Source organism: Caenorhabditis remanei, chromosome I (assembly GCF_010183535.1).
Source record: "Caenorhabditis remanei strain PX506 chromosome I, whole genome shotgun sequence".
NCBI classification, from domain to species: Eukaryota; Metazoa; Nematoda; class Chromadorea; order Rhabditida; family Rhabditidae; genus Caenorhabditis; species Caenorhabditis remanei.
The window spans coordinates 9,079,133-10,121,848 of record NC_071328.1 but is presented as its reverse complement, the minus strand read 5'-3'; the positions used below and the strand labels follow the sequence as shown (position 1 = coordinate 10,121,848).

Genomic DNA, 1,042,716 nt, shown 5'->3' with positions numbered 1-1,042,716 from the left:
GGTCCAAACTTTGACCTCGTTTTTCTCGAATACCAGGCCTCGAGGGCAAAAACTGAATACATATTTGGAATCAGCGTTTTCTCAGCTTTCCAATGATATAGGTCACGTCCCATAACTCCACGGTCACCTGGAGGCCTTCCCTAGTAAGACCAATCCCCAGATATCTTTGGTTTGAGAAATAATAAAAGAATGATATTAATTAAAAGTCTTAAAAGAAAAACCTATTAAGTTATAATTTTTGGAATTCTTATTTCACATGAATGGGATGATTAAAGAATAGTTGCTGACAGACAGATGTTAACGTGGATTAAACCCTCTCTCGAATTATCCAAATTCACCATTATATATAAAAAACCGTCTGATCATTATTCCAGGTGCTCCGTTATGATTGGTAATATCTTATCTTCTTCAAATCATTAAAAATCAAGAGATCTCACAACCATAATTCTCATATTTTCTGATTTCAGACGTGCTTATTGGACCTCATCCATCCTCTTTTGGCGGCAGAAAAACATTATTCGTCTCAAATCTGCGTCTCTCCGTCTCGCTTTTCTTTTGACACATCAATTTGGTTCCTCTCATTTTTCTTTTGATTCAACACATTTTATTCATAAAAATAGAAAAATGGTGAGTTTCAATTTGTTACTCTCAATTCCATATTGAATTTTATTCCAGAAGTATCATTTTCTCGGTGATATGGAGTGTCCGTCGTGGCTTCTGGAGGAAATCTGCACCAATTTTTCCAACCTTGTGAGTGTATTCAGCTCTAATTTTGTTCTTTCAACTTCCAATTCCAGACGGTGCTGAAATTCAAGCAATTATGTAACCGAGCATCTCATCTTATTCTCTACGGGCATGACGATGAAACCGTGCTTTCGGATACTTCAGAAGGAATCAGTCAGTTTCTTTTTGTTAGTTTTAGAATTTTTTAATTTATTGAATACATTTCAGACGCTGTTAATAATCACTCAAATCTGGTATTGATTGGAAATTGGTTACTTTTGAAACCAGCTGGATACGATTGTCCATCTGAAGATCTTGAAAAAGAAGTTGTGCAACTCGGACTGCCTCCAGAACACGGAAATCAACTTCGAAAAGTTTATGAAGTGAATAAGGCTGAATTGATGGAAAAAGTCAAGAATTCCGTTCATAAAGGTAATTTACTAAGTCAGAACTAACTTTTATCTTAATAAAAACTATTCCAGAACCACATGCAACAGTTCTCGATTCGTCTCCAACTTCATTAACTTTCCAAACTGATTCACAAGTTTATGACGTTTCAATGAGTGGAAGTATGATGAATCAATTGAAAAATGGTATCAACAAACAAAAATATTTTTTCTTCTTAGAACAAATCTGATTTCAGATATCGAAAATTCGTTGACAAAAGTGAAAGATTTTGCCGGAAGATTGCCGTCGATCTCCAATTGATTTTACCGGTTTCTTTGAAAAATACACTTGTAAATAAATCGATTCAATTTGAAAACTTTTCTTGTACAAACACAAAACCTTTGAAGTCAGGAGTAGGAAATTAGCGTCTCGTACTCAAAACTCTTGGTTGATTTGAAAAGAAATCGCTCGATTTGTAGCTGACTTCAAATGATCGAACCGAAATTCTAGAATTAAAAAAAAGATCACTCGAAACTCAAAACTGAATTTATCTGAACTATTCATCCTTCCAAAAAAATGAAGCCGAGTATAAGAAAGAAAACGATTTTGAAGTTGTTCGTGGACCATCAAGTTTAGAAGAAATGGCTTAAAATACAGGGTGGCTGATAAGTATTGAGACATGTATTTCACTGCATAGAAAAAAAATCTAGGTGTCTATTTCAGAAAATAACTATATTTTTTGAATCAGTACAACATTATGACCAGCTTTTAAAAAAAAGTACTACTTTTGATTCCGTGGTCGCGTGCCAGACGTCCAGATGTGACAAGGAAAAAGAGACTTTGCGCCGTAGGTAGTTATCACATTCATTGGCTCAAATCTTCAGGAGCACAAATTTTTCGAGACTAGGAATTTGGTTAGTGACAGCTGAGATGTTATACTCAAAATTATATTAATATAAAAAACAGATAAACGCATGGTCACGGACCCACGAGGGCTTCAAGTGCAACTTGCAGTATTGAGAAAAATGAACAAAATAGCGAGTTTTTAGATAAACCGTCACAAAAATTGAGGACAGAATATAGGAAGAATTCAACAATTCTGAACTGAATTTACAATGTCTAATACATGTTTTGATCATTTTGTTCTCAGGTTATCGCATTCTTATGAGTTGACATAATCATGGTTTTCCATTATTTGCTTCAAAAACTAGACCTTCGGATATCAGATAGGCCCCCACTCTCCTCAATCTCAAAAAATTCAAGTTGAGGGGCTGAGTAATGTTCAGAAAGTCTACCGTAAGCTATTTAGACCAATAATGGGACAATCGAATAATTGTTGACCGCTATATTATTGAATCTCTGTGGTTGATCGTGAAACCTTCTTACCCGCGGCGCAGTGTCACTTTTCCCTTGTCACATCTGGGCGTCTGGCACGCGACCACGGAATCAAACCTAGTATTTTTTTTCAAAAGCTGGTCATAATGTTGTACTGATTCAAAAATCAGAGAAATACGTGTCTCAATACTTAAATACGTGTCTCAATACTCACCCTGTAGTTTGAAGTAATTCTCATTGTTTTGACACCCTATAGCCAACTTCATATAAAAACAAGGCGTAATCTCTTGTTAACACAAACGAGAGGTAACAACAAGGTAACTTCTCAAACTGATAACAACTACTCCATTAATATATGTGAGCAGACGAGAGTGTCTTCATGCAAGAGAGTGAAACCAAGGAGACTCAAAACAAAGAATTGTTTCTTTATTCTTCCCGTTCGTGGAATATTCAGAAGTCTCAACGCTTTCTCTCTCTTTTGCAATACATTATTCGTAATGCTCTTTTTTCGTCATCAAGTGAGAAACATACGTTCATGGCCTCTGAAAAAGAAAATATATGTGTTGATAATAGGTAAAACCTGTAACATTTTCAATCAATAGATAACAAGGATTTTTCAGTTTTTCTTGTTCTAATTATAATTTATAATTGGTTTTCACCTCACTTCTATGATTATTCCTCAATTAAAACATCAGTTTATTGTGATAAGGTATTCTATAATAATTCGATTTTTATGATTGTTCAGTACGTTTAGAATGAAGTGCTCGACCAAAAATATATATTATTCCCAATGGTTTCGATAATTTTTAATGGAGGAATTGGTATGTTTTGCCAGATTTTCGTAATTAATTTATAGTTAGTTTCAGGTAACCAGTTATTCGAAGTGTTTTCATTACTTGGACTTGCTCAGAAACTGAATCGAACTGCCATATTCAATGCGGATGATTATGTTCTTCATTCCAATTTAGGTCTGCTGAATGATCAAATTCCCCTTGTGGCCAGTAGAGTAATCTCTATTCCTCTCGAGGTAAATTATTTCTTGATAATTAACAAAAACTTTAATTTCAGATATCTGAAACTACAAGACACATCTATTCACCTTCATGCTGTAATTATCAATTTTCATCGATTCTCGCTTGTGACCAAACAAAATTCATTGTAATTGATGGCGGATATTTTCAGGTTTATAAAGTTAAATCTCTTTGTTCACTCAAAAAATTCAGAGTTTTAAATACTTTTCTTCTATTGATTCATCAATCAAAAAATGGTTGAAACCGTCAGAAAGAGAAATGATTTCACTGAAGAAACTGATCAGAAGGAAGGATGAACTTCGTTTCAAGTGAGACTTGTTTCAGATTTATGGGTAGAATGAATTCCAATTTCCAGAACATGTGTTCATGTCAGACGAGGAGATTTTCTATCAGATGGTCAACATGCTGGAACTGATAAAACATTCACCATCAGAGCAATTGATCATCTCTATACTCTCCGTAAGAATCTTCTTTTTCTTCCCTAATTCATTTCTTAAAATTCAGACTCGGGTCTTGTGCTCATATTCAGTAATGATCCAGAATGGGTTCGAAATGAAATTGTAGAGCATTTGGACTATCAAAATGATGTGAAAATAATGGAAACGTCTAAAGACAATGCAATCAAAGATCTCTATTTTTCTCAAGTTCATTGTGATTCCGTGTTGATTACAGGTAAGAATGACATGAGTAGTCTCCACCGTATGCTAGAAGGTTTCTGTCTACTAGAATTTGATAATTAGGTCAGAGAAAAATATTCTTTAGGAAATGAATAATAAGTTAAACTTAAATTTAACGAAAATTCGTTTTATTTGAATAACAAAATAAGCGTGTAAGTATTGTTTAATTATTGGAAAACACGGTTACAATCACAAACATATAGCAGAAGATCAAGAGAAATGCTCCAATTTGAAAAAAACCCACTCCAAAATCTTTGGAGGGAAAAACGTTTCCAACTAGAACAATGATTTCTTTGTTACCATTTTCCCTTGTTTTCGACCATCATATTGTGCAGCTTACAGTGATTCCTGATTTTTGATCTCTCTCTAATCCCCCTTTTTCCAGCACCATCGTCTACATTCGGATGGTGGATTGGATATCTTTCGAAGAATCAATCAAGTGTTTACTATCGAGATATTCATGAAACAGAGGATACGGTAATCTCTTTTCCCTATTTCTTTCTCCAATTGTCTCGTTTTTGCAGGTAAAATATCAATTAGTCGAAGAAGATTTCTTTCCCCCGACTTGGAAAAAGATCGGAATCTCAAGAAACGGGTTAATAATTTCAAAATAAACTATTTCATGATTATATTCTCAACAAAAATACAAATTACTGAGAAATCAATTCTGAAATTTTTGTATGAAAGATATGGTAACACACGGAACTGAAATACATGGGGACTGAGCGTTTTTTTGTTTTTTGGGGAAGGAATAAATTGAGAAATAGAAAGATCTCGATTGATCTTTATGAGAATTGAAAATATAAACATAAGAGAAAATAGAAATATATTGAGTACAAAAATGTTTGGAAAGAAAAGTGAGAAGAAATAAAATCTCTATAAAATCAACTCGTATTCGGGTGATGTTCAAAACTCGGAGCAATTCGAAAAGATGCCATTTGTTGCAAAAAAAGAAAGAAATTAGAGATATTGAAAATGATCGAATCATTGATTGTTCACAAGAAAACATACAAATTTGAAGGCGGAAAGAAGTGATTAATATCTGTAAGTACCTCTTTCATACTGTCTTGTTGACATATCCATGTCGTCATATTCATCAAATCCATGACGATCGTATGACGTTTGTCGTTGTGGTGCTGGGGGCGGAGCTTGTTGAATCGGTTGTTGTTGTGATTGTTGTTGCATTCCCCCGTATGATCCAGTTGCTTGTTGGACACTTATACTTGGCATTCCTGGTCTTCCACCTTGCATTGGAGGGGCTAAATACGGTGGATTCATCGATCCCATTTGACCTGGTCCACCCATTTGAGACATTGATGCAATTGATTGTTGAGGTTGAAGTTGAGGAGGCATCTGACCGGTACCTCCTTGGAATCCCTGGAAATCAATTCAGGTTGGAAAAACAGAAGCTTTTAGACTTCTATTATTTTTTAACTTTGGTGTTTGAAAAGATTTCAGCAGAACGAGAATTTCAAAATGCCGGACTTCGTCTTCAGATATTCAAAATGTTCGAATCGAAACTCGACAAACCTGCATCATTTGAGCTGGAGTAAACAGAGTACTTGGTCCTCTATTTTCCATTGGATTTCTCTTTATTCTTGGAGGAGATCTGACTGGTGGATGAGTTGCTCTCCAATAAGCTTCCATAAAATCAGCCAAATGTTCACATGCATCTTCCAATTGATTCTCGTCAAGTAGAACGTCGAACAGCTCTGCTTGGCACTGTGCCAACTTTTCTGCTGCCACCATTTGCACATTCATATTCCTTGATTGAGACTTTCCACGAGATTTTATTAATCGCTGGAGAACCTGAAAAAGTCCATGAAATACTGATTTTCTGTAAGAATAACTCACTTTTGGACTGGATATTTTGATATACACATGAATCGGAGCAAGACTTGTTTTCGCTAGTTGAGATGGATGATTGATTGTGTCACAATCAAGAACAACTAATTGCATTGATCGAGCCAATTCAAAAATCCTCTCGATTTCTGTTTGAATTTCAGCCAAACTGTTACTTGTCCTTGAATTAGCTCTTTCCATCATCGCTCGTTTATTCGGATTGTTCAGAAGACTTCGTTTTGCAAGTGATATATCAGCTGTTACCCTTGTTATGATTATTCTGAAAGTAAACGAATAATATTTGAGAAAACTGTGAAATATACACTTACCGTCCTTCGAACCGATGTTTCAAATAATCGAAAACCGCTTTCTGCATCATATCAGTCACTTCATATCCTTTGAGAGATGGACCAACTAGTACCACTGGTCTCATTGAAGGAACAACATCATACGGTGGAACATTCTCCTGTTGCACTTTCTTGAATATTAACTTTTTCTTTTCTTTTGTTGGAGGAGTTGTCACTATATTCGTCATTCGTTTCGCATTGTACTCATCGTCATCTGCAAGTTATATATTTAGATTTATTCAGTTTAATTGTTTTTAATCTTCTAGTTTTCAAGAGAATCCGTACGTAAATTCCATGAAAATCACATTCCAAGATTTTAACCATCTCGATTCGCACTAAATACAAACTGCGTATCTACCGGAAAACCTTAATAGAGGTGCACCCAATGGTGGCCATTCAAAGCGGTATACTGTGGTTCCCAAATGAGATATCAAAACACCGCCAACTATTAATAAAATATTAACTCAGTTTAAAAGAAAGTCGCGTATCTTTTAAGCCAATCGAGATATTCAAACTCTTGCGAATAAGTGCACCTCTATCATAGGTTTTAGGATATCAATAATTTTCAAGAACTGCAGATTTCCCTCATAATTTCAACCCAAAGTCGACCAATATGTTTCAATCCGTTCCTTCTTCTCTTTTTGATTGTTCCTTCTTTCGAATTCAAATAAACTAACCAGGAGTTGGGGGAGTGGACCCTCTTGAACCACTTCTTGGCATCATATTGTCCAGTGCACCCAGATTAGTTGCAGATGTCGATTGCTTACTGCAATATGAATCAATCTTCATCAATTCTCTTTTTCTTCATTAATCACTCACAATTTTCCTGATTTTGCAGTTTGTTGTCTCAAAGACTCTAGTTTAACAGGAGATGGAATGAATCCAAGATCGTGTCCTTCCTTGACTAATCGTCCAATCCACCAATCATTGTTGTACTTCTGAAATCACTTTAAATTATTCTCAATTCAGCTGAATCTCCATTCAAACCTCTTTGACATGCAAGAAATCTTTGATTTTGAATGAAACTGCACATCCATGAACTGGTGAATCATCGTCAACACTTCCATCGTATTCTACATTTGTACATACAGCGAAAGCAACGGGTTTGTACTGAAAATACCAAATTTAGATCAGAAATGAATACAAAAACAATTCTCTAGACAGGAAATTGAGAAATCTATACGATTGCATGCGTAGGTTGTCTGAAATCTGGTATACTGTTAACCAGAATACAATTTCCGTCTAGAATCAGAGACCGCCTACTTATTTCTCGGAAACTTTTGTCACCAAGAAAAACAAATAAATGAATTACCTTAGCTCTCTCAAGTTGCAAAGCGGCCTGTCTCTCTGCGTCTCTTCGAAGAGTTTCTCTGTTTCCGGCTTCAAGTTCCAACTCATCGTGATGACTGAAATTTGAGTCGCCGCTTCCCTGAAAACCCATGGATTACCTAACAACGAAAACTGTTTAAAAGAAAAACAAACCCTTCTGCGGAAAGCCATCTAGCGGCCCGTCAACTCTTCGACGCAGCGTGACCTTGTCACTTTTCTCTCTTTTTTGTCCCGTCTTCTTCAGCTTCTTCTTCTTCTTCTCTTCCTTCTTCCCACCGACACTTCGCCTCCGCTTCTTCTGACGACTTCAATTGTTGTCGTCGTCGTCGTCGTCCGCTTCTTCTTCTTCGTCTTTTTCAACTACTCCTTCTGTCGACTCTCCCCCCGACGTCGTCGTACCGTTCTGCTGCAATTTCATAAATCAACCAAAAGTGCAATTGGTTATTCATTGGGTGACCCCGTGCGAGAAAACGGAGAGCCTCGTCCAAGCGTCAAATGTCAGTTTTTGGAAATTGAAGACGTTTGGAGCGGCGCGGCGAGCAAAATAAATGACAAATCAAGAGGCGAATGACAGATGGAAAATGAAATGAATACGGGAGGAAACGGGAGAGAATTCATTCAGAAGACGTGTTCCACATCACAATAATGTGTCAGTTTGATATTAGGAATACAGAAAATCCCATAAATTCTTACGAGATGAATGAGAAATGGAAGGAAGAAGGTGGAAAATTGGAATTCGGAGAATATGGAATACGAAAATGGACATTTTTGAGTGACACGAGAATGTGATCCAGTGAGAAATTGGTTTTTTTTTGAGAATGAAATGAGGAATTTTCCATGAAGAACTGGAAATTAGTAGCATTTCAGATGGATATGAAATACAGTACATGAGAAGAGAAATTAGTTTTTTTTTCAAACAAATTGGGAACAGATGATTCTAAAATTAATTTTCCCAAACGTTCATGGGAAGAAGAGTTGTCTGTGTTGCTTTCAAAAGCAAACAACAAAATTTGTTGATCTCAAATTGGTAATTCTATGCAAAAACATTTACAAACGAACAATTAGTTTGTTGTTTTTGTGGCAATTCTGGAATTCGTTCTGTATCATTCGTGTCCTTCTCGTATTCTATTTTCTGAAATGTATTTAAATGGAGAAATTCTCGAAAATGAGAAGAGCCGGGGAACGAATAGAAAAGAAATCGATCAGCTCGTTGCTCGTCGCCGTCATTGTGTGCAAAAGTTGGAAGAGAAAAGGAGGAAAACACTCGAAAAACAAAAAAAGTGCCAAAAATTTATGAGCACCCACCACCCCAACCACCCTACCACCACTAGGCAGAAGAAGAAGCAGAAGCTCACAAAAAGAGATGGAGAATTTGAAGAGAATGTGGAGAGAGAGAGGAAAAATGAAGAGAGACGAAGATATGTTAGAGAAAATAAGGAAAAGGAGCAGGGACAAGAGGAGCGCGGCTCCTTCTTCTTCTTCTTTCTCTAGACACTACTTGAATCTAGTTGGTTGGGGGGGGGGGGGGGAAAGACAGAGAGAGAGAGAGAGAGAGCTCAACGGTTGATATGTGGAAAAAGAAATGAGAGAAATGCTCTCACGGATAACGGAGTGAGCGAGAATGCACAAGTGAGCACGAGAGCACAACGTAGCAGTCGGCGAGATGCATTTTCATCAATGCAAAGTCAATAGAGACGAATGAGTGACGAAGAAGAAGAGAATTTATATAAATATATCTATTGAGAAACAACAAGGTCACTGAGATTTCAATGTTCGAATTCAATCTGCTTAGTGTAATACATTACATTCAGGAGAGCTGAAGGTTTAGAAATTAGAGTTTATGTACCTACTTTGTACTCAAATATATCCCATTCATGTATAATTTTGTAGAATTAATACTATTAAATTGTCATGTTTATGTATTTTCATATAACCATTTTTCCGAAAACTATTTGAGCGAAAAAAGAGAGATTCTTTTATTTCTGGCTTTCGATTCACTTTTTGATGAATTTCACCCAAATTAGTGCTTGACAAAACGGAAAAAAACCTATAATTACTTATGTTAACCCGCAATTAATAATTATACTTCATATAACCTTGACTTCTGAAACCCTGAATCTTGCCATAGTCAAGCTATATAAATTCTTAATGAAACGTAGATCCTTTACAGAGGAAAAAGTGAAAAATACGAAATTCTATGTTCAAATGATATCATTTTCCGAGAACGAGTTGAATTTCGAATTCAAAAAATTAAAATTCGCGAGTCCACCTACTCGAAAGTGTACCGAAAAACCCAATTCGATATACTCAAAAATTCAAAAAATGCAGGTGTCAAAGAATATATTGAGAGCTGTTTCGAGTGACAGCTTTTGCGTGTCTCACGCCACTTTCTTCTTCTTCTTCCTCTTCTTTTTTCGCCTTTTTTGTCCATTTTTTGGCGGTGAAGGTGCCAATTTGATCGACATAATTGCATTTTCGAAAGACGGTGATGTCTACACAAAAGGAAATAAAAAAGAAGAAGAAGAAAGGAAAAGAATATGATCATTTAGGGGGGAAGGATGAATGGAAATGAAGATGAAGGCGAAGAAGATCAATTTGAAATGGAAATTGAGGTTAATTGGTTTTGGATTGGCATCTCAAAAACATCTGCCAAATTGGATATAAGGCAGATCGTTTTCTGATTCCTCGTTTTATTCCTTTTCATTTGAAATATGTCTTTGAAAAGATGAGCAGAGGAACGAATGAAATGGAAAGCTCATTCCAATCTATCAATTAGAACACCTTCAAAGAACAACCCGATATCTTAGATACCGTACTCCTACCATCAGACACCCTTTGAATATTTCCCATATTTCAAACGATGCAAACTTGTCAACGTCTTCTTCTATCTCAAAACCACTTGACGCAGCTCTATCTGTATAACTAATTGTGAATTCTGTCATTCTTTCCATTCCCTTTCTCTTCTTCCAACACGACGACGTCTTTCATTTTTTCTTTCCGCGTACACGGAATGACTCCAAACGCCGCGCGTAGTGTATCCGTATCAAAAAACAATGCAAGCCAAAAAAGGGAGAAGTATTGGAAGTGAGTAGACGCAGAGCTCGCCACCCGCTTCTTCATTGTGAATGCGGCTCACACGACGACGTCGACTAGAGGGACTCGCCACGAAACACACACATGCAGACCCACAATACTAATGGAGTTAGGCAGAAGAAGAAGAAGAAGAAGAAGAAGAAGAAGAAGAAGAAGAAACGGGAAAAGATGAAGAAAAAAGGAGAAAAGGGATGTGTTTCTCACGACGGCGAAGGCGTACTTGCTGTTTTGAAATGAAAAGAAACTAAAGTAATAGTGAGAAGAAAAGTGAAGATCATAAATATGAAAAGGATTTATATACGGAAAGATATACAAAGAAGTATTCAAACTTTTGAAGGAAAACACTTGATGAATCTGGGAAAAGAGGGAAGATCTCTTTCTATTCGGTAAATGGAATAGAAGATGTTTGGATCTATTCAAGTTTAGGATTTTTGGTACTTTTAATTGCACATAAATTGTTTTATTCAGTGTTAGCTACAAATATATATTCTTATTTGCAACTTCAACTGAAAAAGTTATAGGATTTTAACGAATCATTTGGTAGAGATAGAAAAGTTACGAAGAGAGAGCTTCTTTTATGAGCACTCCCAGAACAGTTACACGAAGTTAATGGGAAAAAAGACTAAATTGCATGACAATAGAGCTGATAATCTTAAAAACAAATCTCCAAATTGTTCCTATGTTCCATAAAACATTTGAGGATAATCCAAAATATTCTCACACCGCAAACAATAATTGTTTTCGACAGAATCTCTTCGCCGGATTTACAGTGACGTTCCTCGAATCAAACCAATTTTATATTGTTTGGTACCTCACGTACTCACTACTAAAAGAATCCAATATTTCTGCAAAAGGAGTAAAAATTGTTTCCCTTCCGAGACATTCTGCTACTACCTTCACATCCATTATTGGGACTAATTGTTAGTTGTGTCGAGGAAGCAACATGAGTGTGCACTCTAATGAATTGCCAAACCAAATAAAGTGAATGAATGCCCTTGAGGCAAAAACTTCTTTTTATTTTCTAATTAGAGGGACAATCAAAGAAAAGAAAATCTCATTTGAATTGGGAAGTCGACCTCATTTAGGAACGAGCGATGCGAACACGGCGAACCTTCTTGCGACGGTATTGTGGTGCAGCTGCAGAGGCGGCGGCTCCTCCTCCGGCTGCTCCTCCGTATCCTCCTGCTGGTGCAGCAGCTGCTGGAGCTGGAGCTGCGGCTGGAGCTGGAGCTGGTGCTGGTGGTGGAGCAGCAGCAGGTGCTGGTGCTGGAGCTGGTGCAGGTTCAGCTGGTGGTGGTGGGGCAGCAGCGGCTCCACCGTATCCTCCTGCTGGAGCGGCGGCTGGAGCTGGGGCTGGAGCTGGTGCTGGTGCTGGTGCTGGTGCTGGTGCTGGGGCTGGTGCCGGAGCCGGTGCCGGAGCTGGTGCGGCTTCTGGTGCTGCGGCTGGGGCAGCCTCGGCAACTCCGGCATCTGCGCCTCCTTGATATCCTCCAGCATCTCCGCCACCTCCTCCTTCAGAGTATGTGCTAGTTCTTGGTGGACATGGACAATAAGCAGCATCTGGTCCTGGGGCTCCATCGGTTCCTGGGGCTCCAGCTGCTCCGTCTGGTCCTGCTTCTCCGTCCTTTCCTGGTGGTCCGGCTGGTCCTGGTGGTCCAGCAGGGGATGGTTGAGCGTATGCGTCTTCTCCGTTTGGTCCAGCTGGCCCTGGAGGTCCAGGAGGTCCTGGTGGTCCTGGTTGGTTTGTGCTGGTGGTTCCGGCGGCTCCTGGTTGTCCGTCTGGTCCTGGAGCTCCTGGTTGACCATCTGGTCCTGGTGGTCCTGGTGGTCCTGGTGGTCCTGCTTCAGCGTATCCAGCTCCCTCTCCATCTGGTCCTGCCTCTCCATCTGGTCCTGCTGGTCCAGCGTTTCCGTCTGGTCCTGGTGGTCCAGGGGGTCCAGCTGGGCATGTAATGCAGTTTCCTGCAGCTCCTGCATAAGTGTCAGATGCTCCAGCTTCTCCGGCTGCTCCATCTTGTCCAGCCTCTCCTGGTTCTCCATCAGCTCCAGCCTCTCCTGGTGGTCCTGGTGGTCCAGCTGGGCATCCAGAAGCTTGAGCAGCACATTGACATTGTCCACCTCCAGCTCCAGCAGCATAAGCTTCTCCACCAGCTGGGGCAGCTGCAGCAGCAGATCCTCCAGCATATTGTCTTTTGACACGTCCAAAAAGTCCTTCGAAGGCAAGTCGTTCAGTTGGTGATTCGACACGACGAGCAACCATCATTTGAGACCAAGCATCGTTTGCTTTGTGCTGAAAGTTAAGTTAATGGTGGAGTCATGTATCCCTTCGAACCTTGAAAGCACTCATATCATCAACGAATTCAGTCTCAAATGATTGTAAATCACCAATGATTGACACCATCGACACAATTGAAGCCGTCACAAGGACTGCCGCCACAGCGGTTCCAGCCGACAACGCATAGAACGTGCCGCTCGACATTATCTGAAAACAAAGGAATGAATAAAAAGAACTGGTTCTCTTCCAGATGGGAAATTAATCACAATGAAATTAAAATTACCTCTTTTCAAAGTATACAGAGAGTAGAGACGGTCGAGTATGAATCAAGTACCAATTCCTCGTCACTTCCGCTTTTTATACTAATTCAATTTATCTTTCCATATAACTTTTACCGCTGGAAAAACACCGATAACGGTCCGTGAATACAATAACAAACATGGAAATAGTGTATGAAATGGAGAGACGCAGAGAATGAATAGTTTCGGAGATGGTAAACGAAACCAGTTGTTAGAGGGGTAGATTGAATCGCAGAACGAACATAAACTGCAGTTGTTTTTTGTGAACATGAAAGAATTGCCACTTTCACTTATCAGGAACTGTTGACTCATGACTAATTTGGATGTTTATATGATTAGAAATGATAGAGAAACATAACGAGAATGGGTGGTATAAAAGGAAAAAATAATTGTGAAAAAGGCACTTCATTCAGCCACCACAGCTGATAACGACGTCTATCAAAGGTAAATTTTCGAACTATTTTTTGAGGTTTCAAACTATTTTCGTAATGTTTTGGCAGCTTTTCATTCTGAATTGAGAATCTTCCCAAAATTTTAGGTTAGCTAAAAATATAATGCTGCGTCCAAAGTAACTTTTTCGCGGAAAATCCGCGCGGAAAAAGTGTCCAAAGTAGCCATTTCTTTTCCGCGTTTTCCTCTGCGCCTTTAAGCTAATCGCGGCGAGACCAGCGCATTTTTTAGGAGGGAAAGTTAAATTTTCGAAATTAAATTTTTTTTTGAATTCCCTCCAAAAAAGTGAGCTGGTCTCACCGCGATTACCTTAAAGGCGCAGAGGAAAACGCGGAAAAGAAATGGCTACTTTGGACACTTTTTCCGCGCGGATTTTCCGCGAAAAAGTTACTTTGGACGCAGCATAATAAAATGCCAATGCTGTTCAAGATTAAAACTATTAAATTTCCAGATGTCGTCGAGCGCTTCATTTTATGCGCTGACCGGTCTCACCGGAATCTCCGCAATCATCGTTGCCGGAGTTGTCTTTTCCTACCTCTCTATTCTTGGAGACATCAATCAATTTGAATCTGATTTCTCGAATGATATGTCTGTGTTCAAAGTGAAAGCGAATGATGCTTGGTCTCAAATGATGGCTTCCAGAAGAATCGAATCTCCAACTGAGAAAATTGCTTTCGAAGGACTATTCCGTGTGAAGAGACAATATGCCTCTGGAGGTGGAGGTGGATATTCTGGAGGAGGTGGTGGAGGAGGATCTGGTGGAGGTGGAGGAGGATATGCTACCTCCGGGGGAGGCGGAGGCGGAGGTGGAGGTGGGGGCGGATGCCAATGTGCTGCTCAAGCTTCTGGATGCCCAGCAGGACCACCAGGACCACCAGGAGAGGCTGGAGCTGATGGAGAACCAGGTCAAGCAGGACAAGATGGACAACCAGGATCTGCTGGACAAGCCGATTCTGGAAGTGCTGGAAAACAATGCATCACTTGCCCCGCTGGACCACCAGGACCACCTGGCCCAGATGGAAATGCTGGACCAGCTGGTGCACCTGGAATGCCAGGACCAGACGGAGAGGCAGGAGGAGCATCTCCACCGGGACCACCAGGACCACCAGGAGCCCCAGGAAATGACGGACAACCGGGAGCTCCAGGTCAAGATGGACAACCAGGAGCACCAGGAACATCGATTGTCAACTCTCCAGGAGGTCCAGGACCAGCTGGACCACCTGGACCACCTGGACCTCCAGGACAAGATGGAGGAGGAAGTGCCCCACAACCAGGACCTCCAGGACCACCAGGACCACCAGGAAACGACGGTCAGCCCGGAGGTCCAGGACAACCAGGAGGACCAGGACCAGATGGTGGACCAGGAACTGATGCTGCTTATTGCCCATGTCCACCAAGAACTCAAGGAGGAGGAGGAGGAGAATTCCCAGCTGGAGGAGGAGGTGGAGGGTACTCTTCTGGAGGCGGAGCTGGTGGAGCATCTGCCGCTGGAGGAGCTGGAGGATATTCTGGAGGTGGCGGAGGAGCTGGAGGCGGAGGAGGAGGAGGAAGCGGTGGAGGATACGCCGGAGGTGCCGGTGGTGGCAGCTACAATCGTCGATTCCATCAATAAACTTACTTTTTTGGAAATCGAAATTAAAGATTCAGTAAAAATAAACGATTCATTTGTAAAAAACGAGTTACCGGTATCTTAAATACACATAAAATTGAAACAGTTTTGTGAGGTTTTGTTATGCTTCATGAAATACGGGCGGTGCAGTTTCTGATCGACTTCGCCTACTTCGAAACATTGAGGCAGCTCTTCCACGTGATATTTGATCTTTTATTTCTTTGAGATCAAATGGAAGAATTGTTGATTCTTTATGATCTTTATGTTGTTTTAATGCTGAATTTTGTCGTGTTACAGATGCTAGTCTTCTTTCGATATCTGGCTCATTTTCCCATGCTAATTTACAAACATTCAATTGTTCTGATGTCACTCGATGCATTGATAACCCTTTGATTTTTTCTCTGAAATTATATGATTCATTCGTATACAGCTTTCAGACAACTCACCTCAAATGACTCATATCATTTCCAGATTTTCTTGTTCTAAATAATTTGAATCCAGTCACAACGTCTTCTAATTCTTTCTCATGCATTTCCTCATTCTTCTTCTTTGAATACATATAATCTCTTCGTTTTCTTGAAAATGCAATCCATCCAATTTTTGAGAGAAAAAGAGACAATTCAATGATTGTAAATACAGACATTCCCATGAACATTCCCATATTTCCTCCGATATCCGAAAGAAGTTCAGTCAGTGACATTCCACGTTTTTGAATGTATTCAGTATATGACATGTCTCGAAAGAAAACATTCACCACTTGGAAGTTTGCCCTGCAAAAGAAAAGTTTGAACATTCAATACCGTTTCATTTCTAGGAGATCAACAGTTTGAGCGATAGAGTTGTTTGTTGAAATTTTAAATCAGATCTAAAGTTTCTATTTTATGGTTGACGGATTTTCGGTACGAGTCTAGATCAGCAAGATAGTTTGCAAGCTAAATCCCAGAAAAACTTTTTGGTTCTTCTAAAACTTTCACCTAATTCGGAAACACCGAAAACTTGACATCGAAGTCTTTTTCTACCAAAAATCGTCATGGCCAGCTATGAATCCGTTCAAAAATTTCGTTCAACATCTAGAAAGAAGAGACAAAAAAACCAACTTCATATGTTGAATTCTCCAATCTCCTTGCTTGCTCAACCACATCAAAGCTCCTCTTGATAATCCTTTTCCATAAGAGTTGAATGAATGATACACTTGACTTTTACATTCAACCCGACACTCTTCACATGTTGGCATTTCAATATTAAACGTTGTTTGGTTCACGACTTTTTTCATTTTTGTATCCATACATCGGTATGTTTCGTATGGAGTGCAGTCATTGAAACCTGAAATAGGGGATTCGATTGAAAAAACAAAAAGAAAATCTTACTATTTAAATGATTATAAATCGATGGAGAACATCCACATAACTTCTGGAAATATTGTGCTTTGCAAAGAGTTGAACACATTGCAGCAGTATATGGGAAGTTGTAGTCATATCCTGGCGGCCAGTTATCAGAACAGTTTCCCCATGCACTCGATGATAATAATATATATTTAGAACTGGAAAGTGCAGAATAAACTACACTATCTGGTGAAACAGCAATCCCTTCCGAGGCCAGAAATGGAATTTCTTCAGATGGATGAACGTAAAATCTGAATCCGTTTTCGAATGCACTTGAGAATACTGGAGTGACTCCATCTGTTTCCGAATCGAACTGTTCTTCCAAATGAGAATCCAGAATTATTTGTAATCCAGCAGCAATCCCTGGTTCTGTTTGCATTTTCATCCATGGTTTATCACTGCTTTGAACGTTTAATGTGAAGCATTTTCCCAAGTCGGAGAAGATTGGGGTCGCATATTTACAACAATCGAAACGACGTCCTCCGAATGAACACATTTTGAACATGTCTCCACAAGAGAATCTGAAAATATTAGTTATTTGAAAAAATATATGTAGTTTCTTATTGCTTTGTCAGAATTATTTGAATTTAAAGTTTCCCAATTAAATCGAAAATTTGAAAACCTGACCAATTTCTTGTTCACAATTTGGTGGTTCCTAATTCATTTTTTTCCAGTTTTCCAAAGTTAGAATTAATATTTATCGGCAGCAGCAGCCAGTTCAAAAAACTCACCCCGCATCCATAAAGAATCCATCAGCTGTGAAATTCGGATGGCTGGCAACATACTGTTTGTATATGTTATCTCCAGAATGAAGTGACGGTCCACCAGCTCTTCCATAAAGTGTCATTGCATCACTATTGAACATCATCAAGTAATCAAGTAAATCATCCGAAAGATCTTTGGTACTGTTGAGTGCTAAAATCAATCATTGATCACTTTGAAGCATTTCTAGTTTTCTATTTGAAGAGTAAACTGAGATGAAATAAAAAACTAACTTTCCACATAACTCCTTTTTATTGGGTTGAAACTACACACTGTGACACGTGGAAATTGCATTCCTCCCTCACTTAAAAGAAATGAAACCTGAAATGGAAATGGTCAAAAGTAATTGAAAAAGGGAATGAACAAACTTGAGATACTGTAGGTTTTGAGAGAAACATATTGATGAGTGAAGTGACTTGAGTGAGTAACATTATCATTGAAGCTATCATTATAAATACCCAAAATACAAATGACCATTTCTTTCCGTTGTATATCCGTTTTGGTCCGTGGAGTGTTGTCGTATCTTGGAATTTTTCAATTATTTTAACTAAGAAATAAGAAAAATCTCACTCGAAAAATGTTCGGATTCTCTCGTAATAGATGAAACTCCTTCTGTATTTTTGATTTTCCTCAAATGTGCAACTGGAACATCAACTATCAACTGAGACGCTCGTTTTGAAAATGGTTTTAATTCGGATAGAAATGATCCTTTGCTTGCAGATGGTCTGGAAACGAATACTTTGTTTAGATAAACTCATTCTCTGAATCAAAAAAACTCACTTGATATTTGGCAAATCTCCAACAGTTGAACAGGAGGAAGAAGGGGAATTCGAGATTTCATCATCAAAACTATCAGACTGGAAATGGACCTGAAAGCGAAGAGAAATGAGTTCTGTCGAACTTTAAACAGTATTCATGATGTCAGCAGGACATTTCTTATCTTTTCTGATAATTCAATTGTCTTTTTTTCCTTTTTGTCAACTGTACAATTTGAGTCAATATTAGTTTAAACTGTGAATGGGAATATATTGTTAGGAGTGAATGTACTAAAAGGAAAACATCAAGTCAAATATAAACCTACTAGACATTCCTTACTAGTAGTTAGTAGTTATTTTATTTTTATTTATTTTATTTTCTGTAGGAATCAGAGTAGACAATAAAAAGAGTTCGGAAAAATCAGAAACTTTTGATTTGAAAAACTTACAGATTCTCTTTTATTCCTAGTTGATCTATCATCTGATGCCGGACTTTCTTGTTGGACGAATCGTCCCATTGGTCCGTCGTTATATAGAAGTGAGTGGTTTCTGAACGAATGGAATACAAATCAAAACTTTTGATTCTTTTCTTCTTAAGAAGAAAGTGCGGAATTTGTTTGAACTCTTTCTCTATTCTCTCGAGTCCCAAACGAATTATCGCCGCTTCTTCACTCCTTTTTCCCACCTGTGAAATACTTCTCGTTTGCTCACCGGATTTGGAGAAAAGGAGCCAGAGCACGATACTTTCATGACGGAACGGGAACTATTTGGAACTCACCTGACGCGTCGCATCCTGGAAACGAATCAGCTGGTTATTGAAATGAATCTGAAATTATGAAGTACTCTTTCATTTATATATTACTGTATTGTTTCATTCTAAAAACGGAACAGAGAAAGGTGAGAATTGAAATGATGTGGCCGGAAAGAAGAAAGTATTGATAACAATTGAGTGATGGAAAATGGACTCACAGACAATTCATTTTATCAATTACTACCGTGCTCCTGTCTTTTTCTTCTTCTTCTTCTTCTAAACATCGATTCAAATCAATATACTATTTATTACTTTTTCATTGAAATTATCCCTTTTTCATACTTTTGTTGTTTTCAGCTCCAAATCTATGTACATTTTATATTGTTTTTGATGAATTGTTATCTATTGTTTCAATACAAAAAGGTGTCAATCCAAAACTCTTTTAAAGTTGGTATAAACTACTATATTCTACAAGTTTCATATTGAATTTTCGGTAAGTAACTCTTTCAATTATTTTTTTGAAGTTAAAATGAAATCATTTTTCAATCAGAACGTCAATTAGGAAAAACTGAATAATTTGAATTTTTAAGGCTTTTTTATCGAAAAGGCGATTAAAAATAGTGAAAAACCGTCAAAAGTCAAATGATTTATTATCATTTCTTCACTGATATGACCTTCGCTGTTTCAGCTTCTTTATCTTTCCTCTTTCTTTCTTCCAGAAAAGAAAATAGTGTATACAGAGTGAAAGAGCATTTGAAAACATAAAGACACAGACACTGTTCCTTTGTTTTTTGTTCGTACTCGATTGTGTGACGAACTTGTGCTTTTTCCCCATGTTTTTAATCGTATAGGTCATTTGTTGAGGTTTAAAAACAGTTTAGAAGTTAACAACAAAGAATTTTAAAAATGCAGAAATAAAATATGAACGGAATAAGAAATGAATTAGCGTAAAACCTCTGATAGATGTGCCCCCAGTAAAGTATATTTGACACGGTATATCTTTTTTCACAAAGGAAATATCGAAAAGTTGCCAACAGACAAAATATAGCTGAATATTTATAAAATAATTCTTCAGTTGGAAAAAAATTGATAGCTCTCAAGACAGTTGAGATATTGTGCCCCAAGCTCTGAAAATTTTTCCGAAATTTTCGTTATCTGGAATTCGAAAACTTTGAAAGTAGTCCATGCGAATTTCAGAAAAGGGCATGAAGAGAATTTGACTGACAAGAAGTATCACCGTAGGCGTTACTTCTGAAAACTGGTCCGAATCCCGAATTCTGCGCTTTCTGCTGAAAAAATTAATCTGACCAATAGTATTTCAAAAATATTTTTATTTGTGTAAGTCAGCTCAGAACTGTAGCTGTCGATAATATGTACTCTAAGAAAAGTTATCCATATATATTGATTCAACCTTGCTGAAATACCATTCTTGTGTAACAACGGAATATTAATGAAATATTCAAATTTTTCAGAACGTCGACGATTGGTAATTCAGAAAAGCTACAGTAATCCTGGTCACAGAACGAAGGTTTTTTTTCGTTCAAACAAAAATCAGTTAAGTCTCAATTTATTCAAGTAAATAAATAAGATGAATCAAGTCACATCCCTCTTTCGTATTATTGTATCGTAACATTTAATACCATTTCCTTTTTTATTTCGAAGCGACACCTGGTTCTCATTGAATTTTTTCCGATTGACCAGTCATAAATTGGGGGTTCAATGGATTAAGAGTGTCCTGTGTCCAGATGTGCACATCTTTTTCACCTATTTAATCGTCTCCAGTCATTCTGGATTCGTTTCGCCACCTTCACTGTTTTTATGTCTTCGACATGTGTTTTTAGTCTCTCTTATTTACATTATCTCTCTGTTGATCCCAACTGACTCTTAACTGAATGGATGGAGGCGGAGTCACCTGCCTCCTTCTGTCCTCCAGAAGAATAAGAAAAAGAAGATAACAAGAGGAGACACAGCGAGTTGTGCTCTCACCCGTTGTGCTCTTTATCTTCCCGCGTGCGGACCCACTCCTATTCTCAACAATCATCATGCGTCTCATCAACTGCTCCTCCTTATTTTCCTTATTTTCCGCCGTCATTGTCGTTTTTGGATCAGATGAAACTGATGTTGAGGTGAGTGTTGAAATAGAATAAGTTTCAAAACTTTATTAAATTTGGTCAAGTTTGCCTTTTTTCAAAATTGAAATTGTGTTTATTCAAAGAAACCGAAGAATTTTTGAATTTCAAATTGTCGCTTTTTATAATTGATGCAACTATTAGAGGTTTTATCATGAAAAACTGAAAACTATTAAATATCTTGAATGTAAGTTGGTAAGTTGTTACCTTCTTTCCTTGACTTTCGAATCATATCAGATCAGAAACTAATCGAAAACTCGAAAAGCATTTCCACATTTTTTACAGCCTGATGCTCCGCGGAACCAAAAAAAAAGGTTCATTCAAAACCTAGAAGAACAACTGACACATTCTGAAAAAAACAAGAAATCATGAAAAGATCAACATCAGAGATCTTGCAAGCAAACATTTTTTCAGTTGAAACCAGCACTCAATCCATGCAAACGAATCAATCCATGTGGAGCCACGATTTCCACGTATCCACTTTTGGAGCCAGATGCTGAAGAGTCTTCTGGATTCGGAAGTGGAGCAGCTCCACCTGTTTATGATGAAATTCTTACAGTGAGTAGAGATGATTTTTATGTTTTGAGAATTTAAAATCTGAATTTCAGCACGAAATTTACGACTTGAATGCCACACCCGAACTACACAACTCAACACTTTGCTCTTGTCCAGAAGATTCTACTTGTGATTTTGAATCTGATTCGAACGTTGTCAAGGTCGATTACGTAAGTTATTTGACCCGACAATCTTATCAATTTGGTACATTTAATTGTAGCACGTAACATTGCGATTCTGTAACTTGGAGACGATATCAACTGTATGCAAACGGAATGATGTGAATGTTAGAGTAATTGGTGCCGCTCAAGCATCTGGTATGTTTTTTGTATTTCACAGCTCAGTTTTTGTGACTATATCAGTTTTGAAAGTAAGGTATTAAAAAAATGGTATTATTATCTCCGTTTTTTCCAAAACAAAAATCTACCAATTTTCGAAATCTTTTTGAACGAAATTTCTCATTTTCCCAACCATTTCCCATCGACCGAACCACCGAATCGCCCGGAAGCGAATCTCTCTTTTCTCTCAACTTTTATGATGGATCGTCATTCGTTTGTCCCCTTTCCGAATGACTCATCAAATCATAGATATCCGATTATTTGCCGTTTTGCTGAGCCATCTTGCATCATTTGGATGTCACAACAATTGTCATTTAACCGAGTATCTCCACAATTTGAGTGATATTTTCTCTGCTCATTACATCCATGTACTTTGTGTACAAAACGGCAACCAACACCCGAATTCCATTTCATTTTTTTAGGTGACAGCGTGCAAGAGGTCTCGAATGCTGTGATGTTCTGCAACTGCCCAAATGGTTTTTCTCGTCAACCAGCCGAATCTTGGTCGGGTCAGGACATCTCACTCAACTACAAATGTCTTTGAAGTGTCACATCATTAGATAATTCTTTCGTACGGGCCGCACATCCCCACTCAATTGTTTACCGTATCTTTTGCCACTTTTTATATATCCTAATTCGTACGGTGACTAATAAGTTTGTGTCTTTTTATCGAACTGTCTGGTAACAAATATTATTGTTCTGGAGGTTAGAAAAGATGATTCGGTAAAAAGAACATATTCTTTGAATTTTTGTAATACATATTAAGATGAGTAACATGAAAGACATCGAGAGAAAAGAAAGAAAACATGGTGCTTTGATTCTTTTCTTGCGATGATTGGATGGCTCATTAGTGAGTGTTTAACTGGGAAAGTTTTAATGAGATCCAATAAAGTACAAATAATTTGAATTAGTTCAAAAATACAGACAGTAATGAAATACAATTATGTGTTTCTTCTTTGCAATAGAGATCGATATTTGTCTGATCTGCTCTCCTGTTTATAGTTACGATGTCGATTTTCTTTTGAGCTTCTTCGACGACTAGACGATCTACGAGATCTTTCTTTATCTTCATCACGGTTTCTGCTTCTTCTTCTGTCATCATGACCTGCTTCTCGGCGCTGAAGGATAATATTATGAAAGAAAAGCAAGTTAGAATCAATTTTCAGTAAAACTTTTCTTGATTAAATAATTCTACAGTACACCATACCTGCCTATCTTCATCAATGTATTGAATCCTTTCTCTGATCGGTTTCTTTTTTTCTTCTATGAAATTCTCTGCATGAACGTCTTCGTTTTCAGATATTTCTCCTTCTTCCAAATGTCCTTTCTCCAAAACAACTTCCGAATGATTTTCCGTTTCTGCTGGTTCTGCAAAAATGATCAATGTATGAACACTATTGATATTTTTGAAAATAGATTTAATCCGATGACACATTCTTTTCTGTCTGACCTCATCATCAGGTGTTCGTTCGAATACAGACCAAAATTCATGCAACATTGAGTCATTTCTTTCCAACGTTGAACGAGTTCTGAAGCTTTTGAAAAAACGATAACGGAAAGAAAAATGCTTTATAGTTTTGGGTCAACTTATAGCGGAGCGCATAAAAGTGAAACGGGTTTCCGGTCGACTTGGGAGAATATTGCAGAACGATTGTTGCAATGGTTTCTTTCTGCCGAATCGTATTTCTCTTCTCTTTTCTTGCTGCTACGGTAACAGCTGAAAAATCAGCAACATGTTCCAGAATGGATGTTCCAGTACTTCAAAAGATTTCTCAAGGATTGTGTACAACTAGCTGTACTGCTCAGGTTTAGTTATACTTTAGAAACCCCTTTTCAAAATAGGTAATTATCAGAAATGCGCGACTGGAACATGCAAGAAGATTAATTCTCGTCCAAGCTGTTTCTGTGCGGGATGTTCTCCAGGAAGTGCAGAAGAAGTTCCACTTGATTCTTTGATTTCAAAGCTCACACATTAACTTCAGGATAATTTCCTTTTTCGTATTTGCGGAATGAAATGTGACCTTTTCATCTCAGCTGTATTAGTTTTTTGGTATATTTTGTCAAACACCTGTTAAATAAGTCAACAAACACCCCAGCAAAAAAACCCATCATGCTATTCTGTTGTTATCAAAAACCACACTTGTTCCGCCCACAACAGTAATACAGGTGTCACTATAAAAATCGGGATTCAGTGAATGTATCAACAAAAAAGAATTGTGATGAACTTCCACACTCTCCTTTTCGCCCTTTTATTGGTGTCCTACGCTGCGGCTGGAATTGACTTCAGTACTTGTGCTAGAATGGATGTTCCAGTTCTTGATAAAGCTGCTCGTGGACTTTGCATCACAAGTTGCAGTATGCAGGTGACAAAACCTATTGTGATGTTTAGTAAAATAAATTTTCTAGAACTGTGGAACCGGATACTGTGAGAAACGCAGTGGAAGACCAACTTGTGTCTGCAGTAGATGTGCGAATGGAGGAGGAAATATTCCACTCGATTCACTGATCAAAAGAGGAAAACGATAAACTTCGATTACAGATATTTGTGCTTGTACATTTTTGTATACATGCTGAATCTTTTTTTCTCAAAATGAACGACTTCTATTAATATTTTTGATGACTCTCACCTGCTGTTTCGACTTTAGTTTCTTCTGTTTCATCCACTTCATTTTGCTCCTCTTCTTCCACGTCCGTTCCGTAGTTCCAATCCAGCTCATCAAGGAAACTGTCATCTTTCGCTGGTTGATTTATGTCGTCCTTATCATCGTCCGGTGGTTCGCTAACATCTAAATGGACTATATGAAATTAGTATTGTCTGACTGATTTCAGTTACCCTCCGGACATTCTTCTTCTCGTCGCGGTGTAGACGTCATTGGCGATATCAAATCTTCCTCATCTGATAAACGAAAATCGCTTTTCATTTCCAGAACTTTCGATTCTGAGCGTTGGTGCATGGGTTGTTCCTCCTTCCCTACAGTTTCTATAGTAACTATGTCTGATTCAGCGTGTTCCGGTGAATCATCAACTGATTCTGAATCATCTTGTTCATCCTCGTGTTCTACAGTCTCAAGCCATTCCATTTCTTCATCTGCCTCCCTTTCATCGTCATCTGAATGCTCCATCTCAGAAATTTTCCGATCTCGTTCTGTATCATCCAAGTCTTCATCCAAATCTTCCAAACAGAAATCCTTCCAATCACTGTTTTCAATAGAGTCCTCTTTTTGGCGCTGATTATCTTCTTCTTCTTCAACTTCTTCGGTTCCGTCTGTGATTGTTTCTTCGTAGTCCACATCGTCCAAATTCATCAAACAGTCTCCATTAGGAGGAACAATTGAATCTTCTCTGACGAGACGAGTCAATTCATCTTCCTCCCGATCTACCATTGAACCGAAGCTTGTTGTTGAAATCGGACGCCCAGAAGACTCCGCATTTCTTGTTTCGAGAGCTTGATGAGTCTTCACATTTGCTAAATGTGGGAAGAATTCACTAATCACATCTCCGTCATCCTCATAATTTTCTACATTGTGATCTATTGGAACATTCAAATCTATTGTTTTTGCAATGGGGGAAGAATTGGATTTAGAATTTTCAGAAACTAAAGTTAAATTTTTATCGTTCCTCGCTGGACGATCACTTGTTGCCGATTGAGAAGGTATTGAGCTAATGTGTGAGGCACTATCTGAAATTTAATTAATAATTCATTTATTCCCACGCAATATTATGTAGCTCGGAAGGAAAATTATAGACAGTACCTGATTGATCTTGAATTGAGCCATGTTGCAAGTTCTTCAGCGCCGATACCTTCAGGTTTTCTGCTTGTCGTTTCAATATAACCGCTATTCCTTCTGAAAATATAAAATTTAAAGCAGTTCGATGAACCTGGACTACCATTAGAAAATCCAAAACGTTTCATAGAGTCTGCAATTCTCTGCTGATCGCTCTTTTCATCATATGTAGAGTCACTATTTTTTCCCTCGGTTGACTCCATACGAACAATGACGGACTCTGAAACAAAGCAATAAAATCACAGAAGCCCATTTTCCTATTACCTGATATTGGAGCGGTGTTCTCGTTGATTTTTTGTACTTCAACATTTATAATAATTGTTTTTCCAGACCATGATACGGGATTATTTTTCCGTTCAAAGTTGTGCTTGGAAGCATGTTCGAGTACAGCTTGCGTTTTCTTCACAGAATATAATTTCCAATCAGTTACTCTCGAAGTTTCAAGCAGGCGATTGTTATTAAGAGTGGGTGATTTGATTTTATCTGTTTTGCAAGACATTGTGGAAAGTGAACTGCCGACTTGTTCATCCGCGTTCTTTTTCAGAATATTTTTCTTGGAAGTTGGCACAAATTTGTATTTAGAAGTTGGTTCAAAGATTGTGCAAGCTGTTGTCTTCTGAGTGTCATTGTCGGCGTTTGGCGGCATTTTCTTCTTTTTGTCAATGACCTTTACTTTGAACTCAAAAGCTTTTTTCGGCTCTACCATTGGTTCAGCAAACTCATTTTCAGGCACTTTTGAATTATTCCAGACGATTGGTTTTCTAAATGTAGTTGTTTTCTGGGATAGAGATTTTTCCATGGATGATGTGGTAGTTTCGTTCATTTCATGTTTTTCGATAAGAGAGTCAAGCGTCTTTAGAGATTTTGAAGGAATTTCCATATTTTTATCGAAGAATTGGATCCTGTCGGCAATGGTTTGTCTGGAAACTTTCCGTTCCCGAACATCTTCCTTCGTAGGCGACAATTTCCTTTTGGATATTTCCAACTTTTGATGAATGTCTGTATTCTTTGTGAGTTCGATTTTCTTATCTTTGTGTTGATTTTCGCTTTCCTTCTTTGTTTCATCTTCCAGACGTTCTTTTCTCACTGCAACGGTAATGGTAGAACGAGATTTTCGAGAGTCGTCATGCTCATGCTTCCCATCCATTCGTCGGGGATTATCTTTCTTTCTTTCTTGATTATTAGGCTTATTACAGTTTAGAGAAGAGTCTTCTTTTTCATTAATTTTTTCAAAAGCTGTTTTTCTGTCTCTTCGTTGATCAGAAGATTTCTCTTGCTCGATTCTTTCCAAAGAACGAGATTTCCTTGTTTCTAGATGTTTCTTTCGTTTCGCTTTTTCCGAATCCTGGAATTTCTTATCTTCTTTCTTCTTTTCAAGTAAATCAGGTAGGAGACTTCCAACAGATTTCAGCGAAAACTCGGCTCCTTGAGATGTTTTCTTAACATTCATTACAGTCGGCATTCCATCATTATTAGTTTCCAACTGGTTCAAGAACAGCCAAGTTTGAAGATCATCCGGATTATTGAACTCTAACTCCACCATGTTTCGGGCTCTCATTTTCTGAACAATTATTATTTTCAGAGGGAAGTTCTATTTTTATTAAACCTTCATTGCACGTGGCCGCATTGGGCATTGACGGTCCTTGAAGTGATGGGTACAATTCGGACAAATAACAACTCCCCCAGAATCGATTGCATTCTTCAGGCTGAAATAGTTTTTTTTCTTAAACTTTCTTGTACCCAGTTCGAATATACCACCTCAATGGTAATTAGATGTACTCATCTGCTTTTTGCTCTTAAGAATGCTCGTTCAAAAAAGGTTTCATAAAGTAACAGTTTTAAAACGTACTAACGAGTTTGAACGTTTTATAACAGCTTCTTACTCACTTTGACTTCAATTCCTCATTCTCTGTCTTTAATTTTTCGATTTGACTTCTCGATCCAATTAAAAGTTGTCTAAAAAGGGAAGAATGATCAACTTTGTTTGAAGAAACGTTTGACTCTGATGTTCTGTCTGTCGAACTTGCTAAAATAGAGGCGAAAGAAGAGATCGTTGATGTGGCAGAAGATGGATTATAGTGCTCGCCTAGGGCAATTGCATACATGTCTTCGTCGTCTCCACTCATATTTCTGAAAAACAACTGAATACGAAAGACATGCAGATTCAACTAAGGTATCATTAGAGGTATTAGAAGAACACAGGACAGATTCAAAGGCACGCAAAGAAGTTTTTTTTTCCACGAATTGAGGAGAGATTTTGATAAGAATGAATAATTTATCGGAACAGTCAATCAATTTTTTAGGACGAACAATATCAATTTAAAAAGCAAAAGAGTTCAAGAGTCGCTTTCATCAGCGAGTTTCAAAGATCCGAAAATTTGAGCCGGAACAGTTTTGGTAGAAATGTCCATTTCTCCACCTTCTTCGTCTCCGTCTTCCTCCTCATCATCATCCAAGTCAATTTCATCGGGATTTTCGGTAGTGTCTTGTTGCACCGTTTTGCTGGCTCCACGAACAAAGGAAATATTACCCTTATTCATTGATACTTGAGTGACAGTTCCACCATCAACTGGCTGGTGAGCTTGTTGATCAAGGGAGTCCATTGGATTGACAACTCCACTTGTTGTTTCCTGTGCTTTTCGTTCAGCATCAACACGCATTTGCACGGATGTGAGTGTTACATTAACATTATAAGACGCTTCAACAGAACGACGCACACGAAGCATATCTCTGACAGTCGCTTCATTTCCATGAGCAACTTCAAAGGTTTTCCATGTATCCCAAAACTTGACATGAACTTTTGGATCGGAAATTTCTGCAGCATGAGCATATATAGCTCGAGCTCTGTCAATTTCTCCAACGGTAGTTTCTAATTGTGCGTATCTCAAACTCATTGCTCGTGATTTGTCTTCTGGAAGCTCCGAGATGGCTCGTTCGAATATAGGACGACATTGGGCGATTCCGTACATTTCCTGGACTTTTTTAATGTAGATGTTGTACATCTGAAAATTAAAAATTGTTCTCTGTCTGCGTCGTCTAGTAGCGTTACCAAATGCATGTCAGAACGATCAACTCCAGAAGTTGCTCTATTGTAAATGGAAAGAGCATGACGAGCCAGTCCGTGTTCTTCTTCGAGTTTAGCGTATAGCAAAAAAATGTCTGGAAATAAGAAATATTTATTCATTCTGCAACGGGTAATGACTGAAAACTTACATTTAGCATGAGTTGGAGGGCAGTTTTCGAGACATTGTTCGAATAGGTCTCTTGCGCGTTCCAATTTCTTTCCGCCATACCTTTTTATGAACTTTACAAGATAAGTGTTCCAAATGTCGAACACACTTGGCCATTTAAACAAAGCTATTCCCTTTTCATAAGCTTGGAAAGCCAACTCAAAGTATTCGTTTTCTTCAAGGAACATGGCATAATTCATGATCATTTGTGGCGAAGCAACACGCAACTCAATCATTTTATCGTATACTTTTCGACAGGATTCCACAGTGCCACAACATTCTTCATAATCAGCATACATGGCCCAGAGAATAGGACTTCTATGAACTCTTGCTTGTACTGATTGCATGTTTTCATAATCTCCTGGTCTGGGAACAGCACATGCTCTTCGCATGAGGTCCAAAGCAGCTTTCGGTCGTTTATACTTCATTTCCATTTCAGCATAGGCACACCACACATTTGCCAGCTCACTTACTCCTCCGAACTGAGAAACGACTGCAGTTTCGAAAGTTCTTCGAGCGGCATCCAAATCACCATTATCTTCGTACAACTTGGCAAATCCGATCCAGAGATCACGAATCTTTCCCACTTGAATTTTCGGGTTCACTGATTTGACAGCTTCTTTGTATGTTTCGACTTGTTTGTTATAATTTCCTTCATAGATATTAACCCGATTCAACCACTCGCCAACATTGTGTGGATTCTGCCGCAAAAGAACACTGTTCATCAATTCATTTTTTCGTTCCATAAGACTTTGATATCTGAAAATACAAATTTATGAGAAAATAAATAAGCCATTATTTACCTCTGGAACATCCACTCTAAATCGACTTCTTCCTCCGGATCGCCACTCTGTTCAACCTCTTCCATCATGATGGATACTTCTCTTTCTTCAAAAGCTGCATATGCGTCATATACTTGTGCGAAATCACGAACAGTAGACACTTTTGCGATGGCTTCCTCGTAAACATCGCGAGCCTAAATACCTTCAGTTTTCATTCTAACTAAGTTAGCTTTTTAAAACTCACTCTTTCAAATTCGGCACTTCGAATATAATAATCAGCAAGTGAACACCAAAGGAATCCTACTTGATCAGTATACCGATAGATTCCTTGTCGAATGATGGCATCAACGTTTAATGAGAAAATCTTCACTGGGTTTTTTGAGATCAGATCACAAAGCTGAGTCCACAGTTGATGCGAAGTCCGTCCTTTTTCAGAAACGTTTTGATCCTGATTTACGAGAACTGTTAACTCTTTCGCTGCTTCATCGATTTGATCTCGTTCGATAAGATACTCGATGTAGTCTTCACGAACTTTGGGATTCATTTTGAGATATCTTCTATAAACACGAATTGTGGTATCTGGAAGATCGTGACTGGTGAGGAAATCGATGTACATAGGCCAAATGCGCATGTGTTGAGTCACCGGAAGTGAACGAAGTGCTCGATCAAAAACACGGCGAGTTTCGGTGATAAGACCGCGTTTAATCATTACTTCACAGTAGCAAATCCATATTCTAGGCATCTGAAAATTGAACATATAAAAATATGCTTTATTAGCAGTACGATATGAATGCGATAGATTTTTTAAATTGAGGATGAAACTACCTTGTGCAATCTCATGAGGCAACGCTCGTATGTATCGCAAAGAGATCTCCACGCGTTTTCAGTTGGACACTTATTTACTATTGTGCTCTCCCTGTATTTGAGGTAATGGTACCAAAGTTTGTAGCTCCTTTCAAAAATTGCGAGTGCACGCTCATAAATCTGAAAGTTTTCATTGTATAAGTTTACAAATCATTCGAAAATTACTAAGAACACTTGTTTAGCAGGTGATTTGTTTTGCCGCTTGTGATCGATATATCTCTGCCAACAATTAACGGAAGTGGGATTACGGATGATATCCTCTTCAAATGGCACATCTTCTGATAACTGAAAAGATTGTTTCGAAATAATATATTTTAGGTTTAGCAGTACTTACAATTCCTTTCATCGAATCGACGTTAAATGATTTTTCCGATTTTGTTGGAGCTTCATTGAACTTGCTGGTAGATACATTGCTGTTTTCTTTGCCGGTCATTATCTGAAAATAAAAAATGAAGATATATCTTCTGAAAAGTAACCTTCAAAAAAAATTATTTTCGAATGCTGTTTTTGCTCGTAAAGTGGCGCGCATGCGGACCAGATATGTACGCAATTGCGAACCGTATGTTTGCCTCAGCAATACGTTGGCTTTTCACTTTTAAGATGAGATAAAAACTATAATCTTGAAGAAAAGTCTTTGGATTTCATAATTGAAACATCGAAATAATTTTTATTTTCAAAATGTCGTCGTTCCGGCAGTTTGTCTGGGATCCAGTGCTTCTCATCAGTCAAATGACATGCCTTCAGACATTTTTCTATGCATCACAGATGTCACTGATGTTGTTCTCTAGTTTCTTCGGACACGAACCACTCATATCTTCAGTGTTTTCAATTCAGGTTGTTTATTAATCATTTATAAACATATTTGAAAATCTTCAGATGCAACGTTCCATGGCTCTCATACAGCTGATCGCAGCAGTTGGTGTTTCCTTCGCTTTATCATACTTGGTTCAAAGAGCAAAACAGTGCCTAGATTTTGCTTGTACTGTACATTTTTTCCATTTAATATGCACAACGATCTACAATCGGACACTACCCACTCACTTCACATGGTTCGTTCCTCGTAAAATCGGTTACTTTATAGTGGCATAAACTAGTATGATTTGAAGTTTTTAAATGTATTTAAAAACAAAATTTGTCGTCCTTCTACTAGTTTTTTTTTCAAATCTTAATTTTCAGGTGGATACTTCAAGTAATTTCAACAACAGTGTGCACAGTTCTCGGAGAGTATCTTTGTATGCGAATCGAATCACAGGAAATCAAACTAGAGGGCGGTCCATCACGATACAATTTATAAATATATCATCGTTAACCATCAACCAAATATGCATATTTATTTCGGTTCCAGTTTGCGGGTAAAGTTTTCCGTTTGTTACAATCGTTCCACCAAACTCAGCGATAATAAACATTATTTTTGCTTTTTTAATCAACTCAATCATTGAAAAGTTTTTCTGAATCACATTTTACAATGAACAGTCTGTTGGAACTGATTCATTCTCTGTTCCCCTTTTTGTTTAATCTTGGTGTTGTATAAAAAGGATAAGAACTGATTGGCAAGGTTTGACACCAGTTACTTATAATTTCATTGACAGGAAACGGAGTTCGATCACAGATAAAGGCTCTAATATGCAAATAATGAAGAAGATACGGAGACATTGACATTAAAATAGGCTCCTAAAACATTATAAATTAAAGAATGTTATGGGTGGCGAGACTAGGTACATTACAAGCAAGTTTTGAATGACGGAGTGAATGAACAGATAGCTGCTGACAAAATTCTCATTTTTTCTGTGCTTCTTGAACCAGCTTATCCTTGATCGATTGCATAAGATCGTGAGTTGCAGCTTGAGCTGGCGACAAGTCTCCGCTCACATTATCTTTTTTGGCGGGCTCGTAAGCGAACTTCAGGCCTTCAGCCACACCAGAGTTATTGGGCGATTCAGACGAAAGAACTGGTTCCGACTCATCAACTAATTCGATCCCCCATTCGTTTTCTTCGTGGACAACAGGTTCTTCTTCTGGCTCTTGGATTTCCAAATCAATAGTTTCCGATGCTTTTCTCGCTTCATATTCCTTCTGTCTGATTAGGCAGTGGTTATCGTCACAAAATGGATTGGGTTTAATACTTTCTCTTGGGAAGAAATCGGCCAATGCATTGTACCCGACGTAGTGGGAAACCTCTCCAAAGTTTAGAAGGTACTTCAAAGTATTCATAACGAGAAATCCGGCTACAACAGCCATTGTTGTTGGTAAGGAAGCTGCACAGACGCCATCTCGCTTGAGGGTACGCTCATCGATATTCGAAGCCACGACGAGTGGTGGAACGCACTGAAAGCAATAATTTTGTTGCACTAGCAAAGCATGGCCAACTTACAGCAAAGCATGCTGTTTTTCCAGGTTCAATGTATTGAATGTGACCAGAAACGGCATTTTCGCTAACACCAGATTCCATCCAAATTTGATTCTCTTCGTTACAAGCCATGTTGACAGCCATACGAGCTTCGAAGTTATCTACACAGCTGAGGACCAAGTCTACTCTTGAATTTGTCAGCGATCCTTGTCTGAATAAAAACTGTTTGCAGCTTTTATGTGATGCATGTACATACCTGATTCTCTGCACAAACGTATCAAAGTTGTCAACAGTTGTAATATTGAAATTGTGAACTTCAATTTCAACATCCGGATTGACATGACTGAAAGTGAAACAGTATTTTAAAAAGGAAAACATTTTGCTCACATTAGTGTATCTCTTGCTGCTTCGACTTTACTAAGACCCGCCTGATTCGGTTGATAGAAGAGACGGTTCATATTGGCGATTTCAACCTTGTCATAATCGAATAGAATCAGCTTCCCTATCCCACACCGAGTGAGCATTTCTGCCACAACGCTCCCTACACCTCCAACTCCAACGACGGCAACAGTCTTCTCTCGAATTATTTCGTAATCCTGAACAATTCCCATTCGTTGAAGGGCCATGAGACGACTATAAGGATTCGAGTCCACGACTTCACCACTCAGTTTTCCGATTTTTTCTCGGTATGGAGTAGGTTGTTTTTCTTGTTGAGAATTCCCAAGTTGATTTCCCGGCGCATCTGGGGACTCGGCTTTTCTTTCCTCAAGCTTGTTTAGTGCATTTTTTAGTCGGTTTGCAAGGTCATCAATATTTTCAGCGAAACCAGTTAACTCGTCTTGTTGCTTTTTCATTCTCGCCTGTAATAAAAACTCGAGTAATCCGTTTAAACTATTAACATAAAAAATTTCCTGAAATATTAGATGCAGTTTCAAAAATAACAACAAAAAGAACCAGAAAATGCTTCAGTTTGAAAGTTGAACAAAGTGCACTACAACGTGTCGATTTACGAAGTCCCGCCCATTTTGCAGTTTTGCAATGTGCGGCAATCTTTTTCGCAAAATTGGCGCGTTTGTTCTCCGCAGAATTATTTCAGCCGTCGGTTCGCGTATCGGATTTCTCTTGCAAGATTGGAACAGATCGCCCAATTTGAAACAACGATAAATAATTATGAATAAAATATGCGAAACTCCAGAAAAGTACATTTATTTATTATAGATGCAGATTGGTAAATTATTATTACAATTTTAAAGGTACGACGTTGAGCTCTTTTTGCACCTCCGACAATTGTTTTTCAAAGTGATTCTCCCAGTCAAAAGCCATGAAGAAGCGTGCATTGCTTGCCTGTTCTACAACCCATGGAAGATATTTATCTATCAATTCCTGGCGATGTCTGAAATTTCAAAATATTCTTCTAATTTTCTTATTCGCAAAATGGTTTACTTTCTGAGTAGTCTCGCTCCGCCGAAAATTCCTCCGGAAACACACATGGGCAGACCGTATTGAATGCCTTCGAAGTATTTCACAGTTACTTCCCCCAACATATTTGTTTTTTGTTCAAGGGCGATATGAGTGAAATCATGAGTTTCACGATATCTGAAAAACTTTGAATAACTTGAGTATACTAGTTTTACTGGTACCTTTGCATAACATACAAATGATCTAAATCATTAATGTACTTCACAGCTGGTCGAGCATCAGGTGAAGTGTTCAAACGATCGAGGAAACTGAAAAACTATTTTACGCAAATACTTATTTGAGCGAATTTATTGAAGGTGAATATACTTTGAGTAATGTTTGCCCAACGTGCCCTCTGGAAGATCGGCCAGCCATTTTCTATCGATGGTCTCGTTCGAAATTCGAGGTTTCTCTTCGAGAAGCCGTTTTCCCACAATATCAGAATCCATTCTTTTCCTAATATTTTCTAAAACAGGTCCAATCGCAGTCGTTTCTCCCATCGCCGCCACCATATCACCCCTTCGAGGATCTGTAATTGCTGTGACGGCAGAGCCTATTCCAAGAAATAGACGAGAAAGTGGTGCAAGCGGAACATGCGATGCATACAGTTTTGGTGCAGACATCTGACAATGACCGTAAAAATTAATATATTGATTAAGAAGAAAACAATTCGCTTCAGAACGGTTTGATAGAGGAATAGGAATGAGTGTTGTTTATAAACTTTATTTCCTTTATAATACATGAAAAATAAGTCAAGCGGAACCGAGTCTAGGTAAGAATGCCGGGTAAATAATGACTAAGATTCTAATGGCAAGTATGAGAAAAGAAGAATCAATTATTGTGCAGGGGAGAGAGCATCAACTCCAGGAAGAACTTTTCCTTCGAGAAGCTCCAGGCTGGCGCCTCCTCCAGTGGAAACATGAGAAACCTTGTCCTCTGTGTTGTACTTCTTCGCAGCAGTGGCAGTATCACCTCCTCCAATGATAGTGATGGCTCCGGATCCCGTAGCTTTTACTACTTCATCCATCAGCGACTTTGTTCCATTCGCAAACTTGTCAAATTCAAAGACTCCAGCCGGTCCATTCCAGACAATAGTCTTTGCACGTTGGATAGCGGATCCAAAAATTTTGGAAGATTCAGGTCCAACGTCGAGACCCATGTGACCATCTGGAACTCCTTCTTGAGAAGAAACTACTTTAGAAGAGGCATCCTCGGCAAACTTGTCAGCAATAACGAAATCGACTGGAAGGTGGATTTGGACACCTTTAGCCTTGGCTGCCTCGAGAAGTTCGTTGACGATCTTGGCTCCTTCCTCGTCATACAAAGAATTTCCTATCTTGACTCCTTGAGCAACTTTGAGGAAGGTATATGCCATTCCTCCTCCGATGATCATTTCATCGACCTTATCCAACAAGTTCTTGATCAACTGGATCTTATCTGCAACTTTGGCTCCTCCAAGAATAGCCAAGAACGGGCGAGCTGGATTGTCGAGGGCCTTAAATGACGTTTCATTACATAGAATCAACAAATATCAGATTTACCTTGCTGAAATAAGAAAGTTCGTTCTTGAGAAGGAAACCACTGGCCCGCTGGGAGTGTTCGACTCCGACCATAGAGCTGTGGGCTCTATGTGCAGTTCCGAAAGCATCATTAACGTAGACGTCTCCCAACTTCGTGAGTGATTCACGGAATGTCTTCACAGCAGAGGCATCAGCCTTGACCTTAGCTCCTGCGGCGTCGACTCCTTTTCCTTCCTCTTCCAGGTGGTAGCGGAGATTTTCGAGAAGAATGACAGTTCCCGGAGCTGGATCAGCACAAGCTGCTTCCACTTCAGATCCAACACAGTCGTCAAGGAAAAGGACGTCCCTTGAAACAATAAAATGTATAGCTTTAAGTTAAAGTGTACAAACTTTTTCAAAAGTGACTTGAGTTCCTCAGCAACCGGCTTCAAAGTGTACTTGTCCTGTCGTCTTCCATCAGGACGTCCCAAATGAGACATCAATACAACGGACTTCGCTCCGTTTTTAAGAGCGTGCTGAAATTGCATAATTCGACAGCATATCTAAAAGAAATCTCACATACCTCAATGGTTGGCACTGCAGCCGCGATGCGTTGATTATTGGTGATTTTCCCGTCCTTGAGTGGTACATTGAAGTCTACACGAATGAGAACTCGCTTACCAGCAAGATTCAATTGATCTATAGCCAATTTGTTCAAAGAACTCATTTCCGCTCTGAAAATAATTGTTTGGGTTCACCGCCGAGCCTTGATTGAAAAGAAGCAAAGCAAAATTCGATTGCATAAGAAACGCGTTTGAACGTGAGAAATGATAGAAGTTGGTGCTGCCCTCTGTTTCTCTACCCCCACGTTGAAACGCAGAGAAAAGAGAAGTGACGACCGCGCGAGAGAGAAAATGGAAAATGAAGTTGTTGGTGGTACTCGAAAACATATCACAAGTTTCGTAGGCGATCAATCTGCTTATAAACAGAATCGACAAAAACTATTAAGTTTAAATGGTGTCAATCAATAACGATATTTGTAACTGAAAAAATACGACATATTTGATTAATTGAAGAGGTGAGACAAGTTTCTCGGCGCTTATAAGAAGTGCTTAAATCGATTTGTCAACGCGGTAGTTTATGAAACAGGATAGTGTTTATTGAGACTTATTGCAAGGTTCAGGAATGAATAATGGAAGATTCCAGGGTAGTGGACAACTGCATAGAGAGATCTATAGAAGATGGATAATTGTTTCCCAATTTTTGGGGAAATCTTTAGTACAAACACCTTAAGAGAAGCGAGTATATTTCGACTTCGACTGTGGTTTACGCGTTTACGCTGAGAATCAATAACAACATATGCAACATCAGATTTAACGATAAACAACTAGTCGGCCGAGAGTCGGGTAGTCGGAATAATGTTGGCGCGCTGGGTTGCCGATTTTGCTGTGAACGAGTTTCCCAAATGAACGGCCACGGCCGTCGTGCTATTGCGCTCTCTCGCACATGAAGAAAGCGCCGCTATTTTAAAATTGATTCGTGCATATATTTGGAATTTTTCTGTTGCTTCGCCCTATAAATATTGTGTTTCGGTTCACGAACATTTCGCGAACACTTATCAGGGGTGTTAAAGGCGCACCTAGTTTGTTAAAATCGTCTCGAAGCTGAAAACGTTGTTTGCAGTTCTTTTCAGACCTGCAAAGCTCAAAAACACAGTACTTGATCTTTTTCAACTACGAGACCATTCTGGGAAACTCCGAATAAATTAAATGCGCCTTTAACACCACCCCACCTCGGCAAGTGGAACAGATAATATAATTTACATTTCTATCCAGAGAAATTTGCTCTCAATCTCGAAATGAAACAAAAACATGGATCGCGCAGTACAATTGTTCCTGGCAGAGTGAGTTTCATTCCGAGTTATTTCCGAAATATTTTTTTTCAGAAACCGATCACACAAATAGCTGCTTTACACGATGCGGGAGTTACCGAAGACATGTCATACTGTAACGAGAAATCCGTTTTGGATGAGTCATCAAATATGAATGATACTCATGACAACGATATCGTTGATGAAAGATCATTAATACAACAAGGGATCCCTGATCGTGATATTAACAAAATACTGCAACGTCGAAAACTGGAAAAACTCTTAAAGGTTAGTATTTTATCAAACAGATATAAAATCAAAAAATCAAATGAAAACCTTGTTCTGATTAATTATATGATCGATTTGAGGGAATTTACTAACAATATGTTATTCGAAACAAGATAATAAAGTGCTCTGTGCTCCGCTTTCACAAACCAAGGTTGATTTCAGGCTCAAGGTCGCCTCGAAAGACAAATGTTAGGAGCGAAGACTTTCAAAGAATTGTTGGAAAAACACGAGTACTCAGAACGAGAAAGCGGCGATGAAAATAATACTGCCGAAAACATATCTATCACGAATAAACCAGTTTTCGCTATTCCTGCACTTCCCAAACATTTCAGGGAAAAGTCAATGATGGGATCACCAATTGCTGGATCAAAAGGAGTATGTTCAGAATCCAAATCCAATATTGAAAACAGTTGTTTTTATCCAGAGCGGAAAAGCCGGCCTCAGTTGCTCAACTCCAAAAAGCGTGAATGATATTTCAATGCGTTCTCTAAGGATACTTGATATATCCCATGTCGTTAACACAGACCAATTATATTACGACAAAGTGGTAATCGATGAAAGTTTGAAACTACAAGTTTATTAATTACAGACAGTTCATAACAAGAATGTACTTATTCCAATTGTGGAAAACACCGAACAATCTTCGGTTGCACGTACCAAAATGGGAGAAACTTTTACTGTTAGAGATGACCAATGTGACAATAAAAAGCATGGACAAGTATCTGCAAATGAAGCATCAGATTCTCCAATTGGTTCTATCAAGCTGGATAGAAACTGTATTTCGAAAGAACTAATCGACACAACAATCACGGAAAACATAGTCGAAGGAGGAAAACAAAGAAGACGATCAAATAAAGTTGGAGTTCAAGAGCGGGAAAGGCGCCATGCAGATTTGAACTCTTCTTTGATGAATAGTATGATTGAGGAAGTTCCGTCTCCTGGTGCTAAATACTTTAAGAATCCTCGTAAGAAGGTAAGACCTATTGCTGAAGTCCCGCCAAAGGTGTTTAACATGCTGAGTGTTGAATCAGACAAAGAAAAAACTATTGAAATGTTGTCGATAGTCGAAGAAGTATCAATAGAAGCCGAGTCCAACGGTCCATCATTTGTTGATCCACTATCTGTGAACGGTTCGCACATCTCGCCTATTCCAGAAGTAAACGAACTTATGAATACGGCAAATGTCACACCAAAGTAGGTATTTTCTCGTAAATTTCACGTTTCTCAGATTACGGAATCGTACTCAAACTGACTATTTTTCAGATCAAGTTGTCCTTATATTCCCATCCTTGGCAATCTTATGGAAACCGTGCGAGTAACTCAAGAAAATGACGTTTCTTCTGTCATTACCCCCAAACTTAATTATCTGAAACCAACTATATCATCATTGAGAAAAAATATAAATGCACCCGAATGCGACGATATCCTTTTCGGTACTCGTAGAGAGCGATGCACACCTGGAAAAAATGCCACGACGGCAAAAAGAGGTGTTCAAGATGCACCGACTATTGATAAGACGACGGTAACTGTAGAAAGAATAACAGTCAAAAATGATCAGCGAAATATTGCGAGCAACGAGGATCTTTCCATCGGAGTGCCCGTAGAGACCAATCGACCGTCGTTCAATCTAGAATTAGAAATGGGTGAGATGTCAGTCCGGTCGTCTCCAAAAATATCGAATGCTAATTTGGATTCGGTGGAACCTGCAGATTTTGACCCAACGGAGGATAGAGAAAGAGTCGAGAATCAGCCGGGTCCTTTTAATCAAAAATCATCCAGAAATAGAGTCGCTCTGCTTAGTTAGTTTTCGGAACCGAATTTTTTTGATGAAAATCTATTATTACTACAGGTGACTCGATTGCCACTGTGAACACTCCCGTGTATGACTATAATCCTGCTAGATGTCGTTTCATGAATTACCAGAATGTGGAAGAACCGTCGCGATCTGATGTGGACGGCAACATTCTCGGAAAGAGAAATCCGGGGAAAAATCGGAAAAATGATGGACTTCAGCTCAAAAAGCGCGAAATAAGTTTTTATAGTTCCAAGGTGCGAGGAAATCTATTCGTATTTCAGTTGAACCTGACACAAATAACGGAAACAGACGATCAACACGCACCAGAGTTAAACCACTTCGTTTCTTTCTTGGAGAGAGAGCTGTGTACGTAAACTCACCAAATGGAGGAAAACGCTTAACCGGTGTGACTACTGTCATTATTAAAGACAAAAGACTGTGCAAGTATCGGACTGGTGATCTTAAACTGGCTACTGAACGAGAACAGCGAGCAAAAGCATTCAAAAAGAAATCGGCTGCTGGGAAACGAAAGCGGCTGCTCAGAGATCAACAAGCAGGGCGCCGAATGGACGAATCAAGTTATGATATTCATACCGATGACGAACAATGAAGTCATCACTTATCTAACTTGCCAACTTTTTATGAAAGCTTTGAGCGTTACCCGAAAGTTCAATTTTTCGAAAGTTTCAATAATATATGAATTCTTAAAACTTGTGAGCCAAATAAACCTTCCTTCTTGTTATTATCTATGGTTCATCTAGAATTTGGTGTTCTATGTTGTTCCTACAGTATATTTTATTATTTGTCACATGAATCACTCAAGCATATTTTATTTTTAATTAACTCTAATGTGTTCTGTATCCGGATATCAATAAGTTTTGTTCTGAGCCATGTTTATCACTGAGGCGTCATAATCGTGCCGGATATATAGGATTTAGATTGAAGAGAGATAAGAAGAGGGGTCGATACGGACACGGAAAAGTATAAATAAGGGGCGAGACTTTGATATATTTATGCACGCCACCTCTCGTGCTGGCTGGTTTTGGCCGTCAGTAGCCTACCAATCATTCAGTAAGTTATTTTCTCCGACGAAATGGGAGTTTTTTTTTCCAAAAATGATTTCCTTTTTCTGAATTCCAGTCATCCATCTTTTAATATTTTGTTTTCAAATATTTCTCGTTATTCTACTCTTCCTGGTACACGTGATATTTAATTTGAAATAGCGAGAAACATGCTGATAAGGTCATTGAATTTCAACATTTGTGTGCTCTCGCTCTTTGCTAGGAGTACGAATTACCCATATTCTGAAAATCGCGTACTAAGATTTGGACATGACGCTCATTCAGGATTATTGTGAGTCTTGTAATCTCCCTCGTGACTGGTTGCGTAGATAACGGATTAGGGGGTTTTTGGCGAGATATTTATCATTTATATCAGATATTCGTAGTTATGTATACCTTTTTCTTACTTCATCAAGCTAAAAGACAAAGACGCAATCGAAGTCGAGAAGGTAATGCAACAATGTGTATTTTGATCTATGTCGACAAAGAAATAGATCCGCTTGTCGAAAAACTTGAATTAAAGTCTTTCAATTTAAACTTGCGAAAAAGTTAATACAGCAGTATATCACATTTCATAAACTAATTTCAAGTTTTTTCGAGTGATGACCAGCGCTTCTTTAGTCAGGAAAACGAGAATCAATATTTCTTTTGAAACCAAATGTGTTTTCCGAATAGGAAAGCTTTTCGGTGACGATATCAATGCAGTAGTTATTATCCCCTCAGATCCATCGATTTCTTGAAAAGCTCTGCGTCTCTTCCTCTAGTCTTTCTACCGAGGACCATCATCTAGAGGAAGCGCATTGTAAAAGGAGAGTGTGGACAACGAGACAAGGACGGCGTGGCGAGAATTTATATGCGACTTGCAATGTATGCGCAACGTGGGCTTTATATCAATCTCGCCCCGGCGTTGAAATTATCTTGGATATATGTGATGTTCTCGGCGAATTCCCTTATCCTTGTTTTTCTTTTCATGAAAACAATTTTTTTCCTGAAAAAACGCATGAAAACTTTTATAAAAGCTTTTATCTTTTTTAACTAAAAACATCCGCCCACTTCTTTCTTCTTGGAACGACTATTAAAATAATGAAATACCCATCTTTCCCGATTGGAAAGTGTTTCTCGAATCTCGGTTTATAGACTCCGTTTCAACGAAATGAAGGAAGATTTTGCATTTTCCCGCAATTGGTTGTATCATTACTAATGAGCTAGGAACTCATATTTTAGGCCGATTGAAGTTGAATTCAATCCTACTACCTAGAGTCATTTCAAATGCGCTCCGCTGCCACTTGTCAAAAGCACCACTGTTAAAATGAAAACCTTGGTCACGTTATTTCTCGCGTGTCTTCATAGTTTTATAATTCACTAACCAACTCTTTGAATTTATTATTTCATATACTACGTGCTGATATGAAGCTAACATCAGTCATATTCAATAATATTGGTACGTCATGAGACGCAGAACATCAATTGAAGAACTGAATTGGTCTAATATTATGAATTTCAGTTCGTAAAATGCCGTGCCGGCCGATTGTTCTTTCTGGACCATCAGGTGGAGGAAAAAGTACAATTCTGACAAGAGCAATGAAGGAATACCCGAAGAGCTTTGCGTTTAGTGTCTCTCGTAAGTGATTTTTGTGATGATCAAAAATAATCCAATAATATCAGACACCACAAGACAACCAAGAGCAGGCGAAGAGCACGGAAAGCACTATTTTTTCACTGAGAGAGAAAAGATGCAAGAAATGGTGAAAAATGGCGAGTTTCTCGAGCATGCCACATTCAGTGGAAATTTATATGGAACCAGGTGAGTTCAAGAAGTTTATCAGTTTTCCAAAAAAATATTGAGAATATTTTCGAATTTTTGAAACGAAAAGAAGTTACTATCAGCTCTTCAAGATAAATTTTCTTTCTGTACGCGTTTATTTTACAGCAAAAGAACCGTACTAGAAATCGAGAACAGTGGAAAAATTTGTGTTTTGGATATCGAACTTCAAGGTGTCCGTAATATCAAAAACAGCCATCTTGATGCCAGATACATTTTGATCCGTGCGCCATCTATTAAACTCCTCGAAGAACGACTCAGAGCTAGGGGAACTGAGACAGAAGAAACTTTGAAAAACCGGCTCAAGCATGCCGAAGAAGATCTCGTCGAAAGTGAGTTTTTTTTCCATATGAATGCTAAAATCTAAATTAGATTTTTACCACACATCTAGTTTTCAGTTGAACGAGATCCGACACTTTTCGATAAAGTCATTGTGAACGACGATCTTGAGCGTGCATACAAAGAGTTCGTTGATTTGCTTCGAGAGGATCTCGAAAAAACGTCCAAATAACAGATGATTGATTATGAAGCACCGAAATGAAATATCTAGTGTAAAAGCCATTAAAAAATTTGTAATTCCATACCTACAAATATCTGAAAGTTGGAACCCCTTTTGAATCTTTTCTATCTTATTTATTTAATCATTCCGATCCCTTATTTGATGAACTTTTTCTGAGTGTCTCTGATTACTCTTGGTTGTGGTACCCTCCCTCTGATTCTTCTCTTTCATACCTGCTTTACTTCAGTTAACTTTCTGTTTTCCTGTTTATTGCTCCCAAGATCAGTTCTTCTTTCAATTAGACTTCAAGTTGTCTCAGATATCTCATAATAACTCGAATCTATATATTTTTTTTCTATTTTTCGTAAAATTTTTCTTTTAATAAATTTGGATGATAAATAATCTGTTCAAGTTTTTATACTGTTTATGGCCAGACAGCTTACTTTTAAATGACGTACGAGGTCATTTCATAATTTGTTCATAGATGAACTCCCGCCTTCCACCCCTTCCGGCGCTTCGAGACTTCATCCACATGTACAGACTGAGAGCAAAGAAAATTCTCTCTCAAAACTATTTGATGGATATGAACATCACCAGAAAAGTAAATATTTTATCTTTCTTCAAATATATTATGATATTCAGATCGCAAAGCACGCAAAAGTTCATGAAAATGATTGGGTAATCGAAATCGGTCCAGGCCCGGGAGGTATCACTAGAGCAATTCTAGAAGCTGGTGCTTCGAGGCTTGATGTGGTTGAAATCGACAATCGGTTCATTCCACCTTTACAGGTACGTCATTTTGAAATAAAAATTATCATCACTAGCTGATATTGTCGAAATAAAAAAGTTCCGACATTTTTTTTACGTCAGAATGCAGACACAGTAGTAATTTTGTACTGAGTCTGCATTTTGTCGTAAGAAAAAATGTCGGAACTTTTTTATTTTGATAATAAATCAGCGTATGAAGCCTTTTTTCATTATTGATAAGTAATAAAAATGATGATGAAAATTACCCGGAAAAAGAAGAAATTTGATGTAAAACTGAATTCCGACTAAAATGAGATCGAAATGAAACAGAACATATATCCAAAGTGTCTGACTTTATTTTCAACTTTTCAGCATCTCGCCGAGGCAGCAGATTCACGAATGTTCATACATCATCAAGATGCTCTCAGAACAGAAATTGGAGATATTTGGAAGGTTACCACCATTATCCTCATACCTGCAACGGGCCGGGCCGTGACGAGAATTCCCATGGCCCGGCACGGCCCGAATGCCCGGCTGAAAAATTTGAACTGAAATTTTGAACGAAAATTTGAATTTTTTCCCAAAAATGTCGAATTTTTTACTATATTTCAGAATTCAATGTAGAGAATTTTCGAAACCCGGCCCGGGCCGGGCCGTAAATTTGCAAGTATGATTATCCTAACTAGGTTAGATTGAGAAAATTTTGTTTTCAGGCTGAAACACAGCGACCGAAGTCTGTTGATTGGAACGATTCAAGTCTTCCTCCAATGCATGTCATTGGTAATTTACCGTTCAATATCGCTTCTCCTTTAATTATCAAGTACGTTAGTCTAAAATCTCCAGTCGTTTTTTCGAGGTAACTGTTTGTAGATACCTCCGTGACATGTCATATCAGCGTGGCGTGTGGCAATATGGTCGAGTTCCTCTCACGTTGACATTTCAGTTGGAAGTCGCAAAAAGATTGTGTTCTCCAATTGCTTGTGATACACGTTCACGTATTTCGATTATGGCACAATACGTAACAGAGCCAAAAATGGTATTTCAAATTTCAGGTACGCTAGTTTTTTAAAACGGAGAATCCGACTTCTATATTATATTATCACAGGCTCATGCTTCGTCCCCAGGCCCCAAGTAGATGTTGGAGTTGTTCGATTCGTGCCTAGAAAAACGCCTCTTGTCAAGACTTCATTTGAAGTTCTCGAAAAGTTGTGTCGGCAAGTATTTCACTATCGACAAAAGTATGTCGAAAAAGGGCTGAAAACACTGTATCCGCCGGAAATGGAAGATGAAATGGCAGATGAGTTATTGAAAAAGTGCCGTGTTGATCCAACAACAACATCTATCCGATTAGGAATGGAACAATTCGCAGATCTAGCAGAAGGTTATAACGAACAGTGCATACGGTGAGATTGTGTTTTCAACTAACGAAGTCTCAGTTAACGTTTGAATCTAAAGGATAAAAGGATTTTTGTTGATTGATTACACTTATAGTTCGCGCATTAGAGCGTTTTGAGCAAATATACTCAATCTCTCGTGATATTCGCATTAAAAACTGCAGCAGTAATGAGAAGTGATATAATTTTTGGAAAGAACTAACTTTTCAAATTTTGAGACATCCTGGACTGTTCCTGTACGACTATACGAACAAGCATCATAATCTGGAAAGTTTATCGAAAGAACCAAATGCTCTTCCTCCTCCAGTCCCTGTTTCCTATACTCCATCAGAGTCAGAAGACAGTAAATGGTCTCTTAGAAATTTTAAAATCACGTAGTTGTTCTTTTTTGTTTAGTATTTCATTGTTATTGTTATATCTTTATATTGAATTAAATTGTTACAATGATAAAATATTGATTGAATTCTTTTTTTACAAATCTGAAAGAACTGAGAAAGTAAAAAATGAGTGAAAGTATAACATTTAGGAAGTGACCTTGTTGATGTACTCCTTGAACTCATCGAACGTAATCTTGGAGTCTCCATCCTTATCAGCCTCCTTGATAACCTGGATCAAGAACTTGAGATTGGTCTTGAACACTGGATCCTTCTTGTCATCTTTCTCAGCTCCGAGAAGCATGCAGATAACATCATCCTTGCTGATGAATCCACTCATATCCTTATCGTGGAGAGAGAACATTTCACGGAGTTCATGTTCTGGAAATGAGAAGTTTTCAGATTTAATTCCAAGAAAGAAAGGTTCTTACCCCAAGTAGCCATGGCGAAAAAATTAATTTAGACTGAGAGAAGACTCGAAAAACGGCGGAGGCGGGAGGTGCCGAGTGGGTAAATAGAACAAAACGCATCGGAGAAAAGCAATGAAGACGGAATGTTTTGTCGATTGTTGTTTGTTTTACTAATTTGAATTTTCAAAAATTTTTGTTTTTAATAGTCAAACATCTCTTTTCTAGAGAAGTTTCCAGTCTTGAAAAGAAGAAATGCCTTCCCTCCGATTCTTGGAAACTCGTTTTAAAAGGGACCGAATTAGTAGATATTGATATTTTCAGGATACTTTGTTTGGATCATTTTTCATTTTCGAGTTCCCACGATATCTCAGAAAATTGTAACGTCCGGATTCACGCAAGTCTCTTGAACTTTCGATACAAAACTCTTTCACAAATATTTCTAAATTCTCGTGATAACAGTTTTTCTTCATTTCTCAAAACATCTCGGTCTCTTGGCCATATCCACTCGACCCGAAACTTGAGGACGATTCTACGAAACGTCTTTTCTCTATCTTTGTTTGTTTCGAAACACTAGCCGAGAGCATTTGAAAAAAAATCCGAGCACAATGGATATAACAAGACAGATGTAGACAGAGAGGGAACAGAAATCAATTGCTTTTTTCAGAATTCAATGTGTGAATGGGCGAGAAAAGTAGATAAGATTTGGAATGCAATTATTAAAATGTATTACTTCTTTTATGAAGAAGGAAGAGATTAGACAAACTCTAGACAGATCGTTTTGATTCTCATCTTATCACAAAAAAGTATACTAGAATAAGAATGAACATTCTCCTGTTATATATTTGAATTAAAATATCAAATAGCAGTTCCGCGGAAATGTGACATGACAAAATAGGAGAATCTATACGAAAGTTGTACTGTAGCTACAGTAACCTGATATGAAGAAGGAGTTCAATAAAGAACTTTTGAAAATCAACACAACACACCTAATTGGAATTCTATTCGAGAAAAAAAGAGACTAAAACAAAGAACATGCGAAAAGGTGAATTCTTAAATGTGTAATGAAGGAGAGCCAGTTATTCAGTAAGTCGTGTTCGTAATAACCAACAATCTACTTCATTAAACTCATAAGATTCAGGAAGAATAAACAGGAAGAATAGACCGAACGAAAACATTTTCAGAACGAGAATTCACTCGTATAAGTGAAAAGAAATGTAGTTTTCTGTTTCGTATATATCACATGTTATACCATGCTTCCACACTTCCAACCACAATATTTTCCGTCTTCAACAAATTTTTGTATTTCGCAAATATACAACGTTCAGGAGAGAAGAGGCTACTACTGTAGCTGTTCAACTGTGTTTCTGAGTTTTCTGCGTGAATCTAGGAAAAGAAACTTGTAAGTGGGGAGTGTCGGTTCAGCAGCACTTCAGCAGCAAGACCCTAGGTACAGTATATTTTTGGAATTTGAATTATCTGGATCGTTGTCAACTCTTTAATCCTTTTCCAGTAGTCTATCTTCTGTTGCCCACTCCAATTTCCTTTTCGGCTCGCCGAAACTTCTTTTTATTACTACCGACTCTTTGAACTAGCCGACTTCGTTGATCCTTCTGCCTTCTGAATCTCTGTCCTGGACAAATCAGAGTATTCACGTCATTCTGGGGTCCGTTGTGGGTACACACCCCGACACAAAGAAACAATAGAGATAACATAAAGAGAGAGTGTATTCGGGAAGACCCGCTCATTTTCTTGGTCAACGCATAGGTGTGTCCGGGACAGAACGTCGAGTCGACGGGATAGAAGGGTCCGTTGACAATTAGAATGAAGAGACAGCTGGTGGATTGTAAAAGGGGATTTGAGAGCAGACATATCCGTCGACCTATGAGTAAATGACGACATACTTTTACGATTGCATAAGGGAAAGAATTATGATCCTAATGAGAAGATTAAATACTAAAGAATGAATACAAAGGGACAGTAACCAATAAGAAACAGAAGGAGTTGCTTTTCTCTGAATTGTTTTGATGAGTTGGAGAAATTAAGATAAAAACTTCTGAATACAGTACCAAGAGATTTCACTGTTTTCAATGGAAATTGTCAAATTTTTGAGCATTTCAGACAGGAATGGAACTCCAAAAAGACATCTAATTTTCGAGGTTTCTTCGATCATAGCCCCTTTCACAAATTCCTCAGTTGTAAAGGTTTTTGTACATGAAGGCGAATAAAAATTCCAAAGTGAAGTCAACTAACGTTCTCGCCAATTCAATTTTCCCGATCTTTGAATGGTTAGTCCCACAAAAATATCATGTTTGAAAAGAATTTTCTGGGATGGAAAATCAAAGTAAGAAATATTTATCCAACGCTTTTCTTTGATTTTGGGGTAAATGCTAGTGTTGAAAACAATAAGAATACCAAGTTCAAAACATTCCATTTCACTACAAAAACATCGTGTTTTTCACAATGCCATAAGTACGATTTTAACTCGAAATAAGCTACAAGACAAATACTGTATTTTTGATTTTCAAAACAAAAGTTTATTCACACATTATGTAGTACATGTACACATTTTCAGACTAGAAGTCACATAATTTTCTATGTTTTTGCGGTCAAGTTGTATTTAGATTTTCTCCGATTGTAGTGATTTTCAAGATTGGTTTCAATACGTGACAATTGCTGTGTGCTGGGGAACAATACTAATTTTGGAGTCACTTTCTTCGTTATCAATACAATTTCCACGAAACCATCACAGTGCTCCTTGGAGAAGAAAGCAAGCCGAACTCGAATTTATGTCAACAACTTTTCCGCTCAAAAAACTGTACGATGGACGTCACCATGTGGTCATCTTGACTTGAAAATGGAAAACTGATAACTCATGTTCCAGTCAGTACTAGTTGATAAGAGAGTCATTACTGAAAGTTGTTGTAATGAAGATATTCAAATGAGAGATATTCCATTCCTCTTCTTCTTTTTCTCTTTCTTTTCAATACACCGATCATATGTTTTATGAGACGACGAGAGAGCATACAACCTATGGAGGAGACGTCATCATGCGAGTGGTGGTCGACGTGAATCGGACGCGCCTGTCAAAGAAATTTACATTTGCACCGGTGTCATTCTCTTCCTCTAGCTTTCTTTTTTTGTATTATGTCGTTGTTGCATGAGACCGCCCACCGCAACGGATCCGCCCATCCAAAAAGATAGTTTAGATAAGACCCGCCCATTTGGAAAGATGCAATGAGTCGTCGTTCATTATTTATTCATCTCATATTTCTAAATGGATCTTCTGGTTGACCAGAGCATAAACCCCTCTTGACCTATAAACAGTAGGCATCCTCTCTCCTCTTTTTTCTATTTGCACGTGTAGCTTGACCGGTCCAACTGCTATATAAGCAAACAACGTCTTCTTCCTTTTCATCTGTATTCAACCTTCATAGTTTTCTGAAAGTTTCCGTTTGACCTTCCAAAGTGATTGATTGAAAACACTTCAACCACTTTGAAAACTCGCTTTCAGTTCAGTCGTTTCACTTTGAACAAGTTCAGATTACGGTAGTTCTGCAACCGACTGTCAATTACGTCTTCTAGGTCTTTTATTCGGTACTGTTCACCTTTCTGAAGGTATTCCCCGGGTCGATTTCCGTCTTCTTCTCAATTCCAGAATTCGATGAAACAATTCATTTTGGAAATCAAAAGTTCAAAAAACTTTTTTGCAAAAGAAAAACAACTGTTGAATTGTTGTGTTTACTAACTCAGCAACCAGAGACAATCTATTCCAATTATCAGGTCGTTACCTAGATTACGGTAGTTGCCTTCTCTTATTTCAAGAAAAAACATCTCATATTCTAATTACCGCATTGTTCTCACACTGTCTCCGTTTTTGTCTTTTCTCTATGTGCCTGCTCTTCTGTTCTCGCACGTGTTTCCTTTTTCAAATTTCAATGACAAGTCTTCTCTTATCACTTTTCTCCTTTCACCTCCACTTTCCCTTTTACCCTTCTTTTTTGTCTCTTATCAATTAGTCAAGTGGTTCTGCATCAGAAATAAATTTTCTATAGTTTCAGAAACTCCTAAAATGTCGAGCCCACTTGGAGTCTTCGGAGCCCTCCCAACTGACTTGCTCACCTCTCTCTGCCGTCATCTTCCGATGAGTGACGTCGTCAGTCTTTCTCAATTGGACAATGAAATGGAGAAGCATGTGAAGAGATTCATCTACAGAGAGATTAAAGCTCTTCGAGTCGAAATCAATGAAAATGGTAAAACCTATTTCATTTCTTCTCAAATAACTTATTTCATTTATTTTCAGAATCTACAATCCACTTCACATTCAAAGACAAACGGATCACTCAACTGAGCATGAGAGGATTCATTTGGGGAGAAGTGATTGAATCAGCAAAATGTGTTGAATCCCTTGAGATGATAATTAGCAAGGGAGTGTCAACATCTGATCTTTTCAATGCACTCAAGAGAGCCAGTGAGTTTCTAAAAGTAATAAAATCATTTTTCAAAAATTCCTTTCCAGAATTCTCTCTCCGATCAATCAAAATCAGAATTCCAAAAGGAGGAGACAAACTCCCAGAAAAAACTCGCGATCTGTACTCGGTTGGTATTCGAGAAGCTTGTGACCAATAGCTGAACCTCGTACATTTTCAGAGAAGCCTTGCTTTGGTGCAGAAGCATAGTGCAAGTCTTCGTTACTTGGAAATCACTGGATCAGATGGTCAACATGTGTTTTTGACAATGAATAAGGCAGGATCATCTTCTCAGATGACATATAATCAGGCAGAAAGACCACTGCCAAGTGAAGCAATCGAACACGATAAGAACCACACATTCGCCTACTCAGTCTTCCACGCTTTTCTAAATGGTTAGTTGATTGAAAATATTCCATTTTCTTAAAGATTCATTTTTTCAGCTCATTCAATCAAAGACATGACGCTTGAAATCGGAAGCAAATTCGATGCTCATCTTGCTCTCCAAAAGGCTTTCCAACTCGCCCTTCCATACTCCAGAAGAGCTATTCTGGAGAGATTGACCATTGATTTCGGAAGCTCGCTGAAGGATATCAAGGAGCAGGAAATGAAGGAAATCCTTCTTCGCCACGTGAATGCTGATCATGTAACAATCCCAAATCTCCAACACTTCCACTGCTATCTTCCACACGACGAGGTATATTGATTCATTCTAGTTCCAGATTTTAACAAAATCTATTTTCAGATCGAACTCTCGCAAGATTTCCTCACCTCATTGGATGAACCAATTAAGAAAAATAGGAAGTGCCCAACCAGTCAGCCATATAAATCCACCATCTCTCCTCGTGCTGTCAGATGTCAATAATTGTAAATTGTGAATATTTTTCTCAATGATATCTTCTGTTTTGTTCAACAAATTGTACATAATTCTAAATTGTACAAAATTGTACCAATTCACAGCTTTCTAACTTTGAGAAATTAATAAAAAAATTGTATATAATTATAACATGTTTTATATCAGAAAATAATTGAAAAAAGAAAAGATGAGAAAAAGAAGAGAAGGATGAACTGAGAATCCCGAGAAGATTTAGTTTTTTCATTATGATCGTTGAGTGTCACCGGATGTTCTCAAATTTTCAGTAAAAAACATGACCACCGGAAGGCTTTCAGAACTTAATGACGTATTATTGAAGGTGCTCTCAAGAGTGAAGAAACTCGAAACGACTGCTTTATTACACTGACAACAGCTGACACATATTGAAGACAACCGGTCAGTACTTCTCTTCCACACGTTACATCTTTTGAACGAAATGGCCGATTCTGTAGCTTCTATTGGGAACCGATATATCGATAACAATGGTATGTATATAGTTGTTTATTAATTTATAAAGTTTTGATTCAGATACTGATATGCATTTCCTCCGAACATGGGCGGTCAGAAGATGTCAACACACCGATTGGGATGTATGTGAGAGAATCCGATTATGTGAATTGAAAGAGGTAAAAACTATTAATTAAGGTTAAGACGAGGTTTATAATTGTAGGCGAGAGATAGAGCTGCTCAAATGGAGAAAACAATGAGATGGTGGTCAAGTTGTACAGCTGATTGGCGAAATCGGTGGAGGTTAGTCAATGTATGATAGATCTATTGGCTTTATCACAAAATAATTTATCTACTGAAAGTTATGAGAGGAACTTATTAACTTATTTAAAAAATGTAATATTAACTTTCAAAATATTTGATAACGAAGGTGAAGTTTTATCAGCTACTGTAACTACAGTAGCCTAAATGCCATCAAATGGATTGATTTCAAAGTGTATTTAATTATTGGATATTTCGGATATTGAGATCTCCTTGTCGTCAGTTTTCTTGGGTCATCAGAACTATATATGTTTTCTATAAATAGCAGAATATCAATTGTTCTCCTTTTCATACGAAAATAATTTGCTTTTTGATTTTCAGTGCTGTACGAGATGAAAGAAATCGAGCTCGTGAAGAAGCGGAAACACTCAGACATAATTACGATTTACTTTTGGTAATTTTACTTTTCTAGTTCCATTCAGAAACTGTTCAATTCCAGGAAGAGAAACGATCACTTGCTGAGCAACTCTATCATGTCGACTCAGAATCTGATGAGCCGAAACCAGAAATTTTGAAAACAGAAATCGATGGAACGAAAAGAAATGCGGTTGTCCAGACCATTCATTCAATACCATGTGATCCGCCTTCAATTCTCATCACCAGTTTCTCACCAGCTCAAGTCGAAGCAGTCCTACGTGAGCCAAGTGTTGATGAGTCTGTTGAAACTGTGAAATCGGACATAAATGAACAACTGAAAGCGGAGAATGAATTTCTGAAAGATCAAGCAACTGAGCTGCAGAAATATCGGGATAAAATTGAAACAGATGGCAAGACGATTGAGAATCTTCGTTTGCGTATTCAAAGTATGGAAAGAGAATTGTTGTCAGCTAAGAATTCGAAAAGGGCAAGCAGTTCTTGAGAAGATATGCACCGATCTAATTCAATCTATCATATAATTAACAAATGTTGTTAGTTAGTGTTCGACATCGAAATGACTCTATTTGTTCCCCAAATCTTTCTCATTTTGAGAATATTGAAAACAATGAAATTATCCTTCCATGTTAGAAAAACTACTCTTGAATATTGAAAAAAAAACAACAAGTGTAACGAGAAAGCAGAAATAAAAAACAATAAAATTCTTGGAATAATAGGACATTGGCAGGTTGATAAATATTATATCATTTCAAACTTGTGATGAGTACCTTATTAGAGAAACTAAAGCTAGAAGCTGATGGTAGCAATTATAGATATTGAAAGATGAATTACTTGTCGAGATGAGAAAATTACACTTATAATTCCGTATTACTAGTCTATTCGTTGCATGAGAAGATCCTTGAACGATGTATCCTATGAGGACAAGACATTGAATAGAGATGGATCTATTAACGGCTCTTCATCGGAATCAGCGACCAATACGGAAGGTTGCTATAATCATATTTATTATGCAAACTGAAAATAAAACATATAACTCACTGATTCTCTACTCAAAGAAACCTTTGTGCATGAATTAGAATCTCTCGGCTCCAAGACATCTGATTTTGATGTAGAATTCTTCTTCTTTGGATGATCTCTGAAAACTTCAAATTTGATGAAACGTTTAGAAATTATAAACACACTTTCCACCACGATATCGGTCTCCTGCACCGTCCATATCTGTATCAGAAACAGAAGGACGAAGCTCTTTTTTTTCAGATTGGTTGACTGGAGTCTCCTTACTGTTGTTTACAATCACATACTGCCATATGTGTTCCGTGAAACGATAACAAGAATAACGATCTATGTCATAGATCATTTGAACGACCAGGTATCCGTCGTTGCTGAATTTACGGCTTTATTACATTTTCAATAATTTTTAAGATACCCCAAATCATTCATTATGTAGTCGAGAGGAGCTGTTTTTCCGAGATTCAACTCGGGGTGTGGTGCGCCGCATACTTCGATAAAATACTCTTCACTCTGTAAAATGTTTATTTACAAATAGGAAGCTTATCACGGAAACAACTCACTCTGATCATTGACTTGAGTAGATACTTACGATACCAGGGAACGAAGAGAATGATTGTGTAAAAAACAGCCGAACATATGGAGATTATTGACACAAAGAAAAACCACCAATATAGAAAAAGGAAGGCCTTTGCGTTTATAAAGTTTGAAGATAGAACGCACCACGCGTTAACGTAATTAACATTATCGGGTGAATTTTTTCCGTTAGCTCCCATATGCTGAAATAAAGGGGATGGTTATCTAATAGAACATAAATTGCTGAAAAACAACTTTCATCTGCCTGGGGGTGATCAACTTTGTTCTAGGCCACTCACCATTCTGAAGACTTTACACCCAGATATTAGGGTAAATACTCCATGAAGTGGGTTCATCGATATGCCACGGTAGATGTTGGAGATGCTCTGATTTAAACATTATGTTCTGCTATGCTTTTAAACCTTACATAATAACCCCAAAACAGGTTTCCTTCACCGAAAAGATATGCCGTCATCCATAACTGAAATACGAAAATGAAGACTCTTAACCACTTCGACAGGACATAAAGGCTCATCGTTTCTGACGGTCCATACCAGGAATCCCTAAAAATCATCTCAATCATATTTTAGAATGTGGTAGAGAATGTCTGAATTACTTTTTTATTTTTATCCATTCGTGTACTTGTGACGCTTGTTTCGTGTTACGCCAGCCTTCCATTAGCACAAGAGGGCCTTCCTTTTCCTCTTGTTCACCAACTTGATATAATTCCAGACATGCGAAAATATCGACACCACTAAAACTTCCCAATCCGATGAACTTCCAAAAGAAAACAGGAATTAGGCAAAGCATTAGATGAAGTATTGGTAGAAAGGGTACCCACTGTAACACAGGGATGTTATGTTATTCGAAACTTGAGATACCATATAAAAGTCCGAAGTTCCAGATATCGCATTTACGGTCATGGTTCCTTTGTTATATCCTCGATCGATCACTTGAGTGATATGAATACTCTCTCTATTTCCATAGTAGCACATGTCAGTAAAATAATCAACAGAGGAACTGGGCCAATCTTTAGGCACTTGGCAAACTATGGGACTCCCAAACAACGGCTTAGACGCTAGCAGCACGCACAAAAATGCAAGGATGGAAATTGTTGTGGAGTGCAACAACTGTTCGGTTCCACTTTCCAATCCGGGAATATGTTTTAATGGATTTGTGAAAGACTCGACAGCCTTTTTTGTCATCTAAAAGGACAAATTACATACTTTTATAATATTATCGGCAAGTACGAGAGTGGAAACTCCAGATATTCCAAAAAATCAAACCACAAAGCGAAATTGTATACATACATTCCAGAAAATTAGATCATGTGAACCAAACTTTCAAGAAATTACAGCCGAATTGATTCAAAATAGCAAAACAATGATAAAGGTTAGAAATAGAACCAAAAGATTAGAAACTATGGAACACGAAAGTGAGTAAAGTAAAAAATAGGATGCAATAAAATATATTATTCGTAACTCTTGAGATTCTTTCCAGGTGCCGGAGTGTAACGATCATGATGCGAGGACGATGGACTACATGATGGCTGTAAATATCTGTATTTCAAAATTTCGGAGCAAAAAACCTACCGAAGAGTTGGACAGCAAGGGCTTCGAGAAGTCACCATCGGCCATTATCATATGCTTGTTTTTCTTCAAGTCGTCTCTAATAAATCAGCAATAAGTATAATGCACTTCTCTCGAACAAAAATCTTACTTTTTTCTGTAAGGGTCGATCTGGCCATCAAATTGTCTTCGGTTGCTCTCACAAATTACTTTGATCTCTTCTTCAAGTTTCTTTGGTAAAACTATCTTATAGAGTGAATTCAAGAAAAACCGTATTTTCACAACACTCAAGGGGACACTGGCACATTGAAGAAGAAGGTATCCATCGTTGCCCATGTAGTCAACAAAATGGTCTAGAGGATCACTATGTCCATGATTAATTGTAGATTGTGCTCTTTGAGCGTCCTCCAGGAAAAACTCCAGTGTGGGTAAAAGAGACTTTGTAGCGTAGCGCTGATACTTCGGAAGCAGTAGCATGAGCGTGAACTGGACAGCTGAGATTATGCTCACCAGCATAGCGAGAACGTACCACCAATAGAGAAATAAGAATACCTTCGCATTCACGAAATTTTGCGGGAGAATGCATCGCATTGTGAATTCATTGACCACTGCTCCTGTTTGCTGTCATAGAAGAATAAGATTTATTAATGCATTTAAAAGTGTGTCTTACAGTTCGATGCGTCTTACACCCAACGATTTGGGGAAATACTCCAGTGTAAAGATTTTTGTACGCTCCATTCAGCAACTCGTAAGATATCTGAAGTTTTTTTAAATTTTTGGAATGTTTTTTGCATATATTACTCACGTGAACTCCCCATAAGAGCTCGCCGGATGCATAAATATTCGCCATCATATAAAACTGGAGAAGCAAAGAAGCAAACGTCATCCATTTCATAGCTACGTATATCAACATAGTGGTATGCATTCCCCAACGCTCGCGTTTTTTTAGTTCTAGCCACCGTAGAGTGTCACGAGCATCTACTTTATAGTCAGAGTCGTTCGAGTCCATTTTATCATCTTTTTTCTTAGAAGCTAATGAGCGGATGATTGACGCGAAATCGTCGCCGTAAAAGAAGTGAAGCCCAAAGAATTTCCAGACTAAAGCTGGAGTCAGACACATAGCCACTTGCAAAAATATAATGAATGGAGTCCACTGAAACAATAAAGAAAATTGACAATTTATGTTTTCTTCAAGAAAAACCTGATAGTATGTGACAGCAACTTCTTCTCTGGTGATATAATTTACATTCATTGTGCCCTTGTTCGATGAGCGCCTTATCGACCTAGAAATAACGGCATATATATAAAGTAGGAAATGTGTATTTACGGCTGCATTGGAGAAATTCGAAGCTTATCTTGATAAAAGCAGAAGTCATGGAAGTAATTTGTGGAGGAATCGGGTGTTTCAGGGAGCACCAGGCATGTGATTGGCTGTCCGAACATCATATTTGAAGTCACCAGAAATCCGAAGAATATGAGTATCTGGATTGTAGTTGTGTGAACAATTTTCTCGGCGCCATTATCCCACTCATGAAGCTGTAGAAACGGTCTAATTAATTTGTCCACCGCCGAAAAACCCATCTGAAAAAACAAAATGAGTAATTCAATACTACAAATTTAGACGTTCTTTAAACGTTTTCCTTTTTTATCGCAAAAAAATAAACAGCAGAATAGTAAATGAAATTTTCAAGCACAGACCACTTGATGTGCAGGTTTTGGATACCGTAATCCACCCGGAAGTTCAAAAATTTCCTGTTGCTTTTATTTATAAAACCGTATATTTATATTATTTATACGAATGGAACTTTTTTTAGATGATTTTTTTACAACAACATGTTAAGTACTAAAAATTGTATTTCATTTAATTGTAATATGAAGCATGCCATTTAGTTGATTATTGCAAACTCGGCCAGACCCCGCCTGGCCAAGTTTTTGGTTCAATATTTGAAAAATTCAAAATTTTCAGAATTTCCGTAAATATTTTTGCAAAAAAAAGTCGGATACCCGACTACGTTTTCGAATTTCAATAAAAAGTAGGACATAGTTCGCCGGATTTGACTACTTTTCGTAAAATTCCAACAAAAAAAATAATTCCAATGTTTTTGTAAAGAAAACGGGCACATTTTTCGAATCCGTGTTGCGATTCCGCATATTTGATTTAGTTCTATATTAATCTGCTCATCATATTTTTTGTTTGAATACATGTCTGTAGAGATTTTTTCTTGTTTGTCTTTTTTCGCCACGATTTTAGATTTTCTAGTTAACATATCCTACGTTCTTGTATATCTTTTTCTGGCCTACTAACGTCTCTGAATGTCCTGCCAATTTGGAGGTATGCAAAAACCTTTATTCCATGCTAAACAAGGCGTTATTCTGTCCGCAGTTTTCCGTAGAGTGTTCGCGTACCATTCCCGCGCGAACCAAAAGTTTTCAAAGTGCAAATATTTTTCCTCTTCGTCCTTTCCCGAAAGGTTCCCTCAAATTTAATTTTAAATTTTAGAATCGTACAATGGAAAGCGATCTCTCGGGAATTTCCAATGAAAATCAAATCTCGTGGTTTGGATTCTCAGCAATTTCGTTCAGCGATTGTGGTATGTTGTTTATAATTGTTTCTGAAAGATTGTTCTTATCTTTACCTTCAGTGTTCAACGCCTACGTCGACACATGGAAAGAAGTATGCAACGAAGAGTTCAAGCATTCATTGAAAAATGTGAGTGATAGTTTTGAATATAGTTCTTGATGTTCATATTCAGATGACCGATAGAGATCGTCTTGTACTCCTCACGTTCCCATTTACCGACAAAACTGTCGAAAAATCGTTTAAAATGATGAAGGTTAGTTCCATATACTCAAAAAAAAGCATTTAATGATTGTTTCAGAGATACTGCGTCACCGAGATCTTCAAAATTCCAACCACGGTCACACTACCAGAATGTGTGAGAAATTTGAGAGTTGTTAAAACGTAATCTTTTTTTTTGCAGAAAAAAATGCTACTCGCTTCTACAAAAGATACTAAAAATCAATCAAAAGCAGAAAAGGAATTCGCAGCAAAGCTGGAAAGAATTCGATTGGTGAGTTGTTCATTAAAGACTAAACTCTTCTCGGTTCTAGTGAAACAAAGATAGCTTAAAGTGAAAAGAAGCATATAATTCCACAATCAACTTTCAGCTTCGTATCAAAATATCCCAAAAACAAAACGAGATCGAATCGATAAACGAAGCGACTGAAGTGTTGCATATTATGGAGAAAGGTCAGGAACATCTCATTAAGCAGAGTAAAGTAGTTCCTAAGAGCCCGAATCGCTTGATGTCTCCTGTATAATTGAGTCAATCTCTTCTCTTGTAAATATCATAATTTCCTTTAATCTCGATCATCGGCTTCAAATTATTAATGTTCTTTCTTTTCTTATAACATTTACCGGGGAGTTTATTTAAATAAAGTGGAGTGTAAGGAAATTATAACTTTTTGGATCACAAGCAGCAGCAACAGAATATAGCCATACAGCATGCACCAGCACAACAGTCGCTAAAAGGTGATTTTTCAGAACAACTAGAAAAAAAAGAAAAAATAAACTGACTCGGCTCTAGAACCTCCTTGATGTACTATAACTGGACCAGGTTGTTGGACACAAGGTTGAACGTAAGCAGGTTGACCGTAGGCTGGAGCCCCATATGGTGAAGCATGAACAACTGTTGGAGTATATCCTGGTGCGTACATTATAAATTTTGAAAATACTAGTAATGAAGAAAATTGAATTTTCTCACGTTTTATTGGACGAACTGTATGAACATTCAAATTTTAAAAAAAGTGTTGTAAGTATTACAGAACACAAGATCATGAACTGTTGATAGGAGATGAACAACTACCGGGTAACTGACCAATCAGAATTGATAAAAAAATGTTTAGAAAGAAATTATATTAAAGAGTAGACACAATGAGACAGTGAATGCAATTGAGAGAATTCCAACTGCAACTACAGCAACAGCAATTGAATATTTTCTGCATTTGTCACTGGATATTTTTGTTTTTTCTTCCTCGGCTCCTTCTTTTGTGTCGCATTCTCCTGATTCAACTTCAATCAAATCATCGTGATCCGTTTCCAAATTCCTCACTTTATGTTCCATTTCATGGAAGTGATTGCGTGCGCACCCGAAACAGAATGTGTGCTCTCCGCTTTCACGTCGCTCATCCCAGTCGACATAGTTTTGAACCAAACAAGTTGGACAGTAGTACATTCTGCAAATAATTTTGAATATCAATTAATGTGTTATGTCAATGGAGAGATTCAAATAAGTAATTGACTAAAAAAAGAAGAATGTTGGTAATAAACCCACCGAGATTCATGACAACTGCATTTCGGATTTCTCTTCTTCTTCTCGAAAACCGACAAAAGTTCCAAATTAGTTGGAATCTCTGCAGTCAAATTGATTGGGGTTCTACACATTGGACAAGTATCCTCATTATTGAGCCAGTTCTCCAAACATGCATAACAGAATGTGTGCCCACATTCGTCAATTACCTTCGGCAGACGTTCGAAATCATCTACAAAAATTAGAATTAAATAATTTAATGAATAGATATTGTAAACTTACCGAAATAATGGAAACAAATAGCACACTCGAGACGGGATACCATTCGTCTTGACTATTGAAGACAAATGAGAACGTGGATACAGGGTGGGCCGAGCAATGCACTGAACACAGCTGCGAAGGGTACTACGAGAGAGAAAGAGAGAAAGAAGACCTCCTTATCGATCGTTCATTGGGGGTCACGATATCGGGCGGTGGTCCAATTAACAGCTGGTACTCGTTTTGGGGAAATGACCGGGGAAAAGGTTCCATGTACTTTTAAAACGGAAATGAAGAAACAGAATAGGGAGCGATTCAATTTATAGGTGAGGGAAAGTACAGTAACCTGGAGTATATTTCCTCAATAAATAAGTTCGAAATTATTCTCATATCTCATTTTTCTGATAATGGATATCTTCATATTAGGAGAGAATGGAAGAAAGCAAATGATACTATATTGCCACGCACAATCTTTTAACAAAAATCAACTGTGTGGTTTGATATTGAAATGGTCATGGAAGCATGTGAACTTTGAAAAGAAATTCATTGTCACAGTCTATCAGGAAAACTATTGAAGACGAAATGGTAAGTAGCAGATTCTCCTCTTGAATCCATCATAATCTGTTTGATAGTTCCCATACTCGTGGTTGTCATCAGCTGTCAGTTGGTCATTGATTCCCATTCATCTATTCGGAATTCTTTATGTTTTGATTGCATTCAACTTCCGCCCATCTTATAATCCAGAACGGTCGTATCTCGAAGATTGGCACTGTACATTTTAACTTGAATAAAAGAAACCAAACAGTTCAGGTATTCTTTCTTGGTTATCAATCACAAGCAGGTTAGTTCAGATTACCGTAACAACAGAAGTGACTAACGTAACTCAATTAAAATTAATTTTGGTTGACACAGAAGCAACGTTCATTACTACAAACATGTTATTTTGTTCAAATTCACTTTTCCTTCTTCGTATTTGTAGGAACAGATCTCGGATTGCTGATTGCACTTGATGGCTGTTTTGGTGCAGGTGATTTTGCAGTGTTTTCTTCTTTTTCTTTCTGTATATGAATAGAATCAATTGAATATTTTTCTTTTTTTTTCTGAAATTACTTTGACATTCATTTTCCGAAGACGAGTCTCCTTCTGATCAGACAATAAACCATTTGCATTGTCGAAAAGTTTACTTGGCTCTTTGAAAAGTTTCATAATTTCACCTAACATGGGATTATTCGGTGGAATTGAACGAGACAAACACACTAAAACAGATGAGAAGTATTTGAATGAAGAGAATTCTACTCACTTTTAACTTTGGGATGAAGATCTCTACTTGTCATTTCTTCCACAGCTATTTTCAGTTTCGCTGCCACTTGGCGGAGTCGTGAGTCGTACTGAAACAGACTAAATTTACAGGAAATAAAAAGAACCCTCAAACCCTTCCAAATAGAAAATAAAAGTTGACAAGTCCAAGAATTAGGTTAATCAAGGAAAGTATCATATTAAAGACTCCTCCCACAATGAGTGTACTGTAATCGCTAGTATTTACATGTCTGATTGAAACAAAAATTTACTTGAATCGATAGGTTATTGCAAAATTGACTACTTTCTCTCTATCAAAAGCAAATTTCTGTTTTCCAGTCACTTTGATAGGATCTACAGTTGGAGATGCATTAGTTTGAGCTGTAATTATTGAAATCTTAAACTTTGGATCCATGATCTTGGACTCGCCTTCGACAATGATCAGAAATAGTTGAACGATGAGAAGGATTTTAGTGCATTTGCTTATGTTGCATTCGACCATTCTTCTCATTTTGAATTTGTTCAATAGGAAGTAACACTAAACTTCCAAAATGTACTTAATTTTTATCTGTTTGGAACACGTTACGTGCAATTCTTGAGATAAAAAAGCTGAAACTCCCTTTTAATCTTTTTTGACTTGAAACGTGGGGAAAACTTTTTGTCACACGTTGTAAAAAGCATTTCTTCGTAGGTTTATCAAAAGTTTGTTTTCAGAAATTGAGTTTTTTAGCAGATCTGCTAGCAGAGCTTTCCGAAACGAGAGATTTATTTGTAAGTTCATACTGAAAGTATCGGTCATCCTCTTAAAGAGGCCGTCTGTCCAAATTTTGAGAATAACTTTCAGAAAAGTATTTAAATAGTGATTTTCTATTCAGCTTCATAATAATATATACATTCATATGTGTTGGCCAACAAGATGGCTCACTAATAGTATATTTATTAGCTAGCTATAGTACCAGTCAGTGAGCCGTGTCAAATATTTTGGTTACCGCGTTTTTATGCAACGCAGTAGAGCACACTTGCGTTGTCAGTAAATTGTTGGAGGCCCTGCAAATTCCGTGGAAGAAATTTTCTGTGGAAAAAATTTTCCGTGGAAAATGGGCGGAGTCTGTTTCGCAACGTAGCCGCGCAGTTTTTTCCCGAATTAATTTTTTTTCAGGCGAAGGAATTTCGCTATAATTTTTTCACAAAAAAGTAGCGGCACCCTCTAAGATACCGGCAAAATTATAAAAATTATTCGCATTTAATGAAATCAACCAGTTTCAGTCAGCTAACGATTCAGGAAAACTGCGCGGCGATGTTGCGAAACAGACTCCGCCCATTTTCCACGGAAAATTTTTTCCACGGAAAATTTCTTCCACGGAATTTGCAGGGCCTCAATTGTTGAATTTTGAGACAAGTTTTTATTGTCGTTAATCACTGAAAATAAAAATAATAAAACATTTTTTAAATACAAACAACTCTTAAATTTGTATTTTCCTCAATTTTTTTCAGATGACCTCTCTAATTGTTTTATTTTCAGTTAATGCCTTGAGCCGAATACGGGTTTTGAGCCAAGAAAATGTCGGAACCGTTTGATTTTCGGATTGATATTGATGAATCGCAAATAAATCCGAAGGAAGTTCCTTTCTGGTTAACGGTAGCTTCCGTTATACTTTTCTTGGCATGGGGAACATTTGTAGTTCTGTTTTTCTCGAGGATCAGTGCTATATTCTTCACTTTTGTGATTGACAAGTAAGTAATTTTCTAGAGGTTTAAAAAAACAACTAGTATTTCCAGATATCTTCGGCTATCCAAAAATGGAATCCACTTCAGGATAGGAGGAATATCCATCTCAGGCTTACACGCTGGAAAGATTATGTTCCGAAATGTAATATATGATAATGGGGATATGACAATGAAAGTGAGCGATGGACATGTATTGTTTAAATATTGGAGATCCGTCGAACATAGACATCTTAATCTTTCAACGTGAGTTTGCAAAATGTTATGTTTCAACTTGTGATATTTCAGAAAAAGAGCATCTAGGCTACATCTAGTTCTGCACGGGTTACATGTAAATATCTACAATAATTTAACGAAATATACAGAAATTGCTCGGATTCGTAGATTTGATTGGTTTTTCGAAAATACTAATATGAACGATGCAAAACGACCACAGAACAAGCCACCAGATACGTAAGTGTTAACTCATTCTTCAATGTTTTAATTCTTTTTCAGTTTCAGTTCACCACCATCTTCTGTCTGGGAAAACATGTGGAATCTTCTAGGAGTTGTACACGTTGAAGTGTCGGCTGGTTGTGTTCTTGTTGGAAACAAATATCTACCGTATGCACTTTGGACGCGCTTTGAAAATCTAAACAGTGTGTTATTTTGTTAAAATGCTGTTCAGAAACTTAAGTTATTAAGGTAAAACAAGTGTATCAGAATCAGCAAACGATCGTGCTTTGTTAACATTTGATGGCGAAACCGAGAACGTGGCCATATCTTTAGTGAAAAACGAACAATTTCAATTTACTGCAAAAGATAAAGAGCCCCCAAGAACGACTGGCAATGACGGATGTCCTATTCTACGTTCAGCATCACTTGAGTTCACTTACAAACAAGATTTATTGGGTAAATCTTTTGGATTATTATAAAGGTTTTCAATTTGTTTTCAGGTTACGTGACAGATGATGAACCACAAAGTATCACATCAAAGTTACCTCTGTGGTCTTCCGAATGGCGATTCGGGAACAACACCGTCTTGTCGTACGGTCCATGGACAGAACAACAACGATTCCTAATTTATTCGTTTTTCTACCCTCCTGATTATCAAAATGTGTCACCAACAGTCATGCCAACGAGAGGACAGAAAAGAATACACATAAAACATGATGTGAAAGTTATTCTGACAAAAGAAACATGCATGGATATTTGGTTCATGAGGGGAGAACAACTTGAAAGTATTAGAACTCGATGTGGAGCTCAGAGCAGTCTCGATGTAAGTGTTTACTATCGAATTTAAGAAGTAGAGCCATGTATTTCAGTAATGCCTGAAACATAAATTATTATTTTCAGATGTCTATTCTGTGGATTACAACTGATAAAGGTTTCTATTGGAATATGAATGCCGAATTTCTGAAGTGAGTGTTCTAAGCTTTCCATGTTTATAATTTAATTATTAGTTTTCAGCTTCGAAGCCACTACATCACTGGTGTTTACCAAGCTTCTTACATGTCAAAAGTTCAATGTGAATGGTAGTTTTGTCTATCCTTTGACATGGAATGGAGAACAGTCATGGACGCTCGATTATACATTCACAAAAGCTGTTGCTTGGTTTGTCTGGGATCACAAACGGCTTTTCACTGATCTTATCAATGATTGGATTGGTGACGAACCTTCAGATATATCGAAATTCGTCCCGTTTCGTGTTCATAATCATATGCGAGTTGTGGATAGTTTCGAGGTGAGTACTCATTTTTATACTTCCTTGTTTTTCTTCTAATGATTGCGCACGCGTTCAGGTGATTCTGCTGCTGAATGAGTCAAACTGGGTGGATACATCTGATATGAATGCAGAAAACGTTGAAGTAGCTATAGTTGGAGAGAAACTTTCATTCGATTGTGAGCTTCCATTCGTCGATTTCTTGCCACAGATACAATCAATGAAGTATGATTTGAAAGGAGAAAAAGGTGTTGCAATGAGAGCAAAGTGAGTATTTCCGAGTCTTTTTTCTTTCGTTTCAATCCTATTTTTCCAGGTTCCCTCCTGATTCTGCCACTGAGCCAATGCGAGCTGCATTATTACGACTTGCAAGATGCAATTCGTACGCTCCACCTTCCAATCATGGAACTCATTCTCTCGATAAAGACACATGGTTTGAACTGTGGAGAACAGAACTAGTGAAAATGGATTTTGACCATCGTTATCGTCCTCTAGTTGTCAAATCGAATATTCCTTCAGATATTCCATTCTCAGTTCTTTCCGATTACCTACCCCCGCCAGCCAATCACCCATGGGATGTGAGTTACAGCTAGCAATTGAGCACTATTGAAAAATTGTCTTAATAATCCAATATTACAGCTCGAACCTGATTTCCTCGGTGTGAATATTTTGATTGAAGGAAGTGATGTCAAATTCACCGGACTTTTGGTTAAACTCTTATTCGAACTCAAAAACAATTACTTCGGTTGGTATGATTCTGTAAGTAAAAAACATACGTAATTTATCCGAAAAAGTAGAGTTTTAGATAACATCATTGGATGATGAAACGAATAAAATCAGTGACCCAGTGAAGTTGAAAGCATCGTTTGATAAAACCAATGCTAATGATATGAAACCAATTGAATATTTCCGAACAATGGATGTTGATGTTACAGTGCGTGTGTGCAACATTCGTGCAGAAATGCTCGTTTATTCACCAGCAGTCGATGAAGGAGCTGAACCAGAAAAAGTTCCAGTTGTTTTTGTTGAAGAAGTTGCAGTTGAAGTAAAGAAAACAAAAACTGAAGCCCTCATTCAAGTTGGAGTTAGTCCGGCATGCGCTTATTTAGATCCATCTAGTACTGGAGCAGGCCCCGGATGTATTACACTTTCTGGTTTCCAGTTCAGGTTGGTAGAGTAAAGTTAGATTCATTAAATTTTAAATCAGAGCGTTTGGAGTTTGAAAAATTCAGGGGACACGCAATGTATTCTTCAAAGGACGTGGCTTGGAATATGGGACTTGTTGAATACGGCTGGATCATGGAGATTCTAGTCGGGGACATTGCAGGAACGCTCGATTTCCCTGCACACGTATGCCAAACTTCATGTCACTTCATCTATAAAAAGTTGTTTACAGGCAATCGTGCTCCATCAAATAATCGAATCTCTTCTCATTTTCGTGATATCTCCAGATGATGCAACCAGAGTTCCTGATCGTATGCAATTTTGTCAACATGGACAGTTAATCACGGCTTGCTCAATAGCCGGAAAGAAAACGAATGAGTTGTTAGGACCATGTCAAACGGAAGAAGAAATGAAGTACCGACAAATCAGAGTATCTGTAGATTCGGTTAATTTGACATTTGTGGAGGAGAAAACTATTCTTCAAGTGAGTATAAGGCTCATGTGAAACTGGAATCATCGAAGTTTGTTTTCAGGTAGTTGCAGATCCTGTCCGAGTCACTGTGTGTAATGCTCACGAAGGACGTTTCACCGAGCACGTTTGCGTGAGAGTACCTGGAATTTCGATTCGTCAAGCTGTTCGAATAAGAGAAAAACCAGAAGTTGTATGGATTGAAGGAGCAAATGCCGCTATTGAGGGTATATCTCTCGATATTGAAGTGAGATTTTCAAGTTTGAAAATGTTATCAACAATCTTTTTTCAGCTGCCTGTCTCGAAAAAGGCTTCTCCTACGATAGGGAAAGATCGTCTTCATTTCGCGAAGCTACATGATGCCGATACCAAACGATTACATTTTCTCTGGGAAGATCATTCAGTCTGGGGTTGTGCTTGTTTTGGAAACACTTGTTTTTTTGGTGATACTGATGAAATCGGATTATCCTTTATGGAGACAATGAAGAAAAAGAAATTCTTCGTTCCTGGCATAGAGAGGAATGCCGAGAAGCAGCCACAAGTTTTACAAAGTGTAATTTTGAAAAACAAGTCGATGCTGAGCGAGCAAGAACACATGTTCTATAAAAGACCAAACAGAAGAGATACAACCATTAATATCCGGAAACAATCAACAGATGACACTGAATCATTCCATTCGGCTAAATCTCAGCAAGCTCCTGGCCTTCGTATACTCCAATCTATTGATATGACAAGCAGCTACGCGAAGTTTGTGGACAATGTTAAAGTTGAAATGCCGTCATCCGTGACTGTTCCAAAGTTTGGAGAGCCTGGAGCCATTCTAGAATGGTGTCAAGCTCACCCAGCAACCAAAATTACTCACGTAAGTTGATTTATGATACTTGAACTAATTTTCATAACTAGGTTTCCAGGATGTTGCAACAAAAGGCGTAAACGAATTGAGATTTCCTACAAAGACTCAGAAATCCAACAATGCATTCAGTGTCGTTGATAAAAAAGAACCAGTTGAACAAGAAGTGGAATACGGTACTACTCGAGAGGTTGTTGGCAAGCGTCGTCTTGCTATAAGTGGAGTTGCCGCAACATCTTTTGATGTGTTTGTAACTCCCATTGGAATTGAAGGAATCGAACGGTTTATCACAGCCGCAAGTCACACCATCCCAGCTATCAACCCATGCATTCTTGTACATATTTGTTACCGGGAATGTGTTCTGAGGAAACACCGGCAACCTCTCACAGAAAGTTTATTCGTTGATGATGAAAATGGTGAGTTCAGAAAATTGACGGTCTCCTTCTGAAATGGCTCATTTTGTAGACTCTGATCATCTATCCGAAGTTGATATAACTGTAGATCTTCCTCGAGTTACAATTGGATTGTTTCAATGTGGTGTCAAGAAGAATGTTTTCAAGACAAATAGTACTGATCACATCACTGCTAATATGGGACTATTTCTTATTGATCGTGCTTTCATACAATCGAAGCTTCCAAGAGATACTATTGGAAATGCATTCTCTGCAGACAATTCGAATCTAGCCAGTACATTGTATCAACTGAAAGGTAGCGCTATTACTGTTCAGCTGCTACAACTAACGAACCGAGATGCGCCGGACTTCGGGAGTAGTGGAACCTCTTCTACGCCTAATAACTGGGATCAATGCGCGATCTCTCGAAGAATGAGCAATTTGGAACCGAGAGTAATGCTTGACTTCAATATTTCCGACACTTCGATCATTCTCGAACGACGACCTGTTATCGTTCTGGTCCCAGGAAAATCGACAACCACAAACACTCCAATAAACTCTCCCGCTTCTGCTCCTACACCTACACCCACACCAGTCAACAAAACATCGATGCTTATGTTGACACCGGCAGTCGGAGCGGAGACAATTCCAGTGAAACGGAAACAAAGGATTCATTGCGAACACTATCTCAAAGCGGAAATAGGATCAGTCACAACTTCTCTTGTTATGGCTCGTCCACAAGAACTGACTGCAGGCGACGAGTTCCCGATTTATGAAGCATTAGCTCCAGTTATGGTGTCTTGGTTGAGTGTACTGGATAACTTTCAAAGAACTGTCGACAAGACGATACACATTTACGAATGCTGGAAAAATGTTGCCATGGTAAAAATTGTAAGACTCGCCTACGATGCACCGGAGAAAAAAGTGGATGTAAAAATAGGAAAAAATAGAATGGAGACGACAAGAGTTCTCGCTGCACATCAGTCTTCTTGCCCTTCCTGTTTACTATTGAAAACACTTTTCCGATGGTTCGCTTATGCTGAGAAAGCTCCGGATGCTATAAAACATCGTCTTGAAATTCGACCCGAGTTCGAAGTAGAAGAAACAAGAAAAATAGCTCTGATGTCGGTTCTCAGTCATTGGCAGCTATGTGTCTCAAAACAGCTGAAACTTGCTTCTCTCGAAGATGCACACAAGTTCAAAGTGGCTCGATCCGAAACAGCATTATCTGCTCTCGTGCGGAGTGAAAGAAGAAGAGGGAAGAAAATTTCAGTGAAGAAGATTCCTAATAAAAGAGAGACTCGAGTTGTTATGGAAACGAAAACTGAACAGTAGGTTGTTTTTAATCCATTTCTCATTTCTCATTTGGTTTTTTTAATGCAATTTCATTTTTTTCAGGCCAAAAGCAATACTAGGAAAAATGTCTCCAGCTCCGTTCATAAATAAATTTCGGAAGCAAGCTGGCGATGAAGAGAATTCAATTAAATATCTCGATGATTTAGTAAGAATTTCAAAACCATTCAATTTTTTCAAATATTATTTTTAGGAAATGCAAGAGCTCGGAACCGGTGTGAAATCGTATGAAGAAGATGATGACGAAGACAATCTGCAGTTTGATGATGATTTCGACGTGGAGCCTAAAATAGATCATAAAGTTGATTTGTACACGTGGATGCGAAATGCTCAAAGAGAGTCTACATTGCGCCGAAGGAAACTTGCTGGAGGGAATGAGGCGATACCAGTTGATCTAAATGCTAGTGGAGATGTGAACAATATGGACATTCAACAAAAAGCTTATTACTATAATATATACAGATGGGCACAGCTTCAGTGGACTTCACTCGATAGTATTGACAGAGATTATTGGCATTTGGAGTATTCAATTGATCTGAAAGAAGTTGATATTCGGATGATGGCTAAAAGCATAAAGAGTTCAACCGATCATTCAAAGCAGTTTATAACACCCGCACAGCAAAAAGTGATGCAGCTTCGAGGAGCAAGAGTAGATGGTGGAGTCATATGGAAAATGGAAAGAGACGAGAGAAAAAAGATTCCACTACACGGACAGTACAACGTTAATTATAACGCTACAGTTGAAAATATTCGTTTTTTAATTGGTATGGCTACAGTGTCTCTTGCAAAAGAACTGTCATTAGTATTTCGAGTCGCAATGGAAGCCAAGAACGAACTGAAATTGAATGCAACAGCAGAATCGGTAAATTTAGTCATATAAAAAAGTATCAAAAATTAAACTTTTGACAGACTCCAAGGAATGAAGTCAAAGTCTTTCCACCAGCGAACACGGGATACGATCTGTCAGCTGAATGGGACGAAAAAGTGTTGGATATGATACGAACATATGAAAAGAATAAGCAAAGAAGTGCCACCACAGGAATGGAGAAGGTGAAAGTTATGGTGAACGGAAAGACGGTTGTTTCGTCAGTTGTTCTGGAATCGGTTCTCAACGATCTATACGTATCTGTCACAATATCTCAGATTGATTTGACCCATTCTAAAAATCCAATGCCCGATGTCCCTGTTGCTCTTCAAACGTCTGTTACGTTTTCCACTGCTAACGAAGAAAAGAAAAATGCTACTTTGACAAAGAAGTCTCTTTCTTCCACTTTCAAACTTGATGATTTGACAGTTTCGATAACGTAAGATTAGAAAAACAAATTAATTCAATTACTTTAAAATAATTTCAGAAAAATGAAGCTGACTCTATCTGAAGCCGACAGCACAAATAAGAAGTCTGATATACTGCGTTGTACTCTTAATTCTAGCTTTTTCAATATCCATACGTGAGTTACTGTAATTTCTTTTCGAAGTTTCGATTGTCATTCATTACAGTAAAATCAGAACTCTCGGATCGGCAAAAGAAGCTAATCGTTCAAGCAACTCTCTCGTCGCCAACAGCATTGCCACTACAGCAACATTACGATTAGGAGCTCTGGATGGAAACATGCCGATGGCTGCTTATTCTTTACATGATGTCGTCATGAGACATGGAAAAGAATTGGAGCAACAATTGAATCGCCTGGCTGCTCAACCTGCATCCACTCCTTTGAGCAATTCAACACCATTCCCAATTGTCGATCAACCACTTCTCACAAAAGTGACTGATCCCAAGCACATCGCTAGTGCTGAGCCGTCAGTTGGCAATCTTAAAGAGTTGAAGCCATTTGCAACTACCCCTGTATCTCCCGCAGTAGCCTATTCTACTGGTATGAAGATCAATGGACATATGGCTAGGAAAGTCCCTGTTGCTGAAATTACTTTTAGCATTGAGCTAACAAGTATAGAAATGAATATTCAACTGCTTCCAAGTCTTCAAGCAAAGTATAGGATCAACAGAGCAACAAGCAACGGCATAACTGGAGTGCAAGCAAATTGGTCCATTCTTCTGGACGAACACTTTTTCGAGTTCTGTGTTACTGGCCAAGGCGGGAAGACTGAAACGTTCAGGCTACTGTTGCCTTCTGTGAGATCCGACGGAATCTACCAGGCTGAACAAGGGAACTCGTCACACAAGCCAAGTACTGATAAAAAACTCATTTATCGAGAAGGAGGCAGTCTTCAGATGTCAGTAGTTCTAGGAAGTGTCAATCATACATTCACAACCGAGTTGTTGAATCAGTTGATGTTTGCAGAACATTCTTTCAGAACAGAACTCACTGCACTTATCAACAGGTAAGATTGTTAGCTTCAATTAAAGTTATGGTAATGGCTATTATTACAGAATTCGGTCATCTTCTTATGTGTCAAGTTCTACTAGATCTCCGATGAGCAGCCAATCTTCGAACGACCGTGCTAACTCGACGGCTAACCTGAAACTCTTGCTGCCAGCTCAAAATTTGGCTCCAGTTCATGTTGAAAAATCTCCACTTTTATTTTCAATCAAAATTCGGACAAAGAATGCATCGAATAGAGAAAAGGAAAAGAATGAGAAAAAGGAAAAAGAGCGAAAAGAGAAGGACCCGAAGACACCGAAAAGTGGAAATCTTGGTGGCACTGATCAGTCCTCTTCATCGGTTCTAGAGAAATCAACACCATGGTTGCAATTAACTGCAGCCACTCCAACACAAACTGCAGTGCGCCTTACCATTGACAGTCTGGAAGGAGAACTGACAAACAAATGGGTTGTGAAAGAAGAAGGATCAAAAGAACGGATATATGGAAACGCAGTAATTCATTTCAATGCTAAACTGGGACAGAAAATTGATGGATCATCAACGTCCGATCTTCAAGAGTTTGCTACGTTCATGACTCAAGTGCGCGTTGAAAACAAAGAGCGAAACATGTTTAACAGCTCATATTCCTACCACGTGTCATTAAACCGTCCGATATTTTTGGTGAAGGCTGCTGCTATTGACAAAGCTATTCTACTATGGCTGAACTACAAAAACACATACGATTACTGGAGAAACGAACGTGAGAAAGTAGTTCAGGAAAAGACAACGAAAAAATTGTCAAATGCTACTATGTTTTCACCAACTCAGATAGCAGAGGACGCCGATATGAATCTGTCGTTGGCTATCAATAACGGTATGTATATGTGTATGCCGTTATATAGCCACGATGTCACCGAAGGAATGCCTGCTCTAGTTTTATCCTTACAAAAATCGAATTTGTCTGTTCTTGTGAAAAAGGAACTGACTTGCAAGGCTTCATTCAATGGATTCAAGTGCTCGTTTATTGACGATTTTGATGAACAAGCTCTAACTCAGAGTTTTCTTGATGCTGCTCACAGTGATCAATCGAATTGTATATTTTTCCCTGAAGGAACTTATCAACTATGTTCGAAGGCCGAAGCTTCTAATGGACCGGCAAAATGGGTGTTAAGTGTGTTTGCTGAAATGCAAGGAGTTGAAATTGATTTGGATACTCGTATTGGAAAATTGGCAAAACTTCTAGTTAACACATTCTCCATGATAGGAAAAGATGATGACGATGATATGTCTTTATGGGGAGATCAGCGAGAATTGGATTCAGATGAAGAAAAAGTAGAAGGCGCTTCCGAGTTGAAGAAATTGAAAGCAGGAGAAAAAGTTCCATGGATGGAAAACAAAATGCACGAGCATTCGAGAGCAGTGTTCGAATTAGCATCTCGAGGAGTTTCTACGAAATTGATTGAAGCTGAAAAGCATAAACTCCGGCAATATGAGTTGATTAGATTCAAGGCTTTCCGACGAAATATGGTTGAGAAATTCAGAAGAGGAACAAATGCCAGCAGGCAACATACGGTGTGTTTTAAAAGATGCTTCTCTAGTTATCGTATCTGAATATCAAAATCTCATTTTCCAGGAAACGCCTCCACCGCCTAATCGTGCTGGATCTAATTCTAGACGGAACTCATCAGCTAAACCAACAGTTTTGACAACCTTAAAGGAGGATGCAACGCAAGAAATCACACCTTCAGACAGCGAAACTGTGAATTTCAACTTAGACGTTAAAGTGAATATTGAATCTGGAACGTGCACAGTACGGACAGGGAGAAAGGAAGGTTCAATGCAGTTAGGTTTGCGTGAGTTCAGCTCATTACCGGAACGAACAGAATATGATAAAATGTTTCAGCTGGAATAAGAGAACCATTGAAGCGATTGAACTTGGGAGCGAAGGATATCAAAGCAATGTTTGAACCACAGATCATCACTACAACAACTTTCAGTATTCCGAGTGTGGAAATCAAAGCTTACCACGTTTCTGATCCATCCAGTCGAACTGCAAACCAATTCAGTCATGGTGGCAACGAAAAAATATCGAAACCTTCAGCTCGAGATGCAGATAAACTGCACCGAGATTTAAACAACAAATCAAGGTTCGGTAACACTCACATTAGTGGAGAAAAACCACCTGCTCTGTCCTCGAAACGTGGATGTTTCTATATTTTCGTCGGATTGGCTTCTATGCCTAATGAGACTGTTGTAACTCCTCATCTGGCCACTTATCTCGAACAAGTTCTGGAACCACTCCCACCTTCTGCAGTGTTCCAATCTCAAAATAACACAAGAGAAGCATCTGTAGTTGATGATGGAAAAGGAGAAGGTAGTAATTAATGTTGGCTTCAATAAAAGTTTAAAGTAAATTTCCAGCTAGCAATGAAGTTCACAACATTGTCGCAATGGACACTGCAGCATTTCCAATTGACTTCGTATTCTATTTAGATGTGCAAAGTTCATCAATTCGTTTTGATGGAAAACAACCAACTTCACGAAGTCAGACACAAGCGGATTGTGTTCTGACACTACCACGACTCACATTGGAATTGACATCAAAACGTACTAAAGACAATATTGACAATTATGTCGGCGGAATCCACATTTCTGGACAGTTCAAAGGTTTCATGTTGAAGATTTTCAATCCACTCGAACCGGAGCTTGATACATCAAGAGCTCTCCAGCTCTCGTTGGATCTTCTTTCATTTGTAATCTCGAGAAACAAAAATTCCTCAACTGAACCAGACAATCGTGTTCGAGTAAGTCCGAAAATCGTTTAGATGTTACAATCTTTTGCTTTTTTCAGTTCGTGTTTTCATCACAAATCAGCAAAGCTTCATTTGAGTACAATTTCCGACGTCTTGGAGAGCTTATTCAGTTCCCAAAACCATGGTATCGAGCTGCGATTGCAAGACGTGTTTTCTTCGGAGATCAGGCTGCACCCCGACCAAGAGATGATGCAAGTGACATAACAGGAACAACTAGAAGCCGCTTCCCAACAGACCCGAGGAGTTTACATCCACCTGCGAGTACGGCTAGCACCGGTTCTGGGAGTAACATTCCACATCAGAAAAAACCATGGACAGCATTGGTACTAGCAGCAATCCAATGGAATGAATTTGAAGTAACTGCGCACATGTCAAACACTATGGGGAAAACAACATGGAAAGCCACAAAAGGACTGCTATGGGGCGATGCGAAGCTAAATTCGTTGAACGAACGAGATGTCAGCATTTCGTTTGTACTCGGCTCTAGCGAATTGTGTGCGAGAGATGGAGCTATCAGTGGAATTGTCAAATTGAATAACTTGAAAATATCTGCTGATCATTCATTATCAGCTGATGTGAAACGGAAACCCAGAAACAAAGCAAAAATTCGACTTGATTGGATCACAGCAAACATCGAGTGGATGAGTCGACGAGTATTGATTGCTAAATGGAGTGGACCTTGTGTTCGAGTGGAAGACTATTATAAAGGAGTTCAAGAGAACGATCAGGTATAATAACTTCTTCAATTCTCAATCTTTATTAAATAATTTCAGATGGTACTATGTAACCTGGGAATGGAAGTGAAGTCAGCATGGGATGATTTACAAGTAGTTATTACCAAGACTACGGTAGACGACATTGCTGCTATTGTGAATCGTTTGATTTCCTTTTTTGATGTAAGTGATAATCAAACAATTACAGTGTACTTATCGTTTAAAAAGTGGGAGCTTAAAAAATTGGATCGAAATTCCGGAGAATGGTTGTACCACCTTCATTACATTTTTCTCACCGCCTTGATTTCATTTTTATTACTTCAGGAACAACTCAAAAACTCACGTATTCTTCTCGGAAACTTCAACGCTACTACGAATTCGAAGAAGCAACCTCTGATTCCAGCTGAAACCAGGAAACCAACAACTCATTTCTGGGAGAAAGTTTTAGATTATATGTCTGAAATGCAAATAAATGAGCAGCTGATGGGATTGATGGAACGGGAAGGTGCAAAAGTAGGAGGACACATGGAGCTGAAAGCGAAAGGGATCTCTTTGGTGCTAATGAAAGGAGACATGAACTCAGACACGTGGGCAGTATTCCATCTCCGGGACGCTTGTATTGAATTCGATCCAGAGGCACGGATGAACTTTTTGGATAATACTGCCCAACAAAAAATTGGAATTCTTCTCAAGCAGACGTTTTGTCTGAAGCTTGGATCGCGGGATGGAAATCAGTCTGAAAATCGAGCGAATGTGTGTAGAGTTCAAACCCGATTCAACAACTCAAGCCACTTGCAAAAAACAGATGAAATTTTGGAATTTTTCATAGGAGACGTGATGAAAACAATTGGATCAGGACAGACTGAGAAGAAGAAGAAGAATGAAGTTGGACCAGTTCAGTCTCCGAATTCGGAAAATGAGAACACTGCAAAATCGCCGACATCAATGAGCTCGTTTGGTAGATTCAGGTCTCCCGCATCTTCGAAGGTAGGGTTTTAAGGATGTACCTGTTTGTGCACATCTTACAAACATTTCAGACTAAACAATCGGGAACTGCAACAAATCACAATGTTATGGAGTTGTTCCAATTCCCCGGCTTGGAAGCGACAATGACATCTCACCAATTGAATGGTGTCGATGATGGAGATAAGTACGAGACAGTGTTCCAGGAACCAATGGAAGTTTCAACAACATTTGTTTGCGACTTCTTCAGTGAGGTAGCCATCGAAACAAACTTCAATGCTCAAGTCTCATTTCTACCCGAGCTTCTCAAAAGCTATATAAAAGAGTCTCATAATTCCTCTTCATCATCTCATTCTACTCACTCGTCTCCTGCCGTATCTTCCAGCAAAGAATCTATCACATCTGAAACGAGCAAAGACCTTCGAACATTTATTTGTAAAGAATGGAAGGTGGAACCAAAAGTTCGATTTATCGATCGGATCAAGTGGACGCCTCCTGTTGTAGATGAAATTTTGAAGAAACTTCAAGTAAATAATATTAATGGATAATTCACGAAGTCTATTTTTTTCTTTACAGATATTCGACCATCGTAACACTATTCCAAAAGTCATTCAGCGAGCTGTGCTCGATCCACTTGATGCAACTCTTGCCTCTTCAGTTATTGCAACTTTACAAATAGTTGATAATAAAAAGACTATTCAAAAGTTCAAAAAGGTGCAAACCATCGAGATAATAAAGATAAGCATTTAATTATTTTAGAGTCGAACTGATTCGATTGCACCGACTCCAAAGAGACGAGACAGCCGTCGTTCCAGCAGCGAAGAAGTCTCTGTTCAAATAGACATTCCAGACATTATGGCCAAAATATACAATGCTTCTTCTTCTTCTTCGAATTCTAAATCAAATTAATCGTCATATTTTTGTATTAAATGTCATATTTTTATTTACTAGCCAATTGCTGCTGTTTATAATATTTTATTGTCTGAATTACGGTTTTTCTTACTTAGTTAGAATAGTTCTCCTTCCACAATCTCAGTAATCTGCTTCTGTGATTATTCGTATTGCCTAGTTGTGCCTATTTTTTTTCAATTTACTTATTTTTCTGTGGAAATAAAACTATTGAATGCTTTATTATGATCTGAGAATGAAGTTCCTCGTTCAGTTCAGGACGTTTGATATCTTATGAAGATCCACAAGCAAATGCAGAAAGAGTTTGACTCTGACCCGGAACACTGATCCTCCATTTAGATCCTTCACACTTGATTGTTCCTTTTGTTCCAACTTTACTCATTGGGGTCACAAATTCATTTCCCTGTTCGTTGTAATACCAGACATCAGACTTCGGTGGGCACTTGATAGAATATTGATTTCCTGAACCAGAGACAGCTTGAGTAGATGAAACGAAATCACAGAGTGGGCAATTGACCCTACGTGGTAGATAAATAGTTGAGATACTAGGGCATCCTCCTGTAACAATTAAACTTTTAATTTCATGAACGTCTATTAAAAATCTTACCGAAAACAGTTGTAAAAAAGATAGAAGCGAGAAAAATGATCTTGAACATTCTGTGTTTGATTTCAAACCAAGATCATTTGACCGTCTCCTTTAATATGGTTGATTTTTTTGCGAACATTCACTCCGCCCATTGCGAAGAAACTTACTTCCTTCTAATGACTGATCGATGTTCGAATCAAGAGGAAAAGAGAATGGGAGAGCTTGTGTAGGGTACTACGCAAGTACTTATATTTCAGTATCGAAGCTGTATGAAAAGGGATCGGATCACCATCACAAAAAACTGATGTTTGATGTTGTTATCAGCAATTCGTATTGTCATGATATCAGTCATTCACTTGGTTCAATGAACTACATTTTGTTCACAACTGCATAATAATTTTCGATATTCTTGATCCCATCGGATGTATTCCTAGTTGAGACTGACTAACTTATTTTCAGAAACTTCCATTCCCCGTTCTGAGTTCCTTTGTTCCAATAATCATGCCGGTCGCAATTGTCACTGGTTAGTTTGACCAACTGTGAAGGCTCCGTTCTAAATAGCTCAACAATTTCCTCAGGAGCCAGCTCTGGAATAGGACGCGCAGCAGCTATTCTGCTTGCAAAAAACAATTATAAAGTTTCTTTGACTGGAAGAAATGTTGCCGCGTTGAATGAACTAGCTGGACAAATTGTGAGTGCTGGAAGTGATAAGAACGATGTGTTAGTAACTGCTGTCGAGCTGGCTTCCGATGAAGCACCAAAAAAAATTGTAGATGCAACTGTACAACACTTCGGTAGAATTGATACATTGGTGAGTTAATTCTTTTTTCAAACTATTGATTAACATAGTTTCAGATCAATTCCGCTGGAATTCTGCGTGCTGGTCCAGTTCTCGAATCAGGAATTGAAGTTTACGATGAGTTAATGAATGTGAACGTTCGTAGTCTAGTAAGACTAACACGTGCAGCTCTTCCGCATATTATTTCGACAAAAGGAACTGTGGTTAATGTTAGCAGCATCAATGGTCCATGTCCGGTATAAAACTATATTTTTGGGAAGATACGATTATGTTGTATTCCAGTTTCCGAATGTAACATATTACTGTATGTCCAAGTCAGCTGTCGATCAATTTACAAAGTGTTTGGCTCTTGAAATGGCACCGAATGGAGTTCGTGTCAATGCTGTCTGGTAACTGATACTCTACTAGTCAACCCATAACAAATACATTTTCTAGCCCCGGGGTCACGGTCACCAATCTTCATCGTACATCAGGCCAAGATGAGGCAACCTATTCTGCGGTAAACTGTTGTTTATGACCTTGACAACATCTCTCTCATTTCTTTTTTAGTTCTTAGAACGCAGCAAAACGACACACGCTCTCGGCCGTCCAGGTGATGCCAATGAAGTCGCCGAAGCAATCTACTTTCTTGCCTCCGAGAAGAGTTCTTTCACAACTGGAGAACTTCTTCGTGTAGATGGTGGTAGAGGAATCATGCACCCGCGCTAAATTTTTCAGTTTTTCTTTTTTCAGTGTACACATTTTGCGATTATAGCGAAAATCAACGTAATTTAAGCAATGAATATATATCCTCATAAGTAATTGTTCCGATTATTTTTTCCGACAGTAGGCTGAGCGGTTCCATCCTTTTCCTCGTTGACAATGCTTTTTCTTTTTTATAAATATTCAAATTCAGAGTTATCAACTATGCCAGTTGCTATAATTACTGGCGCTAGTTCTGGAATAGGAAAAGGTACTGCACTTTTGTTTGCCAAAAATAAGTACCAACTTTCACTGACGGGAAGAAATTTGGATGCATTGAAAGAAGTTGCAGCACTTTGTGTTTCAGAAGGTGGTGTAGATCCAAATGATGTGAGAAAGATAATTCAAATTTCATGTTAAAATATTATAAAATTCAGGTTCTGATAACTGCCGTTGAGTTGAGTTCAGACGAAGCGCCAAAGACGATTGTTGATGCAACAGTGCATAAATTCGGGAGAATCGACACATTGGTGAGACATTCCATAAGATAGTTTCACAGTCGCAAAGTTCATAAAAGGCCCAGATTTATTTCGTTGGGGCATTGCGTAGTTATAGATTTCAGGTCAACTCTGCAGGAATTCTACGATCCGGACCAGTACTTGAATCCGGAATTGAAGTTTTCGATGAGTTGATGAACGTGAACGTTCGTAGTTTAGTTCGATTGACTCGTGCTGTTCTGCCATATATAATTTCAAATAAAGGAACGGTCGTCAATGTGAGCAGCATTAACGGACCTTGTCCGGTATGTGTCAAAAGTAACATTCAGAATATTCAAATAATTCATTTCAGTTTGCTGGAGTAACTTACTATTGTATGACCAAATCTGCTGTTGATCAATTCACCAAATGTCTAGCTCTGGAAATGGCTTCAAACGGTGTACGTGTGAATGCAGTATGGTGTGTATACATTGATCGGATTTAATAACATCCTTGAAAAATGTGTTTCAGTCCTGGTGTTATTGTTACAAACATTCATCGAACTTCCGGGCAAGATGAGGCGACATACGCTGCTGTAGGTTACAATAGTTTTTATAAAATTACTGGAAAAGTTTAGTTTCTCGAAAAAAGCAAAACAACACATGCCCTTGGTCGTCCTGGAACTACAACAGAAGTGGCTGAGGCAATTTTGTTTTTGGCTTCGGATAAGAGCTCTTTCACTACTGGTCAACTTCTTAAGGTCGATGGCGGTCGTGGAATTATGCATCCACGATAAATTTTCATTCATTTGAGCTCCTTATTTATTATTATCTTGAGATCAAATTGTTAAATATTTTGCTCGGAAATTCCTCACAGTAAACAAGTTTCATGACGTTTTTTTATTACAATTTCACATGACTCGAAGCATTCGCTTATGTGATATGCCTTTTTTTATTTTATACCTACTTTTAAAGATGGTCTAACCACAAAACCGGAGTTTTCAACAATACCGTTTAGTAATGTTTTTCTGACACTTTTGAGATTTCAAGAAAATGATTTTTCTGCAACCTTCTCTGAAATTTGAATCCATACATAAATAGTTTATTGACAAAAAGCTGAATATGGCTTTGAAAAATTCGTTCCAACGTTTTTAAATAACATTCCATAATACAAGAGAAAAAATGTTACAGAGAATAAATACACAATTTCAAGAATCCAAACATTAGTTTCTATTTAGCATTGTGATAGAGAAGAGAACTGCATTATTCGGATGGTAAATAAATTCTGGAACGAGAAATGAATTGATGCTTGACAAATGCTTGCGAAACTCACTCGGTATAGATTTTTTTCCCAACTTTTTTGGCGACTCTGAGACACTTATCTTGTTCTTGTTCGTCTATTTGCTTGCAAACAGGGATCTCATATTCATCTGGTTCAGGAATTCCGAAAAAACTGTAAAATAACTTTTTTTTAAAGAACTCGTTTTCGAACTGACAATTTCATAATCGGTTGATCTTGTTCATCTTGGCGAGGGTTCTCTCTAACTAGGTGAGGTCCCTCATAGTTATGGTAAGGCGCCTCAGGTTGTCTTGGTTGTCGTGCGTTATCGTAGATTGGTCCTCGTGGATTACCGTAGATTGGTTCTCGTGGGTTATCGTAGATTGGTCCTCGTGGGTTACCGTAGACTGGTCCTCGTGGGTTATCGTAGTTTGGTGATCGTGAGTTATCGTAGATTGGTTCTCGTGGGTTATCGTAGATTGGTCCTCGTGGATTACCGTAGATTGGTTCTCGTGGGTTATCGTTGATTGGTCCTCGTGGGTTACCGTAGACTGGTCCTCGTGGGTTATCGTAGTTTGGTGATCGTGAGTTACCGTAGACTGGTTCTCGTGGGTTATCGTTGATTGGTCCTGGTGGGTTATCGTAGACTGGTCCTCGTGGGATAGGATTTCGTTCTTCGCTTCGATGAAGCGAAGAATTGAAAACGCCGGAAAGGAGTTGACCATTGCCATAATAAAGATCATGAGAATCTTCATCGTCATCATCATCGCCACTATCGTCGTCTCCGTTCGGGTCATAGGTTTGATCAAGATAGTGATTTGGTTCAGAATTTCCGCTTGTGTGATTAAAGAAGTTTCTAAAGTCGCTACGTTTTATAACAGGCTGTGATAACCTGAAATGTTCACAGAATTACAATTACTGCAGATGAGTTTTTGCTTAGTTTATGCCGATCTTACACTTTCGGTATGTTAGGGTCTCTTTGATCAACGATACACGGCTCGTGAACGGGTGGTCTGAAGTCAAATCTGTGTAGTTTGTTGGCCTTCATGATTTGGAAAAAGTGATGACTGAAAATTATTAGAAAATTATTTTTCCAACTGTTCAAACCTACATTAAACGAGCGTTGTGTGCTTTCGCACAATAATACTTTTGAGGCACTGGTGCTCTGTCGTGAAATTCACAAAATAGATTCTTGTCGCTGTTGGGGATTAGGCAGTTCAAAAAGAACTGATGTTTAATATCATCATCACTCCATCTTTGGGGTGACGTCCTCATAGGTGTGTCCAGAATTATACTGGCATAATCTTGAATACTTATAAGAGCTTCAGCGATCTTATTAAAAGTTTCTCTAGCATTTGTTCCTGTGTATGCAGCCAAATTTTTGATCCCATAGTAAACATAATTAAATTGGTTTCTATCGCATAGTATTTTGGCACAGGCATTTTTAGTGAGAATTTGTTGGAGCCAAAGGAATACATCATGTGGATACTCTCCTTGTTGGTGACCATATTTATCCACTCCAATCATGGAACCTGGAAGTTTGAAACATAAGACGAACTTGAGAAGTTAAAATTCTAACGTACTATGAAATTCCAAGGTGTAATCATCCTCTGCAGTTGGATTCTCTCCGAAACACCACTCATTGTCGAATTGAACAAGTTTTGAAGAGTTCTCTACGATCCCGTCTACCAGATCGAAAACTGTTACTGATATCTCGGCGGGATAGCAGCAAACTTGATTAAGACTGGTCTTGTACGTGAATGTAATTGGGAACACAGAGATAACCAAGAATTGGAAGGTTTTCGTAACAATTGGATTTCCTTCTCTGCCTTGATACAGACAAAGATTGCTTTCCAATGTCGACTTCGCAGATTTCCTTTGAACGTCACAGAAACAATTGAGATCCTCTTCGAAAAAAATTTCTACTAGTTTCCGTGGATTCGCGATGGTTGTTTGAGACCTTTCTTGTTCAAGCTTCTCGCGATGTTGTCTTATAATGTTATGAGAATTGTGAGGATCGTTATGTCGTTGTTCCCTTACTCTTTTTGATAGCTCCTCTTTACATTTCTGAACAATAAATTCGTGGAACAAATACGGTTTATTTTTCTGACTAACCTTCACAAGTTGAGGATTACTGTTGTGTGCATGAACCAGAGCTTCAAGTTCAGATTTTTTCTGGAGATCCAATGCTCGGAAAGCCTATAACGCAAGAGTACATCGGAAAAGGTAGAAGAAAAAATATTGGTTAGGAGTTACAAAAAAACTTTTAGGTAGTGTATAATATGTTAGGAAATTAGGTTTTGTTGTTTTGAACACATTTTCCGGATAGAAGCTTACATCATACAACTCTGTCATTTTTGCCTTGTGGTCACTGAGTTTGTCGTTGAACTCCTCCTTATGTTTTTGACGAAATCTGGAAAAATGAAGAATTTTGTATTCATTTCTTTAATGTTTGTTTTTACAATCTTCTTCCACGATCATGTAAAAACTCCATGTAAAGATTTTTCTTCCCATTCTGATGTCTTGCTACTGATATTCTGTTACCATTGTTTGCTCGTCCAGCATTCATCGGCTGACCATTTTGTACTCGGCCGGATTCTCTGCAAAATAAAAAGAGTGTGAAAGACCGAATGCGATTTGATGGCTTCTGTGAAAACATTTCCAATTTATCGGAGTTCGCGAGAATAATGACCGTGTATGCCGCTCAACTGGAGTCAAAGTGAATTACCTTTGGTAAGCCGACCAACCGTTTTGGGAAGGCATGATGAGGTTTAGTACAGCCCTTGTTATAAACTTCGGAGTTTCACCTGAAAAATGTTTTTCAGTATAACTGAAGAAGTGCACCAAAAGGAAAACGAAACGAATTTTCAAATGTTAAGAGAAAAAGGCACGAAGCACATGTGTTCATCGATTGTCTCCGTGTTACAACATTCACTAGAGTTCTCCGGAAAAAAAGTTTTCAGCGAATCGGAGTGGAACAGCTCCGCCTCTTTTTTAACCAACCAATCCTTGAAATCGTTATATTGGTGTAGAAAAATTTGCAAGGGACTAGGAAAAACTAGGCCTCCTTGAAATAGGTATTTTCTCCAAGAATATTCTTAAGAATGTACTTTTTTTGTGTTTTTTTTTGCAATTTAATATCATGTAGTATCAGTATTATAACGTATTATATATATAAATGAAAGTATTAGTGAGAAAACTAAAATAATCAACTACTTAGAACGTCTCATTCAAGAACTTATTTGCAACTTTGGAAGAGAAATCTCGGCTGACACTGCCTCCTGCACGAGAAAAGCGCCTCTCTTTTCGCACGCGGTCTGCGTCTCCTACAGGGAGGCACGTCTCTCACTCTCTCACTGGGATTTGAGGGTGTTTGATTGAAAACTGTCAGATTTTGATATTTCCAGAGAAAAATTAGGATTTTAAGAATAGAAATCAAAAGAACAATAACAATAATGTTAGAAAATCCAAAAAAAGAGGAAAATAATACTGAACAGTAGATAAAACGACAGCTAATATATGGTCAGTTTTGATCGAAAACGGTCAAAAAGCAGTCAACTTATACAAAAATCTGAAACGGATATCTTATTCAGAATATCTTCTGCGTCATTTTCCACTATCAAACTCTAAATTTGGTTGAAAACTGAATTCAGTATAAACTTTACAAAAATCGGTACAAACTCGCGTAAGGACTGAGATTCTTCAGATGTTTTCGAACTCTTTCAGAAAACTGGATGCATTTCACAAAAATACTGAAACGAACAACTTATAGTCCTTGTTGTCAGCTACATTTTAAGCTATAAAATATATTTTTTGCTTCAGAATGAACTGTGCTATGAGGTTTTCAAATGCCATTAGAGAAGAGATGATAGGGTTATTGTAAAAGACTTCGTCGCGACGTCTGGAGAAATTATTATTTTTTGTCAAACCTTATTTGTTTCTATAGTACACAACCCGGTCTTCATTTTTCTAGTTGACCACTTTTTTGTACGATGCGTTCCTGGAAAGTTATGGCTCATGAAAGCATGTGCTCCCTGAATTCCCTAATCGAAGTTCGGGAAATCGGATGTTTTCATTAATCGCGCTATATCTTTCTAAGAAGACTCCGTACAAAAATGTTGTCAACTACAAAAATGAAGATCGAGATGTGCTCTACTCAAAAAACCAAAGATTGGAAAACAATCATTTCTTCAGACGTCGTGACGAAGTGTCTAACAGTAACCCTACTCCTTTTTATGCCTTTTTCGAAATTTTCAAAAAGTTTTAACTCACTTCGTTCTGAAAGAAAACTTTTGTATCATAGCTCAAAATGTAGCTAATAACAGTCGCTAAAAGTTATCCGTTTCCGATTTTTGAATATGGTCCTCAGTTTTTCACAAAACCTCGAAAACCTCCCAAAATCGCCTTATTTTCACGATTTTCAACTGATTTCTCCAAATTTTATACTGAACTCAGTTTTCAACCAAATTTAATGTTTGATAGTGGAAAATGACGGTGAAGATATTCTGAAAAACGTATCCGTTTCCTTTTTTTGAAAAAAAGGATCGTTGTTCGTATTCGGTCTATACCGGTCATACTGTAGATGGAGTGATATGAAGAGAGTGAACATATTGTATTTTTTGTGGTTATCATCCATATTACAGCACAAATCAACACAATTTATGATTTTTATAACAAAAAAACAAGAAAAACTTCGGAAAATGTTCTAAATTCATAGAAAATGTGAATTCGATATGGTGTCTCGCCATAATTATTCTAGTCCCAGTGTTGGTGTATGTTTTGTATATCAAATTATAGCTAAAAATCCCCTCATTTCATTTATACCACTTTCAGTCTCCAAATATTATGTTTTTCTAGTCGCCGACAACCTTTTCAATTTCAGCAAAAAAAATTTCAGTGTCTAATGCAAGTGCGCTCTATTTGCACGCGTGAGAGATTGGAGACGGCAGACGTCGCTTTTCTCGTGCATTTAGCGTCGCTTTTCTCGTGCAGGAGGCAGTGCGGCTGATGCTGTGTGCTGGCCGTGGACTAGAAGAATACATTGTTTGTGCTTTATCGATTTTTCATGTTTCGTCCCCTACATATTTTCGAATTAAATGTTTCTATTTCTGCAAATAGTTCCAAATGTTCTTTTTAATTGTCTTTTCATCTTTCAGACCCTACATAATGGAGGAGAGTGCCGGAGATATCGAAAACAGACCCATAACAACATTCAAGCCAGTAATATCTGTCCCCATGCCTGTTTTACCACAAGACGGAGAGGTTGAAATATATTCGTACAGGAACGCCTTTACCTTAACTTTCTTTCAGGTTTTCGTAGGACCAGGGGGTAAGAAAGATGCGCAAAAAATCGGATTAGGCCTTTCAAAGTTAAGTTCTAAAAGGAAAGACGATATTCAGATGGCTAGGAAGTATGCGATGGACATTTCTATTAAACAGATTCTTCTCCGTCAACAGAAACAGCAACAAGAAAATGTGAGCAGAAATGTATTTTCTCATATTCTTATAACCCTCATTTCAGCAACAAAAGCAGCAAATGTATGCTCAAGCCCTCTCCATCATGTCGAGAATTTATGTTGGTTCCATTTCGTTCGAGATAAGAGAAGACATGCTTCGCAAAGCTTTCGACCCGTTCGGTCCCATTAAATCTATCAACATGAGTTGGGATCCTGCAACCGGGGTGAGTTGTGACCGTTGTTTGAACATCTCTATTTCAAGTTTTCAGCATCACAAAACATTCGCTTTCGTAGAGTATGAGATTCCAGAAGCCGCGCTACTCGCTCAAGAGTCAATGAACGGTCAAATGCTTGGCGGAAGGAATCTGAAAGTCAATTCAATGATGTTCCAGGAAATGAGACTTCCACAAAATATGCCTCAAGCTCAACCTATTATTGATATGGTTCAAAAAGATGCCAAGAAATATTTCAGGTTCATTTAAATTTAAAAGATTAAAGTTCAAAAAGATATGTTTCAGAGTCTACGTAGCATCGGTTCACCCAGATTTGTCGGAGTCTGAACTTGGCGGAGTCTTTGAAGCGTTTGGTCAAATCATAAAATGTCAGCTGGCTCGTACTCCAACCGGGCGAGGTCACCGTGGCTTTGGGTACATTGAATTCAACAATGTAAATTCTCAAAATGAAGCGATTGCTGGTATGAATATGTTCGATTTAGGAGGACAGTATTTAAGAGTAAGTCTTACATGAATTGCTGAATGTTCTGAATGACACGGTATCTTTCAGGTTGGAAAATGCGTTACACCCCCGGATGCCCTCTCATATCTTCAACCAGCAGCAGTTAGCGCCATACCAGCCAGCGTTTCTGTTGCATGTGCTGCCATCACAGCAAAAGTTATGGCTGCTGAAGCCGCCGCAGCCGGTTCTTCACCGGTAGGTGCTATCCTCTTCCCCAACTCGCCGAAATGAGACATTATATTTGCGTTTATTACAAAGCTATGATCTTTATCCTTAATTCGATGTATAATTTTATCCAAATAAACTATTTTTTGGAGAAGCTTGTACGTGCAAAAGGAGATGAAGTGAGAAGAAACTAAACAATGAACAGTTATATTACAATTTACCCATGCTTATGTCAGGAAACACTTTTAATCCAATTTCACGTCAAACTTCAACAAATTATAGTTTCGGACATCATATTGATTTCAGACTTCCGAAATTTTAGAGAATATAAACCAGTGTATTCTCCAACTCAATAATAATGATGTTTAGAAACCTTCATCTGAAACTGGTTCGCGAGCCGCCAGTCCTGCTCCTCCTTTGATACAATCACCAGCCACTCCAACATCATCTCTTCCGTCAGATATTGAGACAAAAGCTGTCCTGCGTTCACCAAACAAAGTAGAGGTTACAAATTTTGTCCATTTAATTTCGAATCCGTATAATATTCAGATAGAAAACTTCTCTGACGATGTCCCTCTGCTACCTACGTCTTCTGTGGATGCAGTGAAAGATGAGCCGATGGAGATTGATGAAGATGACGAAAAGCCGGAAGTAAAATCCAAGCCCTTCTATTCTCTAGCTGTACCGGCTCCTGGTCTTGCTCTTCCGAATATTGTTTCCACACCTGGACTTGTTGCCCCTCTTGGAATAGGAGTAGTCGTTCCAACACCGTCTTTCATCACGCCAAAGGAAGAATCAAATGTTCCTGTTGAAAATGAAGATACTTTAGTTGGTAACAACGCAGCGACCGGTCGAGTGAAACTATCTACATCTCAAAGAAAAAAGATGAAAAGAGACAAGCTGAATCAAATGACGTTTGAAGAAAAGATGTCTCAAGTTTTGAGCCAACAGAAAGCCGTTCAGAATCAAAGAATGGAAGACCCTGTAACCTTTGGAGCGTTAGATGACAACGTCGCTTGGAAAGATCCGTCAAACGAAGAGCAAACAACAGAAGACGGGAAAATGTTAGCTATCATGGGCCCTGGTAGAGGTGGAGATAATGTGGCAAGCATGGCACTTGCTTTGATGGATGGTGGATCATCATTGATGTTGGTGAATAGCGCAAAAGCAAAAGAAGCAGCAGCGGCTTTAAATCTTGAACCAAAGAAGAAAAAGAAGGTTAAGGAAGGAAAGAAGATTCAGCCAAAGGTGAGTTCATATAAGTGCAGTTACTAGTCCAGAACAGTTCCAATAATTCAAATCTAGTAGAGGCAATCGTATTAACTAGGGAAGGGTCCCGGATCGAGATATATTTCACTAGAACGAAAATTTTGTGCGGACTTCTGTTCTGTTTTTGGAAAACGATTTAAAAAGTTATTCGCATTTTCAGTGCAAAAATGAGCATTTTCAAAGATTTCTAGCTGTAACTCTATCTCGATCCGGGATCCTTCCCTAGTAAGTGCTCTTATAAGAGTAAAACTTTGATTTTTCAGCTTAACAGTGCTCAAGCATTAGCAGCAGCAGCAAAAGCTGGTGAAATGTCGGATGCACTCAAAAACGAAGTTATGAATAGCGAAGATGCATCCCTCGCATCGCAAGAGGGTCTAGAAATTCGTGGAAACGACGCTCGACACTTGTTAATGACAAAATTGATGCGTACCAATCGTTCTAGTGTTATTGTTCTTCGAAATATGGTTACACCCGATGATATTGATGAGTACCTAGAGGAAGAAATTCGTGAAGAGTGTGGAAAATATGGATCAGTTCAAGATGTTGTTATCGCAAACTTTGCCTCCAGTGGTCTCGTAAAGATCTTTGTTAAATATGCTGATTCACTACAAGTGGATCGGGCCAAGGCTGCTCTGGATGGTCGATTCTTCGGAGGAAACACTGTCAAAGCAGAAGCATATGATCAGATTCTGTTTGATCATGCTGACTACACAGGATAAACTCTCAATAGTATCTCACTTCAAAAATGAAGTCCGTTTTTCTACATTATCCACTTTCTTTCTGTTAAACAAATTCGTTCCCAATTTTTACATAAACATTTTTAATATGTCTGGTTAAAAAAAATAATTGTTTGAGTGGTTCTCTGAAACAATAGAAAAATCAGTGTCGAGATATGCTTCTCATCATGGAGAGACTCTCGAAATTGATATCATCAAAGTATTTGAACAGACGATCGAATGTAGGGCGTTTGTGAGGATTGAGATGTACACAGACTTTGAATGCATCCTCGTAGACATAATCGGGTACAAGTTCAGGTTTCGGAAGAACATATCCATGTGCTAGATGTTCCAATGTTCCTTCTGAATCCCAGCCTCGATATGGTGTTTTTCCAAGAGTTCCGATCTCCCAAAGAAGGATTCCGTATGACCAGACATCAGTTTTTGTGCTGTAAAGAACACTTATGAATAGATTAAATACTCAGATCTTCTTGTCAAAAAATGGGATCATACAGACTGGACCTTATTTAAGCTCAAATTCAAAAATGAACACCGTTTTCATATAACATTTTAAATGTTTTTCCAATTTTACACCAAAATTTTAAATTCACGATTCCTAATGTTTTCAATTAAATTCTACAAATATCAACGAAAACTCGACTATTTCGAAAAAATAGTCAAGAAATTTAGTTCAAAAATGTTGAACTCTTTCAAGTCTGTCTTACTTGAATATTTGCTCATCAAAACATTCCGGAGCCATCCATTTCCAAGGCAACAGATTATCAGTTTTCATAACATAATTCTGATCTCCAGTATCTATTTTTCTTGCTAATCCGAAATCCGCAACTTTAACAGAAGGAACACCATTTGAGGAAACATCTCCAACAAGAACATTTCGTGCAGCCAAATCACGATGAACTATTTGATTGGCAGACAGATAATCCATACCAGAAGCGACCTCCAGAAATCAATTTATAATTTGTTTGAACTCAAGAGAAAACTCACTTGTGCTGAAATACTAGCTCCAACTAAAACATTCTTCATTCCCGTCTCTTCACTCATCAATGGAATTGGCGGAAGTTTTTTCGCAAGTGATTGAAGCCATGAAAGTAATGATCCATTTTTCATATATTCTGTGATAATTAGGAATGGTTTATCAGTTGCACACACTGCCAAAAGACAAATGACATTCTGGTGGGATAGTTTAGTCAATGTCTTCGCTTCTCTGAAATAAAAAAGGGTTGAATATGATGAACCATTTTCTATGACTCACTCCAAGAACTGAGTATTCGCCAACTGTTCTGTATGGTTCGGTTTCAGTGATTTCACAGCAACATCCACGCCTCTCCACTTTGCCAGATAAACCTGAAAACATTGTTTCACTTTAAAAGTTCTGCATGTTAAGAACTCAACAGATAGAAATCACTGAATTTCCAGTACTGGCTAACTAGTAAAAGGTATCAGCTCTTTTCCATTTTCAAGATGTAAATTTTCAGATAATGCCACGATTAATTTTAGTTCCCCATATTTTCAATTTTGGTTAGAACTGTAGAATACATCGAGATAGTTGAATTAGAATGATTTTTTCAACAGTTTTTCTATATTTTTCAAGAGAGAAATGCGTTGTGTAAATGGTTGAAAATAGAATGAAACTAGGTTTTTCTATAATTTCTACAGAGTTGACCTAATTTATATCCTCATTATATTTTTCAAATTGAAAATCCTCACTTCTCCGAATTGTCCTCTTCCAATCTCTTGAACTCTTTTCACTTCGTTCCTATTCACTTGCCATTTTCTCATCGTAACATACTCAGTAGGTTCAGCAAGTGGAGGAGCTGCACGAGTCAGTTTTGTGCAAATCTGAACTTCTCCTGGCACCTTATCACCTGAATTTTCAGTTGATCATTGCTCCAAGACAACTAAAACTTACAACTAAAATGATTAACCAATTGTAAAAGTGATCCAAAAGTGATTACAACTTGATCATGTCTATCTCGAATATCGAATCCATCATTATTTGGTCGTCGATGAATAACATATGCTCGTGGTGAATCACTATCTGAAAATATGAAAAATTAATGAAATACTACGAGAATGGTAACTAACTGGAACTTCTGACTGTCAACACAAATGTTCCTGTTTTAATATTTTCTCGAATAAGAAAAGTTCCAATCGGAAGTCCCGGTTGCATTACTCTCTGTTCTGCCAATATCGAAGAAATGTTTCCAGCAAACCATGGTTCACGAACTTCCGCATAAACGACATGGGATTTCGGAACAAATCCTTTGAATTGCCGAGATTTACTCTTGACATACCACCATTCACTTAAATAATAGTATTTAAATTCAAAAAATTTCAATCAGAAAATACCTGCTGCTCTGCTTCAAAAGATACAATAAATCTCCCTCTTCAACACTCATTTCTCCTGGAGTTTGAGCAATAAAACGACTCTCCACAACAAGAAGTTTATCGTCAGGATCTGAATGTCTACTGTATACAAGTATATTTCATTGATATTAACCTCCGTGCATACACTGAACAGAACCACTGTGAGAGTTAGATTTCGAAACTGGGCGAGGTGTACATGGACCATTTGGAACACTTTTTGTAGATGTAGCGGAGGAATGACGAGAGAACCCACTTCCTATTAGGATCTGGTTTATTTCTAAAATCAAATAAATCATCACTTACCAGAATGAGATGGAACAGGTGGAGGTGCTAGATTAGAATCTCTCCTCGGTGGAATAGGTGGACGATTGTCAGATATAGGTTGAGATGGAGTTGATCGAGCAGGTGGAGGTTTAGTAGGAACAGCAACTGGTGGGACTGATGGAGGCATTATGGGTCTTTCTGGAAGTATTTCAGTTGGATCAGTCAAATTATTCAAGGTGTCTCAACTCATTCCGGAAGATTTTCTCAGTGCAAACATACTGCAAAGAATATTCAGAGGACGTAGGAATGAATTTAGTTCAGTATGAATCAATATCACAGAAATTCTCACTTTTTGAGCAAACAAAAACTATAAAATATCGACGAATGATCTGTGTCAGAAGAGTTAGAAAACACAGAATGACGTAAGTTTTAAAACGAATAAAGTAGGTCAATTTCTTGATTTGGGTTTCAGTTAAATGAAAAATAAAGAGTTTAAATCAGGTATTTTCTGGTTTCCTATTCTCGTTTTTCTGAAGAATCACACATTTTGCAGAACTCAGAGAAAACAAAAATGAAATAAAGGAGCTCTGAAAATTCGAAGTTCCATAACAGACCACTAAATACCTCGTAATTGAAAAACGAAAGTTTCGGAGACTACAGATATTAACTTTTGAGTAATTGTAAGATAATATTCATTCAGTTATTCAATACAAAAAGAAGCGAAATTCAATAATTATAGAATAATTACAAAAAGATAAACTTACGGTCAAGACCAAAATTCGGTTTGAATATTGCCTCCTCATTATCCAAGTAAACAGCAGATTTCTCTCTGTTATTGTTTCCTTCTTTCTTATTTTTCTTCTCAGGATGTGAATGCTTGTTACCCATTTTGATCGATAAAAAGTTGTTGCGAATTGTGAAGAAATAGTTTGCAGAGCACCCAGAATGACACTGAAACTCTTCTGACGTATCACTGTATATTCCGTTTTGCTTTCTCTTTCTCTCTTTCTTCTTTCAGTTTCTTTTTTCTTCTTTTTCTCTAATTCTTTTTCTGATAAGCCGACACCATGTGTGGTTGTTGACCGTCGTTAAAATTACTCATCACTTCGGATGTATGACAAAATGGCTCGGAATGACGTAAAAGATTGTGTGCTTTCACTTGGGAGCTCCCTCTACGGAGAATAATTCGAAAGAAAAAGAAGAAGACTTATTTAAAGAACTTGGAACGAACTGGTTTTCGTGTTGTACACCTAATCGCTTCATCATTTTCACTTACACTTTCAACGAATAAACATTTGAAAAGATATTAGAAAAGTACAGAACGATGATCTGAAATTGCTCTGAAACAAGAACTATTATACAAATAAAACATGGAAGATTACTGTCAGTACAAAACAATTTTGGTTGCATTCCACACATAACAACTTAAACTAACACACGTTTTCGGTACACTGATAATAATAATTGTTTGTTTGAATTGCAATGAATATGATATTTTTGAAGTGGAAGCCAGACAGCAAATAAGAACTTCGAGTTGGCAATCTAAAATAAACGTACCTATTGGAAGAAGTGGAAGGGAAGCTGGATCTCTGGTAAAAACATGTTACTGGAGAAGATATATTTGACTCCATTTTTCAAGCATAACTTCATGGTCTGAAACGTTGGTGTCATGTAACTGTTTTTTTGTTTTTATTATAAGTGTTCAATATCAGAATCAATATCAAGGAGTCACGAAATGTCCAAACTCACATTATGGACCAAACTTCAAAATACCTGTCTCAGGTCAGATCTCGGCCAAAAAAGTTCTTTACTACTGTTTAAATATTTTATTTCTTTAATTTCTGAAAAACTTCGTTCATAATCACGATCCTTCCACGAGAACATGAAAGGAACCAGTAAAAGAAAAATATACTAATACGGTTTTTTCATTTGTTAAGTCTACAACTTCCTTCGCTCAAGATGTTTCTCGATTTCAATAAACGTTTTTCCTCGCTCAAGTCTTGACACAATCTCGACCAGTGTACCCTGAATTCATTTCAGTTCTCAGCATCATTTCATTCCAAAAATTTCCAAATGAATCAGGTCATTCGATGTGATTGCCATCTTCGTAATCTTTTCTTCTTTTCAACAAAAATTTGCCAACATGAAACTTGACGATCCGCTCTCACGATGTCTCTCGTAACAAGTCCCCGTGTCTTGTGCGCCCTAACGGCCCGTTTTTTGCATTCGTCAAGGTTAAAACATTCTTTTTTCTGATTTCGATAACAAGACTTTTCTTCCTCCTTCTACACTACGTCTCTCCCCCCAGTAATTGTTGAAATAAAATGAATCGTTCAAGATTTCAGTGGTAGTATTAGATGTGTAGTAGTAGTGGGAAGAGAGTCCTTTTTTGTCTCGAGACCGGTTCTTTTCTTTTCTTCTTCTAAAAGAAAGGACACTTTCAGGGCGATTCATTTACAAAATGGACTTTACTTTTCTATTTCTGCAAAGGGAAAACTAGATTAACATTCGAGTCTTCTCGTTGTATTACCTTCGAATTTTCTTTTGAATTGAGTTCAATTTTGATAGTCTATGAATCTGATCTATGAGACATCCAAACAGGATATAATGCATGTTTCCCCAATCAATGGGTTTTCCGGATACTGTATTTCAAATTTATAAGTCCCAAACCCACGGTATACTGTAAGGTTTGCAAGACGAAATCCAAGAAGAAGAAACTAAAAAATTGTTCAACTGTAATGTGATACATTTCTATCTTCAAAAGTGGTAAGGTGTCTGATCTAAATCGAACACCTCCTTACAATGTCACTTTTTCTTTCTCCACCTCTTTTTTCTACCTCTATCTTTATCGTTTTCAACCTTCAGACACACACACTCACGGTGGTTGTAATGCGACGTCTCCGTCCGTCACTCAGTACCTTTAAACAGCCGAATGGCAAACCATTTAGCTAATCGTATCACTATTTTACTTCCCTAAACGTTTCTCTTCCGCAAATCAATTGTTCTTTTTTCTGTGTTCAGACATCAATGACCACTTCAATGCTTCTTTTCTTTCAGATGATTTTACGGGTGATTCTAACCGTAATATTATTGTGCATTGCCACGTGTCATTCATTAGAAAAAGGAGATGGATTCCAAGTATTCCGAGTTCTTCCAACAACCAATCAGCAACTTCTTCAAATGATTCGCCTCTTTGAGACAGCTGACACAGATCGAGCTGACTTCTGGCATGCTCCAAGTGTTGTGAATGGAACAGTTGATATTATGGTTGCACCAGAACACACTGGACAATTCCAGAAGTATTTAGAGAAACATGGATATACTTATCAAATTGCAATTCAAGATTTACGAACACTTTTGATTGAAAAGGAAGGAAACATTTCAACTCATTCTACAGATGACGCATTTTTCATGAAGAGATTACACGATGATGTTGGATTTCATTCGAGGCTCAGGTGTGGCATTCTGATATTTATTAATTTAGAAAATGTAGGAATTTCAGAATGGGTGAATACTATTCGTATTCTGTATTATCCACGTGGCTACAGAGAATTGCTGAGAATATGCCAGATATTGCTAAGCTGATCAAAGTTGGAACAACCATCGAAGGTCGTGATATTCTTGGATTGAAGTTCGGAAAAGATACGCCAGATAAAAAGGTTGTTGTCATTGATGCTGGAATTCACGCAAGAGAATGGGCTGCTATTCATACAGCTTCTTATTTCATCAATTTGGTAATTTTTGATCAATCGAATCTTCTTGAAAATAAAATCAACTTTCAGATTGTGAACAGCCGAGAGGGAGATCCACAAATCCAAAATTATCTTGATAACATTGTTTTATATATCATTCCAGTTTTGAACCCAGATGGATATGAATACACGAGAACAGATAAAACAAACCCAAGAGTTAGTATTATTACCTGAAAATATCTCAGATCAGAAATTGTTTCAGGCTAGAATGTGGAGGAAATCTCGTTCTCCAAAAGCGTGTGCATTTGACGGAGTTCGTAATTCATGTTGTATGGGAGTCGACCTCAATAGAAACTTTGATTTCCGTTTTTCCGAGATAGGAGCTTCGAGATACCCTTGTTCCGAAATCTACCACGGACCATCTGCTTTCAGTGAACCAGAATCCAAGTGAGCTTTTTCTAGTTTTCATTAAAATAACTTGAGGAGTTCAGAGCGTATTCTCAATTTTTGGCATCTCTAAAGGGAAGATTGGAAGCGTATATCACATTGCATTCATATTCTCAACTTTGGATCTATTCATATTCTCATAGAAAGTTTACTTATGCTCCAGATATCGATGAAACCGTTAGTTGACATAACTGACTTCATAAAAGATTTCGTTTTGATTTTCAGAGAAGAGTTGCTGCAAAAGCTGTCCAGGAACTTGGCCGGATGTACGGAACAAAGTATAGGCATGGAACTGGACCAGAAATTATTTGTAAGACTCCAAATCAGCAGAGTAGTCTTGCAATCAGTATATTTCCAGATGCATTCTCTGGAGGATCTACAGATTGGGCAAAGGAGACATTGAAGATCAAATACTCCTACACAATCGAATTGAGACCAGGCTACGAAGGTATCATAGGTCCATTTCATCAAACTTGCGAATACTTCAACATTTTTTTCAGAGTGGAATGGATTCGTTCTTGATAAAAATCAATTGATTCCAACTGCGAAGGAGACCTGGGCAGGAGTTACGGTAGTACTGGATGAGGTCACAAACCAATGGAAATCATCGAAAAGTGAGTCGAATAAGGGGAATCAGAGTTGGCGTTTTCTCAGAAAGATGTATTGAAGAGTTTCCATGTTTGTATTTTGTCGAAACCCTGATTACTGTAGAGGTACAGTACTCCACAATATGGACTGGGTGAATCCTTCCAAACCAAAAATTCAGAGCATCCGCGTCGGAATCGCAAAATTGTGAGCGGAAATACCGCAAGTTTGAGAAGAAAAGTTTGTTCAAAAAAATCAGAATCCGAATGCATGTTTCGGGAATTCGTACCGTATATTTAGCCTAGAGCAATTGAACTTATGCTTTTGCACGTGTAGAAAACTAATACGCTGAAGAAAAAGTAATTGAACAATGGAATTTTCAGACCGGGAGAGTGAATTAAGCCGTATTCGTCAAGAAAAGTGTTCCGATCGCCTCTCTGGTTGTGCTTACTGGCTTCAATCCTCACCTAATATTTGCAGGTTTGTCTCTTGTCCCTCCCTCGTCAATAATCAATTTTTTCCAGAATTTCCCAATCTACAATGATCCGGGACTGCGCAAAAACCTGCGATTTATGTCATATGATCACGGTTTAGATATATTGAAATTTGTTTAACTATCTTTTATTTTATAATAGACCATATTGGTTTTATGTATATACCGGTACAATTTCCTCCACTTTTTTCTGTTGTTCACGGTCTCTGCTCACCATTGTCTTCGTAAAATGTTTTATTTCTCAAGCGTTGTGTACAAAAAAAGATAATACGAGCAAGGGAGATCATATATGTATTAAGGGAACAGTTATGCATTAAGGGAAATATTTATATAACTGGAATTTATTTACAGAAAAATAGGGTGCTTTCAAGTTGGTCTGCGATCTGGGAGCTCTGGATAAAAAGTGCTTTCTGGGAATGATGATTTCGATAATTTCAGGGCCAATTCATTCAATTTGTAGGCCAGTTTGTAGTATATTGTGTCCACGCCATTGAAAGAGTAACAGTTTTGGAACATCCGTGTCAAATCCGCAATGAAAAGATGTTGCTGGAAAAAGAGGCATTTATGAATCAAAGAAAATAATAAACGCACATGAACATAATACTTCTTTTTGAACTTTTCTTGCATTGTCTTCAAATCAATCGGATGTTTGATATAATCATAATATTCGGGAACGTCATGAGCGTCTACTGGGGTGGCGAAAGGCCAAGCATTCTTATCCGAACTGAGTTTTTTCAGGATAGAAGATATTTTGTTATCGAGATAGTCATCTCGTTCATCGAGTTGATAACACGTTTTTTTGTTCATTTTCAGTGAATCGGTACCAGGAACTCTCCGGAGTTCGAGTAATGGTGGAGAACCTGAAAAACGAAAAATTATTATTTTTCAAAATTTTTAACTTTGCTTACTTTCTCGGAAAATATGCTCTAGTCCTCCAAAAACTCTTCCTCTACATTCCGCTCCATTTTCTAATTTATACCCACAGTGCAACGCCTGGATACCTTTCGAAAAATCAGGAAACTTTGTATATGAAATTCTGGAATAAAACGAAGATACAAAACTCGATGACATGACTTAAATCTTACTGTGGATGCAGATGGCAGCCCATTAACGTGGCTCCTTCGTATTCCTTTATCCAACCTTTATGAACAGTCTGGTTTATTTCCAATTTGTCGGAGAATCCTTGCTTTCTGAAAAAAAAACTTTTTTGAAACAGAAAAAAAACGATTGATAACTAACGTGAAGTAACCTATTGCAAATTCGTCTGCGAATGTCAGCATATGATAGATTTTATTTTTGATCATATAATCTTTGCAATGATTCATCAGATGTGTTCCGTATCCTTTCACTTGTTCCATAGCAGTGATTGCACAGAAAACAATTTCAACAAAGCCACGAGAGGGAAATGGCCGGAAACAAATTCCTCCTATCACTCCCATATCTCTCTTCAGAATAACCATGTTTTGATGACGACTATCAAATATCAAGCGTGTAACGTAATCTTTCGGCATTTTCGGTAGCTGCGCACCGAATAAGTTTTGAAGTTCAACGAGTTGAGCGAGTTGTTCGTGGCACTGAAAGGGATCCAGATCGTTTCCAATCACTCTAAATTCAATGAGTCCCCGTTCTTCTTCCTGGAGCGCATACAAACCGCGAGATACTTCTGTATTCAATGCTTCAAACTCGGTCTTCGTTTTAGGCTCCATCGCGTCCAAGTCGCCATCCAGTTTTATTGCACGTACTAGTGAGCGCAGAACTGCCATGGATTCTTCTGTTTCCGGTGATTTCTTGGATGCGTTCGATGTTCCTGGCTGGGAAGACGCTTGATCTTTCTTTCTTCTACGAGGTGCTTCCCTGTCGTCCATTGAAGATACAGAAGATTCTCGAGGTGAAGAACTCTCAGAGTGATCTGTTGGCTTCTTCCTTTTAACGTATTTTAATTCGAATTCATCAGAAGAAAAGCTTGACGAATCTTTGCGCCGATGTGATGAAGACGCATAGGATGTTACTTCTTCGTTTTCAATCCAATTTTTTAGCTGTGTCGCAAAGCTCATCAAATCAGTAATGTTTTCTTCCAAGTCGCTCTCTGATATTCCGGAAGGCGAATAATCTTCCGAGTTCAAAGCATTGATCCAATAGTTGCAGAATGTAGTAGTAAACTTCTCGCCGAATATATCCACAGTCTGAAATGTGAAAAGTTTGATGTCATTCGAAAAAAAACTATCTTTTTGTATCGAACGGAAGCAACTTCTTAAAAAAACAATTAAAATTCTAAAGTGACTACTGTCGTTCTGTGCGGTTTTGCGTAGCGGTGTTTGAATGAAATTTCATTTTCAGTTTTTGTGGAACTTTTTCAACTTTAATAATTTTATGTTACTTTTCTCTGTTTAGTAAGTTCATCTTCACTTTAGTAAAGCTTTAAAAACACTAAACTAATTTTTTTAAACTATAATTACCTGATATTGTTTAAAGGAAAGATACTTTGAGGGCATATTGACGTAATAATCCATACGAGCGTACATCATCCTATATCTTCCTTGTTCCAGTGTTTCAGTTACTGTAAAATTTTAATTAAATTTTTCACTAAAAAATAACTGAACGAGTTGTCATCCTCAAAAACCCTCAAAGATCTGATTATCATTTTTTTAGGAACTTACAGTTTTCCGCTAAGTTTTCGAAGCTTTCGAGTCGCCAGTGATTCATTTCCGTGAGAAACAGGGCCCCAATTTCAGCCAATCTTTGTTTTTCGCTGAAAACTTATTCATAGCTTAAGAGAAAATTGCTAAAATACTTACGAATTGTCTACTGGACGAGAAGCAATGAACCGTTTTGTAAGAATGTATGGACTCAAGGAGTCCGGTTCAAAATTAGGTTTTCCTATAAAAGGAACTTCAATTGGTTTCAGTGTGCGCAGAGATTTTAGAAGCATTTGCATCGTTATGTATAAAGTCTGAAATTATTTTTCCGAACTAAATTTTGAGTGCTATTCGATTCACCTGAAGAGATTCATGAGATGCATCGATTTCACTGAGCTCAGAGCAGCATGTTTGAAGATCAGAGATTCTATCTGTATATTTATCCACTTCTTCTTCGGTTAGCTCTTTTATTGGTTCCGCGTGAAACGCTGAAAAATTTATTTGCGTTTGTCTTCAGACATGAAACAATCAGCTTACTTATAGAATGTCCACATGTTCGGCATTCTATGATTTCGTCGGATCCGAGTGTTTCCAAATCTCTTGTCATTGGGGCATATTCATTCTCACGTTCAGCACGTGTTGCTCGTCTTTCTACTGTCTGGAAATCAAGTAACAGTTAGAAATGAAAAATCAATAATGAACATCACATCATATAGGGAAGTGACAAACTGACCTCCTCTTCATTGTTAAAAACTGGTCGGAATCCACGACATTGACATGTTCCTGCACTACAAGATGTGAAATAAGTTAACTGTCTCCGTCGTTCATCCAGCACTTCACGTTGTTTCATTTTTGTTCGCTTATTATGAACTGATATGAAAGAATCGCTAAGACAGTATGCTATTGGAACGAGAGACAACGTTCGCGTTTGTATAGGTCTGCAAACACCGTACGACATGGGGCACAAATTTTCAATAAAAACGCGCTCTCTGTTCGTCTATTTTTCATCAGCAGTTTGTTGAATATATGATCTTAAATACGTTATTTTCTTGGAAACATGCCTTGGTTTGTCTTTCAACTCAGATTAGATTTGCAGGCAATGTGATCCAGGTTAGAAGTTGATGCTCTCACACATTTTCTAGAGATTCAGAAGTTTTTAAAACCAATTACTCTACATCGTCAACATTAACGAAAAATCTATAAGATTAAATTTGATATTTGATATAATTTATTCATAAGGCCATTTCACTGCCCCTAATTCTTATCAACAGAATGTTTAAAGTTAATAAGCATACTTGCAAAATTCCGGGTCCGCCCGGATTTGAATTTTTGAATTTTTTTCAATAATTTTTTTCTGAAAATTTTCCTATTTTTTTCGCAAGAATACCTAAAAAATCAGTTCTAAGCGAGTTATGAGATCCCTAGATTCCAAAAATCGCTCCCCGTCGTGCACTTTTTCAGTCCGGCCCCAATAGAAATTCTCCTTGTCTGTACGTGCCCGGCCCGGCCCGGCCCGTTGCAACTCTGTTAATAAGTAATGGTTCTAGTCATTTTAAAGTTAACCTACAACTCATACATAAACTCTTGACAATGCTATGATCACAGATTTTTTGATATCAATCAGAATTAAAAGAACGGATGAGAGGAATTTAGTCAATTCCTAATATTGCTCAACGTAGTTGAGTTTCAACTCAACTACGGTATTTCACTGAGCAATAAAAAGGAAGATTGTGAATCACAGTAGTCGTTAAAAAGAAGTTGAGAAAAATAGTAAAAAATCCTCAAGCCTTGTTTCCCAGTAATGTTGACGTTTTATTAGTTTTGTCTGACGAACATTTTCGAGATCTCTTTTCAATCCTGATATCAATCTTCACCGTATATTTCACTTTCTTTTAACCGTATTAGAGGTGCAAGTTTGCTGTTCTTATTTTTATTGAAGCACATAAGTTCTTTTTTACACCTTCCTTCACGTGAATTCGGCCGCCTAGTATGTCTTCCGCTTCGTCACCGTCTTTCTCCATTCTTCTCCGGTCTCTATCATCCGGCTCGTCCCTAGTTTCTCTGCCTCACTCAGTTCTCTTTCTCCTCTCATATTGGTGTCTGTTCTCTTCTTCGCCACGTTTATTCTCTCGTGTCTCATACTTCTCGCCTCTCTTTCGCCCGTTTTTCCAATCGAAACGCTCTCCTCCCGATACTGGCTTTCGCCTCGTCCCTGTCCAACGATTCATTACATTTATTCATATATAACATAAGTCGTGTCTTTTCAGTAATTCAAAATTTCCAATCAATCCTGTATTTTTACTCTTCTTTTTCTTCCCCTCTCTCGTTTTCTAGATAACATCTTCCAACAACGCCCGCTGATAAGGAACCTTCCCAAAAGAGTCGTACGTTTTGAGTGACGCTATTTCCAGTCTCATTCTTTCGTTTCAAATTATTCTGAACTAATAAAAAGGATAACTTTTTAAATTCTGGAAACTGAAAATTCGCGAGTTATTATGTGTCTGAAAAGCTGACCAAACAAAGAAGAAGAAGAAGAGCGCCTTTTCTATTTTTCCGCTCACATGGAAACGTTTGCCCATATTGACATTCATGTTCTTCGCATTCAGCCTCTTGGTTTTACAATGGTTATCGTCTTTTTGTATTTTTCCGAACTGACTCTAGTTTGATCAATATCGATTTCACACGTGCATGTATCATCCATTCGCCTCTCATACACTTATGCAACATTCATATTCCATAAAAATCATGAACTTTCATTGCACCGGACGCTATTCATTCTTATCCCTTTCGCGCATCATCGATGTCTCTAAAGTCTATCATCATTTGAAATCTTCTGGAGGCTCCACTTCCAGAGACTGGTTTTCAACGATATGATCTTTTCGCAGGCTTATTCACTTCCTTCGCTACCGATTTTGAATGCTTTCGCGGAAGCTTCATGAAAAATTCGAATCTTGATTACGTTACGGTTAAATTTCTTTACATCGGCCCACGTAAAATCGGAATTCTATAAATGCATAAATTATTTCAGAAGTTTCGGATCAATAAACTTGTTCGCAGTTGCTGGAAACTTTCGATAGATAATATTATAATAATCGGATATGTCAGAAGGTCAATTGGTTCAGAGACGCAAGAAGGCTGAAGAGGTTGTTTAAAATGCGTTGGATGAGTGAATAATCTATAATTATTTCAGCCAGTTAACGAAAAACAAGATGAAGCCAGCGGAGATTCGGCACAGTCTTCAGATCAAGAAGATAACGACAAAGGAACAAGATTGACCTTAATGGAGCAAATTCTTCTTCTCGGATTGAAAGATCGTGAAGGATATACTTCATTCTGGAACGATTGCATTTCTTCTGGACTTCGTGGATGTGTTTTGGTTGAATTGGTTTTGCGTGGACGCATTCAACTCGAAGGTGGCGGCATGAGACGCAAAAATTTGCTCAATAGAAAGGTATGAATCTCATATGAGTCATTCAAAAGTTCAATTTTTTCTCCCCCATACTTTTAACTTCCCTATCCAGAATAATTCTTGCAGAAAATAAAAATGATCTGCTGTCAGTTTTGTCTTTTCTACCACACGAACAAACAGTATTGCAGGTGACTGTGAAGAGCAGCGAGCCGACTGGTGACGTCATCCTTGATGAAGCCCTTCGTCATATGAAAGAAACGAATCCACCTGAGACGGTGACTAGCTGGATTGAGTATTTGTCTGGAGAGACATGGAATCCTTTGAAACTTCGTTATCAATTGCGAAACGTGCGTGAACGTCTTGCCAAGAATCTTGTAGAGAAAGGTGTTCTTACCACCGATAAGCAAAATTTCCTGCTTTTCGAAATTACGACCCACCCACTTTCTGATGGAAACCAAAAAACAAAACTGATCAAAGAAGTCCAAGAATCAGTGCTCGGAAAATGGACAAATGATGTGCATCGTATGGATAAGAAAATGCTATCGTTGATTGTTCTTGCCCATGCCAGTGATGTTCTCGAAAATGCTTTCGCCCCACTTTCTGATCAAGATTACGAGGTAAAAGAAACGCGTATCTGTAATCTTACGGAGAACTGTTTACAGGTTGCTATGAAACGAGTGCGTAGTCTGCTCGACCTTGATTATGATCAACAAGCGGAAAAGAAAGGAAACGATGTGATGTGGGCTGTTTTCGAAGCTTTTAGCAAATAAGCCTCTGAGTAAGTGGAAAGAAATTGCTTTTTTCTGATTTTCAGGTGTAATTTTACATTACCTCATTTAACACTGTTTCAGGTCACTATGCGTGTACGTGCAATCTGTAATCAACTCGAAACCGGTACCATCCTTCTCTTCCCGCGTCTTCATCGTATTTATTATTCCATTTCTCTTTCTTCCAATATTTGAATGGTTTCTAATTTTCTCATTCTTTTCACACGAATCTTCCACTTATTTTCTTCATTCTTCGTTCCGAGCAACATACATTGTGATACAGATTTATTGTTTTTGTTTTGAATTGAGTTTTGTGAAGAAGTATGTCTCCTGTCCAGTATAATCGCTTAGAAACATATTCCTTCTCAAAACTCTTGGATTAATCATCACCATCTTTTCTTGTTTCATTCTTCGTCACACTTTTTGGGATGTTTTAGCAAGGCCCTAGCTTTTTTGTACATATGCGGGAGTTTTCTCTTAAAATTTTTCTGTTTTGTCGGCAGCTGGGAAACGCTTCTGCAGGATAATGGTTGCTTTTATCACCCTTTACCGAAATGAGAATCCGTCAGACGTTCCGAAACTTTTCTTCTTGTTGTATCATTCTAATCAAAAATGTTATTTGATTGTAGAAGGGATTCCTATTTTCTCCCCACATGAATTTTATCAACAAAATTTTATGTACTAGCCTTCTGTGATAAATGCTCTTCTCTTCGTTATAAATCACCTCTTAGCACTAGCTTCTTGTTTCTGATAGGTTTCCATGATGGGGACACGGGTAGCCTACGTTTTTGTGTATTAATTCAAGTTTGATAGGGTAGTAAAATAAATAAACATTTATTATGGGACCCGGATAAAAAAAACAAATTAGGAAATTCATGCTTCTAGCTCTTCAGATGACAGTAACTTCCGTGAGTCTTCACCTCTGGAGGATGGTGGAGCAGATGGCAGAGGGCGATGTGTTCTGCAATGAATCTTTTTCAATATTATTGGAGGAAGAGGAGAGAGAAAGGACAATAGCACCGCGGCCATCTGTTCTTTTATTGCTGGAACAATATTAGTATTCAGACTTTGAAACCGCAACAAAAGGAAAATTGATTCTGCGAGAAGGTGATGAAATTAGATTACTTTGACTAGTGAGTGCACGTGCCAAATTAAGAATTTCCTGTTGCAAAACTTAGTTTCTGAACTATGACATTTAGAAAACTAAAATTCAAAACAACTACTCATTTATCGACTATTCCTATGCAGATTAACAGAGTTTAAGAGGGAAAAGCGACAAAGGACAACAGAAACAACGACGAGCATTCGGTCTCTTACGGTCAATAAAATAAAATAGCTCAGACTGATTTTGAAAGAAGCGAGTACTGATGATCGGTGTCAACGAGACTGCGACTCAGCCTGCACGAATTGATAGATAAAAATGCAAGTATGAGGAAAGGAAACAAATAAGAATCATACCTTTGACGACGTTTGTTCATTCCGTGAAGAAGCATTCCCGAGAGACATAGAACCAATCCACAGATATTCAATTCTGTTAATTTATCTTTGTTTATGAGATGAGCGAGGAGAAGAGTTGCAACTTCTTTCACTATTCCAAAAATATTTAAAGTGATTCCAGAAGTGTTAACGAGTAGAAGATATTCTGAAAAAGAAGAGAATAGCTTCAGAAAAAAAATGGAATAATCAAAACGTACCACTCATTTCCATACAGAAAGCAAGAAGTCCACCGCTAGAAATCAGACCAAGAACCAACCACGGATCATAATGTCCTTGAAATGAGAAAACAGAATTCCAGTTGATTTCAGAGCCTTCGAAAAGCCAAATCATCGGAATAATTGGAATCATCATCCATGGTTGAACATGAGCAACCATATCGAGTGGATTCCTTACTGCTGAATCATCTCTTTGCATTACTAATTGAGAAACTGTCCATCTGATTCCGGTGCAAGCAGCTGCCAATTCAACAAGTAACAGACCGGTTAAATCGAGTTGAGATGATTTCCACGTGAAAAGAAATAGACCAGCAGCAATCAATCCCGTTTCAAAACCCAGTGAATTACGCCATCTTTCTAGTCGAAGAAGTAAAGAAAAAGCAACAATAAATAGAATTGAAGATGATTTGGCCATTGTATATAGACTGACAGTCACATATTCCAGTGCCCAATTCGATAGTCCAATATCCATCGAAGCACATATTCCGATTGGAGCAAGCCATCTCATCTGATCTCGTAATGAAACTCTCATTCGAGGTCCTCTCATACATTCATATATAAATCTGATTATTATTGCAAACAAATATTTCAGTATATAATGTCCACTGACAACGAGTAATGGCAGTTTGTAGTTCTGAAAATTAGACAGTATTTTTCTCTGTACTCATGGATGTCAGGAATTTCGAGTGGAAAAGCAGAAAGCTAGAAATCTACAGTTTCTGATAATTTTTACTTTTAAATTTCTAAATTTGTAAGATTTCTTCTCTGAATATTACAAATTATCCGTACCTTTATAAACCATTTTTGATAAAATGTCAATCCAATTGACAATGGATAATATAGCATTGCAATTAAAGCAATTCGAAGAACCATTTCTCGATATGCTTGATTTGAATTTGTTTCCGTTGAACTTCTAAATTGAAGCTCTTCTTCTTCTTCGTCACTGTCGTCACTTATCTCGGCAACAAGCTTCTCAGCAATCGGTTGTGATACCCGTGTTTGTAGTGCAATCGATTCAGATGGACCCGGATCGTCGTCTATTGGTGATGATTCAAGCAAATGGTGTGTTGAAGAAGAGAAGGCAGAAGGGAATCTCATTAACAAATAACTGAAAAAAGAAAAATAATTGTTGGAATAGGTTGAACACGTGTCAATCACTTTTATCTTTTTCTCTCTGCCTCTCAATTTTTCCCCTCCATTCGTTTTGATGCTTGTTTCGTGAAAAAAGTGGGAAAAGAGGGATGATTCCAATATTCTGCAAAAAGAAAAAGAGAGAAACTTTGAAAATTGAGCAGTTGGTGGATGAAATTGGCAACGATTTAAGAAAAGAGAAATGAGGAAGAGAAGAAGAAAAATAAAAATAAATGATATTAGATCGAAGAGAAAATTTTGAACTAGGAAATTTTGAAAAGGGATAGAAAACAACAAAAAAAGTTTCTAAAATTCACACCGAGAAAGAATTCAAACTTCTGAATCGAAACGAGTTCCATAGCCGTTTCAAAGAAAAAGAGGAAGTAGATAGTATCTGAACAAGAATAAACAACAACTTTGTACGAAATCTATTATTTTGTTTTTGAAAAATTGATAGCAGACTGTTTTGTTTGATGTTTTCAAATATGTCAGCAGGGGTTGTGAATGAACTTGTGTATCCGATTCTTCTTTTTCTTTTTTCTTCTCAGTGGTTCTTGTATTCTTTTTCATAAATTAACTCGGCTTTCCAATTCACATCTCAATCTCATTCTTCAGGTATTCTTCCGTAGATTCTTATTATTTCATTGGAACAGAAAGTGTTGTCGAAAAGACAAAAAACACCAATGAATATCTATATGAATAGATCTAAAAACTTCAATCAAATGGAGGGAAAAGGAGACGCAGAGAGAGTCTGAATCGATGCGCTACCACGATAAATGGGAAAGAAAATGACAGGAAAGAGACCAAGAAGTGAAGGCAATATTTTTTTTACTTTTCAGACACTTTAGATGGTTTTTTGAATGATGCTCACATCGATTGGAGCGTAGTTTCCAAGAAGGAGTGGAGGGAATTATTGGGTGAAAAGAGGAGACGCAGACACGTGAAAAAGAAAAAGGCACAAATAAAAAGAAGAAGAAAAGAAGGGAAAATAGAGATGGAATGAGTGCGCGAAACAGAAAATGAAAGTAAATAGAGAATTGAAGTTGAGAAAAAGAGTAATTATCAGTAAATGATAAAGAAGAGCAAGAATCGGAAGAAATAAACAAGTGAAAAATAGCGTGAAGTGAGAGAAAAATAGTAGTTGAATGGGAGTTTGATCTCGGAATATGTAGAGAAACAGAGATATAAACGAGACATGTTTAGGTGGGGAAATAGAGAGGAACGAGATGGAGACAAACGGATCAAACGATGTGGATATTTGGTCATGAAAAATAGAAATTGTGGAAACAGGGATCGGGGAATAGGGAAAATGGAGTTGTTTTGTCAGTTGAAAAATAGAGAAGAATTAAGAATCCTTTTGTGAAAACCTAGTCATGGTTGGTACAGAGAATGTTTAGATTATCATGAATCTCTTGGGAAAGGAGCTACTTCTGAAATTAGGCTATATATGGTATGGTGAGCAGAGAGTCATTTCGATCTCTATTTCGTTCCACAATTCCTGATTTTGAAATTAGGTTTTTGTGTTATTCTATTTCTTGACGAAGTTCTGAAAACTTCAGAATTCAATCTCAAAGCCTCCTGTTTAATCTACATTTCATATTAAGAATGTCTCTTTCCACTTCCTTACTTCTTTCAAGCTGATTTATGCGGGACTCCATGCAATTAGAAAGTACTTCGTAGTCTCTCTTCTCTTAGTCTCTTAGTACTCTCCTCTTTTCGAATTCTCTCTTTCATCCCCTTGGCAACCGACTCTGGATACTTCTCACGTCTTCTTTTTCTCCTTCTCGTTGCCCTCCCTTGAAAAAAGTATATACTCTTGACATGTCCCAAGTGGCTGTTATTAATTATCCACAATTAGAAGAATTTCTGCAGAAAGATGGGTCAACAGAAGAAGAAGTTAAGGCTTGGTATGACAAGTTGGCCGATGTGAGTTAATTTTTTCTTCCCAATTATAGCGACTTATTTTGAATGTTTCAGTATGAAATAGAAGGATCTGAGTCTTTGCCAGAGATAGAACTTCTTTATAATGGAGCAAAATATTTGATGAGTTTTGGATTCACAGCAGCAGAAGAATTACGTGATGTGGCAGAACAAGAAGCAGTTACAATGGCAGAAAAAGAAGATCAATGGGAAGAACAAAAGACGGCATTGAATTTAGAAATAGAAACATTGAGAGATCGAATAACATCAAAAGCTGAAATCGGAGATTCCACAGAAGCATTTCGAGCTCAAATTGATAGTTTGAAGGAAGAAAATCGACAATTACAACAATCGAATCGAGATAGAGATCGAGAAATGGCAGATCAGAGAGACCGATTCGAGAATTTGGCTTCACGTGTTGATACATTGACAAGGGAAAGAGATGCTCTTTCTGATCATGTAAATACTCTTTGAGAATTATTAATTAGTTTATGATTGATGCGTTTTCAGAAAGCTCAATTAGAAGATACAATTCGAGAGCTGAATCGTCGTCTATCTGCAAAAACAGAAGACACTGGAGGAGATTGGGAAAGTAAAAAACTGAAATTGAGAAATGAACAAGTATTGACAATTAGTAGGCAAATGCAGGTGGGTTCGTTTATCAATATGTAGAGAAATCAGAGAAGATTTCAGGCAGTTGTGACCCAAAATGAGGAATTGAGAGAAGAGATTGATAGAGTTAGTGATGCTCTTGAGGAAGCCACGAGGATAATTGAACAGAGTGCTGTCAGGTGAGATTTTGAATACTTGAAGGGATGGGTAACTGGGACTCCTCGTGAATGAGACTACTTTAGAACTGTTACTGATAAATCATTTCAGATAATCATTTTCGACAAATTTTCTGATAGAGAACCACTAACAGATAACTGTAATTTCAGGTACACTGAAATGACAAACAAGTTGGAAGTGAGTCAGTTGAGAATAGAAGAACTCTACAATCAAAATCGAAGACTGACCCAAATTCTTCCTGAAGAACTAGTAGAACATGTAACTCAATGCATTTCTGCTGCAGAGAATATGCTTTCTGCCAAACCAATTGACAAGATAAACTTTCTGATGGAAGTAGCAGACCTGTTGGCTCCGAAGTTTTTGAATGAAAATGATCTGAAAGCTATGGAAGATGCGACTGGATTGACTGAAGCTGAAGAACAAAAAGAGAAATTGGAGAGATCAGAAGAAAGAATCAGGTTATTACAAGAAGAACTGAGTGCAGTTCTAGAGGAATCAAGTAAAATGAGAACAATTATAAGAGAGGATAGAACTGGAGAGAAAGAGCAAGAATTGGAGCAATTGAAGAGGGAATTGGTGGATGCAACAACTCTTGCAAGGAATTTATTCGGAGAAGCAATGTCAGAAGTACCTGGACAGGACCCGACGATGACGTTGCAAATGAGAATTTTGCAATTGGAACATTCGATCGAACAGTTAAATGAAAAGAATGAGAAACAGAAGAAAGTAATTGATGAAATGCAGTTTACAATTGAGCAGAAAGATGAGAATAATGGAGATGTTCTTGGCGAATTGAATCGATTAAAAGATGTGAGTGGAGTTACAGAACTATTGATATGTGTAGTTATTATAACAGGCAAAGTTTGGAAGTGCAAGAGAAGAGATCTCAAGGTTAGAGACACAGATGAAATTCAGAGATGAACAAATTGGAAAATTGCAACAACATTGTACTTTACTGCAAATTGAACTTGGAAGGTAACCTGAGATTAGCACATGAGGTATCTCAAATTCATTCTTCAGATACGCTGAAGGATCATATAAACCAATTGTTCAACCGACGACACCAAGAAAAATAAAAAGACCAGAACTGCTTCTAATTTCTAATAAAAAAGAAGAAAAACCAGAAGAAATCATCGAGTCTCCAAAGAAATCATCTCCGAGAGTTGTTGAAGATACTGATGAATCTCAGAAACAAACTGTTACGATTCCATTGACTCCTTCGAAACCTCAGCCACCTCCGACATCTTCATATTCCAGTGGAGATTATTCAGATGTTGCTCAGCAAGCAGTTTTGATTTCAAATCTTTATTATGAATTGATGCAACTTCTCGAGGTATTTTACAAAGCACTTTCAGGTAAAAATAACTTCGAAATAATTCTAGGAATCGTCGTATAAGGATGAGAAGTTGGTTGAGATGCATAGATCTTGGAAATCAACTCAAAAGTCATATCAAGAAATGAAAGCTCAATTGGAGATGGCATACGAGGAAATAAAGAAATTGAAGAGAGAAAATTTAATGATTGAAGAGAAAACATTGGAGGAATTGAAGAGTACGGAATCCGTTGAACTGCAACGACTTGTGGAATCAATAAATATTGGAGGAAATGAAATGGAAAGAAGATTGGGAGAGTCAACGAGAATGTTGGTTACGGAGAGAATAGAGAGAATGAGGTCAGTGAGAATATAGAAGAAAAATGAAATCTCAAAAAGATATTTTCAGATACACCAGACAATGCACAATTCTGAAAACAAAAGTAGAGAGGTTGGAAGAAACAACGAGGAGATCAAGAGAGATGTTAAGAGAGAAAGAACTGATATCTCAACGGATAAAAGCTCGCTTAAAATATGAGAATGACACGATGACGATCGAAATTGGAAAACTTCAAACGAGGTTATTGCAGAGTGTTCCAACGGATGAATATGATAAATTAATGAAAAAATATAAGAGATTAATGAAAGAAACGACGGGAGTGGAAACGAATAATGAGGATATTCCTAGACAAGAAATGGTTCTTTTTGGGAATATTCCAGCTGACGCTGAGGTTGAAGCAAGAGAAAATATGCTCAAGGTATTGATTGAAATTTTAGTTTTTAACTTCCTAATTTTATCTGTTTCAGAAAATGATTGATGTTGTGTCGGATCAAAGTGATTTTTGGAATCAAGAGGCTGCAATGCTACAAGCTGAAAACGAGGAACTCAAAAAGTTTATAGAAGATGTGGAGAACGAAAGTGATTTGAAGAGTGTGCTTGGAGCAGTTGAACGACGTCTTCTAAATACAATTCGAGAATTGAGAGAAAACGAAAGAGAATATTTGAGAGAGAAAAAGAAGCAAAGAGGAAATGAAATCGAGTTGGGAAGAGACTCGGAAAGGAATAGAAAAGAAAGAATTGCTCTTTTTAATGTTATAAATATTCTCCAAAGAGAAAATAAGTTGCTTCGAGATCAGTCAATGGGAACTGTCAGTCTTCAACAATTGGAAATTCTTCGTTCGAATATTTATGAAGCAAGACTGAAAGATGCTGAGATTTCTCAGAAAGTGGAGAACATCGACAAGTTGAAAGAAGAGTCAGAGACTGAAATCTTGAGAATTCGAGCTCTACGAACCGCAAAGTAAGTATTTCAATTCAGTTGAATTCACGGCAACAAATGGAATTTCAGTGAAGTGTTATCAACATTCGACGGGAATGAAATGCAACCTCGAAACAATAATGAAGTAGCTGAGAGGCAAATGCAAATGGCATATTTCAATGCGTCTCAACAAAGTGCGAAAGCAAAACAATTAGAGAGAATGGTGCATTTGAAGGAGCAGAAAATGGCTGCATTGAATGATGAAATGAGAGAATTGAGGAAATGGAATCTGGAATTGATTACTACTTTGGAGAATATGAAAGATTTTAGAGGGGTGAGTGATCGGAAGTGTTCTGATATAGAAAATTGTGTTTCAGGGAAGAAGAGAATCACATCAAAAACCGGAAACTGTGTTCAAACCTCGAGAATCCATACTCATCGATCAACTAAACGTAGACGAGAGTTTGGATAAAGAAAGTGATTATGAAATGGATATAAAAAGTGACACTTCTTTATCTGGTAAGTAACGATATCACAAATCACTCTGATTGTTTTTGAATTTTTAGATACATCTTCTGATCGGATAGTAGTTCGAACAATAGTTCAAGACAACGTGGATGCATTTGAAAATAGAATAAAAGAGATCAAATCATCAGCTCAATTGGCTGTTCAAGGATATAAAGAACAGTTGGAACTGAAAGAAATCGCCATTGAAAGATACAAGAAATTACTTCGAGAGAAGATTGATGAGGGTGTTCAGGTAGGAGAACTTGTTGTTTGTATGAAATGATCAGATATATTGTTATAGGTGATCGAAAAAGTTGAAATCGTACATCAAGAAGTGGAAGTACCGGATAAAGAAACAGAAGAAAAACTGAGAAAGTCTGAAATCAAAGTTAGGGAACTGGAAACAGAAATCAGAAAAATCAGATCAACAATCAAGAAATTAGAAAGAAAAAATGATGAAAATGTGGAAGAAGATGAAAGAATAGAAGAAATGAAAAAATTTTTGGACGAAGGAGTGCAGACTGAATGGGAAATATCACTACCACCACCATCAGTATCTTCTCATTTGAATAATACAAACGATGAAGAAATCGAAGAAATTCCGAAATCAGCGAAGAATGAAAAAGTTCGAAGATTGGTGAGTGTTCAGTTGCTCTATTTGAGTTGGAAATCTGTGTTTTGTAGGAAGAAGAAATGCAATTATTACAAGAATTAGTTGCCAAATCAGATTCAAAAGACGGAGAAAATATGCGTCAGAAGAGTGAAATAAGGGATTTGAAAGCAAGAGTTCAACGATTGACGAAAACAAATAAAGAGTTATTAACCACTTGCGAGCAGATAAAAGAAGATGCGCTGGCTGAATTGTCAACGTTCCGAAGGAATAATGAAACAAGTGATGAGAAGAGAATGACTGATTTGAGGTGAGGAATATAGGGAAGTTTTCAAATTTTATGGTTCTGTGCAGAGTAGTTTTTTAGTTTGAAAGTCCCACGGAATCAAATAATTTCAGAGTGGAACTCGAGAGATTAAGAAATACAACACGGATATTGCGTATTGCAAATGAAGAATTGAAGAATGAATTGAATAAATTAAAACAAAACGCCGAAAGGAAGGATAACAAGGTTTGACTAGAAAGTGAGTTCAAGTCTGAAACACCTGGATTTTCAGAATGAACCAGATGAATGGGAACGAAGGAAACGGCAGGATGAGACGATCAATTCGTTGAGAGAGAAACTGAAACGTAGTTTATTTGAATTCATTTCCAAGTAGTTAGTATGTGATTTCAGGAAAAGAAACGGCCGAGAAAGAATATTTGGAGAAACTGAAAAAAAGAGAAATGGTTATCGAAACAATGAGAAATGATCAAGGACTCAGAAGTTTAGAAATTGAGAAATTACAGAAAAGAATGAAATTGGTTAGTTCAGAAATGAAATAAGAGAGTTTTCAGCTGATTTCAGAATGATCCAGCTGCAATAAAACAGCAAACGAATAAGGAATGGAAAGAGAAATTAGAAATATTGGAAACAAGCATTGCGAAAAAAAATGAGGTTGACAGAGTGTTATCCTCAATTAAATTAACTCTTTATTTATTTTAGGAGCTGTCAGTTTTAAATCGAAACATTTTACGAATGAAATCAGAATCGGAGGCAATGAAATCAAGACATATCAAAGAAATTGAGAAAATTCAATTGGAAAATGTTGAGAGAATAAGAAAAGAAGTGGCAAGAACAAGAGAAGAAGTGAAGAAGTCAATGACAATCATCCGTCCATTAATGAATTCAATCGAAATTCAAACAGATTCAATACAAATGGATAGTAAACGCACTGGTGAAAGTAGTGGGAGGAGTCATCGATCTGAATTGAATCAAGTCAATCTCACTTCATCATCTTCGTCATCTTCGTCTTCGACGTCTTCTTCGTCTTCAAAATCTCATTCAAAAACTCCAAAATCTACGTCTCGTACTCCAATTGAGGTCGTCTCCGATAGAAGATCCAGTCGAAAATCATTTGATAAAGCTATATCTTATGAACAAAGCCTAGATCACTTCGAGTCCACAACAGTTCTGAAATCAGATAGAAGTGATTACTATCAGTTAAGAGAAAGTTTACAGATGGTACATTTTTTTATTCATAATACATTTCGATTACTTCTGCATTTCAGACTCGAGAAAGATTAATGGAAAGTCAAGAGAAACTGATTCGAATGGAGAAGGACTATTCATCTCTTTTTGAAAGGTTCGATAGGTTGAAATTACGTTCCGAACGAGAAGATAAGCCAACTGGGGCTGTATTACTTTTATCAGATAAACTAGCAGCAAAAGATAGAGAAATTGCTCAATTGGTGAGTTCGAATTCACAATAATCAAGAGTTTATAATATTAACTTTCAGAAAAATCTGATCGCTCATTTGCAGAGAACTGTTCATTTGCCAAGTTAACATGTTTATGTTTCAATTACAAATAAAGATGTTTCAACGTCAAACCGTGATCAGACATATTTCACATTAGCAATTAGATAGGTCTCACCTGATATGATTTTTTTTTTAAATGATATACTACGTGAACCAGTTCTATAAACTAATTTTCTTTAGCACATTTTTTGAAGAACACTGAAACATTCCGCGACGTTTCTTGATTTCTGTGAGTTAAAAAAAGTTGTTATTTTCTCGAACTGAAAATTCTAGAACAAGATGACAGAACCCATTGACACTATTCTTCAAGTGCTCCACACCAGCTTCCATGTGGTGATTCCAGTTCTAATTTCTGGATTTGCTTTTTCTCAATGCGGAAAGGTAGACTAACTGAATGCTTTCAAAAATAGATTTCCCTTTTTTATCCTTTATAGAAGCCAGCAGCTGCACCAGCAGGCGGAGCTGCAGTTCCAAAAGCAGGCGGAGAATCGAAAAGTTCTAAAGAAGGAGATAAACCGGTTGGAGGAGAAGGGCCGAAAGCACCAGCTGATAAGGATGCAGTCGCTGGAACTCATGATCCGAACTATCAAACATTAGCCGGAGTCGACGGAAATGTATTCCAAGAGAAGGGGAAACCAGCTGCTGGGGGAGCAACTCCAACACCTAAACCTGGAGGACCAGGAATGGCGGCAACTCATGACCCAAATTATCAGACTTTGGCTGGAATCGGGAATGATTGTTTCGATAAAAAGAAATAAAAGAGCATACTCCAAACTTGAATAGTGTATAATTGTTCGTGAATAAAGTAATTTGTAAATAAAGATTGTCTCTAAATACTTTCATGACTGATGGGTATTTACCGTAAAAACTGTAATAGAAGCGCCCCTCTAATAGAGACACACTGTTAATATGCTAGAAATATTTTCTGTTTTTCAATCATAATTTTTCAAAGTTCATAAAAAAACAAGAAAACCCAATTTTTTCGTTCAAAGTACTGCAAATTTTGGGGTTTTTGTGTAATTTTGTAAGAAAAAAAGTACCCTTGGTCAAAAATTAATGCCTTGTGAGTTTAAAAAATAGCCAAACGGACAGGTTGAGAAATAGAGGCGCACATTTCATTAGAGGGGGCCCTGTAATAAAGGCGCACAAAAAAATTTGAAAAATAGGGGCGCTGGCGCCTCTATTACAGTTTTTACGGTATGTGGGCTCTTACGCTATCGTGACTGAACTTCCAATAAATTTCTAGAAAAATATTCTAACATCTTGAAATCGGCCAGAAATAGAATTTACAATTAGAGTATCTCGTCAAAAAAAAACAAAATCTGAACTATTGCGCCGAAAATAATTTAAACGTGAACCTGACTTTCTACGTGAAGTCGTTTTTACTGTACTTCAAGAGGAATGTATTTTGACACGTCATCTAACGAAACATTTTGAAACAAAAATCTAAATTTGTTATTTTAACTTATAATGGCTATCAAGGATAAACTGAAAAAAGTGAAGCAGAAGCTGACTCCACGATCATCTTCGAGTGAAGGAGTGAGAGCAGAACGATTCGAAAAACAGGACTTCCACAAAAATATTTAATTTCCAGGAGCGTAGTTCGAAGAACAAAGATGATGAAGAGAATTCTGACAACGATTCCAAAAGTTCCAATAACACTAGTAAGACAAGTAAATCAAGTAAAAGAAGTAGTGAGAGGAGCAATGAAAAATCTGGAGTAACGGTGGGTGCTCTCTCTTAGAGAAGTTACTGAGATGAGAGATTTTTTCAGGACATTTCGGAAGACGAGGGATCAGATATCGAATTGTTGCCTGATGATGGGAAGAATTTCGGGAAGAGAAAACTTCAGGATACTGATAAACCGAGTACATGGAACATTTTGATTCGAGTTATTGAAGCAAAAGATGTCAGCACAGGTATTTGAATTGACTGCAGAAGGAATTTTACATAAATTTTCATAGGATCCGCTCGAGTTCGTACAGTTTTCGATGGTCAATCGAAGATGACACGAACTGTGACTCATGCAATTCCAAAATGGCGTCAGAATATTCTATATACTCAGAAAAATGTTTCATTGGACAAACTGGCATCAAAAATTCTTACTCTTAAGGTATCATTTGCTCTAGGCTCTCTGCTGCATCGTTGAAAGAATAATTTTCAGCTGCAACGCCCAACAACTCTCGGAGAGACCAGCATCGGAGAATTCTCTTGTTATTTATCCGAAGTGATTCACTCACCTGGTCGATCTGTTGTGGCGAAATGGGTTGCTCTAGGGTTTCCCGGAATGGAAAACGAAGAATCGGATGATTTTGCATGTGAGAATTGTGGATTTCTGAAAGTAACTCTGTCGGTTTATCGTCTCGATGAATCCCCACCACAGTTAATTGATGACGATGGAAAAGAGCAAATCTGGAGTGGAGCACATCTCAGTGATTACACTTTGAAGGTTCGCTACTTCTGTTGGGAATTAACTGTAATAGACTTTCAGATTCGACTTTTTTCTGTTGAGCAATTGATTCGTAAAATGATAAATGAGAAGAAGTTGAAGAAGAGACAAAAATTTTACGTGACAGTGGAATGTGGTGGACATAAAACAGAAACAACTCATGAAACTGCTTGTCTCGATGATGAAAGCAAGGAAGATAAAGACAATAATTCTGTCTATTCTGTTAAATTCCAACAGGAGATTTATGTTCCCATTCAGTGGCCAACTGTTATTTCAGAAGTAGGTTTTGGAGTCCAATTAAATCTTCAACTGCTTTTTTTCTCAGTTAATCTTTTCATTGTATTCAAAACGAGGACGTTCTAAAACATGCATAGGAAAAGCCACAATTCCAATGAAACTGATTTACGAACCAGGAGAAACTGGGTTTCTTCCAACATTCGGACCATCATATGTCAACGTTTTCGATTGTGAACGAGTTACTCGTTTCAGTTTATTCTCGAAAAAGAATAGAGGAGCACAACAGGATGGAAGCAGGTAATACTTCAGCTTTCGGTGGATGGAGACATCTGAGTTTCAGATTCATTGCACGTCTATTTCTTTCCATTGACTGTGTTGAATTCATGGGAGAATCTGCTGCTCACCGAATGCATCTTGATCATTCTCCAATCATGGAAGCTGAATCCATCTCTGTTAGTTATCAAAATTAATTGATCAAATACAACACAGAATATTTTCAGAACGAAACAGGATCGTACAATGCTTTCTGTTCGATGAGTGCTCTCAATATGATAAATCCACAATTCGCATCAGATCCCATTTACGTAATGATGTCAATTGGTTCACATGGAAGCATCAGTTCTGAAGAGAAAACATGCAGTAGTTCAACACTTCCTGTAGGATTAGGATAATTAGCACAAACGGGATTTAAGGATTTTACAGGCCGAACCAAATTGGGATGGCTGCAAATACTTTTCTATGCCATGGGGAAATCTGCGTCCAGTCACTGAAGTACATGGCTCCTTTGAATCAATTGATTATCGAATTGAAGTGAGCAATGTATTGATGAAAGCTACGAATATGTTGGATAAAATGATTTGGGAAATTCAAAGAATAGGAAACGGAGCAATCGATCATGTTGCATCAACTGGAATCGATACGTTGGATAACCTGAAAGAGATGATAAAATCAACTACAGTTTATCTCAAGTGAGTTCTGGAAACGATTGTTAAAATGTAATTCGGTTTTTCCAGTCGTGTGAGCAATCTGGCAAGAAATGATCTTGATAGGAGTTGGCTGTCTTCTCGTAAAGAGAAAATAGTTAAATTGAAAGAGCATTTTGAGAAGGAAGGTCTAGAAGTTGATTATTCTGATGGAGAAGTTGATGCAAAACTGCTGAGAACTCTACTTCAAATCAGATCTCTCACAGTTGAACTGGCCGAAGACGTACAAATTAGTATTCCACCAGTAGTCATAAAGATGATGTCATATGGAAAACTGATTGGATTTGCTAAAATTCCGATTTCGGAAATATTCCAATCAAACGAATATGCTGAATCTGGTGAATGGTGTGGAAGAACGAGACCAATTAACATCCAGTGGCCGACTCTTCTTGATCAGAGAAATCGGAAAAAGGAGGTAGAAATCAAGTTTTAGAAATCAGAGATTCAAATTTTAAATTATAGTTTGTCGCCGTTCTTCACGCGAAAATGTGGTTTGGACCTAAGAACAGATTGAACGAGTGGAAGAATCATGTGGAGCCAGCTGAAGTGAGAAGATTTGTGGAAGTGTATGAGATGCAATCGAAAGGACTCACTCAGAAATGGAAGGATAATGATACCGATTTGTATGATGGAAATGGAGAGAAGATTGACGGTGCACCTTCATTGGACGAAGATCGACATCCCATTGGTCCCTGGATTGTGATGAATACAAGAGAGATGTTTGTTCCAGAACTGGGATATAAAACAATTTATGACAAACTGTTCGAAGTACAAAAGAAAACAGACGGAAAATGGAAACTCTTCCAATATACAGATATTCATGGAAAAGAACTAAATCCAGAAGCACTCGAGAAGGCGTCCATTGGACTCAGAAAATCCAGTTGGATTGCTGACAAACTGAGGAATAATGGAGATGAAAAAGGATATGTTTATTCTACCAGTGGAGCATTGTTTGGAGATCAAGTGAACAACGATCGAAAGGAAATGGAATTCCACAAATTCAGAATGAGATGCGTGAAAAGACCTAGAAAAATAGAGGATTATGACAAGAAACTTGATGACTTGGAGTTTTGTCGATCCCAAATGGAAGATACAAACTGGGAAGTAAGTGCCTGAGAAAGTGAATCCCGTGGTTAATTTGTCTATTTTCAGTACACCTCTGTTAAGAAGGAAGGACCCTATCATGATGGAGAGTATGGGGCTGATAAATACAGAAGAAGACGATACATTCGAGAAGTGGAGCAAAACGAGTGAGTAGAGTTCTCTTTGTTAGCTTTTGACAAACAATTTATTTTGCAGTTCTCCTGATGAAGATCCAAGATTTCGTTTGTACGAATATCAAGCACAAACTGCAAAATGGCAACTACGATGCTACATTATGTGGGCGAATGACCTGCTTCCTGTCGTCAAAAATTCCTCTCGTGCTTTCGTTCGTGTTTCTTTTGTCCATCAAACAAAACAAACGTTGCTCGTGGATAATTCTCAGAATCCGCTTTGGAGTGAAACAATCATGTTCAAGTCGATTTTGATAGCTGGTGGAACTCATGATATTATGAGAAACCCTCCAGTTATCTCTGTCGAAGTAGTTGGAGAGTGCACGAATAATGAAGAAGCGAATCTCGGAAAATTCGAGACGACCCCAACTGTTATTTGTTCGAATAGAGATCATCGTGGTACTCCTAGGTGGTTTCCATTGAGATTCTCTAAAGGAAGAACTCGTGGAGCAGTTTTGGCTTGTTTTGAGTTATACCAAGAAGAGGAAAAAGATCTTATTCCATTGGAACCGGGGAAGAAACATAATGCAAAAGAAAGAAATGAAATTCCACTTGAATTTCGACCACAATTCGACAAATATCATATTCAATTTTTGTGTTGGGGTGTCAGAAACTTGAAGAAGCATAAGGTATTCAAAACTTAAAAAGTTTTCTCTCACTTCTCGATTTCAGCTTCTTTCTGTCCGTCGTCCATTCGTTGAACTGGCAATTGGAGATCAAGAATTCACCTTGGACCCTCTGAAAGATGTTCGTAGAAATCCGAACTTCCCAGAACCAATGATCGTTTTTGCTGAAGTGAATCTTCCGTCTGCTCTCGAACTCTCTCCTCCATTCATCATCAATCTTTTCGATTCAAGATCATTCAACCGAAAACCACTGGTCGGATGTTGTTTGATATCTGATCTTCATAAATATGTATCCTACATCATTCCAAAGGTACAATTATTTATAGCTAAATGTATTAGATGAATTTTTCAGACCAAAAGTGATCAAGCCGAGAAATGGGAGGAACTAGAAGATTTGATAGCAGGGGAACATGAGAAGATTGCAAAAATGGTGAAGATTCCATCACTTACGAAAGACATAATGGTTCCATTGGACTGGTGGAGCCGTTATTATGCTTCAATGTCACAATTTCATCGATCACCTGGATATCCGGAGTAAGAAAGAGTTCCTATTTTGATGGACGATTAAATTTTCAGATCTGGTATGGAGTACTTGAGAGTTTTCCGTCTTCCACTCGAAGAAATGAACGGATACAATCATTTCACGGATTTCTTGGATACCTTTCCATTCGTTAAATCAATGAAAGGAGACTTCGACGATCCAGAAGAAAAAGAGAAAGCAGGAGAACTGAAATGCCGACTCTTGATTTCTAAAATCAAGAAAGACAAACCACCAGCAGCAATCAATCCAGTTGTTGACTTCGTTGGGCCAACTGAATGTGTTGTTCGAGTTTACATAATTGAGGCGAATGGATTGATTTCAAATGCTCGAAAAGGGCGGATCGATTCATATGTTAAACTTCGTTGTGGTAAACAAAAAGTGAACCTGAAAAAGAATTATCGGGCTGAATGTTGTGATCCCATATTTGGAGAGAGGATTGATATGATGGTCACAATTCCATTAGAAAAAGATCTCACGATCACTGTGATGGATAAAAGAAGAATTCTCTCGGATCAAGAAATTGGTTCGACAACGATTGATCTTGAGAACCGTCTTCTAACTAAGTGGAGAGCAACATGCGGTCTCAGTGGGCAGTATACTGTACACGGAGAGCATCAATGGAGAGATCAAATGACTCCTTTGGAGATACTAAAATCGTTAGTTAAAAAATAATGTTGATAATCTTTTTATTTTCAAGATATTGTTACAAAATGATGTTATCCACTCCAAAAATTGAAACGAGAAAGTCGGATGAAGGTGAAGAATGTGGAATTACCATTGAGCAGATAACGTTCTGGTTTTCTGATGTGATGCATGTAACTGAGAAGTACGTGTTTAAAGAATACAATCTCTTCATTCGATTAGTTTTTTTCAGCGAAGAAGTGGCAATGTTGAATGCTCAACGAGAAAAAGCTGGAAAGGAGGAAGGCGATGGGAAGAATGAGACAGATCGTACTTCAGAAAGTTGGGATGATGTTGATATGGAAATGGAGAAAGAGAAAGAAAGTTGGGAGAAAAGGAGAAGTAAAGAGAGGAAAATGAAGAAGGATAGTCTTCAAAAGGCAGAAACTGCAGACGGTGAATTGAGGAAAAAGGCGAAAAGGGCAATAAGAGGAACTCAATTGGAAACGATTGCACTTTTCATTCTGAGACAGATTAACTTGGTTCCTGAACATGTTGAATCTCGTCCATTGTTTTCGGATAAAGGCGGAAAAGCTAAGAACGGAGAGCTCCGAATGTTTGTCGATATTTTTCCGGTATGAAGTTTATAAAATACTTTTAAATTTCCTTTTTTCAGAAAGAATATGGATCAATTCCTGCTCCTTTCAATGTCGCTCCTCGAAAGCCCGTAAGTTATCAGCTTCGAGTGGCAGTTATGGATGTACGTGGGGCGATTCCAGTTAAGAGAAGTTTTGCTGAACCAGTTTCTGATCTTTATGTGAAAGCATTTATCAATGGAATGCCGAAAGGACACAAAACGGATACGCATTTCAGGTGGGCGTACTGTATTTGTATACGTTCTTGACGTGTTTTTTTAAAGAGTCCTTGATGGGACTGGCGAATTCAATTGGCGTTTCTTGCTCAACTTCGACTATAATCCATGGGAAAAGAAAGTTGTCGCATACACAAAAACTCGATATTTCCGAAAACCTGTTGAAGAGCTTGTTGATCCGATTCTAGTTGTGGAACTGTGGGATAAAAATAAATTCCGTAAAGATCGACTTCTCGGAGATATTGAGCTTGATCTGCTAGCTTTCATAGGTACGCAATACTTCTATTTTGAATATGTTGAAATAGAATTTCAGAGGGAATTGGTTCTCCGTCGGATGTTGGTGTGTATTCAAAAAAGAGTAGAAAGCGTGATGTGAATTGTCCAAAGTGCTGTACTAGTCGTGGCTGTCTCTGTCGGTGCTGCATCTTCTGTTACGAGACAAAATGTCTTTGTGGAAGAAGAAAAATAAAGAAAAAGCCGTTCCCAAAGCCTGTGGTAATCAGATAATTACATTAAGCATCGAGAGAAAAAAGTTAAATTGCAGTTGTTTGTGGAACCGGAAGGTTATGACGAAACTGTCAACATTTTCGAAGCTCGTAATTTATACGGGTGGTGGCCAATGCTGACTGATGAGTACCCACATGTTTGTTATCAAAATCTGAACTTGAATACACATCACACACTATTTCAGGATGAACCACAGAACGCAAAAAAGAAAAATGACGATGTTGGTAAAGATCCAAAGTGGATCATGGGTCTCATTGAGATGGACATGATGTTACTGACCAAACAAGAATCCGACCAGGAACCCGCTGGAAAGAAACGGTCTGAACCAAACCATGTGAGAAGAATATGTTTCTGTAAATATAATATAATCTGTTCATTTCCAGAGTCCATTCCTAGAGAAGCCGAACCGGAAAACTTGGGCTAACTCGTGGTTGGTCTCACGAATCAAACCATGTATCAAATACTTCTGGCACTATTACGGCCTTCAAATTCTACTATGGATACTCATCATCGCTCTTTTGGCTCTGACCATCTTTGCACTGATTCAGACTTGGCCAATAATTCTAATAGAGATATTCAAAGGAATATTCTAAGTGTTTCACTATTTGTTTATTTTCACCGGAGAAGATCGCTTCGGTGTTTTTAATATTAAATCAAATGTTTGTCCTTTTTGTAATTCGTTCGTTTGTTTATTAGTTTTTTTGTTAATGATAGCATGCTCATGTTAAAGAATAAAACACAGAAATATGATAATGTTTAATTCCAGTTCATTGATAATCAAAGTTTATGAATAACGAGTGAGAATAAAAACGAGATCATGCTTGAAGTAATTTAGATTGCTACCTTACTTAGCTCTCTTCTTTGGTGGTCCACCTTTCTTTCCTCCTTTCTTCATCTTCTCTGCTTCCTCTTGAGCCTTTCTCTTAGCAGCAGTGACACACTTGACTTGAGACGAAACTGTGAAAAAAGAATCAATGCGCCCTTGCGTTCCAGCATTCCTACTTTTCTGCATTCTCGTCAGTGCTGAACGGATTCGTTCCTCGCTGAAATCACGCGAATAAATTATTCCAACTTTTTTTTGCAACTTACCTAAAGTTTTTGTCTCCGCACATGAATCTTACTATCCCCTCGACGTCAGGCTCTTTCCATGTCAGTTCAATTTCTTCTCCTTTCGTCACGTCTGGTTGAAGGAACAGCTCACGAGCTCGTTTGTATGGCCAATCTTCTGGTGGAGGATATTTCTGAAAAGTAAGATATAGGTTGGTATGAAATGGTAGAAACACATACTGTCAAGTCAATATTTTCCAAAATCGTTTCGATGTTTTTGTACTGATTGATCAACTCGACTGCCCTTTTCGGTCCAACCCCTCTGATGGTTCCACAATAGTCGCAACCAAGGAGAATACAAAGATCGATGAATTCTTCTTCTGTTAACTTCATCTCCTCCAAAATCCGAGCTAAATGGAATTCTTTGATCGGAATTTTCTTAGACTCTGGAGCAAGCAAATGTCTCAAGAGAACACAAGATCCGAATGTGAGAGCATCCATATCCTCTGTTGCAGTTCCGAAAACTTTTCCAGCTTTCACAAGATGCGCACATTGCGCCTCTGCCTCACATGGCGCTTCGACAACTGGAATACCCATCAATCCCAGTAACTGCTTGACATCTTCATTTTGTTGTTTTGTGACTTTCACAAGACGTCTTTCGAATTTTTCAGCTTCTTTCGCATCTCCTTTTTCTTTGGCCTCAGTCAGAGCCTTTTCAGCTTCAGCACGTCGTTCCGACCGTTTTTCGAGCTCACCGCTCTTCATATCTGGCGGTTTCCCGTCGAAGACGTAAACCGGTTTGATTCCATTGTCAATCATTCGAATAGTACGGTAGAACATTCCCATTAAGTGACTGGTTGTCTCTCCATCCTCACTTTGAAGTTGTGCACCATCTTGCCGCACAGCGATTAGAAATTGATACAAGCACATGGAAGCATCAATTGCGACCTAGGACACCATATACTAATTTTGGACGAAACGGATTGGCGTGTACAATTTTTCAAACTCACTTTTCTTCCGAAGAAAGCTTTGATCTCGCTTATTTTGATAGCTGACGGTGCATTGTCAGCAATCACTTGAGAGAGTCCTTTAATTCCCATGGCAATTGGAGTCCGAGGTTAATAGTTGTAAATTGTTCACTGGAAATCAGAATTTTGTGAAACTCAAACATCACCAATCGAAACACTGAATCACGAAATCACGAAATCGATCACGAAAATCGAGTCAAATCTCTATAAAATTGTATAGTAAACATAGAACTTGATCATTAACAACTGTAAAGTGGGAAGCCTATAAAACAGAAACGACAGGCATCGCACTTTGGCGCGAAAATGGTCTGTTCGAAACCACCTCAACAGAGCATACTTCGTAATGGTCTCGGTGGCCGAAGTTACTGTTTTTCTAGGCTACGAGTAGAAAAATCCCGGCCGTGTTCGACGACCTACAGGCCTGTACAGGACTGAATTGGAACCCCTGGTGAAAAAAACTTCAAAGAATCAATTCATTAAGAAAAAAAACATAAAAATTAACAAAAATCATCAAATGCCCGTATTTGAGATAAGATTGATGTCAGTATTCGTCGCCGTCCATATTATCGTCACTCCCACCGTCGCCATAACCTTCTCCATTGTCGAAGTAGTTGGAAATGTAATCGTTGTCTTCTTCCTGGTTATCGTCGTCTGATAAAGGGTTTTCTTCTTCTTCAGCTGCAGACTTCTCACTTCCCGATTCATTCTGAAAAATAGCAATTAATACCCTTTAAAAGAACATTTGATGTTTACATCATCTTCTCCCTTATCTTCGTCGTCTTCTTCTTTGTTTTTTCCTTCTTTCTCTTCTAACTTGTTAAGTTTTTCTGCAATTATCGAGTCATCAGTCGCAAGCTTTCTTTTCTTTGCTCTCGACTCTTTCGATGACTTTCTGCTAGAGCGCCGCCAGACAAGTTCAGACGGCATCTGGGATATATCTGAAATAAAAATATACTTTAAACAGAGAGATGTGACACTGACCAATGTCGAGCTTCTCTCTTTTGATAATCGAATACTTGTCCAGGTAACGCTTGATTTCGTCTTCTTTCTCTGCTTCGATGAAAAACTGTGAATCACGCATACGTTGATCAAGCTCAACTTTTAGTCGAGATACATAAAGCATATCAGTCGTCATTTCTAGAGGCACCGGATTACGTTGAACTTTCTGAAATATATGAACCCCTTTTTGATCAAATAATTTATTTTTGAAGTTTCTACTAAACTAATATCGGGTTCTCAGATGTTCAAAGTATCTAACTTACTGGGTATAAAGCTGGCGGTTCAATCTTTTGCTGTGACATCATCTTGGCCATATCGTATCGAGCAATTCCCAACGCATTAGCCACACTCCGCATCGTATTAGATGATCCACCGCCACCACGTCCTCTACCGCTCATCTAAAATTAGGATTCCTAGAAATTGAGTTTTTTTTTAAATGGTTCCTAGTATCAAAGCAATCACATATGCATGTAATAAACATCCATGCAAGATTTAAACACAATTTTTATGCAATAAAAACAAGAATAAGAGAAAAGTGAGAAACTGATGGATTTAGAAGGTCTCAACAAGAAAAGTTACCCTACTCCGACAGTTAACATAAAAAAAGAAACAAGGAAAACTTTTTGGAGAAGTGATACCAGTCAAGACTGAATATTAAAGATTTTAAAAAAAAAACAAGAAAACGAAAAATCTAAATATTCTACACTCCTATTCCGGGAGAACCTAAAACAAATCGAAAATGAAAGTTGAGATCCGTCGTATTAAGAGAACAACTCAAATGAAGCATTTGATTATTCGTCTTTCTTTTTCTCATTGTTTTCTTTCTTATCACCTTCTTTGTTCCAGTTTTCAAGTCCCTTCGGCAGCTCAACGTTCTCATCAAGTCCTCCGGTTCCAGAAACCATTTCTTCGTATGTGTTTTTCTCGTGGAATGGCCGTTTTCCAACTAATTCAATCATATCCTCTCGGTTAAGAATTTCCTTCTCAAGGAGTCTCAAAGCAACACGTTCAATGTCCTTACTCTTTTCTAACAATAGATTACGCGTCCTGTTGAGTGCATTCATCACAAGGTCTCGAACCTGAAATAACAAGTTGAAATCAGAAATAATTGTTCAGTAATACTTCTTGGTCAATGAGTTGAGCTGTTGCTTCCGAGTACGGCTTATCGAATGCCATTTCGCCAGGAGCTGGTGTTTCGAAAGAAAGTGGTCCAACCTTTTCGCTCATTCCATATTTCACAACCTGAAAAAGTGGATTAGAAAAATGTATATTGCATGAAGATTGTTTGTTGTCATTTAGGTGTATAGTATAGTAGATGACTAACAACGCATCCTTGTAGCATATCAATAGTTTCCACAATGGTATAATACCAAAACGAGTATATTGCCTCTGACTCATCGAGAAGTTCCGTTCTCCTGCTGGTACCACTCTAATAGTTAGCCACGCCCACTCTCATATAAAAAGGGACGAATGCATCCAGTACCATCAGCATAAAACTGTTCTAACTATGAACTTTATTATTCTAGTAACTGCCGTTTCTTTGATTAATTTGGTTATTTGCGAAACCTCAACCGAATCCACAGTTACGAAGATCAATCAGATTAGCACCTCGGAAATTAACTCTGCTTCGAATAACGCCGACAATGGGAATTCCATCCTATTGAAATCAATTGAACAAATTCTCAAGCGGGAAATGATTTCTCAAACTTCCAACATGAAGTAAGTTGAAGGAAATCTTTCCAACATAATTATATTAGTACTCTATATATTTAAGAACTATTAAAACTGCGAAGGCCCAAACTCATCCTTCCGATCCTAAAGTTCAAGAAGGCATCGTGAGATTTTTGTCATGATAAGTCAAAAATTAAACTATGTTACTTTCAGGTCAGTGTCATCATAGAAATGCAAAAAAAGGAGGCCGAAACACTAAAGAAAGACATTGATTACTTGGATAAACAGAGGGAAGAAAAACAAAATAAACTTGTTAAATTGTATAAAGAGATGAATATGATGAAACCCGGTGAACCAATAACTGCTGCACCACCAAAGCCACAAGACCATTATGTCGTTCCAGGGGCAGGTCAGAGCGAAATTGTGATCGAGTTAGTTCCATTGGTAATATTTAATTTTCCATCAAAAAATATACTTAATCGTCTATACAGTTTCAGAATTCCGGGAACGCTTACAACCTTCCGCCATCTATTAGATAATCTGCATCTATCAGCGGAGCAGCATCTCAACACCCCTTTCCGTTCGTACTATTTTCTCCAACGTAATTGAAAGATAATCCGATAAAAACCTCTTAACTTATTTATTTATCTTATTTGACCATACCAACAGCTCTTTTTCTGCTTTCGTATTTGTTTCATTTCCAATAAACTATTTCTTCAGAATACCACATGTTTTCTCATATATTGTTGCTCTCTTCAATGTCTACTACCTCCTACAACTCTCAAGCTATCTCGTCCTTGAGCCAACAAAAACATAATCAATTCCATGTGTCCAGAAAGCTCGCGTAGTTTGAAAAATTTTCTTTCCACTCACTCGTCAACATGAACCAAATAACTAGCTTTCTGTTTTTCTATCTTCTGTTCGTGGCTTATGTTACCATGGCCCCGGTAAAGTGCACCTGCACCGTTGACCCCAATACTGGAATCGCATCTACAATTTGCGAAGGGCTCACCGAAGTTCTTGACAAAAACTCCCCTGTGTTGGATTAGGTAAGTGTGTGTCAACTCGCATTACGTTAGTATTATACTTTCAGATTTCCTACAAGCAACCAACGACAAATTTCTGTCTTTATGTTTTGATTTGTTCTAATCTTCATAATAAAGTCTTATCATTTACCTGAGAATAAGCCATTTGAGTGACTTTCTGCAAATCGTCTTGAGCTCCTGTAGTGATTCTTCCAAAGAAGATTTCTTCGGCCACACGTCCTCCAAGGGTCATGCACATTCTGTATTGAAATAATGAACTTAGGATATCAGATATTAATACAAACCTATCGAGAAGTTGCTCCTTCGAATATAAATACTGCTCTTTAGGAAGATACTGTGCATAACCAAGTCCTTTTCCACGTGGAATGATTGAAACTTTGAGAAGTGGATCTGCGAATTCCAAAAACCATCCGGCAATGGCATGGCCTGCCTCGTGATAAGCAACAGTCTTCTTTTCTTCCTTTTGTAAAACTTGAGTTTTCTTCTCCATTCCAGCGACAACACGTTCAATAGCTTGCTCAAAATGCTTGTTTGAGATCTCGTCGTTAGCATCTCTCGCAGCAATGAGTGCAGCTTCGTTACACACGTTTGAAATATCAGCTCCAGAAAATCCAGGAGTGTGAGCAGCTAGTTTTCTAGACAAAACTGTTTTGTCAAGAGAGGTTCTCAATGGACCAAGATGAACTCTGAAGATGGAGGCTCTTCCCTTGATGTCTGGAACAGGAACGTAGATTTGCCTATCAAAACGACCGGGACGTAGAAGAGCAGAATCGAGAATATCAACTCTATTAGTAGCAGCAATAACAATAACGGATGATTCGTCGGTAGTAAATCCGTCCATCTCGACCAGAAGTTGATTAAGTGTGTTTTCTTGTTCAGAATGTCCACCCATTCCTCCTTTTCCTCCTCTTTTTCTACCAACAGCGTCAATTTCATCAATGAATAAAATACATGGAGAATTCTTTCTCGCCATTGAGAACATGTCACGAACTCTTGCTGGTCCTACACCAACAAACATTTCAAGAAACTCGGATCCGGAGACAGTAATGAATGGCACATTTGCTTCTCCTGCCGTTGCTTTTGCGAGGAGAGTTTTCCCTGTTCCAGGGGGTCCGGTCAGAATGGCTCCTTTGGGAATTTTAGCTCCAAGATCCTTATATTGCTGAGGATTTTTCAAAAAGTTGACAAATTCCATGATCTCAATTTTCGCTTCTTCGCAGCCGGCTACATCAGAAAACTTTACTTTGATGTCCTCCTTGTTGATAAGACGAGCAGTACTTTGTCCAAATCCTCCAAACATTCCTCCAAGACCGCCTCCGCCAGCTCTTCCAGCTCCACCAGCAGCTCCTCCTCCTTTCAACATTCGATAGATGTAATAACCGAAGAGAAGCGGAAAAGCTACACTGATGAGATTCGGAATCTCACGTTTGCTGAAAATTATGTGATACAGGTAATAATCAAGAACAAACTTACAAATTGAACTCAGATTTATAGAGAACTGGAATTTGACGGTCGGCGTCATACTGAAGGTGATGCTGTGCAGCTCCTAGACTTCGTTCAAAACTATCTACACTTCCAATATTGAAGTAACATGTTTGCTGAAAAAAGTGTTTTACCAAAAATAACACTGAAAATACTTACTCCTGCATATTTTCCAGATGAGCTAACAATTCGAACCCATCTTTTATCAACTACTTCGAGTCTCTCAACAAGTCCAGGCTCTAAGAAGTCACTGTAAAACTCTTTCCATGAGATTTCACGATATGATTGATAATCCATGAACAAGTAAAGAGCAATCAGGATTCCTGCTGATACGGCGATCTGTTGCCATCCTCCAGGGCTGAAGTAGATGTAATGAAAGTTATTCACAAATAAATAAAAACTTACAATTGATTAAAGGGATTATTGTCTTCTCCTTTCTTTCCACCACTACTGTCTTTATTCGAAGAGGTTTCTGAAAAAGTAATAATAAATAGAATTTTATAGGATTTAGGCAATTACCCTTTTTTTCTGTGGAATTATTGTTCGCATCTTTTTTGAAAAACTTTTTTAGATCATTCGGTTTTTGAGCGAAATAACGAACTGTCTGCTGAACTTGGTTGAAAAGCCTCTCTTCGAATCTCTGATCTTTAGCCAGAAGGTGGAGTACTTCTTGTTGTTTGAGCACGGACTTCTGAAAATAATTAAACGAATGTTTATTTTTTTATATGGAGTTACATCATCTTTTGCCGATTGAAATGAACTGATGGAAAACTGTCTAGCATTGAGCTTGTTGAAGCAGGAATCAACCGAGTTTCTTAACTGCCTCGGTGATTTTCGGCATAATCGCCACATGTCTTCTGTAAGCTTTAAAATATTGAAGAAATTGCAATTATGAGCAGAAAACGTAATGAAATGAGGAGTGACATGATGAAATTTTTACTTGCGTAATGATCAAAAATACAAACCTAGAAATATAGTTTTGATGACTTATAATCCAAACATTTTTGGGTTTTTAAGTACTAGAAACATAAAAAAGAATGCAAGAAAGCTTATTTTAAATACAGACGGCTGGAAGAAGGGGTAACTACGACCGTAGCTACGGTTGAAAATTTTCGGATTGGTGTGCAAACACCGTCACGTCAGGATGCACTCATATCGTCAAATTTTTTTTTAATGCACACAAGTGATCTAGCGCACCAGGTTGGAATGACACTCAAGACGAAATTTTTATCTGACCGTATAAATATTTTAAAATAATACATTTTCTCAAGAGACATCATTCCAAAAATTTGAAGAGTTGAAATCATGTTGGAATGAAGTAGTAAAAAATAATGATTTCTGAAACGAGACGTAATGAAAACACAAATTTTAAAACTTTGATTCATTTTCTGTCTTAGATTCGAACATGTTCAGTTGTGGTTTTGCGAAGTTAGTGGTTTTAGCCTTCATAACTGGGACGTCAGGAAATAAGTTATCGCCTTTGGAAAATGAACAGATTCAGCAAGTTTGTGGACATTATGAAAAAAGTGAGAAAAATATACTAAACTTCTGTAAAATTTCGATGCAGCTATGAAGAACAAGATCATGTTCGGAACGAAAGAAGAGTCATCCGAAGCTCCGTGGGCCGTCCCGATTGAGGTTTACAGAGAAGAAGGGGTCATGCATTGTAGTGGTACTCTAGTATCTTCTCGTCACGTCATCACTGCTCGACATTGTTTTGTAAGAGATGCAGATGACAAGTCGTTTACTTATGTCTACAACGAGAAAAACATTGATCTTTCAAACTGCCGAGGAGAGTAAGAACAATACGAACATCCAGCTTCTAATTTGTTTTCTTAATACAGTGATTACATTGTTCCACCCAATAGAGGTGAAGCTGACATTCATTTTGCTACGAGGTGTAGAGATAGTGAAGCTTGTGAAAAAATCAAATTGAATACAGATCTAGTCACCAGGAAACCATCTTTGGTAACGTACTAAATTTTCCATTTTGTAAATATTAATATCTAGGTTGTTTTACCTGGAATATGTGGACTCGATTTAAAAAGAGATGAATATCAGGATGACATAGCAATAATAGAACTGGATGAAGATGTTCTGTTCTCTGAAAAAATTCATCCAATCTGCATCGATCGTTAGTTCTCCCTTCCCACTTACAAACACAATATGAATCACCTTCAGATGAAAATTATGGGCGTCATAGTTCGAATGTTACCATTTATGGCTTCGGTCATGATCGTATGCTTTTGACTCTTTTATCGTTTTCTTACTTCAAAATTTCAGCGTCAGACAAAAGAGTTTCTACTGGAATTCTCAGATCTGAAAGCAGTCACGTGAGTATCGACCGTATCCTTAAACACCTCTGTTTTTATAACAGATGATACGATGTCACCTATCCGAGAAGTACCTCTGCTCGTTCAGTTACAATACTATTCAATTGGGATGTAGAGTAGGACTTAACCTCAATTCGTGTCCATGAATGAATTAATTCCAGGGAGATAGTGGAGGAGGGGTCGTGTTGGAGAAAGGTGACAAACTAATCTTGATAGCAGTTTTGAGCAGAGGAGAGCCATGTAATGTAGAAAGAAAGAATCAAGCAGATATACACGCATCTGTTCACGAGTACTTGAAACCAATTTGCGAGTATACCGGAATCTGTAAAATGTCGGGAACCTAACTAATTTTTAGAGAACAAATTCGCTGTTTCAGAAGGAGAAGTGTTGCGAGGGTTGATGTGAAGAAACTCTACGGCCATGAAGTCCCTAAAGAGAGATTGAGAAAAGGATTTGAGAGAAAGCATGTCTCATATGTAGTTTTGATCCTCATTTTTATTATTTTTTCATAATAAAGCTGTTTACCCATAAAATGAACCTAATCACTGATAATATTTCATTTGAACAAGAGAAAATGACTACTGTAATCTTAAAGGCGCAAGCTTGCGCGCAAGAGAACGACGCATTCGGTCTCGTACGAGATCGATCGGTGGTACTCGCTTTTGGAACTCGGGGAAATAGAACTGTTACAAAATAGAACTGTGAGAAAATGGAACTGTCTAATATAGAACTGCTACAATTTGGAACTCGGTAAAATGGAACTCGATGAAATGGAACTGGGTAAAATGGAACTGCTACAAAATGGAACTCTTGTTCGAATGGGGCGCGTTTGCATTCATGACTTTTTAGAAGAATTAGAACCAATTTTTGTGGGGAAAAGTCGACTTTTAAGGTTTAAAAACACTTACATCATGAAGAGATTGTCTTTTTCTATTTAATAGTCAACAAAAAACTGAATAAAACTATATTATTTAAGCGCAAAAACCATTTTCAAAACCAGTGGTAGAGTTCCATTTTGTAACAGTTCTATTTCACCGAGTTCCAAAAGCGAGTACCACCGATCGATCGACTATAACATTTCTTCAGAAATATTTTCCTTCTTTTTCCTAAAAAGTCAGGTAATTTTTGGCAAATAGTGCTTTTCACAATCTTATTTTGTCAAAGTTTATTTTTTTCGCATTCTAAAATCTAGCTCCCCCTCTTTCGATTTTGAAAATTTGATTCTCATTTGCAGCTCTTACTGGCAAAAGTTCTTCGAAATGGAATCGTCGACTGCAAAAGACGTTGATATCGAAATGCCGTCATGCCAGATTTGTCAAGAAGAGTATGGTAAGTCCTTCAAATAATCTCATCGTTCATCAAAATCTGATAATTCTATTTTCTGATTTTTATTTTATTTTTTTATTTCAAGGGTTTAAACCACTGATACGTAAAAATGAATTAACAAATGGGGGAAAGCTAGAGATAACTAATATGGGGTAAAGATAATACGACAATTTAATCTTATCACTTTCTTCAGGAGATGAGAATCATCCCGTGGTTACGGAGTGCGGACATACAATGTGTGATAAATGTATTCAGAACCTGAAGAATCAACAAGGATCTACCACGATCAACTGTCCAACTTGCCGTGTACGTTGTGCATACTAAATACAAAAATATTCAAAAATATTATATTTACAGAGAGAATGTAATGCCGATGCTCCTAAGAACTTTAAACTAGAAGGTAAATAAATTATCATTTTTGCAAAATATTCTTATTTTTACATTACAGAAACTATTTCGTTATTGAAGAAGCTTCGGATGAAACCAGAAAATTCAGTTGACTGCTCCAAATGCTCAAAAAATGACAACGAATCGGAGTGAGATGATAAATCACTAATTTGAAAATGTCTGCTTTTTTTACAGAATGTTTGTGTGCCGTGACTGTGTCAACGATCCATTTCAATATGATGTTTTAGGATCTATAAATTTTCAGGTAGTAATTGTATTTCCATGTTGTTACTTTGAAAGTTGTTCAGGTTGAATTGAACATCAAGTCTTTGGCTGTCTGCGGAACTTGTGCTATTCGAGACCATGTTAGTCTGCGCCACGAAGTTATTTCATATTTTCCATTAGTAGTGAGTTTAGACATTTGAAAGGTAAAATCAGTTTTATCATGAATTTTCAGTCAGCGCAACACTTCCAGAGCCAACTCACTAGTGTAGGCTATTTAAAAGAAGAACTTGAACATCAGTTCTATCAAGCTAATGATACGTTTGGAAACTTTGGAGCCACGTTTCATAGTTTCAGTCAAGTTAGTAACGAATTTAAAAATTGTTAACTTATTCATCAATCATTATTTAGGAGCTCGAAAAAATGACTGAAATGATAAGAAAAAGTAGATCAAGCGAAGTGCAACAAGAATTTACGAATCGAATAAATGAAGAAGTTCGAAAGTTTTCGGAGCATATGAAGAGTGTCTCAAAAGCAATAGCTGAAAACCAAGAAAAATACGAAGTAAGAAAAAAGTAAGACTTCATAATTTCTGAAAATAACATAAAAATTTTCAGATAACATTCGAAAAGTTGGTGAAAAAGAATAGAGAAGATGAAGAAGAGAAGTGTAGTGAGCTTCCTGAAAGGAAATTCGAAACGGCATGCAGTGAATGTGCAACAAAAAATTATCTTGATAGGTATTTATTATAACTTATGCAAATATTTTCAATGAATAACTGCTATAGACTATTATGTTGCAAAACATGTTCCGAAATCGTGAATCAAGTCATTCAAGACGTCCTCGATTCGTCCGATCTAGATGTTGTTAATACGGATACGCTGCCCATTTGCTCGAATTGCGTTATCAATGGCCACTTCGGAGAAGATCATAAAACAGTCAAATTTTCAGTGTTTCAGGTAGATTCTGAAACAATTTTCGTGAACAATTTTTTCCAATTTTGCAGAATAAATTTGATACTCTCAAGCGTTTAAGAGTCGTGGAAACTCAGAAAGATAGTCTACATGAGAAGTTTTCGGCACTTCGAGATATTTATCAACACTCAATCAAAGAAATTGTGAACTACGATGACGTGAGTGGCTCTTTCAAGATGAAGCGTTGGAGAATACTTTTCAGAAAATAAAGAAAATGTGGGATATTACCAGCGAGAGCCGCGGAGATCCAAACCATGCTCACTTTGTTGATGGTTTTCAGATTAGTTTGGATCAGGTTAACCATTTCAAAAAGAATTTAACAAATAGGAAATTTGAAAATTCCAGGCGGAACGTGTTGTGACAAAGTTTCAATCAAACGCTGGAACAAAAAAGAAACGAATCGAAGACAAGAAAGGAATGGGCGATGGAAGAACCAAAACAGAAATTTCAGAGTAGTAAAAATATAATAATGAGAAGTTTCTGTCGAATAATATTTGAATGTCATATCAATTTTAATGAAGCATTACTGCTGTTGGTTGTCTTTTAATATAAAATCAGATCATGTAAACCAGAGAAAGGTAGGAAGAAAACACCGGTTGGGTCAAAGTTCTTGATCACAGGGCCCATAATCCAGGGGTACATCCAAAAAGGGTACATCGTGATCATAGGGTACCTTGAATCAGAGGGCACACTGGATCATAGGGTACATCTAGGAGGTGTTATCATAGGGCACATCTTACATGCATTCAAAGGGTACATCAATTATGTTCATAGGGTCATAGGGTACACTCACTGTACATTCAGAAAACATTGTCTTTCAAGGATCCCTTTTTTCTAGAATACTGTACTCAATATATTGCGTATTCTTCTACCTTCTCACCAACTATCCTTTTCTAGATATTTCTTTCTGACGCACTCCCTTCGCACTACGCGTATCTGATGAAAAATGGAGGGAGGGTTCTCCCTCATTTTCTTTTTGTGTTTGGGAAGAAAGAGTTGTGTGCTAATTAATAACTTTATCTACAACAACACCTTCTGATGCAGCTTACTGGCAGAAGCGCATGAGTAAGAATATTGAGAAGAGAGAGGAGGAAGAGAAACAGATTGAAAGAAAGAATAAGATACAAAGAAAAGAATAACTGGGAGAAAAAACAGAAAGAAATATCTAGAAGAGGATAGTTGGTGAGAAGGTAGAAGAATACGCAATATATTGAGTACAGTATTCTAGAAAAAAGGGATCCTTGAAAGACAATGTTTTCTGAATGTACAGTGAGTGTACCCTATGACCCTATAAACATAATTGATGTACCCTTTGATAATTACACCGATGTACCCTTTGAATGCATGTAAGAGGCACTATCTGTAAGAGTGAGAATGTTTGTGTTGGGCCTTGGCACAGTTGCAAAAAGTTGTTTCAATCCAAACTCTTTTTACAGCATATGTACCCCTATGGTAGTGATTTACAAAAAATATGTCACCAGTCCTCTATGACGTCATCATAGGAAAATATGCCCAATAATCGACTTTTCACCCAAAAATTCATAAAAATTTCAATTTTTCAAATAACTTTTGGAAACTTTGGCAACATGTTAGGAGTGATTTTGACTACCTCTACACAAATTTTCAGCCCCTCAGACACCCCAGAAACCATTCAAGTTAATTCCATTTTCATGTTTTTCCAACTTTTCTCGAAAAATCCCTCTAGAAGTACTCAAATTTCAAATCGTATTCGTATTCTCCGCAAAAAGTTCTATTAGGTCCAATTAAAATCATCAAAAAACCATTGCACCATTTTGAGATTTTTTGGTTTTTTCAAAAATCACATAAGGGTCCCCCCTTATGAAAAAAAAAATTTTCACGAAAAATTCAAAGAAAAAATTTGTTCCGAAAATAATCAGAATATTGAGAAAAGACTTAGAATAAACCAATTCCAAGATTATACATCTCAGAAATTGGTTTGAACCGATTTCGTTTTTTTCTTCATCGAAATTTTTTCCCATTTTTTGACGTTTTCATCAATATTTTGTACTGAAGTACACAAATTTCAAGTAATGTACTTGATACTCGCTAAATTTAACAAATAATCAAAATAAGACAAATGAAAAACCATTGGACCATTTTGAGATATTTTCATTTATTTCGAAAATCACATAAGGGTCCCCCCCATGGAACAAAATTTTTATCGAAAAATTATTTAAACATTATTTTGATTCAAAAACGTTCAGAACATTGATGCAATATTACAAGACGTTTAGTAAAAGAGTTTTGAACGTTTTTAAATCAAAATAATGTTTAAATATTTTTTCGATAAAAATTTTGTTCCATGGGGGGGACCCTTATGTGATTTTCGAAATAAATGAAAATATCTCAAAATAGTCCAATGGTTTTTCATTTGTCTTATTTTGATTATTTGTTAAATTTAGCGAGTATCAAGTACATTACTTGAAATTTGTGTACTTCAGTACAAAATATTGATGAAAACGTCAAAAAATGGGAAAAAATTTCGATGAAGAAAAAAACGAAATCGGTTCAAACCAATTTCTGAGATGTATAATCTTGGAATTGGTTTATTCTAAGTCTTTTCTCAATATTCTGATTATTTTCGGAACAAATTTTTTCTTTGAATTTTTCGTGAAAATTTTTTTTTTCATAAGGGGGGACCCTTATGTGATTTTTGAAAAAACCAAAAAATCTCAAAATGGTGCAATGGTTTTTTGATGATTTTTACTGGACCTAATAAAACTTTTTGCGGAGAATACGAATACGATTTGAAATTTGAGTACTTCTAGAGGGATTTTTCGAGAAAAGTTGGAAAAACATGAAAATGGAATTAACTTGAACGGTTTCTGGGGTGTCTGAGGGGCTGAAAATTTGTGTAGAGGTAGTCAAAATCACTCCTAACATGTTGCCAAAGTTTCCTAAAGTTATTTGAAAAATTGAAATTTTTATGAATTTTTGGGTGAAAAGTCAATTATTGGTCATATTTTCCTATGATGACGTCATAGAGGACTGGTGACATATTTTTTGTAAATCACTACCATAGGGGTACATATGCTGTGAAAAGAGTTCGGATTGAAACAACTTTTTGCAACTGTGCCAAGAGGAATCCTCATCTTACAGACAACGCCTCGTAAGATGTGCCCTATGATAACACCTCCTAGATGTACCCTATGATCCAGTGTGCCCTCTGATTCAAGGTACCCTATGATCAAATTTTTCATCGATGTACCCTTTTTCGATGTACCCTTGGATTATGGGCTTTTTGGATGTACCCCTGGATTATGGGCCTGATCACAGACACTGCGAAGTAGACGAATAAGAAGAAGAGAATAGAAAGAAAGAAAGAAAACGATTCGATCCGATGTTTTCCTTTCCAAACGTGTGCAAAATATGATGATGAAAGAAAAGAAAATCATGAAATGAGCATTGGGGCTGCGAGGGGAAGGGTTCAATGACCGTTTCAATCCTTTCTTCTGTTTTTCGTTGCGAGACTAATTCTCAGGAGGCGTGGCTAATACAATTATTCATCCTCCCGCTCGAATCTAGATTTTTACATTTTTAATCGATTTAATGTGTATTGAAAATAATACTGTTATTGTTTGAAAGATTTATGATAAATACGAAGCTTATGCTTAACAACTGAAATATTATGAATAGCGGATGAGGGTTAAATGAGAGACAAAAGTGAGGAAATATCTTCAAAAATGGCTCATTTGAAGAATGATTTTCTCATTATTTTTCTCAATTTACAAAAGGATAAAAAGAGAAAAATGAAGAAAGAAAGAACGATAAACCGCATTTCAACTGAACAATTGATTTGAGCAACAAGATACATATATGATCAACTAAAGGGAAAAGAAAAAGGTAATTAACCGTCCAATCGTTTTCGAGAGCCAAACAGTGAGTTTTTGAGTCTAGCTCCGAGACCGGCTTTGTGATTATTGTTAGCTGAAATTGAATAAGATGTTTGCATGATCAATCAGAGCTGAAATCTACCTTCTCTTGGCATACTCGCACCACCGAGAACCACTTTCTTCCATGGTTCATTGCTCAAACTGTTGCTCTTCATTAATCCACCCGGTTTGATAATTGTTTCATTTGAAATCTTATTCAAAGACATCAAGCTGGCTGCACTTCCCGGTGGACGACTTGATACTCCACCAATTTTACGTAAGAATGACCCGATTCGATTGTGTTTATGACCGGATGAAGAGTTAGAAGCTGGAGGAAGTTGACGGAATGAAGCAGAGTTTTCCAGTTCACTGCCACGTGAATAACGTCGATCATCATTATACTGAAACTAATGAGAACTGTGAGGACTCAACGGGAGGAAGAAGACTCACAATTCCAATGTTATCATAGAATCCATCATCATCGTCATTCTCAACAGAAGGCATTCTGGAGGAAATCGATTGTTGGTCGATGATGAGACTTCGTCGTGGATTCTGGAAATGAAATATTTTCATGCTACAGTAATCCAAAAAATTTCAGATTCTAGGTTCTCAACTCTATGAAATTCACTATAACTACATAGTTTGTTCTCCGTCTGTCGTTTCGTTCGTTTAGTGGATTGCGGCTAGGCCGCCTTCTGTAAATCAAAATATGCATCTAGATTTTGAAGTCTCAAGCAATCCTGTCGGTTTCTGTTATGATTTTCTTGTCTTCCAAATGTAATATAAAATTTTCCATTTGGCTTCAAAAAACTTACATTGTATTGGTTTTGTTGATTCTGTGGATAGTTCGAACCAATTCCAGAACTATTCGACGAATAATATCCACCTTGAGATGAATTTGCAGATCCAGGAGGTCTTTGTGGTGGTTGAGTTGTTGGCAGTTGTGGAGTGTAGTCATGATAGGAAATATGATTTTGTGACGTGTTTCGAGCCATTCCATTCCCGTTTGTTGGATTTTGAGGAGTTGGAGAATAGCTGTTTAGTGTGGCATAAGTGACCTCATGTAACGGAGACATCTTCTGAAATTCATTTGGAATTGAAGAAGAGATTTGACACTTTTATTTTGAAAATATGACATCAATTGAGTCTTAATTGATGACATTCTTTGGATAATAGTTCATATTATAATAGACACTCACTTCTCTCAAAATGAGGTCATTGCTGTGTTTCGATCATTGTGAGGGTCCGGTATGGAGCTGTATTTTCCACATTTGGTATCGTTTGCAGAGGCTTTTTCACTGCACTTATTAACTAACTACAAAAAGAAAAAAGAAGAAAAGTGAGAGCTCTGATCTACCAAAAGACACCGCATAGAAAAGGGAGAGAAGATTTAAATTCATTCTTGAAATATACCTGATTTCTATCATCATACGATTCCTTCGGTTGTTGCATTTTCCACGAAGTTGGAGCTGTTCCTCTTTCAAACATATTGTGCATTGCTTCCACTCGACTTGGATTTATTTTCTCCTGATTGATAGTTTCAAATGCATTGTTACTGTGAACGGAACCGAATGATTGTTGACTCAATTGTTTGTATACAGATGGATGTTGATGTGCTTGTCTTTGATCACTTCCGAATTGAGAAACTGCTCGATTCAGCATACTCGTTACTTCATCCAATGACTTTGGTTGTTGCTGTTGTTGTTGCTGTTGTTGTCGGATTGGTTGAGAATAAACTGGGGCTTTTGAAACTGCAACTGATGCTTTCGGAGCTGGCTCTGACGTGGCAAAGTTCTGAGCTCTTCCTCTTGTTGGAACATGTCTCATCTCTGCTCTGTATCTATTCGGTTTCTCATAATCTGCTGGAACATGATGTTGTTGTGCTTGATGTGTCTGAGGTCTTCCGAAGGATGTTGGGAATGAACGACGTTTGTCAGATGAGGAGAACGTCTGAAACTCAAAAGTTATACATAATCAAATCAATAAAATACATTTACGTTTTCCGTATTCAATTCCAACTCTGCTACCAGCTGATCAATTGATAATACTGGATCTTTGGCAACATCATAATTATTTTTCAGCGGAACTCGTTGTCTAACGGGAGAATGATCAGGAAGTGATCGAAGTGAAGATCTCATTGAACTTCCCCGATTGAATGGAGATACTTGTTGGAATGCAGACGGAGACGGACGAGATGATTCAATTCCATCACCCTCAGAACGCATTGAACGGAGTGTGTTATATGGATCTTGTGAACCAGACCGTTTCATTTCACTCGGAATTTGATCATTCGAGGCGACACGTGGCAAAGTATGAGACGAGAATGGTTCGAAAGCAGAAGGGCCATTGAATCCGTCGACCATTGGATAGACTGGTTGAGGACGGAATGGACGAGGACGAATCATGTCAGAAGAATCGGATATTTTTCGAGATGCACTCTTCCCGTTTTTCTTCTCTTTCACTGTATTGAATGCAGCCACTTCTGCACTACAACTTCCAAGGGAATGTTCATCGAAATCTTGATAGTAAGACTGAAATATAATTTTGTTGCAAAATATTAAAATATTCAGAATATTCTATGATTGTTGCAGAAAAAAAAAACAAAAACTCACTGCATTCGGAGCAATATTTGCTGGTGGAAGATGCGCCAAAGATTGTAAATCGTCTTGCAGCCATCTTCTTGTGAAATCCATTTTATCTGTTTTCTTGGAAAGAACAATAGTTTCAGCGACAGTTGGCTGAAACAAAGAACATTGAAAAGAGAAGAAAAAAATAATTAAAAAAACCTCTGGCTGATTGTTCGAAGATGCTCCTTGTGAGATTTTCCGCACTGGAATCACAACTTCGACTGGCGATGGAGCCTGAAGTTTGAAGCACTTATCGAAAAAAGTTGAGTCGCATTTTTATGTCGACGACACTCTTTTTCTATTTCTCTTTTCTTCTTTATGATGTAAGTACAACGATAAACTTTATGCGTTGAGAACACTGGAACGCACTTCTCAGAATTGAATTTTCGAGAGAAAAGAGGATTGTATTTTGATCTAGATTTCTAACTTTTGTTATAATCTCTAAAAGATACATAAGGAAGTTTTTCTTCAAACTACTTCAAAAAATTTATCAGATTAGACAAAAAGTATACTGTGGCTAAAGAAACTATTTATTTTTCGTTCTGATGAACAGGTTTTTCATATGGAATGTTTACTCAACAAACAATGTTTGAAACGATAATCATACCTGAGGTAACGACTTATTCGTTGTAGCTTTGACTGTTGAAAACGATGAATTACTTCCAGTTTCAGATGATTTCTGTCTTGCAACTGTTGGTTTGACTGCCGTCACTGCTGAATGTTGTTTCGTCGAACCACTTCTTCTGGAAATGTATACATTTTTTATTCTCTTCTTTTGCGAGTCTTCAAGTGTTGGTAATAATAGTAAAAAAGTTGAAAAAGTGATGAAAACGGAGGGGACGGAGCATCTCACGTCGGCTCGCCCATCGACCAGTGTCCTGCTCGGGTCTTGTGTCGTGTGTAATGTATCACGAGACAAAATATCATTCAAATCAGAGAGACACAGAAAGTCTCTCTTCCTTGAGAAGATATTTCTTCAGGGAGCCCCGCCCGGAACGAACGACTTACTTTGAATCGGACGCAGATGCCGTCTTTCCGGCAGAAGTTGCGGACGATGACGTGGCAACTGAAGTCGTCGTTGGCTTCTTTTTCACAGCTACAAAAGCGGCAGAAGGCTTCTGAAGGATCACTGACTGATTTTCAATTGATGGTTTGTTGTTCTCATCGTTGTTATTTTTGTCGTCAGGCTGAAAATCAATCCAGATTTCAATGACCACTAGAAATGAGTCAGTGCCCTGGTAGAAGACTGGCTGACTTCTTCTTGTGTGCTTATTTCAATAGAGCTGATATAATTGGGTTTCTATTTGAACTCTCTGGTAGAGGAACAGATAATTAAATATAGTTGAATATTTAAAAAAAAAAGGAAACATCTCGAAGTTTTAAACTCAGAAACACAGAAAATTGTAGTCCTAATCACAACCTTAACTCTTTTCCGGCAGTAAACTAATCCATTTAGTGTCCTTTAGGTCACAAAACTCTAGTCATTTGTCCTTTCCTAACACCCATGACACCTTCTGTTCTTCACGAGTCCACTAACTCATCACATCTGCTTTTATCTTTTCTCTCTCTCAACTCACATCACACTCTTTCTTCAAATCCTCAAATATCTGATCCAGGTAGTCAATGGCTTCTTTGAACTTGCTTCTGTGTTGATGGTGACGGTGTCGAGCCTGATCTATCACATGGTCAATGTTCTTCGACGCCACGTCAAGGGTGCCACTACTGGAAAATACAGAATCACACCTTGGGAACGGGAATATTTTCCAGATTAATTTTAGATCACTTTTTCTGCTAAGAGACTCGCCTCTGCTGACTGTCGACACTTCCAGAGCTCATTCTTCCACTGACTTCTCCACTTCTAACTGGAATATGAGCAGCGTATCGAACAGATCCATGACCATTTCCAGCTGCTGCAGCCGCTGCAAACTGTTGTGATATGGCTGACATTCCTGGAATTTCATTCTTTTTGTATTCAAATCCTCACTATAATCAACAAACCTTCCTCCTGGGATCCACGACGGGGCGATGGATCGCGTGTCTGCAAATTAGAATGAATAGTTTAATTCTTGATTCATGGACAAGTTTCTTCGTCTGCTCGATAAGTTGTTCTGTGTCTCTCAATCTATCATTCGTCTTCTACTGTTTGTTCGCCGCCTTCTCAAGAAAATAAAGAAGCAGAAAATACTTTAGAAAAACAATAATCACATGGAAAGCAAAACGAAAAGGACAATGATAATGGTTGAAAAATGCTCGGCAGTCGTCATTCTAATCACATGCACCATTAACCTGAGAAAAAGGAAACCGCCGATGGAATACGAAAGAAAAAAGAAAGAAGAGAGAGAAATGATTTGCATTCAAATTGAAATGAATGGATGAATGACCATTCAATGTCAATTTATTATTTCTTTTTGTAGCTTCATAGCTTCATTTCTAGAAGATGAATGAATTAAGAGTTTACTTTTTTAGGATGTGGCCCTAATTATAAAACAGTTGGTGTCTTCTTTTTGAACTTTGAAGAGACAAACGATTCACGTGAAAATCATTGAAAAGAAGATATCCGAAAGACTGAGAATCTTGCACCAAAAGTCAACTAATTTTGCAAAGTGTTGAACCCTATAATTTAATCTGCTATTGAACTGGAGTTTGAATAAAATAAAATTTGAGGATTCGAAGTAAAATTTATAGGATATCATGTATAGGAGATGCAGTTATTTCTTCTATTCATTGTGGCTTGAGCTTTCAACTTTTCAAAAAAGAAAAAAAACGAGGGATAAAAAGAAGAAATGAAGAGGCACCGTAAGTAATGTATATATTCATGTATCATTTTCTCCGTGTTGAAAAAAGAGAAAAAGAAGGAAAGGAAACCGAAGCGCGAGACTCTTGAAACGTACACTACTCACTCACTTTTCTTGTTTACACGCAGAAATGAAAAGAGGATCAGCTGGCTGATCGCAAGTCAATATAACTCTTTCGCGGACATTTGAATATTTTGCATGCTTCTTCTTCTTCTGTTTCACTCGATTTCAGAAGACATCTGTTCATTAATGTCGTAAATTTGTTAGCTAGGTACGAACGTTTTTGCGTTTCGAATTTCTAACAATTTGTCATACGTGTCTTCACTCTTTTTTCTCTCCTTCCGGGAATCAAAGGACGGATGTTGGCCGTCTGACTCCCACTCACAATATCTGTTCCTCTCTTCTCTTATTCTTTTTTTTTACAAAAACTTACTCGGAGGATAATATTATAATCTCTAGCCATTCATGAATACAATTAAAATGAATCTCAGAATATGAAGAAACAATAAACGTGTCAATGCTCGTGAGAGCACACGTACTTGTCGGCTATTCGTTAGTGTATGAGCCCGGTCGGAGGACCGCTTGTTGCCTGCTGGCTGTGCTCTAAGAAGAGCCCCCCTTCGAAGTGCGGTGATTGATACATTACACTCAAATGTCCTGGAATCTCTCCCGCAGGCACTGATACGCGCCACTCTAACCCATATCATCTTCATCTTCTTCTTTCTGCTTCTTCATCAGCAGAATAGCAGCTCATCGCGTCTTCACTTCACAGTATATTTCTCATATGTTCCTCTTATTCTTTCAATTCATTACATCTTTTTCCCTATCTTTCTTTCTCTTTTTCTCTCATTTTTCACTGTTTGTACTTTTATCAACTTACCTCTGAAACTGCTGCCGTTCGGTTTCTATTTGCTTGATCTTGAATCATCTTTTCAAATAATGTCTTGGGTGCTTCAAATGGAACTGGTTTAATTACAGGTGCTGGCTCTTTCTTTGTCGTAAATCCACGTGGAGTAGAGTTCAGTGGAACTGGAGTTGTACAATGCTCCAATGGCTCCGCACTGTACTGAGCTCTTCGTCGTGGTTCGTGAACCATTACTGAGAAAAAAAGTTTACAAAAGATTAATTGGGTTGGGAATAAAGATGGAAATCGTACTACGTATAGGAATCATCATTAGTTGATCATCCCTTTGATTGCAGCTCAGTCGGGTCTATTTTAGCACAAAACAACTTTACGTCATCGAAATAACCGGGACTACCAAAGGAAGAGGATGTTAAATTTTCAGAAAACCGATATTTTAAATATTCCTCTTCCTTGGAAAATTTACCTGATGAAGGGAGGCAAAGTTCAGATACTGTAGATGGACATGGTGAAGCACAACTATCTGAAGCATATGAACACATTGAAGATGGTCTCAATCCACGATAACGATCGATTTTTCCTCGTTTTCTCGAGATGTATTGTTCCAGAATTGACTTATCCGGAAGTACCAGAATACCGTTATAATGATCTAATTCATCGTCGATATCCAAATCACGAGTCCATTCAACTGCTGCTTCAGTTCCTCTCATTTCATCAAGAATAATCGAAGCTCTAGTATCAGAAGCACGTGAAGAAACAGAAACCGAACGAGACATGTTTTCAGATTCGATTGGAATGACTGGAGGAGGAGGAGGCGCAGTGACAACTTCAACAGGTTTCTCACTGAAAAGAATACGGAATAAAAAGAGAAAAAGAGGAAAGGTAGTCGTGTAAAAGATTCGACTGGTTCACTGGGGGCTGCTAGGTCATGAAAGAAAAAGTTTCAGAGAGAGAAAAATCAAAAAGATGAGGGAGAGGTGAGGGAGGGGAACACACGCACATTTGAGCTATAAAATCTAAAGAAATGACTTTACAAAAAATAAGAAAAAAGAGTTATGATTCAGAAAGTGTGAAAAATATTTAGAGTAATTTATCTCTTTTCTACTAATTTTCAGTAGTCTAATTCCAGAATGACACGAGTGAATGAACTCACACTTTCTTCCTTTTTTCTCGTAATGATATTTTGACAGTACTGTAGTTCACATCCAGAACAGGTGTGTCCACGAGAACCTGAAAAAGTAAAACATGAAAGCAATGAAATTTCGGATATTCAATATTACCGTTGCTCTTTCAGCCTGTGGTTTCCTACGGTAATTCTCTAATAAATCAGTAGTTACATTTCCAGAAGATTTGCATCGGATCGAGATTCCTTTCATGTTATTTTTCATCTTCATAACCTTGTCTGTCTTCTGTGAACCCCATGATTTCTTTGAGAAAACTTTTGAGATTTCAGTTTTTTGTTCACTGAGAACTTTTGGTTTCGGAGGAACTTCATCTGGTTTCTCATCTTCAATCGGAATAATCTTCTTTTTCTTGAGCAACTGAAAACAATGATTGAGTGATTATTTGGAAGATAATAACTTACAATTTTCTTTTTCTCAATTCCAGGTTTCGGCATTTCTTTGGCTGCCTCTTTCGGAGTTTCCTTAGGAATTTCTTTTGGTTTCTCAACAACTGGAACTGGCTTTACAGCTGGGTTCTCCACTGCCACCTTTGAATTATTTTCAGCGACAGTTGGTGATTTCACTTTCTCTGGTTCAACGTTCGCAGCTGGTTTCGAAACTTTCTCTGTTACTGGCTTAACTTGGATTGTTTTTGGAGTTTCAACAGCTTTCGCGTCTGGTTTAACTGCTACCGGTGCAACATTTTCTTTCGGTTTAACAGCAGCTTGAGGGGATTCTTTTGCTTTTTCTGGAACCTTCGTAGCAGTAACAGGGGTTTTCGGAATAGCAGGAGTTGGAGTCTGCGGAACAGTAACAGGTTTTCCAGGAGTTGGAGCAATTTCTTTTGATTTCAGTGGCGTTGTCTTGGTAGGAGTTGCTGGAGTGGCAGGTTTAACTGCCTCTTTTGGTTTTTCAGCAACTTTTGGGGCAGTAACTGCTTTTTTCTCAGGACTTTTCACTGGGTCTGGCTTCGGATCTACTTTTGTTTTCAGCACAACTGGTTTCTTCTTTTCAGGAACTTTGATTGACTTGGATGCCTTCTCCAATCGTTTCAAAGCAATGATTTTCTCGCAATCACCATGTTGGTTCTCTCTGAAAATATCAACACTGTAGAATAGCGAAATAAAAATATTTGATTCAGGGGCGATGGGTTGCAAAATGTTATAATCAGAAGTGGAAATGAGGAAAATAAAAAAGAAGTAGATCACAAGTGTCTAAAAACGAAGGCTAACTGAAGACTCTAATTTCTATATCTAGCTAACTGAGAACTACGACAGTCCGTTCCAAAATTATCAGATCAATAGTTTTGATACGTTCTGTTTTTCATTCGGGTACTCACAAACGCATGCAAGTTTCTACACTAGGTGATACCGACTTTGCGAATCGTTTGTTGCGCGAAATGAACTCTTCGTTTTCTGCTCCGGACTTCCATAATCCCGGCACTGGAGCCAATCGTTTCACCTGCAAAACATTGTATCTTCTATTCCAAAGCATTGTTCTTTTGAAACTTTTAGGACGATGGACATACCTTATTAGGTTTAAAATGAGCAACGGCACTGTACTGAGACTCATCATCAATTCGGGAAGATTCGGACACCTGGGATAAATTAAGAAATTTATTAAAACTGAATCCGAGAGGGTAACGTAAGGAAAGGAACACAAGGGTAAGAAATGAGAAAAGAAGAAAAGGAAAAGCTACCTCGAAGTCATCTATGTCGTTTGTTAATTGTTCATCGTGCGTTTCTTCATCCATATCTATTTGCTCGTTTAACTGAACAAAAAACACAGTTCTAGCTATGTGAGTCGAGTAGAAGTTGTGAGGAACACAAATGAGGTCGAAATCAAACTTACCTTGTTCAGACTTGTCTTCGAATCACTACGTGGCAATCCGAGAACTTCGATCAGTGATGGAGATTCTGAAAAAGCAGATGACAAAGGGATGTTTTCGATAAATGACTCACTTATAATCTGATTCTTGACGACTCCATTCTTGGAACTACTTCTTGAAATTGACGGAGCAAGTGGAGAAGCGGCACATGACTGGAATCCTTCACTTTCAGCAGCAACTGCCAACGCAGTCAATGATTCATTTATTTGAGAAGTGAGCGATTGAATTAGAGCTGAATCTTCTGCTCCTGTCTCGTATAATGATGATTGCATTGATCGATTCTAAAACAGAATTTTCCGTTTTTAATTTGCATATTTCATTTCTTTTACCATTAAAGTATCTTTTTGTTCAACAACAATCAGCTTTTCAGTCTCCATTTGACTCTTCTTTTTCGGTTTTCTTCTCACTTGTGAACCTGACCGACTTCTCATTAATCGGTTTATTTCCTCATCTGATGAACTATCTTGTTGACTGTTTTGTCGAGAATTACGACGAGCCGCTGAATGAAATAATGAGATTTGAATGTTTTCAGATGACCTTACTTCTCTCTTTGGCACTCTTCTTCTTCTGTTTTTCTGCGTCTCTTTCTTTACTTGACTCTCGTATTGACGGATTTTTGGGGGCTTGAGATGGAGTACGAGATGGTAAACTATCCCGTGTCGGAGATTTCGATCTGAAAGTCAATTGATTTCGTTTTATAATTTATTGAAAAATCATACCTTGACGTGCTTCTATCTAGAATACTGCTTCGTGTCGTTGGTGGATCATCACTTCTGTTTCGATATGAATACGGTACATAAGTTGATGCATTTGTGAATCTCGTTGATGGAGAGAACACTGAACTTTCCACTGAACTTTGCCGTGATCGATACTGTAATAGAGAAAGATTCAGAATTAAGAAGAACACTTTAATCATGTTTTCAGTTTCATTAGTTAGTCAGACCAAGAGAGCAGACGGGGAGATGAGAGAAATTGAAAAAGGTGTGAATTATCAGGTAGAGCGTTGAGTTATTCAAAATACTCCAATTTAAACAAATTTCCCCAATTTCAGAACAAGGTCACATAAGAAAGATGGTAGATGAAATAGACATGTTATTCTGAAATTAATCTAGAAACGGCACACTAACCGAAGTGGGTTGTTGAACTAATGCACTATAACTAGGCACACGAGATGTCTCGTAAGAAGACAACTCGTCTTGTGACAACGAGCTTCGTCGTGATGAAGCATGCCGAGCTCGTCGAGCTGTGTACGCTTCACTCACGTCGTCACCGAGAGTCGAACGGATTCGTGACGACTCGGCCATTCGTTGCCGCCACGGACGTTCCGCTTTCGGCGTCGTACTGAAATAGAAAAATGTGATTTTCGAAGTAGAGAGGAATGCGTTACTGTAGAATAGGTGTCGGTGATGGAGACAGTAAACTTGCTCTTTCTGTTGAATATCTGGAAGCTGTGGTAGATGGAGTTATAGTTGGGCGAGTTGGTGTCAGCGATGTGGATGTTCGATACGCTGGAATAGAGAAGTTGTTCATTCAAATAAATTAATTTTTCTTCTCAAGACAAACCTGTATTAGAATAAGTAGGTGTACTTGCAGTTGTTGTTAACGAATCAGTTGATCGAAATGTGCTTCTTGGAGCCGGAGATCGATATGTATTGGATACTGAAAAGGAGAGAGTGTTGCAACAGAAAAAGATGATTGAAAGGTTCTTGGAGTGGGTTCCTGTGTGAGAGACATCTATCACTAATCCTATCACAAACAACAAAAAGTCATGAAGGATTGAGGAGCAAGTTTCGGTGTAAATTGTCTCTTCACGCCTGATTTTACGTTCGGATAAACATTTTTAAACAAAAGTTCCTCTGACGGTTTTTAGAAGACTTTTTTGGAAAAATACAATGACAGAGGCGAAAAAACCAGCTGACTAACAAGAGCTTAGCGAAATTGAAACTTGCCACATGTCACTACTTTAATCCAATAATAAAACGAAAATCAAAATGCTCAATACGTTCCAGATCTTTCCAAATTAATAACACTTACTGTTACTATTTCTCTCTCGACTAGACCACTTGTTGATGAGTTCTCTTGCCTGAAACAATCAATTTTTCTTATCTTTTTCTCTACTTTTTTTCACTTACTTCGCTTCTATACTTTTCCTTGTTTGCCATACTCGTTGTATCGAATCGTGATGCTCTTGCACTTACAGATGGTCCGATGCTGAAATTTAGACTCATTCATTACTATTCTACTTAGAGTGTTAATTACCTGGCAACATCGGCCGCATTTTTGGCAGCGGAGCTGAGAAATCTGAAATTTTCAAAAGTGAATGTAATAAAAATGACCACTTCTCAGAAAAGTAGTTTTTTTGGAAAAAAAGACAACGAACATCGTTCGAAACAGACAGAAAATAATGATTTTCTGTGTCAAAAAACGGACATTTCGACTCTTATCCCATCTATAATCTGGAATCTCTTCTGAATCCACATACTCTCAAAACATCGCCACGTTTTGAAACCATGTGGTTCTTGGCCCGATCCAGAGAAATGTTACACCAAGAATCGGAGAGAAGCGGTGGTGGCACCGCGCTCAGTTTCTTGTTGTTTCACAGCCGATTTTTATTTCAAATGGATGCCATTTCAACTATCAAAACATTATGAATAGTGAGGGTGGGATACAAAAAAAAGAAAGAAAGAAGGGGACTTACCTCGACGACCTCTGTGGTGTGTAACTTGAATTGCTCGTTGGATTATTCTCGAAACGAGATGCCAGACTGGCTCTGTAGGATGTTGATGGTTTATTCCATCTTACTGAGTTCCAGCTGGAATTCAGATAACTAGGAATGTTAGTTTCAAAACTACTCTACTTTTTTTGAAACTCCAATAAAAAATCGAACAAGAAAACTCAATTTTGACAGTTCTAAATGTTTGTTATCACACTTGAAACTAACCTGGTTCCAACTGTTGAAGGTTCAACTCCGCTCGATAAAACATTTGTAGCTGTTGGTGTATTTCTAGTGATAGAAGAAGACGGTGAAGCACCACTTCCTACTGATGACCATCTTAAATTACTTTCTTTTAGAACTCTTCTTTCTTTCTTTTTCAGACAAACCTTTTCTGATATATTGACATATTCTATGTTTAAAAAATACAAGTTCGAATGGTTCTATTCTCTTTGACTGCTGATCAAAATCTGAAAATAAGAGTGAAGTTTCATTGTTTTCCATCTTCTTTTCTTTCTCTATTTTTCATTGTTTCTGCCCCGGAAAAGTCATAAAAACTGAAGGTGCAATCGGGAGGAAGATGAAGGAAAACGATAGTTAAAACATCTGGGAGTGTGAAAAGTTTTGGAGAGACTAGAGGAATAAAAGGGATAAAAAACGTTTTGAACTGTCAACATTTTCTTCGGGTAAAAGAAGAAAAAGAACGGCAGTTGGAGAGTTGGAGAGAGAATTTTGAGCAAATATCCATCGGAAAGAGATCAAGATTACAATTAAAAAACGAGTGGGTGAAAGGTTGGAGATCGAAAAAAAGAGGAAGAAGAACCAAGAAAATAAAAAAAAAAGGGCATGAGAGATGTAGTGAAGTGAAAAAGGACACGAGTAAAAGGAAGGAGATTCGAAAATTGACCTGTTTCATTGAAATTTGAAAGAAAGAAAAAGGCTCCCGGATTTTCTGAAACTGAACCTTTTAAAACACCTTTTATTTTCATGACAGGAAAAAAGGAACTTTTTATATATTTGGTCCTTCATATTTATTACGTCCTTGCTGGCTCCGGTGTCAAAAAGTCAATATTCAGCTATAGGAACACTATTTTTTAGTTTTGAAACTTTGAATTCCCATTTTTAAAATGAAATTGAACCGAATTATTCTCGAAATAACAGCCGAATTATTGTACTAAACAATTGGAACTTGAAACTTTTCTCTACGAAAACCTTGAACACTGAAAACGATTGGTATTCGGAGTGGTCTCTAGTGAAGACAAAAGATAGAGCAGATGTTTGTTTTGATAGAAGTAAATCACTTTGGGAGTAGTAGACCAAGAACCCAATAGACAAGAGAACTCGAGAAAACGAAAGGGATTTTGTGTGGGGGTGGAAAGAAAAGAGGAACGTTTGAATGGGAGTAAAACTGTAATTAGATGGAAAAGTACTATGAAATTGGTTGTTTGAAATGGTAATTAAACGAAATAAGAGAAAATGTCAGATCTTTTTTTTCCATTTCTGTAATTCAGTTTTATAGTTTCATCAGATTAAAATGAAACTGAAAACAAGAAATGGCATAAAAAAGAGAAGAAATACACTTTCTAGATCTTTCTATCAGATTTCGACTTTTGTTGAGGAAGACGAAAACATGTTATCATTTTTCACAAAATCAGTACTTTTGAAATTTGAAATTTATTTTATAGATAAAATCATAATCTTTTTGAAACTAAAATCTTCTCAAACAGTTTTTATCTGAGGGATATAATTATCAAAAGAGAAATGATCACATCAGGGTGTCACATTACAAAAAAGAGTGTATAATGTACGACGATAGGCGGAGAGAGTGGCCGTGGCTATCAGTCGGATGAATGTGAACACACTAAATATATCAGTAGGTGTTTCTGAAATCAGTCGAACCGTCTGAATCTCTTCGACTCACTCACTCTCTGTCGGCTCTCTGTCGGCTCTTCTTTCTCAATTCCCGTGAATCCTAGCGATGAGTTAAATAGTTTGTCGGGTGAAGAGAGTCATCCGAGAAATCCCTCCTCCACTCAGGACTATTGTGCAACAAGGAAAAGAAATGAGGAGTCAGGTGTTTAGGTTTGGCAAAAGGAAAATGCGTGTCAAGTCATTGAGAGACGAAGTGAGTGTTTGGAAGAGAGAAAAACATTGAAGAGATCGGAGAAAAAAGGGTCCACTGTCTCGAGACATTGGAAGATTACTTATTAGTGATCAGAGTGATCAGAGGGTCATCGGAAGAGCTGCGCAAGGAAGTTACATTGTTAGGATATGAGTGGAAAAAGGGAGAGAGGCGAAAATTTGAAAAAGTACACACTCTAAAAATTGATGATGACATTGGGTAAGAAGGAGGTTGTATGTCAGTAAGAGCCGAGAGCAGATCTCACTTTTCAGACTTTGTTTGAGAATGAATTTTCAAAAAACCATAAAAGAAGACTCGAGGTTCTAAATTTCTTAAAAGTGAGGAGTTTTCGCTTCCGATTTTCGTCTTTTGAGCTTCTGGTTTCTGTGATATGCACTTCGAACTTTTAATTTGTAACTTGGAAACATCCAGTCAAAATATCAGAATTTAAACTTAAAGGATGCAAAAGAACAATAAGCTCCAAACTCGTCACTTTCTCTCCTCTTACCTCACACCTTTTCAAAATTGAATTCATTTTTCATATTGAAAATATTCAAATTCCAAGAAGCGATAGAAAAAATCAAAAAACGGAAAAATGCATAAAAGTTCCAGTGATGTTCGACCGATTCATTCATCTTCCAGGTTCTCCTTTTCACTTTTTCCTCTCTTCTCTGCTTCAGCCATAAATTTCTCTCTTACACTCTTTTCCAATTTCTCTTCACAACCTTCTGCACTTGTCTCCTCTCCAAATGATTCTCCAGAATCTGGATCAAGGTTCGGAATAGGAAGAGCAAAAGCAGACTTCATCAAAGCACAAAAGAGATAATCGTCAGAAAAAAGAAACGAAACAGTTACCTTCGAAAAAAAGAATACGTAGAAGATTTGGTTGTCAGCAGCTGTCCGATCGTTATCTTTCGTTCGCTGAAAAGAACAAGAAATTGATCAGAACGTATGTAATCGGGGTGGCATCAATCAAATAAAGTGCCGAAAAGCGTCATTTGAGATAAATGGCAAAAGCGGTTACAAAGCAATGACCGCCGCGCCCTTTACCTTATTCAATCTTCTTTTGGAATTGATAGCTCGTGAAAGTTAAAAAGGGAAGGTTGAGAGTTTATATTTCTAGAATTTTCAGGAATTCTACGAGACGTAATAGAGTTTTGTTACAGAAAAACAGCAGGACTCCCTACTGTAACCTTATATGACTATATGTTATTTAGATAAAATCAATGGTTAAACTCAGTTTCGAAAGGTCTGAAAAGAGGATAGACATCGTCACATGACAATACTTTTTCAGCGTCTCAAGTTGAGGCTCTTCTGAAAATACTCTTCTGACTAGGAATCTGATATCTACGGGGTTGTGTGAGGCGGGAGGCGGAGATATTTTCTAACTGAAAAATGTCTGAAATCTTGATAGCACCAAGAAGATTCCAGTATTTCGCAAATTTATAACTGTTTTTAACAGAAGCAACCTATATTCATATTTTCACAGAATTTCTAAAATTGTATTAATTCAAGAAAAAGAGAAATCTTGAGAAGAAGCATTCGGTCACTCGAATCCATCATCTCGGACGACACTGAAAACGAGAAAAGAGAAAGAGAAAGAATTAGAAAAAGTTCTCTCATCAGGTGTTACAAGTTGATGCAAAGACTCTCGATTTCTCTCCGAAAAAACCCGCCTTTTCTTCTCTAAAAAGTGTAAAGTAACGGACAAAAATCCATAAAAAACAAGAGAAATTACGAGAAAACGCATGACGAAAGAAACGAGAGGACATCTGGTTTCATTCGATTCTGAAAATTAACAATTCTCTGAAGAGAAATAGAAAAAAGTGCATGATTGAAGAAGGAAAAGAAGAAGTCTCAAGTCTTTTGAAGCATAGTCTAGAAGACATAGAAGACGTCTAATTGAGAGTTTCCGAATGCGGCCAGATGCAAAATAATTGAATCCACGAGATTTATGGGCTTCCTTTTTGCTTTTTTATGTCTTTCCATTCCATTTAGAGAAGTCAATAATCGTTTTTATTCGTTTTAGAACTATTAAATTTGTTCATTTTTCGATAAAACTTTTTAATTCAAATTAAAGTGGACCTTCATTGAAAATCCGATCACTCACATAATTTTGCGCAGCAGATGGGCAGCTAGTGCGCCAGTTGCCCAGTGGTTTGGGCGACCGCGCCGGTTTTGGGCAATCTGCGCATGGGCAGATGATGGGCAGCTACTGGGCAGGTAATCCGCGGCGATGGGCAGCCGATGCGCGAGCAAGCTCGACACTCGCGCATGGTGTGGTCGGGCGGAGATGGGCAGCTTGTGCGCGGAGATGGGCAGCTTGTGAGCGGAGATGGGCAGCTTGTGGGCGGAGATGGGCAGCTTCCGCGCGGAGAAGGAAATCCACGTGGATGGAACGAACCGCCCGTTCAATTATTTCGCATTATTCAAGTTGTAAAGGTTTTTTTTCCGCTTTTTTCAATTATTCATAATAAGTTTTGCGTTTCATTGTGATAAAAAGGCGAAACGAAACGAAAGGAGAAACGTGAGTTGCAGTTTTCATTATTCCTCATCATGCATTACCAACAACTTTTTTCCAGCGAAACGGTAAAAGGACGGCTCTCCGCATGGAATCCAACACCTAGAAACTCTAAGCATACAATGCGCTCAAGACGGTCGACAACCTCCAAAACCACAGTTAATTTCATATTTCCTTAATTAATTCTTTGATGTTTTCCTTTCTCATTTGCCTCTTTTAATATATTTTCATTATAATAAACTTTTTTTTGAGAAAATCAATAATTATGGGCAGGTGATGGGCAGCTACTGGGCAGGTGATGGGCAGCCGATGCGCGAAGGTGGGCAGCTGTGACGCGAGATCTGGCATGAGTTGGGGCTGGCGGCGCTAGGAATGGGCAGCTACTGGGCAGGCAATGCGCGGGGATCGGGCGAACTGCGCCTCAAATGGGCGGGTTGCCGCTGCCACTCCGCAGCGCTGCCCAAATGTCCCGCAAACTGCCCAATGATAGCGCAGTTCGCCCATCAATTACGTGAGCAGTCTTCAACTACTTTTCCTTGTGTTTCAGTACCGAGTTTTTCTTCCACTTATGATATCTGAGCGAGTTTGAATCGTTTGAATATGATCTTTCTCTCTGTTTGCCACACTAAATTTATTTCCGAAAACCATTCATGATTATTGAATAGGAAAGATTTGGAGCTACCGATATCTCTTCAAATCTCTTTGAAACAATTCCCGATTAACGTAAACAATTCCGTGACCAGAATCCATCAAATCAAATCGAATAATCTACTGATATAATCAATGACTGCATAAAAGGATCCGCCAAACAATCATCAGTCAGTTATTATTCAAAAATCCTTTATTGTTCGAAATCGACATTTTCCGTCATTCTTATACGAGCGAACAATGGATTTTCTTCGGTCAATGGTGAGGTTACATGTGGAAATAAGCCATACCTGCTTGCGGTTTTCCATTGAAACAACTTGGTTTTCAGAAACCAAGAAAGAAAAGCAATTCGAAAGATGCTACGAAAAACAAGAAGAAACAGGATAATTCTAGCAAAGTGGTCAGAGACTTGGGAACCTTGAAACCCACAAAACCATTTTTCAGAAAAAGAAGGGAACTCCTGAAAAGAACAAAAGTATGAGATCAACGAAGAATAGAAAAGCGAAAAATGTGAAAATGCAGAAGAGTAGAAGAGAAAGAAAAAGTATGCGTGAGAATTAGAATTATTAGGAATCAAATAATTTTAGGCTCTGGAAATTTAGAAAATGCAAATCTCGCCATCAACATTTTTGATCAAGAAACATTTTCATTTCGAATCGAAACGTGTGTTCATCCAGATCCATCCATTCATACATCTCTTCAGATTCAAGCATTTGAAAGTTTCGCAGCCGTTAGCATATCCCAGATAACACTTCGAAGTCAGTACTTTCTTCTTTGTAGAGTATTCTGTCATCTGGAGTAGAAGGACTGATCAAAGAGTATACGGAAACACTTCTTCCATTCGTTCCAGTTGGATATTTCGAGAGAAAAATATTCGATCAGAATACAGAATTAAAGAAGAATCGATACAAAGGTAACAATCAACAAACATCAATTCGATCAGTTAATTTTTCTAGATGTGGTTTGCAATGACAAGACACGTGTCATTTTGAATGATGGGCGTCCTGGAGACTATATTCATGCAAACTATCTGAAAGGATCAAAACCATTGTATATTCTGACACAAGGACCGCTCAAAGACAGTCAAATGGATATGTGGAGAATGGTTATTCAAGAAGGAGTTGCTGCAATTTGTATGCTTTGTGAACTTGTCGAGCACGGGCGGCCGAAATGTGAACCGTACTTTCCGGATGCTGAAGGACAATCGATTACTTTCGGAGAGATTACTGTAACATGTACAGAGTATACACTTCCAGATGTACATACACAATTGAAAGCATTGACAGTTGTTGATAAGAAGACTGGAAAGACTCATAAATTGAATCATTACAAGATTGTTACGTGGTAATTGTTGATTCGTGGATAGACAGACACACAGAAAGACATTTTCAGGCCAGATAAAACAATTCCATTATCCAATTTGAGTGTTCTTCGTACCCATCGAATTCTTCGAAAAATGAATGGTCCAGTTGTTGTTCATTGCTCTGCAGGAGTTGGACGAACTGGAACATTTGCAGCAATCGAAGTGGGAGTACAGTGTCTTTTGAATGGGAAAACATTCAGGCCGGTGGACTTGGTGAAGGCTGTGAGACGTTAGTTGCCTAGTTGTCACGAGTATAAATAAATGCACTTGTTCAGATTGTCGCCTTCATAGTGTTCAGATGGATACTCAATATCTGATGCTTGTAGAGGCCATTCTGGATACTGGAGTCGCCTTTAAATACATTGAAGATTCAAAACTGTTGGATGCTATCGAAACTTATAAAAAACAAACAGCTGATTACGTCGAAGCACATCCACCTCCTATTGACATGGTCAAAACACCTGTTAAAAAGGAAAAGGAGACTGAAGAGACTCCAGCACCTCCACAGATTCAACCACAGAGCCCTGCACCAACTAACACCATCTATCCGATTTTGTCTAATCCAATTGGTCCACCACCAGTCAATCCTCCTTCACCTTCACCAGCCCCACCTTCTTCAATGGCTCCCAATCAGGCAGTTCCTACTCCAGATCCACCAGTACAGCCCCCAGCTGCACAACAAGTAATCTCGCCACAGAAAGCACTCCCGGCTCCTCTCTCTTCACCAGCACCGGCTGGAACTCCTGGAGCTCAGCCAACAGGTCAATCTGTGCATATGTGCTATATTGGGGTATTTTTTGACAACAAGCATTTTGAACTAAATAAATCACATTTTCTCTTTCAGCAACAGCAGCCAACAAACTCCAACCCGGGAAGAAACAACAGTCAATACCTCTGAAAAAAGATAAACAGACGTAGAACAAAGAGATTTCAGTTGAATTAATTGTTTTTTCAACCCAGATTATTTAGTGTTTCAAGCTAATGGGGTTATTCACCTCCGGAAAATGTTTTTTCCGGTAAATGAATCGAGGGAAAAAACGTTTTTTTTTTCAGGAGGTGAATACCTTTAAGGTCAGTCAATATTGATCAATGTTTTCAAGACCGTAATCTTAAAGGCGCATAGCGTAAAAAATTATTTTACTCTTGAAAGGAACAGTCAAAACTGTTTCGACATCTATTTACGACTTCTCTTCTCGCCGATTATCTCGCCTTCTGTTTTATTTTTGGTCCTCCGTTTTGCGAAAAATTTCTCTATTGAAGAAACATTTAAATTATTATCAATAGCTTAAATGAGAAAATTTTTCAAGGTTTTTTTCGTAGTTTATGGACCAATTCACGAACAATAACTTGTGCTATTTGATACATTTTGCAGGCAATATAATTGCTTGTGAACAGAGCCATTAGAGGAACTAGTAAAATTACACAGTAATGGCCTGGGAACTGCATCAGGCCGTTTTACATGTTTTACATGCTGCGTCTCTCGGGCATGTTGCATATCTATCGAGTAGCGCGGGAAAGCGCTATTCAAACTAGCCGACGTTCATCCGCTCCTCAAATCTTCTATTTTACAGATTAAACGTGGATATGCCAACCGATCTCGCCCCTGGTATGTTTTAACTTTGTTTCAACTTTTTCTTACAAATTTAACCGTTTTCAGAGCAAGATCTAAGCGGTCGCTTTCGATCACTGCGAAGAATCGGAGAAGGAACGTACGGCGTAGTATTCAAAGCAATCCACGTACGGGACAACGTAAAATGTGCTCTCAAAATGATTCGGACCGACAGAGACGAGGAAGGTATTCCGAGCACATGCCTGCGTGAAATTTCATGTATCAAAGATCTGCAGCATGATAATATTGTCACTCTGTTCGATATAATCTACGCAAGTAAGTTTTATACCTTTCAATACATTTACTTATAGAAACTTTCCAGACAGCAAACTGTACATGGTGTTCGAATTCATTGATCGCGACCTGAAAAATCTGATGGAGATGCTCGAACCAACAGGTAGAATGCTTCCGAAGGAATACGTAAAAGTGCGCAAAGCATAACTGCCGAAATCTCACTGTGTTTTTTTCAGTCATTCATGTGGCAACTTCTCTCAGCTCTCTCTTATTGCCACTTACGGAGGATCGTTCATCGAGATTTGAAACCACAGAATATTCTTGTTTCGGATTCAGGCGTTGTGAAAATTGCAGATTTTGGATTGGCAAGGTAAGTGGTTTGTTAAACGATTGAAATTAGTGTTTACCTAAGAATCTTAGTGCTCAACTATTCAACGTAAATATGATTTTCAGAAACTTCTCGTTTCCCAGCCGAAACTACACACATGAAGTCGTCACCCTCTGGTACCGTCCACCTGAGGTTATTTTCTGAAGTTACGAAAAAAAAGTATTTTAATCTTTGTTTTCTTTCATATTCTTCTTGGATCTCAACGATATTCCACATCACTCGATATGTGGTCTCTGGGTTGCATATTCGCTGAGATTGCTTCAACCAAACCCCTGTTCCCAGGAGAATGCGAAATCTCTCAGCTGTTCAAGATATTCGAGATCGTTGGAACTCCAAATAATAAGGTAATTGAACAAATTCTACAAATAACGAGACACGATCATTCAGAACTGGCCAGGAGTAGCCGATCTTCCACACTACAAAGCAGTTTTTCCTCAATGGTCATTTGATTTGAATAAACTGGAAGAGATGTCTTGCCTCACTGGTCATGGCCTAGATGTTCTGCAAGAAATATTACGATATCCACCAGAGCGTCGATTAACTGCCAAAGGAGCTCTTTCTCATCGATATTTTCTTCAAAATGAATTCACACAGAACCGGCCCACAGTCACAGAGTTGATAAAACAAATTCGCATGCATAGCCGGGTTAGTTTTACTTGGGCTTCAAGTTTTCAAATGCAAATGTTCAATATTTCGTTCAATTAAATAATTCAGGCGTCGTCATCAAGCAGTCGTCAGGAAAAATCTACCTTCTAGTGTTTCCAGTTCAGATTTGAATAACGTGTACCATGTACTTCCTATCCCATATCATCGAGTCTTTCCTGGTCCCATTCTCTGCAACTTTCCCATTTTGTACAATAGTTCATTCTCATATCACCAGACGTTTTATCGCATTATTTCCCTTTCAAACAGGTTCCAGGTGGATACTTTTTCATCTCGTTGAGCATTTTTTAATTATTGTGCTCAATTCCATTATCATTCTTTATACGAATACTTTGGAACGGGTAATTTTTATATTAGATACTTTCTTTTGTCATTGTAATCATAGATAATCATCCGGAATTATTCTTTCTCGGATTAATAGTACAGGAACAAAGCGTTTCGTTATCTCTTTCTATTTTCTTTTGATACTTCGTAAAAAGATTTGGATTCGCGTGGATATGGGATCTTTTCACGAGCAGCCTTTTTCTTATTATTTGCTCAAGAGCCGGCTCAACACAAGCGACAGACAAACCCGCGCACCCGTTTAATTGGTTTTTGTGGAGCTCGGAGGAGCGGTGCAACGACGCCGATGAGAGAAAAACTTGAAGCATTGATATTTGATATCAAAAAATTGCGTGAAAAGATGGTGAGAGAGCCGCGCAACGAGGTAAGCTCACACCAATTATTGAAGGTTATGTGAGAATGAGCGGGTTTTGGTTTGAGTGGATAATGAAGAATAAACAAAACATGTTGAGTGAAGGGGAGTATTTCATGTGGACCAAACAAAGTGTAGAATGTGTTCTGATTTTGTAAGTAGACTATTTTTTTTTTTAGAAATTTTAGCCAGCTCGATATAAAATAAATGAAGGAAAAATAGAAATGCCAAATTTCAAAAAATAACATCACTTCAAGTCAATAAATGACAACCTACAGTATACCTCAACTATGAAATATGGTTTACTGGCTTTAATTCAAAATATCAAGAAATAAATAACTAATCGAAGTATAATTAACTCGGATTTCAAGAGTTTATCCGAGCTATTCAAACATAAAACTTTCGCAACATCAATTTCCTGTCTCATCTCTTACATCCCTTTTGTTCCTTCCGACCAAAGGATTTCCTCACACTTTCAACACCTGATCAAATCGGTGGGTGGTAACGTTGACGTGTCAGTTGGTCCGTTTTTTTTGTTATTCGCATCCTTCCGAATTCCGAAATGATGGCAAAACAGATGGGTCCAATTGGTGACGACGGGGAGAAAAAGGGGACAAAACACATTGAGCTTCCCGACCAGGAGCTCTTGATCTACGATTCTTTATTCTAAGTTTTTGACATGAGAAACACACAAACCAGAGATAAAGTCAAAGGAACAAGGAGGAAGAGGAAATGAAACAAAATGGGGAAATCCCAGGATGATGTCATGCGTTCGATCTTCTGAAAATATTTTGAGAAGGATGAATTGTGAATTCTCGTCCGGGATTACAATGACACTCGACTGAATTCCAGAACTGTCGAATTTTCCATATTAATTGTAAAATACAGAGAACTAACTATCTGACCGGTTTTGTAATAACATGCTTGTGGACAAACTGAAATCCAATTCGTCGAGACATGTATATATTTGTAATGTTATAGATTCCTCTCATCTGGTTCATATATTCGAACACATATGTTTCGAATTCGGTGTGACTCAATGTATATTTTCTCTCGAAACATCTTCCAAAAAAGCATGAGTCTTCTTCTTTTTGCAAAGAATGAATCAGCTCTTTCTCTTTTCTTCTTGTACTGTCCGTTTCTCTAGCTTCTCTATTAGTTTCTTATTGTCTTTTCATGTCTTCTCTACCATCTTTTTTGTGTCTACCTCTACGAAACAAGTGCTTGTGGGTGTATTCTCGAACCGATCGGGGGCGCCCCACGCTCTCCTCCTCTTTTCTGAGTTTCTAGATGATCCCAGGAGACGCAGACCATCTGAGTTACCCGAACGACTCCGCCCACAATCGTTTTCGTATCGGAGCGAGGAGCAAAGCAGTTAGTAACCCGTCTCGGGAGCACACTAACACACTCAATCCGACTAAAGAAATGGCTTCCCCAGTGCCACCAACACAGCAAGGTGAGTCATCTTTTTGATTTCAACAAAGCTTAATTGAAATTAATATTCAGAAGCTGGACTCAAGATTGCCGCAGTTGAAGTTCCAAGCAATGAATCTCTTGAAAGAAGAACTCGCGATGGTAAGCTTATTCAGTTTTGAACTCTTTTTTGTTGGTTTTGAATCCCTAAAATTACTTATCCTGTGGTTTTTGATAATCAGATAAGTCCTAACGAGTTGTACCAACTTTTGGAAACGTTATCTCCGGTACCTACTGTAATTCTGTATTCGAGAGTCTAAAATATCCTTCTTTTTTTTAAATGAGAATCACAAATCTGTAAACAACCAAAAGCAACTTTTTCGTTATGTTTATATTTTCTTTTATTTGGATATCTATTACAAAATCTATATCGTGTGAATCATAGAATCCGAAAACGGAAGAAATCGGAGACCTATCATTAACTATTCACAAGTACACTTTTTGTATATCATGTGGATTCTGAGCCCCAGAAAACAAACCAAAACCTAAATATTCTTTTTGTTATATTTTTATTTCGTTTAATTCTTTCTCCAAATACTAGTTTCATATTCGAAATGAAAATTCATCTGAAATCATTCAGAATTTCAGTTCACTATCACTTATCTAAATATCTTATTTTTAGGTAAATGGACTCTTCGTCAACTTCGTCAAACCGATGCAATGGTCCCACTTCAATCGGGAACCAACCAGTTTGACAGTCAAAGAGTAAGTCTCTCTCACAATCCGATATTTCATGTGTGCTAAAAGAGAGAAAGTGAGCTACCCTTCAAAAGAAAAAAACAGTAAACTCGGATATTTACAGTGTAGAAAAAAGAGTGCGTAGGATGGTGAGACTCAGAGAAAAAAAATTCATCTCTCGAATCCAAACAAACTTCGCCACTTGGCCCCCGCGATTTTCAATCATCACTTTTTACCGCTATCACAAAAGAATATGAAAAAAATTAGTTGTGCTGAGGAAGTTTGATTATTTGATTTTCTGATATTAAGAAAGAGAGGAATGTTGTGGGAATGGGTTACTGTAGTTCCAGATTCGAGTTTGAAAGAAACAGGGAAATTGTGGATATTTCGTTTATTCTTCCAGAAAAAAGAGGGGATCATGAATCAATTTGTCCTTGAATGTCTAGATATACTACATGTCAATTACTGTTTTGTCTGCACAGTAGAAATCTAAAACTTTTTGTAATCATAGTATTAACCTGAAACATTTTTGAGTAATTCAATTTGTCACTGTTCTGTAATTCACAATGTCCAAATGTCCTCTGTCCATGTTTTCTGTTGTTTTCAGGGAAAAACTGGCTTTGGAATGCCACGTAACACACAGACAAAAGTTGATTTTGCTGATCACGACAAGCAATGGCTAATTGAAGAACAAAAACAATATTCTGATGCAATTGTTCGACTTCAATCAGGAACAAATCAGTTTGAATCTCAAAAGGTTTTTCTTATTTGTTCAAAAACAAACTTGTGTTTTTCTCCCGTCTGTAGCATGCTTCTTCATCTCCTCTGTCTGATTTTCTCTTATTTTTCCCTAATTAACCACTATGGAATGTGTGCATTAGTCTGACCTGTTGTTCGTTTACAGGGAAAAACTGGTTTCGGAATGCCACGTAATACACAGACTAAAGTGGAATTCGCTGAACACGGAGCTCGATGGGCGGTGGCTGACAACTCAGCTCACGACTCAATCGTTCGTCTTCAATCTGGAACTAATCAATATGAAAGTCAAAAGGTTGTGTTTGTTGGAGAGAATGTGTCATGTGTCATGTGGTCCCCCGTCCCTCGTTGTCCCAATTTGATTCTTGATTTTGAAAAATGTAGTAGAATAGCATAGAACTCGGTTCAATTTTTCAGAATATCTTAGTTATTTGATCCCTTGGGAGGTTCTCAGTGTGGTGGTCGTCAATTAGGTTACCCGATTTTACTGGAGCGGAAAAAGAAGTTTTCAGGATTTTCGAGTTCAAAACTTTTAATTTAAAAAATGCTCTAGACCTATTTTCAGTTAATCATTTGAACTCGACGACTCGCTGATTATTCGTTAAACTTTTCTTGAAAATCCAGTTTTGATGCGTCAATGAGTTGACAGTTCAGTTGTAATCACTGGTTGCTGGCCTCTTTTTTTCCTTTCACTCATTATGTTTACCATCGGATTAGTAGTAGTGCCATTGTCGTTTTTGTCTCTCTCTCCCCCCAATCCCAACCCGTTTGCACTTTTTTTAACTTTACAAAACTTTTGAACTAAACTTTTTTGTCTTGCAGGGAATGACTGGATTCGGTACTCCACGTGACGTCAAAGGAAAGCATTTGAAGAGAATTTGGGAACTTGAATTCCCAGAAGAAGCAGCTGATTTCCAGCAGCAACCAGTCAATGCTCAACCACAAAACTAAAAATGTTTAACTTCTTCTTCCCAATTATTGTTTTTCATTCTACCCTCGTTTTTGTAGATTTTGACATGATTCTTTTAGTGTTCCGAGTTTCACTTTACTTGCGATTCCATCTCAAAAAGGCAAGACAATCAATTCTTTTCCATCCCTCCATTGTACTCACATCACTCGATATACAACTTCTTGTTTCTTACGAGTAAATATTTTTGAAAATGAGTTTAACATCTGAAAATCTTATGGAAAGAATAAAAGAAAAGCAAGAAAAAACCGGAAGAAAAAATAATAAAAAGGAAGAAAAAGAAGAAGAAGAAGGCTCCGTTTATGATTTGATTTTCGAAAAACTACATAACGAGAAAAAGTGCGAAGGTTATTCACTTTGCATATTGAACTTTTTTTGAAAGAAAATGTGTATGTGCTTCATGCAAAGATCTCACTTTTCACTTCTTTTATCGTAGAATTTTAAGAATTCTCAAGGAGCCGCGTTGTTGAGAAAATAGTTCCTATATTTCCTATACACTTTCCTCTATCAGAAGCAATATTTCAGTTCATTTTTTGAATCAAAACTATTGTCAGTAAGAAATTGTGTTCTCGATGTTTTCGAATTCGCCGAGTTTCATTAATTGAAACTACCGTAACCTTACACGAATTTGATTAATTTTTAGGATTGTGAGAGTGTATAGGCAGAGTTTTTTTAACAGTTGTTTCGATCTGCTGGAACCTTTCTCTATTTTTGCTTTTGAGTTACTGTAAATGTAGCTACCGTAGTCTTACCGAGATTCCAGCATGCAATCAACTTCTGAACATAATAACAGAAGCTAATGTAGATAAAAATATAACTCAGAACAAAAAACTTCTTAAAAGTCAGCACTTTCACAATAAAAAAAGGTTTCCAACTTTAAAAAAATATGTTGTCTCTTATTCCCGTTTTCCAAAGTTAACTTTTACTATTTCTTTTCCGTTTTCTCCGTTGTCTTCCAGACTTCACTCATTCGACTAATGGACACTTCTTCCTCTTCATTTTTCTCTATTCGTCGTCCGACCTAACCGCTGCCAAAAACGACGTCTTTGTCGTGAGCTTCCCTCGATTTGGAGCCCATTCTACTCGAAGCAAACTCAATTTTCCGTGCACATCTCTGCGTCTGAAGCTCTCTTAGTTCGAATCTCTATACTCAACTCATCTTACATCTTCTTCTACTTCTTTTTCTTCTCCTTCGTCTTCTTCAACGTCTTCTCATTCGTTTTTTCATTGTGTGCATTCTGAAGAAAAAAAAAGGAAAAAGAAAAGAAAAGGAAGAAGGTGGAGGAGGAGGAGAACACCTACATAAACATCTCTTTCTTCGTGCTTCCACTTGAATGAGTCGCTTTCTGAAAGACTACCTGTCCCCCCTCCTTTTTTTCTTCGTTTGTCGTCATAGCTCCTTCACACTTTGATCTTTCTTCCCTTTTCAAGAATCCCCTTTCTTTTTTCTTTCCGGGTCAAGACTTCCTTCTTCTAATATCAAAAGTACAGGGGTGTATGAAAAAGAGTTTATCATATTTAGATGAGATTTCGTTTCGCTATTCAGAATGATCCTGAATTTCGTTTTTCAAGAAGAGGGCCAGACAACTCTTGCAACGGTGATCGGGACAGGGATTACCAGGATGACAAGTTGCAAATAATTGTTTTCATTTGCTTTCTCTAAACATAAAGATCTTGTTGAAGAGAGCATTAAAACGGGACCTAAACCTCCAGAATCTGCTTCGAAAATGTTCTTTTAAAAAAGTGTTCACTTTTACTTCTGAACTCTTTTCCTTCTGAAAATCCGAAATTCCCATTTCGTTTTCCAACCAATCCAAACCGAGTAATCCTCTTCCATTTTCTGTTTTTTCTCTCACTCATTATCCTGTTGTTCTGTGTTTTTCCCTCTTCTTTTTACGTCCAATCGGTTCTCTTCTTCATCCTTTTTCCCTCTTTCAGAAATCCTGCATCCAACTAAAAAGTGGTTTGTTTATTGCCGAATTGCAAAAAAAGCATTCGCGCATGTTATCACTTCATGCGATTCATTTTGCCGATATTGGCTTTCTGTAAGTTTAAATGAAGTTTGAATTGCCCCGATATATTAATTCTTGAATTTCAGTATCCTATTCAAACGGCAACCCACCTCCACAGTTTGATCAGTGTCTCTCAATTAAAGGAATAGGATTACAAAATTTCAATATATTCACTTCACCAAATTTTCCTGATAGGTTCAGTTCGATTTTCGATTATATAAATAAATCAATTCTCTGTTCAGGTATCCACCGAATGTCGACTGTGTTCGAGTAATTCATTCTCGTCCACAGCACGATGTCATTGTTAAATTTCATCATGTATTCCAAGTGAGTCGTCTCTAGAAAATATTCCAATTTTCAAATTTATTCCAGATCGAATCAACGTACGACAAAATAGAGGCAGGAGAAGAGTGCCCCAATGATTTCATTGTGCGTTTTCAATTAGAACCATTTCAATGATTCCTTAGTCTTCTTTCGTAGAAAACATAGAAAACTCATAAACTATCAAATAAATAAGTAGCGCCGACTCGGAACTAAGCTTAGAGAACTTTTCAAATCAACCTATCTAGGTTACTGTCAGAAAAACGATAGGCACGTCATCAAATGTGAACTTTCTTCTTAGAGAATTATGGAAGAATTGGAAGCCAAATTGCTAATAGAAACTTCATTAATCCAGCTCTTACCAATTATTGTTTTTCCAGGAATTTCGTGATGGCCGCTACGGGTTTTCTCCGCTTATCGCTCGGTTCTGTGGTGATCGAATGCCCAAAAGAGAAATTAGAGCAGTTTCGGGTACATTTAAAATATTACCCAATTGAAACTTATCATTTCAGGTTTTCTTTGGATTCGTTTCCGATCAGATGCAATGTTAGAATATCAAGGATTTTCAGCAGAATATGCTATAGTTCCGAGTAAAACCGGACGCTTTAATAACCATGGTGAGATTCTATACTTCTGGATTTGTTTCATATTCCTTATTTATAGAATGTCTTCTGGAATATCTCAATGGATTAGATGGATTCATTCGAACCAAAGATTTGATGAAAAATCTTCCACAAAATGCATCTGGAACACTCGATTGTGTGTGGCGTCTTGCAGTTCCCAGTAACTTTCGAATCGCATTTTATGTGAAAGAATTTGCTCTAAAAGCACCAAATCAATGCGCTCAAAACTTTGTCGAAGTTTATTCGGGAGACACATCAGATAAGCCGTTAAGAAGGTAACTCTTGACAAGCAGTCACTTATAGACAAATATCAATTTTAAGATTTTGTGGTCTGTCAGCGAATGATGTCTTCTCTCCATCCAATGAAATGTTTGTTCGATTCTATCTGTCTGATGTTCGAAGTCTCAATAATACTTCCATATCTGCTCTTTTTTCGTCATATACTAGAAGTGAGAAATCCATTCCAAAAACCCAAATTCAATTGGTACTTTTAGTGAAAAATTGCACACAAGAAGGCCTTTTTGCGTGTGGAGATGAAAACTGCGTTCCAAAGTCTTTGGCATGTAATGGTCGTCCAAACTGTCCATATGGACGAGATGAGCGTGTGTGTTCAGTTGGTCAAGACACCATATTCAACTTTTTAGCCAGTGGATTCGCTCCTCTCGTCTCAATTATTCTTATAGTGCTTATTGTTGTATCGCTGATATGTTTCTACACTATTCGAAAGAATCACTGCGGTAAGTCATACAATTTGTCCTTTCATGAACATCACTTTCAGCTCTTCCTCCTCTATGAAACGGGCAAACAGGACAATTCTCATCGTCATAATTAAGTCGGAATCCAATCATGTTTTAATATTGAAAATAAATCTTTAAATTCATCTTTATTTGACAGGAAAATACTTTTACTCGTAAATGAAATTGACTAGTATGAATGATACAATCACTTCAAAGAAACACCCGTTTTTTTGTTTCACACTCAACAAAACTATTAATGAAGCTATTGTCATTTATGATATTAAAATCTTCGCGATCTCGATGGAGTTCTGGCGCTGGATCGAGTTGTTCTCGCTTCTACAGTACTGCTTAGAACTTCAGAAACAGTTTGAGTTGTTGGTTTCGTTTGCCTCGTTGATCTTTTTGGAAGTTCATCACTCTCGTCGAAGTCGGCCGGAAAAGTTTTTGTTTTCTTGGGAGTTTTCAGATCACGATCACTTGAAGCTTTAACATCCACTTTTGAAGTTTTTCCCGGAGTTTTCAGTGCATGACCTGCACGTAATGGGGTTGCAGCCTGTACCGCGTTTAATGAATTTCCCGCTAAATTTAGCTGTCCATCTTTTCGGGATGCTCTGCGATTGCTTGTTATATGTTCCGGAGTTGAAATCTCTTTCGAAATGAGTAATCCTTTACGAACACTCAAAGAATTATTTTGAGCAGGAGTTTTGGGTGCGTTTCCAGAGTTCCCTAGCGGTGATTTTTGTCTTGAAGGCGTCATCCTTCCGCTAACGCTTCGGTTTCTGTTCGGAGTATGAAGATTGTTTTCCTTCCCGACGTCTGGTTTGGAGACTACTGGTAGTCCGTACATAACAACAGCTGCCCCAGTCAGATATCTCAGTTTTGCTTTTGATCGAGCTTCATGCATTGCCTCTGATAGTTGTCTCAGCCTATCGATACCAGTAGCCGTTCTTGTTTTCTCAAAGCAATCATCAACCATTCGGATCAGAAATCGATCAATCTCTCCGTCTGTAACTGTCCACAAACAACCAACAATCAGTGGACATTTCGCCATTGCATAGTCGTGAAGTGCCGACTTCCCATCAAATCCCAGTGCTTGTGGAATCGTTCGTACGCTTAAAAGAAAATTATCTCATATTTACTTTATGTATCCTAACCTTCCACAACCCATTAACATACTGATCGCATTGCATGTTGACTGTTTTATGACTGAGCGAGGCATAACTGAGGATCCGGATCCATGACCAAAGTAGCTAAAAAATATGATAAAACGTTGCTTACTTTTTAAAAGTTCTTACAAAAATGCGTCACATTGCGAGAGTGCAGTAGTAATATCTGATGAACTGGGAGCTTCTCCTACTATTCCCTTCCAATTGAAATTATTGATATAATCGAGCATCCGCCGCTTCGTTTCACCCAAATTATTCTCAGGATCCAAAACGTAATACGCATTCTGAACGTCAATTTGAAGTGGTATCTGAAAACAAGGATTTCTTTTAATAATCGAACGTTATACGGACCTGTTTTTCTTGATTTCTCATCGCTTCTAACTGACTGAACAGTGAATGGATTGACACTTGGCGTCCAACGTATGGAAAATCATCAAAAATTGGCAGACGTTCCCAGCAAAATTGTGAAAGATGTGGGCATATAACGAGGTAGGTGTATTTCTTCTTTACATTTGAAGTAGATGTGTTCTTCTCTTGGTCCCTTTTCATTTCTTCGATCGACCGTTTGTGAAACGTAGGAAGATAACTTACAAATGTCTCATCTATCTTACGCATTCCACAGAACCTGAGCACTAATGTTTTCCAAGATTTGAAATCCATTGCTCCCGATAGATACACCATTTCTTTAGTTTCGCCAAGCAGAAGACCACCTTTTGATGATTGGAAAATCTTCGTTGCTATTTTAGCTGCATTTTCTCCCAAACGTCCGGAGGGCATCAACAAATTTGCCGCAACATTCAAAAAGTTGTTCTGTACTTCTTCAAGGAACAACTTCATACGAGCATCAACTACTTTTCGTCGTTTCCAAAACTCTTCAGGGGTCATTTCTCCTGGATACTTGGCAATACGCTCATCTTCTTCCAACATGAATGTAAACTTATCCATCAATTCTAAGGCTTGTGAATAATGAGCAAGAGGCATTATGATTGGTTCCCGATCAGCATGTAACTTGATCATGTATATTTTCTTATCATCGGCCATAGCAATTTGAACGAGTGTCATGTCATCTGGCATAGTACGAACGCAAGCTTCGAATCTTTCTTTTCCAGATATAGTGACCATTCCTTTCCTACATTTTTCCAGTCGACATTGGATTGCATTTCTAGAACCAATGAGTGTAGACTCGGCCCACGCATAACCTGCTTCCCATGGATCTGTCGAAGTTCTTCCGATGTATGGGAATAATCGGCAACGCCATTCTCTGAACAAACCGAGTTAAATTCAAAGATTAAAAGAAGCGTCTTACCGATAAAGTATATGTCCGTAGAGATTCATTTCTAGTTTCATTTCCGTTCGAATTTTCTCGTATCGTGCACTGTCGAAGGGCCGATCATCAACTTGTATATCACATTTTTGGCGACGTCCGAAGGGAGAAACAGCGCGAAACAAATCAATGGCATTTTCTATTCCAGCTTTAACTCGTGGTTTCTTAATAACTGGCTGCATCCAACTGTAGTCACAATCCTGAGGAAATTCGAGTTGTCTTCCGAGTTGTTGCACTGCTAGCATCAGATCCGTGGTTCGTATATTGAGATATCGGACAATCTGAGAAGAAAAGAATAGTTAATTTAAAAAATGCGGGTTTCATACCTTTAATGCGTTATTGAATATTTCCAAGGATTCTTGATCGACGTATTGTTTTGAATCAATTTTTCTCACTAACCATTGACAAACGCACATTCCAAACACTTCGTTTTGAATGATATTAGGTCTCTAAACCAAAACATATTCGTCAATATCAAAGCCAGTGTATAACTCACAGGTCGCACTTGAGTGTTACGCTGCATCATTGTTTGACTTGACATTCCTCGTTCTCGAATACGAATAAACTCCTCATTGAAATGCTTCAATGAAGTCTGGTTGAAATTCGAATGGATACAGTATGACATCATATATTCCGCCGCGAATGTACAACTGAGGGGGTAATGCAAGCACACATTACAGGGACATGTTCTAGTGACAGAATGGAATGGTTGTTCATCAAATCTGTAACAAACTTAAACATTATAGACATTTATGTATTTCACTCACAAATCTAAGTCTTCCATTAAATCTTCCAAAGGCGCTACCATGGTCTCTGATATATGCGGCACATATCCACTTTTTTCACCTGGCAACGGTGTTTGGGCTCTTGATGGACCTCTAGACTCTTTGGGTGTACTACATCGCACCAACACCGGATTGGCAGATAACAAATTAACTACGGAAATCCGCATAAGCTTGGCGTTTTTCTCGGTTCCAACTTCTTCGATGATAGTTGTGTAATACGCCAGCAAATTAGTCATTTGAAGAATCCGGAAGAACGATGCAGATTTAAGCGCTATCCGCCAGTTCAGAATCATGGATGACATCGAATCACGAGTTTGTGCAGTTGAAACGTTGACAAGTGACCATTCCCGACGCATTTCGAAGTGCCAAGCAACTGTGCTGCCTAGGTGAACTGAAAGAAGCCATCAATTTAAAAGCACAGATTAAACTCTCTTACTGTAGTCAGTACTCGACCCATGATGCTTCTCTTCGAGAAATGGCCAGATGGATGTGCTCACTGAGTTGTCGAACTGATATGCGGCTAAACCAGGGACACGATTTCGAATGATAGCTTCTGCCTTTGAGGATGCTTCTTGGAGCTGTGACATTCGATCGGGAAACTGAAAGAAACTATCGTAAACTGCGAATATCCGAAAGGTAGAAAAACCTAGCAATAACAGGAGCTAGTCGTGTAAAGATTGAAATTAAACTTGCCTCACATCCATTAAGAGTTTTCCCGACTGGAACATTACTGAATGTTGAACAGAGCCAATAGACATACGAAGCAAGCTCGTATTTCGGGAAAGAGCGAACATTTTCAGCTCGAATTTTATCGCGTAAATCAATCATTTTCTTCAGCATATCTACTCGATTATCCGATTTTTTAAGGTATGAAATAGCAATTTTAGTGGCTTCAAAAAGATCTTCTGAACTTTTCTCCATTTTCCATTGCTTGATCTTCTTTTCAGCTAACTCTGTTTCACCCAGAAACATGAGCCATCGGAGTGCTGCTTCCATCGTAAGTACGTCCTCCGGCACGAGTTCTATATAATCAAGCAAACATACAACCGCTTTGCATAGCTCTCCATTATAAAAGAAGAAGAAACAGAGTTTCGCTGGAATCACTGCGATACTTGCTTTGTATTTGCTTGAACATTCTAAGGCATCTTTCCGTAAACTCTGCCAAGCATTGAATAGCTTTTGGGTGATTCTCTGATATTTTCCAAGATTTTGAAAACTTTCCGATGATGCGTAACGTGACGTTATGCGTGCCAGTTTAGTGATGGCTCTCAAATCGATTGAACCATGGATATCGAATTCGGAAAGGAAACAATCTGCCACGTGTTGTTGTAATTCGACGGTTTGTTCGACGAAACTCGTGATGATCGAATTTACGTCTTTTATCAAAATCTCTAAATTGTCCAGTTCGCGTTTTGTGGAGCTTTTACCGATTATCCTCATTAGTCTGATTCAGTCTGAAAAATATCGAGGTGATTGTGAGATTGAAAAACATATTGTTAAAATGGCGTTGTGCAATTATTGTTAAAAAATCGAACATGACTTTTTTCAAGTAAATTCAGTTGGCAGCTATTGTCGAAATAAAAAAAGTGATACCCGGTGTTTGCGGACTTAGTGGAAAAATTATTAAAATTAGCAGTAAGTCCGCAAACACCGGGTATCACTTTTTTTATTTCGACAATACTTTTATGCGAAAAGGTTTACAAAGTCACTTCTTCAAAACGTATAAGCTTTTCCCGCTGTTTTTGTAATTTGAATTGGAAAAAATTTCGGTGCAAACACTGCTTAATTGCGTACAACACCCAAGACTATACGACAGTGCGGTAAAGAATGTTTTTCAAACTTTGTTTTGCGCTATTTAAAATTTTAGAAAATGAATTCTAAAAGTCTATTATCAAAATAAAAAAGTTCCGACATTTTTTCTTACGACAAAATGCAGACTCAGTACAAAATTACTACTGTGTCTGCATTCTGACGTGAAAAAAAATGTCGGAACTTTTTTATTTCGACAATACAATAGCTTCAAAAATATAAATGATATAATTTCGGACTGCGTTGTTTCACCGTTTCACTGAGAACTACTAACCGTTCCTCTCAAATTTTTACTGTGACCGAAACACTACTTCTATAAAAACAACTTCCAGTTTCTTCGATGCCTCGTGTCAAGACGACTCCAAATAGGAAATCATCAAACGATCTTGAAACATCGCAGAATATCGGGAACGAGGTTACTTTGTGAATCTATATTCAAGCAAGGCAGTTATTTCAGAGCGTTCTGGATGATGAAGAGATTGAACGGTTAGAACAAGAACTGGAGAGTTTGCGACGTGAAAAGGCAAAACAAATTAGAAAAATGAGAATTAAGAGAGAAGAGAATCGTCATTTATGCTGTAAGAAATTCTTCACACTAAAAAGCTCAATTTTTATGCGTATAATCGATTTAAGTTGATGAGAAATATCCAAATATTTGTCTATATCAAGTAGCTCTTAACCAGAAAGTAGGGTTAAAAAGGAATTATGACCTCAGTGAAGTTGTTAGGAGCAATGGCCGGGTAAACGACAAACTGTAATTCTTCTTCTGAAAAAACGCGATGAATGCATGCGCTTGAATCGTTATTTAGTTTACTTGGTAAAGCCTTTTTCGTTCTGTATTCGGACTGATCGTAGTCGATAGCAGTTTCCATGTCGTTCACGTGCCCCGGAACAGCTGAACTTGTCACAGTAACAAAAAATTTAGAGAAGAAATGCTTACGATCTCCGGTTTTCGTAACACTGCCCATCTGTGAGTTTTCATTAGCATCAGAGTGACTACTAGCTAGATCTTTTGCACTGTGCAGCTTGTTACAAATGTCCACATTTGAAGTTTTCTGTTGCTCATCAGAGGTTTTGACTTTCAATTTTTTTTCTTCATCCGCTTCTCCGAACACTCCATCTGTAGACTTGGCAGATTTGGCTGTTTCCATTTGGCCACTTTTCAGATCATTCTCTTTCTGCTTTTCTTTTCCCATTTCATATTCTTTTTCTTTATCCACTTTCTTCTCCTCTTCCTTCTCTTTTTCTTTCTCATTTTCTTTCTCCTTCTCTTTTTTCTTCTCCATTTCCTTCTCCCTTTGCTTCTCTTTTTCTTTCTCTTCCTTTTCTTCTTGCTCAACCTTCGCCATTTTTTCAATTTCCTCGTCTTCCCATTCGTAAGGATCCAGGAAGTTGATTTTCAATCTGTTGATCGCAGTCATCAACTGAAAACGGATAGTTTGGAACTAATCGAAAAGGACAGAAACGCACTAAATTGTAAATTTTCTCATAATTAGGCCTATCCACATAGCCAAGTGTTTTCAAATATTCAAATATAGTTTTCAGCTCTTCCGGCAGGTCCTAAACTTTTATCGGTTAGAAAAACCATAGCTGTTGTGTACCTCGAATAATGTCGCATCTTTCGTTGATTTTTTCATCGACATGATTTCGTTCTCATTTTTGATCTGGGCCCACGGCAAGCCAATAGTCAGAAAAATTATCGTATAGATCATGGCTATGAGGTCATCACTTCGCCCTTGTTCGGTACGTTCATGTACATTCATAGAACAGTATCGAACAGTTCCTCTCAAAGGAATCTTCCTTCTCATTGGACGCAGCTTCTTCCGACCGTCGTCACCGGTGATTACAAAAGATCTAGCCATTCCAAAATCAATCAAAATGAGAAATCGGGAATCATGACCACGATTAGCTGCAGTCATAATGTTCCCCGGTTTTACATCACGATGGACAAATCCAACTTCATGTAACTGCTTTAGTCCATAAAGAGTGAATAAAGCAACGCGCATAACAGTTGTATCATTGAATCCACGCTGTATCTTCAATTTGAGAGCCATAAGATCTTTTCCGCATAAAGTTGTTACCATGTATCTGTAAAATTTTGAAATGCATTGATTCAAAAAATCTCCTTACGTATAGTGTTTTCTTTTGCCGCAATCAATAATATTCAACACGTCCTTCGACTGTTTCAATTTGGTTAGTATGTGTACTTCGATTTGTAGAGTGCGGTCGAATTCCTGTGAGTCGTATTCCACCTTCATTGCTGCACAGTATCCTTTCCGGTTTTTGTCTTCTACCTTGTACACAACACCACATGCTCCTTTTCCCAATAACGCTTTAACTCTCCATTTATCGACAACCTGGCGAAAAATTATTATTCGAGAGCTTCATATTGGGAACTGGAAGGATCCAGATAATATCTGGGTCAACCTATTCTTCATAGGCTCTCCTCTTACTAGTTAGTTAGTTAGCGCCAGACCACCAAGTGGAGGAGATTCTCACGAGAAAGGCTCGGCGCCTAGTTTCTTTATGGGGCTATTCACGTCCGGAAGAAACGTTTTTTCCTTCGATTCATTTCCCGGAAAAAACTGCGAAAAACGGAAAAAACGTTTTTTTCCGGGAAATGAATCGAGGGAAAAAACGTTTCTTCCGGACGTGAATAACCCCATTAGTTTGAAGGAGACTTGGTGCTGCAAGGTTTTCCTTTCTCCGGGACCCACGCTCTCAATTACTCCTATGCTATTCCTCATTATCTTTATGCCATATTCATATTACAATACACGGTCTCCCATACTGCGAAAAAGAACTGCAAGGAACGTGAAGGCGATTTTTTCACGTTTTAATTCAATTCTTTTATTTTTTGCACTGAAAATTCAGTTTTTTCAGGTTTTTAGACGGCACAATGGATGAAAAAAGGTCCCGTCCTACAGAATTGTAGAAAATAAAATTCTCTATCTTATGAGCCAGAAAACGTGAAATTTGGTCTGAAATTCACTTTTTCTATACAGAAAAACTGATTTTCAGAAAATTGAGTATAACTTTTTTGGTAGAAAACACTTTCTAATAAAAATTGCACATAATGTTTTTGAGGATGCTCCAAAACTGTTACAATTTTTTTGAAAAAAAATATTGGATGAAATGGCAGAAAATCTCAATTTTCTGAAAATCAGTTTTTCTGTATAGAAAAAGTGAATTTCAGACCAAATTTCACGTTTTCTGGCTCATAAGATAGAGAGTTTTATTTTCTACAATTCTGTAGGACGGGACCTTTTTTCATCCATTGTGCCGTCTAAAAACCTGAAAAAACTGAATTTTCAGTGCAAAAAATAAAAGAATTGAATTAAAACGTGAAAAAATCGCCTTCACGTTCCTTGCAGTTCTTTTTCGCAGTATGGGAGACCGTGCAATATTCAATCTTACATGACCGGGACGCATGATTTTAGGAGCTGGTGGTGTAGAGTTTTCATTATTCATTGTCAGTATACTGTTCTAATCGAGAAATAAGTTAACGATACAGTGTGCTTGGGCGTACAGCGTGTCGTCACGTTGAGCTCCTCACGTTTTGCACAAATCATTCTTATTTATAAATTACATGTTGGGTGTGTTCGAATCTCTGTCATAATGTCGGCACTTTTTGAGAAATAAGAAAGGAGGAAAGGTGAATGAGGCCAAAATCGAAATAGTAACCTAACGAAAGATAGACGAATTCGAAGATAAAAATTTAAAAATTGCAGATGGATCAACAGAGAGCTCGAGTGAAGGAGCCGAGGAGGAATATTCTGAGCAATATGAAGATGAAGATCAGACCATAGAACCAGCTGTGAAAGCACGTCAGACGACACGGGATTTGGCTGATGGTTTCGAAAAAGCTCATAAAAGATTTATGTTCAATGTGCAAAACTTGGAGCGGAAATATGCCGAGCGAGAGCAAAGAGGTCTTCCAGAATCGCATATCGAAATTGATCGTTACGGAAATTTTTATTTTCCGGAGAATATGGTCCCTTCTCGGCAACAAACGTTCGTCAATCGCATGTTTCAATATCACTCATTATTTGGGAAGGGAAGTGTATCGGCTCCACGGAACTCCATCCAGTCGTTTGATGGGGATCATCAAGCATTGAAAAGATCTTTGCAATTAGATGAAAAGTTTGGAAAAAAAGAACGGGAAACAGAGCAATACGGAAACCGCTGTCAGAGGAAAAAGTGTAGAATTATAAGTTCTTCGTATGGTAAGAAGCGTATTGTTTTGTATGGCAACATAATCGAATTTTCAGTGTCCGGAATTCCCAAAGTTGAGTTTTATTCCACTTCGTCATGCAGTAGCCGATATAACTCACGATATCCAGAGTAAAGAGTTTGGGAAAAAAACTAAATGCACCTTCCAATTTCAGAGACATGGATGACGATGTTTTCTTTCAACCACGCGAGAAGCGAGAATCATTCGAATATCCTTCAAGAGAAACACGAGTCGATCGAGACCCTACAACATCGACCAGAACCTTTTTTCCAAATAAAACAGAAAATGAATCGCAAGATGAAGAATCGGTAGTGGATGAAGAAAGTACCGCTGGTGAATCTAGTGAGGAAAGTTTAAGCGATGAAGACGATACGGATGAAGAGGAAGAGAAGAAATTTGAAAAAGAGGAGAAAGAAGAAACCGACGAAAAAAGATTGGTGTCCCGTGTAGAAAAATCTATAAAAATAGAAGTTCAAGGTACTTGTAATGTTGTTTTCAAATAACTAGAAGTGATTTTATAGGCTCCTGTGAAACTGCGATCCCTCTGAAACAATCGAAGGCGCAAACGACTTTCACAGAATCAGAAAAACCGAGTGTTGCGGGTACTCCGAGAATTTCAAAAAAATCAGTGGCTCCTGCCAGATGTTTGAATGCAATCAAAGCTGAGCTTTCACAAATTGATGAAGTTCGACATGGCATACTTGTTCCGAAACTTTTTCTGAATACACAAAGCAGATCGAATAATGCAGTGTTAGCTATAAAAAAAGAGCCCGGAACTGAAAATCACACAAATTCTAGTACACCTACTATAACTAACGGTAGTTCTTTTTTGGCTCCGCAATTAACTACAGGTAACTTGTCCTTTACTAACTCTGATCACTTCGGCTTTTCCAGAGATTCATGTACCAAATTCTTCTATAATTGGTTTTAAAAATATGATAACAATGAAAGACCATCCGAAGACTCCACCAAGTTCATCCCGGCTGTCAACACCTAGACAAACGGGCGAAACAAAACATATCAAAAGCGTCCTGGGTGAAGAACCTCTCAAAGAGATTAATCCCAGCGATAATTCATCGCGAGAATCTGTCACTGGTGAGTTTTATATTTCAGAATACTTGTATATTTTTGTTGCTTTCAGTAAAACATCAGCAAATACTATCGAATAATCACCACAAAAAGAACGTAGTAGAGTTAGCGGTACCTGATGAACAACATACTGATTTGTCGGCTATGGCCCTATCTGAAAGACCGAAAAGAAAAATAAAACCAACGGAGAAAGTAGCTACACTGGCCAGTATTCATCATTCAATAGATCATAATCTTACGATAGAGAATAATTCGAAAAAGCAGGAACGTTGCACAAACGGGAAAAGACAAAATAGGAGAAGCAGTCCGTATTGCAAGCATTGTGAACTGATCGCGGAAGAAAAAAGAAGAGGTTTCGATATAAAAAACACCATTCAATATGAATAATATTTTTAAATTTTAGCTAAAAATGAATCGAAGGTCAAGAACGCACTAGAGACAAACGCTTCTATGACTTCAACTCTAGGCGTGAGTGAGCCGGTCGGTTCGAAACCGAAAGCTCTCAAAGACCAACCAACTAGAAACAGTGGGGGAAGGGAAGGCGTGAATGCACCAAAACGGCTGTCAACTCAAAGTAAGCGACCTTCAGGAACTGTGGCATCAAACGAACCTGAAAAGAAGAAACAAAGTTGAGATCTGACATTTTTGCAAGGTTCAATAACTTATTTTTAGAGTTGATCGATTCGGATCTCCTGTCGATACCATCATCATTAGCCATCATCGTGGACACTGAACTGTTAGTTTGAAAACGTATTGGGAATCGTAATCTATGTAACTGTCTCATTTCTAGAATAGCTGCTGAAAACCCATCTTTGGATTCGTCTAATATCCCGAAGTTTTCCGAAAACGGCCCAACAGTGTCGATTTGGGAGTCCACAGTCGATATTCAATGGATAAAAGATGTCAAAATTGCTCGAGGTAAGACGAAGAACCGTCAGTTTTTTGGAGTTCCAGTGGCAGAGTATCCAACAGACATACCAGTTATAAACTTCTGGGTAGATAATCTTTTCCGGTAAGAACTTCATAACTTGATGTGTTTCTAAAATTTTAATTGAACAATTTCAGTGAAGAAACCACGAAAGATCGGTTTGCAACTGACTATAGACGATATATGGCCCAAGGTAGCAAAGCAAGAAAAGATGGAAAAGCAGGATACGAAATTCGTTGATATCGATATTTCATGAGAAGATTAAATTAGAACTGTACTGTATGATAGATATATAGATATTTTAACTTCACAATTCGACACTATTTTGCACTGCGAATGAATTGGTTATGTTGTAAACATTTGACACCTGTCACCGGTTTCTTGAAAGACCATAATACCTTTATCATTTTTTGCTGATGGTTTTTTGTACGATTCCCATCAGGATGTCGAAGCGACAGAGTTCATTGATGTCTTTTTTCACGAAGACTCCGAAATCGGATAAACCAGATGAGAAAGGCGAAACAAAAGAATCAAAGAAAGGTAACTATTTTATTTTTCGATTTTTATAATTACTGTGTAAAAAATTTTTTTAGATGAAGATAAGAAAGTTTTGAAAAGAACTAACTCACAAACCGTCAGCAGCCCTGTGAAAATAATAAAGAACACTCCAAAACGTGCCAGAGTAGTAGTATCATCGTCATCAGAAGGGGAAGACGATGACAAAGATGAAGATTTTGAAATGAACGAAGATGAAGCAGCCAATGAGTCTACAGATGGGTCCGAAGTGGATGAGAATGCAAGTGATGATTGTGAAGTCACGTATGAAAGTACTCCTCAAACAACACCCAAAAACACTCCAAAAAGAGCGAAAAAGATGACGGTTAGTGTTTTTTAAATGATTTTAACGAAATCACCTTTTTTTTTTTAGAAAAGACTCGTTGATACTCCTAAAAGTGTGAAATCAAGTGGGCTCTCGAAAGTCAGAAAAGTTATTCCGGATATCGATGAGGTTTCAATGGTTGCAGTTAAAGAGAAGATGAACAAAATCATGGAAGGAGGAGGTGAAAAAAGAAAGAATGTTGAAAAAGGTGGCTCTAAGAAAAAACAAGAAGAAGAACCCGCAGAACGATTCGATCATGAATCACTTGACTGGCTCAAACCTGATAAAATTCGCGACGGATGCAAACGTCCAATGTCTGATCCTGAATACGATCCGAAAACTTTGTGGGTTCCTCCAGAGTTCCATCAAAAACAGACACCTGGTCATCGGCAATGGTGGACAATCAAGTCACAACATTTCGATACGATCATCCTTTTCAAAGTAGGAAAATTCTATGAAACATATCACATGGATGCTGTTGAAGTTGTTCGTGCATTGAATATTGCTTTTATGCGAGGATCCTATGCTCATGCTGGCTTTCCCGAACACGCTGCTTCCAAGTTCGCCGATCAGCTGATGAACCATGGTTATAAAGTGGCTCGAGTCGAACAAACTGAAACGCCACAAATGCTTGAAGAGCGTAACCAAAAGACTAAAGCAAAGGATAAAGTGGTCAGAAGAGAAGTTTGTAGAGTAACTTCGAATGGAACTAGAACGTACGGAGTGCTTGATGGAGTCGACTTAGGAAGTGCCGCATCTACTCTTGATCCAACTGCAAAACATTTACTTGCAATCAAAGAGTTTCATGTAAGTTCTAAAACATAAAACACAAACAAATATTGTTATTCAGAATGCTGAAACTGGAAAGTCTTCTTATGGAATTTGCATGATTGATACTACTACTGCGCATATCAGAATCGGGCAGTTCGACGACGATGACTATCGTTCCAAACTGCGCACACTTCTGGCAAATGTTATCGTCGTGCAGACACTTGTGGAAAGAAACACTATTTCGGCTTCAACCAAATCTATCATCAATGGAATCCTTTTCTCTGTTCCGATTGAGCATCTTCTTGCAAAGAAACAATTCATGACATCTGATGATGTCGTCAGGCTAGTTTCAAATGATGATTACTTTGGATCGGATGTATCCGGATGGCCGGACGTTCTCAAATCGATGTTGGACGAATCTAGTGTACTCCCTAAACCATCATCTGATTGGAACTTGGCCCTTTCCGCTTTTGGAGCTATTGTTTGGTATCTACGAGACAGTTTGATTGACGTGGACATGTTATCAATGCGCAACGTCACCTTTTATGATTCCAAAACCTCGAAAACTGAGAAACAGTCGTCAAAAGACAAAAAAATTGACTGGACAGGTAAAAATCTCATTCTGGATGGTACAGCTCTTGAGAATTTGAACATTGTTCCCAATGGAAGAGATTCTCACCTGACTTCTCTGTACTATGTCATCAACAAATGCTCCACTCCATTTGGTCGTCGTTTACTCCGTTCCTGGCTTCTTCAGCCAACTTGTGATCCGAAGAAACTGCATCTCCGCCAAGAAGCTGTCAAATGGATGACTTCTTCAGATGCAACTTCCTTCGTCAATGTCGCCACAGCTACATTGAAAAAGATCCCCGATTTGGACAGACTCCTTCAAAAGTAATAATCTCGTTTGTAATTTATTCAAGTGTTATAATCACTTCATTGCAGAATTCACACAATCGGATTGAAGTATCGTGCGGAGAAGCATCCTGATAGTCGTGCGATCTTTTTTGATACCATCAAAACGAATCAAAAAAAGATTGGAGAGTTGTTATCTGCGATTGATGGTTTCAAGTTATGTAACCAACTACGTAAGGAATACTTGAAAGTTCAAAAGGACGGGGAAGGTTGCGAACTTCTCGATGAATTGCTTGGGAATGAACAACAGATGGAAGAAGTCGATGAAAACATATATTTCTTTGAGGTAGCCACATAAACACAATTATTGAAATTATATTTATTTTCAGAAAATGTTCGACCGTACAACTGCTCAAAAAGATGGAAAAATCGTTCCAAACGAAGGATGTGACGAAGAATACGATCAAGCTACTGCAAGAGTCAAAGAAGCACTGGGCGAGTTGAATGCTTACAAAGATACGATTGCAAAAAAATACAGCTGCGCGGTTCGTGAAATCATGTGTTTTTCAAACATTTTATTTGAAATTTCAGATCAAGTTTGTCGATTCTGGAAAAGTCAAGTATCTCCTCGAGATGCCAGAAAATGCTAAAGTTTCATCATCGTTCGAGTTAAAATCTAGAAGAAAAGGATTCATTCGCTACTCGACTCCGGATTCTGAAGAATTGGTCGCTGCTCTTGATACTGCTGAAAAGGAGAAATCAAAGTTAGGAGATGATGCAACACGTCGTGTTTTCGAGCAGTTCGGTCACAAAAATCCAGTCTGGCTTGAGACGGTTCGACTTGTTTCCAACTTTGATGTGCTCACATCTCTCGCTACATTCTCAAACTCTTGTCCGTTTGATATGTGCATGCCAGAGTTCGATTTTGATTCGACGAAGCCGTACCTCGTTGTTGAAAAAGGAGTTCATCCATGTCTCGCACTTCAATCGAGAAATGAAGTGACTCAAACAACTTCATTCATCGCTAACAGTACAATTATGGGTGAAAAAGAAGCGGCCGTCATGCTTCTCACTGGTCCTAATATGGGTGGAAAGTCGACTTTGATGAGACAAACCGCAGTTCTCGCTATTCTTGCTCACATTGTAATTGTTTTTCAGGTAGATAAGTATGATTAATATGATTATTCTTGAAGGGATGTAAGGTGCCAGCGTTCTCAATGCGTCTTACCCCGATTGATCGCATTTTTACCCGAATCGGAGCCAATGATCGTATCATGTGTGGAGAATCTACCTTTTTCATCGAACTGAAGGAAACAGATATTATGCTGAAAAATGCAACAAAACATTCGCTTCTACTTGTCGATGAGCTCGGCCGTGGAACAAGTACGTTCGACGGAACTGCCATCGCTTCTGCAGTCCTCCAAAAAATCGCGGATGATATTATCTGCCGTACATTCTTTTCTACTCACTACCACTCCATCTGTGATTCATTTACAAATCATGAAAATGTCAGATTGGCTCATATGGTTAGTTCATTCAGAAGAAATCAATCTGATTTATATGTTTTCAGAAATGCGTCGTGGACAAAGAAAATAACGAGGATCCAACAATGGAAGATGTTACATTTTTGTACGAATTGGAATCCGGAATTTGTCCAAAGTCATACGGTTTCTATGCTGCCAAGCTGGCTGGAATCGATCATCAAGTAGTTCGTAACGCCTACGCTGAGAGCAATAAGTTCGCGTCGAACTTGATCATTGACCCAAAGATTCGTCACCTGGTTGAATGCGCTCGTAATGAAAGTTTCGATGTCAGCAAACTGAGAGAAATGATTGAAGCTATCTAAACCGTTTAACCCTCCTCACCCCGTTATATTTAATCCCAGTGATCACAATATTATATGTGTCATTTATTGTCAAAATCCGTTGAAAAGTTGTCAAACTTATTTTATCGGCTACCCTAAATAAAACTGTCAATAGTCAGAGTTTTATTGTCCCTTGGTATGATCACGGTGAGAACACAACAGATCTCAGTTCAGGAAAGTCATTCTCAAATAGGACTGTCTCATCAGATGGTCGTTTTTTGAACATTGATTCTTCTTTTTTTTTCTTTTTTGGGCTCTCATCCTCTTTCTCTCTTTGTTCCTTCTTCATGTTTTTTCGACGGAATTCTTGAAGACGTGACCAGTAGAAATCAGCAAAAAGGATAATCATGACTCCAAGTCCGATTTGTAAAGTCAGGATTCCGAATGCATTTGCATCACACTGTGTTCCACGTGCCATTTTCTGAAATTTCCAAAATTAATTCTTGATTTCTCTTCCCATTACTTACAGCAGCAGCTGATAAGGATGCAATAAATGGAAGAATAAGTTGTAGCATCTGTGATGAACACACAGCAACCCAACAAGGGGTCCACCGATTGAGAATTTTGAATCCAGATAGATATGCATAGAGGAAGACGTGAGCAGTCAAATTGAAGAAGACAATCCAACGATGAATTGCAAAATTGAGAGAATAGAAAGTGAAAGCATACGAAAGAGACAGAAAATGATGAATGATATGAATTGTAAGTGGACGACGAGCATCATAAAGTAGAAGCATTGTCTCGAAAAGATCAATGACTTTGGTTATTGTCCAGACGAAAACTACACTTCCAGACAAAACACCTGGAAAGAAAACTCATATTTATGTGACTTCGGCTCTGAACTGTTTTCACCAGTATATAATGACCCTGATTGGCAGACGGAATAATGCCATCCACTGGATAAACTAATCAAAATATCTGGAATCATCAGAAGACCGAGACCCAATTGGAATACACAATTGTAGTAGTACCTGAACTGTTTCATTTATTTCATTCAAGTCATAATATACAGTACCAATCTTTGAGATACGACCGTTCTGGATTATGAGACGGACGGAAGTTGAATGCAATCAAAACATAAAGAATTCCGAATAGATGAATGGGAATCAATGACCAACTGACAGCTGATGACAACCATGAGTATGGGAACTGTCATAAAGATTAAGATGAATTCAAGAGGAGAATCTCCTACTTACCATTTCGTCTTTAGTAGTAGTTTTTCTAGTAGACTCAAACTATTCAATGAATAACTTTTCGAACTGAAGCTTCTATTACCTTTTGAAATTAGTACACGTAAAATTGTGAGCGATGGTTCAATTTTTTCAGTCAAGTCATTCAGAAGTTGTAATGCGTCTCGGATATTTTTAAAAATGTTTTTCGTTTTGTTGTGATGAAGTTTCACAACATTCGAGTTAACTAACAGATTTATTGAATCAGGCGTTTAGAAATAATCATATCAAAATTGTTTTCATTATTCTCTGCTTGCAAAATCAATCGGTTTGTCGACTACTTCCAGCATTCTTATGCGTAGTTTGGGGTCGAATACTGAAATATTAGAATTTATTTTGAAAATAACACCGTTTCAACTATACCTTCATTACATCGCAGGACCTTATTCAACGTTTCTGCATTAGCATATGTCAGAAGAATGATCGCAACTTTCATACATTGACCATTGACGTCGTAAACGAGTTTGAAGTCGGTAGCATGAAATTCATCTTGAAGTTTTTCCTTGAAACGCTTTGCAAACCATAAATATGAATACCCTGTGGGAATGAATACCTCAATTTTTTCTTCGGTCCAGAGGATATGCGATTGAAACTCCAAGTATATTTTGACGATTGCCTCCGAATGTCGAATCATGTCGCGTGTTCTCAATGGCATCATTCGCAATGCTCGCCAATCACGATCAGGAACCCAGTTTTTAACGCCTTCAGTGTAGTCTTCTACTACTACCATAGTTCCAGATCCTAGACGTTCTCCTTTATTGTTATAGTGAACCCTAACATTGCGAACATTGAACCTCCCATACAACTGCTGAAAAGCTTCTCTTATTATTATCGTATTGAGATCTACATCAACAAAAAACTGTACCTCAAGTGTTGATTCCGAGAATGAGCTATTATTGAAAGCTTCTGGTAAAAACATTGTGAATTTCTTCTTAGCTTCAAACTCAGATTTGCTTCTTTTTACGACGTCTTCCGCTTCCTTTAATTTAGACAAATATTCCTTAATGAAAAATATCGATGCAACATCGACAAATACCCTCACCTTCGGATCATATTCCGTTTGTTTTGGTACAGACTTCCGATTTTTTGAAGAGGCTCTTGTATTAACAGGTTTTGTGTTCACTGCTTTGGGAGCCTTCAAAATCGCTGATTGATTCGCATTACACAATATCTCAGCTTCAATCTGAAGCAGGTTTCGTTATATTTTTCTGACACTGTATCTCACTGATTGTTGTTTACACATAGTCTTTCCCGTTACAGGCGCAATTGAATTTGTGGGATTCCCACGGAATTCATTGCCATATGTTGAGGCATTCGATACATCTGCCTCCTGCGTTGTAGAAGCAATAGAACTCATGGTGTTCTCATTGGGATCCTTGTCATTCGCTGTGACGTGCACAGTCTTCTGCTCCACACAAGCTGGAGAATCCATGCAGTTCGAACTAGTTTCAATATCATCTGTTGTAACGAATGGACTTTCAGAATGAGCTGGAGTTTTTATCTCGCTATCAATCGGTAGTTGGTCTGTTGCTGGATGTGTTTCTGTTTCTTGTGTCTGTAAACAAAAAAAAACTTCAAAAAAATAATCAGAACTGCTCTACGGGTATCCCAACTCATTAATTTCATTAAACTAGGATTCACAACTATACTTTTCGAACATTTGCTTGAAACCATAGTTGTATAAATTTCTCATATAACTTACCACAGTATCAACAGTTTCAACAAAATCTTGAATGTCTACTATCGCCGTTTCTTTTATGTCGATATCAGATTGAAATTCAGTTGCCTAAAATTGAATTTACAATGTCTGACAATAACTATTTTCTTACATTATTATTCAATGTGTCGGTTTCCGAATCCGAATAAGATGGTTCTGGCAATAAAGACTGATTTTTAATCAGGCGATTTTCGCCGATGTTATGGCCTTTTGTATTCCTAGATGACGATCCTCCAACATCGTTTATTGTCAGCGCGATTTTGCCAGAAGCGGCATGTGGTTTCGGAGGTAATTTACTTTTGGAAGAAATTTGTGAAGATGGAATGCACTTCGTAGAATTTTTCGAATTTCCTTTCGAAGATGCCCTCTTGTTGCTTGCTAAATCTTTGTTTGGGCTTCGATGAAACACCGGTATATGATCAGAATAAGTTGATTGTTTTTTCGATGTCAAATTGAAAGAATTTTTTTGAGCACGTTCATTTTTCTTCTGTGAATTGTTAGAAAAACGAGAACTTGGTTGGGTATCTGATGAGAAACGAGCGTCTTGAGTTGGAACATGCAGTTTAGGGTTTTCTTTGGGAAACGATTCTATGTCAATAACAGGCACATGCTTCTTGGTAGATCCGGCATACTGGGCAGTCGTTCTTATACTGGGCTGAAAAATATTTTCTTGGCGATTGTAATAGCTTTTGCTTACTTCATGATGATGTGACGGCGTGTCTCGCTGAGAATGTTCTTCTGTTGGAAGAACTGCACTTCGGTTTGCCATCTGATAACTTCGTAAGGATATTTTTATTATTCCAGTAAACTAGCAAATCACAAAAATGTTGTTTAAAGGCGCAGCAGTGTAGGCGGGTCCCGCAGCGACTATTAAATATTCGGAGATTCAAACCTAATTTTTATATTTAGCGCAATTTAGAAAACGATACGGTCGAAAAACTGAAAATTATTATAGACATAAAACCTCTCGTATTTAAAAACTTATAAAAAAATTTCAGAACTGACACCAAAGCGAGCTGTCGATAGCCCTGTAATGAGCGCGAAAATTTTCCGTTTTCCTTCATCGGCGGGAAAAGAACAATATAGAAATAAGTGAGTGTTTTCGTTGTAGTCAGCCCACACATGGAATCATTCCATTCAGTTTCTTTTTTTGTGAAAAATCAACCATTCATTTTCCCGCAGCCTTCATTCACTGTTTTACAGATGCGTTATCTAATCCTTCTTGCTCTCACGATCACTACTGCCTTCTCTGCATCAATCTCGAAATCGGTTTATTCGGAACCTCACCGTGTTGATAAAAAGGATTCGATCGAGCATGAAATCAGCGAAGCTTTGAAGGATATCAATGCGTCGAAACACTTGATTCGCATGACAATGCATGTGTATGTTTCAAATGGGTTTTCAATTCCTATCTGAAATACCACTTACAGAAATGATACTGACGACGAAATCCCTGCCAGTTTCTTCCGCGATGTTGAGAATGTCTTCAGTGGAATGTTCGATGCGATTCAAAACACCCATGTGCCGTTCTTCAATCATGAAACCGTCTCTCCCATCAACGAAACGGCCAACCAGACTACTCAAGACTTGTTAACCCGAACTCGCGACGATCTTAAAGAAGATATCCAAATTCTAAAATCCCGAATTACTCATATCCGCTCGGACTTCAATGCGTGGATGCACTCCAATGAACATCAAGAGTTTAGATCTATGGTTATTGGTGGACTGTCCGCTGTCGTTGTACTCGTAGCCTACTTCTTGATTCGCAAATGTTGTCGCAGGTAATTTTTAAATAAGAAAAATCTTCTTTAACTGCTGTTTCAGACGCTCTCGCCTCAATCATCTTGCTGCTTTCGCCAACGACGGATTTTCGGGGAATGGTGACACAGACAGCCTTCTCCCAACGAAGAACAACAAAAGAGGTCGTCACTACCCTTCAAACAGCGAAGAGGACATCTAAATTGAATAACTAACATTGCTGACATTTTAACCTGATTCACATATACTGTTTATAATGCGTCTATGGGCGTAAATTGATTGCATGTAAATAAACTGAGCCAGTGCGGTTCATCAAACAAATTGTTCTCAACAAAAATATCACAGAAAGTAGTGTTTTTAAAGGTTTATTAACAGCATTATGAGCACATTACTGATTCTTGTACATATGTATTTCAGGTTCATCACAATAGATATTATCCTGTTATGGGACCACTGACAAGTCCACCATTCCATTCGACTTTTCCATTCGCTGGATCGGAAGTGGAATTATTGACGATAGGAAGTATCACACTAGCAACACTGCCAACTGGATTGGAATGTGGGGCAGATGCAAGGGCAGTATCATTCTTTACTGTCAAATCATCTTTCTTCTCATCTGCCGAAGATGTTACATTTTGGGTTACTTGACTAGCTCCATTCAAAGTTTCATTGACTTGAGAAGTGTTCAGGGAATTTCCAGAACCTCCTTTTATTTCATTCCATGCATTCGACAGGAATGAACCAGTGCTTCAAATTAATTTTAATTTAGAAAAATAAACATTCCATAAAGAATACCTGTTCACAGCTCCTCCAATCCCTGTTTTTGTTTTATCTAGGATTGAGTTATCACTCAATGATTCCCACGCGTTTGACAGGAATTCACCAGTGCTGCAACGTCTTATTCAGTAATTATATTCCCAACTAATCTCTATTTTCTCACTTATCAACTGCTCCGCCAATCCACGTCTTTGTAGTATTTACTACGTTTCCACTTGTCTGATTGTCGAAACTCAAAGAGTTCCACGCATTTGTTAGAAACCCTCCAGTACTGAAAAATGTATGTATTCAAGAGGAAAAATTTCAATTTTTCAATTATATTCCAAACCTGTTGAGTGCTCCTCCAATCCATGTTTGTGTATTATTAACAAATACCTGTGTGTTGTTATTGGAGCTCAGCGAGTCCCATGAGTTGGAAATAAAATTGCCAGTGCTGAAATATTAACATGTCTTTTGATCTGACGGTAATAACTTCCAACTTGATGGCTGGATCTAGTCTAACGAGGTGAGAAATGTTACGGATCAAACCTATTAACGGCTCCACTAATCCACGATTGCGTGTTATTGCTGATAATTCCAGTCGAATTGTTGTTTCCACTCAGTGAGTCCCAGGCATTGGAGAGAAATCCTCCAGTGCTGTAATGTCAGATTCTAAGCTTTTGTCTTCATAATCTTCCTCAAACCTATTCAAAGCTCCTCCGATCCATGTTTGAGTATTATTGACGAATGATCCACTGGTATTGTTGTTCGATTGAAGAGAATTCCATGCATTTGACAATAACTCTCCAGTGCTATCCAGCTTATCGTCGATCCAATTGATTGTATTATTCACAAAAGCTTGACTCGAATTGGAATTTAGATGTTGATCAATGAAGTTTCCAGTTGAGTTTAAGAACGAAGACACTGGATTAGTTGAGTTTGTCGCGTTTCCACCTGGAAATTTTAAAACAAATTGTTGGGTTTTCTTCAACTTCTGCTTTGAATTTTAGAAATAAAAACTAATTATAAGCTCCATAGTTTCATAGATTGTGAATACCTGAAGAGTTAATTAGACTTCCAACAAGACCTCCAATTGGACGTGGAGTCGTCACATCTTCCGTTGGTGAAGCAGAAGAAGTCGAAACAACAACTTGATCGTTTCCACCAAAGACAGAATGCCACGTGTTACTGATCCAGTCTCCAGCTTTCCAAATTATACCTTCAAATACTTATTTTCAATTCAAAAAAAATTATGAAGCAGACATGTTTTTATTTGGAAAAGATGGGAAAGGTGTAATTTAATCATATTATATTAGCAGTTTTACCTGGATCCTGAGTTGTCGATACAATCGTTGCCGTCGAAGGAATCAGATTTAAAACTGGTTGCGTTGGTTGAGACTGTGTTGGAGATGGCGTGGAAGCGACAGAAGAACTGATTAGAGCAGCAATTATTGGAGGATTTGTGAAGGAATCAAGAGCTCCACCAACAATAGAATATGTTGGAGCAGCCTGTGCCATGTGTTGGGGTGTTGGGGTGGCAGGAGAACCATCAAGAGAATGAGTTGTTCCGATTGTTGACACTTGTGAAGGAGGAGTTGGAGTAGTTGTAGCGAGAGTAGAAGATGGGGCTGTTGGAAGTGTAGTTGGAAGGGCAGTTGTTGGAGCTTCAGAGGATTGAGGTGGCATTGTTGGTATGATTAGGACAAGAGGTCCAGTTACCATGACAGGTGGTGGAGGTGTTGTAGTGATAGGTAAAGCAGGAGTTGAGGAAGTTGTGTCAACTGATTTAGAACCGATTGGAGGAATCGTTCCTGTTGGGTTAGGAACATTATTAGCTGTCACTGGTGATGCAGGGAACAAGGGAGAAGCTGTTGGCAAGGTGGCTGGAGAAGACGGCAAGGAAGTAGCCGTGACAGGCAATATTGGAACGGTAGACATGATTGAAGGAACTGTTCCAACTGGCAGTGTAGCTGCAGGCGAAGCTGGATTCGTGGCTGGAGTTCCAGATGATACGATAGTGGATTGTGTAGTTGTTGTCAGAAACCAGAAGTTTGAAAGTGTAAATGTTTCTGGAGTTGGTCGAGTGAACTCTTCTTCTAATGGGGGCTCCGTATCCACATTCACTTCCGTTACCTCCTCTCCAGGTGTCATCGGATAGTCAGGGGTAGTTGGAAGGGTGATGCTAGGGTTCATTGGAATGATTAATCCGGGAGTGACCCCACCAGAATCTGATAATCTTGTTGTTCCTGTCGTCATAGGAGTTCCTGAAGTGGGAGTAGTCATTGGAGTGCTTGGAGTTGTCATTCCTGTTGTTCCAGTCGTGTCAGAAGTCGTGACTGTTGGTACGCTAGCAGTTGAACCAGTTGTTCCCCAAACACTCAAAGTGGAAGGATTTGTGGATTGTGATGTTGTTGCTGTAGACATTGAACTAGCAGTAACAGTAGGCTGAATTCCAGATGTTTGCATAGTAGGGATTGTGTTTATTGTGAATACACTAGAAGTACTCAGAGTAGTCTCAGTTGAAGAGTTCAATAGTGATGAGGAAACTGTTGTTCCCGATGAGCTGATTAGCATCGAAACTGGAGTTGTGGGTGTTGAAGCTGTTGGTGATGTGTTTAATGTACTTTGACTGGTTTGTCCCATTGGGATAATTGTAGATAGACTTGTTGATCCAGAAGAATCCAAAAATCTTGTACTTCCAGTTGTTCCAGTCGGAGTTGTTGGAGTAATTGTTGATTCACTGATTCCTGGCAATGAAGTAGTCAAGGGAACTGGTGGAGCAGGAGCAGCTGTTCCATATACGATATTTGATGCATTGGGAGAATAGTTTGCAGGCCAAATGTAACAAAGAGGAGTCTGTGGATACAAGTATGACATTGGAAGAGGAGATGAGTCAGTAGTGTAGACTGTGTCTGAAAAAAAGATTCTCAATTTGAATAGTAATTTCCGATTCTCCTACTCACCAACGTCATAAAACTGAAAATGTTTCCAAAGTGGTAACGTGGCTCCACAATCTCCGAGTCTCTTCGAGCAATAAATAGTCTCTCCAGTGTCAACATATTCCTCATACGGCCTGTTTGATTCCTGCCCAGTAACAATTAATTTGTGATCGAGGCGATCTGAAACTAGAAAATGTTCTATATCTCATTCTACATATCATAATTCCGTACGAAAATAGCCAGTCTGATTATCAAACTGTTGTTGTAACTTGACAAGACAGCTGCAAGCAGTACTCTTGGAAGAAGTCAATACTTTTCCAAGAACACCTGTCAGATTATAAGAGACAAGACTTGAATCAGTTGAATGGAGTGTTGTATAGTAGTGATCTCTTTCAATTCCATCTTGTTTATTGTCGTAAATATTCAAATCGGACATCATTTCAGGTGGTATATCAAAAGTTAGAGTTCCACATGTTGGTCTACTGGCTACTGAAAATCAAACTTTTTGATTGTTGGTCTTCTAATAATTAGTTGTTCACCTGTTGCAGTTGGAACTGTCCATGCATAACAAATTGGGAGGAACTCTTGATTGTATCCATCGTAAACTACATCTTGATCAATGGAATACGCATGAACTAAAACCGAATATTCAATACGAGAGACATCTTCTCCAGAACTTACAAACTCCTCCATTTGATATTTTATAATATCTGTAGATGGGTACTGTAGCTCCACAAGATCCGTTATTTGCTACACAGACTAGAGTTGTCTTGTTGTCTTTTCTGAATCATAATTTTGTTTGTGATAAAGAACAAAGTTTAAAACATATGACAAATCCAAAAACTCAATTATAATGTCTGCACGTGTTGAAACATGACTCACATGTAATGGCTGGGCAGATAGAAGGAGTGATCAGTGTCGAAGAACAAGACAGTTGACTCGGCTCCTGGAAATCTGTTTTTCGAAAAGAATACTTTGTTAACTCTACCTTGAAATGAATCCGTATATCTATTGAGAGTTATCGTGCAAGCAGCCGGACATGATGATTGATTGTTTACCATAATGCGGATAGAATCAGACACTTGATCGTATGAATTCGATGAGGGAGATGATGCGATTTCATACGAAACATGATCGTCATCGAGAGCGTATTCGTTACTGTAGATTTGAACGGTTTCTGAAAATATTGAAAACAATATTGCTTCCATATATCTCTGTGGAGTTTTAAGACATTTCGACACACCTCACTTCATTACTTTAAAACGTATTTAAGACGCACTCTCGGAGTCGATCGAGCATCGGTCAACAGGCCATAGGCACACGAAAAAAGTTGACCATCTCCGATTTGCCTATAATTTTGATCAGAGATAGTATCAAGTGTTCTCAGCAAATTGGGGTACTTTTTGGCCGGGACCGTCACCTGGGTACCTAGGAAAATCAAAAAATCGATATTTTTCGAAAATTTTTCCTAAGGTAGTTAGGTATGAAATCTCAACGGGAAGTTATTGTAGACACTATTTTAAGCATTTTTTGTGTTGAAAAGAAAATTCCAGCTCAACACCTTCATTGTGAAAATTTTGAAAGTTCATGAAATTTTCGGGTTTTTTTCATGAAATCGTTTTTATCTCGTCAGTGACACGAGAAGACAGCGTTTTTTATTTTAAATTCGGAATCTACATAAAATTTGGTATTGGATCCATGTTGTTCCTACTCGTATCTCTATCCCCAAAGAACACTTTTTTATGGAAGTATGTGAAAAAGTGCGATTTCAATTTTCGAGGCCTTCTGGTAAATCATTTTTGATGTTTCAAATTCATGATTTTTTATAATTTTCAATTCAATCATGTCTTTTTTTTCAGTTCCGACACAATTTTCGATCATACCAGAAAAAAATTTCAGAAAAAATTGAATTTTTTGATTTTTTGAAATTTTTTCCTGAACTGAATCATTCGAACTGAAATATTAAGGATAGCACTATAAAATTTGGAGAATATGACTGGAACATGATCGAAGTTTACAAAACAACCAATTTCCACCATCGGATCATCTGTTACTTACGCTTTAATGATGAAATTCAGCGAAAGGTTCCACTTGGGAAGTTGGTGCTAAGGTTCTTCATACTTGCAACGTTATTTGGCAGATGACTGTGTTGAAAATGACAGGAAAAGTAAGAAAACTACGAAAAATTATACAAAAAGAAAGATTTTCAAGAAAAAAATTGAAAATTATTTTTCTGATTTCCACAAAAAGACCAGTCCATTGAACACGTATGAGTCTTATTTTTTTCAAAATTTTCTTTTAAAATCTTGGTAAATTAATAAGTTTTTGTAGTTTTCTTACTTTTCCTGTCATTTTCAACACAGTCATCTGCCAAATAACGTTGCAAGTATGAAGAACCTTAGCACCAACTTCCCAAGTGGAACCTTTCGCTGAATTTCATCATTAAAGCGTAAGTAACAGATGATCCGATGGTGGAAATTGGTTGTTTTGTAAACTTCGATCATGTTCCAGTCATATTCTCCAAATTTTATAGTGCTATCCTTAATATTTCAGTTCGAATGATTCAGTTCAGGAAAAAATTTCAAAAAATCAAAAAATTCAATTTTTTCTGAAATTTTTTTCTGGTATGATCGAAAATTGTGTCGGAACTGAAAAAAAAGACATGATTGAATTGAAAATTATAAAAAATCATGAATTTGAAACATCAAAAATGATTTACCAGAAGGCCTCGAAAATTGAAATCGCACTTTTTCACATACTTCCCCAAAAAAGTGTTTTTTGGGGATAGAGATACGAGTAGGAACAACATGGATCCAATACCAAATTTTATGTAGATTTCGAATTTTAAATAAAAAACGCTGTCTTGTCGGGTCACTGCCGAGATAAAAACGATTTCATGAAAAAAACCCGAAAATTTCATGAACTTTCAAAATTTTCACAATGAAGGTGTTGAGCTGGAATTTTCTTTTCAACACAAAAAATGCTTAAAATAGTGTCTACAATAACTTCCCGTTGAGATTTCATACCTAACTACTTTAGGAAAAATTTTCGAAAAATATCGATTTTTTGATTTTCCTAGGTACCCAGGTGACGGTCCCGGCCAAAAAGTGCCCCAATTTGCTGAGAACACTTGATACTATCTCTGATCAAAATTATAGGCAAATCGGATATGGTCAACTTTTTTCGTGTGCCTACGGGTGATCGAACGAGTCAGAGAGTGCGTCTTAAATTTCGAGTCAGCAGGTTTTTATTCTAAGATTAAGAACACCGTAGTTCCGTTTCAGTTTTCAGTTTAACTTTAATTTCTAGCTTATGCTGGAAAATCTAAATTTCCAGTTTTGTCGGAACGGCTGCTCAACTGGACCTGTTAAATCTACGTTTTCAATCAAACCTGCTCAAAATTATAGATTTGAGGAAACCTCTGAAGGTCACTGTATAGTGAAAAGTCATACAAAATAGTTGTCTTATAGAAAATAAATACCTCTTCTATTACGGTAGTTCCTGTAATTACCAACCTCCAAAATTGACTTTAAAAGCTATTTGGTCAGAAATTTTTCAAGTCTCCATGAAACCCCAAACAAATTTCCAAGTCTTGGTTAGTTTCATGGATTACAATTAGTTCTGATAGTTCTAAAAAAATTATATATATATATATATATATTTCTTACCTAAAACATCAGTTGCAGTCAACCGTGCAGAAGAACAATCTTGAGACCAAACAAGGGAAATCGAAGAAAAGAAGAGCAGAGTAAGCGCAATTCTTCGCGCCGAACCCATCCGACTTCTCCTTATCCGTCAAAAAGAAATCGTCTGAAAATGCAATTCCTGTTTATCACATTTCCTCGTCTAAATGTGTTTCTGAAAAGGGGCGGAGCCAATATCACTATGGTTACATGGCTGCTATAATTTGACTCATGCATGGCTTCAAAGAAACATTCAAAACAAAAAAGGAATTGTGAGAAAGAAGACAAGAAGAAGGCGTGAGAAGTTTGAATCATTTTGAACTAGAAAGGGAAATTCTGACGATCAAAAAGTTTTTGTCTCCGTGTTAAAAAAGAGATGGATAAACGAAGGGATTTTGGTTGGGTATTTTGGAAATTGGCTGGTCTTTGACCGAACAAAAAAGGACAAGTGAGACGTAGTGAAAAGTGTTAGAACACATGTTGAAACAATGAAACTAGTAGAAAAATAAGTAGTGTTTTCAAACAAAATAGTAGATTTGAGATATGTCATAGATGCCGTGATTGAGTGAATGCCGACTTGACAAGTTTCCGAGAAAATTATTTTTGATAAATTTAGAAAGGAGGGAGAAATTAATTTTCAAAAGTTTACATTCTTACTTCCGTCTGTATTTTCAGCTGGACTACAATGACTCCATGATTGTTCTCAATGTGTTTTCTCTGGATTGAAAATGTTTTTTCCTGTAGTTCAAAACGAAAAAATAATTTCAGAAGGTGTGCATCGACCCACAACATCCGGAGTTGGTTGGTCCGTTGACTTTGGAGTCTGCTCATGTCACCCAGTCAACTTTTTCTGAACATTATTTCTTGATTTCTTTCCAGATTCACTTTCATTTTTCAAATCGACCATATGTTTCACATTAAATATTTTTTAATACTCTTTAGAGGTATTGGAAGTTCCAGAAGCAATTGTGATCAGATATTTATTGTTCATGTTATTTTTCATTGGTAAAATTTAGTTGAAATCGTGAATTTTTCGTATTCTTGATAATTCTCTAGTGATAATTAATAGCTTCTAGACGAAGACCGAACGATCAAGAATCTGATACTGTGGATGCAATTGATATGTTGTCTCACTTTCCTTGATACAAGAGACAATGAAGTGAAAGAGTTATGTCAGTGATTAGGAGAAATCGACTGAAACGATTTCCGTAAATTAAGTAACCTGATAATTGTCTTATCTCATCTATTTTCGTTTTATGGAAGAATCTACAAAACGTCCATATTGTGAATATTTGTCTGAAATTTCCAATCTACACAAAAGACTCTTCTGACTTCAGGATCTTCATAATCATTCCAAAGTGATATCGTAGTCATTTTCCCAACATCTGAGTCCTGATTTCTCTAAAATAAAATTCAGAAAACTCTATCCCTTGGAAAAAAGAACATATCAAACGGAACCCATTACATGGTCTCCTCCTGTCACTAGTCATTCCCATCACGTGGCATAAAAAAGGCGTATTTGAGTCGTCCTCTCGTTCGATTTCATTGCGTTCCTTCAGCGCCAAGGCTCTTGCGGAGCCACCTGTCGCGCGTCTTGCGGCCAATTGTCGTGCCACGGCAATAGTCTTCTTCTTCTTCTTTTTTCTTCATCTTTTACTGAGGACTTTGTGTTTTTGTGTGTTTAGTGTGTATGTCAAACTGATGATTTATCGACGCAAAGCGACACACGGACACCCTCCCATCTTGTCTATGTTTTCTATCATTTGATGATGAGTAGAAAAAATATAATTCCTCTCAATTACCATATATTTTCATTTTTCTTATTATCTTCAATTTCCTATTTATGTGCTAATTTAGAGTGGTAGTATGTTTATTTATGGACAAAAAAGAAACAAACAAAGAAGAAAAAGAAAGAAAAAGAAGATGAGGAAGACTACGACGTTCTCCGTTCTCTGGGGAACAACCTGCCATCGGGCGACATATTGAAGCAATCCGAAGCATCTTCACATCTTTTTTTGTTTCGAATACTCCCATAATGTATTTGTTTCGACTAACTATTTGGAATGTTGGATGAGTTGAGAAACTGCTTTGAGGGAGGTAAAAGAACTAGGAGGGTTCTGTAAACACACTTAGAAAATGGAGACTGGAGGCAGGTGCTTCTCGAAGAGAATATATTCTGTAAGACACTAAAATTCTAGTGAATCTTTTCGATTCATTCAAGAGATATTGAACAATAATTGAGTTGTCCTACTCCGGGTTAAGTTTGGCAATCAACCTAGTCGCACGTTGTTCGAATACAGTTCAGACAAACTTGAGTGGAATAAAATTTCGAAAAGGAAGAAACTATATGGAATGTTTCAATTTTACTAGACTGCATCGGCTACACGATCTACTGAAACATACTAAACTTGACTAGTTACAACCGATTAGATATCGGCAGTTGCATTTTCCAAAAACTTCTCCTGGAATCAAGCTTACAAAAATTATTATGATGCTCATAAGTCAGTCCCTTTGGGAAGTCTATCCTAGAAAACTAGAATGGTTTTCGATTCATTCGGAGAAGCAATTGAATGCAGTTCCTTGTTTTTTCAAGGGTACTGTAGACCTTCCTTCCTCTTTTTCCTTCATCTCTTTTTTTTTTGAAGAAAAAGATTTCTTGCAGTCAACTGCTCTTTTCATATATATTTCCGAAAAGGAAGTTTTCTCTTCGAGATCCGAGACAAAATAAGTGTGTTCGGATTTGCCGATGATGATGATGGGCTCTCTCTCGCCTCGGAGCCCTCGTTTCTTCGCCGCTCCCTGTTTGTGGCGTGTATTCGGAAGCTGCGTGGAATCTCCGGGGAGTCAACTCTTTTGGCGGGGGGGGGGGGGGGGGCGGACACTGCAGCGAGCACAAAAAACCCAATGGGGTCGACCCATTTCGGACTCTTCTAATGCTCATTCCAACATTACTGACACTCTTTTCTCCTTGTCACTCCTTCTCAGAATCGTCATCCACATCGTCGTTTGCACTCAACTCATTCAATCATCATTTGGTTTTTGGCTTAACTCTGTCGTTTTCTTCTTCATCATCTTCCTTTTTTCCTTTTCTATCGTTTCCCACCTCCTCCCACTCTATTCCATTCGAAATTCATCTTCTTCTCTTATGTCTCCGCTCCTTTCTAGTCCGTTCCACTGCTGTATCGGACTCGTCCGGAGAGCATCGAATTTCACAGCTTCCCCTAACTTTTTAACATTTTTTATTTCATTATTTCAATGTCTCAATAGCTAAGAGCATTGTTTTCTATTTTGAAAAGACATGATTTTTTGGGCGACGGGTACCGTAATCTCTTATATTCTTTTTCTCGTTGATTCCATCTGATTTCAAAAAGGTCCTCCACTCAAATTACAGAATGTTCCGTTCTCATTCTTTGGTTTTCGTTTTGCTGTTTTTTTTTTTGACAAGATCAGAAGATCGTGGCTTCAAAGTGGGCGGCTGACCGGGGCACTGATCAACTAGAGATCATATCAATCCTATACCTGAATCTCATTTTTTACAGTTTTAAATACAATATAGTTATAAATTTCTGTGAAGTTTCCAGTTTATAAATATTTTTGAGAAAACATTTAAATATCTCTTCGTTTTTTGTGAGAAAGAAGCTAGTAGAACCACATTAATTACACCAAACCCACCGTAATCGTGTCATTAACAACATCTGCAGCAAAAATTATGTTCTTCGTAGCAACTGGCACCTGAAAGTTTGGGGAAGAGAGGAAAAAAGAGATTTCGGAAATTTGAAGGCGACCCGATACCTGGCATATACACAGCAAAAAGAGGACCCTTTGCATCGCCGTACGTACGTCCTATTTCCACGTCATTTGTCTCTTTTTGTGCGAAAATTAACTTTGAAAGTATTCAAGGATCTTGACGTGTCAAGTGATGTCACGACTAGTTGGTTTATTAAATTGAGGGAGGAAAGAATCATGAGGTGACCAAGAAGAATTCATGAAAAAAGAAAAAGAGGAGGACTCTGACGATACAGACGTTTTTGAAAAAAGGATAAAGGAGTTTAGAAGAGAATTGGCGCCACGAATGAATAATTCTTTCGATTTATGACGACGACATCCGGGGGAAGACCTCTTTTAGGTGAGGATGTGTGTACACTGCTTCGGAATATGTAGTCGTCGTCGACGTCGAATAACTGACCCTTGAAGCGAAGAGTATTCAAAATAGTTTGAGTGTTTTGTGGGAAGAGCCTGTGCTCATGCAATTGTGCCTCTTTTGTCTTTCTCTCCCTGCTCGGACTTACTATCTTATCAACTTCTTCTTCTTCTACTCATTTATTTGCTCTCATTGTCCATTTTGTTGACATGGACAGGTAAGTATCATCACGTGGAAAGAGGGAGAATCTGAAATTAATAAGATGAAGTGAAGTATTACATCAACCTTCCATTCTCTTCTTTTTCCTTCTTTTTTTCATTCGGGACATTGATTCCCACGACTTCTTATCTCTTTTCTTCGCCCCCTTGTACATCTTTTTTTCATCTCAGATTCTCTCTTTTTCTGCTACTTTCTTCCTTTTTCTTGTTTTTCAAATATTCTTTTCTTTCAAAATTTGCTCTTTTAAAAGACAAATCTGTATTATTTATTAACACTTTCCCTCTTCGAAAAACCAAAGATTTACTGAAAAAGTTTCTCCGGTGTTCCAGAATCTCGAATAATAGTTTCTTTTGCAAAAACTTGTCGCAAGTTTAATCAGTTACTCAAAACATTAATGAAAAATACAAACTGAAAAATATACAAAAATATTTGTTTTCTAATCAGATTCGATAGAAACTACCAAAAGTTTTTTTTTAATTCAAAAAGTAAACTTTCAGTGCAACGTGGCTGAAACTAATAATTGAAAGTATCAGGCATTTCATTTTTATACAGTTTCCCTTTGAAAAAACTTTAATGTCTGTTAAGTAAGTTTAGACTAATACTTTTGCCTCCGTTTAGCCAGGTTACGAGACTTTTGTATGTCCGGAAAAATTCAAAAGTTCAAGCCACTTATTCATACCAATTTTGAAATATTTCACCGATAATTGGGATTCCAAAACACAAATAGCAAAATTAAAATCTTATCAACATATATCTATTTAAACTCAGTAATAATGTTCTGAACTCTTCTTTAAAATGACCAATATAACTCTCTTTCTCCCTCTTCTTTCTATTTCTATTCAAGGACCTTCACAACACTTGAGACTACTTTATGACCAGAGAATGTCAAAAACCGTGTTCCCTCATATATTTTTTCCTCTTTTCCACAATACATAATTCCTTCCCTCCTCTCTTTTTTTCAAAATCAATTTGTGTGTCATTATTCCGGGGGATATGTCCTTCAAAATCGCCACCCATCTGCAACATTTTCACCCTGTTTGCACACGATTCGCTCGTAAAATTGGCCGTAAACTTTCAGTTTTTCCCGCCTTCCTTGTCACACTCTCGCGCATCCGCATTTCATTTTTTTTCACACTTCTGCAATTTTTTTTTGCCTTTTAAGGTTCTTGAAATACCTAGTAAAGTATTGAAAACGAAATGATAATGAGCTAATTATAGAGAGAAACGAAGCAGAAAAACCTCAGGTTATTTACGGTTCATGCTTTTTGGGTATTAGGAAACATAACCACAGAAATAGAGTTCTGGTACTTGAGTATTATGACATATTTATGTCACGCTAATATGTTCTCTGAACTTGAAAAGAGTTATAGAAAGAGTTAAAGAAAATATTGTTCCTCTCAGATAACTATAGTATTTCTGAAGGCTTCAGAATCGTAGAGTTTGTTTCTAGTTCCGAATCCCCTCCATCAAAAACTCCATTTCGTATCCATTCTAGATGTTGGTCCTAACCAAATTTCCATTTTCGATCGTTTCCGCTCCAATATCCCATTTCATTTCCGTATGCAGGTGTCCCTCTCGATTCCTTCTAACCTGATTACCTTCTTCTGCTCCTTCATTCCAATTAGTATCCACCACGTCTTCATAATTATTCAGATATCAGACCGCCTACTTCTATGTGAATGCTAGGTGCGGCACAACACGTGATCAGAAGCCGCCGTCGTCGCAGCTAGCCTTCAGAAGAAGACACTCTCCGGCCATGCGAGCGCCCGTCATCAGACGGCATCTTACTTATCACGTCTTTTGTCAATTCTTATTATTAGCTGTGTTTGTTAGAAATATCGAAACTCGGTCGATTGTCAGAGGAGATCATGTTGTACATACGCCTCTTGGAACCATTCGGGGAGTTGGACAGGTATGGGACTTTATGGAAATATGATTGTGATTAGTAGATATTTCTAGTTGTAATGAAATGTAACAGTAAAAATAACAATGGAATTTAGAAAATTCTCAAAATTCTAGACATTTGACGGTGCAAAGGTTTCTGCATTCCTGGGTGTTCCGTACGCAAAACCACCGATTGGCTCGAGAAGATTCAAAATGGCTGAAATGATCGATCGATGGAGTGGTGAACTTGAAGCGAGAACTTTGGCGAAAACGTGTTATCTGACAATTGACAGTGCCTTTCCTCAGTTTCCTGGAGCTGAAATGTGGAATCCTCCTGGAGTAAGATTACAGACTAATGAGATATTGAAGTATTTTCTTTTTGTAGGCAATATCAGAAGACTGTCTGAACATGAATATTTGGGTGCCAGAAGATCATGATGGATCAGTTATGGTATGGATTTATGGTGGTGGATTTTTCAGTGGAACACCTTCTTTGGATTTGTACAGTGGATCAGTGTTTGCAGCGAAAGAACACACGATTGTGGTTAATGTGAACTATCGGTAAAATGAAAAAGAAGGGAGATATTCAATAAGTAAATTGTTTTTCAGATTAGGTCCTTTTGGGTTTTTATACTTTGGAGATGATTCTCCAATTCAAGGAAATATGGGTTTGATGGATCAACAGTTGGCACTTCGATGGGTTCACGAGAATATTGGAGCATTTGGAGGAGATAGATCAAGAGTCACTTTGTTCGGGGAATCTGCTGGATCTGCATCTGCAACTGCTCATTTATTTGCTCCAAACTCTCATAAATACTTCAGAAACGTCATTGCAAAGGTACGAAAAACATTATTGGTCACATACAGAAGACTCGTTTCAGAGTGGTTCAATAATCAATTCGTGGGCATCTGCAACACCTCCAACAATGCTTGATTTATCTCTCCGTCTTGCTAAAAAAGTGAATTGCACTTCAACAGATATGAATGTGATTGCCAAGTGTCTTCGTAGTGTTCCAGCTCATTTAGTTCAAGCAGAAGCAGATAATATATCAGGAGATATTGGGCCTCCAATGACTTTTGCATATGTTCCTGTCTCATCTGATGCCAACTTTTTCCAGGTTTTTCATATTTTTCTAATTTAAAATAATAATTTTTGAATCCGTTTTCAGGGAGATATATTTCAAAAACTAGCGAATAAGCAATTCAAGAAAGATGTCAACATAATTTTTGGAAGCGTAAAAGATGAAGGAACATATTGGCTACCGTATTATATGTCACTTCCAAAATATGGATTCGCATTCAATCATACGATATCTGCAGAAGATCCACACAATAGAGCACTCATCACCAGAGAACATTATGAAGAATCAATGAAAGCTTTCATGCCGTACTTCGCTGGATCAAAACTTGTATTAAATGCATTTATGAATTCATATGAACACGTTTCAACAAGTAATGTACCAGAAGAAAGATATCGAGATGGTGTGGCACGATTCCTCGGAGATTTATTCTTCACTTGTTCTCTAATTGATTTTGCTGATTTAATATCTGATAACATCTTTGGAAATGTCTATATGTACTATTTCACTTACAGGTAAAATCAGAATTCGAAGATATTCAATTCTCATTCGTTTTTCAGATCAAGTGCAAATCCCTGGCCTCGATGGATGGGTGTAATGCATGGATATGAAATAGAATATGCATTTGGTCAGCCATATTGGAGACCTCATCTTTACGATCAAAGTCAATTAGAAGATGAGAAAAGATTATCTTCAATTATAATGCAAATATGGGCGAATTTTGCCAACACTGGGTCAGTTTTGAATGAGAATAGATGTATTTGATGTACTCAAATTCCAGAAGGATCGATTCATTTTGGCCTCAGTATAATAAAATCGAAAGAAAAGCAATCGAACTTGGAGAATCCACTTTACATGGAAAGCATCGAATAATTTCAGATGTCCATGGAGGTTTTTGTAGAATGATCGACGAAGCAAAAGCCTTTGTGAAACAGAAAAATGGTTGGTTTCTAGAGAGTATTCTCGAAAAGTGTGATAATTGAAATTGTTTTCAGCAAACGATTGCCGAACAGCTCGTAAATCGGATACTTCATCAGTTCAAACAAGTTCATCAATCTCTTCTTCTCTCTACCTCTTTCTTATTTTTACTCTTTCCATTCTCTTCTCTTGTATCAGTTTGTGATAATTTAGGTATATTATATGTTTCTTTTCTATGTTAGTCATTGAATATTTCTTCTTTGATCTCACTCATTTGTTCTGTTTCACTTTTTCCTCAAATGCTTCATCCCATCTCTGCCACCCAACTCAACGAATTTTCCATTCTTTTTGACTTCTTCTTCCTTTTAAACGGTGTATTCTTTTATCAGAAAACTCAATGCTTACTGCTTCTTTCTTCATGTTTTGTTATTCAACTATCTTCAATTGCTCATCAGAAGAGTCTCAATATTTATGTTTTAGTAAATCATTCGTCTTTCTTTTCGAACAATTTATTAGCATAGAAATAGTTGGTTTTATAGCTTCAAAATATGATAAACACTTGTTCAGTATGCGAAGTTTTCTTCATAATACAATTCAAGATGATACTGTAACCAACATTACAATTCTCCAGTGGTGAATCCCAGAAAATTCCCATCTCAATATCACAAATAGAAGGATTCTCAAAATAAACTGAGATCTTCAATTCTATTTCGAAAAATGTGTGTAAAACGTGATGGTGTGCGACTGGTTCTGGGTTTGACTTCAAAGAAAAAAGTTATCGCGACATATCGCTGTTGCAATTGATGAATCCGTCTTATCATCTTCTTCTGCGTGTGTTTTTTGTTATCGATACATCGCTATAAACGTTGTCCGAAACAACTTTCCATAAGAAGTTTTTGATGAGAAGTCCGCAGTTTGTCGTCACAGTGAACATTCGACCTTTTGCTCCGCAGTCTCTCACTATTTTTTTTTACGAGATTTTTTGTTGTTCTCTTGTCGTCTCTTGCATTCTGCAAATTCTCCCCGTAAACGTTTTTTGAAACTGTATAGACTTATACTTTCTGAGATACAACTCCGTTTTTATTGCAGGGTACTCCGATGACCGATTCACACGGATTGCAGTCGCCAGAAGTGGTGGTTGAAAAATAGTGAGTTAGCAAGAAACGTTTCACATCTGACTTGTTTATTTCAGCACAATATCAAAAAAGAAGTCATCAATCGGGTTTGAAATTGGCAACAATGTAACTGTGCAGCTGAGTGTGTCATCTGATGTCGATAACGGGAGAGAACGGGATTCGTCCAATGTGCATACGAAAGTCATCATGGATCACAAAGGAGAAGTACGTAAAGTTTCTGAATTCGTTGAGAAATCATATTCGATTTCAGATTCAATATTTGCGTGGAGGCATTCTGTCATCGAATGGACCAATTGTAGGATTTCGTTCAATTCATGAATCCGTCGGAGAATCCCTGAATCTGATCAACTTGCAAACGAAGCAGAGGCATAGATTCAAGGTTACGACTTGTTGCTATAAAGTGTGCAACAGTTCACTTTCAGGACTTTCCTCACAGAACCATCGATTTGGCATTTGCTCATCACCACAAGTTCCTTGCTGTACTCAATGCTGATTTGTCCCTTTACGTTTTTGAAGTGTCAGATAGTTGCGAGCCGTGCGTTTGTCCCATACCACTTTTTTGGTTTCATCAAACTAATTTCAGAAAGAAATATATCTCAATCAACAATTGGCCGTCATCTCCATCTCAAGATGATCAGCCTCGTCTGTCGTGGTGTCCATACATTCAAGGAGATGATGACGACGACGAAGCAAGTCACATGATTGCAGTATATTCAGTCCGTAAACTTCTATCAAAAATGTTAAATTAAGGAAATTATTACAGGGAAAACAATTGTACATTGTTAACATCGGTATTCTGAAAGATGCGGGCTTAGGCGACGACATAGATTTTGACGATGCGAGAAAGGAAGAAGGAGGGCTTTTCTCACATTGCTTCAATAACCAAGCTGAAAACAAGGATGTTCGAATCTCATCAGTCTGCATATCTCCTGATTCGACAGCTGTTGCCGTTGCAAAAACAGAGGGCCCAGTTCAATTTTTCACTTTCAACGAAGAAAGTAATACTTTGAACGACGCTCATTGTTTTGAACCAAGAGGATTTGCAAAAAGCGGACTGATCGATGATCTCATTTTTCTTGATGATTTGACACCGAATAGAAAAAGCGTTCCGTTTTGGCGGTTTTGCGTTGTTGTTTCCAATAATGGCCACAAAGTAGCTCTGTATGAATGCCAAAGCTGGAAATGTCTCGGTAGAATTCGTTTTGAGACAACACGAGCAATCAACAAATTCATCAGTATTCCCGATCCAACTGCTAACTTTATCCATCTTTTAGATGTTGACGGAATGGTAGGTTCATCAATATTGATCTAAAAATTCGTTCATTCTATTTTTAAATTTTTCAGAAAGTATACACGGTTGAAATTATGAATTCATTCCGTAGCAATGAGCAACCTCGTTTCATTGGAATCACTCAGACTTCATTCTGCCACCCCATTTTCTCAATTTCACCTATTTCTTCCACTACATTTGATATATCGTCAGAAGATTCCGAAGATGATCTTTTTAACAATGATAGCAATGATGATGCGACTGATGACGAGTCAGATGCTAGTGAATCAGGCGAAATAAAAATGAAACATGTGAAAACCAAGAGATATTTCGTTGCCATGGGAAAACGTAGTATGCTAGAGTTACAATTGACTTTGAAGAAACACATTCCTTCACCACTTGTGAATTTCGTCGAATCTTCTGAGAAAGAGACAAGTCCTTCTGTATATGTGGACACCGAGCAGGAGCCACTCAACTCTTTAACACTACAGGGGCTATTGATGCAAAAAACAACTTCTAATTCTGGTCTTAACCTTGAGGTAGTCAATCAAAAGTTGGACGATGTTATTGCTGCATTGGGTCGCATTGAAGCAGAGAGAAAAGAGAATAATGAAGTTATGGTGCAACAAATTATCAGCGCACTGGGTAAGATTTTACAGCCAGTATTTCAAAGGATTGTGTTTGGTCTATGCCTGTTGTCAGATGTGATAATTTCCCGAAAGTTGCAGATGAGAACATTCGGATGAGAGAAGGATATATGCTCAATCGCATCGAGCAACTCTGTGAGAATGGGCGACTCGATACGATAGCAGCACTTCGCAGTGGAATCCACAATCTGAATGAACAGATCGTCAGCTCAGTTCGGTCTAGCGGAGTAGAAACAGCGGAGTACATCAGCCAACGTGTTGGAAGTTCTGCTAGAAATGCTCTAACCGATTGTATTCTTCCATCTTTCGAACGAAGCTGTGAAGTTCTTTTCGAACGCCTGAATGAGCATTTCAGATGTGGAATCAATGAGGTACTGTGACTTATAAGTTATAGAAAACAAAAATTCATTCCAGTATCTTACTTCTACTTCCCAATTGATTCAAGGAACTGCAATGGCGACAATGCAGATTGCAGCGCAACAACAACAACAACAACAACAGAAAAATGAAATGGATAGAGTAGCACTTCTTCGAATGATTGACACTGACCCTGAAGGTGCACTTGAGGCTGCACTCAATAAAGCCAACGAAAGCCTTCTCGAATTTGTTTGCTCCAAAATCAATCCAGAAAAGATTTTGATTCCCGGAAACACGAAGTTGAGCCAAAGATGTCTTCTTGCTCTGGTGTCACAGTTCACCGTTTCTCTCAACAGAGACCGAGATCTTAAATTCAGATGGATCGAGCTTGTTATTCCAGAGATTGATATGAGTGATCCAGAGATCATTCTTGTTGTGACTCCTGTTGCTCAAAAGCTTCTGATGTCACTTCAAGGTAAGCCAGATTGCTATGTGAACAATGTTCTAGGTTAAAGCTACATAGCGAAGCCAGAAACTGTTTTTACACTAAATTCATTTCAGAATTGATTGAAAACTCGCCAGACGAGCAAGTACGCCGATATGTTCGTTTGCTGTATCAGATGACTCGCTCATCTCTTCTCCAGCCTGCAACACCATCACAGAGAACATGTAAGCGTATTGTACCTATTATTTTAATCGATTGTAAAATTTCAGCAACATCTGTCCTCTCGAAGTTTCTTTCGGATCACTCTCAACAATAAACCGACATACTTCCACCATACCCGATGCCCGTCTTTTCCCAGTTCTGTTAAAACAATCTCAGTCTCAGTTTTACCTTGACGTTTTCAAAGTTCTATTTTAAAGTTTGGAATGCAAGCTCAATAAGAAATAGGCAGTGGTCTTGTTTCAGTTTAGAAAGCTTATTATGTCAGCTACTAATAGCTAAATCTTGTAGATTTGTGATTAGAACCTCAAAAAAATCTTACTCCCCACAAATTCCTTAATTTATTACTGATTTTGTAATGTTTGAACATATATATAAACTGTATTTTAGATATTCATCACAAACAATAAATCCGTGTCCGAAAACTGTAAACGAAGTGATTGTTGAGGTGAATATGATTTGGATCCTGAGAGAGTCGATATGTACATACATTGTAACTGACTGAATCAGTCACTGAAAAGTTTACACTCGTTTTTCTTCTCGGCTGACAGAATCATATTTCGAAGACTTGCCTGAAAATAGGTTTCAATTTTATACAGATGTGAGAAGTTTAACTCACAATTACTGTGTTGATTTCGTCTAGCTTCTGTTGCTCATGTAGTCTCATAGCTTCAGAAGTTGCGCTATTCCTAAATTAAATTTCGATTCACGCTTTATTTCAAACAAGGAAAGAAACTTACAGAGAAGAAAGAAAGATTTCATGAATCTGCTCGTATCTGTCGAGAATTCGATAGTTTAGTCTCAGAAAATCGAGATACATGTTCTTCTCGCGACGCAATCTTTCTACTTGCTGCAAATTTATAAATAGAGGTCAGTGTCTGTACGAACCGAATAACTTACATCTACTACATCTTCAGCGTTCATTTCGTTTATTTCATAGCCTTCACGAGTGACGGGAAGATCTGAATAATTGATAATTGAACAGGATTTTGAATTTTCGATGAAAAAAAGAGAGAAGCCTATCAAGAGTTTCTTAAAGAAGTACTGTAAACACTTCTAAGCTTACAGGAGAATTCAAAAATTATAAACAGAACAGGATTCAGTTAATTAATTAAACCAGAAAATGAAGTTATCGACTGAAAACAATATCGTTTCCATTTTCGAGCAGAAAAGTGTGGTGGCATCACGTGGAAAGGAGCACGAATGCGGCCAGAAAACAGCATAGAAAAATAGAGATTGTGGTGAATTCGTGAAAGGAACGGAGATGGGAAGAGAGCGAGTGAAAGAGGAAAAAGGGGCGAGGAGTAAACTGAAAGAACGAGAATGAATATGATATCCTCGAGTCAATTTGGTTTGTTTCGAATATAAAATGTTCGAAATAGTTTTAAATACTTTTGAAACACTGCAAACTTATATTTAGTTGAAAGATAACTTTTTCAAGATAAAAGAGTAGAAAAACAGGGAAAAGTTATAAATTAGACTGTGGAAACGTTCTCAAGAATACATACGAAATGCAACATCAAGATGTCATCTTTCCTATTCATTCAACACTGCCGTCGTCCATGATGCATAATTGGTCACGCGGAATAGTGGCGGAACAGCTGTGCGGAAGAAGGATTAGAGGAGTAGAGAAAAGGTTTCATAGTAGTTGTGGTTTGAGAAGAAGAGAAAGAGAGAAAAATTATGCTCACTTGTTATTCTGGAGTAGATTTGACGAAGAACGAGAGTATTGGAGAAGAGAAAAAAAGAGGGAAAAGAGTTTATTATTATTAGTGTAACATGGATTGTTATGATGAGTTGATAAGAATGAAGTGTTCGCTTCTGTTTACTTGAAGATGTATGTATAAACTGAAACCTAGTTGGTACTCGTCTGGATAAGATGGTTTCTTTATAATCAGAAGACAACATTTGAAAAATTAAAATATGAAATTGATCTTCAAAGTTATTTTGAAAAAGGATGTCTTCAAAAGATGAAAATTGCTTGAAAAAGCTTGAATTTTGAGTTCTGTAATTTTGCTTTTGAGTATATTATTCTGTTAGAAAACTAAACACTTGGGAAATAGAAAGTACTAGTTCCAACCAGTATGTGTCGATTCTATACTAACTAGAAAACAAATAAAATGTACATGAAAAAATAACATTGTGGAGGGAAAAAGAAAATAAAAAAAGGGCTGAGAAAGTACTGTTTCAAAAGCAAACAAAGCAAAGTGGGAACTGATTCATCAGCTGACATTATTATTTGAAATTCCTGAAAGAAACTTTTTTTGAATTCTAGGAAACATTTCAGACAGGTACAAAAACTAAACACAAATTTCGGATTGAACTTTAAGCGACTGTGAACAACAACAAAATAAGAAGAAAGACAACAAAATAAGAAGAAAGAACTGTAAGAATCTGCAGACAATGATGAAATATGCCCATCTATAACCTGCTGAATAAAACCATTAAAAGACATAAAACTAAGTGATATATGGCTGTTAATATTCATTAAAACACTCTGTTTTGATAAGATAATGCAATACAAAGCTAAACTTCAAAGAACAGAAATTTAAGAAAAAGGATGAAATCGAAAGCTAAAAATACCGTAATCCGTTTATAAGAACTTATTGAGAATTCAGGGTCGTATTTCTCAAAAATTCAAAAAATTGAAGTTAGAGAAAGTTAAAAGCCCTACTCACTAGACAAACAAATAAAATCTTCCCGAGACTGGATTGCTTTTTCAAAAAGTAATATTCGTATTCAATTTTTTGAAACAGAGAGAATCAAAAATCAGAAATTGGAAGAATACGCATTCAATTGAGCCTCCAATTCTTTCTTCAAAACTAGAAACTTTTCAGGAATCTCTTTCAAAAAGTAACAAAGAAATGTGAGTAGAGACAAACAAAAGAGAAAACGAATGTTTCTATCATTCAACAATGGTACAAAGGATGAAAGTTTGATCCAGAAATGACAGTATTCAAATCGATTAATTCAACAAAAATGACATTTGAAAATGACAATAGAAAGACGTGAAAAAGACAAAAACAAAAACAAAAAAACACTGTCTGAAAAATTGAAAATTGGAAGAAAATTGATGTTGTTTGGAAGGCCAATACTGAATGGGTACCGATATTTTTGGGTACCTACTCTTTGGGTACCAAGTGATCATTGGGTTCCAGTGATCTCTGGGTACCGATTTGGGATGATTATTCTTTGGGTACCAAGTGATCATTGGGTACCGGTGTTCTTTGGGTACCGATTTCGGGCGCCAACTCTTTGGGTACCAAGTGATCTTTGGGTGCCGCTGATCTTTGGGTTCCAAGTGATCTTTGGGTACCAGTTTCGGCGCTAAAGGAGTTTGGGTGGGTCACTCAAATTTCAAATTTTTGGTTGAAAGTGTGGGGCTGAAGGCGTAGGAGAGGCACTTCTTTCGTTACCTAAGCTTTCTCTTAGGCTTAGGTTTCTTAGAAATTCGGAAAAAATTGACAAAAAACTATTAATTTGTCAACTTTTGTCGTTTTTGTCAATTTTTTTTCCGAAATTCTAAGAAACCTAAGCCTAAGAGAATGGTGAAAAGTGGTCCACCGCAAGAATCACACAGATTTCGTAAGCTTTGTTCCTCTTTCAGAACACTGATTCGGATTCCTCGTAAACATTTTTTGAGTGGCCAGGCCAACTGAACTGTGACAAGTTACATGTAGTGCATTGTTCGTTGAGTATTGAGATTCGAAAAAATTAATTTTAAGACGAAGAAAAAAATTCAAAAAGACATAGAAACGGGTACCCAAAGATCACTTGGAACCCAAAGATCAGCGGCACCCAAAGATCACTTGGTACCCAAAGAGTTGGTGCCCCAAATCGGTACCCAAAGAACACAGGTACCCAATGATCACTTGGTACCCAAAGAATAATCATCTCAAATCGGTACCCAAAGATCACTGGAACCCAATGATCACTTGATACCCAAAGAGTAGGTACCCAAAAATATCGGTACCCATTTAGTATTGGCCTGTTTGGAACAGTGTTCTCTGGTGGAGGAAGGAAAGGAATGGAGTGCATTTGTTCAATTTCTCTCTTCTTTTCCTATCTTTTTCTCCGTATTCTTCATTCTATTTCTGCTCATCTCTGATCTTCCGATTTGTTGACTTTTCATAGTGGGTGGTCATCGATGCAATTGGCGTACTTTATGAGGAAAGTGGAAAAGCTTGGAAGTGTTCTCTTCTCTTGGAAGTACTTTTTGGGCAAGCTGTTCTGATTGTATTCAGTCTTTTTTTAGGACAATTAACCAAGATTCCATTAATATCGAATGTTGTTTTTCGGTTTCCGTAATTGTGCTCAGCAAATAATGCGGAGCGCAGGAGTGGTCGATTTGAGCTGGCTCTTCGAGCAGTTTACTCGAGCTCGAGAGAAATCATTTGATCGCCGACTTCCATCTAGGATTATCAGCTGTATTACAAGATAACCCCAGAAGGCTTTAAAGTCCTGTCATTCTATTTTTTGAAACTTATCAAATATTGATAAATCCCGTTCTGTTGAACTATTTTTTTGAGAATCGTGGAGCCCATCATTTCTTTTTTTGTTTTCAAAAACCATTCGTACGAGCAGTTATCTTTTAAAATATGTATATTGTTCTCTCCAATGTAGATGCCCACTCTAACCAATTATTCACTCTCATTGCGAAACAACCCACTCTGCTACGTTTCTTCCATTCCATTTTATGAGTTCGGCGGTTCAGGGCTCCTGCGGCGGTGCGCGGACAGCATTCTCGCGCATTGTGAATGTCTGTGTCTTCTTCAAAATACTCAATATTTTTATTCGCCGCATCTACGCGTTGTTGTCTGTGTTTCGCGGTTCTCGCGCACGAGAGGGAAACCAAACCGGCGACCATCAAAATGGCGGCCAGTCTCTGCCTTCAGTCCCAATAGGCCGCTCTTTCGTTTAGCTCCAATCGAATCCCTTCCTTCCCGCTTCATGTGCACTTCTAAAAGGCGAATCTGGCGCCCTGACAACAGATGTGAGCGCATCTGCTAGCCCATTTCGTTCATTTTTCATCCAAATTGTCAAGACGCGTCTTGTGGGAAAAGAGAGATTTTCTTTTTCATTACCAGCACAGTTTCTTCGTTTCTGCACATTTTTGAAATAGTTGAAATTTTTTATGTACGGTGTCTGATTCTCTGAGTCGTTACAAGACCCACATTACAAGATGATTGATGCGCCTTGAAGTATTACTGTATGATTTTGCAAAACCAAACATTTTCTGCATCTTTCACTTTTCTGTTTATAATTTTTTTCAATAATGCAATAATTTTTGATCGAGAATTCTAACTAATAAGATATATCTTAAAAATTAGATTGAAATCAGAGAACTAGCTCATCTCTCACCTTTATTTATAAAGTTTGACAATCCTAAATACATATTTCTGGTTGAGAGAATTCTTATATTAATAGAATCTATAGAATCCATGTCTGCAAACAGTTCGTTTTTTCGGAATCATTTTCTCCTAAATTGGTAAGGTGTTTGAAGTTTGTTTCTGATCAACTCAGTGACTCACGTTTCCGCCTATTCACACTTTATTTTTCGGCAAACATTTTCCCTTCACTTTTTTTCAATCCTGGACAACTTGAACCCGCTGCCACCAATTTCTATGTTCGTTCACTTCGAATGCGGTGACTGGTAATGTATTCTTTATAATGAATTCAATGTATCCTCGTCCGGCCGTACACCTGTCCTCATCTTTCTTCCTCTTACGCTCTCCGCATACTCTCTATTCTTTTCCAATTCTGTTTATTAGCAAACGAAACACAGACACATATATACACTTACCTACACACCACCAGCATTCCTAGGACGAATTGAAGGAGATTTTTTATTTGTAACAACTAATAATTTCACAAGAAAACTTCACTATAAACGAAGAGAGTATAATACCGATCAACATTAGTTTCAAGTTTAGTATTAAGCATTCTGCCGGTATCAAGTATCACACTTTCAATCAGAAATGTTCACTCTTTTGATTTTCTTCATTAATTTCCGTCTTTCTGGGCCACACCACTGTAATTAGTGCTTCATTTAGTTACCAAAATGTGATCTTGATCAAGATTTCCTCAAGATTTTATTATTTTGACCGCTTTTTTCACAGGTCAAAACGGAAAAGCATTGGATGTTCCTAGTGATTGATCTCCTCGCTCGATACGAAGAGACGGGGCGCACCGATTCCCCATTGACCGCTGCGCCATGACTCATTGCGGAGAGGGTAACAGCAGTCAGTGAAATAGCGAAAAACGGCCTGTTCTGCAATACACTGCTTTTTTCCACACGTATAAAACTATTTGTGGTTGTCGCTTGGTCCTTTTTTCCTCGCTTCCTGCCTCTTCCTGCACTGATAACGTCGTCGTCACTGGCGTCTTTTTCATGATAGCAAACAGTTCTTATCGATTTTTCTTCATTAAAACTTACAGTTACGACACTCTCTTTTTCTTTTATTCAAGATACTTTCATGTATTTCAATTAATTCAATTTTCAGAATCGTATCGGAAATCTTTCTCGCTCTTCTCGACTGTCATTCGAGAAACGGAGTGAGATATGGCACAAGTAGAAGTAAGCGTTTCGTAATTTAATTTTTTTGAAAGCTTTGATCTGGAATCAGTTCAAAACTTCTGATTTACATACTTGTCAACCTGGGCGAAGCTGTGACTCGCTTCAAACGGAGTTTTATCATCTGAAAAAATACCAAAATGTAGATCTCGGCGAGATCTATTTATTCCGGCCCGCGCCACGTTAATGATTCATTCGGAATCCGGTCCGTGATCTACATTTTGGTATATCTTCCAGCTGATAAAACTCAGTTTGAAGATATTTATGCGCTGGCCTGTTTCGGTTCAGTTGACAAGTATGATGATTTGATTATTAAAGTTACTTCATTTCAGTCCGAAGTAACAGCTGGAAATGTTCGAAGTTTGGTGAATAGGTTATCTAGGGATATGAGCAACAGAAACCCGTTTTCCGTTCATCAAAGTGTTGAAAAAAGAGGTTTGTTGAAAATTTGTCTACTTTTAAAATAACCATTACTACAGCTGTTCCACCTGTATCTTCTCAACCTCAACAACAATTATACATTGCAACTTATGCATACAGCTCGAAACAAGAAGATGAGCTCAGTTTCGTCGTTGGTGATATTATTGAATTGATTAGTGAAGTTGAAGATGGATGGAGTAAAGGAAAACTGAAAACTACTGGAGCGGTTGGAATGTTTCCAACAAATTTCGTAACTCTAAAAGCAGCCCCTACAGTACCGAGCACTTCCAGCTCTTCTACTGTAGCTTCTAGTAATGCGGCCCGCCCAAAAACAGGCACCGGAGATGTTGTAATGAGGGTTGAGCCCAAAGCAATTGATCGAACTCCGTCAACAGTAAGTTCAGTTATTATATTGAATTTTAGTTTCAATTCTCATTTTTTCAGATCCTCTTAGATCAGTCACCCGCTCTGAAAATATCAGAAAACAAGTTCAACAGCACTGTTTCATCTGCTACACCAGCATCAGTAAGCACGGAATCACCTTCCTCTGAAACTGCGAAAACAAAAGGTAAGTGCCTTGAAATTTATAACAGAAGTTTATTCAAATACTGATAATTCAGAAATGGCGCGTGTCAAATTCGTCTACAATCCTCAGCACGATGATGAGTTAGCTCTGAAAGATATTGATATGCTGCTCAACATCACAAATAAGGTATCATTTTATACTGCAGTATTTAAATTTAAATTTCAGATTTTTAAACACATTTAACATTAGAGATTGCATGAAAAACTGAGCAATTTTATATAGTTCCTCCATGTACATAGTAATTTACAGAACTGTGGTGATGCTGGTTGGTTTGAAGGTGAACTTAATGGAAAGAAAGGACTTTTCCCTGATAATTTCGTGGAATTGGTGCAAGTTCCCCTCGGTACTGAATCTGGAATGCGATATGCATCAATTTCGCGAGCAACAAATCTCACTTTAATCGGTCACAAACCTCCTCCAGTGAATCCACCTCAACCTGCAGTCCCTCCAAAGCCAGCGAAAATTGTATCAGTGAGTCTTTCTCAGTTTTTTTCCGTAAAACACGTGCTCAATTCCCGAAGTGAAATACCTTCTATCTTCCACCCACAATTTTCCTCCGTCTATTTTTTGTAAGAGACCCGAGGAATGCATGAGACACAGAGAATTTGCCTCCCACGAAAAATGATCGAGAATTCTCAGCTGTCGGCGCCTCCTCGCTTTCTCGTTCATTTTCCTCTCACACAATCATCCTCATTGATTCACGTCCTCATCGTTTTCCAGACTGAATCAACTTCCCCTTCGTCTACTACAGCAGTTACTTCTCAGGCCCCAGTTGGTTCAATTTCAACAGCTTCCTCCACCAATATGCCGTCTGTTAATCCGTCCGGCGGATTGAAGAATAATAACTTTGCTGCCCTCCGAGAGAAAATGTCAAAAGTAAGTTTGCAATTCTTCAAATAAAAATATTTCTGTCATTTCAATGTGCCATTTCTTTTTTTATTTTTAATTTTTTCTGTTTTAGAATCTCAACGTTGTGGCACCGGAAAAAGTTGCATCTATTCAACAGAAACCCACCGAACAACGAGATCGTTCGTCAACCGTTGAATCGTCTACCGGAGAGCCATCAGTTGATCACAGTAGTGGAGATCAAGTAACTGAACTCCAACATATCACCAAGAATCGAGCACGCCCGCCGAAGAATCGTCCGATGAGTATGGTCATGAACCGTAATCGAGTTAGTTTTTTTTTCGAATATTAATTCATCTATAACCATCAGTCGGGGTTTCTTTAATATCAATCGATCTAAGTCCCAAATTTTTATCGCATGACTGAACAATGACGATTGTTTGATTCATTTTATTGGAAAGAGCAAGAACCTTCAGCTTAATTCAAAATGCAAAAATCGTTTGTTTTCATGTTCATTCTTCTTCGTTTTTTCTTTTTCGAAAAATAGTTATTGATTTTTCATGAAGACTCATGTAACGTCTTTCTAAAATGATTATTTTTCAGTCTTCCGATGAGTCTCCAACAGGACGCCTGAGCTCTCCTACTTCTGCTGCTACGAGTTATCCAATGTCTGCTTCAATGTTCGTTCCTGCTGCGAAAGAAGTTTCAATTCCTTCCAATAGCAGTGCGTCATCATCTCCATTCAAAACTTCATCTATCGCTCCTGTTACGTTGGTCCCACCTTCTTCTGCATCGAAGCCTGCACTTCGTCCGGTCACAAGCAATTCACTTCCTGAAACAAATGGTATTATTGCTATGTCATTGATCAGTTTCCGAAAAGTTCTTATTTCAGATTCATCATTCATCAGAAAGTTGGCTTCCCCTGACAGTGGAAAGTCTCCAGATCTTTCATCAAACCCTGATTATGTGAGCCGGGCTGAATATGATGCTCTGCTCGATCGGTTCCGTGCATTAGAATCGAGAGTAATTGCTTTGGAGAAACACCGTTTTTAGCCATCATCCTTCGTGTAAATTTGCCAACTTCTCCCAGTGCAATATCGATTCTCGAGAAAGTATTTCTAGAATCAACTCGTTTTAATTGTTCTGTGATACTTTTCTTCCCCCTCCTTCCATCCGTTTCCATTCTCACTTCCACCGATTCGTTTGTATTCATTCACTTATCGTTTGTATGCTCCACAAGTTTGCTTTTTCGCTTTTTCACATTGTTGCTCAAAACGGCGTCGTTTTTTCTTCTCTCCCTCCTTTACTTCCAGCACATGTTGGCCAGTCAAAAACTGTTAATTTGTATCTCTTGTTTTCGATTGGCCTTTTTTCTCTTTTGCACCCTCTCAATTTATTTCTAATTTTTATTCTCAAACTATGAATATTATGTGATTATGCGTTGATTAAAGTGAAAATGTTACTAGTCTGAATAATATACATAATATAACACTAACTATCGTTGAATTGCGGTGAAATCCTTATCGAAAACATTTCTTTGATTGACTAACCTTCTGTTCGATTCTAGAAATTATGACTCTTCCAATCAATAGTGACGAGGATTTCAAAACTACCTTTGAGGAGAAGAAAGCCCGTCCAGTGATCCTGTTCTTCACTGCTATCTGGTATGTCTAACTACGTCATAATAAATTCGTTTGCTCATCTTAATATTATCCAGGTGCGGACCATGTCAGCAAATTAAGCCACTCGTTGAAGAAGAGGCTGCCAAACACAAGGATCGTCTGTCCATTCTCAAAATCGATGTTGATGAATGCGAAGAAGCTTGCGAGAAATACTCAATTAGCTCCATGCCAACATTCCTCCTCATTGTCGACGGAGTCACCAAGGATACGTTCAACGGAGCCAACAACGAGAAGTTTTCCAACATGGTCGCAAAGGCCCTTGAATAAACATGTGAACATTTTCTCCATTTCATTTTGCCACTAATTTTAATCCATAATGACTCAGTAAACAGTATTCATCTACCACCAGTTTGACGATGTGTATGTTCTCTTTCAAAAAAGAAACAGCTTCATTGAAACTTCAAACTACGCTACGCTAGCTACAGTTTTCGTAGCTGGTGTATGGTTAACAGATTTTAGAAAACACGTTTGATATTTTACGGAATCAAACTACTCTCCGATCACAGACCAGAGCTCCTAATAAAAATGAAAATTCTTCTTTTTAGTCTACTTCTCTCTGATTTGATATTTTTTACAATGAATAATAAGTTCACATGCATGCATAAATTATCGACCTCTTTTCTTTTCAGGATGATTACTGTTGGGTTACTGTAGCTAACCGAGAGAAACAGGACCGGCATACTCCGGATGTGGATTAGATTCGCTTGTTTTTATTTTTTTAAACATTTGTTTACATGGATTTATAAACAGATGGACTCTATTCATATTGATGTTTTTGCATGAAAACAAAAAAAGAAAACAGAACTGACAAAGCAATGAAAACACAACAACTTGTCCTTCTTTTTTTGCTCCATGAGTAACAAAACAAGGCATCAGATGCTCTGTTAGAAAAAGGACAGAATTGGGAAAAAAAGAGGGAATTCCCCTTATTTGGACATTGCCGGAAGCAATTTTCTAGACGTTTTATTCTTTCATTCCATTTCAATCTGACGACGTCTTCTTACGTGATTCTTCATCTCATTTCGTTGAATATCAACAACTGAACTGTGTAGTTTTGCATTATGATCAGTTGATCACTTATCATTCATTTCATCTGATTTCTCGTAATCTCTCACGGGAATTCTCACTGAATTGGCTTGTTACTTTTCACATGTCTACTCGTTTTTCTGAGAAAATATTCACAATAGTTTCAAATAGCAAAAAGTATTTTTTATGAATCCTGAATCTTATTCAATAGAAGCAATCAAATATCTCTCACATTCCAAGTCTTCTTCTTTTTCTTTCTCGATTCTTTTTTTGTTTAGGTTCTTTTTTTTCCTTTTCCAACTTATTTATTGTTTATTTCACCGTTATCACATGTTGGTCTCATTGAGTGTTATTTCTCCAATGATAACGATTGAACGATAAAAGTCTCAATAAATTGTACCTTTCTGATTCAAGTTTATTGAGATTTTCACGTGTCTCAACTATGAAATCACTTGTGATTCAAGTGTTTTATTTGAATTTATTCAACTACGTTCTGGTATTTATCTCATTTATTCGTCTTCGTTTCGGTAGTTCAAAAAAAAAAAGATTTTGTTCCAATTTTTTTTCCAAATGTACATTTTGAATATTCAAGAAACAAAACAACACATTTACGCAGTAATGGAAACGAAAATTGATCCATTGGCTTCTCGTTTCGAAACTTTTTTCTGGAATATTATATTTTGTTCTCAAAAAAATCACGTTTTCAATGGAATGATTCCAACTTCCGACAATAATTCAACAAGAAAACAGAAGAAATATCTCGAGACTGATGTCATTTTTCCGTTCAAACAAACGTTTACTTTGGAAGAATTGATCGTTGATGCTTTCCCATTTTTTGCAAAGAAACCCTTGGTTACATCAACATTCGTTGTGCTTCACTGAATTCTACCACGCAAATCCCAATTCTTTCAGAAAAGAATCACTTTGCTCATAATGAAGATTGTGAATTCTGAGTATTGTTTTCTTTTTTTATCCAAACTCTAAAATTACTTTCAAAAGTTGTGTTGTGTTTTCTGTTTAAATCGTAGATCTCTTTGCTCCCTTCTCTGCTCTTTTTTCGCATGACGGGGGTCCCCTTGTCATTTTTTTCTTCTCTCTCAGACACTATGAAACAAATCATGTTGATTGTTCATCAAAATTTCTGTTTATTTTTTTCAGAATGGTTGTTTACAATTGCTTCAATGACGAAGATTTCCTTCGGAAATCTGAACATGGCATCGGAAAAAGAGCCATTTACTACTTCTACACAGAGAAGTAAGTCATCTCAAATTGATCAGAGTCCGCTTTTCTTTCTTCCAGTTGTCCATCATGCCTACGTATTAAACCGCTATTCGATGATTTGTGTAAAAAATATGAGAAGACATCGCTGGTTTACACGTATTCTTGCTACAACGATGACCAATGTGAGTCTCCTTTTTTGACTGATGACCACTTGAATTTTGGACTTTTTCAGTGACTGGAGACGCGTTTGCAGTAAACGAAACACCAACATTTGTGGTTATGGATAATGGGTAAGATTCTGGTTTTTTCGACTTCTTTGGAGTACGGTATTGGTTATTAGCTGTGAACAGTTTTTAGTTATAATTTTCGAACCATGAGTTTCGGCAGATTCTTAAACCGAGATATGTCGAATTTCAAACAATGGAAGATAATATCATATCCCTTTTTTCAGAGAAGAAATCTCACGACATGTCGGTGGAGAAGCTGAAAAAGTTCAAGAGATATTCGAAAAATATGCTATATAAATTTGATATGTGAAAATCATAACTTTATTTCTACAAATAAAATTTCTATTAAACAGTTTTCCTTTAGAAAGAAGTTCAACCTAAAACAGACATAAGTTAATCCGAAAACGGACTGGCTGTAGAATTTTTCAAAGTGGTTCGGTACAATAAAAGCGTGAAATTTTTAAAAAACGATATGTATCTGATTCATTTTCTGGCATTCTTCGTCATTTCTAATCATAAAACTCAAAATGTATCGGCGAGTTCGTACCGAATCAACGAGTTACTCTCCTCTTCCGGAGCTCAGTACTCAATCAGTGAGTCCATCCGAAACGAAGAGTAACAATGTGGGAAGGATCATATTGAGTCCGATTAGGGAGTCGGTTGATGAGTTTGTTTTTCGATTTGGAGTTCAGATTTAGTGATTGCGACTTTTATAGTTTGTTGCCATATGGAACTAATGTGATACAAAATTACACTAAATCAAGACAAAGTGATGTTCCTGATCAAGTGAGAAAGCGGTGAAAATCTTGAAATCTTGTTATTTGTTTCAGACAAAATTCGATCATACTTATCGATTCAATAGAGCTTATTTATCTCATTTCGGAAAAATAGCATTTCATATCAAAAATATTGGGAAATGGAAACGAAAAGAATGGTGTCGATTTGCGAAAGGATTGATGCCAATCACAATGTGGTTACCTCATTATTCATGGAAATCGAGTCTTCTATTCGATTTTCTCGGTGGATTAATGGTTTCAGTAATGAGTGTTCCACAGAGTATCCGTCTACAGTACCATTGGATTACTGTAGTTTTATTCCAGGTCTCGCGTATGGAATGTTAGTTGGTGTTCCACCGAGTTATGGTCTCATAACTGGAATAATCGGACCTTTCGTTTATGCATTATTTGGAACTTCGAAACATGCATCACCTGGATCATTTGCAATTGTCTCTTTGATGGTTGGAGCCGTCGTTGAGAGTTTTGGACATTCTGTTTCAATAGATGAGGTGGATTCAATTCCGAATATAACTGAAGAATTTTGTTGCCGAGAAAACAAACCGAAAGTTTCTGATAGTGATGCTATTGCAATTGCAACTTCAGTTACTCTTCTCGCTGGGTTATTTCAAATTCTTTTCGGATTAATGAATGCTGGATTACTGGCAGTTTGGCTATCAGATCAATTGGTTCAAGGACTGATTTCTGGTGCGGCTGTTCATGTATTAACATCTCAATTGAAGTCGATGACTGGAGTTACGAATGTTCCTCCGACAAGTGAACCATTTCAGCATATGCAGGTATTTCATATCTTCAAAATTCTTAGATCTTGATTCTATTTCAGTTCTACGTCTGCTTCTTCTCACAAATAAAAAATATTGAAATACCGGCAGTGATCATCTCAATAGTATCCGTTTCACTTCTATTAATATCTGCCTACATCATCGATCCATGGTTGTGTAAAAAGATTCCAGTCAAGTTTCCAATGGAACTGATATTGGTTATTGGGATGACTCTGACTGTTCACTTCACACGGAATACTTCGTATCATTTCAATGTGAAAACAGTTGGAGAAGTGACAAGTGGAATACCTGCTCCGTTTGTTCCTCCAATGAATAATCTATTCGGAATGATGGGATCAGCTATTTCGATTGCAATAATATCATTCGTAATTCACATATCTCTTTGTAAACTGATTTCAAAGAAGCTCCAATACGTTGTGAGTTCAAATCAAGAATGGTTTGCACTTGGTTTAATGCATTCAACCTCTTCATTCTTCGGTTGTTTTGCTGGTGGATCATCACTCGGAAGGACAATGATGCAAGTGAAATGTGGAACTAAATCTCAACTTTCAACTATTGTTTCTTCTTTTGTTTTGATTATTTTCGTAATGGGAGCAGCTGGAACAATCGAACATCTTCCCAAACCAGTTCTAGCTTCAATTGTTGTCGTGGCAATGAAGGATCTCTACATTCAAATATTCACATGTTCAACACTTCGAGATAAGAATTTTGTGGATTATGTGAGATTTCTTCAACTTTCAAATTTTTTTCAATCCCGTATTTCAGTTAATATTCGCAACAACTTTCACTTCTGTTATCGTTCTGAATGTTAATTTCGGTTTGATTATCGGAGTTGTTTTTGAATTATTGACAGTTGTATTGAGATCTCAATGGTTCATTTTCATTTGGAATTCTAAAAATTATTCAGAAATTTATTCTAGGGCCGACAGTGCGTTACTGGGAAGAATCAGAGGAACGAACCATTTTCGACGATTGGGTCTTTATGAGACAACGTATGATATTCCGGGGATCAAAGTGTTCCGATTCGATTCTCCATTATATTTTGCGAATTCCGAATTATTTGTTGGACGAATTCATGAAGCTTGTGGACTGAATCCTCTTATTGGTCTGTGAGAAACTATTGTATTGACATCTAAAATATTGATTTCAGTTCGTGGAGAGATTGCTGAAACTGACAAGAAAAGAAAAGCAAAAGAAAAGAAGAAAGAGAAAGCAGATGCTGAAAATCAACATTCGAAAGAGAATGAAACGAGTGAGAGTTCACCGACCCTTCTTCTTCAATCCCTTCTCGTTTCAGAATTAGAAGTGAGTGCTCATCAAGCAAAAGTTTTGGATGAGAAGCAACCACAGTTGGATCCAGATCCGGCAGTCAATTTTGAGACGACACAACTCACTCATATCATCATTGGTTATCTGCTTCTTCGAAAAACGCTAACTTTGAATTTTCAGATTGTTCTGCCATTCTTTATGTTGATTTAATGGGAAAAGATGTTCTCATCGATGTCTACAATGATTATAAAACAATTGATATTTCTGTTCTTTTCACAAATACTCAAGGTCTCCTCTTTTCAAACGTCCGTATTAATCAGCAATATAATTTTAGAACGAGTTCGTCAACTTTTCGAAACAACGAATTTCTTTGATGAAGTTCCTCGAAATCGAGTCTATGTGAGTGTAGCAGATGCCGTTGATCAAGCTGAGCTGGAACAGAGGAGGAAAAACGATGCAAATATTGTTCTGGCCAGTAGAATGATCACTTGATATCAATCAATCTATTTATTGTTTCAGATGAAAGCAGCTCCGAAGCCCACCGTCGCACCTCCTATTGCTAAGTCTGTTGGACAAAAATCGGTTCCACTTGGTGACAATACACTGGTTAAAACTCAAAGTTCTGGTTGGTTTCTTTTTTGAATACTCATTCAAACAAGATGCATATTTCAGCTTCATTGGTCACTGGAGTGGAATTTTCTGTTCGAGATAATACAGCGAAAGAAGGAACGATTCAAAAGAAGCCTCGAGTACCAAGTAAATCGAATATTCATTGGGATGACCTGGACAAAACACAAACTGATTCTAGTAAAAGATGACTGTTTGTTTCCAGGATTCTCAATTTTTAAAATGTTGAAAAAATAAAGGAGAACTTTCTAACTTTTGATGTTTAATTCACTGGTATTGAAATCGGACGCATTCTGGGCGTTCAATTTCAATTTCCTAATTGAAAATTCTTCTCGACGTTGTAATCGTTGACCTTGACATGATGTATCAATATAAAAGAATCAGTTGAATGATAGTTCGATCGTTGTGTCTTTTTGCAATGCCTGTTGTTTCTGTTGAAAATAATGAACAACTTCTGAGCGAATATCAAGGAGCTGGAGATACTCCTGTTGTTTTCTACTTTTTCTCTGAATGGTAAACTTCGTGAATTTGTTTTGATAGATGACTATTATCCTTGTACAGTAACCTCCTCTGTGACGATGTCAATCCTTTGTTCAATCAAGTTGCTGATGAATATCCTCAAGTTTTAGTACTCTCCGTGAATTATACATGCCAGAGTGTTGGTGAGCAGATTTTTTCAGAAAACTAATTAAATTTTCTAAAAATTTCAGTTGAAGGGACCGACTTCACAATCGAGTCCACACCAACTGTGATTGTTGGAATTAACGGAATAGAATCTTGTGAAGATAAACTCGTCGAATCTCAAATCACTGAAGAATCTCTTCGAGCTCTTTTCCAGAAGTATTCAAACTAATTTAATGTTACTGTCATTTTCCCTTATGAATTTGTAGAGAAGAAATGAAAAAAAAATTTATTTGACTAAAATTTGGATGGCTTATGAATTCTGATCAATTCTAAAATTATTATTCAATTAGTTATAAGGAGGGAAGTACCGCGTAACGAAACTGAGAAAGAACCACACTGAGATTATTGTAACTGGGAGCATAAAAATCTAATCTCGGTCGTCAGAGAATAATAATTGTTCTATCCACATTCCATATTTATCCCAAAGTGCTTCTTGAAGGAACAAAGCATATCCAACACCGAACAAAGATCCACCAAGATGTGCGGCATGATCAAACAAGCGGAACCTAAATTTAACTTTCATGTTAGGTCAGAACACAGTAACTAAATAACCTCAAAAGAAGCCCAAGAAGATCAAAAGCAATGATTCCATAAACAGCGTGTTTAGCGGAAAAATCAAAGTTTGGAACAAATATTAGAGAGAGCCGAGCTGAAATATAATTGGCTATTATTGTAGAATTGACAAAAAATCATTTACCGTCTGGAATTTGCATACATGTGTATGTGAGCACAGCTAAAATGGCTCCACTTGCTCCAAGAGCTCGTATTCCAGATCGCATTACAGCTTTATCAAGAAGACTGACGAAAGATGAGACGACAGCTGCTGTGATATAAAAAGACCAGAACTGTTCTGGACCCATGAACTTCTCGATGATGTGAGGTGCGAAGGTTGACATAACATACCTGAATGAATAATTATTTTTCGATATTCATCTATAATGTCTTCTTTATCTGTTTCATAAATCAAAAACAAACTTACATGTTGAGGCCAAGATGGATAATCGATGAATGTGAAAATGCGCTGAGTAGCATAGGTGAACACAAAGACTTTGATGCATAACTGTTTGTGAAGTATCTTGTCATGAAGGGTTTCAATGATTTTCCTTTCCAAAGAAGATACACCTGAATCGAATTTATATTCATTCATCACATGTCGAGAGATGTGTTATACCACTATATTCAATCCAACCAATACTGCCAAATGCTTCTCGCCAGTCGTCAGTTTGTATTCAGTGCCTGCTTCAACCTTAGGATCGAAATAGAGTTTCACCTAAAATAGATGCGACGGTGTTATTAATGAAGATTTTTTGGCACAAATCTCGACTTTGGCAGAAATCTTTGATTACACCGCGTGTCTCAACCGAATCGAAACACTTACCGCTTCAAACACATTCCTTGGCAATAATTCTTCTTCTTCTTTTCTTCGTCGCCAAATTTCTACTATCGATGCTATAGTGATAGTTGTTGCTCCAGTAGCAATAGTGAACTGTAGCGCCTGTAAATAAGTTGGAATTGAAGAATATTGTACTTACAATAACATTAAATGATACAAATAACTTACTTTCCATAAATCTGATAACGGTCTAACCGATCTCGCATCTGGACCAAACGCCTGTTTTGCAACTGACTGAACCTCTCGATTCTTCGCTAGCTCTTTGATTTCCTGATGACGTAACCGATCTCTTAATCCGTCTCTTGTGAATCGACTCAATAAGTTTGAGCATTTTGTGAAAGACCGTGAACTAAGATATCCGAATAGCCGAACACCATACATTTTTCTGTAAAATCTAGTAGATGAAGAGAACGAAGGAAAGTCGCTAGTGGTCTCATTCTTTCAAACGTGAAAAGCGCCAGCGTTACTCAATAAATGCGCTATTATGATTGTAAACTCTATGAACCGTCGCTTAAAGTATACAAACGATAATAAACAACTAATGTAGCAGTTATCGAGCGAAAAAGATTTAAATGTATTTATTCAGCTTTAAAAGTGAAAAAGGTGGAATGTTACAGAAATGATATAAATTGCATCAAATAGATTACGTATGTGTACTAAAGGTATCAGAATGGAATAAAGGAACATCTTGAAAATTAGTATTCGTATGGCGATAACAAAATGAGGGCAAAATGGTACAATTTTCAGTGAAATTTCAGAGATCTAGCAGCTTTAGGTCTTGGGGTATGACTCATTTGAGCAATTTGGTTATTTCTTTGAGCATCAATCTTCTCTTGAGTCTTTCCCAGTTCTTCAACAAGAATTTCGTTGATAGCTTCTATATTGTTGTCAGAGAAACGAAGGTATCTAAATTTGAAAGATCAGTATTTGAATATTTTCCGAAGTACCACTCACTTTTTATTCATGAATATTGCTTCTGCAACATACATGGGAGCAACTTCACACATCAGCTTCAGATGATCGATTATATCAGGTATTGTTGATGGAGTAGAAGAACTGAACTGCACAAACTTGGCGATTGCATCCAGTTCCATCGTTTGAGCTCTTTTCGATGTGTAGTGATTACAGACGATGCGCACATATCTTTCTTTCAATAGAGTCAACCGCTGTCTTCTTTTCTCAAGGTCTTTATCAACTAATGCGTCGGCAGCTTTTTTGATTGCTTCTTTGGCACGAATTCTTTCCAGCAATGTCATCGTTCCTTTGCTTTTCTGTTCTGCCTGCATTTCAGAAAACTTTTTCGGAGATAGTGGAACTTGTGCAGATGGTCCAGTGCTCGTTTTGATTGGACTCTTCAAGTCGCTGATCAATCTTTGAACTGACGCTGGTAAAGATACTTTCTCCAGATCGATTTGTTTCTCAAGAGCTTCTTTCATTCCCATATGTACAGAGCTTTTTTGATGTGGAGGCTCGGGGAGCTTCACTTGTGGCAGTTTGGGGCAATGCACATCTAGGCGGAACAATGGATGCATTCTCTTGATTCCAGACACACTCGAAACTGCAATATCGAAATAAGATTCGGTACATAATTAGACAGAACTTACATCCTTGCGATTCGAGAAACTCTTCATGATGTTTCATTACAATCGTTGTTAGTTTATGCCGGAAAATATGAGCACGATCTCTCTGTCTAGCTGCATCAAGTCTGATTTTTCCATCGATATCTGGCTGTCTTGCTACTGGTTGAACTTTCTTTCTGGGGCTCTTCTTTGGAGAAAGTAATTTCGAGGGGCAAACCAGAGGTAGTTCATCGTTATCTTCAACAGGTGTCTTCTCGAGTATATACCCACGCAAATCTGTAGAAGAAATAATTACCAAACTAGAAACGGCTTAGTAACATACCATCAATCAGATTCGGGCGAATTTCAAGCTCGTATTTACCGCCTTGTCCAAATGCTTTTCTCTGCTCACGCATTTCAACATGGAACGCTTCAGGATATACATGAAGAATTTGTGACAAGTGATAACTGGAAAATTCTCGTCCTGATGTAGATTTGACACTTTTGAACAACTCAGCAGCCAAACATGTTCTGTTTTGACCAAGAAAAATGCCGGCGATTTGATCGACTCGTTTGAAAGAATCAGCGAGATGTTCATAAGTCGATGGCAGCTCAATTCGTTGACGTACACTCTCTTTTACGTCTTCCGTGAGTTTAGAAACTTTCAAAAACTGCGCGGTCATTCGATTTCCTTCTTGTTCATAAGCATCATCTTGTTCTTCACGAATCTTTTCCGCAGATTTCGTTACATTGAAGCCAGGAACAACATAATCAGGCAACGATTTTTTCGGAGAGAACAGCGTTCGGGCTGCTTTCGATTTGACCGGAGAAACCGTTTCCATGAGTTTTTTCTTTGGTGATTTCAACATCTCTGCGTGTTCCTCTACCATCTTCGCTTTGTTTTTCGAATTTTGAGCATGAACAGCTCTGGCAGCACCTTTTGCGGCCAGTCTTGCTTGCAAATCTGCCACAGTTCTGATTCCAGTTCTCTTCTTTAATGGACCGGATACTTCCATCAGTTCATCTAAAGCTGATTTTCCCGTTGCTGCACTATCTAGAATAATGTCTGGTGTTTCAGATGGCAAACACGGAGCTCCGACTCGAATCACACTTTCCCTCGATTTTTTTGGTGGTGTTCCAGTGACATCTTCAGTAGAAAGTTCCGCATTACGCGATGGAGTACGTGCCCGAGAGCGAGATGGCTTTTCCTCGGGTGCTGGTGCCACGCAAGCTTGGTCGACTTCGATCGATTCATTTGTTTCTTCTTCAACTTGCGAAATTCCCATCGGCTTGGCAGGAGCAGAGACTTGGCAAGGCTCATTTTCTTCAATTATTTTTTTCTCTCCTCTTATCCTTGGTTTCCTCGTAGTCTGAAAAGATGTTTAATAATTGACTTCAAATATAATAAAATTACCTTGAAAAAATCAGTGACGACGGTTTGAGGTGTTTCCGTCCGAGACCGAGACCTAGTAACTCTCGAACTCATTTTTAAATTGAAAACAATAAATTCTACTGTCAAGAGTGTCGAGGGGAGAAGCGAGAAACGTTCACTTTTTGAAGCGCCGTTTTTCCCGCACTTTTTGTCTATTAGAGCGCGTTTCCTACTTCTGCGTCTCCGCTTTTCACTCACTCTCTCGCTTTTCCCTGTGAAATACACCAGTGCTGACAATTGATCGACAATCCACGTTTTCTCTTAAGGATATCCGAATAATATTATTTTCTTTCCGATCATTTTTCTTATTTTAATAGTGATTTGAAAAACAGACAATCTAACTTCCAAAAACAATCAAAGTTTCATATTTTTACATAGTACTTATTTTTCTGAAGTAATACGAAATTCAAAAATATTCCGTATCGGCTGTAACAGGTTCCTTTTTTGCTCCGTTTCTATATAAAAATGTTTTTCCAGTTGTCGAGAGATGCCGGTAATCAATGTTAAAGATGACCAAGACTTTAAAAATCAACTATCACTCGCAGGACCTAAACCAATCATCGTAGATTTCACTGCGGTATGGTGTGGTCCATGCAAAATGATTGCACCTGCATTTGAGGCGTTTTCGAATCAATATCTCGGAGCCATTTTTTTGAAAGTCGACGTCGATGTGTGTGAGGAAACAACCGCTAATCATGGAGTGACTTCCATGCCCACATTTATGGTCTTTCTGAATGGGTTAGTTAGTATTTTTGGAAACATAAATTGTATTATATCAATGTTTCCAGAAACAAGATGGAGACGATGAAAGGTGCAAACAAAGAAGGATTGGAACAAATGGTCAAAAAATTCGCAGATAACTCAGCGAGTGGTTCCCTTGTCGACGGTCAAAGCGATCTTACCACGCTTGTTGACAAGAAGCAAATGGAGAGTTTGAATGGATGCGATGATACTCCACTTGATCGATTCCTCGAAGGAAACTGCAACTTGGTTTCTGACTGCGATGAGCAGCTCATTGTCTCTCTCCCATTTAATCAGCCCGTGAAGGTTCATTCTATTTTGATCAAAGGTGTTAGCGACCGTTCTCCAAAGAAGGTCAAAGTTTTCATCAATCTTCCCAAAACAATTGATTTTGACAACGCCGCTGGTCTCGAGCCAACTCAGCTCCTCGAATTTGATGATACCGCCACCAAAGGGGAAGGTCAGATCATACCGCTGAAATACGTCAAATTCCAGAATGTCCAAAACATTCAATTCTTCATTGAAGACAATATTGGAGGAGGAGATGTAAATTTTGAATTTTCAAGATCCGTTTTATTATTGTCTTTTCAGGTCACTGAGCTCGTCAAATTGACTGTCTTTGGAACTGCGTTGTCAGCAATGAACATGAACGAGTTCAAAAGAGTTGCCGGTAAAGCTGGAGATGCACATTAATCATTACGAATCTCTTCTATTGCTCATCATCACTCATTAATCAGTTCATTGATTACACCAAACTACTTTTGATTCTCCAGTCTCCACCCCGTTTCTTCAAATTTTCATGCACGTATAAATTATTTCGCAAAGTTTATTTTTTCAAATAAAATTTATCTTCGGCTGTAGTTGTATATGTGATTTTATTCATGTTTAATGCTTTAGCATATCTTTCGACCAACGTAACATTTTTGTTTCTTATGTAATGGTTACAGATGGATGTCGACAGGTTAATGCGGGATCTAACTGTTGATCAGCTGGAAAACATCCAGCAGAATTTAGAGTAAGATCCCCATATTGAAAAACTTTAATGACGTTGTTTATTTCTAGGAAAGAAATGGAAGGTAAACGGGAAAACCTTCGAGAAATGGTCGGTCGTCGTTATCGTGACGTTCTCGAAGCTTCATCTGAAGTTCGTCATGTCTGTTCTCTAGCGGAGAAGCTTGCTTCAGATATTGCTAACACGAGAATCAGCTATCAATCTTCTCATATTCGGTATCAGCAATCAATAGAACTAACAAAACTTTTTATTTCTCAGATCTGGAAGCAGGGATGAGCAAAAAGCTGGAGAGCATCTGTATGCTATTAACTATTTGGTATCAAGCATCGGAAGTGACGGTAGTGTTAATGCAAAAAATATGTACTATGCTACATTATTTCAGGCGGAGAACCACTCGATGATGTGGTCGCGTTTTGTATGGTTGAGCATTTACTGAAACAACTGATCAGCAATCATTCCTCAGCGATGGTAAGTAGACTACACGCATTGAAAAATAAATTTTCCAGTTTTCAATGACAAATTTAATTTTCAGATTCATAAAAACGCGAGAGCTCTTACAAACCGAATCGTGGCTACCCGATCAGAACTTGAGCTCCAAAATTCATCAACTCTTGTAGATATTTCTCGATCAGATTGGGCTACTAACCAACTGGCAGCTATTGCTTTACTTCAAGGAAAGGATATCGGGCAACTGCTCGAACTATACCTTGAAAAGCGTTTTGAGTATATCATCCGCCTCATAGAAGATTCTGCCACCATCCTGAATATTGTCGATGAAATCAAAAATACGCTTTCAGTAGTTGAAGAATTGTTTGTTCACGGAGAATTGATTCATGCAATTCACTCAGTTTGTAACGGACAATACAGATGTGGTAAGTTATAGATCCGTTGTTGAACTGCCTCTCACTAGTCGGAAGATTTTTACAGAACTTATTCGTGAGATGTGCGCTGATCAGGCATATTCGTTCGAAAGAACAATAAATGAAGATTTGGACCGAGTTTGGAGATATATGAGAGAAAAACTCAGTGGAAGAGGTGCTGGAACTTTGCCATCGCAATTAGTCGGAGAAAAATGTGCTGCCTGGATTGAAAAGTATGTTGCTAAATTATTTTAAAATGCATGTATTTATTTCCAGAACATGCGCTGTCACTCACAAATTGGTGGCAGAAGTTTGTGAGTATTTCGATAACTTAGATCAAGTAATCGATCTTCTCCAAGCAATTACTGTATCTTTGAAACAAGATTGGCCTAGAATTGGCTCTAGTCGAAGTGTGTATGATAAACTTTTACAGACAGCTGTCGTTGACAAAGCTAAGGTTCGTTGTATAAACTGTGCAGGCTTCTCAAATTAAACTTTCTATCAGATTCTTCTCATACAAATGATTGAGTCCATCGAGCTTTCTGCTAAAAAACGATTCGAGTCAACGAGCGATGGCCCTCCAACTGCTATTTTTGATGAACGAACATATAGACCTGATTCGCAGTCACATATTGGAATATCTACACAACTTTACAAGTGAGTAAACAAACATGTACCCTTTGTTATCCTTGACCCTTAAAACACGTCGTTCGTACCTCGTTCGTAAAATTTGTAAGATCTTGGATTAAACTAAACCGTTTCAAACAATACTTTTTCAGCAAAAAATTATGTTACGATTAAAAGACGTGTTTCCGTTTTACAGGTGTGTCAAGACATTGTGGGAGTCTTTGGAGCAAATGAATGAAAAATGTACTCAATTCGAGTCAATTTGTGCTCCAATGGCTGATACTGTTACGCCTAGTGCGATGAAACAGACTATGGCAGCCAATGTTCTACAACTATTGCTTCGTCTCTGTGATCTCCATTCGGATAAACAGAATGGAGCTGCTAGATTTTTGGCCAGAGCACGGTTAGCTCTCGCATTGGTTCATTCGGACTCTTCGCTCATCAGCACTCTTCTCGACAAGGACTCACAACGCATTACTTCGCTTAATCAAAGGCTCCGTTCTATTATTGAAAAAAATCTCGAGTAAGTTTTCTAAACACGTTTTATTACACAACGCGTGTCGGTGAGGATTCGAATCACAATGTAACACAGAAAATTTGAGAAGGCTCTTCGGTTTTCAAATGATTTAAATATAACGGTGGTTGTCAAAGGGAAAATAGCTATTGCATGAAGTGGGCTTTATGAACATCACAGTTTGGGTGCACCTAATGAGATTGTTGACATGAGAGACGACAAACAATACAACTTAGCGAATGGGAACAGGCAAGTAGCGAAAATGGTATGTGAATAACTATGGAAAAAAGTGTTGAGGTAAACGGATTCACGACTAGAGTCAAGACTAAACGCACAAATATCGAAAAAAAAATGGATGGGATAACAAGAAAAATCACTTTTGATATAGTAGACGAATTACTCTCAGCAAGTGATTGAAGCATTTGTCCGAAAAGCAACGACGGAAGAAATATTCATATGCATATGGCTCCTGGTTGACATTTGGAACTTGATTCATTTCGGTCTTGATGAACTGTTTGGAACGTTCTTGCTCGTTGAAATCAGGCCAAACATCACAGATAGACTTCACCTTGTAGTGATTGAACAGGGCATTCGAAATCTCTTCTTGTTGTCCGAATCTCTCCATATACGAGTCTCGCATTACAACTATGCTCCCAGGTTGGACACATTCGAGTAGAGCTCTTTCCAAATCATGAACATTATGCTAAAATAATTGAAGTTGAAAATTAGTTGATTTCCAGATAGAACTCACCAATGGGAAGTCTACGGACTTAATTTTATCATCAGCCAATGAGACGAAAACAGTTCTTGTTGTGTAGTGGCGAGTTCTTCTGTTTCTAGTTTTATTGCTCAGCTGCTCCGTAGAAAGGGTCTCTACAACTTCTACAATACGATGTGGTCCTCCGATTGGAACATTCGAAGCGATAATGGTATCACACCAGTTTTGGATAATATCTCTCATGAAGCCAATTGTATTGTATATTGTTTCTTCAACAAGTCGATTCTCTCCCATCAATCTGTTATATTCGGTGATTGAAAGACCTGGATTTTCGCACCAGATGAGCATAAAAATGAAGAACTTGTTGAGCGGCATGCGGGAGTAGAATAGAAACGTTCCTTCATAGACTGAGATTTTAGTAATTATTCTTTTCTCTCTTCGCTTCCGGCAAGATCGACATCTCCACTAAAAAGAGTTTTAAATTATAAAAACTTTTCTAAATGGGGGAAATGCTTACCACAAAACCATTTGCATGTTTAATCAGACTCATGAGTTGATCTTTTGGGCAATCTTGTACTCGACAGACTCTTGTATTTGGAATTAGACCATATCGAGCAAGAAACTGGATTCTAAAAAACATATTGAAGAAGCCATAGCTTATAAGTCCGCTTACCCCAGTTTTGGATCACAAAAAATCTTTTGTAAGATGTCACTGTTGAAATCAACATTGAGAACTTCTTCTGGTCCTGCCACCTCAGTTCCATCCAAAATTGTAAACTTTCCGCGATCTGGCCGACTTCTAGAAAAGAAACGTGTTGAAACTTGATTCATGTTTCCCATATTTATTACCCGGGTGTTTTCCTGATTGGTGTATTTGTGCCACTATTAGGCCGAGGGGGTGATGGATTCGGAAACCTGCCAGTTCCGATTGGTAGCTGCAGTGCATTGAAAACACTTGGGTTTATGAGAGCCGACAGATCAATCTTCATTTCGTCATCACTGTTCACTTCCATATCATATTCTTCCTCGTGATTCCCCAAATTTGGAGAGCTTGTCAATGCTGCTAATGCATCCATGATAGACGCATCTGACAGCGTATGTGTGTTCGCGATGAGGTATTCGAGCGAATTCATGGCCCGATTATCCTGAAAATCATTATATATACCATAGTGTCATTGAATGTCTAGGCTGAGTTGAAATCGCGATAAGATAACACGAACGAGGAAGTTCAGAAACGATTATGAAGAAAAAAGAAGGAAAAGCAAAAATGAAAACTGTGGCCGAATTTTACAGTATGATAACGTGGCAACAACAGCGGTCCTAAACAAACACAGTCAGGGAGAGAGACACACGCTCTGACGCACTGTATTATGGAACTGTGGGGACCGTGTGGAGCGAAGCGGCAAACTTCGATCGAAAAGAGAGAAAGAGAGAACCAATGAAAAGAGAGGAAAAGATGGTCGAGGACATTTTGACTGTGGTTGTGGCTGTTAGTTGAAACGGGAGTGAAGTGACTGGAGTGGTGCGCAAGAGAAGGGATCTACTGAACGGGGCCACGACGCCGAAGGGAGAAAACGGGAGAAGAGACCATTGAAGACAGTCAGTCAGTCGGGTGGTGGCTGCACGAACAGGTCTCTCCTCCATCTCTTTCGGAAACTTCTCATTTTGCGCGATCTCTCACTTCTACCGCACTACTCATGGCCCTCGAGATACACTGTTCAAAGAGAGAGCGAGGCGTACACGAAAGAAAAGACTCACTTTCGCGTCCCTTTCTTGTCTCGATCCGTATTTAATTGCAGACTGTATTCGAAATAGTGTAACGCAAGAGTGGTGGTCCCCAAGTTCCGATTACCGTAGAATCGAAATGAAAGGGTAACGTGACTATGAGAAGCGAAATGGAAGACATTGGTTAGATTCTGGAGAATAACGAAGGCTTCTCTACTTTTTTCAAGTTTGAGAAGGAAAATCTACGTCGGACATAAGAGATGGAAAAGCCACTACTTAAAGTTGCAGACATGTGACAACGTTTCTCGAAAAAAGTGAGAAGAGCAACTGAGTTACAGTATACACGATAACATAATTTCTTGATAACAAACCTAGAAAAAGAGAAATCCAAAGTAAAATGAAAATAGTTGAAGGACCCAATATTTCCGAAATGTTTCTCACTTTGACTTGTATCACGGGACAAAGAAAGTTGAGGCCAGATGCGCGAAATTTTTGTTGCCGCTGCCAAGGTACACGGTGTTTGTCCCTGACACACGTATGAATCACGGCACACTAGACTTGCTGACAGCGGCACCATAACATTTCAAAGGTTGTTGAAAAGAATGAACGAAATAGAGCTCAATTTTTTGCCAATTAGGGGGCGTGTTCTTTTTGGCGAGTTACGTTCCTCCTCCTCCCTTTCTTCTTTTCCGTCCTCGCTCACGCAATTGAACTACGTAATCGGCAGTTTTGGGGACGAAAAGCGATGGGCGCCAGTGTTGATGATCGACTCCGATAGCAGAATAAAATGGCAACATTTTTGAGAGAATGAGCTCGTGAAACTCAAAGAGTGACACCTAGTGATAGGAAAAAGTTAGGATGGAAAATAGGAGGACTGATAAGAATGTGGGAGTATTGAATCGAGACAAGGACCCAAACTGTTTGTATGTGAAACTGCTGACAGACGACTAGAGATAGATAGCGAGAGATATTTGCGGGGGAGGCTGTCCGTACCGTCGGACCTTGGAATCGGAAAGATCTACACGAAAGCCTATCCCCAGGTTTGTTGTTTACGGCGCTGAACAGAGCGAAGAAGGGACGCACTTATGTTTGTACTCAACGGCGAAAGATGGTTCCGTCCACCGGTAGCTGCTTTTGTTTTTATTGATCGTTCGATTCTCTCGGAGGACGCTTCATGTTCGTTTCATCAGAGGGAAACCGTTTCGGGCGCAGCGACAGGAGGAGTACGGTGGCCAGTATCCGTTATTTTTAGTCGTCGATGAGGACCGGCGAGGAACAAAGAGGACATCAGTCGAATTGCTATGCAAATCGTACCCTCCGCCCCGCAGGCTCGCATTTATTGTCCAGTTTGGGAAGTCTACTTTACGAAACGATTGAAAGGAACTTCACAAAAATGATGACTGATGTGGTTGGCACCAACAAGCACACTCTTATCAATTTGTTTGGGCCAACAGTAAGAATTTCATTTGTCGAGTCACAACTATTTCAAAAAGGATGTTTTCATCTTAAGAAGGTTCGAGTGATTGATGTTTATTTGAAAAAATGACTGCTTTATTTCGAACAGATTCATAGCCGGGATGAAACGAACAAATCAGCTCAAGTACGAAACTTTTAAAAGTATGGGTTCTTCTTTATTGAAGGAATTTAGTATCCGCGTTCTCAAGAAAAGTGGGCAACCTAAGAAGGAAGAAAACCAAGTGTTCCTACAAACATCTGAACCTCGAAAGTTTTCGCCAAAGGTGGAATAGAAAAATGTTGCGAATTTATTGAGGTCTCTTGTATGATTCTGCGTCTCATATCGTTTACTGTAGAAATATGTTGTGTATTGGCGCCCACCCGCGTCGCCGACGACAACGAATCACAATGCGCAGAAGTAGCAGCAGAAATGTTTCTATGTGCCCGCAGACTGACGGGCCTCTCTACGAATCCATCACTATTTTTCAATCAGCAGGACCGTCTTCTCAGTTCTTTAGTTTTCTCGTGCCTCTCTTTCATATCTCCGTCTAAGTGTCTTTGGAAACAGTCGCATCGCGATCTGCATTATTGTGTGTCTTCTCTCGAGTACGGACCTCGAGGGCCGATTGCGCAGTGCGCGCATTCCGAAGGATCACACAATTCGAGGAGTCGCTGACGATTTTCGTACGGCGGTGGCGCCGCAGCCAGCCATGTATACACAACCGGCCCCGTTTGCCCGTCGATTCGTTTCGATTCGTTTCTTCACATACACATAGAGAGGCACCTCTTCTCTGTCTCTCTGGTCGATCGGCGGCCGATTCCATTTCGATTGTGAGCGTTTTGTTTGGAGACGCACCTATACGTCAACGTCCTTACATTTCAGTTTACATGAGGACCAAGCTCAGGAATGTTCCCGAGAGAAGGGTAGCAACAAGGGGTATGATGGAAGGATGAAAAAAAAGTGATAATATAAAGCGGGGGAGGAGCTGTAACACGAGCCTGAATCAAGAATCGAACATATCGTTTCAGTGATGTATTCTACTCAAAGTTGAAATCAAAAGTGACGTTGAACATAACTTGGCACCTATAGATCAGGCACCATAAGTTTTCGGTTCTTTGTATGAGAGGAGAAAGAAAGCAAATATTGAATTTTATTTGTGCCGTTTTTCACAGACACTCAAAAGAGGTCTTTTTACCACAATGATTTTGTTTATGTGGAAATTCGAAGTTCCCTTGTTTTTAACATGCGTTATAGGCAGATCCGTTGCTTGATGATTTCTGATTGTATTATTTCTACTAATATAACAGGCTACGTGATAATACCTTTGCCGCGTTTCGATTCTCTCATAGTAACACACTATGTTCACTCCAATGTGCCAATGCTTATCATCAGGGAACCTTTCCAACTATGTGGAGCGAGCGAGCGAAGTGCTTCCTAAAGTGCAACGACAGTACTGCTGACTTGCCCGATTGACTGTCCGATAAGATACTCGTTGTCACATGAAGCGCCGCGGACGAATGTGCAGTGTGTTTCGAACCCCTCAATCAGCAAAAATCGCTTTCTGATGGTCGCACCATTTCTCATACTCTCGCAAGCAAACAACCTTGAAAGTAGAAAATTTTCACAAGCGGGAGGTGTGGGGGCCGATGTACACTTTGAATGGCCACATAGCCTACATAAAAAGGAAATTTAGTTGCACTTCGTGACAAAGAGAAAGGTTAACGAGGTAATAGGACTACGGTAATGAGAGGAAAGTGTTGAACTTTTATGACTATTTTATGAAATATTGTTCCCTCGAAGGGTAGTTTAATATTTTGAATTTTGAAAAAAAATCCCTTCGTTAGTTTGAACTCTTATAAAAGCAAAAGAATACCGTAACCTGCAAAGAGGTCCTGGAATTGTATAAAATTTGTAGCAGACAACTCGCTGACAGAAACGGAAAAACATGGGTGCTATGTGGCAGAGAGCGCCCTAATCTGGGCGCCACTGATATCTGCCGATATCAGGGCTCGTGTTTTTCAGTGACGACCAGGTCCTCTGCTTTTGCCTTCTTTTTCGCTTCAAGAGGACCTCTTTCCTTTGCTTTTCCGCTCACCCTCGCTTTTTCTCTACTTGTCAACGGCCACACAAATCCCCAGTGAGAGACCTGAGAAAAGGAGGCGCCCGCAGTGATACACATATTCCGAATATATATAATAAGTCGCTAATCAGATGTGGTAGTCGCAGAGAGCTGCCATTCCTGCTCGAAAAAAAACGAGATAGTATAGAAGAAGAGGGTGAAAAATGCAAGCACAACACAACCATGGAAACGGGCCCTGGCTAGTGAAGGAGGGCCCGCTCGGCTTATCACAGCTCTTGGCTCTGGTTTTAACAACGCTTTCCTCTCTGCTATAATACACACGTTTTTCTTTCTCTTCCCTCGTCTGAATGTGTATTTGGGGGTGCCGTAATTGACGTAGTTGTCAGTAGAGGCTCAAGCAACGAAATCAGAAGAGGGATCCAGCAAAACAGAAAATAAATCCGACACGAAAATACGTTACTTAGGAATTGAAGTATATAATTTCGACTGTAGAACAGAGTATTTTTCGAACAAGCAACGTCGAATCATATTTTTATATCAAAAGAGTCTTCAAAAAAGTTTAGATAAAGAGCAAGAGATGAACATGAGATGCGAACGGGCAATGGTCATTTGTCATCTTTATTTCGACCTTCAAAAGGTTCAACCCAGTTTCAAATAGTCAGTATAATGAATAGGAGAGATGATAAGGGTGATATCAATCGGGGAACACGAGAACACAGATTTCAAAAGTAACTAAATGAACATTTTCAGGGATTTCTGTGAAGTCGTTGTCGACGAGTATGTTACTGCTTCTAACTTTGCTGATTACTTGGAGGCATTCGAGGGTGGAATGTATGCTCTTCGTCTCGTCATGGTATAGTTCCTTTAGTCAAAATATTTTGAATTAGCTTTTGACAGGAATTTCAAACTGTTGAGCTTCCGGATGTAGGAGAAGTCACTGTTCCAATTGCTCTTTCTCCACCACTGCAGTCAGTTCTGTTCGACATTTCAAGTCGTCTTGCAGATGCATCCATTTCACATCTCTTGACCAAGAAAATTAGAAAGCGGCTTGATGATCATGTATCTACTCGAATGGCTGAACTGATAGGGAATAGAGTAGAAGAATTGAAAGATGCTTGGCATTTACCTACCAGATCAACTCTCCAAGTACTTTTTGATTGTCAGTTGTTGAGTGTTATGTTTCCTAGTGAAAAGTAAGTGATTCATATTATTGATGAAATACAAATTCGGCAACTTTTAAGCATGCGTTCCGTTTGCACTGCAATTGAATCTCATCTGGATCCATTTGATGTCTCCTTGTTGTCACCACTTCTTGCTAATAATGTTAAACTTGTCTACACCAGAACTCAGGTAATACAATTTTTGGAAATAAAAACATGATTATGATTAAATGTCAAATATTCTGTATTTTCAAGGTTCTTTTCTCGTGTCTTGTTGCCGATACTTTCTCCAACAAGGAAGTTCAGCTTCCCCAGTCATTTTCGAAAATCCAGGACTTAGCTGTTCACATCGAGCAACCTTCTCGTATCCCGATGGTGCCAAGACTTGATAGAACGGTTAGATAATATTCACGAAAGTAGTGACCGAGATTTCAAAATTGCAGATGAGTGGTGATAAAAAGAATGGTGGATCCAGACTTAAAAACAACAAGTATTTGGCCAATCCATCGCAGCAAGGTAATACATTTTATTCTCTCTTTTGCTACTAGTTGCGTTGTTAAGATGGTCGTACAATCACGTTTTTCGAATTGAAATGTTTACAGGATCCTCGAAGAGCACCCCATCGCTGAGCGCCTTCTACGACAGAATTTCATCTAGCTGGTTTGGTGGAGCTAATAATTAGATATTCGTATTTTTCACTTGTTTCATTTGTGTATAACCAATGGGAAAATTTAATTTATTGTGATGTAAGCTATTAATCTCCGGGTTCGGGACTATTCACTTTATGCTTGTGTTCTTCTTATTGTCAAGTCAGAATGAAAGGTAATTCAAATCAGATTGTGTTTATTATTGTTCCGTTTTTCTGCCCCTGACCAGCTGATTCATCGACCAAAAAACGGTCCGGTCGTATCAGAAAAAAACCCAATTTCAGGTTATTTGCGACTACAGACTTGCGCTGTTTTGCGCTGTTCGCCGACTAATCACTACAAGATCACTACTTTTGATTTTCTGATATCGAAGTTAGATCAACAAATGATGTAACTTTTTTCTTCTGTTCTGTAGGCGGTAGAAACTTTATGGTTTCTGCTTCCAAGAATTGTTTTATGGATTTTTCCGCAGAAGCACGAAAGAAAGCAGTTGGAAACGTGCAGTTACTTCAATTTTTCAGAATCTTGTTTTATTTAAACTCGGGGTTCTTCTGCTGAAACGATATTCAATACTTTTAGAAAGTTCTATTTAGTTGTTTCAACTCAATCGAGGCAAGTAAAAGTTATTTCCCTGAACTTGTGTAATTCTTTCGATTCAGATACCCTTTTTCAATAAACTATGTGTTTGTGAAATCATTGTTTTTTGTTCATTTTATTTAACCTTGATCTTGTGATAATTTGCATCTTATGATGTCAGTTTTTGGAGGAAAACCTTTTACATTTCGTGTTCCTCTCGAATTATTGAATTAGAATGATTAGGCTAGGAACGACTTTTTCAAAGAAAACGTGCCACTCCATTCTTTTTTGGATTCTGGTTTTTCTTCTTTTCTTTTCCAAAATAAGAAGGTGGTTACTGTAGATAGATACAGTAACCTCAATTTTTCAAATAGAATCGTTATACTTTGAAAACCGGAAAAGGAAATAGATTCTTCCAGTTGAATACACTATATTTTTCTCAAACGAACGATACATTGGAACTCCGCCTTCTTTTCGAAAGTTCTTATTTTCAGAAATAGTGAAATTTTGAAATTTCGATTGAACTCTGTGTATCTGTGTCCCCATAATAAGAACTTGTTCGTTTGCCGTCTAGCCATTCCGTTTGACGAATCTTCAAATTACTCGGTTTTTAGCGATTTCGACCCCATCGTTTTCCCCAATTTCTTCAATCAAGAAATGCGTTGCGCAATACTTACAAAAGCTAGTCAATCGTTGTTTTTGTCCGGAATCAATCGCCCATTTCCTTTCGTTTTTTTCCGTTGTACTGGTAGACTGAACTGCCGGAGAAAAGAGGCTGTAAACTCGTTTCTCTTGTGAATGACGACGTTCGTATCGGCTTCCGGGCGGTCGGAAGAAATGCCAAATTATTGCTGATGAATGAATGTACACATGTCTTTTTTGATTGCAGCATCCAAAGTGGGCGGAGCTTCCTACTTCTTCCTGTCTCGTAATACGTGTCACTGAATCATTCACTACGGACGAAAAATGCACCGAATTATTATTCTGGGTCTTCTGTTTCTGGAAACAACGACTGCTTATGTGACAGTTACTAAGTATACAATTGGAAACAAAACATATTATGAGAAGTTTGAGCAGCCGTGGTTTAGACATATGCATTATGATCACGATCCAGTAAGTTTTGGAACTATAAATCTGAAAAAAAGAGAGTCTGGAAGTAGTTTTCCATTTCTCGGAATGTGTATTTGATATATATTTAAAGTCTAGAAACTGACCTTTTCTAAACGTAATATTTACATTTCAAACAACTGTTCTCTATAATTAAATATTCAGGTTGAGGCGTCTGAAAAAGAAGAATCAGCATTTGGAAAGCATTATGTTCCAGAAGATGACGTGTTCATAGCCCCAGATTGGACTGCACACGAAGCAAAATATATGGGATGTCTGAATAGAACTTGTGTTTGTGGATACTTTAAAGGTTCACTCTGTTATTGGAATTTTATCATTTCACTGTTTTTGTTTTTAGGAAATGTAAAAGATGAAGAGTGTTATCTTCCGAGTGGAAAAATTCTGAAACGAGCGGTAAGACGAGAATTGAGATCTTTGAAAGATGAAGATAGAATAATGATCGAAAATGCGTGGAATGCAATGAAAAAGAGCGGATTGTATAACAAAATTGGAAGAGTTCACAAGTATTCCGGTGTTCATTCTGGACCTGCATTCACTTTGTGGCATCGAGAGTTTTTGAAAAGGTTCGTAGGCATTTGCAAATAGGGAAAAGATGAAAATATACAGCCTCATGTTACTGTAGGATTACGGTAGGACCAATGGAGATTCTCTGGATAAACATAGTTGATTGGAGAGTACTGTTGGGCTACTGTACTGAATCCTCTTACAATTATTACAACAGAATGGCAACTTTCAGACTTGAATTGGCACTACGCGACCATATGAAAAATCCAGATTTTGGTCTTCCATTTTGGGATTCAACACTTGATTCTTTGCTCCCCGAACCAAAAGATTCCATCATATTCTCAGAACTATTTTTGGGTGAGGTTGATGATAAGGGATTTGTGAAGAATGGACCATATCATAATTGGGAAACAATGGAGGGTCGAGCTCAGATATTCAGGAATTTCGGGGAAGATGATTCGGGTGAAATGCTGAATGATGCAAGAGTTGACTGGTTGATCAATAATCCAGATATCAATATGATTCTTGGAGCAACTATGCCGTTGACTGTAAGTTTCCGAAAATGAATGAGTTATTTGAACCTTTATTTGTTCAGACATGCCCAATGAATCATACTCTCGATGCAAGAATGCTCGAGTTTTCTCATGATTACGTTCACTTTTTCGTTAGTAAGTAAAAGCTCAAATTACTTGAAACTTCAATTTGGTTTTCAGATGGTGATATGAGTAAATCGTACTCTTCTTCAAATGATGTTTGTTTCGTTTACCATCACGGAATGATTGATTGGATATTTGAAACATGGAGACAAAATATGCAAACGAGAGAAGAAAGAGAGACACAATATCCGAAAAGTGATGAAAGATGTTTCCCATTCTGGCACAATGGAGATAATTCCATGCCTTTGTTGCAGGTATTAAATTCTTCTTGTTTCAATTCCTATATCATATCTGAAATTATGTCTCAGCCCCATAAAAACAAGGATGCTTTATCAAATGGATACACTGATTTCATGTATGAATACTATCCAAGATCAACGTGCTCAAAAGACAAACCAGATTGTCATTCCCCGTTAGTTCAGAGATTTCATTGAGAAATTATTGATTTAAATTTCAGATATCTCTTCTGTTATATTCCACCAAATGATGAGCATCCACCAAGTTGTGTGAGTAAAGTACGACGAAACGGGGTTTGTAAGGGATTCGAAGATTGGCCAATCTGTTATTGGGGAAAGTGTGTCGATGGAAAATGTGATGAAAAGGCGAAGCCGAAGAAAGAACTTGAGAAGTTTAAAAAATTTGAAAAAAAATTAGTACCTTTTATAATGTAATTTGATATCAGAACCCTTTTTGATATACTTTTATTTTTATTCTGTGTAAGTTTGAAAAGTACTATTTTTAGAGTCTAGCTTTCATGTTTCAGGTTTCAATGATTTTCTTTGAAATTTCGTAACTCTTTTTTAATCAATTCTGGGTAGAAATTTTCTGAAAATCGATCGTTTCCATTGTCTTTGGTGGCATTTATCCATGTCTGCATATTCTAGTCATTCATTTTTTGTTTCTCTTCGGTGTCTGTGTTCTCGAAATAAATTACGGTAATACTATTTCAGTTTTCACTATTATTTCAGAAACTCTAAATAAATTTCGTTAAATTCGGATATGACAGTTTATTGTTGATTTTCAGTCAGATTCAAGTTAAATTGTTTGGAGGCAGCGTTAAATAGTTTAATAAACAATTTAAGAAATCTACGTCGGACGCAGTATTGGCTGCTACTCTTGTCCACGAGAACTACACGCTCTCTAAATTCAAAGTGCCGCGCTCGGGTCTCGCCACGAAAAGTTTCTTTGGCTGTCTGTCGGTTATATTTTCTCCCTTTCTTTTTTGTTCAACAGATCCTATTTCGAAAAAATTAAAACAAATTACGTCAATTTCGGCTATATCTTACAGAAATTAAATTAAGCACACTTTAGCACTAATAATAATGCACACTCCGTGTTTAAAAAAATCACGGAACCACCTTTCTGGACAAATGTTCCTTTTTTGCATTGAATACCGTCTTGGATTATCACCATAACACAATTATTTCAGGTAAGATGCTGGTCCTGTTCGAGGTCGCGGCCGGCTATGCGGTTTTCAAGCTCAGTAACGAAAAGAAGTTGAAAAACGTTGACAATATTTGGGAGGAGTTCAACACCGCGGAGAAGGCACAGGAGAAGTGAGTTACATATTCTCAGAATGTTATTTTATTGATTTTTATTTTCAGTCTGCAGTTGGTTTCCTTCAAAAAATTCAAGACCACTGCTGGAGCTGTCGAGGCTACATCTGAGATCACCGAAGGAAAGCTCAGCAAGACTTTGAAAAAACTCTTGAAGTCCAGTGTGGATGAGACTGAGAAGTTGGCTGTTGGAGATGCCAAACTTGGAAACCTCATTAAGGTTTGATTTTTGCCACAAAACGTTTTCGAAAACATGATATTTTTATAGGAGAAACTTTCGCTGAACTGCGTTCATGACAGCTCAATCAGTGAGTTGATGAGAGGAGTTCGCGCACACATTGAAGACTTGCTTGCCGAGCACAAGGAGGAAATGAACGCAATGAACTTGGCTGTTGCACATTCCCTTGCCCGTTACAAGGTCAAATTCAATCCAGAAAAGATCGACACTATGATTGTTCAAGCTGTTTCTCTTCTTGATGATCTTGATAAGGAACTCAATAACTACGTTATGAGAACCAGAGAATGGTACGGATGGCATTTCCCAGAGCTTGGAAAGACTATTCAAGATCACCAAGCTTATGCTAAGGTAACGTTTAATTTCTTTCCCAGGAGTGTTATTTTTTACACAGTTTTTATAGATCGTGAAAACTGTCGGCATGCGTCAAAACTGCATCAACACTGATTTGTCTTCAATCCTTCCAGAAGAATTAGAAGAAAAAGTCAAAGAAGACGCTGAGATCTCAATGGGAACTGATATCTCTGAAATCGATCTCATTCACATCAAGGGACTTTGCGAGCAAGTTATCGAACTCTCTGCATACCGGTAAGCTAACTGGAAAATTCTCTGTTTTTACCACTCGTTTTTTTTCAGTGCTCAACTTTTCGACTACCTCAAGAATCGCATGACAGCTCTTGCTCCAAATCTCACCGTTCTTCTCGGAGAACTTGTCGGAGCTCGTCTGATCTCTCACGCTGGATCTCTTGTCTCGTTGGCCAAAGCACCAGCTTCAACGATTCAAATTCTCGGAGCCGAAAAAGCTCTTTTCCGTGCTCTTAAAACCAAAAAAGATACTCCAAAATACGGATTGATCTATCATGCCCAGCTCATCACCCAAGCACCACCAAAGGTTAAGGGAAAGGTAAGCGTTTAGTGAAATCTATAGAAATACGATCGGAAAATTTACAGATGGCCCGTAAACTGGCAGCAAAGTGTTCACTGGCTACCCGCATCGATGCTCTCTCCGACGAGACAGCCACCAACGAAATCGGAATTGAGTGCCGCGCTGCTCTGGAAAATGTTCTAAGAACTGAGTCTGAACGCGGACCATCCAAAAAACAAAGCTTCCCATCACACCGGCACGACAAGTACGAATTCAAGAGCGAGACGTACGAGTACGATGCTGCAGCTGATGCACCGACTAGCCGCAAACATAAACGATTTGAAGATAATGAGGATAACACTAGCGCCGTTAAGAAGATGAAGATCGAAGAGGTTGAGGAAGATGGAGAGCCAGAGAAGAAGAAAAAAAAGAAGGACAAGAAAGTAAAGAAGGAAGATTCTGATGAGGAATGAGCGCTTAGGTTACGAGAGTGATAATCGTCGTGGTGTGGCTCGTGCTTCTGTTTCTTGATTTCCTAAAAAGTTTGAAAAGGTATAGAAGCCACGGAGTTTGTATGTTTTTGTTGATTTGACTCGTTAATCCTTGCTAGAATATCATATTTTTCATCATTGTTACATCCTATCCAAATTCTATCCCCATAATCCTCAAACATTTTTTTATCGTAATCACTTGTTTACCTTTTTTTCTCCTTGTTGTTCATTGTTATGTTGTCGGTTAAAAATGTTGAAATAAAAATAACTTCTAATCGATTTTGATGACTGACGCTAATGAGAGGAAATTCACAAATTTATTCACAATCAGCAAGGAATCGAAAAAAAAAACCCGTAACAACGTTTGGATGTATATAATCGAAAAGTCACTAAACTATTCTAAGCGGCGGCGAGCGTTGAGTATCGTGTAGTTATTCTGGAGATTATTATAATGCTCATGGAAAATTTATCACTGAAGAAGCCTTCGGAGCAAATGGAGTCGTTGAGCCACTTGCAAGAAATCCGAAGAGTCGTTCAGTTCGTCAACGATATCATCAGAAGGAGGCATCGAACCAGGAGGACCGGCTTGTTGAAGATTGAATTCTGTGGGTGGAGCAGGAGGAGATGGCGGCGAAGGAGACGATGGGAGTGTTGAAGGGAGAGGGGATGGTGGAGTTGGGGAGGAAGATGCAGTGGAAGTTGGTGTCGAGAGAGCTGAAAATTCCCATTTCATGAGAAAAAAGAGAACGGTGCCTATTTTATTCACCTGAGATCACATTATCTTCGATTTGATGCAATTGGTGATCTTCTGTTGATATCTTCGCATTAATATCTTCAAAGTCGTCTTCTGGAAGAGCAATTGTGATATCCGTCACTTGTTCTGTCGTTGTTCCTTCAGTTACAGATGTCGTTGATTCTTCGGCTGACGTCGTTGTTTCTTCAGGGATTGTAGTTGTTGTTGTTGGCTCTAGAATACAGAAATGAAAACACGAATGATCAGAAAAGATCCCAACCAGTAGTGGGTTCAGTTATGATAACTGTTGACTCAGTAGTCATTTCTGGAGTTGGTGGGATTACTGTAGTGGGGCGTCTGTGACCATGCCTTCTGGTTGCAAATGCTGGGAACAGGGACGTCGATTCTTAAATTGAATGATTAATGCTGAATAATATTTTGTACAGAATCCAACCTGTCTTCAGAGTTGTCGTTTCAATTGGTTCTTCGATTTTTGCTGTTGTAGTTGTAGTTCCTTCTGTTGTTGATGTCACTTCTTCTGGAATTGGAGCAGATGGCGTTGCCTCGAGAACAGCTCGAAGCACCGCTTCTTCTATTGCGTCCACACGAGGTGGAGGTGCGGGACGGTGTCTGTGACCTGGACGAATTCGATGAATTCGTTGGCGACGAGTTGTTGATGGAGGCGGTTCTGGGGAGGACGATTCTGAAGAGTTTGATCACTATTTCATGTTTGAACTCATCACTTTGTTACCAATAACTGCTTGAAGAATAGCTGCTTCAATATCGTCAACTTGCTTCAAGTTGCTGGATTGCCGTTGGATTCCTTCTGAAACTCATTTATCCCTCTGAAGACGTTTCAATACTTTACCTGGAGTTGTTCCAGCTACCGTAAGAGATATTTCTTCTTCTGTTGTTGTGGTTATAGGTTCATTTGTTGTTGAGACTATTGGCCTTGTCACTCTGAAAATTCAATATCTAATTTCTCTTGTTTTCTTTTTTCCGAATATGGTTAGATTATTAGAAAACCTATCAAACCTATCAGGTTTTGTAACTCGATGAGTCGGTTGATGTCGAGTCAATGGGAATTTCGAGTTAGATTGAGGTCTTCTAAATTGCCCACGTGTCATTTGGGGTTTTCTTCGGAGATTGAGTTGGAGTTGTTGAACACGGATTGGTCGACGAAGGGATCCACCGACGGAATGAATTGTGGCAACATGGGTTGAAGAGGGAAGGGAAACGGGCTGAGTGGTAGTGGGAATTGGGGGAAAAGTAGATGGAGAAGAGGAAGAAGTTGATGGAATGGGAGTAGTAGTTGTAAGAGTTTGAGGAGTTGTTGGAGGAGGAAGTGGGGGACGGACTGATAAACGATTCGATGGTCGTCGAATAGAAGAAGAAGGCGTTCGCTGTACAGAACCAAAAGGCATTGGAGACAATGGAGCTCTTATTGAAAATGGAGACCTTGTTGATGCTTGTCTCACAAAGAATTGTTGATTCTGAATTGGAGCTCTTTGAAAATTTTGAACCCTCTGAACCCTTTGAAAAATCTGCTGCCGTTGTGGTTGTGGTTGGAATCGAAACTGTTGTTGACGTTGTGTCATGAAAGGTTGTCTTGGTTGAAACTGCTGTTGCTGCCGTCTGGAATTGTTAGACTTGATTGTCGTTGTTCGTTGATTAGCATTAACAACACGCGTGACGTTTGGTTTAGTGCGAGATGAGAGGGAGGACACCACAGTTCGAGAACGAGTTCTTTTGTGGGATAAGGTTGGAATAACACGCCGAGATGTTAGATGAGCTTGTTGAGGTTGATGAGTGGTTTTTCGAAGAGATGACCTGTGACGTGGACGATGGCGATGACTGATTTGACGGGTGAAAAGATTGCGATGGCGTAGTGGAGAAGCAGATGGAAGTCTGAAATAAGGGATCAAGGGGAAGCACACACAAAAGCATTTTAGGAGCATTTCTGTAAGTTTGGCTTGCCTATCAATATGGCTCAGCGGTGCATAAAAGCCTGCACAATTGACAATTTGTTCTTAATTCTGCTACTGCGTAAAACTAAACTAATTTTCACATTAAATTGTTTATGTATCAGATTTCCCTTTCTCGCAATTTCCCCTCTTTCTCTTTTTCCTAATTAACCTTCGATTCATCTAATTTTCCGGCTGAAACGATACGACAAAACAGATGTTATCATAACCTTTCAAGCAAGTTGTAACGCTTACACTCGTTCGCCATTTATTTTTTCCTCGAACAAGAAGATGACGTGGATAACATTATTCAGAGAGAAACAGTAAACTTAGTCACTTTCTCGTAAGGAAAATGGAAGAAAAAGCAATGTGTGGATGGCGGAGAAAGGTAAAGCACGTGGCAGAGACAAGCATGGCAAGGAATGACTTACACAAAGTTTCGATTTTGTTGAAATTGTATTTGATTCGGTTGTTGTTGTTGGAACGCCGGCTGGAAAATGAAAGATTTGGAGGTAACTGGAAGGTTTTTCAGAGAATGTCTTGACTACATAAATTTATATATTAGCTATGTCCGAGTTTACAACTGTGATTTATCACAATTGAGAAAATTTTCATATGAAAATATCGAAAAAAAAGGAGGAGTTAATAGATGACTCTTACAAAGAAGGCCAGATTTCCTGGATCTCTAGAGCTGCCCCTAATAAAAAAAACCCACCTGCCGCCTCACGAAAGCTGGTTGTCGATTTCCATCAAAAACTTGTTGAGCCTAAAATATACTCATGTGAAACTTCAAGGAATACATTAGAGAATGAATTACCGTAACCACGGATATCACTAAAACAAGGATGGAACATGCTGCAACAGTCACCGGAAATCGACGCTTTCTGCCTCCATTCATCTGGAAATGATCAAAAGTTATCAGAAGAGATTGTTTAATCAGACAGGGGACAGTAAAGAAGAAATAACTTGAAACAAAGAGGAAGAGGAAGAAAAAGAGGAAGAAGACTGACTAGGTGTGAAGTGTTTTCTGGAAACGAGAGAAGACAAAACACCCTGTCATTTAATTTGTTGGTTCTCTGAAAACGACAATTTCCGTTTCCGTCTAAATAGGTGGTCAGAAGCAGAGAGAGAGGAAACATCCAATTTCAGAAAATACATATCGAAGGTTTCGACGGTACACCGTTTGATTGAAGAAGCTGTCTTCTTCTTTTTGTCTTTCTCTCGCACCGAACACCTACTTTTCTCTCTTTTTCTCTTTTTCGATTCTTCGATACTTTTTCTTTTCTTTACACAATCTTATTGGGGGCGCCAATGGCAAATTGGCAGTTTTGCCGTTGTCGGAAAAGAGAAACGACGGTTTGACTTATCAATAGATTCATCAGATCACGCGAGTCGGGAGTGTGACTCTATCTAAATGAACTTGTTCACTTGAAATTGCTGAAAAAAGAGAACATAAAGGTCAATACGAAGATCAGAATAAACCGTAATTGGAGATTTCAGAGTAAGAATCTTAGGTTTAGGGTATCATTCAATTAAGTAGTTCAAATAGAAAATTATGTGATATGGTTACTTTCTAGCCTTTTTGAGAACTATTTTCACCTGATAATAAGATGAAAACAATGTTGAGAAATCTGGTTACAGTGAAAAATCAAAACAGATCTAGCGATTTATCGAACAGTGATTCATAAAAATGAAGATTCTGAAGCTTGAAACTTGTTGTATTTTGTTTGGAAACACACCAGTAGTAATCTCTTTGTGAACAGATAAAATATGAAGTGTGAGTCACCTGAGAAGGATTAAAACTATGTGACAAACTCACATTGAGAAATGGAATCAGAAGAAACTGATCGACCTACATCTCGAAAAAGAGGGAAACCTATAAAAGTGTGAATGGTTTTTATCCAGTTACAACTGATTCCTTTCCACCCATCAATAAGACGATTCGCGCCCTTATAATTACACAGTTATCTCAAAATACTTTTTATCATAAATCTTTTACTTTTATATTCTTTAAGAAGAAGGAATACTTGAAGGAAACTAACCGACAACCAATCGTTCTTCTTCCAAAAACAGAAACAAATGAAACTGATATGAAATTAAAACGTTTTAGGAACAAAAGAACGAATTTCAGATTAGAAACAGAAGAAAAACCAATTCGAGAAAAGTGCTAAAAGAAGGCGTGTCTTTTTAAGGGCAAAGTGTGAAATATATACACAAAGATCATCGAATTATAGATTCCTATCTCTCTAATATTCAATTGCTGAAAACGGAAAAAAAGAAGTGAAAAACCAAGTCGAGCTTTTTTGAAGAAGAGGAAGAAGGAGAAGGAGAAACCGATTTGCAGCTACGATAAGAATATTTCGAAGAAAAATTGCCTGAAGGTCAGCTGTCATCAATTTATGTTGTGTAAAACTTTATTTTCAGCTGAGAAAAGGACAATGAAAATGGAATAGAAATGACCATGAAAACATATATTGTTCTTCGGTTGAAACTATCATAGACATCTCAAAAAGAGACTTCTAACACCGTCAACCACGCCTTTGAAATGACGAGAGAGATCAAATGATAATTAAGAATAAAACGGGGGAAAGTGATGACACTTATTCATATTTTGATCGATGAATAATGGGATATATGGGGCTTTTAGGGGGTCAGATGAGTTAGAGGTTTCAGAGATTTCAAACCAGAATTTGGTGAAAGATTGAACAATGCAAAGTTAAATTTTACCATTCGAAGTTGTCAAAACTCTTGAATGGAATACAGATTTTTAAAATGAAGATGGAATTATTGTTCATCCCTATTTTGGTACCTTTTTCAATGAATAGCAGAAATAATTAAGATTCTGGTTCAAGATTCTGGTTTACTGATTCACATAATCCACTTCGAAAATTCAAAAAATCGGATAACTCACAAAGCCGTTGTTCATCAAAAAAGAGTCTTCTCCGAACCGTCACACGTTTCATGACCCGCTGAGATTTTGATCAGATTTTCAGAAAAAGAATTCCTCGCATGAGTCATCTGTTCATCCAGTGATTAGATCGAAAGATGAACTATTAGCTGGTTATTGTTCCGAATGCTTCCATCGTTGCTCAATTAGATTTTTTCTTTTTCAAGTTTCATTCTTATTACGCTGTGTTTGTTTTTCCATTTTTTTTTCGCAGGCGATCCCCGAATCAAATTAACATAACTTAATATCAACTCCTCGACCTTGTCATTTCCTGTCTCAGTGAAAATGAAAATGTCATTTGAAAGTATATTCCCCTTTTACTGTCCCCCAGAATGGCATCTTTCCGCTTTAATGCAACCCATAAAACGTGTCGTTCCAAAAGAAAAGAAGCAATTTAGATGAAGTGACCTGTTGTTTCATTGCTGGCAACTAGCCAAACCTATTTTCTATTAAAGAATGATCAAGGTCATTGTGATGGTAACATCTTTGTTCCATTTACTGTAAAATGTCAATCAGAAAAAGCTGATGATCACAAATGTCTCTATGACGTGGCAACCGTTAACTATATTATCACTGTTATAAGCTTCGAAGGTGATAGTGACAAACAAGCCTGTTTTGATGTGAAACATCAAGATCATCACTTTCATTTACGACACGGGCGGTTGCTTTTTCACGCTTTCACTTATCAGAACACATGCTACCGGCTGATTTTTTTCATATGGAAAGTGCGGTTTGGTGTTGCGAAAAATTCCAAAAAAAGGCTATCTAGGTAAGAAAAAAGAAAAAAGTAGCAAACATTTCAAGTGTCATTCTTTTAAAAACGCTTTTTTCGATACTTGATATTATACATTTGCATGTGAAGTGTTCGTCTGCAAGTGAAGTTTGATCGGAAGTTTTGAATCGCTTTCCGGTAGAAAAACGATTTTTGATGATTCAAAGAAAATAAAGATGAAATAAGGAAGTAAGACTGTAATAGATACTCTTGATGGTATCAAGATAATAATTCATAACATTGGTTGTGGGCGGAGCCAAGAGAGAAACTAACAGAAGACAGAATTTTATGAAAAAGAAGATAACTATTTTTTCAGAAACTTATTCGGTTTCTTGTCAATTTTAATACGAATGGCATCATCTTTATCAATTATAGTGAAGAAGGAACTGGTAGTTTAAGAGTTTTCAACAGTGGGTTACGGTAGAAAAAAAAGAGAAAAGCTGTAATGGAACCCAATTGCGAAGAAATATTATAATGAGATAACCGCCGGTCATGCTCTGTGCATCAATGCCCATAGCTGTTTCAAATATTCGGATCATTCGACATTCCGATTTAGTGAATTTTTAATCATTTTATCATCATGGTGGCTTGTTCTACTAACTTCGACAAAATTGGATTCATAAATATATACGAGATGTGAATGAAATTCTAACTGAAGTGAATGTCTGGATGCTTGTTCATTCCTCGTTGGGTTACGGTAGCTCCAGAGTCGTTTACTGGAGAGAATAATTATAACAGTTTGGACCAGTTGACAACAATATACGAAACAAAAACAGAAAACAAAAATCTACTAGAAGTAAGAAACCGTAAGATCAAGTGAGTAATAAACTGAAAAAAGAAGCAGAACGGAGGTTCATTTGGAAGAGGGAACTCCTGGTTCTTCAGAAGAATGAAAGGAGTTTCACCAATATTTCGTTTCCACTTGAGATGCCGTGTCACCTTTGAAGAAAAAAGGGCATCCGACAAGCATCTATGGATAGAAAAAAGGAGATTCAGAAAAAAGACACGGCGAATTATAAACGGAAAGTGTTGCGCCAGATGCTGTTGCTTTATTCCGTTTCCCGCAAAAACCAACATAGCGGGTTGGTTAAAAGAGAAAAAGAAGAAGGAGGTGGGGGGATAAATTGGACAGTTGTAGTTGGGTGGCAAATTGGTTTTGGCTGTGAAAACTGACCGGTAGATGGATGGATGAAAGAAGAAAAAAGAAGAAGAAGAAATACCAAAGGAAGCTTGAAAAAAGAAGATGCTGATGAATTGGAGAAGGCTAGAAGTAGTTGGACAGTTACACTTTGATCTCTTATTATTTGTTGAGTAAAGAGAAAAAAGAAGAGTGATGAAGGTAACGAAGAAGCAAAAATCAGAAGAAAAAGCTAGGGTTTCAGTGTTCAATCATTGATATTCATTGACTTTCTTAGACTGATTTTCAATTTATTACAACATTTTCATGAAGAAATGAGAGAATCTCTTCAAAGGTTGCAAGAAGCCACATTGAATACTAAAAAACCAAATGACCATTGTAATAAAAAATATTTTCTTGATGAAAACACTAGAGACTGTTGAGTATTTTGTAGAATTACCTGGAAACTAGTATGAACGTTTGAAAGGTTTTCGAATGTCTCTATAATTGGATGGAAATCGAAACATCTAGGAATTCAGGAAAAGGGAAATTATATTACTTTCGGAATGAAACTACTTACAAATTTTTCTATGTTCAGAACCTGAAGATTCATCAAATCAACCAATTTTTATTTGGATGTAAGATCCAGAACGATTGCCTAATTAACAGATTTTTTCGATGGCAACATTCTGATTAATTACTTCTATTAAGGCACTTGAGCTTTTGAATTCTTTCAATTGATTCAGTCTTTTTTCTGGGAAGATCTTTGAGAAAAAGTGAAGAGGGGAAGATTTTGAACGGTTGAAAAGCCCATTGGAACGCATCTGAAGATAATCAAACAGAGAATTGATGTAATTACAGAAATTCCCACAAAAAATCACCGGACATTACAAGGAGGTCAATTCAGCTCGGAACTTCTGTGTTGGAATGGGATTAGAGAGAATTGAAGAAAAAACATAGGAAGATGAACTTCGGTTTTTTTAACGAGATACTTGTCTAAAAATGTTTCAGTGAGAAAAAAACAGTAAATTTTCAGGAATTTATTCAATGTCATGGTTTAAAAAAAAAGAATTTTTGCTCTCTGTATAAAAATCGGTATATTCTTGCAGAATTCTTTCTTCGTTTTCATGTGTTCATAAGTTCCGAAGAAAAAGCGTGAAAAATAAATTGTATTGAATCAAATAATACATAACGCCTTTCTTTTTTTGAAAAAAATCATGTACATTAACTATTCCATCGTTGCTTCTGCCTTCGTCAGTTACAACGTCTTGACCACAACGCATTAATTTTGCGACCTCCTGTAATAGTTGAACATCATCGAATTCGAAAATAATAAACATGCGACTGTTTGAGACTGAATCGGGTTTGAACCATATAATACGCTTCTTAATTTCAAAAGATCCTGTGATATAGTGCCGATCACTCAGATAAAATGTTACTTATTTCCATAGTTGTCAAGGCCCGGCAAGGCCCGAAGGCCCGGTAGAAAATTTTCAAGGCCCGGCCCGGCTTCAAAAAATGAGCCCTTTTTTTCCAATTTTTTTTTCGAAATTTTTTCAATTTTTCATCGAAAATGTGACCATTTTTGACTATTTTTCAGAATTTCTTCTAATTCTGACTGATAGTCGAAAATTTGAGTTTCGCGCCAATTTGCCCGGCCCGGGCCGGGCCTTGACAACTATGCTTATTTCAAGTAGTTTAAGTCTTCTTTCCTTTTTGGTGGCATTCAACATCTTCGAGGTTCCAACCATCAGTTTTCGTGCTGGCCAACCAAATTTGTAATTCAGTTTTCCAACTTTGTCTATTGAATAACAGTCGCTCTTGATTTCCACGAAAAACTAGGAGTCTCGGCTTCTTCCTCGAATTGGCACACTTCCGTGCAGAACAAGATCATTTGAAATAAGTTTTACATTTACTGGATGTAAAGGGAAAGCTTGATTCTAACTCTACAGTCCCCAGGAAAACTTTTTAATTTTTGATTTGTTTCTTGTCTTTTTTGCTCTGTGACTTTGATGTAAATGTTTCAACAAATATGTAATTGAATGTGAATGCAGTCGAATCAGTGTGGTCCAAACTCGTTAGGTAGTCTTCCATCTTCTTCTTCTTCTTCTTTTCTCATCCATCCATTCTCCTTCTCTATCCCTTCAAATTCTCCGTCTCCTTCTCCGTTTTCTTCTTTTCGCGCACGCTCTGCATCTCTTCTATTTCTTCACTATTTCTTGAATTTCTTCGAATTTCTGCCAAACACACACAGAGACATACGCAAGATGACCAACCACCGACGATATATATTTTTTGGTTTTATGAGCCATGAACATATTGTTTCTTTCCTTCCTCATATAAGACATACTCACTAATTGAAAAAAAAAGAAGTTTTGGATTTCGAGAAGAGTCAAGAAGAAGAAGAAGGAAAAACGTTGTTTAAAATTCTTTTTGCATTTATGAAGCGACTCAAATGTTTCCTTTTCTGTTCCAAATCTCACCAACGTTGTTTTTTTTTGAAATACGTTTATTCATATTTTATGTAGAAAAGTGCACGGGTTTTTGAATACAGATAAAGTTAGAAATTGAACATTTGTGCAATTTTAAGAGGACGGTAAGAATCAAACTCTGATGAATTTCACAAAATGTTCATAGTAAAACTATCGAAAAAATAAGCGTAGGTTCACGCTGGTTCAGAATTTGATCCTTCTTGAATCCATCAGTTTTTCCTATTATCATTTCCACAGGAAATTACATAATTTTCTTCTTTTCAAAAAGACTGAAGAACAAAAAATAAAATTTGTACTGGTTTTCTATCAATAACCTTCATTTGATTTATGATAAGTGCAGTCGTATCACTTTAGTTTTCTTTTCAGTGCCAACATTCGTTTTGTCAAATCTTTTTGAGTTCTCATCCAGTGATTTTCTTTTATAATGCCTATAAAATGTTTCAAAATTTGAGAAAAAGAGCATGTTCCCCAGAAATTTCCATTATTTGTTATTCGAAACTTGATGCATTCAGAAATAACTACGTTTTGTCAAAGTTTCAAAATTGAAGTTCAGAATTCATTTTGATACCAAGAATCTATTTATTCGCATTTTCTTCCTAATAAACTGTTTTCCGCACTCGGCTCCTCTATCCATTCTCAACTTCCGAAATGTTTTTTTTCTAATTCAAACCAGACGCCAGCTCAGTGCTAGAGTAAAAGGTTTATCCGCGTTGAAATCCATTTTGATATTAAAAAAACATATTCTAACCCCAATTCTTGATAATTTAAGTTATTACTGCTTCTCAAAAGAAGAAAATAATCATAGAAAGAAAACATGAAACGGTTATCTTTAAACAAACAAAAGTCGAACGAACCATCTAACCACCTGTTTCTCGTTTTCTCTTTCTTTCTATCCCATTTTATCCGATCATGAAGAGATATATTTTGTACTCAACCCATCGTTCAATTTAATGCCCTCATAAAATAATATGTTTCTAATCGATTCGATCGTCGTCACCCATCTCTTTCTTCTATCCGTCGCCATCGTCGGCGACACGAGAAGAGCAAGAATACTCGAATGAGAAGAAGAGACAGAGAGACAGCCACTTTACACTCTTGTAGAGATGGATAGAGAGAGAGAAAGCCTGCTCTATGTTAGTTTGCAGGCACAATGAGGCGCTGGAGGCGACGGAGGAGCAAGAAGAACACAAAGTGCCCTCTGCCTTTTAGTCACCCTCTGTTGAGCACAACAACCACCTCCCTCTCAGCTATTTCGACCCTTCGTCCATCGGTCACTTTTCTGTTTTTTCGTCTTGAAATCTCAAGAGAGATTTTGATACGATCTTTTTAATTTTTCTTCAACTTTTTTCTTTGTTTGTGCAGACATCTCTCAGAAATTTTTTATTTTTGTTCAACTGGGACATTCATCTTTTCTCGATTTTTCTGGAAAGGAAATATTCTGAGACTCTATTCCCAAATTTCTTATTTGTCTCTAAGTTTTATATCAAACATACCGTAATCCACCTTCTTCTTCCTCTCTCTAGAATTTCGTTCCTTCTTAGTTTTTAATATTCTTCAGGCAGGCGCCCGGCTCCTCTAAGATGGCGACGTCTTCGATGTCATCGTTGACGTCTTCATATCATACAACGGCGCTGCCTTCCTCCAACTCGGTGGTACCTCCATTCGACGCGAGAAACCTGGAAATCAAGACAAAGTCGATCGAGCAAACCCTTATTCCACTCGTCACTCAGGTATGAATGACATCATTTGGCTCCCGAAATAAGAACCGATTATCCATATTTGTTTCCGTCCCGTGACGGCCCATTTGACATGAAAAGACAAGAGGGTTTCTCCAAGTGTTTATTTGTTTTCTTTTTTCAGATAACCACACTTGTCAACTACAAAGAATCATATCTGACAAGTGGAAAGCCAAAATCAGAAAGAGCGATGAGGGCGGCATTGAAGGTAATTGTATTTTTGGAAATAGAAAAATGCAGATAAAATCAAGAGGGACTAATCTAGAAGACTATTTTGGGATTTCTTGAACGTTCAGCCGGATAAAAACTCTCATATAGCGGGATCCTCCTTATTCCAAACTTTCAAGGATGCATTCTGTTCTAATTTTTTCAAAGAATTCCGATAAATCTTTTATCCAGAAAAGATAGTTGTTTGCTCTCACCGTGTCGTATCTAATAAAATGGTTCTGACATTACTAACTGAATACCACTTCGACCTATTTTGAGGCATATCGGAGTGTTGCCGTTCTCCTTTTTAATTTGTTCTAAATTTCAGATCGGTAGTGCAGTCGAAGCAGCAATCGAACGATTTGTATGTGTTGGAGAAACGATAGCTGACGAGAATGCAGATATTCAACCAGAGATGTACGATGCTTGCACAGAAGCTCGTCTTGCTGGTAAGTTGTTTCTTTTCTATCAATAACCCTTGCTCGACGAAACAAAAACTCGTTGCTCTACCCCTTCTCATGCACTTAATCCGCCCCTATCCTTCGTATCAAATTACATTGAATCAAAGCACATAGAAAAGGAGGAGTGGTGTGATTACATGACGACGACGTCTTCTGAGATCCTAAGCCGTCGTCATCTATCTAGTTCAATGTAGAAAGAGCAACGAGCTGCTCGCCGACGCATGCACAAATCCGCGCTCACGTATCCGATTACTTGCCTCTCTTTCCCTGCTAAGCACCCCTCATCCATTCTTGTTCTTTTTTCAGGAGCATCGATGGCCAACCTGTCTTGTGCATGTACAGATGACCCTAATTCTGTTGTGGATAAGGCTGTTTTGGTGAGAGCAAGTAGACAACTATTGAGCAGTGTGACGAGAGTTCTACTTCTGGCGGATCGAGTTTTAGTCAAACAAGTTTTAAGAGCTGAAGATAAGGTTTGATTATCCTTTGATGAGCCCGTATACTTATTAGAAACAATTTCAGATTGCGTTCTCCCTATCCCGACTAGAATCCACGCGATCTTTCAATGACTTTGTTAAAGTTTTTGCCGTTTTTGGAGGAGAAATGGTCGAGTTAGCACATAGAAGTGGAGATAGACAACACGATTTGAAGAGTGAAAAACGGAAAGCTCAAATGTCGATTGCCAGAACATCACTCGAAAGACTTACTATGCTTCTGTTGACTTCGTCGAAAACATACTTGAGACATCCAGATTGTGATTCAGCACTTCAGTGTCGAGATGGAGTATTCTACCAAATGAAACTCTCGTTAGAACTAATTGCAATCTGTGTCTGTGATGGTATTTTGACAACTGAGAAGAATCGATACATTCAAGATGAACCTGATATGCCGATTGATATTGCATTACAGTTAACTGCCAATGCTGCAATTAAACAGCTTACTGTAAGTTTTTAACTTTTAATTAGGAAAACCAAAATGAAATATTTCAGGAAATGCTTGAAATGATCCGAATGACAGTACGAGTAGGTGCTGGAGTAAGAGAACGAATAGTGTCTGCTCTAGATGCTCTATGCCAATTAACACAAGATTTTACCGATTCTGCTTACACGCCACATCATCAGAGAGAACAAATTCTTGATTTCCTAGAAGAATGTCGATTTGAAATGACCAATCTAATCCAACCGGATGAAAACGAACAATTGGCAGCGAGTGGATTAGAAGTTACAGTTGAAAGATTGAACCGAAGATTGAAAGATTTGAGTAAACAACTGCAAATAGTTGCGATGGAACAGATATCGGAAGTTCTGAGAGCAAATGAAGACCAAGTTCTGTTGTCTTCAATGAAAGCATGTGCTGTCTCTGGAGATATTGATGGAGTTGAGAAATATATGCATAAGTTTAGAGAACATGCTGATCACATGCAAGAGGTTTGACTTGTTTGGTATCGGAAATGTTTAATTAGTGATTGAATTCTAGGTTTGTCGACTACTTCATCATATTTCAATCACTGATGCACTTCATGTTCACACTGGACACGTGGAAAGAAATATGAGAGCGTTGGCTCCTTTGGTTTGTGTTTTAATCTGGACATATCACATGAAAAATACAAAAATTCTAGACGATACTTGCTGGAAGAACTCTTTGTGTGCATCCTTCATCGAGAATTGCTAGAGAAAATTTGGAAGTTTTCTGTGATACTTGGGGACAGGCGGTTTGTTTCTGTTACATAATCCCATGTGATAGTCTATTATTCAGGTGAATGATCTATCTCGAGTTGCAAAAGAATCAGATGTAGCAGCGAATGGAAGAGTTGCAGCTGAAAAACAAGCATATATGTCACTTCCAAGACCAGGGGTAAGTAGTGTGAATAGCCAATCTTCTTCTGTTTGCCGTCGGAAAAAGCATGCTGGAAATTCATCTGATTCATCGAATGAACTTCTACCGAATGGAGGAAGACGTCCGAAACAAATTGGAATTGCACCGACACGAGTTGTCAGTCAAACGGGAGATGAAGAGAGTAGCGATGAGGAAAGAGCTGATAAACAAGAAATCGAGGCATTCCAATATCGAATCAGTCTGATTATTGATGATTTACAGAGTGATGTGGAGGGCCGATGACTTCTTCTTCTTTTCTCTAGCTTTTTGCATGACTTTCTTTTAATTTTCTTTCTTTTTTCTTTTTACAATCACTACCAACTTCTTTCTTTTCTTTCTTTTCTTTCTTGTTTTCTTCGTGGTGGCTGACGTGGTGCTATAATAAATGTTGTGATAGTTTCAAGCATCTAAACATGTTTTTGATCTATTTCAGAAGCATGGAACAACTCAGAAACCATCAAAACCCATCACTCTGGATGTAGAGGTAAGAGAGATATAACATCTGAAACTGGAACAATTAAACTTTTCAGGATCAACAAAAGATGGCGAAAGTTGGATTAGAAATGAAACTTTTGACTTCGGAAGTTGATGCAGAAGCTGAAAAATGGGATGAATATGCAGAGAATGATATTGTAAAAAGAGCAAAAGCAATGTCTTCGATGGCATATAATATGTATCTGTTTACACGAGGAGATGGTCCATTGAAAACGACTCATGACCTGTTTACTCAAGCTGAATTCTTTGCTGAACAAGCGAATCAAATGTATCGAACTGTTCGAGAATTCTCATATGAAGTTCCTGGGTCCGCTGAGAAATCAGATCTTTCGGCGATTCTTGAGAGAATTCCATTGCATTGTCAACAGTTACAAGTGATGGTTAAAAGTCCGACAGTTGGAAAAACAGCAACATTTGGGAAAGTAGATTCTGTGATACAAGAGACGAAGAATTTGATGAATGAGATCGCCAAATTGGTCACAGCTTCTTTTGTTTGTGCAACAAAGGTCAGTTTATGAAAAGAGAAAAAATAGAAGAAAAATAGAATAATGATGAAATGACTGTACTTCTAAAAAGAAACTTCAGATGTTCCAGGATTCCCAACAGGGGTAAGTTTGTTCCTAGCGAGTCTTATATTCATTTAAATAGAAACAATGTCGCCCCCAATCCCTCAGTTATCCAAACTGCTCTCTTTCCCCGAATCTCATTTTTTTTATTTCCAAGAGTTGTGCCATCTTTTGTGTTCGTTGACAGTTCGCAAAAGAAAGAAAATGTAAAAGTATTTATTGATTAGGTTGCAATATGTGATCGTTTTGTACTAGCTGACACGCTCATTCTACAATCTCTAATCGTTATATCCTTACAGTACGAAATCGAGTTTCGCGGAGGTTCTGTCAATGGGAGGACGGGTGCCGACGGTGAAAGGACTAGTCGCGAATCGACTGTAAGTGATCTGGTTATTCATGAAAACTTCAGTCAAGAATTTCAGGTTTGGCGCCGGACACCAAGTATCAGACGAGCCGCACCGCCGCCCTCTTCGCACCTTTCCGCCAACAACTCATCAAGCATACACCTTTAGGTAGGAACTTTTCTTGAATTAAAAATAATTTTTAACCTTGAAAAGAAGTGAATCCTTCTTACAATGAAACCAATCTGGACTTATAAGAAAATTATAGAATATTCTCATCCACCTTCCAATCTAAATGAATTATTTCAGTAGCACGATTGCCAGTTGAATTCGTCGTGTCTCTCTTTCATCAGGATCTCTCTTCATCACATCGTTTTCCCCTTATCATCCTTATTTCTTTCTATTCTTTTTCTGTTTCTCGACTATTTTCCATGTCATACAATTGCCCAACCTCGCCCTTTCAGAAGCTTTGATGAGCTTTATCCGCCTCTCGTTTCGAATGACTTACTCTTAAAAATGCTGGTTTTCCATTATGTTTCTTTTTTTCTGTTTTCTGATAGTTGTTGACTATTATTTAAAAAAGAAAATAGTTATCACTCCCGTGTCAACATAGCAACGAAGTTTCAGCATTTTAGAAAAGGGTTCTCTTGCGTGAACTTTGGAATGAAATCAAAGAATGGCACATTCCCTTTTCATAGGACAAACAACATTTTGGAATCAATCTGAAATTTCGAATTCGAAAATGGCGCAAGAAAGCATTGGAAAGAGAAGCATCAGAAGAGAGTTCGGTTGGTTCTACATATTTTATCTCTAGATACTAATTGATTCAATTCAGACCATGCTGGAGGTGATAATCTTCAGTATCAAAAAGAAGAGTATTTGGAGAATGAAGAAAGTCATTTGAATGTTGAGATGATCGAAAGAGAATCAGATATTCAAGGTCAAGAGCATCGATATTTGGGAGGTCTCATTGGAAACAAAGAACTCATCATTTTATCGAGTTTGGGCGTTTGTATGTATCTTGTTAATGGAGAATATGCTCAGGTTGGATATACTGGGTATTTCCTTCTAAACTTTCACGGTTTCAGTCGGTTTGTACTGCTCTAACTTCTGTTCCACCGGCAGTTCTCTCCTATCGAGTTCTGACAAATCAGCAAACCACAAAGCAAGGATATGTGAGCGAGAATTGAGTTAATTGGAACTTAACTAGCCAATTTCAGCATACAATCCTCTTCTATTGGACTATATATGGTCTAATAGCTCTTATCGATCAATTTATTGGATCTGCCCAAGGATATAATTTGTGTAAAGGTGGTCTACTCGGTGTTATCTTTTTACATGCCGTTCGATCAAACTCGGCTGCAATTCCTCCAGCATTGAATTTCATGAATCAAGTCAGTGCTGACATTATCACTTCTATTTTTACTCGTTATGGTTCTGATGGTTCACTCGTGAAGACTGGACCGAGAACACCAACAATGACACAGTTTAGTGATGATTCCCTACGGTATATTTTCTCTGAATCAGAAGTTTCTGAAAATGGAAAAATTGAAATGAGTACAGCTCATAGTTTCATGCCTTCTCTCGAAATGCAGAGTACCCAGCGTATGTCAACCGGATCTGAATACATGAAAAAGTCAATATCATCTGAAATGCGAACAATGAAAATTGAAGAAGAGTCTTCCTGTCAGAGTTCGGCAAACGATAAACATCAAATTAATTTTCAATCGATGTCAGCTCTGACTATGACTCAAGGCAATACCCCTGACATCGTCACTATCCCCGCTGACCACATTACGTTTACTGGCAATAATCGTGAAGAAATTGTTCAAGTTACCAATGTCTCCCCATTGCATATCATGTTTGCTCTCAAGGTAACATGCCCTCATTTTAATCTTCATATTTTTATGTTTGCAGACGAATGCTAACACATATCTAATTGCTGCTCCGACATCTGGTATCCTTTTCAGTGGTCAGAGCATGAAAATTCGCGTCGGTGTGACTGAAAACTATTTCGATGATTGTTCGGATCCTGGTGTTTCTATTGATAAGGTTGGTTCTTTCTGGCTTTTCAATTGATTAAATACATTCAGCTGGCCTTCGATTACACTCTTATTCCTGGACCAATTTCATCGAAATTCTCAAAGTTCTCCCCTCAGTTCTTCCAGTCTCAAAATAGACGTCGTCTTGCAGTTCGTGTGTTCTACGCATGAAGATCAAACTACATCAAAGAACTTATTTACATTCTTTTCTATCGCGGTTTTTATTGTAAAATGTTTTTGGTATTCCCTTATTTCTTTTTGGTATCATATCGGGGTGCACCAACTGTCTCCTGCCACGAGAAAATGATCTGTGAATTGAGGTCGCGTTAGCGCGCTCTACTGGACTGTTTGAACCCCGCGCCAGATTTTTTGAAACGCGGAAATTGTTCATTCATTTTTGCTATCAGTTGAGAAATAATTGTTACTTTTTCTGTTGACTAACTTGCCGCTTATATTCAGAAATGGTTGCTCACCGGAAATCTGATTTCAAGTCGAAATGGGCGATGGTTGTGACAGTCAATGATCTCAATGAGAAGAAAAGAGAGGATTTAAAGTAAGTTTCTGGTAAACGAGCGGAATGGAACAGTTTTTTTCTTATAGAGACTTCGCTGGATGGTTCATCGAAACGTTGAGATTGGAAGGAGCTTTCATTGGACATTACTTCAACTACGAGGTGAGCAAATTATAACAATATCTAATAGCCGAACCATTAACATATTATTTTCAGACAGCTCCCGTCACAATTGTTGAGACTGAGCAGAATAGTTTCGAATCGTGCACCAATGCGTATCAAAAAATTCACAAGGTTTGTAATATCGAATTTTTTTTTCCGAATGATTTTTTCAGGAGCACCCGCAAGTCGTCTTGGTTGTTCATATCCTACCTCAAACTCAATCCCACGAGTACGAATGGATGAAAGTTTTGGCCTCACGATATGGGTTTATTCGCCAAGGTATTCTCCACGAGAACTGCGTTAACCGTTTCCAAAACGTTGACACTGACCAAAACAGCGTCTTCCGAAACATGTGCCAGTGGATATATCGAAGCGGAACAGCTATTATCCGAAACGAGGGAAAGTAAGTAGTTATTTTGAATTTTCGATAAAACAAATTATGTTTTTCAGCTCCTGTGGAATTCTCCATGGAAAAGATGCGAAACCGACTTTTGAAAAAGTGCTCTTCAACAGTGAAGACATAAAGGATGCAGTTTTCAAAGTGCTCCACAAAGAAGAGGAACCTAGAGGAGCTGAATTGGAAAACATCGTCAAAGTCAGCGGATACCCAGAAATGCTCAATGCTTTTGGAGTCGCACAACTGCTCAGTCCATATCGAGTCAATGGAATAACACTGACTGGACCACAATCAGCAGTCGTCACCCTTGAGAATAAATTCCAAGTTTATCAAGCCGTTCAAGAGTTCCACGGAAAGAAGCTCGATCGCAATCATAAGCTCGAAGTCATCAGCAACGTTGTTCCTTCTCCTGCAGTCCAAGTTCAGTCGCCTTCATTCAAAGATTCCAAAAAGCATATTGAAAATCTGATGGGAAAATTGAAAGTCTCAACCTAATTGCTTTATTTTTGCAACCCAAAATCCGCTTATTGATCCTCCCTTCGGCATCTCATTCTCATTTTGCTTGTACTCAACCTGAACAGTTTGAGCTCAAATTAATTTCTTCATTTTGTCTATTTTCCCTGATAAATATGTTCGATTGTTTCATACAATGGGTTTAGTCTTAAAACTGTACACGTCAGGGCTATACATGTGTTTGTCGTCAATCCGAAGTAAAATAAATAAAAGCCTTGCAGAAAGTCGGCGCAAACATCTTCCTGGTGGAAAGAATGAATAACGACAATTCAATGGAATCAGAACCTACACATAGTTCTTTTCCCTGTAACAAATCTAACCTAATGGCAACTTCTAGCCACTCTGACGATTATGAACCTAGAGAAAAACGATGTAATCCTTCCTATTCGAAAAAAAAACGTTAGGCTCAATTTCTTTTTCAGCAAGAATGGCAAAACCGTGTCGCAAACAGCCAACGCATCAAATGCGTCTTCCAATAATACTGCCAAGACTACCACCTAAGGTGTCGACATCACAAAATACATCAGTTCGCCTGATAAGTACCCCGCCAACAATTGTTCCAAGCTCGTCGAATCCACGCCCATTGATTTCTTTACTTGATCGAACAGAGTTCAGAGACCGATCTCGCGTTGCGATGATCACACAACAACCATCCAAACCGAAGAAATGTTACTATACGGAATTGAATGAAATTCGAAGAGAGTTTGGAATACCTGAAACGTTTGATACAAATAAGCCTAATACGATGAGTGGAGTTGGTACGTCAAGATACTTCTTCTGTTCATGAAATACACAACTGAACTTTATTCAGCTTTGGCCGAAAAACTCCAACTGCTCCAGAGAATGCGCGGTGAAAATAAATTTCTACTGGAGTCAATTCAGAAAAAACAGAATGCATATGAAGAACGGAGAGTATCGATCGAACAAGTTCGCAGAGTAACACAAGACACTATCGATAACTGCCATCTACTCAAAGAAACTTTACAGACAGTAGAAGAAGATAATTTAAGATTGAGAAGTCAATTGAGGTAGACTCAGTTTATTCTGCTTCGTGCTGTATCTTTGTATTAACTTTACAATAAAATTATGAAACTTGCTTTTTTCTTCAAATGACTTCAAAATTAAATACCCAGTAGATATGTTGAAAAAGGGAAACAGAAGGCAGTAGAATGATATACCAGGAAAACAACAGAAAACCAGGGAATTAAAAATGAAGCCGGGTACGAATTTTGTCTTTAAAAAATTATAAAGCACATTATTAGAATCCGCGAAAGAACACACATGGATGAGAAACCGATATAACCATTAACAATGAAACAATAAATTATTTGGGCAATAACTAGAAGTCTACTGTTGATATTTTTTCTTTTGAGCCTCGAAAACTTTCTCTAACTTCTTCAGCTGGCTTTTCGAAATCTGGAAATTACATTCAAATAATTTTTGTAAAACATGAATTTCTACCTCTTCTCCGTTAGCCAAATGAGTTGGTACACCTCTTTGATCAAACTTGGAAAACTTTCCAGTGTGTTCACCCTGTTTGAATAACTCTTCTGGCTTGATTCTTTTCGATGCAGCTTCTTTATCTGCCTTTTCGCGGTTCTTTTGATCCTTGTCAGCTTTTTCTTTTTCTTTTCGCTTCTTTTCAGCCTCCTTCTGCTCCTGCTCTCTCAGCAATGTAGCTCGGTCAACAAGTTTCACAACGGTCTGACCATTTCTGTCTTCCAAACGAACTCCTAATTCGGTTAAAGTCTTATCTCTTAAGACATCACACTCCTGAATACCAACTTAATTAGTACACGAGCAAGATTGTGAAGTTACCTCCAAAATTCCGTTAACTTTGTGCTCTTTAGCAATGTTTCGAACTTTCTCACGGAATTGTGCAAGAGCATCGAGATATGGCATGACGATGTCTTCTTTGTTGAAAGATGTTGTTGCTCCCTCGCCGTTGCATCTGAAAATCGAAACATAGAAAAAGAAGTTAAATGTTAGCTCACTCGTCCTCGGACACAAATCCGATTTCTTGACTGCTTTGTGGGATGGCTCCGAAAATTTTGAGAAGATTGGTGATGTAAGCTGCGATGTTTCTGAGTAAGAGGCAATTGGGAACGTGGCCATCTTTCTCTTTTTCAACAATGTAGGCATTTCCAAGTCCGATAAGCTCACGGAACTTTTCAATGACAGTTCTAGTGTCCACTGAGTCGCAAAGTGATCCATGAACTTCCGATTTGAGCTTCCCGAACTCATCCATGAGTTTCAATTCTCTTGCTTGATATTTTTGATAACCTTCTGATCTATCAGGTTTGTAATGTCGTCTTAAGTAGTCTTTGACAAGCAAAAAGAACTCATTCGTGATTTTCTCAAACTGGAGGGCACGTTCCATTGTGGAAGAGCTAAAATAAAATAGTTTATTTGAAAACTACATATTGATTTTGAAGCTCTTACCTGTAATCAAGAACATCTGCCCAATTATGCATCAAGAAGAGAAGGCGCAATTGCCGTGGGGTGTAATCCTCCAAGGCTTTACGAATAGTGATGAAATTTTTCAGAGACTTGGACATTTTCATTCCTTGAATACGGAGAGTTCCGCAGTGCAAGAAGTAATTTACCCAATGAGGATCGTCATAATGAGCTTCAACTTGGGCAATTTCATTGTCGTGGTGAGGGAATTTGAGATCGAATCCACCAGCATGAATATCAAGCTTCGAGCCGCAGATAGCGGATGACATGACTGAGCATTCAATGTGCCATCCCGGGCGACCGTTTCCCCACTCCGATGACCAGAATGGTTCTCCATCCTTTGATGACTTCCAGAGAGCAAAATCAGTTGGATTTCTCTTTGACTTAAGTCGCTCATCAGACATGCTCAATTCTCCCTCTCCTTCACGCATGTTCTTTAGCAATTGTTCGCTGTCATCACCATAGGCTTCTGGAACCAATTTTGCGTAGAAGTGCTTGGGGTTTTGCTCAAAGGCTTTTGTGTCGAAATAAACACTTCCGTCTTCTGCGGCATATGCATATCCGTTATTGATGATTTTTTTGACGTATGTAATAACTTCGGGTACATATTCAGATACACGAGTGAGCACATCGACAGGCAGCACATTGAGGCGAGCCATATCCGCAAGAAACTCTTTTTCGTATCTGTAAAAAAAAGTCTCATGAACACATTTTCAAAAATAACTCCGATTGTAGCTTACGTCTTAGCAAGATCATCGAAAACACTATGATCTCTCACATCCTTTCCATGATTGTGGTCAAGCCATTCAGAAAGGACATCGCGAGACTCATTCAGCAAACGTCCCTGAAGTGGTCTGATTATCAAAGTGGATGTCAAGGTCTGATAATTCTCACCTTGGCTTCTTCAATGGCGATAGAATCCTGGGCCTTCATTGCAGTTTCAAGTGCGTCCGATTGGTCTTGCACTTTTTTAATCATGACTTCAAGCATCTTTTTCTTGTCAGGATCGACTTCATTGACGAATTTCTTGTCAAAGTGCTCCAATGCAGCCACAACGTCTTCGCAGACCTTTATAACAGATGGCGCTTGAGATTCATTAAAGTATGACTTGAGCAAATGACTCTGACGTGCTCTCTTAATGATTTTGTCGTCAACGTCAGTGATGTTCATAATGAACTCCACATCATAACCAAAATAATCACGAAAGACTCGTCGAAGGATATCCAAAGAAAGGTAAGATCGAGCGTGTCCCATATGAGATGAGTCGTAAACGGTTGGCCCGCAAATGTACCACCTGACCTGAAATTATTTGAATGTAAACTCTAGATTATTAGCGAGTTTCTATCCAGCTGATTTTTTGACCGGATATTTCATTGATTAACTCACACGTTTTCCCTCATTTGGAACGAAAATTTCTTTCTGGCGAGTCAAACTATTGTATACAGTCAGTTGAGGCGGAGGAGACAAGTTTTTCGGTTGCTCCCATTGCTTTTGGGCGCGCTTCACTGCCACTGAAAAATGTTACAATTGGTTTTTGTTCTTCGTGTTTTTGTTCACAAACCCGGCCTCAAATTGGGATCCATCATACACAAACTTTGATGATTTCGCAGTTGTTGTATGCTGTTGATTGCGATAAGCTGCGTCCTGTTGCGATTTATTATCGCAAACGCTAGACGGACCAAGTTTCCCGAACGCGTCGTGCCTGACTTTGGAGACAGCAACGAAAACGCCTAGAAAAGAAGCGGTTTTCGATACGGCCAGATATAACGAAGTTGGATGCGACGCGGAGATAGTAGGAGCAATGAAGAGGGAAGAGACGTCTACACAGCTGTTTGCAGTTCGATGACAAAATGAGAACGACAAGAAATATTGTGATAACAGAGCAAGTGAAAACAAATTTTTGAGATAGAGAGATAACTGATGGAAAAATCAAACTGTCAAATTTCAGCCCGGTCGGCCAGTATACACCAATATGAGCTTATACAAAGTTAAAAAAAATCTTATAGTATTCAAAGTGGAAATACAGAAAGTTTTACGGAAGCATCATTGGAAGGTCTTCAAATCTTTATAAACGATAGCGTAAATTAGTTTTTAAAACTATCCTTATGCAGTCAGTTGAACAAACATCGAAATGTGACACGAAGATCATCATTAAATGAATTGTTCGAAGATATATTTATACAAGGAAGTTCAAAGCTAAACAAGCAATTGGGCAGGCGGTAGAAATGTGAGATCACTATGTTAAACATCCTCTTCTTTTCTCAACAATCTCTGCTTCATTTTTGATGCGTACGTGAAAAACCGAAAGAAATTTATACACTGGTGACGTCAGAAGAATATAAAATTTGAAACTTTTGCAACAAGGAACGGTAAAATGGGAAGCCACCAAAATAGAAATATCTATACTTCATTTTCCCGTACTACACGAAACCAAACAACACTGACGAAAACCGCGTTTTCTATTACATCATCTCTCAGCTGACGCTTTCGCTATACTTTCTTCTTGCAATAATCTTCCGGCAGTTTCAACAAAAATGCTTCGGCATGGAAAGAGAACAACATGGGAGTCTCATCTTTAAACTGTGTCAATTTTCTCAGCCAAAACTACCCGTCAGTTTGATAAGAAATTATTTAAAAGAGATTGACTATTACAATAATTGGAAATCGTCTGTTTAAGTGTGTAAAGGATAATTTCAGGACTTGGAAAGAAATTATTTCTAATTCAGTTACAAAATCTGAAGATAATAAAGTAAATGGGTAAGAACCAAATTTTCTGCGCCTATACTTCTCTCTTGTTCCGCGCGGAAAGAAAGGAGGATTTGAGAAAAAGAGTGGTCACGATTCTCATATTGTTTGCAGTTGTCTATACGTATTTTCGTCCATGTTGAACTGTTGACTGGAGAAGATTTCAAAGAGCTCATGAGAAGAAAACGTAATATGGTTTTCGCTTCAAAAAACTTCTCTAAAATAGTTGAAAACGAAAGAAGGACTGAAGTGTTTTTGAAGTATAATTTTTGTTCACCTGAATATACACTGGAACAGGCTACTTCAACAATCACAGCTTGAATTGTTTGTTGTGCTAAACGGATAACAAATATAATAAAGGACACAACAGAAAGCTATGTAATAAATACGCCCACGAGCGCTTTCATAAACCGCGTCACCATGTTGTCTATGAGAATTTAAAAAAAGTGATCCTAAAAAGGATAGACTAGCTGCAAATTTTAAGGAATTAAGAGATGTGACACACGGAAATCAACCAAAATCATGCGTTAGTCGAGAAGCGAAAACAAAATAATTGCAAAAGAACAAAATTCTTACAGCAAAAAAAGGAATTTAGTAAATATGATTTGGCAGATTTTTAGTGTATGCGACATTGCGTAATTCTTTGTACATTGGTGTGAACACGGCGTCAATGTTTTGGTTTTTTAAAAATTAGGGGTTTGGGTTTAGACTTCGTTTGAAACTTTTTCGTCTGAAACACTTTGTAGAATTAGCTTGAAACATTCATATTTATCAAAAGCTTGTATATCAAATCGCTTAATTAGTGGATCAAGTGGCAGGAGAAGAAAACATTTCAAAGTTAGCTTCTTCGAGCTGCTAGCGTAGCGCGTACGAAGAAAAACATTTCATCGATAGAAACCATACTTCCAGAACCGCCATGAGTAGCGAAAGCGATGATGAGGCTACTGCAATTTCTAGAGAAGTGAGTCTTATGATTGCGAAATATTGCAAATGGCTGATTCGTTTTAGGAAGGCGTCCTATCATACGAACTTTATTTCTGGATTGTTCGCAGTATCGTAAGTAGCCACAAATAACTAGATACGTTCAATTTCTTTTTCCAGTGCGAGAAAGGAGTCGTCAAAATCAGCGATCTGCGAAAGCTGTACCAGACGGCTGTAAACAAAGATAGGTCCGTTCAATACAGACCGCTACAAGATGTGTTGAAATTAGTGAATGAGAATTTGCTTCATTGGCAGGGATGGAAAGTAAGGAAAATATACCGAAAGTTGGATGAATTTTTTATCTCAGGCAGTTTTGCAAGATGACCGGCTCACGTATGTTGACGACAACGGACCGAAGACGTTCAATGAAGTGCTAGCTAACGAAACTGAAAGAACATTGGGAGTTCTCAAAAATGCTCTGATGTATGTATTCATGGCAACAAAGCCAAGTTCAGCACATCCTGGAGTTATACACGATGAGCTTATGACCTATATGGTGAGCCAATCATTGCCGTTTCCTTCATCGGTTTACATTCTGGCGTTTTAAAAATACCGTAAAACCTGTAATATGTACCAATAAAATCTTTACTATTAACAAACGCAAACGGCTGTATGTTTGTTTGTCTGTCGCCGATCCTACCGCCCTTCCTACTGAACCGATTTTCTTCAAGTTTGGACCAAAAAATCAGAAATTTTCTCTTAATGATGCCCGTCTATTTTTTTTAGTTAGAATAAGTCTCGACTAGGTCACTAGGTGAAAAAACGTGGTTTTCAAGCCTTTCAGTGGCTTTTGTTTCCGAAATAGGGAAATAGGAGTTCACGGGGGAGATAATTATAGAACATTTTCATTCTTCAAATGAATTCATTTCTTCAAATTTTCAACATGGGTGGTGTAGAAAAGGAGGTTGAGCAGCCGTTAGGCTGCGTTAACCGACTGGTATAAGTATATTAGCACCGTACCTTTGAAAAATAGAAGTGCCCTTTTCTAACCTTCTTCAGTGACTCAGTTACAGAAAATTAGGAAAAGGTTATCGGTATCTCCCTTTCTTCTAAAATATTTCTGGTATGAGATTCTTTCCGATACGTTAGTGTGGATACAAATAAGTTGTTTCGCTCATTGAAAACATACATATCTGTGATTTCCGGTGTCAGAAAGTCTTTTTCAGAAAATAATCAAATCGTTTTTCTCTCCTTCGAAAAATAGAAGTTCACTCTGTAATAGAAGTACCCCTATGTTGAAAGCGCACTCTCCGAGGGCGTTTGAAAATTAGAAGTGCATGTACTTCTATTACAGGTCTTAGCGTAATATTTTATAAAACCTCAAAAATTATGAATTTTCCAGGAAACGTCCATGTCGACTCATGCTGATCACAAACTGACCCAAGAACATAGGGAGATTCTCAAAAAACAAATATCTCCAAACGTGCGAGCTGATTTCATCAGAAAAGGATATTTGGCGTTTTCCAAAGCGGTAAATGAGAATGATGAGGAAGTAATTCGTTATGAGTGGGGACCGACAGCATATCAAAATGTTGATCCAATGGAGCTTGTCCTTCTATTTCAAAAACTAACTGGAATGGATTCGGCGCAACTGGCAGAGCAGACAGAGAGAGCTCGAGAGTTGAAAAAAAATCAAATGGAAGCAATTCAGGTTTGAATTTTTTTTTTCAATTTTACATGCTTTTAAGTTACATTTTTCCAGAAAGGAGCAGTGCTACAAACGAGAGGAAAACAACATTAAAGTTTATTGAGATTCATTCGCTTCATAAAAAACATGTCATGCGTGCTTTGCACAAAACATTTTAACACGTTGTGAATAACAAATAAAGGTTTCTAGCTTTAACGAAATAATTTTAATCAAAAAAAAAATGAGACAGATTTTTTATGATACATGATGGATACTTGAAAAAAGAACCTAAATTCTGGAGCGGAGAGAAGTCGAGTGCCCGTACTTTTTCGATTGATGACCCTCGTTGCTTTTGTTTGGGGGTTGCTTCTCATCGTTTGCCAAAACGCTGGAAACTCTACCATACCTGTTTGCCGAGTTAGTTACTTCTTCGAGTGAGATGTCAGCTCCGAGTGCACCAACGATACCTATGGCGTCAACTCCTTTCATAATAACATCTGCACCATCCTGGTTTCTGGATGAAATTGAGCCTTCTTTCTGCTCACTGGCGTTCGGTTGATCAACAATATCAAGAATGCTGGATACACGTCCGGCTCTACGCGTTGATACTCGCCGAGACTCAGTGTTTTTCTCCGGAACACCAAGAACGCTCGAAACGCGTCCATATTTATTTACACTAACGAAAACTGGTACAGGTGCATGTTCCTCAAGGTCCTTATCCTTCTCTTGGTCATCTACTTCTTTATCGTCCTTCTCTTGATCCTCTTCGGCATAGTCCTTTTCTTGATTCTCTTCCTCATCTCCCTTCTCTTGATCCTCTTCTTCATAGTTTTTCTCCTGTTCTTTTTCCTTGTCGTCCTTCTTCTGATCCTCTTTGTCATCAACCTTTTTCTGATTCTCTTCTTCGTCGTCTTTCTTCTGATCCTCGTCTTCGTCGTCGTCCATGTAATCTAAATCATCATCACCGCGTTTTCCAGATTGAATTTTGTCTTTGAAGCTAGCAGTATATCCATATCTCTTCACAAACCCTTTCCGGGAATCGGTGTTTTCATCATCTTTTTTGCCACTAGATACAGGATCTTCGTCGATAGCTTGTACATTTTCAACAAGACTTTTCCCTCTTTCATACTTCTTTTTGAATTCCGAATCATTATGTTTTTCTGCAGGCACGTCGTCAACCTCCATCGGTACAGTGTCGTTTGATTCTCCATTCGGTTTCGCCGACTTGGCCAAGTTTTTGTCTTCATCAGTAACAAGAAGAGCAAGACGACGAGCGCTCCTCTGGAAAAAACTATATTGAAAAATTACGAGTAGCGCGATAGTGGTTTACCTTTTTTTGGGGAGCAGTTTCGGAGGAATCGCTGATATTTTCTTCTGTGACGAGCATGTTTGTGCTCTTCAAAAGCTTTTTCTTGTGGATTTCACGAGATTCTTTTCCAGTTTTTCTTGTTGAGTTGCTCTTCTTCGAAATTATCTTCTGGGTTTGTTTGCGCACAAGAATTTTCGGACTAGGAGATCTAGTTCTCTCGTGAGCATTTTGATGAACAGTATCGGCATCAGCGCTTCCATGAAACTCAGATTGTAGTACTGCGTGTTCTTCAATGTTTGAGCCTACATTTACGTTGCAATTTGTTGATGCATTTATCACATCAGATTCCATATGTTCTTCTTCTGCAAAAATAATACTCTAATGCTATCTTATTTAAAGAATTTTTACCAGGTGCAACATGATCCATGAACACATCATAGTCTTCGTAATTCATGGTCCGACGTGGAACTTCGATCATTGGATCAGATGTTGAATCCATCGCATCTAGTATTGCACTGTTTTGGTGAGCAGCAGGAACCTGTTGATTCGAACGGAGAGGAGAGGTGAACTTCGACGCATATGACAATTGAAATCTGTTCAAACTCTGAGATTATTTAGCACACAAGATATTTAATACTAACTTATTGTCAAAAGGAAAAGCAACACTTCCGATGCTACACTCTCTATTAATTTCTTCAGGATTGACGAACTCATCGACCTGATGGAATCCTTCAATCGAATGAGCATCTGAAAAAATGTATTTTTATAGTTTACTGTAAGTGGATGTTCAAACCTCCTCGGAATGCGACTTTCACAATCGGAACCAGTCCCCTCGGTAGCGAGTCAAGTTTCTTTAGGACTCTCTGCAGCTCAGAGAATATTTTGCAGAACTGCTGGCACGTCCCATCGATATCATTATAATCCACAACAAATGTTGACTTTTGGCTGAATGAATTTTGGCGTTGACTTCGAATGAATTTCCGTGAATACCCTAAACAAATATCTTACTTTTCGTAACCTATTTCGGCCACTGCTGATGTTGAGGAATGGTACGCAAAGCTCCAAATGAATGTCTCTACTGGTGTTGAGGTGTCTTGTTCCTCAACAACTATAGCAAGTTTCTGAAAGTATTATATTTCCTTAGTTCCAGTATGAGTAGCAGTCCTACATGAATCAGCTTGGCAAGAATCGCTTTGTCGGTTGCTCTTAACTTGGTAGCTATTTTCACGCCATTTCTTGTCTCGTCTTCCACGATGTATCCGGTGACGTCGCCTTCAAAAATTTGTTTTGAAGTAATGAATAAAGAATTTATCCAAAACACTGTCTTGTAGACAACCACTCACCGTAAACGCGAAATTCACGGAACATCTCGGCAGGAAGCAATTTCCTTTCGCGCAGAATAGTTGAGTTTACAAGATAAACACAATTACTTAACAATTGGAGAGAACCATGTAGAGTTGCTTCGGCCGCCTCGAGAGAATTTTTTTCGAAAAGCATCTGCAGATTTTTTGAAAATATTATTTTTTTCAGCATTATTATAGAACCAAAATACCTTATTTTTTGCGGAAGATTCAGAGAAATCAGAGAAATCACTGTCCATAATGATGTTTTTTAAAACTTTCAGTCGTTAACGTCTTTGTGAACAGAAACAATATAGGTAAAAATAAGAACTACAGTAGTTTTAGACAAATCGTGTCAAGACCCCACCTGCGATGCATACCATGAGCCTTCAAACTGTTGCTCCCAAAATTTAAAATTATTCATTTTATTTATGAAATGTTTATTTGTTGAAAAAACCCTGACTTCCGCTCGAAGAAACTCAAAATTTGTTTATTTTCTTCAGGAAACCATACTTCCGTAATTTACTCTCGTATTGGGAATTTTAAGAGTTCAAAATCTGTTATGACATGTTGAATTTATTTTGTTTTCAGATGGCACCAAGAACAAGAAGTAGCGCGAAGAATCTTTTAGAAGCGACAAGCTGCTCCAACTCAGAAAAAGACATCAAAAACAAGACTGGAAGAAATTCGATTGTGGATCATGACAGCTCAAAAAACTGCAGATCAAAACGTCTTCGCACCCAACTTCATGAAACAGTTGAAGGAGATATACAACCTGTTGATGGCACCAGTCTTAATAAAAAACTAGTTGACTCGCAGACAACAGACGATGAAATTGTGTTGAGTGATTCGGATGACATCAGCAGTAGCAGCGCTGAAGACAGTGATGACGACTACGAAAAAGAGATCAGCAAAAAATGTTCAACGAAAAGTGAAGATTCTGACTGTTCGACAGACCGTGAGCAAGATGATGAACGTGTAAGCAAATACTTCAGATTCCCTTTATTAGCTAAAAATTATTTTCTAGAGAGTCAAACGGATTCAGCAGAAAATCGATAGAGAAGAGAAGAAAAAACGTCTCGTGAAATATGAGAAAAAGCACTTAGATGGTGTTATCTCAGATGATGACGAGATTGAATGTGCGTTTGAATCTTCTAATATTCCTAAGCAACGAAAGAGACGGCTCTACCGGAGAAGAATGGTAAGTTGAATAACACTTTGCTGAATTTCAAATTATTTTCATAGCTGAGAGAAACAGGAGTTACCAAAAGACGTCGAATAAAGCGACTCGACATGGACATCACTAACGATTACACTTGCGATACTTTTGTGGAGTTTGGTCTAACTTTAGAAGTTTATCACTGAAACAAATAATATCATCTGATATAGCAATTCCAGGAACTTACAACTGATATCGACTGCAACGATCTTCAGATTAATCATAAAGCAGCGAGAAAGATGTTCAAAGAAGAGGGTTCTGATGATGATGGCTTCTCAGATAATGATAATTCGGAAGAAGATGACGCTGATATGGTTTCTGGCAATTTATTGGCATTTCAAAAGCGGAACTGTAAAGAAAGAGTTTCTCAAATCATCCAACTGAGTGTTGCTCCATTTTCGGAAAAACTAGCATGCTACAAGTAAGAATTTTTGTGGGTAATTGTGTCGGACTTCTGAAATGATTGCAGTTCACTAAAGGCGGTGCACGGTTCCAGTCGATCTTCTATCCAAAATTACCATCCCAGTTTTCTCATAAAGCAAGACATAAAGCTTCCTGAAGAGCTTTTATGGGAACAGCCTCTCACGTATGTTTCATTTTCAGTTTAAAATACATACCTATATTCTTTAAGGCATCTCTTATATCTCCCAACTAAGTTCGATACACACAAAAAATGCAACGATTTTCTGGATAAGGCATACGAAACAAAGAAGAAAGAAACGGAATCGAAACTACTAGAAGGTATTAGAAGCATAATCAACAAGAAGGCCGCTGAAAACCAACTCAAGCTTGAATATAATCCTATTAGGATTGAGGAAGCTAATGAGATACAAATACTGAATCAGGACCCGAATAACTTCTACGCTACTGATAAGCCGTGCTTTGAAGACCAAGGATATATACTGGAAGACGATTATCCTGATTGCTCTATGGACGGTTTTTGATCTGTATCATTCTGTTTTATTGCTCATATGATGTTTAATGGACACTGTTCTTTTTGATTTTTCGTAAAACACTGAGGTGTTTAATGATATAATAAATCGAGAATAAAGTACTATAAAAACGGCACTTTTCTAGCTACTCATCATTCAACCCATATCAATGGACGTTTCCTTTTCGATTTCTCGCGCCCTCCTACTCCTGGCATTTATTTTCGTGAGTATTGGGCCTTAAATGTCGGCGCTTTAAATCACAACTGAAACTGGGACAGATCAAGCGAGTGCGAGCTAAATAGTTTAAATAAGTGCGATTCTAAATAAACCTTGGTTTTCAGATTCTCGTGGCGGCCGATGTAACCAACTGCACCGAACACAATGGAGTTAAATTTTGTTAAAATATAAAATGTCTTCATTCCACAATAAAACAGTTAATTCATCAAACGACTGCATTTCTTCCCATTCCTGGTTTCACCAATTCCAGAGACAGTTGTTCGCCTTCTTCCATCTTATAGCGAATGATTCGACCCTGAAAGCATGTCTCTGAATTAGCGGACAAATTGATAAGTATGTGGCATTGTCTTCTACCCTAGCCTACCTTTCCCTTTTCAATGTGCAAAACTGCTGCATAGTTACGGAAATTGTCTAAGTATGCAACAGCCGAAATCAAAGTTAAAACTTCTTTCGGCTTACTCAGAAATCCTGCGTCTACCATTTGCCTTCCACGAACTATACATTTCAGACGATGCTTTTTGCAGAAATCAGTCGCTTGTTGCTGAAAAAAAGGGTTTATTTTCGGTGTCATTATGGTTGGGACAGTGCGAAGTGTTACTTCTTGAGGTTACTGTAGTCCGTTAGGATAAAAACTAACCCCCGTGAAGAATGGCATTCCATGCATATCTTTTTGTGATTCATTAACAAGTAAAACCGACCAAGATGCCTCCATGAGTAGTTTTTTCTCTCCAATCGAATGTGATCCTTTCTTAATAGAGATCAAATGTTTCAACCCCTTTTCACGCATCAATGATCCAGGACCTCCTGGCATACAGAGAATTTTCGAGTTGATAAGTGCCGCTGCTGACATTGAACTACATGTCTCCTTCATTTCTTTAAGCACATTTTCAATATGTACTTCCTCGACTATTCCTCTTCCATAAATCCAATCTTTCACTTTCAGCATTTCCATAGAAATTGATTCTTCGTGATGTCCTTTCAGAAGAATTATTTTTCCAGGGAACAACATTTTATAGGCAAGCAAGAAGAAAAGACATTCAAGCTGAGCGAATCCGTGACCCAGATAGCACCCAAGGAATACGTAAGTGACTTCTGGAGGTAATTTCTTAGAAAGACTGATCAAAGTGATTAATGAATCTCCTTCTCCGTACAAAGGACCAAATATTATTGCTGGTCCCTTGACTTTAACAACCATATCGTCACGTCTCAACACTTCGTTACTATTCTGAAACAGTTTCACAAGAACATCTGGACTGAATTGAGGTCTCGGACTGTCTGAAGTATAACTTCTGAGATAATTCCATATATTGTTGACCAATTTTGCTGAAAAAATGAGTTGAATTTGAAATCCGAAACCGCTTCATACCGTAATCTATTTTTTCTGGATTGAGGCCTTCAGTTAAATTGTTAAATCTTGCACCCATTCCATTTCCTCCTTCGTCGCTCATTGCGCTTCAACCAAATTCAAAGTTAAAATACATTTTTATAATTCTCATATGACGTTTGATGACGTTCACGCGAATTTTCAAAATGAAAGACAAAGTTTCAGATAGTGAAACTCATGAGAAGTTTGAAATTTAGATCTACTTTGATATTGCACCAAAAACCTATCTGGAACTATACTGCTGATTATTATTGAGCAGGCATAAAATATTTCTTATGAGATAAATAAGATATCCGGTCAGAAATAGAGAGATGTATTCCGTACCTCCACTATTTTCCACCCTCCTTCATGCATCATTTCCTAGTTTAATTTTGAAGACAATGCGCGAGAATTCTGTGTTCTCGGCGAGCGCTGTAATACATCTGAAAACCTTGTCTATCTTTGAAATAACCCGTTTCTCGGGTTAAAGAGAAGTGACATGTGGAGAGGGCCCAAGTCAATGATTTTGACGTATTTGACGCATTTTTCGACCTTCTTCACTTTTTCCTTTCACAAGAACATCTGGACTGAATTGAGGTCTTGTTTTTTTCTTCTTGGAAATACAATTGTTTTTCAGATTCTCTTCTCGAGTGACCTTGGCACTAATAGAAAGAACTTCAAAACAGAAGTGAATTTCCAGATTATTTTTAGGTGATACATCTCTCTAACTTCATTGAAATCATATTATAATTTCACACCACCGTAAAACTCATATTTATTTTGAATATCCATTAAAAAATGAGTGAGACGTCATCTATGTAGTCTCGTAGTGTCGTCTCTGAACCGTTCTTGTAATCATGACCGCAAACTTCTATTTCCTATTCTCCACTCTCTTTCTCTCCAATTATTTGTCTTCATCTGATTACACCTTCTCCTTTTTTCTACTTATCTCTTGTCTTCTCCTTTTTCTTTTTTCTCGTCTCCAATTTTTTTCTTCTCGTGACCATCTTCAATGGATTTTCAACAAAAAAAGAAAAAAAGTAATTTTCAGATGATCAAGCATCTCATAACCTTTTCATTATGCTATTTTTCTATGGTTTCTGCTGCTCCTTCACCTCGAATGTGTGCATCCTTCGCTAAGTTTGCAGAACGTTGGAATCCACTTCCAGAGACTTTGTTGTCATGGTCGAAGAATAATTGTGATAAAATCCAACCAAGACCAAGAGATATGTCATGTGAAGATGTAGTACAGGTATGAATTCATATTTTTTACTCATCTCTCGTGATGTTCAATTTCTTCAGTTTGTCGCTGACTGTAACTTCAGTGGTGGTGGACCTGGACCTGGAACACTTGCGGACACTACAAACAGACAAGTTGCTGATACTTTCTACCAAAGAACATATGAAAACTTCCCCCGAGTTCTTCCAAAATACATTTATTACAATGAAAACACAGCACGTGACTACGGTCAGTTCGGAAACTGGTATTATCCAAACTACTATCCACCAACCTATCTTGGATTCTTCGATGGGAGACCAGCCAGTATGGCTCAGTTGGAGAATGATTACAAGTTTGCACGTTCTGGACATTACCCATACAACAGGTATGGGAATAGTATTAAAGGAAGATTTTGAAAATGATTTGAACCTTTTTAGAGCTGATAATATTGTGAACATTGGACTTCAACAGACATATCTTCCTACATGTCTTCACGATCTTTTCTATTGTGTACGGGCAAGTACTGGACAGCGGCCTCAAGCATATTTGGTTCGTATTACAGATTTTCAGTCTTTCTTTTACATAAATATTTTCAGAATTACAAGGAATACCGTCGGGATAGAGACATGGCTGCTGAACAGATGTCTCAACGAGACCAGGATATCAAAACATTGCGCCGCCATCGTACGAGAACTCATGATGATGATGAATAAGATGAAGAACATTACTCGTTGTTGTTCTCCTAATAAGCTCATCCATATATTGTAACTATACTGTGTTAATAAACCAAACTTATAATGCTGATTTCATTTCAATCTCTGCAAGGAAAATTCTAAATAAAGGCTTTGATTGTGTTGAGAAGTATATCTCTATTTTTGTTTTGATAGAATTGTTCAAATTCTTTTAAATATTGTATTTTCCAAAAAAGATTGCCAAAAAAATCAAACAATGCTATTTCCTATTTGAGTTACCGCTTCTTTGCTACACTGGTGGCCTAGGAAGCCCAGTGTGACAAATTTCTCTTCCGTAAGAACGGAGCGTCGTAATCAAAGATGGCGATCGAAAAAAATGTCTGAAACATTTTATTATTTTCTTCAAGTACTTGTAATCGAAATGCAATTATTATTATTACAGGTAGATAAGCCGGAAATGATAATAGAGGAGCGGAAAAGTTATGAGTCGAACTTGGAATCAATCGATAGTGATCTAAGATTGGAAAATGTGAGACAAAACGCAGAAAAACTGGGATGGGACCATTTTGCCAGATCAGTTCGCCGGAATCTGCAGGTAGAATTCATGAAAATTAATTCAACACTTCATATATGCTGATTCCAGGAAAAACGACAAACTTTAGAGGCTCGCATTCGTCTCGATGTTCTTGGATCTCTAGCTTTTATGAAAGAACATCTTCCGATTGATAAAGAAGCAAGTGTAACTCGTAAACTACAGTATTTCGCTGAAGGTTTGGGGTAAGATTCTGTTACTTTTCTTTTTATTTTAATTTCAGTTATTTTTACAGAGAGAATTGTGTCGTGTCATCTCATGGTGGATATTTCTGCATTAAAAACCCGGATGTCACAATTGAGATTGGTGTTGCTGAAGACAATGTGAGTTTTTAATTTAATTTATTAATTTTGATAGTACAATGTTCAGGTTTCTTCTTGCAAAATTGGATACTTTGGCCAACCCCTGTTTGATGCGCCAGAAGCCCTGAAGCTAATGAAAGCTGGCGATTTCTCCAAGTTCCGTGATGCTGTTGCCAACATTCTGTCATCTTTACCGAAAGAAATCACTGTGTAAGTATTTGAATATTTATTTGTTAAAACAGTAAATCATATATAAATAACGTAATCACAATTTAAAAGGGAAATAAGTAATGAAGCCGTAAAAGCTGATAATAGCCACAGCTAGAATTATTGATGATCTGATGTAGTGCACCGGTTGAGAAATTTTATCTTGCGAGAGACGAATGAAGCTGATCAGAAATGCTCCGAATGCGATCTATAAAAATATGTTTATCACACAGCACCAGAAATTACAATTTACCGGTGGAATATTTTTTGCTTCTTCTAATTGGATAGTAGGAGTCGATTCGATTGAAGCGAATGTCCAAAGCAAGAAAAATGTGTAGAGACCACCGATGACAATCGAGAGGGAGGACAGTGTACGCCACGTTGCATTTCTTGGCATTTGAAAAATGGCGAGCACCGCTGGTACCAAGTAAACTGGCACGTACGCCCACCAAACTGAATTAGTTCCGATCTCGAAAAGAGCTTGACCAAAAAGGCCCAATCCTAAGATTGCTTCAATCAATCGCAGAAACATTCTGAAATTACAAGAATTTTACCATGCGACTATTTTTTTTGTTCAAAAGATTCTTGAATCGAGTAAGATGAGAAGAAAACGAGTAAAGTATGACCACTTTTGATTATTTTGCAAAGTTCACCAGAACTGGTTGAGATGCGAAAACGGTGTGAGGAAAAAGAAGTGAGAGAAATAAAGAATGGGTGAGAGACGCAGATAGATGCAGACACTGAACCACGCCAAATGTATGTTGTAGCATGATAAGGGAGATACAAGAAGAAAAGGAAGGTCAGTGGGCAAGAGAAAAAGACATAACTGATAAGAACTAGATGGCGAATCTACTTAAGAATTCGGTTATGAGAATATGCAATAATGAGTTTTCAGAATCGACAGAAATGCATGTAAAGATGCTTTTCGCGCCTTGGAACACGTTCTCATCAGGGATGCAGCCGATTCCTCGTTCTCAGCTATCAATAGCAGTAAATATGGATTCTACTCTCCACGTACCGATCTACTTCCTGGACGTCTTTACTATGTCGCTGAGCCTATGCTGGTTCGACTCGCAGAAAAAGAAGGAAAATCACATGCTGATAATTCTCGTAAGCGATTCGTTTTTGAATTCAATTTCAGAATTTTTTTCAGATCTCGATTTATTGCCATTTATCGAAATTTCATTTGTCAAGAATGATAAGCAAAGCAAGCTTCCAGTGTTTGACCAGAGTGGAGAATGGACATCATTTAATGATGCAAACGTGTGTATTTGTGTCAAGTTCAATCATGGATTCCTTTTTTCACAACACACCATTCGAAAACTGGCCCCTCTTGTTCCGAAGGCACCATTGGTCCGTAATTATGTCAACTATTATCGGTATACATCTGGCCGCTCTTCAACCAAAAGCAACTTGAAACTGCTAACTCAATTTCCCGATTCTAATGATGTTCAACAATTTTACGACATTGACTCTTCAAAGTTGACGAAAGAAGACGATGCAGTTGTTGTTGAGATGTTCCTAAGCGACATGCGAGATCTACCAAAATTCATCGAGACACTAAGAAGTGAATGGAAGCACGGAAGTATGTGGGAATCAATTTTGGCGATGTGTGAATCGAAACAAGAACCAGTGCAGAAAAACGTACTAGCAGTGAATTTTCAACTCGCCCTTCGGCGTAACGAATTCAATCTTCAGTTTGACTCGGAATGTGGAACTGTGACTAGTGAGTTCGATCGAATACAATCACTACGTTTATCAAACTTTTCCAATATTTATGAAACTAATTTTCAGTGAAAATATCCGAGAAGAACCCTGGACAGTATGCTATACAAACACGTTCTCATCTCACTGGTGATTCTCTATCCGAGGAAGTCGACAAAATGTTAGCAGAAAAACTAAACTGGTAATCAAACTGATAACATATTAATAAATACTGTAGCAACAAATTACAGCACATGGAGCATCCCAATCACATTGACCTTCGCAGTCTCACCTCTAAAATGCCATCTAAAAAATATGCTTTCTCCTCTCAATTGTGCCAATTCATCTGGTTTTGATTCTGATAAACTTCAGCGTTGTTGGTTGGGGTCTTCCAAAACAAAGCAGTCCAATAAACAGTGCGCAGTAAAGAAGAATGAGAAAGTTATGATTGTAGAGCTTGGTGAGTGACCTAGGCAAAATTTTGTAATGAATAATTACTTTAGGGCCTGTTATCGAACCAGAAAAACTAGTATATACCAGAGAAAACGATGAAGAGCTCCGTGGATCTCTTCTTTCTAGTTTTGGAGAGGTGGATCCTTATTATGAACAGACATCAACAATTGGTAAAACTAGCATTCAGCCGCGCCCTAAACAAGAGCCCAGTCAACTTGCTAGTATGGACATGATGTCCGCTGAACTTGATATGGATAAGGGGCGTCAAAGCATTGAGAATGCAATGTACATGCGGCCACAAGATGTACAAAGAATGAGTTTCCTCGAATCTGCTCGTGTTCACATGAAACAATCTATTGGGGCTGCACATGCTGTTGGACTTGCTAGTCATCAACCACATCATTCTCCTGGGGGACCTATGAGACATCATTCTTATACTATGGGATTTGATTCACCTGCTCCCTACGATCCTAATATTCCGGCCAGTCTTCAATTCCCAGACCCATCAACACACGGAAAGGGTAAACAGCGAAAACCGCGTGCTAAAAAACAACAAAACGAAGATGGAATGGCTCCAGCTGGAAGGGGTAAAGGACGAAAAGGTCGAGGAGCAGGAGCTGTGGGAGCTGGTGGTGGAAGAAAGAGTAGTGGGGTTGCAGCAAATGAGAATCCGTTTCAAATGGATCCAATGAGACCACCTTTGCAAAGAAGTTTCAGTGATTTTCGTAAGTGAATTCCTTCTTCCGAGTTGCTATAAATTTATATTCAGCTGGTCAAATGAATCCTCAACAAATGCAATATCAACAAATGCAGCATATGCAACAGATGCATCATTATCAACAGAATCAGCAGTTCCAGCAGAATCAACAGTACCAACATAATCAGCAGCAACAATACCGAATGCATATGCAACAGCAGCAGCAGCAACAACATCAACAAATGCTCCAGCAACAGCAACAGCATCAGATGCAATCACCTCAACATTCTGGAATGAATACTCCAAAAAGTCAGCAAGCCCCGTCTTATACAGACGAAGAGTCCGGTAAGATTTTATCAAAAATTTCTGGTACTACTCACAAGAATCTGAAAAAGTTGTAGATGAAGACTATGATCCACCCCGTCTACCAAAGCCACAGGTTAGTGCTGCCTCCCGATCGTCTCTTCCTCCACCCCAACAGCTTGGTAATCCAATGGTTGGATATCCAGGAATGCCACTGCAAAGTCCTAATCATCTACCACTCACTCCTTCCCCACTATCTGCCCCTCCAAAACCATTCAGTCCTGAACAACAACATTTTGGAATGAAGATGCGTGAGAATGCGTATTGGAAAGAACTCGACAGGCTTGACATAAAGCCCGATCTTGAAGCGTTGAAGCGAGAAACTGCGATGAAGTTAGCTGCAGTTGGTGCTCCGGAGAGCGCATCTGCGAGTTCTCTACCCGGACCAACGTCAACTGACACTTCAATTGCCTCAACAGATTCTCAAAATCCAGCACCACCTATCAACAAACCCCCTACATCTGCACCAACACCTAAAAAGAAATTAGGCCTTGAAGCTGCAATTTCCAAAATACGAGGACAACAGGAACAAGCTTTACAGAAGCAGCAACAACAGCAGTTTCAACAACAAGACTCCGTAGAATCTACGAATTCGGAGCAACCTACTCCGCAGCCGCTTGATCAACACCCTGGAGTGTCTCAACAGTTGGCACCTAATCAAATGAACAGAGCAAGGTATGGATTTTAGAGTAGTTTATTTGATTTCAATTGGTTGTTATTTGCATGCACGAAAAATTCTCACTATTTCAGAAACATGAATGGCATATTTGATGACGAGGCAGAAGAAAATAACTCAAACAATCCTGACGTCAAAATGCCGTTGTCAGCTCTTCGAAAAGCTCTAGCACCTCCTATGACAGATTCGTCCACTCCTGGTTCCTCCTCGAGTTTCGTGATGCCTAACTTGAAAAAGGAGCCTGTCGAGGAAGAGCCAGAAAGAGAGAAAGAGAAGCTCATTGTGAAGGTAATTAATAGTTTTCAATAAGTTAGTAAACGTTTTTGTATTCAGATCCCGAAATTTTTGAAACTTGCTGAAGACCGGAAAGAAGAACGTAGAGAGAAAGATCGAGATCGGGACCGAGACGGGGATCGAGACCGGGAAAGAAGCGAAAAAGATGATAAAGTTCAAAAAGAGAAGGACAAGAGAGAGCGTGAGAAGGAAAAACGACGCCAACGAGATCGGGATAGGGCTGAGCAGAAAAAAGCAGAAAAGGAATCGATTGTTGGAAAAGAAAAAGATCAATCATCTTCGAAAAAGCGGAAGTTAGATAAAAAAGAAGAGAAAGATAGAAGAGAACCGGAGAAGAAAAAAGGTAAAAATGACGGAAAAGAGTTTAACAAAACCACAACAACAACTACTACATCGATGATTCCTACGCTGAGTTTGAAAACCTTCCGAATTCCGAAGAAGGACACTGCATACGACGATAAGAAAGAAGTCAAAGAAGATGCATCCGCTTCAGGACCATCGACATCATCTGAATCTTCAATTAGAAAAGAAGTTCCTGCTGCTCCCGTAACAAGAAAGGAATCTACATCAGTGGTTTCCTCGGTTCCAATACAAAGAAAAGAGTCGTTCACGTCTCAGTCTGGGCCACCTCCTGACAATCATAGGGAACCACCATCAAAAAAGAAACCTGTACCTTCAATGAATGGACCACCAGCTTATCCTGGACCATCTAATATAAGTACGATGCCAAGTAATATTCGAGGGAGCAACATTAATAGTGGAGGTCGAAAACCACCAATGGCTCCTCCACCACCCATGATGAGGTAAGAAATTAATTAAAATCTTGTCTGAAGTCATAAAATTTATTTTCAGAGGTCCACCATCCGACCAGATCTACCGAGAACGTACAGGCAGTATGCGAGGTTTCCCGCCATCTTCTCATTACCATGGCAGTGGAGGAGGCGGAGGCAGTAAACAAGTGGCTTCTTACGCACAGGGTCTTCCGCCTGGTATGGGACCTCCGGCTGTCAAACCGCACGGAAACAACTATCAAGCGTCGCAATGGGTCAGGCCGCCCACGCACAGGGACTCGCACAGCTATCAGTTAGTTTTCTAGCTCGCGTTCGCTCATTTCTCACTTGTTTCAGTTGAACAAATTAGTTTCATATGTCCTAGTTTTCAAGGATTTGCATGATCCGAGAGAAAAAATATCCTCTTTTAGTTCGTAATCTAGAAAACACTTCCAGAATGTAGTCTTTGCAAAGCACGTTGCCCCGACACATTTGACAAATAATTCATTCTAATGCATACACTCGCGTAAATTGCTTTCTGCCTGCACGTCATTTCTCGTATATCCTGCTTGTTGATAGCATTTCACTAGAAAGCAAGCATACGGTATTATATTTTTACAGCGGAATGCCGTCACTTGGACCACCACAACTCCAAAGAGAGCCACCGCCGCCACCGCCGCAAATGATTCCATTGCCTAGGGAACAGCCTCCTGTATTACGAGAACATCCCAAAGAGCACAAAGTGAGAAGTGCGGAAGACGGACCGGACAGTCCAGAAGAAGGAACACTCCGAATTGATGACGAGTAAATGATCTCGAAAACTAGAATTTATAACTTGTTCAGTTCCCAGAATTGGCAAACTATTGTAACAAAATACTTTGTACATATTTATTGAAATGTTCTATAATTCTGCCTATAGTTTCTTGTGACATAAAATGATAACAATTTGTTCTCTGATTGATTCACATATTCAATTTCTCATCACACATCTAAACGAAATAACTGGGAACAAGAAGCGCCAGATCACGTTGTACTTCTGCGTCTATTGTTGTTCTGAATCTCTTAACAGTGGATGATAAGGACGATAAGACTTGACGTTGTTCATAAGTCATTCATTCCGCTGTCTTGACCAGCAGTATGTCTTCACAAATTGGAAAAGGAAAAATTGCGATAGTTGGAAGGTTTGTTCGAAATAATTTCGTTTTGATATATTAGTTTGATTCTGTTTTCAGTGGCCTGGTAGGTTCCAGTTGGGCAACTATATTCGCTAGTTCTGGGTATGAAGTTCAAATGTATGATATCTCGGAGAAACAATTGCAGACAGCTTTGATACTTGTTGAGAAGAATCTACGAAAACTAGACGTGAGTGAAATCCAAATAACAATGGCAAGATCAATATTTACCACTATAGGAGCATGGCCTCCAACGGGGATGTATTTCGGCCGATGAAGCTATTTTGTATGTTTCAACAACTACATCCCTAGAAGAGGTTATGAAGGATGCTATTTATGTTCAAGAATCTGCGCTAGAAGACGTGAATTTTAGAATTGAATTTTATAAAAAGCTCGATCAATTGGCTGGTCCAAACACTATTCTCGCAAGCAGTACTTCCACAATCCCTGCTTCTAAATTTACCGATGGGCTGGTCAATAAGTAAAAAAGAAACATTTTATCAGTGTTATCACTTGCAAATTTAGGGAACGCTGTCTTATCGTTCACCCAGTCAATCCTCCACTCTTCCTCCCTCTCACAGAACTAGTCCCTGCTCCATGGACATCACAAGACACTGTTGATAGAGCTGCTGAAATCATGAATTCAGTGAAACAACAACCAGTAAAACTGAAGAAAGAAATACTCGGATTCGCAGTTAATCGACTTCAGTTTGCTCTTCTCGCCGAAACTTGGCGTCTGGTTGCTGATGATGTTATTGGAGTGAATGATATTGATCTAGTAATGTCAGCAGGACTTGGTCCTCGTTACGCATTCAATGGTCCTTGTGAAACCGTACATTTGAATGCATTTGGAGTGAGAGATTATTTCAAAAGATACGGTAATGGAGCTACTAATGTGAGTTTCATTTTAAAAATGTATGATAAAATTGAGATTATAGGTATTAAATGATATGGGATCGGTCCCAGATTTTTCTGATGAATCTGTTATCCAGAAACTAGAAGATGAACTAGAGAAGAAGATGGCAACTACTAACATTCGTGAGCATCAAGCCGAAAGAGAAGTGAAGCTCATCGAAATGGCGATTCTCAAAAAACGATTGAATCTCTAACTTGTTGGATTTTAATTATTCAAAATAGTGTACTTTTGGTTTTTTTCCTTTTATTACGAATGGTTTTTTTCTAATTGAATGTTTCTAATCCACTATTCCATGAGACATCTGTGATGTGATAACATGCTGAGAGAACGCAGGAAACACAAAGATTGAACATATGCGAAGTGAAAGAAGGGGATTAATTCCACGAGAAGGATGAATATTGTTCGTAGAATCAAAAGTAAGCTGACACATCACAAAATCGAAAAACCAAACTGATTTTGAAATTTTCGATTTCGTGAAGATAATCGCTGCCTTTAGCTGCTCTCCGTAAATCCGTTTTCTACAGTAGTTTAATAAACGTTCCGAGACCCGTCGTGTTTCGGCTCTGCATAAATTTGAAAAAACACGCGCGAATCAAAACTGATAACTTCCGTAATTTTATTTTTTCTATTTATTTAAACTTTCATCAATTTGTCAATGAGAAATTTCGAAAATTTTTGTCTCGGCTACACAAAGTGGGCGACAGGTAATAATGTTAACAATTTCATCCTCAGAATGGCCTATAAACAGCTGTCAATTTATCATTGTTCTCGTTGTTCTCAGCCCGATTTTTTCGCTGAATGCCAGGTGAAGGTCGGTTAGATTAATCGTCTTTCTCGTCGTTCACTATGTATCGTCTTCTAAACGTGCAACGCTACCCTACTTACTTCCTTTTTTCGACATTCAAAGTACGATTTAACATTCATTTCTCAGATGCAGCGTGCACAGGCAGCGCCGGTCAAGTCAAAATCACAAAAGAAAGAGAAGGCTCCTCCAGAAGTTCCAGATATTATTGTGGACCCTGAAAGAAACATTCACTATGAGAAAGGAAAGTTTCTTGGAAAAGGAGGATTTGCTCACTGTTACGAGATACGTAATCAAATCAGTGGTGAAGTTCTTGCGGGGAAGGTTGTCCCAAAACATTTATTGGTCAAGCAGTATCAGAGAGACAAAATGGCTCAAGAAGTTCAAATTCATCGGAATCTTTGTCATCCCAACGTCGTGAAACTTTATCACTTTTTTGAGGCAAGTGAGAAACAGCTACTGTAGACTAACTTTAAAATGTTTCAGGATCGCATGAATGTGTACATCACTTTGGAACTGTGTCCCAGAAGAAGTCTGATGGAACTCCACAAAAGACGAAAATCTGTCACTGAACCAGAGGCACGTTATTTCACTCATCAAGTTGTCGAAGGTGTTCTATATCTTCATGATCTGAAAATAGTTCACCGAGACTTGAAACTTGGAAACCTTTTCCTGAATGACGAATTGCAAGTGAAAATTGGAGATTTTGGTTTGGCGACAACCGTAGAGAATGATGAACGAAAAAGGACTCTGTGTGGAACTCCAAATTACATTGCTCGTTAGTTTGCTTCTTTTCTCAGTATGAATAATTATTGTTTTGTTCCAGCTGAAGTTCTCAACAAAATGGGACATTCGTTTGAAGTAGATATTTGGGCTATTGGATGCATTCTTTTCATTCTTTTGATTGGTCATCCCCCATTCGAATCAAAAACTTTGGAGGTAATTATAAGCTGAAATTAAAATCTCTGGAGCAATATATTCTTCAGGAAACATATTCACGTATTAAACATAATAATTACACAATTCCTACTGAGACGAGCTCATCTGCCTCTCAACTCATTAGACAGCTCCTTGACCCTGTTCCTGGTCGCCGTCCAACAGCCAAAACAGTTTATCGAGACAAGTTTTTCAAAGCTGGCTTTATGCCAACAAGACTACCAGTATCTTGCCTGACAATGGTTCCACATTTCAATGATAACGCACTCAACGAAGAAAATGTTTCTCCCGGTGGATCAGAGAGCGATTCTCAACAGGTCGGAAAACCTGGACAGTCGAATATTCCGACACATCGAATTTCTGGAAATACTGAAAGAGAGCGAGCTCATAGAATGGCCGTTGAAGCAACCATCCGAATTCCTAGTGACTGTTATTTATCTCAACTTCTCGCTCAAGTCAACGATTTGTTAGTCAGAGTTAATGCTGACGTAAGTTTAAATATGTATACTTATTTTTAAAGGTTTTTTTTTCAGATGGATGAAGCAGAAGCAGCTCTGGAAACATATCAGTCACCTGAAGCTCTTCCCGTGTTTTGGATTTCTAAATGGGTTGATTATTCTGATAAATATGGAATCGGCTATCAACTTTGCGATAACTCGGTATTCCTGAAATTTCTTCTATCATCCCCATTTTGTATTGCAGGTTGGTGTTCTTTTCAACGATAACTCAAGAATCATGTTGGACTCCGCTGGAAATCAACTAACATACATTGAGAAGAACAACCGAGAGCATTATTTCAATATGCAAAACCAGAAACCAAATTTATTGAAAAAGAAGATCACGCTGCTCCAGTATTTTAGATCTTACATGAATGACCATTTGCTGAAAGCTGGCGAACGGGTTACTCAGAGGGCTGGGGACGATTTGGCTCGTCTTCCTACGCTTCGTGTATGGTTTAGAACGAAGTCAGCAATTGTGCTTCATCTCTCAAACGGAACTGTTCAGATCAACTTTTTCAATGTGAGTTGGTTTCAGTGTTGATGCTTATTGCATATATTTTCCAGGATCACATAAAGATGATGATGTGCCCGCTCATGCAAGCTGTTACTTTCATTGATCAAAACAAGCGGATGCTCACCTACAAATTCTCAAACTTGGAAGCAAACGGGTGCCCTGAAAAATTTCTACATCGTATAAAGTATGCAAAGACTATGATCGAACGACTGATGACCGACTCGAAAAAGGAAGTTCCAAGAGCGGATGCTGGCGTTATGATTGATGCTGTGAATCCTCAACGTCAAACAGCCGTAACTGTGTCTCATCTTCCATCGACATCGAGTAATGTTCGCCTCACAGCTGCTTCTGAAGTTCCGTCTATTGGCCTATCATCGATTTCATCGCGCCGTTAATCACCCACTGTTAATAAATCTGTGTATGAAAAGTCTTGTCCCCTTTTTGATTTGGTAGTATTTTAATAGAACCCCATCTCAACATGTCCCTTTTATCGTTTCCCTAGAAAAAAACTTCTACAGAAAGATACGTGTCTCTTGTGCTCATCTCTACCGTATTTTAGCGTATTTGTTTCTTTTCATGTTATTTTTTCTATTAAAGTTTTCATCGACTCCGTCTGCGTCAAATTCAAGTAAGCAAATTGTTTTGCCTCGTGTCACTTCCTAATTTATGAGACGAGCAAACATGCGGGCATCATGTTCATCAGTGTTCTAATCGCATTTGGTCACAATGAGCGCAGCCACTTCATCAACTCACGGTACCCATAATTTTACACGCTTTCCAAATACATAAAATTTAGGAGAGATCATAACATATACTTTTCTATTCCATGTTTTGGACGTAATAGGGTCTTGAAAAAAATTTCAAATCGTATCAAGGACTTCTTCACTTCTCTTTCTACTTCCGTCGCTTCGTCAAATCCGATTCACCTCGTTTTCTTTTCTCTCGTGCCCTTCTCTTTTCATTCAAGCTCCAAAAGATACGAATCCGTGCTCCACACTTTTCAGTTGCTATTTACCATGTTTCGGAGTTCGTAACTAAATAAACATGTTTTCTGATTTCCCATGATCATAATACACTGTAGATTACCTTTAAATTCCGCCGTGAGAAAGTCGGCGGAACGCAAATGTTTCATTTATCAGAAATTGAGGTTAATTCTGTGAAGGTCTAGGGGAAAAGTTAGTTTTGATTCCAATTACGAAGTGTGAATTTGAATTGGAATTAGAGTTTAAACATTTCAAGTGATTTTGGGGAACGAAAAATATGTTCACTCAACTTTACGAGTTCCAACTGAACTAGATATTAAACTGAATCTTTTCCGCTTCCGCTCCACTTCTCATCTCTCTTTTTCCCTCAAGTAAACTCATATACTCTACGGAATTTGGAAACGGTCCAATTAGGAAGTGAACCCTTCTTTCATTCCCCCGTTCTCCTCAAGTTACCCTCCATTCCTTTCTCTATTTTCAAGTGTTATGTGACCGCCGTCCAGCCGGTTCCACTCTTCATCCGGAAACGTCTTCATCTTGCTCTCACCCCACCTGGGCTCTTTTTCTCAATACAAAAGGAATTAAAATGATGTATTGGCTCTCTCTCATGCCGTTCCGCTCGTCAAATTATCTCGTCACTTCTCCATGACCTCCATCAACTTCCATTCCAAAAATCTCAATGGTAGTTCCCTTGATTCTCTGCTTTCGTATTACTCAAGTGGTCTGTTTCCCACAAAATTCACTTTTTCTTTTCAGTATTGTTCCAAAAAACGAAGAAGCGTAGAGAACATATTTTAGTGGTATATCGAATTTCCTGCTCTCTATCCGGTCGACTTCCTGTCTATTCTAACACCCATTCTTAGTAGTTGCTTTCAATAAAAGCATCAATTTGTTTTTCGCAACATTTCAAGTGCGTGTGCCGTCTGTCAACCACGGAGGAAAAATGTCTTCGTCTCTAGCTCTTATACAGTATCTCTCTCCAATTTCCTTACAAGAGGTGCAGACTGTATGCTCAAATGCTCACGGGGATCATGGAGTTGACAACTATTGCCATCCAAGTTTTTTTTACGTTTTGAAATCATATTCTGTCAGTTCATATGCGCCGAGAATTGAAAAGTGATTTCTTTTTGTAAAAATATGTGCTCTTCTAGATTATATAGCAGTCCTTGATGCTCTTACAATTCTCCATATCTGAGAAACAAGAGAACGTTTCACTTCAACACCCTTTTATCTCTGAAAAAAGATTCCAAAACCCATAGAATCTAATTTTCCAGCGGTTCTTGCTAATTAATACACCGTCATTATTCCCATTTTTAGGCGGCTTCCTTCTTTTTTTGCCAAGTACCACTCAAATCCGGTACCGCAAAAGACGGTTGCGCATGTCATCTCGAGCAGCTGCTTTTCGGCACCATAATTCTCAGGGACACGCGAAAATGAGAAGAAGAAACAATGAAGGATTAGATATGGAAAGGATAGAAGGAATGGTCCTCCTGTATTTGAATTCTGGATAGGACCATGCAAATGATGGATTACGGTTTAATTGAAGGGTTGAGACCAGAATATGGTCAGGTCATGACAGGGCATTTTTTGGACATTTCCTTCGACCGGAACCCAATATTTTGAAGGCATTATCTTCCTTACATATACGTTTCAAGTTGTATATTCGGTCAGATATGATTTCAAATGATTATTCAAAGTTTGTTTCCTCCTCCTTCCTCTACAGTATTGTTTTCCCATCGATGAGAAAACGAATCCTAATATTTACTCTGACCATGACGGGCGGTCATCATTCTCTACTATCACCAGAAACTGTTTGAATTGTCACTTGCATTTATTCAACTCCAGAGGCTTCCCGTTGAGTGAGTAACCTACTTTTGACATTAGATTATATCCCTGTGTCCGTTCTTGTTCCTTTTCTTGACACTTGGTTGTTGCCCAACCGAACAACCATATGATTATCCCTTTTCTTACCTAAGATGTCCTTCCCGATAACTTCTTTTCCTCCCCTTGTTCTTCCGAAGAGTTCACTCATTTCCACTCCAAAATGTGTCTCTTTTTGGTTGAATAAATTAAAAGAAAACTCGAAACCTTTTTAGTTTTTGTCTTTCTTTTCGCTTTTTCTTCACCCCCGAGGCACTTTTTTTTTTCGGAAATCTCTTCACTACGGCCTTCTGACAACTACTTGTTTGCGCGGGTATGCCTCATGGGCAGATGGCACCATACTCGTTGAGGACGAAGAAGACAATGTCTTCTTCATCTTCACTCGATTATCAATCATAACTTGTTAGTGTCTTAGCAGCAGACGTTTCCAAGGCTCTTGTCCTTTTTCTACCATTTAAGGTGCCACCTGGTCGAAAATAAACAAATATGTGACATTGATAGCCTGAGACTTCTTCTCTTTCCTTCTTATTTTCTTATGTGCTTCTTCTTTTTCTTCCCACAAAGAAATGAGCACATGGCTTCAGAATTATTCTTGTTACTTGTCCTCTTATTAATTGCCTCAAATCAAGCTCTTTCTCCCCACCCTCTCTTATTATTTTCCTTCATTAAATGTAGGTTTACAAGAAAAGAAAAACAAATTCATCTTCTACTTTATACTTTCATTTACTACTTCTCATTCTAATTAACTGTCACCTACCTATACCATATCTCGTGTTCAATTATCCTCTATTTCAGATAAATCCACCCGTCATGTCAAGTGTGACGTGGCAATTACACAACCTGTATGACACATTTTGTGGCAGGTGGCCGTGTAATACCATTTCTTTCTTGTACAATAATTACATCCGTTGTTTGAATGGGACCCTAGATAGTAGATATATCTAACTACTTTAGTGGAAGGAAAAGGTTAAATTTGTACTTTCTATTTTTAATTGAAAATTATTTTTTCGAAACCACAAAAAGGGAAAAGATAAAATAACCTGAATAGTAGATAGATTTAATTTCCAATTTTACTTTCTGGTTTAAAAAATGAAACTTTCGTATTCAAGTTACTTTATTTTGCAATCTGTAGAAGAATGTGGCAACTCCCCCAAAAAGAGATTTCTTTTCCATCATTAGCTCTTCCACGAGAGTTCCACCTGCATCAAGATCGTGGATTCTCTCACATCAACTAGCAGTGATTAAGTCTGTTAGATTGACAAATCTGATAAAATATGTTGGGTGACACTTGGAATATGTAGATGACGTAGCAGATGTGCAGGTTGTATTTTCATTATGGCCACCATGATTTATGATTAATCTGTCGCCACGACATATGGATTTTGTTCTTTTTGGTACACACTTCTCCTCTTTGTGACGATACTCTCATTTCATAATTTCAATATTTTAGCATTCAACATTTGAAACTGTTTTATTATACAACTTGTGCAAATATTCCAATGAAATTTCTGTTATCACTTTCCTATCAGCAGCTAGTTATTTTATTCAATCAAATGACCACTCACTTTTTCTGAAATTTCTGCTTCTTATTGATTTCAGCACTTTTTAAAAGGAATTCAATTTCTCTCTCCTTCTCAAGAAACCGGTTTTGAAGTGATTAGAGAATGATAAAACGAAGACGAATTGATCTGATTTGCGACGTCTTCTAATTCTTTTTCTTCTCTCTTTTCTCTCTTTTGCTTCAACTTTATTTTCCTTTTCTCGCACATCGATTTGACGGGTAACATCGTCGTCTTCTTCGTCGGCAACTCACAACAAAAACCGTAATTAGTAGTAGAATAGACACGTTTAGCTGACCGTATGCTGCACACCTCTACCCTCAATTGTCTCGTATTTCAAAGTGGATACCGTACTGTAATTAAGTGTGAGGGGGCCGAAACGTGACACTTTCGCACTATGGAGAAGAAGAAGATCAATGTTGTTTTAGTATGTTGCAACATTACCTCGAAATCGACACTTCTGAATCCTCCTTTCCTAATTAACTGTATTCTGAAGAAACCTCTCTATCCCAAGATAACTTGTTGCCTTCCAGGAAAACCAATTATAATATGTAACATCTAGTTAAGATATCTCCAATTATGTCCTGTCACTTGTCATCTATCTACATCCTTTATTCTTTTTCCATTGTCTTCTTCTCATTGAGCAACAGTCTCCGTATCCTCACCTCTTCTTATTTAATCCTCCTGTATTATTTCTGTTATTCTCTATCAATTACAAATCTTTCTCTAGTTTTCTTCAACTCATTGCCCCATTTCTCTTCGTTTTTCTTCTCCGTTATTCTTCCGGACAGCCTATTATACGGTCGTTCAGTGGGGTATATTTACATAGCATATGAGTGTCATCGTCCTCTTTTCCATCCGATTGTTTTTTACAAGTTTCTAATCTAAAAGTCACTTTTCGGATGTCTGACTTTGTGACTAATTTCGTCAGAATCTCTACCGTTTCTGTATTATTTCTCTCTTATGCTTTTTATGTCCTTTCTCGTCAAAAGTTTATGTTTGTCTCGTCTCGTCTCTCTCTTGATTACTAACACTCAAATATACAAAAGAAAAGAAAAAGAAATGCTACTGTAGTAGGTACCACTTCCTTTTCCGTAATTATTTTTTATGAAAAGAAAAGAAAAATGAGATGAGCTGGATGAGGGCAATTACATAGATGCTCCCGCCTCTCAATCATTTTTTCGATTGTTTCGTCATTTGAAAAAGAAAACGAAATATCATTCCTCACCCTTTTGTCTTTTCTCAGGCGGCACCATATGTAGATGTCACAGAAATTGACACCATTTCGAATATACTGTAGAAAATAGAGAACTGGGAGAGAAAGAGAGACAATGACATGAAAAATTGATAGTATTAGGAGAGAGGACGGTGTGTAATGGAAGGAAGAGGAGAATAGAGAAATAATAAATGACTGTTTCTAGGTTTTCTGTATTTTCGGTTCTTGTCACATTTAATTAGAATCGAAAAGATGGCGAAATTCAGTTACTACCAAGAAGAATATGATTGGAGATCCTAGTTTATTCTCGAATTTGCAGTATTACCGTGCTGAGCAAACAGTGTTTGATGATCATAAGTAATATAGAAGGCGTAGAATGACCTTAGATGTTCAAATTCGTGGTTGATAACCTTTTAGAATACGATAATTCTTCAATGTAATCTCCTGCTGGTTGCGAGCTTCGTCAAAAAGAAATAGGTGTAATTGTTGAGAGAGGAACAGTATAAAGTTTGTGAAATTCAAAAATGATAGCGTTTATATTCTAGTGACAAACATTGAAATTGGAGAGAATATACATAGCTGTCCGTGATATTATCACGTAAGCTCAAAATACGCAAAGTTGTTCTGAAAACGGAACAAATGATGTTTTTTTCTGACCGGTACTGTAGCTTTTTCTCAAAACTAACTATTATCTCATTTCTATGAATTCAGGTTTTTGTGACTCTTCGCTACCGTAACCTCTATTAAAATATGATACATAAAGAGTTGACTCTTCACTCATCTAGTCATCTTATTCATTTTTTTTGTCATTTTCGCGCACCTATTCAATTCGGCGCCCTTTTTGACATGTTTGACGTGCTCACCGGAAGAAGAAGACACAATCAAAAAACAATTGAGGCGGTAGCTTAGGTGCATTGTTTTGTGCATGCTGCTGGCTCCTGTTTGCTCTCACTTCTCCCGTAAGGCATTGCCGCCGGTCCCGTCAAGAGTCTCTCTGAGCATTCCCTTGGTTTATCCAAGCGCCCGGCGAGAGTGAGAGCTCGTTGTGGGATGATTTACATATTTCACACTATCCTGTCACTCAGGCTGGCCTTCTATCCCTTCCCACCCAGAATTTGCCCTTTTTTGAATTGTTTATGAATATAAACTGCTGTCCAATTGTCATAGATTAAGCAAGTGACAGAAAGAGTTCAGTTGTCAATGGATTAGTTCAACCAGGTGTCTAGATGTCTCCCACAAATCATATAGACTGTCACCTTTCCAAAGTTATATGTCGAATGAGATAACCATCCGATCATCAAAAGATAGGTGGGCTCATTCTTGTGCACATATTGAGAGAGGAATGGGTTCTTCATGTATTCATTATAATTTCTCTCTTTGATCGTCCCGCCACTCTCTTGTTTCCGTTTTCACACGATATCTCTGTAGGTGTCTTTTCTGGACGAGCGCTGCCGAGTTAATCCGAAAATTGGAATTAGATCGTTTTTTGGTTACGTTGACGGTTCTTTATTGGGTGGATTAAGATCAATTATCAAGCTCGTCATATTTGAAAAATAATTACTGTATTCGGAGAATTCAAATATTAGTAACGGCGCGCATCTAGTTGCCTTTAGTTTTGAAATCCACGAGATCCGAAAAATTTTGATAAATTCCTAACTCTCAAATACCGTAACCGTAGAATGGCCATCTGATATTTGCCTTCTCCCAAAAAATTCCAAATATTCCCACGTGCTTCGTACCCTTTTTCTCACCCCCATCGGTCCGTGGGGGCGTGTCCGCTTTCTGCAGAATGTCTCCGCCCTTTTTATCGCGCATCTTCATCTGGAGACTCCCTCTTCCATAGATACAAACAAACGCTAAAATACGGATAATGATGTTGTAAAACTGTTGATTCTCAAAACAAAATCATTTCGTTTCTCGATTATTACCTTACCCAATTCGGCCATTTTTAATTTCATTTTCGGGCTCCCATTTCGTTTATTACTATGTCAACTACTACTTCTCCTTCTTCTTCTTCTTCTACCCACCCAATCTCGTTTTTATTTCTTATTTTAGTTATGAATGAACACTTTCTCTCCACTAGCTTCTCTATCTTTTTCCAATCTTGAAGTATTGCTTTGAAAAGAGTCAAAAGTTTCAAGATATCTCTCTTTTTGGTGACTTTCTCTTGGGAAATATGCTTTTCGTCCAACAAGTTGCCCCATCTCTTCCTGGGTTCCATCTTTTTCAAAAACCATCAATCCATCCAGACCCACATCATCCCCTCGTCTCATTTCTCATCTTTTGCCGCCCCTGTTCTGTTCTTTTTCCGTCTCAAAACGTTTCTATTTTCAGCTCTCACAAATGAGATTACCACTGATAATTCTACTATTTCTTTGTAAAGAAATACTTGCTTGTCAATCAGGATGCAAGTGTCCAACACGTACGACGGCCGTCTGCAAAGGTATATAAATTCTCATAGCAATTGTAAATCTCGGCACTCAAAGAGAGCACCGACAAAACCCGAAACAAGTGTTTGTTGGGGGTCAAAAAGCTGTAAAAAGTGTAGTTGTCAATGACAGATGCTATCCATTCCCCTACCAACTCATTTCTAATCTTTCAGGTTCTTCCCTCCGATCAATTCCAATTCTTTTGGATCCTCGTACCACTGTACTTGACCTTTCAAACAATCGAATCTCCCGACTTTCTGCCGATGAATTAAGTCTTTATCCGAGTAAGTCATCATCATTTCTTTCCCAATTTTATTTCTTCTCTCGTCCTAAAAAACCATAACTCAACGCCTTAATATCCTTCTGAGATCTTTATCACTGCCACCATTTTAACGACGTATTGTCCTTCGACAATCCGAAAAAAAGATTGCTTAACCACCTAGATTTATTGTCATTCCTGTATTCGACGGGGGATTCTCTATCCTAATTTTGTGTAATTCGGACGCTCAACACGAGACATCTTGTTGCTCTCAGAGTGCGCTCGAGTGGATAATGGAATTTTGAAGATGATGTTCCTAAACCGAAATAGGAAGAGGGGGGAGGGAAGCGTTTTCAGAATACATAATTCGATTGTTGAGTGGAAAAGAAAAGAGACAGAGAAAGGAATTCGAATCCACACAATTTGCTTTTGAAGTATCCCGATGTCTTTTCATTCGAGAATACTCTCCAGGGAGTCGCATAGATTTTTGATAGATATTGGAACGATTAAGATTAATTACTTATCAGTCGACAATTATTTCCAATTAGCCCAATTCAGACACAACAATATTATCAAAGTGAGCCGATTGGTTACCCTGGGGACATTAAATATCCATCTCTTCCATTCAATTGTTGAACCTTCTTTTGTTCTTCCGTCGGCTCAACTGACCGTACAGGTGCCGTCCGTCCGTAAAGTTGCGTAACATTCGTTTGTCGGTCTCATTTCCACTTAGCACCTTTTGGTGAACACTTTACTCCTTTCAACCGATAAATCATCAAATGTCTCAAAAGAACGGATAATCATATAATCGAGGAAAAATGAGTTTTCTTCCGACTAATCCGCGCAAAATTCCGTTCTCTTCTCGTCCGGTGCCCTTGACCAAATCATCATCTCCTGACACTAAAAGTCGACAGCCGTCTTCTTGTTCGTTCCGAGAAGAAAAGTCAAGTATGTGACAATACAAATTAGAATAATAATAATAACAAGAGAAACAGTCGAAGATCCCTCTCAACAATAGAAATCTCTAAGTGAATTCTATTATGGACCCATCAGACCTTCTTCTCCTGATCCTACTATTCTTTCGAGATATAGCGAAGGCCAAAAGTTTTGGCAGATTTTGAGATTTGGTATCCAAATGGACATTATGCACTCAAGACTGAAGAGGCTTTATGCAAATTTGATTGACATCATTCTCGATTCCATGCATTGCAAAAAAGTTTCGACGGAAAGAAGAAGAAAGAGAAGAAGAGAATAGTTGTCCATAGGGAACAGCCATCTTTGGTTCCGAAGAAGGAATATTTTCGAACCTATTTCTATTTGTCAACTTGTTCGAAAAATGATAAATGCTTTAAAAAGGGAAAGCGACACCAAATTGTTTTTCTTCCCGTGATTTTTGAATACGTCCCAACGGAGAATTGTTTCAAATTCTAACCGATGCACATCCTTTTATTTGGAAAAGAAAGAGAAGAAGAAATGACGCAACCCGCTAATTATGGATGACCTGACCCCACACACGGAGCACTGTAATTTATGTCTTAGCATTCATATAATATAAGCCGTAAACCCGAAAATTGAGAGAAGAATAAGAGTAGCAACAGAATTCCCATCTGCCCAGATTTAGAATTCTCTGTCCCCCCCCCCCCCCCCCCAGAGAGTACTGTACAGTATATAAAAACGGTGTGTAAAAGAAAGGGAATTCAGAATTAAACCAATGAAAGAACCAAAAAGTATTGTAAAATTTTCAGATCTCGAGCAGTTGATTCTTCGAAACAATTCGATAACTCATTTGTCATCTGATGTATTTTCAACTCTCCCACATCTTCGTCTCCTCGATTTATCCTCAAATAGCCTGTTGTCACTGCCAAATGAAGTGTTCTCAAAGCTGAAAAACCTGAAGGTAAGTCAACCGTCAAATGACTCGATTAGGCTTCTACATGGACTGTCTTAATTATTAATTGGGTTGACAGCATCCCAAGAAAAGGGGGCGACAACTTGATTGACACATGATTTCCGTATGCTAATGAGTAGGTAATAGAAAGGACATCTGTCTTCGAATTCATCGAAGAATCATCCTTCTCCGTTTTCTCCGTTAGACAGATGTCTTCTTGTCTTTCTCCTCATCAGCCAAAAAAAGAACAATGAGAATGAGCACAATTGGATCTAACCTAATTAATTGAAATCCACAAAAAGTTGATTTCAGACTCTGATCATTTCATCGAATGATGTTCAATTGGGACCTGAATGCTTCTCTGGACTCTCTCAATTGCACACACTCTCTCTGGCTGATAATCGTCTCTCCTTCCTTCCTCCATCAGTTCTCAAACCACTTTCTGGTCTGAGAAATCTTGATTTATCAGCAAACAAACTTCTGTCAATGCCGGCGTCTGTTTTGAATAATCTTGGGGGTCTCGAGACGTTGAGATTGAGACAAAACTTGTTGTCAAGCGTGAGTCCTTCGTGTTAATCGATGTAACCTAATTGTTTGTTTTCAGCTTGAAACTGGAATGTTCATTGCTCAAAAGGAATTGAAACATTTGGATGTCAGTGAGAACTTGATTGGAGACATTGAGGAAGGTGCTCTTTATGGACTTGAGAAAATGGAAACTTTGAATTTGACCAACAATCAACTGGTCCGTTTACCTGGAAACACGTGGTCTCTTCCATCACTGAAATGTCTCGATCTCTCTTCAAATCTGATCGTTTCTCTAGAAACTGCTTCATTTGATGGATTACCTTCACTTCAATATCTCAACATCTCCCACTCGAGAAATCTCAAAACAATTCAGGTAAGATTTTTTTAATACACAATTCCAAGAAGCATCTATAACTTACGATTCTGAATTTCAGATGGCAACATTTGTTCAATTGTCTTCTCTCCATTGGCTTTCAATTGCTTCATCTGCTCTAACCTATATTCATCCATCGGCATTCAATCAAATTCCTCCACTCTCTTACTTGGATCTCTCAAATAACGAGATTCGTTACCTTGCTCCTGGAATGCTTCAATGGCAGAATATTCGAAATCTCCACTTAGCTAACAACGACTGGCAATGCTCCTGTGACCTCCGTGTATCTAATCTGAAACCACGTGATGATGCCAGATGTTCGGGACCAGAGAATCTAGCAGGAGCTCCATTGAATGAACTCAACTCATGCAGCATATTGGGTGGTCTTCTGATTCCATTCCTTTTGGTTATTTTCATTCTACTTCTTGCTCTCGTTATACTGGCACTAGCTTGCAAGAGACCATCGAAAAGCTCCTCTTCATCAAAAAACCGTGCATTCTACAATGATCAATTGATTGCTGCTCTCAATTCACACAAAGAATACACATTTGATTGTCATTCTCCATATACAATGAGCTCCGAAGATTCTCGAGATTCGGCGTACGAGTCCCCAACTTCTGCTCTCATGCCACGTCGACCACCTCCATCATGTCCACCCCCACCAAGGCTTTTGACACTTCCAAGAGCTGGTCCAACTCACGTACCTCCTCCAATTGTTCCTACTCTTCTCAGGAATTCGAACGATCCTTATTTGATTCCAAAGTCACAAGTACCTATTACGAGGCTATAGAAACAAATTTTGTCTTAATTCGTTACCTTTTCCCCGGTGCAAATATTTCCTTTTTTATCAAACTGGTGCTCAAATGGTACTTGCCATTCAATTGAACTGTTCCGATTGTTTCTCCTCTTCCGTCCATTTTCCACGAGGTATATTTTCAGGTTGTTGATTTATTAATAATACATTCTTTATGATTGTTTGGAAACAATAAACTTTATTCAAATAAATCTACATCACATTCTAAATTGAAGTTAAATTCGACGATTCATAAAAATTGGCATCACTTGCTCTTCAAAAACTTGCTCATTTTGGCAATACTGTAAATGGCGGAACGCGTAATTCCAGCCGAGAACGCATTTTTCGCAGTTTGTGAGATTGAAATAGGACGAATGATTCCTCCGATCGCAGTTTCCACCGTTGCTGCAACATCATGTCGATGAGCAAGTGAGAAGATTACCTGAAAAATTAAGTCTAATAGAAAAACAAAAAACAAAATAAGCAACTGTATGAAAGTTTGAAAAAAGATTATCCAAGATGTAAGAAAAGCCTCAATTACAGGTTTTACTTAAACTTTCAATTCAAAAATGTATTTGAAATTCAGCTAACCTCTTCAGCATCCCGTTGTCTTTTCTGAGCCTTGTTCATATTTCTTTGAATACGATTAAGCACTTCTGAAGGTAACAAATTCAATCTATGATAGATTGCAGTCGTAGATCCATCCTGAATCACTTTTGCTGGTGTCATCACAGATAATCTTGCATCGTCATTCATCAATGGCTCATAAACTCTCATCAATTCTTCATAATTACCTTCTACGATTTTTTCAATCTTGTTCCTATCCTCTCCGACAATCATTCGAAAGTCACCAGTGTATGAAAGCCCGACGATTTTATGAAAAAGTTGTTTGAGAGTGAATGATTCTGGAAGCAATAATAAAGCCGAGTGAAGAGCGGATCGTCGATTTTCAGTAACCAAATCACACATGTCATCTTTTGGTTTTATTACGTCTAAAACGGGTTTGTGAAGACGTCCGGAAATGTATATCCATCTCCAATCGAGAAGATCTTGTTTCGCATTTTCGTATGAAATTATTCCGTACTTGATTTTTCGTTTTCCAACATTCACATGGGTGTTATAGTAAACACGAGCAGCAAAATTACACTGAATCTTTTCGAGACATTTTGGTCCGAATAAGCGAAGAAGGCTGTAATGCTGAGGATTTTTTGCGAGGTTTTCCCGATGAAATTCTTGTGCATCTTTCGTGACAACTACAAAATCCACCATCTTTTCAGCTTTGTTTTCGTCTTTCTGTTGAATTGCTCCTGTAAACTAGCTAATTTCTATTCTGAGTCAAATACTTTGTAATATTACCTGATCCATAAGCAAATGCATAATCAATAGTTTGTAAGGGCAGCACACTTATCAACTCTTGATATTCATCCATTTTTTGTCTGTAACTAACCGATATATACTTCACTAGTTAGTTGATGAAATGTTATAAGTCTCCAGATATTGTGTTACGAATTTTTCTGTACGAGAAAAAACAAGAACAATCTGTGATACTGTGAAAATTGTTCATTATGTCGATTTTGGCAACAAGAAGTACTTAAACGGTAGACAAAATGAGAACGACGAACAGATCTGAGTAAGGGGTCAATCTAACCGAGTAATAGAGAGAAATGGAGTTGAAAAATTCTGGGCAATATAATGTTAAGGAAATTGTATGCAAAGTTGAAGGATTCATAGGAATAATAATAATAGGAAGAATGTGATATTTAGCCAAAATTATTCGATGTGATCGCGAACTTCGTTGGCGAGCTTTCCGGCAGCACTGTTGACTCTATCAGCAAAGTTTCCGATCTTGGCGTCGATGGATCCAGAGTGTCTGGCAGCAATTGGCTTAACAAATCTAAAAACAAATATTCACAAACTGAAATGCTTTTTTTCCCAAACCTGTGGTAAAGTTTGGTAGCTCCGAGGAAGGTTGGAAGGTAAAGATAGAGAAGGAAGAGAGACTTGAAGAGCCAGTATACTGGGAAGACAGCGACGATTTGAACGGAGAAGAACTCGAGAACGGAGAGAATGGCGAAAACAACCCAATAGGTCAACCATTGGGTGTCATCCTCTTTGTTACTCGACTCGATAGCTTTGATGCTGAAATAAGTTTCTATTTAGACTTCATGAGTAATACGTCCATGACGAAACATTGCACCGAAAACTTCAATTTTGAAGTTACGATGTTTGCAAAATAATAAAATACACCAAGCCAAGACCTGCATGTTGTTATAAGCATTTTCATTCCTAACCTCATGTATGCTGGGTAGACGAATCCCATGATGTTGCAGACAAGCTGAGCAGAGTGTCCGAATACGAGGTACAAGGCTTGGAGGGCGACGACTCCGAGTACGAGGTGAAGACGCTTGACACCAGTCTTGCTTTCTACGGTAGCCAACACATTGGTGACTGTGCTTGGCTCATGAAGTTGCTTGTCGATGTCATCCAATACTTTTTGGGCTTGTGGTGGGACGGGCATAGTTCTGCAATATCAAAAGTTCAAACATAATTTTGGGAATAATAAAAGGAACAAGAAACAATAAGAAATGAGAAGATCATAAACGGTGTGAAGTTGAAGACGCATAGGTTCTCTTAAGGTTTGAAATATTGAAAGGGTCAAAATGTGGAAATGCAATCGAATCACGGCGTTGGCTTTTTTGCGTTTTCTCTTTCCATATACAGAGAGCGCGCACAACACATTCAAATGTCTCTTTTTTCTATACAGAATTGTTAGCTGCTCTATTTTTTGTTTTGCGGAGATTGGTAGGAGCGATCGAAGAGGGAAGAACGAGAGAATGAATGATAAAGTGTTCCTGCCAACGGGGAGAAGAGAGCAAAGAGAGTGAAGAAACGGAACGGGAATTGGGTACTTTATCGATCGATGATAGTGAGGGAATGGCGTTGACGACGCAGCAAGGGCACAATCCACAATCTGCATGAATGATTCGTCATTGAAACAACTTCAAAATGCAGGGGAACAAAGTATGGAGTGCGCCATACAGAAAAAAAACGCGGAACATTTGAGAGATCAACAAACGATTGAATTCAGCGGCGAGGTAGATCAAATCAAGAAATTTAGCTGTTGAGAATCATTCAGTATGAAAAGTCATCTAGCCGGATGATTCTGCTATAAGAATATTTCAAAAGTTCTATGAGCTAGGCGAATTGCCGTACATAATATCTCTCGCGTGTACTTCGCAGATGTCGGAAGGATGAAGTGATAGTTTCTGAACGAGAAAAACGTAGAAGCTCAAAGAGTGATGCCGAGTCATGATGATAGGAGAGAATGGCGAACGAAATTTGAAGGATAGAGAAACTGGGACAAGTCGTCGGAAAAAAGAGATAAGAAGTGGAGAAAATAGTATTCATTTTGTCGCGAAGTAGAGTAGGAGTAAGAGAGGCAACGACGCAAAAAGAAGAAGGAAAACAACAGAGAAGAGTCGTTGAGACCGCACATAGTGGAAAGAGGCGGGCACGACGGCAGCCATAGACACACGAAGGCGCTATGGGAGTTGGGGGGGGCCACTCAAAAAAATTTTTTGGGGGATTCCGAATCAGTGTGCTGAAAGAGGATGAAAGCTTACACAATGAGTGTGATTCTTGTGAGGGACCACTTTTCACCATTCTCTTAGGCTTACAAGGGAAGTACTCGAAGTGTCCTCTCTCAAACAACTCAAGAATTTGGCCCCTGGTACTTTCGAGGCTGTAGATTCCGAATCTGAAATAAAATTCTGCTAAATGTCTCTGTGAACCAAGTTATGAGCCGTCAAACTTTCCCTATGATTAAGCATTTTTTGCGTGACACGCGGTCTGCCGGAATGTCTACCCGAACATATCCTCCAATTTTCCAATCATCGGTGGTTCAGGGGTTGTGGGCGCGTCTTGTAGTCGAAAGGCTGTGGGTTCGTCTCCCTTGCAATGCAAAATTTTTTTCAATTTTTTATTGCATTTTTTGTGGCTCCATATCTGGCTCCCAGATGGTTTTTCAGTAATTTGTTTATGCACTCGGTGAAGATGTGATCAAAATCAAGCGATTTAGCAAATGAAAGCAACAACTTTTTTTTGAGTCCCAACTCCACTTTTCTCCACCAAGTGACTGCGAAAAAACGTCAAGAACTGGAAAATATGGTACATAAGCCACTGGGTTCTATCTATTGAATGGGAAGAAAGCCAAAAAAGTGAGTTTAGCCTACAGGAAGAACAATTCCACTACATGAAAAAAGTATGGAATGGAAAACAAACAAGTAATTGAAGAAAAAATTTCAACAAATTTTTCGAAAATTTTTCGCAGTCAATTGGTGGAGAAAAGTGGAGTTGGGACTCAAAAAAAGTTGTTGCTTTCATTTGCTAAATCGCTTGATTTTGATCACATCTTCACCGAGTGCATAAACAAATTACTGAAAAACCATCTGGGAGCCAGATATGGAGCCACAAAAAATGCAATAAAAAATTGAAAAAAATTTTGCATTGCAAGGGAGACGAACCCACAGCCTTTCGACTACAAGACGCGCCCACAACCCCTGAACCACCGATGATTGGAAAATTGGAGGATATGTTCGGGTAGACATTCCGGCAGACCGCGTGTCACGCAAAAAATGCTTAATCATAGGGAAAGTTTGACGGCTCATAACTTGGTTCACAGAGACATTTAGCAGAATTTTATTTCAGATTCGGAATCTACAGCCTCGAAAGTACCAGGGGCCAAATTCTTGAGTTGTTTGAGAGAGGACACTTCGAGTACTTCCCTTGTTAGGTTTCTTAGAAACTCGGAAAAAAATTGAAAAAAACGGCAAAAATTGACAAATTAATCATTTTTGTCAAATTTTTTCCCGAATTTCTAAGAAACCTAAGCCTAAGAAAAAGGTTATGTAACAAAAAAGTGTCTCTCACACGTCTTCAGCCTCACACATTCAGCCAAAAATCTGCCTAAAAATTCGAAAATTTGAGTGGCCCCCCCCAACTCCCATAGCGCCCACACGAATATCGCAACTCGAGTCTCTTTTCTCTAGCATATTCGCGTTTTTGTTGAGTTTTTCATTTTGCCAATGGCTCGGGAGCAAAACAACAATGCTGAAAGGGAAAAAGCAGTCCAAAACTCAACCGTGATCTACTCTCCCTTAAACGGCTATTGTGGAACAACCGGTTGTGATAAATGTTCACGGTTAGATTACATCAGCTTTCCGTTTGCCTTTGGACGCAGCTGTTGGACGTACTTTGATTCAAACAAAAACTTTTAGATTGAATCTGCCAATAATTATCTAACAGTGCGGTCAAGTATGGGGCACCAGGTCACCGCGAACCAAAAAGAGGGACGCGGAGATGTTGTTAACGAATGGAGACAACACTAAAGGATGGCATGCTGAACCATGTAAACAAAAATATACAGTCGTAAAGCATAATTTAAATCCTTTATCAAGTAAAAAATAAAAACATCGGACAAAATGAAGTTACAGCTTGTCCAGGAGTGAAATGTTAGGCACTGAGATCAGTAACTTAGGAGATACGCTCTTTTGGTTCCATGATTACAACAGAGTTTCCGCGAATGACGGTCATTCCAAGATTGATTGGAGTTCCACTCTTTGGATACTCGACGGCCTCCTGAAATTACTTCATTGCGAAAAACCCATCAAAGTTACTATCACTCACGTCGATGACCATGTTCATGAATGGGTCGAAACCGCGAAGGATTCCAGACACCTGACGATTTCCATTGAGTTTCAGATCCATTTCCTTGTCCATGTACTTTTTGAGCTCTGGAGGGTGCGTCTTACTCATTTTGCTGAAAAACTAGATTATGAGGGCAGAAACAGAAACAAAACAGTCGTTCGAGAAAGAAGACTCAGACAACTCAATATTAATCTAATTCAAGTAAATTTAGAGACTAACGCGACCCAGTTAGATTGACCCACAGTCTAATTAGACTATCATTTTGTCTAATTAGACTACAATTTTGTGTAATCCAACTAACATAAAATCTAATTAGATTTGCCTGTCTAATTAGACTTTAAAACTGTCTATTTAGACTTCAAAACTGTCTAATTAGACTTTAAAAACGAGCTAATCTAACTAGATTGTATTTAGATTGCTATTCTGTCTAATTAGACTAACATCGAGTTGCCTGAGGATGTTCTTTAAAAAATTGTTGCGAAGACCTATCATGTCAATCTATCAGATCACTAGAATTGGTAATAGAAATCTTGATAGATCTTTAATTTATGAAAAGAAAACACCTAAAAACCGAATACATCGATCAAAAGAAGAGAAACGAAAGCAAACGATTCAAACAAGAAATAATTTTTTCGAAATTTCTTAGGTCCGCAAACACCACAACACTGTGCCGGAGTTCACGACAGTTGCGGACCCAATTGACGACCGTAGCCAGTCCGATAAATAGTATATTTGTGCGACTTTTTAAGCTTTGCTCTGATTTAAAAAATCATCAAACTTAATTTTAACAGTTTTTAAATGGTAAAAAAGAAAAGTAATTACCACATTCTTGTTGCCCAAAACTTTCTATCAAACATCAGTGTCGATGGCAGCCACCAGGATACTAATCTACGAATATTTCAAGCAAAAGGACTACCAAAGGTATAAAAAAACATAAATACAATCTATTAATTTATTGTCTAAGTTATCTTCGGAAAAAAAGTTTTCGAATGGAGCTAGCTCGTCGGCAACCGTTCGGAACAATGAATCAGTCATCTCACTTGGAACTTCGACTTCTCTCGGTGAAAGATTGGTGAGACAAAAGTAACTTTATAGCAAATACAGTATTTCATTATTCAGAGTTCATCTAATTTGCCGTTCGAGTATACAGAAAGCGATCAACATGGTATCTATCTATATAATTGCCGGGAAACACCTCAGAAAAAGTAACAAAAGCTATTATTCAGTCAGTTAATTCTATTTTCAGAACATCAATATTCAAACGGATAGCGAAAATTATGAGTTCAGATGATGTGATTTATTCTATGACTTCAACAAACAGTCGAACGCCGATTCTTGAAGAGGGGATGAACCGAGAAGATATTGGACTCGTCGGTATGTTCAACTGACGTTGAAAGGTTTTACGTTTTGAGTATTGACTGACTGACTATACTAACAAAAATATCACATTTTTGTTTAGAGTTTCGGTCAGAATCTCCATCTTGCTCTTCAAACCAATTCAGTTTTTTGAAACGACTGAAAAGCACTATCACACATGCAGACAGGTTTGTTTCACTCCGATTTTATCCCAATCTTTCCAATCCCTCGGGAACTAACTAATCATTCTCACCTCTAGCGGTCCCTTGTTCCCCACTAACACATTTTCAGGTTTTACATCTCCACTGCTGCAAGTGGTCACCCGTTTGCTGTCTACTCCTACCTATCACCTAACAATGATTACGTCGATCCGCTGGCACCGATTTTCGCTAACACCACCGTCAATAAGAAAAAGTTTCGGTCAAAGTCAATATTCGGAAGGTTTAGATTAATTTATTTAGTTCACTTAAATTTTGGTGCGACTAATTTTTGACTTCAATTGGATAACTAAAACCAAGAAATATATTTTCAGTTCTGATCGGGTACGTCATCAAACGTCTACGGAAGAATTACGTCCATTCGTTTTCCGGGATCCCGATGACCAAGTGATTCTAGGACAAACTCGAAGAAAGCGAAATCCTTCTCCCTTTTTCACGCTTTTTGATAAACCACCAGTCCAGATTTCAAGAAAAGATCGAAGGGTTAGTTTTGTATTTGATCCTAATCGAGCAAAATCTTTTTTTTTTTAGGAAAGTTTCCGCAATGGTGACATATCCGAGGATCTGTTTGCTGAAAGTATCGAAGTACCTCAGACAGTTAATAGAGAACCGAGTTATGAAAGGGGAACATCAGTCGAAGATAAGTACGACTTAGATGTGAGCCGATCTGATGAACCGTCGGAAATCGTAGAAGAGTACGATCCAACAATTTTCTCTGAGTTGGGTATTGGTAAAAGAACTGTCATTCGTCATGAAGGATTCATCGCAAGTACACTCCACTGTGAATCAGCTGAACGGTCGAAACAAGTCATGAATGAGGATTTTGAAATCAAGTACCCTCTGATTCACTTGACGCTGAGTAAAATGAAAAGTCTGAAACGGGAAATGGCATTACTAGGAAAATCGAACGAAGTCGATGTATACACGGTAGCTACTGCATTTGTGTATTTCGAAAAGATTATAGGAAAGGTAGAGTGAAACCTTCGTTCCATTAATTTTATATAAAGTTGCAGGGTCTGATTTCTAAAGTGAATCGGAAGTGTGTAGCTGGAGCGTCTCTTCTCATTGCTCTCAAAATGAACGACTACAAAAAAACAACTATCAAGAATTACATTGATGAAGCGGAGGAGCAACTTCGAGAACAGAAATCAGATCTTCTAGCTTACGAATTACCTATTTGTTCCGTTTTACAGTTCAAGTTGCAGCCTAGCATTGAAGAGATTCAACCACATGTAGATAGATTACAGTTCGAAATGTAAATATTCGCAAAATGTAAATAGATTTTTTAGGAGTTGATATTGTTCTAGTCAGACTTTTAATAAAGCCGGTTACTATTTTTGATTTTCCATCTTATCGTTACATTGTGTTCAGTTCACATGCCTTATTTATATGTTCAAATCTCTTGGAAATTCTTCATAATTTTCATTTTTAGAAAGATGTCGCAGTTCGAATCCTTCTACCAAGATGTAAGTTAAAGCATTTTTAGTTTTGCATCCAGGATATTATTTTTCCAGCTCAAATCCACAGAACAACAAGATGCTGCTCTCACTTCGGAGCAACAAATTGAGAGGCTGCTCAAGCCAGGATCCACGTATCTCAATTTGAATCCATATGAAGTTCTTCAAATCGACCTTGACACTGACATCGAAGCAGCGAAGAAAAAGTACAAAAAGCTTTCATTGCTTGTTCACCCCGATAAAAATCCAGATGACCGTGAAAGAGCTGATAAGGCATTCGATATCGTCAAAAAGGCTATCAAGCAAATGGAGGATCCGATTGAGTTGAATCGGTGCAAAGATTGCTACACTGAGGCTAAAGCCAGACTCGCTATTGTGGTAGGCTCAGAAGGAATTAGTATATTTTTAAAATCTTTTTCAGATGTCAGAGAAGAAAAGAAAGCTTCGAAAAGATGGAAAAGAAGACGTAATCGAAGAAGATGATCCAGCTGGATACAAAAAATCTCTGTGGATTACTGTAACGAAGGTTTTTGCAGATAGAGAGAAGAAGAGAAAGATGCTTGAAGACAGAGCCAACGAAGAAAAGTGAGTAACTCAATGTATCCATTCTACTTCTAGACATTTGTTTTCAGACGTCGTGCCACAGAGGCTATGGCTCAGGCCGCAGAGAAAAGAAAGTTAGCAGAAGAATTCGCAAAAAATTACGAAGAATCACGAGATGAGCGCTCAGGTAGCTGGAGAAACTTCCAAGCGAAAAAAGCAAAGAAGGAGGATAAAGGAAAAACAATGAAAGGAGCAGCATTCAAACCTCCAAAAGTTAAACCTCAAAAATAAGAATTGCTCTGATCTCTCTTCAATAATTTGTATTCACTTTTGATTCATAAACCTTTACTATTACTAAATTGTTTTATTAACTTAACTGTTGTCAAAATACAGTGAAATACAAACAAAGAAAAGAAAACAATAACCCGTTTTGTAAGTAAGGAGAATGAGAGTTGGATGGTTGATTGTCAATGGATCGAATGCGGAAAAAAACAAATGAGACAGTGAATATTGTAGATCATCGGTATTGTCATGGGAATTGAATATGAGGTGTTTTATAGAATCTATTGAAATCAGACGACTTTGCTGGGTCTCCATGCATTCTGAGGATTCGTTGTCATCTGCATGTAAACGGGCGGTTGTGGTGGAGGAGCAGTTGGTGGCTCCAGTAAGGGACGAGTTGATGGCTCAATTGGGTTCTGAAAAATGAATTCGGTTGACTGTTCATCAGATATAATCATTACCTTGACTGGGGCAGAAGAACACATTCCACAGAAGATGAAATTCTTCCACGAATTGACTGTTTTTGCAGAAAGAACCCAAACGAGACAAGACAATCCAGTTGTTAGATTAGATAGAACTGCAGCCATATAGATCTCAGCTTGAGGTGGAGTTGGTCGATGACAGGCACCTAGTTGTTGCTTACATTCGATTGTCATACGAGTCCATTGCGTCAAAATCATGAATTTATAGCATTGACAAACGAGTTCGATGACGTTTGGAAGGATGAAAAGAGCACAAAAGAAACCCATTTTGGCCATTAGTTTCTCGAGTTTCGATGTGTCTGTTCCCTGAAAAAAGGCAGATTTTGAATACTTCACTCATTATTTGTAGACCGAACTCACCCTTGTTCTAAAACTGATTCTCTCTCTGCACATACTGGCAAATCCTCCAACGATGAAACATGTTCCAATGACAATACAAATGATTCTTGGGACAATTACAAACCAGAGAAGAGCAATTGAATTGAGATTTCCAACGGAGCAAAGAGCAGTCAGCTCACTCGCATCCACTTTGTTGAAAATGAGAACAATTATAGTTGCAAGAGAAGAGAGCCCCCAAGCAACGAAATGCACATAACTGCTGCATGCTTCAATTCCTTCTGGCACCCACTTTCGACCTCCGCTCAGGTATCTGAAATGAAATAAAATGACATGTGGTGAGAAGAGAGGTTCCCAGGAACGGATTAGATGACTCAAGGATTAATCGACTCACAACGTAAAAGAGAACATTAACCACCAAAGGGCGGCCGCAGTGCTGAAGAAGTAGTTGAGAAGGAATGAGGCAAGACAGTATGAATTGTCAAAAGTGCCAATTGAAAGGTATGAACGGCCATTTCCAAGAGCATGACACGAACGGATTGGAGCATCAATAATCAGTGGAGAGAGGTACGGTAGAGATGAGAGGAAGATGCATAGAGACAGATAGAATACACATCTGAAATATCAGTTTATAAATTATGGGCTACAGTGATGTCTGAATTGTTCTGTTCTTTTTTGTTTAAACTTAAAAGTCCCGGAAGGAAGAAAGTCTCTGTAGTGAACCATAATAGTTTAATGTTTCCTTCATGATTATCGACTACTCGTTCAAAAGATGACTACTGTAGTTTCACTGCTTAAACTACAAAATAACCAAAACCTACTAAAATAGAATAAAAGTTTTTGGTTTCTGATCCCTGTTTCCCATCGAAAGTCTAGAGAGTGTCACCAACACAATTGCAACAGCTTGTTTCCCCCAAGTGACTCATTTTCTTGCTCGTTATTACCCACTTATTCCCTTTTTCTCTTCCCCTTTCTTCTTATATCCGCTGTCTCGTATAATAACGAACCTCTCCGGAAAACGGAATCTTTTTCGGTCGATTGCAAATGTCAAAAAGGAGAAAAAAGCGACTCCGGCATTAGCGGCAGCGAACCAAATTGACCATGAGCGGACCATACGCTATAATAATAATTATTATTATTACTAATGAGAAAAAGGTATTTTGAAATATAATACCTTATTATCTGTACTAAACATAACATTTGATTGACATGAAAATGCACAATGAGATTTCGGATCATGTGGATCCACGTCAACAAGATCACTTGGACATCCAGTTGGTTTAGAAGAAGATGAACTTGAGACTTTTGATGGAACACGTGGAGCAGAGAATCCTCCGCTTATCTCATCTTCTGTTGGTTTCATACACAATTCAGGTGGATCTGGGAACTGTGCACAATTCAGTGGTTCAGGCCATCCGATTCCAAATTCATCGAGAATTGAAAAGCAATCAGCTTTAACCTGCAATAAAATGGTATGGATATGTAAATGTGTGTTAATCTCGTTGGTAAACAATAGTCCCATCTGGCAGCTGTTTACAATAATCTTATGGGAAGAAGCAGAGACAAGACAGTCAACTTTTTTCTATTATGATTGATGTCCACCTGCCCTTAATGTTTGAAGCGTAATGAGCCGCACATGCGTGTCTGTGTAAGCGGAGCAGGAGACACCCTAATTGGAGGAAGCTGAAGAAAGAAAGACAGCTGGTTGGACAAGAACAGGTGGGAACGGAAGTCACGCGAGTCACATTAAAAGAGAATTGACAAAAATAACAATATGGGTCATTAATATCAAATTTAATTGGGCGCAATTTGATAAATTTGAAATCAAAAAGATTCTAATCTCGATTAGAAAGATTTCTGGTTATTCCTGTTTGAGTGATTTCAGAGTGAAGAGAATGAACCTGTATGGGATTGGCTGTATTTCTTACTTTTCAAATTATTTCTGTGTTTTGCACCAGAATTATAATTATCTTTCCATCGTTTTGTTTTTTGCAATTACCTGCTCGCACACCGATTTACAACTAGTAACCGCTTGTGGCATTCCAATTGGACACATCGGAGCAAAAACTGAGCAAATGAAGAAGTGAATGTGTGGATGACATTTTGTTTTCATCAATGGTTTGAAGTGCTCCGTATGTGTTTGTAGCTGAAACCATTATATTATTTTGTATACACAAATCCCTCTCTTCTTTCTGGTTTTTCTTTCTCTCTGGAAGAAGCTGTGCCTGTTACATTGTTGTGGTCCCAAAATGCAATTAGAGACCACCCCATTTCTTTCTTTTCCTTTTCTCTTCCTTCTCTTTTGCGCCTCCGAAATGCAAATGTGTATGTGATGAAAAGAAAATAGAAACGAAGAAGAAGAAGAACGGGAGGTCGTAAAAACTGGAGCTGGTTAGTAGGTCTGTGACCCGGCGCAAAATTAGAAACATATTTCGTCTCGGAGCGATTCTCTTTTGAGTTGCCGCCATGTAATGTTATCAGTTCCGTTATCACGACTAGATCTTTTAGATTTCGGCCATAAAAACCTACGCTACAGGACAGTACAAACAGAATGATGCGGGTGTGGGTGCTGAAAACAGTTTTATGGAATTTTCGTACTATCCCAAACTGTAATAAGCTCCATTACTGAACTTGCTATCCAGCAAAAAAGAGAGAAAGGGATCAGACGAAATTGATGTCATTTTTCATGGAAGACGTCTTCCCTCAATTTCTCAATTTCTGACCCCTTTTTGGTTTTATTTCCATCTCAAGAAAAAGGTGTCTTTGTAATTTCCTTTCTAAAAAATGTTGTTCATCTTCTTCTTCTTCTTTTTTCCAACCGCAACCATCCTACGGAACCACCATATTTTTCCTCCGATTCATTTCATCCCTTTGTCTCATTTCACTTCTGATGAGAGCGACTAGAGAGCGTGTGCACCCAATAGGGCGCAGATTTGCGCCGAGACGAGAAAAATGGTGCTCTTTGAAGATGCCGACACCAGTGCCCCGCGTCCACCGACGCCAAAAAATTGTGTGTGACGAAGAGCGACGATTCAGTTTTTGAATCGATTCGTAATTTTTAGGTAGAAGAAAAAAGGGAGCGTTTAATTCGGAATGCAAATCAGAGAGTCACGGAGAGACCAGAATCCGAATGGAATATGGAAATAAATGTAAAGAAGAGAAGAGGCTTACCGTGTGTTGATCGTTATGAAGAATTGTATTTGGAAAGTATGTATAGTTGTATGGTAAATCTTTGCATAGATCAATATCAATTGGAATACACTTCCCTTTCGCTGCCTGCAAAAACAATTAAATTTCTAAAAGAAGATGAAAAAGGTCCGCTTGAAAAAGCTCATTCTCTTCTCGAGATTCAATCCAGGAAATTGGTTTTTGAGACTGACCTGATCGAAGATTGAGGACGTGGCGAGTGGAATGAAAAGAAGAATTCCAAGTGAATTCATCATCTGAAGATGTGGAGAGTCGGCGGGAGCCAACGGAGCTACAAAAGTTACGAAATAATTAGGGTCAATTACGAAAAAAGAAAGGAAAAAGAGGGTTGAGAAGAAGAAATACGAAGAAAGAGAAAAGAAAAGGAAGAAGAAGATCGAAACTGGAAGAGTTGAGAGAAATGAAATAAACAGTTCAGATCACAAATAGGATATATCAGTCAGTACAAAAATGATATGATAGACCTGTAAGAATACACAAGAAGTTACAAAAATGAGCAGATAATAATGAACTAATCAGACATTCTCATGGTAGACACAGTGGCATTTCTAGTTAATGATAAGATAGAAACCATGTTTCTAATTAGAACGTTTTCTGATAAAAACTCAACTCTTTGCAATCTTTGGAATATGAATCTCCGGAATTTGAGCCGAAAGAAGCTTCTACCAAAAAAAATTTAAAGATGGGGTGGGTAGTCATTTCGCGGTTAGCATAGAAAAAAAAGGGGCGGAGAAGGGGGAAAAGACGTCTCTACACAAACAATACTGTCTAGTTGTCTGCTGGTGCTCTTTCTCTCAATGACTCCGCCTCTCGATTAACACCAAAATTTTCGAAGGATTTGGTGGTGAAAGTTTAATTAATAGAACGGGTATTATGGCACTTTAATTATGGGCAAGAGGGATGGCCATTATGGGGAGAAAGATTAGAACTGGAGGAAAACCAAGTAAATGTTGTGGATCTATCTAAGAAACTGAAGTAGAGAGTGGTTGAATGACTTGAAAATGTAGAAAATAAGACAATATTTCAACTTCAAATTAGTGGGGGGGGGGGACCTTCAAATGAAACGGCAGCAGCACACAACCAGGAGGGACACAGGCGATCTCCTCGTTTCTTAATGTCTTGATTTATTAGGTTCGTCGAGGGAGAGAATACGTCTCCTCATTTCTATTCTCATTCATTTTCTCCACCGATCGATGATACACGTCTGGCTGTAGAAATTTAAGAGATTTATGACACGACGTCAACCCGTGTCATAGGCGATATGTTGTGTATACGACGACACATGTATCAGAAGAAGGAGAAGAAGAACGAATTGATACGAACACATCTGGAGAATTATTAGAATGAGAGAGAGAGAGAGACGGGAAGATGAAACAGAATAAGTTTGAAATTAGATGAGAGAGAGATGAAAATGATTGGGGGAGGAGCAAGAGACGGGCGCCACGAATGGTGACTGTGGTCACTGAATGACTGGTACTAAGTGCAAATATGAATGAACATGTAGGGAGAAAAAGAAAAAAGAGAAACTTTTTGAATTCAAACGAAAAGACGGGAACAGAAATCGAACGAGAATGTCAATGAGGCATATTAATGGGTTTGGAACAGGAGAATGGGTGGTTTCAATGAGGGAAACTGTAGAGATTTTTGTAGAATTTCCAATAGAATAGGTTTGTATTTTAAATTGGCATTTCTGTTAAAGATAGTGATAGAAAGTTTGGGAACAAATTTTCAGATATTTTGGATAGGCAAAAAAGAAACAGATCAATCTTGAATTTTCCCGTTAATGATATCAGAATTCAGCGATTATAAATAATTCCCCGACATTTGAAAAAAAAACCATCTCTCTTCAGCAAGATTGCGAAAATATTTGTGTAAAAATGAAACTAAATGTAGTTACAACTTTTCCAGAGCATTTCGGTAAAACTGAGTAGAATAATTATGTTTATGAGTTTTAAAATATTTTTTTTTAATTGGTGCCTTATTTTTAATTGGTGCCTTAGAAAAGTTTGGAACATAGACATGTGTGACAATAACAAAAGTATTTACAGAAATTCCAACACTTTTTTGAAATTGAATCTAGGCACGCAAACCATGAAGGAATCCTCAAAAATGGAGAAGAATGAAGAGTTCACAACTATCACATACCATCAAGCTAACAATCGTTGTGACCCATTTGATTTGGTAAATGGCAGAGGTTAGAAAGTTGAACACAATGGAAAGAGAGTGGTCACTCCAGTCAACACGACAGAAAAACCATCTCTCTATCTAGGTGTTGTAAATATATAACTCAACACAAAAATATATGAAAACTGACGATAGTGATGACTAGTACGAGTGCAAATAGCCTAAACGGGACAGAAGAGAAAAAGAAGAAGAAGTTCGGGAGGTGGCTATTGATGTCGTTGACGACGGGCGACAGAGAAGAAGAGGACGACGAAAAAAGGTGAAAAGGACAAACACTACTACGGTCATCATATTCGAAAATAAAAAAGGAATTGATACTGAGAGATTCACATGGGTAACGACCCATTTCGAAGTGGAGTATGCGCGGGAAATTCGAAAGAGTCTTGTTGTTATCTGCCTCCGAACCTCATAAATTAACGCCGTCGGGTAGAAGAAAAGAAGAGAAAGAGGGACGACGAGTTCGAGATAAAGGGGATAAATCAGCCGATTAGGCAACCGAGGCAAAGATCAAAAGTGGAGTGTGGCGAATCGATGATATTCAGTTAAGTCAGTTGAGAAGTGGGAGGGGTTATAGGGTTAGAGCCATCGAATCTGTGTGGGGCCTACTGCTGCTGCTACTCCTTACTGCTGGTGTCGTTCTGATCGCTTCTCAGATAGCATTCCTACTGGAGAGACTCGCTACGACAGACGGTAAGAGAGCGTACGAATCGCTGAGGGGACTGCAGTCCGAAAGCAATAAAAATGTGTGTGTATGTGTATGGCTATAAATCGTGGCGAATGGCGCGCGTGGCCTAAAGGGCTTGCACCACCACCACCCGTCTATCCACCCAAAACACCCTGGGAGAGAAGAAATGAAGAAAAGATTCGGAAAAAAAAAGAAAAACGAAGAAGAAGATGGAGAAGGACGAATTGATTATGGGCCATGAACTTTGAATGTAAAGAGTGAATAGGTATGTTATTGTAAGAAGAAGAAGAAGGACACTTTGATTTGCATCGCGCCACTATTAATTGTCATTTCCATTGTGAAGGTCTACCTGTCCATCTCTTAATCTCACTGAAATCATCTCTCTTTGAGACAACTCCATTTTTGAAGAGTATTCATAGAATGACAAGAATTCAATGGAGACATCACGAAGTCTGTTGACAGATGGGATACATGGATCCGTGGAGACAAGTAGCATAGTTTACTATTTCTTTGAATATGAAGTGGAGAGAAATACGTTCTTGGAGATAACATCGGTGGCTTACACTCAAAATTTTGGCGTCTGGACAGTCTGACCTTGAGTATCAAAAAACGTTCTTGTTCAGAATGATCAGCTAATCTGTCTTGACATCACAATATGATTGCAATTATATGTAGAGATTGCTATGAAAAAGTGACGGAGCTTCAGAAACTTTCTCCGTGGAACACGTTGTTTTTTGGATCCCTGAAGCTCTTACCTAGTGAGGGCAACTATTGAAGACCTGTATTAAGACGTTTCATTTTGAATATTTCTTTCACAAATTCAAATGTGAAGATGAAATTTAGTAATCACTGGACCATCTGTTTACTTAATTTTTTGTTGTTGAAATTTCTGTCGGCTTTTGTGAAGAATTATTCTTTATTCGCAAAGTTAAAACATGTCAAAAGTATTCTGTCACCTCACTCATAAAATAAAATTTATGTCCAACACCTATCGAAACAGCAGTTGTCTCAGATCAACATCACGGTGTGTTTCGTTCATTTAAATGTATTTGTGAATGGGAAAAAGAAGGATAACTTTCGATTTTTTTTATTGCTTTTTGAACTAGAACCTATGCAAAAACAGAAAAATGGAACAAGAAGTGAAAATGAGGAATGAAAATGAATATTTGGGAGAGGAAGAAACCGGAAGAAATGGACAATCGAGTGTATCGACGATTTTAGAACACACGTAATGACGAGACACCGCGGGATTCAGAAGCTGCAAAAAGTTTATTCTTAACAAAAGAAAATGAACATACCTGTGCACAAATTTCGTGATCACCGGGAATTCTTTTCAATGGAATAATCATTTCTTTCCAGCCTTCGACTCCAAAAGTTCCAATGTGATCCGAATGAATTTTCGTGGATCCTTCGAATATTCGATAACTCAAACTGATACTGTTGGCTGAATATGTCCAGTCGTCGGCGAATCGAATCAATAGTTTCGTGGCATCACACCCATCTAATCTGAAATTTAACAAGGTTCTTCATCAGAATTCAGGAATGATATTTGTACCTTGACTCAAGTTTCAAAAGTCGTTTCAACCAAACATGTTCTGATCCATTTCTTCTCATTTCTTCGCTCATTTTCACTATGAAATTCTGTGTGTCGTTTGCCCAATAAGTTCCTTAAATAACACTTGATTTAGTTGGTCAAAATCAATTTGAGCCAACGCCTACCGTATTCTCCATTCCGAAATGTTTCATATCGAATTGTTGATTTCCATTCAATTTGATACCATTCATTTGAAGTAAATTTGCATGCCACATACTCCTGAAATTATTAATAAAAAATTTTGTGGCTATGCTTTAAGTGAAGAAAACTGTTCAAACTACGACATCAAGTTGACAAAAATAGAAGTTTTTAGTGAGGTTTTGATGGCGACAGTACCGTGACCGGTTACTGCGAGGTCTGTCTCTTCAACTAGCAACTTCTTTTCCCAACTCTTAAATTCAAATCTCACTGGATATGCAGTAGGAACATTCACAATCGGACACTCTTGATTCGTTGAATTGAATTCAATCCTCTTCTGATTCTCTATTCCCATATTCATTCCTTGAGATAATTTGAACAAATGCCTTGAAATTGAAGTTTGACATGTCTCATAACCTCCTAAATCTGGAGATATTCGGTATTCTGTCTGATATCCCTTGAATGTTAATCTGCACGAATTGGCTGTTGCCAATTGTCTCCAAGAGATCGAAACACGACTTTGAAGAGACGTCGTTGATTGGAGATCTCTGATTTCTTCTCTGAAATGGAATAAGTTGCAGTAACTGACAGCTTAACTTGCTCCTACCGTATTCCTTTATCTGATCGAAGGGTAACACAGAATTGGACAGGATAAGAAAAGAACTGGAATTTGAGTTAATAGTCAACATGAATAGGGTAATGTCAAAATCTTACATTCATGTTCGCATGTGAATAAGTAGAAATATGTGAGCACAAATAGACAGAAACATCCTTCACAACTTCTGAATTAATCAGTCTGCCATGGCAAACAGAGCCACTTAGAAGAATGAACTGAACAAGGAGACGAATCATGTTTCATTTCATTCCTGATACTGAAAAAAGGTGATATTTAGATGAAAAGTTTCAGCGGGGTGTGAGAAGAAGTAGACAATGTGGAGGGCGGTGAGCTGACAGCCGACGACAACGAACAAATGAATAAATGCAATTAAGAAAGAGAAGAAGCGTAGTGTATATACACATAGGGATGTGTGTCTTCAGAAATAAGACAATGTGGTCCATCAGAAGAAGGAGACCCGCCAAGATACGCCATGTTTGGTGTAATTCGGTTATTGGGTGAAATGTTGCAGGAGCAGGAGCTGGACGATAGAAAAAGTTGCGCAACGAGCTGTACGTTTCTGACCACGGCGTCAATTAGAAAAATGAGATGGATCATGATAGAATAGTTCAATGCTCATTAGGGGAAAAAGGATTCAGATGTTTAACAAACGGAATCGGCTCTAAAGGATTCACTAGGAAGATGAATTAATTTGATTCTGTCTATTGTAAAATCAAGATAGTCATTCTTTACACTAATGCAAGATTTGTAACTTTAACGAAAATTCGAATTCCAAAAAGGTGATTCCAAATTGTTGTTGAGCGATTATTTTGATACAGCTCAAATAAGTGAGCCACGTATTACGGTAAATACCATTTTTTGGGAATTATCAAGTTTTCTCAAAAAAAAATCCATGGTCCCCCGCATCACCTCACAAAATCCGGAAAAAAAACGAATGCTCATCTTGAAAACTGATCTATCCGAACGCACTAATTCAATTTTTCATTTTCCAAACTCCCCGGAGATTCTCGAAGAAAAAAAAACGACAGTGAGGTGCGAATAAGATGAAAAGAAAAAACAATTGGATTAAAAGAAAGAGTTGTACTTTCTCACACGGCCTCCTGCACGAAATTGACTAAAAGTGAGAAGAAGAAATAGGAATAAAATAGAGATTGGACTGGGGGCACGTCTTCGAGTTCTTCTATCATGGAAAACGATCAGTAGAGAAGACTCCGGAAGCGAAAGAGCAACGCTGCTCCCTGACAACTTCTTTGATTGCCTTCAGATGGAAAAGGGTCACAAATATTTTGGACAACTGACTCTGTCCGGAGGGATAAACAGATCCGGGTGTTCTAGTGTGGATTTTGACAGAAGTGGACATTGAGTCATTAAAATACTTTCTTGGTTAATTGAGCAGATCAGAGAGCTTACAGACGTTTGAAAGAACAGCACGAGAAATGTCAGACCTACTTTAAATGTGAAACAGGACACAGAGAGTTCAATATTTGAAAAAAATAAAGTTGAAAAAGAATTGGAAATTGAGAATATGATTCCTCTAACTGGTCACTTTCTCCCATCAACAATTTGTCCATTTGACCTCTTTTGTCCTCTCATTAACATGCCTTTTCTCTCGACTAATCCCTCATTTCAATTCGATTTGTGACATATTGTCAAGTGGGAGGTCGAACAAAAAACCGCTTGAAATAGAGAAAATAGATACGAAATAAGCAGTGAAAAGTAATTAGAAATGGTGTGAAAAGTAGATAAAATAGTTGGATTGAAAACGGGCGGTCCGTTGAGAAAGTATGCATTCTCGATGAACTTGTCATATATTTTCTGAATGTTGTACATGGGAAAAAAATGGAAGAGTGAGAGGGAGAAAAGTGTGAATAGTAGGTGGATGTTGTATTAGTCGGAGACTAAGAAAAAGTGAAGAGAATGGGACAAAACGACAATTTGTTATCTCCAAAAAATGAATTCCTCAAACGGAGAATTATTCCCCAACGCATTCTTTTCAGGAGTGTCCGGAAATGTTTTCTTTTTTTTAAAGAAGTACAATCAACATTTTGGAAATAACGAATTCGTACAGAATTGATGCTGTCCCCCAACCAGATTTTTTCTTTGGAATTCGTCGGTTTCCAAAGTATGGAAACAACTCTGAAACACATGGCTCACATTACTTAAGTCTATGGACCCTATAAGTAAGATATCGGTCTGTTCCAGCTTTTTTCAGTGAATCGATGAAGAAAGAAAAAAGAGCTATGAAATTGGGTTTCATAAACGATTCATTGAAATGGAAAAATTGATACACCTGTGAAGTTTATACTGATTAACTTGAAATGAGATCGATTTCTTTCGTATTCTGAATACACTTCCTCCTCACTCAATCAACGCAACAAGTCCGTTCCCTCTTTTAATTTAAGAGAAATAAATACTTACATTACCATGTGTTTGACCTTCTTCGATAGAACAACTATCAAATAATTTTCAAAAACTCTTGTTTATGAATTTTGAAGGTCATCCGTTCTGTTTCTCTCTCCAATTGTTTCTCTCTCCAACAAACCTCATTTTTTGAATAAACGGTTTCTATTTCCAACCGTCAGTTGTTTTGTGCAATTGCATCTTTTTCCAGCCCTCTACCTACTCTTCTGATTTTATGACGTCCTCTGTTTATTTGACACCGAATCCGATTATTTTCAGACTCGCATCGATCTCTGACAGTCTTTTAAAGTCATTCCCAACCATTCCATCAGTTTTTTCTTTCCGATGCCACACATACACTCACTCGTTTAGTGCACATTGGCTCCACATTGTCTGTTAGTAAAACAAAAAGAGCCGGTCCAGTTCGTAAACCGCTTGCTGTTTACACGAGAAGAACTCTCAAGTGAGACTCACGTAGACGGATCACAAATTCACTTCAAAAAGAAAAAAAATGAGGGGAAGAGGGATTTGTTTGAACAAAAGGCCTGATCTCTCGTTAATTTGGATGTTCCATGACGTGGATCTCTTGTCAGATATCTTGATTCCATCCGTGTTCAATCAGTCTATTTAACCTGCTTTCTGTGTTCATTTCGCTTTGTAGTCTATAATTTTTCGTCTAAATTTTCTACATAAATCACATTTTTTGAAGCTTCCGAAGATATAGAGATGGTTTATTCTGCAAATTGGAAAATCCAAGATATTATCGCTTTATTCTATTCATTCTTTTTGTTTAAAGTTATATTAACTCGTGGTAAGTTTAAGGATACTGTATACTAGCTTATAATTTTAATAAGCATTTAGTGGAAGTTATTTTATTGACAATTGTTTTCAAGCATTCAAAAAGCGAAAACTCTTTTGACTGATCTTTATGCAATTCCAGTTTTACTCCGTACTCTGAATAGCTATTCTTTTGAAATATGCAACATATGTTATCTGAAAACACCTCCCGTAAACTTTAAAATTGTGCTCTGACCCCTGAGTGAACTCTATCCAAACAAGGCCAATCACTCATCACTGACTCATCTTCTTCTCTCTTTTTATCATATTCTTCCTCTCAACTCATTCGAAACTCCTCGTGAAAAAGTGTTCTCACTGCTCAAAGATCGTAACATTTTCGCCCTCGCAACACATTTCTTATTTGACTATTTGACCTCTTTCCATCGTTTTTACCATTTGGCTTCTCGTTTTTTCCATCGTCTATTTGTGTATGTATTTCTTTACTTTTTTCGCTGTTTCCCACCGGTTTACTTGACTTGAACAAGTTTGAGACAGTCCTTCTTCTTCATTTCTTTTCTCTGATATTATTGCAGACAGTAGTGGCTTTCTGACTGTTCAAATATTTGATAGAAATCTAACAGATTGAGTACAACACACACACACACATTTATGTTGATTCTCTGCTCTGTTCAAGTCATCTTGAATTTTCATGCCATCTCGTCTGTCTATTTGTTTTTGAGTGCTTTGTTTTTGCTCGCTTTCGGCTGTTTTTGTTGGGTACGCACGTCCCGAATACAATGATTGAGAATACGATGATCATTGGAAAAATATGATTAATGCTTGAAATATTTCGACAGTTCAACAACAAAAATCTAAAGTTTGAATTTCAAACTCTATACAAATAAATTGTGTTGTTTTAGTCCTTGTGATGATGTTTTTCCTTTTTAAAAGTTGTCTAATCCCTCATTTTTCTGGGTCACATGAATTTCGAACCGGAGCTAATAAGACTGAAAATTGTATGTATACAGTCTCAAGATTTTTTCTAGAGTAAATATTATTTATTTGAGGGAATCCCTCAGTAATAAAAGACAATGAATGGAAGGATAGAATGCTCCAGAAAAAAAAACGAGTCATGAAAAATAGAGAAAATATTCAGATTCCAGACAAATATTAACAGAACAGAAGAACATTTTCTCTTCTTCTTTTCACATGATCATTTGTTTCTTTTTTAAAAGGGTAATCCTTTTCCAATCACATGTTTATTTTTGAAACCTGTTAGCTGGAACAATATGATATCATTTAGTACTATTGAGAGGTATGTTCTCTTCGTCTGCATCCGAGAATCTCTGGAAATCTGTAGTCTAAAATGATGTCAGCTAAAAATTCTTTTGGATACTTTGTCCCCTTCAAAAAGTTCGTAGATCTCTCCCTTCTTCCAGGAGAACAAAAAGCCTGGAAGAGTTTTTTCTCCATTTATTTTTTGAAAGAAGAAGAAGTGCTTCCTTGTTTTTCTTTCCATTTTCCAGACACTCATATTCGTTCGTTTTTCTACCTTTACATCAAATGCATTTGTATTTTATTTTTTTCTGTGTCTCACTTATTCCCTTCCTCATATTTTCTATTTTTCGTTTTCGTTTTTCTCAAAGTTTTGAATTCTAAAAATATGAAACCCCTTGACCTACTCCTCCTCCTCAATTTGCTCGAAAAGTTCTTCTTGATCACCGGATTTTTTCTTTTTGACTATTGACTCTTTGTCCCCATCTTCTTCATCTTCTTCTGCTCTTCAAGCCTGTTAAGCATTTTCATTCCTAACCTCATGTATGCTGGGTAGACGAATCCCATGATGTTGCAGACAAGCTGAGCAGAGTGTCCGAATACGAGGTACAAGGCTTGGAGGGCGACGACTCCGAGTACGAGGTGAAGACGCTTGACACCAGTCTTGCTTTCTACGGTAGCCAACACATTGGTGACTGTGCTTGGCTCATGAAGTTGCTTGTCGATGTCATCCAATACTTTTTGGGCTTGTGGTGGGACGGGCATAGTTCTGCAATATCAAAAGTTCAAACATAATTTTGGGAATAATAAAAGGAACAAGAAACAATAAGAAATGAGAAGATCATAAACGGTGTGAAGTTGAAGACGCATAGGTTCTCTTAAGGTTTGAAATATTGAAAGGGTCAAAATGTGGAAATGCAATCGAATCACGGCGTTGGCTTTTTTGCGTTTTCTCTTTCCATATACAGAGAGCGCGCACAACACATTCAAATGTCTCTTTTTTCTATACAGAATTGTTAGCTGCTCTATTTTTTGTTTTGCGGAGATTGGTAGGAGCGATCGAAGAGGGAAGAACGAGAGAATGAATGATAAAGTGTTCCTGCCAACGGGGAGAAGAGAGCAAAGAGAGTGAAGAAACGGAACGGGAATTGGGTACTTTATCGATCGATGATAGTGAGGGAATGGCGTTGACGACGCAGCAAGGGCACAATCCACAATCTGCATGAATGATTCGTCATTGAAACAACTTCAAAATGCAGGGGAACAAAGTATGGAGTGCGCCATACAGAAAAAAAACGCGGAACATTTGAGAGATCAACAAACGATTGAATTCAGCGGCGAGGTAGATCAAATCAAGAAATTTAGCTGTTGAGAATCATTCAGTATGAAAAGTCATCTAGCCGGATGATTCTGCTATAAGAATATTTCAAAAGTTCTATGAGCTAGGCGAATTGCCGTACATAATATCTCTCGCGTGTACTTCGCAGATGTCGGAAGGATGAAGTGATAGTTTCTGAACGAGAAAAACGTAGAAGCTCAAAGAGTGATGCCGAGTCATGATGATAGGAGAGAATGGCGAACGAAATTTGAAGGATAGAGAAACTGGGACAAGTCGTCGGAAAAAAGAGATAAGAAGTGGAGAAAATAGTATTCATTTTGTCGCGAAGTAGAGTAGGAGTAAGAGAGGCAACGACGCAAAAAGAAGAAGGAAAACAACAGAGAAGAGTCGTTGAGACCGCACATAGTGGAAAGAGGCGGGCACGACGGCAGCCATAGACACACGAAGGCGCTATGGGAGTTGGGGGGGGCCACTCAAAAAAATTTTTTGGGGGATTCCGAATCAGTGTGCTGAAAGAGGATGAAAGCTTACACAATGAGTGTGATTCTTGTGAGGGACCACTTTTCACCATTCTCTTAGGCTTACAAGGGAAGTACTCGAAGTGTCCTCTCTCAAACAACTCAAGAATTTGGCCCCTGGTACTTTCGAGGCTGTAGATTCCGAATCTGAAATAAAATTCTGCTAAATGTCTCTGTGAACCAAGTTATGAGCCGTCAAACTTTCCCTATGATTAAGCATTTTTTGCGTGACACGCGGTCTGCCGGAATGTCTACCCGAACATATCCTCCAATTTTCCAATCATCGGTGGTTCAGGGGTTGTGGGCGCGTCTTGTAGTCGAAAGGCTGTGGGTTCGTCTCCCTTGCAATGCAAAATTTTTTTCAATTTTTTATTGCATTTTTTGTGGCTCCATATCTGGCTCCCAGATGGTTTTTCAGTAATTTGTTTATGCACTCGGTGAAGATGTGATCAAAATCAAGCGATTTAGCAAATGAAAGCAACAACTTTTTTTTGAGTCCCAACTCCACTTTTCTCCACCAAGTGACTGCGAAAAAACGTCAAGAACTGGAAAATATGGTACATAAGCCACTGGGTTCTATCTATTGAATGGGAAGAAAGCCAAAAAAGTGAGTTTAGCCTACAGGAAGAACAATTCCACTACATGAAAAAAGTATGGAATGGAAAACAAACAAGTAATTGAAGAAAAAATTTCAACAAATTTTTCGAAAATTTTTCGCAGTCAATTGGTGGAGAAAAGTGGAGTTGGGACTCAAAAAAAAGTTGTTGCTTTCATTTGCTAAATCGCTTGATTTTGATCACATCTTCACCGAGTGCATAAACAAATTACTGAAAAACCATCTGGGAGCCAGATATGGAGCCACAAAAAATGCAATAAAAAATTGAAAAAAATTTTGCATTGCAAGGGAGACGAACCCACAGCCTTTCGACTACAAGACGCGCCCACAACCCCTGAACCACCGATGATTGGAAAATTGGAGGATATGTTCGGGTAGACATTCCGGCAGACCGCGTGTCACGCAAAAAATGCTTAATCATAGGGAAAGTTTGACGGCTCATAACTTGGTTCACAGAGACATTTAGCAGAATTTTATTTCAGATTCGGAATCTACAGCCTCGAAAGTACCAGGGGCCAAATTCTTGAGTTGTTTGAGAGAGGACACTTCGAGTACTTCCCTTGTTAGAAGATTCCGTTCATTTTGTATCAGATGGTTTGATTTGCAAAGATTGTCAATGACACGTTCACAGAAGATCATTGGGTACAGTCCTTGAATGATACAAGTTTATGAACAGTGCAGTATTGACAGTTTCTTCTCAGAGTTTGGACGGATCCAGATTCGTCTTTTCGAATGTGAGAAAACGTTGGCCTAACTTCAGTGATTCGTGAGCTTGTCCAATTTGTTCCCTTTTTCTGAAATCTATTTTCGAATTGTAAACCAAATTTAGAAAATCAATTGAGTTTATGAGTTTAATCCCTTCAAAACTGTAATTGCTTTAGTCAATTATCTCTAGTTTTATGTCTTTTCAAATTTTCTTTTTCCTAAAACATAATTAGTTCTAATTTTTGAAACGATCCCCTTAAACGAAAGGCAATAAAAAAGATCGCGACCAATTACTGTACAGAAAGAGAAAAGGGGAGATCCTCAGTTATTCTGTACAATTTTTGGTAATGTCTGGGGTGTTATCGTCAACAGTTCCAGTCATCTGATCTCTTTTTCCCGATTACCCCTTCAAAGTTGATCCCTCATAGGGAACACAACGTCATCATTTCGTGATCTTTATTTTGTGAACTTGACTTTCGATAGGTGGCAAAAAGTCATTATTGAATGGGAGGAGGACTGTTGAAAACCTTTTTTCGTATAGTTGATGAGGTAACAAAAAGAGAAAGAAAAAAGAAGCAAATAGCAAAAAGAAAGTACATGAGCAGCTGACAGGAGCCAGCTGAAGAAGAGAGAAATGGGTAAATTGTTTCTGGAAAACATGAATCACATCACTAAATGTTCTCGGAAAAGAGGATAGAGAGAGAGAGAGAGTGAGGACTACAATAAGTGAACATAGATGATCAATATTCATTCAAGATTCTATTAGGAGAACAGTAGACTCATATTCTAGAAGAGAGCAAAAATATAATGAGACAATAGCTCATATTGTATCTGCATAAACAAAAATAGTAGATCTATATCTCATTTTTGATCTCTCTTATCTTTCTAGAAACTATTTATAGAAAAAGAGTCGCGGTGGATTATTAATTAGGTTTCAGCTCGCTAGGCTTCATTCCAAAGTTAGTTTGACTGTGTACCAGTTTACATAGCTCTGTTTTGTATGTTCTGGAAGATTTTAAGGCATCAGAAATGCATTTTTAGCAACTCTTTCACGTAAACTGCTGGTATTTCCAATGTGAACTTTTGGAGGAACAGCTTTGTGTAATAACTCAAAGACAATCTAAAAAGAAAATTTAGAATCTCCACAAAGACTTAAATTTATTTGTAAACAACAATTTCGTTAGGATCTTCTCTATTACTGACGTTTAAAAGTTCACTTTCATACTTTAAAAAGTTTTAAAACTCCCCGGAGTCTCTTCTTCATCAAAATCCAAATGTCAATTTCTCTGTTTGTGTACTCAACAAAAAGCCAAAATGTCTACCTTGTTGATAATGTCTTTATGTATTGTTTGTACTCTTTCTTCATCTCAAACCATTTCAAACCATTCGATTATTTTTCAAAATCAACCCCTCCCTTCTTCTTCTTCCTGATAACAATTTCTTTCTTCTTCTTCTTCTTCATGTCGAACGTGTATCAATGATCAAAAACAACTGTGACTTTTGAGATAAAAGCTGCTCTCCGAGGTCTCTCCAACTATAGGAACTGAATGGCGCCATCACTTTTGTGTCTGCACTTGCCAATTGTCGATTGTGTGTGTGTGATTCGTGCAGAAATCAAAACATCACCTTCTATTATCTTTTTTCTTTTTCTTTCTCTCTTTTCCAATGGCTACTGTCTGTGTTTACAGTTGATAATAATCGAATATTTGCTGAGAGAAAAAAAGAAAAAAGAGGAGAAGGAAGGGTCACAGTATTGTTTTTGAAACTGAGAATGACTGCCAATGTTCATGTTATTTTCAATTACTTTTCGACTTTCGGTCCCTCTGTTCCAAGTGATTAGAAGGCAATGAAATGAGGATGTTTGGTGGAAAGAATCATTTTAGAAAACTGAAAGAGAGAAAGAAACAGGAGAAGAGTACAAACTTGAATGAATGTGTTTTAAATTTTGAAGATGATACTCAAAAAGAGAAACAGAAGTGTGATGTTTGATGGACAACTTCCAAAGTTGGAGATGAACAATCTGATTTAAAAAAAAAAGATATTTTCAATAAGGAGTAAAAGTAATTTTTCTATACTCTGAAAAACTCTACAAGGCAGTCAAAGTTATAATTGACAACTTCGAGATCCATCACTTATCCACCACTACATGTTCGGATAGAGACCATTGGAAGCCATATGGAACTATCCTGATAGGAGAGGTTTCTAAACATTGCCTTAGTTCCATAATCGGAGAACCATAATTCTCCAGCAGTAAGTGAAAAGAAAACCCGGACCACTTCATAAATTTAGAAGTTCCCTTTCTGTATTTTTACACATTTCACTTCCCGTGTTTTCGAATCAATGGAACACCTTCTCAATCAAAAAAACGACACCAATGTTTCGACAGTTCGAAATCACTTTTTAATAGTGGAGATGGAGAAAATAAACATTTTGAAAAACATCGAACTTGTCTTCTTCTTTTTCATCATCTTCTTGTCCACTTACTTCTAGTTTTCAGATGAAAAGGGACATTGACATCGACACGCTTCGACGCCTTCTTCTCTTCTTATTTCTTCACCTGTCTACCTTTATTTCTATCTTCTTTTTACTCTTTTACACGTTTTTCTTCTTCCCTGACTCATCTCGCCTACGTACCCATATCCGATTTCTGAAAGGACATTGTCTTTTTCATGCTCTGCTGCTTTGGTTCTTCTTTTTCTTTTTTCCTTTTTTCTTCTTCTTTTTAGCTCTCAGAACTCTAAAGACTCCAAACTACACCTCCCTTTTCTCATTTTCTTCCCCTCTCTTTTGTTACTTTACAACAAGGAAAAAGAATCCATGAATCCGTGAAGTGACCTTCGAATAAAAAACACTCGGGAAGAGGGAATAAAACGATAAAATTGGTCTCTTTTGCGCTAAAGAATGAACGCATCAAACATCGTTCTGGGACCTTCTTTTTCTCATTTTAATTCTATTATTCATGGCTCATTTCTATCCAGAAAAACGACGAAGACGAGAGAAAAGAAGATGAGAAAACTGGGAGAAACCACGTGACTCAGGCTCAGTTAACCCACAAATTGATTCTTTTTTCTTCTCATAATTCTCAGTTTTCCTCATAAAAACAACTGTGTCTCTTGTTTTTTCTTGACAAATGCTTCTTTTCCTTTCCAACGTCAGCTTCTGCATTTATGAGAAAAATAAAACAATAGGTGGAAAAGAAAAAAAAGAAAACAAAGCAAGCAATTTTTGAACTTTGGCTGAAATTTCCAGAATAACCGAGACGAGAACGTGACACCATTTTTGTTTTTTTGCATCACTTTTATGTGTTGTCCGGAAATTGTTTAGAAAAAGATCATGGGAATCCTGAAAATGGGAAACAACAAGAGGTTCCCAACGACGGGTTGAAGAGAATTTGAATGCCAAGGTTTCAGAAATCATCCCGTTTATTTTTTGAATGATTGATTGAGAGTTCAGTTTCGAATAGCTTTGTTTCTCAGACTATTTTCTGCTATGTCGGTGTCTGGTTTTTCAGTTCTCGTGGTTTCAGACTTTTGAGAAAAATTTTAACCGAAGAACGCTGTTGACTAAATTTTTAGCTGTCCAAATATCAGATTTTTCATCAAGGTGATTATTTTCCTTGATTTTTCAACGTTTTTTTTAATGAACTGCCTAGAAACATTAATTCTCACTTCTAACAGTTTGTGTTTTTACACGTTCGTGTTGAAAACACGTGTCAGTGATAAAAGAAGAAATATTTATTTTCCCTCTCGTTTTTATCTTATTTATCATTGAGTATTTATCACCTTTTCACCTTTTCTTCAAATCTTTTTAATCGTAAGTTTTCCGCAAAAAAAACAAAAGTTTCGAATTGTATTTTATCTCCGTTTCTTCTTGACAACAAAACAACTTTTGAGTGAGAAAAAGTTGTTTTGTTTTCTCCTTTTCTCTCTTCTTTTCTCTATTTTTCCTGATTTCTGATTCTTGCCGAAAGAATAATTTATCTGTGCTGATATCGATAAGCATTGCGATTCTATGAGAGAAAAGGAACAAACTTTACCTGAAGTTGGCATTCGATGTCCCTCCACAAGTAGCATTTATCAATCGGAGAAGAAAAAAGAAATGAGCAGTTTTTCTAGTTAACACTTGCTCTTTTTCCATGAAAGTTGACCTCGACAACTGTGATGAAATCTTGTTGCAAACATGAGAAAATAAAATTATTTCGAGGAAAGATCACCACCAAAAGTCACGAGATTTCAGTGGTTTCTCTCTCTTCCAAAATTCAATTTTATCAAAATGCAACTCTTTCAAAAAAAGAAACACATTGAAAAAATAGATTTGTGCTTTGCACTCAACACCTGATTGCTGCACAGAACTGATCGAGTTTCATGCAGAAAGTTCTTTCGAACACGAATTATTGAATAGCAGGGAGACAGGTGTTCAGTACAGAGAAGAAAAAGTAGGTTGTTCTGGAAAGAGAAAAGGTTTTGGAGTAGAGCTCAGTATTATTTAGTTGGAGAGCTCTGGACTAGAATCAGTTAGACATTTATATTTTTGACTATATTTCTAGAAAAAGTCTCACGCATTCTCAGATTTTTCCAAAGTCATGTACGGCTTCTCAACAATTTAAAGAGAGACAGAAAGTCCTGAAACCTAGCAGATTTAGCAACATACAGCACAGTTGAATGCCGTCCGAGGTGATTCTCTCATAGTGGCAATGACCATTTTCTGAGATATAACATCTAGATCTCTAAGAACTTTTTTCGCCAACCTTTACTCGAGAACTAATTCTCTGAAATTCTCTTGCTCGAGTACGTTTCTTGAAATCCTCATCACATAATTGATGCTTCCGCATTCGCATCAATTATACAAAATCATTGCTCCGAACATCCTGTTTCCCATTTTCTTTCCAATGACTTTCACTTCATTTCTTGTGAACAATAACAACAGAAAAAGAGAGTTCTGCAACCGACATTCTTTTCCGTTCTCCTTCTTCTCAACTCTCTTTTCTCTCCTTTTTTTCATTTATTCAGGTCAAATAGAATTAGAAATAAACATGTGACTATCTTGCGCAGTAAAAAAGAGCACAAAAAGAACTGATTGTTTTTCGAGGATTCTCCTTTTTCTATCAAGATGATATTCTTCTTTTCTTCTAGTAACATATTGTCAATTGATCACAGATCATATTTATATGATGTTTGCGTGCCACGTGTAACATTTTTTCTTCCGAAGGACCCGTCATGTGTTGTCTTCTTCTTTTCATTCCAATCAACAATTGTTTTTCCGTCGTTTTTCTCTCTTTCAACTTCATCCCCCCTCCTCTTTTACTTTTTTTTTGATAATTCCCGTTTTATCCAAATCTAAACTTTATATCCCTTCTTCCTGATTGCTCACTGGTCAACTGACCACCACCTGCTGACCGATTTCCCCTCATAAACAACACTTTTTGGCACCTGACACATGCTCATTTTGTGAATAGTCGCTCCGTTTCTGTATGCCATTGGACCTTGCACTTTTGGGTATCTGTTTCTATAATCTGACTCGTTCTCTATCGTTTTTTCCTCTTTTTTCTTAAATCCCATGAGAAATTGGTTCCTTTCTCTACTCGTGATAACAAAAAAATGACGGATAGTCGGCACCAAAGAATAAGCTTTCTTGGTGTTTCGTAAAGCACTTCGTTCCGTTTTTTTCCACTTTTCTAGAAACTTCTTCTTTTTCCGATTCGAAGAAGAAGAAAACAAGTGAGAATGTTTTTGAAGTGAGTAGGCGTTTGACAGTGAAAATAGAAACATTTTATTCTATTTCTATTCCAGACAGACACAAAGAATTTCAATCATATTAAAAAATAAAAATCAAAAACAAGACCTTATCGAAAAGCTATAAAAAGGTGTTGTTTATCATCATAAGGACAGAGAATCATGAGATTTAGATTAATCTTCCGATTCCCTCGTTCAACCGGAACAAAAAGTTCTCGCTTCGTCTACTTTTCCTGGATTATTTTCCTTTTTTGGAACTGTTCTTCTTCTTCTTTTTCCTTCTTTTTTCGACAGTAATTCTTTGTGACACTCTTCAAAATATTCGGATGTTCCGCACCACTGTTCAACCTAGATTCTTTGATTCTCCACGTGATTTTTTTTTTTGAAAAAACACATAGCTGCACTCACTTCTGCATTCAGCAAACTACGCAAATTCTGTTTTCAATTTTATCAAATTGTGCTGATGTTGTAGTTGATTGATTTGTTTTTCAAATTTTGCAAATGCTCACATTTTTACAGTCTGACTTTGTTACATTTCATTTCATCTTCGATAATAAGAATTTCTAGATCCGAAAAAGTTTCGGAAAACGTACTGTTGTCCATTTCAAAGATCACACGTTTTTGGTCAAACTCGAAGAACCGTATCGAGGTACGGCGTCTTCAGAAATTCTATTTATATCTGAACCTTTCTCTTTGAACCATGATCTCTTCCTTATGATCCGTATCATCTTTTCTTGCGACCGTAACTTCTGAATACAATCCCATTCTTCGTTGACTTTTTCTCGTTTTCTTTGAAAACCGTCGTCGGTCGAATCACACCCGATATGTACCCATGATGATCACCTCTTTTTCTTTTTCTTCTCTTCATTTCCGTTCGATTTTTTTCTCACTTCCCAGATGTTTGTCGAAATCTGAATATTCATTTGTTTCTTTTTCTCTTTTTCTCTTTTTGAGACTGTCTTCTCTTGTTGTTATTCCGACCCGAATGGCCCTCCTCCTTCGTTTATTGTTTGTTTTTCGAAAGCCTGCTGCTCTTCATGTCTCATTTCGTTTTTCATAATCATGATGGGCGGTTGGCAACATATGATTTTCTCTCTTCTTCTTCCTTTTTGTTCTTCTTACTTTTATCCAGTAGACTCTCTTTTCTGAATTCAAAAATCGAAGAAATATTTGTTCAATGGCCAAAAATGAATGTAATGTGCTTTCCCTCTTTGGGCTCGGAATGTTTACTTTTTCTCTTTATATGGTTGAAACTTGAGAACACTTTCTCTCTCTTTCTCCTTTTCCGCCGTCCTTTTTCTGCTCCCAGTCCATTGGCACGTACTCAAAATAGACACTTCATTGTGCATGACGTGGCTTTCATACATATCTGATCTTTCGCTTTTTGGGAAATACCCACTTCACAGATCGTACCGGTTTGATGAAAACGAAAGATGCCCTAGGATACAGTAAGAATGAGAGTATATTTTTCTGAGATAGCGTTTTGAATTGAATGGAAAAAGAAGAGAATGCCTCCGGGTGTATTCAAGGGGTCCGTTCCATTTTCTTTGTAAGAAAGAACCTTGGATTCATTACTTGATTTGTAAAAAGGAAGAGGTACTCTGAAGAAAAGACGGAGAAATTGGAAATTTCCAGCTATCGAAAGCACCCAGATAACTGCAAATCGGTTACCAGAGTTTTCGTGGTTCAAGCCAAAAGACCACCATGACTTTACTGAAACCTGAGCCGAGACTTCAGAAGACTGCTCTTCTGGTCAGCGACCATCCGTTTCTTGTCCGCATTGTTTGACATTTCGTGCCCTCCGGACCTCTCTTCTTCTCAAAAAAACTAAGATTCGTATAGAAAGGCGGGGACCTGTCTTCTCCTTTCTTCTCAATTCTCACCCTTGTTGTCTCTTCACTTCCTGGTTCTCTTCTTTTCTCCCCTTCACTTATTCTTATCAATTGAGCAACAATCCATTTTCTTCTTCTTTTCCCCAAATCGTTATCAACCATTTTATAGCGGGCCAGCCAACCACTTCATTGAATTATCAAACTTCGCCATTGTTTCGTCCTATAAACGAGGGGAGTACAAAAGAACTGTACGTGTTTGTCTCTCTCTATCTTCCTCTCGTTTCAAGACAATACCCCCAAGTTTTGTAGTCACGTCGGCGGCGAGTCATTGAGCTTCGGTTCTTCTCTGGACTCTATTTCTGGCTCATGTCTTATCTTGTTTTTCTTCATTCTTCTCCTTCTTATTTCCCTTTCTTCTTTTGTGCCACGTCATAACTGTACGGTTTTAAAACGACTCGGAAATGCATATCAATGAATGAAATCGCCTTGTTCGTCCTTCAAGTACATACCCCCTTGTCTCAGAATGTCATTTAAAGTGTCGGTCATTGTCTCTTATTTTTCTAGTTGTTTGATACGGTCATTTTCACATTCAACTTATTTTTTCTTGATCATTCGGTTCTGCCACGTCATCTAACCATATTCGACCAATACATTTTCTTGCCGCTTTCTCCTTTTCGAAGTGTTACACGGACGCGTCAAGAAGTAATCGGAAAGAAAAACAAAATAGTGAGGAGTACAAAAATGTGTGAAAAGAGACATATTGAGAAGATTAATTGTTGTAGTTTAGATAGTTGGAATGTCTTCATTCACAAATATTTCCTGTTATTTCAGCAGAACAAGACGGAACTTCATTCGAGAACTGATCTAAAAAGGGGGTATCCTTGGGAATAGAAGTTGAAGTGTATGCATTATTTCGTGTAAACCTTTCGAAATGATCATAGAGGGGGCAATCGTGATAACGGAAAGTTAGAAAAATCATTAAAAATTTAGGAAACGCACGTAGTTTGCACAACGAGGAAGTTCTATAAATCCAAAGAAATTTGAATCGAGCCATTCTTTTGAGTGGTGTCGGATTGTATTCTAGGATTTGCTTTTCTTCGAAGACACGTCTGCTCGGTTAACTTTCATGGAAATTGAGGAGTCTTTAGAAGAACATGCCTTGTATGAGTGAGCTTCATTGCAATCATCTCAATTGGTTGGCTTCGAATCTTTACTAGAGTCTTCAGATGAAATTTTGTTGATGAAGGTTGCATAATTGTTGACTATCGTTCGGTGATCTGTTGTTGTCACGCGCTACCGAATGTTCTTGTGTTTATTAGCAAGAGAATCGGAATACGGCTTACACATTCAAGGTTACTTCTTTCCTTGAAAGAGAGTTGTATCCTTCAAAATATTTGGATACTTTTGACGATCAAACTACAAATACAAGTTTTTCTTTGATCCAATCCCCTAATACCAATTCTCCCTCAATATAGATCATCTCCAAAAGTGTATCCGTATCAAATTCAGATGAATGATTTCTCAAAAACGTCTCATGGTCTCATTCGATTTCTTCCAATTGCACCCATCACTTACAATATGTCATCTTTTTGTTATTCTCACTCCTCCCACCCGATCCATTTTCCTCCTGTCACTTATAGTACTCACCCTCTCTTTCATTAAAAAAAGTTCTATTACGCGGTAAAAGGTGTCACAATTCGACCTGGGGACACGTAGAGAAGCAACCAAAAGTGGGCGGAGCCTGTTCGCCCCAGAATGTCTGAGTCTCTTTCTCTCCGCCTCCATCTCCGTCTCTATCAGTATTATGGAAACAGGGGGACTCGTCCAGTCGGATTCTCTCTTCTCTCGGTTTTCTTTCATCTCGAAATTCTCTAATTCTTTTCCATTGTGATCTTCTTCTTCTTCTCAATTCACCTCATCAATCTCTTCACTTCAATAATTTGCAGAATGGATGATATAGCTGTTCCAATCGCTTCTACTTCAGGCGGTGCTGACGATTCAGTCATTGCCTTCCAGTATCCATGGGCATTGAAAGTATGCCAAAGGTAAGAAGAGTTCCTTATTTTCAGCTGAGTTGTCAGTGCCTTTTCGTGTCAGTTTCCACCTTTCCCCTCCTTATCGAAGCACTCGACTTAAACCAAAATCAAACTAATTCATTCTCCCGGGTCAGACTTTGTTTACTTCTCAGAAAAAGCGAAGCGCATGCTCTCGTTTTTCTCCCTTTCCTTCAGCCCTTTTTTGAATTGTTTGTAGTTTGATTAGATAAGTATACTGTAACCAAAAATCAACAAAAGTCAGAAAATGACCGTAACCAAGGAGAGGGAAAGTGAAAGTAGTTGTTGACGAGATGACACGAAAAATGGTTACTGATAAAACAGTATTTCCCAGTAAAAGTGGGGTTGATAAGGAGGGAAAAAAGAATGGAGACAAGGTGTTATAGCATCAAAAACCATAAGAGGAGGACAAAAGATCGGAGGAGAAAAATTGAAATAAAGTCTGGGAAAAGAGAGGGAGACAACAACAACAACATATATCCATCAGAACACAATTTGTTTATTCCCAATTCTTTCAGACCAATCGAAGATGAATCTATTCTTCTAAATGTGTCACGGCCGTTTTCAACTTCATACAAACATGTGCAATTCACATGGGCTCTTCGACTCACTGATGAATACGTTCTATCCAATAACGGTGAGTACATTCCCATTGTGTTTTATGTTTTTGTGGTCTCTCACAATCCTTTTTTTTCAATCTATCCGTTTTGAATCTTTTTTGAAAACTGTACTTTGACCTACTCAAATTTCACCCAATCTTCGCCGAAATGTTATTTTTGGAGAGGCTTCTCTGAGATTCTGGTTATTTTGACACTATGACTCATTCTCTTTCTCTCACTTTTCTGAAACATGATTCCGAAGCTGGAACTGTGTGTAATAGACTCCAACTGTTCGTAATTGTTTGATCTTCGGACTCTCTTCTTTTACTCTGATGACGTCACAGTTCATCCCAGAGGACCCATCATATCAATAGGACAACAGTCAGTTTTGAGTCGAAAGAACCAAAGACAGGTGTTACATTTTCATGTATCCATCTCCCTCTCTTTTCATCTTCTTCTTTTCACAGTTGTCCATCTATCATTTCGTGCACTTTTGGGCGCGACGCTCTTCTTTTCACTTCTTCATTGATCACATGATTGACCCCTATATCTTCTCTTTCTCATCTATCTTTTCTTCTCTTTTTTATCTCTTATCTTTCCATGATTATTTTTTTGTTTCCAGCCGCCGTCGACTCGAATCGCCACGTGCTTCTGCATCTCTACTACAAAGAGGGACCATGTCCCGAGGTGGCAGTGGAAGAAGTCCGAGCGCAGATTCTTGATCCAGCAACTAACGAGACTCTATTTGCTGGACTTGCTCTAACACCAACCGAATTTTCACGGGGAAGCGGATGGCCGATCCACGTGGAACGGGAGAGAAGAGCTGAATTCACTGACTTCTTGCACAAAAGTGTTGCATCGAATCTATTGATTGTTGTCGAGATTCGAATGAAGGAGTCATTATTCGAACCACTCAATTATCTTCCTGATGTTGAGACAGCATTCCGAAGTCAGAGAATCGAGAAATCCGTTCACAAATTCGTCGATGACGTCATGAATGGAAAGATTCGGATTCCTGATTTGGAGCACGTCGACGAGAAGCAAGCCGACAAATTCTCCGTTCACCGACTGATTTTCATTTTTGGAGTTGACACAGTTTCACGGGAAATTTCTGAAAACGATCAACACAGTGAAATCTGTGAACAACTCGTGAGAAATGTAAGTGTGTTTTCCCACTTGAAATTCTGATTATTCAGCCGTATTGTTTTTTTGTGTGTGAAATCTGAAGCGCGGTGTGAGATGAGAAGAAGACAATCATATGGTATAAACATGTTTTTGTTCCAATATTTGGGAGCAAAAGCCATGCGCAAGCAGTCAGTCTGGAAAGAAAGAAAAGAGAAAACATACTCACACAGATGGAACACATATGCGAGAAGGGGGAGGAAATTGGGATAGAGGAGGTCGGATTACGGAAATAAAAACAAAAAAAACAGAAAGAGAATGAGACAGTTGAAATATTACTGGCTGGGTTCTTAGGAGTAAACAGGCATTTGATGGATACAGTATCAAGTTCTAGAAAAGTTTTGTTGATATTTGTTCTTTAGGACTCTAAGTTTTATCAATTTGTTATGAAATATAAATATACAAAAGTAATAATAACTGTAATGAGATACTCTCTTCTCGCATATCTGATTTCATCTGAAAATAGTAAACAGATCACAGAATACTATCATCTTGCAAATTAACTGTTTCTTCTTGATTTCAGACGTTTGCTCACATCTATTTCGAACGAGTTCTTTCTCGCGAAATCAAATATTTCGATGACTTTATTTCTCTCGTCGAAGGACTCACTTTTGCTCATCTTCCAGCACTCCGCAAAGAAGTTGAACGATTCATTTGTTCTGAAGTCATTCAGGTAATAAATATCTGCATGCCTAGTTTATGTTCAATAGAATATATTGTTTAGATTCAGGCTGACATGGATCCATCATTTGCCAAGAAACTTCTTCTTGTCTCAGAAAAATACAATTTGGAGGTGTTGAAAATGGTTATCAACGGATTCCTTGTTGATCAGATAATTGCAAATTCGAATCCACCGAAAGAACTCGTCAATATCACACATGAACTTGAACAGATGGCTCATGAAATGTAGGTCAGCACAAGAAATTACCTCAAACCTCATGCATTTTTCAGTCGTGAAAACGAGAATATCGACAATCTTGTTGGAACAGTAGTCACTGATTTACAAGAATTGACACGTCGTGTTCGTCGGGTTTCTCTCTCTCATTCGCCATCACAGTCATCCCATAGCAGGTAAGGAAGTGAAAAAGATGATGCAATCCTTGAAATATTGGGTTTTGGGGAGTAAAGAAGAAATACTTGTGCGATTCACATGAATCACAACGTCGCTTTTCTACTTGCAAACATCTTTCTTTTTTGTTTTTTATCTTGCCTCTCGAGAAATCAAAGATTGATGGATCGTTTAATAGATATGGCACACTGATAAAACAACGTTTTGTCTTTCAATAATAAAGGAGAAGATTGAATTGAAGAATTGTAAAAATACTGATAAAGATTCAGTACAAAGGTGTCTTTTTTTAGAAAAAATAACATAAAAGTACTGTATCTTTTGCACAGTTCGGTTCAATATGACATTGATGAAAATTGGGACTCCACATTACTGTAGATAGGTTATCTAAGTGAACATTCGGATCTGAATTCCTTGATGAAACTCTAACCATGAAACCTCTAAATCCAACTATTCATTTTTCAGTTCTCCACTGGCCACCCCAACCAATGGAAGTGGTTCTCCATCAGTTCCAGCTCCATTCGACTCTCCAACAAGTCGATTTAAAAGAGTTTCTCTTGCTTAATCACTCGGACGTTTTCACGCGTGCATTAACACTCACACGTGTCTATATATAACGTGTAAATTGACCCACTTCTTCTCGTGTTTATCCCCCCTCATTCAATTGTTTTCTTTGTGTTAAATTGCCTATTCACTCTCGTAGACTTCATCTTCTCCCTTCTTTGTCATTTGGAGTAACTTATAGATTGCCGTGTTTTGTGTCCCTACCACCTCATACCATATTACCTCTTCCTCAACGTTTCCTTCTCTCTCCAATCCAATCATTTTCTTGCATTTATTCGTTAGTTTGTCATCTTTCCCTCCACTTGTTACTCTTCAACTGCCTTCAGGTCACTCATTGTGTAGTCTTTTGTACATAGGCCACAATTGGTAGGCTCACAATTCTCTCTCATTTTCCGACGACGTCGATGTTTGATTTATCCGTTTGCAATTACTTCTATCCCCTCTTCTTCGCTCTTCTCGGTTCCTTTAAAATGCTTTTTTGTTCGGTTAGAATACTTCCTTTGGTTGTCATCCCCCCATCCCATTGTAAAAAATGAAACTGATCCATATGGACATCATGAATTTTAAATTTCATCTGCAATACGATGACGTCGACACGAAAGAAACAAAGTGTGGATTCCCACCCAAAAATAAGTTTATTACTAGAATAGACATCCAAATAAATACATAGAGTTCATCACATGGTCTTCAAATATTTGCAATTATTTGGTGGTAACCTTATTTCGGTGCAAACGAGAAACATTCAGAAGAAATAATTAGGAAAGATGGTTTTTTTTTAGTTTGAAAAATGAAATGATGTCATATGTTGGAGTGGAATGTTCCAGAAAAAATTGAAAGAGAAATTGTGATGTGATAGGTTGTAAAAAGAAAAATAATAATAGAAAGAAAAGAGAAAAGAACGAAAAATTAATGAAATGAGAGAAGAATATATTCTATCCGCATCCACCGCATCCACCGCACCCTCCACATCCTCCGCATCCACCACAGGCTCCGCAGGCTCCACAAGCTCCACAGGCACCACATGCAGCTCCATCACAACCGACTCCGCACATTAGAAGAGGGGCGATTTCACAACCTCCTGAAAATTGGTTATTTTATGTCAGGCTGTATTTGAATAAATCGAACCCAGCCCGTCCTGATCAGAGGATAAAAGTAATCGATTGGTCGGTAGCTGTCTTCCATATCCACATGCCAATGTTAACGGCCATTTGTGTGCTTGATGTCCAACAGATGTACTGTCGTTTCGTGATCGAACTTTATCAGGATTGCAAAGAACAAACAGTGTAGAGACACAGAATATACTGGCTATCTGTTCAGCTGTATTCGTCGATCGACATTCGATTCGTTTTCCCGGAAGCCGTGCTTGAGCATCTGAAATTTCTTCTTTCTGAATTCAAAACTTTGTTCTTTTTTTTTAGTGATCAATGTCCTCTATTTTAGAAATAATCGGGTCAAAATGTTTTAAGGATTCAAAGCTCACTACTCTTATCAAAATGATTATTTCTTAAGTACTATCGTAAAATACTTATAACATGTCTCACCTCCAATAAGGAATAGCGTTGATCCATCGGCTGATGGAACTTCTAGTTTCTGTACAGTATTCTTCAGAAGATTGAATGCGTCAACATGAAGACGTCCCGGATTTCCTGGCTTTGCTTTCTGTCCTTTCGTTGCTGACTGTTTCCGACAGAATCCTGACCATTTTCCTTTTATTATTGCATAGTCTCCTTCTTTATTCAGGATCACAAATGCTCTTTCTTCGGCATTTGAAAGATGTGGAAGGAACTAAAAAGAATAAATTTATAGGGGAATAACAAAGAGTAACTTACAGGTACCAGATTATTATCAAGCTGATCACGAGATGGTAAAGAGTCAGCTCCAATCAGATGAGCCATTGAAAGAAGACGTTGTTCGCGGCCGTAAACTAATATCATTGAGAGAAGAAGAGGTGCTGAATGAATCACTTGAACCGTGTACTTTGTTCCATCTCGAGTATCAACCATACTGAAATATATAGTTATTCATTTTTCAAATCGTCCGGATATCTACCTATGAGATGCAATGTGTACAGTAGAGTTTGCATTCAAAGATCCACGATTCAATGATGCACACTGAGAAAGATAAGCAAGATGAGAGTCGGCAGATAACTGTCTTTCAACAAAATCTCCGACTAAAAGTTGAAGTTCTCTATTCAAATTCACACTTGTCGTCACATTGACTTTTGCCGTGAATTCTGAATCTTTCGATGTTTTCAATTGTAATTCTGCCACATTGTGAGCACTTTTTGAATTGCTCGGAGGAAGAAGTTGATCTAATGTTGCTTTTCCAATTAACTTGATTAGATCTTTCCGCTGAAGAAACATTTTATCGAAGATCTCCAGTTCGACGATCAAGTCTTTCGCAGCTCGTCTTTCAAATGGAAACTTGACAATTGAAGCACATGTTGAGCTCTCCGTTGGTTGCCATACAAGGGAAAATCCAGATTTTGTGACTTGTTTTTGGGAGAGATCTGCATTGAAAGTCGTCACTTTCTTGTTTCCATAACACAATTTAAGTCTTAATTGTTCTCTTTGAACCGGAATATCTTTGAGTGAAATTGATGGAACATGTATGTCTCCATAAGAAATACATGCCAAATCCTGAGATTCGAAACCCAGAAAAGCAGGTGCATTGTGCCCTCTGAACATGCATCCTCTTCTCCAAAATGGTTCATCGAAATGAGTTGTCCATAACTTTTTAGTGAGAGCCTCTCCTTTCAGTAGTTTACTTCCTTTCGTTCTATCATTCACAGTGTCATCATGTTTCAAAAGAGAACCGAATATTGCTGTGCAATCCCTCAGATAACTGGATGGATGAACCTGAAAAACAAGTCATTCGTATGGGTTTTTAGGCACTTCCATCTATAATTTATGTAGTTGATGTCAAGAAAAAAAGAATGACTAGTCTCTTTTTTGTTTTTTTGCCATCTCTCGGAATATAAAAATGGATACTTTCAGACGGAGAAACAAAGGATCAATTGTATCGAAATGAACAAAATCCTATTCTTTCATTATTTTTGTTCTCAAATTAGTTCCCCTTTCTGTTTCTCGTGTTGACCAATTACCTGATGCGTGTGCCAAATGATATCAAAATCATAGCAAGGTGTCAAGAATTGATCAGCATACGTTTGTTTGAGGAGAAGAAACTGTATATATCTTTTGACAGCATCCGAAAGAAACTTTGCTGAAGTGTAGTGTGGAAGTGAGACCTGAAAAGAATTGAGCAAATTGTTAGGTCCCTCAGAACGACAACTGGTCGGATAATCGTTGGATAATCGAACGATTGACACTTGGCAAACGGGTGATAGAGATATTTTTGCGGAGCCGCGAGAAGAATCGGTGTCTGTCTGTGTGTGCTCCACTAAGACTTTATCGCATCAAAGTGATTGATGGATGCAGTGAGAAGAAAAGAGAAAAGAGAACGAGACAAGCTGCTAATTGGTCGATAAGTTATTTTAACACTGGTACGAAGTTTTGATTGATTATTTGTCGATGAGGAATCGGAACACAAAACACATTTGAAGTGTTGGAAAATGGGGGAAAAGGAAATGGCGTTTCCAGGAAGTGAACCGGAAATACGAATTATTGGAAACACTTTCATGAAAGAGTAGCCTTGCAATATTTAAATTTCTCTGCAAAAAAGGAAATATATTATTTTCAGTGTTTCAAATCAAAAAAGCTGTTAAAATAGTATTTTTCGTTTACATTCTATATGTCTGAAAATGCTGTCGCCGTTAATATTTTGAGCGTGATTTCGAGAATTACATAGCACAGGAATAGGCGTTTCGACCTCTTTTTCAGTTTCCCGTTGTTTTTGTATGTTGAATAATGGATTTCAAGAGTAAATACTAATAACTTTCAAACAAAGTACTCACTTGATAATTGAAATTTCTCTGTCTCTGAACAGCTCCAGCAATATCATAATTACACTTTGTCTTGTATGCAGTTGGCGGTGTCTGACTTGCCAAGAAATCATATAGTTCAGGACTACAGTAGGCATCCCATGCTCGTACACTGCTATCATATCTATAATTTGTTTCTCTATTCTGATTCATCTCAATCGAATCTTTTCATACCTTTTCTGAATCTCATCTGACGAAAGCAATTTGTGATCAATCACTTTTCCAACGAGCTTCTCGCAATCCTACAAATTGCCTTTATTTATATTCTCTTTCTCATTTTCTCATTTGTCTTCTTCTCCTTCTTTTTCTCATTTCTCATTTCCTAATCCGGCCAATTGGCGCCTCCACCATTCTGGACATTCTTTTTTCTCCCCGCGGGTCAGAGCATTTTATGTTTATGTATAAACATAACAAGTGTCGCATTCTCTTTTTTGTGCCAAGGGCATCTGAATATGCCCCCAAGGGAAAGATGTCGTTGTCTCGAAGATGTTGGCAACTTTCGTGTGTTTTGCGCTCTCTATTTCAGACAATCTCTTCCATTCTCCTCCCACTCATCTCTCTCTCTCTCTCTTTTATTCTGACATAAATAGAAGAAGAGCAAAAGAGGAAAAAGTCAGAGATGACCCCTTCGTTTTGCTCATTGAGCGGCATATATATCCCATGGAACCCCCAAAAGTACCAGTGAATCCATCTTTCAATAGCCTCTACGTCTTCTACGAAAACAACACTTTGCTCTCGAGTGTCATCGTAATCCGTTCAGACGGACGTTTAACGAAAAAGTCAAGACAAGGCGAATGCCGAAAACAAAATTACCGCCCACCATCGCTGAAGCGGTACTCCTCTTCTCGTTAAGTTCATCATAAGAATCATCAATTTTCAGATGCTTATTATTCTCAATTGTTGTCTAAAATAACTAAATTACTTCATAAAATCTAATGTGTACTGCATTCCCAACCAATTAACTCAATTCCAGGTACCCATGTGGATGTTTTACAAACATGCTTTCCACGATACGATGCTCGATTAAACAAAATCGAATTTCAGATTTCCAAAATTCCCTTAAAAACCGAATGATTAGTTTTGCAGCCCACACGTACACATATACAAAACCCTCTTCTCACCGTCAAGTCTCATTTTTCAATGTCATACAAATCTGAGTCTCTTGACTTTTGTCCACTCTCTTGACATCTTTTTTTTGATATGTGATACTTGACGCATTTTTGAGATGCCTCCTTCTGAAGGAGGCCAAGAGAAAAGGTTCCGGAAATGAGAAAATTCGTGTATTTTTGACTAACGAACCTCTTGATAATGAATTGGACTCAACATATGAGTATGCCAAACCCAGTGAACATCAAGGGGAGGAATTACATTGAGATCGGGATGGGCCGCCTGAAAAAACCGATATTTTAATCCAGATAGGAAGAGTTCAAAACGAGAATTTGAAGGCTTGTTAAAGTTTCAACTCAAAATCAATTTCAGATTTATTTTCAGATGGGATCACTCTCAAACGTTAATCTTATTTCAAATTACAACTTTTTCAATTCCTTTTTTTCAAATATAGACCAAAACTGAACATTGTGTTAATTTGAAGTTAATATGTAATGCATAGCATTGTCTCGGAATGATCTGTTAAAGTTGAAAAGTTTGTGGAGCATTCCATCTTCATGGAAACACGATTTAATTAATTTTGTTAATTGTCAGTACCTGCATTGGCAACCAGAATGTTTCATATCTTCTGAGTGCATGATTCACAACATCTGGCTCATAAAGCAATGGAGCTTTCCGATCGATCATTCGTAGAAAGTTGGCCTCCCTCTGAAAATAAAATAGAGAAACTCAATATTTTCATTTGTAGAATGTTTGCAGTGAAACCTCACACTTCCAGGTTTCCATCCCTCTTCCCACTGACCTTTTCTTATGATTTGTGGTGCGCGTGGCTCATTTTGTGGCGCCCTCATTTTTCAGAATAGCCTCATAAATTTTCTGGTTTTTCATTTCATTCGTCGAGCTTCGACTCAATTGAGCAACGAAATCGAGAGCAGGAAAACATGAAGAGATAGAAAAAACGAAAGGGAGAAATAGAACGAAGTTTAGTGGGGCCATAAAATTGAAGGGCAGAATTATTGAATGCACACGAAACCAGTCGGAGATGAGTCAAAACGAATACATTTGAATTGAAATTGCCATCAAACTTGACGTTCTTTCTTTACGAATTAATCGGAAATAAAACCAACTGAAGTCAGGATATTGAAAACAATTAAACTGCCAATCGAGAAGAAAACGAAGGCTCGTTTCATCCGGATGTTCTAATTGAATTCAGATACTGTAACTCTCTTTCTTTTTGATCATTGAACATGAAATATAAAGTTTGGTTTGAACTCGTAACCCTCATTTTCTCTATCCTCCATATTTGTCGCCTTGGCGCGACAAAAGAGGCGCCAACTGAATTCTTGATTGAGTCGACCGTCTGGATTCTCTTCCTTTCCCATGCTCGTCTTTCCAACCGAATTAGACTCAACGGACTCGTCGCCGTTGGTTTTTTGTGCACAATGTGCAACTGCTGCGGCAGTCAAAAAAGGGAGGGATGAGACGAAAATTTCACTTTCGTTTGTGAAGGAATGAAAAAAGAGAACATGAGTTCGATTAAGTTTTGGTACAAAATGAAGACAAGTGGACGATTGAAAGAGAGCAAGAGAAATACTTTGGTGGAATAGAATTGAGGAAATGTAGTGATTGAAGGAGAGTTGTACGAAAAGAGTTTTGGTCAATGAACATGTATGCTCGATTGAACTAATCGTTCGAAACTGGATAAGTACTTTTTTGATTATTCAGATGAATGTTCACACTTCCGAAGGCAGAAATATTGAATCAATAATGGAATTTATGACTTTTTGATTCATGAATTGATTAACAAGTCTTTTTGATAATTCCCGTCCTTTTCCAGATTCAGAATTACGAATTATCGTGCTATTATTATCGGATTCTCAAAGTATTTGTGCGCAACGGAAGTTATCAACCCACGCAGACGTGGGCTTCATTTCAACATAAAAATTACCTGAGCTGCAACCACCAAATCGACTGTAATCGCCGCTGACATTTGGGCGGGAGTTGATCTTAACGTGGCCGCCGTCGCATATTCTGGAGGTGACGCTGCTGATGTTCCGGAACCACTTGGAGGACTTGTTGTATCCATTTCATCGTGTTGCAATGACATTGTTCCGTTCCTTGTCATCGTTTTGTGATGATCTTCGGATGGTTCAACTCGGTCACCACGACCACGCGTTGTTGGATACGGGAATATTTTGGATGATGGTTTGTTGAAAGTGAAAAGAAGAAGAAGTAGCAGGAGAAGAAGACGATGAACTCTGGAATTACGTGGTGCCGTTTTCCCAAGAGCACGATAATCGGATTTGGAAGATAGAAAAAAGTGAAGAAAAAGGAAAGAAAAGGAATGGAAAGAAGAAAAAGAAAGGGTAAAAAAGAGTGGGAGTCAAAGGAACAAAAAACTAAATTGAGTGGAGAAAGACACTCGTTTTCTCTTGCATTATTTAGAATAAAAGTTTCAAAAAAAGTGAATTGAAGGGGGGTAAAAAGAAAAGAAAAAGAGATTCTCTCACAGAGCACACAACACGAATTGATATCAATTGGGGGTGAGAAGAACAGAAGTGACGGAGGGTCCCTTCGGCCGGGAAGCTTTTGAGTGTGAAGAAGAAGAAAAGAAGAAGAAAAAGGAGAAGAAGGGAAGAATCCAAGAGAGAAAGAGTGAAAAGAGGAAGAGAAGGAGGGACCACGCAGATGCACACGAGCGGAAAACGTGAAAATGGCGAAGAGGCGCAGGACGCCGCGGTCCTTCGAAAGAAAGCTCCGCCCCGGACATCAGAAAAAGAGAAAACGAGCAGTTATGGAGGTGCCAAGAGACAGGTGAGTCAGGGAAAAGGAAATATGGATTTTGAAATAATTGAATGCATTTGGGAATAACATAAAAATTGAGAAACAGATTATGAAATACGGTAGATTTATGGGTTCACTAGAAGAGATATTTAATTGGAAAGGATACGGTAGACTTTTATGGGTTGTAAAATGGAAGATTATGTTTGAAAATAAAATTATTATATGAAAAGAGAAATAAAGGATAATTTGTCAGAAAATGACAGCAAAATAACTGAAAAGAAGAATTCAAAAGTATTTGAAGAAGAAGCTAGATATGTAGATGTTTTAGTTTTATCGGTATGTTTCATTACTGGAAACTATAAAACATATTATTAAAAGAGAGTGCACGTATACGTTTTTGTGCTTTTCTGATATGGAATGACAAGAAATGTATTGCCAAGGGAGATGGAGGATTAGAATCTGAAAACCGGGTTTTCTGATAAATGTTCATTGTCTTCAGACTATTGAGAAACATATGCTGATCTTAAAATTGATGTTGTAACATTTCTTCTAGTTCAATTACTTTCAAAAAATGAATATTTCAGTGAACTTCAGATTTAATAGAGAAGAGTAAGTTCTTCGATATTTTCTTAATTGACGTCTGATACCTCCGAGATTCTCACGGCCACACATACTTTTTCCAAATTCATTTCTAGTTTGAATCTTGGAATTTTCTTGCATTCATTTGGGAAAAAGAAGAGACTTTAGTCGAAAGGTTTAGCTTATATTCTTAAGTCAGAATCTCGAAAGACGTGTCATGATTTGTGTGCATTGAGGTGCCATGTGACAGGTTTGAAACCTTCAAGTGGCCCATTCCAAGTCTTTCTAATGGGTTTCAAGTGCCATCTCACACTGGGAACCTTTTCTTTTCTTTTACTAACATTCCTTTTTTTCATTACAGTCAAAACCAGAAGAGCAATAAAGTCAAAATGTGGAGGAAATGAAGAAACGGAAAAACGAAAATTCAATTTTGAAAATCTCACGGCTTTCTTTCAAAAGGAAAAACGAGATTTTGAAGGTTTGATGTGACAGTTTTATGAGTTCTTCCTACACAAAATATATGAGAGACCTTCTCGTTCGACTCTTTTTTTTGGTGGAATTTTGGTAGGAATCTTTCAAGTTTTTTTCGTTTTTTTTTGCTCCGAGATGAAGAAAGAAAAATAAATGCGAGCAGGGAAATTTACATTTTTAGAGGAGAGAACGGAGAAAAGTAAAAAGGGAAAGGAATTGAATTCATCTTTGATAAAATCAATGAAAACAAAATGAACTGATATAAATCTCATGATTTTATCAGTTTAAAACTGATATCAAATCAGAAAGACTGCTGTTCCCGTTCTTTACTTTTCTTGGCATCATTTCAAGATACCGTTGAGTATTTGTCTCTCTTACTCTCATTATGTTTATTTTGCCTCAAGTGCTTCTCGTATCATTGTATTACTAAGGGAAGAATAGGTAATGTTGTTTAGTGCCTTTGGCGCTGTAACTTGCACTTGAAAATTCTAGAAATAATGGAAGTCTAGGGAGGCGTTTTAATTTTATGAATTTTTTGAAACGAAAACAGTTTGGAGAATCAGAGAAAACGAGTTGAAGCGAATTTTAATAGAGGTGTGGGAGACCGTGAGACATAGATTACACGTCTCTTGAAGTGGAAAACGTCGGACGATGAAACTGTTATCGATCCATTTTTGATGACTAATTAGTACTTGAACTTCCACTATCATTATGATTATATTTTCCTTTTCCCAAAAATTGAAAGTTATTCAAATCTCATTTTCCGGGCTGACTTCGCCTACATCTACTGTACAATATTATTAAAGATGGAATTCAATCTCTTCAATAACTCACTAACATATACAGTACTCATAGAAACGTAAACTATTAAAATTCTCGAAACCATCGTTTGCGTCTCGTAATAAGCTGTACAAAGCAACCTGGAATCGAATTCATCGAGGACATTTGAAACTATCAAACAAGATCACTCTTTAAAATTCACGGAAAGTTTTCAGTACCCCTCAACGTGGCCAAAACGTGGCCGTAGAGCAACGTGATCTAACCTTGAAACTTATTTTTTTCCAGTCTGACCGCATGATAGTTTGTATAAAAGAACCCGGCAAACAATCATTTATCAGTTATTATTCAAAAATCCTTGTTGGACAAAATCGACATTTCTGTCATTCTTATACAAGCGAACTATGGATTTTCTCAAGTCAATGGTCATTCCTCATCAATGTCTATAATTCTTCTGATTAATTTCAGAAACTGAGAAAGAAAAGCAATTCGAAAGATGCAACGAAAAACAAAAAACAACAGGAAAATTCGACAAAAGTGGTACCAGTTTCAGTTTTCTTCGTTAGAATACTTCATGTATCAATTTTAAGAAAAAGAAGGGAACCGCTGATAAAAACAAAAGTATGAGATCAACGAAAAATCGGAAAGGAAGAAATAACAAACCGCAGAAGAGTAAAAGGGAGAGAAGAAGTATGTAAGGAAGAGCTAAGACGTTATATTTATAATTTCATCTGCAGATTCTCCAAATATGGAAAATGCTAATCTTGCAATTAATATTTTTGATCAGGATACATTTTCATTTCGAATCGAAACGTGCATTCATCCGGAACCATCCAATCATACAGTTCTTCAGACTCAGGCATTTGAGAGTTTTGCAGCGGTAAGGAACCAATCAATCAGCTAATTTGATTGACAATTACTCGACTGGAATTTTAAAACTGTGCCTGCCTGACCGGAGCGCCTCCACCTTGAGTTTCATTCATTCCTTCTTTGTAGAGTATTCTGTCATCTGGAGTAGAAGGACTGATCAAAGAGTATACGGAAACACTTCTTCCATTCGTTCCAGTTGGATATTTCGAGAGAAAAATATTCGATCAGAATACAGAATTAAAGAAGAATCGATACAAAGGTAACAATCAACAAACATCAATTCGATCAGTTGATTTTTCTAGATGTGGTTTGCAACGACAAGACACGTGTCATTTTGAATGATGGACGTCCTGGAGACTATATTCATGCAAACTATCTGAAAGGATCAAAACCATTGTATATTCTGACACAAGGACCGCTCAAAGACAGTCAAATGGATATGTGGAGAATGGTTATTCAAGAAGGAGTTGCTGCAATTTGTATGCTTTGTGAACTTGTCGAGCACGGGCGGCCGAAATGTGAACCGTACTTTCCGGATGCTGAAGGACAGTCTATTACTTTCGGAGAGATTACTGTAACATGTACAGAGTATACACTTCCAGATGTACATACACAATTGAAAGCATTGACAGTTGTTGATAAGAAGACTGGAAAGACTCATAAATTGAATCATTACAAGATTGTTACGTGGTAATTGTTAATTCGTGGATAGACAGACACACAGAAAGACATTTTCAGGCCAGATAAAACAATTCCATTATCCAATTTGAGTGTTCTTCGTACCCATCGAATTCTTCGAAAAATGAATGGTCCAGTTGCTGTTCATTGCTCTGCAGGAGTTGGACGAACTGGAACATTTGCAGCAATCGAAGTGGGAGTACAGTGTCTTTTGAATGGGAAAACATTCAGGCCGGTGGACTTGGTGAAGGCAGTGAGACGTTAGTTGCCAAGTTGTCACGAGTATAAACAAATGCACTCGTTCAGATTGTCGTCTTCATAGTGTTCAGATGGATACTCAATATCTGATGCTTGTAGAGGCCATTCTGGATACTGGAGTCGCCTTTAAATACATTGAAGATTCAAAACTGTTGGATGCTATCGAAACTTATAAAAAACAAACAGCTGATTACGTCGAAGCACATCCACCTCCTATTGACATGGTCAAAACACCTGTCAAAAAGGAAAAGGAGACTGAAGAGACTCCAGCACCTCCACAGATTCAACCACAAAGCCCTGCACCAACTAACACCATCTATCCGCTTCTGTCTAATCCAATTGGTCCACCACCAGGCAATCCTCCTTCACCTTCTCCAGCTCCGACTCCGATGTCTCCAATTGTTCCAGTGAAAGTTCAAGCCCCTCCTGCTGCAAGATCTCCCAATCCGGTACTTGTTCAATATCCTGTCCCTGCGGATCCACAGCTCCAACCTCCCGTACAACCACAACCAATGCCACAAAATGTACCAAAAATATACATTGCACCGTCTCCTCTTCCCCAATTGTCTCCGGCTGGACCACAAGGAGCGCAGCAGCCAACAGGTCAATCTGTGCATATGAGTGTTATTGGGGTAGCTTTTAGCTCAAAATGGTTATCTTAAATTTGTTTTCTTTTTCAGCTCCCGCAGCCACCAAGTTCCAACCCCGGAAACAACAGCCAGTACCTTTGAAAAGAAACGAAAAAAAAATAGAACTGAAAGATTAGAGTCAAATGAACATTTTTGTACCGGAACCTGTTTTTTTTCTATTTTCAAATTTATAGCTCAGGTTTCAATGTTGTTCTAAAGTGTTCTGGCACCCGAATATCTGGTTACAATGAAGTTTGCAACTTTAGAAACTTCTCCGAAACCAGGAAAAAACCAGTTTCCTTTATCTCCTCCCCAACTGAAAAACTTCTTAACCTCCCATTCGAAAACCGGTTTTTATTCTCTCTGAACAGGAGAAAACGCAATGAAAAGATAAGGAAAAGCCAAGTCATGGCTATTCGAGAAGGAGAATCGAGGTCAGAGATGACGAGATACCGGTACCGCCCATTTGAGAGACGAAAAAGACTGGATAAGTGTCGGGTGTCCTTTAACGGTTTTCAATTTCATTCGTTTACTCATTTTCTAATTTTCTCTCAAATCACCAATTACGATGATTCGAGGAACACATATTGCTACAGTAATCCTTTTTGTAGCTGGTTTGCAAGCAGAAGAGTTGGGTGAGTTCATGATTTTGGAGAAGTTTGAGAAGCGATTTTCAAAGAAATTGCAATTTTCATTGCATTCTTCTGTAGCGCGAGCTCGCATTGATTGTTTTGAACAGAAGACCTTTTAGGCACCTCGTCGTGGCCACAGTTTCAGATAATTGGAAATCAACTAGAAACGTCTGAAAAGTGGCATAGATTTGGAGTTCTAGGTACCTTTGTGTAACCCAATGTGTGATACTCACTGATCTTACATGCTTATCAATCAGTTTCGCTTCCCGTAGTAGATAATTCTCACTTTAGAAATAATGGTTTTCAGCTGAAACCCGAGAGTATGCCTGTACTCGTCAATCCTCCAGATCTTCAAAATCAGAGTGTATGCTGAGATTTGGAGAATTATCAGCAATAAATGACAATGGATGCTTCATGGTTAGCACTCTTTTCATATAATATTCTGATTCTCTCCAACTGGATTTTCAGCATTTCGACTCGGAGAAGAAAGAATCGGTTGAATTGTGTCCACTTCAATGTCAACGATTTAATGAAGCAACTATTTTGAAGGTAATCTTGGAAAGCTAGAGTCTGCTAATGAACACTTTTTTAGTCTTCTGACTCTCTCATCTGCTCTCCTGGTGTCGCTGTAGGCGTTGAACGACGTCAAAGTGATTGGTTTATGTGGAGAAGTGGAGCATGTAAATCCAGTGACGTCATCTTCCAAATTGAGTGTTCCACAAGCCAGTGAGTTGAAAGAATAAAGTCTCTATAGAAAATAAGAAACCCTTCCGGTTTCAGAATGAAAGAAGAAGAACAATTGGTGGAAGTGGTTGAAGAAGTTCAACAAATGGAGGAGGAACTTCCAACATTAAAGTTAGAAACTGATAACGGAATTGGAGAGGATATGGACAGGTGAGGGAATAGAGAGAAACACTTCAATTTTCTTATTCAAAGTCCGAGTTTAGAATGACTTCTTCCATCGAAGACATCACCTCTGGAACTGAGAAAACCGAAGAATCCACTACTATCCGTGCCGAATCATCCCTACCTGAAACTGGTGAACAGGAAGATGATCTTCCAGAAAAAGTAGATACACTACTAGGATTCCTGTTTCCATCCTACCGTAAGAAGGCTCTCAGTCAATAATATTTTTTAAATAGTAATAATTCTGAATAATTGAATATGTACAAATTGATGTCTGATTAATAAAATATTTATTGTTTCCAAAACGAGTTATCACCGATTTTCATTAGAAAAATACTTGATTTTTATTTATTTCCATCTTTCACTTTCTCCCGGAAAAGAGTAAGTCGTTGTACGGCAGAAGAACACTTCGACGGCTGTTGAATGGGATTGCTCCAATGTCGAAACTACTGTAGAATGTCGGTGGGAACGCAGTGTATTTACGTTTGCGGATCTGAATAAAAGAAGTGAGTCATGGAATTTCAAACACTGGGAGTGAACTAACCTGTCTGAAAGAAGTCGGTTTCTTCCAACCAGCCAACTTCTGACTATACATTCTATTCTTCAGAGAAGAATAACTGTCTTGGAGTAGCAGTTTCACCGGATCACTGAAAATGAAAAAATCAATTTGAATTTTTTCCCTGATAGATTACCTCACAAATCCAACTCGTTCGAATCGTGCTTCTGTTGTGTGGAAAATTAAGAAAATTGCAAAAACTGTCGTTATGATTAGATTAATTCGTCGCATTATTATTGCTGCAAAAAAAGGAATCTCAGAGTGAAAAAGTCAACAACTCAAGATTTTAAATAAAAAGAGGAGATAGATTGAACAATCGTAAAGAAAAGCAACGAAGAAGGAGAAAATCGGAAATGGGATGACAGAAAGAAAATGGGAAAAGGTGACAAATTATAGGGGACAAAAATGGAGAAAAGGCGGGTGGGTCAAGAAGAAACTGATGTATTTTCTAGTGTATATGTAAATTGGGAGAGCCTTGATTGGTTGACGTCATCGGAAAGACTGAAAAGTTAAGAACCAGGGATCTCCACTGGATTGAGGTCATCTATAAGTGAAAGGACGGGAGATCATGAAAGATATCTGAGAAATTTGACTTTGTGGAATCATAATTCCGAAAAGAAAATGCTCCTTTTTCTCCTATTTTACAGAGAGGGTCTAAAGGGGACAAATCAATTGTTTCTGCTTGGTCGCCTCTCTTTTTTTCTATTGTTTTCAGTGTTATTGGATCTGGAAATACGAAGAAATCGTGCATAAATCACGTCATTCTCCTTAGTCAGAGCTTTATTTGAAAATTGACGTTTGACCCGGAAAAGGGCAAAAATAGAATAATTGCTATGAACTTGTTGTGAATTTCATGTGATATGGTCTATAAAAAAAGTATGGATTCAAGTATCTTCAAACATCCAATTTTCAGGCTAAGAAGAAGTACATCTTGCATCGTCAGATGAAATTCAGACTGATTTAGAAAAACCACTAAATTCACGTGGATCCTACCTTGTTCGGAAGCACGCCCACTTTCTTCTCAGTGTGGTCACTGATCCGTTACTACCAATTTGTCTAGAATTGGCGAACAAAAAAAGAAGAAAATAAGACAAACAAAGGAATTTTTATGTCTTCAGGTTGGTTGAAAGGTTTTGAAATATTCTCATGGGACAGATATAACATTTATTTTTTCACCTTCTTTTGTCCTTTTAGAAATTTAGAAAAAAACGTGAGTTGTGTGATGGAGACTTACTGAAAAGGTTACCGAGCAAATCGGATAAAAACTTTAACATCGTAGAAAAATAGATTTCCAGAAATACTCATTTTTCTCTGGACAGAATCCACTAGACTCCTCAAAAGACGTCAGTTCGAGAACAAACTAATCTAACCTAATAAAAGCGATATAGTGATGTGGGACCACCTCCTCAACAACAAACTTATTTAGTGTTGTTGTTGAAAAAAATAGTAGTGACTCGAGTGGTCAAATTAATTCAGTCCCAACCCTCCCAACTTTTGTTTTGATCACTAGTTTAGTGGGTTTTCACCAGGAGAGCTGGACAACATGAATACAGAAATGAAACCGAATAGAACTTTCTGTATCATTAGATCTTTTCATGATATCAGTTTCAAGACTAGATTATTTTACGTTTCTCGGAGACGGATTTGGACTACTTGGGGTATGCTTGTCGTGAAAACATTAATCAATCAAAACGAGGGATTAGTAAGGTTTTAATGAAAAAGAAACCAGGTGATCTTGATTAATTTGTATATAGAAGTATTGGAAATTGATGTTTTTGCGAGCTCTTGATATTCATAAAATAAACTTGATCAAACGGGAGTCACTCGAAGTTTTTTTTAAACAGGATATTTTATTTGAATTTCATAGATCAGTTGATCTCAAAAACCGAATGTTATAGTATTTTATCAAATGGAACACCTGGTTCGGAGAGGAAAAACAATAATGATGCTCCGTGAATCTCCAAAAATATGATGGAGAATAAATGAAATCTATCTTTTCTCTCGAGGGACATCTGCATCCGTCGTGTCCATGTCTGGCCGTGCCTACTATTTTCAGAACCACCAGGCAAAAGTTTGACGTAGTTTTTTTTTGAGAAGGGTGGAATACTTGATAAGGTTCTTTGAGATGAAAACGACATTCACGAATGGGATACGTTTTTGGAAGTTTCTGGAAGTTTCTTTGCGAAGTGAATGCTTTTTTTAAGGGCAGCTGAAAATGTGAGAAATGGAGCTAAAACGAAGTTTCATGAATTTTCGATTTGTTGTTAGAGAAAAACGAGGAAATGAGGAAATCTGGAGAAGGGACAAAAAAAATCGCTAAATAAGAAAAATAAATATTTTCTAGAACCTTATTTAAAGATTTGAAGTCTGTAGTCGATCACGGAATGCCTGTATTTCCTCGTATAACGTTACAGGTGTTTTGAAAATACTTTCACAGAAATAAATTTTTAAATCTAGAATATGTTGCGTTCATCTAGAATTAAATTCATTTCAGATGTTCGAAAAACTTAGAAATCTAGGATGTGCCGGTGAACGGAAATCCAAGAACAAATCTCGAGAAACCTGAAATTAATGAAAAATGAGAAACAAATTGTGGAAAACGAAGCGGCTCAGTTTCCGGAAATCTGCAGAACGATACAGTCCATCTGTGCACAGAACTCTCCGAGCGGAGATGCTCAAAAGCTCAAAAGCCGCGGAGCTTTTGAGCTCCACTTGAGGTTTTCCGCGTGCTTTCCGACCGTATCCGATTTCTTTTTTCACCTTGTTTTCTTCTTTCTCTTTTTGATACACATATCCACTTGAAAAGTTGATTTTTCTGATAAGCTGTTTTACACTCGTATTCAAGAAATCCAAGAAAGTTTGAGTCAAGTTACCGTATTTATGTTTTAAACAGAATGTCTGCGTCTCTATTCCTTCAGTGCTCTCTAGTCGAAAAGTCGGAGAGTGTGTCAACATCGTAACTGACGAAGTTTTCGATATCTCGGAACGCGCCAACCCGAATTTTCTAGATCTAAACTTTTTCTGCTTTTTATTCTTCTTCTTTTTATTCGTTTTTCAATAAGCGTCGAGTAAAATAATTATGTCAGATGCTCTATCTGCTCGTGGAATTCCAAAAAGTGATCTGATTGTAAGTGAAATTCTTGGGAGATGAAAATGAAGATGTGATTATTTTTCCAGGAGGACGTCGAATCATGGCTTACAAAAGAGAAGTTGTCCATTGAAGAAGCAGAAGTGGTTCTTCGTGAAAAATACGGAAAATACAAGTACGTCGAATCGAGTATGACTGCACAAAAACAACGAATGTCGGAAAAGATTCCGGAATTTGAGAACAGTTTGAGCATCATTGACACTTTGATAGCAAAAAGAGCTGCCAATGAATCATTTGAGACGACTTTCTTACTTTCCGATGATGTCTACACCAAAGCAACCGTTCAAAAACCAGAAACTGTAAGAAATTTTTTGGAATAATTCTTCCAAACTCAGTTTTCCCAGGTTTCTATATGGCTCGGTGCAAATGTAATGGTTGAGTACGATTTGGAATCTGCCAAAAAGCTGTTGGACAAGAATCGTGGATCTGTCCAGAAAGTAGTGGATGAGTTGACCAGCGAGTTGGCATACATTAAAGACCAAATCACAACAACGGAAGTGAACATGTCTCATATCGTCAACTATGGTGTCAATAAGCGTCGTCTGGCTTCTGCTAAATAATTTCAGTATTTATGTGAATTTCACTAAAATGCCTAAATCCTCAAGATATACGAAAGAAGTTTTTCATATTTTTTCAAGAACATCAATTTTCACCTTCCCTGCTTCCCATATTTTTGTTGACCGCTCTCCATTTAAAATCTCGATCTTCCAATGTTTCTACTTTTTCAAGAATTAAAATATTCATAAAAATCCGAGTACTCGAAAGAAATATAACAAAAAATCAACAAAGTGAGAAATAACAATTATTATTCCAGAACAGGTAGAAGTGTAGCGTGAGTCAGGTATCCAGTGTGAGTTGGCTGGGAATATGGATATACGATGGCAGTGGATACACGTTCAGTGCTGAAAATAAGAAGTATAGAATTTCCTCCAGGAAATCCATATTTCGGTTAAAATGAATAAAATAGAACGTACTTCTCCACCAGTTCTCCGTCTGCGTTCCTTTTTCTTTCTTTCGGATACGCATCTCCGATCTCTTCGAATTCTTCTAAACTCTGACGATGTTGAGTCACAATCTTTTTCTGTTCCGGTACCAATTCAATCGTTTCGATTGAAACAAAACCGGCAGATGCCATTGCCAAGCAAGCTCGTTGTACTTGTTCGAGACATGGACTGAACGAGACAAGACGACCACCGCGAACACGGGAAATAGATTTAGCAGCGAATGGAATAGCTTCCCATGGAGCTGGAACATCCAAGAAGACACCGTCAGCTGAATTCTCAACATGAAATCCAGAAGTGCACACGTTACGGACGACGGCAGTAGTGACAGAGGACAGACCGTGGGTCTGAAAGAACGAGGTTTGCAATTTACTGATATACTTTTTGTATAGGTGATTTTTAGTCTGAAACTTTTAGCTTGAAATTTTATTTTGAAAAATTATATTATAGGTCAACTTTTTTCCCGAGAGGTGCCCTATTCTCGAAAATTTTTCTAAACGAACGTCCAGACTTTTGAATCATGTGTGGAAAGTTGGAGTTTGAGAAAACCTAAATGAAGATCTCGAGAAGACCCCTATTTCGAAACTGGGGACATTTAAAAACCAGACGTCCCGAAACCTTGACATGGCGACACTTAACGTGAGGGTGAATTCCTGGTTCTGAAACGTCCCAGTTTCGAAATGTCTCGGATTTCCAAACTTAAGATTTCGAAATATCCCGGAGCCTTGAGGATCCATGTAAAATTGAATATGCCTCATTTTTCAGTAATTTTTAAATGTCTAGTTTCGAAACGTCTGGTTTCTCATTGTCAACTTTGCCAAATGTTTCGGTTTTGAAATGTCTGGTTTTGATTTGAAACGCTTGGTTTCGAAACGTCCCGCAGCCGAAAATTCTCACCGTCAAATCAAAATTCTACAAATTCTCACGTGCCTTCATTCTTTCCAATTTTATCATATTTCCAACACAAACGTAACATGTTTCACGTTATAAACTAAACCGGAACAATCATGAGAAAGGGGAAATTTCGATGAATAGAGTCAGTTCTCGATTCAATGAATTTTCAAAATGGAGGTTCAACTTCCCGCAGAAATGATGAGTTCCAGCAGAAGTAATCAAGAGAGTCCACGGACTTTCGAAGATCTGCCGTCTATATAAAGACTTCCGATTCCAAAATGAGGGAACTAGATTGAGCCCGATCCAGCTGCCTGTACGGCAAAACCCATGTCGGAGTACAAAGTGGCGACCGAGAGTATGAGAGAACAATTCAGAAGAAAGGGTAAGTTTCACGCACGTCACGGTCCGTTAGAACTTTTCCTCTTTATCCTGGGCAAACTCATAGCTTGAACCATGGTACGTGGTACATAGGTCACGCCTATGACGTGTTTTCCAATCAGAACTTTTCCGAACTACAGTACTCATGCGCTGCTCTCTTTTCGATTGAATGACTAATTCATAGCTTGAACCATGGTGCTTATGCACGTAGGTCAAGCCTATGACGTGTCCTTCAATCGAATTTTTTCTGAAATACAGTACGACGCTTTCCCATCTGATTGGGGGACTAACTCATAGCTTGAACCATAGTATGTGGTACGCAGGTCATGCCTATGACGTGTCCTATAAGATTCTGATCTGAAAGAAACCCCTAGCTCCCTTCGTATTGTAAGAAGCGTCAAGAAGACAACGTCAGAAGTGAATGAGACCGATACCATTCTTCTTATTGTTCAAATTTTCAAACAAGCGCACAAAGTAGACTTGCTCGAAAAAGGAATCCACGTTCAACAAGATTCTGTAAACTGCTTTGAAACGTGAAAACCGTGACGTTCTCTTCAGATTACAAGCTCTGATGAGTTCCCCGATACATAGGTGATTTTTAGTCTGGAAATTCAGAAATTTTTAGCTCGAAAATTTTTTTGAGAAATTCTAGCTCGAAACTTGTTTTCTCAGAGGTACCCTGGCTCGAAATTTTTTTTAACGAATTTCGAGACATGTGACTTTTTGTTTGGGCACTGCTTCAACAAAATATTTATGTTTCGTTCTTACCTGGAATTCCTCCTGAACTTTACTTGTTCTTGTCTCATCAATATCATGCGTGTATAGATGCCCACTCGGAGCAACTGTTAAAGCAATGGCATGAGAGAGTGATCCACTTCCAGTACCTGATTCGCAAATCACCTAGAAATAAAATAATATGAATTAAGTTAGCTATGAGTCCTAACCGATCCAGGTTTCGCATCCAACAACGACAAAATCTGTGCGCAGTCAGCTGTGTACAAAATTTGTGTTCTACGTGGCAGTGATCGTGTCCATAGATCCGATGTCGGGCGGAGAATATAGACGTATCCAGCAGTGGCCGATAGACGTTGACCCCACCTAGAAATTAGAATTGAGATAGATGCCGATTTCTAGCAGTATCTTCAGAGAACTAAAATCACATATCGGATAGTTTCGACATGAACTCTAATTTTTGATTCGAAACCGCAGATCCGTATATTTAAAAGGTTTTGTCGGTCATGAGATGAAGATATTTTCCCAATTCCTCACTTTTTTCCGATAATGAATTCATGTCTCAGAGCTCCATATTTCATCATGAGTGTCTGTCCTCTTTTAACGACAGTAGGTACCATTTGTCCATATGTGACATACACGATGACGGTGTCCCCTTCACGAATTCGTTCTTCATACAACATGAATGATGGTTCCACTGTCATTCTAACCACTGAAAAATTTGAAGAGGCACGGTGGAAGAAAGTAAAAATGGTGCAATGAACAAAAAAGAGAAAGATAAAAACTCTGAAGGTTACACAATTAGGGAAAAATTATAAGAATTGCAGTAGTAGTAATTCTGAAAATGGCAAGCTTTATATACTGAAAAAAAACTCGGTAATACTAAATGAAAATAAATAAATCTACTAAAGAATGTATCAATCAGAGAAATTTGACGCCTTCGTTGTCTCCACCAATATTCATCAACTGTGCACGACGCTGCTCTTCAAGACAGGCCAATGCCTTCATTAAAATTTCTCGTTCCAAATTGTGGAAAGCTGAAAAAAATAGTCTGTTAATTTTTTTAAGTACTGATTTCTAATTTTGAAAAGAACATTTATAAAGTTTCCGGGGAAGAACTTACACTCATTAGTAGTGTCATCACCGTGAGTGATTTCATAAAGTGTTAAAGGTGTGTTGAGGAAAGCGTTCTCCACTGCCCATTGATATATCATATTGGCCCAAACATCCGGACGACGCCAAAATATATGGAAACGAGTTCGGCCATTGTCGGTGAATTCAATAAGTTCTGAAAGTGTTTTTTTACCCAGGAAAATGAACAATTCTTCTTTTCCATCTCCACAAACATCCAGCGTTTTTTCTTGTTTCGCCTAAACTTTTTCGTCATCCAAAAACTTCAAAGTTTTTTCTCCGCCGAAAAAAATCAATAGGCGTTTTTTTGTTTATTGGTCTCCCGTCCTTCGCTTTTTGTAAATATTTGTGGACAGAATGAGAGAATTCACGTGAAATTCGATCTTATCTTACTTTTCTGCTCCAAATACTGTAGTACCGTATTGACGCCATCAGTTGATAGTCGACCTGCAAATAGAAAATTATTTGATATTCGAGGAGATTTTCTTAAACTCACGATTGAGTTTCTGATTATTGAATAGTTCACTGGTCGTAGCTTCGGCAATATCCAATGAATAAATTTTATTGTGTTGCGCATAATCAATAACGAGTCGAGCCCATGCTTCTAATTGCTTGTCTTTTGTACTCAGCGATTTCTGAATTCTGAAAAAAAAAGTTCACCTGTGAGCACTTTTTTTCTGTTTTTTTGAATTTTCACTAAACGCTCTCTTTTTTGTTCTCTGTTTTGAAGACTTTCTATTAATAATGTTTATTTTCAATGATTGATAGTAGAAACTTGATACTATCTTGTCAGGAATGCCAAAACAGTACAATAATATGAAATGACTCACGTGAAAAAAGGTGGGAAATCGTATTGCCATGGCCACTTGAAAGCTGAAGTCGTCGCCATTTCTCGTCGTCTTCCGATGGATTTGACGTGCTGGTGGGGGGTCCACAGAAAACGAAAAGGGTCCTACACTTTTTCCCTTCTTGACCAACAATTTCCTTCCTTCCTCTCTCTTTGCTCTCTTTTCTTTTTCTCTCTGAATGTGTGCTCAGCTTTGTTGAGTCAGAGACGCAGAGTGGTGCCTGTCTGTCAATCAATAGGAATTTCAATACGAGACAGTGTATAAGTGGAAGAGATTGGTTAGTGAAACGAATACAGCAGAATGACGGAGAGCGCCAGACGGTGAGAGTGGTCCCCAATGTGCGCACGCCTCTCTTTCTCTCTTTTCCTTTTCGCCCTGGCGTTTTCCCTTCTTTCTCCCCAGATACACATTGAATGTGAGTGTGCGGGGTTAGTTTTGTGAAAGAAAAGCGGTGGGAAATACAATACTCCATTTTTCTGCATTTTCTTTAAAGACATTTTAGAAAATATTCAAGCTTTCCTCTTCTTCTACCGTATCTCACCCACTTTTCATTCAACTGAATTCTGTCTCCTAGTTCGGGTCTTGACACGAAACAGGAATCGATCGAAAGTCCTAGTCATGTGACGAAAAAAGTAATAAAGAAATGCTTGATTTTGTATTGAGATCCAAAAAAAAGTCACCGGGAAAATGTTGCCTCCGTTCTCCTTTTCTCTGACACAAAGTTCCGTTTTCCGTCTTATCACATTACATATTGATAATGAAAAACTGGTTACAAAACGGTTTCTTACTAAATAATCAATTGATTGTGGCGGGCCAACCTATGATTTTTTGTGTGTCATGGCCACACTGGGTACTGTTTTGGCAAGATATAAAAGACCAGCGGATAGGTCTACTGTATCAGTTCCACAGACAAACTCATGCGAAAAAAGTTCTAGTACTATTCCTTTATCGATTTTAAATAATGTATGCCTCTATTTTGTTAACCAGTTGTATACAGTATGACTTGACACAATAATTACTATCTACAATATAGTTGAAAAATCTAGAGAAAGTATTGTAAAAATATTTCACTCACAAACAATGGGGAATTAGGTGAAGAATAAGTCAATCTTATTAGGTATGAACGTTTCGGAATTACCTTCACGGTGGGACCCTAGTGAAGATTGTTTGTAGGGCACTGTTCCTAGGCAATACAACCCTGAAAATTCAGATTTCTGCTGATCTTTAGTTGCACTTCTTACAAACTACAACATTTCCTATTTCTTCTCAACTACCGAATGTCTGCTTTCGACTTTTGTAAACTCTTCAAAACTTTCAGGTAACTTGGATATGAACTCTTCTGCGCCAGTTCTCGTTGATTCCAGCAATCAATCGATTACTGAGCAGATAGAATGTAATGTCATAAGGCGGCCAGTACCCATAACACCTGGTTCATTTTGTATAAATCCTCAAATACAGACCCACCCCTATGACCGGCCTCCACCGAGAGCACCACCAGCAGTTCGGGTGAGTTATTGCGTGTATCCAAAAGTTTTTATAGCTAAAACTTCTTGAAAATGACTTTTTAATTATGTACCTAATTGTTCTCACGGACTATGTATATGATCAGTTACTCATGACTTGACACGCTGACGTCCCGTATGATTCATTGAAAATATCTATTGAGTCTGTCGAAAAAACTACACCATTCACAGATTTCTTATCTCAGAATCTAGGAAAATGTTCTGGCTTAGATATTAGAAGCCTACCACGATTCTTCACTATTTAAACTCGAAAATTTTCAGCTTCAAATGATTCCTCGTCACTCTCCCTCTGAAAATCCTGTGATTGCCTCACTTATGAATACGGTAGCTGCAGCTCGGGATCGGAAACGTTTACGTGAGGAAGCTATGTACCCAAAAAGAAATGTTGGTCAGCAAACGGAAGGAGATGAAGTTATTGAACAAGACGGTTATGAACTAGATAATGGTATCTCGTCTACAAAACGGGTTAAGCGTGAGGTAATATATTTTAATAAACGCAAAAGTGTTGTACATAAACTCCCAATTTTTTCTGAAAGCTTACATGGATTGACGTCTTGTGAGGATTAGAATATGAATCAGGATGAGTCCTAGGAAATATAAGAGCCACGAAAAATTCTAATGACGTAAGGCGTGGAAGAAAATCTTTTTCCTACCATTTGTTTTATTTGGGGTCGGGAGGAGGCTGGGGAAACTGCTCTAACCTGAAACATCTTCGGAACTACACTTGAACTTCTAACGTTTTCATATCATTTCCACCATACTTGAAGCCTGTTGAACAGCTGTTCGGCTTTTTTTATAAAGGAAGATAGAAAAAAGAGAAAAGCGGTCTTTTCCTTCTTCCGCGATTTCATCATTTTTCTTCTCTTCTTCATTCCTTTTCCTCTCTCATCCATCCACATTCACAACAACGATTAGAATCGTTGAAGTGGGGCCTATGCAATTTCTGCTGACTGCTGGACAGCGACAGAGGATTGGAGAGAAAATTGCGGGGGTTTATAGGGACACAGAAGGGAACAGACGGTTTGGGAAGGTCGTTAGATTGATTTTCGAATTGGAAGGGAACGCGTCGTAAAGATGATCGGTTACGATAGAGTGTGCTTCTTTCAGGCGTAGGGGCTTGGAGTAGAGAAAAATTGGAAGTTTTGTGGGTTTATGGAAAATCTAGTTTTCCAGATATGGCCCAAAACTTGAAGAAACCGTAGTAATTCTCAAAGTACAAAAAACATTTGAATTAGAGTTCTTTCAGTAAACAGTTAAGTATTCTATGATTTCAGGAAAACGCTAATCAATCTCGCCGAGATGTTTCATTTGAGACGATCGGAACAAATACTTCACCTGCCCCGATACGGCTCACACCAGTGTCTTCTGAATCTTCCTCATCAGCAAACCCGTCTACAACTCAACCACATCGATCGTCATTACATAGAAGACGTGAACGGGAAACGCCAGCTGCTCGGCAAGCTCGTCGAGAACGTCGAGAGCGTCAACAGCAAGAGGAAACAATAAGGATTCAATTGGAAAACTTGCAACAAATCGATGGTTTAGTCCCTGGAAGTGATCATAGCTGTAATCAGAGATGCCCGCACTTTCAACATCTTGTGCAAATAAGCAATGCATTGTATCATCAGAGTCAACAATCCGGACCACCACCAACTGGTCCAAATGCAGTTTCACCTACTATTGCCCCAGGAGCCTACCTTCGAGGGGGTCATTATGTGAATCCATTCAGTTTCAACTATCCGGTGCCAGCTTTCGCACCTCAACCGTTAGTACCCGTGTTGATGGGCGTTTATCCGGTGGCTCCAACTGCACCGGTGATTCATGCTCCGGTAGCTGTCAGACCACCTCCACCACCACCTGGACAAGCCGCGGCAATTCATAATTTGTATTCGTTCAGGAGTCATAATATTAATATGGTGAGTTTCAAATCACAATTTTCAAACAAATTATGAAATTTTCAGCCGGGATACCATCCTGAACTATACGATGCATTACGGCCGAGCAGTTTGAACTATCTATTCCCTTCAATGGACCGGTTCGGCCTAGATAGGCATCATATGTTTGCCGGTTTGGATATTGATGTTCCAGTTGGTGCATCAAAGATAGAGATCGATAACTTCACTCAGCCTACATTATATGTAAAGAAAGAAGGCGAGGAAGAAGATGATACGTGTACCGTGTGCTTAAGTAACTTTGAGGATGGAGAGGTTAGTTGAAATGATTTCTTTCTGTCATTAAATTAAAAAAATCTTGCCAAAATCATTTAAACGCTATTTTCCCGAAAATAATCCTAGCTAAATTTTCAGAGTATACGAAAACTTCCATGCAATCACGTGTTCCACCCGGAGTGCATTTATAAATGGCTTGATATCAACAAGAAATGCCCAATGTGTCGTGAGGATATTGATAGAATTCGGATCCTACAACAACAATAATTAATCACGTCTTTAAAAATACTTTTTTTTTCATATTTAACCCGCTTTTCTTTTTTCCCTCCCGAACAGCCTTTGTCCTCAATTTTTCCCCAAACCCGTACCAGTAGGATTTACATTTTTTTTCAAGTCTAATAAATATTTTTCTGATTATCAAAATGAACCAAAACAGCAACGAAAATAAACGTTGCCACAGCAACGATCGCTTACACCAGAAAAGGCAGAAGAGAGCTGGAATTTCTTTTCGAGATCGTACAAATCGAAAAGAAACGAAATCCAGAAGAAATGAATCAGGAAGAAATGGCAAACTATCGGTAAAGTCGGTAAAACTCGCAAAAAAAGCCTATTTGAGTATACGGTAGACAAAATTCTGCAAGCTGCTTGTCGCAAAATCGCAGAGGTCACAAAATTTTGGCCCAATTTCGAAAAACGTTTTTAAGTTTTTAAAAAACCAAATTACAACTTCTGAATGTTGTTCAGCTTCGCGAGGAAAGCTTCCATTATTGTTTCGTGTTTTCAAGTTTCTAAAATAGAAGTTTGCTAAACAGAAGGATGAAACACAATTAGACATCTAAATTGATCGATGAAATCCCCGCGCAGACCTCTGCTCATTATGAAATCTTTCTGGAGAACCGCGCAAATATCGAAGTCGCTGTTGAAATAATAAGCCTAATCTTTTTTTGTTTGAACATAGTCCCCCTGTCTCCAAAAAAGAACTGCAAGGAAATAGTTTATCTTCTCTCATATAATGTTGAGAAATAAAAAAACTGATAGATATTTACGAAATCAAAAAGTGAAAGTTGCCATTTTGACCTGAAATAATATTTGAAACCAGGAATTTTTGCATTGAATGGGTGGATAATGCACTCAGAATAATTCTGAAACTGAAATTCTCTTACTATCGACCTCGAGCTTTACGCTAAAAATGAAAGTAATGTTGTTAATAGACCTGCAAATTTCTCAAAAATTTCGTTTTGTGTGAGTAGATCAAAATTTTCCTTGCAAGTCTTTTTTGAAGACTGGGAGACCGTGTTGAATTGAAAAAAATTAACCGAACCATTTTGTTTCAAACATTATACTTCGTCTGCCGATTCTGTCAACGACAATATTAGTTTCAGGGAACTAAAAATGCCATCATGGAAGGAGAAGCATGGAAAGATTCAGACAACCAAACTCTTGGTGAGACAAATATTTTTGGTTTCTTTGAAATATTTTCTTTTCTCAGGTTGTCGGTGCTGGTGGAATCGGATGTGAGCTTTTGAAAAACTTAGCAGCAACTGGATTTCAGAATGTTCATGTAGTACGTTGAACTTTATCTCGAAAAGAACACAGAATGCATTCTAGAATGTTCAATTTCAGATCGATTTGGACACAATCGATATTTCCAACCTCAATCGCCAGTTCTTATTCCGAAAAGAACACGTATCCAGTTCCAAGGCAGAGATTGCAACAAAAGTCGTTAAACAATTTTGCCCATCGATCAACCTTGGATTCGATCACGCAAGTATTTTTGAAGAGGAATTCAATGTCGAATTTTTCAAAAAATTCGATATGGTTCTCAATGCTTTGGATAACAAAAGTAAGTCCAATGTTGTTTTGCAAAAAAAGTATCTTTGTTTCTTGAAGTAGACTACTATAAACATGTAATATAGACTAAAATATTTTCGCATTTTTTAATAGACAAATACCATTTCTTTGAAATGATCACCTTTCCACACATTGTTTCAGAAGCCAGAAACCATGTAAATCGAATGTGCCACGCCGCCAACAAACCTCTAATCGAATCAGGATCTTCTGGTTATTTCGGACAAGTGCAGGTATGAACATCTTATTTGGGATAATAATTACCAGTTATTATATTTTTAGGTCATTATGCGCGGAAAAACAGAGTGTTATGAATGCCAAGAGAAACCAGCCTCCCAAAAAACGTTCCCTGGATGTACAATCAGAAATACCCCAAGTGAACATATTCACTGTACTGTTTGGGCAAAACACGTTTTCAAGTGAGGAGAACAATTAGAAAAGTATTATTTATTGATCTATAATTTTCAGCCAACTGTTCGGTGAAGTGGATATCGATGACGATGTTTCTCCGGATATGGAAGCAGAAGATACAGAAAATCCAAATGAAACTGGTAACTCACAGGATGATGAGGCAGCAGAAGAACCAGCACCAATAGGAACTCGCAAATGGGCCGAAAGTGTCAATTTCGATGCAGCAAAAGTCTTTGATAAAGTAAGCTTCTATGAGGAAATAATTGCCAAGATGTTAATGACTTTCCGTTGTGAAAACATTTGTCAAGCGCCCTCTAATCATAATTCTACAGTTTGAGTCATTTTCAAAGTACTCTAGATGTTTTCAGCTCTTCTTCCAAGATATTCAATATCTTGTGAAAATGGATCACTTGTGGAAACAAAGAAAACCACCAACTCCTCTCTCATTTGCTGTTGCGACGACTACTGGAGAGTCTCTCTCTTTTGCTGATGCTCAAAATAAGGATACATCGATTTGGAGTATTGCAACATGTGCCAATGTGTTTGCTGGATGTGTTCGTGAGCTTCTTAAAGAAATCAAATTAAATCCGGACGTCACGTTGTCTTTCGATAAAGATCACCCGATTATTATGGCATTTGTTGCCGCATGTGCAAATGTTCGTGCTCATCTTTTTTCAATTCACACGAAGACAATGTTCGAAATTAAGGTAAGTTAGACTCCGTCGTCTTAACAATTAAGTGCTCATTTTGTTTCAGGCAATGGCTGGAAACATCATCCCGGCGATTGCTTCCACAAACGCAATTGTTGCTGGAATGATCGTGACTGAAGCTGTCAAAATGATCGATGGAAACGCTGACGTCAAGTCTTCATTCATCAGAAATCAGCCAAATCCAAGAGGAAAGGTAATTGCGGACACCCAATTTTTGAGACCGCGCCGGGGATCTAGGGTCCCTTTCAAATTAAAGTTTGGAGATAGATTAAGTGTTTTTATCGAAAGCCCCGCTTTTAAATGAAATGAAATTAGGCTCTAAACTCACAAAATAGGTTTTTTGACGATTTCAACAATAATTTTCCATATTTTCGTTGATTCTAGTGAAGTACTTCTTCAGCTTCGATTCTGAATTACGTTTCTTCCTGAACCCCGTGCGACACAAAAGCTAATTTCTCCCATTTGCCAAGCAAAAAATGGGTGCAGAAATGACATTGATCCTGTCCCCGGGCATAGTTGTCAAGGCCCGGATTTTGGCGCCAAATTTCAAAGTTCAATTTTTCAAATATTTTGTTTTTTTTCTCGGAAAAGTCAGATTTTCGATTATGATTCAGAATCTGTCTTTGACAACTATGGCTCCCGGATATCTTTTTAAATGAAATTAATAATCGTTCAGGAATTTTAAGCATTTCTCGATAGAAATTATCATTAAATCGTCTTTTCCAGATCTTCCTAGAAGGTGCTCCCTACCCACCGAACCCGAAATGCTATGTTTGCTCCGAAACGCGCGAAGTTTTCATCTATGTCAATCCTGCCGAAATGACTGTTGGAGCACTCCGTGATAAGGTTCTAATGCAGGAGTTGAACATGCTGCAACCAGACGTCATGGACACAAACACAGCAAATGTGGTGTTGAGCTCAGATGGTGACACCGACAGTCTTCTGCCAAAGAAGTTATCGGAAATATCTATAGAAGACGGAGCAATTTTGACTTGCGATGACTTCATGCAAGATATGGTTCTGAAGCTGTTCATTCGCAGGGCCAATCATCTGAGAGGTGACAATTTTGAAATTGCAAGATCTGACAAGGAAAAGGATGAGGAGGAAGCCAGGAAGAAAGAACAAGAAAAACATCGATTGGAAGAAGCAGAAAACAAGGAGAAATTGGAAACTGATCATAAAAGTGAAGAAGAGGAAAGAAGAAAAAGGAAGGTGGATGAGAAAGAGTCTTCTGAAGAACCAGACGTCAAACGTACCAAAGTTGAAGAGAAAACTGGTGGAGAAGAGAATGAGAACAAAATTCTGGCAATGGAATAGAACTCTTCTAATTTTTGTTTCTTTCGGTGATTGTTCAGCTCCAACCGGATACTCATTCTATTATTTTCTCTGACTGTCACATATTTTTTTACCTAAATTTATATGTCTATCCAAAATATGAACATTTGATTCCAATACTTTTCCAACAACGGGTACTTTTCAGACCTCCTATTGAGCAATCAACGAAATAATTAAGACCTTACCAGAAGTTTCGTGAACGCGTAGTTACCATACTCCCGCCATTCTCTTGTTCTCAGAATTTCATACCATCATAAATAAGTATAATTCAGAAAGGTTGGAATCCTTGATTTAGTGCGTACCGTAGATGTATTCATATAAGAAATTTGGAGATCTAGCTCCTTCATCGGCCACAGGGTTGATGTTTTCGCACGAAAGGTTGTAAGAAATTTTTGACAAACTCTTTCTTACAACCTTTAAAAAACAAAAAACAAACATCAACCCTATGGTCCGATGAAGTAGCCAGATCTCCATGTTTCTTATATGAATCATAAATAAGAACCTGACCCCCTCTATGATATCATACTTAGTTTTGAGCTCTGGATATTTGAAGAACCACAATTCAGTTTAACAACAGTTTATTGGAATAAAATAACAACAAAGTGTTTACTTCTTTCCGGTCTTCTTGACCTCGGTCTCCGAGTGGTGGGAAGCCGAAGAGCGTCTGCGAGCGATCTTGGCATCGTGCTCTTCCTTGGAGTACTTGGCGAGAAGCTTGTGGTAAGCTTGGGCCTCCTCGCGGACCTTGGCGCGTTGATTGCGCTTTTGGCGGAGAAGGTACTTCTTTCTGGCGATACGGGCTGGTGTGATGAGGCGTTGGATCTTTGGAGCGATGGTCTTGACAACACCTAAAAATAGTTTAATTGTTTTAATCGTATATATCGCAAACTAACCATCTGGGAAGGTCTTCTCGTGGGTGATGACGTACTTGGTAACGTCGTCATGCTTTGTCAAGTTGAAAAGCTTGCGGATCTTGGAGGCTCTCTTTGGTCCGAGCTTGCGTGGAAGAACAGAGTCGGTGAGTCCTTCAATTTCAGCATCTCCCTTCTTGACGATGACAAGAGAAAGGGCGGACATGTTGGCGTCAACGATGCATCCGCGGACGGACTTTCTCTTGCGCTCTCCACTCTTACGCTCACGGTAGCAGGATTGTCCTTTCTTCAAAAGAAGACGGACACGTCCGTTGGTGAGAACTCCTTGCTTCATTGGGAATCCTTGTTTGTCGTTTCCTCCTCCGATTCTGACGACATATCCCTGAAAAGCGCTCGTTTACGAAGAGCTGGCAATCAATTCAAATGCTGATTGGACTCTCAATGTATCTCCACAGCCATTTCAGTCAAGAAAAAGCATGTGAAACAATGAGGATGTGACACAGAAACATCGCTTCGTTTCTGTGTTTTCAGTGGCTCACTAACCTTCCACTCGTCTCCAAGAGAATCAATGGCAACCTCTTGGGACATGCGCTTCTCGAAGAAAACGCGGAGTTTCTTCTCCTCGTCGACTTCGAAGGACTTTTGGAGCCCGGTGGCTGGATAGGCGAAGTTGAGTCTCATCGCTCAAATATTATTACCTGAAAAAATGAAATTAATAAATGAAACCAAGATGAGTTAAGATTAAAATGGAGCTCATTCAACAATAAACGCTCGTGGTAAAAATGGGAAAGAAACACGCTCCCTTTTAGAGGCGAATTAGATTACAATTTTCTAATGTTCCTGAATCTTTACTTAAAATTGTTTTAAAAGTTACAACAAATCGAGACAGTTCTGCAAAAATTACATAAAAACGAGAAATATTTTAGGCCAGTCCAACTGCACCGATTAAAGGCGCATGCGGTCGCTGTAAGACCCGTCGCTTCACCGTATTTCTTCATTTGTTTGTTGTCTGCAGTCTACACGCAACGGATGCTCCCTCGTCAAATGGATTTTATTTTTTCTAAACTATTCAGATTTCCTTACCGATTCGCGGAATTTCGACAAAAATCTTGCAATTTTCAGTGTTTTTCGTACTTTCCATTTTTTTCCAAACCATTTGAGTGGCAAACGTTTTCTACACCTGTAAAACTGATTGAAATCCATAATTCCAAGCTGTCTGTGGTATCTTTTAAAATGGTTAATGTACTTCCAGATGCTCTGCAGTCACATAAAAGCAGAGCAATGTATCGAACGGGTGCCCAAGGCAATGTTTCAGAAAAAGCAGGAGATGGAAGACAATAATTTGTTCTTGGAAGGAAATACGAATCGTGGAAAAGTATCCAAGTGAGTTTTTATGATAATGATTTGGAAAAAATGTAATATTTTTAGAGCACAAGAAAAATTCAAAACTTTCTGTGACGAATGCGATAATTGCAACAAATCTTTCATGTGTCTGTTCTGTGGACGTATACTTTGCGGAAGAAATGATTCTGGTCATGCCATTGAACATTGTGAGGACTTGGGTCATCCAGTTGTGATAGATTGTATAACTTTCGAGCTGTATTGTTATTCATGCGATGATGAGGTCTCCCTAGATTTCGAGCCATCCTTATATGGTGTCCTAAAATCATTGAAACTTCTTTTCGACCGAGAGGATGTTATAGAAGGCGGCGAAGGGCCGACTATAACAGCTCAATCTTCACCGTAAGTTTCTAAAATATTTTTTCAAAAATATAATTTTTATTTTAAATTCGTTCTAGTGATTCTTTAAGGAACTGTTTTTCATTTTGAGCCGAGAATAAGTTTAAATGGCTTGATTCGCCATTCAATTCTGAGGGTACAATAATTCTAGGGTACAACAGGGTACTAATTTTCCAATTCTCGGGTACAAAATTGTAGGGTTCAGTTTTGTTCTAATATTCCTCTAGCCTATTTTCCAGTTTTGTGGTTTGTTGTACAGTAGGAATTTTTGTTTAAAATACAGAAGCGTTGCATTCATCCGAACTAAATGGCTATTGGTTCACTGATTAGGGAAGTAAAAGTACATCATAACTAGTATACAAATGTGAACCCAATAGTTTATTTTTCAAGAGGGATTACCAATGTTTCTACCACCTTTGCTACAAAATTGCGCGTGGCTCCCGAAAAGAAAGGATCGAAGAAAAAACGCGGGAAGAAGGGAAAAGTAAGCCCGATGTTTGATACTCCGTTCCAAGGAGCAGTCATCATTGATTGTACCAATCCTCCTCCTACTTCAATGAAAACAAATGTATCTGGAGTCTCCGCAGCTTCATCTGCTTCGGAAATAACATGTAGACCACGTGGTTTGAGGAATATTGGAAATACGTGCTTCATGAATGCAGTATTGCAAGCTTTGGCGTAAGTTGATTTTAAAAGTTTCCTCGCGAATTTTTAAGGGAGAAGATTCTTCGTACAAACTTTTCACAACTTTCAATTTTTCAGAAGTATATACGACTTTCGTGAATATATAATTTCTCTCCCATCACTGGAAGATTATGTTGAAGATGAGAAACTTTCGAAAAACGGGAACTGCTTTTTGACTGATGAATATAGGAAGTTGTTAATATCAATGTCCGCAAAGAACTATCGTGATCCGACAGCTCCAAATGAATTTCGAGAAGCATTCGTCTCTGCATGTCCCAGATTTAGAGGTTTCCGACAGCACGATTCTCATGAATTTCTGAGATATCTTTTGGATCAACTGAATACTGAAATGAGAAAATGCCGACATTTGCCCGATATGCCCGATGATAAAGTAACACCGATTTCAAAACATTTCGAAGGAATATTACAGAGTAGTGTTATTTGCCAGACATGCAGAAACTGTAGCAATAAAATGGATGAATTCATGGGTGAGTTAGAATATAATTTTTGGAGTTGTCTCTATTCAAGTATTTTTCAAGATCTCTCGTTGGACGTTCCACGACTTTCAAAGGCTCGAATCCGTCTATCCGATTGTCTCGACCTATTTTTTCAAAAAGAACTTCTTGAAAAGGGAGAAAAGCCGGAATGCTCTAAATGCAAGTCGAAGCAAACATGTTCAAAACAAATGTTCATCAAAAAGTTGCCTGATGTAGGTTTTTTTTTAATTTCGAAGGAGTCTTGAAATTGAATTGTTCAGGTTCTTTGTCTGCACATAAAACGATTCCGAGACAACGGAGGAAAGATTGATACATTGATCGAGTTTCCAATGGCAGGATTATCGGTGGACGATTTTCTGACTGAGGTTTGTAAGAGAATTCAAAGAATTAACTAGAATTTTTGTCAGATTTCGCCGGTTTCTAAAGATTTATTTAGAAAGGCAACTATTTTTACTGTGAATCCGATATTAACAAAAATGACTTTTCCTCAATTACAGTATTTGTCATAATTTGAAAGTGGTCTAGGATCTCGAGTTTTCAAACTGTAAAAATGAAAAAATTTATTTCAGGACAGCGATGAGCCGCCATGCGTCTACGATCTTCAATCAATTATAGTTCATATTGGCTATGGGTTAGTTGTCAAAGGGAGTAAGTAAATTCATTGGATTGAGTCTATTTTCAGATGCTCTTCCGGCCACTACATTGCATTTGGTCGTCGTGGTCAAAAATGGTATCAATTTGACGATACAGTAGTGAAACCAGTGGATACAAGTCTCGTTTCAAAACAAAAAGCATACGTGTTAATGTACACAAAATCGACTAGAAATCCGTAACTTCATGTAGAACTTTCAGCTTTCTTTAGGCAAACTTCTCAATTTTTCTGTCTTTCACTCATTTTCCCTGTTTTCCACTTATATTCATGTTCCTATGGGTCACTTTTCTCCTGTCTTTTCTGTTAGTTTGTTTACCTCTAAGAATTTTAGTTTCTTAATAACCAGTTGTGCTTGATTAATAGTGACATTTTCAAGAATATATAAAGTTTTAAATTTATCTTGAATCTTTCAAATTATCAGATGATTCTATCGATTACCCCTGTTGCGAGAGAAAAATTGAGAAAGCCATAAAATAAAATAAAAATACCGAGATGAATGAAGACAATTAAATTATCTGGATTACTTCAGATATTCCAAAAATAGTGCTCTCTTCAGATTACGTCCTCTCAATATCACGGTCCGTGCTTTCCCATTCTGATTGGTTCCTAGTTCATCGAGCTGAATATAAATGCATCCCTAATGAGGAAGTAAGGATACATATTAACTCCTTTCAGAATTTGAAAAAAGTTTGAAGAAATCAGTTTTGGGAAACAATAATGCAAGACAACATGAGATACAAGCGGAAATCTCTATCAATTTATGATGACATGTTGAAAAAACCCCGACTCACAGCCGAAAACGTAGAATAAATAATCAGGATGGACCTTATTTTCAAACATATTCCGTCGACGCATATCTCATATTCTCGAGTCTTGCACATACAAATAGTTCGTACCTATGTGGATTTCTTGCTGAGCCAGTTTCCGATAGAAAAGGGAACTCTTCTGATACTCTGTAAGTCAATTATTTCGTAGGTCAAACTTCTTCTCATGTTGAGTATCCGTCTACCCTCATTCAATTCAATCCACTCCGTTCGAAAACATTCGTCAATCCAATTCATTTTTAATTAAAATGCTTCCCTTATTCTCTCCTCCACTCCCTGTTTTTCCACACCCTTTTATGTCCGTTTACAACTTTTTCCCATTTCTATTCCAATCTTCTTCCGTTCAATTAACACCTTCTATCGTTCAATGTTTCTTGTTTTCTTCTCTGTCCCTTCAAATTTTCTTCTTCTTCTTCTACTACTTCTTCTTCCTCGAGACCAATTTCCTTATTCCGAAAAGAGGAATCAAGAATATAAGTTAGAAGAAGAGAGCGATCTGAAGACGAGATTCGGAAAGCAAGACGACCTTGTTTTCCGAATTCTCTCTTTCTCTCTACCTGCAGATCCTACTTTTCCTTCTCTGAACATGAACCAATTCACGTGGATTCCGTGTCCTTGTCTTGATTTCATCTGAATGATCTCTTTTTGAAAAAAAAACAGTAAAATTGAGCTTTTTTAAAGATTTCAGCATTCAAACTACCAGAAGATCATTTCCACCTTCTAGTTCTTCTCAGAATTCTTCAACATTTTCTAATTGACTTTTTCGATGAATCAACTTTCGTACTTATAGTCTATCAGCGTAAATCTAGTTTCAAAGATCTTATCTGTTGACTGTTTTTTTCTTCTCCATCCAACGTTTTTATCTTTAAAAACCAAACGTCTTCTCTCCTTCTCATATGTTCGTGTAAACCGGTTGAATACCTGATGTTCATTGAACAAAAAAGAAACTGAAAACACAAATAAGTAGTACTTTTTTCCTCTTCTTATACCTCTACTTCTCTTCTTTTCCTTCTTATAGTTCCCTGTTTGTATCCTATCCTTTTATTATCGATTCATTCAATTTCCGAATGGAAGATGACTATGTGTACAAGTTGTTTGATGGCAGAAACGAGTTGGATCATATAAACTGTAGGATTAGGTCTCTCTTTCCTTTTTTGCAGATCTGACCAGTTGGTTTTTCTCCAATTTTTTTTTTGTGATTTGCATTTCTATTGTTGAAATAGAGACCTTCTTTATGGGGAATACAAATTTTTGTCTCGATTCTATTGTTTGCGCTTGAAATAAATGTCTAGAACTTATCTTCTTTCTAGAAAAACCCTTATCTCCACATCTCTTTGGTTTTCCAGATGTCCTCGTGGCGCTCAAAAGTACCTACAGTAACCCAAGTTCAACATTTTCTCAAAGGGATTGTACATGAACAAGACGTCGATTACTCGAGATTTGAAACGAGGTAAATCCACAGCCAGCATATCTCACTTCCAATTGTTTTTGTTTCAGACTAGACGGTTCGGATGTGATTACTTTCCGAGAAAATGACAAAGCATTTCGGCTTTTCGGAACAAATGTTCATGTGAAGGTAATAATAAACAATGAATCTGAACTCAATCTGAAATCTAGGTCGGTTCATATATCGCATGTGCTATCGGATTCGCTGTAACCATTGCATTTTGTGTCTCATATTCTCTATTTCACTCTCGTGGACAAGGCAGGAACCCTTTTATCGATCATTTAGAGATTAGTAAGTGAACTCTATTTTCAGTTCAGAAACAACTGAAACTCATTTCAGTCGACCTTATTTTCGCTTTCCTCGTTGGTCTTCCCTGTCATGTTTTGTTATTTTATGGGCTCCAAAAGAGTAAGAAAATCTTTTTCAGGTTAGGTTTTTAGCTCATAAAGTCAGACTGATTCTCTTTTGGTTTCAGCCCATTCCTTGTGTTCTACATGACTAATTTCATTTTGAACTGCATTTTCACTGTTTTGACAATGGGAGCATTTGCAATGGACGTTCACAGAAGAGTTTTTGGAAACATTCGTTTCGATTTGGGATGGACTGTTTTCCAGGTTTGCAGAGTTAACAAACTAATTGCAAAACTTCATAGACTCAGACGTCATTGTTCTAATTTCAGATCTGCTTCACAGCTGCGCAAGGACTTGCCATCTATGTGGTTATGCGTGGCCGTAAATATGTTGCAGCGAAGAGTTTTTGGATGAATAAGTATAATCAGAGAACGGGTCCTGATGATATCATAGATGCTTAATCCATGTTTAATTAAAATTAATTTATGAAACAAATTAAGACAAAATTAATAAAGAATTCAGCTACGAATACATTAACTTTTCAGCATTTCAACTTTTATGGGATTATTCAGGTCATGTAACGCTAAACGGAGATTTGTCGAAAATAGTTTCTCGACGACTGACCTGAATAACCCAATTAAAGTTAGAATCGAACTTGTTACATCTTTAATACCTAAACAAACATTTTTCCAGTTTCGTTATTCAGTCTTTTTGAATTTTTCACTTTCCTCCATTTGTTTTTTTCATTTTGTGCATTTTTTGCGTGCTAGTGTTTACACATTTTTCTCTTCAATTCTCGAAACTTCTGTTTCTGATTCTTTCTACTCTCTTTTTCCTCGTTTCTCTGATCGAAAGTTCGAGAGAAGAGGCACTCTCCGCAAGAGGGAATGAATCTTATCGGTGTTTTTTCCTGGGAGAAAAGTTGAACTGATAGTATATGTAGTTTGGTCATTTTATCAGACACTGTTTTAAACATATGAACATATCTGTAATTCCGTTCATTATCTTGTGTATTCAACCAGTATCTGAAACCGTTCGTTTCCGAATTTCTGAGACTCATATATCTATTCTGGCTATTTTCTCTTATATGTTTCCTAAATTGCTACGCCAGCTACAGTATCCTACGATTCGTCCTTTTCTAAACTCACTAGAGTTCTTCAAGATCGTGGTCTTTTTTCTCATTTCTGTCACATGCTGGATGTTTTATAAACGATTTCGTTAGATTGTTTATCTGAAGCCAACTGAAATTCTCGCACATTCTTGTGAAAAACAGATTCAGTGATCTACGAAGAAGTTTTAAGAGCCCGATGTTGAGTGTGTGAAAGAGGAAAGATAAGAATAATAGATAAAAACTTTTGTTGATCCAAAATCTTAGAATGAGACATCAACATCCTTTCTTCTCTTAAATTTGTTTTCTTCTAACTGCGTCAGGTTTAATTATATTAATATTGCCGAAACAGTTAATGAATTATGTTTCAAGATCCACCACCAACATGGGTAATTTGTTCGAAACAACACCAATATCTACCATCAACGAAATCGAACAATCTACATTGAATTCTACTCAACCAAACGATCCGATCGACTATGGCGAAACTAGCACAAGAAATCAAAGCTATGGAGAAGATCAAGCAAATCGTCATAGAGATCAAGTTGAAGAGGATTCAATCAGTATCAACGGAGATGAACCTGGCAGAATGAATCAAGATTATATTTATACTTCTCACAAAGAAAGAGGGAATAATGAAAATGTGAACGAATTGTTTATGGACAACAACGAAGTCAGAAGTATTTATGAGGGTCATGATATCATTCCTGCCGAAACAAGTAACAACAACCAAGAAGACTGCAATATTCAATCAGACGATTATTCTTATGATTATTTAATACAAAGCGGAGGAAGTCTCGAAGACGACGATGGACTCTTATACAATGTTCCCGTTATCCCTGAACTGGAAACACGTGATATTCCAATGGATCAACTTGACATCAGATAACTCATTCTGATTGTCAACAGCATTACCACTGAACTTGTACGCGACATTTAATGCGATGTCGTGTACACCACTCTACAAACTACGTCAAGCAATGACTGGAACTGTTTAAAACAGTACTGTATATATACCGCATTGTACAGTGCTGTTTTGAAACTTCTTCGATGGTACTGAACCTCTACGCGGTGAAGAAGATCAACAGTTTTATGTTGGATTGGTTTCAAAATCATCCGAACGAAAAACTGGCCAATACAGTACCAATTTTTGAATTTATGTCCTTTTCCTTCGTCTTTTTTCTTTAGATACAAATAGATTTTGAATCTCGTTGATCTATCTCACTATTTCAGTGAGCCTCATTATCAACTTGTTTTGATAGATTTCGATACATGTTTTTATTTTATCCATACTTTCTGAAACATTAGTTTCCAAACCTTATCTCGTATATATCCCGTTTTCCCACTTCTTCTTTCCTTCCAGTCTCCACGTTTCAAACTTCTGATATCTTTTGTGTCTCCTATTCCATTTTCTTTTAATAGCCACAATTTCTTATTGCTATTTTTCTGTCAATGTTCGTTCGTTCTCTTGGTCGAACCATACATAACTCAAGTTATTTACAGATCCAAACATGGGTGATTTGTTCGAAAGAAACTGTGCATTCACCAACATCAATGACACGGACTTCGAGCAGTCTTCGTTCAATCAATTCAAAGAGGAAAACGGAGATAGACCTACTAGTGCAATCGACTTGAACAATGACAATAGTGGAAGTATTGATGAAGACATCATCCCTGCGAGTGATTCAAGTTGGAATTGTCAAGAAGAAACTGAAATTCAATTGGAAGAGATCTATACTGACAACAACAGCAATGATTTCCACGATTCAATCGATCCACCTAAAAGCTTCCCTCCAACTATTTCGGAAGAAGGATACTGTGATATTAAAACTGAATTAGAACAAAATATGCTAAAACAAACGAAGGACGTGTATTAAAAAACAAAAATACACACCGGACCTTCTTCGACGGTACTGAACCTCTACGCGGTGAAGAAGATCAACAGTTTTCTATTGGATAGATCGTAAGATCTTGACAATGAAAGACTGGCTAATACAGTACCTACTTCTAAACTTTTAAATTCATCCCCATTTTCTTCATTAAAAAAAATATTTAGCTCCAATCAGCTTCACCAAACTTTCAAACTTTTGTTCCCCGTTCCGAAACTTCTCATCTCCTTTCCATGTCTTTTCCTTTCCTTTTTCAAACACTCTTATTTCTTAAATTGGTCTTCCGTAATTTTCTCCATCTGCACGCGCAATTGTTCAAAACCTTAATTTTTCTTATTTTCAGATCAACAGAACAAGGGTAATTTATTCGGTGGTCCGTTCTCCATCAAAATGGGCGCCGAACAGTCTCTGCTTCGATTCCTCCGACGCATCGTCCCTAATGATTATGATCGAATTAACATCACTGGAAGCTCCAATCAGCTTCACGAGAGAAGTCATAATCAAAGGGTCGATGCAGAGAGAGGGGGTACGTTTTCAAGAATACCATCTGAATTTGAAGGCGTACCCGACAGAATAAACTCCGATCTTTTGTGGAACCGACAAGATCTGAACAATGTTCCAATATACTACCCATATATTGATAACAATGACAACGACGGAACAATTGATCGGGAGTTTATTCATGTCGAATTGGTTTCCAATTGTCAAGAAGAATCAGAAATACAACTGGAGGATTCTTCAATTGACAATAATTGTAATGTATCGGAGTACAATATCAATACGGAAATAAGCAACACCTTAAGCGGACTGACCAGAAATCTTCAACCAAATGTCATCATGGAAGAAGGTCAAGTTTTCATCCCAACTCTTTGAAAACTGAAGAATGAATATCATGGAGACAATGATGAAAAAGTAGAATGTTGAGAGCCTAGGGAACTCTCAAAGACCCGGAGAAACAACCATCCCCACACAGGAAGAAGCCACCTTTGCCGTCATGTATGGAATATTGCAACAATTGCAACTGTGATCCACTGGAGATTCTACTTTCCAGGTAACGGATCTTCTCACAGTTTCCATCCCGACTGAAAAAGTCAATGATGAAAGTAGAACATTGCGAGCCTAGGAGAATCACAAGGAACCGGAAAACACACCTAAACAGGAAGATGCTCCGGTATCAAAGGAAGTGCTCACCGACGTTAGAGGATACTCTGGAAGCGAACGGATACCGACTAAAACCAGAAGATGAACCATTCGATACATCATGGATGAATACTTACAGATATACAAATCTGTGAACGAGAACAAATGGACTTTCTACTTTCCAACTGTTCTATTCAAGTACAATCATATTTTCAATCGAAATGACCTGTAGAATTTGCCGAAATTTGATGGTCCTAAATGAAATTTCGAATATGAATTACTGGAAAACGAGTGAATCAATGTGGATTGACGGATCTTTTCACTCTCCCTCCCACTCTTCGATCTATTTGGAAGGAAGGTTCCTGCAATTCCACCGCTGAACCGAAAAAGCAACAAAATTTTTTTTTAAATCAAGAAAATCGAGAAAACCCAAAAACAGTGAACGTACAGTATTCCGGTACTGTACGTTCCAACTTCTTCGATGGTACTGAACCTCTACGTGGTGAAGAAGATCAACAGTTTCCAATTGTCTGAATATAAATAGACAACTGTTAACTGGCTAATACAGTACCTTGAAATAACGAATATATGATCTCTTTGTATAGTTATGTTATTGTTAAAAATAATAAACAACTAGTTAACACAATATCGATTTTGATATTCCCTCCTCCGAAAATTGTGTGACAAACATGTAATATTGATTACAATTTCTTCTTGAGGCTTTCAATATTATCAATTCTAACATTGACAAGTACACGGAGCAGCAGTATTCTATCAGTGATAACAAGCCCATTTCAATAAAAAGATTGCTCCTTTTAATATTTTTCATTATTCCCTCTCGTATGTTGAGTCATAGAATTCCCTTTTTATTTTTCGCTTTTCCGGAACTATTAATTTCCGATTCTTGAATTCTATCTACACTTTAAAAATTGATTAATTTTATTTTATTAAACAACTTACCTCATCACAAAACTCCTTCGAGGCTTTTTCTTTTTAAACTTCTCATATCTTCCTTTATTTCATGAAGTTATAATTAAAATCATAAATTTCCCAAATTTCAGAACAACAGAACAAGGGTAATTTTCGGTGTCCCATTCTCCATTCTATGGGCGCCGAACAGTCCTCGCTCCGATTCCTCCGACCTGTCGGTTTGAGAGATTATGACTACTTCCAAGATAATAATCATAATCAATTGATCGATATTTAAGGAGTAGGTACGTCAACTATAACAAGATCAACAGAAGACGTACCTGACATAATAAACTCCGATCAATTGTTAAATAACGAAGAAGAGAACGTATCAATATACTCCCCATATATTGATAATAACGACAACTACGGAACAATTGATCGAGAGTTTATTCATGTCGAACTAATTTCCAATTGTCAGGAAGAATCAGAAATACAACTTGAAGATTCTGACAATAATTGTAATGTACCGGAGTACAATGCGGAAATGAGCAACACCTTGAGCGGACTGACCAGAAGTCTTCAACCAAATATCATCATGGAAGAAGAATCAAATGAAAACATCAGAAGCGTCGATACCTTAATATGAAGTACGAAACGGAAGCATACTATTTTGGAAGATATGCTGTTTTGAAAAGATTTAGAGTCTTGGAGAATCAGTGAAGTCAAGAAAATTGTGAAATAAGAAAATTGAAGTTGAAATTTCGAGAAGAAAGCAAACCCTCCTAAGGAAATTGAAACAACTCTGTGAAACTGTGAAATACAAAACAAACCCCTCGCTAATGTCAAGAAGTCGAACTGAATGAACTACTGAAACTTTTGTTTCTGTTTGGGCTAAACCCCTCAGAAAGAACAAACTGGAGATGGAGATGTCTACGATTGAGTTAATACTTCGAATGGATCTTTTTGAAAACTTTTCGAGAAGTGAATGTATGGATTGGATGCTACTTGAAACCAGAGAACCTGCAGAAAACCTAGTATTTTTCCCAACTTCTCAACCTATCAGCGATTACCGACAACAAACTTATGAACTGCGAAAAACTGGGTCAAAAATATATCAGATTGTGAATATAGTTATAATTCAAATACAAGACAAATGCAAGAAACTAGAGAATTCGAATGAGCTATGTCAATGTCAATCAACAGAAATGTTGAAGATTTCTGGATCAATCCCACCAAGATCCACAGTTCATCGCTGAAAAAATTAAAAAATCAAAAAAAAAATCAAGAAAATCAAAAAACCCAAAAACAGTGAACGTACAGTATTCCGGTACTGTACGTTCCAACTTCTTCGATGGTACTGAACCTCTACGTGGTGAAGAAGATCTACAGTTTCAAATTGTCTGAATATAACTAGACAACAGTTAACTGGCTAATACAGTACCTTGAAACAGCGAATATCTTATCTCTTTGTATAGTTATGTTATTGTTGAAACAAAAAAAACGATAAGAAAATGTTTGATCTTGTCATGGTTGACTTAAATCGTTGAACTGTGAAATATCATTGATTTATTCAAGTTTGAAAAAAGGCGTGTTTGCTGATAAGAGTTGTTGAGAAGATAGAGGAATTGAAAAAGATTTCTACAAAACATTCAATTGTTCTCTGAGAGAATAGAAGTTCGGACGATTTTCTAAATACATATTGTGAAATGGTCAAAGTTACTGGTAGTAGAACAGATTTTCTGTAATATTCGCAGTCTGGGAGTTCTAAAAATATCAAAGTGTTTGAATAATATTATTGTGATTTCAACGTGATTTAAATCTTTTTGATAAGCGAAATGATTTATTCCTATTATTTAAATCCGGAACCTTCGTTTTATTTAAAACGAGAGATTGAACATGAAATCAGGAAGTTACAGTAACGAAAGTGGATCTTCACAGAATAAAATCAATAAGCGACTTCGAAAACATACAAGGTGACTGACACATCTGTCAAATATAAATGCCATTTCCCTTTTCAGAAGTTATTCAAGCGAACGAGTTATCAATAACGAACAATATTATCATGGCCTACTTCCACGTGCAGATGTTCGCTTGTTATTGAAAGAAAACGGGGATTTTGTTGTTCGTATAACTGAACCAAAACCTGGAGAGCAGAGATCATATGTGTTAAGTGTGTTACATGATAAACTATTAGAAGAGAACGCAGCAGTAAGTGGGAAAGTCGCACTGATACCACTTAGTGTTTACCTTCCTCAGGTCAAACATCTGGTAATTCACTCTGCAAATCAAAAATTTTGGATTGATAACACGTTTTCTTTCGAATCTCCACAAGCTCTCATCAGTTATTACCTGAAACCAGCAGTCCAGAATGAAGAAACTGCCGTTGTCCGTTTACTTCGTCCTATTTCTCGTCAACCATGGGAACTCGAACATGAATGGATTACAATTAAACAGAAACTCGGACAAGGAGCTTTTGGAGAAGTTTCAATGGGAATATTCAAACGAAAAGGAATGATTAAAGGGGTACAAGTGGCTGTGAAACAAGCAAAATTAGAGAAAATGGGCAAAGAACAAATCAAGGAATTCATGTGTGAGGCGAGGCATTTGAAGACGATGAGTCATCCGAATATTGTCAAATTTTATGGTGTTGCAGTACTTGAGGAGCCTCTTTATATGGTTATGGAACTAGTAATATCATGTTTCAGGCACTGTTCCATTCCAATATTTTCTCATTCAGGCTTCGAATGGTGCTCTCGACAGTTATCTGAAAAAGAATCCGAATCTTCCAGTCGAGACTCGAAATGAAATGATTCTCCAAGCAGCTTGGGGGCTGGAATATCTTCATTCTCGACCAGTTCTTCATCGAGATATTGCTGCGAGAAACTGTCTTTATGGAGATCAAAAAGTAAAAATATCAGATTTCGGACTGACTCGGACTGGTTCCACTTATCAGATGGATATGAATAAGAAAGTTCCGATTCGTTGGTTGGCAATGGAGACATTGATCACTGGATCATATACTCAGAAAGCTGATGTTTGGGCATATGGAATAATGTGTTGGGAGATATACAACAGTGCAATCGAGCCATATCCAGGAATGAGTCCAGCTGAAGTTCATCAGAAAGTTCGAGAAGGATATCGAATGCAGATTCCTGTCAATGTCCATCCTGATATTCAGAAAACTATTCAAGTAAGTCACAGTTTGGGTGTTTCCAGATTCAACTTTCAACATATTTTAGAGTTGCTGGCTGGAAAATGCAGCAGATCGTCCAACAATGAGTGATATCGCTACCCAGTTGCAGAATATCACTCAAACCCCGAGACCCAATTTTTCTGCAATCTAGGCAAGATGTTTCGAGAATATGGATATTCTGACCTCTAGTATTCAAAAACATCCCAAAAATGTTGATCTTTCACGAATCTCGGAATAACGAACATGAAGAGATGAAAATAATTTTCTCGGTTTTTTATTACTTTTTTTTTCGATTTTTAATGAAAGAATGAAGACTTCGTACAAAAACAAATACTGCCTCGAATATAACGATACAGTGCGCGTCATAAAAATAGATAAATTTGTGAGCAGTTTTTATCAAATTTGGCACATTTATCAAGTTGTTCATTTCCGAATCGTATCGGTAGAGGACACACATCTCAGTGAATTTGTGTGTAGTTTTTATCAAGTTCGGCACATTCATAGAACTTACCAAGCTCGAATATATTGAAACGTGTTTTGTCTTTTCAATGGAATCTGCTCTATATTTTTTGTTTGTATGTGACAGTCATCGATTGAATATCAGTTCCTGCACAAAAAACCTTCTTCTGCTCCTCTTCGTTTTGACTAGTCTATCGCGACACTCCCTGATAACAGCTGAAATGTATTATGATAACGAACTTTTCTTCACTCCTCGGAGTTTCGCGGTGCAGACAAAACTGTAAGTTTTCTCTCTTAAAATAATGTAATTCTAGAGAAATGCGAAAGGAATATAGAGAAAACTTGGATTTGGAAGTTCTGTAGTGTGAGATGTCTTTTTACTGAATAAAACTCTCACGATACACGGGTAGATAGAAATAACGCAAGTTCCTGGTAGTCCCGGCTTTCCTGTATCTCTTTGAACAGACTTAAATTTAATGCCTAGCTGCTCTGAAAGGTGTCCAGACTGGGGTTTATGATCTGCACTTCGAGAAAGTTTCATTGCGTGAGATGCTGATTTCGCCAGTGAGGATGTGATTTTACTAGCATAGTTTCTTTTTAATTTTCGAGGAAATTATTCATAGGGCATTTTGTGGTTTTCAACCCACCCGCGCAGATGCTCACAAATATAATTTATTTAATTTACAAGTATAATTTTTATTTATTTGCAGATCTAGTTTGTGCTTTCTTGAAAATGGACATCAATTTGTCAAACTTTCAAATTCCGCGGCAACCAATCCAGCCGGACGATTACGGTGAAATAAGATTGAGGAGTGGCTTATGGATCCGGAATCGTTCTGATAATGACGGCAACAATACCCCGATTGGCGAAGAGGATACTTTTGAAAGATTGGAAAATGACATACGTGGTGGAATGGATCACGATGAAGATCCATCTGAGAAGAAATATCATGTGGATAACAACGATAATAGTGGACAAATAGATCGTGTGCTCATTCCAGTTAATTTACTTTCCAACTGCCAAGAAGATGCTGAAATTCATCTGGAGGTTTCAAGGATTGGAAATGATAGTAATGAGTCGGAGGACAATACAACACAAGAAACTATTAATCAAGATATAATTCTACTGGGAGAGGAAAACAATCTTCCAATTTCAAATCAATAATCAATCAATATGTAAATACAGAAAAAAAAAGAAATCAGTTAGGACAAGTCAAATCAATTCGGATCAATCAAAATGATCGTGCACACCATTCATGTGGATAAATTACACTCAAATCAATGGGTACAACAGCAGCAACAAAATCTCAATTTCACCCACCAAGGATCTCATGTTAAATCCAGTGCGATCTAATCTCATCTTCCTGTTCAATGGATCAAATATCCTAATTCAAACAAACAAATATTTATCGTTTTCCGTCCGTCCGTCATGGTTTCTTTGGACAGGAGGGTCCTTCTTCCAGCCATCACACCTACGAAAGTTGAATGAATTGTGGAGACGAATTGTTTGACTTGTTGGAATGATGTCATGAAATTGGGGCAATGATATAAATAACATATAGTGGTGCACTTCTCTCGGGCAAACTGGCTCAACTTTTCAGAATTTAAGTCAGTTTGTCCGAGAGAAGTGCACCACTACATGTTACTTCTATCATTGCACCAATTTCATGACATCATTCCAACAAGTTAAGACGCACTCTCCGAGTCGATCGAGCATCGATCAACTGACCATAGGCACACGAAAAAAGTTTACCATCTCCGATTTGCCTATAATTTTGATCAAAGATAGTATCAAGTGTCTTCAGCAAATTGAGGTACTTTTTGGCCGGGTCCGTCACCTAGGTACCTAGGAAAATCAAAAAATCGATATTTTTCGAAAATTTTTCCTGAAGTAGTTAGGTATGAAATCTCAACGGGAAAGTATTGTAGACACTATTTTAAGCATTTTTTGTGTTTAGAAGAAAATTTCAGCTCAACACCTTCATTGTGAAAATTTTCAAAATGTGTGGAATTTTAGGGTTTTTTTCATGAAATCGTTTTTATCTCGGCAGTGACCTGAGAAGACGAGAGTTTTTATTTGAAATTCGGAATCTACATAAAATTTGGTATTGGAAACATGCTGTCCCTACTCGTATTCCGAGGACCGAAGTACGGTTTTTGGGGGAAGAATGAAAAAAACTGGGATTTTAATTTTCGAGGTCCTCCGGTAAATCATTTTTGATGTTTCAAAACTACGGTTTTTAAAGTTTTTTTATTCAATCATGTCATTTTTCTTCTGTCCCGACACAATTTTCGATTATACCACGAAAATATATTCGAAAAAATTGAATTTTTTGAAATTTTGAAATTTTTTTCTGAAATGAATTATTTGAACTGAAATATGAAGGATACCATTATAAAACTAGGAGGATATGATTGAAACATAATTTAGGTTTATGAAACTCACTTTTCCTGTCAGATTCAACACAGTATTCAGTCGAATAACGTTGCAAGTATGAAGTTCCTTTGCATCAACTTCCCAAGTTGAGCATTTCGCCGAATTTCATCTTGGATGGAAATCAGTTGTTTCATAAACCTAAATTATGTTTCAATCATATCCTCCTAGTTTTATAATGGTATCCTTCATATTTCAGTTCAAATAATTCATTTCAGAAAAAAATTTCAAAATTTCAAAAAATTCAATTTTTTCGAATATATTTTCGTGGTATAATCGAAAATTGTGTCGGGACAGAAGAAAAATGACATGATTGAATAAAAAAACTTTAAAAACCGTAGTTTTGAAACATCAAAAATGATTTACCGGAGGACCTCGAAAATTAAAATCCCAGTTTTTCTCATTCTTCCCCCAAAAACCGTACTTCGGTCCTCGGAATACGAGTAGGGACAGCATGTTTCCAATACCAAATTTTATGTAGATTCCGAATTTCAAATAAAAACTCTCGTCTTCTCAGGTCACTGCCGAGATAAAAACGATTTCATGAAAAAAACCCTAAAATTCCACACATTTTGAAAATTTTCACAATGAAGGTGTTGAGCTGAAATTTTCTTCTAAACACAAAAAATGCTTAAGAGGCACTATCTGTAAGAGTGAGAATGTTTGTGTTGGGCCTTGGCACAGTTGCAAAAAGTTGTTTCAATCCAAACTCTTTTTACAGCATATGTACCCCTATGGTAGTGATTTACAAAAAATATGTCACCAGTACTCTATGACGTCATCATAGGAAAATATGACCAATAATTGACTTTTCACCCAAAAATTCATAAAAATTTCAATTTTTCAAATAACTTCAGGAAACTTTGGCAACATGTTAGGAGTGATTTTGACTACTTCTACACAAATTTTCAGCCCCTCAGACACCCCAGAAACCGTTCAGGTGAATTTCATTTTCATGTTTTTCCAACTTTTCTCGAAAAATCCCTCTAGAAGTACTCAAATTTCAAATCGTATTCGTATTCTCCGCAAAAAGTTATATTAGGTCCTGTTAAAATCATCAAAAAACCATTGCACCATTTTGAGATTGTTTGATTTTTTCAAAAATCACATAAGGGTCCCCCCTTATGAAAAACAAATTTTCACGAAAAAAATATTTTGTTCCGAAAATAATCAGAATATTGAAAAAAGAGTTAGAATAAACCAATTCCGAGATTATACATCTCAGAAATTGGTTTGAACCGATTTCGTTTTTTTTCTTCATCGAAATTTTTTCCCATTTTTTGACGTTTTCATCAATATTTTGTACTGAAGTACACAAATTTCAAGTAATGTACTTGATACTCGCTAAATTTAACAAATAATCAAAATAAGACAAATGGAAAACCATTGGACCATTTTGAGATTTTTCCATTTATTTCGAAAATCACATAAGGGTCCCCCCCCATGGAACAAAATTTTTATCGAAAAAATATTTCAACATTATTTTGATTCAAAAACGTTCAGAACATTGACGCAACATTATGAGACGTTTAGTAAAAGAGTTTTGAACGTTTTTGAATCAAAATAATGTTGAAATATTTTTTCGATAAAAATTTTGTTCCATGGGGGGGGACCCTTATGTGATTTTCGAAATAAATGGAAAAATCTCAAAATGGTCCAATGGTTTTCCATTTGTCTTATTTTGATTATTTGTTAAATTTAGCGAGTATCAAGTACATTACTTGAAATTTGTGTACTTCAGTACAAAATATTGATGAAAACGTCAAAAAATGGGAAAAAATTTCGATGCAGAAAAAAAACGAAATCGGTTCAAACCAATTTCTGAGATGTATAATCTCGGAATTGGTTTATTCTAACTCTTTTTTTCAATATTCTAATTATTTTCGGAACAAAATATTTTTTTCGTGAAAATTTGTTTTTCATAAGGGGGGACCCTTATGTGATTTTTGAAAAAATAAAAAAATCTCAAAATGGTGCAATGGTTTTTTGATGATTTTAACAGGACCTAATATAACTTTTTGCGGAGAATACGAATACGATTTGAAATTTGAGTACTTCTCACTGGGTAACAGCAATGAACCTCGCGAAAGCGCGCTCTGTTGACACGAGAGCCGCGACGCCTTGAACGGAATAAGCCGCGACGCGGCCGACGGCGCTCAGCGCGATGAAAAAGCTCTTTTCCTCAACTGAAAACGCAATAAAAAAGCGTTTTTTTCGAAGAAAAAGTCAAAATCAACTAGAATAACGTTTTCCGTTTTCATAAACCGTTATTTTGGACGTATAGGCACTAAAAAATACGAAAAAGACAAAGAATTTGAAAGAGATTTGAGACAAGGAAAACTATGAGCATACTCACAACTAATGACATGTACAACACAAGTCTTTCAAACAATATCAAATTTATTAAAAGAGTAAAATAAAAACAAAGCAACATTAGAGAAATAATGAAAGTTTACATTGAATTTCGAAGAAGCGTTGTTAAGGTGAATTTGAGCCGAAGATTCACAATTTCAGCTGCTGACAAGACGTTGAAGAAGAAATCTGAAAGTTTTATCTATAAATCCACGGGAAAACTGTCTAAACGGAAATAATACGTGGAAAAAATAACCTGAAAAGTTCCTCTTGACTTGTAGGCTTATTTTGTCCATTTTTCGCAGCATTAGTGGACTGAAAATAGATTTTTTTGGTTCTGTAATGGTATTTCAAACGAATAACAAAGTAAATATACGAAAAGTCGGTTTTAAACGAGAAAAAATGAAGAAAATTAAACTTTTTTGATGAAAAAACGAGCTTCGCGGCTCATCACTTGAAGGGAGCCGCGACGCGCACGCAACGCGTCTCTCTCGGTGTCGATTTACGAGAGGAATTTGAGGTTCATCGCTGTTACCCCGTGACTTCTAGAGGGATTTTTCGAGAAAAGTTGGAAAAACATGAAAATGAAATTCACCTGAACGGTTTCTGGGGTGTCTGAGGGGCTGAAAATTTGTGTAGAAGTAGTCAAAATCACTCCTAACATGTTGCCAAAGTTTCCTGAAGTTATTTGAAAAATTGAAATTTTTATGAATTTTTGGGTGAAAAGTCAATTATTGGTCATATTTTCCTATGATGACGTCATAGAGTACTGGTGACATATTTTTTGTAAATCACTACCATAGGGGTACATATGCTGTAAAAAGAGTTTGGATTGAAACAACTTTTTGCAACTGTGCCAAGAGGAATCCTCATCTTACAAACAACGCCTCTTAAAATAGTGTCTACAATACTTTCCCGTTGAGATTTCATACCTAACTACTTCAGGAAAAATTTTCGAAAAATATCGATTTTTTGATTTTCCTAGGTACCTAGGTGACGGACCCGGCCAAAAAGTACCTCAATTTGCTGAAGACACTTGATACTATCTTTGATCAAAATTATAGGCAAATCGGAGATGGTAAACTTTTTTCGTGTGCCTATGGTCAGTTGATCGATGCTCGATCGACTCGGAGAGTGCGTCTTAACTTGTTGGAATGATGTCATGAAATTGGTGCAATGATAGAAGTAACATGTAGTGGTGCACTTCTCTCGGACAAACTGACTTAAATTCTGAAAAGTTGAGCCAGTTTGCCCGAGAGAAGTGCACCACTATATGTTATTTATATCATTGCCCCAATTTCATGACATCATTCCAACAAGTCAAACAATTCGTCTCCACAATTCATAAAACTTTCGTAGGTGTGATGGCTGGCACGGCCTCCTGCAGAGGCCCTCTCAAAGTACTGCGCGCAGTGCATTGAGAGGGCCTCCGCTGGAGGCCGTGGGCTGGAAGAAGGACCATCCTGTCCAAAGAAGCCAACCTTTTCGTGACTCACTGTGCATAGGATTGTTCGAGAGTCACCTGAGAAATTTGCTAATCAACGTGCCGCAATGACGACATCCTGAATCACGTCGTATAATCACGTGAGGTCTTGGAGAGGGCATCTGAATGCATTACGTACAGTTCCCGACATTTACTCAATCGGAATCAGTGCAATAAGATCATTCGATAATTACCCCATTTAAGCACAATGTTATGCAAAGTCACGATAAGGTTGGAAACATGGATTTCCTTTTTGAATTTGCTTTTGTTCAATATTTTTCCCCAATAAGATTTTCTAGTGAAATTATGGAATTCATTATGAAACTTGAGTTGTTGTCAGTATTGCATTAAAAATATTCCCATTGATTGTTATCAGAAAAATGTTACCGAAAAGTCGGTTTCAAAGCAAACAGTTGTCCTTGAAAAATGATAATAAAGACGAAATGAATATTGAAAATTACATTGTAGTTGTTGAATGGTAGAGCTGACGAAATATCATACCGTTTGTATTTTTGCACACGAGAAGTTTTCTCTTGAAACAGTTTAAGGGTTTAAAGTGAACAGTGTTCCTTCCCGGAGGAATATTAATTTTACAGAAAATAGCAGACGTACGAAAACAAACAAAAGGAAAATTCCAACTACTTTTCGTACAAATATTTAGTCAAAATATGAGAAAAAAGTGATTGGCAATGTCCACAGCAATGTCCACACCGTAATTCAAAAGAGTTATTCTGACTTCCATATTCAGAACTCCTGGATCTGCAACATCTTTGTTTTTCTCCCACAACTCTATTTTTCTTTTCGTCTTTCTACAAAATGGAATAAAATTGTTCAATTCGTTATAGGTTTATGTCAATTCTTCTGCTCCCTTATTTTCACCTGTTGTTTTCAATAAATTATTTCTTTTCTATCTCCGTCTTTTCCTTTTTTTTTCCTTCACTGACCTGTTATTAAATGTGCCAGATGTGTGTGAATAGGGGTTATATGTATAGTCACAGAATGAATTATAATATTCGACAATTGGCTTTTTGATATAGTCGTTTAGTTTTTCATCTTGTGTCTGAATGTGGTTCTGAGAAACGGAGAAGTTCCTTCGTGATTGAAATTGGGAAACCTTTCTGTTCAAGTTTCATAATAACTGGAAAGTTTCAGATCAATTCTTGCTAGGTAGCAGATTATTGAAGTCATTTCCATATAGAATTGATTTGGGAATTTCCAAATTACAAAAACAGCTGAAAATACATTAATCCAACCTTTTTGAAAAAAGTTATATATCTCCATTTTTATTTCAGGATCTGATCTTACGAATTCTGTGGTTTTCACTACCCAGATTAAGTTTCAAAAAGCGTTTGAAAAGTGAAATATTGATCCTATGTCGAATGATCTCTTGGTAGTTATCAGCATATTGTCTCTCCGATTGTTTTTCTTGAATCTCACTCCATAAACTTTCAGTTTCTCGTTTAAATCAACGCACTATCTGATTCCTTTCAACCCATTATTCTTGCCATCTATCTATACGAAACCCAGAACAAACGCCCATATTTATTTCTAGCTCCGTCTCGTCTCACCGCTTTTTCTTCGCCTTCATATACGTTTCCATCTCAGTTGTTCCCTCTGATGAGCACCGTTTCCATAGAGATTGTATTATTTTTTCTCTTTCTCATCGTAAACTTTTCTCAATAAATTGAATGTTCACCCAAGCATTCTTCTTCTCACATATGCCTATAGAAGTTGTCAACAAGAGGAAATAATAATGAAATGGTTGAAAATAGATTGAGAGGAAACGGGCGGAGTTTATCACTAATGATCAGTTACTTTTATTCTCAGTAGAATAGAGATTAGCGTTCTAGAAACAGATGGCGAGATTGTTAGATATAAGAGATAGTAAATTTCAAAAAAAAAAGTTTTCAAGTGAAAATGCAAAGTTTTAAAGAAACACTTTAGTGATTATACTTTGTTTCTTGTATGTTATATTCATCCTACTTTTACATGTATAAATATACAATTTCCAACATTGAGTCGTGTAAATAGTTGGAAAGCGTATAAGTTAAAGAAGTCTGGTTTTTTTCATACATTTGTTTTCATTATTTCAGTTTTGTTATTTTCAGTTTATTATTTCAAGTCAACCAATACAAATAATGTGACATAAAAAGTTGAAGCGAGGAAAAAAATATACAGAAATTTGAATTCAGAATTTCTGTATAATCAAAAAAAAAAGATAACGTGAGAAATATACAGAAATTTGAATCCGAAATTTCTGTATATTTTCCACGTTACCTTTTTATTAAATTATACAGAAATTTCGGATTCAAATTTCTGTATATTTCCCAACAAAAAAAAATGAAATTGATCATTCTACTCAGATTCTCCATCTTTTCAGATCCTCGATCCTCATTTGACATTTAGGACTTAAATCTAGTTGACGTTGTTGGAAAGTTAAGCAGCCATGTCTGGAAAATTCATAGTTTTTGTCGAGACCAGACTCTTTTCTTACCTGTCTGAGTGTACTTGATTATGAGAATATACATCACAAATAGATAATTGATTTACAGTGTCTCCGAGATAATCAGGCTTGATATTTTGAATAAAATCCAAACACATATTTTTAAAATTGTTCTTCTATTTATCAACAGGTACTTTTAATAATCTGTAAAAATCAGTTTTTCAGTGAATAAGGATACTTACCTGGCTTGTAGAAAGCATTGTATCTATATTCTCTTTGAAAAAAAAATGGATAGCGATAAAGAAATTACACATCATCTTTTTGTTTTCCTTGGAAATGAATATGAAAATGAACTTTCCAGAGGGGTTCTCACGTGGTATTTACAGTACGAGTTCCCACAATATTGCCAGTGTCACGTAAAATTTATTTGAATGAAAAAATTCATTTCCAAGGAAAACAAAAAGATGATGTGTAATTTCATGATGGCTATCCAATTTTTTCATAGATACAAAGCATTCTACAAGCCAGGTAAGTATCCTTATTCACTGAAAAACTGATTTTTACAGATTATTAAAAGTACCTGTTGATAAATAGAAGAACAATTTTAAAAATATGTGTTTGGATTTTATTCAAAATATCAAGCCTGATTATCTCGGAGACACTGTAAATCAATTATCTATTTGTGATGTATATTCTCATAATCAAGTACACTCAGACAGGTAAGAAAAGAGTCTGGTCTCGACAAAAACTATGAATTTTCCAGACATGGCTGCTTAACTTCCAAACACTGTCAACTAGATTCAAGTCCTAAATGTCAAATGAGGATCGAGGATCTAAATGTCAAATGAGGATCGAGGATCTGAAAAGATGGAGAATCTGAGTAGAATGATCATTTTCATTTTTTTTGTTGGAAAATATACAGAAATTTCGGATTCAAATTTCTGTATATTTTCCACGTTATCTTTTTTTTTGATTATACAGAAATTTTGGATTTAAATTTCTGTATATTTCTCACGTAATCTTTTTTTTTGTTGTAAATTATACAGAAATTCTGAATTCAAATTTCTGTATATTTTTTTCCTCGCTTCAACTTTTTATGTCACATTATTTGTATTGGTTGACTTGAAATAATAAACTGAAAATAACAAAACTGAAATAATGAAAACAAATGTATAAAAACGAGAGCAGAGCCAAAAATCACAGAGATTGCGACAATATTCCAGGATCTTCAGATTATCGGTATATTTATACAGCAATCACACATGTTTATTTTTTGATGAAAAAGCTGTAAGGGCTACATAAATTGATAGAAACTATGAGAAATGATGCGAAAACTTTTTTTTTTGAAATTTACAATCTCTTATATTCTCAACATAATTATTTTTCGAAGTATCCACATCAGTGTGCTCCACCGGGCTTTTAAAACTAGTAAAAACCACCGGTGAAAATATTCACCGGTTTTCACCGAAAATCACCGGTGTTTCACCGGGGAAAACCCGGGGAAAACCGGTTTTCACCGGGTTTTCCCCGGGGAAATACCGGTGAAAAAACCGGTGTTTTCCCCGGTTTTCACCGGTTTTCGCCGGAGATTTTTCGAAATTGGAAACACACAACCAGACATTTCAAAACTTGACATTTCGTAACGGGACATTTCGAAACCGGACGTTTCACAACCGGGCACTTCGAAAAAGGACGTTTCGCAACCGGGCACTTTGCAACCGGTCATTTCGCAACTGGACCTTTCGCAACCGAATGACACTTCGAAACAAAATAATTTTGGTTGCGAAACACCCGGTTTCAAAAGGTCCGGTTGCGAAAGGTCCGGTTTCGAAGTGTCCGGTTTCAAAATGCCCTGTTTCAAAATGTCCGATTGCAAAATGCCCGGTTGCTATCATGATCGTTTAAGTTGAAAGCGTTTGCATCATCAAAAAAACCGGTGAAAACCGGGGAAAACCGGTTTTTCAATTTTGAACTCCGGGGAATTTCGGTGAACACCGGTTTTTGTCTAACTTGACTCCGGTTTCTGTTTTTATAATACCGAGAAAAGTTTCACCGGTGAGTATAACAGTTTTCACCGGTGAAAAAAAAACCGGGTTTTCGCCGGTTTCTTCACCGGTGGAGCACACTGCACATAATTTAATTTTTGAAATGTTACTTAATTTGAACATTGAAAGTTTTCTATTTTCATATCCTATACCATATCCCCTCCAATAAAAGCGCTTTTTCGAAATAGTCTTCCGAGTACACGTCTATCAAAGGACATCTTCTATTGGAGAGAATACGGTTTCTTCATGTTCTTTTTCAGGATGAGCCAACCGGAAGAATCATCACGTCAGCCACCGGATCCAGAAAATCAAATAGAATCAAACGATCATTCAGAAGTTCTTGATGATTCATCAAGTGACACGACTTCTGAAGAAATACAACACTCACCAGAGGGTTGTCTGAATTGGAGAGTAATGCCTCCCGATGATTTGTGAGTTTTTATTTCTGATTTTGTATTATCACAGGGTTTCTGTATCTCAAACCAGGAACACATTCGTCTTTTGCTAGGCTTGACTTGACAATGTGCTCCAACGACTTAAAACAAAAAGTACGAACTCTGCTGCTTGGGATCACTCGAATTACGTTCAATGACGGACAACTCGCAATTTGTGTATCAAATCGAGACTTCGACAACGACGAGACTAGTAATAATTATTTCTTCTTCTTTGTCTGAAATTAACTTTTTGAAGGAATTGATCTGGAAATTGTCCAACAAGAAAGTTTACCATCAAAACTGACGAGAATCACTAGTTACTTGAGATCTAGAATTTGGAGAAAATTTGTTCTCCGAAAGATAAATGGAATGGACTATGAAGTGTGAGTAGAAATTGAAACACTGGGTTACATTGGATTAAAATTTTGTATTGATGAAGCAAAGATTTCAGAGAGAAAATTAATCACAACGATTATGGTATAGATTTGACTTTCGATGGGTTCAATTATCGTGTGTAAGTTGAAGTTTCTATTATATCAAGTGACAGTAATCAACTTTTAGCGTCAACTTCCGTAAAGAGTTCATCATTTACACTCATGACACTACGACCGCTCACGAGAATGTTCTTCGACATGTCTTCTTCGTTTTTGCCAACCCAACTCCTCTATTTTATCTTGATTTACGTGGAATTCAATCTGAAAACTTCGATGTTCCAACTAAATTAGTCGGATTATACGATCAGTGCCGACAATGTACATGTCTGGCAATCGGAGTTCGTAAAAATGAATTCGTCGAGCAAGCACACAAAACACTGGAAATGATGACAGAGTTGAAGAACTTGAACATCGATATTTCATTGACAGAAACTGAATTTTTTAGTCCCAGAGTTGGTTTTCTTTTTCTCAAAATCATTTTTCCTTTCATTTCTATAGAATTTTCAGATGTGCCAGATCGATCATCTGAACGTAGTCTACCACAAAAACGCTATTTCTGAGAAGAATCTGCTCAGTTTGAACTGTGAAACTATCAAGTTGTGGTCCGTCACTATCACAGCGACTGCTTTGAATTTATTCATCAAGAAATGGTTGAAATCAACAAAAAAGAGATTTCGATATCTGGAAATTCCAATTATTTATCTTGATCCAGATGATTCCGACCAAAACGAAATCATGAAAGACTTGAATGTAAAGAAATTTGATGATTTGCAGAGAGCTGTTTTTTATAAAAGATATGATTGGAATTATGAGCTGTGAGTTCATCCGACTCATATTTTAATGTGATTTTTCGAAAATTCAGCAATTGCACTGGCCAGTGTCGTTATATCAACTGTCGAAATGGATTGGATATAACGCGTTCCGATGGAGCTTTGGCTACTATCGTTTCTTCTACATCCTTCTTTTACTTCTTCGTTTGGCATGAACGGTTTCCAGAACAACCGAAAGATCATGTACCATTTTGTGATGATTGAACATCTTATTCACTATTTATTGTCTCATATTTTATGTTTCATTTTCTGTTCAGTTATTATTATGTCCTTTCGATATTCTTCAAGGTTACAAAATTTATTATTGTTCGTATTTTTTATAACCAACTTGATTAGTTTGTTTTTTTCATCACTCAATTGAGTGTCGTGCTTGAATTTTTCTTCATTTTGAAGCAAATAATTTCTATTTCATTGCTTACTGTAACAATAAATCTTCTCCAAAGTATATTGCAACTTGACGGAACGGCTGTAAATGCTCTCATCGGTGCTAGATTTGTACTGAAGTGGTGAATCAAACTTCGAAAACGTTTCAAAATTATTTTATTAAATTATTAAAAATTTATTAATTGTAAAGAGGATATATACTGCGAACCCGTCATTCAGTTCAACCATCAGTCTGTATTTTTCCGTTGCTTGATGATTTTGGAGTAGCTGGAAATGAAAATATTCGAATTATTTCTCAGATGGCATAGAAATGATAAGTGAAACAGACCGACGTCTACAAACTACTCACCATTCTCTATAATAATAAACTACCAAAACTCATAAAAACAGGAAATAACTCGAAACAAAAATAGGAAAATAGAGAGTGCACTATGCTAAAACAAAAATAGTGTTTCCAGTATTCGTACCAGTCCTTTCCATTTTAGTTTTGTGTTGGAATACTGAAACAGCTCCCATGACTGTTGTCGATCTTTTAACTCCGATTCGGTCACGGAGAGCTCTGAAAATGAAAGATTTCTGAAGTATTGTCAAATTTAAAGCATACTTATTGACAATAAAATAAATGATTGGGTACACTCCACTATTCAATATCCACATGAAATTGAGTGCTGTATAACTCCAGAGATTGAGAGGGAGCATCCACTTAAAATAAACAGATATTTCACAGTTTTCTGAATTGAATACTCACCGAATAATTATGCCATAATACATTCAGAACCGTACAATAAACCGTAATGACTGTTGCTTGAATCAATACTTTAATCTCCGCATTGTAACTTTTTGAGATCAAAAATCTCTTTTTTGTTTTCACTAATCGATAAATAATAAGAGAATAGAAGAAAGCGGATACAAATATTCCTCCAACTTCAATAAACATTTCGGTTTTTTGAACATATTTAGAACCAGATAGTTCATAATCATAATCCCATGAATACCAATCAGGAATATAACGAATTGTTGCCCATGGAGAGGCCAAGGCAATCATAAAAGCTATCCAGAAACATGCAGCCATTCCTATCCATATCTGAAAGTTGATAGAAGTTTTGAGAGATCAATTCGAAAGTGGAAGATAAATCCGTTTACCATCCATCGATTTCCCCCGAAAAAATACTTGTCTAATGTTGGAGAAGATAATTGAATCAGACGATTGAAAGATAAGAATATAGTGAGAACTGCATATGCCACGTAGCACGGAGTGGCTATTACACCCATTGCCTGGAAATAAAAAAGGCTTCGTCACACAACCAACTGGAATCTTCTTACCTTCGCTAAACCAGGATAAAAAACAGTCTGCTTGACTGTGAAGATTCCTGTGACAAAATGAGGAAAACATTGAGCAATATCGAAAACTCCAAGGAAAAACATGAATCGATAACTTGGCATTCTAGATAGCTCTTTATCTTTGTAAATTGTCTTAAAAATAATAGTTCGGATGGAAATTTATTTCTAAACTGACCGATAGAATGACATAATAAGCGATAGCACATGCCAATGAGAGAGCCATCATCGCAATTCCCACAATCCAGTCAAGTTGAACAGTTCTTCCACTTTCTGACACTTCTTCTTCTACTTCTAGTGAAAGATAGGGATCTGTGGAAGATAAGAAAAGAGAGGATAGAGTCACTGAACTGGCTGTTGATCCAACAAGGCTCATACTCGCATTCAGGCATTATTTTAGGTTGACATTCACTGAAAATACTAGAAAAGTAAGGAGGAGAATTGAATCATTATCGAATAAAGTATTCGTGGTGAAATACAGTGGCAACGTATAAAATAAAAGTTAAAATATCATTTGAAACGGGAAATAAGGTCACAATTCCGAGTTTGTAGAAAAATGTGGAGAAAACAAAAAAGTTGTTCAACGACTTTTTCTTCTCTTTTAAACTCAATTCATTTGATCCCAGACTACTGAATTTTAGACTATAAACTTGATGTTTTTCTCCGAATATTCCAGTCTATCTCCAACAAATACAATTCTCAAAACTACTTCGTTTTTTATTTTTAAATCAATTTTTATCCAGAGAATACTGGGTTTCCAGACGCAGAACTCAATATTTCATCTGTCTGTCTGTCTGGAATAGGTTGACCTGTTCCAGACAGAGAGACAACTCACAGACTCGGTTTAAAAGTATACCTGGAAACTTGAAAATGACATAAAAATCAACTGTGACACATAAACCAAAATATAGGGAAATTCTCTTAAAAAGAAAGGTGTCATGTTTATCCAGCAGCAATCATAAATGAAATTACCCAAATTTTTAGAGGAAAACGAGTGGAAGAAGGCGAGGTGTGTGTTGTCAAAATTCAATTTGGAGCTCTCGGAGCATAGGAAAAAAGCGCTTAAGAGGTTAGTCATATTGGAAGTAGTGTGCGTTATAGCGTGATAAAATATCCGAGAGACTAGTTTAGTTGTCTCGATAGAAGGGAATTACTTACAGCTGGTAACAATATTTTGGTAGAAAATTGAAAAAAGAGAATAGGGAGGATGCTTAAAAATAAGTTTAGAATCAGATGCACATTTTTCGTTCTATTAGAGTTCAGATTTGAAGTGATTCATTTTGGAAAAGGAAGAGTAACATAAATGTTAGGAACTGTCTGGAATTTTTAAGAGAAAGTTTCTTTTGAGTTTCAACAAATCATTTTCTATAGAATTCATCAAGAGACTACTGATTCAAAGAGTGAAATAAAGAACTGAATCACCGACAGACCACAAACTTTTGAATGGGTGCTTGATCAGCTTTATGGAATAAAAAAGTCCAGCAAAAACTGAAATTGAACTTGAATCAAACAAATAAGATCAAAAGATTGGAAATGCCATATAACGAGTCATGTCGGAATGGAGAACTTTGAAATGACTTCGTGGAATATCTCGTGTGCATGGATTCTTTTACGAAGAAAATCAGACAATTACATAACTCTTGAAAATGAGGTTTTGTTGTGTTTTCTTATCGAAGCATTTCAATTGTGATAAATAATAACATGTCACTATAAAAAAACCTGTTGATATCAACAATTCGTCAAGAAAACCAAACTAAAAAATAACTGATTGTAATATATTTTTTGGTTTCAATGAACACCTCAAAAAAACAAAAACAAACTTTCTGCACAACTGTTTTCTCACAGTTTTTCAGAATAATATAATCCTGGAAGTGGAAAAATATGTTCATAACATTGTCAATGTGGGAGAATTACAGCAGATGATGTTCAAATGAACGAGAAAAATGAAATCTGAAAAAGAGTGGAGGAAGTGAAATGAATGTTTGTAGGTGGGCAGTGGATACTCTGGCTTTAATTTAATATTGCGTCAGAATTATACCCAATAATCACTCACATGTTTCATTTATTTTTGGAATTGGGAAGAAGAAGAAATAGATTGAGAGCAAAAAGTTATGGGCCCTCAGGGTCACTGTCGATTGATGACGTTCGAAAAAGGGAGAAATGAGTCATTTTCCCTGTTGGAATCCTTGAAGTATCCTCGAAAACCCAAAAAATGACCTAGATGAACCTCTTATGATGATGACATTCCGATGGTCAGAAGAGCAATAAAAGCACTTTTTGAGTACTTGAGATCTTGTTGAATTGCTACTGATTTTGGTTTTTTTTTACGTTTTTGGGTTCTGACACATTCTGTTTCAATGGTTCGGAGGTGTGTTGGAAGTTCTATGAAAGCTGATATAACAAATGAAGAGAAATATTAACACCGGAAGTTTATAGTACTTATTAAAAGAGTTAATTTTTTCTGGACATTTTTTTGGATAAAGTGAGAGACACCTCTTATTTTATTGTGTTTTAATTTTGAGGTAGGGAGATAGACGGACATTATCTAGGACACTAGGACAAATTTCCAATATATCTCGTAGAATCGGCGACAAATAAACAGAATCTGTTGGTTGTTATTAGTAGTGGAAGAATTCTTGGTTCAGGTACTCGGAAGACGAGAAAATAGAAAAAATCGGATTCCCACCAAAAGTTGAATTTTTGAAACGAACCGAAATCAGACTCAGACCTGATAAACACGCAGGAATGACCGTTTTTGTTGGATTTTCCTAACTGAAATTATTCGATAATGAAACAAACTGACTTACAAAACATCTTCAAATGACATCACATAAATAGAAGAACATAAATTTCCAGAAGTTTGAAAAAGTCAATAAATAATCTTCTTTTCAGAAAAATGTCACTTGTTAAATTGCTCAAAAAGGATAATAAATCAAACACCGATTCATCAGCTTTTCAATTTTTTGAATTCTAAACCTATCATTTTCTCTCTTTTGTTGTTCATATCCGGTTTAATTTGTTATTTTCCTGTTACTCTCTGACGTACTAATTTCAGTTTTCATCGAGTGTCATCTGACTCATTTCGGATCTTCGTCTTCAGATAAAATACTCAATTATTTATTTCAGTTACCCATTGGTTAAAATTACACGTATTCAACCTATGAAAATATTCAAAACCTCAAAATTCAATGTTCAAAACTTAACAGAGACAAGGGTATGATCTGTATGTGTCGCTTTTTCCATTCTCCGTTTCGGTTCAAATACTGAAACAGCTCCGAGAGCAGTTCCAGATCGTTTTGTTCCAATTTTGTGTCGAATCGCTCTGAAAGTAATATAAAAACTGAGAGAATTTGTTTCGATAAACCCACTTGTTGACAATGAAGTAAATAATCGGATGTACTGCACTATTACAAATCCACATAAAATTAAGAGCTGTGTAACTCCAGAGATGTGGTGGGAGTATCCACTGAAAAGAACGGGGAAATCAGACCTTAGTTTCCATTTTTCTTCTTACCGTATAATTGTGCCATAATACATTCAAAACTGTACAATAAACTGTAATAACAGTCGCTTGAATCAATACTTTAATCTCTGCGTTGTAACTTTTAGAGATCAAATATTGCTTCTTGGTTTTCAATAATTTGTGAATAATTAAAAGATAGAAGAACGCAGAAACAAATATTCCTCCAATTTCTATACACATTTCCACTTTTTGAACGTATTTTGAAAATGGTAAATCCGTGTCATAACCCCATGAATACCAGTCAGGAATATATCTAATTGTTGCCCAGGGAGATGATAGAGCAGATACGAAAAGTATCCAAATGGAACATGCTATGGCTATCCAAATCTGAAAAATATTCGACGTTTGAGGTCTCGCTTGAAAGAATAGAAACAAATAAAATCCTAACCATCCATCGTTTTCCTCCAAAAAAGAACATTTCCAGGTTGGATGATGACAATTGGATGAATCTATTAAACGACAGAAAAATAGTTAATAATGTGAAAGTGACATAACATGGAGTTGCAATTACACCCATTGCCTGAAAAAATGATGGACTAAAATACTATATTTCTGAATTTACCTTGGCAAGTAATGGATGGAAAACCGATTGATTCACTGTAAAAATTCCAGTGACAAAGTGCGGAAAACACTGACAAACATCGAAAACTCCAAGGAAAAACATGAATTTATAACTAGCCATTCGGAATAACTCCTTGTCTTTGTAAATAGTCTGAAACAGATAATTCCATACGACGGCTTAGAAATTCAGAAAACTTACAGATAAAATGAGATAATAAGCTACAGCACAAGATAGAGAAACTATCATAATTGCAATTCCAATAATCCAATCCGTTTGGGCAGTTCGTCCACTCAGCGATATTTCAGATTCATCCGGTAGACTCATCATTCTATTCCACCATAACTTTTGATACGGAAAACACGAAAAATCTGGAATTGGCGGATTTTTTGCATTGAAAAAAAGAGTTTTTATGAAAATGTTCAAAGTGATTTTACCGCAAAGTATGATTTAGTAAAACGAATAACAGAATTATAGTATACTAGTAATATATAATTCAAGTGAGCTCTGATATTACAGGAAATACGAGGAAAAATAAAAGCAAACAACAACAGCAACAACAATAAAATACATTTCACAGTTCAGTTCTAGAATCCCAGATATCTCCTCAGAGATGGTTTAAGGTTTAATGAAGGGATTCAAATTTCAATGGATTTTACTTTTGACTATCTACAGTATTTTTAAGCATTCGGAAATGAGCAAGTTGTATACGTGACCACCCCGAAATGTCAGATAGAAAACACAAACTTGATACCAAATATCCAAAAAAAGAGCTCAAAATTCGATTACTTTTTGATTCCGTATGTGGCTCCAGAAGAAATGGGCATTTTACTTTTTCTCGAAATCTATATTTTCGTGGTGTCTGATATCTAATGGATACATAAATAGAGAAAAATTTAATCATGGATAAGTACTAGTTTGAGAAGAGAAATAAGGCTCGTTTAGAAATGTGTATAAGTTTACGAAAGATCGAAGAGCTTCCTGGAAAAAGAAACGAATGAAACTTTTCAAAAGAGTGGTTACGAAAATAAAGAATCAGGAAATGGAAGAGTCTGAAAAGAAAACGTGTAACGGAGGTATAAAGCTAATCAAATTTAGAAACATAGGTTTTATAAGGGTGAAGGGTGCTCGTTGACTTGATTGCTTCAAAGCTTTGAAGCGAGAATTGAACGCAATCACTTTTAAGCAAGGTTTTATAGGCATTCTCAGTGTCTTCCTAAAACTGTTTACCCAACCAGGTTCTTTTAGAATCAAAGTATCGATAGAAGTTTCCCAGGATTCAAATGAATAGAGACATAACAAGATTCTTTGTGGGTGGGATGAGAGAGCGAAGTTGATGTACCCGATTAATCTACGTGAACCTGCCCTAGAGGAAGCATATATACTTCTCAGACGAGATAACTGATGAAGAATTGTTAATAAACTTGCAAGGAAGAAGTTTGTAAAAATCAAGAGATGTTTCGGTGAACTGTGAATAAAAAGAAGTAATTTTCAATGATCTTTGAAATTTCATCATTGATCTTGAGGGGGAAGAAAATGGAAAATATTCAGATGAATCTAATTGAAGATGAATAGATGGTCAATTAACAATTTTCTAGAATCTTGGTATCCTAGAATTGTCTGTAGACAGATGGAAAAAAACAAGAAAAGTTTTAAACGTAATGGATGTTAATAGTCTGAACAGGTTGTTAAAAACTGTAGATTGACAATTCAGAGAAGATGGCTACTCCGGTCACTTCATCCGAAAATGTTAGAACTGTCGTAAATTTACATATACTTGATAATTTAGAGTATAATTCATAAAGGTTGGAATCCTTGTTTTAGTGCGTATCGTAGAGATGTATTAATATAAGTTCTTATATGTATACTTGATAATAATTGAAATAGTGAGAACTATTTCTGTTATCAAAACAACAAAAACACGTCATTGTTGATCCAATCCTGGGCTCAAACTTACATTATTTTTGAGCGTTTTTCCCACAATCTTTACACTCAAAATCCTTCTTTTTTTTCTGATTTTAACTTTGTACCCAGATCCTTAATGCAAGAATAAGTTACATAGAAAGTGCTTTTTTCACAGGCTTTTTTGCAAACAATAGCTGAAAAAGAAGAAATCGCACATGGCATGGGAAAAAGATTTGAAAAAGTGTAGTTAGACACTTGACAACGGGTGTGTGGGTTGACAAAGTTAATTCGATTCCTGCTTCGTGTCAGATTCATTTGACAGCTCATTCTATGAGTTATTCTTATGAATGAGATCGAGCACGGGGGGTCACTTCAAAGTACGGAACAACTTTAAATTGACGGAGAATTACGAAGATTTCGAGAAATGCACGTTTTCCAGATTAGAAAAAAATCAAATCAGGATTTTTGCTAGTTGTATGCAGTTCCACTGTGGCCTGGAACTTTCTGCAAGATATTATTCTGGCAGGGACCGATAATTTTCTAGTATGTAAAACACTCAAATCCAATCGTATCGAAAAATATCCTTCTTCGTTTAAATTTCTATAAGATCGTCTTTTCGGATTAGGCATTCTATTCATCTCATAGTCATTAAGATCTGAAATTGTTTAAAATAACTGAGACAGAAAAATCAAGAGATCAACGACTTGCAATTATCAGAATAAACTCCAAATACTCATACTTGCAACCGGGCCTTGTCCGGGCCGTGAGCGGGCCTTTGAATAACTTGCTTCAAAATGAAAATTAGGAGTCGATCAACCTGTCAAATTATAGATCTCGGTGAGCTCTACTCAAATCTATTTTCAGTTTTACTGTAAGTTTAGTGAGAGCCGCAGTACAATCCATTTAGTGGCCGGGCCGTGATTCAAGGCCCGGCTGTTCACGGCCCGGCCACTAAATGGATTGTACTGCGGCTCTCACTGAACGCACAGTGAAAATAAAAATAGATTTGGGTAGAGTTCACCGAGATCTATAATTTGACAGGTTGATCGACTCCTAATTTTCATTTTGAAGCGAGTTATTCAAAGGCCCGCTCACGGCCCGGACAAGGCCCGGTTGCAAGTATGCAAATACTAGTTCTAAAAATTAGTAAGTTAATCTGAAAAATACTAGTTTTTTCCAAGTAAACTGACTCAAATCTGTCAACATAAATCATCTATCAAGTGTGTTTACTGGAAAAACTAATGAGAAAATGCTGGTTTTCTTGCAAAATAACGAATAAGTTGTATTTGAACTGCACTGAATATTAATGTAGTCAATTGCTTAAACAGTGAATTCTTGAATTTTATAATGATTCAAACGAAAAAAACATCACTAGAGATATTCTGTGGAAAAGCTTCAATTCGAAGGTGAAAACAAACATGACGTCTCTGAAAATATAGGTTGTAACAGATATAAATCAATCAAAGAATACCATAATTTGGATAAACACACTTCCGGGTCGTTTTCTTTTTTTCCCTGTTTTTCTTCTTCTTTTTAAAAGTAAATTTCATTCTTTTTTGCCTTTTACTGTGGGATCAAAAGCTGCAAGTAAAATTGAATTAGTTGGAATTAGATGTCTGTTTTCTTTTGGCTCAGCGAGTCGTAGCTTTGTAACAATCTGGAAAATATTTGACCCCAAGTTATCAAAAACTAAATCTGAACCTCTTTTTGGACAATATTTTAAATTCATGTATTGTCGCAACAAAAAAGTTCCGACATTTTTTCCCCCTCGGTGTTTGCGGACTCAAGCCAAAATTTGATAATTTTGGCTTGAGTCTGCAAACACCGAGGGGGAAAAAATGTCGGAACTTTTTTATTTCGATAATAATTATCTTTAATTAATTTTTTTCTTGTTTTACTCAACTTGCTACAACTTCAACTATCTTTTCGATTCTTCCAAAAGACCTACGTCTCTTCATCTGAGCACTTTTGAATGTATCCAGGGAGGAGAGAGTGTCATTTCATAGTCGAGAAACATGAAAATCGTGTGAAATTCTATATGACGTTGGATAGAAAAGGATGGGAGGGAGGTTGATGCCATGTCAAATAATGCTGACTAAACACTAAGCACACCCAGCAAAAAGTGGATAGATGTACAATGAATGTTTCGAAGTTTTGGCTTGGATGGACAATATTTTAAAATGATATTGGTTACAATTTTTTCCAGTTGTTTCCGATATTTCCAGACGTATTCATATAAAAAATTTGGAGATGTAGCTCCTTCATCGGATCATTGGGTTGATGTTTGATGAAAAAAAAACATCAACCCAATGGTCCCATGAAGGAGCCACATCTCCAAATTTCCTCAACGATACGCACTAAAACAAGGATTCCAACCTTTATGAATTTCCAGTTGTCTTGTGCAACCCGCTTTCCCCCGGTAGTCTTTATTCTTATTTGCTCTCCCTCTGAACCCTCCCAAACCTATTTCCAGAGATATCATTCTCTGGAGACAGACATACACACATTCATAAATTTTAGGTCACTCACTTTCCCTAATTCACCCTAAAAGCGACACCATCTCCCCTTTTCTTCCTTCCTTTTTCTGCCATCTAAACCCTTCCTTTTTCCTTATTTTCCATTTCTTTTTCCTTCTTCTTTCCAAGACTTCACAAGAGATTTAGAGAGTGAAAGAGTCCGATAAAGCGCACTTTCTTCTCTTGTATTCTATTATTTGTCTCCTTTTTCTATTTGCCCCCTGCCTGTCAACATCGATTATCCTCTCATTTTCTGTTTCCTTTTTTCTGCCATTCGACACTGAGAAGAACAAGAAACGGATCTCTTTTTTTATTTCGGAGATAGATTGACCACTTTCGATTAATTTGATTCTTTCTAATGTAGTTTTAGTACTGTTTCCATTGTAATGAAACTAGTTTATTTGTTAACTATTATCAAATATTTGCTCACTAGACAGTGAAAAAAAGGGGAACGAACAAAAGAGTTCAATTAGTTTCGTGTTAAAGATAAGCAATCACTTTCCTGCCATTTTTTCAGTTATTTTTCTAAATTTCTTTGAAAATATTCTGAAGGCTTTGTCTCTTTCAAGAGTTGGTTCAAAAGATTACTGTCTTTTATCTAAATTTCAATTGCTGATTTTTAGAATTAAAAAAAAATCCTGAGATCTCAATTCTTCTGAACAAAATACATCAAACTTCTGAATCCTTATCTTTTACTATTCAGAATTATATACATATACTTAAAATGTTTTGTATTTCAGATTCCAATGGACCTCTCAAGTGGAGGAGGTCCCTCTTCTTCGACTGATGAGGCGGCATCACAATTGGACAACTCAGATGCCATGCAGTTAGTTCGACAGGTTTGTCTTTAAATGAAAACTTGGAATAAAAATTGAAAGATAATCAAAAACTGTAATTTTCTAAACAAAAACGTTTCGAATGACCAGAAAGTTACTGTAGTTCCCAATATCCAACGATTCTCTAATTGTTTCTAATCGAATGAATTTATTTCAGGCAGTGTTATTCGAGAATGTGGAACTACTTGCTGATCTCTTCAAAGTGAATCCTTGGGTATGGAATCGGGTTGATCGACACGGAAGAACTCCTCTTATGTTAGCTGCACATAATGGAAAATTGGACAGTTTGAGGACAATTCTGATGTTGAATCCGAGTGAGTTTTTGAATTTATTTGAAGAAGAAATTGTACATTTCGTTTGAAAAACCAGAAAATAAAAATAAACGGTCAAAAAAGTATTTGATGGGTGATGAGAAGATTATACGAACTTTTAAAAATTTCCTAGAAACTTTAATCTGAATCTTTTTTACTTCTATGGAATATGGTATTTTGTTTTGTATAACTAAATTACTCGATTCTTCTGAATTTTTCGATTTATTCTAGTTTAACTTTAAAAATGAATCAACTTTGAATATACACGATTCCCCATTTTCAGAATCTCTAAATCTAGTCAATGATCGTGGAAAAACGGCACTTCATATGGCTGCTGAGTCAGGAGAAACTGCGATTGTACTCGAACTTGTGGAAATTGGTTCGTTTTTTTTTCTTCAAAAAAGTGGAATTCATATCGTACCTTGATTAAAATCTGAAAATATTCTGATCTGAGAGTAATTTTTCTCTTCAAAAATTTCCTTTTTCACTACAGGATCCGACCCGATGAAATCTGATAATGAAGGCCACTGTGCTCTCGAATTGGCTCAAATGGCTGGACATAATGAAGTTGCGGCAAAACTGATTGACGCAATACGTATTTCTATATTTTTTATTTTCATGAATCAAAGAGAATTTTCAGAAAAAGAAAGTGAAGATCTGAATGATGCTCACATAATGCTCATCAGTGCATGCATAACCGGAAATTCAGATGTTGTTAATGAAATATTGAGGAAATACATGGATAAGTGAGTTTTATTTTAGAAAAATGGGAAAAAAACACAGATTGCAATGAATTTCTTCAAAAATTGTTGTATTTTTGCAGAAAAGAAAATCGTCAAATAATATTCAACGGTCGGAATGAAGAAGATGAGACAGCTCTTCTGATGTAAGTTTTATATTTATTTCAAATTTTAATTTCCGATTTTCAGTGCTTGCACCAACGGTCACATTGAAATTGTCCGGTATCTTCTTCATTTCGAAGAACATCTCCTCCAAAGCAACACAACCAAAGATACAGTAATACATGCAGCAGTATCATCTCAAAATGTTGAAGTACTGCAATTGTGTCTTGAGGTAAGTGGGCACTTTCATTTACAGATGTTTAACAAAAAACGAAATGAGATTAAATCACAAAAATAAATATAGAGATAGATGGATATATGGCACAGAGAAAGTTGAAACACCGGAAAAAATTATTGGCGACGTGGCTTTCCGAATCTCATCGGTGAACGGAGATTTTTGGGCGAATGAAGAACGGTAGTTTTATACACATGGGAAGACGGAGGAATTCTTATGGAACATGGAATCATTTCTTGGGGGAACGTTTGGATAGTTTGCTCTGTAAAAATGATTATGAAGCTACTGTGGTTGTTGTCTCTTCTTACCTGAATATATTTTCTGCTGAATATGTTTCATTTCCTCATAATCGTTGGCTTCTTGTTGATTCAATGGTCTTTCAAAACTCGTAATGAGCAGTTTATAAGCGATTTCCGCAAAACGAGCATCCTCTTCTTCACATTTCAATCCTTTGTAATAATGAATCGGAGCGTTTTCCCAGCAGTAGGTGATCTGAAATTTCGTATACCAAACAAATTGAGTTGGAGTGAACTAATATACCAAGATGTTGCGATTGGTGATAATGAATTTGGCAACGTCGGGAGAATTATTTGGATTTTGAACAAACATATTTAGAAGAATGACAGCTTCAGTTCGAACTGTCTTGATTGGACTCTGAAGAGCAAAAGCAACGTTTTTGATGAGAGCCGGATTAGCCATCCATTGACGACGAATTTCGAAGTGGTGTGGGGAATCGAATAGTTCATGAATAAACTTCAGAGCTTTGGATTGAATGAAGAAGTTGGAAATAGAGATTAGTTTGTGGAATATTTGGGTGAATCGAGTCAGATTATTGTAGATGAAGTACTTCACAGGTTTCCGATACCCATTACCGAAAATAATCTGTAAGAAAACTGTAGAAAATCGGACAACTGAAAAAATAGTACCTCAATGGTCTCAAAAAACCCGGCAATCGTATGGAATCCCCTAAAATCAATGTGTTCAGTCAACCGATCCAAAACATTCCATACACATCCTTCTGACCGTTGTTGTCCGTTGTGTTCATCACGACCGTCATCTTTCAATAGACTCTACAATGATCCCGTATCGTTCGGAACTCACATTTGAAAGCGAACTCACCACCAGACAATCTTCATCTTGAACAAAGACTCGAATAATGTCATTGTAGAAACCGATGCTATTCGGTTGATCATATCCTTTAGAGACAATTGTAAACATTTCAAATCGGCAATTATAAAGAAGATTCCGAAATGATGGAGCGAACTTCGGTTTCGATTTCACACGAGGAAAGGAACTTTCTACTGAATCGTTAGAAGTCCATGTATGAAGGAACAAGTAGAGATCTCGGATTTTCTAAAAAAAACTTGAACGCTTGAAACTCATATTTTCTTCTACGTATGCAATACACTCACACATAAAACACTTCTTTCAATTGCTATAAAATTTTCATTTGTACTCACTTTGCGGTATTCTAGCAATACATTCGTATCACTATTTCTCTTAGACGAAACATGCAGAGATATTTTGAATTTTCTCGTCTTCTCGAAACTTACTCGTTTAGAATCGATATTTACATCGTGAAACACAACCAGCAGTAATCTCAGAAGATCGGAACGAAACAAAATTTCCTCTGCTAGTTGATATTTCTTTTGAGGTGCCGTTCCTTTCTCAACATCAAAAATACTAATCCAAATTTCTTCCATACGTTGTTCGATTTCATTGAACATCATTGGTTGTTTATGATTAACATATGTTTCAAGACTTTTTGAAAGAAGCTTGACAGCTTTTATCGCAGCATCTGAATCTGTCTTCATTGGGTTTTCGGAACCGCGTTGAGTCAAGCGACGGAGAATTGAGCCCATTTTTGCTGAAATAAAATACATATTGGCTACAAAAGGAAATCACTGATTTTTTTCAGAAGTTCCCCCAACTCGTCAAGTCAACAAATAATGAAGGTTCAACCTGCTTACACTGGGCTGCCCGTTGTGGGTCATCTAAATGTGTTTCAACGTAAGTGAAAATGAAGTTATACGGTCCCAAAGATAGCTTCCAGAATATTAAACTTCCCATTCCCGTCAGAATATTTCATGGAAATTGATACAGTTGGTGCTCCGGCTTATCAATTAGCCATTGATGTGAACGAAGTCGATGGAGAGTGTAGGACTGCAATGTATCTTGCTGTGGCGGAAGGACATTTGGAAGTAGTTCAAGCAATGACTGAGGTATGTTAAAGATTAAACAGAACAAATCATTTCTAGGAATATAAACCGCAGATCATCAAATCTAAATTATTCTAATCTAATTTCAAGTTGAGAACCATTTCATTTCAGTTCAAATGCCTTTCAATTGATGGAAAGCAAAGATGTCCATTTCAACTCGATGTCTACTGTACACGTGGAAGAACACCATTCATGTTGGCTGCTTTTAATCAGAATTTACCATTAATGAAGTAAGTTGTCATCGGTTAACTCTTAATTCACACAACATTATAGTCTTCTGCTGGATGCTGGTGCTGATATTAACCTCCCGTTAGCTGTTCTGGACACAGAATATAGTGTGGAAGAAGGTCGTTGCATCGGATCAGGAGCACTCGTTGAAGCCGTTCGTTCTGATGGTTTACATGTTGTGCATTTTCTTCTGGATCGTGGAGCTCTCGATACTGATAACAAAGCACTACGACTAGCAGCACAAGGAAAGAACGAGAAGCTTATTCGAGTTTTCTTAGTCCGTTTAGTTTTTGCTGACCCCGAATACAAAATTAACAAGAAGAACATCGATGTCGGTCAAATTCAAGTTGGTCAAAGTCTCCTACCTAGTAGTCTTTGTCCTTCAAAAGCTGCACAACTTAATTGGAACTCTGCAAACCTGGAAAATCTTCAGTCGGATTGGTTTGTTGCTGCGGCATTACATGTGAATCCTAGGCTTCGAACAACTCGGCTATCATTGGCAGCAATCACACGAGTAGACTTATCTGATAATCGTCTGACAACGTTTCCAAGTATTCTTTTTCAAATGCCATCACTTCGATCTCTGAATATAGCTGATAACAGTATCAGAACAATAGAAATTCCAACGTATTATATCAGCTCAACGTCTCTAGAAATTCTGAATTTACGAAACAATCAATTGGAATGTCTGACAATTCAATTCTTATCGTCACTTCCACAGTTACAACAGCTGGATGTATCGAAAAATGAGTTGAGCCAACTGCCAGAATACATTTGGTTGTGCCCTTCTTTAAAAGAACTGAATGCGTCTCACAACAGATTGAGTGCACTTCCAATGGTTGCGAGAGCATCAAGAGGGGAAAGGCCTCGTCTTCAAAGTTCAAATAACAGTGAGTGTGTTCGGACTCTAGACTTCACGATCCCTTTCTTTCAGATTCGAACACTCAATCGCCATCACACGAAACGAATCCAATCGTTGTCGACGATCCACCGAATGTCACCACAAATCCACTACGTCGTCAAAATGTTTGGCAAGCCAGCATCAATTTATCGAAAGTAGATGACGACTCATTGTTTCCTGACTTTCCAGTAACGTCTAGTAACACTCTGACGACAATCAACCTATCATTCAACAAGTTCCACACTTTTCCTTTCTGCCTAGCTTGTACTTGTCCACGGCTTTTGATACTGAATATGTCAAATAACTCCATGACGTCACTCCCACCGATGACATGTGTGCCGGCTCATTTGAGGACATTGGACTTGTCGTATAACAAAATACAGGTGAGATTTCTCGGATAGATAATACAATTTTCCAATTTCCAGGAAAGTTTTGTCGAAGCCACACCTTTACATATTGTCTGTCACGCAGTACCACCAACTACAGCCAATGGCTCAATGCTTCCAAAACGACGAAATTCGCCAGCCCGCCAGCACAGAAGCCGTTCGAAATCAGCAGTCCGATCCCAACGAAGTCTCAGCGTTTCACGGCATCATACTGTGATAGATTCACAAAAGGAAGAAGAATGTGTACATAAACGGCACGACTCACTGGAATGGTTGAAAACGTTGCAGCTAGCAGGAAATCGACTTCGAACAATTACGGTGTCAACTGCAGCAAAAGTGCTCCTCCCAGCACTGAATGTACTGGATTTAAGTGACAATAAGTTGCTACAAGCTTCTCCAGATATCGCAAAACTTTCACTTCTATCAATGTTAAATTTGTCTGGAAACACCGCTATAAAAGAACTTCCTCCAGATTACGGTATGCTTTCAAGACTGTGGAGTTTATCACTGAAAGGATGCTCTTTGAAAGAGCCCTTGGAGTCGATGGTAAATGTGGAGAACTGTAAAACAGTTGAAATAGTGGCATATCTGAAGACAATTCTAGAAGAATCGAAAACGTATCATCACTTGCGAGTTATGATTTTGGGCAGTGATAATGTTGGGAAATCGACTATTTGGGAGGCATTGAGTAAGGAAGCAGTTCAAAAAAGACAACCAATACAATCAGAAACTGGAGTCATACGTCAAGCGGAATGGAAATTTGAAGCAAAGCGATCAAAGGGAGATAAGAATCTTGGGCCTGTTGGATTTTCCGTGATTGATTTCGGCGGTCAGAGAGAATACCATTCTACTCATCAATACTTTCTTAGTAAGAGATCTTTGAATCTTGTACTCTGGAAAATCACAGATGGCGATGAAGCATTTGCTCAACTAGACACCTGGCTAATCAATATTCATGCAAGAGCACCTAACTCTACCGTAATCTTAGTAGGAACAAACTTAGACCAAGTAGCATCGAATAGTTCTAAGTTTGGTCCAGGATTCGTTGATATTATGGAGCAAAAAGTCAGAAGTCGTTACATGATCGCTGATGCAGATAAATCTGGCCTGCCACGCGTTGTCGATGTAATTCTCATAACTTCGACGACGAGGAATGATGTTAAAGCATTGTTGAACACAATATATCGAACAGCTTGGGAAGTTCGAATAGGGAAAGAACGAGCAATGGAGCAACAAATTCCATATTCATATGTAGCGTTAATGAAAGTGACAAAAGAAATAGCTGCTGAATTTCGGAAAGAAGGTCAACCGGCAGTGATGACAGTGGAAGCTTACAAAGAAAGAGTTAGGAAAAGAATGATGAGCAAATACGGGAGACCATTTAGGTGAGTAGTGATTGAAAGAAAAATTTATATTTCAACAATCTTATCTTTTTCAGAGATGACATAGAATTCTACGGAGCATGTACATTTCTACACGACTGCGGGGAGCTCGTGAGATTTGAAGATGCGACACTGCGCGACTTGATATTCGTTGACCCTCTGTGGCTAGCGGAATTTCTAACTTCTATCGTCATACTTCGAAGCCCCAATCTTCCAGCTGGGCTTTTATCAACAGATGCCATTAACCCACTGACTCGTTCTTTCAAGTCAGGAGCCTTAGCAATGCTCAAAACCCAACTTTTGGATCTTCTTCATAAATTCGAACTGGCGCTTGCTACTCAACCCCGTCAACTGTTGATTCCTAGTCTCCTTCCAGACGAATATCGTCTCCGAGCAGATTTCCTAACCTCTGCTGTGAAGATTAGAATGAAAATGGCCCAATGGAATGTTAGATGTCCAAGTCCTGCTGGTTCTCCAACAAAGTCACCACTACGTCGTACCTCTCCAACCGATCTCTCTCTAGGGGAATCAGAAGACATAATGCTTCAGTTCACATATGATGACGATCAACTATTGAGACGAATCTATGCACTTGCTTATATTCCATCTGGATTCTGGAGTCGTTTAGTTACTCGGATAATGGGTGACAAGAATGTGTGTGCGGCTATTGAAAGTATATTCATGACAACAAGTGCTGATAGATCAAAGATAGCTGATATAGCGACAAAACATGCAAAGGCGGAATGGGTCGTATGGCAGACAGGAATAGAATTACATGTGAAGGGGCATTCGTTGTTCACACTGAAACAGTTTTTGCCTTTAGCCGAAGTGAGTTTCTAGTCACCATTTCATATCACGCAATTAGTGAGAATCTCTACTTATGGGCCTATTCTGGAAGTAGCAAAAAACGCAAAAAACTATTTTTACTACTAGCAAAAAATAGTTGTCTGCTTTTTTTGCTACCTATAGGTTTGCTATAGGTCCATTAGCTATTTTTTCAGATCCGCGACATCGATTACAGCAGCTTAGATATGCGTGCTAAAGATGAGCAGAAGAGATGGCGAACATGGAATAAACCTTCGCATCGTCCAATAGTCGAAATGGTTGTAAACTCGCTGAGCATTTCAACAGCATCGCAACATGGAAGAAAGTTATCGATGAAAACCGATGTAGAGGGAAGAAGCCGTTTATTGGCGTTGATATCAGATTTATTGGATACGTTACTAGAAGACTGGCAAGTTCTTTTTTATCCTAGTTTGATATTTATTTCGTTCTCTTTTGGTTCTGAGACATTGATTCGAGGCGGCTTTCAGCCATATTGAACGCGTGAACTATAGGAACGTTAGTCTGAAATTCCGTTATTAGAATTACATCAACTTTTTCAATCTCCATTTACCAAAGTTTTGATGCAACGTTCTTTTACGGACGGATGAAGTTCTACTAATTCCTCATCATCATTGTCATCGGAATCATTTTCGACTTGAGCAACCAACTCATCATACGTTTTCTTTTTCAGCTGAATAGCTGGTTGACGACCGTACGCTTTTTTGTAGTCAAATGGTATATTCTGAATTTGGTGACGTGATTGCCTGGGATAAAATGTTTTTTGACAATACCAGTTTGTCAGCAACAATTTTCGCGTAATCGAAAACTTTTGGAGATTCTTCTGACGACACAGTTTCGTTCATTATTTCCTATAGTTTTTGAATCAGAATCCAACGAAACCTAATAGGAATAAACTCACAGTGCTTTGTTGGACTGGTTCCTCCATTTCTATATATAACTCACAAAATCAAAATGATGTAAATTCTGATAAGGGAAATTATATTTGAAAGCAGATAAAATAGAAGTTCACGTGATTCAATATGGTCACGGTTCAATTAATCTCTTACAGGTACCCAGCTTTGGGAACTCGATTTGTTCACAGTTCGGAGGGAGATCTGCTAGTTTCGAGATATGTTTTGTGTCCTCATTGTATTAAAGACGCAGAGAGAAGTGCTTCGAGAAACCACGTTGCTGTTTCACATCGAAGGTCACAGGATGATGGGGAGATACTGGTTAACAGGTGCTTTTTACATGAAACTCTAAACTAATTGAAGTACATTTGTTGTAGTAATTCTCACATGAAAGGATCGCGAACAACCGGTGACATTTCGAAGATTCATGGTGGAGTTGTTCATTGCTTTGTCATCGAAGAATGTATGTTGGCTGGAAGAGAATACAACTGGGTTGAGTGTCCATCTCACGGAGGTCTTCATATGAGAGAACTTGCACCGGATACTGTATTCGCCGATATCGAGAATGCATTAACGATTCATGTGGATCAGCTGAAGCGGAGTAGAATGTTGGGAAGAGGAGCTTTTGGATTCGTTTTCAGAGCTACAATAAGACAGCCAAACGGTGAACTTTGCGAGGTTGCTCAAAAGATGTTAGAGCCAGTCGATCCGGGGCCAGGAGGAAGACCGTCTGCTTTAGCAGCATACAAAGCCGCGGCGGATAAATGGAAGAGAGACAGTATGGAATTCGCGTGTCGTGCTTACTGTACTTCTAGACAAGAACTCAGTTTATTGAGCAGAATGAAACATCCCAATGTCATTGGATTGGTAGGAGTTTGTACCTTCCCATTATCTCTAGTTGTGGAACTAGCACCTCTTGGAGCTTTAAATCAATTACTTGCTTCTCATCGAAAAGCCGGAACTAAACTACTTCTCGGAGTGATAAAGGAGTCAGCAGTACAAGTTGCACGAGCTCTTGAGTATCTTCATTCTGCTCATATTATCTATAGAGATCTGAAATCAGAAAACGTTCTTGGGTGGCGATTTCCAGCTCCGTTCAGTCCGCAAACTGATGTTCTTCTGAAGCTAGGAGATTATGGAATATCAAGAAGTGTATTGCCATCTGGAGGTGCAAAAGGATTCGGTGGAACTGAAGGGTTCATGGCACCAGAGATAGTGAGATTCAATGGAGAAGAGGAATACACTCAAAAAGTGGACTGCTTCTCATTTGGAATGTTTCTTTACGAACTTCTCACTCTGAAATTTCCATTTGAAGGAGAGGAACATGTGAAAGAAAGAATGCTCGATGGAGCACGCCCTGTTCTCCTACCACATGAACTGCTTCTTCCAACACCAATGTTAGACTTACTCGTTCACTGTTGGTCTGCCCATCCAGAGTCTCGTCCATCTTCTTCTCAGCTTGTCGGCTTCTGCGCTGCCCCAGAGTTCACCCATCTTCTAGACGTTTGTGAGCTCGGAGAAGCACTCCCACCTAGTCAACTTATGGCACTTTCGGTAACAGATGAAATTGATGATCCCGATGATTTCGAAGCTCAAATTTGGCTCAGTGGAAGAGAAATGCTTGTGATGGGATGTACACAATACGGATTTGTGGATCAAAAATCAATAGAATTGCCACACCGATCAAAATATGTCAGTAAAGTTCGAGATTCGGTTTGGTCATGCGACGAATGCGGGCAGGTTACAGTCTATGGAATATCGCTACATGAAACGGGACATTTACAGTTGCCGTCGCTGAATGGAACATTGGTAATAATTCAGCAATGAAACAATCAAGAAGTTATACATTTTAGATTCGTGCACCTGAACTTATCAGCAACGATGTGCTGGTTTTGATTTCCGAAAAGCAGATTGTTCTGTTGAGACTTTCCGAAACTAATTCTGTGAGTTTTTAACCAGAAAAGTGAATTTAACTTACATGAAGTTGTGCAGTAGTAACGTTGCCGGTGTTCAGCGCTAACCTGAAAATAATTAATTATTTACGATCAGCGAACGTTTGGAAGAAACTTATAGAATATGCAACTGGTAATTAGATAATAAGGAAACTAAATAAATAAATAACAACTCGAATTAGAACAAGTTCTCGTTACTCTCAAAGAATTTTTTGCCAAAACTTGAAGTTTTATATGATTAGATGTGGAGTAATTTTATTACAGAAATCGCAATTATTTATAGCAAAAAAGCATGTAAATGAGAGTGAAAATTTGCAGAAGCAACAAACATTGGAACTTTGCAGATAAATTAACAAATTAGCTTTTGAACTGGCGGCATTCAGTTTTGTTCTGTTGAGCAAACTTGCACTTATAACTTAAATTTCAATTTGGCGCGAATTTTAAATCCTGTTGCTTCGATTTGATCAAATATTTGAGTAATTTATATATTTGTTATTAAAATATCAATTGAGAATGATTAATTAGGATAAATGTATTTAAACAGTAGTTTAAGCCTTAATTAATTGAATCTTCCTATAAAATGCATTTTAAAAAATGACGAAACCGGTTTTTAGAAAGTTTTCTTTTAAAAAACCTAGAAATTTAAAAAAAAAACTCATTTTTATAAAAACTTTTACATTTAAAAAATATTGGAAATTTTCGACTTTCAGGTTTCCCATCTCGGAACGTTCGACTCCCCTTACGATATTCGCACTGCTACTTTCCTCGATAATGGTTCGACTCGTCAAATATGGGCGGGACATTCTGAAGGACGAATCTCAATCCATCATCTTGCTGCAAATGACACATTCAGCTTCTCATCTAGTCTCTATCTACCCGATGACAAGTCTATCGTTCGCCAATTAGTCGGTTCAAAAGATGCTCAAAAAGTATGGATTGCATTAGAAAAAAGTTCCAAAATTCAAATGGTTGAAGTAGAGAAACGGCAAGTCACTGGATCTTTAGATATTCGAAAAGTGATGCCAGGAAGTGAAACGATTCATACAATCGATATGGAAATGGCTAGTCAGAATTATGTAACTTGTCTTGATTTATTAGAAAGGAATGATGGAGATCAATTGTATATTGGATCGTCTAAAGGATTACTTGTGATTTCTCATGCGGCCACGGTAAGAAGAAGAAAGAAACAATTATCGTGATTCATTCACATTTTCAGCTACAACCTCTATCTGCGTGTCGTCCATTTGAAGGTGACATAACATCTATATGCATTCTAGAAGAACCGTCTCGCGAAGAAGAAAGTATTCGCGGAAAAACAACGACTTTAAGCACAGCTTCATCAGAAAGTGGACTTGGATGGGTTCGGGAACGAGTCAGTGAAACTGTTGATAGGTGAGATCTTGCTTTAAAGTTTCAGATTGCCTCAGTATTAAAAATCTGTATTATTCACTTTTAGATTTCGTTCAAGCCCAGCCACTGTCGAAGCTCAAGGAGCTGCCCTTCTCGTCTGTATTGGACGTCAATTCAGAAGTCTTTCTCATCGATTTGTTTCTGAACAAAAACTGGCTGACGTCTACTCAATTGCCGTCTGGCGGACGGAAGAATGGACTCTGTGATAAATATTAAAATTCCAAATAATTGTCTTTCTTTTTTCATTGTATCAACATGATCTCTCTTCGTCAAGCATTCTGTGTTGTTATATTTCTAGTCCTGATTATTGTTTTCTTGCAATTTTTCAAACACTCGTCCAGTTTTATCACAGGTTTTCTTTTACCAAACATGCATTTTCTCGCCTTTTTTTATTTTTCTTCTCCACAATAAATCAAAAGAGTTATTAGAACTTCAAACTTTAATAATAAATCAGCCTACCGAACACCTAATTAATTATTCTAACTGACCAGGAAAAAAGTAGTTTGAAACCGGCCATGGCAGTAACAGAATGTTAGAAATCTGACTTCTCGTTAGGAGTTGGGGAAAATAAAACATTCACTTTGAAAACTTATCTAGTACTGTATGCGATTATAGCTCGAGAAGCTCCTGAACAACACTTCCAAAAAAGTTTATTCAAACCACAACAAGATCTCTTGATTCTACAAAAATCGACGACATCATCCTTTGATGGTTCCTTCTCTTTTTTCCGTACGTTCCAACGGCGCAGTTTTACCACAGATGAAGAACATGTAGGTGTAGGGGTCATTGAGAGGGCTGAACGAATATTACTTCAATTGAAAATGATCGAGCAAGGCTTACTGAACATGGAAAGCAACTTTATCAGAACGGAACGAGACATATTTCCGCTGCCCATCATCCTCCCATGGATGTCCTTCGTGGCTGAATGTATTAAGGAAGTGTGTGTTGATTCCAACGCCTTCTTCCCAACTTGCTACTTGTCTTTTATCTCCCGGAAGTGCGCAATCAGTCTCGCATGGAGATATTCCTCCAAGCCAATAATGATTATCTATCTACAGAAGAAGAAGAATTTAAAAAACATTGATCAATACAAAATAAAAATATTCAAACAACTGTTGAGCTATCAATCTTGAACACAATAATTATTTTCTAACTAACCCGTTGCTGCTTGCCTCCCATATCGAAGTAACGCATCGGTAAATAGCCTCCATCATTTTCAATGTCACTGGTGAGTGGATATGTTGGATCGACTTGAAACGTATACGAGTCTTTTTTGTAGTCAGAAACCTATTAATTACCTTTATTCTTAATCTTGCTGAACTCTTCTTCATCATCAAATCCACTGAGTGAAGCACCAAGTCCATCAGCTTCACAATATCTTCTGGCTTCATCATAAGTGGCGACCTTGCCGTTGCTGATCTGAAACGCAAGTGTGTTGACTATTTGATCTACTATCAGTATTTACATAGTGACAGAAAGCTCGGCCATCTTTTCTAACGTGTCGAACGGGTTGTTCACTCCATGTTGGTCCGGCAGTACAATTTCCGAATTTCCAATTGAATGAATCTGGAACACACATTAGGAACACAAACAAGATCAAAGCACATACGTAGTGCACAGAGTATTGGTGCTCGCATTGCAGCCATTGTAGGGAATCGATCGGATTTATGGAAACTGAAGCTGTGTGCCTTAGAATAATCTTTGTCATTTCCAGCTGCGTCACTCTGGAATATCTGATACGATATCCCATCTTCGTTTAACTGGCGATAGTCATTTCGTCTTTTTCCACTAAAAAGACGAGTAATTCACTGGCGATATGTTTCAAATAGACTTACTCGTTCTTGTATGCATTTGTCAAATAGAAACGTTCATCAGTAAGATAGTCCTTAACTGCATTGAATTCCACTTCAATTGCTGTCATTGGAAAACTTTCCACATTGATAATTCTTCCAATTGCCAAACATCTTTCATTGAAACCAGTAGTTGTGAATTGTTCGATATTATTCACAAGTTCCTTTTGCTCAATTCTGTAATCAAATTGTTTAGAGAAAGACAGGTTTAGGTGGAAAGCATACGTCGAGAAGTCAGCAGAAGGAATGATGGCACCATCCGCATACACATTGATCGGATAAATTTCACTATAGACTTCACTGATATAAAACATTTCAGCTTTTGTCATTGGGGCCGTGTATTCACACAATACTTGATGCGTCGCATTCAGATGATCCATCATAATACTATTCTTTCTCGTATCATACTTGAATGCACCATCTTGAACATAAACTGCTGCATTTCCTTCCCCGTTTACAAAATAATCTTTCAGTTCCGGAACGTGGACCCAAGCAGAAGAAATTCCTTGCATATCACTCAAGTAGTTACTCAGAGCTGTCGAATAATATTCTGCCACTTTCGGTTGAAGACCACTGAAGCCATTCTTTTTACAGTATTCCTGAGCTTCTTTCCAAGTCAGTCTACTATTTGAAACTTTGTAGCATTTCCGGTTGATCTGCCAGTATGAAGTATCACATCCCACATTTATTTCTGAAAAGAGGATGATGTTTTCGACAATAGAATCTTCCAGAAACATACGGAAAGTACAGGAAGTTGATGGTCCCTCTTCTGATCCAATAATGTAGTAGGGGATACGACTTTCGCAGACGTCCTTTGCTTGGATCTGACATTTTATAATATTATATTTTATTCATGTTCTCTAACAGTTAAATATCTAGAGCTGAAGTGAGATTTGTATATTTCTCTCAATCCCAATTTCTAATTCCCTCAGAAAGAATCTAACCTTATCTGTAGAAAGTGTTTGGAGTGTAACTTTGCATTTGTATCCTTTTTCTGGATTGTTATGTGAAACTCGTTCGATTCTTTTACCACCCAATGTATAGCAAGTGGCCAATGCACTGCGATCCACAGTGTTTTTATTGTCTTTCGTGAAAACTTGAAATCCACTCTTAACTGAATCTGAAGTCACAAGGACAAGAAGGGAGGCGAAGAGAGCAATCAAAAGCTGAAAATGTTAGAAGTGATCGAAGAAACTACTCTCTCCTAACTAACCATTAGATGCTTTCTGAGTCGTTTTTCACTCGCTTTCAACGACACTTTTGTTTCAGCGATTGGGCAATAGCCAATAGTTCCAGATTCAATTGGAATTGTGAGACTTCTTCGAGAAACTCATGCTTTATACCAGTTACATCTTGATAAGAGATCACCGTGGCATGATAAGGAATCGCCCTGGAGTACTGTATCGAGTTCGTTTTACCACGTTTCAAGTTGTTTGAGATTTATGAAATCCTTTCCCATGTCTTTTTTCTGTCCGCGACCATCGAGGCATATTCGCACCTTGCGATCTCCGACACGCCCATCCTTCATCAACCGTTCTGCAACCTGTGCATGGCGAGTTGGCGTGTCGGAGATCACAAGGCGAGATCTTGGAAAAATCTCGAACTTTTTCATTCCGATAATATGAGCACTGTTTTTCAAATTTTGCTACTTTTTTCAATTTTTTGTCAGGGTACTGTGCTTATCGCCGAATCGTCAGATGAAGTTCAGTCGACATTGAACAACTAGAAATATTTGAAGATCTTTGGATCGTCATCCTTAAAACTTCATTGTTCAATATTTCTCTATAACCCGGCCTACATTTGCCGAGTTGCCAACTTTCCAAGTTCATTTTTATTCGCCTTTTTCTTTTTATCTTCGTTCCACCTCCCACTATTTAACTGAAACTGTCTCACAAAGGACTTGTTCATGTCTTGATTGAACTTTTTAAGTTGCATCCTTATGAATAAATGAATAAATAAATAAAATAACTCTGGTTCCGTGAATATAGGGACGAGGAGGTAAATACATTTATCAATCTGAACTCCGATTCAAGGTTGTAGACCACCAACGGATTCATCAACAAAAAAAGTTGTTTTTCAGCAAATCACCAAAAGAATTGCTATGCATTGATAGCTCACTTCAGAATAATTAGAAACGTTTCCTTTTTATAGACATTCACAAAATAAATTTGAACGTCGCGCGCATTTAAAATACGCAAGCTTGCTCCGCTGCTTGCCGCGAAAAGTCGCGCGCTTGAATTTTCTAGAATTTACAGCAGACCTAAAATATTCATCGGTGAATCATTTTGATCTCTATCATTTGATCTCGCGGGAAATTTCGAGATTGTTTGTTGTTTTTTCATTGTTTCGAAATTCAAAACGGATTCGGTTCTGACATAATTTAGTCATTCGTTCATTCGCTCGATTGTTCTCGTTTTTTTCAAAGTGTTTCTCTTCTAATTTTTTTCATTTGGATTCCAAATATTTCTGTTGTTTTCTTCCGGCAGAAGTATAAAAATTCATGATAGTTTTTTAAAAATTTCATTGTGATACAGAAATGACATAGTTTGCTCGTTTGTTTTTAGTTACCCATACAGAAATTGATGGGGTTTGTTCGTCATACATTCTTTTTCTCTTAAACTAAGAAATTAATATAGTTTAACAACTAATTTTCAGGGGATGAAGACGATCACCGCTCTAGGATTTCTCGCACTCGCCACCGTTGCCAGCGGCCAGTTCTTGCATGGTAATACTCGATCTCACATTCCGGTAAATCGTACGTATCGTTTTCAGATTGCACAAACGCCCTCGATGGGCTCTACGCTCTTGGAGGATGCGAAACACAATTTCTAACATGCTCCGGCGGAATCGCAAGAATCATGGACTGCCCAGCCGACCTCATCTATAACGAGCCACTCCTTATTTGCGACTGGCGTCACAATGTTGTTGGTTGCGAGGGATCCGGCGAGTCATCTGGAGAAGGATCTGGCGAAAACTCTGGTGAAGGATCTGGTGAAAACTCTGGTGAAGGATCTGGTGAAAACTCTGGTGAAAACTCTGGTGAAGGATCTGGTGAAGCATCCGGCGAGGGATCTGGATCCGGTGACAGCGAAGGAAGTGGAAATGAGACTCTCGATAACGGTGAACACTAGTTTTTGAAATGTTGAACTAAATGTGTTGTTTTCTAGTTTGTGAAAGCTTGGAGGACGGAGCCTACTCATCAGGTGGTTGCACTACCTACTACTTCTTCTGCACAGATAATGTTGCACGCTTCCTCAGCTGTCCAACACCACTTTTCTACGATGCTGCTACTCAAAAGTGCGTCTGGAAGGCCCAAGTCGAGGAGTGCAAGGAAGATGTCGACATTACTGACGGTTCCGGTGAAAATTCTGGGGAAACTTCTGGAGAAGGATCTGGCGAGGCTTCTGGAGAGAACTCTGGTGAGAATTCTGGAGAAGGAAGCGGTGAGTTCGAACCAACATGTGACGGAAAGGTCGATGGGATCTACCCGAACGGAGTTTGTGTCACCAACTTCCTCACTTGTTCCGGTGGAATTGCCCGCGTCATGAACTGCCCAGCTTCTCTTGTTTTCAATCCATCCATTCTCGTTTGCGATTGGCCACGTGACGTCGCTGAGTGCTCTGGACTTCCAGTTCCAAAACCAGTTTGTGAAGAGGACGGATACTTCTCGTTCGGACAGTGCTCATCTTCGTTCACCGCCTGCACCAACCAACGTGCTATTGTCATGTTCTGTCCTGCTGGACTTAAATTCTCCGAAGCCAACCAGCGATGTGATTACGATGATCTCGTTTCTGAATGCCAAGACAATTCTGGGGAAGGTAAAAAAAATCAAAAAAGTATTGAGTATATTCATTATTTTCAGGATCCGGTGAGTCTTCTGGTGAGTCTTCTGGAGAAGCTTCCGGTGAGCAATCTGGAGAAGGATCCGGTGAAGCATCTGGTGAGCAATCTGGAGAAGGATCCGGAGAACAAACCGGAGAGCAGACCGAATGTGTTGGACTTGAGAACGGACTTCACGCTATTGGATGCTCGCCACGCGTTCTTTCGTGCCAAAATGGACATGTTGACATTTTCGAATGTCCTTCCAGTTTGGTTTTCAATGAGCAAACTTCTATCTGTGATTACCCACAAACCTCTTTGAAGTGTCTCATCGAAGGTGAATAATTTCTAAGCTATTGCAAAGTAACTGTACTCGTTTTTAGATACCCTTCTCATTGACGAAACTTCAATCTCTGCATTTGACTGCTCCACAGATGGACTCTTCTCCGATGGTCTCTGTTCTTCCAAATACCATCAGTGCACATCCGGACAGCTCATCAACTTCACGTGTGCCGAGTCTAACGCCGTCTTCTCTGCCGCTAATGCCGAGTGCGTCGCTTCGTCAACTCTTCTTCAATGCCAATAATTCATCATCAACCTTTCTCATTGCACTATTTACTTACCCCCTCCACTAATTTTCACCCACTCACTATATTATAACACTGACCACAAAGTTTGTCCCGGTTGATTCAAAACATGCCTGTATATATTGCATTTTTCGTATTGAGAAATGAACTCATCTGGAAACGAATGACTTGTGCCCGCTTAAAACACAACTGTAATTTTATTAATTGAGGATCTTCTAATCCAATACGCTCTACTTCCTCATGACAATGCTTCAAAGATGGACGGTTTCTAGCCCCATCGATTTATTAAAAATTATTTTAGTTCTCATTATTTGAATTTATACAAAACAGTTAGAATTAGACTCTTATCAGCATTGAAAATGCGGTTCCTATATCCAATTCTTTCAAAGGAACTGGTAATATATCTGGAATGTCTTTTATTGTCCTCACTTCTTTGAGACATTTCGCCTGAAATGAATTGGATAACTTTTAAAAAGTTTAAACTGTAAAGAAACTTACTTTCAAATTACCTAATCTATACTGAACAGCCAATCTTATTTTCTTTCTCAATATAATTTTTGTTGGAAATAAAAGTAAGAACTCTTCGCATCGCCTTGTTGCAGTAGGAGTATCATACATATCTGCCAAGTGAAGAAGATTTTCGATATTGTCATCTGAAATCGGTGCAGCTATTTTATTTATTTCTTTATTCTTAGATGCAAAGCGTACCAGTGATAGAAGACTCTCCATGAATAACTTCCAAAAAGAATTGAAATGATTCGGCATCTATTAGGTTGTCCCATAAGTTTTCGAACATTATTGAAATCAAATTTATTCAAAGCCAGGATGTTACAAAAATCAAACATAGTGACCACCTTTATCCACGACTGTTTGCCATTTAGTAGGTAGAGATTCAATACCTTTCCGCCAAAACTCAGGCTGCTTCGAGTCGAAATACTTCTTCAACCATTTCTCGACCTCTGACTTTGTTTTGAAGTCCTGGCCTTCAAGGAATCGATGCATGTCGCTGAACAGATGGTAATCCGAAAGAGCGATATCAGGGATGTACGGAGGGTGAGCAGGGACTGCCCAGTGGAATGTAGCCCGGAGAGACTTGATCGTCTTTGCGGTGTGTGGTTTTGCGTTGTCATGGAGGTAGTGGACTTTGGGACCGTGTAGAGGGGAGGTTTTCAGTTTGGACTTCACCTTTTGTAATTGAGAAGAATAGTAGTCGGCGGTGATAGTTTTCCCCTCGGGAAGCAGTTCCCAATAAAGCACTCCATGAACAGACCACCAGACGGAGAGCAATATTTTCTTAGGGTGTAACTCCTGTTTGACGACATCCTTTGGCTGCTTATCAGCATCAACCCACTGGGCTCTCCTGTGGTGGTTTTCGTATAAGACCCACTTCTCGTCCGACGTAACCAAATGATCCAGCCAGTTGAAATTAGGATGGAGGGTTAGAAGTTGCAGTGACATGTCCACTCGGCGCTCAAGGTCAAAGTTAGACAATTTGTGTGGTATCTATCTTCCCATTTTTTCTAACTTGCCAAGAGCTCTCAGTCCTCTTTCTACCGCAGAGTGAGTAGAGCCCATTACTGTTGCCAGTTTACGAATGGATTGAAATGGGTCACTTTCCACTACCTCCCGTAACTTGTCAATGTCGAACTCCACTAGTCTTCCAGAACGTGCTTCTTCGGCCAAAGAAAAATCATTATTTTTGAAACGATGGACCCAACGGCTAATTGTCTGCCGTTGAGGGACATTATCCTTATAAACTTCAACCATACGTTCTTCAATCTCAGTGATTTTGGAATTAGATAGAAACAAAAATAGAATCACATCACGAATATGAAGTCGGTCGAGGACAAAGATTGGAGCAGCGTTCATTGAGAGGAGGCAGCCAGAAGAAATGAATGTTATTGTTAATACACTCGACGTCTTATATAATGGAATACATGCACTGTTTGGTTTGATTCTTGCTCTCTGTCCTATAGCAGAGTACCAAAACTATGTTCGAAAACTTTTGGGACAACCTAATACATCTTTCAATGTAACCTCAGATTTGGTAGATTCTAAAAAAGTTCCAAGAAACAAAGTTCGGAAATAATTCGATTGGAATGATAGAAACTGAAAAATAATTCGAGAGGTACACTACAAAATACTGTGACTCACCAATTTTGAAACATAAAATTTCTGATTATCAACAATCAATACGCAATCGGACACCTCTCTAACAGATTTATCGAAATTTCTGTAGCTCTCTTTTCTTATTTCTTCAAGCTCCACATGACATTCCACACTTATTGAGCCATTACTCATAAACTGATTTTCGACATCTTTCCAATCCATAAAATCCCACCCGTAGCCATCATTTCCTTCTTTTAAATCTTGAATTCGGAATGAAGTTTTTCTCGATTTCTCAGCCCCAAGTATAGAAACCAGTTTCATTTGAAATGAAACTTTAATATTTTCAGTTTTCTCAGTTTTTTGGCAGCATAAAAATGCAGCGAAATCAGAATCGGAACGTTGGATTTTTATTCTCCTGAAGGTACCTAGTTTTCAATTTTCGAGAAAAATTTCTCACCATGGAATATCGAAATGAATTTCTGATGGTCCGTATCGCTTCTCATTCTCGACCATTTCAGAAAACTCGAAAAATTTGTGTCTCAGCACAAATTTTCTAGCTAATAGTTTAGACATCTCGGTCAAATTGGAGAATGAAGAAAATCACAATTGATTAGGAATAGGAATTGATCGAACTGATAAGAAAATACATTCTTAAATATGTTTTTTTACGGGAAGCTGACGTAGTTAATGATGAATCAAACTCGGTTTATCTTAAAATTACTCATTTGTTTTTTCAAGTTTACATCACTTTTTGGAACTCATGTGATTTTGAAAGAGTTTAAAGGAATATTAATCTTATGACTTCAGTTCAATACATTTCTCGTTTATAACAGATAAGGACAGTTGTTAATTTTCAGAAAAGTTACGGTAGACTACTGTAGATTAAAGACCAATGAAATTAAAAGGTCTATCAACATTTACGGCTGTTCACTGAAAGTCTAAGTCCACAGTAAGTCAGAAACAATAAAAATGAATTCTTTTAGTAAGGAACATTTCTGTAAATACCACTTCACTATCTGATAATAAAACACGAGAGTTTCACATCGCACCGCAAAAATTCAACAATAAGGAAATAGAAATCCGTAAAAAATGTCTCCAACTGAACTTATCCAATTCCTATCTCAATTTCCAAACAATATCGTCTTCTTTTCTCACAGAACATCCATCCCCTTCTGTATTTTTTCTCCGAACTCTCTTCGCCCCCTCCACTATTTTCCTTCTCTTTTCTCTCAATTGAAATTCTCATTTAGTTTGGGGGTCTCAGTGTGTCCATTTCGTCTTTCTGTCTGCGTCTATCTTGTCACCCGTACTATTTCTCAGTGTCATGCAAAATTTCGTTGTCATCTCTTTTCGATTTTCCTTCTCTTTTCTCAAAATTTTTCGGGTTGGAATAGTTTTCTCCTACTTTTCTTCTTTTGTTTCAAATAAATTCGCTTCTGTTTTTTGTTGTAGTGGTTGTTTTGTTAATTATCTATTTTCAGAAGGGATAATTATCTGAATTGTGCCGTAGTTTTGGTTCAGCTAGGTTGATGATGACCCCAAAATCCAAGATTGAAGAGGTAAGGGATTTTTGTATTGTTAGGATAACGACGCTTCGAATATCCGTTTGTTTTTTCAATTTTTTGTGGTATTTTTGAATTTCGCAGAATGCGAGTAAAAAATGGGATGCTACTTCGTTTAAGAACTGGTTTAAATACTCTTCTGCGGAACAGTTCTTATTCGCGCAGTTCGCAGTTATAAAACTTTTTCCTATGCCTTTTTCTGATTTATCTAAAAAAAATAATAAATATATTTATAAACAGTAGTAAGTTAAAGAAACCCCACTTTATATTCGTTAGTTAGACATATTAAATTCTAATTTTATAGGCTGGGAATCAGAAACCGGAAACGCTGGACCAAATCCAACATCCTGAACCTAGACCTGACAACCACAATGACACAGATGACGATGACCCCTCAGATGATCCTCTTCCTGAAAAATGTGATTGTTGTCGATCACTTCGAGAGCATGCAACTCCAGTTGTTGGATATGTGAATATCAGCAAATCTGATGTAATATATGATAGAACTTTTCATTTATACAAACTGGAGTCATTGAAAGAAAAATCATCCGCTCAAGAGGTTCAGTCATCATCCACATCTTCAAATACATCAGAAGAAACATCGTATCCTGCTCCAACTCCAGCTACAGTGAGACGGCAATTAGATAGATTTGAAGAATCACGGATATGGGATTTAATTGGATTAACATCGAAAATGTATTCCAAGTTGTCTACAGAGTTGAAACGGGTTTCGCCGAAGCGAATAGTCTTCAAAAAATGTGCATATGTGAGTCATAAATATTCTAATTTAAAAAATATATAAATTTTGAATTCACCCAAAATAATAAAATGTTATTTTTATGTTAAAAAAAAATCTATTTAATAATTTCAGAGACTGCACAACACTCGCCATTTCCAAGTGCCTCTTACTAAAAGAGGTGGAACGACGAAAGAAGAAGTATTGAAACAAAAATATGAAGATGATCGGAAACTATTAAAAAAGAATCAAGCATTTGATTGTCCCTGGACTGAATGTCCACTCTCATTTCAAGATCCACAGGATATGAGAATTCATTACATGTTTGATCATGAGTCTATAAAATTGTTCTGTTGTGGAAAACGTTATGAAAACTATGATTCTTATTTGGAACATTACTGCACGACAATGAATGGAGATGGACATCCAACGTGGATGGCCAGAGAGTGTTGGGGATGTGGAGTACGGTATGTTGATGCGAACACATTTTATCTTCACGCCGAGAGATGTGATGCTCAAATCAATCCGTTTCCCTGTCCGGATCCATTGTGTGGGATCCGGTTCGAAGTATTAACAGATGTCGTTGATCACTTCTACATTTGGCATGATGTGAGTTTTTTTCAAATCATCTTTCTAGAAATTACGAGCTTTCATCAAATCAAAAACGACATTTTTCAGAAAGCCGGTGCTATTGTTTTCAATGACGTTGTCTATCCAACTCGAGATTCTATTCAAGACGATCTTCAGTTGCTCGACGATGGTCAACTCGTTGTCAACTATCCATTGAGATCTACTTACACATGTCAGCTGTGCCATCTTCAATTCGCTACTGACAAATACTATCATGAACATATTTCGAGTCATGTACAGGTGAGAATATTCGAAAATTCCGTGTTGTTCGAAAATGAGAACAGCTATTTAAAAACTGAGCTGCACAATTCAAAATTCCAGTAAAATTTATCTTGAAACCAAGTCAGTATAAAACAATTAATGACGTCGCAAAGTTTATATTTTGAGAGAAAATAATTCACGAGAGATTTCTTTTATGTTGATTGAAATATACTTACAGTGTTTTACATTTTCAGAATCCACAGCTGTGGTTAGCACCAACGATACTCTACTGCAGTGTGTGCAATACAAAAAACTGTCGTTTTCAACGTGAATGTCTTATTCGACTTCTTCCAGATGTAATTGAAACTGCTCGAAATATTAAAGTAGAAGACTGTCAAACTAATCCAATTCTAATGATTTGGCGTCTTTACCTATCAAAAAAATCAATTGAAACTTTGGAAATGGTCCTTGTAAAGCTAATTGCCGAACATAAGCGACTAGAAAAGGAAGAACAGTTTTTGGATCAAACTGGACATCCACCATGTGATGATAAAAGATTAGCTTATGTTCTAAATTCCATGTATTTCTTGTATACGGTTCCATATAAATCTGATCAGGAAGTTATGCAAGAAAGGCTGCTTGCCTGGTCAGCTAAAGAAGCTAAAGAAGCTGAAGAATTAGAAAAAGAAGGAAAAGTACAAGAAGGAGAAGTGAAGGAGGATGAAGAAGAAGACGAAGTAGATGGAGAGGATGGTGAGAATGAAGAGGATTGTGAAAATGAAGAAGAAAAAGAAGAAGAACCCACCGTTCAGGTTCATTAGGAATTTTAACTTTATTTGTAATTTTGGGTTTAAAATGTTTATTATCAGTTCCGTATCACTTGTCTTTCCCTTATATCCAGTTTCCATTGAAAACGTTGTCATGATCAATTGCCACTTCACAAACTAGATAAATACATATTTAATTAAATTTTATTGCATTGAATAAACTTTTCCTATTTTTATGCGTCATCGGAGGGAAAAAGAAGAAAAAAAAACGAATGTTTTTCTTCAGTCCCCTCTTTTGTGCGTACGATACGAATATGAATATATGATTCATTGGGCATCGCTCTTGATGGGAAACACGCCTCCAGTATTTTATTTTGTATTATTCTCATGAGCAGGATGTGCAATGGTTTCGTTCAAATAATAATTCTGAATTTCACCCTGTTATTCTATCAAAAATACCGTATCAACTGAAAATGAGAAACGCCTCTCGAAGCAGTTCATGAGGTTATCTCACTTCACTTTCTTCTCAATGAATTTCCTTTATTTCGAAGTAGACTTCTTATTTGTATCATTCTTTTTCACAAATGTTTTAGCCTGGAAAAGTTGAAAAGAGGTGGCAATTCATGGGAGTAAATACGGTATGACGTACTATTCAGATTTCCTGTGACTTCTTCATTCTCCCAGGTGTTTCGATTAGCCAATGTCACGACTGTCATGTCAAAAGCTCATGACAGTGGTACATTGTCTACTTGAACATGGGGTTGTCTGTGTCTGTCTATATCTTTCCGTAAGTCAAAGTCCTCTCTTCTGTCTATATGCTCTATAGTATATTTATGGAAAATATATAGCGATCTCACTCCATCAGTCGATCCCAATGTATAAAAAATGGTCAAGAATCGACCTCTACCCCCATAAAAACGGTGCCGGAAACAACATTTTGCAGGTGGAGCAATGCAAACATTCTCCCAAAAAGTGGGAAACCATTCGGTTTTCTGCAAACCATGTGCACCATTTTCAGTTTCTATTTGTTCAGATGTTGAAGGGGTACATGCCCCCGTTTGGTCTCTATATCAGGTGGAAAACACTTCATTACTTCGAGATTGGTTTGTGAGAAACGAACAATCATGACCTTCTCCTCCTCATCTATTCTGATTTTGGTCCAGATTTTCATCGGAATCACTTTGATTTCAAAGTGTTGTGCTCTTCCACCAAAAGGTTAGTTATAGATTTTATTGAGAAATGAATTATTATTGGATGTCTTACAGTAGTCAATTCTTATTCTGTTCTTTTTCAGGTTGTACATCCTGCCTGATGGTTCCAATCGAAGAATCCGAAAAGGCTGGAATCTCCAGCACTAACAAAACTAGACATACTGAAACCGGATGCTTCGTGAGTTTGTTTTGCATTTGAATATTCCCGTACAACTCAGCTTCCTTTTTCATTAGCAATCACTCTGAAACTATTCAGCATTTTTTCATACTCATTCCAAATGTTTTCAGGTTCAAACTGTTCAATGCGCCTCAAAAGAAAATGATTCTGACACTTACATTCAATTCAACAAAGGTCGAAAAGGACTCTTCGCAGCCGTTCAACAAACGATCCAACTGTTTTGTAACGAAGAAGGAAAATGGGAATTCCGTCACTCAAGACTGACATTGACTGTCAATTCATTAACATGCTTGTCCACTTGATTCCAGCCGATAGGAAATGTATTACTGTAGATGAGTATACGGTAGATTGTATGAGAGGAGAGTCATGTTTGTATATCATTTTCCCCAAATCAGAATAACATGTTTCATTGCAATTTATAGTGTTTTTATATGTGAATCTTGCCAATCTTTGAAAGAAACTATTTGTACTTTGGATTATTTTATTATCGGGAAAAAAACTTTGAGCAATGTTTGGAAGCAAAACTTTCTAATATAAAAATAGAAGCATTTCAGAAATTCAAGATGAAGCCAATTTGCTTCTGAAAATTGACTTCATCAAAAAGTTCAAGAAACTTCATTTTTTATTAGCCCAATTTGATCAGGCTACTCTTTTTTTCTGCTTGTGTTTCAGTGAGACTCCGAAGGAGTTGAAAAGAAAAAAGGAAAACATCTCGGGAAAATGTTATTATGGGAAATAACACTTCCGATTTGATTATTTCAACCTACAAGCTGGTCAAATCTCCTATTTACAAAGCTGTCAATCTCATCAAGTCCTTTTTGAAACCAATTATCAGTGTGTCTTGAATTAAGTCGACTACAATTAGATTTTTTCCATTTGACGGTTGTGTTTTGAGATGGCGAAAAAAGAAATTTGCATGCTGATGATCATAAATAGATGCTTATCCTACTAACCATTTTCATTCGTTCCGTTTTCGTAGTTCACGTCTGTCTAACAGTTTTGAAGTTTCAAACTAGAAATATGCATTCATTTCTGAAAATTCTCTTCCTGGCTTCTTCGTTTTGAAGAGTTCTCGATAGAATCCAAACATTTGTGACGACTCACTACTGGATTAAAACGTCAACCCACTATGGAACCCTTCTCTTTTCATTTTGAACTTCAAAGTGAAAGAGAGGAGAAAATATACTTTGAAGGTTATTTTCGAACGAGAATCTTGGTTTGCTAAGAAAAAAAGAATAAATAAGTGAATGTGCACATATTTATCACTTCTTCTTCTTCTTTCTTTTTTGGGTTAAGCCTTGTGCCGGCTATTGAAAAGTGCAAAGACTTCCACTCTTCATCATCTCTATTTTTCTACTTCTTCTCCTTCTTCTTCCATCCCTTTTCTTCCTTTTAGAAATAGCACAAAAAGCAAAGCTTATGCACCTCTCGATCCCTCTAATCGTCTCTCGCCTCTCCATCTACTCCCAATCTTTTTTCTCTCAATTTCATACGCTTTGTAGTGGTCCTGACACATTCACACACCACATAGTTTCTTTCGTTTTTCTCCTCCTTTCTCTCACGCCAAGAGGAGCTCTTTGGCTTATCCCCTCCCTCTCTCGAGGAGTTTTTTCCTGAAATTATATCCTACTTGGTATTCATTTTGAAAGTGTTCTTTTAGGAAAAGAGATGATAATCGAAGGAGTTGAAATCGATCTTATCAAATGGTTTATCATCTTTTTCGTTGTTTCAAGTGTAAGTTTTTTCCACGATTTTTCCAACCATAGCTGAAGGGATTTCATGCTCCTTCATTGTTCCATGTTCTGCAAAACTGAGATGTCTACAGTTTTTATAGATTGAACACAGCTCTAATCTAGAAAATCAGAAAGTAATAGAAACTATGCATAGCTATGACAAACAGTTTTGAAAGAGTTTACGGGAGTTTCAAAACTAGAACGCCATAACTCAATAGAGAAAACAGGGGTCAAACGTACTCATGTTTTGAGAGAAGAGTAGTCATGAATAGACGAAACTGACCTATTTTCAGCTGCAGAATACTCAATTAGATTTGAAATTAGTCTCACGGTATTGTAAAGGAAAGTACCATCACGACTTTACGTATCCAACTTCTCCGATTTTCATTTCAAATACTCGCTATCATCTTCCAGAACCCCCGCAATGATATGATCGAAGTAGTGTATGGATGTTTTTGTATGAAGATAACAACTTGTAGGTTTAGGATAATCCCATGTTTGAGATTCAGAAATATATTTTTTCTTCAGATTTTGAGAAGATTTTGAATGTTTTCTAGTTAAATAATAACACAGATTATTGACTACCGAATCAGAACTTTCAGATTCTAACATGTCTCTGTATCAGTGGCCGTGTTATTGATAGTCAAACTGATATCTCACAAATGGGAGCAGATTGTTGTATTTGTCCACGTGGATTCATCAAAAGACCCCCCAAACGGATAGTACTTCTTGAGCCAACAACTCGTATTCAACAATCTGGATTCACGATTTATTGTGTCGATCGACCGATGCCTGCCACAAATTTACCTTATCACTTTGATCGTGTGGAAGTAGAACAATGTCTGAACACTCTTTTCGGCTCAAGAAGTATTTTTCTACCCGAGACTACTGTAGCTGTCTCGATTCCAGCCAGAGGATTCTGTAGTATGTCAGAATTTCACATGTTCTCTAAATTGGATATAACAAAAGAGAGCCCATCTGGATATTCATACGAAATGATATCGAGTAGTGTCCAAGCGTCAAGTACTGATTCAATCAGTTTCTTCGGCTGTTCTTCTCATATTCTTGCTGGAGTAACAATTTATCTGGGAATTGGAGGAGAATTAATGGAGAGTGCTTATCGAATTAATTGTAATTTAATTCTCATGAAAATGATTCATAACGTTCATCGGTATCATCGATGGATTCCATTTTCAAGAACGGCAGTTTGGCTTAAAAGTTTTGTGAAGGATTGCTGGAGGCCAGCAGCTCATAGCACGGTGAGTTTTGGAGATTAAAAAACAGGCTTAATGGCTTTTTTGATGCTGACTCGTATTTTATTCTTGTAATTTCAGAACTACTTTCGCCCTAGTCCTCACCTTCGAAATCCAGATCCAGACTCAATTGGGTATAGAATTCGTCAATCATTCTCTTCCAGAGTACATTCCACATTCTCCCTCTTAACTTTCACAATCACTATTTTCCAGGCAGGGGCAGCAGAAGAAGTTCAACTTCAAAGAAGAGTAGAAAATATGTTCGTTGCGAGACCATTCTCTTCTCCAATCACTTGTCAACCAACTCCGGTTACTGTACACATGGGATTGAGAAGGCCATCTTCGATGAGAAGTCCTAGAATTCCAGCTGATATTAACTTGAATATCACTCAGGTCAGTTAGATAACATTTCCCGTCGCTTCATCAGATATTTTCTAGAATTCATTTACATAATTATATTCCAGATAACTCGAGAAAGACCTCCTCCATTACGAGTTTCAACTGACTTTACAATTGAAATGCCACGTGACACTCCCAGTCCAGTTGAAGATGCAATTGCTCAATACAAGGATTTACCTCCGGATTATGCAACACTTGAAGCAGAAGCTATGAACTTTTCTGACAATTCTCAACCTCCACCTTATTGGAAAATATTTTGATTTTCCTTTGTTTTTTATGTAAAAAATTATCTTATTTTTTCATTTTTTGCCGCGAGATCATCGAACTTTAAACGGATATTTGTGAGTTGATATCAAACTTGAAAACTTTTTCTTGAAAATAAACTTGATTTCTAAGACTGCGAAAAATAATTTTTGCAGACAAATACTAGTTTGCTTCCAACTTACTAGTTAGCAGTAAAAATTGTTCGTTCCTACTTAAAAAATGTTCAAAGGCATTCTGATATTAAACAGAAAAAAAACTACATATGAGATCGGAATGAGTTTATTTCTTTTGGTGTTTTTGTCAATACTCTCAAACTATGACTAAAATATTTTATTAGGAGGCAAGATAGCATGGCAATGTGCAAAACAGTGACAGTTAACTGAGAGTTTTCAGGTTTTAAAATGAGATACGGAGTCTATAGTTTTGAGGTAGATCGAGCGAATAAATCCCTGAGAATTAGATTGGCGGCAGGAAGAAGAAATCAACGAAGATGAAGGCAAGTTCTGAAAATAAAATTTAAACTAACCGGAGTTATTTTAGATTTTTTTTTACATTCAGATAGTCTGAACTTTTTTTTCGGGAAAGACGACTGACCTAAAAAGAGTGAAAGTCCGAAGAAATCAGGAATTCATCGTTTTCTAGATGGAATTAAAAAACTCACAAACTGTCCTCAAATAGTTATGCAAGTGAAGAATAAGCAGGTGGTTCCTCGTGATGTAGCACATCAGTACATAGCTGGCATTCTTTATTTTTCATTCTCTCCAATTTTGGATCCCATTCTTCATGAATAACCACATCTTCTTCTATTTTTGACATTATATTCCTCCGTAGTTTTGGACACCATTTGATTGTCATTTCGGAAGACGGACCGCCTTCTTCTGGTAAACTGACTTCCGATGGTATTGGGGACGAGGAATTACAGAGACGATTCTCTGTTTCAAACATATATACAGTTTCATGTTCTGGAACTCCGACTCGTATTTCATGTCCTTTTTCTTTATTCTTCTTCTGATCCGAGTGTTGAACATTCACTTGATTCTCATTTTTTACAATCACCCTTGCAGTATTTCTAGTTCGTACTCTGATTGGGAGTTTCACAGTGTTGAAGAAATCTTCGATAAACTTGAGTCTAAAGTAGTTTCCAGATGTCCATGGACTATCAATATAAATACAGAATCCAGCAACATAACTGATGTTATCCTCAACATAATTCGTTACTTGAATTCTATTGTCTCCAAACATTTGATACGTGAAATAACTTCCTTCGATTGTTCCGTCAATTGGCTCGAACTCATGACACATTTCTCCATGTTTGAATCCATCCATTTTAATTGAAATCAATCGAGCATCATTCGGCACAAGATCTTCAATCTTCTCAATATCATTATCTCCATGAACTCTTCCATCAAATTGTTTCTTGTTCCATTTTACTATCCATCTCATTATTTCATTCATTTTGTGAATTGCTTGCTTCTTTCCATTCCAACATTCTTGTCGATTCGTATAATTTCTACATACTTGAATTCTCGCTTGAGGAACAAGAGTTTTCAGTTTTTCAGTTGCTTCGAATTCTTTGAATCCATCTTGTGGAAATGGAAGTAACGGATATCGTCGAATCAAACCAATCAATTTGGATTTTTGATTTATTAGGAAGTGTCGAATTGTATTGTAGAGCTGGAACTCGATATTTTATTATTTTTCTGGATGGACGAGTTTTCGGAAACAACAATGTTTCAATATATTAAAAAGACTTACCAAAAATACGACAAGAATAACGCAAACCAAAAATCCCAACGCTTTCATCTGGAAACTATTTGATTATTTCTGTATTAATAAGATAAAAGAGAGTTTAGAAAGGTTATTCAGATATGACATCATATTTATTCTTTCTTAAGAAACATCAGAAGCAGAGAAAGAGAAGATACGCAGAAGTTAAAAGAAGTGTGGAAAGAGAAGAGTGCGTCGACTCTCCGCGCGGAAAAATAATGAGAGATAAGAGTAATATGAGACGCAGAAAGTTAGAGGGAGGGAAGAGGGGGAGAATCAGATGGCTCGACGAGAGGATGAGAGGAGGAAGATGGAGAAGCCAGGCGTCAGTTGGGACCTTCTTGCATTCTTCACACTGGTCAGAACCACGGAGAATGACATAATTGGAAGATTTTATGAGAAAAGTCGAGTGGGATTCTGTCTCAAATCGCACAAAAGTAATTGTTTTGTCTCAACAGTTTCAGGCCCTATACAAGAACCGGTTGACAGTATTAACAATACAAATGATTGGTGCACCATTTAATGTAACGTTCTATATCCATAAAAACAACTCGTCAACTCAAACACTTTATAAAAAAGAAGAAGAAAGATGAAGTTCATTTTGGGGGTTTGATGGAACTCTTGCTCTCAGGTTTCGCATCCGCTTCAACTTTCAGATCGGGAATCAGGTCAGACATAGCTTTATGATACAGGATGGCTTCGTCTCGAAATCTGAAATTATCACGTTTTTTCATGGTTTGATCGAAAATAAGACTTACTTTAGAACGGCCTCTGCATGTTTTCCCCTCTGATCATTAATTGATTTCACAATGAAATCCATCATCTTCATTCGACAATCATTCCTCTTTGTTTGAGCACTCGCTGTCGCCTGTTCTGCTTGCTCTGACCGTTCCTTATTCTGATTAGTGACGGCTTCGTCGTATTGTTCCATAGCTTCCCAGTACACTGAGACAAAATTGATAACTTCTCTTTTCATGTATCTGATACTAACCTTTTCTAAGTCTTGCATACTCCCAGTAATCTTCTCCAATAAATTTCGACAACGCTTTCAAGTTTTCCAATTGCTTTCTGCATCGTTTCTCTTGCTCCACATTCATTGCCAATAGCGTTTTTGCTGCTGGTTCCACACTCTGAAAATCTTTATTTCAAATAAATTCTTGAATTTTAGAAAGGGCCTCACCTCAATCTCTTTTGAATTCGATTTCGTTCCCAATTTTCTTCCCTTCCTATTTATAGCTTCATAGAATCTCAGATATGATCCAGCAGTGCTACAACTCAAATCAATGGCCACACGTTCATGCAACTGTTTTGAGGTGACAGGATTTTCAACAAGCATAAACATCAATGAAAGATGTAAACGATCTGCACATGATTTGTAAGCCTCTACTTGCTGACACATCTTCTTCGCTTCATCGGTCATTGCGAATTTCCTTTTTCGTTTCAAAATCGATGAAAATATTCCATGATTTGGATGATCCTGTATTTTATTTTTAACATACAAATTGTCAATAGGTAAACTCACAGCTAATCCATAGAAAGCTCTTTCAGGTAATGGACCTTCATCGGTACTTCTCGTACTCTCTCTTGTAGTCATTTGAAGTAAAAATAAATTGATTCAGATATGATATCACAGATTAAAAAAAAAGAAGATTGAAAGATAGGAAAGTTCACGAGAAGGTCTCAGAGAGCAAAACGTTTAGAAAATCAATAGAAAGATGAGATAAGAAGAATGAATCATTTCTAGTCAAATCGTTTCTTAAAAAATGGACGAAAAGGAGAAAGAAAAAGCAAAAGTTTGTGAGGTGTCTTCAGAGTCGTTCTTATACTCAAGTTTCAGAGATTCGTGAGCAAATCTAGGCGAACAAAACCAAAGCATGGAGTAAATGTCAGAGTGATCAGTAATAGACTCATTCATAAACTATTATTTTTCAGACTTCAAAAATAAAATCAAAATGTCGGAAATCGAAAAAGAAGAAGTCGTCGACAACTTCAAAGAGTAACTCAGCCGTATCACCACATCGAGATATCGAAAAGGAAGAAAAGAAAGAAGAGAAAAAAGAAGACGTTGTGAAGAAGGTTGACCAGAGAAAGGATTCTGAAAAGGATGAAGAAAAGAGGGAAACAAAGAAAAGTGTTCGAAAGCGAACAGAATGGAAAGAAGAAAAAGAACCAGAATCTGAAAGTGATCATGATGCGGATTTGTCGTTGAAAAGGAGTCACGGTAATGTTTTAGAGTAGCACGTTTTCTATAACTCGTAGGAACACTTCTAAAATTTTTTCATTTCTCCTGTTTTTTATTTTATTTTCGCTGGAACACCGCTGTAAGAATCTGTTGAATCAAAATGCAAACATTGATTCAAATTGAATGGAGAATCGCGTTTTCTTTGCGACTCATATCCAAAAGCATTCTTTTATTTCTTCAGTTGTCGTCCCAACCCGAAAAGGAAAACCTCAAAAAGTGTCAATCAAGCACAATGACGTTGATGAGAAAGTAATGGAACGCCTTCTCAAAAAACTGAAAGAAAACAAGGCTGAACCGCCTCGACCACAAGTAGCACTTGATGAAAAATCAAAGATTTTCATGGATCGCGTTGAGAAAAAATCGTATCCAGTCAAGTATGCAACGAAGAATAAATCGACTCTTTTAGTGGACGATGATTCGGAATTTTTCAAGCCAACGGTTCCTCAAAAAGTCAGTTCAGCAACAGTAATACCGACGGAGGATTCATATGAACACGTGCCGAAACTGGCAGATGTGATGAAGATGCCAGGAGAAAATGTGTATCAGACAACGATGATGGGAGAAGTACCGTTTTGGGCAGCGTATTTGGAACCGGATGAGAATGATATGGTAAGGACAAATGGATACATAGATTTGAGGCAATTAGGTTTTCAGCAAGACGTTGAACCCCCTATATCAGTTGGAACTGATCATGTCCATGCATACCAGAAGAAAGAACTTCAACTCAAGACGAATAAATCAACGAAACTAGTTCTAGATGAGTTTCAACCTTTCTGTTTACTCACAGCACGAGACGAAAAATTCTTTCATCCGCATCTTGTCTTCTCGAATACAGTAAGATCTCTGATCAATGTAGCAGCCAGGATAGGGAAAGAATGTTCGGTAATTAGAAAGTCTCAAATGAAAAGTGATGATGATGAAGATGGAGAAAAGGAGGAATCAACACAACCAGACGATTTGAATCTGACAATTTCTTTGAAACAACCAAAAAGTTTCACCTACGATGTGAGTTTCAGAACGATCAAGAAACTTATTATATCAGTTTTCCTTTTCAGAGATCTCGCCCTATTTTATCAGCTCGCGAAGAGAAGGGGAACCAACTCGCTCGAGCTCGCACACCGAAGAAAATCGAATCGAAGTCGTCGACAATAAAAATAGAAGTAGAACAAAAGCAAAGACTACGAAGTTCGTGAACTGATTTCATTTTGGATTTCTCATTTGTTTTAATAAATTAATTTGTATAATATAAGTTTATCATCAGATTTATTGAGATACAAAGTAATGAATTTATTTTGTAAATGACAGTGTACCATGTATTCAACAGAATAATACAATTTTTTCAATTTGTTATGACTTCGAATCCATTTTCAGTTTCTTCTTGGAATATCTCTATTTCTTCATCACATAAAATCGGTTCTTCTGGAATAATTTCGAATCTTTTCTCTTCCACATTCAGAATCTTCTTCTCAATTGATCCGTTTTCTGTTCGATATACAGTAAGTGCTTGAACAAAACCACGTGTTTCATCATAAGTCATGAAAAGAAGAACTCGTTTTCCGTCTTCCAAATTCTTCGATTCGTCATATTCCAAATCTGTTCGAACTCGTTGAAGACCGTAACGTTCCTTGTTATAAATGAACGTTTCGATACTTCCATTCTTCAAATTTTCAGCAAAGATAACGAAATCATCGAGAATTTGAGAACGAGTTGCATACAAAATCATTAAATCAGACTCCTGAAGTTGAAGTGGTTTCAGTCTTCTTTCCATCTTCTTGAGAAGATTCGAAAACTGTTCATCTCTCGCGAACTCAAGGAAAACGTCTCGATCATTATCTGTCAATTCGTTTCCTTCTCCAAGATCCATTAAACATAATGCACAACCAGCTGGATATGCGACACCATTCCAATTGAAGTATGCTCCATTCACTCTTTCAGTCACTTTTTCGATTGAAATGTATGCGTCACTAAAGTCATGAATGTTAGAATCAGAAACAATAATATGCCTCCATCCACGTCTTGTTTCATCAAATTCAAATCCATGATTTGTCAATGAAATTATGTTTGCCGATAGAGGAGTATCGATTTGTTCTCGTGATCTATTGCAGAAAAATTGCAATCGATAATTGAAGTGATTCGATTGTTTCTTCGAGTCACAGTGGAATCCGTAATACCGTTTATTTGCCCATTTCGATCGTCTTCGCATCTCCCGAGTAGATAGAGATACAGTATGTTTAAAGTAACTTTGTCGACGGTATTCCTGTAAAGTTATCATTAAACCAAGGTTCCTCTCCAAATAAAAAAACTTAAATTATCATTATCAGAGAAAACTAACCAGACTAGATACAAATTCAATGATAAGAAATGTTTGCAACGACGTTGAGAACTAAACTAGAAACGAAGAGCCATTATAAGTATAAACAGAAAGACGCATGATCAGTTTCATGTATTCTATCGCGATCCTGTTTAATATCACAATTTTTGAAAAAGAAACTAACCAGCAAACCCATCAGTGAGAGAACCACAACTAATAAGAACCAATCCAACATTGACAGATCGGGACATGGAATATTGATCAGGAAAAGTAAAGAAGAGAAAAAAATCAGCCGTAACATTGGAAGAAGACTATTTGATGTTATCAGTATATGGAGTAGTCTGAGAAGGTCAAGTCGAGCAATCCAATACAACAACAATCTTACAGTTGATACGAGTCGAATTATGAGAGACGCCTTGTCATTTGTTTGCACACAAAATCATATTCTCGTATATTTGGAGAGAATTAGAGACAAGGAAACGAGAAGAGAGCGAATTGACAATTGATATTATCTGTATGCAATGACGGTGTTATCTTCAACTGATCTATCTTTCTTCTCGAGAATTTATGCAAAAGAGAACAGTTACAGGGTTTAGTGATAATTGACAGTGATGGTGGAGTTCACAGGATTTTACAGAATAACAGATAAAACGGTATTTCTGATAGAAAAACACAATCAGAGTGAAGGGGCATACAAGAACCATAATTAGCAGCTTGATTCAGCGATTTCGAATCCTTGTTCATCTTCTTTTATGACGTCATCATCAGAATCTGAGTAGTCGGCGTCATCCGATGAATCTGGTTCTGTTGGATTTCCCATCAATGCAGCGAGTCGACGAATTTCGACAATGTCTGGAAGTTGGAGTATTATAACGTTTTGCACACATTGTATAAAAGTGTTGCTCTCATACGGGTTCTTTGAAAAAAAAAACTGCAAATAGAGTTTTTACGGTAGTTTTGAGACTCTTATTTTGTCCATCTCATCATACTCGCGATACTTTTGAATTTAAATAACGAAAAAATAACCTTTCTTTGACAGTCTAGCCTTGTTTCCTACAACGTGGATATCAGATTCTCGTACCACAGCACTGTTCGGAACTTTTGGTGTTTCCAAATCTTCTGGTTTTTGTTCAACTTCTGAAAAAAGATAGGTTAAATTTAGTATTCTGATAAAAACACGAACCATTTTTTGCGTATTTATCTAGAAAAATTAGACTGTGAATGCCTATGAATAACAACATTTCGCAAGGTAGGTCAGAATAAAATTTTCAACATCAAATACGTGCTCATCTGTTGTCTTGGCAACCAATTTCCTGTGTGAACAGAAGCATTGGGACTTGGGATTAAAAGAGAAGAGAAGGGAAAAAAAGGATAAATGTCGGGACACGAGACGTTACGAAGAGGAGAAGGAAGATTATGGCTGGTTTCTGTTTGAGGTACGAGACTTCGGGATGGAGGTTATTAATAGAAAATTTAGAAGAAGAGCTGCTGATAGTTGAGATTTCTCTCACAATAAACGATTATTTCAAGAATCTCAGAATAGCATCTTTCTAAATGAGACATAAGAAACACAAGAACTACACCTTTGATTCCTTTCTTGAGATCTGCATTAGGTGCGCCGTGTGATTCAGTTTTTCGTTTTCTCGACAACATCAAACTATCCTGCTTCTCTTTTTCCGCGGATACCAATATTTCTCTGACTTTTTCTATCGGAATTTGAATAGTAACAGGCATCGTCTCCTCCTTTTCGAGCTTTTTCGTTTCCAGAAGTCTTACAGGAACAGGCGGAATGACTTCGAATTGCTTTGTGCCCCAATTCAGTTGTTCTTTACGAAAACTTCCTTTCGAATCTTTTTTAATAATCGTCACGCCGTCTTTTTCTGTTCCGCCGACAGTGAAAAACTCATTCGAAGTAGGAGATCGATTCGAATCAAACACCAATTCTGGTTGAAACACTTGTTGAAATCCTTCGTAATCCATTTCGTAAACGTACTGCTCAACTTGCCCGTTCAGCAAATTCTTCACAAATATTACATATCGTTCGAGACGGTTCGACCATGCTGCATATAATGGTAGTAAATCATATTCTGTCGGAACAACATGACAATCATTGCAGATAACTGACAAAAAGCAATTTTTTGAGTCATCAAATGTGAATTTGGAGTACGTTCCTGATTTCGTTCGGACGAAAACGATGTCTTTGCCGAGAGAGGAGCAGAATCGAGGGATGAAAGTTGACTGGGAAGAATAGGGTGACATATCAGCTGAAATGTAGTTAAATTTAATGAGATCTCTGAGAATTTTCTATGAAAAACATACCCAAATTGTCTAGTTTTGTCGGGTCAATGGAATGAATACAAATTCGAATTGTTTTTTAAATTCCAATCGTTACTGTAGTTTAAAGGCGCATGTCTATTTTTGTAGGACATGTCTCGACCCGGAAAATCATTCTTTATCTTGGTTACAAACGTATTTGATCTTCAATTATTTTCCCTTCTCTCATTAATGGTGTGTCCAAAGTTGCTACAACGACAAATCTGCGGCGTCCAAAGTTGATTTGTAGGTTTGTAGGTTTTGCAGGTTTTGCAGTTAAAAAATTAAGGATGAGCAATAACGCATAACTGCAAACCTGCAAATCTACAAATCAACTTTGGACGCCGCAGATTTGTCGTTTTTGCTGTTTTGTAGCAACTTTGGACGCACCATGATCAATTGCAAAACAAAAATCAAATCGAAAAAAATTTAAGATTCAGTTATCCCTTACCCGCTCTGTTAACAATATGTTTGCCTTTTTTTCTTTCATAAGGTATTGCATCTATTAGTTTCCATATTTTGCTTGTACTAATTTTGTTTCTGTCCTCTTTTTTTTCAATCTAACTAACAAAACAAGAAAATTTATCTTAATATGCCGGCAATATCAGATAGGCATTTTTGGGGTTTAAAAAAGTCAAATAGAACTATATTCACATGAAGGGAAATTAACATATATTCACAAATATGAAAGACTTTCGGAGATCATTGGCATGTTGAGAACCTCGGCAATTTACATGGCACCAAACGAGTCACACCACTCTTTGCATTTGACCATTGTATCCGGATCGACACTCGAGGATACGGCTTGAAGGGCTGCTTCAAAGTCACAGTTGCGAACTGGCTCCGTTTTCAGCGATTCCATTGCGGCAGTGAGTTCTTCGCCTCGCAGCGATTTCGTGTCGTATCTGCAAAATGGGATAGATTTTTCAGTGAAATGATGATGATAATTGACAGAAAGTAACGGCAAAGATGCGCCAGTTTCGATTCAGAGTAAAAACTCAACTCCTGAGCACATTGATAGCAGCAGTTCTGCACAACGAAACCATGTCGGCACCAGAGAATCCTTCCGTTCGTGCAGCCAACTCATCATAGTTAATTTCATTCGATTTTAATGTTGCCTCCATCGAAGTCTCAATGAGTTTCTTTCTTGCATCCAAATCTGGCAACGGAATGAAAATTCTCTTCTCGAATCGCCGACGAAGCGCCTCATCGAGTTCCCACGGAATATTCGTCGCAGCTAGTACGAGCACACGACGCTCATCGAACTTGTGTTGTGCTCCGTCCATTTGAACGAGGAATTCCGATTTAACGCGTCGACTCGCCTCGTGCTCTCCAGAATTTCCACGTTGGCCACCAAGTGTATCGATTTCATCAATAAAAATGATGGACGGAGCATAAAAGCGGGCCAATTCGAACAAAAGACGCACGATTTTCTCTGAATCACCTCGCCATTTACTAGACAAATCAGTGGATGAGACCGTGAAGAATGTTGAGCTGGATTCCGAGGCGATGGCACGAGCAATAAGAGTTTTTCCAGTTCCTGGGGGTCCAGCCAGGACCATTGCTTTCCACGGCGACCGAAGGCCACGGAAGAACTCGGGAACTAGTAGGGGAAGTGTTACTGCTTCGTGGAGGACTTGCTTCACGTCGTGCATTCCAATTATGTCATCCAGAACCATCGTATTCTCACTAGGGAAGGTCCTCGACTCGGTCTGGAGTTATGGTACGTGACCTATATCTTTGGAAAGCTGAGAAAACGCTGATTACAAATATATATTTAGTTTTTGCCCTCGAGGCCTGGTATTCGAGAAAAACAAGGTCAAAGATCGTAAAAATGGCAAGTTATTGCCTTTTTAACACGCGAAAATCGCAAAAAATTACAAAACATTTTTCCCGTGCTAAAAAGGCAATAATTTGTCATTTTTTTCTAACTTTGACCTTGTTTTTCTTGAATACCAGGCCTCGAGGGCAAAAACTGAATATATATTTGTAATCAGCGTTTTCTCAGCTTTCCAATGATATAGGTCACGTACCATAACTCCAGACCGAGTCGAGGACCTTCCCTAGTCAGTTTGTGTCGCCATCGTTCCACGTACCGCTTGTACAATGTACTGAAAAATGAGAAAAACTTACAATATGAATCACGGCCGCGCTTAAAGTTATCTTTGCGAATCTAAAATGGGCAGAGAGACAGTATTGGAAGATTTTCTTTGTACTTGAACGTCAATCAGTATCATAATCTACAAAAAATACTTCCACCCGAAAAGCCAATGGTATCCAAACGATCGGCGTTCAAGCACGAATCTTTTCTTGCAAAATTTATTCTGAAACTCACTGAATCATATGCTGACGCATCGAATGACTCTCCGGCACTATTCGGCGGTAGTATTCCTTGAGATGGCACTGACTTCGAGTCCACTGAATTCTGTACGTGACTACTGCTCATCGAAGACGTGGATTTCAACACTTCTCTTGGGTGTCTTGGCACTGTGCCACTTTTTTTCGTTGCAAACTTTGAAGTGGGTAAAGGCGGAGAAGGTTTCGACCATACATCCGGATCTGCTGGTGGCTCTGGACTGCCACTCTGCCGTGTCATTGCATCATGAAGATCCTCTTCGTCGCGTGCATTCTGTTGGACTAGCTTTAAGTTTACTTCGAGGGCTTTCAGGAAGGCCTGAAAAGCGATGAACTATTTCTAATTTTCTTTAAAAAATTATATTACTTTCCTTACAGTCCTTGACTCAGTATCTTCTCTGTTACTCGCTGCAATTTTACAAGTTTTCACATCTGCCATTAGCTGCTTGAGTACATTTGCGGCTTCTGCCCATCGTCCGTCTTCCGCCATCGTTTTGGCGACTTGTGCCCTTTCGAGATAACCGGTGACCGTAGGACTATCACCGACCATTTCTGCAAAACTAATAATATTGAATAGAAGAAACAATAAAAGAATACGAAGAGAAGAAACAGACGATGAGAGATGATAAGAAAAGACATAATGAACGGAATGGAAGACCGCGCATAAACTGAATAAATTAGATGGGAGCGGAAGATTGCCAATCGACGGATAACATTCGGATTCAATCGTATTTACACTTGACATTCATAAACGGGTACATTGAATGGAATTTATATTAAAGAAGAGTTTATAAAATAAATAAATTGATAGAGAACTTATACTTCGAAAACAAGATTTTAATCAAAACTCGGAATTTTCAAAAATTAAATTTTTAGAAATTTAGCATGATTGGTCTCGTAGTTATAAAGATCAAGTACCGTCTTTTTGAGATTTCCAGGTCTGAAAAGAACTGCAAACAATGTTTTTCGCTTCGAGACCTTTTTGAACTCATTAGACGCGCCTTTAACTCCTCCTGTCAAGTGTTCATAAACCGATACAGCATCAAAATTGATCATTGCAGCCACGAACATTGTCAAAACTTGAAGTTCAACTCACCAAAATTAAAAGTTCTGTATACTTTTTGTCAGAAGAGTTAGTGAAAAACGCAAAAGCGACCACTTTTGACAACGTCCGAAAGCAATCGAGAGGGACCAGGCCGACGAAAATAGAGAAAATAAATTCAAAAAATTAGAAAAACAGTATACTGATCTCCGGACAAAAGAGTAAAAATAATTTAATTAATTACCAAATTTATCGTGGAGCCCTCATTAACGTTTTTATAGGGAAAATTATAGATATAAAAGGCAAAAGAAGAGAAACAAAATCAGTTCAATAAGAAATCTTGAATGCAAAAAAAGCCTCAAGCTTTGATAACTGAAGCAATGCCCGACGATTTCGAACAACCAAGAGCGCAAGCTGGAGCTGTTCTTGGGATGTTGAAGGGAAAGAAGGCACCGGAGGCTGGTAAAAAGAAGGGAGCTGGAACAGAGGGATCGAGACGTATCAAAAAGGATAAGAAGAAGGAAGAAGGCGATGCAACGAACAAGACGAACATGACACCCGCTCCACCACAGGCTCATCCAGTTGTTCAAGAGTGGGTTCTCAGAGCACTCGACACTGGCGTCGACAAACTTCGAGAGGAATTCCGTTTTCTGGCGAAGTACACTCGAAATGATATGACCCAGAAAGACTTCAATGCTAACCAATCTCCGGATTTCAATATTACCAAAAATCGGTAAGCGTAGATTACTCTATACTTTGTTAACTGTCTTCATTCAGTTATCAAGATGTTCCGTGTCAAGACCAATGTATTGTAAAACTCGATCCACCATCTCCAAGCACTTACATCCATGCCAATTTCGTCGCTTGCCCAAACTCTGAAAAGCGATTCATCTGCTGCCAAGGTCCTATGGAACATACTGTTGAGGAGTTTTGGTGGATGATTGTTCAGAACAAAGTAGAGGAAATCGTAATGCTGTGTAAAACTATTGAAACTGGAAAACTCAAATGTGCACAGTACTGGCCTGCCTCCCTAAACGAGAAAAAGGAGTTCAAGACGGGTCTTGTGGTTGAGAACCTTGGATCCAAACCAATGCAAAGAGATAATGAGATCCAGGTAACGAGCTTGACCGTTTCGTATGACGGAAAGACCGTACCTGTCCGTCATCTGCATTGGACTGATTGGCCGGATCGCGGAGTTCCACCATGCAAATTGACTGGGTTAGAACTGCTCTCATCGGTACGTGGATCTAAATTTCCGATCGTGGTTCATTGTTCCGCGGGAATCGGTCGTACTGGAACGATTGTCGCGATTGAGTATATTCTTGGTGAGTATTCTATTCTGTAGATTCACATGTAATAAATTCCAATTTATTATAGAAAAAATCCAAGAAAACAAGCAATGCCCTCCAATGCCCGATCTCGTCAAAGGAATCCGTGATCAACGTGCTTATTCAATCCAAAATGATCTTCAATACTTGTACATTCATCGTATCATGTTGAATTACTTCTTGGAAAAGTATAAGGATAAGTACGCATCATTGCTCACTCCAGAGAACGTGGCAAAGTACGAGAAGTTTGTCAAGGACTACAACGCCGTCGTTGGCCAATGATTCCTATTGAAGCTTCCTGAAATAAAAAAACGTTCTACCATCGAGATATATTTTATTGTAATTCTTAGATTCACTTATTTTATAACTCTATGCCAGTTACCACTTTCTTCATTTCAGGAATAGAAATATATTGTTTGCTTCCTATTACATATTTATCATCAGTATGCCAACACATCGATGCAAATTAGATTTGATGTGCCTCGGCAGCGCATTCAGTTTACCATTCAGTTAGTTTACGAGATGAAACTATTCTTATTCTGCACTCTTCTATTTAATGTTATTCCAAGTGTTACCAGTGTAAACTTTCTTGAGAATTTGTGCTTAAAGTGCAATACTACTGTAGAAATGGTTCTTCCAGCAAATATCGACACATTTTATACTTTATCCGATTTGGCTATCAAGGTTCGTTTGGTTTCGTAGATATAAGAGCAAAACTATCTACTCTTTGTATGGCACTGGAGTTTGACAGATCTTCAAAGGCAGTAAAAATAAGAACGTTGCAGAATCTCTGCTCCAAATTCAGTGATAACTACGAAGACACCTGCTACTCTGTAATTAATGTTCCACTTCGCATTCAATATAATATTTTATGGACTCTCATCAGTCCATTCAGAGAGCTTATCTGTATGCCACTTTGTATTTTCAATTGAGTGTGGATTCTAATTAAATAAAACATTGTTCCGGAAAGAGATAACATAAACAATGGACATGGTTTCAAACTGAAAACCCTGGTTCTAAGCGAATCATACTTGTCAAGACCCGGGCATCTTTTCCGTTTCTCAATCTTCTCTCCCGTCTTCTACATATTCGCCGTCTCCTCCCACTCCGGGATACTGTAGATTTCAAACTTCAGTTTCCATTATAAAAACAATAATATTACACATTTCTCTCCCGGTTATTTCAGAGAGACACCAGACGCAGTCGGATCGAGAAGAGAATTCTCCAGAATCTCTCTTTCTTTTTTTGCACAATGACTCATGTGTGCAAAATGGTATGAAGCAAATGGAGAGAGGGGACAATCGAATCAAAGTCCCGCCTCTTTTTCATCTCTGTATTGTATACACTATCTCGTTCTTTTTTCGAATGCATATGTTTATCATTTTCGTCAACTCATTCGTTGAACGTTTCTTCTCATTCATTTTTCTACAAATAAGAATTCTGATTCCCTGCTATTTCAGTCATCACTTCCGGATAAAGTTTTCTAGTTTTATTATTCCATTTGAACTAAATATTGTTGCTTTCCAGATATCCATTCACAATTTTAATTCCCATATTTTCAGGAATGAATCCTCCTCAAACTGCCCGTTTTCCTATTTTTAACATCCCTGAAGGAGCATTTAGAACATTAAATTCTCACTGGTGTCCATCAAAAAAAGTGCACAGCATTGCATTGCCCAATATCAATGGATTCCGTGTATATTATCATCTGGAAAACGGAACCGGAAAAATGATTCAATTGGATTGTGTTGAATGCCAACCAATCATCTATGAGCAACATCTACTTCCATTTCAATCAATCTTCTGTAAAGAACTCAACAATCAGCTGATTTTCGTTAAAAATTATGTGACATTACAAATCGAACAATACGTATTCTGCCCGGCAACTGGAGGATTTATTCAAGTTGATTTGCCTAATTATACTCCAGATATGACGAAAATAAGCGCTTCGAATGTCATCTTCAATTTGAATCACCCGAGATTTGGAAAATTTTCAATCCAAAAAGATGTAAACGGAGTTATCAGGAAGCTCGTATATAACGAAAATGCCAGGATGTATGTGCCGATCCAGCCGCTGTGCGTTAGAACTCTTTCGATTCAAAAAATGGAGAAAGTGGTGTGTGGAGAGATAAAACCTGATGTTATTGATGAATCATATCGCTATTATATCAGCAAATGCTCGCATTTTCAAACGATTTGTTTCGGAGTTGCTTATAATGGAAATAGTTACAAATTCACGCACGATGAGAAGAATGGTTCATTTACTCCGTTTCAATGCAAACGTTGCATTAATGAAACAACGGAAACTGGACTCTCAGCATTGTATTCTGTGTATCATGAGCATTCCAAACAGTTCGTAATTTTCGCTCGGAATGGAATGAATTATAAGGTGGAGCAATTCATCTATAATGATATAACGACTGGCTTCGAACAGAGAGATTACAAGGATCTCATCTACAACAACAACTTCGACCATCTGAAACCACATGAATTTCTTTGTATCAATATCAATGAGACAACAAAAGATGTGACTGTCATTAAGAAAAAACCATTCGGTCTGGAAAAGGTTCGATGCGATGGAGAAAAGAAGACGTTCGCGGTGTTGCCAGAATTTCCGGTGAAGCTTTTGAGACCATTCATGATTATCGATCGTCCGACAGAAATGATTACATATCCGAATTCGATTCAGAACATTACGAAAGATATTTTGCAAGGTGAGTTGCAATTTTTAAGGTAGGATCGTAGGATCACCTGCTAGCATGATAGGAATAATAATAATTATTATTTATTCTTACAAAAAACACAAAAGTACTTCTTACAGGTTCAACCACCACCGATGACGACCAAGAAGGAGCTTCTCTCCAAAGCAACTCATGTCAGACTGGTTTGTAAAAAGAGCAGAAGAAAACGAAAAAACCATTTCTCAAAACAAAATTTCAGAAGTGGTTCCTGATACGCTTGAGGATTTCCAAACACTTTCGATCAATCAGAAGAAAAAGAAGAAAAGTAAGTTGTATGAAGTAGCTTATATAAGGACCTCATTCTGATCCTAAAAGACCTCTTATCTCAGATTCAAAGAAGATGAAATAGAAGAAAAATAATTTTTTCTGTTGAAAACGACGTCTAAGGCTTCGTGTCTCCTGTATGATTCAACAAAACATAAGGTTTCACTTCACTTTTATAATTTTCTTTACTCTTCTATTTATTTTGGGATTAAACTTGCTGTAATCACGCTTTTCTGACTGTGATCCAAGTAACGTTTTCTTTTTCTTTTTTAAAACTTTTAATAAATTCATTTGTTATCGGAAAAGTCAAATCAATCAAAATCATCATTCATTACATGTCGAGATCTCTACACTTTTCTATCAAAATATTATTTTTTGGCTTCAAAAAAGTCTCGAAGTTTCTTGTGAATTGCATCCATTGTCGATCTTTTCTCTGGATTCTTTTGCCAACAAGTTCCAGTGACAATTTCGGAAACAAGTGGAGGTGTTCCCTCAGGCATTTTCATACGATAGTCACTGACAACCAACTTCGCACGAGTCTGGATCTTCGTCAATCCTGGATACGGTTCAGCTCCATCCGCATAGATTTCCCAGACTAGAACTCCATAAGTCCAGATGTCCGTCTTATGGGTGAATACTTTCTCTTGAAGCGTTTCCGGAGCCAACCATTTTACTGGAACCTTCTCAAGTGCCTCATCTTTTATCTCATCTTTGTTGTCTGACATTCCAAAATCCGATATTTTGAGCTCCTGAATCTCTTATATTATGAAATTCAGAGTCTCTCAAGTAGAATAACTCACATTCTTTTGAGACAAAAGACAATTTCTCGCAGCAATATCGCGATGAATACACTTGGATCTCTCCAAATATGCAATTCCATCTGCTGCCTCCGTAGTGAACCTCAACTTATCAGCAGCAGAGACTTTGTTCTTTTTCAAATGACTCAAAAGTGATCCGTTCGGGCAATATTCCATAACAATCATCAATGGATGCTCATGAATTGCCACTCCAATCAATTTAACTACATGTTTATGTTGATACTTTCTCATGAGACGAGCCTCTTTCATGAAACGAAGCCGAGCTTCACGTGTTGCTTCAGCTCGCATTGTTTTCACAGCTACTTCTTGCTTTCCTCCTTGATCCAACTCAGCAATGAACACGTCACCAAATGCACCTTCTCCTAGTTTTTTATTGGCAACTATGCTGTCATGATTGATCAACCACGGAGATCTCTCCATCGGACGACGGATTTTGGCGCCAGAAGCGGCCGATATTGGAGTTTTCGAAGACCTGAAAATATCACTTTTCTTCAACTTTTGAAGAAATATTGTCCGCTTACATGTGCCAATTGATCAGGTCCGGAATGGTGCTCTCTTGATGGGTGAATTCAAAATAAAATTTGTTAGTTGCCGGATCCATATTGAGCATGAAATGACGGCACAACTCATCAGTCACTCTGACCGAAAGAGCCAAAACTACTTTTCCAGGAGTCTGTTCTGTTTTTCGAACCAAAAAATCCCCTTCTCTCTTCAAGAAACCTTCGGCATCTTGACGTGGAACCATTCCATGATAGTATTCAGCACCACGAATGTCATCGGTGACAGATGCATCATTGTTCGACGATTTTTCGACAGTTCCCATTTGAGACGACTCCTTTTTATTCTTTCTATTCTAGAAAAGTGAGAATGAACAGTGTTTTTTCACTCGAAAAAATAATTTCGATTATGAATTTGATAATCTTTTTGAAAAAACTTACTGCCATAGCAATTCAAAGAACACCGATAGATCAGATTGCTTCCTCAGAAGTTTGTTATTCCGAAATGAAGACAAAGTGAGAATAATCAATTCTCATCAAATACTTCGATTCACAGCTATCCACGTGTTTTTGAGTATCGAAATTTCCAGAATGTCTTTGTGAAAGTCCACGCGCTTTTGCCGATTGAAACATTTATTTTACACCATTACAACTCAAAAAATCGACATTTCGTGAAAGAGAAAAAATTAAAATACGCTTCATCAAACACCTCCGATACATTTTGTTCGAATTGTGCATTTTGAGATTTCGAAGAGAAAAAGAGAGAAAAGACAGGAGAACAGTACGGACAGTTGTGAAAATAATTACTATAAGCCTTATCAATTCTTCTAAAGATCATTATCGAGTAGAGATTATATGCGGAGATAGAACACAAAGAAGGCTGAAAATCAGAGTATTATTAACTAGATCAAATGATCTGGGAAGGATCTGATCCTGTTGAATAAAGCCTAGAGATGATAAAATTTCCACCGCCATTGTGCTCAAAATGTTTTAGTTTAGATAGTGGAAAGATTGATGAGGAATGAGATAATTATGGAGACGGGTGGTTACTGAAGAGAGAAGAAGAAAGGAAAAGAGGAATCGTGATGAGCCGAACAACACCGAAACAACATGTCCGATTCAACACTCTTGCTCTTTTAAGGATTAGAAAGGAAAGTTTATGAAAGATGTTGATATTCATTGTTTTTCTTCCTCTGAATCCAATTTATTCCTCATCTTCTTGTTCTTCTTCAGCTCCATTCTCCTCTTCTTCCTCGTCATCTTCCTCTCCTTCCTCTCCTCCTTCTTGCTCTTTTGGCTCCTCAGCAGATTGCTCATCTTGAGCTTCTTGTTCAGTTGACTCTGGCTCGACTGGTTCCTCGACGATGATTGGATTTCCGTTGTCAGTGGTTTCTTCTTCCTCTCCTTCTCCTTCTTCTCCGGACAAGTCAACTTCGGTTTCATTCATCTTGGCTTTCTTCTCTACAATGACTACATCTGGAAATCAAATTGCTGGGTTTTGCAATAATTATATCTTAGAGATCAATCGCTCAATTTCTTTTAAGCAATCTCTTCATGAATTCGTGTAACTCACCATCGTCTTCAGCCTGTTCAGCCTGATCGATCGAGTCAGCGCTTCTCTTTCTTGGCTCCATATTTTTCTCGGAGGAACCTTCTGAAATTTAGAAAGTTAGTTGAAATAAGAAGTTTCGAAATATGATTACCCTCACTAAATGGGCACTCGACATCGGGAGATCTTGGTGGTGAATCATCCGGAACGTCGACTACCTCACTCATTGTTGGTTGACTGGCTACTAGTACTGAAATCAATTGATTAGGGAGAGGATTGATCTAGAATAGATCATAAAAATATCAAGGAGTTTTTGAAACTCTTGAGAGCCTGGAAATCGGAAAACATCTCCTTGAAGAAGCTGTTCCCCAGTTATAAAAACTTCATTATAAAAACAAAAATGAGAAAAGATTAACTAGAAATGGACGGCACTAAGAAAGGAAAGAAGGCTGGAAGTATAACAGCACAAAATTAAAACTTGGGGGTTTTTTGGGTTTTTTGTAAAATAAAATTAGGATATGCTCAATTGTGGGTTGATTCACAAGGAATGATGGAGAAAAACGGTACAAGCAACGGAGAAAACATCGTAAAAGAACAACATGAATTAGACTGATGAGGGGGGCGTTGACGGGGACAGGGGGAAAGCCTCGAAAAGGGCTACGGTATGTACACACTTATTACACTCTGCAAGCACTGTGAAAAAAAATCAAAAAAATCAAAAGAAACGAACAATTGAACGAAAGGAAAATCAAATCACCTCTGGATACATTTTGGAAACGGTTGTGAAATCAAAGGCACAGGAGACGCAGTATCGTAAACTGTGCTCTCATAAAAATGGGAATGGAGGAGACGGCGGTCAGAAAGCAAAAGACAAAGCCATTCGAACAAATCGGGGGAAACTGGAAATACGCCGAATTGGGAAGAGGGGAATGGGATGGACGCTGAGAAAATACTTTTAGAAAAATTGGAATGCAGGAATTCCTGTATTACACATGAAGTTTGAAAAAAGAAAACTCAAGGACACAATAGCTGAACTTGAGGAAAAATGAACTGGGGAGTGAACTGACGATGAATAGTTGAATAAAAGAGTGTCACCAAAATTTGGTTGAAAATTGTTAGAAAAGGAATAAATAATAAGAGAAGAAGTCAGGATCTGTGGAATGCATATTGGATGATTTAATCCAAATCAAGATTGACTCTGTTCTGAAGAGAATCTAGAAGAGTCTTGAGTTGTTCTTCATCATTCATGTCATCCGAGTCATCATCTTCAGATGAATAATCTTCATCTTCAAGGTCATCGTCTGACGAGTCTTCCTCTGAAATAATTGAAATCATCTTAGAATTCCTATGAATGGAAATGTGACTCTTACCAGGAACATCTTCCTTCTTCTCTACTTTCTTTTGTTCGACCAAAAGGTTCGGTTGTTCTGTTTCTTGATTTTTTTCCATTGGAGAACGATCCATGTCTGAAAAGTTTAAAAATATACAACGATGCTTTATTGTTTTATAGTGTTACCCATCCGAACGGTTTTCTTCGTTCTCGGGGCGTGAACAGCCGCATGTGATGATTCTCCATGAGAACTGGCACAAAGTGTGACACTGTCTCTGAACATTTCTTCCAAATTTTTCAATTCGTTCTCCAATTTCTCTCTCGGGTCCTCAGTCCTAAAGGGATAATATTGGTAGTTAGTAGGTGGAACAAGTGCAGCAAGTTGGCGTTGAAGTTCTTCGAGACTTGAAAGTGCTTCGACTGGCTGTGTATATCCTGTTCCTCTGATCCCTTCGGGAGTGGGAATTCTGGGAGTTTGTTCTGAAAAAGAATTTATTGATAAGTATTTGAGCTTCTCTTGAATATGTTCAGACTCGTACAAATATCACATTTTCAAATCTTCTCTGCCCAACTACTGCTACTAACCTTTATCTGAAGCCATGGCTACAGGTTGTTCCGTACGCTTCACGGGTGGATTGATACGTGGTTTTGGATACCGATGATATGGAACATTTGGAGTAGGAATTCCATGTTGCCCCAATCTGTTCGTATATTGATATGGATATCGAATACATGAGGGATCCATCGGATTTTCTAGGTATGAATGAGCAACGGAACCAAGTGAAGGGTTGGTTCCTCTAGGATAACTGCAGTAATACGGATAAGCAGTAGTTGCATTTCCATTCATGTAACTCATTGACTGATAAACCGAAGCTTGAGTGTTGTTGTTCGAATATTGGCGAGGGACGGATTGAGCAATTGGATCCATGTAGTCTGAAGAAACATGAAACTGAATTTAACACTATTCAAAGTAACTCTTACGACTATACTGTGTCGAAACAGGAACAGTCATATACTGATGAGCATATGTTCCGTTCCAGTACGGCTGGTATGCTCCTCCTTGAGTTGGAAGTCCGTGTGGGGCTCCTGCTGTAATAATTAAGTAAGTCATACTCTCAGATTCATTTATTGTTAACACAAGATGTTGCTGGATTCTCACCATCAGAATAACCTGGATTCAGACTTCGGAGAGCATTGCTTGCGAGCTGGACACAATGATCACAATTGAGCTCAGTGAATCGACGAACTACACTACTATAATCTGTGGAATTTTTGTCTGAAAGAAAAATAATTAGTTTGAAAAATAAACTGATTCAACTAACAGTCAGGATTCAGAGCATGATATAATTCCTGGCGTTTTCTGTGCAGTGTTAATGGATCAATCTCAATTAGTGTTTGCTCGGCTGAGTTTGGGTAATACATCAGTTCGAACGGTTTAACAGCATTCAGTGAGTCCATCATCCAGAAAATTCTTCCCATTGTAGTATCCTCGATGAACGCCAGTTGTCTATTAACATTATCAACTTGTCTCATGGAATTCATAGAGGGTGCTCGATTGTTTCTTTCATAGTGATAGCGAAGTAGAAGGTCTGAAAGTACAATTATAAAACACTGAACACTCAAATAGAACTAACCTCTCATAGACATTGCACGGCAATCCATAACAGATTTTGAGCAATACTCCCATGATTGTGTTCTCACAGTGAAGACTTTCCATGTGAGCTTCCCTTGCTCTCCACGATAGATGACAGTGTACTTTTCACAGTTATTGGTAGCCCACACTTCCATACACAATCCGTCGTCGACTGTTTTTCCTTTCTTCAGTTGTCTATCTTGCATGCACTTTTCACAACGAATCATTTCGAATTGATCCGTTGTTTTGTTGAATACCAACTGTTCAGTACTTCCTTCGATTCGGCTGACCATGAAAGTAACCACACTGAGATGTGGACACATCTGCTTATCGAGAAGTTTGAATGAAGAGTCCATGACTTCTTTCCCCGTCGGATTCGTGGCCGGAAGCATCTTCACATCCATGTTCATCTCGAAAAGCTGCATTCCAAGTTTCGTTTTTTTGTAGATTCCATTTGATCCATTTGCATGTACAAATAAATCCATGCTTCCAGTCTGGCGACATTTTGTCCAAGTGATTCCAATGTTGATAAGTGCTTCTCCATAACAATCCACGAAACGTTTCTCATCTCCGAATGCTCTTCCAGATGGACTGATCATAATATCGAATGGATCCACGTAACAGCACGTATCGCAAGAACATTCATCAGCTCTCTTGAAGTCATTGTTCTCAAAGACATAGCGATGGAGCTTCTTGGTTTTTGAGTTCGTTGCGAAAACCATGACTTCTAGAGAAATTTTACAAACTCTGGAAAACTTTGGTTGCAAATTCACAGTTCTGATCGTTGGAATAGGTTTCAAGACTTCGAATTTTAAGGATTTGAGGTTTCTTTGACAGAGAAATTCTTCTCCAGTCGTCGTGTTGACGACAGGGATAATTGGTTGTTTGAAACCAGTTCCTGATGGGAAAGCAGGTTTGTTTGGGTCGAGAGGGTTCATGGTTACCTGTAAAAATTTACAATTTATCGTCGGAACATTTTAGACGATGATATAGAATCGAGAAAGGAACTGTGAATAGGAATAGAACTCAATGGAAAGCTATGCAAATACGTACACGAATGAACGAGAGCAGAGACATGATGCAAATCGATACGAAATGTCAGAAATATTATGCAGTGGAAAACAATCAAAAAGTGTTATTTGGAGTCAAAGTCCAGTCTTCTTTGGCTCTTTTCTAGTCGGATTTTGTGTCCTCCCTAACCCATTTTCCTCTTTTTGGAGCGTATCCTCTCTCGTTTGCCTCTCAATCTGTCTCCGTAATTAACTCGGCCTCCAAAATTAATCCGAAGAAATATGATATTACCCACTTTCATCGCTCTTTTTCCTCATACCTAGTTAAACCTCTTACTGGACACGCGTCTCATCTGCTACCTTCTGGAGCAATTATGAAACGAAAGCATGTCGTGAACAAAAAGAAGGTTGGGAGGACCATTGGATTCCAATCAGTTCTCGGAGACATTGAGCCTAATACACAATCATTCTAGACATCATTTACACTATTTGGGACTTAAATCTAGAAGAAGTTTGAATGAATAATTTATATATGTCATCAAAATTATTTTGGAAAGGACATTCATTGTTACAATACGAAAGGTCACAAGCTGGTGCTAAATCAGAGAAGATTGAAAAGGGAGGAGAAATAGCTTTCAAAACAACAAACAGAAACAATGTTCAGAATGTGGAAAGGAAACAACTACTACAAGGAAGATGCAAGATTCAATGTGATGAATAGTTCAAAAAGATAATTGAATAGAGAAGAGAAAATGAATATGCGAAGCAAGAATATCAAAAACAGAGAAGAGGAAGAAAAGAAGACGTTGTGAAAGAAAAAACGAGGAGAGACAAAAATGAGAAATCAATGCGTATCTGGCTCTTCTTTCCTTTTTCTTTCCTCTCTTGGTACCAGCTCGTGTGGGTGTGTGAGAGCGAGAACCAGTGGAAGAAGGGGGCTTGCTATGATCCGCGGACGAAGAGAAAAGAGAAGACAGAGAAAAAGAGAATATGAAACCATAGCAACATCAAAAAAAGTATCAGTTAAAGAGAAGCAAGCAGCTGGTCGGAAAGGGATACATAAATGAGGAGCGAGAGGAGAGGAAGGGGCGGGAATGAAGAAGGGCCAGAGCTAGGTGCAGCGGTCGAAAAAGGGGCGGAGCTTGAGAAGATGTCGAGGTTTTGAATATAGGTAAGAGAGGAATAAGAGAATAGAGGGAAGAGAGAGATGAGATGAGAGAAGAGGAAGAGATAAAGACAATGGTAGTGAGTGATATCAGGAGCTCTGACGTCACTACAGTGAAGATAAAAAACTTATAAAAGAATGAAATGATAACGATAAGTAAGAACACACTGTGATGACTATAAGAACATCAACAGTTCAAACATGTCTACTAGTAAATCCGTTAATTCGCGTAGTGGTTTTTGAAATGATGATCCTATATAGTACGCTAATAACATATCTTAGAAAACGAAATCTCAGATCTCGAGCGAGAGAGAGGCGGTTAATTCTGAACTTCATTCCTCAAGATTTCTCAATGCTCTTTCTCGCAGTTTCTTTATCTCAACGAACTTCTATCCTTCACATTCAATATGGACTACTATACAATCTTCGGCGTACCACGTACTACTGCCCTTCTACATTTACAAAAAAAAACTCGTCTCTCATCGAACACCATATGCTTCTCTCTTCACGACGTTTCCCCAAAAACGAGAAAATGTTCGTTAGAGTGTTGAATGAAAAAGGAAGAAAAGAAGTGATGCACATACACATCCACAGCCGCCAACGAATATATATTTGTGAGTGTAGAACATGAAAATCTAAAAGAGGACATAGACGACGGACGGTGGTCGCTCCGCCGCTCCGCCGCTCGGCCCTCACGCCAAGGCAGTCATCGCCTTTTTAATCAAAGGAGTATATGCAGATGTGAGTTTTTTCTCTTCTCTTCTTTCGCTCGAGAAGAAGGAAAAAGAAGAAGAAATGAGTGCAGTGTGAGTGAAAAAGGGGAAGAAGAGGACTACGGGAGGAGGAGAAGAAGAAGTTTTTAGAAGAAGAAGCAAGAAAGAGAAGGAAAAGAAGAGGTGTTGTTGTGTTGAGAGTCAAAAGGGAGAAGGGAGCTAGAGGTGTTTGTGGATTATGAATTACGAGAGAAAGCAGAGAGAGAGAGAAGAGAGAACGAGGGTGCGTAGAGAAGTTATCTTGGCTTCGTGCCAACTATAGCAATATGGTGAAGCCAGGTTGAGAGATTTCTTGATTCTCTAGGAGCGTTTCCCTTAACGTAACTTCTTCACAGGTCGTTTCATGGATCAGACAAAAAAGGTATCTAAAGGATCAATTTAGAAGTAAAAGACCCATGCAAGTCGCATACTTACAACCTCCCGGATTCTGCGTCGTTTTCTGTTTACAGTCCATCATGAGGGACCTATAAACCGAGGGACGTGCTGTCCTGACAAACAAGAAGAAGACTTGGCGCGGTGCCAAATTATGTATTCACTCCGCCGTAAGGAGTGTGAAAACTCGTAAAAGGATACTGTAGATTTTATTATCCGTATTTTTGTATTGTTTATGAGGCAGGTTTCATGAGAGCAGATGGTGTCGACTCGGGTTGTAAAAACTGATCTTTGATTTCACGAATCATTGTATTGGAATAATGCTCAAACTTTGTAATTAATGTAAGATATTTATTCTGGGAAAAAACAATTTTACACTGAATTTTTCGAGACAACCCGGAATTATGGAACATAACCCGAAAATAAATTAATGAATCACATTGAATATTCAGTGAATGAAAAAATGAGAAATGATTGTAAATAGGAACAGGATAATTTATAAGTTTGAAAATTAGCAAATGGTGCACGTCGGAGGGACATTGGCTGCGTCAACTGTCTCTTCTTCAGTCTCCTCGATAACGCCTACGCGAGAATAGTCGTTCTCTTCAACCGACTGATCCATTTCCTCATCCTCGTCCTCTTCTTCTTCTCCAGAAGAATCTAAAGAAATCGTTGTGTATCTCTCCTCATCTTGTTCGTCATCAACGGAATTCATATTTTCAGAAGACCGTTCAAATGCTCCTTCATATACGCTAGAATGACTGCGAGTGATTACGGTATTTCCAGCTCCTCCTACATCGGAATAATATGAGTTAGTTGAAGAACGTTCACTATCTAGATCATCGTCTTCTCCGAAAACTGATTCAGAGGATTTCATGAAAATTGAAGTAGATAACACATTCGCGTTGCTATAAAATTTATGAATCCTCTCCGATTCCTCCGGCACAAAAGTAGGCCCTGCGAAGTCCTCAGTATCTTGATATTGTTCTGAAAATTTAATGTTTTTCAATGAAAATCTCAAAAAGTACAGAGTTTTAAACGTACCAGTTTCAACATCGTCCATCTCGTACAACATTTTCACCATTTCCGGCTCCACTCTCATCAAAATCTTTTTCACTTTATCATACTGAACTCTGAGCAATCTTCCATTTGAATCCACTAAATATTCGGCTCCTCCTTCGAACACAACAGTTCTTCTCTGATTAAATTCGCTTTCTTTATTTGGTTTATATTCGATTGGAGATTCAACTTCTTCGAGAGTTTTCGACGAAGTTGGAGCATATTTTCCATATTCTCTAGTGACATTATTGAATGCAAAAAAGAAAACTTTGTGGAGTTTAATGCAGAATTCTGAGTGGAGTGGAGTCAAATCTGCTGTGGTTACAATCGGCTTCTTGAAATTTGTAACTTCTTTCTTGACGACGCGTGGGGCAAGGCTGTCCAATGTCGGGGTCTGTTCATCTTCAAGATCCACAGATTCAGAATCAGATGAGTCTGACTCTGAATCTGACTCTGAATCTGACTCTGACTCTGAATCTGACTCTGAATCTGACTCTGAATCTGACTCTGAATCTGACTCTGAGTCTGACTCTGAGTCTGACTCTGAATCTGACTCTGAGTCTGACTCTGAATCAGAAACTGTTATGATTTTTCCCTCTTCAGATTCCTCACACCTATTAATTTCTTGAACGGAATTGGAATCAGTTTCTTGCAACTGTGGTGTACACACTCCGGATACCACATCTTCTTCTGTTTCTTTCACAGCCAACTTCAGCTCTTTTTGGATTTCGGTCTCCATTTGCTTTCTATTCTGTATCTCTTGACCTCTCTTTTGTTCAGCATGGAAGTGATTAAAGACACTTGTGATTGATGGGCGGTTATAGCAACAATCTTCTTTGAATGGATCATTATTCAGTTCAATATCCTTTCGAGCCCATTCTTCTTCAATTCCTTTCAATAATCTGATTGAATACTCATGGACTTTATTCCATGTTTTCGTCACGTTATCATACTCAATTTTCTGTATCATTGTCCGGTTCTTTGCATAAACAACGCGATGAGCGAACCCTTCTTCACATGGAAACATCATATTATTTGACACTTTCAGTACGTGTGGTCCAGATCGTTTCGATTCGCATGAGTTGCATTTTACTTGGATGAGGTAATCAGAAGTGAAAAGGAGCTGAATTGGGTGAGTATCGTAGAACGCATAGAGCAGGATTTGTTTAAAATGGGGGCAATAAGTATAGCCTTCAACAATTGTCGAGGTGTTAACTGCCGGTTCAGATAGCTCCGTTTCGGTTGGAATAACGAATGAATCCGATTTTGAACGTCCTAAAGCAAAGAGTTGAAAGATTAATCAAATTGAAAGAAAACCAACTAACCAATTCTTTTTTCGTCCTCTTCCAGAAGGTTGCCCTGTTCATTAACTGCCAAATACTTCCATTCTTTGACATCGCAAGCATTGTTCTCAATTCTGTGTAACTTCACTTTTCCATCCATTCCAGTCAAAAAAACAGTGACTGCCGATGAATGTCTGGTAGTAATCCATTTCTCAGTTCCATCGCTTTCGATTATTTGGATTGGCAACTCTTGGCTCACCACTTTTCGAGGCGCATAATGCTCAACAAGTTCTGGAAATATTTCGATTTTGGAAGGATATTAATACCTGAGATTAATGGAATATCAGGCAAATGAATATATGAACTCACTTTCAGTATCAAAATGCAACAAGTTTCGGATCGGCGCTTTTTCCAATTTCACAGAAAACTCATCGTTTACTTGAACAGTCTTCTCGACACTCCTATCTTTCATTAGTCGCAAACCGATCGTTTTTCCCGTCAATAAGCTCGGTGTCGGGAAGAAAACAGATTCAGAAGTTGGTTTTCCCACTATTGAATGCTCAAATTTGCAGTCGGAACACTTGAAAATCTCAAATTGGTGAGAATATTCATTGAATGTCCATTTCTGCATTGTCGTATCCATCTGGTGGTATCCGAAGAAGAATGTTCTATTCAACTGATCGCAATGAGAGGGATAGAGTACACGAAGACAATCATCAAAAAGAAGATCTGGTCTCTTCTTGACTTCAGTGTCTTGTATATGAGAATGAACTCGAATATCCAACAACTCCTGAAGATCAAAGCACTTCTGATCGTAGTTATACTCATATCTTCCAATATATCCTTGCTCATCACAAAAGATATTCATGAGTCCTTCATAACTATTCTTCCAAGTCACCGTCAGACACACCAATGGAAGTCCGTTACGATCTCTATGAGATCTTCGGTATCCGATTCCTTGAGATCCATGATCAAATGAATTGAAGGTGTGGTCAATTGTGTTGCACTTTTTGCACTGACAACAAGATTTCGTGAATTTTTGAGTTTTCGGGTCGAAGTTGTATGCTTGAAGAACCTTGTTCTCCGGGTAAATCAGACAAAATACCACAATTTCGTTAGTTTTCAAGCAAATGTCAGAATGAAATGGTCTAATCCAAAAGAAGTTCATATTCTCTTCATCAACTAACTCTTTTGGAAAGATAACTTGATTTGAAGGAAGAGTAGCATTCATCATATGAGATAGAAGTCGAAAGTTTCCCTTTGATTCTTGATTCTCATTATGACGGAAATAAGTTCCAATCTTCGATTTGTCGTATTCACAACAAGAGCATTGAACTCGTTGGAACTGTTTTTCCGAGAAGCTATAAGCATATTTGCGAATTTCTTCTTTTTTTGCAAGATTTTTGCAGAAAAATATCTTGGAATGACGTTCACATTCTGTCTGGTATTGTGGGACCAGATCATGAATTAGTACGACCTCTGGTGCCTCAACAAATCCATCAAACTCTCTGTCAAACACAAATTTCTTGTATTTATCGGTCATTTCAGTTCTGACAAGAACCACATTTCTGTCTAGATTCTTGTCATATTGAGTAACGTATTCCGGCTGTACCGGCATGATTCTGAAAACAAATAGTTATTGGAAGATATTTGGAAAAAAAGAGGTAAAACGCAAGTGGCAGATAACGATTTGTGGAAAAAATAAGGTTGCGGAGGAACTATTATGGTTCCATGGGCTCCATCTAAATCCCAAAAATCAATTTCTTGGAAACAGTGTTATGATGATGACAGTAATTACAGTCACTTTTTACCCAGCATTGCATTCGCCACTTCTCTCGTTTAGAATATAATTGAGGACTGAACATTTTTCATACAGAAATATGAGAATGGAGATTCACGAGAAGAAGGATGTTGTTGACCTGCTTCAGTATCTAACGATGACAACAAAAAGGAACATTGAATTCCAAATGAAAACAGCTCAAAACCCAACTGAAACTTTAGTTATGGGGTTATTCAGGTCATGTAAAAGTGTAATACATTTCTTCCTTATTCACGAACGGTGAAAAATGTATTTTTTTACATTTTTTTCTCCCATTTTTCTACATTTCTCCCCCATTTTTTGACAATTTTTCCACATAAGGATGTCGAAAAGTGCAAAAAAGGGGAAAAACGCTGTTAGACCAACGGTAAACTGAGATTTGTAAAAAATAGTTTCTCGACGCTCGTGAATAAGGAAAAAATGTATTAAAGTACACTTTTACATGACCTGAATATCCCCATTAGAATAATTGTAAAATAAGGGAAACGTTACTAGATTAGGTTAGAACATTCAGAGAACTATTCCTATTCCAAAATCTTGTTTTAAAATCTACCCAGCATCAGTCAAAAACGCAAAGAGGGAGAGCGACTAACGAGAGGTAAGTAACTGGGAAGAATGTAGATAGAGATCGTGAGCAAACGGAGTCTCTGCAATGAATGCAATGTCACTTACTCTGACGTGTGACATCCCAACGAATCAATCGTTGGAAGACTGCGTTAGGGAAAAATAACATTCCTAGATAAATAGGACGAAGTCGTTGGATCTCCCCACTAGATAATTCTCACGACGTTTCCCTGGAGCAAAATAAGACAAAAGAAGAACGACAGACAAAGAGATGATGTGAAAATTACACTTGGTTTTTATTGATTCAGCATTACAATTGTCAAATGTGTCTTGTCATCTACTACTACAGCTGTACCAGAAGAACGAAGAGAAATGAGATTATTGAAAATGTTGTCGTTTTACAACAGTCCCAATTGGGGATGTCATGTTTAATTCATCTTCCCAACCTATATTTTCGACAGATCAATTCTTAAAAACCAGAATAGTCGACACGAAGGATAACCTTTCTGAAACGGTCACTATCTCGCACGTTAAAGAGTTTTCGAGTTTTTTTTTTGTAATGAAACGGTTTCGTTTTTACTCGAGACTTCAATGCTCACAAAAACGGTGCTGGTGAACGGAAATACGTTTAGACCTCGAAATGTCCACGAGCCCACTTCCGACTCCCTCAAAATCTATTTAATTCTCACAACGTTTTCCCGTCCTCGTTGCGAAACTTTATTGTGAAAAATATCTTCTCTTTCACAACATAACTTCCTTTGAAAATCAAAAAAGGTCGAAGTTCAAATTACTCCGAACTTCCGCAAACATATATCACATCAATAGAAGAGCAGTTTTTCAAATTCAAAATTTTACTTCGATACAAAAACAGAAAGAGAACATGATTCAGAATACGGAAACTTACCGTATATTTCAACAAGATCTTTACAGAAACACGAAAAATTAAAAATACAGAAAGACATCAAATGTTTGGGTACAAGTTTTTTCAAAAGGAAAAGGTGTCTTTGAGCGAAAAATGAAAATTCTCAAAAAACATTTAAGAAATGATGCATGTGTTGGCATCTTGTGCAACTGGTCCCTCTTCTCCTTCTGGCTCCGCCTCTCCCAGTTGATCGTTGCAATCCTCATAGTTCGATTTGACCATCTCTGACTCTGGTTCATCGCCATTCACTGAGAAATCAGTGTCCAAATATGAGATATCACTGCCAATTGAGCTTTCGTCATCGTTTGCAATTGAAGGTTCTCTGGCAGTTGAAGTGGAACTCAACATGGAAACATTGTCCATTTCGATGTCGTCTTCTGTGGCAACGTCTGGTTCCAGAGCAGTGTGAACTGATTCAGTGTCTTCACGATCTTCGATATCACTGACATCTCGTTCAGCATCGACATGGGAAACATCAGATTCCGAGTCAGAAATCTCCAGAGCTGTCGTTGTGGATTGAGCATCTTCATTGTCTTGAGTGATATCTAATTCTAATGAAGAAGTTTCTTGTGGATCTTCTTCTGGAGCTTCACCAATAATCTCAATGTCATCTTCCAAATCAGAATGATCCAAGGCAGTGGTGACCGATTCAACGTCATCTTGTTCCCCCTCAATTGCAGTTGTTGTTGACGAGGCATCGTCGATATCATGTTCATTAATGAACTCAGCACTATCACTGATGTCAGAAATATCAAGAGCAGTAACAGTTGACTCAACGTCATCTTGATCACCTTCGATTGCAGTAGCTGTTGACGAGGCATCGTCGATATCATGTTCATTAATGAATTCAGCACTATCACTGATATCAGAAATATCGAGAGCAGTTACAGTTGATTCAACGTCATCTTGATCACCTTCGATTGCAGTAGCTGTTGACGAGGCATCGTCGATATCATGTTCATTAATGAATTCAGCACTATCACTGATATCAGAAATATCGAGAGCAGTTACAGTTGACCCAACGTCATCTTGTTCTTCCTCAATAGCCGTGGCAGTTGACATCTGATCCTCAACAATGACCTCGTCGTCTTCTACAACATCAGAATGATCCAACGCAGTGGTTGTGGACTCGACGTCTTCCTGGTCGTTCTCCAAAGCAGTAGCAGTGGATTCAACATCTTCACGATCATTCTCAATCAACTCAACACATTTGATATCATTTGAAGTTGTTGCTGTTTCTTCTTGATGAGTCATGTCAGCCGATACATTATCATCAGCAGCAACCTCCACGACATCATTATTTTCTCTGATTTCGTGTTGCTCAGTGGGATTTTGAGATGAATTTGGAACGTCATCTCCTTCGGCCGCTTCAACAGTTTTCTTTGAGTTCAAATCATACATCTGATCAATGAAACTTTTAAGTTTCTCTGAAAAATCAGCGATGTGAGACTGAAGATCATCTTTAAAACTCAAACTTACTGTATTTCTCAAGCATATCTGCTGAATTGTCAATGATTCTCTGGATTTTTTGGTCGACAATGCCTGAAGAATAATAAAATCATATTGGAATGAGTAAGAATAAAAACTGACCGAATCGGTAAAGATTAGAGATAAACTCTGGAACATCCCTTTCAATATCTTCTTCAGTTACAAGAACGAAGTTTCCATTGTCCTCTGCTTTGTCCGCGTTCGTGGCTTCTTTCTTCAAAGCTTCTGAATTCTCATCTTTGGCTTCTTCCGCACACTCGTCTTCCTCATCACAGCAACATTCTTCATCAGAGCAACACTCGTCCTCTTCATCCGAGCATTCTTCATCCGAGCATTCTTCATCCGAGCATTCTTCATCTGAGCATTCTTCATCCGAGCATTCTTCATCCGAGCATTCTTCATCTGAGCATTCTTCATCTGAGCATTCTTCATCCGAACACTCCTCATCAGAGCATTCTTCATAACAATCTGAACATTCCTCATCTGAACAATAGTATTCTTCATCAGAGCAGTCTTCGTCATCATGTTCTGACTCATTTGGAGCGATTTGCATGTTTCGAATTTCGTTGATGATTTGAGCTCCAACAAGAAGATCTTCATCGACTTCTTCTTCTTCATCTTCCTCGTCTTCACCAGATTCCTCCTCATCCGAATACTCCTCCTCCTCATCTGAATACTCCTCCTCTTCATCAGAATACTCCTCCTCTTCATCAGAGCACTCGTCGTCGTCATCTTCGTTCTCTACTGGATTCATTTGAACTGTGTCTGTTACGAAATTAACTTCTGACTTTTCCTCGGTCTTCTCTTCTTTGTTTTTGAGTAGTTTAATAGCCAATGGATGCATTTTCTCAAACTTCTGACTAGACGTATCGTATCCAATCGGAACAAACATTCCATCCTTATCAGTTGTCAACATGATTGGCCATCTAGAGTATGGAGAGCTGATTGCCATGATACTTCTCATTTTTTCAATGATGTAAACCGGGGATCTTGTTCTGCAAGATGGGCAGTCATCGTGTTCTTCCATATGTCCCGTTGCGGAATTGAACAAGTAGAATCCTTCGGTTCCAGAGAAGCAATCTTTGGCAAAGATTAAAAATTCCGAGATGTGAGTACAAAATATGCGGAACTTTGGACAAAGATCAGTGTCATGTGGTCCTGGAGTATTTGGAATTTCAAGGGCGTGTGAATAGCAAATTGAGTTCGTAATCTGTGTGATGGACTCAACTTGATTCTGAATCACCGCCGGACTAATTAAGACGAAACTCATGGAAATCGAATCGAATCCAATTTTAACCAATCGTCCTGTTTCGTCGGTCATAATCAAATATGGGAATTTGCATCTCATAGACTGGATAGGCATGATAATGACAAAGCTGTTAACTTTGACACCATTTTCATAAGATGGACACAATGAACAGTAGTCTTGATGATGGAATAACAGAGTGTCTGGGTTGAAAACATAGTGACTCGTGGTTTCTGTGATTCTGTTGAAGGCAGTGATCAGGAAATGACCAGTATGTTTACAGAAGTTGCGGTACATTGGAGAGAGGTCATGATCCGTAGACAATGGTTGATGCTCTGAAAAATATAACGTTTTGAATAAGATATTTTAAAATTAAACTACACAAAAGCTATAATTTATGAACTAAACTCACTTTGTACAATGGTCACTTTCTCTTCCTCTACAGGGAGTTCTTCCTTTTCTTCAACTTCTTCTTTCTCCATTTCCTTTTTTCCTTCATTCAGCTGTTTTATTTGTTGTTCCAACTCCATGATTTGCTTCTCCAACAAGGTTTTTTCTTCCGAAAGCATATTGTTCTGAGTTTCCGTATCTTTGATCTTCTTCTCAGCTTCCATCACTCTAGTTTCCAATCGGGCAACTGTCTCTTCGTGGAGTTTCTTCTCTGGAATTCGACCACTTCTAATCAATTCCTCCGACTTGCTTGCGTTCTGTTCTCCAAGAAACTGCACATCTTTTTCTGTCAAAACTCTCGATGGAACCATTCCGCAGTACACTTTCGAATGAGAATTCTCTCCAATCTTCATCAATCTTCCTTCGGAATTAGTTGAAACAATGATGGCTCTTTTACTTTGAGGACTCGCAGCTCCGAAAATTACTTGATTCGGTCCAATCGAATACATTCGTTCTTTCTGACATGTTTCGCATCCGGAATTCTCATGAAGATGCCCAGTTGAACCATTGTAGACGTAGGTGTGAGTGGAATTGGTGAAATGATTGTAGGCAGTGATGAAATGATTGTTGAAATGAGTACAGTATGCCAATGATCTTGGAGTCAAGTCCCAATCCAGCGCATATCTGTCACAGTTCTCATGTGGAGAAGCATTTGGATGTGTCTTCTTCAATGCAGCCAAGTCAGCACAATCTGGTTCGAAAATCGCATATTCCATTAGTTTCTGATCGTAATAGAATGGTTTGACACTGCCATCCATTAATACAACAGTTCCAGTTGCTGTTTTACCATCAGAACCGAGTCGGAATCTTCTGATAACCCATGCTTCGTCTTTTTTCGAAATGAGGATTTGAATCATGTGCGGAACATTATTTTCAATTACACGACGAATTCCGAACTCTGAAAAATAACGAATAAGACAATGAAACGAAGTTAGATCTTTCAAACAGTGAAGTTAAACAGTGACCTATTTTACTACCTAAAACTACAGAACCCGTTAATTACAGTACCCCATACTAACCATGTGGCATAAGATGCGAGTCGATTCTAATCGGTGACTTTTGAAGTGTGCGTTGCTCTCCAGCATAAGTGAACAGCTCCTTGTTGATACATCCATCCTTATTACTTCTGATCATCAGTTTAGTGGAAGTAGTATTGCAAGTGTAGACAGCAACATGAGTATTCTCTTCCTTGTCGATGATCAAGGAAGCGTCGAAAACACAACATTGACACTTGACGACGTTGAATTGAAGGCAGATTGGGTTGAAGACGTATTTACGAGTCTTTCCATCCTTGACGTGCCAACTGAAGAAGATTGTATCTCTCAACGTAGGGCACTCCTTTGGATACAAAAGACGGAGTCCATCGTCATACCAGATTTCTGGTTTCATTATTTTCACTTCTTCGCAATCGTTATGATTGAGTGTTCTGACATCCAATGTCTCCACAAGATCGAAACATTGGCATTTCTCATTCCACTCATATCGTCCGATGTCACCATCAGAATCCAAGAAGATTTCCATTTGTCCGTGTTCAGAATTGTACCAAGAGATGGCCAAACAAATCAATGGACGTCCAGTCTGATCATAATGACTTCTGGCAAAGTACTTTCCTTGAGATCCAAAGTCGAATGCTCTTGGAGAGATTCGACGATCGAATCCCGTGATCATTTGACAACACTCTTGTTGACACTCGGCTGGAACGAAATTCAGCTTCTCCAAGTCAAAATTCCAAGCGAGAAGACGATCTTGATGAGGGTAGATGCTTGCAAACACAGTAATCTTACCGGTATTCTGACAGAATTTTGAGAAGACTGGCTGGAACCAGAGGTAACTGTACTTGTCATCATCGACCGGTTTGTCCAGATTCATGCTCTTTTTGATGAGCTCAACCCAATCAGGATTTTCTGGTTTCTGCTCAAAATGGCAACAGAGACATTGAACCTTTTGCCATGGACCTCTTTCGTCTCCAGCTTTGTACTTGAAGATTTTTCCTCCAGCCTTCTTGTTTCGGCAGAAGATGATATTCGAGTGACGGGAGCACTCCGATTGATACAGTGGCTCCAGATCTCTCTCGAAGACGGCAACAGGTTCCGGAGCTGCTTCGAATTGTTTGAAAGCGTCGTTGTAGATGTACTTGTTGTACTGTCCAGTCGTCCTGTCACGTACTTCGATGATGTGTTTCTTGATATCCTGATCATACTTTGAGTTGAACGGAGTTGGCGGAGCCATGATGAAGATCCTTTTCAAGTTAGAGAGGGGTTATATGTCTCTGGAAAGAAGTAGAAATGTGGAGACGTTTTCGAAAGAAGAGACGGTAAAGATGAGAATAACTATGCTTGTGAACTAAAGAATGGGAACTTCAAATACTGATTCAAGTCACGAACACTATAAGATCTATAAAAACTTTTACCGATAAAAGAAAAGTCCAGTGCTTACGGAAATGGTTAGATGGGAAGATAGAATTTTTTGGCTGGAAACGCATAGAAAACAGAACCAGCAAAGAATAGATAACAAGCGAAGCATTGTAAAGCATCCCATCACAGAACGATGAACAGGGTGCTATTGCGACAGGTGGTGAGTGGATTAAGATGAACGTCCGAATGAAGAACATACTCATTGATATCAGAACCGCCAACTGCGCAACAGTGGTGAAGGAGTTCAAAGGATTACGTAGTAAGCACCGGTGTCAGTGACGTAATCTAACTTAACAAGCTGAACAGTACGCAAAAATGACTCGTTAAGCTATCACGTCCACTGCGGATTACTTAGATATGGTGAACTATCCTTAACAGCAATATATGGAGACAATTCTATGAAAGTGGTGACTGAAAGGAAAACAAGACAATGGAAAGGAAATGAAAATAGTCGTCAGACTGAAAGGATGATTTGTGAAAACCCGATAATAGAGGAACGACAAGGAACGCTGTCGACAGTTGAATGCAAACGAATGAGCTGTGAATTCTCAGAAAGAATAAGAGGAGACAGATGGAATAAGGCGGACCATAACCCTCCTCCTTCCCAACCTACTCCTCCCCATCAGAAAGTCCCTTCTAGAGAATAGCATTGAAGATGAAGAGACGCAGTGGTAGGTGGGCGAACGGGGGAATATTGGTTTGTATTGGCGGGTCAGTAGATTTGGGTGAGAGGGGGAAAACGAGAAAAATAGAGGAGGTCACACAGAAAATGTGACATTTATTATGCACGAGAGAACACAGGAATCTAGAAAAAATATGGTGGATACGGTAGCAGTGGGGAGAACGTTCATTTTTTTGAGATATTAGGCAGTGAAGTTTGAGCTGAACTAAGAATTAGAATCATTCGAAACTCAATTATAAACGTTTTCATGATTCCCAAGATCTTATCGCAAACGGGTAATTTTAGAGAAGATCCAGTTGTAAACTAGAACTCATTCCTAGAAAGTCTGGAAGTAGTCGGTGTATTGAAACTTCGAATTTGTGGCAGTTGGGCTGTCTTTATGATACCGTTTATACAGAACGTGAAGTCGCAATCTTATTGTCATACTCTTCCTGTTGGCAAAGACCAAGACTACGTCTTCGAAGTGACAAGAAATCCGAGGTGCGGTCAAAAATGTTTATTCAAGTCGGTGTTGGCAAAAAGGAGGAAGGGAATCTTGTCAAGTGGTATTCTGTATTTCGTTCGGAAGATTATTTGAACAGTCATCAGATTTGAGTTGCTTTTCTTTTTTCATAAAACCCTGATCCTAAAATCAGTATGATGTGGGACTAACCTTCATAAATTTTGGGTAGTTCGTATTCTGTCGATCACCTGTTGGGCAGTTGACGTCACTCATCTTCTGTGAGATTGTTAATTAACAGAATGTTTTTGAAGAAGGAATATCTCTGTCTTATTGAGATATTCACAAGGTCTATTAGTTCTCACAGTTTTTTTTAAACTTTTTCTAATTATTAGCTCTCAGAACATGACATTTTGATTCAGCTTTGTGTGGGTATTTCAAGTATTACAGTAGTCTCTCAAAATCTGTGTTTCCATATGTATCCTCCAAGACGATTTGTGTCATATTACAGTATCCACTCTTCCTTCTAATGTGTTGCATAATCCATTTTGTCCATTGTCTTCTCTAGTTTAATCGTTCATCATATAAAGGCCTTGGGAGCCTACTCTATCTACCATTTGCACTATGTCAAGGACTATCGCCACGTCATCTACTCATTATCGCCTGTCCACATCCATATTTGCTGTGTTTCTTTGTGCACACAGTTCTCTTCAGAAGAACAAAAATAGGGTCACAAGGGGGGATTGTAATCTCTGAGAGACAGGTTTATAATGTTTTATCAAGATATTGTACACAGTCTTTATAAGCAGTACATGTCAAGATTAGAGAAGAAACAAAAGAATATCTACATATATGTCAGAGGGGGGAAGTCTGAGTATCTACAGAGAAATTACAGTATTATGTTACATTTTGAGGACATTAGAGATAAGTTACTCTTTTGATTGAGTGAGTTCTTCACTAGAAATAATTTCAAATGAATCCGAGTCGTCGGTCTCCGTATCGGATGACGAGGAGGCGGACGAGTCTTCACTGTTGTCGGTGTCTTCAGAGAAGTCGGTCTCTACAGAAACGCCGCTAGTCGAAGTGATACCCGATGGGATCGCTTCCTCCTTTGTCGCCGTTTCTGAAGGTTCATAGGGATTAGTGAGGTTAAATGAATAGGGCAAACCTGTTAGTTGAACTTCTGGTTTCTTTTGTTGAACACCTGTTTGATCTATCATGTACGGCTTGACATTTCTCAAGAAATCGACGATTCCGTGAACTTTTCGTGTGTAGCAAGCTGAAAATATCACAATTTGAAAAAGAACATCTCCCAGTCTCATCAATGAGTTTTCTATATAATTCTCTTGAATGCCAGTTATTCCCTAACTCACGGCATTCCTCAAAGACCTTCTTGATCCATTTATCAATGTCTGTTGCCTTTTGAATCACAAATGTTTCTTTCATCGCTTCGAAAATTCCCAATTGGCGATTATACATATACTTCTGAACTCCTTCTTGTCCTGGTTTATGTTGAAGATTAATTCCTTCTTGAGTCTTCGAACTCATCGTCAACACGATGCATTGTTGAAGAGGAATCTGGCGTCTTTCCGAATCAATTTTAATATCCGGAAGGTTAACATGAAGGAATTGGTGAATGTATCTATCGAACACATATGTTCCAAACTCTCCAGTATGTCGATTCTTGGCAACAAGGATGATTTCATTCGGAAGAACACGACTTTTCTCTTTGTACATTGCGATAAGATCACTTTCCATCACTTGCGCTTCTTCTTCATCTTTCTTTCCATTTAAGTCGAGATCCTCCAAAAATTGAGTGACATCTTCAGTTTCTGAAAAATAATAATTGCTCAGTCCTAATACCGGTTATTACGCAATTCGCAACGGTGCTAATTAACTTGCATAATTTCCGAGATTGTATTTGAATAACGGTTTCTAGTAGGACAAATCATCAGGTCAACTCAACATGAGCATCGAAAGGGACCGATAAGTAAACGTTCACTGTTTAAATAACATGTCTTTTCTCACAAAATATCCTAATTTTATACTAAGTAACAATCTTAGCTATAGTAGTTGATTAGTGAAAGAAATGGACGAAATGTTGAATGTTCTTCAGTCATAATTTCTGGGAAAGAGTCAGGAAACGAGACTGGATGTCAAGGAAACTGAAAGGGATAATGGAAAAAGATTGTGAATAAAACTAGTACCCGCTTGAATTGATCGCCCTTCTCACCTTTCTCCTGAACAACGACTGATCTCAAAGTTAAAGATTTGATTGGAGTCGGTTCCATATCCACATATTTCTTCTCTTTCTCATCGTACTGCATCTTTTGAACTCTTTCTTTTTTGCTCATTGTCAACACGATGGCTCTCTTTGATTTTGGTGATGTTGCAACCAAAACTATTTGTTTTGGATCAGTTCTTTTCGCTGGATTCAGATGACACTCCTTGCATTCAATCTCATGGAAACTTCCGGATTCACAGTCGAAACGATACTTGAGTTCCATTTTGAGAACATGATTATAAGCGAAGACGACGGTGTTTCTGGTATGAGGACACCATTCCGTGTGACGTGGAGTCAAGTCGCTGTCCATTTGAGTTGGAGCACAATCGGAGCAACACATGGGTTCGAATGCCATGGTTTTGACGTTGAAACTGAATGTCTTGGAAGATCCATCAGAGAGTTTTACAAGAAGACATTTCTGATCGAATTCTTTGCAGTGTATGGTTTGGAAATCGACATCCATCGGGCTGGAATAAAAAAAACTGAAAGTGTGAAAGGGAATAATGTCGATTAAGTAAAAAGTAGAGCTAACGAAAGAAGTAAATATGTATTTAGTGGCAGACGTTTTGAGTCTATTCGGAAAATAAAATTGCAAACAAACGGGAGTTTAGAACGAAAAAGCAGAGATTTCTAGCCCCAATGAAATTTTTCACTACTTATGGAAACTCTGAAATTTAGAAAAGGCTATGAAGGATGATTCAGATGGTCTAAGTTCTTTTCAGCATCAAAAACCAATCAAAAATCATTGTTTTCGTTTTTTAAATAAGTTTCTTCGGAAAAGATTCAATTTGATGAAATACGAAGCTTTCTCATCTCTAAAACATAATCCAGTGGCAAGATGAGAAAATTCGTGAGCTGAATTCAGTTTTTTCTCTTCGATTCAGCCTGGCGACCGACTAGAGACGAGGGCAAAAGTAGGCACAGACACGGAGAGAATGCCAAGATGTCCACTGAGACAGCATTTGAAACCCAGGAGAGAACAGAGAAAAAGTAGAAGCGCGTGAGCGATGACGGAGGGGAGAAATGGCCAAATGGAGCAAAGAAAAAGAAGATTTGAAGAGAGAAAAAGGAAAAAAGACAAAGATGAGAGAAAGAACAGGGAAACGAACGGGGAAACGTCGATGATTATCAGTGTTTTTGAATTGAAAGATTTCTGGTGATAAGAAGTTTTAAGATAACAAGATGAGGAAATGCTCATATCAGATGACAGCCTGAACTTTTTATATCCATTTAATACTTTGAGAACTTGAGAACCCGTTTTGATCTATTCTGGACTTGTTGAGTTTAATGAATGTTTCAGATCTTCTGAGCTCGACTGAACATGACTCATAGACTTTAAGATACTGGAAATAAAAAGTAAACCCAAGAAAACATTTATTAATTATCATCACATTTTATTGCCTGATGCATCCCAAGAAGTTCTTGACCATATTGTCTTGAGTCTGACTTCCAGCTCCTTCATTTGTCCACACGCCTCCGTCACAAATCAAGTCGGTCTGCTCCATCGGAGTTGGAAATTGCTGAAATTACTGGTGATCGTTTTCACGAGGGTCTTATTATCTTACTTTTGCGTTGATAACGATTTTATTAGTAGCGATTTCATAACTGCACACTATGAAACCATCTGGACAAGCGACGTTAATAGAAGTACACTCTGGATAAGTGACAGTTGGAGCAGCGAATTCAGCATTCTTGTACAGTTCAGCAACATCTGGATGTTGGGTTTGAAGCCAATTAGCTTCAAAAGTTGGACGCTTGATGCATCCACACTCTGAAATTATATTTGTCTGAAACTCACAGACTCAATTTAACTTACCAGTCATTTCAGAATCCTTACAGTACTGAGAAGCGAAGATCATTGGAAGAATAACGAGAAGAGAGAAAGCTGACATGATTTTTGTGTTGCTTGTGCTTTCTATCGAAAATGTTCCGTTTTTATTCATTCTGATTTTCCCACATTTTATGGAAAAATTTGAATTTCAAATGTGACAACTAGGCAATGGAAATTAGTATTAGATGAAAGATGAAAGAACAGAAACAAAATAGGAAATTTTTATGCAGATAATTTTTTTTTAATTTTGAAGGGAAGGGAATAATTTCTTCTATCCGAAAAATGTATCAACGATTCACGTCTTCTTTTTCGCAGATTCCTTTTCTGATCCAAGGCGAAACCTCAAAAAGTTGTATTAGATTTACGAAGATCTCTACAAGACCTTCACTCTTTTTAGATGTCTTTCAATTCATGATCTTTGCCAAAACGTTCTTATCAATGTGTTTGTTTCATGATGTTGTGGTTTGATGGGTGATGAAACAGAACACAAACAAAATACCGAAGAATAACACAGTACTGAAAAGAGATACTGACTTCTCACAAATCAAGATAAAGATAATAAATTTGAATTGGCATCTTCGAAAAAGGTGGGTGAGACTAAAGGCCATTCGAGTTTCGAATGGTCTGATCTTAGCTCGGTGGGGTATAAAAAGGAGGTTGGACAGTCAGAAGAATCGCCAAATTGCTTCGTTCGAATAGTTTTGGTATTTTCTTCTGAAAAATCAAAAGCTGCATTCCAGATGACAGCACCATCTGCCCAAGCACCTCAACTCACTCGTCGTTGGTCGAAAGTTGTTGTAGAAAACCGTACTGGATCTTACTTCAAACTTCAAGTTCTTCATGAATACACTGGCGAACAGACGAATGATTCTGGATATATTGATTTTAAACCGGGAGATAGCAAGACTATATTCGAAAAAGTCTACTTCAACACTGGCCTCTTTACTACTGGAGTGGATAACTGGAAGGTTCATGGTATTCGGTTGATAGAAGTCACTCCGGATTCTAAATGGACCAAGATGATTGTGGGAAAGTACTTTATTGATGGACTCCCGTACAAATCTGGGCATGGACTGCTTGCTCAATGGAAGAAACACACACTGAGAGCTGATGATGATGGACAGGAAACTGTGATCAAAGTGTTCCCAACAGAAGTTCAATTCATTTCTCCAAGTGGACGGTCCACAACAGTTTTTGGAACTGTCGGAGAGAATATTATTCCGTTTTCTGCTAATCCACAACAGAAATAATACATTTTTCACTACTACTTTTATAACATTTGTTCTTTACAAATATGTAGTTGAATTGAATAAAAAGGTTTCATCGTAATAGCTTCAAAACACTCGGTATAAAATATAAGACCTTATATGAAGTTAAAGACTCACTAATTGCTTCAGTCTTTCTAGAAAAAAAAACCTCAGGATTAGTTTCCCAATAAACATTGAGCATTGTGAAATGTCCTAATGATGTCAGATATTAGATTCCTGAGAAAATTATTTTTAATCCGGATCCTAAATTTCATCTGAATCCATTCATCCACCACTGCTCAGTAAACAGAGTGAGAGCTGGAAAAATTATGTATTGAGCGAAGACTTTTTTCAAAGTAAATTTCCTCGGCAGGACATTGTGTATGATACGAAGGATGGCACATCTTGAAGCCAAAAAATGTATTGAGAATCCACTTCCGAACTGTAATTTAAAGTGGCTTGAATATGATATTTGAACTGTTCACTCATTAGAAAAACATCCTATCAATCAGATTTATTGAATAAACCAATTAAAACAAAATCATTGTTTTTGTTGATTAGCAGCGAGTGGAATGATATTCTCTCCGAGAGTATTGAAGGTAGTAGTAGATCTTCCACTTGGAGAGATGAATTGAACTTCCGATTGGAACACTTTGATCACAGTTTCCTGTCCATCATCCTCAGCTCTCAATGTGTGCTTCTTCCATTGAGCGAACAATCCGTGTCCAGTTGCATATGGAAGACCATCGATAAAGAATTTTCCAGCAATTGCCTCAGCCAACTTGTTTTCAGGAGACACTTCGATGAGACGAGTTCCGTGAACTTTCCAGTTGTCAACTCCAGTTGTGAAGATTCCAGTGTTATAATAAACCTTCTCAAACACAGTAATCTTATCATCTGGTTTGAAAGTTATATATCCAGAATCATTTGTCTGTTCGCCAGTGTATTCATGCAAAACTTGAAGTTTGAAGTGGGATCCAGTACGGTTTTCTACAACAACTTTCGACCAACGACGAGTGAGTTGAGGAGCTTGAGCAGAAGGAGCTGTCATCTGGAATGTTGACATACTAATCAAATAGATTTTTCGGAAAAACGGAGAGAAGAAATAAAACGAAATGAAATCACTGGTGATTCTTCTGGCAGTCGAACTTCCTTTTTATACGCCAACAAGCTCTCTCCAAGCCAAGATCAGACCATTCGAAACTCGATTGGCCTTTAGTCTCTCACACGCCTTTTTCGAAGATGCCAATTCAAATTTATTATCTTTATCTTGATTTGTGAGAAGTCAGTATCTCTTTTCAGTACTGTGTTATTCTTCGGTATTTTGTTTGTGTTCTGTTTCATCACCCATCAAACCACAACATCATGAAACAAACACATTGATAAGAACGTTTTGGCAAAGATCATGAATTGAAAGACATCTAAAAAGAGTGAAGGTTGAAAGTGGGAACGCCCACTCGGATAGAATAAAAGGGATGAGATGGCTAAGGTAGTTTTAGTGAAACCTTGGGAACACTTACAGTACTCCCGTTCTACTATTATGGTAGAGATGTGTGCTTGCTCTTTCCTAAATTTTTGTTATACTTTTTTTCAGAACTATGATCAGTATTTCGTCGTTTTGGGATTATCTGGTTTTTAAGTATTTCATCTATTTAAGATGGTAACTCCGTCGATGGAACCTCCTCAACTAACCCGTCGTTGGGCAAAAGTGACATTGGAGAACAAAACAGGAGATGTCTTCAAAATGCAAGTACTTCATGAGTACACTGGAGAACAAACCAACGATTCGGATTGGCATGTGTTCGCACCAGATGAGAAGAAGACGATGTTTGAAAAAGTATATTATAATACTGGAATCTTCACAACTGGAGTCGATAACTGGAAGGTTCATGGAACTAAAATGGTTTTGTACGAAGGTGAGTTTATTGATTGGGTTGCTCGAATAAACTTCAAAATGTTAAGGATCGGATGGTAAAGGGATCAAAGTTATCGGAAAAGTATGGATAGATGGGATTCCATATAGAAGTTGGCATGGATTATTTGCTCAATGGAAGAAGCATACATTGAGAGCAGAAGATGATGGACAAGAGACAATCATCCGAGTGTATCCGTCAGAAGTTCAATTCATTTCTCCAAGTGGAAGATCTGTTACTCAGTGGTATAGGATTGGAGAAGATATTGGAAAGCTTTGAAATTCTGATCGTTCATATTTAAGTGTAATTTTTTTGGAAACTTGCTGAGAACTGTTTTCGTATAATAGTTGCCATGCATTGAAATGGATATTAAATAAAAGTTTTCAAAAACAATATTCATTCTCAATAGACAAGTGTTGACACTTTCTACATACAAAAATACTAGTGAAATTTCCCTCCAAGTCTAGACATGAGCAGTAGCAGTGCTTACTCCTTGAGCACTCGATCCACTTGTTGTGTTGGCACTGCTCATCGATGAGCTACGACTTTTCTCTTTCGAATTAGACCCTCGTTTCAACTTCTTACCAATTTTCAACATCATCTGGAAAAAAATACAATATTTGCTCATTTTAGTTATTCCGAAGGAGTCGAGTACTTAACGGATCGGCGAGTATTTTACGAGTAATCGAGTATAAAGTTAATTAACGCTGATTCAATGAAGTACCCAACCTTTGTCTTCGAATTCTTCTTTTTGCTTTTCACTGGACTCACTCCACTCTTTCCAGGATCTCCGCCTTGGCCCTTCACAAATACTTTCATCCACTTCACAACTTCTTTCATTGTGACACGTTCTACTGGGTCGGCTGGCCAGCATTTTGTCTGAAAATACCTATTTAGTGAAATGTCATATTTAACTCCAAAATACCACAATGAAGTCAGCAAATTCCACATTAACTTCTGCATTAAAAGTCATGCGATATCCCTCTTTCAGAACTTTTGTGGCCACTTCAACGACTCTCATTCCTGGATAAGGTTCTTTTCCGTCTTCAATGATCTCCCATGCCATGATTCCAAAAGCAAAAACGTCGGTTTTATTGGTATAAATTCCACCTGAAATCGTCTCTGGCGGCAACCAACGAATTGGAACTTTCTTCTTCAAATCCATCACATATTTTGGTCCTTCACGACTCAAACCGAAATCCGCGATTTTAACCTGAAATCCTGTTTTTCAGTCGGTTCCATCCTACATATATCCCCAGTACCTGTCCACCTCCGTATAGACAATTACGTGCAGCAACGTCACGATGCAGCAAGTTCATATCGTGAATATATGCAAGTCCACAAGCTGCCTGTAGAATCAATTCGTACTTCTTAACCATTGGGAATTTTTGTTTCGAGAGAGCCGAGTCGAGAGCTCCACCATCAGCCAATTCCATGATGACATAGAGTGGCTCAGCACCAGCAGCAACTCCATAGAACTTGACAACATTGATGTGCTAGGACAGAAAGTTTAAACCATCTGGCACAATTTCACTTACATCTAAATTTCTCATCAGCCTTGCCTCTCTCATAATCTCCTTGATTTGTTCTTTGTTCATTGATTCCAGTTTTGCAGTCTTCACAGCAATTGGAACCGGTTGTCCACTACTATCCAACACTTTCAAAAGCTTTCCTTTCCACACTTCTCCGAATGCTCCCTCTCCAAGTTTCTTTGTCAAAACCACGTCTTCATGCATCAATTCCCATTTCTGACGATTGACAGCATGCTTGATAACTACTTTGATTTCTCTTTTCTGCGCATAAAGTGGCTCTTTTGTTGAGACGTAATGGGTGACTAAATCAATAATTGACTCAAATCCACGTTGATCCACAAATACTTTATGGTCTTCCGATTCACGAATCACAAAATGATTGGGCTGAAATTTGTTGAATTTGAATACCGTAATCCAAAAGCATTTAGTTATCATATCTTTATGGATTTAACAAGCTCCAGTATAACGACTTTCTAGAATTTTATTCTTCTTCACCTCTGTTTGTCCATTTCCAACAGCAGACAAAATGAAATGTCTCTTCTCTCCTTTGTTAGGTTCCGAAGTACGAATGAGATACTCTCCGGGTTTATGCAACATTTCCTGAACAGGTCCAACTCATTCCAATTCACCAGAGCTTCAAACCTACTTTAATGTCTTCTCTTGGAAGTAGACCATGGTAATAACGTTGGTTCAGCAAACCCTTATCGACCATGATTTAAGTTTTGGTACTCACACTCTTGGATCTATCGAATCTACTTAACGTTTTGGTTTCGAGACGGTTGACAGTGCTGCGATGAGTACTGATTTTGATTATGTTTATCGCATCTTTTAGTGATTTTTTATTGAACAGAAGGTCAGATTTGATAAATGATGACGTGTGAAAGTAATTGTTTCCACGTGAAATAGTGATTTTATTTTTCAAATTATTTAAACGTGTGAATATCTAGCTAGCGGAAGGTGGAATGAAGTATGTATCGTGGTAAATACCTCGCACCAGAGTTCGCCAGGAACAGACTAAAAATAATATACTCGGCTAACCAGTCGTCACCTTTGGAAAACTGTGAAATTACAGTTTCAACGGATAATTGGAATTGTAAGAATAAAACCTAATAACCACAACTTTTATGACTAAATTTTCATTGATTGATAGGATACTATGTTTTAATGACAATACAACAAGATTTGAAGTGTCAGACACGAACAGATACAAGAGATTAAAAAATAAATAATACAGAAATCTACTTTACAAGCAGTTTGACGGCGTTTTTGTAGAGACAGAAGGATAGAGCGGACCCGAAAAGCAACCAACCGATGTGCTCGAAATCCAAACGAGAAACGATCGATTCAACAAGCGTTCTGAAAAAAATGTTTAGAGGAGCGCATCGTGGGATCACCTACTCTTTTTCTGTAAATTTCTCCATCTTTTCAGATGCTTCTTTCTCTTTCCTAACTTGAACATCTTCTTGAACAATCGATGAGTCTATAATAAATGGCTCTGGCTCCAACATGAACATACTCCCGCGTCTTTGTCGGATATCAGATATAGACTGTTCATTAATCATTGTGTGAAAAGCATCATTCAAATTCGACATTTCGACAACTCGGCCGTCCTCCTCTTTATAAATTCTTCCGGAAGACAACTGATAAAATCGCTTAGATAATTCCTTGACTCGGACAACAATCAAAAACCGATTCGATATGATTTCATCTCCACCGAATTTCCCTTCTCCGGTAACAGGTATGAATAGAACGTCAACACTCGGTGTTAGTTCTGAAACGTCTCGCTTCATTGGAGTCACCCCAGTCAATTGTTTAGGGGCGATCTGAAATTATCATATCAATGTTTCACATAAAAGCTTTTCTGAGAACCTTGATGAGAGGTGGTTGAAACTCCCCAGCCACTGCTCTCGTCAGTGCCATCCGGAAAGTGACACGATTAATCGCAGACATTTCAACTCCGGTGATAGTGTTGTAAGAATCCACTCCAACACAAATCATCATATAGTGTCTCGAATTGAGAGCAGCACAAATAGCAGCTTGCAACTCAAAAGTTGACATATCCTGATAATGGTTTTGGTCGAAAAGAAGTGTCCAAATTCCACGGATTTCCTTTAAAAAAATTCTTAATTATTGCGATCATGAGACGATAAGAACAAATACCGGAAAGCTGGTTCGATATTCAAAATACTTCGGCATTTGGCTTTCATACAACTCAATAAAAGTATGAATTTCCAATTGTTTAATTTCACTGAAATCCTCAGAATCGTCTGCTTCACTCTTAACGTCATTCTCATCATCTTTTGATTTGACCTTCGAAAAAATGTTTTCAGGCATCTTTCCCGTGACCAAATTGTAGCTCGGTCCAGTCGTTACTCTGAAAACTGCAATTTGTAAAGCTATTCCTATCATGTTCAGAATACCTCCCGTATCGGAAGCTGTCTTGAGAAGAGTCATAGAGATCATCGTCTTGGAAAACTATTTTGTCGAATACATCACCATCGCCTGCAGCAGTGCTTGAGTTCCACAGATTGGAAGACTGAGATCGAAAATATTGTTCCTTGATACTAGCAATCCAAACTACTCACCTCTCTAGCCAGTTTTTGAAACGCGCCATGTTTTATTTTTGTAGGAGTAGCAGGATTGACCAAGAATAGTTGATCACCAACCTACATACAATCATTATTAAACACGTTATGGAAATTTACTTACATCCTCGTCGATGACAGCATCCATATCAATAAATGCTGAAAAAACATTTCTACGAACATTATTATTTAGTTTAATTTCCGATTGTATGATGGACCTGGTCAAGAAGAAAACTTATAACGTTAAACACATTTTTCTATTCACGAATGCAATTACATGCATTTTTTTGGCATAAAAATGCTTTAAATCGCGTTCGTGAATAGACAACTGTTCTTTGTGGGTAGGTCCATAACAAATATATCACAGTTAATGAAAACGGGTAATGAAAACATGCATATTTTTAAAAAATTTTTTCCGTTTAAAAAAATGAAAAGTGCATAAAATATCAAAGGAAAAATTTATAAAACAAAGAGTGAGTCTCGTAGCGAAAACATGGTGTACTGTAGCTGGAATGTAGGGTTTTCAATTTAGGCCGATGCATAAGAAATTAATTTTGCCCGTTTCCCATGTATGTCAATGATTCAGTCGCTCTATTTACGTCTGGAGACAGTGAGAAATTTATTTTTTCTAGGGAATATCTAAGTTTATATTTTCAATTGAAATAATCGGAATATAATAGTTTGACCTTTTGCTTTTGGCTCGCGCGGGAAACATTCAAACTGATTTCGAAGCGCGGAATGTTCCAGTGGTTCTCGTTATCGTCATTTTTGAGTCGTTGTGATGTTGATGTATTCTTTTTTCCACAATTTTCCGCCTCCGTTTTCCGCTCATCGTGATGCGTTTTTGTTGAGAAACTTTTTCACATGAATTTCGTTATTTCAGGCGATGGGGCCAAAGTTAGCCACCGTCTCGCTAGTTCTACTAACACTCTGTAAGTTCGTTGTGCCAAAAACTGATTAAAATATCGTTTTTTTTCAGTCACAAACTCATTACAACAATCCCCGTATTCATCATCAACGCCAGAATGTCCCGCCTACTACAGTGGAAGCATCGCAGGAAACTCGTGCAGCCAGGAGGTAATAACAGATAAAAACACATGTAATATGTTTGTTTTTCTCAGTACTCTATATGCGTCGACGGAATTCGACAAGCAGCAAAATGCAGCGAGGGTTTTGTTTTCTACGAAACTGGGTGTATTCCAACGGAAGACTCTCCTGAATGTCAATTAGCCGATGACACCGAGGAAGAACCTTATGAGCACTTCGACTGTTCGTCAAGAAACGATGGACTATATTCGCTCGGGTGCATCAACCAGTTCGTTAACTGTGTAGCTGGTCAAGCTTACCAAATGTACTGTCCTGACGATCTAGTTTTCAATGGCAAGACACAAGACTGTCAGGAATCGTGCGACGACGTTGAAGAGGATGTTATCACCACCACTTCTGCTGCCTATAAAAGCGATGATGACAGCGAAGGCTACGACGAAGGTTCAGGCGAGAACGAAGGGTACTACGAACCTCAACCAACTCCCGAACAACCTGATACGGTAGACTTTGACTGTAACGGTCTAGAGAACAAAAACTATGCTAATGGATGTTCTGATATCTTTTACACTTGCACCAATAACGTAGCTTTCAAGAGATATTGCCCACAAGGAACAGTCTTCAATCCAAATCAACGTGAGAGAACATTGCACTAAATAGCATTCTTAAATATCCATTCCATTTCAGAGGTTTGTGATTACGATTGTACAACGACGGTTATCACGACGACTCAACAATATGTGTCGACAACTAATGCGGATGTTCCATCAACCACTGCGTCCACAACATCGGAGTACAAAACCACTCAAGAAGACCCATCAGTGTATACTTCCACTCAGAATGATCAGAATGATTTCACAACAAGGACCACCGCATCATACGAAACCACACCTGGTTTCGATAACACCGTTCAGCCTATCGCTTCCACTACTACTCAAACTGCAATCATCTGCCAAGAAGGACAAGTAACTACGTTTGGAATGTGCTCATCTCGTTTCGATCGTTGTCAGAACAACTCTGTTCGTTCAAAACAATGCCCGGTCAACACTCTTTTTGAGTCATCGTTAGTTTTGTGCGTCTTCGATCTTCCACAGTGTCAGCCTATCACTGTTTCTTCTACTCCAACGTACAACTTCTATGGAGGAGCTCCTTCTGATACAATTGTTAGTCCTTTTGATGAGAACGTTCGTTTGAAGCCGAAGTTTAATAGACGACCCAGCTACAATTACGGACCAGTCGGACGCCCAGTTTATGGAAATCAACAAATGGAGAATCCATTTTTCATTCCGCGACATCGTCCTTATGGAGGAGACCGTCACCGAAGCTATCGCCGACGTCATAGTGGACGTGAGTTTTCGAACAATTAACGGACTTTTAAATACATATTTTCTTTTGCAGCAGTCGCTGACTCACCATTTTCCACCTGGATGCGAGGACGTGCTGCTCTAAACGATCAATTCAAGGACTACAGGCGTGCCAGATCTGGAAAAATTCAGTATGGAGAAGCCAGAAAGGTTGAAGGATCCAAAAGATTTATTCTTGATGACGAGTTCGATGGACCAAAAGCAAAGTTTGTTGAATCTAGTATCCAACACATCTTCCCAGAAGACCGTCACTCAAAGAAAACATTAGGACCAGAGGAAGACCCTGATGGGTACAAAGATGACAAAACTTTCGATGCCAAAGATTTGTTTGGGGCCACAAGAAGAAAGCGTTCTGCATACTATGGATCACAACAATCTGGGTATGGACAACACACCGCTCAAATTAGTTCTCGACAAGCTCAAGTCAACAAAGATTGCCAGCAGTACAATACTCCAACTTTCCTTACCTTCGGAGATTGCTTCGATCAATTTATCTATTGTTCTGGTAACGGAATCAACAGAATGGCCGCATGCCCTATCGGGGAGACATTCAACAAGGCTCTCCGTGCTTGTTCGGAGACTTGCGGAGTTTCTACACCAGTTGTTACCGTAACAGTTGGAACCACCCAGACCTCTGATGACTCTGTCTCGTCTTCAAGCTCGTATGACGGCATTTCTTACGCGACAACCGTTCCTTCTTCATATGAGGCTTACACGACCGATACTCCATCTCGAGATCTGGAATACACCACTGCAACATGGGATGATCAGTCGGATAGTACTTCACAATCCTGGATTGATCAGCAGTCTACAACTGCAGCCCCTATCGGAAGTCGTTGCTCGTCTGTTCCATCAGGACTTTTCTCCATAGGATGTTCGAATAAATATATTCAGTGCTCCAATGGTGCTGCAATCGTTCGTTCTTGTGGAGGAAGTCTGTTTTTTGACCAGGAGAAACAAGGATGCGATTATAAAGATCAAGTACCTGAATGTATGTTAATTATTTGAATACATTTCTTTTACGAGATTCGTTTTCAGGTGATCGCCAAGAAATTACTACATACTCTCCGATTGTTACCCAGCCGGCAGATGATGAAACAACTTATTCTCATGGAGAACCACCAAAAGACATTCAAACTACAACCATTTCTTCAGTAGGAGATCAATGCGCTTATGTGTCTTCTGGTCTATACTCTATTGGCTGCTCGCAGAAGTACATCATGTGTTCGAATGGTGCTGCTATCACTCGTTCTTGCGATGGAAATTTGTATTTCAATAAAGCTAAACGAGCTTGCAGTTCAAAAGAACAAGTTCTTGAGTGTAGGCATAACCATCTCATGATTTACGCTGAATCATCTTTTTTCAGGTAGTATTGCCACTGTCTCCTCTGATGATCAGCCTACTGATTCATATGGTTCACCATCTGATGATACTCCAGCAACAACTCTTAATCCAGTTGGAGATCGTTGTGCATATGTACCATCTGGTCTCTTCGCTATTGGCTGCTCTCAGAGATACATTCAATGTTCTAACGGGGTTGCTACGGTCAGATCTTGTTCTGCTTCGTTGTATTTCGACCAAGGGAGCGAATCTTGCACCTTCAGGAATCAAGTTCCAGAATGTAACTTTTAAAAAACCGCATTTGATATGTACGCCTAAATTTCAGGTCAATCAAATGATTTATCTACTACCGATTCAAGTCGAGATGAAACTACCACATCGGGATATGGGTACACTGATGAATATTCTTATCAACAGTCCAGTACTGCTGTCTCCGAGGAACAATCATCAACTACAGCTGGATATGATAGTACCAACAATTCCAAGGATCAACCAAGAACATATGCTCCTTCTGTTGTTCCTTATGATCCATCTGCTCCTGAGAAAGAAATGGATGAACCAGAAGATGCCTGCGCTGGATTATCGGATGGGAGTCACGGTCAAGGTTGCTCTTCTTCATTTATCATTTGCTCCTACGGTCGTCTAGTCAACTCCGTCACTTGCCCGCTGGGACAAGGATACGATCCATCAGTTCAATATTGCCGGACGTTCAGTCAGATTCCACCTCAAGCATGTGATCAAGAAAAGACAACTACAGGTATTTGTGTTCATGCGAGCTTATACTTATGAGTAATTTTTAGATGCTGGACTCGCCCAGCCACTGCCATACGCTACCTTGGAGGATGTACTTTCAACCACCCAGCCCACAATCACAACTACTATCGGTAACGATGAGGCAGATGTGTCGTATACGACCGATAACTCTGAAGGATATACCACTACAGCTTCGTACGAAGAAGAATCTTCTGATGTTACAACTTATGGAGAATCTACAACTCCAACAGAGGATACCACTACAGAGTTTGCCAGTGATTCTTACACTAGAGCTGATGATGAAGAAGAAGAGGATGGTTATGAGCAGAAGTGCACTCTCGGATCTCGAGCTTCCACTGGTTTCTGTGTCCAGGCTTACTTGGAATGTACTGCTACTGGGTTCGCTGAAAAATCGTGCAGAGTAGGAAAGCTTTTTGATACTCACGCCAACAGATGCGTTCCCCGGATCGCTTGTGGAAAGGAGGCTATCCGAGACGCAATCAAAGATGTAAGTTTTCAATCCATCTTTCTGATTAGATGGCTACTTTCCAGGTAATCGCAACCACCAATGTTCCTACCAAGAAGTTTGACGGAAGATGTGCTCATATTGAAGGAGATGGAGTTTTCGCCTTAGGAACGTGTAGCAGCAACTACGTTCTTTGTTCATATGGTTCTGCTAAACTTCAACACTGTGCTGGAAATCAAGTTTTTTCAAACGCCAAGTCTGAATGCGTCAGCCGTGATTCTACTTCGGAGTGCAACGTTTCATTGAACCCGCCGGTCAAGAGCTATTACAATAACCATGATCAATCAGCGTATTGCGACGGAAAGGCCGATGGTCTGTACGGAAACAAGAGAGATTGCTCTGCAATTCTCCAGGTATTTGAAACTTCTCGATATCAATCCCAATTATCATTTTCCAGTGCTTCGGAGGTGAATTATTCGAGCATCCATCTTGTCCATCGAACCTTGCCTTCAACGAATTGATAGGAAAGTGCGATTACCCACAAAAGGTCAGCGGGTGTGAGAATCACGGCAGAACGGATGGTGTGTGCACTGAGCATGGATCGTTCATCGCCGACGTCAACAACTGCTCCGTCTTCTATCGTTGTGTGTGGGGGAGGAAAGTTGTTATGAGATGTCCGTCAGGCACCGTTTTCAATCCAGCACTGTCGGTCTGCGATTGGCCAAGTGCTGTTCCATCATGCGGTGGTTCATCTACTGACAATCACTCTTCATATGGCGCTTCTTCGTACAACGATGATAACTCGGGATATTGATAAGTTGTTCTAAACACCCCATCCCACAAACTATTCTAACCTTATCATGTACTAACTTGATTGCACCCAACTTCCTAAATAAGGATTCCCCGTATATTTATCCCCCTTCACCCTCTCGCATCCCAACTTTCATGTTGCCATAATAATCTGATTTATTTGCATGCTCAACGATGCCTCGAAGTTTTAAATTTTGTTAAATAAATCGTGCGAGCTCCGAAACTACATTTACGCATCAGATAGACACAATTCTGATATGAACAGGTCGCCTACCCTTTTAGTTTGATAACAATCAAGTTCGAAGGTATCAACTGTCCGTAACCAGTCTCCAGATGATTCCTTCACCCCTGATATTCCGGTTCTGAAACCCGTTTTTCTGTTCTCGTTCTCTTTTTGTATTCCCGTGGAGACCATCAAAATGACCCCCAGAGTGGTAGATAGTTTCTAGTATTCTTCGTCCTTCCCCGATAGAAATGTAGTAGTCGTTGTTGGAAAGGGAGAAACTTTTAGTGGGGTTGAAAAGAGAAAAGAGACGTCGTTTTCGACACGGCGTCAGATAATAACGCATGCGTTATTGTAGTCGTCGAATAAGAGGTACTGTACCAATCATAGAGACAACAGACATCAGAATATTGAACAGAATGAGAAGAAGGAAAAGAAGATACATACCGCCCATCCATCGTCATTTCCATTCTGTGTGCGCCTCTCCGCTCACAAAACTTTCACTTCTTCTGCCTATGCCTCTGATTTTTCAGTGTTGTTTTCATCGTCATTTCGATCAATCGACCATTTCAGAGGGCGCAACGTTTTGAAAAGAGAAAGAAGGAGAAGGTAGCAATCTACAGTATCCCACCTGCCTACGCTATTTGGTTCTCGATTTTGTTTGTTAGAGAAAAAGGAGAGAAGAAGTGATGTTGGAGGAAGAAGAGTAGAAAAAATACAGAAAAACAACCACCGATGAGGATGTTAAGGTGCAGTAACTAAATGGAAAACTTTTAAATTTCTGAAAAACTGCTTCTATAAAACTACACTAACCAATAAGTTGAAACAACGAGCAACGATGCTCCGAGTTGGACTTCACAGATTTGGCGGTCAACTCAAAATGTGAATTCGTTCTAATTGACAGATTTATTGAAAATCGTCATTGAAAATTATAAGACTATTCACGTCCGGAAAAGAACGTTATTTACCTCTATTCGTTCACCGAAAAAACTGTTTTTCCGTTTTTTTTCCGGACGTGAATAGCTCCATTAAATAGTGTTCATTCAGTTTAGCAATGGAAATCATAAATGCAAAGATGTCAATTCAATTTTTATTAAAACAACATTTATTGAGCCGAATGAGAATAGTTCTGAAATCTTTAAAAATTTAAAATTTTAATTATTTTTTTCCGATTCGAGGAGTAGAGTTTCCTGAAATGAATAGATTGTTAAAAACTAAGAAGAAGAAAAAGGAAAAAAGATAAAAACTCGAACAAAGTAGAGAAAGTAAAGTGTAGGAGGTCAATTTCAATTTCGGGAACAGGTTTCGTCGATTTGCCCTTTCGGTTCGACCATCTCCTAACCAGAAGACGGACGGTCATATTGGACGAAGGAGGAAACCGGTAGTGTCTCGTAACCTGGCTAACCATAGCCATAGACAGCGAGGTGGGATAACGAGAAACCGGATTTTTCGGAAGGAGAATGCATGCGATTTAGCAAAGAAACGAAAGCTGAGGATCAAGATGCGCAAAGTGGAGATATTGATGGGAGGGTGCAGAACAAAGAAGGATTTGAACGGCGAGAGACGGTTACAGAAGGCTCTGAGAATTCTGCGAATTTCTATCAGGCAATAGAAGGTAACAAACTGTTCTGTTCAAGAACAGAATTTTCGAGAGAGAGAGAGAAGATTTACGCAGTTCACAGATAAACAACTTTCGATTAATCTATGTCCTACCAGAAGGAATGAGGTGTGTCTCTAAGTTTTGGTAAAATAGACAATTACAGAAAGTCTTCATTTTCTGCGTCACACTTTCAAAAATTAGGTTTTGGTACTGTAGGTTGATCTAGAGAAATTTAATACTGAAAGTAGTCATTTATAGATGAGGAGAGTTCATTTTGTGAATGGTTCTTCAAATAATTGTCGTAATTTGTATGAAAGGTTCATAAAAAACGAGTAATTTCCTCGACATCCAGATTTCAAGGTTCTGAAGGAACCAGATTTGTAATAGAAGAGTTAGAGTTGGAATATTTCAGAAATGATTCAATAGTTTCTCTTCTCTCACGCCGTAAGCTCAATTCTACAGTAATCCCTTCGATGGAATATCCCTGATCCTTTCACTCTCTGATCATCATCATCATCATCATCGTGACCATCACAGTCATCCATTCACATCGTCATTATTGTTGTCAAAAAGGAAAATAGATGATGTACAGTATCCCAATTGAAGCTTCTTCTTCTTCTTTATCAGAAGAGATGAAGCTAAGATGAAGTGATAAGAAGAGAGAGGTTGATGAGAGAATATAAAGAAAGAGAGAGAGAAAAAGAAGAAGTGATAAAAAAGATAAGGGGATCATCATAAAAACTGACGAAGACGCTCCAAAATGGATTGATAAGGAGAAGAAGAGAATGGAATCTGGCCTAATTCTTCAGAAGAAAGGATCAATAAAGAGAAGGATCAGTCTTGTGTTGTTATCGTAAGAAGATATTCGACAAGGAGATACTTTTAGACATTTCCACTCCCCCTAACAAACATAGAGACACACAAATAATGGGCGGGGCATCTGAATTGAAGAGCGAATCGGTGAATAGTGGGCGGGGCATCTTTTGTGAAATTTCATCTATTTCTCTCTCTGTTTCCCGCGGGAAGAAATGAAGAGAGAGTGAGAAAGCAAGCCTCCCTCTCTGGACGTCCCGGGGGCCGGTTTTTCGTGTTTGCCAGTCTTGGTCGCCTCAGCAGCCAGCAGCTGACGGCTGCTTGGGGTGGTGGCTACTCCCCTCTCCGATCTACGACTGGGCGGGTTCCAGAGGCAACAGAGGGAGAGACTGAAGAACCGGATGCTTGTGTATGAGCGCTCCTCTGATCTACCGCGGCGCGGGGCGCACACCGGTTCTTGTCCAGTCTCTGTATTGGAAGAGAGGACGAGAAGCTGGACCACCATCTCTCGACAACTTCTTTTGCCTCTCCGGTTTTTTGAGGCGAGAGGTCCCCCGATGGCGGGTCCTGTTTTTGACCCACCGGTTTCTAGTTTTCGAGTTTCCAGTTCCCAAGTTTCTAGTTTTTCCGTTCGTTCTCTCTCTCAACCCCCCTCTACTCTCTCTCTTATACTTTTTTGACCTCTTCTCAACCCTACCAAACAGGTTGCTTTACCTGTCCTTCCCAATCAGAAAGATACTTGATCTGAGTGTCCACTATTGAAATTGTAATGAACATGAACGATAATAACTTATGTGGGCTTATGGGAGAACGGAGGGAAGAGCAGATCATAATGTAACATAGAGACAACTACAGATTCATTTGAACTCACTAGAAGAATCTGATGAGGTCCACAGGCTAAGAAATGAAACTCTTGAAACTCTTATCACCGGATTTTGAATAATCACAGCCCCAGGTAGTTCCGGTTTCGATAACTTCCGAATTTCGGCTCCCTAAAATTCCTTCAGTTATCGAAGAATCTGCTCCATCCATTTCACCAAATGAGCTCTCAATTCGGTCTAGTGATTGTTAAACTTTTCAACAATTAGGTCTGCCAAAAAAGCTTCCGATATTCGTCAAACTTTATTGAAAACCCTTTCCTACTCAATTTTCCATGTTTATGCCTTTGTATATCTTGGTATTGATAATTTTTCTTTAAAAAAGTTATTCGTTTGTGAAATCTCTGTTTTTAGTTTAAGTTCCTCTCATATAACTGTTGTTGAACATCTACTGTTCATAGAATTCCAATATTTCGCAACTCCGAAGTTTTCGAAAACTCTCAAACAGTTCTCATCTATTTTTGGTCAATCGGTGGTCTCCTGACGGTTCTTTCTCTGAGTCTCCTTCTGAATATCTCGTAATAACGATGGTCCAATGATAGCAGTTCTCAATTTAAAGCATATGCAACACTTACAGTACTCTGATTTTCCAAGTTCACTGTATTTTATGTTTCTGTCGTTATCTGTTTTAATAGTACAGCTCATCACAAGATTTAGATAGATTTCCAGTATTCCTAAGAATATTTTGTATTATATTTCCCTTCTTCCTTTCCAACGTTTAACATCTAATCTTTCCCCCATTTCCCTAGTTACTCCCTAGATACCATCCTCGCATGAAACTTCTTTTACATCTTTCTCTTCTTCTAACCTATAACTAATAATTGGGTTCATTGCACCTGATGCTTCATCCTCTTCATCTTTCACTTCTTCTTATTATTATTCATTTCATCGACCACATCATCTTTATATTCTTCAGGAGACATAGTTTCACTTTTACTCCAATTCCTCCTCTTCTCCTTCACCTTATTATTATTATTATGACATCGATTTTCCTTTTCTTTCATTATTATTATTATTCTAACCATTGTTCTTTTTCCTCTTTTTCAACTTTTCAAAATTCTCATCTTATGACGTGGCAAAACGATGTCTTTTGTCAATGAAAAAAGGAGGATAACAGTGGAAGAAAATGAAAGAAAAACAAGCAAGGTCACACTTTTAATGAAGAAATGAGGGATGAAATGAAAGAAGGAGGAATAAGAAAACAGGTTTCTAGTAGGTAGAAGAATGGTACGTTCCTTTTCTGAGGAGACAAATGAAATCGTGTGTTTTTAGAGAAGACAATGAGACACACAATCAGGGAAACGAATAGAACTTTAAAGAATATTGGTGAAATCAGTTGGGGATAGGTCAGCTAATAGTAGAGAAATCCAGGGATAAAAACAATAAATGACTGTTCTGCAACCTCAATAGGGAGGACTGTCGAGACTCAATCCTTCAAAACTTGTCACAGTTGTTGATTCAAACTAACTCAACTTCTTCTTGGAACCTCATCATACCTGTACAGATAATAATTACTGTAATGAAACGAAACCTATTTTCTTTCTTCCTCGGCTCTTCTCAACAATATCTTTCAAACTCTACTCATTGAATCTCGCTTCCTGAGCTTTCACTTACTCTTTTTGAAGACATCCCAGTGTTGCCAAAACCCATTGAACAACACAAAATTTCATTTTGAATCAATATTTTCTTTTTTGAACAGATAGTTTTCCGTTTCTCCCCAATTCATTTTGATGCTATTTTTCTTCAAAAACTCCACCCTTTCTCATCGTGATCTCCTCTTATTCAATTCCTAATTTTCTTCTCTTTTTCAGAGATCTAGAGCTCGCTCTCTCCTTTACACAATGTCTCAATTCCAATTGGAACAGACATCAGTAATTAAAACTGCACCGCCCGGAGGTCGTCAACTCGAATTTCCGAAAAATGAACCGTTGGACATAACGTCTTCAAACATTCAAGATCTCACAAAGATGCAAACATTAGACGGTTATTACCAGGCTGCAATTCCAGTCCAATCGTATCATAGAATGTATGAAACATCGTATGCAACACCTCAACTGATATCATCTCAAGCAACTCCGAATTTCTATTATACGAATACAATTCTGACGAATAATATTCAACAACAACCCGATTGGGGACGACAAATGGATACATCAGCATACTCGAACGTTGCATATCAAAGGAGTTCAACAAGTCAACAATACCAACAAATATCTGAAAATGAGAGAATTGTATTTAAAGGAGGAGATATGCCATCTCCAGTGGACTCTGGAATTGGACAAGATATTAGTTTACTGGCGAATACGAAAGAAGAGTTTTTTACCAATGCCGATGGAAGTAATATGTTGGAAAGGAGTAGTGAACGAACATTGAGTCATCGAGATTCACCTCTTATTATCCCAAAAATGTGAGTTTTTCATTTTGAAGTTTCAAAAAAAAAAGATGAGGTATAACATTATGTCCATCCGATCCAAATAAAAAATGAACCCCAAAAAAAGCAATCCGTTCAATTGTCCACATGAAAGTTCTCTTTTTCAACAAATCTATCCCTGCTACAATTTTTATTTTTCATGAAATTTTTGACATCGTAAAAAAGTAAATTACCGAACCCATCAATGATGACCAGTTTGCAAACTAGCCGTCATTTCAGACTCCTGAAAAACCCTTCGATCCAACTTTCTCTTCTTTTTTCTTCCACATAATTTTTTATGACGTGGCAAATCGGATCTCTCATTCTCTCTTTTACAATCCAATTACAATTCTGTCCATTGTCATTTCGTTTTCCCATAAAAACTCCCTTTCCATGAATTTTATGATTCGAATAAAATCAAAAAATTTCTCTTCCAATTCCCAATGTTTCACAATAACTTTGACTCATTGTCGCAATATCCGATAGACAAAAATAATAAGCTGATTAGGATGAAAAATACTGAAAAATGCATGGAAAACCGTACGAAATGGTTTCATTATTTCAGACACAATAATCTCGGATTTCAATATGTTTTGGAAGCTCCAATTTCCACGTCAGTACGAAGAGATGACGATCGAATGACATATGTGAATAAGGGACAATTCTACACAGTATCACTGGATTACATTCCTGATATTAGTAAATGTTTGAAGAGTCAAACTGTGAAAGTGAGTTTTTGATTTCAGATTATCTAGACAAAGATTGAAAAACTACTCGAGCTCAAGATTTCCATCTTTCAGAGTCAACTGATGGTTGTGTTTCGAGAAGACAAAACATACGAAGAAGAGATCAAAACGTGGCAGTCATGGCATGCCCGTCAACACGTTTCGAAGCAAAGAATTCTGGAAGTGGACAGCAAAAATAGTTCAGGAATGATCGGACAAATTGAGGAAATTGGAAACAATGCAGTGCAGTTTTACTGGAATCCGTCTGATCAGAATGGGGGAGTCAAGGTATGAGATTAGATGAGATTCTGTTGAGCACGGAGACGGAGGAAGTCAGATCGTCTAGCTATCTGCGTCTTATCTATGGCCACACTCTCTTCTTCTATTTCGATACTCATAATTCCATTTCCTTCAGATTTCGATAGCTGTCCAATGTCTTTCCACTGATTTCTCAACTCAAAAAGGTGTCAAAGGTCTTCCACTCCACGTCCAAATCGATACATATGACGGAGAAAACGACAAGACTCCATTCCATCGGGGATACTGTCAAATTAAAGTTTTCTGTGATAAAGTGAGTTTTCGCCCCTAGTCATTTTCTAGTCAAATTCATTACTTCATTCCTATTCAATTCTTTTTGAAACTAGGGGGCTGAGCGAAAACTTCGCGACGAAGACAAACGAGCGGCCAAACGAAAAAATCAAGGTACAGTAATCTCACTCTTTCTACATGTCTCATTATCTTTTAACGTCGTTTTCGTCTTTTACTGAGTAGTGTCCAGATCAGCTATTAACCAGAAAGTCCGTGTTGTTTCTTTGTCTTCGTCGTGTCGTTTTCTTGTCAGTGTTACAGTAATCCTATCCAGCCAACGCTTTTATATGTGAGTCCAACGTCCATCACTTTTTCTAGGGAGCTAATCGAAAAATGTTGCACGAAAATCGACGAGATGAGAAGAGAAGAGCACAAGGTAATGTTTGAAACTTTTCATTGATTGTCCCTGTTTATGCTTTTAATAACTCATCATCATCTCTGTTCTAACAAAATTTAAACCAACCGAACTTGACTATACCTGTGTACCTTCTTTGAAATATTTAACTCTACATGTTACATGTTACTTTAACTCTTTTGAATACAGTTAACATCCGATCATCTCAAATCCGCTCTGTTGCACAACTTACTAGTTAGCAATGGAGCGTATATTGATGAACAGCTTTCGAATTTTACTTTCTTAATGTTCTAACCCTCTCCACCATATCACACAGTCATCAAACATTTCACCCATTATTCAGAATTCGCATCTGCAGGAGTTCTATCCGGTGGAAGAAAGAAGTCCGATGGAGAATATCATGAACAATGTGAACGAAGTGAATTCTATCACATGAGAGAACTGGATAAACCTGCTGCTCTTTTCATTGCTCCAGAAGAGTTTGATAATCGATACGTGGATAGTACAAGTCTAAGTTTTGATATGTCTGAAATCGAACCAATCGCCAAAAGGCCTCGACCTTCCGAGCGGAGTGAGTTGATTGTCCGTGATGATGCAAGTGCGCTCTACGGTTAGTAGTACGTGTGCACAGTAGAGCGCGTTTGTTGAATGCTCTGAGAATGGAAACACGCTTTATTGAGCATAGGAATGGTTCAATGAAGCGAGTTTTTATTCTGAATATGATTGTGATATAAAACAATATTGGAATGAGACAATATTTCAGTAATGCTGTATGTCCGAAAACGAGATGAACAAATCTATCAACCCCTCCACGTCGTTCCATCATCTCTTGCTGGTTTGGCATTGGCGATTGCCAATAAATTCGGAGCTGATCCTGAGAAGGTAAGAATACTTTAGGAATTTAATTGCTCCCATAAGTTATTAGTTTCATCTGAAGATTTTACAGTTTTGAGTTCAAAATGTATACATGAAACCGGTTTCATAAGTCTCTCAAACCGTGTTTTTCTTAATTTCTAGCTGTTTTTTAATGAAAAATCCTTGTCGAAGTGTCCCACTCTACTCTCTCAAATCCCTTACTCATTTTTTTCTCTTCCTCTCTAGACTCCATTCCCAATCGCCAGACACTTTCGGAGTCCATCTGTACTTAACCTTTTGACCACCCAGTGTTATGTTGGTTTAGAGGTTTTTGGTTGAGGTTATTTCGGGTGCTCTCAGTCTTATTTTAACTCCGAAAAAGTGCATTTCTCTCATCTTTCAAGAGACATAGACATAACAAAAGAGCAATAAATCGGAGTTTTCTGCTCACAGAACTCTAGAAAAGAGAGAGAGAGAGGGCGAGCCGTTGACCGTTCCGTCGGCGTGAGGTCACTCCGATTGCTAAGAATAGCTCTCTCTTTTTCTCTCCGATTGTTGTGTGTTTTTGTTGGTAAGAACATTTGAATGACCCCCTCCCTTTGGGCTCTCTTTCTCTCTGAACTTTTCTCTGTTTATTTCGAAATTCGATGCGAGACAAGAATAGAAATGAGAAGAGAGAAAATAGAACAGTTCTTCTTGAGGGAAAACATAAAGAGAAGAAGCTGGGAAAGAATTTTTGTGTTGCACATAAATGGGGGGATATTTTCGAAAAAAGAAAGGAAAATATATGAGATTATGAAAAAGAGGAGAAGGATGAAAAGTTCAAATAAAGAAGAGTAACTGGAGAGAGAGAAAGGGATCCAGAAGGAATGAGATGAGAGAGGGGATTGGTTTTAGATGAGAATAAAAAAACGTAATAAAATCTATGATGCAAATCTATAAATTTCAGATGTCCGGTGTCTATAAACGGTGTGCAAAAGGAATAACAGTGAAAGTGGACGATGAAATGCTCCGTTTATATTGTAATGAAGATACTTTCATCATCGACGTGGAGCATGCAGCTGATGGATCAACAGCAGCGACATTGATTGAAGTTGCTGCCCCAAATCAGAATGCGTATTCCAACTCATAGTTGACTGACCTATTAAGGTTTCCCTTTTCTTTCCCTTTTCTTCTTTTTCTTCCTCACATTCAGTCTTTCATTTCTTTCTGATCTCTTGCTCATTTTCCTTCTCTTTCATCAATTTATCTACCGTAATCGCCCTATTCGTTTCTAGCCGTTTCTAGCCTCCGCCACCTCCGCTGCACCATCTCTTTCCATCCGAATCACCCCACCTTTCCAGAGTTTTCCGGTTATTCAAGTATATCAATAATCCTAATTATTTTCAAGAAATTCGAAATTCTCGCCGCCTAAAATAGATATAGAAAAATCATAATCCATGTAAATTAATAAGCACAGTTTTCCAGTTTTCCAGCATCAAAAATAGTATTCAGCACGAGTTTTCCCCACTTCCCAATTACCAGAAATCTTTCATTCTTTTCCAATTTATGTGATCGATTTGTGATATTTCAGAATTCACTTGTTTCAGCCCTATTCTCAATACGATTTCCCCCAAAATCCCCTCAAATACCTCGCATTTCTCCGTTTCTGTTTCTTCCCTATTTCAATAAAATCAACACTCCCAGTTCACTTTTTCAATTATGTACATTATTTCTCTCTGTATTATTTTGTTTTCTCTTGAATCGAAAAGAAAAAAAAAGTTGATTAAAAAATCAATAAAAATTGAAATAATTTATTTTCCTTTCATCGTCAATGCACAGAAGGCACATAAGTTATTAACCGAATTCTAAAAAGTTCAGTACAACAAAGTAGTTATTCTGAAACAGATATTTACAAAAGTCGAAAGAGTTCCAATTCATTCTGAGCTACATCTTCATCACTCGCATGGGCGACATTCCGAACATCTGAAAGTGCGAATTTCTGTCGAATCGGTTGAACCGGAGGCTCCATTCTCGGCCAAAGACGACTTGACCCAATACATTTTCTAGCATTTCCATTGACTCTCATTGCAATTACATCTCCACTTGAAATATGACGAACAAGCCGATCATAGAAGAATTTTCCCTCGTGTTGTTTATACAAACTCTTTGCCAATGTGCCATCAATTCTCATTTGTCGCATTTCCTCGATTTCAATTCCATTTTTGCGAAGTTCCGAGAGGGCAACCTGCAAAAATGTTCATCAAGATTACTGTATTCATGTTATTGGTCTTCCCAGACACACTGCCAACCTTTTCAAACTCATTTGACGGTTTGTCAAATCTGATCTTATCTCTCCCATTTCAGATACTACGTGATTAATCACTTCATTCATTTTCTTATCTCTTCTTCTTTGTCTTCAAATTAATCATTCTACCAGAACTTGGCTGTTTGTTATGTTATCGGTTCCTCTCCTTGACAATATAATTAATTTAATTAACTGATTGCTTCCATTTAAAAAGAGAAGCGACACACAAATGAGAGGCTAACGAGAGAATTGAGAAAGGGACGGTCTTCTTTTATTGGACAAAATCCAGTTTTAAATGAGTGAAAGTGTTTTGAAAAGTGAAAAGAAAGGCGCCGCCAACCCTTGCAAGTGACCTATATTCCTGAAGAGCGGACCGATAACTTGACCTCGTTTTCGACGCGGAAAACTTTCCGCGTCTCTCTCTATCCATGTCCATTTAATCCATCCTTCTACAGCTTCTCCTTCTTCTGCAACGCACCGATTCGCATCGTCGGCTACTCACTCACACACACAATGACAATGAAATCGGCGGAAAAGTTTCGGATTCCGTCGAATAAATTCAAATTCAGAGTGAAAGTGAAAGTGACAAAAAGAAAGGATGGGCAAATGGAAAAGAGAAAAAGGAAGAGGGGGAATGAAATGATTGTTTAGGATTATAAAATTGGAGATCAGGGACTTCGAGAAAAGAAAAATAACATAATTTTCTGTGCCCGACTAGTACAAGTTTAAGTTTAGTCTATAGTTTGTCTAGACTTTTGATTTACCTGTGTCAAAACTCGATGTGCCACAATTTCCGGTTTTAAAACGACTAGGAACTTCGAGGTCATAGCCTCCACAGTGCCTGAAAAACAGTTTATTTCAGAAGAGATAATTCTAAATTAACAATAGATAAAAAGTGGATGGGAGCACCTTTTGGAGCATATAAAGAAGTGGAATTGATACATTTATAGACAAAAAAGAATACTAAAATTAAAAATATTGGTAAAACGAACTAAAACGAAAAGGATGATAGAAAAATTTGATTTTAAAAGCGAAAAGAAAAATTATCACAGAGAGGACCTCCACGAAAAAAAGAGAAAAATGTGACTCAAAATTTGGAAACCAAAAAGTAATGTGACCAAGTAAGAGGGAAGTAGGAAAAAATAAGTAGAAACTGTACAACAAATTGAGTATGTCTCAGACAAGCGTGAATCCTTCGGTATGTTCAATAGAAATCCGAAGACGTCGGAGCATTTCGACATCGTCCGAAATGTTTGGAAGATCCAGAAGATTGAAGCAAGTATGAGCAACAGGAAGTGACTGAAAAAAGTTTATTAGTGAAGGTAGGTAGAGATTTTCTACATACTTCTGGAGACGATGGCTGAATTACAGCCTTCAATTCTTTCATTCCAGCAAGAGGAAGACGAGTTGATCCACTTAAAAATTGAAGGAACTTCTTCCGTTCTTCTTCGTCTAATGCGAAGAAAGCTTTCCAGAATGCTTGAATAGCGGGATGAGCTGCTGTATATTCGCCTTTGTAGTCGACGAGCTGAAAATGGGTTACTGTGAGATCATAAATTTGTTTGGCTTTATCTTCTTTATCTTCTTTATTTATTTTTATTTTTTAAGAAAGCGAGATTGATCATATCTGGACTTTAAATTTGAAGATAGGGAGGCGGGCTCATGAGATCTTGTTATGATGTTAGCAATACTTAAAATGAAACTACACGAGTCGTTTTTTTTTTCTAGATGTTCTGACGTCTACAGATCTAACACTAGACCCAACGTTTTCTCCTGAAAGCATGTATTGAATTCCAATTATTTCAAACCACTCCTATGCACTGATCTTTACCGTCCTCCTGGGTATGGTCTAGTTTTCAATATTTTCAATCTTCGTCAGAAACCGGATTTCCGCATTTTTTCCTTATTTCTGATTGAAACGAACGCACAAATTTCTTGTGTGGTCAGTTGATGTCTCCGATTCTCAGCCACTCCTCTTTCCCATTTTTCTTCTTCTCTACAGTACATTTCGTAGACCCATTCTTCGTCAAAAAGGCTATACACTTTATTTCTAATACAACGGAGGTGACATTGTGGAAATTTGAGAGATTAGAGACAGAAAGAGTAGAAACATTAAAAAATTTCTCCATTCATCTCACTCTCTTTTCAATTCATTCTGCCGTGCCTGTGTTTAGACTGTCCATTACCCGTCCGTGGCGTCCGTTGCGGGTGGCCGTTGAAAACGAACATATGATCGCCTCACGAATCGAGCGGGACTTAGAAAGTAAAAGATAGGAGAGAACGGATAAAATAGAGAGACTTAGAGATTATGAAAAACAGAGAAAGGTATTGGAAAGTGAGGGAATGAGTGAGTGGATTACCGTCGTGTCGACACACACAAAACGAAAACGCATGATTCCACACAGACACAGACACATACTTCAGATTTGTGTTTGGTGGTGTGGAGCAATTATATAGAAAAACGAATTTCGGAGAACTTTTTCAAATTACGGGGACCGAAGTTTGAAAAACTCAGGTAGAAATTGGGGAGAAGATGAAAAGAAGAACAGAAACTACTTTTAGAAAGTGTCTGGACATGTTCAGCAAGGAACGTGTAGCTAGAATGCAAGTTATGCAGCGCAAACTATTTTCAGCAACAATGAATCTAGATTTTGCAATACTCAGTTCTCTAATTGATCTTCTGGCTCATATTCGTTCTTCGTATAATACTTCATACTTCGCTGGGTAAAGAGCTCAAATTCTATTACTGTTTCTCTGCCATCATTATTCATACATCTACGTCATTTCCTCTATTTAGTTTTTTGTCCTAGATTTCCGCATTTCCCGCTTGCACAAGAACCTGTTTCAGGTAGCGGAGTCAAAGACACGTCATTAATTCGTCCGCACTGCGAGGAGGCTTCCGAATGTTTATCGTCTCAAATGTTTTGTGTTTTTTCTTCAATTTTCCGCGAGCAATTGAGTGTGCTATTGGTTGTGCTCAATGAGCACCTGGAACCAAGGGTAAGAGACAAAAAGAACTACTGACGTCACGGGAGCCGCGCGGCACTGATTTTTTGAAAATGAGGAATTTCGAAAATTGGAGGAATGGGGACTGAAAAAATTAGGGGTAGGGAAATCCTACGAGCTGTTCAAGAAATAAGAAATCTAAAACCCTTTTTAGCTCTGAAAAGGATATTTCAGAGTACAAGTTGAAACTCGCAGTCGAAAATACACTTCCAAAGTATTCAAATTTCTATACAACTGAAAACCCACATCTCTGAATTCGTTCCAATCGTAATTCTCATTTCCAACAATTAATTCCATCAGTTCTCTGGGCTGGAAAAATCGAAGCACTCGGCTGTGGAGAGCATCTGTGAATCCTTTGCGGAACATGAGAGCTTGTTCTGCGATTTCGTTATTGAGCCCAAGTTCCAGACGGTGTCGCACAAACAGCTGAAAGCTGATGTATAAAATTGTTTTTGTTTGTTCTGAAATCCTTACCCTAACGTATTCATCTCGGTTCGCATTTGTGACTGCTTTATCTTCGCCTCCTGGTACCATTTCAACTTGTTTCTTTTCTCCAAATACATCGAATGTGATACAAAAATTCAAACCAAATACATCCTCAACATCATCTCCCTCATAATCGATCAATGCTTGGAGTCCTTTTCCTTCAGATGGAGATAGTTCACTAAGATCGTCAAGAGTTGGTGGAGTGTCGAGGAGGAACTGAAATTAGGTGATAACAAGACATACAATTGAGAATACTAGTACCTTATAGAGAGCTAATGGGAATGGGAATGGAACAATGACACTATTATATACAGCCAGTCCAACAAGTTTTCCCAGTTGTCTGAACTGCTCTCTTTCACAGAATTCCGCCGATAGACCACTGAACCAAACCAAATGAGATTCTTCATCTTCTGAGAACATCCCGTATTCTGGTTGCAATATTTTTCTCATGACAATTAAGAAAAATTCTTTTCGAACACCTCCAGCGTCATCAGCCTCTTCTCCAATAATTTTGACTTTGAATGCTTTTCGCAGGTCAGCATCACTCAGTGAAGACAGTTTCAGCATTGTATCAGCTACAATGAAATCACGACGAACTGATATTTCGCAGTGCAGAATATTTGCGGGATTATCTCCAAATCCACCAGATGTCAGCATCGCATTTTGTGCATGAATCTGAAAATTTAAGAAAGTCAAGCGAATGAATATTTTATTTATTACTGTACTTACAGCCTGTATCAACCCAGCCTCTACAAACAAAAGTTCTCCTTTAGCCAATCCATTCAAAAGGAATGGATAGTATGTCCAATAATCCTTGTCAGTTTTGAATGAATGTTGTTTAGTGACCATATTGTAATATTCCAATTTCAGATTGATTATTGAACTGATTTCCTCAATGTAGAATGTTTCCAGTGGGATTGTATGGTATGACTAAACAAATTTCAATTTTGATTGCAGAGGATATGGATCTTAAACTAATGAAATTTCCTAGAAAAATTTACGTCATTTGATATATAGGCTACTGGTTCGCTACTTATAAATACAAACTTGATTGATGAGGAACAACTTCTGAAGAATGTGTAAATAATGTTGACAAGTAGCTGGTCCCTTTTCAGCATGAAGCAGCGTTCGGACTGCTGTTTTGAAGACTGCGACCATTCTACGAAAATGCCGGGTTGACAGTTGAGACCACCATGATTCTGGAATAAGAATATTTTAATTTTCATTTAAAAGGAAATTTTGAGACCTTGTTATTTAATTCAATGTATGAAACTATTTTCTTTTGAATCAGAAGAAGACCATTCCCACTACAATACTGAACCTGGAACAGGGGAAATGAGAAACTGACCTAACGTGGAACCCAACTGCTCATTCAAACTGCACATAGCCTCAACAAATGGAGCATGAACTCGAATCAATGTATCAGTGGTGACATTTTCAGTGAAAACTGGAAGCCATGGAAGAATGAGGAAAAGACGGAGACCTTCAACACTCAACAATTTTGGATTCCAGGATGAATAAGCAATAGACAAAGAATCAACAACCTAAAAAAATAATTTACTTTGTACCAAGAAGCTGTCAAAATCAGAAGCTCACCAGATCTAGAAATTGTTTTTTTGCAGGTGATTCATCGAAAAGCATGAATGTCTCCATAACTTGATCCAAATCGATTCCATGAGATCGATCGGAACTCACATTGTAACGACGTTCATCTTTGAATAAAAATGAGTTGTTGATACAACTCAAAGATGAAAATACATTTTCAACAAGACTGAAAAAGAAGCTTTCGTATTTTCAAAATGTTTATGGAAAACGTACGCCATCAGGTCAAGTTTCTCTCCTGAATGAAGAATTTTCTCGAAACTATCTCTATCAACTTTCGACGGATATTTCACCGGATAACTTGGCCCGACAATTTCGTTTAGCTGAAATTGATTTGAATTTTTGAATTTTTTTTTCACTAAAATTTTTTTTTTCCAATAATTTTTTGTCTGAAAATTTTCCACATTTTTTATCAAGAATATCAAAAAATCAGTTTTAAGCGAGTTATGAGACCTAAAAATTCCAAAAATCGCTCCCCGTCGTCATTTTTTCAGTACATTTCAATAGAAATTCTCCTTGTCTGAACGTGAAATGCATTCATAAATGTTCATTTTTCGAATTTTTTCTTGAGAATTTTTGAAAATATTGCTTTCACGTGTAGGACAAAGAGAAATTCTATTGAAATGTACTGAAAAAATGCACGACTAGCATAGATTTTTGACATTTTGAGGTCTCATAACTCGCTTTAGACGCATTTTCAGAAATGAAACCAAAAGAAATGTATATTTTTCCTGGCTTTCTGAATCGATTCATATCAAAAATCCTCAGTTTAGAAGTAGTTGTGTTCCCATTTAAAAATTTTTCCAAAAAAATCGGAAAATTTTCGAAAAAAAATTTGAATTTTTTAGTACTGAAAATCCGGGCCGGGCCGGAGAAATTCTGATTTCGGCCCGGCCCGGCCCGGCCCGGCCCGTTGCAACTCTGCTATTTAACATTAGAAGTCGAAAAACCTCAATTGTTCCTGAAGATCTGACAAAGAAAGTCTGGTGATAGCCAGCGAAAACTCCAGTGACATGATCCAAGTCATCAGTTTTTCTCGGTGTTGACTGAGTCATAATCTTTCCATTTCCAAGTTGTCCGCTGGAATTCAATCCAAATGGATATGGTGATCCTTTGATGATAGCAATTGTGTGACAAGCTCCTGCGGCAATTCTAGTGACATGAGAGCCAATGAGATCAGAGATGGCAGTCGGGTTGGGCCGTTTCTCGACTCTGGAAAAAATAATTTTAATTATGTAAAAGACAGTTTAACTATTTATTTATTTGAAATTAAAAAAAAATTTGACCAGAGCGGTAGTTTTATTTACAGCGATCCTATCCCATTTAATCGTACAACTGTTCAATCTCTAGAAGGTTTATAGACTACACAAAGTTCTTGGACTTCTCGATTCTAATCAATTTTGGTTTTCCGATGATTATTCTGAACTCTGCTTTTCGGTTAACAAAATCAAGTTTCATCTTGAGAGTGTCAATCTTTCAAATGTCATGTATGACATCAAACTACAACATCCCCCATCCTTTCCGAGCCAATATAAACATTTTCGTTTTCTTGTCTATATAAGAAAATCATTCATAAACATTCAACATCATCGTCTTCTATTGTTTGTATTCCCATGTTTGAATCTAAAAAGGAAAAACCGATCGGATGATTGTATTCCCATCCCATTCCTATCATGGGAGTAAGTTATGTGTAGACATAATAAACTACCGATTCGACACACAATGTCATTTACTAGAGTATCATTCAATCTTCTTCTCCTCCCTTCTCCTTGGAGGTGTTACGACAAATGAACTTTGTTGGTTCCCAATCTTGTATCGGTTCCCCTGTAAAAGGGTGATGTGACTAAGAAGAGGATTTCATGATGAATTGTAAATCTTGTCATGCTTCTTCTCTTTTTCAATTCGATAGTATCACGTGGTTTTCTGAATTCCATCTTTGAACCCAGTTACACGTGTCTAGATCTGGCCATTTTCATAAAACACGATGAAAATAGACCTTCTGTCATCGACGACATCGCCACCGCGGCGGGAGACTTCCCTCGAAAACATATGTGTGAGAAGCATTTTTTTGATTATAATAAGGTCATTCAGCTGATCGGTCATCGGCAAGGTAACACTTTCCGCTAGTTTCATATTTTCCAATGAACCGTGGGCCTTTGAAGAATTACCTATGTATGTGTTCTGTTCTGTGTACTGTAAGTTTATTTTTATTCTTTGAAAATGCCTCCATCGGTCCTAGATTTCTGGAAAATAAGCCAAATTCCCAGTTTCAAAAAGTCTTCGATTTAGTATTGAAATTTTCAATTTGAAAAGTATCATCTTCACTAGGCTTGCCAGACTTTATCTTTTGATCTCCAAATCCTTCCCGCCCTATTTTATGACCTTGCCTGCTGGCTTTTTTTCAGAGAAATTCCTCTCTTCTTCTCATCGAGATTCTATTTATTCGAAATTTTCATTTGATAAATTTCTCTGATCATACATTTCCTCTTCCAATTGTTTGCACAGAATGACCGCAAACACTTCCTAATAGCCCCCAAAGGATTATCGATATTGATTGATCTTAAATTCAGAAATCAATGGAAATCTGTTCCAGTTCAGACTGCAAACGGTATGTCATTGTGTGTCATCAGTATCAGGTCGTCTCTTTCTCTTCGTTTTTTTTTCTTTTTACCTCTATCTCTACATGTGGGATGAGAATAGTATTAAGAGGTAAGAGACGCAGTAATAAGGAACAAAAATAGGGAGAGATCTTGTTCTCCTCCTCCCCATCACCACAGGTCTTCTCTTTTTTTCGGCATTTTTTTCGTTTGTGTGTTTGTACGTTGGATGTCCACCGCGTTGCGTTAGTATGTTTCAAAGTTGGTTATGAGTTGAATTGAACATGTTCATATTAAACTGAGTTTATGTTTATGCCTACTGTAGTCATCATTGCTTGTTTGGAATGTTATTCAACAGTTCGTGAGCTACTCATATATATTTTTGAGCGTACTTCAAATAATTTGTTTTCGTAATTGACATTTAATAGCTCCGTTTTTGTTGATTTCTTTGAGAATTCTAACTATTCGTAAATCTGATTGAGCAGAAGAAGGTTCAATATTTTTTCAAAATTGATTTTAGAAAAACAAAAGGAAATATAGATTTTACTATTAGGAAGTTAATATATGTTGCGCTATATTAATTTATGAGTCAAAGTATTTTATTTTTTAAATTTAATTATTTTTTAAACCGAGAATCTTGACATTTCTATCCAATTTTCCATTGCTTCTTCTAGAAAGTTTGTTTTTAGTCACCGTACACAAATGTCATGACCATCGAGAAATCAGGTGTTCGACTTTGTACTGATAAGATTGTTTATTGGTGGTGAAAAGTGCCTGCTCAATTCCTATTTCAATCAAAATTCAATTTTACATTGTCCATCCCAAACGTCCATCCACGTCACTGCTTCCATGTGCTTCCAACTCATCGAGAAGGTTATCGGTGACATCAGTGTCTAAGCACTTTGTCATTTTTTGTCTTTTCGTTTTTCACTGTCATTTTTCATTCTTCTCCTCTTTTTCTCCCCGTCGCCTGCTCTGATTTTTCCGCTTTTTGGCTCTTTTTCCCTGCGTCTCACTTGAACTTGTCTCTAACTCTGCGTCTCTTACAGAACTTGGAGCTCGTTTTGTTCGAATGCGAAGAGTTAGTTTTTTGGTCGGGTTTTCATGTGATTTCTCTCTTTCTTTACCTTCATTTCCTCTCGTTCGATATGCCAGGGAACAGTTTCTGTTCTTCTCTTTCGTTCCACTCAAAGTATTGAATACTAACTAGAGGTCTTTTTCAACAGCTTTGTTTTCAAATTGAGTTTTGAGTATACAGATACTGTGTTGTTCAAGCACTTTTAAGTGAATTCGTTTTGAAAAGAAGGTCTTCTCTGGTTTTCAAAAGCGTATTTCTCTTTCTTTTGTCTAGGAAGACTTACATTACTTTATCGCTTTCCTATATCTGTTGGTTTTCAATGAGCCTCATATGTCTACCCGTATTTTCTTTTCCCCAAAAGTTTAAAAAAAAGTAGTCCTTTTCTCCTCGCTTCTTCGTTCACATTATTATTTTCTACGTGTTTTTCAGCATAATTTTCTTCTTTTGACCAACAACTCTTTATTTCAGGTAATTTTCAAAACAGAAAAGAAGGAGAATGATGGACAAACTACTCGTTTGTGGAGTAGTCAGTGCTGCTCTTCGTGGTGAATATCTTTTGGCTCGAACAATTGTTCGACAAAAGCAACCTGAATGGAGTGATAATAAGACACGTCTTTTTGCGGTCCGTGTCGTTTCCTTCACTCATGCACTTGTCTCAGCACTTGGATGCATTTTCAGGTAAAAAAGGAATTTTTCATTATGAGGGGGCATCTTTCGAGGTTTATTGTCTTAATGATAACGGCTGGTGACATGTTACGGAAATATGATAGCACATTTGGTCGCTCGAATGTTGCGAAGTTTCAAGAGAAAGAGCACAATTTGAAATGAGCTGTTCAGTACGATAGTACAAATTCACAAAAAAATGGCGAGACTTTTTTCCGAGTGTAGAGAAATGGGAACAGTTGAGTCTAGTTTGAAATAAGCCTAATTTGAAAACTTTTTCTTTGGCTTTCGTTGGTTTTCAAAGTTATCTTCCTTTAACGCATCGGGGAATCCTTGTGAATAGATCATTGTAGTTGAAAAGGCGAAGAGCACGAACTTGTGTACACAAGCTGTGATTTTTTTAAAAAGTTTTTGAAGTGTAAAATTACATAGCTTGTCTGACGTCAAACGGGAAGAAAACTTCCGAAATGAGTGTAACACTCCTTTGTAAAATTGGCAGTTTTCACTTTTTGACATCCAGAATTTCTTCTATTTTTCGAAGTTTGAATAAGATACCCGAAATCATTCCATCAATCGTAAAAATTTCAGCTTGCTGACTGACATCAACTATATTCGTGAACCATATGACTATCACAAAGCAAACGCCGAATATGTATTCCTCTTTTCGATGGGATACTTCATTTATGATCTTCTCGATATGTATATTCATGGAGAATTGGAAAGCTCAAAGGAATATTTGATTCATCATTCATTGGTCATTACTGCTTTTTCAATTATTCTTCTGAGTGGACGACTATTTGGATTGGCAATGATTGCATTGTTGGTTGAAGTACAGACGGTTTTCTTGCATTTAAGAACAATGGTTCGATTGATTTATGGATCAAAACATATGCCAGGCTTTGTTGATGTTCTCATCAATGCCAATATGATTTGTCTCTTTTTGTTTAGGTAAGTTGATGAACATAGACATAAACTCCAATCATTCGTTTGATTTTTCAGACATCTTCCAGTCTGTTTCCTTCTTTTTTACCTGCTCGTCAAAGATGTCAAAGTTCCAATTCTTTTGAAAATGTTCCTCGTTTTCGGACTCAGTTTCTTGGAGTATCACAATACTCATCTTACTGTAAGTCTCAATTCAACTTCGTGGAATTAATAACTTTTTTCAGATGGCTGTGGCAAAATCTGACGGATTCTTTGGACACGAACGACAGGCTCTCGATGAAGACAGTTGTGATCCATTGGGATCAGTGAAAAAAGAAGAGGAGAAGACGGAAAAGTCTGAAAAATCGTCAGTACGAACTGCCAAAAAGATCGATTAAAATACGAAACAGGATTCCAAACGATCATCATCACAGAATGAAACATACACATGTCGGGGTGCTCACTCCTTTTTTACCGGAGAATATAATTTTTGTGTGAATTGAATAATGTGTCAATGAGATAAATAAATTTTGAAAAAAAAACTCACTTCTTTCCGAATCCACACTGACCAAGAGCATCAGAACCAAATGAGAACGTACGTCCACAATGAGTTAGAAGAATAGTGTGAGTGTCTCCACATGCAGCTTCAACGACACCGAGACCATCCATTTGATGAACATGATGCACGGATGTTTGAGCTGAAATTAAATTGTTTCAGTTGTTAAATCAATATATGGGAAACAGATGTGAATATGTTAGTGTATTTTCAAATTATTTTATCTACAAAATTTTCAAAAACTTAAACGTACGCTTCAAGTCATCCATCCCAAGTTCTCCTGAATTATTTTGTCCCCAAGTGAAAACAGCACCAGATGCTGAAATTGCAACACAATGACGTGCTCCGGCAAGAACTCGAATAATTGGAATTGCATTGAGTTCTTCGACGAGTTGTGGATGATGAACACATCTACCATCTGCTTGTTCTCCCCAAACGTAGACGCGACCAGCTGGAAATAGAAGTTTTCGAATTTTATTTGCAGGATTTGCGTTGAAAGTAAACATAGAGACTGTAACTGGTAAACTGAAACGGTTTTCGATGAATTGGTTCAAAAAGTTTCCACATTTATGTTCACAAGGTTGAGTGCAACTAAAAACAAGTAAAGGTTCATAGTTGTGAATGAAGCAAGAACTCATATAATCTGTGTGGTCGGGTTGAAATAACGCTTCGAACTAGTAAACTGAAAAAACCCCCAGTTGTAATTTGAAGTAAACATTCAAGGTGCATAATGGCCCCCGAATCACTTATATTTCTTTTCGCATATTCATTTTTCAATCTTTGTTCCCGCCAGAATCCCATTCGTCTCCTTATCAAATTCATGTATATTTGCAAAACAACATAAATAATTCGGCGGCAAATCAGATAAATCTTCTTTGATAATTCAACAAATCAAAGAGGATCAAATCAAGGACGCCTTGTCATCCGTAGAAATTACGATGAAGTAGTGAAACGAACTTGCCCCCAAATCCAGTTCCTCTCTCTCAACTTCACTACGTTTTTTCGTTTTTTTTGCCGTCGCATCTACCAAAAAATTCAACGCTGCCACAGAAAATTTCTCCTCGAAACAAGACGGCATGTCTGTTTACAAGGACGGATGAGAAGAGGCTCGTCATCGTAATAGGCGAGTCTAATGAGTGTAAAATTGGTCGAAAAACCGTCTACAGTGGGTGGAGAGATCAACTGAGCGTTTTATCTTTTTGTATAAGATCAGGTATAAAAGGGGAAAAGTTGGAAAGAGAAGGCAAGCAGTTTCAACAACTCTTTTTTCAATAATGCGTTTCTTCGTTCTCTTCACCTCAATGATTGCCGCTTCATCGGCCTTCTTGTTCCCATCTGCTGGAGGAGGCGGCGGTGGATGTGGATGGTGAGTTATTTCAAAAGTTAATCAAAAAATCATACAATTCTTTCAGCGGTGCCCCACCACCACCACCAGCTTGTGCTCCACCACCAGCTCCAGCATGCGGAGGAGGAGCTCCACCACCACCAGCTTATGCCGCTCCAGCTCCATCCTACGCTGCCCCAGCCGGAGGAGCCTACCCAGTCGGAGGACGTTAAGAATATTCAACGATCCAGCTTGTTCAGGAGTAACAGTATTTGTATATTTGGAGTATTTAAAACAATAAATATTTTCTCATCCGATTTCAACTTCTATTCTTTTATCCGAAAAAAAACGAAATTTACATTGAAAACTACAAAGTTGAGTTGGGAGGATTTTATTTTGAAGTCCCATTAATATTCTCCTGGAAGATTATCTCGGGGTGAAGCGAACCAATAATTGCTTATAGAAACCGTAATTGACAATCTTCACGCCAGAAACGAAAAACAGTAGGGTCTAGCTTAACGAGCATTTAGTTAAATGATTTGGTGTAGATACCCCACCAAAGTTAGAAATTGAGAACGAGGGAAGTAGATGTAAAAACGAGAAATGTTTACGTGGGAGCATTATGAAGTTTCCGTTCTCTTGACAGTACGTAGAGATCATATCAAAATACTGCACGCAAGGCTTGAAAAATGAGAACACGATTAATTTATAATTTCATTCGATCCAGAATATTGTTCAACTCTCTTCATTTTTCGTGCTATCACGCACGTGTAATTTCAGACGACGACTTGATCGGTTGTAGTAGCTTCATTTGTTAGTAACCAACACTAGACTACGTACGTTTTTCATACACCCAGTAGTTCAATAAATCAGTTAAAACTGATGGAAAACTTGGGAATACTCAGAACACGTATTGGTCCGGTCTTTATGATACTTGTTTGTACTCAATTCACTTTGGAACGGTTGAAGAAAACTGAATCAACGAATCTAGAAACCATTCGACCGCAATCGACTCAATAAATACAATTCATTTGCTAGATTGCACTCGGACGACGTCACGGATATGTTGTATCGTAAAGTGGCTTGAATGTGAAACTTGGTCGCACTGTCTTTGTCGTTAGGAAAAAAATATTGGAAGAACAGCGTAAAGAAGCGTAAATTCATCGTAGAAATCTGTAGTATCCGCTGCAAAAATCGTCTATCCCTTCAAAGTGTACAATCATAAGAGGAGGTGGGCGGAGAGATCAATTAGAGGACTGCTGGGTGAGTAGAATGGAAGCTTGTATAAAAGGGGAAAAGTTGGAAAGAGAAGGCAAGCAGTTTCAACAACTCTTCTTTCAATAATGCGTTTCTTCGTTCTCTTCACCTCAATGATTGCCGCTTCATCGGCCTTCTTGTTCCCATCTGCTGGAGGAGGCGGCGGTGGATGTGGATGGTGAGTTATTTCAAAAGTTAATCAAAAAATCATACAATTCTTTCAGCGGTGCCCCACCACCACCACCAGCTTGTGCTCCACCACCAGCTCCAGCATGCGGAGGAGGAGCTCCACCACCACCAGCTTATGCTGCTCCAGCTCCATCCTACGCTGCCCCAGCCGGAGGAGCCTACCCAGTCGGAGGACGTTAAGAATATTCAACGATCCAGCTTGTTCAGGAGTAACAGTATTTGTATATTTGGAGTATTTAAAAACGATAAATAAATGTTTTAATTTTTGTAACATTCAATAACATGAAGAGGCACCTACGAAGACAAAGAAACAGTTCTGGAATTTCTGAACTTCCAGGAAGCTCAAGTACTGAAACACTTTTGATAACTTCCTCGGTAATACTTTTCAAGAAAACATCAGATATATAATAATGACGTGTTACAAATTATTTGTTTTTTTGTTCTACTGAACAAATTTTTTATTAGTTCCTAGATACTCGAATCGAAATAATTGTTTGAAACCAACCTCTCATTCTAAATCTCAATCATTCTACCGAAGGAATAAGAGCTCACAAAATCGAATAGCTTGGAAGAATGGGGTGAGTTTATCATTACTGTGTGATGCGGAATGACGCGCTTCGATAAATAAATGTTATTTTTTTAGCAAGGAGAAAAAAAGTAAAACCAAGGGAACGAAGAAACCGCATAAGAAAGATAAAAATGCGACAATTGAAGGAAACTCAACAGAAGAAAGTCGAGAGACTAAAAAGAGAAACATCAGATTCCAAATACGTCGTCAGAATGGAAGCAAAGAGGCTCCGTCGACAGCAATGTCGCAGAAAAATACGAAAGGGAAAGGGAAGGGGAAGGGGAGTAAACAGAAAAGAAATACACAGGATACGACGATCGAAGAAACTCAGACTCAGAATCAGAATCCACTATTCAAGTTTGGGGAAACAGTGAAGAATGCGATTACGGTGAGTTAGAATTCTTTTGACCAAATTTGCCAATACATATCTCATAATTTCATCGATATTCTTCTTGTTTTCAGTTTAAACCAGCCACACCGACAGAACTTAATCCACCAGCTCCGGCGGCCCATAAACCAAAGACTCCAACCATTTGTGAGGAAGATCCGGTTGCACCAAAACCGCCGCCACGTACTGTAGTGCCACCTGGGATGCAAGCGATCCACCCAAACAATAACGCAGCTCCTGCCAAGCTTAATCAAGGGGCTCCTGTCGTTATCAGTCCGGTTCCTGGCGCTGAAATGGCTGTCAATTCAACAGTTACTCCGAACTCGCAACTTTCTCAAACCGATAAATGGAGTGGTGAAGAGACGGCGAAGAATTGGCTTGATAAAGCTGATTTTGCGAAAACAAAATCGGAATTCGAAAGTCTACAGTGTATCACTGTAGATGTAGATACCGAATGCAAGAAATGGAAGGCTAATCCCAAACTAAACCAATCTACCACAGATTACCCAGCTCTTGATGATCACCTCGTTACTCTTGAAAACGTCTATGTTCATATGACCCAAGTGGATGTCCAATTGCCACGTAACGTTCTTATTGGACAGTTTCCGACGAAAGGAAATGAAGAAGGATTCTGGAAGGTGGTCTTCAACAAAGGAGTCACTTTCATGGAGATTATCACTGATCAAAATCTCATTGATTTCTTTCCTCTAGGTTCTGGAGAGCATGTTTATTACGGTACTATGTTTGTGAACAATCGACGTGTGGAGGTTATCGGCGAGGATGTGAATCGATTCGCAATTGAAGTTTTGCCGGAGGGATGCTCCAATTCTATCATTTGCAATATTACTGTGATCAAAAATTGGGCTGTGGAGAATGTGCATTCCAAACAAGCAGTTGTAACAAAAGAAGTTATTGAGTTCACCAACTTTCTGTCGATAGTAAGTCCAGTGGAGAAGACATTCCGTTTTCATTCTTCTATTTTTCAGTCAAAAGATGACGCAGCGTTGGTATTGTCCCAATATGGAACAGGGCGTGCCGGATATTTCCTTGCTCTGTCAGCTGCGGTGTTTAAAATGGACAAAATGATTGAGCCATCGATCTTCGACATCGTCAAATTTCTTCGAGTTCAACGCCCGAAAGCAGTGGAGTCGTTTAAACAATACGTTTCTCTGTATACTACCTTATTCTATTACATCAAGGTATGAAATTCGAACTACGCCTGATTTTTAGAAACATTATAATATTCAGAGAAAAGTGGGAAAAGGTGATGGTGAGAAGAAAGTGTCTACAGAATGTAATGAACAGATTTGGAACAAGGCGGTTCATCTCTCAAACCTATTCACAACTGCCATGATTGCCGAAAACAGTGCATCTTCTGGGAGATCAACAATGACAGTTATCAAGTGAGAGGAGAATAAAAACATCTCCTAATGAATATTTTCATGGAATTTTTGTTTTCAAGGTTTTTTCATTTGTTTTTATTTTATTTTTGTTCAAGGCTGTCAGAAATCGCGGCCAGCCGCGGCTTTTTCCTGGAAATCTCAAAAAGCCACGGCTTTCTAGAGTATCAACTTAAAACATGACTTGATATAATTTTGACTATTTGGAACCAATCTGACAACTAGGGTTCGGCCCCCACTGGTGTCAAAACTTTTGGGCTGGCCGCAGCTTTTTTTTTTCAAGAAAAAGCCGCGGCCGGCCGTATGACAGCCTTGCTCATGTTATAGACATACCGTCTGTTAGTGCAATGCAATGATCTGATCCAGAAGCCACTTGTACCACTTCATTCAATTCTTTGATACGTTTCGGTGTCTCCTGCCAAACGACACTACTTTCCATTCCGAGTTGTCCGTGTTCATTCGAACCCCACGCGAAGACACGTCCATCGTCAGCTACGGCAACGCTGTGGGCGCGACCAGCGGCAATCTTTAAGGATAAAGACTATGAACTGTGCATACAATTGGCAATTAATTAGCTTAGTTAAGATTCACGGCCTATCCGCATTATTCAGCTTATTTCGTTTCATTTGAAGTCTTTTACCTGTACGATTTCCACTCCACTCGTCAACGAAACAGGATAGATTGAAAATGATCCTTCACTTCTCTTCCCACGTCCCAGTTGTCCATCTAAATTACTACCAACACTCCACATTTTACCGTCTTTTGTCAGAAAAACTGTGTGTTGTTCACCGCATGCAACTGATTTCACAGCTGTTCCGTCAGCATCGTTTGGAGCACCAACTGAAAAGTGTTTCGTGGTTACTTCCGAAAACTGATACTTTGAAAAGGTAAACCTTTAGAAATGTTCGAATAAAATGAAGGACTCAATCAGTAATTTTTTTCAAGTAACAAAATAGTCTATCACTGTTTCAAACACTAACTTATTCTTTCTGGAACTCGTATCATTGGCTCCGAGAGACGAGCTCCCAACTGTCCTTCGCCCGTCTGTCCACATCCGAGCAGTTCTGCGTGCATTTCTGACAAGAACTAGAAACAGTCTGGTTTCTAGTCTAAAAGGGATTTGGATAATGTGAATGAACACTATACGAAGAAAATATCTTGGTGTGATATCAACAGCTGTAAGACGCCTCACTGGTAATTGAAATACGTGAAGAAGGTTAATAAGACAATTTTTAAAGTTTGATTTATTAAATTAGGGAATTCAATCAGACAACAGTGGTTTTTTCTTGGAAGAAAAATGAAAAATTCAAAGAACAAACAACATGAAAAAAAGAGTATAACAGATCAAAAGAAAACATGAAGGGAAAACAGAATAACCATAACAATCAAATCACTATTGAGCTGGCTCAGCGTCCGCCATTTCCTGTATATTCTCTGCTGGAGATTCTGAGATTTGCTCTGTGGGAGCGCCATCTGATGAAGTTGACGGCTGACCTGCAGTTTTTTCTTCTTCAAGCTTACGTTGCCAAGCGGCTTCACGATCTTGAGCTGCCTTTTCCTTGCGTTTGCTCTTCATTAACAACTCAATCTCGGCACAATCTACACCCATCATTCTCAACAAGTGAAGCCGTTCTTCTTTAGAAATGTATGGAGCAATTGTATGGTAGCCGACCTGGAAGAAAAATTAGCCCTAGGTAGTCAGCTTCTCTCCTTACCCAAGTACAAACAGGTTCATCTTCATCACAGTAAACAACAACGGTTCCATTTTGATTCTTACGAACATCTGTCTTGCATTCCAACTTCTCCAGTGGAACAAGATTTTCTTCCGATTTCAGCATGTACAACATGTCTTCTGCTCCAATCTTGACCTTTTGTTTATTCATAAATTTGAACAGATAACGGATTCCTTCTTGCGACAAACGGAATCGGGTGTTTTCAACTTTTCCTTCCGTTCTACTGAACATTTTCATTCCGGCGTTTTGAATTGAAACTTTGGCCATGTTCTCCTTCACGAAGTTTTTGACTGCATCGTTGGCGTAGAACAGCTGACGACTGTTCGCATCGTTAGATTCGAGTCTTCTACTGAAGAGATTCTGGTACTGGAACGTCTCGTCGACACCATAGTGGTTGCTGAAAATTATTTTTGAAAAAAGATTCGAAAAGAAAGAAGAGTAAGAAAACACCGACTACTTCGGCATTGTCATATTGTCATATCAGTTTTCCTGGCATTTGTGAAAAACTTAAGTATTTTGAACAATTATAAAACAACTCACTGAATGTCGCGCCATCTCTCATCGTCCAATTTCAAGAATGTGAACGGTTCATCTTTGAACATCTTCTTTTTTTTCCATGCAGGTCCATTGGCCGCACTTCCATCGAAGTCGCTTTCAACGACTTTCTCAATAAGAGCCACAAAGAAACCACCAGTGTCTTGAGCATGTGGAGTGATACGCATTCTATAAAAATATGTGATTTTGAAAGGATAGGAAGCTTACAGAAAAATCTTTATGGAAAATTTTTTAAACGTTTAGTTTCCACGTGAATTAGCACTAACCTGCCCTCGCAATTATCTAGATTTTTTTTTGTTGAAATTATCAGATGAAAAAAAAAGTAACCAGGTACATTCAGTTTCGAAAAATTCTCTCTCTGGAAGGTGAGCGTCGGTTTGTTCTCACGTCTATCTAAATTTCTTGATTACATACAGGAGGATAGAAAAAAAGTAGCCGATTTGAAAAAGAATGGCGAACGAGAACGATAAAAAGGATGAAGAAAAGGATCCAATGGACAATGTTCGATTCAAAGAGGGGAAACAGTAGGCTACAACGTTTCAGGTTCGCTTGGATTACAACAGTTTTGCAGTTTCGGTCAGTGGACTATCGAAAAAACACTTGACGAAGGCGGGTTTGGTCAAGTATATCTTGTGAAAACAAAAGATGGGAAACGGGCAGCTCTAAAAGCCGAATCAAATGATGTGGAAGGTGGATCAGCGATCAAATTAGAGCAGATGATTCTTAAGAAGCTGAACAAGAATGGCCCAGTACCTCATGTACCGGAACTGTTTGCGTCGGCAAAACGAAAAAAGTATTGCTATATGATCATGACACTTCTTGGAGAGAATCTGAAATCTCTGAAAGCCAAACAAAAGAAGGAACGATTCACACGTGGTACATGGTCCCGAGTTGGGATTCAATGTCTCTATGCTCTCAAATACATGCACGATTGTGGATTCGTGCATAGAGATATTAAGCCACAGAATTTCATGTTGGGAAATGAGGAAGATAAAGAAAGAGCCAGAATTGTTCATGTTTTGGATTTCGGTTTGGCTAGACAGTTTGCAAAATATGTGGGGAATTCTTTGTGAAATATTAACAGCAATTATGACGGAATACGTTTCAGAGCGAAGACACAAAAAAGTGGAGTGCACGTCGTGCTCGTGGAACAGCAGAGTTTCGAGGAACTCTCCGTTACACTTCACCAAACGTTTGTATGCGTATGGAACAGGGACGTGTCGATGATGTTTGGTCCCTTCTTTTCGTTCTTATTGAACTCAATGGAGGTCTCCCATGGCAGACAGTCCAGAAGAGAGAAGAGGTTGAAGCAATGAAGATAACTATGCCCGATCGAGATGTTATGCTTAACATGCCTACATGCATGGGAGGCGTCATTCCACATTTGCGCACACTTCATTATTACACAAGACCTGACTATCAGTTAGTGAATTGATCATTTTTCTTTGTAACCAGTTCTCGATTTCAGTTTGATCTTCAAAGCTCTTTGGCAGGTGATGCTCAATGAAGGTCAGACTCCACGTTCTCGATTCGATTGGGAAACCAAGAATCCAGATGTGAGTACGATTTAATTTTGTCATGTGGTTCGGTTTTCGTTTTCAGCCTTCCATTGCGCCATCCGATTGGGAGAATCCTGATGGCCGTTATTTCAAACTCGACGAAATTGGAATAAACGGTCCACCTCCCACTGGAAAAGACGCCGGCGAATCAACTCATGCTGATGCCGATGCATTGAAAAGCGACAAAGGGAAATCTTTGAATACGAAGAGAAAAAGTGAAATGAAAAAGATTTGAGGGGAAAAAAAAGAGCACCCGATAGTAGTAATAAAGTTTTGTATGGTTGACGTTTTTTGGTTCTTTAAATTGAACTTACGCATAATGCAAGTTCATCTCCTTTGCCTCTTCCTCCGTTGGTGGAAACAGTGATTGAACGATGACTTTCTTCATTTTTTCCTCACTTATGTCATCCAAAGAGTTGTACAACTTCATATCACGGTCGAAAACCTTCCATTGATTAACTCCACTCTCCCTTTTCAACTCTGGGAGCAATTTAGAAGTGTCCACAAGCTTTAATGAACCCTTAGCATCTCTGAGCAGTTGAGCCACAACTGCCTCGTCTTCGATTGGATTCATGGAGCATGTGGAGTACACCATTCTTCCTCCAACTTTCAGTTGTTGAGCTCCTTTTCTTACAATAGCGATTTGCATACGATGGAGACCGAGACCGTCCTGTGGGGTCCATTTTTTCCAGATTTCTGGATTTTTACGAAGAGTACCGTCTCCTGAGCAGATTACGTCAGCAAGGACACGGTCGAATTGAATGAGCCCTCCGTCGCTATCCGAGATCTGTGGGAATCTGGCAGCATCTTCACAAGTGACTGCGCATGCGGCCGTTCTGAAACGCTTCAGCGTGTGATGAATGAGCATGTAACACCGTTTCATGTCGACGTCATTGGCGATGACCATTCCTTCTGAAAATGAAAAATCAGCAAATTTTGACAGGAAATTAGAGGTTACTTGGATTCTCATCATTTTCATGAATCATCTCCAACAACTGAGTAGTTTTACTACCAGGAGCAGCACACAGATCGAGAACATAATGTTCAGATGTTGGCGCCAAGAGAAGTGGTGGAATCATAGAAACAGCTTCTTGTCGAGACAAATTTCCGAGTTCAGCTTCAGTGACTAAGAAGTTATGAAGCTGAGCGAGAATAGGATGACTACGGACTGCGGTGCGAGACATTGGGGTTTGATAAGCCTCTTTGTACCACGGCAAGCTCTTTGGCACGCAAACAGCAGTATCTCCGGCTTCCATAATTTTCCCAAAGAAACGACTTTCCATTTCGTGGATGAGTTGCTCACGGTCCCTGGAAAAAAAATCTTATTTTCAATTTTTTAACTGAATGACTCACTTATGACAACCTTGGAAACGGAAGGAGACTGGCAAGTCTCTTTGCAAAGCAGCCCGGAAGTCATCAAACTGCTCGATCGGGAAAACATTTTGCTCTTTATAGTACGTCCAATACTTTTCATTTTCCTTCAAAACCTCACGATATCCTTGGTTTCCTGGAGCATCCCTATCATCTCTCCAAGTATTTTCTCTTGGCTCATGAGGTTTCTTTTTTCCATTGAATTTACGACGACTGCTGTGAACCATAATCGTCGTTGAAGTTAGCGAATAAACCCTGAACCGGATGATGTGGAAAATCAGCAACACAATTATTAATTGGAGATATAGAAGTTCGTACTAATGACCGGTATCCATAAAACATATAATAATAAATCAATTGACATATTTCATCCAAGAAATTAATACGGGGAACAATTTTAGTTTTGCATAAAATACTATATAAAGAAGGAGAACAACAGAACTTAAGGAAAACTGGTCTTAGGAAGGAAGGGGAGTATAGAAAACGGTACGAGTTTATTACGAAAAAGCCTTGGTCGGAATGAAAAGAAATGAGGTGGTTGTGATGAGAGATGGGAAGCGAACACTACTTGAGATATGTACGAGGAATCGCATGATTTTTTGTTTTAATATTTGAAGGAAAAAAGATGAACAAAAACATTCAGTTTGCAAGATTTGAAAAAAACTTGTCTGATATTCGTTCATCTATTTTCCACATCTAATTGAATAAAAATAATAATAATGTATTAGGGTTAGGGATAACATTCATAACAACGGGGGAGTGTGATGGTGAAGAAAATGTAGAAATAGCAATTCTCAACATCCGAGGAACCCAGAAAATTAAGCAATCCAGCTCAATTTCATCATCAATTTGTATGTCTCCGAATCTCAGGAAAAACAATCGAAAATCGATTCAATATTCGTATCAAATCAATATTCGACAGAACACGCCACCTCAACAGTCTTGCGAGAGCAATAGTTCGTTCATCTTTTGTTCCATATCATCCATATCTTGAGACATTTGTTGCGTATTTCCATGATATTGGGGTCGGCGATTTTTCGAAAAAGGCGCAGTGCTTTGCGATTGAGACCAACCGGAGAGTGATCCATCATGGTACTGAGATTGAGATTGCGATGTTTCTGGGCCAAAGTTCGATTGAGATTGGGACATGTCCTGTGAGAAATCCATGGCTTCAGATTGTTGGCGACGTTGTTCTCGACGACGATCTAGAAATTTTCTTCAAGAAATCCGTCTGAAAAACAGAGTATTACCTTTTTGTCCTCTTCCGGCGTAAATCAATGGATCCATCATGTGAGCAGGAACAGGAACGTTCTGATTGAAATTCCTAGCTAATTTACTCATGCTCAAAAGATTCTGAGAGTTAGCGTAGGTTGGTGGAAGACGTGGCTGAGATGGATCGGAGGCCTTGTATTCGTTGTATGTGTATTGCATCCGTTTGATACCAAATCGGTTACCCTTAAAGCCAGTTATATGAATCTAAAAATCCCGTTTCAACTTACTGCAATCTTGTTTTGAGTCTTCAACGTCGGTTTCGGAAGTGTCATATTGAGTACCTTTAGAGCATTAATCGGACCTTCGTAAAGCATATCCTTCTTCTTATAATGATTGATCAACTCGTACCACAATTCGTGTCTAGCAAGAACTTTCGCATTACCAACAACAACAATACCATATTTAGCACGAGTGATAGCAACGTTCAAGCGTCGAGGATCATTGAGAAATCCGATTCCCAATATATCGTTTGAACGGACACATGTAACAATAATGTAATCCTTCTCTCGGCCCTGGAATGCGTCTACACTAGCAATTTCAACACTTTCATAGAGCTTCGAATTGAGTGTTCCTTGGGTGTGCATATAATTGACTATGAAACTTCGTTGTCCTTCATAAGGAGTAATGACTCCAATTTGATTAGGCTGAACTCCTCCTTTAATCAATTTGGAAACTAATTTCTCTACATTGGCAGCTTCAGTTCTGTTCAAGAAAGAAGTTCCGGATGAGGAAAGTTCTTCTGCTCCGCTGCAATGCCAGAAGAATGCAGGTTTATTTGGTGTAGGCCAATGCCAATCGACACCTTTCATTTGGCGATCATCTGCAAAAATTGGTCGTAAATAGACAACAAATAATTCCAACTCACTTTCGGTGACACCATTCTGTAGACTTCCATCATAGAATGCATTACTCGGGAATTCAGAAAGAACTGGATGCATACGGTATTGAACTTGAAGACGGAATGGACGGATTCCGAGAAGAACGAGTCTTTCAAATAATGATTGGCTAAGTCCTGCCATTGCTGCTTTTTTGCAAATCACAACCGGCCCCAATTGACAGTGATCTCCAACGAGAACTAATTGACGAACTCCTCTCACAATGGAAACCAATATCTCGGGTTCTGTCGCTTGTGTGCTTTCATCAATCAGAACAGTTCTTGTTCGGATTTTTGTGAGTCTCGCATCAGCCGCAGATGAACATGTACAACAAATCACATCGGCCGCAGCCAGCAACTCGTGCTCTTTGACACGTTTCAATTGAAGAAATCTAGAATCATCCTTTGATTCGAGCTCTCCGATTTCTTCTTTTAATTGAATCAACTTCTGAAGCTCCGGTCCACCCATTACTTTCATTTGATGTTGAAGTGTCAAATAAGGAACAGTAGTCTCAGTATGTTCTCTTGAACGAGCACACAGTCTTACAACTTTCAATCCTGTTTTATGAATTTTTTCCGCCAAATGATCGACGGCAATGTTACTCGGTGAACAAACCAGCACGTTTCCATCAGTTTTCTGTACCAAGTGATACACGATAGTAGCAGAAACAACTGTTTTTCCCGTTCCTGGTGGTCCTTGAATGAGACTGAGTGGCCGAGTAAGCACTTGCTTCACAGCTTGCATTTGAGAACTATTCAAATCAGGCAATCCTGGCGCGGAGAGACGACGAGGAAGTTCGAATTTGAGCATCATTTCGTCCACAGGTTTGCCCAAAAGTTTGTGATAGAGATAAGGTGACACCGCTTTTGGGTCGTTTAATAATGCATGGAGTGCTCGGTATTGACGATCGAAAGTGGTCGCATTCCAAACAACATCGACAGTGAACATGATTCGACTCTCCATTACAGATCTTTCAACAACACCTCGAATTTCAATACCAACTTCTTCGCTGTGATCTGAAACCCAATATATCATTGAAAAAAACACAAGTAAAAAATTACTATCGGGGATTTTCATGACACTTCCAGTTTTGGTCCATTCGGATCCATCTACAGTTTGACTGTGTTTCAATCTTAGTTCGTCTCCTTTCGCTAGTTTCATTACTCCATCCGCGAATTGGGGAAGATGAAAGAACGCAAGTACAGATTGTCGAAGTCCTTGTTCCCAACGAACTGTTCCAACTGCTTGTGATGCGGATTCTTTCATACGACGATCGTATTCCGCCTCAATTGCGACCAACGGACGGAAAATTTTCGAATATTGATGGGCGTCCATGTACTTCAATTGAACGTGATCGGGTTCTCTATCGAGTCCTGGTTTGTTCAAATCGTCAATTGTTGCTTCCGGATGATCACGCCAAAGTTCTTCCAGGCGAACTGCTTGTGTAGCACTGAAAATTTTCAGTTTTAATGATTAATAAGTGAGCATACTAACGTTATTTTTCGAGCTCTGGCCACTTGATCCTCACTTGGAACATTAACTATCCAAGACAATAATTGTTTTTCAGCAATCACTGACTTCCAGTCTTCTGGCGACCAATTATCATCGTTTTGAAAAGCGACATTTGCACACGGAGTACGACAAATAATCACAACAACTTGATCTTTCTTTCCTGGAATGAAACCCAAATTGAAAACGTTCTTCGATCCACATCGATAACACTCGAGTTGGGTGTCACCACATGGTGAATCTTTATGAGTGTACGCCTGAAAACAAGAGAGAAATTGATGAATTGATTGAAAAATATTGTTCTCACTTCTTTGTGCTGACTTCTGACCATATGGTGTACGATGTGACCACCAGGAGTCCCATCATTCGAATTGCAGAACCATTTGTTACATACAGTGCACTTTGCAACACATAATGGATCCGATATACCGCAGTATCGACAGGCATGTTCCGGCAGATTTTGCTGCTCTTCGGTAAGAGACTTCTCGCTATCAGACTCTTCTACGTCGAGAAATGGAAGATCACAAGTATTTTCTGTACCAGGCAATAAGTCAGTTGCCTGAAATTATTCAAATATTTAAAAAAAAAAGAACATTTGGATTTTACTTGTGAGCTTTGAGTGGGCACACTGAATTGATTATCGAAATCGAATTGTGAGTCTTGCGTGGTTGCCGATATTCCCATTTCATCAGTATCTACAAAGGTGAGAGTTTCTCCTCCACTCTTTCCATAATCATCGTCAGAATCGTCCATGACTGAAATAAATAATAAAGATTATATCCGGGGTATCAGAAGCTTTCAGAAGAAAACGAAAATTAATATGGAAGTGCATTTAGAGAGTGAGATTTAAGTGATTTTAAACTATTAGTGTACTGTGCCAAGCTACTTCTCAAAACAAGACTAACAATGGTATATTATTGAACACCTTTACCAAACTGAGCAATATTTCATAATGGCTTTCTTTAGCTAAATACATTTTTATGACTATTTCTAGTAAAAATGGCTTATTTTTTCTAGAAAATTACCTAAATTTCTTTCAATAACCTAATTTATCAGAAAATTAAATATCTGGAACAGAAATAATAAAAATAAAAACAACTGAATGCAAAAAGTGCAAGGAGCGCACGCGCTTTTCGCAATTTTGCCGCACGAGTTCACTATTTTCTACATTTTCGGAAACTTGTGCGAAAGTTGGTCAATGCTTCACTGATAAGAATAGAACTTATTGATTTTCTTTAGTAACTATAAAATGGCTATTCTATCCAAGATTTCACGGATATCGTTCAAAAGTTTAGCACAGAACTGCAAAAATTCGTAAGTTTTGTTAGTTCACGATAAAGTTGAAACCACTTCCAAAGGAAATCTACAGATTTTTCAAGACAAAGTAAGATTTTTTACATTATTATTAAGATACACAACTCTCCGATGGATGCAAAAACCGATTTCCCGATCAACTATTCTCAAAACATGGCGAATCTGTGGGTTCGGAACTGGCTTGGCAGCGATAACATTCAGGAAGGCGTCCTGTGCTCCGAAAATAAGCAGCAAAAGGATTGACCATTTGAGGAAAGAAGATCAAAATGCGTCAATGACCATGTGGGAGCTCTGGGAGCTCATTAGGCCGTTTTTCGGATGGTTTTTCGCTGCAGTTGTGGTATGCCGTTTACTCAAAAACTGTTGATAAGAGACAAAGTTGATATTTCAGTGCGCAATTCTCTCGGCTTACATCAATATTCAAATTCCACTCTGTTTGGGTGACTTGGTAAACGGAATTGTTGGAATAATCAAAGACGAAACAAAAAATCTTCGCTCTCATTTTGAGCAACTCAAACCATCAGCAATGCATTTGATGACAATGTACGTGGCTCAGTCAGCACTTACTTTTCTGTATATTACGTTCTTAACGATCCTCGGAGAACGAATGGCAACAAAAATGAGATCGGATTTATTCGCGAAATTGCTTCATCACGATATGGCGTTTTTCGATTCTCATGTAAGGTCTTTCGTAAAAACAAAAAAAGTGAAAAGAAGAGAATGAAATTCCCAGAAACGCGGAGCCCAGCCCATTCTGATTTTATGCATCCCCTTTTTCTCATAATTGTAGCAATAAAATCTCTGAAAGAGCCAAAGAAAATGTAGAAAATTGGCGCGTCTCTCTCTCCTTTGGCTAATCGACTATTACATGCTAAATAAAAAGATCATAAAACGTCATATTGGCTTTACGAAAGAGCCACGCATGTGGACGGAAATTGTCATAGAAACACTGGGTCGGCAGAAATAAAACTACAATTTGAACTTGTTTCCTAGCATCAGGAGCAGCAAAAAAATTTTAAAAACACTAAGAAAGTTATGGATGTTCTATTACAATTTTTAATTGAGTCACAAATGTATTTAAAATCTAACATCTCACATCTCAAATTCAAGATAAAATACAAATGCCAATATCGAAAGTTATTCGCGAAGAGAATGAACATTGTCACATTTCCGCACTCCAAATGCAACCCATTTCCAGAAAACCGGAGAGCTCTCCGCCCGATTAAACGCTGATGTACAAGAGTTCAAAAGTTCGTTCAAATTGTGTGTGAGTCAAGGGCTGCGAACATTTGCTCAAACAATTGGCTGTATTGGATCTCTCTATTTCTTATCTCCTACCATGACAATGTATACTGTAGCTGTTGTTCCGGGTATTATTTTGGCTGGAAGTGCAATTGGAGCTGGATTAAGACAACTGAGCAGGAGGTTAGTATTGTGATCCTCTTTTGAACTGGAACGAATGAAATTACTCTCGTTTGCGAAAATCTCGCTGAACTTCTTTATCAACTCATTTCAGAGCCCAAGCTCAATCTGCCACAGCATCAGCAGTATCCGATGAAGCTCTCACCAATATGAGAACAATCCGAGCGTTTGCAATGGAAAAACTCGAGTCCCGATTGTTTGACAGTGAATTGGATAAAGCAAGGTCCATGCAAGAACAACTTGGTATTGGAATTGGTATTTTCCAAGCTGGAACTAATCTTTTCTTGAATGGAATGATTCTATCAGTTCTTTATGGTGGATCAAATCTAATTTCAAAAGGAGAAATGACTCCAGGAGCATTGATGAGTTTCCTTGTTTCTGCTCAAACTATTCAACGATCTCTTTCTCAATTGTCTATAATCTTTGGAACTGCAATCAAGGGATGGACTGCCGGTGGAAGAGTTCTTGAATTCTCTCGATTGGAACCGTCAATTCCAATTGATACTGGAGTTTGTATTCCATATCATACTCTTTGGGGAGATATTAAATTTGAAGATGTTTCATTTTCATATCCAACAAGACCAGGGCATAATGTTTTTGAGCATTTGACATTAACGATTCCCGCTGGACAAGTTGTAGCACTTTGTGGGCCAAGTGGAGAAGGTTGGAGAAATTTTTAATTGTTCTAGGACCTTCCGTTTTCTAGGAAAAAGTACCATCACTCATCTTCTTGAGCGATTCTATGAGCCAAAATCAGGAAGAGTAACTCTGGATGGACGAGATATGAAAGAATTGAATGTAGAATGGCTTCGTGGACAAGTCATCGGACTCATCTCTCAGGAACCTGTTCTGTTTGCCACGTCAGTGGAAGAAAATATTAGATACGGACGGCCAGATGCTACGGATGAAGAGGTAGGTAGACAGTCATTTGTCCCGGTTTATTTTCATACGATGTTTTTAACAATTCACGAAAACATTATATCATTTCCAATTTCAGGTGCGCGATGCTGCTCGAGCTGCTCACGTAGATGAGTTTGTCTCCAGATTCCCTAACGGATATTCAACTGTTGTTGGTGAACGTGGAGCACAGCTTTCTGGTAACCCCAATCTGATCATACCTCATTAGCTTACTTTCTATTTCAGGCGGCCAAAAACAACGGATCGCAATCGCTCGTGCGATTCTGAAAAATCCCCCTATTTTGATTCTGGATGAGGCAACATCTGCATTAGATTCCCAATCAGAACAGCTTGTTCAAGAAGCGTTGAATAATGTGATGAAAGGAAGAACTGTGTTAGTAATTGCACACAGATTGAGCACAATTAGATCTGCTCAACTAATTTATGTCATTAAAGATAAGAAGGTAACCACAAACTTTTAGATATAATCTTAAATTGCTTTTTTTCAGGCCTTGGAGAGTGGAACCCATGAGCAATTAATGGCAAAGAAGGGCTCATTGTATAGAAAATTGGTAGAAGCACATAATGTTGATTCATAGATTTGTGGATTATTATCTTGAACATATCTTATTTTGCTCAATTGATTTTACGGTCATGTCATACCAGTTCATGTTTCTATCAATTGTTAGGAACCACTCATTCGTTTAGAGTTCTAGTTGTTATCTTTTTTTTCTGTATTCTGATTTTGTAATAAAATTTACAAATTTTTTATTCTAGAAAAACAAGTGAGACGACTATTCTTTTTTTCTTATTCGCGAAAACGCCGGAAGTCAATAGGACACCAAACCCCATTCGAAGATTCCGGATCACATTCTATTCCTTCGCTTCTTTTTTCTATTTGTTACTCCTTTTTTATTCGAGAAGTGCAATGTTTTCAATTGTTCTCATGTCTTCTATTCATCCCAACAGACATCAATAACTTCTATTCTGATCTCGATATTCCATTATCTTTATCTGTCTCATCATTGGATGTTTGATGCGAATCGATACTCTCAAAGTCCATCAAAATCTTCTAATCTCCAAACTCAAATCCCATTGCTTCTCCCCTCACTCTCCTCTTAATTCCATGTTTTTATCAACGTATCATATCATTTTCTTTTTCCTCTTCACTGATCTCTTTCCATTTTTCTTCTTCTTCTTTTGAGCTTTCGGTTGCCATAGAGTACAACATGTGACAACCCCTTTTTTCCTATTTTCTCTTCCTTTTCTTCCTCCTCAAAGAGTGTGATGAGATTAGAAAATGTCTCTGATATCGGACAAATATCTCATAGATTCTCACGATTTCCGGTGCTATTCTGGGATGAAATTTCCTGGATTTCTTTCCGTTTTTTTCTGATTTCTAAATCGGACATGTGACAGATCTCGGGTATACAGACGTTTCGTCAGAACTACAAATGTGAGATTTAAGAGAATAGACATTGAAAATAAAAGATACAAATGAGTTATTTTGATAGAAAACATATGTTTTGTTCTCGAATTATAAGGTGGAGTAGACTACGGTAGACTGAGTCAGAATGAATGATTTTGGGAATTTTAACATCAAAACGTGTAGAAAAAACATGGACAATCCTCTGATAATACTCAAAAACTCTAAAAAAATCCCCAAATTTTCAACACGGAAAACGTCGAAATTCCAAAGTGGTCACTGCTAAATTCCCGAATTCCCGAAATCCACTCCCCCTTTAGTAGGAAAATATCGCGTTTTTTGACTACTAAATGTTCCTAATTTCTCGAAAAACTGAAGTTAATTGCGAGCGAAAGTTCTGCCCAAAAAGTATATAGTCTGCACCCATCAATTATTTTCAGATGCTCTTTTTGATTTCCAGTAAAACCTGTTATGTATTGATGTTTTCTATTCATACCTACTCTCTGAAATATGACACTTTCAGTCTAGACATGTGGGAGGAGAATGATCAGTGATCTATCGTATTCTGTATTTTGATGAGTTATGGACTCCTACCCGAATCTTCCATATCTCACACCCCTCGATTGAATTCTCCTCTCTCATTCTTATCTTCTCAAATGGAAACTCTCTTTGAGCAGGAAAAAACATTCGTTTCTTTTTCGAATATATCGGATTATCTTCTCGTTTCTCTGAGTTTCTCCAATCCTTCTATTCTCTCCATCCGTGTGCTTTTTCTATAATAATATCAATTTTGAGGGCTTTCAGTGTCGTGATGCACTCGGATGGATAATCCCTTTCCTGTCGGATCTCATGCATGGCTCATTTTCTCATTTTCTGTTTTTTCGCATTCGATTTCCGATCACAGAAACAAGGAAAATTTACTAATTTTAAAAAAGAGGAACATTTCCAGAAACACCCTCAAAAGCCTGGTTTCTTTTCTTTTTCTTTTCTTTCTTCTTCTGTTTTCTATGAAAGTGAGTCTATCCAAGTCAAATGTTTCTAGAACAATTCGAGAATAATTTCACTCCCACACCCTAATCAGAAAACATAAAATTCCCCAAAAATGTCATTTGAATTTCAAATTTCCTCTCAAAAAAGGGGAAAAAGAATAATAATATTCGATCAAAAATCGAACGAAAATGGCTTCATTCGGAAAGCGAATATGCCTCCATCAAACGGGGCGCATTCACAGTTCGTTCCTCTTTTCTTTCTCTTTTTTCCCATTTTTATTTGCAGTTTTCGAATTCAATGTGGGAAATTTATGACTTTTGACACTTTTTTTTTATTGATTGTTTCCTTTTGTGTTGGAAAAAGGAAGTGCGTGTTTTGTTTTGACGGTTTCTAGACTGTGTCTCTGATTCTCTTGATTTAAGATAATTTTTCAGTGACGGATTGGATTGAGTTTTTGGAGTCGAAAAAGAGATGAAAAATTATGGTTTTTCAGTGGATCAATTCAAACATTTTTCTTATATCAGGGAATGATCCGAGTTCATTTCTCCACGTTCAGATTTCAGACAAAAACTTCAGATTTGTAAGAAGTAGTCATTACTTTAGAACTTGTCTAGAGAATCCATTTCTGCGATTAAAAGAAGACTTAGTGATGGCTTCTGCGAACTTTAGTTGGTTTTATTAGCTTGTTAGGCTCCCACCTCAGTTCCTGTTAACATTTTTGCCGACTTCATTTGCAAAAAAGGGTTTCTCGCAGAATATATTCGAATAAGTTCACCAGGCTACCCAACGTAAAGATCTCAAAATAACTCATTCTCGGTAACATCTTGTCGAAACTTCAGTTCCACTGATGCAAGAATTGAATAGATTCGTCTTTCAAATGTCATATAAATCCTAGAAACTTACCCTAGTTCTCGGTATAATCAATTTCAATTCAAAGAACGAGTGTAATCATTTTTGGCCTTTTCTTCTCATCTTTTTTCACTTCTCGCTCACCTTTAATCCTTCCATTTCAAATCTTCTTTAGTCTATTCCAATTACGCATTTCCGATCCCTCCTCTCTTCATGAAATAACCGGAAGTTTTGGTCTCTTTTCTGACCAATCACTATTATTTTATCTATCTCTTTTATTCAATTTCTTTCTGGAACCCTCCAGTGTCAAAGCTCAATTTCAGTTTTCATTTGATCTCTTTGTATAAAGTATCTTCAGAAATGGAGACATCTACTTGGGATGCTTTGAATAATTCAATCAAAGAACTGAGTGCTGAAGAGCAACAAGCTATCAGAAATGTTCTTGAAAAGGATTTGGAATTTCAACAATCGGAACAGAATCGGATTCGGTTAGTCAATTAAAACTTCTGTTTAAGTCCATTATTTGTTTATTTTATTCTGGTGAAAATATGTGGTTTGGGCGGTTATGGCGTTCCAAAGGGGAACGGTGTGAGAAAAAAGTCGGAACAATTAGGTTTAATACAAACTGAATTAATGAAAAAACTAAAAATTATGTTTTCTAGATTTGTATTTTCCAGATCCTTGTCAACATGCGTGGCTATCAAGAAAACAAGTCTCCAAGAAAAGAGACGTGCTAGCTCTGTTGCTGGATCAGAATCATCTGAAAGTGGACTTTCTTCTCCTGGAAATATTTCTCATGGGTAATTATTTCAGTTTCTGTCGTCCCCAAAAAGTTGTTTTTCTCATTCCAGTCGCACTTCTCCTCTTCCTAAATGGAATAATCGAGTCTGTTCTATCTGTCAGTGTACACTGGGATACATTTTAAATAGTGGAACTAAGTGTAAAAAGTGTTCTACTGTAAGTTTCAAAATAGATTACTGTAAGAAATATGCATTTTTCCAGCCTCTCTGCGACAAATGTGCCCATTCAGTGTCCAGTGGAACATCTCAGAATCCACAAAAATACAGTCTTTGCACAGTTTGTTATAGTGAACGGTGAGCTAGAACCCCCTTGTTCGAATCTAGTCAGATGAAAAATGAAACGCCTAAAATCATATTATTTCAGAGAGCTATCAGCAGCAAAGAACGAATGGGTTCAAGGATCGGATGAAGCTGAGAAAACATCTGAAAAACTTCTGAACGCAATGAAATTTTCAGAAAAAAGAAATTCAGTTCAGATTCCAGCAACACCGCCAGCTATCAACAAAGGTTTGGACGTTTCCTGTAGCAAGGAACATTTTAAAAATTTCAGGGAAAGCTCCGTATAAAAGAAATCTCACACTTCCTGCAATTCAAACCAACTACTTGAGTGTTCCTGATGAAGCACCAGGCGTCGTCCAATCAGCTGGCGGCAACTCAAATTTCTCTCCCAAATTCTGGGGAGGATCTCCTTCTCCGAGAAGTCCAAGATCATTCTCGTCAGCTAATTCTTGTAAGTTTTTTAGAGAATGTCTTTTGTTGTGGATTTTGGGATGTTGTTCCTTATCTCTTACCTCAATGAATGTATTTTCAGCTAACATGTCTATCAACTCTCCAGCTCCAAATGATTCCCTCCGTGCTCTCCATCCGAGGTTTGTTAATACTCTCCCTTCTAGTTCAAAATGTTATTTCTTATTTATTTTTAGAGAACCAATCGGAAGTCCAGCTCCTCGTCCAATGTCAAGTACTCCGTTAACTGGAGTTCCAGAAGATTCAGTGAGTCATAGAAGATTAAATATAAAGATGTAGTTATTTGGTTAAAGATTAGTCGTGACTTATTCCATTTTCCTCTCAAAAAAGTAATACGTTTAAAATTAAAAGAAGTATATTCTGAAGTATCAGAAATTCGTCTCTTTCAGACCATTCAAATTCCAACTGTTGAACGCCGTCGAAGCGCATTCGAAGGAACCAGAAGGTCAGGAAAACTTCGCCGTCAAAGTGAAGCAACAGTCCCCACTTTTCAGTTGAGCATGTGTTAGAATTCTCATTCCTTCCCCGTTTATTTATTTGGTCTCTCCTTTTTGTCTGTGTCTCATTTCTGATATTTCTCTCCCCCTCTGTATCTCTCTAATCAGGATCATACCGTAATCTCTTACAGTCTGCTACAATACTCCCTTTGTCTTTAAATATTGATCACGATCACTATGAATCAATCAATGAAATCTCCTTTTTCATGTATTTTCTCTTTGGGGAATCCGGATCTTTTCTGTTTTCGGTAATGGCTTTTGGGGCGTTTCAATCGGTTTTAAAGGTTATAGAGATCCTCGGAAATTTGTCGAAGCAGTTCTTCATTACGACCGTAATCGATCCTTTTTGGCTGTTCATGTTTTGTTGATCAGATCGGAAAAAGAAAAAGGAAGGCGTCCAGAGTTTGAGGAATATTTGCATTTGGAGGTGAATACTCAGAAATTTAAAGTCTCACCGCCCAAAACCTTTTCCAGATGGAGTTCCGTCGTAAATGTAGCAAATCCGCAATGCGTCACAAATCTCAAAAACGTAAAACGGTTGCAAATCAGGACGTTGAGAAAATGAATGAGATATTCAAAGTGAGAAATTTTCAGCTGCGAATTCCTACAGATACCTGTTATAATTTCAGTTTCCACGTGTCTCTGAAACTGCACTAATGGATGGAAGTCTCAAAATTTCCTGCATTGTTTCTTTCAAAAACGGAAATCAAAGATGCTTCGAGGTAGGAATTCGGTTATGGAAATCTAGAAAAATCAGTGTAATGTACAATTTCAGGGTTCAATATATGTGAAAGAGTTGTGTGGATTGAGAAATGGAACTAAAGTTTTCAAATTCATTGAGTTGGCCAATATTAGATTATGTGAGTGAAATATACAAATAGATTCAGATAATTAGTGTTATTTTCAGATAGCATTGACGAGGAAGATGAAATTCCAGAGTACGATTGGATTATTTCGGTGTAGTTTTGAGAAAAATGGGATATTTACCGTTTTGATATATGATGATTAATATTACTCCCGGTGAAAGATTTTGTAAAACAATTTTCTTGTTATTTATACTCCGAACGAACCCTCTAAATGAAATAAATGCATTTACGAAACGATACAATAGAAATATAAAGAAATCTTCAAGTTATTTTGACAGTCGTTTAAAGTAGAGATTTCGATACGGTAGAAAAACAGAAAGGGAAGTGAACAGAACCCAAAATATCTGTCTGTGTGTCTGTCTATCTCTTCAGAACTTACAAACTCTCTGCCTCTCGAATCCATTGTTACACCAACTAGTTCTTCAGAATAACGAGCGGATCAAGTGGTGGTCAGTTCACCTTTTCCCCCTTTTCATTCCATTTTCCCTCATCATAATACTTCTGTTGAGTTGTTGTCAAAGGAACTAGATTTCACATTGAAAAGAGAGACACAGGTGTAGAAAGAAAACGTAAATGCAGAGAGTTCATTGGAGGTATTGAGATACAGAGAGACAGAGAAGGGCTACTTTCTCTAACTTCTTTTTTCATTTTCGGACCCAATTCTTACCTTTTCTGACTCGACGAAACACATTTTATTTATTAACATATTCATTCTGTCCCTCCCGTTTTTCCATTTTACATCATTTCCATATTTGTTCAGGCCGCCTTTTGGATTCAAGAGAAGAGAAAGAGAGAAAGAACCTACGTTTGATATACCTTTTACCCTTTTTTCCGTTTTCAATTTCAATGTTTTATTACTTTTTCTATTAGCACAAGCTAGACGTTCCACTGTTTTTGACAGATGGCTGCAAATAGAATAATGCATTTGCAACTACAGTAAGAGGGGATTAGCATCTAAAGAGTTTGAATCTTTGCTACTTTTATAGTCGCGGATAACTTGAAAATATAATCTCATCTTTGTTTGATGGTTTCATTCCAATATCGAGATCATTCTTTCCTGTTTAATTTCCCCGGACATGTTTCTTGTTTCAGCAAAAAAAAGAAACTGAAAATGACTCATTCCTTTTCTCGTTCATTCTATTCAACATTCAATATTCAATATTTTCTTTCATTCTTATTGTTTTTCGGTGTATTCAGCATCAATTCCAAGAAGAAGCAGTTGAAAATATATAGGATTTCGGTGACTACTTCATTACCTCAAAAAACTGCAAAATCGCCGCCAATGAAAGTAACAAGTACTGGCAATTTCCAACGTTTTCTCCAGTGTTCTTCTTTTTTCGACTTCTTTTATATTTCTTTGTTTGGCTGTCCCTTTAGTTACCCCTAGTTACCAATAATAGTGAAGGACTAGGAATAAAAGGGGAATTCAGGCTTTTGTGTTTTTTTCTTTACGACTTCTTTCTCTTTCGATTTTTTAAATTTCTCTTTTTCCTCCACAATTATAGTTCTTTTTTGAAATGTATTCTTCTCAAAACTTTTCGATAAAAAGATGAGATAGAAATAAGGAAAACAATTCAAAGTTCTGAAAAAATTCAAAAAGGCAAAAACTAAGCAACGAGTGATATGAGTTGAAACACGTCATGTTCTACAAGTTACTGTAGTTACTGACACTATCTAATTCTCTATTTATCTTCGTCTCTCAAGTTCTCTCTATTCTGAGCCATCATCCAGTTTTGCTCTTCTTCTTTTTCTTCTTCCGATCTCCTAAACCAACTCAACTTGCCCTAAGTCAACAAAAATACACACATCTTTTTCTTTTTCCGCGCATACCATTCCTTCACTTTTCTTCTTCGAGCTCTTCCTCTCTGACTGTCTGCGTCTCTCACTCTCTTGCTCTCTCGGTAGCTTGTTTCATTTTTTACACTTTTTCTGTCACCTGTCTTATGACAGTTAAAATAACTTTTTTGAAATTGCCGACGTTTCATTTGTTTACTGTTCACAGTCTATTTGACAGGGGTTATTCGAGGCTTAACCCAGTTCCAACTCTCATTTTGGTGTTCACCTCCTGTAGTTATCTGAGGAAGTTTCATAGAAATAATTTATGAATATTTGAATTAAAAAAGTATTTTCTTTATTGAATCTGCAAATTTAAGGCAATAAAACCCTCTGACAACTGTAAAAATGAACAATAATGTTACAATGGAATGTTTACCTTCAAAAAATGAGTCAGACTCAAAAAGTAAACCGATAACCTCTCGAGACCACCCCCTTTTTTCTGTTGCAGTTTGGAATCATTTTTGAAATTCATTTCACTATTTTATTGGGGTTTTAGTCGATTCGAGAAATCCTTCTTACACTTTTTTTCCGCAGAATGAATGCATTGCAACCGATTCTTCATTCCCTCTTTCCCAATTTCTTTTTTTTCCAAAATGATGTTCATTCCATTTTTGATTCAATTCTGTGAGTGACAAGCTACCTTGTAATTCCAAATGACCTTCTTCTTCTTTTACCTTTTCCTTCTTTTTCCTTTTTCTTCCTGTCCTTTCCCATTCATTTTCCTAATAAGAAGAGTCCTTCGTCTCTCTCCTCTTTTCGATGAATCAATTCCATTTCTTCCAATTTATTTTCCACTTGTCGACTAGTCATTTGCGCCAAAAAGAGGAAGACAAGAAACCACCTTCCGAATGGTTTCTATCGTTGGATCTCATATTCAAACTTGGATTTTCTGAAATTCTTTTCTCAGTTACAGTATCCTTCTTCTATCAACTAATTTGGTCTTTTAACGTTGCAATAAATTTTTCAAAGTCATGATCGAAGATCTTTTTCTTAAAATAATTATAAAAATAACTTGGATTCTGGAATCACTAATTTCGAAGAGGGGGTTTTCCTTGCAAAATGAGTTATTTTTAGTCGGGAGGAGTTGCTGGCTTTGAGAAACTTGTAGATGGTAGACCACGTGGTTTCTCATTTTTCAGGTAGGACGGATCTTTTTCTGGTATAAAAGAGACAACGTCAAAGAGTGTCTGCTGTGACAAATTCCACACAGAATGATTTTGCGATTCCTCTACCGTCGGTTAAAACTTTTTAAATTTTGAATCAAATAGTGTCCTAGAAGTTGTATATTCTCCACTAGAACAAGTGAATTAATCCAGATATCTATCATGTCTCTAAAGCTTAACAATATCATTAATGTACTATATGTTTCTCTGTAATTACAGTACTCTCTTCTTCTTTTTTCTGCTTCTGAATCTGCTGTCATGAGGCAAAAAAGCGGAAACAAACTAGTTCTCTTTTCCATTTTTTTTCTCTTCATAATACACTTCTCATTTTCCTCTTTTTCCTCTTCTCATCATTATTTTGCTTCTTCTTTTCGATTGTCTGGTTCAACTGTATTCATACAATTTTTATTAGATCTGTGAAGTTCAAAAGTTACAAGCTGATCAACCAGGTAGCTCTTAATTTTCGACAGTTTAGAGAATTTTTCAAAATTTCAAGAGATGATTTCTTTCAGTACACAGAAGAAGTCCTAAATTTCCGAATTCTCGATTTACCAAGTATTTTTCTAAAAAAGGAATCCATGAGTTTTTGGAAAAAAACAAAAAAAGAAAAGAGTGGATGATGAGAACCTTTTTAGTAGTAAAACGGGAAAAAGTGACGAGAAGTAAAGGAAGAGAAAGGCACTTAGCAGAACGGAGGAATGAAGAAAACGGAAATTTCTTTGGGTTTTACTCTACTTTGTTCTTATATACGGAATCTGTGTGTTTTGGGTCTTTTTTGGATAAAAACTTGTTTTTGTGTACTCCTGGAATATCAGCATTTTCAATGATTTAGCATTACTATTCTGTAATTTTTTTAGCTTTCTATCAGAATTTAAATATTTAACGACAGTTTTCAAATATTTTTGATTATAAAAAAGTTTGCAATTTTTTACTATGAGTCTCTATTCTTGGTGAGTCTTACCACTTCTTACAAATAAATTTTCAAAAGGAAACAGTTCATCTCAGTTTCAGCCATTATGCATTATACCATTTCCATCCTACCAATCCAGTACTTTTTACTTTTATCCATCCGATTCACTTCCTCAATTTCTCATGTTCTTCATCTTCTTTTTTGTATCTCTTTCGCTTTTCTCTTTTTCTCTAAATCCTCTCTCTTCCATCCACTATTTCCCTTTCTTGACCTCATTCAGCAGACCGTAACTAAGTAATTCTTGCGGTAGCAGAAACTTCTCTTTCTTTCTTTCTCCGTCTGCGTCTAGAATCTTTTTCATACTTACTTGATATGGTATGTATTTGTTTCAGAATACTACACTCTATGTTTCTGAACAATAGTTTAACTGTTATTCCAAAGGAACCTTGTTCTTAAAATTAAGCAAGAATGTTTTCTGTTTTAAACTGCTCTACAGTTTTTGTGTCATGTGATTATCCCTTTGAACTTGAATTTTCTATTTTTCGCTATCTAGGATGACTGAAAAAGTGAGAATAGTCGTGTGGCAAATCGTTCTTCTCTACCCCTCTCGATTCGATAATTCACCTTTTAATCCTTCCATGATCCACTCCATTTTATGACGTGTCACTAAGTTTTCACCACTTGAGATGGTCTCAGAATTGTCCCGAGAGAAAGAATATCCAAATCAGAGAGATGCAGAGAAAAACGTATTGGTCAAACAAATCGGCCCGATGAAAAAAGTAGACGAATGTGAAAAAAACGAGAAAAAGCAAGTGAGTGTCTGTCTGTGAATACAAAAAGAGGAGAGATATAGACATCTAGATCCTGATGACATGTTGACTTTCAGATTATTTCTCTCTCTTATTTTTACTTTTCTTCCGTTCCGAATTCCCCTTTCCGATATCGTTCGTTACATTGAGATAAGAACGCTTTTGATTTTCGGTTTTTGGAAGAAATTGGAAAAAGTAAAGAAAAAAGTAGATTTGCTTTGAATTTTAGATGAAATGTCTCCAAACTTGATGTGTGTCAAAAAGTCCATTTGAAAGTTTTAATTTTTAATTTTTGAGTTTTTTTGGGTTTCTTTCAGATATTGCGTTTTACCGAAAATCAAAACTTCCCTGTCAGAGTTTTTGAAAAAAGTTTTTAAGTTGTGCCAATGCTCAATGGCACGGAAAGCGTTGGTATAGCTCAAGTGGGAAACTCTAGAAACTGGAATTCATGCAAACTTGAGAAATTTATGTTTTAAAAAAATCTGTCTCTGAATTATTGTTCATGGAGTTAGAATATCAATTTTTGGTCCACCTTGACCTTAATTTTCACATTCGACACTCCCTTTGTTTCTTCATTTCTTTTTGATTCAAAAAAAGGTATAAGGATTTGAAATGTCATTGTAACGAAAAAGGAAAATAGGTTTTTGGAGGAATGTGGTGGAAGAAAAAAGATTGGAATCTTTTTGATTTATCTAGTTTTTTCTCTTTTTCTTATTCTCAAACCCTTACTAAAAAAGGAGAATTGAATTGAGAGGAAACGGAAAAGAAGGTTGATGAGTCAATTGTGAATTCAGTTTTCACTCCACAGACTACTTAATTTTCAAAAATTTTCTGTCTAATTTGATTAATTTCCATTTGGTTGTATTTAATCGTTTCACTGAACTCCTTCCTTGTTTTTTTAGAGTTTTATCTCTTCTGAAACTGAAAACTATTACCGTTTTCCAGGAATTTTTCGATGACAAATTTCCATTCGAAACTCACTCCCTCCACTTCCAAAAACCTCCCCAATCTTTCCTTTTTGACCAAAAACTGATAACGGAATACTACGTGTCCCGACATAAAAATATCACTCAAACAACCCAAAAATTCCGATGAAAATTAACATTTTCTCTTTCTATTTTCTCTAGTGTCTCTCTATTTTCCATACTCTCTCTATCCCATACTGTTCTCTTCTTCTTTTTTCGATTTCACTCAATTTCGAATCGAATTTCACTTTTCGTCGAATTATGAACATCATCGTCATCATCTTGTCACTTGCCTAAATGAACCTGTTTTCGTGTCTGACTCTCTTCGTCTCTCTAATTCCCACACTCTCTCCTCGATTCATCGTTTTTTACATGGTGGTCATGTCAAACATTCATCATACAAACAGCTTGTATGATTTGATTTGCGTTGAAAATATTTTCATAACGCTTCGTAAAATTTTGACCTTGTTTCATTTTCTATTTACCGTTTCAAATTTAATCGTATAGTTGTTATTTAGAAGTGCGGTTTTTTAAAAGAAAAATTAACAAACAGGGGTACGGTAGAACTGGAAAATTTTCAGTTTCCAAAAAATTGACTTTTCGTTTACGAAAGTTTCAGTAAGACTTCCGAAGACGTTATTCGACTTTCCCTTATCTCCTTATTATTTGTTTTTCTGCAAAGTATTTCACTTCCGGGCAAATCTTTAATCCATAGTTTAAATCCTGTATGCTCAGAGACCACCAAAAAATAAAACGAAAACTTTAATTCGTTCGATTATTAAAATTTCATTTTCTTCTCTAAACTTTTCCACAAATCAGAAGTCTTCTAAAACGATAACATCCTCACATCTTTTGGACTTTTTGAAATGAAAAGAAGCCTTCTATTTGATTTTTCCTTATCTCTTACTCTCTAGACTCCTTTTGATCATCCCCATGTCTGTTTGACCTATTTCTGTATGTTTCGTAACAATTTACTGTCATCTAGATGTTAAAATATCGAATCTTTTCATTATCAACAGATTTCTAACTTTTCACTAGGTTGCAATAGAAATCATTCTTGTTTAATATATACTTTCTGGGTTTTGTATTCCCCAAATGATCTTTTGGGCTGTAGCTAAGTGAACTGTACTGTGATACTTATCCTGACATGTAATGGACTTTCTTTGAGAGATAAGTCTTGGAAGAAGTTCTACAGCTTTTCTTTGGCAAGTTTCATATAAAACTGCGGATGTTCTCGAGTCAAGTTTAATTTCATTTTTCTCCAAGTTTTTGATTCAAATTTCTGTGATTGTCTAATCAAGTTTCTTTTAGTTCACAATCTCTCAAAATTATGATCACAGTCCAGCTCTACAGTACTATCCCATGAACGGTCGAGATTCCATGAAATTTCCGTCTATGATTTTCATCAATTTAGCTCTTGAGCCTACACACTTGTCCTTTTCTTCTTCTATTTCTCTATGTTCATTTCCTTGTTTTCTTCTTATTCTTTCACTCTCTGTACACCGTTTTGCCTTCTTTTCGGAAACATACAAATCGTCTCTTCTCCATGTTTTTGTGCTGTTTCGGAGGGGAGCTTTCCTTTCGTCACCAACTGACAAACAGAGCTCTTTTCTCTCTCTTTTTCTTTCCAATCCGTTCATGTATTCTGCCGAAAAGTTCTCTCCGTATGCGAGGCAGAACACTGACCAAATCCGGTAGCCAAGAAAGCAAAGAGAGAAAACAGTCAAACAAAGAGAACGGTTTCGGTCTAAACGGTCAGGAGAGAGAGTGGAAAAGCTTATCAGTTTCTCTAGTTACTCTCCTAATTCTCCATCATATTTCTACTGGTCATTTCAATTTCCTAAATAGCCATTCTATCTCTTTCTCTCTTTTTAATTTTATAAATTTCTCATTTGCAATTCTTGATGATTGCAGATGGTTTGTTCTCGTTCAAGTCAACCGAGAAAATTGATGACAAAAATATTTTCTTATCACTTTTATTTTCATGCTTCTTTCCTTTCTTCATCAACCCGCCTTTTATTTTATTTTCCCTGCTATCTTGACCATTGTCCCAGTTATTTAATGCTTGAAAGGCTACTCGACTGACTATATTTCTTGGTTGAGCCAGGTTAATATCTGGTAACTGATCTCATAAATACCAAAATGTGTTTCGAGTTCAGTTTTTCTGAGTTTTCCGATACATTTCTCGACACATTTATGAAGTTTCCGCTTTATGCAATAGATCTTCTGAGCCAGTACTTCAAGATAAAATAAAAACCTTCATCCTAATTTTTGACCTCTTTGAAAAAAGAAAGTGTTCAAAATAGTGTCATTCTATTCTTTCTTTATCCCTTGGGTATCTATCCAACAATGTCAAAATATCATCCATCCTTTTCTCCTGACTCTTCATTCTTCTTATATCCCAGTCAGTCAATCATTTCCTTCCTTCTCCAAAACATATTACACATTTCTGTTGCTTTTCTCTCTCTTCTGGAGCAACTTGTCTGGAGATATTATCACTTCATCTCATATTTCATATCAATAATAATAATGAACATGAAGTGATTTTGATGGATAATGTTGGATTCTGATTTCCAGGCTCTTTACTCTAATTCCAAATCCCTCTGTCTTTTTTTATCCAAATTGTACCTTCTGATTCTATTTTTCCGATATGAGTAGAGTCATAAATTGTTATGAAAAAAGGCGTAATAGATATCTAGAAGCATTATTTTATGCCTCTTTATTCTATCTTCTGTCGTCACTTTTTTCTCTTCATATCTTTCTTTTTTTGCTTTTTTTTCTTTTTGCCGAAAATTTATTGTACTGGTTTTTGTGTTTAGAAAGAGGACAAGTGTTATGTTACGATACGGAAAGAAAATGAAGAAGAGGAAGCACTTGATATGATTTCTGATGACTTCTTCTTCTTCTTTTGTTTTAGTTTTGTGATATTTGGAAGGTTTGGAATTGATTCATACTAGGTTCTCAGTTGTATAACTTTCGGATATTCTGAATGTTTTTTGATCATTCATTTAGAGTATTCTAGTTGAACCATAAATCTTAAATTTGAAAATTTTCAATACCAGTCGGTTAACACAGCCTAACGGCTGCTCAACCTCTTTTTCTACATCACCCGTGTTGAAAATTTGAAGAAATGAATTCATTTGAAGAATGAAAAAGTTCTATAATTATTTCCCCCGTGAACTCCTATTTCCCTATTTCGGAAACGAAAACCACTGAATGGCTTGAAACCCATGTTTTTTCACCTAGTGACCTAGCTGAGACTTATTCTAACTAAAAAAAATAGACGGGCATTGCGAGGGGAAAATTTCTGATCTTTTGGTCCAAGTTCGAAGAAAATCGGTTCAGTAGGAAGGGCGGTAGGATCGGCGACATACACACATACACACAGAATTTGGTGTTTGTTAATAGTAAAGATTTAGAATTATTACCCAATAGATCTCTTGCAAGGTATTTTGATGAGACTATTTTTGACTTTTACGGATATAACAATACTGGTTTCAAAAATTTTCATAGTTTTCTCATGAATCCTCGTACAGAATTCCAGAAACAGTAACTTTTTCCTAGTTTTTCAATCTGCGTCTCAAATCCATTAGATATCTCTCACAGCTGATCCAATTCCATCAAATACACTCATTTTCTCTCATTTTCCTCTTTTCTTTTTCCCTCCTGTTCCTTCTTTTCTTCTTCTTCCATTCCCACATGTCTTTTTGATTTTTACTCTTCATTATCTTTTTCAGTTTAAGCATTCTTGACATCTTCTTTTGGTATAATTTCATTAATTCATTTAATTTTATTTCAGTTAGATGTGTCAGAATGTCAGATGACGTCAATAACTCAGCAACTTCTTCAAATGTTCACTTCGATGACACCCCTTTCGAAGACGTTTTTGACATAGAAACCGAACTTGGAAGGTGAGAACTTTCGAAATTTATAGTATTTTTTAAAACTTTTTACTGCATTTGCATTGGAACCTGTAGAGAATCGCTTTCAAATTTCATAAAAGCTGCATGAATCAAATTGATTTAATCGTCAAGATTTGTGTTCAAACTTCCGATCACTTTTAGATCCATTTTTTCGACAAGATTCTCTTTCTTAACTACTTAACGACTGCCCCTTTCTTCCTCTTTTTCCCTCTCGAACGACATTCTTGCGGTCTTTTTCTCTTTCTCTAAACAATAGATTTCTTGAGGAAGACGCGAAAATGTTGTAAAGAAGAATCAGAAAATGTAAAAAAAAGAAGAACATTGTCTACTTGAAGAAAAGAAATGTGAACTTATTTCCGTTGTTTTATTGCAACTAATTTTTGTTGCAAACGTGGTTTAGAGAACATCCGGAATTGCATGGGAGAGGTCGAAAAAGATTTTTAAAAACTGTAGATTTATTTGAAAATTTTAGCTCATTAGTCTTCAGATTTCTTCAAACAAATAAACAAATAGCGTCTCAAGAACATAAATTAAAAAAAATAAATTCCACTTTAAACAGTGATTTTCAGTGGTCAATTCGCAGTGGTCCGTCGGGTGAAAGATCGTAAAACCGGTGAACGATATGCAGCAAAATTTATCAAAAAGAGGAGATATGCGACTTCTCGAAGAGGAGTCACAAGGCAGAATATTGAAAGAGAAGTACGAGTTCTTCAGAAGATAAGAGGACATTCAAATGTTGTTGAATTACATGCAGTTTATGAAACAGCAAGCGATGTCATTATTGTTCTGGAATTGTAAGTTTTTAAAGTTTCATTTTCAGATGATTTCTAAATTGAAGTCCTCCAGAATCGGCCCATCAAATTGTTTCTATATCTTTTTGTAGTTCACTTCGGTTGTATCAGTGGCTCTTTGCCCTTCATCTCGAATCAAAATAAATAAATAAGTATTATTGAAAGACTCTGCCGTTTGTGCCTAAAGGCGTAACTGATATGTTCATAATAGTCTTTCAGGGGAATTTTCTCTATTTTTCAGTAATATTTTAGACTCTCAGTTCTCTATACTACTGTTGTTCATGCTTTTAAATTGTTCAAGTGAGATGTTGTTCAATCCGAACAAACAAAGTACGCTTTTGAACCCGTCAATCAGAGTTTTGAGAAATAGACAAAATCCTTTTACAGAAGCGTATCTTCTATATGATTTCGGAAAATTACTGCATCATCCTTCAATCATCTAACTTTCATTGTTCCAGAGTGTCCGGTGGTGAACTATTCGATCACGTATGTGCCAAAGAATGCCTTGATGAAGTGGAAGCAGCTGCATTCATCAAACAGATTCTACTGGCAGTACGACACCTTCACTCTCTTCATGTTGTCCATTTGGATATAAAACCAGAGAACGTCATGTTGAAACAGAGAGGAGAATCACATATCAAGATTATTGACTTCGGGTTATCAAGAGAAATTGAACCAGGTGCAACTGTGAAAGATATGGTTGGAACTCCTGAATTCGTTGCTCCAGAAGTCGTCAATTATGAACCATTGTCACCGGCGACTGATATGTGGGCTGTTGGAGTTGTCACCTATATTTTGTATGTTTTTGGATTAAAAAGGAAATATTTGTGTGAATGAAATATATTTCAGGTTATCCGGTGGCTCTCCATTCCTTGGTGACAATCGGGACGAGACCTTTTCCAATATCACTCGAGTACGGTATCATTTCTCCGATCGATACTTTAAGAACACGTCCAAACATGCAAAAGATTTCATTTCTCGGCTTTTCGTAAGAGATGTAGATCAACGAGCTACAGTAGAAGAATGTCTTCAACATCCATGGATTCGTGGACCAGAAGGAAATGCAATTGATATCAGAAAAGCATCCTGTATCACAATATCTCATATACAATCCTTTAAAACAAGACAAAGATGGAAAAGATGTGTTGAATTAGTTATGGTTCTTCTGAAGGCGTCAAAAACTTCCAGAAGGATTGGAGATGGACGGTTTGACCCAGAAGATCTCGTGGCTAGTTGCACATTGATTTGTGCAGAAGAAGGCAATCTTCGAGCCCTTCACAAACTCTCAGCTCTTCATAAACTCCTTCCAAATGCTGTGAGAAGATCTAAATCTAATGCAAATTCTTCATCGGAACCAATTGGAACAACTGCAATGCATTGTGCAGCGAAATACGGTCATGCTGAAGTATTCAATTATCTTCACATGAAAGGAGGAAACATATGTGCAAGAGACGATAATTGGGATACTCCACTCCACGTGGCATGCCGATTCGCTCAGCACACTGTAGCTGGATACGTGGCAAATGAGAAAGTAGACGTGGATTCAACAAATAAAAAGGGAGAAACTGCATTACATTGTGCAGTAGAATCCGCAGACACCAGAGTTGTTCGCCTGTTATTATCATTGAGACCCAGGCTTGATTTACCCAATTCTGTAAGTAGAATCAAAAATATTCTGTCGAGAAATTGTCAGTATTTTCAGGTTGGAGATACGGTACTCCATTTGGCTGCAGACAGTATCAACCCCCGTATTGTGCCGCTTCTTGTCTGTCTCTCCCCACCTCTACATCTCCGAAATATTGTGAGTCATTCTTCGTTTTTTTCGTCTGTTCAGATGAAGTAGAGTGTCATTTGAAAGTGAAAGTGTATCGGGACACAATTATAATTGGATGGGAAAAATGATTGGATACATATGTGAATGGACAAGAGACTAGGAGAATGTATCGCTTTTACGTTCCATTTTGATAGATTCCGGGGCATTCAGTTGGTGTTTGCAGGTTGTTGGTGACTTGATTATGTTATGTATTGTACATATACAAACGTATTATCTTTTCCTGCAAAAGTTTCGGTTGCACGTTTCCAGAAATATTGATTTAGAATGAGAGCCAGATCTAAAATTTTATTTACCGAACCTTACAAGGGAATTGACTTTCCGTACCCGTTCAGAATTTTCTATAAACTTGCACACTGATAGTTTCGAGTCTGCTCTGAACAATGATGATAGTCAAAAAGTGCAAAACTCCCGAAAAAGTGGATTTTTTTGCTCCGAAAGTTTGCTCATTTTTCATCATAGAAAACGCGAGTGCCACTTTGGGAGGACTATCGGGTTTGTGAAGGCAACTAGCTGCCCTCTCGGTCAGCGGTTGAATGGCCACGTGGCAGAGTGGGGGACTGGTAGTTGGAAGGTCTGGGGATCGACTCCTTTCCCTTTTTCTTTTTTTTTGCTTTTTGAAAACCGACTGTGGAAAGTTAATTACAGCTTTTTCGATCTATTCTATGAAGTTTTTATTCCGTTTTGAACTATTTTCTACATTATCTGAACATTTGGAACAAAAAATTTTTTTGAGAAAATTTTGTGTTCTCATGATCATTCGTTCATGGTGGACACTCCTCTTTGCCAATTCTTTAATGAATCATGGTTTTTAAGTAGGTATGCCGGATTCTTGCTGTACAGGGCCTTATTCATTCTAAATAAATATCTGGTTCGAGAGTAGATGAGAAAATTTGGTTGACAAGCTTTCAAAAATGAGCGGGTAGCCCATGAGAAGATGAACGAATGATCATCAGAACACAAAATTTTCTCAAAAAAATTTTTTGTTCCAAATGTTCAGATAATGTAGAAAATAGTTCAAAACGGAATAAAAACTTCATAGAATAGATCGAAAAAGCTGTAATTAACTTTCCACAGTCGGTTTTCAAAAAGCAAAAAAAAAGAAAAAGGGAAAGGAGTCGATCCCCAGACCTTCCAACTACCAGTCCCCCACTCTGCCACGTGGCCATTCAACCGCTGACCGAGAGGGCAGCTAGTTACCTTCACAAACCCGATAGTCCTCCCAAAGTGGCACTCGCGTTTTCTATGATGAAAAATGAGCAAACTTTCGGAGCAAAAAAATCCACTTTTTCGGGAGTTTTGCACTTTTTGACTATCATCATTGTTCAGAGCAGACTCGAAACTATCAGTGTGCAAGTTTATAGAAAATTCTGAACGGGTACGGAAAGTCAATTCCCTTGTTAGAAGTAATGGTCTTTAAATTATAAATCCAGATTCTAAAGGTCCTAATTTCATCTTTCTCAAAACCTTTGTGTATTTTCCCCATATTTTATGACAGGTTCCCGTCACCCTTTACACTTGTTTTATGTTCTTCAAATGCTCTCTACTCTTTTACAAATTGAAGAAAAATGAGATGGAGGATTCCGGGAAGATATCTGTCAAAAATTGTTGACAAATTGCTTTATCTCTTTTTCTCTAACTTAGTCTCCAATAGGAAGAACTCTCTTATTCAGAAACGGACTCTTTTTGAGTGGGTTTCTCTTTATTTATTTATTTATTTATTGAATACGATCTCGAGTATCGTGAAAGTAAGAAAAGAAAAGAATATACAGAAAATATGAGCATCAGGGGAGGAGTTAAACGGGATGTTAAATGCCAAGAAAAAGACAAAAGAATAGCTATCGTAGTGGGATCAGTTAGGAGAGATGGGCGGTCGGTCAGAGCTGATGGCAACGCGGCTAAGTGTGCGGTGAATAAAGAAGTTGCGCCTAGTTTTAGTTTTTCCTGCTTTCCAGTGGAATGTGTTGTTACTGCGTGTTTTAGTGAATGTGTTGGTCGTGAAGAAGTCTTCAGTGTTAATATCAATTTTGCCTAGTTGCATTTTGAGAATCATTTTGTAGTCTGTTGTTTGTCTGCGGTGCTCCAGAGAGGCTAGGCCATATTTGTCGTTACGTTGATTGGCTGACAAGTAGTCCGGGTCGGATGGTGTAAGATACCTCCCGATCTGTCTGCTGAGGAGGCGGCGTGTGAACGAATTTTGAATAGATTCAATTGCCCTGATATCGCATTTTTTGTACGGGCTGCTTACTTCCGTTCCATACTCTAGAACTGGTCTAATGAAGGTTTTATACAAAAGAGTCATGATTTTAGAGTCGTTACTATTGTATTTAGTAAATATTTGGGAGACGAGGAATTTAGCTGCGTTGGTGGCCTTGTGCCAATGTTCACTGAAGTCAAGTTTGGGGCTTATGAGGAACCCAAGATCTCTTATCAGTGTTTTCTGACCAACAGTATTACCGTCTATAGTGTAGGTATTCATAGCTCTTCTGTTGCCTAGGGTAATGCATTCGGTTTTACTATTGTTCAAGTCTAATTTTGCTTTTTTGGACCATAGAATTACAGAATCTATAGCTAATTGGAGACGATTAGGAAGAGAGTTAGAATCTGAGTTGGAGAAGGAGGCATAAATTTTTAGGTCGTCTGCAAACTGACGGCATTTGACTCCAGGTGGTAACGTTTTTGGGACATCATTGACGAAAATGCCGAAAAGAATGGGGGATAGGACTGAACCTTGCGGGACTCCGCATAGTGCCTTGCGTTTAGCTGAATATGATTTTCCCACCTTAACCTCAAAATATCTCTCGGAAAGAAATGAATCGATCCACCTGATTAGTGACGGATTCAGTCTAACTTCGACAAGTTTAGCTAGTAGTAAGTCATGTTGTACGCGATCAAAAGCTTTAGCATAATCTAAGTAAACAATGTCTACTTGGTTACCTCTATCTATATTATCTGTCCAGTCGTTTAATGCGGTTAACATGCATGATACTGTAGACCTCCTGGGGCGGAAACCATGCTGCTCGTCGCTCCAAAAGTTGATTGAGTCAAGATGCGCTATGATCTGTTTCAATAGAAATCTTTCGTAGATTCGGCATATTTGGGAAGTGATAGAAATAGGTCTGAAGTCTGACGGTTGCGAGGGCTTAGCAGTTTTATTGAGAGGAAGGATGTAAGAGTGTTTCCACACTTTTGGAACAGAACCCCGAGACATAGTCAAGTTACATATTTGCGATAGGGGACTGGAGATACTTGGGCTGATCATTTTCATAAAGGTATGAGGGACGCCATCGGAAGTAGGAGTAGAGGAGTTTTTGCTTTTCATCATTAGTTTGAACAGATCGTTGTCAGTGATCCAGGGAGTTGTTTGGCTAGACTTAAAGTTGTTTGGGAAGCTGAGCGGGGAGGTGGACTTATTCAGGTACTGTTTTTCAAAATGAGAAGCCAGGCAATCTGCTTTTTCTTGGTCTGATTTCGCGTAGCAGCCGGGTAGAGGTTCTAGAGTAGGGATGAGAGTCTTTCTTGGTTTCAGAAGAAATTTGGCATAATGTGTAAAACGACTGGGGCCACGCGCTTTAAAATTTTGAAGTTCAAGGTTCCGTTGATATCGGTTGCACGTTTCCAGAAATATTGATTTAGAATGAGAGCCAGATCTAAAATTTTATTTACCGAACCTTAGAAGTAATGGTCTTTAAATTATAAATCCAGATTCTAAAGGTCCTAATTTCATCTTTCTCAAAACCTTTGTGTATTTTCCCCATATTTTATGACAGGTTCCCGTCACCCTTTACACTTGTTTTATGTTCTTCAAATGCTCTCTACTCTTTTACAAATTGAAGAAAAATGAGATGGAGGATTCCGGGAAGATATCTGTCAAAAATTGTTGACAAATTGCTTTATCTCTTTTTCTCTAACTTAGTCTCCAATAGGAAGAACTCTCTTATTCAGAAACGGACTCTTTTTGAGTGGGTTTCTCTTTCGATTTCGAAAATTTCGATGAATAAGTAATGAGAGAGAAACGAGGGTTTCTCGGTCATTCTTCATTCTTGGTATGACCAATTCGTTCTTTTCGAATTCCTGAGTTTTTCTCGTTTTTCTTCCGTCGGAAATAATATTTTTAGATGATGAAATCAGATATTACGGCGTGAAGAAAAAGAAACTTCCGTTAAGTGATATCTAGACATTACGTCAAAAAAGAAGTTCAGTGGATTAGAGATTAGTTATGTTCTGGTGTTAATAACTTTGGAAGATGGAAACCGGAACAAATAAAATAATGATTTTGGGAATAAGGATAGAAAAATACTGATATATTCTCCCTCCATCAACTTAACGTTTACCTTGTGTTCGCCTCTATCTTCTTCCAGCTCACCTTCTGTTCCTCCCTCTTGACATATGTCGTTTTCTGGTAAAATATGTACATACATATCCGGGTTTCCCCTTTTTCTTTTCGTTCTTCCTCCCAATTTCCCTTTCTCAATCAACTCAAAAACATGCCACTTTTCTCATCAAGCTCTTTTTCCTCCGATATATTGTTTCTCGGCTCGGCGAGAGGATTAAAAATAGGGAAAACATACTATTTTCGTTTCTTTCTTCTCCACCCACCACTGTGAGTCATCTCATCCAGATATGAGAAATCTTACATAATTTCATTGAGGAAGAGAAATGGAAACATCATGATTAATGAATAAGACTCTTGAGAAGAGTTCAAAAAGAGCATCTATTGTTGAATGAAGGTGTTTCGAAACATCTCTTTTTTCTGTTCAAAAAATGTCGAATCCCATTGCTCAACTATACTAAATGCCAACTACTAGTACAACACCTCCTTCCTCGATTCCAAAATTCTCAATTTGCTCTTTCCCAGGTGCTCTTACTCTCTCTCTCTCTCTCCCACCCTTTCTATCTAGCCCTTCATCGAATAGCAGAGAGAAGCACAAAAGCTGTGAAGCATGTCCCCTGACAACCCTCTCTCCTCCACTTTTGGTCAACCATAAATCTCTTTTCGTTGCAGAGTGAAAGAAGGATTCACTCTCTCATTCTGCGTCTCTCCTCTCTCTGAATTCAGAAGCTTTCGGTCGTTCGTCTCCGCCCACTATTCGTTCACTCTGACTGCCTGAGTCTCTCTTTTTGGGACAGGTGACAGGTGCATCCACATTCATAATACATATATTTCTATCTACATCTTCTTCTTCTTTTACTACTCTTCCAATACAAAACACATTCTTTTTTTCTCGTTAAAGTACTACTCCATAACTTTTCTTTCGCCTTCCTCTTTGCTTTTAAATGTATCCATCTGCTTCCTCCTCTTTCTATTCTTGGGAATAGCATCTTTTATAGTTGTGAGAGGAATCGACTTTTGATTGTTTTGTTGGTAGTCTTGTTTCCAATCTGAACCATATTTAATTACTTAGTATCTATTGTCAACCTCGGATAGTTATGCAAAAACTTCAATCAGTTTCTATTCATTGACCAATTCATTGACTCATTTTCAAAAAATATTTGGGCCCATTTTGTAGCTTAAAAAATGTTTTACTTTTTAGTCTGAAACTCATATTTTTGAGCATTTTCGTTTTGAATCATATTCTTGAAAAGTTCTTATCATCTGGTTCTAAACTCATAACTTTTGTGAATTTTTGTCTCGATACCACATCAATTTTCGGAAACTATTACCGACTCTATTGAAATTTCAGTCTCTCCGGTCTTCGTTTCGTATTCGGTCGTCTTCATTTCTTCCTTCGTTTATTCAATTTTTTACCGTCTCCTATTAACACTTCCAAACTATAGATATTTCTAGGACTCCATCCTCTACTTATGTACCGTGAAATGAGTGCAAGAGAGAGCTCTCGTAGTCAGAATCCAACTGAAACAGCTCTGAAAGAATTTGTGGAGAGTAACGGGTTACCAGAGAAAGATAATAGATTTCCATCGGATTCCGAAGAAGAAGATGATTCAGAAGAAGAGGAGAAAGAAACAGAGAAGTCATGCACACGTGAATTCAAGAAATTGAGTGTAGTTCAAAGCAGTTCGAATACTCAAACGGATCCATCAAGTTTCGATAATGATGATAATTACGAAGACGACGAAGATGATGATGAATACCAATCAGACACTGATAATACAATTGTTGTAATGCCTGGATCTGTTCTCTCCTCATATCTTTCTGACCCTCTGACTAATCCATCTGCCAGTTATCTTTTTGAAAGTCCCCGACCAAGAGCCGCTGATTTTGTCTATCCGGGACAAGATCGATACTCAAGACTTGGAAGTGTCCCAGCATATTCATCAACTACAGCTTTCATTCAGTTGCTAAACGACATTTCCGAACAGCATCCGGATTTGTGCGAGTGTGCGGTGAGGCATGGGAAGATAGAATGATGAGAGCTCTTGGTGTTTGGAGAAATGGGGATTCAGATTTATTTGGAAAAATGAAATAATGCAATTTGAGGGTGACAATTTGGGAAACTTCATGAATAAGAAGTTATCTTCGAAAGATGATCTAAGAATTCAAGTAATTGAAACGTCACAGTAATCTCATTAGTTTGTACTTATCCTTTTCACTCATTTATTTTTCATTGAATACCACTTGTGAATACAAAAAAGAGATTTAGTAGTTTTCTGTGAAAATGCGGATAATCCTTTTCATAATAATCCTCTTTCCGACACTTGTTTACCTGGCTATCGGATAAAAAGATCTGAAAATCTGTAAATCCAGAAATGAGCCTTTTCGTAGGGGGAACGGGACGGCATCAATGTTTCAAATTTGGAAACAGAATGACTCAGCTACAGAAGTAAAATCTTGTAGAATACGAATTGCAAGTGTGAATCCTAAAGTGAGCATTTTCAGCGAGAAGAAACTCCACTACATGTGGCAGCTGCTCGCGGACACGTGGATTGTGTTCAGTCACTTTTAGATGCAAATTCACCGCTTGATGCAGTTGAACAAGATGGAAAGACTGCGCTGATAATTGCATTGGAGAATGGAAGTGTAGATATTGCGAGCATTTTAATAACAAATGGATGCGATATCAATCACGCAGATAATGTAAGTTCTGGTGAAGAATATTGGAGTATATTTGTGTACCTTCTCATTTTGCTAAAATTTAAATTTTCGATTTCAGCATGGCGATACAGCTCTTCACGTTGCCGCCAAACACGGTCTCCTTCAAGCAGTTCAAACACTTTGTCATTGTGCTGTTCATGTTGACGCAGTCAATGCAAACCAGAAGACGGCACTTCATTTAGCAGCTCATTATGGACACGTGGACATCATCAGAATTCTGCTTCTAGCTCGTGCAGATGTAACCTTGAGAGGAGATGATGGTCTGACTGCTGAATTGGTGGCAGTTGCTGCAGAGAGATTAGAAGCTCACTCATTGCTGAAAATGGTGAAATCGGTCAGTGATTTTCTAAAAAACTTTTGTCCACGCAATGATGTTGAAGATATAAATCTCTAATCATAAAAGTATATTTTCAGCAGGAAACCCGCGAAGAATACATTTCTCAACTGTATCCATTGGACTCTTCTCTTCGAAGAATCAAACTGAAACTACTCGGACACTCACTTTCTGGAAAGACTCGTCTTGTTCAAACACTTCACTCTTCACGCGGAATTTCTTCTTTCCTTGAATCAGTATCTCGTCGAATAAGTGATCATTACAGTCCGTCGAATTCAATGAAAGATGATGGAATACATTCTGCAAACGGATCTTTTGTGAATGAATCCAACAACAATTCATCGTTTGAATTATCGAATTCGATCAGTAACAAATACGCGCCACCTCATTCCCAATACACGCGAGGAATCGATGTTCAAACTGTGAATATCAATGGATGTGGAGAGTTTTCAGTTTGGGAATTCGGTGGATATGAACCAATGCATACGTGTTATGATCACTTTGTTGGAAACTCTGATTGTATTCATTTGATCTTGTATCGGGCAGACGACGCAACTGAAGATCAATACAAACAAATTCTCTATTGGATGAACTTCTTGAAAGGAAGAGTGACTCCATTCGAACCAATTGGTAAGCTTGAAAAATCACTTCAAAACAGACATAATTGTTTCAGGTCACTGTGGATTCTCTTCTCGCCGTTCAAAAGTGATTATCGTCGGAACTCATGCCACGTCAACGTTATTCCCTCAGAAGAATCAAGATGGAGAATACATTTCATCTGATATCGAAGCGATGTTGAATACAGTACGCCTTCGCTTCGAGACGCACTTCGATATGGATCACCGGTTAATTCTTTTGGATGCAACAAACCCATCTTGCATTGGAATGAAAACTTTGAAGATGGAATTGGCAAAAAGTAGAACTAATATTCTGGCAAAACTTTTGAAACCACTGGCAATTCTTGATACTGTAGTGTCACATTTGAATTTGGTTCGAAAGAAACATGGAAACTTCCCAGTTATCACTTGGCCAGATTTCATTCAATTGGTCAGAAACGAGATAAATCCGTTGACTGGAGATGCTCATTGTCGACAGATTGTACAGCAATTGCAGTTAATTGGAGAGGTGAGAATAGAGATATCGTCATGATAGTTAAATTATGTTACATCCGCACATCCGAACACACTGAAACATTTCTTTTTTTTCAGCTCGTGTATCTTCGAAACGATATTTCTGATTCTGATTACGTCGTATTGAATCCTGAATGGTTTGGAACTCATATTCTTGGTCAACTTCTGAGTGCAGAATTTCTTTCGAAAGCCAGTCCGAACGGCTCATACCACACAAGCTCTCTCGCCAAAATCTTCCCAGAAATCCCAGAACAATCAGAGTTGATGGCAATACTTGAAGTTCTTCAACTCTGTGCTCCAGATGCCAGAACTGGTGCTCACGAATTCCCAGTTTTCATTCAAACAGAAGCACCTGCTTCCATTTGGAGACCGGATCCTTTGAAAGAAAAAGAAGAAGATACGGTATATGGAGGAGTGAGAATTCTTCCGATGAGGGGAATGGAAAGAAGCCTTCACAGTACATTCCCAAGGATTCAAGTGGCTTTGAGAAGGAGTATTAATGTTTATCAGGTTGGTTAGATTTTTTTTAAGTTTTAAAAAAATTACTAATATCTCAGTTAGGGAATTTCTGAAATTTCAAAAACGAAAAAATTGAGATCATATATTCAAAGTTTTTGAGTTTCAGACAGCGAAAGACACCCAACTTTATCAGTGGTCTGAATGTTCTAAACTCGTGTCTCAAGATCGGGAAGCCGTTATCCGAATGGTTGGAGACGCCGTTGAAATTCGTGCGCGTGGATCTTCGAAAACTGCTACACCAATGTTCTATTTCATGGAAGATCTCATCACATTAGTAGAGCAATCAGCTGTTGAAGTTGGCCCTGGAATAAGCCTCGAACGACATTTCATAAGCCCAAAACATCTTAAAGAACATCGCGAAAATCCAGCACTATTCCCACCGGAAGCAATGATGGAAATGCAACAAAGAGAATCACTTTCTGTAAAAGGAACCCAAGACGAAGAAGAATTATTCACCGATGTTGTCTGTTTTGGTTCGTGTGACGTCGCACGTCATCTGACTCTTGGAATAGATGTGGGCGTGGCTGACCTGCAAATGGCGAGTCGTTGTGAACTTGCTTGTCTTTTGGATCCACCACATGCAATGGGTAGAGACTGGTCGATTCTGGCGGTCAAGCTTCAGTTGACTGATCAGGTGCCAGATGTAAGTGTCTTTTCGATCCAGTAATTATTTTTCATTATCAAATTCTCTGTTTTAGGTCGATTCAACCGGTCAATCCCTATCAAGAACCGATCAATTGCTCAACGAGTGGGCTATCCACCATCCGGAGCAAGCCAGTGTCGGAAATCTTTGTCGAATTCTCGTGGAACTGGGTCGTTGTGATGCACGAGATGCACTCTATCGGACAGTTCCACTCTATGTTTTTGCACCACTCGAAGAACAATTTTTCCTGGAAACGAATGATAGTGGAGTCGTCTCTTCATGTCATAGTTCCAGTGAACATAATCCAATCAACATTTAATTGATCTTCTTGTTTAACTCTACAGTTTTGTCAAAATCCCTCCTCCCCGAGTCCTCATTTGTGTTATTTTTGTGTTCTTTTCAAACGGGTTCATCCACTTTTCCCATTTTTCTCTCTGACATTTCATTTCGTTTTCTTCCCCCTTTTCCCTACTTTTCGTTCCTTTTCCCAGTTGATTACCGGTCTATGAAACAACACGAAACAAGAGCATAATCGATCGATGATTTTATATGATTCCCAGTTTAACATTTTCTGTATATTATGAATTAGGCATAGAGATTTTTTCTTTTCAAATTTCTGCGAATGACGAATAAATAATTTGAGTGAACGATTGATGGAGCGCATTCGCAATACCACAACACTTTCAGAGATACTCTGTAATGTCTTCTGAGAACTCTATGGGCTGGTTTTGGAAAATGGAAAATGGAATATGGAAAATTGGAAAAAAATTGGAGAAGGGGCATGGTTATCTAGTAGTGGATAATCAATTCAAAGCGTTTCCTTGTTTTAATTCAAAACATGCAAGATGGTTCAAACAGTCTTACAAATGATGTAGGATCAGATAACGTTTCTTCACAGTTGTATTAAGTTTTCGGCATCCCTTTCGCACTGAAATTTTAAATCTACCAGCAATGGAAATTAGCAGGCAGCAAATCATGATTTTGAAAGATATCAACTCATAGGATAAAACCAAAAAAGTTCCGGTAGCATCCATTAAAACATTTGTGATTATCCTAGATCTGAAAAAAAGAAGTAACTATCTTTCTTGGATTACTGTACACTAGCTTTTGTCTGTTGCATACTTCCGTTTCACGTGATTAAAAACAATTCTTGTCTCAAACGTGAATCGACCTTTTCAATAAACCAGAATAATTAATAACCAGAGCGTTAAAAACTGGAATGCTCTAGAAAACGAATTCACTATTCGAATAAACTTCGACTCGAAACCAAACGGAAGAAAAGCAGGCTTGTCAATTTTTATGAAAGGTTTGTTGTTTCTGCAGTTACAGTAATCATTCAGCCATTTTCAGTTGGACAGCTGGAATCAAGAATGCCGCCTTACCTCCTTTCGTTACTTCTCCTACTGTCCACTGTCTCCCACGTGACAGGTGATCAACTCGTATCGACAAATTTGAATCCGCTTCCCAGTTTGTACGTACCAGTTGGCGTTGGTTTCTCGCCAGATAACACTAAACTAAATGACGATTTTGGAATGTTCGGAAACCATTTCGGTGGGACCGATAAAGATGCCTTCACAACTTGTGGAAGGAAGACAGTCAAAAGTCTGAATGAGCGATTCACAAACGCACATATTGAGGTCGATGTGATTTGTGAGCCATCACCACATCGTGTTATTATCAAAGCTGATGGAAAATCTCATGATTTCGGAAATCTCAATAGAAAACTGACCGAGGAATGTGAATTGTTCACTTGTTCGAGTGACAGTTACGAGGCTGGTGATACTATTTTGGGAACAATGGACATTAACGTGTATTTTGTTCCGAACATATCGAGTTCAAACCTTCCACCAGAATTGAGACATGTGCCGGGTGTTTCAGTCAAGTCGGGTCAGCCAGAAAACCCTGCGACAAACGTATGCAAAGATAAGAAGGCTGGATATTTGAAGGTATATTTTTCAAGATTGGGGCTTTTAGGTCAAGATTTTGTTAATCTGGGATTGTATTATTATAATTGAATTTGGTTGCTCAAGTATGTTTCTTATTAGCATTGATATATTCAGGGACCTACAGGAGCTGTCCTGTTTGCCAATGAAGCACACTGCTACTCGACGAATCCGGGCAAGAAATACGAAACCAAAGACTATATTCAAGTTCCAAGATGGCTTCAACCAGGAGAATCTGTTCGGAATATTCGTCCATTCTTTTTCAATGGAGAGGTGATCAATTCATCTTACTATCATCATAGTGAATCTCTTATTTCAGCGTACCTCTGCTTATGATCGAACTCCATATAGTTTCCGCACTGAAACCAACATGAACGGGTTGCAGTTCCAAAAATGTGACACAACTTGTGACAGCGGAAAGGTTGTGAAAATGAAAGCGAGGGATTCCAAATACAAAATCTCGATTGCCATCGATACGGTTGTTTGTACATCCTTCCGTATCTGTATTTCACCAGAAGGTTTTGCTTCGGATGATGTGGTTCCAAAATGTGATCCAGGTAAAATCATCGATGTGAATGTGAAGAGTGGAATCGTCGTTTGGCCGAATAAGGGACGATCTTCTCTGATTGAACTGATGTCTCCATATCATCAAGGAACTCCAGTAGTTGTCGAGTTTGGATACGGAATCGAAGTCAACAAAAAAGATCAGGCAGAATACTACATTGGAAATGATCACCGAGAGATTGTTTCGAGTAATTCTGCTGGTTTCAACGCAGCTGATTCTCTTCAACTCGCATTCTTTTTTCCTGTCGAGAATTGCTTGAAAGAAAAGGCTGGTATCTTCTCTAAAGTAGGTTAAAAGAAATCTTTTCGTAGCTAATATTTTGTTTAGTACGTTGAAAATGCTGTTGCTCTATCATCAAAACCTCTAACGCAAGGAGCTCTTTATGATCAAGCACTCACTCCAATTGACGCCGAACAAGCTGAAATTGTTACAACGACGACTACAGTTGGACCGAGTAATCTTCCACATACAACAACTTTAGCTGCTCCACGTGCAATCCCAGATGCAGCTCATTTGATTGATGCTGAAAGTGCTTTTGAAACAAATGAGAAATCGAGTGCCACGTATTTAGAAGGAAAATGGTGGACTTGGGGAATCTATATAGGATTTGTGATTGGAACACTTCTCACATTGGGAATTGGAGGTGGATTGTTCTACGTTTTACGTCGGACAGTCTTCGGAATCTGGTGAAATTCGGAATTAGAATTTAATTCAGCATTTTCGATCGTTTCAGGTACCGTGGAATGTACAAACGATATGGATGTGACGTTTCTGGAACTACCGGAGGGATTACTGGAGTTGGGTTCGGAAATACAGTTACTGGAGACGTAACTGTTCAAGGAACAACTGGTGGAACCACGGTAGGAGCAACTGGAACTACAACTTCCGGAACAACTGGTGGAACAACAGCAACCGAAACTTCTACTTTACTCGATAAAACTAGTGGCTCAAAATCAATTGCTATGTGATTGATAATTGAGGAACCATCTGAATATTGTTCTTATAAACTTGCAATGAATGAATGGATGAGTTTTATCATTATATTAAATTGTTGATGTAAACTGGAAAAGAATATAACAAAAACGTTTTTATTACTTCAACTCAGTTGCTTTGTCTTTCATATAAGGAATTTGTTTCACAAAATCCTGGAATTTCTTCGATTTCACAAAGTTTTCGTCAATTGGTTCTGTTTCTTGTTCAGATTTTTTCACATGAATTGGACTGTAGAGCAGATCCTCGATGGTTTGGCTTGTTCGACGATCATATTTTGTGACGAGTCTTTGAAGATTGCGGAATCTTTTCATTTCATCTGTGGATTGAGACGCAGATTTGATTGCTTGACATAGTGAATCAAGCTAAAAGCAGAACTACTTACATATATTAACAGAAATCAATTTACTCACCGCTTCATCACTGACACTGTAATTACTTGTGGAAAACACTTCTTCTTCAAACATGAGCACTTTTTCTAATTCTGACAGAGCTTCGCTTAACTTAGACTGTTCAGCTAATGATCTTATACGAATTGAACTGGTGATAACTGGTGGGCAATGTGTAGACAATCTAAGCATATCGTCGACGTCGTTCCACTTTTTCAGTTTCATCGCTGAAGCTGCTGTGAATGCAGCGGATCGAGAAGTAATTTCACAAGAGTCGCCGCTTTTCCGAACTAACGTTTTCGATTTGTCTAAACTGTCTTTACTAGACGACTCGAAATTCATTGCAGTAATGAGACATTGCCTGAGGACATCCTTGACTTCTCGATCGATTTTAGAATTCTTAATCAATGTCATTTGTTCTAATGGAGCAACAGAACGCCCAAGAACTGAAACTGTTCCAGTCACAGCTTTCTTCACTGTCAGCATCTGTTACGAATATAGTTTTTGTGGTATCATTTTTTGTTGGCTGGCAGATATTTCTCTAGCCTATTACTGTCTTCGTTTTCAGATGGAAAATTACACTTGCGAACAAACAAAACATTTATCAACAAGAATTTACTTAGAATTCTCCACGGGCCAACTGACGGCGTTGCTTTCTCTTGGACTCTTTCTTGACCTTTGTTGGTGCATCATCGGTTGGCTTGGAGACGACATCTTCCTTCTCGGCCAAGATGACTTCGATGTGGCATGGCGAAGACATGTACGCTGAAATAAATTATTGAGAAAGTGCTTAGCGTTAAAAATATAACTTACGGTTGATTCTTCCGTGAGCACGGTAAGTTCTTCTGCGGAGCTTGGCGGCGCGTTGAACGTTGATGTGCTCGATGACGAGGTGGTCAACATCGAGTCCCTTGTACTCGGCGTTGCTTTCGGCGTTCCTGAAAGAAAGAATTGTTTTTAATTAGATGAGTAGCAAAACTTTACTAGTAAAAAACTCACTTCAAGAGATCGAGGAGGAAGTCAGCAGACTTGACTGGCCATCTTCCTTGGGTGGTGTTCCATTGCTTGGTTTGAGCGGCACGTCCGATTCCACCGTGGAAACGTCTGAATGGAACGATTTCCTTGTGTTCCTTGACGTGGTTGAGGAAGGCTTGAGCACGTCTGAGTGGCATACCGCGAAGAGCCATGGCAGCCTCGTGAGTGTTCTTGAAGTGAACACGGAGATCGGATCCGCGAGCCTTGCAAGACTTGGTGGTGTTTTCCGGAGCCCGGGAATAGTGAACCTTCGTCATTTCGACAAGGAAGATTACCTGAAAAAAAAACAGTATGATTCAATTAGTCAAAATTTGAAACGACAAGAAAAGAACTGATAAATTAAGAATAAAAAACAAATACATATTTAAAAACTGGGAGAGATGCAAACAGTCAAACTAAATAAAATTTGAAGTTTTTAGAGGTATTCAACGAAAAAAAATGATATTAGATGCACTGAAAAAGGAAAACGCTATCAATATTTATTTTTCCAAGAAAAAACCGTGAAAAACAGCAAAGTTTAGGCCAAAAACTTGTGAAAAAGGGAAAAAAGGCCCAAAAATAATAGCGAAATGGAATTAAAGGCGCATTGGAGACCGTAGTGAGCAGACGGGGGTCTCGCCACGATGTAGTGTCGATTTACGGGGAGTGTCTCCTACATCGGAAAAGTAATTGATTTTTGACATTTTCGGTCGATGTGGATTATTTAGCTTATTTTCCAGTGTTTTTTCATCAATTTCAAATTTGAATGTATTAATATAAGTATCAGAAATTGATAGTAACTGTCGTTTCAACTAATTGTTCCGAAAACGTGTTTTCCAGATGATCAAAGCTATTCTTGTCATCAATAACCATGGGAAACCACGACTACTGAAATTCTATCAACACTATTCGGAAGAAATGCAGCAACAGATCGTTCGAGAAACTTTTCAGTTAGTATCCAAACGAGATGACAACGTCTGCAATTTTTTGGAAGGGGGCACTCTTATCGACGGAAACGATTATCGTCTGATTTACCGGCACTATGCCACCTTGTACTTTATATTTTGTGTAGATTCATCTGAAAGTGAACTTGGAATTCTCGACCTAATTCAGGTATTGTGTTATGAAAGCATTCATATATGTTTAACAATTCCAGGTTTTCGTTGAGACGCTCGACCGCTGCTTCGAGAACGTTTGCGAGTTAGATCTGATTTTCCATGTCGATCGTGTTCATCATATTCTTGGAGAAATCGTTATGGGTGGAATGGTTCTCGAAACAAATATGAACGAAATTTTACAAAGGATACAAGAGCAAGACAAAATCCAAAAACAAGAAGCCGGGATTACGGCTGCTCCAGCTCGAGCAGTTTCCGCAGTGAAAAATATGAACATTTCACAGCAGCTGAAAGATATTAAGTTACCTGATTTACCATCATTGTCCAATTTGAAAAACGCTTTCTGATTTTAGTACGTATTGTTGCTTTGTTACATTCCTGTTGCATTCTTGCTCACTATATGTATTTATATTTTCAATTGCGAGCCTAATTCATGTATAAAATTAATTTATTTTTCAAAATTATTTTGACCATCAAAAAGATCAGGGTAATTTTCCGTGTTTTATTTTGAACAAAATAAAAACAAACGGAGCAAGAATAAATTAAGTGCAGTACATCAAATGGACTATGACCCCTCACAACAGTATCGAGAACGTCACAACGCCTCTTGGGATAGGATAAGACATGAAAATGCTTCAAGTGTACGATCAGAACCTGCTGATTCTTCATATCTTTTCAATAGCTTTGATTACACGTTTGATGTAAGAACCGGATAGGAAACAACTTATTACAGTATTTCTAAGTTTCAGAACTTTCAAGATATCCCACAACAAGCTGTCGATAGCTACGTTTCAGAGGAGCATCAACTACTCAACTTAGACTATATTCCAATTGATAGTAGTCTCATAGAAAATGATCAAAACCAGTCAATACTTGATCAAAACCTTCAAAATCAATGCCTGCAACCAATACAACCTCTAGAAACAATGCAGTATGAAGCCATAGAAGAAATAGATACAGAAGAAGAAGATATAGACGATGATGAAGATGAGAATTCAGAAGATGATGATGAAGAAGATGATGAAATTGATCGTCCTGATATTTACTGCATGGATTGTAATTCTAAAATTGAAGATACAACACGACATGATGTTGACGCGTGTGCGAGGGCTACCCCCTTAAAGTTTCAATGTAATATGTGCAAAAAAGATTTCAATTTTGAGAAGAATCTTAAAGTTCACAAAGCTATCGAACATTCGAAATCCGTAAGTAACTCATTCTGTTCACGAACAAAACATTAAATATTCAGATTGACTTCGTAAGAGGAACGTCCTGTCCATTTTGTCCAAAAGATAGCAATCAAACCAAGTTCTCCCGTTTTACCGCTTTTGTGGGACATCTGAAAATTCATGTCAAATCGGATTTTCTTACTTGCTCTCAGTGCTTATCAGAGTTTGAGAATGAGGTGTTTCAATGCTTGAATATGGACGAAGTTCTAGTTTTTTTTTTCAGAAAGATCGGGATCGTCATATCCGACGTGATCATTCAGAAGAGGTTTATGAACTATCATTTTGTCCAAAATGTCAAAAAGTTATAGCTTTGGAAGATTCAGCTGCTCATTGTCTGTTGCATATTTCAGAAAAGTATTTTTGCTTTTTGTTATCCATCTTACTTTCGTTTTTTTTTCAGCATAGCTAAAACACGTAGAAAAAATGCAACAGACGTTCTAATAGCAATAGGAAAAACGTCGCTTTCGAAGTTACAATCAAAATCATCAACCGGAAGTACAGTGAAGTCACATAAAAAGAAAGGACCAAATCGAGCTAGAAAATTTCAATGTGAAGATTGTCCAAAAGCATTTGTTCGACCATCGGAACTGGCTAGACATTCAATGATTCACATTCGAGCTCGTTAGTTTAAGTTTTCATATAACTAAAAAAATAGTAATCCGTTTCCAGATGCCGCTAAACTTCCAATTTCTGAAGCAGCTCCTCCAATTCCAAAATGGAAATGTGCCATTTGTGCAAAAGAATATTCTCACAAAACAGGTCTGATGGAACATAACAAAACAGCTCACGGAAAAGTAAAACAGACTGTTTGTCAAATTTGTGGACTCTGCTTTACTAAAAAATCGAATCTTACTCGTCATATGTTGACCATTCATCCGTTGGATCAAGATTCGAGTGACAAAAACAAGTTTCAATGTGCAGATTGTCCAACCGTATTCAATACACGTGCATCACTGACAAGACACAAGAGAGTCTGTCATAACAAGGCATCGTATATAAAACCGAACAAAGGTAAGTCTATATTGAATTCAGATTACCGTTAAAATCGATTTCAGTTGTTTCTATCTACGAACGAAACTTCTGTAAGACGTGCAAACGAGAGTTTCGAGATGAGAAAATGCTTGAAAAGCATAAAAGAAATCATTTACTCTCGGAACACAGATGGAGAGATCTACAAGGAGGTGGAGAGCGGAAATGCGATTTCTGTGATAAAAGGTATAATTCTAAAAGGAAATAGGTGAATTGTGTTTGCAAAAGTCAACGAATGTGATACCAGGTTATTAATTGTAATGGAAAACATTTTTACTCCAGCTGTGTCATTAATTACGAATTTATTTCAGTTATGTTCTACGTGCCTCACTTGTTTGGCATATGCAAAAACACTACGAAGAGTTGACGGAGAATGAAGCAGAAACAGAACAACAACCGTTTTGTTCACTTTGTGATCTCAATTTTATCAATCAACAAGAACTTCGACAACATCAGGATGAGCAGCATTCGGTTATTTGTGGAGTTTGCCACCAGGTAAATTTAGTCTCGATAAAGTTTATTCAAAATTTGAGAACATCATTTTTAGAAGTTCTCATCTCGACAAGTTTACGAGGATCATATTTGTAATAGAAAGTTTGCTAGGACCACAAACACTCAGATTCTGCCTCCTAATCGGTTAGTTTTTCTTCAAATATCAGTTCTTATTTTCTCTATTTATTCTTGAAAACAGTCAATTTAGCGTTCTGATTTGTCGTCAATGTCGTCCACCACAACGTCTGACAACCGCCCGTCAGATTAGAGAGCATCGTGCTCGACATCTTCCGCGAAAGACTCATCTATGCTGGACATGCCATAAATCTTTCAGAACAGCTCGTGAGTTAACTAATACCTTATTCAGTTGATTTCCTGAACTGAAAGTAAGAATCATGCTTTTTCCGGACTACACATAGCTGAAGCTTCTGTTTTGACAGTTCTCAAAAGTTTCAAAAATGTATAAACCTATAAGGCACTGAATTTGTTTCAGAACTTCTGTCACTTCACGCTGAAGTACACGATCGTCGGCCTGTTCAGTGTTCTCATTGTCCACAAGTGTTTCATAGTCGAGTTGCTCTGAAGCAACATACTCGCTTAACTCATGGAGGAGATACGAATTATCAATGTGTTGTTCATGTCGATCGAGTAAGTATTCCATTTGAAGAAACGTTTCCGAAACCAAACTTTTTCCCCACTAATAATTATTCTTCAAGTCAATGGCAATGTCAGCCCAATCATTCGCTGAATATGGACTAGCAGCTGATCATCTCAATGGACAACCTCATCGAGCACATTCTGTAACAGAGTGGATGGATACAGTAGTCCCAGACGAAGATTGTATACTACAAGATGAACAAGATATGAGATATCAGCCAACGATCTCTAATAATGAGAATCAGTTCACTTCAAAAATAAATATGAATCCAACACAAATTAGAGTTTGTGGAGCTGATAATGAACCGATTCGATGTGAAGTTTGTCATCACTTGTACAATAATATCGAGATGTTATGCGATCATTGGCAAGGGTTAGTTGAATTACAAGAGTTTTCTTCTTATTCCGAATATACAAGCTAGTTTTTCTAATTTAGTTTAGACACCAAACACTTTTCAGGTCCGATACAGACACTGATCATTCATACCGCATCGTCACATGTCCGATTTGTGAATCAAGAATTCGTGGAGCTTCTGAAGCAGCGAATCACTTGAGAAACGCACACTTGTTCGCTCGTCCGAGAATTCTTCAGTTTATGTAAGTTCCTTCTGATACCAATGAACAATTATTTCACAGTTTCTATTCTAGTAGACCATCAACCAACAATCTTGTTCCTATTGCCGATTCCTCCGATTCTCTTGCTTTGGCCGTCATTCCAACCAGTTCTTCCGTGACAGTTCAACCAAGTAGATCCAAGAAAGGGCATCAATGTATGCAGTGTTTGAAAATGTTTACCAGAAAGAATGATCTCGAAAGACATCATAAAATACATACAGGTAATGTTATTATATCAGAAAGTGTTCGATTTCTGGTTATTTAGGAGAAAAGGATTATCAATGTCCTGAATGTCCACAAAGTTTTCGAATGAAATCCACACTGAAAAATCACATGGCAACTCATTCGGATAATCCACCACAAGTTCAGTGTACTGTGTGCCAGAAATCATTTTATGAGAAGAAGACGTTGGTTGTTCATATGAGAATACATACAGGAGAACAACCATATAAGTGCCGATTCTGCGATTTACATTTCAGGTGAGTTCAGGAGAATTAGAATTAACTGAAGCATTTCTATATTTTCTAGAACTCCTGCTATGCAACGAACGCATGAAAAGAAATGTGCATACGGCGGTCCCCAACACCCGATTCTTCCCGATCCCTGTGCACGTACCACATCGTCTTTCCAGCCACAGTTCACTGCTCCTCAAATAAATGTGAACCGAACGATCACTCAAATTTCAACTCTTCCGCAGCACGATCTTCAATTATCAAGATTTACAGCATTTAATACAGTCAACTCGATGAGTGGAATGGTGAGTGGGGTCACTTTGAAAAAGCCTCCCACGAGTCCTGAAATTTTAATATATTCAATGGGATTAAGATTTGATGGGACCATCTTATTTGGATTAAGATTAACCGGTTGATTTGAGTAGACGAGTTAGTAGGTATTAGAGAAATCGACGGGAAGTGTTTGTTTATGCTAATTGAAATGAGATTAGTGAAGAAAACATGAGCGGGAAATTATGGTTTTCGAAAGAAAAGCTCTTTCACACTTCTGAATATAAACCGTTTTGTATTCTAGGCCACATCTGGAGACACGAGCATCTTTGTTATAACGAAACCAATCACACCAATTCAATATGTAGTGATTGTACAAAAAATGAGACCAGCAGAAGGAACTATGAGATATGCGGTACGGTGAACTTCCGGATTCAAAAAATAATCGTAGGAACATTTTTTACTTTTCCAGGTTGACACAGTGAGTGAAATCAAAATTCACCAATTACAAGAATCCACAAATCTCTCGATCGTTCTTCACAACGATATGCGTCTCAATTTAAACACTGTCAAAATGCTCGAAATGGTTCCTGCTCTTCGTATTGATGATGTATACAAAACACGAGTTGCAGTTGTAGAAGATACTCAAATAATGGATGAAAATGATTTGTTCTCAATCATTGCTCATAACAAAACAAGTGGAATGTCATCATTTATTCGAAGATGTGAAATATGTGAAGTTGATTTACACACAAAAAGACAAAGTGATGATCACTTCTATTCGGAAGATCACGAAACAGCTCAGGTAATTCTGAAATTAAGGCATGTTGAGATAAAAACATTGTCCGATGAAAGACAGAAAATTATTTATTCATCAACAGTTGAAATTTTCCTTAGATTTTGATGACCTCATTGAGATAATATTTTCTCAAATTTTGCTGCTAGTAAAACATAAACTTTCAAAAGTACTTTTAAATTTTTGAAGCCTATTATTATGGAATTATGCTCTCCAGCCTCTAATCTATTTTTTCAGCTGATGTACCCATCGAAAAACCAACAACCTGCAGTATCAGTTGATCGAAATCTTGGAGTTCCTAATATGATGGCAATAAATAATGCCGAAACTTCGGAATTCAACTGTAAATTGTGTGGATCTCGATTCTTCGATATGAATTCATTGTTGAATCATATAGGAAGAGAACACGATGAGCCCGTTATTCCACCGAGACCCATAGCTCACACGGCTCCAATCAATTAGTTTTTTATTATTATTCTGTCTATAGCTTTTCGTCTTTTTTTCTTGCCTTTTGTTTCACGTGTACCTATTTTTCATATCTCAGGATACCTGTACTTTATGAATACAATTCTCACCTCTCCAATCAAAGTTTTATTATTTTTATCCAGTAAAAGATTCTGACAGAATCTCCCCCTCAACTGTCACAATATTACTCCTCTTCACTTCCTCTGTCTTACCTACTTATTACGCATTCAACACTTCTTACTCATAGAAAACATCGAAGTGTTGCTTGAAGGCTATTTAGTCAAAAGGGTGTGAATTGCGTAATCGTGTCACTGAGCACCCCACCAATTGTTTTTCTATGTTTATACAACACGTGGAGCACATCCTCCACAGCGAGTTCAAGTTTTGGATGAGCACATTAAGAGTGGCATTGAAGAGAAACAATTATTGGAAGTGTGTTAATATTAGAAGATTTATGTAATTACGGGAATGTTAATGCTTACTGTAGTTTCTAGCTTTCGAAAACAACTTTGAATAAAATTAGATGAGCCATTTCACCTCATCCTAGTAAACATATGTAACTCAATTCACTTTACAAAAATACAAAAACAAGAATAACCAAAGTCCCTGAACATCTTCTAATCTGTTTCTTTCTTTATCCATGTGAATGTGTATATATGGGAACATTATTTGCCACAAACATACTCTCCCTCATTTTTTTATACAGTTACTGTATGTTTGAGAACGGAAGGAAACGGGCGGTCTCTTCTCGTAGAAGGCGCTCAGCTGGAAGTATGAGAGCAAATGAGACAAAAGCATTAACACCTTAGCGCAGTTGGATAGAGAAAGAGAGAGGAAAAGAAAGAGATTTGGATGGATATTCTACATAAACTAAAGATAATGTTTTTACGGTTAGCGATACGTTGGCACAGTGTCTGAACTTTCGACATGTTTTCTGAGTTCCAACAATAAAATGATGGAAATCCAATATTAGAAATCCATGCTTGTGACAACATTTTTGTGATGACTTCTCGTTAAGAAATAGAGTCATCTGTAGACATTTCACAAAAAAGTTGTCAATTGCAAAAATATATTTCTTGGATTTAACTACAGCCGAAACTATGTCGAGCTCGTAAAAGAGTTTTTATCTGTACACAAGGTTCCAGAATTCTGCAGAAAGTTGGCGGAGGTCTTTCAGAAAGTTCACAGACCATACGTGCTGCTGAGAGTCGGAAGAAACTTTCCCAAATAGTGACGATGAAATTCTAGAAACAAAAGTCAAACTCTGAAATAAAATGAGCAACATCATTGAGACGACCTTCAATGACATCGTCCTCGATTTTCTCCCATTCGCCTTTTTCTTTTCTGAGCAGGCGAGTGTTCACCCAGCTGTTTCGAAAGGAAACTCAGGCAGAAATGAGGATTATTTGCTTTTCACTTGTATTTAAATTCAGTGATAAATTATCCCTCATATTTTCGAGTTAAAATAACGCTTTTTGAAACTTGAATCATTCCGATTTGTTTTTGAAGCAGAGCGTTTCTTTTCGAGTTGTACTGCACTTATTCAGCTTGAAATCAGTTCTCAACTTCCACGATTCTTTTCAAAATCTGAAATTCCCATCTACAGTAAACCCTGTTTTACGAAAAGTGTAAAAATATAATCGGTGTGTGGGTCTTATATTATTGGGAATGATCCGAATAAGGACGATCAGATATGAAAAGAAGGGATCACCAACAGATATTCACACTTGAATGCACCGCCCTTCGCTATGAAACCCTCTGAATACGAAGAGAAAAGAGACGTATTACATTCTTGACACTGTGCCGACGATTGGGTTCTTCTTCTTCTTTTGATGAGTAAATCATGATAACAAATTGACAGAGGACATCCGACGGGTGGTGGAAAATAAGAAGAAGATGAGGTTGACTAGTTGGCGTGACTATGAGATGATGATATTGTTGTTTGACAGATTATTTGTATACTTCACAGCAATATTACGTAATTGGAATAGTTTTGAGAAAGTTGAGGATCTGGGAGCATGAGAATAGAAATCTTCTGGATAGTTAGAAAACATAGTTGTTTCTAAGTATCCTGATAAACAAAAATACATCGAGAGCTACTTTTGCATGAAATCTGAAAGTGTGAGCAATGAAGAGATTTAGAAATGAAACATACTTTTCAAGAGAGTTCCCAGATTTAGATTCAGATTCGAGTTCATAGTTATGCAAGGTTTTCTGTATTTTTGGGGATTACTAGTCTGAATCGAGTTTATAGGTGTCACACAAAATCGCAAACACACTTGATAATGAAATGTTTAGTGCTTACTTGATTTCTAATTTGGCAAATGAACATGAAGCTGTAATTGAGCAATTCACTCTAGTGATATTTAGATAGGTTTACCAGTCTCTTTAAAAATTAAAAAATGATAAATTCCGTTCAATCAAAGGCTTTGGATAAAACTTTATGAAGATAAAGCAAATCTGCCCATATTGCACTAATTTTCTGAAATTCTAAACCAGTTCAAACTATAAACTTTATTAAAACATCTCTAATTAACTCTTTGTTTCTCAATAATTCTCTATTTATTCACACCTTTTCATTGTCTCATCAGTGCGCCAAAAGTCTTCAAAAGAGGGCGTGTCTATCGAATAGTTGAAGACGCATACAAAGTGGGCGGAGTCTATGCGAGAGGATTCTGCCGAGAAAGGAACAAACACGGGCGGTACCAAAACGGCTCATCCGAAAGGTGTACTCATCATAAAACGATGACATCTTTTCCGTTTTTTATGACTCCTGAATCAATTAACAAATTGGTGATGCCTAATTCAACAAGGTAATTCTTGATTTCACAATGTCCAATAATAGTTTTCGATTTGTTGAATTTGAAATGTCAGAGTGTTTTTGAACTTCTAAAATTAGGAAATAGTTTGTTTTTGAAAATTAATTTGTTTATCCCAATGGACCGGCTCACTATTCGTTTTTCAAAAATCAAAAGTATAACTCCAACTTCTGAAAATACAATTCCGAAATTGTTTGAACTATTTTTTGAAAACTCAGAATAATCATAAAGAATAAAATTTTTCTGATCAAAAACGACCGATAGCGTTTCTCAAGTTTTAACCCAGAGAAAAAGATATTTCATTGAATTTGAAAAGTTGTTCTATTTTTTCATCTTCAATCTGTTTACAGTATATCCTCTTCATCATCATCTCCTTCAACTTCAACATCTTTTACAATTGATACTTTGCTTTCGAATCCATTGGCAGCTCTTCCACAACTTCAAGCTCAGAACTTTCAAGATCCTTTCGGTGGATTGAGTATTCCTTCTGGAGCAACTTCTCAAGCAATGCCATGGCAGTTTCATGCAGCTTCTTACCCATTTTTTTGTAAGTTTTCAAAGATAAAATTTTGTTTTGTGTGAACCAACATATTCTGGCTATTTTTTTGAAGATTTCTATAGTTTTCACAAAATCATTTTCAGCTATGCTTTGCTCTCCACTGATGCCTCCTTTCATGCCTCCATACCATCATCAACACTATGTCTCCAGAAGGAAACGACGACATCGGACGATATTCAGTGAAGAACAATTACATATTCTGGAGACAACATTCTCATCAACACACTATCCAGATGCATCAACAAGAGAGGAATTGGCAGTTCAGTGTTCACTAAAAGAAGAAAGAGTTGAGGTGAGTAGGTCTTCTTGAGGTGAAAATCAGCAGGAAATTGTATAAAATGTAGCCAAACGTGCTTTAACCTCCAACCCGAAACCGCTTTCTATGAAATAACTTTTTTTTGGATTTCAGCGGTCCACTAATTTTCATGAGTTTTCCACAACAATATCTTTAGATAAATACCGTAGTTCAATAGACATGTCCTGATCCCTTAATTTTTTATTTTAATTTGATTTGGGATGTACAGCTCTTGCTCTTTTTTGTATATCTTCTCCGCCTGTATTTACACCATCTCTCCTCCCCTTTCTCACATTTCCCAATTAAACCAACAATGAACATCTGGAATACACCTTACTGAAGGTATAGAGAGAAAAAGAGGGAATGGATTAGTCAGGTTAAACGAGATCAATATAAAAATGAGGAGCAACAGCAGGTGGAAGGATAAGCGGATGGAATAAGAAGAAGAAGGTAAAGGGAGAGCCGACGAAACAGAGAGAGTGAACATGTAATTAGTAATTAGAGATAATGGATTTATTCTTCGACGTTAGACGTTATTCAATATGGTCTCAATCTGGCGAGAAAACGAAGACATCAAGGTGGGAAGATTATGGGATAGTTCTTTTTGAATTGAGCTGTCCGAAAGTGTTATTTCTGTCAAGAGAAAACGATAAATCTTTGGACAAAAAAACATTGTCTCCCGAAAACTTCGTTGTAAATTCCATCGTCTGTTTCGGCTCTTCCCTTACAGTTCTAAACGGTATAACGAAAGGAAAGAGAGAAGTGTAATGATAGAATTCGATGATGCGGATAATCGCACCTATATCGAACGCTTCCTTATTTTATCGTCTTCTTCGTCTTATAATTAGAAGAAGAAGAATAACCGACAAAAAGGATTTAGTGGAGAATAAAAGAGCTTAAAAATAGAGAATTTGGGCAGATGGGTGCAAATATAATTTACAACGGGTTAGAGTTGTAGCATAATTTCAGAATGTAATATGTTTTTCTTAACTACCAACAAAATCCAATTAACTATTCAACTCGGGCTATCAATCAGTTGTTTTATTCCAGGTTTGGTTCAAAAACCGACGAGCAAAGGAGCGAAAACAGAAAAAAGACGACAGTCGGACATCCAAAGTAAGAATTTAATCAATCTAAACACTTTCTTATACTCATTTCATAAATTCGTTAATCTTTCAGCACAGCGATGAATCAGAATGTGATGAAAGTGATGAAGATTCGAGAAAAGTGAAACGAATAAAAAGAGAGTCTTCGATCGGAAAAGAAACGAGTTCTCCTGAATCAAAAGCTTCCCTGAAATCGTCGTCAATTTGTGGAGATAGTCGAGAAGTCAAATCTGAAAACTTGTAAATTTTCGGTTTTAGAAAACTATTCATTGGTTTTTTCGTATCCCGTGTATACTCATGTTCATAATCTCTGAAAAAAGTGGAAGAGTGTTTTGATAGCCAGCAGATGTTGAAGTCATCGAAAGCATTTTCTATACTTTGGGTCTCACCACGAAACCTTTAACTCTTTGTTTCTTTACTTTCTTTCTTTCTTCCCCTTCCTCAAACAAATCAATTTCTAGTCCTCTCTTCTTCTTTTTCCATCAATAAATTCTTAATCTAATCCTATTCTAATCATGTTATCACGATAAAAGACGAAGACATTGTCGGGTTACTGTAGTGTCTCCTCTTATGATAATCCCTCGTCAACTTCGCACCGCCCGACCGGTTCATTCGATCGGATTACGGTAGTCAAATCACATTCGAAACGCCGCGAATTAGTGCAATGATCGAATTATCATTTCATCAGAAGTGGGGTCTCTCTATCCTTGAGATGGTATTACTATTTTAAAGAGGAAGACTTTGGAGTACGGTATTAAAACAGAGACCTACCTGATCTGAAGGCAATGTTTTAAACTAAATTACTATAGCAAACCATGTGGAAAACAATTAATCGGTTTAGGTATACATGCCACTCTCAAAAAGGAACTAAATAAGTTAACTAATGTTCAATACAACACTTTAGTGTTATTTGATAGAAACCGCTAGCGAAAGAGTGCAGTGAGTTAGAAGTCTCACCGATCGGTTACAGATAACGGAGAGATGGCCGAGCGGTCCAAGGCGCTGGTTTAAGGCACCAGTCCCTTCGGGGGCGTGGGTTCGAATCCCACTCTCTTCAGTTTCTTTTTCTCTTTTTTTGCCTCCAACTTCTTCTTTTTTCAGCTATTCCACACTCCTGGAAAACCAATTCCAGAAAACATGAAGGAATCCACCACTAATTTTTTATTTGATTCCACTTCTCTTTTTATGTGGCGAAAATACTGTAACTCACTATAAGAGTAGGTTTTGGTTTGTTCATTTTTAATTCTCAAAACTTTTTTCAATCTTCCCTCAATAAATTCAATAATTACGAAATCCCTTAAGCTCCCTTAACCCAATGGACCGCCTAATCCCAGAAATAAGGGTCCCTCATATGGAAAATCCTAATGCAAATCTTGGTAAATTCTCGTGTGAAAATTGATTTGAAGTCATTGGAAAAATTAAAGAAGTTAATCTTATGTTTTCGAATGGAAATGTGAAAGGGACTTCAGAAGTTTTTGATTTCAGATTGAAGCAAAATTTTTAAATATTTATTTATTCCAGCTAATTTTTTTTCAAAAACTTGTTGTTTTAGGAAAACCAAACAATTTGTTTTGTTATAATTTTATTTACTTCAAATACTGTTACAGAAATTCGACGTCTTCTCTTAAAACGATCGAAACTTCATCAAGGATTAATGAAACAACGAGCATGAACGTTTCCTAATTTTCATTTTCTCTTAAACAGTTCCTATCTCTCAGAAATGACTGAAACTCAATATCCTTTTCGTCTTGCTCCTTGAAAATGTGTTATTATTTGTAACATTATTTGCTCATACACTTTATATGTCACCAAGAGTGAATAAATCATCAATTTGCCTCATTTTGTGCTCTCTCTCTACACCTGACAGGAATACGGTAGTTATTAGAGAGCAAACGAAAAAAGAAAAGTGAGAAGAAGTGCGTGTCTTCAAGCTTCTCGTGTTAAATAGACCACTTATAAGTGGAAGACTTTTGGATCGGATTACAGTTGACCATGAGAAGATGATGATTTCTCAAGTAGAGAAGAGGGGACAATATTTGTGATGTGAGAAGAGGGATTGACGTGTCAAGAAGGTGTGAACATGTGTATATACAGATTGGGGCAATGATTAGGGGATCTTTTTGTGTCGTGAGATGATCAAGTATCTGAAAGTCAGGATTCTCGGAATCAGGCAGAAAAAGTAAAAAGATTTTTTCAATGTTTTAAAATCTTTTCAGGATAACCATTTTCCAAATTTATAAATTGAGAGAAAATGTCTTACTAGGGCGAGCAGATCATGATAGATTGAAGTTGAAAAATGAACATTTTTCTTTCGAAAGTTAGGATTAAAATCTTTTCAGGAAATGAGTTACCTGTCCTATTATCAGCATTTTAACAGTCTAAAGAGTTCAATAAATGAGGAGAAACAGGGGTGAGAAGCTCATTAGCTAAGTATTTCCCGCCAATAAATAAAATAAAAAGGATTCAGGTCAAATCGATTCATTACAAGTTGTCTCATGCTTCATCGCTTCATTTTTTCTCCTCATCATCCTTCTTCTCTTCTTTCTTTTCCTTTTCATCTTCCTTTTTCTCTTCTTTTTTCTCTTCTGTCGTGTCTTTCTTCTCTTCAGTATTCTGTTTCTCACAATCATCCTTCTTATCTGCTTTTTCCTTCTTATCATCCTTCTTCTCATCCTTCTCTTTTTTATCTTCTTTGTCTCCTTTTTTCTCTTCCTTTTTATCTTTCTTTGGCAGCTTTTCGAACGTAATGAACACTCGCTTGACTCCATCGTGCTTTTTTGCGTTTTTCCATAACTCGCGGACTGGTTTCTGAAGTAAACTGGTGTGGGAAAACAATGGTTTGAAGGTGATACTCACATCTGAATCGGTTTTGACGTAATAGACGGCGAAATACTGCTTCATGTTTTCTGGAATTGGTTTTCCAGGAGTGTGGAATAGCTGAAAAAAGAAGAAGTTGGAGACAAAAAAGAGAAAAAGAAACTGAAGAGAGTGGGATTCGAACCCGCGCCCCCGAAGGGACTGGTGCCTTAAACCAGCGCCTTGGACCGCTCGGCCATCTCTCCGTTATCTGTAACCGATCGGTGAGACTTCTAACTCACTGCACTCTTTCGCTAGCGGTTTCTATCAAATAACACTAAAGTGTTGTATTGAACATTAGTTAACTTATTTAGTTCCTTTTTGAGAGTGGCATGTATACCTAAACCGATTAATTGTTTTCCACATGGTTTGCTATAGTAATTTAGTTTAAAACATTGCCTTCTGATCAGGGGCAGCTCAATGAATGGGATCCAGAAAAGATAATCTTCGTCCACGCCGCGACTACAGCGCAGTAGGCGAGTTTCTTTCCCGGCGAGCTTCGCTTTTTTCAAGTACAAAGATGGCTTGACCATACCGCAATTTCAGTGATTTCATCCGGTTTGAGAAGTCCAACGGGAACTTTGATTTTGAACATTTCATTCGATGTGCACTTGATCTTGAATGCAATTTTCTCTTTTGTTGGGTTAGTGAGTTTAAGCGTGGCACTTGTAGTTTCATCACCAAGAGATGAGCTTGAGAATAAAATCTGAAAAGATCAAGATTAAAGTGTTGTCTTCAATCAAAACCTTACTGTTTCAGGGTTGAGCTTGAGGACGAAGACTTCGCTATCCTTCTCTTCTTTCTTCTTCTCTGCCATCTCCGATTCTCTTTTTGTTTCGAAGCGAACTTCAACAGTGGACTTTTGAAAGTGAAATAATATTTTTAAAATTTTTTTTGTTTTTATATTATGTGAAAAAAGGATTGCAACGTGGTACGCTGAATAAAAATAAATGTGCAAGTTCACGATGGAAATTTGGAATTGGAGAGAAGAAATTTCAGAAACTTTTACGGAGAGGCATGAAACTTGAACAAATTTGTGAAGCCTCTGGTCTTTTCTTTTGAAACTTCAACGGTATAATACATCGTTGAGGCATAATCGTTCAATAGCTCAGGTCTCCCATCTTTTGTGTCATATGTTTTAATCTTTTAAACCCATTTGTTATTTTGAAACAAATTCCGATTTTCGGTGTGATAATCCAGTAAGCAACTCTTCTTTTCACAAGATTAAGATTACGGTACTCCTCTTGCTCAGTCTCACAAATCGGAAGCAGTTTCTGTTTGTTTTCGGATTTGAGCGCTTGTCGAGACAAGAAGAAGACACCTTGTCGTTTCAATGTATGTCAATGAAATAATCGAACATCCATCTGCCACGAGACACCTTCCGATCGGTAAGACAAAATGTCAATAAGCCACAAAAAACGATTGGAGACTGCCATTCGAAAAACGATGAAGAACAAAAAGAAAACAGGGAAAGGTGCGAAACTAACACCTGCTCTTTGAGCAACGTATTCACGTCAAATTCTACGTGTAAACATGAAACGTATTGCTGTGTTTGAGGTATCAGAAACATTCCATCGAGGGATCTTCTACCAACTTTTCACATCTTTTCTGATATTTTAAGCAGAAAATGAATGAACGAAAAGGTTGAAAAGCCTTGATTTTCTGAAGAGACAAACGGTTGAGTCATGTTGTTCTTAAAAATAGTTGAGTGATAAAACCTCAAAATAAAGCAGGGATGCTCTTCATTTACTTTTGGAAAATCAACTTCAGTGACCGACAATAAGATAAAAACAAAACGAGTGCGGTTATATCCTTTTATGTTGAAGTTGTAGTGATTTCATTGTAGGTTCATTGGGATGCCACAGGTCCAAGGGTTATAGAATAAGTTTCATTATGACACTTCACTAGTGATGGAGGACAGTTATTCCAAGTTACCAAGTTAGTTTTTGTACAAGGTGATAATCGTATCAGGTAAGATCGCACTCCCCAATCCATTCGTAATCAATCGTATATCTTGGACAGTCACAGCTTTGATCACATTCTATTGGCCACCCGTTTTCACAGTCTAAAAAATTATTTAGAGTCTAGAATTATTTAAAACTTATTTAGAATTTATTTAGGTAGAACTTGATTATAGTAATGAGAACATGAGTGTCCAAATTGCAGAACGAATATACTCCAACAAGAGTTGCATGGAATCCCCTCGGCAGTCGTGTGGCAACTTTTGGGCGGAAGTTGAGGTCGATTCGGCTTTAGATCGGATCTTGCTCACCTTCTGGCCGGAAGTTTAACGATTTCAGACTTTAGGTCGGATCTAGGTCAGCTTTTGGGCGGAAGTTGAAGCAATTTCGGTACTTTTACCCTCAAGTTGAAGGAACGGCGACTTTAGATCGGATCTTGGTCACCTTCTGGTCAGAAGTTAAGAGAATGTCGGCTTTAGCTCGGACATTGGTCGGCTTCTGATCACAAGTTTCGAAATGACTGTCGGCTGCCCAGAAGTTGATCGGACCTTGGTCTTTTATTTATTCGTTTTTGAGTGAATTTTTCTTATTTGTATCAAATCTTACATTATTTTTCATTCAGTTTACGAAATTTCATGGAAAAAATCAAATCGTTAGTGGAGGTGCACAAGTTCAGTGGAAAAGTTATCGTAAGTGGATTTTTATCTCATAACCAAAAATCTCTAAGTTTTTCAGGTTCTCACTAAAAAGCAAACAATACGAACTTCCCACCTTGAATGTATTGTCAGAAAGTAATCATATTTAATTAATGTATTTTAGAGAAATTCACTGACGAAGTCTACATCTGGACAACAATGCGAGCACACCAGGGATACTTCGAAAAATCATTGTATTTAGTTGTTTTTTTTGTATTTTTTAAAACTTATACTTTTTTATGTATAGTCCTTTTAGTGAATAAATTGTAATATATGATATTTCAGCTGTTTTTGTGCGCGAAAAATAAATCAATAAGGCGATCGAGGGGTTCCATGCGGTCCGTGTCAGAAGTTGGTCGGAAGTTGGTCGTATCTTGGTCGGCTTTACCAGCGGTCTTGTCCAGAATCCGACCAACCTCCGAGCTGAAGCCGACCAACTTCCGCGCTAAAGTTGCCGGTGACTGTCGGCCGACTTCCTGATAAGGACTTCCATTCAACTCAGATTCCAACTATTTCAACCAGTAGAAAAGTTTAAAATCATTATGAAAGACTCGTTGATTTGGTTGAAAATGTAACATTAGACGTGGCTGGAGATAATGTTGAGTTTTCAGTCAATGTCATTGTAGACCACGGAGATTTCATTTCCTTTTTTGGTTGGAATCGCTAGATTCATTTGGTTCAATTGATGTTGAACGAGATGATACTTAACATGGAGATCCGGTTTCATAAAGAGCGGCTGAACAAATCTTATGTGGAATATTTGTCGTAGAACTATTGGATATTTCTGAAATAGTCGAGCTTGAAGATGAAAACGTCAATGTTGGTTGTTTCGTAGTTAGAATATCCTGTCTACAGTATCCAGAAACCAACTGGGTTTGTAAAGAAATAATCAAAATGAAAAAAATGAAGTGGTATGGTATCGATTGAGATGAATTCACAATCTTCAACATTCTTTATGTATATAAACAAAATTGTATAATAATATTCAGCTTGCATTGTTAATTATGAATTTTCAATTCGCTCCAGGATCGATTTGTTGTTTGATCTCGTTCCTTCTTCCGGCATCGTTTTTCTGTATTTCAATATCAAAAATACTGTGCACCAAGAAAATCTTTTCAGATTTTTATTTGAAAACCTCATTAAGTGGAAGGTTGGTGTTTCTTAATATCCCTACATGATTTGTGAAACTCGTTCGAATTACTTTATTCCCGTGATACATAAACGATATTACAGAAAAAACAAAAACTACTTGAAATGTAATAACTTCAATAAGAACTTATTATAAAATTTCATTTTGTCCTATTTTCGGGACAATAAATTAAGTTTTTTCATTCTATTTCTGCTTGCAGCTGTAGAAATATTGTTCATCCATGTGGGACGTCTTCTCCCATTTTCCGCTTTTACATTCATAGCTAGTACTGGAAGCGTAGTCTTTCTGTAACGGAAAGTTTTGACTTTTTTCACAAATTCTATGATTCTACCCAATTATTATATGAATTCATTTCTTCATCCTCTTCTGCGTATACGAGAGCTAATGGATTATACCCTGTTGGACATTGCACATTTGTCACTGTAATACAGTTCTTCCAAGTCAATGTAGCCTTTATATAGGTTCCGTTATTTGTTGAAAAAAAGAAAGGTGCCATATTTTTTATTTGATCTCCATCAATTGTCAAACTATTACAGCCGCATGTGGATTTGCATTCGGTTGGGAATCCATCTGAACATGTAGTATCTGAAAATAAAATAAAAACAATTGAAAATGTATAATTAATATCACGAAAAAGTTCACAATTAAACAAAATCTAACAAGAAATAGGTTTGACTAGAAGTACTTACTTGTATTTAACTCTCCCCGACATTCTCCAGCAACTCCTTGAATCCAGAATTGGAAGAGAAGAAAAGATCTAAAAGAGTACTCTATGAAATACATTGAATCACAAAGTTGAAAATTATAGAAATGATTCTGTATTGGTTCAGAGCGAGTCATTAACATAATTATCATATCCAACACGACGGTTTTTGGTCTTTAGAAGCAATGCAGTACAAACGGAAAACACAGAAAAATGAAAAAGAAAACAAATAGACAGAAATTTCAAAGGATTTTACATGCAATAACTAGTTGTCAAATCAAAGATAAATATCTGGACTACTGTATTTTCAGAAATTCTTGTGAGATGATCAGTCTTTTGGGTCTTTTCATTCTGAACTACTTCTGCGATAAACTAGAAAATGACCAATGCGCTCCAATTAATCCGTACTCCATTCGCTGTTGGTGAGGATATCTGCTGCTAAGGAGCCGAGAAGAATTCATTCAGATTTTCCAATTTTTCAGTTCATTAACTAAAATCAGTGAAAAAATCATGCGCACAAAAGCGGCGGATAAAAATTTGGAGAAGAAATATCTGAACTAAAGAACACGATCATTGTTCAGCTATCCTAAAAATTAGATATTGAATTCTATCGTACGAAAACTGTAACTAGAAACGAAAGAAAACACTTTAAAAAATCTTCACTATCTAGAGCAGTTTCCCCCCATTTTCTGGAACTTTCGTCAAGTTGCCACAACTCAGACGTAACCTTCTTGTTATACCTAATGGCATATAATAATAATAATAAACTAATAGGGTTGGGCGCGAGGGAAAAGCGAGTCAGGTTACCCAAACCTGGTACACAATTACATAATCTCAGTGTCTATTCGAAAAGAGAAAGGAAGATAGAGTCCCTCTCATTATAATAACAATAATAACAAGTGAACTACCGATATATTTGTTTTTCATTCAATGACTAATGCCTATGAAAAACGGAAATCTCGGGAGAAAGCTTGGTTGGATTCAACTTGAAATCTGAAAACTGTAACAAAAAAAACAGGGAACACAAGTTTGTAACTTTTCAGAAGTATCATCTCTTCACTCGAACCATTAGCAGAAATCCAGTTTTCTGTTTAAATTCATAATTGTTTTCCAAAATCGAACGACTCCAGCTTCCATTTTAGAGGGACAAGCCGGAATAACTTTTTTCAGATTTTTACGAAACAAAGTTCTCTGGAAACCAGACACAGAAAAAATGTCTGAAACGAATGAAGAGGTCTCAAAATATCGAAAAAGAATTCGTGTAGATTTTCTAGAATTCATAAAAATCTTCCTGAATCTTAACACCAAGGAAAATCGAGAAAAATAAACGTAGCTGTGAACAAAGAGGAAGTATTTGAATTCTATTAAATTGGAAAACAATATCAGAAAGATTCATTATGTTTGACATAATTGATATCCAAAGTTCGAGACCCAATTTTAACGCAAGCTCCGAGTTCATTCTTCCCTCGCCTAAATTCTGAATAAACTCGCATGAAACTACTCTTTTAAAACATTTTCAAACTCTGGTGCACCCTTCGAAAATTGTTATGAAATTGGTGATCTTTCACCCGAATTTCAGAATCAAGCCTCCTCTTAATCTCGTCCAAAGGCTTCTCATCATCCGTACTCTTGTCTTCACCGAAAAATCTTCTCATCCCAATTTTTGACGTCGTCAAATTATAGTAAACGACATCGAAAAAACACATTTCATGTTTGGATAAACCTTGTAATTATGTCTCTTTTTGTTGGAAAAGAAAGGGAAAATGGATCCTTTTCGTGATGCATATGGCATTGAAATTGAGCAATTTGTTCTGCGCATCGCTGGTTACTGTAGGTTAAAGTGAAAAAAAAATGGAAAGAGATAATTTCTATTAGCAATGAATCCAAATTGATTGACATATACTCAATACAGCTATTTTCAGTTAACTGAGTTTCAGAAGATTTTCATGTTCTCTTGTCATGCACCCACCCGATCTTCAATGTCATCCCCTTCTTTTCTCTTCCCGAGTTGCTCCATGCTCAGCAATTGCTCGAGTTGCTCATTACTCTATTACTGACATAATGTACCTTTTGTACCCTCCATTTTCCTACTTATTCTCATCTCTTTATCCCCCGTTTATGTCCGCTTTTCGGAGGTAAAAAGATGTAACCCGAGATTGTTCTCCCGCTTTGTACATATTTCGGATACATTTTCAATCCACGGTCATCGCTAATTCGGGAATCATCATTCGATGAGAAACGAGTATGTGTACACATGAAAATGAGACGATGATTTTGTTTTTCTACTGGAAAATTGAGGTTTTCTGTTTTTAGATTCAAGTATAGGAGACGAAATGAAGTTATTTTTTTAGGTTCAAGTTCCGGAGTCATACAGCAAACTGATTTTACACCCACTGAAACTTATCGAAATACAGGAATTCTATTTAAAAAAAAGAATATTATTCAAATGGAGCAGTGCGAAATAATTGACTGAATATTTTCAATCGAACGTTTTGAAAAATCTTCGAATCAAACACGCGAACAAACTTCGAATCAATCACGAAGGGAAGGCATTGTTCATCAACATTTTTTTAAAATAGCAATGTCCGTCAGACGATTCGTATCAAGACGGCATCTTGGAATTATAATTTTGGTGGGTTCAGCCATTTTTAGGTATTCCCGCTATTAAAGTGTCTACTTTATGAATTAGTTGAGTGTGGGGAAAAAACATAAGGACATGTTCAGATTGCTAAAAGGTTTCCAAACTATGGACAGCATGTGTTCCGTTCAGAGCCAGTTTCCTAAACCCCCTATCAAAAATAGACCCCACTAAGAAATCTATTCTTTTCTATCGTTCATTCAAAAAGAATCCTTCTCTCTTTCTCTAAATCTCTTCATTTCTTCTAATCTCTTCTTGAGCTTCTTCGACTACGGTACCCAATTAAACGCCGTGACTCCGCCCACTTTCTATTGTCGTCTCACTCTCGCGGAAAAGTGGGAGGAGTCTGAAGATGAAAGAAATAGGTTCTCATTTAGTTAAACCTATTTTCATTTAACTTATTATTCTCAATCTGAAAAGTTGAATATGACGCTGAAATTCTCAGTGGAACGGCTGGTGGATAGTGAAAAAGAATCAGAAGACGCTGATGTGGAGGAGCAGAACAACCTAAAAAAGGTGAGATAGCTTGAAGTTTTTATTGTTTTGAGACCTGTAGATACTTTTTCTGAATAGTTAAAATAAAAACATTAACGTTGTACCGATGTTTTTGTTCTTATTTATTTATTTAAAATACGATTAAAGGATCATGAAAAAGAACATCAAACACAGCCGAGTATAAATCAGAATGATTTGAGATAACTACAGTATCATGACAATGAAGTTAGAATAAAGGAATGCTGGTAGTATAAGATTGTACCTTATAAAATTGAGATTTATGGTTCCTAGTGAAAAGAGAAATGGAAATGGATAGTAAACCAATCAGAAACAACCTTTGTGCGCTTTTTGTTAATTGATGTTTAAGCGCGATTTATCTTCGACTTCTTGAATTAAGTTAAACATTTTCTGAGGATACGGTAGTTTAAAGACAAGAACATTTGAATATCCTTTCTTATCACCTTGAATGTTTGTGTCGGAATTTTATCCTCTAACTAAAATAATTTATCCTCTTATCATATAACTTTTATACTCAATTTATATGATCCTTAGGAGATGATTACCTTTAAAAAGTGACATGAAGGACAATAAGATGAAACTAAACAATAGTTAACAAGGGCTTGGTTATGGAGCTTCAATAAAACAATAATAAAAATTAAGTTGAAAACAGATTTCACATGAAATATCAATCAACAGAGTTTCTATTTTGCAGCGACCCTTTGACGAAGACGACGAAGAAGAAGAAATGGAAAAGTCAGGGAAAAACGAACCGTTGACACAGACACTTTCCTATTTTGATGTACTTCTTCCTCACGTTCAAATGGCTTGTTCCAATCCATTTATATCTGGAATCGGAGCTGGATCATCTGGAGATCAGAATCTAAATGGAAGTGTATGGCAACATCCATGGTTGGAATTGCTGCAGAGTACAACGGCCTCGCAGTTTGGTTAGTTATTTTAATTTTTTGTCTTGGAAATGCAGGCAAATCTGTGATTAAGATCTTCTAGTATGATGATTGTTTCAGGCGACGTAACAGCCGGTTTATTCCTTCAACCTCTCCGAAAAAACAAACGAATTCGGACAGCATTTAGTGCACATCAACTGGTACAACTGGAAAAAGCGTTCGAAGGAAATCATTATGTTGTTGGGAATGAAAGAAAACAGTTGGCATCGAAATTGAGTCTCACAGAAACACAGGTAAGGAGCACGGCTTGGGTGAGACATTTCGTATGAGAAGGTCTTCTGAAATTAGAATGAGAAGTTCAAAACATTACTAGCAGGGTCTGTTATTCTAACCAGTATTACGGTATCATTTTTCCACACTTTCACTCCCTTTGAAACTCTGAAATCTGCACCCCCTCGATGAATCAATTGAATTCTGTAAACGATCTGTTTACCCAGTTCTGCAACAATTTGAACCTCCTACCGTAGTCTAACTTTTAATCCGACCACTCAAAAAGTGCTTCACACAATTCTTGTCCCAACACGGAGCCCATCATTAAACACAGATCGTTCTTTCTCCTTCTCACCAATTTCACAAAAGCGTGTCATCCTTGTCTCTTTGTACACATACATCGATACAAATACAGTCTTCTTCTATACCATGTTCATTTTATTTGATCGCTTACTTAGCACACCAATTGGATCGCTCTTTGCTAATCCTGTTGTAGGTGGTGACTCCGGCGGATGTATTGGGGGGGACGGGAGGGTCGAGTACTATTATTCGACACCGTCTCAATGTTAGCACAAAAGAAGAAAGAGCAAGAAGAAGCAAGTACAATAGACACGGGGGGTAAATAGATAGTTTGAGAATAGGAGCAATTTGGTTTAGAGCAATTCGAATCAAGATTTATAGAATTATTTATTTTCAGGTGAAAGTGTGGTTCCAGAACCGGAGGACCAAACACAAAAGAGTCCGACTAGAAGGATCAGGTGAGATATCCGGGGTTTGAAAGCTTTGAAAATAATCTTCTCAAATGAGTCAGGTACAAAAATGTTTCATCTCTATCTCCTGTTTTGAGAATGTAAAACACTTAGCATATTTTTCAAGAAGGCACTGTAACTATATAATTTCTATTAAATTTCAACTCAATTTCAACTGATATCTTTCAGATGCAAATGCCCCAATGTCAAATGACGAAGATGACGAGGAGGATAAAAAGTCGACAACTTCCTAATTAAATTCTCAAACTTTTCTTCATTCTCAATTTATTATTTCCTTTTCTCACAGTATTTCTTTCCTTTAGTATTTCTTCTTTTTAGTGCCATCCCACCATCGCCCATCCCACAATCATCATCAGTCATCGATTGGAAATCTTTTTTTTTTTGAAATTTCCCATATTTTACATCACAAAAAGCTTTATTTCTTTCCCACGAAAACCATGTTTTTTTCATGTTGAAAATTGGAATAAATCCTTCATTTCACTCCCTCTCTCATCATTATTTCCATCCAATTGAACAAACGAAAAGAGAAGATGAAAACCCTTTCGAACCTATCAATTATCTTTTCGTTCCCCTCAAATCGAGGATCTTTTCTGACGATTTGAAGGGGAGCCAAAACGAAAAAAGAATATGTAATTGGGGGATTTATGACAAGTGTGTGACACGAAAAATTGAATGAAAATGTGGGGAATAGAGCAGCTCGGGGAGCTACAAAAAGAACTGATGCGAGAATAAGCGATCAGCTCTTCATTGTTTCATTTTGAATAATCAATTCTCACTTTTTCAAAATCTTCTGAAGAAATTGAGTAATTTTCTGATCTATTTAAAAGTACCCATATCCTACAAAACCTTATTTCATGTCGTTCCGGGTCAATCTATCTTTTTTCTTTATCTCATTGTAAACCTAAACCCCAATCACTTTTTCTTCTTCGTCTTCATATCCAATTCGACCTTCTTTCGTATTCAGAAGAGTGTAGAGAATGCGAATTCGATTAGCACACTGTTCACTTTTTGTGTCAATTCCTTAATTATACATTTGGAAACATACAGAAACATATTTAAATGGAATTAGTGTCCGACCGTTTCATAATTAACCATTCTCTTTCTTTTCAAGTCTTTTTTGGTTCGATCAGGTTTAAGAAACAAAGAAATGAAACTGCAAGACATGAATAAAGGGGTCAACATTGAATAAATTATAGACGAATCAATCGAACCATGTATTTTCTGATTACACTCTATAGGAGTTGGAGCAGATTCTCCTTGTATTACACATATTCCAAAAGTTATAAATATTTTACCTCGATTGTTGTAGAATTTCCAAAATATTATTTCCAAATTTTCTCAACATTCCAGAGATTAGCTCCTGGTTACGAATACAACAGTCTCTAACCTTGCCGTGATTCAAACAGGTGACCTCAATGCCAGAATTTTTCACACAGTAGATGTCGTTGTGGGCACGATCTGTATTTTCATCTTTCCCGGAATTGATTTTTGTCTTTCAATCTCTACAAAACCTCTGGAAAGTAGCTAAAAAAGTGCATGATTTTTTGGACAACGAGTTTGCACTGTATAGGAGTTGGAGCAGAGGGTTCCCGGATTACACATTTCTAAAGATATTCGAGTGCAGCCGCATGTTTATATATACTAAATGTTTCATTCTAAAACAAGACTAAACAGTTCAGAAGTGAATGGAGTCTTCTATTCCTCAACCTTCTTCGCATCACTCTTATCTACATTTGTTTTCTTCTTCTGGAAGATACTGAGAACAGAGAATCCAGTTGGCGGAGGGCCATCGACAGAAGATGACGACGACTGCTTATTTTTCTTTTTCTTAAAATATTCTGATTATTTGAAAAGAAATTTAAGTTTTCTTACAGCTTTCGCATTCTGTGCTATCGACACCGATTGACTTTTGTTAGGAGTCTGCGTAGTAGTTCGATAGTTTTGGAAACTTGTCATACGAGTACGAATTGGAGTTTTCGACTTTTTGCTGAATATTTGAAATGTTAATTGTGTTTTGGGCATTCAAACTCACTTTCCTTCCTCTGTACTGTTCGAAAGTGACTTCTTCTGTTGCATCATCTTCTCCGGTTGTTTCTCTGGAGGACGATCAAGAAATGTGGGTGGAGCCTGGAGCACATTAACAACTTGGTTTGTAGCTGCAAATGGAGCAGAAACTGGTTGAGATGGATGAGGAAGAATGTTGACAAGAGGAGACTGTTTTGAAGTTTGAAGATCTTCTTTACGGATTTTGTTCGGGAGCTCAAAGTAACTATTAGATCCAGGAGCTTGTTCAAATCCATCAACATTTGGCAGCTCGCGAACAACATCCGACATTGTGACACGCTCGTTTTCAATACCAGCACAGATACGCTCCTGTAAGATAACATATTCTTGAGTGTCATGATATTCCTTCTTTACTCACTGTAATATACTTCACAACTGCTGCAGCGACCCCACCTTCAAATGGCATCCGATATCCGTCCTGTACACGTGGCAACACTTCAGCCACTTTCATGCCTGGATATGGTTCTGTTCCGTCATGATACACCTCCCAACACATGATCCCATAGGCAAAAACATCAGTTTTCGGAGTATAGAAACCAGTACGTGGAACTTCTGGAGCCAACCATCTGATGGGAACTCTGAAAGAGAGAAGATGGATTACTGTAATCTCTCTCCTCTGTCCTCACTTTTTATAAGGATTCAATCGATAACTGGATCCTTCTCTCGACATTCCGAAATCTGATATTTTCACTTGTCCACCTCCATAAAGACAGTTTCTGGATGCAATATCTCGATGAATGATTTGAAGAGAATGAAGGTATTCCAAGCCAAGAGCTGCTTGAAAAACCATATCGTTCTTCTTGGACATTGATAACGCGCCCGTGTTCTTCTTCAAGTATGAATCGAGTGCTCCGTTCTCAGCCTAGAAGTAATAGAAGATTGAGTGTAATTCTGACCGCACTGCTTACTAATTCCATAATAACCATTAATGGCTCCTGTCCAGCTGCCACTCCATAAAAAGTTACCACATTTGGATGTTTGAATTTTCTCATCAATCTAGCCTCGTGCATTATTTCTTTGATTTGTTCTTTTGTCAGAGATTCCAACTTTGCAAGTTTAATAGCCGCCTTCTTGACAGTATTTCCAATACGGATCTCTCCTAATTGTACTTCTCCGAATGCTCCTTCACCCAATTTCTTCAACAAAGTCACATCCGAATGTTGTTTTTCCCAAGGTTCACGACCGATTGGACGAATGAGAACTGATTCGACACTCTGTAATAAAATACGTAATTGAATGCGAGTTCTAATTATCTTACTCCAGTAGCAACTGGTTCCTTGGTACGATGATGATAGTTGAGAAGATCTGGAATCGTTGCGAACCATTTGATATCTACAGCGAATTTGTTTTCCATTTCTCTGATAACGTAATGACGAATCTGAAAGAAGATAATTGATTAGGCTGTCAGATTTATCTGGCAACTCACATCGTCAGCCACTCCAACATAGACGGAGAGAACAAACTTTCTGGATTCTCCAACTTTCGGATCAGTGAATCGAACGAGAAAATCTCCTTTTTGGGTGAGTAATACTTTCATATCTTCACGTGGCAACAGTCCATGATACCACGGTTCTTTTGCAAGAGTTTGTTCATGAGTACGTGTTTGGCTCATTGATCTAAAACATTGTTACGACAACTGCGGGGGAAGTGGGAAACTCACAATTTTCCTAATCAGTTTATCGATATCAATTTCAATGTTCCCTCCTTCCTCAAATTGAAAACTGATTATGCTTCCCTTTCATCTTTCTTTTATAAACAGAAAATAGGGTATCGTGATTTTTTTTTGTGCGAGATTTATCAATTGGGTTTTTGAAACACGTCAAAATGAATGTTTTTGAAACGAGTTTCACGAACTTGTTCCATCTGGACTGCAAAAAACGGAGAAAATCAGAGTATCCGACAGAGTTAGAATCATGAAGAATACATCCAAAAGAGCTCCAGTGGAGAGTGGTACTGATATTTCTTTGTCCAACATCATCCCTTCTCGAGAATCATTCATTAGTAAAAAGAAATTTTTAGAACGTACAGGTTCAAGAAACAAAAAATTAGGAAATTTTATACTCAACAGATAAAAAAGATCAAGTTATTCGAATCGTTGTTTTTCTCTTAAAATCTAAATAAACAAATACTAAACAATGATTTATAGATAGCTACTAGCAAATGAAGTACCCAAGAATGATTGACTGACAGATTGTGATGGACTTCTGATTCGGCGTGCTCCAGCTCTTGTGCTTCTTCCGGATCCTCCTTCACGAACTGGCTCAATCTCCTCAATTTCATCGTCTAAACCGTCTTCTCCACTCATCATTTGACGTTGTACCAACTGTTTGTAAAGTCCTTCTTGTTCCATTAGAGTCTTGTGATTTCCAAGTTGTTCAACTTTTCCCTGAAATTTGAAATGTTTTTTTTTTTCATATGCTACTCTCTGAAGCAGAGCAGTAACTCTATAAAAAAGTAGACACTACCTTATTAATTACGACAATTTTATCCGCATTCTCAACAGTAGAAAGTCTGTGAGCAATCAAAATGACAGTTTTTCCTTTCAAATTCTTTGAAATTGCCTCTTGGACCTGAAAAAAAAATAGAATTTAAAATAGGAAGAAAAAACAAACAGTATGTTCAGATTCAGCATCCAGGGCAGAAGTTGCTTCATCTAAAAGAAGAACAACTGGTTGACGGACAAGAGCACGGGCAATTGCGATTCTTTGTTTCTGTCCTCCTGAAAGTCGAAATTATCGAATAAGTCAGAACTAAACAAAATTTCATTTTATTCTCTTTACCCGACATTTGACTTCCTTTCTCTCCAACATTAGTATTATATCCATCAGTTGTATCATTCATAATGAAAGTATGTGCATTTGCGAGTTTAGCAGACTGTAAATCGTATCATTCGGAGTCATTTTTGGAGCAATTTCTAACCTTCTGAACCATATCATCATCGTATTTATCCAGTCCATATCCGATGTTTTCAGAAACTGATCGAGCATAGAGTACTGGTTCCTGTCCGACAAGAGCCACTTTTGTGTGCAAGTATTTGTGATCATACTCTCTGAAATTTCGAATAAATATACACATTTTACACCAAATTTTCTTTGCTTACCTGACTGGAACTCCATCAATCAATACTTCTCCACTCGTTGGCTCATAGAAATGTTCCAACATTGCAATACAAGATGATTTTCCACCTCCAGATGGTCCAACCAATGCGACAACCTCTCCTGGCTCAACAGTGAATGTCAAATCTTCCATAATTGGAAGGTCTGGACGAATTGGATAACTGAATGCCACGTGACGGAACTCAATTTTTCCTGTCATTGCATCCGGAGCATAAGTTCCAGTATTCTCAACACGTGGTGGTCTATCAATGAATTCAAAAACTTTACGAGATGCTCCGACTGCTTGCATCAATCCATTCCACACTTCTCCGAGCTCCTGAAGTACAAAAATCAAACAGGAACAAAGTTTTTCAAACACCAACTCTCAAATTTTCTCCAAGTTGGAATTGATACAAAAGAAATGATACTAAAAGTCCAGATTCCACTTTATTGTCAATGACTAAATGTCCTCCATACCACAATACAATCGTGAGAATTCCCATTTGAAGAAGCTGAAAATCATCAGATTACTGTAGCACTGAAGTACTGTAGACCCACTTCATTAGACCAGATCAATCCAATAACGACAAACACTTTGCGAGTGGCGATTTTCAAAGTGACATTTAGGAATGTCATGAATCTAAAAAAGTTATGAATATTAAAAGATACGATTACGGTGTTTCAGCAACCTGCTCGATTCATAGTTTTCACAAGCGAACGATTTGACAGTTCGGATCGATGAAAGAACCTCTTCTGCCACGTCATTAGCCTTTGCAACTGAGTTTTGAGTCTCTTCAGAAAGCATCTGAAATTAAAAATATTGAAAAAGCACTTTTGAAATCTGAAGCTTATTTTTCAGAAAAACGCATGCATAAAAATCTATTCTCTAAATTTTCATATCAGTCAGTTGTACTCTGATGGGTTCTATCCTATGTCTCAATGCCCAGTGCAACAAAAGCTCGACCGTCTGACGAGCCACGCGGTCATAAACTTAACTCATTCCGTTGGGAGCCCCGTCCCTTCCATGATATTTTTGAGACAAATCTATTTTCGAAACCCCGTTTAGAAAGTAAAAACTTACATCATACCAAACTCCGAAAATTTTGTTGACCAAGAAGATAATTGGAATATTGATAAGAGTAATCATGGACAGTTTCCACGAAAGGGTGAACATGAAAATGAGTGAACCGAAGAGCATCGTCAAGTTTCTGAAATATTGGTTTTGTAACTTTTTTCTTTTCTTCAGGCAATACAATTTCCTATGTTTAGTTTGGTTTTCTCAGAATGAAGACGGTTTTTGAAACAATAATCTCACCTTGTAAGTACATTCATGTAAAGAGACAATGTATTTGACATTGTCTGACAATCAGCTGACAATCGGGAACAAATTTCTCCTGAAAATATCTTTAAGTTTCTCTCTTTTTTCCTTCATATATTCTCACCAGTCTTGTTCATGTCGAAAAATCCGATTTCTTGTTTCACAACAGAGCGGAATAAATCATTACGAATTTGACGATCAATTGTAGCGTGAGCATATGTGAAAGAACCTCCACGAAGACCACCGAAAACCGTTCTAAAATAAGGGAAATAAAGTGTGAATCTATTTTAAAAACATACGATGCCAAAGAGAGAAGACCCATGATGAGAACTGTTCTGTGAAGTCTCTCATATGAAGCTTGATCTCCGAATACTGCAGTGACAACTTCTCCAGTATAAAAAGGAATGAAGACTCGACCTGAAGTAATTTCAGCCCTTAATTTCATTTTTTCTAAATTCTCCCCAAACCATTATCTCTACACACATACATCGATCACTTTCCTTCGCACGCACCCCGCGTTCATAACTACCCTCTTTTGCCTCTTGCTGCTGTTACACTCGTAGCGCAGTGGCTAGCGTTTTCGCTTGACAGTTGGCAGCCGCACCGCTGTGCTCGAGTTCAACTCTTCACGCCACATGATTTAGGTTTATTTGCTACTCTTGATTAATCATGATGACAAGAAAGTATGATGGCATTAAAAAAAGATTTTGCCTTTTTTAGTTTGAAACTTACTGAGGGAGTAACAGAACAGGAAGAAGAAGGCCATTCCGTAGTATTTCCATTGTCTTCCCATGTATCCAAGAAGTCTGTACAGTAATTGGAAAGTCTCTCTTTGTTCAGCTGCCTTTTCAGCTTCTTCTTGGCGAAGTCTTTCTTCAAGTTCAGCATCTCCGAAAAGAAGAGAGTCTCCAGTTCCAGCAGCAACTTCAGTGACATGAGTGAGAACTGAAGTCCAGATTCCTTGAAGAAGAAGTGAAGCAAAAATGCACCAAATCATCAAAATCCAGTCTCCAACTGCCAATCGGATATTATCATCTTCATAGAATGCAAGAAGTTTCGATGGAGCAAATGCAACAATCAAGAGCATTGCAGCAAAGACAACATTTCTGAACACATATTTGAATAATCTTTTCACGAGAACTATAGAAATTCTCACTTGACATTTTCAGCAACTTGTGAGAATCCAGAAGGAGAAGCCCATGCTGAAACTGCTCCACCAAGAAGAATACTGTCACGAATCAAAGCAACAGCCTAGAGGAAAAGGAGCTTAGAGGAAGGGATAAGGAAAAATGAAACATACCAAGAAATCCACCGGATTTTTCAAGAAACTATAATTCTCCAAATCAAACCAATGCGCTATATTGGCAAATGTGAAGTACTGAAAATTAAAAACTAAATCTAGATATTCTGACAATTTTACAAACTTTTCCATTCCAAGCGAGACCGAAAATATTGACTAAAAGATCTAAACCAATGAATGCAAGACAGATGAAAAGGGCTTGACCACCCGTGTAAAGAGAAGATGTCATTCTTCTGAAATTGAAAAGATACGATGTTGATTAGGGTTTACAGTAGCGAGCATAAGTGAGTACCCCTAGGTACTTTTATGTGTATCTCAGCTGAATCATGTCCGTTTTGCCTAAACTTTTTTTGAAAGGAAGCCAAAATATTCAGCAATACGAATATACGTTTTTTGAAAAACTTCCATCACTGATTTTTTCGATAATCGATTTTTCCTGATCTTGATTTGAAAATCCGAAAAAAAACTTTTTATTTTTCTCTTGGAGTTATTGAGTTTTTGATGTCAAAATGATGGAACATGTTCAAATAAACAAAAAATTATGTTGAATTGGCTTCTCAACTCCTGAGCATCGTGCTAGAGCTCCAGAAGTCAAAAGTAGTGCATTCGAAAAAATCTTCATAACTCCTCAAAAAAAGCTTCAAATTAGCCGAAACATGCACCAAAAAACGTGTCTTGAGTTTTTCTACAAACCAGCATCAAAAAATTACAGTTTAAGAAAAAATAATTTTTCAAATTTTTTCACTAAAATTTTTTTTTATTCCTATTTTTTCTCAATTTCTGGTATTTTCTGGATGAAAAACAAACATAACTTTCAAATACTGCATGCAAGATGCTTTATCACACATAATAAAACACATTTATGTGTTCCTTGTTCATGTTGTAGTCACAAAATACCAGAAATTGAGAAAAATAGGAATTAAAAAAAATTGTTAGTGAAAAAATTAGAAAAACTATTTTTTCTTAAACTGTAATTTTTTGATGTTGGTTTGTAGAAAAACTCAAGACACGTCTTTTGGTGCATGTTTCGGCTAATTTGAAGCCTTTTTTGAGGAGTTATGAAGATTTTTTCAAATGTACTACTTTTGACTTCTGGAGCTCTAGCACGATGCTCAGGAGTTGAAAAGCCAATTCAACATAATTTTTTGTTTAATTGAACATGTTCCATCATTTTGACATCAAAAACTCAATAACTCCAAGAGAAAAATAAAAAGTTTTTTTTCGGATTTTCAAATCAAGATCAGGAAAAATCGATTATCGAAAAAATCAGTGATGGAAGTTTTTCAAAAAACATATATTCGTATTGCTGAATATTTTGGCTTCCTTTCAAAAAAAAGTTTAGGCAAAAAGGACATGATTCAGCTGAGTTACACATAAAAGTACCTAGGGGTACTCACTTATGCTCGCTACTGTAATTGACGTAAGATTCAGACAAACAACAGGGATACGAGAGAGGCTTCTGTGCTCAGAAATTTTTACTGACTTCGAAGGAAGATTCTTCTTGATTTTCTGAAAATGAGTGGGAGAGAAAACCAAACGAAAAGTTGGACGAATTAGGAGAAATTTAGTAGAAAAATCGAAACTGTCCATTTGGTAGTGGTGATAACAACTTCTATCAGTGATTTTGAAGAGAATGGCAACTCTTTCGTGCTCTTTCTTTCAATTTACGGGACAAAATCAGTGATAAGAGAAATTATTCCTCTCTTACTCTTTTTCTCTTTTCTCTTTTCAAGCCAAATAATCACTGATTAGGCGCCGCGCCGCTTGTCAAACATGAAACATCCAAATTTGTTGCAAACTGGGGAAAATTGAAGAGCAAGATGATTTGTAAACTCAATTTACTCGGGATATTCAGATTAATACAGCAATGATGACGATTCAAGAGTAAACATAAAAATAAGTGTTGATTATTTTATTCGTGGTGTATTCAGTTTTTCAGGAAACATGGAGTGTTTTTCTGTTTTTTTTTCACATTTTCTTCAAAAGTTAGTTGATTTCCACTGTTGCAATGCAACGCAATTTGTTTTTATTTCATTCGCACGTTTGAGATTACTGTAGATTACTGTAGGCGCATGTATGTCCGCAACTTCTCGTATAATCATGCGCCCGCATTTTTTCTTCGTGGACTCCTCTCGGATAACGTCTGCAATTCATTTTCCACCAAAGACACATTTTTGGTTTATTCTGTGCTTATTTTAAATCTTTCTGCTCCTATTTGCTTTTAGCCCTGGGAATTTTTAAAACTTTATTTCCAGAAATTAATTCAATTTTGTTTTGGAACAGTTGTGTTGCAAATACAGGAGACTTCATATATTTTTGTTTTTCTCTCTCGGCAACGTATTTTCCCACACAATTAGTGAATTATGCTCTATTCATGCTGTTGCAAATAAGTCTAGTCCCTAATTTACACCGAAAAATATACTCGATTTCCATCCGTTTTCCATTCCCGCTTGGTAATGTCACCTGGCCTCAAATTTCGATCTCTTTGCCCTTATTTACGCCATAATTAGTGGGTCAACAATGCCACTCGCAGACTTGGCGTTTTGCCAAGTCCCATTCACTCTTTATGTCTGCGTCTACTTTGTCTCCAGACGGCTGTTTAACATATCCTCGCCGGCTTCGAGACAGCTGGCTTGCAAATGCAGAAATTGAAAACACGATTTCCGAATTTCGTTTCAGGATTCATAATGCGTGCTCATACAAAGTTATGTAATAAATAACTGACATTCATAAGTAGAATGGGAATAAATATTGCCATTGACAAGTGATGAATCAAGCAGGCGCTCCCCATTCCCATGTCGTCAGCCGTTTTTGTTCGATTTGAATAGGAAAAACGGCGGGAATGAAAAAAATGAAAGAAGCTAGGAATCAAGTGAATTGAGGAGACGTATGCGTCAAAGGAAGATTCGAAATCGAGGTCGTTCTCCGAGATGACCGCTCGTCATACATCTGAATAAGAGGAAAAGAGGCGAACAAATGAACGGAAAAGTGAAGAGATGAATAGAGAGAAAGAGGGCGAATTGGTTGAACAACGCATATAGTTATATGTACCTGCTAGACGCGGTCGTTGCTGCATTGGTTTCTTTTATACTCTTTACATACATTGAATGCGCCGTTGGAAGTTTTTTCCTGTCTAGTTTCTTTTTCAGTTTCACGTCGTTACAGAGTCGCTTACTTCTTCTGATCGTATTTCCTGTTATTTCAATCCCGCAGCGAAAGCTTTATCTATAGGTTTTATACTGGAAGCCAATTTCCGTTTCTATGAGGTTCGGTCCGTAAATGCCAGCTGGTTGGTTGTAGCATAGGTTGTGTTGGGACACCCCCTGCTTCCATTCGTAAATGAAAATTGGGCACACCATGTATTAGAACCTAATCTGCTTCATTCGACCAGTGAATCACGATTTTGTCATTTCTTTCAAATTTTCCTCTAGTATTATAATTTTTCTATATTTTCATGGCGCAGTCATGTACCCATATCGAAAGGGTAGATCTAACAAATCGGGTTTAAGGAAGCAAAAGTAATACATTTCGGTAATTCTTTAAAGTTATTTCATAATTTTTGAAAGTTATTTGAAAGTGCCTCTGCCGAAATGATTACTGAAAGTCAAAGGCTTATGGTACAAATATGTTGATCTTCAAAATCCCTTTCAAAACGACTTTCCTAAACTTTGCTCTTCCGATTGTTGTCCTGAAGGTTATTGTGACCCGACATTGGTCCCATCTCGTCCCGTTTACTCTATTTTGCCTCGCGTTCTCCAACAACACACATTGCCGTGGCTATTTTCATTCCGTGTGTCCATTCCTCTCTCTTCCTCTCCATCTCTTCTATTCTTCCCCTTTACTGAGGTGACCGGCACCAACTGGGTGCGGCCTATCTCTGGTTCTCTGGGTCTCTAGGCTTTTGACCAATCTCTAAGGTTTCTACACCCTTCACCACCACCGCTCCTTTCCTTCTCACTCCTCCACGCTTCTCTCTTTCTCTGCATCTTCAGACGACACAGACGACGACGACGACGCCAAAAGCATTATATATATTTTCGGTTATGAATTCTATTCTGATATAATTTATAGTTTATCAGTTGTTATTGGACTTTGATCCGAAACGTTTCTGTTCTGTTCGGAGTTAATCTAGACACGGAAGTTTGATATTTTTAAATCAAAAATTAAAGAACAAGCTGTTGTGAGGAAATGTATGCATTTTTGTAATTAATTAGTGATTTTGAGCAGTAATGAGTTCTGAAAAAAAAACTCAATATCCCTCATCAACTCTGGTTGTTCTCAGAATACTTTATTATCATAATTCCACGTTTCATGTTTAAATATAACAATCTATGTTCACCATTCATTTCTACCCGAAATCATCGCTCTTCCCAAGGAACCACCTATTTGTCAATTTCACTCTTATCTACAATCGAAATCTTGACGAGATTCCGCAGCTAAGCAACTTCTAATTTGCGCAAATTTTAAATTTTTCAGAAACTAACGGATGAATGCTCTTCTAATCACTAAATCTTAACAAAGCCACTAAAAATGAGGGACCATCAAAAAACGGAGCATCATCATGAAACAAAAACATTTGAAGATGTCGCTTTCGAAATGCTCTCAACTGTCAGTCCGGTTAAACTGCCACGAGAAGATATTCCATTCGATTCTGTCAGAAAAATTATTCTCAACGAGGTAATAAATATTTTAGTCTAGATACTCTGCCTAGTTTTAAAGCAATGTAATTTTATCTTTATATTTCAGGTTACAAAAAGGAGGAATAAAAACTCGAAGCCATCGACAAGTGCTAGAGCAAGTGAGTTGCTTTTTTTATTAATCAAAATCGCCTTTTTCTCAAATTCTCTTATCACAAAAAAAGTCATCTCGTTTTCTTTTTCTTTATTCTGACCTTTCTTTAACGACCTTGATATAGTGCGACTTCAATTAATTTGCTGCCTATTTTTCGCCATTTTAGTCGTCTATCTGTTTCCTTTTTCACACTTCTTTTCCTCTTCAGTACTATTTTGTTTTTTCGATTTATGGCATTCAGTAATCAATTTTTGTTATACTTTTCTTCCGTTTCCGAACAGAATAGAATGCTTCACTGGGTTCAGATATTTTCTCCGCCTTATTTCAATAGATTCTTGTTGATAAAATATAACATGAATTTCGTTGTATTTTTGAAATTTTGAAAACTCAGTGAGCAAAAATAATCAATCGACAGTGCTCTCAGTTTCTGTTGTAGCACTGAAATACAATCCTAGAAATTTTAAATAATTCAAAACACGCTCTCTGATTCAATGTTCTTTCTATCTATATATTGTCGAAATAAAAAAAGTGATACCGGTGTTTGCGGACTTAGTGCTAATTTTAATAATTTTTCCACTAAGTCCGCAAACACCGGGTATCACTTTTTTATTTCGACAATATCTCAGTGTTCTGATTATATTTACATTTGATCCAAATGTATTTTCCGTCTCCGACAATGATACTGTACAATTGCTGGCAGAGTACACCCCGCGGGAGAGAGTGTTCTGTTTGAGTTCTTCCTTCTTCTACCATTTACCTATTGACATTCTCCAATTTCTCGTATTCTCTATCTACTGTCTTTCGTTTGCGCAGTACCTTTTTCTTTCTGCCTTCTTTTTGTACCTTCACACTCTCTTCTACAGCCTTTATGCCTCACTTTTCACAGTTCTTCGATCACTCCCTCTTTGCTACGGCAGACAGGTTGCATAGTGTTCATATACACCAACACCCTATTCGTAGAATCACACGTTCGCGCGTATACCGTGTCGTATTCGATTATTCACTGTGAAAAAAAAGTTGATCTACCGAATTAGCAGATAAATTTACGCCAGGAAACATGATAAGGGTAAGTTGTAACAATTTATTGAATCGATTCAGAAATTAATAAGAATTTTAGAAAGCATTGCATAGATATTGTTCTTCGTCTTAAAATGCGTCTCAACTACACCCAAGAACCTAATTCTTGAGCGTTGATTTTTTGTAATTGATTTGTTTCTTAATTGATAAAAAGTTACTCGAATAATTAAATTGTAGCTTGAAACCAGTGTTTTGGTATCCTGTGATTGACAATCGGTTTAAATATTGTTTTCCCGGCGTTCTTTTTGTAAATTTCAAACCAAGCATCCTGATACGTTTCTTTTTGAAATTCTTATCTGTCAGGAAGTTTAATGCTGATAACGAAATAAATGCATGACATTCATTTTCTATTTGAAAATGACCATTAGTTTTGAATCATTTGAACGGGAAGTGAAAGTAGATTTTTTAAGTTTGAGTTAAACAATAAGGTGTTTCGTCTTGTCTTGCTGATCAGAATTTCAAGCACTTAATCGAATTCCATGGAAGCTTAAATCTTTTTCATAAGAGAAAACGCTATTGACATTTTCAATTGTTTCTGTTGCAGTAGTCATTCGCGATTTGTACTTTTAGAAATGTATCAATACACGACTACATATAGAACAGGTTTTCACACTTCCAACGAACCTCTTTTCGTTGCCTGGCATAGTGCCAACCTATTCTCAATCTACTGTCTCTTACTCTTTTCGTCTCTTTTCTCCATTCTCATTCTCCTGGTCGTCAACGTGTTATCAGTCTTAATATCACCGTGTCGCCACTCCTTTCTCTCGTTTCGATATTTTTCATTCACCTGTTACCACTTTGCGGTCTTTTCCGTCTTCGATTTTTTCGACGCGCATAAATTGTTTCTTTGTTCGAAATAGTTCTGTCAGAACAAAATGTCATTGGTGCTCAAAACAAATCCCGTATAAACATTGCAATTCATCACGTGTTTCCAGACATGGACGAATTGCTCGAGGATGGACCTAGCTCGTCCAGCTCATCAAGCCACGTCGGAGAATCATCATCGTCTATTCTGGACAGAGGGACGATGACAGATGATGGAGAAACAGGAACACCAAGACCAATAGCAGCAAGGCTTTACGGTGAGATATTAAATCATGTAGCCGAGTCATGCCCTCTCCGCCCCTCCCCTATTGCAAGACGTGTGAAAGCTTTATGCAAGTCTGGCATGTACATGCATGTCATTGTCTCGGGATATTTTTGAATAAAGCGTAGTATATTTTTTGTCTGATGGTTCGAGGTTCCTGTCCAACTTACCCATGTTCTAGGTGACTGTCCTCGATCCTCTTCTAGTTCCACCTCATCAGCAGCTCCTTGTGGATCATCTGACGGCACAGATGCCAAGAAGAAACCACTAAATTATAGAGAGAAGCGTATTGCTGAAGCTCGGGCAGGAAGGATGAAGAAGTATAGAGAGAACACAGAAATTGTGGAATTCAGTGAGTCATATTACGGAAATTTATTTATTATATAATTTAATCGTTTCTTTCAGAATGTGAAGAGAATGGTTTAAAAGAAGAATTTCTCAAGTTCTATGCAGAACTACTTGAAGACGATTCGGACCCAGCTAACGTCTATTACCGGATTGTTGAATCACTGGATTTTTATTTTCGTGCCAAAACTTGGGAAAGCAACTGTCCAGTACGTTCATTGTATTTATAAACTGTTCTCAGTTTTGAATTTTTCAGAAACTTCTCTGCGAATTCCTATGCGAAACCATTCTGAAGACATGCCAAGAACTGAATGAAAGTCATGAAACAAGCAATGCAACCGACGAAAGGAAATCGAGAGAGATTCAAATTCAGGTGAGAGACAGTGAGATTGAGAGAAAACACTTTCTGTGGTTTTCATTTACTAACCCAAGAGATTAGAACATTATAAATCAATCAGATTGATCTTTTCCTGTGATTGATACGTGGTCGATCAATCAATCAGCCAATTCCAATCCCCCTACTTTTTTCTAAGTTTTTCTCAGTGATATCATCTGCCTGATAACCATCTTTGTCTATCTCTTTCTCCTTTAACAAAAGAATTTCGGAAGATCTGGCGGAGTGCCAACTATTGATAAGACATTTTCGACGATTGTTATCTTTTGTTTTATTTTTCAGGTACTTCTCACTTTGCATGTGTTCGTTGTTACTAACGAACAACGATGGTTGGACGAGTCGATCAACAAAATGCGAATGATATTTATTTCGGTTGGAGCTGAAAAACTGCGAGCGTTTGTTGAGGAGCCAGTGACGGATATGTGAGTTTTAAAACCTGTCTGAACTTTTCCATTGCCGAATCAAAACTTTAATTTCAATCTCTATATCTTTTTTTGTTAAGAAATTTCAAAGTAAGAAATCCATACCAAGATGATATTTTTCCCAATTACAGTTTCCTCGAACTGATTCGTGACGATCTTGCGACAATCTATGATGAACTATGTATCAACCTTCCGGCTGATCTTGTCCAATACAATATAGGACTCTTTAAAATGACTGAAGCAGAGGATAATTTCGTTGTGAAGCGTCGGAATGGAGCTGCAAATCGTCTCGAACAGATGCTCATTGAAACTTCCGATAATTTGGGAATAGGCGGAGTTGAAAAGACTACAAGAGCTACCTCTGAAGCACCAGTTAAACGGAAAAGTTTGAAGAGGAAGACTGATGAAGTTCCCAAAGGTTAGTTCTGAAAATATCAGCTGAACTCCTTATACCTTCATGTGAAAATTTGTTAAATTGATGATAAAATCGAACCACCTAGAGATCAACTTCTCGTAATTTGTTTTCTTTTTCTCTTGCCATACAGCCAAAGATCACGGTTTCTTCCCTCCTTTTCGATATATCCAACACTAATCCTCTCATCCGTGTGACCACCCGGAACGCACGCACACATACACAAAAAGTCCAGTGACTCCTCCTTCTCTATTTTCTTCTTCTTCTTCTCCCACCATCCTTCCCTTCTGCCCCTTTTTATCTTTTCTACTCCTTCAATACTCTAGTCGGTTCTCTGAGTGTCTGTGGACTCTTCGCTTCACGTGATCTACTATCTCATAACACTATAGGTCTATTTGTTGCTCTTTTCTTGCTCTACGATGTGTGTGCGACCCCCTCACACACCAAATCATTCAGTTTCTTTCGGTGGTTTTTTCATTGACGTGTTTGTAACTGCTTCTGAATTCATGATAATTTTTTAGCCCATAAAAATAGTAATTCCCTTGTTAATCTTCAGTCTGAAATCATTTTACTTTTTAATGATTTTCTATCGGTTCTATGATAAGATAAGGAATTATTATCTTTCCACATAGGAACATTCAGTTAGATTTCAACGCTGACTGCTTGACAGAATACTTTTTTTTAAAGTTTCTTGAACTTCATGATCTTATTTACAGAACTGCTATCTCCAGCTCGTCCAACACGTGCGGCTGCTGCAGGTCGACCCGATTACAAGCAATTTTTCGTCGAGGATACTCCAGATGAAAAATATTACAAAAAGAAAGCGTCGAAAAAGAAAGAGTTAGAAGACGAAGAAGAGGAGGAAGAAGAGGAGGAGGAAGAGGACGACGATAACGACGAAGAAATCGAAGTCACCTATCATTCCAGAAAAAAAAGAATCACTATAAAAGAGGAAATCGACGAAGAAGTGAAACAAACTCCAATGGCTAAGTTGAGAGCTGCTGCAGCTTCGAAAAATGGGAAAAGGTGCTCCAGAAGATTGTCTGAACTTGTTAAATTGAGCGAAGAACGATCACAAATACCGAAAAAGGCTCGCGAAAATTTGAACCGAATTCTCGAGGTACGTCTATGTGTTTTATACCAAATTTTCAACGTTTGATCTACCACACAAAGTGTTTTTGAAATGTTAGACTCAATTCAATTTTCACCAGTTACTTCATGAAACATTCTTATTACTAGATCGATTTTTTGTTTCAGAAAGCCAAAACTCCACTCCGTTCGATCATACGCCCAACCCGGAAAAGTGTACTCTTTGGAGCGACAACAACATCGTCATCAGCAGGAATGAACACCAGAGGAAGCAATTCACGTGCTTCACTTCTCACACGATTCTCTGATGCTGGAGACAGAAGATCTCCAGGTGAGGAATTGACCGTTGACACTTCTGGTGGACATGACATCAATACACCGTCGTCAGCATCTGAATCCAGTACACCTACACTTAGAGAACGATCGATGAGAAAACGGCCAGCTAGATTTCGTGGCGATTCGTTCACTGACCAAGGAGGTAGAAATGTGAGTTGTTTGTTATTAGTTTTCTGGAAGAACGAAGACGTCATGTTTATTTTCAGATCAAAGTGAAGCAAGAAGAGGAAGATCCAGAGTTAGACTTTCCCGAAACGACATCATCATCCTCATCTAAACGAACTTCAAAAACAACGTCGGCATCTTCTTCTGCTGCAACAACTCCCTCAAAATGGACGGATCGACAATTAAAACGACAGTTGGGATTGACGCGTGAAGACCTCAATAGGTACGCGTAGAGATCATCAAGAACGCCTCCTTCTCCAAATCTTCCATATATTTTCTGTACGTTTACCTCGTGAGAAAAGTATCAGAATAACGTTTAGTATTTTATCGGAGGAATTCTATTGATTTTCTACGTTTTTTTGAAATAATAAAACAGTAGTTTTGTTTTTCCAGGTATCGCGCAGCGATGCTAACGACGGGTGAGAGAAACCGAAACAAAAATGTAAAAGTAAGTTTGATACAGTAAATTTTGTTCTGCATGGTCGTCTATGTATTTTTTCAGATTAACTGGGAAAGTGCTCAAGTGAATCGAGCTGGACGTGTTAAAGGAGCCGGGGCCAGTGAAGATGGTACTCCGATTTTTGGAATTATGCGTCGAAATGTACGAACAATGATTTGTCACGTGTTACTAAACGATACCAATCCAGACACGAGTTTCAATTGGAACAAAGTGAAATTTGATGATTTCGAAGTGAGTTTCAACCTCTATACTTTCATATCTTTTTGAATAAGGAATTACCTATGAATTATCTGTGTTCAGAAACCTCGTACCCGTCAATTACAATCGCTTATTCAAAAACCGGAGGCATATATGGAATCTCTCAAACAAAAATACATTGAAAAGAAGGCGATGCCGTTGAAAAGAATGCGTTCAAATGCAGCCGCCGCGGCATCAGTGACAATTTCTGAAGAGTCAACATCTACATCTGAACCATCTGGAAAACGGAAATGCCTGGCATCTTCTTCATCTACGAGACGAACCACTCGGGTTGCTATGTCAAAAACAGTCGCGTCGTCGTCTTCTTCGTTTTCTATCAGATCTAAAAAATCACCTGATGAGTTTGATGAGTATGGATTCGAATCTGAGGCCGATGATTAGATTCTCCATCTATTTCACATGCCCCTACTCGATTTCTGTGAAAACTACCCATTTTTCTTAATTTTGTCAATTCAATTAAGCATTTCAAAATGAAAACCAAAATCATGTAAATTTTAATCTCTGTTTTATTTGTCATTAACTATAAGTTATTTCCTTGTTTTTCTCTCCAAATTTCCAATGATCTTTCAACTATGTCCTCTTGATAATTCGAAACGTATGATAATATCCTCAGCATATTCTGTATCAATTTTTTCCTCCCTTTTCATGATATTCATTTTTTATATTTCGGACCTCAACTTTAACCACTGTCATTAAACTTGAAAATAAAATTTTCTTTGACTTTATCGGTTATCGTATTGATATTTAATTGGTTCCCTGACTACCTCGCTCTATATCTTTCTCAATGTCTGTAGTGTCTCTGTTTTTCTAGCTTATTTTTCACTTTCAGATGGCTCCGAAAACTAAAGTCCCTCCAAAAATTGTGAAGAAAGTGGAGAGATCTCCAAGCCCGGATGACTCTCCCGTCCGTAGATCTGGACGTCAAAGAATCGAAATGGGAAAATATGAGGAAGGGTGAGTTATACTATGTTATTAAAAGTCTCAATTTGAGACTCTCAAACATGATGAAAAATTACTAAGTTTCCTTCATATTTTCAGATTCGATCGTCACGAGCTCGAATTGGCTCTCCGAGCATCCCTCAACGAGGCGAATCATCAAGGAGGGAAACCGGCAACTCCTTCTTCGTCTTCATCTGCCGCATCTGCCCCAGCCCCTGCTCCACCTAAAAAAGATGTGAAACCGAAGAAAAAAGCTGTGAAACCAGTTCCAGCTGCTTCTGCTGCTCCAGCTGTTGCAGCTGCCGAGCCTGTTGCTGAACCGAAAAGAACAATTCCATCCAAAAAAGAACGCGATGCTGAGAAGAAGGCTGCTGCCGCTGCCGCTGCTGCTGCTGCCACATTGACTTCCATGAAGAAAACTCCAGTGAAGCGTGCCGATAAGAGTACCGCTTCCACCGCTTCTGCGACTACTTCTGCGGAGACTATCACTCCAAAGAAAAAAGCAGCGGCTGCTAAGGCAAAGAAGGTTGTCGCCAAGCCATCATCTACCGAGGTCGCCGAAGCGACCTCTTCATCTGCTCATGAGACTTCTCCAGAACTTGACAATGAGGTAGCCCCAACTTCCAATGAAGCTACTACATCGACTACTGCAACACCATCGGTTGCCACAGCTCCAATTGCTAAAGAAGTTAAGGCTGAACAACCAGTCAAGAAAGTTGTAAAGAAGGTATAACGAAATTATTTATTATTTGGTTAACGAGAGCTTCTTTCAGAAGGCTATTGCGAAGAAATCTCCGGCCTCCACCTCAACCTCTGATGCCGTTCCAAAGAAGAAGAAGAAGCCAGTTGTCCAAAAACTCTCTTCGAAGCCAACCAAGCAATATTTGGAAAACGAGAAACAGATGCGTCTGATGGCCTGTGCTAAAACCGGCGTATTGTAAATGGCCGGATAATTCTAATACCCAATATTTAATCAAAAATCGAACCTGAAAGGACCCTAAAACCCAGAAAAAAATTGTATTCGTTATTACTCTCGGAATTTTCTAAAATTCATGTGCATTTCTTTCTTAATTTTTCTCGACTTTTTCCATGTTTTTCTCATGTTCCATGTTATCTCATGTATCATTCTAAATTTCCCACATTGATATATTCTTACATTGAAACAGTTACATCTAAATATTCTACTGGATTTATATATGATTGTGCCTAATTTCGTTTTTTATATACCTCTTTGACAACGTCTTCTACTATGGCTAAATTTGCAACTGAATCGATTGATATTTAATCTCGATTTTTCGGAATATACAATAAAATATGTTAAACGCAGCAGTCTTTTTTAAATAGTTAGCGGTTTCAGGTTGTTCACGGTTAATGGCTGATTGAAAAAGTATCGATTTATGAGTAGTGGTGTCACTGAAAGATATTTTAATCTTTGAAAAAGAAAAAAATTACAGAAAAAAACTATGGGTACAATACTTCGGATAGTGTTAGTTTCTACAAATATTCTTCTTGCTCTTTTTATTTTTCAAAATGGATTTCTACTAAAGAGACAAGAAATTTCATCAAAATCAAGTTGCTCCGATGCTCATGCACAACCAGGACAGCATTGTTGGATGAAGCAACAATATAACAGAGTAAGAGAGTATTTCATCGTTTTGAAAAGAAGAAAACATGAAAAAAACTGAATACAAGGGCATTGATATGCTAATTATTTTTGTGGGAACGCAGATAGTATTGTTGGTCAAATATGTACATGAACAATAACCGTATCACTGGTGATGAGAAGAATGCATGATCACAACGATTTTTTAAAAGTTTAAATCTTGTTGTTGTTAGTTACATATTTCGAACATTTCGATGAATATATTCATATGAATCAAGAAGTGATTTTTATTCCAATTCTTATCAAACAAAATTAGAAAGTTTGAACTTGCCCTTCAGGTAATCTTGATTCTCGTCGATGCTCTTCGTTATGATTTTCTTATTCCTCCTAAGCAAAACAAACCGACAAACTCGGACTCGCCGGAATGGTTTTATCAGGGGCAGATGAAAGTGAGATACATCTTTTTGATAATAGGAGAATAAATAATAAATATTCAGCACGTCGGAAATCTAGTTTCATCTGGTAAAGCTTCGATCGGAACACTATTAGCTGACCCTCCAACTACAACTCTTCAACGATTAAAGGTCAGGAAATATCAAAAAGTTTTAAAAACATTTTTTCTGATACCATAAACTTCAGGCTCTAACGACTGGAACTCTACCAACTTTTATTGATGCTGGAGATAACTTCTCCCCGGATGCAGCTGTAAATGAAGATAGTTTTATATATCAAGCGTCACAACTTGGAAAAAATATCACACTCCTCGGAGACGATACGTGGTACGGTAGAGTTTGTTGGTAACGATTTCTTCGACTTTAGTTATAAACTGTTGTCTGTGGTGAATTCAAAACACATAGTTTGAATTTTCATCTTTTCAGGTTGTCTCTTTTCCCGAATCAATTTTCGAAAACAGCCGCCTACGATTCATTTGATATCAATGACTTGAACAGTGTCGACGATAAAATTGCTCGTAAGTTGTTTCTCATTCCAAATAGAAAATAAGCTCCGTCGATTTTCAGCAAAACTTGAAGAAGAGATTAAGTCATCAGAATCCTCGTCAATTATTATTGCGCATTTCCTTGGAGTTGATCACTGTGGTCACAAATTCGGTCCATCTCATCCAGTTATGGGAGACACTCTTAGAAAAGTAAGACAGATCTCGTCGCTGTACTTAAAAATCTGTATTATCTCAGATGGATCGTATAATATCAAACAGTGCTGAATCGATGAAATCTGATGATCTTTTAATTGTAATTGGAGATCATGGAATGACATCAACAGGGGATCATGGTGGAGAATCAGACAATGAAATTCAAGCTGGAATTCTCGTTTACTCGAAAAAACGTCAAATTGAATTGCCTCGTCGACCGATTCATCAAATTGATATTGTTCCAACTATATCTCTTTTAATGGGTCTTCCCATTCCATTCTCTAATTTGGGAACAGTTATAACAGGAATGTTTAAGAGAGATTTACAAGAAATTGCGGTTGGAATGAATTATGAACAAGTAAAAAGGTAAAAACTCGGTAAATGAGTTCCCGGAAAGTCGAATAATTTTAAGGTTTGCCGAAACATATGCGACACAGAAGAATTTCGGAGAACTTCACTTTCATACAGCTCGTGATTCGAATACAATGGAAGACCAAATCGAGTATGTTCATTCGATATCTAACCAAGATCTTATTCTTCAATTTCAGCACAATGTCTCGAATTCAGACACTACTCCGAGTGGCATGGACACAGTTTGATGATTCTTATATTAATGTTGGATTGTTTTCTTTAGTTGAATCCGTCATGTTTCTGATGACAAATGAGGCGATGTCATTGGAATGGATTATATATCGGACCGGATGTGCACTACTTCAAGCAGCTCTTCTCACGGATAAAACTGATTCTGATGGAAGTGCGAGAACTTTGCTTCTGGTGGGTTTTTCACTCGATTGAACCTGAATCTGACAGTCTAATTTCAGATGACTCTTGCTGTCTCGTGCCTTTCGTCTATCATTTCACTTGCTCACAAGGCTCTTCAGATTCGATTCTCGTTTGACGTCTTGGTATCAACTAGAGCTATAGGTAAGGAGTCAAAAATATTCATCAGTGGAGCGAATGGTACAGTTCATGAAAGAGACATTTGAGTCGGTATAATAAGTTAAAAAATAGTTGAGAGAACATCGAAAATCATATGTTATTTATGCAATTTTCATCCAAAATACTTCATTACTTCTTGAAGACGCTTACGGGCATCAAGAACACGTTTCTCTTGGGAGCTGATCTCTTCGACGAGCTGAGCAAACGGAACACGCTGAAAAAGAAAAAAAAACAATTATAAAACTAGGGAAATCAAGAAACATATCAACTCCTGAACTATTCAATGCAGAAATCTCTTACCTCACAGAGCGGTTGATCGTGATGTGCCAATGCCATGAAGCTTCCATCGAGTTTATCTTTATTGGCCGGTTGCCCGAAAGTTCCATTTGTCATGAATCCGTTATTTATCTGTTGAATTACAGTCGTTGTTGTTTCTTCTGGAGTAAATGCAGAAACGGCAGGTTTCAGTAGTGAGATCGCTTTGATTGACTCGTATGAATATTCAGCTTTCGTCACATCCGCGATCTGGAAAACATTCATAAATGTGAATACTCCGTTTTCAGTTAATCAAATGTATCTTTATTCTGTAAGAGCTAAATTTATATAAGTTGAAGGTGTCTGTGTATCTCTCAGAAACACACTCACTCGATCTGGCTTTTCGTGTGGAATTGCAACTTGAAGTCCGCTGAGACTCTTGGCCCACATTGATTGAAATGGGCGCATTTCCGTCTTCCGACGAGATCTCCGCTTCAAAAGTTCGTCATTTTGAACCTGGAAATTTGAAATTTTATATAGTTCGAATACTATAAATACTGACTCTGCTTTCAAGTTGTGACGTGGTAACCTCAGAAACGTGTTGTGAGAATGTCGTCGGGCACTTCCGTACCACTAGATCCCAGTTTCCGTCGAATCCAGTTTTCATCTCTTTTTCGAGTGGGCGAGCTTTCAATGGCCGTCCCGGACGACGTTGACGGAAAAGAGCATCGGCTTTCGCCATTTTTTATCTGAAAAAGAAAATGTGATTTTTAGCAGAAATTATCAAAATATAAGTGATATTCCGAAGCTCAACGAATGATACAGTAATATACTAATACGGTTCCCAGTGAACCAACCAAAGACGTTACATATGACCATGAGGAGTTAAATTTCTTGAAAATAACATCAGAGTTATGCTATTTTTCCACTTCTGATCGAAATTCATGAACAGAGCCGCGAGGAATACGAAATCAATAAAAAGGAACGCATTTCAATTAATGGTGAGAGAGTGCATTGAAAGTGGAGAGCATTGTCTGTCTGGTGCACTGGAGCGCACTTTCGTGGACTACTGTGGCTTGAGATGTGTCTTGTAAATAGAAGGAGATGATTGAAGGGATGTATTTATGAGGGAACAAAAAGTGATAGAGAGAAGTGATCGAAATGGATGTATGAGAGCACAAAAAGTGATAGAGACAGGAAAATGGATCATAACTTGCAGTAATGCAGCCTGAAATGAAATTGTAAAAGAGTGACTAGTTCAGAAGTATGAATAACTTCCCTTCAACTCAATTGTTCACACTTTTTTCAGGTTCAATCTTCATTATTCTTCATTCAATTTGCCTCGTCTCCAACAGTTTTGTTGTCTATGAACCGAAAATGATTCGATACTTTCTACAATCTCTTCTATTCTTAGTTTTCCTGGAACGGCTACGGTAGTTTATTGACGAGGATTTTTTATCAAATCAAGAACTATGTTCAGATCATCACCTCGACTCCGAAAACCATATCGCTTGAACACAATTTGGAATTTTTTGAATCACGATCAAAGTTTATTAATTTTTTCAATGTCCATGCTAATTTTAAGAAGCGAGTCGATTTTTCACAGATGTAGAGAAGAGGAAGTTGGATGCGAAATGTATTATCCGGCCAGACAATCTGGGAGTTTGACTAGTGAGTTTCTTCATCAAAACTGTTCAGTATGTCTGTATAAACATGTATTTCAGAAGATGCTCAAGTAGTTCGTCTTCTATTTGCTCTTGTTTCTTTAGTTATTGCTAACTATACCATATTCAAGTGCTCTGGATCCAGAAATAGCGGGAACGAAACTCTAATTAAAAATTCTAAAGAAAAATCTGGTGTGTTGTCTTGTCGATTTTGATTCAACTACTCTTTTGATTCAGAATCTATTCGAATTCTCTCTGCGGTTTCTTGGCTTCTCGTCGCCACCGTTATGCTTCATTTCGTTTTCACTTCATTGGCTAATGACACTAATCGAGCTAATTTCACTGCACAACTACTCCTTATTGCTTCATTAATTTGTGCGATGATTGCGTGGAAAGAAAAGTTAGTTCAAAATGGATTCATGAAATCATTGAGAATAATCTAGCTTTAAAACATGTAATTCATTAAAAAACGGAATTTTAATTCAGGTATCCAGCAGTATGTGCTCACTTTGTTCTGATGCCCGTCTACTTGTTGTTTGGTGATGGATTGACTCCGGCTCTGATTACTTTCATTGCATTATCTGCTATGATCTCAAAACTCGTTCCAAAAAGTGAGACATTGTATTATATGCAAAATAAGCTATTTTTTCTATTTCTATTCTCGCTCAATTCAATTCTTTTTAAGACTTGATATTTCAGAATCACTGTCATTTGTGATTGCCTTACTGATTCCATTTGGTTTCTATCATCTAGGACATTCTCCTGTCATATCATCCATTCCATGGCATGCTGCTTTCATTGGAATACCCGGCGGAGCAACTCTTCGTATACTTCCAGCTCTCTTTGTATTAATTCATCTCAACTTCTCAGCGATCTCATCAGTTTTTGTGATTTTTACAAACTCGGATTCCCGTCAACAAGTAACGAATGAAAGAGAAACGCTCTGCAGCAACTTCGACTTTCAGACTTCGACATCGTGGACATTGATAGAAACACTAGTATTGATGACAATGCGTGCCACCTTCAGTTGTTTGGCCGCATCAATTCATCGACGTCATTTGATGGTGTGGAAAATATTCGCTCCAAAGTTTATATTCGAATGCATTCTTACAATCTTCTTCGTTATCTCAGTTAATATACTGTCGATTATCTCTGGAAGGGAGGTTTACGGTAGCAAAGAAAATGAGAGAAGAGAAAAAATTCAATAAATTCCTCATTTTCCTCATTATTATTGGTGCTCAATTGTTGACTGTGATAAAGATTTGTTTTTAAAACTGCTCTAGGTAATATATTCTTCTCATTTATAACATGATGATTTGAAACGGTTTGTTCTTTTTACCCTCTTTTCTGACGCTTATTTCCCTTTATCAGTCATTATGAAAAAGAAGAAACGGAAACTTTTCAAAAAGCTGTAATGTCCAATCTCGTAATTTTTGGCGCTTATACGCAACCACCTTATTGTGAACCGTACTCAAACATTTCCATTTTCTGACTAGTAACCAAAAATCAAGCTAAAATCATCTGGAAAATCGAACTACTACGAAATTCACATCAGAAAACGATCACATGATCGGTGAAATGCCGGCAAATGTGCGCCAACGCTCTCTATTTTGTCGTTGTCTCACTCTGAACATTACGCACACTCTCTAGATTCCTCACACTATCTCTCATTTTCCTCTGTTTTGTCTGCTTCTCTTCTTCAATTTCTTCTCCCTTTCCTCAGGTTTTCAGTGTTTTGTATGTTTTCTTTGGATTTTTTCAGTACGTGCGCAGCACAGAAAATCAATAATAAATTCGATTTTAAAATCAAGACAGTTCCGGTTTCAGTAAGACTATGAGCTACTCCGATGACGAAATAAACATTGATGATAGCGATACCGATCAAGGAGATATAGGAGACGAGGTAAAATTTTATATTAAAAAGCTTTTGTTTTTCACGTGACCTTTCTTTTAAAGTTTTCCACGTGTCATGTGATGAGAGGGACCAGAGAGTTAAGAAATTCAGTGTTTCTTTGATAATGACCGATACAAGCAAGTTTTCGGCAATGTCCATGTCGGTAAGACCCTCAAAAAGTGCTTGACTGTATAATTTCACTTTCAAGAAACTCAAAAAGCGCTACACATGTTTTTTTTCCGAAGCTCTGAGATCTCTGAAAGAATTTCATGCCTACAAATAAAATTTAATCTCATTTCATATGGTTCTGCATTCATCAAGGTAATTTCAGTGTATCTCCGATGACGACGGAATAGCTCTAGAAAGTCATGATCAAAACAATTCTGAATATAGAGAGAATGCAGCACCAGATAATGAGGTATGTTGAAATTTGGGTTTTTATTCCATGGGACGTATTTTCACAATCTTAATACTTGGTACACCTGCCAAGATCACAATTCCCAATTAATTAAAATATTTTTTAAAGGTTCTAAATCACGATTCACTGGAAGCAGAAATGAAGAAAGCAATAGGCGATGTTCAAGCAGTTCTCCAAGTGAAAACCGGTGTTTGTCGTATTCTTCTCCACAAGTATAAATGGAATAAAGAATCTCTGCTAGAAAGATTTTACGAACATCCTGATACAACAACTTTTCTAATTGATGCTCAAGTTATTCCACGTCATACTCAAACAGTTCCACCCGGAGAATCTGAATGTGATATTTGTTGTATGGTCAGCGGACTTTCGGGTCTTGCATGCAACCATCGAGCATGTACTCCATGTTGGAGATCTTATTTGACTAATAAAATCGTGGACGGAGGACAAAGTGAAATCGAGTGTATGGCTGCCAATTGCAAGTTGTTGATTGAAGATGAAAAGGTAAATAGTGAACGATAAGAACATGGATTTCTTCAAATTTCATGTTCAAAATGTTTGCGATCTATGGTGGAATGTAACAAAAAACAAACTCACAGAATTGAAGAGCCTACGTTTTTTAGGTGATGCTCTACATCAAAGATCCAGATGTTATTGCTTCATACCGTCGTTTAATTGTTGCCAGCTACGTGGAAACTAACAGGTTGCTCAAATGGTGCCCTGGAGTGGATTGTGGAAAAGCTGTCAGGGTGAGTTTTTTTTTTCAAAACAAGAATTTCTACATAAAATAATTCTGGTCCTATCCTCTATAATTTTAATTTTCTCTCGAGGGTCTCACAACTCAATCGCGACGCAATTTTCAGGTGGGTCACTGTGAACCTCGGCTTGTTGTCTGCTCTTGTGGCTCCCGCTTCTGTTTCTCATGTGGAAATGACTGGCATGAACCAGTTAACTGTCGCCTCCTAAAACTGTGGATGAAGAAGTGTAGTGATGACTCTGAAACATCGAATTGGATTAATGCAAATACAAAAGAATGCCCGAAGTGTATGATTACAATTGAGAAAGATGGAGGATGTAATCATATGACATGCAAGAATACAGCTTGCCGTTTCGAATTCTGTTGGATGTGCCTTGGGCCATGGGAACCTCATGGTTCATCATGGTACAATTGTAATAGGTAACATTTTCAACGATATAAATTGCGGGACATGTGCTGTAAAAGAAATAAGAAGAAATAATGCATTATTTCCAATTACCGAGAAGAGTCTTCTCTACCTTTCAAAGTGAACTTCTATTTGGAACAAAATTCCGTTTTCTATTAAACCTACCATTTCCATTTTATTATTTCAGGTTCGATGACTCAGTTGCGAAGACTGCTCGTGACGCTCAAGAAGTATCTCGTGCTAATCTTCAACGATATCTATTCTACTACAATCGTTATATGGGTCATCAACAGAGTTTGAGATTAGAAGGAAAGGTAAGAAGAATTGAGTACTTTGTATTGTACATGTCGTCAATTCCACGGTTTTGTTAACAATGAAGACGTTATCAACTTAACGTCTGTATTGGATAATAGAAAACTATGTTTTACTTTCACGCTTCTCTTCCGAAATTCTAATGTACAATTTAGCTCTACGCCACTGTAAAATCGAAAATGGAGCAAATGCAGACGCTGTCAATGTCATGGATCGAAGTTCAATTTCTTCGAAAAGCTGTCGATGTCTTATCAGAGTGTCGACGTACTCTTATGTTCACATACGCCTTCGCTTTCTATCTGAAACGTGATAACAACGCGATCATTTTTGAAACTAATCAAAAAGATCTCGAAATGGAAACAGAACAGTTGTCCGGGTTTCTGGAACGCGATTTGGACAATGAGAATCTTGTGACTCTCAAACAGAAGGTGCGGTTCTCATAATTCTAGAAATATGCATAATTAGTCGAAGAGATCCTTTTCACTTTTCGGTTTCTTTATTCCTCTTTACTTTCAAGCTGAATGTTTCAGGTACAAGACAAGTACCGTTACGTGGAGCATCGCCGGAAGATTCTATTAGATCATTGTGCCGAAGGAGCCGAACAAGATATCTGGGTATTCAACGAGTAAAACCATTTTTATCTTTCCGATCATCATCATCATGCTATTCATTTTTTGCACCGCTGTATCCCGATTGCCACTTGCTTTTTTTCCAATCCATTACATACACTATTCTATCCCATTTTTGTGTGGATCTTTTTTTCATTAATTTTTTGACCAGTTTAACTGTCTTTTTTTAATTTTCGACCAAACCTCTCATCAGATTCCCTTACTTGTGTGTATTTCTCCAGCCATTTCTCACTTCAATTGGGAAAATTTGAGTTCCTCTAATTCTTGCTCTCAGCTTTTCCTTCCATTAAAACAACTTGTTCTCAATGAGAATATTTTCAATGAGAACATTTCTGTGTATTTTCTAGAAATATTAATGATGATGGCAAAATTCGTAATTTAATTATTGACACTTTCGCCTACATGATTCTTCCAGTTCTTGTCTGTATTTTCATCTTTCTTCCTATACATTTTTCATGTTTTCCCTCTTCACAACTTCATGTTAGACCTTACGGATTAAGAATTCAACCTTTCCTTGAGTATGAATGAATGTATCGTATTATTTATTTGTTTTTCTCTTGGCAATCAGCGAATGAAAATCTACCCTAATTCAAGTCGCAGGTCAGAACTTCCACCTGATCGACGAATCGTGTTCCCAAAGTTACAAATGTGAGTTTCCGAGGCGGGAAATGAGTCATAGTATTCCCTATCATTCCTCCTCTCACACTGATAGACAATCTCGTTTTTCTCTTCCTCATATTTCGTTTCGCTTTCTCAACAGGTACCATTCTAATCATTCTTCTTTTAACAGCAGTTCTTTATAATTCCTAAATTCTCACAATTCCCACAGAAATGGAATATCATCGAGAACCAGCTGGAACTCAGACACCGCAATTCTGTTGTTTCCCAGCACGACTTCTTGTTTGTATTCTTTCTGTTATTGGAATCGCCCAGAATGGCGTCTCCATCTGCTTCTCAACCTTCTTCAAGTTCAGATATCAAGTGATTATTCCCTTCAATCTTACCTGGATTCTTCTAAATATTCTTCTTCTATTCGGAGCTTTCTGTAATAATGAACGAGCTCTCAGATGGTCATTAAAAGTTGTAATTGCATGTATGATTTTAACTGGAATCTATATAATGACAGTTCCTGTGATGATATCAAGCTTTTTTGCATCTGGAATGGAGTTTCCAATAATTCGAAATGATGGAAACTACGATAATTTTATAATCGGAATGGTATATGGATACTGTTTCGAACTAATTTCAATTTTTCTTATCGGAGGTTTGTTCTTTGAAATTCAAGTAGACCTTTTTCTATATGAGTTCTTATTTTCAGCACAAATACTCAAATATATTCTTGTCAATCGACTATGGGAATATGCAAAAACTACAGTATCCGTGGCGGAGAGTCGATATGAAACAGTTTGATGTATAACTTTATTTCAAGCTGAAATCATACATTTCTAATGATACTTAGACTTAGCTAACTTATGAAAAAAGTTTTTTTTAAAGTATTAGAATATAGTTGAACGACAACTCCAAAACATGAGAAGTTCATTTATTCTCATCGTGTTTAACTCTTTTTACAACCTTTTTGCTAATACTAAACTATTGATAAAGTCTGTTTACAGTTCCTCTTTCAATCATCAAAACAACATGATTCATAGATAAAAGAAGAATTTTTCGATTTTTAAAAAAATTTGTTGTACGTTTTCTTGTCTCTGACTAGTTTTTCAAATCTTGCTCACAGCAAAGCCTCCGTAGAATGATGAGGAAGCAAATAAGAACCGTTCATTTCCTAACTTGTCACTCAACCAGATATAGCTATCGTAATGAAGTCGTATTATCCACCTTAAGCTGAATTCCTATGTTGGTTTTCAAATCTCTCGAACACTTGTCGTTGACAAAATTCAAAAAGACCTTGGGGGCATTTTCCCATTGCGTGATCAGTGTCGGCTTCAATCTCTTTGATAATATTCTATGTTGACACAATGAATAAACTGACTCCGCCCACTTATTCTTTGATCAATCCAATTCTTCAACTCTTTGAAAGCTCTCATTCCACATTGATTGAAGAACGATTTTCCACATTGCTAGACGGATTACGACTTAGAATGTTTCTTTTGTAAACAATGGATCTTTACTTGAATACATAAGAAACGCAACAAAACAAAATTTTTTAAATTGGCAGAGATCTCGCTGGTCTCGCAACGAATCAATCCCATTACAAAAAGAGAAAGAGAGAGAGAGAATGGTTGAGTAACGACACCCTTCTTCTTTTGAATCTGGAGAGATGCCTGTTGGCGGTTAGAGACTGTGCAATGAGTATTCTTATTGATTTTCTTGATTTTGAAAACTCATCAATTGATCTTAACGAATACCGACAACATATCTTGTAATATCTTCCTCATAACAACAATTCCTATGTAAATTCATTCACAACTGTTTTTCGAAGTTCCGAGATTCAAACAGATTCCATTTTTCAGATAGACAATGGATTATCACGTGGGACCAATTGGAGTTGAGCCTCCAAAGCTCTGTTGTATTCCAGCTCGTCCTCTTGTCTGTGTTCTCGCAATTCTCGGAATCTTGAGAAGTATTTGTGTATTCTTTGAAACTCCAACATTCACAAATGGATTCTTCCTCTCTATTTTCATCTTTCTCGATTCGATTCTTCTGATTGGAGCAGCTAAAAACAGAGAAAAGCACTTGAGTTGGTCGTTGAAAGTAGTTTTCGTTGGAATCGGATTCGCTGCTCTCCAACTTCTCATCTTCCCAGTTATTGCTGCAAGTGCTGTCGCTTCTGGATCAGTTCCTCACTCTTATAAGATGGTTGAAAGCATGGTGAAGATGGTTTTAGGAGGGAATCAGGAGAACTTTATGAATGGAGTGGCAGCTGGTTATGTTGTCGAGATCGCCACTATTTTGTTGATTGGAGGTTCGGTTTTTGAATTTTAATTAATAATAGTTTGTCTGGAACTATTCTAAAAATATTTTAGAGATAATCATTATGCATTGTTGCGATTTCAAAAATGTAATTATCAGTTTTATTTTCAGTCCAAACCCTCAAGTATGTCATCGTCAATCGTCTGTGGGAGTACGCAAAGGTTACGGAAGGAATTCTATAAATGACGCATTCGTCTATTTTTTTTTGTTGAAAAAATCTCATTTGTACTTGTTTGTTTTAAATCATTCGTTCCGCTCAATTCTCAATTTTCATTTTGATTTCAATTGCAATTAAATAAAAACGTGACCCATCAGTTACTTGAAAAATAAAAGATAAATAAAATCCTAAAATTGAACCAGTTCACGTTGCCAACGAGACTAAGATCTGGAACAGAGATAAAAAAATTCGTATAAAAGGAGAAAAAAACCAGAAAAAATAAATCGACTGATCTCGATCTAGCTGTGAAGGATGAGCTACCGTTCAACTGCTCTCGTCTTCATTCTCTCCCTTCTGGCCGTTCTCGTTATCAACTCAATGGCCGACAGTAATTCTACTGTCAATGGAAGTGCATCAGCTGGAATTCCAACCATGCCACCAGTATTGGAGACAGATCCTCCTGTAGTCAGCGATGCTACCGCCGGTCCAGCAGATGCCGCCAACGGTGGTTCTGGAGCAACTTTGTCTGCTATCGGTAAGTATTTCCCAACTTCCTACTCAATTAATAAGTTTTTGTTTCCAGGTGCTCTTGCCACTCTTCTGCTTGCCAACTTCTTCTAAATCTTCAAAGTATCCTAGTTGTGATGATAAATAATAAATTAAATAAGAAAACTGCTTTTTGATTTCTTTTTCAGATCACTTTATGTTGCTTTTCAGTCTTTCGATATATCGGTATCGGTTTCATCAGTTTCATCGCTTAGCATCTGAAAAATCATACAGTTTGAAACACTTCTTTTTCGCCGTTCACCACCACTCCACGATGAAAACTTGCCTATTCACGGACGCAGAATAATGCATTTTTATGGCACAAAAATGCAAATAATGCATTAAATTGCATTCGTGAATAGAATTAAATTGCATTGAATGGTACAAGTTTTCTTCGTGGGCAGGTCTCTAAACAGTTTCATTCATATCCTTTGAAATACTCGCATTGTGGGTTTTTAGAAATCGTACCCAAAAGATGATGCATACGGTCCCATAGTCAGTGCTCATACAAACTGACTAGAAGTTTTCATTTAAAAAACTTGTTCAGAATACTTCTCAGATAATGTTTTCGATAAGACATAATTCCGCTTTGTAAAAAGACAATACACTAAAAACTATGCTCCAAATTTAAAGACTCTGAAGTACAAAACAAAAAAATGTTTCCTCTTTAAACATTTATTCTCGTATTGATTTGAAATTGAAAGTTTTCTACATCGTCGTATTGAAACTGCGTTTATGGTGAAGGAAGTTTCGGAACATTGCGTTCATCTTCACGAAGATCATGAGTTTGAGACAAATGTTTCTTATCCGACCAGTAGTCGAGACGGAATGATTGTCCATACATGTCAGTGACCTTGCCTGGAAAATAGAATGTTAAATTTGCTCAAAATCAGAAAACTAACAGATGGTGCATTGTCCAACATATTTCCAATGCCCTTTCAAGAAGGCATGAATATTGGCGATTGGAGTTCCATGAGAAACGATGATGATATTTCCAGATGGGAACTTCTTGGCAACCTCTTGGAATGTTTTGACAACACGATCAGCACATCCGAGATCTCCTTTTGCTTCTTCTGGAAGCTTCTCGAAAACCGGCTTATACGATTCATCGATTTGAGTTGAGTACTCTCTGGAAAACATGAATTTCAAACCAATTTCTCAGAAGAAACTGACTTAATTTTCTCCATCGATGGAACACCTGGAGGAGTCATACACATATAAAGTGGCTCCTGGAATCCCGGTTCAACACAAATCTTCGTTGCCTTATTCTCCATCATTGCTGCAATTTGAGCAGATGTTTCGATGCATCTGGTAAACGGAGAAGTGATGATCGCCTCGATGTTCATGTTGGCAAAATGTTTCCCGACCTCATGAGCCTGTTGCTTTCCGCGGATTCTGAAAAGTTGTTATGAGAACTCAAAATTTAGAATCGTTCCGTTACGTCAACTCAGGATCATCCCACTTGGTTGGATTGTTGTCTTTCCACTTCTTATCCACATTATCAACACGTTGTCCGTGTCTCACCAACCAAATTGTTCGGCTCATTTGTTTCGTTTCGCAGAAGAATCGAGAACTGATTAGAGTAGTTTTAAGAAGGGACAGAAAGAGATTGACACGTGGCAATATGTGGAAACAGAAAAAGCAATTAGGGAAGGTCACACAGAAAATTTTTTATTTTACCAAACACGCGAGATATAGCTCACAGAATTGTGATAGTTGCATGTTTTTCTTCCAGAGAAGTTCCATGATTAAGTCAAACGAATCAACACTAAAATCTTCAAGCAGATATGAATTGAACCAGATGTTGAGAATATCTGGGTTTTTGGCATCCCTATTATTATTAGTAGTGCAGTAGAATTTACGAACACGCACTCTACCGCAATTCAACGGAATTAAAAAACCATAGAACAGATTACAGTCTACAATTTTCATTTATTCTTCAAAAAATCAAAAGACATGAGAAGAGACGATGAGAAGAGACCACGAACGATGAGTGAAAGAAACGATTCGATGATCGAGGAGAGCACCTCAGAACAAACTGATGACAGCAGCAAAAATCATTGTTCCTGAAAGAATAATTTATCACAGAGCCATACTTGCAGTGAGAACTAACCAAGAGCAGAGAGCATTTCAGCTCCTTTTCTCTTTCTCTTTATCTACGGACGCATCCTTATCCTTTCCACCTTCAGCATCTTTCGCTCGCAGACACAAACGAAGCACGTAGAGAAGAGAAGTTGCCTGACGGGGTGTCCTTTGCGAGGCGGTGATGAGACAAACTTTTTGTTTTTGTTTTATGACCGTTTTTGCTCCTTCTTATTTACTTTTTATCTTTATCCCAGTTCTAGATCCACGTATTCAAACGTTCCTGTGAAGGGCCACGTTCGATGATAATTAATGTTTCTTGATTTTTTCGAAGATTTTTCAATGATCAATTTCGCTATGCGAAACGTTATAATTCTGAAAAACCATCTTCTCATTGTATTCATTTCCCTGAAAAGCTTTTACTGAAGTGGATGATCATCCAACGTTTTCCTGTTCCACGTCAGCATTTTTTCTATGAAAGCGAACAATTATTAATATCGAAGGCTACTGTCATTGAAGAGATTCTCAAGCTCTGCTCAGTTTTATAACTTCATAGTTACTTTTACAAACATTTATTTTAATAAATTACTCTTCTCGAAAAGAATGAAAACAGCAAGTAGAAGACGTGGAAGTTGTTGCGAAGACCTCAGATGAAGTTGGCAAGAACAGCAGTGACGATGGCTCCTGGAATACAATTATTTAGAATTCCAATAAAAAAGTTTATAAATAACTTACCGAGAGCTGAGAACGTAGCGACTCCACTAGTTGTCTTTTCAGTCTTTTCTGTGGTTGCTTTTGCTGCCGGGGTTGCACCGTTGACCATCTCAAAAATGGCGAGAAGGGAGAGAACGAAGAGGAGAGCAGTTGTCTGGCGGTTCATCGTTTCCAATCAGAGAGCGAGCGATAACTGATTTCCTTGTACTTTCTTCCTCCTTTTATGCAACCCGCGACGCCGGCACCCCAGAATCAGAGGTCGGTGCCGAGCTAGGGCAGGTTGAGGGAACGAGAGCAAGGTCGCAATTTTTTTTGTTTAACTGAAAATAACTTCAAGATGAACGACTCAGATTTGACTTCTGATTCCGTGACAAAGAATTTGAAGGTTACTGTAGAAAGTAAGGCAAACTGAATAAACAAGAAAAAAAGTTATCAGCACAAATATTTTGACGCTGTAACTCAATGTTTTGGAGTGAAGTTAAGTGAGCGGAGTTCTTGAATGGAGATTCATTCCTTTTTGAAAAACTCTATTCAATCGGATAATTGGATTACGATAGATATCGCTCTGAAGACAACATCGTGATAAGTGTGGCTGTTGTGATTCATGGTCAACAAATGAACTCAAAATCAGTCTGAAATCAGTTACTTTTCTAAACACATTCAAATGGAACCTCTATTACATATCATACGATCTGAACTGATTGAATTGAAATATCAGAATGTTTATATATAAACTTTTCCATCTCTTGAAACAATTTGTAGAAGCGGAAAGAGAGAAACACTGAATTGAAGAGATTCAATGAACTCGAAAAAGTTGCTTCTAGAACCTTGAATTGAAACATAGATTGGTTTTTCAGGAGGGTTCATCAATTAAGAAAGATAAAACGTTATCATAGATACTTCGTAGGTGCGCTGCACCGTGCCAAGTCTCTCTGCTCTGTTCCTCTGAGCTAAGCCACGCCCACAGGCGATGCGGAAGAAGGGAAGGATCATAGGGCAGTTGTGGGTCGATGGAGTAAGAAAAGACGTGAATAAGCTTCCTTCTCTTATATATTTTATTCCCTTACCATATTTATCTGTTCCTTTTTTCTAGTATAATATCGTTATTTATTTTTATTTATATATCATTCCTATTCTCTATTACACATATTTAGTAAATAATTATAAGACAGAATAGTTTGCGTTAGTCTAACTCAAGGGTTAAGAGGGTCTAAATATAACACGATAAGAGATCGTGGGGATCATTCAAAAATCATCCCCCAAATCCAGACGTGTAACGGTTACCATATCTCTTGTTAATATCCATAAAAACAGAATTCTAGAAATTTATCATCATTGTTCAATCCGAATTCACTACTGACAGTTTTTAATTCTGTTATTCGCCTTTATTCAACTGTAGTTTTAGCTCCATTTCCATCTTTGCTTGCATTTCACCTCATTCCATCATCAATATCAAAGAATTCATCTAAACCCTTCCAACAGAGTTGCAAAAATGAATGAAACTAGCTGTCCGCGATATCATCTCTACATTTTCACACAAATACGGAAACAACGTCATTAGTCAAATGCGAATTTATGAGCACAGTGATACAAATATTCTACGGATTTGTTCGATTGATCTCTAATATATTTATTTTCTTCTATTTCAAAAAAAAACTTGCGACCTTGCTCTCGTTCCCTCAACCCGCCCAAGCTCGGCACCGACCTCTGATTCTGGGGTGCCGACGTCGCGGGTTGCTTAAAAGAAGGAAGAAAGTACAAGGAAATCAGTTATCGATCGCTCTCTGATTGGAAACAATGATCCACCGGACCACAGCTCTCCTCTTCGTTCTCTGTCTTCTCGCCATTTTTGAGATGGTCAACGGTGCAACCCCGGCAGCAAAGGCAACCACAGAAAAGACTGAAAAGACAACTAGTGGAGTCGTTACGTTCTCAGCTCTCGGTAAGGAAGAGTATTCGAATAAAAATTCGAAAACATTTCACTTTTCCAGGAGCACTTGTCGCTACCGTGATTGCCAACATCTTCTAAAGTGCGTCATCTTCACAGCTACGTCTACTTGCTGTTTTCTTCCAGTCACATTTTTGAATAATGAAATTAGAGTTGAATAAAATTGTTTGGAAAGTAACTGCAGTAGATTTACAAAAGGAGAATGCGACGTTTCTTCATCAGAAACTCCATCATATTCCGGGTGTTTGAGATGGAGAGAATCTTTAATTTCTTTATCTTCCTTTAATCTTTAACGAATCTTTAACGAATCTTTAATTTATCTTTAATTTCTTGAAGTTCTGGAAGTTTTTTAGCATTTTCGAAGAATATTATTCCGAATCCAGCATTTCTGAAGTTTTCACTTCTTGCAAAAAGCCTGAAGAGACGTCAACAACAACTTGGCACATTTCTCAATTTTGCTGGCGTGTTTCCCGTTTATTTTGTCGAATCAGATGTCCTCATCGACGTTATGCGTTTTTCTTCGGCTTTTCGAAACATTTCGTCGAGTTTTTCCTATCAAATACTTTTTTTCTCTTTCTATTCATTTGACAAGAACTTAGTATGGTATACACTGATTCGGCGCGTTTGAGTGCATGTCTGGTTCAGTTTCATGTATCATGGGGTTGTTTGTTGGAGTTCACGAAGAGAAGTTGTTAGTAATTTATCTCAAACGGAATATTTTGATTTCTCATAAAGGTATGAAATAGGATCTGTGGCGAAAATAATGGATTTGAACGAGCTAACTCATCATATCGTTAACAATAAGATCTTCTGATTATCGCTTCATGTTATTATACAATTTCCGTGTTTTTTACATTTTATTTTAGAAGAAAGAGATCAATTCGTAAACAGAAGCCAACATCTCGGAAATTGCTCATTTAAGCATCACATGTGAATTTCTTAAATGAAAGTTTCACTGAAAGAATTGGTCATGTTTCGTAGCCTCGCTAGTCGCGTTTCTGGTAACTCAATATCTATTCTCGTAAAGGCTAAAAAAATCTACAATCCAATAAAAAGTTTCTGTGTTTGTGTTCCTTCGGTGAAATCCAACTTTTTCCAGATTCATCACATTCCCCACTGATTTTTCTAAGCACTTCTTATCTGACTCAGCCGCTTTGGATCTTTGGTGGGAAAACTGAGTGAATATGGTCTGTTTTCGACCAAAACCTCAGAAAATTGACTTCCTCTTAACATCTCTCTTGAGGGCCATCCGTCTTCTCTCAGTTAGAAAATAAGTGGAAAACAGGAAATTCATACATCTTAGAGTTCTCCATACTTGTCACGGGCCGGGCCGGGCCCGCTAAAAAAATCTTCCGGCCCGGCCCGGCCCGGCCCGGGCTGGCCCGGCCCGGCCCGGGCCGGCCCGCGGGCCGGCCCGTGATTTGACAAGTATGGAGTTCTCTGAAATCACATGTCCATCCCCAAATCTTTGCTCTCAATTCTAAAAATTCAATCCGAACAGCTGTTATTGTGTCCAAGAAGACAGGCTTTTCAAGAAAAAAAACACGAACTACTTCGCAGAGAAATAGAACAGCGCCTAGAAGTTGATGGTGAGATATTTTTCATCGTGTCTTCTCGGCCATATACTCTGTGTCTCTCCTCGCAAATCAATGAAAAGCAGCGAAATATAATTCGAATGATAGAGAGTGTTAGAAAACTCTGCTTCTCTCGCCCCTCTTCCGATTTCCTTATAAAAGCTGTTGGAGGCACCAGTATTTCACTTTGATAACGCCATTCTTGGTTCTACTTCCTTTTTGTTCTTTGGGCGCTTTATGTCATCTTTCATAACAATTGATCAATTTTGTATTTTCACATACTATTTTCACATCGTTGAACGAATAATGACGACGAAAACCGCTGAAACCAATAATTTCGCAATGTCTTTTTGTGGGCGGAGAAATTTTGTGTAGAGGAGCATGTCTTATGACATCGTTATCTTTCCGGAACATTCAGCGTACATTGATAAGAAAAATAAGACACGTCGCCTCTTATCCAACTTTCATTCAATTTATTCAATGTCAACTCTTCTCTTTTCATGTTCCCATTATTTTTTCTGAAAAGCTTGCTGTAACATTGACGCGTATTCTTGTTCTCTACCATCAAAAATCTTGCTATAAAAGGTCACATGACAGGTGGTGTGACTTTGTTGACGCTAGTGAAAGGCATCTGATAATAGGGTTTCTTTCGTACGTCTGTCAGTTTATAGTTAATTTGGCGGGCTTGTTTTTTTTTTGAATAGGAAGACCTGGTGGTATCACTCAATGTGTTCAGAGTTCATCTACTGAACTAACAAATATGGATGTTTATCAGTAGATCCAACTGGTTATCATGGGTCTTTCGACTGCATATGTTTGATTTTAATTGACGCCGGGAAAGATATCATATTTTTAAGCCAATTTTAAGATTAGAAGAGGTCGCTAATGGTACTGTCGAAATTTAACGTTGTAAATAGAAATGACTGGCAAATACTCTTGATGACGTGGAAAGATCATTATCTTGATGTGATTCACTCATCAGGCATTTGATTTGATCCTATTGGTTCGATTTGTTTCAATTTTACTTCAAACTTAGTTTGACATTCGTCTGTTGTTCGTCTTTTTCGATTCAGCATAAAACCCTTATTTTCAGTTATAAAAATCATTGCTGCGGCGTCTCGACCTCTTTCTGCTCATTTCGCGCGTTTCCTTTCGCTCTCCACTTCAAACACATTTTATCGTCTTTCATGCTCTTACTCTCCCACAGCCACGTCATGCATATTGATTTTACTTGGCGCCCAGCGGCCGCTGCTGAGAGCATTGCGCCTCATTTCTCTGCTGTCTCCTCACCTTTTGTCCTCTCGCTTCCCTTGCCCCTTCATTTTACATTGATCACATGTTCTTCTGTTCTCCTCTTTAGTATTAGCACAGCGCGCTTCTTACAACCGCGCTCTACCGAAACTGAAGAAAATAGTGTGCGAAATTGAGAGACGCAGAGAAAAAGAGACATTTTTCAAGGGAATTTCGGTGGAGCGCAGTTGTAAGCCCTCTGCTGAGCTAATATTTCTCACATCATTCTGCCCCGATTTTCTGACTTGAAATTGTATTTCCGGTTTGGTTTCGTTCGCCCACATTTCCTTATTTTTCCTCACATCTTCTTAATTGATATTATCTTATTTTCAGTTTACCCCCACCCGCCTCACAACCTTCCAAGCGCGCAACAATGTTGAGTAAATCGTTTAGTAGTAATAATAAACAGGAACCAGTTACGATGGTCAACGAAGTCGCCGTCGACAGGTAAGCTCTCAACTTGAATTTCAACTCAAAGTTCCGATTCTTTTCAGCTCGTTGACCACTCAATCGTCGACCAAGCCTGGAGACGTCGGATGGTGTTTTTGACGCCCCCCATGGTGCACTTACTAAAATGCCGAACGAAACTCGCGCAATCGTCTCGGCCGTTTCTCCAAACTGGCAAGTTGGCGCGATCAACGAGAAGACATTGGCGCTGATGGTTCCACACGACCAGCCGGTGCTCGGAATTTCCAAGAAGAACTTTGTGGACCTTTTGGAATTTGCTGAGGATAAACTCGGTATGTTAGAATAGATTGTTATAATTTAGCTGTTTATAAAATGTTTACCTTTCAGAAATGGAGCGTGTTCTGGCGATCTTCGAAAAATCCCGCATCAACCCCACCGAAGGATTCCCCAGAACTCTTCGTTATGTTGGATTCCGTCCATACGCAATCGACGAACACCCCGCTTCATTCCCAGCAGACAAATATTTCATCATGAGCTACAAAGTTTAAGGCTTCAATACATTCGACATCGGCTCGTCTTCTGGAATAACTCGCTCCTTTCTCTTCTCGCTTTTCGCTCTTTTACGCTTTTATCTTATTTTTAAATCACTAAATGTACTTTAAACCCCCAAAAAATCAACTTTCTCATCTCTCTCTCCCCTTGCTGGATTCCCTCTATTCTTTATAGCCACGTCTCTATATTATCTCTTGATTCATGTGTGTGTTCGTTTCTTGTGTACAAAACTATTGACTTTTCCATGATTTTGCCCAGATCCCCTCCACCCATTCCTCCATTTTTTTTCGTTTATTTCCGAATCAGAGATACTAGTGACTTATGCTTTTGTATGAGGAATTCTAGCTACTCTTAAATCACTGTTTTTATCCCAACCCCTTCTTCGCCATACGCGCCAGCTTGGAGAACGAATAAAATGTTAAAAATGCAAGTTTTGAAACATTTTCATCTTCTTTTCAGACTCAACTTGGAAAAATACTATTTTTCAGAACGAACACAGAACTGTTGATAGCATTCTCGTTTAACATGACGAGAATTGAATTATCAGAGAGGTATCGATAGCTCCAGGTTACTCCAATGAAGCAAGATCTTGAGCCCGATTCAAGAATTTGCAGAGTGTATGAAAATATGGTCCGCAACAATTTTAACAAGCAGTATTCTCCCTCAATCCTCAAATTTATTGAGTTTCTTTGAAAGTGAGTCTTCTGAAAAAATGTTTACACTCTCAATCGATGAAAAATAAGAAAAGTGTGCGTGATAGAGTAGAGAGAAGTGAACGAAAGAAGTGTATCTGTGTGACCCATCATCATTCTCTTTTTTCTACTTTTTCATCAGATTTCACAATGTTTGAAGATCCAGAATTCGAATGTTGTGATGAAAATCTTCCACCACTGCTTCGAAATGAAGGAGTTATTTGGCTTCGTCCTCACGAAATAGCAGTTTATTCACGATTTCTCTCATCGAGTCACCCGAAAAGGGAAGAAGTTATTCAAAAATTCGGTGGTGGATTCTTTCTCGCAGCAGTTATTTCTTTGACGAAAGATCCAGAATTGAGTTTGAAAGTTGTTAAGAATCAGCCAATTGATAGAGGTGAGTCATCATTTTTAACAACATGAATTCATGTATTTATAAACATAAAATTTACTATCTCCCCACTTCACAAACCTTACTTTCCCAGGTTACTTCGAGTTCACATTCTTCACTGAAGATGATACCATCGTCGTCATCAAAATAGACGATCGTCTTCCAACAAAAAATGGAGAATTGCTGTATTCTCAAGCACCAGCTGACACCTTTTGGTGCCCACTCTTGGAGAAGGCTTTCGCTAAGTAATTTAATTTTTTAATTCGTCTTTAAATAGCATTCTTTTCAGATTCAGAGGTGGCTATCAACATCTTTCGATTGGAAACTTGGAAGATTCCCTGAGAATGTTAACTGGAAAAGAAGTTTATCTATTCGAGACTGAGCATTATACTCCTAATCAAATTCATTCAATGATCAAGAAATACTTAAACTCTACCAGAATTCTATGTTGCAAAATGAAACATTCGGATGGAAACAATGGGGAATACGGGAGATCATTAGCCATATCAGATGCAATTCATGGCAACAATGGACTGCTGATTTCACTGAGTGATCCAAAAATTCCATTTGACTCTGATCTGAGTATTGAAGAGTTTAAGAATGTGATAGATGTTGTCTTCTTTTTGTCTCCGAAAGAAGAAGAAATGAGAAAAGAAAAGGATGTATCAATATTGCGTCGTATTGATCCCTTCGGAAGAAATGTTTATACAAGTGGTCTTGTTAGTAATCAGAATTCTCAAAATAATAGCCCATGTGTGTTAATGTGAATAAACTAATTAATAGCAGTTTCTTTCAAGTTCTTACCGGTGAATTTCGAAAATTCTGATAATATTCTTCTCAACTCGTCAGTAGTGATTTGAAACATTGAAAAGAACGTCACACAGATTCATAAGTTTAAAAGAATTAATGTTTCAGAGATGAGTAATAATCAGATGGGATTGAAAGAGAAAAGTGAGAAGAAAATTATGCAATACAATTATACAATAGAGATAATGCATTTACAAAGGCGGAAAAAATAGAAGTACAAAAATGGTGATACTCAGTTGCGATTGAAGATTCCCAGTCCGCCGATTCTTTTTTTCATTGTTCCGGAAGTTGATGACGAGCCATTGTGTGGTGGACTTGATTTGGCTGTAGAATTCATCGTCGAATTCTGGGATTGATTGTTTTCGTTGTACATCGACAACGACGTCTGAGATGAGGACAGATTCCCGCTGCGAAGATCAGCAATCTCATGACGGAGACGATGAATTTCAGCGCGTTTCGCCTCCATTTTCAATTTGTGTTGTTGTTCCGCTTCTTCCAGAGCCGACATTCTCTCATTATTTCTGTGGGTTCGAGCCGTGGTTTTCTCGTTGAATACCTGCAATATAATATACGATGAATAGGTTACTGAATCAGTGAACAACCTTCTCGAGCATCGCTCGTTTGTCAGTCAAGTCTCGCTCTTTTTGTCGTCTTTCTTCTTCGAAATGGGTGAAAGGATCACTGAAAACATGTATTTTCAATTAATATCTTGAGGCTCTAATCAACTAACCGATTCTTTTCGTTTTTCGGGAGACCTTCCATTTGACGGAATCGGAAGTTCTCATAATGCACATTGCGAGTAACATCAATCATATCAATCAAATTGGTTCGAATAATCATATCACGAAGTGTCAAAAAATCATTATGCTCCATATTCTCCACTTCCACAGTTCCCCATGGGTATTCTCTGTACCGAATTCGACGTCCATGTTGTTCTTTCAGCGAGTTCGATCCAATAATCGCGAATGGAAGGATCTTTCGCAATTTATCAGCGGTTGCCTTGTCGGCCGTTGGATCTTCCAGCTCTGGGAACTTATAGAGTTTGATTTCGGCTGCCTCAGCATCTTTCACGATTTGTTCCTTGAAACGACGAAGCTCTTCGCGAGTCAGACAATCAGCTTTAGCGATAACTGGGACTATGTTAACACGACCATGGATATGTTTCATCAATTCTATGTCGATAGCTTTGAGTCCATGACCAGACGGTTCGATGAAGTAAAGACAAAGATGGACACATTTGTCAACAATTTTTTCTTGACGATCGATTCGGGTTTCCTCGCAGAATTGCTCGAAGAACTTGCTTTCCACGTAGTTGACTATCGGCTCCCAGCTGAAATTGATATAAATATCACAATTCAAATATGTACATGACATTTTCTCCTTCAATTTGAACCCCAACATCTTGTCTCCCATAAGAAGCACACATCTCACAGATTAATTTACTTTTTCTTTATGCACCTATTCACGAAGAAAAAGTGCAAATTAAAATGCCCCATTTTGCATTTTAATGCTATTCACGAATGCACTCACCACTTCGAATTATTCACAGCATCTCCGAAACCTGGTGTATCGACAAGTGTCAATTGAAGTGTCACACTGTTTTCCACTAATTTCACCAGTTTCTCTTCAACACGAACAGTTGAAGGATGGGCTTCTGTGGAAATCAAGTCTTGCTCACTCAGATTGTTGATTTCAGCAAGGAATAAAGTGTTGATAAATGTTGATTTTCCAAGACCACTTCGTCCTAAATGATAATATTAACATACTGATACTCCCTTTCGTTTTTAACACACCAACGACCATCAAAGTGAAATCGAATCCATTTTTGACTGCTCGACGGAAAACTTGATTCGGGAAATTTGCAAATCCCCAATAGTTCTGTGTTTCCTTTTGACTTGAACGGATTGACTCATCAAGCCTTGAGCTATTCGTAGTTCGACTGCTCATTTTAGAAAAATTCTGAAAAATATTGAAGAATTTTGAATTTTGGGAGATAAAGATTGCCGTAAGAAAAATTGAGAACAGAGAAACCGAATGAAGAGAGGATCATGCAGATGTGCAGTGCAAAACGAAGGCGAAGTGAGAAATCGGCATGCGCAGAGTAGTGACGTCTGTGATTTACTGACAGAAAAGGCCACTTTGAAAAGACAAAAGAAATTTCAAAAAAAAGATTTCAGGTGAAAATAGAAAGCATAACTTTTTGCTGCTGGAAACATGAATGTATATTTACTTCTAAGCCTAATTATTTAAATAAACAGAAAAACTTGGAATTCGAAAAGTACGACTTGGCGCCGACGACACGCCCACCGCAAATGTCGCACACATTTTTTGCAATCACCGCATACTTCAGTGTGAGCTTTGTGTTATTGTACCTATTGTCGAAATAAAAAAGTTCCGACATTTTTTTTCACGTCAGAATGCAGACACAGTAGTAATTTTGTACTGAGTCTGCATTTTGTCGTAAGAAAAAATGTCGGAACTTTTTTATTTTGATAATACCGTAGTCGAAAATTCCGAAAACTAGAAGTGAAAAGAAAGGATTGTAGAAGTTAATGAAATAACTAGAGTATTCTCTTGGGAAGCTGCTTAGAAGAGATATAAGTTACATAAAACTCAAGATTTCCGTGATGCATATGCCTGCCAAGTCGTGAAAAATGATGTTTTCAATTAAAATAAGATTCATTCATAGTCACCATTCATAATTGTTTATCTTAACTAGCTCAGTTTCTTTTTCTCGCTATCCATTCTTTGTCGCAATCACCTTGTCGTACTCTGTTACGAATGCGCTCATTTCTGGACTAGTAATCTGAAAGATGTTCTCGATTTGTTGAGGTTACTTTTGATATCGAAAAAAACCTTTCTATTTTCAGCTAAAGCCAGAAGTACACGATGCATGAAAAGGTATTGAGCATCAGTTTGAACTGATCCATGACGTTGATTACGGATCTCTTTGACTATATCCTTCAGAACTACTTTCTCTCCAGCACAGAACTTCACCAAAGCGATTTCAAGGCCAACAATTGATCCGGTTCTACCGATTCCCGCTGAGCAATGAACGATGATTGGACTAGCAGTTTTCAGCTGAAAATGATGGCACATTAATTCGGAATGTCATTAAAACTAAACTCGAATAAGAAGTCTGAAAACGGCCATGGGGATTTCCGGAACTCCACGATCAGGCCACGCCTTCCACTGCCAGTGTTCGAAATTATGGACTGTCTGAAACAGGATGATAAAAATAATTAAACATGTCATTTCATTATGTCAATAAATCACAGAGACAAACCCCCTTATCATCCGTCAAAGAGATCTTCATAAGCAATATATTCTGCTCGACTTCTCTTGCCGGTTCCGTAATCTTCACTGTCAACTTTCCGTCCATCAAAACCATTGAACCATCTACAGCTTCCGGCCAATACTGTTCACATTTCTTCTTTCCGAGTTCCATAATATTACAGAGCATCACAACACACGGAGCTTTCTCTTGCCAAACAAGACGATAGAAGTCGTCAATCGTCTTTTCGGTTGGTCCTTGAGTACAAATGAACTTGTTGAGTCCGTTGATTTTAACCCAATTCGCATGAATATAGTCGTTAGGATTGTCTTCAGGCCATTTCAGAATTACACGAGTATCATCAATACAGTAAACATCTGGAAATGTTACCTCAAACCCATTCTACTATTCATGAAACTCGTCCTCATACCCACCTTTGTACCGATTTTTCTCCGGATGAGTCTCATGTCCGGTCTTCGGTTTATGACATGGTTGAGTCTCAATTTTAAGATTCATAAACTCTGAACTCAGCTGTTTAACACCAGTTTCAAGTGTAGTCTTCACAAAATCTTTGAGCATTGCTTCGTTCACATCTCCATATTGAGCCGCCCGTCTCACCACAGCACTTCTCTTTTTCACAACCTTCTTCTTTGGACGATCCGCCTGAGTTCCATCTTCTGTTTCCAAAGTCACTGAAAAAAAGAAGACGTCAGGTTTATTCAGATGACTGAGTACTAACCATCCTTTGGAGTTTGATTCTTTCTAGGATTTCTTTTCTTGTTGACCGACGTCATCGTTAGATATCTTTCTTCTTGCTCACTGTTGTCAACTTTTCAAAGACAAACGGGAGGATTTTTGTCAGTTTGACAAAAAGAGAAATAACCAGGAGAAATTAAGAGAATTACTTTCTAGGAAAATGAAAAAGGACACAAAAAGTGAAAGAGAGTAAAAGTTCACGGACATTTTGTGAAGATTCCGTAGTTGAAATTCGAAGAGAGTTCCGATTGAAATTTTACGAACACATCATTTGATTTCTTGCTCAGCTTCCACTTGTTCAATGTCTTTCCTTCTACACTGAATTGCTTCACAACATTCCTTTTAAAACGAAAACTGACTCAAAACCACCTGCCAGGACAATCTGCCAAGATTTCCTCCTATCTTACTAAAACCTCTCACTGCGTTAGTAGTTTCAAAAACATTTTGTCACAAAAGTTCGTTTGAAAAAGGGATGAAAAATGTTTCTGAAATTTTCATGGGATTTTTTTTGTTCATCCTAAGCACAACATACAGTTGTAGTCTAATTCGATTTCATCTCATCCTTGAAATTTCTCTGAAACAAAAAAAACGCAATGAACCAAAAAATTAGATCTAAACTACATTTGTGGTCAAAAATACGCACGGTTTTGTGACGGCATTTAACTTCGTAATTCTTAATTTGCAGATAGTGAACAATCTTTGGAATTAAATGAAAGAGGTTGACTTCCTATAGAGATTTTAAGTTCGAAAAAGAGGAGAAACGACCTTTTTCCTGAATTGAAAACCTGTTTTTGCTTTACGACAACGTCAGAAATAGAAACGACATCTTTGAAAATACTCCCCTGTTATTGCAATCATCTTTTATTGAATACTCTGTTCAAAGTATGTTTGTTCCAATGTCCGAATAGCTGTTATTCTAACCCTCCAATTGGTTTGTTATCACTTCAAAAATTGTTAGAAATGCACAAAATGTTTTCTAGTGGAGTTTTAGTGTGGTGAAAACAAGAGCAATAGCGTCGGAGGCGCGACAGCCCCTTCTAATGTTTAATTATTTCCTCCCTTTTCTCTCCGAAAACTAGAAATTCTTGTACAAATTCAATGATTCATGACCTAAGATCTTTTCCGCCACGTGACTTTACGTTTGATTCCATTGACCACCACATGTTAACCTCCGTGGAACTTCCACCTTATCATGTCTCTATTTAGTTTCGTTTTTTGTTTGTTACGAAAAAGAAATGGTCTTTGGTTACTGTCACTGAAATAAATAAAAGTATCAGTGTTTGATTTTGCACACTTTTCTTTGTTTTTTTTAGAGAATGAAAGAATTCGTCATTTGAAGAACAGAGTGCAAATGAAATGGATCATTCTACCTTAACGATTTCGAAAAGTTTTATGCCCAAAAAAAAAGGATCTATAGTTACAGTATACCTTTCAGAAGTTTTCGCGTTGAAATCTTATTTCCTCTAAGATATTTCATACACAGGAAAATCTTTTTGAAAGTATACTGTAGTAATCTTTGAACTCGCGTTTTACGACTTCTGACTCGTAGTGGGACTTCTGCTCAATTCCATTCTAAATGGCAACATTCTTTCAGTTCATTATCTTTTTTCATCATCACCGCCCCTTGTTTTGATGACCCAGTGATAGGTTTTATAAACAAAAACGTATACATCTACATACTATATATGCATTTATGACTTGTGCAATTAATTGTCTGTTTTTTTCGGTCACCCCTTCTGCAAGCAGACATTAGTATTTAATCAAACGCTGCGGGTGTTTTTTTAGACAAGGTCAGTTCAATGGCTCACTTGGTTTTTCGGTTCACTTTCGCTTCTAGGGCTTATAGTAAAACATTTTGTTTATTTTTTCCCTTAATACTGGCCTAGACTACTGTAGGATAACTAAAGAGGGACAGTAGCAAAATCAGTAGAAAACCGTTCATATCCTTTTTCAGTGTTGAAATTCGAAATGATACAAATACAACGACTTATTAAGATTTATTTGTTTTCTGTCGAGACGAAACATTTTACGAATGATCTCCTCCCATGAATCGAGTATTTCCTCACGTAGGAAAGGACATTTCGGTCCTCCTAAAACGAGAATTCCGCCGTTCCTAGTATGTATTATGAATTTCCGACACTGCGCCGCATGGCTTTTGGCGCCTCTAATTTGTTCAAAATGGTCTCGAAGCGAAAAACATTATTTGCATTTATTTTTAGACCTGCAAAGCTCGAAAATAGGGTATTTGATCTTTTTCAACTACGAGACCATTCCGCGAAATTTCTAATAAATGGGATGCGCCTTTAAAGCCATGCGGCGCAGTGTTGTGAATTTATAATAAATCAGTTTAAATGGATTTATTTCTTCAATATATCTCAGTCTTCTCCTCTCTTCAGTTCGAAGTCTTGATTTAATTTCAGATGATTCTTCTTCCAATTCAATTCACTCTGATTTCATGTGTCAGTTTGGCAACAACTTTCACTGTTTATTCTGTCCCCATTCTCAAGGTTTGTACATAAACTATGTTGTTCTTCGAATCAAAATTCTTTCAGTTCATGTATGAATTCACTTTTCTGACACTTCAAATCTCCAAAATGATGCTTTCTGTCAGCTCTGTATGGCTATGGGAAATCGCGACAAACACTGAAATCGTGGATGCTTTCGCTATTATTCTCTCCGTTGTCATATCCACAAGTGTTCTTCTTGACATGTTCTCATATGGTAATTCATTAAAATTTTCCTTATTCGTAATATTTGTAAACATTTCAGAAATTGTCTTCACCTTCAATTCGAACAATATTGATTATGAACAAAATATCGACTTGAATTGATTCTAAACCTCTTTTTCTGTTTTTACGGGTGTCATTTTTTTCACGGGAACTGAAATAAAGCAATTGTTGAACAAATAAAAGGAAAAATTAGTCTCGGAGTGTTACCATAGTCTTTTTTCCTCACAATCATTCAGACAGGGATAACTTCTGGTCGTCATCGACGGGTCGTTGGAATCGAACCAACAACTCTCAGCACGCAAAACACACACGCTGCCGCTTACACCATTCATGTCACCATCTCTGTGTCTCTCTAGGCCGTTATATACCCGCAAAAGAGTGGAGAGATGAAAGTGGACTGGCGACTGGTTTTTCGAGTAATATTAATCTGAAACGCAGAGAAAAAAGTGAAAATTAAATCATTCATCTAAAAAAATTAATAAATATCACAATTGAGGTTCTATCATTTTCGCTAGGAGTTAACAGTTCTGTTGGCTATCCTCCACATTTGATTTCCAAGTTCCTTTCGTTCCTTTCGTCTCTCCATTTGAATATTCTTCATATTTGAAGATCGGTGCATGATCTTTCAACAAGTCAATACATCTTCCAGTTGCCTCTATTGCAGTTTTCCGATGGGGGGATGATGTAGATATGACAACTGACGATTCTCCAACGTCCACTCTTCCCAGACGGTGGAATATGGCAATCTTCTTTACATCAGGGAAAGCCGTTCGAATCTGAGCACATATTCCACGTAGTTTTTTGTAAGCCATTAAGTCGTGACAATCATAAGAAAGGTGAACAACGTCCCGACCAGCGTGGTTGTCACGTGTCACACCGTTGAATGTTGAGATGGCGCCACAGGACGGACTATAATAGGTTTTTGATTGATTTCGGAATTTGTAGATTGAAAACTTACTGACTAACCAACTGATCTACAACGTTGACTTTTAGCTCCTCATCAGTCAACTTGATATGATCATTGAGAATTTGTTCTCGAAAGTCAATGATTGATTCATTTCTGTCCGAAAACCTCGGTTCAGAGACGTCGATGAATGTAATACGAGAGTCCGTTCGACCTGAAAAACGCACTTGGGATTTGAATCAATTTATATAATAAATGTATTGGATTACTTCTTTTTCTTGCATTTTCCAAATGCCTCAAATAAGCTGGGAAAGCAACATTATCAAAGTAACCAGGAGTATCCGGAGGTACATAATCCGTACGGGCTTCACGTCGTCGACGACAAGTTTTCTGAAACCAGGAAATATTTGCTAAGCCAAATAAAGTAAACCACTGACAATATCAAGTGTCAACACTACGATTCTCCCACAAAGTTCCACGATTTCATCCATTTCTGTGATCATGTTTCCATCGATAATCACATTTTTATAAATTTTCGATTTTTCAATAATTCTTTCTTTGAATTGATTCACATTTATTGCTTCTTTCTCATCAAAACTCCAATAATATCCTTGTTCGGTGAGAGTTTTTGCAGCTGGATGATAGATTTTCTCTACCTAGAAAGTTTTTTACTCCTTGAATACTTTTCAATTCAAAGGCTTACTTCGTTCTCAGTTTTGTAGAATTCATCCTGGTTGATTATTGTTGTGTCCGCAGCACCAAACTAAATTTTTGAAACCGTTGATTAATTAACTAACCAGTTTGACTCACATAGCGCTGAAATTCCTTCGCTAAGGTGGATTTTCCCGAATTTGTACATCCAGCCAGAGCAAATACATTGCACTTTCTAGTGGCCATCAACTCCTGAAATTACAAAATAGATACAAAATACATCGAGAATCCGAAAAATGAAACCCGATGAAATCAGGTTGATCGAACGAACAAAATGTTGCGGAAAATAAAAAATCAATAAATTTATCAGTATTCTCTGGCATGTCTCGTGATAACAATGATAAAAAGTGAACAAGAAGAGGCTTTCAGAGAAGATTAAATTCTTGATTCAACAACTATTTGCAGATCTTTTGTTTCAGAAAAACCGTACGAATTGAGTGGGCAAAGTCAGAAAACCGGAGACTTAAGTAAATGGGAGAAAAAAGTAACATAACAACGAAAAGAATGAAAATGTGGTGACAGAGTCATTGAACCGGACGGGTATAATTGAAGAAATTTCCCTATTTTTCGTGGGAACCTTGAAGACGGATGAAGAGTGAGGAAACAAAAGTGTATTCTAAATCAGATTAGTCGCTATCACTGTCCGCGATCACTCGTTTTCTTGTACCTTTGCTCTTTTTGGAGACCTTTATAGTTTTTGGTGGTTTTTTCGACATGTCAAGATCATCATCTTCCTCTTCTTTGACAGTGGTCTGGTTTGCAGTTCCAGCATCAGAATCATCCAGGGCAGCATCGTTCGACGCTGATGGATCAGGTACTGCTGAAGCAGATCGTGAAAGAGATGCTGTAGCTGATCGGGATGGAGCTCGAGAGATTCCCTGAGCTTTTTTGAGAACTATTTGATCGTTTACTTCATCCAAAGTAATCTTTTCTGGGCATTTACTGCACTCTACACTGTCTTGGTTTGAAATCACTGTGGCGCTGAAAATTGAAGCAGTTATTCGAAGTAAAGATTGATTCATACTTTTTAAAGCAATTGAAGTGATATGTTGATTGACATTTGTTACATTCTGCAGTATAAATTGGTCTTGAGATAATTCTTCGGCACAACTCGCACAACTTTAGCTCTTCAGAAAATTTGGCACGTAGCCATGGCTCGAGCTCGATGATTGTTCTTGGAGAAATTTCAACGATTTCTCTATCATCATCCTGAAAGTAACTGATACAAAGTTCACAAAAATTGTTATTCTAACCATAGAAAAATATTTCTGCCTAGTCATCTTCGCCATGAACATATCACATTTCGGGCCCGGTACTTTGTGTGGTTCTCTTTGGATAATTGAGTGAATCCAGGACATCTTCACAGTTCCATCTCCGCACATCATCTCTTCGAGAATTGCGAGGAATAAAGCGCGTTCAGATTTTCTGTAAGTAGAAACGTTAATTTGGTTAGAGGTACGAGTATTATCTAACGTCAGTTCGCTGGCCTCACTGATGATAGATGAATTTCTAGAGCATCCCGTCATCGTGACATACTCGTTAGGAGTTTTTTCATCGGTCGAAGGAACAAATCGCCATGGTCTGAAGTCATTCCTCTGAAATGTTTCTATTTTCAATTATGTTTTTGCTTGGACGCCCTTACAATTTTTCCATTTGCAGTGTTCATTGTTTTTACAATAGATCTAGACAGTTCTTTCGATTCCTCTGATGTGATTTGGATCTTCATAAACGCTTCTGGATGCTCTGTAAAAATTGGATACACGAGCTGGATATTACTGAAGCTTACTTTTTTCTTTGACAGTAGTCACGTATTTCGTAAAAAGATAGTTCATTTTTTTTCTACTCATAGTCGGCTCCAGGATAAATTTGTTGATCAGAAAACGATGAGGGTCTCCGAACTGTTTCGCTGCTTTCAGAATGTCATCAAATTTTGAAGGCTAGAACAATTTATTTCAATTTTCGTAATTTTACTGAAATTATACCTCTAAAGAAAAATTCCCGAGAATTACTTGTAAGTCGAAGTCGCCGTGTGGAGTTTCTTCAGCTGACATGTCTGCTTCGTCATGCTCATCGTCGGACATTTTGTTTCTGACAAAAAATTATTATTATTTTAAATTAATAAAACAAACTGCAATTTTTTATAGTGCTATTTAGGTCAAATTCTTCAGAAAATTTGCAATTTTTTCTGAAAACAACAAAAATTATATTCCGAACCGAATAACCGCCATTTTTTAAATTTTTTTTCAAAAGTCCGTAGTTGTTATTCTCTGTGTTTGCGGACAGTGCGGTCAATTTCACGAGCAAAACATTTCAGATGCTTTTGCATATCATCATTTCCCAGTTATAACTAACTTTTGCCTCTTTGCCGTTGATTTTCTTGAAAAGCTAGAAATATGTTGAGTTTTAGATGCAGCTTTCCAACGCAAGGACAGAATTACAGCGATAATCTATTTGAATAGCTCCAAAAATGATAGTGTGACATTAATTTGCTAACAGCAATCTAGCCAGAAGATTAACGAAGAGAGCCAAGTAAAGACTCCGCCTAGGGCTAACTGTACAAAACTTCATAGGGGACATACGGAAATCTAAGATCCCCAGACTGGGTCGTACACCTTTTGGTTAGACTATTGACCTGAGCAATACTGGGTACACTGGAATCAGCCGTTGTCATTTTCGAAACTTGAAAAACAAATGATTGAAGGGTACAAATTCTTCAATTTTAGGGTACAACTTTGCTAATATTTTTTTTTTTTAATTTTGCTTCGAAATGCAAGTTTCTGTGAGTGTAAGCTGTGTTTGGACTGCTAAAAACTTTGCTTGAACCGCTGAAAATGCGGAAACACTGCATTGTGGGGAAAATTTCAGTTTAAGCTTTCAGATGTGTACCCTTAAGTCAGTTGTACCCTGTTGTATTCCTTAATTGTTGTACCCTCGGAATTAAATTACGAAAAATGACTCAGCAATGCCTAAACCATTCGTTATTTCTGTTATAGTTTCTAAAGATGTTTCCAGGTGTAATGGACGTCGAAAGCGTCGTACGCACCGCAGTTGAGTCAGGCGTCTTCACGAAGCCTTCAGCGGATCAAAAAGTTTTTAAGGATCAATGCGCTTACTGCTTCAAGGACCCTCATACTAAAGGTGCTTGCTATCGAAATGTAAACAATATTTCTATTACTTATTTCAGACGGTCTTTACATCAATCTCAAGAATTATCATGCTTTCTGCAGAGAGCATGCGGAAATCTATGCGAATAACACTGGAAATAATCTTTATGTGCAGTTTGAATCAACCAAGGTGCCTAACGACATGCTGATTTAGTGAATACAGTGTTTTCAGGTTTTCGTTGAAGAGAAAGTGGATGGTGAACGAGCTGATGGCGAGCCAACGAACAAAATGACGAAGCTCACAATTGATGCTGATCCAAAGTAAACTGTCTTATGTTTTTCAAAACGTTTATTCTGTCTCAGGTTCGAGTTTGAGGACAAATACTGTGTCGTAATTCATCCGAACTACTCGCAACAGTTTTTCAATGTTCAAGGAGTGCAAGAAATTGCAGAGTGAGTAAATTAATCTAACAAGGGAATTGACTTTCCGTACCCGTTCAGAATTTTCTATAAACTTGCACACTGATAGTTTCGAGTCTGCTCTGAACAATGATGATAGTCAAAAAGTGCAAAACTCCCGAAAAAGTGGTTTTTTTGCTCCAAAAGTTGGCTCATTTTTCATCATAGAAAACGCGAGTGCCACTTTGGGAGGACTATCGGGTTTGTGAAGACAACTAGCTGCTCTCTCGGTCAGCGGTTGAATGGCCACGTGGCAGAGTGGGGGACTGGTGGGAGGAAGGTCTGGGGATCGATCCCTTCACTTTTTCTTTTTTTTTGCTTTTTGAAAACCGACTGTGGAAAGTTAATTACAGCTTTTTCGACCTATTCTATGAAGTTTTTATTCCGTTTTGAGTTATTTTCTACATTATCTGAACATTTGCAACAAAAATTTTTTTTGAGAAAGTTTTGTGTTCTCATGATCCTTCATTCATCTCCTCATGGGCTACCCGCTCATTTTTGAAAGCTTGTCAACCAAATTTTCTCATCTACTTTCGAATCAGATATTTATTTAGAATGAATAAGGCCCTGTACAGCAAGAATCCGGCACACCTACTGAAAAACCATGATTCATTAAAGAATTGGCAAAGAGGAGTGTCCACCAATGAATGATCATGAGAACACAAAACTTTCTCAAAAAAAAATTTTGTTCCAAATGTTCAGATAATGTAGAAAATAGTTCAAAACGGAATAAAAACTTTATAGAATAGGTCGAAAAAGCTGTAATTAACTTTCCACAGTCGGTTTTCAAAAAGCAAAAAAAAAGAAAAAGTGAAGGGATCGATCCCCAGACCTTCCTCCCACCAGTCCCCCACTCTGCCACGTGGCCATTCAACCGCTGACCGAGAGAGCAGCTAGTTGTCTTCACAAACCCGATAGTCCTCCCAAAGTGGCACTCGCGTTTTCTATGATGAAAAATGAGCCAACTTTTGGAGCAAAAAATCCACTTTTTCGGGAGTTTTGCACTTTTTGACTATCATCATTGTTCAGAGCAGACTCGAAACTATCAGTGTGCAAGTTTATAGAAAATTCTGAACGGGTACGGAAAGTCAATTCCCTTGTAAGTTTTCTTTTAAAAACTCATGATTATCTTGTTTCCAGCGCAATTCAAACAATTGCTAACTCAACAAGCGCTGAGCGTTTGGCGCTTCTGTCATCTACCAGTAACGCTTGGGATGCTGATGTCAGACGAGTTTCAATGTTGCTTATTCCTGATTATTCTTCTTTCAGATTAAACTCATCACAAAACATTCTAATCTAGTCCAACATGATAACGATAAAAGGCTTGCTCTCTCAGGATGGCATTGTGAAGTTGAAAATTGCGGACTGGATGAAAATCTGTGGATCAATTTGACAGACGGAGCTATTCGGTGTGGACGTAGTCAGTACGTTGCGGACGGACAGAAGACTAACGGAAACGGTCATATGCAAGACTATTATGCTGCTACGGGGTGAGAAAGCCAAAACCGAGTTTTCGTTTATTCTTATTCCTCCTCAATCATCTAGATATCCACTCGTTGTGAAACTTGGAACAATTTCTTCGAACCTTGAATCAATTGACGTCTACAGTTACGATGAAGACGATGCTGTTATTGATCCGAATTTAGAGAAGCATCTAAAACACTTCGGTCTTGATCCCTCCAAACTCGAGAAAACAGCCAAAAGTACACTTGAGATGGAATTGGACATGAATGAGAAGTGGGAATGGGCTCGGTGCACTGAAGATGGTGCTGTTTTGGAACCAGTTTATGGGCCAGGGTACACAGGACTCATTAACACTGGAAGCAGCTGCTATATGAACTCGGTGAGCATAATTTGAAAACGCACAATTTTTAAAATAGTTTTCAAGCTAATGAAAATTATTACGTTTTTCCCAGGTACTCCAAGCTCTTATTCAAGTCGACTCATTCCGTACTCGATACAGCGAAAAAGCTCTTGATATTCTGTTAAATTGTCCTATCGAAACGATCCACAATGACTTCAACGCTCAATTCGCAAAAGTGATTCGTGCTATGCTCAGCGGAGACTATTCTTCCGAAACTGATCTTGAGCACAATAACATTAAGCCACTGCAATTCAAACGGGTCGCTGCAGGAAACCATGCTGAATTTTCAACTGCTAAGCAACAAGACGTCGAAGAGTATATTAGATTCCTTTTCGAGAAAATCTCTCAGAACTCGAAAGACGAAGTAATCGATCCAACGGGTTCTTTGAGATTTCAGACATGGAATCGTTTTGAAGATATTGCTACTCAAAAAGTTCGTTATACCGAACAAGAAGAGCTAATCCTTCGTTTGCCGATTCCAGAGGTAATGATTGAAATATCATAAGTTAACGTTTCTAATCCATTAACTAGCTTCAGGCACTTCTCAAGCCTATTCCGGACACGGAAAACCGTTTCACGGTTGATATGAGTGCCGCAATTCAAGCTGCATTTGATGTGCAATTCGTTGAAGTAAGTATTTTCGTACCGAAAAATATTTTTTTTGGTTTCAGGGATACAAATCCCCTATCACCGGAGAGCAGAAGGGAGCCACAAATACCATCACGATGAAGACTTTCCCAGATTATCTTCTCTTTCAAGTTTCGGTACGTTACAGTTATTTGATTTTTTTCTAATTTCTTTTACAGAAGTTCACGTACAACAATCTTGGTGTACAGAAAAAACTTGATGTAGAAGTCGAAGTCAGTGATGAACTCGATCTAGTTGCGTATCGTGGGCACGGAAAGCTGGAAGGCGAGGAATTACTTCCTGTCGAAACTCCATCCGAGCCAGCTGCCCCAGAAATTCCAGCCAATGTTCGTGCAGTTGCTGGAGAGCTGATGGTGATGGGATTCGAAGAAAATTCGTGTCTCCGAGCTGCTTTCTTCTCTAACGGAAATGCCGAGGTAAAATATGTCTAACTTCTAATCTATGATCGATCTCACAGGTGGCTACAAACTGGTTGATGGAGCATATGGACGAGCCAAACATTAATGACGTCTTTGTCATGCCGACAGGAACACCATCTGCTCGTGGAGAAGTTGATCCGAATCTGGTGGCATCGATTATTGACATGGGATTCACGCCTTATCAGGCTAGATATGCACTGAAACAAGTTCCAACTGTTTCTGAGGCAGTCGACTGGCTTTTCACCAATATGGAAACTGTGAGTTTTGAAAAAGCATTTTTAATTAATAAAATGATACTAGTCCATGAATAAAATGTTACTAATTTGTCTTTTTTTCAGATCCCAGTCGAGACAGCGGCCACCGGATCTAGTTCAGATGCTCCACAACCATCGATCACTGAAGCAGCGAATAGGAAATCTTATAAAGATGGATCCGAAAAATACAAGTTGATCGGAATGATCTCACACATGGGATCTCGCCCGGACTCTGGGCATTATGTTGCTCATATGCTCAAAGACGGAAAATGGGTTCTCTTCAACGACGAAAAAGTGGCTCTCTCACAAGATCCACCAAAGAAGTTGGCCTACATCTATCTTTACAAACGTGTCGAATAAATCTCAATCTGTTGTTCTTTCATCATTCATTTTTGTTTTTTTTGCCCAAAACAACCGAAATTCCTTCTCTCGAGTAACCTACTATTTATTGCGAACTTTTAAATATTTATTTATTTGACCAGTTCGTTTTTCTCTCCCCGAAGTAGCATTCATGCATGTTTCATTGCTTTTTTATCACGCCTTGCATAACTTTAATTCTGCTGTTCCTCCTTATTCAATTGTACATCTCCGTACTCAAACTATATAAAACAGGAAAATTGCTTAAGTGAAAGCAACTCAAAATTCTGAAAAACGATTTTCACTGCATTCATTTAATTTATGCATTAAACCGTGATTCTCTCACTTCTCGATGTTTCGTGACATTTTTCATCCTTTAGGAAGGAAAACTTTAGAACCCAATGATGAATCTATCCAAATCTCCGTTTTCAATCTCGTTTCGTCTTCGTTCTAACTGATACCAAATGGCCACTCATTAATCTCATTTGAGAATTCACCAAGCAGAAAAAGGATGGGTCAAGGAAACATTTTACTAGTACTGAGAGCGGAAACGGTGGCAAAATTCTTAAACAATTCAATTGATTTTGCATTTTGAACTTTTTTCAATGGATCATCTTCTAAAATCAAATAATTATTTCGTTCGTGCCCCAAATCCAAATCGGATTTCACCAATTTGGAACACTTTATTTCACAGTTGACAAGTGTTAGAAGTGGGGGATTTCCCTTCGTTTCACTCCGAATTCTCCTACTAAAACATCATGGTTTCAGTAGATACGCAGTCAAAAGTATAGACAGTCTTTTTTTTTAATCGGCCGCTTAAATGACATCATAATTCGGTCGTTTCCTTCCGACCTGTCATCATGAGGAAGGCTGTCCAAATGAATCACACTCTTCTCTTCTCTCCTTCTTCATTTTTTTGTTTTGTAGTCACGGAGACAGATGGACATTCTTTGATTGCGTCTCTGAAATTCTCATTCTTTCAGATTCACTGTGATAGATCACAATCAGCTGGAATGTTCTAGAGATATAAACTCTCTGTTCCAAGATCTCGGCCTTTTTTAGATATTCATATGTAACAATTAGTTCTCAACAATATTTCTTCAAATATTGAAACTCTTATAGAAAACTTGAAGTTATCTATCCATTTCCACAAACTCATGAAAAACCTTCAAGTGAAACCCTTCGTCTCCTAATTTCTGAAGACTAATCCGATGTCTACAAATTGTCTGTGAAGAAAAGAAACTGAGAAGTAATCAATCAATTATACTGACACAAATGAGAGCAGCTGGTTCTTATTATTTCAAACATCCAGAATGTACTTCCCGTAAAAACGTTTTTCGCTTAGGTGACTTACAGTTCAAATTTCAGTCAGGTCATGTCACAGAGATCCAATGGAAAAATGCTTAATCTCGTCGCTTTCCATTCTAAGATAACGCTACCGTAACCCTGACTCTAGAAAACGGAACGTGTTTAGACCCTTTCAATTGTTTACTCTGAATGCATACTTTACAAAGTTGTCCCAAATTCCGAATTCCAAATCTTGAAATATTTGTAAAGTGATACTTTGCTGCTGACTAGTGAGAGTGATTTTATTTGTCACTCACTCGAAACTTTATCCCTTTTCCTTCTTTTCTTCTTTTCTGTTGAACTTTGAAATGAAGAAAGAAGAACAAACTATCATATTACTGAATGGGAAGTAGAAGCTGAGATTTCAAACGATGCCTTGCTTATCTCACGAAATTTCAAATTTCATTCGTTTCAAAAGAAACCTATAAATCTTTTCTCGAATGAACTTTTGTTTTGAGTATCTGTTCTATTTCGAAGATTGAATCATACAAATTCTCACCTGAATATATTTTGATTGTAGAGCATACCATATTTAGCCGACTAAAGAATTCTGACATCAACCGGTTTCAGTTCTCACAATAAATTATGATGGAGAAACGCAATAAAAAATAAAATATATTCTTTCGGTAGATAGGTCATTTCATAAAAAGAAACGGTTGATTTATGAGACCAATTTGCAATTCCAATGGACTGGGTGGCTTTGATTGCATTCGGTTTTTAGTTGGTTTCTCCGTATTGGATTGTTTTCGGATAGAATTCGTATTAAGAAGTTATACCAAATCTGGATAATCTTATCTTAGGGACAAAGGGAATCCTCACAGTTTTCGGTGATTTCAAAAGTTAAAAAGCTCTTAGAGTTTCTACTTTGCTAATAAGATCTCGCTTTGCAGGATACGTCTAGAGTATCTCATATATCACTTCTTCAGACTTTTTCCCTTTTTTGAAGTTTTGAATAACGTTGAAACTCTTCCATCATTCTAGTTTACCCTACAGTAATCCTATTACTGCAAACCATTTTCCGAACCTTTGCTCCGTTTCAGTTCAGATGTCTGATTCTCTGTATCCAATTGTTCTCTTTCCCTCATTTCTAAGTGATACGACACGATGTAAACGACTAAACGGAGAAGAAGAAGACGGGCGACGCGAGAGAAATAGTGTTACCAATCAAGAGAGTGTCTAGAGAAGCAAAGGGCGCGGCTGCTTTCTCAACACTTACGGGAGAGGCGGCTGCTGTTTCCTTCTGAAGAAGAAGAGAAAAAGAGAGAAGTGAGCTTCCTTTCAACATCTGCGTCTCATCATTTTTTTATACTATCTCCATTCCAATGGATGCTCTTCTTCTTCTTCTGGAGGTCCCTGTCTCCAACTTTTTGGTCCTTTCTCGACCCCAGCCTTTCCTACTTCCTATTGCGTCATTCCTACGCTTTTAAGCGTTTTTTGAGATTTGTTGAGTCTTATTTTGGGAGTTTGTTCCAGTTGGAAAGGCACACAATTTTGATAAATGACTTTGCTTGACTTGGTTTGTCTCCTTTGAGAAATATGTTGTTTTCGTATAGTTACTAGGATGCCACTCGAGAATTTCGTAAGAGATATCCTCACTCTTTTCTGGAATTTTAAATGATTTAAGTTATTTCGTTCCTAAAAATGCTTCTTCCCTGAATAAAATTTCCTTAGCTTGAATTTGATAACAGACTAAAATATGCACATCTTGACAACTTCTTGAATTCTCTCTCTCTCATGATATCCTCGAACGACTATTAAGAAAATTGATGTTTTAATAATTTCCAAAAACTCTTCATCTATGTATCTTATCGGTTTCTGTTTCAAAACGGAAACTTCTCACAAGGGTTGTTTCGTTGAATTTCGAAGGAACTCGTCATACGAACTTCTCGATAAACCTTCAGAAGACTCTCGAAACTCACACTTTCCGCTTGATATCCTAATTTCTTTTGATATTTTCTTCTTTTTCACACGAGTCACGTTTTTCTTCGTGAAATCATTTTCTCACACGGCAAATACCAAAGCAACCTTTTCCGTTTTTTTCTGAACGATTCTCGATAGAACTCACTTATATTATCAATTTCTCTAGTTAGAATACGCCACATGTATTACTCCAAATAGCTATGAATTACGCTGTTTCCAGTTATCAATACTCTCAATTTCAACAGTTTTCCCCCGAATGTTTTCCTTGATTAGACAAAAAATTAAGTTAATACTTCCTATTCCCGAGTGAACAAACGCTTTCTGATCTTTTTTCCTTGACTCAAAAACAGAAAAAATGAGGAAAACAAGGAGAGAGGGAGTAGAGGAAGTATGAGTTGAGTCAATGTGAACATGTAGAAATCCGGTTATCACTCTTCCCCGTTTCCCTCTTTTTTCACTTCTCTACTTTTATTCTGTTCATTAACTACGTCACTCGCAAGGAAACATTTGAAAATTGTAGGTTTAAGTTAGAAAATTGTGTCCAGAAAGTTGTTTGAAATAGGCCATTTTGGTACATGTATCTGAGTACCACTTGTTTTTTCTCTTACTTTAGCATTTATCACCTACAAAAAATGTCCGTCTCGAAGTAAAATGAGAAATATTTTGCAAACATTTTCTCTTTCTTTCCTGGATCGACCCCGTCCTTTTTTTTCGAAAAAAGAGCTGAAGAGTCAGGTGACTCTGGATTTTCTTCCTCTACAGATTCTTTTCAAACTAACTTTTCTTCTTTTCATGAAAGATTTTCGATCGATAGACACCTCGAATCTTTGAATTAACAACGACTTTCCATCTGACTGCCTTCAATATCAGACCTCTGACATCAATATCATTCATGTATTCTCTATAAAACATGAATATGTTTCTACTGAACGAAACCGTTTCCTCTTTTGCTTACCATTCATTTTCTATTCATTCGTAAGCTCCTAGTCGTTTGGTTCCATATTCAATACAATTGAAGCAGACGAGTGTTTTCTCTCTCTCCGAAAAAGAAAAATCTCTGTCTGTAGTTGATCAAAAAATGGAGAAGTAGACGACGCAGGAATAAAGAGCAAATAAAGACATGAAAACATGGGAGAAAAGAGCTCCAATTCCAATTTGTACGCCTTTATTTCTTTTATTTTTCTTTCCGATTGCTCATAGAGAAAAAGAGAATGAAGAAGGAGAGAAAGTGTTAAATGACGCACCTTCCCTCCGCCTACACTTCGAATTTTTAAGATACCGTTCAGAAGTTTATTGATTTCGGTTTACTGGGAGAGTTATTCTGAAATAGAATAGAAAATATTTCTATTTTTGAATCAATATTCGTTATTCGATGGAGTTAGATATGGATCGGATACTGGATATTCTAGATGCGTAAGTCTAATCGTCGTATATTTGTAACTAGAGAACTCAAAAACAGTTTAGAATTTTGAATTAGTGGAAGAACGGAATAAAATCAGTACATTCAAAGTTTCCGTTGGAAAGTTGGAGAGTATCATTATAGAAGATGAACACGAATCTGAAAACCTAATTTTTAGAACATATAATTTGGCTGGTTTCTTCAAAATTTGTCTAACATTATCATATTTTCACAGTAGATGATTCATTCACATTCCATAATGTGATATCAGTCCTTTTGAATTTCGAAATTCTATAATTCGTTTTACTTCTTACCGTATCCTTCTCCTCTCAACTTCAAAACCCTGTATTTCCCTGAAAACGTTTCTCCATCCATCTCTCTTGAACTTTGTTTTCTTATCTCTCTCATTTCTTTCCGACTCGAATACCATGATTTTCCAGCTCGACACACTTCAATTGACACTGACACATTTCTTCTTTTTCTCTCTCCCTCCAATCAAAAAATCATCCAATTTATGTTTGTAGTGTTCTTATCACTATCATCTCCTATTTTTGGTCGTTCTACTAAAACTGTTTAGCTTTGCAAAACTTTTGCGATATTAGGTTCTTTTCGAAGATCTGATTACAGAAGTCTATATTAGTATTTTAAAGGAGGTAAGCTATGTTGACTATAATCTTTTTCTCTGCTGATGACAAAACAGTTGTCGAAATAAGAGGTAAATGAGGTCACGGTTTGGTTTTTGATTTCTATGAATTTTGGGTTTTAATTTGAGATTATTCGATTGGAATATCTAGATATTTCGATTTCTGACTATAAACTATCGCTTATCTATCAAAACAGTTAATTATCTAGAGGCCAGAAGCAAGTGAAATTAACGGAGCAATTTTATAACTGTATCGGATCATTCGGTTTTTTAAATTCAATCCAACCGAACACTATCGCCTCTGAGACACAAAAACATATTTCCTTCTTCCAAAAACTGAAAAACCTGTCATTTTTTTCTGTAAATACGTCATTTTTTGTTAATTGTCTTCCTCCAAAATGTTGCTAATTTGTTTCTGTTTCTCCCCTATTAGCCACGTGATCAGACCAGATTAAAGTGACAACCGCCATTTACTCAGAACTTATTCGAACGTCTTTCCTCGTACCCTTTCTCTGATTTTTGAGACGGAAACCATATGACATACCTGTTCATTTCAATAGTTCTATTGGTACAGTTTCAACCAGTCATACTTTTAACTGTTTCCGAAGTCAAAAACATTGCCAAAGTTTGTATTTTTTGTATTCCTTGTGTTACCTGTAATAGAACAACCCCTTCTAATGCTCTAAAGTGACTATGTTTTTTTTTTAAATTTCATTGTTACCGTAATCGTAATGATGCATGCTTTACATTTCTCCACCGTATGCGGTATGCTAAACAGTTTTTAAAATACGGACGCCTTTATGTGCTCTTCCAAAATGCCGTATTGCTTCCAATTCAATGTAACCTCTAACCTCTCTGATCCGTACTAACATACGTCATTCCGTTGACTTCAAACCTACAAGTTACGTGTAGTTTTCTGTTAAACTCATGTTCTTTTCTCTCTTCACACCTGTTCCTTGTTCATATTGAAAACCTTAAAATACACACAAAAGATACAACACAAATATCCGAGAGACTACTAAACCTAAAACATGTTTACCTAAATGTACCGTTTTCTCTCTTTTACACATTGTTTAACCATTTCTCACGTCCCTTTTCCCTCTAGAATGTGTCGAGCTTTTCCCCCTTATTTTCATAAGAAAACTTTATTACGATTTCATTTCTCGCACCTATTCTCTGGGAAAAGGGTCAATCTGTCATAGATATCCTCTCGCATTTTCTGAAGATTTGTTTGGTTTCCGAAGAGAGCCGCCACACGAAGACGACACCTATCTCCGTTTGATTTGAATATATATTCTCTTGTTTGTGTATATATCTTGTGCGCATTTATATATATTCAAAAGACAGAACATTTTCTTTTTTTGTTTAGATTTCTTGGCTTTTCTCTTCGAATTTCATCTGGATTGATGTTTCCGGGTCGTTTTTTTCTTGTGCTCTCGACATGATCTCCTCCACATTCCCATTCCTTCATAAGGGCGTTCCATCTGAAAATTGTTTCTTCTTCTTTTTCAGTTCCTCGTTTTCCGCCTCATTCATTTCTGCTTCTCCTACGCATTCCTCATCATTTTTTCTTTTCTTTTTCATCTCATTCCTCCGTTTAGCCCCATTGAAAATCTATTCCGAATCATACGGATTAGTAGAAGCTTAAGAATTGACGAGATACTCAATCCATCTGCTTTTTTTTGCTATTTTTTCTAGGTGTTCCTTTTCAGAATTCGCAACAATATTCTTGTAGGACAAATCAAAATATTCCGAATCTATGAAACTATTATCACTTCCGAAAATTCAGTACGTGGATAAATGTGAACTAAATGTCAAGTCGGAGCATTTCCACCTGTCAAAAACCACATTTCTTCTTCTTCAATTATTCATGAGAAAACCGGAAATCGGTTGAAAAATTTAATAGAAGTTGTTACAAAACTACAAAAAATATTGTCAAATTGTTGTTTTATTCAATAAACACGCTTTACTGATAACATTTCTAATCAATGACTCATTATCATATGAGCTCATAAAACTACGACGTCGGCTCTGTTTTCGAGTAATAACTTCTATGGATGATCAGAAAATTCCGAATTTGTTCTTGTTTTCAAGGTGGTAAACAATCAGTTCATAACAATCAGTTCAATATACGATTCTACGAATGTCTGAGAATAAATTGAAAATGTCTGAATATCATAATGAATTCTGAGAAACAGTTCATGTTTTCAGAGTGTACAGCTCCTCAACAATTGTAATAAACCATTCTATGAAATTCTTCTGAAACTCTAAAGTTCCATTTTCTTCCATGGAAACTGATTCTGCTAGTACCACAAGTACGCTCCACTGACATTTTTCTTTAATTCTAATTTGATTTTCCAACGACAACATCATAAAATACATTGATAACCAAACACATGTTCACTTTTCTATCTAATTTCCGCTCTTTTCTCTCTCGTATTTCTCGGTACTAAAAGTACAAACACACATTCGAAAAGAGGAGACACAAAGCGTATTGTTACTATTTTTCTCTCTATTTCTCTATTTCTTTTTTCTCAAACACTTGGTAGTAAGGGAGAGAGAGACCGCCCGTTTTTTCTCTTAAGTTTCTTTGATGATTTTTCATTTTTCATAGATCAATTCCTTTTTATTTCAGATTTTCGAATGTTTGGGCTGTCAGCCGAATGAGCCCAACTCCATCTCGAAACTCAACTCCCCTTAATTTGCCGTGTGCTCTTAATGAGCTCGACTGCAATGAACTTATGGTTGTTCTAGAGAAGGTTTGTCCAGGCTCCTTAAACAATCCTCAGCTCCATTACATGTATTTCAGAAAGACCGAGATCTCGAACTCGCTGCAAAAATCGGTCAGTCGTTGTTGGAGCAAAACAAAGATCTTCAAACAAAGTGAGTGGTCTCTCTCTCTTCTAATTAGTTGATTCTCAAGTATCAATTACACTTGTTTTAATGAAGAGGAAATGAAGAGAATAAGAGTATTAGTAGAGGGAAGAAGGGTCCAGATTCATTGTGTTAGGCTATTTGTTTGGTAGGGCAGGAGGTCAGATACAGGAATGGTTAAAGGAATTTCAGTTGAAATAACATTGGGACTGTAGCCAGTTCGAGCAAAAAAAATCACACTGTATAAACATGTTCTCATTTTATTTTCAAAAGAATTTACCTTTTTTCAGAAATGAATTTCTCGAAGAAAGTGTCAATAAGAACTTGGACACCATAGTTCAGTTAAAACATGAACTAAATCAACGAATCGAGTTGCTCAGAGTCTATTCACATCTAGACGATGAAGGAGTTCCCAGGTAAATTTTTTCAATTTTCCGTTTTGCTAAATTGCCCAATTTCGAGTTTATAAAAAATGAGGTCAAATAATATGTTCTAATTGCAGATCAAATAGCGACGAGACACTTCGAGAACGTCTTAAATCCACAAAATCGGAAAATGAGAGGTTTGTCAAATAAACTATCGTAACTGATAGTAGAGAGGGGGAGGTTTGAAAAAGGGGGAAAAGACATTGATAGGATTAGGATTAGAAAAGAAACATTGGGTGTTTGATACATAAGATTATCTCGTTTCTGATCAGAAAATCATTGAAATCTGCTCATTTTCAGACTGCGTCAAGAATGTGATCTACTTCGTCAGGAAACGGCCATGTTTGTTGCTCAAAAGAGTAATACTTTTCAATTAGAGAAACAATTAGATTATGCAAATGATAAAGTGATGGGATTGCAAAAAATGATTGAGCAGAAAACATCAGAACTCAGTCAACAATATGAGAAAACTGGAAGATTGATGAGTGAATTGGCTGATAAGGATAAAAAAGAAAAGATGGTGAGTTGTTTCCTAAATTTGTAGTTTTGATTTTAAATTTCATTCGACATGAAATGGATAATTTTTTAAAAAGTTTCTCATTTAAATGTTCAGATCTCAATGGAAAAAGACGAAATGGGTGCAATTCTAATTGAAATGATTCAAAGACATGACACAATGCAATCAGAACTGAAAGATATTCAAGATCAATATGCGGAACTGATGGCTAATTTTGCGGAGACTGAATCAGAATTAACCAAATTAAGGAGCACTGGAAACTTGAGAAGTGAGTGATTATTCGTTTCATTCCCTATTCAATTTTATTATTTCAGTGTCATATGACTCTCTCTATGATTCTCTTGCTTCTGAAATGGAAAGTTCTGAGTTTTCACCAGCGGGGCGTTCAACTCAATTAACAGTATTGACTGGAAGAGATAGTTATGCAAATGATAGCGGAATTGATGCAGGTCCAATGAGTTTAGCTGCTGAAATTGAGCAATCCGAGAAGCTTCCATTGCCTTCAATCAATGAACCAATTTTCTCCACATCTGCAAAATTGGCTGCTCTCTGTGATGCCAGCACATCATGCACTGACATCTTCAGTGAATCATCATTACCTAATGACGAAATTGCAACAACTCCTTCTGTCTCTGGAATCAACAATATCGATTCAGAGGTAATTTGAATTTCTGAATTTTTTCTATTCAAAAAATATTATTTTCAGACAAAAACCTCCAGCTTCCCCAGCGAAGAAGCCGTGTCCACACCAATTGTGGCGCGTAAATATATTCCGTGTACTAGTCCGAGCAAGAGCAATTTGAGCAAGTTGCAACGATTGCATATTGGTGAGCCCCTTTTCTGCAGATGTATGTTCTCATTTCAAAACGTTTCAGGTAATCGTCCACTTGCTCACAGCGTTGACATTCCTTCGACCGCCGTCGAAGATACGTCATCATACGCTGAACCAAAGCTCGGACAACCGGGAATGCCTGGAACTCGTGATCTGGATATCTCCTTGAAAGTAATCAAGGCTAGGGAAGAGGTGATTTACAAACTATTAATGAGCTTTTACTAACTCTAAAAGTGTTCTCTTAGTTTCAGGTGCAGAAGGAGTTTGCGGCATTTTGTCAGCGGAAAGGTATCGATCAGCAACAGTTTTTTGGTAGTCAGGTAGATTTCTCTTTTCTTCTTTTTCTATCGAATTTCTAGAGAAATGGGAGAATGAATGAGATAGTATATCAGATGCGAGAGTGCGAACAGATTCAGCAAAATTAAGATAGAAAACTCACGATTGTCTCAAATGGAGCAAGTTTCCTTCTCCAATTTTTGCAGATATCGAGTATTCATTCTCTCCCCATATTCATCGTATTCTTCTTAAATCTTCCGTATTGTGTCATTCATCTCTCCTCTAGAAAAACTAACTTTCCAGTAGTTGATTCCCCTAACATTTATGTCCCATTCCCATATTCTGATTGCAGTGAATTCTAATCAACCCTCCATAATTTTCAGAGTCGTCGTCAATCACATGACACAAGTTGGACGGATTTCAGCGTCGCTTACGGGGTCAGAATGATACAGAACATGAAATCAAAACCAGGTGATCAGCCATTGGCCCTCGGTCTTCGGCAGGGAGTGTTGACTCGGGCAGAGGTATTTTGATTGAAAAGTGAATAATGATGCTAGTTTCCATTTCTTTTTCAGCTTTTGACCTCGCCATCAACATCTCCACAACATCGCAGTATTTCTCTATCATTATCACCTGGAACATCAGATGGTGGCCTTATGAAAATTGGTGCAATTCACGGTGTTTTATCAAGAAGATAAGAGAATATCCGATTGATTCAAAACCTCTACAGTATCACACTCACCCAACATACTTTAAATTCAACATCCCCGTTTTTATTGGTTCTTCTCAATTGAATACATGTACATTTTTGATTCGTTTCATCCCACCAAAAAACTTCTCAAATCTTTCTTTTCTGGATAGATACTTATTGAAAAATATACTTATAGAGCTTTTATCATTTTCTTTTTGTTTTAAAAAAGCTAGAATTTTAGTGTCTTAAAATGTGTGTAAACCGGTTTGCCTTAAGTTTTTATAAGCCAAAATTTCCTTTTTTTAATTAAAAATCGTTAATAAACATTGTTTCTTCTCATTTTTTGTTGTTTTGTTATTTCAGAAGACGGAAAAAGGCTAGAATTCAGAAGACTATATTCCATTAGTAACCTAATCCAGTCTGAGCAGTACATTCCTTTTTTGGCTTCAAAATAGAGAGAGAAAGCTTCGAAATGTAGAAGAAGAGCTCATTTGGTAAATGACAAAAAAGGGGTTTATCTCCATTTCGATGACTCAAAATTCATTTAGACTTTTCATTTCTTTTTTCTGTATGTCTGACAATGAATTCACCGGAAATTCTTCATGGAGACTTCTCGGAGAGACACGCGAGTCTTCCGAACAAATACAAGTAGAATTTTTAATTTTTCGAGTTGGTTTTTTTTTTACTTTTTCGTTTGTGAAAGAATCAGCCTAATTGACTGGAAAAGAGAGATTCTAATCTTTGCGCTCAATGTTTTTGGGTTTTTGGGTTTCTGGGTTTCTGGGTCTCGAGATCTTGGATAACATCAGAACCAAATAATTCAAAACTACAGTGTTCAATTGGTCGGAACACAGATTGGTTTGTTACTGGACGCTTCAGCTATGGTAAGATATTCAGATACTTGGACAAAAACTTTTTCTTCAAAAATGTGGTAGTACTGCTAGACATCATTTCCAGATTATGAGCCTTGAATCAATCCTACCGTTTCTTCAAAGGTGTGTCCGTGATATGTTGAATTATTAAAAAGATAATCTATCAAGATGTAATTTTTGTTCATCGAATAAAAATGTAAAGTGAAAGTGACCATCTTCTACAACCCCCGGGGGCATGCCATCATCTCATCATCTTCCTCTATCTCTTTATTTTCTTATAAATCATGTCTGATAACATGATATAAGAAAATAATCAATGACATAATCATCTCTTTTTTCCGTTTTTTGGTGGCTTTCGTTTCATTTCGCTTTTGAATAATCTCTCGTCCGTTCATTGATTATTTTTCAGATTCTCGTTTTCTTTAATTTGTTTTTTTTAGTTTACTACAGTACAGTGTAACTGTAACAAAATGTATACAAGAAGAAACTGGAACGGGAGAAGAAGAAGAAGAAAAAGACGAAGAAGAAGAAGGGCAGAAGTAATAGAAATTAAAAAGGAAATTAGATTTGGTTTTTCTCTTCCTATCAGTCATAATATTTGGTTTCGTCTTTCCCTCTTTTCAAGGTTTTATGATCTGTTTGGAGGAACCTATATTTATGGATGTTGACTTGATAGAATTGGAGCGTTCATCTCATTGGTTGAACGAACGAGAGAAGTTGTTGATCTGGGATTTCAGAGAATTTTCCCTCAGATTAGATATAAATTGAAATACGGGAATTCTTGAACCATTTCATTCCATGAATTCCTTCAAATTAATCTGGAACGTGCTGTAGTGTTTTCTCCCTCAAGTCACAACGTTTCGGTGAATATTTCAAAAGCGGTTTCCAAGATTAAAAAAAAATTGAGTACAAAGAACAAAAGTGCATCCAAAATAATAGACTTTTGACAGGAACTGTATAAGAAGTCTGTTAGTCCACAAGTTCAGTCTCCATAATTTTCAAGACACCGAGTTAACCATCCAAAATTCAGAAAGCTTCCATTTCGAAACATTAATTTTACTTTAAAAAAAGTGTTTGGAATGCAATTAGTTTGATTTTTGACCAATTAAGAGAGTACCCTTTCCTGAGTATAGTATCATCTCTATTTCAGTTTTGAACCAATTACATCAGAAACCAAATTCTTGAAAACAAAAGAATCAGAAACCCACAATAATCATCAGTTTAATCATGTTTTTCTTATCCATCACATGCCTTCCTTGGCGATTTCAAGAATCTCGAAGAAGTCAATGTTCGCGGTGTTCTAAAATAACTTTCCCTTATCACTAATAGACTTCCCTCATTCCATTCCTTATCTCTTATCCACTCTTATCATCATGCGCTTGTTCTCCCCTCGAATCAGCTGTCTTCTGTATTCTTGTGTCATCAGATGTCTTTTCTTCTTATTTGGTCAAAAAAAATGGAGGATATCTGTCTAGTCAGTTCATGTTTTTTTCTGCGCTTCGAGGTGTGATGTTTTAGATGTTTGTGAGTTGATACGCTTCGTTTAGATGAAAATCACAACCTTATCGGTACCCATTCTTGAGAACAGTCTAACCGCTGTGATTATCTGAGAGTAAAGTGAGTATAAAAATGATTTTCAGGCTTGATTCAACAACAAAGAAGCAATTTTTAAGAATTTATTTTTAACAGTATTTTTAATGGTGTTCAACGTCAAATAGTTCCTTCAATAGCATTAAATAAACCTTAATTCTTCAGTTAAAGAGGAAATTTGACACCCATCGTTTTTTGCTGGAAATAAAATTTGACAGCTCATCACAAAACATTTTTTGTATGTTTCTGAATGATATGCGTGCCTGTTCATCAAAGAAAATAGCATGTTTCAGTAGAGAATGTGTCATAAATCAAGAAGAGGTGTAGGAGATCTTCAGGATAGAGAAGCTTTTCGTATTCTGAATGTAAAACCAGAATAATATAGAATTTTACTGAGTATGTAGTTCTTTTCGTTCCAGAATCCCAGTGTCTATTCAATTTCATTCATACAAAATTCAAAAAAATTTGACTCATTTCCTCCTACTCATTCACTTCATTTCCCTCGTTTTTTCCCAACTTCCCCATTCCGATTCCCATTCAAATCTCGACCTTTTTCATTTCATTCATCGTTTTTTTGTGTCTTTGTCTATTCCTCTTTTTTCATTTTTCTTCATATAAAAGTGTCCTTTTGATCGGATAAAAATAGCGACGGCAGGGGGTAAAACTGTAGACAAGAAGGGTTGGTATCTTCATCAAAGAACCAATTTTTTCGAATTTTCGGATATTTTTTGTGTTTCGATCAACTCGAATCCTCATGTATAAAGAGACAGTTTTCCATTTTTCTAGATCTGTGAAAGAAATTAAATTATTAAATTTTAATGTGAGCACTGCACTTTAAAAAAGTTACTAGTGATAGTTCTGCAAAAAGAAGAAAATCATCTGTAAAGTGTATGAAACCGTATTAATTTGTCTTCCACTCTTAATCTCAAAGTGCAGAAATCTGAAAAAAAAACCTTGAAAACCGATACCTCTTTTTCTTTCTCCCGAATAACTTGATCCAGTAGAGTTCAGAATTCCAATTTTTCCGAAACTTAACCCTGAATTTCTCATCTTTCGATTTGATGACGAAACAGTGTGTTGGCAACAAAAAGTGGACCTAATCAACCGTACCAATTTCAATTTCTCCCAGTTTTCCTTGACTATTTTCTTCTTTCTTTTCGTTTCTTCACTTCATCCTTTTATTTTATTTGCAGACTGTTTTGCAGAATTTTCTCTGCTTCTCCTCCAAAATTCCTGATGAGTTTTTTGACACTTTCGTACAGTAAGAGTTGAAAATACTGCGAGAAAGAAAGTCTAGAAAAAGAATATTGTCTTCTGACACTCCGAAATTGAATATGATTGTTTTTCTTCTATTTGACATGCCCACAGGCACTGTGCCATCTCTCAATAATTGAATTTATAGACGTTTTTGTGTTCTAGAAGATGAGAAATTACTTATTTTATTTGTACAGTCAAAAGTATCTTTCTCCGTTGGAATTAAAACAGTTTTTTCATTCTCTTGTCTCGAGTTAAAAACAATTAGAACGCTGGTTTTTCTATTCTATTATTAACAATTATTTCAGGAATTCTTCTCTTTTTCTTCTTCTTTAAATGTGTCATAATTCTCTCTATTCATAATTAATCAGAGTCTCACATCAATTATAAGCAGCGTGGGTTGATTCAAAAAGAGATTTACTCTGTATCTCTAGCCGAACAGCTCTCAAAGATATAAAAAGAATTGGTGAAAGGTTTAAAAGCTTGATCTTAAGACTCGCCCTCAGACAGCAGAATTTTATTCTAGTTCTGGAATGATAACTTGTATCACAAAAGCGTTGATTCCTTAGCAGGAAACTACTGTTTACCTTCATCCTCTCCGCCTCCAGAAAAGAAGGCGGAGCCAATGAAATCTCTGTAAAAACCGAGGCTGCAGCAGTCCATTCTGGGCTTTTGCTCCTATCTTGTTCCGAATTTTCAAACAAATCTTCTTTCCCAAAACCACACCTTTTATCCGTCTCCTTGATTTTTCGCTTCTTCTTTTTGCCTTTTTTCGTTTCACTCTCTCTTATGTTAAAGGACATAACAAACAAGAAATTGGGTAGGAGCAGAATAGGAAGATGGAGACAAAAAGATGAGTATGTTTGCACATTCCCAAAAGCGGAGACTCAGAAAAAATGATTGAGAAATGGAAATAGAAGAGAGAGAATGAGGATATTTTTGAGCTGGCTGAGCTTTCAGTTGTTGACTCGGAATGGAGTTTTCAGGGAAATACAGTACCAGTGTCCTACCAGAAAATGTGGAAAATGTGTAAAATTCATGTACTGAATTAGGTTTTATCAACTATAACGGGTTTCTTTAATCATGTCATGAAACTGTATTAACATTCTCTAGTACTATAAAGGTTAATTCGAAACATACCAGTTTCAAAGTACCACCCATAGAAAAAACCTTGTAAAATGTCCACACTTTTTTCAAAACTTCGATTTATTTCGGTCATTTCTCAAGCCCTCCCGACCGATAAAAGTCGGGACCAACCCTCTCAATAACTATTGACTTTCACTTATTCTTTTCACTTATCTCTAGGGAAATAAACCAGAAAAGCTGCGAAAAAGAGGAATTTTCGATCCAATTTTATAAAAGCTCTTTCTCGATAAGTTTAGTTTTTTTTTCATTTGAGTACCTCTTCGTTTATCTTCTTGCGGTCTTTCAGTCTAGTACTCACTTCAATTCAACCTTCTTCTCTTTTTATAAAGATGTCTGCCATGGAGAAGATTCAATTCCATTTTCTGTCTCTTCTTTCAATTTCTTCAAATTTTCAACTTCCGTCGTCGTTTCCTGGATTCCGGTGACGAAGAAGAAGGTTACAAAAACTATGTTTCTGAAAATCTCTTCCATATTTACTACTGTATGTCTGAATACCTAGACGAGTAGACGACGTGCTGGATTCTTGTAATTTATAGTAACTCAGATCTAGGAACACCCTCAATACTACAGTATACTTCTCTTCCTTTCTCTATCTCACTCCGATAGTTTCAAAACCGAACCTTTTTCTCAGTTTTGCCTCATCGTGGTCAAGTCAATGCCATTTCTGTCCATTAGCCTAACCATAAAATTAATTCCGCCTCTTCCCTCGGTTTTTTCTCTGCGTCTCTCATGATACCCATACTATTTCTTCACTCATCCACCAATCACCGTTGGTTTTTTCATTCCGTAGTTGGTTTTCGTTTTCCTTTTGCCAATTTGACGTTCGAGGACATCCTCTTCCTCCCAGTTTAATAGTTATTCTGTCTCCTTTGACTCTTGAACTTTTCTTTTTTTGGAAGCATCTCAAAGTTTCAGATTCAACACAGTAATCAACAAGAATCAACTGGGTACAATAATCAAAACAAACCTCAAAACTGATAACTTCAAAATATTAAAAACTTCTGAAAATGGAGGAAAAAAGTTTACTCCAAAAGTTACGATCGTAAGTGTTCTTAGATAATTCCAGTTGAAATCATACTGAATTTCAGATACCCACCGGCGGTATTCTTCATGCTCGGTAATGAGTTCTGTGAGCGTTTTTCGTTCTATGGAATGAAAACAATTCTATTCATCTATCTGATCACAGAACATGAATTCTCACCCAGGTATCATTATCTAGACGCATTTCCTGAAGTCATAAACTTTGTTCCAGTAAAGCAACATTCGTCTATCATCTCTTTACCTGCATTGCCTATCTCACTCCCCTAATTGGATCAATTATGGCAGATTCCGTGTTTGGAAGGTTCAAGGTAAGAAGACTTCAATGATAGGATTAGAGGAATTGGTTTACTCGAGAATAGTTGTGAAGAGAGGATTACTGTAGTCCGGACGAGTCTCGGATTGAGGAACTAGAGAACGGAAGTTGGTTAACCTGAACTCAATTTCCAGGTAATTCTATATGGATCCTCAATCTATGTCGTTGGCCATGTCCTTTTATCCATGGGAGCCGTTCCATTCCTCTCCTATCCAATCAGATCTTCACTTGATTTCTCTGGACTTTTTGTGATTGCATTTGCCACTGGATGCATCAAACCGTGTGTTTCTGCATTTGCTGCTGATCAAGTAAGCTATTACTTCTTCCTTTCTAGTATCTCATCCATTCATATTTCAGTTCACAGAAGATCAAAAAGATCTCCGTTCCCAGTTCTTCTCATTCTTCTACTTTGCCATTAACGGAGGTTCTCTCTTCGCTATTATCATAACTCCAATCCTTCGTGGACGTGTTCAATGCTTCGGAAATCAACATTGTTTCCCATTAGCTTTCGGAGTTCCAGGGGTTTTGATGCTATTGGCTTTGATTCTCTTTTTGATGGGATGGTCTCAATACAGAAAATATCCACCGAGCAAGGAAAATGTCGGAAGTAAAGTTATTGCTGTAATCTACACTTCATTGAGAAAAATGATTGGAGGGTGAGTTAGATTGAATATAATTCAAAGTAAGTTAACATTTTTCCGTTTCAGAGCATCCCGTGACAAACCTGTAACTCACTGGCTTGATCACGCAGCTCCAGAACACTCCCAAAAGATGATTGACTCTGTCCGAGGTCTCCTGAATGTTGCCGTCATCTTCTGTCCTCTCATCTTCTTCTGGGCTCTTTTCGATCAACAAGGATCCACGTGGGTTCTCCAAGCACGTCGTCTCGATGGAAGAGTCGGTCATTTCTCGATTCTCCCTGAACAAATTCATGCAATTAATCCAATTTGTGTTCTCATCTTGGTTCCAATTTTCGAAGGATGGGTCTATCCAGCGTTGAGAAAAGTAACCAAAGTGACTCCATTGAGAAAAATGGCTGTTGGAGGACTTTTGACAGCTTTCTCGTTCGCTATCGCTGGAGTTTTGCAGGTAAGATTTCTTTTAAATCGGAACAAAATTAGAAGACATATTTTCAGCTCAAAGTGAATGAGACAATGGAATTCCCACCAACACTCGGAAGAGTTTATTTGCAAAGAGTTGGAAACGAGAGTTTGATCACTGATTTCAGATATAAAAATGATGGAAAACTTATTGGAGGTGAGTTAGATTTACCTTTTTCTATATTTGAACTAGTCACTTTCAGACGGAATGCTTCCAAAGGGAAGAACAGAATTAGATGCTGGTATCTACACATTCAATACTGGACTTAAAAACGAATCACAAGATATTGACATCTCAATTCAAAACAAGGGATACGTGATGGCAGTTTTTAGATTGGAACAAGGAGTGTAAGTTGTATATGTGCTCTATTGACCGGTGCAGTAGAGCGCAACATGTACCATATCAATTCAATAATTCCCAAATTTCAGAAAAGTTGTGAAATTCGATTACAAAGTAGAGAAAACTGACAATGGAGCAACACGTGTATTCGTCGTTACTGCTAAAGATGATGAGAATAGTTTGGTTTATGCAATCAACAAAAAGTAAAGACTTTCATTATTCGAAGTTTCACAGTTTTATTTTTCAGAGGAAAGATTCTGAGCAGCTGTGAACTCAAATCGGGATCGTATGTTGATGTGATCCCTGGAATTATCAGTGATCCAAACGTTCGATTGTATTGGGGACCAAAGGGTAATTGCTCTGGAACTGATTGTGCAAATACTGTTGCTTTGAATGTAAGGGAAAACAACTTTAGAAGTAATCTCATAATGTCATTCCAGGCGCAAATGGGAGCTGTTCACGTTCTTCACATTCATCCATCAACAACTGAGGATGATTTCAATCTTTTGGTAAGTAATTCCTGTCTGGAAGTTCAGAGAACATATTTTAAGTTATTTTTAACTCAACATCATTCAGGTCCGTCCGAACTCAGTGAGCATTCTATGGTCTCTTCCTCAATATGTTATTATCACTTTGGGAGAAGTTCTGTTATCAGTAACTGGATTGGAATTCGCCTATTCTCAAGCTGCTCCAAACATGAAATCAGTTCTCACAGCCATGTGGCTTCTGACTGTTTTCGCTGGAAATCTGATTGATATGATGATTTCTGGAACTCGTCTCATCCCACACCCAGCATTGGAATTCTTCTTCTACAGTATTCTCATGGTTATAGTCATGGGTGTCTTTATTCTTTTAGGTGAGTTTCATACTGGGGGGTTACTGTATTTATTTAATTATTTTCAGCCATGCAATACACCTACGTGGAAGATAATGATGAAGAGATAACAATAACGGAATCTGAGAAGAAAGATGTCATTGCATTGACTGAAATTGAATCAGGAACAGCTACAAATGACAAAAAAGAATAATTGAAATCTCTATTCTCTGTACTTTTCTCTCTTTTTCTTAAATGCTTGCTTTAATTTTTCACCTTCATTTTCATCTGAATCCCCCAAAAGATCTAGTCAATCCGTGTGACTTTAAATTATTTTCTTTCCATTTTTCTTGAATTTCAACTAGACCCATTAGACCCTTTCCATCCAAAACAACACATTCCTGAACGGTGTTTTTGTCGCTTTTCTCTCCTTTTTCATTTTTCTTAATTAGCTTTTCTTCAACTTTGCATAATTTTTTCTTAAAAAAAACAAACTGAGTGTTATCGACAATACTGTAAATAAAATTGAAATAATAAACGTCTCCATTGACATTTTCTGTTCAAATTAGCTCTAACTTCCCAATTTTTTTGGAATTTTTTCAGAAATCGAGATGTGACAGTGGATTTTCCGCGAGGAATGTAAGAAGAAATCTCGAAAATTAAGTCAAAGCTATAATTAGAATGCTTGATCGGAATAAAAATCGTATCTATATACAAGTGACGAGAGAGAACAAAAAATATTAGAGGTCTGTAACTGTTTTTTGAAGGAATTTCACGTTTGCAAAGAAAAATGAATTCATATTTTTCTTGAATTTAATGTTGCTGTTTCCACGTGACCTCCCTCTGAAACATCCACATGTTCCTTCTTCGTATTAGAATTCTCCACGTGGTTTCAGCTTCCAACTTCTTCTTTTTCTGTCACTTTGTAACTTTTCAATCTCATGTCGACTGCAATTGACAATCCCGAGTTAGCTGAGGCGAAGAAGGAATCCGAAAAACCAAGTAAACCCAAAAAGATTCCAAAAGTCGAGAAGCCATCTACAGAGAAGAAGAAAAAGAAGAAAACGAAGACATTCCCCTTGGAATTGTAAGTCTCTTTTCTCAAGGGACTGCGAAACTATTTCTGAATTTTAAAAAAAGACGCTTATGGCTTGCTTGCCGAAGTCTCCCTCTGATATTCTCAATTTTCAGCTGGAAAACTGATCCACCACTGGATGTGATCGAAGCTGAAATTGATGAGGCAATATGGATTTCATTTAAAGAAAAACGAAAAGAAAAGGAAAGAAAAGAGAAATTAGAAAAAGAAATGATTGAGAGGAATAGGATTATTGAGCTGAAAAAAGTATTGAGTGAGCAGCGAAAAGATCAGAAATTGAAGGAATTGATGGCACTGAAGGTTCTGAAACAGAAGCAGAAACAACCGAAACCAGAAGAAACGGAAGCCTCGAGACAAGAAAAATTGGAGAAATTGAAAGCATGTAGACAACGATTTTACGAGAAAAAGAGGCTGAAAAAGTTGGAAGAAGATGAGAAACGGCGAAAGGAAAGAGAGAAATTGCTGAAAGAATATGAATGTTCTGTATGATTTAATCTATTATTGATAAAGTTCTTTGAGTAATTTTCAGCAAAGATCACTAGGAATTTTGAAATAAAACAGGAAGTTGAAATCTAGCAGCTTTATTATTTTGTACTCATATCATCATTCTGTGGTAATAAGACGAATGAAAGTGTCTTCAAGTGATGATTGAGTGAGCATGTAATCTCGTGCATTTGCTTTTTTGGCCAGAGCCTCCACTTCACTGTACTTTTGTGACCATTTATCAGATTTCGCTTTTGGAATCTGAAATCATTTTTACAGTTTTTATTTCAATTGCTCAATAGTCTTACCTCCCAAAAAAGACTAGTAGTCAAACTAGATTCTGGAGTCTTCAGAATTGCATTTGGCATGAGTTCACTAACTTTCTTGCAAACGGCTTCTCGATCAGTCAGATGGTGAATAACGAGTGTCATCATATAAGTGTTTCCATACTGAGATTTCAATGATTGACTTGTTCCCAATGCAATCATTTCTCCTTTTCGAAGTATTCCAATTCTGGTACACAATGCCTCACATTCTTCCATCGAATGAGATGTCAGAACAATCGAACATTTTGCTTGTTCTCTCATTTCATGAATGATATCCCAGATCTCTCGACGTGCTCGCGGATCAATTCCAGCAGTTGGCTCATCAAGAATGATACAGTTTGCACGGGACATCAACGCAATACCGACCGAGATTTTTCGTTTTTGACCACCACTGAAAAATAAGTGGAAACTGATACACATAATGATGTTATCCACCTGCAATTCTTCACCAATTTATTTCCATGTTCCTTCATTCCGACACAATCTAAAACCATTTCTACTACTTCTTTCACATTTGGATATCCTTGTAATTTAGCCATTACCTAAAAATGTCTTCCTTATTAAATTTTATAAACCAGTTCATTTCAGCTCACTCTCAATGTTTGTCGACACGATATTTGTTGAAGCATTGCGTCGAATTGTGGACAATACCCAATGTGCTGAAACAGTGAAGCCATATAAATTCCCTCTCAAAAAATGAATAATCTTACAATATTTTTAGTGATATTCTGTCCTTCAATTGTTACATTTCCACCAGTGGGCAATGTTAATCCAGTGATTATATCAAATGTTGTTGTTTTTCCTGCTCCATTTGCTCCAAGCATTCCGAAACATTCCTCATGTCCAACTGATATGGAGAGACCGTTAACAGCACGGAATTTTTTAAAATCTTTGATGAGTCCCTTCAACAAAAATATCAATCAGTAAACTTTCGGGAAAGCGATTCAAAGAACTCACATCCACGACTATAACTTTATCCTTTTTATCCACTTTCGGAATCAACGCTTCCTCTTCTTTTACAGCTGCACATGATTCGATTCCTTTCTAAAATTTTACTGATTCTGAAAGGAACATTTTTCAAAAAGCATACATATTGAGCTCTAGTTTTCTGTTGTGATTTCTTATGAGTCACCGAGAAACAAGTCCGACGAATCGATTTCAATGTGGCACAACATAAAATACAAGTGATGAGACAAGCGAAGAGAAGGATGAGAATGATTTCGATCACTGCAAAAGAAATAAATTTAAATGAGTCATTGTCAGTATAAACTCACAAATTCCTTCGAACTCCCAAGTGTCCGTAATATTATCAAATACTGTTCTCAGTCCAGAATGCTCGTAATTGATCGCTGCCACTTTCAGAACCCCCATATAGAATCCTATACTTGGACTTAGAATTCTAGTTCCCCACTGAACCTTGAGAGTTTATTTCAGTTTCAATCATCAAATTCACCTTAGTTCCGTCCTTCATGTTAGGAGACTGTCCTATGGCGAAAAAGCAAATTGCAGCGCCAAAATAAGTGATAATACAGAACATGTAAATGATAAACGATCCTTTTGTCGGAGAGTTAATAAGTATTGAGGTGAGATAAACGACAGGAGCAAGATAGAATAAGAGACAGTAGAATAATAGAACGATTCTGGAAAAAGATTACGGTTGGGATGCAGGACACGAAATCACGTCGCCCAGTCTACTCACTCATGAACATGTCCTGAGAACACTCCATACACGAAGATAAAGATCAAAACGTAGAGGACAATGCACGTGTAAAGAATGAAATCCCAGAGGAAGACAACTCCCCAGTAAGTAAATGAAGAGAGTCCAGTCAGATATTGTTGATGAGCGAACTTGCAGACACGTTCTTCGATTAAATAAACAGTTGATTGGATTACAACTCCAGCAATAATCAAAGCAATTGCAGGCAATTGGTATAACAACTTTTCTAAATTTGCCTGAAAATCAATACCTCTGAAATTCCTATTTTGTAGTAAAGAGTACTCACCGCAGACGCCCCTTCTGCATCCATCATCCAATATATTTGAGACGAAATGTGCGGTAATTCAGTAACAAAATTAGATCTCAAATACATACAAGAGGCGAGGAGATTGATAAGAATAGCCTGATTTTTACTCGATCCATCGTGACGACTGTCAAAGTAAATTGATGTTACTCCGTTCTGTTTCACCTTTATGATGAATCCCAACGATTGGAATGCCTTGAAAATCAGTTTGAGATATTCTAGGTTCAAACTGCTAAAACCTACATTCGAATACTTTTTCACCACATCCTCTACACTCTCATAGTAATCCACTTCCATCAGATTCAGATTTGGAAAAGTGTGAAGATAATCTAACAAACGATTCTCAGTGTTATCCTCCATTTGGACAACAACAGTTGACGATGGAAACTCTGACAAATCCAAAGACTCCACACTTATCATTTGTTCTGGAAAGACATTGAACAGAGGTCTCAAATGGTCTTGACATACTTGAAACTTCACTGGCAACAAGTCCAGAGAACATCTCAGCAAACATCCAAAGAGTGAGAAGAGGAAGAATGATTTGAAGGAATATTTGAACAGGATTACGATACATGTAGTACGCACGTTTCTGAATGAGAGCAGTCACAGTCATCAGTGTTCTCGAAAATCCTTGTTTTGGTGGTTCTGAAAGTAATCTGTATCAAAAACAGGACATATCTAGAGTACCTACGTTTCTTTGCAGCAATCAGTCCACTAAACAATTTTCTTCGTTCAACTTTTTTATTAGCTCCTCCACTTTTATTGATGACAGCATCACATTCATCTCCAATCTTGATGAAAACTTGTTCCAATGAACTCATCGAAACTCCGACTGTCACAATTTCCAGCTTTTGTGCCTGACTTTCCACATTCGGTCCCAGCATTTTGATGTCAGGAGAGTGGAAATTTCGTTCTGTGATAGCTTCCAAAGCTCTGAAAAGTGCTGGAAGTCTAGATTTCTCCCCTTCCGAAATACTGATTTCCATCATTTGTCCTCGTTCGTCCTTCTGTGAAAAAGAAACAATTGTTCTAGTGATTAATATTCAAAGTTTCTTTCTAGAATACCTTCCCCAACTCACCACTGTTGCAGATGGGCATATCGCTTTACAGACTTGGAGTGCTGCTGTATACATCTTTTTAGGATCAGAACTAGTCTTGAACACCAAAGTCAACAACATTCCTCCACCATATCTCTGTTTCAGATAGTGAATTGATCCAGATGCGGCCATCTTTCCATGTGACATCACGAATACCCAATCTCCTAATTTTTCAGCTTCATCCATGTAGTGAGTAGTCAAAAGAATAGTTCTATCCGACTTAACCAAAGCTAACATCTTCTGAACATCAATCCGTGCAGCAGGATCCATTCCAGCAGTTGGTTCATCCAAAAGAATCACTTTACTCCCCCCAATCATTGCCATACAAACACAAAGTTTCCTTTTCATTCCACCAGATAAATTCTTCGCCAGAGTATTCTTCTTGTCCGTGAGTTCAATTTGTTCCAAAAGACTCTGTGCATCCGCATTGAACGTGGCTCCACTTCCTCCTTTCAATGCATTTACTAATCTCAAATGTTCAATTACAGTAAGCTTTTCATAGAGTGGATTATATTGTGGACAGTATCCGATCAGTTTCCTTGCTTCGGCTCTATTCGAACTTGCATCAACCCCTCCAATCAATACTCTTCCTTCTGTTGCTTTATGCATTCCAGTTATCATTCCAAATGTTGTACTCTTTCCACATCCATTATGACCCAATAGAATTGATACTTGACCTCTAACTGCTCTCAATGATAATCCGTTCACTGCTTTTTCTCCATTTGGATACACTTTCACCAATCCGTTTAATTCAATATCAGCTGCAGCCATCAAACGTCCATCCAACTTCTCCTGAACATTCAGAATCGTCGATCTACTCCCATTCGGTCCAGTTTTTATTCCAGAAGTGAACTTGGTTTTTCGATTACTCAGAATTCCCCAAAGCTTTTTGAAAAGGACATGAGCCAAGAATGTGAATAGTTTTTCCATGAAAATGGCAGCAATTAGCATCCAAATAGTATTGAAAATCATGAATCCAATGTAGACAGCTGCGCATTGAACACCGATCGATTTGGATTGAAATAGATCACCAATAGCAACTCCTGAAAAAGAAAATCAGTTTTATCTGAATGTTGGTTGAAATACTCTGAGATCAGTCTGACCACTTACCATTTTCATCATAAGCCAGCACGACAGCTCCAATATAATGCTTCAGGGCATGCGTTGGATTGAGTGAAACAAGCCATGTCATAGACGGACTTGGTTCATACAACATTGCGAATAAAACAGTTCCAATCCAGATAAGAACCATTCCTTCGACGGCTCTTTTGGCAGATGGAAAGATTGTGGAAAAAAAAATAGCAAAGGAGACACAATTGAAGGTGTAGAAGAAGATTCCAATCACGACAAATCCAGGAAATCCTTTGATAAGAAGCCAAACGAATGAAGTCAAAGTGATAAGAATTGATGTTTTGATGACACCGAATATGAAATGTTCCAGGTAAAACAGCCAGATTGGAAGACCAATGGTACTCAGATAGGGCTGAAAATGAAAGGTTTAATTTTGTAAACCTATCCATTTTTGTTTTTTTGACAAAAATGTTTATATTTTCAAATTAATTCAAGTACAACTGTTTCCCCCTATCTTAACTGTATCTTTCTCCACTAATAAATTTCTTGTAGTTCCAATAACTGGCATTGTTAAACATATTCCAAAGAATAATGGGAATATCTTATACAAAATTTCTCCAATTAATATAGTACTGGTTGATGGAAGAGTATGAAGTTCGTTATCGAAATTTGGCAAAGATCGGACAGGTTGTCCTTGGCTTGGCAAATACTTTTGTTCCATATAACGTTCAAACAATCCATACATGATCTTATTCATATGATAGTTGTATCCAAGGAAACCATAGTATGGCCTATCAATTAAAAATTAGTTTATCTTTCCTCTTAAGTTAATACTTACCAGTAATTTCCAGTTAAGGGCAAAACAATGGTACTACTCATATTGGATTCAACAATATACACTGCGTTACCACATGAACGAACTGCTTCGACGTAACTCCAACGATCCATTTTCTGAGGAGCACTTATCTTTCCGTTCCTCCATCTCATTTTACTGTCTGCCAAACTGAAAATGGAATGATTGAAACTTGAACGCCATCATTAATAACTACTAGTTAGTAACCGAAGCCTTTTGGTTACTATATGTACCCCCTTGACAATAAACTTCGATATCCAAGTTTTGAAGATTCACTTGATGAGATTGATACACCCCTGACATTTGACTTGTATCGACTTGATTTTTGGTCATCTGAAATTAAATTTTCTCTTCGAATTTCACTTCAAAATTTACCGCAAGCATCAAAATAGGTGGAGCCATGATCAGAAGAAGAGGTATAATTATTTCAAATGCTGTCCAAACTTTCGAACGCCACACCAGCAATGCATCCTTTAGTAAAAGATGAAGCAGCTTCTTGAATACCATTCCGAACGGATATAACAAGAATAAATGAGGAAAAAACCGGAGAAAAAGAGAAGAGATAAAGATAAGAAGTGAGTTAGAAAAAGTAAGTTCACGACGTTGTTAGAAGTGGAGCAGTGATTGGTTTTATTTTTATTTTACGACCCTTTACGGCATAAATAGCATAAATATAGCAAAAAAAACGTGATTGAAATATGAGTTTCTGAAAATGTAGTTACTATTATAACTAAAGAGTTTGATATCTTTTCTGAAAAGTGATTTTGTCTGTAGGCGTTAGAGAAGATGATAATTTATAAGAAAGAGATAAATTAATTGCAATTAACAACAAGACCGAAAATCAAATTTCCATTAACCCAGCATTGCATATCAGAAAGATTTGAAAACGCAGCAGTAGCTGGTTGTTTAGCACATTGAATATCAATCTAGGCGAGAACTAAAATGAGATATGATTGGAAGATTATAGATAAAAACTCCTACCGTCATAGGATCGTTATTTGTGCTTGTGATTGTCAATTTTTTCTCGTTTGCGCAACTCAAATTAAGTTTACAAGTATCTTTGTCCAAAGTGTAAGATTCCATTTCTCGTGGCTCGTGGCTTGCCCATCCACAATTACTTGTCCCGCAAACTTTAGCCTCGTCATTTTTGATCTTTTAAACTCTTCATTGGTGAGTTTCCTTTCCTCTAAATTTTCCAAGTTTTAATCCTTTCTTTTCCGAGTTTCCAAGCGGTAAAACCACCATGATTATTCCACAAAAACGAGAAAATGGTCAGTGAACAAGTGTGTTGATATCCCCGAAATCGATGTAATTTACTCTATTTCTGTGGATTTTAGATAACTATTTGAATTTGAAAAATAATCGTATCAAAAACTTATTTTCTGTTGATTAAGAGGCGTTGTCTGTAAGATGAGGATTCCTCTTGGCACAGTTGCAAAAAGTTGTTTCAATCCGAACTCTTTTTACAACATATGTACCCCTATGGTAGTAATTTATAAAAAAATATGTCACCAGTTCCATATGACGTCATCATAGGAAAATATGCCCAATAATCGACTTTTCACCCAAAAATTCATAAAAATTTTAATTTTCCAGATAACATCGGTAAACTTTTGTAACATGTTAGAAATGTTTTTGGCTACCTTCACACGAATTTTCGGCACCCCAGACAGCCCAGAAACCGTTCAGATAATTTTCATTTCCATGTTTTTTCAACTTTTCTCAAAAAATCCCTCTAGAAATCCTCAAATTTCAATTCGTATTCGAATTCCCCGCAAAAAGTTCTACTAGGCCCAAAAAAAAATCATTAAAAAACAGGAGAACCTTTTTGAGATATTTCGATTTTTTCAAAAATCACATAAGGGTCCCCCCTTACGAAAATTTTTTTTTGGCAAAAAAACCTCAAAAATAATTAGCTTCAAAAATAATTGGAATATTGATAAAACCCTTGGAATAAGTCACTCACAAAATATTAGACCTCAGAAATGTGTCTAAACGGATTCAGTTTTTTTTGTTCATTCAATTTTTTCCAGTTTTTTTCCGTTTTCATCAATAATTTGTACAGAAGTTCTCAAATTTCAAAGCATATTCCACTTCCTGTCAATATTTAACATATGACTCAATTAAAATCAATAAAAAACAGGAGAACCTTTTTGAGATATTTCCATTTATTTCGAAAATCACATAAGGGTCCCCCTTATGAAAGAAAATTTTTATCGAAAAAATGTTTAAACTCTTTTTTGATGCAAAAACGTTGAAAACATTGATAAAATACCAAAAACTCTTTTTTTAAGTATTTTGAACGTTTTTGCATCAAAAAAGAGTTTTTTTTAAAAAGAGTATTTTTTCGATAAAAATTGTCTTTCATAAGGGGGGACCCTTTTGTGATTTTTGGAAATATCTCAAAAAGGTTCTCCTGTTTTTTAATGGTTTTAATTGAATCATATGGTAAATTGTGCGAGTAATCAGGATATCTATTGAAATTTGAAGACTTCTGTACAAATTTTTGATGAAAACAGGAAAAGACTGGAAAAAATTGGATGAGTAAAAAAATGAAATCCGCTCAAACACATTTCTGAGGTCTAATATTTTGTGAGTGACTTATTCCAATGGTTTCATCAATATTCCACTTATTTTCGGAGCTAATTTTTTTTGAGATTTTTTTGCCAAAAAAAAATTTTCGTAAGGGGGGACCCTTATGTGATTTTTGAAAAAATCGAAATATCTCAAAAAGGTTCTCCTGTTTTTTGATGATTTTTTTTGGGCCTAGTAGAACTTTTTGCGGGGAATTCGAATACGAATTGAAATTTGAGGATTTCTAGAGGGATTTTTTGAGAAAAGTTGAAAAAACATGGAAATGAAAATTATCTGAACGGTTTCTGGGCTGTCTGGGGTGCCGAAAATTCGTGTGAAGGTAGCCAAAAACATTTCTAACATGTTACAAAAGTTTACCGATGTTATCTAGAAAATTAAAATTTTTATGAATTTTTGGGTGATAAGTCGATTATTGGGTAGGATGACGTCATAGGGGACTGGTGACACATTTTTTATAAATCACTACCATAGGGGTATATATGCTGTAAAAAGAGTCCGGATTGAAACAACTTTTTGCAACTGTGCCAAGGCCCAACACAAACATTCTCACTCTTACAGATAGTGCCTCTTAAATCATTAACTGCTCATTAGAATCACTATTAGAACACTTTATTTGGGTAACAGAATCAGTTGATTAATCACACGAATCCAATTGTTGTCCACTTCTCGGTTTTTCCAGTTTCACTTCTCCTAAATCCCATTTCTTCTTCGCAAATGGTCCATCATTCACATAAATACCAGGAATTTTGATCTCAAACCAATTGGAACATGGGTCAGAATGTTCATATGGTTTCTCATAACACTTATGCCAGACGTAAAGTCGTGCATCTATTTTCGACCAAGAACTCGGATTAATGTATCCAGCAATATTGAAATTACCGGCTGGATCAGTGAAGATGTTTCGAGCGAAGGCCTCTCCACCTGAGAGTTCAAGGTTTGAATGAAGCAAAACATACGATTGATAGAAACTTTTCGGGAAATTCCTATGAAAAAAGTAACACCCGTAATAACTTCACTCACCAATACTAAATTTACTAACTAGCTGAAGCTCAGCATACTGTGCTGGATGTCCGTGACATGTCAATTTCCCAACGACTCGTACCGATTGTTCACTGGCAAAGACGATGGGAATGGCAATTAGGAGGTATACGATCTGGAATTGTTTTTCGATAATTAAGAAGGCGGGGAAAACTTTACCTTCATGCTGTAATTTGTTGAATACTGATGGGAGAGTTTGAGTTGGATTCGGATGTTTACCACGTGATTAATGTGGCTTATTCAAGGTTAGGTCACGCCAAAATGGGAATCTTGAAAAGCGGAAAATGTATTTGCACCCACTGTTAAATATTAATCTCTTGCAGAAAATAGAAAAACAAAAACAAATTAAACTACTTTATATTAAAAAGTATCAAATTAAGCTTATTTTGTTCTAAATCTGTGTTTTAATTTGTTTTATTGACACTTATCCAAGTGTTCATTTCGTTGCTCTTTCTCCAAATCAATGAATCCCAATGGCCATGTCAATAACGGAATAGCTCCTTGACTCACAAAATCATCAGGAACTTTGAACTCCAACCAGTTCTTACAGGGATCTTTTTGAACGCTCGCATCGAAAAAGCAAGTATGCCAAATCCATAAACGACCAGAAATTGTGAAGTATTGATCGGCATAACCAGAGATATCAAAGTATCCATCTGCATCTGTGAACACATTTTCAGCAAGAATCGCACTTCCTGAATTCCATAGAATTAAATCTATCGAGGGTAAAAGAGATCTTACCAAGGATATTCCCCCAAGCGAGCAATTGAAGTTCAACAAACTGTGCCGGTTTTCCACGGCATTCCAATTTTCCAGTTATTCGAATCGATTGTTTAGAGCAGTAGACTAGTGGAATTGCAGTGAAAATAACCAGTAGCAATGTCTGAAATTAGGTTATTAAGAGCCTGGTTTAGCCTTTTCCTGAGAAAAAAAAACCTTCATTTTGTCGATTTTGAATAATGAAGCAGCGAGAAATGAATAGAAAACGGAATGAAGTGTTCAGTGGTTCACGGAGAATCGGAACACCATCATAAATCTGTATTTTTTCGATTGAAACTATGAAATAAAGGTATTTATTAACGAATAATCAATCACATTTTTCCAAGTTCTGTCCCAAAACTCCCGGTTCTAAATTGATAATTCCAGTATCCCAGGTGATTCGTGCAAGCGGTCCATCATTCCCATACCCTTCCGGAAAATTCACACTGAACTTATTTTTACACAGTCCATGATAAATTCCGATGTCATAAAAGCATTCATGAAAAACTTGGAGGGCTGCTGGGATTTCATAGAATTGGTGCATATTTCCATAGATTTCAAAATAACCATCTGCATCTGAGAAGACGCCTTTTTGAATTATTATGTTATATTCTTTGTCTGAAACATATATTAATCAAATATTACTTTGCTTGGAACGAAAAAAGTTACCGCCGCCACGTGTATTGAGGAGTTGCAGTTCAGCGAATTGGGCAGGTTTTCCACGGCAAAGAAGTTGTCCGACGGCACGAAATGATTGAGTTCCAGCGAGAACAGACAAGAAATTATTCAGGAAAAGAAGAAGAAGAATCTGGAAACTATTTGTCATGTCTGCAAGATGCCAATAGTCTACCCACCTTCCCAGAAATCATCTCTTTCGAAAATCTTTACGTGAAATCCGATTGCACACGTGGAGTTTTTTAATCCAAAGAATCTTACAGCGTTCACGTGAACTATGTGACCACGAGACTAAAAATCTTACATTTTCTACGTGACCCCATTGCTGACCCACGAAAAGGGGAGTTCTCTCCTCCTTCTATCAGTTATTCCAGCCAATTTATCGACTTCGTTTCGTGAATTTGAACGAGAATATTCAAAGGTCAGTTCTTGAGTCTCTACATCTCATGTAAGTTTTCTGAATATCCACGAATTCAGATGTCTGACCCAGCTGACGACTCAGTAGAAGCAGGAGAAACATCAGGAACCGTCGTAGGAGAGTCAATTCCAACTCCTATGATGACTGGAATGGTTGCTGGTCTCATCTTTGCAATCCTCATGATGATATGTCATATTTGCATTACAAAAGCTCTTGTTGGTCAACGACTCAAACATTTGCCACGTGCACGAAAAGTCAAAGTCAAAAAGAACAAGAAAGATAAAAAGGGGAAGAAAGGAAAGAAAGGAAAGAAGGGGAAAAAAGGTGAGTGTCAGTGGAAAATTTTGCCGGATCGCAGATTGTGAATTTATAGGGTCCGGTACAACAACTGGAACAACTTCTGGATCGACATCTGGAACAACTGCTGGTACAACTGGAGCATCTACTGTCATGTAGATACTATAACTGACTTATCCCGTAATGCTTCTGCCGTTTTCTAATTAAAAGAGACTTTCATCAGGAGAAAGATCTCATTAAAATCTCTAATAAATACACTTTTCATTTTTCTATTATTATTCTCTTTGAATTCTCTTTGACTTTATTCTCTTTGACACATACGTTAAAAAAAACTCCATCTCCCATTTCTCATGACTTCGTCTACTTATTTTTCATTTTCATTCACTGCTTCAGATGGACTATTCGAAATTCTGACCCCGAGAATTTGGAATTTTGAGGTTGTTCGATGGGAACAACGAGTAGTCCACAGTCTTTCGAACCTTTTGCTTAGAAATATGACTCGAAAGCTGATTAATCAAAAACTATGTGCAAGTTGGAATAAATATTTTTATTGATAGGATTTTGAAGTATGTTGATTTCTGTTTCTGAAAAAATGCTCCGAGGATTACATCAATTCCGAAATTCTAAATTCTCCTCTTATTTGATATTCTGAGATATCAAAAACCATCAAACTATATACCCATCTGATTTGTTGATCACTTTCAGTTCATTTCATAATTTACATTACTTGAATAATAAATTAATATTCATCAATTCATTCTTTGGTATATCATCATTCACAGCTAACAATCAACAGAAATGTTAGCTTCGGCTCTTATCTTCTCTCCTTTTTTCCTTCTTTTTGTGGAATCTTGTCTTAAAATTAATTACTCGACACCACGTTAGTTTATTAAAGAACTTCCCTGGGAAAAAAACAACTGATTTCAGCAAAATGCGAGTGTAAATCTCTCGCATTGGATGCATCTAACATGCAACAGAATATTGGAACTAGTTCATTCTATCCAAATATCTCTCTTCATTCAGTTCATTCTCCAATTGTCTCGATCGATGACTGTGTTCTAACTGCTCACTGTATGGAAAATTACGATTTAGTCGGTTTCGACCCGGAAAAGGCCACCATGGTTTGTTGGGACATCTTGATATCGCATTGTCTTCTTTTTGAAGTTTGGTAAATACAATGCAGAAGGATTCTGTGATCCATATACTCAGAAATGGATAATTGATAATGGCGATGGCGTTGGATTGACAACTTACTCTCAATTTTTTGGGATTTGTGTGGACTACTGTAAGGTTAATTTCATTTTGAGGATTCTCTAAAACTATTTCTTTCAGCGAAACAAGCAACAACTCCTGTTCCACGTATAAGTCCCATCATTACTCATATTAATTGAATAATCTTTCAGAATCGAGGTGTAGAGATTGTCATGCTCTCGCTTTATATAACAGTCATGGAACAGACGATTTAATCGGCTTCTCTTCAGCGTCTCTGTACACTTCAGAATTTTAACGAAAGTTTCTTTTTTCAGATGGTACCTTTATAACGGATGCTCGCAAGAACAAATATATTGTAACAGAGTAGATGATCTAGTTTGTGAAGTTTTTGGAATAATGGTATGAATTTATCGAAAGAAGTTGACTCAAAAGTAATTGATTGTAGGCGACAACTGATTCTGGAACTTATCGAATTGAAGATGCATAGACTGGAACGAGTACATTTACTACCCTTGTTTGCGGTTCAAATGGAATGTATTCCCACGGTGATGTGTAAGTTTATCCAGAGAGTTCACAACACAACTATTTTCTACATTCAGACACGATATCAAAGAATTGTCGTGTTACTATGAATCATGTTATTAAACTCATGTTTATGAGTGGAAAATAAAGTTATTTCCCCGGATGAACAATTTTATCTTACTGACTGGAACAGAAATTTCGTGAAAGAGATGTGAAATTCAATAAAATAGAAGCTTTCGGTGTTTTGCGATCTCAGCCTATCGAAAACTGTATTTATACCCTGCACGTTTCTTTCCATTTGCTGAAACTTCATTGAAATGGACAACAAGTATTGAACATGATTCTGTGTTGCAATAATAATAAGCTATAAGCATGCATAAACTGAACAAGGATGGTGCTAATAAACATGGATGGTGATAATGAACTTGGATAACAAAGAATATGTAACATGTGAAATAACAAGAAATGCGTAAAAATTGGTGCAAATTTACAAATTTTAAAACTGAGGATACTATGGTAAGATCTGTATATTATTAGGAAACAGTAACAGTTGGTGTCAGAGTTTCTGAAATTCAAATATTTAACGGGATTCAGTTCAAAAAAAAATACTTCGCGTCTCGATCTGCAAATAGTGAAATCATCAGTTTTCTCGGATGGCTCTTCATTGAATGCATCCAGTTGATCTGAAAAATATAAGATTGAATTTTGATTCTCTTTCAAATTTTCTCGAAAGTCAATTATTTTTTAGTTACCCTGGTCAACTAATTGTTAGCATACTTGCAACGGGCCGGGCCGGGCCGTGACGAGAATTCAGGTATGTGCCCGGGTGGCGTTAAGCGCCTCGCATTTTCAGCCGAAATTTGAAAATGCGACGAGAAAGAGTGTGCGAAATGGAGAGACGCAGACACACTCTCTCGATTTCACACACTCTCTCTCGTCGCATTTTCGCCCACTTTGAAATCTTTCAGCGCCCAAAGCGCCTCCATAGGCACATACCTGCGAGAATTTCCACGGCCCGGCCCGGTTGAAAAAACTTGAACTGAAATTTTGAACGAAAATTTGAATTTTTGCTCAAAAATGTCGAATTTTGTATAATATAGATTAGTGAGAGGTTGAAATTTCCTGTGAAACACAGCATACCTCCGAAGCAGTCATGCAGAAGTTTTCTGAAGTCGGGGTCTTTCAATGGTAAACTGAAATCACATATGAAGTTATATTCGAATATAAATTGTAACTCACGTGCTCACTCCGTATCCCGTCATTTTCATACCCTTGTGACTTGTTTGGTAATGATAACGCATCGAACGAATAGTTTTAATCTCTTTAGCTTTGTTTTTGCATTCGTGGCATTTCAGAAACTTCTTCTTGCTGTGCTTCAATGCGTGGTCGACAAGATTGATTTTTCCGCTTCTTATTCTCCAGCTGATAACATGACCACATTTCTGGGAAAAAAAACGTATAAACAACTGTTTCTCAAACTGAAAACCTAAACTTTTATTTTCCGCATATTATTGGTAAATGAATAAATGAAAACTTTTCAATAATACTCAAAAAGTGTTTTCAGTTCACTAATAATTTGAGGTTTGCCGACTGTTTGAAGTGCGACTGACTCGGGTTGCCTACCGGAAAATTACATGTGATCGGTACGGCTGTGTTTTGCGTATCATGAGTACAACGGGTAGTTTTCTGAGCTGCTTTAAAAGTTTTCGTATGTTTTCCATTCCGTTCAGTCGTCTTTTCTTCAGCAGGAAGATCAGCTGTCTCATCGATGTTATCAACATGAAATGAATGATGAACGTCCATGTTTGAGAGCCCGTAGGAACTGGAGTTTTTTCTTTCTTCACTTTGTGGAATATTTCCATGATCACTATCTAACACAGCCGGTGCAATACTGCAGTAAACTGAGCCTATCATCTGGAAAACATAAGCTTATTGTGAGCCTTATCGTTTTTATACTAACATTTCTATTGAAAGTAACCGGATCCGAAAACTTAGAAATCGTCATTTCATCAGCAGGAATTAGAATTGCGGCTGTACTTCTTACCGTTCTGGAATGAAATAGTCAGTCTGACATTTGAATGCTTCTAATACTTCTCTTTTTCGATGACAGTCTCCATTATACCATCAAGAACCAAAGCAACATCTGTATCTCTTTTTTTCTGCTCGGATGATTTTCTTGACTCCTCAATGATCTCTTCTGAATCTACTTCGCTATCGAAATCAACTTTTTCTTCATCATCGTCAGCAATCTCGGAGATTCTTTCTTGCAAATTCCAAGTTATTTTTTTACGAATGTCAACCTGTGAAACGATCGGAGTCGAGGAACGAGGGACATCAACATTTGCAATGCTTGTACTGAGACTTGGAACAGTGAACTGCTTCTTGCGGCCACGTGAGATACGACCTTCGCGAATTGATACACCAGAGAATCCAACTCCTTCCTGAAATTCATATTTTGATCATCACGAATTCACTAAGGATGCTCACCAGAATCTTCTTCAAGGATATACCATCTTGTTTCAATTTCTGAAGTGAGCGGCCGTAGAGTCTAACATCGATATAAGGAAAACTGTCTACTGTCATTTCTGACAAATCGTCTGAAAATTTACTGAGAAAACTCATTTTTCAAAATTCAGAGAGCTCAGAAAAAAATTTGAAAAAATAAAGCAATGGAACTGAACACTGATGAAACGAATACAACAGGATGAATTAAACAAGCAAATACTTTATTATTTAATAGAATTTCCAACAATGATATTAAACAAGATTGAAATGAAACAGATTATGCTCGGAAGTCCAGGTTTTCGAAGTTTCTTCAGTGTATTCTGCGAAAACTGAACTTCAATTTAGATATGCCACCATTAATTACTAGAAGAAAACTGAAATACTTCGGTAACACAGCACCAAACCGAGAAGTCGGTGTTTCACACATTCGTACTTATCCGAATTGTACATATTAAAGCCCAATTGTCAGACAACGTCGGGATCAAAGCGAGACTCGCTCGAAAGAAAATACTCATCTTGATTTCAAACCCCCGTATTTTCAATAAATGGTTCCACCTGATCTTTAGCAGTTTGAAGATAGGAGACATGTGGAACTTACTAGAAAAGATTTGTTGACGAGCTAGGAGCATCGTTGTCGTGATTTGTTTCTTCTTCTTGTTCGGCAACCTGCGACTCTTCCCTCTTCTCTTTTTCTCTTCTCATGTTTCGATTTTTTCCAATTTTTCCAATAATCGACAATTGCGCTGGAAATTTTTGAATTTGGTTTTGGGCTCGAAAGTTAGAACATACGTTCATAACATTGACGGAAAATTTCGGCGATAGCGACATCCTCTCGCTCCAAGTTGAACACTCTGAAATTTCATTTTTAGTAACCAGAGATTTTGAGAATACGGGTCTTAAAACTTACTCTAGAATGTTGAAATTCAAGCACTTTATTTCTGGATGAAACTTCTTATAGTGGTATCGCAATTGATTGGATGTGCTCAACGCTTCGTCACATGTACGACATCCGAGACATTTTTCTGTGAGATGTGTCATCGCATGATCAAGAAGACGTTGCTTTCCGTATCGCATTTTCCAAACGAAGACTCTCTCACAACTCTATAAAGTGAGTAAATAATGGTATCAAAAGTTTAGTATCTCTTCAAAATTTGCGAACCTGAAAATGACACTTGATTTGATGCATTTGATCAAGTTTACTACGTTTGTTTTTTGGCACTTTGAATGATACTGTCTTTTTCATACCACGATCAACTTTCGTGTTATCTTTCAAGATTGATTTTGTATTTATTAGACCAGGAGGAGGTGGTGTGTGCATTATTTCATGGTTTTCATCCTCTTCAACGTGTATACAGTGGTCTTCATAATCCTCTTCTCCATGATGTTCAATAATTAATGTCTCTTCTTCTCCTCCGTTCTCGCCAATGTTGTAATCAATATACGTCATTTGACGATGAGAGTCAAGAGCATTGTCTGAAAAATGTTGAACTTTTAACTGTATTTGGGACACAGGTGAATACGATTGTTATCAGTATAATTATGAAGCCCTCCTTCATCAATAGAACTTTCGGCTGAGTGATAAACAACTGTTTCGTTTAATTCTGCTAATGCCGTTTTCAAATTGAACAAAACTGGTTCAGAATAAGGACGAGAACTGGCTTGAATGCTGGTCATATCCTGAAAACAGACTAGTTTTAATGACAGCTATCATCAAACTTACATTATTTGAAGATAACGGCACATCTGGTTTCACAGGAATCATGTTGCCCGCATATTCAGTATATTCCAGGTGAATTGTGTTTTCATTCGACAACTCCCGTTTGATGTTGATGAGCGGCATGTCTTTTTGATTCGATTGAACAAGTTTTTCAACAGTCGGAATGACTGAAGTTTCTTTTTTCAGAGTTTTCAGAATGTTTTTCATTCTATCAGTTGACGTTGACTCTTTCAAAACTACTCGTTGTTTTCGCGAAATTATAGATGTAGAAGCAAGCTTCGAAGCGGCTGATTTGCGCTTTCGGATTAGCGTTCCAGACTTTGTCATCGCCATCATCGACCTCGTATGTACACGAATAATAGGTGGCCTCAGCGTGACATGTTTCAGATTTCCATCATATTCCAAACTTGTTGAGTGACAGTTCGATGCACATTCTTCCATCAGTTCATCACTTATCGTCTCATCCTCGCCATTTGACCCAATTTCAGAAACAGTTTCAGGAATATGTAGATCGAACGTTTGAAGAAGATCAACATGTTGGTTAATGGGAGTCGAACACCTTGGAACATTCATTCCAGTGATCGTACTGCTGAATATCGTCTGTTCGATTGCTGTTTCTTTGTCTGATTCCGACACTTTTTGCAGAATATCGTTGACCAGTTCTTCTATATCAGCATCATCACTTGCCTTACTTTCTTCGCCACTATCATGGCTGGTTTCAAAATCTTCGTCATAGCTGGAATTGATTTCCGAGAATTTTATCGGCAAATTCAAAGTGAATTTTCGTTGAAGATCAACTTGTGAAACAGCTGGAGTGGAGAATCGAGGACATTTTACGTCAGCGATAGTAGTACTTAGAGCTGGGGCTTTCAAAATAGATACCTCACTGGAATTGACCGTTTGATGACAAGAATCATCGTTGTACATTTTTCCCTCCACAATCCAAACTTTCGAACATCCTATATCACACTAAACGTTGAGAAATTAACCGTATATCTCATGAAAACCTCACTCACCAACATAGTTTCTAATGCTATTCCTTGTTGCTGTAGCCCTTGAAGCGTTTGACCGTAAATGTTCACTTGGATAAACTTCTTCCATTTGTCACAAGTCATCTTTAATTTGTTTTCAATTTAACATATTAGTTTTTCAATCGAGATATTGCATCGATTAAAACGATTCTAAAGCAGAATAAAAAAGAATATTAACAAAAATTCAATTTTTTTTTAAACAAGAGATGAAACAAGATTATCAGACATGTATGGGAAGCAATAATATCTTTTATTTATTGACTGCTTTGAGATGTTGGAAGAGCTTCATCTGCAAAAATAGTTTTATCTAGATAGTTTTCAACACCTTACAAGATCCATTTTCCTCATTGTCGTTCGCCTTATGAATATTTTTCCTCCTAAAAAATCGTTTAGGACTAATGTTACCAACAATGTGTATTTGTTCTGAAAAAAACAAAAATATAACTCCATTAGAACGATTATCATACTTCCGAAGCATTTCTGCCAAACGTCGTCTATATCGATATCTTCGTATTGTATGCTGAAAAATGAACAACGATATAATATCACACTTTTTATAAACTTACTCCATGATTCCGAATCCAGTCATTTTCACATCAGAATGTGTTTTCTTGTAGTGATAACGCATTTGACCGACAGTTTGGCATTTGAAATCACAATTTCTGCACGGCATGTGGTTTTTCTCCTGATGAGTCAATGCGTGACTAACGAGACGAAGCTTTCCGTATTGAACTTTCCAGTGTATTTGTTTTCCGCAACCCTGAAAAAAAATCGAATGTGTTTTACTTCTACTTGACTTTTAGAATTACCTCGAAACTGCACACGATAGTATGGCTTGTGGCAGAGTTTCTACGCTTCTCTATCTTCGAACTAGGAACTTTGAACGAGACCACCTTCTTTTCTTTAGAATCTACATTTGATCCGGCCGCTTTCAGGATTGATTTAGTTCGGATTTTGTCTGGCCATAATGGAGGAGAATACTGTGTTCTGGTGTGTTCCGAATTCATCTGAAGTGTCTCATCATCGTCTTCCCCCTCTCTTTCCTTCGGGATTGAATGATATGAGTCACCTTCATTTACTTCGTTGTCACAATAACTATTGTATAGTGGAACAGGCGAGTAACTCAGAAGACGTCCGACTGGTTTTAGTTCATGATAAACGTTCTGATTTTGTATTACATCATGTGAAGCGAGCATCTCGTCGTTGTTGTTATTAAGGAATCCGAAACTCTGTAACTTAAAGAAACGTTCAATTTTATATGAAGGTAAATATTACATTAAGTTCCAATTTCAGCGCAACACCTGGAATTTCCAAGCTCGACGCCGTTACGGGAACATTATAGCTCAAAGGTCCAGTTACTTCGTTGCGTGGAATAGAATAAAACGCCTCCTCCCGATCTTCCGTAGTGTTTTTATCGAGGGAAGATTCAGAGTTTCCATAATTTTCGGGCTGATCTCCGTTTTCTTGTTCTGAATTCTGAATTGAAATTTTTTCGACAATCTCTACAAAATAAAACAAACTTGAAGTTTTATGATTAGTGGCCCACTTTGATACAAAGAGTCGTTGAAGTTCGGACAGACCGCAGGTTCAGAATTTGTTCTCAATCTTAATAGTCTATCTATAACCAATCTCGCAAATGTTATACCTTACGCTGCTATTTCTCGTTTAGGTGCACCAAATTCTTCAACTTCTCTTTTATATATCTTTGCGGGAGTAGTTGAACATCGTTCTGGAGCTCGTTTCGTGCTCTCCTTAGTTGTTGTCAATGACAATGTATGATCATCATTTTCTTTAGACCTTCCAGAAAGTGAATCACTTGTTACATTCACAATCGAATCATTATTTTTCACGGACTCTTGAAAGTGTAAGGAGTAATCGCTGACAAGCTCTTCCTCGGCATCAGAAGCGATATTGGAAACATCATGAGAAAAATTTAAAGTGAAATTGGAACCGAGATCATCTTCGAAAGGAATCGGTGTTGAATATCGGGGGAATTCAGAATTAGCAATAGTAGTACTGAGTAACGGAAGCGCTGCTTTCTTTTCTGTCTGCTTTAACACATCAACTTCATTCAGAAGATCACTTAAAACTTCTTCGACGTCAACGTCAATCATTTCATCATCTTCATCGATTTCAGAAATCTTTTGTTCCATGTTCAATGTGAAACTTGTCCGAGGTTCGATATGTGGAATAACCCTCGTCGAACATCTTGGAAGTTTCACGTTAGCGATTGTAGTACTCAGAAGTGAACTTTCTTTGTTGAATTCTCCTGTAAAAATTGAAACTTCGCCGATCCAATGCTGTGGGCAACCGATTTCATTCTGAAAGAAACTAAGCATTTTAAAGATATAGAAACGCGACCTCACTAAAACAGATTTCAGTGTGATTCCTTCCTTTTTTAACTGTTGAAGTGTTTTTCCGTAGATGTTGACTTGAATATAAGTTCCACACCTGTTATTAACCATCTGTAAAAGACAGGAAACAATTATTCACACGGTTATGAGGAAGAAGATAAAATAGATATTATATAAGAAGCGACTAAAATCAAACAGGCCTAAAATAAACAACAAAACAACGGTTTATGAAAATTATTACAGAAAAGAAGCAATATAATATACAAGATTTCGCATGCACTGGATGGCTCTGGGAAAGAACACACGAATCAACGAATCCTGAAAAAACTAAATTGCAAGTTTATGATTAGTTTGAGATTTGAATACCTACAAGAACTTTGATTTATTTTCTCCGACTTCTTCGTTTTCATCCTCTTCTTCCACGACATTGCTTCCCAATTCCGGATTCATAGAGTTTCGAGTAGAACGAACGCGATTTCCTTTTTTAATTCCTTTATCTTGTCTTGCAAATGGATTTAAATCTCCAGCTCCACAAAGTGATATGTTATCTGATAAAAATTATTATTATTCTAGACACTAACATTGGACACGACATACTTTTATAACACTTGTCCCATACTTGAACGAAGTCAGTGCCATCTCTGGAAGTATCCAATGCTCTGCAAACAAGAAGTTTTGAAGAGAAAGTGATGCACGAGTTACAAATCATTATTAACATATTTTTCAATTTCTGAAACGGTCTTTCGACAAGATCATAATCACCTCTTGATCCCGCAGCCTTCCAATTTAGTTTCCGGGTGACTCTTTTTGTGATGATACCGAACACTACGAATTTTTTGGAACGTTTGTTCGCATAAATTACATTTGAGAACAAGATGGGAGACATGAGTGAAAGCGTGATCGACAAGCCGCGTTTTTCCGTATTTCATGCGCCAAGTGTAGGATTTATTACAGCCCTGAAACAAGCAATAATGTATCGTTCGTAGCAGAAAATAATAACCCGAACTAACATCGTAATGACACTTGACAATGTGCACTTTGTTCATTTCAGCTTTTTTCCTGTTAGAACTTTGAATCAGTGGCTCTGCGAACGACACTCTTTTGTTGGCACAAGCGTTTCGATTTTCCGCCGTTTCATCACCAGAGAAATGTTCGTTTTCATCTTCATGCTCCTTTTCATCGTCATCCTGATTATCTACAGCTTCTAAGTTCTCAGTTACCACTTCTTCTTGATGATCTAAAATCATAGTGTCCTCTTCTCCTCCATAGTCCATAATATCATCTCCAACGTACATCTGATTATCGAAAACAAGAGCATCGTCTGAAATACTGATTTTTGAATATGATAATTTTTCGTACGAATACTTTGTATATATTCATTTTTTTGTTGACGATTCTCTTCAAACGAATTTTCTAAGGAATGGTATACTGCAGTTTCATTATCTTCAGGACGAGAGTTTGATTCAAAGTCAATGACGTCCTGAACACAAATTATTTATGTAAGTGGTTATATATTTGTGAAGCGATAACCGAAAACTCACAACATAGATAGGAGACAACTCTCGCTTTACGGAAAATAAGTTGTCCATATTTTTGGAATACAACTGTGATGTGTTTCCATTCGACAACTCCCGTTTGATGTTGCTGACGGGAATTTCCTTTTGAATCGATTGAGTACGGTTTTCAACAGTCGGAATGACTGATGTTTCCTTTTTCAAAATTTTCCGAATGTTTTTCATTCTATCAGTTGACGTTGACTCTTTCAAAACTACTCGTTGTTTTCGCGAAATTACAGATGTAGAAGCAAGCTTCGAAGCGGCTGATTTGCGCTTTAGAATGAGCTTTTTTGACTTTGTAACAGTCATCAGCGACTTGGTTCCAGCCCGAGGTGTCGGGACCTTTTTAACTGGGCTCAATTCATAATTATGTTCGAACTGTGTCCCGGCCAAATCGGAAAGTTCCTTCATCACGTGATTGTTCGTAGCTGATTCATCGATAGATTGATCAGTTTCTATGTCCCCGTCCTCATTCAACACAATAGCGGAAACAGTGTCAGGAATATTTAAAGTGAATGTTCTATGATGATCAATATGTGGAATAATAGGAGTCGAACACCTTGGAACATTCATCTCATTGATCGTACTGCTGAATATCGTCTGTTCGATTGCTGTTTCTTTGTCCGATTCCGACACTTTTTGTATTATGTCGTTCATCAGTTCTCCTATATCATTATCTTCATTAATTTCATCGTCGCTATAATTACTGCAATCAAAGTCTTCATCATAACTGGAATTGATTTCCGAGAATTTTATCGGTAAATTCAAAGTGAACTTTCGTTGAAGATCAACTTGTGAAACGGCTGGAGTGGAGAATCGAGGACATTTAACGTCAGCGATAGTAGTACTTAGAACTGGGGGTGTGACGATAGATACCTCATTGGAATTGGTCGTTTGATGACAAGAATCATCGTTGTACATTTTTCCCTCCACAATCCAAACTTTCGAACATCCTATATCACTCTAAACGTTAAGAAATTTACCGTATATCTCATGAAAACCTCACTCACCAACATAGTTTCTAATGCTATTCCTTGTTGCTGTAGCCCTTGAAGAGTTTGACCGTAAATGTTCACTTGGATAAACTTTTTCCACTCGTCGCAAGTCATCTGAAGTTCATGAACTGCTTAACAAAAGATTTCGGGTTTTATGTGAAAGCCTTGTGAAAAATGGCGCCGTAGTTTTCAAAAACTTGAAAGCGGATGACGAAAAAACCAGCGAATTAGGTAGAGAAAACAATTTTTGAGACTAGCCGAAAAGGGTCTAAAATTTTGCTGGTTTTTTTTATTCCTCAATATATCGAACAAATTTTTGTTAATTGGTCAAATTTTTTCACATATTTCAATAATTATTGAATGAAAAATAGGGGAAAAATAGAAAATCATTCGACCGAAACAGGAGAAATTCACAGAAATTTTGAGCCGTGTTTTTGCGTGTCGGTGTTTGCACAAATCTACAGTAATCTCGGGTAAAGTTATTTATCTGCAGACATGTCTTCGAAGACAGAGCTATTCTAGAACAGCATTGTATACACATTTCTCTCACAATCAGAAAACAATTAAATGTAATTAGTTTAATGAACCTTTGTTTTTTCTTCTGAAACTTTTCTCATAATGTGAGTGTTGCAACAAATTTAGGCTACAACAAGTGTTGTAGCCGGCTATAGCCTAAATTTAAGTTTTGATTCGGCACTCATTTATTCAAAACAGTTTCGATGGAAACTTTATTATTTAAATTGAAACCGAATTGTGCAACAAGAAACAGAGAAAAACAAAAAGTAAAACGAATAACATTAAAATAAAGCAATATCGCGGAATTCGTAGAAGTAATAAATAACTTGAAATAATGTCTTGAACAGAACGAAGATTCGTTTTTGAGAAACAAATAAAAATCACAAAACAATACTTTTAAAAAATGAACAGAGTTTCCAGCAAATTTAATAGTTTCCTAGAAAAATAATTGGTTCATCATCATACTCAAGATGATCAAGACTGCTGTATTCGAAGTCATCCCACAATGGGAAAGTTGCTATTGGTTTCTCAATGACGTCTTCTTGTTCTCCATCAGATGGAAGATACTTGATGTCTTCTACATCTGCGTGTTCAGTTTTTGCGACTTCTGAAGCAGATTTTTGACAAATAGTAGTCTGTTCCATGGTTAATTCTTCTTCACCGTTGTTCTCTAAATCGATAGCAAATGGAGTTGGACATTCTCCGTCAGCAAGAACTCGTCGAACCTTCTCAATGCAAGTCAAGCAAGTGGTTTCACTCCATTCCCATTCTTCCACAATATTCTTCTCGTAACTAAGAATCCAGACTGCTGTATGGTCCTTATCGACAACTGCTTTCAAATAAAATCCAGTTATATTACAAGTGAAACAGAGAAGAATTTGATCGTGCGGGACTGGTCCGCGTGGAGCTTTCATTATTTTGACTGAAACGAAAGCCGTTAATTTCAATATACACATATCATTTAAAAGAATTCCCAGAAAGTTAGAACCAAGTTCAGAAACTTACAGTATTCCCAGTCCAAATCAATTTCATGTTCAGTATTGTATCCAGATGATCCAGTTCCAGCTCCATTGTTCAATGAGAAACTTGAGTTTCTTTTGAAGTTATCTAAAAGTGCTTCTTTTATTTAATCAATTACTGTGTCTGATTGAAACTTACACTCTGATTCATCCTCAGAATCCTCATAATCTGGAATCAGATATTCTGAAGATCTCTCCGATTCATCTTCTGATTCCGAAAATTGTTGGCCTTGTTCGTGGATTTGAATCATTGTAGTATTAGCAGCTGACTCAAAATTTGATTCTTCTGGATCCACTTCTTTCTCCTCTACTTTTTCCACTGGAAGTGACGTATGTTGATCGGATAGCAGTTGAAGAATCTTTTCGTTTTGAATATAGATCTTCTTCATATTCTGGAGTTGCTGAAAAATAACAAAGTTCAGCTTAAATTTCTGTAAAATGATGTCAATAGACTTACAAGAATCACGTATCCAACAACTCCGACACATATGAAACAAGCAACGATACAGAGATAACAGCCCATTTCAAACAAAAAGGCCAACATCGATCGATGAAAGAGAAGAATATGGAGTAAGACCTTCCGAGACGATGACGATTGAATCAAATGAGAATGTATGAAGGTAGAGTGATAGAAGACCCTGGGAATAGTAAATGACGCAGTCTTGCTCTGCAATGTTAAGACGGAATCAGGGAAAATAGGGACAGCAGAGTCAATATCCCTCACTGTGGGAGTTCTGGGAAAACGAATTATTGATCTAGTAAGCACTTTTGTACTAAACCATTACTGATTTGTGACGAAAAAGTACAATTCTAGGAAGAAACTGGCATCAAAGCTTTCAAACGATAATAGTGTATCTTTCCATATCAGTTTAATAGACAGCCAATCAATTAAACTAGTATTTAACTCGAACTGTGAATTGACTCACATCAAGAGATAAACAACCCTGATCAGAAAAACAAAAAGAAGATACTGAAGAAAAATATATATTAGAAAATCCGAAACATATTACAATTTTGAATGAATTATGGAATGTATTTCAATAACTGAAACTCTACTTCAGAGGCATCTCAATGACCGAACACGTCTCGTCTTCCGTTTCGTATCCTATCTCAGAACTCCAAAATCTTTTATTGACGTCTCCAAATTCAAAATTTTCTTTTGACTCCATGTCAATTGCAAACGGAACAACACACTCTCCATCTGCTAGAACTCTTCTAACTTTGTCAATACAAGTTGAACACTTTGTTTCAGTCCATTTCCATTGTTCATTGGAAATCTTCTCATAAGTGAGAATATGAACAATCGAGTGACCCTCATCTACAACTGCTTTCACATACAAATCGGTTTTCTGACATGTGAAAGTCAAATATATTTGATCCGGAGGAACAGGGCCAACAGGTGCATGACGGATTTTGTCTGGAATAATGCATTTTAGAATGGAATTTGTGGCTTTGGAAATGCAGAAAACTAACAAAGTTCCCACTCCAAGTCGATGTCCGGATCAGTATTGTATTCAGATGAAGAAGTTTCAGAGGGACTCATAGAATACATGTTTTGAGTCATCTCATCTTAAATACGAGGATTTAGAACAGCCAAAATTAAAAAGCTATTTATCATGCATCTGTTTTTTCTACAAACCTTCAAACTCTGATTCCGAATCCGAGAAGTAAGGTAGTCTGTAATCCGATAATAGGTCTGATTCGTCAACTAAATCTGCATCTTCCGCCTTATTTTGATAAAAATTAGTATAGATCCTTGATTTAATTTCAGAATTTATCTGAGACCATTCTGATAGTAATTGAAGTAATTTCTCATTTTGCTGAGAAATTTGTTCACATTTTCGAAACTGCTGGAAACTTCCGAAATTTAAAATTAAAACACTGATACCTACCGTCCACATTATGATAGATCCACATACTGAAATAGCTAATATAAATTGAGAAGAAAATACAAATTCGGATTCTATTTTACTACACAGAATACGGAAAATGAATTCGTAAAAAACAAGGGCTAAACAGCAGATTGTAGAGTGTTTTGATAGCCGGTGAGCTAGATGAAAGACGAGTAAATCCATCATCACATCTGAAAACTCAAAGCAAACTTATGAATCATTCAATCCCGTCAGTAATACGGATCAAGAAAAAACCACATTCGGAGTATAAAAAAAGAAGAGCCATTTTCGAAAAATGAAAAAAAGAGGCAATCGTGGTATTCTAATGATTCCATTTGCTGTGTGGAATGGCTTTGTTGTTGAATATTCAAATGAATTAAATACGAAAAAAGAAACGAAATGTACAGAAAAACATTATTATTACCGTATTAATGAAGAATGAACTCAACAAAGACATACACAATCTTAACATTGTAAACTGAAACAAAGTTGAACAATGGAACTTCAAATCTATAGAAAATCTATACATTTCCACATTGAAACGTGGCACTCAATGAAACTTTTCCGAAATTTACATAACCGTGTTCATAGTCATTCCTGAAGTTTTGATTTCATCTTTCGAAAATTCAATTTAATTCAAATTTTAATTTTTTTGTATCATCACGTCAAATCTCTCACTGATCTATCAATGTCTCATTTCCGTTTCACTTCTCCGTTCACCGTAAAACAGTGAGAAATTCCGTGATAAATCATTCTGCCGGCAGTTGATATGTTTCTCGAAGTGCAGGAAACTGTTCGTTTCCTCGCTTCATTCATGTACGGACGGATTCCACGGAGGTTAGTTTCATGGATATTATGGGATTGAAACCGGACAGAAAATGCCTTCGAGAGGTTGATTTACTGTGGTACCGTAACAACGGAGAACATATTTCTAAAGTTTAAATGCCGAAGGTTTTTCTCAATATTTGAAATTTCAAGAATTCACATGATTAAAAACTCGTTCTCAGGTATTTTTGGGCAAGGGTGGGGCAACGAAACTTTCGATTGGGCCATGTGGCCCGTGAATAGGGCACAGTGCCCGCAAAAAGGGCCACATGGCCCAGTGGGCACTAGTTGGGCACAGGTTGGGCCACAGGTTGAGAGATAGGAAATACTTGGTGGATGTGGGCACAGGTTGGGCGCTTGGTGAGGATGGATGGGCACAGCATGGGCACGGAGTGGGCACAAGTTGAGAAATCGCGCTCTACTGCACACTCTGATTTTTCGCCACAATTTTTCTAATTTATTTCGTTTCTTTTACAATTTTTTCGTCTTTCAATTTTATGCTACTTATTCAAACAGAAGATGAAAAAATCTACACACGACTCATCAGGTAAGACAGTATTTTTTAATTTGTTTTTTTCAATTTTCATGAAATTTCAGCTGAACAAAAAATTATTTCAACAACACAATAATCATCATCAACTACGCTATCCAGCTCCTCACCTTTTTCTATCTTTCACCGTTTTCTATCTTTAAATTTTTTGCATTCACTGAATTTTTTTTGTTGTAATTTGAATATTTGTAGTTTTCACGAAAAATTATTTCCTTCTTCTGTATTCCTATTCTCCATCTCATAGTTTGACAATTTTAGTTTATTTTACCCTATTACTTCCCATAATTACTGAAATTATTATTTTTTTTGTGTTTAAATTTGACAAATAAATAGTAGAAAGTACAAAGATGTGTAATCTGGTTAATTATATTGCTGAATGGGAAGGAGCAAAATGAGCGGGATGCCGCGCGTTGTAGCGAATCTGGGCATTTTGCCCACGAAATGGGCCATGTGGCCCTCATGGAATGGGCCACCATGCCCATTTTCAGCGCCACATGGCCCAATTTGAGGGCAACTTGGCCCAAAAATACCTGAGTTGCATTCTATGAAATCATTCACTTTCAGTCGAGTCAAAGCGTTTTGTGCACATTTGTCGAGTCTGCTAAGCGAAGCCATAGACGAAAAACAAACTGTCGAACGATTTGATTTGATCGTTTTTGCCGATGGAAAATCTGATGAAGCTATAGTTCAGGTACTCCCTGTATCCGTGTTCTCTTATTTTTGAATCGAATCTTTCAGGCCGCCCGTCGTGCATATGTTCACCTGACTGAACTCCAAGAATGTATGAATAATGGTCTCATTATGGAGATTACAGATGGTCGTGTACGTGCGCTCACTCCATTTTCAGCCCAAATCGTATTTCCAAAGACGGCGAATCCTATGGAATTTGAGAAAGTAGGAGGATGATTTAGGAGATTAGATCATCTTAATGGTTTCTTTCAGCTTAGAATTCACTAATCAAACTCAGGATTTTCATAATCGGATCTTATGAATTTTGCAAAATGAACGCGTTTCTTTTTTGAATCTGAATTTATTCATTATCGTCAAGGAATTGTCATCAGTTAATAGAGAGAAAGAGAGAATAGAATTATCAGAGTAAGATTATCTCAGAATAAGGAAAGATTTGAGGGAGAAAATGAGGAAAACGTGTAGATCAAAATTGATTGTGATAGTGAGAGGAATATCCAAATTATTTTGCGAAATGCACGTCATACGGGTTGAAAAGAGCATTGGTTTTGTGATGAGAAGAGAGGAAGAGAGATAAATAATAAGAGAAATGTAGATGGTGGATTACAGAAGAAAAATAAGAAAGAAAATGGGATAATAAGCTCCCAGGAGGATACATGGATAAGATGGAGGCATGATCAAGAAGTTAGTGGGAGGCTCGTTAGTTGAAGCTGTGACGTTTTAAATAGTTGCCTAGACTGGATCTAGATGAGATAAATATAGGAAGAGTAACTGAGAAAATATATTGAAATTTGAATAGAAACTGACAGAAGTTGTTTTGAAAACTAGACCTTCTGAAAGATTGAATTCAAATTCTGATATGGGTGTAAAATAAGTTAAAATGGAAAAAAGAACAATACCAACTATTTAGATTCACGGGGGTTTACGAAACAGTTTCAACTGAAACGCGCCAGAAATACAAACCTCGTCATGATACAAAAGAAACGGGAAATTACAAAATTAGAAAAAAAAAATACAAAATAGATGAGAAGATGTTGATGGTGCTGTTAAATTATTTAAGGAGTTTGAGTTGCCTTGTTGTTCCATTTCTCAGTCATTGCCTTCCATTTAGCGTATGACCATTTGTGGACGTTTTCGGAAATATCCGAAACTTTCAAGACGAATTCACGTTGATAATAATTGAATGGAGCAACGATGTTCTTCTGTGCAGATCTGTACATTCTCAATGCGAAGTGTGGGAACATGAGAAGGAAGAGTGCAGTGGTTCCCAGGCAGATGACGAAGAAGAGTGATGCTGCCAAGTAGTCATTCTTTGGTCGATTTGCTCTCCAGGTATCTCGGAGAGAGATGAATGGAGAAGTGATGAGCCAGTAGAAGAACTGGTAGATTAAATTGAGGACGCTGCCAACTTTCTGTTTAACGTAGAGACAGTTTCCTTTCAGCTCGTCCATACATCCAGACTTTGGCTTGGCTGGAGAACGAGATGTTGAGAACACTCGAGAAACTCCTTGTCTTGACAAACGTTGAGCCTGAAAAACATAAGAATTCTCACTTGAATCTCAAAGAGTTGTTTGTAATAACTCACTGAAGTTGGTGGATCCTGAGTCAAATTTCTTGGAGTTCTCTGGCGGAGAACTGGTGGACTTGGTGCTTCGTCATCATCAGCAACCTCGGCAGTCTTCACAACACGCGGAGCAGATCTTGGTGTATGAGTTGTAGATCTTGATCTCGATGTCGATCTTGGAGTAGACGATGAGGCCGCCGATGAAGTTGGGGTACTCGCAGTGGTTGTGCGGGCGCGAGAACGAGAACGGGACCGCGAGGCGGAAGCCTGGAAAAGTGAACAGTTGTAATGAGAGTTGAAAATTCTATTGAATGATCAAGAGAGTGAATGTTGAGGTTATTCTGGATTCAAGATGGCGAGAAATGTGACAAAACAAGAAGAAAGCGAAGAATGAGGAACTCTTCCCTTCATCCAACTGCCTCTGGTCTCAACGAGCAGCTGCTCAATTAGCAATTCGTTGGTCACAGGCTCGAAGGCTTCTACTAGTTTGTTGTTGTTTTGGTTGACCTTTCTCGTTTTCTTATCCCTTTCCACTATTCACGTACTATCTCGTTTCCCTTCAAAGCTCCCACAAATCCTCTAAACGAAGTCTTTTTGAAACGTACCGGTTGCGATCTTGGAGTTCTCGAAGCAGCTCTCGAAGTGGGTGACTTTGGAGTTCTGGAAGCAGTTCTTGGAGTGGCTGATTTGGAAGCAACACGTGGAGTCTTCTTGTTGGCAGCTGCTGGACGTCCACGGCCTGGAGACTTCGAAGGTTTTCTTGAAGAAGAAGATTTCGATGGAGACTTCGCTTTGCTCATTTTCTTGGAAGAGCTTGGAGTTGACGAAGTCGAGGCAGCGTTACGAGAACGGGATGTAGAGCGCCGAAGCGATGGCTGAAAATATGAAGATTGATTATAATTCTCTTGTGGTTAAAATAGAAGCTTCAGTAGTCGTGTAACTGACTCATAAATCTCAAATAGACAGAGACCATGAAAATGGTGGAATGACCTAGATTTGATTTGATTGGTAAAAGGACAGACAGGCATAATTGGCGGGAGGAGAAAAGGGAAAGGCGGGTGAGGACTGGCGGAAAATAGAAAAAGAGGAACGGTGGCGGGTGTTTCAAAGGGAAATCTGGTGCCGGAAACAGTTGGTAATACGAGATTTTCTTCGTTTTCGCGGAAAATACTCAGGTACTAACTTGTGAAAGATGTACGCCTAAGTAGATCAAAACTGCATTTTCAAATTCAGATAGTATCCGAGTAAAAACCGTTAATCAAATACTTCGTTCGGAATAATCATTTTTCGGAAGCAGAGAGATAGGAAAACGTCAAAAGGGTTGGACCATCTGTCACGAATGAGCCTGGAGGGAGAGATGGGTGGGCAGATGGGTTCGGGACACGCAGTGCTCCCCCAATTACCATACGAAAGCGGACAAAATAACGTGAAAAGGTCTAATCAGATAATTAAGGAAAGATAGGAATTCGAAAATAGGCTACTTCCAGAGCTAATTGGGGGAGTAAAGCTCTCAAGAAGACTCTGCGCTTTCAGGCTTTTCGAGATGCTTTGTTTCATATTTTAGATGCTTTTTGACGAGCGACATTTTCATGACACCTAATAGCTCAGAGTCTGAAACCCTTGTCTTAAAACCCCATCCTCTGTCTCCGTGGTAATAGCTTCTACTCGAACACCTTCTTTTCCCCTCATTCTTCTCCCATTCATAATTTAATCCCTTCGTATTGGTCCTCCTTCTCCTCCTCTCCATTCCCCATAACTCAATCCTAGTCGAGGAGGGCAGTGCACACTGTGCAGTCTTCGTGGCCAACATCAGGCCAATTGACCCCTCCGCATAGCAGCAGCCGCATTACTTGGCACGTTGCCAAGTCTCCTTTCTCTCCTCGCGTAGGCCAAATCTCGAGACGATCCCTTATGCTAGTGTGCCTATTCTACTGGTAACGAGAAGAGAGGAGAGCGAGAGAACGAATGATGTCCTTGATGAATTGCCAACCCCTCTCTACGCCTTCTTTCTTCCCCCATTCATATCTCACCACTTCTATTTCCAACAAGGCCATTCACCAGACTCATCGCCATTTGTTATCATTTGACTGATCGGTGGGAGAAGAAGAAAAAAGTTTTCGAAAAATTCGCTATTGGCCTAGTTACTGGTCAGTGAGTACTAATGATTGATAAGAGATGGATGAAATTGATAAAGCAGGGATACAGTGCGAGAAAAGAAGAAGGCAATTTGAAAATAGGAAAGACAGAATAGAGTCACGAGATTGTAACGGAATGGGCTTCAAGTAGGAATTTTTAAATGTCAACTCACCATTTCTAGTTGCTCGAGGATTGGGTATCCGGAAGGTTCGTTTGGACGAGTTTGATGATTCTGAAAATTTCAAACTTTTAATTAAGAAATCAAAAAACTCGGAACAGAGAGATCGAAGCATTGGAAACCAAAAAAGAAAGAGGAATAAAGCGAAAAAGGAGACACCATGGTGCACACAAATACAACAGTACATCATCTCTCTCTCTCTCTCTGTTTTCCTATTTCTCTGTGTCTGTCTGTGTGTGTAAATGTCGGAGAAGAATAGCAGTGTCTGTGCCACTTGGCACAGTGCCAAATGGGCGTGGCCTGTGTCGGTAGAGAGAGAGAGATGGTGCAATGGGTTGGTGGTGCGGAAAGCGAGGACAAGGCATCGACAATGGTGGTGTTGGCGGAGGAGGTGTCTGATCTCTCCTCGATCGTAACACTATTTAGGTAGGGGTTAAAAAGTAGGAAAGGTAGTTGGATGAGAGAGTGTAGAAGATGAAGAGAAGATGAGAAATGGAATGAACAGGTGTGGAGTGCATCCACAACTCTTGGAGGGAAAAGGTAGAGGAATTGGTGGGAAATGGAAGAGAGATAGAGGTGACGAGTCGAACCTTACGTATGGTTTTTGTCAAATAGTCCGGAGGAATAGAAGAGAGAAATGGAAGGAATGAGATGAGAGATGGAGAATATGAGAGTCCGTAGATTGAGAGGGGTGGAAAAGGAGAAGAAGAGGTAGGAATACGGGAAAGGGCAGAGAGCATTCTGGGTGACTCTACATCTTTAGGCACTAGGATTCACAAAGTCCGTGATGTGAGTTGTTGCTTTGGAAAATTTTAATCCTGACATGAAATCTAAACTCAAAACTCTTGTTTCTATAGCAACATTCCCCAAATTTGACAACTCGATTCAAGCTGAACCCAACAGTTGAAGTTCTAAAATACTCCGTTTTAAAACAATGGAATCTCGATGACGAATTCCCAAAACTTAGTGAAATAGAGGCTATGAGTCACTGTAGAACACACCGGAAAATGCGAAACTGAAGAAATATGAATGAGAATGAAACAAAAAATGTAGAAAGTAGCGAGATGGAATAAAAAAACAAAGAGAGAGTTGTAAAATTCGAACGGAAAAAGGGAAAGAGAGAGAGAGAACTGAAATTTGACAAAACGAAACCAGAAAACTAAACGTTAAAAAAAAACATCATTTTCACGGTCTCTTCAGAGTTTTGAGTTTTGAGTTTTGACTTTTCAGGTTTCAGACCGATTGCCTGGACTTGTGTTAAGAAACACGCGGAATTGGAGATTTCTATTTACCTAGAATCCAATTGAACCTAGGAATTTCTTCTTACTCTCAACTCTCATTCGTCTAAAGTTGATTCCCGTCACTACAAATGTACTATAAACCCATTTATGACGCTTTCATGTTGTTAATAAAAACTTTTGTTTATCAGTAAGACGAACAAGATAATGTGTTGCACAAAAGGAGAGTAATAGTGGATGGTGGTCAAAATTATGGTCAGTTTGGAAGGAGTATGTCAGGAGACAGAAAGTAAACATTTAGAACGAAAAAGTAAAAGATGTAAGTCACAATTTGTAAACGATACGAGTTGGAAGTTTATTCGTTGAGAAATGAATGCTCTGAATAAATATGGTTCTGGAATCTGAAAATGTCTAAAAAACGAATTTTCTGGAATTTCAAAAAATGGCTAACAACAATCGAAAACTTCGCTGAACTTGTTCTAGAAGAGGTTTTGTTCGGAAAATAACCGGGCCAGTCTTTATATTTTTCTTGGGATAATACAAACGTAGTATTCTTTAATAGAAAACAATTGGATGAAGTAAGCACGAACATATGAACACTTGGGTTCAAAATATCAGTTTATAGCAGAGAGACCGTACCCATCAATCTGAATTTCACTTTAAAACACCTGGAAGAGAAATGAATTCTTGGACAAAGAAAGAAAACAAAAGAAACAATTTCAAAGAATCTGCAAGCGAAGAGAATCATGGAGTGGCAAAACACGCGTTCTCGCATAATATGAACTATAAGATAGATATATCGAGAGAGTGAAGAAGAAGGGGATGGACACACGAAGAAAAGAGAGAAAGATATAGACAGTGTTCTTACAATTGACATTGTTTGTCTGCGTCTTCGGGAACATATCATATCAATAATTGATTATAAAATTAAATGATACAAATCTGGAGGCGGAAACGGAAGGAAAACTGAGCCAAGTACGGAAAAGAAACGGGAGTGGCAGGAGGGCTGAAGAAGGGATGAACTTGACACGTGATACCACTCAAAAAATAAACTTTCAAATGGCTCGGAGAGCACTGTGAAGCATTGTTTGTTTTACTTGGAGTTACTATAGGTTTGGTTATTCGAAGAGAGAAAAACGGAGGAGTAAGCAGTGAGAAGATGGAACTCATTTCTCAAGGCAAGTAGTTAGAAAATTCATCGAAAAAAGGCTGGAGAAGCAACTCGTATTGTATGGATTTCTGGAGGACGGGAGGACAACCAAACCATCACCAATAAACTCCGCCTGACTCTCAGTGACATAACTTTGCGAAGCAATAAAATAGACCCAGAAACTATAAAACATCCTCTAAAGTTATTGTATCCGTATTCTTTCCGGCGTCTTTATCACAATTTGCAATCAGTTGAAACCTAATGGATAAGTTATATTAACTAATTAACGTAGTAAGGTCAGCGGATACAATTAATCCCTGAGGGGTGATTACATTTTCTAGACTGAGATTCTGGTATCTGCCTTTTTCCTTTTTTAAATCTTCTTTTTGAAATCTAACTTTGTTTTTCAGGTCAACCATCAAAACAAGACACGTCTGTTGGCTCTATTCAAACCAGGGTTGGGAAATTCCGGGCCGGGCCGGCAAAAAATTTCTGTCAGCCCGGCCCGGGCCAGCCCGGAATTTCCCAACCCTGATTCAAACCATTTCAATCCTCTAATTACCTCTAACACCTAACACCCTATTTCCCTCCGTTTTATTCTCTTCCGAATCGTCCGATTCCAAACAATACAAACACGTATATCTCGTCTCTATCGCTCGGCACGTTAGCTCATTCTCCTCCTTTTCTTTTCCTTCTTCCAACAAATTTGAACGACTGTCGAATTGTGTTGTGCATAGTAATAATAAGGGGGGCTGTACACCTCTTTCTCCTTCTCATGTATGTTGTTCTCTCCCTCTTTTTCACTGGTTGGGTAGAAGAAGAAGAAGAAGAAGAAGACGAAGAAGGGCTCATTGTGCAAATAGTGTATGGTTGGGAAGGAGGTCAAATGCATACGGAAAAGGCGTACATGCACGTATAAACAGTGCGTTGACTGGAGAGAACGGGACCTTCCCATGCCAAGAGAAAAGGAACACGTAAGCCGGTTTGTGCGGGGAAAAAGAGAGAGATGGATGGGTGTATCATGACTAATACAGAACATAAACATACTTCATTTGTATCATAAAAATACATACCTTTTCGTATAAAATCCTCGATTCGGAATACCAACGACACGTGGAAAAAGTCTCAGCCTCTAGAATGTTCATGATGGAAGAAGTGAGAAAGAATCGGAATAAGAATAAGGTTTCGATGGATGGCGGTTTCGTTTTGACTGACTAAACAAAGGAGATACTTGATTGATGCTGCATCATTCACAATTTACGATGTTGGTTTTGTCCAGACACTTTTTCATTTTATCGGAGTGTGCGCGGCAGGTGTTAGAATCAGAAGAACTTTCAAAAAGTAAAATAAAAGTTGTCACCTGTATGGAATTGGAGATCTCGTCTCGTTGGACGCACTATCAACACATTTTAGGTATCACAGAAGCGAAACAACTAATCCTGACCCTAAATAATACCTGAATTTTTAAAGTCAGGGTTAATTTTTTTTTAACTGACAGATCGAAAGAATTTTTCGAACACCTGTATTTTTGTTTCGCACACGATACCACTATCATATTGGAGTTTAAGATCACACCTTCATATTTTCAAGATTTGATAGAAAATGTTAGTGATGAAAGAAAGAATAAAACAGTAAGAGTATGTCATGTCTTCTGTGGATGTAATGAATGCTCAGAATTGTTTGGACAGTTTATTCTCTCGATGATTTGTGGTAGAATGAATGCTAATTGTAATTGGGAACAAGGGAACGAGAGACCCAATTTAATTAAAGCAGCATAAAAAGGGAACGGACGAAACGGAACTCTCTGATGATATCACATACTTATTTCTTCTTTTTCATTCGCCTACTCACTTTGATCTGAAATTCAATGGGTTTTTGGAAATATCAAGAGAACAAAACGTACTGATCTGCCTTCGCGTGTAATTCTTTATCTGAGAATGAGGTGAGTGTAGTTGTCATTGTCGTCGAGATTGTTTCATCCTCCCAGTCCCAGTGTTCACGATCTCGAAGTTGGCGCTCTTCCCGAGCCTGTAATCATCAATTTTCTTCATAAATCTATTAAGATCCAGCTGATTTACCTCCACCAAATACTTGTTAATCTGCTTATAATCAGGTGCTGATTCGAATGTATAACTATCAATTAGAGTGAAAATCTTGTCATATTGACTCGGAGTTTCGAATAGAAATTGAGTCCGCCCAGCCAGTCGAGAAGCTTCTTTTGCTCTTTGAACATGATTTCTTTCTGAAAATAAATCAAATTGAAACAATGAGAAATTTCAGATAACATATCAAAATCACCATGATTTCCTCCTCTCTTACCAACAACATTTCTCCATGGAAGTGTTCCTCTCGTCATCTCAACCAACCCATAAAACCAGCTCTCCAAATCATCTCTTCGTCCCAAATCTTGTCTTTTGTGAGCATTCAGACTACCGTATCGAGTGGTTCCACGCCATCCAACCTCCTTCCGTGACGGGATTATTTGATTGTTTTTATCCACATAACGTCGTGCCAATCCAAAATCATACATGAAGATCGTGCGACTCTGACGATTTGCTTTTACTCCAGGAGCGAAATTTCCCGGTTTGACGTCACGGGAGACGAATCCAATGCGGTGGAGTTCTTCACAAGCCTAGAAATATTCAAGGAAACAGAACATGTGAAATCAAGCAGTTTTCCACCGAAAGCGTTACCTACAGTACCCTACTTCCAACTCACTTTCAAAGTCTGAATCCCGACACGAAGAGCAGTATTGATTGTGAATTTACGTTCAGGTAGTTCGCATCTCAGTTTGTGTAAATCTTTCCCCAAAAGTGTAATCATCATGTAGTCAAAATCTTTTAGTTTTGTTCCCTGATATATGAAAAATTCCTCATTTTGGCTTGTTAATATGATGACAATCTTTTGATTTTAGTCAACTCACACAATCAATAAGTTCACAGAAATGTTTACAATTCGCTTGCATCGCCGCCTTCAACACGACAATTTCGATTTTCAACTGAGATTTGCTGAACTTTTCCGTTTTCACAGCAATTTTGATATCGTCATCTTGTGATTGGAATACTGTTCCGTAGCCACCATCACCAAGAACTGGTCCCAATTTGTATTTTTTGCCTAAAATTTATATGATACAATCTGTGATCAACCGAAATCCGACAGCGTAAATTATGTAATGAAAGGCCACTGTAGGATATGAGCTGCATAAAAATTATAAGCGTTTCTGAATCTGCCCGATTTCCTAGTGGTTACTCTCCAACAAATTCTCCTCAAATCCCTACCAGTTTCAGTGACAATTTCATCTCCTTCTTTTGGCAATCTGTCCTTTTCTGGAACGACAGCTTGTGGAAGAGCTGAAACTGCTGCTGCATTTCCTGCTGCTGCTGCTGCAACCGCTGCTGGAGGTGTTCCAGTTATTGGTGGAATCGGAGCATTTTGTGGTGGAGGAGTTGATGGCGGTGGTGGAATATCAGACATGGAAATGAGAAATGATTTGATTTGAAAAAGAAAGATAACAGAAGAGAAATGAGAATTGAAGAGAGTAAAACGTCAAATGGATTTGAAGAAGATCACGCTCAAAATGTAGTTTTCTGGTGAGAAATTACATTGATTCAGCGATATTTTTTATATGCTCGATCCGATTTTCGAATACAAATGATGTTGTTTTGAGTTTGAATTTGTGGTATTTTGTTTCCTTGAAGCTCGATAAGTGTGACGCTTTGTTACTGGAATATCTGATTTCTTTCGAATCATTTTAGATTCATATGTCTGAACAAAAAATTTCCGTCAGAAGCTAACTTTTAACCTACAAAAAATAATAACGGTGTATATAGGTTAACTCTGTGTAACTTTTCTTTCTGTTCTTCGTTACTCGGTTTTCCTGTTTTTCTCTCTAACATCTGGCTTCATAAACCATTTTCCCAACTTGACTGTAATCCTATTCTCTTTCACTTTCTCTCTCTCTGTCTACTTTTTTTATTTCTAAAATACATCCAGTTACATGTATCGTTTATGTGTTGGTATGCATTATGTATTTCTTTCGTTTCTTCTCTCTTCGCTTCGCTTCTTCTTCTTCCGACACAAGGTGCTGGTGGACGGACGACCATGTTAAAAAAAGCGATATGCATGTACTGCGATTACGAAAGACTCAAAAAGACCTCAGACCGGTTTGGTTATGTATTAGCCACCGCACGGCGCCATCGGATCCGTGTCCTTGACGCGCGGCAGACGCGCGCCAAAGGTGTTATCTCATCGGAAGAAAGAGAAAAAGACGAAGAAGAAGCAATGCCACCGCGTAACTGACACGAAGCGACATTGATGATGTAATCGAAACGGACGATGGGAGAAGGGAAAAGGTGAAAGTTTGGGTGAATAAAGGAGGTAGAAGGCGGATAATAAATAGATCTACCGACGGTGGAGGTCGAATCGACTTGCCATAATTTATCTTTCATTTTTAGCGATTGAGAAGCTTTGGTCGTTGGTACGTCATCAGAAAGAAGACAAAATGAAGGTTTTGGAGAAGGAACATGAGAAATATTACGGCAAAGCACAAAGAAAGGCCTTCTTGAATGTGATTTGAAAGAACCTTAATAGGTATTAACAAAAGAAAAATGTCTTCGAGATCTTGAATATCTCAGAAATAGATTGCATCAGATGATCTTAGACAACATCATCTTTGAGCATGAACCCATGGAACACTATAACACATTATATAATCCTTGGTTTGGTTCATGCGTATAGAGTTGAACCAACTCCGAATTTGACCAAGTGGTTGAGTCAATCGAAAGAGCGGGGTCGCTCTTAAATGATCGATAACTATCAAAGCTAATTTTAGTTCAATAACACTTCGGTTGGTGAAAGAACTGGCTACCGTATAAATGGCTGCTCAGATGGTAACTCATTCGTACCGGTGTCGATTCATGAGGTGAAAACAATCTACTACTCTGTATATCTGAAAACGTGAGAAAGCCCGAATCATCAGAACTCAAGAACCACATCCAATTTCAAACAACTCTCAATTTTATATTTGATCTCTCATCGTCTGACCATTTTAAAGTTGTTTGCTAGCATTCAGAACAACACAATTTTTACGATTTTTACACTTTTTATGCAACACTGCAACAGCGTAATCTAGATAGGATCGCTGCGGTGTTTTGCAAAAAAATACAAAAACTGAGGCGAACCCTCGAAGAAACCTGACGGATCTATTCCTTATTACACTTTTTATGCGGAAAACATTCAGTTTTTCCTTTTTCTGTAATACTTTTTATTGTAAGTTCCTCTTCCTTCTTCTTCTTCTTCAAAAAAAAGAAAACCTTATGACTTACAGTATTTACAGTTGCATCATTTTCTCCCTTTTTCTCAGTTACTAATTATCGAAAACAAAACAAAAACCAGGTGGTCAATCGACTGATCTAAACACATCACGCGCTTATTATTACTCTCACTTTCTTTCAAACTGTTCTGTGCTCTTCGCTTGCTCTTTTTCAACTGGGAGAGCATCTATGTCTTCTTGTTGCTCCGAATCCGTGCCGCCATAGCTCAGTCGGTTAGAGCGTGGGTCTAATAAGCCCAAGGTCGCAGGTTCGACCCCTGCTGGCGGCAAATTCCTTTTTCATTTTTTGAAAGCGCGGATTGCAATAGCAACCTGTTAGCTGGCCATTTTGGTCACTTAATCGTGTTCACTGGTTCATTGGAGGAGGGATAGAAAGCGAAAAGTTGCTTCATCCTTCGTTATGTCATCGTGAAAGGAGACATAGAAAAGAAGTGGGCGGAGCGAGAAAAAGGGTACTTATTGGCGAATTCGCTTCCGTCAGAATCATATTCCGAGTCTTTACTCATTTTGTTCTGTGTTCATTAACAGGTAAGTATTTTCACAGAAGATTTATTTACCTATTCGGGTCTGAATTTCTGAAAATATTCTCATATACAATGAAAGTGATGTTCCAAAACATGATTACTGTACCTTTTTCAGCCTTATTTAGTTTTGGGAGCTCTGTTAACTAGTACGAGTAAGCACGAGAGTTAACGACTTCCTCCTAATATTAAGGAGTTTTCCGTTTTTGAGATGAGAACGTGTGTCTCCTTGCTACAGTAATCCTTCATTCTTTTTCTCTGAGAATTTTGACAAATGTCTCCAAATGCTTCCCGTTGCATAAAAAGAAGAACACCTGTTCCCTTTGTCTCAACAAAAGCTTCTTCTTCTTCTCTCAAATTCTCAATTATTCTAGTTCTGCTTCCTTTCCTCCTGTCTTCTGTCAATCCTTCAAATGTTCTCAGAAGAACAGACAGAACATACAAATCACACAGCGAACGAACGATTTCTTTTTCATTTCAAATGGTGTGTATGTAACCAAACCAGACACCTTTTTCTAAAATTAGATACTATTCAATTCAGAGAGAGTACGGTAGAGAAATAAGAGAGTGGGCGGAGTCTCAGGGATTGGTGTACCAGAAGACGTAAACTCGTTTCTGTGTCCTTTTCTCCCCATTTTTTGATGTTGATTGGTTGTAAGGGTAAGAAGGAAAAGAAGAAGAAGACATTTAGTGTCTTCAGAGTCTTCAGGTGGATTCTATTTCATCTTATTTCTCTACTATTCTATTCAAATGGATACAATCTGAAAATCAAGATCAGGCCTTGGCCGAATGCATATATTGCTCAGTTGAATTGCTAATATTGCACTCGCCCCGGCCTGATCTAAAAGTAAGATTTCATAATCAATGTAAGTTTGAGTATTTTGAATTTCTGTGCTTTCTCCTGCCGTCTCAAGAATCATTTCAGATGGCATCAAGTGCTGAGAAAAAGATTTAGATATTAGCAGGGTTTTCAATAAAAAGTTTCATAGGACCCGACAAAAAATTCAAAAAAAAACGAAAAACAACAAAACAAGAAATGATATCGAGGTAAAAATAGTTCCTATGAAATGAAATTATTTGAATTGTTTGATTGATTTGGCAATAATATCAACAGCAAAATCAACATCTTCCTTGGTAATACACATTGGTGGTTTGATACGGAGAACATTTCCATGAATTCCTCCCTTTCCGATGAGAAGTCCATGATTCTGAAAGTGTATTTTGGATAGGGATTCTCCCATGACTTAGTTACCTTTGTATCTTCAAAGATGGCGGCAGTCTTGGCTGCAGCTAATGGCTTTCCTTGCTCATCAATGAGTTCCACTCCGATCATTAGTCCCTGGAATTCTTATTCATGTTTGAGTTCTCTCAGCCTTCAGACATACCTTTCCTCTGACATCTCCAATTGCTTTCTCATCCAAAGCAGCCAATTGTTTCAAGAAATAATCTCCAACAACGGCACAATTCTCTTGAAGTTTCTCTTCTTCGATAACTTCCAAAACAGCTTTTCCGACAACTGAAGCCAATGGATTTCCACCATACGTGTTGAAATATAGCGATTTATTGAATGAATCAGCAATTTCTTTTGTGGTGACAACAGCTCCCAATGGGAATCCATTTCCAATTCCTTTCGCCATTGTGACCATGTCTGGTAGAGCGTCTTGGGCTGAAAATGTTATCGGCTAGTCCAGTGGAGTTTAACTTCAGAATTTTTTCGCATCATGAATCTCAATCAAAACTTCAAAAACTAACATTCAAATCCCCAGAAATGTGATCCAAGTCGTCCGAAACCGGTTTGAACTTCGTCGGCGATGGCAAGTCCGCCACGTTTTTGCACAGCTTCGTACGACTTTTTGAGGTATCTGCAAGAGGAAATTGTTCAATGAGAATTGAAGAGTACTGTAACTTACCCATGTGGATACTGTACAGTTCCTCCTACTCCTTGAATTGATTCAATCAAGAAGGCAGCTGGGCCAGATGAATGAGAAAAATCATGAAGAAGCATCTCTTCGAACTGCTCGATGTACTTGTCAGATGCCTCACAGACTCCTGGAGCACAACCACATTTTCTGTTTTTGACTTGAATTGGAGAATCACGACAATTGCTTCCTCCGAAAATTCCACGATATGGATCAGCATTGAGAGATTTGAAAATGTTGAATCCGTGGGGGAAAACTGGTTTCCAATTACCCAAGTTGGTAGCTCCAAGGACAGTTTGAGTCATTCCATGATATCCGTTTCTCATTGAGATCACATCGAAACGACCAGTATAATTACGGGCAAGAGCAAGAGCCAAATCATTGGCTTCTGATCCAGAATTCACGAAGAAGACTGACTGAAAGAAAATGAGAAAATCATGAATCGTATTGTGAAAATTCCAGAAACAGCTCAGCTCAAAATTATTTTAGTTTTGAATAAAAATGTAAACTTAGCATAGAACATTGATCATTGAAAATGTGTTCTTCACTCACGTTCAACTTGCTCGGGAACTTTCCGATCAACTTCTCAGCATATTCATAAATTGGTTCAGTGTGATAAATGGAAGTGGTATGCCACAGTTTTTGAGCTTGTTCTGTGAGAGCAGCATTTACTTTTCTGAAATAAATTTGCAAAATAGAAAAAGGAAAGGAAAAAAATAAAAAACTCACGGATGACAATGTCCAACAGAAACAGTGACGATTCCTCCGAAGAAGTCAAGATATTTCTTTCCATTCGAGTCAAAAAGGAACTGTTTTTCTCCTTTGACAATCAGAAGTTGATCTTTGTAATATGTGACATGTCCTTTTGGTAAAAGTGGACGAAGTTGTTGGACACGTTGCATCCTGCTGGCTGAAATCTAAATTCTGATGGAAAGAATGGAAATATCGAGATGAAGATGAGAAATCCAAGGACACAAAAAATAAAAAATTAAGGGAAAGAAATGAAAATGCTCATGAGCCTATTTGAAAATGAGAGAAACGGACCAAAATAACTAAGAGGTCTCAAGGTCACGATTACACTGCACAAAATGCACTGGAAACGTTGCAATGACAACTGACTCGACTTGTCTGCGTCTCTTGTATTTGTGTACTATTTCGATGGTTTCTCAGACAGTTGTCGTTTGAGTAATTGGAAGAGATTGACCAATCAATGAGTGAGAAAAGAAACAAAGCAACGTGTCAAGAAGAAAAGAGCAGAAGAGCAGACTAGACAAATAAATATGTATATCTGGAAGATTTCAATTAGAAAGAAATATCGAAAGGGCTAGGTTTTCGAGGGAAACTAATCAAAGACAACGTGAGAAGATAAGGAAGAACTGTTGCACGTATTACTGATAACACGATGAAAAAAGAAAAAGAAGAAAGTTTTGATTATTGACCTTCCAGATGATACAAACGCGGAGTGAAGGACGAGAAGTTCATACATGGCAGGCGAAACTTTCAGTCAAAAATGGGAAACTATGGGATTTCCTTCTGATTTCGAAGAAGAGGATCAAGCTTAATTTATTCTACAGAGTTGAAACTTCAACTTCGGTTTTCTATTACCCTTCTGTCAACTCACATGCACTGAAAATGAAGAAAATCTTTAAAAAATCATATTGGAATGTGGATGTTATTAAGGAATGCATCCGCAATACATACAGTAACTCAAGAAGTTCAACTATATTACTCTTGGCAAAATCGTCTGAAATGTTTTCTAATAAAGATTCCAAATTATTTTATTTTGATTTTGATAGTATCAGTAAGCAGGATGTAAATGATGACAATTTTGTTTACTTTAGTTTTTTGTTCCTTGTAAGATGCCAAGTTCAGAATCTATTCTTTTGAATCTTTTTTGAAACATTCCTCCCTCTTCAATTAGTTCTCATTCCCGATCGCGTTCCATGAGAATATTTGGTCAGATAACTTTCCCTTTTTCTCCGTCTTCAATTCCTTCTTTTCATCTCTCCGTTCTTCTTGATATTTCTCTTCTTCGTAAACTTCTTCCTCCAGATTTCCCGTCTCTTCTCCAAAAGGCACAGATAACCCAAATTCTCCTCTTTTCTGTTATCAATACCACTCCAAAAGTTGCATAGTTTCCTCTCCAAGACATGGCAAACATATGACTTCTTTAGAGTTTTTCATTGATTTTTCAGAGTTTTTTCTCAATTTTCGCATTTCTCGAGAAGCAGTAAATGTATAACAGTTTATCTTGAAGTTTCCCGTACTTCTCGGTACTCATTTCAGAATCAAACCCTAATTTTTCAATCAGAATTTCTGCCGTTTCTTCTAACCGCAAGATCCCAAACAACATCAAAAGCAATGTTTTTTTCGTTTTTCCTTTTGTTTCGAGCTGTCAAACACCGTTCCGCTAACCCGAAATTCCACTGTTTTCTCTCTTTTTTCTATTTACTCACATGTTTCTCTGATTCTCTTGTTTTTCAATATTGTTTCTCTGAGATTTTCTATTCACATTCAGTCAGGTTGGACAGTTCGAAAGCAAGAAAATTTGTATAGAAAGAGCTGAGAAATGACTGAATTCTTCTCTCAGAAGCAGATTGATGGTGAGCTTTTAGATGCTTTGGTTCATTTTTTTATTCAAGAAATCAATTTGAATTTACTTTTCAGAAATTCGTGAATGTTTCAATTTCTACGCAACCAGTGGTGTTCTGAAAACAGCTTCCCAACTGAGATGTGCTCTTCGTAGTCTCGGATACTCGCCTACTGCAGCCAAGACTCAAGAATATTATAGAAAACAAAATAGTGAGTTTTTGAAGTTAGAAAGTTCAAGTTTAAATTAATTAATTTTCAGAAAAAACGATTGAATTTGCCAATTTTCTGGATATTTGTAAAGATGAACAGAACAGTCCGGATCCATTGACCGAGATAATCAAAGCATTGAGTGGATTGGACAGGTTAGTTCACATTGGTAATCTCATTCAAGTGACTGAAAATTGTTTGATTTAGAAATAAGACGCGTTCGATGCCATCTCGTGAACTTGCTGCAATTCTATCACAAGTTGGTGAACGAATGAGTCCAGAAGAAATAAAATATTTACTTTCAAAAGTTGAAGTGAATGGAATGGTTCCACATCAGGCACTTATTGAGTATATTTCAAAATAATCTGAAATCTCATAATGGATGAATAAATGAATATTTTGTAAATATTAATTGATGGTTTTTTGGAATTTTCCACAGAAATTTCTCAGTTCTCATGATTACAGAACAGCTGTCAGTCAGTCGGAATGAGAATAAATCATCTAATATTTATTTCTACAGTATTCACTCTCAAAATTAAACAAATAAATTCTCATATGGAACTCTTCTGAAGCTCGGAATATTCCATATTTCTTTTCCGTTATTATCTTTTTCACAAAGTCCATGAATATCTTTTGTTTCTCGAAATTCGGATTCAAGTGTCCTTCTGCTTCGGAGATATGAATCTGAAACCAAATTACTGTAAAGGGTTACTGTACCCTATCGACTTACCTCCATATTTGCCTGACATACAACTATATCATTTTGATCCAGAACTCCGTTCTTCTCAAATATTTCAAACAATTCATATTCTGCTCCTTCAGCATCAATCCACAAATTATCAATTTTCTGAAAAAAATATTTTGAAAACTCAATACAATATCTGCTTACCTCAACATCCAAAATCTGTTTGAAAAAGTACAAAATATCCACGTGAGCCACATTTTGATCTAAATATTCTCCTGAAATTTTAGAAAGTCAGTTCCAACAGAAAACAATTTCTTACCATTCTTCTGTATACTTGCATTGGAGAATCCAGCGTGTCTTGCCACCGCAAATGGAAAATATTTTCCGATTCTTGAATAAATTTCAGAATTCAGTTCGACCATTGGATCAGCACCAAAGAAATCAACAATTTTTCCAAGTTTTTGCATTTTCTGAAAAGAAATAATTTAAATGTTTAAAGTCTAAGATTGGAAAAAAGGATTTTTTCAATTAGAAAGTTTTAAAAGTTATAGAAATCGAATCTATCTACTTAACCCACTTGATATGTTAAATCAGAATAAAATGATTTTACTCACTTTTTGATATCTTTCCTCTGCAGATGTGTCTTGTCCTATTCCCAAAGTTATCAAATTGTGATTTTGATCTTCCTGAAAACAAACAGATACTGGTATCGAGTGAAACTTTTTACTTCTTTTGGGAACATATGTTAAGATTATGAAATCTAGGATCAATATCCACTCTTTCTTCCAGGAACTCACTAGTTTTTTCTCACTTAAAAAGTGTATTGTAGCCTCTATAAATCCCGGAATACGACGGACTTTATCTCGAAGATAATCTATGTTTCGGAAAGTGACTATCCGAGGAAAAAGGTTCAAGTTTTTCTTGTTTCGTTGAACATATTGATTTTTTGAACAAATACATTTATACAGACTGATATTTTTTCATAAATAAATGGTTTTCTACAGACACCAGTTTGGAAAATTCTGATGAAGCTGATCAGATCCATTCACAAAAATAATGAATTGACACACACTTACATTTTTTGGCAAAATAACAGTTTTCTGTTCATCCATATTCTCAACTTCAATCAGTCCAAGCTTCGAAATTTGAGATTCTTCATCACATTTTCTTGACAAATTCACGAATTGTTTCCAGAACTGAACATATATAATTTCTCATAGGGAAATCTGATTTCAGTATTCTAAACTACCTCTGATGGATCCTCAAACCCCATCAATTTATATTTGGCGCATGTTCTCCAATCTTCGAAAATTTCAGATTTATTTGCCACCAGAAATAATGTTTGTTGATCTGAATCATCCGCTTCAACTTCTTTTGTTGTTTTCTGAAATATTTTCTTTTTAGGGAATATATAAACAAAAAATAGAACTCACCGAGTATAATCTAACCACTTTGAAACAAATAAAAAATACTGAAAATAGGACTAAAAACTGTAAAATTCGTTGCAAAGACATTTGGTTCAAGTGACCAAAAAGAATGAAAGTGGAGGGATTTTTAGGAAAGATTAAATCTTCGTTTGGACTGTTCCATAAACGAAAGACACCGGAGAAGAAATTGAATTCTTGGATATTCAGAGAACGAAAGAAGACATCAAAGAACATGTTGAGAGACTTTTAAAAGTGCAGCAGCCAGTATTAGATTATTTTGAAAAAAAATAGTAGAACTGGTAGATTCTTCAAATTCTAAATTTTCAAATCTGCGAAAACCCCCTTCTGATGTATATCATGAACCAGAGAGTTTTGACATTATTATATATATATATCAATCCAGGTAGCTCAGCAAAAACTGAAATTATATTATGAATAAAGAGGCCATCGGTTTTCAAGTGTTTTTTTGTTCAGTTGGAAAGCTAGTAAAACCGAACAGAAATAATTTTTGAAGTTTTATTCTTTATTAGAGTTTTGTCATGTCAAAGTTTTGCACGCATTAAAGTCGACACATAAATTGGGAAACCTTCTGATTCTTTTTCAGTGCCAAGTTCTAAATGTTTCAAAAATTACCCAAAATCATAACTCGGAATACAGGTGAACCGATTGAAACCTAGCATAATTCTAAACTTTTGTTTCGCTAATTTTCACAACTTTATGTGAATTCTTGGTCCATTTAATGGTTATACCGGTCGGAGAAAAGATGTATAGTCTCAGTAGAACACCAACAGCTTCCAAGTCAGCCTATAAATAATATTGGTTTCAAATAAACTTTTGCTGAACATTTACAAACGAAAGCATGAGATTGAACAATTTAATAAATTCTATACCAATGTATTCAGTAATTGTTGAACTGCAAGACAAAAACTATTTAAATTTATTAATAACCAATAAATCAAAACTTTTCTAAACAATATTGGCTCCTATAGTTGAACATATACATTCGAATATGTCCATACTCGTCTCCAAAGTACACTCCGAATCGTTTTTCTTCAATTATTCGTTTCAAAAATTTCATGAACTCTTGTTTTCGATGGGGCACATCTGATGTTATGTGGATCTGAAAAGTTTTGAATTGATATTAAATTTTGATTGTGTAGTTACTATACCTCAATATTAATTTGACAGACATCAATTTTATTCTGATCAAATCTTCCATTCTCATAGAAAATATCGAAGAAATCATTTCCAAATTCTTCACCTTCTGCATCGAACCAAAGATTGTCGATTGTCTAGAATTTAAATAAATAGAATGAGAGAGAAAAAAATCAGTTTACCGTAATATTAAGAATCTCCTTGAAAAAGTATATAATGTCGATATGGATCATGTTCGTTTCAATGTACCCGTCTGAAAGTTTCAGGCTTTTGAGAATTTGAAAAACAGAAAAATTACATTTCTCCATAACACGTGCATTCGAAATTCCACTCTTTCCACCGATTGCCAATGGGAAATAAGTTCCAATTTGAGAATACAAATCGCCGTTTATATACGGAATCGGATCAGCTCCATAGTATGTTACGTTGTTTCCCAGTTTCAACATTTTCTGAAAAAAAACTGAATGTTTGCTACTATTAAATTTACAGAAGTAGTTATATAGAAATGATGTGTTCCTAAATTCCACTGCATCATGTTCTTTTTTGAAGTGTCATATACTTCTGAACAGAGCGTTTTTTCTAACTGATATACTAAAACTTGTGACAATGAAGAGAAGAACACAGACAAATGTCAATTTTTAGAGAGAGAAATTTCGGTAGAGCGTTGTTGAAAAAATCATGTCGTGCTAATAGATCAGCTAGAGTTTTCCTATTTGGCAAAGCAGCTTGTTATCTCGATTTGATCAACACCTGTCATTGACCCAACTAAGACCAATGTTAAAGTCAATTTCATACAAAATCAAGATTGTTCTTTTTGAGAACATTCCAATCCCACTTTTATTTTAAATCTACCACTCACTCTTCTAAATTGTTTCTCTGCTCGAATGTCTCTTCCGATGCCAATTGTGAACAAGTTGTGAGGCCCAGAATTGAACTGAAAATACTCAATTTTTGTCAATGCTATTCGTTTTCTGAAGTTATCTCCCATCGAAATCTTCAAAAACGAGAGAATTTGAATTAAAAGAAGACTCACAATTTTCGGAAAAAGAACATGTTTCATCTCATCTGAATTCCTCAGTGTAACAATTCCAAGTAGATGAACATTTGCTTGTGAATCACACTTTCTTGATATTCCAACAAAACTTTGCCAAAACTAAAAATAAGTCTTATTTACAAAGAAAGAGAATTCAAAAACTCACTTCTTCAGAATCTGTGATTCCCATCATATTTTCCGAGAAACATTGATGCCAACTATTGAATATTTCCAATTTATCTCCTCTCAAAGTAACACTTTTCAAATCGATCTCATCCTGATCTGACTCTATCCAATCCGTATATGCATCCTGAACTCGTTTATTTTTTATTTTTTCTAAACAAAAAATGAATCAGATAATTACCGAAAAATAGAACCTAACAAGTAGAAAAAGAGCATAGAATCCTAAAATCGCTAGAAAGTATTGAGAGTATCGGTACATAGTGAAGGAAAGAGTGTATTCTGAAGAGAAATGAAGATGATGTGATAGATGGGCGGTACATCGAATTTCCTGGATCTTTTAGTGAAGAGAAGAAGATTGTATCTAGTTTGATGCGTTTGTTGGGTGGATATAAAATAGTTCATAACACATTTGTTTCACAGAATCCCCTAGAAGAAGTTATTCAGGATAATTATTTAAATTGTGGTATGTGATTCGTGCTGCACGATGTACGTGACTAAATTTCAAAATGAAACGACTTGAAACCCCTTGTCGACATGTTATTCCAGCCATTCGATTAGACTTTGTAACAGCATTTATTCCCATATTTTCCAATGAAATTATTTATTTTTTCAAGTTTTCCCATTTTATTATGTGGTTTCAAGACTTGCTTCAAACTATCCAAACGTATCCAGGATAAACGGACGAAAAAGTTGCAAAGCGTGTCAAACAGTAGCGATAACGGAAATACTCGCCTGGTAAGTTTCGAAAAAGACCATCCGAAAACCAAAGAGGTTATAACACTAATAACAGCATCTAATGGAAATGCATTGTTATAAATGTTCCTCTCGAAGTTTCCTGAGTTAAAATAAATCCGTAGATCCACAACAATATCCGTTTAAGTTTTCCTGTTTGTTTCCACCGTTTTGTTTCGTATCTTCTAAATTTGATCTATGGCAGAAACATGTGGAAACCGATAACTATCTGAAGAGTGAAAAACTCGAATTTTGGAACAAAGAAGGCTGCATGTGACATGAAGAAGATTGTTTGGGTTACGGTGTGATGAGGAGAATATCTGGAGCAGACTCTTAGAATTTTACTGATCAAAACAAACATTCATGTGAGGTGAACGGTTATAATTCCGATAAAGTTGTAGATGTAGTGAAGCAGTACTTAGATGATATTCAATGGAATTATGCTAATCTGAAATAAAAATATGGTCCTAACAGGAAATTATTCTTACCCGTTTTATCTGATCTCCCTTTATCTAAAACGGCTTGCCATGAATCGGGGGCCATCTAGCATCAAAAACACACAAATTCGTGATGTTTTAAATGTTATTCTCGCGTAGTAAATAAACCAAATGTTCCAAGAACTTTTTCGATGACTGAGCTGCATGTACAGTAATCCCTTTCAACGGAAAAAATGATTTCAGTGCATTTCTACAATAATCAACATTGATTCCATTATCCCATTGCTTTTGGCTCGTTGTTCTCACAAAAAAGCCTCCTTCATTGAGAATCGGCGAAAAATAAATTTTAGATGATCTTTCAAGCCGAATTTCTCATTGTGGCTGTGGATGATTCCAATCAAACAGATCCAGAAACACATCTTATTTATAACGTTATAACGTTTTGATTTTTACAACGACCTTGTGTCCGTCAGTACAAATGAAACGAAACTATCACGTCATAACTTCACGTCCTCTTCTTGTGAATTCCGTTTCAAAATAAATTCTCAATATTGTTCAAGTTCCTCAACTCGATGGTGTTTTTCACAAAGATTGAAAGATTTCTAAACGTGTTTTTACTGTTTCTGATATGCTTTCGACCCGGATTTTCACTAGAACACATTCGAAATTTGAAAGTGGAATTCAGTTTCGACTGCCTTGATAATCGATCCGTCTGTGTATTCATTGAAGTTTTTGAAGATGAAGTCATGTGAGTTTTTCTTTTTTTTATTTCCAAAATTGCTCTAATTGACACAAATAATGTTTCAGTTATGAACAACTGTTGACTCGTTATGACTCTTGTCTTACAAATATACGAAGAGAAGCTTTCCGTGAAAGTACATTTTTTAAACATTATGGTTTCTTTTCAAATCGAAACATTCCTATAAATGTTACTCTGGAACCGATCCATGTTGGACCAATCAAAGAAGGAAAATTGGTAAATTCTTGTGTTTTGGATGAAAACCCTTTCCAAAAGTTGCTGAATTTCAGGACGCCTTCACTGCAAATTTCCAAATAACTAACGATTGTGGGAAAAATAGAGAAATCATGTGCTATCAAGAAGCCATTTATTATGATGGAATTGATACATTATTGTCACTGAACAGAGATTTGAATCATACTTCGAAACCAGGACCGTGTAGTAATCGATGGTTAGGTAGTCAATTGTGGTTGAAAAATAATGAAAGAAGAGAGAAAGATAGACAGAAAGATAGTCAGAAACCAGAGGAATCCACTACTATGTCTCATGGAAATACAACTCAGATTGACTTGAACACTATTTGAATAAAACGGTTTTCCATAAATAATTATAAATTGGTTGCCAAACAAAGAACAAGCAAAGAAGAAAAACAAGCAAAGAAGAAAAACTGAAGCTCAATTACAATGAAATAAGATTGACTTCGTAAACCAGAAACCTTCAGAAGAACTTCCACGCGGAGTGCCCTGCTCTCAATTGCCTGATTCCTTCGCACTCCACGTGTGACTTTCCGAACCTACACGTGTATCTTCTACGAATCGCCCCAACAGAATCATCTTCTTCTCTTTCCTGTCTTCTGACAACATCTTGATACAATGACATCTCTGAAACTGTTTAATATTCCATTTGATGTTGGTTTCGTCGTTTACAGTCTATTCATCTAATTTTTACGAATTTGCAGAAAGCGATAGGATTGATTGGAAATGTCCATATTCTTCTCATCGTTTCTGTTGTTTTTTCCGTTGCTTTCGAGTAAGAATATAGAAATTTAACATCTATATTTTTCTAATTTTCAGCTTCCACAATGTCGGATCTTCGAAAATTTCTCTGGATCTTTATTCAGTAGTAGTTTCAATCCATTCGTTAATGTTTCTTTTTTATCAGGTGGCCATCTGTTTTGTTATGTGAAACTGAATTTATTCTGATTTTCAGATTATTCATCTTCTTATCGGACGTATGTTTCTTAACTGTGTCAACCCTAGTAATTATGGATTTTTGTTTTTGATCGAGGTCCGGAAACGGAAAACAATTCAGATTTGTAAAAGTTTTTAAAAATTTCAGAGTATTCAAGCCTACTTCACAGTCCTCTATTTTCATAATCCTTTCATTGAGAATCATTGGAAATCGTCGGGAATGTTTTTGGAAAAATTGAAATGTAGCGAGCTCACAACTTGCTCTGAGATCAAATCTAGTTTTTTTTCAGATACAGTAATCGCCCAAACCTACTCTGTCTATATTTTCCTTTTTCTTTCTTTAATAACTTGTATATTTCTCTTGTTCAGGTAAGAGGAACCTTGAATGATAGACCCTTTTTATGTTTCGTTTTCATTTTTCAGTGATGACGAAATCAGCCGGAAACCCAAGCAACCAGAATTGAGCAGTGTTCTGGGAATGTCATTTGAAGTGAGTAGCTCTGATTTTTTTTTAATCGGAAGTAATATTGTTTTTAAGAAGTGTGAATCTGTAATTTATTGGTTGAGCTTCTTCAGTTTCATCCCAACTCTGATAGCTCTTCTAGCTGATTGGTTAGTTTAATTTTTAATATTTCACATATTTCTGAATTTCAGTCTTCTGGTTCTTAATGTCTCGTACTTCACTAAGCCATCACATGAAATAGTTGTAGTATTTATGAATTACGTGGTTATGGTAATGTATCAGGTATATATCCTTTATAAGGATAGTATCAAATACGAATGTGTTTTTAGTACGGTCGTTTCCTTTCTCTACTTTTTCCCTACTTGGATGGAATCAATGTTTCTTCATTTTATGCAGAAGTTTGTTTTCAAAAACAACTCTGCGAAACCTTCAATATTTGTTTCTACAGGTCATTCAACTCGTTCTTTCTCTTATTTTCTTTTTCAATCCATACAGAAGGAAGAATAAAACTATTTTCGAATATTTCGAATGTGAGTTGTTTTCTTATTTCCGTTTTCTATTTTTTTTTCAGATACAACACTTGCTCAGTCCTTTGCAATTCCCGTTCTCTTCATTTCTCTACTTTTCAATAGTTTGGTTTATTATCTGATCAAATATCGAAGTAGTCCTAACGCGGAAAGTAAATCGAATGAAAATGGATGTGTTCACGTCACGAAGAAGAAAAGAAAGAATCGCAAGAAGAGATGAAAACTTGATATTATCATAATATGATTTCAATCCAATATTATTTCAATCTGGAATAAAATAGTTGAACAATTGAAGTTTATTAAAAAACAAATTTCTGGAATCTAGAACTTTCAAGTTTTCGGTAAATAATTAACCAGAGATTTTTAAAGCTTGAAGTTCTAGCATTGTCTTTTGAGCAAAAATCGTTTTCGCTTCTTCTCCTAACTGTTCTATACTAAAAATCCATCTGTTATTTTGATTCCTCCCACCATAAAAAGCATAATTTATCTGCAAACTCTCTCTCTCTTCTATTCTGTTCTCAATCTTTGTACTGTTGTTGATTTATTCCCTATTTTCCCCTGTTGAATTCATTCAAATTCATATTCCAACAAGCTACTAATTATCATTTTGAATGTAATTATGTGACTCTCTAAAGCAATATAAACAGCGTAAAATCTGAATTCCGACATGAAACCAACCATGCAATTCTATCCTTCTCTTATTCTTCTAAATGCTCTTTTCCTCTTTTCTCTTGTTATTATTCCTTCTGAAGTTAATATGGCTCCATGTTTGCTTCCACAGGGTGCGTTCTGAAAATTAGAAAAAAAAGAGCAGTGTTCAGAAGATCTCTTCAAGAATCTTTCAGATTGTGATTGCATTAAACGTGGTCTCTTCGATGATAACTGGCTTCAATCAAACAAACCAACTGTCTTCAATGCATTCAAGGATAAATATTCATTCAGTTTTCCAGAAACCACTTATCCAGAATGCGAGTCAATCATTTCTGTTTGTCCTGAACCTGCTGAAGTAGCAGCAATTTATGCAAACGGAACGATCAAAATCGGCGGTGCCACCGTGAGTTTTCGGTTGTTTCTTCTTCTATTTATTCTTGGTTTTCAGCTCAAAAATCCATTCAAATTAACTCAATTGTGGTGTGAAGACGGTAATTGGATGAAAGTTGCCTACTCTGGAACCTTCGATGCAACCATTCGGGCTACAAACATTTCGTGTGCCCTCAAAAAATAATTGTCTCGGATTAAAAAATAAATGTAAATGATATTGATTTACTCAAAGCCAGAGTTACGTTTGTTAATAAAGTAATATTTTGGAAAGAACTAGCTATTTACTATCAAGACAATTGTTCAATGTGTTTTTTAAATCAATGTTCATCATCAAATTCTTTATTTCTTTAGAGGAACGGATCCAAGTCGGGTTTTTCTTAAGAGCTCTTTCATCTGGGTCTCAGCTTCTCTTCCTTTTTCATCCCAGTCCGCATTTTCAGCAGATTCAAATTCTTCAGCGGTATTTATATTTGAACCAGAAGCTTTGACTGGAATGACAGATTCAGCAGTTTTTAAAACTTTTGTCGAAACTTCACTCTCTTGAGTCGCGTCAATCAATGGTTCTTCAATGGACTGAATTTTCGCGGGCTGAACAGAAAACCTTTTTCGAATTAATATAAATGGCACAAACCAAGACATTGTCGAAACTATTTCCGATTACAAATACTTCCTTTTTCAATTTACTTTGCCAGTTACTGAGGTCTAATGTCTGCATGTTTGCTTGCAGTTCCTCTTTTCGGTAGCTATTGATGAGCTGAAATATTTTTTTAAAGTTTCAGTTGGTGTATTCTATTCTATCTATCTAGAGCAAACATATTTTTACGAGCTCACCACTGCTTCAGTCCAAGGTGTAACATTAATCTTCTTGGTTTCTGTAGGTGTAGTCGTAGTGGCATTGATTGTCTTAGGAATACGGGATGCGGTCTGAAAAAAAGTTAGCGTCTGGTCAAAATTTCTTGTGGCATATTATTCAATACTATGTGGATATATTGAAATTTTGTTCATGAGAAAAAACTCACGTTTGTTTCGTCCAATATTTTGAAAGCATCTTTTATTTTTTTCATGGGAAGTTCTTTTTTCGTGTCTTCAGGTACTTCGATATTCGGATTGGGCGTTTTCGCAGACCATCCTAGCCGACCAGATGAATGTTCAATGAAGAAATTTCCGTCTTCAAATTGGAAAACTTTCAAGAAAAGTTGAACAGTATTTAGCCTTACCTGGGTTTTTAATAATCTGAAAATTTCTATCACCTTGAACTGTGATAGGGATTACTTCTACTCCTTTTCTGTATGTTCTCACTCTTTTAGATGTCTTTGAAGCATTCTTAGTTGTCTGTGGGTGAGTGGGTTTACTTGCTGTGTTAGTAGATGATGCAGTTGATACTGTGGATGCTGATTGAGTAACAGATGTCGACTTGCTGCCCGTCGTCAAAGAACTTTTTCCAGTAGATGCCAATCCACGTTCCATTTTATTGACAGCTTTGCCGTCACTGTTTTTTGAACCAGTGCTTTTACTGTTGGATGTATGATTCTCATTTTTCTTATTTCTTTTTAGGCAGAAGAATATACCCGCACATGTTCCAGCAGCAAGGATGAATAGACCCACCCCACCAATGTAATAATAGCTGAAGGACCTTAGAAATTTATACTACAGCTCCTGAGTACTTACGTGTTATCAGTTTCCGTTTGTGCAGATGTAGATGTGACTCCTCTGCTGATTCCAAACAATGAATCAAAGTACTGCTGCACATTGCTTAAAGCTTTCTCAGTTTTCGTCTTGTCATATTTTGCGAACTTTAGATCCAACGTTTTCAATGCATTCAGACTTTCAGCTAACAATTTGTCCTGAACTTTTCCGCGTAATGCTTTCTCCATTTGTTTGGTATCTACTTTTGACTCGTTAACCTCAGAAGCAATATTGAATGGATCTTTGAAATCGGTGATCATTTCAATCTTTTTTTGAGTTTTGATCCGCTCATCCAGTTTTGTGGCTATCTTGAGAATATTCTCCAACGATTTAACTGTATTGTCGTTCCACAACATCTTCAAAGACTTCTTCTCAATTGAGTCAGTGGCCTTTTCAATGATATCAAATATAGTTTTCTTTCCGTTGATCAAGTTCTGCAAATGTTGCTCTAGTTTCTTGACACTGATCAGTTTCTGAACAAGCAAATTGATATCTCCAAGATCTTTCGAACTCATTCCTGCGTTTTTCAGAAATATCTTATCGGTTGCGCGACGACGACGGTACCGTTTCGGAAGTTTTATTTTTATTGTTTTAACCAAATGACTGGGCTTTTCAATTGAAGTGATAAGTTTATCAATGTCTAAAACTTGAGGATTCTCTGGTGTCATGAGTGCGAGCCTCGTCGCCGATAGGTTCAACATCTCAATTTTCTTCTGGAATTGTGTTTTTCCCATACACGAGACTAGTTTCGGAAAATCTACTTTTCCACTCCATTTATGGAATGGTGTCACGAATAAACTTTTGAGCGTGTTGATAAAATCAAGTGACTCTTCAAATTTCTCTAGTTTTATTGCATTCAAAGAGGTATGAAGATTTTCCAAAATACTGATAGATATATTGAATGTTTTGACATTTTCGATCCGCGAGTAAGAACCGGTTTCATCATTTCTTATGGCGGCGATAAGTTCTCCAATTGCTTTGACAGATTCCGGTTGATTAAATACACTGATAGGGGTTATGACTATGTTCAACTCAGTTGTAGTTTCATTCAGTTTTTTCATTGATGCATCCATATCTACGTGGAATTTATCATTTAGATCAACGTTGCTCATACAGTTGTGAACATCTTCGAGCACTTTAACAATTTCTGAAGGAACAATTAGGCTATCCACAAATGAGTTCATTTCAAATAAAGAATGGCTAGCTGATTCGTAATCAATCTCCTTCCAACTTTTATAGATTGGTTCCACATCTGTTACCAGCTCCTTCAATGGCTTCAGTCTCAATGTCAGTTGTTTCAAATCCTTGCCAAAATTCAGAAGGTTCGTTAGCCATTCGTTCTGATGATCGGATAATACAAGTCTCATATCAGCAAATCCATTTGGAAAGCCAACTGTGAGATTCTTTTCCATTTGTGAAGTTGGTCCTATCAACATCAATTCTTTCAGTTTTAACTTTATATCCACCATGAATTCACTTGTTAGTTGCGAAACGAGATTATTATACCTTATCTGCGTAGTTTCCAATTCTTGTTTGAACTGCTGGACTGAGCTTAACTTAGCGATTAACGACATCATTTTAGCTTTTCGGTGACTTTGTCGTGGATGTCGACCAAAAAATCGTTTAATTTTTTCAACTCTTTCGACGTGTTTTCGAAATTTTTTAAGACCTCCTTCAACTCTCCCACTTTCCAAAAAAACGTCTCCATATTCTTTGTTTTTCCATTCATAATTTTTTTGAGATCTTGGAGTTTCGTCGTCCAGCCTCTCACACTGTCCGTTGGAACAGTTATAGTCATGTTTTGAGACGTGAAATTTACAGTTCCATTTTGTGTTTGGGGGTCGATCAATAGCTTCTCAAACGAGTGAAAATCTTTATCCATCTCTTCGGTTTTGTTCATTTCCGCAATCATGATTTTGTGAATCCCACATCCGCTGTCTCCAGTGCACTTACTCCCAATAACTGTTTGCAGCAATTTGAAATCATCAGGAAGTTTGGAGATTGTAGAATTGCCGAAATGCCTAAGAGAGATGTTGGATCCCAACGGAAACAGCTCCTTCATCAATTGATCTTCGTCGAATGGTCCGTTTACAAGCTGTTGGTTAATAGAGATTCCATTGACAACTCGAGTGAACACTGCTGACTTTTGAGCAAAAAGATCTTGTGTCGCACTCAAAGCTGTTCCAGGTGCAGAAATCTTGTCTGAAATAATTTATTTGCAGTATTTGTCCAGCGGATCTATTCAGCTATAAAGATCTAGTACACACTTGGCATTTCGATAAAAAAGAACACATTTATCATAGTTACATGTATTGCTTACCACTAAGATAATAAGCTCCAGCAATGAAACCAATAACAGCCACAGTAGGAACAGCAGCGATTGCAGCTGAAAGAATTAATTTGTGTACTAGAGTTATGCTGCATCCGAAAAACGGCAGAAAAATGATTACATGTATTCATGGGTTTTTGTGTGTCCAGTTCTTCACTGAAAATAATGTATTAGTACTAAAACAGTGTATCAGTACCGTACTAAACAGTAAGATCTTCGTCAAACTTCAAGTCCTGTTTTTCTCTTTCATCGTCTTGGATCAACTGTGGATCGTATTCATGTACAATAATCTCTCCATTCGACTTGAATAATAGTGTGGCAGCGGGACTCTACAGTTGTTTCATATGACTGTTTCTACGAACAAGAAATTGACATACCTCATTATTACCGTAGTTCACCGCAGAAAACAACGTAATGAGTTGTCCACCTGCATACACTTCGAACCCGTCAACAACCTCCTGAAACCCATAAGCTGTCACTAATCCATTCAGTTTTCAAACCAAACCTCGTGAGCCCGTACAACTATATCGACACCAAAATGTTTGCAAAAATCCTTCAGAGCGATTTCATTGAAAACTTTACCTGTATTTCTATTTATGTTAGGTTCAAACAAAGCGTCTCTGGAAGAAACAGAATATCAATTGGTTTCTTAGTTTTGCTCAACTTTGCTGGCGCAAGTATTTCAGCACGTCGAGAAGGATCATTCCACAATAATTCATTGAAAACAGCAAACATGGAAGAATTAGCTTCTGTAGGTTTCATCTGAAGCCAAAATTTTAGATTTAAAAAAAACTATCAAGCGATTCCAGGACTAGAGAAATGGACACCCTGTCCAGGCACTGTTTAAAAAAACGAATTTGTGAAATCTGGCTTTCACAGGGTATCCAAAATAGGTGAGAAATCCTAGGGTTTACCATGCATCCTGACAGGGACAAGTATAATATAAAACCACATCAAGTTCGAATCACGAAGCGCCTCATCTACTGCAACCGAACCTAGACAATAATCTCCGAACTCACATTTCGCAACGTTTTAAATGTCAATGATTTGAAACCACTTGGGATTCCCCCATGCATACAAATAACTTTCATATTGATTCTTGCTATATATGGCAAGTGGTTGAAGATACGGTTCCAGCTTTCGAAAATTTCATTTCCTTGTTGCTGAGAATATATACGAGTGCACTCTTTCTGAAATAGACGTGTCAAACTTATTTTTCGACGTGCCGACTATTCTGAATTTATCGCGTTATTATCGAAACTCAAATTTCGGAACCTAATGAAGTCGAATGCTTTCGAAGTCCACTCACATTCAAACCATATTTCAAGTTAATACTCCGGGTCTCGTGATTTCCACGTAGAAGTTGTATTTGATTCCCAAACATGAATCTCAAACAAAACAATAAATTGAGGCATCTCAAGCTTTCTGTTCCACGGTCGACATAGTCACCGAGGAATGTCAGCCTGAAAGTTGTATTTCGTCTCATAGACAATGTACTACTTCTCAGTTTACAGTACTTCACGTTCCGTTTCAAATATCCTCCGTTTTCGTGAACATATAAGCTGTTACAGAGAATCGCAAAAAGATAAGAAAATTGTGCATGAGTATCTCCAATGACTAATGTTTCACCAGTCACATCGACCGCGACTCTCCCTATTTCCTCACTGTGTTCTAGCAAAATTCTGTTCAAATGCTGCTGGATCTCGAACGGTAAAAACTGGAAACAACCCATCTGATACAAAAATATTTTCAAAACTAACCGTTTCTTCTTGATAGTTCGTGGTGATTTGTTCAACAATCATGTGGACGAACTTCAGATTTCTCTCTCTCCGTTTCTCCACTTTCGAATTTTTGTGGTCATCCTTAGAATACTTTCGCCGTAGCTTTTTGAGAGACGGAAACAGTGAAAACATAGTATTACCAATCAACTAGACTGTTTACTTTTCCTGCTAATGAATAAAAAACCTTTCTCTCATCGCCCCAGCATTTTTGAATTTGAAAAGGCCGAGCTGGAGTGTCACATAACATTTAAGAACGTGAAAGTTTTGATGTACTTGATACCTTGCAAACTGTAATAGAAGGACCCCAGAAATTGGAACTACCTTTTACTAGGAGGACAGTCGTACGGTGCAATTGAAAAATAGAAGGAAACCCTTTAATTGAAGAACCCCTCTATTACACGGACACTTTTACTATCAGAGGGTTTGAAAAATAGAAGGACATAAGCTTATATTACAGGTTCTACGGTACTCTATTCTTGATAACAGATTTGAGATTTCATTTTCAGATTTTTTTACACCGAATAGTCGTTTTTTTTCTGTCTTATCCGAAAAAATAAATGTTTTCCCATTTATTTTTGTCAGTTCTCATTTGCCATTTGCTTGCAAGACAGTTGTCAGCCACAGCAGTATCTACATGTGTCTTCAATCCTGATGATCGTTTATGCACATTGATCCGAAATAAATTAGGTTTCCACGGAGAAAAATGAAGAGCGTGGTGGAAAAAATACAAAAAGTAAAGAAAAAACGAGTGAGAAGTATCGGGGATCGGAAAAAACGGGGACCGTAAAACAGAGACAGGGGAAAAAATGAGAATAACTAGGCGTAGTAGTTAAGAGAAGCCTTCTTCTTTGCCTGTACTTCCAAAATAGCATCCATAAAATCTTCATGAAGAATCTCAGTAGCATCACGACGGAGTGCAATCATACCAGCTTCTACACAAACTGCTTTGCACTGAGCACCATTGAAATCGTCTGTACAACGAGCCAATTCTTCAAAGTTTACATCCTTGCTGAAAGAAAAAATTCCACCATGTTAGTCTGAAGCTTATTAAATACTTACTTGACATTCATTTTTCTGGAGTGAATCTGCATAATTCTGGCGCGAGCATCCTCATTTGGATGAGGGAGTTCAATTTTACGATCAAGTCGACCGGAACGAAGAAGAGCAGGATCGAGAACATCGATACGATTGGTCGCGGCAATAACCTGGATATTTAGTTTAAGAAAATCGTTAAGAGTTTTGCACAATACCTTAATGTCATCATTTGGTTGGAATCCATCTAACTGATTGAGCAGCTCCAACATTGTACGTTGCACCTCACGATCTCCAGCTTTCTCGGAATCAAAACGTTTTGTACCTAAATAACTGAACTGTTATTCAGTAACGTATCAGATTGCGCCTTACCGATAGCATCCAACTCGTCAATGAAGATAATGGCTGGTGCCTTCTCCTTGGCAAGAGCGAATGCATCACGTACAAGTTTCGCTCCATCTCCGATGAACATTTGTACAAGTTGTGGGCCCGCCAATTTCAAGAACGTCGATTTGGTTTGGGCGGCTACAGCACGAGCCATCATGGTTTTTCCGGTACCTTAAAAATCACTATTTGTGATAATAATAAATATTTTCAATCACCTGGTGGGCCATACATAAGCACACCCTTCGGTGGGTGAATACCCAGATTGACAAAACGGTCCTTATGAGTCATTGGCAATACAACAGCTTCAATGAGCTCTTGAATCTGTTTATCGCATCCTCCAATATCTGAATACTGCTCAGTTGGTCTCTCATCAACCTCCATTGCCTTGACACGGGAGTCGTACTCTGCTGGTAACTTCTCAAGAATCAAGTAGGAGTCTTTGTTAACTCCAACAAGATCTCCAGGCTTGAGCTCATCTGGGTCTACCAAACCAACAACTGGAAGGAAGTAAGTGGCACGAGTAGAAGTTTTGATAACGGCACACTTTGTCTTCTGAGCATCAAGATCAACATTGGCACCCTCCTCCTCAAGATTATCTTCGAGATCCAGAAGCTCGACCACATTTGATACAAGGTAAGGAAGTGTTTTGTTAACTTTGATGCGTTCAGTGTTCTCCTTGATACGTTCTTTGAGAGTTGTGGCTGAATGGTTGATTCGCTGTACTTCGCTTCTCATAATGCGAATCTCGTTGTCCAATAAATGAATGCGGCTCTTTAGATCTTCTGTTGACATTCTCAAAACCTCCTCGTCAATAGCGTCGTCGACGTCCATCGCATCTGGAGCTTTTCCGTCTTTTGGCGGTGGGGTTTGAGACATTTTGAGATTCTTGGACGCTGAAAAACGAAACCATGTAAAGACAGAAAGTAAAAGCGGGAAAACGGAGAGCAATAGGATTTCTGATCAAGTCTTGCAAAAAACATTGTTAAGCTTGAAAAGTGAGAATTCCATGCGGTTTTTTAAAAATAAAGTTATCCAGGAAATGTTTGTTTTGGCTTTTAGTTTTTGTTTTGAAAAATTATAATAGGTTAACTAGCGATACTGACAAGAAACCATACGCGCAATTTCAAATAGAACAATAAAAAAAATTAAAAGTATAAAATGTCGAAGCAGATGATATCATCATCGATGAATAGAAATGTGAACATATTTGGAGTTGTAAGAAAGAAGATTCGTAATATATGGTAACTAACAGTGCGAAAACAGATTTTCTATAACATTTTATCACATTTTGTGATAGAAAGTAGATAAAACCACGATAGATATGGTGAAAAACAAGAAAATTGAACAGAGTTAAAAATTTTGAAAAAGATGATATGTGTATTTGCGCGTATTGGTGTACCGCACGCCCGGCATTTGATCTGACGACAATCAGTCAGGTGAACACATATTCGTGGCATCTACTTCCACAAGTTGTCGCTGAAAGTTACTCTGGAAAACCAAAAATCTCAAGAATGTTCCAAAAGTTTCCCCTCCGACGATTCTTCTCCACAAGACCATCCACTATGCGTGCGTGGGTTTCTGAAAATGGTACTGGAGTTGAAATGAGAGAAGTTCCGATTCCAATAATCAATAAACCAGGACAAGTGATTTTGAAAGTTAAAGTAATTTTTTAGAATCACATGAGAAAAGTTTAATAAGTCTTCATAAACATCTCAGGCCGCTTCTGTGAATCCAATAGACGTCGAAATGTCTCAAGGATACGGTAGAGAGTTTCTAGGAACATGGAAAAAGATCGAATCATGTGATTTTGCTGCAAGTAGATTCCCTTTGATTCCTGGAAGAGATTGCACCGCTATTGTCGACGCAGTTGGAGGCGATGTACATAATTTGGCTCCTGGTGATGAGGTACACGAATCGCAAAGGCGACAACAAACTAAGAAATCTTTTAGGTAATGGCAGTTGTTCCCGTAATTCAACCCGGAACTCACGCAGAGTTTGTTGTTACCGAATCAAATCTTTGCTCCAAGAAACCAGCCAATTTGAGCTTCGAACAAGCTGCTGCACTTCCTTACGTCGCTTCCACAGCGTTTTCGGCATTTTCAGTAGCGCGAGTCAATCAGAGAAATGCTAAAACTCAACGAGTACTAATTCATGGAGGTGCTGGAGGTGTTGGAAGTATGGCAATTCAATTATTGAAAGCGTGGGGATGCGAGAAAATTGTGGCAACCTGTGGAAAAGACAGGTAGATCAAGTTAATCAATATCATTGATTTTTTGGAATTCCAGTTTTGAGTTGGTCAAAAAGCTTGGTGCAATTCCTGTCGACTACTCATCGGAGGAGGCAACTCAACAACTTGTAGAACATGCTCCATTTGAAGTTATTTTCGATACAGTTGATTCACCTTTAGCCAGATGGAGTGACAACGTAGGCTGAATACTTTCATGACGCTTTTTATAATATATCAGTCTGTTTTCAGGTAATGGGAGTATGGCGAAATTGTGTACACGTCTCGATTGTGTCCCCGTTGATGCGTGAAATGGATAACCATGGAGTTCCACTGGGCCTGGCCTCGACAGCCATGAAGCACTTTGAAAGATCCTTTCAGGTATTCAAAAACAAAGTCGATATATTAATTGAGAAGCTCCATAAATTTTTCAGAGTCACCTTAAAGGTCGCTGGTTCTCCTATGCGTTTTTCACGCCAAGCTCAGATCTGATGGCTCAACTTTCTCGTTTTGCTGAAGACGGAAAGGTGAGCTATTCATGTAGATGAAATACAACGGAATGATTTCCTGTTCCAGATTGTACCAATCGTCCAACAAGTCATGAGATTTGAAGATCTTGAAAATGCGTATGAAAAAGTGTCTCGATTGAGCGGTCGTGGAAAAACAATAATTAAATTTGACTAGATTTCGTTCTACATTGACATAATATTTCTTGCCCATTCCCCGGTTTTTAGGAGCCTATCTGTACCCTGTTATGTATTGTACGATAAATATTTCATCCGGAACCCATTCATTATTATTACAGTTAAAAACCAGAGTTTCAGGCTGCGCCTGGTCCGAAATCCTCGTATCCATCATCCATTTTAGCAGGGTTCTTATCAGGAATAACTTCTATGTTACTGATAGCGTCAGCTCCAGTCTTTTTAACACCTTCCTGAAAAGTGTTACGTAAAAATAAATATATACTCTACGATACTCGTACCTTTGTCTCTCCTAGAGAAGGCTCTGGCTTCTTCTCTGTTTCTGACGACTTCTTTTTCGGGTCTTTCTTCTTTTCTTCCTTTTTCTTGTTTTTGTCGTTATCAATCATTGGTTCTCGATCCCCCACATTTTTCGGAGGTCCACCGCCATTTCCTCTTTTAGAGTTTTGGCTTACGTCTTTCTTTTGCTTACTGCTCGGAGTGCTTGCTGAACTTTGGGTGCTGGGTCGCGATGTTGACCTTTGTCTGTCAGTATTCTTCTTCTTGGTTCGCAAACTTGGCGTAGTTCTTTTTGAAGTTTTTGGTTTGTCCATTCTTTTGATCCTGAGAGTATTCTTCTTCGCTTTCAAGGTTTTTTTCAAAACAGTTCAAACTTACTTGTCAGCGAATTAGCCCAGGTTGTGAGGGGTAGTGAATATTACGGTCTCACTTTTAACCGAATCCGTTGAAAATAACTTGATTAAGTGATGACAAAAAGGGATATAGAACAGAACCAGATTAGCTGGAAGTTCATAGAGGTCACGTTTTTGAAAATCAAGCTACCACGCTAACGTGACAAGTTAAGTTTTATCACTTTTTCAGATTTAATAGAAACATGTTTAAATAGAAAAACCAACGTTTTACTGTGAACCAATACAAAAAATAAGTAATTTTTCTGTTGAGATTCTCAAGCCTTGTCATGATCTTCAGTTTTTGTCGTTGTATTGTTGTTCTGTAAAACATTTGAAGAAATGTCAGATTGTAGAGTTTCAAAAAACCTTGTCTTTTTTAGTTTTCTTCTCTTTCTTTTCCTTACGTTTTGTCGATATAGCTTTCATTGTTTTCATCTCTTGCTCTTTAATCGGACATGCCTGAATAACAGGCTTCAACGAGAAAGTTGTCTGAAGAAAACGAATGACATCGTTCATTGATACACGATCCTCAGGATTTTCTCCCCAGCAGTTTTTCTCAAAATAAAACTATATACGAGAGAATCTTTCATAATTTTTTTATTACCGTAACATAATCTCCAAAACGAAAATCGACAAGAACTGGATCGAATCGCATACGATAGCCACTCTTCACTTGTGGAACAACTTCGGCTACACGCATATCTGGATATGGTTCTTTGCCGTTCTCACTGATCTCCCATGCCATTATTCCTTGAAAATTTATAAATTATCACTAATTGTTTTTCTGAAAAACAAGATACCGAAAGCAAATACATCAGTTTTCGGACTGTAAATTCCAGTTTTCAACGTCTCCGGAGCCAACCATCGAATGGGAACTTTCTTCGTCATTTCCATTTGATAAACGATGCCTTCGCGTGATAATCCGAAATCAGCAATCTTCACTTGTCCGCCTCCATAAAGACAGTTTCGGGCAGCAATATCACGATGGAGAAGTTTCTTTTCATGCATGTAACCAATTCCACAAGCAGCTTGATAAATCATTTCCATCTTTTTTGGAGGTTGAAGGTTTGGATTTTTTTGTAAGTATGTGTCAAGAGCACCACAGTCTGCCTAAAAAGTGGTAAGCGAATTTTCTGGCACTGCCATACTGGAAACTCCAGCTTACCAACTCCATGATGACATAAAGAGGTTCTTGTCCTGCACCGACACCAAAAAATTTAACCACGTTTGGATGCTGAAAACTGCTTGTGAAATATAATTATGTTGCCTATTCCCCTTACATCCAAATTTCGCATGAGTCGAGCTTCCCGCATGATTTCTTTGATTTGTTCCTTGTTCAGGGCTTCAAGCTTTGCCTGAAATGTTTAATCTCTATTCGTCAGTTAATTGCAAGAAAATACCGTCTTGATTGCACAGTCTTCCACTTTCCCATTTTTCATCGTAATTTTTCCTTTCCAGACTTCGCCAAAAGCACCTTCTCCTAGTTTTTTCACTAGTTCTACCTGTGAATGTTCAATTTCCCAGTCTTGTTTTACAATAGGAGTTTTTAGAATGGTCATCTTTTTGATGGGATCCTTTGAGGATACATAGTAATTAACTAATGAGGAAATCGTCTCGAACCCCTTAGTTTCCAGAAATATCTGATCTTTATCATTAACACGCATCACGTAATGCTTAACCTGAATAATAAATGTTCTGTTGGCTCCGTTCCGAACACTCTCACCCCCGCATCCTCCAACTCTTCGTTTTGCATCGCCGAGAGCACATATTGGCGTGCTTCTCCTTGCTTAGGTTCTGTACTTCGAATCAAGAAATCTCCAGTTTTACGAAGCATCGCCTGATAGTTTTACACACTTTATCTCACTTAACTTGGAAATACCTTGATGTCTTCCCTTGGAAGTAAACCATGATACCAGGGCTCTGTGTGAATATCTTTGTCGAACATAACTCAGTCCTCTGGTTTTTGCCAACAAAATTTTGTTCTTTTTTTCTTGATCGAAGAAGAGGACGGAATCGAAAATGATCGATCACACGTTGCGAAAGCATGATTTGCTTAAAAGAAAAAGCTACTTTAACAGAGTCACGGTGAAAATTATTATAACTCCCACAATGTTTTGGTTATAATTAAAATTTTAAAACATTTATAAAAAATTATTCACTTTCGATATTTACAAACTGTTTTTAAAGGGACATGCAACAAGGGGCTTTCGTGGGTCTCGCTGCGTTTAAAATTTACTACAGTACTTTCCCGGCAAATGTCGAAAATTTAGGCCATTTCCGCTTATTCTAGAAATTCTCCGGAATCTCTTTTTTCTCGATTTTTCGACTAGATCTCGTGTTGCGCTTGTTCGAATATGTCGGATGGCTGGGATGACAACGAAACTACCGCTCAGGGTTTGTTTAATTCATTATTTATTGATTATTTAAAATTTTTTGTTATAGTGAAGCCAAGCGGAGGCAACTCAGGAGGCTCAGGCTTCGGAGGAAAATCTGCTGGATTCGGAAGCGGTAATACTGGAGGAGGTTTTGGTGCCAAATCTGGTGGAACTGGTTTCGGTGGTGGAAGCGGAGGTGGATTCGGTGGAAACTCAGGTGGAGGGTTCGGTAGCAACTCTGGTGGATCAGGTTTCGGAGGAAAGTCGGGCGGAACCGGTTTCGGCGGTGGTAACTCAGGTGGCTCCGGTTTTGGAGGTGGAAACTCGGCAGGCACCGGATTCGGTGGGGGAAACTCCAGTGGTTTCGGTGGCGGCGGTGGCTCAGGCTTCGGCGGTGGAAACTCTGGGTTCGGCGGTGAATCTGGTGGAGGCGGTTATAGCGGGGAGAGAAACAACAGTAAGTCTGGTGATACATAAATCATCATTTTTACTTTCTTTAGACTGCTTCAATTGCCAACAACCAGGTCATCAATCTCGTGATTGTCCGGAGCCACGCAAGCCAAGAGAAGGCGGTGCACCACGAAGTGAGTTCTATATATTTATCAAAATTGGACTTTGAATTTTTGTTTGAAAACATTATTTCGCTGACTGGTGTAAAATAAGATAAAAAGAAAAGATAGTTCTGAGCATCTAATGATGCCTTTCTATTAGGAGATCTCATTATATAAAAAGACAAATTCTGATATAGTTTTCCCTTCACATTGTTGTTTCAGACTGTTACAACTGCAATCAGCCGGGACATCAATCTCGTGATTGCCCTGAAGAACGAAAACCACGTGAAAACAAAGCTGGTGGTGGTGGCTTTGGAGGAGGAAACGCAGGTTTCGGTGGATCTGGAGGCTTTGGAGGAGGAAATAATGGTTTCGGAGGAGGATTCGGTGGAAATGACGATGGCTTCGGAGGTGGTGGCGGCGGTTTCGGTGGAGAAACTGGAGGATTCGGAGGCGGAGGAGAAGAGCGTGGACCAATGAAATGCTTCAACTGTCGTGGAGAAGGTCATCGTTCTTCAGATTGTCCAGAGCCACAACGTGGATGCTTCAACTGCGGAGAACAAGGTCATCGTTCAAATGAATGCACAAACCCACCAAAACCGAGAGAGGGAGGTGAAGGAGAAGCTCCAAAGGCCACATATGTTCCAGTTGAAGACAACATGCAAGACGTTTTCGACATGCAGAAGATCTCGGAAGGACTTATGTTCGACAAGTTTTTCGATGCTGATGTACAAGTCACTTCATGTGGAAAGTCTGTCAAGCGAGCACCATGCAAAACCTTCGCTGAAGCTAAATTGAGTGAGACCATGCAGAAAAATGTTGAGCGCGCTGGTTACACCAAAACGACACCGATTCAACAATATGCTCTTCCACTCATTCGTGATGGAAACGATATCATGGCGTGTGCTCAGACCGGATCTGGAAAGACTGCTGCTTTCCTTTTGCCGATCATGTCTCGTCTCATGGACGATAACGACTTGAACACAGCCGGAGAAGGTGGATGTTATCCACGCTGCATAATTCTGACTCCAACTCGTGAACTTGCGGACCAAATTTACAACGAAGGACGAAAGTTTGCATATCAAACAATGATGGAGATCAAACCGGTCTATGGAGGTCTCGCTGTTAGCTACAACAAGAGCCAGATCGAAAAGGGATCGACTATCATTGTCGGAACTGTCGGAAGAATCAAGCACTTCTGCGAAGAAGGAACCATCAAACTCGATAAAATTCGCTTTTTCGTTTTGGATGAAGCTGATCGCATGATCGACGGAATGGGATTCGGTAATGACATCGAGACTATTGTCAATTATGAAGGAATGCCAAAGAAAGAGAATCGTCAAACGCTCATGTTCAGTGCTACTTTCCCAGATGTTGTGCAAAATTGTGCTAGTGCGTTCCTCAGAGAAAACTACACTATGATCACAATTGATAAGATTGGAGCCGCAAATAAGTGCGTCGTTCAAGAATTCGAATTGTGCGACAGAAGCGAAAAGAAGGATAAGCTGCTTACCCTTCTCGGAATCGACATAGACAGTTACTCAACTGAGAAAAGTGGGTTCTTTGCTTGTAATTTTTAGTTCGAACAAAATTTTTCAGCTGCGGATGTCTATACCAAGAAGACGATTGTATTCGTTTCTCAACGGGCGATGGCCGATACCTTGGCTGCTATCTTGTCAAGTGCTCAAGTTCCCGCAATTACAGTATGTTTAATTACGTTGATTCATTCAAGCATTATTTCTTCAGATCCACGGTGCGCGCGAACAGAGAGAACGCTCCGAAGCTCTCCGACACTTCCGCAATGGAACAAAACCAGTTCTCATTGCTACCGCTGTTGCTGAGCGTGGTCTCGATATCAAAGGAGTAGATCATGTCATCAACTATGATATGCCGGATAATATCGACGACTACATCCATCGCATCGGAAGGTTCGCTTTTAATTCACTGATCGTTGCCTAATGTATAATTTTCAGAACTGGACGAGTCGGTAACTCGGGAAGAGCTACTAGTTTCATCCAAAACGACAGTCCACTGATTCCGGAGCTTTTGAAAGTACTCGGTGACGCCGAACAAATTGTTCCAGACTGGATGCTCGAATCTGCAGGAGGAAACTACGGAGCGTCTTCATTCGGAGGACATGTTCCAGCTCAACAGGAGGAAGAGGCTTGGTAGACTGAACGTGTCAATCTGTCAAATTTTACCACTGGCAACTAGGCCTCATCATTTTAATGTTAAGTTCATATCTCTCTTTATTTATATACATGCCCAAGATTTTACCAGAATCCCCTGTTTTAATTCCGTTGTATTGATTGTTGGTGTTGGTTATCAGCTAATTATCCTCACCTTATAAACCATAAAATCAAGTGCTGTCACATTTTTACAGTGGGAGATGAGCTTTTCACCCTAGAAGGTACAGCATTCAGTCTCTATTGCCCTCGACTGTTCGTCACTCATTTCTACGCAGGTTTAGCCGACCATTAGCCGGCTTACCATGTCTGCACCTCCTATTCTATTCTACCGTTCCTTTCACTTTTCCTCCGTCCCTTCGTCCATCGGAGTGGTCATTCTGTCTTCCACAGCGAATTCATCTCTTATTTCAAACATACAATTCAGATGATCGAACGTGTCGGTCGTCTCTACAGTCGATCACTCTATCGTCATCCGGTCCTTTTTCTAATCGTTCCATTACTGATAACTACTGTAATCCCTTTCGGACTATTATGGTTGTTCCCAATTCGCTTATCCCAAAATGCAGAGATAGTGAGTGTTATCAATTCTAAATATATAAAATCTGAGAACTGTTAGAGATAGGAAATTCCTTACAGAAGTTAATGTACAAGGATTTCAATATATCTCGCCAATCCCTATAAAAATTCAAGGTCACACATAGGCGACCTCATATTCGAAATGTCGTATATACTTGTTGTCTGTCGTACTTTTAAGGCAAACAATTTAGAATTTATCTCATTATTACTAGTTAGTATATGTTATTCTGATCGTTCTGTGAGCAGGCAATATAAAATTTCAAAAAAAAAAATCTGAACCTATTGATGAAATAAAACGGTAAAGCGAAGCGTGTTTCCAGAAATCCATTCTCCAAAATTTCTCCATAAAGTACATAAAAACGTCTTTTTAGTTTGGTTACCATGAACAAATATACAAACATTTTTCTTATTTTAAATACATATCTAATCCCTAACCGGTATTTTGGATAGGGTTTCGGTTACAACACTCTTTATCTGTCTAATCCTCTCGATTCTGAATGCTATCTCATTAGATTGAAATGCGAAAAGATTTTCAAGTTTCGGCCTTTCTCTCCTGGCATTCATCCCTTCAAACGCAATACATAATCTCAAATCTTCCTGTCTTGAGACGAAAAGATTCAGAATAGAAGAAGGATATTACAAGGAAAAAGTGAGAATATGATTGCGAAATCGTATATTCATCTAAATGTCTACACTCAGTTGAACAGTTTCTCATGAGGCTACTTCCTTCGAAAAAAATAATATTTATCTGCGTTTCTTCGATACAATACTATTTCTTTTGACACGGAATGTGTGAAATAATTGATCAGATAGAGCGAGAAATCGAGAGGAATGGAGGTCAAATGATACGATAAAAAACACGGAAACCACAACGGATCTCTGAAGTTTATTAGTGGGAATAGTTTGAAAGAATCCAAAAATCTTCTGAGAATCGTCTCTACGAAGACGACGTCATCTAATTATGCAGTTCAAACTACACTCACTAAATTCATTGCATCTAGAAATTTGTTTCTGATTATCCTTCGAATAATTTCTGATCTCTGAAGGAATTCGGTATCAATGAGGGAAAAAATGTTTCAGTTTTATTACACATTGAACTGAATATAGTTTCATCTGAATTCCAGAGAGATAAGAGAAAAATTACGAATGGGAATCAAAAAACAATTACCCGCTTGAAAATATTTGAATATTCTGTTGAAGTATATACTTAAGTATTCAAACTCAAACTACTACAACCTTAACTTTCCGATTTAAGAATTAGCTGGAAAGTCTTTAAAAAATTGTATTATTAGTTATGATGACTAATTGAAAATCCAGAACAGCACTTATCGTTGTTTATTGTTTCAGGGATTCGACACAAAGGATACAGTTCTTTCGGGTCCCCGACTAGCATGGGCTCGTATTCAACCAAGTCTTATGTTCAGTAATCGAATTGCATTTTCAAATCCCCGCCCAATTGACACAGATGTTCAACAACCATCGGTTCAACCTGTGAACAAAAGAGTTCGGAGAAGTTGGGCTGATAATTTATTATCTGCAATCAATCAGGTTGCATGCTATGATTCTCCGATACCACTAAGTAAGAATTCCTCTGGAATGATTTTGAGGAAATAGAATACATTTCATCTGATATTTCAGTGGATCATCTATCTCAAATTGTTCTGGAAGTACCCAATTACGATGCAATTTTCGATTTGAAATTTCTGAATAAACTATGTCAAATGCAATCGAACATCTCGAAGCCTCTTTCGAGATTTGATGCTTTCACTCCGTATCGAAATATCTGGAGTGTTGCGAATATGTTTGCTTGTATTTCACCAAATTTAAGAGTTAATTGTACTCAACTAGATGAGGTTTGTTTCAGAAAATACAGCTGGTTTAGTGTTCATTCTATCTTAAAACTCTTTCAGTCCGACTTAAAAATAGTTCGAAAAACTATCGATAACTGCTGGAAATACCGTACCCCCATCTTCGAGTGCCGCAATGAAAAATGTCAGGGACAATGTTCCACGTGTCGAGGTACATCCTTCGTCATTTGAATTCTCCTCTTATTAAAATTCGATAATTTCAGAAGTACCAGAAGAGTGTTCATCTCAAATAATGCATGATTTATTCTACCGACTGCTTCCAAAAAATCGAGACGAAACTCCATTTCTCGTCAATACATTCCTTCCAGTTTTCACATTAACCGGATATATTACACAGAATATTCCAGTTGATGTGATTTTGTATGATGCTTTGGAACTTTCGGTTATTGATTATTCGAAAAAGAGTGGCTTTGAGTTGAAAGGTTGGAAAAGACCAGTAGGGAGTTTTATAATTTCAGATTTTTTAAATTGTAGGTCTCCTAATGGATGTGAAACGAGATCGTCTACTTGCTGCAGCTCTTCGTGATTCAATTCTTGCTCTTCTGGCCGCTGGATTAGTCATGATTGTATGTGGAATTACAGTAATCTATAGTGAAAACCCTCTTCAATTCAGGTTGTTGCAGTTCATTCTCAATCACTTCTTTATGCTTTTGTGGTGATTCTTCTCTTAGCATTATCAGTTGTTGGTGAGTGACTTGATTAAGGTTTACAAAAAAGAGTTTTAAAAGAAAAGGATGGAAAATTGAAGCAAGACTTGTATATTTTCAGGAGCTCTTGGAGTATACAGTCTCTTCACTGACGAATTTCCTCTTCTAAATCTTGTTACTTTTGTTCTTTTGATTGCAATTGGATCTGATGATGCCTTCCTGCTCAAATCAAACTTTCCGAACCATTTGAATGAGGAAACATTTCATTCGGTAAGTTGAGAAAACATTTTGAAAATTCTATAATCTCTCCGTTTCCAGTTTTTGACTCACACTTCCTTCACAATGTTCCTGACTTGCTTCTCTACAGTTGTCCCTTTTTTCATCAACATCACTTCTAATGTCATCGTTTTTCGGCGAGTTTACCCTTTATTGTAGCCAAAACATGTTAATCTCATTTTTCAGATGCTTCGGTCTATTTGCTGGTGTTACAGTAATCTTCAATTATTTCATGGTTGTTTCGTTTCTGCCAGCTTTTCTCTTGATTCAACATAGGTTAGTTTGTTAACAACGAGTATCTAAAAAACGTAGATTCTTTCCAGACATTTGGACTGTTTTACTGGATTCAAATTCCCGTATCGATCAGTTTTCTCTCATTTACTATACGTTCTATTGCCACATGTTTTGGTTCAGGTAAATCTGAATAAAACTAATTATTTTGAAAATTGAATCTTTTCAGGGTCGCTATGTCCTAATGGCTCTTCTTTCGATCGTGGCGATCGGAGGTGCGGCAATCACTTATCAAGGTCTTCATCTACCAGAATACAATCCTCTCCAACTTTTCACTTCTGACAATTTGCACGAATGGTAAACAGTATTTCACATGAATCATCTCATCAGTCTCATTTCTCGTTCAGGTACGATAACAACGCAGAAAGGAATTTCGAATTCGTGTCTGCCAAAATAGCCCTTCCTCTAACCTCTCGTTTGGTCTGGGGAGTTGAACCTGTCTATTCTCTATCAACATTCCGTGCAAATGCGACGTCACCATTAAAGTAAGAATTCGAAAAAGAACTGAAGAGAGTGGGATTCGAACCCACGCCCCCGAAGGGACTGGTGCCTTAAACCAGCGCCTTGGACCGCTCGGCCATCTCTCCGACGAGAAAAACTCAGTTTGATAACATACTGATGCAATATGTGATAAGAAACCTGAAGTATTATGTTTAGAAACTCTGTGGTGGTAGCGAATTATAAAATGATAAGTTTAAGAATGCACTGAACAAGTTTTTTTATAGATCAGATCCGTTTTTCTCACTGAAAACGGCAAGAGATGTCCATAAAATCGCGAGATCGTTGGAAAAAGCCAGACAATTACCATTTGTGAATCATCAAGCGAAATTCTGGCCGGAGCGATTCTTGGATTGGTCTGATAAGTATCCATGTGCAAGAGGGTAAGCTTGGAAACAACCGTAACCTACAGTAACCCAAAAATAAATGTTAAGATTCCTTTGCTGCAACATGTCGAATCCATTATTCTCTGATTCATACTTGGATTTCTGTCTTCGTAATTCCACATCATTCCTCGCCACGTCATACAACGACACTCCGATTTTCGATAATCAGACATTTGCATTCGTTGGATACACTGCAATGCTTCCAACCACTTTGAAATACAACCATCGATTCTCAAAACTGACAAAATCATTCGAAATGTTAGAAATGACGAAACCAGATGGTGGATGGTGGGCACCTGAGTGGTGGCTGATGAGTACTTGGTGAGATTTGTCTACAGTACTCCTACAGTACGAAATGTTCAAATTTCAGGTTCGATTTGCTCAGTTCAATAGTACAGGATTGTTTGAGTTCTGTTGTCGGATCACTCATTTTTGTCGCCATTTTTGCATTTATTCAGTTGAAATTTCAGGTGAGTGTTTAAAAAATCCAAAAATGTTGTGCATTTTCTATTTGCAGGCAATCGCAGCAGTTGTAACCATAGCAGGTGTCATATTCACGTCATCTGCAATTGTAACTCTACTCGGATGGGTTCTTGGTGTACTTGAAGCTGTAATTCTTGTTCTTGTTGTTGGTCTTTCATTCGATTACACTCTTCATTACGGAGCAGCTCTTCCTGATCATGGATGTGCAGAACATCGTATTAGAGAGGCCACTTCAAAGGGTGTTGGTCCTGTTACACTTGCTGCATTCACTTCTTTTTTAGCTGGAGCTTCGATGTTACCTGCACTGACTCATGCTTTTTATCAGGTAATTTCAGATATTTTTCAAAAGTACTTATTCAAACAATTCCTCGCCAGGTCGGAGTTTTCCTTGTTGTAATCTCATGGACATCCTGGACATTTTCCACATTTTTCTATCTTCCAATGCTCTCCTTAACTCTTCCACGTCAATCTGGCATCTGTCCTTATTGTGAAAAAACCAATCTAATGCATTTATCCCCTCGTCGATAGTCTTTCAAACGAATTCCTTAATTTCGGGTATTTTTATGTTTTCGGGTTATTGTGGAACCATTTCATTCACTTGCTCTTTTATTTAGAACTTTTTTCAGATTTTCTACTTTCTCAGTTACTAAATAAATAATTTATTGTGCTAAATGTTCGGTACATAAATATTACGCATAAAAAATTGCTAGATGTGGCATTTATTTAAATGGGAACAGCAGAGAAGAGATCATTTTGATTCCAAATAATATGGTTAGAGGGTATCACAACAAACGACTGAATCAGATGAATAAAAAAGAAAAAGAAAAAACTAATTTTTGATCATTTCTAAAAACGAATGCAGCAAGTCACGACCGATTTCCTTCAAATCACTAGTATTGATTTGATATCCACTATTTTGTCCTTTATGAAATCCACAAAATGTTGATTCGAGAGTGTATGATGTGGCAATCCCAAATTGACGCCAGACATTTACACGTGCTGATGATTCTTTGGCACGCGATATGTTGAAACGACATTCGGAAGCATTGAACCGCCCAGGGCACGTCTGAATGTATTGAGTTTTGGAGGACAACTGTTTTAGTGAGTTGAGAGCTAACAAAAGTAAGATGACTAACCACTTCAAGAGCCCTTGGTAATGCTAAATGTTGTTCTTCTTCTATTTGGGCAGGTCCAACATCCAAAATATCATCAGCTCTCCACGAATCGGCAGCATTGTTACCATAAACAAAGTAGTCCCATTTCTTCGAATGGCCATGAATATCCACGTAAACAAATGGCTTTTTGTTGACAACATCGCACTGAAAATATAATACGATTTATACGGTTTCTGAATGAAAGAACTCTTACCAAGTATTGTATAACTGCTTTTGTTGCTACTATCTCTGGATGAAGTGCTTCATTCGGACGATCCCACACTCTATTCAAATCGATTCCAGCCAAAGAACAGCGATGTGACCCATTTATTACTCCGTCCGGGTTGATCATTGGAATGATTTTAAATACAAATGTTTCACGAAGACGATACATTTCGTTCGATTGACGACATAAAAGATTTTCAAGTATTCCTGAACGGATAGGTCATTTTAATAAATAGCATTTTTTTTTCTGTTACCTTGCATAATCCAACTGGCATTTGTCTCTCCAGGATGTACTCGTGCACTTAATACGATCACTTCACGAACTGCAATTTCAGCAGCAGTGGCCGGAGTCGTAATTGTGAGCATCTGAAATATAAACACAATCAAAAACGAGTTTTTTTTTCAATGGACGTACTTTGATCGGATTTCCAGCCAAACTATGTCCAATGACATCTTCACGACAATACACTCCTTCTTGTTTTCGCTTCCGAAGCATTGTTAGGGATGACTGGAAAACATTGGGATTTACTTAGAGTTAATGAGCAGATACAACATACATTGAGGAAAGAATAGGTGTATGGATAGTGATATGCAATGTAACAAATGTCACCAGTGTTTTGGAAAGTTACATTGAATCGAATTGAGTAATAATACCTGGAAATTTTGATGAAATATCGGAAAAAAAGAGTACTTTGAATCTTTTTCATAGTTTTTATATTTTTACTCACTTCTTCTTTTTTTGCTCCTCGACATTACGTTTCTCTTCATGTTCATTTATGTACAAATTTCGAAAGTAACACACATTTTCACCGGCTCTTCTCCATCCATTTGCGGATTCCATCATTGAATACATTACTGGCTGCATTCCTGAATTTTCAAAAGTTAGAAAAAGTATGTGTATGAGAGTTCAATTTACAGGATGTAACAAAATTTTTTGGAGTTTAGATGACTTACCTTGACTATACAACGATGTTGCCTTGAGACAGTTCACTATTTCGAATGTGTATTTTACTGACTTTCGCATGTTTGACACCTGAAAATTAATAAATTACATTCAAAGAAATAAAGCCAGGTTATAAAAATGAATGTTTTTTTTTTCAAAATAATTGGCTACCTGGAAGAAAAACCACTGATAATGATCACGAAACTGATTGACATCCGGAGAAAGGAAAAGTTCATAGTGAGTCGGGGCGACCTGAAAAATTGAGATTAATAATAAATTTACGGTTGAACTACACTTACTTGCATCACCATTCTCAAATTCCCACTTTCGAATCGACTATCAAATTGTAAATCTTTCGAAGTATCCAACTTGACTCCACTTGTGGGAAACGGTAACTCGGGGGCTGAAAGGCCATCGAAAGCAGCTGTATCCAGATGATAAACCACTTGATTATTTGTTGCTCGTTCAGGTTTATCCAGTTCTTCTATGATCATTTTCTTCATGTTGTTCGTGGTTTTTGCAGTTCTTTCACGAACACGTGTCGGCGTATTGAACATTTCAATTGGAAGATGATGGTGAACTGGCATTATGTGACGAGTTTTCTGAATTTTCAGATGTTTGCAACCCCCTCAATAATATGGAATGTTTTCTGATTTTTTCAGATTTATTCGCAACGAGCTACCTCACAAGTGGTCCTCCATGACTCCTGATTTGTCTGATACATCATTGAGAACGTAGGTTGAAGTGTTCCTTGCTCATTTTCTACAAAGAACGGTGCATATTTAGATAGTTGTTGTTGATTGAGTCGAGTCGTTTTTGGAAGAGCTCCTCCAGTTTCATCGTCATCTTTTCCATCATCTTCATCGGAAGCTACGCCTTCTTTTCCATCATCATCGTCGTCACGAACGAACGCTTCATCTTCTTCATCCATACCATCTTCGTCAGAACTTCTTCCGTTATCAAAGGAAATATTGATAGAAGAGGAATTACGAACACGTCCATGACCTCCAGGTGTTGATGGTGCAGCTGTTGGTAGAGGGAAATCAACTGGGAAACGGCGAGTTTCGAGTGGATACGGTATAGGGGACATACAACGGAGACAAAGTGCCGAGAGAGAATCCTGAAAAGAATCAATTGGAATAGATAACTGAAATAGAGAAGGACATTGAACAGGAGAAAGCATTTGATAGAAGAAGTTATATCTTAAGAAAACCCTAAAACTTGTCTGAACTAGATTCGAACTCAAGATTTTATAGTCACCATCCAGTTTGAAAAATAAGAAGTATCCACTTGACTTTTAGTTTACAGAAAAAGAAAACAAAAAGAAGTTTACCACTTATCGCTTATTTTCTCTTTCATTTAGAGTAAACAAAAGATCGAGGCAAAACGTTTTCATCAAATATCCGTTCTCTTTTTGTTTCATCGGATAAACGTTTTCATTCGTTCTACTTTTGTCAATCTGAACGGAAAAGCTTGGCTACTCTCTAAAAAGCAGATTCATAAAAATGAAATTCGTTCCGAAGAAAATTAGATTGAGAAAACGGGAATCGAATCCAGTCCAACATAATAAAGTTTTGAGATCAAATTCTTCCGTCATCTGCTACGAACAAAACTTTGATCTTCCAATATTTTCACATCGAAAGTAGACTTTTCTCTTCTTTTTCTCCCAGTTACACCATGTGTTCGGCTCATGAGAGAGATGGAAAAAGATGAGTTGAGGAAATAGAGTCTAGAGGTAAACAATAGGTAACAGACACCGTTTTTGTAACATTTTTGGGGATATTTTCAACAATGAGAAATCGTCGCTAGTGACCAAAAGGTTTCAGGTTTCAGTGTCTGAATTAGAGAAGAAATCTTGGATCTCATCCATGACGTTCAAGCAACTGAGATGATTTTCCAGTACTTTTCCGTTTTCAGCATTGAAAATATCCAAAGAGTCACGATTTTTTTTAACAGAGTAGCCAAAAGGTTACCCACATATTTGAGAAAAACCGCCAAAAAGAACTTAGAAAATCTTTGAAGAAAGCAGACAATTCACGCTTGAATAATCTAGAAAAAACACACAACTCATTTTAGTGAGCACATTTCAGGTGTCCATACGAGCTATTATGTTTTTTTTCCTGTTTCAGATTTTTTGTTTTTCTAGCGAACATTTGCACGGCTGTAATCCTAAAACTCGGAAATCGGTTTCCTTTTTAGCAACAGGAAATTGAGTTATCAAAAAAAACAACTATGAGCCTGATTAAAAAAGTAGTTACTGAATCTACTAAAATACCTTTTTCAATTTCATTTTCTTCTTTTTTCTAGTCATTGGGACTTTCTTTTCATTTGAATTGAGTCTTTTACGGGCAAAGCACATTTTTGGTGGTGAATACAAAAATAGGAACTGGAATCTTAAAACTAATAACAACAACGTGTTCACGTAGAAGCAAAATAAACTAGGGTTGTTCGCTTTGAAAATCTTTTTTTAACTGAGGAGAAAGTAGTCAACAAACGAAAAAGTGAGAATGCGAATGTATGAGAATCAATCAAAAATGCACGATAAGAAACCACAAATCGTGGGAATTATGACTGAAATTTTTTGTTTGATCTTCTGAATTTCTGAGAAAGAATCACCTACCACAATTCTTGCTTTAGGTCCAGTTTTCCATTCATCGCTCCAAAATTCTTTGAGTTCACGAGAACAAATGTCTAAAACTTGAAGATTTTTCAGTTCGTCTCGGGCTTTTTCTGAAACAAATATGATATTCTAATTGAAATTCGGTGAAAACTTACTAAAATTGCTTAGAAATCTCAAAATAGCAACAGTTCCGATGACAACTTCAGTGTGTGCAGCTGATAGAGATTTATCAAAAGTACCAAAAAGTGAAGAAAGAAGACGAGTTGGTCGGGAATTTGAAGAAGAGGCAAGATGACGGCGAAGTACTTCCAAAAGATATTTACAGATATTCTCACGTAGAAGTTGAGTTCGAGTACGTTCTGAAGTAATTAAATCTTCCAATCAGCAGGAAATACATGTCACAAAAATGTAATTGATAAGTTCTGTGCTCACGCTTGGAATATTCCAGGGGAAGAAGGAAACTCACTATTTTTCAATGTGAAGAATAATAACTGCAGATGTTTATCGAGTAATAAAACTTGCGATGTCTGATCTGATGCATCCAACACTTTGATTTTTGCAACAAGACGAGTCATGAATCCTTCATGTCTTCCGATCGCTTGTCCGTTTCGAGCTGAAAAGTCAGTTAGTTTATACATCGTGTCGGCTATCTAGTGATTCTTTAACTTACGAGATCTAGATATTTTGATGAAAAACGGAATAAATGCTTCCGGAAGATTGTCTTTCCGAATGAATAACTTGCACATTGGTGTGACGAGACCGCCCATTCGAACTTTGAGACTCACACGGGAATCTGGAAAACTAAGTGAATACATAATTTGGTGACTTCACAATTACCTTTCAACCCGATTGAATATAATAATTTCCATAAAATCTCATCCAAATTCTGATCGATCGTCGATTCATCGGTTGCATCTGCTGTTAGGATAATTCTTTTTCGCGTAGTTCGACAAAGTGTAGCAACTGCATCGCATTTAATCACATATTTCTCTTTTTTCCGATCGTTCTCAGTTGAGAAAAAACTGAAAATGAGGTCGAGAAGACGGCAAAGGAAGATAATTTCTGATTGTGTGCGATCGCCCTGAAGATATAATTGTTTACATTGATTTCCCAGAGATACATTTGTAACATTAGACTTTCATTTAACGAAAACATTTTTACAAAACCGGAAAAATTCGTTACCTCAAAAGCAAATAGCACAGCTTTCACTCCACTTTTGGTCAAATTAAATCGTTTTTTGTGCCCAAATGCTTCGATGAGTTCTTGTTTTTCTTCTTCTGTCCATACTCGATTGCAACTGAATCCACATTCAATTTAAGTTTTGTGAACTGAAGAGTTGAAGTTAACTTACCCTTGAAGAAGTGTGTCTGCTACTCTCGATTGTGGTTGTTCTGCCAGAAAATTGGAGATCTCTACTGTCAAATGACTCCTGAAACAGTATAAAAATTGAGTTGCGTGGAATAAAAGTAATCAGGTCATCGTTCTACGTTCGAAATGCTTCTTTTCTCGTACCATGTTTGTCTTGTCTGTGATATCTCTTCAGCATCGGCTGGCATATTATCGCATTTTCAACGGGGAATTCCGTCTGAAAATTAGTTCACTAGTTCGTATGTACTTTAGGAAAAAAAATTTTCATGAAAATATTCGCCGTTGAAATTTTACAACTTTTGAGAAAGCAGAAAGAAGAATAAATATTCGAGACTTCATTTATTCAGACTAAAATCTTTCACTAAATAAACCGAGTTTGATGAGGAGAGGAAGAAAGCAATTTAATACCAAAAATATTGAAGAAAAATTAAAGTCGCGTTGCATTTCGTCGTTATGTATTTATCCTCTGTAGAAGAAGCCGGTCTGTAAAATGAAACAAATGTGAAAGGGGCGTTGGGAAGGGGAAACGAAGAAACAGAATATTTCCATAGTAACAAAAACGGGGAAGAGGGACCTCCATGGATGCTTTTTCTCTGCGTCTGTATGGTTTCCCTAATCTTTCTTCCGAGCTTTATTATTCTTTTCACTGTTAGTTTCACACGAAAATAAATACAAGAACAGAGTGTTTGGTCCAGGTGAAAACAGGAAATTAGCTTCCGGTGTTTTTGGAATTGAAGCAAAAAGGGCATTTTATATATTTTGTGGTTTTCCAAGAAGTCGAAAATTTAACGGAAAATTATTAATTAGATAATTAGAACCTATTATTTCTTTTCTGTGGCCTTGGAAGATAAATCAGTTTATCACATAGAAAATTATTAAAATTATTTCACAATCTGTTTTTTTTTGAAGGAAATGAAATTAGCTAATTAGTGAGAAAATACTTCTGATATTAACTTTTTTAACAGGATAAGAAACGTACATTGACAGCTTCACATTCTTCCTCTGACATTCCTTGTCTCTGGAATCGTTGTGGTAATTGATTCCAGTCTATTCCTTGTCCACGTGGAATCTTTCCGACTGGTCCAATGGATGAAGCTGTGTTGGTAGGTGGAGCAGATGGAGAAGAGCTGACGCCAGATGGGAAATTCCCAGAGACTTGAAGAGGTGGAAGTGATTTTGCATCGAAGAATGGACGAGGAAGACGGGCTCCAATGAATTTAATCATTGGTTTGCGGAATGCTGCCTGAAAGAAAAAATGATTCAGAAAAACATTCCGATTTTCATACTTCTATTGTCAATCTGGCGTTTTTCAACATTTTTAATCAAAAAACCTTAAGAACAAATGTTTCACCATTTTAGGCCCGAAGTTCAGCATATATAACTATTAGGAATTGTTCTTGGAATAGCTTTTTAGTGAAGCATTCATTGACTTGAAAGAAAAACTAACAGCTTTGACAACGGCGGATGAATGCATTTCTCTTTTACTCGGTGTCGAATTGTTCGTTGGAATTGAGCTTGCTGTTTTTGGAGGAGCCTTTTGAGCGAGAATTTGTTGTACTGGATTCTCGATACTTTTCGATGACGATGACGTCTTTCCGAAAATCGATTCGAAAAGTGATTGAAGGCGAGCAGCCCAGAGAGTTCTGAAATCATTTTCATTGTCAGTCCTCGAAATATTCAATTTTCAGATTCTACATGCAGAAAGCAAAAGAATAAGTGCAGGAGGCAACACAACAACGTCGATGTTTACTGTTTTCGGTCAAATTAATTGGGGTTTGTTCATTTAAGTGGGGACATACACGTTTAAACCAATCAACATTTTGACAATAGATTACTTGATAATTGAGAAGTCGAAGAGTCGCTTCATTTCGGTGTGTTTCAGCGAGAATCAAATAATATGAAGTGAAAAAGCTGGAAAGGGGCGCCTCGGCGGGCACGGGAAACGCGCAAGCAACTTGTCTGGATGTCTGCGTCTCTCTTTATAAGGACGTCTCTCGTTGATAGAGGATCCAGAATGTCCATGGAAAAGGTTTCAGAAGATATGGAACAAAAAATTATGGAAGAACAATATTTTAGACGAAGAGCATGTAATATCAGTAATCTGGCATTTACATATTTTCATTTGAATATACTAGATGCCCATTCAAGTAAATCTCATTTCTCGCTGATATTTATGTATGATATACACCTGCTTTCAGGAGTCAATCATAATATAATCGTGTGTCCAATTATCAAGTAAATCAAAGGAAAGACGATCAAAATTGTTTTTTTTTCTCCTACAGTGATTTTTATAGATGGGCGGAGTCTCAATCTACACATAACGTAGTGAACGGCGGAACCCGTAAGATGTCGGAACACTAGTTTACATATAAGCGTTACAAGTAACAGATTAGTTGGATTTATCCCAGTTAACCAAGGTTAGCGGTCGTTTCGATCTTTCGAAAGAATGTGTCGAAAATAAAAAATTTTGGATAAGCTTCTTCGGGGTTTCCGGGGGAGCGAAATAGTTCTGAAGTGAAGGTGGACTGCAATGGCAACACATGGGAACCGGAACAAATGTGCAGAAAATAAACATTGCAACAATTGTGGATAAAGTCGGGATAGTGCATCTTTGAGATTATCTTTCCGGATTACTGAAATCTCTGAATAAGTAATCCCCATTTCTCTTTATGCAACCTGTGAAAACACCAATTCGAGAAATAAAATAAGTTTTTCGACCATCCATATTTTGTTTTTCTCACCAACTACAATCCCGGTTTCTCCCATTCCCACATCCTTGTTCCTCCAGAAAAATTGACGTCAAAAGTCCTGGAGCTTCTAGAGAAACACGAGACAGCTGCTTCTTGGTTTCCATGGAAACTTCACAAGAAAACGAGAGAAAAGAGAGAAAAAAGTGGGCGGAGTTTGGCACCAAACTGGTTATACTCTGCGTCTCTCTTTCTCGCTTTTTCTTTTTTCGTTCTTTACGAGAAATAGAAAGAAAAAAGAAGAGAAAGAAGCATAACGTATTGTGCTTTTTTCTTATTTGTTCCTTTTGAAACAAAATCAAGATGGTTCGGTTACGTTCCGGATTTGGTCCTTATCAACTATGTAGTTATCTTCTAACTATTATTATGATTCCAACCACAATGTTTGCAGTTTGGCCATTAGTGACTCCTTATTTCGGAATCTGTAAGTCTAATCCTCAATGCTTCAATCTCTCTCTACCGTACTTTTTGTTGAATCTGAAACTATATAAACTAAGAGATTCATATTCAATGGGTGATTTTTTTTTCGAAATTCTCTGAATTGAAAGTACAATTCAAAAGTCCAAAAGATTGTAGTAGTACGTATATATTTTCTAATGAATCCACATCATTTGGTTCTTTCTGACGGATATGAGATGAAGTACCTTTCCTGTTTTTCTATATATTTTGTCCTTTTATTATTTCATGTTTCTCTCAGAAGCAAAACGTTTTTCGGTTTTCTGAACATTTTGGTTTCAATGAGAAACTTTCGCAGAGATTGATCTGAAAATCAGAAAGTCAAAAAATGGGTTAATTAGGTCACTCGGTCGTATCAACTATTGAAAACTATACCTCTTCGAAAAATAAAAATAATTCGTTTTCGGGTCAGTTGACCTCTGTTCTCTAGAAGTCTTCCCTCGAATAGAAGCTCAAGATTTTCTCTTCAAACGCTTCTTAATGAAGTAATCGTGATCAATTTTTAAAGAATGATGTGACTTTTTTGATTTCGATTCAAACTTCTCATGAACCGATTTTTGAAATCATTCAGTTGTTGTCCCTCATTTTTCGTCCAAGTTCTTCCTCCTACTCGTCTCAAATTATTTCCCAATTGATTTTGGCGTCTCGAGAAAGCATAATTTAAGTTCACTTGAATGTTTATATTTTTCGATAAGAGCGGTCTGATCAGAAACATTTGGAATGGTTTTTGAGCCCGTATTCTAGATTTTCGGAACTGACAAAAAGTTTCAACCTTGTACAACATGCGATTCCATGAGAAGTTGTATGTTTATTCCGAGATGAAATCGCTCATATTTTTAATTTTATAAAGTGAGCTCTCTGATCTCTGAGCCTTCATAATCTGAATTATCCCATGAAATTTTCCCAAATCTTCTCCCACCTCTCCATGTTTTAGGCATGGAGAATCTGTACGTGTATCTGATTGTTTTCTCTGAAAACGTAACATTCACCAAAACTCAAAAATCTGGAGAACCAAAAAAACTGTTTTTAAAATGACAACTAATTTCCTGTTTCCTATAATTACAAACTCAGAATTTGCCATTTTCTAAGAAAACTTCTTGATTTCGGATCAGAAGAAAATGCTCTATGATTTTTGAGACTACAACATATAAAAAACATGAAAGAGTGGAAATGAGGAAGAAGTTATGGGAAGGAATGATAGAAGGAATGAAACGGAACAGGCTTTGTGAAAACTCTGAATTTAGATTCGAAAAGTTTAGAAATCGTGGGAAATCTAGGCTATGTAGACATAGCCGTTATAGGATTACGGCAATTGGCCTGTACTAACATAACTTTTCGGACTTTATTAGTTTTTCAGAAGAGTGATTCCTTCTTGAAAACAAGATTATTGAAACAAAGAACCTGTTCTATTTTCTCTTGAGACGTAAAAACCAAACAGTTTCTGATTTTGTTCTGATCAGGAACACATGCTTTGATGTCTAGATTAATTATCAAAAACGGTTCAAAAATAAAAACAAGCAAATTGTTTTGAATTCTGAATTTCTGAATTACGTTTAAGAGCCAATTAAATATGTTTGTTACATTTTTGTTTAGGATCATTCTAAAACAATCTCTCCCAGTTGTCGATCCTCATACATTTTGTGATTCCGTTGAACTGGGATTCTTCTCTAGAGATCTACCATAATCTCTTTTTCTCATATTCTAACATTTCGAAAATCGTGATATCAGTTTGAAAAGTGCAACTTTCTCTCTCACAAATCACCTTTCTACTTCCAACTTTTTGAGATGATTAATACTTTTCTCAAGTGATTATTATTATTGAAAAGAGCACTCAATCTTATAATTATAAATTCATTTTGAAGTAAACAAATTATATTTTCGCCCTCACCATCTCATTAGACAAATGTTTTCAAGCTTGAAATTCAGAACTTATTATGCAAATGAAACAGAAAAAAATGGAAGTTGGACAGATGTTTCTGAGAAATTCAAAGAATGAATGGGTTGATAGTCTGATGTCATTCAAGTAGGAGAAAGGATCAGAGAAATTTATGAATCTTCGAAAGTCTATAGAGAAAGTGACAAATTTCAATCATAAATTAAGATGAATTGCTTTGTTTGAAAACGGATTCTCTGAGCAATTCTAGTCGTATCATGGCAGCTTCGCAGGTTGCCACGTTTTTTTCGCCAGACTGAATCTTTTTCGTTTTTGCACAGGTCTGGTTGAGGTTTCAACGCTTTCTGTGCTAGAATCAAATCGTTTTTTTTTCTACTTCCTGGTCCTCTTTTTTTTTCTTCCGAAATACTACAACTCAATTCTGAATTTCCTGATTCCCCGCAACCCAAAAAATCAAAAAACTGGAAAAAACATGAGCAATCCAATCAGAAACCCAAAATGGAAAGAATTAAAATCAGGAGGTTTTTACGCTTTGACGTCACGACATCCGAAGAAAAATAAAGAGATTTTGTCGTTTCGTAAAAATAAAACTCACCTGCAAAAAATCTGCGAAAATGGGTTTATGGAAGAGAAAAAGCTCTCATAATCTAGGGAGAAGTGAAGATATATTTCTATTTTCAGCGATACCAATATTGTATGCACTTATTTATATTCAAGTGATATACATGACTGTATACGAACCTGCATCTGATGAATTGAAGGAAAAAATCAGAAGAGATAGTTTGTTTTTCCTTATTCATTTCATTTTGTGGTTCACTCTAATTTCAGACTTCGTCCGGAAACCGTACACCGCTGAAATAGGCAAACATGTAATTGTAAACTCTTTCTGTACAATCTGCGAAGTTCAAACATATAGAGAGACGAAACATTGTAAAAGATGCAACTTTTGTATAGACGAGTTCGATCATCATTGTGTCTGGCTGAATAATTGCATTGGAGGCAAGAATTATAGGTAAGTGAAGCAAAACGAATTGCATCGACCGGGAATCGAACCAGGGCCGCCCGCGTGGCAGACGAGCATTCTACCACTGATCACTAATTAGTTGCAAATTAAAATACAAAGTTTGCAGACCATTCGTTGGTCTTGTCGTCTGCGTCAATCTGTTCTCAATATATTCGTGCATCCTATCAGTGTTCTTATTCATTTGGTGGGTCTCCAAAGATCAAAACGACTTGGCAAAATATATAAGAGAGGGAGGTAAGTTAATAAAAATCTCAAATTGAACAAATAATAACTTGATCGCATCCAGCAGATTGGCGGATGATTCTATGGGTTGTTTCATTGATAACTACGATTGTAGTTTATTTAATCTTGGTAGTCACAACGTTGCATTTGCTACATTTTCACTTCAAACTATGTAAGTTTGAACTCGCGCTCTACCGAATCATTTATCTTTCGGAGGAGCACGTTTGAATAATTACAATTTTCATTGAACTTTTAAATATTTCAGTTCAAGTCGGACAAACCACATATCGATACATGACGAACAGAAAGCGAGGGGCCAAAGTAAGTATCTTCAAGTTTTGAGGAATGTCTTGAACTTTTGAGGTAGTGTGAAAATTTCAGGTCGGTGCAATTTCTCATGTATCGCCAACGCATTCTCATACTCATAGACAAGACGGAGATCCAATTGAAGGAGACGAAGAAGATGTTCAAATGGATGAAATCAGAAATCCTCCAACATCTCCAGAAAATTCGGAATTCGATGAAGAGCAAAGGATTACTGTTACAGTAGAACCACCAACTCCAACACCGAATGGATCGACTGTCAGCTCTGCCAGTTACAGTAATCATGGATATGTTGAGACAGAAGGAAGATAGAATACTTCAATAATTTAGTTGTTTCTCGTTAGGCCTTTTGTCAGTAAATTTTCAGTTTTTGGTGAAAGAAGTACTGTATTTTACTCACAGTTTCCTTCACTACAGTATCCTTTGTTCTCTTTTTTTCATTTCGTTGTTTTTTCTCTGATTACTTTCTTATCACTTTCACTATTACTTGTCCTAATTATCACTTCACTTTTTCCCCAATTCGGGTACTTTTGTGTCCACCTCAATCACCTGAACTCAGTCTTTTCCTTTTCAAATCCTGTGATAAAGTAATAAACATTAGTTGAACAATAATAAGTTATGATGACCCTTATCACATATATCCACTCAACTTGAAATAGTACATGAGATTAAGAGACGCAGACAAGAAGGTCAGAAGGTGAGAGGAGTCATAGTAGTGTAACAGAGCGGGAAAGTTGCGCGGTGCCCCTGTCGGAGAAAAAGAAAAAAGTGAGACGTAGAGACTTTAAGATGAGAGATTATTGATATAAGAGAGAAATAGAGAAAAAGAGAAAACTTTTGTTCCCGCAATACCTCCTTCCCGTCCCCCCCGACTATTGGCTTGTCATCTCTTCTCTCACCACTACTATGATCGAAAAGGTGCTAGTTGTGGTTGTGGTCATTGGGCTCTCTTTTGATGGAGCATGTGCACAGGGTGAGTTGATTTCATTCAAATGTGTCGAGAAAAACTACAGTATCCCTTTTTGGAGTACTCACTGTCTACACCGATTGGAAGTGCTAATACTGAAAACGAAGATGTTCTTCTGATCTTGATAAATAAATACAAACTCTTATTGATAGAAGTGTTCGGATAAAAATTCTTCTTCATACAATTCTGAAAGTTATGATTCTAGATTTGGCAACGGGTCAAAATCTGAGAGTAGCTTGAAAGCTACGTTTGTCAGATTCTATCGGCACTTGAGAAATATGTTCACAGGAAGTGAAAAAAACGAGATTCACCATATTAAAGCTTTTTGTAATTGATCTTCTAGATTCATTTCTGAAATGTTAATTTCCATCAGTAAGAAACAATTCAACTTTCAAAACATATGCTCTAATTCCACAAATTACTTCTGACTATTCTCCGAAATCATCACTATTTTCATCCGGAAGTGTGAATGAAGATCTATATGATACACCCATTCATTTTAGTGTTGTAATACGATTTACTTGATTTATGACGTGGAAATTTATTGGTCCTTTAGAATTCTCAGACTTCTGAAGAGAGCGATTAATGAGAGGAGACAGGGATAAACCAACGATTCCATTAATCTAGACACCCTGATAAACTGAAAACTCTTTTCACTTCTCTTTTGAATTATTCTGATTTCTGATCCACAGGTGTCCCACACATCAATCTTTCCATCTGAATCAACCCACCTGCTTCCCATCCAACTCACTTTCTCCAGAGTTATTTTGTGACGTGGAAATGTCATTATCTTCTCAAAACGAGCATTTTGGGGTGTAACCCGCTTCTTCATCTCTCTCTTTTTTCTTCTATCCCATCTTTTTATTTTCTCATGCAGCGGTTGAAAGGGAACGATAAATCATCAATCATTTCTATCTGTGGGTCTGCGTCTCTCCCTCTCACACACTCTCTCATCCATCTTTTTTCCGTGTTCCAATGGGGTTTAAAATAAAGAGAAGGGATGAAAGAAGAAGAAGAAGAAGAAAATGAAATATGTAATTTCGAAACGAAATCAAAATGGCGAGAATTCTTTCGGTTCAAACCGATTGAAGATGAGAAACCAGAAGAAAAATGAATATGGAAAGCAATAATTTATGAGTTCTGATATGAGTTCTCAGTGAAAAACTTCCAGGATCATGTCGATTGAACGAGTACGAGATGACCTGCAGAGGAAAGAATTCACTTCACGAATTGGAAAAGGTTTGTGTGTTGAAGATGCTCCGATTGAATTACAATCATTGAGAAGATCTGAACATTTCAGGGTAAAAACTATGCAGAAGTGGACACATTGAATGTACATCAAGCTGGACTTGACTTATCTGATGATCTCTTTCCAAACGGTTTGTAAATTCGAATTTGAACTGAAAATCTAGAAAAAAAAAACGTTTTTAGGAATAAACTTCAGTCGTTTGACACTTTTGAATGCAACTAATAATGAAATAACAAGAATAGGAAGACGTGGATTTGACAAGACTCGACATGTTCAGTTTTTGTATCTTTCTAATAATAAGATTGCACATGCTCAGCCAGATCCATTTCAGTCTTTGGAAAAGTTAGTTTTTAAATTTAACTTTGACTGATAACACTGACATTTTTTCAGGTTGGAATTACTCGAAATGGACGATGCACTCGATGGAAACGGTGAAGATAAAGCTGATATGCTTCGTAATTTTTTCAAATCCAAAAACAATTTCATTCATTTATCGAAAATTGAACTTAACAAAAATAGGCTCGATGAAATTCTCCCGAAAACATTCTGTGGGGTAAAAAGAACATGTTCAGAGGAAATATATCGAGTTTTTCTGTTTCAGGTTCAAGGTTTGAAGAGGTTGGAACTGTCGAACAACCGTCTTCAATCATTTAACTTCGCTCGTAGTTGTCTCGGAGAACTGAAAGCTCTCATGTTGGCTGGAAATCTTATTCAAAAGGTTTGTACCTTGTTACAACTTCCTAGTTCTTCAAATTCCCCCTCTGCCTTTCAGATAGAATTTTTTGAATAGTTTCTGCTTTATTTGGTACAGTAACTTTTACAGTTTTAGCAACTGAGATACTATTAATCTCAAGAAAACTTGGTTTAAAGCTATCTTAGTTATTCCAAAAATCCTCAACCTTTAAAGTTTTTCAGATTCCAGCTGACATTTGGGATTTCCTTCCATCTGTTTCCAGTTTGGATGTTTCGAACAATCCATTAAACTGTGATTGTGAAACTGTTCGATTGGTTAGAGATGATGACGTCGTTTTCATCAATCAGGTATTTTTATCACTCGCTTCTCTAGAATTCAAGAATCATCATTTAGGCCGAAACAAAATGCGCATCTCCTCCAGAAGTAGAAGGAAAAAGTATCTTCGAACTGAGAAAAGATTACTGTAGCACTGCCAGAAATCCCACTGGAAAATCTTCATTCTTCCAGTTTATTGTTCTATTTGTTATTGCTGTTGGAAGTGAGTTCCAGGGAGTGAAACTTCTAAAATGTGTTATTTTTAGTTCTGTTTGCCTACAAAAAGTACCGTGAACGTCTAAGTCACATGAGCTCAGCCCCAGTTGGATACACAAATCTGCAACATGAACAAGCCGTTGAACCAGAATTCGTGTAGAAGTAATTCATATTTTTTAGTTGTTTTTCTACCTGTTACATAGCCATAATTCTTTCAGAAACATTCACAATTACTTATTTTTGTCTTGAAAGAATCTTAATAATTTTCATTTCATACGGGATACCATTGTTTTGTGTGGATAAATGATCTTCTCAAATTCATTTAATTTGAATTTTTGAGCGTTTTTCTGGTTTTCTATTTTCCCGCCAATACAGAGCAGGTGCATCGGGAGTCTTTCATTCGAAAGAAAGAGTGAATAAAACAGAAAAAGAGTGAATGTCCTTGAATATGGGACCGTCCGTTTGCCGGGAAACAGATCATGGACTGTCGTCCTTTTGATCCTTTTCTCGTATGTTTGACACTTGTCTTTTTTCTATTTGAGATGTTTTGAAATTGCGAGTTATTAATACTCTTGTACAGTACTTGCCATAAAGAATGCGACGCAGTTTTTAGTTGAAAATGGTCGAATCTGTAGGTGTGGCACATCGTCACCTTTTATCCGATAATGTCGACTGCTTAGAGTCTATAGTTTAAAAAAGTTTTTTCCAAAACTCTGAACTTTCGAAGAAATTGTTGCAAAGGTCGTGTGAATAACATCTTTAATCTATTAAATGATCTCCAAAAGTGTCATTTTATTGACTACGGATGTATTGGAAAAGAAGAATTGTTTCGGAGGGAAGACTCGGCGGGCAATAAAAAGGCTAGATGGTTCCTATTTGTATTGTTTAGTCAGATTACAAGTTTCATGTACAGTTTTGTGGCAATCCTGAAGCTACGAAAATTCAAAAACGAATAAGAGTTCAGAGCATCGGTGAATGATTTTGAAGGATTCTTTACAAGAATCCTCAGAAAGATTCATCTGAAAATAAATCATAATTTTCAACATCGTTCATCCATTCTACTACTACCACAGTTATCCTCCTTTCAATTCTTATTCGTTTCCGTCGTCTCTCTAAACTCTATTAGACTGTCACATAGAATAACGGTTTATGGAATTAGTCTCTCTCGTTTCCACCCCCCTCATCCTTCTTTTCCAACATATTCCATCCGTTTTCTTCCGTTTCTTTTCCGTGTTATCCGGTCGGCAAATCTCCGAATGGCGGAGGTGAATAACGAAAGAAAATCGAATATACATATCAGTATCATCTCTTTTCTGTTGTATGTCAACGGGTTACTGACACAGGAGACTGACACTCTCATTCCGACATTCAACAACCAATCCACACTAATTTTCCTTTTTCAAAACTGGGTATTATGTTTCGAATTTAACTAGTCGTGTGCAGTTTCAGCTCAAAAGCATCCAGTCACTGAATTCGTAAATCAGACTCTTAAGTTAGAGAACGAGAAAATAAATTTCTCAAAAAATTAAACTCTATTCAGACCAATTTATAGTTTTTTTGAAGATATTCACATGCTTTTCCCTTGATTTTTGTACACTCATTCCCTCATATTTTCCTTGTTTTCTGTTTCCCTTCTCCTTCTTTTTCACATCGTACAGAAAGTTTCGGGTTGGAAAAAGGTGGAACGTGTGCGATGTTGGATTATCCAAAGTGCACACTTATTTTCTCTACCGTCTCTCAACTTCACCCACTATTTCTATGCTCTCTGAATAAGTGACCGTTCCCTTTTCTGGTGTGAAACCATCCTATTTTTCGTTGACTCTCTCGCTCATCAAGTTGGTCAGGTTTTTGGAGAAACGTCATCAAACAGGAAGAGATTATTGGGGATGTGTTTGGAGATACTGAAATTACTATTTCATGGAAATCAAATTTCTTTAAGTTTCAAATGGATCCAGTTGACTAGTAGAGTCTTCTTATTTTTATAGACTCAGAAAAATTTTTTACCGATTGTTCTAAGTTTTACTGTGCTTTTATGTGAAATCTTTACCTTCTCCGTTGCATCCAGAATTAATCCAACAGCCAATTTCATTTTCCTTTTTATTTCTGTTCCTCCGATGAAAGTATTCACTGTTTTTCTTCCGTTTTTCTCACCGATTTCCAATTTCACTTCTTCTTCTACATCTCCTTCTTCTTGTTCGTCATGTCCTGTCATCTCTTCGTTCCGTTTTCTTCTTACTTCTGATTATACATCTTCTTATTCATTTCATGTATTCCATTCACACCTTTCCCTCTCTCTCCTTTCGACTTGGAAGCATTTTCATTCTTTTATTAGAAATATTGAAAACTGATTTTTTTGGTTTCTGAAAATCATGCAACCCTCTTGTAGCTTGAAAATTTCAGCTTCAACTTATGAACTGAAGATTGCAGGAGTACGTTAGCTAGGTGTAATGAAATCTGAAAAACTCGAAGTGATCAGCATATTAGACAGTACAAAAAGCGTACTAGGCGCCCAGCCGACTCTAATCTTCTCTGTTTAAAACTGAACATTGTGCTCTTTTTTCTCCAGTTTCTTGCTCTCATTTTCCGCGCGGATTTCCTTGTTTCTATTCGCGCATTCGTTTATTTCGACATGTCAGTCAATGCGATCACCACCTACAAACATTTCCGTCTTTCTCTCTTTTTCTCTCTTCTTCTTTTTTTGTTTTTTCTCCTTCTTTTCCACTGTTCTTCTTCTACCGGAGACGCCCGATCCCCTCTGAGACAAACACAAAAAAACACCAATTTCTGTGTTTCTCTCATCCGCACTCTTCGTTTTATCCAATATTTCATTTCTCGTGGGGTCAAATCAAGAGAAAGAGAGAGAAGACACCTGATTGTTAGGTTCAAAATCAGAAAACATATATCAGGATTCACTGATTTCCGTGGATAATAGGTTTTTATAAGGGTAATCAATTTAGTTTAGGAAAGAATAGACGTCTATAGTCTATAGAGTCAAGCGACCCAGTAGTGGTTTGTTGAGTAAGTCTATGGTTACAGTAATTAAAAGACAGCTTCCAAGCCTAATATTTCAGAAAAACAATTTTTGTACTGACTCTTACCTCAATGAATGTTGATATCTTGTTATTTTTCTAAATCAATTTTTTCTTCCAGGCCTGTAGGAGTTGTAACCAGAAAACCTTTATTTTAATAAGAAGTGACCAATTGATATAGATATATAACCTCATGATCTGTGAACAGCAACTTTGATGTAGTTTTAGAAAGAACCCAACCATTTACAAAAAATGTATCACTGATATGAAATCAACCTTTTCTAACGTGGGGACGGTATCCTCTATAACTCAGAACCATCTTGTTTCCCTCCTATCGTCACAGTATTCTTTCCCTGTCTACCTTATTATTCATCTTCTCATAACATTCTTATTGTGCAATCGAAAAAAACCTTTTTCACCTTCTCTTCCACCCATGCACACCTCCACAATGTATACAAACAATATGTGCATACTAGATGAATCATATCATGTTTTCTTTTTTCAATCATCTCTTCTGCTTTTATAAAACCTCTTTCTTGGAAGAGTCTATGTCTTGAGGTATTGAATGAGTTGTCTTTCGAAAGACATACGTGTCGGACTTCTTGTAATCAACTGGAATTCCTGAAGACCATTTATTCCTTGAAATCTCAAAACGATTTCTCTGATCTCTTCAGATTGCCTCCGTTCATCTATCTGAATGTCTGAATATCTAATCATTTTCTCATCATATTCCAGCATACTCTTCACTTTCAAACCCCATCGTCACCTAGTCAAACAACAAACATTTCCAAACTTTTATTACAACGTTCGTTCTCTTCGATTTTATCTTCAGAATTTCCACTCCGAATACTATTTCAAACCAGTAATAGTACTATTCAGTTTTACACGAAAACTTCTCATATTAGTTCTGAAAACGCTGAAAGTTGTTCCTATTGCTGGTACAGTTCTTAATCTAACATAAATCTACATAATTATGCTGATTCCAAGTTTTGTCAGGAGAAATTAGTCGGCAAAACCAAAAGAAAAGGGAAATCAAATGATCTTCAATTTCATGGAAATTTTAGTTTGTAGAAATTATTTATAGATTTTTCTTTGTTTATCACAACTTCCTCCCGTAAAACTGTTTGAGTGTTGTTGGCTTGTGAAAGAGTGCCACACTAACGCATAACACATTCAAACTTATTTGCATAGTACTGTATTCATATTTTATATATTCATATGCATAGAGACACCTCTCCACCGCTTTCCAATACTATCTTCTCGATTCTTGATATGAAACACCTATCTTTTCTTCTCTCCAGAATGCAGTATTTGAATAGCTTTATAGTTCGATTGACTGAAAATTGGGTCAAGTTTATTCTCTGCTAACTTTTTGGTCGCTGAACTGAAACATTTGTTTACATTGAAGCTTATGTAAATGTTTTTTGAGAACTTTTCATATAAGTTTTGCTCATAACTCTCTGTTCGGAACGCCCAAAACCACCAGGCAACGGTCAAAGTTTTAGCTCAGATCGCTCACCACGCCAAGGGTTTGTTGGCGCACTTCAGGTAACCGGCCAATCGACGAACGCGCCAAAACACACCGGTCCGAACAGGTTTAAATCCAACAATGAGTCACTTTTTATAGTTTCTGAAGTTAATTTCGTTTCAGGGCTGATTTTCAGAGCTAAACACTATAAAAAAAGCCCACATTAAAACAAGAATCGCCTCTTTGTTCAGCAAAAATCATTGAAAGAGCTCAGAAAATTTAAAATTTATAAACACGAGCCCATTTATCTTCTTCTGTATTCCGCTCTCTAATTTTTTTCACGTTTTTCTTCATGAATATCTGAGTTATTTTGCTTTTCAGTATCTCAGCTTGTCCATACCTTGCACTATTCTCATTTTTATCCGATACATTGAAATTTTCAGACAAAAAGTGAAGATCTTGGGCGGTAAAGTTTCGTGAACACCCCGCTCACCTAGTCGAACATCGTCACGCCGGACACCAACAATAGTCACAACGATGTCGAAAAAAGCGGTGAGTTTTCAAAAAAAAACTGTGTTTTCTTCTGAAACCGTAATTTATTCTCCTTCGAAGTGGATGTTTTCAGTTAACAGAAAATCCTCTACCAGAGTTTTATGAATGTTTTGGGTTTTTTCTGAAATAATATAGCGGACTTTAAGCTAAAAAGACATTGCGCTTTGAACCTAGAGATTAAAGGAATAAATCTGAGTACGGACTTATAACAATCTTGAGTTAACATCCGAGAGCATAGGTCAATAACTTTTTTGAACTGAAAACATAAATAAAATTGATGATAATTCAACTTTTTTATCATCCTTCTCTCTCTCTCTCTCACTCAGTACTACAGAAAAAAGAGAAGAATAGAAACTCGGTTAGAAACCGTGTCCCCGTATGTATGAATTGTGCAAACCGTCAACCGAAGGCGGAGTCTGTACAAAACGGGCGGTCTATTCTCTCTCTCGTCTTTCCGTTTTTCGGTTTGTATACTGTGACAACTTTCTTCTCTCTGCTCCTTCTTATCACTTGTTTTAGAGACGAAAGTTTGACTTTCTCCTCTCGGTTTCAGTTTTGAGGTTTTTCATCTATAGAACTCTCATCCGTCCTTTTTTACGTTCTCCTCTCGTTATTTCTAATCGAAAATAAGCTAGTTTTGCTCTTTTGAAGCTTGGTTTCATCATCTGGAATCGATTGGCTCAGTTCAAACTTGTGGAATACACATAAGGAAACGTCTTGAAATAAAAGATGGTTGCAGCTGGAGATGTAATTGTTTGGATAATTCAAAATAAATATGAGCATTGAAAATTGAAATAGGAACTTTTTTATTTTCAGATCAATGTGCGTGTCACCTCGATGGACTCGGAGCTCGAGTTCGCTATCCAATCGAGCACCACTGGAAAACAACTTTTTGATCAGGTAATATTGAGAACTAACCATATAAAATGTTCAAGTTTTGGAAATAGCTTCTTTCGAAATCTCAACTCATACTTTTCTAGGTTGTAAAAACCATCGGCCTTCGCGAGATTTGGTATTTTGGTCTCCAATATACGGACAACAAGGGATTTCCAACATGGCTTAAACTGAACAAGAAGGTCATGTCTCAGGATGTTAAGAAGGATCCAACTCTCGTTTTCAAATTCCGCGCCAAATTCTATCCAGAAGACGTAGCCGAGGAGATTATTCAAGACGTCACTATGGTATGTTTGTTCTGTTTTTTTTTAACTGAAATTAAAATTCTTTAATAGTGACTCACTCAACCTGATAAGGTGAATTAGGCACTTTCGCTGTTTTTGAGGTTATTGAAATTGTCTGACAATGCTCATTTAATTTTTTAGAATGTGGTCAATTTTTGGTTTTTAGTTGTGACTGTGAATACCTCTCTACCTCTCATTTCGCTGTGTTCTCTGGTGAAAACGATTTGTCACTGATAAGTGTGCCATTTGTACGTGTACATGTTGGCAACCAACACAATTCGACAGGCTTACACGGAATAAAATTTAAAACAGCGGAGAGAAAAAGTGGAATGAAATTGGCGTTTAGCTTAGACCCTGGAGATGTACAATTTCCGTTTTGATAGTTGAGGAGTTGTTTTTTCTCGCAGTGTTTTGACTCTTTGTGGGTGTAAACACAAGCGCCTCGTCCAAAAACCCACCAGTGGTTTCCGATTACCTCGGGGACACATTTCCTTATTTTCTTTAACGAAGAAACGATGGTTTAATGGTTTGTAAACACGGAGGAGGCCACTTTGGGGATGTGCACATTTGTATTTCTCCGAACTAGAGAAGAGAAAAAACAGGGATCGGTGATCTGGGTGGTCTATTTCTTAGTGGGAGTGGATCAGAAGATTATTTTTAAATGTAATATAGAATCAGTTTTCACTCGTGATAATTGTTTTCCGTTTGAAGCACATTCCATTTTTTACCTTGCTAGTCAGAAAATAGTAAGCTTCAGATTTTTCTTGCCTCTTCAATCAGAAATTCCTATGACTCAACTCTCGTTTTAAACTATAAAACGAAACAAAAACTATCTCATTCTTTCTCTTTGCCCGTCTACACGTCTATTCAAAACTCACAAACCGGTGTATGCAGGAAAGAATGACTAATCGAAAAAGTGATTCATTCTCAAAAAGCAGAATAGGGAATAAATATGCAAATTTATAGGAAGAAGCTACTAGATCATACTCATTTTCAGCGCTTGTTCTATCTTCAAGTAAAGGATGGAATTCTTTCGGATGAGATATACTGCCCACCGGAAACATCGGTTCTCCTTGCCTCATACGCGATGCAAGCGAAATATGGAGACTATGTTCCGGAGACACACGTTTCTGGATGTCTCACTGCTGACCGGTTAGTTTTTTTTTTCAAGAACTAACGCCATCTTCTATTTCCTGAGTTATCGAGTTACTTTAGATAAAATGAAGTTTCATAATTTCAATTTATTTCAGTCTCCTCCCGCAGCGTGTTCTCGGACAATTCAAACTTAATAGTGAAGAATGGGAACGCCGTATAATGACATGGTGGGCAGATCATCGTGCAACGACACGCGAACAGGCAATGCTTGAATATTTGAAGATTGCTCAGGATCTCGAGATGTACGGAGTCAATGTAAGTTATTTCAATATTCTTTAAACAGTCTAAAACCTCTCTTCGAACTTTTATGCAACTCGTTATTCAGTACTTCGAAATTCGCAACAAAAAAGGAACCGATCTCTATCTTGGAGTTGACGCTCTTGGATTGAATATCTACGATAAGGCGGATCGTTTGTCTCCGAAAGTTGGATTCCCGTGGTCTGAAATTCGAAACATTTCATTCAACGACAAGAAGTTTGTCATCAAACCGATTGATAAGAAGGCTCATGTAAGTGATTAGAACACGGCAAAATCGTGGCATTCTTTTTTGGAAATTTTTGGCATCAACTGTGTGATACGAAACGACAAACTCAAGATAAGAACACTTCGGTGGAAACTAAAAGCGGGAGAATTGAACTTTTTTCGAACAACAGGGTATTTCGTTATTTCGTTGAGTTTCTATAACCCTAGTTTTTAAAATGCGGAGAAATTCGAATTTCAAATATTTTATTTACAGGACTTTGTCTTCTACGCTCCACGTCTCCGTATCAACAAACGCATCTTGGCGTTGTGCATGGGAAATCACGAGCTTTACATGCGCAGAAGAAAACCAGATACCATCGAAGTTCAACAAATGAAACAACAAGCAAGAGAGGAGCGGGCCCTCAAAGTTGCTGAGCAGGAGAAGCTCACCAGAGTACGTTTACAGTGAATTTAAAGAATTCATGGCTTATGCATACGAATTCGGAGAAAAACGAGAGAATCAGCATATCCATATCTCTTCAGTCGTTTATTTTCTAACTTCAATGCTTCTTTTTTCTAAATTGATTTATGCTAATTTTGCAGGAGATGTCGGCTCGCGAAGAAGCTGAACAACGCCATCGTGAAGCCGAAAAGCGAATGCAGCAAATGGCTGAGGACATGGAGAGAGCTCGTCTTGAATTGGCTGAAGCTCACAATACTATCCATTCATTGGAGTCTCAATTGAAACAATTGCAATTGGCCAAACAAGCTTTGGAGCAGAAGGAATACGAACTTCGCGAACTCACCGCTCAATTGCAGTCGGAGAAGGCGATGAGCGATGATGAGAGACGTCGTTTGAGAGATCAAGTTGATGCCCGTGAACGTGAAGTCTACACGATGAGAGAAGAAGTTGAGAGACAAACAACTGTTACCAGACAACTCCAGACACAGGTTATCATTGCTATTAAGACTTTTCGTATGAAAATTTCATTTTGTAGATCCACACTCAACAACATACTCAACACTACAGCCATCACCATTCCAATGGACACGCTCATGACGAGACAGCTACTGATGATGAGGACAACGGGGCAACTGGTATGCTTTCATGAAACGATATTCCTTTCTCAATCGTCGAGTGTTGTTCGATATACATAATTTTTCACAATTTCAGAACTCACGAATGACGCTGACCAAAATGTGCCACAACACGAATTGGAACGTGTTACTGCCGCCGAGAAGAACATTCAGATCAAGAACAAACTGGATATGTTGACTCGTGAACTGGACAGTGTTAAGGATCAGAATGCCGTTACCGACTATGATGTTCTTCATATGGAGGTAAAGAATCTAAACCATTTTTCGCAATTAGTTTCACTAATATCTGAATGTTCAGAACAAAAAGGCCGGTCGCGACAAGTACAAGACTCTCCGTCAAATACGTGGTGGAAACACGAAGCGGCGAATTGATCAATACGAAAACATGTAATACTCTCTACAATTCCATTCACTCCTTTTTACATTCATCCAAATGCTCATTGGCTTTTTTTATTCTCCAGTCTCTCATTTTTATAGGACATATGTTTTCTATTCTCTCACAATTGTTTGGTTTTTTGATTCACTTTTCCCTTCTCCCATCCCAATTTCAGTGCCTTTTTTGACTATTCGAAACAAGTTTTTGTTACGTTCTTCCCACGAATATCTCGGTTTCCCCTATCACTATCCGCTAAAATGTTGTATTCGTCATATCCCACCTTCTCTTCCCAAATGTTTAATTTATGACCGTTTTTTAACAATTTATCTCCGCCAAAAATTCACCCCGAACACCTAATGTTCGTTCGCAGCAATCTTAAAATTCTCTACGCTTCTTTTTCTTTCTCCCGAAAAATGACTATCAATATTATTTAAATTAATTATTCAATTCTACTTCATCATCTTATTATTTACAACACTCGTTCATATTCTTCGTACCGGCTATAATTATCACTACCGATAAATATGCAATATGTGAAACAATGAACTTGAAACTAAACACTTGTTTGTGCAATGGGGAATATATGAATTAAAACATCTAGAATTCTAGAAAACAGTAAATTTTGAGGGTGTCAATGCTTCGAGTGCTTCGATGTAGTCCCTGTGGTGCCTGGGTTTGCCAGATAAGGTACAACGTCATACTTCGGAATATACTTTATGAATTTCTGTAGCAATTTCCAGGCTCTTCAATAAAAAGTTACGCCCAAAGACACATTATGAAGTACTCGGAGTAGAAAGTACAGCTACACTCGCTGAAATTAAAACAGCCTTCTACTCACAATCGAAAAAAGTAAGATACCCACAGAAAATAATGTATAATAGATGGACTTTTATAAAACATTTCAGGGTATTATTTAGTTTACCTAAGCTAAATATTATGCTCCGAATTTTATTAAGAAAACTAGGCTTGCTTTCTACATTTTCATATGTTTCACAGCTTACCCGAGAGGAGTTCACGATGGGGACGCTGGAGCGCGTTTACTTTTGTTTAGCCGTGGACTCCTCGTGGACAAGATATTTTCAGTCACATTTTGATTGTTTCAGTTTGTTCCAATTAGAAAACACACCAACATCAGTTATTTCGCTATTTTTTTTCCTATGAAAATTGTTACTTAAAGGGTTGTTATTTCTGTTTAAGTTTTCAATCTACCACTATTACATACCGGGAGCAATTTATCAATGATTGTACTTATCATCACATTTCGTCACTTCACCATAAACATGATCATTGCAGGCTCATCCTGATAATTCTGCCGACGAGGCGACGACTGCTCGCTTCTTAGAGCTGAAAAATGCTTATGACGTACTCAGGTTTGTCTCTGAAAAGCGAAAGTTTCTATCGTCTCTATTGCTTATTTTCAGGAGACCAGCGGACCGTAGTCTATACGATTACCAGCTGAAAGGTGGAGGCGGAAGATATCCAAATGCAGGTTATCGGTATCAATATCCGTCAACAGCACCTCCACAGTATGATTTCGGACGGTAGGTGCCCAAATCACCTTGCTTATTTTTCATCCTTAGCATTTTATTTTCAGAGATTGGTCTACGTATTGGAGCCAGAATCCAGACAATTCGAGGTCAGCAAGGGAGGAAAGAGATAAATCTGCTCGTCAATTCATGAAATCTATTATCAAATGGACTGCTTTCGGATTGATCCTCGTTGCAATGTATAACGGAGGATACGTGTTAGTTTTTTGTAAATTATTCGCATATTTGTGGGGGACGTCCTGTGGATGGTCCGCCGAGGGCGGAGCAAACGAGCAGGTATTGTAATAATTTGCTTATTGCAGATATCTACTCGCTTACAATCAAAAACAACTGGATAAGCTGATTGATGAGGATGAAATTGCTAAATGCTTCTTACGACAAAAAGAATTCCGCAATTCGAATTTTGAAAGTTCAGAGGCATGTTTAATGATTTTTTCGTCGTTCAACTTATTTTGAAATGCAGGTGGCAGAAATTGGGAGAATTCTGAAAGCAGATGTCGATGAGATTTGGAAAATGAAAACAACGCGAAATCCAGATGAAATCAGAGAAGAATATCGGTAAGTTCGGTTTTGAATTATTTCAAGATTCAGTTCGAAATTTTAATTCTCAGTTGGTTCCGAGCCCTGCAAGATACTGATCACATTCGAAGTCTCAAAGAAAAACGAATGGAATTGAAGGAAAAAGAAAGAAACAAATGGAGAAATCAAGATGAAGATGGATAGAATATTACTCATAAATTATAGAATACTAGAAATAGCATAAATGTATAGTCCTTCTGTGAATTGTATTTTAAACAAAAAACTCCTGCAAAAATGTATTACGGGTGTCTTCTGGCCCAGTTCATTTGTCTCTGTTCTCTATTCGAATTAGGCTTTGTATATTGCTTTGAAATAAAATCATTTTGATTCGAGTTCTCCATGTTGACTTATCCTATCTGGTTGATTCTCCTTCCAATTTTTTCCAATTATAAAAATTAGTGACATTCTTTTTAATCACTTTTCAGATGGAGGGGCTGAACGTGTTGGTGACTGGATCCACCTGCGGTATCGGTCTTCACACCGCCAAAGTTCTCTTCAAAAAAGGAGCTAACGTGATTTTGACTTGTAGAGATGAAGTAGGATCTCAAAATGAGTAAAACATTTCCAATATCTAAATTCTAATACAATTACAGATTCGTGGCCGTCGTGCTGTCGAAAGTTTGCTCAGTGGCGTTCCACAAGAGGAAGTTGCAAAAGAATCGGAACGGATTCATCTGTTCACTGTGAGTCGGAAGAAACTAAAGAGTTCCACTAATTCTGTTTTCAGCTTGATGTGACAAATTATAATTCGATTTGCGAATTCACTGATGAAATTTGTCGGACGTTCAGATATCTGCATGTCATCATCAACAATGCTGGAATTATGGGTGTTCCGTTCGAGGTATGTACACTTTTTACTAATATTTTATTTTAAAATTTTTCCAAGAAACCTCTTTATTCTAAATCAAACAGAAATCATCGGTTAAACTGTTCACTTTTCAATCTCCCTTCGACTGTTTTTCGTGTTTTTTCTTGAAAACTTTGAAAATTTTCTGTTTGGTTCCAACCGTCTCCAATGAGCCACAATCACTCATTGATATAAATCTTTCAAACTCCGATACCACCATTGTCATAGTCGCACGACGAGTCGAGTCCACGAGGATGAAACTGGCCATGTACTTTTTGATGGCATCAGGAGCGTTCGAAGGCATTGGGAGGAATTTTAATCCCATTACATCAGATTTCACAGTTGCATTCGAAACGCCGTCATATGGTTCTCCACCATCAGCGAATATTTCGTAGCAAGTGATACCCCAGCTTAAATAATGAAGGTTCAGTTTCAGAAGAAGAGATGTTCCAGTCATTAATCCTACATTCCCCTGTCTCACCTGTAAACGTCCGTAGAGTATGAGAAAATCAATGTGCTCAACGTCTCTGGTGCAAGCCATTTGACGGGAACTTTGCAACTAGTCTTGATTCTGTAAGAAGGCCCAGTGCGGGACAACCCGAAGTCAGTTACTTTGACTTCTTTATCATGAAGCAAGCAATTACGAGCGGCGATATCTCTAAAAGTTGGACGATAAGCGAGATTCAAATACTGTAACAGGATTATGGAACTGACCGATGTATACAGTTGTTACGATGTAAATAATCTATCCCTTTTGCGGCTCCAGAACAAAATCGGACTTTTTCTCCGACCGACACCGGGTTTCCTTCCGCTTTTGCATGCTTTAAGTGATCGAGTAGTGATCCTCCCTTGACAAGTTCCAAAAGAATGTAGAGTGGTTGCTCGTCATGAGCAACTCCATACAAACGCACGACATTTTTATGATTAAAGTTTCGAATAAATCTGGCTTCATTCATCATCTCCTTAATTTTCATTTTGCTTAGAAACGCAGATACTTTTGTCATTTTGATCGCAACTTCTACACTAGTTCCATCTTTCAGCTTCAATGTTCCTGAGCAAACTTTTCCGAATGCTCCCTCTCCTAGTTTTTCACCAACTGTGACATCTGAATGCATGAATTCCCATGGCTGCTGGAGAATGGGATTTTTGAGTTGGAAAGTTCCAGCAGAACAAGCTCCAGTGTTTTTCGTATAGAAAGTAATAAGATCAGAAATGGACTCGAAGGTTCTGGTGATCTCGCAGAAAAACTTGTTGGATTGTTGAACGCGTTTAATGCAAACGTTTCGGCACTGAAATTCAAAGCAAAAAAGTTTCCCAGAGAGTTTTAACTGTTTCTCACTTTTTTCTTGTCTTCCTCATCTTTTCCCAAAACCACAATTGGAATCAGAGAAAGAATCACTTCACGGTTAACTTTCGTCTCTCCCTCAACTACTTCTGAAACACGAAGCAAATAATCCCCTGGATTTTGCAATGTGGATTGCAAATCTTCACGGGGTAGAAATCCATGATAGAAGTTGAATTCCCGGAGCTTTTTCTCCAAAATCGGAAAGTCGTCACGATCGGGAAGCTCGGCTGAAGCGCTGCGACCTTTGGTTTTCTTCTTCTTTTTCTTTTTGTCATCAGAAGGAGGTTTTCCTTGTAGACTGTTCTCAGTGGCTTGTTGGGTGGTCTGAATTTAAAGATTGACAAAGGTCAGTTGTTCTTTTTTTCATTCCAATCAGGCTTCTTGATCTAATCTAGGCACGAAATAGTTCCAATGCGGATATCTACTCCCACCTCTTGCTGTCTCTCCCTTTCACGCCCCCTATCAATTGTGGTTTTCTCCTCTTTCTCCTTTCCCCTATCATCAATTCTGAGTGTTTCTGCTTTTAATGGTGTGTTGGCTGGAGAAGACGATGGATTTCTCGATATGGAATTGCTCGATGTAGTGGAACTTTTTGGTCCAGTGTTGGTATCTTTCTCTTTGTCTTTTCTGAAATATCAGTATGCTTGTGTGATCTTGATCGAGTTTTCTCACTTCGCCGCATTCCCAACTGGTGCTGATTGGGCATATAACGATTGAGCAAATACTTCTTTGGATCCGTTATCTTTCGATCCCATATTTAATGTTTTCGTTCTGAAGTTTTTTGTTTGAAAAGATGCAAACTGCACTGAAATTACCTCTTTTAATAGAAATGAATCCTATTCGACTGTTGCGTAGAACGTATTTGATTCGAAATAATGAAGAATTGATCGATAACATATCTGCTTTTTTTTAATACATCCTTCACTGGGAATACGTGAAATTCTGGTTTGAATAGAATATATCAGTTCAAGTGAAAATATTTTGCATTAAAAAATGAGCTGACGTAAACTTTTTAACAGTAAAATTAACTTGTAGAATAGTTTGAAATTAGAGAATGGAAACTGTAACTAAAAATCTCTCTTTCAGCTCTCTGTCGATGGAATCGAAATGCATTTTGCCACCAATGTCTTCGGGCATTACGTTGTCGTTGAACGTCTTCTTCCACTCCTTTTGAAAACTGATCGTCCGGATTTCAAGAATCGCGTTATTGTGGTTTCCAGTGGACTTTATCGAAATGTAAGCGAATTCATACCGAATACTGAGAGCTTCTATTACACCTGTTCTTTATAAACATTCTTATTACAGGCCGAAGCTATTCCACAAGTTTCAAAGATTCTCGGCCAGAAGACGTACGACTACAACCCAAAACAAGCTTACGCGTTCAGTAAACTCGCCAATTGTCTCTACACCGTTGCACTTTCGAAGTGAATTTCTACCTTTACCGAAATCATGTGGAACCTTTTTTCCAGAATGTTGGAGCCCCACAACGTCGACGTCTACTGTGTTCGTCCTGGGTTCGTTAATGGAACTGAATTAGGTCGAGAGACTCATTGGTTCCTCCGTGCTCTTGCTGCTCCGATTATTTGGTTCATTGCAAAAACACTTGAACAAGTAAAAAAGCAAAAAAAGGTTTCGTTTTTGAGCATTTTCGGTTTTCAGGGCTGTGAAACAATTGTCTATCTGGCAGAAACTCCAGCTGATCAGTTGAAAAGTGGAGCGATGTATTACGAAAAGAAGGAAGAATCTTACAATGAGATGGTTGATGTGGTAAGAGTAAAATATGAAGATTTTCAGAAATTTCTTATAATTTTTTACAGACAGCAATTCGCCAAGTGTGGGCGATTCTTCGCCATTTGGAAGACACTGTCTGGAAACGAAACACTCAAATGACAGATGAACAGAGAGCTCACGGAGAAATGGTCAGAGATATTCTTGAGGAATCGTTGATTGTTTGATTTTCGAGTAAAATTTTTGCATTTTTTCTTTTCGTTGTAAATATTAATGCTTGTGTCAGGAATGACTCACCCACATAGACCGAAGTCCCATTAAAATTCACTTTTCTTCCTCATTTTGAATCCAAATCCCCACGTGGCATAACTTCAATTGAATCACATTTTCGAGCCGATTGATCGATTTGAAATAATTTTCCTTCTTTCTTCATACGTGTATTTATATATGTTTCTTCTCCCCGTTATTTGCTATTAGATCCCGATAACTTTCTTATTTTATGCCGAAAGTAAATTGCTTTTTGAAATTTTAAAATGTGGTTTTCTATTGTGATTGAGTAAAAATTACGAATTAAACGATGTAATACTTTCTTTCCCAATAATTTATAGTTTTCCAAAAAAGATTTCTTTAGAATGGAGGTGGCGAGCGGAGGAGGAACTGGTCCCAGGAGGAATTCAGTTGCTTTTTGGTATGTGAAATGAATCAAAACGATGATTTCTAGATTTCTACAAATAGGGATTAGTGGTTTCACTGTTGATGATAACAATCATTTGAAAAATGGAGTCTTGATTGAGTAGTTTCAGGCTTCTCGGCCTATGCAACAATTTTGCATATGTTGTGATGCTCAGCGCTGCAAAGGATATTCTGGAAAAAGATTCAAAACATATCGAGAAACCATGTCGGGTGAGTTTCATTGCACCATGACATGAATCTCTTCACGTTTTCAGCCAGAAGTAACAACTCGTGAATGTCAAATCATGTCAACTGGATCTGTTCTTTTAGCTGACATAATTCCGGCTCTACTCATAAAAGTTTTGGCACCAATGTTTATTCATCGAGTTCCTTTTGGGTAGGTTACTGTATCGTTCTGAAGTTCAATTCAATTCAAACTTTCAGAGTTCGTCATTTCATTGTGGTCTTCCTTCAAGCTGCGAGTTTCCTTATTGTGGGAAACAGTGATTCAACAGGATTCGCCCTTTTTGGTAATTAAAATAGTTTTTAAAACATTTTAAAATTGATCGTTGCAGGCGTAGTACTGGCAAGTTTTGGAAGTGGTCTCGGAGAAATCTCATATCTTGCATTGAGTTCAAATTATCCGTCGTAAGCATTTATTATTAGAGAGCGAACATCTATAACTTTCTCAGAACCGTTGTTGCTGCATGGTCGTCTGGGACTGGAGGTGCTGGTCTCATTGGCGCTTCGATTTATGCTCTTCTCACAGATTCGAAACTTCTCGGAATTTCTCCAAAACATACAATGTTCATAATGTTGATACTCCCTGTTCTCTTCTCTTTCGCTTATTGGTCAATTCTTCAAATTCCGAGAAGTATCCATAGAGCACACTTTCTTCAACCGAACTCGTGGATTACATCTTTAGAAACGACGTCTTCTGAATCCAGAAGAATAGAGGAAGAAGAAGAAGGATTATTAGAGAACACAGAAGGTGAAGAAGAAGGAGAAAATGTATCGAGAAGAACAGAAATGTCGAAAATCAGAAAAGCACTTCCATTGCTGAGATTCATGGTTCCGTTGATATCTGTCTACTTGGCTGAGTATTATATTAATCAGGGATTGGTGAGTTTTTTGAGGTTTCGCTTTTGATGAATATTAAATTTATTATGTTTTTACAGCTGGAACTGTTGGAATTTGATTGTTCCCACGGATTGGGAATGAGCTCTGAAAGCCAATATCGGTGGTTCCAAGTGACTTATCAACTTGGAGTTTTCATTTCAAGATCATCTTCGAATTATATTACAATTCCAACGAAATACTTGACTTCTTTGGCTATTCTTCAGGTGAATTGGGAAACATTGAGTCCTTCGTACTTTCAGATTTTTGTTTCAGATTCTCAATGCTGGATTTTTCACATTCACTGCCGTTTATTCAATTCTTCCTCATATTATCCTAGCGTTTTTCGCAATCTTCTTTGAAGGATTATTGGGCGGAGCAAGTTATGTCAACACGTTTCGAGCTGTCCATAGAGAGGTATTTTTACTGATAAGAACATTTTAATTACTGAAATCTTTCAGGTTTCAATTGAAAATCGAGAATTCTCAATGGGTGTTGTCTCGATTTCTGATACGATTGGTATCGTTTTTGCCGGTTTCCTTGCAATGCCTGTACACAATTTAATATGCTCAACTCCACTGTGATTTTTGCTTTTATTGTACATACTATGTAATAAAAAGGTTTTGATTCAGATATAATGAAAATTCAGAATTTTTTTTATTAAAATATCAGAAAACGAGTGTAAATAGGTAAAGTGAATGCATGCCTATTCAGAACTATGGAACAATTTTTACATTTGAAAACAACAATTATTTAGGAAATAACATCATTCTGTCAAATAATTTCGATTTGACACCTTCGGTGAAATTCGAATTTTCAACCAACTGTTTGACATCTTCAATTGAGGTCAAAGAATCGATACATTGTTTGAATAGTTGATCCATCTTGTATTTGTCAGCTATTTCTATCTTTTCGTTTAGCGACATATCATTATTAATTAAGAGATGAAACTCTAGGAACATGCGGACAGATGGTAACTTGTATTCTTCTGCGAGTTGGAGAACATTCGAGAAACAAGAAGCTGAAAAAAAAGATTTGTTTCGAGAAGCATGAAAGAAACCGCTACCTCTCGGAACGTGTGGTTCTGTATGAAACATTCCGAGAAGTTGTTTCATGTCGTTATAATTGGCGGTGGGAATCGGAATTTCAGTTTTTTCGTTGTTTAGAAGTTCAGCAAAGTAAGTAGAGTTCTTGATGAGAATCTAAATTGAAAACTAGTCAAAATGTTTGTTACTGAAGCTCTTACCTTTTTGTTAATTTTAATCTCTCTTCCTTCAACAATCAATGCAACTCTTTTTTGAAAAATTGGCTCGAGTTCAAATGAATGTTTGAACCAAAAGCCTCCATCAGTGCTGTAACATTGATCCATATTTCTTTCTAATTCTTTTTGAATCGTAAATTCGGTTCCGAAGAATTGTACATCAAACTCATGCGGTCCCGTCCAAATGTAACGGTCCTTGTTCCATAAATAAATCATCAAAGTTCCTCTCCAACCGAGAACTCTGTATTGGTTTCGCAACTCCTCCCAATCGAAATTCCATACGAATTTCATCTTTTGAAGTCCTGCCGTAGAAGATTGTTCTTTTTCGATTCTGAGATACCTGGGATGAAACATATAACTATTTATCAATTTAACTATCAATCGCTCACCACTCTAAACCGCTTTCATCTCCTCTATCGACATCTTTCGGAAATTGGTTTGTTTTTAGTGCAATACTCTCGTAGTCCAATGTGTCATCCATTTTTCTGAAACAGCTGAAATTGAAATTATAATGGCTGAATGCAATAAATTATGAAAGAAATTGAAAAAAAAACAGATCTCAAAATGTGATTATGTCTTCTACCATACGCGAAAATGCGGGCAACTACGGTAGCGTAGAAGTTGTGCATTCTACCTGCTGGCGCGAATTTCAATTAAAATTACTTTATACCGCGAAGCCATGATTAACACGAACTTCACGGCTCACTCTTTTCACTGAACTTGTCACTCTCGAGTGTCTTACTAATTCTCTAGTAAACATTGTAACAAAATGTTGCGCCGTATCAAACGTTTCCTCGGATTTTCGGTAAGAGCGTGTTGTTTTTTTCTCCTAATGATATCTTCTAGGCTCATTCGTATTTTCCTAACAATGAGGTTGCACCAATGGCAGATGGAAGTATGATTTCCACAGCAAGTCGCAAATCAACGAAATCGGAGAAAAAAGCAGCCAAAAAAGAGAAAAAGAAGAGTCCACTTGCTGCTGATATTTCCGCACCTGCTATCTATCATGGTAATATTAATTCAATCTTTGAAATACATAATTATGTTTTCAGTTCCCACTCCACCTGCGGAAATTGTAACTGGTTGCAAGGAAACGATTGCATGCTCAGAATCGGAAACCGATCGTCAGACAGTCATCACTGACTCGCTGCCATATCGAGATCCCAGTGACAGTAAGAACACCGTACATTGGCAACATCTATTTAGAATTTTTCAGAAGTCTGTATGGAGTCTCCACCTAACATCATTCTTCCGGGAGCTCAAGAGAGCAGCAGCAGTACTCGTAGTCTTATCGGTTCGGATTCCATGAAATCTCGAATGGAGTCTATGATACTTGATGGAGAATCGCCTGATATGTTGCCAAATGTCGAGTCACTTGCGGAGTCGGTCTATTCATATGACTTTTCACAAGAAACGGTTAGTAAGCTGATTATCAAGTCGGTATAGAAAATCACTGGTATTTTGCAGACTTGTATAAGTTTTCATTTTAGGAATCACAAAAGACGTGCGACACGAAGAGTCGTGAACTTCCAGTCGACTGTGATATTCCAAATGACAAACCACCAATGGAAGTTTCTCCACAGTTATCTCGTATCTCTACTACATCCTCTGTTTACATCGGTTTGCAAAAGATAGATGCCTCAGAGAGTCAAGAGGAATTATTGGAAAAGTCTGAAGACGTTACTGCCATGAAGAAGGTAACACTCGCATTAATAATTTGTATTAACCAGAGTTGCTTCAGTTCAACGCCGAGCTCGATGGTCTCCTGAAAAAATCGTCGCCACCATTTCAAGTCTCGACCGCCCGTCTTCCTCCAATGCTGAAAGAGTTGCCACCACCGGCAAACGATGATTCGATGCTCAGTGGTAATGAGGAGTTCAACGACTCGAAGAACAACTCGGTGACACGTATTCTCAATGAATCTCACGAAGCTTTGATGCGCAGTCCAGAAAATCATCTTCGCAGCTGTGGTTACTAAGTTGTTTATTTATTTATTGCATGACTGTATATTATCTATTGACTCCTCCCCAACAAATGGTTTGTAAAATAGACTTTCCCCAAACTACTCGCTGCTCAAACTTCTAACCGCCCAGTATTCATTTATTCCTATCTACAAACGATTTTTATTTTGAAATGAAATCAATTTCCTGTAAAAGATTAATGTTCACGATCGCAGATGAGAAGTGCTAGTTGCTATCTAAACAAAAGAAATCAGAAATTCAGCTCGTGTTTCAAGAAAATGCTTAAGAGACAATGTCTCGCTCAAGCCACCAGGCCATGTTACACATGCACCAAGTTGATCCGTTCCGGCTGATTTTGTGATATGTTAGTACCCTAGGAATTGTAAGAATTTTATACTATACCAGATTAGGCTCCGCCCCCTTTGACCTACCGAAACAATCGAATGAAGTTGAAAAATGAAAATTTTTCTTTCGAAAGATAGGATCAAAATCTCTTCAGAAATGAATTGCCAGCCTTATTTCGTGCATTTTATAAGATGTACACTTTTTCTAGCTCCCCTGCATCATATAGAAAAAATCACTTTTTTGAAAAATTTGTTAATTTTTTCATGTTTTTTGAGTTTTTCGGCATGTCGAAGTACTGTGGTCCAAAGTAAATTTATGATGTTTAGATACATATTTGTGTGGGCTATCCGAAAATATAAAGATTTATCCCAGATTTGGGTGTCTAGCTGAGTTATGATCCAAAAAATGACGAAATTTAATGCATTTCAACGTACTCCCCTCCATGGTAAAAAATGGGTGGTTGACAAATATCAAAAATATTTTTGATTTAAGTTGAACAGAACTAGTGTAGTGTTCACACAACTTTTCAGACAATTCTAGCCATGTTTCAGTGAGTTACAGACACCTCCTCCTTTTTAGAAAGTACTGGTATTTCATGCGCCAGAATATCTCACTATCATTGATCCATGAAGCTATCGGTTATGAAATGAAGCGAAAGTTGAACAAAATGGCAGAAAATTACTTTTAGCTAATTGATTGTGTTTTTGTAGTATATTCCATCATTTTCTCGAAGTTTCTAAGATTTTGAGTCATAATCTGAAAAGTTACAAGAGCTCAAACTTTTTGAGTCGAAAAAATGGAGGAGGTGTCTGTAACTCACTGAAACATGGCTAGAATTGTCTGAAAAGTTGTGTGAACACTACACTAGCTCTGTTCAACTTAAATCAGAAATATTTTTGATTTTTGTCAACCACCCATTTTTTACCATGGAGAGGAGTACGTTGAAATGCATAAAATTTCGTCACTTTTTGGATCATAACTCAGCTAGACACCCAAATCTGGGATAAATCTTTATATTTTCGGATAGATCACACAAATATGTATCTAATCATTATAAATTTACTTCGGACCGCAGTACTTCGACCAGCCGCAAAATCCAAAAAACATGAAAAAATTGACAAATTTTTCAAAAAAGTGATTTTTTCTATATGATGCAGGGGAGCTAGAAAAAAGTGTATTTCTTATAAAATGCACGAAATAAGGCTGGCAATTCATTTCTGAAGAGATTTTGATCCTATCTTTCGAAAGAAAAATTTTCATTTTTCAACTTCAATCGATTGTTTCGGTAGGTCAAAGGGGGCGGAGCCTAATCTGGTATGGTATAAAATTCTTAGAATTCCTAGGGTACTAACATATCACAAAATCAACCGGAACGGATCAACTTGGTGCATGTGTAACATGGCCTGGTGGCCTATGCTCCATCCAGTCAGAGATTGTCTCTTAATCATTTACCCGTGGCCTTGCCTAGACTTTAAGTTTTCTTAATTACGTGAAAATCCACGATTAATTGCCCGGCTTGAAATATGACGGTACTGTTTCTAGAAGCTTATTGTTACTTTTCAATCAGTGTACATATCTTCTCAATTAAAGAAAAATCTTTCTGCTCCACGAATTGAAAAGGTGAGTTTCAGATGTGAGATAACTCATAAAAAAAATGAAACAAATTCGGATTTTCGATTCATTGAAGCGAAAAAAGAAGAATGACGACAACTAATAGTAAGAGTAAGAACACGAAAAAAGATGGTGCTGAAAAAAAGACGAAGACGTCGAAAACGACAGCCAAGAAGAAAAGTTCGACGTTGACTATGTCGAAATCTCAGACTTCAACCGATCAGAAAGAAAACGAAAAGGAGAGAAAACGGGACGAGAAAGACAAAATTTCGGATAACAAGAAGGCGAAAGAGGAAACGGTTGGGATGGAGAAGAAGAAGGAAAAGAAGGAAATAGTGAAAGAAATTCCGAAAGAACAGCCGAAAGATCAACCGAAAAAGGAAAAAAGAGCTGAAGACGATGCGAATAAGGTAAATTCCAAATAAGGATTATACTTAAAATAAGTTGTTTTTCTAGCCGAATGAGCCGAGTGGAATGGATGTGATTGTGAAAGAAGACGATAAGAAGACAAAAATGGATGATGGATACGAGGATTTCGGCCCGGGAGCACAACAAAGTTGAACTCTTGTACATTAATGACAGGAAATGAATACTTATTGTATTAGAATTCTAGAAGAAATGAGGGTTAGCATTTTTTCTCATTTTTCCTTTTTTCTAGTTCTGAAGATAAGTTTTTTAGTAAGTCTACACTTTTCTTTAATCGAGGGTTTTTACCATAAAGGTTTCTTACGAAAAAAAAGAAAATGAATGTAACTACGAATTAGAAAGCAGCTAAACTATTTCTATAAACTGAAGTAACGTGAGCCCCCACTACCCTAAATATCAACAATCAGATCTAGAGCAATGATAAGATGGGCCGAATAAAAGGTGGGGAATCGAGGAAAACGCTTCAGTTCGAACTTTTGTACTCGATACAAAAACATCGTATTAACTCGACAAATCGACGAAATCACGATGAACCCGATCGACTACTTGCACCTAACTTTGCTGCTTGTCGGCCCACTCGCTGTTTTAGTTGGATGCGGTGGAAAGAAGAAGTCACCGTAAGTTTCTGGAAAGGAGATAGTTTTTTCAAATGAAATATGATTACGCAGACCACCAAAGCCAGCATCAAAGATGTCACCACCACCACCTGCTCCCATTCCTCCAGCTCCAGAGGCTCCGGCAGCACCGCCAGCAGATGCTGCAGCTGCAGCAGAGGGAGAGAAGAAGGATGGTGATAAGAAGAGTGAGAAGAAGGAAGGAGAGAAAAAGGAGGAGGAGAAGAAGGATGAAGAGAAAAAGGATGAAAAGAAGGAGGAAGAGAAGAAGGACGATGATAAGAAGGAGGAAGGCAAGAAGGATGAAAAGAAGGAGGATGAGAAGAAGGATGGAGATAAGAAGTCCGAGAAGAAATCCGAGAAGAAAAGTGAAAAGAAGGATGAGGAGAAGAAGGACGAGGAGAAAAAGGACGATAAGAAGGAGGAGAAAAAAGATGAAAAGAAGGAAAAGTCCAAGAAATCTAAAAAGTCTAACAAGTCCAAAAAGTCGAAGCGAGACAAGAAGGACGGTGATAAGAAGGATGACGAAAAGAAGGAGGACGAGAAAAAAGACGACGATAAGAAGGACGACAAGAAAGACGATGAGAAGAAGGAGGATGATAAGAAAGAAGATGATAAGAAGGAAGACGAAAAGAAGGAATAGCCTAATTCATTTCTTTCTATTCTTACTGTCTCCAATAAAGGTGCTCCCATTATATGAAGTAGTTTTGTTTTTTTAAGCGAAGAATCACCTCTAGACCAATGACAAACTTCAATCTATGGAACCTGCTGCCGTAGGTCTCCTCTCCATCATGAAGCTGTTTCAGAAGTTGAATGATGTTGTTCTTCTGTATTTAGCGAGACTCAAAAATTAAACAAATGTTCCATCATTACTTCAGATTCTCTCTGAAAAAGCTCTTCGATCTAGCCCCTCTGACCCCTTTCGGTACCCAATATCAATCAATTCCGATGCCTTCTTCATCTCTGAATCTCCATTTCTCTATTAATCATTTTCAGTCTATGTCTTGACTCAATTCTTCTCTATTCAATACTCATAATCTCTAATTCTTTTCTCTCTTCATTCTTTCCATATATCTCTTTCCTCTCTTTTTTCTATCCGTCGTGTCCATCTCTTCCAAAAGAACATTCGTCCTCTACGTCCGACCTCCATCCCAGTATCTTTTTTCTTTTTTTCTCTTTGTCCTCTCTCAATCTTTTTTTCGATTCTCTAAATCTCTCCGTCTTCAACACTCCTCTTGTTTTTGGCGCCTCTTAGCTCTCTTTTCTGTTCTCAACGTATTCCTAATTTTCAAGCGGCACCAGCCAAGAACTCTCCTTCTATTCAATTTATACGTTTGGTACCACCAAGCTGTCAACGAACCTTTTCTCTCTTCTTTCAACTTTGTCTTTATAATTCAACTTTCGCTCACCGTCCAATGATTTGATGTCTCATTTCATCTTCCTCTCACTAGTCAACATCTAGCAACAAGAGGAATATAATGACACGTGTAAGTTTACACAATTGAGATTGACAAAAAAATGAATCATTTCTGTAAAAAGAGCTTACAAAATCTCCCGCGGGCTCGATTTATCTAAAGATGCTTTATAATGAACACTTCTTGAATTTTTTGAACCGCATCACCATCTCCCCGGCGAAGGGTTTTCTATCTTCGCAATTACTTTCATAAGAAGTATTTTTGTGTTCGAGAGAGCCTTCATTTCATTTTGACATGTGAACGAGATCCACTACAAAAACTCCTTTTTAAAGTGTAGGCTAAAAACGTTTTTCTACTTTTTCTTTTCTTATTTCTATCCGTAGGATCGAGTGTGAAGTGATTTATAGCTGACCAGTCGAGATTGAAAAAGAGAAAAGTAGACTGAAAGGTGGTTGCTGCAGTTCGAAATCAAAAAAGAATATAGAAAAATATGTTGGGCGAAAATTATTTTGTATCGAAATTTTCGAAGTTGTAAATGATATAATTGACAGTTTTGATTGCAGAAAAACAAGAAGAAGAATTCGAATAAACCACCGAAACCAATCAGTTCAATTCCATCATCTGCACCACTTGAGTCTTCATATCTTTCTGGTCCATCAACTTCAACTGCAACTCCTCCATTCGATCAATTAGATCAAGAAGCATCTACTCCACCACCGAAAATTTCAAGATCATATGCTATTCCAAAAGCAACAAAACCGGAGTTTAGTGAGTGAACCTAATCTGAGTTCATTCAATAATAATACTCTTTTCAGAAGGGATTCTTCAAAAAAGACTTCAACAAAGTATCCTTCTATATGGAGGCGATGGAGATGCAGAAATAAATACTCCTGAGTCTTTGGATGATATTTTGGAGAAGTTATCTTATCCAACACCAGAGGAAACTTTTGAAGATGTAGGAACATTTAACGAATTGTAGATACAATTTAAATATATTTTAAGTTTTTTGAATACAAACGAGATTTGAGAACTTCGCTCGAACGAAATTTGGAGAAACATAATGAAGGATGTGAGTTATTTCTGATTTGTGGAATGTAGAGAAATTTCAATTTTCAGGGCTTCAACACGCTGCTCACTGCTATTGTTTCTTTGAAACTGGATACGATGAGCTTAGAAATGGACAACAAAACTTGTATCGGTCATACGGTCATTGTCCACAAAAAGAATTTCTGATGGAGACAAATGAGGATCTTCAGAGAATCTATAAAGACATTATTGATAGAAATATTACTGAGGAACTCAAAGAAATCAATGATTATGTTTATTCAATGAAAAATAGAGATCAAATTGAGGTGAGAAACAGACGTTTGTGTGATACTGAGATTCCATTTTTTCAGGAAGCGTGTTCCACTAGAAAAGGACTCCTCGACTTCTTCTCTAATAATCCAGTGGATTATTTGATGAGAGAGAAATTCAAAACTTGTCTTTTATTCTGTGATCTGATTGTATTAACTGTGAGATCTCATAACCTAATAATCAATGATATCGAAGAAAGTTTCTCAATTGACGGGCTTCCCCGTAATAAGAAATACTGTAAATTCAAAGATGGATTCGTGTCAGTTTTGGAGACAATGAGGGCTTATAGAGACAAATTTATGATTGATATATCACGATCCCAACGTTTTGTTTTGATGAATCTCATTCAAATGATGCCAAAATTCCTAGGAACAGCAGTTGATGAATACTTTGAATTTGATGAAAATGCAAAGAAATGGCAAGAATTGAAAATGATTCGAGAGGAAGAAGCAAGAACAAAAGAGAGAATTCCATTCAATTTAGATACTTATATTAATGGTGATTATTTATATAGAAAGGTCGGCGAGTTTCTGATAGAAAACAAGCTGAAAATATGAATTTTTAGTTCCTTCGTCGGAAACTTTCAAAAGAGAATTTTGATATGTTCAAGGCAGTTTGCACTATGGATAATGATGGAATATTACAGTTTGATCGCAAGAAAATGCTCGTTGAAAATAACAGTGGAAAACCAACTGTAAGCTATTCTCTCACCAAAATACATTCTGCTAATCCATTATTTCAGATTATATTCCCTCCGAATCTTACAAGAAAACTCGAGCAACAATTCGAAGAATTCTCAATTGAATAACAGCATCCAATCCTACCGTATCTCTTCTTTTCCCTAATGGTTTATGATTCATAAAAGTTGTGAAAATGACCCTCACTTTGCCATCATCATTGTCCATTCTCTCAATTGTTTGCTTTATGTTTTTCTCTCCTTTTTTCTCTTTCCCATGGCTCTCCCCGTCCTCGTGATTTCACTTCGTTCCCTTTTTCTTTGCATTTATTTCTTCTTTTCGTGTTCTTCTCACTATCAGATCTACTATTTTGAAGGTTATACTCTCTCTTATTTTTTTCGTTTCGATTTGTATGTTTCTCTATTTCTCTAACTCTCTCACTCACCCATTTCTCATAATATAATCCTAAAACCTTCATTTCTTTACATTTTTAGATTTTTTTGTTCGAAAAAGCTTTTTCACAGCTTTAAAACTATTCAGATACTCATTCCTTATTATAACTGCTTGCTTTGCGATCTCGTTACTTTAAAATATGAACTTATCATTTCCGTTGTTTTTCGAAAATTTTCCATGAGGTTTCGTATACTCTGTGTTCATATCTCTCCCTTTTCGTTCGTCATAACTGAATCATTTATTTAAAAAATGATTTTTGCAGAACTATGGGAGCATTCCTATCCGTACCAGATGGAACTCATCCATTGAGAGGAGCTATCGGTTAGTCAATTATTGAAATTACATTTTATTTTTCTACTTTAATATCTGAACTTTTGAAACAATGAAAACTCATTTACAGATTTCGTCTCCGGACGGAAGAGAACTTCAAATCAAACAATTGGGTCACCACCCACGAAGATTCAGAAGTCTGAGAAGATTGAATCGACTTGTGAAGTTCAAGAAGATGAAAGCGATCATGAAAGTGATGATGAATTGGAAGATCGAGAGGTCGCATTGGAGATATTGGAGACTTCGGAGGAAGATGATGATTCTGACGATGAAGATGAAAAAGAGGAGGACGAAGAAGAGGAAGACGAAGACGAAAGGGAAGAAGTGAAGAATGATGAAGTCAAATTGCGGAATGAGACTGAACCAGTTTCCATTGAAAATGATAAGGCAGAAGAAGTGAAGGAAGAAGAGAGGCCAACTGAGATTCAGGAGAGTGAAGAAGAGAAGAAGATTGAGGAGAATGGAGGACATGCCGAGATTCCGAAGAATCTTCAGGCCGACGAAACAAAGGAACCAGATGAGAGAGTCGTCGAAAAAAGTGAGTTGAGACAGTCTTGATAAAACTGAAAAATGTTTCGAAAGCATAAAGAATACAAACTTCAAGTTACAGGTGGAACTAATGGAAACGTGGAGGTTTCGGAGCCAGTTGCTGAGAACAATAATCAGGAATTGAGCAACGGAAACATTGACGAGCCTGAGCAGGTGGAGTACGATAACGATTCGATCTCAAATCCAGTTCCAACAATTTCGGCAGAAGTTCTTGTTTAGATATCAGAATCATTCATCTCTCATCTCATCTCTTTTTCCTTGATATCATAAATGTTGAAATTGGCTTTTTCCTCCTGCCGGATCTTCATTTCAAACTTCTATCGCCCTCATCACATGTGTTAACGTTTCATAACTTTCCTGTTCAAAACATCGAAATAAACTATGCTGGCACCTAATTCTCATTTCATTGAGACTTGTTCACTTTTCTCTTCCAAACATTGTTTGAGAAGACGACCTGAAAAAAAGAAAATCTCAAAACAGTATTCATAAACTTTACGAATATTTTTATTGATGAGGGATATAAAGCTAAAACAAGTAAGGTAATGTAATCAAACAAAGTCAACCCGACAATACATATTCGGAACATAAACTGGCCATGGAAGAGATTCTTCGTAAGTTATCATCGGCCGTCGATCCAAATCCCAGAAGTTTTGTGGATCTACCCTGGTTTCATGCCATTCGGGCCCGTCATAATCCCTTCCCCAGGGCTGTTCCACTTCTTCTGACAATTTCAAGTTGAAATCCATTCGTTCCTTCTCGAATACCTTGATCCTTTTGTCCGTCTTCCTCCCTTCATTGTCCAATCGAGTTCTCCACGAACTGGGATATCCTCCGAACAGCGTCTTCTTTTTCAGAATTCGATCCGCAGCAATTTTGAATTCCAATTGGATTCTTTCGACGAAACACGAGCCTTGGACAGATCCTCCACAGTTTCTCGGAGTCGTTAGAAATGGATCTTCGACTACAATGAAATGGTGAGAATCTGGAAGTCCATCCAGTGGCTTCTCGGTTTCGTCGAATCTTTTTTCCATTATTTTCCCATTTTTCACCGAGATCCACGACTTGTCGAAGCTGAAAATTTTAAAAGTTAAGAAAAGATATTCGAACAAATTATAAAGGTGAAAACTCACTTGAACTCTGCATAAAACTTCAGAAATCCAAAGTAGAGATCAGACAAACTTCTCTCATTTTCTTCAAATTTGTATCCTCTTTCTTGGATTTCCTTCTTCATATCCCGTCTCCCGTAGTTGTCATCTTCAATCTCAATTGGGCCATTCAGTTCTGGGAAGAACTCTTGAATGTTCGGGAGGATGTTGAGTGCTGAAAGAACAAGATTATTTCTTGAAAATCAAAAAAAAAACTCACTTTGAAGGTATTGAATTAACATCAAACAAATGGAAAAACTGTTGAGTCTTCCATTTTTTGCTCCCTCGATACCAGACTCCGATGCCCATCCTTTGATCGCTCTGCACAACTTCGAGAAACGGTTGTCCACTGAAAATAATTTAAATTTTTAAATGTTTTTGAACAAAAAATCATAGGGATTTCTACAGGAAAATTGAAAAGTTTTACTAATTAGTGTGTGTAAAGAAGGCACTTACTCTGAGAATACCAACTGAGAAGTTGTGTATTCCTCTTCGAATCTTCATTGTCCATTGTGACATCAATCTCTACATCCGTTTCCAGGTGGACCAACTTCAACACGGGTGTCTGGAAAGAAAAATGATTAATTTCCATATTATTTAGTTTCGTTCTTACTCTTGCTCTGACGACTCTTCCAGTTTTGAAGAGAGAGTTTCCGATGAAAAATCCTTTGATCTTCATCAACTTCTGGAAACTGCTCTCTTCCGGCCATCTTGATGTCTTGATGGTGAAGTCCAGGTCAGATTTGAAAGTGTCCACTCCTGCTGCGAATGACCCAGTCATCCAAATCTTTACATCTGAGATGTATTGATTCAGGCAGTATCGGAACATTTTCTCTGCCTTTTTGAGCGACTCGTGGTGATCCGAATTCGAATATGATTCGATTTCGGCGTCGAGCTGGAAGGAGAGAGATTACTGTAGATGGAGTAGTGCTTTTGTGCAAGATTCAAATTGAGTATCTGCTTTTAAACTAACCTTTCTCTCGACGTATGTTCCCTTGTGGATGAATTCATCCTTTTTCTCCTTCTTTTTCCCATCCTTCTCAACATCTACACTCTTCCGTTTAATAATCAGTTCCTGACTGATTATCTTCGATTCCGGACACTTTGGCGCAATCGGTGCATTGCTGCAAACCGATGCGAAAAGTGTGGAAAAGAAGACAACGGAAGCGTAGGATTGTCTGGACATTTTAAGGTTGAGGGGCGAAAGTTGATCTGGAATTAAATTTGGAAATGAATAGATTCAGGGAGAAAACGTGAAAAATTGGAAGGAATCGATAGAAATCCACAAAATAAAACAAAAACTCAATAAGGAATCGTTGAATAGAATAATGGAGCAAACGACGTTGTTTTGTGGATAATGAGAACCTTTGAAGATCTATCTATTCATCAGCTGCTCAAACAGTCTATTCACTAATTACGTGAAAATTCACATTGATTCATAGCTTACGGACAACCTGTATGTACCGATGGATTGATTTATAATTTACGGGTTGGAAGAGCAATATGCCTATGCCTATGGGAATCATTGATTTTGAAATATAACCTCAATGAAATATTTATTTATTTATTTAATTGAAAATGGAAAATTGATTTGTTCAACCACACTCATAAAAAGAAAAGAAACTGAAACGTAGTATACTGTACTTTTCCTTTTCAATCCGTACAGATGAAGAAACATTTTTATCGAACAATACAGTATCAAATCGAAAGACAAATAACAGATTCAGTTACAATCTCTCTATCATTATCCACTTCCGAATACTTCCATTCGTGTGTTTTTTGATCACATTTCACATTGAACCAGAGTGCGGAAGTACGTGGAAACTGATTCATATTGACTGTCTGAAAATTATAAAATGAACTGAAATTATAGTCGAAATAGCCGTCTTTCGATTATAAAACTAACATAAATAATCTGATTTTCAGGCCAATTTGTTCTCAATAATTGCCTTGTTTCACCACTTTCTGGATCACATTCCATATGAATATAACTACAATTCTCATAAATAAAAATAGGATTCGTCAGGTTTCCATTGGAAATATCCTTCGATAATTGTGGATTTAATTGAGCAATGTGAGCACGAGATAATGATTTATAGTCAACACATCCACATTCTGAAAACACGATTTGAATTTGAATCGAGAGAAAGACTAGCTACCATTAAATCTTCGAACTTGGAAACAACTCTCAGAAATGGCAAAAAGAAGAAGAGTTAGAAAGAAACGTCTCATTTTTTGGGGGAAAGAGTCGATTGAATGTTCGAAGCGAATGACCAACACGAGTGGCATGCAAATATGTAAATTCAGATTTCATTTACATTAAAATCGACTTTATTGACTTCATTAAATGGAACATAAAATTAACATCTTAAAAACCAAAACTATTAATCAATTATCGAATAAAATCCGATTTGAAAAATGGACAAGTGTTTAAAAAAGGTGCATCCAGGCAGTTGTAAAGGAAAATCAACAGAAGGGGGAGTCATCAGAGAAAAAGAAACGGAAAGCAGTAGAATTTTAAAGTTTTCAGAAAATCATCAAATTATAGAGTGAAGGAAAGGTGTTCCATGCAGAGAACCCGTAAAAGTGAATTGATACTAGAACAGAGACGAGAATAGAAGTACGGGGAAGGAATGGGGACAAAACTAGAGGGTAGAACAAGAATATTCATGAAAGCAGATAAAAATTCACAGAATTAATTTCATTTTTTCTTTGCCCAGGTAACAGGTTTCTTGACTGTTCTTCTTGGCAAAGCAGTTGATTTTTTAGAAGGTTTTGGAGCTGGTTCTGATGCAGACAATGATGAGGTAGATGGGATAGGAGCAGTTGAAGTACATGGTTCAGAAGTTGAAATACTGGATTCTGAAACAACTACATCCTTTTTTGGTCCTGGAAATTTAAACAATTTCCTTCACTAAAATCATACCTTCATCAAGAACTACAGGGGCGGGATCGACAGTAACAACGTCAATAACTTCATCATCTATTTCCATAACGTTATTGTCTAAAAATAAGAAGAATAACGATTAGATACGAATAATTTCAATGTTACCTCCAGAAGCGTCTACTTCTCCAACTACATCAATAACAATATCATCCGAATCGACTTCAACTCTTGCCATTTTTGCCGGCGGCTCTTCAGAATTCATACGTTCAGAATCCCTCTTTTTATCTTCATTTTTCTTGACTTCTTGACTTTCTTCTGAATTCGTAGCCACTGGAGTCTTGCTTCTAGCCCTAATAACTTCTTCAACGACATCTGTTACTGCCTGAGGAACTGGTTCTTCTTCTTCTACTTCTTTTTCAGTTTCATTTACTTTTTCAATATCTTTCATGACAGGTGGTGCAGGTCCTGGAGCAGAATCATCTTGAACAGTAGGAGTGTTCTGAGCAGCAGATGTGGATGTATCCATGTGCTCTACTGGGGGAATTTCTGAAATAAAAACTGTATAGATTCAGAAGATATTACATTACTAACCATCATCTTCATCAGCACTATCAAACAATGTTCCTTTTGCTTTTAATGCCATTTCGACAGCTTGTTTGACAGGTTGTTGAGCATATTTTGCATCTGAAAACAAACTTGAAACTAAATGTTTCGAATTCGAATGAACGAACCCATAGTATTCACATAAATTGGCTTATGTTCGATGGTTGTTTTTCTTGGTTCTGACTTTCTTTTAGCTTCCTTCATTCTTTCTTTTTCTCTTCTTGCAATTTTATTGTTAACTGCGTCTTCATCACTACTTGTTTCTGTCGATGATGATTCTTCCGATGTCGTCATTCCAATGTCAGCATTAGATGCATTTGGATCTACATCATTTGAAAGAGCTGGAGTTACAGGTGTTGAAGATGAGGGGCCTGCTTCCGAATCTTTTTTATTTCCTAATTTATTCCTTTCCAATTGAGCAGCACGTCTTTCTTCCCGTTGAGATTCTAAAATCATCCGACGAATAATTCGTTCAGCTTCTCGCTCCAAATTATGTGATTCAGCCTGAAAAAACTAATTCTTTTCACTCGTTTCTTCTTTTTTCATACCCGTATTTTAGGTTCTTTATTAGAACTGGTGTCCGACTTTCTTTTCTCCTTGATGATCTTCTTTGCTTCAATTGCACATTTTTTAGCTTCCAGTGCTAACTTCTTCACATCCATTCTTTCTTGTTTTTCAAGTTGTCTTGTCTCCGATCGTTCTCTTGCTCTTGCTTCTTTTTCTGCTTTCTCATTCAGCTGCTGACTCAACTTCTGAGCATTTCGAGCATCTTTCTCCAATTCTCTCGCCTGTCTAATCAGTTCCTTAGCTTGCATCCTCCTAATTTTCTCCTCATGCCGTTCATTTGCCTTTTGGAGTCGATTTTGTTCTCTAACTCTCCGCTCTTCTGATTTTTCATACTCATGCTTTGCCTTCTTCTCTTGAACTTCTTCCTCGATTTCAGCCATAAGTTTAGCAATTCGAACTTCAAGTTGCCCATCAAGACGTACTGGTTGACTGGTCGCTTTGAGTATTCTCCCCCAATTTTGTTTCTCCTCTCGATTATATTTAGCTTTCAATTCTGAACGAGACCTAGTAGAAAGATAGTGATGCATCAACCCAAAATCTGTCCCTGTGCATTGTAGTACTTCTGAAAATATGTGATTACGGAATAATTTTGTCATATATATTTTAAGAGGATCATATAGTAAAATATTTCAAACCAACTAACCATAGAAGAGATCAGTCTCCCTTTCGGACCACAGATTTGGTTTTCGGGAAATCCTGTTTCTGAATGACATTGATGTTATATTGCTGCCCATCCTGCCTTCTTCGACGGTTTCCCAAACTGATTCATGATTTATTTGTGCAGATTGAACCACCAAACTTGTCTCGTCGATAACAAGTCTTCCATCAGCTCCAATTTTCACTTGTGGTGCATTAATACGTGGCGATGGAGCATCAAAATCACCGATTTCTGACTTGGTTATAATCGTAGAACTGGTTGAAGAGCGCCGTTCTCGTTTGAAGTTTGTTCTCTCGTTCTTCGGGTTCCAACGGGTCAAATCAGACATTTTCCATGTTTTTGTATCCAGTTCCTCTTTTCCAGTGAAACGTTTCTTCTCGCGTGGTGGCTTTGGTTGGAGAATCGCCTCATCTTCACACATAGAAACATTACGAGAACGTGGAGTCAGACGAGCTGGTGGATGAGGAGAAGCAAACTGAGAAGTCGGAGATCTGGAATTCAAGTTAATATTCTGAAACAAGAACAGTAAAGTACTCACAACAACGAAACGTTATTCTGATTCCCTTTTACTTCACCGGTTTGTTCTCTTCTGATCTGTTCATTGTCAATCACGTCATCTGTGAAGTGAACATGATGATTTTGATCACTCTTTGCAACATCAACATGAAGGGACTTCATAGATTCTGAAGGTGCATCTTGATTTTCCGGAGAAGAATTCTGATTGATCACAACGTCTTCCATTTCTATCGGCACTTCTGAAGTCACTACAGTTTCTGGTATGGTTTCAACTGCATCAGTGACAACTGGAGCTGGAGTTGCGACGAGCGGAGCCGATTGTTTAGCTGCCTTCGCAACATTTGGTTTTATCTGAATCCTAGACCGGCGCATATTGTCTGAAAAAGTTTACCTCATTATCTAAAAACGAACAGAGGAGAAAAGTACAAGAAAGGCTTGAAGAACCTTCAAAACACAATTCAAAAAAGACTCAAAAAACTATTTTTTGTTTTGGTTTTCCTAGCTAAACAAAGTTTGGTATGTACAATACGAGTGTTCCTAAACATGAAAAATGAAAATCATAAGAAAATTATTGCTTTAAAAGGGAAACAAGTGAATGGAAGGTAGAAAGTTGGCTGGTGAAATAAAAAGAGAACAAAACCTGGAAATTCCGAGTATAAAAAGAGAACAAGTCATGGCGCATACTAAAAAAAGGGGGAAGGAGTTCTGAAACTTGAGCAATATAAGAGACTGGACATACAGTAGATTTTGGAATGTTTGATAGGAAAGAAGTGGTTTAGTAACAGCTGACTGGAAAACATCAATATAAAATTACGAGAAATTTCGTAATGTTAGAAGAAGGAAATAAACAAAAGAGACAAATACAGAAGAAAATAGAAATCTACAAAGAAAAATAAACTATTTAGTTTGAAAATATTGAGCTACCAAAATGGACACCATCCAATATAACTTTGACACAAATTAATAGAGGAAGTTGCTTGTTCCGTGAGCAATGCGACTTGTTCGCTAACTGAAACAGCTTCATTTGGATTTGATCCATCGATATGGCTGAATTCGGTTCCTGAAATAATAGAACTTGTTCACTTCACTGTGCGTATTTTCAACAATAATACATTTTTTGTCTGCGTTCTTACCTTCTAGCTTTCTTTTAATCGTGTCCATGATCGAATCAGTTGTGCTTGTAGACGGTAGAATCGTGCCTCCTCGTACTGTCGTTTCTTTCTTCGTCTTCGGATCTTTCTTCATTCCTTCAACAAGACGCCAATTGATAACTGGATCATATACAAATGCTTCCAAAACAGCTAAGAGTGATTCTTGATTTGTTCGTAACATCTTGAGAACTCTTTCAGCTGTGTAGTTGTAAACTCCATCGAGTCCAGTAACTTCCATTGCCTAAAATATTTATTTTCGTTCAGTTATTTTTCTACTGGAAACTAACATTAATGAGCATTCTGGTCAAACGGAACGGCACTCTTTCTGGGAACTTCTCACGGAGCATTGCCACTTCGAAACAGTCTCCGAAATCGATGTGCACAATTTTTCCGGTTAAACGATCGAGCATAAGGTTGGAAGGATGTCTGAAATTATTCTTTTGCTGACATCTTTATAGTTTTCTAAATCTCTTACCTATCTCCAAGACCCAAAATATATCCAACCATCGACATACAAGCCACGGATCTCGTGTAATTGGTTCTTCTATCAAACCAAACTTCAGAACTTGGACTCTTCAACCATAAGACTTGTCGAAGATCTTCTCCTGTTGTCACACTTAAAGCATTTTCGAATAATTGAAGCTTCTGCATTGCTGTTAAATGTTCTGTATCAGCAGACAGTTTTTGAAGCGTTTTATGCTCTATGGAAAGTGGAATCTTCGCTTTCTTCTCACGATATTCTTTGACAAGAGTGTGAAGTGTGTCACAATTCGGAACCCAACCAATCAATCCAGAATCTTTACTCAAGGCAACAATCGAATAACGCTGTAAATGAAGACGTGAAAGCGTTTCGGAAATTGTCATGCTTACCTGAATAGTCAAATTTCTTCGGCAAGTTTCCCCATTATTAGCGAGAAGTGTGTTAACCAAACCAAACAATTGCATTACTCGCTCATCTTGACGTGGATCCTCATGTCCTTTGAGTAAGAACTGATAGTCGAGTCCATTGGAACCACGGATCACCATCTTACGTGGACGTTGTTTACTTGTAATAACCTACAAAATACAATTTAGAAATATTCAAATACGATTCATTTAGAAACTTACACTCATCTTCGAGCTGAAACTCTGAATTGAAACAATCGGCGCAAATGGATCATATGTTCCAGGAACTACAAGTTCGAGATCTTTCGCACTGACCAAATTGGGAGAGACATAAACTAAATCTAACGAGTTCAAAGTGGCAAGTTGATCACGGAGCTTTTTGAACACCTGAAAAATATTATTGAATTCGAAACTGATAAGTGAAATTGAGAGATTACTGATAAGATGTATCAATTTTACTACGGAAGCCTAAAGCTTCTGATTATTAGTGAGACTCACCGAGCAATAGATTTCCCATGCTTGATTGAGATCCTTCACATTCCCACTGCTCTCGAATGCTTGCACATATTGTCCGGCTTCCTTGAGATCTGTACTGTATGTCTGTTGGAAACTGTGCTCTTTCATCGTCGTTGGTGCTCCTTTTTGCATCATTTCATTCATATTTCTCAAAGCGTCGAACATTGCTGCTACGTTGTTGTCCTGTACGCGTCTCTGAGTAATTTCATTGCAAAAGAGAAGCAATAAACTTTTTGAAGGGTATAACGAAATTTCAAGATTGAAAATATGGTTGTGAAACCACACTTTTTCAAAAGTTTGGCTTCTATAAAGGTAATCAAAAAACATAAAACATACGTGGAAGTATACACGACTCGCATCATCGAGGGCATCGTGCCATTGCTCATGCCATAGAATAGCACATCTTACAAGTTCTTCGGTGACTAATCTTGCCTCATGAACTAATTTCGAATGATATTCCATCATTTTAATCAATACGAAGTGTGCATTCTTACTACGATGCTCATCGGAACTTCTTGATGCAACCGTCAACGCATAGATGATAGCGTGTGGGTGGTGTTTTGAAATTTCGGTAAGTACACGAAGCACCAACGAAACACTTCGATTTTCTTGTGAAGAATCGAGACGAGCCATTAATTGGGGAACGGCTTCGAGCCAAGTGGTAATAGGAAGATCAAAGACAGAGTCATTAAGTGCCGTGTAAACACCATCGTTCTCTCCGAATTCAAACCACAACTGCATCATTCGAAGTGTGTCTTCAAGACGTGAACCAGGAGAAGACGTGAGAGCTTTAGCGAAGCACTTGATAGCATCCGCTGCATGTTCCAAATAAGCGGAGTTTCCAGGTGAGAAAGTCAAAGGAGATGCGTGATGGAATTGTTGTGATTGAGATGGTGATGCAGATGAGAGAAGGTGAGAAGGCATTGGTCCAAGACCGATAAGTGATCCAAGTGGTGGAGGAACAGGACAATCTGTAAATACTTTACACCGAGGTTAGATGCTTTTCGGTATTCAGACGATTTCTTTCATTCGAAATTTCGACTAACCAGAAAGAGTTTCTCCATTTGTTGAATGGAATGCTGCAGGTTGTGGTGACTTTTGAGACGGTAGAGGAGGAGGCGGTGGAGGTGAAGCTGCTTTGATAATTGGATCTCTCTTTTGAGATCTCTTTGCACTCGGCGTGTTATCGCGTTGTTGGACGATTCTGAGAAGTATGAAACGTTATGTGTGAATTACATAAGCGATTTCGAACTCACCTCGTTTGTTGTCGTTCTCTACAGACGGCATAGAAATGAGTGGATGCAAGTTTATGCCAGACTTTATGCCAATCCGGATCGTATCTCGCAGCTTGCTTGTAATAGTTGATGGTATTATCAAATGCAATAGTTTCAGGTGTTCGATGATCTTTTGTTCTGTATTGTGGTGAAACTTGTTGACGAACGAATGACAATTCTCCAGTAGGCTGTAAACTATCTTTCGAAATCTGTGAATTCATAACTAGATTCTTACCGTTACACTCAAATTCTTTGCCTTCAACTCAGTCCATTCACCAAGTTTTAACAAAACTTTTGCGCAAATTCTAGCCGGTTCTTTCGTCGAAGGAGGTACCATTTCCTTACCAGTTGGGAGTGGAATTGGATTGACTCGTTTGTTCCAGTGGTTTGCCAATTCTTCAAGTGCGCGAATAGCTGCATCCTTCTGCTCATCGTTATAAAGTTGCTTTGCAAGAGCCAAAACAAGAAGAGGCTTGTCATATGGAGCCTTGGCACACATCAAATCAGTATCAGCCGGTAGCGAGAGAAGATCACGAAGTACTGCTCTTGACATTGAATGTTTTCCTTGTTTACGGCACATTGATGAGAATTTAACACGAAGCGGATGCATCTCCTGTGGAGAAAGAACGAGACCACGAAGCATAATAAGTCGCTGCCATTGTTCGACGTTTTGGCGACATCCTTGAAGACGTCGACTCCAGAGAAGTGCGATTCTCGGACGACGTTCTGGGCGTGTCTGAAAAAATATCTATCACTTCTTTAAATTTAAAAGCAAACAAATATATTTCATATACTCACTAAACCGGATACGACTGAAACATTATTCACGCGTTCCACTTTAATAGCCTACAAACCTAAAAACCCAAATTTGTTCTTTTCGATTTTTAAAGTATCGTACTCTTCAATTAATTCTTGAAATAAACCGTTTAAGCGAGAAAACAATCGATCGATCGAATGTCGTCCGGTAATTCGTCTTCTCGTCGTCATCGTGGACCCAAACAATCTCGTTGTTACCGTGCTCCCACTCCTGCTTCCTATACTTCTACATCGGCTAGTTCAACAGCAAGTTCGACGGCTCCCGTATCTCCAATGGTTTCGGAGCGTGACAGTGTTCGCAGCACCAGAAGCATTGGATCATGCGTTTCAATTGTGAAAAGTGCTTTGTGCAGGTCAGAATATAGGAGAAATTTTGAAATTAAAAACGCAAATATTATTACAGCGTCGTAGCTCCGGATCTCGAAATCAAACATGGTGATGTCAAAAATGTCTACCAGTTGAAAGACAAAGGAAGACTTGTTGTGATCAATCGTACCAATGGAGAAATCGTCTACATGCTTCGTTGTGTGGATGGAAGACGTGTATTCATTGAAAAAGGGGCTGAGGGAGCATCTTTGATCATCACTAATCCGAAAGGAAAAGTCATCAAGTCAATTGCTGCACAGTACCCTGCGTAGTGACTGATTGAATAGAAAATGTATACGACATAAGAAGAGAAGACAATCGCAATCGACCGCAAACTTCATTTTTGAACTCCAACATTTTTAGTCGTATTGTAATTTTATAGTAAATAAAGAAATTAGAGTTGAATGAATTGCTTCACTTACAATTTTCAGAGTTTTGTTTGATAAAGGAGAAAGCAGACCTACCTTATACTCGATAGCTTCCTCCAGTTCTGCCATTTGCTGCACAGATACCATTGGAATATAAGCTCTCTCGTAGCTTTCATTCGCCATTGCTGTCAGTTCACTGTCGATCATCTCACGAACTTTTTCAATCAATCCCATTGCTTTCATATTTTCGTCACTGAAAATAGTTAACTTGAAGTGATTGAGAAAATCATTGAACATACTTGTGCACAGCAACAACTGCTCTTAGCATGGCGCCATCTTGTGTGTTTTCAGATATCACCGATACATAATCTGCCATACGCTCCCAGTTGTCTGAAAACGTGAGAGTTCATTAATTAAGTTGGGAGACATTAGTTATTTTCTTCCATACCAACGGCCCAAGCTCCTCGTGCAGCAATAACCGCCATTTTATGATCCAACTGCTTCTTATTGATTTCATCCCTTATCGAATCGTTTCGTTTCGTTCTTTGATCTGCCCAAACTTCCGACTTATGATTTAATTCATCCCATCGTGCCAATGCTTCTAAACATCTCATTTCGTGCATTCTCGCCTCTTCGGCAGCTGCAGCTTTCTCTGGTGTTAACTCTTCGTCTTTATGGAAATTCTGGAGGTTCGCAGTAGAATGTTTTTGTTTCTCTTCGAGTTCATAAGCATCAAGAGCCTTTTCCCACTCGTTCAGCTTCTCGTACCAACGACCTCTCATTTGGAAATTCATTTCATTTCTCTCAGCATACCGAACAACACCAGCCGCTTCTTCTTGCACGTTTAACTTATTTGCATATCTAAAAATTGTAATTCTTGAATTCTGATTTCAACCAGGCACTCGAACTTACGTGATAAGACTCTGACAATCGTTTGGCTGCAGTTTGATTTTCCTTCCGAATGTAGTCATTGCTGGCTCCGAATTTTTGAGCACACTCATCTCTTTGTATCTACATGCCTTTGCGAAAGCTTTGGTTTGCTCCGCCCACATTCCGAGAACGTCGTGAGTGATTGGAAGTGGTCCTTTTTCAGAGTGATCCATGAACTCAGCAAGATTCAAAATAGTCTGAATTAGTTCGGGAATTCCTGTACTGATAGCGCGCAGCAGACAAGAAGTAAGATCTTTTTGTACTTCTGAATCAAGTTCTGTCCAGACGGACATGAATGCAGCAGGGAACAAGTCACGAGCTAAATGTGGATGTTGATCCCCAAGAGAAGAAGCAGCACGGAGAGATGGAGAACTTCCACTCTAAAAAACATTAAAATCAGAAACTGCCAGCGATCATGACCTACCTTCAGAAATCCTATCCGAATCTTCATCAGCCACTGCAACCATTCGTCCTTTGATGTCAAATGCTCATTTCTCCACTGGGAAATCAGAAGATCTTTATTCAGTCGTTGCTTCGAAATCTGGACAGTTACGAGTTCACTTGTTGGTCGAGCAGTTGTTGGAGCTACTTTTGGAACCTCTTCTGGAACTTTTAATGCGTTAGAATCGTTAAAAAGGTGAAATCAGTTACTTTTCTCTTCTAGTCCATATCGGTAGTAATCATCTCTGTTATCCTGTCGACTAGCTCCCGAATCAATTGATCCATTCATCAGTCTCTCATGTAAATCATTATTCAGATAAACATTACTGGCTTGTCCACGTATCGCAGCCTGTGCTGATTGGAGATTTCCATTCGAACCAGCAAAAACAGATGATGTTATGACATCGCGAGACATCTGTGCTCGTTGAGCCAGTTTTCTATATTGTTCGTAGTGAACACTTTTGTCCAGATTAAAATCTCGTAACTTTTGATCAACGCCTCGCTTGAAAATATCGAAGAATTTTCCAAGTTGTTTAATGATTTCAATAAGCAGAAGGATCAATTTATCTCTCATTTCAGCAGTTGAGATATTGTGATGCCAACTTTGCATCATCCGTGGAGCATAAGCAGATACATCAACTTGTTGTGTCATATGGAGTACTGTATCAAGTGCAGTTTGTCGGATAGATAATTTCAGAGAAACATCATCAAGAATGATTAGAAGTGGCGGAAGAACAAGATGGAGATGTTGAACAATGCAGTACGTAAGAGGTCGGATTGATTCCATCACTTTCACAGTTAAAACTCGTTCTTTCGTTTTATCTGTTTGAAGAACAGTCAGAAGATATGGTATCAGCTCTCCAGTATACTTGCTAAAATCATTTCCAATAGCTGTTCCCATTTCTGTGAGCACTTGAATAACAACCATCTTCACTGATATATCTTCCTTCCAGGCATCCGCAATAATTGTGAAAATTGCTGGCATGTATGGCGCTGCATGTTTCTTAATTATAGCCACAAAAATTGCCAATTGTTGAAGGAAGAACTCTCTTAAATTGGCACGATTCGATGATTCTGTTGCTCGACGACAAACTTCTATGAGTCTTGGAACGACTTGTTCTGTATATAACGGAGCCATATCACCCAAACTTCGGAAGATGGTGACAATTGCTTGGGCGATTTCCGCATAACTTTGAGAATCTTCATCTTGCATCATCAACATCAAATTGGCAATCGTGATTGCTGGATAAAACTCTTCTAATGTACATTTCTCATAGTTGAACCAATGAATGATGTCTTGTCGTGGATCTTTCGAATCCGTTTCAGTAATTGGAAGAGACAAAGCGGTAGTCCTTGCAGTCGAACTTTGCACTGAACCAGTGAACACTTTATGAGTATATGGATCAATCGCTCCAAGGATTCCAAGCGTTTTGATAGCTTCCCGACGCATTGTATTCGACATCACTGTTTTCAAAATTCGAAGGAGATCGTCTAAAAGGGTTGGATAGTCGCGATAAGGGTCAACGACATAAGCTGTGGATCGACATATTCCACCAATTGCACGAAGAGCGGCCTGAATTTTTAAAAGTGCTTAGAGCTCTTTGTAACAATGAGATATTACCTCTCTTTTGTGAAGACTACTCGAATCGTTGATCATATGTGTCAGTTTCTCGAACAAAGGTTTCAAATTCTTCACAATTTCAGCTCCACCAATAACAGAAATCTCACTGATGGCATTGAGAACTTGAGCTGTCACTTCAGCATACTGTAAAATAAGTATTTGAAACTGTAAGTAAGCACGTGGTCTAATAAGTTGACTAACAATTAGAAAAAGTTCCAATTGATGAGTAGATATAGCGATCATTTCTTATCTTCAAAATCTAACAATTTCGTATTATCAATTTCAAAGTTGAAGTAAGTCTGTTTTCTAAATTCTTTCTTATTTATTGTTCTAGATGCTCAGTTATGTATTCGGTGGCATTTTTCTTATAATTTTCATCATGATTCACGTATCTGGTTGCTCGAAGAAAAAATCGTCTGCTGGCAAAACTTCAAATGACGGAAAATCATTTTCATCTACGAACAGTCGGGAAAACCTCACGGCCGAGAAAGGCTCAAAAGACAATGGGAATCCCGAACGAGTGAAGAAGTCAACTGAAGAAAAAATTACGAGAAAAGAGAATCTGGAACCACCACAGCTAGTAGTAACATCAGCAACGATGGATGCTAAGAAGAAAGGATCTGATAGAAAAAAAGGAAAAAAGAAGTCATCTGGGGAAACTGCCAAAAAGAAAAGCGCAAAGAGTGAGCAGAAGACACAGACGTTGGATATAGAAAAATCAAAAGTGGCACAAAAGTCGTGTCTAAATACAGCAATCATTGGAAGTACAATGATGGGAACAATGAGAGAACCGTCAAAAATTTCAAAGGTATTCAAAAATTTCGGGAATAGCTAATTAATTGATTATGCCATTCTTCCTGGTTCATATAAACTTTCCCTTAATCTTTCAGATTTCTAAAGCCGGGGCAAACGCTAATGGTGTAGAAGGTGGAGAAGGCGGAGATGGAGGTTATGAAAAACTTGGAGATTTATCGGCAGATGAGTTGAAGAGAATAGCCGATGCTGCACCGGCCTAGTTATATTCAGCATTGTTTTTATCTTGTTTGTAACTCATGATGAATAAAAATTATTCTCAAAAAAGTATTCATTACAATTGCTTACCTTTTGATCATTTCTCATTTTGGGAATCATGGCAATCATTAATGATCCAACGTAAGGTCTCATAAACTTTGGACTTTGTTTAGCCAACTGTGCAATCATTTTGGCTGAATGTTGTTCCAATCGAGCTTGGCCACTTTGCATCATCTGACTCAATGTCTCTAAAAGCATCAATCGAAGACGGGGAAGAACTAGAGCTGGATTGAGTTCTGCGAGGCGACCAAGAAGTGTTACACATGCTTGTTGCATTTCAAGCTTCTCATCGTGAAGTGCCATGAACTGAACTTCGAGCATTTCTGGTTGAGCCAAATGAGCAAGAAATGGGCGTGGCATTTGACCGAAACAGCTGATTACTTGCATTCTAACACGAACGTCTGGAATTACATGATTGAATAGAAAAACTATAATTTTAGTCACCTGGATCGTTAACAATAACTGAACATACAGCACGAAGAACTCCATAGATCGTTTGAAGTAGACTGTTCCTCTTGTCGGTCGTTACTTTTTTGTAAACTCCAACAAACGGAACCACCATTTCACAACATGATGATACTGCGGCAAGACGAATTTCCACATTATCCGCTGTCAGATAATACTAAAAACATTTAAAATAAGGTACGAATTTCGCAGGATCTAGGAATTTTGGTGATAGGTACTCACATCAGCAACATATTGCATGATTCTCTGTAACGCTCCTCTTGAGAAATAGAACTCTCCGAGTACATCGACAGCAAGAACGATACGTTGCAATTCCTTCGGATCATTTTCCGCTTTCTAAATCGAATATCGTCAACTGAATGTTGAAAACCTTATTCAAAAAACCTGAAGAATTGCTTTAGGACAGGGAGGGCGTCCAGTTGGCTCTGATTTCGGTGGAATGATGCATCCTGTGAGTGTCAGGTAGACTGATGCCATCACACCGTCTTGGACGTTCAATCGGAGTTTCGGAATCCTCATCATAATCATTTTGAGAACGTTGGCCAATGATCGAGAGAGTGTGATATCCATCAGTTGTGGGATTATTGTTTTAATCTGGAAACATCAAAAAACAAGGTAAATAATGATTTCCAACAATACAATCTACCTGAACGGTCACTTTTTCGTGATACGCATCGACGAAGAGGAATAGGAACGTAAAGTAACTGTCTAGGAAATCCGAGTTTGTTGTCTTTTTGATTACTCCCGAAATGAAGTTGATGGTTTTTTCGATTTGTGATGAATGTACATCTGGATTCGACAACATCATCATTCCGAGAGCTGGAGCAGCAATGGCATTCTTTTGAAGACTGAAAAAGATAATGAGCTTTTTTAAACAATGAACCATCGTACACATTGTATGATGTGTCAAATGCGACAGTTTGAAAGGCTCGATCACACTGTGGGAATGCGCAAATTCTTGGAAGAAGCTGCATGAGGACAGTGTTGAGATATGCTGAGTTCTTCTGGCTTCTGTTGACGATAGGAATCATTTGTCGAACACATTCAAGGATCTGAAATTCATACGATTGTTTTAATTACTTCTATTTCGAAATACTCACCTTTGAGAAGTTCTCCACAACTAATTTACGAGATGTGACACTCTCCACAATGACTGGCTGTCTGGAAGAATAAATATATTATAACTTCTCATTGAAAAATTCTTACTTCGACAGAACAAGCCACTCGACTCCATCCTCTTCATCTTCCTTAAGAAACTTCATTTTGATGAATTGAGAAGATTCACATCGAATCAATTCGAATCTCGAATCCGAAATTCGAAGTAGCTCGTTGAGAATTAGAGCAGTGGAATGCCATCGATCGTTAGCATCGGCAGATGATTGGTTCGATTGATAAGTGAGAGCTTCACGAAAACATTCCTGGAAATTGAGATGTAACAGTGCTCTTTATATCGTCTACTAATGATGAAAATAATTAGTATAATTAAACTCACTTTGAACCATTCTGTCTTGTTCTTAGCCTCTCTTTGTGATACAATTGTTAAGACAACATGTAATGCATCAATCGCTGCAATCCGAACAGATGGCTTTTTGTCTCTGACTGCGTTGAAAATGTATTTGAAAAAAAGATTGACACGAAGAAAGAACGCAGTTGGAGTAGCCAATGCGAGTTCTCGGGACAGATGAGCAGCAGCAAGACGTCGTGTCTCATCTAACTCAAGCGTATTATGTGCTTTTGGAGTCTGAGGAACATTTGGTGTGGTCAGAAGCCATTCTTGACAATGATCTAGACACCGATCAACTAACTCTGCTGCGTAGGATTTGCATGTCTAAAAGAAAGAGTATGATTGGAAGTATGCAACAAATAAATGATACCGCAATCAAGAAAGCCAATGCCTTAGATGCTAGTTTCACTGCTTCTTCATCCATTCCTCCACTATTCAACATCTTCAGCAAATAGTTGGCATATCGAATCACATTTCCAGCATGTGTTTCAGCAAGACACACAATAAGATAGATTCCTGCTTTCTTCTGATCAACATTGCCGGATTTTACACAGTTATATACAGCACTCTGAGATGCACCGTCTGTCCGGCCGTCAATGGCGTTCAGAAATGCTTCACTGAAGGTGTTAGGTTCGTCTTTAAGCTCACTCCGTACATATCTGAATTAATTAAATAATATTAGGAGACTGTGAAAATCATGTCAGATTTTATTGGCTAAGAATCATTGGCATTAGTTTTTACTTTAAAAAAAAAAATTTTTAAACACATTTACCTGCTGAGCTCTCGTGCTGCCTGTCTCTGGTTTGCTTCCTTGTTCTCCGTGATTCTACTCCTGTACTGAGAAGCAAGTACTCTTGCTGCATCGATTCCTTGCTGAAAATCATATTTCGCCGTCGTATATATTAATTAGTTCAGCTCACCTTTCGATGCCTTTCATCGAAATCGTTTATAACTGGAACCGTTTGATTTGTGACTGCTGCTTTGTTTTGTTTATCGGCGGACATTTGAAAACTCATTCCGTGCTGTTGGATCATTTCAGGTGATCACGCCGGGGTTTAATGCATTTTGTAGCTGAAACTGTCGGAGTGAGAAAACAATTTAAGAAAAATACCTGAAACTGAATATTCAAAGATATAACATACAGTTTCGTACTAGATGGGAATCGAATTAAAAATATACAAGATCAATTTTTTCCAAAAAAACAAATAGGAGAAAACAAAACAAAAATAAAAAAGAACCTACTATACTAAAAATGAAGTATCAAATATGTTTATTTTATCTGTTGAAAACCCGAGGTGCGCCTCTCTTAAATCTATCCATGTCTTCTGTTCGTGTTTCTCGTCTTTTCTCATCGTCTAATCTGTCTCGGTTCTTCATGAATTCCTTCTCTTGCCAAAGTTTCTGCATCATGTAGGCGTCATCGTCAAGATATGGAGTTTCGTATTCTTTCTTGCTAGCTTCTGGTGGAGAATAGTGCTCGGTTGCTTGTTTTCTGAAAAAATTGTACTGAACAGAAAAGCGAGAGATGAATTGAAAAGTTATACTTTATAACTCGAAAAAATGATAGTAAGAAAAAAGTCATTTGAAAAAACTCAAAAACTAACTCATAGGTGAAACCGGCAAATGAAGTAATTGTTCTCTTTCGAGGAGCAGCAGATTCCCCAGTCTCCAATTTAAATACTGCATCGTTTCTTTCATGAACGACAGCTTCAATTCGGTCCATTGACTGTAATTAAATATTTATTTTACTGATGAAATTACCTTTAACTTTTCAAAATTTTATTTACCTCCTGAACGCGATCAATTCTTTCTGGGTTTGGCATATTACGTGCACGTGAAATGTGTGCTTTCTTCATCGTTATCAGCATATTTCTCTCTTTCAGACACACATACCTAGAAAAGTTTTCGGTGAAAATCGAGCAATAAGGTTAAGAAAGAATTTAAATTTACCAAAGTTTATGGAGATCTGAATTGCTCTTCAGTCTCAATTCTTCTTCGGTCCATGATCTTCCGGGGCGATTCTTTGGACGAAGCTCTGCCTTTCCGAAATTTGCTTCATCGTCAAAAAATTGCTTCATTGTACTGGAAAAGCGGATGGCTGGAGCATTTTGTGATCTTAAAATAGTTATGGGAAGGATTTGCTTCTTGGAGAACTTAACAACTTACCGGACCACTGACGACACTAAACTTGGAAAACTACGCCACATTGCAGCTGAAGAGCCTGAAAATCAAGAAATCGATAACTTTGATGTTTCCAAAAAACAAAAAAAAAGGGAATCTCCTGATCGCATGCATAACAAGTTAAAGCTGCAAAAAACAATAAAAATCCACTGTTTAGTGGAAAAAAAGGCATGCCGAAATGGGTGAGGCAAGTGCGCTCTCCCGGACTTTGACTCATGGCAAATAGCGGCAGTTTGAAAAAGGGTTTTGTAGGGATGTTTGCAAGTGATGGCTGAAAAAAGAAGCTAGTTGATCCGATAAACCAATAATATTGAAAAAATCTACAAGTTCTTTGAATAATTTCATATAAAAGATTGTAAAGAAATGCTAACCGTTTATTCGAAAAATGAAGGACATGAAAAAACAGTTATATGAAAACATACAATTCGTAAACTCTAGATGATATAAACCCATGATTCTTGTCGGAGAAAAACCTTAACTGGCTGCACCACACATTCACAAATTCATGTCTCTCCCAACCTGTTTCATGGACTGTCTCAGGGCATTCAAACTTTCTGTAATCAGTTTTCGGTCATCATTCTTCTGTGTGACCATATTTCAGTTCTTACCAAAATATGGATAAACACAAGAACCTTTCATTCATATTTGTCTTAACCTCTGATTTCATCCACTATCCATGTGCATGTCAATCAGTTGAGATTTCTGATAAGAATATTCAAAAAATCTTCATCTGCTTTTATCCTCTCGTGTCCATTCTGATCTTCACAAGTTTTTTGAAATGTTATATATTTTCAGTTATTTCAGATTAGTCCAATTTTTCTTGCTTTCCACCATCAGTAGTCTTAGTTTAAACTCTTTAATACGCTCACTTCCTTTTTTCCAATAAAAACAATCGTACAAAATGTCAAATGTCAAATGAAAGAGAGAGAGAGGTCGTTGTTGTGTCAGGTGTTGTCTTCTTGTCCAAGCGTCCGAAACATTTTGGCTCATTGCGGTTGTAACCTATTTCCCTTCTCACTTCTCTGTACATTTCAATGCACTAATGCTCACTGAGCACCATCAACTGAAATGAATTGAAAAAGATAGAGGAAGGAAGGAGAAGATGAAGATAGGAGGGCGTTCAGACAGGAAAAGATAAAGAGAAAGAAGAATTTCATTTCATTTTCCTATTCTCAATCACCTTCCAATTCTTCTTTTATCACTAGTTTATCACATTTAAAATAACAGAAAAAAGAGTCTTTCAAGGGATTCAGAATGTGTCCATTTGGTATTTAGTATATCAATCATATCGAGAATATCTAGTTCTTTTTTGATGAATGATGAAACATGAATCAGTGTCCAAGCAAGAGACACATGTTGTAATACGGATTGCAAAAGTTCAGAATCTTTTTTTAGATCGAATAATACATGTCAATTATAACAACTTTCAGCACTAAAAACATAAACATTGAAGGAGTTCTTTCCACATATATCTTTCGGTTATCAAATTTACAGTCAGGTAATCATTCCACGACACCGAAAAGTAAGATAAGTAAGAAATCTTTCTGAAAAAAACAAATAAATGCTCAATTTTGAAACTTTAAAATTATTCCTCTCTGCTCTATTTCCTATACTCTCTTCGAACAATGTTATTATTTGCTGTTCCAGATAGAAATGTCATCATTATATTCAAATCGAGACAGTTCGAGTCTCCGATATAGAAGTGGGAGTGTTGAGAGAAGGTCGACAACTTCTTCGTCTTCTTCAAGAGATCCAGCACCGTATCGAACGAGTTATGGAACTGAAAGAGGGAGGGTTAGTTATTGGATAATAAGTCAATCGCTTTCAGAACAAAAAAAAAGTTGTGAGAGATTTCAAGATGATTCATACGATATCTTCTGTATCATGGGAATCTGTAATCAAAAAATTAAGTTTAAACGAGGTAAAAAAAGAAAACAATATTTTTTCAACAGATAAAATTCTATTGAAAAAAGAAAACGTAGCTATTAAATTTATGGATTTAGATAGAAAGTGGTTATTGTAGTTCTACTCCATTCCTAAAAACTCTCAAAACTGAACTGAAATTATTTCAAAAGTTTGCAAACCACAAGCGTTGAGAATCTTCGACTATTGTAACAAAAAGTGGTGAAATTGTTTGAGAATGACTGCCGAGAAGCCACTGAAAACATGCACATGTTTACTGCTTTCTCATCCAGAAAAATGGGAGGAAAGAGCCGATAAAGTTGTCAATCACCTGATGTTCCTTGGGCTCTTTCATACACACTTGGCCCAAGAATTCCTGGAAAACTGATACGTATTTCTCTCATACTTTTCGTTTCCTTTGTCTAGGGCTTCGTGTTGAATTAGTTAGTAGTCAAATTGTTCTATTCGATTTCTATTTTAATAGTTTTTGAAGCAATGTTTCATATTCCAGCCTCGAGAACTTCCCACAACTACAACGAGGATGTCTCGTGCAACGTCATATGATCCATTTGCATCTTCTAATCGAACAAGTTCAGTCATTCGAAGTGGAGGATTAACGAATAGTGATTATACACCAAGAATCAGTTCATATACAAGCAGGTACTCCAATTTATTTAAATATCATTAGTTTTGAATTACTGAATCAAAAAATGAAATTATTTTAAAATTATCTTCTACTTTGAGATACGGTAGTACTGAACAATTGAATTCAACTTCTTCAACATCTTCTTCGTACCGCCCATCTTCTTCTTATCGTGCTGGATCAATAACTTCTGGAACTGGATCTTCAAACAGCACAACGACATCATATACTCCCAGAAATGTTAGAGCTGGAAGTGTAAGTATTGGAGGTGAGTTTCTTGTTTTTGAATGTAAAAGAGACATCTGGACATACAGACATGAATACAGAAGCTAGTTGAACGGACGAGGGTCACATCCCTTCGTTTTGCTTCACTAATTCCGTAGTATCCATATGTTTCACATGTGTTTTACAGCGTACGACCCCCCTCGATCCACTCATTCCGACTCAGTGTCGTCATCATCGTCTACTTTTTCTAGATATCGACCTGATAACTCAATGTAGGTTTCTCCATTCTAGTAACATTTTAATCTGCCATAATTTGAATCCAATTATTTTCAGATCATCGTACACACCGAGTCTTTCCCGTTATCGTTCCACAGATTTATCAACAACTTCCGACTATTCTTCCTCTAAATACCGCAGTCCTGACAACAGTTACAGTAGTAGTCGATGTTCTTCTACAGTATCTTCTGGAAGTTCCAATCGTTTTTCGTCTCACAAACCTTCATCTGCATACTCTTCTCGAACGTCTACTTCCAGTTCTTATCGCAGTGATCGAGATTATAGATCAATGAGTAGGACTACTGATAACGAGGTAGCCACCAAAATAGTTCTCTTTTCTCTTCATTATACAGTTGTTTATATTAATCAAAAAGTGGAAAAACACTATATTAATTTGCAGGAGGATGTAGACGAGGTGGAGAGCACATTCCGCAAGTTATATCAAAAGTATGTCACTGATAGTGAACCAGATCTTACGAAGACTGGAGTTAAAAATGAAGAGTCTTTGGCAGAAAAAGGTGAGAAATTAAATGGAGTAATTAAAGATAATCAAACAATTTAGTTTCTCGTCGTTTCGAATCGAAAAGTGAGGCAGAAGATGATGATAATTCAATTTCTGAGGAGGACGAAGATGAAATTCTGACAAAATATCAGTCGAAAGGATTGAGAAGAGTTAGTTTCCCAGTTGAAGCAACATAATAAATTTATTGATTTAAGGCCAGTTCAGCTAGTTCAATCACTCCGCGTGCTTCAGTTTGCAACTCTCCAAGCAAGGATGTCACTCCAAAATGTTCTCCGTTACCAGTTCGAAAGGTACAGTACTACAGTTTGGAGGGAGAAATTCGAATATGGTTCAATTATAGGAGCTCAAGACTATCGAGAAATCTGAATCTCGTTCAGTGTCTCCAGAAATGAAACCATTAACCAGAAACTTTCAAATGGAAGCAACGTTTGGAATTTCTACTCCAATTGAAAAGGAATCAGATGACGTGAAGAAAAAGAAGAAAGAAGACGGTGATCTTGTGAAGGAAGCGTTGAAATTAGAATTTGTCAAAATATCAGATTTCAAAAAAGAAGAAAGCGTTGAAGAGAAAGCGGTAATTCCAGAAGAGCCTCCGAAGAAAGAAACTCCGAAAATACCTGATGACGTTCCGAAATTGGTTGACATGAGTTCGGACGAGGAAGACTTTTTGGATGATATAAGTCCTTCAGAAATCGATGAAAAGACTCCGAAAGAACTTCCAGTTATCAAACTTCCTGAGCCGGTCAAGAAAATAGTTTCGTCTATTAAGATCAATGGAATTCCAGTGAAAGAATCTGGATTGGTTTCATTTGAGAAAGAAGTAGAGAAAAAAGAAGAAAAAGAACCAGTGAGAATCAGAATTCGAAGTGATAAATCACCGTCGAGAACGAGAGAGGTATGTGGGGATATATACTTTTTGGCGTCCACTTTCCACAACATATTTCAAATGCACCAATTGGGAATCTCTCATCTTCAGATTACACCATCAATTGAAACTTCGAAAACTCCCGAAAATCTTATCTCATCTGCCGTGAATGTGGTATTGAATCACCCAGAGGAGCCATCAAAAACTCAAAAGAAAACAGAAGAAACTCGTGAAATTTCCGAAGAAAAATCATCAGAAAGTGACACAACAACGACGTCTTCAAGAGGTTTGAATCTCAAAAATTTCATGAGATTTCTTTTTTTTTTCTTTTTTTTTGATCAAGCAATTTCGAACAGCTGTTTGCAATGATGACGGTGGCTCACGGAGCAGCCCGAAATCTTTTTTCTTCTGTGCTCACTGATCTATTTCTCTTTTTCTCTTTTGTTGTGAACCACCACAACAAGTGAAAAATGTATAGATGAACAAACCATGTGCTGGATTTTGAAATTTGACGCCTACGAGTCTTTTTTTAAGCTTCGAATGTTCGATTTGTCTGTAATATTTGAGTCTATATGAACAAATTTCAGCTTCAACACTTCGAAAACGTAGAGATCCGAATCGAACATTAGAGAACTTACAGTCGATTTTGAAAGCTGAGAAAATGAATAATGGAGATGGAGGAAACGAAGAAACCAAATTAGAAAACAAATCGGATGAGATTAAAAATGAGGAGCAAGAAAAGGTGAAAATTCAAAAATTGACATTTTTTGTGTCAGAACGATCACACTCTCCAAAACTTTTTCTTATTCCAGAAAATTCGTCGAATTCCAATTCCTCTCGTTCTCATCACTGAGCCATCAAACCCATCAACTCCACTAGCAACAACTCCAGTTACAACTGCTGCAAGTATTTGTCTTTGGAATAATAATGAAATAAAAAGAACGTCTTCTTCAACTGAAGATGATGGAGAATATGATGAGGTGAGAGAGAAAAATGAATAGAAAAGTATATTTCTGATAATTTCAGGAAGAAGATTACTCATCTGGAGATTGGACTGAAGGGGAAGATGATGAAGAATGTAAGTTCGTATCCAGGAACTGTCTCAAAGCTTTCAATTTTCAGACATGACTGATGAAGAAGAAGACAACGAATTCTCAGTTTCTCAAACATTTTCCCTCAAAGATCACATCAATCTCCGAGAACTTTACCCTCTTGCCACGTCAGCATCCAATACCTCAGCTTTAGTTTCTGAATTCTCGGACGGCGATACATTTCTAGCTGACGCAAGAAAAGAGGAATCACGGGGAAGAGTGGATAGTTTATTTGCAGTTCCAGCGCCTACATTCACTTGTAGTGTCACTTATGATGGAATGTTGCCTGGAGATGAAGATGACGAAGAATGGTCAGATGAAGTACACAGCTGCGAAGAAGGAGATGATGAAGATTTTAGAGGTAACACAGATATCAAGAACATAAAAACATTAAATACTTTTCAGTTCTTCCAATCGCTCGTCCTGGGTCATCCTCTCTCGGTGCGTACATGTCTCCTGGAAGTATGACTTCTGATGATGAGAATGGATCAAATTATGATGGAAGAACAGTAGGATGCACTCTGAAATTAGTGGATAGGGCTGCTAGAAAGGATTCGGAAGACTCGGAAGAATCAGAATATTATGATGACGAGGAAGAAATTGAAGATGAATCTGATGAATATGAAGATGAAGAATATTGGGATGAAGAAATTGAATATGAAGATGAGGAGGAGTACGAGTATGAAGACGAAGACGTTCTAGAAGAATACGTTGATGAAGATGAGGAAGAAGTAGAGAATGAAATCACAATGAAAAGTGTCGAGTCTTCTGAAGAAGAAGAAGAGGAAGAGTGCAGTATAATGGAGTCTGAAAGTCATGAATTATTTGTGACTCCTCCAATCAGATTGATGACTGAAAGCCTTGTAGAAGAGATGATTGAAGAAGCATGTTATGGAGAGATTCCAGAAGAAACACTGTTTGCATTGGATGAAGTTGAAGTAGAGGATTATACAGTGAGTCCTAACGCATTCAGAGATTTTTAGATTAAACAACGGAATTTGAGTTTCAGGGTCAAAAAGATGTCCACTTAATCCCAACATTCGTTCGTCAAATGACTGAAAATATCCGTGAAGAATCAGCTTCTCGATTTGCAACTGATAGAAAACCAGCAACTGATTTTGCTAAAAAAGCTGTAATTCAACCGACAAAGCTAGAAAAAGTTCAAGTTGGAACTAAAATTGATACGAAATTGGCTCCAAGTGAAGAGGAAAAAAAGAGGATTAAAGAAGAGGAAGAACGAAAAAAGAAGGAAGAGGAAGAGGAAAAAAAGAGAAAAGAAAAGGAGTTGGAAATAAAAAAGAAGAAAAAAGTAGAAGAAGAAAATGAGAAAAAGGAAAAAGAAGCTAAGGTGACGGCAGCTTTGCCCGCTGGAAAGGTGAGATTTGTTAGGAAAGAAAAATAGACTTTGTTCAATTTTAAGGAAGACAAGTCAGCTCTCCGAAAGTCTGCTCTGAACATGAAAGATGAGGATGCAAAGAAGAAAGTTGCAACAGATGAGGTCAGTAAACGATCTAAGTTATCATCAAACTATTCTGAGTTATCATCAAACTATTTTTCAGAAAGTAGCAGCTCAAAAAGCTCGTCGATTCGGTACAGTATCAGCAATGGCCGGAAAATTTGATGAACCTGAGGAATCAAAAGAGAAAAAAGAAGAAAAAGTGTTGTAAGTCCTTATAAAATTATCTCTTTTATTCATGAATTCAAATCACTTTCCTAGTTCTCTAAACATCCACATGCACTACCTCCTTGCTATTGTTTTTGCTCGATTTGTACATTTCACAATGAGTTTTGAGAAGAAAAGATACTTGAGAAAAACTAATTGACATCTTCTTCACTACAAAAATGTCTTTGAGAACTGCATCCATTTCACTTTTTGAGATTTGCCCAGAATTCTTTAAGTTGACAATTGTAAGCATTAGGAGCTCTCTGAAACATAAGAAAGTTTGAAACTACCAGCGTGTTATTCATTGCAATATAACTCACTTGTTGATGCCAATGTCACTGAGAGCAACAGCCATATTTTTCGCGAAGTCCGCTTGCTTCAGTTTCAGATCATGTCGATTGTAGGCAATATAGTCAAAAGCTTGCTGAAATCAAGAGCTATTTTCTATTGGAAGTAACCAAAAACCTTTCTCTCAGCAGGCATTCCAATTCTTTCCATGTACATTCCAGTCCGTCCAATGAGATCGAAATCTACTTTTTTGATATCTATCTTCTTCACTCTCGTGTCTCCATGATTCAGAACAAATTCTGGTTCTGGAAGCGGTTGATCCAACTCTGAACGTTGTGCTTCAACGGCTTTCAGTTTTCCGGCTGAAAAGGTTAACAGAAAAGTAAGAGAGTACTCTCTCTCTGAGTTCTCACATCGATCAGAAAGTGGTGGAGTGTTCATCACAATCTCGTTATTAGGATCTGGATGTGGTCTAATGATCTGTTTTCCCGGTGGTCCTGGAGCTATCGGCGCGGCAATGTTCACCTTGAATAGTTTATGAATGTATAATTTTGAGCCCTTTTTCCAACTTACAGGCGACAAAGATTGCGTCTTTTTCAGTCTGAAACTCTCAGATTTCTGCTTTTTCAAATTCGAATCATCATTGTTTTTCTTTTTCGGTGGTTCCTCTACCAGATTATCATGTTCTGATTCCAATTTTCCCTCATCTGATCCATTCTTGTTTCCTTCTTTCAATTCTTTCTTTGATCCTTCTTTCTTTATTTCCATCATCGGCGGACCAACTGTTTCTGGAGTTTTTGCATCTGGAGTTGCTACTTTCGGCTCCTCCTTCATCTTCTTCTTTGAGTCATCTGGAGTACCATCCACACTACTTTTAGTCTGAAATTTCGAAATTATAAACTGTTGAAATCACAAAATAAATGTATGGGGTGTTATCGAGTACACTGTTACATCTGAAAGTTCTCCAAGAATGCTGTACAGATTGCCTACTTTCTTCTCCGCTGTTGGAGGTGATTGGTCAACTGCTGATCCCGGTGCGACTCTGAAACTTTCAAAGTGTTAGCGAGTAGGTCTGTAGTGAGACATACGGTTTCACTTTCGGCTCTTTTTCCTTTTTCTCTTTTTTTTCCTCTACTTTGACTTCCTTTTTCCCTTCTTTCTCTTCTTTCTTTTTCTTTTTATACTCATCCTTCTCCACATCTGATTTCGATGTTTTCTTCTTCTCATCTTTTTCCTTTTTCTTGTTTTCCTTGTTCTCTTTTTTACGACGAAGACTATCATCCGAAAGTTGAGTTTTTTCCACACGAAGACTTCCCGAATTGTTCTCAACTGTCACCAATTTTTCAACAGTCTTCGGTGTGCCTTCTACTCCTGTTTTCTCACTTTTCTTCGGAACAGATTTTGATGGAATCGAGGTTGGACCTGATCCTGGAAGAGGTTTTTCCGAGTCCTGAAACGAATTAAATTAGTTTTCTCTCGGATTTTTGAATTTTCATCCAAAGTACTGCTTGCAGGATCCCATGTGGTTTAGTGGTTAGCTATCCTATAGGATTCGTGGTTTTCACCCACGCGGCCAGGGTTCGATTCCCGTCATGGGAAGTTCCTCTTTTACCCTTCTCACCTTGCTCTTTTTCTTTTTTCTCGGTTTATTCGGATCATGTTTCGAGTGTTTTCTTCCTTTTTTCCCTTTTCCATGTTTAGTCCCTTTAGTCTTCAATCCATGCTTCGATCCTGGCTTCGATCCATGCTTCGATCCTGGCTTCGATCCGTGCTTCGATCCTGGCTTCGATTTATGCTTTGATTTCATCCCCTTCTCCTTCTTTTTCTTTTTCAGTTCGGGAGACTTTCTGAAATTTATTGGCTTCTGTATTGACTTCATCTATGAAATTACTTACAACTGTCCACTCATTTTAAACGAGAACGAGAAACGATTTGACTGATTCTCAAAATGAAACAATCAGTCGATAAAATGGGAATAAAAACTTCTGTGATTAGAAAAATGGGAAATGTTTTTTCCGTGACGGTTTAGAATACAATATCGAAATTCCAGATATAAAAAGTCGTCACGTCTAGAATCGAAAGGTACGGAGAAACCAAAACGAGTTTATGAAGTTATCAAACCGGTTATCAATGATGATTTTGATAAACAGGTAGGAGCAGTTAGGGGATGAACCGAGGAGAATGTACACAAGTGAATTTCAGATGGAAGAAATTAGAAAACAAATGAAAAGTGGATCAAATCAGTTACAAAATAAAATGAAAGATTTGTCAAAGGGTATTTTGACGGCTACAGAAGAAGCGAAATCACGGGAAATGGAAGAGAAAAGAAGGCTGACGACTGAGAAAGCTTCTGGAGCTTTTGGGTTTGTTGTGCATTTGAATTCTTCATAAATTTCTAAGACTCAGAAAAAAAAAAAATTTATTTCAGAAAAGCCGAAGAAGAGAAAGCTCGTTGGAAAGCAAGTCGCGATGCGGAAGCAGCAAGAGAATATGCTAAAATTGAGGCTGAAAAACATTTGAAGAAGAAGCGAATTCTAATTGATAAACCAACAGGAGAAACTGTTTTAAATCAAGAAAAAGAAGCACCAAAAAGAACTATTCGAAGATGGAAACCACCTCCAGCTGATCCAAGTGAGTAAACAAACCTTTAACTTCAACAATTTCATTTTTTCCAGACGCCGTGATTCCTTCTTTCTCGTGTGGCCCAAAAGAAGCTGCCAAGCCAAAAATAGCAGCCACAGAATCTGGAAAATCTTCAAAACCATCGACACCAACAGCCAGAAGAAAGTCATTGACATCACCAGTTCCCGTACCAAAAGAGGTTACTGTGGCTGCAACTCCAGGTGTTGGAATCCAGAATATTCCAAAAAGTGAAGGTGCCGCAGCGACAAGAATCAGAAACCAAGCTGCTGGTGTTGGGAGTACGGTAGGTTTATCGATTCTTGAAGAGAGAGACTTGCACTGATATAATTTCAGACTCCTTCTGTCCCATCGTCTGTTATTTCTCAATCTGACTCTCCATCGTCTACAATGCCTACAGTTCCAACATCATCTGTAACAGAATCTCCAAAACCAAGTCGTCGTTACAATGCAAGAAGAAAAACTCAGGAAATTGTGAATGAATCTCTCGTCAAACCGAAGGTAGTTTATATCACAGAACAGAATAAAAAACATAGAGTTTTCAGACAAAACGTAGGAAGAGAAATCCGAGAAAAACTCGTTTCACTCGTAAAGATCGAGATGCAGATTTACTATTGGGATACGAGAAGAACGCCACTTTCGAACAGGTATTCTTGATGTTTCACTCCAGTTTTTCTCTTTAATTCTGATTTTTCAGCTCGAAAAAGTGTTTGAACAATCGACAAGAAACCGTCGTCCACCGGCATCAAAAATCGAAAAAACTCGGAGATTGGCTCCTTCGAAAATATTTATAAGTGAATTGACAGATATTGATAAAATCTATAAATCTTCCGAGATTCGTGACATTATAGCATCTGTGAATATGGTTTATTGATTATTAATATATATTTTTGATTTTGTACTTTTTTCAAATAAATAAATAAATAAAATTATATAAATTTGAAGAAATAAAAGACATTCAAAATTTGAAAACCGAGATTTGAAGAAATTTTCAATTTTCATAGACCAGAGGATTTCCGGTCTCGGTGGCTCTCTTGTACTCTGCAAAAACCCAGCTCTTGCATAGAAGCCTTCAGTCGCATTTCGAGCCGGTTTCAGTTTTCGAGCCTTCATGTGCTTCAACAGTTTTCATGATGAAGAGTTACGGAATACATAAAAATGTTTTTAAAAACCATCGAAAAAATAAGAAAATATTTCAACATGAATCATTTATTGATTGATCAGATGCTAGTTCGAGTGATGAGTAACTAGTTGTTGTTAGTGAAGAACCAATTCATTCCTGAGTGTCTTTCGATTCATTTGTCAATGTTACGTCTCCTTTGTTCACTTTTTCAAGATCTTTCTTTGTCAGACATGGGATTGGTCTGCCGTTGAATCGGAGCGGTGTTCCAGTGAATAACTAAAATTAAAAACAATTAATTCTTGTTATTCTGAGTTTACATACCTCACTGAAGAACTTGTGAGTCAACAACTTCTGTCCAGTCATTCGAAGTTTTGGAGTGTAAACTAGGATACGACGCAGTAGAGCAGTTGCTTTTTTCATGTCAGCAGTACTGATTCTCTGAAATTTTCAAATTTCGATTCAATCAATTTCCTGAAAACTTACATCATTTTTAACCCGACTTTGACTTCTTTCCTGTTGTAGTTCAGTTTGTTCATACATATAAGTGAACTTATCGGTTGAATGTGATGTATCTGATTCGTACGCATTGATGATCGTTTCAGATACTTTCTTGTCCACCTGCATCGCTTTCTTCTCTTCACTTGTTGGCAATCCAATCGCATCGAATATAACATCTGCTTGATGAACTGACGAATGCCCAGCAAAAAACACTCGACCTTTCAAAAGTTCTCCAAACACGCATCCACACGACCAGATATCTGAAAATGAATTACAAAATTATTGACATATCTGTGGTTATAAAAACAAACCTATCTCACACCCATAGCGTTTCGCTCCAAGAATCAATTCAGGTGGTCTATAATATCGAGTGACTTGATAACTTCTCTGAGGATGATCTACTGGTTGGTACAAAGATGATCCGAAATCCGTTATTTTAAGAAGTCCTGTCTCTGGATTGTACAACAGATTCTGTGGTTTAATGTCTCGATGGCAAATATCCATCTGAAATTTAACTGATCTCTCTGGAAATTATGTCCTCTCCCTACTCTCTGAATATGAGCTTGTCCACGGAAAAGTTGCCACGTGATTAGTTTCACTTCAATTATATCAATTTTTCTGGTTTGATTTCTGAGAAATTGTTGAAGATTAGAAGGCATCGATTCGAAGATCAGACCCATACAAATGTTGTCTGAAACATAATAGAATGTTTCAGTCTCTCACTCCATATTGATACATTTGGCTCTATTCCAGTTTAGATGTCCTTTAAAAACTCAAACGTCCCTTGAAACACTTAAACGTCCTTTCAAACTCTTATTTTTTTAAAACGTCCTTTCAAAAGTTTAGACGTCCCAAAAAACGTTTAAACGTCCCATAAAATGTTTAGACGTCAATTTAGACGTCCCACGAACTTTCAGTGACTTTTAGTGTTGAAGGGACGTCGAAACATTTTTTGGGACGTCGAAACATTTTTTGGGACGTTTAAATGTTTTGTGGGACGTCTAATTATTTAAAACCAAATTTTCGGACTTCAAGGGACGTCTCAATATTTAATGGGACGTCTAAACGTTTTTTGGGACGTCTAAATGTTTTAAGAGACGTTTAAACATTTTTGAACATATTTGGGATCCGAAAGGACGTTTAAATGTTTCAAAGGACGTCTAAGTGTTTCAAGGGACGTCTAAGTGTTTTTTGGGACGTTCAAGTTTTTAAAGGACATCTAAACTGGAATAGAGCCATACATTTTTTCCCAAACTAACCTCCGTGATGCTTCGTATAAGTATACAACAAGAACACAATATTCTTATGTTTCAGTCTTCCCAGCATTTTCAGAATCTCAATTTCATTTGACTGCTGTGAGTGTTTCTTGGAAGGCCAAACTTTTTTAATCACAATGCTCAGCTGTTGGTTCGTTTCAGTTATAGCCGTTCCACTGTACACATTCGAGAATGCACCACACGCCAGAAAGTTCATATTTGTGAGAGAAAGGATTGTCTGAAATAATAAGAACAGAATAGAAGAATTTTCGAATAAAATGAACTTACACTTGTATCATCGTCACTCTTCTGAACATGAATTCTATCGTCCGTTTTGCTCTGTTCCCTCATTTGTTGATGAATTGATGGTTTCTATCTAGTAGTAATAAGCTACTTCTATGGAATTTCTTTCTTTTGTAGACGAAATTTCCCAATTTGTTTATGGGTACATGTCACGTGAACATGTAATTCATTGATGGGAAATTATGATTACGTGAGAACTGTTTCTTTCGAAATTTTCCTCCCTTCCAAGTCTTTTCTTTCTTCCTTCTTATCCCTATTAATAATGGTCTTTCCGTAAATGAAACCATCTGTTCTTGTCGCTCTGTCGGTATCTCGATACAAGGCTCTTCATTTCTCATATAATCGGTTTTTATGAATTTCTCTTGTCAGTGTCGCCCATCTGGCAACACGTATTTGCAATAAAATTATGAATTTTTTTAGTGGAGACGAGGAACAAATTTTATATTTATTGTCATTTGAAGACACAATATATCACATGAAAACTTAGTTACTTTTCATGAAATATCAGCTCTGTTTTCTCAAAAAACCAGAGATTGATCAAATTTTGTTCATGAACCCTCAGAAATAATTTCGCTATTTTCGCATATCGTCAGAATATTCAATTTTCTCCTAATGAGGATTACGGTAGAATCTGAAGTAGCTCCAATTTTATAGGATTTCATTAGATTTGTGAATCGTTTATTATTGAAAACTGGTTCTGCCTCGGGAAAAATTTGCAAAAAGTGAGAAAACGAGATTAGGAATCGAAAGGATTACGGTTGTTTAGGAGTTGTTCAATGATCTTTGTATACTGATGTGAAATACGGGAGTTTTAATTCGCAAATAGCATTTGCTAATCAAAATGTTCCATTCTTTGCTACCTTTGATTGGTGCTACCACTAACGAGAACCGCCCGAATAAGAACTGTCCAGTTCTGATTCGGGAGGCTCCACTAATTCATCAAACCGGTAATCGTGTTTAATTTCTCTAATCGAAAGCGGACTTCATCTGATAAGGAACTTTCAAAAACTAATTTTTCGATTAATAACTTTTCAAAGAGGACCTTTATACTTTTAAGGTGTACAAGGAAAAAAATCATGATGATACGTCACTCTGCCACAGTCTTTGAATCAATGATTTTCAACTGGAAACTGCAATAACCGTTTCCATGTCGACTGGTTCTCTAGGGAATTCTCATTGGATATATATGTTTTGTGTTAAAATCCCTCGTGCTCAGAAATCAAAATAAAATGGCAAAACGTCATAAAATTATTACGTAATAGACTCATGATGAGCTCATTCTCTCTTTTTCTCCAAATCATCCGCCAACCAATAATTCAATTCGTTTTCCCGTCGGCAATCTTATTTGCACAGGCTTCCAAGAGTCCCCCTCCCAGTCCATTGTGTCCAAGAGAGTTACTGTAGTTATTAGTTAATAGTAACCAAATAATTTCTTTTCTCCTCCAAAATGCTGGTCATCACAGACGGGAATTGAGCAAACAGTTTCCAAAATTTTTTGCGGCTTGCGAATTTTCGGATGAAATATGGCTCCCGGATGAAAATTACACATTGCACTAAACCAATTGGGTGTCTCTATTTTTATGTGTTTCGGAATGACCGTTGAAATGAAAATAGACGGTTTTTATGTTGTTTAATTATAGACACTTTTTTGATACACTTTTTCTTTGATTGATTGATTCATGAGGTTAAATGAAACTGTTGAATTCAACACTTCTAATTAAGTTGTAGGTCACCGTAACAAATTGGTTTTTGTTGTGTTTTTGGATTTGTTGAAATTGGAGTACTGTCAGGAAAGGATGAAGAAGAAGAAGAAGCAAAATCGGAAAACGAAAACTGTTCTTAAACTGAGAATTTTTTTCTTCATCTTCAAATGATAAACTACTTTTTTTTAAACTTACATTTAAGTTTATTTATGTTTTCGAAAAATTCATCATAGTTCATTTTAGGCTGTACTATTCAAAACCCATGATCAAGAAACCGTCGGTTTCATCCTCCATGAAAATCGATTTCTTTTCAGAAATTAACTTAATCATACGGAGTTCCCGTGAAATTTTGAAAACTCATGAGACGTAGGTTAAAAAAAATCTATGTTCGCTGAAAACTACCGTAACCCATTTGGACTATCCACCTTTGCCCTTTTCTCTCCACTTTTCGCTTCTAAATTCTTCTAATTTTCTTGTTCTCCCGTAATGTAAATTCCTTCTCGTCTCCTCTTTTTTTCCCGTAAAAAACCTAATCTTCTTCTGCTCCGTCTGTCCATTTCCATCTTTCCGACGTGTTCAAATAGGGTGTCCCATCCGAAAAACAGTGCAAATATTATCAGTGAAAATGTAGTTTGAATTGTGATGAGGCATAGGGAAAACACAGAGAAAAGAGGCTGATTAGCCATTCTAAAAACATAAAAAAGAAGGAGTTTTTGATTTGGAATTGATGTTCAATTTGATGTATGTTGTCGTCATTTTCATTGAAAGATCAGAGAGTGGGTTACGGTATTCGGAGGGAAGAAAGCCTTAATTTGCCGCACTCGGAGTGACCAACAGAATACAGTCTAAAGACTACGGTCCTGAGAGACGACTCTCGGATCCAAGATCTTAATCTCCTCTAATTCACCGTGTTACCTCATAACATCATCATCTTCCGATTGGCATTATCTAGCTTCTAGATCTTTCACGGATTCTCGTATAGCTCATCACATTGTCCACCTGTGTGTCACAAACTCATCAAAAATGAAAGTTCCTATTGGGCCTGTATCTGATGGAGAGAGCAGATTGAGTAGATGCATTTCAGACAATCTCTGATAGCCTAACAAGTATACCATCATACTGTATATGGATGAATATTCAACTCTTTTTTGGTTGATTGATGTTACATCATGGATAATTAGAGGATCATCCAGGTGAGAAAACTGTGTCATAGGACAAGAAAATTTGACACTTCTTGAGTATAACTGATTTAACGGATGTTTGGAGTTGATCGAACATTGTTTCATCGATTCAGCACGGAGATTGGATACTTTAAAACTGTATGATTTTTTCCAATTTTTTATTTCGATGCAAAATCAATTTCTCGAATGCCACGTCTCTGCCACGTCTCTGGCAAGTTCTGAAACCGTTTTAAGTTGTTCCAAATATAATTGTTTCCCTCTGTTAACTATGTGATAATCCGTGATTCTCTCCTCCAGTTTCTTCTCTTGCTCTCCCTTTTTCCGAAAGACTGTTTCTGTTTCGACCGCGCGGAAAGGTTCGTGACCGGCCGCCGCGTTCCCGTGTGGAAAGGAGGGTCGACATGCTTCTTCTCCTCTTTTTCTTACAAGCTTCTCTCTTTTTCTCTCTTACCGTAATACTCTTTTTTCATTGCGCAGGAGCCTCACACTTTTCCGCCTCTTTTTTTCTCTCTCACCTATGTTGCCTCTTCTTTTTTTTGGGAATGGTCATTCTCGCCAGGTGGAATAATTGGGCTACTGATAATTATAGTTATCACTTCTGTCCACCTGAAGACTTTTTCCTTCAGTTTTTGAACTTCTGTTCTTCTTATGTTGTTTCCTGATCCTCAGCTTTCAGACTAGAATATTATGCCATAGAATCATTATTTTTTGTTGTTCTAGTGCCGATTCTTCTGTATTCTCTAGGTAATCTACCATCCTAAATGTCACATTCCAAATCTTCTTGTCTTTCTCATTTCCTCTCAGTTCTGCCATTTTTAAATATTTCAAATGCATCAATCATCCGATGCTACTAAGCAACTGTACTTCTCCCCATCTTTTCTAAAATTTCTCTCCAACCACTTTCTGCTTTATCCTTCAACTTTTCTCATATATTCAAACAATGTTTGCCTTCTTCAAATTCTCAAAAATATTCCCATTCCGTTTTTTCCCACTCACTCCTCTCTCATTTTTTTCGCTACCGTTCAAGGTCTTTTCTCATAAATTCATTTTTTACCTTCTTCTTCTCGTCCACTAACTTTTTTCCATTTTTTCCTCGATATCTTCGAATACGGATATTTTGATACCACGGCCAAATTCTCCGAAAATTTCAACTTTTGTTAATTTGAGATTTTGTATTTGAATCTGTTTTGGTTTCAAGAAGAAAGTAGTAGACCTGAGCAATACATTTTTGAATTAGGTTAAAGAAGGAGGTGCAAATCCAGATCAAAAATCAAAATAGCTCTAGAGATGGGCAGTTTTGGAGCTGATAGTTAATTTATCATTATTCAAATCATCACTGATTACTGGTTGGGGGATGTTCATTATGTTAATATCTCTGATAACATAGACACATATATGAATTCAGTAGTACTTTACTATAAAACTAATTTCTTCTGAGAGTTGAGATTTTTTATCGTAGTTTGATCGTTTTCCGTCGTATCTTCTGGAATATATCTGAAAACATGCTGGAATTTTTCAAACGATGATTTTGAAATAAACTGTCCATTATTTGACAAATTGGTGTTTTTTCGCTCTTATATGCCGGGTGAGGTTCAAACTTTTTTTGAAGTACACGACAATTTTCAATTCCAATCAGTTGGCTGAATGTCCTCTTCGAAACTAGCTATAGTCATCTAGAAAGATCGTAACAGACCCCAGAGTTCACCCGGGAAAGCCTACTGACCGTTAGGCACAATGACGAGACCGAGTAATCTGTGGCAAGTTCACAGGAGTCCAAAATCTTCCTTCGGGAGCAACCTTCAAAAATCATAGTGCTCTTTTCTTCAGCGTGTGGTCATCCACACGACTCATTCCCTCTAATTTCTCTGTTTCTCCGTTTATTTGTATTTTCTCTGCATCTCTCCATCTTCAATACTATTTCTCGTCTGGTCAACCATCGTCTTATCTACTCATCCTAAACACAGGTGAAGCCAGAAGGAGCAGACACAGGCAAGAATGACCATTTTGCACATAATTCACACAGAGCAGAAATATTGTGTTGAATCAGGAGAGCGCAGAGAAAGAGAGAAATGAGAAAACAGTTTTTTCTAGGATTTGGGTTTGTCTGTCGGGAACATGACTCGGGAAAAGGAAGAAAAGAACATGAGTGATTAGAGAGAAACCGCCATGTTCCCACAATTAGACCCAATTAAAGAAGAGAGAGCTACAGTAATCCAGTCTAGTTACAGTAATCAATGAGAATCTCGATCATGGAGAACGAATCATCTAGGTTGATGCATTTTCTTGCAAGAATCCCATCTCTCAAGAATCGAACTTTTGTATATTGAAGTCCCGAAATCATTTCTCTTCTTTTCGAGTATAAACTGTCAGTCTGTAATAATCGAGTACGGTAACTTGCCGACTTCCGTATTCTCTTCACTAATCATTATAATCTTTTCGTTAATCTCATTTTCTCTTTCTTCGAAATGTCCCGTTGTGAAAACTTGAAGGTTCGACCGCTTTATAATTTGACCTCAAAATCTCTTCCCCCCAAAATCCCGCTTCTTTTCTCGACGGGGGGTAAAAATTGAGAGAAAATGGGAAATTTATCGTTCTTCTTTTTTTGATGATCTGATTGAAATTAACCACTTATTTCTTGTTTTGAATATCAGTAGCATCATTCAAATAACTGTTATTCATACAGACTGATTTGATGGGTTTATTTTGAAGTGTATTTCGGAAAATGGCATCACAACAAACTTGTTGTTTTGAATAGTTCTTTACTATGTATTCAGAATTTGCACCATACAATTTCCCTCATTTGTTCTTCTCCATTATAAAATCTTCCCTCTATCTGAAAATCCTCTTTTGTACTGAAAACATCCATTCCTTGTCCAAAAATGCCTAATTTAATATCCCTAATGCCTAATCCAAGTGACCGTTTGATGAATGGGTTTCTCTCAATGAAAATGGTCGCGGGTCCCCTTTTTCCACACTTCCAAACGCAACAATTACTCCTTTTCTCTCAATTTCTGAAGAGGGAAAATGTGGTGTCGAAATGGAAAAGAGAGAATAAATTAGAATGCAAATTACCGCCTCTTTTTGACGACGGACTTTTGAAGTGAGAGTAACCACCGATAAAATATATGTATTTGAACAAGAGGAATGGTAATTAATTCTGAATTTTTGAGAAGTAAATATGGATTCTTTTGGAGTGAGGGGGCGGGACTTGTACGAATATTTCGAAGCTACTGCCAACACCTTTCCTATTGATTCCAGTAGTTCGTAGATTTCAGAAGTTTGAAAGCTACCAGGACTAATCTAACTCATTACCAGAACACAGAAAAATTATTATCTTTTATGATACTGTACTCTGTGACATTCCAGATGGGCGGCTCAAGTAAAAGACAAGATCTAGAAAATCCAGCCATCTCTCTCTCCCCTAGTGAATCCCTGAAACCTCAATAATTCTTTCTTTACCTCCGCTCCGCTCTCCATAAAACTCATTTAAAGGTGGACTAAACTCAACTCTGATATTTTCATAGAATAATGTATGAGTACCGGTGAGTTCATTTTCATATCGAAAAAATTTTAAAAATCGGTCTGGAACCCGCTGAGAGCGATCGCCGGTGAGTTTGGGCATTTCGGTGGCTGGTGAAAATTGGCGGTATGGCTCAGAAATTCGAGTTCAGTCGTATGTTCCTTTGTTCATTTCCGTGAGTTCATCTTCATATTTCAAGAATTTTTCAATTCGGTTCATTCCCCGCGGAGAACGAGCGGCGAAACAGTTTGGGCATTTCTGTGGGCGTGGAACATTCTAGAACTTTTTCGAAAATGTTGTTTTTTTCGAGTTTTCTTCGTTTTTTCTAACATTTTTGTAATAATTCAATCAATTTTTGCCGTTTACTTTCGAAATTATTGAAAGAAAACAACAAAAATGACCGAAAATAGCGTTAAAATTTGAAAAATTCAACATGGCCGAAGTCGAATTTCTAGGCCACCGAAATGCCCAAACTCACCGGCGATCGCTCTCAGCGGGTTCCAGACCGATTTTTAAAATTTTATCGATATGAAAATGAAATCACCGGTACTCATACATTATTCTATGAAAATATCAGAGTTGAGTTTTGTCCACCTTTAACAGCGTTTCCCGCATCCTAATACCTTTTGATCTCCAACTAGATTACTGTAGTTTTATGGTCCCTATTTACCTTTTTGGTTCTGCTTACAACCCAGAACTAAACGTTTTACAAATTGAGAGATGAAGGGGACACTTATACAAAATAGGCAACATTTCATTTCCATTTACAAATTCTTTTGACTTCTCAAAACGATCGACCACACGAACATCCTCATCTTAATTGCCAACAAACTCGTTCCATTTCTCTGTGTCTCTTCATGTCACGTACTATCTCTGCTCACCTAATGAGGCTATAGACCTCCACACTTTTTGGAACACGGGGGTGGGTTACAGTAGCCCAATGATTTCGAATGTCTCATTTAACACCGTCTCTCATTTTTGGGTGATTAACCTTCCAGCATCAAAACGACGGAAATTGAAGAGAGATGATGACGGTGAAACGGAAGAGCGACACAATTCGTGCGATGGTTTCCAACATTTTTGAATTTCTCAAATATTCCAAAAATTGATTTTGGATTTAAGGGGCAATCCTCTAGAATAATTCTAGAATTAGAGTCATTGTTAGAGGAAACATAATAATTAATGAAGACGAGAAAACGCTTCTCTCAAAGTTTGGATGATTCGGAAAGTCGAACCCATGCGTGTGCGAGCACAAAACAACGCGCGGTGCAATCGTAAAGTCGGTCAGCTCCACAGAAATGTGATTCCCGACAACGTCTCTTTAACACGAATACGATTCCTGCAATCTTACTTCGTCCAAACAACAATTTTTCTCGCTCGAACATTTTCCAGTTTCTGAAACTCTCTAATAAGTTCTTACACCTTCAAAATCCGTGTCTCTCGTCACAACTCCTCCGGATTTTCTTGTTCTCTCTGCTCCATTTACATTCGATTCACCAGTGAAACCATGCGGTTGTCTGTAAGATTAATGTGTTTTTGTTTCTGTTTCTTCGCGCACTTCTCCACAATGAAATAGTTCAGTCGATTGAGAGAAGCAAAGAAAAACAGATGAAAGATACAGGAAAAGGTGACATTCTGCAGAATTTGTGGGAGGTTTAAGGAGGGTAAGAGCAGGAAATATGTGTATTGATGGCGTTGTTAATCGAAAGGGATAGAATCGTTGGGGGCGGATTGAAAAGTGGATTACGGTAGTCAGATATACAAGGAACCGGATCCAAAAGTTGAATCTGTGTCTGAAAATATTCAAGTGATGTTCTTAACTCATTTCTCTAAACAACTACCTTCTTTACTAATCCATTGTTTCATGCATATTACCATAATGCTGACAACTGCCCTCTTCCTCCTCCTTCCCCCCCAAATCATGTCTTCTTCCGGATAATCCTCCCAATGTTGTTACTTCCACTTCATGAGTTCTCTTCCTTCTGGCAACATGTTGCTTCTTACTACTGTTACCGTATGCTTTTCCACGTAATAATTGGATTGATGACGTCATCAAGTGCTTCTCTGTGCTCTCTCGAAATAGTATGATCTCTCATCTCTTGTAATTGTCATATTCAATGCTTCCATGATTGTTTTATCTTCTATTGGAATCTTTTCAGGTGACACCAACGAGGGATTTGAAGCAAGCAGAGCTGAAACCTAAAGAAAAAAAGGTGAGTGAGAGATCTGTATTTCAGTACAAAATCACAACCTTCTCCGTTAGGCGGGCGAATATGACCATTAAAAGAAACTCCACTCTAACTCAATGATTTTTCATCAGAACTTCCATTTCGCTTCCTTGTCATTTCCCTCTGAGACACGTGTCAATCCATATCTTTTCGTGGCACGTGTGAATATAGATACCATCAAATATTGCTCCATCTCGTTCTCTCTCCAAATACAGTGTTCGTCGCCTCTTTTCGTGTCAATAAGGGAGTGATGGCATGTGCAAACAGGAAGTGTTTGCTGTAATCTCCTACTGTGTTTCCATATATTCTATCCGTTTCTGCTCTTCTTCACACTGCATAATAATAATAACATCATCAGATGGGTGACCGTAACAGGTGAAATGATGTAATAGTTGAGGTAACAGACATGTGTGAACAGTTGGGGGAGAAGGGGATGGATAAGGATAAATATTAGAGGAAAGGTGTCAGAAGAAAGTAATTGTTTACTGTTTCAATAAATGAAGCACCAAGTATTACTGTAGATCCGAAATAAGTCGTCCATAGGAATGGCTGATTGTCTCAGAACTCAAAAAAAACTTCAAGAAGGTATTCATTCTGTCTGCCTATATGAGAATCCGATATCTTATATGTTCTTCCGAAATCCTGAATTCCACACTTCACGCTTGTCTGAAAAGCTTCCTGCTTGTATAATCGATTCCAACAATCTTGCACTTTGCTATCAAGTCGTGTCAACTAGGTGACAACACACGTTACGTAAAAAAAACAGAAGAGGTACTTTCAAGAAGGTGTCAATTGAGAGCAAACTAGCCGCAATTGACTTTTATTGAAACAGTAGAGAGTACACTTCTGATAGAACTCTCGAAGTTTCTTTCCAGTATCTCCCTCTGAATAAATCAAGCCGTCTTTCTTCCGGTAGTCGACACGCTGAACTCCTTAAGTTGGTAGTACCTGTAACTTAACACCTTCTCATGTTTCTGTCGGCAAGCTCATTCCAACAAGAGGAAGAGCAAAAGACACTCGGGTGTCTCTTTTGTTCTCTCTTTCACATCAAAAAGATGCCGCATTCCTTATGTAGTCAGTATATTTCTGTTAGTTATGATGATGTACTTGACACGGAAAAAGGTGATACAGATGGAACGAGTACCTGTTGAAAAGGGTTAAGTACTTTACAGAAAACTGCTAAATGAGTTAGTCTTTCTTCTGTAACTCAGTCACATCCGCTGACTTCTTCTCTTCTCTAACTTGCCGATTCCAATCACTTCCTGTCCATTTGCCACCTGACATGTTTTCCTGTTCTACCGTGTCAACTGTCATGTTTATGTACTATTATCGCACTCAACGGTAACAAGTGGATTAGAGATTAACGGCTTCCCGCATCGTCTTCAGTCTTCTACAGTAATCCTACTTGACAATGTCTTCAAATTGTCAAGTGTCGAGTGTTGGACAACGAGAATGAACAAACTTTTGGGGATGATGAGTTGTTGACCGAAGGGATTAATTATAACTTATATAAAGTATGTTCCAAAATTTCAAAATTGTGGTTTCATGCATCAAAAAAAAAGAGCAGAAACTAAAAATATACAAAATCTAATTGTGTGTCTCTTTTCGAGCACTAATTTTAGCATTCATTCGAAAAATCTTTGCTTTCACTGCGTGGAAAAACTCTTGTTTTTTCCTTCAAAAACAACAAAAATCGTACCTTATGCAATCGTCAGAGTTGCATCATAAGCGTGTGCCGTACTTGTTCAACTACTACAAAAACTATATTCATGTACTCAGCCCTTCCCATGTTCCTTTCTCTTTTTCTTCCCCCCAATTCCCCTCATTCCCACATTAATAAATCTCCAATCACTGTGGTAACATGTCGACACGATCACCACGAAACATTTTTCGAAAATCTTCAAATTGACAAGTAGAAAGAGAGTAAGAAGGAAAAGAAGGAGAAGAAGTACGTGTGTGCGCGCGAAACAATTGATATATCGATGACCGGAGAGACGGTGGAAATGTAACTCGATGCCCTGTGGCCCCTCATGTACTTTTGAAATAAATCAGAATGTCAGCAATGGACACAGCACAGCCGGGAAGCAAGCAAACGTGACAAGGATAGATAGGATGGGAATGGGAACACTATTTGGGTTCAAAAAGTTGGGTCATGATGGGAGATGAGTCATTGAATCAGAAAGATGTTCAGGACAGACTTAAATGCAACCTATATCCCCCTGGTTTGCATCCAGAGGCTAAGAAATCTGGTACTTCTAAGATACAATCTTGTACCGTAACATATGGAGGCACCATACTTCCGGTTTCATCACTTAATTACTCAAACACTTTGACAGTTGGTACTAATCTAGGTACATTATTATTTCTCAAGAACTGCAGAACATGGTAGATATTCTCCACTGATTCCGGAAAGTCTCTTTTGAAAACTGCTGAAAAGTGAAATTGATATCGGAAAAAGTTAGAGTTGGCTAGAGAAATTTCTATCTGATTCTGGTAGAAATATTCCAATTCTTGTGTTTTCTCTCTCATAGAATTCTCTGGAAATCCAAATAGTCGGATCAATTTATCGAACTTATCCTCATTGCTTCAAAAGCTTTCTATTTCCATTTCCATATTTCTCTCCAGATCTCCTAATCAAAATCCCCCCTTAACCTCATATTAACCGGAGTCAACCTATCATCATCTCCATACCATCATAACAATTTTAGCACCAACAGATCACATTAACCGATAAGGTGTAACAGGGTGGTAACATGTGAGTCCCCCTTGAAAGAGACATTATGCCGCCCGTGTTTTCACATAAACACCCACTTTCGGGATCTGTCAAAAAGAAATCAAAAGAGAGGGAGCGACGTTTTATGGTTAATTAGTGGAGAGGCAGTTGGTGCGGGTGGCTATGAAGATATGGTAGCAATGACAGGTGGTACATAACGAATATTTTCTTCGTTTTTGATTTGGTGACATCTATTTTAGAATAGTTTTTCATTTCCTAACTAGATAAAAACTTTGAGTTTCTCTGGAAACAATTGGCTTCACATGGAGAACACACCCGTAATCCAGAAGTTGACTCAACATGTAACGAGTTCTTCCATTGTTGCTCACATATGTGTTATATAAGAACTTACCGAAACAAATCAGTCTTTTTTTCTTTTTGTGTTCATTTAGATAATAATCTACCGACAAAAAAATACGAGCAATTGGTTGAAAGAAAGGGACCACATGCTGTGAAAAGCTGACGAAGACATAATTGGGGCGGAAACTGTTTTTTGTATGTTGTTGCTCGACGATAACATTTTACACGTAATTGCTGCTTCTCCTTGTTCTGATGTTGAATTCATATGAACTTTTTCTGAATTATTCCAATGCCCAAAAAGCAACTTTTCCCCACTAGACAACGACCTCCGCCCCCGTTATACTTACACTTGATTTATGGCACTAATTCAAATTTGAATTATTTTTTTACTTTTCGGTTTCAAAGTTTCTTCTTAAAACTTTAGTTAAATGTATTCTCAGGAGTCCTTCCGACTTTTCAAACGACATTTCTCCCATTGAAAAAAAAGGAATTTCTGACCAAATGACCATCTTCTCTTATCTTCTCTCAGTTTATGTTTAAGTTTCCAACTTAATGTGTCTACTCGGTGATAAGACAAAAAACTGAAACGCATTTTTTCCTAAACGTGCGTGCATTTTTCGGCCACCCGAGAAACTGACGGTGACAAATTTTCGGTAAAAGTTTGGCTTTTTGAATTCGTTTTATAAAATGTATGACTCTCAAAGAAAGTTTTGTTTCCCGATGTTTGTTTTTATACAGCTTCACGGGAAGCAGACTTCGAAAGGTTGAGTTTAGATTCGAGACGAAATATACCTTTGGTTCAAACGTAGAGAAGTAGTCTAGAGCTTCCAAACATTTTTATCAAACAAATCTCAGAAATTATATGCTCCAAGAACAGTAATTATGAAGTAACCGAAAATCAGAGAAAAACGGGAGGTAATAAACCTATTTTCTATTTTCATGATACCTCTTCAAAATGTAAAAAGGTTGCATTTTCATTTCCGGTCCTCATTTCGAAGCGATCCTTCCTCACCTCTTTTTCTTGTTTCCCGTCGACCCGAACATTTTCTCCCAGATCCATTTTTCATTTCTATCTTTCTCTCAATCTTCAACACTCTCTTCTAAAATGGGCGGAGTCTGTCCATGAGGGACGCGTGCCGATGAGTTAAAATGACGACGGATGGAGAGTACGGTAGCATGTTGGAGAGGAGGAAGGCCGCCCACTGAGAAATGGGCGGAGTCGAGAAGCAAGAAGAGGAACGGAGAAAATGAGAGAAAGCACACGCCTTCTTGAGAAGAAAAAACGATGAGTTGATCATTGTTTTCTGATGATATTTGATAGTAGTTTGGGATAATCTCTTCACGTTTCTCAATATTTTCATATTCTGATTCTCTAGTTGATTTCAAAATCTCACAATATTCTCTTCGATTCCTGTTGCCGAGTAAGCGATGACTGTGCGTCCGTTCAGGTTTGATTTTTCTCTTTTTGCATGTTTTGTGAAGACTGGACTGTTTTATAACTCAAAGGTTTATGTTTCACTAAAAAGAATTCTATGCGTGCTCTTTCTCGGAAGCAGTTTGAAGTTGAAGGCTTCTCCGTCCAGCGTGGCATCTTTTATTCTCTCCAAACGTTCCCATTTCAAAATGTTCTTCTTTCGGAATCTAATCTCACCGTAAACTTTTCCAAGCTCCTATGCTTCCTTCCTTCGACGAAAACCATTTCTTAAAATAATAGATCTGAAACTGGGAACAATCTCACAGAAACGTTATTCCGTTTTCTCTAATTATCCGGTACTTCTTTTCTTTCATGACTCTCAACAAGTGAATAAGTGTGTCTCCTATTACTCAACACACTAATGATAGATTACATCCGTGATGAACTCAACACACCTGTTGACACCTTCTGACATGTCTCATTACACGCTCCTTTTTTGGGTCAATGGACACGTGGCAAATTAGATACGGAGGTGATCGAAAAATGGGAATTCTGTCGAACGACTTTCCGAGTTCCCATATCCGATTAGATGGATTCAGAGTTGCTAATTTCCTAAACTAAAAAAATAAAAGGCAAAGGTTTCAATATAGCTGAGTCTGAAAACCTCACTTCCGAAACTATTAGTTCTGATCCAATCTCTGTGTCTTTCCTCATTCAACACGTTCCTCCTCATCTGAATTAACACTTCCGGTTACTGGGAACATCTACAACTCTGCACTCTTTTCTACCCCCTGCTGGGAACTCGATGATGTGATAATATGCCATTTTTTTGTTACTCTTTCATCAAAATGTTATAAAAAGATAATTACTGAGCTTAAGAAGTTACAGAATCAAAATAACCGCGAGCTGACCTACCTTTTCAGAAACATGAACGGGGAGAAGCAGCCTGAAAATAGATAGAAGATATTCCTTTGTCAGATTGAGCACAATCAACGATAATTCTTCCAAAATAACCCCTCTCATAGTCTGTTCTTTTTCCTCATCTCACTTCTAAATTTTCTTGATTCACTTTCAATACGAAGAGACCACCTACTGTGAAATAAACGGGCAGATGCTTAGTTGAGAAGATGATCAGAGACTTAAAAATTATATGTTGAAGGCCGAGATTCAACTGAGATAACCCTATTAACAGAAGTGTTGCATTTCCAAAAATACTGGGCAAACTTTTTTTGGTATGTTGACAAAAGTTCTGGAAATTTACGAGTCTCATTTCTTTAGTTTTTATTTTTCCCGCCCAAACAATTTGGTTTTTTTTGAATCCTAGGCTTACAAACTTTTTCTGACTACTATCTATCCCGCTACTATCTTATCTGGTTTCCCATTTCTCGAGTCACGACCATCTCGCTTATTTCGAGCATTTATTTACTCATTTTGGATTATAAATATCGGTTTCTTCGTGTGTTCAATTGAATTCCCATCTCGAACTAATAAGATTTTCCTCTGGAGTTTATTTTTAAAAAATCTTTTTTGGTTTCATAAAAATAAGAAAAACCTCTGCCCTCTTTTTTCCCAAGAAAAAATGATTTCTTCCATCATAGCCACCAACTACTACATACTATATCGAGAAAGCATTCGAAATGTAGAAGCAAGAGGTTAAGTGGCTTGAATGTGAGGTCGTGTCGCGCAATCGAACCGGTTATTTCAAAAGACTCACTACTTCTTCTTCTTCTTTTTCTTCTTTCTCGGGCGGTGTCATCTGAAGCAGATTGGCATCGAAAGTGGAAGAGAGTAGTAAATAGAAATGTAGAAAAGAGTAGTAGTCGAGAATGAACAAGCTAACGTTCTCTTTTTGTTGCTTTTTCAGTTGTTTCAATTAGAGCATGTATCACTGCAATTTTTATCTGGAGATTTCAAAGTAATCGTAGTTACACCAAGTTTAAATTTCAAAACATGAGTCTTCTTGATTTTCTTCCAATTAACTCAAATAAGTATCCAAACCGTTACTCCTTCAATTTTCAGAGTTGCTCCACGGAACCATTTGATCTCCCCGTCCTCTTCCAGCTAGAATGTTTGTACAGCTCACTTTCCAGAATCGAACAAGTGCTCGTGATCATCGGTAAGTTCATTTTTCACTATAATTTTCTGAAAGATCTTGCAAGAATTTGTCACTGTTTGGAAAATGACTATCTCGCGCTTTCCGAAACAATGAGTCATCGGTTCAGAATATCAGTTTGAAAAAAAAAACAGAAAGCAAAACCGATGATTCAATTTTCAAAATGAATCTGTAATTTGAAAACATTTTCGTTTCGTTAATCCATATTCCATTTGCTTGGAGGAGTTCAGTTTTCAAATCAAAACTAAAAAAAGTGAGTGAATTATCTGATCTTGAAATTGCTCTTCGGATAATTCTGAACATTTTTCTGCTCTTATTTTCGCTCAGTTCGTCAAGTAGAGTGAAATTTCTTCAATAAGTATCGCTAATTTTCTGCAATACCCCTCTTTCAGTTTTATTTTAAGGAATCAAGTTCAGCTTAAATCATTTAGTATTCTGCAAAATCATTAGTTCCCCAAATCATGACTCAACATCTCCGACCCTTTTAGTCAGTTTTTTTTCTTATTTTACTCAACTTGCCATTCGATTTGACACAGTCAGATAACGCTTGTCACGTTCGATACCAGATATCAGTCACGCTCTTTTAATGACCTCACAAGAAGTTTGGAGTGTGAGATTTCACTGTCTAGACGATTGAGATCACTTAGCTTCTGCTACTTCTTTCGTTCGATTGAATGAACTTCTGCAAATGAATTGGAGATGTACAAATTGTTTCGATCCCTGAGAATTTCTCTCTCTTTGATGATATCTTGTTTTTTTTGTTGATTTTGATGATGTGTTATTACAGTTGACCATCTACAGAATGTTTAAAAGAGTTTTAAAATGTGTAAAAACTAGTAGTACTACGCCAAAAAACTGTCAAAAAGCGTGTTTAATTGCAGAATCACGAGACACTATATTATTAGACTAAAACTTAGTTTTTTCTCACTTCCGATCATGTCTACAGTACTAGATTCTACTTTGGAGTCTGTTCTTTTTTTCTGAAAACTTGCAAATTTTTGTCTGCACAACTTCTTCTCTTTCTGCTATCACTTTTTATCTCTACGTCTTCTGAATGATTTCGGATTCAACCTGTGACCCACAATGGATCATCATCATCACGAATCATCTCTACACCTTTCCCCTTTTGCTACTTTTCGGAAGACATAAAGATTGCTAAATTGATAGAGAGAAGACGTAGAGAGGACACCGAAAAAAGGAGAAGAAGCTGTGAAATGAACGAGAGAAAAGGACATTCCCATTTTTCTCATTTTTTACTGTTTCCTTGTTTCTTTCCAAGATTTTATAAGTTTTGAGATTGTAAATCACCTTCCCACAGGGGAAATTAAACACTTAGATCATCAGATCGGAATATCAGTTCTCTCAACTTTTTCCCTGATTACTTATCTGTAATTGAATGAAACTCAACACTTCTTCAACACTTCTTCTTCTTCATTTTCTCCATTTCACTAATTTCCTGAATTCTCACAGTTTTCTGTTTATTGCTCATATTACAGAACCATGTCTTCCCATCTTCTCATTGTCTCTTGTCTCTTTGATCTCTCATTGATCCATGTCATTCGGTGAGATCAAACGCAGAGCCAAATTGGTACCTATGTTGCCAACACGTATTCCCACCGTCGGTATGGGAAAACATCTGAAACGAGCCGACACCGTCAAAGGAATGTTCCAAGATAGAACGTCTTTGGCGGGGAAAATTCAACATTGCATACTGAATACTGTATTCTGAAACTAGGAAATTTTAGTGGAGTCAATTATTTACTTGTTTTCTTATCTCTGACTTAGAGTAAATTCAAGCTAGAATGAACTTTTTTTTCAATTAACTTTGACAGTCTGGAAGAACTGTAACTTTTGTATATTTTCATACTTTATCTCGACCATTGTTGTTGTCTGAAGATTTTAGAAGCCATGTCTCATATAACTCCTATCATTTTTGTTGACATGATTTCCTAGTGATCACTACTGCAAAATCTGAAAATTGACAAACTTTATTATGACCTCAACCCCTCCTCTAACAACCATTTTTTAGTATTGTTTTCTACATTTTCCTACATCTGAAACCTATTGTAATACAGCTTCTCCTTTTTCTTCTTTTTCCTATTTTCCCTCTTTTTCTTTTCCAAGTCAGTAGCCGTCTTCCTCTCGATGATCTCGACACTTTCACCTTTTGCCCCTCTTTTCCCTCTCAAACCGGTTGTTCTGCCGACCCGCGCACCTCCTGCGCATCAGAAGCTGAAGGCATCAGAAGCCGTGTCGAGAATGAACACTTTTCCTCTTTTCTACCTCTTCTCAAAGTTACATCATACTGCTTTTTCGAGTGTAAGAGAGGGTTAGAAGTCAGTCAGAGGATGGGCGCATGATGCATTCGAGAGTGAACAGAATCAGATGTATGAGAAGCTGGTTTTGATGTTAAAAGAGGGGAAAAGAAGATCAAGGTTACTGTAGTTTTTCGCTGATCAAGAAGGAATCATTTCGAAGAGCACTTGTCACTTCTTCTATAATAATCAAGTGTTGCAGTCTGGATATTTGCACTTGAAGTTTTTTACTTGGGTTTTGGTTCTCCGAAATTATTATAACTATAAAAACGTAAATTCAGCTCAAATCAGTATCATTCCCGAAAAAGAATAGTATCTCAGTTTCCTATGCTTCGATTTTGTTAACCTGTATTTCAAGATTCTAAGACTCTACAGTCACCTAATTCTTTCTAAATTTCAAATTTTCACTACCTTTAACTTTTCATGTTCACTTCAGTATCTCAGTTCAGTGACATCCTATTTTCATACAAAAAGGTTCTCAGAACCCATCTCCCATCAGTCTCGCCCCGCCCCTCTCCAAATTTCCCACGTGCAATCACTTGGGACATGTCATTTCTTCCCGGGAGTACATAGGTGGCTACTGTCGGCGCCTTTCATCTTTCGCTAACGGAACCCTTTTGGGCAAAGTGGGCGTGTCCAATGGCAGAAGACGTGAGAATTGTATACTGGTCGATGGATACTAAGTCAGTCAGTCACGGATACGTCTCCCGATTGGTGACTGCCATCGAGCTCTCTTATTTTCGGTTTCTCCTCTCATTCAGTCGTCTGTAGTCTCGACTCAAACCCTCATATCCTAGCTCTTAGACCCTTCCAACCTCTCCCATCAAAACCCAAAACCCCCAAAGTATTTTTCATTCGAATCTCCTTCTACCGTACACATTCTCATCTAGTATATTTCATCTCGTTTGGCCAATTACAATTACCAAATGTCAAACCATCACATCATGCGAAGAGAGAAGCCGCACTCTCGAAGTACACAGCTTCTGCCATTTCCTCTTCGCTTTTTTCAACCCCCTCCTCATCTGAAAATACCAGTTTTCTGATGCTTCTTCCTCTTTTCTCTCTCTCTCTCGTCTCATTTTCTATTGTGTTGTATTGTTATGTCATCACTTTGCCATTGGGGAGAGTAGTAGTACAACACATCCATCTCTCGAGATTGTTTGACAGGGAGGACGCCTTTGACCTGATCATCTGAAACACGGGAAACATCAGTTATCAGCTATGGAAACTTAGAAGAAGAGACGTCTTGAAACCCTCGAGTGCTCTTTCTTTACTGTCTCGCCTAACTCGAGTTCCAGGTTTCAATGAATTTCAAGCCTCTTATCAGTTTCTTATCATCAATAACTGACTGACCAGTGACTCCAAAGTTATTATTTTCTTTTTTACTATTATGTTACTTGTTAGATTGTTGTTTTTCTCTTCTTTTAGTATACTGTGATTATTATACAATAGTATACCAAGAGTATACCGTAGTTTAGAAATATACAGTATACCAGAATAACCTTCCAATATCTCTCCATCAAAATCAAACAGAATATATATTAGTCGTAGTCTCAGTCTTCCTGCGTTTCTCATCCATCTCGCCACTTCCGAAGTCTGCCAGATTTTCCCATATTTTCCCTTTCTTGATCCCCGTCTCCTTTCAATTTCTAAATATTTCGAAACGTTACTTTTTCTTTTTAAAACCTCCATAACTCTCCTAACTCATTGTCATTTTCAGAATGAACTGGAACAACGACTTCAACAATGGGATACCCTTCTCGAACGGAGCACAGAAAATGATTGAAATGAAGTATAATGCATCAGATGACTGTCATCAGGAGGTTAGTTTTATTTACTTATTTGTAAAAATTGAACAATAGAAGAGGGAAAATTACACTCATATAACTGATCGGAAAACAGAAATATAGGAAGTAATTGAAATGATAAGCAAGGTCATATTAGACATATTTTTCAGAACGAGATTGAGGAGTCTTCAGCCCCACCGTCGCCGAAACCAGAGGAGCATATCAAAAGACCATTGAATGTTTTCATGGTTTGGTCGAAGATAGAGAGAAAGAAGTACTGTGAGGCACATCCAGATGTTCATAATGCAACGATCAGTCAGACTTTGGCTGCGAGATGGAAGCTGATGTCAGCCGAGGAGAAAGCACCGTTTGTCGCAGAGGCAGAGCGATTGAGACTTCTTCACATGGAGGTTAGTTTGAAACTAAAAAAAGATTTCCCAGATGCAATGTTTTATTTTTCAGAAATATCCACATTACAAGTATCAACCACGTCGCAAGCATAAGAAGAAGACGGTTAAAACGGAGAATATTGATGAGTCGAAGAATCGTAAAACTCAGAAAAAGAGACCTTACGAGCAGATGGCAATGACTGAAAACAAGAATTTCCAGAACCAGCAATGGAATAATCAGAACTGGATGGGAATGCAACAGACAAATGCAGTTCAAATGACTCCATTCTCGTCTGGATTCTTCAATCAACAACATCAACAACCGAATGGAATGATGGGAATGGGAGTGGGGATAATGGTTACAGCGATGGCTCCAATGCCAATGCCACAAAATCAAGGATTCGATAATCAGTTCTTCGTTCAAAGCTTGCCACCAGCCGCCGACCAGGTATGTTTCTTCAGGTCCCTCCGTTTCTATAGTAATTTCTGAAGTGACCCACTAATTGTTTGTTTCCTTCAGGTGACTAACTCGATGGTTCATAATCAGAATTCAATGAACTTCTATAATCCATACACTCACAATCACTTCCATCAAATTCCACACCAATCTCACGGAATGTGTGCACCAGGAAACTCACAATTTCAGTCACAGATGAACTCTCGTTCTGTTTCCAATGGATCCTCTTTCGGAAGTTTCAACTCAATGGGAGCTTCTCCAGCGACGTCGTCTTCAAGAGATACTCCATCGACAATCACCGATGACTTTTCAGATATCACTCCAACTATTTCATTCCAATCTGGATCAGGAGATTTCATAAACGCTCTTCAATTTAACCAGCTTTAAGCAAGGATTTCAGAACTCAAATCAACCAAAATAATTCAGCTTTCCCCTCCTTAAAGTGCTCTTGTCAGTTTTTCCCTCATTGCAAGTTTTCATTCATTCACTCAAATTCACCTACGATCATCACTCAATTTCATTGATATGCTCACTCATCTTCCTTTGTTTGACATATCACTTCCACTCTCACATATCACTTTTTCAGTTTGGTGCCCCGCACAATTTCTTAAAATTTCCCATCAAAATGTTTTGAATTTACAGATCCCCTCTTTCTTCCCATCCCCCATGACATGTCCCTCCCACATTCCCCAAAAATTTCAGTTTATTTGTTTACAGTATTGAATGAATGGTACCAAAACTGAGTAAGTTTTCAGATATATTTCTAAATGACATAGAGGATTGCGGTAGCTGTAAATAGAAGCTCGGAACTTCCTCTTTTTTTCTTTTTTTCTTTTCAGTTCGACTTTTATTTATTATTTACTGTTTCAGTTTCTACTTTTCCGTTTTCAGCCCGTGTTTTCTCGTCTTCTCTGCCCCCTCTCTTTGGCTCCAGCACTATTTTTTGTAGTCCGTGTTCCAGTTTTCTTTCAAATACTCTTATCGCTCTGCACTCTTATCAGTAACTTTCAGAGTGACCACTTGGAACTTTCATATTACTATTTGAAAGTTTCTAGCTGTATAGTTGTTACGTCATTTGGTTCTGGGGGAAGACTTCAAGAATACCAGAATATTCTAGAGAGTATACTGTATGTGTCTGTGATTTCAGAATGAGATTACAGTGTGTAGATTGTAATAATGTCAGGAAGTATACTGTAGTTTAGATATGAATAATTATTCAACAGCAGTATACTGAAAATACCTTGCTAATGTTCCATATCTTCTCATTCGAATCTTCCCGTATATAGATCACTCGCCGTTCCTCTCTGCCTGCGTCTCTTCCTCTCCTTCACTCTCTCGCCGTTTCTTCGTTTTGAAATCTGCCGATTTTCGTCTACTTTCTCCTGAATTTCCCTTTTCTCATCATCTTTCCCCCACTTTCATTTTTCAAATATTCGAAACTTTACTCTTTTTTATCGTTCTGTGTTTTCGTGATTACCGTATCCTGCCTTCTTGTCTCCAAATAATCAACATCTTCTTCTTCAGAATGGATCTCCAAAAACCGCCCAATTTCATGTTGGACTGTGGAATGGCTCCTCATATGATGCAGCCGATTCAGTGGGCAGCTGCTGCAATTGCAGCCGCCTCATCGACTAATTCAGGAGCTTCGAATGCCACCTCATCGAATTCCACGTCACAACAACAATTGCAACATCATCCGTACGGGGCAACAGGTTATAAGGTATTCAATAAAGAGAACAATAGATGTTGCAGTTTTAGACGGTTACAAGTCTGATGTAAACAAGTCGTTTTTATATTTGATTAGAGATTAAAGACTGATGTCCTAGTTTTAAAGAATGTTAGGTCTCCCAAATGTCAGAAAATTTCTTAAATGCCTTTTGCATTTTGCTTTCCAGAACTTCCAGAAACCTCTCATTGGTCATTTTTTATGTTATCTTCAATTCAGTTTTCTCCAAATTTTCTCTCTCTTATCAGTTCTGACCTTTTACTTTTTGACGAGAATAATCGAAAAACTACTTTTTTTCATATCGAATTTAATCCCATTTCAGGTCCAAATTCCACCAAAAAACTCGTCAGTAACACCATATTCCGATGCAACAAACTGTAAAAAATCATCAAATCACATCAAACGTCCAATGAATGCATTCATGGTTTGGTCTCAGATGGAACGAAGAAAGATCTGTGAACACCAGCCAGATATGCATAATGCAGAGATTAGTAAACAATTGGGATCAAGATGGAGAAATTTAACAGATGAAGAAAAGGCTCCGTTTGTTGCAGAAGCAGAAAGATTGAGAGTTTGTCATATGCAGGTGAGGAGACCTTTTTGAAATGAATTCTGTAACAATTCAATTATCTTTCTAGGAATACCCAGACTACAAGTACAAACCACGTAAGAAGCCGAAGAAGAATCCAGATGGAACACTCCAACAACCAGCTCAAACTCAGAATGTTCCTCAGAATGCTCCACGTGGCACTTCTCCACAATCACGTCAACGAAAGCGTCCGAATACAGAGCAATCAGATCCATCTAGTCAGTTTCAAAATTTCAAAACAGTCAAAATGGAATCAGATTGGATGGGACAACCACAAATGAATCAGAAGATGCCATTCCATCCGTCATATCCATCGCCTTCTGAGTTTGGACACGCCCCTTTGACTCCTGAATCTGGATTTTATGAGGATTTTTACAATCAACAACAACATCAATTTGCACCACAACAGCATAATGGAGGAAGAGTTGGAAGTCCGATTAGGATGGTAATCTAGAAAATATAATAAATAAATTTTTAAAGGAACATTTTCAGACAGCGTTGGGAATGGAAATGGGTATGGCTCCTCAAATGATGGGGCATAATGCTGGATTTGGTGCTGGAAATCATCCATTCTACTTGCATACTTCGCCTCCTTCAGTTGATCAGGTATGGACATTCGGACATCTGGACGATGAGACAGACATCAATGAAGAATTGATGTAACTATAAAGACTTAATCAAAACTGAAAAATGAATTAACCTCAATCAATAATATTTCAGGATGACATGCGTTCCCTCTCATCTGGTTCTTCTGGATACGCCGATTGTAGTGCATCCGAACAATCCACGTCATCACCAACATCTTCTGGAGTTGCGTCAATGACGTCATCTGCTTCTGGAACTGTTTCAACGTCATCTGGAATGCATAGTTCAATATTCTCTGATGATTTCTCTGGAATCTATCCAACAGTTAATGTTCCACCTGGTTTTCCATGGGGAGACGCTTTGAAGAGTATTGATTTGGAGCCGTTTTAGATATTTTTCTCTTTGGAACTGAACACTTTCGGAAAAAAAAACCTCGCGGGTCTGTCAAAACTTCAAAATAACCGTTTTGAAATCGAACTTTCTGTTGAAAATCTATCTAAAAATCAGTAAATTCATCTGAAACCTTTTCCAAATCTCTCTCAATTCTGCCCCCTTCTCCATAGCTCTTTCCATGATATTTTCCTTTATTTTCCCCCTTCTACCTCATCTTTCAACTAGATTTTTTCCCTATTTCCGAGTTCTTTTAGTCCGGTCTTAGAACCCAAATAATCTACCTTTATCTAGATATTTTTCCCCTGTTTTTCAATTGTATTTTCAACAGATTTCCAGTATTTTTCATAGTCCAAGTGACTGTATTCTTTCATTTTCCAAAGTATTTTTACATCAAAAAAGTAATTCATTTATTTCAAATTGAAAGTATTCTCCTCTACTCTTCATGTATTTTCCACTCTTTCTATCCGTTCACTCAGCTTTACAAAGCCAGTTTTCATCGTTCTTTCAAACTCTTTTCTCTATTATTTTTTGTTTGAAATGTCTGAAGTTTCAGCCGTTTCTCACAGAAATCTCTGATTGTATATGTTGACCACTTCCCCCAAAATAAACCAAATTCTAGCTCTCCCGATATTTATTCTCATTCTTTTCCCCTTCATTTCTTTCCATTTACAGTATTTTTCTGATTCTCCTAGATGGAGTCTGCCCACTGAAAATGTATGTTTTTTGATGGATTTTTATAACCGAATTGCATTTTTTTCGTTCGAGAATAATGAGGAATGAAATTTTAAACGTTTAAATTGTTCTGAAGAGTTTCTGATTACGAATATGAAATTACAGATAGAAAAACTATGTTTCTGATGTTCCGAACCCCAGAGGATAGCAGAAGAGCTTCGGAATTTCTTGCCATCTGGAGCTACCGTATCCCACTCACAAAAATCAACATTCGAAGTGAATACGTCACTTGTCCTTCAATATAAACTTCCGACAATTCCAACCGCCAAATCAAAAGCGGCATGTTTCTTTTTTTTCTTCCCCTCTAATTTTATCTCTTTTTCCCAAAATTGGACATCAATTTCATTCGTTTCGAAAGTTCTATTTCATCTTATCTCGTTTCAAGATCTTCTTAAAGTTCTTCACAATTTTCCGACCTCCAACAACGTTAAGGGTCGTCAAAAGAACCGGAGAGATTGGCATCTGGAACACGCGACCGGCGCACGACCAATCTTTTTTTTGAATGTGAAAAAAATTGAAGAAGTTTTTTCTGTTGCAAGGAGGTCGAGAACAAACGAGGGAAACGGAGGGATCAGTTAACTCAATTGTAACACATTTGAATAGATTTGAGAGCTAGAAAGAGAACGAAATGAACTGTTCAACTCGTATTTAAGTTTTTATCTGTTATATTTCGGTCATTCCCACGGATTATGTAGCTGAGCAAACTGCAAATTGTCTACGCGCACAGCAGATTTGCGAGTGACCGGCATCTGTTGTCGTTTCTTGGGTTAATCCATTCATGTAGATTCATATTCCATGTTCAGTTGGATCAGCTGCAGAAACCGGTCGCGCTAAAGTTATCCGAAACTCTGTCAGATAAAAGTATTCAATTCAAAATATTTTAATTGAAATCCAGATGCTCAAAACTTATTACTCGACTTTGTGTAAACTGTTTCTAAAGTGTTTAACTCTACCTTCTCAAATATCCCAGAAAGCTGCTCAACAACTTTTCATAACTTTCCTCAAATATTCAAACTCCTTTTTATCTTTTGTTTTTTATAGTGCTTTCCAAGTTGTTGACTTCATTTGTCCTCTCCGTCTCGAAAGTTTTTTTTTGCATTATCTGCCACCGGAATCTTTTCAAAAGTTCTTCTGAATCTTCTGAATCACCGACCTCCAACGATGTTAACTGTCGTCAAAAGAACCGAAGAGATAAGAATCTGGAACACGCGACCCGACACACGACCAATCTTTTTTTCGAATTTGAAAAAAAATGAAGTGAAGTATTTGAATAGTGACAGTTCGAAAACGTGCAACTTGAAGAAGTAAAAAAGATAATAAATAATTTGGAGTATCCAGAGTAAAGTACTGTAGTTGAAGACTGATTTGTTCAAATTAATCGAAGGAATTTATAGTGTGTATGGATTGTGAAAAAAGTATAAAAGCGATGAGGCATTTTTAACCTTCAGAGTTCGGGACAGTAACTTTTGATAGAATCATGACAGATAATAAGGGAGCTCCAACCCAATCAAACTGCTGTTCATCAAGTTTTTGATGGTTTTCTAACCCGTGGACTCCATTATTTCAATATTATCTGTGGCTTGCCTGATGTAAGAAATCCTCACACACATCGTCCGAGAAAAAACAAGTTTGTGTTCACCTATGTCAGGAAGGTGATATTCTCGTCGTTAGCCATCCTTATCACAGGATTTCTTGTTTTCATCCAGTTCCCCTCTCGCTTCTTTTCTCTTTCTTCTTTCTCCATCAATCCATTTTCTCTTTTCCATTTTCATTTTTATTTCTTCGGAAAGAAAAATCACAAGCAGCTAATATGATTATATTTCTATTTCTACTTTTAAATTTTTGTAAGTCACCGATTTCTCATTTATTCTGTATCATTCTCTCTTTCTAGCCGCAATTTCTGCTGACCCTCCATCTTCTGATGTTCCTGGAGCTCTTTTATCCTCTCTCGCCTCCAAAAACCATAAGAAACTTCCACTTGCTCCATCAATGGAGGCTCTGGAACTGATGGGTGTCCAGTTTGTGGATGCTCTCATTAAAAAAGGACAAATGGAAATGGCAAAAGGCGCTTTTAAGACACAATTAGAAGTTCTTGAGAAGGTTCATCCAGATCAATTTGAGAAATACAAGAAGCTGAAAGTGGAAGATTTGGCAGCAGATGCAGTCATGCAACAGGCTGAAATGTCGAAATTGCAACCGAAAACAGGTAATAATTAACTTATTGATGAATGCCTGGATAAACTATTTTCAACATACGATGATTGAATATAGAAACTTTAATTGTAGAAAAAAGTTCGCTGTATTTCAGGAAACGCTTTTATCGACATGTTGAATGGAAATGGAATTCCAATTGGAAGCAGTATTCGTGGATTGGAAGATGCAATTAGAACTCAAAGAGATATGGAGAACACTGATCCCTCTGAACAGGTTTGTGGATAACTTTCTGTATTTCAGAAATTGAAATTGGACTATCTGTACAATTTTTTGGAATCTGAAAAATCTGAATTACGTAAAAACATATTTTCATTCCAGATTGCTAAAGCAGTCCTTGACAAATTCCAAACTCAAATTCTTCCGGGACTTGTTGCAAACATGATTGCTGGTCGAAATCCATTCAAAATGCCTCAACAGATGAGAAAAGCTCAAGCAGCTCCTTCGGCAGTGCTTCAACAAGCAATGGCTCAAAGAGAAATGTTGGGAAAAAGTGCACCTGGAATAGGAAATGAACAACAAATGATGATGATGAATAGAGTAGATCAAAGAATGCAACAGAGAGAACAAGAAGAAGAAGGAGATGATGATGACGTGGAAGAGGATACTGTACCAAGAAGAAGAAGTTCAAATGGAGAACCACAAAGTGAAGCAGAGCATCAAAGAAGAGATTTGGCAAGGAGGTTGAGGAATAGTCCAAGATTGAAAGGATTGTTGCAGGTGGGAAATGAGAATATTTAAAGTGTTTTCTATGATTTCATTTCAGAATGCCGAAGTTCAATCTCTTCTATCCTATCGTCGAATGAGAGATTCTCCACTCAGCAAACGGAGACCTTTGGCCATGAATGGTTTGTTTTGAAATGATGGATTTTAACTCTTTTTGAATAAAATACAATTTTCAGATGACGATGAGAACACGTTCCGAGCGATGGAAGCAAAAGCAAAACTCGATCAAAAGTCTCAACTCGTTCTCGGATTTCACGGGTTTGGAGGATTAGATGATGACGATGAAGATGACGAAGAAGATGAGAATTCGATTGATCCATCAGCTAACTCTTTCCGTCGTGCACCTCTTCGCTTGTCATCTGGATTTGTTGAGAAATTGAAATCGAATGATGAATTGAGAAACGCATTGGATAAAATCAAATATCGAGTTAATGACGTGGAGAAGTATTTAGAACCAAAACCGATGGAATTCAATCCAAAACCTCAACCTGGCTACTTTGTTCCTCGTAAAATTCCAACAAGACCTCGTAAAATGCTTCCATTATTAATTGGATCTGATCCAAAAACTCAAGAAGAAGTCCGAAGACATCCTAGTTCCGAGTGGAAGATGGCAAAAGAGTCGAGAGTTTTAACCAATTTGAAGAACAATCCGAGCCTTGCTGCACTTTTTATGGATGAGAAACTGGAGAATACGCTGAGAGGAAGACAATTGTTAACAGATGAACAGAAGGGAAGAACTCGAGTTAAAACCATTCGAGCACTGCCAAGATTGTTTGGAGCCCCGACTGCAAAAGCTGAGATGATTGATGCTAAAGTAAGAGTCTGATGTGAAGATTTTCTTTGAATTAAGGTTAAATTACTATGTTTCAGGTCACCCAAGACATTGAAGAACGTCCAGTGCCTCCACTGTTTTTTGAGCCAAAGGGTAAACATACTCGTCTGAGATGGACTGGAGCCAATGAGAGAGAAATTCCAGGACTTGGTAAGCTTTATTCCGGAAGAATTCAGGTCCGTAATTCTAGACTTGTCATGGGCCGAGCCAAAACCAAAAATATTCTCGGTCCGTTTTGAAACAAAAACATGTTTCGAGCAAAAATTTCATTTTTTGGATATTTTTGGAAAAAGTAGTTGTCAACTAAAAGTGTAGAATTCAAAAAAAAATTTGAATATTTAATGTAATTTAAGCACTTTTACTCTGAGATTTCAAAAAAGTTATCAAAAAGTAGCTACTGATTTGATCCGGGCCGAGACGGGTCGGCCCGATTTTCGACAAAACTGTGTAATTGCTATTTTTATTCCAGGAAGTCGTTTCATTCTTCCATCCCTTGACCCAACAATGCCTGCTCTGAACACTGCTTTCTCAACTCAAGGACGTGCTCGTGATGAGTGGGATACAATGTTCAAAATCCCGAATAACTGGAATCCAGGAGATGAAGTTGGATTCAAAATGAACTCGAAAACGAAACGTTTTGTTGGAGGAAACGGAGCTTTCGATATGCCTGCATTGGGTCTTTAGTTCTGAAGAATTGAAGACATGATTCCACTTTCTAATAATAATAATAATAATAATTGTAATAGTAATAATAATTAAAATAATAAATGTTCGTTGAATATGTCTCAAAATATCAAGAGTCAGATAAACATTTTTATTATAGAGAATACGATGATAGTTTTCTGTTCTAATGAGCATGCAATAATGTCAAGAAGTTTTGAAAATGAAATGAGCAAGTAAATTTGAATCCAATAAAGAATTTGAGCCTTGTTGATGTGCTTAATAAAAGTGAATTACTAAATAATGTGATACGAACGAACCAGAATTCGAACTATTTCTATCAGAAAAAGAATAAATAATTATGCAGATTGTCCATTTGTGTTTCCTTTTGCTTCCTGTTTCTCCTTCTGTTCCTCTGCGAGTTCTTCCCATTTCTTCGCATTGTATCTGAAAATAGGAATGAATTGCGAACTCGAATCCCAAAATTGAAACTTACTCGCAACGCTCTCTCATTTTGTCTGCTTTCGGGAATATTCGAGCAATCAATTCGTAGCAAGGCATGCATATTCCACGCATGAAACCAACCTGAAAATTAAAAATTCTAATGACAGGGTGAATACGTAATGGCGTAATGATAACAAGTTTTCTGAATGATAGTTTAATATTTCACCAATCCAAACAGCTCACTAACCTGCATCTGTGGCAACAAATGTGCTTGATTTCTATCCATCATTGCAATTGGATCCTTTCCACTCAGTCTCTCAGCGTCTCCTTGATCATAAAACTCTTCGAATATAACCTTCACAGTTTCAGTTTGAATATTCCATGGCTTCGCAGATGCAACCAAATCACATCCAGTCATCATTACGGCCTGGGTTAGAAGTCTGGAAAAACGCGGATGAGGGTTATGTTTTCTTTAGTAAAAACCTGTGTTCCTGACGATTGATGTCGAATTCTCCCTTATCCAAAATCACATTCAATTTAGCTTTGTTCGAGAAGAAAAGTGCCAAATCAGTTGCCAAAATGCAATGTTTGATGAGTGACAGTGTTTGTTTGTACTCCTCAGAAGACAATGACTTCAGAATATTATGTCCATCTTGTTGTAAAATTGTAACTGTTTGATTGAAATGATGACGTTCCATCACGGAAGTACTGTAGATTGCAGCCAACGGAGTTGACATCGTTTTCATGTAAGCATTATTCTTTCCACGGTGATCCAAATCGTGGCAGAGGCAAGAGACGTAGAGAGCAAGAGCCTGAAAAAGAGTATAACGGGATGTCAGAAGAACACACAGACCTCCAGTTTCGTAAATGCTTCCGGACTATTGACTAAGGTGGCAAACATCGCATGAGCCACTGACCATCCATGAGCCCAATTATGATATGCAACTCGTCGATAATTCTTCCTCACAGTCAATACAAATCGGATGAGATCATCAGTCTCGAATCGTCTGAATACAATAATTTCAAATTTGGATTTCAATGAATCCTTACAAGTAATCAGAGAAAAGACTCTTGAACATGTAGACCGCGTACAGTGGTTTTTCGAGTTCCGATAATCTCATTCCATTGAAGTCAATTCTGAAATAACGTATTCAAATCACTCAAAATAAAGGAATGCTTACGTTTCCAGCTCAACAATCCGATTGTTAATCTCAATCTTCTTCAATTTATTGACTTCATCCGCATTACAAACACTGTGATATGCCAATACTTCCAATGCAACTCGATATTTTTGTTCAGAACGACGAATTTTATCATATAATTTTGCATGATGAAGAGCGAGTCCACAGTAAACTGCAAAGATTTCAAAGGCATCTTCATCTTGACGAGTGAATGCTCCGTTGTGTTTATTCACCATTTGGACAACACCAATTACACTGAAAATAGATGGAATTCAGAGTTGGAATCAGTAGTCTAAGAATCCAGCTTCTTGACTTACATTCCTCTTATTAAAATGGGCATACACAGAATCGTTTTTGTTGTGTATCCAGTTTTCGAGTCAACATCTTGATTGAATCTCTCGTCTTCGTATGCATTCTCAATATTCAACCCATCTCCAGTTGATGCCACGTGGCCAGCTATTCCTTTTGACATATCGAATCTATATGTGCAATTTTTTGTTATTTACTCCCAAATGTCGCATAGTTTTTCTCTTTTTTACTTTGAAATGAATCTCTCTCTCTTCAATCTCACCTAATCTCCTTTTGCCCCTCACTATTCACTCGAACATGCTCTTCGTCTCCAGTTCCAACATCAAATATTCTTGCATAAATCTGCTTATTTTTCGCATCAACCAAGAAAAGAGACGCTCGATCCGCATCAACTAGTTTTTGAGCAAAGTTCTGAAAGTCATTAATTTCAATTTTTCATTCAGGGAATCAGATATAACTAATAAGTTTTAACTGGGAATCAAAATAATTTAGTCATCAGACTCACCATAACTTTAATAATGACAGCATCCATAGACACGATATCATGGAATATCGATCTGGCAACATCCAATAAAAAGTTCGAAAGTTTCCTCTGTTTCGCAATGTTTTCATGTATATCTTGAGAGTCAGAAGCCACATTCTTGTGGGTGTAAAGCTGAAAAACTACACTTTTCGTTTCTCAAAAACCCTCATTCCTGCTCCAAAAATAAAAGTGTTATCCTTATTTGACGTCTACAGAATATCTTCTTATCTCGCCCGAAAATCGTCTTAGAATTGATGTATTTTGAGTGTTAGGATGAAGAGAGGAGTACGGTAACTACTAGATGATTACTGTACCTCTGAGAAATAATTGGCTGCCGCTGCCCAGGTACAAACTGCATTGACTATTGACTTTTCAGTTTGATCCAGTTGAGTATAGAAGTGGATTTCACCTGAAAGAGGTATCTATACTATCTATTAAAACTCGTATTCCCTTACCTATAGTTTGATTCCCAGCATTCACAATCGTCTGGATATAATCTGCGGATTTGGTGGTTTTGACCTGCAAAGACATTTCAAAAGTTTGCACTTTTAAAAACTCAAAAGTACCTTTTTCAGCTTCAACTCTCCATCCTCGGTTTTTCTACACGAGAATGCACCTTCGTCATTTTGAACAATTAATTCCACAGAATTCGTTCCAATTAATTGACCACAACATTGAGTAATTTCATAGAGAATTCTTGTCTGGAAATCAAAATTAAAGTTCATTAACGTTATTATTCCTCGAGTCTCAATTTCCTCTCAATTTCCTCACATTTCAAAATCAATTTCCTTTCAAACAACTCACCCGATTATCAGAAGTCTCCAAAATAACTCGTCGTTTCATTGATAAATCAAGATCCTGAAATACAAATGAAAATATGAAATCAGCAGCACGGGAAACCGGAAGTTTTTAGAAAAACTGAAGACAACTCACATTCCAAGGTCCGACAACAGGAGTTCCAGTCGACGGTTTCTTGTATTTCTTGAATTTGATATTTCTCCGAACAGACCATCGTTCGAATGTCTCATTAGAGATTTCATCCGAAACGATATAGTCTTCTATTAAATTCGGATGATCCCGAAGATATTGGACAACTAAGTTTTCATCCATATTTGGGAAAATCTGCTAAGAAAATATTTCAGTATTCAAAGGAAGAAGATGAAGAAAAATGCAGAGACATCTAGAATACTACATTTCAGTGCATAACACGGTGTGGTGAACTCTACAACTGGGAAAATGAACGATAGTAAAACTTGGCACTGAGAATTTTGAGAATTTCTGAAATTTCTAAAACAGATGTCGAGTAGGCTGCTGAACATAATCTCTGTGGTGAGTTTCAGATTGGTTCCCTTGATGAAAACTATTTCTGAATATTCAATGACAAAATAAACATCTAAATTGCAGCATCTTCCAAATGTATAATTACTTTCATCACTTTTCTCGCAGATTTATATTTCTGAATTGCTGTATCAGACTACAATCCCTTCTACAGTCATCGTCCCGAAGCAAACTACAGTATTCTCAAAAACTTTTGATCCCGGAAAGAAGATAATTGTTGACATCTTGGTTTAGCTTCATTCTTCATATTTTTGTTCAATAATTTCTCAAAAAATAGCTAACCATTCGTCGAGTATTAGGCGAAATCATCCCAGGGGAAACCTGAGAAGTAACTAATAATTATAATTATCATTCCGTTAATTTTTAATCTCTTTTCAGAACCAAAATAACAACACGCTTGCTCTCTTGGGATGGGCGAATATCACCTTTCCGGTGTTTCTGACACAAACTAATTACAAAGACTAATCCAATTAGACATTTGTAATCAAAAGAGACCTCCCACGACGAAATATTCTGCTCATCGAAAAATAAATGAAAAGGAAGGCAGCCAGCTATCTCTCGTTGCTGGGATACAAAAAGGGAGTTGCGAGAAAAGAGAAAGAGCTCATCCGCCCTAGTATTATCACTCGAGCCTCTGCGTCTTCGTATTCTGTTTTCTCTTTTCGTTCTAATGCTCTAAAAATATGCGTATGTGTAAGGAGATAATCATTTTAATACTACATTTCGTGCATGTTATATGTCTTGGTAAAAACGAGAAGAGGGAAAATAAGAAAAATTAGAGACAACAAGAGTCGATTTAGAAAGGATTTGAAGGATCCGTCGTCGTTGATAATTCTTTAAAATTATTCTCCAGATTTCGCAGCAGACGATCCAGATGAAGAAGGCGTTCCGAAGAAGTTCTGCAAAATATTGTTTCTAGGTAAAAGACGGGATTGCATGTCAAAAAAAGTATTTTTGAGTTTTGGTCTGGAGAGTGCAATGACGAAATCAAACATGAAGCGGAGGAAGAAATTTCGGGGGAGAAAAGATTGAAGTGAAATAGGGAAAGTTAGAAGAAAATTGGTGAATATCGAATAACTTTCAATAATTTAAAGCCCTTTTTTCCTTTTCCGACTCACATTTCATTGACATATTCGAATCGACGTTTATCGTTCATTCCCCACTCAACTGGTCCATTTTTTATGTATTTGGTGAGTCTCTCCGATAGCCTTGACCACTTTATCTGAAAATTAGAGATGCTGATAAGGAAAGCAATGCAATATTTTTGACAAGTTACAAAATTGTATTATTTCAGATATTTCAAAACACTAGAATACTTACATCACCCAAATATTGTAAATCCTGATTCCAGCACACTTGCTCATAATCCATTTCATCCACTTCAATCGGATTCTTCTCATCTGGATTTACCATATCTTTCTTCAAAATATACGGATTTCTGTTGCTTACAACGAAGCTCAGCGAACTCACAAACACCCAAAACGGTCGTTTCCGTCTGTGAAAACTTGAAAAATCTGGATTTTGAAGACGTTTGTAGAGCTCAGCGTGCTCTTTTGAAGACATTTCGATGTGAGTTCTGAAATATAACAAATTGTGCGCAGGAAACGAAAAAATACAAAACAGTCAATCTTACTTTCCAAGTTGGCTAATTCCAGCAGTTTCATTTAATGAATTTCCGATTTCTCGTGGATAAAAGAATTGAGCCGGAAGATTTGTGACATTGATTCGGAGACGTGATGGCTCAAACTTGAAATCATATCTCTCTACTGCACCTAATTTCAGCCCATTCTTCACATCTTTTTGTCCGTATTTACCATCATCTAAAATCAATCGACCGTCTTCTTTTCTCTAAAAATGTGAAAATTCAGATCATTTATTGAAATAACAGGAAAAAAGCATACCAACTTCTCAAATTGTTCGTTAACAATGAGTAAATATGCACCGGCAAATCGGCGAAAATTAAATACAGATTCCCGAGAAACTGAAGCGACGAAAGTGACTTCGGATAGAGGAAGACCATCAGAATGACCGATGAAATCCCGCAGTTTGACAGGAAGAATAACTATTTTTGGGGATTTCCGCTAAAATTAATGAAATTACGAATACTTTTTTTCAAACTAACATCAATGAAAACTGTGGAAATTCTTTGAATATGCCATAAATTTCTCGCTGGAGGTGTTCCTTCTTCAATAATTCTAACAACCGTGCATCGAGTTGTAAGCTGTAAATTTAAATAGTTTTGTATTTCGATTGCTTGATCAGAATCTCGACATAATATCACTCCAAGTACATGATTATCTGAAAATTGAGCAAGTATTTTCAGTCTACAAAAGGAATAACGAACTCATTTTGAGGAATGCTTCAATTGAATCTGATAAATGTTGAAACTTCGAAGGAAATTCAGAAAATCCACCGAAAATCGACGAATCTAAAATCTTCTTCGCATAGTCTTGAATTTTCGGATTGTCTGAATTGACAGCCTTCACAAAATTTCTTGCTGCCACAATGCCATCGATAATCAGAAGTTTATAAGTAGTTATTAAAAATTCAGCTACTTCTAACTCGTCAATATCGGATGTGTTCCTAGATTGCTTCATTGATTTCCAACATGTCCAAATTGATTTTTTGATACTTTTTGATGGAATAATCGATTTTCGAGCAAGTTCATCAATTTGGTTTTCACAGAATCTTTCAAAACTTTCAATAATTTTTCGAAGGTTCGCAGAATTCTCTTCTGATTTCCACGTCTTAACTTCGACACCAGCCGGAATGTTGCTATTTCTAGAATATGAATTATTTAAGCTTGTTATTTAATGAAAACAATTACCTGAATAAAAAATCAGATTCTGATTGCTCAACCCAATCAGACAAATGTAAATTTGTAATCATTATTTGTCGTTTTGTGATTGAAGAGGTTCGCCTAGAAGAATTCGAAATAGAAGTTGTGAGAACTACGCATCTGAAGAATGTCTGAAAATTGAAGAATATTAAATGTAATGTGAAAGAAAAAGTATTAATAATGAATAAAAACTAACATCTTTCACAGTTAAAGCATTGATGATAGGCTTATACTTTGCACAGCATTCGCTCGGTTTCAGCTCCATTATGACTAATCGAATTTCTTCGAGAAATTCTTTAGCTTCTGGTGATTCCACTACTTTTAATGCACATTGTGGAGTAGCACAAATCATAATTCTTTCAGCTTCTGTCTTTAAATTTTTAAATTGAGTAACTGTAGACAACTTTGTCGATTGTGATTCGAGACCCATCTGACTGAGTGCTAATGACCAACTTTCGGAAGAAGTGACCAGAAGTACACGACATCGAGGAAACCATCTGAAAATAACAAAGGCTATTCAATTATCCGTGCTCATTAGTATGAACTTCAAAAAGTTGAAAACCGTCATGGCGCATATCCGCCCGGAAGACGAAGGAGCAGATGCCGGTACAGCGATACAACAATTCGACGTGACTGTGCATTTTATCAGATTCATCTGAAGTTAATGAGAAATTCTTGAAGAGAAGGACGACAGCAAGTGGGAGTTACCTCGAAACTTCGAATTGGTTCATCGATTGGATAGAATATTCCATTTCCGTGTATTCCATCGAATCCGTTAGCAAGTAATTCGGTTTTGCTGAACAAAAATATAATTTTTATGAAATAAAAGACTAGCTATGTGATAACCTGTATTGTACCAGATAATTCACCTATCAGTGCCAGTTGATTTCTTTGAATTGTTCACTTGAATTAGAAACGGATTTTGCCAGTCTCTTCCTGTCTTCTCTGAACTTTTTTGTAAAGTTTCCGACCATTTTGTGACCGATCTCGGTGTTGATTTAAAGTTAGGAGTTTTACTTGTGCCGGGAACTGACTTTTCGTAGAGTATTTGACAGGATTCATCAATGGAATCGTCGTCGTTGTGTATCTTCTGATTAGCTTGATACTTTTCCTGCTGCTGTTTGGCGAAAAATTGTAGTAAGCCGGGTTTCGGGGTTTTCTTTGGCGGCATTTTATCTGGAATTACAAAGAAGTTGATCTTGTAATGCAACTTATAAGCGATTTTACTGAAATTTGCGAATTCAATAAAATTGTTTTTCAAGCATGGCGCCGACGAGCGCAAACACCGTCACGTAAAACCGCAGAATTTTGGGAAAATTTGAAAAAAAAAACGGCTTTATTTAAGGAAATAAACAAATACAAGTAAAACAATGGGCAAGATATTACAATGAACGAGTCAAAAGTATTACAAAAAAGAGTAAGAGTTCCGGAAATATGGAGAAAGTTGGTGTGGATTCATAGCTCCAAAGTATACCAATTGGAGTGATGCAACAGCGTCTTCTTTCGAACAATGTCCTCCAATTCCATTCTGAATTTGGTAATTGAGATGTGTGGATGTCAACTGTTGGAGAGAAGGACGTTTCCCGTTATTATCATAAAGAATAGAAGTGTCGATAACATTACTGTGAATGATTCTCAGTGCCTTCAAATCTCCATTCAGACGCCTACATGGCCTACAAGAATTGATTCTTCGTTTATGACGTCGAAGATCCTTTCTCTAACTGACTCAAGAGTCTCTGTCGCATATAGGAAAAGCTCTGGAGTCAGACCGGAGTACTTGGTGACACAATCGTATACTTGGTATCGGGGATGCAGGATTGCGTCAATTACGGTTTCACCAAGATGATCGACTACCGTGACCCGTCCCACCTCTTGACCGTGACTCGTGTACACTGACTCGACATCCAAGGCAAACATTTTACCAGACATATGCCAGTTGAACTGGTTTGCTCTTGGTGCCTTCTTGAAACTCTTCAAACTCTCTATTGATTCTTGTGTGTGGATGTGAAAATTGTAGAAAATTCCATCCGAATCCTTGCAAATTGGTGTCGAGCTGGTTCGTTGAAGCCCGCTCAACTCCACGTGGAAAGTTGAACGACATCTGGTACAGAATCGGGAGGAATCTAAAAATTAATAATTCTGAGAAACTACGCTTCATAATTATTTTCAGTTTAAAGAATAAGAAGAGGATACTGACCATTTTCTGAATAAAACATCTCTCCTCTCTGGAATGGACTCGGCTGAATGTAGACTTGTGATCCCATGTCCATTGGGAATCCGTGCTCGAAAAGTTGCGTTTTCTGGAGGATGAAGTTTTCAATATAGGCCTTATTTTGAAGAAGATAGACCGCTTCTTGACACGCTGAAAATAAAAAGGAACTAGTTGTTTTCGAAGCTGACTGTGAAATCTGATTCAAATCATCCGAAAAGTTTTTTTGATTTGGGGGAAAAAGAAATGAATCAGATAGGAAAAGAAGAGAAAACTTACCATTATGAGCAGAAATTCCAGCAACCATTCCAGTTTGCAAGATATTTGAATAGTCTTGAACAGCAGGATTAAAATACATCATCTTAAGGGGAAGAGAGCAGACAAGAAGTGAGTGATTGAGACTCTGAATGAGTTACAAATGACTGGTATCCCTTATTACAGGCATATATTATCTTCAGGTGCGATAGCTATGCAGACTCTATCCTTTCTCCTGGCAAGTCAGATAAAATGAAAGGAGTACACGTCTTACTGTATACCGGGAATGTGAAGATGGATGTCGATGTCCCAAGTTGTAAATTTCGTTTGAGTTGCCGACAGTCTGGTGGGAACGAACGATGTAAACGGTGTTTTGGGAATACAAATAATAAAAGGATTCCTATCAATTACCATGTTCATGTTAAAACTCTATAACCAGAAAAATATGAATCTGACCCTATCCATACATGAATCCTATTGATAATTTTCTATCAACATACCAAATAATCTGTTTATTCAAGTTCAAATAAAAACAAAAGAGACGATTTTCCATGTTTCTTTTTTATCTCGGTTTCAAACATTATCCTTTCGTATTTATTCATTTTGGAAGGTCTTTACAAACAACCATTCTCAACTGAAGATCCCAATAGCAATCAGAGTGAACACACATCTTATTTGGCAATTGATGGAAAAACACTTCCAACGGTTTCTGACATCTGAAACAAGAAACAACTCTAATATTTCATGAAAAGAAGATAAGGGAAATATCATACACAGAACACTGGAAACACGTTGGATGCCACGTGGAATTGAGTGCCTCACAGAGAGTATTCTTAATGAATTCACCGCAACCTGCAATATTAGGAATGAGGGTTGAAGTATCGAGTTATTGAAACCTTTGCAAATTGGACGAGTCGTTTTGATGTGACATTCAGAGCACAATATGATTCCATTCTGGGGGACACATCTCAAAAATAGGGAATGGATTGATTTAGATCATTCTAGATAGAAGAGCCATTTACCTCTCCCCATCATTGATCCGGCATTCACACAAATCACACAGAAGATGAGTCACGTGCCAAACCTGAAATATATTATATTGGAAATCTGTATGTGTCTCCGGATGTCCAGGTGTCGGAATATTCAATAAACTCACTTTTCCATTTGCCAGAAGCGCTGGCTCCTCGCCAATTTTAACGGAGCAACGTCCACACTCGTTCATCTGTTGATTTTCAGGAAAATAAAAAGAGTGAATCAATAATTTTCCAGGAAATGTGACGTGGGTTTCGTGGATTGTGTTATTTCTTCAAGGTTTTTAATTCGGGAGAAAAAATAAGAGCATTGTAATTTATTTCGCATTTATTGTGTTGTCAAAATAAGAAAAGCTATTTCTCGGCTCAAAGAAAGAAGAATAAAATGGAGGATCGTAACATCACTGACGCTGATCGTGAATGCCCACAACTTCCGGAATTCGATGAGAAAGCGAATGTTCCGAGAGATTTGAAAGCGATGAAACCAGTGAGTTTCGGCTTTTCGGCAGTTGATTTGATTGAGTAAATCAGGGAGAGGAGATCGGAAAAAATTGGAAAGTTGTGAAAGCGATCCAATCGGATAAAGGATTCAATACGATTTATGTGGGAGAGCATATACAGAAAAAGAAATTGGCCGCGATTAAGGTCTAGAAGTGAACTACTTTTGAGCAACAAATAGTAAATGATTTCAGATCGAGAGAAAAACTGAAACTATCAAAATGTTGCAATTCGAGTTATTCGTTCTGTTGACTGTGGAGAAGAAGAACAAATGCAAACAGTTCTGCAAGTCGGGAATCTTCGGAGTGTTAAGAGTGATAAATGGACTATTTCAGATTGTTTGAGAAGGGAAATGAGAAGGATTATAACTGGATTGCCATCACTCTTTGTGGAAAAAGTTTGAGAGTAAGTTATGGATTCGGAATAAATAAGATTTTTTCTGTCTCTAATCACTTTGAATCTACATTCCCAGACTCTTCGTAAAAACCAACCAGGTGGCAAACTATCGGTTGCTTGCGGATTGAGTGTTGCTCAACAATGTTTGAAAGGTCTTGAAGAGCTACATCTTGTGAGTATTTAATCTATTGAGATTTTTGAATTATCGATTGACTTTCAGCTAGGATTCATTCATCGTAACGTGGCTCCTTCTGTTTTTGCAATTGGAAGATTCTCAGGTGACAACAATTCTGAAATGAGAAATGTAAAACATCATTTTTTGGTATATAAATAAATTATAACTTCATTTTCAGATATACATTCTCGATTTTGGGTTTGCCCATCAATATAAAAATAAGGACGGAACACTGAAACCTCCATCTCCAAATCCATGGAAATACGTCGGAAGTCTTCGTCATATGCCACGTGCGGCTTTCCAACGTGTTGAGTTCTCTCGAATGGAAGACTTGGAAATGTGGTTTTATTTGAGTGTTGAACTTGTCAAAGGATGTCTTCCTTGGGCTCATCTGAAGGTTTCCCCTAGATATCCCCAACAGCAGACGTACTATTTCCAGTTTTCAGAAGCCAAAAGAGGTCCACGACTACCAAAAAATGTGTCGTAATGGTCTACAAATGCGTGAAATGCTCGGTGGCCTTCCTCCAGAGTTTGTCGATATTATGCAGATGGTTAGTTACTGTTTAATACGTGTTTCTTTGAATTCAAAATGTTCAGATCGATAAATTGTCTTTTACTGACACTCCAAACTATAAAGAAATCTACGGACTTCTCACAAATGCTATCCTCTTCAGTGGAAAAAATGTAAGTTCCGATTTTCAATTCTACTGAATTCATGATTGTGAATACTCAGGAGTTTCCGTATGATTGGGAAGAATCAGAGATGAATGAATTCAAGAATCCACCAAAGACAAGTCCCGAGCCAGCTACTAAATAAGATCTTCTTCGAAATAAACTTGAGATTTAAAATTGTTGGTTTTTTCAGACTATTGAAGCATACATTTAAGAAGCATATATGATCAAGTATGATACTGATACAGGCGGCACACAAAATTTCAAAATGGTTTTTCTTGAATAATATTTTGATCACACCTAGTCGATAGTAAGATTTTCAGTCAAAAAATAAATAAAAATAGGATTCTCTATAAAACCATCTGGATGTCTGTAGTGTCTTGATGAGTCATTTCTAGTCAATTCTCACACTGTCCTTTGAACTGCAATTGACTTCCTGTATTGTTGGTACATATCTCTTTTATCTAGAGTCTCATCAGCTGATTTATTACTTTATGTGTATTACCAAAACAAAGTGTGAGATAGAAAAAAAGTGTAATTTTTATAGAAGAATAAAAAGATTATAAAATGTTTATTTGAAAAACTGAATCTTCAAAAACGCTTTCACTTCGCCGACTTCTCCACTTTCTCTACACATTGGACTATCTGAAACTCACTATTCCATTACTGATTACTCTGACAATTTCACAATTACCCCAGTCATCGAACACCGATTCTCGGGATCCGCCACAAAAACCTTTTCAGAAACATATCTTCGTAGAGAGTCCGGTGCTGAAGGTGACAACTTCAAAAATTCTCGCTTTTTGACCTACAAACGCAATCGATTTGATTTCTACAGTATCCGAAACTGAATACCTGAGCTCGAATAGTCTGTGCATTCTTTCCATCGTGAGGTTGTTGTCCATTTTCATAGATTTCCCAAATGACGCATCCGAATGAAAATACATCAGTTTTCGGAGTGAAAACGTATAATTCAAGAGTTTCTGGTGCAAGATATCTGACAGGAATCTTGCAATGTTCGGTCATTTCGTATCGATCCGTCAACTTAGCAAGTCCGAAATCTGATATTTTCGGCTGGAATTCTTTCAATGTTTAGGAGGAAGAAATAACCAAAACTGACAGTTTTATCTTCCGAAAGAAGAATATTTCGAACTGCCAAATCTCGATGAATCAGTTTTTGAGAGTGAAGATATTCAACACCTCGTGCCGATCCTATCACAAAATTCAGTTTATCTGCTAGAGTTATTGTTTTGTAATTCTCTTTTAGGTATTCCCGTAGAGCACCATCTGAAAAAGTAAGAAAGATCTGAAAGGGGAAAGAGAACTGACTTGAACACAATTCACTCATCAAATACAACGGTTCTCGTAGCACTGAAACTCCATAAGATCTTAAAACATTCGGATGATCTAGTCGTCTCATAACTCTCCCCTCATGCATTAACTCTTCCACTTGATCTCTTGTCACTGATTCAGAAGCATTCTTCAACATTTTCACAGCTACATCCACTACACCAACTGCTCTTTTTGGATCTTTTGTCGTCATTCGACCGACTCGAACCTCTCCAAATGCACCTTCTCCTAGTTTCTTGGCAAGCAATTCAATGTCATCATGATGAAATTCCCAAACGGATAAATGAATTGGATTCAGAAGTTGAAATTCTCCCTGAAAGTTGGAAGATTTCGAAATGAAGAGTGGATAAGAAAACGAATCAACTGTTCAGAAATGCAACCGATTGGAAACTGACCTCTTTATGAGTCGTCGTACTCTTCTGATAATAACTGAAGAGATCAGCTATTTTCATGAACCAACTGATAGAATCAAGTGAGAATTTCGCATCGTTCATCTTTATTACTAAATTTCGATGATCCGATTTGCCAGGAGACACCGCTTTCCCTTCTGGAAACGAAACTATACCATTTGAGAAAGTGAATCTCCAACTCACTACAGTGAACAGAAACGACGAAAGCCTTGGAACTTGATTTCTCTTTCGTTTTCCTCACTCCTCTTTCCACACTTTTTGCTCCTTTCTTTTTCTCATTTTCCTTTTCTTTTGGTGCTTTAACTGATAATCGAATCAACCAATCACCCGGATTTCTCAGCAGAATCGTTACGTCTTCTCTACAAATATATCCATGATAATTGGGCATTTTACTAATAAATTCTTCGAGAATTTTCAAATCTTTCTTATCATGCCGACCCTCGTGCCAAGAAGAACCATAAGTTGAAGAGTTCGTCATCTCTTTCGCTGCATCCGTTTTCGGAGGGGATGAAGAGGACTCTTTACAATCTTTCTCTACTGATGGTCTTTTCTGAAATCGAAATGTCAGAAATATACTTTTTTCCATGCCTACTTTTGACCGAAACTGTTTTCCACTCTCCTTATCTACACTCCTTTCTTGTCCATTCTTTTCCCGACTCGGCCTATTTTGATTTCGTTTATTCGGACTTGGATTGGGACTCGGAGTTTTCGGAGTTAATGGAGACTTCAGATTATTTCTCTTCGGAGTCGCAGATTCTTTTTGAAATTCTTTCTGTTCATCATGTTGTTCTGTTGATTGTTTTGGTTGTTTCTTTACTGTAATCACACCCTTTTATCACCTTTTTTCTCTAGATTACCTGGATTAGACACTATTTTTTTGTCGACTACATTAGGCTTCTCCATTTGTTTATTTTCCTTTTTTCTTTGCGAAGAGTCATCGTCATCTTGTGTATGCATCTCATGGCTTGGAGCTCTTGCATCCGCTTCCTGAATTCATAATCTTTCTCACTCTATTATTTTATTCACTCAAACCTTTCTCGCCATTATCGGGAATCGATTTTTGAAGACTGATTAATTCAAGACAGACACGTAGAAATGTTTCATTAGAAATGATTGATTGATTGGCTAGAATTGAATGCTGAAGGAAATGGGCGGAGTTTCAGAGTACTGTTTTGAATAAAGAGAAAGGTCACGGAAAACTTTCTTCTTCGAGAGATCTGATAAATTAATCAAGAAGGGGGAACTGGGTTTTTGCTACGAATGGTAACATATATATGTAATCTATTCAATGCAATCAAGAGAATCCCTATTAACTTAGAGTTTGTTATACCCAACTTTCTTATAATGCAAAAATAGAAATAGTTCAGAAGAAATTATTGAAAACCCATAAATCCTAGAGACAAGTCCCGAGCCAGCTACTAAATAAGATCTTCTTCGAAATAAACTTGAGATTTAAAATTGTTGGTTTTTTCAGACTATTGAAGCATACATTTAAGAAGCATATATGATCAAGTATGATACTGATACAGGCGGCACACAAAATTTCAAAATGGTTTTTCTTGAATAATATTTTGATCACACCTAGTCGATAGTAAGATTTTCAGTCAAAAAATAAATAAAAATAGGATTCTCTATAAAACCATCTGGATGTCTGTAGTGTCTTGATGAGTCATTTCTAGTCAATTCTCACACTGTCCTTTGAACTGCAATTGACTTCCTGTATTGTTGGTACATATCTCTTTTATCTAGAGTCTCATCAGCTGATTTATTACTTTATGTATTTTTCTCAGAACACCAAAACAAACCGTATTCTCACTGAGTGACTGACAGCTCTAATGAGTTTACAACTTGGGAGATCACAGTTCATCTTCACATTCGAACTGTATTCTATAGAACAATCTGATTTCCCAGAGACCATCATAAAAAAGGGCGGAGCCTGCATCTGGAATCATCAGTATACATGGAACCAGAAAGAGTCATTCATTCCTCATCTTGAGTTGTGTTCTGTTCTTCTTCCTGTCTTCTGACTATTCCTGTATTTTCATTCGAAAATGATCTGCTCTAACTATGCCGTTTGTACCTATTCTGCTCTCACCCAAGAGAGAATTCGTGTTGGGATTGCTGCTGAGTACTGTAAGTTTATTTCTACTCAGTTTACTCTCTTTTTCAGATTCATTTTCCGCTTAAACTCATTTTTTAAAATTTTCAGTCCGTCAATCCACGACTCGTCTCCTCAAAGAGAAATTAAATGTGCTTCCACAACTTCTTCTCAACAAAAACCAGATCTTCAATTATGGATTTCCGGTCGAAATGGGAGATCAAGTGTACATTCAACCGAATGAATACCAAAGGGATCGGGAGATGTTCTATGCTGACAACGGTTAGTTTATTTTCGAGATCTAGAAATTTTGAATCTAGATTTCTTGTATAATATATTTAACATATTTCAGATTCGACCCGAGTTTGCACCAGATGTCAATCGACATTCCACGTGAATACAGACGGATCACAAGCAATCACTTCCTCAGCTGCAATCTGTCAGGATATCGACGGAGTTCAATACAACTTCCACATTCACACCCAGCAGCCAATGAAGAATCTGAAATTGTTCAAGAAGGCTCCGGAAGTGAACGAATTCAACGGGGAAATGAGTGGAAAGTTGTTTGCAATTGACGTGGAATCAGTGTATACAAGCAAAGGACAAGAGGTTGGACGAGTTACAATGGTGGATTATCTGGGGACGACACTGATTGATGCAATTGTGAAACCAGAGAATCAAATCTTTGATTATGTGACAAAGTACTCAGGACTCACCCCAAATCATATGCAATTCGCCACGGAAACATTGGATTCAGTTCGAGAGAAAATCTTCGACCATATCAATGAGGAATCCATTCTGGTTGGTCATGCATTGAACGGAGACTTGAAGTCGTTGAGAATTCTTCATTCAAAAGTCATCGATACATCGGTTCTCTTCGAAAGCAACGGAAGACGTCCTTCACTCCAAAAGCTGTCTTCTTTCCATCTGAAGCGAGAGATCCAGAACTCCGCAGGAGGACATTGTTCAAAGGAAGACGCTGTAGCATCTCTCCAACTGGTCTATTTTGGACTCATGAACCCCCCATCTTCTGTCTCCATTCTATCAAGTTTCTTGTTCAATGCTCTAATTTCTTGTCCTTTATTTAACTCAACTTTGTACATTTTGTTCTGTATTTGTTTTTAGTTCAATAAATTTTGAAAACCAAAAATGTTTTTTATTCCTTTAAATGGTTTTCCGTGTGTATACCGTATTCTGACAGACCGAATTCGCAGTTTTGTTCAGAAACTATCGAATAATCAGCGAAGTTCCAATCGGCCCTGACTGCTCAGGTTGAATTCTTCATATTCTAATCGAGGGTTTCAATCCTAATTCATTAATTTCAATACATCCGCCTCCCGTATTGTACAGTACCTTTTTCTTCCTCTCAAATGTTCAATTTCAGAAATAGCTTCCTCATTCCAAAACGTTCCTTCCTCTACCACAGCCACATTTCATTTCCTTCTTTTCCACAGCCTCAATAACCCCTTGAAAATGCATCTGTTGGAAGTGCCTCTGTCTCGTAACGGATTGATCTCTGAGCCAACGAAAAAGGCAGTGTAACCTAGTGAGAGACGAACAGAAAGTGTCACAAGACGTCTCTTTTCGAACTGCTGTAAATGAAGGAAAAGGAGAGAGAGTTTAGAGTGATGAGACACAGAGAAAACAGACAAAGAACTTGTTTTTGTCTGGCGTTAACCCTCCTTTCTTCTCCTCCGACGTTCGCAAAGCGACAAGTCGATGTGGGCGGAGTCTTGGCTCCATGCCAGCAGATTCGTCCAGTAAATGTAATGGCGGAAGACAGAAAAGAGGAATTGATTTCGGAAAACCACCTCATTTAGTTAGAAAGTTGGAAAAATGAATGGCTTCGGATTACTGTAACTGAAGACAAATGGAATCGGAGATGAAGTTATTACCGTAACCTGCAAGCATCTTTATCTTTTCTTTATCTGTATTTTTGTTCGAGGAAGCTGTGAATTCCGACTCTTAAATCAATCGTTTCTTTTCTAAATGTTATCATTCTTTGCATCTTCAAATCAATACCGAGCATTAATTTTTTTCGAATTTTATTATTTCTCGGCATTTTCATGCTCATCGTCAACATCATACATTCGCATAAAAATCGGAGACTGGGAAGAAGTGAGACTTAGAATTTGGTTGTGAATTCAATGAAAATCAGAATTTTGGAGGGAAGAAATTTACAGAGATGGGGGCGGGTCGAAAGAGAAGAGGAGCAGAGAAAACAAAAAGAGAAAAATAGAATGGAGCGAGAGTGGAGAGAGATAGAGAAAGAAGGAAAACAACGAAACTAAAGGAGGAGACTGATATGATCTGGAAATCTTTCTCTCTTCTAGGAAGAAATTGCAAAACTGTTTTTGGTGTAGGATAGCTTCTTGAAAAATCCATCAACCGATATATTGCCACACCTTTTAAAACTGAGATTTTTTTGGATGTAAATAGAAAAAAAGTATTAAAAAACGAGTATTTAATTTAGAAATGAAAATGACGTGGCAATATACAAACAGACAAAAAAGGAAAAAAGGAGGAGAAAAAGATTTGAAAAGTTTAAAAAATGATAGAAAGAAAATAGGAAAAGGGGGCCGGGGCGGATCACATCGCTCAGTAAAGTTTCGAGGTAGAGTGTGTTCTGGGGGGAAAAAGGAATTCGAATCGAAACTGGAGGAAAAAAAATAATAGCTAGACATGTTCTACCAAGAAATGACAAAAAAAAACAAGAAAAACCATGAAAATTACAGAAAAAGACAGAATGGGGAATGTTTGAGAGGGTCCTTTACAGAACAAATTTACAGCGCAAAATTGTTGAATAGAGGTAGAATTTAAAGGGATGGGAAGAGAAAAACATAACCTGGATGGAAGGGAGACAATAATTGGGCTTTAAAAAAATGAGGAAACAGAAGAATGAGAAGAGGTAATCAACGGCTTTTCGATATTTCTTGTAATTGAAGGGGGAGCCAGAGGTTTGAAACGGAGGTATTTCAAAGTTATTATTACACGACGTCACAGGGATGAAATAATGAAATTATCGGAGGAACAGGAAAGAGTGACAGAGATAGAATAAATGAAGAAATCAAGTAAAATAAAGAAGACAAGGAGTGATGGTTGTGGGCGGTGATGATCATTGAGTGTTTAGTTGATTGACTGATTGACTTGAAGAAGGGGATGCACAGTAGAAGATTCGAAAAGATTTCTGAAATGAGATAATAGAGAAAAAGTATTTAAACTTTTCTGTATATCTATCTGATTACTAAACTGTTTTTATCTATTTTCTGTATGTTCATTACCTACTAGCACATTTCAGCTTTCCGTAATCTGCTAGTCTGCATTTCTGAGTCTTAGCCTCCATTAACCCCAGTACTCACCTCATTCGCTGCGTTGCTCTCTTTCGAACACCAAGATAAAGAAGAAAAACAAAATGAATCATTTACAAATCGAAATGTATATGTTGTCCTCCAGCCTGTGACAACTCGTGCCGGATCAAAGCATCAACATCCATATCCATCAATGGCTGATCTGGAAGTGTCAAATTCTCCAAATCGATTGGGAGAGCAGATGAAGAGGCAACATTGTGCTGAGCAGCCACGATTCCGCAGGACTGAATTCCAGGGAGTGGAGATGATGTAGATGTGGAGAGCCACACTCCTTGGTTGTTTCCACCGTTTTGATAGTTTCCGTATGAGCCGGGAAGTGGCATTCTGAAAATAGGAAAGGATGAGAATAATTGAAACGGAATTAGAAAAGCGGCTCGCAAAAAACCTAATTGCGGTGATATCATCGATACTAGCAATTGGATAAAAATGAACTAACGGTTTGAAGTTGGTGCTTGGCACAATTGGATTACGAAGAAGTGGATTCTGGGCACATGGACCACGGACACTGTTCAACTCATGATACGATGGTGGTGGAGCAATTGGCTCAGTCTGAAAAATGAAACTATGATTTTGGGTCTTCACCAAAAAGTGGTACTCACCTTAATTGGCTTTGGCTCTTGCTTAATTTGAATTCCATTGACATGAGTATTGCCGTCGATACGCATTTGATCGGTCCGATCAACCAAATCATTTGGAATAGTTGGAACAGCTGGAGTGTCTCCAACCCATGATGGGAATTCCAAATCATCATAAAGCTCTCCTCCAATCGATGGAGTGACACGAGACGATGATCCAGGAACAGACATTGTAGATTGAGTGCGTGGCCTGGAAAAATAATTATCTTTAAATGTATTTCTTTGAACAGAATGGAAAGTTATCGAAACGACTACAAATATCTCTCTATCGAAAAATAAAAGTAAAACATACCGGAAAGTAGTCATGCTGTCGAATGGCCCTTGCATCGAATCCTCATCATACATATCGTGTTGAATAGATGTGATAGATCCAGCTGTAGAATTTCCATTGAGCCCTCCGACTGATCCCATGAGAGCACGCTCCTTTATCCTCTTCTTGGCTCCACGGCGAGTCTTCTCGAGTTGAGCCTAGAAAAAAGACAGTAAATCATTTCAATAATATGATTTCGTATTCAGTAATGATAATTAAAATGACAACATAATTACCTTAGTTGTTGCCTCAATGGTATTCGATCGTTCACGGGTACGACGTGGATTTCTGCCAGGTTTTGCTTCTGGATTGATGACCCACCACGAACTTTTTCCAGCTCCTTCATTCTGGATGCGCATGAAACGAGAGTGAAGTGAGAGATTGTGGCGGATTGAGTTCTGAAAAAATATTCGATTATTTCATATCTATATGTTGTTTCTGAAAATGTATTGTCTGGGATGGTATCGCTCTGAACTTTTTTTTTTTTTTAAATTTCGGTTATTTCAATGATTTCCTTCCAAAGTTCCTTCTCTTGTGCTCATCTTCTTCCACGCCTTCAGTTTTCTGCCATGTGCTCTTTCTCAGAGCAACATAGAGAAACTTTTCAATGCCGTAATGAAATAGTTGAACATTCTAAAGAGACATAGAATGCAAAAGAAGGAAACAACTAATAGGGTTGGTTCTTCTTGTTGCAGAAAAGCGAGAAGAGGCTCCCCTTTTTCTTCCGAAGCACTGAGGAGGCTGCTGGGACGTGCCAGCCACCACATTCTCTTTTTCATGAGATGAAGAAAAAGAAGAAGAGAGAAGAGGAGCATCCTTCTTCATTATGGTCTAAAGAATTGAAACAGTGTGCAAAAGGCAGAGAAACCACGAGAAAAAACCTTAAATTAGGTTCCAGGCTCCTCATTAAAAATTCATTGAAATTTGGAACGATATGGAAAATTTGAAGACCAAAGCATCAAACGACCGAGTATGACATCATGTGTCAAAAATATCTAAACGCCATTTTTGTATTTTAAAATACCAATATTTCTTACAAGACCGTTAATTTCCTAATTATTTGTTTTTGCTAGTTATTTGTTTTTGCATAGATAGTTTTTAATTCAAATGGGAGTCGCTTTTTTTAAATTATAATAGTACAATGTCACTCTGCGCAGCGCAGTAGACAAAATGTCAAGGCCAAAAGAAATATGTCTCCTTACCTTCCATCCAGCGGCCTCTTCCTGACTTGATCTTTCTCGAAAATAGGGAATATTATCGGAAAACCACTGATAAATTTCATTGAGCTTAAGCCGACCATCTGGCGCCGATTCCAGGGCTTTGGCAATTATATCGGAATACGATTCCTCACCCCATGGATTCGGTTTCTTCTGTGCCAGTTGATCAGTTGGCTTCTTACGACAACGCTTCTTCTTTGCTGGCATCGGGCCACCACCTTGCGATAAATTCAATGACATTCCAAGAGTCATTCCAGAAGAGCAAGGTACTGATGCAGCAAGCATTTGACCAACGGTTTGTGGTTGTTGAGAGGATGCCGTTGCGGCGGTGGCATTAGAGGAGCAGCTCGCCTGGGTTGGAGAGCCTTGTGCTCCGCCCCCAATAGAACTGGCCACTGAGCTGCCGGAAGACGTTAATGTCGCCATACTATTAAGATTCAGAAGCGGCTGAGGTAATTGATGTTGCATATGTGGAAGTTGATGTGGATGCATTGGATGATACGGATTGTGATGATGATGTTGAGGGAGTGTGGACGGATCCTGATAGACGAATTGCTGCATGGGCCACGTGTAACACCTGCCACGTGGCTCTGGCGGAAAATCGTCGTCTAATGAATCGTTCATTCTGGAAGCGCGTGGGAAGAGCTCCACAGGTTGGACGACGAAGTGGGTGGAGCAACAATAGATTTCGTGCGGATGACGACGACTTCTGGAGAGAATTTGAGAAATTCAGAATGCGAGTTGAGCAAGAGGAAGAGTGAAGAACGAAAATTTTAGAAAATGCAACGATGCAGCATACAAAGAAAATTACAAAAGGAATGCCATATCTACATTAAGGAATCTAATGGCACTGATAATATCAAAATTTTATAAAATCGAGTTACTCGAAAAGGTAAAAAAAAAACCCATTTCCCTTTCCACTATCTATCATCTCCTGTCCTTGTGATGCGGGGAATAGTGAGCGACCATCGCCACTATCGAGAAAAGAACAGGTAAAGAATGATAGAAACAGTGTGCCGATTGGAGAGAGTTCAGGAGAAAGAGGAACACATAGAGTTAGGGCCAACGGCAAATTGAGGAGGGAGGTAAAAGGGAGCGAAGAATGCGGGAGACGATGCAGAATCTACACTGTAGATGGTAGTGCTGCTGATGACGTGGCATGAGTAGAAAAGAAGATAATAGTAGAAGAGGGGAGAAGAAAGAGAAGGCACGTGTTATTGCCAGATTGATAAGAAGAAGAAAAAGTTAAAGATTGAAAGTTTTTTGTGCTGTTTTGAAACATGAAAAGATACTTTCGATTGGATGCATTGGTGCAGAAACTTTTTCAAAAAATTATATTTGCAGAAAGAAGCTTTTTGTATCAGCACATAATCTTCTTCGTAAGGACTACTGTATATTTATTCGAAAGGAGAAACGACCGAATGAGACAACTAAAATGCGTATTGTGTATCTAACTATGCTAACTATTCGCAAAAAAGGAACACTTTTTTCATGTGTGTGTGTCCTCTCAATTTTTTAGTCTCGTAGTGCTAACACTTTCCCTGTGGGTGGAGAGGAGAGGCGCCTGGGCAAAGAGACGGTGGAAGGAACGGCCAGTTAAACGACGGCGGAACACCCCAGGGGGAAACGAAGAAGAGGAGAAAAAATATATGATACCTCTGTTCGGCTTTTTTTTCGTTACGGTCGTTTTGTGGTAAGGTGGAGAAGCACGGAGAGAGTGTAACTGTCGTTTTAAAAGAATAAGAACCGAGGAGGGAAATAGAAAATATTGTTGAGTTGATACAGATGGTAATTGTAGTCGAACTGAGTAAGAATTGATAATTATTCCTACCTTACATTGTTTTACAATGTCTTACTCATGTTAATTATCATTCGAATAAACTAATCGGTAAGAACTCATCAACGCTTATGAAACTAACATTGAACTGAAGATTCCCAAAATCTCAAAAAAAAATTCTAGGTGTATATTTTTCCATTGTTACTTTATAACATGGTACCGAAAAAATCGAACAATCTTGACTATAATGAAAGGAATGAAAGCATGCAATTCTAAATTCGACAATAAAAACCCGCCAATAAAAAAAGGGAAGGCGACGAAGACCAAAAAAGGCGAACACGACAGATGGCTGGGTGGTAGTAGAGGTGGCCACACGACGGATGAACGGACAGACCCGGTCGTTTGGGTGCGGGCGAAAAAAAGAGACATCTCGTCCGTGTCGGTGAGACAGAGAAAGGGAGAGAGAGGGTGAGATGGTAGCCGGGTGGCCCGTTCGTATGGTTAAAAGATGAGGAAAAAGATGGAGAGAGGAGAGAAAAAACGAGGAGGAACACCGGCGTTCGCTTTTTGTTCGAAGAGAGGGAGAGAGGAAAACGATAGTAGAAAGAGGGAAGAGAGTTAGACAGACATGAATTGGTTAGATATTTAGTAGAAGCCTGAGTGTGAGGGCATAAGAGAAAAAATGGCAGTCGGGGGGAAGAGAAAGAGGGTGGCCATCCCCCATTCATCTTCCTTCCCTGTGTGACAGAAAGAGGCGAGAGAGTACGATAGACGGTACTTTATAAGAGGAAGCGCAGAAATTCTTCTACATTTTTCACTCTCACCTGATCAGCTGGTAGGTATAGATAGAGGTAGGAGATGTGCAGGTATGACATAGAGACGCAGATGACAAAAGAATCAGAGGAAGACGGCTGGAACACTGACACCTTTTGATTTTGGTGACAGATATCTTTCTCTTTTTCTTTCTCCTCCCTCTAGGTACTATTAATACTTTTTCTAACTTTGAAGAAGAAGAAGCAGCAAAAGAAGGAACATTTTCGATTTCATTTTTCCTTCTTTTTCCACTTCCACCACTCAAAAAAGGAATCGTTCGTTACTAACAAAGAAGCTTCTTTTCGTCTCCAGGTATTTCAAAATGTCTAGTTTCGATTCGATTCAATTCTACAGGCAATGACTAAAAAGGGGAGAAAAGCTGTGGGATAGTGTAGACTTTACTCTCGAAAAAAAAGAGCACAAAAGAACGCACATAGACCAAAAGAGGAGCTCTCAGGGTGAGAGTAGCAGCTGATCGGAAAACGGAACGGAGGTCGAGTCGACGGAACGGGCGGCTAATTGCACACGCAGTGGTGAGCACCCAAGAAGGGAAAAAAGCGAAAGAAGGACCATTATGTGTCTAAGGGATTGAATGTATAGGAGGGCCTCAGGTTTGTACTGTGAGAACAAGGGCAAAAAAGGACAAAAGAGGTTGCACTTTTGTGTACCTTTTCTTGACGGCTATGACGTGGCATCGGGTGCCAACGGGAAAGAGAAAGAAGGGGAAGGGGCACGAGTTGTTTACAGGGCGATTCGAGGGCAGTGGAGGAGACTGAACTTGGAACACACACGAAGGACATTTTTGGGGTTTTTATAACCGGAACTAGTTAGCTGAATATATCAAAAACAAGATCGCGGGTGTTAGTTCTTTTTTCGGTTGATTGTCTCGAGGGGATCGAAATAGTGGAAAACCTTGAAACTACAGTAGTTCACCAATGTTACCGTACCCCCACAACTTTGTTCTAGAAATATGCATTTCTCCTCCTAAAACGTGTCAAGTCTCTACTCTCATCATTCCGTCAATCCGTCCATCTTCCTCTGTCCGTTCGTTCATTTTCTATCCTTTTTTCTCCCAAAGAGTAACAGCCGGCTGGCCGTTCTTCTCTTCCCGCACACACCGCCCGTGTCAATTAATCCATTGCCGGCAACGTCCGTTCGTTTCTTGATGAATGAGAAATGACTGGAGGCGTTTAGAAATGAGCAGCGCTCAAAAAAGTTAGTTGAATCAAAATATATAGTATCTGGTTTTTGACTCCGAATTCTCAAAAATGTCAGCGACTTGAATGAAGCTAAACTAAATCCTAAATCCTCTCTTTCAAAGTAAGAAAATGATACAAATTTATCAACTAATCTCGACAGAAAGAGTGATATGAGATATCACGTTTTTCACGACCAAATGCATCTGGTTATATGAAATTATAGCGTATTGGAGTATGACTAAACCCCGTAACTAGGAAGTACGAAAAGTGTTCTGATTTGTGAGTGTGAATTCACACGGAAGTTTTCCCTACAGTAATCCCAACTACATTCTTTTTACGACAGAGTTCTTTGAATATCAAGAGTTTAATTCTTTGCTTCAATGACGTGACAATCAATGGAATTTTCAATAAAGAAATGAATGAGGATTTAATTAAAAACGATTGAAGAAAATAGAGAAATGGCGAGATTAAAAGCCAATAAAGTGGCCATAAATCCTGACGCATTTGGCTGTCGAGCGAGATGTATATGTGACAAAATTGGCAAAAATAAAAGCAGCCAATAATGAATATGCTCGCGGAAAATTCTCGTAGAAAATCTGAAGAATGAAAACTGCAGAAGAACAAAAATAAATTTAGAATAGGGGATATTTTTCAGAAATGAACGAAGCTAATCTTCCTGCTCCATTTTTGATGATGCTCATTTTCTAAGAATATGATGTGAGGGAGGAGGACAGTATACTAGAAGGTCATGAAAATATTGGCACTTTTCAGCCAGATCGGAACAAAAATAACAAGGAACTCTATGTGTCTTGACACTGAATATGAAAAAGGAGGAGAAACGAAAGAAAGCTCTGGGTGGGTCAGTCACATGAGCCTGCTGAATGCAAAAAAAAGAAAGAAAGGAAAGAGGAATATGATCTTTGAGATTCTGTTTTAGTAGAATGAATCAGAATAAGTGAGCAAAGAAACCGAAATTATAAAGGTTTGATGATCAGAATGTACATGTGACAATATGTGAAAAACTAGAAATCTGAATATCTTCAGAATTTTGTATTTCGGAGATCACAAGATCAAATCGAAGGTAGTTACGGCTGATCTGATTTAGTTTCACATGAAAACATTTCGATAGAACTGAAAGTTAAATAATCCGAAGAATTCAACAGATATTTTAAAAGAATCAAAGCAAAACTGATAGAAGAGAAAATGTAACTTCAATCAGCAGATTGGAAAAAAGAGTGATGGGGCAAAATGGGGATCGGACAAAGGGAAAACATTATCAATATTGCAGAGGTGAAAAAGATGAGAACAGAAAAAAAACGAGAGAAACACATGACCAATGGCTTCCTCTGCTGGTATGAGGTCTCTAAAATGATGAAAATGAAACAAAAATTTTTTGTGGAAGGAAGCAGAAAAAGAAGCAAAGGTTCTCTGCTTGGTTGATTACGATAGAAAATTATAGAACTTCCTTAAATCTCATTTTTCTTCTCTTTTGAAATATCAGTTCTATCATACAATTAGATAACATTTCTGATAGAAAATGAGTAAGCGGAATGTACCCGATCTCTGTTTTTCTTCTGAGAAAATAGAAATCACCGAAATGGGCGGTCTCTAACTATACTAAAAAAAAAAAGAAACTCGTGATAAACAAATGAGATATAGTTATCTCTCTGGAGATCTACTCTATTATTAAAATTATGTTTTCGATCAGAAGCGAGGGCTCATGACAACTTGAGGTAAAGGAGCATCATGAGATCTTCTAATTTCCTTAACGCTTCAGTAGTCATCAAAACTTCCGGCTGTGTTCTGTTCTGACTTCAGAAAGATTTCTCATGACAAGTTACTTATAAACTGGAGAGATTTCGAAAGTACAGGTAGAAACAGACCGAGCTCGGTTCAGGTCAAGAGACTCTCTCACAAAGCAAGCAGAAGGTGTTACTACTCTTTTCTGAACACTTTGTTCAGATCCACACCCGATTAGTTCCGTCAACTGTCAATTGCACTTTCCAATTTATTTCAGGAACAAGAATATGTTCGAACTACATTCCGCAAAAACAAATGTGTCATTGGGAGTACTTTCAGGTCGTTCCATTTTCTCAAAAATGCAAAAACTACCAGAGAGAGTAAGCAGTTGTCAAAATGGGGGCGAAATCTTGTGACGAGAGGAAGAACGAGAAAAGAAAGAAGAAGATAGGGAGGTAAAAAACCTGAGAGAAACGGCAATAGAGAAAAGGACAAACGAACTTTTTGTTTTTCGTTATTTTTTTCCTTTCCTTCTCTGGGACCCTCCATTATGAAATATCAAGAGATGAGATGCGAACTGAAGAAAAACACGTGGATCTTCTTTTTCTTGATCCTCCAGATTATCTCGGTCAAAATCTAGGATTCACTTTTTGGAAGTGTCCGAGAATTCAAAAACAACCTGTTTCCACGTGGCAATCCACGGGAGTTTCAGAAAATAAGACAATGAAGGAACGGACTTCCAATTTTCGGAATGAATAAATTGAGAAGAATAAGGGGAGGAGAATTGGAAAGAATGAAGAAGGAGGAGGTGTGTCTAGACTTGGAAGGAAAGCAGACTGACCGAAAAGTTCCAGCCTTCTTGTTTATTTCTATGTGTCCATATATCCATGTTAGTTTGTGTTTTAGTAGAAGTGTGCCTTCTTGTTGATGCCTTTTTCTTGTTTTGGTCTGTGAGAGATAGTAAGTTCGGCTGACTTTTAGTCTAAGATCATAAACGGCTGGAAATGGAACGAATGTAGGACTGATGAAATTTTACAGAACATGGAGTAATGTGTTGTTTTTCTTATCCGATAGACTTGAAGGTAGGAGCTTTTCACTATTTTGAATCAAGTAGCTGAATACAAAGATCTAAAAGTAAAAAATGAGAGAAACGTGTGCCGAAAAGGGTGAAAAATGGGAGGAGTGGAATGTGTGTCCGCGTTGAAGAATGCAACTAATTTAGTGGTAGTTGTGTGTGTTTGGATGATAGAGAGAGTAGGAAAAAGAAGATGAAGATGGCAGAAGAAGAGTGGACGCCTGGTCGTGCTGCTTGCTCTTGTCCCGGCGCCCCGCGCTTCTCATTTCTTCTCCGCGTGGTTCCCAACAGCCCTGCTGGCGGCACCGCATGAGTTCGTTCGTTTTCGAAAACGGAACTCTCGTCGTCTCTTCTCTGTTGTTTTCCAGTGCCATCCAGTGCCCCTGTGGGTCGCCTCCTGCCGTTCACTCACGCGGTTTTCTGAATGCATGAGAGGAGAGGGTCCGTCCGCGTTGTTCTCGTTGACGGTGGCGGCAGTGTGAGAACGCTGGCGCGACTCCTCGTGTGCGGTCACAAAAAAGGTGCTCTTTTTCCGCGCGGAGCCTGGCGGCACCAGGCGACGCGTACTAAGTCACGCCCTTTATGTCTGCAGTAGCATAGCTATTTCAGGAGAAAGAGCTGGGGGTGACGGGCACTCTGTCCCCCACTCCCAGTATCACAAAGAAACGAATTTCATAGGCACGAAGAAGGGGGGAGGGAGAGAGGAGCTCTTCTCAAAGAGCTCCCACATTTTTTATTTATTAAAAAAAGGCGTTCCATCGTAGACTGAAAGGGAAAAAAGGGGTGGTGAACAATCGTCCATTGTGTTGAATATTTTCTTCTTCCTTGAGAAATGAATTCAATTCTTCGGATATTTGAGATTCAGAAGGATGCATAACTTCTATTTTATAAAAGGGACTTTCAGTATCCAAAAACCTTATTCAGAGCGATTCCATATCTTCCCAAAATACGGTTAAATAAACTAACCTTCCATCCAGCGGAACTGTTGGAATCTCCTTTGTCTCTGAAGTACGGCACGTTCTGAACCATCCATTCGTAAACTGAAAATGAGAAGAATTTCAGGTGATTCCAGGCATCTATTGATCTACTCCCTCTCATCAGAAACATTCGTTTTCTGTTCTTTTCACCTTTCCAATTGTTGCCAAAACGTATCAGGCGGTATCGAAAGGTATCAAACTATCAGTTGCCGGGTCAGCAAGAAAAAAATGCAAAAGAAAAGAGTGAAGACTGAACAGAGGCAGAGAGAATTACACAAACGGTGCCATCTTGTTCCTAACTTTTATGTTCGCAATTTTCACATTTGGAATTTGAAATTAACTCAACTGATCAATTATAAACTACAACATTATTGCATTAGAAAACGTTCACAGTAACCCAAAAACACAAACCTTGGGCCAATGTTAACCGTTTCTCTGGACTGGCCATGATAGCTGTGGTGATCAGTTCAGCATATGACATGTTTCCCCACGCGTTCCTTCTAGTCGTCGTCTTTTTCGAATTGGCTGCATCGTCTGGCGATTCGGACATTCTGAAACTTTCGTAGAAGTTAGAAAAAGTTAGTTTTCGAGTTATCCTCGATTTATCATACCGTGTGATCGAATAATGATAATCCATCATAGGAATAAATATTCTAGAGTTCATTTTAACAGGGAAAAAATAAAAACAAGGATGTCACTCTGGTTCCGACTGTCAACTTTACTAGTTATCAAGTGATAAGAAAGCTTCGCTTTTTCAAAAAAAGAAAATCATTTCTTTACTCCACCTGAAGAGTCAGTTATCAGTTGGAGCACAGAATAGTGTTGCGAAAGCATTTGAACGTTCCGTCTATACGAATGAAACGAACTGGTACCGAAATGATGAATAGTGATAACTGGTATAGCAAAAGGTTGATAAATTTCGAATGAGAAAGTTACTACAATACGCTATAGAGGGAAAATTGTGAGGTGTTTAGCACTGTAAGAGTGTGTTTCAGTTGTGTGAATTTATAAAAACGAACTCGGAAGGGAAGGACGTTGAATTGTTTCCATCTGGAGTGTGCAACATGGCAGTTGATCCGTTCGTGGACGATCCTCCGAGTCGTCCGCATTGCTCACTGCTACCGAACAGGCTGAAAATAAGTAGGTGATTAGGAGGAATATTCTCGAGCCTTTTTTCCATTAACTGAGTTTTATTTTCTGGTGGTTTTCAGGTATGATCTTATAATGACACCATAATCTACTACAAACTCTTTTTTATATTATTTTCTCGTTTTGAATACTTTGGTTGTTTTGAATTTCATTTCAAATTCCCTAATTCTTTTTCAGATATTTTCAGTCGTTCTCAAAGAACGGATTAGGCGTGAGAAAAACGAATTGGAATCCTTTTTTCTCTATTTCGTTAATCTATTTTTCTTTTTCAGTGAGATAAGAGACTTAGAGAAAATAGAGAACAAAAGGGGAACAGAATGTTCTGGGAGCGTGTGTCAAAGTGCATGTTCCGCTCCATTGACTCTCCAGACAGAAAAAAAAAAAGAAAAAATCACGTGAGTTCTCAGAAAGCATGAAAAGAAACTGGATATTACAGGGAAATACCAGAAGGTGTGAACTTCAGAGACTTTAAAAAAATTTATGTGACTAGACTACAGTAACCCTAGAGGAACATACTCAGGATCTTCTTCTGGAATCTGTTCGTGAATAAGAGAATTCGTATTCACAGGGTGGTCCAATACAGGCCTTCGCATCGGCCACGTGTTACATCGCTCGCGAGGAATCGGTTCCAGATCGTCATTCATCATCACATCATCTGGAGTTGACATGAAAGCGTCAGCACCGAATCGAGAGACAGAAGACGTTGATGTAGATGCCGCTGATGTTTCACCACCCTGATCACCTAACATGTCCATCATAATAACGTCCGGAATTTCAGCTAAAGATGAAGTAGTTGAAGAGGATGACGATGATGAGGAAGAATCAGGAGTAAACGAAGTTGAAAACTGTTGTTGTTGTTGAAGAATTGACAACGGGAATTGAAAATGCAATGGCAGATGATTTTGGGTGTAGGCAGGAGGTAAATGATGTTCTGGAGCTACAGTAGTTGAAGATGCAGAGAAGGAAGGAGTGAGAGGAGGGGATGAAAGTAAAGGCAACAGCTTGAACTGTTTTATGGGAAAATACCGGGGAAAATAATAGAGATTAAAGAAAAGAAGGGAACAGTTGAAGTGGGTAGTGAATGCGTTGTGTTGGAGGTCTTGATTTCCTTTGGTTTGAAATATCAGTCAATGAAATCTGGAAATTTAAATGAAATGAGTATGGGAACGAAATGAGCAACGATGCAGAGATAATATAAAGAACGAATAAGACTTTTTCAAAATAAGGAACAAGAATTTGAGAAGATGTCAAGATTCATTTGGAATCAGAATGTCTAGAAATGGCTGCAGACAGAATAGTTTTGATCCGAATGCTCCTACGATGAACTATAGAGATTAGTGGGAGGGAAGAAGAAACTCTGAAGCTTTTTATCAGGATTAAGAATTAACGTCATCAGGGAAAGATATCGACATCATTCGTTTGCAGATTTTCCTTAACTGAGCTATCTCTTGAATTTGAGAGATAGAGATATCTAGAAAACTCAAAATTAATTGGAAATAAAGAAGAAAGAGATCATGAGCTTTCTCTCTTCGGGAAGAGCTCGTTTCCCATGAAGCAAGTGACGGAAGCCAGGCGTCTCGAGAAAAAAAGAAGAAGAAGAAGATAACGAAAAAACGCTCTCAAGACAAGGCGCCCAGAAGTAGAACCTAGGAGGAAAAGCCATTTGTCGTGGAAAGAGAATGGGGCATTTTGCAACACATGCGGCAACCGGTGGTGGCGGAGGAAAAAAGAACAATTTGGTGGGAGAAGAAACTGAATGAGGGAATGGAAAAAAAATGGAGAAGTGATGGTGATAAGATGATAAGATGATGATGATGAAGAAGGGGGAAATCTGAGGTGATGATGGGAGGTTGAGAAAGAGCTAGCTGAGGAAGAGATAATGGTTGGTGTTAGTGGTTAAGAATCAAAGAAGAATGTAGTAGAGAAAGAGAAAAAGAAGTGATAAATGAGGTCTAGATTTATGACAGAAAGGTTACCGGGGGAGTACGATATCTTTCATCTAGCAACTGAGTGTGAAAAAAAGTCAGAACTAAATCTACCCGATACGAAAAAACCCCAACGAATCGGAATCCTTCTAGATAGAGATCGTAACGAGAGGGTGCAGATGGACAAAGAAACAGAAAAATGGGAATCGAGATACGGTCTTCTCTTCTTTTTTCTTCAAAAAACACTAGACATATCTCTGACGGTGGAGGTTTTTTCACAGCGCAATGTCTTTTCGCTTCCTAATTTTTCACCATTAGTGTGTGGCGTGGAGGTCTATCGAGAGACAAAGAAACTGAGAAGAGACGCAGAATGAGAAAGGACGAATTTGAAGACAAATTTATTCGTTTGAGAAAATTTAATTGACCTTTTCAAGGTGATTTCAGAGTGAATTCTTAGGCATTCGGAAAGAGAAATCGGTAGACTTCAATCGAAATTCGGATCTCTAAATTGAACGATCTCATCAGTTTGAACTTATTGAAGCTGAAATACGAAAGTTTCCCGTCTAGTTCACACGTTATACATCAAATGAAATTTTTGGTCTGAAAATTTCCGACTGATTCATATTGGATATGAAACTAAAATGTATGTAAAACTATGAGGAATCAAATCGCTATATCCTATCATAATTCTTGGAGAAGTAGGATCCGGGATATGCCGGAAACGAGAAGAGAGCTTCTAAAGAGGAGTGATTAGTCATCCGACGTCTTCTGAATGTTGAGAGGGAGGGAGAGAGTAAGAGAGTACGGCAGGTGTACTCTACAAGAGAAATGAGCGGATTAAAAAAGTAAAAGAATCGAAGATGGTAGCATTTTGGATCTATGGAATGATTTTGGTTTCTACTACTACAAATAATGCATCTATCTTCCTTTTGATGAAGTATACGCATCTAAAAGTTATGATCATTAGGGGGAAAACAGAGAAGTTTGTGCTTTCTCGAGATTTGAAGCCAATCAGAAATCTCTTTTCAGAGGATTATTATCTCGTGAAAGTCAGAAAGGTTAGTCAGAAGAAGATTCAAACAAAAATCAGAAGATAATTTGGAGGAAGAAGAATGTTTCATATAAACGGATTATAGCAAAATGTGCTAGATATCACAGATTAAATATAAGCAATACAGAAAAATATCACAAGATCATATTACAGTAAGCCGGCAAGTGTGAACTGTGTATTTTTCATTGAGAACAAGCAAAGCATTTGAGGCATACTGTAGCGAACCTTTCGGATCCAGTCAGAACCACCTAGACTAATCTATCAAAATTAGACAGTTTTTTTCTTTATAATTGAAGTGAGAAGATCCCAGTCTTCTGGTATGAGGTGATCATAGAGAGACGCTGATGCTTGAGATAAATGGTTTTTGAGATCGACAGGAGAAGAAAAGAAAAATTGAGAAATAGTGATATGAAGAAAAGAAGACAATCGGTGTGTAACAATTTTCAACTTGTTCCCTCGTTTTCTTCACGTTTTTCGCAAACGTTCACATGGATCCTGTCGATCAGGAAAATTGATGAGATTCGAGAATTCTCTCTTAACGATAGAATACCGATATCAAAAGTGGAGACACCAAAACTTTGAAGTTTCTATCGAGGAAATCGGCAATTTTTTATCGGCGCCGATGACTGCGGCGGTGACCAAATCGTCCAAGTAGACTGGGGAAGATGATGAAAAAGTAAAGGAAGAGAAGAAGCACATGACTGGTCGAGGGCAAGAAGAGCGGCGACCAGCAACCAAGGAATGACCCGATAATATGGGAAAACGAGAGATGGCATTTTGACAGAAAATAGTTCTGTGCTTTTGCCACGTCATCAAGTTTGGAGCACACTGAGCACTTCTCACTTCTAAATATGTCAAGAAAAAAGAAGTATGCGCGTTTCGTATAAAATTCATTCCCTCTCCTTTCTGCAAGTCTATAATTAGGTGGAAGAAAGAGTATATTTGAATAGAGTGTGTGCACCTAATTATTATGATTTAGAGTATATTAAAGTACTGAAAAAGTACTTCTAAATTTAAACAGATTCTTTTATCGAGGTTATCAGGTTCGAATTGAACCTTTCGAAGTTTAAAATGAGATAGAGAGAGCGGAGACCTGATGTCGAAATGTATGACAGTGAAGATCTATATGAATATTTCAGCATGAGCAACTGCTTCTTGTTGAAACTTGTTAATTTGATAAGTACGGAGAAACAAGTGATGCAAAAGGAACACTTTTGATGCATGATGTTTTCGAAAGTAATTTCAAATCGTAAGCCCAGAAAACTCGCTATGACTAACTCGACTGGAAATGAGAGAGTTGAATCAATTCCCAATAACCTAATCGAATTCTTTTTTGATCACCTGATCCTGAATCCTGGTCATTTCGCCTGCAAAACGAAATACGTTAGCAAAGATTTATAATTTCTTCGATTCGTAGGATTATCAAAGACTTTGAGCTTCACCAGGATAATTTCAGACCAATGGAATCCGAAATTCGATGTTGATCATGACGATATCATACATGAATATGAAATCACGAAAATCGGAAATCCATCTGAACAGTTGCAACAAAAACACATATACAAAAAAACAAGGAATCATAGTCAGAACGACTCAATGTATTCTTTGTATTCGTGTTGTGCTCGTATGCTTTCCAGTTTCAACTCTCCATTTCAAGTCAGTGAGAAGAGGAAAAAAATACTGTAGTATCTGGAGAGGAATTCGAAAAAAACGACGGGGGGCGAATGCACATACACATGACGATGGCAGAGAACGGCAAAAACATAGTAGCATGTTACTGAAAAAAGAGGAACGACGGAACGGAAAAAAAGAAGAGGGGGAACTTGTATGGCTGTGTGAATGCTGGCTGAAAGAGCTGGGGCTGAAAACGAACACAGAAGATGGAGAACTGGGAATCGAGAGTTACAGAAAGCTAGACGACAGAAAATTGCTCAGTCAAAGGCAGTCAGCAATGGGGTAGACAGACAACGTTCCTTCTTCTTCTTTTCTTTTTCTTTTTTGCGATGTCGTCGTCTTCTTCGTCAGACTGAAAGAGGGAGGAGAAGCGTGTCTCTCTCCCGAGACCTCTAGACCTCCAATGTTTACTTGCCATTGCTCCCCGTTAGCTTTTTTTCCCATATAGCTCTTCGAACAGATCTAAAGGAGAAAGGGGCGGAGACTGGAAGTGCCCAAAGAAGCGAAAAAGGGAGGAACGTTCGTTTTTGTGAAGAGTGTTATGCACAACAACAACAAAAACCAGTAGAAAAAGGGAGGGTGTTGGATTTTAGTGTCACACATGTCGGATATATCAAATTCGAATGAAGACTTACAGTTTCTGACTGCTCATTTTTGAAGAACCTACTACATGTAATCAAAATATGTTTAATTAGAAGAAAAACTCCATTGTTTCGGACAAGGTTAGAAATTAGATCAATCCATCAGGTAACCCCTCGTACTTTTTTCTTTTCCTTTCGCCCAATCAGATGATAGATACAAAAGAAAAAGAAATCGAAGGACACGGAATTGTCTAGTGTAGTCGAAAGAGAGAAAGAAAGTTCTTCTGACCGAATAAAAAATAGCTGCGTACTTTCTTCAAAACGAAGGTTACGAAAGGCGATGAGAACTCGAAAAACTGCACGATCGTTTGATGAATCTTTTATGATATCTTCTTAAGTGAATAAGAAGTGATTCTTCCAAATTTTACCACTCTTCAAAAAGGTACTGATAAGATATTTTCATTTTATTTGGAGACGGTTGTGCAATAACGATAAGAACGTAGAGAAGTGAGTGAAAATCAAGAGTAGAATGGAAAGAAGGGAATAGTTTTGCAAAAATTGAAGGGCACAAATTTATGAATTTGAACGTTAAGAACTACAAAGATCGTCTTGATTGAACTCTATGGGAACTTCAGAAGAGATCAAAATGTTAGATTTCGAGATTTTAGAAATTCCTGAACTACTGTAAAGCACCTCACAGTTCTTCAGAATATGTTTGAAACTGGTCGGAAATTTTAAAACAGTGGTGACTAAAATTTTAATTTTCTTGAGATCAAAAAGGTTACACATTTGTCTGGTTCGGAAACCGAATTAAGAGAAATCTTCCAAAATGACAACGAAAAAACCTAGGCAACGAAGAGAGAGAAATCGAATCGAATGACATTCGCGTGATATTGCACTTTTGATTGTGACCGATTAGGCCATCTTTTCTTTGGGTAATAGAGAAAGAGAAGAGTAGCAGATAAAGAAGAAAAACTGTCATCGAAAAAACGAAAATCAGAGGGAGGAGAAAGGGAGAGAATGATCATTAAGGAGAAGAGGGGCAACTGAAGCATTGGCGTCGATAGACCGATCATTTTTGATAAGAATGTGATAAGCGGAGCGACTGTGGAAAAGGAAAAGACTGGAAAAGAAAGAAGAGAAAATGAAAAATGAAATAAGAAGTAAGAGTGAAGAGGACACAGTTCGAGCCGGTCATTTTCAGTTTGAATTATAGTCACAGACACAGAAAAAGAGTATAAACGGTGACTGATGGTGATTGGTGTTTGACTTACAGTCCAGAACTCAGAAAAAAGTACACCCATGTACTCAGAATGACAGGTAAATAATATATTATTATGAACCGTTTTAGAGAAGAAGAGTCAAAAATAAGGCTAATGTAGGAATGAATAAAATAAGAGGACTACCGTAGAATATGGTATGGGGAAAAACGAAAATAACGAGACGCAGAGATGGAAAAGAAAAAATCGAGAAAAAAGAACTGGTCTTTAACATTCTCAATTTGAAAGGTAGAATTGTGTGTGAATGTTTTGTTTCAATTTTGCGTTTCAATCTTTAAAACTTATCCTAAAATACAAAACGAATTTTCAGATACTCCCTTTTAACTTTAAGAAATCAAGATCTTAAAGAACTATCAAATCAATGTGATTCATTGAAGATTAAAAGGATTTACTGCAAAAAGAAGAGAATTGAAACTTTTTTCTCTGTATTAACATTTCAGCAGGAAATGAAGATTAAAAGGATAAGCTTTGGAGAGAAAATTGGATTTACTCTAATGAGATTGAACTGAAAATCTAATTTTTTCAGTGTAAATGGCATTAGAAATATCAGAAGCGCACGGCATGGGAATTTAGAATTCCATGACTAGAACGTAGATCAAACTTCGAAAATGCCAATTTGCATTCCTTGAACAGAAATTCCGAATCTTCGCACAAAGAGGGACAAACTGCGGCGCCGCGCCAGGGTCACACAAATTGTGCGGTAAAATGGTCTGAAGAAGAAAAAAGAAAAGTAGGGAAGTAATAGGAGGAGAAAAAAAAGAAGTGTTCGACTGACTGACACAAGAAAAAAGAGGAGTCGGTGGCGCCAGGCGGCCGTTAGGCCATTGGCGTGGCAAATGCAACACGGACGAAAACGACGACGAAGACTGAGGAGCGGCAGCATGGAATAGGGGAACGAAAAGAGTGAAACAAGTTAATAAACGCAGAGTGAGAGAATGAATGGTTGGAAAAAATGGGAAAAAAAGGAGAGGCACACGAGATACGGGGCGCCCGGCGTCGGAGACGATGAAGGAAGGCGACGGCGAAGAGATGAAGATGAAGGAGATGAAAATATGGATGTGAATTGAAGAAGACAAAAAGGACAATTTCTTCCGATTTTCCATCTTTTTAGAATTGTTTTCATGAGTTCTAATAATTTATTTGGGGGGGGGGGGGAACGTCAATTTCTCATCCGAAATGTTCTCATTCGAAAATACCGAAAATTTTTCAATTTCAAAACATTTCTGTTTGAAAATTTACATTTTTATTAGACGCATCTCATAACATTCGAATAGATTTCTATTGGTCCAATTCCAGGTGAAATGCTGATTTTCAGGCTTATTTCTCAGTATTTCATATCTGAAATGACGGCGGCGGAGGTGGGGGAAGACTTGAAAAACATAAAAACACAGGTGAAAATCAAACGAAAAATCACCACCAACGGAGAAAAACAAGCTTGATATTCGTAGAATTTATTCGGTGATACTAGATGAAATATACTACTAAAAAGTGCATTATATGAGAAATAACGTGAAAAGATGGAATTAGGAAGCTTTAAATCTTTCGTGCTTTTTGTGCAAAAGACTAGTAGCCTCATAACTAATTACAATCTTCTTTCCTTCCTTTTTGCTACTTTTCTCTTCATTTGGCTCTTTTCCAAACGCCCTCACTTTCCCAGATTACTGGGGCACGAAGAAGGCGTCTTCATCATTTTTCTACGCGCCGTCTCGTTAACTTGAGGAAGAGCATCTAAGAGAGGAAATGGAAAAGAAGATGGAGAAACGTTACTTCTTTCTGCTGACATTGAATTCACTTACTGTGATTAGTCTCCCGCCTCATAAGAAGTTTGTCTTCTCATTCCATAGTGGAATATATGAGGCAGATCATCTGATTCCGGTGACCATGTCTTCGACCAAGTTGTTCTGGAGCAAGAGGAGATGCTCAGTGATCTCTCGTAGAGGATCTCCGAGTTGTAAGGCATCAGTGTTTTAGAGATCAATGTGGAGAAAAGGATTATCTTTATGGGGTATGAATGTGTGTGTATGAGCGGAAAGATCGGCTCAAAAGTTTCAAATCTTCAGATTATTTTTGTAAAACTTCTTTGGATTGCATTTTCTTGTCTATAACTTCTAGAGTCTTCACAATCTTTTAGATTCCAAAGGAGCCATCAGATGACCTTGATGAACAGGGTGAAGGTAGGAAAAAATGGTTAGTGAAAAAAGGAGAGAACTTTACTGCAGTAGTGTCATTTGATGGACACTGCTACCAGTAAAAACAAGTTCTCATCCTTCTTCCATCTTTCATCGTCCTTTTCAAGTATTGCGTCGTCTTCGCCGTCCATTGGAAAGAAGGAGGAGGGCGAACGAATCAAAGTTAAGAATCAGATCATTTTCGCTCCGTTCTTCTCTTTTAGTAACGATGCTACTGGCGAAAGAAATGGGAGAAAGAAGAAGAAAATTTTGCAGTTGACCGAAAAGATTTATGCCAGATTGACATGATGAATTTGAAGACAAAAGAAAGAGAACGAAAAGATCTTTCGACTATCAGAACACAGGTAAGCCGTCAAATACTGTGTTAGTGGAGAGAGTTCTCATGGAGAACTATGCCGTTTTAGTAATACCGCCGATGCCTTGTTTCATAAATTAAAACGATTATTGATCAAACACCGAATACTTGGATCAGTAATAGAGCACAACTTTCAGAAGAAATAAAAAATGAAAATGAATTAGGGTTCTATTCTAAAAGTGGTCCCCTGGTAATCTAACACCTATTTTCCTGGATTCTAGCGTTCAGTCCACAACGTCAAAACAACGTACTTCATTTACTCAACTCCAGTTTATTTTTTTCAGAAAAGAAGAAAGAAGCAAATGGAAAGGAAAAGAAAGAAAAGAGTAGGTGGTGATTTCAGACGCTTCCAGGAAACGGAAAAGTGGAGAAAAGAGTCCATTCGAAAAGCACATGAACTTTCTTTTTTCTAGCTCTTTTCTGTTTTCAGTGATGATGAATGAGGGGAGCGTGAGTGACTGAAAAACAAAAAAAAACGACCGTCGGAGGCCATCTGAAATGCAATACTTCCACAAAGTCATTGCATTCATTTTCAGATGGAATCGAGGCTCTCTCTGTGAGTGACTCATGACTCACACATAGTCTTCTTCTGGAATTCCAATCAACTCTTTTTTCAGCTCTCCTCTATCTCTAGAATCTCATAGAATCTGAAATGAGAAGAGGAACGGATGAGAGTAAAGAAACGCAGACATTTCAGTCTAGAACATTTCTCATGTGACATTGGGACACAAGAGGAGCCGGCGCCACCGCAAAAAAAACGAGGGATCCTAAACGGCTTTTGGGATGTGGGCTATGAGCTTTCAGAAACCTGGACCCAGAAACTGAGCGAGAGAAAGAAAGGGAGAAGCGGAAAGTGCAAAGATCTGTGATCGAGAGAAACATCCTCTGACTGTGAAGTCTTTAGAGGGTTGTCTGTATCATAGAACACATCTCGGGGGAGAATTATATTTAGAGACTTCAATTATTTCTTTACGATAATATCTAGAGTGTGTGACCCACCGAGCGTTCTATGAAAACTTGGAGAATACGGTATTTCTTCGACGAATGCATATCTGATATTGCTTGCTGAGCTGCTGCAACTGACTGCTATGAATTGAATGACTACTCATCAGGAAGCAACAAGTAGCATGAGAACATGATAATCCGCTTATCCTTTTATCCTCATCATCATTAACGTCATCATAGAATTCATTCCATTTCTTTGGCATTAATCAGTATAACTGAAGAAGAGGATATGAAGATTACGGAGAGCTTATAGGTCAGAACGTGGGAGTCACGTTTTCAAGTGAATCTTCTTCCCATAAGCCAAAGTGTTTCAGATAATCCGATTCTATGACAGTGTGAATGATAAATGTTTTGGTAATCTTTATCTCATCTGTCCCATCATCAATCTGTCAAATAATTCGGAAGGAACAACGACAGGAATCACATGCTCTTTTCTACGTGTGCTGATCGTTGAGTAGAGGAGACATCTAGACAATCGAAGAGAGCGAGAAGGATCTGAGTGGGAGCTCATGTCTCATTGAGCATCTTGAGGAGTAAGGATGAAGAGATAAGAAGAAGAAGAGTGGGTTAAAGTGTTAAAAAGAAACACAATAACAATAGAACATGAAATCATTCCAGTGGACTCTGGTTTCATAAGATTACGGTTGATCTTTTGCAGACGTTTGTTTCGAATATGAAAGATTTCACGATGATACCGTATTCCTTTTCAGTCTTTTCGAGGTGCGAACTAGTTGCAATCAGGAATCATAACAGATGAAAAATGTCCATTCCAAAAGAAGAGGCAAGTAGACATTCAGAGGTTTTCGTTGTGAAAGAAAAAACCCCTAGAAGAAAAAAGTACAAGTTATCGGTATTTCATCAGGAATTCGAAAGGGGTTGTCTCTTCGTTTCCCTCCTCAAAATCGAGAAAGGAGACGTCGGGAAAGCTTCGCGAACACACGCGGACACAAACCGGTTTTCAGTCTTTTGCAGAGAAAGGGACAAAAAAGAGAAAGAGATAACGTTGACGGCGAAAAAATGAATGTTGCGGGAATAGTTTATGGTAGTATTGGGACAACATCTCTCACCCAAAAAGCAATTTTTGCACTGAAATGTATTAAGTTTTTTAGATATGGAGTATCAATCAAGAAGGTTTTTTAGTAAATTCCAACACCGTCTGCGTAGATTTGAAAAACGACAAAAAGGTTGGAGGTGGAAGTAAGTGTTGATAATAAATTCAAAACCATTTCAGAGTTTCAGACCAGAAAAGAGCGGTAACGCGTTTCAAAAGATAACAATTGGTGAAGAAAAGTGAAAGTTGTCCGTGAAGAACAATAACAAAAGTGCAAAACCGTGCGATAACGCCGATGTGAAAGAGAAAAGGAAAAAAAGGTGGGACTACTTACGGTAAGTTCTGATTCTCTAAAATTACAGTAATCAAGGCATCATATGATCGAAACAATTGAACAATGAACATCTATGAACCTTGAAACCGTTTTTTGAAAATCTAAAACCTAAACACAAAAACATCTCATTCTACATTCCACGTCATCCCTATCTATTTCATATTTTCGACAGAATAGTTGGTGTCAATGCGTCTGCCTCTTATCGTATCAATTTAGCAGCAAGAAGAGAAATTATAGCAGACGGCTGGCAGGAGGATGATGAAATGATCAAAGACTGTTATTCTATATTGACAGTTTAACCGAGGAGCTCAAATCATAAGGTGAACAAAGAGCAAGAATAGTGTGCTTCTAGAACGTTTTAAAGATCAGAAGAAGAAGAATTCGGAATCGCTTTTTGGTCGAAAAAGAATCAACTGAAAAAACGAAAAAATTTCAACCGATTTGAGAGGAAGACAGGGAAAAAACCAAAGGCCAAAACAAACACTTTCACTTTCACCCGTTCTCCTGTGAGAGGTGATGGAGGAAAAAATCACATAGACAGACCTTGGGTAGAACACACTACTCTTTTTTGTGACGAGTCTATCTATCCCTCTGTAGACAGACTTATAGTAAAGAGGGAGTGAAATCTAGATGAAACGCAGAATGATATGTCCGTAGAGGAAGTTTCAAAGTGAGAAGTCTCTGAAACTGAGTTCAAGATACTGAAGTTTAGGTACATTATACGTTCGGCTACCACTCATTGAGACCTTGTGAATCTCTCCGAAGAGACATTCAAGTTGTCTTAGATTCATTAGATTTATTGTTGTAGACACTATTTCAGCAAACTTTGACCCTTGAAAGTCACTGAAAATGTGAGCAAAAAGTGCATTTTCTCTTCAAATACCATTTCCTTTCATTCTCTCCGTCTTTTTTCTATTCAAATGTTTGCCATTTCGCCCCGTCTCTACTCCGTAAGGACGCGGTATCGAAAAACAGCTGATGGAATGAAATGAAGAGGCACAAGCTGAGAAGATGAGAGAAAAAGAGAATTGTCTGTCTGGTAGAAAAAAAGAACAGAGAGCAAACGAAGGGAAATGGAGACAGTTTTCGACCTCTGAACGTCACTGTATACTCTAAAGGGAAAGTGACTAATAGAACATTTAGAATACTGTAGATGCCTAATTCCCTCTGCAATTTCAAAGTCATGCGACAATTCAAACACCACAAAATTTCCCATTTTGCAATTCACTTAGTTGGGATTGTTCATCGAATCACTTTCAGATCTCTGTCACTTGTCGGTCGTTTTTTTCGTTTATGTCGTTTGCACAAAATGAAGAAGAAAAAGAGAAAGAGGGGAGGAGAGAGTCAAAAGATCGGGGAAACCCCTTTTTTCGTTTCAAATTGTTTGCTCTTCTTTTCTTTTTCGTCTCTTCACGTGAATTTCACATGAAGGGGAAAGACCCTTTCAACAGCTGACAATAGGGTTGTTTCAATTCAAAAGTTTCAATTTTCAAATTTGAATGATCATAAAAAAGAGACAAAAGTGTTAAGATAAATGAAATAGTATAAATGACATCAACTTGGTAGACTTATTCTTGTGGTTTCCCCCATTTGTCTCGAGGTCAACATCAAGATCAATCGAAAACGACGGGAGAGAAAAAATCACTTTTGATGTGCCAATCTATCGGAAATAAAGAAGAGGAGCGGCGAAGAGAGTAAAAAGAAAAATTTCAATGATCAAAGACCACATTGAATGTGACAGATAAAGATGACGCGGGAAATGAAGAATCACAGTAAAAGGTCAGCTGAGACCCTTTTAGGTCTCTTAGTAATTGTCCATCTACCAAATTTTGAATGAAAAAGATCTCTGGATTCACAAGATTCCATGTTTCAATAAAAACAAGCAGGGCATTGTTTATACCAGTGCAGCTTATATAGTCTCGCAAACTGATAAAAGTTGATAAAAAGTGCGAGGAGACTACCAAAAGTCATCAAATTTTTTAACTTGAAGGGTTGTTTCTAAACATATGAAAACCACCAGAAAAAAAAAACTTTCGCGTACCTGTTTCTTCCACTGTCTACAGTCTCGAGGGATGTGTTGAAAAACGGGCGGATAGAAACTTTTTGGTGCATAAACTGTTGGGAATACTGAGTAACACCTCCGAATGAGGCCGAGCGACCTTTCTGGTAGAGATCGAGATCCCAGAAATCATCTGAAAGAAAAATCAACTAAACTTCAGTCTTTAAAATAATTCGCTAACAGAAAAAAGTTAACTAGAAAAGCAGTTTTAACTAGAAAACAAAATATAAAAATTTTACCATCAAAATCTGTGGAAATACTCATCCCGGAGTCCGTTTTAGCTGGTTCGAGATTTTGCAGTGTGGTGAGAGATGGTAGCGGTGAATCGAGCTGAAAGACGTAAATTGAAGGGGAAAACACCTTTTTGTTCAAGCTGTGCAAACTTTGTAATTTTCCACAAAAAATGGTTCAAAACATCTATTTTTAGCCAGACAAAAAATAGGGAGAAAATTATTGGTAACTTTCGAAATATTACTGGCCTACTACGGTAGTGAGAAAAGTGTGTATCGTGTTTGCGTACTGAACACCATACCTCACGACAATTCCAGTCTTGCATGTCCTGAGCGAATTTTTTCAGAAAGTTTTCACAATTGCAGCAATGATTTGAAGATTGTTGCTGAAAAGGAAAACTTATGTATCGTTTAGCTTACTTATTTTTTGATGCAAAATCAAGAAAAATTAAATAAAAACCTTATTGTTCATGTTGGAAATAACAGGGACAGAAAGATGAATAAATAGAGAAAACGTGTGAAGTTTCGATTTTGAAGTGAGCAATTTTAAGATGGGGAACGTTTTTATGGCAACATATTTTACAAAATAGTTGTCTAGTACTGATAACAAGCCGGAAATATAGAAAAGAAGAAGCTTATTTTGAAACGAGGAAACCAATTGAAAATTTCGAATGCCGAATGCAGAACGACTTTTGCAGCACTCGTTTCTTATCTGACTGTGCTTTTTCTGTCTTTCTTCCTTTTCCCAGCATTTCCCAATCACATGTTCCGGTCAAATGATGGTAAAGTAAACCGATATGTCCTTCCATCGCAAGGAATATGAAAAGAAAAAAGAAAAAGGACAGGAGAATGCTTTTTTCTCGTTGGTCGGCAGTGGCGGCGCCCGGCGACAAAGGTTTCAGAGATCAACTTTTCGGGGCGACCCCTCGCGAGAGTTGTTGACAGAAAGTGCAAAACTGTTTTATGAACTTTGAGACAGAAAAAAAGTAAAAAAAAAAAAAGAAGAAGAAGAAGATCTGCTAGAAGACGTTGCAAGTCTACTCTATAGAAGTTTTGGGATTAAATCATAAACGGATAAGAATGCTTTTAAAGTTAACAAGTTAGACGGAACAGAATGAGACACCATTTCGAAACGTGCTGAAATGATAACGAAATGTTTGCGGAAGCGGAAGGTTTTTTTTAAATTTCAAAACCCAAGTTCATTTGTCTTAGTAGTTAAAGGTGAAACTCAAATAAAAACTATTTTAAGTTTAAGACGTGGCGAACATTTCAGTTAAAGAAACTTAATATAAATCGAGTCTGTTGGAAACAGTATGAGAATTCCAAAAACTAGAAGTGCACGTCTGTTATAAAAGTCGTTTCCAGAGTACATTTAGGTGCAAAAATTTATGGAAAATTCAGCAAAGTGCACTTTAATTGTAAACATTAACCTCAAAACACATGAATGCAGAAAAAGAAAACAAGGAAAACAGAGAACTTTCATAGTCTACAAACCTTAAAAAACAACTAATATATTTTGCAGACCAAAAAGTTCCTCTGATTTATTTTTTCAGGAATCACAACCATCATCAGCTGGTTGGTGGTGGTGGCCCCTTAGAGAAGAGATCTAAAGTACACTAGACAGAGAAACAAGTCAACAAAAAGAGGCGGAGCTGCTCCTCCATCCCATCGTCATGCACGTGCACACGTGCCTCTTGCATCTCTCTCTCTCCGCTCCATTGCCCCATCTCCTTCTTTTTTTTCCCCTTCTCCAAAGAGTGATCGCTTAGAATAGTCGACCACATTCTGGCGGGCGCCAATGTTCCCGTCGTGATCTCCGAAATTTTCGTGGCAAACTCTTTTTTTGCTGTGTTGTCTTCTGGTAGTGGTGTTTCAAAATTGTGTTTCACGGGAACGAAACGAAATGATAAGGTATCAGAGAGGTGTGTGGTCTACTAGATTACAGGAAAAAACGAATTGAATTAAACTGAAATAGACAGTTAAAGTGATAGAAACATGTGAATTCATTGATGGAAAAGAGAAAGATGTAGTTTGACTTGAAAAGGGCGAATGGGAAAAGAAAAGTGGGAATCATGTGTTTTTTTGTGAAGAGAGATAGAGGGGTCGATGGGTCTAGACTGCAAGAAAAATAGATGAACTGAGTCATGAGACGGGCAGTTTTTTGAATTTTAAATCGACGAATAACGGAATGCAAACGATTCTGGTTTTGCAAAGTTAATTGGAGGAAAGAGATTTTTGGTGGATGAGAATTCGATATGAATCTAGAATTGTGGATTCATAGGAAACTCATACTCACGGAAGTATGAGTTTTCTGTAGAAAAGAAATAAGACAAGGCTCTCGACGGAGCACATTTGATACCAAGAGTTACTCGAAATAGAAAATTTCAGTACGGTAGACAGGGTGACATGAAATGTGACAACATTGAATTTTGAATTCTGTATGACACATGAAAAACGGTAAATCAACAATTGTATATTTTTAGAACTGATTTTTTTTCTGTTCCATTTTGACTGTTTATCTATTCTCAAACGATATAAACAATGTATTTGAGCTTTGATTGTTTCGAATGTACAGAAAGTTATGAATCACAAGGTCGGATACACAATATCTCCAGTGTTTCGGTGTTAACTGTGTTCCTAGTTGTACTAGTACTGTAGATACATTGCAAATTAAACATTGTTCAGTTACTGTCCAATTCTGGAAAAGTCAATGGAAAAGTCAATGTAATTGTCCCGATTTAATCTCAAAAAGGGGGCGGTTTGATTCCCAATAAAATTAATTTTACTACAGTAACCCTTCCGTAGCAGAGTTCTACAAATAACATTTTGACACGCACGGAAAATTATGACTGGGGTTAATTCTATACGGTTAAATGAGAAAAAAGTTGTTCAGTGAGAACTAATTCACACAAAACGGTTCCGTTTTTAAGAAATAAATTCAAACCAATTTTCTCAGATAATTTGAAAGCGACCTTTTGTGATCCATTGATTTGAATAGTTTGAGTCGTAACTTTTGTTGTTGAGTCCTATTACCTGACATATCATTACGAAACCAATAGCAATTTAATATCTTTCAATGTCACCACTCTTTGAAGTTCTGTTCGCTATCACTACTTATCTTTTCAACTAGCTCGGAGCGACAAGGACAACAAGGAAAAGGGCGAAAGCTCAACAGTTCAAAACTATCAGCAGGCGATTCTCCAATCACAATCAGAATAACTAGGGGACCGAAGTCAGAAGGAACATGAACTAATTTCAATTTAACTATTTGAAACTTAAGGATTTCGAGAATATAAACTGTTTCTGAAAAACTCATATCATGCAGTGATCTTAACCGAGAACAGAACATTTCTTATGTACGAAGAATCGATGTTCTAACTACCTTATGCTGGGAATTATCTTCTGAAACGAGAATTGGCCAAGCACAAGAACAAGAACAAGAGAACCAACCATAAGGTTCCCATTCGAATAAATCTAAAGTTCACAAAATGTCTTCTGAGCTCTGATTGAGAAGAAAGAAATTGAATTAGCGCTTTAAATCTGTGTCACGAGAAAAGAAAAGGATTAGAGCACAATCTATGAGTTTCACAAGTGAATGATCTCATGACATTTCGACTGGGAATAGATTAAAGTTAATACTACGCACTTCTGATTATAGTGCTCCTCAACTGATTAGTCAATCTGATTTGATGTTTAGAGAAACAGTTAAAGTGAAGGTTCAGAGTGATTATATGGAAGATTTTGAGTGATACGTTGAACAGAATGTTCGCCTTAGCTGATCCACCTACTCATTTTGGCATCACCAAAAGATCAAGTCAGATACTGGAAATGTGGGTTCTAAAATACTGAAAACTTCATTCACAAATATAATGGGTTGAACTTCCGAACTTTTCATTTCATTCTTATTCTTCCTAACCGTTTTTTCAGTAAAAAAACACAAATTCAGAACCACGAGATCATAAATCAAAAACAATTTCTTCAGAAACTTACAGTACCCGTGTACCCAACTGATACCAAAAAATTTCCAAAAGTAGAATCTACCTTGTAAATAAAAGAATTTGCAATACGACACAATTCTATCTTTTTCGATTTTCGTTCTTTTATAGAATCTTCACAGAAGAAATCGGAACATTTCTCTCCTCCTCTTCCTCCATTTTTCCCTTTTTTCTTCTCTCTAATGGCGACCCAATCGGCCGAAATCATGCACTTTTTTGTAGAAATTTCATGAGAGAACACGGGAAACGAAGAGGTTTTGAAATCTCGAGAATCGGAAAGAAGATTGGCCTTCAACTAAGAAAATGGATAGTATCAATGTGAGAAGTTTATCATTAAAACTACGATATACGGCAGCCAAAAATCAGGTTTTTTGGATTGAAATTATGCCATAAAGTACGAAAAAATTAGAACAAGGTCGGCAGATTTTGGAGTAAACAAGTGAGTAAAAAGTTAGAATTAGGACAACGATTCGAGGAATCTCTGCGGAGGGATACTGTAGATCTGAACTTCTTCGGAAGGTCGGACACATGAAAAAAATGTTTTTCGATGTTTATCGTCTCTTTCGGAACTCGGATTTCGCAGGAACGCATCCCAGCCTCGTGCAGAGGATTATAGTCAGAATGAAGGGAAAACAAGGAATCCAGACGGACCAATATTCTCATCAGAAGCCATTCTGAATTTGAGAAGAGAATAGGACAAAACAAATAAACAGTTCAGTTCGTTTTGTTTACTCATCAATTGTTTTCCAGTTGAGACATTTTATTCTTCTTCTTCCAAACGAAACAGACACCTCAGATACTATTTTTGTTTTTTTGACCCTGAAATAAAGATTAATAGAAGAGACATCTGGGTCTTGGCACGAAGTGAAAGTGGGCACAGACACTTTGTTTTTTCTTGTCTCTTCCGAAAGTTTAACTTTACTGTTTCCGTCGGAAGGAGAAGAAGAAGCAAACATATGGGGGATGGAGACCATGAGATTCGATTTCAATTGAAGTGGGAGCAGGAGAGAAAAACAATATTTATTTATTTTTTGGTTCTTCAATCAGTAGAATAAATCAGGAATTGGAGGGATTCAAATAGTCTAAAACCGATGATTTGAAGACTGATGATATATTTCCGATAATTTTTCAGTACAGTAGTTTTGAAATAAATTTAGTGACACTCACATTCACACTACACAACGTGCGGAAACCTTGTTTGGAAAAGGCTCATGCAAAAAAAATAAACATAGAAATAATTCAATTTACAGTAACCCGAAAATGCGTAAAACAAGACATTCACAACAACACATTTGTTATTGTCTACAATATGAATATCTAGGGAATACGTTGCTAATTCTTTCATTTTCGTGAGATCTAAAAATGAAAAATGGTGTTTTGATTTTTTCGAATAAATAATGTTCGTAAGCAAAATGCAGACGTCTATAAGATCTTTGATAGCATTTATCACAGTGAATTAATCTGAAACAGTTTTCAGTTCCTGACAAACCTGTTTTCAAGTTCTATCAAACATTTATTTATTCTATGAACTTTAACTTTCAAAATTCCACTGTCTTTCCATGTTTTTGCAGCAAATTTTTGTGAAAACTCGTCTTCATTTTTATATTCACAAGAATATCATTCACTGGTCAATATCCAACCTTCGAACTTCACATAATTACAGTACCGCTCAAAAGTATATTAAGTTTTGGTTTTTTCAGTTGAAAAGGTCCAACTTTGAGACTGTTTTATGGTAATACTGGTTGAACCATCGAATAGATTTTTTAAAAGTAGAGTTCCATTTTTGTTGTTGACAACTTTTTTGTACGAAAACTCTCTAGAGAGTTATGGTTATTTTTAGACGACAGCTCAAAAATCGAACTATTTTGCCCTGAAATGGGTCGATTTGAGGGAGAAATTACTTTGTCGATACGTAACTCTTTGGGGAGTGTCCGTACAAAAAAGTTGCCAACTACAAAAATGAAGATCTACTTTTGATCTGTACGATCCATTAACAATCTACTTGATGGTACAATCAGTATTACCATGACACAGTCTCAAAGTTGGGCGTTTTCAACTGAAAAAGGCAAAACTTAATATACTTTTGAGCGGTACTGTATATCTCTCTTCCAATGCGTAAGGTGCTGCGAACATCGCTTTCAAGAAACCATTTATTAATTACAGTAATACAAAACCATATTCAAGGCAACCGGAAACACAAGAAAAAGGGCAATGAACAAGAAAGTAGATTAAAATTCTTGGTAGAATGGAGACAAAGAAGTAGGATTCATGGCTCCGAAGTATACCAATTGAAGAGAAGCCACGGCGTCTTCCTTCGAACAGTGCCCACCTGATCCATTCTGAATTTCATATTTCAGATGAGTGGAAGTCAACTGACGTAGAGATGGACGTCTTCCGTTGACAGAATACAAAATAGATGTGTCGATTACATTGTCGTGAATGATTCCCAACGCTTTCAGATCTCCATTCAATGCATGTCCCACGAGAATGGACTGTTCATTGATATAATCGAAGATCTTCTCGCGAATCGATTCGATGGTTTCTGTCGCATATTTGAAATGTTCCAGGGTGAGTCCAGAGTATTTAGTGACACAGTCATGCACTGCATCTTTCGGTTTCACGATGGCGTCGATTACAGTAGCTCCAAAACAGTCAACTACAGTAACCCGACCCACCGCTTGGCCATGACTTGTGTAGACGGACTCGACATCCAATGCGTACATTTTTCCAGACATATTCCAGTTGGATCCTGTCACTTTTGGAGCTCTCTTGAATTTCTTCAAATTTTCCATTGGATGTTGATTGTGAATATGAAATCTGTACATCATTCCATTTGAATCTTTGCAAACATATTTTGAGTTCGAGATTCTCTGTAATCCATCGTTTTCTACTTGAAAACTAGATCGGCATCGTATGCACACTCGGATCAAGTCGTTTTCTGCATAGAACATCTTCGTGTTCTTCTCGTAAACACTTGGCTGAATGTAGACTTGATCGCCCATTGGTACAGGGTATCCGTATTCAAATAGTTGATTCTGAGTTAGAAGGAATCTTCCAATGAACTCCGTTTGATGGTGGAGAAAACGTATAGTTGTTGAATGATGAAGTGAAAGAACAGACGAATGGAATATAATGAACAACTGAAGTAATTAAAGAAAATTTAGAAATTTAAATAAAACAACTCACCATTTTGTGCAATAATTCCTGCTTGAATTCTGGTAGCCTCGAGTTCAGTGTAAGAAGACATTGAATAGTTAAATGGAATCATTATTTTTAGAGAAATGTAGAAGAGGTAGATTAGATATTACTCAAAATGAGATATGTATGAGACCGTTTATGGTCCCATATTCTCAGAACGCAGGTCATTTGACTCAAAGCTTTGCTGCGTACTCAGTCCTTAGATAAGGTAGGATGTGAAGATGATGTTCCTACTTTAAAGGTGCCGACAAGAAAAATATATTTCTCATGATAGATAAAAAACAGATTATTGATTCATCATAGATTTTTTAAACAAAATTTTTCTGCGAAGTTTAACCCGTGTCTCCATAACTGAAATTGTGCTATTCTCACATGGGAAACTATTTTGGTTATTGACTTTTTCACAAAAAGGATTCAATTCGACTGTCTGAGAATTCTGACACTCTGAAAATATAATCTGTCTCATAAATTTTCCAAATTGGAATAAAAACCTTTCAGAAATGTTCCCTGTGTCTTCCATTAATTCACACTGAAATTCCAATAATGGTTTCTGATAGAAGAGAATAACTTCAAATTCTATATATTGATCTGTCTCTTTCCTATACTCACTCCAATCACCTATTTCTTCTGATCCGTCATTCTTCTCTTCTAAAAAGTGAAAGAGAGAGAAATGACCCAGAAACAACTCTCACTTATTCTTTCTTCGTCTTTCTGCGTCTTTACAGAAATAAGTCATTCTAATTAGTGATCAGTAACATATTCTCATAGAAACCCCCTTTATTTTGGATACTGAAAAAAAAGATGGCGAGGTTTTCAGGTGAGTAAACTAAACGAAAATCTGCAAAACGAATTCTAATTTAACTCTGTTTGGGTTTCTTGACAATCCATTTTTGCTTTTCAAAAGTATAGTTTTTACAGTAACCCGCTCATCATCTCATATCATATTTATCGTCGTATCTACCTATATTCTATTTCTATTCAATCTTTCAAAAAATCATTTGCAACCGGCAGACCGGCCAGCAACTTATATGAAAAAGAGTGTTTTTCATCAATCTGGTTCGTCTTTCCATTTTCTTTTTCCAGAATCCATTAATTGAAATGATGTTTTCCAGGGAACGAAGCATCTCTTGAAAACTGTCCATGGCATGTGACTTCTGTGGAAAATGTGATAGATGATGTAGAGATTCTGGAGAAGTCTGAGAAGAAATACATATTTTCGGATCTGGGATACAGTCATGGTAATTTAATTTCTCTTCTCTCTGGATCATTATCAAATTCCTCAGGTCTTGGAAATCTAATGTTCCAATTGGCTGGTCTTTATTCAATTTCTCAAGAGTCTAGAGCAATTCTTCTGATTCCAATGTCAACTTCTCTTCGAAGAGCGTTCGATTTTCAGAAGAATTTTAATAATTCCATACAATTTGTTGATGCAAAAGTGGCAAAAAGACTATCGAACGACCTTGAACCGACTAGAATCACGATGACGGTTTGCTTCATTTTATCTTGAAACAGTTCTTAAGCAGTCTTTCAGAGTTGCTGCTCTTACCGTAATCTAACTGCAATTCTCTTCAATAACAATCGGAAAATTGAGAAAATTGATGGATACTTTCAAAATTTCCGATATTTTCATCCAGAATCTGAGAAAACAATGAAGAAATTGTTCACGTTTGTGGATCCCGTCAGGAAATTGGTGGGTATTATATAAGAATGAAAGAGAAATACTCTATTTCAGGTTGATGAATTTCTGGAGAATGTTGGAATTTCATTGACAGTTCGAAGTGCGAGAATGATTGAAACAAACGTGGCGAACGATGATCAAGCATTCGAAATGCCCGAAGAAGACGGTTGGTTCGCATGTAATACATATTAATAATTCCATTTTCCAGCATTCGCCAAAACAATGATTGTGGGTGTTCATATTCGTCATGGAATGGATATTTCAATGAATTCAAGAAATCGAAAACATGGACACGTGGATACACCAATCGAGTATTACAAACGAGCTATTGAGCAAATATCTAATGTTTATGAGAATGTTAGTTGAGTTCACAGAGGGGAGAAAGAATATTCTATCAGATTTCAGGTTGCCTTTGTGATATGTTCTGATGACGTTGCATGGGCAAGAAGGAATTTAAAACTGGGAAAAGGTACGCATACAGTTATCCATTTGTATCTCTCATTTCATTCCATTTTTTCAGAAACCGCTCACTTCTTCTGTACGGGACCACGAGAAGTTGATATGGCGATATTATCATCATGTGATAGTGTTATCATCTCCACTGGAACGTTCGGTTGGTGGAGTGCCTATTTGAATGTGAATGCAACTCCAGATATTTACTATTACAAACACTGGCCTGCTCCCGGTTCCGTGATGGAGAAGATGACTAACAAGTCAGAATATTTCATGAAATCATGGACTGCATTGGAATAATCTTGAAATGATCTCTAAAAAGTTGAAACACCCGAAACTTATCGGTGATTTATGACAGGAAAACTTAAAAATAAACTTGTAAACATTGAAACGAAGCAAACGGGAGCAACAAAACTACGATTTTCTAATACATAAATAAAAAGGCACACGGTCTTCGAAACCTCCAATCTAGGCAAACAAACTCATACTGACGCAAAACGCGTGAACAAAGTTTTTGATCTGAACATTCGGCGGGAAGCAAATTTTTAGCACTGAAAACCTTATTTTCAGCCGTTCTCGAAAAAAAAAATTGTTTCATAAATGTGCGATGAAAAATGGATAGAGCGTCCAAAATGCTACACATTGAGCTTAAAAACATGAAATTATGTCATGAACGGAAATTGTTACTCCTCTTTTTGTGATTTTCAGCAAAATAGGCTTTATCTCATGATCCATACACGTTTTTCATATTTTTTAAAGTTTGCTGGCACAAAGACACACCTATTCACAATTTAAGGAGCGAAAATTATCCTAGAAACTCTTTGGTTCAGTAGAAAAACCTAATTTTATGAAAAACTGCGTCGCGAGGAGCAGAAGCACTGAGACATTATATATTTTTCTGGTTTTGTGTTTAAATGATAGATACTGATCCGGTCTATCACTTTTTCATAGAGTTTTTCGAGAAAAAATTCCACACTCTGAAAAAACTTCAAAAAACCGCGTTTTCAGTACAAAAATTCGCGAAATTTTTTTTGGAAATTTTTGGTGTGTTGCAACTGCGCTCTTTTGGACTTGGGTCAGGTTTTCTGCGAATTGGAAGTTTCGAAGACCGTGAGGCACCACATAACGAAAATGAGAATTTAAAACCCAAAAAATTTAATGTTGGGTCCATTGAATACTCTTCAGATCAATGCCTTCTTGTACCATTTCCCAAAGTGGACTCAGTTCACGAAGACGATTTGTTTCACGAATACACAATTCAACGGTATGCTTGACCTCTTCTTCTGTTGTGAATCTACCCAATCCGAATCGAATTGACGAGTGAGCCAAATCTTCTTCTGATCCGATTGCACGGAGAACGTATGATGGTTCCAAGGAAGCCGATGTGCACGCACTTCCAGATGACAATGCAATTGATTTCAGAGCCATAAGAAGAGATTCACCTGTAAAAACAGTTTATGCACCCAACCATAGTCTTAACTTTCTATTCTAAAACCCTTACCGGATTTTCATTCTCGCAAAACTTTGCTGCTGAAACTACTATGTTCCAGTGTTTTAAAAATCAGATCTGTTTCTAAACTTCAAACAAACCTTCAACATAAGCGAACGATAGATTGACACAGCCTGGATAGGCATGCTTCGGATCTCCGTTTCGAATAATATGTGGCAATTTATCACTGATTCCATCGATGAGCATACGAGATAACCGTTCGACATGAGCTTTATCCATTTCTGTAATTTTCAAAATTATTTGGAAACGAACTGTGAGCGTTTAGCAAAAAAGTTCAATTTTTGAATTATTCGTGCGTACCCATTTCTTTATCTGCAATTCGAGCAGCTTCTCCAAGGCCAATACACAGTGGAGCAGCTACTGTTCCTGATCGAAGTCCTCTTTCTTGCCCACCTCCAGACATTTGAGCTTCAATACGAACACGTGGGCGACGACGAACGTAGAGAGCTCCGGCACCTGAACAAATCCGAATGAAGTACAAAGTTATAATACGGTATTCAAGAAGTTACCTTTCGGTCCGTAGATTTTGTGTCCGGAAATCGACATTAAGTCAATTTTCAAGTAATTAACATCGATTGGCACTTTTCCAGTGGCTTGAGCAGCATCTGTATGGAAGTATACCCCTTTTGAGCGACACAGTTCACCTGGAATGAATTCATATGTTGCAGACAAATCGCAATGAAAAGATCAGAGTACTCGGTTAGACACTCGAACTTACCAATTTGCTTGATCGGCTGAACAACACCGATCTCATTGTTGACGAACATAATTGACACGAGACAAGTTTCAGATGTGATTGATTGTTCAAGTTGCTGAACAAAAAGTTCTGGATGAAACAACAATTCGAGTTCTCACCTCCATATCAACCATTCCCCCTTTGTCAACTGGCAAGTAAGTTACTTTGAATCCCTCATTTTCCAAATAACGGCACGAATCCAAAACACATTTGTGTTCCTGGAAACCGTTTACATTTAGAAAATATTAAATAACAATTATCATCATCTAAACCAGATTTTTAGAAAACATCCAAACAAAGGAACAAAATGTTTTTAGAACTAACAGTTTGCAGTGTGATTATATGGTTTTTGCCAGATTGTTTTCGGAACTTTGCGACTCCTTTGATTGCCAAATTATTCGATTCAGTGGCTCCAGATGTGAAGACAATGTCACGAGGATCTGCCTGGAATCACAAAAAAACAAACTTCTAAAGTATTTCAGGGATTCGTTTTCACCTTGATAAGATCTGCTATATATTTTCTTGCAGCTTCAACGCCTTCCTCAGCTTTCCATCCGTAGGAATGAGTTCTTGAGTGAGGATTTCCAAAGTCATTGATCATGTAAGGAAGCATTGCATCTACCACGCGAGGATCCTAGGAAAATCACATTTGATGAAACTGAATATATACTGAGAAGTTTGCAATCGAAATTTTCAAAACAGATCATGGAGTTTTAACTTTATGAAGATGATTATGAACTTTTGAATGAGAAAATTTTCAGTAAATCAGAGTTTCTCGTTGAACTCTTACCATTGGAGAGGTAGCCTGTACATCCAAATAAATGGGCTGTGGAGCTCCTGGCTCGATCTTCGAAGCCATTGTACGTTGAGCAATCGCCCGAAATAAGAATCGTCCTTTCAGCATTTTGGGTTACTATAAACTTGAGAAGTGAATAGGAAAACGCACAAGGCGAAGTAAAAAATTATCGGTTTCTCAAACCAAAACATTTTTCCAATGAAAAAAATTTCAAACAATCATTGTGCAAACTTTTTGCGATTTATAAGGATGATTGTGGTTTTGTTGTTGGAGGATGAAGAGCGGAGAGATGGTGGAGAACAAGGTAATTTCGGACAAAAAAGAAAGTTAAAATTAGAAGAAAAACGGCTTGATCGATTGGAACGAATGGAATTTTAGATTTACACAAAGAAAATCCTAGAATAGAACTTTGCAGTGAATTTTTTCTCAGGAAAAGAGGCACTTTTGTGGTACGTGGGGAGAGAATTTCAAAAGCGGGAAGAGTGAAGATTTTAAGCCAATTTTCGGAGCAATAAAAGAGAAAAAAAGAACGGAAGAGAAAAATAGGAACGATCAACAGAAAAAAGAAAAACGAAGGGAAAGAAAGAGGAATAAGGAATTAAGCGCCGTCAATTTTGGCATCAGACGATTGAGAAGAAGCAGAATTAGATGCACCCGGTCCATCAGCTTGATCACTGCCATTGGTACGACCACTTGCCTCAACAACTGGGTGGAAGTATTCGTGAGCCATTGCTTCTTGAGCGGTCAAGCGTTCCTAAAAATTTCAAAGAATACTAAAAAATTAAAGAAGTATATAACGAAATTGCTTCTAGATTCAAAATACATTGTTCTGATTTTATCATAATTGTGGCCCGGGCTCAAGGCTCGGATGTTGGGGCCAATATTCAAAATTCAAACTTTTCGAATTTTTTTTCGCGAAAATTTTGACGAGATTCAGGTACTGAATAATCATCAGGAACTTTCACATTTTTTAATTTAAAAAAATTGATACTTTTTTTGAAGCCGGGCCTTGAAAACAATGGGTTTTATAAAAATTTTCAATTTTCTTACAGCATGATCGTAACGTAGAAGTTTGTCGAGGAAATCGAGAGCCTCTGGAGTAACCAAGTGTTGATTTTCAGCGTGGATGAATCTGAAAACTAATTTTACTGCGGTTCATCTACTCAAAAGTACCTTTCCCAGCGTTTTCTTGAGTGACGTCCGAGAATATCGTTGAAACGTGGATCAAGATCGATGTGATATCTCGCGATGTACTCATAAAGCTCGTCGGTTCCCAATACCTTGGCGATGCGCACAAGCTGAAAATAAATATTTCAGAAAGATGTTCTTGATGAAAAATTATTAGAAAGAGTATGAAGACAAACGAAGAAAAACACTAATTGAAGAACAAGTGCGTACCTGATCATAATTATCGTGTCCATGGAAGAACGGCTCTTTTCTGAAGATCATGCTGGCCAACATACATCCCAAACTCCACATATCCAAGGAATAATCGTAGCATTGGTAGTCAACGAGAAGTTCTGGTCCTTTGAAATATCTTGAAGCGACACGGACATTGTAATCTTGTCTTGGATGGTAGAATTCGGCCAATCCCCAATCTATCAGTCGTAGTTCCCGTTTCTCCGCATCAATCATAACATTGTGCGGTTTCACGTCTCTGTGCATAATTCCTTGAGAGTGGCAAAAGTCAAGAGCCTGAAAGAGAAAGACTTTGAAAATTTTACAGAAAAAAGTGTTTTATTTTCGGATCAGTAACTCGGAGTAAGTTTTATACCAAAGTTGCTACAAAAAGCAAAAACGACAAATCTGCGGCGGCCAAAGTTGATTTGTAGATTTGCAGGTTTTCAGTTATGAGTTATTGCTCATCTTTAATTTTTAACTGCGAAACCTGCAAAACCTGCAAATCTACAAATCAACTTTGGCTGCCGCAGATTTGCCGTTGTAGCAACTTTGGACGCACCATTATAATCAAAATCTACCTTTAAAAGCTCGTAGAGATAATAGCGAATGTCGAAGTCGCTGAGCGTCTGATAAAGCTGCTTGAAGTCCGAGTTGTTGACATGTCTGAAAAATTTAGTAATACAAATAATTTAGAAGGTCAGAATGAAAAGAAACTCACTCGAATATGAGCGCTGGGGTCCTAGAGATGGGATCTTTCACAACATCGAGCAGAGTAATGATATTAGTTCCACCTCGCAAATTTTCCAGAATTTTGATCTCACGCTTGATCTTCTTCTTTTTCACTGGCTGAAAATTCGTATTTTACAAAATCAAAAAGAACAAAACAAACCTTGAGAATTTTGACAACAACTTTTTCGTCAGTGCTCATCTTGAACCCTTCGAATACCTCCGAATACTTTCCGCGTCCCAACTTGCGAACCAGCTGATAATCATCAATTTGACCCCATTCTATCATGTGAGCCTCATAGTCCCAGTACTCGCGAGGTCTCGATGGATTAATCTGGAAAAATAGAGCTAATTTGCACTTAGAATGAAACTTGATTTTAAAAAATCAATAATACATTTGGGAAAACAATTTTTCATTCTTTACTTGTTTTTCTGTACATGAAAACGGAAATTGAACAACATTATTTTAACGCCAGGCTTAACTCTACATCACTGCTCGTTCCAGCAGCGGATACATACACTAAATTAAACAGTGCTTTCAAATTACGAGTTTTCTTTACTGTCACTGATGACTCACCAGACAGCTCGGCGCACATTATTTTTTACATTTCTAAGTGATCACATGTATTTAAAAGCAAACTTATCAACTCACCTCGGCGTAGACCCTCGCCCGGCTAGGAATCGGAGGCATTTCCCAAGAATTACGGATCTGAAACACTAGAAGTTTTACAACGTTATAGCGACAATAGTTTTTGGTAATATGTGACGAAACCTGACTTCTCAGTTACTTTATTTTATTTTTGTACCGAAAACGTGAAAAACACCGAAAATCCGATAAATTGAATAAATCACGGCAAATTTTTAAAAACGTGCAAAGGATTGAAAAGTGTATGCCGGAGCGAGAGGGTGCAGAGAAAAAACCAAGTGAGAGAATCGTCGTGGCGAGATATCCTTCTTGTGAAAGTGTATGCGCCTTTAAATTTGTCATCATTGGCATCAGCGCGCATTTCCTTTTCTCACTATTTCTTTTTTTTCAATTTTCACGGTCTTTTCCAGCCATGAATCCTAGATTCTACTTTGAAATGCGTGTTTCAAAATGCTATTTACAGGTAGTTATGCTTCCAGCCACTCATTTCCACCGATTAGCACGGCATTTGAACCTACAATCAAGCCGAGTGAGTTTAAATTGATCTTTCTGAAAGCAAATCTTCATCCTCTACTGGTTTTAAGAACACCTGGGTACTGAGACGTGTGTTTCAACCAGAAGTGACGCCTCCAGGTGGTATTCAAAAGAATCCAAACGATTTTCACGATTATCAGAAGTACGAAGTCGTTGAATTTGAAACACAAAAGCCCGCCGGCCCTATCAAAGTTATTCTACTCCAGGACGTTGAAGGTGTGTTTCCAATAAAGGTCTACATATAAAGAACAACATTTTTTGAAGGTATTGGGCACCAATTCGATGTAGTTAGTGTGGACCGAACTCTTGCACGAAAAGACTTGCTTCTCTCCAAAAAAGCTGTATATGCATCACCTTTTGATCTGAAACACTATGCTGATATGAAAACGGTGAGTTTTTTTCCTATTTTTTGTAAATTATTTCAATTTTCAGCGAATGGCTGATGAATTGGCCTCCCGTATCAGGATTCCATATGAGCTGAAAGTTGTTGGCAGAGATTTACAAAAAATGGTTGTGCCAGTCAAAGTTAACATGGAAAACGAATGGACAATCGACAAAAAACTTGTCAAGAGTTCTCTTCGTCAAATGGGTGTTTTTGTAGCCGAAAATACAATATTTCTTGCCTCAAAACCCATTTCTGGACCGAATTTCGACATTGAAGCCAAATTATTCCGATTTTATATTGTCGTAAACCAACAGTATATTGTACCGATGTTAGGAAGAATTACACATATTTCGGTGGATGAATCCAAACAGGTAGATTAATGATTTTTTTAAAAAGTAAACGTATTATTTGAAGATGATTTCACCTGCCCTGACAACACCTCGCGACGAAGAACTGGCTCGATACCACATTCGTAAAGAATTCCCACTGTACAGTAAAAGCAACGATTCCACTGAAGATTTCCCTGTTTTTGAGCATATGAAGGAACATGCCCCGACAACATCACAATAAATTCGTGGGGCTGGATCGGATTTACTTATAAATATTTTTGTATTAAATCAGGCTAGAGATTAGTGACACTTTATTGTTTTTATTGTTGTTCTTTTTTGTTACAAAGAAAATTTTCTCAATTGTTTCTCTAGTTTTACTATTCTCGGTTACCGGTTCTGATACCGATATATTTCTATTATCAGATTTGATCTCTCTTGATATACATATAATCGCCCTTTTCAGACTATTAGCATCTCCACAACTCGTCAAAATGGTTCAAGAAAGCACAATGATTTGGTATGTTCCTAAAATAAATTTACCTTCAACCGCAAAATGTTTATTATTCAGTGTCGACAATTCTGAGTGGATGCGAAACGGTGATTTTCAACCAACTCGTCTTCAGTCGCAACAAGACGCTGTCAATCTTGTCACACAATGTAAATTGCGCGCTAATCCGGAGAATGCAGTCGGAATTCTTTCCATGGCAGAGTATGTTCATAAAAAGTAGTTCACAAATCGGGAGATCCCACATTTTTCAGTAGCGTTCAAGTGTTGTCCAGTCTCTCAACAGAACAAGGTCGCCTAATGATGAAGACTCACTCTATCGAGCCATATGGAAAATGCAATTTCATCGCCGGAATCAAAATTGCTCATCTGGCTCTCAAGCATCGTCAAAATCGTAATCACAAAATGCGCGTTGTGCTTTTCATCGGGTCACCTCTCGAGGATATTGATACTGCTGAATTAACGAAAATTGGCAAGAAAATGAAAAAGGAAAAAGTACTCTGCGATGTTGTAATGTTCGGTGACAATGATACTGATGGACATGAGAAATTCTCGGCGTTTGTGGATACTTTGAATGGAAAAGAAGGAACGGGATCCTCGCTTGTTGTTGTTCCGACTGGATCTTCTCTCACTGACGCTTTGATGCAATCTAGCGTTTGCAAAAACGAGGACGGTCAGGCAGCTTTCGGAGCCGGTGGAGGTGGTGCTGACAACGCATTCGGAATGGACGTGGACAATGATCCAGATTTGGCTTTGGTATGAAAATGTGATATTGTTTTTCTATTTAATGTTCCATATTTAAGGCTCTTCGCGTTTCGATGGAAGAAGAACGTGCTCGTCAAGCAGCTGCTGCAGCCGCCAATGGAGGCGCAGCAGCTGATTCTGGTGCTGATCAAGAGATTGCTGCCGCGGCAGCAGTTCCATTCGAGGAAATGGATATGGGCGCAATGACCGAAGAGCAACAGTTGGAATGGGCACTTCGTCTCTCAATGCAAGAAAATGCTCCATCGACTGAACAACCACAGGCCCAACAAGAAGAACAAATGGATGTCGATGGCGCCGGTGCTGCTCCCGTTGCCGATGAAGGAAATCTTGATGATTTGTTGAACAACCCAGAGCTCCTTCAGCAAATTGTGGATGATTTGCCGTCTGGGACTGAGGTAGTTTGTAGAACATCAGAACTAATAAATCATCATTCAATTTTCAGGACAAGGACGACAAGGAGAAAAAGTAAACTGTACTCGCCATCGCTCAACAATTTTTCTGTGTGTCTATGTGAATCTTCCCGTTGTTTTATTGTATTTTAACCTATTTATTGATTTGTCAAGCTCTCCTTCTAGCCACAATCCAATCCATCCAAACTTTTGCTGCGTCAATATAATTTATTCCACCTTTCTCATACCTATTCTCTCCCATGTAAATCCCCAATCGATTTTATTTGAATATAAACATCTTGTGGCTCAAAAATCAAAGTATGCAAAATTTATTAAAATTACTAAATATCAATTTTAATTAGTAATAAGGTCATGGATCCTTTTTGTATTGTTTCAGATAATCTTCTAAACTCTTCACCATTTCGCTTGCTGACGGCAACTTTTGTAACTGAAAGTAATGAAACAGTATTACGTCGGTATTCGGGTAAACCATACCTCATAATTCTGTGCGAAATAGGCGCCGGCATACGCTCCGAGACCCATCGAGATGAGATGTGAGAAGAGACCCATGATTTGCTAAAAAAAAAACTATTATTATCTGTGGAAAATCAATTGTTTTGAAAATTCGGAATAAAACATTATGAGCGATTTAGTAAGAAGAATGATTGATGCAAAAAACATGAAACAAATTCAAGATGGCAAACCAAAAACGTAGAAAAGAAAAAATGATGATGGCCGGCTTGTTGTGCAAACGCGCCCCTTTGAGAACTCACTCTTTTTCGAAGTACTTTTCGGTTCATCTATCAGTTTTTTTGCAGAAAACTACAGAAATGGCTGAAAACAAAAATTTAGAAGAGCTCTTCAAGGATAGATATTCAGAGGTTCGAGTTTGGTCGATAATTAAAGCCAACTGTGTAAATTTTCAGAAAGATGAACGATATAAGACAATGGCAGACACAGGATTCGAGAAAGTGATTGTGGTTCATCCATGGGATCCCAGAAGGAACAATAACTACAGGTTAGTTTTAAATAAAATGTCATGAAAGTTTTTATATCTATATCCTTAATCACCCTTCTTCATTTTCAGAAACCGAGGTGGATTCAATTCTGGCGGTGGACGCGGAGATGGTGGTGGTGGATATAGAAATCAGAATCGAGGAGGATGGGCTCCACGTGGTGGTGGATATCGTGGGAGAGGAGGTGGATGGCAAGATCGAGGAGGTCAACGACAACCATGGAGGGGAGGAGGTAATATATGTATTTCAAAAATGAAGAGTAAATAAAATAAAAGAGAGGAAGAGAGTTAGTTCACCGTATTTTTGAACACTTCACAGTCTCCCAGACTCCGAGAAAGAACTGCAAGGAAATTTTTGATCTACCTCATGAAACGAATAATTTGAGAAATTAGCAGGTCTAGAACATTATTTCTTTAATTTTTAGCGTAAAGCTCAAGGTCGGAAGTAAGAAAATTTCAGTTTTAGAATTATTCTGAATGCATTATCCACCCATTCAATCCAAAAAATCCTGGTTTTATATATTATTTCCGGTCGAAATGGCAATTTTTTTATTTGATTTCGGAAAAATCTACGGGATTTGTTCGTTTCTCAACATTATCAAACGAATGATATCTCAAAACGTGCTCCGGAGATTTCTTCACATTTCTGTAGGACGGTTTTTCAATTTGCTTATTAGTTTTCGAGAAATCGATCAATTTCTGAATTTTTTTCAGTTTTTTGTTATTTTCTCGAAAACTAATGAGCAAATTGAAAAACCGTCCTACAGAAATGTGTACAAATCTCCGGTGCACGTTTTGAGATATAATTCGTTGGATAATGTTGAGAAATGAACAAATCCCGTAGATTTTTCCGAAATCAAAATGAAAAATCACTGTTTCGACTTGAAATAATATCTGAAACCAGAATTTTTTGGTCTCAATGGGTGGATAATGCTCTCAGAATATTTTTAAAACTGAAATTTTCTTACTTCCGACCTTGAGCTTTACGCTAAAAATTAAAGAAATAATGTTCTAGACCTGCTAATTTCTCAAATTTTTCGTTTCATGAGGGTAGATCAAAAAATTCCTTGCAGTTCTTTTTCGGAGTCTGGGAGACTGTGCACTTATATTTAACTTACCTTTTTTAAAACGGCGACTTATTAAATGAGTTGGTGTGTGTTTCAATCCGATAGTTCTATACAAATTCCTATAATTTCAGATCGCCGACGACAGCACGATTAAATCATCGCAGCAACTGCTTAAATATCAATTATTGCAAAACATCTATGATTCCTATTTCTTTTCAACTCGTTCACACTCATTTTCTGAATCTCATTCTCAATTTTCTGCTTCAACATCTTGAATCTTGTATTACTTTTATTCTAGAATTCAGTTTTTCTGGATGCTCTCGTTCGTAATGTATCTATTTCAATGAACATCTTCAAAACAAAACGTCACTTTTAGAACCGAGACACAAACTCCAGCAAACTCCACTCTATCACACAATTCTCTCTCACTCGTCGTGATGCAAAATATTTCGCAATCGTATCACCAAAAAGCGTCCGCCCACTTAGAACATAGAGACTGAAGTATAAATATGAGAGGATTTTCAAAAGCGAAATTAAGAATATTCATACGAAATTCTAATAAAAATGGGCTTTTTCTCTCACGCTGCAATGCTCGGAGTCGGTTATTTCATTGGAAAATCTTACTGTTTCCGATACAGGGTAAGCACTTTTTGAAACCTTTTTGGAGAACTTTTCTAGAGAAAAGAGTTTCATGAAGGCCTTCCGAACTCTGAATTATATAATCTTTTGTAAAATCATTATTTTGTTCCAGGTGCACCAACTTCCAAATGAACCTGATGCATCTGAAATTTCTTTCCGAGTCGAAAGAAAAGAAGGACCGATGATTTGGGGAAATCCATGGTGGAACCATCATTATCATCATTGTCATCCACATCATCACCAACAAAACAATCAGAAGAATGGAGCAGAAACACAACAAGTTTCTCCTCAACAGAAGAAAAATTCGGAACTTTTGGAAGTGGAAGCAAGCCAATGAGAACTGGTTTAACTGACTCTTTATCTTGTGTACATTTTGAGTTTGCGAATAAAATCTGAACTTTTAAACTAGAGGTTTATTCATATTCCAATTCAGGAAAGAAATTTGAGATCATCGAAATACAGTGAAAGCTAGAAGCATGCTTCCATTTCTAGTTATATAATTTAGAACTCATCTAAAAACTTGAAAGTTCAAATCACATTGCAAATTCTGGGATTCTTTACTTATCGCCCCCCACATCAGTAGAGTCCCCCACGTTGAAATTTACATAGGAAGAGCCCCCCACCCCGTACAAAACAGGTGGGGGCTTTTTCCTCACGGCGGGGGCTCTACTTCTATTTCGGTGTGAAGCAATGACCCCCCCCCACCAGTACAAAGTGGGGGACGATTGTTCAAGAACCTGGTATTCATGACTTATCGCCCCCAACCCCCTAGAGCCCCCCACCGAGAGCGGAGTTGTAATTCTTACTGTTTATCTTTAGCTGTAATCATTTATTGAAAGCCCCCCACCATCGAACATCGGTTTCCCATTAATGACTTTAAAACCCCCATTGTTTAACAATAGACCCCCACTATTGAATTCCACACTGTGAATGAAATAAATGGAACCCCGTTTTCAGACTATAAGCTTGAACGTCATAAATATAAATTATGACGAAAATGCCTTTCTGGGTCTTTTTTCCTATGCCTGAAGATTCGGGTATAGTTGAATTATGTTGGACTCAATGATTCAGGGGTTTAAGTGAAAAAGAGAAAGGGGGGGGGGGGCTAATGTTCAATGAGTGGGGTGTCAATAATCAATCAGGTGGGGGGCTTTTCCCAGGTCCTTTTTGGGGGGTCATTCTTCAATATAGGGGGGGGGGGGGGCGAAAAGTAAATATACCCCAAATTCTTTCTACTTTGTAAAAACTTCTCTTCTCGTAGAGTTTGTCTAAATCTAGAAAGTATTGAAGAAAATCCAATAGGACGATAGTTTAGTATCTAGCTTGTGGATCCTCAATTTTTTTTCATCGCTTTCAGTTTTTTTTATGTGAAATGAAACGGTCGGAAGTTCATTTTGTAATTCGTCACATTATTTATTCACGATATTTTCAACTAAAAGTATAAACACTATTTAATTATCTTTCTTTTCAAATCCTTGATCTACGGCTGCCGAAACCGTCGGATGCTCTTGACAACATCTTGATTTCTGCCAGAATCCACAGTTTCCAGCATCTTTCTTCTCCACGTGGATGACGAATTCTTGAGTATTCGGATTAGCTGAATCTATCGGAAGTTGACGAACCTTAAGAATAATATATTTCCATTATGAAGAAGATGATTCAACTTACAGTAAATCCTTCGCTATATTGTTTTCCAATCCAGTATCCAACTCCAAGAACTACGGCATGAGTGAAGAAACACATTGGTTTTCAGATAAAGTTTTTGAAAGTTGAGCATATTTTCATCATGAATCCTTTTATATTTTTTCAAATGGGTGGAGATTCTGAAAGATATGGAGACATTTCGCAATCGCGTCGGGTTGCATCACGAAAACACAAATAAGTTTAGAGTTTGTGAACACTAATAAACTGTCGCAGAGGGGAGGGGAAAAGCAATGATTCTTGAAATTGATTGAGGAATATATTAGTTATAAGGTGAATAAAATCATATTAGAACCAAGCGAGACCGTCATACTGTATGAACAAGGTCAGTAAAAAGATTTTGAAAGAAAATTTCAGAAGATAAAAAGTTTATCAGAGAAGACATGTATCAAGTCTGAAAGACATGCTTGTTCTTTCTGCTTTAACAGTTCTTGTAAGATCATCCACTCCAAGACTTGTAAGTTCTACTGAATAAAGAATCCTATGAGTTTGGGTGAACTGAAAAAGCAAAGATTTCTCAATGCCCCAGTTTTCAATGTCCCCATTCTGTACTGAGTAAACATAACTTGCTATAGATGTTCTGTGTGTAGATAACAGTTAGAAACAGTAGTGCTTCATTCCATTCATAATCTCATCTACTATTTCGCTCCTCGAAGAGAGCAATTCCACCTACCAAACCGTATCTGCAAACCAAACCTATTTCCAGCTCTTATTTTCCCTCATTTAATTCTTGAAGTTCCCAACAAAAACGTTCTCTAGGAGCATCTTTTTCTCATTCTCTCTGTACACCGTCTGCGCGGAATGACAAGAAAAAAGTGTTCGTTGAGAGTCCTTTTTCAGGCTCTTGAAATGTGCGGAAACGCGCACTTTCGAGAGGCTCCCGGTGAGAGTTAAGAGCCCAAGCGGAAAGCACGCGGAACAGTTTTCTCACTTTGATACGTTTCTAAGTGATTTGAAGTAGAAGAAGAAGAAAGTGATACAGTTCTTACTTTCCCTCTTCTAGTTTTTTCCTTCTTCAACCACCTGGTGCGCCAGCTGCACTCTTGGGTCATGACCGCTAAAAGAAAGAGGCGGAGCATCTTTTGTCGCACTTTTGTGCAGCTGGGGGGAATTGTTCGTGAGTCAGATAAAACTATCCTTCGACACTATACGATTCATTTTACACTCTGATATATCCTTCTAATTTATAACAATAGAGACTTCACAAATGAAATATCCCTTATCAATAAAGAAGGTGTCGTGAAGAAGAAATTCATATCCTACCAATATGACCAAGGTTTTAATTGGAGCTACGAAGGACTTAAAAATAATTAGTATTCTATCAAATACGTCATTTTTCTGATCATTTCGAATCACCCATTTCTTCCCAAACTCTCGACATAAAAACTCAATTTTTTGTATGTTTGCCATCTAATTGTTGTTCAGATACCTCATTGAATCCGTGTATTTCAAGTGCAGTTTGTCGGTATTTTTTCTTTTTTCCATGTTGAGTACCAACACAAACACACCATCAAACTAGGTGGTCGTTTTGATTTTTCTCTAAGATCTTCGTGAATTTACTGGAAACTGAAACTGAGCAATGTTCAATGAGGTTTAATTTCTTAAAGTGCATTATTAGTTCATTGGTTCTTGAAGATAGTTTTATTACACATCATTCACGCTCGATTGGACAACCATCTGGAATGCTCAATCATAAGAACATCTGCAGTTTCTTTCCTTTAAAATTATTTGTACTTTTAGAAAGAGTACACAGATGTTTTGGAATTTCCACTTTTGTGATGGTCTGTATTCCAGGTTTTGAGTACTACTTGAATAAAAGTGGCTGATAATGATTTGAAACTGGAATTATTCAGTGTTTCCTTTGAGCCTAGTGCTTGTCCATCCTGGCTCTTGATAAGTTTTCCATCTTTTCCACATCAACACGTGTCTTAATACTAATAAAAAGACGATCCATCAATAAAAACATTTTGACCTACCAACAACCTACATCACCGCAAAAAGAGACCGACAGAATAAGTGTCATCTGTCAAGAAAAGGTGTAATACACCTTTATTCCCTCTCTTCTATTGGTTTTTTTTGTAAATTCCATCATCCCTCATCTCAAAGTGACAATTTATCGGAAAAGTGAAAATGAAAATAAAAAGAAAAAACATCTTTCTCCGATTCCCTTTAGTTCTTTTTCAATGCCTCTTGGGAAGTTGTTTCCAAGAATTTTATAGAGAACAGGATCTTTTATTCTGGGATTCTTTGATTCATTCACTTATCGAAATCATTTTGGAACATTTCCTCGACGGTCTGTCTGTACGTACTGACGTCTGGAGGTGTCGTTTTACTTGAATACACTCACGATCTGGAAGTTGACTATATTTGTGTTTATTGAGTAGAAATTAAGTTTGGCTGCACAGTGGAAACTTTTCTGAAAATAAACCCATAACAATATTGTTTAACACACTTCCAGTTTTAGTCTCAGTCCCAGGAAGAATTTTGTGAATTATCTTTTCATTTTCGAGAGTATAACTATACTATTCGATTTGGATTTCTTTCGGACCATGCCATATTTCTTCACGTGATATACGTTTATGTTTAAATATCTACTGAAACAAAACAAGTTTTGCTCTGAATTCTCAAGTTGAAGGCCCAAAAACATGAAACTTGTCTTCACCTTTTGAACTTTCTTATTTTCACTTTCTCTGTTTTTTCGAGTGATTGAAATGAATTAAAGTGACACTCTTTTGTCATTTTTTTTGTGTCTTCATGCATGTGTCGTAATTCATAATTACATTCGAAACGGAGAGAGACGGTCATTTCGAATTGAATTGAAAAGCAATTCACAAATCAATTAGTACTGGAAAAACATAGAGGTTGGATTACTTTTATGACTAACCGACGACAGACTGAATTCTACAGTTTGTTACTTTCAATTCAATTTCAATTTGTTTCATTTATGACGACCGGATTTCAGGTGAGTTTGGATTTGGATTGATGTGCGTTTTATTCCGATTTTTAGTTTAAAAAAATGTTGGAAACTTTTGAAGATTACAGTACTTTAAACGACTCGAACAAAGAAACTTGTTGCAAATTGAAGAAATCGAGTCGTAAACTGGATGAATCCTTCGAAAGCTTATAGACAACTTTGTATTCCTGAATTATGTTACACACTCTAAATTGGCTTTCTCTTAACTTTAATTATAGTTTTATTGGCTTGATTTCTCATTTCTTCATGGAAAGGATTTCTACACGGGGGCATTTAAACGCATTTTCTTTTTCTTTACATTAATGAATTCATTACACCGATGCCATCTGATAGGGTGCTTGAGGATCTAGGAATCATGCTGTAATCACCGTTGCCTAGTGTGAAAGATTAGGAACAATCACAAATCCATTCGACTCGAGATGAAATTTTCGTATCTTCTGTTTCATTCCTTCACATACCGTAATCGTTTTCATTCTCATATAAAATCTATAATCTTTTTGAATCTTTTCTCACTCCTTTTGTTCACTTTTTTCATCTACTTCAATACCTTTTTTCTATTCCAAAATCCCGTCTGACTTCTTCTTCTTTCTGCCATTTGAATTCTATTCTTCTCCTTTTTCTTCTTCCAATACCGAATACATATATACACCATATCCAGTTCATTTCAACCGACCAAACATCCGTAATTACAACATATCGCCTCTTTTTTCCACCTTTTATTCTCTTCTCTCGTTTCGAATCGTTTTGTTTTCCAGATTTTTGGATTCTCGTTTGTTGTCAAAGTTGACTTTGATGCATTTATAATATTTGAATAGCAAAACCTTTCTAAAACTCTCTTCAAAGTGTTTTTGAATAGTCATGAATCCTGGATCGGGCTCTAGAAATTCACTTGCGACAATTGTCCAGATAACTGATTCTCAACGCATTCTTCCTCGTCTTCTTTTATATTTTTCTCACTTAAAGACCTGACATTTAACCCATTCTTGTAGATTCTTGTACAAGAAGTCATTATTCTTTTTTCTGTCACTTTTGTGTTTTTTTGGGTTTTTTGGCAGAGATTAGCGGCAATTATCGACAGTTGTCTTACCTCGTCGGCAACGTTTTCAACACAAATTACTCGACTTTTAACGTACCTAATTTTCTTATTTTTTCTCGAATCGTTCTTTAACCTCTGTTGCTAGGTATTTCTGGAAGGATGTGTCTTTTTATACTCTCACAGATTAGGTTCGCCATTATAAATGGTTTCTAGAAAGAATGAACAAAGTAAGTTCTTACAAATCCGGTAATTATCACTTTTTATCTCGAAATTTTTCAGTGGAGCGGAATCCGTTTTGATTCTTGATCTGCCCTCTTCCTTGCCATTTGCCACCAGTTACATGTTTCTCAAGTACCCTTTTCCCACACTTTACATTCCATTCATCTATTCCTTTTTTGACATTTCCCCCCTCTCTCTCTCTTCCTCTCTTTTTTCATTTATTTGCACTTTCATTGACACCAACACTACAGACACTTTGGCAATACCGTTTGAACAAACCCATATCAAATTTCATTTTATTTTTGTTTTCCTGTTTTCCTCGTTTTCTAAAAGTAGGTCAAGAAGGATTACGGTATTAACTTTTAGGTTTACCACGGTCGACTGGTTTTTTTGTATTTCACCTACTCTCTTTACCACAAACAAGGAAGAACCAAAAGAAGGATTAATGAAGTTTCACTTAAAGATGAACGCTTCGGAATCTAGGTCTCTGAACAGCAACTTTTTAGCTTCAATCACTTTTGAAACATTGACATTAAGAAGAGTGTGATAGTCACGGGAGCTACATGTTTTCTCTATTTATCAGTCTTTTTTCGTGCATTGATTGTGTAATGAAACATTGACCAGTTCTTAAAAGTTTTCAGCAAGTCTCATTTGTTTATTCTTCAGAAACGGTATAAAAAGGGAAATTCGCTCTTCTCACTTCCCATAATTGACCAACTGAATCGATTGAACAACAGGTGAATTGAAATTCTTTCCGAATCTGGCTTTCTCTGATTTTGAAATCATTTCGATTCTCAAAGTCACGTCTTTTGATTAAAAAATTCCTAGACAATAGTCTTCCATTTGACGGAATTGACTTTTCCAAAAATCGAAGGGATTACTGTTTCTATCCTGAATGTTTCATTTCCTTGTTCAAAATCAAGTTAGTTCTGAAAATCTGCTTGCCGACAATCTCCCGCTAACCCGAATTATTTTTTGTGCTGATTCAAAATTCTACAGTTCAGTTACCGTAAAAACTGTATTAGAGCGACATGTCGCTCTATTTTTCAATTGCCTCTCAGAACAATTTTGTGGTTTCAGAAACTCATTAAAGTTAAACGGAAAAAAAACTTTTTTGAAAGTTCTATTTGTTGATCTAGAGGTTACTATTCACGCTGCTTCTAATCAAAGCCAAGAAAATACACTGAGATAATCATATTCATGAATCCTGAGTATAGATGGGTATCGTTCTATTAGAGGTGTCGCTCTAATACAATTTTTACGGTATTAGCCTTTATCCCAATTTGAAATTATCTTTCTATTTCTATTCTATTTCTATCTCTAAATCATTTTAATCTTCATTTTTCTTCTCCAAATCTTCTCCAAAACCGTTTGAAACATAAATGTCATTGGTCCAGTGGTCATCAGAGTATTATCAGGGAGTGTATATATTGTGTCTCTGTATGCAAATATATACATTCGAAAAGAAAAAGAAAAAGAAGAAGAAGAGAGACCGATTGGGGTGGAAAAGCCGCGCTTATCACTAGGTAAACATTGAAGAAGAAGAGAGAAAGGGGGAAAACAACGCTGGACAATTCGAACTGTCATTTTCGAACAGAAAAATGGAGAGTCGGCTGCGGTTGAGTGAAAGAAGAAGAAGAAGAAGAAGAATGGCCTGCCATAAAGTGTGGTCATTCACACCAAATTCCCATAGTTTATTCATTTTACTCTTTATGGTTTTTTAAAGTATTCTCATAGGTCACTCGACCAGTTTCATAGGTTTCCCAGTTTAAACTCAACTAAGTGGATTCTGAGTCTCTCGAGTCAGTTTTATAAATCCAAACAGTTTTCTTCTTGAAACCATTAACTCATTTTCTTATAAATCATAGAATTTTAAATTAAATTTGCACATTTGTTGATTTTTGTTATCAAAATTTATGAGTATTGCTCACTATCTTTAACCCTCATTTCAGTTCCTATTTTTTGTTTATTTTTTGGAGTTTTGAAACCTGAAACCTTTGATATTCACATCATTCCATTGAGAAAATATATTTGGGTTTTGCTATCTCTGCTCCATTCTCAGTTTTTAGTATAGAAATTAAAAAAAAACAATTTTAGCTTTGAAGCTGGCAGTCAACAGAGTAATATCTTTATCGTAAAAAAATTAACCTGGCTCGGAGAACTTTTTCTCTTCTTATCACAAACCATCAATGTTTCAGAAAACAAGATAAAACTAATTGAAAACCTTACTTCCAACCGATATCAAATCCGTCAGAGTTTTCTGAACACTATTCTAACATTCTTTTTGAACTGAATATTCCAACTTCCAGAATGGGTGTATACGATGACGTGTCTACATTCTGTGACTATTCTCCAACTTCAACTGTTTCAACGTCTTCTTCTTCATCTTCTTCTGGATTGGCTTCTCCGGTTTGTGGTTTTGAAACTGTTTTTGAAAAAGATCTGGGGTGAAATGAGGCTGCACTTCGTGACAATCTAGCACTGTCATACTCAACCAGGCAAGAAAAACTAATTTCCAGGTTTACGAGAATGTTGAAGAACTGACTGGATTGTGCTCTCGGAGCTGGAAGATGATGGGAAAACGGACTTCGAAACCGTCGATGAGTGACTTCTTGGCACAATTGCCACCCCCTCCACCGGCATTCGATGATGAAGTTTATGGAGGAGGCGGATTCGGAAAAAGGTTGGAAATCATTAATATTCTTGCAAAACGTTTCAGAATAATGAGGAAAATTAAGAAAATGTACAACGAAAACCATCTAAAAATTTTTAATCTTGTATGATGCCTTCCAATCTATTTTCACATACAATTTCCAACAGATTCAATCGAAAATCCATAATTTTTCCACTTCATTTCCTCATTATCTTCTGCAAAAGAGAACAAGTTTTAGTTGGCTTCATTCCAAATATTCTCTGATCTTTTCTTTCCGATTGATATGAACCAACGTAACACTAATCCAATCATCAAAACGACGATGCCGCAATATTTCCTTTTTTGTGTATGGGTTTTGTTGCGCAACCGATTCGAAAAAAATTGTCTGGCTGTCGGTTGAAAGTGATGAAGTGTTAATAGAATCATAATTTAAGAAATCAGAAAACATTATGAAAAAAAAAGAATCGTTTCGGAATTGTTATTGATAATTGTTTTCCTCGTACGGTTAGTGAATTGCAGATTCAGAGATACAGTTTCAGATTGTCTAAAAATTAGTTCACCCCGAATGTTTTTAAAGAGAAAAATTGTATTCATTTTTCTTTAAAACGTGACAAATGCATGCATTAGATCGAAGTAACAACTGTTCCACTTGTATCATCTATACAGATAGTTGTCTCGGTCACTGATATGTGTGATTATTTCAAACAAGTTACACTAATCACACAATTGAACTGAATCTATTCTTCTGAAACTGGGAGTAGTATGATCATAACACAAAGTTCATCTTATCGTAAACTAGTAACTGATGAATCATTTTCGGAAGTGGTGGAAACATCGAAGTGCTCACATTCAATATTGAACTCTCACTCTGACAACGTTTGAGACAAGAAATCCTTCCTAAAAGTTATTAAGACATCACATAAAGTTTGTAATGCATAAAAAGGATCGAAAAGTCTCTCAATAAGTCTTCTCTGAAACATATTCTCACTTTTCTTCTTCATAACTTCAAGAGAAAGTTCACAACTGATTCATCTCCAGTTATCTGATCTAAACTTTTTGGCTCTGTTCCAAAATCGGAGGCCCATAAAAAAATCGGAGGCCCATGGCAGAATCGGAGGCCCATGGCAGAATCGGAGGCCCATAAAAAAATAAGAGGCCCGTAGCAGAATCGGAGGCCCATGGCAGAATCGGAGGCCCATGGTAGATAGAGAATGTCTTCGTTTATAAATGATGAAAAACTCCCTTATAAGCATCTGAAGTAGTGCAGAAGTCTGAAAATCATGTTGTAACTACATGATGCGTAAAGCTAATTTTTATTTATTTTTCATTGGATTGATTTATTTATTTGAAGGATTTTCACCACTTATACAAATAAGAAAAAAAGAAACAGTTATAATTTAAAAGTTAGAACTTCTGTCCTACCAAGCAGATATTTTAACTAATTATATTTGCAAAAAAACCACCCATAGTGTCTATCAGAGCTGTGCGGAATTCCTTCCTTCTTTCTTCCTTCTTTCTTCCTTCTTCCTTCCTTCTTCCTTCCTTCTTCCTTCTTCCGGGCTTTTTTCACTTTTTTCTTCCTTCTTCCTCCTTCCCTTTTGAAAAAGTTTTTTCCTTCTTCCTTCTTCCCTTTTCAAAAATTTTACTTCCGCACAGCTCTGGTGTCTATATTGACTTCAAAAAAGCATTTGATAAAGTTTCTCTATCTAAACTAAAAATTAAGTTGCGCTCCTACGGGATTCATGACGATTTCTTACAACTGGTTGTGTGCTTTTTTAACAAATCGTACACAACGTGTGTGTATTAACAATGTTTTCTCATCTGACCGTTCTGTAATTTCTGGAGTAACGCAAGGCTCAGTTCTTGGACCTCTCCTTTTTCTCCTTTTATTAACGACATTGGTGACTCTTTCGAATCAAACTTCTTACTCTATGCTGATGACTTAAATCTGTTATCTACTAACGCCGACTGCATCAAAAAAGATCTTGTTAGACTAAGTGTATGGTGTGACAACTGGCAAATGGGTGTTGCGCCTGAAAAATGTGAAGTAATATCGTTTAATCATTCTAAAAAACACTCTAACTCAGCTTCTAACTTTTAAATTATAACTGCTTCTTTTTTTTTCTTATTTGTATAAGTGGTGAAAATCCTTCAAATAAATAAATCAATCCAATGAAAAAAAAAATAAAAATTAGCTTTACGCATCATGTAGTTACAACATGATTTTCAGACTTCTGCACTACTTCAGCTGCTTACAAGGGAGTTTTTCATCATTTATAAACGAAGACATTCTCTATCTACCATGGGCCTCCGATTCTGCCATGGGCCTCCGATTCTGCTACGGGCCTCTTATTTTTTTATGGGCCTCCGATTCTGTCATGGGCCTCCGATTTTTTATGGGCCTCCGATTTTGGAACAGAGCCAACTTTTTGTTCTCACTTTTCCCGTTACAATCCAAACTTTTTTCTTTCGATTCCGTTGATTCCAAAGTTGCAATTTCAGAAACGATGAACAAATTTTACAAGAGTTCTGATGAAAACCTCGAAACATCGATTGTTAATTGAGTTTATAATTATTGAAACTGAAATAGCCACGATCTCCAAAAATTGTTTATTTTAAGACTTTCGAGCTACAAATTGATTATTGCTGGTCTAAGCAAACTTACGGTTAATGAAACCGTATGTGCACCAATTCAATTAATCTCCAACAAACTTTAGGATAATTTTTAAGTTGAAAGAGCAACATGAAACTGCGAGCACAGAGAGTTCACAAAGATCATAATTTATATTTTTTCAGACCGGTAGAATCCTCAACCTCAACCGCTTCATCATCTGCTTCATCACGTCGCCCAATAATCTCTTCTTCTTCTTCTTCTTCAAACCATCATCATCATCCGCCCATTCCTTCTTCTTCCTCTTCCTCTCCACCTGTTCTTCTCTCTACGCCACCTCATCCACCAGTCGTTTCATCATCAAATTGTTCTTCGAACCCCCATCCTATGCCACAAATTTCTCGGTGTTTCGATATGCGTCCCTTATCGCTTCCGCACAAAGAAATGCAAAGAATTGAGAGGGAACAATCCCACAGGTCGGTCAAACTTCTTATTCCTAATCGTTTTGATATTCCTGATAACTATGCAATTACTCCTGCATGCCCGAGAAGGTAATCATGAAATCCGTATTCCAAAAGTAGGAGAATTATGGTGAAAAAGAGTTACTGAAAACGCATCTTTTACAAATCCCGGAAAGTATCCCAAATTTAGAACCATCTTCCAGTGATATGGTCATCTTCTAGTTCTGAGAAAGAACTTCGACATGTTCCCAGACCGAAAAAGGAATGGATGTTGTGCTCTATTCATTTTTTGAATTGAGAAAATCTGAAACGAAACCCATTTCGTTAAACCCTAGCATTTAAAAGTTGATGAGGAGTATTTTAGGCTTTCAGCCAAAAGAGTCATTTCGAAAATTGTGTTTCATGTGACAAAATTTTTATTTCAGAAAATATCAAGGCTCTTTCCATCTGAAATCTGTTTTTGAAGTAAAGGCTGAAAAGTAACAAACGCCTTTCTTCTTCCAACATTTCTGATTCATAGTAAAAGCGAATTACTCCTTCGAACCAGATACTTCTAACTTTTTTCTTCTCATAATTTAAAGAGAAAGTTCACAACAACACCCTTTTTCGCAGTTATCTGATTTATACTATTTGTTCACACTTTTCTGTTTACAATCCAAACTTTTTCTTCTTTTCCAACGACTTTCGCTTCCAATAATTTCCCTTTTCACTCCTTCTTTTTCCTCATAAACTGACGCATTTAGTAACACGGAGATCTTCTAAAAAACTGTTGAAAGAAGGAGAGGAAGAAGCTTTTAAAATCCACTTGAAAAAGCATCTGACTACGAAATCATGTAGTCATTGGCTTCTTTTCGATCAAGAAAACAGATGCTTCGAATGACCAGAAACTTCTTTTCAACGTCATCTGAATTGGTGGAAAAACGATGTGGATCTTTCATTTCTTTCGTTTACATAATATCAGAAATTGTGTAATATCAAATCATTGGTTTGATGATTTGGTTGATCTGAAGTTGATTTCGAATCGTTCATTGCGCTGGGAAATCAGTTGATATGGCAAGATAGATAGAAATGATATTACTGTAGTCGTGAGTTAAATGGTATGAATGAAAACTTCATTCTGATTTTGCGACGAATGTTAAAGTTATCAAGTTTACGGCTGGGAATACGCTAATTTTGAGCTGGAATGTTTTCCGACTGTTAATTTTGGCTATTCTCACCCTCATTTATGTCGAATTTCTAGAACATCATCCACTAGATCTGTTTGATCAATGATCGAGTGGTTCAGTTTTCAATTGAAGTTACCATAGTTGAAACTGAAAGATAGATTCACTAAAATTAAATATCATCTGATACCTAAAGAAGTAAAATCTTGCAAATCGAACTGTGTTTAGCTGGAACACTTCAGATGGATATATAGTTATTTTTTACTGAATCTTTCTACAGCTAATACCAGAAATGCACATAACTCGGAGAGATGTGTTTCATATTTTGGAAAACATAGTCGTATTTGATGATTCATCAAATTAATGCTGTTTCACAGTGAAACATGTCTTATTCTTTCAGAGTTCTGGTCATAACTCTTTTGATAATCACAATTTTCATCGTTATGATTGCTCTTGGAATCTACGTTTTCTACGACGTCATCGCCGAACACATCAATAATATTGCTGGAACTTTCTAATCGTTTTTGTATAATTTCATGAGAATCCGGTCTCTTCTACTGTACGGGTTCAATGTATTCTGAGTGACAAATTCTTTCTTTTTTCGAATTTTTTATCAATAAAAAGTTTTTTAAACGTTTTAAAACAAGTTTTGAAAAATATGGAATTGTGGATGTTGCCGATATATGATTCTTTATTTTTCGATTCAAGTTTTCCGTATCATTCGATGCGCCTTTCCAATATTCTGATCCATATGATATTATTCCTCAGTTATCAATGGTACAGTATACCCGCGGATTGCCATTTTATCACATATCTTTTCGGATTCAAACTAGATTCTTCGATTGCTTGTGATCTTTTGAACTGATTGCCCAACCCATTTGATTCTTTTTTCTTTGGAGATCGTCATATTCGAAAGCTTTTTGATCATTGAATTCTAATTGAATGAATGTTACATTGTTTCAACATTTCTTTGCTTCTCACATGAGGAGAAAGGAAAACATGCTTTTTCTTATCGGATTTTATAGTGGAAAAGGGAAAAATGACCAGAAAAAGAGATTGAGAGAGGGATAAAGAAGAACATTTGAAAGTTACGTATTGGTCATTTCAAAACAAACGATCTTTGTTAATTATGAGAAGAAGCAGAAGCAGAAGAAGTCATCTGGAAGTCATTGGAATCTTTGGCAAAGATCAAGGACTACGATAGATCAATCAGATTATGAATGAGATTCATATTGACACCAAAACAAACATTTTCACAAGCACCAGTTATATTCTTTAGTAGTGATCTCAGATTATGTCTCAAGTAATTTCAAGTATGTCAGAGCTCCGAATAATTAGGCCACAAAACACAATCCCTGTAAATTATTTTTAATTCGATATGTTCGTAGTTTAAATTTATTCAAAACTTCAAAAAACCATCATAAAAAATCACCGGTAATTCAATTCGCAACAAAGTGGACCTACATCGTATGTACAGAAAAAAAGGGAGAAATTAATTTGCATATTACTGTGGTTTTAAAGTGGATAGAGAGATAGGTGGGGGTGGTTCAACAATTGAAGTTAACGTCTTATTAAGCTCCAAATGAGTAGAATTATCGGCATCTCCATAAATGAATGCAGGTCTCATATCGATGATTGTTGTGACTGCTCCAACAATCAAAACAATCAATAATCCGAGAAGAATTGCAGTATAAATTGGAACACATGAAAATGGAGGACGTGGATGGAACTCCGTACGTTGAAGTGGCTTCTTCTTTGGCTTTTTGATGGTCACCGCACATTCGAGATCTGAAATGAAATTATATATTAGATGGGTTTCATTTTGGAAGCTTTTTTGAAAAAAATAATTATGTTACTCTTGAAAATATCGTCAGAATGTTAAATTTAGCTTCCGATAAACTTTTTTTCGAATATTTAATTCAATTTTTCAAAATCATTTCACCATCTATATCGTCTGATCTAATATTGATGTCATAGATATCGTGTTGTGAGGTTTCTCTTATTATTTGAGTCTGACTATGAGAGTCAAGGTGAATAGATTTAAGAGTTGAAAATATGAAGTCTACAGTAGTACAAGAGATAAAACAAGCTACCTCGACAATAGAAACAAAGGTCAAGAAATGAAGTAATTGGCAAATTCTCACCTTTTTCACCGCTCATTTATCACAAAACTATTGTTGTTATTTTGATGATCGGTGTTTTCAAAAATCTTTTGAATAGAAGTAGTGAGAAGAGACCACGTGAATCTTTCAAGAAGCAACAAAAAAGGGCGAAAAAACTAAAATTTGTGTGGTCATTCTGAACAAAAACAGAATAGAAGAATGAGACAGAGACTTATTTTGAGGTTTCTTCCCACTTGTTCAATCCTAATTTTCCATTTATTTTTGTTGTTCCCACTGACAAGAATAGTTGAAGTAAGTTCTGTCAAACGACCTATTGACATATCAGAAAATTAGAATTGAAACGTATCAAGTCTTCAACATTCAAGAAGTTTTTAAAGGATATTTGTGGTTCTTCTTTCTAATGTTTCTAGTTTCTAATATTTGATAAGAACAGGCGGGATTTTTGTTTTGAGAATTCAAGTATAGTTTTTTATTCTTTATGATGGGTCAGAGATCTAGTATATATTTTAGAATCTTCGAAATAAAATACTTTTCAAAGAGTAAACCTGATCTAGATTTGAATTTTGTGCACAGAAAACCTTCAACAACACACACGAACTGAACAAAAACGACACGTTTCAAGCGGGTACTAACCTGCTTCAACAATACACTGCCGAGAACTCGACGGAGCAATCGTTGAATTCAATTCGTCGATTTCATAAACCGCTGATTCCGAGTCCATCATTTTTGGATCTTCTTCTTTCCCTTTTTCTACTTTTTTCTTCAAATCCTTACTTTGAAATCTTGCTGATTTTGCAGTAGTTGGATTCTCTTCTTCTCCTTTTTCTTCTTGATTATTATTCGATGGATCTTTTTGATTTTTATTCAAATCTCTTTCACTATCAGTCGATGCCTTGTGCATTAGTGGAATTATTCTGGAAAAAAAAAGATTTTTTAGGAAAACTCGAGAAATCAATACAAAGAAAAGAGGAAATCGGAGCGATTCCTCTCATATTTATGCGCTTTTCGTCGCAGTTTTTTGATGGTTTTATGGCGCGAAAACGTCCTTTCTTCTCTGTTTTTTTCTATTTGAAGTGTCATTTTATTCTTTGATTCAAAGAGTAGATATTTCAAAATTTAGTGGTGAGAACTCAAAGTGAAAATATTTGGATTCTTATGGTAGATCTGTTGTGTAAGTATCTCGTAGAGACTAAGAATGCTGTCTCGAAACATCTAACGTTCTGAAAGTATTTGAAGTCAAGACAAGATTATTTACTTGCAAGAAATTATGCTTAAAGAACCGCAAGCCAAAGGCAAAATTAATATTATAATAGAACGGTCTTCAATTAAAATTATATAGTAAGTCAGCTGAAAAACAAAGCCAACACGATATGTTCTATTATAAACTACTATTATAAAAAGTGAAACGTATGTTTATGTACTCAAAAATGTTGTGAGAATTCCAACAAAAAAGGAAAATTGTAGAGATTTTTGAGAAGAATGGATACTTTAGACTAAAGACTTTAGTGTTTCAAAAACTACAACGTTCAAGAAAAGGCGAAAAGTAAATATTTCATTTAGGAAAACAAGTTGTCAGAACAAATAAATCACTCTTTGTTTCACTAGTAGAACAGAAGTTTTTGTATCAAATCAGTCCAAAAATGGGTGACGAATACAGTCCAAATTTCAATGAAAACAGGGAAAAGAGATCACTGAAAGACTAGGAATGGTTTCAAAAATTTGAATGACTTCTGTTGGAATAAAATGGGTATAAGGAGAGAAGGAATGAGAATGAGCTGAAGATATGATTCAAGCCAGACGTAGTAGATTCTCTATAAAAGGCCGAAACTCTTTCCAGATGATAACGACTTAAAGGACAAGGTGAATTAAATTACATCAGTATTGAAGCTTCCAGTTCAAGCAATCAGTTCAATGAGGAAGAAGCTGTCCCTCTGCTCTATACACAGACCAAATACGACTTATTCCAAAAACTACGATACAAAGGGTCAGAAAACTTCAATTTTCATGTCGATTGACGCACGATAAACATACAAAATTTTTGTATTCAGAAGACTATAATTTCCGATTTTCGACTCCAAGACTGATCTAGTTTGAAATTAAACGAGTCTCCATTAATTTAGCAAAACTTCTGATGTTCTCTGATTAACTAGATTAAATTTTCAGGCATTGTCAATTATCCGAATATTTTTGTTCAATAACTTGGAAGTAATTATATATATTATATATCCAATTAACATTTGAAAAAAAAGGAAATAGTAGAAATCTGACCTTTTTGTTTCTTCTCTAGTTGAGAATAGTTAGAGAAGAGTCAGTCACTTGACACACAAACACATAGCCAAAAATAATATCCAGTTACCAGCATTCAGTTCCCAAGTGAGTCTGTTTTCCAACTTTTTCTCTTTTTGACGCCTAATCCAAAAGGGTCCAATAAACAGAAAACATAGTAGGGGAATAGAAAAAGAAGAAGAAGAAATATGACGAAAATGGATGCGTTGGTTGTCTGTTTGGCCTGGGAGAAATCGAACAAGAGATACTGTATGGATCAGAAGAGACGCAGTCCACTACAGAAGAAGGAGGAGAAGATTTCAAAATGGAAACTGGTTTTTCGGAGTGAATTGAAGAGAGAAAAAGAAGAAAGAAATTTGGGAGGAAGTGAGAAAAAAACGAGAATTCTGTATTTGTACGGTTTGCTTTTAGTGCTGAGATCAACATAAACTTGTAGTAATAATAGAGAAGCGGTCAGATTCTTGGTCTGAAATCGACTTTCAAACAGTTGGTCTGAAGTCGCCTTGCCTGTCTACCGCAAAATGGTTAAAAAAAAGAACATTTGATGAATCAGCATTGAATTTTTTGTTTCTAAATGGAATTTAATTTTTTATTCAAAAAATGAATAATGAATGGACACTATAACTGAACTATCTAAGAAATATAGGAAAAGTAAACATTTTCTAAAAAGAGCCAAGCTGAAGAGAAGTTCATTAATCATCTTATGGTATTCGCGTCTCTTGGGATAATATTCATTTTGATTTATCGAGTTTTCGGTTATTTCTCTCTGAATGTTTTCTTTCCCGAAAAAACTCAGAAATACTTGAAAACTGACTTCTAAATTATAGAGCAGGGATAAGAAAAAAAAATTGTGTTTTTTCAGTAAAATGATTATTCAGAAAAATACAAAAAAAAAAAGAAAACTGACAAGTGTGAAGACAATACACTTTTCCAATCTTTAAAAAGGTATCTATTCATCAGATCCAGGAGTAAAACCCACATCCTCCCGTTAGAAACACTGAACTATTTGCAAAAGTACTAGAATCTAAAAGATGATCAATTTAGAAAAAAAGTAAATTAAAGTTCAGAACAAACGATTTCACAAGATACTATTCAATCTCAACAACAGATAAATTGGAATTTTCGAGTGAAAGAAAGTAAACGAGTTGCTATCAAATTAGTTTGAATCGAATTTTTTCTTTTTTCGCATGAACAAACCGATTGAATTTTAATTTTAGAACCCACGGTTTTTTCTTCTTTTATTCTACAGTTACCTGGAACTGAAACTGAAATTCTTCACGAATTGCATTTTGTCGAACGTAGGAACAGGTTAATAAATATATCAAGAGGAATTGGAAAATAAAAACGGAAATATAAGACTTATGGTGCTGCCGGAAAAATTGACTGAAATTAATGCAGAAGTTTTTCAGATTCGCTTATTTTCAGATGTCTGTTTACAGGAAATATGAGCCATTTTGGTGTTGAATTGGGATGACGAATGAGATCAAACGGAAAATGATGGAGTCAAATTTGAAAAAAAAAGATAAGATGATTTCTGAATAACTCTACGATCATTTCTACAAAAAATTAATCATTATTCGAATCACTAAAATAAAAGGTTTCACTCCAGTCATTTCGAATGAGTTTAGGAACGTCTATTCTCAGAATCCGGCTAGCTACCGACTCTTATCCAGCAATAAACCCATTTCCGCCCAACGATTTCCGAAAAGTCTGACGACTCCTCCCTATCCCACACTATTTTTTATTCAATTCCAATTCCAACTCCCTCAAAAAATTTTGACTCACTTGATTGTATTTTTGAGAAAACCCACAAGTTTTCTCCTCAACGGATCTTCATTTTTTGGAGTCACAAAGTTTGTTGGAAGATGACTGAAATCTCCAGATTGTTTGGCGGATGGTGGTGCAATTGAGAGGATTCCAGAGTATTGAGAAGTGCTGAAATTCAAGTAAACAACGGAGAGGATTAGGTTCAACTTGAAGTTTTTTTTAAAACGTTCGGAGTGTCATCATGGATTCTCATACCAGAATTCTCCCGAATCGCATTAGAATTAACTGATATTCAATTCCTTGAAACTAGGATTTCACACCTTTTAAAAAATATTTTTAGAAGAGAAAACGGGATGAATCATAGTTGTTAGTTTGGTTAGAAGGCAGGAACGTAGACATCACTATGCAAATATTTTGCAACATTTTGAAGATTTTTGTTTGTGATTACTATCAAAATGAACAGAAACGTCCTCTTCAACTACTAATTTTAGTAAGGTGCTTGGTAAAGGAGAGTTGAACTACAACACTCGGAAAGAAGGTCAAAGGAAAAATTTAAAAATTACTTTAAGAAATCAGTTAAAAAATTGAGGCGTTTAGATTCAATTTAACTTGTTCTCCGTATAGTCTGAACTTACAGGGGAATACAAAAGAGTTCGAGAAGAGCATTAAGTTTCAATGAACCAAAAAAAGAGTAACTTCGAATCAGAAATCTTAGTTTTTTTTTTGTTTATGTTCTATGACTTTTGACACTTTGAAGATCAAATAAACAGTTCACCAATATAGAAAAAAAAGAGAAAAACGTGATGTAGTCATCATCATAATCCTCTTTCCTTTTTTCACATTGACCCATCTTTGAAAGTTATTTTTGCATAAGTCACTCCAAATGATTTCGAAATATTCGATGAGACTTTCTGTTTCGAAATATCAAAGTACTAGATGGAATACTTAGGAGGAATAGTAGTTAGAATAGAATTTTTTTTAATCCGAAACTATAAATCTTAAATTTGAAAATTCTCTCAAGCATTAGAAAACCAAGAAAAAAGTATAAAGCAAAATTCAAGAAAGAAAATAAAAAGCAAACAAACTGAATACGGGACTTTCATGTGTGTAACTATGGTGATATTTTTGAGAAAATACGAACAAACAAATAGGAAAATAATTTATTTTCTGGAGGAAATGGGTGGATTAGAAGGGATAAGAAACATAAATTGTTAAAGAAAAAGGAAGGAAAAAGTGGGGGAATTAGTCTAGGAAAGGCACGAAACGGCTAGGATAGCAGAGATTTGGAAATGAAATATTTTTAATGAAAAATCTTACCTTCTAGAAATTCCTTCATCCATGTAATCAAATATATCAGAGCCTTCTTCACTGTGTGTTTCTGAAAATGTTTTTGAACTTTTATTAATTCTGATTGTGGGAAACCCTTTTTTCTATGAGTTCCAAAGATTTTCATAACATTTCCATGCAAAAATCTTTTTTCAACAAGCCGAAACCATGAAAAAGTTTACGAAAAAGCTTTGAGAAACAGAATGATGTGTCCAACAGAAACGCTGTGTTTACAATATTCAAGAAGGAAAAGATGAAATGTGAATGTTTACTGAATCTTCTCGCAATCAAGAAGTTTTCTACGAGGATTGATGTTTGGAACTAAAATGGATTCAAGTGAAAACTCGAGTTAATTTTCAGAAAATTTTATTTATGAATTCTATTGCTGGGGAAACTCACTTCTCAGGCTTGCCCTGAAGTTTTTTGGAATTCCATCGAAAGAACCTGTCCTTGGAAGCATTTTAAAAACAAATGAAAATTGAGAAGTAGAATGAAAACAGTATGATGGTCAAATGCTCGGAGACTTAAGCTAAGTGAGCTCCTCCTCGGAGAGATATTTCGCTCGGAAAGTGTCCGTTGGTGGTCACTTTGCTTTTCGTGTTCGCAAACAAAAAGTGATGATTTCTGCGTCTCTGTACCGTCTTCCTCTATATTGTCGTACTTTTCAAAATAAAACTTCCGTTTCGGCTACAAACACTAAGAAAAGATATGTGTCTTTATACAGAGAAGTTGGGACAAAAAATATGCGAAGCACGGAGAACATAGGACACAAGTATTGGAAAGTCAATAAGAAGATCGATTCTAAGGGAAATTTCAGATATTTAAAATCATCACGATTAGTTGAATGACAGAAGCTTCAGATAACCTTCTTTTTCTTGATAATTTCGTCCAATTCCACCTTCTTTTTCATGTACCTTTCACGCATCTCATCGGTTTCCCTCTTCATGCGAATAATATCTTCAATTGATTTGTAACTCTGAAACTGAGAAAGAATTGTACATGAAATTTCGATGTTGCCATGATTGAATTCCAGAAAACTCGAACTACTAGAATGGGAATAGATTATTCATGTAGTGACCTTCAGATTTGTTCCGAAACAGATATAAGTTTGTTTGAATGAGTTCTTCAATTCCTTCTGACACTTACCTCTGCAATAACTGTGTTTTCTTCTTGACGTTTCTTTTGAAGCTCATCGCGTTCAAATTGCAATTGTTCCAATGTCTTGAGCTCCTCCTCGGGAAGATCTTAAGAATAAATTTTGGTGAGTCATTTATATAAACCGTAACTCACTAGTACTTAGATCGTCATGTTCTTTTATCGAACTTTCAATTGTTTTGCGGTTTTTCTCGATTTGCTGTTCTTCAGATAATACTTCCGCTAACAAAATATCTTTTTGTACACCTTGTCCAGCTGGTAGACTGTTTTCCAGGAAGTGTTTGGCATCTTTGAGAGCTTCTGTCGAAATTTCCTGAGTGTATTGCTCGAGAGCTTTTTGGTTTTCTTCTGGATTCATTTTACTACTGAAACATGAGATTTTATCAGAGGAATTTTGAAAAAAAAATTAGTGATAATGAACAGACTGTAAAGAAAGGAACCTATTCAAAAATGAGGTGAAATCTCTTCATATATCAGAAAACGCGCCAAAGAAAAACCCCCGTGAAAAGTGTGCGATGACCTTGCAGAAAAGACTCCGCCCCATTCTTCGTGCCGCAAAACTTGCCCGACTTTTTATACTTCAACATTTTAGCTGGATTTTAGTCAAAATAAATTAAATCGGTTCCTTTATAAAAATGAAATATTACAGGTAACATGGCCTCGGGAGCAGAATTCCGACAGGATATGCCTCCAAAGGGAGGCTATCGAGCCTTCAACTTCCATCGCACGTTCCCGAAACTCGTTTGGAGCCGTAAGTTCTTTAAAAAATATTTACTTTTCAATCTCTTAATAATGTGCCCCCCTCCCTAGAGCCCATGGACCTGGGAAACTAACTAGGGGACAGACCGGCCCTTCTCAAGTAGATTTAAACTCTCTGTCCCCTTCTTCTTCTAACTCTGTTCTTAATGATTCTTTATTGTATCCTGATAACTTATTCATGTCAGTTCTATCTGCTAATGTTAGAAGCATAATTGCGAATAGAGCTGAGGTTAACTTCTTGCTAGAGCGTGGCGGTTATGATATTGCATTTTTTCAAGAAACCTGGCTTTCCATTAATACTTCTAATTCTCTTTTTTCTTTGAATTTAGGTCCCACAAAATATTCTTTATATAGATCGGACCGTTCCGATGGTAGAGGTGGTGGAGTTGCAACATTTGTAAAATCTTCTATAAATTCTAAGTTACTTTTTTCTGAATCAGTCAAAAATGGTTTTGAGATACTTGTAGTAGTCCTTGATATTGGGGTAGACCCCTTAATCCTAGTAAACGTTTATCGAACGCCTTCTTGTAGTCCTAGTAATACAAAAAAACTTTTGAAGCAGATTTCTACCTACCTTGATCCCGGTAAAAATTTATTATTAATGGGTGACTTCAATTGTAGAGAAATAGACTGGCTCTCCGACTCACCCCACAGTAATGCCCAACTAGCCACACAAATTATTAGTTTCTGTCATGATAATCATCTGATCCAGTATGTAAGGAACCCCACCAGGGGGGCTAATATTCTTGATCTCGTATTCTCAAACTTCCCAATTCAAAACGTAACCGTCTCAGCTCCTATTGGTCGCAGCGACCACTCAAAGATAGAATTCAAGTATGACCTTCTCTATAAACCCCCTTCTCCATCCATCAGCTATCCGGATTATAAGAACATCTGTTACGGTACTCTATCACAAATGCTCAGTAATGTAGATTGGACTCTAATTTTTGGTGTTTCGGATGTAAACGATAAATACAATAATTTTATTACGTATTTGAAGTACGTCTTTGCTCAGTCAGTACCTTGGGCAAGTTCGCGCCTGGGAATGGGTAACCTTCCAGAGTATTTAGAATCTTTCCAAAAATTAGTGGAATATAGCTGGTCTCAGGCAGTCAAATCCCGATCAAAAGCCGATTACGTCACCTATGTCAAAATATCAAAAAGATTTCGGAAAAAACTCTATAAATACCGTAGTAATTTGGAAATTTCTATGCTCAAAGAAAAAGGGCCTAGCAGGTTCTCAAATTTTGCAAAAATGGTTCTGAAACGGTCATCTAACATTGTTCCGGTCATTAAAGACTCTCATGACACTTTACATATTTCGGATGAAGAGAAGTGTAAAGCGCTGGCGGCCCACTTCCAGGCTCAATATAAAAATAAGTACGATGGTAATTTTTCTGTTCCCGCGTATCACCGTTCTTTTCAAGACATTATATGTGTGACAGATGATGAAATCTTTAAACTTTTAAGTAAAATCAAGGGCAATAACACTTTGACTCCTGACGGAATTCCAGCCAGATTTTTAAAAATCATAAGTGCATTTATTGCTAGCCCCATAAGCCAACTCTGCAATTTTTCAATGATGAATGGAACGGTCCCAGATAGATGGAAAGAGTCTATAGTGTTTCCGTTGAAAAAGCAGGAAAATCCTACAAAAACTGTTCATTTTAGGCCAATTAGTCTTACCTCTGTAATTTGTAGAGTCTATGAGAGGTGTATCTTACGTAGAATTTCTCATCACCTAGGTTCAATAAATTTCTGGAGTCCCGGGCAACATGGGTTCAGGCCTCAACGTTCAACGGCCACATGTCTTCTCGAGTCCATGAATCAGTGGACATCTAGTTTAGAAAAAGGCGAACAAGTCGATGTAGTCTATTTCGACTATTCCAAAGCTTTTGATTCGGTGCCCATTGATCTTCTTCTAGTTAAACTTACCAGCATTGGTCTTAATGCATGTCTATTAAATTGGCTTCATTCTTTTTTAACCGGGAGGTCGTTTAAAGTAAAAATTAACTCTTCTTTTTCGGAGGTTAGAACAATATCGTGTGGGGTTCCTCAAGGTGGGGTCCTCTCCCCAGTTCTGTTTTGTATATACGTGAACGACATAGCTACTGTAATACCAAAATCTGTAACAGCTATGCAATTTGCTGATGATTTAAAAATTTTCTCATCCTTCCCAAAGCATAAAAACACACCGGATCTACAAATTGCTATTGATGCCATATCTAATTGGTCGAATTCTGCAAAACTTGAGCTGAACGTGGCTAAAACTCACTGCTTATCGATCGGAAAATCTCCAAAACATTATAATTATTTCCTAGATAGTAATTTGATAGATAGAAAATGCTGTGTACGAGATTTAGGATTTCTGGTTGATGAGAAGCTCACCTTTAAAGATCACTGGAGTACAGCAATACGAAAAGCAAATTTTGTCGCTTTTTCAGTATTTAAATCGTTCCATAGTAACAATATCCGACTTCTAACCCTGCTTTTCAAAATATTTGTGCGTCCAATACTGGAATACGGCACAGTTGTAACTAATCCAGGTAGTTGTAAAACAATTAAAAACATAGAATCAGTTCAAAGTAATTTCACGCGTAGGATTATGTTTAGAACCTGTGGTAAAAGAATACTGAGAACTGACCCAAAGTACGTCCAGGCAAACCAACGTTTAGTGAATTATCAACTTCAATCTTTATCTTCCCGACGAGCCGGATTTGATAAATTCTTCTTCGGTAAATTATTAATAGGAAAAATAGATATTGACTATACCAATTATTTTCAACTTTCATCTCACAATACCAGACGAGGCCACCTCTATCATTGGAAAACTCCAAGATCTAAAATTCGTGAGCATTTTTTCACTCACCGCGTCCTCAGTAAAATAGTTAGTCCTACGGCTCCATAAAACATTAAGCTTTCTCCAGTATTGCGGTACAACTGACATGAATAAGTAGTCGCCCATCCAATAACATTAACAATTCATTTACCTTCCACGTGTTCACTATTCTCCCTCTATTTCATTTCAAGTTCCCCCCCCCCCCTATTGACCTTGCCACGTACTCTCACGTACGTATTTTAAATAAATAAATAAATAAATATAAAAACTTTGAAAAGCGTTATCGAAAGAATCTGCAATCATTATTTCGTATTATTATTCTGAAAAATATTCTTTAAGCGATAATTTAAACCTCTAGCCGGAGGAAGTCATACGGAGTTTGTAAGAGGTTTTTTTCCGTTTACAGACCAAGAACTTTAACTTCAACCAGAACTTTATATATTATTCCAGTGCATATCTACCATTCTGATTTATAAAATTTAAATGTTTTTCAGCTGGAACCGTCGTGGCAGCCATATTCGGAGCCACCGCATATGGAGTTTACTCCGCTCTTGAAGGAAAGAAGGCAGTCATGTAAGTTTTCTGATTTTCTGGCAAATCAATGAAAACGTATCTTGATGACTCATTAAGGACTCGCTAAGTAAAAAACATTGTTGAAAAAATTTGTTTGTTTTCATACCATCCGTTTGAACATCTGAAAACTATACGATGCAAATGAAATTATCTAAGATCTACATAAGTAAAAACTAGCTTAATTTTTGTTTGGTGGAAATTATTTTTGCCGTATTATTATAGAAATAAAAAAGTTCCGACATTTTTTACCGACGCGTGTTTGCGGACTCAGTGGAAAATTTAATAATTTAGCACTGAGTCCGCAAACACGCGTCGGTAAAAAATGTCGGAACTTTTTTGTCGCGACAATACCTTCGATGTTTTTCATCAAAATGATTTCATGTTCGAAAAGTATATTTTTGAAGACCTTTTTCAGTCTTTCCAGATTATTTCTTGATTCACAATGTATGATTTTCAGCACTGAGAAATTCGAAGATGTTGACATCAACAATGCCATGCAGCCCTTCCTTACTGCCGAACGTGACAGATATTGGCTCAAATTGATGGCTAAAAACCGCGCTCTCGAAGAGGAAATTATGAAAGACGTTCCAGGATGGAAAACTGGTACCTGGTATGGAGAGCCAGTGTATTTTACCCTTGGAGACAAGTGGTGGGATCCATCAGCCACTGAGGTGAGTGAGCATAAATCATTTAAAATCGGAGAGAATGATGACACCGAGTTATTGGCTGAACTGGTTCTGGAATCGATAATGCATCTGACAGCCGCGAATTACTGGGAATCTCACTAGGGAACATTCTATACTTGTTATGAGGATTCGGAATGGTTCAAATATCATTCGAATGGTAATAACACACTGATCAATTATCCCATTCCAACTTTTGTTTCGGAGCCTACCGAGTCGAGATATTTCAGTTAGAAATTTAAGTACTTAAACGTTTAGATTTTATATGTCCGACTCTTTTTTCTTATCTTCAAATATGTGTCGCTAGTCTACTCTTTCCTCGAGAACAAAAATGGTGCCGAGCTAGTGGTGGAGAGGGTTGGTAGGTACCCAAAGGGGGAAAAGTTCTATTCCGCTTTACTTTTATGTTTTTTTCCTTCAATTTTAAGAGTGATTCTATCTATTTTATAGCATTTTATAGATCTTCGATGATGTTTTGATACTAATAATAATAATGATAGAAACGGAATAAATTTCTTCTTGAAAGATGTAGATTTTTCCAAAAATGACGGTCAATGCCACGATGATATGAAAATTCAAAAAAACTTTTCACAAATTTTAACAGATTCATATACCATCTGGTGTCTTCTTGAAGAAGTTTGGAGCAGCCATTCTGGGCGTTGTTTTTTCTAGTTCAAAATGACGAGCAAAAAACTCTGAAAACCTATCTGATCAAGCGAGAGTCTTCAAAACAATCTCTGAAGTGTAGGTCAATCAGCGTGTCATCAGCTTTCAAAATATATACGACTGATTGCGAAAAGCCATAAGAAGTGTAGAACGTTCCTTAGTCCGCGATTTCAAGATTTGAGGAAGCTGACGATACATATAATATGCAGTTTTTGCAAACATTTTATTGTTAAATACAGCTTCAAGTTAAAAGAATTTAACGGAAATGTAATAGATATTTTCTATTGTGTTTTCTTGCTCTTCTTCGGCTGTGCGGCCTGTGTATCTGCCGGAGCTTTCTTTCATCTCGAAACCGATGCTTTTGAAGCCTCAATCTAGAAAAATCAATTTTTGGAACTGTTGGTCAGGAAAACTTACCAATTCTTGTGCTTTTTTTGCATGATAAGCGGCTCTTGCCCTCATGTTTATCCTCTCCTTCTTCTCTATCTCCTCTTTCTTTTGTTTTTCCTCAAGTTTGTTTCTTTTTTCTATAAGTTTCTTTCTTATTTCCTCCCCTCGTTTCAAATTCTTCTCCCTTTGTCTTTTTTGAGCTTCGGTAAGAGGAGCATGTCCGCCGGTACTAATTCGCGCTGTGTGGTATATCTTCTTCGGACCCGCCTTTCTTTTTGGTTTGGTCTTTCTTTTCGGTACCGATGCTTTTAAACCATAAATCTAGAAAAATCAGTTTTCGGAACTGTTAATCTGGAAAAATTACCAATGCTTGTGCTATTTTTGCATGATAAGCGGCTCTTGCCCTCATGTTTATCCTCTCCTTCTCCTCCATCTCTTTCTTTTGTTTTTCCTCAAGTTTCTTTCTTTTTTCCATTAGTTTCTTTCTAATTTCCTCTTGTTTCGCAATCTCTTTGCTATTTCTTTTTTGGGCTGCGGTAAGAGGAGCTCTTCCGCCGGTACTCATTCGGGCTGTCTGTAGGATCTTTTTCGGCATTTGAAAAACTATTCTGAAAGTTTTCATAGGGAAATAAAAGCGAGGTTCCAAGTTATTAAACGTGGATAGAAAATTAATTTTTCACTAAAAAATAATGGATTTTAAGAAATTGAAGTAGACTGAGACTAAAATCGTTATGTCGTCTTCTCTAGCGCTAGAGAGATCTAGCAACATTTTTCAAAAAATTAAACTAAAGGCGGGAAACGTTGCCGTAGTATCGGCGTGCCGTTTACAAGATAGAAATTGACGCTTGTGAAAATAAAATAATTAATAATTAATGTTTATAATCAATCAATTCATTTTTTTAGGTGTTCGCTCATTCATGGGGATCCGTTGAAGCCCGTGATCATCTTTGGCGTCAACACTCCGAGTATGCCGGTCCAAAATTCTACGATAACTGGTTCCCACAATGGATGTCCAAGTGGTTCTGGTAGACAAACATTTCGTCGAAAAGATAATTGGAAAGCAACTTCGATTTTTTGTGTCGTTCTGTAGATCCCCAATAAATTTTCATCTTTAAAATTCTAGTTAGTTTTCGAAAAATGACGGCTTTTTCAAATTTTAAACTTCGTGTTTGTCAGTTATTTTCTTTTTTCGATTAATCAATATGAAATGAAAATGTACATTTTGACTCGGTTTTAATTTCCGTATCCCCGAGCATTCAGAAAGAAATGCCTTGACCAGCAAAGACGTTATAGTATTTACCGTACCACAATATTAACTTTAAAGGCGCGTACCTTTGTAAGTTTTTTGAGTCTGAACGCGGTCACAGATCATTACGGTAATTCTTTTGCGCGGTTCTGTTTTTTTCTGAAATTTCGCTGTTGATCTTTTCTAAAGTTTTTTCGTAAGTCTCCAATTTTTTTTCTCAAATTAAATTTTAAATATCCTAAATATACCGTTCCAGAACTATGCTAAACGCCGTCAAATCGATGGCTCGGGCAAGAACGCCCGTGCGAACCTATATGAAGTGAGTGGGTTTAATTCATAATTTGTTACATGGCACCTCTTTCAGAAAACAGGTTAGCGCTACAACACATTTCGATGTCATCGATCACACCTTTGACGCGGTTGTTGTTGGGGCTGGAGGTGCTGGCTTGAGAGCAGCGATGGGACTTTCAGAGGGCGGAATGAAGACTGCAGTTATCACAAAGTTATTTCCTACTAGATCTCACACCGTGGCAGCTCAAGGAGGTTTGGAAACTAAAATAAGCCACGATAATATAACAAATTTTCAGGTGTTAACGCTGCTTTGGGTAATATGAACCCAGACAATTGGCGCTGGCATTTCTATGACACCGTCAAAGGTTCTGATTGGCTTGGAGATCAAGATGCTATTCATTACATGACTCGTGAAGCGGAGAGAGCTATCATTGAGCTAGAAAACTACGGAATGCCTTTTTCGCGTACCACGGATGGGAAAATCTACCAACGTGCTTTCGGTGGTCAGTCAAACGATTTTGGTCGTGGAGGACAAGCTCATCGAACTTGCTGTGTCGCCGATAGAACTGGACATTCACTCCTTCATACTCTCTATGGAGCATCTCTCCAGTATGATTGCAACTATTTCGTTGAGTATTTTGCACTCGATTTGATTATGGAAAAAGGGAAATGTATCGGAGTAATTGCTTTGGATATTGAAACAGGACAAATTCATCGTTTCCGGGCTAAGAACACCGTTCTCGCCACAGGTGGATACGGACGAGCATATTTTTCATGTACCTCTGCTCACACATGTACTGGAGATGGAACTGCACTCACCGCTCGCGCCGGAATTCGTAACTCTGACATGGAGTTCGTTCAATTCCATCCAACTGGAATCTATGGTGTTGGTTGTTTGATTACAGAAGGATCTCGTGGAGAAGGTGGATATTTAGTGAACTCACAAGGAGAGCGATTCATGGAAAGATATGCACCGGTCGCAAAAGACTTGGCTTCTAGAGATGTGGTGTCGAGAGCAATGACATTGGAAATCAACGAAGGAAGAGGAGTTGGACCGAATAAAGATCATATTTATCTTCAGTTGCATCATCTCCCAGCCGAACAACTTCAACAAAGATTGCCAGGTAACGAATGTCATTAATACCTTACTATTAGTTTTTATTTACATTTCAGGAATCTCGGAAACTGCTCAAATCTTCGCCGGAGTCGATGTTACTAAGGAGCCTATTCCAGTCATTCCAACTGTTCACTATAATATGGGAGGAGTTCCAACCAACTACAAAGGACAAGTTCTCGATTACACACCAGAAAAGGGAGACCAAATTATCCCGGGCTTGTATGCTGCTGGAGAATGTGCCGCTCATTCTGTTCACGGAGCTAATCGACTTGGTGCCAACTCTCTACTCGATTTAGTTATTTTTGGAAGATCGTGTGCTCTAAAGTAAATTGTGAAATGCAAAAACACCCTGTAATTATTATTTTTCAGTATTCTAAAGGAAAACAAGCCAGGAGATTCTATTCCAGAACTTCCGGACAATTGTGAAGATCAGTCACGGGAAAACTTGAACGGACTTCTTCATTCAAAGGGAGATATTCCGGCGATTGAATTACGACTCAAAATGCAACATACTATGCAGAAACACGCGGCTGTTTTCAGACGTGGTGATTTGTTGAAGGAAGGAGTGCAAAAAATGGCTTCTATTTACAAAGAGCAAAAGAACTTGAAAGCATGTGCTGACTCTGGAAAAGTTTGGAATTCGGAACTTGTTGAAACTCTCGAACTACAAAACTTACTCATCAATGCCAACCAAACCATTGTTGCAGCTGAAAACCGTACAGAGTCTCGCGGAGCTCATGCTCGTGATGATTTCCAGCAGAGAATCGATGAATTCGATTACAGTAAATCTTTGGAGGGACAAAAGAAGAAAACTTTCGAGGAACACTGGCGCAAACACTCCATTATCGGGATTGACACCAAAACAGGAGCTGTTGATCTCACATATCGCCCGGTTATCGATACGACACTTGACAAATCGGAGACAGATTGGGTCCCTCCAAAGGTCAGATCTTATTAGGACACCAATAATTGCTATAAATTCCGAGTAATGTATCCTTTCACTGACTTTTTTTTTCGTTTTGTATGTTTTCCTCCATTCAATATGTGTATTTGTTTCCCAGTTAAAGTAAAGTTTGTTCGATTCTCTTTTTTTTTCAGTTTTTCTAATAATTCGGGCTGTTTCCCTTTTTTTCTGAGAAGAGCGCTGCATGTGCGCTCCTTTGTATTTATTATTTTACGTCATCGTTTGAAGGAGTGTTGGAACAGTAAATCTAGCTTTTCGCTTTTATCTTCACAAGTTGTTTTCCGTATTCAAAGTTCTGATTTCAATTGTTTCAGAAACAATCATGGACGGAATGATTGCAATGCTCCCTGCTCCACTGCAGAAGTTATCCTCACATATCGATTTTCAAGGACAAAAAGTCGCTGAACGCACCTATCAGGTAATCGAAAAATTAGAATTAATGAATTCTTACAACAAAAAGAAGTACAATTTAATTCGGAAAACTGCTACAGACTCAAAGGTCTCTTGTAAAATTTTTGATGTGAGAAAATCGACTTATCTTCGAAAACTCGATTGAAAAAATGCGTTTGATTCAGGTAATCCTCACTCTTGCCGGAATTATTGGTTTCTTTGTCGGATTCTGGACCCAACAACTCTCTTATGCTATTTTCACTGTGATGGGTGCTTCCGCCTTCACTGCTCTGATCATTCTTCCACCATGGCCATTCCTCTTCAGAAAGAACCCTATTGTGGTACGTAAATTTGGAAATTATATTATAATCCACACGGAAATGTCTTCAATATGGAATAATAATTATTTATTTACAGTGGCAAACTCTAACGGAAGAACAAGAAACATCCCCAGACAGCAGCGAAAAGAAAGATGATAAGAAGAAAAAGGAGACGAAAAAAACAAAATAAAAGCTTTAATTTCGAAGTTAACAAAAGTCTTCTTACTCGGGATCTTATAAACTATTTATTTTTACCAAAGCTTAATTTATTTGAAATTCTTCCTGTTTCATGTGATTCATCATGATGTAAAATGAAAATCCATAATAAATTTATTTCGGTTCTGGCAAAGTTTCAAATGAGTCTACGTTTTGATGCGGATTATTTTACTTATACTTCAAGATCTTCATCTTTCTGTTCAATCCATATTTCTAGATACGGAAATGTACCGCGCAGGAGCACTAGTGCTCCGCGGATCAGCTCTTCGTCGCACGCGGCTCTTCACTGTTTCAATTCATCAAAATTTTGCCACGTTTTCTCAAAAAAGTATATTGACGAAACCAATTGTATCGACGATTGCAGCAGGGAACCAAAATAAATTTTATTCGAGTGGGTAAGTAGTTGGAATGATACAATTTTATTCTAAAGAATGAAAATTCAGTTTTAGAAACAAAGATCACGATGATCCAATTGCCGTCGATGATTCGTTGGAACTTTACAAAGATCTTGTAAGAAAACAATGACTACAAATTTTTATGAAATTATGTTATTTAGGGTGGAATGTCGGCTATTCAAGTACCCGCTGATATGCCAAATGTCCCCATTTTAGCAATCAATCGGTATCCACTCTTTCCAGGATTCATCAAAAAGGTTGATGTAAGTTATCTTCAAAGTTAGACTAAAAAATTGAATATTTTGGTTTCAGATCGTCAAAGACGACAATCTGAAAGCATTGATCAGACGACAGTTGTCACTGAAACAGCCATATGCCGGAGTTTTTGTGAAGAGAGATGATGAGTATGCATTTATTGAGTTCTTCAAGAATATCATCTGAATATTACAGAAATAAAGAAGAAACTATTGCATCATTATCAGAAGTCTATCCAACAGGTTCTTTTGTTCAAATTATTGAAGTAAGAGACCAAGGAAGTGTTCTCGAACTGGTTCTCAGTGCACATCGAAGGTACTGATATCTCAGAACGTTGTAGAGAAATAAAAATGTAGAAACGCTTCGATTTTGTTTCATTCTTTAGAACTATACTTACCAGGAAACAATGTGCTTGTCCGTATAAGTTAAGAAGAATATTAAATCGAAATTCAGAATTCGAGTCCTTGAACCAATCGAAGAAACAGTTACACCAAAAACGGATACACCATTGAATGGAAGACGTGCTCGTGGAAAGCGCACAGGTCTTCCTCCAACGCCCCCACCACCCCCACCACTTTCAACGCCTACATCTGCTCCAGAATTGCCCATAACTTCGACAGGCACAGAAGAGAAAGATGAGAAGAAAACGGCACCTACTGAAGAAAAGCAGAGAAAAGGAATCGTTATGGTCAAAACAGAGAATGTTATCGCTGAACCAGTGCCGAAGAACAATGAGACAAAGGCTACTATGATGGCTATTGTGCAAACTATCAGGTAAGGTCTTTCGAAATTTATATATGCATCTGCGACATTACGAATCAATTTCAGAGATGTTGTTCAATTCAATCAACTTTTTGGTCAACAAATCAATCTTCTACTCCATCCATCTCAAAATGTCATAGACAATCCTGTGTATTTATGTGATCTCGTTGCGACTTTGGTTCAATCGGCAGAAACAAAAGATCTTCAGGAAATGATGGACGAAACGGATGTAAGATCTATACAGTTTTTCTGAAAGAACATTGTCTTTTTACAGGTATCGAAACGTCTTAAAATTGCCCTACTTCTCATTCAAAAAGAGAAAGCAGTTGCTAAACTGAAGCATGATATCAATAAAGATGTTGAGAAGAAAGTTCAAGACCATCACAGAAAATACCTTCTGAACGAACAATTGAAAGTTATCAAAAAGGAATTAGGAATTGAGAAAGATGAGAAGACTACAATTATTGAGAAAATTGATGAGAGAATAAAAGCGTTGGCGGTTCCAGAATACGCATTGAAAGTTATTAATGAAGAGAAAACTAAACTGCAATTCCTGGATCCTCATTCCAGTGAATTCAGTGTCACGAGGTGAGAAGAAAACATAATGCTATCGACAGTTCTACTCATCCATTTTATTTCAGAAATTATCTTGAATGGCTGACATCTGTTCCGTGGGGTCTCACATCACCTGAAAATCGACGTCTGTCACACGCTAAAAAGGCTCTTGATGAAGGACATTATGGAATGAAAGATGTAAAAGAACGCATTATGGAATTCATCGCTGTCAATTTACTCCGTAAATCAATTGGTGGAAAGATTCTTTGTTTCCACGGACCACCTGGAGTTGGAAAAACATCAATTGCCAAGTCGATTGCAACAGCACTTAACAGAGAAGTATGTTTATAAAAAATTTGAAATCTCGAGATTATCCATTCTTTTCCCAACTAAATTTCCATTTTTCAGTACTTCCGTTTCTCAGTTGGTGGAATGACAGATGTTGCCGAAATCAAAGGACATCGTCGTACTTATGTCGGAGCGATGCCTGGTAAAATGATTCAGTGTATGAAAAAGGTGAAAACAGAGAACCCACTTGTGCTAATCGATGAAGTCGATAAAATTGGAGGAGCTGGATTCCATGGAGATCCTGCTTCAGCTCTTCTGGAACTTCTCGATCCTGAACAGAACGCGAACTTTAATGATCATTTCTTGGATGTTCCTGTTGATTTGTCGAGGTAAGAAGATATTGTCTCACAGGTTAACCTCAACACCTCGCAACCTCAGAATTTCTGAGAGTTTGATAGGAGGTAGTAGGCAATTCCAATAGACTTATCTCAACGTTTTCGAATCTGCTAGCCATACAGCACGGAATCCAATGTTTTGAGCGAAGTCTATTGGAGTTGTCTACTACCTCCCACCAATGTCTCATTAAATTCTGACATTGCGAGGCCTTGAGGTCCCCAGGGATACTGTTTCAGGTTATATCAAGATAGTAAAGTTCCCAAATCTGTTCTCTCTAATCCCGAACGTTTCAGAGTTCTCTTCATTTGTACCGCCAATGAAATATCGAAAATCCCTGGACCACTTCGTGATCGAATGGAAATGATTGACGTCAGTGGATACTTGGCAGAAGAAAAAGTTGCAATTGCTCATCAACATCTCATTCCACAACTGAGAAAAGAAACGTTAGTCATTTTCTAGAGAAACGTGTAATGTAATTTATTTCAATTCAGATCTCTCTCAAAAGACCAATTGGATATTGAGGACGCCGCTTTGGAGGAACTGATCAAGCATTACTGCAGAGAGTCAGGTGTCAGAAACTTGCAACAACATATTGAACGAGTTAGTAACATTTCTCTACTGCAATAGGTTCATTTTCATGTTCAGATTTTCCGAAAAGCTGCACTTCAAATAGCTGAACAAGAAGCAGAAGATGAAGAACCAAGCGAGAAAGCAACTACAGCTATCACCGTGAATTCGGATGCTGAGCCCATTACGTCGACGTCATCAACGACGCAACCTGAATCTGTGAAAACAACAACAGCCGAAAAGATTACTATTAGTACAAAGAATCTTCAAAAGTATATCGGACGGCCAAAGTTTACATCAGATCGAATGTATGAAGTGACACCTCCAGGAGTTATAATGGGTCTTGCATGGACAGCAATGGGTGGATCTGCTCTTTACATTGAAACAGTTCTGAAACGGCCTGTTGACTTAACATCTGATAAAGATGGAAGTATTGAAACAACTGGAAACTTGGGAGATGTTATGAAAGAAAGTGTGCGAACTGCATTAACTGTTGCAAAGGGGATTCTGGCTAGAGAACAACCGGATAATAAGTTCTTTGACAAGTCACATATTCATATTCATGTTCCTGAAGTAAGTTGGAAACATTGAATCTGTGAAATATATTACATAATTCCAGGGAGCAACTCCAAAAGATGGACCATCGGCTGGAGTTACACTTGTTTCAAGTCTTCTTTCACTCGCATTGAAACGACCGGTTGTACAAGATATGGCAATGACTGGAGAGATCTCGTTGACTGGAAAAGTTTTACCAGTTGGTGGAATTCGAGAAAAGATTATTGCGGTCAGTTACAGTATTTGGTACTTGTCTTAATGGGGTTATTCAGGTCATGTAAAAGTGTATTTTAATACATTTTTTCCTTATTCACGAGCGTCGAGAAACTATTTTTTACAAATCTCAGTTTACCGTTGGTCGAACAGCGTTCTTCCCCTTTTTTTGCATTTTTCGACATGCGCATGTAGAAAAACTGTCAAAAAATGGGGGAGAAATGTAGAAAAATGGGAGAAAAACATGTGAAAAAATACATTTTTTACCGTTCGTGAATAAGGTAAAACATGTATTAAAATACATTTTTACATGACCTGAATAACCCCATAATCATTACATTATTGCAGGCTCGTCGTGTTGGTGCGAAGCGAGTATTCCTGCCAGCAGAGAACCGAAGGGACTTCGACGACTTACCAGAATTCATGAAATCAGAACTGGATATTCGATTTGTGTCTCATTATGATGAGCTCTATGAGCATCTTTTCCAATGATTCTTCACTTTTTACGTGTCTTTTTCATATTATTTTTTTAGATAGATTTGTTAAATTTACTTTTTTTCTGTTATCTTTTTCGAGTGATTAGAACAACCCATGAATGTTTATATCTGTTTTCGAAGATTGAATATTAGTTGTAATTGAAAGAGTAGAGTTTTCTTCGAATACCTATAGCAATATTTTTGTTCGTTAGTAATGATTCAATCTAGTTCAGCTTATCTGTACTAAATGGCAATTATCGAAGAGATCTTTGAAGAAGAAGCAGACCAAATAGTCAAAGTCGAGTCATTAAAGAAAGAAGGAAATGAGTTTTTTGGGCAGGGAGAATTCGAAAAAGCATATGAGAAATATCAGGTGAGAAGAGAGAGAATATTACACGATTAAAGCGGTATGGCTAACTGAAATTATTTTATCCAGGAGGCCATTACTACCTGCCCACAAACATCTACCGAACTTCTATCGATTCTTCTTTCAAATTCAGCAGCTGCTCTAATCAAGCAACGAAAATGGGAGACTGCTGTTGAAGCAGCCACGAAGTCTATCGAGGTGTGCCAACTCCTGAAATTTAGATAATCAATTTTCTTTCAGATCGGAGCAGCCAACGAAAAAGCACTAGAGCGACGCGCATTCGCTTACTCCAATATGTCAGAAAAGTATGAGAATGCTATTGAGGATTACAAAAAACTTCAGGTACATATAATTAGGAATCTTCATTTCTTTTGAAACAAGGTATCACTATTTTGAAATTCAACAATTTACAGGAATTACTGCCAAAACGTCAAGTAGAATTTGAACGCAAAATTGAGGAAATGAACGAGAAAATCAATGCTCGAAATCAAGCAATGACCGCGGATATCATGGAGAAATTGAAAGGATTCGGAAATATGTGTCTGTCCCCGTTTGGTCTTTCAACTGATAGTTTTGAAATGGTTCCAAATGGAAATGGAGGATTCTCAGTGCAAATGAAAGGAGCTGGAAATAAGAAACAAGAAGAAGAAGAAGAGAACGAAAAAGTCCCGCAGAAAAAAGATGAACAGCCGCAATAATTTTGATTTTCTTTTCTCAAATTGTATATTTTTCTGCATTCCGGTTTTCATTATTATGCTTTCAGTTATTAAAATTCTAATAAATGAGTATGACATACATCCAAGCTTGGTAACGAAACGCTTCTGTGGAAATTGACAGTTGAAGAAGTCACGTCAGACATTCTTTTTCATTTTTCTTCTGATTACGCTTGTTCTTATCTCTTTGAAATCTGAAAATTGAAAAAATGCTAGAACTCATTGGCATTTCAAATACAAAAAGGAAAGTAACGAATCTTCCTTTGAGTTAAATCGAATCGAGGGTGAGCTTATCTCAGAATTCATTCTTCAATTCTAGTTTACAGTCAACAAATGGGAAGATCGAAGTCGAAATCTAATAGTCGTTCGATTTCGAAATGGAAGAAGTTTTTCAGGTAACAATTAGAGTTTTTGAGTGAGAAAAATACAATTTCAGAGGAGAAAAAACTTCTGAAAGTCGTGATGATTGTGTTGAACAAACGACAATGAATACGACAATGTCGATTCCAACAACGAAATCAAATGATTCGATTACTGGAGGGATGAATAATTCAAGATCAAAAAGCATTACGGTACGGTTGACAACTGAATTTTCAGGCAGCAACGTTTTGATGATAAGAGCTTGTAGAAACGCAAATCATACAATACTCGTGAAGAGGTTACAAGAACAATCGACGAAAAAGGAAACGATCAACACATTGCTCCGTCTCCGAAAAATCAAGGAGAGGAAAAGAAAAAAGATAAGAAAGAGAAGGATGGAGTGAAAAGTGAAGAAGTTCCCGTGAAAACAAAAAAGAAAGAGTCGAAGGATGAAGAGCAGGAAGCCAGTGTTTTTGAGGTGATCCAGATAATTCTGTCGTTAAGAATGACATTTATTCAGGAAGTGCAAGGACCAGCAGCTCCTGCTCAAACTGGAACTCATGGAATCAAGAATAAAATGCGCTGGAAAATTGATGTAGAGGGAGCTGATGTGAATGGAGATCAAAAAATGTCAGAGATTATGGAGAAAATGAGTCGATTGAGAAGGAAGAGTAAGATGAAAAAATGTAAAGTGTTGAGAGCAAATGAGAAAGGAGTTAATGATGATGATGAGGAACCAAATGAGAATTCTATCATTGATAGTGCTCGTGTCCTTCAACTCGTTAAGCTGGAATCTTTGATTTCTAAAGAACTTTTGGAAACTGATCAAGAAATTCTTAGAGGATACTGTCGTAGTGGAGATCAAGAAGATAAAGCAGAAGGATTGATTGAGAAGATTGTTATTGGAGTTCTGAATGCAGTCGTTCAGAAAAATGAATTCATCCGACAGGTCTCCGTTCCAGGACAACTGAGACTGTTTGCTGTGGACGAGAAAAAAGCGAAATATGCAATGATGGCTCTTCTAATGGCTCGTAAAGATCTTCTATACGTTTCATGGTCGAAACCGAATCGAGACGTTGAAAACGCTTTGGTTAGTTATTTTAAACTATAGAGATGATCACATTTTATCTTTCTGAAACAAATCAGTGTATTTCAGGACGCAACATGGGCAGGAATGACTGTGAAGAAGGTGCCGGGAGCTGCCGTCCAGAGCCCTATTCTCTGATTTGATTTTTTTTTCAAATTTAGTGTATCAATGAACTATTATCTTAGTTTGAAATTATTTTTTCATTGTTTGTGCAGACTCTTGCACTGTATTCTTCCCCACAATTCTGAAAATGAAGCTGAAACATTAGGTTTTTCAGAATGGTTACCTTGCCATTTCTCAATTTACTACTGTAGGTACAAATGTGTGCGGTTCACGCTTGCGGACTGTGCATTTAAAATCACGCGCATAATTTAGAAGCTGTTACTCTAGATTTTTGGGTCATCCTTTCTTCTTTTGTAATCGGACCGAGTGTGATTTTACTTCTGTTTCAGTTTGGAATTCAACTGTTTTATTAATTTTCAACTAATCACTCCGCTTCCGCAGTAATACATTTCTGTTAGAGTGTGACTCTTTATTTGATCTCTCGTTCAGCCGCGAAACTCTCATTTCTCTATCTTTGCGCCAAATGGTTCGTTCATCCTCGTTTTTCTTTCATTTTTCCTGTTAGTCACCCCTATTTTTGACTATTTCTTATCAATTTCCAACATTTGCAGGTAAAATGGAGAAGAACGAGAAGAACGGAGTATTTTCGCGAGTGAGATCGCGCTGGAGGAGTATATTCTCAAAGGTTTATAGCTTGTTTCGAAAAAATCTGTTAACGAAAAAAGAAATTCAGAAAGCAAATCCAGTGAAACTCCGCGATTGCAATCGTCTCACGTTTGAGCGCATTCTCTCCAACCCCGACGAGGAAATCGGCACTATTCTAGCACAGGCGACAGTCAATTCAATAGAGTTGCCGAACGGTGCTGGCATTGCACTCATTCAGGAGACAACGGTTTATGACGAAGATCCTGTCATCGTAGGTTCACATAAAATGAGAAGAAAATATCTAAAGTATTCAGGATAAACTCCCATCATCGACTATCTGTCGTACACCGTCGAATCTGAGCCGACGCTTCCGAAGATTGTCTTCTGGCGATTTGAATGTCATTCGAAGAATGACGGAGGAAATAGATTTCGACTTGAAGGTAATTTTTAGCCTGTTTCAATGTGGTTTTTGTCCTAACAAGCACTCCCATTCCACTTTAATGAATAGATTTCACATCGAACTCGCACAGCATTTACCAACATTGAAAGAAGTTTCAGAACGTTATCTATGACGGGAACGAGATCACTGGAGAACCGGACACCGAAAACGGGAACGATCGTGCGTGCTTCAAACCAGGACCAGCATATCCTGTCGGTTAGTGATTGACCAGTTTCAATGTCCCATCATACATTTTTTCCAGATCAACAAATGTTATTCCTGAAGCAATGCATCAAGAAGATTGACACCCGACCGCCAAACATGTACTATTTGACCAATGGGTGGTCGGTGGATAACTTTGAAGCCCTGTTCAAGTACATGATTCGAACGAGTGAAGATAATGCGAGAGACACGCTTCTGAGCATCGAATTTCGAGATGTCGTTCCCACTCTTCAATCATTGTACGATTTCATCGAGGACTACGCATCATTCAAGGGTGTCATTGTTCACAAGGACTATGTGTATGCGACAGTTCACTCCAGAAAAGTAAGTTTCGAAAAAAGGGTGAAGGAGGCATAACTTTCTAAATTTTACAGGCTGCGCTGGAGAGAAAGCTGCGGGGAGCAATTGAGCAATTTGTCGAGGTTGAACAAAAAGTGCGGAGGGCTCGCATCTCCTACACTTCTACCATGACCATCAGCTCTCCTCATACTCCTCATGTGTCAGTCATCGTCAGATTCTTCTGTAAACGACCGTGTACCATCGACAGAGGAACAATAATGAACCAAGTGTCCGTGCAGTTGGATCACGTCACTGGCCACAAGGCACGTATGCCGTCATCGAATAAGAATCCGAACGAGGGAGTTGTCTGCGAATGCGTAGAAATTCCAGCTGATGAGGAACCGCCAGCGCCTCGCAAGCCGCCACCAGTGACTACAATTGTCACGGATCGTCAGATGTTTGTCGAAGAGGAAGAAGTTCCACTGCAACTGTCGTATCATGTAGATGCAGTCACCGGAGAGACACTCGTGGATTGCGATGTGGAGAATGATGATACGAACATCACGGTAACTTCACTCCTATAGACGGAAGACAAATAGCTCAATTCTTTATTTTTCAGACAGATTCCGCTCAAGATCACGACATGCATGAGTTCGTCGAAATGTTTCCGACTCTTTTGGAACTTTTCGAAAAAGCTGGAATCAGAGACAGGCGGGAGGACGATGAAGTTGACTGCGAAATTCCAGTGCAGCAATCGAGATATCCAAAAAAAGTATCATTTGTCGGCGGTGTAACAATGTCATCGGATGGATGCGAAGACACTCGATCGGTGACTTCTTCTGGTGATTCTTCGGTTACCTCGGAGTCTGTTGGACTCACCGATTCATCAGATTTTGACACTTCTGATTCTGAAGCTGCATCGTCGGAATCTGATTTAGATACTTCTGATGACGACAACGAAGAAGAGAAAGAGAAGATTAAATCGGAATCTTCAGAGAAAGACGTCGAAAAGATTGAGGACGAACTTAAAGATGACTGAATCCTCTCGTCACGTTAATGTTAATTCTAACCTTCTATTGAATGATTGTTATAATGTCCACGTATTCTCTTTTCTCATTGTACTATGCTTAAAGTTGCCAATTTATATGTCATTTCTAACCCTAATAGTGTCTCTATTTGCTTCCCCCTTTCATTCCCGACTATTTTCCTTTATTTTCCTCGATAATTTTCGTGTACCACGGGTACTTCAAGGTTCATAAATTCCCCCATAATCCATACCAAATCATCTCCCGCACCAATCGTTGATAATTAACTAATGATAGTTTTCTTTCTTTTGATCTTGCTTTTTTTTCTCTGTTAAGTATAAAGTTTTTATGAACCCTTGTTGCTAACTCTCATTATCGAAGTTACAGATGACACATAATTCTGCTGTCTCTCTAACTAGTTCATTCTCAAATAAAATAAAATGCACGAAAACACATTTTCTATTTTTCACTTTTTTTGTTGTGGTCCTAATCCTCTAGCAGCTGGATAGTATGCACTCACAACTGCAGGTGTTGGAACTTTTCTAATTGCCATAATTTTCCAAGTTGGATCCTGTAAAAGTACTTTTAAGTTGAATTAAGTCGAGCTGTCTGTATCTCTCAACTCACTAATTCTTCCTCATCGGTACTTGGTTTCAACCATGCGTAATAAAGGAGATCACATCTTGCCAACAAGAGAGCCATGACTGGAAGTTTCGACTGAAAAGTTATGAATTAGTATATCCTCTACTTCAACGAAACACTCACTTTGTTCTCATCAACTGCATACATTCTCATTTGTCCTGGAATCGAAACAGTTCGAATGAATTGGTTTTTGGATGAAACGCCAACGAGTACAATCAATGTGATTCTTTCGATTATTTCTTCTGCTTTCTCTTCTTGATCTCCACTTCTACAGTATCTTTTTAGAATTTCTCGATCTTCTGAATCGAATTTCTCATTGATTAATTGATCCATTCGAACTAATTGAAGAACTCGAGCAGCCATTGAAATATCATCTTCTGTCTGAAATTGACCTTATTCCAGGATCCCTTCCAACTCTAACCCACCGGTTCTTCATCCTCTTCTTTTGTTTTTTCGTTCGCTCTCAACACTTTACATCGTTTCGTTTTGTATTTCTTCCTCAACTTTCCCAGTTTCTCGAGCACTTCTGTCATTTTTTGATCTCCATTCAGATCTGAAAACGAAGAGAAAATGTTGCCATCTAATAGATGAAAACAACCAACCAACTCCTTCCACATCAATTTTCCATCTCATTTTATCTTCCGTTCCTCTTGGTTGTGCATTCACTGGAGACAATGGACCAGCCACATCCTGAAGAATTGAACATTTCGCTTTTTAAACCACAGTGAAAAACCTCAAATTCACTGCCCACTGTCTTCTGTTTAGGAACCTTATTCTTCTTTCTTTTCGCCAACATTTCCAGATTTTTCTCATTCTTTTTCTTACTTTTATTTGATGGAGTATCAATGTCTTGAGCATCAACTAACATCAGCGACTTCACATTTTCATATTCAGGAATTTTATTTATTTGAGATGATGGTTTCATAGTTTTTTGAGATGATGGTTTACTAGTTTTCTCATCTGAAGACTGGGGTGTGGCCGATGGTTCAACCGGAGCAATTTTTGATTGACGCTTCTGGAAATAGACGGAATAAGGTGAAATAAGTTGGGTAAATTTACCTTTGACTTTCTTTTCTCCGCATTTTTCAAATCAAAATAGACGGAATTCGATATGGCTGGTTGAAGTGGAGCAGTTTTGATTTCCTTATTTTCCTTATTCTCAACATTCTTCTTTGGTCTGAAAATCAAATAAGCCATTTTCATGTGTGTATTTCCCTACGGTTTCTTTGATCTCAATGATCGAAGTGAACGCATCAAACTGAATCTTCTCGATTTACTTGACTTTTCCCCATTCTTGTCATTTGGCTTTGATTTCGATTTTGGTTTTCCCATTCTCCGATCCAGTTGACTGAAAAAAACATGTGATTCTGGAGAAGAAAGCACTCTTACTTTAAGTCTTCCCAAACGTTTTCCGATTGATACGGGATATTCAAATTGATAGATTTTTAAGTAGAAAATAATATGAAGAAGGAGAAAAAACACTGATTAGATTTAGGAGATAGGAAAAATCAAAATCAAGATAGGAGACTAGAGAACGATGTTTTCACGCGGGAAATCGGTTTTCAAAAGACAACTTGGAGATTCTGCAATGGTTTTTTGTTGACTTGGGATTAGAAATGACCTGACCTGTTTACCTGAAAATTGTTCATCACCGAAATAAGAATTTATTTCAAAAATGCAAACGAGTTTATTCATATTCAGACCAATTTTTAGAAATGGTCACAACCAATTTTGGTTTCCTTAACCAGCCATCGATCAACTTCATAATAAGCTTTCATTCTGAATTCTCTCTTTTTCCACTCCTTATCGTGATCTCCGTAGTTTTTCATCAAGTGAACAATGCAAATGAACGAAAAATTCTCGAAAGATTCCACTTTTGACTCAAGAAGTTTTGCTCCATCGTACTCTCCAGTCCATGTTTGTAACCATTTCTCGAATTGAGAGACTGAAAAATAATAGAATCTCTTTTGAATCAGAATGAGACACCAACATTTATAAATCGGTTTGTAGTTATCCTCACAGATCTGTGCATGAAATCCTTGCTCTTCTTTTTTCATGAAATGGCTGAGAAATGATGCACGTGACTGGGTGGACGGTCCATTTGTAATCATGTTCGGAATTGATCCACACACTTGATAAATGAAGATTTTTTTGAGTGCTTCGGGATCAGTTTTCCTGAAAACTTCAAGTATTTCCTTCTCGTCAGAAGTCACTAGTTTAGTATCTTTCTTTTCTTCTTTTCTGAAACTCACGGTGTTAAGTTAACTGGACATTCCACGAAAACCCAGGTAGACCACCAAGCCTTCCATCCTTGATCTCCGTCTTTTTCTCTTGCCTGAAAATGAGATTTAATCAGCCTTTACTCAATGAATTTTCAGTGAAATGTCTCACTTCTTCAACTCTGAATCGATATCTCTCCTTCAATATAATTCCGTTTTTCCAAGAGACAATCACAGTGAAAATAACATCAGTTTGATAATCAGAAAATGGAGTTATTGCGTAGTCATGATCCTGAAATTCAGATTGGAGCGTACTTGCATCCTTCCATCCAATTACCGTATACGTCTGTACATCTCCGTATCGCTTGAATAGAAAGTCACTAAATTCGTTTCTTTCCGAAGTTTCTCCATTCTTTTCACATAGTTGGACACGTGTTCTATCGAGTAAAAAACTATTGACAAATGATTGATAAGTCGTCTGAGTATGTGTTGAGAACGCACTGTTGAATAGAATTTCAGTCAGATTGGATCGAAGACGATTGATATAATTTTCTTTCGGTTCCATTGGATGTTCTGGAATTTCATCTGGAAGGGAAGCACAATCTCCTTTCAAATCGAGAGATGAATAGACGAAGTGTTGCAGATTTGAATCCTGAAAATGTTATTTTATCAGTAAGAGAAGTCTCTATTACTAACATAGAATGCTTCTCCATGCCATTCCATTTTCAAATCTGTGTTCACAGCAGTCGTTGCCTTGTATTTCAATTGAAACTTGACTGACAGCTGATCAGATGACGGCTGCATACTGTAACTGTCTTGCTGAAGAAAGAATTCAATGAGTTTCACTAAAGCGTATTTACTGACCTTGACTAGTTTGATATACATGTGAATAAGTTGAATCAATCTTCGAAGCTCCGCTGAAATCATCAATTCTTTCCACTGAATTCTTCTTTTTCTTACCAAAAGTGGATTTTTTAGAGTGTTCACAGAGTAGAATTTCGGTTTCCGAGTTCGTGTATTTTGCAATTGTAGCGGTGTCGGATTCCATATTACTCTCCATCAAATAGAGCATTCTGAATTCATTCGTTTTTAATTTGGGTTTAGGTCTAATTCAATAATCACCAACCTTCCATAAAACAGATTAACAATCTTAGAGTATGAATCTGGTGGTTCCAGCTCCATTTCTCCATCAAGACGACGTTTTTCATCTTTTCTCCCATCAGAAATGGTTGAATTATTGTTGAATTCTCCTAGTCCCAATTGGTTTAACTCATTGATGAAATCGGTTGTTTCATTCTTTTCTATCTCAAATTTGAATTCAGCACACACCAAAATCACAGTCGAAACTAGAAAGAATAGAAGAAAATGAAAGGGTTTCATGGTTCCGAAGAACTGTGAAAAGTAGGAAAAGTGGATTCAAATGTCAGTTTTATACGAGAAAATGTGAAAGAATGGGAAACCGAAAAAGGTGTTTGAGAGTCTCTCGGAACGCCACTGATTCTCATGACTTTTATTTGAGAGCTATACGAAAATGAAACTTTGTAAAATAGGAAAACGGGAAAGGCAAGAGAATAATCATGGATAAAATAAAGTTCAAATTCAGATAAAGGTCTAGACGAGACTAGCCATTACCTTATTAGAGAGGCATCTGATAAAAATGGTTGTATTGAAATTTGGTAGAGCAAAACAAAAAATTTCAATTTTTCTGAGAAATCTGTCACGTTATTCAAATAAATAAAACCGTGCATTTCTTCACTCAATTCTCAACTCATTCCAATATTTTTTCATTTCACAAAAAAACGAACGAAAGTTCATCACACATTACACCGATTTGAAGTGAGTTGGGCAGGTTTGAAGAGGGAGATCTTCTCAAAAATAATTAATTCTGAGTTTCAGTTCAAAAAATGGGAAAATCGAAGTCGAAATCGAATAGTAGATCGATTTCGAAATGGAAGAAGTTATTCTCATCGTAAATATATGAAATGCAGTTCTTTTTCTTGATCAAACTTCATTTCAGATCAGGCCCAAAAACAAATGATAGTCGTGAAGAATTGGGAAGTCAAACAACTGCAACAAGTCCAAATCTAGGATCGAATAACTCGATTTCTGGAAATTCGAGATCCAAAAGTATCACGGTAAGTGGATTTATCGGACTCTCTTGAAAATGTTTCAATTGAATTCAGAAACGGAAAGTATCATACACTCGTGAAGATGGAACTGGTCCGAAAACAATGGAAGAGAAGATAAATGATCCGAATTTGAAAAGTCAAGAAGAGAAAAAAGAAGAAAAAAAGGAGAATAAAGAGGAGAAAGGAGGTAAAAAGGGAAGCGGAGGAACTGGTTCAAAGACAGAAGAAGTCCCATCAAAACCTCTGAAAAAGAAGGAAACTAAGAAGGAAGAGCAAGAAGCGAGTGTTTTTGAGGTAATCAAATGATAGTATCTCGAGAATTCAAAGTCATACTTTACAGGAAGTACAAGGTCCAGCAGCCCCTGCTCAAACTGGAACCCATGGGATCAAGAATAAAATGCGTTGGAAAATTGATGTGGAGGGAGCTGGTTAGTGTTAAAAACTTATCATCTGACTTCATCTCTAATTTCAGACTGCAATGGAGATCAAAAGATGACAGAAGTGTTCGATAAATTGGCCAAACTACGAAAGAAGATGAAGACAAAACGGTGTAAAGTTCTCAAAGCAAACGATAAAGTTGGAACTGAGGATGATGATGAGAAAGAAGTGGTCAGACTCATTTCATTCATTATTCTCTATTCCAAACAGAACATTTTCAGCAAGATGATGTAATCATAAACTGTGCTCGAGTCCTACAACTTGTCAAAATGGAAGCATTAATTTCAAAAGAAATTCCAGAAGCAGATCAGGAAATTCTTCGTGCATTTTGTCGTAGTGGAGATCAAGAGGACAAAGCAGAAGGGCTCATTGAGAAGATTGTGTTGGCAGTCTTGAATGCAGTTGTACAGAAAAATGAATTCGTTCGACAAATTGTGATTCCTGGAGAGTTGAGATTGTTCGCTGTGGACGAGAAAAAAGCGAAATATCCGATGATGGCTCTTCTGATGGCTCGTAAAGATCTTCTTTATGTTGCATGGTCGAAACCGAATCGAGAAGTTGAGAACACTTTGGTCTGTTTATTTCTCTTTTTCTTTGTTTCGATTATTCAATTTTCTGATTTCAGGATGGAACTTGGGCAGGAATGGCGGTGAAGAAAGGGACAACTCCAGCAGTTCAAAGTACTTTGCTTGGTTGATTCGGATTACGAAATTCCGAAGAATAACTTTGAATTTTCATGCGTATTGTGTAGAGAATGAATAGTTTATGCATCGTTTTTGTGGATATTACAGATTCAGAAAAGTATGAGAGGATTCCATTCTCATAACCTCATAAAATACTGTGTCTAACTGATATCTGACTCTCTAAAGAATCAAAGCTGAGCTTTCAACAAGTTAATTTCATTCCGCTTTAGAAGTTCTGAACGTTTTGAACACCGGAAGTTTCCCTCAATGTCTTAATTAAATGTTCTCAAAATCTAAAAATCACAGAGCCCCTCTGTAGATATCTTGAAGTTCCAGAATTTATTTGATCTGTGATTCGAAATTCGAGACTTTCAAGTCAATCATTGTGCCATTATATTTCTTGTTTGTAGTTCTCGTTTCCAAAAATTTCCGTTGTCTAATTCCCTCATTTTCTGACCCACGTGTTGACCAATGCTTCTTCTAGAAAGAAAAAATTCTTCGGAACCCGTGAACCTCTCTTCTTTTCTTCATCTTCACCTCCACATTTCTATTTGAAGCTGAAAACTTTTTTGGTGTTTTTTTTTCGAAGTCGACCGTCTCAAGAGTGAGAAACGATGCAAAATAAACCAATGAGACCAAGATCAAAACCATTACCTGGAAGACTTCCACCACTACCAATGTGAGATATTCTGGAAGAGATTTCATTCTTTTGTTTTTCTTCAGAGCAGACGTATCTCCAATATCTGGAAGATCTGGAAAGTCAGATACAGCGGCTCCTGCTGTGAGAATTGGATCAAAAATAAAACATAATGTGAGGGGAAAAAAGCGTTTTGTTTTAACAGATAGACTTTCAGAGATTAAGAAAAACTTCGTCTTGTGATAGAAACAATTTAAGGAATAGTGGACAAGAAGAGGTGAAGAAAAATAGAAAAAAGGGAAGTAAGGAGAGAAAAAGTGGGAGTGAACACGAAAGAGTAAGAAAAGTGAAATCAAGAGAATCAGCTGAGAAATCAAAAGATTACGATGGAGTGGTAACAAGTCCATATGACAAAGTGGCATTGTCTGAATTCGAGAAGAAATACAAAAATGATTATGAAGAAATGAGAAAAGGGAAAAAGGATGAGAAGAAGGAATTGAGACAATCACAAATTGGAAGTGTTTTTGAACCGATTATGGGTCCGACTGCACCGGCGAGAAGTGGAGCGAATGGAGTGAAGAATAAGATGAAATGGAAGATTGATGTGGATCCAATTGGTTAGTTTACTGAGAAGAAGAAAAGAGCTAAAAATAAACATTTTCAGAGCTTAGAGGAGAACAGAAGATGGCAGAAATACTTGAAAAATTAAAAGAGTTAAGAAAATCATCGGGATCTAAACCATGTAAAGTACTGAAAGCAAATGAACAAATGTTGTCGAGTAGTGATGACGAACCAACTGAAGAATTGATTCATATGAGTGCTCGTATCCTTCAACTCGTTAAAATGGATCTGCTTATCTCAAAAGAAATATCAAAAGAAGAACAAGAATATTTGAAAAGTTATTGTAGATGTGGAGACCATAAAGAACGAGTTGAGCCGATATTTGAGACGATTGCATGCTCGATTTTAGAGAAAGTTGCATCTAAAAATGAATTCATTCGACATGTTTCGATTCCAGGGCAGCTGAGAATTTTTGCAGTGGATGAGAAGAAAGTGAGTTCAAATTGATCTCTTTTCATAAATTTTCTTATAATTACAGTCGAAATATCCAATAATGTCTTTGATGATTATCCGTAAAGATCTATTTTATTACTCGTGGAATCGCCAAACATCTCCTGAAGACGACGAACAATTAGATCCAACATGGAATAGTATGACAGTCAAAGGTTATACAGGAATCGGATTCGTTTCAAGTTCTCATCTCCCGCCGCAACCTGCTCCTATCAAAAGTGCTCATTTCCAGCTATACTGATCATTTTAATTTAGCATTTTATGGATTAAAACTAGTATTAATAAAAATATTGTAAACAACTTTTGGGAGAATTTTCCTGAAAAAATACACATTTCTTAATAGCAGCTATGTTAATTTTTTAAGTCAAACTCTAGTTTCAAGCGGTCAAGAGTTAAAATATTTATCTCATTTCAGTCACAAGGATGTTCCCAAAACTTCACTTGTCAATTAAAGTTTCTATAAGCGAGAAATTATTCCCACAGAAATGAATCTATTACTATCAACAAAGCAAATGATTCAAAAATCATTTATTGAACCTAGACATAACTGAAATAAATAAGAACTAGAATCCATCCGAAACTTCCCGAGTTCCCATCATTTCGATCATCTTCACTGAGCAGTATATCATCATCAATTTCATTCCGTTCATCATGTTCATCTTCATTATTCATCTCGTATTCTTCAGAATACGGGTGATGTGTCATCAACGGAATTGGAGTTGTCAAAATCTGAGATCTCGACCTATTTGAAGTTACATCTGTTTCATTTGTTGATTTTGTTGAAGAATTTGTTTCAGAAGATGATGGTGATGTTGAAGAAGGCACATCATTTATCGTAGTTGTTCGCCATGTCTCTTCCTGACAGATTCCACCAAATCCACACAACTCATCCTTGAAATTTCGAATATCTCTTGAGTATGTGCCTGGCGAATTGTCTCTGTATCCAGCTAAAACAAAAAATACTCTAGAATAAATAATTGTTTAGGCGGTTGTCACTATTTCAAGCGCAATTCGGGTTTATGCCTAAAATAAGTAACGGTTGATTCACAGTTGTCGGGCTAAAATAAATTCGAAAGGCAGTATATTTATTTTAATAGAGATACCTACTATCTAGGATTCCGATCTTAGAACTAAGCCGGATTGTTTCGATTTGAAATTACTTGAAGAATCGATTCCAATGACAGTTGTTCCATATGACTCGACATCATAAACCAGAAGAGGACCTCCTCTTTCCATCGCTTTAAAATTCTTTCCGTTTGTTATTTGAAACGGATCCCAAGAATAATCAGCATACTTGAGATGAAATAATTCAGTTTTTTCGAGTGTATTTTCTGTTTTTTTTTAACTTACTGTTGTTCTTCTATAATTCATTTTGGAAAATCCATTCTCCGCTGTAAATCCATAAATATTCCGAGTAGCAGAATTTGGTATTTCGTAACCGTCTACAATATCTGTATATAATTTCAGAATGAAAAGAATCCACTTACCATCTTTATGATAAATGCATGGGAACATGACTTCATCATGATCTTCTTTTAACTCGATTAACATTGGACTAAACATTCTGTCCCAATCCCCTCTCAAAGGATCAAAGATGTACGCGTTTTTCGCTTTCATTGCATTTTCGATACAGTCTTTGTTTTCCTTGTCCTCTAGAGTACAATTATCCCAAACAATACGAATGTTTTCAACGTATTCTCTGGGAACTTGCCTGAAAACTGTTTCAATTGTACGCCATAAACTGAAATTTCTTCCAAATTGTATTATCTGCAAAAATAGCTAACAACTTAAATTTTTCGTACATTTTATAGTTTTTGTCTTTCATTTCTTCTCCATCCGAAAGCCATTTTCTATTCTCATCGGCCACAGATTGAGTAGATGTCATAATATGTCTTGAGGAGATGAAAAAACCACCGGATGTTGTTTCGGAATGATCTGAAACCGTTTTTTGCTATCGCTTTTCGAAAACTAAAAAACCTTCTGTGAGAACTCTGACCATAAACGTGTCTGTTCCAAATGGAACATCTTCACAGGAGTTTTCATTGTTCTTACAAACTCCTGAACTTTTGACTGAAATACTGCAAAGCAAGTTAATCTCACCAAGTTTTGACTTTCCACACTTTTCCAGACGTTTTTCGTTTTGATCAGGAGATAATTTACCATTTGAAGTACCGATTAGGACTATTATAAGGGCAATAAATTGTATTAATTGATAGTTCATATTGACTAAGAGATATAGGTATTGACTGGATTTACGGAAAAATATTTAGACTCGTGGGGAAAAAGAAACAGTTCAACTACGAAACACGTGGAATAAACAATAATGAAAACGAGAATGTCACGGTTTTAAAAGGAATTTTTGTGATTATTTTACTCACTTTTCTTTGCGTGTCTGAAAAGAAAGACTCACTTATAAAAACTTCATTACAGTAAGTCAACAAGAAAGTCATGAGAAAACAGAAAAAATATACTTTTTAAAGTTCATCCTTCGATTCTGTCGGCAAAAGTGTCGGACCCGATTCAAATCTTTCATCGGCTTCGTCGTTCTCCTGGAAATAAACACAGATTTGAACATAATTGCTTTGTCTTTCCGAACAAGATCACTACCAGTTTTTCAGAATACAGAGAAGTTCTTGTGGAGTTTCTAAACATTTATAGACAAAAACGAGAAACAAACCTTGTAAGAAACAATTCCGTCGTTGTTGAAATCGAGAATCCATCCGATTCCTGGATCTCTTTTTCTTCCTTTTTCTTTCGTTTTGCTATCATTTATCAATTTTAGATCTCTTTCCATTATTTTCAACCATTCTTTTTCAGTTACATCTCCGTCTCCATTCACATCAAAATATCTGAAAATGAGACATTTAAAAGTGTTTTCAGGTAACGAAACCAACTTAATGTAGTATGCAGCTGCCGATACATTATCAATGTTCTCATTTTTCCACGTTTTTCCGAATTCTTTTTTCATTTTCTTCTGGAAATCTTGAACTTCTTGATTTGTCAGTTTTCCGTTTTCATTCAAATCAAGGAACTTGAATTGAATTTCCGGAGAATACGGTTTAATTTCAATCATTTCAATGTTGAAAATCAGCCAATTCTCGTCATTTGGAATATGTTTCCAAACTTTACTCTTGCTTTTTCGGCTCATTCGATACGGAACACGGATTTTACGAAGTTCTTCTGGACACATTCCTTTCAGACCCTGAAAATAGAGAATATTAATTGATTTATAACTTTTTTTTAATATATGAGACCTCATTTTAAATTTATTTTCAGCAGTTCATCAAGTAAAAGTCTTCGAAAGTTCACTATTCCAGTTTCAGATTTGAAAAGAGACTTCCATAACAAAAATTTCATTTTCCCAGTGGGAAAATCTACTAATTATCCAATCAATCATTTTGTTGTTCTCCTTGAGAATCAACAAAAGTAGGTTACCAGTCAAGAATAGCTATGTTCCGATGGAAAACACCGATAACCGGTTCACCATCGGGCACAGTAATAAACACATTTTACGTTATTAGAAGTAACCAGCAGAGCTGGAGCGGCTTCGCCGCGTTTTTCTCACGCTTTTCGATATTTAGATATTTGACCGAAAATTTTTTCGGAAGTGTCTAGGAAGTTCTGGAAAAATCTAGAACGTTCCGAAGTTTCTGGAAACTTTTGGAATTTTCTGGAAGTTTCTAGAAGGATCCGGAAAAGTTTGATATTTTTCTGGAAGTGTGTATAAATTTCTAAAACTATCTGGAAGTTTCCAAATCTATTTTTCTAGATGTTTCTGGAACATTCTGGAAACTTCTGGGATTTTCTGGATCTTGTGGCCAAACTGGCTTAAAATTTTTGGAGTACTGTCTTAAGGTGCCCAGGGTGTCACTACCAAAGTATGGGCCCCGTATTTTAAGTTTGAACCTGCTTTTCCAATTTTTGGGTTACTGTAGCTACAGTACCCCTTTAGGGCTATGGCAGTAGAAAATCTGCAGAGTGTCCCAAGGAAAAGTACGGGACTACAGAGTTAACAAATTTATCAACGTACTCGATCAGTGGGGATCTGAACTTTCCAAGATATTCAGGTTTGACTGTTAATGCTCAAAATTCTGTAACTACCGTAATCCTACAGTAACCGGCCCAATTTTTTTTGGGTGTCATACTAAGGGGTCAAGGTCGTTACCACCCCAGTCTGGTCTCCTCTCGTTCTGTTTGGAACAGTTTTTCATTTTTTTGGTTACGGTAGCTACAGTAATCCTACAGTAATCCGACACCCGGGGTCCAAAAAATTGAAGCGCTCGGAGGTTCATGGGTATACCCCTAGACATCTTTTGAAACGGTTCAAAGAGAAAAACGTTATTTAGGGAGGAGCGTCGGACGGACACACACACAGAACTATTCCATTAGTAGGAAGAAGATTAAGATCCAGAGCACACTCACTTTATCCAATCCAGGCATAATCATTCCAGTTCCAAGTTGAATAGTGACTGGTCCCGTGCCATATGTTTGGTAGACTTTCTTGTTGTCTTCAGTGAATACCTGAAAGGAAGAGTGTAAGAATTCAAAGAGCTCGGATGAAGTTACCTTGTAATGGAAAGTGATGAAGTCTAACCGTTTAGCTTGATTTGTGCATTTGGCTGGAACAAATGTCTTTTCGATCTGAAAAAAGCATTTTGGAAGAGTCCAGAACAATTGATTATCTCTCGGAAGTTCCTCTAATTAAATACCTTGATATCCAGTGGCCCACCATTATCCATCTCTTCTAGATGCCTAATTTGAGCAGAACTCATCGGTGCTCCTTCCCCGCGAATCTCAATTACTGGAATGTTTTCATCGATTCCCCCGCTCTGTCGTTTTCTACCTCCAACATCTTTCGAAGATGCTCCATTGTTGAGGCCACAGTATACTGGAAACGTTCAATTTCTTTCTTTATTAAATCAATAAAACTTTTTGATTTACCTTGTGAAGAAAGAAGAAGTACTACGAAAATGAGTAGAGACCTCGTCATAGCAAGGGTCAAGAATAAGGGAATGAGTGGAGTGGACAACCACCTATTATAATACAAAGACAGGAGGATATATGTATATTTCTGACACACAAGAGAGTGAGAGACGGATGAAAAGAAGGGAAGAACACGACCTTGTTATATTCCGAAATGGAGAGACCAATACAAAAAGAAGAAGAAGAAGAACGGTATTAGAAGAAGAAGAGGAAGAAGAAGAAGGAGGTGAAGGATGAAGAGATGTAGAAAATATGAGGAAACATTCGAGAGGAACGAGACTTAGAGATTCCCGTGAGAACCGAGAATTTAAAAGATATGAAAAAGAATAATTTTTGAAACTTATGAACGAACAGATTGAATTATCCGAGGTATCATAGCTGGAGGAGTCCATCGAAGCGGATAGAGATACGTTAACAGAAGAAAAACATTAAGAAAATGATCTGAACAAGCATATTTTTGTTAGATCTTCCTCGTCACAGAACAAACTACCAAAAAACGCGTCTAGAGTGCACCAGGAATAAGGGCTTCTGAATTAAAAACATTTATCTGTTTTTGAAATTTGAAAAATGGAAGTCCTGAACAGTGAGATGGGTCAAAGTACAGTAGGTCTGCTGAAAAAAACGTGGTAGCTTACGGTAGCTGACATGATGAAAAATTAGAGTAACTTTCGTAAAACGCGCCGAAAGCACACCTCCCCTTTGTTTTCCTAAAACTTCAAAATAATCAGTTTCATATTTTTATATTTTTTTTCAGCGTGACAATCCACGTTTCGATGACCTCTGAGATCGTGTCAAACTGATAAGACTAGCGTAAATAGTCGGGATTTTGCTCGAATCAATCAGTTCATCGTTTCCCAACCAGCGATTTTCAACCAACTCAAAAAAGAAGAGCCATGGCTGTCGAAATGATCGTCGAACCCAAGTGGGTGGTGCAAAACTTCGGAGTGAGTTGCCTTCTTTTTCGTTTGCTTTGAAGCTTCTGGTGTATGAAACTCTTCTTAATTTCAGAATGTCCGCATCCTCGATTGCTCCTGGACGTTCAAGCCAAAAGCCGACATTGCTGAGTACAAATCCAAGTACTACAACAAGTTCGGAGTTGGAATGAACGAGTTGAAGAATCCAGAATACCTGGCCGAGCACATCAACGGAGCCGCCCATTTCAACTTCGACATTGCCTACTATCCAACAGAAGATGAGCGTTTCGGTCTTTACACACCGGAAGAATTCTCCGCTTACATCAAACGTTTGGGAGTTTTCAATGGAGATCATCTCATTCTTTACGGACGTGGAAAAGACGGTGGTATGGCTGCTGCTTCTCGTGCCTACTGGACCTTTAGAGTGAGTTTTAGAGTGAGTCTTCGAACAAATTCTCTTGTTTTACAGTACTACGGATACACCCAAGTGTCTGTTCTCAATGGTGGACTTGAAGCTTTCAAGCTTGCACAAGGAGTCGTTCAATCTGGAGAAAGCATGATCTCCAGTGGAAACTTCGAATCCAAATCAGTTGATAACAGCATCCTCGCTAAGATGGGAGATGTTCCATTCGATAACTTGGCCAGTATCAAGTATTTGGATGCCCGTAGCAAGGAAGAATTCATCGGAAAAGTTCCAATCGGATACCCAGACTCAAAGGCTGAGGGTGTTCGTTGCAAGGATGCAATTCATTTCCCAATCGGAGAGGTCTGTGGAGCCAAGGGATTCAAGAAGAAGACCGACTGTGATCAAGGTTTGTTCACTTCTAATAATTGATTAAGCGAACAAATTCAAATTTTCAGCATTCGCCGCCAAGGGAATCAAAGTCGGAGACACTGTCGTAATTGGATGTGGAATCGGAGTTTCTGCTTCTGCCGTCTGGCTCGCAGCTGCCCGTTCCGGAATCGTCGCCAAATTGTTCAACGGAGGAGTTCACGAGTTGGCTCACAAGGCACCACAACATCTCAACACCAAAGGATGATTTCATTTGACATCTGCTTTATTTCCACGAAACCGAAGTCGCTGATGGTGTTTTTGAATGTTTGGTCTCTTGCATCTTTTGATGTTTTGAGTTGAAGGAATGAAAAGTTTTGTATTTATTGTTGTCTTATTATTTTGTCTCCTCACATTCCAAAGAAATTTTAAAATTGTCGCTAGATCTGGTTCCTGCTGGCTTGAGGAATTTTTTCGGTTTTTTGGAATTTTCTTCCCTCGGAAATTTTCTTTTCGAATTTTCGTAAATTTTCTTTTCGAATTTTCGTAGATTTTCTTTTCGAATTTTCGGAAATTTTCTTTTCGAATTTTCGGAAATTTTCTTTTCGAATTTTCGGAAATTTCCGTTTTCCGAGAAATTTTTTTGGTAAAGATTGGTTCCAAAATATCTACAATTTCAAATATTTTGGTGATTGTTGCAAAATGAAAATCAATGAATTAGCTTTCGCTGCATATTTATGTATTTTGTTTGAAGATTTTATAAAATCGAGTTTCCAATATTTTAGCAATTCCCGAAAATAACTAACATCCCTGATTAGGATCACCAGTCAGTTTGTATCAAAGGGATTCCTACTGTTAACTTCATTGCTTGGTTCACTGTTATACTTCGTTCCCAAACAAATTACCAAACCAGTTTCACTATTTGAATTATTCTTCACTCAAAAATTGTATCAGATGGTCTCGAATAATTGTGAACCAGTTCTTATTTCTTTCCCAATCCATTCTTCTTCTTCTGTTTCGCATGTTTCTCTTCTGCTCGTTCGTTATCTTACCGAATTTGTTTTTTAGAAAGGAAACAAATCGATTCGAAACTTGTTACGTCTTCACTCCCCCCATGAACTTTTTTCGAAATGTTGAGCCCACTTTTTCATTAAATAAAAAAGAAGAGAATGCGGGTGTGAAAAACCTCGGGAAGCGACCGCAAGAGTGCGTGAAAGTGTTTGCGGCAATTGTCGTATCCTTGTTGTGCTCTTTCAGCATTGACGCCTCCAGGCAAGAGCACACGCTTTTCCTCACTGCCCATCGATTTTTGAAGTTTTTTCCGTTCTCCACAGAACTATCTAATATCTTCCGAACTCCAAAACAAGATTACAAACAACCAGAATATCGATTTTCAGAGTAAAACCGGAGAAAAAGAGCGATTGACGGCTGAAAGCTCCTCGATTCGACCGCCACGATGAGTGTTGGCACACACATCGCCGAGGTCATTCGACAGGGCATTTGGGCCTCGCTCACTGGAGGATGGTTAGTTTTCCAGCTTGAAATGACGATAATACTAATGAAAAATGTCTAAAAGTACAGTATAGCGCTCTGAAAAACGCGAAATCCTCTCAAATATGGATAGAGAGGATTACTGTCGAGTGACTGAACTCTTCTTGACGCACTGAAGAGTTAGTTGTCGCGGTGTTCACATCAGATTTATATTCATTCACGGCATTCGAGCGAGTTTCTCAAAGAGAACCGTGACAAGGAAAAATATAGAAAAAACAAAAAAGTTTTGTATTTCGGTGGGTACTGGACTGCGCTAAAAGTTTCGGTCGGCTCCGCTTTCATTTAGAGTATACGAATGTAGCAATAGCGGTTTAAATTTACTTTTATAGTCGAACAACAAGAATATAAATGGAAAGACATTTCTGGCAAATCGAAGACAGCTGAAATAAGGTAAAACTGAAACTTCCTTTGTTTGCAGGTACTACGAACCGGGTTTCTCGATTTTCTGTAATACTCTACATTTATATGTCTGGTTCGTACTTATTCTTCTTCCTCTTATCCTCGGACTCGTCACATCTCAAGGAGTTTCGATTGTTTTCGCTGCTTCATATACTGGATTCATTGTTTTCTTCTTCACCGTTATCAAGGTATCTTTCAAAATTTGCGGAGAATCAATTATTGAGAAAATGGTTTCAGAGTGCTGTTGCATATCTTCATATGGTATTCGATACGACAGATCCAGTGGTTGTGACGAGAACAATCAATGATTCAATCGATGAATTGTATAGAGAATCTGAACGTTAGTTTTTCAAAACTTTTTCTGCTTTCGAAAACTCAAGAAAACCTCTAACCTCTAGCAATTGTAAATAATAGTTTTCGGGAGGATCTCTGTAGATGATAGAAGCGGTTACTGCTACAAACATAATTAATCAAACTAGAACTTAAATATTTATTGCTAAACATAAGAAAGTTTAAAAGTTAATATTTTTCGACAAAAGTGAATTTTCCAGCTCCTCCTCTAGACGTTGAAATGATCGAACTTCGTGACATGGGATACAATTTACGTGGATCGGAACGAGCACTCGATGGAAGACGTGAACCGAGTGTTAGAGAAGAAATTGCAGCAAATATGGCACGTATCAGGAGACAAGATTTGGAGAGAAATACTGATTCGGCCAGAGAAAGTACGGTTTTTTCAAGAAAAAGGTTAATAAAATAATTTATTTCAGATCAATCTACTCCAATTCCACAAATTACATCAAAGTTTTGGGATTTTGGTAAGCATTTTGTTTTATCTGCGTTACTAGCTTGTGTCACGTTCTAATTCAATATCACTCAAAATGATATAAAAATTATGTTTTTCCTCGAAAAAAGTCTCAAAAATTCAATAATAACCTGAAAATATAAATGTTCGATTAGATGACATGTGATGGAAATGATGTGGCAGAATGTTGTGGTTATCTTGAACTGAATGGAGCTTCTTTGTGTTTGTCTTCGGTTGTTTAGATCAGGTAGATTTACAAAAAACTTTGGAAAAATTAGTTAGCTGATTAGTGGTGGTAATTAGATATAGTTCTCAACCATTTTTTTTATAAAATCTTGCTTTTGTGAAATTGTTGTGATTTCTCACTGTTTTCGTAAATTCTTCTTTTCTTTTTCTTTCAAATTGATATTGTTCTCCACAAAAACTAACATGAGCACATTGTCCTATATCTGAAAACTAAAGACTTACAACACGAAAAGCATCTATTATGATGTTCCAGTAGTCTCCAACTCTTCTGCCACATCTGTTCATTCGAATGCTCTTGCTGAAGTCAAAAAAGTATTGAATACAATTGAAGATGAATCGACTGAAACTGAAAGTGAGCCGACGTCTTCTACGAGAAGAACACGTGCGAATCCAATGAAAGTACTGTATGAAGATGAGAGACACGTGAAGATTCGAAGTAGATCAACATCTCCACCGACAGTTGTCACACCAAAACGGAAGAGATCAATGCCATCAAGTCTTCGAAGAAGAATAGAGACACAAGAAGATGAAGAAGAAGGACCATCAACGTCTTCATCAAAAGTCAGAAGACGTTCTGATCCGACTATTTCAAGAAAAGCAGCTGGGGATGATCATGCAACATTGGAAACTTATCAGAAAATGATAAGAGAAAAAAATAGAAAAATAGATCAAATACAAGAAGACGAGAAAGAAGATGTAGGAGAAGAAGATGAAGACGAAGAGGATGTTGATGAAGATATGCCTTCGACATCATCAGCAGTTCCATCGAGTAGTAGACGTCCTTCTAGAAGACGTTCATCAACTGGAACAACAAATCGAAGGAGAAAATATAGCAGAAGAGCTGGATCACCGGCGGTTTTTGCAGGGGCTCTCATGAAAAAAGTGAGTTTTTAACTTAATAGACTATTGAAATTGTTAATTCCTAAATTCCAGGATTCCCACGAATCTTCTCGGAGTATGCCCACTTCAGTTGGTTGGACACCCGTCGTTGTCTCTCTAGGAACCGACGTGGATCGTCCAACGACGTCTCGTTATTCGGCAGATGACGCTGATAGTGGAGCTGATATCAGAGGAGAAATCACTAAATTTCTCGAAGATCTCATCGATAAACATCCAGAAACACTTGATGCCATTGAGAATGTTCGAATGAGTCGGCTGGGAAGAGGACGTCCAAGTTCAGAATCACATGATTCTGCGCCAGTTGAATTAGCTCCATTACCACCGAGTACATCAGGTGGATCTGGAGGAGGACCTTCTACTTCTACAGCTCAACAGTCATCAGATCGTGTTTCACATGGAATATTTGCAGTTCCACATGTTTTGAGAAATGCTGCGTAAGCTTACTGATTTCTTTCATCTCTTATCAGCACGGCACGCTTCTTACAACCGCGCTCTACCGAAATCGAAAAAAATAGTGTGCGAAATTGAGAGAATCAGAGAAAAAGAGACATTTTTCAATGGTATTTCGGTAGAGCGCGGTTGTAAGAAGTGTGCCGTGCAAATACATGTTTTCTAATTTTTCAGGCGTTCCAACTCATTCATTGATTGGCATGCACATTCACAAGTAGTATCAACAAGTCAACACCATATTGCTCAAGGACATGAAGACACTTCCCAAGGAGCTGTACACACATTTCAAGATGAAGATGGCAATTGGTGGACGTATACTTTTGACGAGAATTGTGAGTTTTATACACATTTAGAATAACCTTTAAACTCTCTAAAGTTACAGCTGGAGTCGGTACAGCTCAGCCACTTGGATCCGGCCGTGCAGTGCTCGAATTGATTCATCGAGAACGGGAAAAACATCCGGAGACTGCACGTAAACTATTCCCACCGGCAGAATTAGAGGTGCTTCCAGAGAGTATGTATGATTCAACAGAAGACGAAAAAGGAGAGAAGACATCAGATGAAGATGAAGGAAAACAACCAAGCACATCAGCAGTTGTTGCATTGCCATCCACGAGTAATAGTCAAACACAAACTGTTCAGTTACCGTTGACAAGAAGAGAAAGAGCACTTTCTAGTTCTAGTAATGAATCAAGTACTTATATGCCAACACTTCCCTCGAGTGTTTTTCATGCACCAAGTGGAACTGGAGCCACGAGAGCATCGTGAGTTTATTATCTGTTTATAATGAGGTGAAAAAGATAGAGTTAAAATTGGAGAAGTGACAATTGAGCCGAACTCTAGCTTATCGTAGTTCAGTCTGATATAGTTTTGAGCCCACTTGAAAAAAAAACAGATCCCAAATTTTTAGAGTAATTCTAAATTTTTACTTTTTTGGAAGTATCTGATTAAAAGAAACTTTCTTTAAAAAAGAAAACACTCAAACTCTCCATATTTCAGCTCAACCCGTGGTAGTCAAGTCGTTTGTTTTTCGGCAACTGGATCTCGTCTCCGGAATACAACTCGAGATGGAGATGATCGATCGGCGGATAGTATGTGGCAGATGGAACAAATAATGGAACTTATCGAAAGTACACATAATCGACGAAATATGGGACCAGAAATGCCGAGTCTTCCAATGAACAGTCAGTTCACTAGCAGGACACTTCGACCTGATTACATGAGTCTTCCAGACATGTTAGATCGTCGTGGCTCTTCAAATATTCGAAAAAGCTACTACTATCCGATGAAAATGTTTCCGAAGGCTCAAAAGAATTTCAATTTGAAAGTGGATCGGATGAGTGTTGATCGCCTTTTTGATAGAAATCACACGATTTGGTCTCTTCTTTTTGATATTGTCCTTGCGACTACAGTGTCTCTTTTGGCTGTTCTTCTCATTGATGCTCGAATCTTCTATGACTATTCCCTCGTTGCGTTCTGTTTTGTTGTTGCTTCTGCTCAATTCTCTTTGCTAAAAAGTGTTCAACCAGATGCATCATCTCCGATTCACGGTTTCAATTGGGTTGCCAGCTACAATCGACCTATCTATTTCTGCATCATGGCTCTCGGATTACTGTATGTACATCATGTCGGCGGTGGAAAAGAAATTGATGATAATCAGGATGAACTGACGTGGAATTGGAATCCGTTTAGGTGAGTGATTCATAACAGGAACAGCAAACTGACTTTATAACAAAATTTCAGATTCTACATGATGCCCTCATCTTCAATTCTGATAGCTGTGCGTGATCTACTCTCGATTCTACTACTCCTCCTTCCCGTTGCATTCACTCTCGGATGGCTTCCCCAGTTCAACACTTTGGCTCATCACGTTGCTGAACAAATTGAAATGCATATTTTCGGAGGAACTGCATCATTCAGCGTATTCTCGGCTTGTGTTCAACTCGCGAAAAGCTCGGTGTTCTATGTGGCTCTTTGTATTTTGTAAGTTCTATTTAAACTCACCAAAAACCAATTTCTTAATTTCAGATGTCGAGTCGCGTACACTTTCTCTCCGAAGTCCACTCAGAACCCACTTTTCTCCGCATTCATTGCAACAAGCGTTGCCGTGTCATATCTACTTTCTCGAATGTCATCTAATCAGAATCTAATGATTATTCTCTTCGATATTCTTACATCTCCATTCCGAAAGCAATCGGATTCTGAGGAAGAAGAGGCGACGGCAAATGCACCGTCCATCTCAACTGCAAGAGATGAAATGCCCAAAATGGTCCGACGGACGATTGGAGAAAGGGCTCGATACGATTTGATCTTCTCTATTTTTCTGGTTGCATTCTTTTTCGGCATTCATTCGACTTCGTTGTTCACTGCCACTCAACCATATTTCACTGTAAGTTTTTATCATATTTCTCCATTTTACATCATTCATAAACCATAAACTATCGTATATTTCAGTATGCCATATCAGGAGTCTGCGTCTCTCTCGGTGTTATAAATCACTATCTGTTCCCTCAATTTCGATCTCATACTCCATGGCGTGCTGTCTCTTCTCCACTTCTTAAATCAGCTGAGCACGCTCAATTCGAATCTCCAGATGCTGCCAAGTTGATGTATTTCGAGACGATTCATTTGTGGATGGTGGCCATTGAGAGAAATATTGTGTATCCTCTTCTAATCATTTCAATGGTAACTGAAAATAGTTGGGCGATACCTGCTCCATGGATCATCCTCCCACTTGTCTGTCTCCGTCTATTCCGTGGTGGATTCTCTCAACCTCAACTCATGTATATTCCTGTTGCAGTCGCCTTTCTCGCCGCCGCATTTGATCTCAAACATGTCATTGATATCGAGTATAATGGAAAAGTGAGTGCTCTAAAATATTCCCGAAGCAACTATTTTCTATTTTTAGTCTTTAACATCATGGAATCTTCTTCCAATTATTATGTACATATGCGTATCATTATATCCGAAAGTCGTGGAACTCTATCTGAAAATCGCCTTCATAATGGCATACGTGGCACCATGGCAAATCAGTTGGGGAAGTGCATTCCATGCATTCGCACAGCCATTCTCTGTCCCTCATTCAGCATTGATTGCTATTCAAACTGTCATTTCAAGTATCATCAGTGCTCCGTTGAACCCATTTTTAGGTGCGTGAAACCCAGATTGTTTGATTACACACTGTTTTGCTTCAGGATCATCATTCTTCACGTCTTCCTACGTTCGACCGGTTAAGTTCTGGGAGAAAGATTACAATACCAAGCGAACAGATGCTTCAACAATGAGACTTTCATCTCAAATAGATCGAGGACCGATGATGGATGACAGTAATTTGAATGCTGTTTTTTATGAGCATTTGACAAGATCTTTACAAAAAAGTCTTGCCGGTGACTTGGCAATGGGAAGATGGGCGACAAGTGTTCAACCGGGAGACTGTTTTGTACTTGCGAGGTGAGATATTCAGCAGTTATCGAAGGGCAAATTGATACATGAATCAGATTAGACAAAAACCTTCTGAGCTACCGTTCCAATTCACAACTCAAAAAATGAGCAATAAAAAACATAAAACCAAGTTATTATATAAACACCTTTATTGGAGGAAATGAGAAAAAGAAGAGATGAATAAGCCTATTCCTTCTTGTCGTCCTCCTTCTTATCATCTTCCTTTTTGTCGTCCTCTTTCTTCTCATCGTCCTTCTTGTCTTCTTTCTTATCATCATCCTTTTTCTCGTCCTCCTTCTTTTCGTCATCCTTTTTATCCCCGTCTTTCTTGTCTCGCTTCGACTTTTTGGACTTGTTAGACTTCTTGGATTTCTTGGATTTCTCCTTCTTCTCGTCCTTCTTTTCTTCCTTTTTCTCCTCCTTCTTATCGTCCTTCTTCTCCTCGTCCTTCTTCTCATCATCCTTCTTTTCACTCTTCTTCTCACTCTTCTTCTCCGACTTCTTATCTCCATCCTTCTTCTCATCCTCCTTCTTTTCATCCTTCTTATCACCGTCCTTCTTCTCCTCATCCTTCTTTTCATCCTTTTTCTCTTCCTCCTTCTTTTCCTCTTCCTTCTTCTCTACTTCCTTCTTCTCGCTCTTCTTTTCTCCATCAGCGGCAGCAGCTGGAGCATCTGCTGGTGGTGGAGCAGCTGCATCTGGAGCAGGAGGAGGTAGAGCTGGAGCCGGTGGAGGAGCTGACATCTTAGATGCAGATTTCGGTGGTCTGAAATAGGTCATAATCAGAGTTCATTCATCACGCCGTCGAGAAACGTACGGTGCCTTCTTCTTTCCGCCGCATCCAATCATGACCACAAGTGGACCAACAAGCAGCATGAAGATGTGGAGATAGTCGAAAGGGCTGATCATCTTTCCGTGGTTTCGTCGTGTTTGTACGATGTGGTTGTATTCGAGTTTAACTATTCGAACTGAAGAATTCCACTCATTATCATCATCTTTTATGCGGCCCATCTTATCACTGTTCCAGATCTCAATGGCCTAGGGTTCTAGGGTGTCACGCTTTATTCATGTTTTTATTCAAAAATTAAAGAAAACATTGTGAAAAATTTGGAAAAAAGCTCAAAATGGCTTCTCATTTTTCTTTCCTTGTTGAACTTTCTGTTCGGTCACGGAGAAATACTTTTCTTCAGAATAATTCAAAAAAAAGATTATGTGTTTCAGTTTCTACCTCAATTCTCTCGTCCATATCATTGAAGTCGGCAACGGATTCGTGACATTTCAACTGCGTGGCCTGGAATTCCGAGGAACATATTGTCACCAGAGAGAAGTCGAAGCAATCACTGAAGATATTCGAGATGGAAGTGGATTTTGTTGTTGTTCTCCTGGTTCACTTCCTGGTTTTTTGTCTTTCAACACAGCTTGGAATCTTCGATGGCTGGCTTGGGAAGTTGTCTCTGGAAAGTATATTATCGATGGATACAGTATTTCGGATAATTCTGCTGTCAATTTGTTACAGGCAAACAGTAATTTCAAATTAAAAGTTGAACATTTCCGATATTTCCAGGTCCATGAACTCCGTCGGTTGTTGGTAACTCTCTACATAAAATGCATCATCTACTACACATTTACTTCTCATAAATTCCGCCAATGGCTCCGCGAAGAAGTCGTTTCGAATTCAATCAAATCAGTTATTGAGAATCAACGATACACTGATGTTGATTCGTTATTCTGTCCAACGAATGATGAAGATTACGACAATGCAGAGTCTGGAATATCACGAAGTAGTTTCAAAAGTGTCTACTTGTCGTGGATGATGTATTGTCTTGCGAAACGAGAAGAAACTGTTCAGGAAGATAAATTGTGAGTGTTTATTTGGATCAGTATTTTGAGTAAGCATTCATATTTTCAGTGATCAAGAGGAAGCATTAACTCTTTGTTATCTTCTTTCTCTGGTGGCTCGTCGATCTCTCGGAACTGCTTCTTTCAATCGTCATTCAAGTGCAGCTGAATCATTTTTGTATGGACTTCATTCGCTTTTCAAGGGAGACTTCAGGTAAGAATTTATAAAAAAAGTAATATTTATTAGAATCTTCTATATTAAATTTCTGAATCCAGAATAACTTGTCAACGCGATGAATGGGTGTTCACTGATATGGATATGCTTCGATGCGTAGTTGCTCCAGCGGTCAAAATGGCTCTGAAACTTCATCAGGATCACTTTGCTCAATTTGAAGAATTCGATGAGAACGAAGGATTGTACACAACAATTGGAGATTATCAGACGAAAATGTTTATTTCTCACGAACAAGATCCCGGATGGAGACAAGCAATTCTTGCAAATACTCCAAGTTTGTTGGCATTGAGACATATTTATGATGATGGACAAGACGACTACAAGATTATTATGCTCAATCAAATGCACTTGAATATGAGGTTTGTTATTCAAAATGTGTGAATAAAACTATAATTCAAAGAAACTTTTTCAGAGTGATCAAATTGAATCGTGAATGTGTCCGCGCATTCTGGGCCGGCCAACAACAAGAACTCATTTTCCTTCGAAATCGGAATCCGGAACGTGGAAGTATTCAGAATGCGAGACAAGTTCTCAGGTAACTTATACTGTGTTTTTCCATATCTCTGAAACTTAATCTTTTCCAGAAATATGATCAATAGTTCTGCTGATCTGCCAGTTGGATATCCAATCTACGTATCTCCATTAACTACTTCGCATATCGAATCTCATTCACAGATTCACAAAGTTTTTGGACCGACTTTCACTTTTAAGGTTTGTTTTTCTTAAACTCCCATTTTTTGAAATGTCTATATTATTTTTCAAGAGTTTCCGAAACTTTGGTCAAAATGTATGGAATCGTCTACGTAATCACTTCGGCCCATCCGGAAGTACATCAGCCCATCAACAACAACAACAAGCTGCTCAATCCATCGGACCAACTCCAACTCCTGGCCCTCCAGTCATGCAAATCACTATTCCATCTGCCACGTCATCAGGTGCATCCTCTGCTCCAGGCGGACCGAATCCATCTTCTGGTCCACCAGCTGCTCCGAGAGCACAGTTTCATGTTGGACCGATTCCACTTCCAAGAGATGGAGATAAGGATACAGATGAAGAACAAGAAATGATTGTATTAACGATGACAACGCCGAGACCGGGACGACGAGTGAGAACTCATCTCGATTTACACAACTGATTCAAAATAATAATTCATTTTCAGCTCGAGAATTCAATAGTCGAAATGGGAAAAGATGGAACCGCCCGTGTCTCAGTTCTTCATCCAAAATCTCGTCCACCACTCGATGAATCAATTGCTGCACCAGTTACATTAACAGCTCCACCACAAACAGAAAGAGAACGAGCAATTATGAATCGACCCAACCTTCAAACAATGCTTAAATCCGGTCACATTATTGGAGGAAACCAAGAAATGGCTATTGGATCATGGGTTCTGATTGTGGATAGTGAACAAATCTTCAAATATCTCAATGAACCATTGAAATCATCTGGAGAATGTTTAGTCGTCTGGCCAGATGAACTCGTTCAACATGTAAGTTTTCAAGGATATCGGAGACCAGTTAGAACAAAAATGTCATCTTTCAGATGTCTGGTCGAGCATCTTGGTTGTTCCAACCATCACGTGGAATGGCTGGAAAAATAGTGTACACGTGGTATCCGTCCCACCCGTTGAGAAATCGAAGAAGTCATGTTGGCGATCATATTCATTTGGTTTGTTTTTGAATTTTTCAAATTTCATTTTTTATTTTCTTTCAGATCTCCCTCCCATTGATGCCTAATGGTTTAGTCCCTGTCGCCGAGAAAGGTCTCCGATTAATTGCTCCACAAGATATCAATTCGTTAGGATTGTCCGGATGTACAACACAGGTAACGATTATCAATCTAAAGATTTTTTAATTCAATATTTTTCCAGGAACAACAAGAGTTCCAAGCCCGATATATTGACGTGCTCATCCTTTCGAAAATCGTCACTGGTACCGTATCCGCCCGTACTTCATTCCCCAAAAAACCTCCAATTCCACCTCCGAGTAGTCGTGAAAGAGAACGAGATAGAGAAACGGGGACACCATCTGCTCCAGGTGCTGCCACGTCATCAGCGTTTTCTGCTCCAGCTGCTCCAGAAGCAACAACATCTTCTGAAGCAGGACCTTCGTCTGATCCACTCGGGTCATCATCGTCAGCATAATTTGTATTTTTATCAAAGTTGTCCTTAGTTTTATTCGGGTTTCCATTGTTTTCCCACTTTACGATCTGTATATTTTGTTTCCCTTCCGTCCGTTTTTGTGTATTTGTTCCCTTGTGATCCCAAATAATTTAGTGTGATTTTTAGAGATTTACGAATAAAGAAAAGTAAATAAAGGCGTGAAATTGTAACTTTTACTCTTTCCACTGCATCCTAAATTAAAAAAGAAAAATCTCATTCCCAATCTATTCGAAAATACTAGTTATTCGTTCCTCTTGGCTTTAAAATTGCTCAAATTGAACAATTGAAAAATGCTCGGATCAAATCTCGGAAAGAAAGTGACGGCTGGTGTTGTACAGGATCAATACAAACAATTTCTGAAAAATAAACCGGAAGAAAAGAAGAAAACGCTGACTCCAGAAGAGAGAAAACTAGCAAAAAGAGCTGAAATGAGAAAGAAAGGAATATTTGTGAAAGCTGATGATCCAGATGAGACACCTACCATTCTTGAGAAATGTGAAGGACCTTTTCAGCCAATGGTTTTTGTTCTTCCAGAGAAACCGACTATTTGGAAGAATTCGAAAAAAAGAACTGGAGGAAGAAGGAATAAAGATAAGAAGCAAGCGAAGAAGAATTATGAGAAGGTTTGATCATTTGGGGTCTCTTCATTCCTTTGATCATTGCAGTAACACGATAAAGAATTGAAATTTGCAGCTCCCAAAAACAGACGTCTCAATGAGTTCTGGTCCTCAGAAGAAGAAGGTGAAGAAGGAAAAAGGGAAAGGAGGAGTTGCTGTCAGTTCACTTCCGTCTTCTTCATCTTCAGCTACTGATCAATCTACTAGTCGCTCGAAAAATAGAAAATCAGCTGGTAGGAAGTCTCAGGAAAACAGAAATGTTCATATTTATATTGGCTGTTTTCAGAAAAATCAACTAAACCATCAGATCCTGATGTTCCTAAAAAAGAAATAGGAAAACCGATGGTTTCGAGTAAAGAAAAACTAGAAAAGCCAATCGAAGAGAAGAAAGAAATTGTGGAGACTGTGAAACAACAAATTGGAGAAAAAGTGGAAGAGAAAAAAGCTGATGAAGTGTTCAAGGAAACAGAACAAAAGGTCGGAGAGAAAGCTGAAGTCAATAAAGTAGTTTGCCAGTTTTGATTTCAAGTAACTAACTTTTATCTTCTCAGGTTGATGTCGTTGCTCCGGTACAACAAGAACCACCAAAAACTACCGTAATCCCTGTCCAACCATCTCCAGAAGTGACAACTCCAATCGAAACTCAAACTCCTCTAACTTTAATTCAACCAGTTCCTGATCCTTCATCAACTAAAAAAGATTCAGAAGAGAAGAGCAAAAAAGAGAATGTTCCATTATCTGCAACTACTTCGAATCCATCGATTGTCGACGCTTCAAAGAAGACACTTTCTGCTCCAATCGCTGAAAATCAACCGGATGCATTCGAGAAATTAGATGACGATGAATTTGAAAAGATGACGTCAGATGTCGATGAAAAAGAAATTCTGAAGTTGGCTCCACGTCTTCTGAAAGTTGCGAAACGACATGCAGCAATCGAAAAGTGTTTGACTCCTGAAGAAAATGAAGTTCTCGCCAAGTTCTTCTCTGGAAAACAGAAATTGGATGCAACTGTTCTGGCTGTTTTGGATTCGGCTTTGGATAAGATTATCGATTATTTACAGAAGAATAATTGTGCAGTTGATGAGGAAACAAAGGCAGTTATGAAGAAGAGAGATAAGGTTTGTGTTCTTGTAGTCAGAAATGAATACCCGATTTGTTTTTAGCTGAAAGCAGCAATGATGAAAGAATTCTTAGTTTCTCCTCAATACTTGCCAAAAACTTGGACTGCTAAATTCAATGGTAACAATAGTTTCCTATTATTCCAAGATAAGATTTGAAATTTTCAGAATGGAAGAGTGAAGCGGAGAAGCAAAAGAATGGAATCAACTGGTTCCGTGTTCTGTTCTCTTATCCGAAACATAAATCATTTGATGATGGACCAGAGGACACTTGTGAGTTGTCTTATTTTTGAAATAATCATTTGTCACTTTTTCAGTCGGAAACTTCCGTCGTCGTCATCGTGGATTCATAATGGGCATTATTCTTGGACCAGGTGATGTCAAATCATTTGAAGAGACGAAAAGAGAAGATGATTGTCAGGTAATGAGACACTCGATTAATGATTTCTTTCAATTTTATTTTGATTTTAGGGAATGTTCCTGGACACAAAAATCATTGAAAATGCCAATGCGGACACCAAGGATACTAGTTCAACTGTCAGCGAGCGTCACACTTTGCTCACTGCGAAGAGTTCGAAAAAATAAAAATTCGAGAATTTCACTGTACTAGTTTCCAATGAAGACTTTGAGAGAATCAATCGTTTTTCTTATTTTAAATTTTCATTAGAGTTCAGTAACTTTGGCTGAAATTGGAAGTGAAGAATCATCTTTTCATATCTGAACCTGGCGAATAGTCTCTTGTTGTCATTTCGCCGGCTCTGATTCGGAAGCGGATCCGATCCGAAACATGTAGAATATCAAATAACTGTTTGTGTAACCTTTCTTCATAATCACTCCCGTTATGGAATCGTTTATTTGCAACTTTCGAGTTCATGATTTGAATTTTCCAATGAATTCTTCAGCTAGAGAGGAAATTAATCTACATTTCTTCCCGTTGCTCTCTTTCTTAATCTCCAAAGAGACTCTCCCTCATAATTAGTGAATGTGTACTCTCTCTCTCTCTCCTCCTGAGCTCTTCCCCATCTTCTTCTTCCGTTTCATTCATCCCCCCAATGACCTCCCGAACGCTTCTCTCTGCTTCCGCTTTCTCTAAATAATCCCCTCCTCTCTCCCTCTTTTCTCTTCATTTAATCCATTTCGATGTCAAAATCGTTCCCGTTGTTACGACTACCACATCTGGCACTTTTACATGTTCTTCGATTTTTTAGTACTGCTGATTTGTGAGTTTCTCTCCGACATTTCAGTTTCTTGAATGCCTATTTTTTAGAGTTGATATATCATTATGCTCAAAAGTGACCCAATATCTCGTCAAACGTGTCATCAAGAAGCCTCGAAAACTACAATTTTTCATTGATGGAGAATTTCAAATTTGGATTACATTGAGAAGATCTCAAATCATTTGGACATTTTATTACGATGAGTTGAAAGAAAACCCGTATCGAATCCCGTCGTCTGGAATTGTGAAAGTAACGAAATGGTCGGGATGGGGAGTGAAAACAATGGAAAAGAATTATCAAATGAATGACTTTGGAATCAGAAATTGGATGGATCATATCGCTAAACTTTTCAATTTGCTCCTGGATGACCTGACAATTCGTGATTTTGTGAAGATGTTCGAGATTCAAGATATCAGAAATCTAGTTGATGGATTGAAAATTCAGAATGTGAGAATCGGTTATTTCATTCCTGATCCTTATGTTCAAACGATTCTAGAAGCAGTTCAAATCAACAAAACCCTAATTCTCCCATCAACTTCAAAGCAGATATCTCCAGAAAATATAAAGTTTAACATGGAGGAATTAAAATTGGAATTGAGTAACTTCTTGACGATAGATCATGTTTCGAATATGAACTGCAGATTCATCGATTTGGGATATTCGAATTTCGAAGATTCTCAGTTGAATTTATTTCTGAAATCCTGGATGACTGGAGAATGGAACAGAGAATTGGAAGTGCTGAAAACTAGAAGTGAGGAAGGAAAAATATGGATAACTGAGAGGATTTTGGATGGATTGGATGCACTGAAAGTGACTGCAGAGAGGGCGTTTCGAATGTGAGTCTATTGGAAATCGAGTTTCAGCCATTTATAGAAATCACTTTCTTTTCAGAAAATCAGTGAATAGCCGTATTGGAAAAGAAATGAAACTGACTGCTCCGAGTTGGGATATTCATCGAGAAAACACGATTGGATCAGGTACAATTCGAAGTATCGATGACATACAATCATGTTTTTTATTTTGTGTTTGGCCTGAATGATTGATTTCTTTAAATGCCAAATTATTTTAAATAAACTTCAGTTTTCATTTCTTTCGCCCATTTCGACTCGTTTGCAAAGTTCATTTGGAGAAGAAAACGCAGAGAAAATATAAGAAAAAACAAGAGAATAATTTTTCACTGAATTTGGATTTTGATCATATTTCACTCAAAAAACAAACGAAAAATTTCAATTTTTATATGGCATGGGAAGAAAATAATTTGGAGGGGAAATTGGGAAAGCAATTGGATTCATTTTGGGAAAGAGAACAAGAAAATAAAGAAGAAAGTAGATGAAAAAAGAAGAAGTTGAAGCAAATTATGCACAGGTATCATGGTATTAAAAAGAGAAAAAGAGAGGATTTAGAGACGATCCAAAGAAACCTCGGCCTCTTCTGGGTATTCGAGTTCCCAGATTCTCTTCAAGTGCTTGCCCTTAACATCACGTGGTGCTCCGAATGATGTCATCTTCTGAAAGAATTCAAAGAGAAATTAGAAAGAACTGAGAAGAGAACAAACCTTCTGTGAGTCTCCCTTATTCCATCCAGCTTGACTTGGAATGATGGTCTCAGAAACCTTCATTGCCTCGTATGGCAGCTCTCCTCCCTCAGCTTCGAATGTCGTGTTTCTGCATGTTCCGAAGCCGATCATACCCTGAAAAAAGCGTCAAAGATGCGCCAGACTTATTCAAATTGACTTACAGCTTGAGAAGCGAAACGGTTGGTACCAGATTGAAGACGGACCATTCCCTGTGATTTACGGTTCTGCCACGAGATGGATGGATCAAGAACTTCCCAACGTGGTTGTCCGAATCCAGTCATTCCCTTTTGAGAAGCATATTGATTGGATCCCATTTGAGATGGAATTGTGGTCTGATCGATCGATTGCTCATGAGAATAATCTGGATGGTTGGAGTCGACCATCTTGGTTGTCTCACGACGAGCTGTTCCGAATCCGGTCATTCCCTTTTGGGAAGCGAACTTATTTGTTCCGGATTGGAGTGGAATTTCAGATTGATCTGGCTTCTCGTGATCGTATTCTGGATGCTTTGAATCGACCATCTTTGTGGTCTCACGACGTCCGGTACCGAATCCGGTCATTCCCTTTTGGGAGTCGTATTTGTTGGTACCAGCTTGAAGACGGACAATTCCTTCGGACATACGGATCTTCTCCTCTGGCAATTCCTGTAAAAATAGGAGATCTTGTTATCTTTTTCTTTGATCATTCATAACTATTATCCAGTGAAAACTGTCATTTCTCTTTCGTCTCCTAATCCCAAAAAATGAATGTTTACCCACAACGTTCATTTCTTTTTCCACCACAAAACTACCGTAATCCTTGCTATAAGTCGGTCCTCACACATACGGAGAACGTGAAAAAGAATTGATAAAAAAGAACGGTTAGATAAACATTTCGAGAGTTCAAATGAGTATTGATTACTATTTCAGCAGTGATTCGAATAGAAAACTTACAGCCAAATCAGCTGGATTCTGAGCGACACGGACTCCCTCACGGCACACATCACGTCCGGATCCAAATCCAGTCATTCCTCTTTGGGAACAATATTTGTTGGTACCGGATTGAAGACGAACTTCTCCGTGGGAACGGTTGGCAATGTCTTCTGGCACCTCCTGAAAACAAGGAAATTATCAATTTTCTGTCTTCTAAACCGCATTTTCTCACTTGAAGATTTTCAGACTTGACACGAGTGTTCGTGTTTCTTGGTGTACCGAAGTTGGTCATCAACTTTTGAGAATCTCCCTTGTTCCATCCTGCCTGGCTCGGAATAATTCCGTCAGTTTGACGGAGTTGAGCCAATGTCCAGCGTCCGACACGCTTTGGTTGACCTTGTCCGGTGACTTTGGTCTCCATCGTGGCATTTGGTTGCTCGTCTGAAAATTGTTCAAAAATTAAAAAACCGATTTTAAAGTTTGATTCTGAATAAAACTAGGCTTTTTTAAATTTTTCGAATTATTTCAAACCGACAAGAATATGGACTTTCACAAAACTCTCAATATTTAGAACTAAAAAACAAAAAGTTTAGAAAAAGAAAGCACAAAAACCTCTGTTATATTGAATTGGTTGTTCCTGATTGTCATAATAATAGACTGGATGCGATGAAACAATCGTTGGAATAATTGTTTCTTGGGTTGGACGAGATGTTTGAGGACTTGGAGCACGAGCTGGAGCAACTGTTTGAATAGGAATCTGAACAGGAGCTTGAGCTGTCGGTCTTCCAGTTATTTCTGGATAGTCTCCATATCCACGTGGAGATTTTGGAGCAGCAACGAATTGACGATAATTGGAAGGAGCTTGGGATGCTGGTTGGGGTTGAAGTCCGCGTTGCTCCGAGACGAAATTTGGAACAATTGATTGTTTTGGAGAAGTGATTTTCAGAGTTGGAACAACGTCTTCTGATGGCTTCTGATTCTGAGACGACGATGACTTTTCGATTTGAATCGGAATAGTTCGTTCGCGTGACACTGGATTTGGTCGTAGTCGTTCGACGGCTTCCGACTGTCTTGGGCTAAGTCCACTTGGATAAAAGTGCTCAGGGAATAGTTTAGAACCATTGTTTGCTGATGAAGATGATGTTGAATATCGTGATGAAGCAGATTGAAAATTCGATGCAGACGTTGTTGTGTTGAACGAAAGCATCTTATTTCTTTAAAAGAGCACAATGAGACAACGGACAAGAACAGTACAGAATGCACAGTAAACGAAAAGTTACGAGTAGAAAGAGGGTTGGAGGAGGGTCTCGACACGATAAAAAACTGGTTCTGGTCGAGTCGGAAGACACGTAGAAATAAAAAGAAAAAGTGATTACTCGGGTCGTGTTGAACAACCGAACACGTTGTGTTTGAACTTTGACTTGGATCAGAAATTAGGACAGAAATTTGTGTTCCAGGTGTAAAGGTTTGAAAATAAAATCACAAAGAGCAAAATGTTGATTCGAGAAAGCAGAGAAGTAGAGACAGAAAGATAGAATATATAGTTTTGATTGTTTAGTTGGCTCAGCAGGGAAAACGAGACCTCAGGCTCAGAGTACAGGGACAAAGACAAAGAATTGACTATTTGGTTTTCAACATTTCGAGATGAAAGTCTCTTTTTTTTTGAATTCTGCAAAATGTTGTCCTTGTTTCGAAGAATAAGATAAATTTGATCTTATTTCCTAGATTGATTCGATCGTGATGAAAACATTTGAAAATTGGCTACTTTTGTGAATTATAGCTCTGCAATCTCCGTATGAGACAACTTGGAAAATTTTTTTTCGAACAGATTGCTTACGCTGTCTGGAGTTTCAAGGCTTTTGTTCACTGTTTAAAATTTAAAAAATTTAAAAGTCGAGGTCCAAGCCTATAGGTTCCAAACCATGGAACCTATAATTTCTGGAAATTATTCGATGATAAGAAAGTAGGAACACATTGGTTCGAAGTATGAAACCGAAGAAATCCAGAACCTTTTATATGATCTTTCTCTCTAATCAATCTACCGTAATCACTTATCACTTATCTCTTTTCTCTACTAAATGATCACTCGAATCTACAGTAAAAAGTTGTGAGCTCTAACACAAAAAAGTGCCATTTGAAGTGGTTCCCCGCGAGAAAACTTCTCTGTTTCTCTTTTCTAAAATAAGAGTAACCTATGGGGGAGAAAGAAGAAGAACAATATTGTATTTGAGGAGTCTCTCTCTCTTCCCGAAGAAGCACATTGTTCTTCCCCAAACTGTTTGTTTTACTCTTCCTTCTCTCTCAATTCTCTCATTTTTTCAACTCTATTTCATTTTGGTAAGGTCTAAAAAAGTGATGGTAGATCATTAGAGAAACAGAATTTAGAAGGAAAAAGAAGAGAATCTTTTCTATTGGCTGTTCGGTTTAAGTTTGAGGTTACTACGATACGTGAGGGAGCACCACACCCGATGAAGGAAGATTAACGCCCACAATAAAGAACAAGAGAATTATTTTGGAAACATTGACAAGGGAAAGACTTTTTTGTTTGGGTTTTCTGAATTTGGGACTATCTACATATTAGAGGGATACTACCTAACAGTTATAGAACTCTAAACATTTCTTGTTCTTCATCATCAGCGATTTTTTGGACTGAAAATGGTCTGAAGAAACCATAATTAAAAGAAGAAAAGTTAGTTTTTAACATAACGAAAAAGGGAGATACTTGCAAAGAAATTGAGATTTTGCAGTTGTCAAAGGAGTGGAAATTGAGAATCCTCAGAAACCACTCAATTATGACATCACATTTATCAGGATAATCGTAAAATCAAGGTGAATAAAATCATGCACACACAAATATTATCTAACCCAAATACACTCATTTGACAGTTTTGACCTTTCTCTTTTCTCTTCTTCTCACCCCCGCTCCTGACGCGAATGCAAACAAAATGAGGAATCGGAGAAAAATGTATGGTTTTTGGGATTTCTCCGATGGTTTTTGAATACGTTTTGGGTCGGAGAGAGTGAATACAGAAGACGATTTGGAGGAGTGGTCAACCAGATGTTAGTAGACATTTTCAGAAATCAATTTCAGATTTTGTTGAAAAAAGGGAACTCACCAGCAACAACTTGATCCTCGGTTGGTGGCATCTTCCTCTCTGAAATCAAAAAATTGATGAAATCGCGATATATTTGAAATGAGAAAACGGTAAAGAGATTCCAAAAGAAAATGTTCAAAACTACTCTTTCAGAACTATCAGAAACGAAATCATTCTAACTACTTGTGCCAATATCAAAATAATATGAAAATGTAATAAGTTTCTATAAAAAAGGGGAAGAGACGAGCCTCAAAAGCCTGTTCCTTTCAATACTTTTTTTGTATATAGTGAGTCTCAAAAAGAAAAAAGTTTGTCTCTCCGAATTATTGTTTTTTCTTCGATTGTCTGTACATATACAATCAAAAAACGAAGAAACAATGATACAAACTTTCCTTTCGATTTTCAGATATTTTTTGAACGATTTCAAATCTTCAAATTGAAAAAAATTGTTTACCAGGAAATAAGTAGAAGGGGGTGATAAACGAGAAACAGGTGACAACAATAGATGATGACAAGGATCTCAGAAAATAGTGTGTGAGATGGAGAGAGAGCAGAGAAAAGACGTGGGGACTCAACTGGCGAAGAGCAAAACAGTAGTTGTTGTAATATATTTTGAGTTTTCAAAGTTTAAGAAATATTTATTGTTGAGTAATGTTATCTGTGTGGAAATCAGTGGCAGAGATGACAACTGGAACTCAAAAAGTGGGTTCTCACGAATACAACTGCAGTTGTCAAGGGAGTACGGTAACTCTAGAAAGGAAAATGTGTGTTCATGAAACTTACTTCATCTCTGAAATCAGAAGCCAGAAATAAACTGAATTAGAAATCAGTTTTTTGAAAAAGATGCTTTGTTCTATATGAAATTTTCAAATACCAGAGCTCACTATTTTTTTTGCAATAAGTTGAAAAAATAACGGAAAGAATCTAGAAATTTATTCGAAACTGTAATTTTTGAGAACTGGTTTTTGGAATAATTGGTTCTTGGAAAAATTCCAACTATTATATCAGAAAATTCTTTATCAGACTAAATTTGAATGTAGATAATTGTTTCAGGGATATAATTAGAAGATCAACATAATTTTTTTCTAATTTGAAGAGGAAAATGTTCAGTTAGACACCTAATTTCTCGTTCATAGTTTTGAATATGCTTCCCAGGAGACCGAAATGAAACCAAATGACATCAGAACAATATTATCGTAACGATAACTACAGTACGCTTTCAAAAATATCGGATTACTTCGGGGAACTATACAGAGAAGAACGAATGAAATGATATGAATGTTTCTTGAAAAAGAGTCTCAATTTCCAAGAAGAAAACAAGTGGGAGTGAGAAGGACTCGTCAGGAATCCTGCCAAGCAATAGCTCTCATTGTGCTCTCATCGTTTCGACTGGCATCTGATAGAGAATCTTCCCTCCCTTTTTCCCCTCCTATTACACATTCTTTTTCTCGCTCCTATCCGTCCGCCCCCTCATGAGCAGATCCCCAGCTCGGGGGCTCCCGTCGCCCGTTTTTCAACCAACACAAACTGTCTGGAATCTCTTTGTTTTCAATGTTATTTGTGTTTAGAGAAACGGATACAGGATTACGGTAGTTGTCTCTTCTTCTTCACACTTCTTCTTCTTCTGACTGATCGAAGAGCGAAACGATTTGAGGAGAGAGATCTTGACGATCAGTGTGCAAAAGGGCCATTTTTTGTGAAAGGATGGCATTAGGTGGTGAGCAAAATATTGATGATAATTGGGGGAAAATCGAGAGAAATGAGGTGTTAGAAAAAGCGGAAGTGGTGAAGTGAGAGATGATTTGATTTGTGGTTTCAAAGTGAATAAATAGGCAATATGAACTGATTGCATCTTGATTACTTGGGTACAAGTATTTGGACACTGAACCCATGGAAAAAATGCATCCCTTTTTGAAGTCAATCACATCAAATAACTCTCTTTTTGAAGAAGTCGGATGGAATGCTCCTGAAAAAGAAGGAGGTATTCATGAATAGGGAACGCATTGGTTCGTTTTCCCATGGTATCCGAAAAGGGTGGAGATGTGTGCTCTTCTAATCGGGATCACTTCAATCAATAGCATGTTACAGTTTTTTTTACTGAATATGAGAACTGATACATTTCTGGAAACATCAGAACCAAGTGTGAAAACGGCCGTGGTGGGCAATTTTGGAGTAACCAAAAATGGAGCATTCCTTCCGTTACAGCCTTGTTGAGGACCAGAACATTATTCGATGTTCGAAAATTCAGCCCATTTGGTTTAACCGCGGCCGGCCCTACTACAGCCTTGATCAGAATGGAGCATCGGGGTGGGGAGGCTGTATTGCTTTACAGTCAATCAGTCATGATCTTGATTCTGATTGGTTTATAACGAAATGGCACGGGAGTTTCTGTTCCTTACTTATGGGTTTATCACGAGAATATAATAAATGCACGCTTCTAACTTTTTCAACTGTTATCGCAAAGAAAATATTTAAATCGGATACCTACACAACTGGTATACTGATTCTTCTGTTTCAAGAAAACTGAAATATAATTTGATAAATCTCTTCCGGTATTTCTGAGGCCAATTAGCATTTCGAACGAATCATAACTGCATTCTAAACTCTAGTATAGCGTGAAACCTGTATTAAAATTGTATGACCTTCTCTTGTTCAAACGTTTCAATGTTAAATGTTCAATTTTCTAAAACATCTAAAACAATATCTGAGCGGTTTCTGTTTCCTGACTGTAAGTTCATTCAGCACATTGAACGGCCGTCCTTTAATTAGAGGAGCCCAGTTCTTACAGTAACAAAAGGTTTTTGTCAAGTGGAGAACGATAGCAACCGTCTATCTTCTCGACTCCGAATCCAATTTGTTCTTATCCGAGAAAAAACTCGAAAACTTTCAGTCAATTTGATAGTATTTCATCATTTGTTCCATTTTAATTTCTGATTTTTTTCATCATTTCTTTTCATTCACAACACACAGATGTTCTTTTTTCTTCGTTATCTTCTCAATTTCTTCAGAAGGCGGGGGCCGGAATGTCTCAGCAGAAGATTCTTGGATCTCAGGAAAAGAGAGCCAATTGTTTCACATAAAAAGTGGCCCCTCGTTTCGTTTTGTTGTGCCAATGTGTTGGCTGGGCTCAAGCAGCACAGAAGCTCAGTAGATACCTGAAATGTTGTAATTCTGCCTTCTTCTCGAGAATCTCTCCGGGATCCATAATCTCTCACTCTGCCAGCTAACTTTTTGTTTTCTTCTCGAGACAAATCGAAAATATCAGAAGAAACTGAAGCATCGGGGGAACGAAACTAAAAAAGAAATATGATTGTTTTTGATTGATTCTCTCTTCACACCTACACTTTTTGAACGGGGATATAAGGTTGCTTGGGGGATTTTAATTTGTATTCGAATTCTAGTACTCATGTAAGGATGACAAGAATATAATGATACTGTGTATTGAGGCAATATAATATTTTCAATTGGACACAGAAAAGAAACAAAAAAAGCGTGAGAGAGGGCAAAATCAAAGTGGACGGAAATTTGTATCTTCTTTTGTAGATTTGTGTTGTGTGAAAGAGAAAGAAAGTGGAAGAGCATCGATTAACTACAGACACGATTTTCCAGAGGGAAGGGTGTTCACATAATAACAATATCACTTTTGAAAAGTAGGCTCATGAAACCAAAAAAAAAACACCTCAATTGAAATTAGTGAGGGTGTTCGATAAAGCACGCTGATATATTTGGAGTAATACACTTCCACAATAGATCAGTATGAAGCATTCGCGAAAACTTCTCATCAGGTCACAAAAAGATTTTAAAACTAAAGAAGAGTGAAAAAAGTGAATTAATGGTTAGTTATAAATTGAGGGTCAACAAGCTATTGGGAAGGATGCACTATAATCTACGATGTATCACCGGTTTGAGAAGCGGAAGAAAGAATGAAGGTAATTATTGATATCTTTTATTTAGGCTGTTGTTGTGGAGGACCTGCACCCGGAAATCCTGGAGCACCTGGAGTTGCTCCTGGGCCCATCGGAACTGCACCCATTTGAGCCATCATCATCATTAATATTTGCTCTTGTGGTCCTTGAATTTGCGGAATCTACAATAAATACTAATAATGATAAGAATAATTGAAATAATGGGTAATGAATGTTTCTCGTTCGAAACTTCGCTATGATCATTTCTGTATAATAAATGAACTACAAATCTTACAATTCCTCTCTGCATTTGCATTTGCATTTGCATTATTTGATTAACTGCCGCTTGCTGTTGTTGCTGCTGCTGATGTTGTTGTTGTTGTTGCTGTTGTTGTTGCTGCTGTTGTTGTTGCTGTTGTTGAACACTTTGCGGAGTACCTGAAATGTATCCTATGTTTTAAAAACACTATAACTACATTCAAAAATACCAGGCATCATTTGCGGTGGAATAAACGGCCTTTGAGGTGTTAATGCACCAGCAGCTTGAACATTCCCAGCGGGCGTTTTCGGAGTTGCCGCCTGTTGTCGTTGACGTTGTTCATTCTCCTTCGATTTTGCTAATTCATGAATTTTATGAGAATCGGTAGCTGACATTGTCTGACGACTTGGTGTTCTTGACATTTGTTGTTGTTGTTGCTGTTGTTGTGCTTGATGGTGCGACATTGCAACGGCAATCCGTGGATCCATAGCAGCAAGAGCAGCCATGTGATGAGGATGTGGCATTAGACCAGGATGGAAACCAGGTGGTATGAAATGAGGACCTGCCATTGGATGAGCTTGAATCAAGGAAGGAGGCTGGGCCGATGTTGAAGGAATTGCTGAAGCCGGAGGTGCGAGAGATGATGTTGATGGTTGATTGGCTGAAAATGTCTCAGTAATTCCAATGAACAGTATTTATGTCACTTACGCCTAGGGGAATTCGTCACAAATGCGTTTCTCTGTTGCTGTTGTTGTTGTTTGTTCTTTTCAGATAGTGCTAGCATTGTTGGATTTATTCCAATTTTTGCTGAAACTGCAGTAGAAGGTGTTGATCGTTGAACTATGTTAGCAGAGGGAGCACCAGAAGATGCTTGTGCAACGCCAATAATTGCAGCTGAAGACGAAGTGGAAGGTGCTTTAAGAACAAGGTCCGTTGGTTTCGTTTCCATATCATCATCCGATAAATCTTCATAAACATGCCCGGTTGGCAACTGAAAAAAACTCTCAAAATCAATTGTTGCACTTATGAAAATAACACATCCTATTGAGTGTTAAAAAAATAATATATTAGTTTTGATGCAAGTTCGGGGAAAAGTAACTTCCTTTGAAATACTCTAACACTCTAACTCACTTTACTCGGTTCCTCTTTTTTTAGAACAGGCATTTGCTGTGGTAATTCATCCTGCGTTTCAGCATCCCGTGTACTCAGTGAGGATATGTCTGTTTGAGTACATATTGACTCGTAAACCATCTGAAGCAATTGTGAAATTTTTGTTACAATAACGTCGATTTAGACTTACAACTCGTTTCTTGTGATATTTTGCAACATGATACTCAAGTTCCGTGGACTTTCGAAACCGTTTCTCGCACCCATCATAATGGCAATCGTGATATTCTTTTCTGTAAGAAATCATTGAAATTCCGATTTCGAAGAGAAAAGAAAACTAACAAATCGATCTCATGCAATTCGCATTTATCCCATCCGTACGGATCATTATTCTGATTTTCATCATCTATATCGTCTGTATTCAGTTCTTCTTTCTTCTTTTTACCCTTCTGCTTGTCGGATTTTCCTTCTTTTACTTGAGAACCGCCACGTGCCGATCTTCCATTAGAACTTGCAGAACTAGACCTTCCATCTTTTCCTTCTTCATTGTTAGGCGAAGATTTCTTTTTGTTGCTATTAGTTCCAGAAGAAGATGCTGCTTGACTAGCCATTGCTGAAACCATTGGTGCCAGTCCATCACCAATAAATCCTATCATTTCACATCCTTTTATACGGAAAGCTATCGAATTTCTTGTTCGATACATAATTGTGATTTCAAGAAGAAGTGGAGTACCAGGAGGAGTAGCTAGTAGTGTTTCGTCATTCAGGAGTCCTTCCGTGTCGGTCGATTTTGTTGTTATAACATTTGTGCTAACGTCACGCTGAAAATTCGGATGTGAATTTTACAGTTTTCAGCCAGAAAAGCATAAACATTGAAAAGGACACAAACCTTTGCTCTTTTCGACTGTGGAGCAGTATCAGGAGTTTTTTGAATAGGCATCATTGGTACTGAAACAATATCTTCTTCGGCCAAACACTGAGATATCGCAAGGGTTGCCATATGAGAACTTGATCTTTTCGACCTTTGTGGAGTCAATAAATTGGAAGAACCAGATGAAGATGCGACAGTTTCGAGACCTGATTTTCGTTTATCGTTTGAGAAGTTATCAGTAGATTCTGCAGAAAAAAAACATTATTTACACGTGATCAAGGAACATCTTAACAAACCTTTCCGTTTTCTGTGAGCTTTTTCAGTGCTTTGTGGCGGTTTCATCAATCCATTTTCTTTTTTAGAACTGCTTGGTATCGGACTTTTAGGAGATGGCAGATTATCTGCAGATTCAGACTTTTTTTCCTCCTCATCAGCTCGTGTCTGTTGATTTTCTAAATCTTCCTCTTTCTTTACTTCATGTTGTTCTGATAGCATTGAGGAAGTCAGGGAAGAAGGCTCGGACATGGCTGAATATATTTAAAATAGAGGAAGCAAATATAAATTACACATCTTGCTTTTAGAATCAGAACTCTAGATCTCTCAACACAAAACTATAAAAAAAACGCAAATTTTTGTTTCACGTGCAATCACCGTCACGCGAAAATGCAGAGAAATACAGTAACCCATATTTTTGTTTATTTTTAACCGCGTTTTTTTCCTCAAATTCAGTTTCCGGGTTTTCGTCTCTCATTCTTGAGAGAATATTTTTGTGTTTTTTTCCGAAGTACTGAATAAAAATAATACTAACCTGTTTCATCTTTCTCCTCCTCTTTTTCAACATTTTGTTTTTTCTCCGGTAGTTTAGGTGGTTCCGGTACTTTTTTTTCTTCAACTGCTTCATCAGCATCTTCATCTATTTCTAATTTCGGTTCTTCTAAATCATCTGTGTCCATCACTTCATCTTCTTCTTCCTCTTCCTCAACGTCTTCATCTTCATCATCTAGTTCTCCGTCTTCTTTTCCAGATTCATTTGAATAGGGGGCTAAATATTATAATTTTTCAGTTTTTTACACAGTTTGTCAAAATTGACTTTGATTCACATTTATTTCACAAGAAACTCGTGCAGTTTCCGTTTTTTAACTATCCCAAAAGTTGTGAAGCAATATTTCGTGAGCTTTTTGTATTCGTCTTAAACGTAACACCGAGTGCATCGACTTTGAAACAGTTTTCTTCATGTTTTTTTCTCGACGAATGAGGAGTAAAATATCTATTCCTTTCTAGCCTTTTTTTTAAAGTTTCTGACTCACCAGTGGAACTTGATGGCAGGGGCGATGTTAGAGCGTTCCGTACCGGTGGAGGTAGTGGAGGTGCTTTTGGCTTGCTGTCTTCTGAATCTGAACTACCTTCATCGATTCTTAAGCATCCTTCTTCCTCGTCGTCTGACATTATGAAGAAGCTGTAAAATAAAACTTTGAAAAATAAGTAAAGCCACTCAAACAATAGAAACGAAAAGTAGCTGAGAGGTACGAAGTAGGTTCGAAAATGTATTTTAAAGCGTTTAAAAAATCAAATTGTGAAAAAAAGTTCCCATGAACCAAATAGAGAATAAGTCAATAGAGAATAAGTCAGTCGAATAATATATTTCCAGTTCCGATAAACTTTCAGAACTAAAAAGAAAGTTTTTTAAATATTTTTTTGTTTGTTTTCTTTTTCAGCAACAAACTGAAAGTGGAATTTAATAAAAACAAGCACATCATAATATCTGAGATGTTGTTCTTCTTCCGTTTATTCTTCTTCAACATTATTTTTCTCCGTTTGTCTAACATCTCCAAGGGTTAGTTGTTGTGTCCTCTATACGTACGTGTCGAATGTCTGCGTCTCTTCTTTTAGAATCGTCTCATTCTCTCTTTTTCTCTTGAGAGAAGAGAAAGATCGTGGTGAGACCTTCAGAGGGAGGAGAGGCGGCAAAGAGAGAACGCGGGAAAATGAGCGCGCGATTTGAATCTAAAAACCTAGAGGGATGGCGCAATAGGGGTGTCCGGACGTTGACCTTTTTCCTTTCTGAATTGAACTTTTATGATCGATTGCGTATTAGGGTAGATGTTCTTCCCAGGATCTGTCTGTTCTATAAATAGAAAGATTAAAGTTAGTTCTCTGGTTGCTAGAAGCTCATGAAAATTAACAAACTGATTCTAAATTTCTATCAAAGCGTTTGAATTACTGTTCTTCAAGAAAGATCTAGAAAGCAAAAATCTTATCTTAAAACTAACATGACCTTCGTTTGAATTCAATCTTATCTCGTTTCGCATCTAGAATCTCCCGTTTTCCCTCCAAGTTGATGAATATTTGGGTTTACTCTCTTTCGTAGAGACGTGTCGATTTACGAGTCGCTTTTTACCGTAGGTACAAGCGCGCGAACATCATGAGTTTGAATTTCACATGTGACTCGGTACTCTTTTCTGGTTTTGTATACACTAGATGTCACTTTTTAGATTTCTTCAATCATTTTCACATCTTTTTTAGATTTCTTCAATCGTCTTCACATCATTTTCAGATTTTTCTTTTAGGAAAATCCATTATTTACAGAACAGATTATCACTCCCAAAATTGCTACGTGACTTTCATCAGATCTTTTTTCAGGGCGATTAAATCAAAATATGACTGGAAGAAAGTCATCAAGAACCGACAGTGTACCTGCACAGAAAGTTGAAAGAAAATCCGCAATTTTGTGAGTTTCGTTCAGTCAAAATTTTGATAACTTTCTTTGAAATAAATAAGATGCTGAGTTTATTTTTTAAACATGTTTTTGTAGATCGCCACATGATGAACTGCGCGAACGTCTTCTAGAGACAGCAATTGATGTGAAAGAGAACATTCCAGAAAGAAGAAAGAGCTCACGGAACGAAAGTGTCGGAAGTCAGAAATCAGACTGTTCTGACTCAAGAAAACGACATAGTACCGAGGTATGTGATTATTCTTATCAGGGAACTTTACTGAATAACGGGAATTAAAAACGATAAGACAACATTTGAAAAAGTATTATACTGTTCTACTATTTTTCACCTATGAATTCGGAGGTTTTTGTTTCAAATTTTGCAAGGCGAAAAACAGTAAAACGGCTGAGGATTGTGACAAGATGCAGAAATGAAATGGTGAGATAAGATTTGATATCACGATAACAGAAACATAACATCAATAGAATTTCGTCTTGGTGAATTGCTGCTGAGATTCTAACAGAAAAACGAAAAGAACATGTGAAAAATAGCTTTACAGGGGCTTGTGGGAAACAACTCGTTATAAAGTATAATAAAAACTTTAAGTTTGCACTGGGAAACAGACACTTTGTATTTGACCAGTGTAATAGTGCGCCAAAAAGTACTCATTCTCTTCTCCGTTTTCTCTTCTCATCTATCTTCCCGTTGGCTGTGTTCTGTTTTTCACACAAAGTTCTCAGATTGTCACAGAGACGCAGAGATAGACGGACACATTCGTACATTGACCGGCCAGTACACTGTCCCATCCGGCCGTTGCATTGCGTATTTTTCTCCGCTACTTACATTCTGTCTGCGTCTTCTTCCCATGTGGGGGTATAGCTCAGTGGCAGAGCATTCGACTGCAGATCGAGAGGTCCCTGGTTCAACTCCGGGTGCCCCCTAAAATTTTTACTAATTTTTAAAACAGTTTTGCAAACGACTGAAAAAGACTGAAAAACATTTTTGAACCTGAAAAAGTACTTACAACTTCAGGTGAAACCCGAGTATAGTGTTTCGAAGACAAACAATATTTCCAGTTTTCAAATTCGAATTCATTAGAAAAAATAGTTGTGTGTTTTTAGTGATTACTAAACTATTTTATTTTAAATATTTTCAAAGTTTGTTTTCTGCGAATTCATTTTCAACCTTATTCGCTTTTAATACTTGAATAGTCCACCTCGTGTTCTCACCTGACCACATTCACGCAGCAATTCACCAGTAGAAGTTGGCTTGCTGTCCATTCCTACAGGAACACAGTGTTGCTTCGCTATCTTTCCGCCGCTTGGTCTCCGAAAGTGTTATATCTATGTCCATGTGGGGGGTATAGCTCAGTGGCAGAGCATTCGACTGCAGATCGAGAGGTCCCTGGTTCAACTCCGGGTGCCCCCTAGAACTTTTATTGATTGTTTTTAAACAGTTTTGAAACTGAAATAAATTTTTTGTTGATCTTTCATGGAAAATTTTGAAGAGGTTCAAGAGGTTTTGAGACTTATGATTTCAGATCGGAGAATTTTTCATAGTTTTGAAATTTCAGAAAGGACCAGCCGCGAAACGACACTCCAACGAAAAACTTCGAAATGGTAGTCGCGAAGATTCCTACAGCAGCGGCAAGTCTTAATTTCTTATATCTTTCTGAACGTATTCATGCAGATGATCGAGAAGCCAGCTATTCTTCTACTGGTTCAGTATCATCACGACCTCGTGGACGACCACTTCCAATGATGCCAGAAGAAGAAGAAGTGTTTGATGATGAATCATCTTCTGATCATCATGCTGAATCAGAAGAGAGTCATGAGATGGCAAGGTCTGATGATCAATACGACGATGATGAAGATTATGAAGAAGGACCCCAAGAAGAAGATGGCGAAGACGAGGATGTGGATGATGAGGAAGATTATGAAGATTTAGAAGATGAAGGAGAAGAAGACGTTGAAGATGAAACTGAAGATGAGGATGGTAGGCTTTTCTGGGTCATATTTTGAAAATTTTCATTTATAAACTTTGTATTTGTAGATCTTCCTGTCCAAAACACCGATTTCGCCGTTACAAAACGTCTGATGAACGGTGATCATTTGATAGACCCACCGATTCTTCTGAGTGCTAGCAAATGTGAAGGAATTGGGTCACCTACAAAAGTTTGGTCATTGATGGTGAAACGAGATGAAATACCACGGGCCACTCGACAGTTACTTCGAAATCATCCGGAAATGACTGTTGCAATGCGTCGTTTACTTGTTGATTGGATGATGGAAGTTTGTGAATCTGAAAAACTGCATCGTGAGACATTTCATCTGGCTGTTGACTATGTTGATAGATATTTGGAATCGTCAAAAGATGAGTGCTCACACAATACATTTCAATTAGTGGGGACGGCCGCATTATTTATTGCAGCCAAATATGAGGTAATCTTTCATTTTCTTTAACACACTTCGTTCCATGTTTTTATGTTTTAATAAATATTGAATTTCAGGAGATCTATCCACCAAAATGTGCCGAATTCGCCGCCTTGACAGATGGAGCTTTCTCTGCTAATGACATTCGTCAAATGGAAATTCTGATCGTCAAAGATATAGGGTGGAGTCTGGGACCGATTACAAGTATTCAATGGCTTTCCACATTTCTTCAATTACTGGGAACAGGAAGAAAAGTAACTCCTGACAAAGTTAATGATGGAAATATGTATGTACCAGAATTTCTCCGTTCCGAATACACCCAAATGTGTAAAATTCTTGATTATCTTCTCTCTGAAATAGACTCATTCAACTTCACATACCGTACTATTGCGGCTGCCGTTCTTTTTGTCAATTACGAACCACGCTCAGCGGTGGAAAAAGCGACGGGTCTAAATCATGAACAGTTACAAAATGTCATTGAATATGTTCTACCCATTTGTCGTGCTTTCGCGAAGCATGATAAGAATTCATTCGATGAAAATATGGAACCTGACTGCTCCCTCAAATCCGATGACTCTCATAATATACAAGTACATATAAAACAATCAGATATTGATCCATATGTGGTTAGTTTTATTAGTTTCTCATCTAAACGGAAGTTTAACAAATTACAGATTGCTGAAAGAGAACGACAGAAACAGAACGGTCCGCAACGTCGCTTATAATTTCTTTCATAGTTTATTTTTTGAATTAATGATATATTTAAATCCATATAAATTACCCATTTGTTCCCAAATTTGGTTGCTCCCCGTTATCACTTTCCCTATCTCAATCTATTGCTTTCTGAACCTAGTCTGTGCCATCTACAAGTCATTGCACCCATTTGAAACTATGATAATTAAAATTTATCAATACCCCTCCGCACCCCATGCTTCGTATTTGAATTAACCCGAATTAATCTTTTTGTTCTACTCATTTCACTTTAATCATCTTTTTCGTCTAGAATTTATTGTAACATACACTGAACATTTTTATAGGAACCCACCTCCCTCTCAGCTTTCATAGGATACCATCGACCCCCCAACAGGTAGTTCTATAACTGGTCCTTCCCGTTCCATCATCCATATTTCTCACTTTGAGACTTTCTCTGTGCTTGTTTTATATAAAGCGAACGTTTCCGTTCTTTTAGCTCTTCTTATTTCTAATTTGGTTTTTAATTTCATCATAAAACCTAAACTGCAGTTACCTCATTTGCACTTGAAGACAGACCCCTCAAATTAAAGCGCGCTCGAGCTCACCAATTTTCTAAAGACAAAACTGCTTCAAAAAAGCCTTTTTATAACTGAATTTCATTAATTTCTTCCGATTCTTCAGGTTTTTCTATCCATAAACTGCAAAAAAAGACATGTGATTTTAGTGATTTTATCAGTATGTGAAAATGAACACAGAAAACGGTTAAAAAAACAGAAACCTAGTGCATTAAACGGTTCGCTGAAACAAATTGAAAACTAGGCATGACACAAAAAGCATAGAAAATACAGCAAGAGTAACAAATTGCGGCTAAGAGTGATTTCAGTTAATTTTCTCGAGTTGCTCCATGAGAAACTCGGAAATCGTAGAACCGTCGTTTTCCTTTTCTTGAGTGTTGTATAAACTTGTTGGCGGTTCTGGAAACGTGCCCTCAATCCAGTTTTCTTTCATTTTCAGCAATTGGTGGAGAGAGAATGTACGTCGAACGCGGCACTTCTTATGTGTGCAGCTGAAAATAAGACATTCTTGTCGAGATGTATTCATGTCATTTTTATTTGTGGTTTGAATATCTTTTCAATCTAAATTTCAAAACTTTTATCAAAATTTGAGTTGTTAGATGAGAGGGAATGCAGAGTGTCCTGGGAGTAGATATAATTCTTATTGTGTCTTCCAAGTTTGAAGCCACTAATACCGGAACTTAGATCATTGTTTGTAATCAGTAAAGACAAGTCGTTAAATGTAAAAGCAGTACAAGCGAATAACTCACCGGAAACGGAAAGAATGACCGTTTACACGCAATCCAACGGTGTTGAAAAGCATGGTTCCGTTTTCACATCTAACGCATTTAATGCGACACTTTTCGAGAACCGAAACGTTTTTCCTATTGTGGCTCATCTTCCCACTAGATTGGTAACTTTCAGACAATGGACAATTCATCGATAAGCATCTGAAGCTCAATATATGTAAATGTAATTAAAAACAATATACCTGAAGCTGATAGGATTCAATGAATACGGTACTTTTCCTTGTCCGCAAAAGTGACAGTTCATGTTTTGTGACATATCATTAGACACGATTAGAAGTTCTTGAAGAAACGTTGTTAGATTTTCTGGAGGGTCTGATTGATTTACTTCTGTCTGAAAATATTCGAATGCAAATCATGTGTCAATCTCTCATCGATGATTGCATTCTATTCTGTATTTACCTGGATGTGTTCCTCTTTTTTATCAACCAGTAATTCATCGATTGTATCCTCCTTGGTTTCGTCGTCAATATAAAAAAATTGTGTTATATCCGGAACCACGATTTCTTTTTCTAGAAGATCGATGCGATACAATATACATAATTGTTTGTTTTTTTGATATTGTTTTAATTCATTCCATGTGATACTACTTGACATTTTATTGTGGCTTGAAATTTCCACGTTAACATTTTTCCATTCACTTCTGATACCAGAATCATCAAAGGACACCAAACAGAACTGAACTTCTCCAATTAGTTGCTGGAAATATTCATTGAGGCAGATCAAGTTGAAATCGAGTTTAAATACTTTTTTGTGGACTGTTAGTTTCCTAAACACAATTCTTTTAATGAGTGCAGTCTTAAAACGGGTACCATGGAATTTCCAAATAGTTAAAATCGAGACAATTTTCAGAATCTGCATCATTGGGAACGCCAATCACATGCTTGAATTCGAAGCTTCCAGAGGACTTTAAAAGTGGATTCGTCATTTTTAATCTGAAACCGGGTATTTGAAGTTTTTTGAGAAATTGTCGATTCGATCATTTGAAGCATTTCGTATCTCGACAAATATAACGAGTAAATGTTCTTGTAATAATCAAAAACAGATTACTGGAAGAATTAATGTCGAATATGATACACAGAATTTATAGGAATCAGATTCAAAGTATACCGATTTACATATTGATACAAATAGATACATGAAAACAATAGAACATGTTGAACTGTTAGACTGAATGATTTCAAAATGGTCATTAGGGCAAAATAATCGGTGTATTCTTGTTATCAAAGTTGGGCAATTCTCCGTGCTGTCCGTACCGCAAACGCAGGATCTGGAAATAAGAACACGGTTTTCAGAGCTGAGAAATCTGTGATTTCCTACCTCCACGAAAAATTTTACGACACTATCTGGGATTTCCTGCATATATTGGCATTTCGGAACAGGCGGTGTCATTCCTTGACAGCGATGTTCGTTCCATATCTTGGCGTACTAAAAATATTTTTAGTAAAGCTGTGCAGGTATCGGCATTGTTTTTTTTTACTTTTAAAAACATGTGTTAATTTCTTATTATAATCACCTGAAGCAATTCGACGAATACATTAGAGGGAATCACGAGGACGTCTTCGGTTTTTTGAACAGCTTCATCTTTAGATATGCAATGATCGATAGTAAGCTGTAGAAAAAAGAAAATTAGTTTTCAAAAAAAAAGAAGAAAAATTCAGCTTACCTTTTGTAAATATTTCCAAACGATAGGATCCATTTGTCTCCACATTTCTCTAATTCTTGTAACACGATCTTTTTCCATTTCATCTAGAGACTCATCTTTTCCACTATCGTAAGAACCATTCGTTGGACAATACATAATTTTTGTGTTGTTCGGTTCACATAGTGCACAGTTGAGCTGGAGCTGGAATCAATACCAATAAAACACAGAAATACTATCTTCTTACTAACCTTTTGATCTGTTTTATTCAAACTTTGCCTGGAGGAATTTTTTGAGTCTTCAACAGTCACTAAATTTGATTTTTCCGCCGATTCTGTTAAAATTTGAACATTGAATGTTGCCTTCTTATCTTTACAGATGGCATCAGTATTTTCATCAATTTTTCGTCTTTCAGAATGTTTCTCTATGATTTTATTTGAAACAGGGTCCACATCAGTTGGTGATAGAGAACGATCTGATGTAGGTGAAGTTGAGGAGAATCCAGAGTCAGAATCCGACTCTATTTCTGCCCTGAAACCAACAGAATTGAAATAATAGTGTACTGTTTTGAAACGAAAACATACATGGCGGCTTTCATACTACTCATTACTCCAGCATGCCACTCTGACAGACATAGAATGATAGAATCCAGAGTTGGGGAATTATTTGTCATGGTCAGTTTGTGATCTGAAATGTAAAATAGAAATTAGCAACGCATTCGAAAGAAAAACGAGTATAAATATATGGTGAAAAGCACACACACACTGCTCGAAATCTTTTTGTGAAAAACATTTTTCTCGTTTCCCCGCGGGTAACGTGGCGAGACCCAAGCAACTTATGTTTTGCGCCTTTAAAGCAGGTACTGTAGTGTTCGAAAAAATTATTTTAAGCACTAAAAAAACTGAGATTCATTCCTTAAAATATATTTGTGTTGAGAAAAAACAAGGAGTTAAGTTTATGAACGAAAATGAATAAAGTATCTGTATTTAGGTGCTCGTGGTAAGGGAAATAAAAAAATTTCAAGGAGCAAACAGAAAAAAAATCAAATCTTAATTTGACGGTGCTCAGGCAACTCGATATTAATCTAATTCAAGTAAATTTAGAGACTAACGGGACCCAGTTAGATTGGCCCACAGTCTAATTAGACTAGCATTTTGTCTAATTAGACTACAATTTTGCCTAATCCAACTAACATACAATCTAATTAGACTTACCTGTCTAATTAGACTTTAAAACTGTCTAATTAGACTTCAAAAACGAGCTAATCTAACTAGATTGTATTTAGATTGATATTCTGTCTAATTAGACTTCGGATGTCTAATTAGACTAACATCGAGTTGCCTGAGAACTGAGACTCAATAATTCTTCCAGTGTCAGAATGCTTGAGTATTTTCAAGAGTTTTGATGAATAACAATCTTGATTTGTTCATTAAAGTGCGATTGATTAGAACAAACCAACACAGGGAGAAATAAAACATTTATGTAGACAAATGTAGATGACAGTTTCTATCAATAAAGTTATGCAAATTTATCAGTGAAACTTCAATTCGAAGACTTTAGCAGTATTAAAGCCATAATGTTCTTTGATGACGTATCCAGGAAGAGAGTATTCAGCAAGTTGGACTTTTGTGAATTTCGTTTTATATCTGACAATGTAAGTTTTTTTCTGTAGAAAAAAGCCTCTTTGATTGTCAACTACCTTTTCAAATAATCAGATTCCACCAATGGATGACGATCCGGATCTCCAACAAGAACTCGAGTTCCGTGTTTATCTTGGATTCTACAAACGAGGCAATGATTATTTCCAGAAAACATCGGCTTACCTTTTCAAACATTTGAAAAGAAGTTCGGCGAAATCCGAATCATAAAACATGTCACCCAGAAGAATGTATTTATTCTGGTCTTCTGAATCGTTGAAGTATTCAACAGATAAATTTCGATTTTGCTCGTCTAGAAAATTCTTGGCTGAATATTGAATCTTTGAGTCCTTTAGATTATTCAAATGGAAGTTTAGTTTTGTAGATACGAGAGCATCTGAAAGAGATTTTAGAGACGTTAAGAGATTCAGAATTCAGAATCTCACATTTATCGATATCATTAGCCAGAATCTTTGAAGCTCCAGAAACTACAGCTGCCATTGAAGCAGAACCACATCCCGCTCCAAAATCCAAAATTTTCGAATTGTGGATTAAACTTTTATTATCCAGAATATATCTAGAAAGTCCTTGTCCTCCAGGCCAATAAAATGCCCAATATGGATCAGGAAGCGGGCAAGAATCAGGAGTACTCATCCACAGAGGGCTAGCAATTGTGATGAGACGGAGATTGAATTCAGGAGTAAGACTCTCATTACTGATTATTGTATTTCGGATGATCCATTTAGATGCTGCATGTAAGCTTGGTTGAATCATTTACCTGAATTATGAGAATGTTCTAAGATTCGGAATCTAAGTGAAGTGGAAATAGTAGTTAAGATCTAGAAGAAACAAGTGGAACTGGGAAATTATTATGGAACATTCAATTCAAATCTATTCATATCAGAAAACTAAACTTCAAACTTCTAATTTATGGAAAATCGATTAGCCTTCTCTAAACTAATTTCTGGTGTATCAAAAGCTACGTCAACAACAAAAAAACAAAACGTATGTGACACCGTGGAATACAATTATTTTAACACAGGTAAGAGTTAATATAACTGTTTTTTCGAAAGAACTGAAAATCGCAACCATTCCAACCTCCAAATTTCACTGAGGCAACCTAGATTCTTCGAAAATGTATAGTTGTCCTACGGTATTAAGACAAAATATAAATTGATCTATTCCCCCCCCCCCCCCCCTGCTCATATGGATAGAAAAAGGCGTGGGTCGTAATTTTATTCCCAGGCACGACATGTATCGACAGAATTGTGTGTTCATATCGATCGGCCCATAATCCATGGGTACATCGAAAAAGGGTAGATTTATAAAAATTTTATCATAGGGTACAGTGAATCTTAGGGTACATCGAGAAGCTATGATCATTGGGTACATCCATAGGGTTATCATAGGGTACATCGAGTAGTCAGAACTTTTATAACTTTTTAGAAAACTAAGAGTTTTCATTAATTTTTGAGAAAAACTTTACAGGTGGAGTTCAAGGAACATATTACTGTTGTTTTCAGAGGGATTACATAATAAGATTTAGCATTTAAGAATATGCTAGAAACAATTGTAGAAACTCCAATATGATCATCTCGATTGTTGGAATAATTTATAGGTATATCACCCTTCTAAAAAGAGCAGTAATATGTTCCTTGAACCCCATCTGTAAAGCTTTTCTCAAAATTTAATGAAAACTCTGAGAAATCTAAATTTTATGAAAATTTTGACTCGATGTACCCTATGATAACCCTATGGATGTACCCAATGATCATAGCTCCTCGATGTACCCTTCGATTCAATGTACCCTATGATCACGACGTACCCTTTTTCTATGTATCCTTGGATTATTGGCCGTCGTCACTACCTTCCTGCCGTTCCATAATATCAAAATCAGCTTGAAATTGTTGCTCTCCTGTGTTTCATTTTTGAATTATCAATTACTCATATCTATTGCTCAAGACTTTCATAGTAAAAAAAATGAATTGAGATATTAATCCTAATCTTTTTCGAACAATTGGCTTTGCAGTAGGCTGGGATGTCGGAATTCTCTCTCCTTAGTTGAGGTTTCTCCTGCAGTCAGAAGATGAATGATTGAATTGTTTCGAACAATCATGGAACATGGAAAACTTCGATCGGATTATATTCAGAGCTTAATTTCTGGAACGTTTCGTTCAAATTTGTTTTGAATTAGTTATCTCAAATCATATTTGAACTAGTACCTATAGACCATCCTCTGGTTGATTCAGTTTTTTATTACTTGTGTTGGAACTTACTGATTTTTCGATAACCTCTTAGATCTCACATGTTCATAACATACAATATTTGATTTTATTAACGAATATTTTAAAATATTTTGTTTTTTTTACTGTTTCAAACAATGATGGAACTTCTTGCTTGACATTTTGTTCAACGAATTTTTATAAAATTGAAGTCATTCATTAAATGACAAATAACAACTTTAACAACATCTTTAGTCGAAGAGTCCGAAGCCCATATCGTCATCGGATTCCTCCTTTGGCTCCTCCTTCTTCTTCTCTTCGGCTGAAATTATTTGACCAATTAGATTCTGTGTTTTTCCTGAAAACTAAATGTTACCTTTTGGTGCGGCAGCTCCTCCGGCTGGAGCAGCAGCGGCTGGGGCAGATCCGCCTGATGGGACCGAGCTGAGCTTGACCTTTCCTTCGGCGATAACCTCAGCAATGGTCTTTCCCTTGAGGGCGTTGACAACTGAGTTGGCGTTCTCCATGTCACAGTCAAGACCTCCGGCCTCTGGAAATTCATGATTATGGTTGTACCAAAATCAATTGTGACTTTGAATTAAGCAATCAGTTTCGATCTGTTTTGTATTTGATGTCTGAGTACCAAATGGAATGCTTGTCAACCGAAACAAATCTAAAAGTTAATAAAAAGAATTACTTACCGAGGACCTTGAGGACATCTTGGGCTGATGGGGAGGCGTTTCCACCGAGAGTAGCGAGGAGATAAGCTCCCAAGTACTTCATGCTGAAAATATAAATAGTTGTTGGAAGAAAACATTGAGAATTCAAAGAGAAAGACTATTTTAGAAGGAAGTTCAGACAAATTCAATAAATAGAGAAACATCCTGGAGGTCAATACACAAGATTAGTACAAAATGAATATTATCAGATTTGTATTTTCTAAAAAAGATCCAGCCTATTGATTGAACTTCATTCTACCAAAGAACATGTGAACGCATTCTCAAAAACCACGTCAAATCCAAATCCTTCAGTATTTAGGTCCTTAATGTCATACATTTCAATTACGTGTTAGAAATTATAAATATTTTCAAATTTAAAAACTTAAAATTGTCAAATTTCAGGCAAAACCGTGAAAAAAAAGCGAAAAATTTAGGATTTCCATCATTTTCTCAATGCAATGAGAGAGTTTAGACACGAAAGTCTAGACGGGAAACGGAGAGAACTACGGTAACACTCGTTTGCACTGTGTGTTGAGAGACAAATGATATGTGTTGGAGAGATAGAAGTTGAGAGATGAAAACCGGAATATCGTTGTTCGATAGAGATAACTTGAGGGGTTTTAGTTTCAGATCAAAAGTTTTACAAATCTGAAAATGCTGATCAATTTCAAATAATTGTTGACTGAGTTGTTTTCTATCAGGGTTCTTTTGATACATGGAGTTTTTCAAAACTATCCATGTGACGCAATGAGAACTTTCAGAGTTCTGCATCTTTCCTAACATTTAATAGAGTTTTTCGATAGTTTCTTGCGTTTTATAATTGTTCGACCAGCCATCTACATTCTCTTGTTTCGTTTCGTTTCCCATAGTTTTTTCTCACTCTTTTCACAGATACTTCAAGATGAACGACGTCTTCAGAATCTCAGGATTCAGATTCAGTTTCCGATTCTGGATCTAATCTTCCCATTTCAGTTCTTTCTTTAAATCTACACTTTTCAGATTGGAACAGTTATCTTATTATTTCCTGTTGTTATGTTCACCCAAATGATCATCAGTTGTTTATGCACTTTTATTTTCTTCATTTCTCTTCATTTTATCAAATAAACTATGTTTACCACTTGAAACAACACTCTACAAACGCTAAACCCGGTTGACAAGAAGAATAAAAAAGAGGAGTACGGTAGAGGAGTCTGCAAACACGGTCTGTGTGGCATTGAATACTCAGCCGGTCAGAGTGGTTCGATAGAGCGCACTTTCTGTTTCTGGCAAGTGAGTAATCGGCCAGACTCAATCCGACCGCTACGCGGAGGGGCGCGTCGCGGTTGCATTACGACTGTGAACGTCCGCCGTTCTTTTGGAACCGTCGAAACTCCTTGACGTGGATTACGTCATCGTTCCGCCTTCTGACTTTCAGATTTCATAACTTCAACTATTTTAGACACGCCTACTTATTTGTCAACGACTACTTCGGTTTTCTACACCTAAGCTCCGCCCACTTATCGATTTTCAGTGCACTTTACATCCCACCGTATTCAAATTAGACGCGTTGGTTATCGTGGTTTTTGATGGTTTTTAGTCAAAGCTAGACAGGAACTATCAGATCATTCAAAAATTTGGAATATTTTCCTCCTGGGAAACCTTTTTTCACACCATAAACGGTGTCTGAACTCTCAGTTTTTTCGTAGGCCGTACCACTTCTCATACCATATGTTTGGTCTCGTTCTCTTCTTTTCTATCATATTTCTTTCTGAATTCTTTAACTATGTATGGTTCATACTAGATCCTCAACATTGCTCTGAAATTTTGAGTATTTTCAGAAAATTTCAGAAAAAATAGTTGGCGCTGAATGGTCGTGTCGGTCGATGCGGGGAGCAGCGTCTGCCTCAGCACTTACTACTTCTGCGGCTTCCTCAACGTGGTCAACCATTCCGCATTCACGTACTCCCCCGCTCCAGTCTAGTGAGTTTTCTTAAAAACTTAAAATTTTAATTAATTATCTGAAATCTTATAAAAAGTTTATCTCTCTGGAATTATATCATATGGTGCATCGACATCAATTCATCGATGTCTGTTTTCTCTATACTGAAAATATAGAATGCGATGACTGATGTTTCAGAAAATTTGAAATCTGGAATTTATGAGTTAGTTTTTCTTAAAAATTCACTTATTATGATCCTGCTTGATTTTATTCAACAATATCTACGGCCTCCGGTTTGGAACCTCTGAATTTAATCAATTTTTCGAGGATCGGACCTTGTTCCATACAAAAATCGATAATTACATTTTTCTGATCCGGGCAAGTAGCCGTCCGTGAATGATTTGAATGAACTCAACTGAGTGTAAACCTGTAAAATTGTTGAAATCTAATCAGATTGAGCTTTGTTAAATCATTCATTACACCAGAAAACGTTGCTCATCCAACGAAACACATTGGTCGGATCATTTCCGTTCAGATGTTATAGTTGACTCTAAGGTTGCTTACAGTAGCACAGACAACGATGAACTACTTCTATTTTAGCACATCTACTCGTCCTTCTTCTCCCTTTTCTTTTTTAAATCATAATCAGCTCAACATTTTCCAATTTTCAGACATCGAGAAGGTGGGAGACATAGTGCGACCGTCGTCCGCGACCGCACTTCTCTCATCTCTATCGACCTCTTCATCAGGGATCGGTGAGTCATTGAGGAGTCCAAGTGCTGAACTTTCAATGACTTCAGAAGCGGGAACGTCGTGTGCAAGTACTCCAACCACGACGAATACCTTTCCACCTCTGATTGAAGATTCATCGATTGAGGACGAAACTATTGGAGACGAGGACGTCGAAACAGCTGAAAAACTGGTGAAGAGTTCGATTGTGGTCCCATCGCCGACGGACACAGTGTCACGTGTCACGCCGGCGATAATCAATGACCCAGATGGAAGTGGGAAGACGATTGAAGAGGAGGAGAAAGAGCAGAAAGAGGAAAAAGAAGAAAAAGAAGATGATCGAATGAGTGTTGGTAAGTTATTTTGAGATTCATTTTCTCAAAAAATAGTCAGTTTTTGATGAATGAGAATCAATCAAGTGCAACATGATAGACCCTCTCGGAAGTGAACTGTTCCCTAGCCAATATAAGAGATCATTACACTTTTCTTTGGCCCAATCCTTGGATATGTCCGAAGTCTAGTCTGAAAAGAGTCCTGAGGTCCCAAAATACTATACACCCACCTAGTGTGGTTGTTCATTACATTTTAAAGAATCACTGAAAAAATGCACATCAAGGGGTCATATTTGGACCTTTGTGACATCATAACTAGAGACCGCAACATTTTTTTCAAACTCATTTTTTCATAAAAATTCCCATCCAGGCCTGTTCTTCAGGTAAATGGAAGTACATTCCCAAATTTTTTTCCGAAAATATTCACACTCTCCGAAGTTACAGGACCTTTTAGTCAGCCATGGTTTCTACTGAATTCTCTTGGGGAATTCTTTCGTTTTCCTGACCACGCAAAAAATATGTTCTATTTTCACGTTCAGTCAGTCAAATTTTTGCAAAATTTGGGAAAGTTCGAACCAGAAACTGTTTGATTAAAAACCCAGCGTGTTATCCACTGAACTAAACGAACACAAATGTGACGCTGATAATAGGAAAATATATTTTTGACGTGATTTTTTAAAATTCAAGAGAATTTTTTGAATGATATTCAGCATATTTCGAGATAAAACATCAAATATCTAAAATTCGACAGCACGAAATTTTTTGTTTCCAAGTGGATCTAGATCGAAATTTTGCGTAGAATCTGAATCCGTCAAGAAATGATCCGTGTTTGACCTCCTTTAACCTAAACTGTCGGGAAAACTGATTTTCTTTCTGAGTCTGTTGTCTTCCGACACAGAGGAAACTACATTTTACGAATCAATGAGCTTCAAAATTTTGGCCCCAGGTACCTGAAGAGATGTCCAAAAAGAATATGTCAGAAAGTAGATATGTTATCACAGAAAGTTTTTTGATGTGATGCCTCGCAGTTCAGCTGGCTCCCAAATAAATTCGACAGCACGAAAATCGAATTTTCTTTCAAAACCTATTAGAGTATGTCCAGAACTATTAGAAACTGTCAAAAAATGATGCGTGTTCGACCTAGAACATCCTAAACGTGACATTTTTCTGAAAAAAGCCAAAAGTTTCTTCAGTTTTCTGAGAAAACTAAACATTTGGGTGAAACGAAAGTATGTTCATTGAATTCTACGTACTCGTTTACATAGGGGTAAATAGTTTTCATTCTGTTTTAGTGTTCTGGGCTCGCAGGACAGTCCGTCAAACATTTCAATGAGCTCCCCATGACGGCCCAAGAGAAGAAAATGAATAACTCCGCCCACGTTCATTGCGGTCCCTAATCATAACTCATTTTCAGACTAGGTTTGGATCTAGATCCCATAAATTGTTATTTTCGTCTGAAATTTTGTGTCTTTATAATATTATCGGTTGCGAACACTTGCCAGGGAATGTTGAAAGCGCATCTAATTTTGTTCGAAATTTTGCGGAATGGTCTCGTTGTTGAAAAATCAAATGTCGTGTTTTTGAGCTTGCAAGTCTGAAAAGAACCGCAAAGAACACTTTCCGTTTCGACCATTTTGAACAAATTAGATGCGCCTTTAACACCTTTATTTTCTCCCTATCCTATAACTAACATGTTACATTTGGATTACTGTAGTTAAAGAAAAAGTTGAGAAAATATTATTTTTCCCAGTGACTCTACAGTAATCCTACAGTAACCCAACCGAACTTGAATATTTTTGGATGAGAGAAAAGAGACAAGATTTTTTGTACGAAGAAATGAGCGAAGGAAACTGGAAAAATAGAGCAAGTAACAGACATGTACCGACATTTTGACCTTTTCAGAAGGTAGATCAAAAAGAGATCACTCGATAATTCCTGTCCGATGAGACTGAACACGTTGAAAATCAATTCTTTACTTTTTTGCAACCTTTTTTCATTAAACTCTTCGTTATATTAACAGACAGACACTTATATCAATCAACCAATTTGATACCGTATCCCTGTCTCTTCCCTCTTTTCTTTCTCACTAAATAAACTTGCAACTCATTTTGAACTACTGGATTTCTCTCCTTTCTCCCTAAAAAGATTCAACCCGATCTAACAGATCCACTATCTTCCATCTCACCCCATCGAACCCGTCTTGGCCAGTTCTCTGTATTTTCTCTGCGCCTCTTTTCTATTTTTTCTCCCTTCTCAATTGACGAAAGGAGATGTTCCGTGGTGGGGGGTCGAGTGTTGCAATTTCGCTCTCTTGATAATTCAAATATTTCTATCTGCACTTCTTATCTACACACCCTCATCGTTTTCTGATTTACAGAAGTGGAATCCTCAACGGCGGAAGAAAAGGGGATTCCAGAACCGGAAGAGGTTCCGAAACCTGAAGATCCTGACTATTCAACTCTTTCTCAGCCTGGACCTTCGAAGGAATCGGAACCCCTGGAACCTGGTAAGTATTTTAATTCAATTTTGAATTTTTCCAGTAGAGATTTCAAAAAGTGCGGTCAGAAATGTTAGTAGATTGAATTGTGAGTCATGGCCGTGGGTTAGTTCTGCGGGTAGTCTGCGGTCACAGGGACCGGACAACTTTAAAATTTCACATGGCTCTGGTCAGATATGTTCTGAAAAATAGCAGCTGATGTTATTCCATTCACAAACTGTTCTTTTTCAGAAGAACCCTCCCCTGCCGTCGACGAGCCTAGTATAGTGGAGAACAGCCCAACGCAAGACGGCGTGCTGCCGAGCACATCGTCAGGAGCACCCGGTGAACTTGCCCCCTCTCCCGCCGAAATGACATCATCGTCGTCATCAAGGAATCCATTACGAAAACTTCGATACTCCCTCCGATTACCAGCAAAAGCTGCATTACGATTAAAAAGGATAGCAAGCTTTCAGCCGGGATCATTGAGAAGAATAGGATTAAGTGCATTGAAAATATCAGAAGGAGGAGAATTAGTTCGATTAGCTGATGGACCACCACCAAGTATTCCGGTGGCACCAGAGGTCACAGTTGAATCAAGAAGTCCTTGTATTCGACCAAGATCTCAAGATCATCCAAGGGAATTGATATCTTTGAGTCATCAACTTCCAATGATACCTCCACAACAACCACCTCCTCCACAAGTTCCTCCTCATATGTTACCTCCACCTGTAATGCATCAAGCACATCCTGGACATCCTGGACATCCGATGGGTCAGCTAGCTCAACAATTACTCCCTCCTCATCATCCTGGTGCTGCAAATCAAGGATTCAAAATTATAAAACAAGAACCTTCCTCTCAATATACTCCACAACCACAGCAACATCCTCAACAGCAACATCCGATGCATCAGCAACAACAACAGATTCCACCTGGACAATATCCGCCCGGAATCCAACAGCATCCACATCAAATGCATTCTGGAATGCGTCAGATGACGGCAGAAGAATTTGCACAGTTGAGAGGAGCTCAGCAGATCAAACAAGAGATGTCCAACTCCAGTGGTCACCCAACACCGATTCCAGGAACACCGCAACCCCAACAAATGACACCTCAACCGAGTCAGATGGTTGGTCCAACGGGAGTACCTCAACAAGGTCCACCAACTGGAGGTCTTCCACAACAACAGCAACAACCACAACCACCACAACTTGGACATCCACCAATGAATCTACAACAACAGAGGATACAACAACAGCCACCAACTGCATCAAATAGTCCACTCCTTATTAGTATGCTGTCAAATCCAAATCAACAGGTCCCGCAACCAGGAACATTTGGATCAGGTCATCCACTCAATATGCAACAAATTGCTCAAATTCAACAACAATCGCAGCAACAACAGCAACAACAACAACATGCTGCTCAGCAACAACAGGTAATTATTAGAAACTAGTAATTATCGGATATAATAAACTTCTGAGTTTCAGTTCCAGCAACGGATGATGCAACAGCAGCAACAGCAAGCGATGCTCCAACAACAACAACAACAACAACAGCAACAACAACTGCAACAACAACAACAACAACAACAGCAACAACAAGGCCAACCACCACCTACAACTCCAGTTCCAGGGCAAGGAGGACCCCCTCAAGGATACTTCCCAGGACAACCAGGACCCCCACCAGGAACACCTGGAAGGCCGATACCTCCTCCGTTCGGAATGGGTCAACCACAAATGTTCCATGGACCACAAGGACAAATGATTCAGAGGATACCTTCATATCCTGGAAACGCAGGTCCGGGTCAACAATTTCGGGTACCTCCTCAACAAGGACCACCTCAACAAGTTGGACAAGATGCAGTTATCGCAGAACCACCGAAAAAGAAGAAGAGACCAACGAAGAAACAAAAAGAAGCGGCGGCTGCTGCTGCATTGGCGGAACAACAGCAACAACAGCAGCAACAAATGCAAGCTTACTACGGACAACAGCAACAACAACAACAGGAAAGAATGCAAATGATGCAGCAACAACAGCAACAACAGGGACAAATGATTCAACAATATCCAGGACAACAGGGATATCCAGGGATGTCTCAAGGAGCATTTCCACCGGGTTATCATCCAGGAGGACCTCCACCGACACCGCAACAACAACAAATGTGGCATCAGCATCAGCAACAACAGGTATGTTTTCTTTATTAGACGGGATCTAGGTAGGAAAATTTAGCCGAGCTTAATCAAAACAAGAATTCTGAATATCATAAACCTATTAACTAAAAATGCAAAAAAACAAATTCGGCCTGACATTCTATTTTAGCTGGAATAGGGTTTATGTCAAAAACAAAATAGTTGTTGATGTGTTTCAGATGCAGCAACAAAGAATGGCAATGTTCCAGCAACAACAACAACAACAGCAAGCACAAGGTCAAGGACCACAACCAGGTGGCCCACCACAACAACCAATGGGTCAATGGCCTCCACAACAACGACAGCTTCCTGTTCCATATCCTTCCGGTACAAATCAAATGCCAGTGGATCCAAATCAGCCGCCACCCCAACAACCTCAACAACATACTTCAAATCAGGGGCCACCTGTTCCAGTATCCATGCAACATCGGTTATCTGGAGAGTTCGCACCTCCACCTGGAGCATCAGGAGAAGGACAGAATCAGCCACAACAACATACGCCTGGTCAATTCACCCCGAATCAACAAGGAGGATTCCAAAGAAGTGACTCGTCTGCAAGTGTTTACTCTGGCAGTCAGACACCCTTCGGACCGCAAGGACCTCATTCTGGATCTCAACAAGGACCATCACAACCAGGTCCATCTGCCCCACCTCCAGGACAACATAGTGGTCAGCCTAGCTCTTCGAATGATATTGGAGAAAAGGCAATTGTGGATCAGTTATTGAATTGCTCAGAGCCATGTAAGTCCTCTTTCAGAATATCACATTTAATAAGTTCAATTTTTAGTGGCCGATCTCGGAGATCTTGCAGAACTCGGAGATTTGGAAATCGAGCCAATGATTAACGATCTACAAGATGGGCAGACTCCAAGTACTTCAAATGGAGAAAACACGGAGAGAAATGATCGATTAGATGCATCTATAAGTGAAATTGTTGATCAAGTTGCCCGTTCTGGACGTGCTCGTGCAAACAGTGCTGAATTGGCAGCTGTCGTTGATCCACGTGGAAATCATTCAATCAATTCTCAATTGCCAGCTGCAAGTCCTGGAGGAAGTATGTATAAATATTCGGGACTTGTCAGTTGTATCGAATTTCAGCTAAATCCAAAGTTTTTTAGTTCAAATTGAATACTTCTGTCAAGTCCCATTTGTTTTATTTTGATTTTAGAGCACAAACTGACTTTTAACCCTTATAGCTCCCTGCATTTCAGGAAATTTGTCACATGAACATAACATGAGAGCTCATGCATTTCACGGAGCAAATCGGATGGAACCTAATGGAATGCCTTCTGGTGCAATGAGAATGGTCAATGGACATGAGACAAAGGTATCGCATTTTGTTTCGGTTACATTAATTTTCTAATTATTTTTTTTTCAATTTTCAGCCGAAATTCCAAAACGGTGCTCGACGGCAGCCATCGCAACAACACGTTCAACCATCAGCACTCGGATTGATGCAACAACAAATGATGAAAGGAGAGGATGAGACGAACGATGCTAAAATTGCGGAATTTGCCAAGACGATTAGTGAAAAGGACAAAAAGATCAAAGCAGCTGCTGAAAGTAAAACGAAGGTGAGCCTTGAAAGGATTTCTAGTTTTGATCTGACACTTGGAAAATTCTAACCAGAATGTCCTTGCTCTTTTGTCTATCTACAGTACGATTCTCTAACTGTTTTTTGTTCAATATACTAACTCAAAATCCATAACCGAAATCAATTTCAGTTACAGGCGAAAGCAACTCGAAAACCACGAACAAACAAGAAGGTTGCAAACGCAGCGAATGCTGGAACACCCGGAATGGCTCCACTTCCACAACAAATGTCACTTCAACATCAAATGCAACAACAACATCCGAATGCACAAATGATGATGCAAGGACATCCAGGACAACATCCAGGTCATATGCAGATGCATCCACAAATGCATATGCAAATGCAAATGCATCCACAACAACAGCAACAACAACACCCACAACAACACCCACAACAGCATCCACAACTTCATCAACAACAACAGCATCATGAAGAAATGATGATGCAACATCATCATCAACAGCAACAACAACAGCATCTTCATCAAATGCCACTTCATCATTTGCCTCAACATCCAAATCATGTACTATCCCAACAACAACAACAGCCCCTTCCCGCCCCTCCACCTGTTTCAACTCCTCTTCAACAACCCCAGTCACAATCTCAGGCATAAAAGTTTTTTCTGAAAGTTTTTAAGTGATCAGATGCTGACTTTTGAAAGATTCACTCTCAAATTTTCAAGAAACTTTCCCCAAATCACTTTGCTCAGTTTGCTCAAAATGTCTTTGTAACCCTCTCGTCCGGTGCTTCTTTTTGGTTTTCCAATTCATCTTTCATTTTCATTTAATCTCTATTTTTGTCTGCATCTCTATATCCTCTCTTTTGTCTCTAGTCTCTCACAAAAAACTGTCTACTTGGTCTAAAAAAGTGCTAAATTCTCGGAAACTTCCTGTCGAAATACTGTGTGTTTGTGTAAATTGTCTTTTGTCTTCTGTTCTCCTCATTACCGGTTCTCATTTTGAACTCGTTTCCCCCCATTCAAATATTCTCTGTGTTTACATTTATATTTGTATTATTCATTTCTCTTTCTCCTTCTCAGCTCAAAATCTCTAATTCTTCTTTGTATCTTCCCTTCTCTAAATCATTTTTGTGTCCTCCCACCAACTTGATCCTCATCTTTCTCTTGTTTCTGTTTCCTGGAGTTTCTATTACTAAAACTTTAACAAAATTGCTCAATTCTCTCATCCTCAATTAGCCTGAGTTTTCACGCCCAATTCTCAATTCGGATAAATTAAATGCCTCTATTTTTAAATTTATTACTATGTGTTTCTCAATTCTTCCAGTCGCCACTCTGTGTACTAAACTAAAATTTTATAAATTTTTATATTAAACATTTAAATAACTCCTCGGCAAGAATTGACAAAACAAAAAGAGCAACTTTCCGAAGAAATACTATTCTTCCATCAGGGATAAACGTTTTATCAGTATTTAAAAAATCCACTTTAACGATTTTCATAATATTCGGTCTTCCATAGAACTGGAAGTTTTAAAACGTGATCTATCCGAGGAATGTTGTCCCTATTCTACGTTATTAAGACACGTTCTATTGGTTCGAGTTCCAATAATAATGTTAAGATCACTGTTATTTCTCAATCTTTTCCAAGTGAAGAAAACTATTTTCGCTCTCTCTTCAAGAGTTGAAAAAGTGAGTTTCGAGTCATTTGGAATCAGCTGGTTTCTAAATTAAAACTATAGACTTTCGTTTCGTTGAAGCCAATAAAAAAAGAATGACGACAACTAACAGTAAGAGTAAAAACACGAAAAAAGATGGTGCTGAAAAAAAGACAAAGACAACGAAAACAGCAACGAAGAAGAAGAATTCAACATTAACCATGTCGAAATCTCAAACTTCAATGGAATTCAAAGAAAATGAAAAAGACAAAACTTCGGATAACAAGAAGGCTAAAGAAGAGACGGTTGGAAAAGATAAGAAGAAGGAAAAGAAGGAAGTTGTGAAAGAAATTCCGAAAGAACAGCCGAAAGATCAACCGAAAAAGGAAAAAAGAGCTGAAGATGATGCGAATAAGGTATTATTTAAAAACGGAATCAAAAGAAATTAGCATAATCAATTTCCAGCCAAATGAGCCGAGTGGAATGGATGTGATTGTGAAAGAAGACGATAAGAAGACCAAAATGGATGATGGATACGAGGATTTTGGTCCTGGTGCACAACAGAGTTGATCTCATGATTTTTTAAAATGAATAATACAATTTCATAATGTATTCATCGCATTATTAACTCAATACGAATACAACATATAATATCACAAACTACACATTAAATTGTATCCCATTTTGTTTTCTGAAAATTGGATGTCTTCAAGTATTGCAAATTAATACGCCTTCTGAATATTAGTTTTATTTACAATGACCGTTTGGTGCAGGAAAAACACGTTGGCTCATTTCATTTCATACCAGCCTGGCTACCCCGTCTTCGGCGGTTCATCCGGCTGGCATCTTCTTATTCTCCTGTTCACACTCTCATAAAAGTGTTCACGTGGCCAATAGTGGTGAACGCTCATGTCTGTGGGTGAGAGGGTGAGGGTTCGACTTTTGCCGATGGCGCGCTCTCTTCTTTTTTTCTCAAAAATCTTGCGGACATCCTGAAAAACAGAGAGACAAATCCACAGAGCCCACACGCGTTTTATATATAAGAATGATGATACCTTTATTATACACATTTTTATTTTATTACAGACCAAAATTCGATTTCTCTCATTGAAAGTAGGAATCAGGTGGCCTGAATTCGTCGTCGCGTTCATCACGTTCTTTCGCAATCCAGGTAGTGTACATTCCTTTCCCTCTATCCCATTCACGATCAGACTTCATGAGACGAGCGTGCTGAAAATTAAACATATGAAATTAGATGATCTTGCCTGGTTTGGATGATTACATTGGCAAACTGAAAAGCTTAACAAAAATACTTTTCAGTCTACATTAAACTTGAAGAACAGTTGAAGTGATACTTACCCTCTCTTCCGGAGTTTCTTTCAGTCCAGGCATCGGAATTGAATCCAAATCAATCTCTGGTGGTGGTGGAGTGGCAGGAGGTGACGGTACTGAAAAAACCCTGTGGTCAACTAAATAAAATGTATATTAATTACGAGGCGCTAATCCATTCCTCACTCGCATATTGTTGATTCTTTGTCTTCGTTCTGCATCTTTCTTCTTCTTCTCTGATTTTAGTTTTTCTTTTTCTTCATCGGTTTTCTTTGACATTTCCAACAGTTTTTCAATATCTTCTCTCCGTTTGTTCTCATTGAGCGATAATCGCATGTGAGATGTTCCGAACACACGTTGTTCTGAAAATGTGAAAAATTAATGAGAAAGTGCTTACTTGTCACTGAAAGTGTTTATCTAAACTGTGATTGCTTACCTTCACTGTGATGATAATGCTCTGGAATGGGAGCTCTTCCGAATCCAACCGGAGCAGCCATTTCTTGTTCTCTGAATCGCTCTCTTTCAGCTTCTCTCTCCTCATCTATTCTTCTCTTTTTTGTACCAAAATCTACTAAAAAATCCACAGGTGTGTTATCTGGATTCGCCAAAACTACTTTTCCTTCTTGCATTCTTTCGTATAATTCTGATTTTTCTCGAAGTTTCTGCTGAGCCGATCGAAGTCGCTCTTCATCCTCTTCTCGTCGGAGTATTCGTTCGTTTTTAGCCATTCGAACATTTCTGACTTCAGCTTCACGAGTTTGACGTTCTTTCTCCTCTTTTTTGGTACTCAGAATATTCTAAATAAATTAATTCTATAGTGTATATGATGAGAAAAGAACAACTTACAGACTTTCCAGAGACGTGAGTTCCAGTATTCTTGACTCTGTGTTGTCCATCGAGACGATCCTTCCGTTTCAGTAACTCGTTTTTCAATTTAAACAACGATGAAGACTAAAAATAATATGTTAATTTCTGAAACACCAGTTTTTCCTCTTTCTCACCTCTCCCGTTGTCAATTTTTTCGGTCCGGTCTTAACGATCCCCAGAACGTCTTTTTCAGATGGACCAGGAGCATCTGTGGATACTTCATCTTCTTCATCTTTTTCATTAAATTCGCGGGATGCGAACGTCGCCATTTTCCCTTCGAATGGCGAACTGAGAAATCGGTTAAAAAGATTTTTTGCAGACTGTGCAAACACCGTGACGGACTTATTCACACATGTCAAGCGCGCTCCAGCGCACCAATAAATTTACAAATTTTAATGCGAACGTCTTCTGCGTTTAACCTACACAGGGGAAACTAGTATTGAGTATTTTCCGTTTCTGAACACTTCCAGACTTATTTAAAATGGTCTCCAATGATTTAAAACTTTCGCAAGTTACCAGTAATATGCATATATGTCCTTAAGAACGAAACTAGGCTCATAATGAAAGATTCTTGAAACCTCAAACGAAATTCGTTTCCTTTAGCTACTTTGGTTGGTTATTGATTGTCTCTAAATTTATCTAATTGATTAATCTTTCTCAAGAATGTATGTAATAATGGTTCTTTTCATCACGCTCTCAATATTCGTCATACTTTGTCTGTAATTGTACATTTTCAGGGTTAACTTTTCCCCGAAGATTTGATAGAAACAATGGATCCATACCAACAAGGAGGTCGTGGCGGTGGTTACCCATCTCGCGGTGGCCGTGGTGGTGGTGGTGGTGGGCATATGGGTTATCCACCAGATCAGGGTAACTACGGAGGAGCTCCCGCCTATGGAGGCTACGATCCATACAATCCATATGCTCAAGGTGGATACGGAATGTACCCAGGAGGTGGAAGCTATCCACCACAAGAAATGCCCTCACCATTGGATGCCGAGATTCAAGCTGTTCTACGAGAAATACATTCCGAAGTAGCTGGATTGGAGTCTTCCGGCGAGCAGTTCAGAAATGCACGACGCCTTCTGAATTCCGAGAAAGAGAAGTTGGAAAATAATATAGACCCAGAATGGCTCGAAGTTGATGTTGCGAAGCCTGTGAAGGTGTGCAAGAAGATTCTTATCCCAATTTATCGCCACCCCAGCGTAAGTTTTTTTTATTGTAAATTCTGAAAATTTTTATCCTATCTGCTTCAGTTCAACTTCATCGGAAAAGTGCTCGGACCAAAAGGAGCCACTCTACAAACGCTATGCAAAACCCACAAATGTCACATCTACATTTTGGGTCGTGGATCTACGAAAGATCGCGAGAAGGAAGCTGAGCTTTTGACTTCAGGAGACCCACAACATGCACATTTCAGTGGTCCACTCCACGTTAAAGTGGAAACTGTTGCCCCAGCCTATATTGCATATGGACGTGTGGCCGCTGTGATTGAAGAGTTGTCGAGAATTTTGCAGCCAGTGAGTTTCCGTATCAGTTCAATTTTTGTTATTTTTATTTTTCCAGATCCACGAAGACACTACTCCAGCTCATTTGAAAAATGGAACAGGAGGGGAAGGAGATGAAAAGAACGATGATGAAAGGAAAGACGACGATGGATCTGGAAGAGGTGGACGAGGAGGAGGTCGAGGTGGATTCCGAGGAGGGTTCCGCGGTGGACGCGGTGGTGGTTTCGGTGGAGGACCACGGGGATCAGGTGGTCCTGGAGGACCAATGATGGGTGGACGAGGTGGAATGGGAAGAGGACGAGGAGGACAACCAGCTGGGTAAGACCTGTTTTTTGACAACGAATAAACTGAAAATTCAAAAAAAAATAAAATTCTTATCAATTAAATAATTCACATACCAAAATTAAAAATTTGCAGATTCCGACCATACTAAAATCAAATCCCCAAAAAATCAACCAAACATTGAGCCAGAAACCACAAAAATCCTCGAAATATGTCCAAAAACACCCAAATCCAATGTTTTTATAAATAAAATCTCGACGAAAATATTTAAATCCCTATTCTTGAACAAACCCCTACAAATCTTCCTATCACTTACCTCTCTCGTTCCTTTTCTTTTTTCTTCTTTTTTTATCCATGGATCTCTCCATTTACTGTTTCTTTTCTTTGTTTCTATGATTCAATTTGGAATCAATTTCATATCCGATTTTTAACTTATTTTGTTTTCCCCTTTCAATAATTCAAAATTTAATCAAATTTATAAAAATAAAATATGTTCGTCGAGAAAAAATGTAAAAAATGAAATTGTCGATAAAAAACTTCGATTTCCCGGTCTTCAAAATTCCCTCGAGCCTCCATCCTCTTTTCAAAAGATAAGAGCCACCTCCAAAGAGCAAATAGATAAGAGAAAAAGGCACTTAGTTTTTTCTTTTTCCTATTTTTCTTTTGTGACAATTAATTCTTCTTCACTGCTGAAAATGTTGGAATTTCGAACTTTTCTTGTTTATTATGAACTTGAGAATAGTCCTGGAGAGCTCGCCGAACCAAAAAGTTTACAGGTTAAATTTTTGAATAAAACTTCTAAAAACGAGACCACTTTCAGTTTCCCGGTCATATTTGGCAGCACAAGGACATATTTATGGCCGAGTTGAAACTGGAAGTTCCTGAAATTTCGGAAACTTTTAAATTAAAATACAACGATATCGATGGAGCAATCTTAAAAGTGCGCGGAGCCGAAGATTATGAAAAATTCATGAATAGGCTTGAAAAGACGGATGAAAATGATGAAATTGTTCTGATACTGGAGAGAATTCAGTCGAGAAAACCGTCTTCCGGAGTAGGATATTCTGAGGACAATCGAATTTTTCCATCTGAATTGCAACGTGGAAAATACGTTGGAAATGGGGTTCATGGCACAGTTATTATGTATGTGAGATGGCTAAAAAGTGTTTTTTAATCTAGAATTTAGGGCACGTCATGAGAAAACCGATAAATGGTATGTGATCAAAACGATTTTCTCACATAATAACGATAAAAAGGAGTATGAAAAGGAAATTGTTGCGTATGAAGAGGTAAAAACGGGTTTATATTTGAAAAAAAGAAAAAAATGTTAAATTTTAAATTTTGAAAAAAGTTATGAGTTTTTATTAGAATAAGAAATAGGAAACTCGGAAAAGGAAAAATTCAAAACATGTTTTTCAGTGCTCCCAGTCAGACTACGTAGTCAAGTATTATGGATGTGAAGTGAGTTCATCGAAAAAAGAATTGGTTCTTGAATACATGGACGGTGGCGATTTCCGTCAATTCGGTGCACTTCCATATCGTGTTCATCAAAGTGTCACTTTATCATTGATACGAGGAATTCGACATGTATGGAATAGTGGGCCTGGATATATTCATCGAGATATTAAACCTGAGAATATTTTGGTCAATTTACGAGGAGAAGTCAAAATTTGTGATTTCGGGACTGCAAAGGTTAGTTTTGGTTATAACAAGCCCAGAGCAATTTCATCTTCTTTTTTTACCGGAAACTCATCGATCTCTATTTCAATCTACGTTTTATTCAGAGAATCGACAACACATATCGAATCGCCACAACGGGAGCCGGAACCGAACGATATCAGTCACCAGAACAACACAATGGGGGTGATTATAGGTGAGAAAAGAGTTGTTGAATTCATTTTCAATCTGTTCCAATTTTCAGTGAAAAAGTCGACATTTGGGGATTTGGATTGACACTTTGGGAACTCGCATTGGGACCGGTTCATGAAGAATATCTGAGTAGATTTATATCATACGAAGAAGAGATTATTGTAGAACCAATTGATGGATATCCGGATTCACTCGTTGAGCTCATTACTAACTGGTTCGTTCTTCAATTATATGATGTTTTCAAATAATATCCAGACAACCATTCCCCAGTTTCCAATTATTCTTTGAACATTTCAGTCTTCGAATCAGTCCGTCAACTCGTTGGAATCCTGATCAAATTGAATCGTGTGCATATCTACGAGATCTCTCTGAATCGGATCGTCAATGTGTTGCAAACTTTGTGAAAAGTAGACATTATCAACGGTAGAAAACAATTTATTTTGTTCGACTCTCTTTTCTACAAAATAAAATGTTTCGAAGTTATATAAAATGGACGGTTCTTTTTGTTTTATCGATTGATTGGGGTGGTAGGCTGAAATATAGTTGGAAAAAGGAAGAAATGACAGGGGAAAAGAATTGGGGAAAAACCGTTGAGAATGTGTGAGACAATTGTGTGAATGGTGTTTAAATCAACCGGGAAGGGTAGAAAAAGCGAGAAGATTTCTCAAGAAAATGAGAAAAAGAAGGAAATAATTTAAATAAATCTCAGTCTTCGAGAAGCTCTCTCATTCAGAATTGTTGCAATTTCAGCTATCCTTTGACGTAATTCGATTTCATCTTGTTCTTCGGCGGCAGCCTCCAAAAGAGCTTCTTCTGGGACGAAGATTAACTGAAAACGAGAATAAATTAGAATTTGTATGACTAAGAATTGAAGGGAACCTCTTGATTATCATCGAATTGTTCCGGTAGTTCATTCTCATCGTAAGCTTCGAAAACTGGCATTGAACGGCGATCACGTGGCATGTATTCAATTGGTTGGGTTACTGTAATTATCTTATTTGAAACACGATTTCTTCTTCTCGTTTCAGGTCTTACAGTATTCTGGCAATTCAACAATCTCGTAGGCTTCAATTGCTTCCGGATTGTATTGATCGATCTCGTTTTGAACGATTTCAGCCAGAACTGCCAATTGGTCATCGCTTAGATCTGAAAAATTTCAGAGATTACTTTATTGAAATGATTCATTTTAGAAGAGATGAGAAGCCGTGTTATCTCATTATTTTCCGTTTTTTAACTTGACTCATTCTATTGAAAATGTCAGGGAAAAACATAAAATAGGGAAGAATGTAAAGCATTAAATTTGCTTAGATCATAAAAGAAAAATAAGAAAAAGGATTAGAATCTATACGAATGATTTGTGGGAAGCAAAAGAAGAAGAAGAAGAATGTCTGGTTTAGAAATGTCAAATAAGGAGGAAATGATGAGTTGGAAGAAGACTTGAATCACATTTCAATGAGTTCTAAACTAGTGTTTTCAGATGTGTTCCATTGTTTGAAACCTTCATGACTCATTCATTTGCCAATCATTTCTTTCCTATTTTCGTTACAAATCCTGCATTTCTCTACAATTTTCAAATAAAAATCTCTCAAATTTTGCCAATTTCCCTCTTCTCATTCTCTCCGTTTTCTAGATCATTCTCTCTTCTCAAAAAATAGAAAAAGAACTTTAATCTTCGTCCTTTTTTATGCTCATTTCGCATTGGTTTGAGTGCTCTCTTATATTTTCTTTTCTCTGAGTCTTCTCAGAATCCACACTATTTCTCTGGATACTTCTGAAAATGAGAAACAGAAAAGAGATATCAATGGGGAGAAAAGAGGAATGTCAACCCAAATATCCGGAGGCAATATCTGAGAGAAAATGAAATGAAAAAAGAAGAAAAGATGATGGATTATTTACAAAAAACATGAAGAAGAAGGGCAGGGGGAGTAGGTGGATCATCAACTGAATTATTTACACTGAACTTTAAAACTTTTAGGAATTTTAAACTAAACTCAGAAAGAAAAAAATTGGTTGGATAATGCACGGAACTGTTTCAAGTCCACATTCAAACGACGATCAAAACTTTCTAGTACAGTAACCTGTCTATTTTTGAATGGGATTCACAAAACTATAATTATTTGTACCAAAGTCTGAATTCTTTCCCCCAGACCCTTAATTATTATTTCCCCCATATTGCCTAATTGTCTGTCTGGATGAAAATAGGAATTCATGTATATTTTCTCTAATTTATTTTCTTCTTTCCCTTTCCTCCACTTCACTTTTTCCGCAGCTGCTTTTTGCCTTTTTGAATCCAGAATTAGGGTGAAAAACCGAAAAGATTGACTAATTTTCGTGGGAATTCAGGAAAAAACAAGAAGAAAAATAGATGGAGAAACTTGAGATTTTCTTCTTTTTCGTTTAAAAATGACACAAAACAAGATTGCAAGAATGTAGTTTGTAGTTTCTAGCAAAACCCTAAAATCAAGAAGAAATCCTATATTTTCTCTTCATTAATCCGTTTTCGAGATTTAAAACGGATATTTGATTACGTGGCAGTAGTTTATCTTTTATCTTTCAACACTTGGAAATAATCTAATTTCTAAATAGAGATTCGAGAATTTTCTAGTCTTTCATCAAATCAAAAAGCGCACGCAATCTCGAAAAAGGAAAGTAGAGAAACAAGATTAGGGAACTGATCAAATCGAACTACTGGGACCGAATACTACGAAAGAATTGTTTGGAGCTCAGAGGGTGGTCACTTATGTCTAAAACAAACTCTAAATTTGGATAAAGATTCAAAAGAATAATGATGTAATTTGACACCTTTTTCTTCTCATTCTTCAATCATTTTTCTCACGTCATTCATCAAAAGGCCAAAAAGTGAGAATCAGGGTGAAGACTAACCGGCTAGTTGCTCTCGGAGAACATCCTCTTCAGTGCCCATAACTGTTCCAGCATTATCTGGAATCTCCTCGAGAATCACGTTTCGTTTGCCACGTCGAAGAGTTTTTGGAGTTGGGACTGTAAAGAAATAATTTATAGCAGAGGTCTCGATCTTTGTATATTCTCAGATGGTTCAACGTCGTAAACTTGATATTTTCTGTTTGCACTTACCGTATTCTTTTGTTTTTGTTGCCGATCCACTGATTGTTTTTGTGTGTTTCGCTGCACTCTTTGTCGATTCCTGTAATTGAAAGACAGTTGTGATCTCATAATTACTTTTTCCAAGAACTCGTCTCAATTTTGTGTCAACTATTTTACTTTTTAATAATTACAATCAATTAATTAATGTTTCTGCAAAAGATCATGAGCCCCCATCTGGTATTGCTCATTGGTTCCCATTGGCCTTTTCTCTTTTTTCTTTTCATCCGATCCGAGTGGAAATAATTGAATTTCATTGCATTCAGAGGGGTGAAAAGAACCTTATAGAGTCATTCGTATATATAGAGAATATTTATTTGTTATGAAAGGGAAAAAGAAGGTTTTATATCCAGAAGGGACCCCAAAACAAAAGAAAAAAAGAGAGGGTGGATAAGGATGGTTGGTCAGAGACAACGAACAAGTTGGGTCATTTCAAAATAATGAAATGCATGGAAAAACGAGTGGAAAAGGATCCAAATTGAATTTCCATTTGGAGATAGAAAACAATTGTTTATAGTTTCAGAGTTCAGGTTCAATTGAACGAGCTCAATAAGTAGAATTGTCTGGCTGAGTACTCTATAAATACTTCCATTGATCTACTTCTTAGAAAGCTAAGAAGTTCAAACGAAGACTCCTCATCAGTCTTTTTTCTGTTCTTTTCCTTTCTCTCTAATTTCAAATTCAAAGTTTCTTTTCCAAATTTCCTTTTTTTCTCGTCCTTCCATTCCATCTTCCAAGAACTCTGTCCCCCTTCCAAATGTACTTTTGTTGTTTTCTTCCATGTTTTTTTGTCTCATTCTACTCCCTTTTTTTCTCATTTTCCTTTTGGTTCCCTTTCTCATAACATCTAAAAAACTAAAGCTCGAAAATCTTGAAATCTGAATTTCAGAAAATAGGAAAATAGTCGAGATTTATACTTTCGGAGAAGCCATAAAAGCTGATTTATAGTGATTGAAATCCTCTGAAATCCTATTAAAGTATTACGAAAATGTCTCGGAATTCTAGGGAATTTTCCGAAAATTCATTCGTTTTTTTTTGTAAAGAGAAGGAGAAGATCAAACGAAGAGAATTTGTATGCGTCAGTGTCAGTTTGATCGTTAATTTGATCACCCAGTTAACAAAGTTTCGAACTCTTTCAACAAGGAATACGGTAGCATCAGAAACTAATCCGATATGGAAAGTTATATCTTTCTGAGAGTTAGAGACTCATCGAGAACTCCATGAAGCTCGAACACACGCTCTCAGAGTACTTTCAGCTATTTCCAATTAAAGTTGAAAAGTGTACAATTTAGTATTTCTAAGCTAGTCGAATTTCATTCCGTATTCAGAAAACGAGAGGATATTTGACGCATTGGATGGCTCTTTACTTCTCGAAATTTGATCTAAATGTCAGCAGAAACGGAGCACTTTCGAGCCATTATCTATATCTGAAGTATTACATGTCCGAGGTTTTCCCAAAATTTCAAAAAGAGTTACTAGTCGAAAGAAACGCTTCGAACCCTTCAAAAAGTGAAGAAGTAAACTTCAAAAGAGCATCTGATCTCTTGAGAAAAAAACTTTTGAGTACTTGAAGATTTCAAAAAAGTTTTCGTTGCGTTTTGACCGGAAATGCGTCGTCGACACAGAGCAGGTGCTCTCTGGAAACCTTTCCAGTGCTCACTTGTCTAATGTACACAAATTCAATATACTCGAGAGACCAAATATAGATATAAAAGATCACTAAAAGCTCTCTCACCCACATAAGGAATATAATGATGACATAAAAACAACTTGATCCGTAAAGTCTTATCACATTATCTACCAGAAAATGACGCAGTAATGTGATGATATTCAGTGAAAAGGAAACTGAACGAGCCGGAAATTGTGTCATGAGAAGAGAATCAAACATACAATTATTTGAGTCAACGAACGTCACTATTATGATCTGAAATTCTCAAGCTCAAGTCAGGAGAAACAGAACAGAAAGAGTAATCAGAAGATAAACAGCTGACTGATAGTACAAATATTCGAGTCGAATTGCTTATTGTACTTTTTGAATTTATACTTCAATTCCAAATGTTGTGTTCAGAAGCCCTTCATAATACATGAATAGAGGAACAATTCTCTAGATACTGTAGTTTTGAACTCTTCAGTCCAAAACATTTTCTGTTTCACAACTCTGATTGTTTTTGGGTCTTTCTACCACCCGCTGTGGGAAAATAAAAATTGTTTTTTCCACAAGTTGAGCTGATTTTAAGTATCTATCTATCCATATCAGAGGAAACAGAGGAGAAAAATAATGGGAAAATACTGAAAAACAACATTAAATTAGAAAAATTTTGGTATGGGAAAAAGAGAAAATTCTGATTTTTAGAATTCAAAAGACGCCAAATTATAGAAAAAACGGAGCCTTTCTCAACAAAAAGAAGAAGGAAAATATAGAAAATAAGGGAATAATAATCATGGGAGAGCCTAAAAACCAACCAACAGACTACTGAAATTGGGAAAAGCAATCAAAAATATATTGAAAAAGCAGAAAAACGAGTTTCAGGATGAACTCTGAATCTTAAAGTCTTCTCGAGACCTGGCAGTCTAAGAACTTTTTGAAATTTGAATTCCCTAGACAATCATAAAAAAGAAACGAAAACTTACCAATGGAGCAGCCTCAACCATGGCTACAGAAAGTAGTGCAACAGCGAGAAGCGACTGTGTAATGATGGATGAAGACGTCATCTTTATGATTAAAGATTGACGGATTCAGAATTGAGAAGAAGGTTGTAGTAATGTATCAAAAAAGGAGAAGTAGTCGCCCTTCCCCTCGTTTAGCTGCTTCTGACCAGCCTTCGTCCTCGGTTTTTTTGGCGCCTGCAACCAGAAGAGATACGGAGACGTTAGAGAAAAAGGACTCTGACTCCGCCCACTTTTCAATATCGTTGAGTGCTCGAGGGGCTCTTCTGGCACACACACAACGAGCACGCCTTCTAGAGCCAGGGATTAGAGGATTAGAGAAAAGAGAGAAGATGGAGGAAATAGTGTTAGAAGTGGAGAAACGAGAGAGAAAAGAGTAGAAATGGAGCCATTGGATGGGAAGAAGCCTTAATTGTTTCATGCTCCAAATGCTTCGGATCTGATGAGTTGACTGAAATTGAAATAAAAGAAAACGAGAGAGATATATGCATGAAATAGGGGAAATGGACACTGCTGGACACAAATGAATTTCTCTTTTTTGAATTCTTTATGATGAGAATTGTACTGATTTTCCGAAGGGAAAAGAATCTAGAATAAAAGAGTGGAAATCGAGAATAAATACATGAAAAAAGATATGAACAGATGGTCGGCACAATAAAAAGAAGTGAGACTAATGAAAATAATATTATTGTGTTGGAAACTCAACTGGAAAGTCTTGAAAACTCGAAAACGTTGTGAGTGAAGACGAAAGAATCACATCTGCTATAAATTGTGAAATGGGACTGAAATGTATTCAGTTCAGATAGAATGGAACTACATGTGAAGAAAAAAGTACAAAAAAAGAATTTTCAATACATAAATTGAGATGCATGGCTTGATGACTACCACAATAATTTGTATTACAGTAGGACATCACGGGTTTCAGTGAATCATTTCCAATGTTTTGAACCATGAAAAAAT

General features: G+C 37.6%; 294 protein-coding genes and 1 pseudogene across 295 annotated transcripts; 166 read left to right on the top strand and 129 right to left on the bottom strand.

Annotated features, from left to right (window-relative positions):
- Window positions 1–696: 696 nt before the first annotated feature.
- Window positions 697–1,431, top strand: GCK72_002166 (uncharacterized protein; the record flags this gene model as incomplete). Its single annotated transcript, XM_003115065.2, has 5 exons — window positions 697–750; window positions 798–897; window positions 952–1,155; window positions 1,206–1,316; window positions 1,367–1,431. 5 exons carry the CDS (start codon window positions 697–699, stop codon window positions 1,429–1,431), a joined length of 534 nt encoding a protein of 177 aa, XP_003115113.2.
- Window positions 1,432–3,235: 1,804 nt separating this feature from the next.
- On the top strand, window positions 3,236–4,767 carry GCK72_002165 (uncharacterized protein; the record flags this gene model as incomplete). The annotated part of the gene is made up of 7 exons (XM_053723292.1): window positions 3,236–3,266; window positions 3,312–3,472; window positions 3,669–3,784; window positions 3,832–3,935; window positions 3,981–4,148; window positions 4,539–4,630; window positions 4,678–4,767. The coding sequence occupies 7 exons, from the start codon at window positions 3,236–3,238 to the stop codon at window positions 4,765–4,767; spliced, it is 762 nt and encodes a 253-aa protein (XP_053591937.1).
- A 501-nt stretch (window positions 4,768–5,268) lies between these two features.
- Window positions 5,269–5,706, top strand: GCK72_002164 (uncharacterized protein; the record flags this gene model as incomplete). Its single annotated transcript, XM_053723291.1, has 1 exon — window positions 5,269–5,706. The coding sequence occupies one exon, from the start codon at window positions 5,269–5,271 to the stop codon at window positions 5,704–5,706; it is 438 nt and encodes a 145-aa protein (XP_053591936.1).
- A 6,152-nt stretch (window positions 5,707–11,858) lies between these two features.
- GCK72_002163 (uncharacterized protein) lies at window positions 11,859–12,248 on the top strand (the record flags this gene model as incomplete). Its single annotated transcript, XM_053723290.1, has 1 exon — window positions 11,859–12,248. The coding sequence occupies one exon, from the start codon at window positions 11,859–11,861 to the stop codon at window positions 12,246–12,248; it is 390 nt and encodes a 129-aa protein (XP_053591935.1).
- A 2,941-nt stretch (window positions 12,249–15,189) lies between these two features.
- GCK72_002162 (uncharacterized protein) lies at window positions 15,190–18,814 on the bottom strand (the record flags this gene model as incomplete). The annotated part of the gene is made up of 11 exons (XM_053723289.1): window positions 15,190–15,375; window positions 15,747–15,798; window positions 15,844–16,167; window positions 16,495–16,720; window positions 16,765–17,300; window positions 17,511–17,694; window positions 17,775–17,862; window positions 17,910–18,064; window positions 18,112–18,266; window positions 18,322–18,410; window positions 18,746–18,814. The coding sequence occupies 11 exons, from the start codon at window positions 18,812–18,814 to the stop codon at window positions 15,190–15,192; spliced, it is 2,064 nt and encodes a 687-aa protein (XP_053591934.1).
- Window positions 18,815–21,089: 2,275 nt separating this feature from the next.
- Window positions 21,090–22,613, top strand: GCK72_002161 (uncharacterized protein; the record flags this gene model as incomplete). Its single annotated transcript, XM_003114618.2, has 5 exons — window positions 21,090–21,173; window positions 21,591–21,734; window positions 21,785–21,901; window positions 21,952–22,048; window positions 22,492–22,613. The coding sequence occupies 5 exons, from the start codon at window positions 21,090–21,092 to the stop codon at window positions 22,611–22,613; spliced, it is 564 nt and encodes a 187-aa protein (XP_003114666.2).
- A 397-nt stretch (window positions 22,614–23,010) lies between these two features.
- On the bottom strand, window positions 23,011–27,980 carry GCK72_002159 (uncharacterized protein; the record flags this gene model as incomplete). The annotated part of the gene is made up of 9 exons (XM_053723287.1): window positions 23,011–23,187; window positions 23,277–23,437; window positions 24,697–24,855; window positions 24,903–25,748; window positions 25,822–25,914; window positions 25,958–26,074; window positions 26,119–27,415; window positions 27,461–27,560; window positions 27,742–27,980. 9 exons carry the CDS (start codon window positions 27,978–27,980, stop codon window positions 23,011–23,013), a joined length of 3,189 nt encoding a protein of 1,062 aa, XP_053591932.1.
- GCK72_002160 (uncharacterized protein) lies at window positions 24,289–24,595 on the top strand (the record flags this gene model as incomplete). Its single annotated transcript, XM_053723288.1, has 2 exons — window positions 24,289–24,432; window positions 24,476–24,595. The coding sequence occupies 2 exons, from the start codon at window positions 24,289–24,291 to the stop codon at window positions 24,593–24,595; spliced, it is 264 nt and encodes an 87-aa protein (XP_053591933.1).
- A 210-nt stretch (window positions 27,981–28,190) lies between the features above and the next one.
- Window positions 28,191–31,163, bottom strand: GCK72_002158 (uncharacterized protein; the record flags this gene model as incomplete). Its single annotated transcript, XM_053723286.1, has 8 exons — window positions 28,191–28,856; window positions 28,904–29,013; window positions 29,068–29,843; window positions 29,888–30,060; window positions 30,111–30,608; window positions 30,692–30,850; window positions 30,896–31,015; window positions 31,065–31,163. The coding sequence occupies 8 exons, from the start codon at window positions 31,161–31,163 to the stop codon at window positions 28,191–28,193; spliced, it is 2,601 nt and encodes an 866-aa protein (XP_053591931.1).
- Window positions 31,164–31,408: 245 nt separating this feature from the next.
- On the top strand, window positions 31,409–32,024 carry GCK72_002157 (uncharacterized protein; the record flags this gene model as incomplete). Its single annotated transcript, XM_003114643.2, has 3 exons — window positions 31,409–31,564; window positions 31,607–31,779; window positions 31,907–32,024. The coding sequence occupies 3 exons, from the start codon at window positions 31,409–31,411 to the stop codon at window positions 32,022–32,024; spliced, it is 447 nt and encodes a 148-aa protein (XP_003114691.2).
- A 482-nt stretch (window positions 32,025–32,506) lies between these two features.
- Window positions 32,507–35,158, bottom strand: GCK72_002156 (uncharacterized protein; the record flags this gene model as incomplete). Its single annotated transcript, XM_003114642.2, has 8 exons — window positions 32,507–33,055; window positions 33,102–33,288; window positions 33,334–33,420; window positions 33,465–33,937; window positions 34,335–34,470; window positions 34,521–34,673; window positions 34,718–34,804; window positions 34,863–35,158. The coding sequence occupies 8 exons, from the start codon at window positions 35,156–35,158 to the stop codon at window positions 32,507–32,509; spliced, it is 1,968 nt and encodes a 655-aa protein (XP_003114690.2).
- A 212-nt stretch (window positions 35,159–35,370) lies between these two features.
- GCK72_002155 (uncharacterized protein) lies at window positions 35,371–36,761 on the bottom strand (the record flags this gene model as incomplete). The annotated part of the gene is made up of 4 exons (XM_003115016.2): window positions 35,371–36,030; window positions 36,077–36,401; window positions 36,446–36,570; window positions 36,618–36,761. 4 exons carry the CDS (start codon window positions 36,759–36,761, stop codon window positions 35,371–35,373), a joined length of 1,254 nt encoding a protein of 417 aa, XP_003115064.1.
- Window positions 36,762–37,892: 1,131 nt separating this feature from the next.
- Window positions 37,893–40,597, top strand: GCK72_002154 (uncharacterized protein; the record flags this gene model as incomplete). The annotated part of the gene is made up of 8 exons (XM_003114775.2): window positions 37,893–37,937; window positions 37,980–38,192; window positions 38,355–38,567; window positions 38,617–38,739; window positions 38,782–39,386; window positions 39,456–39,991; window positions 40,042–40,224; window positions 40,269–40,597. The coding sequence occupies 8 exons, from the start codon at window positions 37,893–37,895 to the stop codon at window positions 40,595–40,597; spliced, it is 2,247 nt and encodes a 748-aa protein (XP_003114823.2).
- A 1,858-nt stretch (window positions 40,598–42,455) lies between these two features.
- GCK72_002153 (uncharacterized protein) lies at window positions 42,456–43,381 on the top strand (the record flags this gene model as incomplete). The annotated part of the gene is made up of 5 exons (XM_053723285.1): window positions 42,456–42,489; window positions 42,553–42,669; window positions 42,714–42,852; window positions 42,979–43,202; window positions 43,269–43,381. The coding sequence occupies 5 exons, from the start codon at window positions 42,456–42,458 to the stop codon at window positions 43,379–43,381; spliced, it is 627 nt and encodes a 208-aa protein (XP_053591930.1).
- A 437-nt stretch (window positions 43,382–43,818) lies between these two features.
- Window positions 43,819–46,275, top strand: GCK72_002152 (uncharacterized protein; the record flags this gene model as incomplete). The annotated part of the gene is made up of 8 exons (XM_053723284.1): window positions 43,819–43,830; window positions 44,012–44,158; window positions 44,489–44,569; window positions 44,830–44,936; window positions 44,987–45,168; window positions 45,222–45,519; window positions 45,729–45,853; window positions 46,037–46,275. The coding sequence occupies 8 exons, from the start codon at window positions 43,819–43,821 to the stop codon at window positions 46,273–46,275; spliced, it is 1,191 nt and encodes a 396-aa protein (XP_053591929.1).
- GCK72_002151 (uncharacterized protein) lies at window positions 46,033–46,328 on the bottom strand (the record flags this gene model as incomplete). Its single annotated transcript, XM_003114856.1, has 2 exons — window positions 46,033–46,265; window positions 46,316–46,328. 2 exons carry the CDS (start codon window positions 46,326–46,328, stop codon window positions 46,033–46,035), a joined length of 246 nt encoding a protein of 81 aa, XP_003114904.1.
- A 4,035-nt stretch (window positions 46,329–50,363) lies between these two features.
- GCK72_002150 (uncharacterized protein) lies at window positions 50,364–51,625 on the top strand (the record flags this gene model as incomplete). Its single annotated transcript, XM_003114898.1, has 6 exons — window positions 50,364–50,544; window positions 50,595–50,762; window positions 50,811–50,890; window positions 50,942–51,155; window positions 51,204–51,457; window positions 51,506–51,625. 6 exons carry the CDS (start codon window positions 50,364–50,366, stop codon window positions 51,623–51,625), a joined length of 1,017 nt encoding a protein of 338 aa, XP_003114946.1.
- Window positions 51,626–52,070: 445 nt separating this feature from the next.
- Window positions 52,071–53,261, top strand: GCK72_002149 (uncharacterized protein; the record flags this gene model as incomplete). Its single annotated transcript, XM_003114991.1, has 5 exons — window positions 52,071–52,119; window positions 52,163–52,260; window positions 52,305–52,384; window positions 52,724–52,796; window positions 52,842–53,261. The coding sequence occupies 5 exons, from the start codon at window positions 52,071–52,073 to the stop codon at window positions 53,259–53,261; spliced, it is 720 nt and encodes a 239-aa protein (XP_003115039.1).
- A 428-nt stretch (window positions 53,262–53,689) lies between these two features.
- On the bottom strand, window positions 53,690–54,357 carry GCK72_002148 (uncharacterized protein; the record flags this gene model as incomplete). Its single annotated transcript, XM_003114978.2, has 5 exons — window positions 53,690–53,767; window positions 53,816–53,912; window positions 53,959–54,159; window positions 54,204–54,298; window positions 54,349–54,357. 5 exons carry the CDS (start codon window positions 54,355–54,357, stop codon window positions 53,690–53,692), a joined length of 480 nt encoding a protein of 159 aa, XP_003115026.2.
- An 813-nt stretch (window positions 54,358–55,170) lies between these two features.
- On the bottom strand, window positions 55,171–55,566 carry GCK72_002147 (uncharacterized protein; the record flags this gene model as incomplete). Its single annotated transcript, XM_053723283.1, has 1 exon — window positions 55,171–55,566. The coding sequence occupies one exon, from the start codon at window positions 55,564–55,566 to the stop codon at window positions 55,171–55,173; it is 396 nt and encodes a 131-aa protein (XP_053591928.1).
- Window positions 55,567–55,832: 266 nt separating this feature from the next.
- On the bottom strand, window positions 55,833–59,646 carry GCK72_002145 (uncharacterized protein; the record flags this gene model as incomplete). The annotated part of the gene is made up of 8 exons (XM_053723282.1): window positions 55,833–55,910; window positions 55,954–56,029; window positions 56,081–56,550; window positions 56,600–56,686; window positions 56,735–57,082; window positions 57,131–57,212; window positions 57,257–57,510; window positions 59,539–59,646. The coding sequence occupies 8 exons, from the start codon at window positions 59,644–59,646 to the stop codon at window positions 55,833–55,835; spliced, it is 1,503 nt and encodes a 500-aa protein (XP_053591927.1).
- Window positions 58,439–59,250, top strand: GCK72_002146 (uncharacterized protein; the record flags this gene model as incomplete). The annotated part of the gene is made up of 6 exons (XM_003115049.2): window positions 58,439–58,520; window positions 58,572–58,639; window positions 58,683–58,763; window positions 58,809–58,865; window positions 58,911–59,000; window positions 59,098–59,250. The coding sequence occupies 6 exons, from the start codon at window positions 58,439–58,441 to the stop codon at window positions 59,248–59,250; spliced, it is 531 nt and encodes a 176-aa protein (XP_003115097.1).
- Window positions 59,647–59,831: 185 nt separating the features above from the next.
- On the bottom strand, window positions 59,832–60,564 carry GCK72_002144 (uncharacterized protein; the record flags this gene model as incomplete). The annotated part of the gene is made up of 3 exons (XM_003114804.2): window positions 59,832–60,165; window positions 60,264–60,471; window positions 60,522–60,564. 3 exons carry the CDS (start codon window positions 60,562–60,564, stop codon window positions 59,832–59,834), a joined length of 585 nt encoding a protein of 194 aa, XP_003114852.2.
- Window positions 60,565–61,450: 886 nt separating this feature from the next.
- Window positions 61,451–62,295, bottom strand: GCK72_002143 (uncharacterized protein; the record flags this gene model as incomplete). The annotated part of the gene is made up of 4 exons (XM_053723281.1): window positions 61,451–61,555; window positions 61,608–61,753; window positions 61,798–61,885; window positions 62,137–62,295. The coding sequence occupies 4 exons, from the start codon at window positions 62,293–62,295 to the stop codon at window positions 61,451–61,453; spliced, it is 498 nt and encodes a 165-aa protein (XP_053591926.1).
- A 1,059-nt stretch (window positions 62,296–63,354) lies between these two features.
- GCK72_002142 (uncharacterized protein) lies at window positions 63,355–77,164 on the top strand (the record flags this gene model as incomplete). Its single annotated transcript, XM_053723280.1, has 33 exons — window positions 63,355–63,527; window positions 63,573–63,764; window positions 63,807–63,971; window positions 64,014–64,156; window positions 64,203–64,409; window positions 64,454–64,776; window positions 64,854–64,918; window positions 64,968–65,241; window positions 65,300–65,487; window positions 65,537–65,798; window positions 65,860–65,979; window positions 66,026–66,387; window positions 66,453–66,570; window positions 66,617–66,868; window positions 66,918–67,100; window positions 67,146–67,715; window positions 67,765–68,119; window positions 68,169–69,426; window positions 69,494–69,596; window positions 69,642–70,310; window positions 70,358–70,752; window positions 70,801–70,896; window positions 70,946–71,785; window positions 71,835–73,338; window positions 73,400–73,619; window positions 73,670–74,140; window positions 74,188–74,570; window positions 74,618–75,307; window positions 75,353–75,475; window positions 75,617–76,279; window positions 76,330–76,782; window positions 76,832–76,969; window positions 77,015–77,164. The coding sequence occupies 33 exons, from the start codon at window positions 63,355–63,357 to the stop codon at window positions 77,162–77,164; spliced, it is 12,108 nt and encodes a 4,035-aa protein (XP_053591925.1).
- A 271-nt stretch (window positions 77,165–77,435) lies between these two features.
- Window positions 77,436–77,820, bottom strand: GCK72_002141 (uncharacterized protein; the record flags this gene model as incomplete). The annotated part of the gene is made up of 2 exons (XM_003114637.1): window positions 77,436–77,722; window positions 77,772–77,820. The coding sequence occupies 2 exons, from the start codon at window positions 77,818–77,820 to the stop codon at window positions 77,436–77,438; spliced, it is 336 nt and encodes a 111-aa protein (XP_003114685.1).
- Window positions 77,821–78,251: 431 nt separating this feature from the next.
- GCK72_002140 (uncharacterized protein) lies at window positions 78,252–80,502 on the top strand (the record flags this gene model as incomplete). The annotated part of the gene is made up of 12 exons (XM_003115039.2): window positions 78,252–78,273; window positions 78,329–78,561; window positions 78,606–78,785; window positions 78,832–78,938; window positions 78,985–79,048; window positions 79,099–79,231; window positions 79,445–79,620; window positions 79,668–79,760; window positions 79,853–80,032; window positions 80,080–80,186; window positions 80,238–80,301; window positions 80,344–80,502. The coding sequence occupies 12 exons, from the start codon at window positions 78,252–78,254 to the stop codon at window positions 80,500–80,502; spliced, it is 1,518 nt and encodes a 505-aa protein (XP_003115087.2).
- Window positions 80,503–86,150: 5,648 nt separating this feature from the next.
- On the top strand, window positions 86,151–89,328 carry GCK72_002139 (uncharacterized protein; the record flags this gene model as incomplete). The annotated part of the gene is made up of 9 exons (XM_053723279.1): window positions 86,151–86,246; window positions 86,295–86,459; window positions 86,506–86,664; window positions 86,710–86,912; window positions 86,959–87,172; window positions 87,224–87,370; window positions 87,710–87,844; window positions 87,890–88,588; window positions 88,873–89,328. 9 exons carry the CDS (start codon window positions 86,151–86,153, stop codon window positions 89,326–89,328), a joined length of 2,274 nt encoding a protein of 757 aa, XP_053591924.1.
- A 160-nt stretch (window positions 89,329–89,488) lies between these two features.
- On the bottom strand, window positions 89,489–92,164 carry GCK72_002138 (uncharacterized protein; the record flags this gene model as incomplete). Its single annotated transcript, XM_003114878.2, has 10 exons — window positions 89,489–89,774; window positions 90,051–90,283; window positions 90,331–90,550; window positions 90,599–90,690; window positions 91,054–91,211; window positions 91,256–91,384; window positions 91,432–91,649; window positions 91,696–91,804; window positions 91,847–91,969; window positions 92,017–92,164. 10 exons carry the CDS (start codon window positions 92,162–92,164, stop codon window positions 89,489–89,491), a joined length of 1,716 nt encoding a protein of 571 aa, XP_003114926.2.
- A 2,870-nt stretch (window positions 92,165–95,034) lies between these two features.
- On the top strand, window positions 95,035–97,295 carry GCK72_002137 (uncharacterized protein; the record flags this gene model as incomplete). The annotated part of the gene is made up of 10 exons (XM_053723278.1): window positions 95,035–95,432; window positions 95,480–95,711; window positions 95,760–95,885; window positions 95,932–96,116; window positions 96,161–96,293; window positions 96,342–96,426; window positions 96,475–96,564; window positions 96,617–96,730; window positions 97,085–97,181; window positions 97,226–97,295. 10 exons carry the CDS (start codon window positions 95,035–95,037, stop codon window positions 97,293–97,295), a joined length of 1,530 nt encoding a protein of 509 aa, XP_053591923.1.
- A 265-nt stretch (window positions 97,296–97,560) lies between these two features.
- On the bottom strand, window positions 97,561–100,680 carry GCK72_002136 (uncharacterized protein; the record flags this gene model as incomplete). Its single annotated transcript, XM_053723277.1, has 11 exons — window positions 97,561–97,740; window positions 97,786–98,054; window positions 98,103–98,230; window positions 98,280–98,384; window positions 98,434–99,377; window positions 99,651–99,751; window positions 99,852–99,943; window positions 99,990–100,144; window positions 100,191–100,318; window positions 100,368–100,488; window positions 100,564–100,680. The coding sequence occupies 11 exons, from the start codon at window positions 100,678–100,680 to the stop codon at window positions 97,561–97,563; spliced, it is 2,340 nt and encodes a 779-aa protein (XP_053591922.1).
- Window positions 100,681–102,928: 2,248 nt separating this feature from the next.
- Window positions 102,929–104,009, top strand: GCK72_002135 (uncharacterized protein; the record flags this gene model as incomplete). The annotated part of the gene is made up of 4 exons (XM_053723276.1): window positions 102,929–102,973; window positions 103,021–103,281; window positions 103,428–103,856; window positions 103,902–104,009. The coding sequence occupies 4 exons, from the start codon at window positions 102,929–102,931 to the stop codon at window positions 104,007–104,009; spliced, it is 843 nt and encodes a 280-aa protein (XP_053591921.1).
- Window positions 104,010–105,343: 1,334 nt separating this feature from the next.
- Window positions 105,344–106,816, bottom strand: GCK72_002134 (uncharacterized protein; the record flags this gene model as incomplete). Its single annotated transcript, XM_053723275.1, has 4 exons — window positions 105,344–105,404; window positions 105,465–105,648; window positions 105,701–106,352; window positions 106,508–106,816. 4 exons carry the CDS (start codon window positions 106,814–106,816, stop codon window positions 105,344–105,346), a joined length of 1,206 nt encoding a protein of 401 aa, XP_053591920.1.
- An 8,509-nt stretch (window positions 106,817–115,325) lies between these two features.
- Window positions 115,326–115,804, top strand: GCK72_002133 (uncharacterized protein; the record flags this gene model as incomplete). The annotated part of the gene is made up of 2 exons (XM_003115080.2): window positions 115,326–115,427; window positions 115,481–115,804. The coding sequence occupies 2 exons, from the start codon at window positions 115,326–115,328 to the stop codon at window positions 115,802–115,804; spliced, it is 426 nt and encodes a 141-aa protein (XP_003115128.2).
- Window positions 115,805–116,516: 712 nt separating this feature from the next.
- Window positions 116,517–121,828, top strand: GCK72_002132 (uncharacterized protein; the record flags this gene model as incomplete). Its single annotated transcript, XM_053723274.1, has 17 exons — window positions 116,517–116,585; window positions 116,641–116,772; window positions 116,821–116,965; window positions 117,011–117,159; window positions 117,211–117,495; window positions 117,538–117,774; window positions 117,821–118,029; window positions 118,073–118,184; window positions 118,233–118,388; window positions 118,435–118,700; window positions 118,746–119,130; window positions 119,178–119,819; window positions 119,868–119,965; window positions 120,015–120,618; window positions 120,662–120,925; window positions 120,968–121,149; window positions 121,192–121,828. 17 exons carry the CDS (start codon window positions 116,517–116,519, stop codon window positions 121,826–121,828), a joined length of 4,572 nt encoding a protein of 1,523 aa, XP_053591919.1.
- A 38-nt stretch (window positions 121,829–121,866) lies between these two features.
- GCK72_002131 (uncharacterized protein) lies at window positions 121,867–123,748 on the top strand (the record flags this gene model as incomplete). The annotated part of the gene is made up of 8 exons (XM_053723273.1): window positions 121,867–121,982; window positions 122,031–122,397; window positions 122,454–122,650; window positions 122,697–122,917; window positions 122,962–123,143; window positions 123,193–123,291; window positions 123,340–123,489; window positions 123,539–123,748. 8 exons carry the CDS (start codon window positions 121,867–121,869, stop codon window positions 123,746–123,748), a joined length of 1,542 nt encoding a protein of 513 aa, XP_053591918.1.
- A 251-nt stretch (window positions 123,749–123,999) lies between these two features.
- Window positions 124,000–125,302, bottom strand: GCK72_002130 (uncharacterized protein; the record flags this gene model as incomplete). Its single annotated transcript, XM_003114548.2, has 4 exons — window positions 124,000–124,198; window positions 124,245–124,396; window positions 124,443–125,150; window positions 125,213–125,302. The coding sequence occupies 4 exons, from the start codon at window positions 125,300–125,302 to the stop codon at window positions 124,000–124,002; spliced, it is 1,149 nt and encodes a 382-aa protein (XP_003114596.1).
- Window positions 124,303–125,885, top strand: GCK72_002129 (uncharacterized protein; the record flags this gene model as incomplete). Its single annotated transcript, XM_053723272.1, has 3 exons — window positions 124,303–124,403; window positions 124,922–125,033; window positions 125,760–125,885. 3 exons carry the CDS (start codon window positions 124,303–124,305, stop codon window positions 125,883–125,885), a joined length of 339 nt encoding a protein of 112 aa, XP_053591917.1.
- On the bottom strand, window positions 125,772–126,627 carry GCK72_002128 (uncharacterized protein; the record flags this gene model as incomplete). Its single annotated transcript, XM_003114633.1, has 4 exons — window positions 125,772–125,936; window positions 125,984–126,168; window positions 126,212–126,395; window positions 126,493–126,627. 4 exons carry the CDS (start codon window positions 126,625–126,627, stop codon window positions 125,772–125,774), a joined length of 669 nt encoding a protein of 222 aa, XP_003114681.1.
- Window positions 126,628–127,020: 393 nt separating this feature from the next.
- GCK72_002126 (uncharacterized protein) lies at window positions 127,021–131,280 on the bottom strand (the record flags this gene model as incomplete). The annotated part of the gene is made up of 9 exons (XM_053723270.1): window positions 127,021–127,308; window positions 127,352–127,471; window positions 129,077–129,185; window positions 129,231–130,376; window positions 130,420–130,544; window positions 130,588–130,786; window positions 130,834–130,900; window positions 130,948–131,119; window positions 131,164–131,280. The coding sequence occupies 9 exons, from the start codon at window positions 131,278–131,280 to the stop codon at window positions 127,021–127,023; spliced, it is 2,343 nt and encodes a 780-aa protein (XP_053591915.1).
- Window positions 127,737–130,316, top strand: GCK72_002127 (uncharacterized protein; the record flags this gene model as incomplete). The annotated part of the gene is made up of 4 exons (XM_053723271.1): window positions 127,737–127,948; window positions 128,004–128,064; window positions 128,114–128,344; window positions 130,167–130,316. 4 exons carry the CDS (start codon window positions 127,737–127,739, stop codon window positions 130,314–130,316), a joined length of 654 nt encoding a protein of 217 aa, XP_053591916.1.
- A 717-nt stretch (window positions 131,281–131,997) lies between the features above and the next one.
- On the top strand, window positions 131,998–133,105 carry GCK72_002125 (uncharacterized protein; the record flags this gene model as incomplete). The annotated part of the gene is made up of 6 exons (XM_053723269.1): window positions 131,998–132,224; window positions 132,273–132,396; window positions 132,439–132,562; window positions 132,610–132,761; window positions 132,806–132,877; window positions 132,923–133,105. The coding sequence occupies 6 exons, from the start codon at window positions 131,998–132,000 to the stop codon at window positions 133,103–133,105; spliced, it is 882 nt and encodes a 293-aa protein (XP_053591914.1).
- Window positions 133,106–134,020: 915 nt separating this feature from the next.
- On the top strand, window positions 134,021–136,126 carry GCK72_002124 (uncharacterized protein; the record flags this gene model as incomplete). Its single annotated transcript, XM_003114931.2, has 13 exons — window positions 134,021–134,090; window positions 134,281–134,393; window positions 134,445–134,487; window positions 134,536–134,623; window positions 134,670–134,739; window positions 134,783–134,881; window positions 134,932–135,057; window positions 135,108–135,260; window positions 135,314–135,435; window positions 135,484–135,655; window positions 135,703–135,828; window positions 135,873–135,965; window positions 136,016–136,126. 13 exons carry the CDS (start codon window positions 134,021–134,023, stop codon window positions 136,124–136,126), a joined length of 1,386 nt encoding a protein of 461 aa, XP_003114979.2.
- Window positions 136,127–141,718: 5,592 nt separating this feature from the next.
- On the top strand, window positions 141,719–143,962 carry GCK72_002123 (uncharacterized protein; the record flags this gene model as incomplete). Its single annotated transcript, XM_053723268.1, has 4 exons — window positions 141,719–141,873; window positions 142,155–142,219; window positions 142,824–143,095; window positions 143,807–143,962. The coding sequence occupies 4 exons, from the start codon at window positions 141,719–141,721 to the stop codon at window positions 143,960–143,962; spliced, it is 648 nt and encodes a 215-aa protein (XP_053591913.1).
- Window positions 143,963–157,142: 13,180 nt separating this feature from the next.
- Window positions 157,143–159,183, top strand: GCK72_002122 (uncharacterized protein; the record flags this gene model as incomplete). Its single annotated transcript, XM_053723267.1, has 9 exons — window positions 157,143–157,163; window positions 157,231–157,302; window positions 157,347–157,446; window positions 157,490–157,632; window positions 157,683–157,815; window positions 157,859–158,246; window positions 158,295–158,494; window positions 158,541–159,026; window positions 159,110–159,183. The coding sequence occupies 9 exons, from the start codon at window positions 157,143–157,145 to the stop codon at window positions 159,181–159,183; spliced, it is 1,617 nt and encodes a 538-aa protein (XP_053591912.1).
- Window positions 159,184–159,849: 666 nt separating this feature from the next.
- On the top strand, window positions 159,850–160,640 carry GCK72_002121 (uncharacterized protein; the record flags this gene model as incomplete). Its single annotated transcript, XM_003114701.2, has 5 exons — window positions 159,850–159,871; window positions 159,923–160,150; window positions 160,197–160,300; window positions 160,345–160,478; window positions 160,562–160,640. 5 exons carry the CDS (start codon window positions 159,850–159,852, stop codon window positions 160,638–160,640), a joined length of 567 nt encoding a protein of 188 aa, XP_003114749.2.
- Window positions 160,641–160,720: 80 nt separating this feature from the next.
- Window positions 160,721–161,252, top strand: GCK72_002120 (uncharacterized protein; the record flags this gene model as incomplete). Its single annotated transcript, XM_053723266.1, has 3 exons — window positions 160,721–160,840; window positions 160,884–161,141; window positions 161,211–161,252. 3 exons carry the CDS (start codon window positions 160,721–160,723, stop codon window positions 161,250–161,252), a joined length of 420 nt encoding a protein of 139 aa, XP_053591911.1.
- Window positions 161,253–163,143: 1,891 nt separating this feature from the next.
- Window positions 163,144–165,711, top strand: GCK72_002119 (uncharacterized protein; the record flags this gene model as incomplete). Its single annotated transcript, XM_003114631.2, has 6 exons — window positions 163,144–163,309; window positions 163,360–163,428; window positions 163,949–164,031; window positions 164,612–164,761; window positions 164,909–165,055; window positions 165,583–165,711. 6 exons carry the CDS (start codon window positions 163,144–163,146, stop codon window positions 165,709–165,711), a joined length of 744 nt encoding a protein of 247 aa, XP_003114679.1.
- A 2,030-nt stretch (window positions 165,712–167,741) lies between these two features.
- On the top strand, window positions 167,742–169,515 carry GCK72_002118 (uncharacterized protein; the record flags this gene model as incomplete). The annotated part of the gene is made up of 9 exons (XM_053723265.1): window positions 167,742–167,772; window positions 167,826–167,934; window positions 167,982–168,066; window positions 168,112–168,168; window positions 168,441–168,531; window positions 168,630–168,677; window positions 168,724–168,958; window positions 169,005–169,132; window positions 169,178–169,515. The coding sequence occupies 9 exons, from the start codon at window positions 167,742–167,744 to the stop codon at window positions 169,513–169,515; spliced, it is 1,122 nt and encodes a 373-aa protein (XP_053591910.1).
- A 185-nt stretch (window positions 169,516–169,700) lies between these two features.
- On the bottom strand, window positions 169,701–174,135 carry GCK72_002117 (uncharacterized protein; the record flags this gene model as incomplete). The annotated part of the gene is made up of 10 exons (XM_003114915.2): window positions 169,701–170,532; window positions 170,575–170,670; window positions 170,716–170,894; window positions 170,938–171,847; window positions 171,893–172,191; window positions 172,237–172,359; window positions 172,407–172,632; window positions 172,678–173,086; window positions 173,132–173,294; window positions 173,389–174,135. 10 exons carry the CDS (start codon window positions 174,133–174,135, stop codon window positions 169,701–169,703), a joined length of 3,984 nt encoding a protein of 1,327 aa, XP_003114963.2.
- GCK72_002115 (uncharacterized protein) lies at window positions 173,939–178,852 on the top strand (the record flags this gene model as incomplete). Its single annotated transcript, XM_053723263.1, has 5 exons — window positions 173,939–174,164; window positions 174,837–174,919; window positions 174,962–175,082; window positions 178,236–178,730; window positions 178,776–178,852. 5 exons carry the CDS (start codon window positions 173,939–173,941, stop codon window positions 178,850–178,852), a joined length of 1,002 nt encoding a protein of 333 aa, XP_053591908.1.
- GCK72_002116 (uncharacterized protein) lies at window positions 175,197–177,975 on the bottom strand (the record flags this gene model as incomplete). Its single annotated transcript, XM_053723264.1, has 6 exons — window positions 175,197–175,270; window positions 175,319–175,399; window positions 175,445–175,928; window positions 176,106–176,592; window positions 176,635–176,861; window positions 177,922–177,975. 6 exons carry the CDS (start codon window positions 177,973–177,975, stop codon window positions 175,197–175,199), a joined length of 1,407 nt encoding a protein of 468 aa, XP_053591909.1.
- A 44-nt stretch (window positions 178,853–178,896) lies between the features above and the next one.
- Window positions 178,897–180,995, top strand: GCK72_002114 (uncharacterized protein; the record flags this gene model as incomplete). Its single annotated transcript, XM_003114965.2, has 8 exons — window positions 178,897–179,215; window positions 179,260–179,589; window positions 179,633–179,833; window positions 179,880–180,179; window positions 180,231–180,455; window positions 180,500–180,563; window positions 180,618–180,839; window positions 180,893–180,995. The coding sequence occupies 8 exons, from the start codon at window positions 178,897–178,899 to the stop codon at window positions 180,993–180,995; spliced, it is 1,764 nt and encodes a 587-aa protein (XP_003115013.2).
- Window positions 180,996–181,198: 203 nt separating this feature from the next.
- On the top strand, window positions 181,199–185,107 carry GCK72_002113 (uncharacterized protein; the record flags this gene model as incomplete). Its single annotated transcript, XM_053723262.1, has 9 exons — window positions 181,199–181,295; window positions 181,349–181,635; window positions 181,684–182,442; window positions 182,486–183,300; window positions 183,352–183,607; window positions 183,651–183,806; window positions 183,853–184,404; window positions 184,455–184,787; window positions 184,832–185,107. The coding sequence occupies 9 exons, from the start codon at window positions 181,199–181,201 to the stop codon at window positions 185,105–185,107; spliced, it is 3,531 nt and encodes a 1,176-aa protein (XP_053591907.1).
- A 160-nt stretch (window positions 185,108–185,267) lies between these two features.
- On the bottom strand, window positions 185,268–189,610 carry GCK72_002112 (uncharacterized protein; the record flags this gene model as incomplete). The annotated part of the gene is made up of 13 exons (XM_053723261.1): window positions 185,268–185,546; window positions 185,593–185,927; window positions 185,978–186,096; window positions 186,141–186,274; window positions 186,636–186,670; window positions 186,718–187,162; window positions 187,220–187,333; window positions 187,397–187,537; window positions 187,580–187,909; window positions 188,057–188,140; window positions 188,184–188,726; window positions 188,769–188,840; window positions 189,500–189,610. 13 exons carry the CDS (start codon window positions 189,608–189,610, stop codon window positions 185,268–185,270), a joined length of 2,742 nt encoding a protein of 913 aa, XP_053591906.1.
- On the top strand, window positions 189,275–190,031 carry GCK72_002111 (uncharacterized protein; the record flags this gene model as incomplete). The annotated part of the gene is made up of 3 exons (XM_003114667.1): window positions 189,275–189,453; window positions 189,502–189,852; window positions 189,896–190,031. 3 exons carry the CDS (start codon window positions 189,275–189,277, stop codon window positions 190,029–190,031), a joined length of 666 nt encoding a protein of 221 aa, XP_003114715.1.
- Window positions 190,032–190,263: 232 nt separating this feature from the next.
- GCK72_002110 (uncharacterized protein) lies at window positions 190,264–194,732 on the bottom strand (the record flags this gene model as incomplete). Its single annotated transcript, XM_003114876.2, has 14 exons — window positions 190,264–190,576; window positions 190,625–190,717; window positions 190,770–190,877; window positions 190,935–191,039; window positions 191,135–191,242; window positions 191,290–191,539; window positions 191,643–191,804; window positions 191,911–193,497; window positions 193,549–193,704; window positions 193,756–194,013; window positions 194,064–194,159; window positions 194,206–194,306; window positions 194,407–194,470; window positions 194,513–194,732. 14 exons carry the CDS (start codon window positions 194,730–194,732, stop codon window positions 190,264–190,266), a joined length of 3,621 nt encoding a protein of 1,206 aa, XP_003114924.2.
- Window positions 194,733–201,557: 6,825 nt separating this feature from the next.
- GCK72_002109 (uncharacterized protein) lies at window positions 201,558–205,653 on the top strand (the record flags this gene model as incomplete). The annotated part of the gene is made up of 10 exons (XM_053723260.1): window positions 201,558–201,565; window positions 203,221–203,479; window positions 203,587–203,790; window positions 203,837–204,012; window positions 204,061–204,289; window positions 204,333–204,569; window positions 204,621–205,045; window positions 205,091–205,264; window positions 205,312–205,472; window positions 205,526–205,653. The coding sequence occupies 10 exons, from the start codon at window positions 201,558–201,560 to the stop codon at window positions 205,651–205,653; spliced, it is 2,001 nt and encodes a 666-aa protein (XP_053591905.1).
- An 893-nt stretch (window positions 205,654–206,546) lies between these two features.
- On the top strand, window positions 206,547–209,619 carry GCK72_002108 (uncharacterized protein; the record flags this gene model as incomplete). The annotated part of the gene is made up of 11 exons (XM_053723259.1): window positions 206,547–206,596; window positions 206,641–206,788; window positions 206,835–206,963; window positions 207,007–207,119; window positions 207,168–207,300; window positions 207,348–207,872; window positions 207,929–208,499; window positions 208,583–208,872; window positions 208,916–209,333; window positions 209,420–209,527; window positions 209,573–209,619. The coding sequence occupies 11 exons, from the start codon at window positions 206,547–206,549 to the stop codon at window positions 209,617–209,619; spliced, it is 2,532 nt and encodes an 843-aa protein (XP_053591904.1).
- A 409-nt stretch (window positions 209,620–210,028) lies between these two features.
- On the bottom strand, window positions 210,029–210,446 carry GCK72_002107 (uncharacterized protein; the record flags this gene model as incomplete). The annotated part of the gene is made up of 4 exons (XM_003114865.1): window positions 210,029–210,094; window positions 210,142–210,211; window positions 210,263–210,372; window positions 210,423–210,446. The coding sequence occupies 4 exons, from the start codon at window positions 210,444–210,446 to the stop codon at window positions 210,029–210,031; spliced, it is 270 nt and encodes an 89-aa protein (XP_003114913.1).
- A 5,638-nt stretch (window positions 210,447–216,084) lies between these two features.
- On the top strand, window positions 216,085–219,001 carry GCK72_002106 (uncharacterized protein; the record flags this gene model as incomplete). The annotated part of the gene is made up of 10 exons (XM_053723258.1): window positions 216,085–216,099; window positions 216,429–216,531; window positions 216,576–216,910; window positions 216,961–217,084; window positions 217,137–217,228; window positions 217,352–217,573; window positions 217,823–217,978; window positions 218,064–218,276; window positions 218,552–218,792; window positions 218,841–219,001. The coding sequence occupies 10 exons, from the start codon at window positions 216,085–216,087 to the stop codon at window positions 218,999–219,001; spliced, it is 1,662 nt and encodes a 553-aa protein (XP_053591903.1).
- On the bottom strand, window positions 218,608–219,008 carry GCK72_002105 (uncharacterized protein; the record flags this gene model as incomplete). Its single annotated transcript, XM_053723257.1, has 2 exons — window positions 218,608–218,780; window positions 218,906–219,008. 2 exons carry the CDS (start codon window positions 219,006–219,008, stop codon window positions 218,608–218,610), a joined length of 276 nt encoding a protein of 91 aa, XP_053591902.1.
- A 512-nt stretch (window positions 219,009–219,520) lies between these two features.
- On the top strand, window positions 219,521–219,897 carry GCK72_002104 (uncharacterized protein; the record flags this gene model as incomplete). The annotated part of the gene is made up of 2 exons (XM_003115053.2): window positions 219,521–219,612; window positions 219,666–219,897. 2 exons carry the CDS (start codon window positions 219,521–219,523, stop codon window positions 219,895–219,897), a joined length of 324 nt encoding a protein of 107 aa, XP_003115101.2.
- Window positions 219,898–221,815: 1,918 nt separating this feature from the next.
- GCK72_002103 (uncharacterized protein) lies at window positions 221,816–222,401 on the top strand (the record flags this gene model as incomplete). Its single annotated transcript, XM_003114709.1, has 4 exons — window positions 221,816–221,910; window positions 221,956–222,059; window positions 222,110–222,167; window positions 222,329–222,401. The coding sequence occupies 4 exons, from the start codon at window positions 221,816–221,818 to the stop codon at window positions 222,399–222,401; spliced, it is 330 nt and encodes a 109-aa protein (XP_003114757.1).
- A 230-nt stretch (window positions 222,402–222,631) lies between these two features.
- On the top strand, window positions 222,632–225,767 carry GCK72_002102 (uncharacterized protein; the record flags this gene model as incomplete). The annotated part of the gene is made up of 10 exons (XM_053723256.1): window positions 222,632–222,697; window positions 222,935–223,160; window positions 223,205–223,677; window positions 223,722–224,399; window positions 224,446–224,552; window positions 224,601–224,785; window positions 224,831–225,088; window positions 225,284–225,348; window positions 225,469–225,574; window positions 225,622–225,767. The coding sequence occupies 10 exons, from the start codon at window positions 222,632–222,634 to the stop codon at window positions 225,765–225,767; spliced, it is 2,310 nt and encodes a 769-aa protein (XP_053591901.1).
- A 197-nt stretch (window positions 225,768–225,964) lies between these two features.
- On the top strand, window positions 225,965–226,429 carry GCK72_002101 (uncharacterized protein; the record flags this gene model as incomplete). The annotated part of the gene is made up of 3 exons (XM_003114806.2): window positions 225,965–226,089; window positions 226,138–226,238; window positions 226,287–226,429. The coding sequence occupies 3 exons, from the start codon at window positions 225,965–225,967 to the stop codon at window positions 226,427–226,429; spliced, it is 369 nt and encodes a 122-aa protein (XP_003114854.2).
- A 198-nt stretch (window positions 226,430–226,627) lies between these two features.
- GCK72_002100 (uncharacterized protein) lies at window positions 226,628–228,034 on the bottom strand (the record flags this gene model as incomplete). The annotated part of the gene is made up of 7 exons (XM_053723255.1): window positions 226,628–226,766; window positions 226,813–226,909; window positions 226,958–227,163; window positions 227,240–227,382; window positions 227,432–227,506; window positions 227,639–227,755; window positions 227,822–228,034. 7 exons carry the CDS (start codon window positions 228,032–228,034, stop codon window positions 226,628–226,630), a joined length of 990 nt encoding a protein of 329 aa, XP_053591900.1.
- Window positions 228,035–228,396: 362 nt separating this feature from the next.
- GCK72_002099 (uncharacterized protein) lies at window positions 228,397–230,698 on the bottom strand (the record flags this gene model as incomplete). The annotated part of the gene is made up of 5 exons (XM_003115144.2): window positions 228,397–228,559; window positions 228,608–229,211; window positions 229,258–229,509; window positions 229,556–230,582; window positions 230,627–230,698. The coding sequence occupies 5 exons, from the start codon at window positions 230,696–230,698 to the stop codon at window positions 228,397–228,399; spliced, it is 2,118 nt and encodes a 705-aa protein (XP_003115192.2).
- Window positions 230,699–231,131: 433 nt separating this feature from the next.
- GCK72_002098 (uncharacterized protein) lies at window positions 231,132–232,078 on the top strand (the record flags this gene model as incomplete). The annotated part of the gene is made up of 3 exons (XM_053723254.1): window positions 231,132–231,382; window positions 231,433–231,931; window positions 231,977–232,078. The coding sequence occupies 3 exons, from the start codon at window positions 231,132–231,134 to the stop codon at window positions 232,076–232,078; spliced, it is 852 nt and encodes a 283-aa protein (XP_053591899.1).
- Window positions 232,079–232,332: 254 nt separating this feature from the next.
- On the top strand, window positions 232,333–234,411 carry GCK72_002097 (uncharacterized protein; the record flags this gene model as incomplete). Its single annotated transcript, XM_003114634.1, has 9 exons — window positions 232,333–232,400; window positions 232,448–232,612; window positions 232,656–232,735; window positions 232,780–232,865; window positions 232,930–233,269; window positions 233,325–233,490; window positions 233,534–233,714; window positions 233,763–233,914; window positions 234,081–234,411. 9 exons carry the CDS (start codon window positions 232,333–232,335, stop codon window positions 234,409–234,411), a joined length of 1,569 nt encoding a protein of 522 aa, XP_003114682.1.
- Window positions 234,412–234,771: 360 nt separating this feature from the next.
- Window positions 234,772–236,249, bottom strand: GCK72_002096 (uncharacterized protein; the record flags this gene model as incomplete). The annotated part of the gene is made up of 5 exons (XM_003114563.1): window positions 234,772–235,101; window positions 235,150–235,581; window positions 235,634–235,745; window positions 235,790–235,915; window positions 235,966–236,249. 5 exons carry the CDS (start codon window positions 236,247–236,249, stop codon window positions 234,772–234,774), a joined length of 1,284 nt encoding a protein of 427 aa, XP_003114611.1.
- A 4,864-nt stretch (window positions 236,250–241,113) lies between these two features.
- On the top strand, window positions 241,114–242,219 carry GCK72_002095 (uncharacterized protein; the record flags this gene model as incomplete). Its single annotated transcript, XM_003114801.2, has 6 exons — window positions 241,114–241,230; window positions 241,275–241,570; window positions 241,619–241,727; window positions 241,793–241,933; window positions 241,981–242,053; window positions 242,140–242,219. 6 exons carry the CDS (start codon window positions 241,114–241,116, stop codon window positions 242,217–242,219), a joined length of 816 nt encoding a protein of 271 aa, XP_003114849.2.
- Window positions 242,220–243,726: 1,507 nt separating this feature from the next.
- GCK72_002094 (uncharacterized protein) lies at window positions 243,727–245,719 on the top strand (the record flags this gene model as incomplete). The annotated part of the gene is made up of 8 exons (XM_053723253.1): window positions 243,727–243,873; window positions 244,033–244,177; window positions 244,226–244,451; window positions 244,511–244,940; window positions 244,988–245,060; window positions 245,106–245,302; window positions 245,357–245,460; window positions 245,506–245,719. 8 exons carry the CDS (start codon window positions 243,727–243,729, stop codon window positions 245,717–245,719), a joined length of 1,536 nt encoding a protein of 511 aa, XP_053591898.1.
- Window positions 245,720–248,664: 2,945 nt separating this feature from the next.
- GCK72_002093 (uncharacterized protein) lies at window positions 248,665–251,790 on the bottom strand (the record flags this gene model as incomplete). Its single annotated transcript, XM_003114647.2, has 10 exons — window positions 248,665–248,909; window positions 248,962–249,162; window positions 249,209–249,334; window positions 249,383–249,631; window positions 249,680–249,754; window positions 249,797–249,888; window positions 249,964–250,836; window positions 251,324–251,382; window positions 251,608–251,658; window positions 251,710–251,790. 10 exons carry the CDS (start codon window positions 251,788–251,790, stop codon window positions 248,665–248,667), a joined length of 2,052 nt encoding a protein of 683 aa, XP_003114695.2.
- Window positions 251,791–259,800: 8,010 nt separating this feature from the next.
- On the top strand, window positions 259,801–264,076 carry GCK72_002092 (uncharacterized protein; the record flags this gene model as incomplete). The annotated part of the gene is made up of 14 exons (XM_003114757.2): window positions 259,801–259,950; window positions 260,081–260,164; window positions 260,492–260,612; window positions 260,931–261,097; window positions 261,147–261,566; window positions 261,614–262,051; window positions 262,101–262,193; window positions 262,243–262,335; window positions 262,380–262,727; window positions 262,933–262,983; window positions 263,030–263,500; window positions 263,580–263,602; window positions 263,860–263,937; window positions 263,983–264,076. 14 exons carry the CDS (start codon window positions 259,801–259,803, stop codon window positions 264,074–264,076), a joined length of 2,631 nt encoding a protein of 876 aa, XP_003114805.2.
- A 567-nt stretch (window positions 264,077–264,643) lies between these two features.
- Window positions 264,644–266,114, top strand: GCK72_002091 (uncharacterized protein; the record flags this gene model as incomplete). The annotated part of the gene is made up of 6 exons (XM_003114939.2): window positions 264,644–264,689; window positions 264,737–264,945; window positions 264,990–265,076; window positions 265,122–265,775; window positions 265,819–265,953; window positions 266,070–266,114. The coding sequence occupies 6 exons, from the start codon at window positions 264,644–264,646 to the stop codon at window positions 266,112–266,114; spliced, it is 1,176 nt and encodes a 391-aa protein (XP_003114987.2).
- Window positions 266,115–266,404: 290 nt separating this feature from the next.
- GCK72_002090 (uncharacterized protein) lies at window positions 266,405–267,508 on the top strand (the record flags this gene model as incomplete). Its single annotated transcript, XM_053723252.1, has 5 exons — window positions 266,405–266,496; window positions 266,544–266,616; window positions 266,671–266,748; window positions 266,793–267,019; window positions 267,067–267,508. 5 exons carry the CDS (start codon window positions 266,405–266,407, stop codon window positions 267,506–267,508), a joined length of 912 nt encoding a protein of 303 aa, XP_053591897.1.
- Window positions 267,509–267,849: 341 nt separating this feature from the next.
- GCK72_002089 (uncharacterized protein) lies at window positions 267,850–268,558 on the top strand (the record flags this gene model as incomplete). Its single annotated transcript, XM_003115068.2, has 3 exons — window positions 267,850–267,898; window positions 267,949–268,284; window positions 268,338–268,558. The coding sequence occupies 3 exons, from the start codon at window positions 267,850–267,852 to the stop codon at window positions 268,556–268,558; spliced, it is 606 nt and encodes a 201-aa protein (XP_003115116.2).
- Window positions 268,559–268,873: 315 nt separating this feature from the next.
- GCK72_002088 (uncharacterized protein) lies at window positions 268,874–271,569 on the bottom strand (the record flags this gene model as incomplete). The annotated part of the gene is made up of 9 exons (XM_053723251.1): window positions 268,874–268,942; window positions 268,988–269,299; window positions 269,345–269,477; window positions 269,521–269,916; window positions 269,969–270,667; window positions 270,724–270,827; window positions 270,878–271,282; window positions 271,370–271,494; window positions 271,545–271,569. The coding sequence occupies 9 exons, from the start codon at window positions 271,567–271,569 to the stop codon at window positions 268,874–268,876; spliced, it is 2,268 nt and encodes a 755-aa protein (XP_053591896.1).
- Window positions 271,570–273,644: 2,075 nt separating this feature from the next.
- GCK72_002087 (uncharacterized protein) lies at window positions 273,645–275,450 on the top strand (the record flags this gene model as incomplete). Its single annotated transcript, XM_003114852.2, has 6 exons — window positions 273,645–273,689; window positions 273,737–273,784; window positions 273,830–273,973; window positions 274,017–274,205; window positions 275,052–275,360; window positions 275,412–275,450. The coding sequence occupies 6 exons, from the start codon at window positions 273,645–273,647 to the stop codon at window positions 275,448–275,450; spliced, it is 774 nt and encodes a 257-aa protein (XP_003114900.2).
- A 174-nt stretch (window positions 275,451–275,624) lies between these two features.
- On the bottom strand, window positions 275,625–278,142 carry GCK72_002086 (uncharacterized protein; the record flags this gene model as incomplete). Its single annotated transcript, XM_003114592.2, has 8 exons — window positions 275,625–276,617; window positions 276,667–277,007; window positions 277,054–277,238; window positions 277,287–277,392; window positions 277,439–277,590; window positions 277,654–277,766; window positions 277,814–277,917; window positions 277,989–278,142. 8 exons carry the CDS (start codon window positions 278,140–278,142, stop codon window positions 275,625–275,627), a joined length of 2,148 nt encoding a protein of 715 aa, XP_003114640.2.
- Window positions 278,143–278,576: 434 nt separating this feature from the next.
- Window positions 278,577–280,148, top strand: GCK72_002085 (uncharacterized protein; the record flags this gene model as incomplete). Its single annotated transcript, XM_053723250.1, has 6 exons — window positions 278,577–278,963; window positions 279,013–279,186; window positions 279,231–279,338; window positions 279,384–279,625; window positions 279,674–279,790; window positions 279,836–280,148. The coding sequence occupies 6 exons, from the start codon at window positions 278,577–278,579 to the stop codon at window positions 280,146–280,148; spliced, it is 1,341 nt and encodes a 446-aa protein (XP_053591895.1).
- Window positions 280,149–280,578: 430 nt separating this feature from the next.
- On the bottom strand, window positions 280,579–281,821 carry GCK72_002084 (uncharacterized protein; the record flags this gene model as incomplete). The annotated part of the gene is made up of 4 exons (XM_003115120.2): window positions 280,579–280,668; window positions 280,738–280,914; window positions 281,011–281,696; window positions 281,740–281,821. 4 exons carry the CDS (start codon window positions 281,819–281,821, stop codon window positions 280,579–280,581), a joined length of 1,035 nt encoding a protein of 344 aa, XP_003115168.2.
- A 1,035-nt stretch (window positions 281,822–282,856) lies between these two features.
- On the top strand, window positions 282,857–283,668 carry GCK72_002083 (uncharacterized protein; the record flags this gene model as incomplete). The annotated part of the gene is made up of 4 exons (XM_003114906.2): window positions 282,857–282,988; window positions 283,039–283,340; window positions 283,393–283,504; window positions 283,552–283,668. 4 exons carry the CDS (start codon window positions 282,857–282,859, stop codon window positions 283,666–283,668), a joined length of 663 nt encoding a protein of 220 aa, XP_003114954.2.
- Window positions 283,669–284,806: 1,138 nt separating this feature from the next.
- On the bottom strand, window positions 284,807–285,280 carry GCK72_002082 (uncharacterized protein; the record flags this gene model as incomplete). Its single annotated transcript, XM_003114699.2, has 2 exons — window positions 284,807–284,956; window positions 285,002–285,280. The coding sequence occupies 2 exons, from the start codon at window positions 285,278–285,280 to the stop codon at window positions 284,807–284,809; spliced, it is 429 nt and encodes a 142-aa protein (XP_003114747.2).
- A 5,562-nt stretch (window positions 285,281–290,842) lies between these two features.
- On the top strand, window positions 290,843–291,986 carry GCK72_002081 (uncharacterized protein; the record flags this gene model as incomplete). The annotated part of the gene is made up of 5 exons (XM_003114554.2): window positions 290,843–290,886; window positions 290,938–291,067; window positions 291,117–291,358; window positions 291,403–291,772; window positions 291,816–291,986. 5 exons carry the CDS (start codon window positions 290,843–290,845, stop codon window positions 291,984–291,986), a joined length of 957 nt encoding a protein of 318 aa, XP_003114602.2.
- Window positions 291,987–292,724: 738 nt separating this feature from the next.
- Window positions 292,725–294,940, top strand: GCK72_002080 (uncharacterized protein; the record flags this gene model as incomplete). The annotated part of the gene is made up of 7 exons (XM_003114774.2): window positions 292,725–293,036; window positions 293,082–293,373; window positions 293,422–293,534; window positions 293,582–294,019; window positions 294,065–294,190; window positions 294,234–294,551; window positions 294,596–294,940. 7 exons carry the CDS (start codon window positions 292,725–292,727, stop codon window positions 294,938–294,940), a joined length of 1,944 nt encoding a protein of 647 aa, XP_003114822.2.
- A 7,587-nt stretch (window positions 294,941–302,527) lies between these two features.
- GCK72_002079 (uncharacterized protein) lies at window positions 302,528–306,448 on the top strand (the record flags this gene model as incomplete). Its single annotated transcript, XM_003115147.2, has 6 exons — window positions 302,528–302,627; window positions 302,787–302,897; window positions 304,618–304,769; window positions 305,073–305,318; window positions 305,365–305,658; window positions 305,720–306,448. 6 exons carry the CDS (start codon window positions 302,528–302,530, stop codon window positions 306,446–306,448), a joined length of 1,632 nt encoding a protein of 543 aa, XP_003115195.2.
- A 268-nt stretch (window positions 306,449–306,716) lies between these two features.
- Window positions 306,717–307,880, bottom strand: GCK72_002078 (uncharacterized protein; the record flags this gene model as incomplete). Its single annotated transcript, XM_003114639.2, has 3 exons — window positions 306,717–306,893; window positions 307,043–307,758; window positions 307,808–307,880. The coding sequence occupies 3 exons, from the start codon at window positions 307,878–307,880 to the stop codon at window positions 306,717–306,719; spliced, it is 966 nt and encodes a 321-aa protein (XP_003114687.2).
- Window positions 307,881–308,221: 341 nt separating this feature from the next.
- GCK72_002077 (uncharacterized protein) lies at window positions 308,222–308,969 on the bottom strand (the record flags this gene model as incomplete). The annotated part of the gene is made up of 3 exons (XM_053723249.1): window positions 308,222–308,345; window positions 308,390–308,590; window positions 308,743–308,969. 3 exons carry the CDS (start codon window positions 308,967–308,969, stop codon window positions 308,222–308,224), a joined length of 552 nt encoding a protein of 183 aa, XP_053591894.1.
- Window positions 308,970–311,983: 3,014 nt separating this feature from the next.
- GCK72_002076 (uncharacterized protein) lies at window positions 311,984–312,265 on the bottom strand (the record flags this gene model as incomplete). The annotated part of the gene is made up of 2 exons (XM_003114738.1): window positions 311,984–312,088; window positions 312,137–312,265. The coding sequence occupies 2 exons, from the start codon at window positions 312,263–312,265 to the stop codon at window positions 311,984–311,986; spliced, it is 234 nt and encodes a 77-aa protein (XP_003114786.1).
- Window positions 312,266–312,955: 690 nt separating this feature from the next.
- GCK72_002075 (uncharacterized protein) lies at window positions 312,956–314,990 on the top strand (the record flags this gene model as incomplete). The annotated part of the gene is made up of 9 exons (XM_053723248.1): window positions 312,956–313,078; window positions 313,122–313,229; window positions 313,277–313,322; window positions 313,445–313,531; window positions 313,617–313,701; window positions 313,805–313,954; window positions 314,046–314,214; window positions 314,263–314,700; window positions 314,745–314,990. 9 exons carry the CDS (start codon window positions 312,956–312,958, stop codon window positions 314,988–314,990), a joined length of 1,452 nt encoding a protein of 483 aa, XP_053591893.1.
- Window positions 314,991–315,167: 177 nt separating this feature from the next.
- Window positions 315,168–316,022, top strand: GCK72_002074 (uncharacterized protein; the record flags this gene model as incomplete). The annotated part of the gene is made up of 4 exons (XM_003114911.2): window positions 315,168–315,197; window positions 315,246–315,566; window positions 315,610–315,773; window positions 315,821–316,022. 4 exons carry the CDS (start codon window positions 315,168–315,170, stop codon window positions 316,020–316,022), a joined length of 717 nt encoding a protein of 238 aa, XP_003114959.2.
- Window positions 316,023–316,303: 281 nt separating this feature from the next.
- Window positions 316,304–325,491, bottom strand: GCK72_002073 (uncharacterized protein; the record flags this gene model as incomplete). The annotated part of the gene is made up of 15 exons (XM_003114987.2): window positions 316,304–316,429; window positions 316,475–316,801; window positions 316,856–317,144; window positions 317,226–317,447; window positions 317,839–317,948; window positions 318,006–318,290; window positions 318,831–318,977; window positions 320,003–320,107; window positions 320,212–320,274; window positions 324,206–324,413; window positions 324,463–324,574; window positions 324,627–324,720; window positions 324,911–325,199; window positions 325,247–325,302; window positions 325,354–325,491. 15 exons carry the CDS (start codon window positions 325,489–325,491, stop codon window positions 316,304–316,306), a joined length of 2,571 nt encoding a protein of 856 aa, XP_003115035.2.
- Window positions 325,492–330,172: 4,681 nt separating this feature from the next.
- On the bottom strand, window positions 330,173–330,472 carry GCK72_002072 (uncharacterized protein; the record flags this gene model as incomplete). Its single annotated transcript, XM_053723247.1, has 1 exon — window positions 330,173–330,472. The coding sequence occupies one exon, from the start codon at window positions 330,470–330,472 to the stop codon at window positions 330,173–330,175; it is 300 nt and encodes a 99-aa protein (XP_053591892.1).
- An 11,924-nt stretch (window positions 330,473–342,396) lies between these two features.
- GCK72_002071 (uncharacterized protein) lies at window positions 342,397–345,915 on the top strand (the record flags this gene model as incomplete). Its single annotated transcript, XM_003115095.2, has 7 exons — window positions 342,397–342,494; window positions 343,022–343,140; window positions 343,725–344,260; window positions 344,808–344,957; window positions 345,009–345,190; window positions 345,236–345,355; window positions 345,816–345,915. The coding sequence occupies 7 exons, from the start codon at window positions 342,397–342,399 to the stop codon at window positions 345,913–345,915; spliced, it is 1,305 nt and encodes a 434-aa protein (XP_003115143.1).
- A 931-nt stretch (window positions 345,916–346,846) lies between these two features.
- GCK72_002070 (uncharacterized protein) lies at window positions 346,847–353,086 on the bottom strand (the record flags this gene model as incomplete). Its single annotated transcript, XM_003114527.2, has 11 exons — window positions 346,847–346,992; window positions 347,040–347,285; window positions 347,456–347,699; window positions 347,744–347,918; window positions 347,964–348,772; window positions 349,018–349,161; window positions 349,828–349,978; window positions 350,029–350,096; window positions 351,154–351,243; window positions 351,559–351,669; window positions 352,910–353,086. The coding sequence occupies 11 exons, from the start codon at window positions 353,084–353,086 to the stop codon at window positions 346,847–346,849; spliced, it is 2,361 nt and encodes a 786-aa protein (XP_003114575.2).
- A 2,890-nt stretch (window positions 353,087–355,976) lies between these two features.
- Window positions 355,977–358,109, top strand: GCK72_002069 (uncharacterized protein; the record flags this gene model as incomplete). The annotated part of the gene is made up of 9 exons (XM_053723246.1): window positions 355,977–355,997; window positions 356,041–356,112; window positions 356,163–356,262; window positions 356,310–356,452; window positions 356,569–356,701; window positions 356,745–357,132; window positions 357,181–357,380; window positions 357,427–358,010; window positions 358,059–358,109. 9 exons carry the CDS (start codon window positions 355,977–355,979, stop codon window positions 358,107–358,109), a joined length of 1,692 nt encoding a protein of 563 aa, XP_053591891.1.
- An 896-nt stretch (window positions 358,110–359,005) lies between these two features.
- GCK72_002068 (uncharacterized protein) lies at window positions 359,006–359,767 on the top strand (the record flags this gene model as incomplete). Its single annotated transcript, XM_003115034.2, has 5 exons — window positions 359,006–359,056; window positions 359,108–359,188; window positions 359,232–359,365; window positions 359,420–359,533; window positions 359,587–359,767. The coding sequence occupies 5 exons, from the start codon at window positions 359,006–359,008 to the stop codon at window positions 359,765–359,767; spliced, it is 561 nt and encodes a 186-aa protein (XP_003115082.2).
- Window positions 359,768–359,906: 139 nt separating this feature from the next.
- Window positions 359,907–360,332, bottom strand: GCK72_002067 (uncharacterized protein; the record flags this gene model as incomplete). The annotated part of the gene is made up of 3 exons (XM_003114788.2): window positions 359,907–360,038; window positions 360,090–360,192; window positions 360,238–360,332. The coding sequence occupies 3 exons, from the start codon at window positions 360,330–360,332 to the stop codon at window positions 359,907–359,909; spliced, it is 330 nt and encodes a 109-aa protein (XP_003114836.2).
- Window positions 360,333–363,180: 2,848 nt separating this feature from the next.
- On the top strand, window positions 363,181–363,809 carry GCK72_002066 (uncharacterized protein; the record flags this gene model as incomplete). The annotated part of the gene is made up of 3 exons (XM_003115101.1): window positions 363,181–363,228; window positions 363,279–363,548; window positions 363,594–363,809. 3 exons carry the CDS (start codon window positions 363,181–363,183, stop codon window positions 363,807–363,809), a joined length of 534 nt encoding a protein of 177 aa, XP_003115149.1.
- Window positions 363,810–364,054: 245 nt separating this feature from the next.
- GCK72_002065 (uncharacterized protein) lies at window positions 364,055–366,958 on the bottom strand (the record flags this gene model as incomplete). The annotated part of the gene is made up of 5 exons (XM_003114875.1): window positions 364,055–364,151; window positions 364,224–364,597; window positions 366,291–366,422; window positions 366,467–366,620; window positions 366,792–366,958. The coding sequence occupies 5 exons, from the start codon at window positions 366,956–366,958 to the stop codon at window positions 364,055–364,057; spliced, it is 924 nt and encodes a 307-aa protein (XP_003114923.1).
- Window positions 366,959–367,175: 217 nt separating this feature from the next.
- On the bottom strand, window positions 367,176–368,274 carry GCK72_002064 (uncharacterized protein; the record flags this gene model as incomplete). The annotated part of the gene is made up of 5 exons (XM_003114971.1): window positions 367,176–367,291; window positions 367,378–367,542; window positions 367,779–367,832; window positions 367,882–368,027; window positions 368,216–368,274. 5 exons carry the CDS (start codon window positions 368,272–368,274, stop codon window positions 367,176–367,178), a joined length of 540 nt encoding a protein of 179 aa, XP_003115019.1.
- Window positions 368,275–369,562: 1,288 nt separating this feature from the next.
- On the top strand, window positions 369,563–372,191 carry GCK72_002063 (uncharacterized protein; the record flags this gene model as incomplete). Its single annotated transcript, XM_003115098.2, has 5 exons — window positions 369,563–369,739; window positions 370,018–370,233; window positions 371,031–371,672; window positions 371,718–371,963; window positions 372,063–372,191. The coding sequence occupies 5 exons, from the start codon at window positions 369,563–369,565 to the stop codon at window positions 372,189–372,191; spliced, it is 1,410 nt and encodes a 469-aa protein (XP_003115146.2).
- A 1,125-nt stretch (window positions 372,192–373,316) lies between these two features.
- On the top strand, window positions 373,317–376,210 carry GCK72_002062 (uncharacterized protein; the record flags this gene model as incomplete). Its single annotated transcript, XM_053723245.1, has 9 exons — window positions 373,317–373,367; window positions 373,414–373,488; window positions 373,548–373,767; window positions 373,917–374,005; window positions 374,055–374,191; window positions 374,241–374,424; window positions 374,552–374,890; window positions 374,940–375,086; window positions 375,620–376,210. 9 exons carry the CDS (start codon window positions 373,317–373,319, stop codon window positions 376,208–376,210), a joined length of 1,833 nt encoding a protein of 610 aa, XP_053591890.1.
- Window positions 376,211–376,834: 624 nt separating this feature from the next.
- GCK72_002061 (uncharacterized protein) lies at window positions 376,835–377,781 on the bottom strand (the record flags this gene model as incomplete). The annotated part of the gene is made up of 3 exons (XM_003114608.1): window positions 376,835–377,076; window positions 377,122–377,482; window positions 377,644–377,781. The coding sequence occupies 3 exons, from the start codon at window positions 377,779–377,781 to the stop codon at window positions 376,835–376,837; spliced, it is 741 nt and encodes a 246-aa protein (XP_003114656.1).
- On the top strand, window positions 377,171–380,854 carry GCK72_002060 (uncharacterized protein; the record flags this gene model as incomplete). The annotated part of the gene is made up of 9 exons (XM_003114920.2): window positions 377,171–377,368; window positions 378,353–378,483; window positions 378,529–378,843; window positions 379,231–379,518; window positions 379,603–380,012; window positions 380,064–380,233; window positions 380,282–380,386; window positions 380,591–380,652; window positions 380,704–380,854. The coding sequence occupies 9 exons, from the start codon at window positions 377,171–377,173 to the stop codon at window positions 380,852–380,854; spliced, it is 1,830 nt and encodes a 609-aa protein (XP_003114968.2).
- A 1,989-nt stretch (window positions 380,855–382,843) lies between these two features.
- GCK72_002059 (uncharacterized protein) lies at window positions 382,844–383,755 on the top strand (the record flags this gene model as incomplete). The annotated part of the gene is made up of 6 exons (XM_053723244.1): window positions 382,844–382,947; window positions 382,995–383,067; window positions 383,115–383,235; window positions 383,284–383,371; window positions 383,420–383,558; window positions 383,624–383,755. The coding sequence occupies 6 exons, from the start codon at window positions 382,844–382,846 to the stop codon at window positions 383,753–383,755; spliced, it is 657 nt and encodes a 218-aa protein (XP_053591889.1).
- A 1,032-nt stretch (window positions 383,756–384,787) lies between these two features.
- Window positions 384,788–385,291, top strand: GCK72_002058 (uncharacterized protein; the record flags this gene model as incomplete). Its single annotated transcript, XM_003114615.2, has 1 exon — window positions 384,788–385,291. The coding sequence occupies one exon, from the start codon at window positions 384,788–384,790 to the stop codon at window positions 385,289–385,291; it is 504 nt and encodes a 167-aa protein (XP_003114663.2).
- Window positions 385,292–385,913: 622 nt separating this feature from the next.
- Window positions 385,914–386,279, top strand: GCK72_002057 (uncharacterized protein; the record flags this gene model as incomplete). Its single annotated transcript, XM_053723243.1, has 1 exon — window positions 385,914–386,279. One exon carries the CDS (start codon window positions 385,914–385,916, stop codon window positions 386,277–386,279), a length of 366 nt encoding a protein of 121 aa, XP_053591888.1.
- Window positions 386,280–386,681: 402 nt separating this feature from the next.
- On the top strand, window positions 386,682–387,164 carry GCK72_002056 (uncharacterized protein; the record flags this gene model as incomplete). Its single annotated transcript, XM_003115134.2, has 1 exon — window positions 386,682–387,164. One exon carries the CDS (start codon window positions 386,682–386,684, stop codon window positions 387,162–387,164), a length of 483 nt encoding a protein of 160 aa, XP_003115182.2.
- A 3,075-nt stretch (window positions 387,165–390,239) lies between these two features.
- On the top strand, window positions 390,240–391,687 carry GCK72_002055 (uncharacterized protein; the record flags this gene model as incomplete). The annotated part of the gene is made up of 5 exons (XM_053723242.1): window positions 390,240–390,316; window positions 390,362–390,551; window positions 390,600–391,031; window positions 391,081–391,533; window positions 391,583–391,687. 5 exons carry the CDS (start codon window positions 390,240–390,242, stop codon window positions 391,685–391,687), a joined length of 1,257 nt encoding a protein of 418 aa, XP_053591887.1.
- Window positions 391,688–392,728: 1,041 nt separating this feature from the next.
- On the top strand, window positions 392,729–393,160 carry GCK72_002054 (uncharacterized protein; the record flags this gene model as incomplete). Its single annotated transcript, XM_003114754.2, has 1 exon — window positions 392,729–393,160. One exon carries the CDS (start codon window positions 392,729–392,731, stop codon window positions 393,158–393,160), a length of 432 nt encoding a protein of 143 aa, XP_003114802.2.
- Window positions 393,161–403,013: 9,853 nt separating this feature from the next.
- GCK72_002053 (uncharacterized protein) lies at window positions 403,014–404,654 on the top strand (the record flags this gene model as incomplete). The annotated part of the gene is made up of 7 exons (XM_003114791.2): window positions 403,014–403,183; window positions 403,261–403,397; window positions 403,443–403,569; window positions 403,638–403,700; window positions 403,748–404,072; window positions 404,128–404,435; window positions 404,483–404,654. 7 exons carry the CDS (start codon window positions 403,014–403,016, stop codon window positions 404,652–404,654), a joined length of 1,302 nt encoding a protein of 433 aa, XP_003114839.2.
- Window positions 404,655–405,263: 609 nt separating this feature from the next.
- GCK72_002052 (uncharacterized protein) lies at window positions 405,264–406,548 on the bottom strand (the record flags this gene model as incomplete). The annotated part of the gene is made up of 6 exons (XM_053723241.1): window positions 405,264–405,393; window positions 405,439–405,536; window positions 405,583–405,918; window positions 405,978–406,109; window positions 406,158–406,307; window positions 406,351–406,548. The coding sequence occupies 6 exons, from the start codon at window positions 406,546–406,548 to the stop codon at window positions 405,264–405,266; spliced, it is 1,044 nt and encodes a 347-aa protein (XP_053591886.1).
- A 2,816-nt stretch (window positions 406,549–409,364) lies between these two features.
- Window positions 409,365–410,584, bottom strand: GCK72_002051 (uncharacterized protein; the record flags this gene model as incomplete). Its single annotated transcript, XM_053723240.1, has 6 exons — window positions 409,365–409,494; window positions 409,541–409,638; window positions 409,687–410,022; window positions 410,084–410,215; window positions 410,258–410,407; window positions 410,456–410,584. The coding sequence occupies 6 exons, from the start codon at window positions 410,582–410,584 to the stop codon at window positions 409,365–409,367; spliced, it is 975 nt and encodes a 324-aa protein (XP_053591885.1).
- A 4,837-nt stretch (window positions 410,585–415,421) lies between these two features.
- Window positions 415,422–418,040, top strand: GCK72_002050 (uncharacterized protein; the record flags this gene model as incomplete). Its single annotated transcript, XM_003114820.2, has 8 exons — window positions 415,422–415,514; window positions 415,669–415,825; window positions 416,106–416,201; window positions 416,316–416,417; window positions 416,463–416,568; window positions 416,646–416,708; window positions 416,752–416,896; window positions 417,885–418,040. 8 exons carry the CDS (start codon window positions 415,422–415,424, stop codon window positions 418,038–418,040), a joined length of 918 nt encoding a protein of 305 aa, XP_003114868.2.
- GCK72_002049 (uncharacterized protein) lies at window positions 417,016–418,761 on the bottom strand (the record flags this gene model as incomplete). The annotated part of the gene is made up of 6 exons (XM_003114910.2): window positions 417,016–417,161; window positions 417,208–417,391; window positions 417,440–417,781; window positions 417,826–417,969; window positions 418,019–418,252; window positions 418,453–418,761. The coding sequence occupies 6 exons, from the start codon at window positions 418,759–418,761 to the stop codon at window positions 417,016–417,018; spliced, it is 1,359 nt and encodes a 452-aa protein (XP_003114958.2).
- Window positions 418,762–418,986: 225 nt separating this feature from the next.
- On the top strand, window positions 418,987–427,319 carry GCK72_002047 (uncharacterized protein; the record flags this gene model as incomplete). The annotated part of the gene is made up of 13 exons (XM_003114748.2): window positions 418,987–419,121; window positions 419,230–419,348; window positions 419,392–420,236; window positions 420,281–420,630; window positions 420,673–422,018; window positions 422,072–422,843; window positions 423,017–423,249; window positions 423,910–424,080; window positions 424,129–425,560; window positions 425,605–425,694; window positions 426,414–426,872; window positions 426,920–427,095; window positions 427,160–427,319. 13 exons carry the CDS (start codon window positions 418,987–418,989, stop codon window positions 427,317–427,319), a joined length of 6,288 nt encoding a protein of 2,095 aa, XP_003114796.2.
- Window positions 423,279–423,703, bottom strand: GCK72_002048 (uncharacterized protein; the record flags this gene model as incomplete). Its single annotated transcript, XM_053723239.1, has 3 exons — window positions 423,279–423,362; window positions 423,412–423,582; window positions 423,632–423,703. The coding sequence occupies 3 exons, from the start codon at window positions 423,701–423,703 to the stop codon at window positions 423,279–423,281; spliced, it is 327 nt and encodes a 108-aa protein (XP_053591884.1).
- Window positions 427,320–427,811: 492 nt separating the features above from the next.
- Window positions 427,812–430,491, bottom strand: GCK72_002046 (uncharacterized protein; the record flags this gene model as incomplete). The annotated part of the gene is made up of 11 exons (XM_053723238.1): window positions 427,812–427,908; window positions 427,954–428,165; window positions 428,272–428,363; window positions 428,412–428,532; window positions 428,579–428,679; window positions 428,723–428,901; window positions 428,949–429,140; window positions 429,189–429,654; window positions 429,703–429,787; window positions 429,908–430,129; window positions 430,462–430,491. The coding sequence occupies 11 exons, from the start codon at window positions 430,489–430,491 to the stop codon at window positions 427,812–427,814; spliced, it is 1,797 nt and encodes a 598-aa protein (XP_053591883.1).
- Window positions 430,492–431,621: 1,130 nt separating this feature from the next.
- GCK72_002045 (uncharacterized protein) lies at window positions 431,622–433,368 on the top strand (the record flags this gene model as incomplete). Its single annotated transcript, XM_053723237.1, has 5 exons — window positions 431,622–431,688; window positions 431,736–432,083; window positions 432,131–432,781; window positions 432,826–433,119; window positions 433,166–433,368. 5 exons carry the CDS (start codon window positions 431,622–431,624, stop codon window positions 433,366–433,368), a joined length of 1,563 nt encoding a protein of 520 aa, XP_053591882.1.
- Window positions 433,369–433,705: 337 nt separating this feature from the next.
- Window positions 433,706–434,134, bottom strand: GCK72_002044 (uncharacterized protein; the record flags this gene model as incomplete). The annotated part of the gene is made up of 2 exons (XM_053723236.1): window positions 433,706–433,816; window positions 433,868–434,134. 2 exons carry the CDS (start codon window positions 434,132–434,134, stop codon window positions 433,706–433,708), a joined length of 378 nt encoding a protein of 125 aa, XP_053591881.1.
- Window positions 434,135–437,007: 2,873 nt separating this feature from the next.
- Window positions 437,008–439,428, top strand: GCK72_002043 (uncharacterized protein; the record flags this gene model as incomplete). The annotated part of the gene is made up of 5 exons (XM_053723235.1): window positions 437,008–437,037; window positions 437,345–437,806; window positions 437,912–438,385; window positions 438,455–438,646; window positions 438,862–439,428. The coding sequence occupies 5 exons, from the start codon at window positions 437,008–437,010 to the stop codon at window positions 439,426–439,428; spliced, it is 1,725 nt and encodes a 574-aa protein (XP_053591880.1).
- A 1,070-nt stretch (window positions 439,429–440,498) lies between these two features.
- Window positions 440,499–441,065, top strand: GCK72_002042 (uncharacterized protein; the record flags this gene model as incomplete). Its single annotated transcript, XM_003114542.2, has 3 exons — window positions 440,499–440,589; window positions 440,669–440,763; window positions 440,874–441,065. 3 exons carry the CDS (start codon window positions 440,499–440,501, stop codon window positions 441,063–441,065), a joined length of 378 nt encoding a protein of 125 aa, XP_003114590.1.
- A 1,366-nt stretch (window positions 441,066–442,431) lies between these two features.
- GCK72_002041 (uncharacterized protein) lies at window positions 442,432–444,408 on the top strand (the record flags this gene model as incomplete). Its single annotated transcript, XM_053723234.1, has 5 exons — window positions 442,432–442,497; window positions 443,099–443,755; window positions 443,831–443,914; window positions 443,963–444,142; window positions 444,214–444,408. 5 exons carry the CDS (start codon window positions 442,432–442,434, stop codon window positions 444,406–444,408), a joined length of 1,182 nt encoding a protein of 393 aa, XP_053591879.1.
- A 682-nt stretch (window positions 444,409–445,090) lies between these two features.
- GCK72_002040 (uncharacterized protein) lies at window positions 445,091–446,215 on the bottom strand (the record flags this gene model as incomplete). The annotated part of the gene is made up of 2 exons (XM_003114963.2): window positions 445,091–446,086; window positions 446,168–446,215. 2 exons carry the CDS (start codon window positions 446,213–446,215, stop codon window positions 445,091–445,093), a joined length of 1,044 nt encoding a protein of 347 aa, XP_003115011.2.
- A 560-nt stretch (window positions 446,216–446,775) lies between these two features.
- On the bottom strand, window positions 446,776–447,773 carry GCK72_002039 (uncharacterized protein; the record flags this gene model as incomplete). Its single annotated transcript, XM_053723233.1, has 5 exons — window positions 446,776–446,890; window positions 446,938–447,124; window positions 447,171–447,309; window positions 447,360–447,656; window positions 447,702–447,773. 5 exons carry the CDS (start codon window positions 447,771–447,773, stop codon window positions 446,776–446,778), a joined length of 810 nt encoding a protein of 269 aa, XP_053591878.1.
- A 169-nt stretch (window positions 447,774–447,942) lies between these two features.
- Window positions 447,943–449,614, top strand: GCK72_002038 (uncharacterized protein; the record flags this gene model as incomplete). Its single annotated transcript, XM_053723232.1, has 6 exons — window positions 447,943–447,972; window positions 448,017–448,058; window positions 448,112–448,400; window positions 448,603–449,030; window positions 449,076–449,426; window positions 449,477–449,614. The coding sequence occupies 6 exons, from the start codon at window positions 447,943–447,945 to the stop codon at window positions 449,612–449,614; spliced, it is 1,278 nt and encodes a 425-aa protein (XP_053591877.1).
- Window positions 449,615–449,760: 146 nt separating this feature from the next.
- Window positions 449,761–450,967, bottom strand: GCK72_002037 (uncharacterized protein; the record flags this gene model as incomplete). Its single annotated transcript, XM_053723231.1, has 2 exons — window positions 449,761–450,678; window positions 450,917–450,967. 2 exons carry the CDS (start codon window positions 450,965–450,967, stop codon window positions 449,761–449,763), a joined length of 969 nt encoding a protein of 322 aa, XP_053591876.1.
- Window positions 450,968–451,438: 471 nt separating this feature from the next.
- Window positions 451,439–452,991, bottom strand: GCK72_002036 (uncharacterized protein; the record flags this gene model as incomplete). Its single annotated transcript, XM_053723230.1, has 3 exons — window positions 451,439–451,584; window positions 451,759–451,869; window positions 452,316–452,991. 3 exons carry the CDS (start codon window positions 452,989–452,991, stop codon window positions 451,439–451,441), a joined length of 933 nt encoding a protein of 310 aa, XP_053591875.1.
- Window positions 452,992–453,775: 784 nt separating this feature from the next.
- On the bottom strand, window positions 453,776–455,950 carry GCK72_002035 (uncharacterized protein; the record flags this gene model as incomplete). The annotated part of the gene is made up of 4 exons (XM_053723229.1): window positions 453,776–453,950; window positions 454,081–454,757; window positions 455,381–455,719; window positions 455,777–455,950. 4 exons carry the CDS (start codon window positions 455,948–455,950, stop codon window positions 453,776–453,778), a joined length of 1,365 nt encoding a protein of 454 aa, XP_053591874.1.
- Window positions 455,951–456,786: 836 nt separating this feature from the next.
- On the top strand, window positions 456,787–458,052 carry GCK72_002034 (uncharacterized protein; the record flags this gene model as incomplete). The annotated part of the gene is made up of 3 exons (XM_003114600.2): window positions 456,787–457,175; window positions 457,220–457,767; window positions 457,820–458,052. 3 exons carry the CDS (start codon window positions 456,787–456,789, stop codon window positions 458,050–458,052), a joined length of 1,170 nt encoding a protein of 389 aa, XP_003114648.2.
- A 240-nt stretch (window positions 458,053–458,292) lies between these two features.
- GCK72_002033 (uncharacterized protein) lies at window positions 458,293–458,702 on the top strand (the record flags this gene model as incomplete). Its single annotated transcript, XM_003114814.2, has 2 exons — window positions 458,293–458,454; window positions 458,556–458,702. The coding sequence occupies 2 exons, from the start codon at window positions 458,293–458,295 to the stop codon at window positions 458,700–458,702; spliced, it is 309 nt and encodes a 102-aa protein (XP_003114862.2).
- Window positions 458,703–459,334: 632 nt separating this feature from the next.
- GCK72_002032 (uncharacterized protein) lies at window positions 459,335–460,817 on the top strand (the record flags this gene model as incomplete). The annotated part of the gene is made up of 3 exons (XM_053723228.1): window positions 459,335–460,484; window positions 460,592–460,654; window positions 460,711–460,817. 3 exons carry the CDS (start codon window positions 459,335–459,337, stop codon window positions 460,815–460,817), a joined length of 1,320 nt encoding a protein of 439 aa, XP_053591873.1.
- A 326-nt stretch (window positions 460,818–461,143) lies between these two features.
- On the bottom strand, window positions 461,144–462,537 carry GCK72_002031 (uncharacterized protein; the record flags this gene model as incomplete). The annotated part of the gene is made up of 4 exons (XM_003114980.2): window positions 461,144–461,524; window positions 461,576–462,065; window positions 462,115–462,446; window positions 462,532–462,537. 4 exons carry the CDS (start codon window positions 462,535–462,537, stop codon window positions 461,144–461,146), a joined length of 1,209 nt encoding a protein of 402 aa, XP_003115028.2.
- A 757-nt stretch (window positions 462,538–463,294) lies between these two features.
- On the bottom strand, window positions 463,295–464,633 carry GCK72_002030 (uncharacterized protein; the record flags this gene model as incomplete). The annotated part of the gene is made up of 4 exons (XM_003114691.2): window positions 463,295–463,566; window positions 463,664–463,744; window positions 463,794–463,889; window positions 464,630–464,633. 4 exons carry the CDS (start codon window positions 464,631–464,633, stop codon window positions 463,295–463,297), a joined length of 453 nt encoding a protein of 150 aa, XP_003114739.2.
- Window positions 464,634–475,683: 11,050 nt separating this feature from the next.
- Window positions 475,684–480,982, bottom strand: GCK72_002029 (uncharacterized protein; the record flags this gene model as incomplete). The annotated part of the gene is made up of 5 exons (XM_003114675.2): window positions 475,684–476,996; window positions 477,049–477,111; window positions 477,160–478,638; window positions 478,716–479,651; window positions 479,773–480,982. 5 exons carry the CDS (start codon window positions 480,980–480,982, stop codon window positions 475,684–475,686), a joined length of 5,001 nt encoding a protein of 1,666 aa, XP_003114723.2.
- A 2,235-nt stretch (window positions 480,983–483,217) lies between these two features.
- Window positions 483,218–485,035, bottom strand: GCK72_002028 (uncharacterized protein; the record flags this gene model as incomplete). The annotated part of the gene is made up of 4 exons (XM_053723227.1): window positions 483,218–483,411; window positions 483,457–483,567; window positions 483,662–484,120; window positions 484,522–485,035. The coding sequence occupies 4 exons, from the start codon at window positions 485,033–485,035 to the stop codon at window positions 483,218–483,220; spliced, it is 1,278 nt and encodes a 425-aa protein (XP_053591872.1).
- A 931-nt stretch (window positions 485,036–485,966) lies between these two features.
- Window positions 485,967–486,464, bottom strand: GCK72_002027 (uncharacterized protein; the record flags this gene model as incomplete). Its single annotated transcript, XM_003114694.2, has 3 exons — window positions 485,967–486,092; window positions 486,138–486,343; window positions 486,389–486,464. The coding sequence occupies 3 exons, from the start codon at window positions 486,462–486,464 to the stop codon at window positions 485,967–485,969; spliced, it is 408 nt and encodes a 135-aa protein (XP_003114742.2).
- A 679-nt stretch (window positions 486,465–487,143) lies between these two features.
- Window positions 487,144–487,653, top strand: GCK72_002026 (uncharacterized protein; the record flags this gene model as incomplete). The annotated part of the gene is made up of 1 exon (XM_003114990.2): window positions 487,144–487,653. The coding sequence occupies one exon, from the start codon at window positions 487,144–487,146 to the stop codon at window positions 487,651–487,653; it is 510 nt and encodes a 169-aa protein (XP_003115038.2).
- Window positions 487,654–488,191: 538 nt separating this feature from the next.
- GCK72_002025 (uncharacterized protein) lies at window positions 488,192–488,701 on the bottom strand (the record flags this gene model as incomplete). Its single annotated transcript, XM_003114937.2, has 1 exon — window positions 488,192–488,701. The coding sequence occupies one exon, from the start codon at window positions 488,699–488,701 to the stop codon at window positions 488,192–488,194; it is 510 nt and encodes a 169-aa protein (XP_003114985.2).
- Window positions 488,702–489,307: 606 nt separating this feature from the next.
- On the top strand, window positions 489,308–489,842 carry GCK72_002024 (uncharacterized protein; the record flags this gene model as incomplete). Its single annotated transcript, XM_053723226.1, has 2 exons — window positions 489,308–489,566; window positions 489,613–489,842. 2 exons carry the CDS (start codon window positions 489,308–489,310, stop codon window positions 489,840–489,842), a joined length of 489 nt encoding a protein of 162 aa, XP_053591871.1.
- Window positions 489,843–490,026: 184 nt separating this feature from the next.
- GCK72_002023 (uncharacterized protein) lies at window positions 490,027–491,807 on the bottom strand (the record flags this gene model as incomplete). Its single annotated transcript, XM_053723225.1, has 7 exons — window positions 490,027–490,164; window positions 490,335–490,442; window positions 490,489–490,776; window positions 490,826–491,059; window positions 491,102–491,479; window positions 491,591–491,695; window positions 491,742–491,807. 7 exons carry the CDS (start codon window positions 491,805–491,807, stop codon window positions 490,027–490,029), a joined length of 1,317 nt encoding a protein of 438 aa, XP_053591870.1.
- A 526-nt stretch (window positions 491,808–492,333) lies between these two features.
- On the bottom strand, window positions 492,334–493,828 carry GCK72_002022 (uncharacterized protein; the record flags this gene model as incomplete). The annotated part of the gene is made up of 7 exons (XM_053723224.1): window positions 492,334–492,451; window positions 492,494–492,918; window positions 492,965–493,204; window positions 493,256–493,469; window positions 493,516–493,631; window positions 493,681–493,761; window positions 493,805–493,828. The coding sequence occupies 7 exons, from the start codon at window positions 493,826–493,828 to the stop codon at window positions 492,334–492,336; spliced, it is 1,218 nt and encodes a 405-aa protein (XP_053591869.1).
- A 738-nt stretch (window positions 493,829–494,566) lies between these two features.
- Window positions 494,567–499,462, top strand: GCK72_002021 (uncharacterized protein; the record flags this gene model as incomplete). The annotated part of the gene is made up of 11 exons (XM_003115018.2): window positions 494,567–494,612; window positions 494,660–494,757; window positions 494,802–495,360; window positions 495,412–496,071; window positions 496,123–497,079; window positions 497,127–497,408; window positions 497,455–497,709; window positions 497,755–498,186; window positions 498,230–498,690; window positions 498,735–499,061; window positions 499,106–499,462. The coding sequence occupies 11 exons, from the start codon at window positions 494,567–494,569 to the stop codon at window positions 499,460–499,462; spliced, it is 4,434 nt and encodes a 1,477-aa protein (XP_003115066.2).
- Window positions 499,463–504,813: 5,351 nt separating this feature from the next.
- Window positions 504,814–509,037, top strand: GCK72_002020 (uncharacterized protein; the record flags this gene model as incomplete). The annotated part of the gene is made up of 8 exons (XM_053723223.1): window positions 504,814–505,379; window positions 505,948–506,110; window positions 506,183–506,395; window positions 506,523–506,678; window positions 507,014–507,071; window positions 507,394–507,621; window positions 507,814–507,932; window positions 508,855–509,037. 8 exons carry the CDS (start codon window positions 504,814–504,816, stop codon window positions 509,035–509,037), a joined length of 1,686 nt encoding a protein of 561 aa, XP_053591868.1.
- A 759-nt stretch (window positions 509,038–509,796) lies between these two features.
- On the bottom strand, window positions 509,797–511,019 carry GCK72_002019 (uncharacterized protein; the record flags this gene model as incomplete). Its single annotated transcript, XM_003114787.2, has 2 exons — window positions 509,797–510,132; window positions 510,957–511,019. The coding sequence occupies 2 exons, from the start codon at window positions 511,017–511,019 to the stop codon at window positions 509,797–509,799; spliced, it is 399 nt and encodes a 132-aa protein (XP_003114835.2).
- A 349-nt stretch (window positions 511,020–511,368) lies between these two features.
- On the bottom strand, window positions 511,369–518,792 carry GCK72_002018 (uncharacterized protein; the record flags this gene model as incomplete). The annotated part of the gene is made up of 12 exons (XM_053723222.1): window positions 511,369–511,491; window positions 511,538–511,720; window positions 513,445–513,624; window positions 513,673–513,900; window positions 513,946–514,359; window positions 514,414–514,614; window positions 514,732–514,883; window positions 515,033–515,228; window positions 515,281–515,455; window positions 515,503–515,609; window positions 516,237–516,498; window positions 518,695–518,792. 12 exons carry the CDS (start codon window positions 518,790–518,792, stop codon window positions 511,369–511,371), a joined length of 2,319 nt encoding a protein of 772 aa, XP_053591867.1.
- A 665-nt stretch (window positions 518,793–519,457) lies between these two features.
- Window positions 519,458–520,943, top strand: GCK72_002017 (uncharacterized protein; the record flags this gene model as incomplete). The annotated part of the gene is made up of 4 exons (XM_003114873.2): window positions 519,458–519,639; window positions 520,213–520,572; window positions 520,624–520,747; window positions 520,791–520,943. 4 exons carry the CDS (start codon window positions 519,458–519,460, stop codon window positions 520,941–520,943), a joined length of 819 nt encoding a protein of 272 aa, XP_003114921.1.
- Window positions 520,944–521,088: 145 nt separating this feature from the next.
- Window positions 521,089–521,607, bottom strand: GCK72_002016 (uncharacterized protein; the record flags this gene model as incomplete). The annotated part of the gene is made up of 2 exons (XM_003114547.2): window positions 521,089–521,243; window positions 521,355–521,607. The coding sequence occupies 2 exons, from the start codon at window positions 521,605–521,607 to the stop codon at window positions 521,089–521,091; spliced, it is 408 nt and encodes a 135-aa protein (XP_003114595.2).
- A 768-nt stretch (window positions 521,608–522,375) lies between these two features.
- GCK72_002015 (uncharacterized protein) lies at window positions 522,376–522,658 on the top strand (the record flags this gene model as incomplete). The annotated part of the gene is made up of 2 exons (XM_003115125.2): window positions 522,376–522,467; window positions 522,514–522,658. The coding sequence occupies 2 exons, from the start codon at window positions 522,376–522,378 to the stop codon at window positions 522,656–522,658; spliced, it is 237 nt and encodes a 78-aa protein (XP_003115173.1).
- Window positions 522,659–523,768: 1,110 nt separating this feature from the next.
- Window positions 523,769–524,051, top strand: GCK72_002014 (uncharacterized protein; the record flags this gene model as incomplete). The annotated part of the gene is made up of 2 exons (XM_003114930.2): window positions 523,769–523,860; window positions 523,907–524,051. 2 exons carry the CDS (start codon window positions 523,769–523,771, stop codon window positions 524,049–524,051), a joined length of 237 nt encoding a protein of 78 aa, XP_003114978.2.
- A 393-nt stretch (window positions 524,052–524,444) lies between these two features.
- Window positions 524,445–526,234, top strand: GCK72_002013 (uncharacterized protein; the record flags this gene model as incomplete). Its single annotated transcript, XM_053723221.1, has 5 exons — window positions 524,445–524,449; window positions 524,515–524,827; window positions 524,902–525,765; window positions 525,814–526,026; window positions 526,076–526,234. 5 exons carry the CDS (start codon window positions 524,445–524,447, stop codon window positions 526,232–526,234), a joined length of 1,554 nt encoding a protein of 517 aa, XP_053591866.1.
- Window positions 526,235–526,543: 309 nt separating this feature from the next.
- GCK72_002012 (uncharacterized protein) lies at window positions 526,544–527,301 on the bottom strand (the record flags this gene model as incomplete). Its single annotated transcript, XM_003114635.2, has 3 exons — window positions 526,544–526,753; window positions 526,868–527,067; window positions 527,208–527,301. 3 exons carry the CDS (start codon window positions 527,299–527,301, stop codon window positions 526,544–526,546), a joined length of 504 nt encoding a protein of 167 aa, XP_003114683.2.
- A 319-nt stretch (window positions 527,302–527,620) lies between these two features.
- On the bottom strand, window positions 527,621–528,682 carry GCK72_002011 (uncharacterized protein; the record flags this gene model as incomplete). Its single annotated transcript, XM_003115078.2, has 3 exons — window positions 527,621–527,899; window positions 527,943–528,357; window positions 528,501–528,682. The coding sequence occupies 3 exons, from the start codon at window positions 528,680–528,682 to the stop codon at window positions 527,621–527,623; spliced, it is 876 nt and encodes a 291-aa protein (XP_003115126.1).
- Window positions 528,683–528,965: 283 nt separating this feature from the next.
- On the top strand, window positions 528,966–530,309 carry GCK72_002010 (uncharacterized protein; the record flags this gene model as incomplete). Its single annotated transcript, XM_003115099.2, has 5 exons — window positions 528,966–529,039; window positions 529,087–529,570; window positions 529,624–529,937; window positions 529,984–530,071; window positions 530,118–530,309. 5 exons carry the CDS (start codon window positions 528,966–528,968, stop codon window positions 530,307–530,309), a joined length of 1,152 nt encoding a protein of 383 aa, XP_003115147.1.
- A 75-nt stretch (window positions 530,310–530,384) lies between these two features.
- On the bottom strand, window positions 530,385–531,672 carry GCK72_002009 (uncharacterized protein; the record flags this gene model as incomplete). The annotated part of the gene is made up of 3 exons (XM_003114800.2): window positions 530,385–530,986; window positions 531,033–531,382; window positions 531,428–531,672. The coding sequence occupies 3 exons, from the start codon at window positions 531,670–531,672 to the stop codon at window positions 530,385–530,387; spliced, it is 1,197 nt and encodes a 398-aa protein (XP_003114848.2).
- A 4,678-nt stretch (window positions 531,673–536,350) lies between these two features.
- On the top strand, window positions 536,351–539,333 carry GCK72_002008 (uncharacterized protein; the record flags this gene model as incomplete). The annotated part of the gene is made up of 9 exons (XM_003114680.2): window positions 536,351–536,415; window positions 536,512–536,755; window positions 536,807–537,094; window positions 537,614–537,840; window positions 537,932–538,500; window positions 538,544–538,749; window positions 538,835–538,934; window positions 538,981–539,198; window positions 539,244–539,333. 9 exons carry the CDS (start codon window positions 536,351–536,353, stop codon window positions 539,331–539,333), a joined length of 2,007 nt encoding a protein of 668 aa, XP_003114728.2.
- A 3,026-nt stretch (window positions 539,334–542,359) lies between these two features.
- GCK72_002007 (uncharacterized protein) lies at window positions 542,360–545,006 on the top strand (the record flags this gene model as incomplete). The annotated part of the gene is made up of 14 exons (XM_003114753.2): window positions 542,360–542,487; window positions 542,677–542,799; window positions 542,851–542,956; window positions 543,002–543,093; window positions 543,164–543,306; window positions 543,350–543,529; window positions 543,611–543,668; window positions 543,723–543,792; window positions 543,936–544,050; window positions 544,328–544,470; window positions 544,518–544,622; window positions 544,673–544,765; window positions 544,819–544,903; window positions 544,951–545,006. 14 exons carry the CDS (start codon window positions 542,360–542,362, stop codon window positions 545,004–545,006), a joined length of 1,497 nt encoding a protein of 498 aa, XP_003114801.2.
- Window positions 545,007–554,405: 9,399 nt separating this feature from the next.
- On the top strand, window positions 554,406–567,136 carry GCK72_002006 (uncharacterized protein; the record flags this gene model as incomplete). Its single annotated transcript, XM_053723220.1, has 13 exons — window positions 554,406–554,503; window positions 555,085–555,309; window positions 555,765–556,103; window positions 556,156–556,960; window positions 557,009–557,107; window positions 562,916–563,482; window positions 563,976–564,173; window positions 564,250–564,525; window positions 564,606–565,155; window positions 565,199–565,650; window positions 565,734–566,165; window positions 566,281–566,817; window positions 566,873–567,136. The coding sequence occupies 13 exons, from the start codon at window positions 554,406–554,408 to the stop codon at window positions 567,134–567,136; spliced, it is 4,842 nt and encodes a 1,613-aa protein (XP_053591865.1).
- A 1,051-nt stretch (window positions 567,137–568,187) lies between these two features.
- On the top strand, window positions 568,188–570,293 carry GCK72_002005 (uncharacterized protein; the record flags this gene model as incomplete). The annotated part of the gene is made up of 5 exons (XM_003114826.2): window positions 568,188–568,763; window positions 568,878–569,033; window positions 569,080–569,610; window positions 569,653–570,011; window positions 570,059–570,293. The coding sequence occupies 5 exons, from the start codon at window positions 568,188–568,190 to the stop codon at window positions 570,291–570,293; spliced, it is 1,857 nt and encodes a 618-aa protein (XP_003114874.2).
- Window positions 570,294–570,416: 123 nt separating this feature from the next.
- On the bottom strand, window positions 570,417–571,190 carry GCK72_002004 (uncharacterized protein; the record flags this gene model as incomplete). Its single annotated transcript, XM_003114652.1, has 2 exons — window positions 570,417–570,680; window positions 570,729–571,190. The coding sequence occupies 2 exons, from the start codon at window positions 571,188–571,190 to the stop codon at window positions 570,417–570,419; spliced, it is 726 nt and encodes a 241-aa protein (XP_003114700.1).
- A 133-nt stretch (window positions 571,191–571,323) lies between these two features.
- GCK72_002003 (uncharacterized protein) lies at window positions 571,324–571,996 on the bottom strand (the record flags this gene model as incomplete). Its single annotated transcript, XM_003115017.1, has 3 exons — window positions 571,324–571,469; window positions 571,518–571,642; window positions 571,704–571,996. The coding sequence occupies 3 exons, from the start codon at window positions 571,994–571,996 to the stop codon at window positions 571,324–571,326; spliced, it is 564 nt and encodes a 187-aa protein (XP_003115065.1).
- Window positions 571,670–573,180, top strand: GCK72_002002 (uncharacterized protein; the record flags this gene model as incomplete). Its single annotated transcript, XM_003114739.2, has 3 exons — window positions 571,670–571,900; window positions 572,559–572,831; window positions 572,875–573,180. 3 exons carry the CDS (start codon window positions 571,670–571,672, stop codon window positions 573,178–573,180), a joined length of 810 nt encoding a protein of 269 aa, XP_003114787.2.
- An 8,403-nt stretch (window positions 573,181–581,583) lies between these two features.
- GCK72_002001 (uncharacterized protein) lies at window positions 581,584–583,861 on the top strand (the record flags this gene model as incomplete). The annotated part of the gene is made up of 5 exons (XM_003115137.2): window positions 581,584–581,651; window positions 582,008–582,204; window positions 582,300–582,508; window positions 583,562–583,627; window positions 583,691–583,861. The coding sequence occupies 5 exons, from the start codon at window positions 581,584–581,586 to the stop codon at window positions 583,859–583,861; spliced, it is 711 nt and encodes a 236-aa protein (XP_003115185.2).
- Window positions 583,862–586,125: 2,264 nt separating this feature from the next.
- On the bottom strand, window positions 586,126–587,290 carry GCK72_002000 (uncharacterized protein; the record flags this gene model as incomplete). The annotated part of the gene is made up of 4 exons (XM_053723219.1): window positions 586,126–586,425; window positions 586,474–586,554; window positions 587,009–587,179; window positions 587,225–587,290. 4 exons carry the CDS (start codon window positions 587,288–587,290, stop codon window positions 586,126–586,128), a joined length of 618 nt encoding a protein of 205 aa, XP_053591864.1.
- A 3,172-nt stretch (window positions 587,291–590,462) lies between these two features.
- GCK72_001999 (uncharacterized protein) lies at window positions 590,463–591,074 on the bottom strand (the record flags this gene model as incomplete). Its single annotated transcript, XM_003114848.2, has 3 exons — window positions 590,463–590,564; window positions 590,611–590,864; window positions 590,969–591,074. Coding segments are annotated over 3 exons (462 nt in total), but the record flags the coding sequence as incomplete, so codon positions are not given.
- A 2,972-nt stretch (window positions 591,075–594,046) lies between these two features.
- GCK72_001998 (uncharacterized protein) lies at window positions 594,047–596,293 on the top strand (the record flags this gene model as incomplete). The annotated part of the gene is made up of 5 exons (XM_003114737.2): window positions 594,047–594,136; window positions 594,828–595,062; window positions 595,141–595,313; window positions 595,988–596,048; window positions 596,229–596,293. The coding sequence occupies 5 exons, from the start codon at window positions 594,047–594,049 to the stop codon at window positions 596,291–596,293; spliced, it is 624 nt and encodes a 207-aa protein (XP_003114785.1).
- Window positions 596,294–597,755: 1,462 nt separating this feature from the next.
- On the bottom strand, window positions 597,756–599,736 carry GCK72_001997 (uncharacterized protein; the record flags this gene model as incomplete). The annotated part of the gene is made up of 8 exons (XM_053723218.1): window positions 597,756–597,887; window positions 597,933–598,047; window positions 598,093–598,433; window positions 598,483–598,702; window positions 598,751–598,986; window positions 599,033–599,338; window positions 599,383–599,502; window positions 599,551–599,736. 8 exons carry the CDS (start codon window positions 599,734–599,736, stop codon window positions 597,756–597,758), a joined length of 1,656 nt encoding a protein of 551 aa, XP_053591863.1.
- A 528-nt stretch (window positions 599,737–600,264) lies between these two features.
- GCK72_001996 (uncharacterized protein) lies at window positions 600,265–604,066 on the bottom strand (the record flags this gene model as incomplete). Its single annotated transcript, XM_003114728.2, has 17 exons — window positions 600,265–600,510; window positions 600,590–600,694; window positions 600,737–600,843; window positions 600,905–600,998; window positions 601,044–601,173; window positions 601,225–601,556; window positions 601,603–601,731; window positions 601,778–601,859; window positions 601,909–602,024; window positions 602,301–602,427; window positions 602,535–602,613; window positions 602,662–602,792; window positions 602,837–602,954; window positions 603,270–603,643; window positions 603,694–603,788; window positions 603,838–603,915; window positions 603,962–604,066. 17 exons carry the CDS (start codon window positions 604,064–604,066, stop codon window positions 600,265–600,267), a joined length of 2,448 nt encoding a protein of 815 aa, XP_003114776.1.
- Window positions 604,067–615,502: 11,436 nt separating this feature from the next.
- On the top strand, window positions 615,503–619,351 carry GCK72_001995 (uncharacterized protein; the record flags this gene model as incomplete). Its single annotated transcript, XM_053723217.1, has 13 exons — window positions 615,503–615,627; window positions 615,712–616,339; window positions 616,386–616,549; window positions 617,186–617,246; window positions 617,554–617,664; window positions 617,713–617,799; window positions 617,855–618,012; window positions 618,094–618,185; window positions 618,235–618,362; window positions 618,409–618,731; window positions 618,778–618,867; window positions 618,914–619,139; window positions 619,187–619,351. 13 exons carry the CDS (start codon window positions 615,503–615,505, stop codon window positions 619,349–619,351), a joined length of 2,358 nt encoding a protein of 785 aa, XP_053591862.1.
- Window positions 619,352–619,416: 65 nt separating this feature from the next.
- GCK72_001994 (uncharacterized protein) lies at window positions 619,417–620,301 on the bottom strand (the record flags this gene model as incomplete). Its single annotated transcript, XM_003114790.1, has 4 exons — window positions 619,417–619,518; window positions 619,605–619,829; window positions 619,950–620,075; window positions 620,122–620,301. The coding sequence occupies 4 exons, from the start codon at window positions 620,299–620,301 to the stop codon at window positions 619,417–619,419; spliced, it is 633 nt and encodes a 210-aa protein (XP_003114838.1).
- Window positions 620,302–621,124: 823 nt separating this feature from the next.
- On the top strand, window positions 621,125–622,431 carry GCK72_001993 (uncharacterized protein; the record flags this gene model as incomplete). The annotated part of the gene is made up of 5 exons (XM_003114609.2): window positions 621,125–621,230; window positions 621,284–621,415; window positions 621,461–621,623; window positions 621,710–621,834; window positions 621,923–622,431. 5 exons carry the CDS (start codon window positions 621,125–621,127, stop codon window positions 622,429–622,431), a joined length of 1,035 nt encoding a protein of 344 aa, XP_003114657.2.
- Window positions 622,432–623,057: 626 nt separating this feature from the next.
- On the top strand, window positions 623,058–625,636 carry GCK72_001992 (uncharacterized protein; the record flags this gene model as incomplete). The annotated part of the gene is made up of 8 exons (XM_003114656.2): window positions 623,058–623,126; window positions 623,449–623,535; window positions 623,644–624,036; window positions 624,156–624,281; window positions 624,396–624,709; window positions 624,883–625,009; window positions 625,163–625,435; window positions 625,538–625,636. The coding sequence occupies 8 exons, from the start codon at window positions 623,058–623,060 to the stop codon at window positions 625,634–625,636; spliced, it is 1,488 nt and encodes a 495-aa protein (XP_003114704.1).
- An 831-nt stretch (window positions 625,637–626,467) lies between these two features.
- GCK72_001991 (uncharacterized protein) lies at window positions 626,468–627,046 on the top strand (the record flags this gene model as incomplete). Its single annotated transcript, XM_053723216.1, has 2 exons — window positions 626,468–626,900; window positions 626,955–627,046. The coding sequence occupies 2 exons, from the start codon at window positions 626,468–626,470 to the stop codon at window positions 627,044–627,046; spliced, it is 525 nt and encodes a 174-aa protein (XP_053591861.1).
- Window positions 627,047–628,111: 1,065 nt separating this feature from the next.
- Window positions 628,112–628,746, top strand: GCK72_001990 (uncharacterized protein; the record flags this gene model as incomplete). Its single annotated transcript, XM_003114688.2, has 2 exons — window positions 628,112–628,556; window positions 628,676–628,746. The coding sequence occupies 2 exons, from the start codon at window positions 628,112–628,114 to the stop codon at window positions 628,744–628,746; spliced, it is 516 nt and encodes a 171-aa protein (XP_003114736.2).
- A 287-nt stretch (window positions 628,747–629,033) lies between these two features.
- Window positions 629,034–629,342, top strand: GCK72_001989 (uncharacterized protein; the record flags this gene model as incomplete). Its single annotated transcript, XM_003114644.2, has 2 exons — window positions 629,034–629,256; window positions 629,305–629,342. 2 exons carry the CDS (start codon window positions 629,034–629,036, stop codon window positions 629,340–629,342), a joined length of 261 nt encoding a protein of 86 aa, XP_003114692.2.
- A 658-nt stretch (window positions 629,343–630,000) lies between these two features.
- GCK72_001988 (uncharacterized protein) lies at window positions 630,001–630,812 on the bottom strand (the record flags this gene model as incomplete). Its single annotated transcript, XM_003115141.2, has 4 exons — window positions 630,001–630,125; window positions 630,170–630,396; window positions 630,441–630,662; window positions 630,709–630,812. 4 exons carry the CDS (start codon window positions 630,810–630,812, stop codon window positions 630,001–630,003), a joined length of 678 nt encoding a protein of 225 aa, XP_003115189.2.
- A 6,637-nt stretch (window positions 630,813–637,449) lies between these two features.
- Window positions 637,450–637,831, top strand: GCK72_001987 (uncharacterized protein; the record flags this gene model as incomplete). Its single annotated transcript, XM_003114949.1, has 2 exons — window positions 637,450–637,615; window positions 637,671–637,831. 2 exons carry the CDS (start codon window positions 637,450–637,452, stop codon window positions 637,829–637,831), a joined length of 327 nt encoding a protein of 108 aa, XP_003114997.1.
- Window positions 637,832–638,677: 846 nt separating this feature from the next.
- GCK72_001986 (uncharacterized protein) lies at window positions 638,678–639,685 on the top strand (the record flags this gene model as incomplete). The annotated part of the gene is made up of 3 exons (XM_003114672.2): window positions 638,678–638,924; window positions 639,013–639,163; window positions 639,208–639,685. 3 exons carry the CDS (start codon window positions 638,678–638,680, stop codon window positions 639,683–639,685), a joined length of 876 nt encoding a protein of 291 aa, XP_003114720.2.
- Window positions 639,686–639,957: 272 nt separating this feature from the next.
- GCK72_001985 (uncharacterized protein) lies at window positions 639,958–641,672 on the bottom strand (the record flags this gene model as incomplete). The annotated part of the gene is made up of 5 exons (XM_003115050.2): window positions 639,958–640,281; window positions 640,328–640,406; window positions 640,456–641,055; window positions 641,256–641,469; window positions 641,519–641,672. The coding sequence occupies 5 exons, from the start codon at window positions 641,670–641,672 to the stop codon at window positions 639,958–639,960; spliced, it is 1,371 nt and encodes a 456-aa protein (XP_003115098.1).
- A 790-nt stretch (window positions 641,673–642,462) lies between these two features.
- Window positions 642,463–643,793, bottom strand: GCK72_001984 (uncharacterized protein; the record flags this gene model as incomplete). Its single annotated transcript, XM_003114677.1, has 6 exons — window positions 642,463–642,531; window positions 642,582–642,806; window positions 642,852–642,944; window positions 643,012–643,376; window positions 643,434–643,691; window positions 643,739–643,793. The coding sequence occupies 6 exons, from the start codon at window positions 643,791–643,793 to the stop codon at window positions 642,463–642,465; spliced, it is 1,065 nt and encodes a 354-aa protein (XP_003114725.1).
- A 2,382-nt stretch (window positions 643,794–646,175) lies between these two features.
- On the top strand, window positions 646,176–646,586 carry GCK72_001983 (uncharacterized protein; the record flags this gene model as incomplete). The annotated part of the gene is made up of 3 exons (XM_053723215.1): window positions 646,176–646,262; window positions 646,308–646,476; window positions 646,525–646,586. 3 exons carry the CDS (start codon window positions 646,176–646,178, stop codon window positions 646,584–646,586), a joined length of 318 nt encoding a protein of 105 aa, XP_053591860.1.
- Window positions 646,587–647,002: 416 nt separating this feature from the next.
- On the bottom strand, window positions 647,003–650,180 carry GCK72_001982 (uncharacterized protein; the record flags this gene model as incomplete). Its single annotated transcript, XM_003114577.2, has 12 exons — window positions 647,003–647,393; window positions 647,443–647,602; window positions 647,658–647,778; window positions 647,826–648,044; window positions 648,092–648,151; window positions 648,199–648,291; window positions 648,786–649,080; window positions 649,124–649,308; window positions 649,353–649,694; window positions 649,742–649,842; window positions 649,886–650,036; window positions 650,082–650,180. 12 exons carry the CDS (start codon window positions 650,178–650,180, stop codon window positions 647,003–647,005), a joined length of 2,217 nt encoding a protein of 738 aa, XP_003114625.2.
- Window positions 650,181–651,116: 936 nt separating this feature from the next.
- Window positions 651,117–655,207, top strand: GCK72_001981 (uncharacterized protein; the record flags this gene model as incomplete). The annotated part of the gene is made up of 13 exons (XM_053723214.1): window positions 651,117–651,237; window positions 651,284–651,393; window positions 651,436–651,524; window positions 651,567–651,656; window positions 652,803–652,884; window positions 652,932–653,152; window positions 653,208–653,505; window positions 653,579–654,010; window positions 654,064–654,150; window positions 654,198–654,290; window positions 654,333–654,527; window positions 654,632–654,850; window positions 654,932–655,207. 13 exons carry the CDS (start codon window positions 651,117–651,119, stop codon window positions 655,205–655,207), a joined length of 2,313 nt encoding a protein of 770 aa, XP_053591859.1.
- A 7,969-nt stretch (window positions 655,208–663,176) lies between these two features.
- Window positions 663,177–666,135, top strand: GCK72_001980 (uncharacterized protein; the record flags this gene model as incomplete). Its single annotated transcript, XM_003114581.2, has 12 exons — window positions 663,177–663,272; window positions 663,323–663,396; window positions 663,678–663,803; window positions 663,890–663,949; window positions 664,113–664,332; window positions 664,426–664,597; window positions 664,644–664,987; window positions 665,036–665,156; window positions 665,205–665,353; window positions 665,413–665,481; window positions 665,821–665,961; window positions 666,013–666,135. The coding sequence occupies 12 exons, from the start codon at window positions 663,177–663,179 to the stop codon at window positions 666,133–666,135; spliced, it is 1,695 nt and encodes a 564-aa protein (XP_003114629.2).
- Window positions 666,136–671,997: 5,862 nt separating this feature from the next.
- GCK72_001979 (uncharacterized protein) lies at window positions 671,998–674,812 on the top strand (the record flags this gene model as incomplete). The annotated part of the gene is made up of 13 exons (XM_053723213.1): window positions 671,998–672,032; window positions 672,079–672,195; window positions 672,243–672,339; window positions 672,479–672,652; window positions 672,702–673,000; window positions 673,052–673,433; window positions 673,481–673,601; window positions 673,648–673,792; window positions 673,874–673,987; window positions 674,032–674,179; window positions 674,225–674,293; window positions 674,361–674,640; window positions 674,688–674,812. 13 exons carry the CDS (start codon window positions 671,998–672,000, stop codon window positions 674,810–674,812), a joined length of 2,106 nt encoding a protein of 701 aa, XP_053591858.1.
- A 727-nt stretch (window positions 674,813–675,539) lies between these two features.
- Window positions 675,540–676,183, top strand: GCK72_001978 (uncharacterized protein; the record flags this gene model as incomplete). The annotated part of the gene is made up of 2 exons (XM_003114616.2): window positions 675,540–675,685; window positions 675,790–676,183. 2 exons carry the CDS (start codon window positions 675,540–675,542, stop codon window positions 676,181–676,183), a joined length of 540 nt encoding a protein of 179 aa, XP_003114664.2.
- Window positions 676,184–676,297: 114 nt separating this feature from the next.
- GCK72_001977 (uncharacterized protein) lies at window positions 676,298–682,052 on the bottom strand (the record flags this gene model as incomplete). The annotated part of the gene is made up of 20 exons (XM_053723212.1): window positions 676,298–676,438; window positions 676,486–676,894; window positions 676,939–677,045; window positions 677,097–677,162; window positions 677,214–677,405; window positions 677,461–677,547; window positions 677,594–677,730; window positions 677,778–677,913; window positions 677,957–678,143; window positions 678,203–678,456; window positions 678,507–678,719; window positions 678,768–678,949; window positions 678,993–679,169; window positions 679,216–679,531; window positions 679,604–680,664; window positions 680,732–681,104; window positions 681,213–681,483; window positions 681,531–681,695; window positions 681,742–681,878; window positions 681,921–682,052. The coding sequence occupies 20 exons, from the start codon at window positions 682,050–682,052 to the stop codon at window positions 676,298–676,300; spliced, it is 4,743 nt and encodes a 1,580-aa protein (XP_053591857.1).
- Window positions 682,053–684,774: 2,722 nt separating this feature from the next.
- Window positions 684,775–685,343, bottom strand: GCK72_001976 (uncharacterized protein; the record flags this gene model as incomplete). The annotated part of the gene is made up of 3 exons (XM_003115119.1): window positions 684,775–685,061; window positions 685,161–685,293; window positions 685,338–685,343. The coding sequence occupies 3 exons, from the start codon at window positions 685,341–685,343 to the stop codon at window positions 684,775–684,777; spliced, it is 426 nt and encodes a 141-aa protein (XP_003115167.1).
- A 249-nt stretch (window positions 685,344–685,592) lies between these two features.
- GCK72_001975 (uncharacterized protein) lies at window positions 685,593–686,120 on the bottom strand (the record flags this gene model as incomplete). The annotated part of the gene is made up of 3 exons (XM_003115044.2): window positions 685,593–685,873; window positions 685,920–686,061; window positions 686,115–686,120. The coding sequence occupies 3 exons, from the start codon at window positions 686,118–686,120 to the stop codon at window positions 685,593–685,595; spliced, it is 429 nt and encodes a 142-aa protein (XP_003115092.2).
- Window positions 686,121–686,265: 145 nt separating this feature from the next.
- On the bottom strand, window positions 686,266–686,763 carry GCK72_001974 (uncharacterized protein; the record flags this gene model as incomplete). Its single annotated transcript, XM_003114904.2, has 2 exons — window positions 686,266–686,555; window positions 686,607–686,763. 2 exons carry the CDS (start codon window positions 686,761–686,763, stop codon window positions 686,266–686,268), a joined length of 447 nt encoding a protein of 148 aa, XP_003114952.2.
- A 326-nt stretch (window positions 686,764–687,089) lies between these two features.
- On the top strand, window positions 687,090–687,486 carry GCK72_001973 (uncharacterized protein; the record flags this gene model as incomplete). The annotated part of the gene is made up of 2 exons (XM_003114909.2): window positions 687,090–687,354; window positions 687,404–687,486. The coding sequence occupies 2 exons, from the start codon at window positions 687,090–687,092 to the stop codon at window positions 687,484–687,486; spliced, it is 348 nt and encodes a 115-aa protein (XP_003114957.2).
- Window positions 687,487–688,125: 639 nt separating this feature from the next.
- GCK72_001972 (uncharacterized protein) lies at window positions 688,126–689,026 on the top strand (the record flags this gene model as incomplete). The annotated part of the gene is made up of 7 exons (XM_003114816.2): window positions 688,126–688,207; window positions 688,255–688,448; window positions 688,492–688,612; window positions 688,660–688,686; window positions 688,731–688,809; window positions 688,854–688,938; window positions 688,985–689,026. 7 exons carry the CDS (start codon window positions 688,126–688,128, stop codon window positions 689,024–689,026), a joined length of 630 nt encoding a protein of 209 aa, XP_003114864.2.
- A 591-nt stretch (window positions 689,027–689,617) lies between these two features.
- On the bottom strand, window positions 689,618–691,644 carry GCK72_001971 (uncharacterized protein; the record flags this gene model as incomplete). Its single annotated transcript, XM_053723211.1, has 8 exons — window positions 689,618–689,626; window positions 689,671–689,744; window positions 690,202–690,254; window positions 690,301–690,503; window positions 690,685–690,975; window positions 691,022–691,109; window positions 691,153–691,502; window positions 691,549–691,644. 8 exons carry the CDS (start codon window positions 691,642–691,644, stop codon window positions 689,618–689,620), a joined length of 1,164 nt encoding a protein of 387 aa, XP_053591856.1.
- A 519-nt stretch (window positions 691,645–692,163) lies between these two features.
- GCK72_001970 (uncharacterized protein) lies at window positions 692,164–694,398 on the bottom strand (the record flags this gene model as incomplete). Its single annotated transcript, XM_053723210.1, has 7 exons — window positions 692,164–692,309; window positions 692,356–692,417; window positions 692,474–692,667; window positions 692,726–693,039; window positions 693,087–693,243; window positions 693,287–694,252; window positions 694,300–694,398. The coding sequence occupies 7 exons, from the start codon at window positions 694,396–694,398 to the stop codon at window positions 692,164–692,166; spliced, it is 1,938 nt and encodes a 645-aa protein (XP_053591855.1).
- A 170-nt stretch (window positions 694,399–694,568) lies between these two features.
- On the bottom strand, window positions 694,569–696,779 carry GCK72_001969 (uncharacterized protein; the record flags this gene model as incomplete). Its single annotated transcript, XM_053723209.1, has 8 exons — window positions 694,569–694,603; window positions 694,782–694,834; window positions 694,881–695,074; window positions 695,124–695,543; window positions 695,590–695,790; window positions 695,835–695,919; window positions 695,965–696,635; window positions 696,681–696,779. The coding sequence occupies 8 exons, from the start codon at window positions 696,777–696,779 to the stop codon at window positions 694,569–694,571; spliced, it is 1,758 nt and encodes a 585-aa protein (XP_053591854.1).
- Window positions 696,780–700,160: 3,381 nt separating this feature from the next.
- On the bottom strand, window positions 700,161–701,298 carry GCK72_001968 (uncharacterized protein; the record flags this gene model as incomplete). Its single annotated transcript, XM_003114731.2, has 4 exons — window positions 700,161–700,657; window positions 700,741–700,842; window positions 700,894–701,155; window positions 701,212–701,298. The coding sequence occupies 4 exons, from the start codon at window positions 701,296–701,298 to the stop codon at window positions 700,161–700,163; spliced, it is 948 nt and encodes a 315-aa protein (XP_003114779.2).
- A 508-nt stretch (window positions 701,299–701,806) lies between these two features.
- GCK72_001967 (uncharacterized protein) lies at window positions 701,807–702,318 on the bottom strand (the record flags this gene model as incomplete). Its single annotated transcript, XM_003114808.2, has 2 exons — window positions 701,807–702,171; window positions 702,228–702,318. 2 exons carry the CDS (start codon window positions 702,316–702,318, stop codon window positions 701,807–701,809), a joined length of 456 nt encoding a protein of 151 aa, XP_003114856.2.
- Window positions 702,319–704,565: 2,247 nt separating this feature from the next.
- GCK72_001966 (uncharacterized protein) lies at window positions 704,566–704,927 on the top strand (the record flags this gene model as incomplete). The annotated part of the gene is made up of 2 exons (XM_003114683.2): window positions 704,566–704,712; window positions 704,760–704,927. The coding sequence occupies 2 exons, from the start codon at window positions 704,566–704,568 to the stop codon at window positions 704,925–704,927; spliced, it is 315 nt and encodes a 104-aa protein (XP_003114731.2).
- Window positions 704,928–705,763: 836 nt separating this feature from the next.
- On the bottom strand, window positions 705,764–709,326 carry GCK72_001965 (uncharacterized protein; the record flags this gene model as incomplete). The annotated part of the gene is made up of 5 exons (XM_053723208.1): window positions 705,764–706,237; window positions 706,294–706,539; window positions 706,878–707,147; window positions 708,581–708,640; window positions 709,177–709,326. The coding sequence occupies 5 exons, from the start codon at window positions 709,324–709,326 to the stop codon at window positions 705,764–705,766; spliced, it is 1,200 nt and encodes a 399-aa protein (XP_053591853.1).
- An 8,574-nt stretch (window positions 709,327–717,900) lies between these two features.
- GCK72_001964 (uncharacterized protein) lies at window positions 717,901–719,648 on the bottom strand (the record flags this gene model as incomplete). Its single annotated transcript, XM_003114922.2, has 7 exons — window positions 717,901–718,035; window positions 718,080–718,166; window positions 718,213–718,493; window positions 718,580–718,689; window positions 718,738–719,162; window positions 719,299–719,422; window positions 719,476–719,648. 7 exons carry the CDS (start codon window positions 719,646–719,648, stop codon window positions 717,901–717,903), a joined length of 1,335 nt encoding a protein of 444 aa, XP_003114970.2.
- A 1,667-nt stretch (window positions 719,649–721,315) lies between these two features.
- GCK72_001963 (uncharacterized protein) lies at window positions 721,316–721,909 on the top strand (the record flags this gene model as incomplete). The annotated part of the gene is made up of 4 exons (XM_003114657.2): window positions 721,316–721,349; window positions 721,414–721,548; window positions 721,598–721,700; window positions 721,753–721,909. 4 exons carry the CDS (start codon window positions 721,316–721,318, stop codon window positions 721,907–721,909), a joined length of 429 nt encoding a protein of 142 aa, XP_003114705.1.
- A 137-nt stretch (window positions 721,910–722,046) lies between these two features.
- Window positions 722,047–726,287, bottom strand: GCK72_001962 (uncharacterized protein; the record flags this gene model as incomplete). Its single annotated transcript, XM_053723207.1, has 16 exons — window positions 722,047–722,229; window positions 722,276–722,392; window positions 722,435–722,505; window positions 722,550–722,700; window positions 722,845–722,916; window positions 723,307–723,426; window positions 723,480–723,614; window positions 723,664–723,701; window positions 724,630–724,777; window positions 724,827–724,949; window positions 724,995–725,065; window positions 725,111–725,261; window positions 725,672–725,746; window positions 725,846–725,965; window positions 726,012–726,155; window positions 726,210–726,287. The coding sequence occupies 16 exons, from the start codon at window positions 726,285–726,287 to the stop codon at window positions 722,047–722,049; spliced, it is 1,797 nt and encodes a 598-aa protein (XP_053591852.1).
- A 1,482-nt stretch (window positions 726,288–727,769) lies between these two features.
- On the top strand, window positions 727,770–728,520 carry GCK72_001961 (uncharacterized protein; the record flags this gene model as incomplete). The annotated part of the gene is made up of 3 exons (XM_003114834.2): window positions 727,770–727,945; window positions 728,005–728,173; window positions 728,227–728,520. 3 exons carry the CDS (start codon window positions 727,770–727,772, stop codon window positions 728,518–728,520), a joined length of 639 nt encoding a protein of 212 aa, XP_003114882.2.
- Window positions 728,521–728,808: 288 nt separating this feature from the next.
- On the top strand, window positions 728,809–730,336 carry GCK72_001960 (uncharacterized protein; the record flags this gene model as incomplete). The annotated part of the gene is made up of 10 exons (XM_053723206.1): window positions 728,809–728,844; window positions 728,895–728,965; window positions 729,010–729,097; window positions 729,146–729,223; window positions 729,275–729,368; window positions 729,417–729,495; window positions 729,550–729,616; window positions 729,665–729,738; window positions 729,781–729,917; window positions 730,161–730,336. The coding sequence occupies 10 exons, from the start codon at window positions 728,809–728,811 to the stop codon at window positions 730,334–730,336; spliced, it is 900 nt and encodes a 299-aa protein (XP_053591851.1).
- A 459-nt stretch (window positions 730,337–730,795) lies between these two features.
- On the top strand, window positions 730,796–731,341 carry GCK72_001959 (uncharacterized protein; the record flags this gene model as incomplete). Its single annotated transcript, XM_003114744.2, has 3 exons — window positions 730,796–730,898; window positions 730,962–731,170; window positions 731,216–731,341. 3 exons carry the CDS (start codon window positions 730,796–730,798, stop codon window positions 731,339–731,341), a joined length of 438 nt encoding a protein of 145 aa, XP_003114792.1.
- Window positions 731,342–731,496: 155 nt separating this feature from the next.
- GCK72_001958 (uncharacterized protein) lies at window positions 731,497–736,974 on the bottom strand (the record flags this gene model as incomplete). The annotated part of the gene is made up of 13 exons (XM_053723205.1): window positions 731,497–731,745; window positions 731,789–731,911; window positions 731,989–732,081; window positions 732,177–732,325; window positions 732,375–732,781; window positions 732,826–734,384; window positions 734,531–735,045; window positions 735,164–735,229; window positions 735,294–735,328; window positions 735,374–735,501; window positions 735,550–735,630; window positions 736,482–736,889; window positions 736,933–736,974. The coding sequence occupies 13 exons, from the start codon at window positions 736,972–736,974 to the stop codon at window positions 731,497–731,499; spliced, it is 3,855 nt and encodes a 1,284-aa protein (XP_053591850.1).
- A 795-nt stretch (window positions 736,975–737,769) lies between these two features.
- Window positions 737,770–739,248, bottom strand: GCK72_001956 (uncharacterized protein; the record flags this gene model as incomplete). The annotated part of the gene is made up of 5 exons (XM_003115102.1): window positions 737,770–737,962; window positions 738,013–738,158; window positions 738,204–738,310; window positions 738,358–738,543; window positions 738,588–739,248. The coding sequence occupies 5 exons, from the start codon at window positions 739,246–739,248 to the stop codon at window positions 737,770–737,772; spliced, it is 1,293 nt and encodes a 430-aa protein (XP_003115150.1).
- Window positions 737,839–738,548, top strand: GCK72_001957 (uncharacterized protein; the record flags this gene model as incomplete). Its single annotated transcript, XM_053723204.1, has 2 exons — window positions 737,839–737,984; window positions 738,335–738,548. The coding sequence occupies 2 exons, from the start codon at window positions 737,839–737,841 to the stop codon at window positions 738,546–738,548; spliced, it is 360 nt and encodes a 119-aa protein (XP_053591849.1).
- A 635-nt stretch (window positions 739,249–739,883) lies between the features above and the next one.
- On the top strand, window positions 739,884–741,280 carry GCK72_001955 (uncharacterized protein; the record flags this gene model as incomplete). The annotated part of the gene is made up of 7 exons (XM_003114984.2): window positions 739,884–740,033; window positions 740,089–740,277; window positions 740,322–740,614; window positions 740,658–740,796; window positions 740,849–740,977; window positions 741,031–741,123; window positions 741,173–741,280. 7 exons carry the CDS (start codon window positions 739,884–739,886, stop codon window positions 741,278–741,280), a joined length of 1,101 nt encoding a protein of 366 aa, XP_003115032.2.
- Window positions 741,281–741,416: 136 nt separating this feature from the next.
- GCK72_001954 (uncharacterized protein) lies at window positions 741,417–741,890 on the bottom strand (the record flags this gene model as incomplete). Its single annotated transcript, XM_003115040.2, has 2 exons — window positions 741,417–741,530; window positions 741,579–741,890. 2 exons carry the CDS (start codon window positions 741,888–741,890, stop codon window positions 741,417–741,419), a joined length of 426 nt encoding a protein of 141 aa, XP_003115088.2.
- Window positions 741,891–742,243: 353 nt separating this feature from the next.
- On the bottom strand, window positions 742,244–743,802 carry GCK72_001953 (uncharacterized protein; the record flags this gene model as incomplete). The annotated part of the gene is made up of 8 exons (XM_053723203.1): window positions 742,244–742,288; window positions 742,335–742,457; window positions 742,573–742,718; window positions 742,769–743,078; window positions 743,134–743,202; window positions 743,249–743,323; window positions 743,369–743,647; window positions 743,692–743,802. The coding sequence occupies 8 exons, from the start codon at window positions 743,800–743,802 to the stop codon at window positions 742,244–742,246; spliced, it is 1,158 nt and encodes a 385-aa protein (XP_053591848.1).
- A 520-nt stretch (window positions 743,803–744,322) lies between these two features.
- On the top strand, window positions 744,323–747,066 carry GCK72_001951 (uncharacterized protein; the record flags this gene model as incomplete). Its single annotated transcript, XM_053723201.1, has 7 exons — window positions 744,323–744,362; window positions 744,411–744,800; window positions 744,844–744,927; window positions 745,117–746,448; window positions 746,494–746,597; window positions 746,641–746,822; window positions 746,868–747,066. The coding sequence occupies 7 exons, from the start codon at window positions 744,323–744,325 to the stop codon at window positions 747,064–747,066; spliced, it is 2,331 nt and encodes a 776-aa protein (XP_053591846.1).
- On the bottom strand, window positions 744,388–745,702 carry GCK72_001952 (uncharacterized protein; the record flags this gene model as incomplete). The annotated part of the gene is made up of 2 exons (XM_053723202.1): window positions 744,388–744,764; window positions 745,489–745,702. The coding sequence occupies 2 exons, from the start codon at window positions 745,700–745,702 to the stop codon at window positions 744,388–744,390; spliced, it is 591 nt and encodes a 196-aa protein (XP_053591847.1).
- Window positions 747,067–747,507: 441 nt separating the features above from the next.
- On the top strand, window positions 747,508–752,636 carry GCK72_001950 (uncharacterized protein; the record flags this gene model as incomplete). The annotated part of the gene is made up of 18 exons (XM_053723200.1): window positions 747,508–747,654; window positions 749,007–749,238; window positions 749,298–749,512; window positions 749,570–749,678; window positions 749,731–749,949; window positions 750,002–750,093; window positions 750,141–750,213; window positions 750,296–750,444; window positions 750,493–750,518; window positions 750,637–750,726; window positions 750,774–750,864; window positions 750,911–751,038; window positions 751,089–751,226; window positions 751,467–751,622; window positions 751,674–751,946; window positions 751,996–752,095; window positions 752,143–752,433; window positions 752,484–752,636. The coding sequence occupies 18 exons, from the start codon at window positions 747,508–747,510 to the stop codon at window positions 752,634–752,636; spliced, it is 2,682 nt and encodes an 893-aa protein (XP_053591845.1).
- A 301-nt stretch (window positions 752,637–752,937) lies between these two features.
- Window positions 752,938–758,606, bottom strand: GCK72_001949 (uncharacterized protein; the record flags this gene model as incomplete). Its single annotated transcript, XM_053723199.1, has 19 exons — window positions 752,938–753,174; window positions 753,245–753,427; window positions 753,477–753,694; window positions 753,742–753,853; window positions 753,903–753,995; window positions 754,045–754,141; window positions 754,216–754,354; window positions 754,442–754,520; window positions 754,602–754,682; window positions 754,730–755,032; window positions 755,113–755,550; window positions 757,051–757,160; window positions 757,206–757,409; window positions 757,517–757,663; window positions 757,721–757,843; window positions 757,888–758,131; window positions 758,233–758,347; window positions 758,402–758,479; window positions 758,563–758,606. The coding sequence occupies 19 exons, from the start codon at window positions 758,604–758,606 to the stop codon at window positions 752,938–752,940; spliced, it is 3,045 nt and encodes a 1,014-aa protein (XP_053591844.1).
- A 271-nt stretch (window positions 758,607–758,877) lies between these two features.
- GCK72_001948 (uncharacterized protein) lies at window positions 758,878–760,285 on the bottom strand (the record flags this gene model as incomplete). The annotated part of the gene is made up of 4 exons (XM_053723198.1): window positions 758,878–758,901; window positions 759,398–759,661; window positions 759,866–760,061; window positions 760,254–760,285. The coding sequence occupies 4 exons, from the start codon at window positions 760,283–760,285 to the stop codon at window positions 758,878–758,880; spliced, it is 516 nt and encodes a 171-aa protein (XP_053591843.1).
- A 3,955-nt stretch (window positions 760,286–764,240) lies between these two features.
- On the top strand, window positions 764,241–765,397 carry GCK72_001947 (uncharacterized protein; the record flags this gene model as incomplete). The annotated part of the gene is made up of 6 exons (XM_053723197.1): window positions 764,241–764,295; window positions 764,344–764,527; window positions 764,646–764,773; window positions 764,826–764,933; window positions 765,027–765,082; window positions 765,143–765,397. 6 exons carry the CDS (start codon window positions 764,241–764,243, stop codon window positions 765,395–765,397), a joined length of 786 nt encoding a protein of 261 aa, XP_053591842.1.
- A 1,852-nt stretch (window positions 765,398–767,249) lies between these two features.
- Window positions 767,250–768,686, top strand: GCK72_001946 (uncharacterized protein; the record flags this gene model as incomplete). The annotated part of the gene is made up of 8 exons (XM_053723196.1): window positions 767,250–767,291; window positions 767,353–767,431; window positions 767,484–767,643; window positions 767,692–767,854; window positions 767,903–768,019; window positions 768,217–768,342; window positions 768,389–768,533; window positions 768,577–768,686. The coding sequence occupies 8 exons, from the start codon at window positions 767,250–767,252 to the stop codon at window positions 768,684–768,686; spliced, it is 942 nt and encodes a 313-aa protein (XP_053591841.1).
- Window positions 768,687–774,304: 5,618 nt separating this feature from the next.
- Window positions 774,305–777,859, top strand: GCK72_001945 (uncharacterized protein; the record flags this gene model as incomplete). Its single annotated transcript, XM_003114769.1, has 11 exons — window positions 774,305–774,322; window positions 774,392–774,475; window positions 774,556–774,756; window positions 775,751–775,905; window positions 776,004–776,163; window positions 776,234–776,416; window positions 776,645–776,824; window positions 776,974–777,321; window positions 777,369–777,468; window positions 777,545–777,711; window positions 777,767–777,859. 11 exons carry the CDS (start codon window positions 774,305–774,307, stop codon window positions 777,857–777,859), a joined length of 1,689 nt encoding a protein of 562 aa, XP_003114817.1.
- A 619-nt stretch (window positions 777,860–778,478) lies between these two features.
- GCK72_001944 (uncharacterized protein) lies at window positions 778,479–780,114 on the top strand (the record flags this gene model as incomplete). Its single annotated transcript, XM_053723195.1, has 7 exons — window positions 778,479–778,531; window positions 778,585–778,693; window positions 779,138–779,214; window positions 779,266–779,385; window positions 779,439–779,667; window positions 779,855–779,949; window positions 780,003–780,114. The coding sequence occupies 7 exons, from the start codon at window positions 778,479–778,481 to the stop codon at window positions 780,112–780,114; spliced, it is 795 nt and encodes a 264-aa protein (XP_053591840.1).
- Window positions 780,115–780,395: 281 nt separating this feature from the next.
- On the top strand, window positions 780,396–780,844 carry GCK72_001943 (uncharacterized protein; the record flags this gene model as incomplete). Its single annotated transcript, XM_003114833.2, has 3 exons — window positions 780,396–780,506; window positions 780,564–780,653; window positions 780,698–780,844. 3 exons carry the CDS (start codon window positions 780,396–780,398, stop codon window positions 780,842–780,844), a joined length of 348 nt encoding a protein of 115 aa, XP_003114881.2.
- A 64-nt stretch (window positions 780,845–780,908) lies between these two features.
- Window positions 780,909–782,917, bottom strand: GCK72_001942 (uncharacterized protein; the record flags this gene model as incomplete). Its single annotated transcript, XM_003114576.2, has 6 exons — window positions 780,909–781,227; window positions 781,299–781,475; window positions 781,532–782,106; window positions 782,157–782,486; window positions 782,594–782,789; window positions 782,835–782,917. The coding sequence occupies 6 exons, from the start codon at window positions 782,915–782,917 to the stop codon at window positions 780,909–780,911; spliced, it is 1,680 nt and encodes a 559-aa protein (XP_003114624.2).
- Window positions 782,918–783,269: 352 nt separating this feature from the next.
- GCK72_001941 (uncharacterized protein) lies at window positions 783,270–784,117 on the top strand (the record flags this gene model as incomplete). The annotated part of the gene is made up of 5 exons (XM_053723194.1): window positions 783,270–783,398; window positions 783,468–783,586; window positions 783,632–783,773; window positions 783,822–783,929; window positions 783,980–784,117. The coding sequence occupies 5 exons, from the start codon at window positions 783,270–783,272 to the stop codon at window positions 784,115–784,117; spliced, it is 636 nt and encodes a 211-aa protein (XP_053591839.1).
- A 405-nt stretch (window positions 784,118–784,522) lies between these two features.
- On the top strand, window positions 784,523–786,262 carry GCK72_001940 (uncharacterized protein; the record flags this gene model as incomplete). Its single annotated transcript, XM_003114646.2, has 9 exons — window positions 784,523–784,578; window positions 784,694–784,793; window positions 784,838–784,959; window positions 785,007–785,092; window positions 785,138–785,210; window positions 785,255–785,684; window positions 785,741–785,905; window positions 785,955–786,095; window positions 786,140–786,262. 9 exons carry the CDS (start codon window positions 784,523–784,525, stop codon window positions 786,260–786,262), a joined length of 1,296 nt encoding a protein of 431 aa, XP_003114694.2.
- Window positions 786,263–786,427: 165 nt separating this feature from the next.
- GCK72_001939 (uncharacterized protein) lies at window positions 786,428–787,420 on the bottom strand (the record flags this gene model as incomplete). Its single annotated transcript, XM_003114545.2, has 4 exons — window positions 786,428–786,699; window positions 786,745–786,880; window positions 786,925–787,279; window positions 787,329–787,420. The coding sequence occupies 4 exons, from the start codon at window positions 787,418–787,420 to the stop codon at window positions 786,428–786,430; spliced, it is 855 nt and encodes a 284-aa protein (XP_003114593.1).
- A 401-nt stretch (window positions 787,421–787,821) lies between these two features.
- On the top strand, window positions 787,822–788,917 carry GCK72_001938 (uncharacterized protein; the record flags this gene model as incomplete). The annotated part of the gene is made up of 5 exons (XM_003114596.2): window positions 787,822–787,948; window positions 787,992–788,111; window positions 788,156–788,355; window positions 788,430–788,636; window positions 788,681–788,917. 5 exons carry the CDS (start codon window positions 787,822–787,824, stop codon window positions 788,915–788,917), a joined length of 891 nt encoding a protein of 296 aa, XP_003114644.2.
- A 2,028-nt stretch (window positions 788,918–790,945) lies between these two features.
- On the top strand, window positions 790,946–791,417 carry GCK72_001937 (uncharacterized protein; the record flags this gene model as incomplete). Its single annotated transcript, XM_003114537.2, has 2 exons — window positions 790,946–791,266; window positions 791,313–791,417. The coding sequence occupies 2 exons, from the start codon at window positions 790,946–790,948 to the stop codon at window positions 791,415–791,417; spliced, it is 426 nt and encodes a 141-aa protein (XP_003114585.1).
- A 2,384-nt stretch (window positions 791,418–793,801) lies between these two features.
- On the top strand, window positions 793,802–795,475 carry GCK72_001936 (uncharacterized protein; the record flags this gene model as incomplete). The annotated part of the gene is made up of 8 exons (XM_053723193.1): window positions 793,802–793,822; window positions 793,875–794,079; window positions 794,127–794,266; window positions 794,314–794,380; window positions 794,428–794,663; window positions 794,709–795,185; window positions 795,233–795,361; window positions 795,410–795,475. 8 exons carry the CDS (start codon window positions 793,802–793,804, stop codon window positions 795,473–795,475), a joined length of 1,341 nt encoding a protein of 446 aa, XP_053591838.1.
- Window positions 795,476–797,224: 1,749 nt separating this feature from the next.
- On the bottom strand, window positions 797,225–799,007 carry GCK72_001935 (uncharacterized protein; the record flags this gene model as incomplete). Its single annotated transcript, XM_053723192.1, has 6 exons — window positions 797,225–797,747; window positions 797,807–797,996; window positions 798,042–798,170; window positions 798,278–798,386; window positions 798,435–798,716; window positions 798,795–799,007. The coding sequence occupies 6 exons, from the start codon at window positions 799,005–799,007 to the stop codon at window positions 797,225–797,227; spliced, it is 1,446 nt and encodes a 481-aa protein (XP_053591837.1).
- Window positions 799,008–799,519: 512 nt separating this feature from the next.
- Window positions 799,520–800,053, bottom strand: GCK72_001934 (uncharacterized protein; the record flags this gene model as incomplete). The annotated part of the gene is made up of 3 exons (XM_053723191.1): window positions 799,520–799,663; window positions 799,728–799,936; window positions 799,981–800,053. 3 exons carry the CDS (start codon window positions 800,051–800,053, stop codon window positions 799,520–799,522), a joined length of 426 nt encoding a protein of 141 aa, XP_053591836.1.
- Window positions 800,054–800,522: 469 nt separating this feature from the next.
- On the bottom strand, window positions 800,523–803,424 carry GCK72_001933 (uncharacterized protein; the record flags this gene model as incomplete). Its single annotated transcript, XM_053723190.1, has 8 exons — window positions 800,523–800,683; window positions 800,748–800,825; window positions 800,874–801,254; window positions 801,300–801,392; window positions 801,440–801,815; window positions 801,860–802,440; window positions 802,522–803,027; window positions 803,075–803,424. 8 exons carry the CDS (start codon window positions 803,422–803,424, stop codon window positions 800,523–800,525), a joined length of 2,526 nt encoding a protein of 841 aa, XP_053591835.1.
- Window positions 803,425–803,972: 548 nt separating this feature from the next.
- GCK72_001930 (uncharacterized protein) lies at window positions 803,973–815,464 on the bottom strand (the record flags this gene model as incomplete). The annotated part of the gene is made up of 30 exons (XM_053723187.1): window positions 803,973–804,112; window positions 804,186–804,444; window positions 804,491–804,629; window positions 804,679–805,028; window positions 805,074–805,259; window positions 805,311–805,475; window positions 805,587–805,787; window positions 805,941–806,575; window positions 806,651–806,808; window positions 806,861–807,066; window positions 807,114–807,614; window positions 808,525–808,681; window positions 808,728–808,818; window positions 808,877–809,289; window positions 809,341–809,738; window positions 809,783–809,961; window positions 810,010–811,372; window positions 811,421–811,564; window positions 812,522–812,892; window positions 812,936–813,113; window positions 813,179–813,292; window positions 813,341–813,550; window positions 813,603–813,804; window positions 813,848–814,008; window positions 814,057–814,117; window positions 814,163–814,374; window positions 814,449–814,784; window positions 814,831–815,119; window positions 815,233–815,333; window positions 815,381–815,464. The coding sequence occupies 30 exons, from the start codon at window positions 815,462–815,464 to the stop codon at window positions 803,973–803,975; spliced, it is 8,004 nt and encodes a 2,667-aa protein (XP_053591832.1).
- GCK72_001932 (uncharacterized protein) lies at window positions 807,833–808,332 on the top strand (the record flags this gene model as incomplete). Its single annotated transcript, XM_053723189.1, has 2 exons — window positions 807,833–808,047; window positions 808,098–808,332. The coding sequence occupies 2 exons, from the start codon at window positions 807,833–807,835 to the stop codon at window positions 808,330–808,332; spliced, it is 450 nt and encodes a 149-aa protein (XP_053591834.1).
- On the top strand, window positions 811,800–812,436 carry GCK72_001931 (uncharacterized protein; the record flags this gene model as incomplete). The annotated part of the gene is made up of 2 exons (XM_053723188.1): window positions 811,800–812,228; window positions 812,311–812,436. 2 exons carry the CDS (start codon window positions 811,800–811,802, stop codon window positions 812,434–812,436), a joined length of 555 nt encoding a protein of 184 aa, XP_053591833.1.
- Window positions 815,465–815,735: 271 nt separating the features above from the next.
- On the bottom strand, window positions 815,736–816,667 carry GCK72_001929 (uncharacterized protein; the record flags this gene model as incomplete). The annotated part of the gene is made up of 5 exons (XM_003115071.2): window positions 815,736–815,952; window positions 816,065–816,186; window positions 816,248–816,353; window positions 816,411–816,575; window positions 816,627–816,667. The coding sequence occupies 5 exons, from the start codon at window positions 816,665–816,667 to the stop codon at window positions 815,736–815,738; spliced, it is 651 nt and encodes a 216-aa protein (XP_003115119.2).
- A 7,220-nt stretch (window positions 816,668–823,887) lies between these two features.
- On the bottom strand, window positions 823,888–826,026 carry GCK72_001928 (uncharacterized protein; the record flags this gene model as incomplete). Its single annotated transcript, XM_053723186.1, has 9 exons — window positions 823,888–824,092; window positions 824,150–824,253; window positions 824,364–824,479; window positions 824,531–824,642; window positions 824,691–824,996; window positions 825,108–825,159; window positions 825,206–825,567; window positions 825,739–825,964; window positions 826,013–826,026. 9 exons carry the CDS (start codon window positions 826,024–826,026, stop codon window positions 823,888–823,890), a joined length of 1,497 nt encoding a protein of 498 aa, XP_053591831.1.
- A 347-nt stretch (window positions 826,027–826,373) lies between these two features.
- Window positions 826,374–827,631, top strand: GCK72_001927 (uncharacterized protein; the record flags this gene model as incomplete). Its single annotated transcript, XM_003114567.2, has 6 exons — window positions 826,374–826,480; window positions 826,546–826,748; window positions 826,793–827,043; window positions 827,094–827,258; window positions 827,303–827,404; window positions 827,455–827,631. 6 exons carry the CDS (start codon window positions 826,374–826,376, stop codon window positions 827,629–827,631), a joined length of 1,005 nt encoding a protein of 334 aa, XP_003114615.2.
- A 399-nt stretch (window positions 827,632–828,030) lies between these two features.
- On the bottom strand, window positions 828,031–829,985 carry GCK72_001926 (uncharacterized protein; the record flags this gene model as incomplete). The annotated part of the gene is made up of 7 exons (XM_003114849.2): window positions 828,031–828,156; window positions 828,202–828,318; window positions 828,364–828,638; window positions 828,690–828,882; window positions 828,927–829,069; window positions 829,638–829,872; window positions 829,923–829,985. 7 exons carry the CDS (start codon window positions 829,983–829,985, stop codon window positions 828,031–828,033), a joined length of 1,152 nt encoding a protein of 383 aa, XP_003114897.2.
- A 19,220-nt stretch (window positions 829,986–849,205) lies between these two features.
- GCK72_001925 (uncharacterized protein) lies at window positions 849,206–850,504 on the top strand (the record flags this gene model as incomplete). The annotated part of the gene is made up of 4 exons (XM_003114669.2): window positions 849,206–849,307; window positions 849,442–849,681; window positions 849,734–850,108; window positions 850,181–850,504. The coding sequence occupies 4 exons, from the start codon at window positions 849,206–849,208 to the stop codon at window positions 850,502–850,504; spliced, it is 1,041 nt and encodes a 346-aa protein (XP_003114717.2).
- Window positions 850,505–851,642: 1,138 nt separating this feature from the next.
- On the top strand, window positions 851,643–853,407 carry GCK72_001924 (uncharacterized protein; the record flags this gene model as incomplete). Its single annotated transcript, XM_003115041.2, has 5 exons — window positions 851,643–851,837; window positions 852,166–852,429; window positions 852,482–852,877; window positions 852,925–853,038; window positions 853,153–853,407. 5 exons carry the CDS (start codon window positions 851,643–851,645, stop codon window positions 853,405–853,407), a joined length of 1,224 nt encoding a protein of 407 aa, XP_003115089.2.
- On the bottom strand, window positions 853,149–854,425 carry GCK72_001923 (uncharacterized protein; the record flags this gene model as incomplete). The annotated part of the gene is made up of 3 exons (XM_053723185.1): window positions 853,149–853,288; window positions 853,450–853,513; window positions 854,342–854,425. The coding sequence occupies 3 exons, from the start codon at window positions 854,423–854,425 to the stop codon at window positions 853,149–853,151; spliced, it is 288 nt and encodes a 95-aa protein (XP_053591830.1).
- Window positions 854,426–855,952: 1,527 nt separating this feature from the next.
- Window positions 855,953–858,595, top strand: GCK72_001922 (uncharacterized protein; the record flags this gene model as incomplete). Its single annotated transcript, XM_053723184.1, has 8 exons — window positions 855,953–855,986; window positions 856,034–856,348; window positions 856,451–856,569; window positions 856,675–857,073; window positions 857,120–857,201; window positions 857,256–857,893; window positions 857,950–858,061; window positions 858,381–858,595. 8 exons carry the CDS (start codon window positions 855,953–855,955, stop codon window positions 858,593–858,595), a joined length of 1,914 nt encoding a protein of 637 aa, XP_053591829.1.
- Window positions 858,596–863,162: 4,567 nt separating this feature from the next.
- On the bottom strand, window positions 863,163–868,891 carry GCK72_001921 (uncharacterized protein; the record flags this gene model as incomplete). The annotated part of the gene is made up of 21 exons (XM_053723183.1): window positions 863,163–863,265; window positions 863,485–863,588; window positions 863,687–863,942; window positions 864,000–864,214; window positions 864,268–864,447; window positions 864,567–864,664; window positions 864,711–865,147; window positions 865,194–865,336; window positions 865,402–865,702; window positions 865,751–865,860; window positions 865,914–866,001; window positions 866,240–866,431; window positions 866,615–866,878; window positions 866,932–867,328; window positions 867,403–867,567; window positions 867,694–867,817; window positions 868,295–868,385; window positions 868,443–868,521; window positions 868,566–868,636; window positions 868,692–868,753; window positions 868,826–868,891. 21 exons carry the CDS (start codon window positions 868,889–868,891, stop codon window positions 863,163–863,165), a joined length of 3,546 nt encoding a protein of 1,181 aa, XP_053591828.1.
- Window positions 868,892–869,085: 194 nt separating this feature from the next.
- Window positions 869,086–870,586, top strand: GCK72_001920 (uncharacterized protein; the record flags this gene model as incomplete). Its single annotated transcript, XM_053723182.1, has 10 exons — window positions 869,086–869,187; window positions 869,232–869,345; window positions 869,393–869,487; window positions 869,534–869,603; window positions 869,671–869,766; window positions 869,815–869,898; window positions 869,948–870,166; window positions 870,216–870,320; window positions 870,367–870,453; window positions 870,503–870,586. The coding sequence occupies 10 exons, from the start codon at window positions 869,086–869,088 to the stop codon at window positions 870,584–870,586; spliced, it is 1,056 nt and encodes a 351-aa protein (XP_053591827.1).
- Window positions 870,587–871,044: 458 nt separating this feature from the next.
- GCK72_001919 (uncharacterized protein) lies at window positions 871,045–873,245 on the bottom strand (the record flags this gene model as incomplete). The annotated part of the gene is made up of 10 exons (XM_053723181.1): window positions 871,045–871,086; window positions 871,136–871,249; window positions 871,297–871,515; window positions 871,562–871,728; window positions 871,771–872,104; window positions 872,187–872,338; window positions 872,385–872,751; window positions 872,794–872,990; window positions 873,059–873,188; window positions 873,234–873,245. 10 exons carry the CDS (start codon window positions 873,243–873,245, stop codon window positions 871,045–871,047), a joined length of 1,734 nt encoding a protein of 577 aa, XP_053591826.1.
- A 1,007-nt stretch (window positions 873,246–874,252) lies between these two features.
- GCK72_001918 (uncharacterized protein) lies at window positions 874,253–875,424 on the top strand (the record flags this gene model as incomplete). Its single annotated transcript, XM_003114884.2, has 3 exons — window positions 874,253–874,334; window positions 874,411–874,581; window positions 874,652–875,424. The coding sequence occupies 3 exons, from the start codon at window positions 874,253–874,255 to the stop codon at window positions 875,422–875,424; spliced, it is 1,026 nt and encodes a 341-aa protein (XP_003114932.2).
- Window positions 875,425–877,720: 2,296 nt separating this feature from the next.
- Window positions 877,721–880,453, bottom strand: GCK72_001917 (uncharacterized protein; the record flags this gene model as incomplete). The annotated part of the gene is made up of 6 exons (XM_003115010.2): window positions 877,721–877,991; window positions 878,104–878,216; window positions 878,267–878,492; window positions 878,595–878,770; window positions 878,849–879,010; window positions 879,815–880,453. The coding sequence occupies 6 exons, from the start codon at window positions 880,451–880,453 to the stop codon at window positions 877,721–877,723; spliced, it is 1,587 nt and encodes a 528-aa protein (XP_003115058.2).
- Window positions 879,967–880,590, top strand: GCK72_001916 (uncharacterized protein; the record flags this gene model as incomplete). The annotated part of the gene is made up of 2 exons (XM_053723180.1): window positions 879,967–880,095; window positions 880,282–880,590. The coding sequence occupies 2 exons, from the start codon at window positions 879,967–879,969 to the stop codon at window positions 880,588–880,590; spliced, it is 438 nt and encodes a 145-aa protein (XP_053591825.1).
- Window positions 880,591–887,333: 6,743 nt separating this feature from the next.
- GCK72_001914 (uncharacterized protein) lies at window positions 887,334–889,317 on the bottom strand (the record flags this gene model as incomplete). Its single annotated transcript, XM_003114928.2, has 4 exons — window positions 887,334–887,473; window positions 887,822–887,961; window positions 888,430–888,540; window positions 889,076–889,317. The coding sequence occupies 4 exons, from the start codon at window positions 889,315–889,317 to the stop codon at window positions 887,334–887,336; spliced, it is 633 nt and encodes a 210-aa protein (XP_003114976.2).
- On the top strand, window positions 888,475–889,297 carry GCK72_001915 (uncharacterized protein; the record flags this gene model as incomplete). The annotated part of the gene is made up of 2 exons (XM_053723179.1): window positions 888,475–888,550; window positions 889,128–889,297. The coding sequence occupies 2 exons, from the start codon at window positions 888,475–888,477 to the stop codon at window positions 889,295–889,297; spliced, it is 246 nt and encodes an 81-aa protein (XP_053591824.1).
- A 19,199-nt stretch (window positions 889,318–908,516) lies between the features above and the next one.
- On the bottom strand, window positions 908,517–909,290 carry GCK72_001913 (uncharacterized protein; the record flags this gene model as incomplete). The annotated part of the gene is made up of 1 exon (XM_003114583.2): window positions 908,517–909,290. The coding sequence occupies one exon, from the start codon at window positions 909,288–909,290 to the stop codon at window positions 908,517–908,519; it is 774 nt and encodes a 257-aa protein (XP_003114631.2).
- A 997-nt stretch (window positions 909,291–910,287) lies between these two features.
- Window positions 910,288–911,917, top strand: GCK72_001912 (uncharacterized protein; the record flags this gene model as incomplete). The annotated part of the gene is made up of 8 exons (XM_053723178.1): window positions 910,288–910,303; window positions 910,599–910,724; window positions 910,770–910,972; window positions 911,018–911,176; window positions 911,219–911,330; window positions 911,373–911,521; window positions 911,570–911,633; window positions 911,685–911,917. The coding sequence occupies 8 exons, from the start codon at window positions 910,288–910,290 to the stop codon at window positions 911,915–911,917; spliced, it is 1,062 nt and encodes a 353-aa protein (XP_053591823.1).
- Window positions 911,918–912,772: 855 nt separating this feature from the next.
- Window positions 912,773–914,767, bottom strand: GCK72_001911 (uncharacterized protein; the record flags this gene model as incomplete). Its single annotated transcript, XM_003114777.2, has 9 exons — window positions 912,773–913,059; window positions 913,208–913,348; window positions 913,428–913,583; window positions 913,637–913,771; window positions 913,846–913,939; window positions 913,983–914,081; window positions 914,188–914,307; window positions 914,360–914,497; window positions 914,654–914,767. 9 exons carry the CDS (start codon window positions 914,765–914,767, stop codon window positions 912,773–912,775), a joined length of 1,284 nt encoding a protein of 427 aa, XP_003114825.2.
- Window positions 914,768–915,257: 490 nt separating this feature from the next.
- On the bottom strand, window positions 915,258–917,477 carry GCK72_001910 (uncharacterized protein; the record flags this gene model as incomplete). Its single annotated transcript, XM_053723177.1, has 8 exons — window positions 915,258–915,413; window positions 915,710–915,753; window positions 915,858–915,957; window positions 916,058–916,354; window positions 916,639–916,723; window positions 916,779–916,906; window positions 916,950–917,120; window positions 917,439–917,477. The coding sequence occupies 8 exons, from the start codon at window positions 917,475–917,477 to the stop codon at window positions 915,258–915,260; spliced, it is 1,020 nt and encodes a 339-aa protein (XP_053591822.1).
- Window positions 917,478–917,844: 367 nt separating this feature from the next.
- Window positions 917,845–918,921, top strand: GCK72_001909 (uncharacterized protein; the record flags this gene model as incomplete). The annotated part of the gene is made up of 5 exons (XM_003114651.2): window positions 917,845–917,961; window positions 918,017–918,182; window positions 918,231–918,355; window positions 918,399–918,722; window positions 918,766–918,921. 5 exons carry the CDS (start codon window positions 917,845–917,847, stop codon window positions 918,919–918,921), a joined length of 888 nt encoding a protein of 295 aa, XP_003114699.2.
- Window positions 918,922–919,171: 250 nt separating this feature from the next.
- On the top strand, window positions 919,172–920,419 carry GCK72_001908 (uncharacterized protein; the record flags this gene model as incomplete). Its single annotated transcript, XM_003115105.2, has 5 exons — window positions 919,172–919,197; window positions 919,249–919,389; window positions 919,440–919,941; window positions 919,989–920,345; window positions 920,393–920,419. The coding sequence occupies 5 exons, from the start codon at window positions 919,172–919,174 to the stop codon at window positions 920,417–920,419; spliced, it is 1,053 nt and encodes a 350-aa protein (XP_003115153.2).
- Window positions 920,420–921,169: 750 nt separating this feature from the next.
- Window positions 921,170–921,622, top strand: GCK72_001907 (uncharacterized protein; the record flags this gene model as incomplete). Its single annotated transcript, XM_053723176.1, has 3 exons — window positions 921,170–921,220; window positions 921,266–921,357; window positions 921,427–921,622. The coding sequence occupies 3 exons, from the start codon at window positions 921,170–921,172 to the stop codon at window positions 921,620–921,622; spliced, it is 339 nt and encodes a 112-aa protein (XP_053591821.1).
- A 2,889-nt stretch (window positions 921,623–924,511) lies between these two features.
- Window positions 924,512–924,803, bottom strand: GCK72_001906 (uncharacterized protein; the record flags this gene model as incomplete). The annotated part of the gene is made up of 2 exons (XM_003114785.2): window positions 924,512–924,682; window positions 924,729–924,803. The coding sequence occupies 2 exons, from the start codon at window positions 924,801–924,803 to the stop codon at window positions 924,512–924,514; spliced, it is 246 nt and encodes an 81-aa protein (XP_003114833.2).
- A 6,497-nt stretch (window positions 924,804–931,300) lies between these two features.
- Window positions 931,301–936,396, top strand: GCK72_001905 (uncharacterized protein; the record flags this gene model as incomplete). Its single annotated transcript, XM_053723175.1, has 4 exons — window positions 931,301–931,399; window positions 931,510–931,673; window positions 934,440–934,805; window positions 936,279–936,396. 4 exons carry the CDS (start codon window positions 931,301–931,303, stop codon window positions 936,394–936,396), a joined length of 747 nt encoding a protein of 248 aa, XP_053591820.1.
- A 986-nt stretch (window positions 936,397–937,382) lies between these two features.
- GCK72_001904 (uncharacterized protein) lies at window positions 937,383–943,840 on the bottom strand (the record flags this gene model as incomplete). The annotated part of the gene is made up of 5 exons (XM_053723174.1): window positions 937,383–937,666; window positions 938,635–938,915; window positions 942,073–942,222; window positions 943,372–943,432; window positions 943,780–943,840. 5 exons carry the CDS (start codon window positions 943,838–943,840, stop codon window positions 937,383–937,385), a joined length of 837 nt encoding a protein of 278 aa, XP_053591819.1.
- Window positions 943,841–944,236: 396 nt separating this feature from the next.
- GCK72_001903 (uncharacterized protein) lies at window positions 944,237–944,893 on the bottom strand (the record flags this gene model as incomplete). Its single annotated transcript, XM_003114914.2, has 3 exons — window positions 944,237–944,356; window positions 944,527–944,624; window positions 944,671–944,893. The coding sequence occupies 3 exons, from the start codon at window positions 944,891–944,893 to the stop codon at window positions 944,237–944,239; spliced, it is 441 nt and encodes a 146-aa protein (XP_003114962.2).
- Window positions 944,894–945,189: 296 nt separating this feature from the next.
- GCK72_001902 (uncharacterized protein) lies at window positions 945,190–951,474 on the top strand (the record flags this gene model as incomplete). The annotated part of the gene is made up of 4 exons (XM_053723173.1): window positions 945,190–945,286; window positions 948,628–948,706; window positions 949,164–949,377; window positions 951,349–951,474. The coding sequence occupies 4 exons, from the start codon at window positions 945,190–945,192 to the stop codon at window positions 951,472–951,474; spliced, it is 516 nt and encodes a 171-aa protein (XP_053591818.1).
- Window positions 951,475–951,951: 477 nt separating this feature from the next.
- GCK72_001901 (uncharacterized protein) lies at window positions 951,952–954,057 on the top strand (the record flags this gene model as incomplete). Its single annotated transcript, XM_053723172.1, has 5 exons — window positions 951,952–952,010; window positions 952,056–952,234; window positions 952,279–953,106; window positions 953,156–953,423; window positions 953,469–954,057. 5 exons carry the CDS (start codon window positions 951,952–951,954, stop codon window positions 954,055–954,057), a joined length of 1,923 nt encoding a protein of 640 aa, XP_053591817.1.
- A 328-nt stretch (window positions 954,058–954,385) lies between these two features.
- On the top strand, window positions 954,386–954,963 carry GCK72_001900 (uncharacterized protein; the record flags this gene model as incomplete). The annotated part of the gene is made up of 3 exons (XM_003114653.2): window positions 954,386–954,481; window positions 954,639–954,794; window positions 954,871–954,963. The coding sequence occupies 3 exons, from the start codon at window positions 954,386–954,388 to the stop codon at window positions 954,961–954,963; spliced, it is 345 nt and encodes a 114-aa protein (XP_003114701.2).
- A 251-nt stretch (window positions 954,964–955,214) lies between these two features.
- GCK72_001899 (uncharacterized protein) lies at window positions 955,215–959,467 on the top strand (the record flags this gene model as incomplete). The annotated part of the gene is made up of 15 exons (XM_053723171.1): window positions 955,215–955,384; window positions 955,433–955,499; window positions 955,546–955,647; window positions 955,697–955,788; window positions 955,835–955,954; window positions 956,093–956,413; window positions 956,468–956,630; window positions 956,676–956,989; window positions 957,043–957,295; window positions 957,365–957,633; window positions 957,934–958,083; window positions 958,132–958,240; window positions 958,286–958,780; window positions 958,827–958,991; window positions 959,324–959,467. 15 exons carry the CDS (start codon window positions 955,215–955,217, stop codon window positions 959,465–959,467), a joined length of 2,934 nt encoding a protein of 977 aa, XP_053591816.1.
- A 231-nt stretch (window positions 959,468–959,698) lies between these two features.
- GCK72_001898 (uncharacterized protein) lies at window positions 959,699–960,516 on the top strand (the record flags this gene model as incomplete). Its single annotated transcript, XM_003114721.2, has 4 exons — window positions 959,699–959,824; window positions 959,888–960,016; window positions 960,059–960,160; window positions 960,232–960,516. The coding sequence occupies 4 exons, from the start codon at window positions 959,699–959,701 to the stop codon at window positions 960,514–960,516; spliced, it is 642 nt and encodes a 213-aa protein (XP_003114769.2).
- Window positions 960,517–962,657: 2,141 nt separating this feature from the next.
- On the top strand, window positions 962,658–964,665 carry GCK72_001897 (uncharacterized protein; the record flags this gene model as incomplete). Its single annotated transcript, XM_053723170.1, has 7 exons — window positions 962,658–962,726; window positions 962,775–962,957; window positions 963,001–963,126; window positions 963,245–963,341; window positions 963,388–963,671; window positions 963,722–964,192; window positions 964,246–964,665. The coding sequence occupies 7 exons, from the start codon at window positions 962,658–962,660 to the stop codon at window positions 964,663–964,665; spliced, it is 1,650 nt and encodes a 549-aa protein (XP_053591815.1).
- A 452-nt stretch (window positions 964,666–965,117) lies between these two features.
- GCK72_001896 (uncharacterized protein) lies at window positions 965,118–966,625 on the bottom strand (the record flags this gene model as incomplete). Its single annotated transcript, XM_003114650.2, has 8 exons — window positions 965,118–965,222; window positions 965,279–965,368; window positions 965,417–965,674; window positions 965,719–965,846; window positions 965,896–965,983; window positions 966,027–966,308; window positions 966,353–966,470; window positions 966,513–966,625. 8 exons carry the CDS (start codon window positions 966,623–966,625, stop codon window positions 965,118–965,120), a joined length of 1,182 nt encoding a protein of 393 aa, XP_003114698.1.
- A 377-nt stretch (window positions 966,626–967,002) lies between these two features.
- On the bottom strand, window positions 967,003–968,694 carry GCK72_001895 (uncharacterized protein; the record flags this gene model as incomplete). The annotated part of the gene is made up of 9 exons (XM_053723169.1): window positions 967,003–967,238; window positions 967,284–967,468; window positions 967,546–967,628; window positions 967,685–967,804; window positions 967,850–968,164; window positions 968,209–968,331; window positions 968,377–968,429; window positions 968,473–968,585; window positions 968,639–968,694. 9 exons carry the CDS (start codon window positions 968,692–968,694, stop codon window positions 967,003–967,005), a joined length of 1,284 nt encoding a protein of 427 aa, XP_053591814.1.
- Window positions 968,695–969,494: 800 nt separating this feature from the next.
- Window positions 969,495–970,776, top strand: GCK72_001894 (uncharacterized protein; the record flags this gene model as incomplete). The annotated part of the gene is made up of 6 exons (XM_003114831.2): window positions 969,495–969,647; window positions 969,696–969,935; window positions 969,982–970,069; window positions 970,114–970,250; window positions 970,301–970,651; window positions 970,705–970,776. The coding sequence occupies 6 exons, from the start codon at window positions 969,495–969,497 to the stop codon at window positions 970,774–970,776; spliced, it is 1,041 nt and encodes a 346-aa protein (XP_003114879.2).
- A 615-nt stretch (window positions 970,777–971,391) lies between these two features.
- On the top strand, window positions 971,392–972,711 carry GCK72_001893 (uncharacterized protein; the record flags this gene model as incomplete). The annotated part of the gene is made up of 5 exons (XM_003114860.2): window positions 971,392–971,441; window positions 971,486–971,573; window positions 971,617–972,016; window positions 972,064–972,452; window positions 972,499–972,711. 5 exons carry the CDS (start codon window positions 971,392–971,394, stop codon window positions 972,709–972,711), a joined length of 1,140 nt encoding a protein of 379 aa, XP_003114908.2.
- A 2,233-nt stretch (window positions 972,712–974,944) lies between these two features.
- GCK72_001892 (uncharacterized protein) lies at window positions 974,945–977,460 on the bottom strand (the record flags this gene model as incomplete). Its single annotated transcript, XM_003114944.2, has 7 exons — window positions 974,945–975,019; window positions 975,148–975,319; window positions 975,365–975,672; window positions 976,893–976,991; window positions 977,037–977,111; window positions 977,180–977,358; window positions 977,412–977,460. The coding sequence occupies 7 exons, from the start codon at window positions 977,458–977,460 to the stop codon at window positions 974,945–974,947; spliced, it is 957 nt and encodes a 318-aa protein (XP_003114992.2).
- Window positions 977,461–978,203: 743 nt separating this feature from the next.
- On the bottom strand, window positions 978,204–978,722 carry GCK72_001891 (uncharacterized protein; the record flags this gene model as incomplete). Its single annotated transcript, XM_053723168.1, has 1 exon — window positions 978,204–978,722. One exon carries the CDS (start codon window positions 978,720–978,722, stop codon window positions 978,204–978,206), a length of 519 nt encoding a protein of 172 aa, XP_053591813.1.
- Window positions 978,347–979,407, top strand: GCK72_001890 (uncharacterized protein; the record flags this gene model as incomplete). Its single annotated transcript, XM_053723167.1, has 4 exons — window positions 978,347–978,397; window positions 978,462–978,791; window positions 978,837–979,179; window positions 979,229–979,407. The coding sequence occupies 4 exons, from the start codon at window positions 978,347–978,349 to the stop codon at window positions 979,405–979,407; spliced, it is 903 nt and encodes a 300-aa protein (XP_053591812.1).
- Window positions 979,408–980,595: 1,188 nt separating this feature from the next.
- GCK72_001889 (uncharacterized protein) lies at window positions 980,596–986,944 on the top strand (the record flags this gene model as incomplete). Its single annotated transcript, XM_053723166.1, has 15 exons — window positions 980,596–980,663; window positions 981,109–981,277; window positions 981,327–981,429; window positions 981,641–981,814; window positions 981,860–981,907; window positions 982,394–983,022; window positions 983,074–983,474; window positions 983,665–983,822; window positions 983,873–984,254; window positions 984,490–985,182; window positions 985,234–985,473; window positions 985,519–985,879; window positions 985,945–986,352; window positions 986,399–986,639; window positions 986,685–986,944. 15 exons carry the CDS (start codon window positions 980,596–980,598, stop codon window positions 986,942–986,944), a joined length of 4,335 nt encoding a protein of 1,444 aa, XP_053591811.1.
- A 1,197-nt stretch (window positions 986,945–988,141) lies between these two features.
- On the top strand, window positions 988,142–991,148 carry GCK72_001888 (uncharacterized protein; the record flags this gene model as incomplete). Its single annotated transcript, XM_053723165.1, has 11 exons — window positions 988,142–988,447; window positions 988,496–988,791; window positions 988,841–988,984; window positions 989,047–989,364; window positions 989,418–989,540; window positions 989,590–989,716; window positions 989,769–990,110; window positions 990,165–990,494; window positions 990,548–990,673; window positions 990,719–990,829; window positions 990,876–991,148. 11 exons carry the CDS (start codon window positions 988,142–988,144, stop codon window positions 991,146–991,148), a joined length of 2,496 nt encoding a protein of 831 aa, XP_053591810.1.
- Window positions 989,867–992,470, bottom strand: GCK72_001887 (uncharacterized protein; the record flags this gene model as incomplete). Its single annotated transcript, XM_053723164.1, has 3 exons — window positions 989,867–989,991; window positions 990,973–991,213; window positions 992,396–992,470. 3 exons carry the CDS (start codon window positions 992,468–992,470, stop codon window positions 989,867–989,869), a joined length of 441 nt encoding a protein of 146 aa, XP_053591809.1.
- GCK72_001886 (uncharacterized protein) lies at window positions 991,457–993,486 on the top strand (the record flags this gene model as incomplete). The annotated part of the gene is made up of 8 exons (XM_053723163.1): window positions 991,457–991,789; window positions 991,860–992,016; window positions 992,070–992,287; window positions 992,335–992,901; window positions 992,947–993,022; window positions 993,070–993,174; window positions 993,219–993,322; window positions 993,373–993,486. The coding sequence occupies 8 exons, from the start codon at window positions 991,457–991,459 to the stop codon at window positions 993,484–993,486; spliced, it is 1,674 nt and encodes a 557-aa protein (XP_053591808.1).
- Window positions 993,487–994,041: 555 nt separating this feature from the next.
- On the top strand, window positions 994,042–995,157 carry GCK72_001885 (uncharacterized protein; the record flags this gene model as incomplete). Its single annotated transcript, XM_003114724.2, has 3 exons — window positions 994,042–994,121; window positions 994,169–994,954; window positions 995,010–995,157. The coding sequence occupies 3 exons, from the start codon at window positions 994,042–994,044 to the stop codon at window positions 995,155–995,157; spliced, it is 1,014 nt and encodes a 337-aa protein (XP_003114772.2).
- A 290-nt stretch (window positions 995,158–995,447) lies between these two features.
- GCK72_001884 lies at window positions 995,448–997,050 on the top strand (annotated as a pseudogene). The gene is made up of 3 exons: window positions 995,448–995,483; window positions 995,858–996,279; window positions 996,852–997,050. Coding segments are annotated over exons 1-3 (657 nt in total).
- On the bottom strand, window positions 995,518–997,812 carry GCK72_001883 (uncharacterized protein; the record flags this gene model as incomplete). Its single annotated transcript, XM_003114582.2, has 6 exons — window positions 995,518–995,625; window positions 995,674–995,808; window positions 995,856–996,338; window positions 996,627–996,785; window positions 996,838–997,046; window positions 997,218–997,812. The coding sequence occupies 6 exons, from the start codon at window positions 997,810–997,812 to the stop codon at window positions 995,518–995,520; spliced, it is 1,689 nt and encodes a 562-aa protein (XP_003114630.1).
- Window positions 997,813–1,008,499: 10,687 nt separating this feature from the next.
- GCK72_001882 (uncharacterized protein) lies at window positions 1,008,500–1,011,713 on the top strand (the record flags this gene model as incomplete). Its single annotated transcript, XM_053723162.1, has 7 exons — window positions 1,008,500–1,008,570; window positions 1,008,655–1,008,805; window positions 1,010,130–1,010,175; window positions 1,010,246–1,010,551; window positions 1,010,609–1,010,997; window positions 1,011,066–1,011,614; window positions 1,011,663–1,011,713. 7 exons carry the CDS (start codon window positions 1,008,500–1,008,502, stop codon window positions 1,011,711–1,011,713), a joined length of 1,563 nt encoding a protein of 520 aa, XP_053591807.1.
- Window positions 1,011,714–1,012,560: 847 nt separating this feature from the next.
- GCK72_001881 (uncharacterized protein) lies at window positions 1,012,561–1,013,969 on the bottom strand (the record flags this gene model as incomplete). The annotated part of the gene is made up of 4 exons (XM_053723161.1): window positions 1,012,561–1,012,747; window positions 1,013,227–1,013,375; window positions 1,013,444–1,013,810; window positions 1,013,854–1,013,969. The coding sequence occupies 4 exons, from the start codon at window positions 1,013,967–1,013,969 to the stop codon at window positions 1,012,561–1,012,563; spliced, it is 819 nt and encodes a 272-aa protein (XP_053591806.1).
- A 264-nt stretch (window positions 1,013,970–1,014,233) lies between these two features.
- GCK72_001880 (uncharacterized protein) lies at window positions 1,014,234–1,015,356 on the bottom strand (the record flags this gene model as incomplete). The annotated part of the gene is made up of 6 exons (XM_003114786.2): window positions 1,014,234–1,014,311; window positions 1,014,362–1,014,469; window positions 1,014,558–1,014,653; window positions 1,014,708–1,014,887; window positions 1,014,935–1,015,214; window positions 1,015,268–1,015,356. 6 exons carry the CDS (start codon window positions 1,015,354–1,015,356, stop codon window positions 1,014,234–1,014,236), a joined length of 831 nt encoding a protein of 276 aa, XP_003114834.2.
- An 858-nt stretch (window positions 1,015,357–1,016,214) lies between these two features.
- On the bottom strand, window positions 1,016,215–1,017,094 carry GCK72_001879 (uncharacterized protein; the record flags this gene model as incomplete). Its single annotated transcript, XM_003114845.2, has 4 exons — window positions 1,016,215–1,016,329; window positions 1,016,383–1,016,463; window positions 1,016,507–1,016,717; window positions 1,016,767–1,017,094. 4 exons carry the CDS (start codon window positions 1,017,092–1,017,094, stop codon window positions 1,016,215–1,016,217), a joined length of 735 nt encoding a protein of 244 aa, XP_003114893.2.
- A 1,699-nt stretch (window positions 1,017,095–1,018,793) lies between these two features.
- GCK72_001878 (uncharacterized protein) lies at window positions 1,018,794–1,019,325 on the bottom strand (the record flags this gene model as incomplete). The annotated part of the gene is made up of 3 exons (XM_003114999.2): window positions 1,018,794–1,018,864; window positions 1,018,919–1,019,092; window positions 1,019,244–1,019,325. 3 exons carry the CDS (start codon window positions 1,019,323–1,019,325, stop codon window positions 1,018,794–1,018,796), a joined length of 327 nt encoding a protein of 108 aa, XP_003115047.1.
- A 1,798-nt stretch (window positions 1,019,326–1,021,123) lies between these two features.
- On the top strand, window positions 1,021,124–1,029,116 carry GCK72_001877 (uncharacterized protein; the record flags this gene model as incomplete). Its single annotated transcript, XM_053723160.1, has 11 exons — window positions 1,021,124–1,021,220; window positions 1,021,851–1,021,934; window positions 1,021,980–1,022,261; window positions 1,024,618–1,024,746; window positions 1,024,969–1,026,155; window positions 1,026,208–1,026,906; window positions 1,027,089–1,027,650; window positions 1,027,697–1,027,963; window positions 1,028,121–1,028,236; window positions 1,028,295–1,028,483; window positions 1,028,634–1,029,116. The coding sequence occupies 11 exons, from the start codon at window positions 1,021,124–1,021,126 to the stop codon at window positions 1,029,114–1,029,116; spliced, it is 4,095 nt and encodes a 1,364-aa protein (XP_053591805.1).
- A 1,219-nt stretch (window positions 1,029,117–1,030,335) lies between these two features.
- On the top strand, window positions 1,030,336–1,030,684 carry GCK72_001876 (uncharacterized protein; the record flags this gene model as incomplete). Its single annotated transcript, XM_003114888.2, has 2 exons — window positions 1,030,336–1,030,530; window positions 1,030,580–1,030,684. 2 exons carry the CDS (start codon window positions 1,030,336–1,030,338, stop codon window positions 1,030,682–1,030,684), a joined length of 300 nt encoding a protein of 99 aa, XP_003114936.2.
- Window positions 1,030,685–1,031,218: 534 nt separating this feature from the next.
- Window positions 1,031,219–1,032,579, bottom strand: GCK72_001875 (uncharacterized protein; the record flags this gene model as incomplete). Its single annotated transcript, XM_003114715.2, has 6 exons — window positions 1,031,219–1,031,344; window positions 1,031,474–1,031,562; window positions 1,031,608–1,031,805; window positions 1,031,880–1,032,240; window positions 1,032,290–1,032,394; window positions 1,032,445–1,032,579. 6 exons carry the CDS (start codon window positions 1,032,577–1,032,579, stop codon window positions 1,031,219–1,031,221), a joined length of 1,014 nt encoding a protein of 337 aa, XP_003114763.2.
- A 501-nt stretch (window positions 1,032,580–1,033,080) lies between these two features.
- On the top strand, window positions 1,033,081–1,034,251 carry GCK72_001874 (uncharacterized protein; the record flags this gene model as incomplete). Its single annotated transcript, XM_003114824.2, has 4 exons — window positions 1,033,081–1,033,515; window positions 1,033,567–1,033,830; window positions 1,033,877–1,034,136; window positions 1,034,236–1,034,251. The coding sequence occupies 4 exons, from the start codon at window positions 1,033,081–1,033,083 to the stop codon at window positions 1,034,249–1,034,251; spliced, it is 975 nt and encodes a 324-aa protein (XP_003114872.1).
- A 544-nt stretch (window positions 1,034,252–1,034,795) lies between these two features.
- On the top strand, window positions 1,034,796–1,036,396 carry GCK72_001873 (uncharacterized protein; the record flags this gene model as incomplete). Its single annotated transcript, XM_003114882.1, has 7 exons — window positions 1,034,796–1,034,876; window positions 1,034,921–1,035,243; window positions 1,035,287–1,035,389; window positions 1,035,520–1,035,792; window positions 1,035,885–1,035,973; window positions 1,036,022–1,036,183; window positions 1,036,267–1,036,396. 7 exons carry the CDS (start codon window positions 1,034,796–1,034,798, stop codon window positions 1,036,394–1,036,396), a joined length of 1,161 nt encoding a protein of 386 aa, XP_003114930.1.
- A 267-nt stretch (window positions 1,036,397–1,036,663) lies between these two features.
- GCK72_001872 (uncharacterized protein) lies at window positions 1,036,664–1,041,801 on the bottom strand (the record flags this gene model as incomplete). The annotated part of the gene is made up of 6 exons (XM_003114611.2): window positions 1,036,664–1,036,798; window positions 1,036,849–1,036,952; window positions 1,037,005–1,037,115; window positions 1,038,853–1,038,969; window positions 1,039,063–1,039,132; window positions 1,041,721–1,041,801. 6 exons carry the CDS (start codon window positions 1,041,799–1,041,801, stop codon window positions 1,036,664–1,036,666), a joined length of 618 nt encoding a protein of 205 aa, XP_003114659.2.
- Between the last annotated feature and the right edge of the window lie 915 nt (window positions 1,041,802–1,042,716).